Genomic DNA, 1,153,433 nt, shown 5'->3' with positions numbered 1-1,153,433 from the left:
TTATTTTGGGCTGGCTACTTTTAAGAAACTGCAGATAGAGGAGAAGCTCTGAAAAGTAGAAGTTACCCTTTGTAAGAGACATTCACATTTGTAAGGGAAATCTCCATTTGTGAAGATGTCTCCCTCTCTGTACCAGGAAGAGAGGGGGATAACCTTATCTCTAGAAACTCTTCTCAGTGCAGAAGGCAAGAACTTAAATCTGTATAGTAATCTTACTCTTGTTTACTGGGCTTTTCTGGTAATCTCCCATAACTGACTCTCCCCCAACCCCCAACATCCTCCTTTGTCTTTAGCTGAAGATGGTGTTTAAGGTAACAGCCTCTGCCATTTTTGTGAGTTACCCAGTTTTCCTGGGTTTCTCCCATGTATACGTGTTATTAACATTTGATTTTTCTCCTGTTATTCTGTCTCATGTCAATTTAATTGGCAGCCCAGAAAGAAGGACCTAGAAGGTAGAGGAGTTATCTTCCTCCCCTACACTTTCCTTGATTGAATTAGCCAGCACATATTTATTTTAGTGCAATGATATCTATAGATCTTAAATAAGTATCCATAGAAAGAGGAATAGTCCTATAGGTAGAATATATTTTCATTCTCATTACAGATACCTGAGGTTTTACTTATTCCCTTAAAAATTAAATATATTGTTATTGTATTTATCCAAAAACTAATTAATTCAGTTTCTTCCTCCAACATCATTGAATTAGGCTACCCTGCTGGCGAGGAGTGTGGAATACCAAAAGAAAATAATTCTGAGATGGTTTAAACTCATACTTGTGAAAATTAATGACTGTGTAAGGATAAAACATGCTTCCAGCAAAGAAGGGAACACAGAGATAATTAGAGTGCATTCAATAATATAAAACTAATATTTTATGACTCATATTCATGTTCTTCCATTTGATGATCATTTCAAAGCTTGGCAAAGGATATGTTACCAATTAGTTGCTTTCAAAAGTACATCCAACTGAAAAGAAACCATGAAACAAGTGAAAAAGATTATAGGTGATATAGAAAACGATGCAATAATGAGTATACTTTATGATATGAATAAGATTTCTTTTGATTTCAAAAATCAAATTACATGAAAATGCTATCAGTCCTAAGTTTATGTACTCTATGCATGAAAAAAAAATGCTTAGAAAAATAATTATTTCCAGCTTCTCTTTTGACTTTATGAATTACGTATATATCAATAAAAGGATATATTTAAATCAATCTACATGAAATGATATAAAAGAAAAGCTAAATACTACTTCACATATACATCCCTTCTTTCCATCCCCATAGAAAGTGAGACAACATTGTTAAATATTCTCATGTGCTAATATTCTCACACCTGTTTTTCTTACCTCAGTAGATATAGACCTCTTTCTTTTGTACCTCTATTATCTCTAATGCACGTATATACTTATACACACACACACACATAAAATTTTACATAAATGTGATCGTATATACAATTTTGGTGCTATTTTCTTTTATGTAGTTCCCTCCTATTCCCTATTACTTGTCACCATTCCACCCCCCATATCTCTCCATCACCGCAATCATAACCAGAAGCCCTAGGTAATATATTTAAACGATCTGAGTGAAAATCTCTGTTTTCCATGCTCTTGGAGCCATACACATATAGATGAACTTGCCTGGGGTATTTTACATTATTTGTAAAAGTATACTCAAAATAATTTGCACACCTGTTTGTGTTATTTTCACTCAGCAATAGCATGTGAAAATGGCAAATCGCTCTGTGTTATCTGAGTCATCTTCCTTCTTTTGAATGGCTACATAATATTCTATCTTGTAAATGTACCATTATTTATTCAACCAAACTTACATAGTTCTAATTTTGTAGAATAGTAATAGCATTCTAATTTTTAAAAGATCTGAGATACTGATTTAGTAAAGCATGTTCCCAGGTGCTCATGTTCGAACACTTCTGTGCTCCATCCTGATCTCCTGTGAAGGACCGTCTGTCACCACCAGGCCTGGCTCCAACCTGGGAGTGAAAGGAAAGGAACTGCGTGCAATTTTAAAAGTAAAGAAAACATTTGCACATAAACTAGAGGGGATGCCATCAAATTTTATCTCAATAATTTTATGACCCAATTCAAAATAAGATTGACATAAAATGAAAAAAAAATCAGCCTAGAATCCATTTCAAAAAATCCCAATAGCTATTTTGATTGTTGAAACCTTCCCATCAGCTGTTCAGAAGCTCCTTTTTGTAATTCCTCTTCCTGTTTTAGATTCTGTGATCATTTGTGCTTAACTTTTGAACCACTGTCACATTAACTGAGGAAATTGAGCATATAGTCACATCTAAGATCACTGAAATGAAGAGTTAATAAGATTCTAGGCATTTTCTTAATTGCTAAAGTGATAATTTTGATGTAGAATATATATTCAAGTTTTAATAAAATTTCAAAGGAATTTATTTTCCGTTTACAGAATTAACAGTATGTGTGTAGAGCAGGATAGAGAAGTTGTCTGGCTCTATACTTCAGTCCCTGCCGTTAACTACTTGAATAAATTTAAGCAAAATATTTTTCGTCCATCCATAGGTTTAATAAACACTTTATTCAGCTGTGAGAGTAAAATAGGTAATGTATGTCTATCTGCTTCATATATCTACAAATAGTGAATTAAGAACAGTGCTATCATAAAGTAATCATTTCAGAAAGGATATAAGAAGACTATTAATCTTTCATTCATTCATTTAACAAATATTTTCTGAATATTTCTAGATACCATAAAAGGGACTAGAACTCGAAAAGAGAATGGGCCAAACAATAATGAATGAAGAAAAGTACCTCCCTTCAAGAAGTGTCACACGCATATATAAAATGTCATAAGAAACTAAATATGTCGCCATGTCAACTTCTGAATTGAGTTTTAACTTACTCTGTGTACTAGTCAGTCACCATGTTTCTCTAGTTATAAGGATTATAAGGGGCTACACCCAATGTAGTGTGTTTTTATGCAATATATGGAAGAAGAGTTGCATTCAGTCAGATGGAATGAAATCAATGCTCTAAACACTGTAAGTATAACTTACGTAAATTCCTTGAGTCTTTCTTCAAAGATAAAAATGGGAAGAATACACCTTTAAAAGGCATGATATCTATCTATCTATCTATCTATCTATCTATCTATCTATCTCTGCCATATAGTGGAAAATGAACGCTGGGTCAGCCTTCCCTTTCCAATATCTCTTTACTTCTTAGTGTACGATAAAGGACACATGAAATAAAATGAACATATAAAGGATAGGCCTAGGCTGGATTACTCAATACACAAACTAACCAGATATTTTAATGACTAACAAAGCAAAGGCACAAAATATTTTTCAAAACATGGTTATTTCAAAAGAACATCTAAGTACTTTCTTGTGCATGGAAATGCAAGAGACCTTAGTTGACTTTCCCTACAGATATTTTCATGATTTGGTATTGTTGGGTGCTATAATCTTTTCAGGGGTTAGGGCTTCTAAGAGACTTAATCTGACCCTAGGAAGACTGTGTTTATTTTATGTTATAGAAAAAAACTGCATTTTATTCTAATCCCCAAATGCTAGGTCAATATATAAATAGAAATATTTTACAAGCTTAAATTTTTTTGAAAGCATTGGTTTAAATGTTTAACCACTGGCTCCCTGGTCAAAGGGAAAACCCTGATTGGAAAGTATTTGCTGATTTTTACTTCCTCCATGGCTGATTCCAAGATGCCAAAATGATACCATTGACGGAGTTGGGTCTGGAATAGATACTAACAGTCAGCTCTCATGAACCGATGCAAGCCAACTCCAGCGCACCAGTGGCTGGACAATACTACTTACGAAATTTCACATTTCTTAATATTGCAGGATTATCAAGTTTATCTGCTTTACTTTTTCAATCAAAGCTTAATCTCTTTTACAACATTCCCACCCACTGAAGTCGTTTATTTTCAAACACTTCCAGGGACTCAGAGCACTGACTTCCCAAGGCAGCCATCTATTTAATTTCTGGACATCATTTACTAGCAGAAATTTCTTTCTTATATAGAGCCAAAATCTGTTTTGTCAGGCCTGGTACCAATAAGTCTTAAGCTTAAATATTAATTCGTGATCTTCGAAGAGATTTAACATACATCAACTCATTTGTTACTCAGGAACTTTTTAATTATAATAAAGTAATTTAAAGTTTTTCCATAAACCACCAAATAACCATCCCCCCAAATTCAGAACATTCTACAAATGCTATATTACATTCTAATTCCACAGGATAATTCTCAACTTTTTATTCCTTTTTCCTCCTGAGTTTCCCTAGGTTTTACCATTTAAGATCTATAGACAAATTATGGAGATAGTTCTACAGGTTTTGACTTTGAATTATACTTTCCACCATGGTTGGCCAAACATTTTAGGCCTTAAAAATAATGGTAACTAAAATTTACTGTCACTTATCTTATACTTAGACTACACAGCATTATCATTTGATCTTTACATAGACTTTATGAAACATCTTGATTTTACTCTTTTTTGTTCCAAGATTTTATAAATTTCATTTTGTCAATCACAGTATATACTTTATGTACGGTAGATAATAATATTTTTAAATGTTTGTTGAAAATGTTTCCAAATTGGCTGATTGCCTTTGAAATTTTGTTTATAATTTTAAATAACAGTAAAACCTGATAAAAGAGAAAACTTGAGAAATGAAAAAAAGAAAAGAAAAAAACACCTAGAGTTGCATTATCCAAAGATGATAATTTAGTGAATTTTCTTTCAGTTATTTTGTGTGCATATTTTAATCATAATTGTGACTATTCATAACAAAGTGTAGATGTTTATTTTTATATGTCTATTTTCATATTTGTCTTAGCCAGCTCAGGATGCTATAACAAAATACCATAGGTTGTGTGGCTTAAACAACAGACATTTATTTCTCACAGTTCTGGAGGCAGGAAGATCATGGTTTCAGCAGATTTGGTTCCTGGTGAGGGTTACTAATGACTGCCTTCTCACTGTGTCCTCACATGGCAGAGAGAGGAAGCTCAGGTGTCTCTTCCTCTTCCTACAAGGGCACTAATTCCATCCTGGGGGCTCCATCCTCCTGACCTCATCTAAACCTAATTATCTCCCAAAGGCCCACCTCACAATATCATCACATTGGGGTGAGGGCTTCCACATAGGGATTTGGTGGTGGGGGGCTCAAAAACATTTAGTCCATAGTAATATTACAAAAGTAATATATGTTTATTGTCTAAATTTTGGAGAACATACCCCCCAAAATTTGAGAAATAAACAAAAATCATCCAAAATCCTACTACTCTTTGCTAAAGAGTGCTACCCTTAGTTAGATGGTAAAAGTAAGTCAGGGAAGATTTTCAAGTCCTATTTTACCTTATTCTTTGGTTCTTTAGGTCTTCATTCAGGTTCCTGAAATAAGTCTAAAAGAAGTCTTTACTGATAGCATGTTCATGGCATATATTTTACTTTCTTTCCACCTTCAAAAATGAACAATCATTTGGACAGGTAAAAGATTCTTAGATTGAACTCCCTGCCCCCAATCAAACACTCTCTCTCTCTCTCACACACACACACACACACACACACACATTCACACTCACCCCACTCTGAGCTCTTAAGTCTGATCTTTATTATTACAGAGAATAAATTTGAGAACCCAATTTATGTTCTTTTGGCAACATGACGTTTCTGAAATGTGGTTGACTGTGTTTGTCAATCCTTAAGTGGTAAAACATTTTATAAACTATTTCTTGGTGTGGGACTCTGGCACCTCCAGAAAGGAACGCAGCCTGCTGACACCTTGACTTTAGCCCAGTTAGATCCATTTTTGGCTTCTGACTTCCAGAAATGTAAGAAAATACATTCTGGTTGTTTTAAGCCACTAAATTTGTGGTAATATGTTATAAAAGAAATAGGAAACTAATATGTAGAGGGATCCCCAAAAGAACCTGGTGGTCTTGCTGAATTGAGGTTAGAGATATGAGTTAAAGGAAGACAAGGCCGTTAGAAATTTGCAAGGCCAAATACTGTGTGTAGGGGATGCTCCACCAAGAGAGAGCTCTGGACTTCTGCAAAGGGTTCCTTTCAAGTCTTGTGATGAGTCCTGACTGGCACATGCCTGGAAGGAAACTACCTCTGATCAGGGAAGAAGCAACTGAAAAGCAGTAAGTCAAAATTGTCCAGAACTCCTACAGGATTGGAAATAGTTTGCATTTCCACCAGCCAAAGTAGAAAGACATATGAGAAATTTGAGAGGCCAAATACCAGTGGGAGAGGAGGTGCTGTCCTCACACACAGGGCATCAGGTAGACTCAGAGAGTCAGCACCTCAGCAGCAGTTCCCTCACCACAAGGAAGTAAACTAGGAATCAAAACCTGAAAGATCTCTGTAAAATTCCCAAGTATCTGGAAAACAAACAAAAGACTTATAAATAAAACATGGATCAAAGAAAAATTCACAAGGTAAATCAGAAAACGTTTTGAACTGAGTGAATTGGAACACAAATATCAAAATTTATTTAGTTCAGCTAAAATAGCACTTAGAGAAAAACGTATCAATAAACACTTGTATAAGAAAAAATGAAAGGTCTGAGATTCATAATCTAACTTTCCACATTAACAATCTGGAAAAAGAAGAGCAAATCAAACAAAATAAGAAGCAATAAAACAGAAAACAACAAAAAAATAAATGAAACCAAAAGTTGTTTCTTTGAGAGAACAATGAAATTAATATACCTCTAGGCAGAAAAATAAAAAAAAAAGGAGCAAAGATATAAATGACAACACCAGAAATGAAAGGGAAGCTATCTCTACAAATCCTAGATATTTTAAAAAGATAATAGGAAAGTATCGTCATCACTTGTATGCCAATAAGTTTGACAATTTAGTTGAAAAGGGCAAAATCTTTGAAAGACACAGACTACCAACATTCAGTCAAGAAGAAATAGATAACATTTATGACCTTATATCACTTAAATGAATTAATCATAGTTAAAACCCTTCCCACCATGAAAAAACCCAGGCCTAGAGGCCTTCCCTGGTGATTTCTATTAAACATTGAAGGAAGAAATATTACCAATTCTACACAAACTCTTCCAGAAAACAGAAGAGGAGAGGATATCCTCCAACTCATTTTGTGAGATCAGCATTATCCTGATGCCAAAAATCTGACAAAGACATTATAAGAAAAGAAAACAAGAGACCAATATATCCTCCTGGACATGGATGCAAAACTCTTAAATTATTGGCAAATTGAATTCAGCAAAATATGAACAGGATAATACATTATGTACAAATAGGTGTATTATGGGTATGTTTGACATTCAAAAACCAAAATAATTTACTATATAAACAGTCTAAAACATAAAAACTTTATGACCTTTTAAAGAGGATCATATACTAAAAAATCATTTGATAAAATTCAACACCCGTTTATGATAAACTTCTCAGTAAACCAGGAATATTAAGAAACTTCTTCAATTTGACAAAGGATATCTATGAAAACCTAGAGCTAACATCATATTTAAATGTCAAGTACTGAATGCCTTTCCTCTATGATCAAGAACAAGGCAAGGAGTTTTATTTTCATCATTTCTATTCAACATTATTCTGGGGGTTCTCCTAGTGCAATAAAGTCGGAGAAAAAAATGAAAGTCATATAGATTTGCATGGAAGAGGTAAAATTGTCTTAATTTGCAAATAATACTATCAAATTGGAAGAAAATCCTAGGACGTCTGTAGTAGAGTTACTAGAAAGAATAAACAAATTAATAAGGACACAGGATACAAAGTCAATATAAAAAAATCAACTGTATTTCCATTTACTAGTATAAAAATGCCATTTACAATGTTTAATGAGCAATAAATTCCCATAAATATCAATTACCAGGCATGAATCAACAAAATGTGTGCAACAGTTGTACACATTTTCAAAATCTACAAAAGATTAGTCTGTGAAACTAAATAAATGGAGATACATATCAGGGTTTTGGTTGGAAGATTCATTATTGTTAAGATATTGATACTGACCCTGATATCAGTTTCCTCACATTAAACCCAGCATATATGGCGTTAAAACCAAAACACTCGTTCTCTGCTTACTCCCTGGCTTCCTGGCTCCAGAATCCACTATCCTCCATGGAGACAGACACCACCAAGGACAAGCACCTGGATTATCTCCTCCCCACAAAGACATACAGGCTGATGGGGAAGCTGCTGACCAGCAAGGTCACAGCTACCTCCTCTCTGAAAGTAGTCTCAAGGCCAAAGACAGGCTCGTGGGAAAGCTCTGAGCAGCAAGGCCATATGCTCCGCCTCCCCTACCTAAAACCCCAAATAAAAATCCTTCCTTTTAGCTTTTCAGGGAGTTTGGGATTTCAGCGTTAGCTGCCCTCTCTCCTTGCTCAGCACTGTGCACAAATAAAATTCCTACTTTCTTCCACCACATCCGGTGTCAGAGATTGGCTTGCTGTGCAACGGGTGAGCGAACTCACTTCAGGTTCAGTATCAATATCATTTCTCCTCAGATTTATGGCTTATATATATTTTTTTCAGCAATCTTGATAGAAATTCAATTTTTGTAAAAATTGACAAGATGATTCCAAATTTTATCTGGAAATGTAAATGACCTAAAGTGTCAAAACAATTTTAAAATGCAGAAAAAAATTGCAGGACTTTAACTGATTTCAACACTTAATAAAATACACAGTGATCAAGACCATGCATTATTGAGATAAAGAAAGGTCAAAGAGGAAAGGAGAATTCAGAAACTGACCTACACATATATTGCTTTATTTTATTTCTAGCTCAACAATCTTTTATGTTTCTGTTAGTTTTTCTGTTTTCTGTTTGTGTGTGGGAGTAGGAGTGGAAGTTAGACTGAGTGTTGAGTTTAGCTAATCATTTTGGGGGGACATTTATCTAGATTACCGTATGGTTTTTCTTTATTGTGAACTTTATACATAAATATGTATGTGTGAGTAGACTTCTGATCGTACTCCATTCTCACAGGTCTCATCTCCCAGGCAGACATCGCTAAGGAATTATTTTTGGGACTATGAAGTTCTCATGGAACTTTAGTCACTTGCAGTTTTGAAGGCCAAGTTTCTCAGAAGTTTGGTGTTGTATCACTCGGAAGCATCAGGACAGCAAAGTATTAGATGCCCTGGCGTTGGCATCAGTCAGCTCTGAGAGGGAGTCCTGGTTTTTGGGCTCACTAGAGGTCCGTCCTTGGATGAGGTACTTGATTTTCCTAAGCCTCATCTGAAATTTGAAGTCAAAGCACAGGTCTCACAAGTTTATTTTGAAACTAAATGAGATCATTCAGATAAAGCACAGAAGAAGGTATGTAGTAAATGCTGAATGAACGGTAGTTATGATTACCGTTTTATTGCTTTTACTGCTGCTGCTGAAAAGTACTCCTGCTCCACTGGGCTTTCTAACATTAATGCCCATACCCAGGTCTCTCTATTCTCGCTTCAAACTATATCTATGGAGACGTACCCTGCTTGAGACCGATGGCACACAGAGTCCCTGCTAGCTAGCCTATACAGTACCTTTGCACAAATTTCGAAAACGTACTCCCTCTTGGATGATTAACCCTTAAGACAGTGTTCATGCCTTGGCAAGAAAACTAGATTTGAGCTGGAATTGATTGCCTGGAATTGATGCTCACTTTTAGGGCCTAGTGTCTGTACCAGGTAAGAATTCCATAAACATACAGATGGGGAGGTGGTCACCCTCCTGGCATGAGGAGACAAAACGGGCCAAAAGCAAAGACCTTGTTGCATGCTTATGAAAAAACCAAAAGGATTACTCTCCTTTTTCATTTGAGCACAGGGCTTTTGGCAAAAGAAGGACAAGTTTCTTGTGGGGAACGGTGTTTTGGAAAGTGCGAACTGTCCCAGAAAGAGCCACATTCTCTAACTTCAGCAGGTGGGAAGAGGCCAGGGATTCTTGAGGAAGCACAAATTCCTGACTCCAGGAGCAGGGCTGGGGTGAGGGACAGGAGGAAGGAGGTGGGGAGGGTTCTGAGAGGGAGAGTATGGTAGGATTTCTGCTCTGATTACAGTTCACCAAATTTGAAAAGCAAATAAAAATTAAACATAGTATGTGAAGTTTATTGATGTTCATCTAGATTACAAGTTAATTTTGCATTAGATGTACATAGAACTTGCATCATAAAACAAATCCTAGATTTTCACATTTTATTGTTTCTTGAACAAGATATGTACAAGATATATGCAAAATGTACCTTTTTTACTCAAGAAGTTATTGCTTTGATGTATCTTTCATCCACTGGTATCCCAGAATTAAAAAAAAATAACCCTTCTGGAAAAGATTAAAAAGGCACACAAATACATATTTGATTACTGTTTCCATTAGATACAAAACATATATTAGACCATCTCTATCAAATCCAGACACACAGCAAACCTCAGACCCACGTGTTCAGCCCTTGTCTTTCTCCCCTATCCAGAGAGTGGCTCTGAAGTAGTCCATAACTAGTAGCTCAGGGTGGAATTCTCTCCCCAGACCCATCTCTCCCCAGGAGCCTGAAGTGATACACAGACTACTCTGGATTTTTCAGTTGGATTATGATCTGTCCCAGCCAACTTCACTCTTCACTTTTTTTCCTTCCAAATTAGAAGGAAAATAAAACTGTTGCCTGCCACTCTGATCCTGATACCACTACACAGTATTTTCTTTCCCATTAGTATCTACGTTTACTTCTTGCTACCATGACAACCAACCACTTTTAGCAAAATCCTTGATACCAGGTTTCTCATTTTCAACAGATAATCTGCATTGTGCACTCCCTCTCCCCCCATTTCAGGCCTGAAAACCTTGGTATAATCCAACTCATGCTTCTCTAACAGACAGAATCTACTTCTTTCTATTTTTTAACCTCTTTTGACCAATTTTAAATTTGATTATAATATAGCATCATGTTTTTAAACAAACATAGGGAAAGTGACTCCACTTTTTAATTCTAGAAAAGCCAGATCAGTAGCCTAGGGGTCCTTTCTATTTCTGGAAACAAATATTTCGTGGCTTCTAGAAATTATACAACTATTTTTATATTCCAATAACATGCTGATTTTTAAAACAAGCGCTACGGCTCATTTTTGGATTTTGGTCCACTAGCTAACTCTATTCTTATGCTATGCTGATGTAGAAACAAATCACTTAAAAACGGAATTTAGTTTTGTTCCATATAGGGCAACTTAAACAAGTTTTTCCAAAATTTTACTGAAATTCAACTGCTTTGTTATTTGTAGTTTTATTTCAAGATTCAGACGCTACATACCCTGTCTAATCAGGCACACAAAAACTATCATTAAGGTTGGGGAGTCACTGTCTCCTTCTATTTGACTTATAAGCTAGAATTTCAGTAGTTTTGGTTTCCAAGAAAGCCAACAGTTTATCTTTAACCACAGGGAGAGACAAGCAGAATTTTTCAAGAATGATGTGAGCTCTCAAAGGAAATAGCCTCTTCTGAGAAAATGGTTTATATGGACAAGTGAGATGATTGGATTTTTACAAAGAACTACAAGGCATTTATCATAAAAGAGAAAAAAGCAGAAGCATAAGGAAATTGTAATTTAAGCTTATATAATGAAATATAAAGGACAATGAAGTAACAAACTAAACACACAAAAATGCCAAAAGCATACTCTGTCTAACTAGAATATGTAAACTTCACAATTTTTAATGTTTTCTGAAATTTCATACAACCTTTAAAGGTGTAAAAATATTGTGAATTTTTAAATATCTATTTCATCAGAAAAACATTCTAAAATACTATTTCTGTATAGTTTAGATAGAGATTTAGACTAATTAATGCCTAGATATCTTGATTATTCTTCAAATCAATATTCTAGATGTTTTGCTGCACAGTGCCCAACTGAAGTTTCCAGTTATCATCCGGCGTGGGATATCTGTATGTGGAAATTTCCTGCCCTATGAGATTAGAGGTCCAAAACAGGAAGCAGTGATTTACCACACTTAGTGTTTACTTTGTCTGGTCTGAGGGTCTGCTAGTCTGAGAGATGACCTTCCATACCTGCCAAATCCTCAAACATTAATCACGAAGGACTCGCTGAGAGTAATAAATGTATTTTTGTACCTTCTTTCATTCTAATATATAATATAGTAACTCTCATCAAGCTTACAATTTAGAATGGGCAAAAAGAGTATACATATAAATAAATAAGCATATGATTATGAATTGTGTTAATGAAGCTAATACACACACAAAAAGAATAGAAACAGACAGGGAAGGCTGCTTTGATAAGGTGGTCAGGGAAAACCAGTATGTGGCTATGATGCTTACTCCAGGCCTGAAGAATGAGAGGAGAGAGCCATGGAGAGAACAGGGCAGGAGCTGCCCAGGCAGAAGCCTTAAGAAAAGTCTTGAAATAATCAAGAACGCAAAAGACCCATGCAGTTGGAGCAAAGCGACCAACAGAGAAGTATAGGAAGTGATTTGAGAGAGGAAGGCCATGTTAAGGAGTTTCAACTATTCTAAACACAGTAGGAAGCCCTTGAACATTTCTAAGAGAGCCTACATTTCTCTGACCACACTTTACTTCACCACTAAAAACATAGGTGAATAACTCCTGCAACATATCCCACCTTCCTTAGCAAGCCTGAGCTCCTTTAAGCTGTCTTATTCACCTTTAAATCCAAAGGTCTGATATGGTGCTTGATGTAGAGTGGGATCTCTATTAGATGTTTCTTGAAGGAATGAACGGTTGAATGAACTACCAGATAAATGTCAAGTGTTATCTCTACCACCTACCAGTCTGTCGTCAAGGAAAACCACTTCTGTAGGGAATTTAGCAGACTTTTCATTCTCTGCACCAATGTTACACTCCATCAGTGTGAAGAACAAAGACATCAAAATTTTTATGTATGATGTTTGATATATAAATGTTTAAATTATTGACAACATTTTTACTTCCCAGCTTTATGATCTCAAAACTTTTCTTTATATTGGTCTCACTAGCCAAACTCCTTGCTCAAGGCTCCTTAGTAATTTCCAGAATGCTAATCAGGGCCACAAATAATATTCTAAGCCTGATTACCATATTTTCCTGGGTATTGCAGCTTATAATAATAATTATTAAGTAACAGTTATCACAGTTCAATTCAATTTCTCCTAACAATAATTACAATGAATAAGGTATTTTAAACTTCTTAAACAAGTAATATTTTCTGTGAGACTTTTTGTTTATCCAAATTTTGAATCAAACCACAATGAATTAGCTTTCCCACAATTTTCCCCCAGATTGAAAAGTGGAAAAAAATCTAAATAGTTTACTTGAAATATCAGATGAAATCCTCCTACGAAAGGGCAGCTGAACATGTCTCAACAGGTTACAGGACCTACCTCATGGTGAAGATGTAATAGCAAGTGTTAAATATAATTAAAAACTAAAGTAAAACAAGTAAGAAAAAATGAGCTTGCAGTGAGGATCAGGAAAATCCCATTTTTTATTGCTACCATCTGATCACATTTCCCATGGAGTATGAAAACACGAAATACTTGAGCATCTCACTGTAACGTTAATAAATGATGTTCCAAACTTTGTCTCCTGAGAGGTCATTCAATCTTTAGCACTGAATAGTTTTGCTTTTGTCAAATGAAAGCGGATCGTTAGATGATTAAATGAATGTGTGCGCTTGCACCCGTGTGGGTGGTTTATATGTACTTTGTTTCCAACCTTCCCAGAATCTTTTTACATAACAGAGGCAGAATAAAACACATTGTTGTCCCACTGGACCATCCATAGCACTCAATACAGATACTTCCCTCTTCTAAGAAAGCAAGAGGCTGTGAGACTGATTTGAACTGGGTATTTGACCCTTTGCAGAACAACATATCCCCTCAGGCTCCTCTCTTGTAGTCTGTGCTTGGCTTGTATTTAGCATTTAGCTAGGGCAGGTCTAACCTGCTGAGAATTGGATAGAGAGTGTTGTTTTTTAGAGCCCTGTGGCCGAAGACTGCCTTCAAAATCTTGATTTGGCTTTGACATTGGGACCTTAGAAAAAGGAGCAAATTCCATATCTTTAGTCTTATCATGAATCATTCGATACACTTCCCTTCAGACCTGGTCTTAAAGAAGCCCCGAATTAAAGTCAAAAACAGATGCTTTCCTCACATCTCACTTGACTGCTTACAAAAAGAATTATTTCTCACAAAAGGTTGTTCAGTTGCAATAGATCGATAAATAGAAGCATAAAACATATCTTCGTATTCAACCAAATTTCTAAAATAATTAGCTTGGGGGACTTAAGAACCCTTTAGACACTTTCTATTTGGCTTTAAAGGTCAAGGGAGAAGTATAAGTATATGAAAGACTTTCACATTGTAAGTGGGGGAAGTCTTGTTTTGTGGTGAATTGACACAGAGTTCATCAAAGTTATTGCAAAAAGATGTCACCGTGAAGCTATGCGGAACAACTTCCTGCCTCCTAGATCAACAATATTTATGAGAAGGGAACAAGATTTGCTGCCTGATGAAGACAATAGTGAAGTAAGGCAGTTCACCCAAAAAAGTGCCTGGTTGGAAGGCCAGAGTTGGGAAATCCAGGGGGCAGAGGGGCCATTCGAACAAAAGGAAAATGCATCTTTATACTACGTATTTATTGGCTGTTTCCTCTGAGAGCTTTGGTTGGCTTTTCCAGCAAAACCAGGCACTCTATGTTGGTAAAATGTAAAGAACTGATAATAAAATTGGAAGTTGGATCTAAATATATTTTTCTCTTATTAGTATGTCTAGAGGTTTACTAAGTTGCCTCAAGTCTGATTTCTAACAAACAGAAATTGGTGAGGGCCTCAGTTAACAATACTGACTCCAAAAGAACTTGATTTGTTTCTGATGGTATTTGAAGTTATTATTTTTACCCCAAGGTAAGACAATCATCTAACTCTCTTTCCATTCTTCACCATGTAGAATATATTTTGTCTATAATCTCTTGAAAAACTGTTAGAAGATCTACTTATGAGGAGGGTAGGACAGTAAGATATTGATATATTTATATTTTTATTTAAAAATTGGCCATTAAATGCCTAATACATAGTAGACACAATGCTAAGCACTCCAGATTCAAAGATAAGTTCTTATATAAGAGCATACAGTCTAATGGAGAATTCTGATTGGCCTCATCTAGTAGCTAGGATCAGCGATTGAGGAAATTCACTCAAGCAAACTTAAGAAAAAGCAGGTTTATACTCTAATACTTTCTTATAGTATATACATATACTTTATGCTTTGATCTCTGCCCCCTCTCCTTCCTTTTCTTTCTCTAACCTCTAAGCATAGGCTCTTTCATTTCCCTTCTCCCTACTAAAGTCTTTATCTTCTATGCTTCTTTCCTACCCTCTCAAGGTTTTAGCTGTTATGAGGTTTGCATCCATTTATTCACTCAGCAAACATTTCTTAAATACATACTATGTACAGGTACAGTATATGGGATGTCAAAGAGAAATTACAGAAATGTTAAAGAGAAATTGCAATGGACACATTAAAAATGGCAAGACAGTTATTAATGGAGTTACTGCAGTAGGGAAGAGAACTTCAATACAGAAGTGAACTCAACTCCAATGAAACAAAAGGGAGGAGAGTTTTAAGCACTGGACTGTGCTGTGGAAAAGTACCAAGGGAAGTTAAGGGGGAGGCTGGTTAGTGTGATGAGGACATCTGTGTTTCTAATTGATGCTTCCTGAAGTTAGGCTCCTACCCTCCCACAGAGACTGGGAGACAGGAGTTCTATTTTTCTTGATGATTATATTTCAAAGGGATGGCTCCCATGTCTTTGAGAAAGAAGTCCCTGGGTTGTAAAACTGGCAAGAGGCTGGGAGAAAATTTACATCTCAAAGGGACAGAGAAAGAATTAACAATAGCAAGTTTTCTAAGGTGAATGCTCTGAGATAATGCAGGTCAGGAGCCTCTAGTAATGAATAAACTTTTCTAAAGTTTAGCCAAGCTGAGGGGAACACTAACTCTGTAATGGTCAGAGACATAGCAGGCCAAAAAGGAGACAAAAATCCTTTCCCTCTGGAAGCTTAGATTTAAGGAGCCTATATTAATGAAAGGATATACAAATACAGTTTAAATAAGAGTATATTTGATTGATTAAGTGCTATTGTGGAAAGCAAAGCTGGGAAGAAGGCAGGGACCACAGCGGATGAGGAGGTAGTTCAGTCTTAAATAGGGGGTCATGGACATCCTCGCTAATATAGTAATCTCTGAGCAAAGTTCTGAGGGGAATAAGAGTAAGGCAAGGATATATTTAAGGGAAGAGAATTCTGGGCAGAAGCAAGGACAAGTATAAAACCTCTGCATCAGGAACATGCTTGGTGGAGTCCTGAGACCAAGGAGGTGGGCAGTGGGAGACGAAGTTGGGGAGACAGCAGGGAGGAGGTGGACCAGATCATGTAGGGACCTTTAGGTCACACCAAAGACTTGACTTTTATTTTGTATGAGAGGGCTACAGAGGAAGGGTAATATCCTTTGACTAACTTTACAAAAGGGTTCCTCTTGTTACTGAATTAATAAAAGTATTGTTGGAAGGAGTAATGCAGAAGCTGGGGATATGCAGGTGGATATATCTAGGGGGCATTTCAAATCTGGAGTTGAAGGAAGTAGTGTGAACTGGGGATTAAAATATGTAAATTTCAATGTGTAGGTGTCATATAAAACCACCTGACTGGATGAAGATACCAACACAACCAGTATAGGCAGAAAAAAAAATTGCTTTAATGAATGAAAACAAGGAGAAAATAGCTAGAGAAGCTGCAAAGGAGGGTCAGTGAGGCAGAGAGAAACCCATGTGAGTGTGGTCTCCTGCAGGACAGGAGGAGAAGGGCTTTCAAGAGAGAGGGCTTCACTACCGGGATAAATCTCTGATTTGTCAAGGAAGATGACAGACACTTCACATCTGCTGAAGCTGGAGACAAATCTTGATTAGAGAGGGTGCAGGGAATTAGAGGATGCTATTACTGTATTTATTATAGAAGACTTTTCCCCAGAAATTTTATAGGACAGTAGCAAGGAGGGGAGATGTGGAGTCAAGAAAAAACTTTTTTTAGATAGAAGAAATGACAGCATATTTGTATGTTGATGGGAATGAGTTATTAGAGGAGAGAAATTAAATTTAGTATCAATTTAGTGATAAATAAAGGGTAAGATAAAGAGGGGAGACTTGCTAGACTAATGTTTTTGAATAAATGAGAGAGCTAGGATCAAGTGCACCGGTGGAGGGGTCAGCCTTAAGTAAGCTTGGTCATTGAGTACACCTGTGGCAAAAGTGGGGAGGCAGAGTATACGGGCTTAGACGTGGGTAGCTGAGTAGACATGGAAGTAGGATGCATGCAAGTACTCCTAGAAACTCCTTCAGCTTCAAGTTGCTACTTAGTTCCTTCCAACTCAGTTTGCCAAGAGAATCTGATCAGGCTAGCTCAAATATTCATACTTGGTATGCCATTGGTCAAAGTCATAGGTCACTTAGCATCCTTTGGATTAGCCACCTTCCTGTCAGTTGAATATCTTGATCAGAAGACCTTGCAAGGAGAACAGAATTATGTGGTCCAAGTTATGAGTCTTTATGCAGCAGGAATTGAGGGAAAATAGTTTCCCTTGGAAGAGTTTATGACGGACAGGTTCTATAAATATGTCTTAGTATGTAAAAGAAGACAGATACAAACACAAATAGAGATAACAAAGTCCTGTGGGCCATGACATAAATCACTATAGGATACAGAGCTTAAACAAACAGGAGAGGAGAAAGTCATAGCGGAATGACATCAAAGCAGAAAAGAGCTGATTCTGGAAAGCTTAGTGGTAATTTTCAGAAAGATATTGCAGGAATAGAAAAACTTGGAGCCATAAAATATAGATACATCACATTCTAAGAATGGCAAGTTGCTCAACACAGCAGATGCATGAGGGGTGGGGTGGGGCAGAGGGAATGAAATAAGTCAATTTAGTGATAAATAAAGAGGGGAGAGTATAAAGAGCTTTAATATCCACGCAAAAGAGTTTTGACTTCACCTTGTGTGTGACAGGTAGCTAATGAAGATCTCTCTGGAATCAGAATGGAGGTTAAATTGTAAGTGAGAGAGACTACAAACTATTTGGAATAGTCCAGGTGAGAAGGGATAAGGATCTATATACTGAAGCGGTAGCAGTGGGGATGAGAGTAGGAATGAAGAACGACATGAGAGACAGCAGGACATAGTTAATGGGTTTCTTGTCAGATAGAGGACAGAGTCTAGACTGACTCCATCTGCAAGAGCTTGAACCACATATATGTGCTTAAAACATGGAGCTTCATAGAATAAACACAGTGACAGGTATCTTAAGTGAAAATGTTCACTTACCAAAAAGAATTCAGGAAAGATCAAAAGTGACCTAAATAAATTATTGTCTAGAATTTAGGCCCTAGACTGAAAAATATAAGAAACCTTGTAAACTCAGACAGTGTTATAAAGCCAATTCTAACTAATTACTTTGATATTAAAACAGGAATTCTCTCATCAATGGGGTAATCCCTCAAAAGCATTTAGTAATAATGATTATACTTAATATTTTGAGCCAATATATGCTTTTTCTCATTCAATTCTTACAATATTTCTCTAGGGTAAGTAATAGTTCTCCATTTTAGAGATGAAAAATCGGAGACAGAGTGGTTAAGAAATTTGTTCAAGCTAATAACTGCTAGAGCTAGGATTTCCTTTCTGACATAGATATTAATAAGACAGAGTTCCAGTATTTGAGTGAGTAGCTGTCTAAAAGGAAGAGATAGGTATATAAATAAAAGAAATTATCTAAGGTCAATGATAAAAGTAAGAGCAAGGTATATACAATAAAGACTCTCAGAGCGAGTGGTTAATAATATCTTAATACGTGAAAAAATTTAGGAAAAGTTTCATGAATCTTGGCCAAAAACGCATCTCTAGCAGAGTATTTCAGGTAGAGGAGAAGTGTGAGAGGAGCCCAGGATATTCAGGAAATTGAGAGAGCACTGGTGTGTAGAGAGCAGGTATCGGCAGCCCAGAGCAGATCAGAGATACTGTAGGGAAGGAAGGTAGACTGCAACTTGTAGTGAGCCTTATTAAGGCCAAGACAGCAGTTCTTGAAGTGTGGTCTTATGAACCCTTAGGGTCCCCAAGAGTCTCTGAGGGCATTCCATGATGTCAAAACAAGTTTTATAATACTAAGGCATATTTGGCAGACATTTTCTTAAAAATGAATAAAGTGAACTTGTCATTGTAAGGTCAAGAACTGACTGTATTTATTTCCAATGATAAAATTCAAGTTTTAGAGAAATTTAGAATTTTGAAAAACTGATATGTGGCACCATGAGCTTGATAGTTTCCCAGTATTTAACATTTTTTATGTTTTGTCATGTACTTCACGTATGAATTTTGCCATGTACCTCAACCAAAACAAGATATCACAACAGATTGAGTGCACAAGCAGATATGAGAATTCAGTTGACCTTTAAGGTAAACATTAAACACTTATTTACAAAAATATTAAGCAATGCCACTCTGTTCACGATCTCTTTTTGTTTTGTAAAATATATTTTTTTCATAAAAATATGTTATTTGTGTTAATATATAATGGAGCTGTTGTTATTTTAAATGAACTAATAAACATTTGTGTCAGTTTTAGTTTCTAATACAGTAGATACACATAGATTTAAACTAAATAAATGAAAGCCTATGGAGGTCACCAATAAATTGAGAGGATGTAAAGGGTTCAGGAGACCAAAAAGTTTGCAATCCACTGTACTAAGTAAGTTGAGAAATTTTATTTTCGGCAACGAGTAGGAAAATAGATTTGTTTTAGAACATGACAGTAAGCAGGCTGGAAATGAGACGACCGCCTTGGTCAAAGTTTAGGGGGTTTTATCTTATAAGTAAACCTTGGAGGAGAGGTTATTTTCTGATTGCAATTACTAAACAGATTTAAATTAGGTACAAAATCTTCCATCCTATACTGTTTCCCACTCTAGCGTAAATGGTTTTTGAAGGCTCTAATATATTCATTATGCTTAAGAAAAAATAGTTAAGGAACAATAAAAGTTCACCGCAGATGCTCGACTGGGAAAAAATGAAGACGGGTGGAAACTGTTCCGACATCTTAAGGGTGTTCGTGTGGAAGCAAGAATTAAACTTCCTGCTCCAGTGAGCATAGTGAGTTCAGTGGCTGGAAGTCGCAGGAAGGCAGACTGCAGGACTTGGTGACAATTAGAGCTGTTGAAAAACAGAGTGAGCTGCCCTATTTGGCTATTAATTCCTTGAAAATAGCTACTATTTATAACACTGACTCTACACAAGCCAGTCTAGTAGGCACTTGACAATGGGATCAATTCATCTTATTCCCACAATAACCCCAAGTGACAGGGATTATTACATCCCTATTTTATAAATTACGAAACAAGCTTAAGAGTTTCATCCCTCACTGAAGGCAACTCAGCAAGTGGAGACAGAGCCAGATTCTAACTCAGCTCCTCTGATTCCCTAGCTGGGTGTTAGCCACCAGCCTTCCCATGAGATATGCACCAGCAGCTGTGAGGACTATAATGACAAATTGGATTAAAAACTCTCGGCAATTCCTTTTAAGCACTAAGACATTTTTAACTATTTGGGGAAGAGATTCATCTATTTATTTTTATATTCTCAAAACTTTTCACAATTCTTGGAGAATAGTTTATTTTCAATAAGTATGTGTTAAATTAATAAATGAAAATTTTATAATTGTAAAATAAAAAGGAATATAAAGCTCCGTTAGAAAAGTTGTTATTTTTAACCACCATAACGATTAAGAGTTATATTTACTACATGTCAATATTACTTGGTTTGACTAAGTTAAAAAAGACTGAAAATCAATAATATTGCTGAAAAACCTTCCACTCAACTATTCTACATAGATATGACCTTGGTTGGACCCAGGAAAAGTGAGTCTTTAAGAGTTTTATTAAATTGTTTTTGTAGTTGAACTGATAGGTCAGGTTTGCAGACTGGAAAAGACATAGCAAGGCTTCTCCTAATGTACTTTTTTCAGAAGTAGAGTCACATGAATAACAAGTTGTTGGCTATTTTCAGCTTCCATGAATATCTCTCAGACAGTTCTTGTGGGGTTAGAGAGGGAGAGAGCTACTAAGTACTTGTAAAATCATGTGGGTTGTCTTTGAATTCTTTACTTTATTGTAGCTATGGTTTATCGTAATAAGACAGTATGATGGAAGAAAAAAATCAAAATAGTAAGAGTCAGGAAAAGTCTGTCCAATTCTTTCTCTACCACAAGCTAGAGTTAAACTGTGGCTACCAAATTAAAGTATAAAATTAAATTTTTAACCTCACTTACACTGTAGAAAAAGGAGACGAACAGAATAGCAGAGACCATTTCTGTCCATTTGTTCCTATCTGCATCATCTGATGCTTGATTCACTGCTAGTCGCTAGGGACGTGCTCCCTCATAACCCGCTTTTCCCAAGCATCATGGCACAACAAGTTGTAAATTTCAGATGTCCAGACATGACCATTGAGATGAAACATAAAAGCATCAAGTTCAGGTCGTCACTTAGTCTTCCCTCTTGGAGTTAAGACCTCTTTAATTCTATATGCAAATTTATGCATACAGCATGCAGATTTTATGGTCTCTAGATTCTCTGACAATATCTGTAGGCTTATTGCATAATGACAACTGTTGGTCTGGGGTTTCACTGAGCAGATTTGGACAATAAAACCTGTGGCCAACATGTTGGCTGCCTGTCTGAAGTAAGGCCAGGTTACCTAGCCCTTTAGTGACAGGTTTCTAAAGTTAGATCTGTCACCTTAAAGCATAAAAAGAACTAATACAACGGTGTGTGTGTGTGTTTTGGTCAAAGATAATTTGGCAAATATATATTTATTTTTTTTAATTTCTGAGAGGGAAAAATTATTTGAAAGAGCACAGTGTCTAGCTGTGCAGAGAAAGATGTATCTGCAATTTAGCAAAATTGAAAACAAACAAGCAAAAAACCAGCAAAGATGTGCATTGTTCATCTTAAAATCCAATTTGGCAGATATTTTTAACTTCAGTGACAAGACTTTCCGAAAGGTCCCAGGAGACAGCTATGCATACAACATTGTAACTTGCAGATAGAAACTAAAGGGAAGTTCTTCCCCTCTGTTGAAAGTTTTGGTGGCAACTATTTTAATTTCTATTAATAAATACATTTGCTGAGGGGCTGGCCCCGTGGCCGAGTGGTTAACTTTGCGTGCTCTGCTGCAGGTGGCCCAGTGTTTCGTTGGTTCGAATCCTAGGCGCGGACATGGCACTGCTCATCAAGCCACGCTGAGGCGGCATCCCGCATGCCACAACTAGAAGGACCCACAATGAAGAATATACAACTATGTACCGAGGGGCTTTCCGGAGAAAAAGGAAAAAAATAAAATTAAAAAAAAAAAAACGCATTTGCTGAGTGGTCTCTCCCGACTTATTTAATAGTCTTATTAGATTGACGGCATGTCAGATCTGTGCCTTATCAACAGTCATTTGTAACAAATTCCGTTTTGCTCAGTGAAAAATGATGGAATAGTTGGGCAAGCATTCAGAGACTGGATCTCTCAAATTTCAGATCACTTGGATTAGAATAGATCCCTCAATGGCTCTTCCTAAATCACTCTGCTGGTCCCTGACCTCTTCCTCACAACACAGCAAATCTCAGTGGATAGCCATCCCTGCTGCCTGTAATGCCCTGCCTCTTCAAGGCCACTCCCTTTCCTACCCTGCTACAGCTCTCTCCCTTGGGTTCCCAGGTGGGGTGTGCTCTTCCCTGGTGCTTCTCAGCCGTAGGCCCACTACAAGTCAAATGAGCACTGACAACATCATGGGGACAACTGGATGCTTATAACATGGGGCACGCAGGTTTGGTGCGAATTGTCCTAACTTAAAACCTGAAGACGACCAGAAGTGCTGCTGAACTTCAGGATATTTCGCCACAGTAAGAAGGTCAATGGAGTTAAAAAAATACCATTTTCTTTTGACGGATTCTAGCTGGGAAGCCAGGCAAAACTGAGGGCAGGCGATTTGGATTCCAGCATCTCATTCTGGATCTTTCAGTCATTCCCCTCCTTTTATCTAGTCCCTTACTGTCTCTCTAAGCACAGGCTCTGGGGAATGTGTCTGGCTGGCATTGAAGACCATTACCACTGTCCTGGAGTCCGCTTTGCCATCCCTGCCACAGAGATCACCTCTCAGTCTTGTAGTTGATACCTTTGGGGCTATAAGCCTCCAAGTCCAGATACTGCCAACACGTTACAATACACACACGTGTAAACTTCAAAGCAGACTCCTGCAAGCTTCGCAGTCCTTTGGAACATAATGCATTCTCACTAGAACATCATCTAAATTTATATATCCTTCAAATTTGTGTATTTAATTTCCAGATGCTCAAATATTGTAAAAACCCCTTACCACCTCCCTTTCCATCTGAACTAAAATACTTAACATTTGTATGATATGTACAGATATACATTGTTCAAAGAACATTGCCTCAATTAGCTAAATAGCATTCGAAAAACTCTCAGAAAGTGTTTTCAGATGGAGAAAATGTGGTTTATCTAGAGCTGCTAAAGATTCATGAAATGATTTGGCATTCAACTTCCTCTCATTCTCAGACAGTACTTCTGCCTTCATAATAGCAATACTGACTTATTGTGTGTGAATGATGTCGCATATCAATAGGCTTCCTCAGAACTTCACAGGGAATGCAATGTGCTGTGCCTTCAGCCCCAAAGACTATTCGGAAATGATTCATATGCGCTTTTACAGTCATCTGGAATAATATGTGTTCGGAAGGCATCCAACTGCTGCCATTTATTTATTCATTTGTTCAGCATGTCCTTATTGAGCATCTACTACACGGCAGGCACGATGACCTGCCAGAAGAAGTTACTGACCATGTAAGAATAATCACTACTGTTTACTGAGAGTTTTAAACACATTATTTCATTTAATCCTAACTTTAATCAAGCAAGGATGGTTTATTAGTCAGACTTCTTCAGAAATAAAGCACCAATATGATACGATATGTATGTATAGAAGTACACACACGTGCAGAGAGAGGATGTGAGGTGTGTGTGTGAAAGGGAAAGAAAAAGGGGGGCAGGAGATTTTAAGGAATTGGCTCACGCGATTGTGGGGGACTGGTAAGTCCAAAATCTTTAGAACAGGCCAGCAGGCTGGAAAGCCAGGGAAGAGTTGATGTCACACTCTTGAGTCTGAAACCTGCCAGCTAGAAACTCAGACAAGGTTTCTGTGTTGCAGTCTTAAGACCAAATTGTTTCTCCTTCAGAAACCTCAGTTATTCCTCTTAAGACCTTCACCTGATTGGATGAGGCCCACCCACATTGTGACAGGTAGTCTGCTTTACTCAAAGTTTCTGAATTGAAATGTTAATTGCATCTAAAAAATATCTTCAAAGCAGCATCTAGACTGATGTTTGACCCAACAACTAAGCACCATACCCCAGCCAAATTGACACACAAAATTAATCATCACAACGGGTATTGCTATTTTTATTTTATACATAGAATCTTGAGGTTCAGAGAGATATTTACTGAGATTCATTCAGATAATAATTGAGAATTTGAGGATTTGGGCCAGTTTTGTCCTAAAGGCAACAAGTTTTCCTCTATATTACGATACATGGTGGTATGCTACAAAATTAAAGATATAATCCCTAAGTTTCAAGTATTTAGAATTGTTTTTGGTGGGGGATGTCAGGTTACAATTTATTCATTTATCCATCCAATGACATTGACTGAGATTCTATTGTAGAAAGGGCACTGTGCTAGGAACATGGGAGAGAACAGTGAACAGACAATGGCCCTGCCCTCTAGAGACGAAAAATACAATAAACAAATAAACATCAGAGCTACCTACATCAAATGCTACAAAGAAAACTGAAACCACTGAGGAGGAGGGGGTGATTCTCTGTGGTGGTGATATTTCAGCAGAGACTCGAATGAAGCGAGAGCATAAACCATGCGGACATCTGGAGAAAAACATGATCTTCAGTTAAAGGGAAAAGCAAGTACAATGGCCCTTAGAAGGACGAATGCTTGGCTTTCTTCAGGACCAATAAGAGAACCAATGTGGCTGGAGCAGAAAGATTCAAGCAGATTTATGGTAACAGATTCAACATAACATGTACAGCGTATGACTGTTCTGAAGGTGGAGGGAATAAGAGAGTGGTTAGTTTAGGAGCACTTAGTAAAGGAAAGACTCTTTAAAAGAGAGTTCTAGCAAGATGCTTGAAATTAGTAAAAAATAAAAAGTAGAAAAGTAGAATGACAGGTAAATTCACTGAATTTGGAGGTATATCAGATCAAAATGAAGAAGCACGGATAAGTGTAGTGGTTTGACTGAGACAGAGAATCTACAAGTTGGAGAAATCACGTTGGTGGTCGGAGGTCTAGGGATCACAGGGGAGAGGAAAGAGGCGAGTGTGTATGCAGGCTGATTGTGTGTACTTAGGCAGGTGTCAAAGAATTTAGCATGAATTGATTAAAGGAAAGTTAATGGGGACCTCAAATGCAGAAGTTGCAATTTTGTATAGAATGAATAGATGGATATTGTAGGTGTTCAAAATGGGAAGCCAATGCTGAAGGAAATATTTGAAGATAATTAATAATAAAAATGAACAATTATGAGTGCTTTCTATATGTTAGGCATATGCGTATGCCATTTCCTTTATTTCTTATGATCACCATTATGATACTATGACAATCATTATGATACTATTATTATATCTTTATTAGAGATGAGGAAGCTGAGATAAAGAGATAATAAATAACTTGTCCAAAGTTACATAGCTAATAAATTGTTGAGCTGGCATTTGAACCCAAGCAACTGGGCTCCAGAGCCCAAGCCTTAACTAATAATGCCTTCCTAAGGAGACTAGAAACACTCTTTACGACATGGCTGAGCAATCTTGATGGCATGTAGTTGGTTCAAAACCATGTGTGTGAAACTAAAGAAAATTTAGCTACATTAAATGGGATGGAGAAAGGTAAAGAAATTTGGATATAAAATATAGCAGTATGCCTGGTTTGCGATGATGGTCTGGACCAATAAAAATGTCTCCATGGACACAATAAAAGAGGATCAACATAATTAACAGAACATGGTGATGGATATGATTTAGAAGGTAAAGGAATGAAAAACTAAGGACAAATCCAATGTTGGAAGCTTACAACTATTAGAAAATTGACAGTGAGAAGAACACAACAGTTTATCATTTACTATATCAAATATAAATCAATTTCGTTTACTCCTCCAAACCCTGTGAGGCTTCTAAAGAATGATTATTTCCACTTTATAAATTATGTAGGTCAAGTATATGCCCTACAGCTTCACTGATAGCAAGTGGCACAACCAAGTTCAAATCTGGTCTGTCTGAGTCCAAGAGCCATGCTCTGTTGTCCTTCATGCTACTTCAATTTTTTGAGAGGTGGGGTCTCAGCGTTTAGAGGATTCTCCAAGTAGTGCCGTAAGATTGCCCAGATAGTTCAGCCAGAGAGGCACTGAGTTCAGGGCTGAAAATGCATATTCAGGACTTATCAGCAAACCACATTAAGTCAATGTGCTTGCCAAAAAAAAGAAAAAGTTCAGGAAGGGAAGAGTTGTGGTCCAGAAATGATGCTGGGGAGAGAAGGATCTAGAGGAAATGGGGAGGAAGGTGGACACAACCGCTGATGGAGAGTGAAGACCGAGAAGCTGTTACTCTGGCATATGAGTTCTTCAGAGCAACAAAATCCAAAACCTAAGCAGTGCAATGACACCTCCACCGCGCAGTTTCAGCTGTGTCCCCTTCATAAGCGAACACCATCTGCCACGGAGGCGGAACAGTGGTGAATTGGAATAGCAGTCCAGACTCATTTTTGAAAACTTGGCAATGACTTTACATGGCAATGTGACTAAAGTTTTCAGGGATGTAAGAGCTTCCTTGTACTAGCCAACTTATTGTACATTCTCAAACAGAAAACAAACAAACAAAAAACTTGCCCAATTCACAAGAGATTTCCTGTGGCTTTATCCTAACAAACAAACTTTCAAAATAATAACCCAGGCTCCAGATAACATTCTCGTAATACTGATTGGTATGATTCCATAATATAACATTAACTAGTGGGTTGTATGGGTGTAGGGATGATGGGGCATTTGGAGGGGAAGGCTTGACTCACAATGTTGGTAGCCACAATATGTTACATGGTACACCAATATCTTTTAAATGGACTAATTTACTTTTTAGCCTTTAATTCTGGCTTCGGAATATTCTATAACAGAATAACCCAAAATAAGTCATGCATTCAAAATGTGAGTGGAATTTCACGAAAACAGTTTGATCTTGTTTCTTAAAGATAAACTCAAAGGAGCTAAGTTATCCATTTATAGCAGCCAGACAGCTGTAAAACAGAGTAAATATTTATTTTCTTACTTTCTCTACTTTTTAGAGTGACAGCCACAAAGTATCTAGGGGACCAAAAGGTAGGGTTATGTGAGGCACACACCCCGGTCAGCGAACAGGCTCACTTAAACCCCTAAAGTACCATTTGAGCAGATGGAAAATTCTGCTTGCCTTAGAAGCTACTCATCCATCCCTGGGGCTTAAGCGTCCTAGGTGCTGCGGCCATCTGCCAGACTTATTTACTACAAATGCTTAAAAAAAAGTGATACTGAAATCTCACAGCTTCCTTAGGACATGGTCAAAGAGCATATGGAATTGGAAATTGAAGCTAAAATTTTACATCCACCACTCCTACCATGGCAGTTTCTGCAATGGAAGAGACAAGAGAAACTGATTAGGCAGGGTGAGTTGCTGACAGAAACTGAAAGTGAGAGAATGGCTCAAGGGTAGAGGGTGAAGGATTCAGGGATGCATTGGAAATGGAAAGCTTAGGAAACAATGACGTTCATTCAGTATTCATGGTGAGAACTTGAGAACTACCCATGAGCAAAGATTCCAGAGAGGTCCGCAAAAGGAAGAGGGAGGAAATGATCATTAATGAAAAAGAAACGCGCATTTCTTAATAGCTTAAGTCCCTATAATACAAGAGTATTAAGAGTGGGATATTCTTGAAGCTGCTCCTGTGAGCACCTCGTGCTATGGTGCCCTGCCGACAGAAGGAGTGTAAATGCCTGCAACATAATTAATTAACCAAGGCTGTCCTTTCAGCCAAGAATGAGATATCTGGTCCATCATGAATAAACAACTTCATAATCATTTTCAGTCTGCTCTTAACAGAGCTAAGAAAACTAATACAAGTCTAACTAGTTTATATTTTCTTTAAAAAGCAATAACGTTTAGTGGTTTTGAAAATAAAATAGAGATTGAAATGAAAATCAAGAAATATTAAAAATAAAAATAAATGCAATTAAAATTGAAAATAAACATTGAAACCCACTACATCTCTAATCTCGTTAAGGAGTTGGGTGGCAAACTATAAAGACGAAACTCTAGCACTTTATTTCCAAGCATTTCTAAAGGAGAGCTGTTGTGTTTTTGCTTCTTTCTTTACTCTAAATATTTTCCTCCAGCAGCTCCCTCTTCTCCTTTCCCCACCTGGAAACTGAAGAATTGGTCATATTACAATGTCAATGCTACTTTACCCTTCTAGTAAGTGTTTCTATTTCTTTCTCTGCATGAGCATTTAAATAATCTCTGCTTTCTGCTTGAAGGTCCTTAAAACATAAACAATTCAGGCTCCCATCTCCATCTGACCACAGCCTTACTGGTTTGAGAAACTCTAACCAGACGAAGGTGGGGAGTGGTACCACCCTTATGGTAGCTCTTTATTTTGTCCAACAATGCGTATATCAGAAGCTCCCTCTGGCACATACTTTCTCAGCTCATCAGCTCCTACTGATGATTGGTCCTCAATTTAACAACAATTCATTTTGGTTGTGTTCCCTTTACTACCAGTCTTACCCTCTACTACAGCAAACAGCCCTTGTAAGGTAGTTTTCCTCTACTACACTGCAATAATTTTAGAGCATCTTATAAGAGTTCCCTTCCTCGTTAAACTCACAGTAGCAACTACAAGTAGCATAGCTTTTTCTGGAAAACAATGGAACAATGGTTGCTGATTTGGGTTGCCTAGGAAAACAGCCTGTGTGGAACTATAAAGCGTGATCAAACCTTCTCACATTTCTCTTTCTTTCTGCGCTTTATCCATATATCCACATGAATTCTTATATGCCCTAAAGATTTTAATAATAAAAATGATCAAATAGAAACAGCTCCTGCATTACATGGAGGATATAAATTTCAATGAAACATAGCCCCTACCCTCAAAGGAGCTTAAAAGCTAGTTGTGAATACACATATGTACACAATTAATAGGAGCAAATAAGGTCATAAGGAAGAAATTATGGAATGTAGAACTAATTCATCTCAGTTGGCCCACTGGGGTATTATGATGGGGGAGTATATTTTTAATATAATACATAATACCTTGGTATCATTTTTGTTTGTTTCTTTGTTTACTGAGGAAGATTCACCCTGAGCTAACATCTGTGCCAATCTTCCTCTATTTTGTATGTTTGTCTGTGGGTTGCCACCACAACATGGCTGCTGATGAGTGGTGTAGGTCTGCACCCAGGAACTGACCCCCAGCTGCCAAAGTGGAGCACCTGTAACTTAACCACTAGGCCAAGGGCCCAGCTCAAAACCTTGGTGTCTTAAACATCAGAAGTCTCTACTATGCAGGAAACAGAGCAGACAAGATGCTGAGGATGCTCTTATATTTTATCCCAATAGCATAACAAATGTTAAAACTCCAATTTTGTTCTGGGGGTCATAATATGCCTGTCATTCCTTATAGCAAATTTCAAACTTGAACATGCAGAGAATTTAGAATCTAGTCAGTATAAACAGAAAAACATAAGCATTATGATCTTAAAAGATAAGGGTAGTATTATTTAAATAACACACTGGGAGTTATACACCCAGATGGGAGAATGAGCACTTCCAAGTAGCAAACAAAGTCAGAAGATTGATTCCAATTCCAATACTTTCATTCAGATTATACCCTTACACGTCTCTTTCAAAGTCATCTTTAGATACTATAGCACGTTATTTTGAAATGTTTTGAGGTGGCCAATTTCCATGCCCTGTGTCCTTCCCTATCTGCACCAGTCTCATCTACCCACTGGCAACAATCTTCATTTCTCTTCCTGGCTTGTGAATCTTGAGAACCCAAACTAGCAGCATATCAGAGCTCCCTTAAATTTCTCTCTAACAATTGGAATTATGTTCTTGCCAACACTTTCCCTGATTCCAGCTTCCCCGGCCTCACAGTAGGTAAAGCTCCAAAAGTTGTTGCTGCTATACTGCTGGACTTCCAGAAACCCTGCCATACAGATGTCTTGCTCCTGTGTCCTATTTCGTGTTAGACTACTCAAAAATTGACAGTGATCCAGAGCAGCGTACAGTTATGTTTGACTTACTTGACCCTTGAAATTTGAGTTTGGATCTTTTCTTTAACGGATGGCTGAGGTAGAGGTGGGGAGGTGGACTTTCTGTATTACGCAGTTAGGCCATACTGGATATGGTACGTTCGGAGTATAATAGACTTATTTAAATCAACAAAATATTTTGACAAATTCTATGAATAACATATGTGACAGATCTTGGTGATGCAGTTTATGGTCCCAAATCTATTTCTATAATATAAAATCTGAATTTCATGTGCTAGTCTGATTCTAAAGGCATTCCCAAAGAGAAATTCACCAAACTATTTATAGTCCCAAAATGATTAAAGATCATTTTAAATTTAGAAATACATTTCCTTTTCTTCCCAAAACATGACTTTATTGTTATCCCAAAGTAAATAAGCAAGCTAAACTCTAGTGACAACTAAATTAGATTTATATTCATTATCTTCATACAGTTTTTTAGAAATTTTTACGTTACAGGATGCTCCACTATACATTTAAAATAGATTTTCTTCCCAAGTTCATTTTGACTGTTGAGGATATCAGAGGTATGAAATCAGTATTTTTTTTCTTTTCTACTGCTCAGAAATTTGCAGAATTAATGAAAATATGAATTAATGTACATATTAATAATTTATTTCCCTAATTTTAGCCGCAGTAGCTCCTTGTTTTACTTTATGAAAATATCAACAAGAAGCAAAGTAGAAACTTTATTTTTCTTTCAAAAAGTACATCAAAGTTTCTAAGTTTCCTCCCAAAACTGTGTCGGCTCTAATTCTGTCCTACTTTTTATAGCAGGAGGACAGGTTGGTTTTCCCACCTACTAATTATTAGTCTTGTTTGTGGAGACCGTCAGGGAGAATGCAATCAGAGTTTCTTTGGGTAAAAGTGTGACGATGGCACATGATAGTTGCACAACTATGAGACTTAAAATGTGAGACAAATGTACCATAAAAACAATCTACAGTCTTCCTGCATTTTAATCAATACTCTGATTGGTATGTGCAACCTGCAAATAGTCAACAATTCTCTTTAGCTTGGAAAGATTCAACTGTTGTACAACTCTCTTTAAGAAGTTCATTCTGGCTCTACAGACTGAGGCAGGCTTCTCAGGAAATATGGCTCCATGAGAATAAATACAGCCACTATCAACTTTCAGTATGATGTATTCCACACTGGCAAATGATTTAGTTAGTTCTTTAGCAGGTGTTGAGAAAGAAAATTAAATTACAGCATTAGGAGCCAAATAATCTCTTCCTCAAGCCCCACGGTATGTCCATGATAATAGAAGTCCTACAAATAATTCAGTCTCTATCTGCTGCAATGGCAGCCAGGATTCAATTTAGCAATATTCCAGGGAACTAAGTGAAGTCAGAGCTCCCCTATAGCAGTAAGGGACCAGGCCCTGTGCTGACATCAGAAGATGACTTAATTTCTGCCCAACGTGCACACCTGCTAAGTATCCAGGCAAAGATGATTGCTCTTCAGAGATCTTTGCCAGCAAATCTTTGCCTTGACTGTTTTGCTATGCTTTGCTAGCTCTTTGTTATGGACTTCATTATTCCTGCATCACTTTCTCCAGCTGCATACACAGGACATTTGGTGATGAGTTTGTTTTGAATACGGTTGTATAGATGATAGATGTTTTAAAGGTCAAGATTGCTGAAGATGTGACTGACATGGTAGAGGATTATTATTTGCATCTGTTCCTCTGCCTCTAGCCTAAACAATTTGGGATTGATTGATATGGTCTACACCTATGGGAACATGAAAATTTAGATAGAAAAACACCGAGCTTCTAGAGTCAAGGCTATCTATGATAGTGCAACACAAAGTTTCATAACAGCCACACAAATCATTTGTAGGTCAGCTTGGACACTTCTCTCTTCCAACCAAAATTATTTGAAACTTAGAGAAAACCTGTCTTACCATTAGAGTGCCTCACGCAAGTCCAACAGAACTGACGGAGAGGGAATGTACAAAGCAGGAGAAAAACCAGACACAGATGGCATTTTAAAAGACCTCTCCTGGAGTAAAATATACCTCCTTAGGAGTAAAATTGTTGAAAGCTCTACTGGAAGTATAAACTCTCAGCAATTGTGGAGAGAGACAGACAAGTATTCTTAATTGGCCTAAAAAGAAGCAGCCATTCCAAAATAGACAGTGGCAGAAGCCAGATTACCTGTTACAAACTCGTTTTCATTGCTGAAACCCTATGGAATCTGCCCTTAGCAAGGAAATCAATGAGATCTTTGATAGGTATTAAACCCAAAGGTCACTTTTAATTCATCAGTTTACTTAATGTCTTTAAAGAGATGTTTAACTTTTTTAAAGAGAAGTGGGCTTCTCTCTCTCCTTACATCTTAGTGTTCTCAGGTTTTGACATGTCTGCTCTCACCCTAAAAATTCTGCATAGATTGCAAAGCCTCTAATAGTTTCAATTACTATCTAAATGTTGATGGCACCCTAATCTAAATGTCCAGCAGACAACATTCTCCTGAGTCCAGAATGCTGTCTCAGACTTGTTACGACACAGCTCCATCTAAATGTTTCATATATGCCCATAACTATCATTTTCTTCACCCAGCTCCAGCCTAATCCTTCTTCTGTGGTCTACATCTTGCTAAGTGATGTTTATTCACTCTATCAGCTGCTAAAGATACTGTGGTACATAAGAAAGATGTGGTACCTAACTTCTTTCAGGTTCAAGCCAATGGTGAAGAATAAAACTGAACAATAAATAACAAATATTAGGACTGTTACAAAAGGAAAAGTGTACAAAGCACATAAATGAAGTGCTCAAATTACTGAAGGTGGGAGTGGGTCATCAGTGATTGTCCCTCTTGCTTACTCTCTAATCTAGCCCAAATCATATAATTCACAGCTCCTTATGTATTTAAATCTCCTCATTTCCCTCTAATCTCACTGTCCCCACCTTAGTTCAGGTCATCATCAACTTTTATTTAGATCACGACAAGCAGCTCCTTAACGGGCCTCCTTTCTTACCCTCCTTGCCTTTTTCATGTTTTAGAATGTAATAGAAGCTTGGAAAATGATTTTTATCATTGATATTACTTAGATATATGGAAAAACTATTCTGGCTGTTATTGGAGAACCACCTAAGGCATTTCTGTCACCTGTTTGAAGAACAATTGAGTCTACACCAAATGACCAGCTGTTGACAGAAAGTATGAGAAAGCATCTGTCGTGCAGTGTTAACACAGCAAAGCACAACCTTCGCTGCCACACAAGCAAAAAGGAGAAAGACTCAGCTGGCAGGAAGGCAACTTCACACACCCACAATGTTGTCACCTCTCTGAGTCTAATTAGAAACTTAAATCCGGAATAGCATGAAACAAATTAGATTTTCCTGTCTAAAGATGTCACATTGCCTCATGTTATAATAGCAGCAGCACAGAAGTTAGTTGTGAGATGTATCCAGATAGAGGGAACACCTACAGCTTGCTATATAGAGGAATGCATGGAAGGAGCAGTTGCTCATGTCTGTGTTCTAAATGTCCCCATTAAAGCCAATGGCACTCTTGAATGTTGCTGGTGGAACTCTGTAACTCAGAAGACAGATGGGCAGTAGGCTGCCTGAAGGAGAATCTTTAGTTGCAAGGGGGACCTATCCTTAATTGACCAATGCACGTCATGAGAGAATTCACCACACTGAATCTGGTGTCAATGGATGGAGTGACTCCAGGAACCAGCCCTGATATTAAGAGTGTTAGATTTGATGACCTTAGAAGAAGAAGAGCTGGGCAAAGTCAAGAGTCATGGCAGCACAGATTCCTTTTCCTTCAGTTACTCCTTAAAATTTCCATTCCTCAGGGACACATTTTGTGTACACACTACACAGAGTGGCCCACTCTGAACCCATACCTAGAATCAATTAAACACATACATTCTCTTTCCCAACCCTCTTTGCTAAGCTCCAAACTCATAGATGATAATTGTATCTACTATTTACTCGGTGCCTGCTACACAAGAGTCTCAGTGTGTTAGGTGATTCAATTGATTCAGTATTTATTAGTCCCTGCTACGTTCCAGGCACAGTTCTAGGTACTGCAATACAGAATTAAACAAAAGAGACATAGTTCTTAGTCTCAAAGAGTAGACAATTCATTTGGGAAGATAAACCATAAATAATTATGTGTGATCGTATTTAATCTTCAAAAAAAATTTTATCCTAGTTATTTTAAAGCCATTTTTACTAGGTATGAGCATAAGATTGTAAAATATTAAACAAGTAATTTGCCTAAGGCCATGTAGCTGGTAGGTGGTGAGCAGGGCTTCAAAGGTAAGTTACCTTAGCTTCAAAGACTGCAATTCTAAATAGTGGGTTCTACAGCTTCCACCACAACAAATGATTTCTAGACATCTCCCCTTGAGTGCCCCAAGGATATATCACATCCAACACATGACAGCCTAAACGGATTGTATCTCTTCTGCAGACCTGCCAAACATTTCTCTCTTGATAAATAGCAGCATCATCCGTTCTGGTTTTCGAAGCCGTAAACCTGAGAATTATCATAGATCTCGCTTTCTTTCCCACCTCAATCATGAAATCACTTCTTAAGTTCCACGGATATTTACTGACCTAATCTTCTATGTCCCTTTCTTTCCATTTGTACCACCATTCTTGTGTGTTAAACTTGCTTTCCTTCTCCCCTGGGTGACCACAATGTGGCTTCCTTGTGTCTGTGCCTCCAAACAATCCTCGTTCTCCCCCTAAACAATTATCTACTGTGCTGCCTAAATGAACTTCTCAAAATACAAATTTGGTCATGTCATGCTTCTGTGGGGTCCCCACTCTCTAAAAAAAAAAATCATATTTATTTTCAGAGTCCATCAACCTGTTTAGGAGCTAACATCTGTCTGCCTCAATAGCTCAGCTCCTTCCACTCTTTCATTCACTATTTCAGTCTCTCTGCAGTACTTCTAATTTCCCAGATGCATCCTGTCTCTTCCTACCTCTGTACAGGTATACACTCCGCCCTCTCTGCATGAAGGCAATCTCTTCAATCTTTCTCAAACTAGTATTTATTTGTTCCTCAAAATTCAGCTTAAGAATCAACTCCTTCAGGAAATTTCCTTCTCATCTCACTTCTTAATATTACAGCTCATCCTTTTTGGGTCTTACTTTGCTTTGTGCACATGCGTAATGTGCCTATCTCCAATGTTAAACTGAGCTTCCTGAGGTGAGGCTTAATCAACTTGATTATGAGTCTTGCAGAAGAACAAAGTAGGATGTTGTTCAAAGGATGTGTGATTTGTAGTCAGAAAACCCATTTTGAAGTCCACGCTCTTCCACTTAATAGCTGTGACCTCAACTGTCATTTAATTTCTTATCCTTAGTTTCCTCATCTGTTAAAAAGTAAATGATAAGGCCAGCCCTGATTTCCTAGTAGTTAAAGTTCCACATGCACACTTTAGCAGCCTGGATTCATTTCCTGGTCACAGAACCACATCACCGTCTCCCAGTAGCCAAGCTGTAGCAGCGGCTCACACAGAAGAAATAGAAGGGCCTACAAGTACAATATACAATCATGTACTGGGGCTTTTGGGAGGGGGGAAAAAAAGGTAAATGATAATGATAAGAAATAAATTGTAGAAAGAAGGTGAAATGAGACTTAGCATATGGAAGTATTTTCTTACTTATAAAATGCCATAAATATATTACTATTCCATGACCCTGAGAGCTCTTTGGGAGCAGGCACCATGTTTTGACATCTTTGTGTGATTCTTTCCCCTTCACAGTCAGACCTAGCTAAGTACTGACCTGGTAGAAAGTTAAAATTTGATAAAATACGTGTTCTTGAACTAATAGTGAGAAAAAGTAAGCATTTTGCTTTAAAATTTATATAGAATTTTTTATGAAATTTCCCTGGAAAGGGAAAATGCACTGTGAGATGTGTGGAAACTTAAAAGCTGACCTTAGCACATTAATTAAACTCCTGGAGCATAAAGAGAGTAAGAGAAAGGAAAATAATAAAATTCAGTAAGGTCTACTACAATGTGCTTTTGATGGCCTTTCTGGAGGAGGTATAATTCAAAGGAACAACAATTTGAATTTGAAGACACTCTTCTCAGAGGCCTTCCTAGACAGAGTAGAGAAGTAGGCACTTTGTTTTTTAATTTTGTCTATGAGTCTGAAGGCACTTTCACCACATGGAAAGGCTTCCTCTCATCTGGAGATTACTGGAGTCTTGCTTCCAGGTTTCTTCCTAGAACTGGCATTCCTAAAGATTTCTCATTATGTCTGACTGCCCCTTCCTATTCCCTCAGCTATGGTTCTGTCTTTATAGTATTTTTAGCAAGTTATGATACAAAAGCTATTATATCCATCAACTCAAGCAAAAACATGTGTTAGAAACACAGTACATGCTAGATTTTAAGAAATCCAGTATGGGTAAAATACAGTCCTTTTTTTTTAGGTAGCTCACCACTGTTTTAGGTAACTCAAACCTTGCTTTAGGCAGTACAGACAAATTCTGATATATGGTCTGATAAGTGCATTATAAAACACAAGGCAAAGCATTGTGAGAACTCCAAGGAAAGGGTGGCTCACCACACTGCAGGATTTGAGGAAGGCTCCACAGAGGAAGTAATTTTCAGCTGGATTTTGGACAGTGAGTATAAGTTTGTCAGATAAAGTCTGCAGTGGGCAGGAAGGGAGAGAATATGTGCATTTCAGGCAGAGAGAATTTCATTTTCAAAGGCCTAGAAATATGAAAGGTCACAACATATTTAGAAGGTACTTGGAAAATTAATTATGTTTTAAAAGCTTCTGAACTCAACCAACGATGTCTCCAATGTTAGACTATCAGGCCACTTGAAAGAGTACAATGATGGGAGTTTGAATTATGTGTATAAGGAATGTTTTTCAGCTAGGGAAAACTGCAACATGAATTACTGATTAAACCTGTCCCTCCAGATCGTCTTCCTCATCCATCCCCCCACCTACAGCCCGGAACTTCTCCCCTGTCAATCCATTTTAGCATCACGGTCGATTTTATATTGTAACTGGTTAACATCACGTCTTTCTCTTCCATGTGTACTTTCATCCTCCCTGTCCTCTCGACTGTGCCTAGCACGGGTTTATAAACATACATCAAACTGAACATAAGTGTATCTCATTCAGCTAAACTCTAAGGAACAATAATAAACACATGTATTGGCATTTAATGAAGCACTGATGCTTTATATTTATTAATCAATCATTTCAATACTCAGTGGAGTGGGTATTATCATCATTCTCACTGAATAGTTGACTAAACTGAGACACAGGAAACTCATCTTGTTCCCTGTAAAATAATTAATCGTGTTAAAACACTTTATTATTTTCATTTTTAACTTATACTCTGATGCCAATTTATTCGAAAATAAGCATGCTCTTTTTTTCAAATGTGTGAAACCACTTTGCATTTGTGTATGTGTGTGTGTGTGTTTGCGTGTTTTACAATGAAAATCATTATACTAAATGATTCCTCCAAAGAAGGAAATAAATGCAAAAGTTTTGAAATGATGATCGTACATTACAAATTTCTCCATATTTGTTCTAGGAACTGTGAACCATCTGTACCATGTAAACAGTTCAAGTTGTCTCTGCAGACATACAGCAGAATAGGAGGTACTAAAATCTGCCATTTGTTGTGATCTGTGTACAAAGTTTCTTGGAGTCAGTGACGCAGAAATTTCAGGGCTGCACCTCTCCTGAGAGCCATCTTAAAAGCCATAGGTTCTTACTGCTTCTATTTCTAAAGCATTCTCTATCAGTGTATTACAATTTCATCAATAAGAAGCACCTACTTAAATTTTTTGATTATTTGGGTTCAAAGTAATGCTTACATTGTCACAAAAAAGAGATTAATAGGCATATTAATAGGTTGCAATTCCATCAATATTTTTCAAACTATGAGGGAAATCAAACTTTTTAATTCTAAATGCCTCTACTGAAAAGTAAGCCTATATTAATTATAATTTATGCTCATCTATCTGTTGAAGCAATTTATTTTACAGAATAAATGTAGTTTTTCTTCTAGCAGGATCATATTTTATTAAATTTTTCATTTACTGCCTTATAAATTTTTATTTAAAGTATCCTATAATTCAATATTAGATTTTTTCCTCAGTTATTTAAATAGATGAGATATAACTTTGCTTTCAATGAAATTTATGTACAGTTTTATGGATTCATCATCATTATTCTCCTTAAAGTTAGGTAATATCTACATACTCTTTCAGTAATCGCATGAAGCCCCTATTGGGTAAATCCAGCTAACAGTTTTTATTCAACTTCTACAACTACCTGGGGAACTTCTAAATAAACCTTGTGTTTCTCTTAGGTATGAACTTATTCCCTAGGACTTTGTTGTCTACTGATGGGAAAGAGTAGAGTTAGTGTAGACATCAAACTTGATGAGAATCTACACAAATTTGGTCATCCAAATAGAATTAAATGACACAATTGATTTGTCCCATAGTTTAGGAGCTACTCAAAAGTTAACCAAAATACTCCTAACCTCTAAGTCTTACAGTGTAAAAAAAGCTTATTCACAGGTAGATTAAAGAAACATGGAATCTTAAAGCTGAAATGGACCTTCGAGTCCCCTAGTGTAAAACTACAAGGACTCTATGAAAATTCTCCAGTTGGTAAAGAGCTCTTATTTAACTACTTTCTTTAAGCACAGTTGGTGAAGGAGAACTCATTGCTTCCTGAGATGGTGAATTCCATGTGAAAAGCTCTAACTGTGACAGAGTTCTTTATGTTCCAATCCAATTTACTGTAATTCTAGAGGTAAATTAAGTTATTTGATCCCTTTTTCATTTGGCAGCTATTAATGAATGAGGATACTGATCCTTCCGTACAAAGGTACATAATTGACAACCTCAAAATCCATTTATTGTGAATTCCTTATTTAATAGGAACTCCTTCCTTATCTCAAAATATAATATACCTTATTATAAATAAAGTTCAGGGATCATAGACATATTGGTTTACACTGAATAAAAAAATAAAAATCACATTTAAAATCCTAACACAGTTAGTAAATTAATAAATATAAAAGAGGCATCTCAGATCAATGGAGGGGCAGTTATTTAATGAATGGATTTGGAATATGTAGTTAGCAATCTAGAAAAGATACAGTTTGGTTCTTTACATAACATCATATACCAAATAAATTGAATTTTAACTAAGTACCTAAATATAAACACTAAATTTTAGCCAAACAAGAAAAAAATACTGTGTATTAAACATCTCCAGGGTAAGAAATTTCTTAATCTAGAAGCAAGAGAAGAAATCCCAAAGGAAAGTGTCTACAGATTCAAAGATATAAAAATATAGATTTCTACATGCAAAAAAAAAAAAAAAAGAATTAAAAACCAAACAAAGTAGGGAAAATAGTGGCAGGAAACATGACAGACCTAAGGTTAATCTCTTTATTACATAAAAAAGCTCATAAAATCATCAGGAAAAAATTTTGATCTCAAAAGACAAATGGGCAAATAAACAGATATTTTTCAAGAGAAGAAATACAAATAATAAACAAGCATATGGGAGAATGTTCATTTTTACCAGTAATCAGACACAAATCGAAATAACGACAAAAAACATATTTTCCCATTAGCAATAATGAAACATTATAAAACTTAAGCTGGGCAGAGCCTTTGTTGTACATCAGTGTAATCCTTTTCAATCTATATTTGGCATTATGTACCAAGACAATAAATATATGCATGTCGTGGAATAATAACTTTTTTTTTGAGATTTTCCTAAGGAAATAATCTAAATATGGAGAAAAGTGATATTCAATGAAGCCCATCATAGTATTATTTGTATTAGTTAAAGCAATTTGAAATAATCCTGAATAAACCTGCATTAAAAATAATTATAATTGAGTTAGTTGTATCATGATTCATACTAGGTAAAATGCAACCATTAAAATATAAGAAACGTACCCTCAGAAAATTAAGGATAGATCTACCATATGATCCAGCTATCCCACTGCTGGGTATTTATGCAAAGAATTTGAAAACACAAAGGCATAAAGATACTTGCACCCCTATGTTCACTGCAGCATTATCCACAATAGCCAAGATATGGAAGCAACCTAGGTGCCCATCAAGGGACAAATGGATAAAGAAGATGTGGTATTTATACACGATGGACTACTACTCAGCCATAAGAAATGATGAAATCCGGCCATTTGTGCCAACATGGATGGACCTTGAGGGTATTATGCTGAGTGAAAAAGTCAGAGGGAGAAAGTCCAATACCATATGATCTCAATCATAAGTAGAAGATAAAAACAGTGACAAAAAAACACATAGCAATGGAGATTGGATTAGTCGTTACCATAGAAGGGGGAAGAGGGGAGGGCAAAAGGGGTGATTAGGTTCACATGTGAGGGGATGGACTATAATTAGTTTTTGGGTGGTGAACATGATGTAATGTACACAGAATTCGAAATACAATGTACATCCGAAAATAAACAAATAAATTAATTTAAAAAATATAAGAAACGGTTATAAAAATAAATATTTACTAAGGCCCTATTTTGTGACAAATATTGTTCTAAGTTATTTATATGTATCACTCATTTCATTTAATTTCCTCACAGCAACTCTGAGAGGATAGCCAAATTTTAGAGATGAGAAAACTGAGAAACAGAGTTTAAATGGCTGACTCCAGGTCACACAGTAAAAGAGAAAAGCAGAAATAAGCAATCTGACTCCAAACTTTGAGTTCTTAATCAAAACCATAATATAAAAACTATTTATTAAGGCTGTAACAAGGTTTACTACTTCTGATAAGACATTAAATGATAAAACCAATGCAAAATCAGGCAAAAATCTTGACAATCATATTTTAAAACATAAATTAAAATTATATAGCACAAATTGAAATGCAGTAGGATTTGTATCAGTATGGTACATTGCTGGGTGATTTTACTCCTTGCCTTAAATTTCTAAATCATTCATAACATTTTTATGCTATTGTACAATAACTGAAAAGAAATGTTTGAGTCCTATTTTTATTAAGATGATAAGATAAAGCTAATTGGACTATCCCTTCTATTGAAAACAACTAAAATGCTTTAATCATTGTTTTAAAAATCTCTATTAAAGTTAATATGTGACAAGGTAGCAAATCAAAGGGAAGGCAGGCACCAAGTGAGGTAAGCTCATCAATGAAACCACATTTGCTTAGAAAGCATTCGCCAAACTAGCAAAATTGAGTTTTGCTTATGATGGCCTGTTGGAGAGTGGGGACCAGAATCAAACGTAATCACTGGCAAGCTTGGGAGTCCAATAGAAGAGAAAGTTGAACCTCCAAGCTTCTACATACACTTTAGTGAAAGGGCAAACCATGAGTAAACCTTCCCCCACCTCAGCCCAAGAGACTGCATGAAAATTCACCTTGGCTCCAAGCAGAGCAGGACGGAAACAAAGTTCCTCAGATGGTGCTCCACGGATCTCTAGGACAAAATCATATCTTCCATGTACTCCAAAAAACCCCTCACGTTATACACATTGAATTTAATGAAGTCTAGAGAATTAGTACTTTAGGTACTTGTCAGAAGAAAATGCAAATACCCCCTGGGGGAACTTACAGTCACAACTAAGTGCACAAGGAAATGACACTGTCTTCAAGAACAAGTAGAAATGAGGCAGCCAGGGGCCCACCGCTGGCGCAGTGGTTAAGTGTGCACGTTCCGCTTCAGAGACCTGGTTCACCGGTTTGGATCTCCACGGCGGACATGGCACTGCGTGGCAAGCCATGCTGTGGTAGGCATCCCACATATAAAGTAGAGGAAGATGGGCACGGATCTTAGCTCAGGGGCAGCCTTCCTCAGCAAAAAGAGGAGGATTGGCAGCAGTTAGCTCAGGGCTAATCTCCCTCAAAAAAAAAGAAAAAAAAAAAGAAATGAGGGAGCTGAAACAGTCTCAAAAAGATTGCAAGTGTGGGAATTATCAGACAAATTATAGCATATGTATGCTTACTAGATTTCAAGAAGTAAAATACAAATGTGAAAATGTGCAGGAAACATACAAAATGCTATTGCTTTTTTGTGTGTGTGAGAAAGACTGTCCCTGAGCTAACATGTATGACAATCTCCTTCTATTTTATGTGCGATGCTGCCACAGCATGGCTTGATGAGCAGAGCTAGCTCTGCACCCAGGAGCTGAACCCATGGAACCTTGGCTGCTAAAGCGGAGTGTGAGACCTTAACCACTATACCACTGGGCCGGCCCCTATTGCGTATTTTTTTAAAAGTACAATTTCAGAAATAAGGAATACAATAATTAACTAACTCATTCCACAATGGTGCATCCCACACACTGTTCTATTCTCTGAGCATGCAGTATCAAATAAAACAGACAAAAAGCTCTGTCCTTTGCTGCCTCCATTCTCATTCATGGAGAGGGGTCAAAAAGTATGTCAAATTTATGGTATGATGCGTGTTGATAAGAGCTAAGGAGAAAAGAGATGAATGGGCAGTATGTATAATTTTAGTTACAGTATTCAGAGAGGACATCTGTAAAAACGTGACTTTTGAGAAAGGACTTCAGAAATGAGAATGTCAGGCACACAGATAGATAAAAGATCACTCTCAGCAGGAGACCAATGAGTGCACAGTGCTGACCTAAGGACAAGCCTGGCACAACCATGGGACAGGAAGAAAGCCACTGTGCTGGAGTCTCGAGGGCGGGTGAAGAACAAAAGAGAATTCAGTGAGAGAGGGCACACCAGGAACAGGGCTGGGAGGGGGAGATCCTCAAGTGTCTTGATGGTCCTAGTCAGGACTCTGGCTTTATCGTGAGTGAGGAGGATAGCAATTAGAGGGTTTTGAGTTGAAAAGTCATGTGGTCTGATTAATTTATTTATTAACAGTTTTGCCCTGACTGCACTAGGATGGAGATAGAGAATGCAGTTAGGATGGAGGCTTTTTAACATAACCAGGTGATGGATGATGATGGCTTCAGCGAGGGTAGTAGCATTGGGGGTGTTGAGAAGTAGTCAGATTTTGGATATTTTGAAGGTAGAGACCCACAGATAGACTGGTTGTAGGACACTGAGAAAAACAGCAGGGAGGATGATACCAAGCTTTTTATGGAATTATTTACAGAAAAGTTGTTAAAAGTTTAAGCTCATGATTTTTAAAATAATACTCTAAGCAAACTTGAATAGAAAGAATCTCCCTTAACCTGCTAAGTGGTACCTCCACTATAATTAGAGCAAATATCATATTTAACAGTAAATGCTGAGAGCTTTCCTTTTATATGAGGACTAGAAATGAATTCTATTAGCAACATTTCCATTCAGCATTTACCTGGGAGGTCGTCACTAAAGAGTAGGGCAAAAAAGATAAATAAACAGACTAAAGATTGGAAGGAAAAAACAAAACTCTCATTGTTGAGTGATGATATCTGTATTTTGTGATTGCCATCTGTTTTATCAAAAAATGTATGAGTAAATTATCAGAACTTATAAGAGAGATTAGCAGGTTGATTAGTGGCAAGTAAAAATATAAATACCTATTGCTTTTCCTTAAACCATCAACAACTAGTTAGAATACGAAAAATTTTAAAGATACCACTTTAATCAGAAATGCAAAATGCTTATGGCTATATATACAAATATATACAATTCTTCTGTAAATAAAATTATAAAATTTAGTAAAGACATTAAAAAAGACCTAAATAAATAGACAGATATACCATATTCATGACAGGAATATCCAATATTGAAGAACTGTCACCTCTCCCCATATTATTTTATGGTTTCAATGCCATCCCAAATAAAATGCTTACTTTTTTTTTGGCCAAACTTGGCAGGCTTATTCTTTACTGTATAAATAGTGAAAGAGGTCTAAATAACCAAGGAATTCATAAAAAAGAACAACAAACTGGTATGACTTGTACTAACATACATCAAGGCTTATTATAAAAATATAATCATTGGAACAGTGTGCTGATAATCTTGGGGTAGACAGACAAAAGGAAATAACAGGAAGCCAAGAAACTGACCCACACATATAGAGACACAATGTGTGACAGAAATGGCATTGCAGATCAATGGGAAAAGACAGACTTTTCTGTAAATATTCTGGGAAATTATGCATACCTATGGAATAATGTAGTTAAATATTTACTTCTCACTTTAGATAAAAACCAGTTCCATGTGGATTAAAGACCTAAATGTGAATGGCCCATGAGAATTGCAACAGTTATTAAGAGTGGTGCCCATACAAAAATATACCTAAAGAAATCAGCACAGATTGTCTATCATCAATCAAGGGCCCAACAAATTTCTCCAATTTGGATAGGTCAAACTAAACAGTTTTCTAACTGATCTGTTAAAAAAACAATTGAGGAAGGTCCTTATAAGGTTTAGAAAATATGACACAAGGTAAAATGTACCCAAAGGATTCCTGCAAAAAACTTTCAGAACTTGTTTCCAGGACAGACTTACTGAGCATATGCCCATATTCACCCCAGGTATCTTTCTTGTAGATTTGCAATGTAAATCGAAAAAGGCAGACAAAACAAACAGAAGTCTTAGTAGTCAGTCACAAGGTAAGTTTCCACCAAGAATAAGCAATTTCAAATCTGATCAGAAAACCAAAAGACTCCCTTAAATGATCCTACTTTCTGGGATCAAAATAAAATTAGCATTTGGAGCTCAAAGAAAATAAATCAGTGCTGAGCCCCACGGCGAGACTAACTCCACAGAGCCCTGAGTGACAGGCTCCAAGAACCTCTATGGAGCACACTATTTCTGAGTCAAGTCTTTTGAATCGTGCCAGTGAGGAAGTCTTGAGTGGCTCTCAGTGGGACTCCCCAAAATTTCCCCAAGTTTGGTAAACTCTCCAAAGCATCAGCAGACAACCTGTTAATAGAGAAAAGCTAAATTAACCAGAGTCATCGCTGTAAGAGAAAACATCCCCTCAACAACGTCTTAGCAGTAAGTCAGAAGGTGGGAGTCAGAAGAGGGACATCTATAGGATCTTGGGGTCTTGGCACAAGTAGTTTAAGGTGAGGCTTTATAGTGAAGGAATAGATTGGATTGGGCAAAATCTGTGACTTCACAATTCCAGATTAGTAAAGAAAGCAAAGTGATGGTCTTGAATTGTCTTGAGCAGTTGTCTCATAAATTTTTTTGTATAAGTTTTCTGGAGCAAGCAATGCTGCTACTCGTTTGATTTATAGTTTTATCTTTCCCGAGCAAATATTTCCTGGAACAAACAATTAAGTCACATTGACAACACTTAGTCTTAGTTCTTAGTCCTAATAGCTATGTTTGATGCAGCTGGTTGCAGTTCTCATCCCAAATACTAAAAAGAGTATGACACTATTTATGTAATGTTCAAAAGTCAGCAAATAATTCTGCAGTTTAAAGACTCATACACAGGTGGCAGAATTACTTAGAACAATAAAGAACTAAGCAGAACAATAAAGAAACCAGGGTACTGGTTTCCTCTGGGATGAGCAGGAAGGTATTGACCTGAAAGAGATACTTGAAAAGTTTCTAGAGTCCTGACAATATTCAATTTTATGCCCCTGGTGGCAGTTACACTAATATTTGCTTTATAATCATTCTTTAAATTGTACTTATATTTAACCCACTCTGCTGGATGTATGCTATCCTAACAATTTTAAATTAATTAAAATGGATGTTCTAAATTCAAAGTTAAATCCTTCTACTCCACCTGATGGTCTAAATTCCAGGAATATCTCCCATCTCCTTTTCAGTTTTCTGCCTGAATGACCTCGATAATTTCACTTACCTGTCTCATCTTCATTTTATTTTATTTTTATTGCAGTAACATTGGTTTATGACATTATGTAAATTTCAGGTGTACATCATTATATTTTGATTCCTGTGTAGATTATATCATGTTCACCATCCAAAGACTAATTACGATCCATCACCACACAATTGTGCCTAACTACCCCTTTCGCCCTCCTCCCTCCTCCATTCTGCTCTGGTAATCACCAATCCAATCTTTGTTTCTATTTGATTGTTTGTTGGTATTTTTATCTTCTGCTTATGAGTGAGATCATATAGTATTTGACTTTCTCCTTCTTACTTATTTCACTTAGCATAATACCCTCAAGGTCATCCATGTTGTCACAAATGGCTGGATTTCATTGTTTCTTCTGGCTGAGCAGTATTCCATTGTGTACATATATAACATTTTCTTTATCCATTCGTCCCTTGATGGGCTTCCAGGTCTTTGCTATTGTGAATAATGCCGTGATGAACATAGGGGTGTGTATATCTTTACGTGTTCATGTTTTCATTTTCTTTGGATAAATACCCAGCAGTGGAATAGCTGGTAGTTCTATTAATTTTTTGAGGAATCTCCATACTGCTTTCCATAGTGGCTGCACTAATTTGCACTCCCACCAGTAGTGTATGAGAGTTCCCTTCTCTCCACATCCTTTCCAACATTTGTAACAACAAATTTGTTGCCAGTCTTGTTAATCACAGCTATTCTGACGGGAGTGAGGCCATATCTCAGTGTAGTTTTGATTTTCATTTCCCTGATAGTTAATGATGTTGAGCATCCTTTCATGTGCTTGTTGGCCATCTGTATATCTTCTCATCTTCATTTTAAATAAAAAACTGTAAATAATAATTTTACCACTTTTGTAAAGATTCAATGTGTATAGCTTAAATGATACTTGTTTCGTCATTTTCATTGATAATAATGATGGTGGTGATGATATCGCATCTCATTCCTAAGTATCCTTCTCTACATTCTGTACACTGATATACAGAGTTCTGAAAATACTTCTTTCCATCTTCTCACTTATTTTCACTTTTTAATTACCGGAGGTTTCTCCTGTGTCTGACTGGGAGTAATTTACCACTGAGAATTATTATAATTATCCTTTCTTCTACCTTCCTAGCTGCTCCCTTCCAGCTTCCTTTGCTCGTTCCTGCTCATTTCCCAACATCTTGATGTTGAAACATCACAGGACTCAGTATTTGAGCCTCTTCTCTTTTGTATCAAGATTATCTTATCCAGTCTCCTGGCTTTAAATACTGTCTATAAGCTGATAAATTCCAAATTTATGTGTCCATCCTGGACCTTCCATTTGCTAAGCCCCCAAATCTTGGAATTATATTAACTTCTCTCACTTTTTCACATCCCATGTTGGATCCATCAGTCAAGATTTCCATCTCTACCTTCAAACTCTGTCCAGAATCCAGCTGCTTCTCACTGTCTCCACTGCTAGCCCTCTAGTCTCCATCACAGTCTTCTCTCACCTGGATTTTTAAATGGTGACCTAATTGGTCTCTGCTTCCACACTCACTCCATTTCAATTTATTCCTAACACAATAGCCAGATTGATTCTGTGGTAACATGAGTTCACGTCTTTCCTCTGCTCAAAACTCTTCTGAAACTTCTCATTTCACTCAAATTTAAAGCCACAGGTTTTTAAGTCACATATAGTGACCACCTGATTTACAATTCCACCTGCCTACACACACACAGCACTCCCCACCCCCTTCTATGATTCATTTTTCTTCAAGATCTGTTCTTCACCCTCCAACCCCACCTCTCTGACCTCATCTCCTATTAGTTTTCCGTTAGCTCACTCTGCTACAGACACATTGCCCTTTTCTCAACCCCCCAAGCATGTGCACACCTCCTAAATCTCACACTTTCATCTACTTGGACCTCTGATCTTGGATTTGCATATGGCTCACTCCCTCACCTTCTTCAGTCTTTATTCAATTGTTACCTTTTCACCAGAGCTTCTTTGACTACCTGATTTGTAATTGGGACTCTCCCCAACCCACAGTCCCAGCACTTTTTAATCCCCTTTTTCTGATCAAATTTTCTCCATAGACTATACTCACTATACCACATTGTATAATACAATATAATTTACTAGTTTTATAAATGTCTATTTATACACAAACACACACATACATTAAGAGTGCAGGGGTTTTCACTTTTGTTCATTGCTATTTCCTAAGAATACAGGATTACTGCCTAACATGCAGTAGGGCATTCAATAAATGTTTGTTGAAAGAATGAATGGTGGAATGAATGAATATATCTTATCTAACATCTCTCACAGTGTGTGATTTCTCAGTTTTATATGGAAAAATTTTCACAACTATATGGTATGGTCAAGACAAAACTCCTCATATCAAGCATATGTAGTCATGTTATATGGCAGCACGTACATCATCTGCTGTTTGTTTCCCATGTCCTCTTTCTATCAGAGTACCCTAGTTGAACTGGAAGAGGATAGGAAAACATCTGCTGTGCATTCCTCTCATTCAAGTTGAGTTCACATCTTTACAACCCTTAAAATTTTAAATCTGCTGGGCTGGAGCCATGGCCAAGTGGTTAAGTTCACGCACTCTGCTTTGGTGGCCCAGGGTTTCTCTGGTTTGGATCCTGGGTGTGGACATGGCACCAATCATCAAGCCATGCTGAGGTGGTGTCCCACATAGCACAACCAGAGGCACTTGCAACTAGAATATAAAACTGTACTGGGAGGCTTTGGGGAGAAGAAGAAGAAAATAGAAAAAAAAAAGACTGGCAACAGATGTTAGCTCAGGTGCCAATCTTTAATAAAAAGTAATTAAATCTCCTGGATTTGTCCTAATGGCATCATTCATCTTGTGTCATGGGTAGAAGGGGACTATCTGACTGCTTTCAACTGAATTGATACGTTAAACACACTTTCCTTCTTAACAATTATACAACCTTGTGGAAATTGGCCAATTCAGCAACTGGTAAAGAATAAAACAAAGACCACCAGAGCTTTAAAAGCAGCTAGTGTCTTAGTCTGTTCAGGCTGCTATAACAGAATACCATACATCGTGTGGCATACATACAACAGAAATTTGTCCCTCACAGTTTTGGAGGCTAGGAAGTCCAAGATCAGAGCTCCAGCATGGTCAGGTTCTGGTGAAAGCCCTCTTCTGGTTACACACAGCTGACTTCTCTCTGTGTCCTCTTATCATGGAAAGAGTGAGCAAGCTCTCCAGTGGTCTCTTTTAAAAGGGCACTAATCCCATTCATGAGGGTGGAGCCTAATGACCTAATGATCTACCAAAGGCCCACCACCTCCTTATATCATCACATCAGGGATTAGGATTTCAACACATGAATTTAGGAGTAGCAAACATTTAGTCTGTAGCAATAGCTTATTAGCTTCCTGGACAAGGGGAAATTTCAGGAATTTTTTAAGTGTCACAAAGAGTGAGTTCATGCTGGTTATACCAATTGAGAATTGAAAATTTGCACTCCAGATATGACTCAAATGAGTTTATATGTTTGAACACAGTAAATTAAAACAGGTTCCATGATTCATTGTTCAGGAAAGTCTTTATTTAGTTCATTTAGAGTAAGGGTCTGGCATTCCAGACTTTTTCAAAGTTCTTTGTCCTTTATCGGCTTTAGCTGATTTGAACCTTTTAGGATTAAACACAACATAGAATTTTGATAGCCCTAAACAAATGCTATTGTGAGCAAAAAATTCCCCTTTTATACTACCTGTGGCTGAATATCTAATTTTTAGCACTGAGAAAACAAATATTACACTACATATATTATTCCTAGGGTTAAATTTTTTTGCTTTCCATATAGAAGAACAAATGAGTTTCTTCTCTAAAAACATGCATTCAAGTTTTTTGGAGAAGGATAATAACTGTTTATTCATTCACTCTTCAATGTATTCTGTGTGTAGCTGATGCCACGCAATGCCTTTTACCTACTTTTTAACTAGCTGGAATTTCTTCTTATGTCCTCCTTCTCTAGATTACCTTCTTCCATTTGCTAACTTCTTATTACTAATTGAGTTACCCTCTCTGCCTCTCATTTGCTGATTTCTTTCTTGTACCATTTCCTGAACACATCTTTTCTAACAAGTTTATACAGTGAGATTCTTTCAACAAACCCAGTCATATATTCCAGGGGTATAACACATCTTTTATTTAATATAATGATGTAGGGGGAAATATGACTAGCAGGAAGATTAATCTATTCAAATCTATATAGGCTATCGGTCATCACTATCTCTTAACAATTAGAGATTACTGCATTCTTTTATTCATTCAACATTTACTAAGAAATAAATAAGTGCCAAACACTGGGATAAATAAATACTAGGGATGTTCAGATCCACATTTCTTTGCGGACAACTCTGAAGCAAATTATTGCTCCAAATTTCTCATTTGCTGCTTTTGTTCTCCAGAAATGAAGAGCAAGGCTCCTCAGGCAAGATTCCTGGGACTTCTGGCTCTTCCTACTAGAATTTGTTCATTGCCAAGGGTTAATTTTCAGCAATTATGAGTAACTACTAGTGGACCCGAAGATATCTAACATTTATATTTTTAAACAATATATTTGACTTTATTCTACTAATCAGAAAATTAGAGACCTAAATTTATGGATATATCTTAGTCTTGTCGCTCACCTTTAGCCTTGCAGCCCACTGAAATATTATTCCCTGCCACACAAAGTTTTATCCACAGACCTATAACATCAGCATTATCTGAGATTTTGTTAGAAATGTAGAATTTACAGTAATCCCCAGACCTACTGAATCATAATGTGCATTTTCACAAAATCTCCAGGTGATTTGTATGCACATGAAAATTTGAGAAGCTGTTGTAAGTCACTTTGACTTTTTTGAGCCCTTCCTTGTAAGTGATTAAAGTTCTTTCCTCTACATAGCTATATTATTAATTTCAGTGGAAATAAAAACAGAGGAAAAAGAAAGAATTAATATTTAGAGTCTAGAAAGGCCAGTATCATGCCTTGTTAGACACTGTAGCTAAATCAAGGGTTCTAACGGAATGATGGCAAAGATAAGTGGCAAAATCATTTAAAAGTTTTGCCACCTGTTGACATTATTGAAAATGCCTTCAAAGCAATTTGAAATCCTTATACAAGAATAATGTAACCTGCCAGCCAGGAGCCTTTTGAACACTTGTGACTAATCGATGTTCACCCCTCCAGGCATCAAATGCAATTACCGTGCTACTTGGGGTACAATTTAACTTGAGGTTGACATATTGAATGCAGAGAGAATCACAAACAGTGAAGGCACGAAGAAGTTCACTTAGAGGGAGAGCATCTTTCAGTCTGGAGCACACAGGACATGAGGCCTGAATCATACTGCTGATCTGTTGCAGAGTTGAAATAAAGAAACCTGAAACCCTATAATACTATGTTTAAGTATGCGTGATGTGTGAGAAAGTAGCTTACAATAGAATTAGTTCTGGGACTATGCCACAAAAAAAAAGCTAAAGCCTTATTTGCCAATATTTAACCCTAAGAAAAATAATTCCGGGCCTATGTTTCATCAGCTGCAAACTTGGATGCTGGCTCTTCCTACTAGAGTTTGTTAATTGCCCAGGATTGAGGTTTAGTAATTATGAGGACAGTGTGAAGACAGTGTATATGCAAATGCCTTGTGGACAGACAGAAATGGGTTAATCTGACGTCATATTATTCATTAGACTTAGACAAAACTATATATTTTATTTTGAAATTTAACAATATTTTGCAAAATGTCTCATCGTTGTAATAATTATAGCCCACTGTGCAAACGTCAAGCAAATCTATGTTATTTACTCTTTAATTCTCCAGCACTGCATGTACCCACAACAAGGTTTCCTATATTCACCCAAAAGAATGTCTGTACTTCTTTGTTTATGCTTCTTTCAGTTGCCTCAAAACAGAAATAAGATTCTTTATATGACACATAAATCACTTCCACCCACGAATCTCTTTACTTTGGAATCCTTAGGCAAGTGTGATTTAAAGTTCTCAGAGCTCTTTTTTAGAAAAATGAGCAAAGACAATATATATGTAATATTATAGTCATTGCCTCCAAACTATAAAATGAAATTACTGAAGCATAGCCTATTGATGTCATATGGAGACATGTGAAAAGTATGTGATTAGTTATTATGCTTTTAAAGAATATTCTATCAGAATTTCTTTTGTTGCTTTATATGTACATACACACACATATATGTATGTATATATGCATATGAATATAATTATAATAGTTAAAACTTTCTCCTTGCTACCTCTTAGCATCACCTGTACTTAATGTGGGTACTTGTTCAATAACCCAATTCCCTTTTCTCCTGGGCATATAGCTAGAGTTCATTTCATAGACTGTGTTAGGGTTAGAATTGTCCTTTTGAATGAGTTCTCTGCTGAAGAAAGTAGAGTCTCCATCAGCTTGAATTCTTGAGTGACTGTCTGCAGCAGAAATCCCCTCTACTGCCCAAACCACACACATTTACCCTTTCACACATCCACCACACACTCATCGCACCCTCACCCCCGATATACAAACTGCCAATTGGAATTTATGTGGGCAAGAAGGAGACCTCCATCGTGTTCAGCCTCTGAGATTCTGGAGTTTACTTGGTAGTGTAGCTAGCACTACCTTCTCTAATGTAGAATAAGTGGGCATCTGAGGACAAGCATGTGTAAGTCTCAAGAAATTCTTTATTAGTTGTTGTCTCTTACTCCCTCCCCAACACGTACAACTTTTTTTTTTTTAATGTTGGAAGAAGAATGTGAACAAGAAAGAAAGAACAAGGAAGAAATAAGAGTAGAGCTACTACAGGGAAGGGAGATACGTGAGTATAAAGAGGCTTGATCTTGTCCAGTGATAACTAAGGACAGTCTCTATGTCCTGAATCTCAGGAAAGAACAGTTTGATTACTAGACTCTTAATTTAGAGGTTGTCCTCTGTTGCTAATACTCATCTGCTGCTCTCATTCCTACCCTTATCTGTCCAGTCTGGCTAGTTGTTCAGCAAACTCATTTCCCACCACCACATTGCGGTAGGACAACATCCCCATGTGCAGCCTGCACTCCAGAAGGGCTGCTGCTTCGCCCTCTGTACCCTGTTAATGACATTTGTCTTGATTTAGTAATATTTCTGTGTAAATAATTAAAGTTCCATAGCTTTTAATCCTCTTGGACCTGGCTCTCTATCCTCCCTTTGAGACACTTGGTTGCTCTATGCCTCTCAATATGATGAAAAAGTGATTCAAACAATTATTGGGAGCCTGCTAATTTCTGATACTATACTTGGCATTTGGGACATAGGGGAATAAGGCACATCCACCTGTGAGAGGCTCCCAGTATTTTAGAAGAAGCCAGATACAAACACAAATCCCTCCAGTACAATATGATGAGTGCTATAACACACAGGTCTATGAAAACTCAGATAAAGATAAAAAGTGATTCTGACAGAGGAATCAAGAAAAATTACAGGATGGGATAATTGCGCTATACCTTGATAAATGGCTAAGAACTTATAAACCATAGAAGGGAGTGAAAGTATGTCCTGAAACTATGGAAGATCATGAGAAAAGGAATAGAGACAAAAGGCCCAAGGTACACTCTCATCAATAAAGAGTACATATTGCTAGGGGGAGAGGATTTGAGTTTGCTCTGAAAAGGGGTGTATGGCAAGCATGCCTTGGCTGTAATGTTAAGAAAGCTCTGGAAGAACTGGATCCTTGCTACGGTTTTAGAGTCTTTGGCATAGCAAGGTATACAAGGAGGGACAACATAAGAGGGTCAATTAGAAGTTGGTTTCAACAATCCAGTGAGTCATGATAACAGCACAGCCTATAGTAGCGGCAATGGGGTCAGTGAGGAGTATACAGAGAGTATTTATGGTATCGATTGGGCAGGATATGGTTACAACTTAAATATAGAAGAACCAAAGATGGCTAGGTAATCTCTACCCAAGGTAGAAAATTAGGGAATCACTAGCAAAGAGTGGATGAAGCCATGGGAATTGGTCAACTTTCTTTGAGTGGTATGTAGAGTGAAAAGAGGAGGTCAACCAGATGTTCACCAAGCAGTTCACCGTGATAAGAGAAAAACCATCAGTATTCAGTGTCACTGAAGATAAGTGAAAAGAAAGTCCAAAAAAGGGAAAGGATGGACAGCACTGTTTCAAATGTCAAAAGAACAGCTATGATCTATGATAAAGTAGAATTATGCCCAAGGGAAAGTAGATTATTAGTAGATTTTGGAAGAGACTAGAAGATTTCCTTCATACAGTCATATTTTGACAGTTAATTTCAAGATAAAATTGCCAGTTTTTTTGTCTAATGCAGAAAAAAATTTATACCATAAAACTACAAATAGAGTAGGAAGAGCATGGTATACTGAAGACTTAAATCACTCTAACAGTTTACTATCTATGCCCAATGCCAAATCTAAATAAGAAGACAAACATTTCCAAAATGCCTCTTGAATTGTTTCTAAGTAACCTAACTCTCTGCCTTCAAACTTCTGAGACCACAAAAAGTTAAAAGAAATTTTCTGTGTTCTATCATTAATATATTCATTAAATTTCTGAACCATCAAGTTATTTCAACCAGACATCAAGGTAATGCTATGCTGAAGCACACTATAAATACAATGGAACAGAAAAGAATTTAATATCTTTTAAATGTCTAATGGAATAATGGGAAATTCCTGACAATGCATCTCAAGTAACTTGAATTCAAGAGTAAAATATAAATATGAAGGTGATTAATGCAAATTAAGTAATGAATAAGATTTGAGTAAAAGATACAATTTAACAATAGAAAGTGTCTCTAAAAATGAATGTAAATACTCAAGTTACAAGAAATAAGCTTTAGATTATAATGGTAATAATGGTCATTTCTTGACCATTCCAATTTTAAACATGAATTGAAATTGTCTCCCAAGAGCTATTTAAGAGAGTAGGTGTCCCTGACTTAGGAATAGAAAACATGCATTGTAAGCATCTCTAAAGTATTTTCCAATCAGATTTATCAGCTATCTAATATCATAATTTTAAAACAATTTTTTTCTTCCCCTTCCTAAACATTTCTATTTCCAGAATACATTGAACTGCAACTACATGCTTATCCAAAAATAAATAAACTCTAAAAAGAGAAAATGCTCTGTGTTCTTCCCTAAAGAAATTCATAGTCCAGACTATATTTCTAATTCCTCTTCAATTTCTCTGCTTGGATATTCTACCTAAGCCTCAGATTCAGTATATATCAACCTCAATTCCTTTTCCTTAATCTTGTCCATTATCCTGGCTTCCTTAATTCTATTACTGATACTAGGATTAAGTCTTTTTTGACTCCTTCCTCTCTTTCAAGTTCAGACTGGTGACTAAGTCCTACTGAGTCTCAATCTGACCCTCATTTCCTTTTCATATCCTGCATTTATTCAGGTTCTCTTTACCTTTCTTCCAAAATATTATCTTAGTTTCCTAACTTGTCTCATTTGGACTCTCCCTATTCCAATCTATTCTAGACCTTATTGTCAGATTAGTATTATTGAGGCTCAATTCTGACCATATAAATCCTTTATTCAAAATCTCCAAGGGCTCTTCATTGAATACTGAACATACCCAAATATTTTTGCCTGGTATTCAATATTACCCAAATTTATTTTTTCCAATTTTATCCCCATTTTATGCGTCTCAGTTCCCAGTAACAGCAAAATATTGCTTCCTATTTATGCCCTTTATTGCTTCTATTTATTTATTCTATTGATCTGCTCATGTCTTGTGCCAATAATACCCTTCCTGCATATCCATCATTAATCCAAATTCCAGGTAACCAGTTGAAATACTATCTTCTCAGAAAGGCTTTGCCTACTCTCCATCACATCCCACCCTTTTAGAAACCATAAATCTCTTCTCTGAATTCCAATAGCACTTATTTTTCATTTCTAAATTACACTCATCATTTTTACCTTATCTTATAGTTATATGTGCACCTATCTCACCTACAATATTGAAAGCTTCTTTAAGACAGGGCACTTGATTCATCCCTACAATAGTGGATACTTAGTAAGTGTTTCCTTATTAGATATGAATTGATGTGAAAGTAAAATGACTTTTCTTCTCCTTCCTATTTAAAGTGATATATCACTTCAAGCAGCAAAAGTATAATCATGAAGCAAGATGACACCAATATTAGCATATTTATGATTTAGTAGCATTAAGATCTTTGAAAAAATAAATTGGAAAACAATCACAGCATCCCAACTTTTAAAGAGAGAGATTCCTGAGAAGTGAAGTAATGCCTCAAAATCTCAGAGAATTAGACTTGGAAAGTCTTGGAGGTCAAGAGTAATCAAGAGTAATCTGCTGTCTTCAACTTCAAGTTGTTTGACTTCAAATTCTTCCCATTCTACCTATGGTAATCTAATTTCTTCCACAAGAAATTATAAATACCACTTTGCAGTGGTTAGAACAGGGGTAATCAAATAAAGGCCAGAAACTTTATGATACTCTGATAAAACTGAAATTTCTGAGTGGAACCACCCTGCCCAATACTTGAGCAGCATTAGTGGAGCAGGGACTTGAAGATGGTGTCTAGAACAGATAGGAAGGAAGGAGCAGAAACAGGAAAATGTAGCAATAGCATCCAAGGAGGATTTTAGGAATTAAGCGATAAGAATGGGAGGTGGGCAGAAAGATATGGATTGCAGGTAGAGAAAAACTCTGTAAACCAAGAGATGTGGATTCAAATCAAAGCTCTACCAATTACTGGTTGTGGCTGTATGACTCCAAGTTTCCTTAGCCGTAAAGATCCAATAAGGTAAGTATCTGGTACCCTTAAATGAGAGTAGTGATTCCTACTCCAAAGGTTGTTCTGAAGATCAAATGAGACAATTTTCTAGTACAGTAACCATTATATACTTGGTGCTTAATTCAGGGGAAGCTATTATTGTAGAAGACATTTTAGCAGTAATCGAGATCTAGACCTGGGCTGAGATCCTAGTTCTGTCCTCATTAGCTTGTGGTTTTAGAAAAATAGCTAAACTCACCTTAAGTTTAGGTGAAGATTAATCACTTAATCCTGTGAATAATCTCATAAAGATTAAATAAAATAATGCTTATTTCATATACTTATCAATTGTCCCCTGAAAGTTAGATGGAATTGGCTAGAATCCCACGCTATGTCCTGTGAAAAATCCAATACCTTCACCAATATACGTACTAAATTTTTGGTAAGAGGGGAGAGGAAAAAGGATAGGAGAGTAATATTTTAATGTCACTTAAGAAGACATTTATTGAAATTATACTTTTTGTTATCTAATATTCCTCTAAAAAAAAAAAAAGGAATCAGATGTCACCCTGAGCATGTAAATTTTTTTGTGGGTGAATTTCTTCCTTTAGAATAAGTAATATGCTCCATTATTTGGATCAAATGTTTTATGAATTAAAAAAAACTCTATTTATGATCAAACACAGTCCAACTGGGTAAAAATTTTACTTTAATAAACTGATTTCTTTATGTAAAAAATTAAAATGTTGAACCAATAGATGTCAGACACTATCTCCTCTGTTGGAACTGAGGAGGACATAAACCAGAGGGAGGCATTAGTCTTTTGCTTTAAAAGAAACAGCCTAAGAGAAATGCATTATCTTCTGGTGGAAAGAAAGAGAAGCGGTGTTTGTGCTGGCTGTGGGAAGACGGTGAATAAAAATTCTAAACAATCACACACAGGAGCCCTTTGGGTTGAACATATATTCATTCTATGCTTATGACCTATTGAGAGTTTGCTATCTTTATAGGAGAAAGATGGAAACTTCCAAGACTGAGCCATGGTCTAGAAGCTTCATCTATCCCTAGGGGAAGCACGCCAGACTCATGCAAATCTTCTATCCTTAGGCAAAAAAAATGTAAGAACGAAGGGTCGAGGTGTTTGATGCCATTGGTATCATTTTCTTTTTTGATTTCTCAGCCAATAAACAAACTTTTTCATAGTTTCTGGTAATGTTATGCTGGGATTTTAGTTGCTAATACTGGAATTGACTATGAATATATTATAGTTAGCCACAGATGACATTCTACAGCATTTTTCTCTGGGTCCTATGTCTGACTTTACCATTTATGTTCCTTTACCTCTCCTATGGCATTGTCCTCAACTCCATTCTTTGACTTCTAAAAAACAATTGCAACCATAAAATAAAAATCAAAGGCAAACAGAAAAACAAAGAAAAAAATGTTTACTAACATTTCTATGTGACTGAAAGTTTGGAGGAGATGAATATGGTTTTACAGCAGAGGGACAAAAGCATGTTTAAATTGATTAACATCATTTCTTGTCCTTAAGCCACTACAAGATTTAGCAATTCCATATAACTCAATCCTCTTGTCTCTTCTCTTTCATGAAAAAAGCAAAAACATACAGACATAAATCCAATAATGACACTAACAATAATCCTTCCTGTTTCCTAATGGAGAGCAATTTAGCTCTCCATTACCCTGCTGTCAACTCAGGTCTGGGTTTCCCTTCACATGTCCAAAAATTCAGCAGAAGCTTTGAAATGACTACTTTGAAGAACTTGCTTAGCTTCTGAGACCATACAAAGTGTTTCATCTTTTTTATCTATAAGTATCTGAGATAACGGGGAAATGAAGCTAAAGAAGAGATTTTACTTTGTACTGACACTGGTCTAAGAACCACATATATATTAACTAGTTGAATTCCACAATTCTCCTAAAAGATCAGCATTATTATTACTCCCATTTTGCAGACAAAGACACTGACGTATGGAAAGATTAACAAACTTGCCTGATTTTACCTAGCTAGAAGGTGGCAGAGCCTGGAAGAACATATATTTTCTAGTCAGAATAGGCTAGATATTGCTGCTATAAACTAATCAATCAATAAATAAATTCAGAATTTCAGCAAGTTGATACAATAGTTCTTGGTATCAATTTATTTCAAATGCGTATATATTAAATGGAAATAATTTGCAAACAGCATAATCACATTGACATGTAAGCCTGTGTCAGTGAACTTGATTTTAAGAAATCCCAGTTATGTGTAACCACAATTTCCATGTACCTTGTTTACTTACCCATTTGAAAATAACTCTCTTAATTATGTAAAAGTGAAATGATTCTTTGCCTCCTCAACCACAGAGTCACTAGAGTTTGGCGTAGGATCACTACATCAAAGCTAATCTAGCAGAAAAAAGACTGTGCACAGGACTGAAAAAGACCAGAGTTCAAATCCCAGCTGTACCCTTGACTGGGGTAGGGCTTTATGTTAGTTACTGCACTCTTCTGGGCTTCAATTTTCTCATTTACAAAATGAGGATAATGGTACTGTCTTAACAACATTATTGTCAGGAATAAATAAATTAAATAATGTGTGCTAAGTGGCTAGGAAACTTCCTGGTCTTTGGGGCGCAATTGTCCTGGGTTCAAATTCTAGCTCTGATATCGAATGTGTATGTGACATCGGGGAAGTTACTAATTTCCTCACCTTCAAAATGGTAATAATAATACCAACCTGAATCTCATAGGGTTATGGGAAGCTTAGAAATAAAATACAGAAAGCTTATAGTTGAACAGCTGACATACAGCAGGAGCTTAATATATAGTTGATCTTGAATACTTAATACTATAGATTTTTTGCATTTGTAGGAGACAGAGTTCATGATATTTCGAAATCATTTTTTGAGGCATTATCAATTACCCCTGACTTCAATCAGCTTAAACCTCAAATGAAATAATCACACGTTATTCATCTCTTCTTTCAACTCACTTCCCTGACTCGCCAGTGCCTTCTGCATAACATTTTAGTTTCTATTCCTAACGTTTCATGTATCTGCACAGCAGGCTTACTAAGCAGCTCTTAGTCCTTTCTAGATAGGTTCCCTGGACATAAGGAGGACTCAGTTCATTAAGGCATATAGCATGTTAGATGTTGTATAGAAAATTGAGGAAGCCAGTTCCTGCAATCTGACTTCTCAAATTGACTTCGTTATATAATATAGGATTGATTGTTCAGTTTCCTCATCATTTTTTTCTTGCTCAGAGACTCAGATGCCCTACTTCTATTTTTCTCTCCCTTCACATCTCTCTACAGCTGTCTTAATTGGAACAGCTCTGTAGCTTAATTCACACAATGAGTATCTAGTTTATAAAATTTGTCCAAGTGAATAATATAACCTTGCAGTGATTATTTATTGATGTGGGCATTAAACTTCTGCACTCTCAACTGTAGTGGGCTAAGCAACATTTTCCCTTTTATATCCCTTGATATTCTTGTTGAAGGATTTAATTGATACAAGGAGACAAGGACAACACAACAAACCTCTGGGTCTTAACTGTTACAGCCTAAAGAGAAGGAAGAGAGAAGGACTATACCATACATATAAATCTATGATGCATTTCAGAGTACTAGACTTTCTTTTTAAAACACGTAGTTATTGAATATTTTGTAAAGCTTTACAGGTTTAACTAAAATATGATATGCTTACATGTTATTTGTGTTGGTCATTATAGTTAGCTGCACAGTGATGGTTCATTCATTTGTGCAACAAATATTTTGAAGTAGGAATTAACTAGCCCTGGGTTAACAGAAGAGGCCCTGTGCTCTGAGAGAAGACTGAAAGATGAGAAGAAATTTTCATGGGAGACAGAAGAATTTTTCAACTAGAAGACACATATGGCCAACAATCCTAAGGCTGAGATGAGGCTGGAACGGCAAATGGTAGTTTGAGCCCCTAGGACTTTGTGTTCCATATTTAACAATATTGGGCCTTATATTAAATGAAATGACTTTCAAAATCACACAGTAGAAAGGGATCTAAAGGACCATAAATCTCATAATTTATAACAAAATATGGCTACTAAAGCAAGGTAAGCTCAGTATCCAAAAAGAACACATTAAAACTCACCTAATCTCAATCTGGTGTGTCAGGAAAGGGTCTTCTGAGAAAGTGATGTTAGTCCCAAGACGGGAAGCCTGAGGAAGCAAGGTGAAGAAGTTATGAAGGGTATTTCTGATAGAAAGAAAAACGTGCAATGGCCTGGCCAGAGAGAGAGCTGGATACCTGAGGTCTGCAGTCAGGCAGTGGGCAGTGGTGTGGGGTGGAGAGCAGAAGTCTGGTGACAGCAAGAAGTGAAGTGGGATAGATGAGCAGGGTTTGAACCAAGATGGGCTTTAACCACCATAGGTACTGTGTTAAGTTTATTCTAGCAACAATTAGAATAATGAAGGGGATATCTTCTCTCCTGCCCTCACATTTCTCTTCCTCTTATGGCCAACACAGAGAAGTAAAACCACTGTCATACATTGGATTTACTTCTTCAATATGTATTTCTTATTAAGTACCTGCTCTGTGCTAGGCAGAGTATTGGGCGCTAGAAGAGACAAGCAAGAAAACAGGCAATGTACCCATTCCTGTCTTCCATTTGTTCAATTATTTTTTATTAAGCATCTACTGTGCAATCTGTGCTAGGGATATAACCATGGGAGAAATAGTGATACGGTCTCTGTTCACGCTGAGCTCTAAGAAAAGTGTGTTACTATAGAGAGAGGCTTACTGTGCTTTGGAAGCACGAAAGAGGGACACCTAAAGTGATTTCTCTCACTGTGTACTATCTATGCAAGGGTAGGTAAGAGATAAAAAGTATTGTCAAGAGAGATTTTCAAGAGATGAATAGGAGAAAGAAGGGGAAGCTTTACAAGGACAAGAAGAGAGAAAGACCATGGGGTGTTCAGGAGCTACTATAAAGGATGTCAACTATACAATTGACTCTAGGACGAAACCTGGGAACAACAGAGAAAAAGGCCCCTGTTGAAAAAACTTTTCCTCTCTACTTCACACAAAGAACTAGATTTATTCTTTTGTTAAATATAAAACCAGTCACATTAATGGACATTAGGTTAAACTTGATGGGATCGAGGGACTGGAATAGGAGATATTACTATTTTAATCTTAAATGACTTTATTTCTATACCTCTAATAGAGAGTAAGTTAAAGCCTTATGATAGTTCTGCAGCTGGTAAAGGGAAGCATGATGCAGATAACTATTTTTATTTAAATCAATGTGTTGTATTCACAGAGAATAGAGCAGGATGCTGCAGCTGCAAGAGAGAATTTAAAATTAGAGCAGCTTCAATAGTGCTGTTCACAATTTCATCCAAATTCCCAAGCCTTGCAGGGTTTTTTTTTTTTTTTGCATTTGTGATGTGTGTGCAGATGCATGCACACACATTTAATATTTTCATGGTAAAAAGAGATTAAACTGCTCTAGAGTCTGAAAATAACATTATTTTTCTGTTGGATAATAATCTCTGTCTCTCTCTTTCTACATATGTTCATAGGTTCATAGTCATGTCAAAACTGCTGCCTCAGCTACTGCTTCTACAAACAGCAACACCATTCAATTTCCGGCACCTGAACAGGTACTGTTTGTTCCACATACAACAGAATCATAAAAACTTTCCTCCAGTGTTATCTGACCAAAAATAATTGCTACATTTCAAAGAGCTGCTTATGTAACCCAGATGTCCTAGATTTCTCCAGGTTTCAAGGGTCATCTTTTCCTTTAAAGCCCAAATAAGAATAGTCCAAATCCTCACCCTGCTTGTCCACACGGGTCTGGCTTTTTTTTTTTTTTACTGGATTTCCTTCTTTATACATTTCTGGGAATCTTTACAGACATCCTAGGTCAGATAGATAATAGTATATGACCCTGTTTACTAGGGTATTGTCCAAATCAATGATAATAGCATTGCTTTATATCTGCAGAGCCTTCACAAAGCACTTGCTCATTCATCATCTCATTTAACTTCACATTATCTTGCATACGATGCTACTCAGATGCTAATGACACACAGATTTAATTGTGGCTTGGATCCACATTTTAGGATTCCCAATCCTGTGCTCAGCCACATACCAGATTGTCTCAAGTCTCATGAGGTCGTTACATGAGCTAAAACATGTGAGAAAGCACTGAAAAGGATAAAGGTGTTCCAAATAGATTATTGTTATTTTATTTTGTTGTTATGTTTGACATAGTTAAAGGTATGCCAGGCCAGGCTCTCCCTTCTGTTCTATTCTTTGGATAATGATCAAATTAATCTCTCTGCATGTGCATCTAGTACACTGCCAAGCATACAGGATGCTTTATTCTGAAAATTCTTTTGCTTATAATCCTGGACATTGCATCTTGATAGTGTTTGAAGTTCCTCAGCTCCAGGGAGAACCCATGCAGCTTGACAATCCTGGCTGTGGTACATATTTCTGCAGACTGCCCAGTTCCCTCAGCCAGGCTTTCGGTATCTCTGGGGAGAGCAGACCTGCCATTGGTAAAGTCAGCAAAACAACAAGGCCACTGGTTGATTTTGGAAGTGACAAATGTGTCAGGATTCCCCTGTGGGAAGCTGTAGAAATCTGGCTTGTCCAAACATCCTTGGCAACTGTTACAAAGTCTTTTCAATTGTGGTAAGTGTAGCCTAGCTGAGTAATTCAAAAGGAACTCATGCGTGGCCCAATTTTCAACCAACCCTGCATAAAAACATCCAATAATAACCCCATGGAAGTAAGTAAAATTTGCTCTACAATCTCACAAAGGCCACAATTAGAATTCTTCCTCCCTGCATACTCAGGTGTATGGACTGAATAACCCGGAGAGTAAAGGCACAGCTGCAGGGAACATCAGCAGCTCCTAAAGGGTTCGGATCTGGAAATGAAACTGAAGCGCCCTCCTTCCTTCTGTGTATTCACCTTATGCCAAACAGTTTCTTCTTTAATGATCTTCCTCCCTCCAATTTACCTGCAGTTCTGTACCATAGCCACACATTCCACCCTGATTCTACTCAGGATTGTAGCTTCACTTCCTGCCTTTCTTCAATGATGACCTAAATAATGAAAATTCTGTTCTGAAATATCCTTATTCAGGAAAGATATTTCACTACAGTTTTTGGCTAAGTTCCATTTTACTTAAATGAGGTTAAAAAAAATTACGAAATAAGCCATTATTTATGTGCAGTAGGCTTCTTTATAAATATATGTACAGTATTTAAATGAATAATGTATATATTTATGAATTCTTGGTAAATATTTTATAAATGAGAACTATTACAATTATATTTAGGTTAAGGAAGGAAGGAAAAGAGTAAAACAGAAAAATATTATCCTCCATAAATGAAAATATATAGTTCATAAATCATAACTAAAATGCCTACATTGGTGCTTATAGTATATAATTCTACAACTGTAATTTTCATAATAGTTGCATATACTTTTTAAGATAAAATCTTACTCAATAATCATTTAATTGTACCAGTTGTAAAGGAGAGAGAAACATATATTTTTAATCTGTTTCTAGGAAGGAATAAATACATCAAAAGAGAGATTGCAAAACCACGGTACCTACTTCCCATAGCATATCAAAACCTAGAGTTTTGTGTTTAAAACTACAGCTGGTTTGTAATTCAAGAAAACTTCTCTCACCTTTTACTAGATAGTCAAATATAATCACCATGAAAACCATTATCATCATCAATATGAATTGATTTTCTGTCTTTGTTCTTATGAAAGAAAAATCCATTCTGCTTGAAACACTAAAATGTCCCAAAACCCTGCTATTGAAAGAACAGACCTACATTCTTATGAATTTGAGAAAAAAATCCATAATTAAGAGTAAGATAAAACATAAAAAATGAGCTTACAAGGCTCAGAAGCTAATCAATGAGTCCTAGTTGTACTGTGTATTTGTCAGGTTTGGTTTGCCCCAAATCATTTGAATGCCTTTTGGGTATTTGGAGAATTTCCAACACTGTGAGTCCTATCCTTCTAAAGTGGATCTCAGTACGCATCTTGCCAGGTTCCCTTGCTGCTAGAGCATAGCAGGTGACTTGCGTTCTGCCAATTAGACACACCTGTGTGAGGTGGCTAGAAGGAACAAGAGGAATCCTTATGAGAAAAGTAGGAAAACAAGGAGGAGACATGTGTAGAATCCATCTTTCAATGAGTAATGTGATGAAGGAGTAAGATTCTTTGAGAGCAGCAGTGGTGGAAGTTTGTGGTCTGGACATTATTATCATCATTGGTACAAACCATATTGACTCTGAGAACTATGCTATTTGTACAGGTTGGAGATGACAGTGATTTCTTTTCTCTAACAGTTCAGATGGCATCATTGGGGACTTTTCCTAGCTAGTCTTTGGCTCTTCTAATGAACTTTAATAAATCTCTACCTCATTTTCACATTGACTGATACACTAATCAAACATTTTCTCATCGTATTTGAATACAGTGTCCTCCTAGTTCTGGTCTTCTGGTCTCATTTCTGACCTCCAAGTCCATTGTGTAGAACAATATTAAAGTCTTCATCCATGGGTCAAATGCAACCCATCCTCTTTCATAGTAGTTTGGTGCCCTCTTATCTGCTTGTCTTTCTTTTTCAAAGCATTTATCACCTTTAAGTAAAGTATGTACTTTATTTATTTATTATATTTAATACTTATTGCTTACCTAACCAAATCTTCCACTACAATGTAAGCTCCAATGTAAGTACCAGGGATTGTAGTCTGTTTGGGACATTGATGTATCCTAAGTATCCCCAAAGTGTTAGGCACATACTTGGGGCTCAGTAAATATTTTTGAGGAAATGAATTAAGAAGGAATACATCAATTTTGTGCTTCTAGAGGATCTATGGAGAGATGGGTCCTAATAGCATTATAAATAGAAGTATGCTAGAGCTAGTTTCCTCATTTTTTCCCCCAGATTCCTTGGCCTTTACATGGGCCTAGGAACTTCAATCCCGTGAATCTTACATGTGAATGAAGGAGAGTCCTCTCCTTCCCACTAATATGCCTTGATTAGAGGAAAATACACATCATTAGCCTGCTTTTCTTCCACTAATATGCCTTGATTAGAGGAAAATCCACATCATTAGCCTGCTTTTCTTCTACTACAATACTTTGGTATTATACAGATGTTCTCTTTAATGTCCTCATGTCTACCTACCAATGGTCTATATAAAAATGTCTTATCATTAAAATAGTATTATCAAGTAAGTATTCCAAATAAACACATTACAGAGACAAGTCCACTGTTACAGCAAAATAAGTGGCAGGAAAAAATTTGAAGTGAGTTAGCATCAAAACAACCAGGAAGCATTTACTCAGTAAAATTAATTCAAAGTTGAAAATTATCAAATATTTAAAAATTATGCTCATAAATAAAACAAATGCATTTTGAGGAAGTTTATTAATTTCTCCTCACTCACATCAACAACTGGATCAGGTTTCCTTTCTCTTTCAATACGCAATGGAAAGTACCTTCCAAGGAGTTGGAGAAGACATCTATGAAGTTTTCAAGTACAAAATACTGACAATTAACATAATTTATTTTAGCAAGGATTTCATAAGTTTGAGAGAGGGAAAGAAGAGGAAATGGAAAAGGGGGGAGATATAAATACATTTCTTGAATATCACTATGGGTCAGAAATTGTTCTAGGTACTTTATATATGTTCTTTTACATATGTCATTATACATCATCTTCATTAGAGCTTTAAGAGATAGATGTTATTATTGCTGATTGAGTAAACAGTCTGAGAATTATCTGTGTCCAAGCAGCTCATAAATGGGACACTTACAAAAATCTCACTTTAAAGCTGCCGCTGTTTGAATTGCACTGCACTGACATGCTAAAGATAGGACTAATGGAAAATTGCCATTAGGACCTTTCTTGCCTCTTACTGATGATGAGAAAAATAATCTCTTACATAGACTTGAAAACTCTCAAAGGACTTGGAGAAAACTACTGGCCTGTTTTAGATATGTCACCTATCATGGCAAAAGAGAATTGTGATAAAAAAAGAAGGTTAGTTCTTCAAATCCTAAGAGAATAAAATAGATCAAAAGTTTAAATTTAATTTAAAAACGCATTTTTGTGTGTGTGCCTGGTAATCTAATTTGCATTGTTGCACTTGATTCTTTTATTAACATAAATAGTAAATCAGTTAACATGACAAAGAAGTAAAGAAGAGTGAAAGAATGAGAGAAAGAAGGCACATATCTTTGTTTACTTCATAAATATCATAAACTAGCCCCTAAAATTTCATTTCTTGCTAAACAACTCTTTCCTGGATTTTATGAAGCACTGCTTCTAAACAAAATCTTCATCTGAATTACAAGTTCTTCTTTATGATATTTCCTTTGTAAGTCAAACTAATTTTCACCCCAGAGAGAGTTCCTGTCCCAGCATGACCTAAGTCCCATAATATACTCCTTTGGTCTCAAAGAGACTAATCAAACTGCATCAATTTGTGACACTCAAAATTTGACTTTCAAGAGAAAAAATTATAAATTTGTGTTTGCAAATGTAATTAATATCAATAAAACCACATACTTTGGTACCTTGCCACTGAAACTTTAAGAAATTATTGAAGATGTTATTTAAAAAATATTCTTACATCATAGGATTTTTTTATAAAAATTGTATATTTTAAGAAATACATCATCAAAAGGAGAAATATACTCCATTATAAAAATCTATGGGGTTTAAGAATATTTTGTGCAACAGTTCAACACACTTTTGTCTAAAACAAACCAAATAGCTATTTAAAGAGTATTCAAGCATGGCAGAATTTTTCTGCAATTGACTGAATGAGAGATTGAAATATGCCACTTCTATTTCAGAACCAAAAGCATGACCCAGATATTGATTTTGTTACCAAAGCCTAATAAACTCTTTCTAAACTAACTTTTGACTAATAAAAAGAATTAGAGGTTATTATTTATATCACAAATTAGTGACATATTGACTTTGTTATTAAAAATCAGCCATGAAACAGAGGAACAACTATTGTTTGTTTAGGGGTTTCTTTGAAAAGTTAAAAGAGAGGAGTGATGTCAGCAACCTGGCAGAGTGAGTTGCTCCCTTAGTCTATCCCATTGAAGTTACAACTAAATGGACATTCATTAAACAGCAGAGGATTCCCTGCACAGCACAACAGGACTTCTGAAAGATCCATGCAGCTATACATCTGAAGGTGAGTGGACTCGATCCCTGGGAGGCAGTGGAACTAAGTAAGCACACACCTCTCCATCCCTAGTGGCAGCAAGCCAGCCAGTTCACGGATCCTCACACAGTAGTTGTTCATGACTGTAAGAGGAGGCAGGGACTGCCTTGCCTGCGTGAATGCCAACATGCCACAGTGGCCCCATCCATGGAAATGCTCTACACTGAGTTGTAGTGGCTCAGCCACCAAGTGGGCACCACTCCCTTCAGCACAGTGCAGGTGACAAGGTGCCCCACCTGCTCAGAAGGCACTCCTATCAACAGAACATAGCAGCCAGAGGGATCCACCAAGTGGCAGCACAGCTCACACATAGGCACCCCCACACCCTTAACACAGTCCAGGTGAGAAGGTGACCCACCCATTCAGAAGGTGTCCTGCAGAGCTTAACAGCCCATGTGACCCATCAGTTGGCAGCTCAGCCCTTGAAGGAGCACCCCACCCACTTAGCATGCAGCAGCTCAGCTGGCTCCCTGTCAAGCACAGAGGCTCTGCCTATGGTGCCCAACTAGCTCACCCAGTGCAGAGGCCCTGTGCACATTAGTACAACCTGCAGAGTGGCTGTGGCAGTGAATGCATAGGATCCCTACCCACACAACTTGCAGCACATGGGATGGGATCAGTAAACACAGTTCCTGCTCACCCCCCAGTGGTGGCAGGTGGAATCTGCAAACTGATACTACCACAAATGTGCTGGCAAAGGATCATTGCACCAATACCATGAAGAACTACATTAACACTTCAGAGCAGAAGGAAAATGACAAGTCTCCAGAAACCAATCCTGAACTCACACAAATTTACAATCTAAATGACAGAGAATTCAAAATAGCTGTCATAAAGAAACTCAATGAGTTATAAGAAAACTCAGAAACACAGTTTAATGAGCTCAGGAATAAAATTAATGAAGAAAGGGAATACTTCACCAAAAGAGATTAAACTCTAAAATAAACCAAACAGAAATTCTGGAGATGAAGAATGTGATTAATGAGATAAAAAATAGGGGCCAGCCCTGTGACCCAGCAGTTAAGTTTGCACATTCTGCTTCTTGGCAGCTCAGGGTTTGCCACTTCAGATCCCAGAAGCAGACATAGCACCGCTTGCCAAAAGCCATGGCTGTGGTAGGCATCCCACGTATAAAGTAGAGGAAGATGGGCATGGATGTTAGCTCAGGGACAGCCTTCCTCAGCAAAAAGAAGAGGATTGGCAGTAGTTAGCTCTAGGCTAATCATCCTCAAAAGAGATAACAAATAATCTAGAATCCATAAAAAATAGAGCTGTCATTATAGAGGACAGAATTAGTGATTTAGAGGATAGAAACGTATAAATACTTCAGGTGGAGGAGGAGAGACAATTAAGCTTTTAAAAAAATGAAGGAATTCTTCAAGAAATATCCAATTCAAATAGGAAAAGCAACATACGGATTATAAGTATTCTAGAGGAAGAAGAAAGGGATAAAGGAGCAAACAGCTTGTTCAAAGAGATAATAGCTGAGAACTTCCCAAACCTGGGGAAAAAAACTGGACTTACAACCACATGTAGCCAATAAAACTCCTAATTGCATCCATGCAAAAAGACATTCTCCAAGACATATACTACTAAAACTGGCAAAACTCAATGACAAAGAAAAATATTAAGGGCAGCAAGGCAGAAGAAAATAACCTACAAAGGAACCCCTATCAGGCTTTCAGTATATTTCTTAGCAGAAACCTTACAAGCTAGGAGAGAATGGAATAGTTATATTCAAAATACTGAAAGACAAAACCTCCAGCCAAGAATACTCTGTCCAGTGAAACTATCCTTCAGATATGATGGAGAAATAAAAGCTTTCCCAGATAAACAAAAGCTGAAGAAGTTCATTGCCACTAGGCCTGCCTTACAAGAAAAGTTGAAAGGAAGCCTCCCATCTTAAACTAAAAAGCAAAGGTTTACAAAACCTTGAGCAAGGAGGTAAACAGACAGAATCAGAAAATTACAGCTGTCTATCAGAATAGGTCAGTAAACCCTTAATTATAACACAAAAGACAAAGGGAAGGAAAGCATCAAATATAACTATAACCACTTCAATTTAGTCATAAACTCACAACATAGAAAAGAACAATTCATGACAACAATAACTTAGAAGGGTAAGAGGAGAGGGATGCAACCTACTTATACTAAAGAAATAAGAGGCTATCAGAAAATGGACTATCTCATCTAATAGATTGTTATGCAAACCTCACAGTAACCATTAAACAAACAATCGGAACAGAAACATAAGTGAGAAATAAAGAGAAAACTGAGAAAACAAACATAGAGAACTATCAAACTGAATAGTCTGAAATTCACAAGATGATAAACAAGGGAAATACAGAACAACTGGAAAGCAAGTGATAAAATGGCAGCATTAAACCTTCATATATCAATAAGCACTCTAAATGTAAATGGATTGAATTCTTCAATCAGAAGACACAGAGTGGCTGGATGGATTAAAAGCCAAAACCCAACACTATGCTGCCTCCAGGAAATACATCTCAGCTCTAAAGACAAACACAGGCATACAGTGAAGGGATGGAATACAATACTCCATGCTAATAGCAAACAAAAGAAAGCAGGCATTGCCATACTTATATCAGACAAAGTAGCCTTCAAGATAGAAAAGGCAATGGGACACAAAGAGGGGCAGTATACACGATAAAAGAAACACTCCACCAAAAAGACATAACACTTATAAATATATATGCACCCAACACAGGAGCACCAAAGTACATAAAGCAGCTATTAATAAACCTAAAAGGAGAAATTAACAACAACACAATAAGAGTGGGGTACCTTAACACACCACTTACATCAGTGGATAGATCACTTAGACAGAAAGTCAATAAGGAAATAGTGGAATTAAATGAAAAACTAGACAAGATGGACTTAATAGATATACATAGAACACTCCATCCAAAAACAGTAGAGTAAACATTCTTCTCAAATGGCTGTTCTCAAAGATAAACAATATGTTGGGAAACAAGGTGAGCCTCAATAAATTTAAGAAGATTGAAATCATCTCAAGTAGCTTGTCTGACCACAATGCTATGAAACTAGAAATCAACCACAAGAAAAAGACTAGGAAAGTCACAAATATGTGGAGACTAAACAACATGCCACTGAACAACCACTGGATCAATGAAGAAATCAAAAGAGAAATAAAAAAATACCTAGACACAAATGAAAATGAAAACACAACATACCGACTTTTATGGGATGTGGCAAAAGTGTTCCTAAGAGGGACCTTTATAGCAATACAGACCTACCTCAACAAAGAAGAAAAATCTAGAATAAGTAATCTTAAACTATGCCTTGAAAACAAATAACAAAGAAAGCCCAAAGTCAGCAGAAGGAGGGAAATAATAAAAATTAGAGCAGAAATAAATGACATAGAGACTAAAAAAAAACAATAGAAGGATCAATGAAACTAAGAGCTGGCCCTTTGAGAAGATAAACAAAATTGACAAAATCTTAGCCAGACTCACTAAGAAAAAGACAGAAAAGGATCAGCTAAATAAAATTATAAATGAAAGAGAGAAAATAACAATGGATAGCACAGAAATACAAAGGATCATAAGAGAACATTATGAAAACCTATATGCCAACAAATTTGATAGCCTGGAAGAAATGGATAAATTCTTAGACTCATCCAACCTCCCAAAACTGAATCAAGAAGAAATAGAGACTCTGAATAGACCAATAACGGTAAAGAGCTTGAAACAGTAATCAAAAACCTCCCAAAAAACAAAAATCCAGCACCAGATGGCGTCTCTGGAGAGTTCTACCAAACATTCAAAGAGATTTAATAGCTATCCTTCTCAAACTATTCCAAAAAAGTGAAGAAGACAGAATGTTTCCTAACTCATTCTTTGAGGCCAACATTACTCTGATACCAAAACCAGACAAGTACAACACAAAGAAGGAAAATTACAGGCCAATATCGCTGATGAACATAGATGCAAAAATCCTCCACAAAATATTGGCAAATTGAATACAGCAATACATGAAAAGGATCATAAACTATGATCAAGTGGGATTCTTACCAGGGATGCAGGGATGGTTCAACATCCACAAATCAATCGACATGATACACCACATTAATAAAATAAGCAATAAAAATCACATGATCATCTCAATAGATGCAGAGAAAGCATTTGACAAGATCCAACATCTATTTGTGTTAAAAACTGAGTAAAATGGTTATAGAAGGAAAGTACTTCAACATAGTAAAGGCCATATATGACAAAATCACAGTCAACATCATACTTAATAGTGAAAAACTGAAAGCCATCCCTCTGAGAACAGGAACAAGACAAGGGTGCCCGCTCTCCCCACTCTTATTCAACATAGTACTGGAGGTTATGGTCTGGGCAATAAGGCAACAAAAAGAAATAAAATCATTCAAATTGGAAAGGAAGAAGTAAACTCTCACTGTTTGTGGACAGCATGATTCCATAAGTAGAAAACCCTAAAGAATCCACCAGAAAGCTTTTAGAAATAATCAACAATGACAGCAAAGTTACAGGGTACAAAATCAAATTACAAAAATCAGTTGCATTTTATATACTAATGAGGAACTAGCAGAAAGATAATCCAAGAATACAATCCCGGGGCCAGCCCCGGGGCTGAGTGGTTAAGTTCACACATTCTGCTTTGGCGGCCCAGGGTTTCACTGGTTCGGATCCTGGGCATGTTCCTTGTGCTGCTCATCAAGCCATGCTGAGGTGGCATCCCACACGCCACAGAAGGACCCACAACTAAAATATACAACTATGTACTGGGGGGCTTTGGGGAAAAGAAGGAAAAATTAAATGAAAAATAAATAAAATCTGTAAAAAGAAAAGAGTAAAATCCAATTTACAATCACACAAAAAGAATAAAATTTCTTGGAATAAACTTAACCAAAGAGGTGAATGAGCTATACACTGAAAAATATTAGATATCATTGAAAGAAATCAAAGAAGACATAAAGAAATGGAAAGATATTCCATGACCATGGATTGGAAGAATAAATATAGTTAAAATGTCCATTAATACCTAAAGCAGTCTACAGATCCAAAATGTGGGGGATTGTAATTGGCCAACCTAAAAAACGTCTCTTTGGCATGAGGATTATTTTGGGCTGGTTACTTTTAAAAACTGTAGACATGGGAGAAGCTCTGAAAAGTAGAAGTTACCCTTTATAAAAGACATTTACGTTTGTAAGAGAAATTTCCATCTGTAAAAGTGTCTCACTCTCTGTATCCAGAAGAGGCGGGGATGACCTTATCTCTAAAAACTCTTATCAATGCAGAAGGCAAGAACTTAAATCTGCATAATAACCTTACTCTTGTTTACTGTACTTTTCTGGTAACCTCCCATAACTGACTTCCCCTACTCCCAACATCCTCCTTTGTAGTTGAAGATGGTATTTAAGATGAGAACCTCCACCGTTTTGGTGAGTTGCTCAGTTTTCCTGAGTCTCTCCCACATACACATGTGATACAGCTTTGTTTAATTTTCTCTTGTTATTCTGTCTCACACGAATTTAATTCATTGCCTGGCCAGAAGGACCTAGAGTGGGTAAAGGAAATGTCTTCCTCCCCTAAAAAGGCAATCCCAAACAGAATCCCAATGACATTCTTCATGGAAATAGAACAAAGCATCCGAAAATTTATATGGAACAACAAAAGACCCCAAATAGCCAGGGCAATCCTAATAAAAAAGAACAAAGCTGGACGCATCACAATCCCAGACTTCGAAATATACTACAAAGCTATGGTAATCGAAACAGCGTGGTACTGGCACAAAAACAGACATACAGATCAATGGAACACAATTGAATTCCCGGAAATAAAACCACACATCTATGGACAGCTAATCTTTGACATAGGTGCCAAGACCATACAATGGAGAAAGGAAAGTCTCTTCAACAAATGGTGTTGGGGAAACTGGACAGCCACACGCAAAAGAATGAAAGTAGACCATTATCTTACACCATACACAAAAATTAACTCCAAATTGATTAAAGACTTGAATGTAAGACCTGGAACCATAAAACTCCTAGAAGAAAACATAGGCAGTACACTCTTTGACATGGGACTTAGCAGCATCTTTTCGAATATCACGTCTACTCAGGCAAGGGAAACAAAAGGAAAACTAAACAAATGGGACTACATCAGACTTAAAAGATTCTGCAAGGCAAAGGAAATCATGAACAAAACAAAAAGACAGCCCATCATCTGGGAGAAAATATTTGCAAATCAGATATCCAACAAGGAGGTAATTTCCAAAATATATAAAGAACTCACACAACTCAATGACAAAAAAAACAAACAACCAAAAGGATATGGGCCAAGGATATGAACAAACATGTTTCCAAAGAGTGTATATAGGTGACCAACAGGCACATGAAAAGATGCTCAATATCACTGATTATTAGGGAAATGCAAATCAAAACTAGAATGAGATATCACCTCACACCCATCAGAAGGGCTATAATCAACAAGACAAGAAATAAAAGTGTTGGAGAGGATGTGGAGAAAAGGGAACCCTCCATACACTACTCGTGGGAATGCAAACTGGTGCAGCTACTATGGAAAACAGTATGGAGGTTTCTCAAAAAATTAAAAATAGAAACACCATACGATCCAGCTATCCACTACTGGGTATTTATCCAAAGAACTTGAAATCAAGAATACAAAGATCTGGGGCTGGCCCCGTGGCCGAGTGGTTAAGTTCGCACGCTCTGCTGCAGGCGGCCCAGTGTTTCGTTAGTTCGAATCCTGGGCGCGGACATGGCACTGCTCATCAGACCACGCTGAGGCAGCGTCCCACATGCCACAACTGGAAGAACTCACAACGAAGAATACACAACTATGTACTGGGGGGGCTTTGGGGAGAAAAAGGAAAAAATAAAATCTTTGAAAGAATACAAAGATCTACGCGCCCCTATGTTCACTGCTTCATTTTTCACAATAGCCAAGACATGAAAGCAACCCCAGTTGCTGTCCACTGACGAATGGATAAAGAAGATGTGATATATATATATATATATATATATATATATATATATATGCACATGCATAGACAATAGAATACTATTCAGCCATAAGAAAAGACAAAATCTTCCCATTTGCAGCAACATGGATGGACTTTGAGGGTATTATATTAAGTGAAATAAGCCAGATGGAGAAAGACAAACACCGCATGATTTCACCCATATGTGGAAGATAAACCAACACATAGACAAAGAGAGCAGATTAGTGGTTACCAGAGGGGAAGAGAGTGCGGAAATGGGCGAAAGGGGCAAAGGGACACATATGTATGTTGACGGATTAAAACCAGACTATTGGTGGTGAGTCTATACAGAAATTGATAAATAATAATGCATACTAAATTACACAATGTTATAAACCAATAGGACCTTAATAAAATGTTTTTTAAAAACGCATAAAAGAAAAATAAAATAAACTCATGAGACAAGATATCCCTTTCCCTGATGGTTAATTTCATATTTCATATGATCTTAAGTCCTAACCATCTTCATGAGCTATAAATAGGTCTTTTACCACCACCAGCTTCATTCTAGAGAAACTAAGTTTCTATGTATAATAAATAGGTGAGTTTCAAACATCTATTTGAATATTTGGGAGCTATTCATATATGAATATATTGGTATGGCTGGGTGCACTGACAGCCTAGAGAGGTTGAAGCACTTCCCCAATGTCACACAGCTGGTAAGTAGCCAAATTGGTATTCAAACTCCAGCAGGGTGGTTCCACAGTTTATGTGCTCATCTAGTATATTACATGCCAAGTTCTTGACATGTTATGCATATTAATACCTTGTTTTGTAAATCACAAATATTTTCTCCCAGCTTATTTTTCTTTGAATATCTGTTTTTAATTAACCATTTATTTTAATCATATATATCAACCCACTAATTATAAATGTCATTTAATTATATGTTGGTCTAAAATAGACATATATAATTATATAAATTGATATATATGACTAAATAAAAACATAATGGATGTTCAAAGACAAACATACATAATTTTGTTTCAGGAGTTCTGTACTAAAAGTCATAAAGATTTTCTCCAATATTCTTATCTAATTTTTTTAGCTTCGCTATTTATATTTAGGTCTTTAATCATGTTCTTTTGAATAGTGTGGCATATATTGATTTTTCTATATATACTTTGTAGCCAGCCAGTTTGGGGACTGGTTTATTACTTCTAACAGCTTTCCAGTTGACTAGTTTGGTTTTCTACAGACAATCATTTTATCTGCAATGATAATGGGTGGCCTCATTTCTATTTCATCTTTTATGGCATTATATAGAACTTCCAGCCAAATACTGAATGATTTTAGTGGTAACAGATATCCTTGCCTTGTTGCTGAATGTATTGAAAAATGTTTTTGGTGTTTCAACATTAAGTATGATGCTGTTTGATATTTTTTATCTATTTTAATATGGTGGTTCAATTAGTTGAGCTAAAATAAAATATAACTTTTTTATCCCTTGTAAATACAACCCTTGAATCCCTCTATTTATTCACTTCTATGGATAATTAATTGTGCTCAATAAAGGCAACTTAGTCATCTTGGTGTGAGCCACAGATGGGGAGAAATCTAATCCAAATGCTGGCACCTGTATTTCTTCGTTTCCATTAAAGCACAGACCATCTCTTCTGCTCAACATCATTAGGAGGTACCACCTATTATTGCTGTGCTGTTTTGGTATGGCTTGTAGTCACAATGTCCTCCTTGTCTTGATCCTTGGTCTACTTTTAAAGACTCCACACTAGGGTGAGATGGGGAGTATGCCGCTCTTCCATCAGCCTGGACACCACTATTTTTGAGGCCCCAAGTGGATCTTGTCTTGCTCTGCAATGTTTCTTGTCTCCTGGGTTACACCCTGGGAAGCCAGGCAGAGTAAATTTTGTTCTGTGAATTTCCTAACCTTCTCTGGTATTTCTATCACTGTGTCCCGGGGTTTCAAGAAGAAGAAGAGGCAGGATGCTGGACATTTTTCAAAAACCGCTATGTTGAAAATCTAGATTTATCTCTTCTAAATATTCTTTCCTTCCCAGCAATTGATCAAACTCAACGTCTCTTTCTTTTCCGCCTTTCCTTCCTTCCTTGCTTTCTTTTTTCTTTCTTCCTTTAATGTTAAAGGAGTTTGCTTAATAACCCAAAGAACTGAATCTCTGAAGACAAAATTCCAGCAGGGTTCTTTTAGTCAGAGGAACTTTTCTGACCATCCCACAAGCTTGTGTTGTGGACTATCTTATTTGTGCTGGCCCTGACCACAAGGATGTGTAGGCAAGCACTGAACAGTGGGTGGCATATTGTAAAATGGAGGTGGGGGGGTGGTTCTTATCTCAAAAGAAGACAGGAAGAGCAATAGGTAACACTATATTGCCTAGATTCACACCATAAGCTTCCACTGATTCTGTGGACTCAGTATCTCTTCTTCCTCACTTTATGCAGACTTTGACATGGACTGGCAATTTGTTCCTACTCCTTCCTCCATTCTTTTCTTGATATGTCCAGATCTTTCTAAATAAGATTTGTTCTTCTTATCTCTCTGAAGACAGCATCTTTCGTGTTCAGGTTAGGCCATCTAATCTGTGGCATTTTTCTCTAAGGGTCATCTAGGATTCTCATACTTCATTCTTTGAAAAGCCAAAATTGAACAGAAAAACCAGTCCTTGCACTAGAAGCTGCAGAAACAAAAGTCATGTTGCAGAGTTGTGGTATTCTCCTCTGTCCTCTGACTCTGTTTTTTGTGGTGTCTACTCCATAATGTGCTCTTAGAAAGTTTATTTTCTCTACATATCCAAAGACGCTGTCTCTGTTGGTAAACAAGGCATGCTAAGGATGCACAAATCTTATAGCCCTGATCAGTCTGAACATGGCCTTCAAAAAAAACGAAAATAAAAACACAAGATTTTTTCAGGGCATCAAGGATTTGTTAGCAGGCCCTTTTTGACAGGTTCTGGTGCCTTTAGGAAAATAGAGGGATTCACATTAAAAGATGTAATTAACTATAAATATGTGTTCATTAGCTGTGAAATGGAGTCTCTATGTGTGTTTCCTGAGTTTCAGTAAATCCTTTAAAATTCGCTTTTAAGAAACGTGAATATACATCATACTATTTTGTTCAAAGTACTACAATTGTTCAAATAACCTTTGTAAAATTATTGATTGATGTACATGTCAGAATATTTGCAAGGCAGGGAGAGAGGGCAGAGAGGTGAGCGAGTGAAGAGAGAGTCAGGAATGCTTGTAATAATTATCTTTTCAAAAGAGATGTCTGTGAGGTCCATTTAAAAATGGATGCTGACTATTATTTAATAATGTAAGGTAAATAATAATCAAGTTCAGTAATCATCTCTTGAATTTGTTGATATCCTTCATTCCTAGAAGTTCTCACGAACTTTATAAACAAGGCTGCCCTTCTCCTAATGTTCCTATTGTAATCCTGCTGGAGTCCACCTTTCACACTAATCTCCATGAATATGAATTGGACAAAGTTAAATCAAGAAGAATCATGATGGGGCCAGCCCGGTGGCGCAGCGGTTAAGTGTGCACGTTCTGCTTCAGCAGCCCGGGGTTCACCGGCAGGATCCCGGGTGCGGACATGGCACTGCTTGTCAAGCCATGCTGTAGTAGGCATCCCACATATAAAGTGGAGGAAGATGGGCATGGATGTTAGCTCAGGGCCAGTCTTCGCCAGTGAAAAGAGGAGGATTGGCAGTAGCTAGCTCAGGGCTAATCTTCCTCACTAAAAAAAAAAAAAAGAAAAGAAGAAGAAGAAGAAGAATCGTGAGATTTAGAAATAAAAACATAGGAACACACTCTATGCTGACTATAATGCTATGTTCTCTCTAATTCACCTTGTACAAAAGACTTTTCCTTATCATATTCCACAATGTCTCTTTCCCTAAATCTTGATTTACATGCTCTGATTACTGTAAATACCTTAATTTCCTCAAGCAATTTTGTTCTTTAATTTTATTTCTTAGAGTCTCACTTCCTTGCTTAGTGCAATCTCTGACCCAGACCCAGACTGTAAACAGGGATCTGGAGTAAGAAATGCCACATATCCCTGGAAAATGGGTAAATACTTCTAATTCTTTTCCAGCAAATACTTGTATTGTGCTGTACAGTTTATAGAACACGTTCTTACACTTCTATTTGTCTATTTGTGTGTTTTCTGTCTATTTCCAAGATTGATTGCAAGTGGCCTTATTCACATGTGGCAATATTTTATTTCTCAAAACAACCTTGAGGGTTTGGTATCGCTATATCCATTATTTAGATTAGGAAATTGTTAATTAGATAAATAGAAAAGAAAAATCACACAGGTGCTATGTGGTCAAGTTAGGATTTGAACCCATGAATGTTTCATCACAAAATCCATCCACTTAGTGGGCACCCAATAAATATTTGTTAAATGACTGTACAAATGAATAAGTGCCATTTCCACTATAGAACAATGGAGAGAACAAGTGATGGGATGGAAGAGGGGGATGAATTAAAGAGAAATTCCACACTTGAATGAGACTATGAATGCAGGGAAAAAAAAATAGAAAAGGAAAAAAAAAGTAAGCAGGTGCTTCTGAATTTACTTACTAGCTTCAATTTTTTGCCATAGGCTCCAGATCTTCTTCACCAATTTCACTCTAGACCTGCAAGTTGATAAGGCTGTCACTTCTTTAAACAACTATGAGTAACATATGTTATGGAAAGATAGTTATGATATTGCAATTATTTGGCATTTGTATTGTACTGACATAATACAAATAAATGCTAAGCTACCAGTACATCAGAGTTTTTAAAATATATTCCATCATCTGACAAGCCTTCCTTGAATTACATTACTCTCAGGAAACACATTACTGCTGTTTATGCCATAATTGGACAAAACAGATCTTTCTTTGCAACCGCTGTGAAATAAATATCTAGGCTTTATATCTGTGAGTTTCTGAAGGTTGCACTGTTAGGTAGACCTATTTTAGAAAATGTCACCAGGAACGTTTTTATATAGTCATTAATTTTTAGCATTTCTCAATTATTTTAGTGATCCAAATTTACCATTCTTCATCCCTCATTATAGAACATGTGGTATATCCCATCTTAAGAAATTTTAAGGAGCATCAAATTCTTCCATCCCACAAAGGTTTAGTGGTAATATAGAAAGTATAAAGTAATTTCAAAACTAGCTTTCAAAATACATGGCACTACTTAAGCAAGGGTACATTTCTAATTGGTTCAACAAATATTTGTGAACTAGCTGCTAAGTCCTAGACACTGTGATATGCACCTCAAGTACAAAAACAAATAAAAATAAATCCTGTCCTGTATCTATAAGAAAAGGAGACAGGCATGTCACAATGAAAATGAAGATAACGATAATAAGTAATATATAACTCACATTTTACTTATATTTAATATATAACTAAGCCTAATATATAACTAAATAAAATATATAATAATTAATAGCAACTACTACTTACTGAGAAAATGCTTTGTGTCCGGCACAATGACAATCATCTTAATAAATTATCTAATTTAATCCTGACATTTCTGAAAGTCAGGATATACTATCCACATATTACCAATAATGGAAATGGCACAGAATAGTTTAAGTTCCTTGTTGACGTTGGGTGGTACAATGTAAGGTCTAAGTGTTTGGCCTCTGTAGTTAGAGTGACTGAGTTCAAATCCTTGCTCCAGAATCAGCTTATATCTCAGCTTCTACATCTGTAAAACAGGGATGATAAGAGAACTGGCTTCATAGGGTTAAGTATGAGGAAGAAGTAAGCCATCGCTTGTAATGTGCTTCACGCAGAGTCTCACAGGTAGTAAGGGCTGAGCAAATGCTAGCTGATATTTTTTCTCTAACAAAAGGAATGGAAGTAATTGGGATAAGTGAATGAGGCAAGAATGATAATTACTGCACAGAAGAAAAAGCTGTGAAAAGCTTAGCTGCTTCTTTTCCTTAATAAACCATCAGGTAGTTGGAAGTACCTGATACAAAGACTGGGACAAACTGGATGAGGGAAGCATTTCTTGTTCAGGAAATTGATCAGGGTACTATGTTATAACATTAGCATGTGATTAGATTGTGATTTTTTTATGCCTTCCACATTCAGGCAAGAAGACAGAATTAGCAGTAAGAATGTGGATAGCTGAGAGTCATAAATGAAAAAAGGCCAATTCTATTTTGCCACCTTTTTTTTCTGCCAGATTCATTGGTTTCACTTTTTATTATCAGGAAAACTGCTTGTAGTTGATTTTCTTTTGTTGACTACAAACAGTAGTCATGAGATCAATGATTTCTGACTTATCTTAAGACTACTTATGAACAAATAAAGAGCTTAGTCAGTTGTTTTGTCATTTTTTTTCCATTAAAACAATTGACTAGCAACTGTTTCATGGTCAATAATTCAAAGGTAAAACAAAAACACACCCTTCACTGAATTATCTCAAACAGATGTGGTATTGAAAAGATCGGTTTAATTTTGATCTTCTAGACCGCTGACTCTATGGTGGCAGGAATTTGCTTGAGTAAAGAGTTGCACAGGGGAGTGAACAAGGGTTTTAGATCCATACAGAACTGGGATCAAATGCGGCATCTGATGTTTAGCTACTGTGCGCTCTTGGGCAACCTGGTTAACCTCTTTGACTTTCCATATTCTCATCTGTAATATGGAGATAATCCTTCCTTACTGTGGTTGCTTAGAAGAGTAAATGGATGTATGCATGGACGGGATCCACATCAGTGATTATCAAGTATCAAGCTTTTACTTAATATATGTTAGTTTCCTTCCAACACCTTTCCAATAATTAGGGTGGGATTGGTTATTGTTCTATTATTCAAAAACATTTCTAGGACTTAAGAGTAAGGGGGAAAATTACAGTATCATAGGAAAAATAAAAGAAACACTGTAAAAGTAATCAACTGATTTTCTTATATTCAGTCAAGTTTAATTGACTACCATATATGTGTGTATGTATACACGTGTGTGTGTGTGTGTGTAGCGAGAGAGAGAAGGAAACAGAGAGACAAAGAGAGATAGGAAAGGAGGAGGAGAAGGAGGAAGAGGAGGAAAATTTGTTTCTACGTGTTTTAAATGATTAGAAAAAAAGAGACTCAAAGTTTAGAACAGTTTCAAAGCACAGACATCATGAAATACACCAAGCTGTCATTTATGCAAACTTTTAAAGGAATATAAAGTCATCATAATCCTTTTATGTTTGACTCTATGCTTTACTGCAATAGGAGAGCGTAAATAATCCAAACAGTCCATCACATCTAGACTTTGTTTGGCTTCCCAAGCCTTCATAATCCTGGCTTCATTTTGCTGATGATCCCTCAAGTTCACTAATCAAAAATATATACATTTTACTTAAATGGTTCTACCTTCATCATAGTTCTACAAATATGCTAGATCTTTCCTGGATTCTGTTTCTTCAAACATTTCATTCCCCTGACCTGAAATATCTTCTGATTCTTTGAGAAACACAGTTCATTGTGACCATAAAGACATACTGGATTACCTCCAACACCAGTTTACCAAATCTTGATCCATGATAACATTTTCACTAACATAGGGACAAATGAGAAAAAATCTTTTATGTTGGTCCATGAACATAAAGGCCTGAGTAGTAGAGTTCCAGTTTTCAATATTCTTTGTTATATTTGAATTTCCAAAGTACATTTATATCTCAAGTTTGGGGGGACAAATCTAACATCAAATATCTGTTTGCTGTCCCCATAAACCATTAAAGTATCCTGAAAATTCCTTCATTACAGCACTTAAACTACATTTCCCAGGCAGTTTCCCACACCCAATAATGAAACAAAAATAATTTACTGGAACATGGGTCCTGATTTTGGTTTTGTAACATATGATCACATTTGTACAATATAACACAAAAATAGATGGATCTTGCATAATTTGCCTAGATTATCTTACACGTTTGCCAGTTTCTTCAGGATCTTCAGTATTGTCTTTCTTAAATGTTAAAATTCTGTTGTTTAGGAATCATACCTAGAGTTCATCTGAACATTTCCTGAAGATTTTGAGTTATTAATCAGCTCTATAAATGTTGAAAACAGTGCTTATTTGTGCAGACTGAGGAGAACTTCTTCCTCTCTACACCAAGAAGAAGTGCTCACTTCAGTTTCTTCAAACTTCACACCAAATTAATAATATGGTATGCTTGTGACGGAAAACAATTCTCCAGCTTTCAGAGATACATCAGAAATCTTTCTTTTCCATTTCAAAAATAGTTAAAACATAGCCTAGAGAATTGTTACAGAGGTGAAACAGCAAGACCTTTGTTTATGAGGAAAAAGACCAAGTGTGTAATCCTCTCGCCTTGCCCTGGACCAAATGTGATTATGTGTTGAAAAGGGAGGAATCTTCTCCTTCTTCTTATATAAAATGTAAACCTTTGTACATGTGTCCTCTTTAATTTCCCTTTGTGTTAGAGCTGCCTTTACACAGTCAGTTTGATTGTTTTCACTCAACTGCTTCCTATTATTTATATATTTTTAAAAAAGCCAAACGAATTTGTTCATAATGCTAAAGTCCAACACAGCATTCATTCTTCATATAATTATGTAGTGTTGCTTATAGCTCCCTCTACATCAACAATACATTTGTCTTTTCTAATTTTTTTTGTGAGGATGATAGGCTCTGAATTAACATCCGTTGCCAATCTTCTTCTTTTTGCTTGAGGAAGATTGTCCCTGAGCTAACATCTGTGCCCATCTTCCTCTATTTTGTATATAGGACTCTGCCACAGCATGGCTTGATGCACAGTGTGTAGGTCTGTGCCCAGGATCTGAACCTATGAACCCCAGGGCACCAAAGCGGAGTGTGCGGACTTAACCACTATGCCACCGGGCCAGCCCCTACAGTATATTTATCTTAATAACAATTCCCCAAATTCCCAAGAAATTATTGTCTTTATTTCAAAAGGTAACTATGTTGGTTTGACCTGAGAGTAGGATGTGAAAGAAACATCCTTCTGTAGGAAATGTTTTAGGAAAGTAGGTTGAAACATTTCATATCAGGGATGATTGCGTAATGACTTTTTAAGATCTATACACGTGCTTATCATTTATTTACGTTAAGAAATGATTACTTAAATGCAGAAAAGCTGAAATCTAGTTTATTAAGTTCTTGTTTCATATAAATATTAAAATTTATATTGTTCCCTTGTGGAGTTTAATAAGAGCTTTATGATTAATACAACAAGGATAGAAGTTAAGGTGTAAACAATATTAATCAATTAAATTGAACCAATTTATTATGAAAATTTTAATGACTTCTTTCCTTCCTTTTGGAGAAACAAAAACTTTGCAAATTTCTATGCTAAGAAAAAGAAGCTGCTCCACATCTTGTCTAAAGTGTACAGAAGTTTCACCTGAAATAATTATTGCCAGCAGATCCAAGTGAGGCATATAGTTTTTAAACTTGGAAGTAAATCTTGGAATATACGTTAATGGAGTTCAATGTTTAAATTTCACCAGATTTATTTTTTAAATGATGGGACTAGTGGATTGGAAAGAGAGCGTCTTCTTTTGAAATTTTTAAGGAATCATGAATAGTCAGATTATCCCCAAATCTAACTAGGTAGCAAGTAGTGATTAAATGGAAGATTTTTGCCTCAACAATAGATAAATGGTGAGGAAGTGAAAATGGTGAGTTAAAAGAGGTTCTCCTAAGGCTTACAGGAAGATGAGATGCTTCAGGAAGAAAAAGAAGAAAACCTCTAATTCTTTTCTCATAAAATGTTAAGAATAACTGGAGAATGTAGTAAATTAGCTCAGCTCTCAAAAAATTCAGTCAACATTTATTTACTTAATATCTACAATGTGCACATACTATCTAAAACAAAGCAAAGCAAAACAATTAGTTGGAAGATAGATAAACTTCCTAATAGTGTCCAGGGCCCTTTTATTATCACTGTAAAAGTTCAGAAAGTTGAGTCTGGACTGGCCTTTCCTCCAAAGAGATAATAATTAGAGCTAGGTAGTCAAAAGTGCTAGAGAAAGAAAAATGGAAGCCAGTAATTTTATGGGTTTTTTTTTCTTTCTTCTGTATTCTACAGCTTAATGGAGCTATAGGATTTGCCCAAAGGTTCTCATTGCCCTACCTGATTAACAACCAAGATTAACAGAAGAATAGACATTACCAATATTTTCCCCCAGAGTGAGAGATTGACAATCTTATTAATACAGATATTTTTCAGTTATTTAGATAAAATATTTATGCTACTCAATTGGATTTGAGAAACTCTACAATAAAAATGTTATAGAATACAAAAATGCATTTTAAAGTCACTTATATTGGAATTAATTTTCTTGTAAAGTGTTAATTGTAAGAAAATAGGCTTAGAAAGAAGTAACTCACAAGCACAATGAAAATCAACAAAAAGTTAAAATAAAAATGTATCTATGAAGGGAGACAAACTACATTTTATGACTAATTTATTATTGCCCCCTATAGTGTAAAAGGGGCAGTGCTTCATTTTATCACACAAAAACCAAAATATTCCTCTGTGTTCTTCTGGGATGCAAGGAATATCTCATGAAGACTTTATTTAAAACAACTTCAAGTAAAAACCTCTTCAAATACGTACTTTATGCCACTGGCCCACAAGATCACTGACCACTGTTCAGAATACTTTAGAAACAGGAGTTCAAAGAAAGCCTCCTGGATACCAAGAAAAGTCATGAGTCGTTCACATAGCTTGATTGCTAGAGTTGTTGCATTCCAAAAATTAAGTGAATTCAGTAATAACACAAAATTCCTAACCACTTGCCTTGTTTTATAATTTTATAGGGTCAAAGTAGCCAAGAATCATGAAACTTATCTTCTAATGTGTCTGATTCTTACAACCCAGATTGTATGTGCACATGAGGAAATTCCATGAAGGAACATGTGTGAGGTTAGAATCAAAATAGACCAATACATTTTTTCTTCCCACGTTTGAGTAGATAATCTCTTTATAGCATATATTCTTTTGTATGTATCAAATACCACATAATAAAAGTAATTTAAGAATAAATAAATGATTAACCACTTCCACTATTTTCGCAAGGGAAAATGTTGTAGATACTTCATACTTTCAGGAAGGGACTCCCAAGCCAAGTATTAGAGTAAAATGAAAGGAAACAGAATTTAGTGCATTTTAAATTATACAAACTTCAAGGCTGCCAGCCCATGGAGCCTGGCACTGGGCCCATCCACTCATGGACTCTGCCAGTCAGCCTGCCAGAATCTCTAGCTGGGCTGAGTAGCAGAGGACCTTCCTTGCCAAAGCCAGTCTGTAAAGGCTAGAACAGATGAGTGCTTCCCAAAATGTATAAACACCAGTGCAGAGCTGCAAGGATCATAGAAAATAAGGGAAACATGACACCAAAGGAACAAGATAAAATTCTTGGTAAAGGACCATAAAGAAATGGATATTGAACTGCCTGACAAAGAATTCAAAATAATCATCTTAAAGAAGCTCTGTGAACACAGAAAACAAATAGACGCTAAGTGAAATCAGGAAATCAATACATTAACAAAATGAGAAGTTCAAGAAAGAGATAACTATAAAAAAAGAAGAAAACAGAAATTCTGGAGCTGAAGAATATGACTGAACTGAAATATTCAACAGATAACTTTAACAGTAGACTCAATCACTTGGAAGAAAGAATCAGCAAACTCAAAAATAAGTCACTTGAAATTACCCAATCAGAGAGACAAAAGGCAAAAAGAATGAGAAATAATGAAGAAAGCCTACAAGACTTATGGGATACCATGAAGAGAACCACTATAAACAGCATGGAGGTTCCAGAAGGAGAGTAGAAAGACAAAGGGGCAGAAAGCTTATTTAAAGAAATAATGGCTGAAAACTTTCCAAATCTGGGGAGAGAAATGGACATTCAGATTTATAAGGCCCGAATGACTCTAAAAATGTTGAATCTAAAGAAGTCTACACCAAGACACAATATAATTAAATTGTCAAAATCAAAGACAAAGAGATAATTTTGAAAGCAGCAAGAGAAAAGTGACTCATCACATACAGGGCAACTGACATATAATTATAAGTGGATTTTTCAGCAGAAACTTTGCAGGCCAGGAAAGAGTGAGATGATATATTCAAAATGCTGACAGAAAAATAAAATCCTAACAAAGAACAATAGATACAGCAAAACTGTCCTTTGAAAATGAAGGAGCGATAGACTTTGCCAGATAAACAAAAACTGAGGGAGATTTTCACCACTAGACCTGATTTACAAGATATGCTACAGGTAGTTCTTCAAGTTGAAATGAAAGGACACTCAATAGCAACAAAAAGTATATGAGAGATAAATTTCACCAGTGAAGATAAATATGTAGAAAATAGAGAAAAATGTAATACTGTAATGGTATTGCATAAATCACTTTTAACTCTAGCATAAAAGTTAAAAGACAAAGCTATTAAGAATAACTATAACCACAGAAATTTGTTTATGGACATATAGTGTATAAAGAAGTAAATCCTGACATAAATAACATTAAGTGTGGGGGGACAGTAAAACTGTAGAGTTTTGTATGCAATTGAAGTTATCAGCTTAAAATAGACTGTTATAACTATAAGAAATTTTACACAAGTCTCATGGTAGCCACAAAGAAAACACCTACAGTATATGCAAAAAAGATAAAGAGAAAAGAAAGCATATCACTACAAAAAAATCATCAAATCACAAGGAAAGGCAGCAAGAGAGGAAAAGGAAAACAGAAGAAAAACAATAAAATGGCAATACTAAGTCCTTACCTATCAATAATCACTTTAAATGTAAATATATTAAACTCACCAATCAAAAGATTTAAAGTGGTTGATTGGATTCTAAAAAAAAAGATTGAATTATATACTGTCTGCAAGACTCATTTTAGATTTAAGGACACTCATAGGCTGAAAGTGAATGCATGGAAAAGATATTCCATGCAATAATAACCAAAGGAGAGTACACATGGCTATCTTTGTATCAGATAAAATGGATTTTTAAGTCAAAAACTGTCACAAGAGACAAAGTCAGTCATCATATAATGATAAATTCAACGAGATATTACAATTATAAATATATGTGAACCGAGCATCAGAGCACTTCAATATATGAAACAAACTTTGATAGATCTGAAGGGAAAACTAGATAGCAATACAATAACAATAAGAGACTCCAATACCCCACTTTTTTTTTTTAAAGATTGGCACCTGAGCTAACAACTGTTGCCAATCTTTTTTTTTTTTTCTGCTTTTTCTCTCCATATCCCCCCAGTACATAGTTGCATATTTTAGCTGTGGGCCCCTCTAGTTGTAGCATGTGGGACACCACCTCATTGTGGCCTGACGAGCAGTGCCATGTCTGTGCCCAGGATTCGAACCAGCAAAACCCTGGACCACTGAAGCGGAGCACACGAACTTAAGCACTCGTCCCTGGGGCCGGCCCCACTCCACTTTAAATAATGGGTAGATCATCCAGACAGAAAATCAATAAGGAAACTGAGACTTGAACAACACCACAGACCAACTGGACCTAAGAGACACATAGAGGACATACACCCAACATTCTTTTCAAATGCACACAGAACATTCTCCAGGATAGATCACATGCTAGGTCACAAAACAAGTCTTAACAAATTTAAGATAGAAATGATTCTAAGTATCTTTTCTGACCACAATAAAATGAAACTAGAAAGCATAATAAAAGATAAATGAAAAAACTTCACAAATACATGGAAATTAATACATTCTTGAACAACCATTGGGTCAAAAACAAAAATCCAAAGAGACATTAGAAAATATCGCAAAACAAATGAAAATGAAGGCACAACATACTAAATCTTATGGAATACAACAAAAGCAGTACTAAGAAAGAAGTTTATGGTGATATAAACTTTTATCACTATAAACTATTATCACTATATCACTATTATCACTATAAACTATTTTAAAGTTTATCTCACTATAAACTTCTTTATATAGTGATAAATGCCTATTAAAAAAAAAGAAGAAAGATTCTAATAAACAACATATCTTTAAGAACATGAAAAAGAACAAAATAAATCTAAAGTTAGCCAAGGAAGGAAATAATACAGATTAGAGCAGAAAAAAATCAAATAGAAAAGCAAAGAAAAAATTAACAAAATTAAGAGTTGATTCTTGGAAAAGATAAAATCAACAAACACTTGCTATAATAACTAAGAAAAAAGAGAGAAAACTCAAATAATATCAGAAATAGAAGAGGAGACATTACAATCAATGCCACAGAAATAAAGATATGGGACTATTATAAACAATTATATGCCAAACAACGTAGAAGAAATGGATAGATTCCTAGAAACATACAACTTATCAAAATTAAATCAAAAAGATATAGAGAGCCTGAACAGACCAATAATAAACAAGGAGATTGAATCAGTAATCAAAAATCTCCCAAAAAAGAAAACCCCAGGGCAAGGTGACATCACAGGGACTTCTACCAAGCATTTAAAGAAGAATTATTACCAATTCTTCTTAAATTCTTCCAAAAAAAATAGAAGAGGGAAAACGTACAAGCTCATCTTATGAAGCCAGTATAGCTGTGATACCAAAACAAGACAAAGTCAAGACAAGAAAAGAAAACCACAGACCAATATCCCTGATGAACATGGGTGTAAAAATCCTCAATAAAATATTAGAAAACTAAATTTAACAGTACATTAAAAGGATCATACACCATGATCAAGTGGGATTTATTCCTAGGATACAGGGATGGTTCAATGTATGCAAATCAATCAATATGATACACCACATTAGCAGAATGAAAGATAAAAATCACTTGCTCTCTCAACAGATGCAGAAAAAGCATTTGACAAAATCCACAACCTTTCGTGATTAAAAACTCTCAAATTAGGTATAGAAAGAACTTACTCCAACACAATAAAGTCCATATATAAAAAGTTCACAGTTGTCAGTAGTCAAAAACAAAGATTTTTCTCTAAAATCTGCAATGAGGCAAGGATGTTCGCTTTTGCCACTTCTATTGACCATAGTATTGGAAGTCCTCACTAGAGCAATTTGGCAAGAAATAGAAATAAAAGGAATCTAAATCAGAAAGGAAGAAGTTAACTTCTCTCTGTTTGCAGATGACATGATCTGACATCTGGAAAACCTTAAATACTCCACCAAAAATTTGTTAGAACTAATAAATGAATTCAGAAAAGTTTCAAGATACAATATTAGCATACAAAACCCAGATTTATTTGTATTTACTAACAATGAACTATCCAAAAAAGAGTTTAAGAAAACAATTCCATTTGCAATAGCATCAAAAAAAAAATACTTAGGAATACATTTAACTAAGGAGGTGAAACACTTGTACACTGAAAACTATAAAACATTGATGAAAGAAAATAAAGCAGACACAAATAAATGGAAAGACTGTCCATGTTCATGGATTGGAAGAATTAATACAGTCATGTGCCCCATAATGATGTTTCAGTCCACTATGGGCCGCATATGGGATGGTGGTCCTATAAGATCAGTACCATATAGCCCAGATATATAGGACGCTATACTATCCAGGTTTGTGTAAGTACACTCTATGATGTTTGCACAATGCAAAATCACCTAACAACATATTTTTCAGAATGTCATTAAGCAATGCATGACTGTATTGTTAAGTTATCCATATTACTCAAAGCTAGCTACAGATGACCTGTGATCGGTATCAAGATCCCAATGGCAGTTTTTACAGAAAAAGAAAAAAAATCCTGAAATTCATATGGAATCACAAAAGATCCTGAATAGACAAAGCACTTTTGAAGAAGAAGAAGAAAGATGAAGGCATTATACTTCCTGATTTCAAAATATATTACAAAGCTACAGTAATCAAAACAGTATAGTACTAGCACTTTAAAAAATGTATAGACCAATGGAACAGAGAGTCCAGAAATAAACCCATGCATATACAATCATCTGACCTTTGACAAGGGTACCAAGAATGCACATGGGGAAAGGAGAGTCTCTTCAACAAATGGTGTTGGGAAAACCAGAAATCTACATCCAAAAGAATGAAATTGGACACTCATTTTACACCATACACAAAAATTAACTCAAAATGGGTTAAAGACTTAAATGTAAGACCTAAAACCATAAAACTCCTATAAGAAAACATAGGGGAAAAGCATCCAGACATTGGTCTGGACAATGATTTCTTGGATATAACACTGGAAACACAAGCAACAAAAGCAAAAATATACAAGTGAGCCTACATCAAAGGAAAAATCTTCTGCACAGCAAAGGAAACAATCAACAAAATGAAAAGGCAATCTATGTAGTGGAAGAAAATATTTGCAAACCATATATCTGATAAAAAGTTAATATCCAAAGTACAGAAAAAGCTCAAGCAACTGAATAGCAAAATAACAATAATACTAACAACCCAATTTTAAAGTGGTCAAAGGAACTGAATAGGCATCTCTCCAGAAGACATATAAATGGCCAACAGGTATACGAAAAGGTGCTCCATATCACTAATCATCAGGTAAATGCAAATCTATAGCCCAATAAGATATCACCTTACACCTGTTAGGATGACTATTATCAGAAAAAAAAAAAAGATAATAAGCAAGGATGTGGAGAAAAAGGAGCTCTGGTACACTCTCGGCAGGAATATAAATTCGTGCAGACATTAAGGAAAACAGTAGAGGGTCCTCAAAAAATTAAAAATAGAACTATCATGTGATTCAGCAACTCCACTTGCAGGTATATATCCAAAGGAATCGAAATCAGGATCGCAAAGAGATATCTGCACTACCATGTTTATTGCAGCGTTATTCACAACAGTCAAGACATGGAAGCAACCTAAATGTCCATCAACACATGAATGGATAAAGAAAATGTGGCAATGACACACAACAGAATATTATTCAGACTTAAAAAAAGAAGGAAATCTTGTCATTTGTGACATTAAGGACATTATGCTAAGTGAAATAAGCCAAACCCAGAAGGACAAATACTACATGATACCACTTACATGAGGAATCTAAAATAGTCATATTCACAGAAGCAGAGTAGAATGGTGGTTGCCAGGGGCTGGGGAGTAGGTAGAAATGGGGAGATATTAATCAAAGAGTACAAAGTTTCAGTTATACAGTGTGAATAAGTCCTAGAGATCAACTGTACAGCATAGAGCCTATAGTTAACAATACTGTATTACGTACTTGAAAACTTGCCAAGAGGATAGATCTTATGCTGTGTTCTTATAATAATAGTGATCAATAATAATAATAAATAAAGAGGGTGAGAGGAAACTTGGAGTTGATGGATAGGTTTATAGCATAGGTTGTGGCAATGGTTTCACATGCATGTCCTTATCTCCAAACTCATTAAGTTGTATACACTAAATACATACAGCTTTTTGTATGTCAATCACACCTCAATAAAGTGGTTTAAAAAAATAAACTACAAAAGCCTCCATTTAAGGTCACAACAGTGTATGAACCTCTTCATATAATACTGTATTTTTATTTATTCTAATTGAGAAAGTACACAACAATACATAACTACTAGGAACGTATGCTTTATTAATCATGGTGACATGTACAAATATTTTAAAATAATATACTGTGTACATTGGAAGATATACGGATACAGTTGTCTTTAAAATTTAGTAAATTGACGGACATCTGCACCTCTAGAATAACTACCGTATTAAGTCTGAGGCTGCAGGTTGTTGACTATGAATTAGGAAGCTTGGTTTCTATTCCCACTGAGTGGGAATCCATGGTTGTTGAAAGAGATATTTCCTATGGTTCCTTAGCATTTTATGATTCTGAAACTCTAAGTGAACACTAATTTGGCCACTCACAATGTTACTATGGATTTCAGATGCATCCATACATGTACATATTTAGAAAAATCAGCATGGATACTTTCTTTATTCCCCTCTTACTTGACTCCTTTGCAGCATTCAACAGTCAACCATTGCCTCCTATTTGAAACTCCTTTCTCTGCAAGATACAATCTTACCTTGGTTTCCCTCCTATTCCTGTGAGTCTCTGGTCCATATTTCTCCTCCTCTACCTTACTTCTCAATTTTAGGGTTCCCAGGGCCTTCTTCTTGATCTCTCCACGCTATCATTCTGTAGGTCATATCACAAAATATATTACATTTTGTGGGGAAAAAATCAAACAGATCATCATTAACATAAACCTTTATTCAGAAGGCCAGGGACTGTCTTTGGGAAGAAAGGCAGAATTTGTAAGTCTTCAGCAAGGCACTCATCTGAAGTTCAGCTAGTTTCAGGAATAATTTGTCAAAATTGGCTCTCACAAGAAGGAGGAATTGTTCTTTGGGTTTAATAGCCTTGTGTTTGGCAATTTGGTTTATCAAGAAGGTGGGAGGACAGTTAGTGGCTAAGGTCAAGTTCAAGAGGGGGTGGGGAGAAACAGCTGCAGGTACCAAGGGCATGGAAGAGACATAGTGGGGAATTTTCAAACCTCCCAGATCTCTTTCAATTTAGGTATTATAACTCTGTTAAGTACCAGTAGTCATTGCTTTCATTACGTTTATTTTCATTTACTTTATTTGTAATTGTTTACTATAATAGCCCATTACAATGTAGGCAGAAATTTTTATTTCTAATTGGATTTTGTTTTACAGCGTATTGTAATTAAATTAATAAAATAATAATTTTATTCCAAGTACATTTTAAAATCACCTTGGTGGAAACCAGTTATTTTTTTTCCTAAAACAATATTCTTGTAAAATTGAGATGCATCTTATATATGCCCTAAGCTTTGGAAAATTATAATAGCAGTTAGTCACCTGGTAAGATCAAATGAAGAAGTGTAGGGTGTGGAAAAGCTGGATTGTAAGGGCTCTGTTAAAATATAGGTAGTGAGGAAGTGGGGACAGTAAGTGTAGATATTTATGCTGAGAGGTCTAGTTGAGAAGGGAGGGAAAAAGACAAGAGCAGTAAGTTAAGGGATCAAAGGGGAATGTCTTCTAGAATAGAAGGGTTAATCATGTTAATAAGCAAAAGGAAGGAAAGATTGAAGAATAGATTATCTGATGAAGTGATACCTCTGCAGACGTAGGAGGTGATAGGAGCAAGAACATAGACTAAGGATGATGCAATCCACGTCAGACGAGCTTCAGTTTCTCAGGAAAGCTGTAAGTAAAATCATTTGCAAGAGTGAGAGAGGTGGGGAAGGGGAGTGCATCTTCGGGAAGTTGAAGGAATAGAGATTAGCAGCAGATGGCCTTAAGAGTCCTCTGGGGAGTCTGACTAGCTCAAGCTGCGCTGACTGGGAGGTGACTGAAGCAGACAGGACGAAAATTTTGATAGTCCAGGGAAACAGTGTGCCAAGCGGATTAACAGAAGTCCGAGTATGAACACCTCAAATGCGTGAAACCTGCTGAAATAGACGATTTTGCTCATTTCAGTTCATTCTTATGTGTATTAAAATCTATGTAGGATCCTCAAGATCCTAAGAGATGTGGGTAGTTTCTATTTTGCCCTATTTCTGTCAGCAGCGTATATATTTGAAAAAAGAAACCACATTTCTTCCATGTTTGACAGCTCCCGCAGACCACTATGCCACATTAATCTCCCACCAAACATACACACACACATTGATTTTTATTGTATCTTGGCTTTTGTTTGATAAATTTAAAAGGTACCACTTGTAAATTATAGCTGAGTAGGTGCCTATCTATTCAAGACAACATATTGAGTAATATTCTAAAAGTTGGGCCTGGGATAGTATTTATGCATGTTCTAAGTATTAGAATGAATAATATCTTACTAAAATGATGAATAGTAGCATATTCAGGTATAAATATACTACCACCAGAATGAAGAAATATGATTCAAAGTAATCACAGTTAATTCTGGAAGGGGTCACAAAAAAATCAAGAGATTTTTCAGAAAAAACAATTATGACAAAAGATGAATGCACAAATACAGTGAAGAAAACTTGGGGGAGGGGGTCAAAGTGAATGTGAAATGAATATTGCATCTCCTATAATGTTCTGAGACACAGTGCTCTTCTTGAGACATTGGGACGTGAAGGGAGAGTAGAATACTTCCTTTATGGTATCAGCCTAGCTCATTAAGGCCCTTTAAGTTAACTCCTCAAAAACACCAAAAGGGGGACCAGCCCTGTGGCCGAGTGGTTAAGTTCACGCACTCTGGTGCGGCGGCCCAGGCATTCGCTGGTTCGGATCCTGGGCACAGACACGGCGCTGCTCATCAGGCCACGTTGAGGTGGCATCCCACATGCCACAACTAGAAGGACTTGCAACTAAGATATACAACTATGTACTGGGAGTATATGGGGAAGATAAAGCAGAAAAAAAAAAAAAAGATTGGCAACAGTTGTTAGCTCAGGTACCAATCTTCAAGAAAGAAAGAAAAAAAAAAGATTGGCAACAAGTTGCTGGCTCAGGTGCCAATCTTAAAAAAAAAAAAAAACACCAAAAGGAAGCAACTAGCGAATCATGTTTATATACATATCCTTACCTCTATGTCCAACTTTGCTGAACTCTTGTTGTATACTTGGCACAAGCTTCTCTCTCCTGAGTTCTCTCCCTGAGGGAATCTAGAATTGAAAAATAAAGAATTCTGGTTCAAAATAAGCTGATTTTTTTTAAAGCATGGCTTTCTTTTAAACATAGATTAGCAGATGTAAGCTAGCCATCTTCCACAAACCTGGGCCAAGAAATAGAAATAGCCAACCTTTAAGGGTAAAAATACAACAGGTATACAGAGATAGGCTACAAGGTTCCTAAAGGTTAGCGAACTCCTTTTTGCAATCCCTCTTTCTGAGACTTGAGTGCTTTCCCACCTTTGGGTTTATGAGTTGTCTCTGTCTCATACTTTCTTATAATAAATTTCCTCTATTCTTAATCCTGTTGAACTTGATTTCTCGTACTTGTAATCAAGAGTTCTGACCAATCTAGGGAGAACTGAAAACCTAGAAAGGTAGGACTTTTTATCTAATTAAAGATGTGTCTTTCAGATATATCTCTCCACATGCATATGTAATCAAATAAGGAAAAGAACTGGATTTGTTGGATGTGGTAGCACATAAAGGAAATGCATTATGTTGCTTGACTAAATAAGGTTAGTACAATTCTATAAACACATGGCTACTCCATGAAAATCTTCCACTTCAGACGACTGAAAGATTCAGACTTGGCATTCTGAATGTATATGCATACATATACACACACACATGCACACACAACCATTCTGAGTACAAATCCCTTCACACAGGAATATGAAAGGAATGGGTCTCTAGAATGTTTTGAGGGGTGGATCAGATTTCTTGATGATATGATCACCATTTATTGCTTCCACTGAATGTCAAATCGTAGAGACACAGGCTCAGCAGGCTTAAACAGCAAAATAGGCTTCAAATGAATTTCTTGACATCTCTCTCCTTGGAGGCCATTAGGAGGACTGACAAGTACTTACTTTTGGAAGAAATGTTCAAAGCTTATGAATAATCAGGGAAGTGAATAAAGCAGAGCACAGATAATATAAAAATGTTGAAAAATAATTTTTCCAGCTTTATTAAAGTTTGTGGTAACATTCATCTATGAAGTTACTAATAGTATTAACTTACTTTAAACATTTGCAAAAGTTTAAAATCAGAATTTGCCTTGTATGACAATCTTTTCGTCTTATAATAATAATATATGAAAATACTAAGTAGCATTTACTGAGAACTTAAGCATGTCAGGGGTTGTGCTGAGTTGTTAATTTTACTTAATTTTGATGATAATTTATTTACTTCTCACTCTTTATATAATAAACAATTACCCTGTGAGATAGACGGATGTGAGAGGTAAGACTTAGATTAAGTAACTTGCCTGCCCTCATCTAGTAAATGACAGAGTTGGGATTTGAAGCCAGTTTCAGCCTGACTACAAAGCTCACCCTTTTCTAACCATTCTGCTATATTGCCATTATTCACCTTCACATCTTTGAACATTAGAATTCCTTTTGATAAAAACACATACCATTCTGACCTCTATGTTCAGCAGAGTCCTACCAACTTCTCCAACTTCAACGTAACCTAATGAAGTGGAACAAATCAGTTCATCCGTGTCATGTTCCACTCAGGAATCGCGGCATTCACTTTTGGTATCTTAGCCTTGTTTACTCTCTGCTTTTTTTACTGAAACTGCTTCTCATCTTCAGACAGTTTTCAGTAGAGGTAAAATCAATCTTTCTGAGGCCATTCTATAAAGAAACAATTGCAAGTTAAGATACAGAAAGATGTATTTAAGTCCCACGATATTTTCCACCCCTTCTCTTCTGCCTTCAAAGACAGAGTCCAACTACATAGAGATTTTCAGTATTTGACAAAAAGATCCGTTCTGACACAGTGTATGCCAAAAGAAAAAATCTTCTAAAATATCCATTTTCCTCTTCTAAAATGTTACTTTGAAATGCCAGCCCAGAATTTCCAGACAGCATAAACTATTGTAAAACTCAAAGCGAATTTAGTGTTTTTCATGTGAGCAACACATTCACTGTGCAGTTTTAGCTCTTCAGTTTTGGAGGTAGAGAGATGGATATTCGCATATTTCTTCCCTGTAATTCGACATGGCATGTCTAACAGCATGAATATTCTCTTTTTTGGATGGAGAGACAAGATGCGGGGGTGGGTGACAATAGTTCCAGTGACAGAGACTATGTGCAGTTAAGAACACATTGTGCATAATTCATGGAATTCCATATTTACTTTGCAAATGTGCCACAAAATTCCAATTGGGTGCTCATCAGCCTGTGAGAGAAAAAAAAGAGAAATGTTTAAAGATGAATTTTTAATTCTCAAGGCATTCCATTTCACATCTCTTAAGTCTACTGCAAGATCTACTTTATTGACACAGGTCCTATAAATTGTCCCCAATTAGTCAATTGCTTTGGTTGACTTTGAAACTGATTTGACTTTAGGCCTAAATTCCATTCCTCCTTCTTGATGTCTGTGATAAAACTCTCATGTATTTGCCCTACTCAGAAAGCTGACAGGTCATTTTTCAATATCATTTCGTGCAGCTTAGTGTTGAAGAAGTCTTTCACTCAGAGAATGGTGCTGTTTATTTAAAACACTGAAAAACCTTAAAGATGCATGTGTTTCAGACAACAATACAACTGGTAAACATAAAAACGAAAAATTTGATTATAGAAATTACTGAATTATTCCTTATTCCCTCTCCCCAAACAATCCAAGAAACAAATAAACAAAGGCAAACTATTTTAAAAAATGAGCTGATAGAGACTGGAAAGGTGTGACTGGACAGGGTGAGGGGTGAGGAAGGGACCTGTGAATAAATGATAAAGTCTGACCCAGATAATGGGAAGAAAACCCTCAGTTTAGACAATCGCTCAAGTTAAAAAGATGCATCACACAGGGAACCCAAGAAATAGGTGAAGGCCCTCTTCAGAAATGTAAAGCTGGTGTCTTCTGTGCCCATGATGGGAGGAGAAAAGACATGTAAAAGACTGTGGTTGGTCAGGGTTGGGCGATGCTAAGAAAATGTCTTCTTAGGATGGCATGACTGCAGGCAGTAAGTTGGACCAGAACTAGCAATTTCATGAGGGCAGAGATACAGGAGGTGAATGGCAGCAGCAGGAAGCAGCCTGTTCCTGAGTGACAAAGTTAGTGAATTTGTTAAGGCTCACTCCAGGTATCTAGATCCCCTTCCAAGGAGGAGAGGCTTCTCAATGAGGTAGTGTTACCCTGGGCCTAAGTGTCATTGCAGTGGCAAAAATAGCACCTACATATTTCAGGCAATATATGAATTTCTTGGAAATCATATAGATTCCCTGTATGGCACATGAATTATTGAGAAAAGAAAGAAAATGAACTTATCAGTTTGAGAGCCAGAGGTCATAAAGGACAGACAGAAAACAATGTTATGTAAATTGGAAGGAAGTAATGGGAGTCATGGCACACTGAATTGTTCGGAAGGAGCATAGAGGTATCGATTAACTTTAGATTTTGTTAAATATGCATATTAAATGTTTAACAGTAACTATTAAAGAATAGACTCAAAGTATAATTTCCAAATCAGTATAGAAAAACATACAATGTAAAAAAATCTCAAAAAATCAAAAAGAAGGTATGCTGGTATTAAAAAGAAGGAAAAGCAAGATAAATTGAAAACTAGAAGTATCCATTAGAAATAAGTGCAAGTATATTCAAAAATACGATAAACATAAGCTAATTGAATTTATCAGTTAAAAATAGATATTTTCAGATTGTGTTAAAATATTCTAGCTATATTGTTTAAAGAGACATATCTAAAACATAAGGACCCAGAAACACATTATAACCGAAGTTTGTGAAAATTAGATACTGCTATATTACTATCAAATGAAATGGCCTTAAAGGTTAAAAAAAAAGAAACACATTGCTAAAGTGGGAAACAATATAATAAGTAAATAGTTTAATTCACCAAGAAGACATAATACAATAATTCTAAATTACTTTGCACCTAATAACACAAACCAAATAGAACATAAAGCAAAAGGTGAAACAGTTATAAGGAGAAATTGACAAAGTTAAGTTAAAGTGAGGAAATTGTATGTACTTGGATGAAGAAAATGTTAAAACGTTAGATTTGAGAGATCCGCAGACAAAATGAATGTGTGAGCTGACAGAAGACTGAACCAATGGGGTAAAACTTATGCCCTTGGATCACACATATAGAGACAGCAGCACTCAAAAATTGGAGAATAGACATATTTCAGCGACAAATGGGACCTTTATGATAATTAACTACATATTAGGCTATAAATTAAGCCATACAAAGACTCTCGCTTCAGGAAGTTGTGAGTTTGCCACTTATTCCAAGATGTTTTCATCCTGGTGGCCTTGAAAACGTTAACTTAGAATAACAAGCAAGCATACTATTGAGGGGCAACCAGGAGCACAGACAGACACATAGAGCATCGTGTCATTCATATCAAACATTCATGTTGTAAAAATACAAAAACCTGCATTTGCAGTTTTGAAATTCAGGAGAGGCCACCTCTTAGAGGTAGTGGATGAGGAGTAGCAGAGGACTAGGGAAACTGAGCTTTACTGTGATGCTTTATTGCTCAAAGCAGGTACATACATAGTATTCATCGTATCATTCTTTATCCCTTTTTCTATGCCTGGAAATTTTATAATCACAAACAAACTAACAAATAAATAAATGCTCTGTATATTTCTTATTGTGAGAGAATACAATTCATCACAATGTAGCTTTCTGTAAAAAAGATACATTTGTTCAATTTCTCAAAAATAGAAAGCAACAGAAGATAATTTTACATTTGAGGATATACATAAATTTTGAAAGGTAAGCAAAGACAATGTAGAAGTAAAATCAGAGAAAACTAACCATTGCAAAGCATTATGTCCTACTTGAATGTAGTCGCAGAAATCGTCCCTCATATTTTTCCTCAAACTGTATTATGCCATGTGTTAATGAGAATTCTTGCTGAAAGTTTAGGAAACATTACACATTGTTTCTCATCCTGGAGAATCACAAGGCACATTATTACATGAAATGGCTCTGAGAGGCTAGCAGTAAAATAAGCCTGCTTGATTCCATTTAACTTCAAGTTTCCCAAACTCATTTAATTAAAAAACTTTTGTTCTAACAAATGCCTATTAGCAAATTTTTCGGATATTAATGTTCCGTTGAACACAATTTAGGAAATGTTACCCTAAAACTTTATTTTCTAGAGTCATAACTAAATGAGAAACACTTTAGCCATTTATATTTAAATTATATAAACTGTAAAGGGTAGTCAATCATGCTTCAGGTGAAATATCCCAAATGATATTTTTTTCCTTCCTATACCTGTCTATTATCATTTCTGTAGTTAAAATTACAAGAGAGAGTGTTCTAAATACAGAACAGGACTTGTTAACCATCAGGCCTTTATTCTTAATTATTTACCAAACAGAAGATATTTTTGATTCAAAATATTTTTAATTCAGTTTTATGTATACTGATTGCACTACATAGAAAACTAATTAAATACAAAAACAAAAAGGAAGAAAATAAACCTAAGTGAAATGCAGATATAACCACTGTTATGGTCATAAAGGTATGATGGACCTAGTTTTATATATATATTATTTTTGCAGGGAAATATTCACCCTGAGATAACATCTGTTGCCAATCTTCCTCTTTTTTTTTCCTCCTCAAAGACCTAGTGCATGGTTGTATATCCTAGTTGTAAGCCATTTTAGTTCTTCTATATGAGCTGCCACCATAGCATGGCAACTGACAGACAGGTGATTTGGTTCCATGACCAGAAGCAAACCTGGGCCATGGGAGCAGTGAGCTCCAAATTTTAACCACTAAGCCAACAGGGCTGGCTCTATATATTCTTAATGTACCTTCCCAAAGACCTTTGCTCAACTGAAGCATCCTCAGTCTCTCTCTCAAATAACCTGATTTCTATTCTAATAATAATTTATTATCTTCTCTGAAAGCCAATGTTTTCATGTTTTAACACACACCATCTCTTAGATTCAATCAATTTAAATTCATCACGTGGACCAAGTGGGCTTGACATGCAACGCAGAGTCCAAGGGAGACATCTTCATCAGGCTTTCAGCACCAGGGTTAAATTTTTCCCTCGTCAAAAGATCACTTCAAGAGTTCCATTGATCAGTACTGTAGCCCTTTTATTGACTGTCATAAAACAGCATCCAGCAATATTTCCATCATTGTTGTGTAACCTTCATTTCATTCACGTAATTACCCTCTCATTTGTTCATCCACTTAACTAGAAATGTCATCCATTTAACTAGAAAATAAAGATATATGCTCCCTCTTCAAACTGAACTGGATGATACAGGCCTGGGTGTAGCATGGTAAATGTGTAGGGAAAAGAGAGGGAGAGGAAAGAGAGAATTCACTATCACGTTTTGGCATTGGATCTCAAGTAAAAAAGCAATTAGAGTCAAATACTATTTCATTAATGCTATGTTTTGTCCAGCAAAATGTTATTTTGTGGAAATAGAGAATATGGTTGAAAGTTATACTAAACAGTCACAGTCCATGAGCAGTCCTGCTAGCACAGAGACCCGATGGGAGACACTCCCTTCTTGGCCCCTAGAGATCCTGAAAGGGCCCTAAACTCTGCTCCAGCCCCTCCTAGCCCCACTTTACAAACAGTCCTGCTGGCCCAAGTTCTTGCCAGGAAGCATGCCTGTCTGTGACCGGGGGGCAGGCCAGCCAACCTCATTCAGTTCAACAGCATATCCTAAAATGGACCTGCGTCAGCTTCAACCTCTCCACAAGCAATTTAGCCCACCAAGAGAACCACAAGGAGACAGACCCACCTGTGCTCCTGGAGGTAAGCCTGCCAATCTTGATCTGGCTGCAAATCCTGAAACGGCCCTGTAACTCAGCTCCAGTCCTTCTCAGCCATGGTCAGTGAACAGCCCTGCCCCTCCAAGGACCTGGTGTGAGATAAGCCCATCTGTGCCTTCATAGCAAGGTCTTCAGACCTCAATGCTGGCTATGGACCCAAAGTAGTTCTGAGACTCAGTTCCAATTCCTCCAGATCCAGTCCTGCCCATCCAGGGACACATCCAGAGACCTGGCAGGAGCCCTCCATATCTGTGAGGATTCTGGAGGCCATGCTTTCCACCTAGGGACTAGACAGGATCCATGCATGCCCAAGCCCTTGGTAACAAGCCCAGCAACTGCTGACCCTCTGCAGATCCAACAACAGCTTTGTTTAAAGCAAATATTAACAAAACTGAAAGGAGAAATAAATAGCTATAATAATAGGGGAACTCACTACCCAACTTTTAACATTGGATAGATCATACAGACAGAAAATCAATACAGAAACGGTGGACTTGAATAAGACTATAGACCAAATGGACCTAATAGACATATACAAAACATTCAATTCCACAGCACAAGAATACACATTCTTCTCAAGTGCACATAGTACATTATCTAGGATAGATCATATGCTAGGCCAAAAAGAAAGTCTTAACAAATTTAAGAAGATGGACTTCATATTAAATACCTTTTCTGATCTCAAAGCTAAGAAATTAGAAATCAAGAAGAGAAAGAAAATTGGGAAATTCACAAATATGTGTAAATTAAACAACACACTCCTGAACAATCAATGGGTCAAAAAGAAATCAAAAAGTAAATCAGAAAGTATATTGAGAAATACAAAAATGGAAACACAACATTCCAAAACTTATAAGATGCAGCAAAGGCAGTTTTAATAAGAAAATTTATAGTAATGTGTGCCTACATCAAGAAAAAGAGATCTCACAAATAAATAACTTTACACCTCAAGGAACTGGAAACAAAAGAATAAACTAAGTCCAAAGATATCAGAAGGAAGGAAATAATAAAGATCAGAGTAAAGTAAATGAAATAGAGACTAGAGAGATAGGGAAAAAAACCAATGAAACTAAGAATTGATTTTTTTAAAAAAATAAACAAAATTGGGGCTGGCCCCGTGGCCGAGTGGTTAAGTTCACGCGCTCCGCTGCAGGCGGCCCAGTGTTTCGTTGGTTCGAATCCTGGGCGTGGACATGGCACTGCTCATCAGACCACGCTGAGGCGGCGTCCCACATGCCACAACTAGAAGGACCCACAACGAAGAATATACAACTATGTACCGGGGGGCTTTGGGGAGAAAAAGGAAAAAATAAAATCTTTAAAAAAAAAAAAAAGCAACAATTTAAAAAAATAAATAAATAAACAAAATTGACAAACGTTAGCTAGAGTAATGAAGAAACAAGAAGAATCAAATAAATAAAACTATAAATGAAAGAAGAGACATTACAATCAATACCACAAAAACATTTGCAAATCATTTATCTAGTAAGGGTTTAATATCCAAAATACATAAAGATAACTCAATAGCAAGCAAAAAACCCCAAATAATCCAATTAAAAAATGGGCAAAGGATCTGAATAAACATTTTTCCAAAGAATACATACAAATGGCCAAGTACATGAAAATGTGCTCAGTAATATTAATTATCATGGAAATGCAAATCAAAACCACAATGATCTATCACTTCACACCTGTTATAATGGCTATTATCAACGAGACAAGAGATTCGTGTTGGCAAGGGTGTGGAGAAAAGGGAACACCTGTGTACTATAGATGGTAATGTAAATTGGTACAGCCATTATGGAGTATGGAGATTCCCAAAAAAATTGACAACAGAACTACCAAATGATCCATAAATTCCAATTCTGGGTATGTATCCGAAGAAAATGAGGTCACTATATCAAAGAAATATCTGCATCCCCATGTTCACTGCAGCATTATTCATAATAGCCAAGACATGGAAATAACCTAAGTTTTGAATGCATAAATGGGTAAAGAAAATGTGGGAGAGATAGATAGATAGATAGATAGATAGATAGATAGATAGATAGATAGATAGATAGATGGATATATATATAATGGAATATCACTACTCAGTTATAAAAAGGAAGGACATCCTGCCATTTGCAACAACATGGATGGACCTTGAGGGCATTATACTAAGCGTAATAAGTGAGAAAGAGAAAGACAAAAACTATATTATCTTACTTATATGTGGAATCTAAAAAAGTCAAACTCTCAAGAAATAAAGAGTCGATTGGTGGTTGCCAGAGACTAAGGGGTGGGGAAAATAGGAAGATGTTGGTCAAAGAGTATAAACTTTCAGTTGTAAGAGGAATAAGTTCTGGGGATCTCATGTACAGCACAGTGACTATAGTTAACAATACCATATTGTATATTTGGAATTTACTAGGAGAGTAAATCTCAAATGTTCTCACCACAAACACACAAAAGTAACTATGAGAGGTGGTGGATGTAACTAACCTTACTGAGGTAATTATTTCACAACATGTATATATATCTCTCAAATTGTCATGTTGTGCACCTTAAGCTTACACAACATTATATGTCAGTTATATCTCAATAAAGTTGGAGGGGGAAAAAGAAAATTATACTGAACGACTATAATTTGGGGTAAGGGAATGCTGGTTCAAAACTGGCTTAATTTGCAATTTAGAGGTATTCTTACTACTTATATCATATATATCATATATATACTTATATCAGAAATCATTAATTCTAGCTTCAGAAAGTATTATGTCAGCAACCTTGTTAGATAAACACAGTTTTCAATTACTTTAACACTTTTATAACAAAATATTGATTTAAAATCATTTGAATGAGTAAAACTGTGAGCATGAATGGAAATAAGCTTGTATTTGGGAACTATTTCCCTGAATAGCCTACATTTCTTTCAGTATAAGTTTACTTAACAAGCCCCTTTATTCTCAACTGTGAACTTCATAAGTCATAGTGCACATATTCTACTGCCACTCATAATTAACAATACAAATTAATTGTTTAAAATTTTGTCTTTTAATTCCTCCAAACTCTTAGTCATGGAAAAATTTTATGAATTTGGAAAGAATAGTTATTTTCCCCCCCAAAGGTAATTAAGTCAACCATAAGCACCATTTTAATACTGCTTTCAAAGGTAGGGAACTACATGGGGCTGGCCCCGTGGCCGAGTGGTTAAGTTTGTGTGCTCCACTGCAGGCGGCCCAGTGTTTCATTAGTTCGAATCCTGGGCGCGGACATGGCACTGCTCATCAGACCACGCTGAGGCAGCGTCCCGCATGCCACAACTAGAAGAACCCACAGCGAAGAATACACAACTATGTACCGGGGGGGCTTTGGGGAGAAAAAGGAAAAAATAAAAAAAAAATCTTTAAAAAAAAAAAAAAAAGGTAGGGAACTACAGATGTGAGAGTTTACATTAGCTTTTGCCAATATTTCTATGTTATAGTTGTGTTCAGGCAATTTCAAAAATGTTTTAAAGCAGTAAAAATACCCCCAGATAAACATAAATGAAAATCGAAGGAAGAAAAGTTCTAAGTGCAGATGTGACAATCAAGCTGTTTGAAGCCTTCAGGAAAAGGAAATTGATCTATTTTTAGCAGCTGGGCATTATTTCTTAGCCATTTGCAGAACTAATGAGCTTAAAAGTTAATCCTCCAGTTTCTTTCAAATGTTAGCACATTTAACCTAACTCACAAAATGTTCTCAGGTCTGGAGCTATCAACAGATTCTATTAGAGACTCGGTGACTTTTCTTCTTGCTACTCTAATGGGATTTCTATAACATCCAGGGTCTTTTATCACACAGATATTCCAGTTTATAAATGCAGTACAAAACAAAAACAAAACAACAAAATGACTAAGTGTTGTGTCTATTGATCAAATATGTGATCAGCTCAGTTTATAATATACAAGTAACACTGGTAAGCAAGTTAGGTAAAATTATAAATCAGTTACTTGTCTAAACCCTACCACCAAATAATGATGTTATAATTTGAAAATATTTGAAAAAAAGGCTATTCTTGGCAAAATCAAAAATAATGTAAGGAGGGAAAATGAGAAGTAAGTGAAAGTTCACCTTTGATACCAATTCTATTTCCTCTCTCCCCTTGCTCCTCATTGCTCCTTCTTTTCCTCCAAGTGCCAATTGCTGGTTCTCTGCAACCCTCCCCGACCCCAAATCAACTGATGTCTCAAGATTTTCTTGATCCTCTCTACTCCATCATCTAAGCTTCCCAACATAAAGTGACATTTTCTAAATGTGATATTTCTAGTGTGGTACTTTCCTCAACATGTCTGAGAATCAGAATCATCTAGGCATCTTTTTAAGTATACACATCTCTGGACCTGACCCTAGATGTACTGAATCCAAATGGCTGAGAGCAAGGCCCAGCGTTTGAATTATATTCCCTAGTGATTCTGATAATCAAGTTTGGGAAGGACTCGGGCTCTAGTCAACCAGCTATGATAGCTGACAAATTTTAAAAATAAATCCAAAGCCCTTAGTGGCTAAATTTGTATTCTTCAGGATTTTGTTTACATTTTAACAAGGCATTCAATGGCAAAACTCCAAAAGTTAGATGACAATTTTTGATATTTTGGACATTTATTTACTTATTCGTTACATGCCTAAGGAGCACCACAGTGATCTCTCCAAGTTGCTGTATAGGCAGTAGAGATAGGAAAATGAGTCAGGTGCTGCCTTTGCAATAATAGAGCTGTAAGTAGGGGAGAATAACAAAAAAAGATGAATTTTAAGCACAATAATAGAAATATGAACAAAGATCTTTGGGAATCAAAAGAGGAGAGTAGATAACTCTTCTTTGGGGAGTTAGGGTAAATTTTATTGGAAAAGGTGATATTTGAGCTGGTCAAAGGATGAGCAGTTTACAAAGTGCACAAAGACAAATATTATTAAAAGATGAAAAAATGGTGAGAAGTGCAGCCTGCTGGGGTAGCGGATTGTACGTTATTGAACAAAGAGAGATGATACTGAAAAAGTGTGAATGAAGCCCGGCTGTGAAGGGATCGAGTGCCCTGCTAGGTAGTTTACACCTTAAGTCTAAAGATGGGTCAATTACAATCTACATGGTTGCAAGAGACAGAAATCTCAAATAAGATTGTCTCACAAGGCTTGCTTTAGTAGCTGGTTAAACCAAGAGTTCAACCTGCACCCCAGGACCCCCTCTGGTGTCTCTGCATTCCTCCATGCTGCTTTATCTCAGGCTCCAGCTGGTGGCAAAAAAGCTGCCAGATAGCTATAGATATGTTCTTTCCATGTCCTAATCCAATGGAAGACAGTGTCAATTTTCCATAGCTCTCCTCAGAATCTCAAGCTGCTTTCAAGTGGCCAGACAGCCACCAGCCACTCGAAGGCCACATCCTCCCCAGTTCTACTCTAAGTGGAATGAGAGTGTTTCTCCTCAGCAGTCATACTACACAGTCCAAGATTCAACCTGACTGACCAACTTAGCCTACAGTCTATCCATGAACAAATCACTGTGATGAGGGGGAGGGGGCTGGCAGGGGAAGGTTGATTGGTCAGGACTGGCCAAATGGCCATCTAAAACAATCCTGCTGTTAGGGGAATTTGGTGCCTTCATTGAAAAGGCCTAAAAATGGGGAATGGAATGCTGAGTGTCAGAAACAAACAAAATACATTTATACAACAAAAGGAATTCTGGTAGCCGACCGAAGAAATGGAGTCAGGAGAGACTGATAGCAGAGTCAAAATACAAAATGACAGCCTGAATTAAACTGATAGAGGTCAAGAAGAGAAATAAAATCTGAATCATTCATTCAGTGGAATCTACTGGGCCTATGAATGACTGTGTGTGGAAGCACAGACCAAGGAGTTGATGCTCACTCTGGAGTTTCTACCTTTCACCGGCCCTAAAATAAGCAGTTATATGCACAACGGGGCCTGATGTTAGAGATATTTTCAGGATATAACTCAGACTTTCTCCAGATAGTTTCTGTGCTCACAAGATCTAAATAAGTAAATGATAAATCTTCCTGAAATAATTAAAACTATGAGAAACTTGCACTAATATACCCTCACATAAACACATAGGCATACATTTTCTTGGATTTTAATCTATGTGCTGCTAATTAATGCAATGTTAATTAAAATTGTGAATTTGTGATACTGTTATTGCCATTACAGCTGATTTTTCAGCAGAAACTTCTCAAAAAGGTATTCCTATGAGCTCTTGAAAAGAAAAATGACTAAATCTAAAGTGTTTCTGTTATTTGATTTTAACTGTTAAAAAATATCCTTAATTACAACTTGAAAAAAGTTTCAGCAAAAAGTATTTTAAGAAAATAGGAACTGTTAGAAGAAAACTAATTCAAAAACTCTATCTGCTTAATTACTTTTAAGAATACTAACTACAAAATGTAAGTTTTAGATGCAATTTATCAAAAGATACATTGGAAACGGAATTTTTTTCAGTTTTGCTTAATCCATTAGTCTTTCAACTTGTTTATCATTATTAAAGAAGATAGAATGTTTTATCCACAGTATGCAAGCAATTTAAATTACCTAAATGAGTCCCTTTAAGTAGCTGTCATCTGTATCTGAACTCTCCCTGTAAGAGAAATTCATGTCCCACTTAACTACGCTATTCAGTATTTTACTGACACACCACTTTTATGATTGTCTACACACTTAAAACTTATTACTTCTAGCCTTCACTCAAAGAGCACAGAAAACAAAAGTTGGCTTTGTAGTTATTTGTTACATAAAATATAATTTTTTTAAAGGAAACTACGTGTTTAAAATGTGTTTTATGTTGGTTTGAGGGCAACTACAAGAAGGGAGAACAAGGCAGAGGAAAGAGGTGATTTTTAATCACATTCTTGAGATCCAATGGCTTAAAGGCTAAAGTAAGAAGGTGGACTCCACAGATCTGCACAGAAACGGGTAATACCCACCACATTTTCATGGGAAGTTCCAACCAGAACCAACCACTGGCCCATTAAGTGCACATTCATCCAGGAGGTGAGCATGACAGAGGTCACAGTCTACATAAACAAAGGGTTCTTGGCCATCAGTAAACAAGTTTCTTCTCTGCCACTGGGGATGGGAGAAACAGAGCTCGAAGCTCCGGGAGAGAAGCTGAGGGAAGCTTTTGGGTTTTGATGGCATAGATATCCGGCAGGTCTACATCTCAGGCTGAAAGAATTATAAACTCTGTGACCTTGAACTTTAACTCTTTGAGCCTCATTTTCCTTGTTTGCTAAATGTGGCCAATAATGCCTACCTTCAAGGGTGATACTCAAAATAGTTAGCAATTAGTAAGGCACAGGTTCCAATCAATTAGCACAGACATGACCAATTCGATATAGATGGTGAATGCCAGCTTAATATCTGCCCTCCTTCCCCCCACAGTGTTGATACGGCAATTAAATGAGATGGCTGTGAAAGCTTTAATAGCACAATATCAGTAGGAGCTCAAAATATTTATCCTGTTCTCCTGCTTCTTCCTATTCCTGGCTCTTCACTCAGGCACAAGACTGACTCCAAGCACCTGAGATTCTTTTGATCTCGGTGTCACCATTTCCAGAAAGTTCTACACTTGGATAAGGGCCTAAAAGGTGTCTTCCCATAAGGGCTAAAAGGTGTCTTCCCAACTTTAGGGCAGATAAATTACAGATACATAATTTATATACAGACAAATAATTTATTACAGATAAATAATTGTTGCCTATAAGAAAACATAGGTTAGTTCAAAAGTCTGTCACTTACTCTTATAAGTTCTCTCTACATGCATTCTTTTTAAATTCCTGTGAATTACCACCTGAGTACTCATGATTCCCAAATCTATGTCTCCAGTTCACGTCTCTCCAACTCTATCTTTACCAGTTCCATTTATGCCATTCATTTATTCATTCATTCATTCAGCAAATATTTATTTAGCAACTGCTAGTTCCAGATCACTGCCGAGCATTGGTTATTTAGTAGTGAACAAAACAGAAATTCCAATCAGAACATGTCCAGAAAAAGCCTCATCTTTCACCAGAATCAACTCATTTTCCTCTCTTTTCTAATTCAGTGAATGGCATCACCAATTAACCAGTTGCCCAAGTAAGAGTCTTGCCAAATTTACTTAATTCTTCCTCCTTACTCTCTACTACCCTACATAAAATCAAGTCCATCAATCATGAAAGTTGATTCTCCAAAACAGACTATTCCTTAAGGAATATTTGTTAGGACCATATCAGTACTTGATAAGAGAAATAATATTTGTATTTCTATACCCCTTTTAGTAAGCTTTATTTAAAAAACATTTTTGCAACTGTTAAGAGTATAGTGCTTTATATTTGAGGATAAAAATTTAAAAAATAATAATAAAAGCACATTTACCTGGCAGACAGAAAGCTTTTCCTCCCTCATCTCTTCTTTCAGCATCTTGAAGGATTATTGCTCTGGCCCTCTGTGCTCTCCATGGTATCTTTAATGATCATTTTGATATTGATTCCACCTTGAGATGTTGTTTCACGGCAACTGTGACCTCTGACTTCCCATTTTCCCATTGAAATGTATATGGTTCACTCCTGCTAAGAAGCAACCCACATGTTTTGTCTTTTGAAGCTGAAGTCTCAGCCTAAAATTTTCTTTGCTATTACACTTTATATTCTATCAGCAAGAGGCAAGGTTCAGGAAGAGAACACTTTTTTCGGTGGTGTTACATTCTATCAGAGTTTGCACATCTGAAATTGCAGGCTGAAACAGGGGGTCAATACATAGTAGCAACTGCTGGGCTTTCAAAAGCCTTTTTTCACTTTACTAAAAAATTCTGCAAGGCCCATGCTGTCCTATCATAGTTACATTCTTTCTTTGAATAACTTATATTCAAACTTTTGCTTTATTTTACGGCTAGGAGAATTACACACATCAAAGGAGAAGATACAGGCAGGTCAAAAAAATGTACCTGGAAATCTAAGTGCTCAGATTGTCATTACAAGGAAGAACAGAGAAACTAACATCTGCCCCATGGGAGCAGCTGCACTTTTTTCAAACCTGTATCACTTCGAAGCTTCTGTGCTTTTCAGAGTTTTAAATCAATACATAATCCAATCAAGATTTACTCATTCGTTTAACAAATGTTTACTAAGGACATCCTGAGAGGTTTAAACCAAGCCCTCTTTCAAGTATGGGAAATATGAAACGAAGGAGTCAAGCTCATGGTGCTGGTTAAACGTTTACTTAAATTAAAAAATATGCATAATGAGCTTATTGAATTCGATTCTAGAAAGACTATCATTCATAGCCCCTAAATTAAAATTTACTATCAGTTTTCTTCTAGTCACTGCCTTAAATCTAATAGTAGAATGTTGGAAAGGGAATCATTCCTGTAAGGAAGGACAGTAGCAGAGAAAAGCAGAGCCAGGCTGTCCGATGAAACCTCAGTGAATTTTGCCACAGTCTTTTGTTTACTCACAAATTCATTCAATGAAGGTCACGCACATGCTTAAAATATATCAGACACTGTATTACAGGTTGGGGTTGTAATTGTGGTTAAAGCAGAAAAAGACCCTATCCTCAGACAATTTATGTTCTGGTGGAAGAGGCAAGAATTAATCAACCAATATCACAAATATCCACTTATAAAATGGGAATACTTCTGTGAAGAGATAAAGGATCTATTTGAACCAACCACGTAATCCATGCTATGCCCTTCAGTTTTATGTCTACACTGATTATTGTTCTATTCTGGAAAGTAAAGAGCCACTAATAAGTTGGAAAGTGCTAACTTCAGTCAGGGGCAACATTTAGAGGGAAAACCCAGGAATGACCCATCTTTATTCAACATTCCCCTACACAGACTCACACTCTGAATACATTCCCATAAGAATGGGTGAGGTTTCCTAAAACTATAACCTGTTTGTTTTTTTGGTCGTCACCTTCCATTTTATTCCCAGCTACACCATAAGGCTGCTTTCCTTCCTTATTGAGAAGGTCATTAGTTGTCATGATAGAAACGCAGGTTTTAGACTGACAAACTCACCACTTGCTAGTTTTTAACCACACTGCATCTCAATTTTCCTGTCTGTAGCACAGGGCACTACTTCCCCTATAGGGTTATGATGAGACTTAAATAACCATAAGTACTGAGTCCATTCTGGCACCTAATAGACTTAAAATACATTACCTTTGTGTGTGTGTGTGTGTGTGTGTGTGTGTGTTCTCTTCCCATAACATTCTCTAATTGATTTCCTTTGTCCATAGCTTCATCTCCAGTTCAAATCATATACAACTGCCCAGTTGACATCTCTGCTGGGTTGTCTAAAATATGTTACAAACTTAACATGTAAAAAACTGAACTTTGAAATTACCCCACTGCCACCAAGTTGCCCCAATCCCACAGTTCCAGTGTTTCCCATCACAGCCCCATCTGACTGCTCAAAACCTTGAAGTTATACTCATCTTCTCTTTTTCTCTTAGATTTCACATTTAATTATCAATAAACACTGTCAGGTTTACTTTTAAAATATGTCTAGAACCTTACTACTCATCACCACTGTCTGCAATGAGAATCTTAAAACAAGCCACTGTTGTTTCTCATCATCTCACCAACCTCTCTGCTTCTACTTTTGAGTCTATGTAGAGCAGTCAAAGTGATCCTTCTCAAACAGAAACCAGACATGCCACTCATCCATTCAATGCACTCCAGTGTTTTCCCATTGCAATTAGGATAAAAATCAAAGTCCCAACCAAAATGTGTGAGTTCTGTTGTGATCTTGTCCCTCTGGACCACCTCCATGACTTTTATCTCCTGCAAATCTCCCCCTTAATCATACCATTTCAGCCACTTCACCCACCTTGCAATTTCTTACCTCTATTTACTGTTCCCGCTGCATGAAATGCTATTCCTAAAATATCCACTTGGCTCACTCCAAGTCATTCACCTCTAAAACTGTACTCCAACACTCTGTCCCTTTGCTAACATAATCACTTAATTCTACTATTTAAAAACCCTCTGCTAACTCCTTCCTTGACTTCAAAATACAGATGAATACACCACACAAGAGGCTTTATAGCCTGACATCAGCATAACTCTTTAGACTCACGTTCCATCATCCATCTCCCTCTACATTTCACTCTGCTTTGCTTTTTTCTTCCTATGATAGCTTTCTCATGAAGAATGCAAGAAATCCTTCCAGGTTATAATTACAGTGTCTGAATTCAAGGCAATTTGACACCTGTGGTTCTGCCTCTTTTGATCCATTCTTGGACACTTTGATCGAAAAAAAAAGAGAATAATTGTCCTTGTTCTGATCATGTTTATTGGCTTACTGTGTACACTGTTGTTCTCTCACAAAATTTCACAGCTACACCCTATTGCCTAAAGTTATGCTCCAGGACGTTCTAAGGACATTTTTTTAATTAAAAAGAATTCCCTTCTTATGTGTTAGTAACTCCTTGGATATCTTGCTGTCATGTGCCCTTTGCCCATATCCAGCTCAGTGGAGTTCAAGGCAGCAGGACTGGCTCCTCCACTGGTAGACATTGCCACGCAGCATTCTACCACGGCTGTTCCAGGTTTGCCATTTGATGACTCACAGTAACTGGTGTAACTCATCCAGAAGCCCATTTGAAGTCTCTGGCAGTGAACTAAAACATGTAAATGAAAGATACCAGATAAAATCATCGTGGCTAAATATATTTCTTTACTTTAGGCTTATTCTTTCCACTCAAGCCCAGGATGATGACTGAGTTTTATCAGCCACATTTATGGCTCCTGTTTATTTTGTCCATTTGATTGCTTATAAAATATTTATTTATTACCAATTTCTATTCATACACTGCTTGTGCCAGGGGATTAAAAAAATATATGAATGGAACACAGTGGCTGACATGTAGTAGGCAGTCAACCAAATTTTTTAAATGAATAAACAAATTGATAACTGAAAAGCACAGTATTTATCTACAAAGACATTACATTTAGCAGGAAATTTAGGAAGACAAACACAATAGAAAGACACAGCCATTAAGGAAGCTATAAAATGCATCCAGAGCAGTGCCTGGCATGTAATAAGCAACAAATATTTGTGGAATGAATGAATATGAATAAGTAAGGAGGTACTAATTATTGTGAGTTTACAGAAAATAAAACACCTAGTTTTGACAAAAGATAGGGAAGGAATCACTTAGAAGTTGTCATCTGAGATAGATCTGAAGTTCACTAAGCTACAGGCCAGGTGGGCCAGGGAAGCCTGGCTTGCTGGCTATGGGAACAGCGCATGCTAAGCAGAGCTACATAATTTGCAGGGCCCTGTGTGAAAGGAAAATATAGGGTCAGGTCCCTTATTCAAAATGTAGAGGGAAAATGTTGTTAAAGGTACTAAAATATAAAGCTTTTCCTTTCTGCCATGGTCTTCCTCCCACTTGTTATTTATTCCTCCCACTTTATTATTTTCTATTTAATGTCATTCTAAGTAAAGAAAAATTAAAATTTTAAATTCTGAGCTTGAATTGTGCTATTCATCTTTATTTTTTGCAATATCAGTTTTCAAGGAAAATATAAGAGCATTTAACGCGTGCAGAATCACTGAATTATATAATTTGTATTTCATAACTCATATGTGCATATATATTTTGTTCTTACCAGGACACTGAAAGTGCTGCAAAAACCTAACTCAACTGTTTTTATTTCACTTATTGATGCGTACACATTCTACCAACACAGTCTACCTTCAGGCTTGCGGAGAATGGAAGGACTAAAAGATAAAGGAACTATGGATTGTTCTGTCCTTCTCTTTCCTTTCTCTAGGAAGGGAATTAAGCCAACTAAGCAGTTGGCTAATGCAGGGAAGTAACACAAGTAACAAAGGATATGATAAGATTCCTTGGTATTCTGAGTTTCTTACAATGCCATTGTCTTCCTTTTGTATTTAAAACAAGTTCTAATTTGATAGGAAAGTGTGGCCTCTCAGGCTGTCTTTGCCCCTGCTGACTCAAGTGTAGATTTAATACATATATGTTGCTTGGAAGTGCACTGAACTTCAACACATTGTGGGCGCATTGGAATTCTGTACTCATGGGGTAGATTGAACTCTATGGGCAAATAGAACAATGAGCAAAGTCATACACACATATTGTATTAATTCTCTCTGCTCATGCTCATGCTCCCTTGTACCTTAGAACTTCACTAATAAAACACATGTTCAAAGACAAAATTATTAGGACTTTTCAACCCCTACAGCACAGCATTCAGTCAAGCACGGGGTCCTTCCATCTGTGGGATCCCGTGCAACCACACAGGTTGCATGCTCATGAAGCACAAAGCGTGTGCCTCTCAGGCACAAAAGCGTGAGCCAGAGGTGTGTCCAGGGAACTTGGCCTGATCCAGCTATGAGGGAGCCTGGAGTGTGAAGGGAGTGTAACTGAAGGTGGAGCCAGAGAGACGGACAAGGGCAGGTTTCCCTTTGCCTTAGTAATTCAAAGGAAAGGAAATATTCCCAACTCAGTTGTGTAGGGACAAAGGATATAGAACTCAGCTCAGTACAGGCTGTTGAGTCAGGTTACCAGGGTTCAATATCTGCTCCATCAGTTTACTAGTGGTGAAACCTTAGGAAAGTAATTTATATTTCCTGTGCTTCAGGTTTTTCATCTATAAGAAGTATAAAATCAGAGTTGCAAAAGCATTTAGGACAGTGCTGGTCTTTTAATGAGCACACGATACATGTTAGCTGTTAATACATAACATGTGGAATCATCCATTCAAACACTTACTGATCAACAATTATGCACTAGGCACTCAGCTGGTAGACATTGTAAGACCAGGACTTATGAAGAAATCTGAATTGTAGCAATAAAGAGTTGTCAAAATAACTTTGGGGCAAGAGAAGAGTCTTAAGATAGTGCACTAAAGTGACACTCATCACAGCAAAAGATGCTATTGGAAATGCACCATTAATTAGAGCAGGCCAGCCAAATGTTTAATTTATCAAGAAAGGATCTGGGGAAATTGCCAGTAATATGAACAAAAGCAGCATACACAGATGGGTTACACAAAGCTTGTGAAAATTTGATTCTTTAAGAGTAGACCATGTTCTCAAGGGTAGAGATTATGTCTCAAGCAGTTTCATATTCCTCCTGGCCCAAACAAAGTAATTTGCCCAAGGAAATCCAACAAATATTTTTAAATGGAGATTTTGAGTAGAATCTTGGTGATAGGCTTCAATAAACATTTCCGTGAGGTTGCCGTTGTGATAGATATAGGTCCATCTTCTTATAAATGTTAATAGCCCATATGTGCAAATCGGTCCATTGGCCAACATGCAAATTAACTTGCAAAGTGGCCAATTCTCTCTACCCTAAAAATCAAGAAAACATTTAGATTGATTTAGAAGCATAAAAATTATTACCATTCTTACTTCAGACAATTGGTACAAAGTATTTCTACCCATAACGGGAATTAATAGTCACCTGCAACAGAATTCTATCTTGGCTGAACTACCTTTCATTTTCTGCAAAACAGAGGAATTTATAAATTATAAATCAGGTGTCACTTCACTGCATGAAATCCTTCAATAACTTTCCAATGCAATCAGAATAAAATCAAAACTACTTAACATAATGTTAAAGATTAATAGTACCTTCCACCTTAATTCATAACCATTTCCTTCTCATTCAGCAAGCATATTCCACTAAGCAGGCCTTCTTCCTGATTCTGGAAGACACCATCAAGCTCCTTCAATTATATTTGGTATAACCTTGGCCCAGAATTCTCTGGCTCCAGGCTTTCCCATAGCTGACTTCTCATACCCACTGAAATCTCAGATGAAATGTCATTTGGCTGTCCTATCAAAAATGCTCCTCTCCTTCCAGCTCACTCTCTATCCCATTACCATAGTTTACTTTCTTTAAATTTTTCAGAGAAGTTTTTATTCTTTAAATTCTTATTTCATGTTAACATGTTATTATTTGTCATTTCCTAGAATGTAAGCTCTAGTAATCAGGGAATTTTTTATTCATCACTGTATCTCCATCATCCAGAGCTGTCACTGGCACCTATCAGGAACTTACCATGATAAGTATTTGGCTGAATAAATAATTGAACGGATGAAGAAACTGCCTCTGTGACTTTATTTTTAGCCTTCTTGTTCTTTCCATTATCATTTATGGTGCTTTTCAGAAGTATAAGCAATTATTCACTGGATGTTCTAATTGATTTCTCTCACAGAGAGTTAATATTTGACCTGGTTTTGAAAGCTTTTGGTATTTTATCTTATTTGGGCAGAAAAAATTAGCTTATTCTCTAAAATGCACACTCAGAAAACAATCCAATTCTCACAGAAGAACTGAAACAAATATTACAGCTCCAAGTGTTGCCTTAACTACAGAATATTAGAAACTACACCTATAAACAAATCAATCTAGTGGGCAGAAATCATTCATTCATGCTCCAGTCTTACAAGGTCTTGCTCAATCTCATTAACTTTGTGAAGCATCCCCAGAGCCCTCTATTCTTTTCAGTTAAATTAATCACTCTTGAACCTAAGTTTCTATATCTACTTTCTATACCTACCTTTGCTAGAGTGGAGAATTACATGTAACTGTTTAGGTATCTGTCTCTTCTGCTAGACTGATAAATCTTTTGGGACAGGAATCACAATCATTTATCTGTCTAGCCCTAGTGCCTTTACGTAGTAGAAGTCAAATCTTCTAATTAATACATAAAGTCAATAATTCTTCAAAAATGAAAAGCATCTTCAGACTTTCATAGTCTAAGGACATTCAGAATCCTTAGAGTCCTATAGATATGCTAACATTGTGCTAACGTCTGGAAGGAAAAAAATATAGTATAAATTTAAGTTTGGAAGTAAAAAGCCTGTTTCATAATCCAGATCCACCTCTTGTCAGTGGTGTGGCTTTGGGCGCTGGATGTAACCCATGTAAGACCCAGCTTCATCACCTCTAGAGTGAGAATTATAAAAACATTCCTAAAGGGTTATTGTGAGGATTAATTGAGACGACATTTCTGGAGTGCTTACCACAGTGCCCAGCACAAAGTAAGCACTAAATAAGGATGACGACTGTCATTATAGAGGTGGAAAAAGAGTTCTATTTGAAACGAGTGGCATGAATACAAGAGACTATGTGCAATTCTCTTTACTTCCTGTAAGAGGGATGTCAAACTAAAGTTCTAATATGTATGTATTGAGGAGGAGAGTTCCTCTGTATATTAAGTGCTGATTTCATGGCCATCAGGGCTTAAAGTAACCCACAACTGCAAGAATTTTTCTTACCATTATTTTTATTGGACCACTGAAAGTTTTAACTTTTGCCAGATTGACTAGCAATAACATAGACTGTCCATACTGATTTTGATTTTTTAAAAACTCAACTAACGTCCAATTGAGTTTAAAAATGTACTGAAATCCATCATCAGCCTTTGCACATATCAGTTGTTGCCCTAAAACAGGAGTCAGCAACCCATGGCTCGACTTGCGGTCTAACTCCTGGGTTTTATATAACCCATGAGGTAAGAATAAATTGTACATTTTTTAATAGCTACAAAAAATAAAAAGGGAGGATATTGCATGGCACATGAGAATTATATAAAATACAAATTTCAACGTCCATAGATGATGTTCTACTGGCACACAGCCTCCACAGTACAGATTTGATAGAGTTGAGTAATTGTGAGAGACCTTATGGCCAGCAATGCCTAGCATATTTACTATCTGGCCCTCTACAGAAAAGGTTTGCCAACCCTTACTCAATACCAGAGGACTGTCTCATTTTCATGCACTATGGAAAAGGACTGCTCTCTCCAGAACTTCTCCACCTGCCCCCCACCACATGCCCCCACCTCCCGAGCGTGATATCACTCTGTATTGCTCAGACGGACGCTCACACGGGAAGGGGACTTTGTTAGTTCAGCAGATTAATCTTACTCTCCGGTATGATGCCACGTTTTAGGGGCCAAATCTAACACTCTCCTAATTTACTGTACTTGTAAAAGTGCTTCAGAATCACTACAATTGACTTTAAAACTGAGAGTATTTTCCTTATTATTGTCTAACTACTTTATCCTGACTTTTTAAGAAAATGGGGTATGCAGTGAAATAGCTTGAAAGAGCACCTAATGCTTGACCTAGACAGTTCGCTGTTGCTCCACTTGATAAACATCTTGAAATAAAGTCGATTTTCTTTTTAGCTTTGCTTAAAAAAAGAGAGAGAGAGAGACATATTTGTTCCTAGGCTTCATGAACAACTGGAATGAGTAAGTTGCTGTTTCATTTATTTGATGATAAACTTCAGGGAGGACAAAAATGTAATACTCAAAGAGAAAATTAGCATGTCACTTACTGTACCAGAGAGTCCTCCTGAGCCAAGCCAAGCCTTTTGTATTCTTTTTTTTTAATCTTTGACTTCCTCACCTCCATTTTCAGTGCCCAACACACATCTAGAGAAGTGCGAGAGCTTATCCACAAACACACCTTTCCATTTCTCATTTTCCAAGTAAATCAACCAATTTGAACAGATGACAGAGCCAGTGAATTTCTACACAATACCACTGCCCTCAATTAACATCTCCTCCAGGCAAACCAGCGGAAATGAAGTTCCCTTTGTCTCCAGTCGACATTATAAGGAAAACGAAGTGTAAATTGATGAAAGAGAGAGGAAATCTTTTGGATTGGGCTTGTTAGGATATCATCTAAGTGGCCATCTATTTTATCCTCTTCAATTCTTAAAAGACAAAGCAGAGCCCTTAAAATATTTCCCCTTTGCTTTGAAGTAAACGCTATCCGGGTCAATTGGAAACACTGCTCTATGATGGTTAGCAGACCTGATTATTGCATCCTGTGTAGGAAGTGAAGCACTACCTCTCTGAACAGAGTTTGCACCCTTCCAGTATGACAACAAGTAAAACACTCCTTCAAGCACTGAAACAAATACTGAAGTCCTAATGACAAATTCACCAAATACACACACACACACACACACGCATGCGCAAAAGGCATTTACACATACATTTCTCATTGGAGAACGCTGGATATTTGCAAACTAGTCCCACGAATTAAGACAATCATGTAAGTTAGTGAGAAATGTAAAAATTTGAATGCTGCAAGTTTCTCCATAGCTTGCTTACTCTATCTTAAGAAAAATAGCATTTAGGTACTGTTTTCCTCAGACCCACAGCCAAGGAAAAAAGCATTCTACAATTTCAAAGCTGAAAAGAAGAGCTACAGTATAGAGATATATCAGCTGATAAAAGTAATGCTGACCAGGACGCTTTTAAATTATTTTCAAAATCTTTTATCAAGCTATATTCTATTATAGAATATGGCGGATTTTCAAATTGGATTTCCCTCAAGCTGCAAAAGTTAGCTTGCTGTTCTGCCACGATCTCCTTTGAGGGAGCCTCAGGGTTATTAACCCTTTCCCTTAGGAAATACAGACAATATCCCAAAGCCAAGTTCTAAGGGGAGTTGGCATCTGCAAACCTACAGAGAGCCTGGCAGAGTGTGTCTTCATTAATTTAACCAATATTTGTTGAGTGCTATTAGGTGCTTGGATTGTAGAGGAGGAGGAAACCTTCCTCTATCCTTCTAGGTTCTTTGGGCTGGTCTAAGAATTAAATTGACATGAGAGAATAACAGCAGAAAAACCAACAAAGTTTAATAATATGTATACATAGGAGACAGGAAAACCGAGTAGCTCACCAAAACGCCTGAAGCCCTCACCTTACATACCATCTTCAGCTAAAGACAAAAGAGTATGGGGCCAGGGGGTTGGGACTTCAAAGGGGAAGGAGGCAATTCACATGGAGATGGAAAAGCAAATGTTTGGTAAACATTTAAAAACATTTGCTGTGTCTTGCAGAGACAATGGGACATGGAGAGGACTTTGATCAAACAGGCCTTGCTAGGTTCCTCACTGTCTGCCACACCTAGTTCATATTATACTTAGTTATCTATGGTGATAGCTCCTTCCTGGAACAGGCCTTCTATCTTAAATTCCTTTAAGTCAGAGGTAAGTTTTCTAAATTTCTTCCTGAGTCTTTTCTCTTAAAAATAGTCAAGCCAAAGAGACACATTTTGCAAACTTTTCTCCCCTACAGGATACATCAGCAAATAAAACAAACAAAAATCCCTACCAATGAGGAGCTTACCTTCTAGCTGAGTGATACAGATAACAGGCAATAAACATGTCACATAAGTAAATAACATAGTAGATTAAAGATGATCAGTGCAATGGAAAAAAAAATAAAGCAAGGTAAGACAGATCGAAGTGGGGGGGGGGTTACAATTTTAAAAGAAGTGATCAACAATGTAGGCCTTATTAAGAAAGAAATGTTTGACTATCTGAGGGGTTGCTAACCTGGAGAAGAATGATTAAAGCAGAAAGAACAGCCAATACAATAGCCTTGAGGTTGGAATGTGCCTGGTATGTTTGAATATTATCAAGGAAGCCAGTAGGGGGTAGACGTAGGCTGAGTGAGGGTAAAAGTATTAAGCAACGTGCAAATTAAGGGAGAAGGGAGTAGATCATGTAAGGATTTAGAGTGATCACCTGAAAAAAATGGACCCATTGGTAGATTTTGAGGAGAGGCATATTGTGATGTTGGAGTTGTAGAGCATATTGCTTTGAGATGACACGAGTATTTTAGAAGCTGAAATTTATTCTTACACATGAAGCCTGACTTGTCTCATATGAGATGGGGCACTATAAAGATGGTACAGTTAAAACTCCTTGTGTAAAACACAAGAGAACTGACTGGTTTCAGGTATGCTGTGTGATGAGTCATTTAATGTCTCTATGCCTTCAAGAGGTTGTAAAGAATAATGTAACCTACCATGTGTAGCTCTCAGAATGGTCTGAGAAACTGGGGAGATAATGTAAGAAAGAGAAAGTGTCAGATCAATATAGGGTGTCTCATAGCTAAAGAGTTGATGATGATCTTGCATACATTCTGATTGTCACAACGATTACAGTCCTTTCTATCAGGAGCCAGAGTATCTATGCTGAGGCTGAAAAGTCAAATTTTCAGAAGATCATTATAGTTGTGAGAATTATAGGATATAAAGTATGTGTAAGAGTTTTACAGCAATAATGTAGTGGAGGTGCTGACAAGAGGCCACTCTGATAGATGTCAGATCAATCTATCATATGGAAAACTCAGAAGCAGTATGTAAAATGTGGGAGGAGAAGCTCAATCCTAAGTCAAGTGTGTCATCAATGTTAAGTGACAATGCTAGCTACAGGAAAGCTAAGAAAGAGAGTAAGAGCTGCCATTATGAAAATATCTGATTTTTCCTTTTTCTACCCCTGCTCAGGCAGGAAAACAGTTTTCAGTTAGCTGACAAATTAAATAGAATCAGAATTTTTAAATGTCAAAATGATAATGAAATGTTTTCTAGGACACTACATGGAAAAAATATATCAATATGCATAAATAAAAATGGTGGGCTAATGTAGATGCTCCACAAATAGACCCTCTTGTACAATGTGAGGGAAGTTAATGCCTATCCAATCAAAATCCTGCAGATCATTTTTCGTGGAATACCAATGACAGAAGACAAGCTGCTCCATTAATACATTTTCTCTGGGAAGCCTATGATTTAAAAAAATCAAATAAGATAGTACATGGAAACATTAGCCCCCCCCCCCCATATTAGAATAAAATGAATAGGTTTATCAAATATCTTCCCCTAAAAGGAGGTCTAGTGGGATAGATACATAAAATAGAAATGTTCTGATGTCAGAGGATAAAGACTGAGTAAAATGTTTTCCAAGGTGGCTTGCTAACAGATTTTGGTGAAAGGAGTGGAGAGGTCCATAGTTAAATAGACTTGGGAAATACTAGCCAAGAGTGTATCACACTTCCAAGAAAAGGTGAACTAGATAATAGGGTAAACTAGTAGGGCATTTAGAAGGAAGGATGTAGGAAGGGCAAGAAATCCAGTGAGAGTGCCAATTCAAAGTGGCACAATGCAAAGGGACATGGAATCCCAAGAGAAAGTTTCTTATTTCATAGTTTTTCTGAAGACACACCTGTCACAGCCTATGAAAAAGAAATATTTTGTGTTCATAGTATTTTTGAAGCATCTGGTTTCCTCTTTTGCAGCTGGATAAGCTGAGATGCCAAGAGGTTAAGTGATTTACCTCAGGCCATAGAGCCACAAGTGGGTCTTAAATTCAAGTCTTGAATCAAAGTAATATTCTTTGACTTCTAAAACTCTAAATATCATAGAAAGAATGAAAGATTCTTAAAATAGACTTATGAAACTCTCCTCTCCTTTTTGGCAAATTATTTCTAATGGCTTTTGCCATAGGAGCTGAATATTCCTACTTTGGAAGAGAATCTCCCAGTTCTAGAAAAAACCTCTTTTGTACCTACAACATGTTCTGTAAATAAAAGGTGAGCTGAATATTGGATCTATGTTTTACTTTTTTTACTTTCACCTATCATTTTATCATCAATAAATTTTTATCAGTGTTTACAGATATGAGATAATTATAGAGATGATGTGAAGAAGATACACTAATGTATGGCATAAGACACAGCTGCATGATAAACATAGATCTGATATGAGAAATGTACCATGAGACAATAAATTCAAAGTCAACAACCTCAATAATGCTGGAAAAGAATGTGATACACACATGGAGAGACACACTTACACACACAGATACACAAATGACTACATGTAAAAACCTAAGACAATTGAATAAGTTCTGTAGTCTAGTTAACATTATTGTACTCACGTCAGTTTCCTGGTTTTGATGTTATGCTACAGTTGTTTAAGTTGTCACCACTGAGGAAAACTACGTGAAACATTAACAGAATCTCTGTGTTATTTTTGCAAATTCCTGTGAGTCTATTATTATTTCAAAATAAAAAGTTAAAAACAAACAAAAACAAAAAATGGAATAATTCAGAGGAGGGATCCGTAGGTCTCCACAGGCTGCCAAATGGATATGGCACGAAAAACATTCATCCTGGGGCTGGCCCGGTGGCGCAGTGGTTAAGTTCACATGCTCTGCTTCTCAGCAGCCCAGGGTTCACTGGTTCGGATCCCGGGTGTGGACATGGCACAGCTTGGCAAAAGCCATGCTGTGGCAGGCATCTCGCATATAAAGTAGAGGAAGATGGGCACGGGTGTTAGCTCAGGGCCAGGCTTCCTCAGCAAAAAATGAGGCGGACTGGCAGTAGTTAGCTCAGGGCTAATCTTCCTCAAAAAAAAAAAATCCATCCTTCTCAGGACCCAAAAGAAAAGAACAGGCCCAAGGACGGGCCTGGGCATCTTCCACAGAGCTCCTCTGAGTTGACGAGACCCAAACAGATCCATTTCCAGGAATCTTCAAGAATCTTCGCTTCTTCATCCATACAATGCTTCACTCACAATTCCCCCTCTGATTGAGAAGAATAGCAAGAGAACTTTTGTAGTGTTTTCGCTGAATGTCTGCACACTCTCTTTTGGGCTTCTCCAACCCCTCCCCTCCCTAATTTAGTAAGGAGTTACAAACAAATGAGATCACCTCAGCAAGGGCTATCTATCCAGATTAAAAAAGAAAAACAAAACAAAAAATGTGATTTGTAAAAGAGTTGGTCCCTTTTACTTTTTCTACCTAACTGATTAGTTTTTTCTAAGATTAAAGACAGAATCAGGAACACATTATTATGGAAGATGTAAGATGTATTTTTTCTTTCATTTTGAGAGAAAATATTAGGATTATATTAAAAATATTAATAAGTCATATATTTTACTCATTAATATGTATCAAACATTTTAAAAATAAACATTAAGCCTCCCATAAATTACATTTAATAATTAAGTCTATAACTAAGATAATGTGATTCGAAGAATATATTTTTCAAAATGATTTTTACAAATAATATAGTGCCAAATAAGTAAAACAAATAAAATGTCTGGAATATCTGTGCATACCAAAAATGAAAATATGAACACGTGGATTATTTACTCGAGAAGGGTTTGAAAAGGAACTCAAATTTCTTCAAATAATTTTTTGCCTAAACTACAACAATGGGATATAATTTTGCACCTCAAATATGAAATACAACTTTTAGAATTGAAGCTTAGGCTACTTGGTTTGCGAAAGAAAGAGAACAAACTTCAATATCTCCACAATGAAGCTATCAACACAAATAACAAATAATCATTGTATAGATAAGAGAGAGAAAGTGACCTTTACTTGAGCTGAGGACTGTCATCTAGGAAGGCAGCCTCCACAAGGAAGAAAGCATTCTGGAGAAGCATGGTTTTCAGTACAGTTTTAGATCTTTTTAGAACAAAGAACATACGTTAAACACACCCAGGATACATATTCACCAAAGTTAAAAGAGATATCGAACCACAAATTAGCAGGTCAACATGGCCCTGTTGTCCAGAGAGGGAACTTATCTTCAGGAGTACTGATGTGGGCATTACCAGTACTACTGTAGGAGGGGGAGTATGCATCTTTATCGTCAAAGAGTGCCTTTTTCTACTTTTGAGATAAAGTTTAAGGCATTCTTTACTTTAATGGTTAAAGCAGATGTACAATGTATGTTTGACAGGTCATGAATCAGGCTTCTTTAGTCCAAGCTGAATCAGTTTCAAACCAGAACAGCCACCTCATATACCTCAATATGTGAAAATTTCTTGTCAGAGCCACTCAACTGAAACATTCATATCCTTTGGTATAAGTGTGGAATGTACTTTGAAAAGCATCTTGGAGCCATTTTTTTTCTCTAATTATCATTAACTTTGAATCCAGAGTATATTCAGTAAGCTCAGAAATAGTCCAGCCTGGTCGCTCTAACAATGCCTTAATGGCTACTGTATTAGTTTGCTAAGGCTGCCATAACAAATTACCACAATCTGTGTATTTTAAAACAGAGAGAACTTTATTCTGTCACAGTTCTTCATGTCAGAAGTTTGAAGTCAAGTGGATGTAGTTATTTCCTTCTAAGGCTCTCAGGAAAAATACATCCCATCTCTTCCAGTTTCTAGTGGTTGTCAGCAATCTTTGGTGTTTGTTGGTTTAGGGCTACATAGTTCCAAACTCTGTCTCCACATTTCACCTATTCCTTGTGTATCTCTGCATCTCCAACATCCCTCTATCATTCTCTTATAAGAACGTCTCCCATTGGATGTAGAGCCCAACCCAAATCCAGGATGATTTTCTCTCAAGATCCTTAACTTAATTATATCTAAGAAGACCCTTTTCCAAATAACATCACATTTACAAATTCCAGGGATTAGGATTGGGACATATATCTCTTATGGGGTTTTAGTTAATCTACTATAGCAATGATCTACTTTAAAAGTAAACAAGAAAAAAAATGGTAACTTCCATATGATCACAAATAACATAGGCTTAAGGTTTGTCCATTTGGTAATAGTAATATCACACTACATGTCTGTAGTTTTTTAAATAGTTTTAAAATGGGGTCACATTCACTTTCTCCTCAATATTTATAACAACTATCAAAGATAGTTTTATTTGTGGAGAGATGTCAGCATCATGGTGGAGTGAGCTTGCCCAGGACTCTCTCCCCTCCAACATATAACAAACAGGAGCAATCATATTCCAACAGAAAATATCCTAATAGCACTGGAATCCTTGGAGAGTCATAGCAGCCAAATGATGGAAGGTGGAGAGGCTGGAGCCCCCTTCAGAGGAGCTGGAACAGGGTAAGAGTAAACTTCGCTCCCTCCCCCAAAGACTGCGGTTGCTGTCGCAGGAGGCTCCATGAGGGAGGGAGTGGGGGAAAGGTCACACATCTTTAGGATCACCCAGGACTACCTAGCACCCTTTCAGCCTAGAGGGAATCCCTCCAACGGGGTGAAAGCTTTCACAAGGGTGACCTCATCAAGACAGGACCCCAGGAGACCAGATAGCAAGAACTGATCAGGAAACTGGGAATTGTGGGCAAGAGAAAGTACGCCCCCCATACCCCCTCCCCAGCACTGCGCTGCACCTTCTCAGCTGAAGAGATTGAAACTATAAAGAAGAATAAATCAGAAATACTGGAGATGAAAGACACAATGGAAGAGATAAAAAAAATACAGATTCCCTGAATGCTTGTGTGGACACCATAGAAGAGCAAATCAGTATAATTGAAGATAGACATGTTGAATTGCTCCAGGCAGAGGAGGAGAGAGAACTTAGACTAAAAAGAAATGAAGAAAGTCTCCAAGAAATATGTGCCTCAATGAGGAAATGCAGCATAAGAATTATAGGTATCCTAGAAGGTGAAGAGAAGGAGAATGGAGCAGAAAGCCTGCACAAAGAAATAATAGCAGAGAACTTCCCAAATCTAAGGAATGAGAGGGAAATGTGTGTGGAGAAAGCTTTCAGATCTCCTAGATAAAAGACCTACTGCAAGGCATACAGTAGTAAAACTGTCAAAAATGAATGACAAAGAAAGAATACTCTGGGCAGCAAGGAAGAAGAAAATAACCTACAAAGGAACCCCTATCAGACTTTCAGCAGATTTCTCTGCAGAAACCTTACAACCTAGGAGAGAATAGAATGACATATTCAAAACTTTAAAAGATAAAAATCTTCAGCCATGAATACTCTATCCAGCAAAAAATATCCTTCATATATGAGGGAGAAATTAAATCTTTCCCAGACAAACAAAAGCTAATGGACTTCATAGCCACAAGACTCCCCCCTACAAGAAATACTCAAGAAGGCGCTCATACATGAAAAAAGAAAAAATGGGAGAAAGGGGTCACAAAACACAGAGTAAGGAGACAAATAGGTAGAATCATAATAGCATAGCAAATATTCAACTATAGCATTAGGATAAAGGGAAGGAAAACATCAAAAACAAAGACAATCTTGTCACGTTAATCACAAACTAACAACACAAGTTGGAAAAAGATATGAGAATAATAACTTAGGAGGGGAGGAGGAAAGGGACCGAATAAGTTTAGACCAAGGAAATAAAAGGCCATGAGAAAATGGACTATGTTATGCACGAGATTCTGAATATAAACTTCAGGGTAGCCACTAAACTAAAAAGCAGAACAGAGACACAAAAAATAAATAAGGAAAAAACTAAGAAACACAGCATAAGAAACTGAAGAAGTCAATGGGTAGACCAAAACACACAGGACGAGAAACAAAGGAAATGCAGGAAAACTAGAAAATGAGCAACAGAATGACAGCATTAAGCCCTCATACATCAATAATCACCCTCCATGTAAATGGATTGAACTCTCCAATAAAAAGACACAGAGTGGCAAGATCAATTAAAGAACAAGATCCCACAATGTGTTGCCTCCAGGAAACACATCTCAGCTCCAAGGACAAACACAGCCTTAGACTGAAGGGGTGGAAGACAATACTCCAAGCTAATGGCAAACAAAAGAAAGCAGGTGTTGCAATACTTATATCAGACAAAGTAGATTTCAAAATAAGGCAGGTAAAGAGAGACAAAGAGGGGCAATATATAATGATCAAAGGGACACTACATCGAGAAGAAATAAGGCTTATAAATATCTCTGCATCCAACTCAGGAGCACCAAAGTTCATAAAGCAACTATTAACAAACCTAAGAAGATATGAAAAATAACACAACAATAGTAGGGGACCTCAACACCCCACTCACGTCATTGGACAGATCATCCAGACACAAAGTCAATAAGGAAACAGTGGAATTAAACCAAAAGCAAAAACAGTTGGACTTAATAGACATATATAGAACACTCCATCCAAAAAGAACAGACTACACATTCTTCTCAAGTATGCATGGAACATTCTCAAGGATAGACCATATTTTGGGAAACAAGGCAAGCCTCTATAAATTTAAAAAAATGAAATAATAACAAGCATCTTCTCTGATCACAATGCTATAAAGCTAGAAATTAATTACAAGAAAAAAGCTGAGAAAAGGACAAAGATGTGGAGACTAAACAATACGCTATTGAATAAGCAATGGATCATTGAAGAAATTAAAGAAGAAATCAAAAAATATCTGGAGACAAATGAAAATGATAACATGCCATACCAACTCATATGGGATACAGCAAAAGCTGTATTAAGAGGGAAATTCATCACAATACAGGCACACCTCAACAAACAAGAAAAATCCCAAATAACTAATCTCAAATTACACCTAACTGAATTAGAAAGAGAAGAACAAACAAAGCTCCAAGTCAGCAGGAGGAGAGAAAAAATAAAAATCAGAGCAGAAATAAATGTTATTGAAACAAAAAAAGGCAGTAGAGAGGATAAATGAAACAAAGAAGTGGTTCTTTGAGAAGATAAATAAAATTGGCAAACCCCTGGTCAGACTTACAAAGAAAAAAAGAGAGAAAGCTCAAATAAACAAAATCAGAAATGAAAGAGGAGAAATAACAACAGACTCCACAGAAAATCAATGGATTATAAGAGAATACTACAAAAAACTACATGCCAACAAAATGGATAATCTAGAGGAAATGGATAAATTCTTAGACTCCTACAACCTCCCAAAGCTAAGTCAAGAAGAAACAGACAATCTGAACAGACCAATCACAAGGAAAGAGATTGAAACAGCAATCAAAAGCATCCCAAAGAATAAAACCCTAGGAGCAGATGGCTTTCCTGGGGAATTCTACCAAACTTTCTGAGAGGATTTAATACCTATCCTTTTCAAGCTATTCCAAAAAATTAGGGAGGATGGAACACTTCCCAACACATTCTATGAGGCCAACATCACTCTGATATCAAAGCCTGACAAGGACAGCACAAAAAAGGAGAACTATAGGTCAATATCGTTGATGAACATAGATGCAAAAATTCTCAACAAAATTTTTGGCAACCCGAATTCAGCAACACATCAAAAGAATCATACATCACAATCAAGTGGGATTCATACCAGGGACACAGGGTTGGTTCAACATCCGCAAATCAATCAACTTGATACACCACATCAACAAATTGAGGAATAAAAATCACATGATCATCTCAATAGATGCAGAGAAGGCATCTGACAGGATCCAACAGCCATTTATGATGAAAACTCTTAACAAAATGGGGATAGAAGGAAATTACCTCAACATAATAAAGGCCATATATGACAAACCCACAGCCAACATCATACTCAATGGGCAAAAACTGAGCACCATCCCCCTGAGAATGGGAATGAGACAAGGATGCCCTCTATCACCACTCGTATTCAACATAGTACTGGAGGTTTTGGTCAAGGTAATTAGGCAAGTGAAAGGAATAAAAAGAATCCAAATAGGGAGGGAAGAAGTGAAACTCTCGCTATTTGCAAATGACATGATCTTATATATAGAAAACCCAAAAGAATCCATTGGAAAACTATCAGAAATAATCAACAACTACAGCAAAGTTGCAGGGTATTAAATCAACTTACATAAATCAGTAGTATTTCTATCCTCTAATAACAAACTAACAGAAAAATAACTCAAGAACACAATCCCATTCACAATCGCTACAAAAAGAGTAAAATACCTTAGGGTAAATTTAACTAAGGAAGTGAAAGACCTATACAACGAAAACTACAAGACTTTCCTGAATGAAACTGATGATGACATAAGATATGGAAAGACATTCCATGCACATGGATTGGAAGAATAAACATAGTTAAAATGCCCATACTACCTAAAGCAATCTACAGATTCAACACTATCCCAATCAATATCCCAATGACATTCTTACAGACATAGAACAAAGAATCCTAAAATTCATATGGGGCAACAAAAGACTCTGAATTGCTAAAGCAATCCTGAGAAAAAAGAACAAAGCTGGAGGCATCACAAACCCTGACTTCAAAGCATACTGCAAAGCTACAGTGATTAAAACGGCACGGTACTGGTACAAAAACAGGTGCAAAGATCAATGGAACAGAATTGAAAGCCCAGAAATGGAACCACACATCTATGGACAGCTAATCTTTGACAAAGAAGCTGAGGGCATACGATGGAGAAAAGAGTCTCTTCAACAAATGGTGCTGGGAAAACTGGACAGACACATGTAAACAAATGAAAATTGGCCATTCTTTCTCACCATTCACAAAAATAAACTCAAAATGGATCAAAGACCTAATGGTAAGACCTGAAACCATAAGGCTTCTAGAAGAAAATATAGGCAGTACACCCTTTGACATCAGTATTAAAAGGATCTTTTTGGAGACCATGTCCTCTCAGACAAGGGAAACAATAGAAAGAATAAACAAATGAGACTTCATCACACTGAAGAGTTTCTTCAAGGCAAGGGAAAACAGTTTTGAAACAAAAAAACAACCCACTAACTGGGAAAAAAATATTTGCAAGTCATATATCCAACAAAGGCTTAATATCCATAATATATAAAGAACTCACACAACTCAACAACAAAAAATCAAACAACCTGATCAAAAAATGGGCATGAGACATGAACAGACATTTCTCCAAAGATATATGGATGGCTAATAGGCACATGAAAAGATGTTCATCATCGCTGATCATCAGGGAAATGCAAATCAAAACTACTCTAAGATATCACCTTACACCCATTAGAATGACAAAAATATCTAAAACGAATTGTAACAAATGTTGGAGAGGTTGTGGAGAAAAAGGAACCCTCATACACTGCTGGTGGCAATGCAAACTGGTGCAGCCACTATGGAAAACAGTGTGGAGATTCCTCAAAAAATTAAAAATAGAACTACCATACGATCCAGCTATCCCACTACTGGGTATTTATCCAAAGAGCTTGAAGTCAGCAATCCCAAAAGTCCTATGCACCCTAATGTTCATTGCAGCATTATTTACAATAGCCAAGAAGTGGAAGAAACCTAAGTGACCATCAGCAGATGATTGGATAAAGAAGATGTGGTATATATATATACAATGGAATACTACTCAGCCATAAAAAAGAACAAAATCGTCCCATTTGCAACAACATGGATGGAACTTGAGGGAATTATGTTAAGCGAAAAAAGCCAGATAGAGAAGGACAATCTCTGTATCACTCCACTAATAGGAGGAATTTAAAAATGTAGGCAAAGAGAACAGATTAGTGGCTACCAGGGGAAAGGTGGGGTGGGGGGTGGGCACAAAGCGTGAATGGGTGCACCTACAACATGACTGACAAACAATAATGCACAACTGAAATTTCACAAGATTGTAACTTATCATTAACTCAATAAAAAATTTAAAAAAAATAGAAATACCATATGACCCAGCCATCCAACTACTGAGTATTTATGCAAAGAACTTGATATCAGGAATTCCAGAACTCCCATGCACCCCTATGTTCACTGCAGCAATATTTACAATAGCCAAGATGTGGAAGCAACCTAAGTGCCAATCATCTGATGATTGGATAAAGGAGATATGGTGTGTGTATATATATATATATATATACACACACACACACACAAACACAATGGAATACTACTCAGCCATAAAAAAGGATAAAACAGTCCCATTCACAACAACATGGATGAACCTCGAGGGTATTATGTTCAGCAAAATTAGCCAGATAGAGAAAGGCAATCTCTGTATGACTCCACTCATAGGTGGAAGTTAAACATGTAGACAAAGGGAACAGATTAGTGGCTACCAGGGGAAAGGGGGAGTGGGGGGTGGGCATAAAGGGTGAAGTGGTGCACCTACAACACGACTGACAAACAATAATGTACAACTGAAATTTCACAAGGGTGTAAAGTATCATAATCTCAATAAAAATTTTAAAAAAGATAGTTTTATTCTTCTCATTTTACAGATGGCAAAGCTGATGATAGGAAGAATTAATGATTTATCAAAATCAAATCAAGAGAGGGTGTTAGGACATGTCAGAATTTTCCTCAGCCTTGGAACTCAGGTGGCCTGATTCTGGGATAAATGCTCTAACATATGAGAATTTTTCTCCCTGCATCAGATACAAAGACATAAACAAAGCTGGTGTCTTAATAAGTCCAATATGCTCAGGTAAGTGTTGCCAGTAATAAGAGTTAGAGCAACACCGACAAAAATCATTCAGACCATTTTTGGCAATAACTGGATAATATCATGAAAATAAATTGTTGTTTCATGCCACCAAAATTGTTGATAAAGCCTCAGTAAAAGGTTCATTTTGCTATTTTCCTTTTTCTTTTTAATTTTAATGTACACATTACAGAGCAAATGATTAATGTCTGGATAATTTAGTTCATGAAGGCTGAATTACACTTTGTCATGGAAAAGTAGCTCTGTTGGCCTCAATATTTCTGTCTCTCTCTTATGCCTTTCTGCAGAATTCCTTCCTTACCTCCTGGACAAAGCTGATGCTATATTTATCATGTGAGATTTTGAAAAGAACCACAGATAACATGTTTTTAACGCCTTACAAGATTGTGTGAGATGTTGGCAAGATAAGATTTCAGTTCTTTGATGTTTTTGGAAATCCCACATTTTCCATTGCAATCAAAATAATGGCCATGGTGCCTTCTTTTATCTAAGGAGTTTTAATGGTCAGGGACCTAGGATACCTGATTTCGTGAAGCATGGCTTTTATCTCCCTAGAAATAGTGCCTTACCATCTGACTCTCCATAAAGTCATAGGAACCTGAACTGTTCAAGTCTTAAATTTGGACCTTTCTGGATCAGAACATTCCAAATGATATAATGAATCTAGCTAAACCTGTATTCACCTTGCACACAGCAGGCTGACTGGATGAAAACACAAAAAGTGCCTATTAAGTTCTGGTCTAGAAGCATTCTACAATGAAGTGAGTTCACTGGAATTGACTTCCACAGTCAGCGACATTAATCACTAGGTTCTTGGCTGTTATGTGCTGCGTGCTTGCTGCCTAATATGTAAAAGAGGCTAGGTAAATCTCACCAGTTCCTTGACAAGCAGCTATACTTTTTTATTCTTTATTACAGAATAAAAATCCCACTGAGAAATGTATTTTTTTTGATCACTCAATGTCAAGCAAGTCAGAAAGTATTATTTCATAACGTACCTTTCACTGCTTACACGTTAAAAATGGCAAAGTGAAAAGCAGTAAGGAACAAATCGTGTGCAGAGGATAAGGTGGGGGACTTAAAAGGATGTGGAGAGACAAGTAGCCTCAGCAGCAATAGGGAATTTTCCTTCCTTCCTGTCTCCCTCCTTTCCTCTATGAGGGAGAAAAAATAATTTTCCCTCTACACTTCTAGATTCTTGGCTGAGACCTCCTGTAATAAAGAGATAAATTAACAGGAGAAAAACAAACAGAAGTTTAATAACATGTATACTTCTTCTATACATGGGAGAGACCCAGGAAAACTGAGCAAGACCCAAAAATGGCCCAAGCCATCACCTTAAATACCATATTCAGCTAAAGACAAAAGAGAATGTTGGGGTGAGGAGAGTCAGTTATGAGAGGTCATCAGGCAAAGCACAGTAAAGGAGAGTGTGGTTGTTACATAGATATAAGTCATTGCCTTCTCCATTGATAAGAGTTTCTAGAGATTTAGAGTTATCCTTCTATTCCTGGTACACCCTTACACAAGGAGATTTCCCTTATAAATGTTAATGTCTCTTCCAAAAGGGTAACTTCTACTTAGTTTTCAGGGTTTCTTGTACGTCTACTGTTTTTTAAAAAACAATCAGCTCAAAATAATCCTTATGCCAAAAAGACATATTTTGAGGTGACGAATTCTACTGATTTCACAAAACTGATATAGTCTGATGCTCAAAGAATCATTTCATCAACTAGAAGATCTGATTATCCTGGCCTCATTATTCTCTTAAGCCAAATAGCATAAAATTCACTGTAAAATGGTATTTTCTATATGTTTGAGTATAGTATACATAGGAGCAGAAAAAATTTTTCCCGGTTTCCCCTTTAGGTTCTTTGTTTGGTCTAATAATTAAATTGACATAAGATGGATTAACAGAAAAAAATTTAATTTGTACATACAAAAATCCCATAAAAATATGAGACACCCCAGCAGTCAAGTAATTGAGGCTTAAATCCTATCCTGATTCAGGAGAAGGGGATAGGAACTGAGACATCAAAGGGGAGGAAGACAATTCACAGGAGGATGGGAAGAGCAGATATTTGATAAACAAATGCTTGCCAGGCAAAGCAGATAAGTTTTTCTGATGTAAAATGTTACCTCTGGTAATAGCTCTCTTCCTGGTGCAGGCCCCTTATCTAAATCCTTCTAGGCACTTAGGGGTAAGTGAAAATCTGTTGTGAGTCTGCTGGGCCCTGATTGTCTTCAGCTTGAAATAGTCCCTCTCTGTACCAGGAAGAGAAGCATAACTCTAAATCTCTAAAAACTCTTATAGATGCAGAAGGCAAAAACTTAAATCTGCATAATGATGTTATCCTTATTTTTTGTGCTTTTCCCAATCCTCCCATAACTGCCCCCTCAACATCTTCTTTTGTCTTTAGCTGGAAATTTATTTAAGGTGATGGCTTGGGTCACATTGGGGAGTTACTCAGTTTTCCTAGGTCTCTCCCATGTATACAGGAGGTAGACATGTTATTAAACTTCTCTTTGTTTTTCTCCTGTTAATTTGTCCTTTTATTATGGGGGGGGCATCTCAGCTAAGAACCTAGAATGGCAGAGGGAAAATTATTTTTCCTCCCCCACAATCATTTACATTGAGGAATATAAAACCATACTCTGACAAATGCAGGTTGAGTATCATTTATATGCAAAGTACTGGTTATTCACCCTGTGATACCAGGCTAAGCAGACCTAGACTTTTTTCATTTATGAATTTTTAATTTAGAAGAGGAGACTTATACACAAATAATCACATTACAAAAAATCAGCTTTGGTAAATGTCATATGAACAGTAAAAAAAGGGTACAGAAGATCAAAGAAACAATTCTTTTACAACGTGAGTCAGATTGTGTCACTCCTCTGCTCAGCTCTTCTAACAGCTTCCTGCCTCACCCCATATAAACGTCAAAGTCCTTGGAGTGAGCTTCAAGGCCCTACACAATTTGACTGCTATTACATCTATGACCTCATCTCCTACTACCATTCCCCCAGCTCACCCTGTCCAGCCATACCGTATTGCTTGCTGTTTCACAAATTACCAAACACCATCCCACACTAAAGCTTTGGAACTGACTCTTTTCTCTAGATATCCATGTGGCTGACTTTCTCACCTCCCTCAAGGCTCAAATCTTACCTTCTAAAGGAGGTCTAATGACTCCTTATTTATAACCGAGATACTGTCCCCAATCCATCTTTTTCAAATTCCTTTACTATATTGGTTTCTTTACCCTATTGTACTTATTATCTTCTAGTGTACTGTGAAAGTTACTCAGGTACCACGTGTGTTGGTTATTATCCATCTCTGCCAACTAGAATGTAAACCCCATGCAGATAAGGATTTTTATCTGTTTCATTCTTTCATGCATTCCAAGCATCAGTTCAGTATCTGAAATGTAGTAGGTGCTCAATATATATCTATTAAATAAATTAATGAGTGATCAGCTTTGACTGGAGGGTAAAGGCTGTGAAAGAAAATCAGTAATGATTTAATTTATGAGATTGTACTTTGATGACGAGGAACTTTGACAGGAAGGGATGGTCTTCCTGGTTCATCTATCCTACTTCAGATTATTACTCTTTTGGCATGTGGAGGATATTTCCAAAACACAGATAAGCTCATAAAATTTCTTTATGTAACTAGTACATCGGATAAGTATGATTCCTGAGATGTCATCACAAAACAAGTTTATTTTAGTCTACCATTATCTTTAAATATATTTAGTTATTTCCTTTCCAATGGATGAAAACTCAGACAATCATATGATTCTTTTGGTCATTCCAAGGAAAGGCTACCTTAAGTTAAAGTTACTACCTCAGTTTTGTAAGTAAAATATCAAGTCCAACTTGATTTAATACTAACATATATCCTTTCCTCCCACCCATCAGATCCACTGTGCGGGGCTGGGCAGAGAGGAGGAAGCTCACAGTAAGGAAAGGAGGATGGTGGAGCTTCTCTCTTCCCCTTCCCTGCTTGAAAATATTAGTTTCTGACCACTGCAGAGTTAAGCCCAGGAAGGACGGAGCAGAATGGAGGACAGGACAGAATTTACTGTCATGAGCTGCATTCAGTGGGTCTGGGAGCTGCCTAGGGCCGACTCCTTCCCTCATTAGTGCTTTCATGGGCTCTCAAGAGATTTCTCAATCACTGATGATCTCTCACCTGCAGTTCTCTAAACCAGAGCAAAAGGATGTCTATTCTGAGTGGTCAATTACTCCTTCTGCAGCCCACATAATTCCAGAAACTGAAGTCTGTTTACTTGTACAGGCAGCCCTTTACACAGGATCTAAGATAATACCCATAGACGTCTTTTAATTCTTGACCTACCTGTGGCCCACAGAAAAGACTCAAGCATTCAAACATTCTCTGCCACAACAAAAACAGCTTCTCCCTTGCTCTAGATGTTAAAATAGCTACTTAGTCATTTTTCTGCTTTTAGAATTTTGAAAGCAGGAGTCAACTATTTGCCCACTCTGTCTCTCCCCCCAGAATGATAGAAGATGCCTATTAAAATATTGCAGTGGTCTTAAAACCCCTCTTGTTTGACTTGAGGTGAAGGAGCCCCCAACTCTCCCTATGATAGGTGGAACCGAGGCTCACACAACAGCTTTCTTCTCCACTCTCTCAATCTCCACTTAATGAACCTTATGTACTCTTGATAATATTTTGACCAGTTTAAGAGCTGCAAACCTGGCTTGTGGCCAGTTCTTGTTTGTAAAAGTCCTACAGGGTGATCTGTCTCACTGCTTATTTCAATATCTAGTATGGTATCTATACTCAAAATTTTGGCTGAAACTCTCATATTAACATGCAATTCCATATACAAAAATCTTCTCTGCTTCCCAATTGCCCATAAGATAAAGTCTAAACCTCTGAGCTAGCATCTGCACATTTAAAATATAGCTTCACTCTTGCTTTGTAATCCTGTCCTTCATTATGCACTTCTAATACTTCCAAGTCTGATAGTCTTCCATTTATCCAACAAATATGATTAAGCACATACCACATTCCAGGTCACATTCTATATCTTGTCGGATGTACACCACAAACGAATATGCCAGAGTATTTATCTTTTCCCAAATATATCATAAGTTGTTATACTATTTTTAATCTTCTCATGTTGTCTCCACTTTATGGAGTCCCATTTCACTCTTTTCTGGATAGTAACCTCGAATTCATCTTTTCCATTACTGCTCTAAAATCCTCTTCTCTGTGGAGGCTACCCTGAATTCCCTGGATAGAATTCATCACTGTCTATTCATGCACTTTATTGATTTGAGCCAGCACATTATTACATTATATATGAGCTGTGTATGTCAGAGTCATCTGTTAGTTAAGAAGATGCATTATATTTACATTTTAATTTCTAATAACTAGGCATTCTTGCCTCAAAATAGAAGATCAATATATGTTTGTAGAATTAAAATGAACTTGGAAGGGAACACCTTCTAGGAGGACATAGGTGGGCAGCCACAGACATGCTTTCAGACCAGTGGGTCCATCTAGACTGCAGTATGCACTGAGTGGTGGAAGATAAGGGTTTAAATGTATATTGGGTCAAGACTGGGTGGTATTCTGACAAGTCTCGAATGGCATGGGTAGGAGTGTGTACTTAATTCAATCAGAAAAAGAGAGTTATTGAAAGCTTCTGAAGAAATCCATTATTGGAGTTGAGCTTTAAGAACAATCTGACAATATTACACAGGTTGCTTTGAAGCAGAGCAAGACTAAGTAGCTATTAAAGTAGGAAATGTGTTACATGAGAAGGAACAGCACAAATGTAAAGGACAGACTACATGAATCATTGTGGAACTGGGAACTCTGTCTTTAAGAGAGGGTCAAAAAGAAGACAAGTAAAAGACACTCCAATTAATACTGGATGATTGGTAGAATGATGTATAATTGTTGTGGGAGTTCAGAAGGGGAAGATGATTCTTGGTCTAGTTTGGGCATGTTAATTTTATGTGAAAAGTGAAGACACTCTATTAAGATTTTCAGAAGGCAGACTGACTGGCAACTTGGTGGGGACCTCTGTGAAGGATTCCGATAGAATATTGTTACAATTTGTGACAAAACCCGCTGCAATGTATAGTTGTAAAACTCTATTGAATGTACATTTAGTTTTTTTAAAGATAACGAAAAAAAAAAACCAATAAGAAGCACATGAGAAATAGTTTCAATACAAGAAAAATAGAATAAGATCTGATTCAATAGATTCATATTCTCCTTACAGAATAGAAGAAAGAAAAATGAATCACTGAAACATTGCCCCTATGAGTTAGAAAAAGATGAGGAAAACTGTTGATAAACAGCACACTTATTGAATTAAAAAACAAACACTTTAGTCTGAATCAATAATTAGTAGACTTGACATCGCAGAAAAGTTAATTAGTGATTTACAGGACAAGACTGAGAAGAAACTGAGGAATCGAGAAAAAAAGGGCAAAGAGAGTACACTGACAGAGAAAATGAGAAAAAATAGCAAGCCAAATGTATATACAGCTTATATTAAGAGAGATCTCCAAAAAGAAAGCAGAATAAGTAAACTACAAATAATAATCAAAGAGGAATTCTAGAAAATTATCCAGTTTTAAAAAATAATCTGTATTTTGAGATTGAAACGCTAGTTATATTACAAGCAAATAACAAAAGCCACACAACAAAAAATAGTTTGGTAACAATGACAAATTCTAAGCATGAAGAATGCTTCAAACACAGGAAATGCAAGATGACCCAACACTCCTTTCAAACACCAAATATCAGAGCGTGAAGGAACAATATTTTTAGAGGTTAAAGGGAAAGACTATGACCCATTTCAGCATTCTGCCTAGCTGCTGCTCAAATGTGAAGTCAACAGTTGGATAAGATCTCATAAAATAGACCATTATTTTGAAAAATTTTCTCTAAAAAGATCCACAAAGGTGATTGACAGATGAAACAAACAAGATCAAGGATGGTAAATTGTAGGAGGAAAGGTTAGTGATGGGCAGTGAAAAGAGTCACACATACAGAAAATACATAGAAATAATTAAAAGTGTGGCAAATATGTTTGCAAAATATTAGGCATATAGTTTTTATTGAAAGAGATTTTCAATATTTTTTAAGATGGATATATCACCTGTAACCAGAAGCTGATATAGAAAAAAATAGAAGTTTTAAATTCCTTATATTCCAATGCACTAAAGAGTCTTCATTCATTCAACATGAAAAATAAGATACCTGGATAGATGAGAGATACATGATAGAAAGATAGATGGATAGACAGATAGATAGAACGATAGATAGATAGAATGATAGAACGATAGACCGATAGAATGATAGATAGATAGATAGATAGATAGATAGATAGATATAACATAGAGGAGGAAGAAATATTCCCCTACCCTTTTAGGTTCTTTAGCCTGGTCTAAGAGTTAAATGGACATGAGATAGAATAATAGGAAAAAATCAAACAAAGTTTAATAGCATGTATACATGGGAGACACCCAGGAACTCACTGAAATAGCCAAAGCCACCAACTTAAATATCATCTTCAGCTAAAGATAAAAGAGAACGTTGAGCATAGTGGTTTGGGACTTCAAAGGGGAGGAAGGCAACTCACATGGAAATAGAAAAGCAAATATTTGCTAAACAAATGTTTGCCATGTCATGCAGAGACAATGGGACATGGAGAGGACTTTGACCAAAGGGGCCTCTCTAGGTTCCTCCCTGTCTGCCACACCTAGTCCATATTACACTATAGTTATCTATGGTAAGACCTCCTTCCTGGAACAGGCCTTCTATCTTAAATTATTTTAGGCAGTTAAGGGGGAGGTCAAAGTTTCTTCCTGAGACTTTTGTTCTTAAAAACAACCAAGCCAAAGAGATATATTTTGGGGTGGCAAATTCTGCTCCCCTACAATACAATTACGATTATTTTTAAAATTTGCATTAGAAATGGGATACTAATTTCAAAATATATGCATAATACAAAAAAGAAATGAGTCTTCATAAGGCAAACAAAAATATATAAAAGGAAGCAAAAATAAACAAAAAAAGTATCAAAATATAAAATAGAGAAAGGGTAAAAATTAAAAATAATGTCTATAACATAGAGAGTATTTTATTATGCACCCTGCCTTCTGTGTGTGTGGCTTATCTCATTTAATCCTCAAAATTACCATATGAAATATATACTATTTTTTTCATCATTATAGATAGAATGATAAAGTTTGAGGAAGTGAGGTAACTTGCCCAAGTTCACACAACCAATAAAATGGTGAGACCAGGACCAGAAACACATGGTCTCAGTCAGAGTCTTTACTCTTAACCTCCAAACTATACTGCCTGGAACTTACATACATTCATACATGCAAAAAAAAAAAAAATCTAAACAGCACACACATCTGCAGAAAACACACACACACACACTATCATACATACATTCATAAATGCCTATGTTCAGACACATTTATTCATACATATATAGACATATGCATATATTACATACACATGCATACACAAATAAAGAAAACATAACATTTGAAAACAATTAAAATTATTTCAATTTCTCTATAAAAAGGCAGAATATTGAAGATAAAATGGAAGAGCAAAATTTAATTCTTAACTTCTTGTCACTAAATGTAAAACTTACATATAACTTATTCTTTTTTCCCTTCAGTTACAGTGGGAGAAGTGTTACAACTTTCGTCAGAAGACGATGCTCATATGTGCTGAGACCCCTTTTCTTCTTTCGCAGTGACTTGTTTTATAGATTATACCTTATTTCCCTCTACCTAGTCCTTCTCCTCAGTAGTTATACATTCTCAAGTGTTTCCCACTTTAAGAACAAACTTCCCTGATTCAATCCTGCTTCCTCTGTCAGCTACCTCATTACCACTCCCCTCTTTTCACATCCAAACTCTGCCCTCAAATATTTCTTCCTTTCCCATTGACTATTCAATTACACACTCCCTACTCCAAACTTCTCTGGCAAAGGTCCCTCTATTGCTCAACTCTTAAAAACCCACCTACCTCCTCTGGTTAGCCTAAAACATTTCACCCATTATTTTTAAAAATAGTGTCATTTGAAATATCAAAAATAAATGGAATACGACTGAAAAGAAATGAAAGCAAAAGAATAATGTGCTGTTCATTTTAACTATACATTCCCCACTCCTTCCTTGAGTATTCTCTTATCCCTGGGGACCCCCAACCCACCTCACCACCTCCCCTCCTCTCTCTGCTTTGAGAATCACTGCCTTAAATCTTTAAATGATGTCACCCCCTGGGACTTTATCTTAGAGCCTCTATCCTACATAGTCTCCTTGGCAGCTTATCCATCTACCCTACGGCTCCAGGTGGTGCCTATCACACATGCTTAGGACTGTCAAATCTTGATCTCCTGCTTAGATCTCTTTCCTGAGCTCCAGACTCATACATTCAAGGGCTGTCAGAATCTCCATTTAGATGAAATTCTTTCTCCCAAATAGCTCTACAATGCTTCAATTCTCTCCATTCCCAGAGCCACCACCTAGCTTAGGGCATAATTACGTCCCTCCTAGATTACTTGAACAGCTTCCTGTAGTTTTCCCAGCATCGGATCTAACATTTCTCCAAGTGATTTTCCACCCTGCGGCCAGAATGACCGTTGCTAAAGTGCCATTTTCATCATTTCACTCCTTTGAATGAATCCTTTGATTCATGGTTTATTTCTCTTTGTCCTTAAGATAAAGCCCAACCTTCTTCACACAATTTAAAGGGTCATCATGAACTGTCTAATGTTTACTGTTCTATTCCACACTTGCTGCACTTTCTTCCCCTTGTCCCCATTCTAAAAACTTTTTCCTAGTCTTTCAATTCTAGTTCAGAGACACATTGTATGTTTTCACAGCACACAGTATTTCTCCATTACCATGTTTATCAATTGAATTATAATTATCTACTTATTTGTTTATATCACCCACTAGACTAAAAGCCCTGTGAAGGCAAGCACTGAGCCTGTTTTATATACCATAATATCCTGAGTGCAAGACATAAAATTGGCACAAGAATAAATATTACTTGAGGGCATTAATGAATAAGTGGATGAAAGGAAATAATAGAAAATGGCATACAAAAAGTTAGAATTAAAATAATGGGCAAATCTACACAAGCAAACAGGACTTTAAAATGTCAGGAGTAGCAGCATTAATAATAGACTCTATAATTTAAGATGCATCAAATATACAATGTGGCATTTTACAAATAAAAGGCATAATATAAAAGAAGGCACTAGGAAAGAATATTATGCCCTCATTAAATGGCAACAGAATGCATTACATAATACCTATAGTAATCAAGGGTAACTGACAGATATGCCATACCACTGGCAGATTTAATATACATTATTATTTTTCATATTAAATAAAAACTAATAAAGTGTTTTAATAATATACTTGGTAGGACTGAGTTCATATATTTTAGTAACTAAAGAAAGGAGAGGAAAGAAGCTTGAAAGTAAGCAAGGTTGAGGTAAGAATTTTATTTAGGATGAAGAGACATGAATTTGTTATTACAGGCAAAGAGAAAGGGTCAATTCAGAAGGACAGCTGTGGATAAAGAGAGGAAAAGTTGCTCAAAGTCTAAGAGAAAACAGTTATGATTACAGTGGTGGATTGTAGCGTGAACAAGCGATGGATGCTTCTACAAAACAAAAGGAAGAGTGAGATTATCCATATATGGAGATCATTTCGAAGTGAAGGAGAAGGAAATCATTGAGAGCAGTGAAATCTGATCAATCAGATCAAGCCAGTCTTCTTAGTGGCTAGGAGACAAGGTCATAGGGTAAAAATAAGGGTTGGGGAAAGGCAAAGGAAACAAAAGCGGAGTGAGAGAGTAAGGGAATTCCATGACTGAAAGGTGATATGGAAAAAGTAAGATGCATTATCTCTTGCTTTCTCTTCCCCTACATTCACAGCTCTCTGGAATTAATGATATCATTTTTGTCTATTTATCCCTCAAAGCAATCCAACTACTATACTCACCACACTCCTGAGCTTTCTACATGCATCTACAACCTTCCTAGGGTTGGCACATTTCATCTTATTTGACTTTTTAGGAGCATATGACATTAGTAATTACCTCTTCCCTCTTTCTTCAAACACATGCTTATTTGATCCTCCTTGACAACTCTATCTGTGGATAGTCCGTCTACCTTGACATCCAGATACATAGAGAGGCAAGTCGGTCTGGAATTATAATGCTGAGAAGAAAGTCAAATTATACAAAGATTAATATGCATACAAGATCATAGCCAGAGAGGAGTTTGATATTTGACTTCTTGGAGTAGAGAGATTATTAAGGTATGTAGGTGGATGGGATGGAAAAAGAAACGGCAGTCTTTGGATGGAGAGATTATTTTTAAAGTATCATGAAGATGCTTTGTTAGATTGGGTACAAGCTAAGCTGCTTTTACAACAGATCCCAAAATATACTCACTGACATAGTATAAGGCTCCCCACTGTTACAATCCAAATGTAGGCAGGTATTGGTGGCAGCTTAGCTCCACAAAGTAAGCCAGAAATTCAGCTTCTTTCTATTGTCTTCCTCTACCAGCCTGCCAGGGTGCTTTCCTCATCCACATAGTCCAAGCTCTCTTTCCATCACCACATTCATGAACAAGTCTGCAAGAGGCAGCAAAGGGGAAGCTTAAGGCAAGCTGATCTGAAAGTGGCGCAATTCTTATGCTCATGGCTCACTGGCCAGAGCTTAGTCACATGGCACATCTGAGGAAGATGAAAGAAAGGAATAGCTGCAAAAAAGGTTTAAATATACAGTCTCTGGCTGGTTGACTGTGTTCTAATAAATCTAATGGGGTTCCTTATTAAAGAGAAGAAATGAAGACTGCATATTGGGAGGCTGCATGATCGGGAGGTAATTAGCAGTCTCAGATACAAAGTCAAAATACAGAATAGAAAAAAGAACCGTGAAACAAATGTTGAAATCAGTGAGGAAAGAGGAATTACAACCTTCCCTGGGAGGGTAGATAGGGCGACTTCAAAACAGCAAAGGTAGTGTTATAAGTAGAGTGCATGAATTTTATTAAAGAAAAGATCCTAGGTTCTCCTTTGAGAATATTAAATCTTTTTTCTGATATTGTGAGTTTTAGTGACTTGGAGAAGAGGGAAACTCAGGAGAAACAGTATCTGTGGAGAGTAATGGCACATATTTACACATTCATGGAAAAATGTGGACCTAAGTTTTGAAAAGGAGTTAGCACAGAGGAAAATAGAAGTAAACAGAAATAACTAGGTACAAAGGAATTCCAGCTCTGGAGATAAAAATCAGGGAAAATGAGAAGGAAAAAAATGTCCAATGTTAATATCCCGGACAAGAGAAACAGAGAGGAGTCGGGGTACATTGTCAAAAAGGTAACTGAAATGATGTCTTCTCTCTTACATATAATTTCTTATCTTTCTCTTCATCTTCATTTTAACAGTTCTTTGTAAAAGATGCTATTATAAGCAAACTTCACTATTCTTGAATTTGAGTAGAAATTATAAATATATTCTAATTACTTGAGATATAAAAATAACAAATTGGGCAAAATTTTAATTATGGGATGAATTGGTAAAACTAACCTGTTTAATCTGGACTCTGATATAAAAAAACATGTCTTAGAAACTCTCCTTTCCAAACTGCTATCTCAGTTCGATGGTTACACCACAGCTCCTGTGTTGGGGGACCCATGTGGAGGCCAGCACAGCAGCTGACTACGTGCACTGTCCAAGCAATTTGCCTCGGTCGATTCATAGCTTCTGGTGTTGGATTTTATCCTCCTGGTAAGAGTGATGCCTGAAGGATTGGAAGCAGTAGGTGACATGATTTGGTGTGCATTTGAAAGAGTTCACTGTGGTTGCAGAGTGGGAAATTGATGGAAATAGGATCAAACTAAAAACAAGGAGGACCCTTTAGAAACAATGGTATCAAACCAAATGAGAGAAGATACAAAAGGAATTGCTCTGTCTTACGGGCTGGGAGGACATCATAATGAACACTGCTTACCAATGTACTATAAATGTACAGAAATACAACTTAACTAAATGATAGACAATAAAACATACGCTTTGTTTTATAATGGGCTTGGAATCATTTAATATTATGGCTGTCACTAAAATGTTTTCTAGATGGTAATATTTTTATAAGTTCACGGATGTTTTTGAAATGTCTGCAAGGTTGGTTAACTTTTACTACAACATGGAGAACCATAATCTCCTCCTGAGAATGTATTTTGTTAGTCTGATTTCTGTTGGAGCCAGCCTTGGTGGTCTGGTGGTTAAGATTCAGTCCTCTCACGGCCGCAGCCCAAGTTTGTTTCCCAGTCAGGGAACCAGACCACCATCTGTCGGTTGTCATACTGTGGTAGCTGGGCGTTGCTGTGAAGCTGAAAGCTATGCCACTAGTATTTCAAATACCAACAGGGTCACCCATGGTGGACAGGTTTCAACAGAGCTTCCAGACTAAAAACAGACTAGGAAGAAGGACTTGTCCACCCACTTCCAAAAAAACTGGCTGTAAAATCCCTATGAATAGTGCTGGAGCATTGTCTGATAGAGCACCTGAAGGTGAGAAGATGGTGCAAAAAGACCAGGCAGGGTTCCATCTGCTGTCCACAGGGGTCGGAATCCACCTGAGAGTACTAACAAATTTCTGTTAGAAGAGCTTCAGTGCTATGCTTTTAGAAATGTAGTACTTCGGTATGTTCCATCAAATTTTGCATCAGAACACTTGAAAAGTCTTATTTCTGCTATTCAGTGACCTCTTGGCTATATACTAATAGATTTCCAATCCACTGAGAAGAAAACCCTCACAGACACTTTTCAAATTTTCAAAGCTATGATTAAATGTGCCTTTACATCCAAAATCAATCTTTTTTAAGGCATGCAAGGGATTTGTTCTGCAGAGCAGAGACTAACATGCTAGACAGCTCTCTAAGACCTTTAAAATATCTGTCTTTTCCCCTGGCAGCAAGTCATTGTTCCACAGGCGGATTTTCAAAGGCCCCCAAGCCTCAGTTGAGATCATGTTGGTTTAAGCACATGCTCTCATTTATTACACAAAAGTTACATGCTAGAAACGTAACAATCAGCAATTAGTAAATGTGCCTTTTTGATACTTTGGTTGGTTAGCTAAACAGCACAGTCCTTACTTTTTAGAAACTTCCAAGTAAGATATAGGAGATTTTTTCAAGTAGTTCTACCATTACCATAAAGTAAATAACAGTTTTCTGTCTAGAATTATCATAACAATAAAACAAAATATTACAGGTGAATTTAGCTTAGCATTTATTTATTGAATTCCTCAGGTGTAAGATACATAAATAAATGAATTTATTCAGTTTTTTACAATTTTAATGGTTTCCTGCGCTTGTTAACCTTGCCTCTCATAAGAGATGTGTAAGCTCCCTGGGACACAGATTTCACCTTATATTTTCCTTAATTTCCCCACCACATCTAGCACAGTACTAGATTGTTAGTAGGTAATCCTCAATAAATATTATTAAAGAGGCTTTGATCCTAGACCAAGTCAAATTACAATTTATTTTTCCTTTAGAAGTTCAAATAATAGCCCCAGTCAGTTCAATAAACGGAACAGTAGATTGAGACTAACAGGTTCAATTATCATTGATCCGACATTATGAAATCATTCACAGATTTTTGTTATGCCCAAACTACAACATTGAAACCGTCAATAAAATCTTCTCATAATTGTCCGAAATGTCATATTGACCTCTTACAGGCCTTGTGATGTTGTTGTCCTTACATTTCCTTCAGCTGTATCATTTTGTTATTTCCTAAACTTTTCATTTGTACCACCACTTCTTTATTAAATATCAGATCTCTGAGTGTTTCCCACCATGTCTTCATGATGTTCCAATGTTTAATTATTTTGTTAATTTGCTAACAAACTACAAAAATGGACTTGAATTAATGAAAGAGGTCTGCACATGACCACAGGGTACTTGGCAGAGACTGGCACAGCACGTGCCAAAGGTAGACTCAGATCATATATGAGCTTGCAAAGAGCAGGTCCTGAAAACTGACAGATACATGACCTGGTCACAGAGTAAAATTCCAGGAGAAGTGGACAATGATTCACATTTTCAACAGAATGATCCAGAGTACCTCAAACTCAACCAAAACCAAACACCACAACTTCTCTCTCAAATCTGCTATATGCCCCAGATTGGTGAACATACATGCCTAGATCTTTTTGTCCACATCAGCATGACTTCTTATGCCTTCTCATAGTCCACATTTAGTCAATGGGTAATATTGATTCTGTCATCTTGATATCTTTCAAATCTCTCTACTTCTTTCCACCTCCAGGGCCACCAATATACACTGTCACTACTGTTATCCTTTTCCTAGTGTACTAAAAAGGCTCTTGACTCATTTCCCTGCCTCTAAGCTTGCTATATAATTTCATTCACTGCATTGCCTCAACTATTTACTTTCCAAATTCAACTACAATGAAGTTCCTCTTGGGTTAAATATTCCCCAGATTCCCTACAGCCTCCAAGATAAAATCCAAATTTCCTAGAAGAGCAATCACACCCCTTTACAATCTATGTCATGTTCCTCCCCAATCTCATCTTTCATTCCTGCCCCATTCACACTGTCTGTTACAGTGATCTTCCACTTTGAGCACTTTGTGTATTGGACCATGCTGTTGTGCCAGGCTGCCTTGACCACACTCCCACTCCCTCACCTTACCTAGACAACTTCTACCAAAAAAACTCCTGCTCAGTTTTTATATTTCACCTCCTCTAGGCTTCATACCATCTAAAGAAGACTTCATTGCCACATCTTCTATTTCCTTCAGCTAGAATAAAGTTTGGAAGCCTAAATCCAAAGAATGAGGTTAGTTTTTTAAAAATGACAAATAAACTGGGCATTGAAATTTGTTAGGATCAAAAGAACCCAAAAATACAAGTTCTGCTGCTTGGAAGTGTCAAGGAGAGGGAAAACTGCGAAACAGGGTTGGTGTCAATGTCATGTGTCAACTCACATTAGTCAACCATAATTTTCCAACTGGAAGCTGTGGAATAAGATATAATAAAAAGTTAAAACAGATGTATTAGTTTCCTATTGCTGCTGTCACAAATTACCACAAATTTAGTAGCTGAAAATAATAACATATATATTACCTATCAGTTCTATAGTTTAGAAGTCCAAAAACAGGTCTCATGGGGCTAAATCAAGGTGTCAGCAGGACTCTGCTCCTTTCTGGTGCTCTAGGGAAGATCCTATTTTCTTGCCTTTTCCAACCCTCTTGAGGTTGCCTGCATTCCTTGGCTCATGTCTTCCTCACATCTTCAAAGCCGTAAGGCCAGTCAAGTCTTGGTTAAATAGAATCACTCTGACATTGACTCTTCTCTCTCCCTCTTCCACATTTAAAATACCCTTATTATTACATTGGGCCCATTGAATAATCAAGGATAATCTCTTTACTTTAAGATCAGTTGATTAGCAATTCCATCCCTGTGTCATGTAATCTAACATATTACATTTCTCTTTATCATGTAATCTAACATATCCATAGGTTCCTGGAATTAGGACATAGATATGGGGAGGAGGGTAAGGGACATTATTCTACCTACCACAACAGATAACATCATAAACGTATACGTTTCTTCAAAGGAATCCAGGTTTGTATATAGCAAGGTCTTGTGATTACTTTGGGAGATTCTGTAGCCAGAAACACCTAGCTCTCCCACTTACCAGGAAAATTACCAAAACTCCCTATAGAAGAGCTCTCTACTGTTGAAACCTGGGGAAAATTAGTTTTTATCTGGTAATATTGTTGGGATATACAGTCATACAGTCTTTTAAAGCATATAGTCTCTTCTCACAATCACCATATTATGAAATGGAATAATGAATTATTTTGAAAATTAAATGACTCAAAATATGTAAAGTATAAAACACATAGAATGGTCCATAGCATGTTGGAAAAGCTCAATAAGTGATTATTATGAATATTTTATGTCTCAGTGAATAGTAGTGGTTATTATCATAAAGCTGGAAGAAAGTTGTTCCTTTAAACCTACCAAGAGTTTGAATTAGATGCCTTGGGAAGATATCAGAATCTTTTCAGGCAAAGAACTACTCTTATCTAGAAAAACATCTAGATAGATGCTTTTATTATGTAAGCTAAGGCCTTATGGATGTGCTCTGGGAGATAGCAGAGTGTTCTGCATAATAAAGAAACACATCTGGGAACAGGAGAGATTTTGTGGAGATGCACAAGGCCATGGTAGGAGAGGCCCTCCATCATGACAAAGAGAAGAGGCCACATAAGGACATTGGTCAATGATATATTCTCCAACACAGAGAAAGCTAAGAAACTCTTAAGAACCCTGATTATAACAATGAATATAAGTTGTTCCTTGTTCAGTACTGTGCCATAAACCCCTCTATTACCTCCTAAAGTTTTAGCACAAGGTGGTTCCCCTCAGCAGTGTTGTTTAGTGGTGCCATGGAGGATTACATGATGCAACAGGGACCAGAGATCAGCTCCGGGCCAAGCAGCCTGAGCATGCAGAGTTTATAGTTAGATCAGGCGACAGAGAGAAGCAAGGGCCATATGGGGAGTGACTCATCGGGGAGGAGGCACATCTCTCTTTCCTAATATACTAGAAAAAGGGAAACCTTTTCTTCTTTTTCTTTTTGAAGAAACAGAAAGCAGAAGGAGTTGTTCATTTCTGATCTTACATATTTTCTGTTACAGAGATTAGAGCTATCCAGATAGCAGGCATTATTTTTGTGAATTATTCATATTATGATGATGATGATGGTTTTTGTCATTATTATTTCCAGGTGATCTACATTACTTGAGCATTAAGAAATATTTGAAAATTATTTTCAGAGGCGCCATAAGGAATATGTAAGAAATCTTGGAGCACACAAGAGTTACAAGAAGAATAAAAATGTCATATTGTATTTTTCTAAAACAAGAGTATTTCAGTTTCTAGTATATAAAGTCAGGTTAACAATGGAAATCTTCACAAAAATCTAACAATTATTACTTAATTGATGAATCATTCTTTGAATATATTTACCAGGTCACTGAGAACTTGAGTGGATTCACTCTAGAAAATACGTCATGTGGAATATTTTTTCTATTTTAAAGAGATTTCTAAGCTTTTCTGAAGGCAACTGAGAAGTTTTCTGAAGATAATTTTTGCCTCAAAGGTAAGATGCAGTAGAAAAGCTTTCTTCCACAGGATAAACTTTTTCCAAATGATAATGTTGTTTTGGGGTATATTACATTAACCTCTTCAGATTACTAACTTGTAAACATAGCAATATAACAAGTTCTCTAGAAGTCTAAAAGATTTAACATATAGTCTAAATATCTAACATAAATAAGGTGTAATATTTCCCAGCCTCCTTGAATGCGTCTTATTTCCTATGATAAAAATGGTCTTGCCTCCTTCAGTTCTAAGATCTTCTATACATGGAGAACATAGCTGATAATACTTTCAATTATATTGTACAGCTGCCAAGTATTTAAGAAAGTAGTGAACACATTCTCAAACCAATGGATTTGAAAGGAATATGTATAAACACACGTGCAAGAAAGACTCTAAGATAGCCCCAACCATCCCTGTCTCCTGGTATTCATGACCTTGTGCAACCCTCTCCCCTTGAGTGTTATGGGACTGAGAACTTGCTTCTAACCAACAGAATACAGCAAAGGTGATGGGATGTCACTTCTATGATTAGCTTATGTGACATTATGATATTTATCTAGCTAAGAGTCTCTCTCCCTTACTGGTTTTGATGAAGCAAGCGGCCATATTGGGAAAGCCACAAGGCAAGGAACTGAAGATGACCTCTGACTGACAGCCAGCAAGAAGCTTAAGCCTTCAGTGTAACAATCCACAAAAAGTGAATGTTTTCAATGACTACCTCAGTTTGAAAGGAGATTTGTCCCAAATCGAGCTTTTAGATGAGAACCCAGTCCTGCGTGATGCTTTGATTACAGCCTTGTAGAGGATCCAGTTAAGCCATGCCTGGACCTCTAACCCACAGGAAATGGGAGATAATAAATGTAAATATGTTTTAATTAAACTTTCAGTTTTGAGATAATTATGGATTTCCACTCAGTTGTATGAAATACTACAGAGAGATAATCTCTACTTTTTGCCCAGTTTTCCCTAGTGGAAATATTTTTGCAAACCTATAGTGTAATATCTCAGAAAGGATACTGATGTTGACACAGTCAAGACACAAAAAATTTCCATCACTATAAGGATCCTTATGTTGCCCTTTTTACTATAGCTATATAATGGCTTAAAATCTGGTAGGCTGATTCCTCCTCTTTATTCATCTTTCACAAAATTGATTCACCTGTTTCACTTCCTTTGCCTTTAATATAAACTTTGGAATAATCTTGTCTATTACTACAAGATATCTTGATGGGATTTGGATAAGTATTGCATTAAATCTGTATATCAATTTGGAGAGAATTGACATCTTTACTATGTGAATCTTCCAATTAATGGAAATAATATGTTTCTCTATTTATTTAGAGTCTTAGAATTAGATTCTATGATTTTTTTATTAGCCTTCTGTCATTTTTGTCATACAAGTTCTGTACATGTTTTTCTAGATTTATACTTATCATTCTTTGTTTTTGTTTTAGTAATTCCGTCTATGTGTTAATTGCTAGTATTTATAAATAAATTTGATTTTTGTATTTTTATCTTCTATCCTGTGATGTTGGCTGAAATTCTTGTTTAAGAGTTCTTGGAACTATCTATGTAGACTATCATGTCATCTTTAAGTAGTACAGTTTTATTTCCTTTCTTTTTCTTCAATTTGTCTGATTTTTATTTCCATTTCTTATTGTACTGGCTAAAATTTCCAGTACTGTGCTAAATAAGCGTGGTGACAAAAGACGTCTTTGCTTTGTTCTTGAAATTAAGAAGGAAGTATTCAATCTTTCTTTATTAAGTACCATTTTACCTGTAGGATTTGTGTAGATATTTATCAAGTTGACGAAGTTCCCCTTTGTTACTAGTTTTCTGAAAGATTTTATCATAACTTACTGCTGAATTTTTTCCAATTATTTTTCTGAACTGATTTGCAAGATGACGTGGCTTTTGCTTTTAGCCTGTTAATTACCATATGACCCAGCAATTCCACTCCTATGTATATATCCAAAAGAATTGAAAACAGGTGTTCAAATAAAACTTCTACATGAATGTTCCTAGCAGCATTATCCACATTAGCCAAAGGCGGAAACAACCCAAATGTTAACCAACAAATGAATGGATAAACATGTGGTGTATCCATACAAGGGAGGGTAATTCAGCTATTAAAAAGAATGAAGTACTGATACACGCCACAACATGAGTGAACCTTGACAACATTGTGATAAGTGAAAGAAACTAGTCACAAATGACTACATATTACAGTAATTCATTTATAGGAAATATCCAGAATAGGCAAGTCCATATAGAGAAAGAAAGTAAAATAGTGGTTTCTTAGTGCCCAGAGGATAGGGAAGTAGGGGATAATAGCTAAATGACTTGGGGTTTCTCTTTGTGGCAATGAAAGTGTTCTAGAATTGGTTGTGGTGATGGTTGTACATATCTGTGAGTATACTAAAAACCATTGAATTGCGCATTTGAAATGGATGAATTGTATGGTAAGTGAATTAAAAATCAGTAAAGCTGTTCTTAAAAAGTGAATGTGATTAAATTATACAGTATCATATTGGTAAATAAACAATGCCGTCTTAAAAAACAAAGAAACAAAAGGGAACTGACGAAACTCACAACCACATCTTTCTCTAGGTCCTGAGCTCCTTGCCCTATCCACCTTCTTCTCTCCACCTTTCAGTCTTTTCTGTCGCTTTATGGATAATGGCCAAGGATTTTACTTTTATTTAGCAGAAGGGACAGGGAAAAATACATCTACTCCATCTTACTGGAGGTAGAATTCCCCATTGCGTGTTATTTTAAGCAAATAAATTTGTAGTAAGATTGTTATGCAACAACAAATAATACACGTAATTGTATGTGCGTCCATTAAGTACCAGGAGGTAAATATTTACCACAGAGCACTACTGTGAGCATTAAATACATAATATCAATAAATTTATAATAACATACAAAGCTCACCTATTTCCCAGCTTTACATAGTGGCAGAGCACAAATAGATGAGAGTTCTAATCCCTGCTCCTCCAACTATTTAAAGTATCCACTAACCATGTTTCTAAACCCCACTGCCATGTTAGAATCACCTGAGGAGGTGTAAAGAATTACAAATCCCTCAGGAAAGACTGATTAAATAAGAATATCTGGGCATGGATTCCTTGAGTCAATATTTTTAAAAACATGTCACGCAATTCTGATGGTCAGTAAGTTTTAAGAACCACTCCTCTAAATCTCTCTGAAATTTTCTTCTTCTGAAAAATGAGGAGAATAATGGGAGAATAATAAGACAATGGTGTCTGTGCCACAATTTGCTGTAAGACATGAATAACTTAGTCTAAATCAAGTTCCAAGTACAGTACCAGAATTTTCATGTAGCAGGAGTACATGTTTTGAAACCAGGTTGATGATTATCTGTACCACTTCTTAGGTCTGGCACTGATCAAATCAAACAAGCTTTGAGCCTCAGTTTCCTCATTTCTAAGCTGGAGGAAACCATAACTAATTCATGAAGTTAAGACAAGGATGAAATTAGATAACATATATAAAGGCACTTTACATATTGTAGGTCCATTAGTTCCCATACCTTCTTCCTTAAATGTTTCTGCAAAGTACAAATGAAATCATCCTTCCATATTACAAAGTTTCATATGGAATTTTAAATATTAGGAATAAAAAAAGACACCTTATATTGGTCCAGCCCTCTGGATGCTATTGATATTTCTTTGACCTCTTCTAGGCCTGGTCACTGGTGTAGTATGGTTTTCCGAGAAAGAAGTTGCACAATTTGCCTCGTTAAGGAAAAAGTTGGTTGATTTTTCAGTCATCAATTACTGGAATTTCCTTATTACTTCTTCCATACTATCTATTTTATCTCCTTTTCCCAAGATTTCTGCCTGACACTCTTGTCCCAGGAATCACTGAGTTCAAAGAGCCAAGATGTCATCCCCAAGATGTCTCTTCTGACCTTCTAGAATTGTTGTGCAATTAAAAGATGTTGTCTTGTATCTGTAAAATTGAGACTGTCTCCCCAAAGTTAGCAGCCTAGTATGATTTCTAGGGTGTGCAATAGAAGAATTCTCAGACACTCTCTGCATTATCTATCCTTTATTTTAACCTCATGAAATTTGTTCAGAATCCACGAAAGTGGGTTATACTGTAGTACATGTGAAACAGACTTCTGAGGATCTGAAAGAGGTAATGCAAATCCCACAATTGCCCTGTCCACTATCTATATAGTATATATAATACACATATGCATAGTATATATATATATATTTCAGAACTCACAGATTCAACGTTTTGACTCAGTAAACATAATGGTTACCCAAATTTCCACCAATCTGAAGGTTTGGTTGAGTGCAGAAATCAATCGTTCATTTTTGGAACTTTACAAAATTCCTCTCTTCCTGGTGTCGTTAAACTATAAAACATTACTTGATCTGTTGTTTTATCTTCAGACAATCAGACCAGTGAAAGCATGACTAGATTCTAGAGGCCAACATTTGGGATTACACACTACACCAAATCAGCAGTTGAAATAACCCACTAAACCCATTACGAGAGCTCCAAAGACAAAACCCCTCAGTCTGCAACAAATAGACTTAATATAAAATGACAAAAGAAAATCTAGTGCCCAAAGGAAAACAAGTAACATTTTCTTTTTAAGAGTACCATTAGAATAACTATGTCACATTGTGAAAGTAAGACAGTAAAATGGCTTGTTTTAATAAGCTATTGCCAAGATATTTTAGGAAAAGAATATTTTGTGACAACAGAACTGAGTCATACATAAGTACAGATTATATTTTCTAAACAGATTCTTTTGGTGAGGGTCTGAGTCTCATTTTTGGCCAATTTTTAAATACTTTCTTACAAAAGAACTATTTTTAACTGAGTCATGATATTTTTTTCATCCTCAAAAGTAGTTTTGTGGGATCAGGTTTGGAAAGGCTGAAAATAGATGGATCGGAAACTAACAAAAGCATGTAGCTAAAGGACAAAGATGGCTAGCATTTAAAGTAGTGATTTAGGGTTCCAGGATTTCTGTTGACTTCTTTACCTTGAAAAAGTCTAAGCCTTTTCATTTTCTTGAATCTAAACAGAAGCAAAATGGACTCTCAACTATTCCAATCTAAACTAAGGTCCTATTTTCCTACTAAAAAGTACTATTAACTCTCCTCTGAGAAAGATAGGTTACATAAGAGACAAATAAATACGACTCCATTTAGAGGACCCTAAGAGTGCATACAATGAACACAAAAATCAATGTGAGCCCCTTTGACAGCTGAAATTAGATGTCTCATAGGTTTTGCCGGCTTCATAGAGCATTGTATATTTTCAAGGTACTCTCTCTGCCTTTGTGCTCCCTTATCTTCTTTTGCCTCTCTTGTTAAAAATACAATTTTGCCCTTTTGCTAACATTTTATGGGCTCAGGGATTTTCTTTTAAGACCTGGCCACAAAACCTTGAATTGGTGGCACCAGCGTTGCTAACAGCAAATTAACCTGGAAGAATATGCACTTCGGGGTTATTCAATAACGCATTACCATCTAGACAAAAACGAACAAAGACTACAGAGAGTTGTCTGGAAGAAACAAATGTCTTGTGATTTTGCAGAATCAGTGGCATTCTCATGTCTAAAGATATAGTATTGAAATGTGAGGCACAGGTTTAAAGTTAGAAGGGGGGATGGGAAACTAGTTAGCTAGCTGGTTCAAATCAGGTTTCTTAGGGACAAGGGAAAACTACAGGAGTAAAGCAGTACCACTTATTAAACACATGGACAAAGAAACCTCTACTTAATAAAATATCTTAAATACTAGATGTGATTTGCTAAAGTTTTTATACCTTACTCTGAGAGTTGATTTTATTTTTAAGGAAGAATTAAGAAAATCCTTCATTTCGGGCAATAATTTTTCTTTTACACAAATGGCATGGCTTACAACAAACTTTGAGGCCCTCCTCTAATCTCTCATTTAAAATCCAACCCCTCATCCCCAACGCAGCATCCTGCTTTACCTTAACTTGCTCTACTTTTCCTTTTTGTACATTCTAACATAATTACATAATTTACATATTTTTTAGGTTTATTGTTTATTGAAGATCTCCTCATACTAAAATATAAAATCTACAAGAGTGAAGGTCTTTGTTTTGTCCATTGGTGTATCTCAAGAATGTAGAATAATGCCTAGCAGCACATTTTTAGTGAATGAACGAATGAATGAATGAATGAAAAGTACTATGATATGTATCAGTCAGGATCTTTGTTTCCTGCCACATGGAAATCAGTCCACTGGGAGCTGACTTAGCTTTTAGTGTTGGCTTACATTTTATCTCTGTATTAGCTATTTGCCATAATTTACTCTTCCTGCCTTCATTTTACAGACATAAAATCTATGGTTTGAAAAATACTCCATTTTCTCCCAGTCTCAAATGAATTATGCAATAAAACCAGAAACAGACTGTGGACCATATAGCAGCACTATTATATATATATGTTGCAATACAGTGTTAAATACTGGAAAGATTTATCCAACCAAAAGTCTCTATTCTTTAAATAAAGAACAAATAAAAAGAAGAAAAAGGAAAAAGAAGGAGTGGGTTTATATCATTTTCCATTGGCTTAGTGAACTGACAGGATAAAATATTTAAATGATTTTTAAAAATTTACATATAAAAATCAACCCCACAGATCTAGAGAGAGCTTGTGTCTCACTGCCAAAGTTCTGAACTTCAATATAGAGGAATGGCAGATTTCTGTTTAGAAAATGATTCTTCGTGACATTTCAGTGAGTTGTCAAATCTATAACCTCCATTTTTTGAACTGTTGCTGTAGGACAGATGCCTTTCCTGTGGGGGTTATACCTCTGTGAGGGTTTAAAAAAAGGAAGGGTGAGCTTTCTGCACACAGCACCACTATTCACTGAAGAAGGTTATTTTCATGCTAAATCATCTGCGCAAAACCATATGGTTAGAAGAAAATAGACTGCTAGCCAATATAGAGCATCTCCAGAGGGCACTAGACTGGCATTAGATGCCTGCTGATTTGTTTGCTATTTGAATAGATGCATTCCTTTCCTTGGCTCATTGAAGGAAACTGTGATTTGGAATAATAATTCCACTTTGAAAGATAGAATAGAACAGAACGTCTTCAAATAAGAAATACTTCCCAGTATACATATTCATATTTTATTCTGTTTTCAAGGTGTTATCTAATGCCATTTGTTCACCTTTGCCTCAGAAATGATATAAATCCCTTTCAATTCATCATAATATATGTGATAGGCTGAATTGTATCCCCTCCCTCAAAATTCATATGTTGAAGATCTAACCCCATTACCTCAGAATGTAACTGTATTTGGAGAGTTTGCTGTTGTTGTTAGTGCCATCGAGCAGATTCCAACTCTTAGCCATCTTGTGTACAGCAGAGTGGAACCCTGTCAGGTCTTTTTGGGCCATCCTTTCACCTTCCAGCGCTATATCAGACAATGCTCCTCTGCTATTCATAGGGTTTTCTTGGCCAATTTTTTTGAATGGGTGACAGGTCCTCCTTCCTAGTCTGTCTTAGTCTGTAAGACTCCACTGAAACCTGTCCGCCGTAGGTGACCCTGTTGTATTTGAAATCCTGGTGGCATAGCTTTCAGCATCACAGCAACATGCAGTTACTACAATATGACAACTGACAGATGTGTGATGTGGTTCCCTGACCAGGAAACAAACCCAGGGCCACAGTGGTGAGAGTGCTGAATAGACCACCAGGGTTTGCATATTTGGAGATAGGGTCTTTAAAATGGGAATTAAATTAACGTGAGGTCATTGCAATATGTCCTAATCCAATATGCCTTGTGTCCTTATAAGAAGAGGAAATTTGGACAGACAAGTACACATAAGAATCCAAAAACTGTCTCTTTTGGAATTGAGGATAACCAGCAAACTGATGGAGGACAGGAGATTTCTGCTCCCAAAAAGATGGAAATAATCAGAGCCCACTATCTTTGTGGGAAAATGCCTCTATTTAGGGATAAAGATAAACATAATATTAAACATACAAGAATTTTAGAGAAATAATAATGATAAATACAAAACAACTAATGTTTGTAATGTACTTTTGCTAACACTCTTGTTGAAGGTGACCCATCTCGTGAAGTGGGTTTGTAGGGTTCTGTGTGCAGGTTGGCTTATCCAATGCACACAGCTGGGACTTCAGTCCAAGTCCTTTAACTTTACTTCTTATTGTGTCACAATGTCACCTCTGTGTGCTAATTTCATTTGGGTTTAACTTCTTTTGTGTTAATTGCTTTTAATGAAGGAAGCCCAATTTTTCTTTTTTTTACCATGGTAAAGACCAAGTTTCTTTTAGGCAATGGAAATACTGACAATCAGGATGTGTATTAGGTGAGTTCTTTTTAATTGCCAATAATTTTAAATTATTAATTATTTTGTTCTTAGATGACAATTAATTCAGTTCCTGAAAACATTAAGATCACACAGCCTTGTGAGTTTGCACTCTGTGTTTTAAAATTGATGGCCAAATGTGTTACTCACTATTTTAGAGCATCTAAGATATAAGAGAGAAATACTTCAATTATCTAAGCAGAACCCAGTCACTTTCAGCATGATTATTGCCACATTTATTGTTATGGGGTCAGAACTGATTTATTTCAATTTTTGTTATTTTCTATGTTGTTGTGTAATGAGAATTAATGTTTAGGATGAGGGAACTGTAAATTTTCTAACATCAAATAGCGAATTATATCAAATAAGCCTATTTACCAGTCAAGAAATTGGAGATACATGTTTCCATTATATTTTTGACCAAAAACATTGAAATAAATAGCACTGTGTGTTTTTATATAGTATTTATCACTTTCTACTTTCGCTATAGTTTTGTATGTACATGTTTTACCCTCATGATTTGTAAATTCTTGAAATCAAGATTTGTATCTCATTCATTTTGCAACCTCATTGTGTCTTCTTTATAGTATATGTTCAATAAATAATAATTCACAAATGAATGAATTAAACTCAAAATAGTTTTCTTTGTATAACTCAGACATTAAAAATATGAATTAAATCAGATAATCCACTAAGCAATTACAGTCATGTGCCACATAATGACGTTTCAGTCAACAACAGACAGCATATATGACAGTAGTCCCATAAGATAAGTATCACATAGCTAGGTGTGTAGTGGGCTATATCATCTAGGTTTGTGTAAGTACATTCTATTATGTTCACTCAATGAGAAAATCACCTAACAACACACTCTCAGACCATATCCCCATTGTTAACCAACACTTGACCATATTTTATAGCAAAGAAAACTTGTGTATCAAAATTAGAGTATTTATACCTCAGTCAGTTTCTAAACCAATGAAGTACTAAGATATGTAGGGTCTTTTTCATTTGTATTAAATAGACTTTTTTAATATTAATTTATGAATGGTGTTTATCAAATTTTCATGGAATAAAAAAGTTTTCTCCCTTAAAATCTCTGCATTTGGTCTCTGGCTTAAGAAACTGAAGTCCATTAGTCTAGCTTATTTATGCCATCACCTTGGCCCATAGGACTCCCCTGGGATATCTGGAAAGTAACCATTCTCCCCCACTGTTTCAATTAGCACTCTAGAACACTCATTATCTTGAGTAGAAACCATCCTTGAAACCGCATCACCCTTTAGCTTGAAGTATATTTTTTGGCTGTTCAGAGATAAAAGGTTTAGGACTTTTACCGAGGGACTCATATCAGGATGAAAATTACAAGTGGAGGAAGACCTTAGCCAAGACATTGAGAGACAGTGTTCACTGGTCCCTCCTGATGCTTAGCAAAATAATAAAGTCCACATATTAGGGCACAGCTGAGGTTAAAATGTTGGGAACACACGTTGCCAGCTCTCCAAATAAGAGTCTGATTCCTAAGCTATCCCCTTCATCAGCTCAGGTTACAAGACCTACTTTCTCACTCTGCCTCCCCTTGAGTTGAGAAAAGTACAAACATTTCTTTAAGCTTTCCTCATTTGACTATGTGGCTCCAGCCACCAGTCAATAAGGTTTATGGAGCCTCTTTTGTGTGAAGAGCCTGTATTGCTGTGCTGTGTATCAGCACAAGAGAATGGAGGAAAATTACCTTTGCCTTCGAAGATCTCCACATACGAGGAACCTAGGGAAGACGTTAATTCCTGCATCACTTAATTATTTTATTGGACTGTACAGAGGAAGACACAGAAATTAATATGAATAAGTCCCACCAAAGCCACTTTCTTCTTATGATTTGAGTGTACTGTAATGACAAAGACACATGGGATAAAATAAGGATCCTTAGCTCACACAAATTGGCCTCATTTTTAGGCAAGTGCCCCACATGAATTTGAAAACACACACCATTTACTGAAAGGTGACCTTATTAGGAAAATTAGCAACTACGTGCTGTAAAGGCATGAAATGTATAATAAAATGATTCTGAAAATGTCGTAGTGTAGGCTTCAAATTTTCAGGCAGAGGCTGCTTGATTAAAGCAGGTGAAATCAAAGGTTTATCAAAATCTCATCTTTTAAGCAAACCATTGTTTTAACAGAAAGATTTGCAGGAATTCTTATCAAAATGTTTTATCTTCCATTAAAATTTTATTGGGGATTTTTGTGTTCATTTGTTTGTTTTTTCTTTTTCCTGAAATCTCATCTGCTGTTGGAAGTACAGTGTTTTGATAAAGACAATGTGCAGCAGCTCACTGGGAGAAGAAAGCCAATTTCTAGAACCATTTTGTGATAACTTTAATCTCTCTTAATATCCTTTCCCTTCCAATGTTTTTTATGATCGATAAATAAGTTTCTCAGTGTTCCTGAGATTGATTGGTTTTATCACAGGCAAGAAGTTTATTCTACCTACGTTCACTGAGTGCTATCCTCAACACAATTCTTCCAGTCATTTCCCCTTGCTCTTTCTACTCTTTTTTTCACGAAGCAATTTAGGGGAAAGGGAAAAAATCTAGACTAAAGGTGATTAAGAACTATGACAGGAAATTCTTTGCTAAATATTGACCTCTGGATAGTAGAGGGGTAGCTAAAGTTGAGTTTCCAGCTACACAAGAGTCAGAAACTTTCATATAAGTGAGAGGGAACACCTAATTTGTTACACCTATAGAGTACCAAATAATCAATGCATCCTATTAAAACTGATTTTTTTTAAAAAATTTTATTTTTTCCTTTTTCTCCCCAAAGCCCCCGGTACATAGCTGTATATTCTTCATTGTGGGTCCTTCTAGTTGTGGTATGTGGGATGCTGCCTCAGCATGGTTTGATAAGCAGTGCCATGTCTGCGCCCAGGATTCGAATCAACAAAACATGGGCCGCCTGCAGTGGAGCGCGCGAAATTAACCACTCAGCCATGGGGCCAGCCCCCTATTAAAACTGATTATTAACAGGTCATACTTTTACTGACCTCTATTTTAGTGAAATAAAACTATTAAGCTTTTGTCCTTTCTATGTGGAGTTATGAGAGGTTAAAATAGCAATGGCTTTCCACTAGAGAGATATTTCTTCTAAATAATCTACAATAGTGTTCCCTGGGACATTTTCTCTTGAAATATTCAGCTACTGCAAACAAAGAGAGCTGGGAATTGGAGCAGACCAGGGTGCTGTAGTGTGTGAAGAAGGAGTGGGTGGTAATTTGATTAGGAAGTCAGGACAGTCAGTTCTGAAACAAACGTTATTTCACAAAAGAACCACATTAATGGACCAAAAGGAAAAAGAGGAAAATAATGATAGGTTCTGTAGTTAATGTTAATGGCAGTTTTATTACTTTGAAGGCAAGATTAACTAACTTTATAAAACATACTCTGATGTCTTATTAAAAAGATTTTTAATTATTTTAGGACACTTTATGCATGTATAGACTCAGACACTGATTGAGGCTCTACATGAAGCTCACTGTATTTTCTTCTGAAGGAAGGGGAAATATTTTGTTTCTTGAATTTGAATTTCTGTGTCTTTCATGCCAGAGAGCTTATTCTAAGTTCTCACTTTAGGATAATATAGATGTACTCATGATTAAAAATCAGAGATTTATTTCTCTCTGTGGGTAGAGAGTTGACTGGAAACATTCACTAATTCAACAAATACATATTCAGCTTTTTCTGGGTTTTAGGCACACACAAAGTTGAGGGACGTTACAAAGTGCTATGGAACTGAGAGGATAAACAAAGAAAAAATAGTTCTTCATGGAGAAATTAGCAAAGGTTTCATTGAGATAGTAGCCCTTGAATTGGGCCTTAACATTTGGACAAAATTTAAATGAGACGAATTGGGAGGAAGAACTTTGGACAGAATGATAACATTAACAAGAACCCAGAGGAGTAAGAATGCAGGTGTGTTCCTTGAGACTGAATAATCTAGTCTGATTAGATAGCAGAGTGTGGGAAAAGGAAGACAGAAAAGGCAACTTGATAAAAAATCATGCATGTTCTTGAATACCAAGCTAAGGAATTTGGACTTTACTCCTCAAGCAATGATTGAGAATGAGAACTACTCTATATTGCATGCATTGTATAGTTTCCAAAACCAATTCTTTACCTATGCTCTATCATTTAATTTCCTCATCAGCCCCATAAGGTAAGCAATTTACATACAGGAGTCTGTAAATGGCATTCAAGCAGGTCTCATTCCTAAGCTCTTTCATCTATACGATCTCTTTGTGGTCATGAACAACTTTCAGAACCTCATCAAAGCTATGAACTTCTTCACAGAATAATGCATAGCACGTCTATACACAAAAATTTTCTTACAAAGTGATGTCAGCATCATGACAGAGTGAGCTCTCCCTGTAAACTCTCCCCTCTAAGATACAATGAAAGAACAGTCACATTCCAACAGAGGACATACACACAACACAAAAGACATCTGAAAGACCCATGCAGCCATAGATCTGAAGGTGGAGGTGCTAGAGCACCCCACCCTGAGGAAGTGGAACGAGGTAAGATTCTCTTCCTCCCAAAGGGCAGTGACCCAGGGACTGCACACAGCTCCAAGAGGAAAGGGTGGAGGGGTGGCCCTCTTCAGGAGCACCATCACTCTCCAAAGTTCCTCACAGCCTAGGGGAAAGCCTCATACAGAGGTGACTAGCTATTGTTGGGGTGTCTGCATCAAGCTACCACCTCAGGAGAGCAGATAGCGAGGACACAGCAAGAAGCCCCCAAGATCACGCAGGAGAAAGAAAGCACCCCTCCCCCACACCTGGCACTCCCAGTTAAAAGCAGTGGCTGGGAGCTGAACTGTGGATCACAGTGGGCTCAGAATACACAGCTCTTGATATCCACCCAGTGGCAGCAGGTGGAAGTGGCAATCAAATACTACCATTATGTGAAAGCACAAATCCATGCTCTCTAGCAGTATGAAAAAATACATTAAATCTCCAGTCCAGAAGAAAAATGACAAGTACCCAAAAATCAATACTTAGGGCACAGAAACCTATAATCTAAATGACAAGAATTCAAAACAGCTATCATAAAAGAAATCAATGAGTTATAAGAAAATGCAGATAGACAGTTCAATGAATTCAGGAACTTATTCACAAAGGAGACTGAAACTATAAAAAGAACCAATCAGAAATACTGGAGATGAAGGGGTCGGCCCGGTGGCACAGTGGTTAAGTGTGCCCGTTCTCCTTCAGCGGCCTGGGGTTCGCCGGTTCGGATGCCAGGTGTAGACATGGCACCACTTGGCACGCCATGCTGTGGTAGGCATCCCACATATAAAGTAGAGGAAGATGGGCATGGATATTAGCTAAGGGCCAGTCTTCCTCAGCAAAAAGTGGAGGATTGGCAGCAGTTAGCTCAGGACTAATCTTCCTCAGAAAAAAAAATAGAAATACTGGAGATGAAAAACACAATGGCTGAGATAAATAAGAATATGGATTCTCTGAATAAGGGATCTGATATTATGGAGGAATGAATCAGCAATATTGAGGATAGAAATATAGAAATGCTTCAGATGGAGGAGGAGAGAGAACTAAGACTAAAAGGAAATGAAGAAATTATCTGAGAAATATCTGACTCGATTAGGAAATGCAACATAAGGATTATAGTTATTTCAGAGTGAGAAGAGAAGGAGAATGGAGCAGAAAGCTAGTTAAAAGAAATACTAGCTGAGAACTTCCAAGTCCTGGGGAAGGAGCTGGAAATGCAAGTGAAAGAAACCAATAGATGTTCTAACTCTATCAGTGTGAAAAGACCTACTGCAAGGCATATAATAGTGAAGCTGGCAAAAGTCAATGACAAAGAAAAAACACTAAGGGCAGCAAGGCAGAAGAAAATAACCTACAAAGGAACCCCTATCAGGCTTTCAGTGGATTTCTCTGCAGAAACATTACAGGCTAGGAGAGACTGGAAAGACATATTCAAAACTCTAAAAGACAAAAACTTTCAGCCAAGAATGCTCTATTCACAGAAAATATTCTTCAGATATAACAGAAAAATAAAAACTTTCCCAGATAAACAAAACCTAAGGGAATTCATCACCACAAGACCCCCCTACAAGAAATCCTCAAGAAGGTCATCATACCTGAAAAAAAAAAAAAAAAGAAAGAAAGAAAGGGGTTACAAAGCCCTGGGAAAGAAGGTAAATAGGTAGACACAATCAGAAAATTGCAGATCTCCATCAGAACAGGTTAGCAGAAACTCAAATTTTAACATTAAAGATAAAGGTAAGGAAAACACCAAAAATAAACATAATCCTGTCACTTTAACCACAAACTCACAATACAAGATGGAGTAAGATGTGACGAAAACAACTTACAAGGGGAAGGGGCAACGGATGGAATCAGCTTAGTCAAGGAAATAAGAGCTTATCAGAAAATGGATTCTCCCATCTATGAGATTTTTTTTAAAAAAAACCCTATGGTAACCACTAAACAAATAAGTAGAAGAGAGACACAAATAATAAATAAGGAGAAAACTAAGAAAACTGGCATAGAAAACTACCTAACCAAACTGGTAGTCTGAAATACATAGGATGAGAAACACAAAATGCAGAAAAACCAGAAAACGAGTGATGAAATGGCATCCTTAAGCCCTCATATTTCAATAATCACTCTAAATGCAAATGGATTGAATTCTCCAATCAAAAGACACAGAGTGGAGGGATGGATTAAACAACATGATCCAACAATATGCTGCATCCAGGAAACACATCTCAGCTCCAATAATAAATACAGGCTCAGAGTGAAGGGATGAAGGGTGATACTCCAAGCTAATGGCAGACAAAACAAAGCAGGTATTGCCATACTTATACCAGACAAAGTAGACTTCGAGATAAAACAGGTAAAGAGAAACAAAGAGGGGAAGAATATAATGATAAAAGGGATACTCCACCAAGAGGGCATAAGACTTATAAATATATATGCACCCAACACTGGAGAACCAAAGTACATAAAGCAACTATTAACAAATCTAAAAAGGAGATACTAACAACAACACAAAAACAGTAGGGGACCTCAACACTCCACGTACAACAATGGATAGATAATCCAAACAGAAAGTCAACAAGGAAATTGTGGAATTAAATGAAAAACCAGACCAGATGGACTTAATAGATATATACTATCTATATCTATATCTGTATCTATAGCTATAGCTATATCTATCTATCTATATATATATATATAGATAATACTACAAAACTAGAAATCAACTACAAGAAAAAAGCTAGGAAAGTGACAAACGTGGAGACTAAATAACATGCTACCGAACAACCAATGAATCATTGAAGAAATTAAAGGAGAAAGCAAAAAATATCTGAAGACAAGTGAAAATGAAAACATACCATACCAACTCATGTGGGATGCAACAAAAGCAATCCTCAGAGGGCTATTCATCGCAACAGAAGCCCACCTTAACAAACAAGAAAAATCTCAAATAAGCAACCTCAAACCACACCTAACAGAACTAGAAAAAGAACAAACAAAGCCCAAAGTCAGCAGAAGGAGAGGAATATTAGAAATCAGAGCAGAATTAAATGAAATTGAAACAAAAACAAAACAGTAGAAAGGATTAATGAACCTAAGAGCTGGTTCTTTGATAAAATAAACAAAATTGACAAACCCTTAGCCATACTTACTAAGAAAATAGAAAGAAGACTCAAATAAATAATATTAGAAATAAAGAGGAGAAATTACAAAAGATACCACAGAAATACAAAAGATTATAAGAGAATACAATGAAAAACTATATGCCAACAAATTGGGCAATCTAGAAGAAATGGATAAATTCTTAGATGCTTACAACCTCCCAAAGATGAATCAAGAAGAAATAGAGAGTCTAAATAGACCAATCCCCAGTAAGAGCTTGAAACAGCAATCAAAAACCTCCCAAAATATAAAATTCCAGGACCAGACAGCTTCTCTGGAGAATTCTACCAAAAATTCAATGAAGATTTAATACTTAGCCTGTTCAAACTCTTCCAAAACATTGGGTTAGATGGAACACTTCCTAACACATTCTACAAGGCCAACATCACCCTGATACCAAAGCCAAGAAAAACACACAAAAAGGAAAATTACAGACCAATATCACCGACGAACATAGATGCAAAAATCTTCAACAAAATATTGGCAACCCAAATACAGCAACACGTCAAAAAGATCATACACCATGATCAAGTGGGATTTATACCAGGGATACAAGGATGGATTAACATCTACAAGTCAATCAATGTGATATACCACATTAACAAAATGAGGAACAAAAACCACATGATCATCTCAATAGATACAGAGAAAGCATTCTACAAGATCCAACATACATTTATGATAAAAACTCTTAATAAACTTGGGTTAGAAGGAATGTAGCCCAACATATTAAAGGCCATATATGACAAACCCACAGACAACATCATACTCAATGGGGAAAACCTGAAAGCTATCCTTCTGAGAACAGGAACAAGAGAAGGATGCCCACACTCACCACTCTTATTCAACACATTCTGATTCTGGCCAGAGCAATTAGGCAAGAAAAAGAAAGAAAAGGAATCCAAATAGGAAATGAAGAAGCGAATCTCTCACTGTTTGCAGACGACATGATTTTATGTATAGAAAACCCTAAAGAATCCATTGGAAAACTACAAGAAATAATCAACAACTACAGCAAAGTTTCAGGACACAAAATGAACTTGCAAATATCTGTTGCATTTTGGGGCTGGCCCAGTGGCACAGCAATTAAGTTTTCATGCTCCACTTTGGCAGCATGGGTTTCGCCAGTTTGGATCCCAGGTGCAACCTAGGCACTGCTCCTCAGGCCATGCTGTGGCAGGCATCACACATATCAATTAGAGTAAGGTGGGCATGGATGTTAGTTCAGGGCCAGTCTTCCCCAGCAAAAAGACAAGGATTAGCAGTGGATGTTAGCTCAGGGCTACTCTTACTCAAAAAAAAAAACAAAATCAGTTGCATTTCTATACTCTGTTATGAACTGGCTGAAAGAGAACTCAAGAATACACTTCCATTTACAATCACAACAAAAAGAATGAAATATCTAGGAACAAAGTTAACCAAGGAGGCGAAAGACTTAAACAATGAAAACTATAAGACATTACTGAAAGAAATATTTAAAAAAATTGTTTTTACACTTTTGGGGTATTCACTAATTCTTATTTTCACTCCCTGTTAGAAACTCTTGCATCATTCAAAGATATCGCTCAGTGAAAGAATGAATTTCTTTCTAACCCCATGATCCAGTAATATTTCAATATAATATATCAGAGAATGTTAAAGAAGTAAGTTATTGAACGAGGTCTTACTTTTTCTTTTTCTATAGATACGAAGGGAGTATGTAAATTAAATGACTAGCTAAAACAATGTAATAATTTCACCCTAAATTTGGAAATGTTTCTCTTATAAAATAAGAACAATAGATCAGAATCCACACTAACCCACAATCATTTAAGTCCTTTTGAATTTTAGTTTCACTAGCTTTTGGTCTATTTGTCTTAATAGTTTATTTAATACTATCTCACTTTCAGAAACTCAAATATCATGTTAACTTTACCAGTATCTTCCAATTCAAGTATCAACATTTTCATCAATTGAGAATAGAGGACAAGGCTTTAGGGAAAAAATATGTAAATCTCAATTCCAAATCCATACTTAGTATGTGAACCTGAGCACAATACACCTTCATTAAGCCCACAAAAATCTTTCAGATTCTTCCCTTTAAAACTGGGATGATAATAATTATTCTCTTCCTTAAAAGGTTATTATATCTACAAAATGTTTATAATAAATAAAATAGCATATAATTCAAACCAAAAGATTCAAGAAAGCAAAATGTTCACCCATTGTACTAAAGACAAATTAGCTACTGCAGATTAGATGCTCACGAGCTGGTTTGATGGTTTAAAATAAGTTTTATTTCATGCAAAACAAGATAAGGAATAACTGTTCTAATGAGAGTCATTCTCTAAATCTGAAATCGAGGATAACAAGATGAGACCCTGCTTTGATAACTTTGGACATTTTGGCAAAAGGAGATAGTTATCTGTCCTTTCCACAACTCTGCAGGGAAGATAAGCCAGAAAGAAAGTATGACAGTTGATATTTTGCACAGAGATGATTTAATAGACATTTGAAAAATTAAAAGTAAATAAACAGGGTACCATTTTCCTCATACTACATTGTATATGTACAGGTCTGTGGTTATTATTATTATCATTTATTTTGGTTTCTGAGCTCTTAAGAGTAGAGAGTCATGTCTCATATATGTTGTTATAAGTCACCAACAACCTAGCTATGTTCCATAAATATATGATAAGATAAACAGCGGTACAAACATTACAGCAATAAAATGAAGTCCACGGTGACTTAACTTCTCACGTGTGCTCTTCAATTTCTTTTGGCTCTGATTCAAATTTTCAGGACCTCTGAGCTTCTCCCCAATCAGCAACTCTTTCCATATACCTAAGGACTGCCCTGACCTTCAGGTCCAGCACTTACAAACACTCCCTAATTCTTATTAACTAATTGGCAGCTATTACTAGTGCTGAATTTACGAAGCACAACAAAGCTTCCTACTCCATCAAGTAGTGAAAAATATATAGAAATAAACTGATCAACTTTAACATTATGCCCCAATTCCATGAAGATCAGGAAATGAGTAAAGGCTTATGAATCCAGAACTGGAGAGGGAGTTTTCCCAGAGAGCGCTCATACAGATCACTTGGGACCAGAATATTAATGCTGAGCTACCTAAAGTGATTTCCATATGATAATTGGAGAAGTAGGAGAACATGTTCTTCCAAATGTGAATAAGTTTCTCCCAAATTTCCCAATGTTGGGCATGGCTGTGTAAAAATATATTGATGATTGATTAAGAAATGTTTATAAAAGTATGTAAATTCTTCACAGCTCCTCCTGCAATTGTTATACCAAATATTTATGGCAAAGGATCAGAAACTCCTGTGAAATTATCTCCCTATTTATTTCTCTTCAAAATAAATATTATCTCTATATAATCCATTTTCTAATCCAAAAATATAATGGTCTACAGTAAAATTCTGTTATAATAAATAATTGTGCCTAGCTTTTAGCTGATCTGGCACAGAAATGTGCCAGAAATTGGTTTTAAAACTATAAAGTCATCAGCTCCTTTTTAGTTCTTATCTCCTGACCTGAGGGAGATACATAATTTCTGAAGTAGATAATATTATTGTTCACACATATTTGGTGCCCCTTTTTAGAGCCCTCCTTGTAGAGGATGTTACACCTCCACCCTGTTTAACAAATTTGGCCATGTGACTTGCTTGGGCCAATGAAATGTGAGCAGGATGCCATGTATCACTTCTGAATCAAAGTTTAAAAGTGAGTGTGTGGTTTGCGTGTTCTTTATTTCCTTTGACAAATCAATCAAGGGGCAGTGTTTCAGAGAATGGCTGCTTGATCATGGATCCCAGAGTAAAGATAATGTGGAGTAAATCCACAAGTGCCCTACAATGGACATGTAGCATGAAAAAGAAATCCTTTTTTTTTTTCTTGGTAAGCCACTAGAATTTTGTAGTTGTTGTTACCACACAATTACCTAGCCTATTAGCCTGTCTGACATACCTTCATCAATATGCACTGAAAATCGTTAAGGACTTGCTATGAGGGAGTGACTGGCCATTATTCACACATCAGAACCTCTAAAAGAATTTATTCAATAGGATCATTTATCATAAGAAATTAATTTAAACAGATGAACAAGTCACTGTTATTGTGGTCATATCACAGGACATAGAGATAGTTTTGCTTTAAAAATTCTCTTTGTTAAGCAGATTTTATCCAAGTCTGTCAAATAAAATTATCACACCCAAGTTTAACCCATGAGTTTGTATCAATGTGAGCTTTCTCATTTTACAAAGTTTTTATATAGAGAAGAAAGAGTGAAGAACATAATTGGTGAAACTACATATAATTATTCCCCTTTCTGTAAGAAGCACATAGATTTAATTTTTTTTCCCCAACAACAACGGAAAAGCACTGCTCCCTGGTCCAATGAGAAAAATCAGATGCAGGGAAAATGTTCTTTCGTTCAAAGACTAAATTTTCCAACTTGCTTCGCATTTTATTCTTGAAGTGCTGGTGCTGAGGAGTAATTTTACACTGTAAACAGCTCAGTATTCCCTTCATTTCTGGTAGTTGCTAATGGCCTTTTATTGTGACTTATCAGAATTATTTTTTCTCTTTTCTGCTACATAATATGTCAGATAGATCATATTTAAACTAAAAGAAGGTGACTAGGTGCCACGGCATCGATGGTGTTAAATTCTTAAAAGCACAGTCCTGCAGTGTGGACAGGAAATGTTATTAGCATCGGTAATCCTGAAAGAGAGGGAAGGGCAGGGGAGAGGGAGACAGGGACAGAGGGAGAGGAGCGACCATAGCCATAGCAATAGGCTGCCTAGTAGCCTTGGAAGGGGACTGACAGGTTTTATTTTATCACCTTTCCTGTTAAAAATATGAAGAACTTCAGCACACACTTGCAGAGAATGATTTGCAATTAGAGAAGTCTTCTTTTACATTAAAATATAGGTAGATTTTCCAGCTCAATAGGTTTTATAAAATGCCCAGCAATAAAACAGCAAATTGGACCAGATTAAGAAAACAAAAATATCAAGATACTTTCTCTGAGCTACAGAGTGGAGGCCTTAACTGTGTGCTATGTTTAAAAAGATGGTCTGTGCCACCAATAATTGTTGCCTTCTATCTTTAGATGGCAGATGATCAGTCTTCAAGAACACCATGGTGTTTGTTGTAGGTGCCCTGCGACACTGGGCGCCTCGTGTCTGACTGCAGATACATTTTGTTTTCATATCTGTAAACACAATATCTTTATTTGCAAGGTCTGTCATTCTGACTTGCCTTGAAAAATGATTTCTTCTTCAAGAGATAGTCTGTGCTCATCTTGCTCAGACACAAGTCCTCAGCAGGGACAGCCAATGGAGGAGAGTGCTAACACCAAGAATACACAAATGTCTTCTTTTAGAAGAAGATATTTTTAGGGATCATCATTCTAAGAAAGGGGGGAGGGAAGTAGTTAGAAAACACTGTCAGTTCAATAACCCACTTCCTACCTTTTCTCTTTCCAGAAAAATAAAATATACATGAGTGAAAGATATAAAAGCAGTCAGGCACAGCGAAGCTGTTTGCCTGTTGAGCAATTAGCCTTCAGACGCTCTTCAAAAGCAGGACGAGTGAAGGAGATTTCTTGGTCTTCAAGGAAATTATTTGAAATTACAATGATTAGAAATAAGTTTATGCAGAAAAGAAGTTAAGCTTCTCTTACTCAAAAACCGGATAAAACACAAAACAGAGAACTTCAAACAATGCTGATTAGACACAACTCAGGGCAGGCACAGAAACCTAAAAGTCCCAGTATTTGTAAACATGCAGAAGATAATAAAGAAGACAAAATCAGAAAGTCATCGCAACACTCAAAACTCTAGTACACTATTCTGAACTAAAGGGGACAAAGCTTCCCGTTTGGATGATCAATTAGAACGTGTTTAGAATACAGATTTTTTCCTAAGGCAAACTACTATGTAGCCAGGAAAGTATTTTAACATGGTAAAGTATTATTTTCAACAATATCTGAATTGATAAGCATGCCTGATCTCAGCCTAAGTATCAATCTTAGTTGTTCAGGAAAGATACAGCCCATGAGGAGCCATCTGTCTCAATGTATTTTCTTCTGTGCTATCTTTAGGGTATTATGACATGCTGATCTTAATCCCTAGCTACGAACATGGCATCTAGGAGAAGCTAGCCGATGAAACCTTGAGTGGGCAGTTTTCACTTCTGAGACAGGCATGATTGCCCTGGCCTTTAAATGTCAGGGGCTGTGCAGGAAAGGTCGAGACACTGCTCTTAAAGATCTAGCAGCACCAGGATCCTCCCTGCTGCGGAGGAAAAAGCAAGTGTCTCATTTCTTTCAAAATCTAGGAAATGTATGCTCCTCAAATTATGCAGCACAGGCAAACATTTATCTCTTTTGTCCTTCAATCAAGATGGAACTGTTATACTTAGCAACTTTCTTAAAGGTAGTCTTTAATCTCCAAATGATGTGTCTGAAGCATGTTCTTAAAAGGAGAAAAGTTAAACCTAAGATAAGTGCCCTACCCCAAGTAGCATAAATGTAAAGAGCTTATAGCCCTAAGGAAAGTGATATTTGTACCCCTGTTCATCTAGAATATGGCTGTCTCTTAAGAAAACTGCCTTAATGTTTAAACTGGGAAAAAAAATACATATACTAACAGAAAGGAGGATAAATATAGCTTATTAATATTTCTATTGAACATTTATAGCCATTTTTATAAGTATCCATGGAATTAGGATAGTGAATGGAAATTATTTCTCTAGAATAGCACTGTCCAAAAGAAATCTAATGAACCACATAGGCAATTCTAAATTTTCTAGTAGCCATGTTGAAAAAAAGTAAAAAGAAAGCAAAGAAACAAATTTAAATATGATATTTAAACTAATTTCATTTCAACAAGTAATCAATATTAAAACAAATTTACGCTGTTTGTGTTGAGCTTTAAATGTAAATGAATTAAAATTAAATTAAATTAAAAAGTTACTCTCTCAGTTGCAACAGCTATATTTCAAGTGCTCAAGAGCCACATGTGGCTAATGGCCTGTATCAGATGATGCAGCCTTGGAACACATCAAGTTCAATGTACACTCAGGTAAAAGTTTAGGAAACCGAGGCTCAGAGTAGGTTAATGAACTTCTCAAGGCTGCTTAGCTGGCAACCTCAACTAGAACCTTTTTATCTAGGCTATGACATTTCTGCTCTGTAAAGTTTGGTTGAACTCAAATGAGCTAAGTTTAAATTTTACATACCAAAGTAGAAAACTCTAAGGAATATCCTTACTTGTTATTTAATAATGCAGATCTATGAAAAATAGTCCATTGATTACACTGTAAAACTCAGACGTTTCCAAATGGGGCTCTTTATGACACAGCTGCTCCACAGCTTAGTAGGAGAAATGTGCCCTCCTAGGGTTCACCTTGTACTCTTGTCCTGAAGTCAGTCAAATGTCTAAATTGTCACAAATTACCTTCCCTTGGTTTTGTTTCTCATTTTAGTTGGTCACTAGGGTAGTGGTTTTCACTGAAGTTCTTGTGGCAGGATCAGCCACATTCTGGAAATAAAGCACATGTCTTGCCATATTCCGATTCTTTTTTAAAGTGTGCTTTCAGACAACTGGCCACAGGCAGAGTCACTTCAATTAGCTCAACTGTAACAGATGATGGATCTCCTTCACTGTGAGATCTCTCATCCATCATAAAGCATACCCTGGCCTCTGCAGAAGTAATATTCATTACAGGGCTCAGGGCCATAAGAACGAAGAATCACAAAGAATAATATGCAAGAGAATGTGTTTTGTCAGTGCAGGAGAGGGCCACATCAAACACACAAAAACTTAGAATCCTCATCAGGTATGAGTACGTTTTCCTTATGAAAATCCTCTTGTTTGATACCCACTTTTGTCTGCTACAAACAAGCTTTGTTGCTGCCTCAAATTAGGAGTCCTCCTTTGCCATCTCAGACCTTGTATCTCTTTTATTGAATTATCCTCTAATGCCCTTCACTCAACTGGGAACTGTCCCAGCGCCTTGTCAATTCCTTTTATTTCTGTTATGAAGCAGGTCTTACCTGAAGGAGATGCCCATTTGTTGCCAAACTTAATTAAGGAAGGTTGGATCTTTTAAAGCAGGAAAGGTTATGAGTTGCTAAATAGCAAAGGACATGTTGTTTGTGTGTGTGTTTCTACAGCACTAAATTGACACCATGTTCTTTCCATCTGAGCCAACAGACAAAACAAAAGACTTCTAACCCCTTCTTAGGTTGTCCTCACTATTTGATCATCATTATCCCCATTTAACAGGCGGGGAAATTGAGATAGCGAATGACAATTGGAGCTACCTAGTGCTGGGAAATAGAAGCCAGAGCTAGAAGTTATTAACTTTGTCAATTTCCACAGCACAGCTGAGGCGCTGTGGTTTTGAAAAAGAACAGATGGTAAGTGAAGGCAAGAACTAAGAAGGAGGCCTTCCTTTAGTAACTTGGAAGGCTGTTGGGTGCTATTCTGCATGCTAAATAGGAAAGAAATTCCAGACATTGAAAGCAAGCCATACTGCCTTAAATGAGGCTGTAAAAATAGCTCTCTTCGGAAAAGGTGGCCTATATTTAAAATATCCTCAGTGTCCTATTTTCAGGGGGTTCAATTCAAACAAGCATTTTTTTAAGAGCAGGTGGTCTTCTCAGTGGTCTGTTTAAAATGTATTACCCTAAGTAATAGGCCACGGTTGCACATTTTAGGTGAAATTTCTCCGGCTCTCTCTCTCTCTCTCTCTTTTTTTTTTTTGCCATTCATTTCTACAGAGCATTCAGAAAAATCTAATCCACAAATTAAGTCCACCACTTTTTTCCCATGGAAAATAACCTCTAGTCTATCAAGGTTTTACTTCTCTCTCCAGAAAGCTTAGGGAAAAATTTCTTCTGAACTGCAAACTTGAGGACCAAGAAGTCCGGATACTTGGCTTTTAAGATGTTATTTTCGATATGCTTACGATGTCCTGCCTTCTTGACACATGAGAGAAGGGCTGCTCTAAGCTATGAGGCATAATCTCCTTCTGCTATATTCTTATCACTGATATTATTTAATTTTAATATTCTAATAACTTTTAATTTCATCCTATAATTAAGGTAAACTAAATTATCCAACTTTTAATTACACTCTAAAGCTGCATGGTCTAACGTGGTGGCCACTAGCCACGTGTGTCTACTCGAATTTGAAATGTGGCAAGTTCGAATTGAGCTGTGCTGTAAGTATAAAAATCACACTGGATTTTGAAGACTTAGTACAAAAAAAGAATGAAAAATATTTCGTTAATAAGTTTTAATATTTATTATATCAAAATGATAATAATTGGGATATATTAGGCTAAACATATATTTTTACAATTAATTTCACCGTGGGTTTTAAAAAAAATTTTTTTTAATGTGCCTATCAGAAAATTTAAAACTACACATGTGGCTCTTATTATATTTCTAGTGGACAATGGTACTGTAGAGCAGAAGTTGGCAAATTTCTCTTGTGAAGGCCCAGATAGTAAATATTTTAGGTTTTGCGGCCATATGGTCTCTGTTCAGATTCCTCTACTCTGCCATGAGAGCATGAAAGCAAGCATAGATAATACGCAAATAAATGAGTGTGGCTGTGTTCCAATGAAACTTTATTTATGGACACAAATTTGAATGTCATAAAATTTTCATGTATCATGAAATGTTATTCTTCTTTTGACTTTCTTCCCAACTGTTTTAAAATGTAAAACAGATTCTTTCCTCATAGGTCACAGAAAATGGGATGGAGGATGAGCAGTCAGCTTGGGCCTATGGAACGTAGTTTACCAACCCCTGCTGTAGCGTATAGGTTACAGAAAGAGCAATATAAGGACAGTCCTATTGTCCACCAAAGCCAACTGCTCATGCTAAAGAGACCAAGTTATGTTATAATGTTAGAATAGAAGAGGATATCTTAAATGAGGTTTGCAGGGATGAAAAGTAGGGGGAAGTTTACTGGACTGATTTTGCAAATACCACATTTTTTTTTCCCGTGGAAATTAACTATCAATTTTTGTTACAAATATTCTTATGCTAGTAAATATTTTTCACGCAAGTTTAAAAAAATGCATGAGATGATGATGCTGAAACAGAAGGTAGAAAATTCACAGGGGCCAGCTCAGTGGCGTAGTTAGGTTCATGTGCTCCACTTCAGTGGCTCAGGATTTGCAGTTTCAGATCCCTGGTGTGGACCTACACACTGCTCATCAAGCCATGCTGTGGTGGCATCCCACATACAAAACAGAGGAAGATTGGCACAGATGTTAGCTCAGGGACCACCTTCCTCAAGCAAAAAGAGGAAGACTGGCAACAGATGTTACCTCAGGGCCAATCTTCCTCATCAAAAAAAAAAAAGAAAAGAAAAGAAAAGAATTCACAGATGTTAGCTAATTCTCCTGTGCAGGTTTCAGTTGCTCTGCCCACTGGGAAGTATGTAAATCAACTGGGAGATTGAAAAGAGAAGTCTGTGAAAAGCAAAGTCTGCCCCTTGGCAGAGCTGAATAACAGATGAAGTTTGTCACTGACATTTTCCCATCTCTTCTATCTTTGCCTGTTAGTCCCTGGCCTCAAACAGCTTGTAGTCTAGTAGGACAAACAGGCTTTAAGCAAACAGACAGATATGTCATTTAAAAATGTGAAAATACTACAAAATAAAGGACAAGTACACTAGAAGAGTGTTTCTCAAACTTAAATATGCATGTGGGTAATCTGAGGATCTTGTTAGAAGGCAGAATGTGATTTAGGAGGTCTGGGTGACCCCTACATTCCTAGTTTCTTACAGGCTTCCAGGTGATGCTGGCATTCTTGGTCCTTGGACCACTTCACTGAAATGCAAGGCTTACAACAGCAGGTGCTTTTGTCTCTTTGGTTCACTGATGTATCCAAAGTACCTAAAACAGTGCTTAGCCCATCATAGGCATTCAATAAATATGTTTTGAATGAAAGAAAGTTGACATAGGAGAAAGTCACATGGAGGGACACAATTTAGATTGAGATATCTTAAACAAGTCTGTGTTGGAGAAATCTTTTAGCTGAGGCTGGACCCAGAGCCCTCTTACCTTCTGAATGCTGCCACTCTATCCCTATCCTGTCCCCTCTATCACTTACTCTCAACTCTAAGAATGGGTTCTCATAAAAGACCTCAAATAAAAATGGAAATTATGGATAATAGTCAAATATGTTGGCTCTCCTGTGACATTTGCATTCCTAACATTGGTGTCTGAAGAAGAACATTTTCAAAGGAATGACTCTCTAATGGTGGAGTTTAAGGACTACTCACAACAAAATAGCGAAATATTTGGTGTCAGTGTCCTTTTGATCACACCAACTGATAAAACAACTTACTACCAGTCTCTACATAAAACTCATGAAACAATCATTAACAAGAATGAGTCACTTTTTCTTTCAAGTTAAGACATTTATGATTAATACCATTTCCCCTTACAGAGGAACCGATAACAGAATCCTGTGGCTCTTAGAGTTGCAAAGGATCTGAGAGATCACCTACTTCAACCACTTTCTTAAGGTAGGAATTTTTTATTGCATGTCCTGCCTTTGAATGGTCATACAGTGTGAGCTTCCTCACAAAACAATCCATTCCATTCTTAGCACCTGGTAAATGACATTAAGTTGTTTCTTTAATTATTTCTTTCTCCCTAGAACTTGTATTTACCAGTTCTGGTTCATCTATTCAACAGATATTTTAGTGCCAGCCATGTGCTGGAATGTACTGGTATAGTCACTTGTGGGCCCTGCTTATATCATCCTGCCTGATGGAAACCATCAGAATAAGTCTTATCTATCTTTCCTGTGACAGCACCTCATAATTTTGGAAGACAGTTACTCTTAAAGATGTGGAAAACTGCCCATTCATCTTTATCGGAAGTTATTTCATTGGGTCATTCTTTCACAACTGCCATGTGCCAGCTGCTGTCCTAAGCACTGGGGATATTGCTCTCACAAGACAGACATGGTCCTTGTCCTCAAGGAAATGAAAGTTTATGTGGAAGCATATGCATTGAACAAGTTAGTACAATATTGAGTATTATGACAAGGCAAGAAATGAGGATGAAATCCAGGTGGTCAGAGGATAGGGTTCCTAACAAACTGACATTTAAACTGAAATCTAAAGAACTGAGGTTGACCAGTGTGGGGAAAAGACTATCCCAGGGTAGGGAACAGCAACTGCAAAGACCCCATTTGAGAAAGAGAATGTCACATTTGGAACAAAGATGGCTATAGCATAGTGTAGGAAGGAAAAATGTTATGAGATGAAGCTGGGGAGGAAATCAGGAACCTGGTCGTAAAGAGTGTGGTAATTTAACTTAAAGTTCTTGTACAAGGGACAAGGAGAAGAAATTGAAGGGTTTTAGCTAGAGAGTGATATGATCAGATTTGAATTTTATAATGATTGCTCTGGCTTCAGTGTTCAGAAAGGAATAGAGGTGAATAAAGCTGGAGGCAGGGAGCTATGTCAATGTTTCTCAAAATGTAGCATGCATATAAATCATCTTAGATCTTGTCAAAATGCAAGGATAAGTAGGTTCGGGTGGGGCCTAAGTTTTTATATTTCCAACAAACTCCTGAGTGATGCTGATGCTGATGAACTGAGATCCTCACTTTGAGTAGCAAGTAGAAGGTTATGAAGTAAGAAATGATGGAGGGTGGATGAGGTGACAACAGTGCAGGTGAAGAGAAATAGATGGATTCAGGTGAGTTATAGAAAGTAGACTCAGTAGGTCTTCATAACCGATTGAGTGGGAGATGAGGAAAGAATGCTTCCCAGATTTCTGGCTTAGCAAATGGGCATGTGGGGGTTGAGGTGTCTTTAAACATATTATTTATAATTCCCAAAACAATATAAAACTTTCAGCTTCTCATAAATATAGCAGTTGTGTCCGGTCCATGAAATATGATGTATTTATTCTAAAATGTGTTAAGTGGCTTACAAAATGCATAAGCTTAGGCATATTGCCTTGATATGGTATTTGGGTTCTTTAAAGAGAAACAATCTAGGGATTAGCTTTCTGTAGACATAGCAACGTGCATGTTCAGTCTTGCAAGCGTGCAGATCACTGTGCATTGTGGACTTCAATGGCTTGCATACCAATGGGTCTCTTTTGGCTTTAGCAGCAGACATGGGTAACTAGAGATGAAAAGGCTCATTTCCTAAATTTTCGCTACTGGTGTGGTAGTAATAGTGGAAATCACATTTCTGTGATGGGCCGACATGGTTTTGAGCAGCTAAGATTCCTTCTACACTCCCACAGCATATTCCCTGGCAGATTTCTGTTAAACAGAAGAGGGAATTTAAAGGTTTGATTGTTACAAATTTCTTGAAGTTTAATGCACATGCCAATTGCAGCCAGCCTTGGTAGAACAGTTGAGGAGGGTGGGGGGTGGAAATCTGATGTATTGAAACAAGGAAACCCCATTTTGAGCAACAGCTCTGTTCTCTCCTGTCTGAAATATCATATCCATGTCGTGTTTTATGAACAAAGTATTTATCTGTTGAAGTATTGGGGCATAGGATTGATGACCAGGTCCTAGACTTGGCAGCTGACTTGGAGAGCTAAAATATTCCTAGTTGCAAAGCTTAAAAAAGATTGCTGTTTATGGTATATTTCCATAGTTTTCTATCTGCTTAAATTGAAGCTGACAGAAATTCAAAGTCGATGCCTTCCTTATAAAGTGATCCTTTGTGATGTAATTACAGAATGAAATCTCACAGCTAAAATAGGATTTTCTCCCTTAGAGATGACATTAAAAAGAAATAGAGATTACCAATAAACAATCTGAGAACCTAGATAAGTACCAGTGAAAGGAAGTAAAGTCATCTCTTTAATTCTCTTGAATGCTGTCAGAAAATAACATCGTTCAGTTGAAACAAGCAACTCAAACTAGGCTGCAGCAACTGAGCAAGCCAACCGCGGCATTGCCGAAGCCCCAGGAAAAGCCAGGCAATTGTCTCATCATTGAAGACATCTTTGGGATATCTGCCCAGCATCCAACATTGTTCTGACAACTTCCCTGATGACCACCAAGGATGGGTCCCTGTGGCAAAGATAATTCCATTTCCTTTACTCCTGAGCTTATGGGTAGACTGAATTTCCCTGCCTCTCTTGCATATAGATGGGTACTGTGACTGAGCCTTGGCAACAGAAAATGGGTGGAAGTGATAAATGCCACTTCTAGGACTGGCACCTAAAAATCCTTCCAGAAGCTGCTCCACCTGCTCTCTGTCTTTTGGCTTCCCAGTTGCAGAAGATCCAATGGAGAACTCTGACATCGAAGGAGAAGCCAAAGTCGTGAAAGTCACTGCTTTTTTTTTTTTTTAATCACAGCAGCCACCACACTATGACTAATATAGTCCCTGTGAGCAATGTCTTGTGACTCCGGGGCTCAAGTTAATTGGACCAAGAATGAATAGTTTATTCTTGCTGGGCCAGGCTCTCATCTCCTGCTGCTGACCTCTAGAACTGCGGACACGTGAATTTAGACACTTCGATCATACGCAGGTGGAAGTAGATAAAATCAGCCTGCCTAAGTGAATAACCAGGCAGAGTGCCTAGGAAAGAGACCATGAGACCACAGAGAATAATGTGAGATGTGATGGAACAGCTTGGTTTCTTCAAAGTTTGTTAGTTCCTGGTTCTCTTTTCTCATTAAATAAACTTTTTCTTTCAACTTGCAGACTTCTGCTGATCAAAGGTAGGAGTTGGGAAAGTTCTTACAGAAGGCCTCAGATCAAGGCCATTTATTGCTCTTTTTCCAGAGACTCATAATTGAATTCATTCTAGGGAAGAATCAAGAGTTCAAATCATATTGTTTCTACTCAGTAATTCAGGCTATTCTTCCACAGTTGCAACAGGGAGCAAGAATCACTATCCCATCTGGACTGCCTGTTGCTTTATTTCAGATTGCACTGTGTGTTCAGAACAGCAAGGCCCATTAGCTAAATGAATACCCGCCGGCTTCAGTGGTGGGAAGAGAGAAGGAGGGGAAAGTGTTAAAATAGTTTGATTCAATTTAGAAAGAAGGAAGGGAAGAAGAAGGATAGAAGTTGATGGTGGAGGATAAGGAGCAGATCAGAGGCAGGACGAAAGGGAAAATAAGGCAGAAAAAAACGAACTGAAGAGAAGGGGTGGAAGCAAACACTGTACTCTCTCCATCTAACTGGTCTCTGGCTGCTGGTTAAGTTTACCACTCACAGGGGCAGCAAAAAAGAAGAAAATGGAGAAAAACATGGCTCTTGTAAGCCTCAACCAGCTCAGTTTTCCTCAAAACAAACTGCAGTGATGAGGAGAGGATGAGGTTCCTTCTGGGTTTGGAGCTGGAGTGTTCAGGAAGCAGGAGAGAAGGCCTGTTGATAAACGTAGCTATTCCTGCACAGAATTTGTAAACTCTGCATCTGAAATGCTATGTATATGGAAGAAGGAGTGGGAATCTGCACCCTGATAGGAAAGGCAAGTAAAAATTTACAGGCTACTGAAATGGCCTTAATGTGGATAATGCAATTTTTAAATTGATTGGAAAGCCAACCAATCATTATTTTTAAGCGATGATCATGGCTAATCCTGTTGTTCTGGAATCTGTTGTTTTCTCTTCTCCGCTTTCCCTCTCTTCAGGTCCTTCTACACTCAGTTTCTCTTTCTTAGTGCTACCAGAATGATATATTTACAGCATAAATCTGACTTTCCATCTCTTGTGTAAAATATCTTCGTGATATTGTATACTTTTTGATTAAGCAGCATCTCCTAATTAGCCAATGCAAACTCCTTAACCTAGAAGTTCGAGCCTACATCTTCCTTCTTCCTTGTCGATTTGCAGCCAAACTAAGCTACTGCCTCTTCCTCTAACACTTGGCATGTTGCTGTCTTAGGCTGACGTGTCCTTCCCATTCCTCTCCTTTAATAAATCCTTGACAACCCTTAAAGGGCATCTTTAAAGGCTAATCTCAAGTGTTAGTTCCTTTAGTGTTCTCTCCCTTCTCTTAAACCCAGGACATTGTTTTTTAACTGTTAATGAATTTGCTAGAGGCTAAGCACTTCACTCAATTAACTCATTTTCTTCAAAACAACCCTAAGAGGTAGGTACTATTATTATCATCTGCTTTATTTTAATTGAGATATAATTGACATATAACATTATGTTAGTTTCAGGTCTACAACATAATGATTCAATATTTGTATATATTGCGAAATGATCACACAGTAGGTCTAGTTAATATCCCATCACCACACATAGTTACAAAAATTGTTTTTCTTGTGATGAGGACCTTCAAGTTCTATTCTCATAGCAAGTTTCAAATATGCAGTACAGTATTATCAATTATAGTCACCATGCTGTACATTACATCCTCATGATTTATTTATTTTTTTACTGGAAGTTTGTATCTTTTGACTTCCTTCACCCTTTTTTGCCCACCTCTCAAGCTGCCTACTACCTCTGGCAACTACCAATCCATTCTCTATAACAACAAGTTCACTTTTTTAGATTCAACATATAAGTGAGATCATATGGTACTTATCTTTCTCTGTTTGACTTATTTCACTTAGCATACTGCCCTCAAGGTCCATCCATGTTGGCAAGATTCCCTTCTTTTTATGGCTGAATAGTATTCCATGGTGTATGTATATATACCACATCTTCTTTATCCATTCATCTGTCAGTGGACCCTTACGTTGTTTCCACATCTTGGCTATTGTGAATAATGCTGCAGTGGACATCGGAGTGCAGATATCTTTTCAACTTAGTGTTTTTTTCCTTTCAGATAAATATCCAATCATCTGCTTTATAAAGAAACCAGAAAAGTAATCTTTCCAAAGCTACGGAAATATTAGAATGCAGAGCCAAGATTTTAATTCTGGGATGCTGGCTCCAGACCCCACTATTCTTACCATGCTGCCACTTTTACAACTCCTGCTCTGTCCACAGTTATTTGCAATTTGCTTGTCACCCTACAAGAGTATAAGCTCATTAAAGGCAGATATATCTTATTTTCCTTTATATTCCAAGTAATAATTAGAATATTACAGTGCGTACATGGATTTTTCCTTAAATGAATTGACTAGAGAAGCATAGTACTGTTTGGAAGGCTATATATAGAAAGATATAGAATTTTATACTGTGATTAAGTATTCATCTGCGATACTTCTGGTAAAGACAGACAATCAATTTATAAGCAGCAGATCTAATAAAATAACCCACATTCTGTGGTTAAAAGAAAAGAACTTTTATTTTTTATTACCCACAAACTCTGTGGCATGAATTCTTTTCTTACTAGGAGATATAAAACTACAGAGAAGACTACATTGAACCTAAGGTAAAAGGATCTCCAGAACATAAAAATGTGACCACATTCCACAACCATCCAAATGAAATATCCCTTATTTTCAAGATGGTGCTTCATAGCCTTTTTAAATATTGTTTTTCTATCTTTACTTATACTACTTTCATAGCATTACCAATGAATATCGCTTTGGCATTATGAATCCATAAAATTTAATTTCTCCAATGTGTAGTGGAGACTTAAGGGATTCACTCTAATCTCTTTGACCATGATACAAATGACCAGATATCGTTTTGATCCAAATGGTTCCACTGGCTTTTTATCATAAAACTGAAATGCCACCCCTTTCCTGGCTTCTTTTCATGCTCACCATGTGAGGCTATTTTGTTTGTTTGTTTTTATATGTCTCATGAGCAAGTCTCAGCAACCATAAAGTGTAAGCTGCTTGCAGTCCTTTAAATGAAGGTTATGGTGGATGCTATCCATTCCATTTGTATCTTTTAAAAGTAATTTCTGAGCAGTTACTTAATCCTATTACATTCAGTAAATGTTTTCAAACTCTGACAACATGTAAAATAAAAACTAAAAATAAAAATGATTTCTTTGACCTAATCATTTTTTTAAACTCCCATTATTTCATTAGATTACTTGATTGTTTTCCTTGTTATTTAATGGAGATTGTGCTACACAAGCATGAGAGTGGATAGCTGCTATGTTCACTTCGAAATGAACTATTTGCCTCTGATTTACTCAACTCTTATTACATAGGAATTCTAGCATATTTCCTCCAAAAGCAAGAAACATGGCACATAAATGTGCCAGAGACAAGTTTGTATTGCCTTTTTCCAGAGCACTGGACCAGACCATTCTAAACTTGGAATGCTGCACTGCCATCTGGGGGATAAAATTTTAACAGTTCATTTGCTGTTGAGCTGAGATGGAGGGGTGAGATTCCACAAGTCTGAAGAAATTGGGAGCAATGAGAAGTTTTCTAAGATACAGTGTGAAGTCCCGCACTATACCTTGTGTTGTTTCCCAAAAGCAAAATATCTACATCTAAAGACATCCCTTTCTGTCCAAACAGGGTTCTGTCATTACGATGTGTCACTTTCTTTTTTCGATTAATTTTTATTTCCTTTAAGTCATAATCTGAACCTGAAGGAGTTCTAGGGCTCATCCAGCACAAGTCCTTCATTGTAGTGATGAGGAAATGGAGGTCCAAATATTGCTGCAATTTGCCCTGTCAAATAACTTATTAGTGGTACATCGAAGAGATACACGTCTCCCACCTCCCGATTGAATGTCCTCATTTCTGCAAGATCCTGTTCCCAATAATATCAGAGGATAGATGCTTTCCAACCTTGTAAATAGCCACTTAGCCGAATCTGCCAGGAGTAAAACACATATACAAGGGAGTCAACAATAGTGTTGATTTTAAGGTTCTATTACACACATTTCTTTGGCAGAAGGCAAATAAATAAGATATTAAGGTGGAAGAGTGAGTGGCACTGATTGATTTTTGTGCTTATTTTATAGACTAGTGTACTTATCCTTTGTTAGTCTTTGATGTTTATCTCCCATAAGGTCCAGAGCTGTTGCTGTTGTATTTTAAGAAGGAAATTTAAAAAAACAACAACATTGGTCCACGCTTAGTTAACATTATAATTTAAAAAAACCTAAAACATGTTAATTTGACCTCTGTTTAGTAAGATAACTAATCATTGGATTATATGAGAAGCAGAAATAAATCATAAGTCACCAAGAAACATGGCTTCATGTAGTCAAGTATTTTTCACTTTTTTCTGTTAATTTTAGCGTATTTCTTATATATGAGCAACAGTGACACTACTCATTTATTAATTTATTCATCAATGCTTATATTATTCCTGCTCAAAAAGGGCTGGGCAATTTATTGATACAAGCCAAAATTACGTCATCACTGCAAGCATTAAAATTCAAAAGTCCTGGGGTTGGCCCCATGGCAGAGTGGTTAAAGTTTGGCATGCTCCACTTCAGCGGCCTGGGGTTTGCAGGTTCGGATCCTGGGGGCCGACCCCCCCACTCATCAGCCATGCTGTGGAGGTATCCCACGTACAAAGTAGAGGAAGACCGTCATAGATGTTAGCTCAGGGCTAATCTTCCTCAAGCAAAAAAAAAAAAAAAAAAAAGGGAGGAGTGTTGGAAACAGATGTTAGCTCAGGACAAATTGCAAATATTCCTCCCCCCCCCCGCAAAAAAATCAAAAGTCCTAAATCTTACTTTCCAAGGAATGGGATTCCCAAGGGTCTTACCCTTATGTACAGGGAACAGCTGAGGCTTCCTGTGAACTCCTCCATGGCTTCCTACATCTCCCTATTCCTTTAGGCATAATAGGTTGGACACCTTACTTACTAGCCAAGCCTTTGGTAGTCTGCATGCTAGACAGCTCAAAGCACTTTGAATTTGGAGTAACTGATGAAAGGGAGCAGAATTTGCCACCCCAAAACATGCCTCTTTGGCTTAAGGATTATCTTGAGCTGGTTACTTTTAAGAAACTGCAGACACAAGAGAAGCTCTGAAAACCAAGTAGAAGCTACCTTTTTGTAAGAAAAATTTATAGTTATAAGGGAAATCTTCATTTGTCAGATGTCTTCATCTCTGTACCAGGGAGAAGAGGATGACCAAATCCCTGAAAGTCTTATCAATGGAGAAGGCACAGATTCAAATCTGCATAACAGCCATACCTTTGTTTACTATGCTTTTCCTGGTAATCTCCCATAACTGGCCTCCCCCGACACAAAACTTTTGTCTTTAGCTGCAAATGGTATTTAAGGTGGTGGCTTGGGACGTTTCGGAGAGTTACTCAGTTTTCCTGGTCTCTCCCATGTACCTAGGAGGTATACATGTTATTAAACTTCTGTTTGTTTTTCTCCTGTTAATCTGTCTTTTATTACAGGGCGTTCTCAGCCAAGAACCTAGAAAGGCAGAGGGAAAATTATCTTTCTTCTCCCACATTGAGTACAGAAGTCATTCCTAGGGAAGGGTGACAGCATAATTACTATGGAGGGGCATTGAGTTCATGAGCCCTTGATCTCTTGTGGTGGCAAGAAGAAGAGAATGCTTGGGAGAAATGAATGAACATCAGATTAAAAGAATATTAATAGAATTAATACAAAGGAAAAGTCTAAATTTATTTTAACTACAACCCACAGCAAAAATAAATTTTATTGTTAATTACACATACATATATACATAAAGTAAGCTGCCTCTCCATATGCTTTAAGAGCCAGACCTGTTATACAATGACAAATTAAATAAGAAAGAAGTCTATTTCTCTTATGTAAAGTTCTAAATAGGAGGCCCCGGCTTGAAATATTGACTCACATGCCTATCTTGTTATCCTGCCTTCCTGATCAGACCTTCAGGGAGGTTGTTTCGTGTCCATTATCTCCACAGCCACACATGAAGTAGATAAGAGAGTATTCCCAAGTTGGCAGCTTCAGAATGTCAGGCTGCTTCCTGCTGGTTGGACAGGTTTAGGGAGACAAAGTTTGCTTTAAGGGATGAACTGTGACAGAATTTTGCAAGCTTGGCCTGTGACTTCTTTGGTAACACAATGCAGCAAAAAACTTTAGAAAGTCCATAGACTCTTTTTTTCCATCAATTTTGGTTACTTTCAGGAAGGAAAAGTTTTTCCTCTACCCTTCTAAGTTATTCTGGCTGATCTAAGAATTATATTGATATGAGGCAGATTAACAGGAGAAAATCAAAAACAAAACTTTAATAGTGTGTATACCTCCTGTATACATGGGAGAGACCCAGGAAGATTGCGTAACTTGCCAAAATTGCCAAAGACACCACCTTAAATACCATCTTCAGCTAAAAACAAAAGAAAATGTTGGGAGTGGGGGACATCAGTTATGGCAGGTTACCAGTAAGAGCACAGTCAGCATGGGTAAAGCTGTAATGCAGACTTAAGTTGTTGCCTTCTGCATGGATAAGAGTTTCTACAGATAAGGCATCCCCTTCTACCTGGAAGAAGACACCCTTACAAATGGAGATTTCCCTTGCAAATGTAAATGTCTTTTAAAAAAGGTAATTTCGACTTGGTTTTCAGAGCTTCTCCCCTGTCCACTGTTTCTTAAAAATAACCAGCGTAAAATAATCGTTATGCCAAAAAGACACAGTTTCAGGTGACAAATTCTGCTCCTCTACACAAGTAAACAAAGAGGAAGTTCTCATCTGTATGTTACTTTTTAGCTTGAAAATTCTGGTCTTTTGTTTGCCTGCTTCTGTGTCCTGTCAATCATTCTCTTGTTCGATTTAATAGTGGCTACCTTAAGGCCAAATAAAACAATTGGCTTCAGTAGGAAGGCAATGTCCTTAATCTAATGTTTCCCACTGGGCTGGCTCCCATTGTCTGGCAGTCTTAATGGTTTTGTCCAGTCTTATCTCCTGCTAAGACAATTTCTTGATTTAGAGACTCATTTTATCACTGCCTCAATTTGGGCACAAATGCCTTTGTTTCCTGTCAGGACTGATTTATAAGGCCCTATATTATAAGACTTTCAGTCAATTTAGATTGCAGGCCAAAGAAACAGAAAGCCTACCTTGCTAGAGTTTCATTCGCCTCCTTTTCTCCTTGCAAGTGGCTAGTTCTTAACTAGAGTTCACCTCTCTGGTAGGGCTTGTCATATGGCAAAAAAATAAAAAATTTTAAAAAAGAAATAAACAGCCAATAGGCAATAAGAGTATGCATTAAATGCTTGGTTGACACATGGTCTTACATCCAAGATCTTTCCAAGCCAAATTTGGTAAACGTTTTGCCACAAAGTACTTATTGTCAACAGGTTCCTAATCCATCGTCTGTGTCCTCACTCCATGCTATGCCAATATAATATTTTTAGGTGTTGTTCCTATAGCCCCACCCCTGGATACCATGGTCTGCATTCGTTGGAACATCAATTCAACCATGGTCAGAGAGAATCCAAAATGATAAAAGTTTTCAAAAGAGAGTTGTTTGTTTATCTCTTAATTAGAAGTCAAATAGGAAGTCCAGGACTGATATGGAGGCTCCATAATTATTAGGAAGCCGGAATCATTCAATCTCCTTGTCTGGCCATTCACTCATTAAATAGAAATGTGACTTTTATTTAATGGTTTGGCTACTCCAGCTGTCACCAATATGTTTGCATTCCAGTGAGGGGGAGCAGAATATGTGACCCCAAAATATGCCACTTTGTCATATGGATTATTTTGAGCTGAAGGCAATTAAGGCCCAACAGACTCAGGAAGAGAGTCTCTTCCTTAACTGCCTAAAAGAATTTAGACAGGGAGCCTGCACCAGGAAGACAGCTATTACCAGAGGTAACTTTTTACATCACAAAGACTTATCTACATGGCATGGCAAACACTTTTTATCAAACATTTGCTCTTCCCATCTTTCTGTAAATTGTCTTCCTCCCCTTGGAAGTCCCAGACCCATAGCCCCTTCTCCTTGGCTCAGTATGGTATTTATGTCTCACTTGCCTGACTATCTTGGAGCCTCATATCTTTGAGGTTCCTGTATGTATGAAATTAAACTTGGTTTTTTTCTCCTGTTAATCTGTCTTATGTCAGTTTAATTATTAGACCAGCCAAAGAACTTAGAAGAGAAGAAGGAAAATTGTGCTTCCTCTATGCCAGCTAAAGTGGAAGCCAGAAGAAGGAAGAGGGCACATTTCCTTTCCTGAAAAGCACAACCCCAAAACACCATACTTCATTTCTGCTCACATCCCTTTAGCTAGAATTAGTCATGGGGAGGAAAATAATCTTTTCCTCTACCCATCTTAGCTCTTCCAACTGGGACCCTGTAAATTAGACTGGCCAAAGACAGAGAAAAACAAACAGCACGTTTTTTGCATTACACATATACACATGGTGGCACCCAGCAATGCACAATTCAAAGAAGTGGTTAGAACTTGGGCTAATATACCATCTTAGGCTAACCAAAGGAAAAGGGATTTGGGGCTTCTGGGCAGGGGAGGCAAGTTATGGGAAAGGTGATCAGATAAGTATGATAAGCAAGTGTTGTTTAGTAAGATTTTTTATGCAGATGTAAGTGCGTGCCTTCTCCATTGATAACACTTGTTTAGAGTCCTCCTCTTTCTGGTTCAGGAGAGGGAAACACCCTTTACAAATGGAAATTTTCTTTATAAATGTAAATTTCCTTTACAAAAGGAAAACTTGTGCCCTGTTCTTAGAGCATTTCCTGCCTCTGCTGTTTTTCAATGGGCTTTAGTTCAAAATAAGCCATACGCCAAAGAGGCATATTTTGGGGTGGCATATTCTGGTACCTTTCAAAGTCATATGGCCACACAGATAGAAGCTGGCTGGGAAATGCAGTTGAAAAAGAGGAGATAGGTATTTGGGGGAAAATCCAGCAGTCTTTTCCATTCGTTTGTATATAAAACTGAAAGAAAAATTTAACAACATAAAACCTACCCTAACCAACTGTAACATCCTCTGGTATATTCTGCTTGAGTCTATTCCAATAAAAGTACTGGTCAAACTCACAAAATTAATTTCTCCACTCACCAATGAATCAAAACCATCAGCTTTAAATCTATGGCTCCTGAAGGCAAGTTCAAGTTTTATATGCTTCAGTCAAATTCTGCATCCTTGATTATTAAAGGAAGCTTACATTTAGTGATAATTTCAGGCATAGGATGACTTCAGGAGCAAAAAAAAAACCTACTCCTAGACACAAGAGAAAACAGCAAGGACAAAAGGAGAAGAAAGTGAAAATAAATCTCTCCCATCAGCCTTTAACTGGAGACTAAGTCCTTCACAATTAGAGATAAAAAGCTTAGAGATGTCAGTACCTGGAGGCGACACCACGTGACTGAATGAGTTTCAGTGGGTTTCACACCCTGCAGGCTAACAACAGTCTACTGCTTTTGCTATTCAAAATAAATAATAATGTCCCTATTACCATACCTTAAATTCTTAGGATCCCTCTCAGCTACAGTCACATCCTTTCTAAGGTTGTATTTATCCTCAGTACATGACTAGGATAGGAAAAAGCAGCTGGCTTTTTCTCAGCACGGGTCTGAGGGTGTACTCCATATGGCATCACAATAGAAAAAACGTAAAATGTACATCGTTAAAGTACTAATTATTTTCCCTTTTTTGATTTTTAAAAAAATTTTCAGCTTTGGAATTACATGAAATCTGGAGGAAAATAAACACTGATTCTCAGTGGATAAAAATTTCCACAATGAACAAGGTTTTGCAAGTGCTCAAACAAAAATGAATCTTAGATGAAGCTTTATTTTGAAAATATGGTTTGAGGCAATATATTGACTCTTCAGAGAAGGTGGTGGTGCTGAACTTTGATGCTTCTGGGTCTTTTTATTATTATTATTTAAATAAAATTGCTAGTAAAATAGCATATGCCATTAAGATTTTTAGTCACAGAAATAACAAACTCAACATCCCATAAGTATTTCCAGAGCAGATACAAAATAGCAAATCCACTTCAGAATAATAAAGTGTTGTTTTGCCTGTCATGACAAGCTAACATAGAATCCTGCTCCTTCTCCAGCAGGCCCCTCTGTAACGAGGACTATATCTAACATATTCATCATTTTTCATTCTTCTTCAGTTTAACCACACTCTGTAATTGATTATCATGGTCTGATATCTCCTGTATTATGACATAAAATAATATAACATCCAGAAACAAATTTACCATTGAGCATTAGAAGATGCTAATTCATAAAGTACAGATTTGTCTACTAACGTATACTAAAAGACAAAGGGTAATTCCAAACAGATGGCATTCAACTTGTTATATTTCAGAGTTGTTTCTCTTTGATGTTCACCCCCTCCTTTACCCCACCCCATGCTTCCCTTTGGCCACATAAGGGGAAGTCAAGCTGACCTCGCAGTGTTATTAGGCTCACACAATCTGCACAGCGACCCTCATTAGTTCCATCTATGCATGCGAATGTTAGCTTCAAATCCCATCCCTCTTTATCTTGCACTTGAACCTTGAGCAATGCTCAATCAACCTAAACATTATGTGGCTCCAGCTCAAAGTTTTGTTCCTGGCATCTGCTTTATCTGGAATTCATCCTTGTTTTAGTAATCCCACTCCCTCCTGCATGCTCCCTTAAAATCTCACGCTTACTTGGAGTTTAAACTTAATACATGCACTGTAATTGATTGTATTCACAACTGCCCTTTCTTTTAGACCATGAGTGCCATAAGAATATTGCCTGTACCTCCTTCACCTTGTTTACGCCAGCATCTAGAACAGTGCCATACATAATAACACCTTAATGAAGCCTTCTTAAATGAACTCATCAACATAAGAATATGAAAGTGCTCAGAGCAGCCAGAACACACAGTGCCCTGGAGTGGGAGTGGAAGGAAGGGGAAGGTCAGGCGCAGCAAGGGGGAGAATCTTTAACAAACTGTGCCACGGGAAAGTCACCATTAAACATTCACATCTCGTATTTCTGACTCATGGGCACATTCTAAACTTAAAGTTGATTTGGATGCAATTACAACTGTATTTATAAAATATACAAGTGCCGAATTGGGTAAACATTTTCTTTCTCTCAGTTTGCAAAGATGGAGATTTTGCCCAAGCCAAGTAACAAGCATTCTTAACTATCAGGTTTTGATGCTAAACCAAGTTTTATAGCCTGAATTTTATGGTCTGGCAGCTAGAGCACCTGTGATAGCTCACACTGGAGACTTTCTGGTGACTGGCATCTATCTTCCAAGCCATCAAAAGCCTTCCAGAAGAGTCCAGAATTGATCATTATAAAGCAGTGTACAGAAATCATCAGAATGGTCCATTGTGTCCTGACAAAAATGTAACAATGCAATATTTGGTTGAGTATTGAGTTTACTAATAAAATATAAAATGTAATGGAGGAAAGCAATAGATAAATGAATTACTTTTTTTGGCAACTAAAACTCTTTCAACTGAAATTTTTTTTAAATTTATTTCTATAACTTCTTCAGTGACAGCTGTCATTTATACACAGTTTTCTCTTGCATAGACTTTAATCTATAAGAAGTAAGACTTCTAGCATTTGCACTGAAATGATACATAGTTAGACATTATATACCAAAAACAAAGGAACAACAATGGAAAGGCTATACTTTTGTCTCACTTTCGCTGGAGCAGGTTTGAAGGCAATTAAAAGTATTTTCTTCTCAAGAATATTTGCCCAAGGCCTTCTCCAAGCCAGACTGCTAAGAGGGGATATTCCCCTCTCCTGCTCTAAGAAGTCTGATTTTTTTTCTTAATATTAGAGAGAGATAATTTGGAATAAACAAACAAACCACAATCACCTGAGAAAGAACATAGATCTTAAATTTATTCCACAAAGAATGGCTGCAGGAATTGATCCTGCTACAAAGCCACCACCAGTTCTATACGGTATAAGAAACCCTAAGGAATTCAACCCTCATAACCAGGTCCTTTTTCCTACATCTTGAACCACCCTTCACTATCCTTCAAAGTGGACTCAAAGAGAAAAATAAGAGGTTGTAACGTGCTACCTTAGGATTAATCAGGCAGCAAGACAGAATGTGATTACTTCTTTATTCACTTGTCCAGAAAATACTTACTGAGAATTTGGTGTATAGCATATACTAGCCCCTGAGGCTACAGCCAATCAAGACAAGTTGCTTATAGTCCACTAGGGGGAGACAAACACGTAAGGCAATATATGCAGTCCATTTCTAAACCCTCAAATAGCAGTCTCTCAGCCTAGGGTCAGGGCACAAAGAATTCTACCAGCTTGTCCAGGAAAAGCTTCGTAAAACAAAGAACACATAGAGACCTGTAGCAGTGGTAGAGAAAAGAAAGAGATGGGGTTAGGAAGTAGAAAATGATGTTTGAGGAACTATAAATTTGTTGATGTGGCTGCAAGATGTAAGGGATGGCTGATAAGGAATTAAGTGGGAAAGATGGTAAATGTTGACATCACCGATGCCTTTGGAAATCACACTAGTTGTTTGAATCTCATCTTGAAGTCAATAAAGAGCCTGAAAATAAATTGCAAATAAGTACAACAGGGAGACCCATTAGAGAACTAATCCAATAGTCTAAGGGAAAGATAATAAAGGTCTGAATGAATCAATGGCAGTAAGAATAGACAGGAAGTGGTTAAACCAAGAGATGTTAATGAGAAAATATGTATAAGCACTAGCTTGGTGGCTGTCAAATAGAAATCACTAGACGTATATTGGTTATATTCCATGTTGTATTTACTATCGATAAGCAGATTCTTTTTAGTAGAGTAGTGGGCTAAGGAAAAGTTCCTGATTGTTTAAGAAATGGATAAGGAGCCTTCTATTTCCAGCAGTATAATAGCAATAATGGCCCTAGATCCAAGCATGAGGCCTATGCCTGAGTCCTGCACTTTAGAGAGCCTGGAATCATCTTCTTCTGGCCACATCCATCTTCAGCGGGTAAGGAATGTGGACTCAAGGAGACCTGCCCAGTCAGAGTCCCTTGCTCCCCTCTTCTACATCATGGGCCTGGTAAGAAACCCAAATTCCATGCCCATGTAACCTTAGCCTATTCTACATTTCACTTGTGTCTCTTATGTCTGTTGATTATCCTAAGAGGAGATTGAGCCACTGATATTCACATCCCTAGGCTGGTGGGATGACTAAGGGAGAGCTTTTAATGGGGGCAGGGATGGAGCTTAGAGGCATGAATGCCATGTCTACATGCAAGTGGGAGAATCCCCTATATCATCGGATGGATGCAATGGTGGGTAGAGAAGGGGTACAGGTAGCAGGCTACAGCTGGGGGCCTGGGGCTGGGAGATGGCTTTCTTTGTACCACGACATTCTAGCACAGATATATGAAGAGATCGAAAATTCTAAATTCAAACTTGACCTTTCACATCAGAATGAAGGTTTGTCAAGATTGGAAGATAGAACATATTTTATTTAATGGCTTAGTTTATAATGTTTAAATAGGTAGATTATGACATGTAGGCCTATATTTTTATACTTGTCCTGAGCCCTGAACATTAGGGATGGAACTTATAGAAAACTGAATTTTCATGGAAAACCTTACCAAACAAAATTTACATTGGATAAAATTTGACAAATACTTACAAATACAGAGGTGCTTTCACAAGAAGGTAAGGAATATTTCCAAATTCACAGAAAAACAATAGGAAGATGAAAAGACATGAGAAATGTCTTCCAGTTCAAAAAAGAGAATAAAAGCAAAAGGGAAGATGCAAAATTTTCAATGAAATAATGTCCAAAATCTTTTAGAATTTACAGAGATATGATTCTCCAAGTTCAGGGAGGTCAACAACTCCAAAGCTGGATACATAGAAACTAATCGAAACCTAAACTTCTAACAGTAAAAATTCATAAAACAAGGGGGATTTCATAGGGGAAAGATGCAATATGGACATAGGAGTAAAAATGGCACCAACAAGAGACTCCCATAGCAGCAAAAGAAGCAAAAGACAGTAGAGCAATATCTTCAAACTTCTGAAAGAAAATAACTTTCAGCCCAGAACCAAGTACACAGATAACTATCATTCAAGAGCTAGGGAAAAATAAAGACATTTCTAGATAAAGGTGGGTAGTTTATTACAAATAGAACCTCACTAAAAAACTTGTTTTGGGGAAGTAAGGAATCAAATCCAGGAACATTTTAGAATCTAACATTTTAGAGCAAAGAAAATGATAAACATGGATAAATGTAAACAAATATTGACAGTAAAAATTGATAACCATCATCAGCATAATGTCTAATTTGGGGAGTGTTATGGGTTGAATTGTGTCTCCCCAGCATTCAGATATTGAAGTCCTTAACCCCTAGTAGCTCAGAATGTGGCCGTATTTTGAGATAGGGTCTTTACAGAGGTAATCAACTTAAAATGAGGTCATTGGGGTGGACCCTAATCTAATATGACTGGAATCTTTATAAAAAGGGGACACAGAGACGTGCATAGAGGGAAGATGATGCAAAGACACATAGGGAAAAGATGGCCACCTACAAGCCAAGGAGAGCGACCTGACACAGATTCTTCTCTCCCAGCCCTCAGAAGGAGCCAACCATGCCAACACCTTGATTTTGGACACCTAGACCCTAAAACTGTGAAACAAAAAATTTTCTGTTATTTAAGTCACCCATATTGTGGTAAAAAATCAGTTAAATTATAATTTGTAGTTAATGACATGTAAGACTGGGGGAGTTGTAAACTTCCTAAGGACCCAGAATATTACAGAGATATTAACATCATATTTTAAGCATGCATGTGAAAATTATGATGAATAAATGAAAGGAATAGAGAGCGTACTTCCAAAGTCAATTGAAGGGGGAAAACTGAATTTAAAACTAATCCCTCAAACAACAAAAAAAGAAGACAATAAATATGAAGAAAAACCTAAAGGAAGGAAAAACACATAAAAAGGAAGTACACCGTGAGATGGCAGAAGTAATTGCAAATGTTAATATACTCTTTATTTAAAAAAATTAAATGAACAAAATCCAATGGTTGAAAGGAAAAGATAATTAGATTGCATAAAGAAACAAAATCTAGCAATATCATTTACAAAAGATACATCTAAAACATAAGGGCATACTCACATATACCAGGTGCCCAGAAGAATGTCTGAGAAGCAGTTTGGAAAAAGAATTACAAGAAAATTATGGAATGGCTATAAAACAGCCTTTGAGTATGTCTTTAAAATGCCATGGCATATTTTTACAAATTACTTTTAAAACATCTTAAGTAATAGCATTTCCCATCCCACTAAAAGATGGTATATATTATTTATATAAGAACAGATAATTAGGAAGAAAACACTACTTTTTCTTTTCCTTTTGCTTTAATATCTGAAAAACATATTGGGTTTTTAAATAAGAAATTTACCTTCCTAAATTAAAATACTGAAACTCCACAAAGTCAAGAAACTGCTTTCTTATTAGTATGTTTGTAATGGCGGGCCCTCCAGGGCCAGTTCAACTGACCCCATCTATCCACAGAGTAATTAAGACTTGTCTTTCAGGAACCGAGATCCCTTGTCCAGTTCATGGTGGTTGAGACTACCAACTCATCAACTGGGCCTTCACAAATGCTCGATAAATGACCTTGTTTTTCTTTTTTCTTTTGAGGAAGATTAGCCCTGAGCTTACATCCATGCCCATCTTCCTCTACTTTATGTGTGGGATGCCTGCCACAGCATGGCTCAATAAGCAGTAGGTCCGCACCTGGGATCTGAACTGGGGAATTTAACCACTGTGCCACTGGACTGGCCTCGCTCAGTGCCCCTTTTGAGGTCAAGGAGCTAAAAGCTCCACCCTCAGATCATGGTGATGATCCCATTTTGTAAAAATGCTTTCTATGAAGAGGCAGGAAGCTTGACTAGGCTTGCGCAGGTCATCAATTCCCTCATTTCTCCTTCCCTCCAATCACCTATCTCCACACTTCAGACCACCCTGCCTGTCATCCCATAAATTGTACCCCAAGTCCTGGACCAGGGAGCCAAATTTGAGGGCACATGTCCCCTGTCTCCTTATAGATTGATCTTGAAAAATAAAGCTACATTTCTTTCCCCAAAAGTCCATGACGTAATAACTGGCTTTTTTTATGTGCATCGGGCAAGAGAACCCCAATTTTGTGTGGTAACACATTTTCTGCACTAAGTATAAATTAATATTATACTATTATTACAGTAAGATAACTTTTCAAGTAACTTTGATATTCATTAAATTATTAGTATAGTAGTTGTCTAGAGATAGCAAAGTGAAATAAAATTTCAACTAGGAACATCTGGAATACGTATTTTCACTTTTTTTGATAAATCATGTTCTAGGTCAGCTGAAAATTAATATAGTAATTATGTAGAACCTTGACAGAAAAATTACAATTTATAACTCATCGAGCTAGCAAAGAATTAGTGACTCCAAATGTGTGAAAAGGTATAAGTTTAAAGATAAAAAATAACATTTTTGATTTTCTAGAAAAGCAGTCATTATTGATTGATTGATTCAGCATTACACTGTTTCCCAAATTTAATTAAGACCACAAATAATTTTTTTCTATATTTTCATGTATGTGTTCATAAAGTAAGTAGTACTAAATACATGAGGAATTGCTGAAATAAATGAAAAAATTCTAGGAGTATCTGACTGCCTCACACTTAAAGTAATGATTTCAGTACTAAGAACATTTTGAACTGGATGATTCTTGGTTTGTATGTGGGGAGGAGGGAGTCGGGCTGTCCTGTGCATTGTGGGACATTTAGCAGCATCGCTGGCCTTTACTCATTAGATGCCAGCAGCATCTGGTTCCTCCACCCCTCCCCAACGTTGTGATAACCAATACTGTCTACACGCATGTCTCCTGTAGGACAAAACCATCCCTGGATAAGAATCATTGGTTTAATCTGAGTATTTCTAGCTCATTTTCTTTTTCTTCTTAGTGATACTTCAATCAGTCTCAATTTTATTTAATTTTATTTCAGATTATGAGTATGCCTAATACACAGTCCAAGAAGCTTTTTCTAAGACAGTGATGACACTTGAATGGAAGGAGTGATATCTATATGGAACACATCTTTAACAGGGCATTTTTAAGTAGGCTAAAAGATTTTTAGTTCTCTAATATGACTACTAAGGAAGCTCATTAGCCTTCATTTTGGCTGGCGCTATGTATTAGTTAGGGATCTCGGTTGCAAATAGATTTATTTAAATCTATTTAAATAGATTTTAATTTAAAGAAGGAGGAGTTTGAGGATATCTTGTGAACCCAAAGGCAAGAAAGCAGCTGAGCTATCTTCTATAAGCTGGATACTGTGAGGCCCAAAACTATTCTCACTCTTCTTGTATCTCTTTATGTGCCTACTTTATGTCTTTATTTTAAACTTTTACCATAAAAATTTTCAATTATACACAAAATCAGAGGGAAGAGTATAGTTAACACCAATTCACCTATAACTTAGTTTCATCAATTACAATATTTTGTCTTTCTTGTCTCATCTCTTACCTTCTCCTTTCACTCTACATTATTGGAGCATATGGAAGCAAATTCTAGACATTATAACATTTCATTAGTAAATATTTCTGTAAATTCTGCTCAAAGATATGCTCCTTTTTTGTAATACAACCATAAGACCATTGTCACATATAAAGTCAAAATAAAATTAATTTATTAATATTATCAAATATGCAATCAGCATCCAACTCCCCTTGATTGTCTCATAAATGTCTTTTAATAGTTGATTTGTTTAAATTAGAGTCCAAACAAGCTCAACATTTAGCACTTGGTTGATCTGTCACTTAAATTTGTTTTAATCTATAACAATTCCCAGGTCCTCTTTTTTTTTTCCTAGTCCTTTAGATTGGTCAAAGAAACTGGATTACTTGTTCCACAGAATTTTCTAAAATACGGATTTTACTGACTGTATCACCTTACCATTTAATGTTCCCCTTTCCTGTGTATATCCTTTAATTTGGTAGTTAGCTCTAGATGTTGATCAGATTCAGGTTCAAATTTTTGGTAAGAATATTTCCTAGATTGAACTGTATAGTTAGTTCTTATTACATCATATCAGAAGGTAAAAATGTAAAATAGTCTCTTTTTTGTGAAGTTAAGTTCCCTATCTCTGCTTCAGTCTTTATTAAATGTCTGATTGTCCAAAATTATGTATTTAGCATTACGTAGCTTTAGCGTGTACAAGCATGCCATACTGACAACCAGTTTTCTTTAAAATCAGAGTAGGCCCATTAAGAGTGATTCTCTCTCTATTTTTGAATGGATTTTAAATCATGTTTGAGCAATAGCAGCATCATTGCAATAAGTAGATAACTTCCCCAATATTATTTGAAGAGGCTAAAACTCATTCAGATGTATAATTGCTGGTAAATTTATTTAAAACAAAAATCTCATGGCCTTATAATCACACTATAAAGCTGGTGACAAAACTAACAATAATAATCCACTAGATGTGACTAGTGCTTTAGACTTTACTAAGTATTTCACATTCATAATTTCATTTAGTTCTCAAGACAGATGAAGGCCATGCTGGCAGGGTGGCTTGCGCATTCAGGATGGATGTGGAGCACACCTACCTGAGAGTCCATCTGTTGTCCCCCACCAGAAGGGGTCTGGCAGTTGACAATGTGATTGTTTATTTAATGAATGCAATGTTTCTACCAGAGATTGCTTACTCAATTTTAATAATTAACTTTAAAATATGAAAATCAAAGTGGCAAAATTAGACTGGGTCTTGATGGGTGATACTATTAAAACAAGATGCACAGGTTGGAAAAGACCCCATGGGTCATCTGCATCACATTACAGAAGAGGAAACTGAGACCAAAAGTAAGAAATGAAAAAATGAGGCAATCATGTGTAGATATTTGTGTTTATATTTACTAATTGATCACTAATTGCTAAGATTCTTATCTGTACATAAAAATGTACTATTACCAATATTACACTAGGCAGAGAGATTAAAAATTCAAAATTAGATCTCTGTGAGAAAATGTTGACAGAAGGCCTGTCAGTGAGATGTATGCACTAATTCCTGGCCAGGCTGTTTCAAAGACAGGAAAAGAGTAAAAAATAAATCAAACATATGGATGCTCATGAACACAGGAAAGATTACTTAACTTCATTATCTTAAATGTAACTATACCAATTCTGGCTTGATAAATATTTGAGGGTCCTGTACATCCAAGGATCTCAGCCAGTGCTGTAGAAGGCATAGTTAGGGATTGGAAATAGTCTTCAACTTCAAGCATGTGGGTTAACATGAAATGTGATAAATAATTGAAATAAACAATTAAAATGAAGTGATGACTGTTGTAAGTGCTATAAAAATGTTATAGGTAAAAAAACTATAGACAGCCAATTCCAGCCAGACCTAGTTAGAAAGACTTCATGAAGGAGGTGGCAATTTTAAAGGAAGAATAGGGCTTCTAGGCAGAATTTTTGCTTGAGCAAAACAGAGAAGTTTAAAAAAAGCTCAGGTCATCTATAGGGAACAATGAATACCATGGTGTGAGGAAAGAGTAACACAGAGGAAGGATGGAGGGAAGAGATAAAGGCTCAGTGGGGTGAAGTTGGGAGGGCTTTGGCTAGGGGATGGGGCTTTATTTTATTGACAATGGGATACCTTCAAAGGATTTTTAGCAGAGCCACACTATTTAATACATTGATGCAGAAAGATTCTTCTAACAGCTGTATTAAAGATTAATTGAAAGGGGAAAAGAGTCAAGGTTGTCAGGGAGACTATCAACCAACCTCTAAATTAGGAAATGAAAGCAGGGAGAGAAAAATGAACAAGCCAGTGGAAGAAAGAAAAAGCTACTAGGCCATGACTATGTAACAGCTAAAACTACCTGTCACAATAATTTATGTTTCAATTAGGTTTTTGTGTTTAAACTTCTATTTGAATTTCTAAATAATGTAATTTTAAAACACCAAAAATCACATCAACTGGATAATAGCATAGATGTATACTGTTTCATTCTTCATGCCATACAATAGTATCTAACAATGCCCAGCACTGTTAGTGAATTTTTTTAAAGGTTGAGTGTGAAAAAATTGTTGGTTGTAAACACTGTATTGACTAATAAGATAACAGCATTCACTTGCCTTAGTTTTAGGTTTTAGTGACTCAAGTGAGAAACAATTGAAGACCACAATCATTAAAAGGCCTATCTAGACATTCATTTATAGAACTACTCAACGTTCATATGTAAAATTTATGGTTAGAAATAGTATGTGAAATGTATATCTTTTGGGCCAGCGTAAGTTTATCTCTTGCATGAGAAAAGGAGGGAGAATTAATCCAGAAATTAAATTTTGTATCCAGGGGTAAAATTGAAGAAATCTTATGAGCATCAGCTTGCTACCATCTAGAAAGAGTACAAAGTACAACATTATATACAACTCAGTGTACAAATATTTAAAAGAAAATATCAGAGTAGCTCATGTTCCTTGTGATAGAGAGGCTGACATTGTTGATGAGAAGAAAGCCCTCAATGACTATGTAGTGTCAGGACTTACATCAGAATTTTGTTTTCATCATAGGGAATATTTCTGAACACAATCCAGTTCAACATCCTGTTGCAAGATACTGGGACAGATAGAATGCCAGTTGACTTCTATGTCTTCATGTCGCCTTGGCCCCATGGACGCTACTCCCGCTCCATCAGGCAGTTGAGAGTAGCCCCGGGGGACTCTTTGTCTCCTTTTTTTTGTTATAGTTTGTTGCTTTTAGTTATTTCTTTAAAATGGGAATAAAATGTTTTTCTAAGTAAATGGACTTTTCTCTTTCACATTTAAATGTATTCAATCTCCTCCCAAATCAGACTGAAGCATGGCTCTCTCTATGGTGGACAGGGGACAGGGGCAAGGTGGGATCATTACAATAGGAATACGGAGAGACAAGTGTTAATATTTAGTTTCTGATCATCTTTTCCACAACCCATAGACTAACATGGGAGTGGCCATACTTGTTCATTTATTCATTCCTTCATTCATCTAACCAATAAATATTTCCCAAATGCCTATTTTATACAAAAAAAAATGCACTGCTCTAGGCCTTGGAGATACATTGTGAACAAACTTCTTTTTCTCATGGAGCTTATGTCCTAGTCATGTTTCTAGAAAAGCAAATAGGTAATATTTTAGGTGGTGATACATGTTGTGGGAAAACAAAGCAGATTAAGGAGAAAAGAGGTGGTGGGCAGAGGTGAGAGAAAAGTGGTATCTTTAAGGGGGCCTCAGTCAAGGCCTTGCTGAATAAGATAACATTTGAGCAAGTCCTGAAAGAAAGGAAGGATTGAACCATACCGATAACTGGGAGAGAATTTCAGGCTAATGAAAGAGAAAGACAAAGGCTCTGAGAAGGGAGCATGCTTGGTTCATTTGAGGAACAGCAAGGAGATGGACCAGTGAGACTGGAGGGGAGTAAATGAGGGAAAAAGGGTGATTTGTGCCTGGGTCTTAATTTATAAAGCTGATTGAGTGAGGAAAGAGAGTCTAATGTCATTGAAGAAAGACATTTCTTAACAGTTCCCGAGAGAAGACGGCATGCCACACCACCCAAAGCCACATATGGAGGCACTAGGTTTGATCCAGAGGCTGAAGCACGAGCAAGGAAAATCATGAGTAAGAACCATGAATAGTGTTTTGGAAGCTATGTGAAAAATCTGTTTTGAGGAGGAAGGAGTAATAAAACATTGAATTCTCCTCATGATTTTAATAAGATGAGGTCTGAAAATTGGTTAGATTGAGCAATTTAGAGGACTCTGGTGGCATTAATAAGATGTGTTTTAATGGAGTAGTATGGATGAAAGACTAACTGGGGAGAATTCAAGAGAAAATAGGAGGAGAGAAATTTTAGATAAAGTATAGCTGACCTTTTTGAAGAGTTTTGTTGTACAGGTGAACAGAGAACTGGAGGGACAGCTGGAGATAAATATAGGGTCAAGGAGGTTGTTACTTTGTTTTTAACATGATTGATATCACAGTGTGTTTTCATGTCTGTGGGGCTGAGTCAGCAAAGTGGGAAAAAATAAAGATACTGGATAGAGAGGGAGAAATTAATGGGGAAATGGTCTTAAGTAAGAGGGGATAAGCTCAAGTGAGCAAACAAGAGAGTTAGTCTTTGATAGGAGGAGGAGCATTTTAGCAGTGACTGCAGAATTCAGGTTATAGGTGCACATATGTAATGGTGGGTGTGGTAGAAGTTACTTCTTGATTGCTTTCTATGTTCTTCAGTGCAATAAGAAGCTGAGATTGCAGAATGAGGAGGAAGCATTGGATCTTTTTTCCTTCACATCCCTGAAGTATGTACCATTCCCCCATCATAAGAAACTAACTAACCTACTGTAGTGCTTGCATCCAGAGGGTCACATCTCTGGAGGAGGGTATGTCAGAATATGCAAGAGCTAAGGACAGCCTCCCTCCGCGGAACACAGATGTGCCTCTTTAGAGAAGTGTTGCCTTATCCCACCTCCATTGGGAATCTATTATTTAGAATGAGTTTTCTCTAAAGATATTCTCTTCCCCTTACAAATATATTTCTACTGGGTCTGTCCTTATTGCTTGCTAGACAAGTCCAGGCTTTTATGATTGTTAGGAATAGATTTAGGCCTGGTTCCAACTGAGAGAGATATTAATGTTACACAACTGTCTAATTACCAATGCTCATAAGTGCTGTGAAAGTAGGAGGTAAATTTTGAGCTGAAATCTGAAGGAGAAGGGGGATAGGCAAAAAGGAAGAGAAGAAAGAGTATGCACAAAGACTTTTAAGCAGGTGTTAGAGAAACCAAAAAGAGGACAGTAGGACAGGAGCCAGAAAGCTGATGGAGACAGGGAGTGATAAAATTGGGGAGATATGCCAGAGTTAGGCCGTGCAGAAACTTGTAAGTCATTTTCTGAATTTTGGTCCTTATCATAAGACCAATGGAAAGCCAATGAAGTCATTTATACAAAGATGTGACATGATCAGATCTGCACTGCAAAATAAGTTCATAACTAAGGCAGCCAGAGGTGAGAATTTGGTTTTCCTTTTCGAGCAGCGAGCTCCAAGTGTAGGTCTGGTGGTTAAAGGAGCCACTGAGGGAGAATCAGACATGCAAGAGCAAAGTACTGTAAGTATATAAAGACCAAAAGGATGAACACATAAAATGAAGCTGGGAAGGTAAGATTGATTTAGTCCATCTTTTAATTCTTCCGCCTTGCAATTCTGTATCCCGCAGACATTAACCATCTCCATTATTTGTCTCACCAGTAAGTTCCTTTCCTGAATCCCCCTTTCCTATCTTTCCCCAAATCCAGTACTGGTCTCTTCAACATTCTCACTGAATCTTAACAACTGTCTTCTCTTCAGCTTTCCCAAAGATTCCATATGCTCAGAATACATTCTTATAGGACATCTTTTCCTCCACTATACTATTTCTTACTTCTGAATTTCTGCCACTATGGCTACATTAAAGTAGTTGTACTTTCTCACTTCAGTAAGTCACTCACAGCCTATTAACTAGAGTTGTCTCTCCCTCTAACTCTCTCAATCTTGGGGCAGGATTCAGGGATCAACTAAATGTGTTGCCCCAAGACTAGGCAATCATGTGCTTGAAAGCAATCAGGTAGAATTAATTTGGTTGAAACTTTGATCCATGTGAGAATTTTATAAAACATAACGGTGTGCTGAAGAATTACTATTATACTAGATATTGGTTTTCAGCCATATCTCATTGGTAACCATTAGATTGATCCAAAATGTCCTCATATAGTTGGAAGCCCCAATTATAGAAGAGAGAGGGTCATATAGTTTTTCTTCTAACATGAGCAAAAGTTACCGAGTCTGATGAGCTTTAATAAAGTGGTTAGGGGGTGCTATAAACACCAATGAAGAAGGAAAAACAGGGTAAAAGATTTTTCAAATGGTAACTGAATAAATGGCTAGCTTAAAATGTACATGTCATTATCCTAAAGCATAACAGTTTTTGTGAGCTTCAAAGTATTTTCAGATTAAGTTGTTCAATAATGACAATAACACCACCTAGACTTTATTTTTCGTACAATGTGTGTACGCTCACGTATATTATATCAGCGTGATTTTTAAATTATAGACCTTTTCATAGTGATGGTGAATATTAATAGGAACAATATAATAGCACTATTCCAAAGATCCCTCTGAACTATCTTTGAGACTTGATTTTTATCTCTGCTTAGAGATTAATTTGGTTTAAGGATCTGCTGAGTTAACTCCATGGGTGAGTTCTCTGGCATAACCCTCAATTTTTCCAGTCAACGGCAATTTTAAATGAAATTTCATCAAAGTTCAGTACAGGAAATTAGCTCTGGGCTAGGAAGATTTGTGCAGAGTTATAGAAAAGACAACAGTCTTGCTCTTTATATTTTACATTGGAAATTAAATTTATAAGGTGTGGAGGAGGACACTTTTGGTTGCTTAAGCAATAGCCATTCCCTCCTCTGCTCTGTTCTTCTTTGCTAGTAGATCCTACTTTCCACACTATATAGGCCAGAAATGCCACAAAGTCATGGGCCTGTGATTCAATCTCCATCAGTAGGACACAAGGTTAAGTTTGCTGATAGGATCCTGGGAAACATTTTTGCTCTTCATAAAAAGAGGACGTGCTACATGGAACTGACGCAGCCTTCCAGTGATCAAGAGGAAAGAAACCTCCAGAGAAAATCCAACAAACTGAAACTGCAGAGCAGAAAGGAGAAAAGAGCATGGGTCCCTGATGTCATAATAACATCTCTGAACCAACCTTGGTGCCATCCTATGTTTACACTTAACGTTATATGGTCTAGTACATTTCCCTCTTGTGTAAGCTGTCTTTATTTGGGAAAAATTACCTGACTAAAAAATCTAAGTAAACATGTTAAGTAAACATCTTAGTAGTAGTTACAGGTAGAAAGGTAATGCAGAGTTCTTATCTCTGGATGCTTTTAACAGAATCTATCTTGATCATTCAGATTGTTAATGGTAAACAGAGCTGGAATTTATGGATTTATGAAGTATGGCCAGCTACAAAATACCATGTCAGCTACATAATTAACAGAGTATAAAATGAAGAGTTCTATGGCCAGCACACCTGCCTTTGTGTCAGTGATGCCCTACTGTATCACTTAGAGACTTCACATAGTAAATGTGGGCCAGGGTGGATGCTAATATTATAAGGAAAGACACAGAAAACTGTGTTGTTAGTCCCAGATTTTACCGCAGTTCACTTCTATTTCCTTTGACTTGTTAATAAAGTTTGATACAGGGTCAGATCTCTGGATTTTGCGAATTTGATTTGACAACTGAACCCCTACTGGCATCTCACTGTCACTCCTTATAGCTTTCATTTTCATATGAGAAATATAAAATGGTAACGCAAGCAGGACAAGAATCTTTTCAGAAGATGTCTAAACAGCAACACTTGATGTTTTCTCCCCACTAATTAACTCTGTATGGGTCCTTTCTAACAAAAGCCAGACTCTGAAAGTGGCCATGAATATAATTTTTATTTTAAACTGTAATTTGAGATCTGAAGAGGAAAACTGTACATCCTCCAGAAATCCTGGACTTTGAGCTGAGTTCAGTGAGTGGCTGTCTCATTTGAGGGGGAGGTGCAGGGGAGCATGCTTAAGGTAGAGGGAGGAGTGTGTGTCTGAAAATTTGAATGGCTTACTGTAGAGACTAATATTTTCCTCTCAAATCCGTTCTTCCTTTCTTACATAGTAATAGGATTTTTGGTTGAGCACAAAGCTGATCAACATAAGACAACATTCTCCAAACCTTACAACTGGGTATGGCTTTGTGACTAAGTTCTGGCCAATGAAATGTGAATGGGGTTACCATGTACAATTTCCAAATCATGATCATAAAAGAAAGAAATATGCCCTCTGTTTTCCAGTTTTTCTCTCCTTTCCTCTGACTAGCAAAAACCATATTGTACCATGAGATAGAAGATGTCTGTTAAAGAGGAAGGGAAAACAAAATAGAAGGAGCACGGATATTTGATATTTATGGAATTACCAGGCTAGCCCGGACCAACTTCCTAGATTTCCACATGAAAGAGAAAAAAATCCATTTTGATCAAACCATTATTATCTTTGCTTGCTATTGCTGAGCTGAGTCAATGTTCAAGCTAATTTATTCTCTCACCCCCAATACGATTTGGCATTTGCCTCATCTATATGTACATGTGTTATATTTGGTCTTTTAAATATATAAAGCTTTCATTTATTTTTTTCCATTCTCTCTTTAAAAAATCTTAATATGCTCCAGTAAAAGTGTAATTACTATGCAAAAAAGAAAGACTAGATATTGGGGAACATCTAGCAGTTTCTGTTATATTGGATTATTTTCATAAATGAACAAAACACAATTTCATGGGCTTAAATATTATTTAACAAACGTATTTCTCAATTATCACCATCCACAGATTTTCCTCATTTTAAGAAATGTTAGCATTTGCCTAAAGTTCTCAATATAAACTCTTTTTTGCACCACGAGACTTCCCAAAATAATCAGGTGGTTTAAAACTTGTTCCTAGAAAATTATTCTGGTTGGAAGGATGTCAATACAGAAGCTTCTACATTTATGAACTTTTAAATTAAGAAGTTTGGGGCATGTAAAAAAGCTGTACTCTAGGGCAAAAGTACCTTAACTCTCAACTTTACAAGCATTTGGAAGAAGGCTAATATAGGGTCATTTTATTTTCTTCCACCTAGGTTTTTTTTTTGGCAGTTTTTTCCTTTTAGAGTTGGTTTTATGTATTTTATTCAATTATATTCACCAACACTTGACAAATGCAAAAGCAGTGAGAATGTGAAAAGCTCCTGGAAAGAAGACTTGTTATTTAGAATGAAAATAGTAATAATAAAATTAAGTAGTTTGTGAGAAAATAAGATTACACGTACCCAAAGAAGTAATAGTAGGAAGTATTATCTTAAAAAAAAGAGTAAATCATGAAATGTGTGGAAAGAGCTGTGGGCCTTTGCAATTCATAATCACCAAGTTATAAGAAAAATGAGTTACAAATGGGAAAACCACGTCTGTGAACTATAGTTCACAAACTATGCCAGATGTTGGACTCACTGAGAGGGCATCGAAAATACTGATGTGTGCTTGCCCCTCCCCAGAGATCCTAATTTAATTGGTCTGTGATGTAGCATGTAGCCTGGATATCTAGATTTTTAAAATTTCCCCAAGCAGTTCTAATGTGCAGCCAAGGTTGGGGATCACTGAATTAAGGTAATAGTGTCACTGCCAGATGACAACTATATAACGTTAATGCAAGAGAAAGTTGGAAACTCATTCAAAACCAAAATTTAAGATTGGAGAACGATTATAAAAATATCTCAAGCCACAGAAGGTCAGAGCCTATCACGCCAGCTGTGAAGGAGTAGATCCTAAGATTCTGTAAGATAACACTGGCCTATACAACTTTCTTCACTGATGGAAATGTTTTGTGTCTGTGTAGTCTAATACAATAACCACTTACCACATGTGACTATTCAGGATTGGAAATGTGGCTAGTACAACTGAGGAAATCTCTAATTCTAATACATTTCTAAAATATTTAGTTAATAAATAATTTTTGAAATATTACAATTAAATTTTAATTAATTTGTATTAAATTTAAATAGCCATAAGTAGCAAGTATCTATCTTACTGGATAGCAGAGACCTAAGATAAACTCAAAGAACATCAACTTGGAGCATAAGCTGATTCCACAGGTTTTCAATGTTGATAAAGTGGGTGGTGTAGTTTACATAAAGTTGTCATACAGAACATGTATTTGCAAGAAAAAAAGACCATGCATTTTTTCAAAGCTTCAAAGAATATAGTCACAGTCTTATACTTGCCGAAAGAACTAAAGCTTAAATCATCCTTTGTAAATCTTGAACCCCTGAACAAATAGATTTATAAACAGACTTTCAGAACAAAAATCTAGTTGCAAATATGAATTTATATATGGTTTTTATTTTGATGATTTTTAACTTTTTAAATTTATTTTATTTTATTTTATTGCAGTAACATTGGATTATAACATTATATAACTTTCAGATGTACATCGTAATTTTGAATTCTGTGTAGATTACATGATGTTCACCACCCAAAAACTACTTATAGTCCATCCCCTCACATGTGAGCCTAATCAACACTTTTGCCCTCCTCCCTTCCCCCTTCCCCTATGGTAACCACCAATCCAATCTCCATTGCTATGTGTTTGTTTGTCATTGTTTTTATCTTCTACTTATAAGTGAGATCATAAGGTATTCGACTTTCTCAATCTGACTTATTTCACTTCGCATAATACCCTCTAGGTCCATCCATGTTGTCACAAATGGCCAGATTTCATCATTTCTTATGGCTGAGTAGTATTCCATTATGTATATATACCACATCTTCTTTATCCATGCGTCCCTTAATGGGCACTTAGGTTGCTTCCAAGTCTTGGCTATTGTGAATAATGCTGCAATGAACATAGGGGTGCATGTATCTTTATGCACTTGTGTTTTCAAGTTCTTTGGATAAATACCCAGCAGCTGGATAGCTGGATCATACGGTAGATCTATTCTTAATTTTCTCAGGATACTCCATACTGTTTTTTATAGTGGCTGCACCAGTTTGCACTCCCACCAGCAGTGTAGGAGGGTTCCCTTCTCTACACATCCTTGTCAACAATTGTTGTTTCCTGTCTTGTTAATTATAGCCATTCTGACCAGAGTGAGGTGATACCTCATTGTAGTTTTGATTTGCATTTCCCCATAGCTAATGATGCCGAGCATCTTTTCATATGGCTGTTGGCATATCCGTATATCTTCTTTGGAGAAATCTCTGTTCAGATATTTTGCCCATTTTTTAATTGGCTTGTTGGATTCTTTGTTGCTGAGATGTATGAGTTCCTTGTATATTTTGGATATTAACCCCTTTTCTGGTATATGGTTTGCAAACATCTTCTCCCATTTGTTAGGTTGTCTTTCGTTTTGTTAATGGTTTCCTTTACTGTGCAGAAGCTTTTTAGTTTGATGTAGTTCCATTTGTTCATTTTTTCTTTTGTTTCCCTTGACAGTCAGACATGGGACTTGAAAATATGCTGCTCAGACCAGTGTCATAGAGCATACTGCCTATGTTGTCTTCTAGTAGTTTCATGGTTTTGGGTCTTACATTCAAGTCTTTAATCCATTTTGAGTTGATTTTTGTGCATGGTGTAAGGGAATGGTCTACTTTCATTCTTTTGCATGTGGCTGTCCAGTTTTCCCAACACCATTTATTGAAGAGACTCTCCTTTCTCTTTCATATGCTCTTGGCTCCCTTGTCGAATATTAGCTGTCCATAAATGTGTGGGTTTATTTCTGGGCTCTCGATTCTGTTCCATTAATCTGTGTGTCTGTTTTTGTGCCAGTACCGTGCTGTTTTGGTTACTATGGTTTTGTAGTATATTTTGAAACCAAGAAGTGTGATACCTCCAGCTTTGTTCTTTTTTCTCAGGAATCCTTTGGCTATTCAGGGTCTTTTGTTGTTCCATATACATTTTAGGATTCTCTGTTGCATTTCTGTGAAAAACATTATTGGAACTTTGATAGGGATTGCATTGAATCTACAGATTGCTTTAGGAAGTATGGACATTTTAACTAGGTTAATTCTTCCAATCCAAGAGCACAGAATATCTTTCCATTTCTTTGTGTCTTCTTCAGTTTCTTTCAACAATGTTTTATAGTTTTTGGTGTACAGAGCTTTCACCTCTTTGGTTACGTTCATTCCCAGGTATTTTATTCTTTGTGTTGCAATTGTTAATGGGGCTGTATTGTTAATTTCTCTTTCTGCTAACTTGTTGTTAGTGTATAGAAACACAACCAATTTTCGTATGTTGATTTTGTATCCTGTGACTTGACTGTATTCATTTACTATTTCTAAAAGATTTTTAGTGGATTCTTTAGGGTTTTCTATATATAAAATCATGTTGTCTGCAAAGAGCGCCAGTTTCACATCTTCTTTTTCAATGTGGACCCCTTTTATTTCTTTTCCTTGCCTGATTGCTCTGGCTAGGACTTCCAATACTATGTTAAATTAAGAGTGGTGAAAGTGGGCATCCTTGTCTGGTTCCTGTTCTTAGACGGATGACTTTTAGTTTTTCTCCTTTGAGAATGATATTGGCAGTAGGTTTGGCATCTACAGTCTTTATTATGCTGAGGCATTTTCCTTCTATACGCATTTTATTTAGATTTTTATCATAAGTGGATGATGTATCTTGTCAAATGATTTCTCTGCATCTATTGAGATGATCATATGATTTTTATTCTTCATTTTGTTAATGTAGTGTATCATGTTGATAGATTTGTGGATGTTGAACCATTCCTGCATCCCTGGAATGAAACCCACTTGATCATGATGTACAATCTTTTTAATGCAGTGTTGTATTCGATTTGCTAGTATTTTGTTGAAGATTTTTGCATCGATGTTCATCAGTGATATTGGCCTGTAATTTTCTTTTTTTGTGTTGCCCTTGTCTGTTTTTGGTATCAGGATAATGTTGGCTTCGTAGAAGTTAGGAAGCCTCCCATTCCCTTCGATTTTTTGGAAGAGTTTGAGAAGAATAGGTATTAAGTCTTCTATGAATGTTTAGTAGAATTCACCAGGGAAGCCACCTGGTCCAGGACTTTTATTTTTGGGGAGATTTTTGATTGCTGTTTCAATCTCCTACTGTTGGTTGGTCTATTCAAATTCTCTACTTCTTGGTTCAATTTTGGAAGGTTGCATGTTTCTGAGAATTTATGCATTTCTTCTAGATTATCCAATTTGTTGGCGTATATCTTTTCACAGTATTCTCTTATTATCTTTTTTATTTCTCAGGTGTCCATTGTAATCTCTCCTCTTTCATTTCTCATTTTATTTATTTGACCCTTCTCTCTTTTTTTCTTGGTGAGTCTAGCTAAGGGTTTCTCAATTTTGTTTATCTTTTCAAAGAACCAGCTCTTGGTTTCATTAATTTTTTCTACTGTTTTTTAAGTCTCTATTTCCTTTGTTTCTGCTCTGATTTTATTATTTCCTTCCTTCTGCTGATTTTGGGCTTTGTTTGTTCTTCTTTTTCCACTACCTTTAGATGCGCTTTTAGATTGTTTATTTGGGATTTTTCTTGTTTGTTGTGGTAGGCCTTAATTGCTATAAACTTCCCTCTTAGAACAGCTTTTGCTGTGTCCCATAGATTTTGGCGTGTCGTATTTTCATTTTCATTTGTCTCCAGGAAATTTTTGATTTCTCCTTTGATTTCTCATTGACCCAATCCTTGTTCAGTAGCATTTTGTTTAATTTCCACATTTTTGTGTCTCTTCTGGTTTTCTTCCTGTAGTTGATTTCTAGGTTCATACCTTTGAGGTCAGAAAAGATGCGTGGTATTATTTTGATCTTCTTAAATTTATTGAGATTCGTTTTGTGGCCTAATATGTGATCAATCCTGGAGAATATTCCATGTGCATTTGAAAAGAACGTGTTTTATGTGGTTTTGGGATGGAATATTCTGTATATATCTACTAAGTCCATCTGGTCTAATGTGTCCTTTGAGGCCAGTGTTTGGATGGTGTATCCATTGGTGTAAGTGGAGTGTTAAAGTCCCCTACTATTATTGCATTACTGTCTATTTCTCCTTTTATGTCTGTTAATAATTGCTTTATATATTTAGGTGGTCCTATGTTGGGTGCATAGATATTTACAAGTGTTATATCTTCTTGTTAGACTGTTCCATTTATTATTATGTAGTGCCCTTCTTTGTCTCTTGTTACACTTTTTGTTTTAAAGTCTATTTTGTCTAAGTATTGCCACCCCCACTTTCTTTTCTTTGCCATTTGCATGGAATATCATTTTCCATCCTTTCACTTTCAGTTTGTGAGTGTCTTTAGGTCCGAAGTGTGTCTCCTGTATGCAGCATATACATGGGTCTTGTTTTTTTATCCAGTTGGTCACCCTATGTCTTTTGATTGGAGCATTTAGTCCATTGACATTTAAAGTAGCTATTGATAAACATGTATTTATTGCCTTGTGTTACTTTTTTTCTGTGTAGTTTAGTAGTTCTCCTCTGTTCCTTTCTTTTTCTCTTGCTCTCTTCCCTTGTGGTTTGATGGATTTCTTTACTAATATGTTTGATTTCTTTTGTCTTACTTATTTTCTTACTTATTACGGTTTCTGATTTGTGATTACCATGAGGAATCTATATAATATTCTATGTATGTAACAGTCTATGTTGAGTTTATAGACTCTTTAGCTTACCCTCTTTCTAAAAGCTTTACTTTTTCACTCCCTTCCTCACACATTTTATGTTTTTGAAATCATATATAGTCTCTTCTTTAGTGTGTGTCTATCCATAGCCCTCTTATCATCAAAATAGGTAATTTTAGTATATTTGTCTTTTAACCTTTAGCTTATCTTCACAGGTGGTTGATTTGTTACCTTTACTATATTTTTACCTTTACCAGTGATTTTATTGCCTGGTTTTTCCGGGGGGGTTATTTTTTTTAAATAATTTTTTTATCCCTATTTGTGGTCATTGCTTTCCCACTTAAATAAGTCCCTTCAACATTTCCTGTAGAATTGGTTTCTTGTTGATAAACTCCTTTAATTTTTGCTTGTCTGGGAAGCTCTTTAGCTCTCCTTCCATTTTGAATGACAACCTTGATGAATACAGTATTCTTGGCTGTAGGTTTTTTCCTTTTAGCACTTTAAATACATCATGCCAAACTCTTCTCGCCTGTAGGGTTTTGGCTGAGAAGTCCACTGATAGCCTTATGGGCTTTCCTTTGTATGTCACTTGTTGCCTTTCTCTTGCTGCTTTTATGATTCTCTCTTTGTCTTTAATTTTTGGATATTTTAATTATAATGTTTCTTGGTGTGGGCCTTTTGGGGCTTATCTTGTTTGGAGCTCTCAGTGCTTCCAGTACTTGAATGTGTTTCCTTCTTTAGATTAGGAGAATTTTCATCTATTATTTCTTCAAATAAATTTTCTGCCCCTTTGTCTCTCTGTTCTCCTTCTGGGACATCTATAATATGAATGCTAGTGTTCTTGATATTGTCCCAGGGTTCCCCTAGCCTTCTCATTCTGTCTAATTCTTTTTTCTTTTTTCTGTTCAGCTTGGGTGATTTCCTCTAGTCTTTCATCTATCCCGCCGATCCATTCTTCTGTATCTTGTATTCTGCTATTGAGTCCCTCTAGTGAATTTTTCATTTCCAGTACTGTATTCTTCACTTCGGATTGGTTCTTTTTTATATTTTCCAGCTCTTTGTTGACGAGCTCACTTTGTTTATCCTCTCTTCTCGTAAAATCTGTGAGCATCCTTATGAGATTTTGTTGGAAGTCTTTGTTGGGTAGGTCGCTTATTTCTGTTTCATTTAGTCCTTTTTCTAGGGTTTTGTCCTGTTCCCTTGCTTGGAATGCATTCCTTTGTCTCCTCATTATGCTTCTTTCTCTGTGCTTATTTCTATGTATTAGGTGAGTCAGCTATGTCCCATGATCTTGGAGAGGTAGCCTTAAGTAAGAGATGCCTTTTGAGGCCCAGCAGTGTGCTTCCTTCTTGTCACTAGTCCAAAAGATCCAGGAGTGACCCATTTGTGGGCCTTGTGTCCATCTGCTGTGTAGGGCTCCTCTTAATGCAGGTACCCAGGGAGTCTAGTCTTTCCTTCCCTGGTCAGCTGTTTGTAAATCCAGTTTGGGGAGCCTTAGCACCATTGACTACAAGCTCTAATAGCACACTCCTATTACAGTTTTCCTCTTAATTGGGTTGGTACCCAGTGTGGCTGGTTGCTAGGCTCAGGGGCTTACAGTTCTGATAGGCCTCAGACCTACAAGGCTGTTGTCAGTTCTCTTAGGAGTGCAGCTAAGTTGGTCTGGCCCTAGACATGGGAGCACTCAATTGTTTTAGGCTTTGGAAAGTGGGGCTAATCCTTTTTATGGCTTTTTTTGAAGCACAGGTCTTCTGCTGCTGATAAGCCTCACCCCCCACAGGACCACACACCCTCAAGATAGTCCTGGTCTATGCACACTTCCCAACCACCTGAAGCGTACCCTGACTCCCCATGGCAGAGGCCCCCACCTCTCCACCAATGCCCCCCACAGTTCACCTGGTCCTCACAGAGGCCCTGCCCCACAGAGGTGGATACACTTGCCTGCCTGTAGAGGATCAAGGCAACCAGTCACTGCAGGCTGACAAGTAGCCTGAGGGCTTTCTGTTGGGTGGGGCAGGTCCCTAGGGTGGGCTCCTTGTCCTGGCTGAATTGAATTAAATCTGCACTCTAGTGGGTGTGGCAGCGTCCTGGGCTAACAGGCCAGGGGAAGAACCTTAATGGTGTCTGCTGGGGTCTGTGTCAGCATGCCTGGACTATGTCACAACAATGTCCCCCACCAATGTCTCAGTCTCCAGAGAGGTCCCTTCTCTCACTGAGATGCCCCCAGAGCCCACCAGGTGAGTCTCTTTTCACCAAAGGACTGTCAGCCTTCTCTCTGGTGATTTTAGGTTGCTGAGACGGGTGAGTTTGTGTGTGGGCCCTTTAAGACCTGGGTCTTTTCAGTTTTCGTCTGATAGCTTTTCTGGGGGTATTCCCTGCTGCAGTTAATAGCCAGTGAAGCCAGATAGTAAGACCCTCATCTCAGTTGTGCTGAATCTGAAGGATGCTTATAGCAGTATTGGCCCTCACTGCTCCCGGGAGGACTGCATACCTTAGGGTGGTTCCTGCCTGGCTGGCTGAGAAACTCTGCTGCTCCCGAAGGTGACTTTTTTCTCTCCAGCAGGAATTTCTGCCTCTTCCGCCTTAGTCAGGACTTTCTCTTGTTGTGGGGGTTCTTTTTATCCAGCTCTCAGTTTTCTATACAGGGTAATTTTTCCAAAAATAGTTGTAATAGTTATAACCTGGTTGTATTCATAAGAGGAGATTAGTTTAGAGTCTGTTTATGCCACTATCTTGATGAGATCCCCTACTTTGATGATTTTTATTAAATCAACTACTTAATCTATAAATATAAAAGTATGGCTATAATCTTTTGTCTAAAATAAATTTATATGAAGGCACACATATAGAGGTATAAGTTAAGACTCTGTGCCAATAAAATAAGCATGCATTCTTTTTTGTTATTTTACTTTTTGAGGAAGTTTAGCCCTGAGCTAACATCTGTGCCCATCTTCCTCTATTTTATGTGTGGTACATCTGCCACAGCATGGCTTGACAGGCAGTGGATTGGTTCATACCTGGGATCTGAACTAGTGAACCCCAGGCTGCCAAAGCAGAGTGTGAGAACTTAACCACTGCGCCACCAGGCTGGCCCCTCTTTTTTTCTATCTTTACTTGAATAACTAGAATTATGTGCTTACTATAGACTAGACACTGTGCTTGCAGCTCTGGATGCATATTCCCATTTTACTCTCCTAATCATCTAATGAGGTAGCTACTGTCATCCACATTAAACACTTGAGGAATTGAGGCTCACAGCAGTTAATAATTTTTTCAAATTTTCCCAACTCAGGAATGTTAATGCTGACTGCTGTATTCTATCTTTATTAATAGTAATAATTGACAAACCTCCTTATAATTATATAGGAACATTTAATAATATTATTTTTCTTGCTATTCAACATTTCAATACCACTACTGAAATAAATGTTCTATCAACAGAAAATAATTGCTCACTGTCTGAACAAGGTGTAATCTGTATATTTGTGAATGCATTTCACTTTGTTCCTATACCAATTATATTTCTATAGCTCTAGCTCTCCCACAGTAGCTTGAACAAAGCCAAATTCTAGAAGCCACAGTAGCAAAATTCATTACCATTCATAAATTAGAACAAGTGACTGCTTCCAATTGTCGGCTGTAGTTTTGCCAAGGTTGCAAGAACAAAGGTAGGATAATGATTATTGCCCATGCCTTTTGTTTGGGAACTATCCATTAAGCAAAGATAATTTAGCCAAAATACACTTCAAAAAGACTTGCTGATTTGCACATTTCTTGCAAATGCATTCAGCAAGTGACAAAGGCATTTAAAATCTAAATTTACAGTAAAGAGATATCACAGGGTTTTGAAGTAGCAAAGTCATTTCTAGCTGCTGAAGTGCAAGACTGAAGAGACAAAATAATAAGACCTTGGGAACATATCTAAAAATGTGACAGCAACGCAGTGAACATCCATCTCATGCTGTCTCCAGAAAGTTTGACATGCACTTAAAATGCACGACACCACCATACCAGGGCCTTTCTCAAAATTTATCACCTGGTTTTGTATATTTGACTCTAGATTCCACTAGAAAGATGTTGAACTACCTGATTTACTGTCACCAGCCAGTGAGTTCTTTCAAGATTATTCTCCAAATACCTTGAGGATCAATATCTGGAAGGCCTCATATAATAGACCATACTGGCCATTTCAAATGAGTGAAATGAGACAATACATTTGAAGATTCACATTATCAGGGGTTGGCCCTGTGGCCTAATCATTAATTTGGCATGCTCCACTTTGGCAACCTGAGTTTGGTTCCCAGGTGTGGACCTAGACCACTTGTTAGCAGCCATGCTGTGGCAGCGACCCACATACAAAATAGAGGAAGATGGGCATAGATGTTAGCTCAGGGTGAGGAAGATTGACAACAGTTGTTAGCTCAGGGCGAACCTTCTTCAGAAAAAAAAATCCATGTTATCATATTTTTCAAGGCTGGCTTTATTTTCGGTTAACATAAATGTATATGTTCCTATTAATATTCAAATATTTTAAAAAATATGGAATCATCTAAAATAAAATCCAACTTCAATAATGAATCAAAGCTATTTATTGAATACATAATATATATGTGCCAGGTACTGCACTTGTTTTATCTCATTTAATCCCCTCTGTGTTGTAACGAAGACATTATCTTCTGTAGTGTGCCTATGAGGAAACTGAAGCTGAGAGGTACGTGACGTTCCTACAGTGACATGGCTAACAGGGAGGTGTGCCTGGTGTGCTGTGCTCTCAACTCTCTCCTCTGCACTGACATAAGGAACACACCTGGGGGAGCGGAAAGTGTTCTGGACTTCTCTTGTCTGAATCACACTACCACTTCTTTCATAGAAAACAGTTACCTTGTAAAAACCAGGGAATGTTGTCTTAAAATGTACTCCAAAGATATCTTTACTTTCCCCCAAGGTGTCCAAAAGTGGTCAATAAGAAATCATTTCTTTCATTTTTACAACGTGCTGGAGTCTTTCCTTATTTTATTAAACGAATTTAAAATCTTTAATTTATTAACTTAAATTCATTTTATTATGTTTTTATTCTATACTGTGAATTGGTTCCTTTCTTATTGAGAATCAAAACTGAGTCAGAAGTATACTGTCACATTGTTACAGAGCACTAGAACAGGTGGTAACGTAAGCAAAGAAGGGAAAACAAGATGGTGTCAACGCTAGAAGAAAATATGGATGCATACTTTCTTTATAGAGTTCCAGTAGAGAAAGGTTTCCAAATTATGATCTCAATTCCAGAAGTCATAAAAACGCTATAAATTCAACCTTTGCATGATTAAAAATATTCTAAGAAAATGCAAAGAACAAGCCTAAAAATCATGTATGCCACAGAAAGAAGGATAAGAAGCTCCTAGAAACTAAGTAAAAAACCAACACTCAATAGAAAAATGGGCAAAGATTATGAACCTAGTGTTTATAGATTAAAAGAAAAAAACAAATGTCTCAAACCTGTGAAAGCATAATCAACCTCTCTGAATTAAAAAAAAAAAGCAAACTAAAAACTATACCAAGATATAATTTTAGCCTATATAGATATGGCAAAAATCTAAAATTTACAACGAACTCTGTTAGCCAGTTTGTGAGGAAATAATTCCTCTAACATACTACTAAGAGTAAAATGATACAACCTCTCTTGAGGCAACTTAAGATGACTATTAAAATGAAAATGCATTTACAATTCGATACATGCATCTCTACTCCTAAGGATTTATTCTGCCAATTTACATGCATATATACAATATCACACATCTACAGAGTTACTCATTCCATCACTTTTCTGTAATAGCAAAAGACTGAGGAAGAATAACAACAACAATCTATCAAATAGGGGCATACGCCATAACTGACAACTACTTTCCCGTGATTGAAATTTTTTCCTGTTTTCACTTTTTTCCCCCTAATATTACATGTCCCAGCCTTGTACCGGAGGGGAAATGACATAAGCTGGGCTGTGATAAGATGGACTCCTGGGAGCCAAATTAAACGGTTGCTGAGAACAGAACTCGCATGACCTTTCCGCTCTGGAGAGACTCTGGCACAGCACAGTCACCAAGTCGGGGGAGGGGAGAAGACTAGAGCAATTACCTAGGTGGTAATTAGTGTTCAAAGGGAAATACCACTCTAAGAGAAGAGATTGAAGTAATGGCATTAGAAGAAGAAACAGATGGAAGACTCATTTGAACCATATCCAGGTCTTTTGGAGATGATGAGAAAGAAGAGAAAGAGACTATTGCCTCAGATAATTTTGCTGAAAAATTTGCCTCCGATAATTTGAGAATAATGTCAGAGACCTGAGGAGATAAGAAATACTCCAGGCAAAAGGCAGTGGAACAAAAAAAAAAAAAAAAGCAAACAAGTAAATACAGTCTTCCTTTCTCTCCCTAACCTCGCCAGGATAAATTTACTAAGACACTACCTGATAGCCAAGCTTCATGTTTCTCTTCGGACACCTTTGCAGTTGGTCTTAACACTGTACAGGAACATTTCAGAACTTGACTCATTAATGGTAGGAAAGCTCTAAACAGATTAGATGATCTGGATACCGTTTTACTTGCCAGGCAGCATAGCTCCAGATCTTGGCCTACCATCATGGCAGGTGAAAAAATGACTAACATGCAATAAATACAATTTATTAAAAAATCACAAGTTTATTTCTGCTGATTGATATTGTCAAGTTGAGTTCCAATGAGATGGATTTTTGCGGAAAAAAGGGAAAGACAAATATAAGCATTAATTATATTTGTTGTATGTGGCAGGCAAAATGTCAGCACATTACTTGCATTTTCTCACTTAGTATTCTCATAAATGTTAAAAATTAGGCATTATCTTCCCTCCTGGAGATGAGGAAATTGGGTCTTGGAGAGGTTTCAAGACTTACCTAGGATAACTTAGAGGCAGAGATCAAATCTGAATATGAAATAGTCTGATTCTAAAGTTCACGTTCCTTCTAAATACACTACGCTGTCTCTATGCCAAATGTCAAGAACTGAGATTTTAACCTATTTGCCAAATAAGAAGTAAATCTGTCATAGTTTCACGAATGCTGGCAGAGCACAGAAGACTCCAGGGTTGGAGACAAAAGACAGTTTAACAGAAATAGCCAGAAAATCATAATTTTTCTTGTTCCTCAAGCTCCAATTCCCACTGGGTGACATGAAGAAGGGCAGGTGACACCTGAATACGTAGTGGGCAGTGTTACAAGAGGGGAACCCTCAGTTTTTCTATAATCCAAATTTTTCATAATGGACAGTAAGCATAACTGCGTTGGCCTGGGGTGCGGGGAGGGGTGCATTTTTTTTATTATACTGGAAAGTAAAAAGACTCTGTCCCTATCTTCCAAGGCTGTTTGCTATAAAATATCCCTGAAAAGATTATCTACAACATAGGCCATTGGTGCTTTGGTGTTCACAAGATGTCCTGAAAAATGAGAGACCTATGAAGAATTGACTCCCAATACCAAATAAATGATATTATAATATTGCTAAATAAAAAATTTATAACAATTTGCAATTCCTTCTAAAGATTATATGTGTGTAACTTCCCAAGAAATTCATTTGTATCCAGGTACAATCATTTTTACAATATTGTTAATTTAACAGGTGTAGAATTATTCCCAAGGTTAAGTTAATTGACATTTATTTTATTACTAGAAAGTAATAATTTCCATGCAGTTACATTTAATATTTGTATTCCTTTCTGTGCAAATTGTTTTATTCTTTGTATGTTTATCTCTAAGAATTTCAAAATGAATCTTGTAGGTTTGGTTGAGCTCTTTATATAATATAGATATTAAGTGCTTTTAAGTAGTGCATATAGTTTTCCATTTTCATTTTATTATACCTAATTAAAAGAATTAATCTTTTTTGAATTGTGGAAGACTCTATCAACCCTTTCATTATTTTTTCTACCATCTCAAAAATATGAAAGTTATCTCACAGGATTGATAGATATTAAATTCTAATTTCAGCTTTTCTGTCATAAAATTTCAGTTCATATTAAATTGTTTCTATATCAACCTCCAATTTAAATTATTATTAAAGACCTAAAACAAACATCTTCCCCAAAAACGTTTTTCAAAGTACTTCCAGGTACATTATTTCAGTCAATGTCCAGAAAAATCTTGTAAAATACAGAGGAGAGTATGAAAGGCGATCACTTATCATTTCACCTTTCATCTATTTAATAATTGAACTCCTGAAACATTTGCCCAATAATGGTCCAGCCTGTATTGAAAACCCCCTAATGAGGAATTGATTATTCTCTTGAGTGACTCATTTTATCTTGGGACAGGGCAACTCCATTACAAAATTCTCCTTTAAATCAAGGCTGAATCTGCCCCTTTTTCATTTGCCTATATACCCTTGGCACCTTGTAGCCTAAGCTTCATCTCTCATTTCAATGACAATGAAGACAATACTACTTTTTTCTGCCTCCCCCTAAATCTTCTCTCTTGTAGCATAAACATGCCTAATGCCTTCAATCCTTCTTTTTATGTCTGTTTACCATGTGGTTTACTATAACCTCAAACATATAAAATAAAAATTCCATTCATAAACTCACCAATGAAAGTAGAGTCATCATGCCCACACTGGTTTGAGATAGTATACCTCTATTAATTTGGAAAATTTTCACCTAGACTTCAAAGTCTTTTTTTGTCAATTGTTGGTTCTAAGCCATATCTCAGTATCTCATTATCCCATTTCTTGTCAGGGAAAAGGAGTGATGTTGGGGAAAAGGTTGAAGTTCTAGACTTGATTTATTGCACTCATCCCAAAAGACTATAAGGGGCCAGCCTGGTGGTGCAGGGGTTAAGTTCGAATGGGTACGGACCTACGCATGGCTTGTCAGGCCATGCTGTGGCAGGCATTCCACATATAAAGTAGGGGGAGATGGGCATGGATGTTAGCTCAGGGCTGCTCTTCCTCAGCAAAAAAAGGAAAAAGGATTGGCAGCAGATGTTAGCTCAGGGCTAATCTTCCTAAAACAAACAAACAAACAAACAAAAGACTGTAAAGGCATTGGATATCTTGAAATAAAAATATATTGCATTTGTAAATACACATCTTGCATCATCACAAATTGAATGAATATGCCTATATAAATTCCCTATCTGTAGATACAGTACTGAATAGGGTAGACTCCTGCAGCCCATGACTAGACACTTCCTTTCTGATTAGCAATGGTTATAATTTCTTATCACTTAGTAAGTTACCTCTTATTTTTGCTTATATTCAAAGCTTAAAGATGAGATGTTCGTGATAAATCTTAAATATCCTACTGTAGTCCAGATGTCCTAGCTTTTCCATATGTCCATTACCTACACTATCACACATGCAAGAGAGTAGTTACTTATAATACTGGCAGCAGTGAAGCCCAACATTAAAATAATGAATCTTATTCCAGTCATATTGGCATTAACCTAGGCAATTGTCAAGATATTCAAAGTAAGGGGAAAACCTGAGCAACAATCAGATATTCTCAATATTGCACTGGTAGATCTGAGTCAGTTATTTAGGAATCTGTTATAGCTGGATAAAAATAACCGAACAAATTTGAAAAGAATCACTTCAATTGTACATAAAAAGACAGGTTGAATTTTTCAATGTGCATAGTTCCAGCTATATCCAGAATATTAAGTTTTCTTCTCTGTGCTTATTTAAAATAGTTTTGGAAACTCTAATGCTATAATTCTGAATATGTAAAGTCTCAGGAGGCCTTATTTTAGCCACAGAAATCTGACTGGCTAAACCACTTTGTAATATGCAATTGGAGCATCAATACTTTACGACTGTATAAATCTCAACTAATATTATCTGATTTTACTGGAAGTTTTTTTAGAAAAGTGATAATTTAAATTAAGTGGACATTTCATGCAAAAGAGTAGCTATTAGGAGAATAGTGTTTTTTTTTTTAAATCACTACGTTTTACAGATGGACAAATGAGATTTAATAATTCACTCTAGTAGCTCTAATAATGAGTATTTGTTAATTTATCTAATAACAAGGGTTTTGGATTTTTTTTCAAAGAGTTCCTATCTCCAATCATTAAGACGGAGCCACTTAGAGGACATATATGTCATTCTGCAAAAAATACAGCCCTTACAGGATGATGCAGGGTGTGATTTATTCTGTTTGAAATAATACCTCCTTCTGAATAAATTACAAACAATTTCATGAGAGGGGTTTTTGGAGTCTGGTTTTTGGAGTGATTATTTTAACAGTCTTGCTATGTATTATAAAATTACTTGTTACAATGCTTATGGAATTTGAGCCATAAGAATTGAACTAAATTAATCCTGAGCCTGACAATGTTATTAAATCATATGAGACCCTGGCAATGCACTGCCTATGATGTCAGGATCAGACAGGATTTTGTAGAAAATACCCATTTAAACTAAATACAAAAATATATATATGTAGATGAAGAGTATCCATTGTAGGGAAATTTCAATAAAATTCTATGTTTGAACTTTATTAGGTGTTAAGAGAACATGATGACCCAAGTGCTCTGTCTACAAAAACAGGTGAGCAGGATATAACTTGGTTCTAGTACCTACAATGGTTGGTAGAAGAGGTTTCCCTGGGTTGAGAAGCCTCACAGCAAGCAGAAGAAGAAAGAGACCCAAGACCAAATGCACTCTTTGACCCCATCTTTCACTTACAGAATTTAAGAAATTTTAGGTATTCTCTACATTTCTACAGTTAGAAATACAAAGAGGCCAAAAGATTTTAAAAACAAGTTGTCAGAAATGGCCAAAAATAACCCCAACACTTTTACTTTTACACAAAAAGTAGACAAGATCAACTCTCCCTTTGGACTTTAGGCAAAGTATATCTTAATTATCCAGCAGCATTGTTGCTCCTCTTCACATAATTTTTAAGAATAGAAATACTGATATGCTAATATTTGTGATATTATTTCTTATCTATGAAAAACTGCTGGTTATTTCGTAATATCTTTCTCTCCTTTGTCCACAATATGATTGCAGCTGAGCATATGGCTTCCCAGATAGAGAAAACATTTCTCAGCCCCCCTTGCAACTAGGTATGGTCATATGACTAAATTCACAACAATGGAATGTAAGCATAACGGCAACCCCCTCCTCACTTATTTAAGATGAAATTGATTCTCTCTATTTGGTGTTTTTATCCCCGTCCATGAGTGGGTGGTGACCCAGCCTCAACCACAGGGACAAGCATACTACCTTTGAGAGTGGAGTTTCTGTTAATGTGCTCCGACTCCTGGAACCCTATGAATGAATGACGTCCACAATGTCCTGTCTTCAACAGCCCTACTCAGCGTCTGTAGACTCATGTCTCTGGGTTCCTTTATGGAGTCAATCCATTTGATATTTTGTCTTCCTCTTTTCCTGTTGCCTGCTACTTTCCCCAGCATTATTATCGTTTCCAAAGAATCATGCCTTCTCACGACATGCCCATAGTAGATCAGCCTCAGTTTTATCATTTTTGCCTCCAGTGATAGTTCAGATCTAATTTGCTCTAGAACCTGCTTGTTCATGTTTCTGGCAGTCCAGGGTATCAGTAGAGCTCTGGTCCAACACCATATTCCAAATGAATCATCTTTTTTTCCTGTTGGCCTTCTTCACTGTCCAGCTTTTGTATGCACACAGCAATTAGGAATATGAGGGTGTGGATAACCTTGGCCTTAGTCTCTAATGACACTTCTTTACACTTGATTATCTTTCCTAATTTTTTCATTGCTGCCCTTCTGAGTCTTAGTCTTCTCTTGGTTTCTTGTTTGCAGTCTCCTTTTAAATTGATGATTGAAACCAAGGTAAACAAAATCTTTAACAATCTCAGTGTCTTCATTGTTTACATTAAAGTTATGTAGTTCTTCTGTAGTCATGAGTTCTGCTTCTTGATGTTCAAATGCAGTCCTGCTTTGCTGCTTTCTTCTTTCAGGTTTGTCAGAAGTTGTTTCAAGTCATTACTGCTTTCTGCTAGTAAGATGGTGTCATCTGCATATCATAGATTGTTGATATTTCTTCCACCAATTTTCACTTCTCCTTCATCTAAGTCTAGCCCAGTTTTTCATACGATATTGTCTGCATACAGATTAAACAGATAAGGAGACAAAATGCACCCTTGTCTGACACCTTTGCCTATAGAAAATTATTCTGTCTGTCCATATTCTGTCCCTCCATGTTCTGTCCTGACATTGGGTTATTGTCCCTAATACAGGATACACATCAGGGTAACCAAGTGCTGAGGCACGTCATTCCTTTCAGAGCAGCCCATAGCTTTTCATGATCCACACACTCAAAGGCTTTACTGTCATCTCTAAAACATAGACTAACCTTCTTCTGAAATTCTTTGGATCACTCCAGTAGCCAAAGAATAACCTCAATTAGATCTCATATGCCTCTCCCTTGTCGAAATCTAGTTCAGGCATCCGTATTTCTTGCTCCACATGAGATAAAAGCCTTTGTTGCAGCACCTTGAGCATCATTGTACTTGCACAGGAAATTAGAGCAGTGGTCCTGTAGTCACTACACACCCTGCATCTCTTGTTTTGGAGACTGGGATTACATATCGAACATTTCTAGTCTATAGGTCATTGTTTTGTTTTCCGTATTTGTTGGCATATTCTTGTTATGATTTTGACAGATTCAGTCTCTGTGGCTCGAAATAATTCTATTAATATCCCATCTACCCCTGGTGACTTATTTCTTCCCAGCTCCTTCAAGGCAGCTTTTACCTTACTTCCTAAAATTATAGGTTCTTCCTCATAGGAATCTTCTTTAAAGGCATCTGTCATTCTTTGTCTCTTCTGTGTAGATTTTCAGTATACTGTTTCCATCTTGCCTTTATCTTCTCCTGATCAGATCATGTGCTTCCAAGTTGGTCATTTAGCATCCCTAATCTAGGTTTACATGTCCCTTTGATTTCCTGAATCTTCTGAAAGAGATCTCCCATTTTTCCTTTTTCGTTGTTCTCTTCTGTCTCTTTGCATTGGCCATTATAGTAGTTCTGTTTATCTCTACATGATAGCCATTGGAAAATTGCATTCCAGGTGGAGGGACAGGGTGGAAACAACAGTTCCCTAACACCTCCTGGAGCAAGGCTGCCTCACTAGCTGTGACTGACCAGAGTATTAAGTGAAAAAAATTTGAATTGTATTTTATTGGAATAACTATATTTGAGAATCTCATTGATAAAGCAACTTAGTCTTTACCTTAAAGAATACAACTATCCTCATCCCATATCAATGTAGCGTCCTATACTGAGAAATTCTTAAAGGAAAGAACAATGACTTATTTACCTAGTCCAGGGCTGGCTCACAGTAGCATTAAAAAATATGTATTGAATAGACAATCAAGAATTCTCTCTAAAGAGTTACCAATTCTTTTTTCAGTCTACCACAGTGTTACACCAAAAAAACTTCATATCTTTGAAGATAATAATCATGTTACTCCTCTCCAGGCTAAATGCCAATTCTTTTAAACTTTCCTGGTATGACTTATTTTTCAGCCCTTTAGTCATTACGGCACTGTTACTTTTCTCTGAATTCTGTTCAGTTTCTCAGTATTTCTTTAAAACGTAATGATCAAATATGCACATAAACTGTACAGTGAAGGAGTTCAGAGCATGTCACTCTAAAAAACGCCACTTTGGTATATTGACTATTTTGAGTTGAAGGCGCTTGAAAAACAGCAAACACAAAAACAAAATAAAATTCTGAACTTTCTTCTTTTTCTTAAAAGCAGGAGATGAAATTCCAATAAAAACAATGTCCCCCGTATATCAGAAGGAAAGTAACTTTCTTATCATCAAGGATGAGAAGTTGAGATCAAGAGAATTCTATACAGACCTTGACCTTGATAAAGTAATTCTTATCTTCCTTTAGCCTCCCCACATGGCGCAGTCACTTTTCCACAGTTGCCTCTCTTGGTTCAACCTAATGTAAAAGCAAGTAGGTTTTGCCATTTCTTTGGATCTTCATTCCTTATGAGGGCTCCCATGTCACATAAATTTAACATAAATTTCTATGCTTTTCTTCTGTTAATCTGTCTTATGTCAGTTTAATTTTCAGGCCCAGCTGAAAAACCATAAGAGTGTCGAGATAAAAATTTGCCTCCCCTACAGCAGAAAGAGTCAGACTAATGCAAATTAAAATGGAAGGATTATTTTCCCCATTCCTACACATGATATTCAGGCATATTTTAGTAGACTGGTAAGAATGGTTAGTTGTTCACCATAGAACCACAATAATAACTTATATTTACCTCATGATCTTCCAAAATGCTCTACTCTTTCTCCAAGCTATTTGCTGCTGCAAATTACTGTCTTTACTATTAGTACCTACTTGTCGGTATGTCTTCTCCTTTTGAATTCCATTATGTTTTTGTATGACTACATCATTTTTATTCTCTGGAAATACAGAATCAGATTTTTATTCATTTGACCAGGTTATCAAAAAATAACATAGGAATGAGCTCTGTGAATTATCACCTGGAATGTTACTCAGGTTGATCCAGAGCCACTGATAATTATCTTTATTGTGACCTTGTTGGGTATCACCATATGAATCACTTTAGGAATTGCATTCAACTCCATACAATAAAACCTCTTTAATCAAATGAGGTTTATTTCTCTCACCTAATAATAAGCCTCTGAAGACAATAAGGGAATAAATTGTTTGGCATAGCCACTCAACATGCCAATCTATATTTTTTGTTTTGTTTTGCTTTGCTTTGCTTTGCCATCCTTAGAGTGGGTCTATCATCGTAATTATTGAAAGGTAGCTACTACACACATAGAACAGAACAAAAGGGACATAGCAGTGTGTCTACCCCTTTTAATCAGGTTAACAATGATTTTCCCATAAGCTCCACCCAGTAGATATCTACCAGAACTGCATCAGAACTGTACCTATAGCTAAAGAGGAATTCCAGGAGGCAAATATTTGAACTGGACATATGAGCTCCTGGAACAAACTTGGGATATATTAGTAAAGAAGAGGGGGAAAGTAGCCACGGAGGGACAATTTACTATATCCTCCATGACTTATCCTGGGAGAGTCCAGATTACAATTCCTAGATCATGAACAAGAATTTATCATTGGGCAAAATAAAAACTGAAATCAATAATTCTCTCTTCTTTACCATTAGTCAGCATAACTATATCCTCACTAACTATGCTACTATATAACACAACTACGACACAATTAATGTTGGATAATCTATTCGGGTATTTATGTAAAGCTGTAATTTCTGAAATTCCTCATTTTACTCCTTTTAAAAAGACGTCAATAGTTCCCTTTAACTTGCCCTCTGGGGATATGAGGCCCATGCTGCTGAGGGACATTGAGAAAAAAACAAAACCAATTTTTTAAAACTGTTTGGGACCCCACTTCTGAAGTAAAGACCCCACTTCTGAAGTTTCTCCTCCTTCCCCAAAGTAGGAAAGCCTTGAAAAGAGAGTGGACATGGGTTTATTGAGTCTCCAATTGGTTGTGTTTATTTAAATAAATTAGAACTTCCCCTTTTGATATGAGCATTTTCAGTACACAACTCTTCAGAGACAAATTCTTTATATTTGTTTTTTTGCATGTGGTTTACACAGACCACAGAGTCATCATTCAAGAGAGAACAATAAGCCTTTATAGTGGATATCTTCTATGTGTTGGTGTGCCTGTTTAATCTGTTCCCAAATCGAGTGGATTAAGGAAGAATCTCCACACCTGCTGAAGATTTTCCATGCAGGAGCCCTTTGACAATGTAACAAGCCCAACTAGCATCAGAACATTCTGGCCGTATAGCAGGTATAGTGGGAAAATGTCCTCACTCAGATTAGAAATGCCTGGGGTTAAATTCTCTATTTCCTTTTATTGGGTGACCTTCATCAAGTCGTTTAAACTCTCAGACTCTGTATCTTATCTGGGAGTTGGGTTTATGCTATTTTCTTACAAGATAGCAATTACAATGGTCCCTCTCCATTATTGTCAAACCACACGTTCTTTACCAGAATGACTTACCAGAACGAGGATTTCATAGAAATTACTTCCAACTTTAGCAAAACTGTACTTCAAGGAACTTGGTAAAAGACATCTTTAGCATTCTTTACTCCTGTGAGATTGACAACCTTTCGGAATGGTACACAAAAGCTATTATTTTCCATCCTGCCAGTCTCTAGAATTATAGATCTGTAGGTATACAATGGCTTTTGTCATTTTTGAAATTTGTATTGAGTGTTTTGCCAAAAATAATGCACTAAATGTTGAAATACTGACAGCTAAAAAGATGCAAGCCCAGCATCTCCTCATGTAACTCCATTCAGATCTCTCTGCCTCCACATTGTGTGTCGGTCTCCCACTTTGCCTCTTTGTTTACCAGGTATTTCAGATTCTTACTGCCTCTGCATTTATTATAAAAGCTTGCACTCTTTGGGCGTTTACCAAGTTTAACCACTAAGAGAAATCATTATTTTTAAATTCTGTAAAGCTTCTATTTTAAAGATGATATGCTTCATTCACATTATCTAATGGCTATTTTTCAAAGTTTTTAATTCATATTCTACTAAAGAAATTTTGATGCCGTTATTAAAAAAAATGACACTCGTACTCAGTTTGTGTGGATAATATGAAGTTTGAAACTTATCCTAGGATGCATATTAAATAGCTATTTTTTTATTGAAAAAATGCTTTAAATATTTAGCATCCAGTATTTTCCTTTTAACTCATCTGCAATAATGAAGCAGCAGAGAGGAAAATCTATGATCTTCTCTGTGAGAAACACAAGGGCTAGTTCACCCTCTATCTGCAGGCTAAAGAACGAGGCTGCATCCTGAGTATTTCCAGCCATATGGGGGAGCCGTTATGGCTCACAGATATTGTCCTCACACGGCCTTTTCTCTGTGTGTGTACATACCCGGTGTCTCTTTCTCTTCTTATAAGGACACCAGTCGGATCAGATTAGGGCCCCACTCTTATGACCTCATTTAACCTTAATTATCTCTTTAGAGGCCCTTTCTCCAAAACCAGTCACACTGAGGGTTAGGGCTTTAACATATGAATTTGGGGGGGACACAATTTAGTCTATAACAGCATCTGTGCTGGCTATGGTACAGGGAAATCTGTCTTCTTTGTAGCTCCCAGCCCCAATATAGCTTTATTAGTGAAGGAACAAGAAATGTATAGCCCTGATGTAACTACTGATGCATATTGCATAGGGGGCAGGTAATTTGGTCCCTTGTACATACTACAGGATAAAAACCCTTTTCCAATTAGGGTTTCAGCAGAGGCTTTCATTCTGGGGAATTACAAAAATCTGCTTTATTTTCCATTGTAAGGAAGATCAGTTATAGGACATATATATGCATATAACAAATATGGGTTGAGTGCCACTGCTCTGTGCTAGCTATGGTGGACATAGCTATGATTAAGTCAGGTTCAATCTGGGCATTCATGGCACTTCCATTCTAATAGCTCTTAAATAAATATTAATATTTTCAAGGAGAAATAGAGAGGGTAATATTTCCTTTTTTTAAAAAATGTGAAAAAACAGACTAAGAGGGTGGGAAGTAATAGGGAGTGACTGCTAACGGGTACAGGGTTTCTTTGGGAAGGGAGAAGAAAAGTTTTGAAATTAGAGAGTGGTGATGGTTGCACACTTCTGTGGAAAAATATTGAATTATACAATTTAAATTACACTGTATGTTAATTATATATCAATAAAGTTTTTTAAAAGGCACAAAGGGGATTCCCTATCTTGGCTTTCTCTTCATGGATGGTTTAAGCATTTCCAAACCACTACGAGAGGAACTTCTATTTCCTCTGAATTTTACCACAGTTAGATGCTGAAATTTATGAAAATGCCCTTGAAGCAGTGAAGGTACTCTGGCCGTTTATTTTGTAAATTTTAGGAAGCAGTGTTGTGTAATGGTTAAGAACTCAAATTAGGGAGTAAGAACATCCTATGTTCAAATGCTACTTCTACCTTTTTGCAAGCTATGTAACCTCTGACAAGTCATCTAACCTCGACACATATACAGAAAAAAATCATGACCTCAATATACTTATTATTCGCATTTCACAGATGAAGAATCAGGCTTATCAAGGTCACAGAGTGAATGCCGAGATGTTGACAGTGGGAAAAAATAAAATATAGTGGGTAAGAAGGAATGCTAGGGAATGAAATAATCTGCCTTAACATCTTAAATTCCAGGCTCTGTGACTTACTCTATTACTTCCCGCAAGTTACTTAACTTTTAGGCCTCAACTTCCTCGTGTATAAGATACGTTTCAGATATCTGTTGCTACATAGCAAACCATCTCAAAACTTGAGGGCTTACAGTGAGTTACTATTCTCTCTCTTGGTTCTGTAGGTTGACTGGGCACAGCTGGGCGGTTCTCACTTGGGGCCTCTCATGCAGCTGTAGACAGATCTTGGCCTGGGGCTGCAGTCATCTGAAGACTTCCCTAGGCTGATGACCAAGATGACTTAAATATACATGGCTGGTAGCTGATTCTGCCTGTGGGCAGGGAGCTCAGTGAGGGCTGTCCACTGTGGCCTTTTAGGTGGCTTGGGTTTTCACAGCCTGGACGCTGGGTTCCAAGAGGGAGCATCCCAAGCACAGTGTTCCCAGAGGCCCAGGTGGAAGTCACGAGGTTCTCGCTTCCAAAGTTAGTTAGAATCACATTCCTCCCCTGTGAAAAATATACTCCTCCTCCTCCTCAGAGGCCCAAAGACTTATCCCATTAAGGGACTGGCTTGAAATCCAGGGTCTCTCAGCCTCCGTGTGTAATTCCTGGAGAGCAGTTCCTCTCAATATGCAGACTGTTAACCAACAAGGCTTCTTAGCTTGTCGTCCCCCACACACCCACCACTGTATTGTGATGCAAGCATAGGATGACAGTCAAAGATACTCCCATTCAAAAAGGAAAGGGATGGAAGATGGAGAGTTGTCACTGATCCGCAGCAGTCATTAACATCCTCCAAAGTTGACTTAAATGCCCCACTTACACGCTCATATAGCACCACAGGCTTATCTTTATCATAAAAATTAAATTCCACATAATCACTTGTTTTCTTATCTAGCTTGTCCATTAGGTGACAAGAGTTTTGAGAGCACGGATTCTCTTACTCATCATTCTTTACCTACCGCCTAGCACTTCATAGATGTTTAATCGGTATTTGTTGAGTAAATTAAGACCAGAAACATGGAGTTGTCTTTGTTCTGCTAGTGTGTGACCTTGTATCAGCTACTTAATTTCTCCGCTGAGCAGTGTTTGGATTAGAAGACCTCAAGGACTCTGGCTAGTTTTATGATTGTATTCTATCACTTCTGCGTTGACATCCTGTGAGCCCCGGCGCCAACATGACACTCTTCTTCTCAGATGCCACAACTAGTTGGCATTTATTTCATAGTGCTGGGATGGGTGCTGATTGATTGAAACAAAGTGGCTTTGAACAACATTTCACAAATCAAAGAAAAATGAGGCTGAGGTACACAGCCACATTGGGCAGAGGAACAGCTGAAGACAATCAAACCCAAACAATGTTTACATTACATCCTCCAAATTCATCTTAAGACTAGAGGGAGGGCCTCCTGAATGCAGTCCAGAAACATCACAGGGCAGCCACTTGCAGTGCTGACTCAGAGGCCCCTCAACAGGGGCCAGAGATGGGAGCGATTATGCTCCTATGCACCAGCATCACAGTGCTCCGAAGTTCCCAAGATTTCCGTTCTTGGTTGTATTTAGGAAGCAGAACGTGGGCACAATACCTCTTTTGAATTTCTCTGTTTTCAAGTTTTGATGTTTGTCCTTTTGTAAGAGTCTTGCCTCTGGGCTCGTCTGCAATGAGGTACTGAGAAGACAAATGCCTACCTTTGGAGCTCTGATTGTGCATCTAAGTCATTTCCTAAAGACTTTTTTTAAGGTGATCTTTCTCTTTGTTTTTCTATCCCTGTTTCACTTCCTTAGAAAGAGACAGCCTTGCAACATCATTTGTAGCTCTCTCCCCTTCTTGCTCCCTTTATTTAATGTTCATTTGCAGCTCTAGGGCAGTGGTTCTCAGACTTTAACTTGCATCAGAAACACCTGGAAGGCTTTTAAGGCACAGATTGCTGGGTCCCACCCCAGAGTTTCTGATTCTAGAGATGTGTCTGAGACTTTGCATTTCTAACTAGTTACTAAGTGATGCTGATGCTGCTGGTATGGGGACCACGATTTAGGAACCCCAGTGCTTTAGCGTATATACCAAGAACCAAGTTTCAAATTATTTTTATCACTCTTAAGTATATTTTTAATGGCTATGTGTTTTATTGCCTCCCAAATATGATAACTTTTTTTAACAGCATAGATTTCAAAAGCATGGAATTTCTTGCTTCATGTGAAAAGCAGACCAGTTGGCCTACTTGCCTAAATTATCCAAAGTAACAGGATATCCAAAGTGACATTAGAGACTAGCCTTGATGAGGTAATGTTATCCACTTTGAGTTATTTCCCTAGGAATTTTAATCCAAGGGAGAGAAGACAATTCCTCCTCCTCTTCTTTCTCTCTCTGCGTAAGCATGTATTGTTCGTTTTCTGCCCCGTGACACCATTGGGATCATTTATACATACGAAAATATGTGAAGATAACTAAATTTGGGGCATGAAAGAAGAAGAAAGGCCTGTTCTATCAGGTGAAACTGCTCCCCAGATTTCCTACCCATTGATTACTATCAGCTCAGTCTTAGACTCTGATAAAGTGGACAGCACTTTTTTTTTTTTAACCACTTATAACCTGAGGATATTGGACAGGTTTTTTTAACCTCTCTAAGCCTCACTTCCTTCATTTATAAAGTGAGAGTAATGGTACTTGCCTTCTAATATTTTTATGAAGACTAAATCTCCAATGCTGCCATCGCTGAGCCTTGAAATACTGCTGATTGCTCTTTCTCTTTCCTCTCTTCCTCCTTCTATCTCTGACAATTTTAATATTTCATAAAAATATAGATAAAACAAAAATTATTGGGAAACATTGTCATGCTTTACTGGACTTTTATGTTTTCTCTTGGAGCACAGTATATCAAGACCTCTGTTGATTAAATATTCTTTCATCCTATTAGCTTTCTAAGTTGACTTTAATTCACTCCTTATTTTTATTTATTAGAGTTTAAATTAGTTGTCACTCCATGGAAAAGTCCGCTCTTCCTTTGCATCTTAATCAATCCCTTTTACAGAGTTTATTGCTTCCCTAAATTATTGTCAAGACCTTGAGAGCAGAGCAGGAAATGCTTAATTCATACCAATTTACATGTTCCTTTTCATTATCTATGAGTTTATACTAGGAAGTATAGTTGAGGATCTCCAGAGTTTGATATGGAGAAATAGCAATAATACACCTCTTTTTGAGCATGTATTACATGACAACCACTATTATGGACGCTTCCTTGAATTTTCACAACTCCTTGAGGTAGGAATTATAACCATCCCAATGACAAAGTGGAAAATGAGGCACAAATAATTAAGACCAAATGACATGCAAGGCTAAGAATATGTTTCAGAGCCAGAATGTCAATCCTATCTATCTGATTCCAGAGATCATAAGCTTAATTATTACACAGATTCCTGTTTAAACTTAGAATAGCTTTGAATTATTAATGTAATTTCTAACTATTGTGTAAGAAAGCAGTTCCACAATTATTGCATCATTGATAAATGGACTTTTTACTTGGTGCTACCAAAGAAAGTATAGCATTGAAATATTATTATCTGACATTTTAACCATCTTTATTCTTTCCTCAGATTTTTGTTCATCCTTAGCCATCCAGGCTCCATGCTGTATACACACAATCAAAAATACGTAGTTAGAAAAAGTTAATTTTACCAGATATCACACATTAAATTCTATGTCACTACATTTCTATATATCAGGTGATCGCAAAGGATAAGGCCATGAGAGTTTATAGCCTTGTCCATCCTTGTAAACCACTGCCATTACAGTGATATCCCTGTCCCCTGGATGTGAAAGCAAAAGTGAGTAAGCAATCCATCTCTTCTAAGTCAACTATTTCAGATAATGCTGGGGAAATTATATTTGTTGCTATTATGACAAGGCAAAAATCTCCTATTTTTCTATGCCCAGACTCTCTCAGCAGCTTTTGACCTAAAATTGCTAGAAAGAAACAAACTCACCAGTTACTATGCAGCTTGCTATGATTTTTAGGAGGATGGCAGGTGCTAGCCATAAAGGATATTGCTAATTACAAGGGGAAAAAAATATACAGATCACTAAAAACAGATGCAACAGAAGAGATTGCATTTGGCAGCCAGCCGTTTTCTATATAGTCCATTTGATGGCATTCCTCTATGATCAATTCTTAGTTCAACGTAGAGTTTTCTGTAGAAAAGGCCAGAAGTTGCAAAAGCTTTGATTAAAAAGAAAAAACTCAGAGGTTTTGAGATGCAAACAATATTTTATTGGGAAGAAACTACATTTTATCAACATAAAATCTGGAAATGATAGTGAGGTCAAAGATGGGACGGCAGAACGGAGGATGTAAATGAGAAGCAAAGCCACGGATGCTGAAGTTGGTGCATTTGGAGCAGCATGGTGCATAAGAACCAAGGGAGAGTGTTTGCAGAAGGAAACAGGAATAACTCAAAGCCAGCATGATGGCTTTCTCAATTTATGGCTAGTTGCTTCTGTCTTAGGACTCTGCACAGGCTAAGACAGGGAGGGCAGGGGTGGGGGGTGTAGGAGGAGGGACGCTGGTGAAGCAAGAATCATCACATTTTCGAGTTAGGTCCTATGATCCTCTGTGTATTAGTTTCCTGTGACTACCGTAAGAAAATATTACAAACCTTGGTGGCATCAAATAAGACAGAAATTCATTCTCTCATAGTGATGGAGGCTGGTAATCAAGGTATCAGCAGGACTGTGCTCCCTCCAGAGACTCTGGTGGGGAGATTCTGTTCCTTGACTCTTCTAGCTTCTAGTGGCAGCTGGCATTCACAGACTTGTGGCTGCATGACTCCAATCTCAGCCTACGTGGTGGTTGCATCACTTCCTTTTCTTCCATTTGTCTCAAATCTCCTTCTGTCTTTCCCTTATATGGACTCTAGTCATCAGATTTAGGGCTCACCCAGAGAATCCGAGACGTCCTCATCTCAAGATCCTTAACTGAATCACATCTGCAAAAATCCTTTTCCAAGTAAGATAACATTAATCGATTCCAAGGATTTGACATAGATGTATCTTTTTGGAGGAGAGGTGCACCATTCAACCAACTACGTCTTGCCTGAATATTCCTCACAAAGAGTCTCTGAAGAAGTGAAAGAGTCTCTTTTCCTGGTGATGATTCTCCTCCTTCAAATGAGTTTGAGCTTGGTCTTCCCTTAGTGTGACTGTGGTGGGGAGAGAGGAGGTATAGAGAGGGGCCAGCTGCACTTTACAAAGATTGGACCTTTTCTCCAGTCCATCTCAAATAAAATCCTGGCTCTTTGAAAAATGTTCTAAGGATGCAATGCATACTTAATATTATGATACTTAATACCAACAGAGATACACAAAACAAACTCTCCATCACCAAAAGCAATTTTCTTAGGATAAGGTGGAAGTTTACAACAACTGTTCACTCTTTCAGACCACCGGGGATCTAATGAGTGTCTAAAATAGTCGTAAATAGTCCCAGTCTTGAGTAATCTCAAAGAAAAATGTCTAATCTACACCCAGGACCTAGAGTAAATCATGCCCTTGCACATGTGGCTCAATGTGATATTAAAATGTTATTGTCTATATTTTTGCAATAGGGATATTATATCATCACCAGGAATGTTAGAAGATTAGTCAATTTCCCAACAATAGTAGAGAAGAACTAATTTTTGCTGACCAAAAAAAGGGTTGCTTCTCTGTTCTTATCTAACACAATACTCCTTATTTTCTTTCCTAAAGCAAATGGCTAAAGACTTCAAAAGGAGCTATGAACACCAATTACAATTAGACCCACAAATAGAGTTTTTAAAAATCAAATTATAAATAATGGAACTGACTTTATGAAAGTTATCATGTTTCTTGGCAAATTGATAATAGATAAACAGGCATAAGAACTCTAAGATTTTAACTCTTGTAATCTATATCCTGTCCAGGAAGAAATAGAAAAAAATCAAACAACAAAAATTGTAACAAGACAAAAACACCTAAGGTCCACTTCAAAAACCTACTGAATGTCTTGCTCCTTGTCTTTTTCATTATCCATATATGCATACACTGAGACAAATAATTGGCAATAAAAAATAGAATGCAGTGGAGTTTAGTTCCCAGTTTACTTATTTTTTTAAATGTGCAGATGCTTTTCCTCTTAATTCAGTATTAATACCATCACCGAGCACCTTCTCTGTTTCACTTTCACTCCAGAACCTTCATCTGCATGCCTCTTTAAAGACAAAGCTAACTTACAAAAACAATTTGCCTCACTGGAGGGAATGATACAGTGCACCTTGATGTGGGAAATTTCCATCTGAAACAATTGCAAAGAAAACAGCAAACAACAAAGAGCTAAGCTTGAGCTCCCTCTCCTCCCTCCATCCTTCCTCACTCTCTCCTTCTCACCCTTTGTGGCTCCCACTCCCCTGCTCTCTGTTCCCTGCTTCCAAATGAGAACCCAGCTGTCAGCATTGTGCTGCAATGTGAGGAGTGTCAAGGACATTCTGCTAGGCAATGAACAGGACCATTGATCACTGTTGTTCTTCACTGTTTACAGAGAATCTCTGGGCACCAGAAGTGTCTTTACCATGCAGAAAGAACTGAGAGTGCTGCAAATCTTTGGCTTTTTGGAACAATATACTAAGCTTATTAAGTTTGGAATATTCAGCAGGTTAAAATAGCTGTTTTCTTTTTATTATTACCACCTCAGTGAAAGAATATATGTATTTACATCCCAAAACCTAAATCCAGAGTCTCTGTATAGAAAATATAGAGAAGAAAATCTTCACCCCCACAGTTCTATATTGAAGCCACACGTTTAACAAAACAAAACACTCAGGCATAACCATTTTAGTCTGATAACTGCGCACTTTAGAGACAGAAGGAACAAAAGTAAAGAACGTTCAAATTACCATTTGCAAAATAACCATGAATTTTTAGCATACAGCATGAACCATGGAAGCAATACAAGTTGTTCTTTAAAAGCTTTGAATAAGCTTTTAAAGTTATGGACCTGCAACACAAACAAATCTAAACCTAAGAAGACATCCTGTTGCCATGACAATGGGACACACTAGCTCCCTGTCATGACGGATGGATCGTAGGCTTCAGGAATATGATAGCTCCATTGTCCTTTGGGATTTTCTGACAACAATGTGCTGCTTTAAATCTCATTAATTTATTACTCAGACATTTGTTTTTAGTATAAAAAATAGATATAATGTCATAGGCAAATAACCCAGCAGAGATCAAAAAAAGTACTACATATATTTCTTCCAAAATATGTTTTAATTTAATGTTTGTAATAATTGTGAACTTACCCATAAGATCTGTAAATTAGAGAGCTAAAGTCTATTGTTCAAAAATGAGAAGTATCATTTGTCAGAATCACTAGTTCTTAATGCTTCCATGTAAAGAAAGCCATTTACTAATCCAAAACCTTAGAAAAACTTACTGTGATATATTATTCACTACACAATGATGTCTATAAATATGCTTTAAAAACAAAATAGAGGAACAGAGGACAGGCCCTAACTTGTCACAAACAATGTGAGTCAGAAAGAATCTCTTTTGAAGCACAAAACAAACAGGGAAAGAGGTTTCTTTCTGTCAAGGCTGACGGCAGCTTATCACCAGACTCTCCCCTTCTTCCCATTTCCTGAGATTTTCCTTGTCTTCTCCTTGTCTTATTATTTTGGAGGTGATAAGAAATGAAAGACTAAAGTACATTACCATTCATTCATTCTCTCAGTAAACATTTAAGGAGCATCTTTATTTTTTAATAGAAAAAAGACCAGAGAAGAATAAGCTCAGCCCAGTGAGGAAGACAAATGTGAGAAAAATAATTGCAATAAAATCTTATTAAAGATTGTAGTCCCGGAAAGTAAAGGATTCTGTAAAATCATACAGGAGGGTAGGCCTCCAAGGGCTTCTTGTGACAGGTAGAACTCCAGAGAAGAAGTTATGTTGGAGGTGAGCCTTATCCTGGGCAATGAGGGGTGAAAAGAAGAAGGGCCACTTCAAGGAAGGACATGTAAAAAAGCACAGAATTTTAAAATACTCTATTTTGGGAAATCCCACCAGGTCTGTATACCAGGAGTGAGGTGCTTATGGGAAAACAGTACGAAAAGTGTTTGCAGTAATACAGAGTTTGTTCTTTGTCCTGTATAGTAGAGGAACCCAGCAAAAAATTACAAGCCATGGGAAAACAACATGCAAAACGTTTTTAGATCGCTTGGACAGATCGGTGGATGATTCATTTGGGTTGAGGTGAAAAGACAGTGTCTATAGAGAGATTTGTGAAATCTCTGAGTGGTAAATTTAACACATCTTGTAATCTGTTGAATGTAGAAGTTAAAGAAAAGGAAATATTTCTGGCATGAGTGATTGGGTGAGTGCTCTTACAATTTTCCGCAATGAGGAATATGATTCAGGAGACAGTCAAGGCCAGATGGATTAGTGAATTTCAGAAAAATCCTAACCAGTGGGACTACAAGGAGTGAAGAGAGATCAAACACCAAATGATGCTAACAGCTACGCTGAGGAGCTTTACAGAGGAACAGGATACAATCGAGGGAAACAAAGTGACAGTCAGACATTGGTAGGCTGTCTTTTAACAAACGCATTTCAAGAAGAAGAGAACCTGCCATATTGAAATGTATTTAAATGATGTTTCTAGTGTGATAAAGATATTCGTTAATATGAAAAAATGTATATATATAATATTTAACACTTTATAGTACACCCTTGCACAATGTGTAAGCATCATTTGATCTCCACCACAAATCTGTGTGACTACATTAGGTATTATTATTCCTCTTTTTATTTTATGGAAGAGAAAACTGAGGGTCAGATAGGTTAGTTAACTCCCCCAAGGATATACAGTTGGTAACCCAGGACTGCTAAATCTATTTTCTCCAGATATTTCATTAAATAATCTAATTATACCTGAACTGCATGTGAAGGTTTATTTCACTAAAATATATAGAAAATTATTTCATTAATTAAAACCATTCCACATCTTCTCAAGTATAGAAATGATTTAAATAACTAAGCAAATAATATTTGGCGATAACTGCCCTCAATACAATTATAAGCTCTTTTTTTTGTGGAACTGAGTTAGAGAAAAAAGGAAAGGTAGAAGAAAGTGTCATAAAATTTTTCTACAGAAGACAAAGAATCAATGTGATTTTCATTGTTAAGCAAATATCACCAGCCTCAAGGTGATAATTATTATCCATTACCTGTTTCAGACATACAAACAGGACACTCAGTTTTAGACTCATTAAGTAATGTGGTAACTTATTAACTGAGCCACAGAAAATAATCAATAGAAAGGAGAAAATTACTCCAAATATTTTCTTAAAAACCATTAAAAATAGCAGATAGAAGCATTCCGTATGGATGCATAAAGGGTAAAGGGTAAAATGCTTGGGAAATCTGTCTGGCCCCCAAAAGGTGATGTAAGTAATAATGAATACATCAGATTAAGAACTAAAACTAAAGCCACATTTGCACAAACATATTTCAGAACTGGGATAGATCCTGCAAGAGCCACAGTGAATTCAGTAAGTATCATAAGAATCACCATTATCTCAGTGGGTCATTAAGAATATCTCACTTTTACTCATCCTTTGCTATAATGAAAATTATTCCTTTGAAGCCTAACTAGCATTTTATGTCACTTTACAATTTTATTTATTTATTTTTTATTTTGGCCTAAAAAAATTTTTCCTGTGATAGGTGAGTAGATATAGTTTCTTAAAGATGAAGAATCGGTGGCTGAGGGAGGTTAATATTAGCCCAGTCTTACCAGAAGGAAAAGGAAGACAGCCATAATGTGACTTCCTGTGTTCTGACTCCAAATCTGTGTATCGGTCACTATACCACTCTAAGCTCCCTTTTATAAACTTCTACTTTAACACTCTTCTGATAAAGTAAAAAAAATAATCTTTTACTACATAGGAAGAAATCAAATCATATTGAGATGTTAATTGTCTCACAGCAATTATGTTTTATTATGAGCTTGCTCATCTGGTGCATAGACAGCTAATGCCTTTTTCCTCTTTAAACATAAAGTATGTTCACAAATAGCCAAGGGTGTGTCCTGGGTTGGATTAAGCCACTTGTGAGCTACTACAGGACTCAGAGACTCTGCATTTTAATTATACACAGTGATTTCATAACTCAGTCCCATGGCAAATCATTATAATAAATACTTCAAAGGAAACCTCATCTCTTTATGCATAATGCAAGTATCAAATACAATGACCTTTCCCATATTTGCACATTAGTAATTTTATTTTAGCAAGGGTAATGAATTCCTTTGCTTCTTGATTTGATCTTTGTTTTTGTAAAATATTAATCATCTGGCATTCAGAGTCCTTTGTAAGTCAAGTGTTAAAGTCTCTGCTATAACCAACAATATAAACACAGAATTCTCAGATAGTAATTATGGATTCTGTAAGCTTCTTAACAGTATTTCAAGTAGGCCAGCTAAAACATGTCTGCAAACAGAAAAGAACATCCACTAAGGCTTTATCCCTGGCACGTTCTCAGGGAGTGAAGAGGTTCTGAAAAGTGTCATTGGGCTTCTTTGGAGAGTCATTCGACTGTGTGCATAGTGTCATCAATATTAGGTTCCCAGGGGCCGGACCTGTGGTCCAATGGTTAAGTTTGCATGTTCCGCTCTGGCGGCCAGGGGTTCGCAGTTTCGGAGCCCGGGTGCAGACCTGTGCACTGCTAGTGAAGCCATGCTGTGGCAGACATCCCACATATAAAGTAAAGGGAGATGGGCACGAATGTTAGCTCAGGTCCAGTCTTCCTCAGCAAAAAGAGGGGGATTGGGTGCAGATGTTAGCTGAGGGCTAATCTTCCTCAAAAAAAAAAAAAAATTAGGCTCCCACTGTGAGGCATTTCAATTATTGATTAAATTAGGATTGGGGTGTATTTGTGAGGTGTGTATGAGTATGTGTTTCTGTCCATAAGTTGTCCAGAGTTGATGAGACCCGAGTTTGAATGCTGTCAACAGATATATTGCTCAAAAGAAGTACAGATTCATACACCATTATTATTATAATTATATTTATACAATTTTTATGTTATTGTTAATTATTCTTTCATTAATTCTTTTCTTCAACAATTTTTAAGCACCTACTATGTGCCGATCACTCTGATAGATGATGGAAATTCAAGGAGGAGGACCATAGCCTGCTCTCAAGGAAGAAACATAAAATGTGTCTACCAGCAAGTCATTGTCATTATCAAATGTATCTTTACATAAATGTAATTTTGAGAAAAGTGATTCCACATTGAAAAACAATATCCCTACAAAAAAACTGAAATGTTTCCTTCTTAATTTTCAGAATTTTAAGTGCAGGAGAGTATGTCCACCTATTTTCATCCTATCTCTACTAAAAATTATATTGTTCAATTAACATTTTGGTATTTTTACTCAAGTCAAAGAATCAATGTGATTTTCATTCTCAGGTGAATACTGCTAACATCAAGGTGATAATTATTATCCATTACTTGTTTCAGATACACAAACAGGATACTCAGTTTTAGGGGGAGCAGACCATCCCTAAGGCCCTCTATGAGAAACAATTCCTGAGCATGCTCCTAAATGCAACGTTACAGCCAATTCTGAGAACCTGGGAGAGAAACAATACAGAGAAAGAGAAACACAAAGGAAAATTTCTGGGCTATTTGAAGAAGTGTGGAAAGATGGAAGCAGAGGCCTCTCTGCGTTGCTGCACATGCTACTCATGTCCATGGGTTCTGAACAGTGTTACGCAGCATAACAGTTTTATGACTCCTGCCATAGTATACAGGGGCCAGTATATGGTTAACTCTCTAATGTCTATCATACATGTTATAAGGGGGCAGAATATTTTTGAAGTAGTAAATAATTTCTCCCTTATTAATACCGCCCTCCCGCCCCCGTTCATGTGATTGGGCTATTTAGTACTCATTGAGAGAATGAAAGCAAAGCAAAACAGGAGCCACTTAACTTTGATTTGTAAAAGTGTAGCAGTCACTTTAGGGGAAAAGAGAGAATTTTAAGCATAAAAAGGTATTTGTGAAAGGTAGGTTGAAGAGAACAACGATGTCCCCGAATTAGGGGTAACAACAAAACAGAGGACTGCCAGACCAGATCTGACAGCGCCAGGTAGATCGAAGTAAAGCACGTTTTAACAAAGACCTGTGTGGACCAGGCGGATGATGAAGTGAGTGCCGGCACGCTCAAGCAACACGTAAGACCACATGCCCTTCCTCTACTGAGGCTGTCTTAGTCCTCCTGGCTGCTATAACCCGAATACTGTAGACTGGGTGACCTATAACTGAAAGATATTTGTTTGTCACCTTTCTGGAGGCTGAGAAGTCCAAAATTAAGAGGCAGGCAGACTCAGTGTCTGGGGAGAGCTAGCTTCCCGGTTCATAGATGGCTGGCTTCTCACCGTGTCCTCAAACGGCAGAAAGTGCAAGGGAGCTCAGGGGTCTCTCTCTCTTTTTAAATTTATGGCCCCTAGCAGCCCGATGTGGCCCCCAGAAACCCTGTTCCTATGCTTCCCGGACCCAGGACGATCCCAGGGTTTCGGAACACGGAGGCAGGAGGCCTGCACGTGCACAGTTCACACCCATGCACCTGCCCTCAGTCGTCAGGCCCTCCTGGCCTGGTGGATAGTGCCCACCCTGGCCCACCAGGCCGTGTTCCTAGAGCCAGCGTTTTCCAGAACAGCACCGTTGTTGAGGAGACTTGCATGGTAGTTACCACCAGACTCCTTATGGCCCTGCTCTCATGGGTCTTAGGGCCTGGGTCCGGGAATCTTGACTCCTAGGTGTCTGCCCTGGGGTCTCTTTTATAAGGGCACTAATCCTATTCATGAGAGCTCTGTCCTCATGTCCTCATCACATCCCCAAAGCCCCACCTCCAAATAATATCACATTGGGATTTAGGTTTCAACATAGGAATTATGGGGAGACACATTGAGTCTAGCAAAGATAGTACATAAGCTTCCAGAATTTAGCCACAACCCTAGTGAAGAGGGGTTAGGGTCCAAACTTATTACATTTCTTTCGTATGAGCAGAGGGAAGGCTCAGACTGGAAATTGAATTTTTATATAAAATGCAATTTTTTTTGTGCATGTGAATTAATGGACTCAGGTTTATAGCTGCTCTGTGTATCCTAGCTCTATCTGTGTGACTCTATAGTATATGTATGTGTATTTAAATACACATACAGACCTATCAGGATGGCTATAAAATTATGTGTTTAATCTCTAGTAAATTCTACATAGTAAATACTACATAAATTTTTCCCTAGGATTCTGTAAATGTCTTAAAGGTAAGTATGCTGTTTTATTCATCTTTATATTAGCAGGGGCTAGCACAATTCCTAAACTTAGTAAGTACTTATAATATCTCTTAAACTATTAAGTAGTCATTGAATTAAATTAAATTAGTAGTCATTTAATGTTCATGTATAAGGAAGAAACAAGATTGGAAAATGTGCTTTGAATAACGTTCGTTGGGAAGCCCTGAGTAAGATAGCTTGGATAGTTCAGCTAGGAGGCTGCTGACACACCACGGAAAAGGGGTATAAGGATCTGAACAAGGTTGGAGGCACTGGGAACAGAAAGGAGGGCATGAAGGAAATCATCAAGTGGCAATTGATAAAAGTTGGCAACAGTTTCCTATTTTAGAACTAAAGCTTTTGTGAAGTTGAGCCTAGAATGGTTTCTATCCCTTGGCCATGGGCTTGACGAAGTAAATATTAGCTGTCAGAGATAAGGAGGAACTAGTAGAAACAGCTTCAGAAAGAATACAGTTTTAGAAAAAATAGTATTCAAACAGCTCATCCGTTTGAATTGTCTGCATTTAATTATTCTATCTAGTTAAAACACAAAACGCATTTATTATGACTTTGAAAATACCCTTATGTTCAATATGAAATCATTAATAGGGTTCCAAGTACTCAACTTTAAAAAATAACAATAACAGTAAGAACAATGATTGTCTATTTTCAATAAACAATCACATGAGTAAATTTATATGTGATACAGCTTGCTAGATTTTATATAAATGCATATATTCATTTAAAACTGGAATTGGACTTGCTGCAAATTCCACACTTAAAGAAATAGGTCAGTAAGTATTGCAACGCCTGGGATCTTCATTATCTTTGAGCTATAGTGAAATAGAATATATCTTAAGGGAGAAATAAAAAGAAGAGATTCATGTCTCCACAGTCAGATCAAGGTGAAAAGTAAAAAATTCATCATTATAGGGATAAAATTCACCAGTATAACTTTTATATAAAAAAGGATGCAAATATAACCTTAGCAGCCAGCCCTAGTGGTCTGGTGGTGAAGATTTGGAGAGCTCATTGCCACCGCCTGGGTTCGGCTCCCCATCAGGGAACCACACCACCCAGCTGTCCATTGTCATACTGTGGCAGCTGCGTGTTGCTGTGATGCTGAAAGCTCTGCCACGAGGATTTCAAAAACTAGCAGGCTCACCCATGGTGGAGAGGTTTCAGCGGAGCTTCCAGTCCAAGACAGACTAGGAAGAAAGACCTGGTCACTCCTTCTGAAAAAACTGGCCATGAAAACCCTATGAATAGCACCAGAGCATTATCTGATGGAAGGCGAGAGGGTGGCACAAAAGACCCAGCAAGGTTCCGCTCTGCTGTGCACAGGGTCGCTAGGTGTCAGAATGACTGGATGGCTATAACAACAAACATCCTTATCATTAGAATTTTAACTACCAAAAGTAAGAGGAAAAAGTAGTCCAAAACGCCTTGAGTATATGTAGAATCTGGTAACATCCTATTTGTCTTTATATTTTATGGATTATTTTACAGAGTATAATTTAGCTGGAACTAGTATAAAACTACAATTTTCTTTTGTGAGTTCCTTTCAAATTTCAGATTTGATTTTGGTGTTTTTTTGTTTTTCTCAGATTGGCACCTGAGCTAACATCCTTTGCCAGTTTTTTTTTCTTCTTCTTCTTCTTCCATCCCCCAAAGACCCCCAGAACTTAATTGTATATTCTAGTTGTGGTCCTGCTTGTTGTGCTATGTGGGACGTGACCTCAGCATAGCCTGACAAGTGGTGCCATGTCCACGCCCAGGACTCGAAACAGCAAAACCCTGGACCGCCGAAGCAGAGCGGGTGAACTTAACCACTTGGCCACAGGGCCGGCCCCTGATTTTGGTGTTCTTTGATATAAATTCCAAGGGAAACAAATGTCTGTTATAGGGAACTTGTTTGGAAGGCATATTTGTACAACAGAGTTTAATACAATCCTGATATTTACAATATGTAATAAGGGGGTGGAAATTATTTTTATATTTTTAATTAGAACATCAACAAAAATTCCCACAGCGCACACCAAACAGTAATAGTCACATGTGCAGAGGCAATCAAATGTGTACTGAAAGAAGGGCGTGAAATAAAAGAAAGAATTGCAATTACAGAAAAAGTAGTTCAATAATTATTGAAATTAAATGATAAAAGTAAACCACAGTGCTATTTTTAGAAGCCTTAACAATTTGCTAGAGAACTATCTCCGAGATAAGGGAGACTGGCAATGAACTGCCAGTGACAAAAAGAGAATGCTAATGAAAAGGATGTAACTACCAATAGGGAAAGACAATCCAATTAAGAAGAAAGGAGATGACCACACCTCTTCCTGGGCACCTCTCCCCAGCCTCACATGCACAGAGGCTGATAGACCACTCTGCCACATTCATTTTCCAAAAGACATGTGGTTTCCAAACTTCCTTGTACACCTACCACAACATCCCTTGTGAGCCTGGTTGGGTCCTCATTCTTAACAAACTTTATAAACATTTCATTATTGTATCATTGAATTATTTCTAGTCTGGGGAGGAACAGCTAAGCGTAGGAGAGAAAAAACATGACTCACATGCCTGCTATGCCCTCAGGCCATATGAGGAAAACGTCCAGGTCCACTGCTGTCATCTGCTGAGGAGAGTGGCCTAGGCAAGTGGCAACCAGGAGAATAGACTCCTGTGCCTCCCTTTTAACCAGAGTTGACTACATCTAAAAGGCTCATTCATTTTCTGACCCACAGTGTATCTCTAAGTATTCCCTGAAGAGCCAGGAATCAATCCGAAATGTCTTCCGCTGAATTACTTTGCATCGATAGCTCTCACTGTGCAGTTTTCCACAAGTGTGTTGGCTATGCCCAGTGACCTTGCCAAGCTGTAGGATGGCCACTGGTTTACTGCAGGAAAAATGTCCTGCCCAACAGGCATCTCTTGAGCTAGATGGTGAAGTTGCAAATCAACTAGATTCTTCTTTAACTGTGAGGCATGCAGAGAGGTTCTGATGATAGTTGCAAAAGCCTCAAGAAAGCAGATGCTATGAAAAACAAAAGCTAGAGTGGTGAATAGGGAAAAAGTAATTACAGATCCCAGAACTTTAGAGGCAGAGAGATAGAACAAAAAACATCACCAAAATCATAGAGCACTAGTGCACCATGCGAAAATGGCTGCTTCTGAGGAAGTAGTGAGTTCCCCTGAACCACTTTCTAGCTTCCGAATGTCATTCCAGTTTCCATCAGGCCTGCTTGGAAGGCGATTACTGGCTTTCACGAGTTCTAACTGCCTTTTTCTCTTGGATATCCTCATAACAAGCCTCCATTATATACTCATTTTCTTTGCAACCTAAAAGAATCGAACACAAAAGGAACACTTAGGTCTCTGAGTGAAAAAGAGAGGAAACTCAATTTGTTATATAAAACTTGAACATCTATATTTCTTTCCCACACTGTCACCTACAAGCCAAGTCCCGCTGCCAGCCTGCTGAGTGGGAGTGCTGACTCAGCCACACGCTGCGCTGGAGGCGCCTGCCCGCACCTCCGTGTCCTTGCATGTGCAGAACAGGCTTCAGGTAAGTGGTGGTTTCTTTATATTCAATTCACTTTTATTATCAGAGTGAGGAGTACCTGCTGCCATCTAAATAATCAAGGACCCACTTGAAATATTAATAAGGATAATAAAGTATTATTTTAGTGTTCTTAATTTTTTTCTTCTGAAAGAAAATGTAAATTGTCTGAGACCCTCTTCTTTTTTTTGACCCATAAAGTGTCCCTAAGTATCTTGGGAGGAACGGGAATCAAATTTGCAATGTCCTCAGTTGCATCATTTAGAGTAGAGGCACATCACAGTCCAGCAATGCCACTCAGCAGGCTGTGATGTCCAGTATGTGAATAGGCTTGGAGGGGCATGTTACCACTTCAAGGGCCACTACTAGCACCAGCCCTTCATGAACTGAACACACACAGGTCTCCGAGAAGGTTGTATGCATTTCTTTACTCCAGGACCTAGGCAATGTACCTATGCCATAGAGGTTTAGCAAGAGGAGGGGTGTTGCCTGTTATCCCAACACCCTGACTAGACCTCACTGCCTCACTCCCTCCTTCATCCTGTGGTGTTGTTGGGGTGTGCTCCTTATTTTGCCTCTGCCCTTTACTTCCAAAAGTTCTCTCTAACTCTCATTTTTTCCTTGGATCTCACTATACGTTCCTATAGGAAAAAAAAAAAAAAACTCAGCTCCCAATCACTATTGCCTTAAAATTTTGGGTTTCAGATACTTGGTAAATATCTGTACATAATTCCTGTTAGCTCTGAAGACAGAAACAAGTGTTCTCTCCCCAGTCTTTCCTTATTCCATAAGAGAAAGCAGTGAATTCTGGTCCAGTTTGCAGGGATGGCTCCTGACTCTTGGCTGTCACTTGTTTTCTTCTTACTTTTCTTTTCACCTTACTCCCAAGTAATAATTTATTGTAGGGAATCCTGTTATAACTACATGAGGAAGATGTATTCCTCCTATTAATATAATTTTTTAATAAATTTTTATTTTAGGATGGTTTTGGATTACAGAAAAATTGCAAAGATAGTACACAGAGTTCCCATGCTCAATTTCTCCTATTATTAACATTAGTATGGTACATTTCTTATAATTAATGAACTAATAATGAAACATTATTATGAACTAAAGTCCCTACTTTATTCTGATTTCCTTCATTTTCCCTAATGGACTTTTTCTGTTCCAGGATGCCACCCAAGACACCACAGTATACGTATTTAGCAGCTCTCCTTGGGTTCTTCTTGGCCATGACAGTTTCTCAGACTTTCCCTATTCTTAATGACCTTGATAAGTTCGAAGAGTACTGACAAGTATTTTGTAAAATGTCCCTCTATTGGGATTTGTCTAACTGTGCTTATGAGTTTGGGGGAAGAAGACCTGAGAAGTAAAGTTTTTGAAAAAGACCACTGTCATCACATTTTATCAGGAGTATGTACTATCAACGTGACTCATCACTTTTGATATTGACCTTGATCCCCTAGCTGAGGTGGTGTTTGTCAGGTTTCTCCAGTGTAAAGTTACTCTTTTCCCCTCCTTTTCATACTAACTATTTGGAAGGAAGTCACTATATACAGCCCACACTTGAAGAGTAGGAAGTTATACTCCAACTCTTTGAAGACAAAGTATCTACATAAATTATTCGGAATTTTTCTACAAAAGAGGTTTGTCTATTCTATCCCATTTACTTATTTATTTATATGAGTATGGATTCATAGATATTAATTAATATTTGGGTAAAATTCCAGGACTAACTAGTCAAACTGTTCCAGTTTTGGCTATTGAGAGCTCTTCCAATTGGTTCCTGTGTCATGACCCCTCACACTATGTGTATGGTAGGTAGTACTTCCTTACTTTTTGGAATTACAAGGTGCTCCAGGCTCATCTTGTATATTTACTAACTCAGTCCTAGAATTGGCCATTTATCCAAGGAGCTCTGGTAACCAAGATCTAGGTATTAGTTGTGCTCATTGCTACTGGGATGATATTAATGTAATTTTGACCATAATTGTCAAGGACTATCAAACCTGGCCTTATCATGGGAAAAAACCATCACTCTTGCTACTCCACTAAAACCTAGTTTATCTACTAAACTAGTTTATCCACTAGAACTTAGTTTATTTCTATAAGGACTAAATATAATTTACAGCAAAGTACTTGACTCAGAGCGAAAGGCTGAAAATGTCCTCATAACAATCTTCCGAGAAAAGAGAAGTGCCATTCTAATTTACCAATGGGAATTCTAACTTGTTCAAGTCACACAGATTAGACAGACCTGGGTTGGAATCCTCTTCTCTTAATCACCATAGAAAACTGCCTCTTTTTTTCGTCTAAAATAAGAATTTTCACTCATATTTTAATTCTTAAGGATTTCTCTAAAAACAAGCCAAAGAAGCCTGGTTTGTGTAACTTTCCAGCATGTAGAGTGCCAGTTGGCAACCTCAACAGAGGGCAAATGTGGGGTGTTTTTGCAGATGGCAGATATCACTGATGGATTTTAGCACTCTGCCAATGAGCTCGTACTGGCCCTCAAATCTTCATCACAGCTCCAGCAGCCACCATTAATGAGTCACCATCCCAGTGTAGAAAATATTGGCAATGTTATTCTAAAAAGGTAATTACATATATATTTAAGGTTAAATGGCTCTGACCAAGGCAAGTAATGCTTGCTGGTTCTCATTTAAAGCATACATAATGAGTGGAGAAGCCAGCCTCAAAACAGACATCCTTTGGACCAAGTCAAAACATGAAACAGGCATCACTTCCTGGATCAGGAGTTGGCAATTCAGACCACACATTTGTTTTCCCCTGACTGTTACTGTGACTCTTCTCAACACAGTTGTTAAAGATCTTTACTGACCAGAGCCCTGAGGTTGGGAGTTCAAAGTTATGACTTCTCCGACTTTATTTATGTCACCCTTTTCAAGTCCCTCGCATTCATACAGTACAAAATCTTTGGTAATGTATTGTACCATGTCAATAAGAAATCCTGTTCATTTATATCAAGAATGGCACAGCCTTCACCTTTCACAATCTAAGCACCCTACATGAGAATATACAGAATTTTCTACTGAATCGAAATTTAGAACTTCTTTCCCAAATTCAAAGATTCCCAAAGGGGGAATAAAAGCTTCAAGAAATCTAAATTATGTGAATCAAGGCATTAAATAAACCTAATATTTGGCTAATTTTTCAGAAAAATTTTCATGCATACACACTAATAGCATTATATAAATTTGATAAAGCAAGAGATAAAATCTCTAACTTGTTTACTAAAAGTAATAGGGGCCAGCCACATGTCATAGTGGTTAAGTTCAGTGCACACCGCTTCTGCAGACTGGGTTTGTGGGTTTGGATCCTGGGCATGGACCTATGCCACTCAGCCATGCTGTGGCGGCAACCCATATATAAAGTGGAGAAAGATTGGCACAGATGTTAGCTCAGGGCTAATCTTCCTCATGCAAAAAATGCTAATCTTCCTCAGCAGGAAAAAAAATAATAAAATAATAACAATAATAATAGTCTATTATGTGCAGCTTTTAATATCCATAACTGCCGGTCAATGTAATTCTTTATAATAGAGAAATAATATTCCCTTGTGTGATTGTATCATAATATATTTAACTATTCCTATTCTAATGAACACATATATATGTTATTTCCAGTTTTAATTACTATAAAATTCTGAGCACATGTAATGTATGCGTCTTTGTGTGTAGGTCTGATATCCTTTATGACAAATTCTTAAAAGTAGAATGGTTGGAGGGGCCAGCCCAGTGGTGCAGTGGTTAACTTCCCACGTTCTGCTTCGGTGGCCCGTGGTTCACCAGTTTGGATGCCAGGTGTAGACATGGCACCACTTGGCACGCCATGCTGTGGTAGGCGTCCCACATATAAAGCAGAGGAAGATGGGCACGGATGTTATCTCAGGGCCAGTCGTCCTCAGCAAAAAGAGGAGGATTGGCAGCAGATGTTAGCTCAGGGCTAATCTTCCTCAAAAAAAAATAAAGTAAAATAAAATAAAAAGTAGAATTGTAGTATCAAATGTATCCATTTTAAATTTGAATGTACAGTGCCAAACTATGTAATAGGGAAACTGGGTATAAACATTCAAAGATAATGCTTAACCGTAGTTTGTTAGATTGTAAATTTCTCAAACTCAGGAATTGCTGTAGTCTTGATTTTTGCCCTATGACCCCTGTCAGAACTAGGTGTAGCATGTAGTCAGCGTATAATAAATATTAGTTGAATAAATTAGTCATGATTGAATTGGATTTAGAGAATTTAATTTCCATTGAGTTCTGTTTTTGAAACTGAGTGCAACCTGTCTTAGCCCCTTCTCTTCAGTGTAACCATTGAGAAAATTTTAGCTGGGAAATAAAGACAAAATCTTTTTCCTCTCACTCCCCGTGAATTATGTACCCATTGTCCTCTGCCATTTACCGGTTTGTGTCACCTTAGGCTAATTGCTTAATATCTTCGAATCTCTAATTTTCCATCTGTGGGATGAGTATAATAAAACTCCACTTTGCCTGCCTGTCAAGATTGTTGTGAGATTTAAACAATAAAATGTGAAGTAAAAAGTGCTTTGTACACAGTAAAATGGTCTACAAATAAAAGAGATTAACAATTAAAGACAGGGTTGATGTTTTGGAACGCATGACGCTCAACTCATATTAACCTGAAAAGATTTCTGCAAACATCCTAAAGCTCCAGGCTCGGAGGCTGCCTTTTCCAGTGCCCACCTGCAGACGATGCATCATAGTGGCGATTTCTTTTGAGACTGGGAAATGGCATTTGTTTTCACTTTTATCTATCATACTTAGCCGAACAATGCCTCTTATTGATTTGAGGCATCAAAGTCACTTCCTTTTTCCAAGCATGATATTTGGCTATTATCTCTTCGCAAGCACAGAAATCTAAAAGCAACACCATAGAAAAATAAAAAATAAAACCCCTACAGCTTAAGTATTGATTAAAAACAAGCTTGGTTCATTAAAAACACTGCTGTGATTTGAAGCACTTAGAGATAATCTTTTCTTTTCCACAGCGTTAAAAAATATAGTGATTTATAGATCTTAGTGGCTCTGAGAAGGTGTTAGTTGATATTTAAATAAGCTTTGGATTAAAAAAAGATTTAAGTTAGACTCCAAATTTTCCTTCATCTATTTGGTACTTATATATGAGAAAGGTAAATTTCTTCTTAAAAATAATAATATGTTTTATCAGTATTTGTATAGCACTTTTTCTAGTATAAGGATCTTTCATGAAATGTATCCTGTCCTTTGTCTCATCCTGGAATTTCTTGGTCCTCCTCCAGCTGGGACAAGGTCAAGGATGTGCTAGAGGTGAGTCTGAGCAGTCACTAGCTGCTGTCTTTAGGGATCCTCCCAGAGAGGGAAAAATCTGTGCTTCTGTCAAAAAGGAATTATGTGTCCCCATCTCAACCAACTGCAGCGTGTTCCTCCTTCCAGCCAGGTGTCGTCCTGGTTGGAGGGAAGAGTTGTAAGGCCTGGGGTGACCCAGACCCCTTGCCCTCCTAGAAGGGCGTTCAGCTAACCCCCTGCTGTAAACAAAGGGAAATAAAAGACACTGTGAATTGAAAGGGATTCTTAAACTTGCTTAAAAGTCTTGAGACTAAATTCTGCCATGGACTTACGTGTTTACTGCTTTTTTTTAAAATCATTTTAACACTGATTGTCCTATACGTCAGTGGTCTTAATCTCCAGTATTAACATACATCCATCACAGTTTCGCCATATTCATATATGTACTATTATTGTTTTAATTACTTTTATTACTTTTAATTACTTTATTTAAAATTGACACATTTTTGCTTAAAATTTATTTTAAAGAGAGTTTCAAATCTATCATACTTTAAAACAATAAATATAAAATGTTTATAAATGAAAATGCAACAAAAACAAAACAATGGTAAAAATCCTACTTATTCTTATTGCCTGCCAAAAGGTATTTCTCTCTCTTTTTTCTTCTTCTTCTCCCCAAAGCACCTCCCCTCCCCCTACCCCCACCCCAGGACATAGTTGTATATTCCAGTGGTAGGCCCTTCTGGTTGTGCTATGTGGGACGCCGCCTCAACATGGCTGTGTCCACGCCCAGGACCGGAACCAGTGAAACCCTGGACCACCAAAGCAGAGCATGCGAACTCAACCATTCGGCCACGGGGCCGGCCCCTCTCTCTCTTTTTAAAAGGGACAGTGGTAGAAAAGTATTAAAAGAAATGGAGAGTCTCAAAAATGCTTGATCTTCATTGATCAGAGATTGAGAGAGAATTGGAAATGGAGCTGTGTTCTCAGTCACTGTTGTGTCACACCCGCATCCCCCCGAAAGATGTCTCACATCTCGTGATACTTTCCTCGTCCTTTGGGAAACCCACAGTGCTATGTTTTTCATGATGTATCTTTTGAGCTGGTTTAACCTTCAGTTCTCCTACTTAAAAGGATAATTTAGAAGCATGACAACCATTTTTACTGTGCAGGGAGAATATCCAAAATGGGTTTTCCAATTTTCATCCAGATGTATGTATATTATATAGGTATAATCTCTGGCTATCACTGAAAAACCCTCACAAAGTCCATAGGAACATAAGGCAGTCTAAGCCATTATCGCAGAATGACCTCCCCCAGAAAAAGCCTTGGGTGCAGACGTAGGGAGCAGTGCTTCTCAAACTTTATGGCTTGTGATTGTCCCTCTAATGCTACTTTGTAGCTCTCCATCTCAAATGTTCCACTCCTTTAGACCAAGCTGTCTCAGACTATACAGGCCATATTTTCTCATATCTTTGTGCCTTCAAGAGACTAGGAGCCCTGGGAGCCTAGGATATTTGCCCAGTGAATCTCACCTCCCACTGGAGGACCAGAGTGTCTTCTATGTAATTGTACCCTTACCATCTTGCTCTTTTTGCCATCGTACCCTTTAAAATATGATTTTTTTCATTGACGTATTTACTTCGTTGATTTTCCCGTTATTATGTGTTACATACCTGACAGCAAGAACCATGCATGAATGTACCATCAGGTCCACGTAGTACGGTGAGAACCATAATTGCAGTGATCATGGGTCTATGTGGCAAAGTGGCGCTAAAACCTGTTGAATTAATTAAATCAGAAACTAAAATGACATATGAGTGCTAATAATGTCCTTCCTCTCTCTCATTCAGACAAATTCTCGCTCATCAGGGAATATAATAATGTTTAACTAGCCACCATTCAATATATGTTAAAGAACCACTATTTTGAAGAAATTCTGGAAAAAATACAAAATTTACCCATTATTCGTAGTCAGTAATTTTCAAACCCTTCACAAAAGAACTTTTGATGTGTCAAGTTTAAAAATGTCTGTACCCTGTTACATAATATATGTTTGGGTGTTTATTTTAAAACTTAAGGGTTTAAATTAATTATCATAAAAGAATGGTTTAAAAATTTCTTATCTGTCAAAAGTTCAGAAATAACAGAAATAAAGCCAATGAATCAACGCAGTAGTAATTAGTAAAGGTTTATTGTGCACACACCAAAAAAGCATTTGCAAACTGGGAGTACTCAAACCAAAACATGGAATGAGGCTCAGGGGTATACTGTTATAAAGCAGCTTATAGAGTGAGAAAGCAGTGATTGTTTATTCTTCACTGTGATTAGTTATATTATTAGAATTTTCAGTGGTTACTCATATCAACCTTGGGAAACAGTTTAAGTTTTGCTTATGATTTCCAGAGGCATAAACAAGAATGACCCAGGTCAAGTTAGTCTTGCAAAATAAGCTAAATTAAGCCTTGCTTGTCTGATTAAACTGGTTTTGTCTGCTCAGGGAATTTTCAAGGCAGTTCTCCATTTGCTTTTGATTTTAACATATCTATTTCATTAATTAATTATGGTTTTTAGTATATCTATTAACTCCAGAAATGTGAATGAATAATGAAAAACCCACATTATATATCAAATTTTTATGATAGGCAATTTCTTCTTTATTTTTTCTCCAAAATTTTGAGATCCCGTTTAAATTTAAAATTTACGTTTCTTACTATATGAAGCTACTGTACTCTATATAGTTTCATATTTTGTATAGTTTTATACTATTAACGTATTGGTATTTTTTAAATCAATAAACATTTAAAAGTTTAATTGGCAGCATCTTTTTCTTTTTTTATTTGATATGTAGTGTTATTTCTTAAAATCAATGTTGTCATAAACACAACAAAATCTAGTATATAAAAAAGTGGCAAGAGGTTTTTACCAGTTGCTGAGCAGGTTAATGTGATCACAAAGGAGAAATGCCCGGAGTACTATCAAAAGCATGGTGTAATACAAGTCACCAACACTGGAAATTTTGATGTGCATCTTCTTGTTAAGAGATGAAGTTACATGAAATTGCCAAGAGTGTGTAGAATCCATTTATTTGTCCTGTTAACTGTCTCATGTAAATAATCCTAGAAGTTTTTTTCAAATAAAGAGGTTAGGGTGCCACTTTTAATTCAGGCTATAATGAACTAGCTTGTATCAGATCAATTCTCTCACTGATAACAACATGAAAAGATGGATAACATATTTATAACATCTGTTTGAAGGCATAGGGAAGCTACAAGGTACCCAAACTTACAGCCAAAATCCTGGAGACTCATGCAGAGGGAAGATCTGACATTTAGTACATCTTTTGTCCTGGAAGCATTAAACAGTTCATTAATGATAGGTAAGCCACTGAGTAGATTTTAGCAATTTCAAAGAGCTAAAAAAGATGAAGTCAGAACCTATCAATGAGGAAGAACCCTGGTGAAATTCTCAAATTTTCAATTGAGATGCTTGAAAGTCTCCAAGAAAAAATTAATGGAGAACCTAAAATAGTGTTCCAAATGACAGAAACTCAATTTAATCCATAATTGGCTTAAATGATCCTCACCCAGTCTATATTCTGCCAGAGGCAAGAGGAAATCCTCAATGAGGAAAAATGACATTTCAAAAGACTCAAATTATGTCTGTAATTTTTCATAGACACTATTCACCATGTAATCAAAAATTACCTGACACAGTAGTAGACCACGCTAGACCTGGCATGCCGAATTACCACGATCCAGAAAAAAGAAGAAAAAGACTACAGGAGATTGTAATATTAGAGATATCAAGCATGCACTTTGAAATAGCAATGATTAACATATTAAAGAAAATTGGGGATTATATGGTTAATAACAGCATATAACCAGGATCTGTGAAGAAGAATTACTATGGAAACAATGGAAAATCTAGAACTAAAGAATACAATAAATATCAAACCTAAATAACTAAATAGATAGATTTGACAGCAGGTTAGACAAAGTTCTAAAGCTGATCTTCAAATAAGCTTCAAGCAATTTTTTATGTGGCATTTTGATTATTATTTTATTGTGTCCTACTAACAATACTTTTCTCCTTTTATCTGTAAAATCTTCTGGTGATTTTCATTCAAATTGTTCACGATTATTATGTACATACCACAAAAAGACATGAATTTATATAATTTTTGCTCAGGAGGATGACATTTTCATCTTTGGTATTCATATTTTCAATAAGCATGTAAACAGATCCTACTCTTTCTTGACTTTTTACTGCCACTTACCATTAAATCACGTTATGAGTGAAATGATGACAGTATCTTCTTTGCTGTTGTTTTAATTTAATATTCCTTTGGACTTTTTGTATTATGTCATATATTTTAACAGATTAATTCTCATACTTCTAACATTCTTTACTTTTTTAAAAATTTCTGAATTACGGTTTCAAGTTAACATATGTTTTTTAAATAAAGTATTATAGAATGATAAATTATGGATGCAGCTAATTCACAAACCTTGGACTATTTGGTACTCTTACTGAGAAAGTGGAATGAAGCAATACAACATTTAGCCAAAAATCTGATCTACAAAATCACAGCAGGAAGATGAATGAATTTTTGAAAATCAATTTTTTTAAGTAATTAAAATAAAAACAAAAGTTAAACTGGTTCATGAGGTGGCAAATAAAATTTTCAAAAGAGCTTTTCGATGTCGTCCTCCATAACTTCAACGAGAAACCATTACAGCTCATCCATGCCATACATTGGTATACTTTGTTTACTCTAAAATAGTGCACCCTCTTCACAGTGACACGAGTATACCACGGAATTCCCTAGTACTGCAAAAAGACTCACTGTCGAAAAGTATCTCTGAGATTGGCTGACAGAGCTAAATGGAATTCTACTGATTTTGCATATGAGCATGCATTAGAATACTTTTTAAAGAGTAGACACATTCAAAACCATTTTTCTCCGAATTTTCAGGGCAAATTGGCATTGAACTGAAATGTGCCTTGATTATCCTACAACTGTAGAAACTCACTAGGATCCTTCCATGAGCTGTCATCTGTAAGGTACTCTAGTGAGAAACACGACTCCAGGAGTTCTGAAATCTGCCCCTGGATTAAGCCAGGCCACTGGAGAACTGGCCGCATAGAATACATTCTCTTGTCTTCTTTGGTCTTCTTCTTTCTAACTGTCCTTGGGCATGTTGCCTTCCCTGAATAGAAGAGGAGGGTGTGAACATATTTTCTGGATGTGTTCTAGCTGCTATTGCTATTTGATCGGAAACTCATACTACTTTAAGAAAGTTCATTATAAGATATACCCAGAACAGTCGGAGAGATGAAATGCCAGGGAAATCTAGGAATAGTAATCAGGAGATCTTTGATGATAAAGAGTAACTTCATTTCTGTACTCTTACTCCTTACTTCACCTTACTCCAACCTTAGTGCATATAATATGAAATGAATAAATCAGATGATTTAACATATAATGTTTAATTTTACATGTCAGTGGAATGACTTTAAAAGTTGTGACTGTAGTATATTAATGAAAATCTTCACAATTCAGTAAGATATTATTTTATTATCTGTAGGAATTATGATCCAGCAAATAAGGAAGAAAATATAAACAGAATTTAGAAGTGAATGAATTAGAAAATACATTAATTATATCCAACCGATGGTATAGTTGCCTCATTAAGAATTGCAATCAATAATATTGTAATAACTTTGTATGGTGACAGACGGTAACTGGACTTTAATCTGACTTGTAAATTAGGCAATGATAAGGCTGGAGCCCTTCGTTTTGTACTATCTGATCAATGTTCTCTTTAAATGTTGGAGTATATGGTAAATGGCTATACGAAGGGGTTACACTAGAGCATTTAGAAGAATGCAAAGTGAATCACCCTGGCTCCGAACATCTTCAGATTGCATTCCTGGATTAGAGCTCTGGTTGATAAGTAATATCAATGGGCTAAGATGGTAACCCTGAAAACTTCCCTTGTAGAGACACTCCTAAATTAGTTGGCATGAATTTGATAATTTATCATTTAGGTAACTGAAGTACATAAAGAAGAAATTTAATATTTTAAAATTTATAGTTACAGTTTAAAATATTTAAAGGCATTTTATTTTCCTAATTTATGTAGGAAACTCATATTAATCAAAAGTCCCCTTAAAAGTGATTGCTCACAGTGGCTAGACTTACAAAATAGAGTAACAATATTTGTAAGCTAGGCTTAAAATCTTCAGGAAGATCTAGCTTCCTCAATAAGTCAAATATGAATTTTAAAAACCAAAGTTAACCACTGAATAACTTTTTGTGTCTGCAAAAGCCACTTGGAAGCCATCAAAAACTCACTTTAACAACACAAAACTTGAAAGTTGATGAAATTATTATTTTTCGTAGTCACGTTTTGCACTATGTGTAACTTAGATATCAGTCATAGTATAGGTCTTATTGTGCCTCTCTAGGAAAACAAGTTTTCACATGTAATCGATCAGTGAGTAATCTTCACTGGATATGGCATGCCTATGAAAAGTATCATGATGCTAATGATAAAAGAATACACATATATCAGTATAAAATAAAGTTACTCAATCTACCTTGTAACTGGAGGTCAGATATTTTCAATGGTATTTTTACCATATTTAAATTTCAAATGTTACATAATATATATTCAAATTTTTTATTTTCCTCTTTTTTGAGATTTATATGAACAAACTGGTTAGGACGAAATGTCTATAAGCTGTACAACTCCAGGAAATATTTGTCATATTGCGGTTTATATAAATAGTGCCACCTAAGATTGGCGGGTTGGCCACTGATCTTCCATAGTCATAGTCACCTTTCCAAAAATGGTGCATTTTTCAAGAAAAATTTCCCAAAATTACTGAATTATGTGGCCGATCTGAAACATTAATTTTCCCATCTAACTCATTTTAACTTACATGCACATTTTATTTTTGATCTCCCAATAGCATGCTGTGTAACTTTTTTTTCACAGCAAAGTGAATTTAGGATTATCTAATATTGCTTGGTAATGTTATGAAAGGAATTACAGGCATTGAAGTAATGCACATTACTCCCACATCTTTCACCTCACTGTGCAGTCAGCCAAATTATATATTTATTAATTTTGTTAAGCTGGCCTCATGAGTCAATAGATTGAATAGAGTCCCTGTTAATTAAGTTTGCTGATGAAATGACTAGAAGCTTGGAGAATAGCTTTGGAATTAAAAATGAGTTTAACCAGCTGGAGGGGATTTATGCATTGGATAAGAATTGGACCAGATGACCTCTGTGGTCTTTTTCAACTCTGGGATTCCATAAAAGACTGAGAAATCAATATAACAGGAATTTATATGAAATAAATTCAGTAGAACAAAAAGTTAGATGGAATGAATGCATTAAAAAATAGATATATATAATCAAAATTAAAAATGAATGGTAAGCACAGACATAGGTTTGGATTCTAATAAACAGACAGTCCAAACATGTGTTCCCAGGTTAGCTTGATTTAATTATGACAATGAGAAGCCTTGCTTGCTAAAAACTTTTCTATAGGGTATTTTTTATTACCCTATAGTGCCAGGGACTGACTAGGTGTTCAAACAAACTTATAGTTTCTACATCCTGGCTAATTGATAAGATTACATTTTCTTGTAGCTAATGAAACTCCTGTAGCCAAATTAAATTTTGACCAATAGAGTGTGTGTAGAAGGTATGCACATCAGCTTCAGGCCCTCCCCATAAATGCATCCTCATGCAATCCTACATTTTCTTTCTCTGTTTTTTAGATTGACTATTTTCTTTTTAGACTGGCTGTTAACTCCAGGGCAAACTTGGATGCCCTGTGTCAGAGATAAATGCAGATCTAAAAAGATGCACACACACACACTCTTACACACACGTGCATACATACATATATAATTTTCTTATTGCACAATTAAAAATAGCAGAAGTCATGAATAGGTATTTAAAAAGAGAATAGCAAAATATCCAATAAGGGTATGAAAAGGTACTCAACTTCATTAGTCATTAAGAAAGTGCAAGTTAGAATCTCACTGAGATATGATGACACACTACTGGAATGGTTACAATTTAAAAATAACTTACAATGCCAAGTAGGGATAAGATTGTGAAAGAACAGAAATTCTTATGCACTGATACTGAAAGTGTACATTGAGAAGAGTTTGGAGATACTGCTGGAGCTGATCATACATGTACTCTAAAATCCAGCAGTCCCACTCCTAGGGGACTGCACTCCCCAACAGAAATGCATACATGATTTTACCAAATTACACACACAGGAATGCTCAAAGCAACTTTATTCATAAGAGACAAAATGGGGAAAAAAACAAATATTCATCAGCAGTAGAATGGATAAATAAATTATGCTATGTTCATACAATGGAATACCTTAGAACAACAACGGAAAAACTCCAAATCCTTTATTCAAGACTGAATTATATAATATTGAACAAAAGAGCCCAAAACAAAGATCGACATATATAATTACATTTATGTGAACTTCAAAAATAGGAAAACTAATTAATATGGATAGAGATAAGAACAGTAGTTATTTCAGTGTGTTTGGGGAGGGTGAGTATTGCCTTGTAGGGGATCCAGAGAGGCTTTTGGAATGCTGGGGACATTGCATATTTTGCTTTGGGCTGAAATCCCACTAGCATATTTACTTGCAAAAATTCATGGAGCTTGAAGCCTAAAATTTGTGCACTAGACTGCAATCTTTTAAAAAGTTTACCAAAGAAGTTACAGTCTGTTGAGTTTAGTTAAATATCCCAAATACACATCTGAAATCTTAAAACAGTAGAAATGCTGTACAATTTCCTTTCTTAAAGGAGACTCAGTGGTTTAAATGCAGTCATACCCAGAGGCAGCCTGGGAGATTAGATGACCTTTCTGGGGCTCTTTCAACCCTATGATCCTATGATATTTCCTACAATGTGTTGTTTTTCTTAAAATCCCCTTCAGTCTTTCTATTTCTCTAGTATTGAGTTGTCCAGAACTGAATTTAATACTCTAAGGAGTTTCTCACAAGGGCAACGTAAGTAGAAAGTCTGTCACCTCCCTAATAGGTAATATGATGGAGTTGTATCCAGTGGGAAATCTCAATGGCATTTTGCACAGGCCTGCCACAGTTGGATGGTTAATGCAAGGTTATACACAATTTTCTCTCTGCTCTCACCTCTGGATATTTTAACATTATTTCTTCACAAGTTTTCCTTCATGTTGCATGCTTTGTACTAAACTTTTATTTCCCCCTCCCCAGAGGTACTAAATTGACTTCCCTTTTGTCAACTTCAGAACAATCTTTTGAACATTCTAAGTCTGTAAACATATGGGATAGAGAATATTGGTGATTCCAAGAACTTTTGTGGAAAAAGTCAGTGGATTTGTTCTCACTACATAAACAGGGAAATTAATTGATCAAATAAGTTATTTAGGTTTTAAACACATATTAGTGTCATGTGGATGCAACCAAAGAGAGACAGTCTTGGAAAGAGATGAAAAAAATCTTATACAAAATGATCTTACTTCAGAGGTTTGAGACTTCACTTATTAAATTTTCTTTCTTGGGAATTATAAATGTTACTATTGGTGCTAGTAGTAAAACCTGTGATTGACTCAGCTTCAAATATTTTTTAAATGAACTAATTCACACCAAAGAATATGGCAATATGAATAAAATTATTCATGTCAAAATATTTCAACTTGAAAATAAAATTTAATACTAATTTTCTCTAAGCTTATGAAATGTGATACATATATTTTGCTTTGGCACTGTTCAACATCCAAAAAACAATGAAGAATTAGTTAGCTTCCTCTCAACATAAACATTTTAGGAACATTTTTAGTCGAAGAATTCACTGGGTACCAGAAGCCTTTTATTTCTGCAAGTTCCCCAAGAAAAACATTTACTCTGAAGAAATAAAGTCCCAGACTTGAAGACATCTATGTTAATTGACGCTACAACATTTGTTCCCAGGCTTTAAGTCTATCCAAAGGCTGTAATTTTAGGACATGCATTAGAACTTTATGCCACTGAATGGTTTGGGGCAACCACAGAAAAACAACATTCCATTGGTACTGTGCATCTGTGTGTACTGCAAGCTCTAAATGCAGCTAATGGAATCTCAGCATGAAACCAGAAAAGATTTTTCCAAACTCATTATAGTTGCAGGTTACTCTAGTTCAAAAATTGATTTTGCCCTGGAAAGTAAAAATCTAACTTCACAATTCCATCAGTCATTGGAAAAACATAACTGAGGCCTGGCTGCAAAACTTATCCATTCACAATTCATAGAAAATTTTCATGCCATTCGAATGAAACCAAAATGCTGATACAATTTGAAAGAGAACTTATAGGAATGAAAGTAGAAAATTAGTATTTGTTTTAGACAAAAAGACTTTTTTAAAATACGGAGTCAGTTACTAGATATTCCAAGCCGTGGAAAATTTATAAGAGAGTACGTAGTAACCAGAATTAGTTTTCATTCAAGAAAAACCTTCTTCTTCAGATGACTAATGTCAGACTCCTAAATGATACCTATCATGTCAGCATGCTTGATAGGCAAATAAGTAAGTTTCATTCATTCACTCATTCAGTGATTCATTTAACAAACATTTTTTTAGATTCAACTACTTAAAAGTCCTATAAAAGCATAAATTTTTATAAACCGTAATATCTAGCCTTATGTTTCTGAAAGCAGAGAACCCTTATAGTATATCTTAACATTTAACGATTTCACGGATCCTTGATTGGAAAACACTGGTCTAGTTGATTTAAGATAAATAATGATATCCTCATAAAGAGCTTTGTGAATGTGGATTCCACAACCGGGCCCAGAGTCCTTTTGCCACTTGCCAAACATACAGTTGTTGTATAAGTCAGAGAAGAATTTTCATTAATGCTCATTTCCTATATTCATAGAACTAGTGTCTTAGGCATCTTCCACTTTAAAGTTAGACCTAACCTGTGGGAGACAGACTCCAAGATGGCTGCTAACATCCTACTTCCTGGTATTCACACCCTTGTGTCCCTTGAGTGTGGGCTAGACTCATTGACTTACTTCTTACAAATAGAATACAGCACAAGTAATGAGAATGTCATTTTTGAGATTAGGCTACTGTAAAAAAGACAATGGCCTCCATCTTGGGAGCTTGTTCTCTTTTGCTCTTTTTACTCCTTTATCTTACTGGAAGCCATTTGCCACATTGTCAGCTGTCCTGTGGAGGGAACCACAGGAAATGAAGAAGGTTATTGGCCAACAAATGTTAAGGAACTAAATCTTGCCAAGTGAAATTAAGAAAGACTCCTGCCAACAAGCCATCAAGCAGCTGAATTCTGTGAGGGACTGAATCCTACCAACAACCATGTTACTGAGTTTAGAAGTAAATCTTCCTCCAGTTGGGGCTTCAGATGAGATCACAGCTGATGGCCCAACTGAAACATCGGGAGAGACCTTAATGCAGAGGCACCTAGATAAGTTGCACAGATTCTAAACCCAAAGAAGTTGTGAGATGATAAATGTTTGTTGTTTTATGCCACTAAGGTTTGCAGCCATTTGTTATACAGCAATAGATAACTAAATTACTTTCTTATGTCTCTAGGAAAATAAATTTAACTTATCACACTTATGATTAGCTTCTGAATTTAAAAATGCTTTGAAAATGTTGATAATTGTTAAAGTTGGATTATGGGTATATTTGAGTTTATGACACTCTTTACCTTTGCATGTTTAAAAAAGCAGATGTTTCTTAAAATGCTTTATATAATCAGAAAGAGAATCCACATTTCCCCTTCCCCTTTTTTAATGTTTCTTGAGGCTTCAACTCTGAGCTGGTACATTATCACTATACCTTCCTTCCACTGCCAAATGAAGTCACATAGCCAACCCCAAAATCAATGAGGAAGAGAAGCATCTTAGGCCCACAGTGAATCATGACAGGAAGGGGAAAGAAGAAGGAATTATAGGTAAATAATATAGTCTACCACAGCATTCATGGAAATCTTATAAAATAAACACTGACTAAATAGTTAGAATATTTTATGTTTAAATTCTATCTTCTCTGAAATTCTACAGTTTTAGCATAATTCAAAAATTGCTTCCTAGACTGTAAGTCATTCTCTGGTTAATATGTCTATTAACACAAGCTGTTTGTTTTTTTTTTTAAAGTCATCCTTTTGTAAATAAAGAAAACATGAATCTTCAGTCATTCTCAGGAAACTCATCTTCCACAATTCCTCAACTTAATGCCTAATGACTCTAAAGTAGCATCTATAATTACAGGATTACTTTGGAAATTATGTTCTTAGTCGCTGTAAACTTAAATGTATTATGTTTTCTAGGTACCTCTAGGTAAAAGCTTTTGCAATTATAGACTGATTTTTATGCGTAGAGCACAACTGATAATTTGTTTCAACCAGTTCTCCGTATCTGACCTCTTTTGTAATAGAGAACTTAAGGAACATCAAAGACTTAGTGTTTCAACAACACTTTGTTATTCATTATCCCCTCTTGACTATCAAGGGCACAGAATTGCCACTTTCACCTTTACCCAGGGATAACTCTCCTTGGTGTTTCCATTTTATTCATTGTTTGTTTGTTTGTTTTAGAATGAATCCTTTATGTGTCTGTACCCAACACTATATTGTAAACTGCTTTGAAGAAAGGATTGATTCTTATTTATCCTGGTATCATCTGTGCCTATTCCAGAGCCTAAAACCTAGCAGGGACCCAGTGCACGCATATTAAAGGAAGTCTGGCTGAATGAATAGATCACAAAATTTTTCCTTATCTAGCCTGCCTCTCAAAGTTTTAACGTTCTATTTTGAAAATAGTAGTTTTTGATTAACAAATATCCCAATTAATTCATTGTCTATAGAAAATGTAAAACAAATTATTACCAAGTAAGATGAAGAAAGGCCATTATTCATAAATCTATTAGGCAAGGCATATTGGGATAAAGATGATAAATTTATGGAAATCTGTACACAGTTAGCATAAGCCTCCCAGCACAAAAAGAAACAGCTCTAATCTCAGAGGACAAAGAATATCGCACTATATAGAATCTCAATCACCCCAACCATACTCTGGAGCTCACACCCTGAGTTTCTGGCTAGCTGGAAAAGGAAATCCTAAGAGTGTTACTGGGATGAAATTATTTTTGTAGAAAAAGAGCAGCCAGTATCAAAGGCGGTCAAAGTTCTGGTCTCAAGTTGACTGTTATGTGCAAGGCAGAAATAGGGGACAGGATAAAGTCCAGTGATGGAGATGTAGAATATATCTAAAATAAAATATTTTAAGTACAATTTGTTCTATGAGAACATAGAAGAAGACTCAACCTGGACATGAGTGACAGGGAAAAGCTTCCAGTAGAGGAAACAAATTCTAAGCTGAGAACTGGAGGATGAGTGAGAGTTAGCCAGAAGGAGGAGAACATTCCTAAAGAAAGAAAAATATGGGCAGCTCAATGTATTTCTTTTATAAGCCATGTTGTAGAGTTTGGACTGGAGAACTTGAGAACTGCTGTTAATTTTTGCTTGCATTTTTGACAATGGCGTAAATGAACATCCGTCCTTTTGGTAAAGAATTCCCAAAGGAAGGCTAACAGATATTCCTTTTCTGAAACCCTGGGAAGCTAGGGCCCTACAGGGGGTCAAAGTCATCAATGAGAGCAGACCCTGTCTGTGGCATAGTCTTGGCTGCACCTTGGCTGCACCTTACATTTCTTTTGTTCTCCTCATTTTCTGAGCATTGATTCTGTGAACTCTCCAATACTCTTCAAACAAATTCCTTTTCTGCTTAAGTTAGCCAGAGCTGGTTTTTCTTATTCGCAAATAATTCCCTGGTAATTTAGTCTTTAAAGGATTTTAAGCAGAAAAGTGACAAACAGAGATTTGCACTTCAGGACAATTTGTCTAGCTGCAGAGTCTGTAACATGAAGAAGTCGAGTCATGGAGTCTAGTTCTGGGAGTTTGCAATCAACCAAACTAGAGAGTCTAATGGCCATCTCAAGCGGTGGTGCTGGGCAAGAAGAACAGCCAGTGGTCTTGAAAGATATTGATTAAGAATTTACAGATAGGTAGAAGTTAGGGAGAAGGAGAAATGATGGCTTTCTTCATTCTCATGAAAAATATTTACTGACCAACTTATGATATAGGCAACTACATGGAAACTCTACCAAAGAAGCTGAAGAGAAAAAAGTAGAGTAAACCTAGAAGACATACCAGAAAGGAAATAATAGAGGTACAGCACTTAAGATTTAAGTAGACAAAAACCTATCTCAAAGAGGCTTAAATAGTAAGGAATTTTTTTGCTCATTTATCTGAGAGTTCAGAGGTAGATTGTAGATTTAATTAGTAGCAAAGGTTAATTCTCTCTGAAATATGCTTGACTCATTCTGTTGGTGTCTTTTCTTATTAGCATGATATTAATAGAATTAGAGCAGTTTGGGACAACAAATTTGTGCTCAAAAATGCTCAGAAGAAAGAGGCCGCTGCCCTTTGTATCTATCTCTTAAGGGAAAGGTAACATTGTCCAAAAGCTCTGGGAAACTTCTCCCCATTTATCACTGTCCCATATTAGGGCACATGCCCATTCTTGAAATAATTATTGTGGCTAGGAAAATTACATATATAACAGGCCTAGGATTGGGTTCTTCTAGCCAGATTGATAAGAAAAAAATTTATAATAATAATATAAAGAAGGAGGGTGCAAAAACAGTATTAACAATTTAAAGGAGCAAGATGGTGATAGTACATGAGAATTTTTTTTTTATCATAAGAGAATACTATAAACAACTTATGGCCAATATATTTGAAGAGACAGATGAGGTGGGCAATTTTGTACAAAAAATAAGTTACTACAATTTATTTAGTTAGTAGAAAAACTGAATAGACCAGTAGTCATTAAAAAACTGAATCAGTTACAAAAACAACTTTCTCTAAAATAAGCAACAGGTCTATATCATTACATAGGTAAGTTTTGCCAGTCCTTTAAGTTATAAGTAATCCCTATGTTACCAAATTATTTTAGTGACAAAAAATTTATGGAAAACTATCTTATTCGTTTTATGAGTCTAGTATAACATATATGGAAAATTAGGCAACAGTATAAAAATTAAATCTGACCTTTAAATATACATGAAGAAATAAAAAGAAAGCATAGAAATCAAATTCAACTCAATATAGTATTTAAAAAGAACTCAAAATATTTATTACAGGAATGCAAGTTTGGTACATAACATTTTTTAAAAATTAGCAATTCAGTATAAAACACTGATCTATTAAACTGAGAAATCATACGATGAAGAAAAAACTGATGCAGAAAAAACTCATTTTAAAATTCCACACACATTTATGTAAAAAGTTCTTAGCAATTTAGGAATCAAAGGGAAGATCTTACCTGATAAAGTGCTACCAAAGTCTATGGGAATATTATTCTTAAAAGTAAAATGTAAGAATCATTGCTACTAATGTCAGAAATGAAACAAGTGTGTTATTATTCAATTATTGAATGTTGTACTAGATGTCCTGGTTAACATTATAACTCAAGAAAAATAAATGTAAAGCTTACAAATTTAAAAAGAAATCACAAAATAGTTGTTATTTACATAGAAAATCCAAGACAATTTTAGACAGCATTCAATCTAGTGGTTTAGTAAGTTTTTTGGAAACCAAACCAACATACTAAAATCATTAGATTTCTTATAAATAAGCAATAACAAATTAGAAAATGCTATGTAAGACATAAAAATTCACAGCAGCTATAAAAATTATATTTACCTTTAGTACCTATTAGGAATAAACCTAATAAAATTTCTGAGATCATAAAAGAAAAAATTATAAAATACTGAAGTATGCAAAAGATGAATAAGTGAGGAGATATCTCAGATTCATATTTATACAGAAAGCAAAATTTTAACATGTCAAATTGGTCAATTTTGTGTGATGCCTGCTGGTATTTATTATATTACTTATACACCTTTATGCATCTTGATGTATTTCTTTTTAACTTTTCAAAACAGAAATCAGTAAAAGGAGTTTCATGTTTCTGCAGAGAAAAATATATTTTACTTCATGAGTCAATGACATAAATTTCCTACTAATGCTTCATAAGTAAAAGCTGGACAAATATTCTGTTTCTAGAACCAAGGCAGAAGTGTTTCATGTAGAATGTCTACCTAAAAATGCTGCTGTTTGAAACCAGGAAACATTAAAGTCTCTTTAAAAGTACATAAAGAAAATTATACAATAGGATTAAAATCTTAAATAAAAACTAACAAAATGATTTTTTGCCCTCTTTGTTATTAAAATGATTATGTAAATATGTAACATCAAGATAAGTATATGATAAAATTGTGGCAATTTTTTTCACTCACTCAGAAAGCAATCAAAGCAGCTAACCTGACTGAAAAATGTTTATGAAGGAAAGTGAGGTGAATTTTAATGAAAATAATTTTCAGCTTTTTTCAATGTATTTTCTTTAACAGTCTCTGTTTTATTCATAAATATTACAGTCATTTCTGCTAAGACACTGAATTATATATATATTTTCTGTCTGAAAGTTGTATTAACACCTTCCAGAGTATGCATAAAACAGGATTATTTTTTCCAAGAGAATTAGTGAAGGATTTTTTCTCATCCTATATCCAAATATTACTAGATGCTTGACACTTTTGGATGATTTAAATTACTTTCGATGAGCTTGAGATACAGTTTTATCACATTGCTTCCCTGAACCAGAAGGAGAGAAAATTGCGTATTGGTTTTATTTTCTCACCAAGACTAGACTAAACTAAAATGGGAATAATAAAGTTTTTTTAAATATCGACATGACTGGTGAACTTGAATCTAGTTGTTCTCATAAAAGCTGGGAGCTTGGGAAATAATTGGTGATTAAATACAGGATCCAGACAGCTTCATGGCAATGAACTACAAATCCTGAATATTTTCCTGCCTAAATATGTACTGATATTGTTTCAACTATCAAAATTTTACACATGATTAAAGTCCAATTTAAATTGTATTGTCTCTAAATGTTTTCCCAATTGATTAAAATTAGATATGATCTCTGCCTGAAAGCAGATTTGGGGGTTTATATGAACTGTGCTCACAATCATTCTCTGCTAGATTTGGAGAGAACATTCAGATCATCTAGGTCAAGCCTCTTTCCAATGAATAAATGATTTCCTTACGTAACAATGCTGGCAAGTAGTCAGGATAGCCTCTGCTAGAATACTGCTAGGTGCTTACAAACTTTAGCAGACACTCCACATGGCCTATCTAAAATCCAGTATCAACACTCTCACTTCTCCTTACTCCCCAAAACCAGAAATTGAAGTGTCATAAAAACAAATCCAGCCAGAGATAAGGGGAGACTTTATTTAGAAGAAAGACCCTGTTGCAATAGGGAGAACTCTCTGATCTCGGAAATCTACAAGCATCTCAAAATCAAACAGAAAAAGGCTTCTATTGTAGGGAGGGGTAAGCAATAAGTAAGGAAAAGTCACCAAAAGAGGGAGGAGTAAGCAAACTATTTTGTGAGGTTTGACAGCGAATGTGACTTGCTGTGGTCAGACGCTTCGCTTCTCAGCATAAGCTGATGGGGCATGTTCTGCATTTAAGCGATTGTTTAGGCTCGGGGGCAGGGTGATGTTCAGGGCCTTCTGGAAGAGAGAGAAGCCTGATTAAAGTATGGTCAAGACAAAGCAGAGGTTTAAAAATGGAAATCTGTGAGCACTTGATAAGAAGCAATGATGTGTATCTTGAGGATAGCTCTGTGATGTTGTCCTGGCTAATGAATTGCAAGCAGAAAATTACTTATGCTTTTGTTTTCCCAATAAAAAGGGACCCACTTGGCTGGCAAACATCTTTTGCAGACGTGCTGCCTGAAGTGGAGCAGCAGTCTGAGGAACAGAGGAAGAAAGCCACATTGAAGGATGAGAGTTGGAAGGAGCCAGATCACTGTCAGCATCATTGAGCAGCATAAATGCTAGCTACCTCAGACATCGTTTTTGCAAAAAACTAAAATGCTGTTCCATTAAGTAACAGTAGTCAGATTTCTGTTACTTGCAGCCAAACACAATCTTAACTGATATGGAAAACATGTTTAGTAATCTATTCTAAGATTTTTGCCATAAATGAACATTAATTTGTTATTTTTTAAGATACCTAAATCTCCTTTGTACTATCTTGAAAAGTTTTCACATCCACACATCTCCAGTCCTGTGGATTTTCAATGATTTTTTATAATTATTTTCAAAGATGAATGTCTTGATTCTTTTCATTTTTCTAATTCCTGTGCATAGGAATTTCATTCATAGACCTTCTATTTTGCCTTTCATTCTAATTATTGGCACTTAAATATCTTTTAATAAGATATAACTTTAATAAAGTTATCTTTAATAAAAACATATACATCTTTACAACAAGAATCCAAATGTTAGTTAAAGTTAATATATTGTGGGGTTTTTATTCTGTCAATGCCTTTTACTTAGTAGATACTCCATAAATATTTTTGAGTAATTCCATGAAATTTCTAATTCTGACAAATTACAAACATTGACAGGACTTGGAAAGCTCTCATTTAGTTGTAACAGTATTTCAAAACATCGCCACTGTGCTAATAGCTACATGACAAGAATTAACTAAAACTAAATATGGATATCTTTCTGAAAGTCTTTTTTTAAGTTAATTGAATTATTTCAATTGCTTTAGAAAAGTACAATATTTAAAGAAATCCTGTGGTGAACCTTTCAAAAATGTAATGTCTCCCTTTATTCACCCATAATCTATCTGCTGAGTTTTTGTATTGCTCTAGGCAGAATACGGAAGATACTAGCACTTGAGACATTCAGTTACATAAGCTTTAACCAGATGTCAGCAAACAATTTGAATAGTTGTCAGGGAGACAGAGGAGACGCAAAGGGTAGCTCTGAAAAAAGGCCAAAAATCTTCTAATCAAGAATTCTAGTGAACGAGATGACTTTGTCTGGAAGTCACTTGGTTTTACTGACCACCTTTGCCCATGGTCGGCCTGGGTGCCTCTTTATGCTCATCCCCTACGTAACTCCATATCTGTCCTGGCTTCTTAAGATCCTCATTGTATCTATGAAGTTTTGAATTTGAGTCCACAGATTCTCTTTTTATCAGCTCTTTCCTCCATGTGCATTTGGTGATGATCTGAGTTCCAGCCATTAGAAGATCTGATTCAAGGCTTGATACAGCCTGAGATAGAGTCCTCTAAGATCTTTATGGTGTTATATAAGGACAATTAGAAAACAAAGAACAGACAATATATCCTATCACTGTCATAGTTAAACAAATTCCCTAGAGAAGACAAATATATTGATGACATGTTGAAATGATCATATTTTGGATATATTGGGCTTATTTAAAATAAATTTTATATGTGATCCTAAATAGACATTTATTGCATGCTCGATGAGGAAAGAGATTAATCCAAAGAGAGAAAACATTAGAATTTTAGCATATATTAAAAAATTATATTTTTCAAGCATATTGAATGACTACAAAAGGTTAACATTGTCCATTATAAGTATTTAGAACACATAGAAAAACGGTTTATAATTAAGCATTCAATTATTCATAAGCAAATGGATGCTTCCACATTTCATGTATCTGAAAACAGCGTTCATTATATTTTAATTCTTTTAAAACATTTTCTTGGCAATTTACTTTGCATAATTCATTTTATTTAACAAAAGTTCTAATCATGGAATATAAAATTAAACTTCATTTTAGGTGCTATATGAATGACAATATATTCTAAATCAATAAAGTCTCAGCTTAACTATGTGTGGCACTGTTTTCTATCAATATACTGCTCTTTACATGAAGATACAAGACAATATTAACTTTTGGCAATAAAATTTTAAAATATAAAAACTATCACAAAAGCCTTTAAATAAAACAGTCATTTATTACAAAATGTCTGATATTATTTGAAAAGTATTCAATTCTGGGTGTTTTCCTGGTATTTATAAATAATTTCCATCTGAAAGAAGAAATGTGTTTCTTACAAGGCTTTTACAAAGAACGTGCTAGATTTCTTTAATCATTTTTCTAAACAGTACTCAACTATTATATTGATCAAATTACAATATAATTCTGTCCTACATTCGAGCCAAGATTTGTGACCATTTAGTGCTTTGCAAGTCAAGTTTATATAATGTTTGTTGCCAAGGTCTGCAGATTGGGTTCAGGCAGGAATAAGAGAAAGAGGAAAGAATCAGAAGGCAACTCAAAAAACATACCTGTGGTACAATAACTGTGAGTGTATGTTCAATAGTGAACAAGGGATAATTATTCTGCCAAATCTGCAATGTTTTTCAGATCAACTGGTAATTATATAAGAAGTGGGAACACTATTGTACATTTTGATTTAGTCATTATCTCTTCAATTTCTTAGCTTTTATAACTTCAAAAAATCTTGGAAAACATGCTATTTGCATTGAAAAATTGCATCAGGGGACTTGAGAGTTTCAGCATTGCTTTCTTTGAAAGCAGAGGGCATGTCAAGCCAAGCTGGCTGTGGTGACTAACCACAACAGTCCCTGTGTTGGACTGGCCACCCTCAGCTGAAGACCTCTGCCACACAGTCATCATCATGGGCTGTCTGCTGGCTGGCTTACCCCAGCTTCCTTCTGCTCCTCCACAGCCCTTTAACACTCTGTGATTAATGAACTGTAAAATAACAACCAGTCTTTGAGCAAGTCAGAATTCCGTCCCATGAATACTGAAAAGAAATGCAAAGTTTCTTCCCTGAAGTTGTCAAGATTTTATGGGCAAACCTTCCTTTCTCTTTTTTTACCCTCTAGCTCTAGTCACTGTTTTGTTACCAATCAATGTAAGAATCAGACATCAAATCAGATACTCAAAGACCACTTCTTGTTTTCTGTAGTAACTCTAAGGTGCTGCTCTATGTTTTCATCAATTTATTCCAAACTATTCCAACCGATCGCATTCATGATTAAATCTTTCAAAATTCCATCTTGGGGCGTCCTTTGGCATGAGAGGCCTAGTGAAAGAGAACACAGGGAAGGAGATACAATTTTAAAGCTGAGAGCAGGCTGGTATTCTAACGCGCGCATAACTGTATCAGGAATGCCCCATGTGCATAGCAGTGTTCATTTTAATCATAATATTGTTTCCTTAAGGAAGAGTAAGATGATAAGCTAGAACAAAAAACCACAAGTTCAAGAAAAGAGAAAATAAAACGGAATCTAAGGAAATAAAAATGAGACCTGATTTAATGCTAGCATATTGATTTCTAGACTTCTCATCCAAATTGCATTTCCCAGCAAACCCTTCTTGCCTAAGAATTACAATTCCAATTGATTTAAAAGATTATTATGGATACTAAGTATGAATAACTAAAAGCTGACTTTAGATCTCAGTAAACTTGGATTTAGCAAACATTTTGTAATTAAGTTCTTCTATGAACGAACTGAATTCCTTCTCTTTTGAAACCATGCTTTCTCATCTTCCTTTTTATTACAGAAAAGTAGTAAATTGTGAAACAACACATAATGCCCAATTATAAAACCTTATAATTCCATCACTGATTTATAAAATTGCATTGGCCAAAAACATAGTTTTCATTTTTTCTTTTGTTTTATCTTTTATGGCTTTTGAAACATTTAGATTTCCATGTTGTATTCCTGTTGCTTATATTTCAGGAATCAATATTTTAGTATTCTTTGAGAATCAAATTCAATATTCCTCAAGATCTTAACATTAAAATTATTTTCCCTTCCTTCCAACACATTTTTCCTACCAATATATATAACAGATTATATTATGATATATATAATTTTTTTTTCTGAGATGTGAATTCACATCTTGACTTATCAGGATAGCTCAACATTCTGATTGATAGAGCACAAACATTATTTGTGAGAATTTAGAACAAACGTTATTAGCTACCCAATAACCTTTAGTCAACAGTCTTGGATACAGTGGCCAAAAACGAAAAACAGTTCTAAAACATCAGGCATCAGAAAATGTTGTTTTAAAATTATTACTACTTATGTTTCCTAAAAATATACTTTGTTAAAACAGAAACATTCCCATTTTTGCATCTGCATGTGAAAAAGTCTTTCCTGATGAGTGTCTAACTTCAAATGCTTTTTACCTGTAGCTTCAGAATCAACAACTGTTGTCTTCACCTCTCAGTACAGTGGAAGCAGCAACATGCAACTGATAGTGATTGTGAACTGACCCATTTAGGGTCTTTTAAACAAACGCTTATTGTAAAATTCAAAATGACTAACAAAATAGCTGAGCATGCTACATTATTCAGTTTTTTAAAATCCCTGTACTTTCCTCACATGGATGTGGCCTTACTGTCGTAGGAGTAGGGGTACTCAAAGATGTATAATACAGGCTTAAAAGCTCCATTAAAAGGGATCAAGCTTTTAAAAATTGTTTCAACAGATGAAACACCAAAACATATTTTTTTTTAAAGATTTTATTTTTTCCCCTTTTTCTCCCCAAAGCCCCCCGGTACATAGTTGTATATTCTTTGTTGTGGGTCCTTTTAGTTGTGGCATGTGGGACGCTGCCTCAGCGTGGTCTGATGAGCAGAGCCATGTCCGCGCCCAGGATTCGAACCAACGAAACACTGGGCCGCCTGCAGCGGAGCACAAGAACTTAACCACTCGGCCACGGGGCCAGCCCCCAAAACATATTTTTAGAAAGGTCAGCACAAGGTCTTTGTTTGTTTGTTTGTTGTTATTGTTTTCCCTTTAATTTTATCTAGTCTCTAATTGCTTTCTCGGAGGATGATCCTCTACAACAAGGACGCAGGATAGCAGGCATACTCTGATGAACCACTACAGCAACTATTCTCCTCAATGGTTATGTGGCATCATGTGGAGAAAGAACCCATTGAATGGTTTTTCTCGCTCCAGCCAGGTACTCCTTGATATAGTCATCAACCCACCAATTCTATACGTTGGCTAGGAATTACCTCTGCCAAAGCAAAGCAAGGCTCTGATAGACAAATAGAGAAAATCACGAAAGAGTGAGAACAATAGGAATACATTCCTTTTTACCTTTTTGTTTACTTCAATATCCTTGTTTGAAAACAAAATGAACCAAATACACTATTTACTCTAAGGATTCATATTTTCCATAAGGATGTATCAAAGATTGATTAACTGCTACCAAAACTGGTTAAGGTTTAGCATTTATACCTCTCAGTTCTTCAACTTGATGGCCCACTCATATATTCATTCATTCATTCATTCATCCGAAAACGTTTATTGATAACATGTTGATTCAGAGGCATTATTCTGTGTGCTGAGAATAGAGCAGTATACAGGGACAGAAATAGCTCCTAATCCCAAAGAACTTCCACCTAGAGGAAGAAGACAGAAAATAGATAAACTGATGAAGAAAGATGTTCATTTCATAAGTGCTCTGAATGAAAATAAAACGTGATGCTGTAACACAGTGTCTAAGGTAGGGGGGAAACTACCTTAGGGTATATAAGGAAGGGCTTTGCAAGAAAGCATCATTTGAGTTCTGAGTAGGAGCTGTTCGTGCAAAAGTTAAAGTCAAAGCACCCCATGCAGAAGTCAAGGGTTTGAGATTGAAACAAAATTGTAGTCTTCAAGAAGTGAAGAAAGTTCAGTATGGTGTGGTCTTTCCTCTTTCTTACATACCACCATTTAAACTTTTGCAAAAGGAAAATGACTGTATGCTCAGAGCCTTTGAGGGAACAAGAGCCTAACTTTGCTGTTTGAGGGAGAGGAGACTACTTTAGATTTCAAAATGGATACATCCCAAGACTTTTGAGAATCACCACTTTACATCAAGCGTCATTTTGGAAGTGAATTCTGGGCTTGATCTTTAGCTAAGTGACCTGAACGCAAGCTCACAGGCCACACAGTCAATATTTATTTTACGTGGTGTTGCACGCACAAGCATATGTGAACCTCAGAAAAATCCTAGATTGTACACTCCTCTTAGTAGAGTAGACACCCTTGGCAACTGAGACAGCACAACAATGTGGCAAAATTATGTTTCGAATTTTCAAATTTTTTTTCCAAAAGAAAGATCCTCTCAACTTTAAAGAACAGAGGTCTGAGTGCTAAATATCTTCTCAGCCAGCATCAATGAGAAGTTATATCAGGTAGAATGCTTTCCATACATAAGGAGCGAGTTTCATGTGTTACTAATCAGCCAATTATCCTCATTTATTTTAATACAACTCCATGTGCCTAAAGACCAACATGTTAGAAACTATGAACTTTAAATTCTCCAGAAAGTGAAATAATCCTAAGTATTCTACAGTTAAATAATTGTTACATAATAGATTAGTATCTAAAATTCTTTCATATAAACCAGAAATGATGCATAAAAAATATTTCCCCAGACCCTCATGAGATTCCTGGGAGAGCCCCTTCGCTACTCATTAAGGAAAGCTCATTGGGTCTGGAGGGGAAAAAAATGTAAAAACAAGTATTTAACTTCATCAAAATGAGAGTTATTGAGGAAAACACACCTAATAATTCTCATATCAATGCAGTTGTTAGGAACAGCTCCTCCAAGAAAATTCCCTGAATCCCATCTATGTCTAAACAGTACTTTTCTAAAATAAGGACCATGAGTCACACAAAAGAACTAGGATCCTGAATTCATCAGCAAAGCAAAATGCAAGTGAAAGTCACTTTTTCTTTTTAAAAAGTGACTTTCAAAACTTTTCCTCTAATTCTCTTAAAGAGTTGATGTTTTCTAGAGTGGTCACGTTTTCCTCTGTAATAAGCACCAGACAATTTCTTGGAAGCAGATCGTACAAGTATCATTTTGTTAGAATACAGCAATTACCTAACAATTTAACTGTCACTGAAAAAAATTTAAAAAATAAAAAATTCACTACAAACAACACATCCTCTTATTTCTCGCAGGCTTTTAATTTAGGTTTTAATTCATGTATTCTACCCTTTAGAACTTTTCCATTTTCCTCTTCACGAATTTGACATTTCAATTTGAAACCACTGGAATGGAACCAAAGCTTAAGCCATTATGGTCAGGTGCAATTATAGCATTAACCATCAGTGCACATGTCCACCTATTAACAATTTCCAACAGTGTCTGAGATGGAAACTCCACACCACTGAGTTTATTCCATTGAAGCCAGGCTTCCTTCAGCTGTGATCTCACTATCTAATCACATTTTTCACAAGTTATAAAAAAGGCAGAGCTTGTTAGAAAGAAGCAGCACCAAGCTTTACTGAGTCTAAAAATATCACAATCAAAGAGATAATTTATAGTTATTAGCCACTTGCCATTACGTGAATACCATACTGTACTAAAACACTACCTCTCAGGCAAGACTCAATGATGCTCTGGTGAATTTCCACACCACATGCTTGAGTGCCCACTATTACTCATTCAAAGTTCTGTTAACACCCATCACCTGGTGAAGTTTTGGCCTGGGAGGAAAGGGCTATTTTGGCAGCTTTTGCTAAGAAAAAGTTGGTGCAATATTTATCTCTTTTAAATGAATTTTCCTAAGGAAGAAAATTCAGAACTCAGAGTGTCTCTCCAACTCAGCTGTCCATACTTTAGTTGGCATTTTCTAGGTTTATCTCTTTTCTGACACCCTCATGCAGAGCAGAGGAGAACCAGGGAGTGTGCTCTGACCTGGCTCACCCACGGGTTTGCACCCTCCTCCATAATGGACAGTCATAGGGCTGTTATGTTTTGGTGCTAGTTTTTCTATCTTTCCAAAGTCTACCTGGCAAAAGTAATTTTCCTATTCTGCCAGTAACACTACCATCCTTTTTTTTTTTTTTTTTTTTCCAAACAATGACCTTCTTTTCCACTGATTATCTACACAGGAATTATACATGTTTTTAAATATTAAAAAAATTTCTTAACACTTTGTGAGATAGTCTTTCAGACTTGTCTAAAAAATAATACTATGATATTTTCTGGGATTTACTCATGTCAATAATACAAGTTATACTGAGTATTTAGAAAAATATTATAAGACTAAAACAGAGTAAATTAAAAATTATAAGACTAAAACAGTTTTTAATTTGAGGGATGTTGGGAAGGGTACTTTTTCGTTCTTCTGGTGTTCCCTGGCATACGGAGCAGGTCCCAGTGGGATAACACTACTACCCTTTTGGCGGCCCCTCACTCCTCCCAAGGGATAAAAAATGACTTAAAATGACAGACGATTTTGCAGTGAAAATGGAGGAGTCCAGTCGCTTCCCCTTCTCTTTCTTTTTGGAACCAGAGTGTTTTCAGGAAAGACGCATTCTGCTTTGCTTCTCTATGCTCTGACCCTGCCACGAAGCCAGGCTTGACCGTGCCTGGCTCTATCTAATTCTCTGGTTCTGACATTTCACCTTCTCACAGATGTAAGCCACCATTTGCAATATCAGAATTATCAATACATTTGTTGCTCCCCTCTATCTGCTTTACTCTTTGTCTCATATCTCAGTTGTTCAAAATTTAGGTAGGGAATTGATAGATTTGTTTCTTAGACTCTCCAAACCCCCATTTATTATGTTTGAATAAATTATATTTAACTTGATTCATTTACCACTTAATAGAAGGGATAATCCACATGTCATTACTACATGTTTGGAACAATCAAGGGGCTTGAAAAAATACTCATTCTTTTCTCATGTTTTCTTTCCTGACTTGCCAGCCTATCGTAGAAGTGTTTTAGCATAACAAGGCAATTATCTGAATAACCTTCTCAAATATATAATAGGACATTAGTATTCGCAAAAGTTAATTTTATTTACTTCAGAGAGATAAGTTAATATGAGGTAATAATAGTTAACATACTAGTCAAAAGATCATTGATAGCTAAAGTTTTTGAGCACTACATGATAATAATTCTACTGAAAACATACTGTCTTATTTAATCTTCAATACAGCCCTATGAGGGGCACTATCATTATCTCCATTTTAACAATGTTAAAATTCAAGCTTAGAAAACCTGTTTGAGAGCAGAGACAGAACCCTTTGAGCATTGAAAGCCAGATCTGTTTGACCTCAAAGTTCATGGGCTCTAAGATCATACTATATATTGTCTCCAAATCATATTTTCCAGAATGTTCTTGGTAAACTAGAGAATCATTTGGAAAACAAATTCAGCTTAATTCAACTTGCATTTCCTGCTCAAATCTCAACAATGTTCAAAAATGTACACACATTTAGCAAGGATATAACACTGCAAAAGTCACAGATTTTTATCAGGAACTCATCGTCTTTAAACAAAAGATTTCCCTGAAAGATAACACGTAAAATGAGAATTCTTCAGGTTTAAAGGAACAGAGATACGAACAGATCATTTCAGTAATTGGAGGTCTATCATAAGGGGACATAAGGAAAGTAAGAACTAACAGAAGTAGTCCAACGGCTGCAGAGTCAAACCTCATGGAGAACTGAGATGCTGTTCAGTATATAAAAACAGTGCCAGCAGCACCTCAATTAACTCAAACATCATATGCCCTGCCTGGTGACTCAACAGCTCATTTCTGTTTCTCTCTCTATGTGCTTCTTTTTTTCCTATTCTGCCCCTGGCTCCTGTACTCCTCTTCATGACTTCTGCTTTCTCTAGACATCAATTGCCTCATGGCTCTCGTTACAGATGAGCTCAACTTACACAATCATTGGCTTTCTAACTTGTTCACGGTCAAGCTGTCATAGTTGATGGATTATTGTTTTCATGCTTTTGACTTCATCCTACTCTAATGGTATATACCAAGCAGTTTTCTTCCTGAAGCAAACTTTCTTTTGCTCGTCCTGAAACCTCTCCTTTGATGTCTCATCGTATTTGATCCTAATTATTTCAAAGAGAGACAATGCCTTTGATGATATCCTTACTTGGTTTAGAGCCATACAGATTTGCTATAATACCCAGTATGTAGCCATTTAATTTAAGTTCTTTTTCTGCATCAGTGTCAGCCCATCAGTTTTGCATTTTGTTTTGTTTTTAATCTTCATCGATGATGTTGCCAGTTAACTAGTGTAGCATGCATTCAGTGCTAACATCCAGCACAGTGATATAGTTGTAAATATATGTTTTAATCAGTACGGTGTCATAAAATTGGGAGGTGCAAGTTGAGTCATCTTAGTCAAAATTGTGGCTTCTTTTCTCCGTAGACACAACATTCCCCTCCATTACTTCATCTAGTGATGCATCCCACCTTCTTGTCCACAGAGATGAATCTTCACTGTAGTGTTCCTTCCCCCTGACTGTAGTGAGTGACCCAGGAAGGGATTCATGACCCAAACCAAGTCAATCAGAGCCCTTTCCGAGATTTTATGAAATGGAGGTTAGTGATTCCTTTTTAGAAGAATTCTCTAATAATGTGATTCCAAAGTTGTTCAGCAATCACTGTTTCACCACAGGGAAAAAGTTTGTCTATCATAGAAGGAAGTAGAACTAAGAGGAGACAAGTAAAAGGACAGGAAGAAAAAGTTCCTGTTGTGGCCAAGCCCCAGTTCTTAATCCTACAGCCCCTAGAACCGCCCAAATCCTGCAGTGGTTCTTTCAGGTGTGAGCTGCCCCAGTGTCCTTCCAATAACTCTTCTTTATTGCTTAATGAATTTGAGTTGGCTTTCTATCACTTGCAACTGAAAAAGCTGTAATATAGCATCCCTGTTAGACTGTCACACATTTGCGCTCCCTAATACAGAAGACCCTGATCGTGACTCTCAAACTCCATTGAGAATAAAACATCTTCATTTAACAGACTTCTCATCTGAGGCTACTTGAAAGTTTCTCTAATTCACAGTATATAACACAAATTCATCCCTTATCCCCCAATTACTTTTCCGGTGTAACTTCCTATGTGTATCACTGAAAGTATTTTTCTTAAAGTTGAAAAGCTAGAAAATCTTAGCAAATCTCTTCTTTTTTATCTGCTCACTTCAGTCTTGTCCATTTTCCTCATTATCCCTTAAATTTCTTACTTCTTGTCCATTTTCTCTAGAATAGTTGTCTAGATTTTTATGCACACCTGTATATCTGATTTCTATCTCTCATGTCTTCTACGTGCCATTTCCATAGTAATCTATTTAAAATGTCGTTTTGAGTAACACTGCTCAACTTCAGATAAAATTAAAGTCTACAGGATAAATCTAATCTTTTCAACTTGAAATTCAAGGCTACTTTTGTGCCTATACCTACCATTTCTACCTAGTCTCTGTTTTCTTTCAGAAATCTCACAGTTATCCATATAATGTTTCCTAGCCACATATTCATCTTTCTACCAATGCACCATTCATTTTACCTAGAATGCCTTCCCTATTTTCATCTTATTTTCTAAGCTTTGTCAAGCTCAAGCACTATTTTCTCCTTGGAGAATGTTTGCCTGGAGGCTAGATAAACTAATCAAAAGGAATTGAAACTAAATGTGATAAAGGAGAAAAACATCCAGATAAGCATATAAATCAATTTACTATGGAAAACACTAGCTATAACTTTCACAGAAGGAAAACATTGTGGGTGGTGCTAGTGAGTCATATGAGAAAACAATGGAACCGGGAACCAAGAAATAACACCTATACCCCAAATAAAAATAGAGATTACTGAGCAGGTCCCAAGTAATGTGAATTTTAAATGTTGAGGAAAAAAAATTAAAACCAATTTGTAGACTTGGTAGTCTTTGTAAGAAGGGACTACAGTGTTAGAAGGACATATAGCCCTACTAGGTGATGGAACAAGAGTGACATAGTTTTATATCCACCTGGAAAACCAAAAGGTAAAGATTACTGAAGAACATCTAGGAGATAATTTAAAAAAAAAAAAAAAAACAATGATTAAACCTTAGAGATTTTGCTACAGGGTTAGAGGTTGGCTCACAGTTAGGGTTGGTGTCAGAGCGAGGGTTATGCTGAGGGTTAAGATTCGGATTAGGGCCACCAAATAGGCAATAAGTCATTTGCTCAGAAGCAAGACTTAGTAGTATATTGAGAGAATCATTTGACTCAAAACGCAGTGTCTGACAAGTTCTATATTAGTTTTGCTGAAAATTGAAGCTCCCAGAGAGAGGAGGAATTAACCAAGGGAAATTATTTAGAACCTAATTATGACCAATAAGGAGAAACTGGATGGCAGAATGAATAAGATACAAAACTTGAAAAAAGATGTTAAAAATACCATGAAAATATTAACCTAAAGAGAGCTGGCACGGTTGTATTAATAGCAAGTACGATATACTTTAAGGTAAAAAGCACAATTGGGGGAAAAATGGTCTCTACATAATAAAAATAATACTTAGGAAAATATAACAATTGAAAATCAGCATATACCTAAGAACAAATCTCAGAAGACAATTGAGATGATTATCTAGAGAAATTAAAAATTCTACTACCATTGTGGGAAATTTAAACATATCTGTACCCCTCCTCCAGTAATTGGAATTTTAGCAGACAAATATAAAATAGTCAATAAGAATGTAAAAGATGCGAACACATCAATTAACAAATTTGGTATGCTGATACATATAGAAGCACACATGCCAAAATTAAAGACTACATAATTTTTTCAAGTTCACAAAATATGTTCACAAAAAATTTATCATGCACTGAGCAACAAAATGAGTTTCAAGCAAACAACAAAAACTAGATAACAGGTAAAGCACATTCTTAATGATAAAGAACTTCGCTTAGGTACAGATGATCTTTAAAATAGAAGAAACACATTTGAAAAGTTTAAGAAGCATTTCTAAACTACTCATAAATCGAAAAGTAATAAAAATTAGAATACATTTAAAATATTCAAATGTGAAAATGCTGCATGTTAAAGCTTGTGAAATAAGCGAAAGCTTACAAATGTACCTCACTACACACCTTTCTTGGTATGAATATTCAATATGATGAAGTGCAAATTTTTGCCCAAATTCGCTCTGTGAGTCAAAACTCCCCGTTAAAAATCTACGTTTGCGTACCAGGAAAAACGTTGTATTTGTACATTACCCAGGGCAATGCGGCTTCAGTCTATACTGGATTGTCTCCCATGGATAGTATTTTGATTTCCTATTATTTTAAAAGACTCTGCATAATCACTACAAATTCCCACATACTTCCTGGACACTGGTTTTCTTATGCTGGACAACTGGGCATCGTACCAACCTGGGTCCACTTGAAATTAGTATCGTTAACCTATTATTTCATTGATTATCTTAGAATATATTCTTTGAGGAACACGTTACAAATGTCGTTTGCATCTGATATTGTATCATTATTTATAGAAAATAAATGGTTTTAGATGTCTTCTATTACACAAAAAGCTATGCATTAAGGAAGTTTTACTGATATGTGGGGAAACTTGACTGAGGCCTTTGATGACCTGAGAATGCATTTTTGTACCATTTAAAAATTGAAATGTCATATGCAAAAATCTTCCGTCCAACATATTTCCAGATACATAAAAGACATTGATAACAAAGGATGCCTGCATTTACAATCACTGTATGAGGACAATAAAACCTTAATACAAGTCTAGAAATGAACAACTGAAGAAAGAAAAATAATTATATTCATGAGCATAGATATAATAATCCTAAATAAAACGTTGGAAAAGAGAATGTACCGATGTATGTAAAAATATTATAAAAATTTGGTTTATTTTAGACATGCAAAGATTATTTAATATCTGAAAATGGAACTAACCTTCCTTTTTTTTTGAGGAAGATTAGCCCTGAGCTAACATCTGCTGCCAATCCTCCTGCTTTTGCTGAGGGAGGCTGGCCCTTAGCTAACATCCAGGCCCATCTTCCTCTACTTTATATGTGGGACGCCTACCACAGCATGGCTTGCCAAGTGGTGCCATGTCTGTACCCAGGATCCGAACCAGCAAACCCCAGGCCACCAAAGTGGAATGTGCGAATTTAACTGCTATGCCACTGGGTTGGCCTTGGAAGTAACCATTTTAACAGATGAAAGAAAAAAAATCAATATCATTACAGTAGATATGGGAAAGGCATTTAGAAAAAAGAAATGAACTTTTTGAAAATAATGGTCAAATGGAAACTTTGTTAACCAGATAGAGGGTACCTGCCAAAAAACTACAGAAATCATGCTTAAAAGTAAAACATTAGAAGCATTTTCTTTAAAGTCAATAAAAGATAACAGTCTCACCACTACCACTGTAACAGTAACAATGTTTTACTAATTTTCAAGATTCTGTGAACTGATCGGGCAGAGCTCAGAAGGGATGACTTGTCAACTCCACTTAAGTCTCTCTAGGCTTGCTAATATGGCTTTAGTTTGGGCTGAAGAATTCAAGATGGTCTCACTCACACGTCCAGTTCCCAACCTGGATAGTTGGGGCCTCTCTACATAGACTTTCATCCTCCAGGGCCTCCTCTCCTTTTACAGGCTTTCATTCCCTGGAATCTCTCTTCATGTGGCCTCTTCAGTAGGATAGCTCAGGCTTCTTTACATTGTATCTCAGGAATCTCAAGAGGGCAAAAGTGGAAACTGCAAGGTTTCATAAAGTTTAGGCATTTGATCTCAGACACCATCATATCTACAGTATTTTATAGCCTAACCCAAGCAAAATGCTAGTCCAGATTCAGTGTGAGAGTACACAAGGATCTGAGTACTGCAGAGAAGTGTGGCTCATTGGGGGTCATTATGTAACAATCTATCACAGCCACTTCATTTCAAGCCTGTTTATGCATTATGAGGAGGAGGAAGAGAAGAATAACGATGGTGATGATGATGGTGCTATCAAGGATTGGAGGGAATCTCATTTAGGAACTTCATGATTTCATATATAGAAATCTAAGAGAAGCAACAAAAAATATAAGAACAAAACCATTACTGCCAATAATCTGAATATAAAACTAGTACATAACAATAAATTTTCCATATACTATAAAGAAACATAAAATTTATAATTATTTAAAAAGATATGTACATTAGCAAAAAGTCAACATAAAGTATACAGGATGCTCAGCCGAGATGGGTCAAGACCTTTTTGAGAAAAATGAAAATATTTTATTGACAGATATTAAAGAAGACCTAAATAAATGGAGAGATATGACAAATGGAGAATTCTCAGTATCATAAAGTAAATAATTTTTCTAATATCTGTCTATAAACTTATGAAATTTCAATCAAAATTACAAGATTTTCCATGAAAACTGATAAGCTAATTTTATGATTAACATTAAAGAGCAAAAAGCCAAGAATAGCCAAGATAAATTTTAGGAAGATGGACAAGATTTGGGGTCTTGCCCTACTACAAGTCAAGATCTAAATAGAGAAATTAATTAAGCCAATGTGCTATTGTTGCAGGGATAAGTGAAAACAAATAGAAAAAAATAGAGTCTAGAAACATGCGTGCATATTTTCAAAGTTTTTATATGACAGAAGTCTCATTAGTAAGTAGAGAGGAAAGGATGGAGTATGATCTTTGTACAATTTCTTCTCGATAAGGGAAAAATATATAATTATATCCTTACCACATACTGTATAGGAAACTAGCTTAAAAATGGGTTAAATACTTAATTGTATAAAGTAAAACGTTGGCATGTTTCAGGTAAAAGACAAGACAAATATTTTTAAGGCGCTTGAGTAAACAGGAAGCAAAAAACACAAGGAATAAAGGAAAAGTGTTAAATTGGACTGTATTAATTACAAGCTTCTGTATATTCAAAGACATCATAAAGAAATGGAAATGACAAGCGACAGTATGTGAGAAAGCACATGCAATGACTTATCTAATAATGCATTATTTTTCAAGAATACATTTTTTAAAGCCTTCAAATTAATAAGAAAATAAAAACAAAATAGAAAATGGGCTAACAGTGTGGACAATCAAGAATGAGAATCCAAAATATCCAATAAATAAATTAAGGGTTACTCAATTTTCTGAAAATGATAAATGAAATTAATAATGATTTGGTAACTTTTAAGCCATCTGAAGATGGTGGAGACTCTCACATAGTGGTCATAGAAGTGTAGATGGGTGCAATTTCTTTGGTGAGTGATTTAGCAATAATATAAATTTGAAAATGCTTAGTGAAACCTTCACCCATTTACCTTTGGAAAATACATACAAAAATGTTTATAATAGTAAAAAAATGGAATGCAACCTATCAAAGGAGAAGTATAAATACATTTGGTATATTCATATGATGGATTAGTATATAGCTATAAAAATTAGTTAAACCTATACTCATATACACAGATAAATCTCACAATACAATGTTGAGAGGGAAAAAAATAAAAGTAAGTTGCTTCAGGGTTGTATAATTTGATAGCAATTATATAAAATTATGAAATATCAAACCAAGCAAAATGATGCTTGCACATATAATGCTTTTGTTTGTTTGTATATTTAGTAAAGCTATGTTTAAAAAATGAATTAAATTTTAAAAAATGAATTAAATAAAAAACCTATTCAGTACACAGTAGTTAGTTCAGTTTCAATTATGTCTATAGTGTTTTATTTCATGATCTTGATGGTAGGCCTGTGGATATGCATCATATTATCTACACTTTAGTGTGCATGCCTTTGAAATATTATAAATGTTAAAAAATAGAATTATAGAGATTGGGAGTGATGCTGGAAGTTTGAAATTTGGCAAATAATCATCGCTTACTTTATAAAGAAAATGGATAGATTTTTTCAACAAATATTTGTTGTAATTCCACTATGTGCCAGACACTGTGCTAGGTGCTAGAGAAACAGCAGTAGAAGACATCCCGGTTCACTACTCACATGATACTTACAATCAGAGTATTACGTAATCTACAGACAGCTGGGATTTATGCCGTTCTGAATAAAAATTTTCTAATCAATGGTTCAAGTGGTGGCTTGTGACAAATAGAACAAGCCATATCAGGCTAACTTTATTTATTTAAGGCTAACTTCCTTCAGTTAAATTAAGGGATCCTTTTTTTATTTTTTAAGGTCAAGAGAAATATGGTTGATGTAGTATGTCTGGAAATCAGCAATTTTATGACAATATATGGATTAATTGATATCAATCTGAAGGGAGGTGGGTTTTTTTTGGCGGGGGGATATTGCAGAGCTCAGTTCTCTACTTTGATCTGTTAAAGTTGATTGTTTTGTTTATTTGTTTCTTAATGGCTTGGGCAAAGATATAAATGATAGATTTGCTTTTATTTTTCCAGATGAAACTTGAAGAAATAGAGAATGTTAATATGCAATATGCTAGTATATAAATTAACCAGTAATATGACAAAATTCTCCCAAATCACACTGCTTGTCATGAATTTACAAATACTCTCATGGCATGAATATATATAATCCCTCTCTAAAGTTGGTGATCATCAATTGCAGTAGTTTAACTGGTTTGTTCCAACTAGGCATGAGTTATGTTAAAAGTTATATGCCTATAGCAAATGATAGATCCTAAGTTTTCAAAGGATTTTCCTTTTCTAAAGGAGCAAAGAGAGCAGATAGAAGATGGATCTCAGCAGATAAAGTAACTAACTGCTACTTCAGAATGCATTATATATTGTTGTCACTTTTCATTTTGCTTGGCTTTTGATTGCAGCAACTTTTTAAGAAAAATTTTGCAAAAGAGAAAATTGACACTCTTGGTTATAAAATTCAATAAAAAGAAAAGATATATCTTAGCAGAACATTTCGGAAATCCATAAAACTTTAGTGCACATTGGAACACTTCAGGACCAGTAAAAAGTATACTGTGAAAAAGTTGGGTTTACCCTAGAAATGCAAGGTTAGTTCAATGTTGGGAAATCAGTAAATGTAATTCTCCGTATTTACAAAATAAAAGGGAAAAACTTTATCATCATCTTGATCAGTGTAGAAAAAACACTTAAGAAAATTCAATACTAATTTGTGCTGAAAACTCTTCACTAGAAGCAGAAGATAATTCCCTTAAATTGATGGAGTATCTAAAAAAATAATTAGACCTAGCATCATGCTTACCAGGGAAAAACAAAATATTTTGCACTAAGACAAGAACACCAGGAAACAATAATATCCATTTGCCATTTCATTTTTTTATTATTAGAAGTCCTAGCCAGTGCAGTAAACCAAGAAGAAATATGTACCGTAGAGGAAAAAAGTAAAAGTGTCTTTTCATAGAGGACATTTTTGTATTTACAGAAAATCCCAATGAATCTACCAAAAAAAAAAATACTGCTAGAACTAATAAATGAATTTAGCAAGGTACCAGGATAAAAATAAATTGTATTTGTATAAACTAGTGACAAACTTTTGGAAATGAAATTTCAAAATTACCATTTACAAATCATGTCAAATATTAAATACTTAGGGGAAAGTGTAACAAAATATGTGAAAGAGATGTCCATTGATAAATACAAACATTGCTGACAAAGTAAGAGAAGACCTAATTAGATAGATTTTCCATATTCATGGATTAGAAGAAAACATTTTGTTAAGATATCAATTCTCCCCAACTTGATCTATAGATCCAAAGTAAACTCATTAAATCCCAGCAGCTTTTTGGTAGAAATTGAGAAACTGATCCTGAAATTTATATGGAAATACAAAGTTCATAGAATTGCCAAAGCCATGTTAAAGCATGACCAAAATTAGAAGTTATACTGCTGATTTTCAAAACTTCTGGTAAAGCTAAAGTACTGAAGACTGGGCGATGCTCATGTAGAGTAGATGTATAGATGATCAGCACATAGGGTTCAGACACAGAGCTGCACATGTAGTCAACCGAGCGTGCAAAGGTGCAAAGGTAACTGAGTGGGGAAAAGATAGTCTTTCCAACAAACTGTGCTAGAAGAGCTACATAGTCATGAGGAAAAACGATGGACGTTATCCCTCACCTCAAACTGGATACAGAAATTAACTAAAATGGGTTATAGATCTAAAAAGAAAACTTAACTACAAAATTATTAGGAAAAACATAGGAGAAAACCTTTGCAACCTAGCAGATAAATATTTTAGGACACAAAAGGCACTTCCCATGAAAAAAAAGATGAATCAAGTCTCAAGCTAATACATTATAGAACTTGTGCTCAAACTGACTCTGACTCCCAAAACTGTCTGTAACATTATACATGTTTTCTCTTGTGTTTTATTTTGCCTTTTTTCCTGATCCATGTGAACTTCAGGAAGATCAGAAACAAGACAACTCTTGATCAGAATAAATAATGACAAACTATTTTTCCTACCTCAAAAAGACCTTTGATTTCTTTGAATTTCTAGTAAAGTTTTGCTTATACTTTGACTACCCTATAAATGTTTGTAAATACAAAAACATGATATTTACATACAATAAAATAAGTTTCTAATAATGAATACCACTTGTTAGTGCTTACCATATATCTAGTACAATTCCATGTGTTCTATGTGCATTCACTCATTTAATTCCAAGAATAAATGAGTTTAGGTGTTTTTAAACATTTCGTTTTTATAGACAAGAAAATGTAGAGCATAGATGGGTAATCTGCCCAAGTTCACACAGCTTAGTAAACTTCCCAAGCAGGATTGGAACTCAGGCAGCCTAAACTCCACTGTCTACACTCTTATCCATCCACAATATACAACTGATCTATTGTACAGCTCAGTGTTCCCCAAACTCAGCAGACGTGAGAATAACCTGAAAGACTTGTTAAAAAGCAAATTCCAGACAACATGAGATTCTGTAGGTCAGAGAATCTGCATTTCTAAAAAGCTTTCAGGTAGAGCTGATCCTGCAGACCATGCATGGTTGAAGGGCTAAAATCATCTTGCTAAAAATCTTTAAGATAGGAGAAACTTTATCAACTCAGTACAGTAAATTATAATCTCCTTCAGGACAGCAAGATGGAATAAACCCCTTTAAATCCTATGATTCCGTGAAGCCCTTTCCTAAATCAGTGTGATTTAACGCTTAGAGACAACCAAAACATGGCTTACATAATTTAAAAAGCATTCTTTGCCTGTCAAAATGCAGAGAAAAAGAGTGCAGAGTTTTCTTATGACCATTCTACAATGAAAAGGAGGGTAACAAGACGGTAATCACACAGACGTCTGAAATCTGTTGGGCTTAAGGGCTAACCTCTGTCCACCATTAGCTTTCAGGGACAAACTCAAGAACTAATGTTTCAGCCAAGACTGACTACAGCTCAGGAAACAAGATGGGCATTTTATATTAGAAGCTTCTCACACAGAATTTTGTTTCTAAAAGAGGAAGTTAATTTGTTAGAAACATGCAAATCTCAGCTCCCGAGATTGAGTGGAGGAGGCTGCTTGGGACGAAGCCGAGCGCTCCAGGAGCCAGGTTCTTGCAGCCCAGGCCCTCTGCAGAAAGACAGCTGCTTGACTTTAACGACCAGTTAAAGATTTTACAGGCCTTGGTCGTTTTCTTTCACAAGAACATTCTACTTGTGTGTTTAGAAAGTAAATAAACTGAATATTCTACTTAAAGAGGAAAAGAGCATACACTACAGAGCTTCTAATATAAGAAGCTAATATTGGGGAAAATAATTTTCAAATAGAATGGCAAGGTAGCGTGGGTATGAAACCTCTTTACCAAGCGTCAGCTGGGTTAGTCCTAAATGGCTACCTTGTCGGCCTTCCTGCAGTGAACTACACTTGAGGACTTAGAGGTCAGGCCTTAAAGATATAATTTTCTGGTATGTTTCATCTTCTTTTAACTGCCATGTCTTGGCACATAGAGATTTCTCAGAAGTTAAAAAGTTTGTTCATAATTATTGCTGCTTCAGTGTTGGGAAAGAACTTCATTTGAAACCAATATTTCCCACATTTGCAGGTATAGTGAAAAACAATATTTCTTGATCTGCTGATTAAAAAGAAAAGCTGTGGGGAAAGAGAGTGCAAGCATTCATTCATGCCAGGTCACACTATATTTCCAGTATGCGTTATTAAAATGTTTTTGTCAGCTCTTAATTTGAGGAATGGACTCTTGCTTTGAGAAACAAATGCAGGCATATGCACAATGCTTCTAAATTATATTAATGAATATTGATTAATATTAGTGCATTTCTTATAAGAAGCCTATGAAAAAGTTAACGCTAATAGTCAAAGGAACTTAATGCAGCTATGCACTGTCAACATGCAAAACCAGAAATCTGCTTAGGGGGCAAAGCGTTTATTTGGGAACAAAGAGGTGCAATTTGGGGAGATTCAGGTAGATTCACATTCAGGTGGAAACCCAAATGGTGTCCGGATTACAGAAGAGGGGCTCAGGACTTTTATGGGAAAAACAGAGAAAGAAGCGATAAGTTGTATTAGGGAAGAGTTCATTGCTGCTAGATGGGGTAAGGCTAGGTTTGTACTTCATAGATTCGCTTGAGATTCGGTCACCAGGCAAAAGGCTAGACTTGTACTTCATTGATTGGTTAGTGATTCGGTCATCAGTCAAGTCCAGTTCTATCAGTCCTTACAAATAGAGTATTGTGGTCCTTACCGACTTTTTGGAATTTTGGCAGTTTGGCCCAGTTTGGATGATAAAGAAAACAAGACGTGCAAGGCAATTCCTTTAAAGTGGCTGCTCTGGCTCTAGTTTAATATGTCATCTTTCACAGTATCTAGAGATTCTCAGCCAAGAGTCTTTTTCCACTCTATTCCTTAGACAATTCAGAACGTACTCAGATGATTCCTTTCATAATCCAGTACCAAGCCCACAAGATGCTGTAATTCTACTAAGTTAAATCTGTTTTCATTTTTCCCCTGTTACCGAGGAGGTAAGCACTATCTGGAGAGGAGAAAATGCCTATTTAGAAATATTTGTGCTACTACCATGTTCTAATTGTCTTCAAACTCCTATATTTGAAGATTAATTTTGAAATAAGTATAATCATCCAAGTTTACATCTGGGACTCCAGTAAATATTTGTTCTGAGGAGTTCTGCAATATTCAGGACAAACTCTTACGGGGAGTCCGTAAAAGAGCTTTATATCCAAAAGGGGAAAGGTTCTAAGGTGGATTTCGAGCATCTCTTTGCCCACATATAGCTATTTTAAATTATGGCTAAAATAGCCACACTCACATACCCGAAAGTTTTGAAAACTGCTTAAATGTATATTTCTTGGTAAGTGCTAGAGAAGAGCATCATGAGAATTATCCAATGGAGTTGAAGAAGGACCTGGTCAGGAGGGAAGGATTTTCTGAGGAACCTAGTTTTAATGTGAGTCTTTCTAAATTAATATGGATCAGCTAATGAAGGTGGCAGGTGGAAAGGAAAGGAAAGCAGTGATCCAGTCATGGAGAACGTCGGGTGTGAAGATTGTGAATAAAGATGCAGTAGAAAGAGCTTGAGAAATGGAATAAAAGCCACTGTGACTAAGGTGGAGAAAGCAGGGAGAAAGAAAAGCACGAATGACGCTGTAGGGGCTAGATCAAGCAGAGCTTTGTCAGCAATATTAAAGATTTCAGACCACACTCTAAGAGAGAGAGGGGTCCCTGAGGGTTTTAAGAAGGAGATGTCATTAAGGCATTTACCTCTTTAAGAAAATCTCCCTCCATGCTGTATGGAGAATTAATTGGAGGAGAGGCGTAAGAGTGGAAGCACAGAGACCATGGAGACTTTTCCTTAGTCCGGGAAGAAGATTATGCACAGTGCACCAATTTAGTGGGAGTGCAGATGAATAAAAATATTTATTTATAAAGGGAAAATACGTGGAATTGGAGAATAAGAAAGAAGAAGAGATCAAGGATGATTCCCACATTTCTAGCTTAAGAAATGATAAGATAAAGTGATAACCTGGACCAAGTTTGGAGTTTATGCACTTACTCAAAAATATCCATTGGATATTTGCTATATGCCAAGCACCATTCTAGATGATTGGTCATTGTATCCAGAATAGTAATAATAATATCTTATATTTGTTGAGTACTTAATATGTCTCAAACACTGTAATAAGTGATTTACATACATACATTTAACCCTTATCAGTGTTATATAATGGGAACTATTATTATCTCCATTTTGCAGATGAGAAAAATGAGATATAAAAAGTTTAAGAAACACATAGTTAGTAAATAGCAAATTCGAGACTGGAATTAGGCAAACCGGCTCCAGAGTTCAAGCTTCAGAGTTCACACTACATTATACAGAACAGAACGTATCACTGCACGACTATGTATTGAGCCATTAGATGTAGCAAACATCATTCTGTGCTCTCCAGGTCTAGGTCAAGTAGGAAAGTTTAATATATGTTAAAGCTGACACACACATGCAGACACACTTTCATAGTCTCCTAATTGTAGTGGAGTTTCACCGTATAGATATTTAACTTTTGCAAATTCAAATATATATGATTGACACTAACAGAGAGAGAGGTAAAGGAATAACAAATGATCCAGGAGTGACCCCTTTGTGGGCTACTTGTTTCCTTCTGCTGTGTTAGGGCTTCTCTTAATGCAGGTACCCAAGGAGTTTAGTCTTTCCTTTTCTGACTAGCGATTTGTAAATCTGGTTTGGGAAGCCTCAGCACCACTGGCTACAAGGTCTAATACCACACTCCTGTTGCAGTTTTCCTGTTAACTAGGTAGGTACCTAGTGCAGCTGGTTGCTAGGGTCAGGGGCTTACAGTTGGTATGGGCCTCAGGCTTACAAGACTGTTGTCAGTTCTCTTAGGAGTGCAGCTGTGTGGGGCTGGCCCTAAGCACAGGAGCACTCAATTGTTTCATGCTTTGGAAAGTGGGGCTGATCCTTTTTATGGCTATTTGTGAAGCACAGGTCTTCTGCTGCTGCTAAGCTTCACCCCTCACAGGACCACACACACTGTCACACAGTCCTGGTCCATGCACACTTCCCAACCACCTGGAGCTGCCGATGCCGCACTGCAGGCCCCTACCTCTCCACCAATGCCTCCCATAGTTCACCTGGTCCTCACAGAGGCCCTGCCCCACAGAGGTGGACACACTTACCTGCCTGTAGAGGATCAAGGAACTCAGTCAAAGCAGGCTGACAAGTAGCCTGAGGGCTTGCTGTTGGGTGGGTCTGATCCTTAGGACAGGCAGCCTGCCCAACCTGAACTAGATTAAATCTGCACTCTAGTGGGTGTGGCAGCCCCCTGGGCTAACAGGCCAGGGGAAGAATTTCAATAGTGTCTGCTAGGGTCTATGTCAGCATGCCTGGACTAGGTCACAACAATGGCCACCACCAATGTTGCAGTCTCCAGAGAGGTCTCTCCTCTCACTGAGATGCACCCAGAGCTTACCAGGTAAGTTCCTTTTAACCAAAGGACTGTCAGCCTTCTCTCTGGTGATTTTAAGTTGCTAGACAGGTGAGTTTGTGCATGGGCCGTTTAAGATCCAAGTCTTTTCAGCTTTCGTCCGATAGCTTTTCTGGGCATATTCCCCACTGCAGTTAATAGATAGCACAGCCAGATAGTAAATCTCTCGTCTCATCTCTGTTGTGCTGAGTCTGAAGGATGCTTATAGCAGTATTGGCCCCCACTCTGGACCTCACTCCTCCAGGAAGGGCTTCTTACCTTAGGGTGGCCTCTGCCTGGCTGGATGAGAAACTCCGCTGCACCTGAGGTGGCTTTTTTTTGTCTCCAGAAGGAATTTCTGCCTCTTCCACCTTAGTCAGTACTGTGCCTTGTTGTGGGGGTTCTTTTTATCCAGTTTTCAGTTTTCTATCCAGGGTAATTTTTCCAAAAATAGTTGCAACCTGGTTGTGTTTGTGGGAGGAGAAGAGTTCAGAGTCTGCCTATGCCACCAGCTTGACGAGATCCTGCTGAGTTTTAACCTTAACATCAACTAACTTCAGCCCTCATCAGTAACTCAATCTCTCTCACACACACGTGTGTGTGTGTGTGTAAGCAAGTCCACAGGCCATTTATCACTATTTCTCAATGTTCTCTTCTGTATTTCATATTTTTCAATCAACTCCAATGGGGCACAGATCTAGGCATGTGACAAAAGGTAGAAGTGGCACTAGTGCAACACATCTGAGACCTGGCCCACATCAACTCAGCATGAATAGCCTGAGATACCAGAAGAGGAGACCAGAGGGAGGAGATGATGAGATTTTTCTCCCAATGACTTAGTATAACTTAGTACAACAAGAGGGCTGGTAGAACAATAATAAGATACCCTGACGGAGCTTGAGCACCAATTGTTTCCTCAGCTCTTGATTTTTCTACCACATGTAAAATCACTAAAGAAACAGTTGTGTAGGTTTAGCCAAGGAAGGAGGGAATGTGTCCCTAGTAGTACCACTGATTTGAAACTAGGCAACTCCTAAGGAAGTAAGCCTAAATGAACTCATCCTTTTGACTTGAGCTCTGACAGACAGAGTTCTGTTCACTGCTTTTCTGGACGTTGAATGGAGAGAAAGTGACTCTTTCCCTTAGCATCCTTTTCATACTCTGTATGCCAATCTTGCTCATGAGCTATGTTTTCTCCTTAAAATTTAAACACCCTTTTCCACCCACCCATAGGATAGAATGCCAAGTGCTATTCTATGATCAGCTATTGATTTTGTGCCATCTGTTACCTATGAAGCATGATTTCAAGGAAAGCAATGGTGTGGCATTTCTTAGCTTAAATTGTTCTAGGCAGCTCCTTCTTCCAAAGTGCTAGACACAAGCCTATTTATTCTGTGTCGCACCATGGTTTGTTTATGACTTTATTATTGATAATTTACATCTAAATGAATTCACAAATTATAATGGAAATTTGCATTTGAGCTAATAGGTTGAACAGAAGGTTCTTAAACCATTATTTTCCTTCAATCAAAATGTTCTCACGGACATGGCAGTCACCCAGATGAGCTTTCTGAAAAAAAAACATAATTTCCTATAAATTTTCTCTACTTATTTCTGGCAATGCTAACATTTACACTTATCTCTGTTGGGGTAAAAAACGTCAAAGAAGAAAATTTATAACATTCTTCAATTTGAACTTCATTATTTATTAAAAATAAGCATGATGTCAAAGGATATTCTTACAACTCCTGGTCAAAATAGAAGCTTGCATGTTGTTATCATAAGAATCGTAATTACACCCATTTTAAACAGGTAGCAGTGAATGAACTGAAAATCTGTTATTATTTCACCAGATGCAATTTCTACTTTCCTAAATCTTTCCCTTTCCCTTCTCTGTTTACCTAACCATCTATTTTGTATACATTCTCTCTAACTATGGTTCTTTTGTTTTCAAGGAACAGAAATATATTAAGCAAAATCAAGAAAGAATAAGTGGGGTTATAATTATAATCATAAACATGGGAATTTATGGGACATTCAGAAACAGAAACCAAAGTACCATTGTATGTAACTGGGACCGTGACAAGAGTCAAGGTTTAAGATGACTATGTCTTTCTCTCAGGTCATAGTGTCCACCATGCATGTATACTGAATCACCTCTATGTACCAGGCACTGTCTAAGCAGCAGAAATGAGAAAGTGTCTCTGCCCTCGTCGCAGTTTAGTGGGGATCACAGATATTAACCAATTATTTAAAATATTTAAAAATCATAAAACTGTCCAAAGTAGCAATATTAGAGGCAAAATCCAACTGATTTTGAGAATAGTAAAGACTTCTTCGAAGTGAAGTTTAGGGCCAGTCCTGGGGGCCTAGTGGTTAAGTTCAGCACATTCTGCTTCAGTGGCCCAGGGTTCAGTTCCTGGGTGCAGACCTACACCACTGGTCTGTCAGTGGTCATGCTTGGTGGCAGCACACATACAAAAAGAGGAAGATTGGCAGTGGGTGGTAGCTCAGGGCAAATTCTCCTCAGCAACAAAAAAGAGAAATGAAGTTTAAGTTGAAATCTTAAGAATAACAGAAGGTAACCAGGCAAGTGGTACTTGATCTTTCGCTTTTGTAGTGAGGAAGATTGGCCCTGAACTAATATCTGTTGCCAATCTTCCTCTTTTTGCTTGAGGAAGATTGTTGCTAAGCTAACATCTGTGGCAATCTTCCTCTGTTTTATATGGGCTCCCACCTCAGCATGCCTTGATGAGCAGTGCTAGGTCCAAGCCAGGGATCCGAACTCATGAACCCTGGGCCACTGAAGTGGACTGTGGGAACTTAAACACTACACCACTGGGCCGGCCCCCTATGAACTTTCAATTAGTACAATTGTGTGTTGGTCTAAACCCCTTCTTTTGGTATGTCTGCTTCATTATTCTGCCTATGCAGTTTCTTTTGCCTATTTATAAATTTTGTACAGATTCAAAGTACAGACTACTTTAAATCTGGAAATTACACAACCATAAGGCTGTTACAAGCAGACTATAGACTCTGTTGTTAAAGCAGAGACTCTAAGTGACTTAGCCTGGTCGATGGAGAGTTTGTAAATATTAGGTGCTGCCACTGGTCCACTGAGCCTCTGGATGGGGAGGGAAGCAGGGAGGACATTGAAATAGATGGCTGTGGTTGTGGTCAGGAAGTAGATTGCAGCAGGTGAACTGTTTGGCACGTCTAGAATACAGAAGTTTCGTGCACACACACATGTATGCTGTGTCTCGTGGATGGTACTCCATTGTTTCTCATTGGTGGTGAGCACTTGTGCATACCCTGACTCAGCTCCTTCTGTGATTACTGGACTACATGTGGCAGAAGCTGAGGAATGACCAGAGGCACCAACAGATTGTGGCTATTGAAATAAATCCAGCTTCCTTGGGAAAAGTATTCGTGACCTTGGCTTGATTAGCTATGGTCTCTACCCCTGCATGGTTTACTATTGCTGCTTTGAAAAGAATTATGTTGAATGCTACATGGTTTGTATATTCACAATAAAGTTACTCTATTAGTATTAATCTAGCAGTAACTTGTTGGGTTCTAGAGTCACAGATCCTACTTTGAATCTAAATACTAGAAAAGTTACCTAACATGGTTAAGCTGCTAGATTCTTCATCCATAAAAACTGAGATAAGACCTGTGTACCAGTTAAGAATTCTGTGGGATAGCATATAATAGACTATCCAAAACAACAGTGCCTTAAACATGTATGGTTTAATCTTTCTCATAAAGAAGGACAGATATGAGCAATCCACAGCTGGTAGGGTGGCCCCATGAAGTCATCCAGAACCCAGCACCCTTCTACCTTTCTGCTCCCCCAGGCTCAGCATTGACTTCCATCCTCAAGCTACCATGGTCCATGCTGGCGGCTGAATCATTGGGCATCATCTCTGCAGTCCAGAGAGTGAAAAAGAGAAAGCGGGGGTAGTGGGTGGGTTCAAAACGAAGCATCTCCCAATAGTCTCAGTTCCACACAGCAGTTCTGCACACATCTCCTTGGCTGGCACTCAGTCACATGAAGCTACAAGGTAGGCTTGGAAATGGAGTCTTTTAGCTGCACTTTGTCACTTTAGATAAAATTAAGGTACATAGGAGAAAAGGAAAATTAGATCGGTAGGCAACCAGCAGGCTCTGCCACAATGTCCCTCACAGGATTCTTGTGTGATGTAAATGAGTTAATATACGTGAAACTCTTAGCACACTGCCTGATCCATTGTCAGCACTCAGAGCCTACTTTTATTACTGTTAGAGAATTGCCAGAGACCTAAGATTCTATTATTTAAAATTCATTAAAAAGAAAATTATGTGTAATTCTGTAATATGTGAATTCCTTTATTCTATTTGGTACTGATTAAATTTTAAAGGAAATGATTTTTAAAAGTCATAGGCAAAATATGTAGGAAAACCAGTTTAAGCTAGTAGTTAAAAATTATACTTTGGAGAGTTTATATAAAACAAAAATTTATTAAATGAAAGCTCTAAAGCTAGGAAACTGCAAAAGCTATGTATATAGGGGAGGGAAATGGTTTCCTTGAATTCTAGATTAATTCTCAATAAATAACTTAGAAAAGATGATAACAGAATGTGAGCTCTTCCTCCATACTTCACAGATTTTCACACAGTTCGGCACAAGCGCTGCTGTGGGTGGAGAACGCAGGGGAAGCAGCAGTGTTCTCGTTCCTCCTTAGATGTCTTCAGTCTCTCTTTTTCTATTTTATCCAGCCTCTCCTTTTCTCTCTAAGTCTCCATTTCCTTTTTCTATTTTATCCAGCCTCTCCTTTTCTCTCTGTCTCTCTAAGTCTCCATTTCCTTTCTCCTTCTCTTTGCTTTTTCATATGGGACTGTTCTGTCATGCTACTTCACAATGTTTTGAGGTTTCATACAAATCGTCATCCATGGTTTTTTATTCCTTTTTAGAGCGTACATCATCCTGAATCACTGTTTCCAGGCAAGAGATGGTACCAGGTTCTCTTAATGCTAATTCACTCTTTTAATGCTCTCCCAAAAGTAAAATAGAAATATACTGCTAGAAACATGGCAGGAGAATGGGTCTCAGCATCACACACACCTAGGTGTGTGCCACCTTAAGGGAAGTAAATTTAGTTGTTCTCAGCCTCAGTTTCCCTTTCTGTAAAACTGATGTGATAATAGCATATGTTACATAAGGAATTTAGTTAATGATTAAATGTGATAATGCATGTAACTTCATAGTATAGTAAAAAACATGGAGCAAATAAATTTTAGCTCTGTAATAATGAAACTAGATACAGAAATTTTGTAGTCAAGCCTCTGTCTACAAAATATTGTTGTTAAATAATAATTATTTTACTCTGCTATTAGATCAATAAGATCTTTCCACATGGAGCAAAACTGAAAGCAAAAACTCAAACACAAATATGCCAAGTTTGATTTATCTCTTAGGTAAATTCTGTTCCCTGATAGGATATTGCAAATTGTCCAGAGTCTGTCCTTGTAGCTATAGTCCAATGGCCAACACTGGTTTACTCTTCCTGTACAAAGAAGTGCGATGCCTTACTCTCATCCTTCCTGCATTGAGTCTAACTCAGAAATATATTATCTTTCTGTTTAATTTTTTTCTTATAACTTAAAATTATTTCCTCATTGTTCATCATCCTCCAGATAGAATAATCCAGACTTCATCAGGAAATCTGTGCAATATTAGTCCTCGCTGATACACCTTTGGTCTAATTAGTGTGGATATGTTTATTCTTCGCCTGACCATCTGAAATAAATGATCTGACTCACTCACTTCCTTCCAAAGCACATATGGTGTTTTTCTGTCTAATAGTCCTTTTCCCAAGGCACTGACATATCTTGACAGACTTCTCCTACCTCTATCAAAAACAAAGGCTCTTAAACTATTTTCGCTGATGAATGTTTTGGAAAATCTGATAAAAGTGATAGATACTTTCTCTGAAAAAAAATGCATACATGTTGCTGTGGACTGAATGTGTCTCCCCCAAAATTCCTATGTTCAAATCTTAACCCCCAAGGTGATGACATTAGGAGGTGAGGTCTTTGGGAGGTGATTAGGTTATGAAGGTGGAACCCTCATGAATGGGACTAGAGTCCTTATAAATGAGACCTGAGAAAGCTCCCTAGCCCCTTCCATCTGAGGATTAAAGAAGTCTGCCACCTGGAAGGGGGCCCTCGCCAGACCATGCTGGCAGTCTGATCTCAGACTTCCAGCCCCTAGAACAGTGAAAAAGAAATGTTTGTTGTTTATAAGCCACCTACTTTATGGTATGTTGTTATAGCAGACCGAACAAAGACATCACTCAATTGCCAAATGGTGCTTCTCCCTTTCCATTTGCCTTTTTTTCTGCTCAGAAGCTATGCCTTTCAAAGACTGCCCCTTTAAGTCCCACATGCTTTCCAGCTCCTTCCTGTGGTCCCTTCTTGGATCGGCCAGTCACATTTTTAGTACTTCAGATCTCCAGGGCAGCCTGGTCTTTCTGGCAGTAAATCTGGATCAACGCTAGGCCAATTCTACCTCCTATCTTCTCTCTCTAAAGGTTTCTAGCCTCCTCTGCTTACAGCAAGGACTTGCTGCAGGAGGTGCTGGATGATAATGTGAGAGACCCTAGCCTGGATCAGGTTTTCCTTTTAGAATTTGCAAGAAATTTAGCATTCCCTGTCTCAAAATTATGCTGAAGGTGTGCTTTTGGTGTAGTTTTATCTTTTCCTCTTTGTTGATCTGCATTGTTTTGGATGAAATATTGAGGAATAGGGACATAGGCAGCCACGATTGTCTTCAACTATCTGGAAGTCCTTGGAGATAATTCTGTTACTAGTGTGGGGGACGGATTGGAAGAAAAGTTAAAAAATTGAAAGGTTAAATAAGAGGCTATTTTAATAGTGTAAGTAAAATATAATGAGGGCCATAATTGACTTTGTAGATGAAAAGGATATGGTGGGTTCAGATGCTACTAAGAATTTTGGAAACGCCAAGCAGCAGAGGGAGTGAAGGGTGACCCCTAGGTTTCTGGCTTAGGCATTGAATATCATTGTGGTAGAACTACTTTTTTTGCTAGGAAGACTTGCCCTGAGCTAACATCTATTGCCAATCTTCCTCTCTTTTTTTTCCTCCCCAAAGCCGCAGTACATAGTTGTATATTCTAGTTATAAGTTGCTCTAGTTCTTATATGTGAGCCGTCACCTCAGCATAGCCCCTGACAGATGAGTGATGTCGTTCTGTGCCCTGGAACCTAACCTGGGCCACTGAAATGGAAAGGGTGAAACTTTAACCACTAGGCAATTAAGGCTGCCTCTAGAACGATTTTGACATAAAGAAAACAGGATGAAAATCGATTTGGGCAGTTGGGAATATATGTAGAAAGAATTTAATGAATTCAATTTCAGAACTGGGAGTTTTCAATGCCTGAGAAGTAGCCAGGAGGATTTGTTCACTGGGGATTTAGAAATAGCACAAAAACATATTGGAACTAAAGGTGGAAATCTGGGAGTCCACAGCATAAAGTTGATAGAAGAAGCTGTGTTCATGTGTGAGATTTTTCAAAGAAAAGGGGGTAGAAAACAGAATAGAAGAGAAAAGGATGCCAGGATAAAAACCTGGGGGACACTTCCATTGACAATGTAGGCAGAGGAAGAGGAGACCGCGGAAAGACCTGGAAAAGGGATATCAGCAAGACAGGGAGGAAACCAGGAGAAGTCTATCTTGAACGTTAAGGATGAAATTGGTTTCTTGATGGAAGTGTTGGTCCATCTTGTAAATACTGAACAGAAAATAAAGGAGGAAGTAAAGGTATGGTCATCGAGTTACTTGAAGATTGAAGGTCGTTGAATTTTTAGCATTAGGAGATCATTGGTGATACTTGCAAGGAACATTTCCTATAGATTGGTGAGGGTGAATGCCAGATTCAGTGGGTTAAGAAATGAGTAAAAGGTGGAGGCAGGAAGTAGTGCCTCATCCCTTGCAGTCTCTGAAGAATGAAATAAGGGCAGTAGTTAAAATAACACACCTAATAATATTCTCATAAATTTAACACTCTTGACCTGTGGCACTGTGGACTATATGTGTACATATCTTCTCTCCCATTCTAAACTGAGAGTTCCTCTGTGTAAGGATATGTATCTAAACTATGTTTGTATCATGCAGTAGTGTGCATTTATGATGAATTCAGTAAGCCCTGTTGGCCAAATGAATGAACGAATGAGATACACAAATAACCAAGACCCAACTCTGTTCCAAATCCCAGGCATGATGCTCAGTCCCTGTTTACAGGTGCCACTGCCTTTAAGAAGCTTTAGCCTTTGATTTGAAACAATGAGGAGATGCCAACTCTTAGCTCATTTTATGAGATGTGAATGACAAGTAAAGAAGTATTTTTTTGTATGTAACTACCCTCAGACACTTATTTAATTTTATTACTGCTCTTTGCAGTGCCACCAGGCAAATATCCTTTGAGCCTATTTTGATTAATAACACTGTTTGCGTTTATTGTTTTATTTCCAAGCTCATCTCAAAGTGAGACTCCAGCGTGGACCTCCAGGTCTTCTCCATGTCAGCTCTGTTTTGAAAGGAAGGCTCTGAGTGATATAGGTTTCAGGGAACACACCACTGAGCAGGAATATAAAAGCAACAGCATGTCCACAGAGCCACAGAGAGGAAGAGAAAATAACCCAGAACAAATGTGCCAGAGCTTAGCTTCTAAGAGGAAAGAACCAAGGGATGAATGTGGACCAAAATATCCAGTGCAAGATTTAATAATCCTTTTGACTTTCACCTCAAGTGTACCTTCCTATATAGGCCAACAACCTTTTTGAAAGCCAAATAGAAAAGTACAACAGGAATATTTCTTGTTATACTTGTAATCCAAATATCTAAACATGCTTAATTTCTCCAGCTGTCTGTAGTGGCCACATCCTTAATATATACATGAAATTACCTTGACTTCCTCAAACACCCCGTGATTATATGAGTAGAGATATGGTGGGCAAGCTTACATTTCTCCAGTCATTTCAGCTGAATTCTCAATCTCCGTTACAAGCTACACCTTCTCTGTGTGCAATCCTTTGTTCTATACACTAGTGCTCCAGTGAGTCACACAAAGATACCCTTATCCTCTCCAATTCCTCCAACCCAAGGTGATGTGTGTTTCAAATTTTACTTGAGAATTTAGAGACAACGAGGGGGAGAGGTGGGTTTACTTAGCTGCACAGGAGGACAAACAACATTGACTTTTAGATACCTTTGACTTTAAAAGTCCTTGAACTTATCTGGGGAATTTGTGCTGACCACTTCTCCTACTAGGATTTTAGCCTTGCTCCGTGTTGCTGCCCGGCTTTCTCCTCAAACCAAGCTTACTCACCCATAGCTCCCACCCAAGGTTTCAGATAATTTCTGCTGCAGAACAGTTTAGAGGCCCTCTGTTCTATAGAAAACCATCTGCTCATGCCCAAAGGGGCTTACTTTCATATTTATGACCAACTTTGACTGTTCTCTCGCTAGAAGGAGTTCTGTGCCAGCTCTTAAAGTAATGCAATTTTCCTTCTCTCTGCTTCTTTCAAATAAAGTTTGCAGACTTGGGCTCTCCATTATGGAAGTTATGTACTGATGTCATCAAATTCTCATAAAAGATTAAAAAGTGGAGATATAAGGATTTATTTCACTTCTTTTGCTTTTGCCTCCAAAGGATTTATACAAATCCTCCCCATTTTGAGCTAATCTCTCGTTCAGAAGTCCCAACAAAGTGGTTAAAGAAGGAAAAGTGGAAACCTTATTTTTGAGCACCTTCCTTCCGGTCCCCAACCTCCATCTGGGTTCACTATATCCAGTGCGTTTATTATATCCCTGTGATGGTTAACTTTATGTGTCAACTTGCCAAGGCCATGAGGTACCTAGACATTTGGTCAAACATAATCCTGAGTGTGTCTGTAAGGGTGTTTTTGAATGAAATTGACACGAGTCAGTAGGCTAAGTAAAGCAGATTGCAGTACATGGGATGGTAGTATCATGGTAGTCAGATTTATGGCTTTGTCGTCTTTATTGGGAGGTTAAGTATAGTTTAAGGAGATGCGTGTGGATACTAATTTGAAAAGAGATGAACATGTGATGGATCATTTTATGTCAACCTTTGTTTTAAGGTTTTTACTAGCCTTTAATTTTATCCATTTTAATGTAAGAAAAATTTTTATCAACCCAAACATCAAAAAAAGTAGGTATACTTTGCATCTGATTTAAAAGATAAATATTTCTATTAAAAAAAAGGTTTTATGAAACACATCTTTTAAATTTACCCTACCTTACACTCCGCATAAAAATCTGGATTAAGATCTTTAGAATTTCTTAGCACTGGAAAGATTGTGGTCTTAACGCTCCATTCCTACAATATTCAACATTATACGTAATGCATAATTTTAGGTTAAAACAAAATGGGGTGCCCAGACATTTAGTCAAACATTATTCTGCATGTGTCTGTGAGTGTGCTTTTTCATGAGATAAACATTTGCCAGTAGACAGAGTAAAGCAGATTGCACTCCTGGGTGGGTGGCCCTCATCCAGTCAATCAAAGAGCCAAATAGAACAAAAATGCTAAGTAAAAGACTGCTATTCTAGTCTGAGTGCTTGAGATGGGGCATTGGCTCTTCTGGTTCTCTGGCCTTCAGATTTGTACTGGATCCTACACTAGCCATGGGTACAACCTCATGACAATGTCATAATTCTTTTTCAACTCTTCCCTTTACTCCTACCCAAATCACACATACAGGCTCAAAAATTTATCTATTCTAGATTCTCATCAGTTGAAGAGCAGTCTAACACATAAGTCCTTGTAAAAAGTAAACAACAATGTATTAAAATGCTCAAAGGAGAATAGACTCAATGAAAATTTAATAAGGTTCATTCAAGAAAGACAAGAAAACAACCAAGTGAATGAAGGTGACATAAAGAAAGAAAGAAAAAGGATCAGACAAAAAGCATGGAGTGGAAGACAGGCAAAGAAGGAATAACATGCATATTATCAGAGTCACTGAAAAAGAAAAAACAAACAATGGAACAGAGTTAATATTTAAAACTATAATCCCAGAGAACTTTCCAGGAATATAAAAAGACTCAGATCCACACATAGAAAGAGCTCAAAAAGTTACCTGGAAAAATTAACCCACACTAATCAATTCTGAGATATATCCTAGCTAAAACTATTAGATTTCAAAGATGATGGCGAAGTCTTCAAGACATGTAGGTAAAATGCTCCAATACTTTATAAAAGTATCTCGTTTTTCAAAACGTAAAAAGCAAGGTGGCAGCGGGACTTCATTTTTTAAAAATTCAACAAAAGAAAGTGTGAACTAAGGATTTTGTATCAGGTCAAGTTGTCCTTCAAATAGCAAGGACGTAAAAACAAAACAAACACTCTGACAATCTATAAGAACTTAGGTAATTCTCTACCCATTAGCCCTCTTGAGAAACTGCCAGAGCTCTACTTGGCAAAGTATGGCCCAAGGTCCTGTACTGTAAGGCACCCAGTCACACTTATTCCTTTAGATAGTACTTGTGGCTACTTTCACACTAAAGTGGAGGAGAGTAGTTGTGACAGAAACAATATGTGGCCTCTTGGTCTACAAATCCCCAACCTGGACTTTCACAGAACAAATTTTGTGGCCTTTGCCAAATAGAAGATGAGCTTCACCCAACCAAATAATGATGCGGAAAACCTCAGAAAAAGGACTGAAGGCAAAAACTTTCAAATATAGGAATGTACATATAAGACTAAAATAATGTTGGAGGTAAGAGTAGAAGACTAATGTGCAACTGTTATATATTGTGATAAAGTAGAAGTATTGCAACCAAAAATGGGAAGAGAAGAGAGGGGAAGAAAGGGGAAATATGAAAAGCTCTTTTTCGTATAGGCAATAGGGTGGGTGCTTAAGGATACTGAAAACAAAAATTGATAAACTAGATAGTAAAGGATTAAACAAAGGACATTCTAAAGGGTTAAGTGCATAGTCACCTCTAGGCAAAAATACAAACCTTCTTATATATACCCCTCCAATGTTTTTTAAACATTGGCACCTGAGCTAACATCCGTTGCCAATCTTTTTTATTTTTCTTCTCCCCAAAGCCCCCCAGTACATAGTTGTTTATTCTAGTTATAGGTCGTTCTGGCTCTGCCATGTGGGTTGGGGCTTCTGCATGGCTTGATGAGTGGTGCTGGTTCCATGCCCAGGATCAGACTGGTGAAATCCTGGACCACTGAAGTACAGTGTGTGAACTCAAGCACTTGGCCATGGAGCGAGCCCCCCAAATTTTTAAATAGAAGAGCAAACTATATGAAACTCATATAAGAAGAATCTCATAGAGTAACACATGTAATGAGCAAACTATATAGATCTCAGAGACTTGAGACCAAACACATCAGTCACAAAAGCAATTGTGAATGGGCTTATTCACTGTATTAGTTTGCTAGGGCTGCTGTAACAAAACACAACTGACTGGGTGACTTAAACAACAGAAATTTACTTTCTCGTAGTCCCGCAGGCTAGAAACCCAAGATCAAGGTGTCAGCAAGTTTTGTTTCTGCTGAGGCCTCTCTCCATGCCTTGCAGATGGTAGCCTTCTCACTGTGTCCTCATAAGGCCATTCCTCTATACATGTGCATCCTTGCTCAATCTTTGTGTGCCTTAATCTTCTCTTCTTTTAAGGTCACCAGTCAGATTAGATTAGGATCCACCCTTGTAGGTTCATTTTAACTTAATCTTCTCCTTAAAGATCCTACTTCCAGATATAATCACATTCTAAATTCTGGAGTTAGGGCTTCAATATGAATTTTGCGGGGACACAATTGAGCCTGTAACATTCACCTACTAAAAGAAAAAGATTTTCAATTTGGCTCACAGAACAAACCCACTATTGATCCCATTCAAGTTCAAAAATTGAAAGACAAATTTTTAGAAGAAATAGAAAAAATTCTTTAAAAAAGCTAACTGACAAAAAAGCACCAGGCCTAGATCTTTCAAAGGGGAAATCTACCACAGCCCCAAAGGCAGATAGTCCTAATGCTCGGTAAGTTATTGCAGAACATTGAAAAGGAAGAAAAACATCCTAATTCCCTTTACAAGCAAGAAGAATTCACTTATTTAAACCTGATAGAGAGTACAAAGGAAGAAAGATCAATAGTACTCATAAATACTGATGAAAACTTTTAAACAAAATACTAGTAAGCAGAATCCACCACCACATTAAGAAACTAATACACCATGACCAAGTGGGATTTATTCTAGGAATGTAAGATTGGTTTAATACTAGGAAATCTATTAATATTGTATACCACATAATTAAATCTAAGGAAAAATTATGATTATCTTCACAGGTGTTGAAAACATCTTTGACAAAATCCAACACTCATTCATTATTTTAAAAAAACTCAAGAAAATAGGAATTGAGATATAGATGCTTTCTTAACATGTGTGTATATGTGTGTATGTGTATGCATGTGTGTATCTTACTCCTTAAGCCATCATCTTATTTAAAGAGGAAAGATGACATGTATTTCCACTATCACTCTTACTAGTTGATATTGTACTAGAAACAATAGCCAATACAATTAGACAAGAGAAATCAACAAAAGAATGAGTAAAGAAATAATACTGTCTCTTTTTGCAGATGGTATAACAGAATATCTGAAAAATTTCAGAGAATTAATGATAATAATTCAATGAAGTAACAAAATATAAAATTAACATACAAAAGTCAATGACCTTTGTATACACATGTAATGAATCACAGAAATACATAAAGATAGAGGAGAAACCCATTTAAAATAGCATCAAATAAGATGATAGAATATTTTGGAATAAATTTAACACAAATGTATAAACTTCCACAGGGAAAATTATAAAACACTCCCAAAGTCAAAAAAAAAGACTTGAAAAAGTGGGTAGATGTCTCCTGTTCTTGGATAGAATTTCTCCATATACAGATGTCAGTTCTCCCTCAGTTAATTTATAAAATGAGTGCAATCCCAATAAAAATGCAAACAAGGTATTTTTGGAGTTAGACAATTTGCTATTGAAAATTATATGGGAAAACAAACATGTAAGAATAACATAGAAAATATAGCTAAAAAAATTTATGAGGAGAGGATCAGCCCTAGTAGATATTAAAACATCCTGTTATGGAGTGTCTATAATTAAGTGTGCAGTACTGGTGCATTGATAAACAAATAGATCAGTGGACTAGAACAGAAAGTCCATAATTAAAGATAGCATTTAAAATCCCTGAGTAAAGAGGGATGTTTTAAAATAAATAGTGCTGGGTCAACTAAGGAGTCATTTGGAAAAAAGATAAAATTAGATCCATATCTCACACCATAAAAAAGAATAAACTTCAAGTGTATTAAGAGTCTTAATGAAAAAGTAAAACCGTACAAATAATAAGAGAAAACACAGATGAATTCCTCTTTACCCTCATCATGGGGAAAGGCTTTCTAAATGACTCAAAATTAAGAAGTAATAAGAAAAAGATAGGTGAATTTGGCAATATGTATTTTTTAATTTGCTTGAAAAAACCCACCATAAACAAAGTCCAAAGAAAACTAATTAACTAGGGGAAACTATTACAACATATACCAGAGACAAAGGACTAATATCCCTAACAAATAAAAAACAAAACCTTAAAATTAAGGGGAAAAAATTTAAAACTTAAAAAAGTGTCAAAAGGATATGAACAGAGTGATGTCAGCAACATGGTGGAGTGAGACGTTCCCTTTGTCTCTCCCTCTTTTGAACTACAACTAAATGGACATTCATTGACCAATGGAGGAACCTCATGTAGCACAATAGGATGCCTGAGAGACACATGGAGCTACACAGCTGAGGGTAGATTGACTCTCTGGGAAGTGGTGGAGATAGGTGAGCACTCCCTGCCTTCCCCTGGTAGTTCTTTGCTTGTGCATGAATGCTTTCCAGCCTGGTGCAAGTGCACAAAAGTACAAACACATGCTGGGGTGACTGTGGGAAGAGGTGGCAGCAACCCTTAGCTCACTTGTGATTACTATCCCAGTTGGGGGGAGTTCACCATACCCCTGTGACTCCAAGGAGTGGCCCTAGCTCAGACCTGTTAAGGGAGCCCTGCCCACAAAGCACCATCCATACAAATGCCTGAATGCTCCTAAGGCCAGTGCAAGTGCCATAGTACCCCCACAGCTTCCGGTAGATGGGGATGGACCAGAAATTTTACTCCTGCTTCTCCCGAGCAGTAACAGGTGGAATCTGCAACCTAATACTACCACAAATGCCCTGACAAAAGATTAGTTCATCAAAAACCATGAGAAACTGAAACAGGGGCTGGCCCAGCAGCATAGTGGCTAAGTTTGTGCACTCTGCTTTGGTGGCCCAGGGTTCGCAGGTTTGGATCCTGGGTAGGGACCTAGCACAGCTCATCAAGCCATGCTGTGATGGCATACCACATAAAATAGAGAGAGATTGACTCAGATGCTAGCTCAGGGCCAATCTTCCTCACATACACACACACAGACACACAGACACACAAAAGAAACAGCAGCAACAATTCAGACCAGAAAGAAAATGACAATTCTCCAGAAACCAACTGTGAACGCACAGAAATTTATAAGGTAAATGACAGAGAATTCAAAATAGCTGTCATGAAGAAATTCAATGATTTACAAGAGAACAAAGACAGACAGTTCAATGAACTCAGCTATAAAATTAATCTCTTTATCAAAGAAATTGAAACCATAAGAAAGATCAAGCAGAAATTCTATGTATGAAAAACACAATTAATGAAATAAAAAATAATCTAGAATCTTTCAGAAATAGAGCTGATGTTATGGAAGAAAGAATTAGTGATTAGAGGATAAAAATATAGAAATTCACAGGTAGAGGAGGAGACAGAACTAAGATTTTAACAAAAGAAGGAATTCTTCAAGAAATACCCAACTCAATTAGGAAAAGCAACATAAGGATTATAGGTATTCGAGAAGTAGAAGAGAGAGGAAAAGAGCAGGGAACTTGTTCAAAGAAATAATAGCTAAGAGCTTCTCAAACCTGGAGAAGCAACTAGACTTACAAAGATAATAAAATGCCTAATTAATCAATGCTAAAAGACCTTCTCCCCAGGCATATAATAATAAAATTGGTAAAAGTCAACAGCAAAGAAAAAGTATTAAGAACAGCAAAGCAGAAGAAAATAACCTACAAAGGAACCTCCATTAGGGTTTCAGCAGATTTCTCAGCAGAAATCCTACAGGCTAGGAGAGAATGGAATGATATATTCAAAATACTGAAAGGCAAAACCTTTCAGCCAAGAATAGTATATCCAATGAAACTTTCTATCAGATCCAATGGAGAAATAAAAGTTTTCTCAGATAAACAAAGGCTGAAGGAGTTCATCACCACTAGACCTCCCCTACAAGAAATAAGTAAAGATGCCCTCACACTGGAAGCAAAAAAGACAAAGGTCTACAAAGCTTTGAGCAAGGAGATAAAAAGACAGACAAAATCAGAAAACTGTAGCTCTCTATCAGTACAGGGAGAGAAATACCAAATTATAACTTAAAAGATAAAGGGAAAGAAACTATCAAAAGTAACTGTAAACACTTCAACTTAGTCACAAACTCATGATATTAAATCAGAATAATTTGTAACAGCAAGAACTCAGAGGGGAAGAGAAAAGGGATGGAACCTGTTTAGCTTAATTGAGATAAGAGGCTACGAGAAAATGGACTGTTTCCTCTATGAGATCTTTTGTAAAAAATCTCATGGTAACCATTAAACAAAAAATCAGAGTAGAGTCACAATTCATAAAAAGAGAGAAAATCTCATTAGAAAACCCCAAAAATGAAATGGCAGTCAGAAATACAAAGGAAGAGAAACAATGGAAACATGGAACAACCAGAAAACAAGAGATAAAATGGCCATATTAAGCCTTCATACATCAATAACCACTCTAAATGTAAATATATTGAATTCTCCAATCAAAAGACACAGAGTACCTGAATGGATTAAAAAGTAAAACCCAACAGTATGCTGCCTCCAAGAAACACACCTCAGCTCTAATGACAACCATAGGCTCAGAGTGAAGGGATGGAAGACAATTCTCCAAGCTAATGGCAAACAAATGAAAGAAGGTGTTGCCATATTTGTATGAGGCAAAGCAGACTCCAAGTTTAAAAAGACAATGAGAGACAAAGAGGGGCAGTATAGAATGATAAAAGGGACATTCCACCAAGAGGACATAACACTTATTAAAATACAGGTACCTAAGACAGGGGCACCAAAGTAGATAAAGCAACTATTAACAGAGCTAAAGTGAGAACTTAACAGCAACACAATAATAGTATAGGATCTCCAGACCCCACTTATATCATGGACAGAACATACAGACAAAAAGTTAACAAGGAGATAGTCTATTTAAAAGAAACACTTGATCAGATGGACTTAATAGATATAGAGAGAGCATTCCATCTCAAAACAGCAGAATACACATTCTTCTCAAGTGCACATCAATCATTCTCAAACATAGACCATATTTTTTGAAACAAAGCAAGCCTCAATAAATGTAAGAAGATTGAAATCATCTCAACCACCTTTTCTGACCATAATGCTATGAAACTAGAAATCAACTACAAGAAAAAAATGGGGAAAGTCATAAATACGTGGAGACTAAACAACATGCTACTGAACAACCATTGGATCAATGAAGAAATCAAAGGGGAAATTAAAAAATATCTGGAGACAAACGGAAATGAAAATACATCATACCAACTCATGGGATGCAACAAAAGCGGTCATTAGAGGGAAATTCATAGCAATACAGGCCCACCTCAACAAGCAAGAAAAATCTCAAATAAGTAGTTTTAAACTGCACCTGATGGAACTAGGAAAAGCAGAGCAAATGTAGCCCAAAGTGAGTAGAAGGAAGGAAATGATAATAATCAGAACAGAAATAAATGAAATAGAGACTAAAAATAAGTAGAAAAGATTTATGAAACTAAAAGCTGGTTCTTTGAGAAGATAGACAAACCCCTAGCCAGACTCACCAGTAAAAAAAGAGAGAAGGCTCAAATAAATAAAATTAGAAATAAAATAGGAGAAATTACAACAGATACTGGAGAAATGCTAAGGTTTATAAGAGAATACTATGAAAAACTATAAGCCCCCAAATTGGATAACCCAAAAGAAACGGATAAATTCTTATACTCATACAACCTCCCAAAACTGAATCAAGAAGAAATAGAGAATCTGGATAGACCAATCACAAGTAAAGAGATTGAAACAATAATTGAAAACCCCCCAAAAAACAAAATTCCAGGATGAGATGGATTCTCTGGAGAATTCTACCAAACATTCAAAAAAGATTTAATACCTATCCTTCTCAAACTATTCCAAAAAATTGAAGAAGACAGAACACTTCCTAACTTATTGTATGAGGCCAACATTACCCTGATACAAAAACCAGACAAGGACAACACAAAGAAGGAAAATTACAGGCCAATACTACTGATAAACATAGATGCAAAAATCCTCAACAAAATATTGGCAAAACAAATACAGCAATACATTAAAAGGATCAAACACCATGATCAAGAGGGATTTATTCCAGGGATGCAGGGATGGTTCAACATCCACAAGCCAACCAATGTGATACACCACATTAACAGAATGAGGAATAAAAATCACTTGATCATCTCAAGAGATGCAGAGAAGGCATTTGACAAGATCCAACATCCATTTATGATAAAAACTCTCAATAAAATGGGTATAGAAGGAAATAACTTCAACATAATAAAGGCCATATATGAGAAACCCACAGCCAAGATCATACTCAATGGGGAAAAACTGAAAGTCATCCCACTGAGAACAGGCACAAGGCAAGTGTGCCCACTCTCACCACTTCTATTCAACATAGTCCTGGAAGTTTTGGCCAGAGTAATCAGGCAAGAAAAAGAAATAAAAGATATCCAAATTACAAAGAAGGAGTAAAACTCTTATTGTTTGCAGATGACATGATTCTATATATAGAAAATCCTAAAGAATCCATCATAAAATTATTAGAAATAATCAATACCTACAGCAAACTTTCAGGGTGCAAAATCAATTTTAAAAAATCACTTGCATTTCTATATATTAACAACAAACTAGCAGAGAGAGAATTCAAAAATATAATCCCATTTGCATTTGCAACAATAAGAATAAAACATCTAGGAATAACCTTAACCAAAGAGGTGAAAGACCTCTCTACACTGAAAACTATCAGACGTGAATGAAAGAAATTGAAGACATAAAGAAATGGAAAGATATTGCATGCTCATGGGTTGGAAGAATATACTTAGTTAAAATGTCCATTCTACCTAAAGCATTCTACAGATTCAATGCAATCCCAATGACATTCTTCACAGAAATAGAACAAAGAATCCTAAAATTTATGTGGAACAACAAAAGACCCTGAATAGCCTAAGCAATTCTGAGAAAAAAGAATCACTGGAAGCATCCCAATCCCTTCTGAGAAAAAAGAATCACTGGAAGCATCCCAATCCCTGACTTCAGAATATACTACAAAGCTATGGTAATCAAAACAGCATGGTACTGGCACAAAAAAAGACGTAGAGACCAATGGAACAGAATTGAAAGCCCAGAAATAAAACCACATTTATGGACAGATAATATTCAACAAAGGAGCCAAGAACATACAATGGAGAAAAGAAAGTCTCTTCACTAAATGCTGTTGGGAAAACTGCACAGCCACATGCAAAGGAATGAAAGTAAACCATTATCTTGCACCACACACAAAAATTAACTCAAAATGGATTAAAGATGTGAATGTAAGACCTGAAACCATAAAACTCCTAGAAGAAAATATAAGCGGTATGCTCTTTAACATCAGTCTTAGCAGCATCTTTTCAAATACCATATCTACTTGGGCAAGGGAAACAAAAGAAAAAGTTAACAAATGCGACTACATCAGACTAAAGAGCCCCTGCAAAGCAAAGGAAACCATGAACAAAATGAAAAGAGAATCCACCAGCTGGGAGAAAATATTTGCAAATCATTTGTCCAACAATGGTTGATCTCCAAAATATATAAAGAACACATACAACTCAACAAAAACAAAAACAAACAAAATGATAAAAAATGGGCAGAGGATATGAAGAGACACTTTCCAAAGAAGATATACAGATGGCCAACAGACACAGGAAATGATGTTCAGCATCACTCTTTATTAGGGAAATGCAAATCAAAACTACACTGAGATATCACCTTATACCTGTCAGAATGTCTATAATTACCAAGACAAAAACAGGAAATGTTGGAGAGGATGTGGAGAAAAAGGAACCCTCACACACTGCTGGTGGGAATGCAAACTGGTGCAGCCACTAAGGAAAACAGTGTGGAGATTTCTCAAAAAATTAAAAATGGAAACACCATAGGATCCAACTATCCCACTATTGGATATTTATCCAAAAAACTTTAAATTGATGATCCAAAGAGATTTATGCACCCCTATGTTCATTGCAGCATTATTCATAATAGCCAAGACATGGAAGCAACCCAAGTGCCCATCAACTGACAAACAGATAAAGAAGATGTGGTATACATGTACAATGGAATGCTACTCAGCCGTAAAGAAAGACAAAATCGTCCAATTTGCAACAAATGGATGGACCTTGAGGGTATCATGGTAAGTGAAATAAGCCAGACAGAGACAGATAAATACTGCATGATTTCACTCATATGTGAAAGATAAATACATGGATAAGGAGGACAGATTAGTGGTTACCAGAGGGGAAGGGGGTTGGGGGGTGGGCAAAAGGGGTAAAGGGGCACACATATACAGTGATGGATAAAAATTAGATTATAGGTGGTGAGCACGATGAAGTCTCTTCAGAAATTGATAAATAATAATGTACACCCAAAATTACACAATGTTATAAACCATTATGATCTCAACAAAATCACTGGGGAAAAAAAGGTATCAACAGACAATTCTTAAAAAACTGGTACAAAAAGTTTTTCTCAAACATAGGGGAAAAAATTTTCTAACTCACTCATAATTAGAGAATTGCAAAATATGACAACATTAAGATTTTCTGTTTCATTTACCAGTCTGGAAAAAATTTAAAAGTACAACAAAACATTCTTTCAGTGAGACTGTGGAGAGAAAGACATTCTTGTATATTTGCTGGTAGGAATGGAAATGGGTAAAGCCCTTCTAGAAAGAAATTTAGCAATACTTAACAAAAATGCATAAGCATATATCTTTGAACACAACAATCATGCTTTTAGGAATCTACCCTGAAAATAAACATCCAACAATAAAGAAATATATGTCATAAACCAATGTTACCACAATAAAAAGTAAAATTAATAAATTTTTTAAAAAGACAAAAAAAAGAAAATGAAAATAAAAGAAATATACAAGCATAAGGTCACTCACTGCAGTACTGGTTGTAACTACTAAATACGGAAACAACCTAAATGTCCATACATGGGAACGTGGTTGAGTGAACTCTAGCACATCTGTGCAATGGAGTCCTATGCAGCTGTAATAAAAGAACTCGGAAGACATCCACAAACTGATATGGAATGATGTCAAGTTAGGCATTCAAAAACTACTTGTGTATATAATAGATTTAAATAAATAAGTAAACACATGGTAGATAGTAAGAGGTTTCTCACTGTTGGAATAAGAAGCTAAAAAAAAACAAAGGGAGAAAGCTAAAAATGAGCCTTTGTTAGTGGATTGGAATTCAATATCTCAGTCAAAACTCATGATTTTTAATATATATATACAAGTAGAGGGATACATAAATATAAATATTTGAGTGTACCTGAATTAGTATACATACATATGTTCCCTGCCTCTGTTTGAAACTGGGGAAAAAGCAATGACATCCCAGTAGCAATGAGCACACATAGTGCCCAGATCTTGGTTTCTAAACACTATCCTCTGGTAAAAGGAACCAGGGATCCTTGCAGAAATCATTCATTCCTGGACAAAGGCAGTGAAAATGTAAGATGAACTTGAAAATTACGTGGTATCAGATAGTAGGGAAGTATTCAAAAGAACACAGATGGAGCCTTGTCAAAACACAGGCACTAATCTGAAGGAGTTTCTACAGGCCAAAGCTAGAATAATTTGAGCCACCCCATCAAGAAAAAAAAAGAAAAAAACCACAAAAAATAAATATCCATAAGTCTGTACTGATACAAATAAATAATGAAATAAATACATAAGGAAGAAGAAATAGCACCTTAATCCAAAGTCCAATTAATAATATAGAGGGAAATATAAATTCACCATTGGCAAGCAGTACGGTAATAACTGTTGCAGACAGTAAAATGGTGAAATGTTTGAAGAAAAAGTGGATTTGCACAGTTTCAAAGTAGATGCCAAAGATATTTATTAAATACATTGGGAAAGATAGTAACTTTACAGTGTAAGAATCTGGGAGGAACTACCTTAAGCAAGCGATCAAGGTTAACATCCCCAGTAATCAAACATATCAACGTCATGAACCCCATGATACGATGCATTGAGAAGGACACAATATGATTTCTACAGTATTCTTGCCCAAAGTGCGTTCGCTCAACTCAATCATGAGAAAACTCCAGACATCCATAAATTAAAGACTATCTGACAAAATCACTGATCAATCACCTTCAAAAGTGTCAAAATCATGAAGGACAAGGAAAGACAATTGTAAAAGATAAGGAAAGACTGAGGAAATATTACATGCTGCAGGTGACTAAGGAGAAATAAAATTTAAAAGCAAAATGGAATCCACTGATAGGCATCAGTGGAAAAACTGGCAAAATTCAAATAAGGCCTTTAGTTCAGTTAATAATATTGCACCAACGTTCATTTCCTGATTTTAATAGTTGCAACATGGTGAAAGCCTATGAAAAAGAGATGTACGGAAATTCTTTGCTATTTTTGCAAATTTTCTGTAAGACTAAGATTGCTTCAAATAAAATGTTTAAAAAAAAATGGTTAGGGTCTGATTTATCCCAATAGCAATGTCTGAAATAACGTTTCTTCTTGCAGCCCCAAGTACTGGAACTATCCTATGATTTATCCTTTAAGAGTCCTAGTCGTTCTGCTTCTCCTTTGAGTGTATACACTGATGCCGCATAGCTATCCAATACCTTTTTTGTTGTTGCTGTTCAAGATAACCAAAGTCTTTGTAATCAAGGCAACATAATGGACACTGCTAGTTTATACGATAGACTTTTCATTTCTGTTTCCAAGGTATAGTGTTTCCATGTACAAGTGGAAAATTCATTGAAAGAAAAAATTTAAGGTGAGTTCTATGTGGGCTTTCTTTCTTTCTTCCATTTGATATAAAATGCTCACATCCTATCGTCTTAATTAAAACAAGCTTTGAAATTTAGGGAAATTCTTAATTACAAATACAAGGATGTAGATAGTAGAAGTGGTAATAGAAGACAAAGTTGACTTCTGATCATAACTTTCACTGCTCTCAGTTCTAATATGCCACGACCCAACTTCTTGTCTCACTATGCCTGGGAGACTTTTCTGCACTATGTTATATAAATCTAGGAGTAATGTCAAATGTAGTGGGAGGTGTTTACTCTCTAGCAAATATCTATTTTCTCATTGTGAATCTTCAACACCAACCTTCTGGCCTATTTCTCTCTTCACTCCTGTTTCTGCATCTCTTGCCGTCTATTGTGGCTCCTCAAACCTTTCTATCCCCACGAGGATTCAACAGCATTAATTTTAAAAAATAAAAGTTAAAACACCTTCTAACTCTATGAGTTTCCAGCAAAAATTCCCTGATTCTGATGTGGGTGTATATCAGAAATGCAAATATATTTAGTGATAGCTAGAACTAGTTTCAGAACTAGGCAAAATTGTGGCAAAACAAATTTATCCACACTTCTTACCCTCCTCCTCATTTTTTTCCACTCATTCATTTATTTATTCATTTGAAAGTTATACATGTGCATACATAATATATATGTATATATTTGTCTATATACACATATAGACAAATGAGAATACATCCACTAAGAACTCATACTTTTGTAGGAAGGCAGATAAATAGGCAAATACAGTATCACATAAGGGTTATAATATTTGTATCAATCTTCTTTGACTCAAAAAACAACAACCTGAATAAAGTGCAGGCTTTTAATTAAAAAGTATGCTTTGTAGTTTAAAAACAGTAACAGCAAAGAAAGAAATGATGGTATAGTTCCAGCAACAATTAATTGAAACTATTCATTAATTCAGTTGGAATTTAATTATTCTCTTCCAACAGCACTAATTTTTTACCTTTCTTGTGCTAATCATGGCAGTCTGCTTTGTCTAAAAGTTATCTCCAAATAACTGATTTCTCTAGTACTTTTTGGGGTATTTTGAGGGTGAGAGCTATGCTGTATATATCCCTCTGTCTCTAATACCTAGAGATGTGCCATCTACACTAAGAATTTTTGATTACCCACAAATATTTCAAAAGAAAAAACAAATCTTATTTGGTAAAATCATTTTGGTTTGGCGAGTCTAGTCAAGCAAAAATATTGGGTTGGTTCCTATGTTTAATTTCCTGTTTTCTCTGATAACACCTCATTCTGTGGTGAAGGACAGAGGAACAAGAATTGCTATTTATTTAATTTACTCAACGTAACTCACACGGCTCTCAACAGGCAGTCTAGAGCTGACTAGAAGTCTAGAGTAACTCCTGAAATTCTTTCCTTGGGTTGTTTAACAGTTCCTCGAAACCTATAATTTTCTAAGTGCTGGCTTTGCATTCCTGTGCACTTGACCACATTGGAGTGTTATCTATTAGATTGTGGTCATAGTGATTAACCTTTGGAGTAAAAAATTGGTGAGAGTCATCCCTAGATTATAATTCAAATAAAGAATTAATCCTCTTCTAATTTTTCTGTATATTACTAGACAACTAATCTACTTGTTTCCAGTCAGTATATATGCTAGACCTCATATGTTATAGTCCTTACTGCTGTTCACCAAATAAAAGGGAAATAAACTTTTGTGTGGTAAGCCTCTAAAATCTTGGGATATTTATTACTGAAGCAGAATCTAGCCTATCTTGACTGGTACACTACTGGACTAACACGGTTAAGTATGGTGAACACAATGGTTTCCCATCCAGGAGCTAAAGGTCTGGTGGCAGAAAAGAAGAGTAAAGAAACAATTACATCCTGGATGAAATAAGCATTCGACCACTATTCATTTAACTAATATTTGAGTGCCTACTATGTACCACTCAGAGTAATGGAGGGCAAAAAGGAGGTTGTAACCCTGTCTTTATCGAGCCAATATAAAGTACTATGAAAAAGCCTACAATGGTGATAAAGTATATAATGGTTATGGTGCTAAGAAAGTCACAAAATGGGGAAATTTGAACTGGCTGGGGAAATCAAGAAAGTCTAACTGAAGAAGTTAGACTGAAGCTGAGAGATGAAGAGTGAAAATGAATTAACAACTTAAGGAGATGTGAGAAGTGTTCTGAACACAGGGGTCAGCATTGTGAAGGTCCAGTGTCAAGAGGGAGTTGGTGAGCAGGAAGAACTTAAACAAGGCTGATGTGATTGGAGCTGAGTGAGGAAGGATGGGGTTGTTATGAGACGAAGCTGGATGTATAAGTAACGCATGTTAAACAATTTTGTCTTAATCTTAAAAGCATTGTAGAAGCTACTGAAGAGTTATTGAGGCGGTAATGGAGGTTAGACTTATATTTCAAAAAGATCATGTGGAGAACAAATTTGAGTGGCTACTGGTAGAGCAGAGGTTATTATAGTAGTCTAAGTGGAAATAGAGAGAAGTGGTGGATTCAAGGGAAATCTAAAAGATAAAATCAGAGGGACTCAATAATAGGAATTGGAGACAGAAAGAAGTAGGAATCAGGAATAATTCCTAGGTTACTGTCTTGAGCAACTACATTGTTTTTGGTTCCCTTCACAGAGATATGGGAATAGTAAAAAAGCACCTGTAGGAGAGGAAAATCTTTATCCCTCTACCTTCCTAGGTTCAATGGCTGGGGCCTGTGAATCAAACTGTTAAAAGATTAACAAAAAACAGTTTTAATTATGTAAATATGCACAAGAGTTCACAAACAAAACTGTGGCTCTAGGGGCTTATATCTACTCTAGGCTAGACAAAGGATTTGGGATTCTGGGCAGGGAAGGCAAGTTAGGGCAGAGAAGGGAGAAACTGTGCAGTAAGTAGGGGCTGTCTTGTGGGGCAGCTAAGTTTCCCAGGTGATAAGGGTTGTCTCCAGGAGAAGTTCTCTTCCTGGTAAGGAGACTTCTGTACAAATGGAAAATTCATATTCTATTTTTAGACAGGGGAAGGTGAAGAGTTTTTCCTGCCTCTGATCTCAGTTGGCTTTAGCTCAAAAAAATCCACATGCCAAAGAGGTATATTTTGAGGTGGCATATTCTGGGACTCTTTATGCCAAACTTAGGAGAGCTGAGAATGAATTTGAGTTACCATTGAGATATACAAGACAAAATGTCAATAGTATTGAATACCATTGATCAGGTTTTCCTTAAAATACTTTCTTCTCTTGGGATCTCTGGTATTCTATCTTTCTGAGCTCTCTCACCAAGTCTGTTTGCCTCTCCTGGACTCTAAATGTGGGAGCGCCCAGGGCTTTGTCCTTGGACGGTCTCTTTTCCAACTTACTCATGCTCTACATGGTCTCACCCAGTAGCACAGCTTCCCATACCATCCAGACTGTGACAGCTCCCCAGTTTGGATCTAAATCTCAAATGTTGTGTTATCTAGAAGCTGCTGTCTACTCCACACAAAAATTTTATAGGTTTTTTTTTTCAAGCACAAGATGTCTTATCACCCATCCACCTCCCACATTCAAACACACCAGGGATTACTTTGTGATCCACAGGAGGGAGAGGCCCTTCAACTCACAAATAAACAAACTTTAAAAGGCTATTTGAAAGGAAGCAATGGCTTGAAAAGCAGTCAAATATACATTTGAAAATAAGGGAGAAATCACCCTACTTTTTTCCAAAAGATCAAAAGGGAGTATGCAATTGAACATTATTTAAAAGTTCAAATGATCAAGTGAGTAAAACAGAGGATCTTTTTGTTATTTGAGTTTGGTTTAATGTTTTGAATTTGTTACATGAAGACCTGCTCATTAGAGGGCCAGGTTTCATAATATCCCGGTGAGATCACTCCCACAGCTACAGATTCATACAAGTACTCTCTCACTGACATCTCTGCTAGAATGTCAGAGAGACACCTCGAAGCTGACATGTCAAACCTGAGCTCCTGATACTACCCACCAACTGTCTCCAGCATCTTTGCCATTTCAGTTAACAGCAGAAGCATCACTTCAGCTTCATACGTACAAAACCTTTAGAGTTGTCTTAGGATTCTCTGGAGAAGCAGTGCACCACTAGGCTACACAGACAACATATGTAAGGGGACACAAGAGTTCATTTGACTGAAATGCAAAGTTCAAGGTGGGAGCAATTAGTGTAGGATGAATTTGGATCAGTTGGTAGGAGTTATAAAATGCCTTAGGGAACTTTATACTAGCTAATGGGGAGACATTGGAAGCTTTTAAGAAGAGGAGTGACAAGGTTTTATTTCCAATCTAAAAAAAACCCCATAAACTGCAATTTATAAAATGTGTTAGAGAGGGCCTAGCAAGAGGAGTGGTTGTTTCTAAAATGATCTTGTCTACAATAACTCTCAGTGTTTACCCTGTCTTCTTAAGGAGAGAGACACAAAAGGCCAAAAAACATTATTAAAGATGGGAATCCATCTCCTACATTAAATACAAACAAAAATTATTAGGAAAAACTGATGTGATTATGGGTTTATAAGTCTGTGTTGTACTGAAACAAAAAGTCATTGTGAAGTAATAAACAAATATAATTGCAACAATGATTTGGGTACGCATAGGAGCTGAGGAACTAATTATTTTCACCCTCTAAAGTGCCTACTGCTGTTCATCAAGTTTTTGCAAGATAAACGCTTTAATTCATAACATTTACATAAATCCCCTTGCAGCACCTTCTTTATCAGTACACTTACAAAATGAATTGATTTTCCGACACTTTCTAACTTTTTTCAATTAGCATACTTACATTTGTGCTTTTTTAAATTCAGTTTTTTTCGGGTAAAGCATCTTACCAACTTATCACCAAAAAGTGTGGATTCCAAAATCAATCCAAATTTGGAAATTTAATTTCCTCCCTTTTGAATACAGTCCACCTCTTTTCACCTTCTGCATGATACCCACTGCTTTTATTAAATCAAAACTGCTAACTTTGCCCTCGGTATGTTTAGCTGCCTTAAAAGAACTGAAAAATTAAATTGCAAGTTGGGGCAGAAGCTCAGTACATTGTGAGGAACACTGCTGAACAAATTTTTTTCAAAAAAGTTAAACTCTCCAAGCATGAATCTTCCTTAATATGAATTGTTCTCCTCTTCCTCAAAACACAAAACCTTCAAAACACAAAAAACTTATTAGTTAATTTGTAATACTACGTTACTATCAGCAAGGAAAATTCCATCCTTTATAATGTTCACTAAATATATCAGAATAACAAGTATCATATACAATACTGTTCTTCTTACTTTCTTTGAGTACTTCCTAGAAGAGGTAGCAGTAGCATTTGAGAGATGGGAGGAAGAAGCAGAGGATGTAATTATAACTGTAAGCACATTAAAGAATAGATTAGAATAGATCTAAGGTGATCTATTATATAAATGCGTCTTAGGCATCCCCAAATATTAGCCTGAACAAGAGAATGGCTGCCTCTTCCTCATTCTTTCTCCTTGTGTACAGTGACCCAGATTTGATTTATTGATCTACTATTTTTATACATTTTTGAGTCAGAAAGGGTGCAAATCGACACCACCTACCTGAGGTCTGACCCCTCAGTTTAACTAAACTTTAGACAGTTTTCTTCCTAACTATAGACTCCTGACATTCCTTTTCTTAGAGTATTTAACTTTATTCTGTCTCCGACCCTTTGAGACTAAATCTTCTACAAGCTGGGGATGTCCTTTTCAGGGAAAGCCATCCCTTTGAAATGTAATCGAGAAAGAGGCTCAATGTCGCAGTCTCGGTGGGAGGGTAGGAGACTAACTTCATGATCAGCACCAATTAGCAAACACAGATGGCCTAATCACGTTGACCAACCCCACCAACGTACTCCAGTACTTTTCCCCTAATTCACCCCAGCGCTTAAAAACTCTTCCACCTTTTGTTTCAGGTGGGATTTAGTTCATCCTCTCTCTTCTATTGCAAGAGCTGGACTCCTATTATAATTAGGTGTTGTTAGGCCACGGAGGTGATTCCAACTCCTAGCAACCCTGTGTACAGCAAAGCTCTTGGTGACCCATTGGACAGCAGAGAGGGAACCCTGCCTGGTCTTTTTGAGCCATCTTCTCACCTTCCGGCACTGCATCAGATAATGCTCTGCTGCTACTCACAGTGTTTTCATGGCCAATTTTTTGGAAGTTTGTAGCAAGGTCCTTCTTCCTAGTCTGTCTTAGTCTGGAAGCTCCACTGAAATCTGTCCACCATGAGTAAGCCTGCTGGTATTTGAAATCGCAGTGGCACAGGTTTCAGCAGCACAGCAACATGCAGCCACCACAGTACGATAACCGACCGGCAGCTAGTGTGGTTCCCTGACCAGGCAAGGAACCTGGACTGTGGTGGGCAGAGAACCAAATCTTAACCAGTAGACTGGCAGGGCTGGCTGTAATAGTCTTGAATGAAGTCTCCCTTGCCCCTATAACTCCATCAGGTACAGTTTTAATTGGTAGGTCGCAGGCTGATGTCCTCCACTGATGAAAACAGTCACAGTCCTGTTTATGCATAGATTTAATGGTTAAGCCAGAAGAGTAACAGGAATACAAAACTGGAGGTTTTGAGGGTGTGTGTTGGCTGGGTGAGTAAGGGAATGCCTTTCCCTTGGTTTCCTCTTCTCATCTACAGAAGCTCCAGCAGACAACTCCTCTATCCTGTCCCCTTCCCTCCAGGGGGAGAGGAGGAAATTGTTTACCTGATAACTTTGGGACTTATGTGGTCAACTTGGCAGGGCAGCCTGAGAGGGAGTGAGCACTATTTAAGTGTTTGTGAAATTAATCAAGTGAAAAGTAAATAGGTTTCAAACTCAGGCAAGGAGAAGGTCAATCATTTTCGGCATCTTCAAACGCTAAGAGTTTGTCAGGTCAGTGCTTAAAAAATTGAAGATATTAAACAAATGCTGTTTAAAATATTTAAGGGGATTTAGTTAACTAAATTGCTCAAATAATTGATTGTTTAAGAGAGTTGAAACCCTATTAGACTTGAGTTAATCAAATATTAATTAGAGAATAAGTAAAAGAGTAAAGATGACTGTTCTTTCTCAAGTAAAATTTATTAGATTTAAAAATGACATGATAAAATTTGTGAAAACTGGCTGAAAGACCTAAGGGAAACATGATTTTTGAATCTGTACCTCAAATTGATTATCAATTTAAGTGCAAAATGTAAAAGTATATTCATTGCCAAAAGGCATTCTAAAAACGCTTAGCTGTTAAAATACTCCAGTCTTTCAGAGATTATTATCACTTTTTTTTTTTTTTTTGAGGAAGATTAGCCCTGAGCTAACATTGCTGCCAATCCTCCTCTTTCTTTTGCTGAGGAAGACTGGCCCTGAGCTAACATCCATGCAGATCTTCCTCTACTTTATACATGGGACGCTTGCCACGGCATGGCTTGCCAAATGGTGCCATGTCCGCACCCAGGATCTCAACCGGCAAACCTGGGCCGCTGTAGCAGAATGTGCGAACTTAACCGCTGTGTCACCAGGTCAGCCCCTCAGAGATTATTTTGAGAAGCATGACCACAGATGTGAATGCCACTAAAATATCAATAAAAGGACTTTGAACATTGACTATGGGAAAATTGTCCATACGAAATTCTTTGGATAGTTTTTTAAAAAGAAACCAACAGTAATCAAAAATACGGCCCTTTAAAATCAACCTTCTGTATTTTAAAATATCAAAAACAATATTATTTGCTGTCTTTTTTTTGTAGGAAGATTAGCCCTGAGCTAACTGCTGCCAGTCTTCCTCTTTCAGCTGAGGAAGACTGGCCCTGAGCTAGCATCCATGCCCATCTTCCTCTACTTTATATGTGGGACGCCTACCACAGCATGGCTTGCCACACGGTGCCATGTCCACACCTGGGATCCAAACCGGTGAACCCTGGGCCACAGAAGCGGAACATGTGCACTTAACCACTGCACCACCAGGCCGGCCCCCTTATTTGCTACTTTTAATTGACATTTATTTTAGCAAGCACATTGTTAAAAACAAGACAACAAGCTCAAAATGGAGTTGCTTATGCTAAGCCCAATGTCACCAAACTAAGACAATTACAATTTCATCTTTCCCAGAAATGGAAACTTAAACGAGGGGATCAGTAATCATCTTATCAGTACTGGTTAGGTAATCTGTCTGCTGCACTCCTGGCAGCCCCTAAAGGAAAGTGACCTTGCAATAACCGACCTGCTTTTTGTCTAGTATGACTTCCTTATTCCCGCTCCCTTCTGCCTATAAAAGTCTTTCATTTTGCACAGCTCCTCAGAGCTCCTTTCTGTCTGCTAGATTGGATGCTGCTTGATTCATGAATCTTTGAATAAAGCCAAAAAGATCTTTAAAATGTACTCAGTTGAGTTTTGTTTTCTAACAATATCAAATTTCAACAGGTCCTTCATTACCTAATGACCCAATTCTACACATGGGTAGAATTTTATTTTTCAACATTGTAAAACCAAACTAAAATGGAGTTACTTATGTCATGGACAAAATGGAGCTGGCCAACACAGGTGCATTAAAGAAAATTACTTAACTTTACCTAATGTAAGTTGCAGGAATTTATAGCGGTTCTCAAAAATTAGAAGAGGATGCCAGCCAATCCCCAAACACCAAGTCTGTTCGTACCATCTTTGGGCTTCCTCGTCCCCCTGACGTGGCTACCGGATCCAAATCAGGAAGAAGACCACTGGGCAACCGATCAGCTGAAAAAGCCAGACAACTTCTACATTCACTCCACAAAAACTTAGTCTCTGAGCAGCTTGGAATCCATTGCTCCCATAGCCTTGAGTTTCCCAGCTTGCAGGTTGAAACACTTGGAATAAATTAATCTTTCTGCTTTGTTTTACTCTGTGTGCAAAGTTTGATTTTTGACAATGTTTCAAGTAATATGAGACACCTTTGTACTAAAAACGAGCGTGATACAACTGTGCCCATTTAGATCATTTCCACCTAACTTTACTATTTTAAATTATTATAGAGGTAGAACGCATTATGCTAAATACCTTAACCTAATCCATAGAGCATTTCTTTTCTAGTTAAGAGTGTTGAGACACACCTAAGCAATAATGTTATTAAAAAAAGAACTGAGGGTCCAGCCTGGTGGCTTAGTGGTTAAGTTTGGGTGCTCTGCTTCGGTAGCCTGGGGTTTGCTGGTTCAGATCCTGGGTGCGAATCTACACACTTGCTCATTAAGCCATGCTGTGACAGCATCCCACATACAAAAGAGAGGAAGATGGGCACGGATGTTAGCTCAGGACAATCTTCCTCACCAAAAAAAAAAAAAAAGGAAAGAAAGAACTGAAATGAGAGAGTCAATATTTAAAGCACAATAAAATTTCTTCTTACTGAGGTCCCCAAAATATCAGGTATATTTCCTTGAACTCTTCTCAAATAGGTAGGAACTTGGATGTGAGGCAAATGTATTATATATAAATAAATATCCATTGTCACATATATGACTTCCCCAGTCATAAAATTGTTCCTATGGATAATATGATACCTTTCAAAGAGATCCACTTTTTTCTGTGAACTTTGGGAAATAATTTAGTGAGAAAATGGGAACTTCTTCTTTTCAGACATATGAAGGCAGATCCTGTTTCCTCTTTGAATAAATGTATCACAAAGATAACGTTACCACTTAAATGGATGCCATTAATGGGAAGCCAGAAGAAGTTAATAAAAAAGCTAATTGCAACAGATTCAAGAGGAATAACCTGGAGAGAATTCTCAGAAGGCTAGGTGAAAAATAGTTGTGGGTTTAAGTGTAATTACAGAAAGAGAAATAAACTAAGCAAGCATGAAGAATGCAGGAACATGGAGAGGTGACAAGACAGAGTGGAAGGAGATGACACAAGACTTTTGCAAATGGCCCTGAGGGAGAAGAGGAGGAAAAGAGTAAGCAAGTGCAGTGAAATTCAGATTGACAGTTACTAAAGGTAGTTTGGTTGCTCTCATCAATAACAGGGAGAGGCATTGCTCAAGGCCACTCCATGGCAAAGAAAAAAAGGACATTGGAGAAAACAGCATGTCCCAAGGCCAACTTGTTTTACCCAGCAAGGGTTGACCTAGCTCTGTGAGCTGTCGTAAAGAATTGGATGTGCATAGCTGACAGAGAAAGTCAGAGCTTTCTATTTTTCATCCAGTTCAAATAAAAACCGGGACACAATCAACATAACAAAAGGTGTGCCGATTACTTAATATAATTCGACTGCATTTATCAAAAGCTTTTCTCTTTAGAAACTTGTTCTCTGCAAGCGGTTAGGTGTCTCACAGAGCTAATGAAATGCATCATCAAAGAAGCACTTGTATCCACATGCATCATCAAAAGCGTAGGCAGGGCCACCTACTGGATGTGCTGTGAAGTGCAAGGAGAGGCTCCCCATTTTGAAATACCTCCCTCATGGGCTTGCTAATGTGCAAAAAATTCCCCCCAGCAGGCTCGTTCAGATTTAGGTACTTTCCTTTAAAGGCTCAGGTTAAAATGTAAGTCTGTTAACTGAAAAGAAAGATTAGATTTCTTTTCTAGGTATGATCCTCATCTCTAATGGTTAATAACACCGCAGATGGCAACTTTGGGGTATCTCCCCAGCTTTTCTTCTTTGTAAAGCACTCCAATTCATATGAGTTGGCCCAAGAGAAATGTTTTACTAGTGTGAACCTGCCATCCTGATATAGCTCACTGGGCAAGTGGGGATACATGATTCAAGCTGGGCCAGTCAGGATCTTTTGCTCAAGAATTTAAACTGAGATACACAGAATTTAGGAATTGCAAACCGAGATAAATAGAATAGCGATGGGATTTTTTTTTCTTAAATATAAATCATGTAGGTGTAGCAGAGGAAGAAATTTTCCTCTACCCTTTTAGGTTCTTAAGGTTGGTCTAAGAATTAAACTGACATGAGACAGAATAACAGGAGAAAATCAAACAAGTTTAATAACATGTGTACATGTGAGAAACCCAGGAAAACTGAGTAGCTCACCAAAATGGCCAAAGCCACCACCTTGAATATCATCCTCAGCTAAAGACAAAAGAGGATGTTGGGGGTTGTGGTTTGAGACTTCAAAGGGGAGGAAGGCAACTCACATAGAGATGTAAAAGCAGAAGTTTGGTAAACAAATGTTTGCAGTGCCTTGCAAGAGACCGTGGGACATGGAGAGGACTTTGATCAAATGGGCCTTGCTAGGTTCCTCCCTGTCTGCCACACCTAGTCCGTATTACACTATACCTATCTAAGGGGGGAGCTCCTTCCTGGAACAGGCCTTCTAAAATTCTTTTAGGCAGTCAGGGAGAAGGTCAAATTTTCTTCCTGAGTCTTTTGTTCTTAAAAATAATCAAGCTAAGGAGACACATTTTGGGTCAACAAATTCTGCTCCCTGCATAGACACCACTTTCTAAGGAGGAAAATATCATGGAATCCCAGTATGATCATATAAGTTTTTACAATGTGACTTAATCATGGATAAACATGTTGCTATATTTGCATTTATAAAAACTTTTAATTATAAGATCAAAAAATTACAATATAAATAAAATTATATAATCAATAATAGTCAAATTAAGAGTGTAAATTTCATACAAAGAGAATGCTGTTTCACTGAAAGTAAATCACTGAATGTCAATGTGTTATGTGATGAACCAACTTTCCTACGATTGAACTCAGATAGCATGTTTGACACCGTGGGTTGATATCACAGACATTTTAAGCACCCATTCTTCATGCAATGAGTTTGATTCTGTTCTTATATTAGTAGCCCTCAAATTTTAGACTAGCACTGCCTGGTTGCAACTCCATTAGAAACATCCAAATTCAAGGTTTTAAATCACAGAAATCAATTAGCAATATTTGGTTTTAAGATGGTTGTCCAAATGATTCAGAAGGTGTTTATTTTTTTAAAAAATAACCATCACGCTAAACATCTCAAATGTTTAAATCCAAATGAAAATCACAAAATATGTCCATGTTTTCTTAAGTCTTTGCAGTTTCCAACTTAAGCTACATTGCTCTAGGGCAACACTCTCTCACGGAACTTTCTGCGATGACGAAAATGTTCTATATCTGCACTATACTATATAATAGCCATTAGTCACATGTGAATATAGAATTACTTGAAATGTATCTAATGTGACTGGTAAATTGAATATTAAATCTTATTTAATTTTGACTAATTTAAATTTAAATAACCACATTTAGCTAAGCAAGTACTGTAATGGCCAGCACAGCTGTACTTTTTCTGAACCCCCATCAAATGATGACTCTCCCAAATATTACTAAAACAACTTTTTGTTTAACAAATTACCCATACAATTTAGTAGCTTAAAACAATAAACATTTATTAGCTCCTGGGTCAGGAATGTTGGAGCAGCTTCCCTGGGTGGTTCTGGATTAGGGTGTCTTATATAGCTGCAGTCAAGATATTTGCTGCCGTTGTAGCCATTTGAAGGCTTGACTGGGGCTGAAGGATGAACTCTGAAATGGCTCACTCCCACAGTTGCTGATAGAAGACCTTGACTCCTTGTCATGTGGATCTCTCCACTGGGCAGTTTGATGTGTTCTTACAACATGGCAGCTGGCTTTCGCTAGAGCACATGATCCAAGAAGGAAGTTCAAGTGCTTTTTATAACTTACTCTCTAATTCGAATACTGTCACGTTTTTATTTATTAGAGGCAAGTCACTATGTCCAGCACACAATCAAGAGGAAGGGCATTAGACTGCATCTTTTGAAGGGAAAAATATCAAAGAATTTGTGTACATAATTTAATTCCATCTTAGACATGTTAACTTACCTAAAGCAATGGAGCTAATAAGTGGAAAAGCCTGCGTTTGAACTTGTTTCAGTTTTAGTCTAGAGCTGATGTTTTAATCACAGCTCTCTACTACACAGCAACTATACTTTCAAACACATGCTCTCTTGAGGGCATGTTTAGAAGCCAAATGCAATCTAAATCAAGTACCTAGCTTAATTTTCCTTGATTTCAAAAAGACATGCATCTAAAAAATCTATTTGCTAGTTCCAAAATGCTATTTTACATTATAATTTCATCTTTTAAAACATTTCCTGAATAATTGCATATATATTATGCTCAGAAAGAATATTAAGCATCAGCCAAGTATTTGGAATTCCATGATCCATTGCTGTACCAGAAAATTCAGTTAAAACTGCTGCCTTCTAGGAAGCCTCGCAATGACAGCCATGCCCAACCTCCTCTCTGATGGTCACTTATATAATCCTATTCAAGCTGTGTCTCACATGGTTAGGCTCAAGAAAGTTTCACAATCAAAGAGGCACAGTTCAAATGATGCTTCCAATCTTTGCCTGATCTCTCAAAGAACAAAAAAGAGGATCCAAGTACATAGTTGACAATAATTCTTACTAAAGTCCCCAGTCTTCTATTCTCTAGTGTCATGAAGGACTGTAGAACCTCTCATCATTCTAACAGAAGAACTCTTGCCATACACTATGCCATCCATGTCCCACTTTCTCCCCTTCTTCCATTCCACCTACGATATGTGCTTTCACAAGAGCCTTTCTTTGGGCCAATGACCCCTGACTATATTCGCTTTTCTTTCCTCACTGCTCCTGTTGAGAAGTTTGGCAATGAGGCTGTTCTCCCTTTTGCTATTTCACTCATAGACTCTTCACCATAACAGCCTGAAGTACGAATGACTTTAAGAGCAGAAGAGATAGCAAAAGAATGTATTGATCCACAACCTACCTTCGCAAGCAGGAATAAAGGGGAAACACACGTATACGAGTATTTTCACTGCCACCCTGGGCACAGCTGAAGTCCACACTTAATGGTGATGAGAAAACCACTCACATCCTTTCTTTTAGGAAATTTAAATGTGAAACACTTATCAAGGAAATAAGTTAGTAGAGAGAGCAGAGCAAAGAGATGAAGAGCTATAAGGCAATAAGCCTCGCATAAACATTAGACCTGAGGATGAAAAATGGAAAATAGGCTTAAAACAAAGTCTAATTAACTGAGACAACTAGGGTGTGCCTCTTCCTGATGACCTAGAGAAATCTAATATTTCTATTTACAAGGACAAAAATTGTGAGTGCCTGCCTGGTGGCGTGGGAGTTAAGTTCATGTGCTCCACTTCTGCACCCCGGGGTTTGTGGGTTCGGATCCTGGGCGTGGACTTACACACCACTCATCAAGCCATGCTGTGGTGGCAACCCACACACAAAACAGAGGAAGATTGGCATAGATGTTAGCTCAGGGACAATCTTCTTCACACACACAAATTTATCTTTCAACAACTTTTATTTAAGTTTATTATTTACTTTTTTTTAAGTCAATGTTAGCCCCAACATGGATTGTTAGAGTAATAATGATGGCTAACATTTCCTAGATTGTTACTATGTATCAGGCACAATTCCAAATGCTGTGAATAACTTAACCTGACTTTACTGTTATCCCCATTTTACAAGAAGATATTAAGACATAGAGTATCAAAATGATTTTCCCCGAGTCACATAGCTGGTAGGTGGCAGAGGTGGGATTTGAACCCACATAGTCTGGCATCAAAGCCTATGCTTCTGACTGTTGTATTCTTCTGCTGCTCTAAATGAAATTCTCTGTCCACTATAGGATAATTTCCAAACTTCTTGCCTGACAAGCAGGGCCTCTATAATCTAGCCCCCAACAACCTTTAGTGGAATTACTTCAACTCTTATACACACCAGCCTCCCTTTCCACAGCCTCCTTCTGCAAGCATGCAGCCTGTGGGCTGTGCACTGCCTCTCTCTGTGCCTTCGTGCCTTCTGAAACCAGAAAACCTGACTGAATGAGGGTGTGATCACAGAGATAGAGGCATGTGAGAAGCAGCAGACCTCCCAACTGCCACAGTTTCATACATCAGGATTCTGAGGCTGTAGAATTCAACTTTGATGAACAATGGGATCTTTCAGACTGTTTTACGAGTGTTTATTTAGACTCTCAGCTGAAGAACAAGGAAAATGAAATTTAGTGCTGAGCTGTGTGAACACGGTTTGACTCTTGGATAATTTATTTTTTGTGACAGATTCCATTTTCTGCCACTGGCATGATTTACATGGGAATACATTTGTCCATTGAGAGTACATTTGTGTCTTTTGCATGGGCTAACTCAGTGGTAGTATTTCATTTGTGCAATGTTGTTCACTTATCAGACCAAAAGGCAGTACATGCTCCGAATTACTAAGTTTATTGAAATGTTATTACAAGAATCAGTCTTGAGAGGCCAAAGGAACTTCAGTACGGAGCTGGAGATTGTCTCATTATCTTCAAAGTGCAGGTGTCACTGAGACGATCAGTTTCCTAGATAAATTTAGGTCTGAAGAGGTGTGATGATTTACTCTGTCAGAAATGTTGTGCTGCAGTATAGCTTACTGTGTGACATAGTTGTTGAAAACTGGAATACATATGGAGTAAAACTGGGCAGATGTACATTAATAGAGAATGGTGAACTCCATCAGAGAATGCTCCTCTGAGAGAGAGGTCATGTATCAGGTCTACCCAATTGTTGTAATGGCAGAATGTGGCCCAATGTTGCTGGAAGTTCTGATTTTAAGAAAAATCAGATTTCTGAGTATCTATATGAAACACCATGATGTTCAAATGTTGGGGTGTGGTAGGCAGAATTATAAGGACAACTCCCAGTGACTGTCTTCTGTGTAGAATCCTTTCTCTTTTAAATATGAATGGAATCTGTTAATACAATGGAATATTACTCCCATGACTGTTAGGTTACGTGGCAAACGGTTGATTGTCTAGGTCGAACAAATCTAATCACAAAATATCAGAAGGGAAAAGCATGAGAGGGATACTATAGCCCTTTGGTGACTTTGAAGCTGTAGAGGACCATACCCAAGGACTGAGCAGTCTGTAGGACGTGAGAGTAGTTCCAAGCTGATAGTCAGCAAGGAAATGGGAGCTTTGGTCCCACAGCCACAAGAAACTGCCTTCTCCCAACAGCCTGATGAGCTTGGAAGTGAATTTTCCCCCAGAGCCTTCAAGTAAGAGCTCATCCTAGCCAACACTTCTATTTTAGTCTCGTGAGATTCTGAGCAGAGAACCCCATTGAACCCAGTCTGACTTATAATTTACAGACTTTGAGATAATAAATGTGTGTGGTTTTAGGTCACTAATTGTGTGGTTGTTACTCCGCAATAGAAAACTAACACAGCAGGCAATTAAGATTATTTAAAAATCATTGTTAGGTCAATTAGTACACATCAGTCAATGAGGCATAAGTTTGTAATCTCTGGTACAACTAAGGTGAGTTGAGTGAGTTCAGATGGAATAGGGTCTGAGCATTTCTCCATCTTCTAATGTAACAAACTATACAATGTGCTTCTTATGGCTTCTTACAGGCATTCTTAAAAGAAATAATCTTTTAATTGAACTGCAATTAAAAATTATCCACAAAGTGAAAATGGATGAAATGAAACTCATAAGAGCATTAACATAGATAAGTTATTAGCTTTGTGGATATTTTCTGCATTTGGTAATTTGAGATCATTGATGTAAATCAAGAAGGAAATTTTCCTTTATATTTTTTCCTAAAAATGAATTGAGGATAATTGTTGCCTTAAAACTATTTCTCATATGCCTCCACCAATTTGCTTCATTTATTCTTTTTTTTGGTGAAGAAGATTCGCCTTAGCTAACATCTGTGCCAATCTTCCTCTATTATGTATGTGGGTCACTGCCACAGCATGGCTGATAAGAGGTGTAGGTCTATGCCTGGGATCCAAACCCGCAAGCCCACGTTGCTGAAGCAGAGTGCATGAACTTAACCACTATGCCATGGAGCCAGCCCCTACTTCATTTATTCTTGATTGAGGATGTATCTTTAAATAGGTGGCAAATATTTGCATTCCCAAAGCTTCCCAAGCTTGATTAGCATATAGTAAAGCAGGCAAGTTCAGAAATTCCATGAGAGGTAGTTTCCCTTTTGGTCCCAGGGATGCTGACTGCTTGAGAACTGGTAAACTGCCTCTGAACACAAGTCCACTTAAGAGACCATTCTGCCCTCCTTGGCAGATAAATGTGCTGAGCTGCATGTCTTACCATTCCCGTAAGTCAGTCCTGCTCTGGGCAGGTTCAAAAGCAGGCTAGAGCCCTGGAGAAAAGTGGGAGGGACACTGGCAAATAATCTTTACATGAATTTTTAAAAAATGCAACATGTTCCAGCTCTGGCTCAGACTCCTCACCTTCACCCCTCCTTCCCAGAATACAAGGCTGTTAGTTATTTGTACAAGCTCCTCTTCTAGGGGGTGGAGATGGGGAGAGCATCCTTTCCCGGCTCTTTCCTGGTGAAATTCCTAGTCACTATGGCCCAAGGCCAAGATGTGGGGAGAGGAGAAAATGTACCCCTTTCACTAGCACTTATTATGTCTTTAAAATCATCCTTTTGTTCACCCAATGAGGTCATAAAATAATGGATGTTGAATAAATAAAACACAGGAGCCACAGATGATTCTTAATATCTGTTTGGAAATGCTAAAGCTTACATGAACCATAGCTATCACACTATCACTGTTGTTTCTTTTGGAATTTTCCAATTAGAGTCCTATCCATATTAGATAAGGCATACATTTCCTCACTTGCTGCCACTTGATTGAGGAGTGGTGCTCACTCTGGTGTTCCACTTTTTCTTCACTTTAGGCTCCATGTTCTACATGAAGAGTAATATAAAGTTATTTAATAGATATTTCTCTATGCTTTCTAAATATTAGTTACACAACTTTATACATGTATCTCTGTGATTTTATCAACATATCATGGCATGCTAGAAGTCACAACTGTTTAGCCACAAAATCTTTTGTTTTTCTTCAAATTAACACTTGGGTTGATTTCATAATAAAAGGTTATGATGTAAAATTGCTTGTAGCATTTTCCATGGTATGTTCAAACTTCTATTCCACTTTTTGCCTTACTGATATTGTTGAGATCTGCAGCGTGACCTTTCTTTGAAATGAATGGTCACACAGTAACTGTAGGTCGGAGTCTAGCAGGATTAATATTTGCTTGGCTGGAGAAATGTTTTCATCTGTTTGCACACGGTCTGTCTTCTAGTTCTCTGGAGGTGTTGCATATCTTTTGCAATTGATTCTGTGAAAAGGAAATTTCCAGAGCGGCCTGCAAATCCATGGTGTCCTGCAGGAGTAGTGTGGGAATTGCTCTCATGTAGTTACCACACCAGCTGGTCACCTGAAGACTTTCCTTCAACATTGTTCTATGCTAATAGCATGTAGAAATTTTATTATTTTCCATTGACAATTAAGATAACATTAGTCCAATTATAGTTTTATTTGATGGGATAATTAATTCATTTTACTTAGACTGTAATATGTGTTTGGGTTATTAATAATTTCAAATTTCTGAGCGTGCCCCCAGTATGACAGACATCTTTTTTCTCAAGCTAGTTAATAAAACTCTTGGTTATGTTGAAAAAAGCAAACAGCTAAAGGGCACACAGTAGAGAAAGAGGCTAATTAGTGTTACACTGGCAGGGGGACTCCTTACAGCATGTTCTCTGTAGTCAGCCCTGGGGCTTCTACAGAGGAACTAAATTTTTGGTAGCAGATGTTAAAACAAACAAATTAGGTAGTCAAGCAAATATGGTGTTTCAGATCTTGGAAAGAAATAACCACTAAACTTTAATAGATAAGAAAAAGAAAGAAAAATAACATTTCGTTTGAAAAGTACCTTTACAGGGCTGGGGGGTTCTAGGAAGTCAGATTAGAATTAGAATGTTGTTGGTAACTGGGAATGTGGACAAAAGAAAGGGAGAGCCCTGAGGGGTATTTACCCAGATCAGCAAACGCATTGCTCTAATTTGTTTCTTCTCTCTCGTCTAGTCTGTATGTCCATTTTCAGTGTATTTGTAGATATTTCTGTCCTATTCTGCTACCTCCAAACTCTTGCAACGTTCTCTCTTTATATTTACATATGCTAATACTACTGATAGGTCTGCAGTGAAGTTCTGACCTTGCTCTGGGAATCATTCTGCTATTTAAAATATCTTTGGATAGCTGCTCCAGACAAGGAGTGAATACATTTATTAAGGAGGCCATGGTTTTTCACTCAGTGGTTGATGTTAAGGAAAAATGTTTGAAAAGATAGATCAGGGTGATCTTTACCAAAGCTTGAGAACAAAGAAGGGTAACAGAATCACTGAAATAGTTGAGTGAACTATTATAATTCAGCACTGTGTGTGAATGGAAAACCAGTCTGCATCTCTGAAACAAGTAAGGTGAAAAAGTGCCAAATCAAAGTTCCAGCTTGGCATTCCATCTGGGAGGAAGATCCACCTGCAGTCTGAGCCAGCTGGTTGCCAAGGGAGGCTAAAGCTGGCCTATGGATAGCAGCCACTGTCCGTCTGTGGCTACTTAACACTTGATAGCCAAAGCAATTTAGGAACTCACTTTTTAGCTTTCATGGTTAGTATCTAAAATTTAATAGGTTACTGGAAAATTTACAATTGCACATGCGGCTATCATTGTATTTCTACTGGAAGTGCTGCAGTAGTCTAAAGAATATGAAACCTCACAAGTGAGCAAAGTCTAGGTGAATTTTCCGCCCCTGAGAAACAAATGATATTGGAAAAGACTCTCCTCTAGTTCCTATGTAGTGGCCAAATTGGGGGATTTATCTCAAACCACCATGAGCTGGACTCTGGCTGTTCATTGTGTTCACTTTTGGTCTCAGAAGTTCAACCAACACCAGGTTTCTGGGCAGCATTGCCCCATCATTGCCTGGTCTCTAGTCCCACAAGCGACCAGGTGAAGAGCCTGCCCAGTCCCTACGCCCTGCAGCAGCCCAAGGAAGGGCTGGACTAGGGAATGTAAGTAGCTTACCAGAAAAGCCATTTGCATGGGAACTAGGCAATCCACCCTCAAAGAGATGTTGATGTCAGGCAAATGGTCATTCCACCACACTTAAGGGTCTACAAGGAATTTGGTCCAGCTCCTACACCTTGAACACCACCCTCTCAAACCAGCTTATACTCAGCTTCCTCTACTCAGGACACCGAGTTCGGATCAAACCAGACTGAACACAACTACTAAAGGAACTCATAAGTATTCAAGTGTTCTCAGATGAGTTATGACTAGACTTTTAGACTTTCTACTATTCCTTGGGAATATGATTCAGTGGGAACATTATTTGTATTACAAATGATATTTAGAACCACTCCAGTTATATTCAGTGGATTGTATTATCTGTCACCATCTTTAGGGTATAGAACCTAGATGAACACAGAAGACGGAATAGTTGATTCTTCCTGCAGAAATTACAAAACATGACTAGGATACAGATTTTCTGTCTCTGAAGTCAATGATTTTTCCCTTACATTATACCTCTGCTTTATAAATACTGCATTAAATGGGCATAAATATACCTATTATGCAAGTTGAAAAATAAAAGCCAAATGAATTATAAAGATGTCCACATCTCTCACGTTCTATTCTCAGTCTTCTCTACTTGATCAAGATCTTTCTTGTGGGCAAACATCCCAAAGTGAAATTCATATCTTCACTCCTCATTTCTATGCGAAGTATTCCTATTTTGATCTTTTTAGCCCCCACCTGTCTTCTAGGCTCTAGCACTACATTTCCAACTGCTTGGTGTATTTTATCTGTTCCCAAAAACCCCCACACATTTAAATTGCACTATATATAACTAAGGCATCTTCAAAGAACTTAAAAAGCAGAAGGAAAAAGAAAACTTGGTAGAAAGTCTGTAGTCCATTACCTCTAAAGGGAAAACAAAATCCCGTGTGAGGTAGTACTTTGCACCGGATGACACAAATCCTCAGGTTATCTGCCTTCCTCCCTGTCGCTACGCAGTATTCTAACAATGCATCTGGCTTCCCAGGCAGCGCCACACCTGTGCAAGCGGTTCTTCTGAATTCAATGCTTTTGTTTAATACAAGCTAAGGTTCAGTTTCTGTCTCCATGTTCAGAAATATTTTTACACAGTACATATTTATTCAGAATGCACTATATTCTAGGCCCTGAAATTGCAACATGATAAGTGAGACACATTGTGTATATATTTCTAGAAAAGCAAATAGATTTTTTACCTAGTCTAAGGGATCAGAAAGGCTTGTCTAAGGTAATGGCATTTGAGAATATGTAAGGGCCTTGGGGTAAAAGGAAGTAAATTACTGTAAAAGAAATGTTGTTCCTAATCTGGTCTGGGACAAAACATTATTGCATGATATAATTAGGAATCTTCTTCTTTGAATAAATTAGAACTCCGATAATAAAATGTTTTGCCATTTTAAATAATTAATTATTTATGGGATTAATATTTGTCTTGGGGAACCAGTCACTCACACATCCACCTGAAAGTCAAGAAGCTGGGGGAGTTTTAAATATTCTTTTTGCCTAATCTACATTTTCTATAAATCTCCCTCCCAGGAGAGAAACCTGTAAATTGGTGTACTAGAAGTTGTTTCCCATGTAGCAAGATTATGACAAAACTTTGACACGTGCTCATAGCTGAATTGTCTGGGATGTTGTTGCTGTTGTTATTGCTTCAAAAATTACATCTAGGTTCTACAATTAGGCTAATGTCATAGAATAGAACCAACATCGGGGCAGTGGACATGATGAAAAAGGAAGCCATGGATAAGCAAAATCCAGATTGGGCAAGAAATTCTGTCCTTTGACATTTGAATCCTATTCTTAAAAAAGAAATACAAAAGAGATGAGGGAGGTAACCACATTTACATTTTATAAAGATCAATCTTTCTATAGCAGTGCTATCCAATAGGAATGGAAATATCAAGCGAGTCACAAATATGAGCAAGATATTTTAATTGTAAATTTTCTAGTAGCCACATTAAAAAAAAGCACAAAGAATCAGGTGAATCAATTTTAATACTATAGCTAATATAACCCAAGATATTGAAACATTTTCATGTTAACATGTGATTAACATAGAAACTATTTACCTGGTTGTTCACCAACTTCAACTCTAGAATGCTATTCTAGAATATCTTAATATTTTAGAAGTGTTAAAGTGAGGTGTTAAAAATTCCAATGATAAAGGAAAGGTTTATTTATTTATTTGTTTACAATTTCATGGAAAACAAACAACTTGAGAACTTTTATTTTCCAATAATAAGATTCTAGTCCAGAATGTGCTGTCTATATTTAATTTCTATCAATATGTTTTCTTGCTGATGAGCTCCTGGGTAATTAAGAGGTAATGTACTATTCATGTGGAGAAGAGATCCTCTAATGATTACTTATCCAAATCATTTTCACTGAACTAAAAAATAATATTGAATTCAGTAATGCAATGTTTTACCTATTAGTTGGTGCCAAAAAACCTACAAAAAGCCCCCACAAATGAAGCTTCTTTTTAGACATCTTAATTGATCAAAGACATAGAACTAGACATTCTTTAAGGCGGTTTATTTCTTATAAAAATAATATGGTTTTGTTTAACGTGGAAGTCCAAAAGGCTGAAATAAAAGTATTTGAGTTCCTCCAAACTCAAACATAATTCACTGATATTGTTGATTCTATCCATATCTGAAAATATATCCTGTAGCTACTACTCAGTCAACTTCTCACTGGTCATTCTTATAGTAGAGAACTTAGGTACCCATCAAAATGAGAAATAAAAAGGACAGAGATCCAATTGTACTAACTGTAAGTCCCTTAGGTCCACAGCCTGAATGTCAAGGCCGCTGATGCCTAAGAAAGTTGCCTGGCACATAGTAGGTGTATAATAAACTTTGGCTGAATAATAACAGCTGTCACTTATATAGCACTTAAGAGGTAACAGACACTTTTCTGACAGCTTCACGTATTTTAAAACATTGTCTTCAAAGCCATCTTAAGAGGGGACACTGTAATTATCCCATTTTACAGATGAGAAAACTGAATGAAAGATACTCTTTTAATATGACTCTATTATTATCTTAAATATATTTACAAATTGAATCCTGAGAATATTTGTTATACAACTGGTGGTAGTGATTTATTATAATAGCAGTGTTAATACAGCAGCTAACATTTATCCAGTTTCCTGAGTGCCAGACGTCCTTTTCAGTGCTTTACAGATTTCAACTCAATCCTCCTAACAGCTCTCCGAGGTAGGTACTATGGCTGTCTCCATTCTATAAACGAGGAAACTGAGCTAAAAGATGCATTCTTTAAAAAAAACCTAATTTTAAATAAGTTGAATTGCTTTACACATTGTTCTCAAGAATGTTTGAAAATAGAATAATATGTATTTTATAATTACTATTTTATAATAATGACGGTTGTTAAGGCAGCTACAATCCATGGAAGGATTTGTAAGTGTTAGGCACCGTTCAAGGAAATTGCACGCAATAACCCATTTGACCAGCAGAGCAATCTGTGAGGGGTGGATACTGTTACTGTCATCGTTTTATAGTGAGGAAGAATGTGAGTGAATCCATCGAGGTTACACAGACAAGAATGACAGTGTTGGGATTCATACTTGGGCAGACTGATATTAGACATGTCAGAATTTTATTCAAGTTTTGTATTAATTCAATGTTTACCTGGATAGGATGAAGTGTGGAAATTTCTTGTATCTCCCAAACTGTGAATGAAGGAACAAATGCACCAGTTTTAATCCATTATGGATGACATATCCATTTTAACTAATACCTTTACTTTTGCTCTACAACTGTTCTAGTTAAAAGTCTTCCTGTTTTTAGAATTAAAACCTTACTTATATCATCCAAATATACATTCCAATCATTGGGTTGGAGCCCGAGGTGCTTTGAAAAGAATTCTAATTTTAAAAGACGTTCTCTTTCTTTTTATAATCTCTGTTTAAAAATAAGTTGCCACCAAAAGAATTATGCTGCCTTAAAATCACCTTCAGCGCCAAAATGTCAAAAGGGAATTTAATGGAATGAAAACAAAGAAACGTTTAATGAGTTGATTTGACTAAGTGGATATCAACATTTTATTTTATATTAATTCTCATTTTATAATTAGGCATTTAGGTAGACTCATCAGAATTTTCTAAAAATATTCAATGAATAAATAACTTTCATTTTAAAAGATATATCTAGTGCCTTCAATTTATTTATTTACTTAAAAGCTATGAAGTCGTTTCTATGAGGTATATAAAATAAAAATTCACACACATCCCTATTGATGGCGCGTTAACAGTGCAAGCAACATTTTAAAGCTTGACACTTCTTGGTGCATAATTATTCAATTTTTCTCCATATATAGACACCACACATTGTTGTCAATAAATAATTACACTTTAATGGCAAAGTAATAATTTAGACAGATACAGGGTGCACATTTGCAAAAAAATATATGCAAGCTGGTTTACAAGCTAGAAGAACAATAAACCAATAGAAAATACATCATCCAGTTAAGTCCATGACACGAAGTACTTATTGTTGGGGCTTTACAAAGACTACAAAACTTTGCAGATGATTTATTTCACTGTTTCTGTCTATTTACATGATATGTTACATCAAAAATGTACAAAATATAAAATGTATACAGACAAATGTTTCACAAACTAGTTTAAGTTGTAAACTAGGTGGACCTACTGAGATGTATTGCAGGAATTTCTGTTTATGACCATGTTTGGACTGTGTTTCTCAAAATGGCAGGGAAAGATTAGCAATTTTCTTAGATCACATATTATACAAGGGCAACTAGTCACTCATCCAGCTACACGAATCGATGTTTCACAACAGATTTGACCCATGTTTGAGGCTTCAAAGTTAGGGTGACAATTCTATGTGCATAAATTCGGTTCAGATTTCCCGGAGGGCTGTAGCACCGTGTAGGACCTATGGAGACTTAGTAACACTCTGAAAACTGCACAGATGTCTTGTGCTGTTAGTGTTCTATAGCAACTGACCCACGGGTGGTCACAGAGAGTAGCACCGATTACACGTCCTGAAAGGAACACATTTTCACACGCATAGAACAAGTCTACACCATGGCCTAGCCCTTGGGTTTTATAAACTTAAAACCTGTCCTCTGTGTGTGGTGGTAACTTCTCCAATGACCCCGATCAGTCTTCATGCAATCTCTTTAAAGCCTGCCACGACAGATGCACTTTGAGACAGTTTCACTTTTCCGGAAATGGACTGGCTTCAGGTACGGTTTTGAAGCATGCTCACTGTAGCACTGACAGCTCCTGCGTGGTCACGACAACTGTAAATAGAGGACGGACACACCAGAGAACAACAGCTTTGAGGGGTTTGCATTCTGTATTTGTTTGCAACGTACAGGAAATCTCAGCAAGTGAAACACCTCTTAACACCAACAGGATAAAATACAATTTTTTGTGTGTTTGTTTGCAAAATCAATTTGTGCAAGTTTTTAAAATTATTATTTACAATACCTACCCAGTAGACTGTGCAAATCTAACCTTCTTTTACAGTATAAATGCTTCCCCCTCCACAGTGACTTCACTGCTTCAGTGTTCTTTAATGCTGAATTTCTCATGTACAACAATAGCAATCAAAACAACATGCTCAAAACTAATAATAATAATTTAAAAAAAAGAACAGGGGAGGAAAGCCAAATAGTTGTGCTCATGCTGCATCTAGTGCCTCCAGCTCTGCTGGATAACAATTCAAAATCTCCCACCTTCTAAACTCTCTCACCTAGGACTGGATGGAATTTAGCCACATGTCTTAGCTTTTAAGTGACAGTCAAAGAGGGTTTCTGGGTTACTTGAATATTTTGGAGGATAGGCAAAGCAATCTATTCACAAGGTAAAAATACTGATCTTTCTCCTATCCATTTCTTAAAAAAAAAAAAAGATATATAGAGATGAGGCTACTGTGTTAACTCGTGTTGCTTGGTTGTAAATGAAAAGACGGTGGAAATTACCAGTGGTTTAGGACTTAAACCAGCTGTTAAACTCTTGTAGAAATCTGTTTTAAGGCAGCGAGACAGCACCATAGGAAATGTTCCTTCTTTCACTGAAAAGGCTCAAACAAATGAAGCCCTAAAAAAGCCTTTTGTCAGTGTTGACTAATAATTGGTATAAAACTCTTGTTAAAGGAGTGGGCAGGTGGTTTAAAAAGACCACTGTGGTAAAAATAACCTTATAAAACCTGGGACTCTTACACTAAAAAGTTGGTGGAGCACATCATGTGAACATGGCAGTTAAGAATTAAATTGGCACTTCTCCAGCTTGCCACAGTAGTGTTTTTCTGGTGGTTGCACAATTCCATTTGTGCTTACAGAGGACTGGCCTCTTGGCTTCGTTTTGGAATGGGGTTAGCGCACAACACAAACACTACTGGAGCCCTGTGACCAGCACCATGTGGCACAAAGGAGGTTGGGCGGATCAGAAGAATGGACCCTGCCTGAGGAGAACAGCCCCTCAGAGGAAAGAAAGGAAGGGACAAAAAAAGGTCTGCATTGTAAACTTTTAAAGAGGAAAAACATAAAGTCCAGTTTGGCTATCCCATGTGCAATCTATTCAGTTGCCCTGTCATTAGGGTCCTTTCCAGTTGATTAACGGAGCCTTATATCATTCCACGGATATAAAAATGCCTAGACATAAAATAAAGGTAAGCTTTCATTTCAATTTAGCATCTTGGCAGTTCAGACTTCCTTCTGCTGCCTCCTTGGAGACCATGACCCAGGGTCAGGGCCCTTGACAGGGTGCTTTCATACTGGCAGTGGTTTCGTGAAAATACCTTACTTTTTAAACATTTTTTAAAAGCATAGTCTTTTCCCCTAACTTTTTTCACCCTCTAGAGGGTAGATTCAAGAGATGACTCCAAAATGTCTTCATGGTGGCTGGTGCTATCGCTGTCACAGCTTTGTGTGCCCGAGTAGTTGGCTGCTTCTTGGAGTTTCATTAGCATATTCATCTGAGGAAAGAAAAAGAGACATCGATGTAGGCAATGATGCATTGAGTAAGCCAGCCTCATAAAATACAGGGCCAGCCCCATAAAATACACTGAGGAACTGTCTCATCCCATCCAAGTGAAACGAGAAAACAATTTTCTATTTTCACTAGTTGCCCCTGGCTCCTACACTATTTCTCTCAAACATGACTATGACACCAAACCATAAGGACAAAATAGGCCCTCTAGGTAACTCTTTTATTTGGGGTTGTGAATGAATATGGCTCCAGCAGGGAGATTGGGAAGGAAACTGTATCACAGCTGGACATCTGGGCTCATTGCTGGAGAGTATGCCAAGCTTCCCAGCTTTTTGGCTGGGAGAAGCAGAAAGCATTGAATGGCAACTGAAAGTCGTGAATGTTCACACACACACAGTCCCTTGGGAGAAGGAGGGGATGGAGTGGAATGAAGCCAGCTGCTGCACACAGCACACCATCTGCTGTTTAGGAGCTGACCTCGAGAGGAGGTGACTGAATGAAGCCGACCATGAGTGTTTGATGAGGGAGAAGGAAAGAACTGCTGTCAAGTTTCTGTTGTTGCTAAATTTCTGGCTAAAATATGATTGATATATCACTGAAAACAAAAACCACCTTCTGGAACAATAGCGGCTGTCTCATGTTTCCCAGCCTTACAGGATACTTGGTAATGTTTGTTCTAGTAAAAGGGACATACGCATGAGAGCACCTGGGGAGAAAGACAGCGAGCATTTCCATGTATTACAAAATAAAAGGCGGCCCCCTTGCTTGGATTTTGATAGACCTGCAGATGCACTGTTAGAGATGGATGTAAAGGGAATGACTGTGTGAAAGCAAACTGTGGATAAATGATTCAACGATTTTAGAAAGCACATAAAAATTGGCACATGTCTTCACGAGGGTATGGACTTGTTTTCTTATCAAGGATTTCTATAAATTTTAATAATCTTTATATTGTTTAATGCATGCTAACTTTATTATTTTATAATCAAAATTGTTCTTTTTTTTTTCCAACTTGGAGATATAGGGAATCTGATCCAATAGAAAGGAGAAATCTGAAAAAGGATTCTTTAGTCATATGTTAGGCTATGCATGCTTGTGTGTTCGGTGTAAAATGTCTGCTTAAAAAAATGCTTGTGAAATAAATGATAAACTGGTAATCACCAATTTCAGCAAGAATGCCTTTCTGGCAAAAGAGCTACAGTTATAGCATATTTTAAAGTCATTTAAATATTCTTCAGGACAATATTTCTCAACATAATTTTTAGTCTAACTCTCTGAATTTATTAAATCAGCTACATAAGCATACGAAATGAAAGTTTTTGGTGATAACCTCTCAAACCCAGTAAGCCAAAAGGCAAACATTTCCATCAACACACTGTTTCTCTCTCTCCCTCTTCTCTCTCTCTCATACAGAGACAGACACAGACACAGACACACACACGCCTACCTTCATGCACCTTCATATTCCCTCCCTCTTTTCTTAGGTCAATTCTTCCCTCAATAGTAGCTGGCTGTAAGTTCAGGCATTTGGGTGAAGATGATTTGTAAAACAGAACTGTGTTTTGAGCATCCTCCTGATTTACTAAGAGTAGAAATGGTGAAGGGGGTCTGTTTAAAGGGTTATGACTCTGTCTCAGTCACAAATGTTTGAAATCACTTGAATGCTGAATGACGTAAAAGGTTTATAGTGTAATACTAATGTTATTAAAGTCTTAATTTTTGAAAATGATGCCATATAGTAAATACGTTCCCGTAGAAGAAGTTTCAAATCTCAGATTCATAATAAATGTATACAAGGGATTTTCTTTGCTTTCTCATAGCATTGCTTTGTGCATTCAAATAAAATGAGATTACAAGAGGGAGGTAAGGTCACAAATGATTCAAGAGTCACTGGGATAGAACATTATTCTCTACAAAAATATTTCCCTCCTCTCTTCTCCTCTGCTTCTTCCCCATACCCATGGTCATAAATATAATGTCTATCATTTGTAACACCTTGGTCAGGTCCTTATCATCTCTGGTATTTACAAATCTGCTAGACTCCCAGCCTCCATCCTTTCTCCTTCAATCTGTCCTCTATTCTACAAAGTGATCTTTATAAACTGCAAATCTAACCAGGTAAGTCCCCTGCTCAAAAACATTTGGTGGCTCCCCATTGTCTATGAGATAAAGTTCTAACTTCCTACAATGATAAACAAGTCTTGGCATGATCTAGAAATTGTAGACTTCTATAGCTTTAATTTCTCCTGCCCCTTTTGTCCTAGTCCCACCAATTTGTATACAGCTCCCTAAATTCATCATCTTTATTATACTGTCCCATGTTTCACCTGCTACTTCCTTAATTTTGGATTTTCTTATCCAACTACGTGGTGAACTTCTATTCATCCTTCCAGACCTAGCGCAAGCATCTCCTCCTCTGTGAAGCTTCTCCTAATCACTTCCTCAATGGACTCATAACTTTACCTAGTATGTACCTCTATCATTATTTTACTATAATTATATTGGTAGATCTCTCTTTCTACTACTGGACTGTGAGCTTCTCGAGATCAAAAACAGTATCTTATTTATATCCTGAACACCAAGTCTTAGTCCTAACTATATACTTATTACCTATTAACATTTATTTAATGAACATGAATTTGTTGATGATGAATACACATTGTATTTTTAAAATACAGTGAGATGTGCCAAAAACTTGCATCCTTGTTCAGATTCAAAAACATATTTCTGACATTAAACCTAATATTTCTGATTTAGATTAACTGTAAACATATTTTTATCTTAGTCAGAAATTATAGAAATATAGAGAAATAGAAGCAGATATAGAGAAAACATTTACTTTCCTCTCAGAATGTGCCTGATCCAAAGATTTATTTTTAGATGATGTCTTTTGCCATTTAACGTGTCATGTATCATAACCTCCTGTTTCTTAAGCTGTTTAGTTGAGCAGCAGATTAGGAGTCAGAGATTTATTTAATTCCAATTCTCACTCAGAATGGGAAACTCTGGCTCTCTTTTCTGTACTAGAAGACAGGAGCATTCAGAGCCAGAGAAAAGAGTGCTGGATGGGTTTAGCTGTGGGAATTGGGAAAGTTAAGGGCATCCCCTAAGGGTTCCATAATTTACCGAGTAACTCTCCAAACAAACTCTATAAACACCTCTCCCTGCGTGGAACAGTCACAGCATATCAAAACTGCAGAGGGAGAACTAGAATTTATTTAAAAAGTCAGACAAAATAACCCATACTTACACCCTAAGGCTTATATTTACTCTATTAAATTTTAACCATCCTATCAACAATTATTTAGCGTATACTCATGATTATGCTGGATTCAAACCAATCTCACACCACTACTGTTAATTTCTAACTATGTATGAGCTAAAGGGCCAGGTACCTGTTACAAAAATATAAGTCCAGGCCCATAACGAGATTGTAGTTTAGAACCAAAGTCCTATATAGAAGGTCCCAGGACTCTAGGAAGTCTATGCACACACTTCAATGACTTTATGAACCCTTTGAAATAGCATGCAAAATGTTCTGTGTCTGCATTTTTCTGGGGAAAGGATCTTGAAAATTAATCAGATTGTTTACACGTAACCGGCAAAATGTTAAGAACGATCAGCCGAGATGAGGATGAGGTATACAAGCTGGGGTTGTGGAGGTAATGATATTTCCTAAAATATCAAGTCATTTTATGTTCTTGGGCATAGTCATAGGTTATGGTTTTTAATCATTTCCTGTTTCATTTGTTTAAGTAACAAAATGGGCTTTATATCACTATCTCTTCTTTCTGTATTGGTTGTATAAGTCCAATGATTTCTTTAGTCATAGAATGGTAAGCTACTAAACATGTTACATTTGATACCAATCTATAGAAAGTCATCCACAAAAATAAAAAAAATAAATACATTTAAAAAAGTATTTTTCCTAATACATCATGTACTTAATATTTTCAGGGTACTAATACTTTGGAGTTTTATCGACTTTTATTAAACCATACATGATTGTAAATTGAGCAAGTCAGGGAGAATAACTTCTCTTTGATTTCCAAGAGAGTCTATTCTTCATCACTGTAGGCGACAGGAGACTCATTCTAAATCTAGTCAAATTAGTTGATATATGTAAAATATTCTTTAGTTCTTTAAGTATACATTAGATTATATTCTTTTGGTTTTTCACTTAAGAACAAAATTCAGTTTTCTTTAAATACCTAGTAAAACTTATGCACTGTTTAAAATTTATTTAGTTACACAATTTTCTGCATGATAAGGGAAAAATTAAGGTCACAGAGTTAAGGCCTGGTTTCAGTGTTTCTTGATTATTTTTAAGGATGTAAATTTGATCTTTCATTTTAAGAATTTCACCCAGTGAAAGCAGGCCAAAAGAAGAAGAGTTAAAATTGAGTATCAATATCAGGAAAGTCCCAAATAGTATCTAGGATAACCAATATCTTTGATACAAATGACTAAATATTAACAACTACGCTCTGTAGTCATGATTATATAGGAAGAATCAAACATCAGCTTCTTACCAGGGGATCCCCCTCTGTGTCAGTTTGTGGAATGTGCTTTGAGGTTGTGGCTTCCTTAGTGGATATGCAGCCCTCATATCCAACATCTTCTGGTCGCAGCTGAAGTAAAGCTGGGCCCTCCTGAGGCAGAGACGCTGAGCTCCATGGGTATGTATCAAGTACCCACTTTGAAGGATCTTCCCAAGGGGCACGTTTCCCATACATCTAAGAGGTGATCACATATTTAGCACATATAAAATACATTTCTATTCAGTAAAACAGGCTACTACTAACTGAGTGATTCCTTTGCTCATTGAGTTCTTATGAGGCTTTTGAGGGAATTAAAGGGTAATATATAACATACAATTTTGCAAATTTTAAACATATGTCTGTCCATACAGTTCACTTTAAATTGAAGGCTGGACAAAGCGAAGCTGATATCTGGGATAGGTGATCAGCATCTGGGGGAAAGGGTTAGGGGGGCATATTTTAAATACATGTTGAAATGACTCCCCACATTTATCTTGATTAGTAATTTTACAAACCAAAAGAAAACTCAAAGTTGAGAAAGAAAAGTGCTAGTTTTGGAGAACTGAAAAAAGCCACACTTGACTCTAAGTAGAGTTCTCTATTAACGTGCACTTTGGAAAGATGATGAATAAAAGAAAAGAGACTTCGTTTTTCTCTGTCTAGTTCACTCTACTCAAACTTTCTTTGAGAACAAGAATACTTTCTCTGACAAGCAACTTCCTCAGATTAACACCCTCTAATGATCTCATTCCTTCCTGTAAAAGCTCTTTTTAGATGTTTATTTATAAGACTACTAGTAAAAGAGGAGGGAAAAATGGGAAATGGAAGCGTCAACATTGTAAGGACTCAAATGAAGGGAAAAAGTCAATATGGAAGTGATGATAAAGCTAGTTAAAGTACTGGTAGCAGAGTAGAGGGAGAGGATGAATCCAAGAGATGTTAAAAAGTTTTTCGGCTGGAAGCAAAGCCAAAACCAAACTAGGAAGAGCACACTGAAGAGAGCGAGGTGGATGGAACTTTGTCAATAAGGACAAGGCCACAGACAGACAGAAAGAAAAGTTAAAATTAACAGAAGAGGGCAGTAAGAGGGGAATATTAGTTCTTTAATGTACTTCCCCTTCCACTTGACCTGCTCCACTGAGGGCAATCCTGGTTACTAGGTGCATATGTGGTCCCAGATGGCATTCTGTGAGGTGTCCTATGTGGCTTGCTGTGGTTCAGTGAGACAAAAGCAAAATGGTGGACACTGACACCATGAAAGGTCCATGAGCTGCCTTGGGATTGCCTTTTGGGTTTCTCCTGGAGAAGTTGTATGAGGTTGTGGCAGCCTTGCCTTAAAAAAAAAGTTCAAGTCCTGCTATCTCTCTATTTACATAGGAGATGATGGCAGGAGTAGAAATCATTAGATTTTTTTTTCATAGTTCTGTTGTTTTGGAGAGGAAGTTTTCTCTTAATTAAAAACCTACTTTATAGAGAATTTAAACATTGCTTGCTATACTACTTAAACTAATTGAAGAAAAATGTGTAATTCTTGGAAAGCAAATGTTATAAAAAGAACATGAAAGTCTACAATCAACTGATGCCAGCCTTTTGAAGAATCATCAAGGACAGTAAAACTGAAGGTGACCAATAAAAAGCTGTGTAGGCCCAATTCTCTATTTCAGAGTAAAACAGATACTATAGAAAAAGAATTGAGAGAAGAGACATTTAAACAGTCAGAATGAGATGAGTTGATTGCTGACATTTTAAGAAAGATAGAATCACCAGAATCAAAACCAAAATCCATTGCATCACTAGTGTTTTTTCCAACTAGAACATCTGGCAGAGAGTAGTCTCCATATGGTTCCTCACCAAAGCATTGGCCTTCATTTGAAAAGAGATTTTTCTGTTTCTCTCAAAGCAGATTTTCATCTTTGCCATCAGGCTTTGTTTCTCCACCTCTTGCTCCAATGAAGGTTCTTTTTTGTCAGTAGATTCAAGAGAATGGTTCATGACATATGTGATTCCTTTCCTTCCTCCCTCTCTAGAAGGCATATTTGGACCACCCCGGGAAAAATCACTTGCTGATGGACTTATGGGTAAGCACATCCTTCAGCAGCAATGAGAATTGTCTATCTACCAAAAGGTCTTCCTTTCCATCTCTCCTATGTGCTAGATTTTCTCCCCACATTTCCTAGATCATGGTTGAGTCAGCCTTCACATTAAACACCCAGAACCATAGCAAGACACTTGAGACATTTTAATCCCTCTTCAAAAATAATTTTGAAGTATCTCTCAGCTTTAGTTGGGGAAACTGGTATTACTTTAGTGATTATACTTTTGCCCAAATGGAAGATTTATAGAATTATAATTCTCTGGATAGTGTTTTATAAATAATATTAATTTAAATATAAAATGAACTCATTCACCTTTTAAAAATGAGATGTAATGAAACTAAGCATGTTTAGGTATTATTGTTTTTGACTTTTTAAAAAGCTTCTTTTTCTGTCTATGTATTAGCAAACAAATGTGAAATAAGAAGAATTTCATATATACAGACTTGGATAACAGTTTATTAATACTGAAACTGTATCTAGAGAAGAAATAGTTCATTTAAACATTAATTTTAAAATTATGAATATTATTAACAAAATTTCATAATTTTTTTTTGTATAAATGATTGAAATTCAGAAACCCAACCCACATCTTAGGCAGCACACTAGTTTTAGAGGAATCCTGAAAAGTGATATATATGCTATACTTGAAAAACAAAAACCTTTGATATAGTGTTTTATTTTGTTGGAGGCATTTTCTGGGGCTAGATTTGTTCATACCCTTAAAAAGATGAAAATGGGTTATTTAAATCTGGTGTGGAACCAACTGATAGCATTCTTCATGATCACTGTTTTCTCTGAGTGTTCTGAGCATCCTCATAATATCCATGTTTACCAGCTCCATTGTGATAGCTCTAAACATTGTCATACCATTCTACTAGGTGAGAAGAATATGAAGGTGAAAAGAAGGTGAAAGGAGGTGAAAGGAAGGAAAATAGATAACCAATTTTTAAATTTTTTTTGGTGAGCAAGATTCGCCCTGAGCTAACATCCATTGCCAATCCTTCTCTTTTTTTTCCTCAAGGAAGATTAGCCCTGAGCTAACATCTGTGCCAGTCCTCCTCTATTTTTTGTATGTGGGATGCCTCCACAGCATGGGTGATGAGAGGAGCAGGTCCACACCTGGGATCTGAACCTGCGAACCCAGCTTGTGAAAGGAGAGCACGCAGAACTTTAACCACACAGCCACACAGCTGGCCCCAGATAACCAATATTTTAAACAGTAAAACAAAGACTTGACACAGTATTGCAGATGACAAAACGTGAAAAGCATAAACTATATCTTAATTCTAGTAGCAACTGTAATAACCAGAAATAGAGATGCCTAAGCAAAAACTGCCCAAACCTTGGCCGAGCTATTGAAAAGGAGATTGGATGCTTCTACAATAAGTTGGGTGATTATGTGACACAAATCTTATAGATTCATCCTTGAGTTTTGTAATTCTACAGTTCCATTAAATTTCAACTCCAATTTAAGGAAATAGCAAGACTGAAGGGAAAGTGATAATATATTTTGTTGAAGAAACAGAGTTTTCTTATTAAGTGATGTATTTTGACTTTTTAGTTAAGAGTAAATAGAAGGGCTTGTTGCAGGGCCTTACAATGTAAGGTAGATGAGAGGAACAGCAGAGATGCCGCTAAACCAACCTGTCTTGGATAAGAAAATCAACTGCCTTAGAATTTAGCACACTCCCTCCAAAATAGTAAGGGATCTTGCAAGTGATGTTAAAGGGCTTCAACCAACAAAACTGAAACAGGGAATGTATAAACAAATACTTCTTGTGGGAAATTATATGATGAGAGGATAAATGATCAAGGTCCATGTAAACATGTTTGTATTATAAGATGTAGAGTATAATGTTATAAGATTATAAGATGTACAATTCGCTAGATATCTAATAAGAGCAGTCTTGTAAACACCAGTGGCAATAACATTGGCCTTAAATGTGTAGTTATTGGAATAATTGTGCTTTCTCTTTCTCCTACATATTTCTTCTCAGAACAGGAAAAAGTATTGTATACTAGTCGCTCTTTAAACTTTACCACAATATTTACATAATTAACGCCTTTAGTTTTCTGCTTATACCCAGAGAAATGAATGGCTTTTCTTTCAAAAATGATGATTTTTTTTGCTGTTTTTTTAAACAGTAAAGAAAATTGAGTACTATACCTGAAGACCTTCTCTCACTGCCTCCAGAATATAAGGTACCAAAGAATAGTTCCAGAGATCCATGAACCACACTCTAGAACCTTCTACATCCATGGGGCAAGGGAGGAAAAGTCGGGGACCTGAGCAGAAACAAATAAAACATTTTTGAGAACCATTATATTTAGTAATCTAAACACATATTTAGATACTATTTGGGGGAAATTAATATATTTCTTGCAGGATTCTTAGAAAAGTATAATCTTAGCCAGCTCGATTATTATTAAAGTATATTTTACTGAAGATCCAATCTCCCAGACTCTCTTTTCTTTTTATACTAAAATCTTAATCCAAAACATAACATATTAAAATTAGAAGAAATCTTAAAGGTCATAATCCAGTGAACCTGTCTCATTGTACAAATGATAAACCTGTGCTGAAATGAACTGCCAAATAAAACTATGTCATTCTTTACAGAAGTGGTACTCAGTCTTGGTCTTCTGATCCCAAATGTAGAATTCTTATTTCTAATTCACACTGTGTCTTTAGTGAGTATGTCTTTATGATCCATAACAACAGGGAAAGGACTTTTATACATGCAACTTAAGAATGGTTACAAAAATACACATCTTAATGCCAACTAAAGAGAAATAATTCAAACAATTTTGTCTTTATGAAAAATATAAAACACCTAAATTATCCATAAAACACTTAAATTATCTCTAACACTTAAATATTCTCTCACAGCTATATTTGACATGAGCCATTAGTTAAAATTTGTTTTTTTTCCTTCTTCTTCCCAAAGCCCCACAGTACACAGTTGTATAAACAAGTTACTTGAAACATACAACTTACTTCAAATGGTTATCTGATATTTTAGATTTTTATTTGCATTAAATATTTGACATCAGTAGGATAAACCATAAATATTAGAAAAAATGGATCTAATTGGAGATACAAAGCTTAGAAGAAGGCAAACTTTCAGAAGGGAAAAAAAGAAAGCTTAAATCTTGGGAAGCTTGAAAAACATTAGCTCCACTTGTTATTTTCTACCATCCAATCTGGCCATCTTTACCATGGACTCTTCGTTCCTGGAAAATAGCATATTGCAATTTTGGAACTCACCAATGGTAACATCAGAAGAACTGTGTGTTTCCAAAAAACTGTTGAGATGATGCCATGTCTTAGGAATCCAATCTATAATTTTGACTAGGTCATTATTGCGTATATTCCTTTCAATTTCTATCTCTATCAGTTTCCTTCGAAGATATCTGCCTAAAAAGCCTTTCACTGGTTCTGTGTGGTTTGCACATAGTACCCACCTACAAAAGAAAAAAGAAAAATCAGCAATCTTTATATAAATTAAATTCTAAGTCCACAGTGATTCTCTTTTCACTATAAAGTAAAAATGTTCCTATTTCAATTGGTGGCCACATTTTAATGACTAAAGGGGTTAGGAGGTTTATTAGCATTGGAGCTATAATGTAACTAACTTTTCTTTTTGAGCTAAAGAGAAGCTCATGTGCGTCAGAAGTGAGTGGGAGTGTACACGCTGAGCACTCCTCCGTAGGAGAGTCACAAATCCTGAAATAGGAACTCTCTTCATATTCCTCACACTTAGAAGAAAAGTGCTCTACTTTAGCCGGTGACATAGTGAGCAGGAAAAACATTTCTTTCTTTTTTTTTTTTTAAAGAAACACTTCTGACTACAGGTTGAGGATCACAAAATGTCTTCTTGAAAAAGAGTGTCGGAAGAAGTGAGAATTATTTTCACACCACAGGTCACCACTGGCAGGATTTGTCAATGTACAAATGGAAAAACAACAACCAAAAGCAAACAGAAAGAGTCAGTACAAAAACAAATTTCAATTTATCTTACCTGAAATTGTGATGCAGCTCTAGATTTGGTGATGAAGATACTCCCTGATTCATTGTTCCAATAATATATGGACTGGAAATAAAAAAAGAATAGAAAATAGATATTATGAACATAAAAGAGATTAATACATTAAAATTGTCTTAGAAAACAATTTAGATAAATATGGATTATTACATGTTAATACTAGGCTTTAAAAGGGTATTTTTCTAATGTTAGGTTGGAAAATGACAAAGATCATTGAACTAGAAGATTTGGGGTTCCAATTTCATCTCTGGTATCCTAGGCGAATCATTTTCCCTCTTTGAGCCTGAGTTTACTCATCCATAAAATAAAAAGTTTAGACAGAATAAGCACAGTGGTCTCATCCTACTCTAACATCTTATGACTCTTAGTTTATAATCAAATTCATCAATAATTTCCACTTTATTGTTTCATGGTTATTTTAAAGGTTCTTAATAACATCAGAGAATTTGTATTCTTGTTACAATGTTTATTTTATGCTAATCTATTTTTAACATTTTTTAAATCTCTTGCAGAGATTAATTGGAATATTGCCACCATTAAAACTAATATAATTATTATATTAGTCCTTATATGTCCTTTCTTTAGAGGCCACGCTAGAATGCATGTTAAGTGGATTTTTAGATTTTTTTATACCCTAGTTTAACTTTCTGCTTCATTGTAAATAGTTAAAAATAGACTCATTAATGGAGAGAGTTATTTCTGAATGTATTAGATTTATTGCTATAAAAGGTTGAATTTAAACTTTGATATGGACTAAGAATAAAACTAGAGCTCTAAAGCCTCATTCTAGCTCTTAATTTCCCTGCTTCAAATATTCCATCACTGAGATTGGTCTCCCAGACCTTCAGTATATCTGTAGAAGCTAACACCATCAAGTAAATCATGTTTCCATAGAAATGACGGAGACATAGTTGTTGAAGGATAAACAGATGTTCTAAGGAATACATAGGGATCTTTGGAAATATGGTATTAAATTAATAAAGGCTTCTCAAATTAATGGCATCTGTTATAGATCTTGAATAAAGGAATAAGAAAGCAAATTTGATCACCATTTTTTCACATTTCATCACTCAAAATATTTCATAAGCATACCATTTGTTGTATTTACAGTTGAGAAAACCATTGAAGATATCACTCAATGAGCCCACATGATGAAGATTATCAAGAATTATGACAACTGGGAGCTCCACGCCATTATTATCAGCACTGCACTGTTCAGCCAGGTTGGCTAGATACTGTTGCAATTCCTTTAAAAAAATGAAGAAAATAAATACCTCAATGATAAATTTATACCAGTGGCAAGTGATTCACAGTTTAGGAACAGCATATTTTGTCTTCCATCCAATGACTCTGATTAAAACTCATAGATCAATCTATTGATATAAAACCTTATTCTACAAAGTAAAAAACATATAACGCTGAAAGGATACATTTTTTAAAGGAAAGAGAAAAGCCAGTACAGAATACCTGCAGCAAATACAAATCTGTAAGCACAAAGGCATATTTTACAGTTGTTTTCTCCCCAAAAGCAAAGCAAGAAAAGACCTCTGGATGTGAGCTCTTATGATAAACCACAAATATTGAGACGTCATTCTTGTATTTGGTATTTCAGTGATAAAAGTGTATTTTAGTAAACCTTTTAATTTCAAGTATAGACTAAATCCAAAATGGCACCCCTAAGTTTCCACTAATACTTTACATTTTAATTCCAATTAATTTCCATGAGGTGAATCTGAAAATTCAGCCCTGGGACTACGACAGAAATGAGGTTATTTATTTATTTGTTTGGTTATTTATTTATTTATAATCTGCATGCAACTGCTGTAAATTTAAACAAAGATAAAATTTGTTATATTTCACTGGGTCACTTGACATTAGTGTTTAGCATTTCTTGAGCTTCTTTGTTCTTTTATAGGTATTATTCATTTCTAATAGCTTTTAATCTAAATATGACAACCAGTTCACTGATTGACTGCTCTCACAGATGGGTAGGCCAGGAAGATAATTAGTTTCTTAGAATTATCCTAATCAGTAAGAGCATTTCCATAATATTTGCATATTTACAATGACATTTTCGATTTGTAAAACTTGCTCAGGGTTAAAAAACAATTCCATGATCCCAATTTCTGCCAGCCAGGTAAATAGATGAACCACTCACGCTAGATGAAGCCTCCCTATGTCTATAATACCACTTTTAGAACTAAAAGTAGAAAGGAGTAAACAACAACGGCCAAGATTTCGAGGTATTTAGTAATATATTCATTTAAGTTCAAATAAAAAATATATTAAAGAACTAATGCACTATTTATCTTATATTGAGCAAAGTCACATAGAATAAATATTGCCTAAATCAGAGAATACTGAAAAAATATGTTTAAACTGGAGAATAGTCTGGAGCATTTCAATTATCTTAGGAGAAAAAATGGAATTTATGTCAATAATGTAGCTATATTAAGTCACTCATTCATTTATAAAATATTCACTGTCTATCTACCATCTTCATGGCACTAGACCAAGTCTTAGGGCATACAAAAATAATGATGCATTATTCAAGTAAGTTTAACATTTATTGTGAACTGAATCAAATACTTTTCTGAGCATAGGGGTTAAAAAGGATAATCAGACTGTCTCCCCCTGCAGGCTTTGAGTTCTCACATTAGGGACTGAAATTTAAATATGATAAATCATTTGAATATAATGTCCTAGTGTATTAGGAGCTATGAGAGGTCATGGGAGAAGATTTCGCCTAGCTGGTGGGTGTCAAGGAAAGCTTTCTGGAGGAGGTAATGCCAGAGCTTGGGAGGGTAGTAGGTGCACACATAACTAATAAACTTATGAAATGCAATGTAAAACATTCCATGAGAGAGGTTAAAGGAAGGATGTGGCCTATCAGAGGGAAAATGATTAATTCCAACTGGGGAATCCTGATGGACTTCATAGGGAGATAAAATTTGAGATGGATTTTGAATAATGAGTAGAATTACAAATAGTAAGTATGTAGTTATTTATTCTTTCAACACACCTTTAGCAAGCATGTACTATGTGGCAGGTACTCTTGCATCAAGGATTCAGAGATTATTTCTATATTCCAGGAACTTAGAGTTGATAAATAGAAAGGCAGGTCAACAAGTAAAACTCCAATAGTGTTGTAAGTGAAATGCACAAAACACTATAGGGAAGCTCTTAAGTTTCCCTAACTAACACAGTCTTAAGGTTCAGAGAACAACAGGTTACAGGGCGGAGGTGGGGGGGAATTATTGAAGTTCAAGTAATAAAGAGTAAAAGCTGGAAGGTATGAGTATATGATGTATTTGAGGAAATAATAAGTGTTGTTGCAGGAGAAATGGTACATGGTAAGGTGGTCACAATGAAAGAGAAAATAGAAAAGACTTTAAATCTATGCAGAGGAATTTGGATTTTACTATAAAAACAACTGTGAACCATTGATATGTTTGTTTTTCAGTAGAGGAGAGCAATTTATTTATGAAATGTGAAGGATATGATGAAGAATTAGAAATGGAAAAAGCATTCAAGAAGCATACTGCTCAGAATCGAAGGTTAAGCACATATAACTATGACTATAATTCACAATAAAAAATAATACAGTACTTCAAAAACCTATACAGTAAAGATTTTGTTCAGAGCCTATAGAGACTACTTGTAGCTGCTCAGAAAGACATTCTGGTGGCAGTATTATTTTCTAATAACCCTTTATTTTTAAGATTAGGTAATGTTTTGATGCTTAAACATGGAAGAAGAGCTTTCCAAATAGAGGGAGAAGAACAAACAAAGGCAGAAACACAAAAATATGATATTCATGCAGGAAAGAACTAGTAATGTATGTTTTGTCAATATAAATAGTGGTAAATAAATTGGAAAGAAAAGTTTGCAACCTTAAATAATTGGTAAGGTTCCTGGACTTTTCCTATTGGTAAGGAAGAAACATGGAATGTACAGGGAATATGAATAACGCAGTCAGAATCATGACTTCAAAGAGTGATAAGTATATTGTAAAGAAGGAAGAAAAACCAGTCAAGAGGATACTGAAATTATTGAAGCCATGAGATACTATGGGACTCAATAGGGATAGAAGTGCGGGAAGATTTTTGATCTAGTGCAAGAAAGTAATGGGAAAACATTGCAAAATTTTAATGTGGTCAGATTTTAATTATGAAAAGATAGTCTATGTTCCATGAAGTGAAAGAAGAAAGACAGGACGAGAGGGAAGGGAAATTTAATGGAAGTTGTGAATCAAGCAGTTAGAAAACAATTGCTATAGTCCAATTGATAGAGTGTTAATCTGGGGGAAGTGGTGGTAGTAAAGATAGATGGAAGATGGATTTATGATATAATTCAGAGTTGAAATTACCATTCCTAGACATGTATATTTATGTTAATAGAAACATATTTGTAAGCTAATAGAAAGGTTGACTATATGGGAGATTAGGCATGGCTAACAGTATCCAGTTGGAGTCCACACAGGATGAAAGCAGGGGAGTCATCCAGATGAGACCAGAAGTGGGAGAGAACAGAATGTTGGGGAATATTTTCATCTACTGGTAGGTGAAGAAAGAGAGCAGTGAGTGAAAGAGACTGAGAAGGAGCTTACTAGAGAGTAGGGAAGAAGCAAGGAGAGAATGATAATCATGCAAATTAGAAGAATTTCTAGAAAGGGGAGATCAATTATAGGAATTTGCTATACATAAGCAAAAAAAGAGAGAGAGAGAGAGAATGAGAGAGAGAAAAGAAGCAAAGGGCATTGAATTTGGTAATTAAGAAATGACTGGGAGATCATTGGAAAAGTAGGGACGGTAGATTCTAGTATGGGTCTCTCATCTTGAGAAGGGTGGGAGATCCTTCTGGGAATGTAATGAAAGCTATGGAGCAGTCACAAGTAGAAATAGGCATACACAAACAGTTGTGTCAAATAACTCAAGAGTTTTTCTGAGACCCCTTTAAAATCATGATTTCCCTATCCCCATTCTAGCTTAATTGTGGTAAAACCTTAGATTGAAGTATTGATGCCTTAGCATTAAAAGTTTCATGGCCAAGATTAATCAGTAGAAGAAAAGAGGTATATCTACCAGATGGACATTGATAGTGAGACAAATCCCATAGTCTGAAAATATGCACGGAACACAGCAGTTATATAAAAACTGTTGATCATTGCTTTCTCTGGTTTTGACTCTAGACACACTATAAATGAATCTGCCAAGTCCAGTTTTCTGATCTTTTCAGCCTAACATTCCAAGTGGCTTCAGCTGGCCACATATTCTTTACCAAATCCATCTCTGGCTTCTGGGCCCGCTGCATCAAATGTCACAAATGTAATTGTTTATGTTTACTGCTCTCAATCAAAATATTTCAGCTGGCAGCTTGAGGGAGGGCTTGAAGAGTGGAAGAGGGACAGAATGGAAAATGCAGAGGTACCAAAAGCATGGAATGATATTTTTTTTCATTTGATGGTTTATTGTTCAATGATTTTGAATCATAAGTCCTTTTCTGGCTATCTCTTCAGTGCTATCTATGGCATTGCATAAAGCACGTCAACAATTACACAGCTCCGTTTCTCAGGGAAACGATTTGTTCTTTCATGCATCATTCACACTTTACTTTAGTAAGTGTACAGTGTTAGCAGCTATCCCTCACACAATCTCAACTTGTCATCCCTATTCCTTTATGCCATTCTCACTTACCACCCCCACCAAAAAAAGAAAAAAAACTAGTGTTGATTCTCTGACAATTTGGCAAGAATTGGCCAAATTCTCTGGCAACAACTCTGTATCCAACATTACTGACAGCTCATTCACATCCTACAAACATGAAGAATTAATAAACATTCGTTTGTTGTATTTTGTGTTTTCTTGATGCCGAATGCCATGTGATTTGTCCAAGGGTTTCTTCCTATTACTGTTTCCTAGCATCATTAGTTCTGTCCAAACACTCTAGTCAATGTTTTATTTTTCATTATTTTGTAATAACAAAAATTAAACTGACCTAATAATGGCACAAGTTATTTTATTCTGAAAAGGTAGAAAATTAGAGTGTTGGAAATATTGATCAAAAAAATTTAATGATACTCATATGATATTGATTAAAAACATCTCTGAGCACTAAACATTTTTTAACTGAAATGAAAAGAACTTAGAGAGGCAAATTTTATAATCAATGTAAATTAACCTACTTTATTTTAGCATGTTAAACTACATCCTAATGAAGCCCAAATCAATCTGTTTGATTCAAAACTTGATTTTAAGTGATTTCCAACTTTATCAAAATGCCTTGGTTTTCATTAATAAATCTACTCTTCTCCTATTTTCCAATCACTTGTTTTCTCATAAAGGAAGTAACTTCTAAAGAGTTCCGTTACATCAACATTGAGGAAAAACCAAGAATACTGAAGATGATTAAGAGACATCAACCCTTTCACCATTTTGGCTGAAAAGAAGAAGAATTGTGTTAAAAATATTTAAATAAAGATATGAGGAGACCCAGAATTAACAGGAGGTATTAAACATGTGGGCTGAAGCAAACCAACAATTGTGGTCTTCCCACTTCTGCTCAGAGAGGAGTCAAATACTCTACCTTAGGTTCCATGTCTCTCTAGTTGAAATGAAAATGAGTGGTTCAATTACAATTCGAATAGGGCTGAGTTCCAAGGAAATATTCAGAATTTGTGTGCTATATTTATTTGACTTTATAAGATGTCTCATCACGCTTTATACACATCTTTGTTCTCTTATAAAACTTCAAATAAGACCATTTTCAACAAAGGTCTTTGTGAGTGTGTGTGTGTGTGTGTGTGTGTAGAGGGAGTTGTCTGTATGGGTCTCGTGTATTTGTGTAGGAAACTTTCTTGGGAGTAAAGGGCTGTAATTAATAACTGCAGACAACACACTGTGTGTGCTACTTGTACTATTTTCTCTCCCTCTCTCCCTTCTCCCTACTTTCTCCTCTCTCTCTCTCTCGCACACACACACACACACACACTCATTTAGTCCTTGCCACAACCCTACTATTTTTTCATTTTACAGTGGGGAAAACTAAGGCACAAGGAAATGCAGCGATTGACCTCCGATGCCACAGTTGGTCAGTGAGAGGGAGTTAATGAACCGCTCTATTAAGAAGTTTTTGTTCACTAAGCTATCTATCTGGCTTATTTCAAGAATCCAATAAGCTTGGGCTGCTTTGGGGAGTCATGTTAATTTCTGAAAATTTACAAGCCAGAGGTTTCTGAGAGACTGCATCTGTTCAGATCATCTAACTAGGTTATCTTCAGAAAAATAAAATGACCCAGTATCATCTGGATTCCCTCAAGGTATTGTTTATAACAGATGCAGTTTCCTAAGAGAAACAGGTTGAATTGATTGAGAATGTAATAGATAATTGTGGGCAAAAATAGGCTAGTGTTAAGAATATGTTAGCCATCAACTATTTCCTTTTTAGGATTCTTTATTTTACTCAGAATATAGGAAAGTATTGTCTAGGTTTTATAGCCCCTCAAGCCTATTTAATAGCAGTAGAGTGTTCAGGCTGATTATTATGTTACACTAGAACTTAGCTGATGTTGAAATAGAACATTGTTCACTTTCCTATGGTTCCTAAGCAGAAATTCTTTAGAAATATGATGTAAGAAAATTGCTGCTCCCAGAATTTCTGCCTGGAATATTCTAATTATGCCCAAATCCCCATTGCTGCAACACCCTAGTTAATTCCTACTTATTTACTAAGATCCAGATCAAGAATTGCCTTTTTATAAAGCTCTGATTCCTCCAGGAAGGGTTATTCTTCCCTCTTGCTTTTAGAGCACTTTGCATGGATCCTTTCTGCTCTAACACTTCCTAAATGGAAGTCTAAGAGAAATCAGACATTAGAGACTCTATCATTTTCTTTTGTACATTCTCAATGCTTGTGGAGTACCTGATAACTAAATGCTATTGAACAGCAGTGTTGTTCAAATTCATGAAACAGAGTTTAGTCATCCACCAGATTCTAGTTTTAGTAAGAGAGATGGCTATGTCTCCACGTGCAACATGGAAGTTTCACACAATCTTAAATCTTAATTGCTTAAGACACTTATGCATAAATAGCAGCAGTTCTCTTAGGAGTTTGTGACTTACCTTACTTGACTTGTGGTCCACATTAAAAGTGGCAATTGCATCCTCTGTTTTTTTCCTCCCAGATTTGGTTATTACGTATTCAGCAAGTTTGTTCGCTAAATAGGTCTTTCCTGTACCACTTGGTCCCGAAAGTATAATTCTGTGATGCTCCATCAACAAATTAAAATACCTTTGGGTAATTGGTTTAGGAATCAGCGTATCAAAAACAAAGCTGTCCAAACTGTTTTCTTCTACCCCTGAAGGAAGAAACAGAGGGAATAGCATGCCTTATTGTTCTACATAAGGTAGATTTTAAAATATGGTGTCAATCGACAACAGAGCTTCATTAGTTACAGGAATGCAGTCCTTGCAAAATCCTTTACTTGATATTTCTACCCCACAAACATGTGCTGCCATTTTAAGATAGAAAATGTCAGTAATAAGGCAGAATGGACATCCAAATGAAAGCATTTTCTCTAGCTCTGGCTTCCCTCCACTGTCCACTTCATGCTCCGCACTTATGTTTCCAGAGAGAGAAATGGAAACATTACTATAAATTCTATCATAAAATCTTCCTTACCTTTGAAGGCAGTAGTTTTGTTAAGAATAAATGTAAAGATTATAATGTAAAATATATATGTGTGTCTATGTTCTTCCTGTTTTCTTACTCTTTTCTCCACTTTATTTTCTCCTCTCTCTCATTACACATCCCAGCTGTACAGCCACCTAAGCTTTTGAAGAATACTAATTGTGATATTTGACAAGGAATTAAGAAGATCAACAGTACCTCCTTTTACTAACCCAATTACCTTAATCATAAAGTCAAATTTTGACAAATTCATCTATTAGTCCATAGTTTACATAGATGTGTTCTGAGTCTTTAACGTATATGAGCAAGGAATTATGGAGACAAACATACTTTAGATATTCTATTTGCCTATAATTAATCACATCATCCAAAGCAAAGAAAACAGAATTTCTCATCCCTGATCTTAACTTCCATTCTTTATCCCTAGTGGGTATTTCTTGGGTATACATGTTTTAAAATCAAAGATATAGAGATGAATATATTACTTTGAAATATATAATAATTTTTTGAATCCCACCTAAATAAAAGGTGATAATGGAGAACCTAGAAATTTGAAATTCCCTAAATTGTATTCTGTTTTGCGAGTTTTGGAGAATCGTCAAAATTACATTCCATTTCACATTCTAAAACTCAAAGAATTTCATTTACTTGGATTTCAATGTTTTTTAGCAGGATTTTAGTGTTTTAAATATAAATATGACTCATTTAATACCATCATACCATTTCAAAACTATTAAAGTGGTTAACATAGTTTTCAAATATGAAAATTTGAAGGGAAACTGCAAAAGAAAAGAAAAGAAATGTTGGTAAAAAAAAATACAACTGTGCTTTTCATTTTCATCTTTACCTTTCAGGTTCACAGTGATGATGTTATTATCTCCAACAAGGTATCCACAAGGCAGCAGTTCAGGCACTTCTAAGCTATGAGATCTAATTAAATCTCCTATACAGTAGCTAGCAATGCAGTCAGAGCTCAGACCAAGACTAGAGGATGTATCAATTCGAAACACATATTCCTAAAATGGTACATGTGAAAAAGGAAAGTCAAAACAGAGGTTCAACTCATCTACAACAAATACAAAACTCCTGAGGATTTGAAGTTAGCTGTCAAGAATTTTAGAAATGAGTAATATAAGAACTATTAATATCAAACAGCACAAAGAGAGAAAGCTTTCCTTCATATTTGAAATGGAGGAGAAGAAAAGTAGATATGTCTATGCTAGTAAAGCTAAGGGAAGCATCTAAAATTAAACATTTTTGAAAATCAATATTAGGATTTCATACACAACTTACCTTAAAGAGACGTCTAATTACACCATCTAAGACATCCCACTTGGTTTTTCCACTAACACCAATGGATCCTATCAAATATGCCTGAGACTTCTGATCCTAAAAAAGAACAAAATAAAACAAGATAAAATCTAACTATGTGTCTTGTTTTATTACTGCATTTTCTACTAAAACTTATTAATGTAGTGGTGATTAAGATTAAAATGCTTATCAGGCCTATGAGTTCTACAGTAACAGACACACATTGGATTATATAAAATAAAACATACTTCCAAAATTTAACCAACCAACCAACCAAAGTAACAGCAATAGCAACAACAAGAAGAAAGAGAGAGATTAGGTGAAGTGATAATGTCAAGGTAAACTGACTCATAACCTGTTCAGTAGAAGGGAAAGGGCTGGGAGGGAAGAGTCATCTGTTTTCATGCAGGGGTGCATTTCTGAAGAGAAGTATCTTGGTAGGAGGGAAATGGTGATAGAGACTGAACAGAACCATACCATATAAATCCTGCAACTTCATCTTACTATTTTTGTGACCTTATCTTTCTTTTTTTTTTTTTAATTTTTATTTTTTTGGGATGTACATCATATTTCAAATTCTGGATACATTATATCATGTTCACCACCGGAACACTAATTATAGTGCATCCCCTCACATATGACCCTAATCACCCCTTTTGCCCTCCCCCCCGCTTCCCCAATGGTGACCACCAGTCCAATCTCCAATGCTATGTGGTTTGTTTTTTTTTTTTGTCATTTTTGTCTTCTACTTATGAGTGAGATCATATGGTATTTGACTTTCTCCCTCTGACTTATTTCTCTCAGCATAATACCCTCAAGGTCCATCCATGTTGTCACAAATGGCTGGATTTTGTCATTTCTTATGGCTGAGTAGTAGTCCATTGTGTATAAATACCACATTTTCTTTATCCATTCGTCCCTTGATGGGCACCTAGGTTGCTTCCAAGTCTTGGCTATTGTGTATAATGCCGCAATGAATATAGGGGTGCAAGTATCTTTATGCCTTTGTGTTTTCAAGTTCTTTGGATAAATACCCAGCAGTGGAATAGCTGGATCATATGGTAGATCTATCCTTAACTTTCTGAGGATACTCCAGACTGCTTTCCATAGTGGCTGCACCAGTTTGCACTGCTACCAACAGTGAACAAGGGTTCCCTTCTCTCCACACCCTCTCCAACATTTGTTGTTTCCTGTCTTGTTAATTATAGCCATTCTGACTTTATCTTTCTTAAGCCAAAAACTCAGTTTTTCATTTATTAACTTACATTATCTCTAAAATACAATCCAGTTTTAAAAAGTAAGTTATCTGTGGTTGTATGGCATTCACATATTCACAAAATAGGCTCCATTTTGAATTTATCAGAAAATTCACTATTTAAAAAAACTTGCCAGGACATTCCACAGGCATCATTTTATCAAGCAAAGAATCTCTTTACAATACAAATAATTGCCCCAAATTTATCTTTCTTTGTCAGATGGGATTTTGAGGAATTTCTACATATATTAGAAAAGTAAACAATTCAAGATTTATAGTCTAACTGGAACTTCTTTTATGACAATTGGAAATGGTTACGTGAAATAGTGCATGATGCCAGTGGATATAATTAGGTAGTTGATACATTACAATCCTGGTTCTAGTCACCAACTGCATGGTCCTTAAGAGGTGGTAGAATAATAACTGAGTCAGGTATTAGAAGACATGGATTCTACAACACGCAACATCTATCACCTAATTAAGAAATGTGACCCAAGGTAAGTCAGTTAGCTGTCTCAGAGCCTCGATTTCTTCATCAGTAACATTTAAGTCTATAAGGGTAAATGATTATCACCATTATTTAAATATAACCTGAATTAGAAGGCAATATTTTTTCAGAAAAAGTTGAGAAATTCACAGCAAAATCATTGTGATTTTGTTACTATTGTTATGAATTGAATGGTTGTGTCTCCTGAAAATCTATACATTAAAGTCATAACCCTCAAGATGATGGTATTTGGAAAAGAGGCCTGTAGAAGGTAATTAGATTAGCTCATTAGAGTAGGGGCTCTTACGATGGGATTAGTGGCCTCATAAGTAGGGGAAGAGAGAGAGAGCTCTGGTATACACAGTGACAAAAGGTCATGTGAGGACATAGCAAGAAGGTGGCCACCTGCAACCCAAGGAGAGAGCCCTCACCAGGGACTAAATCAGCTGGCACCTTGATCTTGAACTTCAGAACTGTGAGAAAATAAACTTCTGTTGGTTAAGCCACTTGATTTATCGTATTCTGTTATGGCAGGCCAAGAAGACTAAGACACCTACTTTCAATGTTCAAAGACATTGTCTTTTAGAATTATTTTGGAAAAGAAAACTTATTTTCCCCTGTTACTGTCATCCAGTCAAAATGGGACACTCACGCAATGTTTGGTAAGCAGCTGCTTTTAAATTAGAGATAGTTTAATCTTCACCGAGACTACCAGTCTTTCGCCTAAAGATGCACATGAAAAAAGCAGACATAAATCTGCAGCTCAAGCAGGAAGTTTATGGCGTTAGAATCCTTGGAATACTGCTCAGTGTAAAAATTCACAAGCACTATCTCACTTCTCAAATGTAAATGCTTCAATTATTTTAAAATTCTAAGGGATTTTTTGTTTTTCTGTGTGATAGAAAAAAATTGGGGTACTTACAAATTTGTATTCTTGCCACTCATCTACAAATTCAGCTTGAAATAACATTTTTAGTTTTAAGAAAGGGCTTGAGTCAGAATGACATTGCCAGTTTGAAGGCAATACTTGATTCCAGAAAAATTAAAATACTTGCCTTATACTTGCTTAAAAATGATACAGATAAGTAGCATCAGTGGAATTTGTCATATTGAATTCAGAATAACACGTGTCTTTCCAATGTCTAGAATATTCATATAGCTTATTAGTCTCTTCTTTGTATAGAGACCATATTGACACCTCTAGCAACATGTTACTACACATTATAAATATCACCTATATTTTGCAAGTGACACTGAAAGAATGTGTTAGACATGGTGTTTACCTCAAAGAAAGCAATGTATTTTTTAAGTTTTAGAAATGAGTGTGGCTAAGAACCAAAATTGTTTTCAGTGAACCAACATGACATCTAGAGATACATTTCCACTTATATCATGATGTCATTTCCTTGGGTTCCTAACTTTTATGCTTTTATAGCATATTAAGCTAATGCCAAGACAAATACTGCTGAGCAGTAACAAGTAGTGTACTTAATCAGAACAAAAATTCAAATATAAAACACATTAGATTCATGGTCATTCTCATCCTTTAGTCAGAACTTAAGATTAAGGAAATACCTTTGCTCGACCGTAGCCCTTGCTGATGGAGACTATAATTTTCACACTGCGGCCATCTTTATGTCCAGTTGCATCACCAGCATCATCTAGCAAGATATCTACCAAATTTTCAAAAATGCACACAAACACACACACAATAGAGACAAATTAGCTCAGATTTTTTACTGTCATTGTTTTCTTTCTCATAATTTTATATCTTTCAATGGAAATTTAGCCTTTCTACTTCCCATCCTAGCCTAACAGGTTTGAAAAAAATCAGCTTTCAAGAAGATGAATTACTGTGGTTGGGTTAAAGTTTCAATCTAGGAATTTATTTCTTCCTCCAAGCATCTTCACCCAAGTGTTGGTCCATTGCCTTTAAATGAGGAGAAACAGGTTTCTTTTTCTATTATGCACAGATATGAGTAATACCTGAATAATATTCAGTTACCATTAAAACCATGACAAACAAAAAAGCAATCTGATTTTTCTATCTAAACTAAAATATCCAGGCTCAATACCCATGTAATTTATGGATGCAAAGGTGCTGAGATTGACTGTCAACTGAAATTATTTTCAAGCATTTGCAGATATCCAGCTATATTACTTCTTACTTTATATATAAGTAATTATTAGGTACTTTTAGTGAATTTCAACTATGGCATTTATACTTCCCTACCGAAGTATATTAATTATCACTCTTTTGTACCCTTTATGCTTATGGTCTCAGAACCAAAGTAGTATTTCCAGTCATCAGCTAAGAGTTACAGAGATAGGATAAAGGTGGCTGACCTTTAAAGCACAAGCCTTTAAATGCAATTATAGATTAATTTTCAGAATATATTATATGAGATTCATGTCCAATTTGGAGAAGTATTGAGGCAAACTATCACAAATATAAGTTTTCCTTTGACAACGATGTTATTATTGAGCCATGTTTAATACGAACATGGTGTTCTGAGGACAAAGGAAACTCAGTTACATGCTGAAGAGCAGGTGTGCCTGGTGACAAGAGCACTCAACTGCTCTGCCTGTAAATATATAGAGACAAGAGCTGTGACTACCATCAGAGAAAAACAATTTAATCAAATGGCTTCTGAAAATGGAATGTTTCTATTATCTTAATTAAGAATACGCAATTTCACAAAGGAAGGATTAAAAAAGCGTCCTAAGACATAACAATCAAAACAACATTTAGAGTTTGAGGAATATGAAGATTTTCACTAGAATTTTTAAATCGTCAAAAACAATCTCCCTTACTGGAATTTAATTAGTTTCCCAGATTAACACCCTCATAATCTCTCACATTTTTGCCTATCCCACTGAAAATTTAAACTCTTCCTTAAGTGTCATTTTAATGTTAATTCTCTTCCTCTTTTTCTCAGGAGTTTACAGTAGCTTACTGCTGGTTGTTCACATCTAAATTTCTTGTAGTTCGTGACCAAATTACCTCTTTAGTACTCAACTATTCATAAATGTTCATAAATATTCCAAAAATATTTATTAAGCATAAAAGATATCAGGAACTGTGCTGGGCATTGGGAATGAATACCAAAGTGCAAGGAAAATGAATTCCGTGCTCTTTTGGGGTATACATTCTCAACAAGGTAATTACAGAATATCTTTTTTTTTTTGAGGAACATTAGCCCAGAGCTAACTACTGCCAATCCTCTTCTTTTTGCTGAGGAAGACTGGCCCTGAGCTAACATCCATGCCCATCTTTCTCTATATTATATGTGGGACACCTACCACAGCATGGCTTGCTAAGCAGTGCCATGTCTACACCAGGGATCTGAAACGGCGAACCCCAGGCCGCCCGAGTAGCATGCGCACTTAACAGTTGTACCATCGGGCTGGCCCCCAGAATGTCTTAAGTGTAAGAAATAAATGGCACAGGGCAGTGGGCAGTGAAATACAGTAACTGAAGGGAGCCTCCTCTAGACAGAGGTCCTCCTGGAAGGCTTCCTTGAGGAGATGGTGTTTGGAGATAAGACCAGGAGGCTAAGAAGTGCTATGTGCATGAAGACCTAGGAAAAAAGATCCAGTCAACAAGAATAAATGCAAAAGCCTTGATGAAAGAGCTAGGCCTGTCCAAGGAACAGATAAATATTCAGGGTGGCAGGAGTGTGGAGACCAAGAGAAGAGTGGAAAGTGGTATGAAGCATGTCGAAGTGGGTAAGGGCTAGATCATGTATGACCTGGTAGTCCACAACAAGGCGTTTAATCTGATTTCTGATCCACTTATCTGGTCAAGTTTGCCTTAGAACATGTTATGCATTTCATGTCATGCTTATTCTTAAACTATGCATAAAATAAGAATTTTCTCTGTACAGCAGTGGGGTGAATATTTATCAATAAATGAGTTAATGACTGTCTTTGGCTCTCACATATGTGGCTACTTAAAGCAAAATGAATACAGTAGTTAACAGGTCAGGCCCTGGATTCATCCAGACCTGGGTTCAAATATTAGCTCTGTCATTTACTAGTTACAGGATCTTGAAGAAATTATTATAGTCACTTCCCCAAGTCTTGGTTTCCTCATGTGTAATATGGGGGTCAAACAGCACCTGCTTCATAGAGATATTGAGGATATAAGAGAGAATGCTTTTACAGCACTTTCTCCTCAGTGTTCAGCACGTTTAGCTGTTCTAACCAATATTCCATTTCTCTGTGTGTTTATTTGAACTCCATTTTTTGACAGGGGAAGAAGCACATCATGGCCACTGAATCTCCCCCTGTTCACAGTACATTGATATGATTACCTGAAGAAACAATTCCAAGAAAAGAGGAAAAAGAGCAAGTTTGAGGTGAGGGTCCTCTGTGGTTTTTATGGAAAATAAGTTATGTTATTTAACATTTTGAAGGAAGAATAAGGAGATCTGCCATTCTGGTTACAATCGAGTGAAATTCTAACAAAAGTCTGAAGGCTTTTCAGACTTCTGTTTTTACTGGATGTATGGAACATACAGTTATCTCTCAGGGACTGGACATTCACCAATTATCCTCTCTTCTGTTTACTTCTTTCCTTTTTTTAATTAATCATGAACCATAGAAAATTTTTCTGTTAAAAAACCCAAGCATAAAGGTACTTTTGAACTCCAATTTGGAACCTACTAAAAAAGAGTGAAGACAAAGAAAACAGTAAACTCGTCCTGTGATTTTGTTGTTGTTGTTAGTTCCGATACAAGTATCATTATTGAAAAATAATTAAGGAAATAAAATGATATAAGACTAAAAATAAATGATGAACTAGGTAATTAAAAAGCACATTTAAAAAAAAAAATCTTAAAAATTGCTCTCCTCCCCTAAATTGCCCCAAATTCTCAATCATGGCCGTTAGTGTGTTCAGTCTGATGAACAAAGAAATTGTAAATTTGATTTCTTTGATTTTATGTTTATCTTTATGAGTTCTAATTTTTCCTAGACGTGAATTTTAGTTTTATTTTATATGGCAGTTCTTTCTAAACTACCTTCAGTACTAACCTTGCCTCCTTCAAACCTTATCATATTTATACTTCATAGGATAAGACAAAATCAAGGAACAGGCACGGAATCGTGTGAGTAAGCCATCTGTAGGGCCCCAGCCCCTGCCTTTGTTTAGGAGTTAAGCCCGGGGACACAGACACGCATTGCCAGCCATCAGGTGTGGTTCCTACTTCACTTTGCTGTCGGCTTCACCGCTGACCACAACAGACAGCATATTGCCCGGGCTTCTCAGATTCTACACATTCAAACTATTTGTTTTTTCTTTTTTAGAATCTTTTGAAGAGTGTGGATGCTAACACCTTGCACAAAATTCACACTTTCAAGTTATAACCACATTTCCATAATTTTATTTTACCTAATAATCTGTAAATTCATTTAATTCTGAAATCTCTCTTCTTTCTTGGCTACTAATATTAGCTTTACTTGGTGTTTACTCTCAGAATTTATTTCCCTCCCCTAATCCTGACCAAATTTTATAAACATTGTTTCCCTCGATTTCAGGGAGTTCCCACTTGCCATTTATAAGAAGAAGGCAAGTATATTTGGGTCATTCATTTTACATTATGAAGGGCAGACATAACAGGAGAATTTTAAGAACTCTGACTTTTTAGAAGCAAGAGATGTGATTCATTGAAGATGTCATCAATATTGACATGCCGTGCCATTTTTCTTCTTCATTTTTGTCTTCGAATTCTCCTATTTGCAGTGTAATTTAAGGCAAGGAGTGAAGTTTGTCACGTCTATAATGGAATCCAAAGTTACCCAGCAATATGTATATTATTGGTTTCCAAGCGTCATCTGGTGGCTGTGCTTTGAAATTACCACAGATCCTCACGTAAATCTTTCCCAAACTAAATTCTATACATAAAATGATTCAATGCCATAGGAGGAGTTATACTTTATAATTGACTAGTTCATCACATATTAAGACAACATCATGTCATGTGATTCTATTTGCAACTGAATCAAAACTGTACCCTTGTTCCATCACTAGGACCACTGAATACAACAATAGTGTGTTCTTTTTGTTTGTTTGTTGAAAATTTAATAGAGCTGCAGATTGGGTGATGGATAGCAGTATGTTCTCCCTGGGCAAGATCATCCAGTCAAATCTGGAATAGGTCCTGATACATTCTAAATACGCTCTATACACTTACAATACTATAAAACCACATGGGGTTATTAGTATTATATTCAGGAGTACTAATAATCATCACTGAGAATATTATTTCTTCATTCTATTTGTAATCATGGAGAAAGAACATTTCAAGAACAAGTAATTTTTTTTAAAAATGATATGAAAATCACATCTCTTAAGTCTTTCACAGAGAATATTCCTTTAAAATTATAACTAAGTAGGATAAATTTTTAAGAGGAAAGTAGGACTACTTCTGAGAACTAGAGTGTTAACATTTTTAAGAGGGTGTGCGTGAGAGGGGAGGGTGAGTTTCTCCCAATTTCAGGCCCCCCTCATTAAGTCACAGGCATGCTTTGACTCGGCAGGTATGTGCACAGAATCACCTGAGGTAACAGACTCCGTGATGTTCAAGTTGTTTAGAGAAAGCCCTAAGGACTGCCGTGAAGACGAGGAGGACGTGCTGCTTGAGGACTCTGACGGGGGCCGAGCAGGCTTGGCCGTGTTGCCAGTTTCCGCCTTCAACCGGTCATTTTCAGCCTTCAGGATTTCAATTTCATTCTGTTGCGAAGACGAACAACATGAAAAAAATTTGAGCTAGTTTGAGAAAATGGTACCAACTCTTCTATCAGAGTTCATTATTTTGCTTACTAAATAAAGCATGTGGTGATATGTTAAATGCAAATTATGTAAACAGAATTTCCTTCCAAAAAAGGAAAGTTAACCTTTTTGCCATCTCTCACAAACATACACTCATGTATTCACAAATATAGACACACTAACTATTAGAATTTCTTATAATTATTTTTTTAATATATCATATATTTGAGTTTTCCAGGACTTGGTCTCATTTGAATTAAGAATAATATAATTGAAGAGTTCATAACATTTCTCATTTTAAAAGTATTGTTAAAACCTCATAGGCCAATAATGTCATTTGCAATACTCTGAATCCATGGGGAGTGTAAAATAGAGCCAAATAAAAACAATATAAATAAGGTGGTTTCAAATTACTTCAGAGTCCCAGGTAACATCTGAAAGTTTTTGTTCCTTCAAAATGGGGCATTAAGCTCATAACAACAAGAGCCTTTTGATGAATACATACGGTGGCAGATGAATCTGCTCAGCAACAAGCTTTTCTTATTTCAGTCATCTGTGATTCCAAGTGATTACCGGTTTACAATAATAAAATGAAAACTTAGTCTGAGCACAGACTGGGGCTGAATTTAGCCTTCAGATGCTTCCCCAAAATACAAAAGCTTTACTTTTACAGATGGCATTCTACATCACTTTTACTTTCCTATGTGGAAAGCTTGTGTGACTTTTCTGTAGTTTTCTCATTACTTTTGTTGTTCAGTAGAAAACAAGTAAAGGTATTTGAGTCGGATTTCAAAAGAACAGAAAAAAAGTCAACAAAAAGGTAAATCGTGGAAAAGTGAAGAAGCAGGGATTGTTGTGGTTCTAAAAACTTAGCTCTCAAGGGCATCCAATCACTGGTACAAGTGCTCTGAATGTCCCTTGAGTGGAACTGGCTAGTCTGCCCTCCTTCCAACCCTGGATTTAACAAAATTCTCCATTTGGCATAAAGAAATGAGTTGCAAAGATTGAATAAACACAGTCCATTTCCATGGTAGGTTTAAAAGTGAGATTTGTTTTTATAATGACCAAAAGAAGAAAATAAATGGCATTTCTAATCTCTCCTGTTTGTTCCTTGAAAGTACTGCAGCGCGGACCTGCATCCGGTTCATGGCTTCCCGGATCTGGTCAAGATGATGAGCAGAGCTGAGGGCCTCCAGCCGAATATCCGTTAATTTCAATTCCTTTTCTCTGAGCTCGCTCTTCAGCTGCAGAATTATCTCTGCCTCAGCCTCTGTGCACTCACAGATCCTGAAGAAGGAAACAAACACACAATCAGCGGTCAGGGAAGCCAGGGGATTAGAAAAGCAACGCTTCTTTGAAAGGCTGAACGGCAATATTATCCAGCAGGTACAGAAATTATTTGCTGCTGGCAGAACCTAGAGAAATGGAGAAAGAGTTTTACAGACAGTAATACATTCACAGGTTCCAAACTGAAAATAGTCACTGTCTTTTTCATTTAATCCTTTCTTCCTATTTTCTGAAGTTTAAAACAATCTATTTTTACAGAATACAAAGTGATCCTCAAAATTTCATGGTTGCTGATATTTATGGGGCTGAAGGGTCAGAGTATTACTACATCTCATTCTGCCATTTTTTCACGGGACTTAAATCTCTATTTGCAACATGTGAAATATTTTTAAAGCAAAATTATGGCCTTAAGATGCTGATTTCTTCTTTTGTAAAATTGTTCAAAGAATAACCTTGCTTGCCAAAACAGTGTCTTCAAGTCACCATGAAAATCCAATATAAATATTGTAGAAAATAAATCAGAGAGATTCGTTTTGGACATTTAAATAATGGATGAGTGTTATATAATCGGCCTGGTAGGCTCGGCTGATTTAAGAGATCACAGCTAATAAGCCTAAATCACAGGTTTCAACTCATACAAGCAGGCCAGTTGGGGGCTGCTTGAAGCTCATATGCATTACATCCTTATGGTTTTATTGTTGTTCTGTGGACAGCTTTGTAGGAAATATGTCAAAAGACTTTGTCTCTTATAAACTAAAATATTTTCTATTTACAAGTGAGGATTATGTTGCTGGTCACAAAATGATAGTGCTATGTTCTTCCTATATGAGTCATGAAATTAGATAACAAGATGTACAAGCATCTTGAATGTTCCTGTTAGTGGTCCTGTTGTATACAATAGTTCTATGCTAGTCATTGTCATGCGCATATAGGAAACCTGATCTAAATGGTACATAAAACAAAGAGAATCATCTCATCAGAACACATGCTCCTACATTCTAAATGTTTTATTCTTTCTTGTAGCATCAAATAATGGACTATTATAAAAATGTTATGCTAGATTATCTAATAGAATTAAAGAAAAATGGATTGCAGTTTGATTTTAGGAAAGCAAATTTTACTCCGTAAACAGAAAGAGAAGGTTTTTATTGTTGAAATGCATGCGAGTGATTTTAGAAAAAGCAAAAGCAAACACTGCTCAGGTTAGAAGCCGGATCGGGCAGTTGGCATGCGTCACACTCCATTTTACCGGGATCTGTGCTTGTAGATCACAGGGCCATTTTGCCGTTTCTTTGGTGGCCAGACAAAGGGTGACCTGCATTTAATGCACAGTTAGACAGAGACATGGACAAATGCACGTGAAAAGAAGTGAGAATAATGATTTAGAAAAGTGGAGAACGAGATCAAGAAACACTCAAATTCTAATTTATGAAAAACAAAAACAAAAGAGAAACAGATGCTGTCTGCCGTTCTCAGGAAGAGCCGCAAATAACTGGCACAGAGACGGCGCTGCAGTTGTGCAAGTACAGCCCGATGACGTTGAGAACACAAAGACAGGCTTGGCCTGAAGTCGTCTTTAAAAATAAAAACTTCTTCAGCACTCTGCAGAGGGAGTGACTTACGCTGAGGCAGACTGCGACGGTTTCATGGACGCGGATCCACAGGCACCAGCGTTATGGGGCAACTTGGGGGACGCTGGAAGAGACGAGTCAGTCAGCTCCTCGATGTCTGAATGTGAGGAGGGAGGTTTGGTGGACTTTTTCTTCCCAAAGGCTTGTTTGAATGAGCTCCTCAGCTGGAAGAAGGACAGAAATTACCTTTCTTGTCTATTTGCACTTGGAGAGCTCGGCTTTGGGGCGTTAGTTTGCAGGTGCCATCCTAGCCACTGCCTGGGGTCAGTATGTATAAGCAGAGTATTAACAGTCGCAGCACAGTATCGCTAAAAATAATGATACCGTGTTTTGTGTTTTTGTTTTATTCTTGTATTAATCCAGCGCAGCACAAACATGGAAGGCTTTTAAATAGTGCAGGGTCAAGGGCACGGCTGTCAGAGCACTCATTTAAAACTAAGTACCTTGAAGGGATCTCCATTCCCAATGCTTCTCTCTTCAAGGCAATTTGTTTTAAATGGCCACTTTAGCGCTACAATCAAGTCATGTCCCACTGACAGTATAAACTTAAAAAGCAGAATGAAATCAAATTCACTTAGCACTTCATTAATTCTGATTTTCTATTCAAATTTTTAATTCCAGGACTATTCAGAACCAGAATTGGTATCCCCTACAGCTCTATTCAGAAAATGGTTTTACTTCCTCTCTTAAAATTTGAGATTAAAATGAAAAGACACAAAGAAAAGACATACAAGGTAATCTGTTTTTAAAAGGTATAAAAGCCTACTGCCAAAATGAATAGCATTCATGCCAAGGTAGGGTGTTTTTTAGAGACGCATGCCAAATTGCCCACGGTTTATATTCACCTCACTTCCTCTAGAGTTCACCTTGCAGAAACATGAAAGAGTGTGGAATTACAAATCAAGGGAATGAAGGCTGGTCAGTATTTTAAAATATTACCTGCATAAACATTTTTTTAAAACAACAAAGATATTTCTTTCGTTATTTATAGAAGGCACTCCAGTAAAGACCTCTGAGAGTCATGTTTTGGATTTCATCAAGCATGGTACTTATTTAATATAAACCTTTGTTTCATGGTATTAAAAGAAATCTTTTACGTCATTGTTTTTAAGCGTTTTGCGGTGACAGCACCTTCCCCTCAGTTTTTAGCAATTACTTAAATTATCATAAACGGTATCTCTAGCAACTTAAGGCATAGTTGTGTTAAAGTGCATTTCTATATTTCTGCTATTTTCCCTTGGTAAGAAATAAATAAAGCAGATACTAACGTAGTCGATTTCTTATGAGGTGAAACTTTATTCACACCATAAGCCCTGTTGATGCGAGGGGTGGGGGGGCATTCAAGCTCTCTTCTGTTCCGTTTACCAATTGCCTTTCTTCCCTTCTTCCTCTATCATCATCATCACCACCATCACCACCACCACCATTATCATCGTCATCTTTTTCTTCTTCTTCTTCATCTCCACAATAAACCCGTGCTCTAAGCCATTTGTTTACAGATGTTATCCTATTTTTCTTTACAATAACTCTATAAAGTCAGTAATAATTATCTTATTTTTACAGATGAGAAAATTTAGGCCCCCTAGAAGGTAAAGTAACCTGCTCAAGAGCCACATAGTAAGTAGCAGAGCTGAGAGTCAAACTCAAGTTTAGTTAGTCCCAACTCTAAAAATGTTTCCCTTTCAGCACCCTGCCACCCTAATCTTGGCGATGAGCACAGCATTTGAGGAGTCAGCCCCTTGAATGAGACTCTTTATAAACTGCTGTGGATCTCTAAAGCCCAAAAGGAAAAAGCCTGACTCATTGTGCAGTAATAAGCTTCTGAATTAGATGAATGATGATGGCTTACCCAGTTTTTCTTTTTCTTCTTCTTGGAGTCAGCATCATTACCACTGCCAATGCTGGAATGGCTTGTGGCACTGTTGATACTAGAAACACTTTCAGATGAATGCTGTCTTCTGATGCGAAGATCTAGCAACAGACAGAGAGTATCATATTTGCTCATAAAGACTTTCAGTCTGAACAAGTAAGACTCAGGCTTTCTGAGAGGAAGTCCTCTAATAAAAGTCAACACGGCTTTGTAGAGATAATTTCAATGCAGTTTTCATTTTACAAGCTTAATAAAGTACAACCATATTTGCTTTAATTAACTGGGTTATCTGCATTAAGATTCAATGGGAATCTCATATAAGTCTGTAGCACTGGTGGTTTAATAAGTTCTGAGTTTTGTCCAAAAATGAAATGCCATGCTAGTGATTTCTACTGAATACCTGGATCAAACAGTGCTTCCAAAATGATTTATTCCAAATGATTAGTTCCATGGAGTAAATGGAAACTCATGATAGAATAAGAATTCATTGTCTTTTTAATATTTGTGTTTTGAATAAAGTTACTGAAGCCAACTGTATTAACTTTCCATTTCACAGAATCATACCACATCAGAGCCAAAACAAACCTTGGAGGTCATCTAAGCACTTCATCTCATTCATAGATGAGGAAATTGAAGTGCAAAGAAGTTAAGTAACTAGACCAAGGTCAAAGAGCCAGTGAGGGGAAGATCCTCAAGAGAGAATCTGGGTACAGTGCATTGTGAATTAAACAGAAAATATATTTAATGCAGTGCAATTCTTCCATCATACTCCTACTCTCTGTCCATGGCTTAGAATAGTAATAACAATACCAGTAATAAAATGGGTAACAACAAAGCTACCTCTTATTAAGTGCTTACTCTACCCTGGGAGTATCCAATTTTATCATTAACACCAACCACTGACATGAGATTAATTACTGAATGTAATTTTCCCAGAGTCACAGAGCTGAAGAACAGTGGAGCCCACCTGAGACCTGGACTGATTCTAAAGTCATTGTGCTACCCGCCATGTAATGTGTACTCTCTGTACCTCTAAAAAGCATGTGGTACTTCTCTAGTTACACAAGATTTTTTGAAGAGGCTAGCATTTGATACTTAATCACTTTTTGAAGATATTCACTTAGTTCATACAAGCAAATTATTTATTTATAGTTAATAAAAATTGAAACTGACATTTTAGCTACTTACAGTGAACTGATATTAAGTGTTAATGGAGACACTGAGAATTTATAAAATTACTTTTAATGTCGAATCTACCTATAGGCCATTTCTATTACTATATTTAATTGGCATTAACTCAAATTAGCTAAGCAAAAAATCTCAGTGGAACTTATGTCAGAAATTACCATATAGCTTTCAAAAGGTTTCCATAAAAATAATAGCATAAAATCAAACTTTCCAGTTGATTGATCTATTTAACAGTAAAATGACTCATAGCAATGACACTTTAACTGGCTACTTTCAAAACAAAATAAATGGGTGTACATGTGGGTTTGTATTATACATATACATATCTCCGTCTTTACACTCATATACATATGTACATAACAATAATTATTTTTATTTTTCCATTAACCTAATAACCATGCTGACAAATTTTATGGGAGGGAAAAGTAGAGCTATTTTTCAGAATCCCTAGAGTTTGGTCTCTTAAAAGTATTTTTAAAAATAATGATGAGAACATTTACTGTTTTTGCATGCTAAAAGCATTACCATGCCAAAACCTAAATCAAGGTATTTATGCGTGCTCTTTTGATACAACAATAGAGGACACAGTATCCCTTAATCAATTAATATGGAAGTTATATGAATAAACAATAGAAGAATATGTGCAGGTATTTATTTTTGTTTTACATTTCTGCGGCAGTTGGCTATAAGCTTTTCGGAACAAGATGTAGTATTTGCTAGTTTTTTCCTAATACTGACTTTCACAAATAGAGCAGATGTTTTGTTAAACTATCCTAGAGCTTTTATCATATCTAAAATTAACAAATTCTATTTGACTTTGATTAATCCCCAATTTTAAAAAGATAGGTAAATTCTTGTAATCACAGGTCAAAATTAGTCCTTGGAGGTATTAGTTATATTCAACTATGACTGCATTTCCAATAAACATTAGCAAAGGCATAATTTCAATGATATCGTGGAATGAAGGCAATGCATTTTACTTTTCTCTAATAATTCTTTCCCAGTGCTTATAAGTATTTGATTCAGTGCATGGGACATCAAAGAGTTCAGTAAAGAATGGTTGACCAAATGAGTATTGACAATCTGAATGAATGGAGAAGCTTATTTTAAAAGTACATATTTCAATTACACATTGTTCATCCATTCATTTTCCATGTCCCACCCTTTGCCCCATGACTGCCTGGGGTCAAGCTACCACCATGACTTGCCTGCTCTACAGCAAGAAGAGCTGTCCAACTGACTCACCTTCCAACCAGTCTACAAACAGTAGCTAGAGAAATCTTTTTGAAAGAAAAACTTCATCATTTCTCCCTTTCTTAAGACTTTTCAATAGATTCCCATTTTAATAAAAATAGAAAATACTTCAACTCTTAAATATGGCCTAAAAGTCTCCCAGTAATCTGGTTAGTACTTTTCTCTCCAAACTGGTTCTGTTATTTTATCTTTGCTCATTGTCTTCCTTGTATCATTTCCATAAAGGTGCTAATCTCTTTCCTGTCTCTAGACCCTCTGGAAGCTCCTCTCTCAAAATTTCTGAATGACTTGAGAATTACTCCTTGTATCTCCCCTTAAATGTTGCTGTCTTGAAAAGGCCTTTCTGGACTATGCGAACTCTGTTAGGTTGCCTGGTACCTTTGCTTTCTATGGCACCTATTCTTGTTCATTTTAGAACTTATAACTATTTTGGTATGCATATTCAACTATACTAACAATCACAATTGTTTATTTTCTGCTCTACCAGTAGACTAAAAGTTTGATGGAGACAAAGGCTATGTCTATTTTGTTTGCCCTTATATATCCAGGGCCTTTTGCAGAGCATGGCATGTGGTAGGTGATCAATACCTGCTGAATAAATTTATTCTTATTATTCATTCTACACAACTGTGTTTGCCTAACATTCCTAAAAAATACTTACTGTTGACAGCAGTTTAATGCATGTTTTGTCAAATTGTACTTGATACGTCTTAAGGAAAAACTATCGCATGTTTATGCACAGAAGTAGTAACTTAAAAAACAATAGTACATTTTGAAAAATAAAAATAAAATTTTCCATTACCTTTACCTTTCAGCCTTATAATAATTAAGGTTTATAATGTCACAATTGTTATAAATATAATATACATCAATTACCTTTCATTGCAATGGATTGTGAGCTTTTGAGCAGAGAGGGCTTTTTTTAAAATTTTCGTATTTCAAGATCTAATAGAGTGCCTAGTACATAGCAGGTGCTCAAATAACATTTGTGAATGAATAAATACATTTATTCTATTGTAGACTGCTATTATTTATCAGGCTTTGTAAATAAATGTTATGTACAAATATAGAGAAAATAGAAAGTTACCTTAATAAATTGGTATGTGATTTTGCCATAGTTGACCTACCTATAAATGTGTTAAGTCACTCCAAATACATATCTTAAGATTATATGATAAAAATTTACCTGACATAAATATTTTAAAGGTCACAAAAACCAAATTTCAATACGATTTCAGAAAACAAATTTACAGCTTATATAATCATCTTAATAACCATGGAAAGATATGTAATTAGTCCATGACTGTTTATTTTCTCCATGTAATGTCAACAGTCAATTATAATAAGGATTCATCTGTTTCCACTGAACTTAATGTGTTTTAATATTACAGGAACACAATCTAAATATCCTATATACATTCAACCTTTATAACTATTTGTTTTTGTTAGTTTTTAATCTTGTAATATTATTTTTTAAATTTTATTGACCAATTTGACTATTAGCTGTTATCATTTTGTTCATGTTAGGCCCCCCTCCCACATTTCTGAGCAAAGGAACTCCTATTTTTCAAGTCCAGCAGATCTCTTAAGCCACCTGTTGCCTAAGATAAAAGGAATCTGTCCAGAAAGTTTTACTTCAGTGACTTGTACTGTGTTAAAGAAAAGATTAAGCCTTTTTAAATCCCTTCTGGACCTATTTACGACTTGAAGATTTAGAACATAAGCTGCTTTATTATAGCTCTAAGATAAGCTTTAAATATGCAGTTAATTTTCCATGCAGCATATAAATCAACTCCCCCGCATGGAAAGTTGCTAAATTCTCAACAGAAGTAGCCCCTAGAGAACTAGTTTGTCCTTCAATTTAAGTATATCTCACTTTATATAATTGTTTTCCTAAAATTTAAATTCAAGTGTTTTTTAAATTATATTATTCCTTTCTATAAAATTTAATTACGCCCTTTTTATGTGCAGGGCATCATCATAGCCACTAGGATTAAAAAAACAAACCACTCTACTATCAATCAGGAAAGGCAGACCTTAAATAAATGAAGGAACCAAAGTATAATGCAAATTTTGATAGTGGAAATACAGTTATTTCCAGAAACATATCACAAGGGGACTTCATCTAGTTTGAGGATCAAGGAGGCATATTTAGACTAACTCTTGCAAGGTCTTAAACATTATGGTGAACAAGTAGGGTAGAAAGTTATAAGTAGAATAAACAGAATATATAAGGAACTTTTGAAGAATTGGACGAAGTTCAGGGTAGCTGAAATATGAAATATAGAATGCAACAAAAGAGCAAGATATAAGGTCTAGATTAATGTCTAGCATATAACTGATAATCAATAAATATTTGTTGAATGAAGGAAGCTGGTGAAGAAAGATTATATCATGTTAAGGAGTCTGTATTTAATCCTAAAGTCAATAAGACACCTGTAGATATATGTTGTCAGACAATTGCTATGGTTTCACTGTGCGGAGGATGTAAAGTGGTGTTTGACAATGAGCTGAAAGGCTTTAGGAGTATGCGGTCATTGTTCAAGTGAGAGAGGAGGGATGGTGATAGTAGGATTAGAGAAAAGAGAACAGATCCAAGAGAATTTAAGGGGTGGAATCCACAGAACTTGGTGATTTTTTGAGTGAGGAGAGGAAGATGTATAAATAACAGATTTCTGGCTATGTGGAAGGATGTTGGTGCCATTTACTGAGGCAAGGAACACTGAAGGTAAAGCGAGTATGTGAGGGAAGATGACAAGTTCAAATTTGGAGATGTTGAGTTTAAGCTGACAAACAGACATCCAAAGATAACCAAATGTAGTTCTCTCTTTGGCAGCTGGATACACAGATCTGTAACTCAAGAGATGAGCCTGGCCTGGAGAGATATGATTGACAGTCATCAACACATAAATGATGATTACAGCTAGAGCACTAGATGAGTTTGTACAGGATTTTAGATAGGATGGAGAGAATCAAAATGTACAAAATCATAATGAAAGAGAGCTAAGGACTGGGTTCTAAGAAATATCAACAGTTAACAGATAGATACAACTGAGTGAACCTACAAAAGACACTTTGAAAGAGATTTCAAAGGAGCAGCAAAAAAACTAAGAATATGGATGTCATGAACATTAGAAGAAATGTATGTTTCAAGTAGGATGGAATGGACATCAGTATAGAATGCTTTTTCTATGTAAAATACAATAAGAATTTGAAATGTTGTACTGGATTTAGTGTCATATAAGTCACTCCTGATTCTGGAGAGCTGGTGAAGTGGTAGGAAAGGAAGCCACACTCCAGTGGTCTGAAGTGTGACTGGCTGCTGAGATATTGAAATATTCCATAAAACTTTTCCAGAATTCATATGGAAGTGGGACGAGAAATGACAGGACATTTTTAAGCTAGTAAAGAGTTGAGCATATCAAATGCTTTTGAAAAGAGTTAGGACATGAATAAGCAGAACCTGTGTAAAGAAAAGACAACGTGACACTAATACAAAGCATTTCTTCCATGGCAAATCATGGGAAAAAGGGGGTGGGGGTGGTGGCAGAGATTGTTTTGTCATGTTTAGAACTGTTGAAGCATAGTAATAACAAAAAGTAGTCCAAATTTTAGTCCGTTTTCTTACTGTTTTTAAATTCTCCACAAGAAATTAACCTTTTTATTACACCCCACCCAGGATGAGTTGCTCCCCACACTCACTACTTGGTATTTCACCATATTAATTATTTTATTTTTGTGTACAGATCTAGATTTTCGTACTCCTTACTAGGTTTGTTTTGCTTGAAATCAGATATAAATGCATTAATCAACCTCCCCATCCTCACCTTCACCAAATCAAGTGGAGAGAAATGTGTGTATGACTATACAAGAAAATTCTTAAGAAAGATCAATTTAAAAATTATTTAATAATGAAAGCTACTGTTCTTAAATTCTGGAATTCTGACTGCATTAATACCAACTTACTCATTATAAAAGGCAATGTCACTGAGTAAAAGCAGCTTTGCTTTAATTAATAAATAAAATAGATGACTATTACATTGAATGAAATAGGCAATATTTCTAAATATACCTTTGGGAGGATGGTCTGGACCATTCAGTGCTCCTTGAATGGCTGCCTGGGCAGCAGAGTTCTGGGCCTTCAACATTTCAATGGTTTCTCTTAGTTCTATAAGTTCAGACTCCTGTGAAACAAACACAATGTAGAAGCTTTAATACCTAGAGAGAAAAGTAAAACATCCTTCTTCATAATGCACTATCAAACAGGTTTGATTTTATGTAGTGCTAATGTCCTGGGAGATTTGGATGCTTGACTGACCTTGTCAAGTTGAATCTAATAACTTCTTATTTAGCTAAATGTACCGGAGAATTAAAAAAAAAATTTTTTGGTTATTCTCTTATAAATGTGATCTGAATAGTCTTTATTCCTCTCAAAAGGCAGCACCCAAAAATGACCAGTACACATAAAGCAAGATATCACATTGCTAATTTTATACCAAACTTATTAATACTACCTATGATTATATTACATAGTTAGATACCAGTATTGTACTAGTGCATCATATTGCATTTACTGTCAACTGGAAACCCTGAGTTTTTGTCAAATGAGCGATTTCAGATTTTGTCACATTTATTTTGCAATTGGAAAATAGGTTCTTTATATTCAAATATAAAACCTGGAACTCATCCCTAAATCACTCCTTTCAATGTAATCTTATCAAATTCTGCTGGCATATCAAGGTCATCTTAGATTCTGATACTTTTCACCCAATAAAACTCTTAGTATGGAGACCCATCTTCATCAAGCCAAAGCAACAGAGAAATTTTTAAAAACTGAATAAAAATATATGTAATATACTGTCCTTAAATAATAGTTAAATTACCAAAAAGCTTACAAATCAAATTTTTATAAAACATCTATTTTCTTATTGAATTTAAGATATATCCCAATGAAAATCCTTGTATAAATTTGCTCTTTCACAGATATTGAAGTGAATTATTTTATCAGACATGACTCAGTATGAGGAAGATAAGATAAAAAGAGAAGGAAGTGGAGTGCTCTTTCAGCATAGGCAATATTTCCATCAGGAGCTCCTTCTTGGCATTGATAGCAATCCTAAAAATTAGAATCCTTGTCAGTGTCTTAGAGGGAGAATTCATTGCTAATGTATTTGTCATTCATCATTTTCTCTAGCATCTTTGGAAGAAAGCCAAAGAATCAGGCTTGGGTTCTTTGCTCCGTGGTAGAGTTTATCCCCACTCAACGTCTCCCAGAATATGTAGAGAAGGCAGGATCACCGACAACTGCCTTTGCAGGAGACTGCCTCACACACGGGAATGTCCAGTGACTATTCTGAACTTAGATACCTTGTTAAAGAAGACAGACAATGCTAGTTGAAATGATATGCAAGTTTGGGATAGATAACTGGCACTACCTCAATCTATTTTGATTGGCTACCTGACATATTCCTGACTGAGAATAGTGAGATATTTTAAAAAACAAAACCTCTTATAGACTTTTAATAGCTCATATCAAAAAATCTCATAATGAAACATCAATAGCAACCTCCTGGATTTATAGATGGATCTTCAAATACTTGATTGTAATTTCATCTGCATTTATTTATCAAAAGAAAAAGAACGTGTTTGTGGAAAATTTCCAATGTCATAACACAAAACACACCACAATTTCTCAGTCTCTCTAAGTTCCATCTATATTCTGTTCCTTGCCCAACTAGTAATATATAAGTTTACCAAAATTTAACGTACTTTCCATTTAAAATGAGTCTCCCAAGAGATAAAATGTTTAAAAAATTCATCCTGCTTTAACCAGAAATTTATTCACAGAAGGATATCTATAGTGCATATTTAAGGAATTACATAAATAGAAATTTTACAACATATAGACTAGGACTTGTGTTACATTTTAATTATAAGCTGATTTTAATTTTTGAATTTAAAAGAAATAGTGCTTATAGTGTGGATTAAAAATCTGCTAAAACATTTGGATTTAGGTTTAAAGTGAAAAAATGAAAATGAGAAGATCTCATGCAAATGTCTAAAAAATTTAGCTTAAGTTTATGAGATAGCTGACTTATTTTGATGTCAAAACTAATCTTTTCTAGAGAAATCTCTTTTAAAAACTGTTTTTTAAAAAAATTAGAAGTGGACTTTCAGGGAATATTATTTTTTCACAAAATTGTGTTTAATACGAGATAGAAGAATGATCACTTTCTAAAATTAAGTACTTTTTAAAAACAACAGATATTAGCAGGTTAGTTGTTACTTATTGTGGCACAATAAACCCAAAGGAAGAGCAACTAGGTAAGAAATATATTCATTATATGACGGGAAAATCACATCCATGAAAAAAGTGATTTTATCAAATTCATAGTAGTTCTTTAGGAGAACTTTGTAAATGTAATCAAGCCCTTATGAAATATTCCATTGTCTTTAATTAAAAAGATAGTTAAATTCTACTTTGACATAATCTGTTCAAACCTCAAGTGCTTATCTCTCCAAATCTGCAAAACTTCCTTCCTTCTTCCTCACATCAGTTGATGAGATCCACCTACACCTGTCACTCAAGCTAGAATCATTTCTTTTCCTGAGTCTTTCTATATGATTTTTCCCTTTGCCTTAAATATCCTTCCTCACTCTGAAAGGCCATGGTGAAATGTCTCCATACATGTGAAACCTCTTAGTTTTCTTCTCAGAAAAAATGAAAAGGTCCCCTTTCTGTGCTTTCAAACCATTTATGACCTTCAGCTTATTTAGTTGTTGAAGAGTTTATCTTTTGACCTAACTTACGATCTCAGTAAATGTTAGTATGATTTTGTTCAAATGTTCTGGTCTATGTTAAACAGATGTTTCTCCCCTTCAAAGAATAATGTTAAACTTCAACTCTACTGCATGTTTTAACAACAGGGTGTTTGATCACCCAGGGTGCCACAAAGACGTCAATAACTTTATTATTCATTGTAAACAGAAAGTCTCAGTATGGCTAAATCAGTAGAATCATTTCCTTTGGATGGTAATAAAATCAGGTTTTCCTTTCTCTGTTTTCCAATAGTTCCTAGAGGTAAATGTAAGGCATTTTAAAATGAAAATTTGACTGAGACATAGAAATTGATTTTTAGTAGTTTATTTCTAGGTTTCCTTTTTTTCCCCTTCATAATTATAGTTGGTTTTTCACATTTATTTTTTAAGCTATATTTTCCTAAGTTTACTATAATGCATGGACATTGCACTGTTGCCTCCAAGTACAACTCTGAATTCCCTTTTTCGGCCATAGTGGGGATGTAGATCAGAAAGATGATTAGAAGTGAGTTCCAGAGATAGCTGACTATAAAATTGTTTGATTATCTGAAATAGTTTCATATAGTCTCTTTATTTTGAAGATGACCTAATAAAAGATACTTAAGTTTTGAGAATCTCTATTAACCCTTCAGAAAAAAACGCGGGAAAATGTTTATACTATCAGGATATGGATTTAAAGTCTACTCTTCGTATTCAGTAGTTTCCAGTTTCTTCTCTCCTTATTAGAAACCAAACAGAAGACTGGGGCTGAGATAATTCTGCAAAGGATCCTGGAGATAAAATGATCAGACCATATTTTGTTGGTATTTCCTCCTTTTCAAGAGTGGTATTTTAAAACCTGAGAACCAAACTAAAATTTCATTTATTTACAATGAGCCAATCAAGATAATGATGTCCCAAATACCTGCTGACCATGTAAGATGCCAGTTTTCCAGGAGAGTTTCCTGGGTAAAAGAAGGTGGATGGAGTCATTATCTCTTCTAACTATTTTGTACCTGTCTCTGAGGCTAAATAAGTTATCAAGATCAGACTTGAAATGCTTCAAAATAAAATTATCAAATACAGGTATCAAAATACTAGCTTGCTTGGGATTCTTTCTAACCTAATTTCTTAACTATATCTGACCTCTTTCCAAACTTCTCCTAGTCACAGGCCTTCTTGAGAATCCCACAAGCTTGGCAACAAATCTCATCAACCTACTTGACCTTCTAGGCAAGGCTCTTAAAAAATTCTAAACCCGTTTTTTGCTTCTCACATTGACACTCAGTTAATCTCACACTATCTAGATGTATTTTCTTTGAACACATTCCACTCCTAACCCCTTTGTACTGTGTCTTTAGTTTTTCTACTGAAAGAACCTGGCCAGCCCTGGTTCTAACTAAATGAACTAAACTCACCAAATCACAGTAGCATAAGCAACTGGAATCCATAAGTAACTTATGAATTCAAATTATCCTATGCCTAAAAGGCTAATGGACGTATTTTCTGACTCTAACATCAAATTTTTAAAAACACTTCCAGATGACAAATACTTTATCCAAACTGGGGAAAGTTAATGTAAAGACCCAATTCAACTAAATTTTTAGCTTCTACATTATCTATTTTCAGAGTCACAGCTTTGAATTTTCTCATTTTTAAGGTTTAAGTTTCTATTCATCTAGTCACCAAAAAAAGAAATTTCACAGAGGCAAGAATGAGCAAACCCAGACTTCATAGTTGGCACAAGGATCAATATCTGAGCTCCATCACTCATACAAAAGGTATTCCTCTGTCATGCTCTGACCTAAGAAGGCTAACCTAGTATCCTTTAATATGCTTTAATTGCCTCTGGCATGACAACTATAGGGAACTGATTTGAAAGTCTTCTAATTATCCATAAGTACTACCTTAGTAAATTTGCAAGGGTATAGTAGTAGTTCTGTAAAATTTTCAGTCGTAAAAATATAGACTTGCAGAATTCTTGCCATTCGATGACTTGCATTGTAGCCTTCGTCATCTGGCATTCTATGAGAAAATAAAGGCCTGAACAATAATTTGAGTGACAAGTTTTTCAGTTTTGACAAGGATGGTACATAGCTAATACACTCTAGATGCAGAGAACAGAAATTATTTTATCCTATATGATTGATGCCTCAGGGCATTAAGTCCTAATTCTCTCATAGAATCATAGAGAAGAAGTGCTGGTAGTGGGACAAGGACCTGAAATCTGGGTAAAATTCTTGATCAGACTATGTCACTATCACAATCTGTTGAGCCCTAGGTTAGCAGAGGGCAATGCCGACAGATAATTTCACCCTCCAGCAAGCATCATTGACAATTCTTTTTTTTTCCTATATAGATCTATTTTTATATAAAATGTGATCCTCTGCTGGCAATTGAGAATGCTGTTGAGCTTTTGGGAAATGCTGCTGGATTAACTAAATTTTCATTAACTTAATTTTGTCATGTTAGTCTGGTGTCAAAAAACCTTGAATGGCTCCTTGTTTTCAAAAATCAGATTCCTTAGACATCTTTCTAGCCTTAGTTCCCATTTCCCTCCACATTCCTTCTTTTTCCCTTAATATTTCCCATATTTTCCTCCTTGCTGCTCATGCTCATGGTGTTTCTTCCTCTATGATGTACAGTCCTCCATGTTCACTGAAATAATCTTCATTCTCCAAGAGCCTGAGGAGGTTCCTCTGTGCCATCTCCACACTGAAACCAGTGTGAAGATGCAGCGGTCCCCCATGAGAACGCTCCCGACATTGGACTGTTATATTGCTAATCGTGCCTCCTGAGTTATTCATACATCTCTTTTCTTTCTTACCAGGCTGTAAGTATATAAAAGCAGCATTTGGGCATATACATTTGGTAGGAGAATCAGTGTGATTTGGCATCTGTAAACAAAGAAAAATTTTAGGGCACTATTCAAGGGAGTGATTTTAGTCTATAAATCAAACTAAAGTTTTGATATAGTCTTCAGACTATTCATGCCATTGATTGTTGAAAATCACACTTTGAAGTCAGAAGAAGCCAGAAGATTTGGATTTGGATTCCTAGGTTAGTTTATCTATTTCTTAAGCATGTAACCAAGGACATGTAACTACCTTGGCCTTTGTTTCTTCATGTGTTAGCATCCCATCCTGCCTTTACATTTTTCAGCAGTGCTTATCGTCACCTGGAATACTATATGTTTTAATTATATTTTTATCATAATCTGTCACCTACTAGAATATAAACTATTTTATATTATAACCGGTTATAAACTAGGATATAAACTCTGTGTGTGTGTGTGAGTATATATATATATATATATATTTCATAGTTTTATTCTCAGTAGCCAGAACATATCTCATACACAGCAGAAATTCAATATAACTTTGGCGAATGACTAAATGGACAAATGAACCTTGGAGCTCCAGGAACAGAGTTTCAAAACCTCTGCTCTATATTCTCTAATCTTTTTCCCAGTATTGTTGGATCACTAGAGAGCAATATACCCTTTTATCTCAGCTCCCTGAAGAAATGACTTTACTGAAATAGGATTAAATGTTATGCCCTCAACTTTTAGAGAAATGTCTATTTGAACAGTGATTCTGTCTTTTGTTATTCCATGACCCCAATTTAAGAAACTTTACAATAAATTTGTCCTTGAATTCAGTGCCAAAAAGTTTGCCTCTTCAATCTAAATTATGCTCTTCTGGTCAGAAAATGAGAACTAAACATGCCAAGCCGTCTCCTTTTGTGTCTCAGCTTCCTTGACATTCAATTCAGTTCAGAGCTTTGCAGAAGTAATTACACAGGCTCAGGCATCTTGTTATATACATTCCTCTATTGGTTTTCACTAGATTCTGTCATTGAATTGTGCCATAGCATATTACAAATAATTTTATGAGATTATCAAAACCACTTTGGAAATAGGCAAGTAATATATCTCAGATTAGGCAGCCCTAGTGGTCTAGTCATTAAGATTTGTGTTCTAACCACTGCTTTCTGGATTTGTTTTCTGGTCAGGGAACCACACCACCATCTGTCTGTTGTCATACTGTGGTGGCTGTGTCTTGCTGTGATGCTGAAAGTTATGCCACTTGGATTTCAAACACCAGCAGGGTCACCCACACTGGACAGGTTTCAGCAGAGCTTCCAGACTAAAATAGACTAGGAAGGATGACATGGCCACCCACTTCCGAAGAAAATGGCCATGAAAACCCTTGAATAGCTGTAGAGCACTGTCTGATACAGTGCCGGATGGGGAGATGATGGCGCAAAAAGACTGGGCAGGGTTCTGCTCTGCTGTCCACAGGGTTGCCAGGAGTCAGAATCCACTCGACAGTACTAACAACAACAAATCTCAGAATGATAAAATAAACTAGTTACTAATGTTGTGTGTGTACAGCCTGCAATTAGAAGAGCAATCAGTTAAAAAAAGGGCAAGGGCAATTTCAGACATCATGCTATCTTCTGAGAAAATTTCGTATTTGTGGTAATGTTACTTTAAGAATAATGTGCACACAATTATAAAATACCTTGTATTACGGAGAAATATTTAAAATATTCAGGCATTATTCATAAGCATTATAAATTAACGTTTGTTTTTCCAGTTTCTATGAGAAACTGTACTTACAAATATGAAAGTTGAAGGAAATATGGGAGAGGCAAAAATATATTAATTATGACTTAAAGATATGGAGACAAATACTAAGGATGATTTCTAGCGCTATGCTTGGCATATGGCCAATAATGAATTAGGTTCATCTTACATTTTGTAAGGGGAAAAGGAGAGAAATGTAAAGGAAGGTAACATTTGCTGACTGTCCACTGCATGTGACATTATCATAATATCTCATTTATTCCTCATAATGACTCTACAAGGCAGTTATCATAATCCCCATTCTAAAAGTGACGAATGTGAGGGTCAGAAAAGGAAGATCCCACAGCTTCTAAGAGACGCCCCTGAGATTCACACTCAAGCCTACTGGGCTCCAATGTTTATATTCTTTCCCACTCCGCTGCCCTAAGAGACCTTGTAATCCTATTTGCTGAGTTCTTATGTTACATAGTGAAGTGGTAGACTGTACCCCCCCAAACAAGATTAAGATAAAATTTATGCTTGAGAGAGTTTGTTCACTTCCCTTCAAGAACAGGTTTCACAGGGTGGACAGTATTCTCTTTCACAGGCATGGGAAATCTATGAAATAGGAGAATGGAAGATAAGGGCAGATAGAATACCCTTTGCTAATTATACTAAGCAATTATAGTATTATTCAATTTTCTCTTTTGGTTTAATTAGGCTTTTCATTCATGTTTGTATTTAACTTAAAAAAATGGTAAACTGACAAAACTTGGTCATACATGCTAATTCTTTAAAGCTAATGACATACTTTATAGAACTAAAGACAAAATTGGAAGCCCTTCCTATGGATCGAGATATAGGTACTGATTCTGAAAATATCCAGAACTTTTTAGATTATGGATCTGTTTGAGAATCAGAAGAAAACTGTGTCCACTTTGCTCATATTACGCACATGTGCAGTTTTTACAAATACTTTCATACAATATTAGAGTCTTCATCTGTCTCTGACAACCGCCCAAGGACTCAGCTTAGGACTACCAAAGTAACAGCAGAGAGTCAGTTACTGGTTAACTTGTGGAAAGGGTCCACGTTCTTTCTAGGCAGCACAGACCTTTTTGATGCTTCTGCCTTTGTGAACTGAGTTAATTCTCTGTTTATTTCTTTTTAGTATTGCTTCTTCTACTCCATAAAATCATTCAGATTTTATATAATTTAACTTTACTTCAAAGACAGCATCCCCAGATGCCAACTAGTCCTTTTTACTCCAAAATTACGCAATATTGTCCTTTGTCCCATAGATGCTTTAACCTAAAGCCCTACCTTGTCGAGTCCTAACATCTCTTCCAGGCCTTATCCACGAGTATCTCAGCCTACTGGCCTTCGCATGGCTTACAGACCATGCATTTGTGAAAATCTTGTCAGAATGCAGCTCTTCTCAACTGCATAACAAATTGTTCCTAGAATATTCTAACTCTTCTTCCATACAACTGTTTCTCTTTCTTAACATTTGGTATTCTTTTAATAGTTCCAGTCAGAGGTAAAATAATACACTGCCTAGAAAGAACTCTGTGTGCGTGTGTGTGTGTGTGTGTGTGTGTGTTCCAATTATGGATTAATCTGGATCATAAGTCTTTAAATCAAAATCTGAAAAGGAAAGGCATTACCTTGTCACTGTTCCAATTTAGTATAGAATGGATCCTCTGTAGTATTATTTTTAAGAAGCTGCATCTCAGGCATTGTTTAAGTATCCTCTGCAACTCACCATCTTATTTCACGGCCCAGTACCAGTTCTTGAACATACCTTTTGTTCCGCTGTCATGGTTAGACTTTGCAGTCGGCCAGTCATATTCCCTAAACTCTTTTCAAAAGCTGCTACGAGGTGAGCCTGTGAACCAAATGGAAGGATCACATTTTAAATGTCAGAACCTCATTTGGATGGACGAAAACACTTCATTTTACAAAAAGCTTAATTTCAGGTATTCTAACTCTTTAAATACTGTGACCATCACGGTTAAATTTCAATGGTGACTCTCCTTTAACACAAATCTTCATTTATCTTTTCTAAACTTCAGCTTAAAATCAGTGTTTTAGTCTCTTGACATTTAATGTGAGTTCAAACAACTTCTGAAAGGGGATGGTATTTTGCAAATAATAACACCTTCTAACTTGCACATCATGGAAGATTTGACACCTAAAATACTGAATAAAGTTCTGAGTTGCAAAGTTTTTGACTGAAAGCCCAAGAGGAGGTCACTGTGATAGTCAATGGACAAATGTTCCTCCTTTTTATACCTGTATGATGAACTTTGAAGACATTGTTAGCTCCTCCATTATAAAGGCACTCTCCTCCAAGTGTCAGACATCTGCTGACAGCTAAAACATTATCTTTCTTCTCTTTCTACATACAAAGAACTGAATCGAAAAGAGTTGTCTTCACTTTCCAAACTCTTTTCAATAAAAGGGCTTTTATTTCTACTTTATTCTCTTCAACTAAGAAAGCATAGGTAGGCCAGCTAGAAAGAATATTCAATCATATTTTATTTAACATTAGGTTTTTGTGGCTTTGGGGTTTTATTTTAAATCTCAGAGAATTATACATATTGCAGTACATAACCATAAGTCTTACGATTAAGAAGTATTTGACAATCTTATTAGAGCTCTAAAACAGGCCAGTCCTACTGACGTGCCATTATGCAACAGCGTGACCCACAGAATACTGGGTGTGAAGAGGTGCTCCATCTTCGCTGTGGCTTTAGGTAAGTCTGTAGGTATGCTATCTCAAACAGATCTAATTCTATTATGCTCTTAAATGGATCCAAGGATAGAATATTTTACAGCCCACATCTGTAATAAACTATGTGTGGGGGGAAACTTGGCAATCCTTGGCAAAAGATTAATTTTTTGAGGGAAGGGAGTAAGAGAACTCAATTAAAATACATCGCCCTGTAACTCTAGCAGAGCTGAAACGCTGAAGTACCTGTAATCAAAGGGATCATGGGAGTCCTAAAAATTAGGGCATTCGAAGTTTATTCCATTATTGGTAACAGCTAGAATGTACAAGGCCCTTCCATTAGCATCATGATACAAAGGTGTCTTTGTTTCTATCTCTGAACTTATCCTGAGCTTCCTTTTTTTCCTGACACTGCAAAATGGAGAAAGATCATTCGTAGAAAATGCTTCTACTAATCTTCAGGCCATCAGAACAAGTCTTCATTCTTTTTCCACTCCCTCTTCTCTTCCTCCCATACATACACGCACACAAATGATGATGCGTATTCCCTGACTTGTGTTAAGTGAAGTCTGTCAAGGTAGCAAAATAGACAAGACTGAATATTAGTTAAGGGAAGTTCTTTTTAATGCATACTGTCTTTGGTTTTCAAATCACAACCTTGAGAATTATACTTCAAGGTTTGTTAGCAGATTTAATTGGATAAATATTACTCAAAAAGAAAAAGAAATAGTATCATATAGTTTAAAATATTTTCAATGAAGGAATACTATTACATCAGACTTAGTACCCTCAGAAATTAGCATAAGGTTATGTCCCACTTTCTCTGATACTTAACCTTTTTTAATTGTAAAAAAAATACACCCTACATAAAAGAACAAATTGAAAATGTACAGCTCACTGGCTTATCATATAGTGAACGTTCATGCACTTATGAGCCAAGTCCAGAAACAGTACATTTCAAGACCCCAGAAGTCCTCCCTTGCCCCTCCCTCAGTACTGTCTCCTCTCCCTTCCCCAAAGATAACCACTGTTATGACTTTGTGGTAGTTATTTTCTTGCTTCTCTTTATAGTTTTATCACCTAAGCTTGCATCCCTAAATGTTATGCTAGCTTCGTCTATTTTAAAAACTATTCCAGTGGAATCATATGGCATGATTTTTTTGTGACTGTCTTCTTTTACTTAACATTGTGCTTTTGAGATCTGTCCATGTGGCGTGTAGCAGGAGTTAGATTTGGCTCTAGAACTCTGCTCTGTGTGACTTATAACATATTTGCCCATGATGACCGCTTGTGCTGCTTCTAGTTTAGTCTATTAGAAATAATCCCGCTATGACTCTACAGTGGGTTACTAAATCCTAAAAGCAAAACTGCTTGTTTTCTTTTAAAATAGTGAAAATTCTGGTGGAAAATTGTTACATTTACTCAAAGAAATGCAAGATTCTACTCAGTATTGCAAAGTTTTAATTCTCCCAAAGAATTGTAATGCTTAATTGTTGGACTATGAGTCCTTGAAGGTATAATCTTGAACATAGTTACTTTCCTTTACCTTCTATGCATATTTTATCATAATAGGAGTTAAAAATCTGACAAAGAAAGAGGGGCTGTGAAGAATATGCTGTACAAATATATTGCTTATATTTTGTAGCTTTGAATAAATATAAAATATTTACCATTTGAATTTCAGTTTTCAATCTTTGGAAATTGCTTTTCATTAATTGCCCACAGGAAAAATGTATAACTAGTTACAAAAGAATATTTTAATTTGAGTCACATTGTTTTAAACAAAAAATATGTTAAAAGCATGTTAGTGAAATATTGCTTTGAATTTATATTGCCTTGGTTTAGTTTATCAGATTAACTTTGTTACTTTGAGTTGTAAAGGTTAAATTTTTCAGCAATTGGATTAATGGAGAGGAAGTTTAAAAAGGAAATAAGGAAAACCATTTCTACCAGTGGTGATCTTTGTCACCCTAATGGAGAGAAAGTGGAAAGTAAAACTGATTAAACTTTTGGACAATATGTCTTGTCTGAAAAACTGTATAAAATGATGACTTTCTAAAAAAACTGTGGATTTTTAGGGGGACTGTTAACCATAGTTTACTTGCTTCTCACTTTTCTTTTAGCAGTTGCACAATTTTCAAGCCAGAGTAAAATGGTATCAATATGATGATGCGTATTCCCTGACTTGTGTTAAGTGAAGTCTGTCAAGGTAGCAAAACAGACAAGACTGAATATTAGTTAAGGGAAGTTCGTTTTAATGCATACTGTCTTGGTTTTAAAATCACATAACATAATCTGAATATACATGTAAAGACAATTATTGTGCTGCTAAAGAATAAGATGAAATATCATTATGAAAAATGCCTGCATTGCATCTGTTCACTCAGAATCCAGTGACAGCCCATCAACCAAATAAAACATACTCCATACATAGATTTATATGGGAATATATATATATATATATGATGTTGCATTTGAAAATCAATAGTTAGATGAACTGAAAATGACTGAATCTATTATAAGGTTTCACATTTCCTTTACACTGTATAAAATTATCCCTTAAGTGTTTGTCATTGTCAATATGTGCAAAATTTCTCTTAAAGGAAATGCAAAAAGCAAGAGCAACTGCCAGATTATATAAAAATATTAAATAGAGCAAAGAAATAGGACACAGTCCCAAACAAAATAAACCCACGCGATTTTTGGCTAAAAGACTTACATGCTGAAAGGTAAAAAAAGTACTTTTTGTTCTGTTACATATTCATTCACTGATGTCTCTGAAAAATGGTAGTAATAACTAGCCTTAGTACCCATTTCTAAATTATCTAGGGGCTGAGATTTGTAAAGAAAATACAGTAAAACACAAACAAAGGCATCCCGCCTGACTTGGCTGCATGAAGGTGTGCACAAGAGGCCAGAGGGCACCTGGCTGACTGTATGATGTGACCAGTTGCCTTTGCTTGTGGGGCTCCTGTTGTCATCCTGTTCGTGGTTGCCGTACTGACTCAGGGAAAGCCAGGCAATAGCACTTGCCAATGTGCTGTCTCTCTGTTCTAAAAACACCCTAGGAGAGACAGCTTTACAAAGAGTCTTCTCAGGGCTTTATGCAACTCTGTTCAGAGAGCTTCACAAATGGGAAGGCTCAGTGCCATTCTGCTGCCTAGGGGTCATTCTCTGCCAGTCAAATGAGAGGGGAGCTGCCTGGATACTTCTCTGACTCACCACTGCCCCTTTGAACAAACGGGGGAAAGCATTTTAGTAGAGAGGTAGACAAGTTTCAAATTTAAAAATTAAAACATGGATTATTGTGTAGACTTCATCTAAATATAATCATGTCAGGTCGAAACACACGACACATCAATTACAAAACTAGCCTAAATTAAGGCAAATCATTTAAGTCTTGATAAAATTAATCATATATTGAGTAAAAATGAATAGCTGGATATGTAAAATGATTACTAAACAAAAAAACAGTTAATGATATTTTCTACAGAACCCAACTCATTGTAATTTGTCCTCATAAATCACAGTTATTACACTCCTATACAACAATGCTCATTGTAGTGACCCCATTGAACCAAAAGGTAAAAAGTTTACTTGTGGTCTGAATAAATTAATAAATGACAGGCTTATCTCTACCTCCAAATAAGAACTGCGCAAGATTTAAACAAATATTTTTTTTACGTATTTTTGAAGAAATTCTATACAGAACTAATTTTATTCAGTCTTATGATTAACTGAATTTCTGTATATATCTATGTTAAAATATATATAAATATTACATACATCAATGGATATTAACTCAGAAGCATTGAAGTGAAACGTACTCTGAATGAAATTAAATGAAGTATTTCTTAGAACTGAGGAAAAATGAAGTATTAACTAAATTCTTTGATGACTCATTCTGGTCTATGGAATCAAAAGTGACATTATAAAACAAATGTAAAGCGAGTGAATTCAAAATAACCTGTAATTAATAGGTGACTTATGAGTAATTCAAATTTCTGAATATGTAAAGGAGATTATACCCTTAAAAATACAAATGGACATAAATATACAAGTCTCTATCCCTTGCAATTATAATACTATTAAAAATGTTTAAAATAGGACTGATGTTAAAAATATTTTATAAACGTTATACATGCATCTATTTATACAAGTTCTCAGCTGTCCTTAGTCTTAAAGTGAATTTTAATAAACTGCTTTGTAGAAGAATTGAAAATAATGCGTATCTTCATTACCTGAATATTTGATTTTCATCTTTTGACATTTTCAGCAATAAATTTACCTGATGGTAAAAAGCTTTAACAATGCATATCACCACGAAATAAAGGAGCACTAAACAATGAAATAAGGTTGAAATTCCTAAAATATTAAAAACTAGACATCTCTTTTAGAAAATTGTAGTAGATCTTTAGGTGTTCTATTTTATTTTTTAATTTGAAATACTTATAGATTCACAAGAAGTTGCAAGAGAGTATAGAGAGGACCCTCGTAGTCCCTCACCCAGTTCCCTCAATGGTGACATCTTACATAATTACAGTGTGATATCAAAGCCAGGAATTCAATAGTGGCACACAGATGTAGATTCACCCATACCCAACAATTCCCTTACCCTAAAGCTCTCACTGTTGCCACCCCTTTATAGTTACGTCCACCTCTCAGGAAGAGAGCAGAACCCCATCCCTGACGCCTGGCAACCACTAACAGTTCTCTATTGATAAATGGAATTACACAGTGTGAGTCCTTTTGAAATTATCTTTTTTCACTTAGCATAATGCATTTTGGATTCATCCATGGGGTTGTGTGTATCAATAGCTCATTTCTTTTTACTGTTGATAGTAGTCCATGGTATTGATATATCAGATTTTTTTTATCCATTGACCTATCGAGGGACATTTGGTTGTTTCCAGTTTGTTTCATTATTAAAAAATAAAGCATCTAGTTACAGGTTTTTGCGTAGATCTGAGGTGATTTGAGATTTCTAAAATGCATTATGAAGTAAAAAAAAACAAAGGACGACGTAAATAGGATATATATTAGGCTCTCAGCTGTATGCAGAAAGTACTACTAATGATAACATAGAAATAGCTGGGGGAGGCTGCAGATATTTGGGCATTTCCGCTAAGACTAGCACTTTTTAAACAAAATCATCTATTTAGCACTGCTTCCTCTAATTCTGTATTTGTTACCATTTTTTTCATTATTGTCCCCTAAAGAGACAGTACAGACATTTTTTCATAATCACTCCCTTCCTCCATGACATTTTAATGCCACAGATATGCTGGACACCTGTTTAGGTACTCTGTGTATATCTGTACTTTATGCATAAAAAGAGTGAGTTTATTTTTCATCACAAGAACTATTTTTCACCCTCTGGTAGTCATATCAATGCCTAGCTAAGAATACACGCTCCAAAGTCATGAGAACCCATCAGTGAGAAGAGTGTGGCGTACGTGCTTGGGGCAGAAGTGCTAGATTGCCAACAGCTGGCATCTTTTTAAAATGTTTGCTCCCTTTCCAAACAATGGCACAGAGTCAACGCCCAGGATGGTCCCCCATGTTAGAACTTGATTCCTTTTCTGTGTGTGAGTGTGTGTGTACGTATAAGCCTTTGGAAGTATGTATTGTATGCCTGTATTCATGGGTAAGTAAAAGAACAATGTTGAAAGGAAACCCAAGAAACCAATAAACATGAGTGGGAATGGGAGTCTCAGAGGGAAAAACAAACATACACTTTTTATTAAACAATTTTTAGTTTCAGTTTTTCTTTTTAATGCAATATGCATTATTACTTTTTAAGTGGAAATAGTTTAAAAATTACTGTGTAAAATTCAAATTCCATTATGTACAGTAGCCATTTATTATTCTAATACCTGAATACAGAAGTCCACACAAGAGACATTTACAAAATAAAATAAAACCCTCAGTAACTGTTCAAGATACATGTAAGTATCTTGACTATCCAGTGCACAGGGTCTGTCACTGAGACTTCCTCATTGCAGATAAACACAGCCCAGTGTGTTTTGCTATTTAGATTGTAATATGTCCTCTGGGTACAGATTCAGTAAACTAGGCAGGAGTGTTTTATACTACCATACATCTAGCCTATAGCACAAAATTTACAGTTGCTTCTGAACTATTTCTTAAAGAGTTACTCATAGACATAAAATATTGGTTAAATAATACTGTCCTCTTCCTGTATTCCCTAAACAATTCTCTAAGATCTGCTATTATTTTTAAGAATTCCCTAACAAACATCTATAAAAAATAAAGATAGCCAAACCAAAATCAATTTGATTCTCCCAAAACTGAAAAGATGAAATCAATTTAAATAGAGTGCTAAAATAAATACATTGTGAGTGAAATAACTTACTTAGATACCGTGGAAGTTATAACACACAATAGTTTTTATTCTTAAAATCTCTCTTATTCAAGTGATACCCAGTGGGCTTGCATCTGCTCACTCTTGATACCTCAAGCTTTGTCCAGGAGATAGATACAAAAACTCAACATAGAGCAGAGAGTGGGAGGCAGGGAACAGGCCCAAAGCCATGGAGTAGAACTGAGCAGATGAATGCTGCATGAAGGTGGCAGGACATATGGCAAAGTAGCAGGAGCTTCCTCACCTCTCACTGTTGCTTCTAACACTATTGTTCCTGAGGACTAGGCACAATGCCACCTGTTCTCCTTTCTCCTACATCTATTCTGAGTCCGCCCTGGAACAGTGAAAGATCTTCAATAAGTGTTAATATGATTGATGGTCTTCATCATCATCATTTTTGCCAATCTCAGCTGCTTAAGCTGCTATGACAAGGCTGCCAAAGTTCTTGAGAGAACTGTATCTCATTTACAATAGAGCTAAGAGCCCCAAATTTAGGCCTAAGTTAATTTTTTCAGAATTAACTGGATGCTTAACTAATTGTCCAATAAATTGTGCTGAAGGAGGCAGGGCACATGAATTTTCTACCTTCCAAAGTTAATTGCCATCAACTCCTAATTGTACTGTGGCTTGAGAAAGTCTCACGCATGGGCAGTGATAAAAATAATAAATACGAGAAGAAATAACCCTTGTAGCTGTTACTAATGTTTCCAACCTTATAAGAAATACAAAATCATTTTAACCACATTGTGATTCCTCATCAGTTTGGGTTTACATTTTATTACCCAGTGTGCAGGAAAGTTTATATTTATATGAGTCACACTATTTGGTAACTTAAGTCTGTATAATTTTGGAAGTTTAAAGTTTGTTCATCTATTACGAAAATTTTCCCATTTATTCTATAAAAATCTGTTTTTATATATCAAAAAAAATCAAAAGTCACTTACATTTGCTGAAAGTTGTGATGTGAGGGTGGCAACTTTTTCTTGTGATGCAACCAGCTCTCTCCGCAGTTTATGGATTTGCTGAATGTAATTTAAAAAAAAACAATTTAATATGCTAGTAGATTTCTACTTAAAGCTGAGAATTCAATCCAACAAAGCAAATACTATGGTTAGCTCACTCTACCCCCGCTGTATCAGCGCCAATTCCTAAAAATTAAAGAAATGTGAACACCGGCCACACAGTAACAATCAAATACCACTTATGAGAAGAGAATGTAACTATTTTCAAGCTTGGGACCAAATCTGCAAATTAAAGGATACTAGTTCCACTTGGCATCCCTGCCTGACTCAAGAATCAGTTTATGTTCTCTACTGATTCTTCTACCTCCAGAATTTCTAGTAATAAGACTCAGGTAGTAAAATCTTTCCTTTTTAAAAATTAAATTTACTTATACATATTTTTTCTGGACCTTTTTTTAGCAAAGAGTACTCCATGCTATTTTTCTGTCAATTTTCATGTATTTTAATTTTCTATAATTTGGCAAGTTCTCAGAAGCTGCAGAATACCCTGCAGTCACTGAAAGTTAGCTCCAATTCAGCATTCAATGATTCCATATTTGAAAATAATTTTATTGGCTGAAGTTTCACTGACTAACACCCAGAGAAGCCTTACCAAATCTTTATTACATTACCCTTTATCCAGTGAGTTCCTATTAGCTCGACCGGAAATGCTTTATAGATTACCCATAGTTTAAAAGTAAGCATAAAATTAGTAATATTGTGCAAATAACTAGATAAACTAACAAAACAAATATGCTAAAAAGTTTTCCTTTTTAGTTAAGTTCCCACTCTACTAAAATTGAACCAGAAAAAGGTAAGAGTATATCAAATCATATTTGAATTTCAATGTAAACACTTTCCGAACTTTAATCTGCACGTCTCATGTTGCCACGAAATGTAAACAGTGATAAGTAAGTGAAAAGCATTTACAACATCTGAGAGGAAGTCTACAAGCACACTTCCAGTTGCAAGAGATTTTAGCTAAATAGATGCCAAACATTCTACTCTAATTCTCATTTCTTCAAAAACAAGCCTTCCATTGTTCTGGTTGGACTTTCGGAATACTGACTCAGTTTGAAAGAGCATTCCTGACACAGTTCAGTAACCATCTTTTTTTCTTCTTACACATTAGATTTTTGTAGAGGAGAAATATTGGTCAATATCAAGAGACTCTAAAAAAGAAGTGGATTGAAGCAGAGACAGTGAATATTTACATAATTTGGGCAAATGTGATTCCATTTCACTCTTTTTCCTTTTTATTTTAAAGATTTTATTGTTTCCTTTTTCTCCCCAAAGCCCCCGGTACATAGTTGTATATTCTTCGTTGTGGGTCCTTCTAGTTGTGGCATGTGGGACGCTGCCTCAGCGTGGTTTGATGAGCAGTGCCATGTCCGCACCCAGGATTCGAACCAACGAAACAATGGGCCGCCTGCAGCAGAGCGCGCGAACTTAACCACTCGGCCACAGGGCCAGCCCCTCACTCATGTTTTTTAAAGAGGTACATTCAGCCCCAAAGAGCATTTGAGTTACATTCAAATGATGACCCCAAATAGTTCAAGAAAGCGGAGCATGTATTTCATTTTTAAACCAAAACAAACTCAAAGAGCCTTTCTCAAATTAATAGTCTCTATTATATGATCCTATTTCCTTTAAAATATACCCTAGGAAAACTTAAAATAATGTAAGTTATTTTTTAAAAACCGTGATCCCTTATGTGGCATAAATGATAAAAGAGGAGTCTGATAACTACTAATACAGCAAAGAGATGTGGCATTTCTACACCTCAGTAGCTATATTACGATCAGTATTAGGAGCTTTACCACATCCATGCAATGTAAATCAAATAGATTAGATTTTTTTAAGACCATATTCAGTCTTCATTCTAGTAATTATAAAGATCAAATTGCTATAATCTATACTTTTTCAATATTTTTAAACTCAGCAAAAATATTACTTAAAAGTAAATAAATAAAGATAAAGTGAGACTTAAAAGGAAAGAGTTCCTTTGCAGAGGCTGTCACCAATGCATTTATCTTCTCTGTGGTCTGATTGTCTCAGTGTAAACCAATCAAATAGTCATTAGCACACTTTGAATAAAGGCCTAATTAAAGTCCTCCTGCTTTACTTGGCCAGGTCAGGCTCACACAAAGGGAGAGAAAGAATGTTAGCCCCAGGCTGCAATCGGATTTGTGTGTGATTGCAATGAAGTGTGTATTTGCGAAATGTGTGTGATTAGAACAATACAGCACATTAAACATAAAGTGGTGATTACAAGTAGCACAGTCCTGGCACCAAAGAGATGGACTGGATGCTGGTAGCCTGCATTGTGGAGGTCTAATGCCTAAGAGGCAATAGTCTCCTCTATCCAATACCGTTAGTCTCACAGGCAGTGGGGAAAAGGGACTAGAATCAAATAGAAAGACAACACATTCATTCATTCACCAAAGATTGAATGAGTGCTTACTACTAGAGACAGGTTATTAGCTGTTGAGCTAAGATTACATTCTGATATGTGAGAAGAGAGTTTGCTTCTCAAAACTTCCTTTCATTTTCTTTTAAGAGGAAATATCCAAGACTATCTGTCAACTAGCTGGGTCATTTCTATCAGCAGTGCTGGAGAGTTATGCTACTGTATCACACCGCCCCCTAGTGTTAGAAACACTCATTTCATCATAAACGTAAATGAAAAGAGTCAAATATAAAAATGCTGTGTTTTTAATTTTTTACCTCTGAATGAGCCTTTTCTTCAGCCTGTAAAAGAGAAAATGGAAAAGAATTTAACTATCATGTTAATTCATTCTACAAGTACAAATGAATAAAGTAATTATATTGTGTATTTAAAATGTTATTATGGCCTAACATAAGAATATAGAAAAATATATAACATTATTAACTTAAAATAGTAAAAACAGGGACTTTTAGGATTGCAAACAAATATTTCTTTATATACAAACCATATGGTATTTTTAAAATATAGGTTATTTGAATCAAGGATGTATAATATACCTTAAAAGCGAGGAATAGAATTAAAAGACAGTGTTACTCTAAGATCCAGACCGTAAGCAACAAAAACAAAATAGTTATAAAAGTATACTCTGAAAAATATGGGTGAAGGAAAAAAATGAAATATTGGATTTTTAAAATACACATTGTAGAAAAGGGACCCCATGAAATTAAAGAGATCTTCAGCCAAGACTTAGGAGTCAGAATTGGATTCTGTGATTTATAGATCATAAAGGATGCCAAATAAAGCTGGAGGGAAAATGTTGACCTGATAACTACTGAAAATCATCTTATTAATTTCTATTTTCTTTTACTTTTCCTAATGATTATTAAGTAAGTTTGGTGGGCTGCAAGTCAGCAAAACATGCAAATGGCCCACATTCAGGTGGTGATAAGAGGGGCTGATAAATATCTGGGCGTGCGGATTACAGAGGAAGTCAGGACCACTGTGAGGACCTGAGGGTGTTTTGGCCTTGGTTGCATAAAACTCCTAGCTCTGTTTTCCTCCTTCACGCTGGTCTGCAAAATGTCAGGAAATGCTTTATGTGCCTCATTACATTTGAGAAGCTCCCTCATTCTGGAAAAACCTGGAGAATGTACGATCTTACTGAACAGTACAGGTCTGCTCATTGCCTTGAGCAGATCCAAAGCTGAAAACAAATCTCTCATTTCCTCTCTCTCCTTTTGGGACATTTCCTGATTAATTGATGCAGAAGTACCTCAACCACTTTTTCTCTCTTCTTTTTCTCCATAAAACATAAAACAAAACAAAGTAAAATAAACAGTAAGATATTTTTTATGCATAAGCATCTCTTGCGTGTTTGTTTTTCCTGTATTTTTCTACTTTTGAAGATCATGTATAGTTAACAATATAGTGGTTAAATAATAGAGTGGTTAAGTAGCAGAATCCAAATAGTCTTTATAAGAAAACTTTATTTTCAAAATAAATGCTAATATAAAGCTTGAATATTTTACATCTCAATTTTAGTTTTTTAAGTGATGGTTTTATTTTTTAATTCTAATGATTTCAAGGTTTCATACTGTTCATTTAAATCAGAAGTAGGGACGGGCTTTAAGATAGAAATTTCATAAAATCAAAAGCAAGCTGGAGGTTGTTTGCCTTAAGACATATGGCACAATTAACTATGACTACTTGTTTTCTCTACAATTTTGCATATTTATTGCCAGTTTATTCTGCTGAAATCCTGCTTCTAGGCCTGCTAGGATTCTAGAAAACTGATACTCAATAAATAATTTGTGTATTTATAAAAAGCAATATATCCTAGTTTTTTAAAAAAAAGAGTCAAAAAAGACCTTCATCACATTTTTTCATTTAAAAAATCCCGAATAAGTTACATATACTAGACATAATCAAAACTATTACATATCAATTCTATATATACTGTATATAATGACTTTCCTCATTGCTAGCTTTTCAGAACTATTTTTTTCTTTAATCTTTCCCTTCTTTCATACCTTGTGGTTATTAATACTGGGTAGGTGGTACCATAAAGTTGAAGCAATGAGCCAGAATATTAATATTATATTTCTTTCAGTAGTTGGGTGTGGGACTAATGATATCATGATGGAATGTGATTACTTGCCATTTTTAAATGATGCTTTTGAACCAGGCCCAATGTCCTGAAGGATGGTGAACAATACAAAACACTTCGCCTAAATAAAATATATCAGATGATTTTTTTTATTCTGTAAGCCACTAATTGGCCATTCATTCATCCATTCAAACTTACTAATTAAAAAATATTTACTTTAGTACTAGCTACGTGTTAGGAAATATGCTAAAGGGATCTACAATGAACTAAGTGTGGCTCTTGCTCTAACTAAACCAACACAAATTAGACTCCAAGTACAAAATGTTTTTTTTAGGTTTTAATATACATCCAAGCAGAAAACACCTATTGCAAGGATCACAAATGTAAATGCTTCAGAGGACCAGGCATATAAAGAATAAAAAGGACCCTGAGTATTAAAAGAAGAAGTGACACAGCCTTCCTAAGCTATCTTTTATTTTCTCACTTTTCATAATTATATGGATAATGAGAAGTATTTCTTTCCTGTGAGAAATGCAACAGCACAATAATAACTAACGACCCAGACTCAGCCACCGTGTCAGGAAGAAAAGAGGATCCCTGGAGGCTGGGGCCGGGCCGGGCAATTGCCAGCACCTAAAGGGGGCCGTGAGGTGACTGTAAATCTGGAGGAATTTCATCTCGGTCTCGCTAGACATTCCAATTACTTTAAAAAGGAACTTAGAAATTTTAATTTTTAGGTAAAAGGTCCAGATTTCACAGTGTTGCCTTGAATTTAAAAACAAACACGCAAACTCTAAATTTGCCAAAGGTAACAACTTGGAAGATCAGATTGGGCCTGTGATTTCCAACCAATTTGCAGCCTCCCTGAAGCTTCCTGCTCAGAAATTCTATAAGGTGACTAACTTAACTTTATAACAAGATACTTTTGAAAAATTTACCAAATTGTAAGTGGCAGTGGCTTTAAAAGAACTATATGTGAAGAGAGAATCCTTCTACTGGAATTTGTCAGATTAGTGATTTTACTGGTAAATATTCTTTGCAGCAAATTGTCTTTGTTATTTTGTTTCAATATTTTTTTAAAAGATTTTATTTTTTTCCTTTTTCTCCCCAAAGCCCCCCAGTACATAGTTGTATATTCTTCGTTGTGGGCCCTTCTAGTTGTGGCATGTGGGACGCTGCCTCAGCGTGGTTTGATGAGCAGTGCCACGTCTGCGCCCAGGATTCGAACGAACGAAACACTGGACTGCCTGCAGCGGAGCGCGTGAACTTAACCACTCGGCCACGGGGCCAGCCCCTTTGTTTTAATATTTTTAAGCAAAATACATAATTCCATAAGTTGCATAAATGAGAATATTAGAGTAAACATGGTTTATACTCATGGTTAATAAGAGCAGTTTTTTGCCTAGTAGGAGCAAATAGTGCCTAATATTCTGCTAAAAAAAGAGTTTTTCCCAAACATTTTAAGAAGGAATACCATGCACAGCTGTGTTAGTTGTGCACTGCATAACTTCAGAAGGTACAGTTCACATGGATATGACACAAGTGGTGCTCCCTAGAACCATACAGTTTACAATTTCTGGTAATTTATGGTATACAATGTCCCTGAGCTTCCCTAGCTGCTGCAGAAAACCCCTGGGACAGATCAATAGATCTGGTTGTTGTTTTAAATTTTATTTTATAAGCATAGTCCAAGGAAATTTAACAATTTGCCTGATGTCACACAATAATTACTGATTGAATCAGACAAGAATACAAATCAATTGAATCTTTACGCGGTCCTTAAAAAGGCATGAAGAATAATGAAGAATTGCTTTTGCACTTCACGGTTTGAAAAGCACTTTCACAGATGTTTTTCATTGCCAGTCAGTGCATGACAATGGGGGAGTAGAGACAGAATGATTCCTTATCATCTTTGATTTTTCTCCTAATTACTCCTCCAAATACGCGTTTACTTGAATTGTTTTACTACAAGTTATTTGTCAATTCAAGTGTTATATAATTTCTGTCATTTCTAATACAACCATTTAAATTTCCTAGTAATATCACCTTCTCACATGGCTTAATCACCTAATCCATTCTTTTCACACTTAACAGCAGGGCTTATCTCATCTGTAAATGTTGGCCTACAAATATGTGTATATAGTCTCTTTATTTCAATCTGTATTCCCACTTCATATTGTACTCTTAATACGATACTTCTCATCTATGCTTTCTAAGTGTACTTATTATTTTGACATCTGCTCCTATATATCCACAGATTTGTAAATGTACTCCTATAGTCCCCATAAAATTCCAATATCCAATATAGTAGCCACTAGGTACATGTGCCTACTTAAATTTAAATTAATTAAAATTAAAAATTCACTTCCTCTGTCACACCATACACATTTCAAATACTCAAGGGCTACACGCAGCTGGAAAGTCGACCGGACCCTGGTACATACTAGTTACCACTTGTTTTCCTTCACTGCATGCTCTTTCTCTTCTTGAGCATTTCTCAGGCTTCGCGAAGGTCAATTTTTATCCAAATATTGTTTTTGTATATATTTAAAATATGATTATAATGATTTTGCATCTTTCAATGTCACATAGAGACTTCAGCTGCAAAGGCTTTTGTCCGAACACCGCTCCCGACAAGCAGCTGCACTGGCCCAAAAGGAGTCCACCGTGCCTTCATGTGTTTCTTTTATGTGTTTTTTCCAACACATTTTCACATTTCTCACTTCATCTATTTGCTTAAAACAGTAGATTTATCTAAACACTAATAGTTATTTCTTCATTTATAGAATCTATTAGCAATTTTAATCAAAAGCAGAAATAAGAAAAATATCACTTGTGCCAATGATAGTCTGATATTAAGTAACAATCTAAAGCAATAAATATAAAAAGAGGGCCACAACATTTGAACCTAATGAAAATGAGTGAAAAATTAGTCTTGCCCTTAATGCTTAATTGATCAGTGACAGCAGAGGCTGTGAACATTTCATGACCCTTCCAATATGAGATAAGGATTATCCACAGTACTCAAGTGTCAGTGAGATGCATAAAGTAAATACACCTCACCCTTACCTAGGCATGAAGGAACCCTCTTGTAAAACATAAATTCCTGTAGACTGTTTTTTCATAGAGATGAAATTAAGTGGACAGAAAATTCATCTTGGCAAACATAAAATATAATTTCACACATTGAGAAAATAAACTGACGTTTTAGCATTTCTCTCATAAGAAATGAAGTTTTTAAAATCACACTCTATTTCAGAAGATATATTTTAAGAAATATCTAGGCCTTTTAAGCCTTTACCTTTCTCAATATTCTCAAAAAATGAAATTAAAAAATAAAATGGGGGAAATGCTATAGAACAATTACCAGTCATGACTCAGAGAAGCAAACAAGGAAAAGTAGTCCATATTATAAGGTTATGGTAGAGCATAGTACCTGGTTTCAGGGATTCTGAGTCATAGTCCAACAGGTTTTATGAAATTCAGTTTTCCATCCATTCATTGATTATAATGAGTACACAAAAGTCAAATGGAAGCACACAGAAGTGGGCCACAGAGGGCTGGTAAGCACCTGCTGGCTTACTGGGCATGCAGTAGCTTAGAGTATGCCCTTATTTCACTGTGCAACTTCTGTGTAAATGTCAATCTATTTAACTACTTGTGTGCTTGGCAAAAGCAGACGCTTTTTCTTAATAGCCAATACTTACTGTAGAGTAAAGAGAAGAAGTGCTGGAGACCAGTGATAACGAAGAGCCGTGAACTGGAGAGAGCAAAAAAGGACAAGAGGTAAAATAACGAAGTCTGCTCAGAAACACCAGGCCTTTACTGAAAAGTGAAGAATAGGTGGTTAAGGAAATAAACAACAGCTAGATACAAGAATCTGAGGACAATTCTGTTGTCATTTTTTTGAGATCAAAATATCAGGATATAATTCACTGTCTGTCACAATGAATTCATACGGTTTGGCTGATATCCTGAAAGGAAAGGTCGTGGCGATTGTGGTCAGCTGACTTTGTGCCAACGTGATAAATGTCCAGTGGTGACCTGCAAACCATGAGCCAATTCTCATAGCTGTCTAAACTTGTAGTCAGAAGAGACTTCAAATAAGAAGGTGGTAAAGGGGAAAGCGAAAGGAACAGAACTATTCTTTACACTATTTTCACCCTCATGACAAATCTGTGAAATTACAGATGCAGAAATTAGCGCTAAAAAAGTGAGAAAATGTGCCCAAGTTCACACCACAAATGCCTGGCCACCAGAAGCTTAAACTCTGGTTTTACACGTAATTATGAAGGACTAGGACAGCAAGGATGATTTCATTCTAATCAGCCTGAGCTTCTACGTTTAGTTTTATGTTCTCCTGAGTTGATATGCTTCATAATATGTGTGCCACAATTTTCTTTTATGGATACTTAAAGAAATCATCCATTAAATCAAAGAGGAAAAGCTCTCAAATATTATGATCAAATGTGATATTTGAGGTTGTATATTTTAGGAAATTATATACATTTGAACATCAATCAAGCCTCCTGAGTTTTTCAAATAGATTTATTATAAAGTATTCACATAGAACTTTACTGCATTGGATAAGGAAACATAATTTACAAAGCAAAAGCAGATACAACATGAATTCTAAAATGACATGATGACAAAAACTAACATCAGAGGGAGTTTCTGAGAATAAAAGTTGGCAGCATGTGGTAGTTTCATAAGACAATTTTTCCAGTTTATGTATCTTTCTGGTTCTTTGAGGTGTGAAACAAAACATTCACTCTGATATTTGACACAGCTGGGCAAATAGTCTCTAAAATTATGGGGATTTCTGTATGAGAACATTGGATTTATTCTGACCTGTGCTCTAGCCAAGTATTAATCTAAACAATTTCTGGCATATCTCCAAATGCAAAAAGAAACAGAAGGTAATGCAGATCAAAATTTCCTCAAGCTTCGGGCTCCCCAGATGAGAGTTATACTTACTTATTTATTTGCTCTTCAGGAATCCTTGCGATGTGAGTGATGTGATAGTTTCATCTCTGAGTTAAATAACTTCATCTTTGTTTCCCCCCATGCCTACCTTCTTCCATGCTGTCTCTAAATGAGCCTGAATGACTGATGGCACGGGGCCTCTCCTCCAGAGACGTGGCACTCCCGCAAAGCTGGGAGTCATCGTAGAGATCAAAGGACGAGTCTTGGGCTGGGATGCTGTTGGAGCGCATCATGCTGGGCCCAGGAAGGTTAAATTGAGACAGATTGGTTGGGCTCACTGAAAAACAAGCACACAGAGCCTATTATTCTAGGGCCTGCTTGATGAAAATAGTAGGTTGATAGAGTGGGAACGTGATCCCAATTCTGATGGAAACATGAATTTATAGGCTGTCCCTATTTAAGGTAGGCCAAGAGTCTCCCTCTGAAATATTCAGTGCGAGTTACAGCAGAGGCTCTATTTTCTCCTAGTGCTGTCATGGCCAACAGCGTGTCAATTTCTAAAGGGACATTAGACAAAACCACACAGCGACCTCTACTGCTCATGCTGGAAATAGAATAACATGGCATTTTTTTGCTGGCCATTATGAAGAAAAGATTGTCTCCCTAGAGTTTTGAGCCTTCTTTTTGAGAAGAATACATTATTTTAATGGGAAAAGCAAAATAGAAACAAAAATAAAACACAGGAAATCTAAGTTTCCTGAGAAGAGACTTTCGAAGCTTCCAAAGCAAAGACTTTCAGTCATTTTGAGCTCCGAATTTTTGTTCATGGTCAGTACCATCATTATTATCAGAGTTAGGTTATAATCAAGGAAAATATAATTCTTCTTTAAATGAAATATAATGTAATGTACATGGTTTCCATAGCTTGTCATAAGGTTTGCCCCAGAAAACTCTTTTCCGCTGTATCTTAGATCAGATGCACAGTGAGACAGTCAAAGGGCACAAACTTGCTGTACTTCCAAAGCAGTACCTCAAGTCTGTAATTCGAAATAAGAACTTATTTATCTAGTGCCTTTTGCCAAATAGTTCTAATGACACCCACCTTTTTTAGGCCAACTGATAATCAGTAATTTAAAGAAGGATGTGATAGATTAAATGTACAATTACATTGCAAGACCATACTGTTTTAAAATTTGAAATGAAAGCAAAGCAGAAAGGTTGAGAAATATCGTTATCATAAATGCTCATATTAAAGAAAAACAAGCTGTTACAGGTATATGAAGAAGCAGACAGGGACCTCCTAAGATATGAAGGGAATGTTGAGTACTTTCAAAACCTTGGGGAATTTGTGTTATTGGCTTAGAAGAAGTCTGATATCATTTCAAAGCTCGCTATCTTCTTTTTCCTTTGACACAGGCACTACACTTCTTAATATAATTACTGGCTCTCAAAACAATGTAAAATAGGAGGGGTACATACCCTGAGTAACTAAAGGGGAATATCTCCTATTTGCCAGGCACTGTGCTAGATATTTTGTCGGTATTAACGGAATCAACACACAAAACAACCCTCTGATACAGCTAGTTATGGATTGGAGTAAAAGAAGAATGATAAAAAAGAAAGCAACACAAAACTAAGAATTACATCTATGTGTACACATGTGAAACATAATAAAAAAGAAAAACTACGGATTTGCAAAGTGCACAATCCATTGGAAGGAAGGAAAGAAAGAAAAAGAATAAGAAAAGGAGAGAGAGAATGAGAGAGAGAAATCTTCCAGGCCCATTTCAGAGCCAGTAGTGACCAGTTCAATCTGATTACTGATGCTGGCCAGTAGACACACTATAGGACATTCAAGACCTGAAAGTTTATGTTTAAGATCCTAGATTGGAGTAAATAGTCCTATTTTAGGTCCACAGTATAAGCTGACTCTTTGCTAAATAAATTAAGTATTCAATACTTTTGCAGATGTGTCATTTTAACATATATGTTTCCAGAGGTTAGAAGGACATTTCATTCACTGTTTAGTTTTGCATAATTCTCACCAAAATGATTGCAGAGATATCCACGTGAAGTGTCATTCTGGAATTTCAAAACATAACGCTTAGCTCATCCAAGGAGAAATATTAATGAGGATTAGGGTGGACTTTAAAGGGAATAGTTGCATTTACAAACATTTTGATAGCTTCTCCATTGGAAACATACCCATACTACTTAAGAATGTTCACTTAAGTTAATATCTATAACGGGTCTGTTCTTTGGTGTTGTGGTTGAATAGAAAGATAAATATGAGACGGTCCCTGACTTCAAGAGTGGCCCCTAGGGGAGATGAATGAAAGGTAGATATGTTAACCTGTAAAGTAGACCAAGAAAAGTTATATAATAGAGGACAAAAGTATGACTTACAAAGAGAATTTCTTTAATGGGACACAAATTGGTACAGGGCTTTCAATGGTGGCTTTGCTTTCTATTTGCTTCAGGCAAATATCTCAATCTCTATCCTTTAGTTTCTTCATGAATAAAAACAAAAAATTACAGAATAACTGGCCTCAAAGATCCATTTAAAGCCAGGAGACACATTAAAATTTCTAAATAGGAGAGAGAGAGATGTGGCAATCTTTTAGGGAAAAGAAGGGCACTGACTTTGTCTTAAATTATATTTAGAGCAAAGCCACTCTTTTTATTAAATTATATGCTTATTTGTGGTGATTTGAGGAGAACAGGAACTGAGAGAAATGTGAAGAGGGTTTTTAAATGCCTCCAATTCACTCCCTGACTCTGCTACTATATATAAACATATTAGCTAGTGAGTTTACAATATTGTTTTAAATAATAAAAGACTTTTCATGTGGAATCTAATTTTAACTTATTTTGTGGAATCTAGGTACATTACTAGGAATGACAGCTGGAGATTTAGGAAAATCTTTTTGATCTTCTAAAGGAACAACTTCAAAAGTGCGATGTATCTAGATTTAGGTAGTTTCTGCCATTGGTGGGTTTAGAGAAGAGGCTAGAGATGTCATAAGAATTTACATAATAGATGAACGATTCAAGTAGAGGTAGGTCTCCTCTGACTCTGAGATCTATGTGCCCATGAGTATAGAAGAAAGGGTTAATTCCGAATAGCTTGAAGGGTGAATATAGAGAGGGGAATAGAAAGACATTCAAAGTCAAAGGAGCCTTGGGAGCAAAAGCATAGAAGCTTCCCATGGAAAGGTGTTTAAACATCCCTCCATGAAAAAGGCTCATCAAATGTACGGAATCTGGACGTGACAGATTGATAGTAATGCAGAATCTGAACAATTGTCATCACTCATGGGAACATGACAATGAGTCTCACTAGGTTATGAGATCCTCACAAGCACTGTGACAAACAGTAAGTGAAGTTTCATCCTCAATTTTTTTTTTACATGAGTTATGTTCTGCTATGTTTTCTTGAGGAGGAATGGTTTCTGTTATAGCTATCTTGCCAAGAACTATACTATACACACACCGTAGTTTACATTGGTAGCAGCTCAGAGTAGTGTACTGATAATGACATAATTGTAGTGATCTTTAATTTCTTATGTTTGTTATACATGATTTTTTATAAAAATATTTCAAAAAAATTTACTTATTAGCATATTTCTAATAGGTAGAAAGCAAGGATAGATAAAGAAAACATGGATATTGCAACTCTTGAATGTTAGTAATAATAGCTTATCTTACTGATCATTCAGAAAAAATAACGATCAAATTGAAAACAAATGATGACCAAAGTAAAATGTAGGACAATATTATCTATATTCAAGTTAAATAGTTACATTTGATATATTTTTGTAGATTTTAATAATGACCTAACTTTTACTTCTGACTAAATTTTTTTAAAAAAATTTAATAGCACCCACTTTCTTGCCTAATAAATATAAGTTCAGGTGATCTGGAAATATGATCAAAACTCTTTAGAAAAAATTTTCACATTTTTAAAATTAGTCATTTCTTTCTTTTATAAAATAACATAGCAGAGAGATCTCAAAATGTGTGATATGAAGCCACACATGCTTATAAATTCTGGCTGGGCACATGAGAGCATGTCGGCATGTATGGAAAGGCTTCCTTCAAAGGTGCCAATGGGTTAAAGTGCTGAGTGATAAGGGAGAGAGGCAGTAAGACCAATTTCAAATCAACTGCAATTGTCTCTGATAGTGTAAGAAAGGTTTTCCAATAAAAATGGTGAAATAACAGAGTCTATCTAGTTTTATAAGCTCCTGAGTCTTTGCACATCTTAGATCAGTCGTTCCTCACGATCTGACCTAGGTTTTACGCATCCATTCAACAGAAGAGAAAATTGAGGTTAAGTGACTTTGCCAAGGTCAGACATAGTAAGTGGTGAGGTGCTTTGCTTTTTTTTTTTCCAAGGAATAATGGAATACATGGATTTAATCAGAATTATAACAACAGGAAAATTATGGAGTAAGGAGTCAACTAATCAAATTAATGTCAATTAATGAAAAGATTGACAGGAGGCATGAGATACTCAGCAAACTCATAGCATTTTAGGTGATTTGGGTTTGCTTCAGAAGTTGCCTACAATTATATTTTGTTTCATATTTGTTTTACTCTATAAACACATTTTCAATTCAATTCTTTGAAATTAATGTGTTAAGCTTGGCTATGTTTTGTAACTACAACTCAAAGTAAGTAAAAGCTATACCATCCTTTGACATTATGAGGCAAAGAATTCTCATCACCATGTAGGTTTAACAACAAAAACCTAGTGTTTCAAATGAATTAATAAGCTCATATGGAACCATGCCCAAAATAATTGGTTTTCATTGCTAAAAGCTCTATTGTATATAGCAGGAAGAGTTACAATAGAAAAGAAATAGCCTTGGGTGTCCCAACAGAGCTGAAAGTTTATCTTAACTGAATTCTCATATGCTTTTTAAGGAGAGTTTTAACTTTAAAAATGGCAAAAGAAGCTATCTTGGAGTCATGGAGCCACATATTTTTTCTTCTTCCTAATTATTCCTATTTTCTATTTTTCTACAAAAATATTATTAATTTTGTTATAAGGATCTTAAAAAACATCTGAAATAAAAAATAAGGTGATGTTTTGCTGTTTTTAAAGAGGACTCTGAGAAGGTCCCTAGGCTCAAAGTAAGGTGTTCAGGGATCAATTCCTGCCTCTGCCCCTATGAGTGGTGGGATTTTTTTTCAAGTCAAATGACCTCAGTGCACCTCAGGAGCCTAGAGTATAAAATAACAAAAGTATTATTCATGTCAAGTGGTTGTCATGAGCAATAAATTGCATAATTTTTGGAAATTATTTTGCCAACAGTATGCAATCATACAAATAGAAGGTACTGGTGAGGTATCTTTATCCCCTCTTTAAATGAACAATGTTTATAGAGAGAGACCATGGCTCCCATGAGGGTGGGTGGCGATAGGAACAAAATGGAATTGATGTTTTAGAATATTTTACCCAAGTTGGAAAAGTGGTATTTTCCTGTTGTCGAAGATGACATAGCAGAAGGGGAAACCAGAGGCGACTGGTTGCCGGTATCCTGCAGCCCTCCAGTAGAATGGGAACGCAACCACTCCTTGCCTTCTTCTTGGTTGGCCTGCCGAGATGATGGGGTATATCTGCAAAACAGCACAGCTAAGACACTTAAGCACATCTACAAGGGCAAGGCAATACCAGGACAAGAAAACAATTGAGAGGAGCTTACTGTTCAGACTGAACAATATTCTCAAGCAGATTGAATCTAATTATAATTGCTTAGTTCTTCCAGATGATTTGATACCATCTGTTTCAATCTCACAGGAAAAAAATTAAAGGATTTTCAGAAGAAAATTATGCTTCTGTGAGAATGTAGTTGAAAATCATAAGCTATAAGCAGACAGCCAAGTTAATTGAGAAGGACTCAAAAGCATAGTGCTTGGGAGGAGGTGAAGGGGGTGAAAACACAGACTAAAAATGGTAGACAGTGGTAGGCCAGAAGCCAAGGGAATTGGAGTGATGGTCACAGAAGGGCATAGGAAATGGAACACAAATTGACAGATTTTTTTTTTAAAAAAAGAAAACATTTATTTGGTTAAAATGCCACTTGAAATCATGTCTGGATTTAAAAGAAAGGGGGATGGATAAATGGGCTCATCTTATTGAAAAATAAATTTCTGGAACAAAATCTTGAAATGGAATAATTGTAAGCTGTTTGCTGCTGCTGAGGAACTGGAGACAAAAGGGACAACAGGGAAAAGACCTACTCGGCCAGTACTCACTTTCACCAGAGTTAAGTAAACTCTTAGCACCAAAGAGCAGTCAACTCATGTTCATAGAGCAAGATAGCTCTGGTAGCAGTCCACCCTGGATCCTCTCCTCAGATAAAAGCGTGCAGTAAAGGATGGCATGAACTAAATTTTAATTTAATTTTTATGATGAACTTAATAATTATTCTATCATGTAACACTAGACTAATTCATATTTAAATTGATCTGATAGATACCAGCACTCCTGACAAATAGATATTATAACTGTTTTGAGTTTTTACCAAAAAATTTATTAAAAATTCATACCTTAATTAGAGTGTTTGTCCTCTGATGATGAAAATATATTTTCTTTGATTCAAATTAGAGCATCCTTCAACCTTTCAACATTAACTGGCCACATCTGTAGACTATATGGATTTTGAGGTTTTGCAAGCATATGCATCCAATATGCAAAAGTTAGGGAATTTTCAGAAGTGAGTTCTGCATTCTACCAAAAGTTGCTGTCCCCAAAATAATGGCATTTACATTGGATTTCATTTCCTGAGCATTGGCCTCTGTGAGCATCTCTACCCGAGGGCTATCTCACCAACTCCTCAGGCCAGAAAAAACATCAAGATTAAAAATTATTTTATCCTCAGTGTCAGGTGCTTCATTGCAAACAAATAAAGAAAGAGGAAGAGAGACAGTACACAAAGTTTACATAACAACAGAGAAAGGCAGCAATTGTGCTGAGAGAAATATATACCTTAGTCCCTTTTTGGGTAGTGTATTTCTGTCAAGCTGCATGCTGTTAAAACAAAGAAAACCCCTAAGGACATAATGTAAACAAAACTTCCAAATTACACATCCAACAAAAATGGTTCTCTGTTTGAACTACACAAAATAAATTTTTGTAACACAAATTTTGCTTAACTCACTGGAAAAGGCCAAACAAAAGTGACCGGATGTCCACTGTTGTAACACAGGTGAACTCCTTTCTAACCCAGGGTCACTCGATGATAATTCAGTGACAGGATTATTAGAAGACAGATTAAATCATACGTTGGCATAAATCCTCTCTAGACTCTATTTACTGAATGTTATGGTAGTTTTTTCTTCCTCATGCAGCTGACTAGACTTCTGCTACAATTTCACATGCAGGAGAATCGGAGAGGTGAAAATGAGATAAACCTGCTCTGCCTATGTTAAAGTGACAAGTTCCAATGGACAGAGAAGATGTAAAACACCGTTTAATACTTATTTTGTCTTCAAGTTATTTTTAATAAAAATAAAGGCAGATTTATTCCCATTTACATATAAGGGAAGAAAAATAATAGATACTATATATCCGCTTGAAACACAATGCTTCTGACATCATTTCTTTAAACATTTTAATGAAATTAAACTATGCCATCTTTTTGAAATTATTAATTAGGTATTTTAAAGCCTATAAATTTTATTACTCTCTATTTTAAAGAATTCTTAATTGGTTGAAGAACGGGATGAAAGAATGTGTCTGGAGAAAATGAGAAATGGCCTCTCTAAAAATAGAGGAAGAGCATGCTAACAATTAAGCAGGAAAGGTTAGGGATTACTGTTCTAACCTCCGGCATGTGGGTAACCAAGGAATAAAATTAATTTGAATTTTCAGAATTCTAACTCTCTTCCAACAGAACCTCAAATGATCAAAATTAAATACACAGGATATGCACAATGGGGATGATATAAAATGGATGCAAACACGTTGACTTTAAATTGAATTACTCAAAATCAAAGCTAAAATGTTTTCTTCTGTGTGTACGCCATTAGTTAGCCCTGCAATAGAAGGCGTTATACCACTTTAACTTTATTTACTGGGATGTCCACACAAGGTAATTACTATATTATGTAGAGGTCAGTTCTAGTATATATCTTAACTACAGAAAATTTTTTTAGTAGTGTGGGTAAACAGACAAAAAGGAATCATACTGAACAAACATGTGAAACCTCTAAAGATGGAGTACATTGTGCTAGAGCATTAACATGGTCAGAAGACATTTTAAAGATGATCGCTCTCATGTGTGCAAGCTTGTTGAAATTTAACATCGCAGACGAAATTGAAAATAGGCATTGTTTTGCCAATGTGGTCAATTGTATAAAAAATTATATGTTTATAAGATGCAAAGAATTTAATGGAAGAAAAATCAGAAAAATACATTTAAATTTACCAATATAAGTTAAACTTTAAGTAGAAATGTCTGTTTGAATCTGGATATTAATGATTTTATAATGTAGACACTTCCCACAAACCCTGAAAGGTTGCAAATTCATACGCCTGCAAGGGCCAGGCAAACCGTGACCATGAGTGAAGTGGGGGTTTTAGCCAACAGGCTGAGGGGGACAGGCTGTTTGCCCAAAGCCAAGAGTTGCTGCGTAGGATTTCGAAGGCAGGGTTGCCGGATCTGCATTTAAAGACAAGCCAGAAATACGTAAAGTGGAGGACTACTTTAAATTATTTTTAAAGTTTGTTAGGTCACAAAAAATAAAACAAAACAAAAGAAATGCGGACTGGTTACAGCCCAAGGACCACCAATGATCCAGAGAAGCTACAGAGGGAAAATTGCGAAAGAACTTATTTAATTATTTATGTATTATTTTAGTCATTTTAATGAAAAGGAATTTAAACAAAAATTAAAATCTTTATGAGTAACTATCAATTTAATAGTACTAGAATATGAATATGAATAAAGTATTCTGAAATTTTAAACAGATCGTGAACTTATGTACATCTCTATTACATCTCTCTGATTAATTTGTCTTAAGCATTTACGCTTTATTACACTTTCTTTCAGATATGGCGCCTCCGTTTTCTCAGCACCCCTAACATTCTGCTGACTGCTTAATTATAATTGAGCGACGATCCCTGATAGGATCTAATTTTCTCTTCAATAGATCATGAACTTTCTTGAATGTACTTTAAAGGATTAGAATATACTGCTGTTGATGCAATGTTGTTACTAAGAAAGAAAAAGTGTAACTTTCTGCGTCAAAAATTATTTCAATCCAGTAACTTACTAGGAAGAACTAATTAATATTTATATCATAACTATACCTATGAAGCTATTTTACTTTTCACACTTTAACATTCATCAATACATTTTATTAAGAATCAAGGGCAGAACAGTCATTTATTCAAAATTAATTTATTTAAAGTTTACTAGAAGAATTATCTGGCTCTTTTTAATACTAGAATACTCCCATTTGTAAAACTGGTCTGAAATATTTCAAAGACTGAACAACAACAACAACAAAGATTTGCTTAAAGAGAATAAGTAACTGTATATTAGCAAGTGTATTTCTATGGTGAAAATGTATATTGACTTCTGCTAAAATATAGATTGAAGTAAAATACTAACATGGCATTTATGATATATCTAGAAAATCATCAATCTTATATCTGGTTTGATTTTGAGAGTTACTTGGTTACAAATAGTTATTTGAACAGCTTTCTGAGTTTTCAGTGTCTGAATACCAGAGAAATAGGTTGATGGCTAAATGGTCAACTTGTTGTAGTCATATAGATGATTAAGAAATAACCATTATTTTGGAGAATGATTCTGGTCAATAAACAAAACTCTATTTGCAGTGTGCTTGGTTATTTGCATTCCTCACATATCAGTTACCATTAAGGATACATTTATCACAACTATAGGTTGTTAATATACTTTCAACATAATTTGATTTACTTGTTAGAACTTTTGAAAATGACATATGAGGATGCCCACATAAAGTGCGGAAACTCAATTCTAAGATGCTGTAGGAAGCCTAACTTCTTAGATCAAGAATTGAATGCAACAGTACTTACACCAGTGTTTGTGTGTATGCATTGGTCTGTACACAGGCTGTCTATAATGACAAAACGAGCAGGGACATGGACGCCAGTGTTTACATTTTAGTGTCTATCACCCACATTTTAGCGTCTTGTTTCTCTTGGCCTCGTTTTTTGTTTATGAGGAAAAACGTATTTTGTAAGTAGCAACCCACCATAGAAGTATCAAGCATCAATGTTTCAGTTAGTTCTAAAATTCTTTTACCAAGGGGAAGTCTGATTTGCATTGCTGCCCAGGTACCATTGTTAGGGGAGAGGGAAGTAAAGTGGGTTGTAAGCAGTGTTTTGTTTTGGGTTTTGCATTTCACAGAGGCAAGAGAAACAGGGAAGAGTAGAGGGAAATCTTAGATAAAGGGACCACTGGTGCACTGTAGTGAGAGTCTAGGTAAGGGCTTCAGTTGATGTTTTAAAAAGTGATTCTGGGAGTAAGGCTGGAAGTGTAGAAAAGAGGTGATATGTGAGCACCCAGATTAGAGCAAACAAAAGTTCAGGGAGAGGTATAGGGCATCTTCAGTGACCAGTAGTGCTTTTACAAGTAACACAGGTAAGATATGTGGTCAAGACTGTTTCTGAAAGCTTTAGGTGTGCCAAGAAGCAAACAGCACTGTCCCCCAGAGGAAAAGTGGCAGTTTTAAGACATTTTCCTGGGGGAAAGAATCAGTACCAAAATATCTGAGAAAGGATTTTTGGGGGAGAGAATCTAGACCCATTTTGGTCAACAGTGATGCTCTCCGGTAAGTATATTAGGTAAGAAATCGCCTTATTATGTTCTCCATTTTAAGTTAAAACACCAATAACTCATTAAACCTTGTAATGTGATTTATTTCCAAGGGATCTATTTAAAATGTCACTGGTGTTATAATTTTCTCTAAGAATTCATATCTGAGAATTGATATTTTTTCCAATTCAACTAGGATTCCCCAGTGATCCATCTGCTATTTTTCCATCAAAGTGCTAATAAAGTAAATTTAACATACTGCTCAGAGCATAATTGTAGAATCCATTTAAATTTGTTCTTTAAAAATGCTTGTTATCACAAGGAGCTGTGTAGTCCTGAAGCTTAAGCCAAATCATTAAAACGTCTTGAGAAGACATCATTCAATATATAAATACAAGCTTTGAATTTTATTCAAATTGTCTACTGGGTATAAATATATATGCAGTCATATTACAAAACTTAATTATCCAATTACCCTATCCTTAATGGTTTTTTACTCTGCAAACTCGGTAATAACAGCAAATAAAAGGCCCAATGTCATCAATCTCATGGCCTTTCAATCTTACATCCCTTTGCAAAGTGGCGCTCCCACTGAAATCAAGCGAATTTAATGGAGGAGGGGACAGGCACGGTGCGGGGAGGAGGGGATGAGGACTTCATCAATGCCTCCAGAAAAGCTCACCTTTCTGAGAGAGTAGATCTCACACTACCCGTTCTCATGAGCAGGCTCTGAACCTCGTGAGTGCCTGTGGTCAGTCCAGACAGGGAGCCATGATGGCTGAGGGGGAGGTCAATAGACTCAGAGCTCGTATGGAGGCTAGTCATGGACTGGTAACTTGGAGTGTCCTTGCTGCCAGCAGAGGAACTGCTCAGATTGGCAGCCCACACGAGACCACCTGATGTGAAAGAGTGAACCGATGCTGGGCTGGAAGCCAACGAGTGACTTAAGCTTATAACATCTGTAGTTAAGTCTGAGGGTTTATTGAAGAGAGGGCTGCTGCTGCCACTTAGCCCACCAGCACTGCCCATGCTGCCCGTACCAGACGACGGTGACTCCAGACTGCCTTGCCGCGCTAATGTGGTACTAGGACTGGGCAGTACTGAGGAGGATTTCACACCCTCAGTATTAGGTGCAGAGGCAGATTTGCCACCTGCCTTGGCACCAAACAACCTAAAAGAAAAACAAATAACAACTTCAGTTGTTCCAAGAAACTAATATCCACATTTACCATTTAGGGCTACAGTACACAGAGCCAGTGTGCTTCGGTGCACTGAGCTACCAAGCACCTCCTGTCTCTATGCAAATGAACTCTACAAGCTTGAACTTCTTAATCTAGTGCCAAAAATCTCTCATATCCCCATGAGGGTAAGTTGGTACTGGGCTGCCACCCAGGGGGTGGTCGGAAGTGGGCAAAAGAAAAGTTAAACATTCATGAAAATCCCTGGCTTTCACAATTTAAGTGATCATGAGAATCTTTCATAAAAATTAAATAGTTTAACTATACTCGCTCTTACCTATTTACAGGACCATTATGATGAAACAACTTCTATGCATTCAAGATACAACATTTAAACAATTTTTTTTCCATTTTAACATTTTATTCAAAATCTAAAAGGAATGCTTAAGGCGAGCTTTAGGAGGTTACGTTGCATATCTGATGGCCTGAACGACTGTCAGAGAGTAGCAGATTAGAAACAATACTAGACATTGTTGGCAACATGTCAGTTTGTCTGTATTTTCCCCAAGAAAGACCAAAGGGTTTTATGTCAGTTGCCAGTATATTCAAATACATATTTATAATACTGATTTGAAACATAGTAGGTGCTAAGTTAGATGCTGGAGTTTGGTTCAGAAAACATTTTAGTTTTGTAAATGAAGCAGATGATATAATCAAATTTATGTAAATATGGAAATAAAGTGATATGAAGTAATGGCATAATGATTACTAATTAAGTTGCAATGAAATCCATATTTCCCATAGAGAAATATTTTACGATGAATATGAGAAATTGTTTCATAGGTAATGGGCCACTGGAGGGCACTATTAGCTTCTACTTAAGCAACAAATAAACTACAAGCCATCATACTTTCCAATGAGAATCTACATTTCAAAAAGCCAGTTTTGCAGGATTAATATTTCTTCTGAGGAATATAACCTCTAGGCTTTTCAAACAAGCACATATCTGAGATTGCTTGAAATGTAAAAGTAATTTCAAGACCCTTTATTTCCCAGATATCAAGGTTTTTGATTTAGTCAGTAAAATAAACACTAAAAATACTTAACATGTGACAGACTATAAATCATACACTATCATTTCATAGATGAGGAAACAGACCCAGAGAGATTTAACTATTTGTCCCAAGTCTTTAACTGTATGTACTTTCCTGACATAAAACACACTGGTATTTAAACACAGTGATATCTCAGAGCAGAACTCCACATACTCAACACCAGAGACAGTCCTGGTCCAGAAACCAAGTCACGCTGCTTACCAGAGAGATGTCACAGAAAGCTGGTGAAGAGTTAGAAAACCTAGCCCATACCTTACTTCTTATCCTGTACCAAACATCTGAATGTTTTCAAATTCTGTCAATCACATCATACCTTGATATTCATTAATATCTCAAGATATGGTACTGTATAAATCTGGCCAATGCAATCTGTTAGAAGGAAAACAACTTCATCTACATTCATGATCATTGACTTGTTAAGAGCCAGCAAGATAAGAAATACTGGAAGTGAATACCAATAGCCATAAAAACCTATTTTGTTTTTTAATTGTGGAAAGAAGGGATGGAAATCTACGGAAATTTCATAAGCTATTACTGTATTTTATCACTACCCCTAGGTATTGCCATCTGCTTTTATGTCTCTCATAAATGCTGTTTGTGTTGCTAATATTACAACGATAATAAAACTGCAAAGTTTGAGCAGTCCTCAAAGTGAGGCCCATTGTTTTGCTATTTATATGATCAGCTTCTTAGAACTCACTAGACTCAGAAACTGAATAAAAGATTCTAAGATATACGTATCTTAGAATACATATATTTAGGATATATGAATAATCTCTAAAGTATCTTCTATAGGTTAGGATATAAGACGTACATATATATATATATCCTAAGATACAGCTTTTATATTTTCCCAGCATCCTTATATGCATCCTTACCTTCGAAATGTAGGTGAGGCAATATCAGGATACTTGGATCCTGGCTGCCTGAGGCCTTGTGTCCCACAGGCACTGGCTGAGGTGGGGCTGGACTTGGGGGAACCTGATAAAGAAACACTCTCTGAATCTGAGACTGCTACTTTTTCCTTTTCCTTGTCTGTTTGGTTGACAGTGACGGGACTGGAGCGCCCTGACCCAATCTTAGTGGGTTCTCTCAGTTTCGAGGTGGTAGCACCAGCTGACTTGCTGCTGACATTGGAATCAATACTGCTGGTGCTGGATCTGTGGCCACCTCGGCCGGGAATGCCACTAGTGCTGGATTTGGAAGGGCGGGGCAAGCTGCGGTACTGTAGGGAAGTCTTCGAGCTAACATGCAGCCCAACATCATCCTGATTCTGTGAACCGTCCAAGCTGGTTTTTCTCCCTGCATTTGACTTCCCACCAATGGCAGCAGATTTGGGAATTTTCCCCAGCGTTGCTGAGCCACTTGCTATGGTCGCTCCACTGCTGGTGATCATGGTAGATGACCCCACTCCACTTGGTTTCTTAAATCCAAAGGAGCTGGTGGCAGTTGATCTTCCAATGCCCGAGGGGGGCTTCTTTCCTTCATCTCCACTGCTCTTTCCTGCATCTGATGGGGACCTTTGTAGAGACGATCCTTTCAGAGGAGTTTTCCCTTTCTCTGAAGCTTTGGCATCATCGGTTTTCCCTAATTAATGAGAAATACACAAATATATGTACCTGCACATTTTGATTTGAAAATATTTCTTTAAAAAATGTATAAAATGTGAATATGTCTTTATATTACTTCAGTTGCTAAATTTCACATCTAAGTTTTAGATCTAAGTTGGCATGTACTCTAATATACTGGAAGGATTACAAAGCTACAAAAATATGGCTGTCAGAGGAAACGTGATGAGAAATCAAGGAGATAAAACGATAATGTATTTTTACTACTTATTATTGTCTTACATCTTGCAACTCTTGTTTTAGAAGGATAGCACTTAATCTTATCAAGCTAAGTGTTAGATAAAGAATTCATCTGAATATCTGTGAGATGATTATCTTCAGAGCGCCCTGTTACATCAGTACTTCAGATGACACTATTTAAAATTAGGCACTACTTAAAAAATAGGGAGAGGGTCTTTAAAAAAACAAGGGATGGTATAATTGGCAGAATTATTTCACTCTCTTCTTTCATAAAGTCTAATTCACAAATGATGTTTTAAATCTCCAGCATTCCAACCATTAGATTAGCGTGATTGCTCTTGCCTCTCAGAGTTGTTGTGAAACCTTGTGGCCTATTAACATAAATATTCCAAACTTTTATAAGGAAGTCAGATCAAAAGCAATCTTATTTTTATCAAGCCGCCTTATTTTATCTCCACATGTCCAGAAATATATGGCAAAATAAAGACACCCAATAGCCCCAAATTATGACCATGCTCTCTAGAGATGCCTACATTATTATATTCATGTTGACTTATAAGATAAAGTACGTGAAATTTAGAGAGAAAAAAGTATTTATTCAGAGAAGAATCTGATTTAATTAAAAAAGAGAGAGAAAGCTGTTACTAAAGAGAACAAGGATCAAACAGAAAGAAGAAAGTAAAACCCTTCTGCATTAATAGTTGCCAGATGACAAGCCTACCAGGCGTCTTGAGTGCACCCGGCCCAGCTTTCCGCCCCGATGGCGCTCCTCCGTGGGCAGACGCGCCTCTTCTCCAGGACCCTGTCTGTGAAACAGAGAGGGCGGCTTTCTGCCCCCCCTGCTCAGGGTCATCAGGAAGTCCTGAGGAGACGCCCTTCCACTTGCCACCACCATCCCCCTGGCTGTCAAAGTCCTCTTCTGTTTTTTTCAGCTCCTCAGTACTATCCCACGTCTCATCCGTTGCAGAACGTTTCTCTGAATCTGTCTTCAGCTATGAAGAAAATATTACAGAAAAATTTTGTGCAGAAAATCTATGAAATGTGAATTAGGCACTGGCATGTACTTTCAGGTAACTGGTTAAGAAAAAGAAGTGCTGATTTATATTTCAAAAGAATTCCAAAGACTCTTCTATTTTTATCTATGTCTTCATTTAAGTTTCATTAATTTTGGCCACATAATTCTCACTTGCACAGATTAGAGAATGTCAGAATAGATGTGTGCAGAAAACCCCAATTGAACACTCCAGAGAGAAAGAAATTTTCTATGTCAAATCTAACAAGGAAAAGTGAGACAAGACAAATCTTAATTATCTAATATCCATTCTTGATTTCTCATTCTCAAGAGATACAGTCATGTATTTCAGAGATCAATATAAAATAATCAAGAACTATGCAAAATTAGACTATTTAAACAATTTTTGATCTCTAAACAAATGTATCAACATTATAAAAAGAGATATAGCAATATAAGTCTTCCTGGGTCAGATTGTAATCAATAGAAAATATCTATATATGCGAGCTGCTTCAGTTTTTGCAATTATTTCAGATTAAGAAGTGGTGCTACATTTTAATCTAATATAAAATAATTTGGGGAAAACACTGGCAGACACACTGGAAAAAGAGGGAAGGCAATTCTCACCTGAGTGCTCTTCCTGGAAGGGACGGTGATGTTGGAGTAAGAGCTGACTGATGACGTGGTGTTCAAGTCGTCGGTGCTGATGTTATCCAGGGTGTCACTGAGACCACTGCTTACCGAACTGCTGTCGTCCCAGCTAAAGGCAAGACAAGCAGCAGAAGTGAACTAAACACACGATGTACAATGCAAGTCTCCTATATTTCCATATAATATTTATCACGTACTAGGAAGACAACCCTTTTTTTTTAATCTTATGATGAAAAATTATTCACTTTTCATTTTTTGAAAATCATATTAATAAGACTTGAGTGCAGACCTGAGAATAACCTTATCTGATATATGCAAAGAATCCACGTCTAGAGCAGATCCTGTGGATCATTTATGGAATGAAGGAAAATACTGCTAGAAATATTGCATGGTATCAGGAAAGAATAACATTACCGATTAACTTTTTTTTCCTGAAAAAAGCAACCAGGAGTCACATAGCATGTAAGAATTCATCCTGTGCTCTAAAAATTAAAAACGAAAAAAAACAACAACTGTGCTTTATTCAGGAACCAGAAAGTCATTCTTCTTTCTTCTACTTCAGCAACAACTTTCAATCATTCACCAAATCTTGAATACTGAGTCCTTTCTATCGTATCATCCCTCCTCCACACCTCATGATTCCTGGACAAGACACCATCTCCTCTTCTCTGGCCTTCCTGCCTCGGGTCTTTCTCAATACAACTTCATCTACTAAGCTGGCAGGAGTGATCAAAAATTCACACCTGGCCATGTCACTCCTCTGCTTAACACTCTTCAAAGACTTCTCTTTACCGAAGTAGTAGATTCCAAAATGGATTTCACCTGCCCTGCAGGGTGCACAAGGCAATCTGCTTGGGCATAAGAAACATATCTGAAGTTCTGAATATATTTGTTTATAATCTAAATAAGAATAAACAAAATAGGCTATATCAATATTCACGAACAGACATAGGGACCCTCACTCAGTCAATCCGTGAGATGATGCAGAAGTAACGTAAGATGAGCAGGATAACCTGAATGAAGATGTGAGCTCCACAGTGTGCACGGGTGAATCACGGTTCTCTCACTTACGGGCTGGTTCTCAGTCTATTGTGATGTACTGTTGCTTACCTACACAGTACTAATCGAATTCATGCACATTGCATATGGATATTAGATATAGACAAAAGCTAAGTCTCATAAAATGGACAAGCAGCTTAAAAAATCTCTTGCAAATAATCCACACACTGAAAAGAATGTCCATAATGAAATCACAAGCAAACTACAAAGGAATGGTGAAACGACACTTTCCTCCTCTGGTATGTGTACTCTATGAGTCACATCATAAATTCAGAATAATCGTGATGTATTGAGATCATATATGAAACCAATTAGAAAAGCAATTATCAAAAAGAAAATCTGAAATTGAATTTATAGAAAATATTGTTAATGATGATCCCTTTCCAGGTGTTTATTTTTCTTGAGATATTAGCTACTGATAGCGTAAAGCATGATTATCAAATACATTTATAAATCATATTATCAATAATTGTATTTTTAATGAGAGCAAAAGGGTATTTTGTATGATGTTGCAAATATCTGTCATCTTCAGCTGCTCAAATCTTTTGAATACCCTCCCTACATCTTATTTTGATAATTTCTCACATTAGGAGTCTTACCTTCCCAAGGTAGACTGCAAAAAATTCACATTTCCAGACTCCCTTACAGACAGATACAGCATGTAACACAGGGCTTATGATATGCACCCAGAGTCACAAACGAGAAAAACAATCTTCCGGCAGACACAGTAGCAGAGTCACTTGATTCTCCTCTACCAGCACTGGCAGATACCTAGTCTCCAGTTCCGAGGGTCAGAGGAGCCCAGCAACGCCCTGGGACTGTGGTTGGCTAAGAGCCTGCTAAGAGCCTGTTCTGCAACCACCCCGATTATTCAGAGAGACTTCTAATATCCTTTAATCCCTTAAATTAGCCAAAGTAGCTTCTGTAGTTTGTGACTAAGAATTTTTATCAATACATTCATAATTTTCAAAATATTAATTTCCTCTTTAGTATACCTTTAAATTTGTTCTTCCATATGTTGTATTATGCATTAACTGTCTTCTCACAGAAACACATGCACATAAATTATAAAAATATACATATACACACTTTGGCAGCCACTAGTCTAAAGCAAAGTTGAGGCTCCTTAAAAAGACATACAGGGCTTTCCATCTTGTGCCCCTAGCCTACCTGTTTAGCTTAAACTCTTTACATCCCCTGCCACACATTCTGCACTGAGAGCTGCTCTCAGTCCCCATCCCATCAAGTTGTTTTCAACCTCTGCCTTTGATCAAGCTACCCCTCTGCCTATCTGACTTACCCATACTCACTATGAAGAGTTCCAGTGTCCCATCTTCTAGGAAGAATCCTTCCCTCTGTGCTGTCAGGTTGGGTCAGGCAGCTGTCCTCTGCACTGCCACAATACTACACACAGACTTTACAGGACTGGATTTAACACAGTGTTCTGCAAATCTATAAAAACCTGTCTAAATGAACCGTTATCCTGTGAGTTTTCTGAGCACAGAACTACATTTTCTATGAATTTCTATTGTCTAGATCAAAGATGAATACATAAATGTTGAGGTAAAGTCTCATGTTTTATTGAGGTTAAGAGAAAGGCAGTTACAGAGGTAATCTTCATACTCATACGAAATGAATTTTTAAGGAATACCTAGCACAATATATGCAGTATTCAAAGAGTAAAATTAAACCGAAGGTAAAATTTCTGAGTACTTTTAAAGTGATTATTTCTCTGGCAAGAAAGACAGAATCAATCTTTCTAACAATAGCTTCTACAAACATAAATCCCAGCATCAGTGACTATCAGTCAAATGCAACAACTCTTACTGGAAGCATAATAATCACTGATGTTTTAAAACCATTAAAAGTCTCAAATGAACACAATGACTTTGTGGTTAAAATGATACAAATGAAAGAACCGAATAAGATATAAAGTTTCAATCTCCCATTAGAAAAATAAAAAATATGTCAAACTAACAAATATAATATCATAGACATGAAGAATGAATTTCCAAATTTAGCTTGGTACAATGGATTCACAGAATTAAAGTCTTTCATTAGAGCCTTTTTAGTGGTGCACAGCGAGTGTATTCACTTAAACTGCTACTCTGACTTTCCTGGCTCCCAGGGCTGTGTGGGAAGCAAAGAATCACTTCTATACATCATTTTATAATATTTTCCATTTTTCCATCTCCTCAAACTGTTTCACCTTTAAGATCTCAAATTCTGCAATCTCACTTTTGGACCACAACCTTCCACATTTTCAGCACTCTAAAATCTACTGATTCCTAATTTTTATATCTAATTTATAGTTAGTTCTTGTTATCTATTTTTAATAGCTTTCTTGTGTCTTTTCCTCCACTGAGTTCTTTTCGAAATGATGAAGCATCCAAAGATGCTAGCACAAAAAGATCACTCAAGTGATAGTCTAACCAGTACACTATTCCAGTTATTGCCACCCTCGTGGTCGTCCATCTCTGTCCCAACTCTACACTAATTAAACATATGTTTTCTCCATATCTCCATTTTGGAAAATGACAACAAAATCAACTAATTAGAATGACTAATATAATAATATATATATATGTTTTATTATGTATAATACCTAATTTAATGACTGAATGCATATAGGTTCTAGTTATCTAACCTCAGGTGATTCCTAGGGCTACTTGGGAATTCTGTTTTAACCTGAAGTAATTTTCTTCAAATTCCAAAGACATAGTGTTATTTCTCTCTTCTTCCTCTGGATTCTAAGATCTCCCTCCTAATATTTTACACAAATTGCTTTCACAAGGGTCAATACATCCATGAATTGAGGACTTCCTCTGTGTCCTATTCTTCTAATTTCTTAATATATATTATCTAATCCTCAAACAAATCTATGAGACAGGCATTATAAAGATAAAGAGGTTCGGGTAGGTTAAATGATGCACTCAAGATCTCATGATGGAGCTGGGATTTGCACCCAGGATATGTCCCAAAGCTTGGTTAATACTATGCTCCCCTGCCTCCCATCTTCCACCCTATGTCTTTTGAAATATACCCATGACAAGCCTGTACAGGCTCTTTGCGAACCTCACTAGCATCCTCAGAATCTACTTTTCCCTCTTATTTGGGATTCCTTGAATTCCTCAATATTCAGAACTTAATTTTAATTCATCTTACACAGTCTTTCTTAGAAATTTCCTAATCTACAGCTTCAATATCCCTTTATGATTACGATACTCAAATTCACATCTCCAATCCAGACTTCTCTCCTGACTACAAGATCACTGTTTCCAGCCTCGCAGTGAACAGTTTCTCGAGGACATCCTGTCAGTATCTCAAATTCACTCTCCTAAATTACATCATTTCTCTTTAAAAATTCTTCTCCCGTTCAGTTATTGGCATTACCTGTTAATCCTTCTGCCATAAAATATTAGTATTACTGCCTATCTTGGTTCCATCTTAGTCAAGTTGTCTCTAATCCTTGAAAATCCTTCTCAGCTATAGATAACACATCTACACTTTTGTTCCACATCTCCACTACCCATGCTTGTCCTTCCTTGCATAAAAGCTATTAGTAAGTATCCGTTCTTATTCATTAAGTGCTGAATAAATTTCAGCTCCTCTCCTTGAAGAACTCAGTGTTTACTGTGGAGGACAAGAATTTAAACAAATGATTATAATATAAAACGTTAAGTGTTGTAGCAGAGGTGAGGCTGAATGTGTTGCAGGACAGAGCCACTATCACTTATTTAAAGAGCTGATGAATTTCTTCATGATAGGGATATTGCAGAATGATCAGATGAAGTCTGTCTTAATCACTACATTGTAGCATATGTCACCTGTTATAACCATTTTGGGGGCCTTTTCTATATTCTTGGTCATAATCTGAATTACCCGAAGTCAGGGACCGTGTTGTATTTGTCTTTATAACCATAGCAAATAACATGGTGTGTGCTATTGAATACATGACTAGTAGATGATTGTTAAAAAATGAAATCATTTTACTTTTGAAAATGCTACTTCTATCTGATGTTAAATTGGATTGAATCCAATAAAAAATGTAGACTTTGAGAAGAATTGTTCAACATATTTCTTTGCTAAGCAATCTTAACGAAGCAAATTTTGATTGATGACATTATTTTCCTAATCTTAAAGTTCTATGATTTTTACTTTCATCCTTGATTTTGTAGATACCAGAATTCTCCCTGGCTAGGATGCTACTAATCTTTATGGCCTGTTTAGTTAAATTGAAAAAGTTTCATAGAAAATAGGTTTTTATTACTAGAAAAAATAATTTACTCACATAATTAGCTCTAAGTAGTAGGTCTCAAATCTCATTAACATATTTTCTCCATCCTTTCATTTTTAATTTCATTTAGATGTGCTAGGAATTCTTGACTATATTCTTTATAAAAGGGCCACTCCTTTTCTCCTCTAAGTTATGGTTCTATCACTCTGCTAAATTTTTATCAATAATCTAGGACAGCACAATAAATTACAAATCTGCTTTACCTTATCAACATGGCTTGCATTTACATGTTGGGGTGTTTCCAGTTTTGAAATACTATGAATAAAGCTGTTAAGAACATTCACATAGATTCCACTTGTGTGGCATTTAGAAAAGGCAAATCTATGGACACGTAGGACAGATCAGTGATTGCAGTGGTTAGGAGTGGCGGAAGATTTGTGGTGGCTGTTACATGAGTTGATGCATATGTCAAAACTCAGAACAGTAGAAAAAAAATTACTGTATGTAAAGTAAAGAAAAGAATGTAGCCAATTAATCTGTTGACAAATTACAATTTGGATACACCATTAGATTACTAAATATTCTAATAGGAAAATAATTGTTTTGGCATGTCTTTCCCTTTTTATATGTTTAGTGCTCAACAATTCACTGGGCCGGGGATCTGTTTTACTTATCTGTAGTGCATTTGTAGCTCTGGCCCCTTGTTTACCTCTGGATTCACACTCAGAAGCAGGTCTGCTCAAAAACAAGTGTGTTACATTTTGAAGGTCTTTTTTTTTTTTCCTTTTCTGTCTTTTATTCCTTTTTATGATGAGGAATTCTGAAATTTTAACTAAATAACTGTTAAAATAATTTGTCAGGTTTAAAACTAATCTCAGAGGAAAATGCTAGTCCTGTTTGTAGGTAGCTTTTCACTACATTCCTATTTTCTAGTGTCATGGCATTCCATACAGCAGGAATTTAATCATGCTCTTTGATAGCTCATATTGCCAGATCAACTGTCCTACTTATACACACACATATAAAACACAGTGATTTTCTTTGAACAAATAACTAATTCCTATGCTTTATACATTCAACAGTAACCTCAGTCTCAATTTGCTAGCTGAATAAATATTCTATTAATGACACACATGAACATGCTTATTACTACTGATTCCTCTAAATTCACTCTGTTCCAACTCTAATTCAACTACAATCATAAGAACGCTGTCTACTAAGGTGATATTATTTCAGATTTCTATAAAAACATCTTTTTAGTCCTAAACTTTTAACAATATACTTCATTAGCTTGTTTTATTAAAATAAGAACTAGCCATATAAACAATGTTTATGTATCTCTTGAATGTCCTGACTATATACCATTCGGCTATTTACAAAATGTAACCATGGATATTATAATATTTGTCAGTATCTGAGTGTTCTCAGGTCAATGCTGTTGGAAGAGCACAGAACAAGGGCCTGAGGATGCCATAGTGTTCCAACAGCATAATGTGCTTCCTCCGGGTGCCAGCATGTGCCCCTCTCTCATGCGTTATATCCATATGATATACACACAATTCTTAATGCTGAGAGTAATCATACAGTTGGACTCTATATCACCAACCATAAATAGATTACTATATACTGCCTTAGATTCCAGGATGCCACTCCCACTTATGTCTCAGTCCTCTAGACATCACTTTGATTTATTAGACAGGTCTTCAACCAAGGCCTAAATTCGTCCCCCACCATACCCTCATTCACTCTGAATTCTAGACTAAAGCTCATATATCCTTGGTTCCATTTTCAAGAACTTCAGGGATACAAAAAGTTAAATGTCAAGCAAATTCAACATTTTTTATATATGATTTAGACACAAATTCTGAGGTCAAGTTTGCTATTGGTAAATAATGTAGATAATGTAAAGTATTCACTCCAGTGCTTGAGACCTACAGACATCCAACAAATATACAGTATCTTACACGAGATGTTTATAGGCACTGTCAGACACTTAGACAAATGTGGAGATTTTCATTTCATTTCATACACAAATGTCTATCATAAAGTGGGGAGTTTTTTAAGGTATGAGTGAGGCAGCAGGAATAGAAAAAATCTAGAAGCTGGAAGAAAAGGGTACAAACCCCTAAAATTTCATCGGCATGTCAGAGGTCCAATGTCAAAATTCTCATGAGATAAGACATACCAAATAAAAAATTTGTTCTCTTCCAACCTAGAAATTGGCAAACATTATAATAATATATTATAAAGTACAAGTTCTAAGGATTTTACTAAATATTTCTTAAGACAAACAATAATTATTTCATGAAAAGAAAAATGAAGTAATCTTAGCTATCCATGAGATCGTTATGTAAAAACTTCTGGATATGCTTCTTGTTTCTAAAGGGAAAAGTAAATAATATTTGTATAACAAAATGAAGGCACCACTTGAAAAAAGTCCTATCACATTTCAGGATAGCTTTGTTTTCCATTTCCATTGTTTATGGCAATTTAAATAATATACATAAGGAGACAGATATCTTTAAAAATATTATTGGGACATAATCACGTTTGCAATAATAATTAAAAAAATACAGAGAATCAACTGTCTCGGCTTTGCACTTTGGTACCAATATGTTAAGTCAATGATCTTCTCAAAACTAAAAGAGCACAAAACCACATAGACTGATGCCGTACCTTTTTTATTGGCAAACACAGAACACTACTTGTCACGTTTGAGAACTGCAGCCACTGCAGTGTAAATTCTGCATTACTTCAGGGTCATTGATAGAAAGCAATGTATGTATTTCAACAAAGATTTATTCGGTATTCCCCTGGAAAAATATTTTATTACCAAGAAAAAAAGAACAAGCCATTAAGAGACTATTGAATTAGAAAAATGTAAGTATATAAAAACATCCGTATACTAAAAATGATTTTATGTTAAAAACTTCCTTTCAACCTATAAAATGTATATGATATTTACTGTAGTTTTTAAAAATAGTTCCTTCCAGGGCTGGCCCAATGGCGTTGTGGGTAGGTTCACATGCTGCGCTTTGGTGGCCCAGGGTTCGTGGGTTCAGACAATCACTCATCAAACCATGCTGTGGTGGCATCCCACATACTAAAAATAGAGGAAGATTTGCACAGATGTTGGCTCAGGGCTAATCTTCCTTGAGGAAAAAAGAGGAGGATTGGCCCTCTGTACCTCTTCAATTGGCTGTTCATTTGGATCCTTTGTACTATCCTTTATAATAAACCAGTAAATACAAGGAAATGTTCCCCTAAATTTTGTGAGCCATTCTGTCAAATTGTTGAACCTGAGGAGGGGGTCATGGGAACCCCCAATTTATAGCCAGTCAGTCAGAAATACAGGAGGTCTGGACTTGCAAGTGGCATCTGACATAGGAACAGTCTAATGGGACTGAGCCCTTAACTTGTGAGATCTGATGCTAATTCCAGGTAGAAGTGCCAGAATTGAGTTGACTTGTAGGACATTCACCCAGTGTCAGAGAATTGATTGCTGTGGCAAAAACTCAAACATTTGGTGTCGGAAGTATTCAGTGAGTACAGTGTATAGAAAACAGAAGTTTTCCTTTTAGGTGGAATGTGGTGAAAGAGAAAAAAAGACTCTGGACCCCTTGTATACTTTCCAGTATCAATAGAAACATGAATGGATTTTTGGAAAAGTAAAGAAAAGAATCTACCAAGAGGATTCAAAACATAATTTTAATTCCATGCTCTGTTTGCACTTAGTACCACTATTTTCATATATCAAGGGAGGCCTATGTGAGTTTACCATATCATAGCTTAAGTGTGTAACTCCTGATAATCTGGCAATTCATGTAAACATAAGGTTAAAGTCTTTCCATTTTCATTATTTTTAGTGTGTACAAAATGCTGTATATTTATCCATGAAGTATTTATAGAGATGAACATTAATACCACGTGGATTTGGGTAAGGAGAGCAATCAACAGACTCTGTGCACTGACCTTTTCATTCCCTTTTCTTTTCTCTAGAAAGCAAATAATTAAGATTTATAGTTATTCTATTGTGGCATCAGATAGGGTAAGATAAATAAGAAATGAAAAGCTCCTGCTCTTTATTTAAAAAAAAAGCCCCAGGTAGATTTGGTTAAATGATGAATGATGTTAGCTTGAAATGAATGTATGCAATCAGGCAGATTTTTTGTTTTAATGATATCTGAGGAAGATAGAAAACATCTATTTTTGTTTTTTTATATGCACTAAAATCACAAGAGACAAAATAATCTTATCAAAAATTATTTTGCTGAAACACAATACTGGAACAATGCTTATTATGGTTTTGCTAGTTTATTCTAATGTTCATTTTTGTGATGCTGTTATATGGTTGAAATATGCTCAAGTTTATTTAAAGAATTCTGTTAGTGATAAGCTGTAAATATAACATGTGACATATGAAAGTTAAATCAAGGATTCATTAAGGTCCATTTGGTATCATTTTTATATCTTATATTAATTTAAAAACCAACACATGTTCATTGTTGAAAACTAGGCAGCCCAGAAATACACAAAAGAGACAAAGTAAATCATCTGTAACCCTAACCAGAAGTAGCCACGATTAACATTTTGATGATTTCTGTCCAGTCATTTTCTGAACGCATTACACACACACATATGCAAGTTTACCTGGTTGAGACCTTGCTGATCCTAATATTTGTACCTTATTCATTCACTTTATATTACATTATAATGACTTTTAAGATACTTAAAATTTCTTCTACGTAATTATATAACATGAACTATTACATATTCATCCATTTTGTTCTAGGATATATGAAGTATTTTACAATTTTCTTACTATTGTCAATAATACTGCAATGAACATGTTTGTATACAAATGTTTAGGTTACATTTATGATTATTTTCTTAGGATAAATTCTCAGAAAAGGAATCAGTGATTCATAGGATATAAACATCCGAAACACTGCAGATGCAGCATAAAAATTGCATAAAACATCATTTTATACTTCTGCCAGTGATCTGAGAGTGTCAATTTTACAAAACTCTGAATGTTTCCAGCTAATGTGGTTCCCCTCAGTAAATCAAAAATTTTGAAATTTAAAATAGTTGCTTATTGTAGTTTTAAGTTATATTTATCAAATTGTAAGTGAGATTGAGTTTTCTATAGGTTTATTAGCTATTTTTATATCCATTAATTGTCTATGTCCTCTGTGTATTTTTCCAATCGAGTTTAATAAATCTACTTATGTTAGATTTATACATATTAGAAATTGTTTCAAATATTTTCCCAATCTATTTCTTGGCTTTTACTTTTGTTAACAGTATTTTTAAGTACAGGGTTCAAAAATGTTTTAGCCAATTCTGTCAAGCATTGATCTTTTCTTCTATATCTTCTCCCAAGAAATTTTGCATATGTAATTTGATTTCTCTTTCTCCTCTCCTTTTTACATTCTATTTTTATGGTAAGGTGAGAAACTTTCTTTTAGAAAAATTGCTACAACAGCTAGTGAATTTCTTTGAGACCATTTATTAATAATGATTCCTTTCTATTTATTATTATGGTTCACTTATCAAGTCTCAATATATGATATATATTAGGATACTTTTTAATGACTGTGCACTGTGTTCCACTGACCTCTTTGTTGAATTTTGCAGTAATACCATGCCGTTCTAACTATCAGGATGTTCAGAGGGCTTTGTTTTGTTTTGTTTTCCTGAGGCTGATTTGCCCTGAGCTAATATCTGTGCCAGTCTTCCTTTATTTTGTATGTGGGTCACTGCCACAGCATGGCTGCTGATGAGTGGTGTAGGTCTGTGCACAGGAACCGAACCTGGCCACCAAAGTAGAGCACGCTAAACTTAACCACTAGGCCATGGGGCCAAGCCCTCAACTTTTTGTTTGTTTGTTTTTTAAGGGAAGACTACAACTTAAACATATATATTTAACTAAGAAGAAGGCTTTTAAAAACCTTCTCGAAATTACAGAAATTAGGTATTATTTTTAAAAATTACTATGCATAGTTGTATTTATTTATTAGTGCATGAAACATTTATTGAGTGGTATCATTATGGTAGATCCTGAGAATATAGAAATCAGTAAAGTATCATAGAGACACAACTTTTATTTTAATGTAGAAAATGTGTAATTCTTACTTTTGAAAATTCACAGATATTTTATATATCTGAACTTTTAGTTATAGGCATTTTATTTAATAAATAACAATCACAGCTATTAATCTTCAGCTAAATTTTCTCCCGTCTCAAAAACCTTCTTTGTCTCTTGAAATATTTTTGGCATTAGCTATCTCTTTCAGAAGAATGTAAGTACCCAAATTACTATAATTTCAAGGATAAGTGAAAAGAGAAAAGTGATGTAGAAATAAAAGGGCTTAGATAAAGCTCAACCACTTCACTACAGACCTAACTGTGAACAAGGTTGAAAACAGAAATCTGTTGTGTGTTATTTTGCCTGAAATAGCATACGTTAAACTAACAAGAACGTAATAAAATATTTTTATTTTTAAGAGGGAAATATTATAACAATGAAGAAATATTTTTTCTCTGAGATATATAAAATATGTTATAATAGAATATTCCAAATTCTTCCATTTTAAAAGATTCAAAACACTGCCATGTTAAAGAATGTTCCTTAAAAAAGCCACTCCAGTGAGCAGCCATCTCTAGAAGGGGGTGAAAGATAGTTCAGAATCAGAGAGATGTTTGCCAGGAAATTCACATCACAGCACTGAAGAATAACAGATGGCAGCAGTAACAATGCAAACTTTCAGCAGATCCTGTCTGGCACACTTTCAAAATGGCCATTTATATTTCCGATCACAAACAGCCAACTGCCATCTCCTTGCATTGTATGCATGGAAATAGAAGAGAAGAAAAAATACAACAATGACATCTAACTTGTCTTAATAGAGAAAGGATTAAATCTGAAAAACAAGGGTGAGGCGATGACACAACCCTGGCCAGGTGTCTGTTTCCTGAGATTTCCCAGGCAGTCTCATGGCTGATGTTTTGCCTAAACTATCTCCAGGTCTGAAACATGGCCAGCGGCTCCCAGCCTACTGTCTCACCTCCCAAACCCTGGTCTCTGTGTTTCCGAGCCTGCTTAGTAACTTCCACTGGATTTCTGTTTCCTTTCAGATAAAGATTTCAGTCCATAGATTTTTGTTGCTAAACGTGGACCATAATATCTGACCCAGATTTACCTTATGTCCCACCCAGCAGGAAGTGAGGATTCAGAAAAGGTGACACTTAAAAAGATGGAGCAGTGGTTGGTAAATGGAGCAGCTCTCACTTCAGCCAGGCAAAGTGGAGTCAGGGAAAATCCAAAAAGAAAGAGTCAGGGCAGAACAGAAGCAAGCAAGAGGGAGGCCACTGAGTCTTAGCATAGTCAGCAGTGGGGGATTTACAGGAGTTGAAAAGGCTCAAAACATAAACAGGAGAAAAGACGTGTTATCCAGTAACAAAGAGAGACTTTGACAAATGGGGCAGGCTTTCATCTCAAACAGAGAGCATTTATATCACTAGAGCAGAAATCAATTTCCCAGGACTTGGTAAGGGCAAAGAGAAGGGCCTGACAGAGAAAATGATGTAAAGACGTGGAGAAAATCCTTTCCAGGTGGTTTGAGAGGCAGGCAATGAAGTTGTTCTCTGCTACTCTCAAGAGAGGAGAATCAAGCTTTATTCTATAAGTTTGGGGGAAGTCAGATAATAGGTTGGGGCATATCCTATGTGGGGCAATCCCAAGAGATTGATCTTGAGAATTATATCTCTCTTTTCCAAATAGTGAATTTACTACCCTTTTTTGGTTCAGTAATAAGGTATATGGAATGCTTTTCTTGGGCCGGTATAAGTTAAAATATTAGCATCAGAAAATGAATTTTATCAGTAGGTTTTCTATCAAACCCACTCCATCTCATATATTCCATATGGTTTACTTCTAGGGCTGTCAATAGCCTGTGTAGCAAGTGCCTTTACATGGTTCCATGGAAGCACGACTTTGAAAATAGAGTGTGGTCTGCATTTCGGCTACACAGTCATTCAGCTGTGCATACTTGGATAGCATACAAACTGTAGGACCCTACATGACCATCCTGAGTGTTATCACTGAAGCACCTGCCCAAGACAAATACTTAGATTTCTCCATCTAGTATAACCTCAACCTATATCCAATTAGTCACCAAGCTCAATCTGATCTATATTCCTTCCATTTGCATCTCTCCATCCCCATTGCCACTGTCTTAACTAATGATCTCATCACTTCCTAGCAAACTATTGCTATCTCCTAACTGTTATCTCTGCCCCTGGTCTAGAATTCCAACGCATCTTCCAAAGAGCCAGGATAGATTACCAAAAACTTAGCATGGTACAAAGACTCTTCAGTGTCTGCTCCTTGTGATTTAGCCTAGTTTCCCACAGCTTCTCCACACAGAGTCAGGTTGAGCTGTTTTGTACTTCTTCAAGTATGCTCTCAGTTTCACAAATTGATACTTTCCTCAATGTATCCCTCCATACATCCATTCTGCCCAGACCACTACATGACATCAGGTAAATTGTCTCCCTTCTCAAAAACCTTCTTCAGACACCCGAGGCTCTTCAATAACCTTCCTCTGTATTCTGTGAGTATCCAATTCACATATATATTTAAATTTTTTATTTTTATTTTTGGCTGAGGAAGACTTGCCCTGAGCTAACATCTGCTACCAATCCTCCTCTATTTTTTCGTATGTGGGACACCTCCACAGGGTGGCTGGTGAGTAGCGTAGGTCCAGGCCCAGGATCCGAACCTGTGAACCTGGGTCACTTCAGAGGAATGCGTGGAACTTGAACCACCTGACCATGGGGCCAGGCCCCCAGTTCACATATTTATAATCCCCACTGCAGCACTTCTCTAACTAAATTGATATTGTTTATTTTACTTATCTATGTTTTTCATTAGGATGTGATATGCTGAAAGGTAGTTATGGACAGATTTCTGATTATGTGTATAATAAATTTTGCAAACATGTACAAATATCTATAGTTTGACATTATCAGCAGATTTATAGAAGATTGGGGGATTTCATTCTCAGCAAGATAAAAAAGCCCCCTAATCTCGCCTTGTGTTGTAGACAAAAGCTCTGAAAGAAAATGCAGCAATTTGGTAATTTTTTTCCTCTTCAAATATTAACACATAAAAGACTGGTTTCTGTCCAGTGAGAATACAAATGAGGCCAAGATGCAGATTTTGGCATTCCTAAGCCAAAGGGTTTCCACTGATCTTCCGTTATCAATACTTACTCCCTAGGTGATCTCACTCAGTCTCATTAGAACATAGTGCAGTTTCTTCTGTTCAGCCTTATATGAAGTAGCTAGGCTTCAGCGAGGGGCCAAAATACACGAAACAAACATAGCTCGAATACTAGAAGCATTGCTCGTCTCACTTGACAAAGGGCAAGTGGAAAATAAGACTAAAAAAACCTCAGATATAACTCTCCCATCTGTACTCACTTTGGGGCATAAGCTGTTTGAGTGGAATGGTGAAATCAACCCCAGGAATACTGCATATGAATATGTTTACAAATACATTCACTCATATTCTCTCTGTCTTACCATTATTCTTCCCTCCATTTGAGTTTGAACTGATTGAGGATGTTTATAGAAGTTAGGTCTAGCAAGTGGAGTATCTTCCTATGGTACCTACATGCCTCACAAGGCTCTCTGGAACTGAGGTTTCACACAGTGTGTTGAGGTACTGACAAGTAAATGGATAACGTGAAACACATCAATTGTGCTATCATGGCAAGAAATAATTTTTAATATCTTTGATGCAAAATGTTATATGCCTCTGATTTACTATCTGCTAATTAAAAACACCTCTACTTTTTTTTCAATCTTCATCATATTCTTGAAGTTTTTCTCTCTTTTTATAGAATAACTAAAATTCTGTACACATTTATAACTGTGTATTTACAAAACGTTATAATTCTGACCTCAAAAGATTAAATGTTTTAGGACGTTCATAAGGATATGACAGGGTTAACGTCATCCTCAAAGTTTAAATGTGCAATTTGCAATCATCTCAGTAATTGTTTGTACTTTACCAAGTATAATTTTTTTGGGAATTATTTTCTTCTCATTAAAATCTTATACCATTACATTCACTGAATCATTTCAATTAAAAATAAATAGCCCATTACTTAGCGATCTGGATATAATGTTAAATTAATATTTTCTAGATCTCTTTTGGGATAAAGGACAAAGAAACTTCATAGCTGCACGTTAGAAGGAAAGTTCTGCCTGGCTGAAGACTTCACAATTGTCTCTACAGTGTTTTTACATAAACTCTTAAATGAAGGGACACAATATGAATGCCGACTCCTCCGATTGTACTCAAAACTGGTACTTTGGAATTTCTCCATAAAAATAAAATAGGAATAAAAGAAAATTATTATTTTTAAGACTCATCTCAGTAAAAAACATTCTTTTGAATGTGCTCTGGAATTAACATGTCTCCTAAATGTAAAAGCAAAGATGACTTCAGGTAGGAAATAATGCCATACCGGAAAGAAGCAGCTTGTCTGCTTCTCTACTTGCTGCGCTGCTGTTTTTGGTTTTGTTTTTGTTAGTCCCTAGAGCCCCTTTGTTTGGTCAAACTGAGGCAGAGTTTATGGTCTCTGGTCCTTACAGCCTTTCCACTGCTCTGCAAATCTTTATACCATAGTGATGTGTGTTTTATTTCCAGAAATAATATTTGGAGTTGTTGCATTTCTTTCATCACAACTTCATATACTATGAGAGTTAAGGTACTTTAGATTTTCTATCTGAAGCTTGAAATTCCCCTTCTGTCCTGTCCTACACGATTTATTGAGCATGTCCTATATCCCAGGCTCTGTATTATTGTTGATTATAAAAGGGTAAACAAAAATTAGATTTTGCCGTCAATAAACATATAGAATGCAGAAAAAATAAAGGTGGGTAAACATCTGTAACTGAGAACATGACTTTTAGCCTATTTTCAGTCAAATACCAGAAAAACAAGAATGCATTATGTAAAACTTATATCTGAATTTGCTTGTTCCCACAAAAGGCAATCACAGGTTTAACCACCGAAATTGAAAATACTACTCAGTGATTCATATTCATTGATTATTGTGAAATAATTTCTTTTTTCATTTATTCATTCATCCTCCAGGAATTTGCTAGGTGCTTACTGGGCCTATGAAGATGAACAGAACAAAATCCATCCTTCTAGGATTTGACCAAATGAAAATCATCACAGGAAGCAGACATGACTTGGCAAGTTTCTCTGGGGGATTTGACCAACCAACTAGCTAATACTTAATCCATATACGATAGCCAGATACATACCTTACTCTGTGCTATGTAACAGGAGAAACAAAAAGTCTGCATCTCCGTAAAATGAAACAGCCTTAGAATTTGGTTTAAGGCCAAAGTGAATATGGATGAAAAAGCTTGGAAAATAATGAATATTTTCAAAGGGTGAAATGAGTTTCTTTCTGGCATTACAAAAATATTACCATACCAAGTATGAGCATGTTTAAAGAGGTCTTTATTTTATACACTGCAATCCTCCCCCAACACAAGCCAATTATTTCCTATGGGGCTAAGCTCTCCCTGCCTCCTCGCCTCCCAATTTACACAGGCATTGATTGGCAATGTTACTTAAAATAGCCCTGAACTTGAATATCAACTTTCCACAAATTCAAAAGATTGTGCAAAAATCTAGGCTATATGGAATCTGTGTCCTGGTTTATCTTGTGCATTGCTGTATTCAGGGTGCTTTGTATAGAGTAGGTGTGAATATTTACTGGAATAATAATGAGTGAATGCTGCAGGCTGAAAAATATTAGGAAAACTAAATAATCACTTTCCTTTTTACCATTATGACTATTCTTTAACTTAGAATGAGTGAGTGCTATTTTGAGAATGAAGTAAGCATGATAGTGATTCTTTATATTCTGTCTAGGTTTCAAAATGAAAACACAAAAAAAAAACAAGAAAAGGAGAAAGAATAAGAAATACAGCCCACTGACAGATGAATTTCTTGCTAGACTGATTAATACGCTGTTTTCACTTAACATTTATTCTAAGTTTTGGGTCATTTGAACCTGCTGAGTAATTATGAGCAGCTCCTGAATTACTAATTTTCAACAACTTAAAAATTGTCAACATTAATCCAAGAACAATGCATTGTAGCAGGAAAGGGCCAATAACGTACTTCCAAAGAACCCATCGTCATCTTCTGACGCCAACTTTAAGTTTACAAAACTAAGGTTATTATTGGCTGTTATATCTTCAAATGAGCTTTTAAATGTCAAAAGATCAGTAAGAATCAATAGGTATTATTTCTATGATCTTTAACACTTCAAGCACATATCTTAAGCAGTCTCCTTAATTAGCTCAGTTAGTGATCAGTTCTATGTCTAAAAGGTATTTTTAAATGTAAACCACACACTTTTTAACTATGTTATGCCATTTTCCAATATAATACTTACTTGAGTAAAAAGCTAAGTTTGAATCTCTTTGGATATGTTCTCACACACACACACACACACACACAGACATCCACACAAAGCACAGAAATAGCTCTGACACTTTGCAAGACACCATTCATCTTTCACTTTTATTGTTAGAGTTTGGGAGTGCAAGGAAGGATCCCATGAAGAGACTTATGGAACTTTCACATTTTTTTAACTTTTATCTCTGAAATCAATGAACCTTAGAAATATGAAAGCAACTATTATAGAACCTTCTTTATCAGTTTAAAGACAGCCCATAAAGATAGTTGTATGATGTGTCAACCATAGTAGTTTTTGTTCTAGAGAAAATTTAAAAACATATGTGGTGGCAATTTTAAGAAGAACTTACAAAAGAAGTGCCTAGGGTTACTCTGTAATAAATTTCACAATACACTGACAACAAAGCTCTATTTAATGTCAATAGTGCCATGATCATTGGGAAAATCTTCCAAAAAGCTCACTCATCAGATACTTTATATTAATTTTACAGTTTGAAATCATTTCAGGTAAAATTCCTATGGCAAGCTCTAACAGGCATCTTCAGGCAATGTGGTTAATGTTAGTAGCAAAAGCTTTAAATTCAGACAAGATTAAATTAGAATCTTGGACAAATTTCTTAACACCTTTGAATTTTCTATTGCTTATTTTTATTCCACCCACGTTCATTTGCAGTACTAGAACCAAAGAAGTATGGCTACAGGGACATTTGAAATTTAAATCAACTTTCAAATATTTCTTCGAGGGGCTTGCCAACAAAGTACAGTAGCCATAGCTTGATGCAGGGCATGGTGGAGACACAGGAGAAAGAAAGACCTAGATAATGATTCTAATTTTGCAAAAATGTAACTGAAGAAAATTGATAAAATAAGTAAGCCAAATGATATAAAAGTCCAGCAGTCTAGAGCAGAAGAGAGGCAGCTTAAACCAGAGTTTGACAGATGGGTAATTTTGAATAGATGTAGAAGGGAGAACAAAGACATAGAGGGATAGAAGATTCCAGCACAGCTGGAAAACAAGACCTAAGCTGAAGAAGAATGGAAGATGAGGTTGGATAGACACATTGGAGCATTTGGGACGTGATATCATGTTTTATTAGGTGAGTTATATGTAGTGGCTAAGGAAGTATTGTCAAGTATTGTCACATGTATTCTGGGATCACATGTAGACTGACACCAGTCTACATATGGTGAGAAGGGAGAAGGGAACCGACTTACCATAACTCTCATCGTAACTCCAGCATCCTAATTTCCACTCTTGACCCTGTCACTAACTCTCATCGTAACTCCAGCATCCTAATTTCCACTCTTGACCCTGTCACTAACTCTCATCGTAACTCCAGCATCCTAATTTCCACTCTTGACCCTGTCACTAACTGTGCATTCACATTGGATAAAAATGTCAAAAATCATTCATAATGTAAACCTAAAAGTCATCATCCGAGTTCATAAAATAGCTGAAATGAATTTTATTTCATCTTATAAATAAGGGAAGGAAACTAGAGAAAGGAAATCTTCAGAAAGCCAAAGACAGTATATCTTTGAAAAGGCTAAGTATTCAGGGGATTTTTGGACTACCGTTTAACAAATCACAAACACCAGCATGCCTGTTTAACCAAAGTGCCTTGATTCTGTTAATATCTTAAAATGGAGTTTGTTTAATATGTTAACATGTTAACATATTCATCTGAATGTTTTATTAATAATTATGGCCTCACCATATAGTTTTGCATTAATCTTTCTCTCATTTGTTTCACCTGCATTAGCTTTATCTCTACTTGAATTAAAACCTCAGAGGGAAGAAATCGGAGCTTATAAATGGGTTGAATTCTATAAAGTTTTTTTTGGAGGGGGAGTGGTAGTGGGGGGAGAATGATAAGCTGGTTGACTAAATCACAAATATAAATTACCTGACCTGCCACATTTGCCAACAGAGTGCAATGCACAAACATGCCTAATATGCAGATTTCAAAATGCATAGAGAATACATTTCATAATCCCAGATTCTGAGAGATCAATGAGTAGTTAGTAAGAATGAACTGCATATTTTCTGATGAAAGGTCAAAAGATGAAACTACTAATCCAAATGCCAAAAATGGAAGAGATTTGGGGGTTAAAATGTATCCATGTTTCCTTGGATCCCACGTTTGCTAGTACAGCATGTCTGTCTTTGGTCCCACTATGCAATGAGCTGGGACACATAACCATTCTCCAGCTCACGCTCTCAGATGCTGGGTGAGCTGCCCCACCTTCAAATTCTCTAGGGACCCCTGTGAAAGGAAGTACCTACTGCTAAGAGAAGCAAGACCTAGAGAGTTTGGTGGCCACAAGGGCAGTGGTATTTGCATACAATTCTGGATGAGGACTTATTTTAGTTGCTTTCTAATCTTCTCTGTTGAGAGGAGGACAAAGAGAAAGAATTGGGACAATAATCTTTTGATTTTCTCTTCTAGTGAGGACACTACTTACAACACATGTAAGTTTACATGATAGTGCATTTCAACAAACTACTAAAACTTAAAAGTAAACGACAAGTTGCAGAACTAATGTGATCATTGAGTCTTCTCCTGTCTGCCTAGTTGGGATAATACTGTTGGCAGTGATAATCCATTCACATATTCCAATAATAATAGTATTTTATTTTTTAGATGTTTGGAAAGAAAAGACAATGATTAAATAAATTTCATATTTTAACCTGTTATATTTTTCATAATATGCTATATACAGATTTATTTTTCTTCACATGTATTTCAGAACAATTAACTGATTTTAGTGTATTTTATATATTACATGAATTATATAGCTATAACAATAAAGATTACTGCTACCATCATAAAAAGCCTTTTTTATTAAGTAAATAAGCAGAATATAAAATTGCATGAACCCTATATATAACCATGTAGGTAAAAATGAATATGCATATGAAGAAAGACTGAAAAAGAAAAGAAAAATAACATCAATGGTGCTTGGATGTGAGGTGGGATATTTTTCTATTTAGCAAAAGCTTTCTATTACGTTATATTGTTTTTGTTATAAAAAATAACAGTTCATGTTAATCATGTTGATACACAAGAGAATACTCAAATTAATCTTCTATTAGGGGTTCAACTGCAAAACTAGGGCAAATAAATATATTCTTAATTGAATGCAAAGGATCTATAGGACTATAAAAAGAATTAGGTGGCCATTTTAATTCTAAAACCCTCTGCATAATGTAGGGAAACATTCACAAGAGGACAATCCACTTTAGTGGTTGCATTTTATTAACTATTATTTCTAGAAATAGAAAGAAAGGTGAGAACTTCCGCTTTATGATAAGCCTTCTTGACTATTGCTACATTACTTTGCAATCCACTAACATTGCTGTTATCAAATTGGAAAAAAAAGTCAAAAAACATAAAAACATGAATTAAATCTCACCTAAATCTAGGTCACCACCCCACCTCCTAAATACCCATTGCTTGGCTGTGCATTGCGATTTTGGGAGAGGTTAGCTTGTTAATGTATAGATGCTTTTGGGTTCCTTCTGAACGTGTCAAATAACATTCAAACCCCTCTGTGCAGTACAGAATGGAACACACATGTGGATACTAACATAATCTTTAATCCTCCCTGAGGCTGTTGATTTTTTAGCGAAAAGTTTGATTTCTAGAATTAGATCACACATGTCAAGGTCTGTTACAAAATCAGCTCTCATAGAAGATTTATGTATCTTGGCAGCTTAGCAAAGAAATCCTCAATTTTAGTGAGATCAACAGAACCATTTTTAGAACACCACTGCCAGACCTGAAGCTAATTTCCTTTAATTCTGCAACATCTGTAAGCCTCATATGGGAGTCTGAGTTTTAATCAGCCCTGCAGCCTAACAAATGGCTAGTGATGCTTAAAGAAAATAAACACCAAAAACTATTTCACAGGAAAACCACAAGATAGCATAAAAGAGCAATATGGGTATAGACTCTAGAATACATATTGTTCCATTAACAACTGTTATGAAAAAGTGTTAGTGTCATAAAGGGAATCTTCACTGAAGATTATTTAATTTTTTTAACAGTATTAAAGATAGCCAGTGAAACCACTATAATGCCAACACACAGATATATCTCAATGGAAATCATATCTCAGTGGAAAGAAGTGATAGTGGAGAATGAAATGCAATGTGAACCTGGGTCACAAGGGGGCTACAGAAATACTGACAATGAAATAGATACACGTTTCCAAGTTTTTACTTCTAGCCAACTTTCAAGGGTTTCCTTCATTTATTTCTTCAAGCTAAATGGAATAATTCCTCAGTGATGTTTAATGCCTAAAAATCTTTCATTACCATATGACTTCTCATTAAGCATAAAAGCTTAAGCAGTCGAAGGTAAATAGTATCAACATTGTCCAAATAGCCTTTCATAATTTCACTGTGATAGAAATATTGGCCGCAATAACCATGCATGCTGCACAGCCATACTCTTGTAAGAACAAGTAAGCATTTGGGTGTAATGAATCTAAAAATAAATGTTATTACTCGAAGTGCTACATACATTTTATGATTGAATTTCATCTTATTTGAGGTTTTGACATAACTGGCTAATAATACATATCTCAGGCATTTTTGTTAAGTTGTCAAGATAATTTTTAACACTAGTAAACAATGAACCTATGCTTCAAGAAAAGACTTCACAAAAAGCAAAGGTAAACAAAACCAGAGTTAACGTTTTCTTTTTGTAATTCTGTTGACAATACTACTAATACCAATTCAATACTTAAAACAAGCCAGGAGCAGTCTGAACATTTTACAGGCATAATCTCACTGAAGCCCTCAACAAACCTATAAAGTAAGTGTTATTGTTACTATCTTGCAGACAAGGAAACAGGCTTAGAAAGTGAATCAATTTGCTGAATCTCAGAGTTACAAAATGGCTGAGAGGGAAGGTAAACCCATATCTTGGACTGCTGAGCTTATGTTTTTAATTTCTATGTCTATTGTCTCTCGTGAATTCACAGAATGATTTAATACTGGATCACTAATCCACATTTCTATCAGGGTGCATTTTACTTTGAGCTTGGACTTTACAATTTGTGAACCAGCTACTCTGTTTCTATAGTTGTAGCCTTCATCCTCCTTTGCCAAAATGCAGTGTTGCCAAATGATCTGTTCTTGGCTTTATTCGAAATCTCTAGCCCTGACCTTTTTCCTCAGTACCAGTTTTCCATTTCAAACTGCCTGCCTGACATCTCCTCCTGGATGCTCAGCCCACACACAAGATGTTTCTTACTGAATTCATCTTCTTCCCTCCCAAATCCATCCTTTCTACTGGATTTTCTATTTCTGCCCATCATTTTCACAATCACTTAGGAGGACAGGAACTAGTTTGAAGCACCACTAGAGTAAATGGTATTATTGTTCACAAATATTCTACCCCACTTCCATTTGTAGCTTATACATGTCTATCTCGTTGAATTTCACCTCAGCCCTGGATGTGCGTTGGCCAAAGGAACGTAAGTAGATATGACATATGTTACATCTTTGAAGGGGCATTGCAAGTTTCTGTCAGCCCTCTCGTTCTTTCTCCCTGTCTCAAGAAAAGATATTCCACACTGGGCCTGCTCCTTGAGTCTGGGTCTAGGAATGAGAAAACAAGTACTGTCAGGCCACAGCAGCCAACCCACAGCTGTGGCATGTATTATAAACCAGGAATAAATGTCTGTTATTGGAAGCCGCTGTTATTAGGGGGTTACTTCTTATTTCTGCAAATAGAGATTTTCATTTTACTCTCACCTTGACATCAAATCCATCACAATTTGCACTACATTTGTAACGTGTCTTTTATTCTTTTCTTTATTTTTACATCACCACTACCCTAATTATGCTGATCATTACCCATTCCTTTGATAATTGCTATTCCTTATTCCTGTGTTTTTCTCTAGTTTCTGGTCTATCAAGACGGCTCTTCCTCAACTGAAATTCACTCATCTCACTCCCTTATGCAAACCTCATAAACGATTCTCCAGGGGGCAGGGGGCGGGAAGGTCTCACAGAGGACTAAGTAATCAATTTATCAAACAGTGTTGATAGGTCAAGTCAGAAGAGAAACGAGAACTGACCACTGGATTTAGCAACATGTATTTGACATCAATGAAATTCATTGCTAATCTTAACAAAAATGTCATTCATTACCTTAGTAAGAACAGTTTTGGAAGAGTAGAGTGGATTTAAGAGACAGAAGAGAGAAATTGGAGATAGTAAGAGAATTAAAAAACAAAACTGTTTTCAAGGGTTTTGGTATAAAGAAGAGCAGAGAAAGGGTAGTGGCTCAAGGGCAATATGTAATTTGGGGAGGGGGCTTTAGCTTTGTTTTATCTTATTTTGTTTATGGTAAGAGAGAAACTTCAATATGTCGACGTGCTGATGGGAATAATCTAGTGGAAACAAACAAACAAAAATGATGATGCAGGACTGCTTAGAAATAATGGAGCTATCACTTTGAACAGAAGAGAAGGAGTGGGATCCAGTGGACTGTTTTGCCTTGAATTGTATCTAAGACAGTTTTTACAGAGTCACAGGAGGCAAATACAAGTGAGCTGTAAGTAAAGAGGTAGCTAGGATAATGAGAATCATATCTGGATGCTCTGTTTCCTCAGAGAAATGGTAAGCATGCTGAGAATCAGAATGAGAATGAGAGATGAGAGGTTTAAGGAGAGAGGATAGGTGTGAATTACGTGTTAAGAGAATGGAAGATTGAGCAGAGTAGGGAAATGGAGGACTCCTGGGCACACTAGGAGTCCACTTGAGATTACTAGTCATGAATTTACTGTGAAATCAGTGTGCAGGATTTTCGAAATTTTCTTATCACATTCACTGGGCAGGTACAGGGTAGAGGAAAGGTTGAGTTTTACTAAAAGTTGAGGTTTTGCTAGTAAAACAAGCAAAGAGAGAAAGGAGCAGTGGAATAGAGAGACTATCTATATCAAATAAAGCGATTCTTTTTATGGATCATGGAATCTAACCTGGACAAAGAAGAATATGAGGATACAATGAAGGTATGGGATTCTGACAAGTTTGGAATCAATGGATTGAAACTCCTGATAGAATTATGTTATTCTTGAAGCTAGGATAATAAAAGTAGCGAACTGGAAAAGTGGGAGTGCTTGTTAGAGAGCATAACACTCAAAATGGTTTCAACAGAGAGAGTGATGTTTTTATTAATGACAAGTTCTAGGACATAATAAAGGGAACACATGACTAAGATGGAATGAAAGGCTTGATAATTGGAAGATAAAGTGTCAAGGTCCTGAGAAGGTAGGCTATTGAAAAATGTATGTAGATACTGATAATGAATTACAAGAGTAGTGCTAGAGAGACTGAAAAAACATGAGTTAAAATCTTGAATAACTGAGGGAGAGCAGCTTAAGGTTCTTGGAATGACACCACCAAGGAGGGATAGTAGGTGATCTAGATTGATGGCAGGGGCTTCAAAACTGGATGTTTTTAAGGGAGGAGTGGGGAGTGAAAATGGATTAGAGGATGGAAGACATTTAACCTACATGTCCAGTAGGTCGGAGGAGGCTCCGTAGGAGGAGGAGGGCTGTGGGGGAAGGACTGTGTGGGGATCAGAGGCCTCAGCGGAGAGGCAACTTTTAGTGAAAAGAAGAAGGTGAAGTGTGGGATTCAAGAAGAGATTACTGAGAGAGGAAATTTTAGCTGACAGTGGATTTGAATTCAAAGAAGCACAGTGAAAGGGTTTCAGGAATTGGGAAGGTATGGAAAATGGAGATTAAAAAAGGAGGATTTACACAATTCTATAGCTGTGGGGGTATAGGAATGAGGGAGAATGTTTTTATTATCACATTAAATGTATGTCTCAAACATTTGACATACATAACAACACAGTTTATAGATCAAATGTCTTCTGGTAAAAGGTTAATAGTAGGAGAACTATATTCCATACTGCTTTTGTTTAATAATAGATGAACAGGAATCACACACAGCATGTCTACAACAAAATACCAAACTATTCAATGCATAACTTGTTGCTTTCAAGTTAAAACTTACCAGAAAAAGAGCTAACTGATCTGAAGGAAGACGTTTTTCTTAAAAATTGTGCAGAGCCATCTTCAAAACAGGTCATTAACTTGACCAAACAATTAAGATAAAATAATTCATCAGCCCATACGTTTATTTTTGAAAATGGGCATATGTCGGGGAATGAGATAAATTAAATAGCAGTCAGGGAGATAGTTAATTAACGTTCGTGTCTTCAGGAAGTTTGGCATTTTAATGAAAAATTATCTTTGCGGTGTGGTCAGAGGCAGAAATAAACAGTGTGGGTGGCAGAGGGAAAGGGCCAAGCAATGTGGAGGGCTCAGCACTGAGGATGCCTGACCAGCGAGGATAATTGGTTGCCCTACACCCTTCTCCGGAGACAGCATAGCACCTCAGACAAGTCTCCCTCCCACTTCAAGATCTGCCCTTAACAGATTTCTCATGCGTGTGAATAGGTCTAGGCCAGGGTTTTAAAACAGAAAGCAGCTAGAGAGAAGGAGAGTAAATGATTGTTGACAGTGACTCTCGGCAAGATAGACAGCTGACACAGCTGAGAGAAACATCAGACAGAGAGCGCTCCCCTGTTCATCTCCTGCCATTCACACACCGTAAAGGGTTGCAATCACCACCTTGGGGCCCTCAGTCTGTGCTGAACACCGTGATCTGCGCCTGCACCAGGCCTGCCATGAGCCCTGCAGAGCTGAACTAATAGGCTCATTAGTTGCACCTATCCGTGGGGAGTGATAAGAGGCATAATAGTGTCTGTTGACTCTGACCAATAGAGATTCCTTAAAGAAAAGAACATTCCTAAGAGTCTGAAAAATCAAACCTCAACATTTTATAATGCTATAAACTTCATAACATATTAGAGATGTTATAACAATATAAATAACTGAATGCTTCATATACACGAACATTTACATAGCTTGATAGCTTTTTCCCCTAAGAAAAAGAGTCAAATTCTGACTCATCTATTTCCTGCCCTCCTCATACCTGCTATCTTGTCACGTGGATGCAATCTCTAAAATGCACCAGACTCCATTTACAATGACTAAATTGCCTGTGGTTCACAAGATTCTGAATTAGCCTATTTGTTATTATCGTGTGCATGTGCTCAGCCAAAGTCGTACGACAAACAAGTTTGAGATAATTAGATGGTGCTGATTGTACCTGTGGTGTGCACTTGACTTTCAGGATTAGTCATGGCTTGAAGACTACACATACTACTGTGTTCTGCAAAACAGAGCATCGCAGTAGGAGAAAAAAGTCCAGGGTCTCTAGTGACCACCAGTATCAACTGAACACTATTATCTTACCATCAGTCCAATGTCTTGGAAAAACTCCAATGGAGCAGCTAATCAAGAGTTATCTATTTCAGATAGAAATTAAACTAATGGGAAAAAGTAAAATCTAAAAGTCATAATCAATATCGACTCCACTGTGTTAATGAGTTGCTGTCATTACAATAACAATGGAATCAGAAGGTTAAGAAAAGTATCTCTTCAAAGTGTGGCGATTAAGTCTTTAATCCAACGAGAACATTTATGCCAGTGGAAATTTATTCTAAAAGCATGTTTCAAGATAGAAAACATTTAAAAATGAATTTAAGGCTCACTCTATATACCACACAGACACCTTAATTTTACAAAAGGGTTTCTATTGATGTGTAGAAAATGAGAGCCGGAGGCTGTGCGACTCCGGCTGCCTGCTTGCTAAGGGGACGGCACACTCTCCTTTTCCACTTTCTCCTGGTCTTTTGTACCTTTACACCTCAACCAGCACCATGGGAGAGCCTACTATGGAAGACAGACTTTGAAGTTAGAAAAATATTAACTATACTCTATCCCTAACCCATGCTAGTCTGAAATGTCAGTCAAGAAAGCCCATGTAGATACAATTTGAGATTCTATTGTCAACAGTTTGGGGCTGGGGCAGGGGGAGCAGGAACACGTTTATAAAGTATTAAAGTATAAACAAAACACATTTTACATGGCAAATGTGTTCACTCTCCATGTTTCAGTTGCCTTATGTACAGCAAGCAAAACACAATTGTCCCTCACTATCCATGCAGGATTTGTCCCAGGCCCCCCGCATATACCAAAATCCAAGAATGCTCAAGTCCCTCATATAAAATGGCGTAGTATTGTCATATAACCTGTACTCATCCTCCTGTATACTTTAAATCATTACTATATTACTTATAACACGTAATACTTCTTACATGCTATGTAAATAGTTGTTATACTGTATTGTTTAGGGAATAGTGCCAAGAAAAAAGGGTCTGTACGTAGTCAGTACAGACACAATCATTGTAGGCCTTTCAGTCTGAGGGTGGTTGAATCCACGGATGCAGAACTCATGGACATGGAGGGCTGACAGTGTGGTATCTTTGATTATAAATATAAAACACTTGGCAAAACATCCTTCATACAGTTAAACAAATAAAAGTTTCCTTCCCTTTCTCTACTGTCATATGTAGAGAAGGGAGTAACCATCACTTATCCTCCACAGAATTGATGAAAAGTCCATTTGGCAGACAGGCCTCATCACTTCTCCAGTGTTCTCTTTGAGGATGGTTCCACTCTAGAGGGATGAACACTGCGCCAGGGTATCTAGCCATTCCTCAACTGATTAAAGAAGTCTCATGTTTGTTTTCACATTTGTAAAGAAGTGAGACTTTTTAAAAAACTAACTCAACACTTTCTTCTCTGAAGAGAAAGGAAAAAAGATAACTGTGCTTGGCACTATAGGAGATATTTTTTATACGTTACCTTAAGTATTTTTTACAATAGCCCTATTGAAGCAGGTTTGCCATGATGAAGCAGATATCACATACCAGATATCAAACAACAAATTCCAAAATATACTGCCTCTTTTTGCTGATAAAAATGTCATCAGTCATGAAAATAATGCATGGATCACTGGAAGGCTAATGAGACTTCAAGGAGATGGGACGCCACGCTTTATTTTAAAGCACATTTCTTTCAAAATTGATGACGATGGACTAATTTTTCCAAAGACAGTTTCAAGTATGTAAGCTACAAATCTTAGTCTTTATATCTAAGAACCTCACACAGTCTATTCATCTAAAAATAAAAATGCCTCTTTAGAATTCCTGTGCTAACCCATCCTTGCCGTGGCTGTAAGATTTGTTGGCACCTCGGCTCTGCCTGCTGTGACAGCTCCAGCTACAAAAGGTATGACACTTCCTAATAACAAGGCACATTCACGGCTGGGATTTCAAATGACAGTTTTATTTTAGAGTCAATTTCGTCTGCTGCTTGGACACAGGAGGGTGTGATTTGTGTGAGTCTTACTCTTGATATATTTAGGGAATTACAGGGTTAAGACTTTTAACCTGAAGAATATTTGCTAGAAATATGATCAAAATTAATAATTTTTCCTATAATCTGATTTTTCTAAATATTGTTGTCCACTTGCTAAAATGGTTAAGTATTAAGACGATTGATACTATTCCACATTTTTTTCTGGGTGTTTTTTAGGGTTGAGGCAGCAAGTCTCATAGGGTCATCATTTCACTTTCTCGGTTCTGTTCTATTTATTATCTTGCTGCAGGGCTGTTAAGAGAGAAGATATGGCTTTAAATTTAGAAGGACAGAAAGAGTGAGTTACAACTATCATACTCTTTACTTTACCTCCTAATAGAAATTGAGTTTGAGGGGTCGACCCCATGGCTGAAGGGTTAAGGTCCTGTGCTCTGCTTTGGCAGCCCAGAGCTCTGTGGGTTGGCATCCTGGGCGCAGACCTAGGACCACTCGTCAGGCCATGCTGAGGCAGCATCCCACACAGCAGAGCCAGAAGGACCTACAACTAGAAATATACAATCATGTACTGGGGGGCTTTGGGGAGAAGAAGAAGAAAAAAAAAGAAGATTGGCAAGAGATGTTAGCTCAGGTGCCAATGTTTTAAAAAAAAAAAAAAAAGATTTTGATACAGTACAAAGAGAATGAGATTGCTATGGCCGAACTGTGTCCCTCCCACCAAAACTCATATGTCGGAGTCCTAACTCCCAGCACCTCAGAATGTGACCTTATTTGGAGATAGGGTGTTTTGTTTTTTGAGGAAGATTAGCCCTGAGCTAACATCTGCTGTCAATCCTCCTCTTTTTGCTGGGGAAGACTGGCCCTGAGCTAACATCTGTGCCCATCTTCCTCTACTTTATATGCGGGACGCCTACCACAGCATGGCTTGACAAGCGGTGCCACATCTGCACCTGGGATCCAAACCGGCGAACCCTGGGCCGCCAGAGCAGAACACACGAACTTAACCACTGCGCCACTGGGCCGGCCCCCGAGATAGGGTCTTTATAGAGGTAAATTAAGTTAAAATGAGGTCATTAGGGTGTGTGCTAATCCAATATGATTGATATCCTTATAGAAAGGAGAAATTTGGACACAGACACACACAGAGAAGACAATGTGAAGGCAGAGAGAAAAAAAGACATCTACAGATCAAAGAGAGAGGCCTAGAACAGGTTCTTCCCTCACAGTCCTCAGAAGGCATCAAAACTGCCAACAGGGGATATCCTACTTCTAGCCTCCAGATCTGGGAGACAATAATTTTCTATCATTTAAGCCACTCAACGTGTGGTACCTTGTTATGGCAGCACCACCAAACTAATAAGAGAAAAAACGTCAGGCTGAAGAATGGCCTGGAATCAGCAAACTGTGGCTGCAGACTAAGGCCAAATTGTAGACCCTGTGGGCTCTACATTTTTAAATAGTTGAAAACCTTTGCAGCAATTTTTTCCCTTTTGTTATCTAAGTGTGTACACAATTTCTTGATTTTGCCTATTACCCCACAAAGCCTAAAATACTTGCTATCTGACCCTATCCAGAAAAAGTTTGCTGACCACCGGTCTAGATAAGAATCCAGGTGAGCTCAGTTCCAACTTCATCATTTAATTATTGAAAGTTCAGTTTTCATATTTTTACACAGGGCTTTTATAGAATACAGCTTTTAACAACTTTTTCAACTTCAAAGAATTAGTACCAAGACGTAAAAAAATGAAGAATGTGATAAAACTTAAAAATATAGAAAAGTCTATACACATAAAATTGTAGCTTTTTCAGAAATATAAATTACATATACACCAAATTTTAGAAGTCTATAGTTTTACCCCATAAATTTCCTAAACTTGGAGAGGAGTTCTGTGCTATTTTAGATGCAATCAAAACATACTTAAAGCAGAATTTCTGAATAAAATTGCCATCAGATATCCTAGTATTATACTTTGCTATTTAAATTTCTGGTTTGAGTGACTTGGTCAAAATATTTTTAAAAGATCACTAGTTAGAAAGCCTTGAATTTCATAAGCAAACAGAAGCAAATAGTATATCAAATTAGCATACTGTATGTCAAACTTACACACTCTTATTTGTCAAGTATATCTCAGTAAAAAAAGGAAGCACGTAGCAATATTCTGGATGGTATGGTTTTGAAATAAGTGCACACACACATCATAAATTCTCTTCCATAATGCCTTTAAATGTTAACACCCTTATCGACATGCTTCTTTTTCTACCTATGGAAAGCACTACATTTACATGTTGATTCATTTAAACAGACATGAGTTGTACCAGGTCCAGTGTACCAGGTCCTGTGCTGGATGGTAAGAATATAAAGTCAGATAGACAAGACACGGAAAACACTTTCGATCCAGCGTGGAGAACATTATCTAATACAAGGATGCACAAGATGAAATGGGGTTTCAGGACAAGAGATGTATATTTTTGACAGGAAGTACATTTGAAACTGGGGGTACTGGGATGAATAGGACACAGTGCCTATCCTTGGATATTTCATAGGCTTCCTATGACAAGGCACATAGAGTTTTCAAAATAACACGGTAAATTATCAGACTGATGTACATCTAGTGCAGAGACAGGAGACACTGAGCCTACTAAGGTTTTAAGGCAAGTTCACAGAGGAGAGCACACCTGAAGACCACTCATTCTAAGAGAATGAGTAAGAATTATGAAGGAAGACAGAACAGGTATTCTAGGTTGAGTATTGGATTCCGGGTCTAAGCAAAGGCATGAAACATTAGCTGGGCGGGGAGGCAATAAATAGTTCAATATTTTCAAAGCATAATCTGTGAGGTCAGGCAAGGAAAAGATGAGGGAAAGCTGTGAGCCAGAAGCCCGGATGCCCAGATTTGGAACAGAAGAAGAGAGGGAGTAGAAAGAGGGTGCAATGGCAATTATAGATTAAGCGTGCTAAGATGTAAGTAAGGACTCAGGCAGTTAAGATGCTCTTTTGACCATGGTGATTGATTCCAGAATGTGCCTTCCCCTGTCCAATCTAGTGTCTCTTAGGAACTTTGCAGAAGCTTGCTTCTCCCACACTGAACTTGAACCTTGAATTACACAGGACTGGGTGAGCTGTAGTAATGAGAGGAGAATCAAGCCTACTCATGCAAAATACCACAGCTGAGCCGGGAGATAAAGGGAACCAGATACTGTTACACGCAGCCACATCCGAATCCAGAGCTACCTATGGACTTCTCAGGTATGGGAACGATACATACCTTTTTTACTTAAGCCAGTTTTAATATTGTTTTCTGTCATTTACAATCAAAAGAGGCCCAATATTGTAACTAGTTGTTACTAATAGTTTATTCATTTTTGCAAGTATAAAAAGGATGCTAAGAGAGTTATATAACTTTCCAGAGTCACACAAACAGCCATTGCTTAGCTGGGATCAGAAGTCAGGAATCTAAACTCCAAACCCCCTTTAAATAACCAATTCTGCTAAATTCTATCTCATAATACTATATTTTCTCCAAATGCATACTGCTTATGACTTAAAGTGATTTATAGACTTGTAATCAGTAAGCACACGGCAGATATACGGGGAAAGTACGTAGAGGATAAATGATGGTTCCAATTAGATGGACTCACCTGGTTGCCAGGATTAGAGGATCCAAATAGGGGGAAAAGCTGGGAATCTTCATGTTTAGCATTATGTAAACTTCATTTAATTATCCTGTGGTCAGCCCTCAACTGTACCTTATGCCCCATCCAGATTCCATTTCTTTTTCTCTCCACAAAGAATAATCTCCAGTCTTTACTAAGATAGAAAAGGTATGGTTGCCCAGTTATTCATAGATTGGGGTAGGGATCTCTGGAGGTCTGAGTGCTTTTTAAAACCTTTTGATCAATTCCTCCTGCTTTTACTTCACATTCATCCCTTCATCTCAAGGTAACCAATCTTAAAACTCCCAAGCTTTTGGGGTTCTTGTGGTGTGAACTGCTTTGCTTCTTGACTTCACCCGTGGGGTGCTCAGTGCTTTCGTGGGGCTGCTAAATTGTGGCCTTTCTCCCTCTGTCTTGCCACTTTCACAGCTTTCTTGCTATTGCTGCCTTATCTACTCTGGCCCTTGTGGTTTTATATATTTAAAAAATTCTTTTCACTAACATACTTGGAGAGTTTCATGTGCAGTGGAGCTGGTTTATAGTTATATATTAAAATGTCTCTGCTATAAAATCAACTGCATCAACATATTCTAAAAATTTAGTAATTTATTGGAATTTGAACAGCATTTCTATGGTTTTTTGTACTGTGATCAACTTGTTCTAGCCACTAGCCAATCAAACCGGCTTAGAGAAGGAGGTCAGGGAACAATCAAATTACTTAGTCAAAACGGAAGCTGGGAAAGACTTCAAAAATTTTTTTTAAATATATCATTAATGTCATTTTTTAAATCCACTTATTTGTTTTACTTCACCTGAGTTTAAACCCGGCTCCAACATTTACAAATGGTGTGACCTGGAGCAAGTTATTCAGTTCCTTTTTGTGGTAGATGCCTCATTTGCAAAAGGTGATAATTATAGCACCAAGTAAAGAAGAGGGTTATGATGATTAAATTAGCTAATACATGTAAAGTACTTAGAAACCATCCCATTGGTTTCTGCTTTTATGTATGTTTTCTTCATGTTTAATTGACTGCTGTTTTCTGAACTGGAAAATTCTTAAATTTTTGGAAGCTTCGCTCATTGATTTTCAGCCTTTCTTGTTTTGGGTCTTAAAATTTGTATTATGTTAAGCAAAATAAGCCAGTCAGAGAAAGACGAACTCTATATGACTCCACTCATAGGTGGAAGTTAGTATATTGATAAGGAGATCTGATCGGTGGTTACCAGGGAAAAGGGGGGGTGGGGGGAGGGCACAAAGGGGGAAGTGGTGTACCCACAACATGACTAACAAAAATGTACAACTGAAATCTCACAAGGTTGTAATCTATCATAACATTAATAAAAAAAAAAAAAGAACAGAATCAAGATAGAGATAAGGAAGAAATAAAAAAAAATTTTGTATTTAAGACTATAAATTTCCCTGTAAGTATGATTTTTAGCTGCATCTCACAAATTTTAATATGCAGTGCTATCCTTATCACTCAGTTCAAAATATTTTCTAACTTCCATTGTGATTTCTTCTTTTACCCAAAGTTATTTGGAACTGTATTTCCTAATTTCCTAACTTACAGTGAGTGTCTAATTATCTTTTTTGTTAATGATTTCTACCTCAATTGCACTGTAGTCCAAGAACATACTCCACAGGATTTTAGTTCTGTGAAATTTGTTGGGACTTATTTCATGGTCCAACAAATCATCTTTTTGTAAATATTCAATGTGTACTTGAAAAGAATGTGATTTCTGTCATCTGTGGCTTTGGTGTTCTATACATGTCAACTAGTTCATGTTTCCTATTGTGTGGTTAAAATCTTCTATGTCTTTATTTGGTTTTTTTTTTTGGTGGGTTTTCTTGTCTTCTAAGCACTCAATAAGGAAACTATTATTATAATTATTTTCAGTTTTACCTACTAAATATTTCAGATGTCAAGTGGACGTGGCTTCTATAAACTGTCTAGGATCAGAATAGAATGTATCAGTAGAGAAACAAATGATAGTGTCATCTTCTGTAAGAAACAAGGCACCTCTCGATAGGTAGTTGGCATGAAGAAGAAGCATAGTGTCAGTCAATAGTGTTTACATCTATCTTGTCAGCAGGAAAACCTGACTGACAAAATATTTTAAAATTACTACAAACTCACGAATCCTAACAGTCTACAAAACACTAAATACATACTTAAAAAATCTAAAATAAAAAATAAAACTTAATCTTAAGGAATGAGATTAGTATGAAAAAATAAAATTCCAAATGTACATATGTACATACATACACATGGGTATATAAACATGCACATGCATTTATGAGAGGTGTCCTCATCTAATAACTTGAAAATTCTATTTTTTAGAAAAACATACATGGTATAGATATACAACCAGATCAGGTAAGATTCTGCTAATGACTTTGCCAATAAAATCACAAATTTGATGGATGTCTTAATTTAATGGTTGATTACACAAACTCTTAAGATAGAATTTATTCCATATGATAGAATAACATGCAATCATTAAAAGTCATGTTTTAAAATAAGTAAACTGGTGCCATAGCTATGGAAAATAGTATGGCAATTGCTCAAAAAATTAGACTAGAATGCCATATGATCCAGCTTTTTCACTTCTGGGTATTTATCTGAAGAACATGAAAACACTAATTCAAAAAGATATATGCACCCCTATGTTCGCTGTGGCTTTATTCACAACAGCCAAGATTTGGAAACAACCTAAATGCCTACCAATGGATGAATGGATAAAGAAGATGTAGTACATATATAGAATGGAGTACTCCTCAACCATAAAATGATGAAATCTTGCCATTTGTGACATGGATGGACCTTGAGAGTCCTATGCTATGTGAAATAAGTCAGATGGAGAAAGTCAAAAACCGTATGATTTCACTCATATGTGGAAGATAACAACAACAACAACAAACAAACACATAGACGCACAGAATAGATTGGTGAGTACCACAAGGAAAGGGGCGTGGGAGAAGGATGAAAAGGGTAAAATGTCGCATGTGTACAGTGACAGATGGCAATTAGACTTTGGGTGGTGAACATGATGTAGTCTATACAGAAATTGAAATACAATGATGTACACCTGAAATTTATATTACATTATAAAGCAATGTTACCTCAATAAAAAATTAAATGAAAAAATAATATTTAATACTATGTAGTAGTGTTCACAATATAAGTTAAGTGAAGAAAGCAGGATAATATATTGTTTAGATGGCATAATCCAAATTGTGTAAATAGAGAGGGTGAGCAAGCCTGGGAGGAAATACATCAAAGCAATATTCGTGGTTTTCGGGGGATGGGAGAATTATGGATTACTGTTAGACTCTTCTTTATACTTTTATTTATTCTGTGAATTTTCCTCAATAATCAGAGAAAAGCTTTATAATAACAAAATAACTTTAATTCAGAAAATAACACTCGTTTGTAATGAAAACACTTTCATTTGCAACTTATCTGAAAAAACATATGGAAGCTCTGTTAATGCTTTAAAAAATCCAGCTCATTGCAAATAATGTTAACCATTTCAAATACAAATTAAGTCAAGCAAGAAAACAGAATATAAACGGAGCACAGACGACTCTGATAAATAAGTCCATACCACCCGCTCTATACAGCTGGAGTGAGGAAGATGTAGAATTGCTCAGCTGCCTGCCAGAAGCCCTCAACTTAATGATCCCAAGTTGAGTGTCTCACCTCATTAGTTAGCCTATTTAAAAAAAAAAATTCACCTCCAGTTCTTGCAGGGAAAAAAACAACTGTTTCATGTATAGATGCAACTTCTTAAATCAAATTAAACAGTTACATTAGATGACACAATCTCTTATGTTTTATTGTTCTTTGTGGAAAAAAAATCATGTAACATAAAAGGCCCGGACTGCTTTTCCCTTCGTTTGAGTACTCTTTCAGTATTTTCTGTATATGAATTGAACATATTTCTCCCTTTCCCATTTTTCTGTTATTTTCTTGAGTCTGTTGGAAATAGATATTACAACAGAGAATAGATTTCAAGACTATGATAAGTTTATATAAAAGAACAAAACACAGCTAAATTGCTTTACTGGTATTAACAAACTAGCCAGCTTTTAAAAGCTCTAACACGTGTAAAGTATTGTTCTGTTAATTGTGTTTTTAGATTTATCTACATTCTGCAGTAGAAGTAGAATATGATTACATACTGAAGGAACTTACCAACATTTATGAAGCCGAATAAAAAAGATTTGTTCATATTTTACGGATATGTTTAGACCAAAATGGAAAAATGAAATAATTTACAAAATCAGAAAATATCATGCAGGCATAATAAAAACCCTATCTAAAGCAATAATGTTATGAATAATATTAAGAGCATAGAAAGTGAATTCAAATCCTGCCATTACCATTTATCAACAAAGCGTCTGTAGGGACGCTACTTGACCCAAGAACTCTTTGTCTTACTTACAAAATGGCAGTAATAAACCCACCTCACAGGGCTGTTGTAAAGATAAAATAAAATAATGCACTTAAGTAATACAGCTTGTTGGCTATACACTCTAGATCCTCAATACTGATAGCTACTATAGCTATTTTTATTATAACAATCTTGACTTCTCTTCATCATCATCATCACCATCTTCATAAGATTCATTAGTAAATTGTTTTGGAGGGAGATAAAGCAAAAATATTGCATAATAAAAGCACCGGGGACATCTCTTGTATTGGGAGATTGATTCTATAATGGTAACATTTAGCTTTGGTCAAGTTTAATGTCAGGCACAGTCTTACAAAGAGGTGGTAAAGCTTAGAGCCACTTGTATGTACGTTTTGAAAGATGTTAAAAGTTATCCCAACCGAAAATATCTACAACTTGGGTTACCTGTATTGTCCAATTACCTTGAATCTCAATGGCTTTCTAGGCTTTAATCCTCTCTGTTTTAGCGCCCTTCCAATGCCAGACTTTTGAGGACAAGGTCCACAGGACTGAGCACAGCGCTTGGCAGAGAGTAGATTCTCAATATACATGTAGACTGTGGATTAATTCTATGAGGGGTATTACTTAAAAGCATTGGAGGCTTACGCAGTTCTTCACAACGAGGTCAGTGAATTCTGAGAATTGGGATAAAGGAGAAAAGTTCAGCACCAGTTCATAAGCCTGTGATGGTGAGCAGGTGCCAGGGGGAAGCTGAGAAAGCAAATAAAACGTTTTCTACTTCCCCACCGTTTTGCATTGGTAACTCTACTTAAAGTAAAGAAATGAGGGCAAAAAGACAGACCATTTGATTATGAAATAATTATATTTACTTATCTATTTGCATCTCAGTCTATTAATTTTTTTATGTTTGTTTTTAATTATTATTAAAATTAGCCAGTAAGCTAATGAAGGAAATACTTAATACTGATTCTGTGATTATGCTGGAACAAATCAACACAGAATAGAATGAATTATTAGAGCGTACACAGACTAGTGACAAGCATCATGAATCTGACCCCTGGTGATATTTGCTTGGTGGCTTAGGAGAAATCTCTGTTGCCTTCACTTCTCCTATTTGGAGAAGTCAGAGAAATATCAAAAGCCTCTTACCCTTAGAAATGACGTCTCACCTGATTTTATGAGACTCTGTCGTGACTCCCTTTGTAGAGGCAGTGTAATTTTCTGCACATTGATAACAACTGTAGATTTAGAGTGAAGGGATCCAAAATATACCACTGTGACAAGCTGCATTTTTTTTTCTGCACTTTCCTTATTTGCCTAAAAGCAGAGAATCCCAAAAGAATTCATCTGTCATAAATCCCCCCTTGGGGGCTCTGCAATCAGAGAAGATTGAGAAGTAGGGATAAGAAATCACCTAAACAGACATTGTCACAAAGCTATCAGATTTCCCATCTCTTCTTTTAAGGGCCCATTTATCTCTCCGAAAAGTCATTTGTTTTCCCATGAGTGCCCTGCTCCCACTCCTCTTCCCCTATTAAGATGGTGCCCCAAATTTTAACTGCCTCCTTGAGTCACATTTTCTGTGAATGCCTGCACACATATGTATGTGAATAAAAATTTGTCTTTTCTCTTGAAAGATCTGTCTTTTGTCAGTGTAATTTGCATGCTCCCAACCACCAAACCTAAGAGGGTGGAGGAAAAGTTACCCTGTACCAGACAAGGGATTCAGTATGACTACATGTTTGGACCTAGGCTTCTCTTAATATGTTAACAGTTCTAATGACCGAAAACCTTGGAGGTATGTAAAATCATGAGAATCCCTTAATGCCCTTTGCAAACTGTTTCCTCAACTGTGATTTCAGTACCTGGATTGCAGTATCACGAATCAAATCAATCTGTCAGTACAATAAAAAAATCGTAATTTCTATGATGTATTATGCTTTTATATTTTCAAAAAATCATGATCAAACATGCAAAATCAGTTTAAAAACATAAATGGTTAAAGTAATTACTTTATAACTGAAATCAACAATCACTATATTTAGGAATATAACTTAGATAACAATGTAATAGACAATCCAGAATGGACCTGGAAAAGGAATCCTTGTTACCAGAATTTGTGTAATTTTTGTCCATATTCAATAAAGAATTTGGTACCTGGATCTTTGTCTTCCTCTCCTTTGAGACTCATTGTGTCATCATATTGATTTAATGGCCACCTGGATAAATCATCTATATAAGTGAGTTTTGATGTCCATGACCACTCTACTTTAGTAACTCAGGCTATAACTTATAGATGTCTTGGTCATCCAGGAGACCGCTACCTCTAAATGGTAAACTTCATATTATTTTATTTTATTTTTTGACATAAACCTTCACCTAACTTCACTCGTCCATGGAATCTGACACTGTCATCTATTCTTTCTTTTCTCCATTTCAAAAATATCAGTTAACCCTATTTGTTCCTCAGCTTCATATTAGAGCTGATTTCTCTGTCTCTTCAAAGCCTACTCTTCCTTTGCTCACTATCTGATTGTCAAGGAATAATTCTCCAGGCTTGTTTTCTCACTCCACATCACAGATACAAATGTGCTCTTAGCCTGCGTGGTGCTGAATCACATCATGGTTTAAAGAACATTAACTGGTTACTGCCCTAATAGACCTCAGGCAGGCCTGAGGCCAGCTCCACTGAGGGATGCCATGGCATCCCTTAGATTTGTCCTGTTTTGCATTAAAAACATGGAAATGTGCTCATATAGTTTTGCCACAGTTATTTGCACCTGGTGGGCCAGCTCATGACTGATGGCATTCTCATCCTGTATGCAGGTGACAGCACCAGCATATCTCTGTGGGAAACTTTAAGGATCTAGGAAGTTCACATGACCGTAATGTGAGAATGTTCATCATCTCTTGCTGTGTATAAGCTTCTCTGTAATTTCCTAGATTATCTGCCATTGAAGAAGATTTATATCTTTAACTACCTATTGATCTCATAGATCTGTTAAGACAGTTACCAATAATTAAAAATTGGGACATTTCTTACAAAAGTCTAGACTCTTGACTTCATTTGAACAATCAATTCCTTGGCCCTCCTTCCATGTCTGTGCATTTCCACAGGCAGAAAACTCTAGAGCTAAGGATGGCTGCCCCCTCTGGAGTGGTCATGTTTACCATGTCCTTTCTGCTTCATTCATTTCACGTGATCTTCCTGATCCCTGTAGGATTTGAGCTTATGGTGTGCATACTACATAGACTCACTACTTTAATCCAGTACTTATATAATGTCTCAACCTCCAAGGACAAAACCACCTGAGACTTACACAGTGTTATGAACTGCATTGTGTCCCCCTGCAAATTCATATGTTGAATCTCTAACCTCCAAAGTGTCTGTATTGGAGATAGGGCACTTATGGAGGTAATCAAGGCTAAATTAGGTCATAAAAATGTGGCCCTATTCCAATACAACTTGTGTCCTTATACAAAGAGGAATAGACATGAGAGATCTCTCTCTTTCGCTATGAGGGAGCACAGAGGAAAGACCACGTGAGCACAGAGTGAGAAGGTGGCCATCTACAAGCCAGGAAGAGAGGCCTCACCAGAAAATGAATTTTCCAGCACTGTAATCATAGATGCGTAGCCTCCAGAACTATGAGAAAACAAATGTCTATTGCTTAAACCATCTAGTTTGTGGTATTCTGTTATGGCAGCCCGACCAGAGTAAGACACACAAACCAAGCCCAGCTTCCTCTAGAAATGGTGTCCCCACTCTGTTCTTCAGTCAGGTGCACATCTCCTTTCACCTGGACTCTTACAGTCACTTCCTAAGCAGTCTACCTGTCTTTGCATCATCCGTCTTAAATATTTGCTGTGAGAGAGTTCTTTCTAAAATGCTATGATTATAACATGTGTTCTTGCTTTGAAACTAAAAAAAGAAAGTAATTAAAATTAGTAAAATACCTCCCTATCACTGCAGGTCCAAACACTCTAGAATGGTCCTCCAGATCCTTTGTCTCTTGCCATCCCTGTCCACGTACCCAGTGCACCAGCAAAATCACATTATTAGTGGTTCTGACAAAGACTCTTTCCTTAACCAAACTTTAGCCAGGGTCCTCTCATGACTTTTCTCTTCTAAGCTTTGACCTTGGTCCCTGCTGGGCCTGCATAGCCCAGTTTTAGTAAAAGTCCTGCTAGGTCAGTTCAGAGAGAATCGCCCACCCTTGATATCTGATTACCTTTGATATCTGGTTAAATTTCTCATCCTCTACTCTTGTACCTGATCACCTGGCTTACCTTCAGCTAGAATCTTGTTGAGTCAGTTTAGCAAGAATCTGCCTACCTTGATATCTCCCCTCAGTACTGTTCCATCTACTGACCCCCACATTCTGCTTGTTGGCTGTAAATCCCCGCTTGTCCTTGCTGTATTCAGAATCAAGCCCAGTTCTACACTGCGGTCTCTTTTCCTCTATTGCAATAGTTCCTTATGAAACCTGTTTTTATGGCTTTAACTATTGTCCACCTCTTGTCTTTAACATCTCCTTAAACCAAACTCTTCTATGCCTCTACGTTCTCACTCCCGCGTTCCTTCTGATTTCTCCCAGGTCATATGTCAAAGAGTCTTGTGTTTTCTTTATGGCCCTGTTTAAATCACATTGCTTGTTGAAGTTTTACACTCCCAGGTAGAAATAATTACTTCCCTTTAGTGCTTCTAAGGTACTTTGCATACACATCTATTACGACTTGGTCAATTTTATTGTCACTTTATTTTTTTGTTTACATTATTCTCTCTCACCATTAAACTCAGAACCTTTCACCCTGAATATTTCATTCTATTTTTACCCAAGGTGCTTTATGATGTTAGGCATTTAGGAGTAATTATATATTTATTAATCAAATATTTGTTAATGCTAGCATAGACAGTGTAAGAATAGTAATAGGAGTTAATAAAGCCCAAAACAACAACCATTCTCCAACTTCCCCCAAAATTACCTTTTAAATATAGCACAACCCAAGTGTATAAGTGCATGTGAATTAGGATTGACAATCATTATAACCAGAGCAAAATGGATAAAGCCCACACATGTTAACTGTCTGTTATGAATTTATTTGTGAAGTTCCCAGAGAGTCTCCAACATGTCCACAAGGATTAGTCCCATTCTGTAATCTTCACTTAGCTTAAAAAGGAGATGGGGTTGGTGTTGGATTGATATGGAAAGTAAAGGAACTGCAATACCTTTGAATAATAAAACACTTCAAATACACTATTGGCTGTTGAAGGCCCTCCTCTTTCTTTGGGGCCATCTCAACCTGCTGGGAAGACGAGGTCCACTATTCTCTATTGCCCATCACATCTAAACCAGAGGTTGACCAAAGGGGAATCTATTACCTTCACTATATCAACACAAACAATTCAGGTCCACTCTTCTTCCAGCCAGCTGGCTACTTTGTCATTACGTAAATAGATTTTCACAGATAGAACTTTTAGAAAGAATATCTAAGAAATATGAAAAATTAATCAAACATTGTTTCTTTGGCTTTTAAGCTTTTCTTTTAAGCTTTCTTGTGAATTACCACAAGCTTTATCATTTACCAATTTACTAAAATGAACCCATCACTAACATGTTTTATATTATTTAAAAGACCTTGACTAACGTAGCTGGGAAACTGGATGTATAAGAGGTAAAAGATCCAAGTCCTTTTACTACTATATCCACCAAATGAGGGCATTAGGCTAAATCAGTATTTTAAAAAATATTATAGGAACAAATTAATTACCATTATAGAAAAAAAAGTGGGGCTATCAGTGATGAAAAAAGCTTAAGCAGCACTGAATTAAATAGAGTTAAGCAGGTTTTACTTTGAACTACAGGACTTCTCAGTACCTTTGTTGAGCAGAACTAAAGAAATAGGTATTACCTTATCGCCCTTCTTATCTATTCTATTTGGAACGGATATCAGAAGAAAATTTTATGCAACAACATCCTGTATAAGGAGGTATTTTAAAACAACAGGACTTACACAACTGTAATATTTAAGACTATGTATTTTAGGACAATAGATACACCTGGAATCACTTCCTGAATATAAAATTTTAAAGGAACTTCAGACCTATCTTTAATAAAATAGTAACTCCTGTCTCTGCTGATAGTAGGATTTTCACTATGACCTTACTGCTGCTTCATTTAGCCAAGTGAGCAAAGTGGTCTTTTGCATTCCTTAAATTATAATTCTTTCAAAAACTTTTTATATAACTTAAAGTATTAAGGACTTTAAAATGTCATGTTTTATGTTTAAGTGTCATGTTAAGTGTTTATGTTTTTATAGGCCTGGCAACTACTTGTTAATTTTTAGATAGTGGTTGGTGAACTTTGGTGTACATAAGAACCACTTGGAGGACTGGTTAAAGCTAAGATGGCTGGGCCCACACCCAGAGTTTCTGATTCAGTAAGTCTTGGATGCAGTTGAGAATTTGCATTCCTAACAAGTTCCCAAGTGATGCTGATGCTGCCGGTCCAGGTACCGCACTCTAAGACCCACTGCTTTCACAGGTCCCAAGTCATTAGACGCATATCTGGGTCTTTCTGTTGGTCTGAGGTTTCTTAGCCAGGCCCCAATCTGGAGCCTTAAAGGAACAAAAATAACTGGTTATCCCAATTGTCTCCAAACTAAAGTCACCCTTGTGTCAATTCTTAGGTTCTGCCATCATAACCTCATTTCCCAAAGACCAACACATTTTCCCTTCTTTACTGTTTTCCACTCTCAGCTAACAATGTGTAGGTCATTAGTTTCAAAATGTGGTCCACACTTTGGATTTCCTCCCTTATAATCACTACTTCCTATTTTCCCACATAACTCACTCCCTTACTTTCATAACACCCTTGCAATACCGTGGCTCTTTCCTGGCCTCACTTGCCTCTCCACCAAATTGGACCCTACTGCTAACTTACATGAATATGTAGCCTATATGAATATACAGTCTATATTCATTCCTTTGTTCATTCACTCCACAAGCATTTGCTCAAGGCTCAACATATAATGAATATGACAAAAAGTCTGCATTCATGGGCTTACATGATAATGGCAGAGATAGAAAATCAACATGTAAACAAATAATTATGATATATTCAAAGAGTGATGTGTACATTGAAGAAAATAATATAAGGTAACAAGCAAGAAAACGATTGGAAAATAAATGTATCTTAGCTGCTCTGGAAACACTTCTTTGAGAAGGTAACGTTAAGCTGAAATAAAAATGTTGTGATGGAGGCAATAATGCAATGAATATAGAAGAGGACATTCCAGGCAAAGGAAGTGTCAACTCAAAGGCAGAAGGAAGTTCAGGGTGGTTGAAGTTAGCGAAGGAGTCAGGGCCGGAAAATAGCTGAAAAGGAGTTTGGAGGGGGAAGCAAAATTTTTCATAAGCCTTTTGTAACATGCTTCACACACACACACTCACACACATTTGATATACAGATTAGGAGACCAGGATACATACAGGAGGAGAGCCAAATCTGTTCCTCTAGCCAATGTGAGTTAAGATATCAATAGCATTTGAGTGAAGAGAAACTGAAGAGTGACATCAGAATTCACTGTCTAGCCTTTGGAGTTGGCTGTACTAAAATGTACAATGATTGGTACACTGTCCTTATTTCAGAATGCGGAAGCATTAAGTCTTAACCTTTTGTCCTCTTCATAAATACTGAATTAAAGAACCACTCTACATATTGATACATAGTATTCTGAAAATGGGCAATCCCTTCCTACTCAAAATTTGGAGTGAAGAGGGGGCAAAATGAGGTCAGAAATATGTCTTACGACATTATTTTACAAAGACAATATTCTCAAACAGTGATGATTCTGATAAAACTGGCAAAGCAATTTCCAGCAAAATAACTAGTATATGGAAAACACACACGGACACACCCTCTTAAGCAATCTGAGACAAGGATGAAAAGAAATTAGCCTAAAGCAAGAGCTGTATGTTTTCAACAACACCCTCAAGAAAAACATCAAGGTTAATGTACCTGATAATTTGAAATATGTTTTAATCTTTACATCATTAGCCTTCAGGTAAATCTGAGGGTATCTGAATTAAAAGAAATTTATCAGCCAGGGTTTTTTTCAAGTCAAGAATATAAGATTATGCTTATAATTTTCCTTTTACAGATATTAAAAGTTGCTACCACGTAGCCTGAAAATTTTTAAATATTCTCACCAGCAACACAATATTTTTCAGTATACAAACCTAAAAAACGTCTTGTAAGTAAAACCGACAATTTTTTAAATGTTCCAAAATAATTATTATATTGAAATAGAAAGTCCTTTGATTTACACTGTAAAGCTCCTAGGATCTCATTTATGAAATTACTTTATGCACTCTTCACCATCATGCATGCTGATTGCATTACCTGTCTGCATCCACTGTCACATCATGAACCCCTCTCTGGATGGCATCCCTGGAAGACGCTGTGTCTGGTATTCGGTTCAGACTTCTCGTATACAGGTTGAGCCCTCCATCTGTCATGTACCTGAAAGTAAATGTCTGATTAATCAACAGAAAATTAAATAACCTCATCAGTATAATTTAACTTAATAAACAAACTGTTCAAAATTTTCAATAATTATGCAAATATGCTTTATTATAATTTTTCTGTAAAAACATTCTACTCACCAGGAAGTATTAGAATATCGTTTCAAGTTTACTAGGGAATCAATCTTCCTTGTTACAAGTAACTAGAGTATTATAAAAGTTTCCTTTCCCCCCACTTTTGTTATCAATATTATCAATACAGAACAGATGTGTCGATAATATAACGCACCAAAATAAGAGCAAGAAAATTTCATGAGCAAGATAATTTTATTTTATAAATACCACTTTTGAAGCATTGAAGGTCATTGGAGTAATGAAACATTACCAAAGTGAAAATTAGATCAATTTATTTGATGAGCAAAATTTATGCTACAATCGGCCACTATCATAAAATAATAACCAAGATGTATTAGATACTTAATATGTTGTCAGAAACTCTTCTAAGTAGTTTACACATAACATTATTATTTCCATGTTAGAGATGAAGAAAATAAGTATGAAAAGGTTAAGTATTTATACAAGATCTCTGAACCAGTAAAGGCAGAACTGAGAAATGAATCTAGAAAGTTTGTTCCAGAAACCATGATCCTCACCACCATGCATTGCTGTCTAAGCTGAAGGACAGCACTGTCCACCCCACTTCCTGTCTCTGAGATCCACCTCTGTGCCATCACAGGACCACCACCATTACACAGGGCTGGTAACCCTCATAGCCATGTTACTATTAGGTAATCTTGCTTCCGTGGCTATGAAGGATTAAACTAGGGTGCCTAATCTCCTACTCTATGCTGGGCTTATCCGTTTTCTTTCTTGAGAACTGGGATTAAGAGACAACTCATCAGTCTTTCTATGTGGATAGAGTTAATGGTAATTAAAATTCAGGAGGTGTGAATATCAGTCTTCATAAGACGTAAAGCACCACAGAAAAAGCTGGTCAGCAAAGTAAAAACAATGACGCAGAGGTACAAAAAAGAAGCAGAGACATTTGGCCACATGGTTTCAGCTTCACAACTTGCCCTTGGGTTCTAGGAGATACATCAACTTCTTTATAATCAGGTCTACAATATACTTAAGCAAATTCAAGTTAATTTCATTTTTTGGAATAAAAAAATTTAATCACAACCATATTTAATTGAAGATTGACCAAATAGTTAAAACTAAGATTATGAAGTTGGCTAATTACCTACATGATTAGTAAATTCTGTCCTTACTAGTTGAAGAACCTTGAACTAGTTTCTTGAAATGTGCCTCAATTTCTTCCTCTGAAAATAGGAATAAAACCTACTGCAGATGAATTCTAGGATAATTAAAGGAGAAACATAAAAAGCTCTTAATATCAGAACCTTAAAAATAGTACTACTTGTTATCTACAATGTCTCTCCCGCATACTTTGAAACGGAAATATATGAAGTTTTATATATAAAACAATAACACTAAGTCACACTATGTTATCCTTATAAAGTATCCTATATGGTTAATATTCTTGATAACCAAAGAATTTAATCCCATCAAAATTAAAAAGTAAAAAGAGGACTTTGGCTCTAAAATGTGTTGAACACTGACATACTCCTTTAAATAGGGAATATTCAATATAATTTAACTTTTTTGATAACTAATTCATGATTACGAGCATCAATTCTGTGTACAGTGATACCAAATGGGACAAGTAAAGAATGAAAGGATATTTATCCTTCATACTTTTTAATTTGTCAGCTGCCACATCTTGGTGTTGTCAGTGTTCCCGTGTTTATTCTTACTTCCAATTTCTTATCCTATTTTCAACCTAGTTTTCAGACAATTTCTAAATGTTTTTATTGCCTCTTTTCTTTGTGCATAGTATATGGAATTCCTGTAAAATAAAAGTGTTTAGTAGCAAACATTTTTCTCATTCATTCTCCCTTTGAAATTGTGTTTTAAAAGGTTCAGGGGGATAGAAATCTTCTCTCCAGATAAATAGGATACTCCTTTTTTAAAAAACTATCAACATGCTTAATCCTAAACTTAACCTCTGGAGGAAGTAATAACAATGTCTATATTTCACATTATACATCTCATTGGTCTGTCTTACTCATCTGTGAGTCTCCAAAAATGTTTAGCAAAGTGTTTTGTATATAGTTTGGTATCAACAAATATATTAAATGTTTGTTCAGTTGAATTTAAAAGGTTTCCACATCGTAGGAAGGAACCATCATAACAGACCTCAGCAACTTACCCATAATGTTGACACATGTAAACAAGAATTAAGACGGAGGATCACTTCTGTTAAAACATAACCTTTTAACTATTCAATACTTGCAGAAAAGTAAGTTCTATAGGTGAAGGTTAACTGCCTTGAAAACTAATTTTCAAAAGGAAAAAGAAAAAACCCACACGTTTAAAACTTCAATGAATTAAGAAAACTTTTTTCAGGAAGTTTTTCAAAGGGTATTCATTTTTCTTTGGCTCCTCAATCTTCCAGGTAATATCAAGTAGGTTTACAAGAGGTATTAATTGGACCACAAAAATTTCAAGTGTATAATTCCTCTGTTTACAGACACTCTCTCGTTTGGACATTGGTTGAGTATTTTCTTAATAGAACCATGAATTTGTTAACTGAAAAATAACATACAGGCATCACGTAAGTAAGATAAAATCTTGATTTAAATATTTTCTTGGTAATTATTCTTTCTTTTCATTCTTTCTGAAGGACTTAACAATCTTACAGAAGATGAATTTTATAATTCCTCTAGGAAAATTATGCTACGATCTGGGAGCTACAAACATTACGGGATGATTTCAAAAGAATAATGTAAAAAAACTTGCTAATAGTGTTATAAATAAACTTCAACACTATCAGTCAAGACGAGTTGAAGAAGAGGTATTAGTCTTAAGGAAGATTGTTAAAAACAAAAAGTTGCAAAGGACGCTTGTGAAGGTTGTTGACGAAAACTAAAATCTCTCAAACCATGAAGGTCTTAGAAGAATTTCTGCCCTATTAAAATTCTGTAAGCTATCAAATGATATACATAAAAAACAATAGTCTCACAAAGAATTCCCATTTCTTCCTCCCTTCTACTGCTACCCGTCTTCTTTCTATGTAAACAAACACTGCATACTTATGGTATATTTTCTTTAGATGTCTTTTTTCCAAATTATTTCCAGGCCACACTCTTCCACCTGCTCTAGAACATGGCATCAAACCCCTTTCTACACGTAGACACATGGATTTCCCACAAGAACCTCAAATACCGCAAAAACTGACCATATATCACTTTCCTGCAGAAGCTCCGGCTCCTTTTGTGTATGCTAAGATAGTCACGGAGAAACACACTGCGACCAGATCAACAATTTACACACATGACTTCTTCTTGTCACTCTCTATCCCCTACTATTATAAAATGGAGTCTGTTCAGATCTGTGAATTTGCATCACTATGCTCTGTCTACTCACTGAAATAGGAAAAAATTGTAAAAACTCTTATTTTTTATGTTGTTCAACCCTATTTCCTTAATCCACATAAAGATATACAACTCTACCATTATAGAAACTTGATGCTTTTTTAAAAAAGCTTTATGGTAAAATATATCATATTTATGTAGTGTATAAAGTGTAAAGTGCATATTAAATAATAATAAAAGAAATAGCAACTTTCATGTGCCCACTGCCTGGCTTCAGAAATAGAACATTTCCAGTTTCTTCAGTGTCACTAAAGGCTCCTCCCAATCACGTCCCCAAACCTTCCTTCCAGAGACATCCACCGTCCTGTATTATGTGTGAAGTATTCCCTTACTTTTCTCTATGGTTTTACAACATGGGCCTGTATCCCTAAAAGTATATTGTTTAGCACCTCATGGCTTTGGATTTTATATAAATTGAATCACACTATATGTATTCTTTTGTGACGTTTTTCCTCCGCTCAAAATTACATTTTTGTAAGTCATCTATCTTGATGTATATTGCTGTTATTCATTTTACAGTTGCATAGCTCCATTTTACAAATGCACTACAGTTCATTAATACACTTGACTGTTAAGGATATCTGAGCTTTTTTTAGTCTTTTTGCTTACAAACAACATTACCACGAATGCTTGCGCTCACAGGCAAGAGCTTATCTAAGGTCTATATCCAGGAAGGTCACAAGAGATACACACACACATCCAACCTTACTAGTCAATGCCAGATAGTTTTCAAAATAGTTTCAGAATAAACTCCTACTTGTCTACAGATGAGAATTCTCATTTTTGTTTTAATTTACAAGTTGCAGATTACCAAGCACGTTGGCAATATTTCTGCTTTGTTATAGGCCACTTAAGTTTTGTCTGCAAAATGTCTGTTTAATGGGTCCAGCCCTGGTGGCCTAGTGGTTAAGTTTGGCACACTCGGCTTTGGTGGCTTGTGTTCAGTTCCCAGGCACAGAACTACACTTGTCTGTCAGTGGCCATGCTGTTGCAGTGGTTCACACACACAAAAAAGAGGAAGATTGGCAGTGGGAGTTAGCTCAGGGCGAATCCTCCTCAGCCAAAAAAAAAGTCTGTTTAATGTCTTTTGCTCATTTTTCCATTGGATTCTCTGGCTTTGGGGGTGGTTTTTTAATTTATTTTTTCTTTCCTCATTGATTCTAATCCTTTATTAGTTATATGTATTACATATGTTTGTGGCTTATATGGGGTTTTATCCTGACACTTTTCTCTTGCTTATTTTTACGTGAAATTAATTTTTCTGAATACAAAGAAACTTGATTTAGATGCCTTTCTAACTTCACACAGTAACTGCTTCTGTCATTTTTGTTTCGTGTTTAAGAATGTGATAATTAGTTTCTTGAGATTGTGGACTATGACCCCATCTCCCACTTTTACCTGGAACTTCTCTACCTTCATCTTTATTGCCACATGCTGTTCAATTTGCCTCTACTCCATGAAGTTTCCCTCACTGTGGGGTCCTGTCCTGGAAGGGAGCTGTGCCTGGACAGTCTAATGAATGCATGGGGCCTGGATGGCTCCATTCCCTTCAGTCACCACCTCGGGTGCTTACTCTCCCTGGCTGGTCAAGTGTCAAAAGCCATCCCAGCTTCAGCTGCTGTCTTCAGACCAGTCCCAGTCAGTTTCGCTGGCCTATTCTGGGGCTCTTCTGTTCTCAGTGTTATCAGATGCACCACTGCTACCCTGTTTCTTCTTCTACAGATACTGATTCCAGGCTGGTCCTTCGACTCTTAGCTGATTGTCCCCAGTTGCTTATACTTGAGGTTTGAGATGATACCTTGTCACCATCTTTTTTGTGTAAATAATGATCATTTTTTTGGCTTTCCTATCTAGTTGCTTTGTCTGTTTTTGTGGAGATTTGGGAAGATTCAAAACCTCTGCTTCCACCATATCTTCCTAGAATTCTATGTCTTTACATTCAACATCTCCTATTGGCCACTGTGTGTGAAAATTAGCTATTTTTTAAAGACATGAAAACACAGGGCATCTAAAATGTGTTTTTTTTTTAACTTCAAAGGAACTCCAGTTTAGCATCTTCCTTTAAACGAGCCTAGATAATACTAAGAATTGGCCCCTAGATCAAAGGTGCTAGCTAAGAAAACCACTAACAGTGAATGGTCCCGGTGAAGCTCTGTTACGTGTGCTTGTAAAAAATCAACTTCTCGGAGAGAAATGTGCACAGAGAGACGTGTGGACAATCTCACAGGGTCAGTATGTCACGATGGTTAAAGGTGCAGCCTGGAGCCAAACTGCTTAGGTTCAAGACCAGCATTGCTACTTACGAGCTGTGTGGACTCAGGCAAGTCACTAAAATTATCTATGCCTCAGAGGCTTCATCTGCAAAATGGAGATAGTAACGATATACTTACTCTTTGTAGTTATGGTGAGATATAAGTGAGTTCATGTATGTAAGAGGCATAGAACATTGCCTAGCACATAGTGAGTGCTATATGTATTGGCTAGTATTATGAGTTATTTTTCCATTAGAATTTCTACTCACTAAAAATAACTCTCATAGCTTGAATATGAAATAAGTAGAAGCGTTAAGATTAGAAATCTGTGGTTTCTGTGCAGATCCTTTTAACCCAACTCAGACAACCCTGCCCTTTCCAATGTTGTGGATACTTCAGTCATCACAAAGTTTGTGAAAGGAGAATTAAGTCAGGAGTGAAGAGAAGCAGGATTAAAATATCCACCACCGCTTTTTAAAATTTCATTCCTCAGAACTGAATCACCTTGTGTTTGGGTCATGTCACTTAAAGTAGAGTTTTAGGCTATATTTTGGCCCAACTGTTTATCACTGTGACACCTGCAGCTAACTTTAATTTCCATCCAATTAAAATATGTAACTTCCCCCTAATTTTACAGTGTTTCTTTTCTGCTTCATAAATGGAGACTTTTTCAAAGAGACTTATTATAAGTAAGAGGCCCTCCTCGGACTAATTCCTAATTACTGGCAGATTCACAGCCCCAAGTGTTTAAACTAATTTTAAAGAGAGAAGAAAGAGATAAGCCTTTGCATGCTTCAAGAAATTTTGAATTCTCAGAATGTTGATTAATTTTCTGAGTTCTCCCTAAAGTACATGAAAAAATGAAACTCCGTTCCCATTTACTTCATGACATTCCTTGTGGTTACATGAGAAAAAATTCCTATATTAAACATCTTAATTCATTACTCTGTCTTTTGAGCCTTTGTCCCTTTAATCACTAAAACATACTTTTAAAAATTGGGAACAGAAAGCTAACTTTGTGACAGTTTTTTCATGAGCTGTAGCACAGACATCTCCATGCCTTTTTTTCTTACTTAAAGGAAATCGTATCAAATTAAAATTACCCGGGGATGTCGCCAGCCCTCTAGTCTTTCGACTTTTTAATTCTAGGCTGAGACATCAGGCAGCTCCACAGATGCCAACAACGACACACTATGTACACTGGTGACAACGAAGGCGTACACATCCTGCATGTCTTCCATCCTCCATCTTCCCAAACACACCTGAGCTGGGACCAGCCACATTGCCCGCTCACCATGTCTAGTCACCTTCCACTCAGGGAACAGAACTGTGAGTCATTCTTTAAATTTCAGTGTCTTGAACTCTACCAGGGGAAAAAGAAAATGTATAAGGCCAAGCAGGTAAATATCACCAGAGGAAGTTTTTATACAGGATTTGTGTTATTTTTACTTTGTGTTTTTTTCCTTCTTCTATTTTAGATACTGAATATGAATGACTTTGTTGGTCAACATAAAACATGTAGACCATTGGTGCATATTTAATGGACTTATTCGTGGAGCTATCCAAGACTTTATTTGAAAGACAGATAGGGAACAAAAATGGAGAACAGAAGTCTGAATTGAGTTTCCACTGAGGAATGAAACAAGCAAGAAGGAAAAAGGATATAACAGTACTTGTTTTTTCTCATTTGTGAGTTCAGCAGACTAGCTAGCTCTCATCAAACCAACTTCCTCTACCTCCTGGGCACACAGCTGAACCATAGTTCCTGGCCCCACTTATAGTTAGATGTGACCATGCAGCTGTTCTGGGTAAGGGAAGGTGGTAGAAGTCATATGCACCACTTCCAGGCCTGGTACTCATGAAATGTTCTTACACTAGGGTTCTTCCTCTCTTTTGCCATCTGCCTGTTGAATATCAATGCCCAGGGTGACATTGTAAACTTGGTTGGATAATAGCAGAATCACCTACCATTCGCCTTAGTCTCTAAAAGACTATATGGTGCACATTCCCCAACTGAAGGTCAGAAACACCAGTGAGGATTTTACATGAAGGAGGAATGACCTTCTTTGTGTTAAATTACTGGGACTTTGAAATTTCTCTGTTACAGAAGTTAGTGTTAACTAATACAGCTAGAGTCTTGGAAAATACAAAATGCTTCTGAGTATAGGTATGCTTATAATATATATTACCATATGCAGAACCCCGTTTAAAAAAAAAATGCCTTTAGAGGTTGGCCTGGCGGCATAGTAGTTGGGTTCGCGTGCTCCACTTCGGTGGCTTGGGATTCACGGGTTTGGATCCCAGGCGTGGACTACACATCACTCATCAGGCCATGCAATGGCAGCGTCCCACATATGAAATATGGGAAGATTGGCATGGATGTTAGCTCAGGGACAATCTTCTTCAAGCAAAAGGGGGAGGATTGGAAACAGATGTTGGTGCAGGGCCAATCTTCCTCCTCCCTCCCCCCCAAATGCCTTTTAAAAAACTACTTACCCAAGAAGGTTTACACACACACTTACACACATATATGTATATATTACTCTTCATTTATTGAATAAATAAGCACCTATAAAAACACGAAAACACTAGCATGTGAGTCGCATATGGGTAGGCCCTGTGTCGATATTCTTCACCACTGCACACACAGTGCCTAGAAGGTTGCTTGACGCATTGGATGAACTCGACAAATATCGTTTGGATAAATACATACGTACATAATTCAGCTCATGATCCCTCTTCTCTCTCTATTCTTTTCCCAGGAGTCCTCATGCCTCCCACAATTTCTAATATCTCCTATATGAGATCACACTCTATGATTATTAGGTTATTAATCATTAGGTTAAAGGCTATTAATGATAAACGTAATTGTGCTGCTGATGATGAATTTACTTAAGACTTATATTGCAACAGGCCTTATGCTAAATACAATTGTGTGGGTTATTTCCTTCATTCCTAACAATTTCGTGAAGATTCTGCAATGTTATCATTATTACAGATGACAAAAAAGAATTCGGGTGAGTTAAGCTCTCAAGGAGTCCACAGATAGCAAATGGTAGAAAAAGACTTAAATTAGGCCCTCTGAGTCTGGGCTAACTCGACTGCTTCCTACCCTAATCAACCATAATCTGTCTCCCTAATTCTAAATTGTTGGAAACTCAGGCAGGGTGGCAACCAGGAATGGACTGGTGGATGTCAGGATATCAGACAAAGCTATGGATCTGATCAAAATCTCTTTTGTACTTTTTAAGGTCTTGTCACCATTCAAACAGGCTTTTCATGAATGAAGTCAGGAAAGGTTATTCATATAGAAGAATGACATCTGACACTGGTCCTCTCAGATGCGTATGGACAAAGAACAGGTCAAAACCTAGACTCATGTGGAAAATATAAAGTTAATTGGGAAGCTTTTCTTCACATTACAGAGCCTGGATTTTGAAATCAGACATATCTGAGCTCGAATGCAAGGCTGGCCTTTCCTTAGCATTGAGCAATTGGGGCCAATGGGGATAAGTTTCCTTACCTATGAAACAGGTATGATAATACTCGCCTCATAAGGGTTGGTCATGGTGGGGGGCTTAAAGGAATTAATATCTTTAAAGCACTTAACAGGAGTGAAATAGGTAATAAGACATGTTCAAAAGAGCAATTACAATTACTGATAGGACTAGTTTTAATAGAATGTCCTATTGACTGCATTAGGGCTCATCCTCAGATAGTACTAAATATTCCAAATTGTCAAGATACTTTAAGAGTTTTATAATCACAACATTTTTTGGAATGTAATAGGAAACAGAAGGAAAACAGGAGCCACCATAAAAAAAAAAAATGTGATACCATCAAAAAAGAAGAAATAGATTGAAACTTCTAACTCTAAAATGATTTTTCCTCAAAATAGATTGGAGGTGCATAATTGAAGAATGCTAGAAAATATTTGTTCCTTAAAGCAGTTACAGGCAGCTTTGACAAGCCAAAAAAAAAAAAAAAAAACCCAGCAGCTCAGCAAAACTCCCTCTCTCCTTCCATGTCCTTCACTACAGAATCTGTTATTGAAGAAGCATGTGAAAGTCACTCTGAAAAACACAGGGCATATATGTTTCTCTAAACTTATAACAAGAGAAAAGTTTAATGGCTTATAATAAAAAGATTTTATAGAAACTTTGGATATTTTACTTTTTATGACGGAACAGAGGAGAGGGCCTGAAATATCTCCCAAATAACCTTAGATTTGTCACATTTTCTAATGACTTTGTGAACCAACTTCTATGCCTTTTTTGCGGCTAACGCATTTTAGTAGACCACCCCTCCTCTTCACACAGTTCTGTTAGAGATCTGGATCCAGGGCCACTTACCCACTGTTGATGTCATCCGTCCTGAGACTTTTCCCAAGAATATCACCATCACTCATATATCCGCCAACATCAACTTCAGCAGACATGTCCAGGTCACTGCTTGCTTTCTCACTCATGTCAATCTGTGACATGTTTCCCAGCCGAGAGACAGCAGCTCGACGGAGAGGTGTTGTGTACATGAACCTTGAAGGGTCTGTGTGGATGAATCGACTGGTACCGCTGCGAGGGTAGCCAGCACCCAGGGAGGGAGCATCTCCAGCCTGAAGTCGAGGACACGCCTGGCCCAACCTCCACGTCATGGGAGTGGGTCGACCCGTCAAGTTAGGTATGGTCCTTCCATTCACTTCCGTTGTCACAGTGCTGTCAAATGTTGTCTCCAGGGTGCTGTCAAATAAAATGCAGAAATAACTATACTCTGGTTCTCCTGGGGCCACAGACCAAGAATGCATGAAGAAAAAAGCCTAGAGTTGAGAGCCGTTTCTTAGAAGGATGTCATTTTCATGAAAGCCAAATTATACATTCATTTTGAGATTCTAAACACCTCTGCAGATATCAAAATGTAGGAGGGGGCATTCGTTTGCAGGTTTTTTGCATTTTTGCTTTCAAAAGAAAGGCCATTATAACATTTTAGATAAAGCAAAATACTGTTTCACATTCTCAATAAATGCTTAATTTAACACACTGTAGCCTTCCCAGAACTATTCTGGAAGTTAACTACAATTATGTTTGAAAGTCTCTCTACCACCCCTCCTCAGATGCTTTTCAACTGCAACTTCTGCCATTGTTCCTTCTTTAGGCAGGCATGAAAACGACTTAGCAGTGATGGTGGTGGTTTCAGTAGCTAATTCAGTTCAAATGGGAAACTATATCGAAGAAGAGATGGATAGGAGAAACAAGTCCCTGGTATATGCTGAGAAGTCACCAGTTGACTGTCATGTAAAATTGAAATGAGAAAACAGTAAGGGAAAACTAAAATTCCTTCTCTATCATTCTAAGAAGTTAAGTGCTTGATTGCAATTTTTTTCTTTACTGGCCCAGTGATATACAGAATTGAGAAAAACCTGTGGCTTATCTGGGTCCCACGAAGACTGGACATAGTTTCTTCTAAATTTTGCCTCAAATCTGCTATGTTTTTAACTGTTCTCATTCTTCTTGTTTCAGGGTCTTCACCTAGAAAAGTAATATAATTATAAGTTTGTTATTCATGTCATTTACTGTCCTGAGAATAACTATATGCATAATATGAGTAATATAAATTATTTTTCTGAAAACTAAAATTATAGGTAGGAAATTCCAAATGATTATTATCAGCTGAAAATTATAATTGTTCTTTCTACCAACAAAATGTGAATAGAAACAAATTTAATACTACAAGTAATAATTTGAAGTGGTGATAATACAGTAATACTTTGTTGGACTATGACCTTAATCATTAAAAATGAGAGAGTCATTTGGAAATATACTGTTCAGTACTCCATGTTTCTGAACTTAATTTAAAAATCTGAAATTATTTGGATCCTAATTATTTCTGTGATTATCTGTTTCAAAGTGTACTCAGAATAGTTGAGATAAACTTGACTTAAGTAGCAAGTATATATTTGGACTCTGGGGAATGAGAGAGGACTTTTCTTAGAGAAGAAATATCTTTTGAAGTTTTTTATTTTATTAGACTCATGGACCAAGATTCACAACAAGGGATAGCTTTATTTTTAATTATTCCTCCACTTTCTACAGGGAACCAAAACACCCACATGTGACACTAGATTTCCGGTAAAGTCCCAGGCATCTGAACTCAGAATGTGTCTAACGGGCATGAAACAAACAGCTCTGCCAGTGCGACAAATGCTGGCCTTACATAATCACTACCTATCATTTTGGGGCATGGGTGCCATTACACCATTTTGTTTAGGGCCATGTAATACTTCCAAGGCCAGTGGCCATTTGAAGCTGGTGCATCTGGATAACAAAAAGAATGTGGAAAGACAGAGGAGGAAGCATAGCCTTTATTCTGTTCAATTCAGGCTCAGGAGGATGTCCAGTGATGAGAAATTTTAATAAGAAAGAGAAAAGAAGAAAAGAAGGAAGGAGAGGAAGAAGGGGACTGGAAGGGGAGAGAAGCTATGGGAAAGAGAGGGAGGAAGAGGAAGGCAAAGGAAGAAGGTGTTAAGGAAGAGAAGGGAGTGGCAAAGGGATGAAAGGAAAAGAAAAGAGAAGGAAAAGTGAAGGTAGAAAAGTAGCTTACATTAAATTCCAGGATGAAAATTGTCACACAGACGTGTCAAGATGCATATCTACAATCTCTTTTAAGACTATGGGTAGATATTCAACCTGTTAATTTTCTTCCATGGCATTCATGCCAGACTTTTAAAAATATACAACAAATGCACCCAGTTAACATTTATAATATATTCACAGAGTTGGTGGGGATTTCAGAGATTGTCTTTCCTTACCTCTTACCCAGTGAGGAAACTCATCTCTGTCTCACTTGGGAGGTGGCCATGGGCCTCTGCCTGAAACCACTAAGACTGGGAAGACTTCTTCTCCTCTGCAGTATCAGGTCTAATTGTGAAAACATTTCTGAGGATGAGTAATAATTTGCCCCCCTTTAGTTTCCACCCAGTAGTCTCAGCGGCTCTGAAACCAACTGAACAACTTTACACTATCTTTACCATGGCAGCCGCTCAAATATTGGAAAACAACTGCCAATTTCTTTATTTTCTTCTTCAGCCAAACGTGACTTCATTGTTCGTGATTCCTCATCTTGGATGAGTACCAAAACAACCACCATTCTGCTGCCAGTCTGTAAATCTCTTCCTTTTAATTCAAAAATTATTTGAATGATTAAAATATGCTTAATAATAGGATTATTTCAAACTTAGAAAGTAATGAAAAACTTCCTTATATTTTTAAGAAATAGAAGAACACGTGTTGTGCCCTCACGCACGCAGCATAAACTTTTCCTACACTAACTCAAGTCTTGCAAACTCTAACCCTATAGATTAACATTCTTTTAAAATTCAGAACTGTTAATAACCCTTAAGACTTTGATCATATTCTCCCTGGAAATTCTTCCCATCCTTCTCCTCATTAATATGACACAGCATATTTAAGAAATGGCTAGAAAGATGTCTACCTTTCACTTCTAAATAATCTGGTAAGAACCCTGAAGAAAAAGGAGAGTTTTGCAGGGACAATCTTAAAGGGCAGAAAAACATGTATCATTACAGTCATAGGAAAGGCAGAATTGAAGAGAGATTTTACTCAAGTGGGCAAAAGAAAGAGTGAAGAAGGAGATAAAATTGGAGAAGCATTAGAGCCAATACTCAGTGTCTAAGATTTCATACAGTGTAGAAAGATTCTAAGTGATGGTAAGAGATGAGAAGACTTAAAGAAGGAAAGTGTTGAAACTGCCTTTTTTGGAGGGAGGAGGGCATGCAAGTCATTTACCTTACACAAGTTCTAGAATATACCATCACATGTCTCCTATCCTTGACCCCCTTCCCTCCGGAAGAGCTTTTATGTTGTAATTAAGCTGCATCTTAACCATTTGCCAACTGGCGTAATATTAATAATATTGATATTTGAATTACTTTCAATATGTGGGGGGTTTTACCCCCTTTTTCGTAAGGAACATTGGCCCTGAGTTAACATCTGTGCCAATATACCTCCATTTTGTATGTGGGATGCTGCCACAGCATGGCTTGATGAACGGTGTAGAGTTCCATGCCTGGGATCTGAACCCTCGGCTGCTGCAGCAGAGCACATGGACCGACACTATACCACCAAGCCAGCCCCAATATGTTGTTTCATATAAGCTTTAAGAACATCGTATTTTTGAGTCATTCCATTTTACTAACTAGTTTTTCACATCTTCAATCTTTAAATTTCCTTCTTTCAATCCAACAGGCATCTTACATCCTTCGTTTTTCTATTTGAATTCATCATTTGTTTACATAGCTTCCCTTAAGTTTCAAAACCATAACCTCCTTCCCTCCTTTGGTTTTTCCCATCATGATATCCACTCATGACAATCAGACAAATGGACTTTTTCTTTCCAGCACTTACTGAGCAAAACGTAATTGCTGCCTCATTCATGTCATGAAAGATAATAGCCAGATCAAAATTTATTGCAGTAAATGTTCTCAATGACCCACAAAAGGCAAGGTAAAATTAAATGCACTTACAAACCCCCTAAGGATTGCACAAGTCTGCAATATCCTGTAAATCTGTATCCAAATGATGTCTGGAGGATTAGGGGTGGGGACTGAATGGCAATTGAAAAGGCCAAATGTGAAAGCACAAATCAAATGAAAAATTTAGTAACAAATAAAAGTTAGCAGGAAAATGCACACAAGAAATTTATTTAGTCACAAAAACGCTATATCCTCTCTCACTTCCATAATCTCAAAGCCAACAATCATTCCTGAAAGAAGGCTCCTAAGAGTCAGACAGGATAGTAAGGGCTGACACACATTTTCCAGAACAACATAGTCTGCAATTTGCTTTGAGTTTTTAAAATTGGTGTAAACTGCTTTCTCACTGCTCATAAGGTCTCCTCTATGAGCAGGGCACAGAGTAACAGGCTCAATTTGGTGTTGCTGCATTTTTACTTAGTGGCAGACGGACCATTTAATCTTGAGGTCCTGCTCTTACTTTTTAGGCTTTAATTAAACACATTGTAATTAACACTGTCGGCACTGTCATCTTTTAATAGGAAATCAAATTACATATGAATGAACCTGATTCACAGAGAATTAGGTCCTCTACATCATCCACATTATAGATGTTATTAATGAGAGTACAGCTGCCTGATTTATTTTGAGAAATAACCCTAATTTTGTGAAGGACCCCAACAGTGATTTGGATGGAAAATTTTCAAGTCATCTGGTTAAACCAGACACTTTGGGGGAAAAATAGCAAAATATGGCTAACAGCTTTATAGTTATCTTTTAAATATTCTCCTATATAGTTATAGCACAGGCCCTAGTCTGTCTGATTTAAGATATCCAAGAGTAAAGAGTTGAACTCAAGAAACCCTGCCTAAAACTAACTTGGAAGAGGCCATTTTGAGCCAGAAGCAGAACCTAGTCAAGCACGTGGCAGAAATCCTGAAATTCCTGTGTGCTCTGGGCGTGGACATATTCACCAACCTAACACGCATCATTACTGAGGGAATTGCATTGGAATGCTTCATTATCCTGATATGATTATTCATAGCAGCTATTTGAATAAACTCTTCCTCTTACTTTCTCACTTGCATTTTTGAATACTGGCATAAGTGAAAATAAAAGCCTTAAAGAGAATAATTCCATAAATACAATAAGCAGATGCTCAGTTTAAAAACCATGGAACACACAGACTTCTATTGAGAGATTACCCTCTGACAGTAATGCTCCAAGTTATTTATGCACAAAAAGGCATGTGTCATACATACACCCGCCCACAGCATGCTATAATTTGACAGAGAAACCAGCAAATACTGTCAGGGGACTGCACTCTGTGCATATCTTTGAAAAGACTTACATAAGAGGTGCTTAGAACAAGATAAGTGCTACCATTCTACAGGCAAAAGATGAATACTGCTTGATTCTACAGTTCTGGAGGAGCGAAAAAAGAAAAACCTTCATAAGGATTAAGACTCCCTCTCTTGCCTTTGTACTGCATACAGGTCTTTTATGAGAAGCAGCTCATCACAAAAATCACACAATGGTGAAGAAGTAAATCTTCAGGGTCTGAGCACCTGGTGTATTCAAATTCAGAAATCACTATTCCCACAACTTGACTCTTTAAAGCCAAGCTGACATGAAAAATCGGGCAATATTTGCCCTTGCTGTCCCTCTAAGATTTCTTCTTCTAAAGCTGGTTCACTAAGATGCCAGAAAAACTCATAAAACATCTTGTAACAGGGGGGTCTACATGGAGAATAAAAACAAACCTATATTTAGCACCAGTTGTATGAATCAGAAACAAAGAGATCGCTGCTCAGGGTTAAATCTTTCATATTTAAGGAGTTCTGTATGAAATCCTTTGTGGAAATACAAACTGACATAAATATGATGTGGTCAATGGTTTAATACCAATGGATTTTTGAAGTAGAGACTGTATGTTGTAAATATGCTTCAACCGAACATTGAATTTAGATATAAACAATTAAAACATGTACAATTTAGCTATTTAGGCAGGCAGCAAAGTTGACAAAGTTTAATCACAAAACTGAAGAATTTCCTCTGACTTTTTCATATCTAGTTAATGAAAGATTATGTCAGAAGTTGCTACTGAGCGTCATGTCATGAAAAAGGCCTACTCTGTGAGGCATAAAAACAGTTCACAGTCATCTACATAGTAGGTTAAATAGTTATAATGCACACACCAAACACCAAAAAAATGTTTGTGAGTAAAGCTGTCAGAAGAGGCCTCTGCATTTCTGAAAGTGTTATAAGAATGCACAGTACTCGTCACTGAGGCAAAAACAAGGGCCAGCCATTTGGGTACCACTGAGGCAGCAGAAAAAACTTGACTAGACAGAAAATTTACCCACAAGGCCCCTCATTCTTCCTTCCATATCTGTGGTGAGGTCACCTTGAGGGAAGTTGAATAAATAGGCTCCATTAATGACTAAGTAAAATACACATTTGGAGTTTTAAAACGGTAACTCTTATTTATGGACATCTAGAATGTACTGGATACCAGGTCAACAGTGCCCAGGGTGGATTGCTGCTCTTTACTTTCTCCAAATAGACTTTACAATGGTTCTTTTAGCTCAGCTTTACAAAGAAAATAATTTCAAGAAACAAGAAATTTAAAAGTTTTTTGAGTAAATATAGTTTTAAAAAATAGTTGGAAGAACGGAAGATATTTGGCTAATGCACATGCGCAGCTTCTTAAAATCCCATCCTCATTTTAGGAGCACACTCAACTTACCTAACAAGTCTGTGTAAAGCGCCTGTTCCAGATCGCCTAGCATTGTAAGGATCACATCCTCGTCCAGATGCGCCGTGCCTTCCCGCAGGCAGCTTTCCCCCTCCTCTTCCGCCCAGCTCCTACTGATGCTGCTTGGCCGGGAGGACACATTTTCATCTTCAGACCTGCTATCTTCATCACTCTCAGCGTCGAAGCCTCTTCTGGAAGACCAGTCCTCTAAGCCCTCAGTGCCTGACCGGCTGGCAGGCAGCAGGTTCCAGGCCCCTGGGCCGCTGGTGTGGTACAGGGACTGCACAGAGCGCGAGAGGAATCGGGACAGCGAGTGCCTCTCTGCATAGGTGGATTCTCTCTGGCTGGCCTTTGCTGCATTCCCAAACCAGTTGGAAATGCGCACAGTGGGTCTCCTCTCCCCCTCACTGGCGAGGGAAAGATTGGTTAGAGACTTTTGTTTCTGCAGGCCAGCTGCCTTTCTCCTTACTTCTTTGCTCCGAAACACGGAGAGTTCAGCTGGCCGCTGCATGGCAATTCCAGCGCCTTCTTCTCATCAAGTGGACTTCATACTGTCTTTTTACACTGAGACAGCAACTGGCCCTTTTGGTTTTAATTAACACATGCACTTCAGTAAAAGCCCAGGTAGGCTCAAACATTCACCTACGATTCTGTAGCTATAGGACATTTAATTAGTTGCCCACCATTTAGCCTGCCACATCATTTCCCTGATCAGCAGTACTTACAAACATTTTGCTTGAATCTACGTGAAGCAGAAAAGAGTTCACCAAAGACACTGCTCCAGCTGAAAAGTAGCACAGGAAGCCAACTACGTTTCCCCGTCTTCATCCAATCACATGTCTCAGCAGGGCGATGGGTCCACATTTCTCTCTATTGCTTCTGTGTTGCCAAACGCGAGGTAGTGAAGCACCAGTGATGTCTCTCGCTTTTTTTTTCTTTGCCTCTCACCAGCCCTTCGCTGATCTAGGTCTGCAGCCCTGGACTCTAGATGAGCTGACACGGTGCAGCATGTGCAACCTCCGCATCAGAGCCCCGTAGGAGCAGAAATTAAGCGCGGAAGCCCAGCCCCGCGCGAGCCTCTGGCGTGTTAGTATTCCACCTGCATTCTCTGCTCTATGGCTCTTCCTTGCTGCTGCAGTGAATGCTGCTGGCTGCCATGGCAGCAAACATCCTGCTAAATTGAAACTGAGGCGCGGAAGCTGCTGTCCAGCCTGGAATGCCACAGGTTTCAAAGCCAAGCCTGAATAAGATGCTACACTATTAACCCTAAACACATTTACATCACTCTCAGCCACCGCACCTCAGATACGGACATACACGGACACACACACTCTCACACACACACACTCCTCGACACCGGAGAATGACGGACTAATTCTCTGTAGCTGCAGGCAGCTGAAGCAGGCAGATCTGTCTTCTGAATGTTGGGATTTGTGCTGTAAAAGCACAAATCAAATTCAAGAGTGTAAAGGACCTAAAAAACAGAGCATGACACTCCACCGGCTGACAGATATGCTTTAAAGGGAAAGACTTCATTTCATCTTCTAAGGAACAAATTCAAGGGCTTTTTATTCTGAAGCTATTTAGTGAAATGCTAATTGAACAATAAAAATCAAGATTTCTTCCTGTAAAAAATGCAAAAAAAAAAACACCTCGGTTTTTTTCCCTTTGAGAAGGAATATTTTCACTCAAAGCTTATAATTGAAAGTTGATGGCCAAGTATGTAGAACATAATGATGTGACCAAAAAAACGTAAAATGTACATTATGATTTTTGATATTGAGCATTTTCCTAGTCTATTCCATAAACCTATTCCCGCATAATAATCTCTTTATTTTTAATATTTTGATAAAAAACAGAAAACCTAAATGATAAATTTCTTGTATTTATCTTGTACTGGTTATGTACGCTACACCACCACCCTGAAATTCTGATTTTAGGAAAACTTTTAAAACACCTAGAAGATATAGGAGAGACCACGTGTACCACTGTGAGCTTATGAGAAGTGTATCAAGGAAAACTTCTGAGGTTTTCTGCCCATGACATTCCTTATTATAAGAGGGAAAGTGGACATACACATAGAAATATTTAATTGTGTCATTCAAATTGATATACAAATCCCTATCATTTTCTGAGCTAGTATCAAATTAATTCTGATTTTTCACCTCATATTGCTAACCTCAGCTAGAGGAAATGCTGGATCTCTCAACGATGTAAAATAGCATTATAATATACATTGCCTGTATCTTTACATATGGTGACAACCTACTGTGCATGGTTAATTATTCCTTATGCCTAGGATCAAAAGCGGAGCATAGCAGGATCCATTTTACACAGACACATAAAAGGGAATTAGATGGAAAGAACAGCAATTATTCCTGATAAGAAGGTTGCAATTAAACAAGCAAATAAACCTGTGAACTGTGAATACTGATTCTCAGTTCCTCATGCTTTAAAAATAGCGTTTATATGTGCTTAAATAAAATGAGGGTACAAATATGGAACCATAGAAACTGACTATTATTTTACTAAAATAATAATGTGTGTGTGTAAAGCACTTTTTAAAATACTTTGGATTCCTAAGCAGAACATTTTTTTCCTTCATTTTGAGTTATTGTGACCCAGTGAATGACCAGGGTACGAGACCAGAGTAAATTTGTTGAAGTTATAAAACTTCAACTTGTTTGACTTTTGTTATACTAGTATATTGTAGCATACTCTAAATCTCACAGATTCACAAAAAATGGAATTCTTATCCTTTAGATGATAAAGAGTTAAACTTATGAGTATTTTATGTGAAAACAGTTACTATGCCCTCTCCTTATACAAAGGTGCTTGTGTACCAGTCAGCTTAGATTGGTGGTTTTCAGACTTGCATGTTGAGAACTTCTCAGAGGGCTTATTAAAATATAGCTTGCTAGGCCCCAGCCCCACCCCTCCTCATTCCGTAGGTGTGAAGGGGGCTTGAGATTTTGCATTTCTAGCATATTCCCTGGTGATGCAGATACTGCTGGCTCTGGGACCCCACTGTGAGAGCTACTAGGCTGAGACTAGTGGTTTTCAATTGGGGGTGGTCTTTTTAACTGGGTCCCTCTTACGGGACATTCAGCAATATTGGTAGATACTTTTGCTTGTCATAATGGGGGATATGTGGTGCTTCTGACATCTAATGGCCAGAGGCTAATGATGCTGCTAAACATCCTAATGGCCAGAGGCTAATGATGCTGCTAAACATCCTACAATGACAGGACAGCCCCCCACAACAAGGATTTATGCAGACTATAATGTCGATAGTGCCAAGATTGAGGAATTTTGGCTTAGACTAAGTCATGTTAATTTACAAATGATTTAGAAATTTCAGTGGCTTACAAAAATAAAGAGGCACTTTTGCTCCCATTAATGTCCACTCTGTGTTGGCTGCAATTCTGATCCTTAAAGTATACCTTACTATACAAGTACACTTTCTACTAAGACCCATGCAGAACGAGCAATGCTAGTCAGGGACACGTCGATCTCATGACAGGGAGAAAAGAGATGAGAGATCCAAGCAATGGCTCTTAGAGCTTCTACTAAAGAAGGGCCCATGTCATTTTTCCACTCACATTTTCTTGGTCAAATCAAATCAAGTGACATGGTCCACCCTGATTTGATGGGGTAGGAAATAAAATCCTTCTACAGAGGTAAACCCAGGAAGGGGTGGGCTAAGTCCAATGGAGCCAGTAAGGAGGGGCTGGTTATTTTGAAGAAATAACCTTAACGGAGAAAACATCAAAAGGGTATTTTTGTTTGTTTCTCTGTTTAAAGATACCACTGCCAAATTGTAGTTGCAGTAGCTTCTTCCCTGAAACTGCATCAGTCCATAGGTTTACCCTGAACAAGAGCAGGGGACCTACTTAGAGCTTTTTGAGAGGCAGCTATCTCTGCTTGCTCTGGGTGCACGTTCACACATGAGTGTACTTATACTTATTCGTATTCACATATAAATGTACGCTATACAAGGTGAAGGAGGAAGCCTCAGAACATAGGAGAAAAATAAGCCCAATCAGTACTAAAAATATGAATCGCTAATTTTGCCAAGATTTCACATAAAGCACAACTCCTATAATGTTCTGAAAAGGAATGCTTTTCAGTTCTTAGTAAACATAATTATACAGTGGCCGTTTAAGTAAAAGATCTAAACTGATTTCAGTTAACCAAATTTGATCTTCTTAATCTTTATAAACATTCAAACAAAAGGCAACTTAAGTGATAATTTACAAAGATCTTAAATATCAGAAATTTCCCATTATTAAATACAAAGTCTAGTAAGTTAGCTTATCCTTCTGTTTAAACTAAATTCTCACTTCTAAAATGATTTTCTGAATTCATCCAATTATTTTGCTACTTTTTTACAAATGACACGCCAGCTTCGCTGATACTGAGTCAGCCTGGCGTCTACCAACATCTTTCAGTTGAACACAAATTCTAGACACAGGTTAAAAAGTGCATTAAACAAATGTTATACATGTTAGTAGAGAGTCTTATGTGAAAAGAGGGCAAGTGTGAACCTATGTAGAGAGAAAAATATAACAACTTCTTGAATGATTCCAGTGGAATGAAAATAAAGCTCACTTTCTATTTGGCAGGATCTCTTGGCACTTGATGAAAGAGATGGTCTCTGAGGCCAAATGCTTTCTGTCAATGAATGTGAGAATAAAACCCAAGCCAAAGCAGTAAAATTGGAACTGTCAATTTAATTGGACTTGTAATATTGAGGTCATGGCATGAATCTTAAAGGAGAGGCTAGAAGCAAGAAGCTCACTCACTCATAGTCACAAATTATAAAATGCATTTCACCTGTATGTAACAATTAACAGAACGATCATCATCAGATCAGGTAAATATCACTGGGTTCCTCCTTAAGAACATGACAAACTATAAGAAGCTTGAATGATATACATGAAGACTTCTGAGGGATATAAGGTCTCCAGATTGTAAAAGTCTTGAGTTTTCTCCAGTATGCCATTTTACTGAGTGTTTATGATACTTATCTTCATTTATGATACTTATCTTCACACTGCAATTAAACTACATTTTTAACTTCGACTACCATTTAATCATAAAGACAATTTTTTATCACTTCACGTGAGTTACTGCATAGATGAAAACATAAACAGCTAAGCATCCTAGCTAACTCAGAGAATCCCTCTAACAAATCTGCTTTGCAGTGTGAACCATTCAAGTTTGCTCGTTAACAGTATCACAGAACTTTACGTGTCATGCATCTCTTGGGTTATGCACTAGGCATGCTTTTCATATTTGCTTAAGCACAAAAAGGGATTTTCCCCGGGTAACATAACAGAAAAGTGCAGGGAAGGAGGGAGGAAGAGTTTCAGACATGGCTTGTTCAGGGGGTCAGACATTTCCTACAATGACCTTGAGCTCATTCTCTCCTGCTTTAGGTTCTGTTTTCTCCATGTTTGTTTCTCTTGAGGGTGAAAGGGACAGCCAGCATTCCAAGTTTCCTTTTGATTAGTTTCAGGTCTAGTGAAAAACAGGCTCCTTCCTAACCGTCTTAAGAACAGTTCTAAGACTGATTCTCATTAGTTCTTATTGAACTGAATGGGGTCACATGTCCTTTCCTGAAAGAGTCAGTGCGGTCAAGGGAATGAGTTGTTCTCATTGAATCTGCTTGGGTCAATTTCACTTGAATCACATGAACAGAGACTGATGGGGCTATAGTTCCCCCAAAGAAAATCAAATGCTGTTATCAGCAGATGGGGCGATGGATGGTCAGGCAGAACTACACCAGGACACCAAGGTATGCTGACCATGAAGCCAGTGGTACCTAAGATATAGAGCTCCTTACTCGATTGAGCCCCTTCCTAAACACTGTGTGTAATTTTGTATTTTTGTTTTTGTATTATTTTCAGCCTTCTCCAAATTGTATAGGCTTCAAAAATTTACAACACATGGATCTTATTCTGACAAAACCTAACTCCATAAAAGTTCTATATCATTAAGGTTACTTGACTTGGGGAGCAGGACAGGATTACACCCCCTGAGAGAGTTCTTAAAAAGACAAAAAACAGTGAATGAACCAGAGAAATATAGAATGATTGCTCGGCTGCATTAAATATTCACTTGAGGTTGGTGGTCAGGAATGTAAGGTGAATCACATCAACACGTGATGCATTTTTCTCCAGGTTCATTCATTGTTGGTATGGAACAGGTGGAGAGTTGAATGTAGACAGGTCTGTGATTTTATTAAAGAACAATGAAGTGAGAGAGAAGGAGTAAAGGGTATATACAAAAGTAAAATTACATTCAGTTACCACAGGAATTCAGCTGATTAAGGAGGGAAGAAAGAGTATGCAGAGTTTGCTGAGTGTCAGTAAAAGGTGGTGGGGATAATGAATTGGAAATCCTGGTAGAACCATTGGTGGAGTCAGGAAACAAAAGGAAGAGCATTGAAAATGTAAGAGGTCGTAATCAGCGAGAATTGGGTGCATGAAAGTAAGATTATAGAGAGCTTGCAGATTCTGATGATGCCCCGATCTAGGGTATGACCACGAGAATAAGTAGCTCAGGAGAGATTAGAAGACAGGATCATTGGAAGAAAGGCCAGGGTAAGCTAGTCTTCCTCTCATCACTGGTCTGCAGGTCTACTCTCATCCAGATTTCTCTGATTACGGTACTCATCCTCTCATCACTGGTCTGCAGGTATACTCTCATCCAGATTTCTCTGATTACGGTACTCAATTTAAAGCTTATTAATCATAAATGCATATCATCTTTCTTCACAAAATCTCAAGTTTTCATTGGGAGAAATGTTCACTACCCCACTGTAGGTTAATTTTAAACAAATCATAGTGGGACTAACACAATCAGAGAAGCCTTATTTCAGCATTTATTTGCTATTTTCTTTCTTTTATTAAATTCCTAACTAATTCATAGACTCAAATCTATGATTCTATATAAATAATTATTGTCACAAAATATTATACCTTCTAGTAAATCCATTTAATTAATATATTATGTTAAAGTCTAGTTTATATTTCACTTTCAAGTATTCTGCTAAAAACATCAGAACGTTAAATGAAAATATTAACTGGAACTATGAAAAAATGATCAAATGGTAGATAGAATATGAAACTGGAGAAAAAATCAAATATGGATTATTTATTCAATCAGAGATATTCACTGATATATTAATTTCAGAAAAACAAGGTTCTTTGGTGAAATTCACATAAAAATTAGAATTCAAACTGTACTAAATGCATTTTCTCCTACAGGTTTGAACTCTAGTATTTCATAGGCATATTGATACTAATTGAAGACACTTATGAATAAAGAAATATGTGAAGAGTATGCATTTCACGCCACACTAGGTTTAAAAAATATCTATTCTCAATAAGATATACATCTTCATTCTGACCATGAGACTATCTGGAGCTATGGGAAAGCCATCATTAGTCCCATTATTTTAAAAATCTACAAATATCATAGTCATACTTATGTCTTGGCATCACCATTTCTACCCCGACCCTGCACTGGTCCATTGTAATCTCCACAGGAAACCTCTTGATGATAGTACCTAATGATACCACTGATGGTAATTCTGAAATGAACCCTTGGGATGTTGTGCTGTCGTTGTCAATATTCTCTGATGGACACTGCAGTAATGGCTAATGCTTGCCAAAGTGTTTCAAGAAGTGGAGAAGCTTCTTAATGCCCAAACTCGATACGGTTACTTTCATGAGCTTCAGAGCAATATTTTGAGTCCTTGGAGTACTATAGTAATTTTTTAAATTACATAGTTCTTTCAGTTTTTTTCTTGGGAATATACAAGGGCTAAGCCAGAGATTTATTGGAATAACAGACATACCTCTACTCCCACGCATTCTTCTACTTAGAAACAGATAAAATGTTTTTAAACTCTCTTTCCCCTTAGGAGCAGTATATTTTGCTAAGAGCCTACTTAGTTCCTCACAAATACAGACCTATAGATAATAAAATTACCCCAAAGGCCTTCCATATATGTCTAGGCTTATCTTGATCCTAGGAAAAACACTAGACTAAAGCTGAGAATCCTGTTTTATACACTTAAAAATACGACAAACTGGGGCATGTATATGTCTTTTTTTTCTTACATTATTTATATATAATGAAATATTTCCCCAATTAGATTTTTTTTCCAGAATACACATTTGGAGCCACCATGTAGAAATGTTCTAAATAGTACAGGATTGGAGATAAAACAGAGTTTGATCAGCCATGGAAAATTTACATTGACATCTGATCCTTAATATTTTTTAAATCTCCAAATATATTCATTGTCTGCCTTATTAACAACAGAAGATTGTCCAAGTTTTCTCTGATTATATTCAACTTGACTGAGGGCAATGAAAACTTAAAATCGCAGCCTCTGAAAGCACTACCATGCTTTACAGAATTCTTTACAGAGCAACAAAGAGATCATCCCAAGTGGAATAGCCAAATATCTAAGAATCTCTGAAGCAGGAAATGTACACAGTCCATTTATGCTTAAGGAAAAATAGTATAGCACAAACATGATTTAATAAAAAGACTTACATAGAGATTACAAAAATTCTGAGGTTTGACCCACCCGTCAATCAGGTCACTTACCAGATATCTCCTCTAGGCACTGCTTAGCAGTCTTACTATATGATAAATCCATCTTAGTAGGACTGGTACAGGAGTCGGCAGATGGTAAAGAGGTACCTTCATTTTCTGAATGTGCTCTGAAATTAACCAAGAAGATAGAAACAAATAGCAATTGCTGTCACCAGTGACTCATCAAAGTTCTCTAGCACAAGAAGAAATCAACATATTAAAACCTTTCTGTCAAGATAAGTAAGGATTTCTTTATGACTGGGACATTCCAAAGATGTCTACCTACAGCAGAATTTCCTTTCTTTCATATACAACCCAAGTAGGAGTGAGATATTAAGTCAGATTTCTTAGACTTTTCTAAATTTGAAAGTTGAATTACCAATAGTTGGTTGCATTTCGGGGGGCAAAAGACTTGAAAAGATCCAACTTTTATTGCTGTTTTTAAAAAGTCTGGCTAAATTGTGTTCTTGTGAGAATAACTAATAAAAGCACTTGAAACCACCCCTAAAATTATTTTTCCATGAAAATTATATAAAATAGATCCTAAAATACAAAGTATAAGTAAAAATAAACATTGAATTTGTTTGGGGCAATAAATGTCATCATGATGTCCTGATTTCAGAAAAATTAAAGTCAATCAAAAATAAATTCTCATTCTTAAACCTCCCTTTAACATCACATTTTAGACGTGTGTGTATGTGCATGGGTATGTATTTGTGTTTGTGTTAATATGTAAACAGTAGGTCAAATCAAGTGAAAAGCACTCTACAGAGGGACTGTATATGTTTTGATATTCCAATCTTACTTGATGCATTGCTTCTTCTTTTTATGCACAGGCAAACATTTTAAAAGGCACCGCCTTTCATGATGCAGCTTCAAAGTCTACATATATTTGATCCAAACTGCCACATATTAAAAAATTCCACAGCATAACCTATTATGACATGGAAAGAGGCAAGGCAACATCTAGCAGTGTACACAGGACTGTGTTCTTTGTAGAAATCCCATTTGCCTTCAAGTCTCATTTCTAGTACTGGGTCTGAATTATGGCAAGTGATCACTAAATATTTCTTATTGTAAAAAGATCTATAAAGAATATTTATATGTGAAGGAAGAATTCAGTGTTTTTTTTCTGAATCAATTTTTAATTATTATTTTACTTTTATTCTAAATCCTAGTGGTTAAGATTCAGTGCTCTCACTGACACAGCCCAGGTTCACATCCCAGTCAGGGAACCCCACCACCTGTCAGTTGTCATACAGTGGTGGCTGCATGTTGCTGTGATGCTGAAAGCTACGTCACCAGTATTTCACATACCAGCAGGGTCACCCATGGTGGAAGGTTTCTATGCACCTTCCAGACTAAGACAGACTAGGAAGAAGAAGCTGGCCACCCACTTGTGAAAAAATTGGACACAAAAATCCTATGAATGGCAATGGAGCATTGTCTGATACAGTGCCAGAAGGTGAGAGTATGGCACAAAAAGACTGGGCAGGGTTTCACTGTGCTGTACACAGGGTCACTAGGAATCGACTCTGTGGCTCTAAATCCTGGTTTTGTTTCAGAGAAAATAAAGTTAATAATTGATACCAGAAATATTTTACATTTATCTGACAGATCTAGAGACTCTGAAAAGCTCATTAGGATTCTACAAAATCAAGGAAAACTATATGCTGTACGTATGGATGTAGGTGTATATATAGGGATTGATATATAACATAAAGATAGAGCTACATAAGAATTCATACAAAGCTGTGCCTTGGCCTCCAATGATTTCTGGTAAACTGTTCCTATTTTACTGACTCAAAACTGAATATTAGAACCATGACAAAATTTAAAAAGAGGACATACTAGTCAAGTGACAGGATGCACCACTGAAGTCAGTAAAGACCTCAACGTTGTTAAAATCAACAGACATTTTTAGTCTTCACCTTCCTTGATATCTTGGCAGCATTCACAACAGCAGACCGCTCCTTACTTCAGGAAACTCTCCTACTTTGGCTTCTCTGACAAAAATTCTCCAGTGTGTTCCCAATTCTCTCTCGATGCTACTTTTTTCCTCTTTCTTTTTCCTCCTTCACTCAATCATTAAATGTTGTGGTTCTGGGTAGTAAAAATAAGGGGATACAGAGGGCAAAAATTTTGGAGTTCCTCAAAGCAATATCCTAAGCTTCTTCCAGTTTTCATTGCAGTCTCTCTAGATGATCTCGAACATACTCAATGTGTTAATGAGGACCTATCCATACACGAATTTCAAATTCAAATTCTAACCCAGCATTTTCTTCTGAATTTCAGATGTGTATCATAACTGCCTAGTTGACATTTCCTGATGATTGTCACAAAGATATACAGAACTAAACTCATAATCTTTTCTCCACAAACTTGTTCCTTGTTTATGGAGCCCTTGGGTGAAACCCGTAGGGGGCCTGTGAGACTTTGCATGTCTGGTCTCTGTCTGCCCCTCCAGTATCATCTTGCATAGCATTCCCCTTCTCCATCTCTCCCATGTGGCCACAGGAGTCTTCTACCCACATCCCATAGCTCATTGCCTTAACAGGGCCTTTGTACTTGATTAATTTCCTCCCCATTTCATCCAGTTACGTCTCTCCCTTCAAGTCTCAGCTCAAAAGACTCTTCCTTAAAGAAATATCCCTAACTTTCAGGTGAAGTCCCAAATTATAAGCACTTACTGTTCCCTGTACCTATCTTGACAGCACTTCATACTCTAGCAATGTAAAATTTGTGTAATTATTTGATTAAAGTTTATCTCCCAAACTAGACTCTATTCTATATGTTTAAGCTCAGCCTTGTACCCCAATACCTAGCCCCATGTCTAGCATACAGGCTGTACCCAGCAAATATTTGATAAGTGAATGAATAAATCTTGGTGGTAGTGATCATAAAATAGTATCATTAGTGGGTCAAGCACATGGAAGCAAGCATCGTATAAGGTGCATGATTGGGTTTGGATGTAAAACTTGGCTCTCACACTGAATAGTTATTGACTCTCGTGACCTTGCTAAGTTATCTAGCCTCTCTGAACCTCACTTTGCTCATGTGTAAAGCAAAGAAAAATATGTGTCTTGCAAAATAATTGTGAACTCAAATGTTATTATTACTAAAGGTCTGGAAAGGCATTCTCTTGAGGCATGTGGGATTCTGGTTAACATTAAAACGTGGCGAAGATATCTGGCTCTCTGCACAGTCTATTTCTCTTCTTCTCTGGCCCCCAAGTTCTCCTACACCCCCATGTATAACTCCTTCCCACTCATTTCTAGAGTCCATTTCATTCTTTTCTTCCACTTGGGTTGATTTCTTATAGGCCACTGTATCGCCCTGACCGGTTCCTTAGTCTGCTGTCTCTGAATGAAGGGAAAAAAATCCTCTGAAGTTTTCTAAGGATTTTATTACCTGCTGAAGAAGTTTAAATGGAGAGAATGTACTGAGATTGGAGACCCTAGGGAAAGCTTTCTGGCTGTCTGCCAGGAAGCCTCAGAGAAACACCATGCCTTGGTGAACTGGCTGTGAGCCAGGCCTGGCCTATAGTCCTGCAGGCTCAGTATTCGCAGACTGATCTCTCAGAAGCTGAGTCACACTAAGCAGTTCCTGACATGGCTGTCTGAAGCCCAATGCCAACTGGTTCTTACTAGAAAAAGACCAGGAGCTGTCACAGGGGCCAGAATGCTTGTGGTCATGTCAGTTATAAAGATTTACAGTATCTCCCTCTATGAAAACCTGTATGGAGCAAAAGAATATTCAGAATGTATTTTAGGAGTATAGTTTTTGCTTTGCTCCAAACAAACAGATCTTAAAAAGTATTCCTCAGGAGCTGACTATGGCTATCTTCCTCAATATATGAGAACTAGTACTCAATTCCATTGGCTAGGTACCCACTTCTCCTGTCTGAGATGCTCTTTTATAAAAACTATTCATATTCTGACAGCTCAGTCTTGTCTTAGAAGCCTTTGTTTTGATTTATTTTTTAATGTGGCATTGCATATTTCTGGCTGACTCTCCCTTTAATGTCACAAGAGCCAACCTTATTTACCTTATTTCCAAGTTCTTTGGTGTATTTTCATTGGTATTCTCTGTATGAGTTACCTACATTAGCAGTGATAGGGAAACAGATTGATCAAGGAAAGGAACGTGGAGACGCTAAACTTCAAATAATTACGAAAAAGACTTAGAAGTCATCTTTGGTTTGTATGTACATGCAAATGGTCCAAATCTCTGCTTTACATATGTTACAAGCCATCCATTTCTCTAGGATTTCCACTTCATTATTTGTTAAAGTGGAATCAGATTTCAACTCTGGTCTCTAGAGGGACAATCAATGCTAACTGGTAAAGATTTAACTTTTATACAAATGATCAAAGAAGTTCAGTTAAATCTCTGAAGACTCCCAACATGTTCTCTGTTTTTGGGCATGCTTCATTCCAGTAAAATAAAAGGTTTAGGGCTTGATTCATAAAACAATTTATGAAAACCTCAGAATCAATAGTGTTCTCCAATCAAAAGGCACATTTTGACAGGTAAAGTGAACACTGCAGTGACATCATTCACTGTTCCCACAGAAACTGATATTGCATTTCCCTCATATTGACTAGAAAAAGAAAAAAATGAGTATCATGACATTCCTTTAAAATATTTAGCAGATACAGTCCTGTGCAGACTATCTTAGTGTGCATTTACAACATAGTCAACACGTTACAAGTACCTATTGATATTCTAAGATATAGCATTGCAAAAATGCCATTTAACTTAATTAGAGTTCTAACAAGCCAGGCCCTCAGTGCTAGTGTCTGTTACTAAGAGCTGTAGTGGTCAAAAGTCTAGACTTCACCAATGATGAACATAAAAGCTACTTCCTGTTTCTGTGCATGTAATTAATATGTGCCAATTTCTGTGCCTAGTGTTTCATCTGTGGCATATCACTCAAACTTTACAAGAATTCTGTTGCTATGGACTGAATGTTTGTTTCCCCCCAAAATTCATATGTTGAAACCTAATCCCCAATGTAATGGTATTTAGGATGTAGAGCCTTTGGGAGGTGCTTAGGTTACAAGGGTGGAGCCCTCTTGAATGGGATTAGTGCCCTTGTAAAAGAGACCTCAGAGAGCTCCCTTGCCCCTTCCACCACGTGAGGACAGAGTGAGAAGATAGCCATCTATGAACCAGGAAGAAGGCTCTCATTAGATACCTTGATCGTGAACTTCCCAGCCTCTAGAACTGTGAGAAACAGATGTTTGTTGTTTTAGCCACCCAGTCTATGGTATTTTTGTTATACCAGCCTAAACAGACTAGACACCTGTAATACAGGTGCTGTAGATAAATTAAGGCTTCTAGAGATTTAATAACTTGCCCTATATAACAAGTTGGTAGACACTTAACCCATACTTGAAGCTGGCTGCCTGTAGATACTGTTCTGTTAACCACTACCCTACAGTTTAACTCTATCTAATTGCCTCTGGACACAGTATTTTATTGCATTTGAGGTCCCCTTAGCTTACAGATAGCTCAGTCACTAAGTCAATAAAATATTTGAATGTGACAATATCCACTGGTCTCTTTACTACTTTAAATTTTTACTCTTGATTCTTGAGAAAAAGAATTATTCTTGAGTATATTCTTGAGTATAAGTGCCATTTATTGTTTTTGTTTGTTTGTTTGTTTTGAGGGAGATTAGCCCTGAGTAACTGCTACCAATCTTCCTCTTTTTGCTGAGGAAGACTGACCCTGAGCTAACATCCATGCCCGTCTTCCTCTACTTCATATGTGGGACGCCTACCACAGCATGGCTTGCCAAGCTGTGCCATGTCCGCACCCAGAATCCGAACCGGCAAACCCTGGGCTGCTGAAACGGAATGTGCAAACTTAAGCACTGTGCCACCGGACCGGCCCCTATATGTGCCATTTAAAGGAACTCAGCAATCAGTGCTAGATACTATCAATCTTCAAATTGCCAATTTCATAAGTATGGGTGTTTGCATATTGATTTATATTCAAAAAATATATCCCTCTCTGGAGTCATCTTGACATGGATATAGTCACAAATGTGGACACAAGCAGAACTTGAGTCAGCAACATTAAATAAAGGTGTCAAAGTTCCTGCTTTATAAACCAAACAAAAGGGAAAGAAACATGACTATCTTTCCAAAACCAGCAATGGGCTTTCTCTCTTCTTTCCTCCCTGATGGGAAGGCAGACAGGTGACAGCCAGGGCCCAGGCCAGGAACCTGTCAGAGTGAAGAGGAGGCCAATGTGGAGGGAGGTTTGTTATATTCAAGGGCCTGAGCAAATAGGAAAACATATTGAGGATAATTGGAGCCCAATTTCTCAGATGACAGAAGGAAAACATAAAGCAAGAATAAACACCATGCGTTGATTTGGAATTGAAGGTACTGTTGTGAATTCAGGTATAGTTTTATATATATCATGTCTATCAATCATAGCTATCTCATAGGTATTGAGATAAATGATATAAACACACGTGGGTATGTGTGTGTACCTACATATACTTTACCACTTCGGAAACTTAGGGGAAGCGAGATCTTAGCTTCTAAATATCATTCTCTATAAAAAGAGATCAGGGCTTCCTAAATAAAAGCTGAAGTCAAGTCAGGGAGAGTACAAGATGAGCCAGGAACACCGTGAGCCAAAGAGAAATGCAGTTCTCAAAGAAGAATGGGGCAGAAGTCAGCTTGAACAGCATCCCAGTAGCCAAATCTGGGAAAACTTAAGCAGCAAAATAAATAGTCATATTATAATCCAATAGGATTATATTGAATACAATAGGAATCCATTAGTCCACACAATTTAAAGAGAGAGAGAGAAGAGGAGGGGAAGGAGGGTTAGGGAAAGGGGAGGAGGAAAGGGGTCGGGGAGGAAGAGTAGGAGGAGAAAGAGAAGAGACATCTTTTCCTTAAAGTAGAATGCCAAGGCATAAATGTATAAAGAATGATGGAATTCAAAATCATTTGACACCCATCATAAAAAATTGTTAACTCAGGCAAGAAACCTCAATGTATGCTAAAACTTATGGGTGAAAGTAGATCAAGAAATGTGATTTTTACAAAGTCTCAAAATATCTTTCCACAGAAATGCTTAACTAAACGCAAATGGGGCAAAGTAACTCCAGAGTGGAAAACCGTGGCAGACATCTTAATCAAAGGAACAAATTTAACACCACCAAAATGGGAAATATCAACACAGTTGATATCTGATAGGATGCAATGGAAAGAACTCTGCATCATTTCTGTGACATTCTAGACAAAAATACCTGTATTATAGTCTAATCATGAGGAAATAGCAGACAAATCCAAATTAAGAAACATTCTACAAAATGCCTGCCTTCAACATATCAATGTCATGAAAGTCAAGGAAAGACTAAGTAACTGTTTCAGATTGAGGGATATTAGGAAGACAGGACAACATACATCCTAAAAGTGACATCTTTGGGACAATTAGTGAAACTTGAATAAAGTCTCTGGGTGCTCTGAGTGAAGTGTATCTGGGAGTTCCTTGTGGTATGCTTGTAAATTTTCCATAAGTCCAAAATTTTTTCCAAGAGAAAATAAAATATAGAAAGAAGAAACAGTGGTTTGGTTAGGCAATCTGGTAGTTGAATCTCGTAAGCCAAATACAGAAAGGGTAGCTTATAAAGCTTCTCTGCTGAGGGGATGCCAACTTGGGGCAGCAGCCTACACAACAGGCCCTCTTCTAGCAGTCTCTCTGCACTCCGTCTTAAAAATACTGCTGTGTGAGGGAGTTTAAATTGCTACCCGATGCACAGATATATATCGAATGTAGCAAAAGACAAGCTCACAAGGCAAGCAGTCAATAAGCTTTATTTTGTGCTGATGACCAATTATGCCCAGCTCACATAAAACCACAATTGCAGCACCATCTGTAACAGTAGCTGCAGGGCTTACAAAAGCTCTATCTGTACCATGATGATATGCTCTGCATTGCAATACCGTAAACTCACAGCTCCTTCTACTCAATCTACTGGTTCAACAAATAAGCCAAACCTAAAACCATTAGAGTCAGCATTTTCAAAACTAATGTTTTACATTCTTTTCCTTTCAGAATACAGTATACTATTCAAGTGTCAATTTTCCATGTCACTTTCTGGGCAAATTTGAAATCTCACAGAAACTCGTTATAGCAAACATCTCTCCTGAGAACCCACAATGTTGCTCTAAAGAAAAGAATGTAGACCTCAAAATAGCAAGTTATGAATCTGGTTAATAGCTATTCTGAAATTTATTGGGGGCTGCTAGAAAAGCTCAGGTTTAGGGACATTGTACAAATCTTTCTTTTCTCCTTAACTAATTACTCCACTGTTTTACTTCACATATCTTTGCAAGTATGAGAAATGTAGCTCTAAGTTAATAAATGTAAATGCAATAGAAGAAAAATGACACGTGGGAGGAGGGGAGGCATGTTTTGAAAGTCCAAAGGAGCTAAGGTAACACTTTTTGAACTCTAGGCAAGGAAAACAAGTTTGAAGAATACCGCATAAAGGTCGACGCCAAGAAAGAAGAGGATCAGCGAAAAGTAGGCTTTTTTTTTAAATTATGCTTTTCTCCTTTCCCTTTCTTTTCTTCCTATAATTAGGACCACTACTTAAAGTCTTAATAAAGCTACCTCTGAAATTCAGTAAATTTCTCCTTCATCTAGCTATTGAACATCGTTTATTCTGCCCTGATATCTCCCAGTGACAATCCATTTTACACACTGAAGACATAGTAATTTCCAGATCATGCCTCTCTCTCTCTCTCACACACACACACACACACACACACACACACACACACACACACATGCACGCACGTGCATATATACACAGAGTCCAAGTTACTGACACTCAAGAATTTCTTCTACAATCAGGATCCAATCAGTCTCCACTTTCTAGGACAACTGATGTACTTGCTGACCACCTGACATCTCTTGTGTTCACCTTGGTTACATGGTCCCTTCAGTGTTACATTTCCTTTCCTGTCCCCCTCACCTCAGCCCCAAATCTCACATATCTTTCAGAACTCAGCTCAAGTGCCACTTTCTCTGATTCCAACAGCTAGCAGTAATTTTCCCATTTTTGGACTCTAAATGCAGCAAATCTGGTTCACTGCTGGGGAGCTTTACCCTTCCTGCTTCATTTTGTATTTATCTTCTAGTCAGTCTTCTGCCTACTATCTTGTGGACAACGGAAGGAAAATGACATATGGGCCATGTGGTGTTTCACTCTATCCTTGATGCCTTATGCATAATAGGTACTTACAAGGTAGCTGTTGAAAGAAGAAGAAGAAATAAGTGAATGAATTTACTGAAGAGAAGATACGATTTCATTCTTTAAATATTTTAAAGCTGTTTATATTTCAGTTACACTCTTCCATTTCTAGGAAGTAGGAGACTTCAGAATTTTCCCTATTGCACTGTATATTTTGGGCAGTTTTTCTATTCTTCTATAGCAGGTAATCCTAACTCATGATGATAGTGTTTCATTCAACAATTTTTATTTGGTGCCAACTTGGGTAGGCTCTTTCCTGGGAAATTATGCTACTAAATAAAAAAGACAAGACTCTTGCTCTCAATGAGCTTATGTTACAGTCAGAGGAGGCTGAAATCACACTTGTTAATAAGTAAACCAAAAAATAGCAGATAGTGATAAATTCTATGAATAAAGTACAAGAGTGTGATGGGGTATAATTCTGGCCAGAGGCATGAGGGATGATCCTTTGGACCAGATGGTTGGAGATAGCGTCTGTGAAGAAGTAGCATGTAAGAAGAGATCTGATAAGAAGAAGGAGCCTGCTGTGATCTGGAAGAGAGTCAGTACAGGCAGACGGAACATTTACGACAAAGGTCCCAAGGCAGTACAGCCTAGTTTGCGGAGAAACAGAATGATGGCAGGTGTTCAGTACACTAGGGGGAGAATGGTATAAGTGTGGCTTGAGAGTTAGATGGCCAGATTGCATAGGGACTTTGTAGGTCTTGGCAAGGTGTGTGAGTTTATTTTTTAAGTGTAATAGAAATCCAACAGATGTTCTCATGAATTGGAATGACATACACAATTCATACTTTTCAAAGGTTAGAGTCTCTACTGTGTGAAGGGTGTTATTAGAAAGGGTCAAAAGTGGATGTTAGAAGACTCATTGGATACTAGGTGAGAATTGGTGATGATGTGGTTTGGACCAGGAGGGGTGGGGTGGAAATGGAAAGAAATGCCTGACTGACGGTATGTTTTGCAGGAAGAGCCAATAGGACTGGCTGAAAATAAGATGTGGGGAAGGAGTGACTGAAAAAGAACAAAATGTGTATTCTTGCCAAATTTTCTCCCTTAGTCTCCCATTCAAGTAATCAGGCATCCTAACCTCCAGTCTCTGTGACAGTTCTAGTTACCAGCATTTGCATAGCATGTCATAATTTGCCTATTAATTTTTCATCATGCTTGGATTGTAGAATTGTAGAATGTCAAATCTGGATGAAGTTGCAACATTCTCCCTCCCACCTGACAAATTCTGACTCATCCTTTAAGTCTCATCTCTTATCTTATGATGCATTCATTGACTCTACCCTCATGTAAGACTTAAGAAAACTCTTTCTTCTATGTTATTTGCTGCAAATACTTCCACAATATCAATCATTTTTTATTTTTTATTACATTCTTACCATTATCTCAAAAGACTGAGTTCTCAAAGGGCAGAGAGCTTTTTAATCTTTGTAACGCTCATTACATAGTATTTGCAAAATGAGTGATGAATACATAAATGAAAAAGTATCTGGTGATTTCCCCTTACCTAAACTATGGCAATTGGTAGTCACACTAACACTTACAAAGGCAGCCTGTTCCATTCAGATACGTCTAATTACTGGGATATTCTTACATTGAATTAAAATCTTCTCTTTTAAAAGTCACATCTTTGATTTTAATTATATATACTCATTAAATGGATAAGGATATATTAAATTCAAAACACTTTTTATCACATTTTAGTGATAAATGAGTTACAAAACTTAATATAGAATGTACTTGCATTATATAAGAAGTAGGACCAATATGAAATCCATTAACTTCCAGAACCAAACATTATATTTATAGGACTCTGAATATTCAACTTGCAAGAACCAGTATTATGAAACATCTATTAGAGTCGCAGAGGGTATAATTAATAACCTAGCATGACTTCGAAGTGGGCTGATAAATGGAGAAAACCATCACCATCAGCGGTCAATCTTCCAGTTTTATAGAAGTCATTTAATTATCTTTAAATATCAAACACATGTACATTTCTACATACACACACATATATATTTTAAATTTATAGCATTTATAAGCAATTAAGCACTTTCCATTATAAATGAGTTCTGATTGAGAATTGTGTGGATCTACAATTGACATTTTCCTAGCCAGAATGTCCCTGGTAACAATACCTCATTTCTATACATGCAGAAAGAACTGATGAGCAAAGGAGGGCATGCTCCAGACTCATATTTGGGTGCAAAGGCAAACTCCTAGGGGCCCTGTGACTTTAAGAGATGATCACTATTCTGACTTGAAATCTCTGCTTCTTCCTCTCTGTAAAGTGGAGACAACATTTCTTTCTCATGGGTTTATGATAAAGTTTAAGTGAGAAAATGAACCTAAATCTTGCAACACAGAGACTTTCACTGATAATACCATTATAAAATAGTAACTTATTACTATTATCTTTCAAATGATTAGCAACTCCAGAAAAGTCTGTCAGGGATTTTGCAGGAAGATTCTTAAATAGAGTTGGAACAGTCAGAGTTGAAAAGACACCAGGGGTCACATAATGCAGACAACATGATGCTATGATATAAATATCTCTCACTGAGAGTTAAAAAGCTTGAATATTGACTACTCTACCTTGAGAGGATTGACATGATCATTTATACCATTATTCTGACTTGATAAAAGATTTCAGGCCACTCTTGGCTCATGTATAGACTATAATGTGAAACCTTTTTATTAGATGATTTTATTTATTTTCAACTACTTTATATAATTACAATAATACAAATAATTACTGACATTTGTAAGTCATTTATTACAAATCTAGCTCTGTGCTAAAGTCTTTACATGGGACAGCCTTATTTAATCTTTAAAACAACCAAATAAGGTAGACATTCTTACCAACCACCATTCACAGGATTAGAAATTGAAGTTTGGGAAAGCCCGTTTACTATACGGTAGGTACTGTTCTAAGTTCCGTATAAATATTAACTCATTTAATCTTCAAAACAACCTTATGAGGAAGCTTCTATTATTATCATCCCCATTTTATAGATTAGGAAATTGAAGCTCAGAGTCTTTAAATACTTTACCTAAAGTCACATAAATAATAAATGGCATCTTTGAGATTCCAACCCAGGCAACCTGGCTCTCGGGGCCATCATGTCAACAAAACCAGATGCTGTTTCTGAACAAGGGAAGAGCCAACAGACTTTACAGCCAGTATTTTAGCTAAATTGGCCACACCACCTCATTTGTATAATCTTCATTTTAAAGAGGGCAATCAGAAACTCAAGAGGTTGGAGAGTTTGGCAAGGTCACACAGCTGATCCACACTTTAACCTCTAAGCTCTGCTGCTTCCTCTTTTCAAGAGTCAAAGTTATGTTTTCAAATGTACACCACTGAATTTATATCCACTGGATACTTTATTGCAAACAAACAAACAAAAATGCCTGTTGCGACTTCTAGAAAGGAGCAACTAGACTGGCAGATACATTCTTTCCGCTTAGATTTGCACTTTTCTATGAAATTCATTTGTGTTGATTCGAAATGACTGATGTTTTTACAGAATATATTTAAGAGCCACAAGTATGCTGAGTATGACGTTTAAAACTTTGTGATTTTTTCATATATTTTTGAAAGGTGGATTATGATTTGACATCTTAAATTCCCCGTTGTCAGATCGGGACTCTGGAGTTAGAAAGAGTTGCAGACTCCCATCTGATTCAAATACAAAGGTTTAAAATGAGTTATTGCTACTAAAGCCAGAATAGTAAACTTAAATGAGGTGTCCCGGGAGCTAAAATGCAATAAGTATAAATTCGTTTTGCTGGGTATATGAAGTCCCAGGAAAAAAAGCGCTTACGTGTTTCATTGAGGGAAAACAAATCATTATAGTTATGTTCTTTACTTCAAAAACCCATAAATTTAATAGATTTTCTAACTTTCTAATCTTGACTCTTCCTTAATTATAGCAGGTCCTACTTCCTATTCAGAACATTTCTTCCCTATTGTTGAACTGCCCACCTGCCTAGGGACGCCTGTTCCTCCCTTGGCGTCTGCTCACTGACAAGACAGTGAATGAAACTGGAGACACAGCGGTAAGTGACATATTTCTAATTGATTAAAACAAACCACAGGACAATAAGCAAAATGTGCTATTTTTATAACCGTAGAGTAAGGTAGATATTTTAAAATATAGCATATATTGTATATTCTAATACACAAAATAAAACAAATAAAATGCAAAAACAAATTAAAGTATAAATATAATAATTATATAGATTATTATTTTTGTCTAGAAACTTATGCCTAGCTGTGGAAAATTACTATAAATTTTATGTTGGGAAAGCGATGCCTTATAAAGAACATTTAACAAACATTTGCAATGTGCCAGAATATACAGTAAATACTTTATATGCATTATCCCTGTTACTCTTCCCAACTCTACAAAGTAGACACTGTTACTCCTATTTGACAGCTGGAGAAAATGAGACTAAGAGATGTTAAGCAACTTGTCCAAAGTCTTAGAGCTGGTAAATGGCAGAGCTGGGCATTAAATCCACATCCGTCTGATTCCAGAGCCTTCCCCCTTAACTATTATGGTATACTGTCTCCTAAGGGTAAAAATAAAAATATCTATGAACTCTATAGTCCTGAGAATTATTTTAAAAGACTAATAATAAAAACAGCAGTACTAGTAGTAACAGTAATAGACACAGGAGAATTCACGGCATCTGAGTTCTATTTTGCCTTCAGTAACAAGCAGGTTAACTCTGGAGGCCTTCAAGTTCCTGACGAGAGGGGAGGGGAGGGGAGGGCAAATAGGACTAAAGCTTATTGGAGGGTTTTTCTTGAAAAATTAAATTCTAGGCCTATATCATCAGATTGAAACATTGTTCCAAAATGACGATACACAACAGGACTCCAGCAGCCTTCATATCACACGCTGAGGAGGAGGACCTGTAAATATTCACTACTGGGGACGAACAGAGGTCGCCTTACCTATAAATGAATGGTGCCACCGTGGCAGTGTTCGGGTGGCTGTGTTGCTGCTGTTGAGGGAGCTGGACAGCACCATTTCCGGCACCCTGCCCAAGGCCTTGTGCCACCGGCACAGCACAGGAACCAGCGGGAGAAGCTTGGCTGGCATCCCTTCCCTCCAAAGGAGCAGGGCAGTGGGATGTGCTTGCTTTCTCAGCGGTCATGGGCTTGGGCAAAGACTGGGAAGTGCTTCCCTTGGTAGTCCTGAATTTTTCTGACTCTTTGCTTGCTGCATTACCAGGTGAAATGGTTTGCTTTGCCGTTGGCACCTTTGAGCCCGGTTTTGGAATCCCACTGGAAGATGGGATTAAGCTTTCCTTCTTGGCTGCTGTTGTCTTACTGCCCTTTGGGATCAAGCTTGCAATTTTAGAGGTCTTTTTTGGAGCCATCTCTGTCAACTGATCCTTCTCGTCCTTGACCGGTTTTTCAGTGCAAACTTTATTTTTGTCCCTGTTCTTTTCCTCTTTTTCCTTTGGCTGTAGCAAAGACTTTTTATTGCTGAGATTTTTGCTTCCAGCTTTTGGAGGGGCTAATTTAGGTGACACTTTGGGGCTGCTGTTTGTTGAGCCACCACTATTCAGACCACTGTTAAAACCTTCCATTTCACCAGATTCAGAAAAGGCATCGTCATCCTTCCCAGCGTCACCGAGTCCTGAACTGGGAGACTGTGGGGGGCGTAAAGCAGTCCGAGCATTGACCAGCTTGAATTTTTCAAGCATGGATTTCTGTCCCGAGGGAGCTGTTTTGACCCCTTCCGAGACAGGGGGCTTCAGTCTGTCTGCAGATGGTGTGGGAGAGGTGACAGGGCTCGACTGCTTTACCGTCAGCATGGTCGAGGTGGCGCTGTGCTTGACATTCATGGACTTGCTGCGCCAGGGCTTGCTGGCGCTTGGAGAAGGGATGGCGGAGGCAGGGGGCTGCGCAGCAGTGCCCGGGGGCTGCATGTTGCCATTCGCACCTGAAGATGGCTGAGGTCCTTTGGAGGAATCTGCACATTGTTAAGAAAAAAAGTAAAGGAAAGGCTTATTAGTTTTGATCATTTATATCACACCACTGAGTACTTCCAACTACAGACACGTGGAAGTCTCTCTCCTGTGAACTGAACACAGACATGCTGTGTGGCATCAATCACCTCTGTGATGTGGTTGTTTTTGTACCATATATCAAAAATTCAGTGTCTGAGAGGCATTGATTTTTTGGAAAAAACTTGCTTCTTTTTCCCTTCTAAAATTACTCTTACCCAAATGAACTTGGCTAGCCACAGATAACTAAAGATGAATAAAACACTATCCTTTCCCTAAGCAATTCTTTGTATTTTTTCCAATTACTGCTGTGGCTCATAGCAGTAAACTGATATTCCACATAGCCCTAAGAATATGTTCTATAATAAATATTGAGAAATTGCTTTAACCTACAGGAAGCCTAGCTTATTGTTATCTGATTAAATATGCTCATGAATCATGATTAAGCTTTTTGTTAGTATTGTTTATTTTTATTTGTATAAAAAGTATTGAAATTTATGCTTGTATGGGTCAGATGATTTACTAAGAAATAAATATATTATATGTATACATATATAACATATATATTTATAACAACTCTACAAGGTATGTATTAACATTATCTTCCCTTTTTTACAAATAAAAAAACTAAGGCAAAGCAGGACTACATAACTTATTCAAGGTCACTTAGCCTGGATTTGAACTGAATTCAGAGCATTTTTAACCAACACACCTATAGCCTCCTGTGGAGATCTGAACAAACTTTACATTCTAATAGAAAATAAAATTGCTTATGGGCAGCTATAGGAAAATAAGGCCTTTGTCATAGAAGCATTTTCCAATGCAGAAATCTCACGATGACATGAATTTTTACAGGAGTGCTATAGCACTGATTAATGCCTGATTACAAGTCTCTCATTTTTAAGCATGAAAACCTAAACCAAAAAGAGATTTTCTGATATTATATAGAATAAAAAAGAACTGAGCTTGAAGTTAAAAGACCTCAGTATAAATGTTAAAATTTGGGTATTTTATGATGGTGGTCATTTACCTTAAGTTTCCTCTGCCAGAAATGCCTCCCTCTTTTACCCTCTTGTTTTTTTTTTTTCTTTTTGTGAGAGAGATGGAATGATAAATGATTAAATTAGATGTTTATGTAAAAGAGGCATCATTTGGTTCTGTTAAAATGCTAGATATTGGGGCCGGCCTGGTAGCATAGTGGTTAAGTTCGCATGCTCTGCTTTAGTGGCCTGGGTTCGCAGGTTCAGATCCCAGGCATGGACCAACATAGTGCTCATCTAGCCATGCTGTAGTGGCATCCCATATACAAAATAGAGGAAGATTGGCAAAGATGTTAGCTGAGGGTGAATCTTCCTCAAGCAAAAATAAACAAAACAAAAACAAACTTGATAGTAACAAACAGATGCAAAGATATTTTTGATGAAATGCCCAATGGAAATATTTCATAAAGAATTTCCTTTTCAGAATATTTAGGAATTGGAGCCCATTAAATTTCATTAAACATTCATATTTATAAAACTACAAAGCTTTTACTTTTAAATGTTTTCTTAAAGCTGTCAAAATGCATGATAAACAGTATGTAATCAAGCCAATTAGTACAGAATACCAGTCTTCCTATTTTTCAGAAGAAGAAATTGACATACAAAAAAAAGGAAATAAAGAATTTAGAGGAAAAGAAGTTACATTGTTAGTTGAATATTTGTGTGAGCTGCACTTTTTTAAATAAATGTGTCTAAAATAACATATTTGTGAAATTTACATTAACAATAATCGTGTAGACAAATGCATTTTATATTAAACTTTCTTAAGCAAATTGGTATACTAACGTTGACTTCTAATTCCACACTACCTTTCTACAATTCTACATTTCAACTGGGAAAATAAATGTAAGACTGTATGTATATCCTCTAGATTAAAATGTATTAGTTCACTGAAAAGCCAAAATGCTTACATGGTATATTTAAGTTTTAAAGCATATGATGATAAATTGCTTTTTTCCCCAATATTCATGTAAAGTCTGTAATTATGTCCATTTCTAGAATATTTATACAGATCCATTAGGTTCATATACCAACACCAAAGCATTCTGAAAAACAGTGGGAGTATTGACTAATTCAAGATAAACATATCAAGCAAGCTTCAAAACATTCCATGTATCAAGTGTGCTCACTCTCCGTGAATGGATTTCAACCTTTGACTTCTGTTGTAAGTCTAGGTAATTCCAAATTTATTTCACTGACAGATCCCTTTCAAAGACTGATAACATTTCATCATGATTTAATAATCCTCAGTAGCAGATAAAGTACATTGTCTACCTACAGGTAGAAATGCCTGCTAAATATTTCTTCAGAATAATTCATACTATTGGTCGGGTCTCAACTTTGACCTCACTTCTTCTGAGGAAAAAAATGAAAACCCAAAGCGAAAACATTATCCCCACTCCCACCTCTGACCATCTTAGCATCAAGTCTGGAGTGAGTGGCTCCTCTACCTTCTTCCATAGCTTATTTCCTCTATTACAGCCATTATAACTCCCCTGTAATGTCCTGCTTCCTCCACCACATTGTGCATTCCATGAGAGCTGGTTTTGTATTACATACACAGCACGCATTATTGGACACGCACTGAACTATGTATTCGACATAGAGTAACCGAATCCTCCCAAGAATGGCATGAAGTTTTCAGTTATCCTCATTTTACATATGAAGAAACTAAAGCACAAAAAGGTTAAATAGCTTGGCCAAAGTTATGCAATTTGTTAGTGACAAAACTGAGAACTGAACTTAGCTTTGATTCTAAGTTAATTCTATCAACTACTATATCATACTATTTTTCAAATGTATAAGGATAAGCTCAATGGTTCACCAACTATAATATTTCTTGAATATAGAAACAGAAAATAATGACCATGAAATTAATGCTTTTAATAGAATTATATCAAGTGAACTTTATTTCTCAATTGCCTAGATTCAATTAGAAACTAAGAAACCTCCAAACAAAATGAATTTTCTCAAGTTCAGTGAATTGTAAACATGCCCATGCATTTCACACAGTGACCTCACTGTTTTGCTGATTTTTGTCCAACATATGGCTCTATTTTCCTACTATGTCCAGCAATATTCATCAATGCTATTCAGTTCCTACAATCTATAGGATTTGAATCTAGGCACACCATCTCTTCATATGTACTGAGTGTCTATTCTATGCAAGACACCTTGTAATCTAGTCAGACGAAAGAAAACAGACTCATAAAAGATGAATGATATATATTAAATGTTAAATGAGTAGGAGGTGGGAAAGAAAACAGTAGAGGAGATCAGAATTGCACAAAGCATTGCACAATATTAAGTAAGATAAGATCAAGACAAATGTGTTAAGAGAGATAATGTAAGCGTTCAGGGCAGGAGAAACATTTATAAAAATTTTTTAGGGAACTATGTGAAAATTTATTCTATTTATTTACATTTTAACAAAATGTGCATAGATATATTGGGACACAGATTTGGAGAGAAACATAGCACCCCCAAAATCAAAGTGTAGTCTGCTGTAAATATTGTTAAGAGGAACATGATGGCATCACATTGAATTCATCTTCAGGTTCTTACTATGATCTCAAAAGTCATTTGCAATCTTTCTTATTCTATAACGAAAATAATGTTAATAATTATTATGAATATAATAAGGCTAACTGGCACTTTATTGAAGATTCTTCAACTGCATTACCTCACATTTAGTGTTCACAACAACCCAAGGAGGTGGGAAGGGCTCCTATTTCTAATTCACGTTTTTGGAAAGCAAAGCTTTGTGAGACTCAGCACATTCAGCAGTGCACAGCTGTGAGGAGCAGAGCTGGAATTTGATCCCACACTGTGTGACTCTAGAGCCCAGGCTCTATCATTGTCTTAGAGTGCCTGGCATTCTGAGTGTTTCACATAGTGGTTCTCACACTTTAATGTGCACAGCAGTCACCTGGGGACCTACTGAACGCACTTCACCTTGTGGTCCAGCAGACCCGCAGTGGATCCTGAGATTCCGCTTTTCTAACACGCTTCCAGACGATGTCAGTGCAGCTGGTCACAGACCATGTTTTGAGTGGTAAACGTTGAACAGACTCAGACATCATGGAAATTGCTGACATAACAGCTTTAAAGAGTTGTTTTTTTATGACAGTCTCCATATTGGTTAAACTTATTAAATGTTCCATGGGTGTGCAACATCAATATTCTTCATTCTTTGAACTTTCGGACCCTTGGCAGTTCTGTATTCTTCTGGATACTTAACATTTTGTGGAGAGGGGTCACTACAAATATAATAAGCCCATCAGGTTTGCCTAACATGCTTAATGTCACCATTTTAGCCACATATTTAGTGTGTATCTTCTGTGTATCTACAACTAGCTTAAGAAGCCAGGGGACTCCTACCCCTGTTTGCCTGGGAGCTTGGATGGGAAGGAGAGGAAAGGGAGTAAAAGGACCAGTCAGGGGGCTGGCCCCGTGGCCGAATGGTTAAGTTCGCGTGCTCCGCTGCAGGCGGCCCAGTGCTTCATTGGTTCGAATCCTGGGCGCAGACATGGCACTGCTCATCAGACCACACTGAGGTAGCGTCCCACATGCCACAACTAGAAGGACCCACAATGAAAAATATACAACTATGTACCGGGGGGCTTTGGGGAGAAATAAAAAAAAAAAAAAGGACCAGTCAGGATGCTTTTTAAGTGTTCTGACATTAGCTAGATAGACTGCTACAGCAGTTCAGGTACAGAGGAGGAGTTCCAACATCACTACACCCAAAAATGAGACAGGAGGGACTCCAAATTATGACATCCACATCCACCCCACAGTCATGGTCACAGCAAAAGCTGTAAAATCCTTCTCAGATGAGTACACACATATAAGATACTTCTCTAAGCTCAGCTCCAAACCTGTCCCCAGCCTGTCCCTATAGAACAGCAACAAGCTGCTTCAGGTTTCAATAAGAGGACAAATCATAGGTCGTTGTGCATCAGGAAGGCATTGGAATAATACAAGTCTCTCTGGATTCCTCACAATAAAGGTTGCAACAACAACAGCAGCTGAAATGGCAACATCTGTAGCTCCTACAGAGTGGGTGCTGCCACAAATTCTCACCTCTGTGCCATTTATATATTCAATATTAATTAACCTGGTCTCACACATAGATTTCTGAATGTTGATAACTCAGCTTCTGACTGTGAATGAGCTGTCATCTGGGTATAGAGAAAGGAGCAGATACCTAATGCACATATTTAAAGGCACTCCTGCAATGGATTGGTATCTCACATTCACAGGGCCTTTCTCTGCCCACAGCCCTGCTCTTGCTCTGGCCTCCAAGGAGAAATCCACTCCCTCTCCTTTCCCTCCCCTTCCTCCACTTCCATGTCCACCATCACCAACTTCGTTACAACCAAACAATGTTATTTATCAGCTACTTACTTTTTCCAAGTACTTTGATACATGGTCTGACATTTAAAACTCTTCATACATGGTATCTCATCTAAACCCATAATAATCTGCAACATACTTATGATTTCTGTTGTTATAAATGAGAAAACTGAACTTAGAAAGAGAAAGTAACTTGTTCCAAATGACACATGCAGTGAAACTTAGAGAAGACAAAATCAACACTGGAACTCAGGTTGCTCTGACTCCAAACTTGGAAGGCTTTTGACTCTCTCTTCTCTCCATATATTTGCTGCATACTCAGAAATTCTGCTGGTATGTCTCTCCAGAAAGCCACATGTTTGTCACAAGAGTGAAGTTAATTGGGTAATTCCTTAAAACATGATTTCCTTCTTCTTCAATGAGCAGACTATAAATGAGGAGAACATGATACAAGATACTCTCTACTCAGTAAACTATATACTATCTCCTTGGGTATCCTACTTACACCATTATTCTCAGTTTATGTAAGAATAGATGTTAATTCATGCTTAGAAAACATTTAAATTCACAGAGTTAATTTTTAGTTATCTCATCTTGCAAAAAAAAAACCCAACATTGATGACGTAGGAGAAGTACCAATCTAATTCTAAAATAAATATATGCAGGAAAATGTGGCAGTCGCAACAGACATATGGGAAGTTTAGATAAGGATATTTCTCCGTGGAACTTGACCTAGCTTTAGAGTTTAGCACCCTTTGCCAACTGTGCTATTAACCTAAGAAAGGGCACAGGAAACATCCTCAATCTGCTTATTTTTCTTCCTCACTGAATAGTATGTGGTTTATATGGAAGCAAACTAGCTTTCGCTTACAAAGTAACAGCAAAGTAACAATATTCAAAGTAACACAAAGTAACCACAACAACGACCGTAACACTATTCTCTTAAAAGTATTCACTGTGTAGCAGGCGTTGTCCTCAGTGATATATTTGGTCCCTGGTAAATATAAGACAATATCAGCATCACAGACCATTGAAGAAGGAAGGAAATAATTAATCAATGTGGCCATCGCAACTAGTTTGGTAAATAATTAATTTAGACTCTCACTTGACAATAATATCAAAACACCCTTGAACATTTTAAAAAGTAAAAAAAAAAAAAAAAAAGTAGCATTCAAATCCAAATACGTCTTGTTAAGTTGGCCCCTTGTTCACCTCACCACACTGTCTTCCATAAATTATTGCTTGTGAAATGGCTCCATCATCAATTTTAAGATGACTCCACAGAAATATAGAATGGTTTTACAGGGATCTGCACATGCTCATCTGGTACCACCTGCAATGTTAGAGTGCCACTTTGTGGAGTATTGCAAAATCTAAGAAAGCTTCCATTCACCAGCCAGTTTATGAAAAGTATGTACTTTATGTGAAGATATGTATAATATGTGTACACTTCAATATATGAGCATTTTTACACAAGCAAACAACATAAACACACAAGTCTACTTAATTATATCACCTGAAATATGTACCTAATTATACTACCTCACCAAAAACCCCAAGATTAACCTGAAATTATCATGTTAGCAATATATTTTAGGATTATATAAGTATTAAGGAAATAAAGCAAAAAGTCATGGTGTAACACATAATTAAATTATCAGTAAAGGAATATAATAAGTAAAACACTTGCATTGCCTTGAAAAAATAAAACAGTTCAATTCTCTGATCATATAGTAATTTCAGAGTAATTTAACAAAAAAGAAACAGAAAGTACTTAAGAATAGATATCTATGTTTTTAGCAAAATTCTATGACTAACGCAATGCTCACAGTAAACCTTATAGTTTTAAAAAGTTCAGTTGCAATGTTGCTAAATTCTCAGTATCAAGCCTACCAATTCTACGTTGAGTGTAAATGAAACTAAACACCTCCACATCAGAAGATACCTAATTATGATCCAGGAGAACAGAAAGGAAATTTCCTCTTCAGTAGACGTACAGGTACAAAGTAAAACTCACCTGGGAGAAATAATGGAAAGATGGTAGCATGCCCTCTGGTACTATGGCATGTTTCTTAGCAACATGGAAAAATGACTCTCTGCTGTGTCATTTTTGTCAAGCAGTAAGTGTTTACATATCACAATTCAGAAACTGAATTCCAAATAAAGCTAGGAATATTTATATTCCTAATAATATGAAACTGTTTAGCCTTTTTCATATTTATTATCCAGATTTTATAAAACAAGAATGATTTCTTAAAATAATTTGCTCAGGCATGTAAAGTATATGTCCAAATGACCCAGGGCATCGTTTTCACAAGATCCCTGATGCCCAGAGAACAGGTATTGACTTTTCTTTAAAGCATATATCTGTCTAGAGTACCCTTGTAGGGTGCATGGGCAAATTGATAAATGCTCATGTCAGAACATATTATTCGTTGTCAGTTTCTGAATATCAGATCACCAAGAGAAGAAACTTGGACTCTCAAAAGAAATGCTTCTCTACAAGCAATGCTATCCTCATTTCACCGTTTGTTCTGAGAAATTTGTTCCTACATTCCATTTCAACAGAATGGCAGGATGGCATTGCTATCACTGTAACAACATTTCTATTTCAGCCTTCTCTGCAAGTGATAATCTATGGCCATCTTCACTGACCTTTCAATTCATTTGGTGAAATGGTGAAATGAGCACACTGTTCTTTTGAACTGAATCATTATTAAAATGGTATTACATGGATCTTTAGAAGTGCAGTTTGTTACTCTCTACCGATTTCCTTTCATTAACGTCACACAATTTGCAAATAAGCTATTTTTACAATCCCATACATGTGAAAAGCTACTGTGCTTTCGACAATATGTTTTACAGAAGAGAAGTGAACTTGTTTTGATTGTAAGTAAACCTTCATTATCACAAATTCTAGAGATGCTTCAGTTGATTCCTTTATAAGTCATCACCTAAGACTTGTTAAAGAAAGCAGGAAGTACATTTCCACTGAGAAGCATTCAGTGAGCACATTACAGATCATTTAGTTAGTCCTTCAAATAAAATATCTTACTTTATCGAATTTAAATGTTACAGTTTCTAATAACTAAAAAGGAATAGCAATCAGAATACTCAAGCCAGTACTTTGTGATTTCTGTCGTTATAACACTGTAACCTTTGAAAGTTCTTAATTTTCATCTTACTTGCTCATGCCAAAGATATGTATGCAAACTAGTTTGTGAGACAGATCAACCTGTCAGCAAACAGAATCTTAAATTTTTATATAAGTTATGCTACCACAACAAATCTCCATGTGATAAAGGTTATATAGAGCATTCTTATCAAAAAAGATGTATCACTGGAATAGTCTAAAGAAGAAATTATAAATTGTTTCACATGTGATGTTTATTATTGTTTCATTTGCTCTTATAATTTAAAATAATGTTCTGGAAATATAAAATAGCACGATGCAGGAGCCAGCCATGTGGTGTAGTGGTTAAGTTCGGTGTGCTCTGCTTTGGCAGCTAGGGTTCACATGTTTGGATCCTGGGTGCAGACCTACACCACTCATCAGCCATGCTGAGGTGGTGACCCACATACAAAATAGAGGAAGACTGGCAACAGATGTTAGCTCAGGGCAAATCTTCCTTAGCAAAATAAAAAAGTAAAAATAGCATGACACAATGATTTATTTAGAAACATTGATATAAGATGTATTGACATAAATTTGTAACTCCACATTAATAGAAAATGCCACATAGCATTTAAAACAAATTCCAGAGTGGCTGTAATATTTCATATGATGCAATTTATGTTAGTTATTATTGGCAGTTTACAGACATTTGATGCTTTCACTTGACGTATTATAAATATTTGTGAATATGAAATCATGCACTTTAAATGTTTTGGGATGTTTATTTTGTTGGAATTAATTAAATTTAGTTAATTGGAATGGCTAATTCACCATGAAAATTCTTATCTTTTGCTGTAGATATGAACTTAAGAAAATCTGCTTTTCAGGGTCAAAAACCTCATAATGTTATGTCATCTGTCTCCACCTTGTGGTTATCATGAATATCGCTACTTTTTAATTTTGCACGACTTCCTAGACACATATGAGAATGGTTGAATGCTATGGAAAAATAAGAATGCTTGTCTACCTTTGGATTTTTACTTTTAGACACTAGAAATAACAGTATTTCACATGACAGAAAATTCAGATCCATTATATCAAAGAGTTAGGTCATCTAAAGCATGTCTGGGTCTCTTGGCCAACGTTAAAGTAATATCTTGCAAAAATATTATATAACTTTCATATCACATAGCTAAACTGAACACTGGAGCAGTCCACTCAACACATCTCTTTGTCTAAACATGTTCCCTTAGAATTTCATAGGACGTACAGGCCTTGTATGACACTTTCCAGGAGAGTCACAAAACGAGGGAGAATGCTTTTCTGATGAGAAATTGTTGTCTCCCTTTTCCCAAGAAAAATGTAAGTCTTCAGTAACGTTTCTTAAGTTATTAAATCAAAGATTTTATTCTATCTTTTAAAGATAAACTCCTAACTTTCAAATACACACTATTTTCTTCTCTTTTCCTTTTGACTCAAGAACTGGGGATGTTCCAGGGGTTGCGGCTTTGCTTTCAGGAATTTACAGTCTGTCCAAGTTTGTTTCAAGAGGTGAGAAATTTTCACAAAAGTGTCTAAGTCATAGATTACCCCTGTCAAGCCATGTCTCAGTAAAAGAAAGTTGTCGAATCAGATCATCTATATCAAAAACTGGAAATGATCTAATCTGAGGAAAAGTTCCTACCCAGTTGAATTAGTAAACCAAATTTGCCAGCTCTCCTACTAACTTAGCGTGTTTGCCACTTTAGAATTTCATGTCTTGTTGCACGGAGAGTTAAACACTGAAGAGAATGTAAAGTTCTACTGATTGAAAACACTACCTCAAAACCCAGCAGGACACCCGCACCCCTCACAGTCACACTGCTTACAACAGTATAGACTCTTGACTTTCACCTGCTTTAGATGTAAACTGCAGCAGCCCCGGCTCCTCCACAGAGATATGTGTGAAGCCAGCCCCTCTTTAAATGCACACTTTGCACATTACAGAGAACTGGGTATCATATAGTCAGTACATAATCTGCCTTTAACACAGACCTCCACTACGTGTCTTTCTTCTTGATGATTTTGTGATTAGATATTTCTGTCATGCACTCTTTCAAGAAAACAAATATGAATAATTTGTCTCTTTAGGGAAAACTAAGGCCATAATATTTCTTTGTCCTGCTGCTTTCAAAGGTTAAATACACATCATAATTATGTCTCGATTTTTGATGCTCCAACCTTAACTGCCCAAAACACTGTGACACGTTAACTAAAACTAAGGATTCAATAAATTTAATACAGGCTCGTGATTTCAGGATAAATGTTCATAAAACATGAGAAGACAAAAGAAAATACTATTTGTATGCATCAGGGAGGAACTACTTTTGGGCATTTTATACTTGGGCATATAATTAACCACTTTAAAATAATTAATTTATTTCCTTAAAATGTTCTTCAGATAAGAAAAGCCCTGAAGAAAGCTGGAATTCAGGAGGCGGCAGTTAGAAAACATAGGAAACTCCACTCATAATGTTTCCATTCCCAAAGGGGTCACAGCGCTCAAACGGTAGATTTCACATGTAATTACAAGCCTCATACCCTAGACTCGGGCCGCAGTGATGTAATGGGTGAACACTTACCTTTCTCATTGCCATTTGCATAATTTGGAGGCTTGTTCTTGTCAATGCTGTTAAAGCTCTGACTTCGCCTATTTAAATTAGAGGCTCCCTGGACCTTGCTGCTGCTGCCTGCAGCTGGCACCCTCGAGGGACCTGGAAGCCTGGAATAGCGTAAGGAAAATCACATCATTATTGTACATTGCGGAAAGGTAGGGAGCAGGAGCTCCAAGCAGGGAATAGTTAATGGGAAAAATCACAACATAGGAGGTTCTAAAATCTATTTAGCAGAGACTGTTGGTTTAAGTGGCAAACAACCAGCTAAACACAAGGTTTGAGAATCTTCAGAAAAATCTTGTTTCACTTTTCAATAACTATGACTCCAAAGTATATTAATAATCTAGAAAAATTAGAAATAAAGTAATGTTTAACTAAAAATGTCATACTTACCACACCTCTGATAAAGCAACAAAAAACAAAAAACAAACCTTTGACCTAAAAGTATGTAACAATTACATGAAAAGCAAGGGAGATAATGACTTCTAACTTAACGATGTTCTCAGGGTCTTAACCAGCTACCTGCAGGTGTTGTAAAGTTGTTCTTTTCAATGTATGGCACATTTGCTTTATTTTAGGCAGCTGTATCCTAAATCAACCTGTACATTAATAATAAGAAGAAAAAAGTTACTGAACAAATTGCCAACAGCAAATGCTTATTGAATCTCTAAGCTAGTTAGCTACAAGACACGGGGTGGAGACAAAAGTCATGAGTTAATTCATACTTGACTAACCTGTCTCACATAAAAACTTTCATTCTCTTGCCAAAAGTAGGCACCTAGACTTTGGCTGGTGATCTCACAAGTGCCGCCAACTGATCACAGAAGTGATACAAGAAGAAAGGACGCAGGTCTCAGAGGAAGAAAATCTCTGCTAGCAGAATGGCATTTAACATATATCTACAGTGACAATAGCTTCAGCTACTCTTTGTGTACAAAGGACAGAACATGAGAGATATATGCAGACTATCTCAAAATTAGTGGAATTTGACAGGAGGTTATGATCTTCAGGTATTTTTATTTGGATTATAATTAAATATCAGTTTGGATTATTTATTTCACTGTTTAGACAGTTTCCATATTAAAATTTCAAGTACAAATTATTTCATGAATGTGCCTAAAATGTGCAATTACTATATTTTATTTTACGCTACTAACATATATAGTATATGTATAATAAATTCAATCAACATAAATTACAAACTAGAAATTAAGAACTAGTATTGGCATTCTAAGACATGTTTAAAAACATGATAGTAAATGTTGCCAGCATCTTTGCTAGTATTTGCTGCCACCATGTGAATGTCACTGGGTACTGCTCTGATAAATTCTATTTTAAAAGAAAAACAAACAAAAACAATCCAGAACTTATAAACATGCACTGAACTTTTGACTGTTCTCTTTCACAAACTTTTTTAAATAAAAGAAGTTTATATTTGGCATATTGGTGTCCAATATGTCACAATTCTACAATCAGTGGTTACAATATTCAAATTAAACTCTCCTTTATAATACTACTTAATATATTATTTCCAATAGATTATTAGGAAATAATGAACTATTAAATGCTATAAATACTTTTTTAATAGTAGCAGGTATTGTAAACTGGAATGAACACCAAGAAAAGACAAATACCAGCTTAAAAGCAGAATTGTTGATTTCTTGGCATAATTAATAGTTTCAAAATGTTGACTGTATTTTGGAGTCTAACTACATATGGCTAATAGTTTCTTCAGCTATTTTGCTAATTAGAGGTGTGTCATGCACAAGATTAGAATCTTTTCCAAATGATTCCAGCATTTAACTCATGCTTAAATAAATCCACAGGGTTTATAAGTATAGCACAATAACCAGACACCAGGAATTTTGAGTACCAGTGATTGCATTCTGCAGAAAGAATTCAACGAATAAATCTAGCCAAATGTCCCAATCATAATAAATCTGAGAACTATTCCTGTGGACTCAGCCGTAGACTAAGAAAGTTCATTCCAAACTCACACGTATAAACAGATTTTTTCACAAAATTTGCCCTGCTTGCAATGAAACTTAACCTGTTTCTAGAAAGCAATTAAGATGCATTTTAATCTTTCCTGTGACCCATGAAGCCAAGTGATCTTTAGTTCTAAGAACAAATTAAAACGAATTAAGAAAACCATTTGCTCTTCTCATTACCCTAATTTGACCGGCAGCCAGAGCTCCAGATCATTCATCAAAGTAATAAAAAGAGAAATGAGAATGAAGCCAAAAAATAGAGAGATGTTCTATTAAATCAAAGTATTTAAAATATATTTTACATGCCTAAGTCTTAGAAGTGGTAATAAAAAATGCTTACTGTACATGGCAGCTCACTGTTCTTTGCACAACCTAATTTATATCATTTCCTATAATTTTTAATTAAATACTCTTTTAATTTGTCTCTCTAGAATCATTTTAATTACTGTGGAAATGGACATAGCTTAGAACGCCAAGGCAGGGAGAAAAGCACGCACCTCAAGGCAAGGCACACTAAGCAGTCCTTGCAGTCGAACATTGCATCTAACATGATACATCATGAAAGTGGTGACTAGTCACCCCCCTGCGTGAGATGGCACACATAATCACACACGAATCAGGGGAGCCAAACACATTTGCTGTGGCTTCACTCAGCTGTACCATCATGCATTCAGCAACTTAATGATTAAAAAAAAAATCAAACACTTTCCACACATTTTTATATACTAGCATTTTCCAAACAGTACAAAATGCACTGTCATTTATTATAACAGACTCTCTTTAAAATGCGTACCTCATAAAGAATAACAAATTTAAACTATTATAGATAAAAGAACAATCCAGGCTGAACTGGTGCTAACTTTCCCACAAAAATCTGCCAGTGTTTCTCAATTCTGCTTCAAAATGTGCAATAGTTAATGCATGCCCATCTCAAAAAGCAATTACAATTTTCTTGTACAACGTTTTGTGACCTGAAAAGAATGGGGCCTTCAAAGTCATTTTTTCTTGACTTTCTCTAAGCCTAGAACTTAGACTTCAGCCCAATCATAGCACTACATATAACAAAACTGAAATAGAAAAACCCAAAACCCACTTAATGATCTAACACAAACACGCTCATTCCCGAGAATGTGAATGGAAATCCACTTGGAAGAACTCAGTACTCTAAACTTTTCACCCAGAAGTACGTAGTTTTTGAAAAAATTTAGAATAATAGGACAAAATATCACTGGGTATTTACTTTATTATCACTAACAAGCAATAAATTAGAGATATTAACTGACCTAGTAGGCTTTTTTTGACTGGTTGCAATTCCACTGTGATTAGATTGAGTTGCATATCTGGCTGCCAGACTGTATGAGGAGAAACAGAGAAATTGAATTAAAGAGATTCTTTGAACATGGAAAGAAAGCACAAACTTACAAGAAACTATGAGTTAATGAAATGCAATTGGAACATGTATAAACATGTATAAGGAATAAATTAATTAGAAAATTATGATAATGCAACATATATACCATGACCTTTGACTATGAACACACTATGAAATAATGCCGTGAGCCCCTTGTAATAAAGTGTGTCACCATTGACTTTAAAATAATGGCTGTGTGATATTATTATTATTATTTTAAGTAGCAATATTTCATCTTATAAAAAAATTCAATCTTTGCAAATGACTATGAAAACTTCAGAAAAGCTAAAGTTTGGTTTACACAATAGAAAGATCTCTTTCTATAAAAGGTTGAAATTTAAAAAAGAGTAGGAAATGAATCATTGTTTTCTTTAATAAACTGTTCTAATTTGCTGTTTTAGCCTAAATATTATTTTGAAAACCAAGTGATTAAAATATCTAGTGTCTGTCCAATAATTTATATTGTTGATCTCTAGTTCTAGACAGAATGTTTTAAGGAGGTAACAATACAAGATGTTTTTCTAAAGACAGATCTATGCAAAAGTTGAGATTAAAGTGGAGTTAAAGTCTTCAAACCAAACTGAACAACTACCGATGACAACTTCTGGGTATTCTTGAATTAAAATTCTTAGTGATTTTTAAAATCAAAATCTTTGATCAAAAACACACAAGAAAGCATTATTTCAACGAAGTGTTGAAGAGCAGTGAATACTTTGTGAACAAAATGACAATTTGTACTTTAAGTTGATTTCTGCATTACCTAAGGGTTCTGAAATTGGTGTTCTGAAGAATACAGTGAGACCCAATAGACCTGAAACATGTCCGCACGCCCTGGGATGGTCAAGGCATGATGCCTGAGTGGGATCACTTTTCAGGTGAGCTGTGGTGACTCAACATGAACTCAGTTGTTGTGCGTGCAGTTTCCAAGGCCTCCAAGGAAAGAGGAACAACGTGGGGGTGTTGGAATCAGGGTGCAGGGTCGTTTGGAGCCCTGCTGCACTTGATCCAGTTGCTTTGCTGCCAAGCAGAGGGTATTTTAGTCAAGGGAAGGATTTCTTAGGATGATGACATCTTTCCTAAGTTAACTGTTACTCCACTGAGCCTGTCTGTGGTGGGAGCGCGCAGGTCATTAAAGCTGCCTGGTTGATGGGAATAACTCCCAACATGCAGTGAGCTTTTCAGCTTCTTGGAACACTTGTTTTTCACGTTTGGTATGAAATATTATTATTTGCATATAGTGCATTCTGTATTCTAACTACACTGGGCACTGGGTCAGCTGGCCACAGCTGGCCAAACTACCTCAGTAACAATAATAACAGAGAATAATTTAAAAATAAAAACCAAAGTTTTTCAATGAAAAGAAATATTAATTTAAAATTTAAATTTAAATATAAAGCACTCAAAGTGGAAATAAGTCTTTTGTGAACTTAGTCTAATTTGTCAACCCAAGAGTAAGAGAACTTTCTAAAGGTTCACCACTAGGTCTTATCCTATACTCTCCAACTTGAACACAAATATTAGCAGGAAAGATGACAATAAAACAATGTACTACTTTCCTTCAGGGAACTGAAGCCACCTTATTGGTTTTTCCTCCATGATTTTAAAGAAGTACCATAATTTCTAGCATAGAATTGGAAAGCCAACAACAAAACCTAGAGAGGTTAAGTGACTTGGCCAAAATCAATTTGGTTTTATGGCCCATATGTGCTCTCCAATTTATTACAAGAGAATACTCTACTTGTTGGTTGTGTTTTAGCATCAAGCCCTCAGACGTCAGTCCCTTGAACCCTGGCTTCTGTTCTGCTTCCCTAGTACTTGTAAAACTGTTACTTGAAGAACACAGGAGTTTTATTCAATTCTCACTATACTTGAACATCTTTGCATTGGACCATATTAATCGCTCTTCCTTTTTGAATCTCTCTCTTTCATGTACTGTCATACCAATAAGCTCACTTGATTTACCCACTATCATTCTTGTCTATTTTCTTTCCATCACCAGTCTGCCTTCCGTTACCATCTCTTAAAGGCATGCTTTTTTGTATGTCCCTTTTCCTCAAACTCTTGAGTGCATTCTTTCACTTAGCAATTTGTTTCTTACCAAAGATTTCAAATAAAATCTACTAGAAACTAGAATTAATGTCTGCATCATACTCCCGGCCGTCAAAACAGAATAAAAGACTTTTCCATTTCCATGATCTTCAAAATCAATCAGCACATTAAACTCACCATTTTCCTTCTTTTATCCTGCCTGTCCTAATCAGATCCTTCCTTTAATTTCTTGATTTCTATTCACAGGGTCATCATCTTTAGTCCTATGGGCTTAAACCTTAATAGTTGACTGTTTCCTTTTTCCTTTTAATTATTGCAGTTGTGCAATCAATATCCTGTCATGCTGACTTGACTGCTACAAATCCATGTGCATCTATGTTCTCCTTCAATTTGCATGTTTATCACACTAACTCAAACCCCCAACACTTCCCATAATGCCTCCAGCTCCCTGTATTTGTCTTAAACTTTTATATGGCTCTGTCTCCCTATGCAGCAGAAAAGCATTTTTTTCCCCCACAGTGCTTGTAATACCATTTCCCAAGTTTCAGATTTACAAATAGACTAGCAACAAAGCAGGTGAGAGGTACAGCTAATGTAATAAATTAGTAAAACAGACACCAGGGACATGTAGACACAGCTCTGAGGCAAGCGGAGTAGATAAATAGAGCCAGAACACCAGTACACTAAGGACTTTCAGACATCTGGATTGAAGACTGCGCATTTTTCTCCTGAAGTGTTGTAAAATGAGATTCCTTCTAGCTAATGGGTGGCAAAACTATCAGAGACAAAATTCTGCTAAAGGAAGTATCTGCTCATCTATCTGACAAAGTGAAATATCAAGAGAATGCTTCTTTTTTCCCCCAACATGGAAGAGAAGAGAAGGAGACTAGAGACAGTCAATTAAAAAAACAAAAAAAAGATGAAACTCATCTGGTGTTCCATACACAGAAGGATCCAGAGTGCCGGAACTTTCTAATCCAGGTTTAGTGCAAATCTCCACGTGGAAGTGTAATATCCATGTATTACAAGGAAAGAATACTTCTTAAAGTAAACAGATCCTGAATTATGATTACCCATTTTTATGAACCACCAGAGCCTCACAACTCCGTGTTGACCATAGATCAACAAAACTGGCATCACCTGGGACTTGTTAGAAATATTGAATCTTGGATCTCACCCCAGACCTACTGAAAAGCATCTGCATTTTAACAGGATTCCTATGCATAATAAAACTGAAGAAGCTGTGCTCTACAGAATATCCACAAATGTCCGGTCTTGGAGGAAAAAAACATGTAGTTTCCAATGTAAATAGCATAATCTAAACATAGCAAGCCATGCCTCACTTTCTGTCCTACTGCTGCTTTAGATACTGTTAACACCGTCCTTCTGGAAATCCTCATCTCCCTTAGCTTTCTTAGCACAACAGCTCTCTCTCCACCTACTCCTCCTGCTTCCCAGATATACATCTGCTCACTATCCCCAGCCCCTGAATTTTGTACCATGACCATGAATTTTTCCCAAACCATAATCTTAAGCATCAACTAATCTATTCCTCCATTCTTTTTATATCAAATCTATGTTTATCCTCAATCCTAAACTCAGAGTCTCTTTTCTAAATATCTCCTTGATATTTCCTAAATATTCCACGTGGATCTATCACCTAGATTTCTCCCAGATATTCCACAAATGTTCAAAATTTAACTCACTGTCCTTCTTTCAAACCATCCTCTCTCTCTTTAACTTTGCCCTCTAAATATAGTGTCATTAACATTCTCCCCATTGAACACTATGGAGTTGTCTTGACCATTACCCCCTCCTTTTTCAACTAAGTGTCATTTCTCTCATGGACTCTAATACCTCTTCACCAGTCTCCTTGTTATCAATCCATTTCTATTTACAGGCAAATCAAATCATTCTTCTCACAGCCACCAGAATTAACTTTGCAAGAAAGAATGGAAGTCAATGTCTTTCTTTGCAATTGCTGCTGACTCCCCATTGTCTGCAGGATAAAATTCAAGCTCCGTGATTTGGTTTATAAAGTGCTTCAGTATGTCTCCTCAGACTCTTACAGCTTTGCCTCATCTGCACATCCTCCACCCCATGTTCTCCACTGTCACCACTCCTCTGCCCCTTGCCTGTGGCCTCTTCTCCCGTGGATCTATGGCCTTTCTCATGAGGTTTCCTACATCTGAAACACCATTCCTTCTTTTCCCTACATTATGAAATCTCTTACTTCAAAATCCTGCTCAAATGTCTCCTTCTTGTTGAAGCATTTTTCAAGTCTCCCAGAGTTAAATTTTTCCTCCACTGGTCCACAGGTCTTTATTCTTCCCTAATTATGAGGTTGATATGGGGATTTATCAGGGTTAATGTCTGTCTCCTGTTCACCAGGATAGGAATTATATTATGGTCATTTTGCATTCTCTGTTCCTGTCCTGGGGTTGGTATGTGTTCAAGAACTAAATGGTTGATATTTACTGGGTAGTATTATCAAACAAAGGTATAACACCATCTTTTAAGCAAGAGAAATTGTTTTAAGAATAGAATTATCAGAAGTATATTAAATGAGGGAACAGAAAGACACTCATCTTCCTTGTGTCCTTCTTAAGTGACCGGGAGTTTACATTTATTTTCTTATTTAATCCTCACAATAATCCTATGAATGTGATCTCTATTTCTGGCTAAAAATATGAAACTAAAGCTTTTAAACATTAACTCATTTGTAGAAGTTGTATATCTTATAAATAACAGTATTGAAATTTAAACTCTGGTCTATTAGATTCTAAAATCTTGGCTGTGTTCTATGATACCATATCATTTTCTTGCAAGCTAATTACAAATTATAATATTTTAATGCGTCTTTTGCTATTAATTCATTGCCCTGTGGATTTGTGAATATCTCCAAGACATGATAATAATTTTATACTGCCTACTGAATGTCATCTCTTCCAGTCTCAAATAAATCCACTTTCAAAAGATACTCTTCAGCATTCAGATAATTACTATTAAATAATTTCATTTGCCAGGTCATTTTACGTAGAAAACTGGAATAGGCAATAAAATAACTTTAAAGGGTAAGACATGTTTACTATCTAAGCAGCTCTCTTCAAAAGTCTTCCAAGTAAACACAATCCTTTACATTTTTAAGCTACATTTTAGTCAGGGCTAGCAAATATGGCACATTATTTATAACCTGCCACTCTATGCCCATTGCACACATCACTCAATCACACAACATTTTCTGCTGAGCCCTGTGGTAGCCTCAAAAGCCTTGGCAAGGATGCAAGCAACACTTATTAATCAAAAGAATTAAAATGGGAGTGGCCCTTATTTGCATCTCTTCTTTCTGTTTTCATCAAACTATTTTTAAGAAGATTTTAGGGGTTCAGTAAAGGATTTTTGTAGATGATTCTATTTCTGTTGTAGTTATTCTAGCAGTGGACTTCTATGAGGAAGTAAAAAATATTTAATCTTATTACTTAGTTATCATCCTTAAAAATCAAATTAGACCCAGACATATAGATACACACATCATTAAAGAACCATCAAAACATAATATCTGAGCCTCCCACAATCCATCATTCTTTATCTCCATTGGCTGCCATCAAGCTTCTTTCAAAAAAATATCAGTTAAGACAGCAGACATTTGAATGGTCTCAATTTGTGTTTAATCACTATTATAATTTAAAATATTTTTTATTCATTCATTCTATAGATACTCTTTTAACACCTACTGTGTGCCCAGGTAAGGACCCAGAGAGCCACAGCAACTAGCTAAGTAATGGGGTCTTTGTCCTCACTGCAGTGGGGAATATCAAAAGGTTTTAATTGCAGAATAAATGATAAATTCTCAAATTAGAGAGATCCATCTCTTAGATATGTAAAGAAGGAACTGGGGGAGGAAGGAGGTTGAGATATTTAGCAAGGTTGGAACCAGGAGACCAAATATGAAATCACTGCTGTATTTCAGGCAAGATTTGATGAGGGCCTGAATGAAGGCAAAGGCACAGAAAATAGAAGTAAATGATTAATGAGAGAAGTTATAATCACGGACACAGAAATTCAAGAAGAGAAAAGAATCTAAAATGGCTCCTGGAGTACAGTTACATAGAAATAGAGTGTAGGAAAAGGAGATTGAACATCCTTGATACAGTATATGAGGAGAAAAAAATCAAGATTCTACTTCTAAGTTACATCACTAGTCAAAGGGTGCTGAAGTAACAGGAAATACTAGGAAGGTGTATATTCACAGACGAGTAACCCAGCTTCACAGTAGAGATAAAGAAAGATCACTTATTGTAACGGTTCTCTTATAAAGTGCATGAGTACTTTTGGATGTTGAATAAATGAATAAAAAATTGACTTCACAGCCCTAAGGTTTTGAAAGTGACAGATAGACATAGCTATTGAGAAATTTTATTCAGTTTTGTATTCCACGTATTCTAATAAGCATATATTCATTGATTAATCAACCAATTAATGAATCATTTAAAACACTTGTATTGACTGCCCACATGTATGGGTACTTAAAAGGATTTAATTTGGGAAAATCAGGTTTAAGTGTGCAAGGATGACATTCACTCTGAGAAGTAGAACCCTCAAAACCATGTATACTAACTCAAAACCCTTCCTATAGAGTATAATTTGATATTTAATGGAAATTGAATTTACTTCAAGGTTGGAAGGAGAAACAAAAATATTAGGGAGCTGTGCAAAAAGTGGTACATTAAAATATTTATTTTCTGTGAATTATGAAATGGAAATGCCAGTTGTATAAGATCTGGTACATTGGTTAACAGCACAGAATCTAGGGTCAGATTGCTCTGCCTAAATCTTGGTTCTGCTGTTCTCTGTGCCTGTGTCCTCGTCAATTAAATGAAGACGATGACTTTAGCTACCTCAAGGTTTTTACGAGGATTAAATTGTTAATCACTTAGAATGGTGCCTAGTACAAATAAGTGCTGTAACAGTTAAAAGAAAATTCAGTTGGATTCAGAGGTACGTTTGAGAGTCCCTGGATGCACTAAGACCCCAAGGGAGGCTCTGCAAATATTCTGGTGAATTCGGTATATCATAACTTCCCATATTCTTCAACCCCTACAATTACCCTGCTCTCCTGTGCTTGGTAGTCTTCCCACCACCACATCCTTTGGTTCTCCCTATCTCTTTTGATGTTACTACATTCTTACTCTGAACCCACAGGCATGGACTTCTCTTTCAGGACAGTGACGGAGCTTTTAACTCTGGTTCTCGTTCTCCAGGTTTATAATTACTTTAGGACCATGATTTCTTGGAAGTAAATACAATTAAGTCTTATTCTCCCTCAAACCTCCCTGGATACTACTCACTCTTCTTGTTTCCTGAACTCAACAATATAAATCCCTATTGGTCCCAATCCTATGAAGAATTATCAGAAATTGTACCAATAGGACATCTAAGAACCACCATTCCCAAAGCAATGCACACAGGGTGGGCCTTCCAGAACCTATAATTCTCAACACTGGACATAATCCAAAAAGTCTCTCAAATACAGGATTTAACAAATATTTTGCTCTGTGTATAGTGATTAGATGAAAATACGCTTTTGATATACCTAAAAGATATAATTTATTTACTTTAATATTTCAACCAGAGCTTTGTGTTAGATTTTTCCTCTAGATTTCACAACTGATTTGAAAGACAAGGATAAAATGTCTCAGAAAATGAGGGATTCCTCAAATAAAAATAAAAAATGGCCTTTAAGAAAGTAGCCAAAAAGCTACCATAACTCTGAATATATTGCAAAATGAACAAAAGGAACATTGTCTTGTTCACTCACATTATCCATAAATGTTTGTGGTGTCCAGAGTTTTGTTCTGGGCCCTCTTTTGTTCCCCTAGCTTTATACTCCGTTTCTGAGTAATCTCTACCATTTCTATTGTTCCAATCAACAAAACATTGGTAAGCCAATGTTCCCAGGGCTATATCACTGGCGCTGACTGTTCTCCTGGGCTCCAGAGCCACACACTAGACACCACCATGCAGAAGTCCCACTGAAATATCAAATTCATGAAGGCTAAAGCCACATTTTCTTCTCTCCATCTCTTTCTCATCTGTTTCCACTACCGCAGTATTATTTCTTTCCTTACTGAAATATATCACTATCCAATGAGTCACAAAAACAGAAACGTGATGATTTTCTTTCAGCCTTACCTCCAAACAGTCCCTAGATGCATTTTCCCAGCCAGACTCTCAGCCTATTAACACTACACTGTTCCTGTCTTGCCCCTAGAGCTGCAGTGTCCCTCCCACTTCTCTCCCAAAGCACATCTTTTCTCTATCCTGTCACCAAAGTCCTGTTCCTAAATTATAAATAGCATCACCTTTTCTCTGCTAAAAAAATTTTCCTTTACAAGCAAGAAAGAAGTGCCAGCTTCTAAAAATAGTATCCTGAGCCTCCATAGACTGACCTCTGCCTACTTCTCTAGCTTTACCTCTCATGATACCCTGTGACAATTTAAACACAGAGCCTTAAAGAATTTGATGCTCCTTCATTAAGAGGTGAGATCTCTGTCCCACCCCTCCCCTTGAATCTGGGTGGGTTTGTCACTACTTCAGTGGGTCACCATGTAAGAAGTACAGTGTCCCTGAGACTGCCATGCTGGAAGGGCCTTTTGTAGTCACTATTCCAGATAAGCTGCCAGACATGTGAGTGAAGAAGTCACCTTGGAAGTGGATTCTCCAACCACAGATGTTTTGCCTCCCAGCAGTTTGTGACAGCCCAACCATTCCACCCCTCCCTGTAGAGTTCCAGACACTGTGGGGTATAGATAAGCCATCGCCGCTGTCCGGTCTAATTCCAAGGCTCACAAAATTCCTGAGAATAATAAAATTGTTATTGTTTTGTGCCACCATCTTTGGAGTTGGATAATACACTTCTAATTACGCTTTCTCCTTGGCCAAATAGTTCCTGAATGTGAAACGGCATATCCTTCATCAGTGCCTTCATGTCAGCTCTTTCCTCTAACTGTGCTCACTGAGCAACCTGTACTCTGTTAGATTAGTTAGCACACCATCCTGAACTATATGTTTGAATGTCTAGGTCCTCTCCTCTATTAGATGGTGGGCAATCTTAAAGGTAAAACCATCACCATATCTCAGCTTCACATCTAGCACAATTCTTGGCACACAGTGGGGGTTGAATCTTTATTTGCTAAAAAGCCACATTTGAACTTTTGAATCACCAATGAAAAATAACACTGGGCTCTAATGTAATATATGAAGGATCACTGGAACAATCCTATCTTTCACTAAGCCATATGGTATTCATTGACTATGCCCAACTGCACAGTGCTTGGTTCATCCAAAGATAAAAATGAGGCACAAAACAGTAATTTTTAAAATGGATGTACTTAATACAAATACAATTGAACAATCTATGTTTATCAAAGCAATTTTTCACATTATATAGGTTTTTAGAACTCCTTATCTATATTAAGAGATTTTATGAAAAAATATTTTAGGATCTCCTTTATTTCCTCCCTTTTCTACTTATCTTCAGTCTTGGAGCCACACAAACACATCATAAGAGTGGAAATGCCTACACAGAATCCCTGTACAGTCAAACATTTAGTACTCTTGATTCCCAAAGAAAGAGAAACATACGCTTAGTCATAGCATCACATCAATAGAATATATTGACAGCACTATTCCCAAGGAACAAAGGAAGAAAACAAAGAAATAAATTACAGAATATGAAGTAAGAAATTTCTTGGGTATAAGTTTTAGCAGAAATTTTTTACCTCTCAATTTTAGTTTTCTTTCATAAGATGGTATTATGTTAAGAAGGCAGGAATTATTTCCTTTCAAATTTACTGAAAATGGCTGGAGAGAAAATTAGGAATAAATTACCCAAGATATATTATAATTAAATACATTGGAAGAAAGTCTTAAACTAAGCATTTTTAGATAAAATAAACATTGAAGACAGTAAAACACATTCACCAAAATTTTTAAGACTGAGATAGGTTGAAATATATTTCCTTATATATCCTATGATGGCTAAGGGTAGAAATGAAGCCATCTATTTAGAATTAAGATTTAAGGAATCCTTCAAGTCAAATTCTTCCTTGATTATAAAGTTTCCCTTCTGTAGGATCCTGGTGCAACGTTATAAAATGATAACTGACAAACTAATGCTCTAAGAAAGAGGGAGGCATTTAGCCACTTCTGCAAAAATATCTTTTATACCTCAAAACCATATATGTTCCTTCAAAAATATTTAAGACATTTTATAACAACTATACTCACATCAGAGTATGTGATAAAAATACTTTGTCTCTAAACTTAAATTTTGGTGAGACTTCACTGAAAATAGTTATTGCCTAATCCATAAATGAGTCAGAAACTTAGCTTTCATCCACATGTGTTTCTTTTTAGTAGCTGGGTGGCTGAAATATCATCCTGATTGTATGTGAGACAGGTTACTGTGATAACTTATCCCATTAGTGAAATACGGTATGTAAATATATTATAACCTCTGTCTTATCTTAAATTTCAACCGACAGTTAATAAGACCACCTGCATGGTCTGCTTTTTTGGGATCTCAAAACAGTAACTAAAGAGGGAGATGCCTGTGCAAGATACCACTGCATCAAAGTCTCATGCACTTTTAGGAATGTAGGACTTCAAGATAAAGGAGAACTCAGGAAACCAGGCTCATATTTCTCTAACAGTGTTACCATAAATTAGATTTTCCACAATGCGCTTACTTGCATGTAGCTCAAAACATTACACTGCTCCATGGATCTTTTCTATTTACAATTTTCAGTATGGAGTAAAATTATATGGTAACGCTTTCAGTGCTCCCTTCTGAAAGTTTATTTTAATGCAAGCATCTTTAAAAAATTGGACCCAGAATACCAGCAGACAAAGCTATTTTATTAAGCTCAAGATTTAAACAAATTTTGGCAAAGACTATCCTGATTAGTGAACGATCTGGACTATTTTATACTTCTAAAGACTTAAAAAGTGTTGCAGTAAGCACAAAATATGTTAAACTATTTCTTAGTTCACATTTTCATGAAAATGACCTTCAGTTACTCTACTTATAAAATAATTATGTAAATGAATGTCTATAAACTATGTGAAGAGCTATGAGAAAGTCTATTTTATAGAGTCTTCATAACTGGGCTACTCCCAATCTACTGCAAAGCAAATGCAACCATCAGTACAATCGGTCTCACATTATTAAGGGGTGACTGGGGTCTCAAAACGTCTTTGATGATAAGCTTTGGCCTAGATTCTGCCCCACAGTCTTGCAGGGAGAGAAGGCTGATTTTGTTTATACATCTTATGAGACTAGAGAGCAATCAGAAAGGGGGAAACAGTAGAGGCGGTCAGAAGTGGAGGCAGATGAGATGGAACATGAAGAGGCAAATGTTGACAGTGCCTTTTACAATGAAGAAGGGACCTTGGCCAATGGTTGAAGTCTTATTAGCAAGACTATCTCAGGTGCAGAAATGCGTAAGTCGCTTAAATTCAATGCTATCCTCACCCTGTCATCCTCTCATTAGAATTTGGTTTTCCATGTAGATCTGACTACAGGAAAATAATTCAATGGTCATATTGACATGATTACTATAGTTTTTGTGGCAGCTGCATTTTCCATTGTAAGTCAATAAGTTGAAATTTAGAGATAAAATCTTGAGTGGAAAACATTAACGTAATAATTTCATATAGTATAAAATTGCAGGTATAATAATCAAATCTATATTATCAGTGCTCTGAGAAGAGAGAGCCCTATAACACTAAAAATCAAATAGAACCAAATAATTTCTAGTGCTTGGGAGACAGTGTTCATAAAACATATAAACAGAATATCAAAATGTCCTTTGGTAAAACGTTAAAAAAATAAATCACAAATTAGTTATCCTAAATCACAGCTCAATGATGATACACATATTAGATTTTTAAAAAAGATGTGTTATAAGACCAAATTATAAAAACTGCTTCACCATTGTTTTCATCTAGATATTTACGGCAAAAAGCACGTGTCTTAAATTCTCTATATTAGGAGTTAGTCTAATACTTTAAAATATATATCATATTCTCATAATTGCTTTGGAAACATAAAGTTTAATTGTGATGCTTTCATTTTCTACCTGGAGAAACTAAGTTCAGTTAATTGATTTTTATTTTGTTAAAGAAAAAAATAAAGTTATCAGAACAAAGAATGACTCTGTCCATCCCTTCTGAGACTCAAACTCATGTATTATTCCCATCTCCCTAATGTGATGCCACTAACACATTGATAAGGGAGTAACAAAGGTTTAGGTTCACAACGTCAAGGATAACAGGATAGAGGACAGGGGCCACCAATGGACTAGAGACTTCAAGAGATTTTGGAGAACTGAAAATAAATAGAGTAATGTTGATGGAGAACACAAAATAAGGGAAGCCTCATCCTAGTAATCAACTGGAGGGAGGATTCAGCCTAGAAGAGGAAGAAGAGAACATTAGCTAGCAAATTGCAGACAAGATGAAGGGGCTATGAAAAAAGGGAGATTAGTCAAATGTTCATGTCAATCACTGTCAATGGTCGCTCCATGGCAGGCATAAATAAACGAATTAATTAACCATCCAAACAAACAAGAAGCAGTTTTAACTCTAAACACTGAATAATCCCAGAAAAAAGAGGCTGGCATAGAGGAGTCCCTCGGTTTACCCAGACTGATCCCTCTAAAGCATCATTAAATGAGTCCTGGTGCATTCTTAAAGTTATCTTCCATTTATACTAAAATCAAACAAATATCAACTTTCAATAGACATTGTAAGGCCTTGAATAGGAAAGAATCAGAGTATCTGTCTCGATTCTGCAGAACATATTTATAATAACCATTATATAAACACTCCATTGGTTTCAAAACTTTTGGAGTCAACCTATACAAGAATTTGGAAGAATCATATGTGTATAAAATAGAATGTACATCTTATGAATCTTGATAAAAAATAAAAGTGTAGATTACAGAGGCTGGAAACTGTTAATGGATGGGAGTGAACTGAACAGAAGGGCTAATATCCATGTTTTACAAAATAGAATCCCAAAATCGACTGAGAAAGAGATAAAAATATTGTTTCATTACAGAAAGTTATGAAGTTAACCAATAAAAGAACTAAAAAGAATGAGTTTAACTATGTTAGGAGCATTCCTCAAAAGACCTGTCTACATTTACTATCTCCAATTCCTTTGTCCTCTTTTCCCTTGAACAGATTCCAGTGCAGTCTTCACAACAAGTATTCCACTGGAATAGCTCTAGTCAGTCTCCAGCGCGAAACCCGCCGTCAGTTCTCAGTGCTCATCCTACTCACTTGCACCATTTGACGCAGTTGAGGTCCTGCAGGCAGGTTACGGTTAGAATCACAAACTCTGTACCCAGATTGCCTGAATCCAACTTACAGATTAGTCACCGTGAAACTTTGTGCAATTTAATTGGCCTTTCCATTTTGTCCTTATCTGAAAACTAAGATCAATAATAGTACCTGTTTCACAGGGTTGTTGTGAGGATTTAAAGAATGAATATGTGTATAAAGTACTTAGAATGGTGACAGAAACACAATAGGGGCTACATATCAATTATTACTATTGATCCCCACCCCCTCTGGGAACACTTCCTTCACTTGCTTTCCAGAAAAACAAGTTCTCTGGGGTTTTTCCCCCTCCTTTGTAGGCTGCTTCTTTTCAGTCTCCTCTACGAGTTCTTGCTATCGCCCTGATCTCTAACCATTGGTGGGATCCTGACCTTAGTCCTCAGTCCTCTTTGCTTCGTTTAAACATAGATTTTAGTGACTTTATCATGTCTAGTCTCAGAGGTTTTTACAATTTCCATATGGTTATATCTCCAGAATTTTTATCTACAGCCTGCAGCTAGCCCTTAAACTCCAGTCCTGCAATTCCAGTTGCCTCCTTAATTTCTCCACTTACATACGCATAGTAGACATATCAAAACAGACATGTTGATAAACGAATATCTGACCTTCTCCCTCCCAAACATGCTCTTCCTACTTTATTTTCCATTTTGGTAAATGGAAACACCATCTTTCAAGCAGCAAATACGAACCATGTAGAGTCTCCTGTCTTTTTACCAATCCCACCACAAATCTGTCAGCTAGTTCTACTACACTACCTTCAAAATATATTTAGAATTTAACTTCCTCTCTCCCCCTTCACCATGGTAGTCCAAACTTTTTTCCATGACTCCTTGCTTTCACATTTTCCCTACTACAATCTGTTCTCAACACAGCAGCCAGAGAGACCCCTAGATTTTTATACCTGTTTATGTTCCTCCGTATGGCATATAGTAGCTTCCCATCTCTCCTGCAGTAAACTCCAAAGTCCATATAATGGCAACAGCGTCATACTAGTGTCTCGTCGTTCTCTCTCTGAATTATATCCCACTCTTCTTCTTCCTCCTTTCCTCTGATCCAGGCCAATTGGGATGTTTCCTCTTCTTGAAATAAAGTAGACAGGCTCTGAACTCAAGGTCTTAGCTTGTTCTCCTGTCAGCCTGAAACTCTCTACCACAAGGTAACCCCACAGCTATTTCTCTCACCTGCTCTGCTCAATATCATCTGAGTGAGGACATCCATCAGAACCCTATTTAAATTTGTGGAAAAATGATTCCTACACATCTTTTCCCCCCTTTTCTGATTTACGTTTCTCCACTATCGGCTGTCCAATTACTGGTACATATTTTAATTAAATTTTTATTGTTTGTCTCCCATCAGTAGAATGTAAGCTTCAGGAGGACAGGGGTTCTTTAATCTATTTTGTCCTCTGCTATATCTCCATCCAGCACCTAGAAGAGTGCCTGGAACATAAGAGGAGCTTAATAAACATTTGTTACATACATTAATGGGGGTGGGAGAGATGGGGAGTGTGAATCACAAAATAGCGATAATGGTATAGTGGTAGAAGTATTTTATTTAGCTATATGGGAGTAACCACTAAAGGAAATACTGAAAATAACTAAAGGGCTTACCTCTGTGTAGCTAGACCAGGCATGGGAAGGTCTGAGCTGCAGGCTGTTATTTTTAATCATGAGCATATTATTACTTTGAATTACTTCTACATATTTAAGTTAAAAAAGTGTAATGGACAGAATTGACCAGAGAAATTTAGAAAGAAAGGAACAGTGATGAGGCTGACTTGAGATTTCTAATGTGGGTCAATATATTCTATTATACATGTGATATGATCTTAAAGTGGTAGAGGGAAGTTGAAAGTATCTGGTTTGAGTGTCTATTATATGCTAAGTGTTGTGCTAAGGAGGCAGTTTATACATAAATTATTTCATGTGGTCTTCTCAACACCCTTATGAGGAAGTTATCACCATTCCAATATTAGGGCTAAGAATATTGTATTTGAGCAGTTCCCAATGCCACACCACTAGGAATTGGTAGGCAGATTTGACAGCCATGTCTACTTGACTCTAAAGTAACCAAAACTATATAGATGCTGCTTCATCTATAACAAGAGAAGGACAAGCGGTCGTCAAGCTTTTTAAATAGTGGAGTAAAAGCATAGAATGTAAGCAATGTGTATATGTGTGTGTGTATACTACACACTCTTTTAATATTAGACTCTGTTGGTTTCCTAAATCGGTCAATTAAAAATAATTTCTTTCTCTTCAATTATTTCTTGCTAGGACTGAATAAGCTGTTTTTTTTAAAGAAAAGATGCATAACTGTCCTTTTTGTTTTGCTTAAAGTTTAATTGATTCACTGACTTTTTTGAAGAATATACAATAGGCCACAACACAGAGCTGAGTTAAGCAACTAATTGAAGCCAGGTACATGAGGGCTTAAATTACCAGAGCCTTCCTGTCATCTTAAATTAAACTTCCTTATATGCTTTTCAAGATTTATAACCCCAGGCTGAGAAGCTGTAAACTGGCCCAGTTTCAGAGTGAATCTCCCAGAAGGAAAAGATGTTTCCTCGAAAAGAGGAAAGCAAATGTCCTCAACGGGAAGAGGGTTCCAAGAGCACCGTGTGTGGCAGGGGTCACGGGAACGTTGGGAAGGGGCTGCAAAGGGGACAGACAAGCCACTCCAAGAATATGTGCCCAAAGATTTTTCACTTTGACTTGTGAGTTCTATAGAAGCAACTTCATCTAAACAGCATGTGAACATATTCTTGACTTTCTCCTACAAAATGAAAAGCAGGGGCAAATGATCATCTGTGGAGATCATGATATCTCAAATTCCCAAACTAGTTCATTCTAGTTCAGACAGACTTAACCGTCATCACTGCCTTTAACACTTCTGTCACCTATCTACGTAACTTCTTACCTACCTCCACTTTCACATTCAATTTTTTTCTTTTTTTACATGTTTTAATTCTCTAAAATACAAAAATATTGTTCACGATTCAAAAATCACTATTTGTAAGTTGGTAAAATTCAACAACTATTTAATAACGGTATGGAAAGTCATTTAATAATCTGGACAAAAATTAAGCTTGAGGGGCTCACGTTTTAAGGAAAATTACCTCCCTTTTATTAACTCTATCGTAACAAAAAAATACACCATCTTTTACAAATACTTTCATCCTAATACCTCAGGTATAACCAGACCACTACATAAGAAAAATAAATTTCATTTTATAATTTCTTTCACTATAATGCTTTACCAGATATTCCCAATAAAATTATACATTCATGACATGCATTCTGCTCATTATTGGCTGGTCTCATGTGTATGGTTGTGGAAAGTCAAACTTTGTTACCTTTCCTGTCAACTACAACTCTAATTGTCAACACGATATATGGAAAAGTATGATTAGTAGAAATATCCTGAATTTCTAAGACATATTTACCCACGGAAATGAATTTTCTGAGTTTAAAAATTATAGGATTCATTTCTAGCTTGTTCTCTAGAATAAGAAATATTATTTATCTATCTCTTAGTTAAAACCTATAGAAAATAAATACGATTACAACTCTTCTCAAAGATTTTTATCACTTTATATTAAAGCACTTCTCATATTTCCCCAGTTGGTTGGAGACACAGTCTTTAATCTACTCCTTCCGGAGGAAAAAAAAAAAGAAAGATAGAGGGAACTGGTTTTATCTTTTATATTAAATAAACACAAATAGGATATTGAACATTACGTAAAAGAGTAAGATGTTTAATCTTGACCCATGTAAAGTCCTTCCAAAGACTTAGAGAAAATCTAATTTTTATATTAAATATCTTCACATTTTTGAGAATTGATAACTTGATTGATCAAATCTTTATCACGCCACATATAACCAAATATTTCTCTGTGAAGGATTTAAGAAATTTAGAATCTGAGTACAGCTTTACTTTAACACAGATGCTACAAGAAGATAATTCAGGTCAAACGATAAAGGAGATCAGTGATCAAGGAACAAGATTGCCCTCACATATCAGCAATTAAAACCACAAAAACAAGGCCATCTCGGGATTAATTCAGAAGTAGGTGGCTTTCGATCATATTTTCCCCCGTAACATTAAATTATATTGACAAAATAACAGCAATGTCTATGTTAATATCACTTGCTAACAAAATGAATCAGTAATCTGGACATCTTAAAGACAATATTTTTTGCATCAGATTAGTTGTGGTCTTAATATTTTTTACCAGTCTGTAATTAAAAAATGCACTGGTTGAATACTAGATCAGTTATCTTATTTGGCCTGTCTAAGCAAAACAAGAGAGAGAAGAAAGGAGTTATAAATATAAATGACTTGAAGCTATCAGTGACCTTCCATAGCCCAAGCACTTCACTCAAATTTACTTTTTATGATACCAAAATGCTAATGATCTTGGTGATCTGCTTTCTTACCCCACAGAACTGAAATCACATGCTAGTAAAGGAACACGGAGCACAGGCACTGCGCAGAGGTGGCAACACTGACAGCAGTGAATTAATGAATGACACCCAGCAAGCAAAGGGAACATAATATCTATAATAAATAAATAAAGGACCAAAGAAAGCTATATGAGGGGATCAATTAGGATAGAGGCAAACAGTTCCATGCAGCTGGATAATTTCTGATGGTTCCATTATATACCATTTTAAAACTACCGTAGTTCAATATCAAAACCAACCAAAAATCAAGGACATGTTATCTTTAGTATACTAATTTTATAAATATATGCAATTTTAATTTAAAATGACATAACTGTAACTGCAAATCTTATGAAGCATATTATTACACATAGCTCTGTATCCCTTGGAATACAACTGTGACTAAAATATAAAAATACTTCTGTCCTCATAGTGCTTACATTCTAGAAAGGAAGAAGCAGTAATAACAAACAATGAATATCATAAACAAGTAAATTGTAGGTTGGAGGATGATTAGAACTACGGGAAAAAAGGGAAAGTACAGCAAAGTACAATGGGGAGTGGTGGTGGGCAGCCTGTTGTGTTCAAAGGCAGTCAAGGCAGTCATCAGTGAGAGAGCAACATTTGACTAGTAGACTGGAAAGAGGTGAGAGATGAGCTAAGTGGCCATCAGAGGAAGAACACTCTGGGCAAAGGGATGAGCTAGAGTACATTTCCTAAGTTGGGAGCAAACCTGGGCTGTTTGAGACCATAGCAGGGCTTTGAGCAGGGGAGTGACATGTGCCAGGTATGTTCAAAGTGTTTTAGATGTACTGACCCAGTGAACCCCCAAAACAGCTTCATGAGATGAGTGCCATTTTTTATTCCCTTTTAATAAATGAGAACACTGAAGCACAGAGAGGTTAGGTAAGCTGCCCAAGGTCACACAATTAGGAAGTGGTGGGATTGGAAGCCAGTCTTGTTCTAGAAGCAAGCTCTTAATAACTAGAGTTTGCCATTTGAACAGGATACACACACGCATGCATACTTGCACATATGCATGCACACCCACAAACAAGAGTGGAGAAGGAGCTGAGAGACCAGAAGAGAGTTGGTTGCCCGTATTCTACATCTCCTGGGCCACATTTCATTTTGTCTCTTGTATGCACTACTTGTAACCTTTAGATCAAAATGTCTGTTTAAATGAAAGATGTTCAAATTGGTTGAAAACATTTGGAGTTATGTTCAAAACAGCAAAAACAAATTAGAAAATCTTAATGTATAAAACAAATTTATTTGTGGAAATATATATAGATATTTATTTTAAATAAACAAAACAAAACAAAAATGAGTCTCATTGAAATGGAACAATGTGCCCTAAATTTTTTTATTAGTCTACAGAGAAAAATATAGGAACATTTTCTGGCTAAATATCCAGAATAATAGAGGAACCGGTCACTTAAGCTATTTACTTGGGAAGAGCTTTGGAATCAACAGAAAGGCTTCATAAGTCATGATTTATGACTCACATCTCAAGCAAATGAAGAAAAATCTGTCACTGGAATTCTTTTCCTGCATTAACCATCTTGCTTCTACTACATAGACACTATATTCTTTTTCTCTGTATAATAACTATGGGCTTTTGAAAAGGGCTTAAATACACTATTATTACATAAGTCCACAGAAATTCTAATTCATAGACTATTTCACTATATCAAATATATAAAAATGAAAATAAATATTAATGTATGAAATGTATTCTCCAAAACATACAATAAATTTTATTAAAATTAAGACGTTGAGCTCCTCTATATCAGGGTCTTAATACTGCATTTAGTACAGCAAGTACTCAACATTTATTAAATTTATTATCAACCCAAAAAGTAATTAACTCCAATTTATCAGAAGAAGAATTATTTAAGAATCTATTTCAGTCCTAAAGGACATTGGTGAAAAGACTACTTTTCATAACATTTCAATGAGAAAAATAAGACCGTTCTCCCCAAAATGGTATAAAATTACGATGCTTATTACATATGGGTCTATATTTTAAAATATAATACACTTTCATAACAGCCATGCATATCCAGCAAGAACAGAAAAAAAAAATCTCCCCAGAAGAGTCAGAACCACTGAGAAATTCTGGGCAAGAAATTCCACATGGCAGATACAGAAATAGAGTAGGTAAAGGAAAGACAAATGAAATTCCACATCACTTCCAGAGTCAACATGCTTCATACAATACTACTTTACTTCCTATATTTTTTCTACTACTATTCTTGCTTCTTTTCCACTCAAATGGCTTAAACCAAACTGTAGGAAATATTATTCCTGGCAGTTTTCAAAATCTAGATCTCTTTCTACCAACCATCCCCCTAAAAATAATGATAAAAAATAAATATTTCTTCTTTTCTCCCTATTCTTAAGGAAATCCAAAGAACTTACACTGTTGAGAATTTTTTTTTCCACTTTGATTCCTGCACATTTCACTCGACATCACAAAAAGCCAAGACAAGTTTAAAAAACAGAAGTATATCTGTATCACTGAGTAATGAGAAATAGATCTTATTACTCCATTTTGTAGTAATACTTTGTAGTATATTCCATATTCTTTGGTAAAACTATGATTTTTCTTTATTGATTTAATAATCGACTAATGAAAAAAATCCACAAAAGAGAATAGAGCTTGCATGGTTATATAGAGAAAGAAATATTGCTTATTATGAAGTGAGGGCTGGTTGACAGGTGAAAGAGAAGGGGATATTTGAATCACTGAATATTTGACATTAAGTAGAGGGTAGTTTGTGAGCGTATTTCAGAATTTTAGCTTTTTAAGTCAATACTAATTCCCAAAAACAAACTCAAGGTAAAATGATTATTATTATGTTTCAGTCTCGGCTTCTGAGACGGAAAAAGTTAAATATTTATGTTTGATATGTGTATATATTTTTAAAGATGATGAAGAGTATTTCCATATCGGACATTCTCCTTCCTTAAAAAAACAATAGCTATTTATGCCATAGAGCTGACTACCTGATAGCCTGCTCATTGATCAGGAACAAATGAGCAGTTTGCATGAAACCTGTTAACTTCATTTCATTCTGTGGTCATTTTGTTTTTCTTTTTCTCTCCGAATCCTCCTAGTACATAGTTGTATATTTTAGTTGTGGGTCCTTCTAGTTGTGGCATGTGGGACACCGCCTCAACGTGGCCTGATGAACAGTGCCATGTCCGCGCCTAGGATCCGGAGCAGCGAAACCCCCAGAGCGACCAAAGCAGAGCGCGTGAACTTAACCACTAGCCCATGGGGCCGGCCCCTGTGGTCATTTTTGATGTGGCAACTTGCCCAGGCTTGTTCAGTCCCACTTATTCAAACACTAATCTAGGTGTTGCTGTGAAAATATACTGTGGATGCGCTGAAAATCCACGGCAGCTGACTTTAAATAAGGAAGATCATCCTAGATAATCTGGTGGACCTGATTCAGCACTAGAAACGCCTGCAGAGCAGGATTGAAGCTTCCTTGAGAGAAGGAAATTCTACCTATATATAGCAGGTTTGGCTCACGCTGAGAGTTTCAGCCTGTCCTTTGTGCTGGGCCGTCGTTGGGATTTCAGACCTGATAAACAGTCCCCACGATCACATAAACCAATTCTTCACAATAAATCTCCTAATATGTATCTCTTACTGGTTCTGCTTCTCTGGTTGAACCCAGACTGCTATAACTTCAAATTGGAAAAAAGCGGTAATGGAAAAGATAAGAAAGCTGCCCTGATCTGTCAGCACTCACCCCAGGCTGTGTCTACATGCACCATAGACTCAAGTCAGACAAATATATACATGTGTGTATATAAACACACACACACACACAGAGTCTCACTTCGAAAAACGTATGTTCCCAAACACTCAAACTCCTATGTTTAACAGGCTTGACATTTTTGAAAGATTTAACAATTTAATCAATCAAAAGCATCGACAACAGATAACTGCACAACTGGAGACTAGGCTTAGTAGCGCATTCTAAATAATAAAGTAATTTGCAGAAGGAAGTACCCGTGCCACGTGACTAACAAGAAAGACATTGCACACACTTTGATGCAAACCACAAGCATTTTTAGAAAACAAACACAGATATTTCCCGTAAAAAGTGATAAATGTTGCTCATCCAGCCAAAAGAAAAGTGGTTTTAACTTCTATCACATTAGTCAAACAACCCCATCACATTGACACAACTACATAAATATGTTTTTCAAACTCACAAAAAACAATTTGCTAAAAACAAGTGGTACCTAAACAAATGAACTTCAAGTACATGCCCTGACTCCCCTCCTTACCTGGACTGCATATCTTGCTGGGTTTTGGCCTGACTGGCGTCTGCCTGAGGGGAGGCGTGAGTCACCCGCTGTTGCAGTTCCACCAAGGACTGGTAATACTGCTGTTGATGGTGTTGCTGCTGCTTGTAGCGAGACAGACTGAAAAACAGCCCTAGAATGGCTTTTAAGTTTCCATTTCTTATTTCTGTATCAAATGGAAAATATAAAAACAGTATCATATAAAATGATTTTTTTTTTACAAATGAAATTCTAGATGCAATTCTCTTAGACTAAATCTATGAAGATAGAAACACAACTTGATTCTCTCAGTCACAGATTCAAACAAACTTGATTTTCTGGAACATGCTAACATTTACACATAGCTTGGAAAATTCAGGGAGAAAGTGAAGGGATGGAGGGTCAGCAGAACAAAACTTACTCATGTGATGCTCTTTGCTGACCCTGAACTACAGTTTTTTTAGAGTTAGCTTCTTCTTAGAAATGGATGTGCAATCTGTCTCGTGCTAATTATTTGATAACACTCTGCTTCCCTCACAAATACACACAGCTGTTACCAAGACAGTGATGGTTATGAAGCGGAGAAAGAAAGCCACTTAAATGTTGGTCGTCCTGCATAATAAGTATCGATGCCGTGAGTGTACCTCATAATAGTCACTGGATTTGTAGCAGTCAACATTCCTTCTATATCACCCACCAACCAATTTATTTGAAAATAAAATGTGGGCCGGCCAGGTGGCGCAGCGGTTAAGTTTGCACGTTCTGCCTCTCGGCCACCCGGGGTTCGTCAGTTTGGATCCCGGGTGGGGACATGGCACTGCTTGGCACACCATGCTGTGGTAGGCATCCTACATATAAAGTAGAGGAAGATGGGCACGAACTTTAGCTCAGGGCCAGTCTTCCTCAGCAAAAAGAGGAGGACTGGCAGCAGTTAGCCCTGGGCTAATCTTCCTCAAAAGAAAAAATGTATATATATATATATCCTCCAAAAAGCCCACTACATCATGTGTATCCATTTTTAATGCTCCAATTATTTTATTTTTAATTCACATTACATATTAATAAATAATAAAGACCAGCTTACTCATGACTTCAGGTAACATAATTGAATAAATATGAGTAGAAATCTGAGTTTTAACACGTGGGGCTCCTGTGTAAGTTTTTCTAATATTGAATAAAAAATTAAATGCACAAAGTAGTCTACAACAGGAGCCTAGATTTTTCTCCTGTAGTTATAATTTAAAAATTAAGGGGCCGGCTCCATGACCGAGTGGTTAAGCTTGCGCGCTCCGCTGTGGCAGCCCAGGGTTCGTATCCTGGGCGCGGACATGGCACCACGCGTCAGGCCACGTTGAGGCGGCGTCCCACATCCTACAACTAGAAGGACCTGCAACTAAGATATACAACTGGGGGGGGGGGGGCAGGGATGGGGAGATAAAGCAGAAAAAAAAAAAAAAGGAAGATTGGCAACAATTGTTAGCCCAGGTGCCAATCTTTAATATAAAAAAAAAAAAAATTTTTTAAAGAGATGGAAGTAAAGCTTGAAATAAGGCTATGCGACCTGTAGTCATATTTTAAACAAAACTTGCTATTAGCAATCAAATACATCCTCTTGTGAGGTCAAGGTTTTATGTGTCCTTTGTGGAGTTTAGGAACATTAGTAAACTATTTCAATTTCCTGCCCTCTGATGGTCTATAATGTCACACAAACCATGCGATGGAATTATTCATATACAACGGGGCTCTGAGATGTTCTTTTTTTCCTCCCAAACCTTCCTCACAGTAGCCATAATATAGAAGAGTTGGCTTGATCGACATGAAACTACAGTGAGAAAGTACTAATTTCCCCTTTTAAACCTGACTGATCTTATTCGAAGAGTTTTTAACAATTTCTTGTTTTACAGCTATGCATGTTTAATTAATTTAGAAAATCAATTTTGAGCATCACATATTTTTAGAAATAAATAAAAATCAATGGTTTATGTTGATAAGGGATGTCATGTGAGAAGGAAGAGACATAAAATGAACAAATAGTAGCATTTCTAGCCTGCTTTTAACCACAAAGAAAGTAAAATATTATCTGGGAGAATTTCACCAAATTTTATTCTAAGTAACATAACCATCAGCTAGGTTTAAACCTGAGATTTTTGTCTATTAAATGTTTAATTTAATGTTACACATCATAGCAAATAAAGGATAACAGAAATTTAAGATAAAATTCAAATCTAGAAGAAAAATTGGAAAAACTAAATAATTCTACTAAATGTTCATAATATTTCAGAAGCCACAGAATTCCTCTTTTTCCAATGACAGCAAAATTTTTAAAACTTAGAATTGTCTAGTATTTCTAGTACCTATGAGGAAAAAGGCTTTTCAGAGCAAACTAACTGTGGTAGAAACATTAACCAACCTCAATCGTCAAAATGTTTAATAGCATCTAACAGAATTTTTATATACACAATTAATATTCTAATTTAATTACATTTGATTCAGGTCTCCAAGGACTTGCTATTTCATAACTTAAGCAATTGTTTTTTGTTAACAGTACTTGAAAACTTTGGAAAGGTTTTCTAAGAATATATGTGGAAGAAAAAGATCCAGAAAAAAGAAAATGACAGAACTAGTTCAGTCGTTGTCCACTTTTCTATACTTCAATTTGAGTAATAACCGTTTGAACCTTTAATTATTTTAAGGCTTTTATATATAACAGTTACTAATATTGTTATGTTAGTCATTTAAAGCTCATGATGACTTATTTAAACTTACCAAATATTTAGACTAAGACTACCAACTTGATCATATCATAGAAACGTTATTGGTAAAATAATATTTGAGCATTAATTATACCATTTTTACCTTTTGTGTATGTCTATGTATTATCCTTCTATCCAGCCATGTACTTAAGACTCTAAAAATGCTCTACTCTGCTAATAACATAAAGATGCTTTGTTAATCTATCCCCCTCACATACACTCAGCCATGACAAGAACAGCTTTTGCAAAATATGGAACATATCTAAATAACTAACGCATACATTAATAAGTACTGCATTTATGTTTCTATTACTTTGTAAACTTTACTGATCTCCTTTGTTGTATTAAGGAACTATGTAATCCCACTTTACATTTCTTCCATTATGAATAATCTTTTACAAACATGGATGCCATTTGTGACAAGTGTGCTTTTTCTTACCTTCAGCAGATAAACCTTGAACATTTACTCCTCTGGCTGCTAGAAAACTAAGGCAGACATCAACATTTTCAATCTGTAACATGAAAAGCAGTGAAAAAGCAACTTAGAGGGTTATTTTTAAATAAATAAATGAGCTAGAATGAAACCAGAGAGAGAGAGATAAAGAAAGAATGAATACTTTACATTCATTTCATACTAGAGATCTTTACCAGAGTTTAACTAGAATTATTTTGACTAATTGCAAAATGAATATAAAGCTTTCATTGTCTACTTTGGTTCTTACTAACAATTCATAAAGGCCTGATCAAGAATGGCATTCTTACAAAGTAGCAACCCACCTACGTAACGTAAAACTGGATTTTGTGCTTCATAAATAAGTCTCAAGGAAAGTGTCCACACATCAGGAGACTGTTGCCTGTGGGAGTCTCAGGATGTTAGGATGTGGGGAATTAAGATTCATGCAGTAACATTTGGTAAGTTGCCAAAAGATAAAAAAGATAGAGAAAGAGTTGATACAATATGAAAGAAATGAAGCATATTTTCATCATAAACCATAACCAGTCTTTATTTTAAAAGTTGCATTTGTATTTCTAAAATTGCATAATCCTCTGATTTAGTATAGGTATTGCCTTTGTAATTTAAAAGAATTATGCCACGGCTGTTAAATAGTTTCAACATGATAACCAGCTTGTAACCATTTAGGGTGAGAAGCAAAAAACCAAATGACTGATTTATGTTATTTCACAGGTTGATCTCAATATTGGTCATGGCGTTACATAGCAAAGTTAAACAGCTAAGACTTTTTTAAAGAGTGTAGGAAACTAGGAAGTTCCAGTTCTTTGTGAATCATCTCCCTGGGTTTTTTTGGTATTCCATAGATCTTGAAATTCTAAAGTAAATAAAAGATTTAAACTTAATACTTGGCAAGGGATTGGCTTCTGTCTTCTTAAATTCTCATCAAAAGCTATGCATGAGGACATACAAAGTTCTGCCAATGTCCTCTCTAGCTTAGCTTCATAGTAAGGTCAAATGTCTCTTAAAGAAAAGAAAAAGAAAAAATAGATTCCAGAATCTGTCCTTATAAAATAGACAACTACTTACATTTCATTTTAAATGTAATTTTGTGCAAAATTTAGTTTAAGTAATAATATCCAATGGGATGTTCTTTGCTTAAAAATGATGGCAGCCAAGGTATACATATTTGCTTTGAGAAAAAAAATGATTTTTATATTGATTCATTACAAAGTCAGTTTTGCTGAAATTATTCTACTGAAAAAATAACAAGAGTTGAAGATGCTGCACATAAGACCAAATGAATATTCTTGTTCTGCCCATCAATATCTGAATATCCAATAAGGCTATGGTGCTGAAATAGACTTCAAATACTTTCCTTTCTTCACATTTCACTTTGCTACTAGGAAATAAAATTATATAAGGAAGGAAAGAAGGAGGAAAGAGAAGAAAAAATTGAGCAAATTGTATCTTCTACTCTGTCCACCCAAAGTGATATTTTAAAATTATTTTTTTCAGGTTCATTAAAAAAATTAAAAAGGAAATGCCAAACAATTACTGTCACCTAATATTAAGACAGAGAATTGAATATTTTAAAATGTTTGCTGTCATAGTCCTGATATTATCACTTTTATAATCATATGCCTTTTACAAAAAGCAAGAAGATTTTGGGCCCAAACATATAATTTACTGCAAAGTGCTAATAGGCTATTATTGCTTTTAGCTACTTTTATTATACATAAAAATATCAGTTTATTGGAAGACTAAGAAAAAGTTAATAAATAGGATCTGTAATTAAGTTTGTAAGATAGATTTTTTGGCTACCATATAAAAAATAAACTGACATCCAGATTGGGTATTACAGACAAACAACTCTCTCTCAACATGCACCATAAACTTGAAAATATACTCTGCATTCCTTTTATATCTATTTATCAGGAGCATCCAAAGCTTTGTATTATTCCTTTACAGTAATTCACTATGAGCACCAACAATCTGAGATAGTTAATTCAGTTTCCCGTTATACTACAGTAGTTAAAGCAATAGCAACAGAAGTACTTGAATATAAAATTTCCAATATGACTCTTAAAGGCTAGTTTATTAAAATATATTTATTTGTTCAACAATATTTGTTTATTGGTCAAAATTAATTTTCCAACAGTGTAACAGCATAATAAACATAACTTAAGAAAATAATATCCTTTCTGTACTTAATTCCAAAGTCCAATTATAAATTGAATCTTGGTTGTTGGTACTATGTTACATTGTTTACACAGCAAAAGAGTTATAATGAAAGAAAATTGCTTTGAGAAATTTTAAATGTCATTTATATGATTAGCTTCCTCATCAGAGGAATACTTTAAAATAATTTGAGAGGACTTTTAAATTATATAACAATATGTTTTTGATAATGATTATTTTTATTTCAATAAATTCTAGAGATTAGTTTCTCAGAATTCCTGCTTTTTGAAAAAAAAATAGGTTGCCCTTAAACATTTTCCAGTTAAATAGCTCTGTAAAAACTGTTTTAGGTGTATTTTTTTGCCATATTAAAACACAATTGTTTTTTGAACTAAAACTCTATAAACTTTTTTGATAATTATAAACAGATAAAAGTGATTTGCCATCAAATTGATTCAACTGATTAAAGCCAGTTTTATTTTTTCTCAATATTACTTAAACCATACACCAAATAAACTATCAAAATTCAAATTGTATTTCAATACCTAATAATTTGGGTCAAATTTTAATTAGAAAAACTTCATGTACCCTAACAAACTATTTTCTAAAATTTTGACTGTGCCTCATAGCCATAGCAAGAAATACATTCAATAGCACAGCCCAATGTATACTTGCATAAATATAATGGAAAAAACAGTTTCGTGGAACAATATTTACTCTTACTAAATTGAAGTCATTGTGATGCTTTGTACTACATTATATTGTCTTCTGTTTAATCTATTTAAATGTTGGTTAAAATCCACTAGATGGATCTCGGGATCCATTAAGGGATATAGAAATCCACAATTTGACAAACACTGCCATAAAGAAGAGTAGTGTGTTGCCCTGTCTACAGTGTCTCTTTTTGGAGGGGTAACTATATTTAATAGCTAAGGAAAAAGTGAAAAATTATCCTCAGAAGCAAGTTCTCTGGAAGGATGTAAGTAAATCAGTTAACTAACACAGACAAAAATGCTCAAAATACTATTTTATATATATAAATATATAAGATGACACAGTTATTCCTTTGGATATGTTTACAAATTGTGTCCCTATGTCTAATATCTGGAGAAGAATTATTTTACCTCTTCTTTTCAGTGCCCTTTAATTTGTCTGGACACAAATTCATTTTGAAAAGTAAAGCAACTGATTTGAAATTTGAGTCAACCCTTCATAAGCAATAATTTGACCAAATTTAAAAAACGTTTCAGAATTACTAAGTTATTTGGTAAAGTTAATCTTTTCTCGATCTCTCTCTCCTCACTCCCTCTATTTGGTTTATGGGCATATAAAGATGTTTGTCGAGCTGTCATAGTTATATTTATTTACTTATTTATTCAGGTATACTTTTGATTTTATGAAGCTATGGGTTTATTGAGATTTTAAGCCCCTGGAAGATAGGAACTGTGTTTTGTTGACTCATGCAGTCTCAACAACCTGGCACAGTGTTTGGTATCTGACAGATGCTCAGTGCATACTTGGTGAAGAATGGAGGAAAGAAGGAGCGGTAGCCAATTGGTCCCTGTACTCAAGGACAAAATGAGTATGGGGGGGGGGGAGGAGGAAGACCCTTTGATCCAAAGGCTACGTGTTAGATTCTCTTTGGGATCTTTTAGAATATACTACTTCCCTCTGTCTGACCCCAGACAATAAGAACTGCAAACTCTGTGGATTCAGGTTGGACATCAGTATGTTTTCAAATTTTAGCTCCTAATCTCAGTCCACCCTCCTCTTTACAGATTAAGCGACTAATCTCCTGAGAAAGTCTCACATATAGATGAGCTCAAGAAGCCAACGGAAGAGTATATATTATGTGATGCCCAATTTATACGAAATTCAAGATCATCAAAACTAAACAACGAAAACAGCAAGTAGAATAGTGATGAACTTTGGAGGGGTATAGTCTAGAAAGGGGCGCGAGGGGGAACACATACGTGGCAGGTGTGCTTTGTTTTGAGCTGAGTAGTGATTACACAGGTGTATACATATTAAAAAATCAATCAGCTATATACTTAAAACTGGAGTACTTTATACACTTTCTGTTGGTTTTACCTCAATTTCTACTAGATTACTTTACACTCTTCTATATATGTTTTACTGCAACTAAAAATAAAAATAAAATATCAGTCTCTTGTTTTGTTGAGCACAGAGTCCAGGCATACAAGGCTAGAAAGCTGTTAGGTGGCTGTTGCAAGAGATTAAGGTGACGGTGTTTCAGACAATGGTGGCAGTGAAGGTGATGAGAAATGATCAGATTCTGCATATATTTTGAAGAAATCTAATGGGAAGTTACGCATATAAGAGAAAGAGATGAATCAAGGAGGACTCCAAGTTTTTTGGTCTCAGTAACTAAATGGATGAAATCTCTATCCGTTATGATGGAAAGAAGCCATGGATAGAAAGAAGGAGTTAACTTTTGGACATGTTGTCTAGTCTGTTAGACATCCAAATGGACAAATAGGCATTTGGGCACACAAGCTGGGGTTCAACTGAGAGGCTAGGAGCAGAGATCTAAATTTGAGGGTCATCCTCATACAGATGGTAATTAAAACCATGAGGCTAGACTAAATCACCAAGGGTGTGCGGCTATCAAAGAGAAGGGGAAAGAACATTGAGCCCTAGGAGACTATTATTGGAAAGAAGGGGACGAACCCGCAGAGGATACTGAGCAAAAGCATGCAGTGAAGTGTGAGGAAAATCAGGAGAGTGTAGGGTACAGAAAACAACGTGAAGAAAGTATATTAATGCCAAGGGAGAGAGGAGTTCCAACAGAAGCTGCTGGTAAGAAGGATGAGAACTAAGACTCGACTATTAGATTTTTAGGATTAAATGGATCAGTTCATTAAAGGTATTCTCTCTCTCTGCCTCTCTCTCTCTATAAATATACAGAAATATATATAGGGCCAAACCCAGTGGCCTAAAGGTTAAGTTCAGTGCACTCCACTTCAGCAGCTTGGGTTCAGTTCCCAGGTGTGGACCCATACTGCTCTGATAGCAACCATGCTGTGCTGGTGGCCCAGAAACTAAAAAAATAGAGGAAGATTAGCATGGAGAATCTTCCTCGGCAGAAAAAGAGAAAAGAAAAAGATAAAGAAATCTATATATACATACACAAGCATATATTAAAATGTATATATACACGGACACACACACATACATATATATTTCTTATATTTGACCAGCAGAATGTAAGCTCCATGAGGATTCTTTTCTACTTTGCCCATTGTTCTCTCCCCACGTCTAGAAGGGTACCTTAGGCAATCTATAAACAAATGCTGAGGAAATGAATGAACTAGTGCAAGGATAAAATAATGTTTTTATGCCTAAAGCATTCAAATGAAAAAAGAAAAAATCAAGTGATAATTTAAAATACCATTAATAATCAAATTCAGTGTATCTACTGAATATCTACCTGCCATGCCAACTTCTCATCTGTGCCATCGTCAGCTTCTCCTCTCTGATGCTCACCACGCTCACCTCCAAGGGAGGGAACAGGCACCTCATATCTCACATCCTCCCTTCTACCCCCAGCACTTCATATCATGCCCGGCACAAAGCAGAAGCTTAATGCATTTTTCTTGACTAAATGGATGAATTTATAAAATAACACAGAGCATCAGGTATAAGCTCTGTTAGCATTCACCCAAAAATTCAGTTTCTGGTCTTTTGCTTTTGTGAGGTTAAGGAAACAACTATTGTTATTCTAGGAGAGAGAAGATGGCAATGGCATTAAGAAACTAAAACTTGTCGATAATAGGCAAACTAGTGAGAAATAGAAATGTACAACAGTCAGTCAAATTCTGAGCTGATCAGTAAACATGTAGATATAAATATTGAAATTGTGTTTAGGGAATTTGTTGCCATTATATGTTAGGATTGATAGAAATAAATAACTTAAAATAATTTCCATGACTGTGGAGCCCATAGAGATTATCTTGTCTGACTCTTTAAATCTAAATAATGAGATGAGAACCAGATATTCTATGTCATTATGTAGAGGACCCAGTGAAACTGCACATGGAAGCACTTAGTACAATGCTCTGCACATAGTACCAACTCAATAAACTCAAGAAACAAAAAAGTGGCTATGGTAATAAACAGTCTTTAATATTAATAGAGGGTGGTAATGATTTAAAATGGCATCATAGCCTCTTTTGCTTTTGGTATTATAGCAACTTTTCTGAGAATTATCTATTTTGCATTAAACCTGCTTCCCAAACTGTTTTTTCTATTGAGGTTATGATATGATAGATTAAAAAATTGTGAAATTGCAGTTGTATATTATTATTTGTCAATCACCTTATAGGTTTTCCCCTTCACCCTTTGTACCCACCCCACATCCCCTCTACCCCTGGGTAACCACTAAATATTTCTCTTTGTCTGTGTGTTTATCTTCCACATATGAGTGAAATCATACAGTGTTTGTCTTTCTCTATCTGGCTTATTCCACTTAACATAATACCCTCAAGGTCCATCCATGTTGCTGTGAATGGGATGATTTTGTCATTTTTTATGGCTGAGTTGTATTCCTTTGCATATATATACACCATATCTTTCTTATCCAGTCATCAGTTCCTGGGCACTTAGGTTGCTTCTTCGTCTCAGCTATAGTGAATAACACTGCAATAACATAGGGGTGCATAAGTCTCTTTGAATTGCTGATTTCAAGTTCTTTGGAGAGATACCCAGTAGTGGGATAGCTGGGTCATATTGCATTTCTATTTTTAGTTTTTTGAGAAATCTCCATACTGTTTTCCATTGTGGCTGAACCAGTCTGCTTTCCCACCAGCAGTGTATGAGGGTTCCCTTTTCTCCACAATCTCTTCAATATTTGTTATTTTTGCTTTGGTTATTATAGCCATTCTAATGGGTATAAAGTGATATCTTAGCATAGTTTTTATTTGCATTTCCTTTATGATCAGCGATGCTGAGCATCTTTTCATGTGCCTGTTGGCCATCTGTATATCTTTTTTGGAGGAATGTTTGTTCATATCCTCTGCCCAGTTTTTGATCAGGTTGTTTGACTTTTTGTTGTTTAGTTATGTGAGTTCTTTACATATTATGGATATTAACCCTTTGTTGGATATATGATTTGCAAACATTTTTCCCCAGTTGGTGGGTTGTCTTCTCGTTTCAATCCTGGTTTCCTTTGACTTGCAGAAGCTCTTTAGTCGATGGAGTCAAACTTGTTTACTTTTTCTTTTGGTTCCCTTGTCTGAGAAGACACGATGTCCCAAAAGATCCTTGTAAGACTGAGGTCAAAGAGCCTATATTTCCCTCTAGAAGTTTTATGGTTTCAGGTCTTACGTTCAAGTCTTTGATCCATTTTGAGTTTATTTTTGTGAATGGCATAAGGGAATGGTCTACTTTCAATCTTTTGTATGTGGCTGTCCACTTTTCCCAATACCATTTATTGAAAAGACTTTCCTTTCTCCATTGTATGTTCTTAGCTCCTTTGCCAAAGATTAGCTGTCCGTAGATGTGTGTTTCATTTCTGGGATTTCAATTCTGTTCCATTGATCTGTGTGTGTGTTTTTTGTTATCAATACCATGTTGTTTTGATTACTATAGATTTGTAGTATATTTAGAATTCAGGGACTGTGATGCCTCCAGTTTTGTTCTTTTTTCTCAGGATTGCTTTAGCAGTTTGGGATCTTTTGTTGCCCCATATGAATTTTAGGATTCTTTGTTCTATGTCCATGAAGAATGTCACTGGGATTCTGATTGGGGATTCCATTGAATCTGTAGATTGCTTTAGGTAGTATGGACATTGTAACTACGTTTATTCTTCCAATCCATGTGCATGGAATGTCTTTCCATTTCTTTACGTTGTCATCAATTTCTTTCAGGAAAGTCTTGCAGTTTTCATTGTATAGGTCTTTCACTTCCTTGGCTAAACTTATTCCAAGATATTTTATTCTTTTTATTGCAATTGTGAAAGGGATTGTGTTCTTGAGTTCTCTTTCTGTTTGTTATTAGAGTATAGAAATGCACCTGAATCTTGTAAGTTGACTTTGTACCCTGCAATCTTGCTGTAGTTGTTGATTATTTCTAATAGGTTTCCAATGGATTTTTTAGGGTTTTATATATATAAGATCATGTCATCTGCAAACACAAGAATTTCACTTCTTCAGTGCTTATTTGGATTCTTTTTATTTCTTTTTCTTGCTTAATTGCTCTGGCAAAAACCTCCAGTACTCTGTTGAATAAGAGTGATGAGAGTGGGCATCCTTGTCTTGTTCCTGTTCTGAGAGAAATGGCTTTCAGTTTTTCCCCATTGAGTATGATGTTAGCTATGGGTTTGTCATATATGGCCTTTATTATGTTGAGGTACTTTCCTTCTGTACCGATTTTATTGAGAGTTTTTATCATAAATGTCTGTTGGATCTTGTCGAATGCTTTCTCTGCATCTATTGAGATGATTTTGTCGTTTTTCTTCCTCATTTTGTTAATGTGGTGCATCAAATTGATTGATTTGTGGATGTTGAAACATGCTTGTGTCCATGGTATAAATGCCACTTGATCATGTTGTATGATCTTTTTAATGTATTGTTGTATTCATTTTGACAATGTTTTGTTGAGGATTTTTGCATCCATGTTCATCAGCGATATTGGCCTGTAATTTTCCTTCTTTGTGTTGTCCTTGTCTGGCTTTAGTATCAGGGTGATGTTGGCCTCACGGAATGAGTTAGGAAGCATTCCATCTTCCTCAACTTTCTGGAATAGTGTGAGAAGGAAAGGTATTAAATCTTTGAATCTTTGGTAGAAATCTCCAGAGAAGCCATCTGGCCCTCGACTTTTATTTTTGGGGAAGTTTTTAATTACTGTTTTAATCTCTTTACTTGTGATAAATTTATTCAGATTCTCTATTTCTTCTTGATTCAGTTTGGGGAGGTTCTAAGAGTCTAAGAATTTATCCATTTCTTCTAGATTGCCCAATTTGTTGGCATATAGTTTTTCATAGTATTCTTTTATAATCTTTTGTATTTCTGTGGTATCCATTGTAATTTCTCCTCTTTCATTTCTAATCGTATTTATTTGAGTCTTCTCTCTTTTTTTCTTAGTGATCCTGGCTAAGGGTTTGTCAATTTTGTTTATCTTCTTGAAGAACCAGTTCTTTGTTTCATTGATCCTTTCTACTAACTCTTTTGTTTCAATCTGATTTATTTCTGGCTCTAATTTTTATTAATTCTCTTCTACTGACTTTGTTTCTTCTTCTCTTTCTGGTTCTGTTAGGTGTTGTTTGAGATTGTTTATTTGAGATTTTTCTTGTTTGTTGAGGTGAGGCTGTATTATAATGAATTTCCATCTTAGGACCATTTTGCTGCATCCCAAATGAGTTGGTATGGTGTGTTTTCATTTTCATTTGTCTCCAGATAATATTTGATTTCTCCTTTGATTTCTTCAATGATCCATTGGTTGTTCAGTAGCATGTTGTTTAATCTCCACATCTTTGCCCCTTTCCCAGCTTTTTTCTTGTAATTGATTTCTAGTTTCATAGTTTTATGGTCAGAAGAGATGCTTGATATTATCCCAATCCTCTTGAATTTATTGAATCTTGCTTTGTTTCCCAACATATGGTCTATCCTTGAGAATGTTGCATGTACACTGAGAAGAATGTGTAACCTGCTGTTTTTGGATGGAGTGTTCTATATCCAAACTTTTTTTTTTTTTTGCAGAAGATTAGACCTGAGCTAACTACTGCCAATCTTCCTCTTTTTGCTGAGGAAGACTGGCCCTGAGCTAACATCATGCCCCTCTTCCTCTACTTTAAACGTGGGACGCCTACCAAAGCATGGCTTTTGACAAGCAGTGCAATGTCCATACCCGGGATCCAAACCAGCAAACCCTGTGCCACCGAGAAGCGGAATGTGCGAACTTAACTGCTGCGCCATGGGCCAGCCCCCTATATCCAAACTTTTAATCCAATGATTTGTAAACTTTGCTACACATTAGAATCACCTGAGAAACTTTAAATCTATACATGCCCAATTTACACCACCATCAGTTAAATCAGAATATCTGAAGACAGCAGCCAAATGTCAGAACGTTTTAAAAATCCTCAGCTGATTCCAATTTGCAGCAAAGCTTGGGAACCAAAGCTTCAATCTATAGTCTTCAAAGAAAGTAACTCCATATAATTTCAACTTACCCCATGTGGACGCACTGTTCAGACGAGAGCAGTACATTGTTTTTTGTTAATTTGGACCATGATACTATATAATTCATGTGTTTTACATTTTATTCCTGAGGTATTAAAATATATATCTCCCTTTATAGTAGTAATGCTAGGAAACTCATTCTCAGTTCTGTGGGCACCCCATTTCTCATTTGGCTCAGGTGATAGTCATAGCTGTAGCTCATGGACAGTCACTCCCAGGACATTTACTTATCTATCGTTATGCCATGCACAATTTCTTAGGTCCTTCTTTCTGTGGTTTACATTTTTTTGGCATGGAAGTCCTATGTTGCCTCTATTTTTCCTGTTAAATTTAAGTATGGCTAGATAACTATAAAAATATTGACTGTATAATGAAAATAAAACAAAAAGTTTCTAAGTTCTAGACACAGTCAATATTTTCAGAAGTTTCAAAACGTAGGGGCACATGGAGCCTTGAGGCTTTTGGATTCTATGAAAATACTTAATGTTATCACAGTGGCCTAAACAAAAACACAGTTTTGCTAGAGTAAATATGAAAATGGACCACTGCGTGCATTTTCTTTACTGAAGACACTAAACCAATTCAATAGAAGTTGGTTCATATTTTTAGACCTGAATAGTTTCTGTTTGTATAATTAATATTAGTATCTTGGAGCACTACTGTTTAATTTTGTTTGTGTTCTATAAAAACAAACCATTCATTTATTCATTCATCAAGCATTTATTAAACTTACTTTATGCCTGGAATTGTGCTCAGTGCTACAGATATAAATTTCAAGATATAGCCACTGTCCTCATACTTTCTAAACAGCATTGACTCATTTCCAACATCTTATACTACTCCTATGAAAAATAGGAGCCACTTTTCAAAACGGAAATTTCTTTATTGTCTAATTTCAAAATTGTACATTTATCTTCACCCTGATGAACTTACTGAATATGAGCATCGCTAATTGCTAAATCACAAATTGGGTTTAAAATGAGGAAAAGAAGAGCTCTCATTTATCTTCTTTTATTAAAACTCAAGACAGGCATCAGTGTATTTGTGCCTTTACAGTTTTTTTAACCTGAGGATCAATATGTGTTCTTGACATACTAATCATAGTTAGAGGCTATACTGGAAATATTTGTGTTTATTCACTTCACTGTTGAACAAACTATTACAAAAGAAATGTGGGGTTTTTAATTAGCCCAGCTCCTTATTGAACTCACACACTTTAAGTGGCATGTTTTATGACACCTAGCCTTTCAGCATTCTTACTACAAAACTGGTACAACCTGTTTTTGGAATGTAACTGGGGGAATCTTCCATAATATTAACAAAATCACACCTTGTCTATTCACAGGTTTCTTTCATTTTTACTAACGGATATTTAATAGAAATTAAATTAGGTACTAAATATCTGAGCATGATTAATATCAACCTTATAGTTTGTGATTAACTTTAAACCACGGCACCAACACTCAACAATGAGTGATAAATTCATTCAGCATCTACTGACTGTTTATTATAGGCGAAGAGCTCTGCTAGATGGTGAAGGAACATAAAAATGAATTATAAGGTCTTTGCCTTTATCAGCCTGTAAAATAGTTGAAGAGACAAAAAGATTCATAAATCACCATAACACAAGGCATAATATGATAAATTTCAAACAAGAATTAGAAACAACACTGTATGACAGTGAAGAGAATGACATCAATTTTCACTACAGATCTGGGGAAAGCTTCACAGAAGAAGCATCATTTGGACTCGAAGGCTAAGACCAATTTTGGTAAGGTTAGACAAGTGTCAGAAGGGGGAGTAGGCATGCCTAACAGAGCAACCAAGAGCAAAACTGCTCACAAGGATGCTTGAAAATAGATCATGCCAGTCTTTACTTTCTGCAATTATGTTTACAGAGCTAAATTTGGCCTGGAGCTAAATTGAAGAGCTAAATTGAAGAGGTTCTGTTGCCCCTTGGATTCTAAAATCACTACAATATAAAAAGCTAAATAACCGTAAACTGGATAGCAGGCAATACTTCAAAGACTGTTTTCTCTATAGAGGCAGCGCATCCTCGTCAGGGCACGTCTGGAGTACTAGCTACTGCTGTTGTGAATCACACAGAGAAAAAAATCCAGTAGAATATAAATCAAACCTAACTTTTGTTTCTCTGGGTGGTGGATTCTTTTGTGACTTGTGCTATTTTTAATTAACTATACTTCCTATTTTTCATGATAAATGTGCACTGCAGTGTCAATAAACAAGTTGAATACATGTGATTTCAACCAAAAAGAAAAATAGATAAGATGGCTCAGTTTGAGCAAACTTCCATCCCATCATAGAATTCAAATAATTATATGGATTTCAGCCAAAGACTTTAATATAAATTTTTTTAATATAAATTTGGCTGGAGAATTAAAGTAAAATGTAGGAGTGTTGTTTCACTGGTTAAAATTTTTAAGATATTTGTCTGCATTCATTCACTTAACACTTACTTGTTCATTGAGACATGTCGAAGCCCTTAAAAATATATAGTTTTATAGGAGAGAAAGAGAGGTAATTCCAATGTAATGTGATGAAGGTTATGATCAGAGAAACACAGACTCGTAGAGAAGGATGCAGAAGAGTCTATTCCTGATCAGAAGTCAAAGAACTAGGAAAGGAAAAGATTATTAGTAAGTAAACTTATCTAACATGGTTACAAAGATATCTTCTTCTGAAGTTGCTATTACTATACCATTTTACAATGATAAAGTGTTGATTAGAGAATTAAACTGACATGCTCAAGGTTACAGAGAGAGAATATGTCAAAATAAAAGCCTATGTCATTAATCCCCACAGTTTTCTGCTTAAGAGGAAGCCTGGGCCAATCCCTGAAAAGTTAGGAAGGGTTAACCAAATAAGAGGATGCGGTGTGAGGTGAGCCCAGGAAAGGAGCGATACGTGAACTGGTCAAGGTTGAGAAGCATCTTAGGTTAAGAGACCTGCAAAGAATTCAGAACAGATGGGAAGATTGAGAGTTGAACCTCACTTAAACCTTTCTCCACAACTTCTTTGTTTACCAATTTGAAAATAGGCAACTCCAAAGGTTGGTAGCCTTCAATAGCTTTCAAGAACCAATGTAGGAGGAGAGATCAGGCAGAAGGGACTCCAGGAACAAGACTCTGGAGATCTGGAGAATCTTGTAGCAGGAGACAAGGCCATAGAGATAAATGGGGGCTAGATCAGGAACAGTCTTCATGTTCTGCTAAGGGTCTAGGACTGATCTGAAAGCTCAGGGAGACAAAGCTGTGTTTTAAGCAAAAGAAAGAAATGATCAGTGTTGCATTGAAGACATATATCTTATATAACCACATGGTATAAACATCAATTTATTGATAGCAATAAAAGTTTCACAAATCAATTTCTACTCATACTATGAGCAAAGCATTCTGAATTTTAAAAATTGGATTTTAGTGTATTTCATTAAAAAAATGTCACTTGTATTGTGGGCCAGCGTGGTTGCATAATGCTTAGGTTTGTGGGCCCCTCTTCAGTAGCCCAGGACTCGCAGGTTCAGAGCCTGGGCGTGGTCCTATACACCACTCATCAAAGCAAGCTATGGCGGTGTCCCACACACAAAATAGAGGAGGATTGCACAGATGTTAGCTCAGGGACAGTCTTCCTCAAGCCAAAAGAGGAAGATTGGCATCAGATGTTAGCTCAGGACCAATCCCTCACATACATACAGACAAAAAGTCATTTGTAACATTTACTTCACAACACACTAGTTGAACAAGCTGCAGTAAAAATCCAATACTATATGTCAAAAATGGAAGCAGGGAAATGGTTTGAAAGCTACTTCTCAATTTTCTCCTCCACCACTCAACAACCTAGCACAGGAAGGGAGTCTATACAGAATTTTAAGCATGTATATGTTATTTACTCCAAATGCAAAACCCCTTTCATCTTCACCATAAACTCTGGTAAAGTTCATGTTATTTTTCCCATTCAATAGAGGCTTAGAGAGATAGCATACTTTGTATAAGTTTACACAATTAATAAATACACATTTAATAAATGCCACACTGTTTCCTACTTCTATAATTCAGATATTCTAACTGAGCCATTTCCAGCCTCTGACTCAAGCGCTCTCTACATGATTGACAGGTGGCCAGGACACAAGGCCTGGCACAAAATGGGTGCTCAGTATATATTTGGTTGAATATAAGGATGAAATTGTGTAGAGTGAAGGTAAAGACAGAAATAGTATGCAAAATCCACTTGTCCCATACATATTCTAAGTTTACAAGGCTTAAAAGTTTCCAAATTATTTTGCAAATATCCAATGCATTTTTATATCCTGGTAGATTAACACATAGAATGATTGATGTGGCCACAAGCCAAGGAATGCTGCCAGTCACTAGAAGCTGAACAGGTAAGGACCGGATTACCCCTGCAGCCTCTGGAGGGAGCACAGGACTGCTGACACCTTTTTTGGTCCCACGATGTTGATTTCAGTCCTGGCCTCCAGAACTGTGAGAGATTAAATTTCTATTGTTTTAAGCCACCAATTTTGTGATAATTTGCTACAGCAGCCACAGGAAACTCATACAATTAGCTACTCAGTAAAGCAACAGATACCAAAACTTTAGCAGGCCTAAGGATGAGCTGGGATCTGTCAGTATGCAGAAGTCCACGCATTGCCCTCTGAGTTTCAATTTGTTAAGTCTGGAGGGAGGGGAGGTGAACAGCGCAGTAATTAGGGGCCTCATGTCACTGCACTGCTAAGATACATGTTTGCCTGTCCCCTCTCAAGTTAGTTTGTGTTGTGGGATAGGGGGAGGGGTAGGAGAGAGTAATTTTGCTTCAGACTTCCATTTGTTTTTTTGTTTAGTTGATCTGTGGTTAGATACAAGGAATCAGTTTATTAATTAAACACTACAGTATAATAATTAAAAGTTTTGCAGTGAAATAAAACTGGGTTTGCATCCAACTATTGCAATTTACACGTTGTAAGAAATTGAGAAAATTTTTACTCTCCCAAAACCTCAGCTTCCTTATCTGTGAAATGGAAAGGAAAACAGTACATATATATATCTATTCATACTAGGAATGATTTATATAAACACAGACATGCTATGACAGAATCATGTGTTTGTCGTGTATGTTTGAATAGATAGATGTATATATAGGTATAAATATAGATAGGGAAAACTCATGAGGATTTTATCAGAGAAAATTTTTTTTTCAAAATTTTTCTATTTTATTTTAACCAACTTGATAATTAATGATAAAGAATAATGAACATTTAATATTTGCTACCAATTATACATAATATTTAATCTTTGTTATAAGGTATAATTGCTAATGTAAAGTGTTATAAATATAAAACTATAAAAACTTCTTCAGTATTCCTTGACCTGAAGATAAGCTCTGTGGTTTGTAATAAATTCCTGCTTTTCAGTTTGTTCTGAAGAACCAAACAAGACAAGGGATCTTACTCTTTTATTATGAAGGGTAAAACTGTTCTAAACTCAGACAATATTTATTTATATTCAGGGCTAAAGTTACATCTAACAATTAATTATTTGCCAAATGCATAATTTCACCACAAAATCAATAAATCCCTGTTATTTCACATGCCCATGCCCTCTCCCAACCTAACCAAAGGTTATATTCCTGCCATAGATGGAAGAAAAACACTTATTTATAGTGCAAGGTTGGGGGTTGGGGAGGAAAAGGGAGAGGAACCGAAACATTAGAAATGAAGGAAATGAGCCAGCTCTGATGGCCTAGTGTTTGAATTCGGGTGCTCTTGTTGTTTTGGCGGCCTGGGTTTGATTCCAGGCACAGGACCACACCACTCGTCTGTCAGTAGCCATGCTGTGGCAGTGGCTCACACAGAAGAACCAGAAGGGCTTACAAGTAGAATATACAATTATGTACTGGGGCTTTGGGGAGGAAAAAAAGAGAGAGAGAGGAAGATTAGCAACAGATATTAGCTCAAGGTAAATGTTTCTTAGCAAAAGAAAAAGAGAGCGAGAAGAAGGAGAAGGAGGAGGGATGAGGAGATGGAGGAGGAGGAGAAGAAAAAGAAGAAGAAAAGGAGATAAAAATACAAAGATTTGTATTCCAGGCCTTAATTTGTTTCACATATTTGCTAATAAGTTTAAAAGCAATTTGGCCTAGACTCAAATAGACATGAGACCACACACAATTCTTCTGCTTACTAAACAGGGACATAGGCAGCTTCAATGAGATCTAGTTCCTTTGTAGGTTTGCTGTGATGACTAAGTGAAAAACAGAAGCAAAGCGTCTCACACAGCAACAAAAAAATATGGTTGACATTCAATCAATAGATGAATCAAAAAGTGATGCTGATAGTGCTGAATTCTCAGGTCCATCCCTAAAATTTGACATTTCTATGAAATGATTTCACCACACTTTTTGTTATGTTTGAAACATCACTAATACAAATGAAGTGGGCAATATGATTTTTCAAAGTGTAACCAGGAATTTCATGAACTTTTGTCTGTGTCTATCCACACAAGTCAGTTTAACTGAATTCATATTAAAATCAGTAAAATATAAGGGCATAGAAAAAATAGCTTGGGCACATCTACTGATTTTCAAATAATTCATCTCATCCCAGATGAACTTTTCAAATGATTATACTGAGATCAAGGGAACAAGATTCCTCCTATTTCATTTTCTTTTTCTCTCCTTATAAAAGCAATTTTTTATAAAATTAGTTAATCATCACAGGTTTTTAAGTTAAGAATATCACAGTACATATTTAAAATGGCCTCGTATCTTAGTATACTGTTTTCAAACTAGGATTTTAAAAACTGGTCTGTTAAATATTTCACCAATGATTATCATAAGTGGTAATTTTCTAATACATTTCAAGAGAGGGATTGAAAAAGTTGCAGCAATAACTGCTTTTTTTAAAAAAAAAACTAGGTAATTGAAGGTAATAAATACCAAAGTTATGAAAAGATTGTTACAAAATATGTTTTCTAATACCAGGTATGATTGTATTTTGTGTTTACTGGGATACTAGCCTATCACTGGGAAACAATTTATAGCATTTTAAGTTAAAAAATCAGGATAGAGAGCATGCTAGATGTTTAAGAAAGTGGTCGATTCTCAAATATATAGTAGAAAGATTAACTACATTTTGCAGTGGTTATTATATGTACACATAAAGGCCACAAATTTCCCTCAAAAAAAGGGAAAAATTTTATATCTTCTCTCTAAAAAGAAAGAAAACATTTACATGAAGTCTGGATCCAATCCAAAATTCGTTATTTTATTTCAATTTCTATTTGTTCTACTAATGCTGCAAACCAATTTAAATATTGATACTCATGAAAAGAACATTTAACTATTTATTATATAATATAAAGTCAATGCAGAAAAGCATTCTTGTATTTTCAACATTTTCTAAATTTCTGAATGGCAGACCAGATAACTCTCATAATTCCAAAAAATATAATTTCCACGTTGCTGCCGTTTTTCTTTATAAATTAAACAATATATTTTAGGAAATATCTTTCTGACCTTACTATGAATGTAGTTTTTAAAAGCTATAAAGATTGAAACCCAAATATATCTCTAAGATAAAATACTAAACAGAAACCATGGTCTTTGGTATTTTGTTAAATCAATCCAGCGAGTCAGTTCCAACGTACTTTAGAGTTCATCAGTCTCATTTCCGTATTGCAGAAACGAATGTAGACTCTGAGTGTTCACTGAATGCTTTTCCCTGGACCACGTAGTGAGAATTAGAATTCCAGTGACCACTGTCCTTTCAACATGACATACTTCCTCTTGAAGCCTCCATGCTATATCAATCACTTCATTTGAACTTTAAATTACCAGTACACAGAGAAACTTCGAGAGACAAACTCAGTTTTAAAAATCATCAAGATATTCTAATAATTCAATATAAATTTCCTAATACTAGTAGTTTATGCTTATTCTTGCAAAGTTTGAACCCATGCGAAAATAATGAAATCATTAAAGAAACTACAAAGTAGAGATTTTCATCTGGTATTTCTTTAGAGATCAGAGCTATATTTGTAGTAAAGCATTTGTCTTCATTAAGCTATCTTTTTCTAGACATTCCAGAAGAGGAACAGTTTCAAAATGGCAGGGGATCATGTGAATGGACTAACTTAGCAATATTCCACTCCTCTGACTCATAGTGCTAGAATCCTGCAGTATGCCATTTATAAGATTTTATTAAACCTTTAAGAGCATTCCAATATTTTATCTCTTCCCTATTTGGTTAAGAACCTCATCTTCTTATCTTATCTAAATAGATCCTTTAAAAGAGCAGCAATTACAAGCAGTGGCTGAAAGAACTAAAACTTTAAAGGACAGAGTACTGATAAAAGCACAGGATACTTTTACTATCATGAATAGTCTCACTGTCCAGATAACTGTAAACCATAGAAATAGAATAAAGATGCCCGTGAAATCCATAACGGTAATTATTCTGGAAGCCACAACCCGTGGGGCATGGAATCAGAGAATTAAGGGAAGACTGAAACCTAAATTTCCATCCTCCAGAAATAAAAAAGGATAACAGGCACAAAGGTTCCAAAAATCCTCATATTAGCAAATTTTAAACAACTTGATGTGATAGAAAATGAGGTTGAAGGTTGTGGCTGAAAAACAATTAAGCTACTAGGCTGAGGCAAAGGCAGAGGCTAACAAAGAGAAGGACAGACTGTGAGCCACATTGCCAGATCCTTAGCTGTGCCATATAATCTAATTCTTGGTTTGCAGCTATTTCACATAATCAAATTTCCTAATCCCTCTATGCATTTGTAAAGATTCATTTTTTTTTTTAAAGATTGGCACCTGAGCTAACAACTGTTGCCAATCTTTTTTTTTTCCTGATTTTTCTACCCAAATCCCCCCAGTACATAGTTTTATATTATTAGTTGAGGGCCCTTCTAGTTGTGGCAAGTGGAACGCTGCCTCAAGGTGGCCTGAGGCGTGGTGCCATGTCCGCACCCAGGATCCGAACCTGCGAAACCCTGGGCCACCGAAGCAGACCAAGAGAACTTAACCACTCGGCCACAGGGCCAGCCTCTGTAAAGATTCTTAAATATAACAGTCTATTTTATTAGCACCACGCTCTAACCAACTGAGCTAACTGGCCTGGTGCCATATGTTCTATTTTAAAATTTTTTAAAAAATTTGTTTTCAAAACAATTTTTGCCCTACATGTTTTACATTTTTGTGTAAGAACCTTGCACTTGTGCCTCTGCATTTCAAATAAATGTTGGGCATTTTTTCTGCTATTTTTAATCTGCTGGGCATTCTGGACATTCTTGGTATTTATAGTTTACTAATTTATTTCCTCATGTAATCTCACCGAAGTTGTGGCATGCAGCATATATTTTGAATCCTGATACCACCCACCTAGAAATTATTCAACAGGTGCCATCCACATTAGTAACTGCATCTTCAGATGAAGTTAAATATAGTGTTGACTAAGCTCCTGCAAACAAAGTTCTGTTTTTCAGGATGAGTTTAGTGTCAAACTTATTAAGGAAATATAACTATGACTTTGAAATTTAGAGTAAATATAAATCAAAATTTATCAATAATCAAGCTAATAAACTGCTGAAAGGACAAATTCATATTTTTCTCAAATATGTGCTCATTGGTCCATGTTATTTAAAAGAATTATTTTTGAATCTTCTTTATCTATTATGAGATACCAGAGTTGAATTTTTCTTCATATTATAAGGTAACCATCACAGAATCACATGGAAAAGAAGGCATTAGGATTCTCTAATATTCTGAAGTTAACATATTCATTTGAATTCCTTCCATTTCTATTTAATCCACTTTCAAATACTCATATCTTCACACAACCATATCTGCTTGTGACATGACACAAAGGAAAAGCTATACCCATTCTTATCCAACATTAAATCCTCCACACAGAATTCCCATTTCCTCCTTTGCTACTCCCTTTAGGAGGATCATCACCGGTCTCCCTATTCCCTGGGACCCTCCTGTCTCCCTACTGCTTCCTCCTTCTCTGCCTTCTTCCCCTCTTGCAAAACTTCTCCTGACTTTGCCTTCCTCTCAAACTTGTATTTTTCATTCTTTCTTCAACAGGATACTCCTAGAAAGATTTTTCAAGACTCACTGGATATCTGCACCTCTTTGTTACTCCTTAACACACGATCACTCTATAGAAGATGTTTACATAAAGGTCACTAGCGACTATCTAATTTCTAACTACCAGAACTAACTTCCTTGTTCCAGTATACCAGAGAGTTGGCTATGTAGCATTTGACTGCATTTGCCAGATTCTGCTCATCTTACTTTGCCCTATCTCACTGGGTTAGCCTAAGTACTAGTCCAAGCTTGAGCTGCCCCTACAGATTAAGAATCCACATCTGTTGATTGGCACTCTCAATGACGGCCTTACTCTCTCACCCTTTTCTGACTCTACACCTCTGTTCATCACACACATATTGATACTCCCCAGTGTGAGAACCTCAGCTTTCCTCCCTTCTGACTTTACACAGACCTCCTGTGAGATGTCATCCTTATCCATGGCTTCAGCCATTACCTCTGCACTAGGCATACTCTGACCAATTCATTACTTCTAATCTTCAGAAACACGTCTAATTGCCTGAAGTCACCTCCTACTTGATGTTCCAATGCATACTTGTCAAAATGTAAATCTGTCATCCTCCCCTCTCCATCTTTAGCTTGTTTTCTCCGTCTACAATAAGCTACTTATCTAATGGTAACCACTAACTCATTCAGGCCAAAAAATTGGGGGCTGTTTCATACTTCCTATACTCTTCATCTCCCACTTTCAATTGGAGACCAACACGTAGGTATTCTATAATTCCCAGAAAGCATCTATGGTAATCCTTTAACATTTACATGAGATCATGCCACAGTCCAGCTTTAAAAGTCTTCCAAAGGCTCCTCAACCACCATACAAACTCCTTACTTCAGCCCTTCATTATCAGGCTTCCATTGTCCCCTCCAAACACCTCTTACCATGCTCAAACCACAGTGGCCTTCTATCTGTTTCTGGAGCACACTGAGCTCACTCCCTTCGCACTACTTTTGCCCTTGCCTATGCAACACTGTTGCTATTATGTATTTAAATATTTTCTCCTCTGACCCTCAAGTGTCCCTATAACCTGGTATCTTTTGTGCTCAGTTAATATTGGCTGAATATGAACTACTGGCTGTTATGGGAATTCATCAATGTATTGTAGATTCATAGCACAAGAGAACGTCTATTCTTAGAGGCTTTAAACAATCCAACAAAGGTTATCAAGTTTGAAATTTAAATAAAGACAATCTGTGACTAGGAATAGTAGCAGACCTAGTTTTACCTTCCCTTTTATTTCTTTCTTTTCTTTTCTTTTTTTTTTTTTTTTGCTGAGGAAGATTAGCCCTGAGCTAATATCTGTTGCCAATCTTCCTCTGTTTTTTTGCTTGAGAAAGATTAGCCCTGAGCTAACATCTATGCCAAACTTTCTCCACTTTATGTATGTGTTGCTGCCTCAGCATGGCTGATGAGTGGTGTAGGTCCATTCCCAGGATCCAACCCAGCAAACCCAGGCTGCCGAAATGAAGCACACTGAATTTAACCTCTACACCATGGGGCAGCCCCAGTTTTAGCTTATCTTCTGTTGTTAAACACAAATAGCAACCAATGTTCATAAAAGATCAGATACACAAAAAAAATCAAAGTAGTTCTATGAGTAAGGACAACACGCACTGTTACTAACGCAGCCCCCCTTAGTTGTTTATGCAATAAAGAAACAGGCCTCATCCTGTTTGGAATACATACAGGAATTCATAAGCCTAGTCATCCTATAATAATGCTCTCTCCTCTACTCTCTTGTCTCAGATAAAATCTGGAACTTTTATTCATTAATAGCATAGCATCAATGCCAATTCTTAAGAACAGAGGCAAAAATAATTCAACCCAAAAAGGTACATTTATGTCTTATGTATTCTTCTGAATCAACATATTGGGAACATGCCAATTTCAGATTCAAAAGTCAACCATATGAGAAAAAATTAGGCTCCAAGTCATCCTTACTCAACATTCAGTGTGATTCCGACTAATACTTTTTGGCTGGAGAAACTACCCTTCTCACAGCACTTGAATTTCTCAGGCTTTGATTTTTCTGATTTTTTTTTATCAGAACCAGACACATCAACATCACATGCATACTAGATGTCACATGACAATTTGTAGCTAACAAAGAGTAAGGAGTAACAAAAATTAACAGTTGGATACTCCTGAGAATATTTTTACAGATTTGTAGAATCTTTGCTACAGATGTTTCAGATAAATATCTAAGGACTGCTTCTCTATCCATACTTATGAGCTTTGGAGTTTTGGGGTTTTCTTTTCTGTCATGAACTATTACCTTGGCTGTTTATCAGATTCTCTGTCATCAGAATCAACTTGGAATGACAGCAGAGAAGGTAAGAGTTTTAGTATCCAACACTTCCTTCTGGTTGAAATAATAAAAGCAAAACCAACAGTTCTGGGTTTAGGAAACATAGTATGTGATACTAAGGACTAGAGAGCTTTTTAATACAAAACCCTAAAAATCTTTTAATAGATGTTCATTCATGAATACGCTCTTTTAAAAGTCTGTAGCAATACCATTCTGCATTTACATTTCCAGTTTAGGTAGTAAAGTATGTTCATAATTATATGTCATTATCATATCCTAATTAGGGTTCATTTTACAAATGAGAAAGCTGAGGCTCAGAGAGGTTACACGTCTTTCCAAACATCACACAGCTTTAATTGTAGCAGGATCTGAAGGTATTGTAATTCCTTTCAGTAGAACTTCAGAGAACAACTGTAATTAATTTCCATAGAGCCTGTTTGTGCCCAGAGTAATTGGATCAAGAAGTTTCTTTAAAACTGAAGTATGTTACAGAGAACCTTTCTTCACAGTGATTTTTTTCCCAGCAGCTACACAAAGTTCATGACATTGTAATAGGTCCTCAGAGTGCTCATTAAACACACACGCACACACACGCACACACACACACACACACACACACACACTCCCAGATGTGCTAGTTAATCACTCTTTAAAAATAAATTTCTTTTTATTATTTTGGATTTCAGTTTTCTGACATAAAGTAAAGCAGGTCAGCAGGTCAAAAAAGTTCACAAGTTTTTTCCTTCTTCCAGTCTCTGACAATGAAGAACTCATTAAGTTTATTTAAAATGTCTATTCTATGCTAAAAAGAGTTTTGGAGGAGCCCCATTTTGTGGATTTTGGCTGTCCTTCCTGCTGCTATCTGCTGATGTAACTTCAGTTAAGGCATTTTATGCTTCAGGTTGTCCTATAAAATTAAGTAGTGGCTATTTAATTAAGAAAGGGTGAGTTTTTATTTCAGCAGTTTATCAATCTATTATTATTTTATAAAACTTTAAGCTTTCCCAGTTAGTAAAGACAAGAGAGGGCTGGGGAGAGACAGACCTGTAAATAGACGGCTTTCTGGAAAAGGCTATGAATCATAGCTCACAGTCAGTCACTGCTCAGCAAACTTCCAGCAGCATGCCTTCAGAGCTATTTCCAAAAGTGTTGAAGAGTCCATGTGTTTACATTGGACTTTGTCATGAACAAAGAAAATACTATTTATATATTTTTAAAATGCACATGGCAAGCTCTCTTCTCAAACCAGTTGTTCAGACAAAAAGGCTCCACTTAAAATTGGAAATGGGATTTATTGCTACCAAGGCCAGTCTTAAGCTAAATTATCAGACACCAGAACAAAAAAATGTCAAGGACATGATAAAACACATGGAGATACGTTATTTGAGAGTCATACATGTTCAGCTGTGTTCATGCTATCACTTGTTCATAAATTGCACCCAAAGAAATGCATAGGATGTGATCAAATGGTTTCTTAAACAAGCAAGAAGACATGCAAAGGAAACTTCCAGTCCATTTACAAATGCAGTTATATCTGGAAGTGAAGATAAGCATTGTATTTAGAATAAATATAATTCTTACCATCTGAGATTGACTCCTAGGACATCCATTGATATCTTCAACTTTTTCATTTGCTAAAGCCAAGAAATAAAATAAAAGAGAGAAAAAAAGAACGACATGCTTAAGCAATGAAGTGAAACACAAAAAAAGGAGACTAAGAAAACAAAAACACCAAGCAAAATGCTGCTGCTACATCCACTCTGTCTCCCAGGCCGTGTACAAGAGGACACCCTTGCTAGCAGCCGCCAATTCCATATGCACGAATCAAGCAAAAAAAAAAAAAGAGTGAGTGAGAAGGAAGTTGCTGCTAATTCTTTAGCCTGTGCCAAATGACTGCTGACATGAAACCTTTCACAATTGTCCCTCTGGATCAGGATACAGTTTCAAGGAATCTCAGAGTGTATGAGTTGCTCCAGCTAAGGAAATGCACACATGGGAGACATATGGTTTAATGAAGCATTCATTTCTGACAATTCAGTGTATGTAAAGATACAGTTCTAGCCATTTAAAAGTATGGCCAAACCGCCTTTTTCAAACATTCTCGCACAAACATTTTTAATTAAATCACAGGAGAGCTACATTAATCTCAGAGACACATGGACCAAGTTCATATGCATTCAACATAAATTGTATTTTACCAAACGGGGTGGGGGCAGAGAGTCTCATGGTTTCTCTCAGAGGGCAGCTCTTACCAATGATCTGGATGATTTCAGCTAGCAGTACTCCATCTGCAATGTCTTGTTGCAAATCCTTGATCAGACGCTTGTGGCCCGATTTTGCTAGGTAGTGGTTGGCCCAGTCAGTGTAAATCTGTTGAACAGAGGCAGGGAAGAAGTGAGATGGGATGAGGGAAAAGAGAGACAATAAAAATGCTTCAGACAAATGTTGGATTCAAAGGGAAGCTATTCTGGATCACATTCCAGTTTAAGCAGTCATAGCTGAAAGGGAAATAGTTGTAAAATAATTTTTACACAGCTCTTTCTCCCACTTATCTCTTGTTTCAAAGGGGTATGAGTCACTCTCTCTGAAACCAGGGACTAGTCACTTGTGACACAGCAAAACTCCCCTCCCAGATGCCTACTGAGGAAACTCCCGTTTGCAAATCAGTTTGGGTTCTCACTCGTTTTCCCCTGGTTCCATCATGTTGAAAATAATCCTGCCTGTCTTTGTAAAAGGAAACCACCTGGACTGATTTATAGAGGAAGCCTACTATAAAAATTTGTGTTTCTCTGAGAAGACTTTATTAAATTTGTCATGTGAGATACTGTATGTGACAATATTTTGGCATCATTTTATGAAATAACTGCGAATGCCTTAGATTTTTTATTTGGACTGTCATCTCCTATTTAAGCTCCTTGAAGTGTGTTTATATAGGATAATAGAGGAAGCAAATGCAGTTATTATATATAAATTACAATATAGAATTGGGAAGTTGATTACAAGTCACAAGGTTGGCAATTTGACATAGAGTGGAGGGGACTCTTCAGTAACAGATTATGATATAAAGAAAAGCTGAAACTGTTCAAAAATTTCACAAAAATAAAATGTTGCTAATTTTTCAATGTTATGGGGCACCTGCTAATGTAATGTAGCCCAATTGTAAGGAAATAAATAAGGGTTAAGACTTTTCAATTTCCTGGGTGGCTCATATGGACACATTTGTAAGTTTATTACAAGGCAGACTATGATACGTAATGTAATAGAAGAACGCAAAACTTGAAATGAGAATAGAGGAGGGGAATTGGCTAAGATATATACACATGGAAATGTGTTATGGAAGACTGGAATTAGAACTGGGGACATAAGGGAACCTGAACATAAGGAGTGAGGGAAGGGCCTCCCCCAGAGAAGGTATGAGATACAGAAAGGCAAAGAGGCAGAGGAATCAAGGGCACATGTTAAAGCTGTAATTAAGACAGGATGCCTGGAATTAGACTGGAAAGGCAAGTTGCATCTTACAGTCATGAGCACTGAAGCCCAAGCAAATGGTAAAAAACATTCTTTTTCATTTCTAACAAAACCAATACACATATTTTTGTAAAAATAAAATAAAATAAATCAGAAGTGTAGAAATTAAATTTCAGAAGTGAAAGTCTCCTCACAACTTGCATCTCCCATTTACTTTTGAATAATTTGGTATGAATAGTTCTAGAGTTCTTTTGTTTGCCCACAAACTTCACCACATTACACATACACACACAATAGGATTTTTAACCAAATCTGGTTCACATTTTACATCTCATTCTGCATTTTTCAACTTTTAATGTAACATTTTAATAACATTTGTAAAACCATTTCACATATATTTATCTCACTATTTTTGATGTTATTTTGTACGTAATATTAATCCCGCTATTAAAGGACATTCATTTAAATATGTTTCCACTACATCTGAAGTTATAAGAAGCATCTTTATATATGTATCTTTGCACATTCATATGCTAGTATGTTTACAGGACCAAAACTTAAAAGTGGGCCTGCTAAGTTTTTTAATGGATCCTAGGTACAAACATTCCAAAGTACAATATAGAATAAAAAGAGAATGTTTCTTTATTTTAGAAAATATGAAATGGCATCTTAATGCATATGTAGTGGTGATGAAGCTTCCTGAAAGACACAAATAATTGGCAGCATCCAGTTGCATAAGAAAAACATATATGACAACAATATTACATCTCCTTTCTCCATGTCCATGATCTTCTTTATATTCAAGATATTAAAGTGTGAGAAAAATCACTTGCACAACTGTTTTCTGAACTAGAAAAGAAAATACAGGATTTTTAGATAGACTCCTATTTGGTGATCATTTTCTTCAATTAAGATTTTATTCTATTTGTACTATTATGAACTTTTATTTTTATAAGGATTTACATTGTTTAGAATCTAAAACATTGAGCACATCCCCCTCATGTAAGCATCAATCAAAATGTTTGGCCTTCTGGTAGAAATTTCAGGTTGAGCCAGACTTGATCTGAGTTTATCCTCACAGGCAGCAAGTTAGAAGGACCAGTTGATTGACTTTAAAGGCTCCCAAAAAGATGATAAATGTGAGTTCTGGAGTCAGGTAGACCTGGCTTTGAGGCCAGCAGACCACTTACCACCATTGGGACCTTGAACAAGTTACTTATACTTTCTAAACCTCAGATTCCTCATCTGCAAAATAATGATAATAATACTTACGTTATAAGATTGTGTCAGGACTAAAGAAGATAGCACTTGTGAAGTCCCTGTCACAGAGTCAGCCCTGAAGAAATGTCCGCTATTATTATCATCATTGCAGCATCTAGTTTTATTTGCTATGATGGCTTTCCAACAAATATTTCTTAAAGTTAACGTTTTGCAGAGGTTAAAAAATTTGAGAGGATTGGCAGTAGAAGACTGAAGAAATTGTATTCCTCACTTCTGACACTACTCACATCTCTGACTCTCCTGCCTTCTAATTCACTGGGCCACAGATCTGTCCATTATCCAAACTCACAGGGATGTATCTAATTTTAAGGCCACAATGTTCTCATCCAGGCCTGTAACGTCTCCATCGTGACACCATCTCCTTCAAACTCCATATTGCATGGATTTTGCTTTAAGAAGGCATTATAGAAAAAATACTTATTTAAATACACATAGAATGGAACGTATTAAAAATGAAGATAAGAATACTTTCATTCTCCAAACGCACGTCAACAGTGCCTTAGACTCTATCCAAATCCCTTCTGGGACCTAGGTGAGAAAACAGATGGGAAGTCAGCTGGTTGGCTTCAAGACCTTGTTGGGAAAGCCTCTGATTTAGCTCATGAAACATTTTTCACTTGGTCCAGGATTTCTTCCAGAGGAATCCTAGGCCTAAGTGCTTTGATTTGTCCGGCATGTCTAACATTGGAAACTTTGCTCAGAGAATAGCTCTGACTTTAATTGCAACCAGTAAAATCAATTCAGACTACAAAAATGAATTTAAAATAAATCTCTATTGAACAAATAAGTCCTATATACTTTATTTTACTTATTCTTTATAATAAACATATGTAAAAGATACTCGAGACCCTTTAAGTAAATCAGTACCTTTTAAAATGATGCTTTCAAAAACAACTTGTAACTATATTTTTTGCATGTTATATATAGATATGCATACTTTTCTGTCTTTTAAAAAATAAAAATAAAAATTTTTAAAACGTGGAAATATGAGGTGTATCTTTAATGAGACAGTCTTCAAGCAAAGGACACACGGTATATAAATGTACTTACAACTCACCAATAAACTTATATAATATTCTGATGAGAGAGGAAACAAACAACCTTGCCAACTGTCATTAGAAACTGTTGTCCAAATAAATACAACAGGACGGTGAAATCATGTCCAGATTTTGGGTCTGAACTCACAGTTGACCTTGATTCATTTCCACAAAAAATAATCACAGTATTTATCCTGTTAGCCTCAGTTGAATGAGCTACAAAATGTGTGGTAATGTATTTTGTAGGATTATGGAATGAATTAAATACAGGCTTTTGAGTGAAGAAGTTGACATAATTAGGAAAAATATCAAATTAAATCATAAATCAATGTTTGGTATTTTCTGCCCCAGAATCATTGAGTATTTTAGTCATCAAGGTTCTGGCCAAAGCTTTAAATATGATTTACTCTAAACATTTGAAGCAGTTTTCCTCAACTGTTTTAACTGCAATATTATGAATATAAATGTCATCTCATGTAATAATTATATTTTATATAATTCAGAAGAAGTAATGAGATTGCATTGACCAAAGGGCTACTTAGAAATTCTAGCACAACAGTATGCACAATAATTCATTTATAGTAATTAAAAAATAATAGAAATCAAAGGTACCATGGCATATTCTATATGTCATATTTATCAGCATGAATTTTAGGGCCTATTAGACAATAACATGTATTCTTTGAGGAAAATTCTATATCATTTTGGAATTTCTGCTCTGGCACTTAATATCCATGTGGACATTCATTGAACATTTATTTTCTCTCAGTGCCAGAATTTTCCCATCTGTAAAACGGCAATAATCATATTAATTTACTAATGGGATTATTATGAGTATTGAATGAATTTATACTTCTGGAATATGGCTTTTCACTTAATAAATATTTGCTAAATGTTAAATATTATTACTAGTTCTGTTTTAATATGAAATATGTTTATATTAATTAGCATTTTGAAACATTATTCATTATCAAATCCTTAAATCTTAGTTATCCACCCAAATGTAGTAAACCTAATTAATTAAGGAAAACTATTGCAAGCTGTAATGATCTCTTAGCACAGTCTTTTGCTATCATAATATTTCTTTTACAGTGTTCACTTTTCATCATAAAATAATAGAGTAAAATAGAATGCAATATATAAAACACTATATAGCTTTTGTACAGTGGATCTGTCACAGTAAAAAAAATCAGAAGATCCACTTAGATTCTCATGGAGTCCAAAATTTTTGTTTATGATGATTTTTTTTTTACTACTGACAACATAACACACTGCCTTTGTGTATCACAGCAAGCTGCCCCTGAACTTTTTAACCACTATTTATTTTAGTATTTGATGCGTGTATTATATTATAAGTAACCTAACAGCTATATGAAAATGATTATGACTTTTTGTTATTGCATACATTACACTGAGCTGTTTCAATGAGATACAATACTTTATTTTTATTTATTTATTTTAAAGATTGGCCCTGAGCTAACATCTGCTGCCAAACTTTTTCTTCTTCTTCTTCTCCCCAAAGCCCCCCGAGTACATAGTTGTATATTCCAGTTGTGAGTGCCTCTGGTTGTGTTATGTGGGACACCGCCTCAGCGTGGCCTGATAAGCGGCGCTAGGTCCGCGCCCAGGATCTGAACCCGCAAAGCCCTGGACCGTCAAAGCAGAGCACGTGTACTTGACCACTCAGACATGGGGCCGGCCCCTACAATACTTTATTTTTAATAAGTTCTACATGATCAAAGAAATGTAGAGAATTAACAGGAGAAAGACAGACTCTTCATTCAAGATAAGAGTCTTATCTTTGATAGAAAGACACTAATTTATAACCTGGTTAGAAGATATTATGAATGTAGTCAGATGATTTTTAAATATTAGCTGATCTGGTTTTAACCCTGCACTTATTTATACACATTAGTTTTTCCCTAATATATAAGCAGTAGCAATACATTCTGATAAACACTGGTCTCTGGTATATTCAAACTACTGTCTTTGAGAAGTCAAATAGGTTCTTCCCACCCATAGCAGACAGAAATTGTGTTGAAAACCAAGGATTTCAATGGCAATAACTGAGCTTCTACATTTTAGAAAGCACCAAAGGACTAAGCACGTACAAGGTAAACATAAATGGTAGATTAGGGAAGAGTGATCAACGATGAAAGTATTTTTCCCACAAAGAGAAAAACTAGTACTGGGAAGAGAATTGGAAGGAAGGGAAGGTCCTGAGCAGAGACCTAACAGCCCACCTCTCTGGGCTGAGTTTTATAGTAGCATTTAGACCTGAGAAGGGATTCACAAAGCACAAGACCTACCACAACAATATAGGAAAGCATCCATGTTTTTCCAATTCCCTGAGAACCATATGGAATTATCTAAGAGAAAGTCAGTGATTCTAAAGAGCACTTGAAATCAGGACAGCAAGGCTGCACGGACCTGACACAGAAAAAAGTACAAAAAGCAAAATAGATATGAGGACAGGTTATAATATATCCTATCTGACAGGCATCATAAATTTCAGCACTCACCAGAGAGGAGTGCTGGTGGGCACCAATGGCCATAAACAGGAAGTGCCATGATAGCAAGTAACCATGCTCGCTAACCCTCCCCAGCCTATCACTTTAGGGAGACAAGATGCACAAGCGAAGGGGAAGAATCTGGAACTGAGCGGGCCTTTTACTCACAGACAGAACTATAAACCAGAAGTGACTGAATATCTTGAATTTAGAGAAACAAATTTTCTCTTACTGTAGAGAAATAGAGATTTGAGAGGTAAACTTACATATATTTTCTTTTTTAAAAGCTGTAATTTTGTATACATTGGTTTTATGACTCAAAATTCCATGAATGGTAGGCAATGTTGGATAAAGAAGGTTGAAAAAATACAGTATAGAATTAAGACATGAAACATGCTATTTTTAGTCAGTTTGAAATTCGATCACAAACTGGATCTTCAGTTACTGTCACAAAACTGACATGACCAAGAGATCCATGGAGTCCAATCTCATGACTGTGGCAGACCTGCTAGAAATCTCAATGCTGAGGTCCAGGTGGTACTTTAGTTATGCATCCTCATAACAACATTTCAGTCAACTGTGGACTGTACACACTATGATGCTCCCGTAAGATTAGAACCAACTAGCCTAGGTGTGTATTAGGCTATAATATCTAGGTTTTTGTAAGTACTGTGAGGAAGGAAGAAATTTTCCTCTACCCTTCTAGGTTCTTCTGGTGGGTCTAAGAATTAAATTGACATGAGACAAACTAACAAGAGAAACACAAACAAAAGTTTAATCACATGTATACATGGGAGAAACCCAGGAAAACAAAGTAACTTGCCAAAATGCCCGGAAGCCTTCACCTTAAATACCAACCTCATCTAAAGGCAAAAGAAGATGTTGGCAGTGGGGAGAGTCAGAGAATTCAAAGGGAAGGAAGGCAATTCAAAGGTAGGTGAAAAGGCGCAAACATTTGGAAAACAAGTGTTTTTTTGGCCACAGAAACAGAACAACACAACAGAGGGAGCCCATCAAACAGGTATTTCTAGGTTCCTCCCTGTCTGCCACCTAGTGCATGTGATGCTAAGGTGATAGCTCGTTTCCTGAGACAGATTTTTTTTATCTGAATTCTTTTAGGCAACTAAGGGGGAGGTAACAAGAAAAACTGAGTCTTTTACTTCTTAAAAATAATCAGCCTAAAATAACCCTCACGTTAAAGAGACACATTTTGGAGTGGCAAATTTTGTTCCCCTTCAGTACACTTTATGATGTTTTCATGAGGACATTGCCTAACAACACATTTCTCAGAATGCATCCCTGTCGTTAAGCACATGACTATATCATGAATTAAACCCATTGAAAACTTCTGGTAACATTGATATTATTCCAATATATGTAATAGATTTACCAAGTAAATGTTTCAACCCAGCTAGTTTCTTTCTCAGTTTTTACATCAAGGAAATTGCTGTTTATGAAGTTTTTAAAAAATTTCAAGTTTTAAGGTTAATTTAAAAGTGAATATTAATGAGTCAACAACCCCAGAAAACCAGTAGGCAGTCTAGGAAGGGAGGCAAATTCTGAAGTAAATGTAAAAGGAACTCTGATAATTTCCTTTTACTTTTTTCTTTATTTCTCACATCCAATCTCTGACCCAGTTCTGTTAATTTTATCTCTTTAATACCTCTTGACCCTTCCACTACATGACTGCTATAATTACCCTGGTTCAGCTTCCTCATCTCTCACCCAAATTGCTTTCACAGTCCTAGAAACAGACTCTGAGTGTAGGTAGGCTAAACTTAAAACTCTTTTACACACTATAGCTAGTGATTGCTTTAAAACGCAAATCTGATTGAGTAATTTACCTTCTTACCTAAAAACCATATAACTCCCACTTAACTTCAGAAAAATGTCTCCTGGAGATCTCGTCAAGATGGCGGTGTAAGGAGAATATGAACTCACCTCCTCCCACGAACACAACCAGGTTACAACTATTTTTGGAAAAATTACCCTGATTAAAAACTGAAAACTAGATAAAAAGAACCCCCACAACAAGGGACAGTCCTGACAAAGGCAGGAGAGGCAGAAATTGCTTCTGGAGAGGAAAAAGGCCACCTTCGGGAGCAGTGGAGCTTCTCAGCTGGCCAGGCGGGAGCCACCCTGAGGTACACAGCCCTCCCTGTAGGAGAGAGGTCCAGAGCGGGGGCGATACTGCTATAAGCATACTTCAGACTAAGCCCAACTGAGTCGGGGGCCTTACTGTCTGGCTTTGCTGGCTATTAACTGCAGCGAGGATACCCCCAGAAAAGCTATCGGCTGAAAGCCGAAAACACTCAGGTCTTAAAGGGCCCATGCACAAACTCACTCATTGCAGCAACCTAAAATCACCAGAGAGAAGGTTGACAGTCCTTTGGTAAAACAAGACTCACCTAGTGGGCTCTGGGGGCATCTTGGTGAGAGGAGGGACCTCTCCAGAGACTGAGACATTGTTGGGGACCATTGTTCTGAGCTGGTCCAGGCGTGCTGACACGACCCTGGTGGGGGCCATTGAGGTTCATCCCCTGGCCTGTTAGCCCAGGGGTCTTCCACGCCCACTGGAGCACAGATTAAATCCAGTTCAGCCAGGGCAGGCAACCCACCCTAGGGACTGGCCCCACCTAACAGCAAGCCCTCAGGCTAATTTTCAGCCTGCATTGACTGGATGCCTTCATCCTCTACAGGCAGGCAAGGGTGTCTGCCTTTGCAGAGCAGGGCCTGTGTGATGACCAGGTGAACTGTTGGGGGCATTGGTGGAGAGGTGGGGGCCTCTGCAGTGTGGCATTGGGGTACGCTCCATGGGGTTGAGAAGTGTGCACGGACCAGGACTGTGTTGATGGTGTATGTGGTCCTGTGAGGGGTGAGGCTTATCAGCAGCAGATGACCTGTACTTCAGGAATAGTCATAATAAGGATCAGCCCCACTTTCCAAAGCCTGAAACAATTGAGTGCTCCCATGCCTAGGGCCAGCCCCACTCAGCTGCACTCCTCAGAAAACTGACAACAGCCTTGTAGGCCTGAGGCTTATCACAACTGTAAACCCCTGAGCCTAGCAACCAGCTACTCTGGGTACCAACCTAATTAAGAGGAAAATTGCAATAGGAGTGTGCTGATAGACTTTGTAGCCAACAGTGCTGAGGCTCCCCAAACCGGATTTACAAACACCTGGCCAGGGAAGGAAAGATTAGACTCCCTGGGTACCTGCAGTGGGAGCAACCCTGCCACAGCAGAAAGACACAAGTAGCCCACAAAGGGGTCACTCCTGGTTCTTATGGACTGGTGACGACAGGGAGGCAAACTGCTGGGCCTCATAAGGCATCTCATACATAAGGCCACTTCTCCAGGATCAAGAGACATAGCCAACTCACCTATAAGCACAGAGAAGGAGGCATAATGAGGAGACAAAGGAATGCTTTCCAAGCAAGGGAACAGGACAAAACCCCAGAAAAAGGACTAAATAATACAGAAACTAGCGACTTACAAAGAGTTCAAACAAAATATCATGAGGATGCTCACAGACATGGGGAGAAGAATGGATGAACACAGTGAGCACATCAGCAAAGAACTGGAAGATATAAAACATAACCCAGAAACGCAGAATAAAAGACTGGAAATGAGCAATTCACTAGAGGGACTCAGTAGCAGAGTAGAGGAGGCAGAAGAACAGATCAGCAAGCTAGACGAAAGACTAGAGGAAATCACCCAAGCAGAAACAGAAAAGAGAAAAAAGAATTAGACAGAATGACAACAGTCTAAGGGAACTCTGGGACAATATCAAGCGTGCTAACATTTGGATTATAGGTGTCCCAGAAGGAGAAGAGAGAGATAAAGGGGCAGAAAATTTATTTATAGAAATAACAGATGAAAATTTTCCTAACCTGAGGAAGGAAACAGACATCCAAGTTCAGGAAGTACAGAGAGCTCCAAACAAGATAAGCTCAAAGAGGCCCACACCAAGACATATTATAATTAAAATGTTCAAAATTAAAGACAAAGAGAGAATCCTAAAAGCAGCAAGAGAAAGACCACAAGTGAGATATAAAGGGAAGCCCATCAGGCTATCAGGAGACTTCTCAGCTGAGACCCTACAGGCGAGAAGAGAATGGCAGGAGGTATTTAAAGTGCTTAAAGGAAAAAACCTACAACCAAGAATACTCTGTCCATCAAGGTTGTCATTCAGAATGGAAGGGAGAGATAAAGAGCTTCGCAGACAAGCAAAAATTAAAGGAGTTTATCACCAAGAAACCAGTTCTGCAAGAAATGCTGAAGGGACTTATTTAAGTGGGCAAGTGAAGACCACAAATAGAGATAAAAAAATTATCAAGAAAACAAAACAACAACAAAAAACCAGGCAATAAAATCACTTGTAAGGTAAAAATGTAGTAAAGGTAGCAGATCAACTACCTGTGAAGATAATATGAAGGTTAAAAGACAAATGTACTAAAATCACCTATTTCAGTGATAAGAGGGTAATGGATAGACACACACTAAACGAGAGACCACATATGATTTGAAAAATATACAATGTGGGAGGAGGGGAGTGAAAAAGTACAGCTTTTAGAAAGAGGTCAAGCTAAAGAGTCTATCAACTCAATATAGACTGTTATATACATAGTATATTAAATAGGATCCTCACGGTAATCACAAATCAGAAACCTATAACAAGCAAGAAAAAAAGTAAGACAAAAGAAATCAAACATATTCCTAAAGATAGCCATCAAACCACAAGGGAAGAGAGCAAGAGAAAAAGAAAGGAACAGAGAAGAACTACTAAAACACCCAGGAAAAAAAGTGACAAAATGGCAATAAATACATATGTATCAATAGTTACTTTAAATGTCAATGGACTAAATGCTCCAATCAAATGCAATAGGGTGGACAACTGGATAAAAAAGCAAGACCCAGGATTTGGGGGCCCCTCCCTTGAGTGGCAGCTGAAAGACTTGATTTTGGAATAGTCCATTGGTTAGAAGAATTGCTATCAGCATGAAGTCATTCAAGGGCCCATTTTTTAGTCCAATTTTGTCTAATATTCTGCATATAAAATTGTCTATTGAAGTAAGCTTTAAAATTCTTCATTCAAGGCCAGGGGGTGGAGCAAAATGGCAGGGTGAGCTGACCCAGGACTCTCTCCCCTTCAAACTACAACAAAGGATTGGAAAAACTGAATTTCAGCCAATAAACCTAATGCCAGACCATCAGAGACCTACAGCACCAAGACAAAAGAGGATGGAGAGGCTGTTGCCAGCCTCAGAGGAGCTGAAACGGGGTAGGAGAGAACTTTGCTCCCTCCCCTAGAGACTGGGATCTCTGCCGCAGGTGAGAGAAGGAGCAGGGGAGGGGCTCTGTGACCGTGGGATCGTCCAGGACTCCCACCGCCCATGCAGTGGAAACCCGCTGATGGGGGAAAGCTTCTGTGTGCGGGTACCCCATCAATCGAGGGCCCAGGGAGACCAGAAAATGAGAGCTGATCAGAATGCAGATCAGCACGTGAGAGAAACCACCCCTACTCCCCCAACCCGCGCTGGGTGCTGCCATCTTGCCTGAAGGTGGAGAGCTCAGAACGTGCAGCTCTCAACCCCCATCTAGTGGCAACAGGAGGTAACTGCAACCAAATTCTACCATCATGCGCAAAAACCGCTCCTCTACCATCCAGCAATTTATAAAATCTCCACAACAGATGGAAAACAATAAAAACACAGAATTAAGTCCTGACGAGTTGGAAATAGGTAAACTAAGTGAAAATGAGTTCAGAGTAGCTATCATCAAAAAACTTAATGAGGTAGAGAGAAAGATAGAGAAACAAGTCAACGAGTTCTGAAGTTACTTCATAAAAGAGATTGAAACTATAAAGAAGAATCAAACAGAAATACTAGAGATGAAAAATATGATGGATCAGATAAAACACAATACGGATTCCCTGAATGCCCATGTAGACACCATAGAGGAGAAATTAGCATAATCGAAGATAGACAGGCTGAATGGCACCAGACAGAGGAAGAAAGAGAACTAAGGATTAAAAAAAATGAGGAAAATATCAGAGAGATAGTGGATTCAATGAGGAGAAAGAATTTAAGGATCATAGGAATTCCTGAGAATGTGGAAAAGGAAAATGAAGCAGAAAGTGTGCTTAATGAAATTATAGAAAATAACTTCCAAAATGTAGGGATTGAGGGAGAAATGTGTGTGGAGGAAGTTTTCAGATCTCCTAGATTTGTCAATGTAAAAAGACCTACTGCAAGACATATAGTAGTAAAAATGGCAAAAATGAAAGACAAAGAAAGAATACTCAGGGCAGCAAGGCAGAAGAAAATAATCTACAAAGGAACTCCTATCAGACTTTCAGCCGATTTCCCTACAGAAACCTTACGAGCTAGGAGAGAATGGAGTGACATATTCAAAACTTTAAAAGATAAAAATCTTCAGTCAAGAATACTCTATCCAGCAATAATATCCTTCAGATATGAGGGAGAAATTAAATCTTTTCCAGACAAACAAAAGTTAAGGGAATTTGTAACCCAAAATCCTCCACTACAAGAAATCCTCAAGAAGGCTCTCATACCTGAAAAAAGAAAAAAAAGGGAGAAAGGGGTCACAAACCACAGAGTAGGGAGACAGATAGATAGAACCAGAATAGGATGGCAAATATTCAACCATAGCCTTAGGATAAAGGTAAGGAAACCACCAAAGCAAAGACGATCTTATCACCATAACTATAAACTCATAACACGAGTTGGAATAAGAAATGAAAATAATAATTTAGGAGGGGAGGAGGAAAGGGACTAAATTAGTCTAGGCCAAGTAAGTAAGAGACCACCAGAGAATAGACTATATTATACACAAGATTCTAAATACAAACTTCAGGGTAGCCACTAAACTAAAAAACAGAACACAGTGACAAAACATGAATAAGGAAAAAGCTAAGAAACCCAGCATAAGAAATTGCAGTAGTCAATGGATAGGCTAAAACACACAGGACAAGAAACAAAGGTAATACAGGAAAACCAGATAACAAGCGACAGATTGACAGCATTAAGTCCACATGCATCAGTAATCACCCTCAATGTAAATGGATTGAACTCTGCAATAAAAAGACACAGAGTGGCAAAATGGATTAAAGAACAAGATCCAACAATTTGTTGCCTCCAGGAAACACACCTCAGCCCCAAGGACAAACACAGGCTCAGAGTGAAGGGGTGGAAGACAATACTTCAAGCTAATAGCAAGTAAAATAAAGCAGGTGTTGCAATAATTATATCAGACAAAACGGATTTCAAAATAAGGCAGGTAAAGAGAGACACAGAGGGACAATATATAATGATCAAAGGGACACTTCATCAAGAAGAAATAACACTTATAAATATCTATGCACCCAACACAGGAGCATCAAAGTTCATAAAGCAACTATTAACAGACCTAGAGGAAGATGTTAAAAACAACACAATAATAGTAGGAGACCTCAACACCCCACTCACATCAATGGACAGATCATCCAGACAGAAAATCAACAAGGAAATAGTAGAGCTAAACGAAAAACTAAAACAGTTGGACTTAATAGACATTTATAGAACACTTCACCCTAAAACAGCAGAATACACATTCTTCTCAAGTGCACATGGAACATTCTCAGGGATAGACCATATGTTGGGAAACAAGGCAAACCTCTACAAATTTTAAAAAATTGAAATAATAACAAGCATCTTCTCCGATCATAATGCTATAAGGCTAGAAATTAATTACAAGAAAAAAGCTGAGAAAGGCACAAGGACGTGGAGACTAAACAATACACTACTGAACAAGCAATGGATCATTGAAGAAATTAAAGAAGAAATCAAAAAATACCTGGAGACAAATGAAAATGATAACATGCCATACCAACTCATATGGGATACAGCAAAAGCTGTATTAAGAGGAAAATTCATCGCAATACAGGCACATCTTAACAAACAAGAAAAATCCCAAATAAGCAATCTTAAACTGCACCTACCTGAATTAGAGAAAGAAGAACAAACAAAGCCCAAAGTCAGCAGAAGGAGAGAAATAATAAAAATCAGAGCAGAAATAAATGCTATTGAAACAAAAAAGGCAGTAGAAAGCATAAATGAAACAAAGAGCTGGTTCTTTGAGAAGATAAATAAAATTGACAAACCGCTAGCCAGACTTGTAAGGAAAAAAAGGAAGAAAGCTCAAATAAACAAAATCAGAAATGAAAGAGGAGAAATAACAACAGACTCTGCAGAAATACAACGGATTATAAGAGAATACTATGAAAAATTATATGCCAACAAAATGGATAACCTAGAGGAAACGGATAAATTCTTGGACTCCTACAATCTCCCAAAGCTCACTCAAGAAGAAGCTGACAATTTGAACAGACCAATCACAAGGAAAGAGATTGGAACAGCATCAAAAACATCCCAAAGAATAAAACCCCAGGACCAGATGGCTTTCCTGGGGAATTCTACCAAACTTTCAGAGAGGATTTAATACCTATCCTGTTCAAGCTATTCCAAGAAATTAGGGAGGATGGAACACTTCCTAACACATTCTATGAGGCCAACATCACGCTGATACCAAAGCCTGACAAGGACACCACGAAAAAAGAGAAGTACAGGCCAATATCGCTGATGAACATAGATGCAAAAATTCTAAACAAAATTTTGGCAACCAGAATTCAGCAATTCATCAAAAGGATCATACATCATGATCAAGTGGGATTCATACCAGGGACACAGGGATGGTTCAACATCTGCAAATCAATCAACGTGATACACCACATCAACAAACTGAGGAATAAAAACCACATGATCATCTCAATAGATGCAAAGAAAGCACTTGACCAGATCCAACAGCCATTTATGATAAAAACTCTGAACAAAATGGGCATAGAAGGGGACTACCTCAACATAATAAAGGCCATATATGACAAACCCACAGCCAACATCATACTCAATGGGCAAAAACTGAGCACCATCCCCCTGAAACCAGGAAGGAGACAAGGATGCCCTCTATCACCACTCTTATTTAACATAGTACTAGAAGTCCTGGCCAGAGCAATCAGGCAAGAAAAAGGAATAAAAAGAATCCAAATAGGGAGGGAAGAAGTGAAACTCTAACTGTTTGCAGATGACATGATCTTATATATAGAAAACCCCAAAGAATCCATTGGAAGACTCTTAGAAGTAATCAACAACTACAGTAAGGTTGCAGGGTATAAAATCAATTTGCATAAATCAGTAGCATTTCTATATTCTAATAACGAGCTAACAGAAAAAGAACTCAAGAACAAAATACCATTCACAATTGCAACAAAAAGAATAAAATACCTCAGGATAAATTTAACTAAGGAAGTGAAGGACCTATACAATCAAATTACAAGGCCTTTCTGAGAGAATTGGATGACAACATAAGGAGATGGAGAGACATTCCATGTACATAGATTGGAAGAATAAACATAGTTAAAATGTCCGTTCTACCTAAAGCAATCTACAGATTCAACGCTATCCCAATCAGAATCCCAATGACATTCTTTACAGAATTAGAACAAAGAATCCTAAAATTCATATGGGGCAACAAAAGACCCCGAATTGCTAAAGCAATCCTGAGAAAAAAGAACAAAACGGGAGGCATCACAATCCCTGACTTCATACCATACTACAAAGCTACAGTAATCAAAACAGCATGGTATTGCTACAAAAACAGGTGCACAGATCAATGGAACAGAATTGAAAGCCCAGAAATAAAAACACACATCTATGGACAGCTTATCTTCGACAAAGGAGCTGAGGGCATACAGTGGAGCAAGGAAACTCTTTTCAACAAATGGTACTGGGAAAACTGGAAAGCCACATGTAAAATAATGAAAATTGACCATTCTTTCTCACCATTCACCAAAATAAACTCAAAATGGATCAAAGACCTAAAGATGAGACCTGATACCATAAGGCTTCTAGAAGAAAACGTAGGCAGTACACTCTTTGACATCAGTATTAAAAGGATCTTTTCAGACACCATGTCTTCTCAGAGAAGGGAAACAATAGAAAGAATTAACAAATGGGACTTCATCAGACTAAAGACCTTCTTCAAGGCAAATAAAAATAGGATTGAAACAAAAAAACAACCCACTAACTGGGAAAAATATTTGCAAGTCATATATCTGACAAAGGCTTAATATCCATAATATATAAAGAACTCACACAACTCAACAACAAAAAATCAAACAACCCAATCAAAAACTGGGCTGGAGACATGAACAGACATTTCTCCAAAGAAGATATATGGATGGACAATAGGCACATGAAAAGATGCTCATCATCGCTGATCATCAGTGAAACGCAAATCAAAACTACATTAAGATATCACCTTACACCCATTAGAATGATAAAAATATGTAAAACTAATAGTAACAAATGTTAGAGAGGTTGTGGAGAAAAAGGAACTCTCATACACTGCTGGTGGGAATGCAAACTGGTGCAGCCATTATGGAAAACAGTATGGAGATTCCTCAAAAAATTAAAAATAGGACTACCATATGACTCAGCTATTCTACTACTGGGTATCTATCCAAAGAGCTTGAAGTCAGCAATTCCTAAAGTCCTATGCACCCCAATGTTTATTGCAGCATTATTTATAATAGCCAAGACATGGAAGCAACCTAAGTGCCCATGAACAGATGAATGGATAAAGAAATGTGGTATATATACACAGTGGAATACTACTCAGCCGTACAAAAGAGCAAAATCATTCCATTTGCAATAACATGGATGGACCTCAAGGGAATTATGTTAAGTGAAATAAGCCAGTTAGAGAAGGACAATCTCTGTATGACTCCACTCACATGAGGAATTTAAAAATGTAGACAGAGAGAACAGATTGGTGGCTACTAGGGGAGAGGTTGGATGGGGGGTGGGCACAGGGGGTGGAGTGGTGCACCTGCAACACAACTGACAATCAACAATGTACAACTGAAATTTTACAAGTTTGTAACCTATCATTAACTCTATAAAAAAAATTCTTCAAAAAAAAAAAAAGAAAGACCCATGTATATGTTGCATACAAGAGACACACTTCAGACCTAAAGACACTCACAAACTGAAAGTGAAAGGATGGAAAAAGATATTCCATGCAAATGGCAAAGGAAAGAAAGCAGGGGTAGCAATACTTATATCAGACAAAATAGACTTTAAAACAAAAACTGTAACAAGATACAAAGACGAGCACTACATAATGATAAAGGGAACAATCCAACAAGAAAATATAACACTTGTAAATATCCATGCACCAAACATAGGAGCACCTAAATATATAAAGCAATTATTAACAGACATCAAAGGAGAAATAGACAGTAGCACAATAATAGTAGGGGACTTTAACAGTCCACTTACACCAATGGATAGATCATCCAAACAGAAGATCAATAAGGAAACACTGGCCTTAAAGGACACATTAGACCAGATGGACTTAGTAGATATATATAGAACATTCCATCCAAAACCCACAGAATACACATTCTTTTCAAATGCCCATGGAACATTCCCCAGGATTGATCACATAGTGGTCACAAAACAAGTCTCAATAAATTTAAGAAGATCGAAATAATACGATGCATCTTTTCTGACCACAAAGGTATGAAACTAGAAATCAACTACAGGAAGAAAACCAGAAAAGCCACAAAAAATGTGGAGATTAAACAAAATGCTACTGAACAATGATTGGGTCAATGAAGAAATCAAAGAAGAAATAAAAAAATTCCTGGAGACAAATGAAAATGAAAACACGACATGCCAAAATCTGTGGGATACAGCAAAAGCGATTCTAAGAGGGAAGTTTATAGCAATTAAGGCCTACCTCAACAAAGGAGAAAAATCCCAAATAGACAATCTAAAAGCACATCTAAAGGTACTGGAAAACGAACAACAAACAAAGCCCAAAATCAGCAGAAGGAAGGAAAAAATAAAAATCAGAGCAGAAATAAATGAAATACAGACTAAAAAAAAAAAATAGAAAAAATTAATGAAACCAAGAGCTGGTTCTTTGAAAAGATAAACAAAATTGACCAACCCTTAGCTAGACTCACCAAGAAAAGAAGAGAGAAGGCTCAAATAAATAAAATCAGAAATGAAAGAGGAGAGATTACAATAGACACCTCAGAAATACAAAAGATAATAAGAGAATACTATAAAAAGCTATACGCCAACAAATTGGATAATCTAGAAGAAATGGATAAATTCTTAGAAACGTACAACCTTCCAAAACTGGACCAAGAAGAAGTAGAAAATTTGAATAGACTGATCACAAGTAAGGAGATCGAAATAGCAATCAAAAACCTCCCAAAAAGAAAAGCCCAGGACCAGATGGCTTCCCTGGTGAATTCTATCAAACATTCAAAGAAGACTTAATACCTATCCTTCTCAAACTCTTCCAAAAAATTGAAGAGGAGGGAAGGCTTCCTAACTCATTCTACGAAGCCAACATTATCCTGATACCAAAACCAGACAAGGACAACACAAAAAAAGAAAATTACAGGCCAATATCACTGATGAATATCGATGCAAAACTCCTCAACAAAATACTAGCAAATCTAATACAACAATACATTAAAAAGATCATACATCATGATCAAGGGGGTTTCATTCCAGGGATGCAGGGGTGGTTCAACATCCGCAAATCAATCAACGTGATACACCACATCAACAAACTGAGGAATAAAAACCACATGATCATCTCAATAGATGCAGAGAAGGCATTTGACAAGATACAGCATCCATTTATGATAAAAACTCTAAATAAAATGGGTATAGAAGGAAAATACCTCAACATAATAAAGGGCATATATGACAAACTTGCAGCAAATATCTTTCTCAATGGAGAAAAACTGAAAGCTATCCCTCTAAGAACAGGAACCAGACAAGGATGCCCACTGTTACCACTCTTATTTAACATAGTATTGGAAGTCCTAGCCAGAGCAAGCAGGCAAGAAAAAGAAATAAAAGGGATGCACATTGGAAAAGAAGAAGTGAAACTGTCACTCTTTGCAGACGACAAGATTTTATATCTAGAAAACCCTAAAGATTCCACTAAAAAACTTTTAGAAACAATAAAGGAATACAGTCAAGTCGTGGGATACAAAATCAACGCACAAAAATTGGTTGCATTTCTATACACTAACCACAAAGTAGCAGAAAGAGAAGTTAAGAATACAATCCTATTTACCATTGCAACAAAAAGAATAAAATACCTAGGAATAAACTTAACCAAAGAGGTGAAAGATCTGTACCCCAAAAACTATAAAACACTGTTGAAAGAAATTAAAGAAGACACAAAGAAATGGAAAGATATTCCGTGCTCTTGGGTTGGAAGAATTAACATCGTTAAAATGCCCATACTTCCTAAAGCAATCCATAGATTCAATGCAATTCCTATCAAAGTTCCAACAACATTTTTCACAGAAATAGAACAAAGGATCCTAAAACTTATATGGAACAACAAAAGACCCTGAATAGCCAAAGGATTCCTGAGAAAAAAGAACAAAGCTGGAGGTATCACACTCCCTGATTTCAAAATATACTACAAAGCCATAGTAACCAAAACAGCATGGTACTGGCACAAAAACAGACACACAGATCAATGGAAGAGAATTGAGAGTCCAGAAATAAACCGACACATTTATGGACAGCTAATATTCGACTAGGGAGCCAAGAGCATACGACACAGAAAGGAGAGTCTCTTCAATAAATGTTGTTGGGAAAACTGGACAGCCACATGCAAAAGAATGAAAGTAGACCATTCCCTTAGACCATGCACAAAAAGCAACTCAAAATGGATTAAAGACTTGAATGTAAGACCCGAAACCATGAAACTTCTAGAAGAAAACATAGGCAGTACGCTCTTTGACATTGGTCTGAGCAGCATATTTTCAAGTCCCATGTCTGACCGGGCAAATGAAACAAAAGAAAAAATGAACAAATGGGACTACATCAAACTAAAAAGCTTCTACACAGCAAAGGAAACCATTGACAAAATGAAAAGACAAGCTAACAATTGGGAGAAGATATTTGCAAACCATATATCAAATAAGGGGTTAATATCCAAAATATACAAAGAACTCATACAGCTCAACAACAAAAAAACCAACAATCCAATTAGAAAATGGGCAAAAGATCTGAACAGAGATTTCTCCAAAGAAGATATACAGATGGCCAACAGGCATATGAAATGATCAACATCATTAGCTATCAGGGAAATGCAAACCCAAACTACAATGAGGTATCACCTCACTCCGGTCAGAATGGCTATAATTAACAAGACAGGAAACAACAAATGTTGGAGAGGATGCAGAGAGAAGAGAACTTTTGTTCACTGCTGGTGGGAGTGCAAACTGGTGCAGCCACTATGGAAAGCAGTATGGAGTATCTTCAGAAAATTAAGGATAGTTCTACCATATGATCCAGGTATCCCACTGCTGGGTATTTATCCAAAGAACTTGAAAACACAAAGGCGTAAAGGTACTTGCACCCCTATGTTTATTGCAGCATTATACACAATAGCCAAGACTTGGAAGCAACCTAGGTGCCCATCAAGGGACAAATGGATAAAGAAGATGTAGTATTTATACACAATGGACTACTACTCAGCCATTAGAAATGTTGAAATCCAGCCATTTGTGACAACATGGATGGACCTTGAGGGCATTATGCTGAGTGAAATAAGTCAGAGGGAGAAAGTCAAATACCATATGATCTCACTAGAAGATAAAAACAACGGCAAACAAACACACAGCATTGGAGATTGGATTGGTGGTTACCATAGTGGAAGGGGGCAGGGGTGAGGGCAAAGGGGTGATTAGGCTCACATGTGAAGGGATGGACTATAATTAGTTTTTTAGTGGTGAACAGGATGTAATCTACACAGAATTTGAAATATATTATGATGTACATCCAAAAATAAATAAATAAAAAAGAAAAATGTCCCTTTATGAAGCCAGTTTATTCCAGTTTTTAAAAGTGAACTGGTTCAAAGGAAAATGGAAAAAAAAAAAAGAAAGCCACAACTATGTGGGTTGTAGAAGAATGACTGAAGACAGAGAAATGCTACCCAAAAGGATGAACATTGACAAGCAGAAAGAAGGGAAAAGCATATTCCATGCATAAGATGGAGGGATAAGGAAACCTACAAAGGGACAGAGGTATGATATAGCGTGCTGCATTCACTGAACTTTGAAAATTCCATTTTGTCAGAGGATGGGGAAGAGGCACATGGAAAAACCAGAGAGAAGAGGATAGGAATCAAGTAAGGGTCATACATAAAGTTAAGAGGGTTCTATCAATATTTTTAGGTGAAACTTTGCTTATTTTTATGTAGGAGACATAAAAATGGCAGCTATGGCTGTGTTTCTTGACTCTAGCTCTGGTTCAGCTATGAAGGATAGTTTAGAACAGAAAAACTGAATAAAGGGCGACTACTTCAGAGGCTAAGACTTAAGACATAAGGCTTTCAATTCCTGGATGGCGAAATAAATACTTTTCTGCCCTGCATTTTCTAGAAAATTTCCCTCAAAACAGCAAGAACAAAAAATCCACACTCAACCTCTGTCTCCCATGACCACAATATATGAACATGGAAAGCAGATGAAAGAATGATAAATGATTTAGCAAAGAGGAGTAAAGGAAGATCAAGCCCACAGGAGCCTGCAGAGGGAGATCTCAGAGCAATGTAAACAGATTTTCTCACAGAACCCCAGAACGGCTCAGGAAGCGTGGGCAGCAGACCAAATGGAAGGTGCAGTGAGCCAGATTCAAGAGCTATATGGCTACTTGCCTCCCCCTCATCCCCAAAAGAGCCAGGAAATAGAGACCAGAGACAGTCTAGATTTAGACTTACCAATCAGACAGGAAAGCAGAGGCATGGGAATAAAATGGGAGATGAAGTGTAATTATGCACCCTGACGTTGAGGCCCTAGCAACTGTCTCCCCTTCTAGACCTTTTCTCCTTCAAAAGTGCAGGATTATATACCGCCCATCCTCACTCCAGCCAGAATTGGAAAATCCTTCTCTGACAAAATGATCATCCCTAAAAACAACACACATTGATGTTCAAGGTACTCAGTGAATCAACCAGCTGGCAAGTGAATGGCCTGTAATGAATCCCAAAAGACACTAAGAATTGTGTCTGAGCACGCGTGCATGTGCGTGAATAGAGCTTTTTAGTGTCTCACACGATACATACAGAAGTGAAGGGTACCATACATCTGATGAAATCCTCTAAAAGAAAATACAGATGCCAGATGGACATATGAAAAAGAAGTCAATAAAATAGAGTCAAAGTCAGGAGCGAAGAAAACTTTAAGGAACTTATAATATTGATGTCTTCCTCTTAGTTGACACTCAAAAAAGCCTGGCTTACATTCCATAGGGTGATCTATAGGCAATCCATATACATGATACACCCAGAGTTGTGCAGTGTGGTGGCTTTGAGAGGTTAGCACAAGAGCACTCTAAAAATGCCTTCACTTTTAGGTTTTAAGAAAATATAAGTATTTTTTTAAAGGTTTGATTTTAGTTGCAAAGAAGAAAATCCTTAAATTACAATCAATATAGTAAAATTTTGGTCCATGTCACATATATTACTAATAGTATATTTCATGTGAAGGGATTACCAGTCTTAGGTAAACATAAATCAACTTCATATACATGCAAAAATATCACTTTCCACTATTACTGCATTTAACTTTTCAAGTTCTTTGAGAGGTACTTCCCACACCTAGGCTGGCAACTGTACTGATTTTGACGACAAGCCACATGGAAAAAACGATCAACATCAACATTTTCAACTCCCATGCACACAACCCTACCCATCCCAGTGACACTTCCTTGGTATATAGCTATCAAACACATCCCTTAACCCACGTTTCAGATTTCACTGGAAATTATATTGATATTTTCATTTACAACTGCAGTTCTATGATTAAATTTATAGCCACAAATTATTACCTTGGAAAGTGAAGATACCACTCTGTTTTCACATTGCGGATAGGAAATTTTCAGCTGAACAGAAACAGACCTAGATGTAAGCTGACAAGAAAAGAAGGGATAGGGTTTCCTGTGCTAACTACAGTGTGTACTGATTTTTTCACCTGCAGTTACTATATAGAGAAAATAACTGAGGTCGTAATACAAACTGTGGTGTACACAATCAAATCAAACCAGCCAAGACTGAGCCATGCTGTCCTTGGTACTGTGGTTAACATGAAGAATGATAAGGCACATAGTTTGTCCTTGAGGAGGAAAGGGAGGGTTAGGGAGGGAACAAGTGAGCCAACTCGGAGAACATACGTGTGTTCTCTGCAGTGATGACTGCCTGGTCTCTCTCCATCTTGCCTATCCGGTGGCATTCCTGCTACCTAATTCTTTGTCCAAATCATTACTTCCCACTTCTTGTGAAGACTCCTCAGCATTCATTTGAGGCCACATGTGTCACTCTCTAAGCCTTCTGGTCACTCCAAATGTATTGCATACTCTGGCTCCTCAGTCAGTATTTTCTCTTTTAATCTTAAGTGCTACAATCATCCTGGGCAATTTCACCATCAGTGTGGACAGTCCATCAAGCACTCTGCCAGAAATTAAATATATAATGAAGGACCTTCTACCCCATCTTAAATGCACTGCATCTATTAATGATCTTTTCTTCTACAGAGAATATGACATTTTGTAAATTTTTGACAAAGGATTTGGATATTACAATTATACAGCACAGATCTAGTACTAATTTAAATTTTATTTCACTTAACTTCAACTGCATTTCCACTTCACCCAGCAGCATGACCAAAAAAGGGCTATAGAACATTCTTTCTCCAAGATGCAGTGTCTGCTAATAATAGTGTTAAGGGTAAGGCACTGTTTCAAACACGTTAAATGATTTAGTTCATTCAGTCCTCAAAGCTCTCTAAGAGGAAAGTACTATTACTCCATTTTAGGATCTTGAAACAGAGAGGTGAAGTATTTTCCCGAGGTCGCAACATTAAGTGCTACATAGAACCCAAATTTTCTGGCTCTGAATCTGTACTCTTAGCCCACACAAAAGGAAATATTTCATTTATGAGCCTTCCCTAATTCCAGCCTCCTACAGTATTTCCATTGCATCTGACGTCCATCTCAAAGTATGGGGAAAAAGCTCCTTTATTTGGCTGTACAACATCTGGCATTTATACAGCAGTCTATGGGGAATCCATCCTAACAGCCTTCAAAATTGTAATAATACAGGCGACAACATGAGCTAAAGTCTGCATATTAAACTGTACCAAAGAGCAATTTAGAAAAACAACTAAGAGAACTTTTAGTTCTCATACTTTTCTGGGGGGAAAATAAAGGCATGGTACCTAAGACTCTTTGACATTCTTTTTAACTCAGTCTAATAATTGATGTAAACAGATCATGTAAATAAATTCAAGGTAAATATTAGCAACCATCCTTCAAAGACTAAGTAATGTAGAAGAAAATATGTGTAAGAAAAGAATGTTAATGAAGCACAAAGTTACGAGAGAATAAACCTTTATAAGTCTTAGCAGATCTGAGTTTCTAGGCTCCTGACCTGGGCATTTCTATTCCCACATGAAAATTAGCAGTAAGGAATTCACTGATAGAAATGTTTACTGTAGATCAGTGGTTCTCAAAGTATGGTCCCCGGACCAACACCGTCAACATCATCTAGAAACTTGTTATAAATGTAAATTTTCAGTCCTCACTCCAGATCTACTGACTCAGAATCTCTGGAGGTGGGGCCAGTAACTGGAGTTTTAACAAGTCCTCCAGCTGATTCTGATGTATGCTGATGTTTGAGAACAACTGGGGTAGACGAATGCTACTAACAAATAAAAGTCGTTTTATTTCTAGCACTTTGAACCATATTTCATTGTAAAGAGAATGTTATTTCAATGTAAGGGAAAGATAACAAAAGACTCATGGCTTACATAATATTTTCCCTTACCTCCTGAACTCCTCTTGCTACCAAGAAAAACACAATGAACCCACAGATATTGATTGTAAATGCTCTTTGCCAATCATTCATTCCCGTGTTTTAAATTCTTTAAATTATTAGCGATAAAGTTAGGCATCTAGTTCAAAGTTTTTTCAAAGTAGAAAATCATTTATCTGTTTATTTAGGTAGAGGCAAACAAGAGGTGGCTTACATTTACTTAGACTAAAACATAGGACCTGGAAGCTGACAGAGAACACGTTCCCTGCTGTGCTCAAAAGCCACGGTGAAAAGTAATGGAAATAAAAATGCAGCAACCTGGGGTACTAATCCAGCCAGCCAGCCCTTGATGGGAAGCAGGAGAGAAATTTCTGGGTAAAAAAAAGAGACTTTTCAAAATATTTGTTTTCTTGCCATTTTTCTTTCCTTTTTGTTGCCATGAACTCTGTGGGAAAACACAACACTATGGAAATTTTGTTGATCCCCACTAGAGCACATCCTATTGTCATAAATATTTGAAATTTTTGAAACATAAATTATAATAAAGCACACCCACATATATGTACGTACATGACACATGGTGAGATCTGTCATCTAGTTTGCTGTTTGCTAAGGACACTTTGATGGATCCAATTACATTCCAATCAGACAATTATTTATTGGCTGCCTGCAGGTGCTTTCCCTCCAGTGACGTGCTATAGCTCCAAATCACCACGGGTAGGGGCTAGAGCCACATGACTCCACGAACATCAGGCAGTCGTGGTTGCTACTGTGCAGGTTTGTCACATTGCAGACGAAAACTGCTCACAGAAAGAGACAGCCACATTAGTGGTCTCCTGACCACTAAGAAAGCATCAAGCCTTCAGAAGTCATCACATTAACAATCATCTTAAAAATCCCCAAATTTCACCCTGAAATCCTTTCATTTTAAATGTACCCCAATTGCTAGATTGCTGAGGATTCATTTGAATGCCTTATAAATTATCACACTATATTAAATAAGATGAAAAATAAAAATAAAAATGGAAAAAAGACAAAATGGAAGACTGCTCACAATATCATTTCATTCTGTGTTTATATACAAATACAAGGAAGCAAATAAAAATCAAAGATTCTAAATTGCCTAATATTTCAAATTCAAGGCTAAACCAAATACTACAGACTGTTTCCTGACAAACCTATTCCTGTGATCGATTGAAGCTGTTCCACAAGACGTATGTGAAACATGGTCTGAAACCTTCATCCAACATGGAAACTCAGAAAGTAAAAGTTCCGTCTAGGCAGGGAGGCTGAATTAAGTTCCTATCATTGTCCTCCAACCCCAATCCCTCTAAGAAAAAAAAACAATAAAGTTAACTTTTTGAAGGGTTTTCCGAAGTGGAGCCTGAAGTCAGAAATTCTGGGCTCCTTTCCCAGTCCCACCACTTACTACTGGATCTTGAGTTTCCTGCTCCTTAATGCAGGGATCATATCCTTATCCACCCTGCTTATCGCACAGGATTATCGTGAGGATTGATTGTAACAGAAAACATTTGCAAAAGCAAAACATGTTATACAAAATAAGGCATCATTATTATGATCAATGCACTGTGCTACCCATGAAACATTTAAAAACATATTCCCCCAAAACACACTATAATTTCAAATAACTCTTGCATATGCATATTGAAATCAACTAGCTTTTGTTTTTTAATTGCATTAATGAGACACAGAAACTAATTTATTTCCATAAAATACCCTTATCTTGAATTTCTTCTGTCCATATCTTATGTATCACCTAGTTTATTCCAAGGAAGGTTATACATCAGCTACGTACTTTGACAATAGATGATTGTGCAACTACTCCTTACTTTTTATGAAACTTTGCCCCAACCAGGGATGCACTTCCATCTGCTTCATGACTGGAAGTCTCCCCACTCTCACCCTTTGTCAGAGAACCCATTACATTTTAGCGGCTGTTTGCCAAAATTGGTGCTCCACCTTCCATAGCATGGAACATCCCCCAGCAAGCAGCTTCTCACACAGGGACTTCATTTCTTGCTCTCCTCTCCTTGCGTTTAGATGGGAAAATATGGACTACTTCTCACCACCGGAATGTGAACAGAAGTGATATGCATCACTTCCAAGCCTGGCTCATAAAAAATATATTACACACTATTCTCCATCCTTTGGGCCCTCAGGGCAGCTGCAAGTACATATGTATCTAGGTGGAACATGGAAGCCACATATTGAAAATGGCAGAGCTTTCATCAGTGTGAGTTCTTGAATGACTGTCCAAAACACAGTATCGCAATTCCACATCCAACAACCAGGAAACACATTGGACTACATGAGTGAGAAATAAAAGCTACTGTGCTGAGCCACTGAAATCTAGTAATTTGTTACAGTAGCTGGTGTTAATTTAAATTACAGAGATACTCTCCTTCCAGTCAAAGACTCTTTGAAGAACAACTCCCCTATGTCCAAGAATTCAATTATGACTCCAACAGAGTGCTAACATCCATTCCCAGTATTTCTATTTCCCTTCCAGAGACTATTGCCCTGTACCCACAATTCTTACTGAAGACTTTCTCTTCCTGATGATCCTGATAATTCCTATCTTTTTATTAATTCTTTTAATATGCATCTTTTGAGCACTCATTATGGGCTCTTTATCCCTGGTATCTCCTCTCTCTTCCTTCTGAAGCCCTGCCCTTAGAACCCCAGAAGTTCCATTCAGTTTGTTACTACTGGTCCTAGGGTGGAGGTGCAGGCAGAGGTTGGTCGAATTTCCACAGCTGGGATCCTTGGAACTTGGTATACAGTTTATTTTATTTTATTATTTACTTTTTGGTGAGTAAGATTCACGCTGAACTAACATCTGTTGCCAATCTCCCTCTATTGTGTATGTGGAATGCCTCCACAGCATGGCTGATCAATTGAGTAGGTCACACCCAGGATCTGAACCTGTGAACCTGGGCCAACGTAGCAGAATTCAAAGAACTTTAAACACTTGGCCATGGGGTTGGCCCAGTTTTTGATTTTTTTTTTTCAAAAAACAACGGTGAAAACTAAGCGTTAGTTCAAATAAGTACTAAGTGTTAAATATATCTAATATCCTAATTTTGCTTTACAATTTAGAAACGGGTCGTCTCATTTGTTCCTCACAATAGTCTTTTTAGTTGAACAGAGTAGGTATCATAACCATAGTCCTACATTACAGACCTATAGAAGAGGTAATACGGGTTTAGGAGTACTGTTCAAGAAAACTATCATTTATGGAATTCTTTCTACCGCAATGGTGGTTCCAAATTTCAATAAATATATTTCTAAAAATTTGGAAGATGATCAATTTCTAAATCCATCAAGTGCCTCTCTTCTGCTTTAGCTATGACATTTGTGTATGTGTGAAATTAAATTCTATGGGTTATAGCTTGGGGAAGATTGTCCTTGAGCTAACATCTTTGTCAATCTTCCTCTATTTTCTATGTGGACACTGCTGCAGCATGGCTTCATGAGTGGTATGTAGGTCTGTGCCCAGGATCCAAACCCGTGAATCCTGGGCCACTGAAGTGGAGTGCACAAACTTTGCCACTATACCACTGGGCCAGCTCCTTTGTTCCCTTTTTTAATGTGCATTTATGTACCAAGAAAATGTCCTTTATAATATTAATTATATCATTTAAAAATAAGAACTAAATAAATTTTTAAAAAATGAAAATAAATGTCCAATAGGGAAACTATTAAATATGGTTTATTCACCCTATGAAATATTAAGTAGCCATGAAAAATAGAAATTATGATATTTGTATAGCAAAATGAAAAAGTATGATGCAAAAAAATGTAGAATATAAACCAATCTTGAGATGTGCATATAAAAAATGCTAGAAGAAAATGCAGAGCATGGTAGGGGAGGAAGACATTTCCTCTACCCTCTCTGGGTTCTTCTGGCCAGAGAACGAATTAAATTCACATGAGACAGAATAACAGGAGAAAATTAAACAAAGCTTTATAACATGTATACAGGGGAGAGGCCCAGGCAAGCTGAGCAACTCGCCAAAATGGCTGAAGCCCCCACATTAAATATCATCTTCAGCTAACGACAAAGGAGGATGTTGGGGGTGTAGGGGGAGTCAGTCATGGGAGATTAGCACACAAGTACAGTAAACAAATGAAGATTTAAGTCCTTGCCTTTGGCATTGATTAAGAGTTTCTAGAGATAAGGTCACTCCCCCCCCCCCCCCCCCCCCCCCCCCGCGCTTCTTCCTGGTACAGAGAGGCAGAAACCTTTACAGATAGAGATTTCCTTTACAATGTAAATGTCTCCTAACAAAGGGCAAGCAAGTTCCACTCCTCAGAGCCTCCTTCCCATCTGCAGTTTATTAAAAGTAATCAGCCCCAAATAATCCTCATGCCAAAGAGACATATCTTGGGGTGGCCAATGCCAGTCCCCCACAGCATAATACTATTTGTAATGAGGTTGATTAGATTTGTAGATTTTTTCCTCCACATTTAAAAGAATTCTGGTAATACTATATTTCTTACATAATTAAAATTGATTTCAAAGCATTACCTCACAGGTATTCTAAGAAAATTAGTGAAGATACTTTAAGAGCATTTTTTTGTCTTCTAGAAAAAAAAGGGCAAGCCCCAGTGGCCTACGGTTAAGTTTGGTGTGCTCCACTTCAGCAGCCCAGATTCTGTTCCTAGGCATGGACTTACACAATTTGTCTGTCAGTGGTCATGCTGTGGTGGCATCTCACATACAAAAAAAGGAAGATGGCAGCAGGTGTTAGCTCAGGGTGAATCTTCCTCAGCAGAAAGAAAGAAAGAAAGAGAGAGAGAGAGAGAAAGAAAGGAAGGAAGGAAGGAAGGAAGGAAGGAAGGAAGGAAGGAAGGAAGAAAGAAAGAAAGAAAGAAAGAAAGAAAGAAAGAAAAGAATGCAGTGAGACTGAACTCAAACTAGTAATATGAGCATTCATTATTATTTATCGTTCCCACAGACAGAGCCACAGGTAACAAGAGTTTTGGACCATACACTGATTGAGGGACACATCGAGGAGATAAGAGTGAAGCCAAAGTCTGCAGGTGGTCTGAAAGAGGAAGGCACCCTGGAGGGCCCGTTCAGGTCCAGAAAGTCAGAGTGACACTTTTCTAAGATAACAACAGAGTCTGCACACACAGAAACTGCAAAGGTCTGAACAAACACCACTGAGGAATTTTCCCAGAAGTGGAGGAGTGAATAACTACAAGAAGTAGGTGTATAAATAAAAGATCAAGAAATCAGAGAAGAAACAAGATGTTCACAGGAGCCATGTGACCAGAAAAGCAATTAGCAGATTGAATGAAAAGCCCTGGCCTCCAAAAGGGCAGAAGTCTTTAAAGACAAAAACAAAAACCCCTCTCTGACTCACAGCTCAGAGATCTTAAAGCACAGAACAGGGAACCGTCCCAGGGCGGCTGTTCTGGCATCTTCAAGGAGACCAGTAATTGGAATCGATGGCTGAATTAAGGACTTTCTTCAGGGCTGATAGAGGCAGTAGCTTCCTTTAAAAGGCAAATGACCAGAAGCTCTTACACTCCAAGTTCACAGACAAAAGGATTCAGAGATAAAACTTTGCTCTCATTGCCACAGTTCCCACTCAGTCATGAGAGATGCCCCACCCCAGTACAGCAGTTACTGTCATGTGCTGGGCACTTTACAGGTACTAATTCATTTATCTTCCAAAGGACCCTATGAGATGGGCCCTGTTATATTTATTTCACACAGGAGACAACTGAAGATCAGATCAGTTTTCACACTTGCCCAGTCAGTTCACAGCAAGTCACAGAGCCGGGTTTGAAACTGCTCCTCTCTCTCCAATACCCAGAAGTTTCCAATGACACCATACTATCTTCTCAGTTGGCATAAACGATAAAAAGGGTAACATTAAGATTTTGCAAGGTCCTTATCCTTGTACTGTCTTTATACATCCATAAAATAACTGCTTTCTTTAAGAAAAGGAAACTTTGAACCTATGTTTTCCAGTAAATTTTTCACTTTAACCTTACATTTTCCAGTAAATTTTTCATCTTTTCACATCAGAAAGCTCATGTTAACTCTAAGGTAAGGAGATTTAGCTGTGAGAAAAAACCTTATCGTCAGACAATCTTTCCTAAGGCAGTTCAACCTACAGTTCTTAAGGTCATTGTTTTGTGCCTCTAATATATTTGGGTTAATAATAGTGATAATTAGTTGGTTATTCCAGGTTGCCAGTATCCACTGCTGGGTAAGTATGGCTAATTCTGGGGTGCAGGATTATAAAGTGCATTGTTGCCACATGGCTACAATTCTCCAACAGTTCTATAGACAGTAAAAATGAAATTTTGGTCTCTATCTCCATGAATCCATCAACTATTTGCAGCTGGTATTGACTTAGCAGAAGAACATTTATTAGTCTCAAAAATTCCAAATTAAAACTTGAATAAAAATTAACATTTATAGAATTCCATATCTTTAAAATACATATCCTGTTACTAGATTTATGATGACAAAAAAAATTTCACATCTCTTCTCAAACTAGCCTAAATGTAAGGTTCGAAGCCCTTGTCAAAAATTCTGTTGAATATTTCACATGCCTCTGGCCTTAAATTTCAGCTTTGTCGCTGGCAGCTAAGCCCTTGGAATGGACCCCTTCCCATATTCTTATAATGAGATAATTAAGAACCTACTTTTCTAACCAAAATTCTATACTCAGAAATACCTACAGCCCTTCCATTCCTGTTTTTGACAAGGATGTGGGCAGATAACCCAAAAGAACCCGAATAGTGACCTTTGAAGAGCTAACACTCTCTATATTCACAAGGCAAAACAATCATTAATGTCACCTATTCTCTCAGAATCTTCTCTTCCCCAACACAGGAAGTAGCTCAAGTGCAATTTTTTTATATAACTTTCTTTTTGTGACAAACATTGCTGCTTAATATTTCAATTTTATCCTTGCAAACCAAGTAGAAAGAGATGGCAAATATTTGGCTACATCAGCTGGAAGATGTTTGAGTCCTGATACATGAAAGCAAGTTCAAATATTTGTACTTGTCTTTTGGATAGTCGTAATTTTCACAATATATATTTCTCTAAAACTTTATTTTAATTTTCCACAATAACAATTTAATTATGTTTCCAGAAAAACACTATGAAGTATTTCTCTATTCTATGAAATTTATAAGTAAGTGTCATCCAGGACTTAATTCACCTTATAGTTTTTGGGCTTTTTATTAAGTTTTTTAAATTTATCTTTTCCATTTTCTTCATCTCCAATATTAGGCCATTCTTAAAACAAAATCCAATTTTTTTCAAACAAAAGAAAACAACTTGAGTTGGATAATGTAAGAAAATTAGGTACAATACATAGCATGATATTCTTTATTCAAACATTAATTCTGAGTTTTATAGTGCTAATTGTATATACTTGAATAATAGTAATAATAACAATAAAATGTATTGAGCTCTTAGCATATGCTAGGCACTGTGCTATGCTCTACACAGGTACAATTAATGCAATTCTCAAAACAGTACATTAAAGAATGTTATTATTACTGTTATTTTACAGATGAAGAATATAAGGTTTAGAGATATTAAACAATTTGCCAAAGGTCACACAGGTAGTAAGTGGCTGAGCCTGTTCTCTTAACTACGCCTAATGAACCCTGGAGCTCTGCCACTATGCTATATTTTAAATGCATGTGATAAATAGTGCTTAAAATGGCAGTAAGTTCTAAAGCTGCCATATTTACAGTGCCATTTCCAAAATTGAAATATAAATGATTGTTCAGTCCTTTACAGAAATCATGGGTCATTCCCGTCAAATTCCACTCACAACAATCCAACAATGACAAAAGACCACCAGACAATCAAAGCTCAATTAGGTTTTCATAAAGTTGAATAAACAGCGGCCCTCTGAGAACCACGTCCTGTTGATCTGATTGCATATGAAGCAAAAGGAGTATAACTGCCACTGAGAACAGTACACATGCAGATTGTCTTGATGGAAACACATCTAATCTCATAAGAAAACAGATGTTTGCTAAATTAATATGAATTTTGCCAAGGATGATATAAAGATGTCCTCTAGTCGTTGTTAGGTAACATAGTTTAGGAAATAAGCTAAATTACAGACTCTGGAATTTTTAAAAAATTATGTATTTAGTAAAACAGGGGGTTAAAAGGCATGAGGCAATGGCTTAATTTGAAGTGCTATTCCTTGCTATCCCCATTTCCATTGACGTAAAGTTGCAATAGAGCTGCGTGAATTTTCACGCAGAAGTTTCAGAAGTTAAGTTGCACCCCAGTAGCTAAAGTCTACACCCCGATAGTTGAAGTCTCCTCCTCCACCTACACCTCGAGAGTTGACGTCTAAATGAATAACATGCATGTGGCTCTTCTGATAAGGAGGTTCCAAATACACCAATCCACATATATTTATTTCCTTTGGTGGGACCAATGTTTCAATTCATATGAACAAAAGAAATCTTTGATCACACTCTGACCCTCACCTCATTCTAATCCAGGATTAAGAGCCTGTTCTCCATGCATCCATTTCTTTTTGCCCATAGACACTAAATATTTGGTCTGTTTATTCCCTTTCTGATATATTCAAATGCATTCCAAACCTAAGTTCCTCTCTTTAGTTACACCACTAAAGATTTCAATTCTTCCTCTATCTTCTTGTCTTTGAAAATATTCTTTCTCCTATGTTCCCTTCAAACCAGTTCTCTGGTTCATTTTTCTCCCTCCTTGAATGAATCACCTAGCCAATTGTATATGTTTTTTGTGGAATAGCGTAATAATGGCCACAGTTGTTTACTCTTCCCTTAATGATAGGGATTCTATTCCTCTAACCTTGAATCAGTGCTGGCCATTTGACTAGCTTTGCCTAACATTACATTAGCAAGCATAACACAAGTAGATCCTACAAAAGCACTTGTACAATTGGTCTTGCCTGCTTGGTGCTCTTGGAACTCTGAGCTGCCTTGTGAACAAGCCTGGACTATTCTGTTGGATGAGCAAAGACCATGTGGAGAGAAGTCTCAGTCATCCCAGTTGTATCTGAAAAGCCCATCATAGGCCAGCTTACCAAGAGCCATACAACCCTCAGAAACAGTCACCTAGCTGACCAGCAACTTACCACAAATGAGTGAGCCCAAGAAGTGGAGACGAACTGCCCTGATGAGCCCAAGCCAAATTGTCAACTCACAAAGTTGTGAACTAAATAAATGGTGGTTGTCTTAAGACATAGGGTTTTGACTTGGTTTTGTCACAAAGGCTACCTGATACATTTTCCAATAACTCAAAATAGCTATGGATGTGCTAAGAGAATCAGTAGCTAACAGCTCTGGACTAGCTGGCATAAAAGGTCCCCATAATATAGGCTGTAACCATATTAGTCAAATGGTTTCTTTTTATGGATCACTGGCCAGCAGAATGTGGATGTCATATGCAAGCTAATACAGTTATTAAAAGAAAATAGCCTTCACCATGAAAACTTGTCCAAAGGAAGGGTCACAAAGTGGTGTTTAAGGTATTTCTTTTGGGAAGAGCTCTAATAATGAAAGCAAGGGGACTCCCTAAGGTCCGGACAGAAGAGAGAAATATCACAATTGACCCTTCTATACGAAAGGCCAGCATATTGTTCTCTAGGTATAAGTTCAAATGTTAATGCTTGATTTTGATTGGTTCAATCTGGACTTTATATAGTTTGTTGACCCTCCTGCTAGGCAACAATGCTGCTGACTATCTGCAGGTGAGTGAAAGTTTTTCAAAATGCCAATCCATGCTTTCCACCTTTAAAACTAGAGACTATCAATTAAAAGGATCCATTTGGTCACTGTCTTTGGATGCAAAAAGTCACCGTACAAGTCAGAGGCCACAGGAAAATAGAAAGTATTCTAGGTATTTTACATAGAAGGAATTTAATTTGTGGGCACTGACTAAAATGATGGAACAGCCATGAAGACAAATAGGGAATGTTTAACCCTGATTTTGGCAAGATCAGGAAGTGCTATCACCTCTACCGCAAGAGAGAAAAGAGGTGTGGTACTGCTGAATCCTAGAAGCTGGACTTAAGTGTTGGGAGGTAGAACTGGGAGGTTATAGGACCACAGAAGAGGAGACACACCCACTGCATAAAATGCAAACCTGCCACCCAAAAGCATTCATAGATTAAAATACAACAGAAAAAAGATACTAGGTAGAACATTTTACTTTAGACTTTCATTGAAATGTACACTAAAATCTATTGAAAACCTGCCTTCTCTGTATTTCAACTAATGTCTAATAGCATTTACTCTGTTTCTGAGATAATCTTTACACCATCTGTCCCTCTCTTGGTTGAATTAATCAATTCTTCCTCTTTGCTTCTGCCTTTTTGTTGAAGGAGCTGGGCTCCCACAAGGTGCAACCAGAAAGGGGCCTTAGTCTTTCCCTTCAAAACAGTCCCCTGGACTTATTCTTTCCTCTTCCCTGGATGAAATATTGGACCAGCTGCACATATTTTTCCAATGATTTTCAATAAGAAATAGTTCTTTAGCTTCAGCATTAAAAAAAAAAAATCGGGGCAATCTACATATCATATAACTCCAGTCCAGCTTCAGGGCATTGTATTCACTGTTCCGTTTGCTCATATGACTTTTCCATCAATAAATCACGCACTTAACCGTTCATTCATTCACTTAACATTTCATTCGTGTCTCTGCACAAATATCACCATCTCAGAGAGGCCTTCCTTACATTCCTAGATAAAATACTCTCTCCCATTGCAATTCTATCCCTGTCTAACTCCCTATGTTACTTTATTCTTCAAGTGCTTATCATCACTTGATACACTATAGATTGTCTCCCAGTTACCTCCATCCCCTCATTAGAATGTAAGCTTCATGTCATTCAGCACTCTTCTTGTTCAGTGCTGTATCTCCAGTGGCTCGGACAAGGTCTGGCCCATAGGAAGTGCTCAATAAATACTGATGGGATAAAATGAATGAGTGAGGAATGCGTGAGGCCACAGGGTACACAAAGCAAAGCTCTTACCAATTTTACAACTTCTTTGTCTTTATGGCTCTACTGGAGAAGATAATATTGTAGGCAATTTAATTATTTCTCAGAAATAAGGGTAATCATCTTCAAAGATCACAGAAAATTTACCCTCCTGATCTTGACAAAATTTTACAGATACAAAATAGCAACAATTACCTAAAAAGATTCAAAGAATACATTATTTAGTTCAATTACTTGATTCTGGCTGGAAGACCTTTTCTTTCTTTTAACATGAAGAGATCCAGCGGGAAATCCCTGGCTTGCATATCTGTTTTTGTCAAACATTCAACAGTAACCGATAATCTCTACATCTGCTATTTATTTGACAAATCTCCAGAGGGCCATACAAGTGGAAATTTCATAGAAGCCCTAAACAAACTCTGCAGCTCTATGCAATGCCAGAAGGAATTTTTAACCATTATATAAACGATAGGGTTAATTTAATCATTCACACAAATGGTTACTTACTGATGCATTCTTCTGCATAAAGTATGTAAGTTAAATTGTGCGATGTGTCCACTATTGTATTTAAAAATAAAAATTAATGACACATTGAAATTAAGCCACTTGACTCTGGGAGGAGGTAAAAGTCAAAAGAAATTTGCAGCTGGTTGGGAAGTAAATCCAGGGTGGAGAAAGTTTTGTAGACCTCAGGAAGAGAGGAGGATTGTAAGGCATGAAGGAAGACATTCAGATTTTGTTATGGTGTTTTCGAAATTCTGACAGCTGGAATCAGAAAGATGCAACACGTCTCTTAAACATACATTACACAACTAAAGTGAATGATCTTCAGAAATCAATGAGCTGCATTTGGCTTTGATTTTTAAAAGCCATTTAAACGACTTATTTTGTAAATAATATTCATGCTACAAATAGGCATTAGGCATAAAACAGAAAACACCATCATAAAACAAAGACAAAGCACCTATACATTCTTAACCCAGTAACAAGTTTAAGTTTATTGTTTTGGGTTTAAAATGTCTGTTTTCTGAAGGTGAATAGATACCTGAAAATTGCTTTTTATAAGCCACTCAACATATACCAGTCCCCAACAGACTATGCAAGACCCATATTCATGGAAGAAAAATAAAAGCAAGACATATGGATTATCCCATAAGGCACTAGCTAACACTTTGAGGAATTTAACCCATGCCTGTGACCATAATTTATTTTAATGGGATCCCAAAACAAGAAGTTACCCTTCAAGCATGACTTTTAGATAAAAGCAAAATCATTTATCTTGCAATTTCATGACACAGAAGCATCTGCAGCAAAACACTAGAGAGCACCCCTCACCAGGATATCAAAGTCACTGCTAAAGGCAGAGGCCAGCGAAGTACAAGCAGTATAAATCATCTGTGAACCTCCAAAAACATATTACACCTTTTCAAATGATTGACTGACTGCTTGATGAGTGAATAAATGATTGAAACTACTGATAGTGAATCAAAGGCATGATCTCTTTATGTGCCAATGAGACCAATAAGTATGAGTCTTCAGAAGAGGTTATTAGATGATTCTCTCTTTAAGCAGTTTAAAAAGTTGGCATAGACACAAAATGTAAAAATTATGGGAAGCATTAACAGTTAAACATCTGCTGAAATTTTCATTCAATTAAAAGCAGAACATCATAAAACCTTAACTTGGCTTCTTTAAAATGTCATGGCTCAGAGGTGAACAGGGACTTCTGCTCTGGATATGATTAAGACCCACAAAGAATAAAGAAAAAAAAAGACAACATTCAATGAACCTATGTTATACACTAGGCACAGTGCTTAAAAAAGCTGCCTGAGAAACCAAGAGTCACATCAGACTGAAAAAGGGTATGTACAATAGACAGAAGAAAAGGCACATAACTAAGGAAACATATTTGAAAAATCCTCTATACAAACGTCTGGAGCCAGCATAAGAATTGTGTAAACATTTTAATTAGTTATACTCTAAAGATACAACTCAACTGAGAGAGAGTAAAAACACCCAAGTGCTATTTTGCTTCCAGCCTCTTAGCCGAGAATAGCATAGTAACCATCGATACACATATTCCCAGAATTCAGAGTCCATCTTCCAATAAACTACAACCTCTCAAAGGCAAATTATCCTAACTGAAAAAAATCAATCAAAGAGAGTTAATACAGTATGTATAAAACTCTTAGAATAACACCTAGTATGTGGTTAAGTACTAGATAAGTGTTAGCTATGATCATCATCATGATCTGCATTCTTCTTCTTGGAATATATTAATCTTACAGCGGTTTATTGAATGGAGTAAATGCAGGAACTGTGTAGACTTTCTGCTCATGCCCCAGACACCACTAGTGACTGGAGAACCATTGGACATATGCACTTTGACTCTGCCTGTGTTCCCTCCTTCGGTCTAGCTAAGTGGCTCTTCTGCGAGTAAAAGAATTGCTGTGCACGTGATATATGAAGTAAAAGTATATGTGACATATGACATATAACCATGTACATCATGTTTGGGAGCCAATTATGCTATTTTAAGGTATTTTTTTGCCACTAGGCACATTTTTCCATATCATAAATGGACTTTGAAATTACGTTAAACAAAAAAGTAACTCAAATATAATGGTAACCTGAAAATGGAAAACATTATTAAAGGTCACTAAAATAAATGAAGAGAAAATACATTTAAAAAGATTATCTAGAGACTTTAAACATACTAAAATCTTCAAGTACACATTATTTTCCAAAGTTCTTGAAAAAAATGCATGTTTTAAGGGCTACAGAGATAATAATAATAGACTTTTATGAAATAAAGATTGACCCAATTTTCAAAATTGGGGAAAATGTATATTTGCAGATCACTAGCTTGATGCTGACTTATGGAAAAATTCTAGTGTGAATTACTGAGCAATTGATTTGTGAGCATTTACAAATTAAAAGATGTTTCTAGCAATCATACTGCTTACTAGGTAGAAATTAGCTCAAATTAAGACCATAGCATTGTAATAGGGTTATTAGGCATTCTTTGGCTTGTAAACATATCACTCTACTCTCTCCTTCTGTGAATTCACATGGTGTTTTCCCTGTGTGTCTGTGTCCAAATTTCCCTCTTCTCATAGGGACACCAGTCATTGGATTAGGGCCTACCCTAACCCAGTATGATCTCTTAAATTGATTACATCAGCAAAGACTCTATTTCCAAATAAGGTCGCATTCACAGGTACAATAGGTTAGGACTTCAACATATCTTTGGGGGAACACAGTTCAATCCCCAATGGTACTATATTCCAGGTAATTTACATTACATTGCCTCAATTAATGGTTGCCATAAACTCAGTGGAGTAGACATCATTCCCTTTACACTGATGAAAAACACAGCTTGCTAAGGTTGAGTCTCTTTTTCAGAATGACACAGCAAGTAAGAGGCAGAGTCTCGACTTAAACACAGGACTGCCTGATTACAAAGCCTGTGCTTCTGAAACCAGGGAACAGACATTCCGGCAATACGAAATGTGTGATCAGCGGTATAAGGATCTCTCTGATTAACATGGTCCATCTTCTATGGAAATCAACTTTATCTGGTGACAAGTGACTTAAGATGCTAATTTTATATTAAAGTCAACACATTTTATAATGGAATGCAAAATTCACATAGGGTATTATAAATAATTTTAGCTTCAAATACATTTCTCAAGTCTGGAGGACTGATTTTTGGCAAACTCTTAAGAGTAAATATTCACTCTGTCAGTCTGTAGATATTTTTAAGTTAAAAAAAATTAGAGAAGCATTGCCAAAATTATGGTGTTTTTGTATATAGGATGGATCATCATTTGCCAGGATGTTGCAGAATAAAGTCAAGGATAGGATGCAATTCTTCAAATCTTAATTGACAGTAAACAAAGATATCCTATAATCTGTCCTTATTAGTTGGTCTTTTAACATAAATACAGAAAGAAGATTGAGAGAGAAAAATCTTAAACAATTCTGGCACAATGGATCAACAGTTTTATAAATTTTTTTGGTGGCAAAGTTTCATTCTCTCACTAGTCAAAAAATTGGACAAATTTTATGAAAATGCCAGATTCTAATCCCACTTCCTCAAGGAAATTCTAGAACTTCCAAAAGTTAGGACAGATCACTTCTGACCTTCTTTTACCATGACGTCTTGAGGCACTTGATCACTTTTCTCATTAAGATGGTTCTTTGCTCTCTCCACAGACACATTGCTACTTCTTCTACAGCTAATGTTTGGTTGCAATGGCACAGTACTTCTCCACCTCTGTTGAATCATATTAGATAATGAGTGATGCATTCAAAAGGTGGTATTCACTCATTCATTCTTTCATTCATTCAGAATCTCTTTATTATGCCCATACTATTTTCTAAGCACTGTACTACAGGCTGATAGAAGTATAAAAAGATGGCCATTCACTTCTATCCCACATACAGATGTTTTGGGGTTTTCCCTCTGCTCTTCTGTTATTGTCTCTACTGACTAGCATCTATACTACCTCAGTATCTAGCTCTCTCGCTCACTCCCCATGTTTTACCTATTGTTTCCCATGTTTTCATGCCTCAGCTTTCAAGCCAAATGGCTTTGGAGGCACATCACCAGCCTATTGGGGTGCTCATTTTCTCTTGAGCTCTAGGGGAACCTCCTAAACATAGAAAACGGCACAGGCTGTATGCTTTTAGCCCTATTCTTCCACAGGGTTCACCTGTTTGGGACACCCAGGGCTTTCTATGTCACCAATTTCAGGTGCAGAGTGAGTCATTGGAACTGCACTTTCTCAGATGTGAGGATTTAATGCTTCTTGTGTCTGGATCCCAGCAAGTTGCTGAGGTTCAGGGCAAACATAAACTTAGACACAGGCAAGAGGGAGTTCTCACGTTATGATACTTTTTTAGAAGTCTATTAAACACAAGAATATCCCAAATTTCCTGTCTAATTGAACTCCCTCGGGGGCATAGTTTTAAGAATTCCTTAATAATAAAATATTGCTATTCTGAAAAGAACTTTAAGAGAAATTTAGTAGGAACACTGTAAAGAGCATTCTCAAGAATGACCAAGCAAAGACATTTCAATGATTGCTTAAATAGAATGATGTATCCTAGTCACTAGCAGAAACGTATACGAAACACATTTTTAGACATTCAATTTTGTGTTTGAATTGTGATACCATTAAAAACATACATTTTAACTGTAGGCTTTGATGCTAGTCCAATCATTTCAATAGAATCTGTGATAGTCATAAAGATTGAAGAAATTATTCCACAATATATAAGGCATTCATGAAAAGTTATTTGTATAACAAAACTGTAAAATAAATTCTCCATTTCTGTTGAATCATATTAGATAATGGGTGATGCATTCAAAAGGTGGTTGAACTTCATGCCAGTAGCTGATTTTAAAAGACAAAGTATTGGGGCTGGCCCAGTGGCGCAGCAATTAAGTGCGCACGTTCCACGTCTCGGCGGCCTGGGGTTCGCCTGCCCAGATCCCGGGTGCGGACATGGCACTGCTTGGCAAGCCATGCTGTGGTAGGCGTCCCACATATAAAGTAGAGGAAGATGGGCACAGATGTTAGCTCAGGGTCAGGCTTCCTCAGCAAAAAGAGGAGGAGTGGCAGTAGATATCTCAGGGCTAATCTTCCTCAAAAAAAAAGACAAAGTATTTTATATTTGCCTATGTTCTAGTAAAGAACTAGATCTACTTTCTGGTCTGCCTTTCCTTCCATGACTACAAGCACCAGCATGTAGTGCCACAATCTCCCCACAACATTATTTCGTTTTTTACAGATTTCGAGTTGGTATCTCAGGTGCTCCTTCCTCCTGTCAGTATTCATGGTGATCAACCTTGACCAGGGTGGAATGGAGTCGTCGCCTGGATAGAAACAGGCCTCTCATAGTTGAAGTGATGTTTCAGCAAGATCAAGGAAGAAAAACGTCGCTGAAAAATTCTCAACTATACAAATTCACACACACTTACTGATTTTTATTTCCTGTTTTAAAATGTATGTCATCCTTACTGATCAAATTATTGTAAAATCCTTTACCTACAGATGTAACTCTCATAGTAACAGTAGCCACATTTTCAGTACTGGCTACATGCTAGGACCCGTATTAGGGGCTTTATAGCTAGTACTAATTTAGTCCTTGCAACAAAACTATAAGGCAAATATTATTATCCACATTTTAGAGATAAGGAAACTGAGGCTGAGAGAAATCAAGGAGCTTGAGCAGGGTCAGAGAACAAATGGAGGGTCCTGACTTGAATCCAGTCGGCCTATTTCTATGTCTGTGTTCTTTTCACTGAACTATGGGATTTATGGTCTGTTTTGACTTTCAAATTCTTTAAATACAAACTATGCAATCAATTTTCATAGGCAAGGATAAAGCGCTGTTATTATACAGAAGGAGCAATCTGATCTATAAATTATGCAAAGGAGAAAAATCTCTTAGAATGGTATGCTGAATATTTCTCTAAAATATTGTGAATAGTAAAGCAGTGGAAAAATCCATCCATTAATCAAAGTCTTTTAACTATATCTAAGCCGTTATCACAGAAAAGCATGCATTTTTATGATGAACATTATTTTCAGAAAAAATAGTGGCAAATTCAAACATTATTATAAAATGAAATTGATATGATCACCAAAAACTGTTTAGACACCAAAATCTAGAGAGTAACAAGGATATAGTATTCTTAAATTGCATTTTCTCCCTCTTAAAAATATTTGCATCATCGTTTCTTTTTCTTCTAACAAACACATTCATGATCATTTTGGTAAGTGACACCCATTTGGAAACTATTTTGTATTTCTAAATAAATAAATAAGTAAATAATGTCCAAGATTTTCAGTGAAGCACAATATATTTAGCCCATAGAAGTCATAAACAATATGTCAGCTTCAATACATTCACTAGGCATATGTTGTTGGTTTTATATTATATTTACAATATGGTGACTTTAATATTTATGTATATTTTCCAATATGTAATTACTTGTCTATGTGGAAACAAGCAATTCTGAATATAAGTTGTTTTGGAACATCCTGCTAACAAACATATAATTTGTGATTGCTACTTACATACAAGACCTCTTTATATTTTAAAATAAGAATAAAATATAAGAAAATTTGCTAAAAACCACTGTTAACCACAATGCTATAGTTTCTACACGGGAGTAATTTATTTCTGGCTTTCCAGAATAGCATGGAAGGAAATTATGTGGCAATGACTATGTTTTATACATAGGCCACTAACTTAATTCAGCCACTCACAGTGAAAAAGAAAAGTTCATATACATCCACACCTACTTACAAGTATGTGACACAAAACCACAGTCAGTTAATGTTTACTGAGCTTGTTCACGTAATCAGTATCACACATGTGTCCACCATACTGGATATATTAGCTGTCTCTTAAGTGCTTACAGTCTTAAGAGAGGGTGCTGGATCCTTAGCTTTCTCAACTGAAAATCAAGTGTAATGATCCTATTATAGAGAGTTGTTGTGAGGACTCATATACATAAAACAGATAAATAAAAATAATTGAATACCATAGAAAAGCGTATGATAGAGAGAACTAGTGACTTCTGCTACTAGTTATCACAAAAGAAGAACCAGGGAGTGTGGAGTGTGTGGGAAAACTTTCGTGGAGGAGATGGGATTGAGATAGATTTTGAGAGATGAGAAAGCTATCAACACTGCCCACCTGGCAGCTGCTAGAAACTACTCCAACCAGAGCTCAGCCTGTAGAGAGACAAGGGGGAAAGGTTTTCCACACAGATGAATACAATTCTCAAAGACTCAGACTGGGACTAAATACATTACGTGAATGAACTCTCATCTCTCCTGACTCCAGGCCTTTGCACATGCTGTTCCTTCTGACTTGAGTGCCTTTTTCGCTTTTGTTCAGCTGGTAAGTTTCAATCCATTAAGTCATAGGGAAGATTTTCATATCTTCTGAGCCCAGCTTCTCCACCTCCCACTCCCATTAGGCATCCTGTTTCTAGGATCATTTTTATGGCCAGTCTATACAAATGCCAATAAGCTGTAGCATCCATGCTGCCTTCATCTCTAGAGCTCCACAAGGTAAGAGACTGTCTTTACCTTTGTTTACCTAGTAGCTAGCACAAGCCTGTCACACGGAAAACTCAAAACAAGTTTACTGAAGTCAGAGGTGGAAGACGTGCCCAGGACAGGAAGGGGGGTTGCTTCAAGGGGACAGAGAAGAGGGTGGCAGAAAAATCAGATTGCAAAAGATCCAGAAAGCTGGAGAGAGAACTTCAGATTTGACTTTCGATTGCAGATTTTTTGGTGGATAAGTGACAATCAAGATAACTTCCTAGAGAGTGCGGAAAATGGAGCTTGGGAAGCCTGCTTGAAGGTGGTTGAAGCCATATAGATGGGCTAGGATGGTGGTGAAGGAGTGAAGAAAAGTGCAACTACTAAGTGATGATAGAAGTGAAATATTTATTGTCTTTAAATTCATACAGTGTTAGCTATTTTACTCCCAGTTAATAAAATGTTATAAAATAATAACACTTTAATAGATAACACTCAAATAGAGTTCCTTTGTGCCAAGCATTCATCTGAATCCTTATATGAATTAAATCATTAAGTCCTCATAAGAACCCTGTGAGGAAGATACTATTTTTATCTCTATTTTACTCAGAAATAGAGGTCAAGAAATTTGTCCACATCATGCAGCTAGTGGGTGGTGGAGCTGGGACTTGAACCCAGGCTGTCTGGCTGAGTCAGAGTTTTAACACCACTACACTGCCTGAAGATTATTTTTTTAATTCCTTAAACCTAGTCCATTCTCTCCAGTAATCTTTCCTTCCTTCCTGGCTGTATTAATTATTGTCTCAATGTGTCATTCAAATTTAAAAAAAAAAACAACAGCCTTTTATGTAGATTTCCATAAAGGTACACTCATGCAAAGAAGATTTAGCTGAAAAGGTAGTTTACTATGAAGATGCAGAGGTTTGTCCTAAGGGGAGTGTGCTGGGTCTAGAGAACCTGTAAGCAGGTAGTTGAAATTAATTGGAAAGCCCTTGGGAATAAAGGCTTGCTTTGGCTTGCTCTATGCCTCTCTTCTCTTCTTTCTCTCTGTCTCTGTTTAACGTCTTTCATGCCTACTTTACTCAGCTCCATTCTTCTCTTAAGAGGGTAAATTGGCTTCCTCTGCTCTGCAGGTTCACAGCACATACAGGTCTGATATTTCTGAATATAGTCAGTGCTTACAGCACACTGCTTACCTGCATAGTCCACAATTTCCAAGAAGACGAAACAGAATTGGCATAGCCTGGATCAAAAATCTACCCTTTATCTAATCAGAAGTGACCAGAAGGGTCAGGGCCTCATGGCATGCTGCCAGCTCAGTAGACTAAGAAACGTGAAGGGAACCAGCAGACACTCCTGACATATTTACTCCATATTTTACAGCGATCCAAAATGCTCTAGTTGGTTCAAAGTTTCCATTATGATCAACACACAAAAGTAAATTACTGTGCTAATATTTGTGCTAACACTTTTACGGGTCTGATCAGCCACAGTTAATATAGTTTTTATTAAATAATAAAATACTATTATTGTAAAAGATAAATATATTATGTCTAGATTCTGAGTTACATCAGGGTTAATTCAAAAAACTTCCAAGAGTGAGAAATGCATTAAATGTGGAGATAAAAACCAGTGGATGTAAATATATAATTGAATATGTAAGCTGAAAATATAAACTGAATATATTTGAAAGTAAATGTGAAAAAGGAAAAAAAAAATACAAGCAGTTATGGCACCAAATTTCCATAACTTGGACAAATCACTCAAATTTTCTAGGTTCTTGCCAGCCTATAAATTTGACTTATGCATTTTGAAGGTCTCTTTGCTTTAAAAACTATATGGCACTTTTTCCCACTACAAGTATAGTGTTTGAGGTAATGATTTAAACTCTAAAGAGAATTCCTTTCAAATAAAATGATTCACTGATTATATGAAGAAAGGCATGGAAAAGAGAAACCATTTTTCCCACTGTATACTACCAGTAACAAATATAGAGATGATATATTTTGATATTTTTTCCACAGTAATTTCTATAACTTATAATACATCTATCAATTTTGAATCTGAATTTTGAGATTCCCGTTGACATTTAAAAAGCACCAAGACCCTGAAGACATAGATAATATTTTGCTATGCCAAAAGGTGAGTTTTTTATGAAATAATTTCTAAAATATAGTCAAAGGCATTTAAGGGCCAGGGGGAGAACAAATTGATTTTACTATTGCTGAGCAGTAAGCAGGAGAATAACTTTTCATTCCTTGATTTGTGCATTGAATACATACTTATTTCAGATCTCATTCTTAGTTTTTTTAAAAAATAAGATACTTGCTCAAATTAATGCAACCATATGGCATGACCAGCATGGCAGAAAACAAACACCAACTCTTGTGCAGACAAAGTGTAGAAGAAAAATTAGAGTAGACAGAAGTATAATGAAATAGTCATGAAAACAACTTTTGGTCGTAAGCCCAAAATAAGTTAGGATACAATTAAAAGAATCTGGCAGTAATTCTCGAGCACATTTAAGAAGTCCTGCTGTGCCTTTCTAGTCCCTGTTGGCTTGGTTTTCATGACCACCTACCTTTTGGGATAATCTTTATTGCATTTTCCATAGCCCCAGTTTCATAGGGGCTATCTATTCAACATAAAAACAACAGAATGGTTCATTCAATCACAAGGCTGATCGGCCTGTTAAACTACTGGTTTGGTGGAACTGACCAATTCATAGAGTGAGCACAGTCAGGCTAGAAGGCTTTTTCAGGTATAGCAGCATCCTCATTAGAGAGGATTAAGTAAGAGATAATACAGAGGAATTCCAGCATCAATAAAATATCTAGTCAAAATTTCAGGAGATAATTTTTGCAAACAATGTACAACAGTTAAAATATAATACCAGAAATAAAAATTAACCATATAAATCACTTGTTTCAGAGATAAGAATAAAAGTAAATTATGATGAAATTACTTACGACAGGTCATCTCTTCTTCCCAAGCTCTCTCTCTCTATTCACATGGTGGATGACTATTGCTGAATCCAGAGGGCACCTCTATGTGCCATCAGAAAGACATTACTGGAGAATTTCAGAGCCACATATTCAAGCAAACCCAGGGACTCCAAATAGAAACCACAAAAGAAGAGAAGCTTCCTCTTCAGGGAGTCAGGGTGGCTCAGCTGAGACTGTAGAAAGGGCAACAACAGCTCAATCTGAATCTGAAGTACAGGAGAGGAATATAGCTTTAAAAAATGTATGGTTGATTCAGAGAACCAGAAGGAAGGATCCATGGCAAGGATAGTCCAGGTGTGGGGAGTCATACAAAGTGAACAATCTCCAGGTAAACTTAATTTTCCATGTTAGATGCAGGTGGACTTTTAAACACCTGACTTTACCCATGTTAAATTTCCTTCATGTTCAGAATGTGTGCCTTCTCTCACCCTCAAGATGACTAGGCAGTGAGAGCAGAGTTAAGGATGGCATACTGAAGAAGATCAAACAAATCAAGCAATAAAACTGCCAGGTTCTCCTTCCATAAAGAAGCAAAGAGGCAGGTACCAGGTCCAACCTGCATGGAAGCTTTACTGCAAGTCTAACTCAGAAGAAATTTCATGAGAACAAAATAGGCTATTCTACTGAGAAGTCTATCTATCAGATTTGGAGGGGAAAGGAGCAAAAAGATGGTCAAGATTTCAAGAAAGTGGCCAAAGAAAAAAGAAGGACAATTAGTACATGGCAGAGGAAACATTAGAATAGACAGAAGAAAAACAGACATTAGGAACAGAAATTAAGTTGACTAAATTATGGGTAGCTATTGAAAGAACAGTTTATTTTGAAAAAGGTACACAAACTTTTAAATTTTGAACATATGAAATATACCTCACTTTATGGCTCAGATATTATTACAATTTTAGACTTCATACTCTTCCCTGCTCCAAAACTCACATTAAATCTTCAGGAATAATCAGTTCAAACTGTCTCCTCAAGAAACCTTGGACAAGTTATCCTGCATCCCCAGAATCTAATCTTCATAAAACTCTTTCCAATGCATTTTATGACTCCGTCTTCCATCCCTCCCTATACGCTGCCTTTGTAAAGGTCAATAATGATTTCCAAGTGTTAAATTCACTGGCCAATTTTTAGTTCTCATCCACTTGTCAGCAGCTTTTGATATAGCTGATCACTCTCTCCTCCTTGAACTCCTTCTTCCCTTGGCTTCCAGGAAACACATTCTCTGGATTTTCCACCTGCCTCCCTGGCTGTTCCCTCTTAGACTCCAGTGATGTCTCCTCATCACCCTGACCTCTATACATTCATGTTTCTCCAGTATCAGTCATTAAACCTCTTGTCTTCTCAATTTACACTCTGTCCCTTGGAGATTTTATCAAGTTTCATCGCTTTAGATAACCCCCATATGTTATTACTCCAAAATTTTTAGCTATAGTTATCTCCCTCCTGAATTCCAGAGGCATATTTCCAACTGGTAACCCAATATCTCTACTTGGGTATACAAAAAGCATCTTGCAATAGTTAATTTTATGTGTCAAGTTGATGGGGACATAAGATGCCCAGATATCTGGTAAAAAATTATTTATGGGTATGTCTGTGAGGGTTTTTCCAATGAGAATTTTGAATTGATGGCCCTCCCCAATGGAGATGGGCATCATCCAATCCTTTGACAGCCTGAATAGAACAAAAAGATAGAAGCAGGTTGAATTTGCTCTAGGCCTGACTGATTAAGCTGAGTTATTGAATTTCTCCTGCTCTCAGCACTCCTGTTTCTCAGGCCTTCACGCTCAAACTGGAATCCATACCATCCTCTGTTTCTCAGGACTTCAAACGACACCACTGGCTTTCCTGGGTCTCCAGCTTGCAGATGGCAGACTGTGGGACTTATCAGTTTCCATAATATCATGAGGCAAACCTTATAATAAATCTCTTTATATGCATATCCTTTTGGCTCTATTTCTCTTTAGAACTCTGACTAATACACATCTCAAATTTAATATTTCCAAAATTGAGCTGCTGATCACTACCTCACCCAAACTGGCTCCTCTTGCATTCTTCCCTATCTATTTCACGGCAGTTAGTCAATCTAAAATCTTGATGTCATCCCTGACTCCCCTCTTATTTTTATATTCTATGTACCATCTGTCAGAAAATTCTGATAACTTTATGCTTTAACTTACATTAAACTTACATTTTTAACAAGATGAAAACATATTCATTCGATTTGACTAGTTTGATGAGAGCTGAAATGAAATGCAAATGTATTATATGAGCTTTCTTTATCATGCTTGGAAGAGAAATAGTGATATAACATGCTTCCAAAATAATACCAAAGTTCGGAAATCCAGTGTTAGTGTAATTAAGTGTGTGTGGTCTTAGACTACTTTACTAATTTCCATAATCATCATATTCTCTTTTATGAAATGGAAGTACAGATACCTAATCTGTAATGGTTGTTATAAGAAACAAATTGAATATAAATTTCAAAAGCAATGAAATGCCAAATAAAAATAATTACTTATAATACAAATTATCCATGAGCTAAAGCACTCCAGTATTAGATCAGCTGAGATGTGGACCACCTGGAAACAGAGATATAAAGAAACAAAGGGGTGTGAGATTGGAACTTGAGCTCAGCAAGAGTAAGATCCATAGCAGATAGATAGATTTCTTCTCTTGAGACCTCATTAGAATTGTACAATTCCCAAAATGCTTTGCATAACATGAATACCAATGAACACAGACATATTATACATATATACACTCTCCCCCACCTCCCCACACACAATCTCTTAATTAAAAAGATGAAAAGGACAAATAGGAGCCCAGGACTGGCTTATGGTGACTAAGGTATAGTTCATGGAGAAAGAAAGCAGAAGAAAAGGCCACAGCAGCCAGATGAGTATAAACCCAGGACAGCCTACAGGCTTGCAATTCAAATTGCTGTGACAAAGTAACTTGAAACTGAAGTCAACAGAAGTATAAAAAAGGTCTAGCTAGGAAAAGACCACTTTGCTCATGAGTAAAAAAAACATGAGAGAGTACTGTTGAGGCAAAATTGCAAGAAAGAGCAGTAGAGAATGAGGTCAGAGCTCTAGGATTACAAGGAGAATCCAGTAAACAAGTTAAAGCAGTGATGTGATAGTATGCACTAGTGATTTACTGAAACACCCTGTAATACTTTCAGAAGAGTTACTTCCATGAGAGTAAAGATGTGCTTCTCTAGAACAGACCAAGAATCAGTGAGAGTGGACAGTGGGCAAGGGTAAAGCACAAGAAGAAGAAAAAGGGGAGAGTAAAGAATCCAAACTCGCAGCTTTTAGGGGAAAATCAATTTGTTCTTTTTGCTGCCTTCCTAGACTAGAGCTTATCAAATATTTATAAGTCTAGAAGTCAGCTGGGGGCTTATTGAAATACAGATTCTGTTTCAGTAGGTCTGGGGCAGAGCCTGAAATTCTGCATTTTTAACAAGCCACCAGGTGATGCTCCTGCCTCTGGTCCACACTTTGATCCATGAGGTACTAGTGTGAAAGCAACTGGAAAGCCTGAAGTGGCTGTCCATCGGCCTCCTGCAGGCCATGACCCACAGCTTTACTCTTTTTGGCCCACACAATTTAAAGTCTACATAGCAAAAGCAGGACATTTCACATAACGATTGGGTTTCTTGGTTCTCTTAACATACCAGGACAACTGGCATCACTAGGCCTGAGTTTTACAAATCAACCATCAGCCGGAGCTGAGTGAAAGTTCCCCCTGCAGAGGAGGCATCTTCCCTCCATCCCCTACAGCCCCCTTAACCACCAAGGACATGGCTGAGAGAGGCAGAGGCCATTTGCTATTCATTCTGCAACTGTTAAGCTGATTTTGTTTAGGAGAGAAATGTTTTTCCCCATGTATCTGTCAAAACTGAGAAAACAAACTGAGACCAAGTTGGATCATGTTGTCTACTTTTTCCATATCAGTCATTTATATTATATACCAATTTCCTTTAATTTTGACTTTGTAACACCTGGTCTTATTCACATACCTACTGCCAGTACCTAAGACAGAGCCTGGCAAACAGCACTGTGAAATGAATTTCTAATGGAAAACAGAGACTCAGAAATCAAGGGCCTTCTTTTGGAATCCGTTAGCAGTACCCTGTTTTGTTACATTAATATTTCCACTATGAAACTGGTTTTAACATGCAAGCAGACCCATGAACTATATTTATATTTCCCTATAGTGAACCCATAGGTTCACAGTCAACCTTTCAATGAATTTTGTGACCTGACAAACTAGAGGATGGTGCTGTTGTGATCTGTCTCTTGAAAAAGATCTTGGTTACTGGTATCAGAAATGATAACAAAATTAAAATTAAAAGAGCAAACTTACCATATATTGCTTAATTCATTAATTTTCTAACATTAGCACTTTCTCAGTTTTGCCACAGATTTCCACTGACCTAAAAACAGCATAAAAGAGTCTTTTTTTCCCTTTTTTTTCCCTACTGGAAATTGAGATCAAAAGGCAAAGTAAATGGCCACAGAAGCTCAGAATAAAATTAAATCCCATTTTCAGTGGTTATAAATCATAATTTATACTTTATATGAGCTCTTTGCAAAGGAGTGGGACACATGACTCCTCTTATCAGATCTGTGTATTTTGTTTCTAAAGGAACATTTGGGTAAATGTTTCCAGACGGATTTTTTTTTAAGTGCGTATATATGTATGTGGTAGTATAGGGTGGAGCAGCATGAAAGGAAGGCAGTTTTGAAACAGAATCATGATACTTACCGAAAGCAGACACTTTTAAATATTTAAGAAAGTATAAACCTGTTAATATGCTTTGTACTAAACTCAAGAGTAAAATTTTGCATTGAGACTAGAATTGCTGAGAACATTAACAACACAACATCAAAGCCAAAATAATAGAAAAGCAGATTCTAATCAAAATACTTATCTTGTATTTGGAGAATATGTTCTAAGTTTTATATCCTACAGCATGTCAAAACTCAAAAATGTTCCCTTTATTGTTTACTCTGAAATGATTGGCAAGTTTTGAAAATTATCTATTATTCTCTTTCTCCCTCCTTCTCACAAATACACACATACCACACTTCCCTTCTGTTTAAAATCTATTTTAACATTGGGGCAGCCCCAGACAAACCAGGGAGTCTGTGTTGACTTTTCACCTATTTTGTTCCTATTACTGTGTGTGTTTGGATTTGATATCCCCATTCCCTTCATCATACCGTCACTAGGGTTCTAGCCATACAAGGCCCCAAGGCATGAATCTGTGAAAATACATATTTTTCCAGAAATATTCTCCTTCTTCTGTCAGAACTCATCATCTCACCTCTCTTTCAAATGGGCCCTAATTTGCTAATATTTTAATGATTTGCTCCTCTATAGGTGGGTCATTTGGTGTTAATAGGAACATGCGAGAAATATCTGCTAAAGCAGAGGTAGTAAGCCCGATGGAGCCCTCCAAAGATGCTTTATTTGGCAGGCACAGTGTCTTAAAAAGATTTTAGCTAGTTTTTAAAAGTCAGAATATTTCACATCAAATTCCAGATTTCTGGCTTCTTTCGAGAACTGGGAAGATCTGGCAACACCGGGCCACATTCTTACAAGTCAACAGTGCTCTGGCGCTGTTGCATTAACGCGGAGCCCTACTTCTCAGCTAACCGGTTCTCTCCGCTAACCTTATTGCTTCTTATACTCAGCCCCTTTCACACGCTCACTGCTCTTGTCTGGTCCCTGGAGACATTTCTTTGAGTTGACAATTCCTGTGCTAGATATTGGTTAGTTCTTTTTAATTCTGCTAGCTGCAGTTGGTAGGGTTGGTTAAAATAATGAAATCTCAAGAAGTTTTTTTCTAATAATCAAGCCTGTTTTACTAGCAGTAGGTCAGTAGATTATTGTTTTCTAAACTCAAATTATTGCAATTTTTATATTAACATGATATATCAGAGCAGGATTTAAAGGTATATGATAGACATATACATCTCTAACTTTTATCTTGGATTACAAACTTTATTTTGAATCTTATTTTAGGGAGAGAAACCTTTCTAGGTTATGTTCATAATTATCATGATGGGAGGGTGGTGACAACAAGATCTTATTATTCAGTTGGAAAAATATCTGGGAAAGTGCTGTGCAAAGTTTCAAAGTCAACAGACCAATGTAAAGATGCTGTAGTTTCTGGAAGTCAGGAGGTAAGGAGGAAGCAGAAGTTCTGAGATCCAGGAGATCAACGCAGGTGTTTGAGAGGGGAAACAAGGTAAGCATCAAGGAGTGAGTTACAGGAAGGCAGCTATGTCATCCTGGGTGTTTTCTGTAGAAAATGGGTTGATCGTGGTCTATAGTTTCTTTTAAGAATACACTAGTGTCCCTAGACAGAGGAGAGAAATATTATGATTAGAGCTGGAGTTTTCATTTTAATAACAATTAAAAGGAAGTTCTTAGAGCACCTTGAAGGTGCGTCTCCACTTCTGGCAAATTCAGTGTGCTTTAAACACCACTGTAAAAATTTGATTGAAGCTGCTGAAGTCATTCTTCCAAAGCCTTACTGCAGCAAGGTATCACTCTTGTCATCTAACTCTATGATCCCGAACACTTCATTTTGTCTTTGGCAAACCCCCTCCTTTCAAAGTCACATTAAGCTCGCCTACACAATTTCCATTCCCTAACCTTTTTTAATGTTGGTTATCTGATTTTTTTTTACATGAACAGACTTTATCAATTCACTTTTTTTGTTCTGGTGAGGAAGAGTGGCCCTGAGCTAACATCTGTTGCCAATCTTCCTCTTTTTGCTTAAGGAAGAGTTTCGCTGAGCCAACATCTGTGCCAATCTTCTACTATTTTGTATGTGGGATGCCACCACAGCATCACCCAATGAACGGTGCACAGCTCCATGCCCGAGATCTGAACCCGCAAACCCCAGGCCACTGAAGCAGAGCACACAGACTCATCCACTATGCCACCAGGCCAGCCCCTCAATTCACTTTTAATAAGTTGCTTTGTTTATTAATATATGCATGTGTACTCTATGCAGTTCGACTGTAATATAAATGTAATAGTATTACAGACTGAGTCTTTTCTTTTTCTTCTTTCTTTAAACCATGAGTTTAAACAAAGTTATTGTCCTGAGTATTTGCTTGAGGAAAAACCTCATACTGAGCAGCAGAAAAAGTCTGGCTTAACAGTAAACTCCTAAGAAAATGTTTAATTTGGTAGAGTAAGACCTCCATAAATTTTGAGATTAGAAGATTATCGGCATGTTTTAAATTGTAATTAGTTATATAAGCTCATTCCTGAGGTTCTTAACGACTCCAATTATCTTTCCTTAGTCCCTTTATGTTCCTTTAAATCCTATTTTATATTTATAAAAACCCTTCCCATACCATGCAAGGAAACATCTTATAGTTAGATATACAAGAAATTCTTATAACTATGTCAGCATTTCCAAGCACTGTTCTTCAGAAAAGTAACATCCAGTGAGGTAGTAATAGGGGTCAGTCAGTGGCACTGAATGATGGTCATGAAACTCATGACTTATGGACAGTGCTACTTACTTAACAAGCATCAAAGTTCATTACCTACCCAATAATCAGTACCTCTTTCTCCTTTTCCTTTCTAATAGCTAAGACATATTTATTACTTTTTACCGGGTACTGTACTTAGCACTTCATATCTATTTTATTATTATGCCCATTTTGAGATTAAAAAAATGAGGCTTAATAGGTTTAAATAATTTTCCAAAAATTGTACAACGAATAAATGACAGGCTGAAATAAAATCCAGAGTCTGATTTCAGAGCTTGCCTCATCCATGAACTAAGATCTCATCTGGTGACAATCTGATGCACAAAGAGATAATTTTCCATCAGCAAGAACATATAGGCAGCATTTATCAACCCATCTTTGTGTTGAACACTTCTCCTCAGGGATCACAGGCTCTGACATGGGCTTACAACTTCCATATCTTTATTATATATTAAATATGTCACATTTTGATAATTTATTAAGCAATTAATTTATGAGATCATTTTTGCCTTCTATTTTAATGTCAGTTTGGATTATTTCTCCCTATTACCTGTAGAATTTTGTTATTATACTAATCTGACCAAAAATTATAATTATAAAAGTGTTCCATGGACAAGTAAGTTTGATAAACTTTTGTGGAGGTCAAGTCCTCTAATCCCATGACACTGACAGAGTGGATGACTTGCCTTCTCAGAGGTTCCTGCTAGACTAGTAGGTGAGGACTCCCACCTGCTATGGGTCACAGAGCAGTGAAGGGAAGAGGATGAAGGGATCAATGCCACCCTTAATGTGGAGGAAAATCAGTGGCCAAGGGAACAGCAGCACTTAGGATGAATGGTCCATCTCTGGAAGGCGGCAGCAAGTGCATCAGACGGAAGAGCAAGACTCCAATCCTGCCTCTCCAGCTGTCGGCTTTGGGGTTGTGCACAGGTCCTTCAACTCAACTTGTCTCACTGAACAAATGTTTGTTACATTGCTAGTTCTGTTTCTGATTTACATGCTATAGTGCATCATATTAACTCACTTTAACTTAGGTTATTACTGGTAAAAAAAATTACTGGTTCAAAATAATAGAACTGGAAATTTTTTAAAGAGTCCTGGAAAAAAAATCTATATTTGAGAGTAAGAGAAATGAGATGGCCACTACCCCAACCAGATGACATATATTTACCTGCCAAGAATATAAAAAAAGAGATGTGAAACAAGGCACTTTATGGAGTATTTTGAGTTCAACTATTATATAATGTGAAAATAATGCTCAACACAGAAATTTTTCTGAGTTAGTATCAAAATAAGCTTTGTAGTAAATTTATACTGAATCACAACATAAATACAGAAAACCTTATCTAATCACTGGGAAAACGTATTTGATTTAAGTTTCTTTGTTATTTCAGTTTGTTACATTTCCCAATTTTTAAGGCAGTAATTCCAAGGAAAAGTTCTAATATTTCATCACAAACACTAAACTAGAGGGAGTCCTACTCATGAAATGGGATAATCTTGCTTAAAGAAGAAAGGGTGGAAAATATTTGACTAACCACAGGCTACTTTGGAGAACTTTCTTGCATCTAAATTATTAAATCATTTATCATATTAGAATATCGGGCACGGTTCCCTCCCTTTGAACTAGTTTCTGAAACCTTATAGTCATTTCAGATGTTGATGTGACTTGACACTACTTTCAGAACTTGCAGCTTTCCTACAGAGTTTATGGCCAGCTGTTTAAGACACTCGGGCTATAGTCAATGAACACTCATGGTTGAGAACCGATTTTGTGAAAGAAGCCACCTACACACTTTAAATTCTAACCTTATAGTTATATTGACACTTAGGGATATTTTCCTAAGTCAAAATAGAGCAGGCTACTTATCCTATGAGGAATTATATAAATATCAAAGCATACAGATGTTCTTTAAATTAAAGTGGAAAGGTAAGATATAGACATGTTTGTCTAATTCCAACCATGGATTACTGATACTGACCCTGATATCAGTTTCCCTACATTAAACCCAGCAGATATGGGGTTAAAACCAAAACACTCATTCCCTGCTTACTCCCTGGCTTCCTGGCTCCAGAATCCACTATCCTCCATGGAGACAGACACCGCCAAGGACAAGCACCTGGATTCATTATCTCCTCCCCACAAAGAGATACAGGCTGGTGGGAAAGCTGCTGACCAGCAAGGTCACTGGCTCCCTCCTCTCTGCAAGTGTCACAAGGCCAAAGACAGGCTGGTGGGAAAGATCCGAACAGCAAGGCCATCTGCTCCCCTCCCCTACCTAAAACCCCAAATAAAAAATCTTCCTTTTATGTTTTCGAGGAGTTTGGGATTTTAGCATTAGCTGCCTTTTCTCCTTGCTCAGCACTGTGCAATACTAAAGTCCTACTTTCCTCCACTACATCCGGTGTCAGAGATTGGCTTGCTGTGCAACAGGTGAACGAACTCACTTCAGGTTCGATATCATAACCAGATATGAAGTAGATACAAACTAGGGCATAGAAATTATATTTATTATATTTCTTCATTTCATCATTTCTTTAAAATTAAAGAAATTAAAATAGGCTGCCTATTCTCAGGCAGCTCATTCATCAAAAAATTTTAACCAAGAGCAGGGGCTGGGCCCATGGCCTGGTAGTTAAAGTTCCACACCCTTCACTTCAGCACCCAGGTTCACAGGTTCAGATCCCAGATGCAGATCTACTCCACTCATCAGCCACACTGTGGACACATCCCACATACAAAGTAGAGGGAAGATTGGCACAGATATTTACTCAGGGCTAATCTTCCTCAAGTGAAAAAAGAAAAAAGAGGAAGATTGGCAATGGATGTTAGCTCAGGGTGAATCTTTCTCACACACACACACAAATTACCCAAGAGCTGAAATTTGCTTGATTTTGAATTATAATTTGTTTAGAACAATAATTTATAAAACAAAGACTTATGAGACGAACGTAAGATATAATTCAAACATTCACTTCTAATTCTTAGGTTTTTCTCTTATTCTCCACCCACTGGGTTTGGTTTAAGTTTGGAAGAGCTACCCAAGCCAGACTTCAGACAGCCATAGGACAAGAGTGGCAACTACTGCATGTACCTGTATAAAGTTCAAATTTATAATTTTGTAATTTCTTTGTATATCCTGGAGATGATAGTAGATGCATATGAATGGTATAACTATTAGACATATTTTCTTATGCTCATGTGAGGACTAGAATTTTCTTCCACCATAAAGATCTGAATTATACTTTGAGATATTTCTAAATTCATATAAGTTAGATTCACTGAAAAAGTATGAACCACCCATGGTCTCTGTCTTTGAGGGACTTGCAGTCTAATGTGTTAGACTAAGAGACAGATAACATGTATCCAATATAATGTGTTAAGCCTAAGAAAGAGACACACATTGTGGTGATAGTTGGGGAAGATTTGGAAGTTCAAAAGAGCTGGGGGGAAAAATTGAGCCACTAAATAGCAGGTTGTGTGAGGAGAAGCCATTCGGGGATACTAGAGCAGAGAAACGAGGCTGTAAATGAATGCAGGGACCAGTTCACAGCATTTTTGTACGCCATGCTGTGCAGATGGAGCTTCACCCTGTGGCAATAGGGAGCATTCGCACAGATGTGGTGTGGTCATATTTACATTTCTCAGGCAGCTGTTGAAAGATTGGTTGGGAGGTAATAACGCTGGATTGGGACCATCAACAAGGTGCCTTTCGAGAGTACAGATGAGAGATGACAATGATTGGAACTAGGGCAGTGATAACAGATGGGGGAAGGAGGGATTGAAGAAATATCTAAGACATAAAATAAGCAGGACTTGGTGACTGATTTGATGCCAGGAATGAGGAATAGATATTTATCTTAGACAAATAGACAAATGATGTTGCTTTTAACTGGGAGAAGGGATTGCCAAAAAAAAATTGTTTCATCTGTTTAAATAAAAACATTCTTGAATGGAAAGATTTAGTTGCTCCCATTGTCAAGAAAGGTGAGAAAGATCACGGAACTAGAGCAACGTCTCACTTTGCATTAAAATTAGTCTTCAACAACAGGACAGTTAGGGAATGACTCAAATTGCAAGTAGGTTATTTTGCTTCAGCAATGTTTTTTTAGGAATGTGGCCACTCCAATGTATTTAAGTGCACATTAACAGATCATAATCTGCTCAACAGAGAAGCTAAAGGGAGGAGATGGGCACAGGTAGAGAAATTTAGAACGAATACCAGAAGTCACTTCCAAGTGAAGATCAGAGCGTATTCTTAAAATTTTTGCTTCACAAAAATACTCCTCTGGGGCAGATACAACCTGTAAGAAGCAAGGAACCTCCTTATATGACCAACATAACTTTTATTACTATGTAGATGTTTTTTGTACAAGAAACTAGCATGAATTTATTGAGCACTTATTCAGCACAAGCTACTGCTGTGAGCAGCTTTTTTTTTTTCCCTGAAAATAAGAGGCATATATACATACATAGCTACAAAAAACAGGTAGCAGTGGAATCTTAGGCAAAGTACTTAGTTTCCTTAGACTTCACATTGATCATTTCTGTAATTAGATCATTGAATTCTAAGGGCCTTTCCAACTCTGTGACTCTGTGACATCAATGGGAGAACCCAATCACACTTCACTATAATAAAACACATTAACTCCTAGAAAGCTTAATATTTTAAATTTTTTCCCAACCTACATAGTGATGCCCTCACAGTTTTTAGGAACAATGATGAGATAATTAAATCGTTGGACTCCTTTACCTTAAAGCAAATGACACAAAATTTGACATGATATACTATCCATGGTAGATGTTATGTTCTAAGAATATAGACTTTTCCAACAAAAAAGGTGGGATTCCAGAAATGCTCCATCCATCATCATCATCATACTTTTTACCATACTGATGATAAGACATATTTTTTTGGAAATTAACATTTCTGAAAATGAGGTGCATCTCATAATAATTTGGTATTGTCAACAATTCTTTTCCTCCTTCTAAAGTTTTACTAAGTTGATGGTGAATATGAGAACTGCAGAAATAAAGAGGTAATCAGAACTACCACTTATCGAGACTCAGAGCTGCTTCTAGGCACCATGCTAAATGGCACCAAGTTATTAAATGGACCAACTGGCCTTGGAAGCCAGTTCTGCCTCCTTTACTTGAATGAGCCATAAACAGGTATCAAAGCGACAATGGGTGCTGGGCGTCCCACAGAGTTTACTTTGGGTTTTATTTTAAATTACTACAAGATCACATGAAAAAATATTTCAGGTGGCCAAATGTAATTTGTTTTGTGCCTCTTATATAAAATAATGGCAGGAAAGTATAATCAATCTTTTCTAGGAAAGATTTCCAGCTAGACCTGTGATTCTCGATTTCCCTGTGGTAAACTGACAGTTAAGAGAAACAGAAAAACCAACTGAGTAATTGCAGGTCATAGTAAAAACCCAATGCAGCAAAGACCATCTCTGAGAAAAAGAAAAGAAAAATGAACTCTCTTTAATGTGAAATATGCTAATCGATGCACATGCTCTCTCTCCTATTCCTTCTTTTACTAAATATGTTAGAAGAAAATAGCTTTTTAACCAAATATAATTTCAAATGATTTTCCTGACCAGTGGGAAAGCTGTAAAAGCCTGACTGCCATTTTTGATGAATGCTGATGGATGATTAAATCTGATCTTCATACACACTTCATGGAAGAGTCCAGCTGAGCTACTAAGCATTTGCAAACCCCGTAGTGACTGGAGGTTTCACCTGGGAATTTGGTGGAGTCAAGCGTTCGAGTAGGGCAGGGAGAAAGGCCAATCTTAAAGCCAGCTCCTAAGGTCAAAATCACTATAATAAAAATTCCATTAAAAATGCTATATCCATAATAAACTCATATTTATGCACACTCACATTTGAGATCTGCTGTCAACTTGTAGGAAAGATCAAAGCACAGATATCTAGGTATTCTGCCTTAAAGTTAAAGTATCTGGTGATTAATTGCTAGGGTAGGTGGAGACAACATCAATGCATTGCCCAACGCCAGAGGGCACCATTCACACGCTATCCATGTAGATATTATCTCCTGAGACTGTCTGATGATGAGTCTGTGCAACGCTACACTGAGGCTCTGGATGGAGAAGTTTAAAGGAGTACTGCTTGCCTGCAGGATTAATCCCCCTTCTACTTAATATGGAACCTCTATAAAGTAACTGCACGCTAACAGAATTGTCCATTTTCCTAACAATTAGGGGGAATCATACTTTACACGATGTGACTCTACTATGAGACATAAGCTATTTGCCAAAGCAAGCTTTCCTCTCTCAGGCTCCCTGCTGATGTCTTCCCGGAATGAGAAATACAATAAGAGGAGCAGAATTATGCCACTTGTTACATCTTTATTACTTGGAAACAGAGGTTCAGACACATTTTTATGAAGTGTCACTTGGAAGTTGGGAACGCCTGGGGCTCCTATTCACACTTACCTATTGTAGGATCAAAAAAGGAAAACTCATATTAATAATACCTACTGCTATTTATTAGGCACTTAAGCTAGGCACATTTTTATAAATATGATCGCATTTACAACATCCCTGTAAGGCAGAGACTATCACCATTCTGTATCAAGGAGGAAAATGAGAGTAGAAAATTTGAGTCATTTATCCAAGGTCCTGGCTAGTTAAGTAGGAGGACTAGTATTTGAACCCACATCTGTGGGACTTCATTATCACCTTCTTTGTACTACAAAATGGTGGAAAAGATGACTTTGGCTTAACGTGAGAAAGCATTTTTTAAAAATATAGCTAACCAACAGTGAAACTGGCTTATGAGGCCGTGAACTCTGATAATTACATATAATAATTATGTACATCCATGTGCAGAGCACTTTACAGTTGTAAAATAACTTTCACATAATGATCTCATTCAGCCTATATAGCCCTGTGGGTCAGACACTATTTTAATTCCCATTTAATATGAATTCTGTAAACGCAAATCTTGGATTAATATAGAGACTTGATTTAGATATTTACAAAAACAAGTTTCTGTTTTAAAATCCTATGGTTTCCTGAAGCTGTGAAGGAAAAATGTTTGAGCGTGGGGACTTTCCAGGTTACTTGCTGAATCTAGACTGTGTTGTAACTCTCCCTTACTACACCATAAATAGCTCGTCCAGCATCAGCTGTATTTGGTGGCACAGGGCCACGGACCTCCAAGTACTGCCAGCATCCTCGTATGGAGAGCTGCGTTCCCCTGCAAGAGTCAGTAAAACCCGAGAAACAGCTATCTGGGACGAAGTGTGTGCAGGCATAGACACAAATATCCAACTGGGAACTGAAAATCTACAAATTCAGGTCTCTCTCCTATAAACACCTTATTGAACTCCAAAAGGCTGATACAAAGGTTAATTTATCTTAGCCATTCTCAGAAAGCAATTCAGATGGCCAAAAGCTGTTTCTAGAGCAAAGAGTAGATACAATGGGAACCCTAAAGACTATTACCCAATTAAAATAAAGCGAACGTAATCAGCATGTCTAAGCTCCCCTCACCAGAGATTTCACAATCAAATCACATTAACTTTTTTAAAAAATATATTTTGACAACAGTTTTAGATTTACAGAAAATTGAGAAGATAGTACAGAGAGTTCCCATATACCTAGCACTCAATTTCCTCTATTATTAACATTTTACATTGCTAAGGTATATTTGTTAAAATTCATGAATCCACCTTGATATATTATTATTAACTAAAATCCATATTTCATCCCTATTTCCTTAGTTTTTAACCAATGTTTTTTTTCTGTCCTAGGACCTCATTCAGGATATCACAATACATTTAGTTGGCATGTCTCCTCAGGCTCCTCTTGGCTATGCTAGTTTCTCACATTCTCCTTGATTTTGATGACCTTGACAGTTTTGAGGAGCACTGGGAAAGCATTTTTTAGGATGTTCATCTATTGGGATTTCTGATGATTGTACTGGTGTTATGGGCATTTGGAGGAAGACTACAGAGGCAAAGTGCCATGTTCCTCACATCATATCAAAGGTACATACTGTCAACATGATTTATCACTGCTGATGTTGATCTTGATCACCTGGCTGAAGTAGTGTTTGTCAGGTTTCTCTACTGTAAAATTTCTCTTTCCCCATCCCTTCCTCTCCCTCTACTTTCCATACTGTACTCTTTGGAAGGTAGTCACTACATGTAGCCCACACGTAAGGAATGGGGAGTAAGGCTCCCAACTTTAGGATAGAGTGTCTACATAATTTATTTGGAATCCTTATGCATGTGAGAGTAGTCTATTCTCCCAATTTATTTAATTATTCAAGCCTTGTTTTATGTCAGTATGGGCTCATGGATATTTATTTTATACTTTGGACTATAATACAATACCACTTTATTTTCTTGTTCAAATTGTTCCAGCTTTGGCTACTGGGAGCTCTTTCAGTTGACTTCTTTATGTCACTTTGATATACTCCCACAAAAGTGTTTTATTTTGCTTTTTTGAGAACTTCCTTATTTTATGGCACTACAGGATGCTCCAGGATCATCTTGTGCATTTCTTGTTCTAGAATCAGCAATTTCTCCAAGGGTTTGATTGGAGAATGGTATTAGAAACCAAGATCTGGGTGCTCAGTATGCTCCTTGCTACCAGGATATCCTTGCTTTTATTCCCCCTCAACTGACAGAACAAAGAAATATATGTGTGTGCATACTACTCCATATATCTATGGGTATCTATAAATATTTCTATATTTAACCATCTATATTTATATTAAGCTAAACATGAATTCAAGGAGATGCCTTCAATTCTAATCCATCACCACACGGATCATTCTAGCATCCTCTCCTTCCTTATCTATAAATTCATTCCAACAAGATCACATGAACTTTTAATTTCCAAGTTTTAGTGATACTCTGACCACCACCACCATCACCAGCACCACCACCACCACTACCACCCTAACGTGATCTTAGACCCTTTAAAAGTACATTTAAGTTAATTCTGGGAGTCCCCAAAAAGTGTCTACAAATGGGTGGGTCAGACACAGCCACAATGTGAATGGAATCTGCTCTATTTCTTTTCTCTCCCAGGTTTCAGTTGCTGGTAGGGCACTTCCATAGCCAGAAAAATCATTCAGTTACCTTGTTAGAAGTTTCATAGCTGACAAGTTTTGGCAGGAAATTTAGTCTTGCTTTACAGAATTTAGGGTCATAAAAATAGTGTCAGGTGTCACAGAGAGGGCTCTGGGAACTATTTATAATAAATGGAGTATTAGATGGACTTTACTTATGTTCAATGGATAGCCACAGCACTTGTAGCAGTACAATAAGGGGATTTATTTAAAGTAGCAAAAGGAACAGCAACAGTGGGGCCATATCTTGGGCTTACAAAATGTACAAGGGAAAACACACAGCTTTGTTGGAGTACTTCTAATGTTACCCAAATTAAAATAAAATAGCATATTAAACACTGCATGGAAAAATGAAAAGAAACATCAATATTATATAAAATATCTTAAACACTTTTGGAGAAAGAAAGTGGACTATCTAAATAGAAGCAAGAAATTGGTTGGTACAGGTTTATTATCAGCAAATTAGATATAAGAAAACATTAAGTGATGTCATCAAAGCTCTGAGGAAAATGTCTATAAATCCACACTTTCATATCCAGCTAAGCTATTAATTGTGTATAAACACAACATAAAATTGTTTTCAGACATGTGAATCCTCCAAATACACTGCCACAAAATCATATTAGAAATAATCAGTAGAGGATTTATTCTCAGATTTTAAAATGAATCTATTAAAGTAGTTAAAGGAAATACAGCAAGCTAAGACAGCTGAAATGATTCTTAATACATTTATTAATTTAAAAATAATTGACAATTAGTGGAATTAAAATCCCAAATGATATCAACATAGCGATGAAATCAGCAGGGGAGGGAAGAAATAAAAGAGGAATGTTCTCATTTCCTTTATAGGTATTTCTTGAACTTTTTACAGCTTAATGTATTCTGATATTTCTTGTGAAACTTAAAATATAAAAAATCAAGATTTTATAATAAGTAAATGTAAAATAGTACCTGAAAATTCTCACTGAATTTCCTGCCTACTTTTGAGGAAGGGATGTAGATGTTCATGGAGCATATTAAATATTATGTGGGATGCTCCTTAAATTTCAATTTAAGACAATTGTTAAATGCTGTCATTAAGAACACAAAAGTGCCCATTCTCTTTCAAAATACATGCTGATAATTCAAGATCATTTTCATGAAGAATTAAGGGAGGAAAAAATGACTTTTCAACAGAAGCACATAAAAAAGAAAAAAATTTAAGTAGGCAGCCAAGTCTTAATGTTCTGAAAGCCTTGAAAACCGATTAGCCAGAATAACTTTTACACTCAACTGAATGAGCCAAAAAATGGCTTATAAGTCATCAATATTTCTTATAGTATATCATTGGACATACATTTAAAATACATATTTTTTTAACTATGAGTTTTTCTATTGTCTTTTATAGTTTCTTTCTTTCTTTCTTTCTTTCTTTTTTTTTTTTTGAGGAAGATTAGCCCTGAGCTAACATCTACTGCCAATCCTCCTATTTTTGCTGAGGAAGACTGGCCCTGAGCTAACATTCATGTCCATCTTCCTCCACTTTATATACGGGATGCCTACCACAGCATGGCTTGCCAAGTGGTGCCATGTCCGCATCCAGGATCCAAACCAGCGAACCCTGGGCTGGCAAGGCAGAACATGTCAACTTAACTGCTACACCACGGGGCCGACCCCTTTTATAGTTTCCTTTAATTGAAAAAACCACCTTCCTTTTTATGTTTAAACAGTGTTACAAATACATTCATCATACTTAGTGACAAAGGTTATTTAGTCTTGCTTTACAGAATTTATGGTCATAATTACATTCATCATACTTAGAATATAATTACATACAAAATTAAATACACAAGGGTGTATGCATTATTGAAAATCAGGAAAAACATTTACTTCAAGTCAGTGTAAGAAACACTAACACTATAGAGAACTCATTCATTAAGAAACAGGCTGTTTACTTCATCTCTTTCATGAATGACCTCAAGTTATTATGACGATGATTCCACTTGCCCATCTAGTGTTCCAGCGCCCTGAGTGCTTTGAGCTCTCTTAAAAGTTAGAGTTATATAGTTTATTTATTCTACATTAGCTTTCTTTCATGCCATCAGTGTTGAAGAAATGGAAGGGCAATGACAAAATACGGTAGAAAGGTCCAACTTCAATTTCGGTGATCTAGTAAAACTTTCCTGTCCAAAACTGTCCAAAACCACTGACTGTGAAACCATTCATGATAGGACATAATGATACAACACACAAAATCATGGCTATAAAATAGTGATAGAAAAGTCAATTACATTTCCATATTTATTTTCATATTTACATTATTTATTTTAGAATTTTGATGGAAATTGGACAGCAACAGATCACTGTGCCACTCTCTTTCTATCTTATGCCTTGGAAAAAGGCTAAGACCCTGAAGTGCTAAGAGCTTCTCCATAGGCCATGTTTTCTCAGAAGATTAGAATGGCAAGGAGGAAATAATTATAGGTCTCTATAAGTATTGCCTATTGATAAAGGAACACACAAATGGAGACATACAAAGAATATTATAGACTATGTGTTAATCATGTATTTGGACAGGAACATGAATGGAGATGTGAAAGCACATTCCAGACTACTCATTATAATGTATCTGAGATCTATTATCTAGCGTGTCATTTACATACAGCCTAAATACTTCCAGTCAATAAAAAGTAGAAGTCATATGAGCAGGAATATAATCAAAACATTGTCTATTTAGATAATCAAATGATAGCTGTTTTCTTCATTATTACTAGATTCAATTTGTTCATTCATTTAATAAGTATTTACTGTGCATGTTCTATAGGCCCAGCAATGTTTTAAGAACTGAGAATACAAGAGTGAATGAAACAAAGTCCTTGTTCTCATAGATCTAACATTCTAATTGGAAGATTAACTAATTAACTAATAATTATAATGTACTGATAAGTACTATGAACAATAAAGCAAGATAATGAGATAACGAGTGAGAAGGTGTTCTTTTGAGAAGGGTAGGCAGAGAAGACCTTTTTGAAGAGGTGCCATTTGAGCAGAAAGCTGCATAAAATACAGGAGTAAGCCTCATGTATAGCTGGGGGTAGGACATTTTAGGTGGAGAAAAATAAATGCAAAGGTCCTGAGGCAACCACACATGGAGTTTTCAAAAACAATAATTTAAGTGTTTAAAGTCTGTTGGCAGTTTGAAGGTAAAGGGGCTTTACAAAAAATATTTTTGCAGAAAATATATTTTAAAAATATTTTCCTTTATTTAAAAATAAACAAATGACTCCCTTTCACCTCTATCGGTGGCAGCTAAAGTCTTGTCACAGAAAACTTTACTCTTGTCAAACGGCTAGTATTTATAATGTAAAAATAAATGCATTTTTCCTATAAAGAAATATAAAATTTTTATGCCACACTGGTAATTTCTTCTAATGTATATTGTACAAAAAGTTTTCATGGAAGATATTAACTTCAGAGTAACAAAATTTATAGAGTCTAAGGGGAATGGAATAATCATTTATTGGACCAGGTTCTCCTGCATGCATAATTCATTTACTCATTATTATAACATAGTAAGGTAGGTGTTATTGACCTCATTTTGGAGATCAAAAATCTAAAGCAACACAGGCTTGTTTAACTTGCACCAGAGTGCATGCAAGTGGTGACTGTAGTTTATACACTGATTCTGAGAGATTCCAAAGCTTATACCTGACACACTTGCAAGCATTCACCAGTAATTAAAACAATGCAAGTAAATTTAGGTTTTTTTAAAATCTACCCAACCCATTTGCAAAGATTAAAAAATAATGTTAACACCTACTGTTGACTAGGTTATAGAGAAACGCTGTTACAGGTTGCTATTAAAAGAACAAACTGATGCTATATTTAGAGGGACAAATTTCACATAATACAATATAACATGCATGTTATATATGACACAATAGAATATACATGTTTTAAATTGCTAACATTCACTCTTCTAGATATTTACCCTACAGGAAAAAATCAGCCATAGTTCTTTGCTAAGACATTAAAAGTTGAAAATAAAAATTACATATAACATAGAGTGACATGAGCATCATGGGGGAGTGAGTCTTTCCAGGTAATCTCTCCCCTCCACCATACAATGAAAAGACACCCATACTCCAAGAGAGGACATCCAAACACAACACAAACAATGTCAGAGAGACCCACACAGCCATACAACAGAGGACAGAGAGGTTGGAGCCCCCCTCGGAGGAGGTAGAATGAGGTAAGAGAAAACTTTGCAGCTTCCCCTCAAGATTGCAATTTGGGACTGTGGGAGGCCTCCAAGGGGGAAGGAATGGGGGAGGGGACATTTGTTCACTAGAACATCAAGGATCCCCAAGGGCCCTTGCAGCCTAGGGGGAAGCCCTATAATGGGGCAAAAGCTTTCACAGGGGTGACCTTATCAAGCCAAAACCTCAGGAGAGCAGATAGTGAGAGCAGAGGGAGAAAACTCCTAGAGCAAGCAGGAGAAATAGCCCCACCCTCCACGCGCCCAGCACTGGCACCAGTGCCTGGGATCTTGGCTGAAGACAGAGGGCTCAGAATACACAGCTCTTGACCCCCACCCAGTGGCAACAGGTGGTAACTGCAACCAAATAACACCAGGACAGGGAAAAAACAGAGCCATGCCCTGTAGAAACATCAAGCATTATGTTAGATCTCCAGAACAGAGAGGAAATGACAAGTACCCAGTAATCAGTCCTGAGGACACAGAAATATGTAGTCTAAATGGCAAAGAATTCAAAATAGCTATCATCAAAAAACTCAGTGAGTGAAAAGAGAATGTAGAGAAACAATTCAATGAGTTCAGGAGCTACTTCACAAAAGAGATTGAAACTATAAAGAAGAATCAATCAGAAATATTAGAGATGGAAGAAATAAAATATGTATTCCCTGAATGCTCAGGCAGACATCATAGAGAAGTGTATCAGCATAACCAAAGATAGACATGTTGAAATGCTCCAGGTAGAGGAGGAGAGAGAACTAAGACTAGAAAGAAATGATGAAAGTCTCTGAGAAATATCCGACTCAATTAGGAAATGCAATATAAGAATTATAGGTATTACAGAAGGAGAAGAGAAGGAGAATTGAGCAGAACGCTTATTCAAAGAAATAATAGCAGACATCTTCCCAAACCTAGGGAAGAAGATGGAAATCCATGTGGAAGAAGCCATCAGATATCCTAAATATGTCAATGTAAAAAGACCTACTCTGAGGCATATAGTAGTGAAACTGGCAAAACTGAATGTCAAAGAAAGAATACTAAGAGCAGCAAGGCAGAAGAAAATAACCTACAAAGGAACCCCTATCAGACTTTCTGTAGATTTCTCTGAAGAAACCTTACAGGCTAGGAGACACCAGAATGACATATTCAAATCATTGAAGGACAGAAACTTTCAGCCAAGAATACTCTATCCAGCAAAATATCCTTCAGGTATGATGGAGAAGTAAAAACTTTCCCAGACAAACATAAGCTAAGGGACTTTGTGAGACCCATCCCAATATGAAATCCTCAAGAAGCCCGCATACCTAAAAAAAAAAGTCGGGGGAAGGGATAACAAAGAATGGAGTAAGGAGGTGAAGAAGTAGACAGAATCAGAGCAGCATAGCAAATACTCAAGTATAGCATTAAAGACAAAGGGAAGGAAAACACCAAAAACAAAGATAATCTTATTTTAACCACAAACTGACAGCACAAGATGGAATAAGTTGTGAGAAAAACAACTTAGGAGGGGAAGAGGAAAAGGACTGAATTGGTTTAGTCCAAGGAAATAAGAGGCCATTACAAAATGGACTGTCTTATCCATGAGATTTTGAATACAAACCACAGGGTAACCACAAAACAAAAAAGCATAACAGAGACACAAATAATAAATAAGGAGGAAAAAAAGAAAGACAACATAAAAAACTACATAATTTGATTGGTAGGCCAAAATACACAGGACGAGAAACAAAGGAAATGCAGGAGAACTGGAAAATGAGTGATAAAATGGCAGCATTAAGCCCTCATATATCAATAATCACTCAAAATGTAAATGGATTGAGTTCTCCAATAAAAAGACAAAGAGTGGTGAGATGGGTTAAAGAAGAAGACCCAACACTATGCTGCTTCCAGGAAACACATCTCAGCTCCAATGACCAACACAGGCTCAGAGTGAAGGGATGGAAGGTGATACTCAAAGTTAATGGCAAACAAAAGAAAGCAGGTGTTGCAATACTTATATCAGACAAAGTAAACTTCAAGATAAGACAGGTAAAGAGAGACAAAGGGGGGAAGTATATAATGATCAAAGGGACACTCCATAAAGAAGAAAGAAGAACTTATACAGATCTATGCACCCAACACAGGAGTACCAAAGTACATAAAGCAACTAGCAACAAACATAAAAGAAGATATTAATAATAATACGATAATAGTAGGCGACCTCAACACTCCACTCACATCAATGGACAGATCATCCAGACAGAAAATCAACAAGGAAACAGTGGAATTAAATGAAAAGCTAGATCAGTTGGACTTAATACACATATATAGAACACTCCATCCAAAAACAGCAGAATACACATTCTTCTCAAGTGTTCACAGAATATTCTCAAGGATAGACCATATGTTGGGAAACATGTATTGGGAAATAAGTCAAGTCTCAATAAATTTAAGAAGTTTGAAATAATAACAAGTATCTTTTCCAATCACAATGCTACAAAGCTAGAAATTAATTACAAGACAAAAGCTGAGAAAGGGACCAAAATGTGGAGACTAAACAACAGGCTATTGAACAACCAATGGATCATTGTAGAAGTTAAAGGAGAAATCAAAAAGTATCTGGAGACAAGTGAAAATGATAACATACCATACCCACTCATATGAGATGCAGCAAAAGCCATATTAAGAGGGAAATTCATCGCAATACCGGCACACCTTAACAAACAAGAAAAATCCCAAATAAGCAATCTTAAACTACACCTAACTGAATTAGAAAAAGAACAAACAAAGCCCAAAGTCAGCAGAAGGAGAGAAATAATAAAAATTAGAGTAGAAATAAATGCTATTGAAACAAAAAAGGCAGAAGAAAGGATCAATGAAAAAAACAGCTGGTTCTTTGAGAAGAGAAATAAAATGGACAAACCCCTAGCCAGAATTACAAAGAAAAAAAGAGAGAAAGCTCAGATAAATAAAACAAGAAATAAAACAGGAGAAATAACAATGGCTACCACAGAAATACAATGGATTATAAGAAAATACTATGAAAAACCATATGCCAACAAAATGGACAATCTACAGGAAATGGATAAATTCTTACACTCTTACAACCTCCCAAAGTTGAATCAAGAAGAAACAGATAATCTGAATAGACCAATCACAAATAAAGAGATTGAAACAGTAATCAAAAGCTTCCCAGGAGCCAGCCCTGTGGCCAAGTGGTTAAGTTCACATGCTCCACTTTGGCAACCCAGAGCTTCACTGCTTCAGATCCTGGGCGCATATCTAGCACTGCTTCTCAAGCCATGTTGAGGTGGCGTCCCACATAGCACAACTAGAAGAACCTACAACTAGAATATACAACTATGTGCTGGGGGGCTTTGGGGAGAAGAAGGAAATAAAATATTTAAAAAGAAAAAAAGAAAGCATCCCAAAGAATAAATGCCCAGGAGCAGACAGCTTCCCTGGGGAAGTCTACCAAACTTTCAAAGAGGATTTAATACCTATCCTTCTCAAGCTATTCCAAGAAATTAGGAAAGATGGAACGCTTCCTAACATTCTACAAGGTCAACATCACTCTGATACCAAAGCCTGACAAGGACAATACAAAAAAGGAAAACTACAGGGCAATGTTGCTGATGTGCATAGATGCAAAAATCCTCAACAAAATATTGGCAACCCAAATACAGCAATACATCAAAAAGATCATATATCATGATCAAGTGGGATTTATACCAGAGACACAGGGATGGCTCAACATCTGCAAATCAATGTGATACACCACATTAACAAAATGAGGAGTAAAAACCACATGATCATCTCAATAGATGCAGAGAAAGCATTTGACAAGATCCAACAGCCATTTATGATAAAAACTCAACAAAATGGGGATAGATCTTGATAGATTACCTCAAGATAATAAAGGCCATATATGACAAACCCACAGCCAACATCATACTCAATGGAGAAAAACCAAACACCATCTTTCTGAGAATAGGAACAAGACAAGGACGCCCACTATCACCACTCTTATTCAACATAGCCCTGGAGGTTTTGGCCAGAGCAATTAGGCAAGAAAAAGGAATAAAAGGAATCTAAATAAGGAGTGAAGAATTGAAACTCTTACTGTTTGTAGACAACATGATCTTATATATAGAAAACTCTCAAAGAATCCATCAGAAAACTATTATAAATATTCAACAATTAGAGTAAAGTTTCAGGGTACAACATCAACTTACAGAAATCAGTTGCATTTCTATATTCTAATAAGAAACTTACAGAAAGAAATTCCATGTACAATCGCAACAAAAAGAATAAAGCATCTAGGAATATATTTAACCAAGGAGGTGAAGGACTTATACAATTAAAACTATAAGACACTATTGAAAGAAATAGATAATGACATAAAGAGATGGAAAGAGATTCCATGCACATGGATTGGAAGAATAAACATAGTTAAAATGTCCATACTACCCAAAGCAATCTACAGATTCAGTGTAATCCCTATCAGAATCAAAATGACATTCCTCAAAGAAATAGAACAAAGAATCCTAAAATTCATATGGGGCGACCAAAGACCCCAAATTGCTAAAGCAATCCTGAGAAAAAAGAACAAAGCTGAAGGTATCACAATCCCTGACCTCAAATGTACTACAAAGCCATAGTGATCAAAACAGCATGGTACTGGTACAAAAACAGACACATAAATCAATGGATCAGAACTGGAAGCCCAGAAATAAACCCACACATATATGGACAGCTAATCTTTGACAAAGATGCCAAGAACATACAATGGAGAAAAGATAGTCTGTTCAATAAATGGTGTTGGGAAAACTGGACAGTCACATGCAAAAGAATGAAAGCAGACCATTGTCTCATGCCATACACAAAAATAAACTCAAAATGGATCATACTTGAAAATAAGTCCTGAAACCATAAAACTCCTGGAAGATAATATAGGTAGTACACTCTTTGACATCGAAGTTAAAAGGATCTTTTCGAATACCATGTCTTCTCAAACAAGGGAAACAAAAGAAAAACTAAACAAGTGGGAATTCATCAGACTAAAGATCTTCTGAAGCAAAAGAAATTAGGATCAAAACAAAACGACAACCCACCAAGTGGGAGAAAATATTTGCAAATCGTATATCTGATAAGGAGCTAATCTCCATAATATATAAGGAACTCATACAACTGAACAACAAAAAAAACAAAAAGGCCAATCAAAAAACAGGCAGAGGACATGAACAGACATTTTTCCAAAGAAGATATACAGATGGCCAATAAACACATGAAAAGGTGTTCAACATGACTAATCATCAGGGAAATGCAAATCAAAACTACAAGATACCACCTATGCCTGTTAAAATGGCTATAATCACTAAGACCAAAATAACAAATGTTGGAGAGGGTGTGGAGAGAAAGGAACCCTCATACGCTGCTGTTGGCAATTCAAACTGGTTCAGCCACTATGGAAAACAGTACAGAGATTCCTCAAAAAACTAAAAATAGAACTGCCATATGACCCAGCTATCCCACTACTGGGTATCTACCCAAACAACTTGAAATCAACAATCCAAAGTAACATGTGTTCCCCTATGTTCATTTCTGCACTATCCACAATAGCCAAGACATGGAAACAATCCAAGAGCCCATCAACTGACGATTAGATAAAGAAGATACGGTATATGTATACAGTGGAATACTACTCAGCCATAAAAAAGACAAATTCATCCCATTTGCAACAACTAGGAAGGACCTGGAGGGAATTATGCTAAGCAAAATAAGCCAGACCAAGAAAGACAAATACCAGATGATTTCACTCATATGTGAAATATAAACAAGTACTGGGACAAAGAAAACAGTTCAGTGGTTACCAGGGGAAGCAGGGAGGGGGGTGGGCACAGGGGGTGAAGGGGAGCACTTATGTGGTGACAGACAAGAAATAACATACAATTGAAATTTCACAATGATGCAAACTATTATGAACTCAAACAAAATTACATATAACAAAAATGTTACACACTTGGTACGTATTGAAATAAATTTTAGCAGATGTATGGAAGGGATACTTTCAATCACTAAAAATCAAGTTCCTCCAAATATTTCTGGATATGGAGCAACACTTAAGAAATATTAAACTAAAAGGATAAGATATGCACAAAATGTTTATCTTCATGTATATTAAAATTGGAAGTAAATACACTAATATATTAAAAAGAGTAACATCTTAGAAATGAGGTTAGAGGGTTTTAAAAGTTTCTTCTATATTTTTAAAATTCTCTTATATGCATACATTATATTTATTCAATACACTAGAAAAAGAAAAACGATATAAGAAACAGCTCACATTGGTTAAAACTAGGGCCGTAATCAATTTAGAGGGTTCCAAAATTTAAGTCTACAAAGGAGAGAGAGGAAAATCTTGGCAAACAGGATTGAAGATGCAGTGGCCAAGGCCTCCACTGGAAGCAATGAAAAGTTTCACTTGACTTTTCTCAGTACTTGTGCCTCTATCATCCACTTTCTTGGGTCCCCAGGATTGTCATGAACTAGTGGTTCTGTCCTAAGCCTTGGCCTTGGGTCCTAGAATCAGAGCTTTCTAGAGCCTGAGGTCTCTTTCCCAAGACCATGGTCTTTCCCCAAACACCACCAATTCAAGTTTCACCCTCAGCTCTAACAATTGCATTTCCACTAACTGCTACACCCATTGGTCTCTTCTTTCTCTGAATGCTTTTGCTTTTCAGAAGTTTAGCACTTACAATGAAGTTACAGTATACGTAAAGTTAACGCAAATACCACTCTACTTAGGCAGCATCATGTATGTCATTTTTTTTTTTTTCAGATTAGCTGGTCTCAAACATAGGCTTACCTTATTTCATGTCCAATTAAAGAAATAGCAATGTGTTTCCATGCTCAAGAAAAAGACTGATCAATAAATTGCAAGCTAATATAGTATACAAAAATATCATGTGTGCTATTCTTCAAATGTAAGAAAATTTCAAAGGCAATTTTTAATAAGGTTTATTTTCTACCTACATGCTGGTTTATAGAAATTATTTACCATATAATAGTCTATGCACTTAGATCTGTATTGAAATGTATTTGATGTATTTAAACTGACTACAAGCTACTAAGGAGTAAAGTTGGGCATATACATTTTCAACACCCTTGTAAATGCTTAGATTCAAGAGCTAAAACTAACATAAAAAAATGGACTTCCTATCATACGCCAGTTACTTCATGTGCTGGATTATTTCAATCTTCCCACATGGTTGGGGCTGTGTGTGTGTGTGTGTGTGTGTGCATGCATACATGGACATGTGTGTATTCGTTACCCTTGTTTTCTCCAGGAAACCCTAAGGATAGAACAGAATCCTCTGTGAAGCAACAGTGAAAATGAATCAAAGTTTACATAGACTGTCCCCTTGCTTCCAAGTTAAGGATGATGAATATCCTTGAATTTCATGAAAAATGACTGGTGCTTTTCAGAATCCAGCTGAAACCCTCTCCATCTCTCAGTTTATAGGATCCTCATGGATTAGCTTCTTCTTGCCAGGTCTCCCACTGTCTTTCTTCCTCTTCCCAATTCTCCTTAGACATTGGTCATTTTTTTCCACTCTCCTCAATTCCTTTCCTTTCCTTTCCCCACTGTGTGGTAGATTTCCCACACATTCTCCAGCATCTGGAACAGAAGCACCATGACCAACTGACTCACCGACTTGTTAAAATCTCATTTTCAGCCCCAATATTTCTCCCTGATTCTGATTCCTAAATGTCTCACTAATAAAACTTTTCTAGGCTTTATTCTGATTTATTTGATCAACTGAAATATTTCTATTTGATTCTTATATATTCTTTCCTGAAATTATAGAGATGTGATGATTAGTAGAAATTTATTTTAAAAATATATATACGTATATATTTCTTTTTTTTGTGAGGAAGATTGTCCCCGAGCTAACATCTGTGTCAATCTTCCTCTATTTTGTATGTGGGATGATGCCACAACATGTCTTGATGAGCGGTGTGTAGGTCCACACCCAGGATCCGAGCCTGGGAACTTGGGGGCACTGAAGTGGAGCATATGAACTTAACCGCTACAACACCAGGCAGGCCCCAGTAGAAGTTTTAATACATGCTATTCCTATATATTATTTTGTAGGAACATATTCAGATATTTTCTTGGTAAATTACCACAGACATAAAATTTGAGTTGGCTAATAACAAAAGATTATATATGTATTTACTTATTTCCTATCTAATATAAAAGTGACGCACAAAACAGAAATGAACACACACGTCATACATCAATTTATTCCTTCATCACATTGTATGCCTTATAGTTGCCTCTTGCCATCAAGTCTGACCCAACTCCTGGAGATCCTATAAATGAGTGACATCCACAATGTCCTGTCCTCAACAGCCCTACTCAGCTTCTGCAGGTTCATGACTATGGCTTTCTTTATGGAATCAATCCATCTCATACTTGGTCTTCCTCTTTTGCTGATGCCTTCTACTTTTCTCAACATTATTATCGTCTCCAAAGAATCCTGCCTTCTCATAATGGGCTCAAAGCAGGACAGCCTCAATTTTACCATTTTTGCCTCTGGCAACAATTCAGATCTAATTTGCTCTAGGATCCACTTGTTCATCTTTCTGACAATCCAGGGTATCCATAGGGCTGTCCTCCAATACTCTATTTCAATTGAATCAAGTTTTTTCCTGCTAGCCTTCTTCACTGTCCAGTTTCACACCCATACATAATAATTGGGAATACAATGGTGTCATCTGTGAACCTCAGATTGTTGCTACTTCTTCCGCCAGTTTTGACGACTCCTTCATACTAGTATGCCTAGTAGGTGTTAAACACTAGAAATATTGGGCAAAAATCACAGGTTTTGCCCCCATAAAATTTGTGGCCTAGTGGGAAAAAAAGACATTCAACAAATGATTATAATAATAAACATGTTATTAAAAATTGAGATATGGTTCTTAATGAAAGGAACACGATATCAAAAGATAGCATAAAGCAGAGGAAACTGTCTAGATGCGGGGATTGGAAGTGGTCATGGAAGTTGGTCCTGAGGAAGTAAACACTGAGCTAAAATCTGAAAATGAGTAAGAATTAACCAGGTTAAGAGCAAGGGAAGAAAGCGCCAAATAGAAATGGCACTTTCGAAAATCCTGAGGAGGGAGGAGCACGCCATGTTCAAAATGGCTGACATGACCAAGATCGCACTATTAAGACTAATTTTCTTGTACTCAATAAATGATCATGGACATAATGGCATTGCATTGGGTGATTAATTTCACAAAAACCATCACTATCAGGAGATACTTTTCAATACAAAATTGTTTTTATTTGAGGTTTATTGCCTCAAATAGGGTATTTACTTACTATATGTCAAGAACTTTATAGTATTATTTAATGGAATCCTATAACAACAGGGGAATTAATGTAATGTCCTTATGGTCACAGGGCTCATAAGGGACGAATGTAAGAAATGAATCAGCCCTGCCCAAAGCCCAGCTTCCTTCCACGACCTCACTCTCACATAAGAATTAGGACCTGCATCCCCACTCTTCTTAAGTGATCATTGCAAATGGCTTCCATTGATCTGCAAGGGCAGCCTTCACAAAGTGATGTTGAAGGCGCTCATACAATTATCTAAATTAACCAGGGCTCATGCAAGAGTTGAGATTTTTTTAGGAGGACCTATTTTTAGCCCATAGGAACATTTCCCCTGGCTCTGTTTCTCTACGTTATAATCCAGTGATCTCAGCAGCTGTTTATTTTTCTCAAGTTCTTCTTAATTTTAATAGCTCTCTGAATTAAAGCCGCCTGCAAAGTCTGAAGACTGGAAGAAAATGACAAACTTTGTTTTACAACAGAACCAGCAACTCCTTAATGTAGAGCCTATGCCAGAGATGAAGGACAGTATCTGGCATGTGCTGACACCACTCTCTAGTCTTCCCCAGTGCCTGACCTAGACACCTCCATACTTGAATGGCCTTGGCACCCTGAAACCCACTAGGTCAGCACAGTCCACAGCTGCAGGCACCCTACTTTTACACTGTTTGGGACCTGAGGGGTGGAGTCATGGCAGCACCCCAGGTGTATATACTGTATTATCACAAAAGGAGTTTTTTGCTATATTACAGTTTCTCAAATTAATTACTTTAGTGTTTGGTTTTTATTACACCTCTGGGTCTACTCAAGGGTTTTGTGTCAAAGTTCTAGGGATGGCCTGTCTACCAGGCTCAGACACGTTCACATTTTATTCTCATGCTCTAGAATATTCTACATGTCTGGTTCTGTTTATAAGCACATCATCTGTTCCACTCCTTTCCTCACACCCATCTATTCATTATTCTTCAGGGGCCACTCATCACTCATCTCCTTGTAACCTTTAGGCTAATTCACTTACTTTATATGCTAATTTCACTTACTTTAAAGTACAACCCTTAAGATTTTATATACTAAGCTATATATATATATATATATTTTTCTCACTGAGGAAGATTGGCCCTGAGCTAACATCTGTGCCAATCTTCCTCTGTTTTGTATGTGGGATGCCTCCACAGCATGGCTAACAAGTGGTGTAGGTCCCTGCCTGGGATCTGAACCTGTGAGCCTGGGCCGCTGAAGCAAAGTGTCCCAAACTTAACCACTATGCCACAGGGCTGGCCCCATACTAACCTATATTTTAATAACAACTTCTGCATATTTCTAAATTCAATTAAGCCCTGTATATGCATTTCAGCTTAGAAATGACAGGCACTCTTTTAGAGAAAATATTAGTGGAAATCAACATATAATAAATACTATTGTCAAGAGGAACAAAGAATAATTATGTGTCTTGGACTTCAGCTACTTCCACCTTGAATAGCTGCATTTTTCATTTCTAAATTCTGGCTACCTTTTAAACTGTTAAATTTATTTCTTGTTTGACTGTCATGTTACTAAGTTTAATTCTCATCAAGTTATTTGCATGTTCTACAGAACAAATTTATCTGTTCGCAGTTTTATCTGGTTACATTGAAGAGGAGGCTAAGTATAGGTGAGAGGTTTTCAAGAATTTATCTTCATTGGGGATGGGTGTTTCTTGTTATTTGATGGGAGAATTTAGCTATAGAGCAAAGCTTTCATTGGCTATTAAGAGGATTTCTTTCCATTTGAAACTATTAAATGAGTTATTCAAGAGTTAGTTATTCACTGAGTTATTTGAGAAGAATATAGAGCAGCGGCATACCTTCCATGCCTCAGACTTATGAGGTTTTTAAATCCTAATCGAACAGCAATCTTCTTTTAACCAACCAACAGAGTAAATTTGTCTCAAGTCCCTTCTCAAAATTTTTATGATTATAATTAAACTGATTATAATTCAAATCTTAGCTATCGGTCTTGATGTGGGAAAGAAGAAAATGTTTGGTTCAGCATCGTGTGGTTGCTAGATCATCTGGCTTCTCTGATTCAAATCCCAGCACCTCTATGGCTGCAAAGACCAGGAGGCCTGTGGAATGTGCATGAGCTAGTAGCCACTTAAGTTAACTCCCTCCTATTGTACCAAAGTCTTTTTAAAAAACACCTTTCTTGTATCCAGTATCATTGTATGAGCCCTCAAAACTCTTCTAGTTAAACCTTAAGCCTTATGTATTCAATCTTAATTCTTCAATAGAATGTAGAAAGATGATATTCTAACATCCACGCAATTCCTCTACTACTTAATATTCATATTTTATCTAAGTTGACAAATAACTTAACATTAATATAACTGTGTCCAGGAATTGTTTTTTTCTTGTGGATTTAGAGTTTTGTTATTTGTAAAGTTAAAATATTTTCTGTTTTCAAATCACATGCTTAGAATTTTATTAATTATTATTCATAAAATGTATTTGCAAACAAATAATGGAAAATGTTATCACACATGTTTTGGTGGCAGGCTGACAAACTCCCACAATGTGAGGTCAATGGGCAACAGTCCAGAGCAGCAGGCTATCTTCTCGTGCATTTAAAAAGATGTACAGTGATTACCTACTAGGCATAAAGTAAGGAATCTCAAAGCTTAGGGAAAAGGGGAAAATGGGAAATTTCATTTCACAGTTGTCACTGAGAAAACAGCTTAGAATGACCACCAATATGTATAGAGAAGAAGAGAAGAAATCAGTTATTTTATGTTGTAGAAAGTTCTACAGAAGTTTTGTTCATTCATTTGTGGCTAAATTCATTATCTTACAACTTATAAGCATCCCTAAATATTACTCTTAACAACATTGCCTTAAATTATAATATACAAAAAATTTAAACAGAATTTTTAATACTACTGCCAACAGCAGTAACCAAATAGATTTCAAGGGATCAAACATTAACTAACGAGCACATTTCCTGTATTTCAGAGATACTGTAGTTCCAAAGAACCTCAAGTTCTCCCTTGAAAAATATATTTGTAGTAATAGATGACTGGCAAAAACAAGTTCTACTATACTTGGTGGAAAAGGGCTTGAAATATATGGTGGCCTTACAGACATTATGAGGGTAAAGGGAAGCATCTATTCTCTCTTTTTCAACAGAAATGTTTCACATATCAGTTTTTCTTCTCACTTAAAAGTAAAATGAAATAAAATAGGACAACATATAGCCTTGCCTACATGAACTACAAAGGAGATTTGAACTGTAGAGTGAATAAATTTTAATCATCTATTTTTAAAGAAGCTAATATAATAAATACATCTTAGATTCCCTCACCCACTAATCTCATTTCATCCAAACTCACCATTTATTGACAATACAAATGCCTTTCTCACATACCTTATGATATGCATTTTGTCCATAGTGAATTGAAATAAATCATAAAATGTACCCGATGCCAGCAGGCTCATCCTCGAGAACAGTAAATGCTCTGAACTTTTGTAAGCTACTCCTGGGTTAGCTCATTCATTCCTTCATTCATTATTTGAATAGATATTTATTGAGCACCAACTTTGTTCAAGACACTACGCAAAACATAGAGGGAGTCAGAGGTGAAAAAGAATAAGGCAGATAAGGTCTCTCCCCTCCTGGTACATACATTCTAAAACAAAACAAAACAAAAACCAAACCAATGAATAAGAAAATTACAGATTGAGACACGTACTATGAAGGAAATAAAAATGGGTAATATGATACCTAGTGGATGGGCAGAGGGGATTTTAGATAGGAAAGGGGGTGCTTAAGAGGTGAGCAGAGACTTCATTGGAATACAGTTCTGAGGGACGTCTACATCTATTCACATTAGCCTCAAGAATTTGCATAATCTTTGCTCTCTCAGCCATCTCATAAATTATAACTCACTGCATCAAAGCTCTACAAATCCTTACTAGGCAGAATCACATTTGTATAGGAATGTACCCCATTCTGTTGCACCAGGGAAATTCTTACAGGGACATGTGCTAGTGTTCATGCGATACTTTCAAAGGTAGTTAAAATAAGAATTATTTGATATGAAAAGCAGCCAAAGCCTCCCATCAAGGTATGTTTAAACAAATTTCAAAATTTAAACGAAATGTGGAAGGCAATTACAAAATGGAGTCACACATGTAAAGGGCACCTAAAATGGAGCCAGGAGGCCATTAGGGAAGAAGGGCTTACACATGTCTCTACACAGGTGGAATGTAAACTTTTGAACTGCGCTTCACCGTTGTCATCTTGACCTTCTTCCAAGAAATATGCTTACTCCCATAGCTAAGGCCTTAGAGATGGCCTTGGCAACCCATCATGTACAGCCAAGAAGTGACAGTTACTGCCAGCACCAATCACAAATCTTGCCTAACAACCTGTGTAACTTTGCTGGAATTTGTGTCTTTTTGCCTTTATAAACCCTTACCTCTTTTATTCTCCTCAAAGCACATTTGAGTTTCTACTCAAGTCTGTGTCTCCTGAATTGCAGTTCCTAAGACACCAAATAAACATTTTTGAAACTCTTACAGTTTATGCCTCTTATTCATTGACGACACTTAGATGGATTTGCAAATGATCAGGTCCTACTTCTCAGAAGATGAGGGACTGGTAAAGTTAAGGGAAATATAACTTGTTAGAACCCAGTAAAGGAATGAAAATAGAAAGAAAAAGAAGATATAAATAAGGGTACATGAAGAAGCTACAGCATGTTGAAAGTACAAACTAAATTAGAGACATCTTAATCACAGGATTTAAATGAATCTTCATCTTTAGATATTTTCTACGATGTACCAAAGATGCGCATCACTCCTGCCCCATTTATACTATAACCTCTGCCCTAAGAGGCATATTTTTACAGTTATAGATGAAATAAAATATGTATTCTTGAGAATTTGGAGATCTGTTACTATTAACTTCATTGCCTTGCATGATTCCCTTAAATTATTTTTGTTCCCTGTTCTTCAGATTAAATAGCTTTGTTAATTAAAAACCCCCCAAAAATGTAAAACCAAATTGTGAGAAAATTGTCTTAAAGTAACCGTTTTAGTCTTAGCTCCAAATGACTCTATTTCAAAGGTCTGATATATACTCAGCGTAGCCTTAAAACATGACTGTTTGCAGTTATAGGAATTTTTTTCCCTGTGTAGTCAATTCAAACTTTTTCATCTGAAAATAATTTAAGACTATAGGAGTATTGCTAACTGGATGAATCTCATACACATTTATGTCAATGGGGGATGCAAGTATGAAAAATAATAAAGGAAAATCTCATTTAAATGGAGCTGGGAGGCCCAGAGAAATAACACTCATGCACAAGCATGTGCCACTCAACGTACACTACTGACCCCAACAGGAAGAGACAGATACCTTGCACTTCCGACAGGAAGTGATAGTAGTACTTACTACCCTAGCAGAAAGAAGGAAGAACTTCCTGCTCGTCTGGCAAAAGCTCAGCCAATGAGAGACTGCCATTACTCAGACAATGAAAAGCCACTACACTTTGAACTCCCAGTCTCCTCCAATGGACTCTTGGTTTAAATCAGCAGGCTCTCAACTTCACAAAGGAATGTTTCTCTCCTTTGTGTCTCTCAAGACCTGCATGTGGCTCACCAAAGACAGTGTGTCCGGAATTGCAATTCTTTGCTGTTCCCAATATACCCATTTGGCTGATAAAATAACTGGCTGTTTATTCCTTTTAGGTGAACACAAAGGATCGTAGTAAAAAGAAAATTGAAAAGTTAGACATATCATGACCAAAATCAATAGATTTTTAAAATATCTTGCTAAAACGTTAAGGAAAATAACTATGCTATTATTTGTTGTAGAAAAAAAATAGTTGAAATAATTACAAAGACTTCAAAAAGCTATCCACCAAATCGTGAGTATAAAGAGGGAAATAAAAAGTGATAAAAAATATCTGGGTGGTTTATAAAAGTTTAACCAGTAGTCAGAGTGTCTTCCCAACATATCTCCTGACATCTCCTGAAGAGAATTGAGCTTCTATGACTTTAAATATAGATGATTCCTTTTAACAATCCTTAGATAAATAAGTTAAAAGTTAACCTTGCCAAACAAGTATGTATTCTGATCGACCTATCTATAGCAGAACTGTTATTTGTTGACCCATTGCATCTCGTTTCTCTAGTATTTGGACAGTTGGCACTCCCAGCCCTTCCATTTCAAATATAAACCTGTTGTATTTGGTATGAGCAGCTGCGAATAATTTAACAAAGATTTTCAAGATGTCAATTCCTTAAGTATATGCATACATTTCATCAAGTCACTGGCAAAAAGTTTTCATTAACAAAGAAGAAAGGGAATTCTGAATGGTAACACGCAGTGTTTAATATTATAAGAATAAAGAAAAGGAATACTCTAGTCCTTTTTTTTTTTTTCTTAAGATGACAGAAAAAGAAAGGCAAAGGTTTCACGGACCATTAAAATCAAGTGTGGCAGTACCCTCCTTCATCCTGTCCCCATTCAAGTTTTAAAATAAATAGTTGCTGCATCCAAGAAACTTCTGCCTGATTAATATGGAAACATTAGATAAGCTATTGTTTAACCAAAATAATGTTTTTTAAAAAGTCACATATCACCAGCAAGAAAACAATACTTTCCCTTTGGGCTTTCATCTATTTGATGAATTCCAACAAAAAGAGAATAATCATGCTGTATTTTTTTTTTTTTTTTTTTACAATTTTTGGTTATCCTTTGTTTGGTAAACTCAATGGACCTTGTGAGGAAGGATTGCAGGAAGGATTATTAATTTAACTAATGTCTTCTCTTCAGGTTTCATCTCAAAACAGAACTTCAAGCCAAAGTAAACACTCTCAAATTATTCACCAGATTCTACAGGCTGGTCATAGTGGGTTCAGCATCGGTTTTAGATGCTCTTCCAGCTTTCTCTTCACCTCTCCCCAAATCCTTTGGCAATACAAAACTCGAAACAAATTCGTCTTCTTGACAAGCAGAACTGATTCAAGGAAGGCAAGATACCTCATTATCTTTCTCATTAAACTTTAGATAATTAAAATGTCACACCAAATTTTCCTCTGGACAAAAGACTTCAGGGACAACTGACACATTGCTCTTTTCCATACACTTAACTTAGAAGCATTGAAAGAAAACATTGTTTTAATGATTGAAAAAAGAAAACTAATAGACTGTTACTTTATTCAGCATTCCTCCAAAGATCCATGAACAGAAACATAATTCATTTTAATGTGTGTCCCACATCTGGAGGAACCTCAGAAGAGCTGCATTCGCCTGTTATTTAAAATAACAATCATCACAGTATTATCTACGGGAAAAATTAGAAAACATGTCACAAATGAGACAACAGAAAATTACTTTTTGAGTGTGGAATTCCTTCTTTACCTATTATATTTTTAGGTGCATTTTAAAGGTACAATTTAGGCAAGCACAATTTATATCAATCAATAAAAATGTTTGAAATCCTACCTAATGTTTATTCCCATTGATAGTAGCCTGGGAAGGGAAGGACTATTTTTCTAATGACTCAAAAGAATGAACTTCATTTTTGCAATAACAAAGTTTAAACATAGTATATGACAGAATATAGAATAGTAAACCAGCTTCAGGAAGTTTCTTTACAGCCTCCTCCAAGATTTTTTTTTCCATAATCTACCCACCCCCCAACCCCAACCATTTAAAACCAAATTAGCTTCCAGGATGTCAGGCCAGAGGGTTATAGCAACTCTGAGTTATGCATCCTATTGCCTATGTAGCAGGTTGCAAATGTCCAGGGGATTCTGTGGGGCATATTTCATTTGTTATTTAACCGTCTGCTTTATTTTTTCATGATACAACATGAAATTCTACTTGCAATATTGAAGCATTTCTTAATGTGCTCTTAAGAGAGACATACAAGCAGGTTTCACTAGAACATTAATTATTCCGGATTTCTAAGCATTTGAGCAGAATGTAAACAGCATTAATTGAACCCATTAAATATTGTCCTCTCTAATCATGAGCGACACCATATGATAATAGAAAGACTGGGCAAAAAGTCACAAAACCTCTGGTTGGGCTTGATTAATTAAAAGACTTTCATGCAGACAGATGCATATCATCCTCTGCACAAAAGAGAAGAAAAAAATGAAAAATTAAGCTGGGAAACATTTTAGTCAATTGTGACCCTGTAAATACCACAGGGCTATATCGTTTTGCAATCACTTGCTAATTTTCTCTACATAGGACATGACCATGGTTATCCTGTGAAGCTGAACTCTCAGCTGAAGCACATGAATGCCCAGGACAAATGTCTCCATGATAAAGAAAGGAATTAATGGGATTTTCCAATGCTATGCTTTTAAATGACTTTGTCATTTCTTCAGAATCATCCACCAAATGAATATTGTAGAGTAGAGCCAAATAATTCAGACTAAAATGTTAAAGTTTACCCACTTTGTGAGGGATAGTTTTGATCCTCAAGTCCTTTATTTCCTTTTTATAAGCCAGTTAAAGCAGGTTGACTAAGAATTACTGAAATGCTAAGTTGATTGCCACTCAAACGTGTATGAGACACTGCCAGCAACCATTCTCATTCTGTTTTAAACCCATATGGAGCTCCATTTAAAATCTTAAACCTAACTTTAGGCATTCACATCTACACCTAATAGTTTGACAGTAAAAACTAACCTCATTCTATTTGAATGAATGAAACACAGACTAGGGAGTACCGTATTTTATTCAAATAAAATAATACCAATTTATTCCAACCCCAAAGTAATAATGCTTTATTGAATAATCGTGATTTGTGCCCTATACCTAGAAAACATTTTGGGAAAGAGAAATATTGTCTAGCAACTAGCAAAAGAAACATAAGTATTTTTTTGTTTGAATTCTCATGATTGTCTGCTTTGGTGTAACACTACTTCAGAAATGACTATTTCTAATTCAGATATGAAAAAGGATATAACAGTTATTATTTAAACAGCAACATTTTGATGTTCTTCATTTTTTAAGTAATGTACATAAAAAGTTTAAACAACACAAAGTGTTATATTTGTGTGTGTATATGTATGTACGCTTATGTTTATATGCATCTTACTTTTATATACGTAGTGTGTATTTTTATATATACATTTGTATATATATGTGCTATATACATATATGTGTATACTTTACTTACATATATATGCATATATATGTACATATATATAAAAGTAAAGCAGGCCACCTCTACCCTTGATCACTAAGCTTGTCAGTGTCCCTTTCCTCCCTGGAGGCAATCACTGTCACCGTTTTCTTATGTATCCTCCCAGAGTTGGTTTATACATAAATATATACATATGTACACATATATGCAAATATATTTTGTGTGTGTTTGATTGCAAAAATGGAAGCATATTACTCATGTTCTACACTCTGCTTTTCCACTTAACATATCTTGAGTTTAATTCATTATCAGTATGTGAAGATCAACCATGGTCTTTTTAACGAACAAGGAAAGATTTTAAATGTGCTTTACTTATTAGCAGAAGTTGATTCAACTTATGGTGAAATAGAATCAAGCATCAAAAATAATGAAAATGGCCACAGTGTGAGCAAGAGAAGGAAAAGAGAAATATAAGAATTATGCAGTGAGTCAGAGTTCAAATTCAGGGCAAAGTTAGCATTTTGAATATTTTCTTGAAAAGCAGAAGATACAGCAAAAAAGGTTAGTAATTTAGTCTTTACTATCACCAAAAAACTGTTCTTCCAAGAGAGCCCCATCTGATTTTTCTTAAGCCTGAAAAATTACTCACTCTGTCATAAAACCTTTGTCCTGGGGGCCAAAAGTCATATCTCAAGGGAGTATATATTTCTCTTAGACAAAAGTAAATAATTTTAAGACTGGAGTTATCTGTTAGATTGTTTCTGAGACATTTGCAAAAATAGTTTCCAGGGCCTCACAGTACAGTTCAATATAGTTTCTAAGGTGTCAACTTGGGATCACAACTGAATCTCTAGGAAACTTTATGAGCACAATAAAATATACTAAGAGTTTAATGAATTAAAGAAAATCACAGTTAAACTGAAATTTTATTCTCTAAAAGATTGAAGAGAGAGCTCAACCAGTTATAAAACTGACTTCTCATTCTTTGATGGGGTGACTGAAACGATTTTATTGTGAATGACTCACCTTCAGTCCTTTAAAAATAGAGTAAGGGTCTTCTCTTTCTATAATCGTAATGAAAATAAACTAGAAGAAACACCTGCCAACTTGTAATTCCAGTCAATCAACACAAAATGTCTGTGATCTCAGATTGGGGTGAAGAAACTTGCATCTCTCTCAGTAGGAAACATAAGAGATTGTCCAGGGCAACTTCTCCTCTGCTAAGCATTGCACATGCAGCTGTATAGTTAGTGAGAGTTTGTAGGACTTTATTTGGATTGGTTTGGGTTTTGGTAGAGCAGCTATTGTTATATGGATAAGCATGCTTACGCAGCAGGATTTTCCTTTTAAATATTTTCCTGGGATTTAACATAGGCAAACTTTTGATTTGTGAGCTTTTGCTTTCCCTGAAGAAAAGTGGTCAGACTAAAATGAAAGTGGAGAGGCTGCCCTAGTTCTGGAAGTCGAATTCCCACAGTGTGAAAAACCACAATGAGATAGTGTAATAAAATATGGCTGTGAGTCCCCGATCTGTCTTCAACGGAGCTGCTTTCTCACCAATTCTTCTGGTAAATCTCTAGTAAAATTATGTATGTAAACAGCTGGAGTCTTAGATATTAACTTTAACGTGGTGGCTAGATGCATTATACTTCCTGAGAACCTGAGGTATTGCTGAATCTTTGGAAATCTTAATTAACAACACAGTCCTCACAAAACATTTCCTGGAACATATGTATTTTGAGTCAAATTCTTCATCCACATGGAACCCAATCCCCCCAACCCTCCTGTCTCCCATTTTCATTTTCTTTTCATGTTTTCCACCTCCCATGAATAGCGAATTTTTCAAGCCATACTCCAGAGCTTAAAATACTGTAATGTACTTTACAATGTGGATGATGGATAACTTTTTGAAATATTATAAGCTATTGTGTTTTATTTCAGAAGCCACTGCCAAAAGTAAAAATCACAGGCCAGATTCCTAACTCCCTTGGAACTCTCCTATAGAAGTGACCCCTTGAAATTCCTAAGCCCATGAAATATATATGGACTGTATTTTGCCTTAAATGCAAAATGTGTTTTTATTCTTGAAAAATTACATGGATAGGATTTGGTTCTTAATGTGAATTTCTTTCCACTCATGTAATCTCTGTCCTTACAATGATACTAAAAACAAATAAGTAAACAACAACAGCAAAACTCAACTTAGTATCATAAAAACATAACAAATTCCCCGGCATTGTAATATAAGAGTGTGTGTGGGGAGGTCATTTGTCATCTACATATTTCATCTATATAATACAGATTACTATTATCTCCAGTTTTAAAACATGGTTTTATATCTGAATATTTAATTAAACTTTTTGCAAGAGCATTCGACTATGATTCATTCCTTTGAGGAAAAGATTACCCAATGCAGACTTTTCCCGAAACTTTGTTTTTTCTTTTCCTTGAAAAAAATCCAAGAAATGCCATAAATAACTAAAGATAATGGCGTAAAATTCAGACAGAGGGGACTGTTAGGAACCAAAATGATGATATTTAACATTCATCGTTACCCATATTGCTGAATACTTTAAAGAAATAGAATTGATTATATTTTCATTTTAGTTGCTGAATTAATGAGACTTTTAATATTTTTGAAACTTTTAGTTTCAACCTTCCTATTCCAGGTAATCATTACCACTAAACATTAAACAAAAAGCCTCTCCACAATTATATCATTTCAAAGAAAATTGAAACCAAAATCTTGGAGTATATGACAATAGTTATTTATTAAAGGCCCACTTTATTCCAGGAACTGTAGAAAGATACGTAATCCGTTACAAAAACTCTATGAAGGTCATATTATAACCTCAATTTTAGAGATAAAGGACATGGCACTCAGAGCGGTTAAATAATATGGTCAAGATTCCTCCCTCAGTAAGCTGCGCTGGAATTTGTATGTAATACTGTCAGGTTCCAACTTGTATGCTTGAATTCCTCCCCAAATTTATCAGAGATGTGTAGGTTTAAATTTCCCCTTATTGGTATCTCATTTTTCAGTTTATCAAAATGAATGCATTTGTTTTTAGAAAGTTAAAGACTTTTTCATTGCAAAGCCAGAGAAATAGTCTTAAATATTTGACAATACCAATTGAAGTCTAAACAATTAGAATTTAATCATTCTTATCTTTTCATTGTCCAAAGTAAGTTTAAAATTTAGAACCACTCAAGATCTGTAAAGCTTATTTTCAGAAACTATCACTTCTTGTTATCAGTTTAAACCATTTGAATTTTAAAGTGCATAATTCCACAATATCTGGCAGAAATTCTTTAAAAAGCCATTCCCTACAATTTAAATATTTAATGTTATTTAGAAAGGGGATGTGGATAAATAACTGTATTTTTCTTCTTTAACTTAACATTTTAATGTTACGTATTGCCAAACATTATAAAATAATTTAATTGAGAGGATTTTATCTTTATTTTACATTTTATTACATCATTTCAAAACTCTATGACATTGTTTCCACTAGAAAATGTTCCAAGAGAATATTTCTTAGTTATTTTTAGATATTTTCAACTTTAATTGAAATTCTGAGTTAAGCTAAATATAGTCTTAATTCAAATAAATCTACATTTCCAAGGTGCGTCTTTACATTTTAGAACAAAGGCAACAAATCTTGGATGGACCCTCTGTATGAGAAAATAGCCCTCGAGGCTCAGAGGATGCCAACAGATAGCATTCAGAATTTATGGACAATTTATTGATATATCCTCTTAATTTTCACCCTGTCATTGTCACTTCATAATGTGGTATTTATACTTAGAGTTAAACAGCTATATGTTACAAGAACAAATAATAAGAATCCAGCAAATAGAAGACCAAGAGCTGCCAGCCCTACTTTTTCCTGTGCACAGAGAACAAACAACATGGACTGTAAAGTTCTTAACAGATATCCATTGGTAAAAATAATTATATAGTGCTCCTTGTCACTCCATAGCATCTGTGCCAGGATAAAATGGATTTCTGAAAAATTATATTGATGTGAAGATAAGATTTCAAAATTTATTGAAAAAATAAATTTTAATAATAAAACTTGCATATAAACTTTATAGCATTATTATGAAAATCCAGTACATATCTGTATCAGTTAGTATTTACTATGTAATACACTATCAAAAATTTAGTGAATTAAAACAACTATTTTTTAACTCATGATACTGTGGGCTGACAATTTGGGCTAAGCTCAGCTGAGGGGTTCTTCCCCTGATTTTGGCCAGGTTCACTCAGGTATCTGCAGTGTGCTGGTAACCAATGACTAACTCACATGTCTGGCATTAGCTAGCTGTTGTTTGGGGCCCTGGGTCATGTGCTATTCATTATCCAGTGGGTTAGCCCAGGCTTATTCACATAGGGTTCCCAACAGCAGAAGTGGGAAAGCTACAGGCCCCTTGAAGCCTAGGCTCAGAATTCCTACAGTGTCTCTTCAACTACATTCTATTGCTTGAAGTAAATTCCAAGGCCTGGCCATCTCAGATTCAAGATAGCGGTAAACATACTCCTGTACCTGACCTTGATGGGAGGAGCTGCAAAGTATTACAGAACTTTTACAGTATATCACAATGTCATTAAACAAAGACCTTATGAGAAATGAGAAAAAACAATGTAATGCCCTTTAGGGATATCATAGATCCACTAAGAATAGATTCTATCAAACACACCTTCTTTCATTTTGTGACAGTGTTACCATGTTGCTAGCCAAAGGAATAACAGACATAGATATTTTGATTATAGCAGATTTTTTTGATGATTATTTCACTAACTTTTTTGAAAAAAACATACTGACATTGAAGCTATAAAATAAGAGTTGTATAATTTCACAAATATTTAGACAATTACAATTAAAGGATGATGAGTAGAATGAATGAGCATTGTCTACTGAATATTTTTAGGGAACATACAAAAGGATGCAATTCTAAGCATTTCTAAGTAATAGATGCTTAAGCTTAAAAGATTTAGATGGCATCCCATTCAGTTTAAACATTAGGAAAAACAGTAGGAATAGCTAGCATGATAGATAAGAAAAGGAACTGGAAATTAGCATAGTTGGATTTAAAATCATATGTTATTATCCAAAGATAAATACTATGAATATTCTAGTGAATTTACTTCCAATTATTTCAACACATACAAAACACACACACAATTGCATTATAGTGAACATACAACTTTATATACTGCCTTTTTCATTTACCTTTTTTTTTAAGATTGGCACCTGAGCTAACAACTGTTGCCAATCTTCTTTTTTTTAATCCTTCTCCCCAAAGCCCCCCAGTGCACAGTTGTAGATTCTAGTTGTGAGTGCCTCTGGTTGTGCTATGTGGGACACTGCCTTAGAGTGGCCTGATGAGGGGTGCCATGTCCGCACCCAGGATCCGAACTGGCAAAACCCTGGGCACTGAAGCAGAGTGCACAAACTTAACCACTTGGCCACGGGGCCGGCCCCCTCATTTACCTTTACATCAAAAATAATCCTACATTGTTAAATATTCTTGGAAAACAAGGCTTCTTATGACAAGCAATTTTGTGTATGCATAAATTAAGTGAAAATGTTGGAGGATACTTGTGAGACAGGAACCAGCCTAATGAGACAGGGTTGTCCACAAGGCCCCTGGCCTAACAAGATAAGGCCCCTAACCAATCTGCACGCTAGGAGAATGAGAGAGAGACCACCAAGATCCAGACTCCACAACCTCTGTACCTTCCCCAGCTTACTCATGGTCCTAGCACCCAGAAGTCCACTGAAGGTGACCTTACCCCCATTACAAAAGTAATGGTACCAGGGGTGGGGAGCTAGCATGCTAATGATACATGCAATGCACATGGTGGCATATCAAACAACAGTGTAAGCGCAAGGAAAACCCTGCCTCTACATGCCATGACAAGGCCCTCCCCCCCAGCCTTTGCCTAATGAAAGTCCCATAACCCTGCTCCCTAATGAGCTGGCCACCTGCCCCTTTCCTTTCTGCATTCACTCCCTTGTGCCTCCCTTGTGCACAAGCTAAAAACTTCCACTCTTCTACTCCCATTTTTGGTCTCTCTTGATTTCTATTCTGGGGGACCACAAGAACCCAATTTGCTGGCAACACTTGGGTTGACAATAATCATAAGAATAAGATCTAGGAGATTATTCAAATTCAAGTTTGTATGTGCAAATAGTATGAAGCACTGCCAAAAATATGATAAAATTGCTTCAGGCTGAATCAACAGAACTAGGCTGCCTTCCAGTTGCAAGAACCAATGGAACCATGGTCTCTTTGTTGGTAAAATATAATGGGACTATTACTTTCTATTAGCTTTTATTTTAAATTTTAAAATGTAACTAATTAGGCTACGTCTAAAGAAGAATACACAAGATGATAAAGAGTCTAGCATCCATAGCATGTGTGGAATATTTGAAGCCTTCTGCTCAGAAAGGAAGATGATAAAGTGAGACATTTTCACTGATCTCTAAAAAAATTATACCCTTTAACATGCCTGCTTCCCAAAGTCAACTCTGAGCTCTGCCAGGCTTTTATCCATCTTTGTATCCCTGAAACCTATAAATTCTGTGATAGGACTCATACAATGTCTGTTGAATAAATAAATGAATGAAAAAATACATTAGTGAACTAGAACCAGTAAATGGAAGTAATAGGGAGGCAATTTTTACCCGAGTATAAGAAAAATGTCTGCCTTTTGAGACACTAACCCCTGGTCTTTAGAAGGATTCTGTCAAACTAATGATACCGGCCCTGATATCAGTTTCCCTACATTAAACCCAGCATATATGGAGTTAAAACCAAAGCACTCATTCCCTGCTTATTCCCTGGCTTCCTGGCTCCAGCATCCACTATCCCCCATGGAGACAAATGGCCAAGGACAACTACCTAAGTTCATTACCTCCCCCTCCTCCTCTCTGCAAAGAGCTACAGGCTGGTGGGAAAGCTGCTGACCAGCAAGGTCACAGGCTCCCTCCTCTCTGCAGGTAGTTTCAAGACCAAAAACAGGCTGGTGGAAAAGCTTCAACCAGCAGGCCATGTGGTCCCCTCCCCTACATAAAGCCCCAAATAAAAACCCTTCCTTTTAGCTTTTCAGGATTTCAGTTTGGGATTTCAGCGTTAGCTGCCCTTTCTCTTTGCTCAGTGCTGTGCAACAATAAAATTTCTACTTTCTTCCACTACATGTGATGTCAGAGATTGGGTTGCTGCTCAATGGGTGAGCAAACTCACTTCAGGTTCGATATCACTAACTGTAGAAGGATCCCTACATTAAAATTATAAGTTTCACTGGACTACTTCATGAATTCAGAAATAATCTGACACAAAATAAAATTGACATTAATTTTTAAAAATACAGGTAAGATTGGGGCCGGCTCAGTGGTGTAGCAGTTAAGTTTGCATGCTCCACTTCGGCCTGGGGTTTGCTGGTTTGGATCCAGGCACAGACCTAGCACCACTTATCAACCCCTGCTGTGGCAGGCATCCCACATATAAAATAGAGAGAGATGGGCACAGATGTTAGCTCAGGGACAGTCTTCCTCAGCAAAAAGAGGAGGATTGGTAGCAGATGTTAGCTGAGAGCTAATCTTCCTCAAAACAAACAAATATAGATAAGATTATCTCTATTCTACACAATGAGCAATTCTGCATGTGTTAGTAAATATATAAAGTAGCTATCAAATATATTACACATATTCAACTTTATACCTCAAATAATGATTTTTACATAAAATAGCTTTGTGAACTTTGAATAGGCAGAGTCTTAAACAAGACACAAAATAATGATATATTGGGAGCCAGCCCAGTGGCACAGCAGTTAAGTTTGCATGTTCTGCTTTGGTGGCCCTGGGTTCACCAGTTCGGATCCCAGGTGCGGACATGGCACTGCTTGTCAAGCCATGCTGTGGCAGGCGTCCCAAATATAAAGTAGAGGAAGATGGGCACTGATGTTAGCTGAGGGCCAGTCTTCCCCAGCAAAAAAGAGCAGGATTGGTGGCAGATCTTAGCTCAGGGTTAATCTTACTGAAAAAAAAAAATTGATATATTGCATTATACTAAATTAAGAATTTATGGTCTTCAAAAGAGACCATTTGTAGAGAGTGAAAAGGCAACCTACAGAGTGGTAAAAGTGTGTATTCAAAAGAGGAGTCATGTCCAGAAAATATAAAGAATTTCTGCAGACCACTAAGGACTGAGACTCACCCTTCATAGAAAAGTGGGCAGCAAACATGAACAGACTCTTCACAAAATAGGATATAAAAATGGTCAGCTAAATCTATACAAAGATGATCACCTCCATTCATCCCCAGGGAAATGTAGATCAAAACTACAGTGAAATCCCACTACCCAGAAAATACTAAGAATTGTGGCCTCATAGCAATAGGGAAACCTAATGTGAGCAGAGATATGGACCAACCAGAGATACATGCAAGGCCGTAGGAAAGCAATTTGGTGCAACCACATTGGAAAAGTGTGGCAGTGTCCTTGCAAGTCGAGGATATGCATTGTCTGTGGCCTACAATTTCACTTGGAGGTATCTACTCAAAAGACATTGTTTCATGTTCACAAAAAGACACATACAAGAATGTTCACAGAAGCATTATTCATAAAGCCTCAAAGTGTAAACCATCTACGGGGCCACATTAATGATAAAATGAAAAAATAAATTGTAGGAAAACTCAAACTCCAGAATAATATGTATCCATGAGAATAAACAATCCAAATTCACACACAAAAATATGGGTGAATCTTACAAACATAATGATGGATAAAAGAAGCTAAATAAAAAGAGTACCTTCCCCCAAATTCCATTTATATAGAAAGTACAGAACAGGCAAAATTAATTTATGCTGTTAGAAATCAGGATAGTGGTTTCTATCAGTAGAACTCAGGGGGGCTTCTGGGATGCTGGCAATGCCTGTTTCCTGATCTGTGCTAGTTGGACAGGCGCGTTCTATTTCTGGAAATTCACGAACTATGCATTTATGATATGTGTACTTTTTTAGTGTGTGTTTATTATGCTTCAATACAAATTTAAAAATAAAAGTTTAAAAAATGTTTTCTAATAAGCTACATATTTTACTAAGCACTTTTAATAAACTTATAGTGAATGATATGCTATTATGATTCTTAAGTATAATAGAAATTTTTAGGATTTATGCTGCTATTTTGAAGATCACTTAGTCTGTTGCAACACCTGAACTTTGTGATGAGCAGGCCCCATCTATCCATACTTTCAAAAATCACTTTATATCTCCTAAGAGTAATCATTTCTTTTATACTCTTGCTCTGATTTCCCGGATGAAGCCGTTGCTCAATTCCCGTTACTGTAGTAATAGTTCCTACTCCTCAATGCCAAATCCACAGGAATTCCACAAGAGGCAGTAGCTGGGTCACCTCACTCATGCCCCTTGCTCCTTTATGCCTTGGTTTGCTTATCTGTAAAGTGGAGTTAGGAGTAACATACATGAAGACTAAATGAAAATGCAGTTAAAATACCGCCAACGGTGTCTGGCAAGTATTACTTAATAAGTGATAGCCATTTTTATCAGTAGCCTCTTATGAGTTATAGGCTAGACATTGAGGCTAGTATTAGAAAGAGCTTTCAATATTCCAGGGAAAAATTTACAATAAGCAGTGAATTTGACCAAATCATGAGAGAGAGATATATATTATATATATATATATATTCACTGTATTTATCTAGGAGGGAGCGTATTTTGAGACATTAAAACAGCATAGTTTTGTCCTTATTTACGTTTATTTCTTAGTTGACCTATGCTTACTCCATCCTTTGAAACAATGACACGTTATTTCAAGAGAGAATCCAGTCTGTAACAAAAAATTCATCACTCCACTTTATATTAAGTATTTTTTAAGCTCCTAGTGACAACATAGTCTTGAAACTTGGATTCATTGAATGTGCAAGTGTTTTTTAGATTGCAAAAGCTTCCCTTTACCTCTCAATTGAAAACTCTTAAGAATCAGAGCATAGAGTTGCACTATAAAACACAATACAGAGGATGAAGGAGATATTTTCAGAGAAGCTAACTGTGATGTGATAATAAAAAAAAAAAATAGTTCAAATAGCAGAAAGGAAGACAGGAGATTCTTAAGAGTATGTCTAAGATAAGACATTATTATTAGAATCCAAGGAGGACTCTGGTACCTCCATACCCCTGGGAGTAGACTCAGGATTGACTGTTGGATAAGAAAAATTCCCAGACAGTTTGAAGATCCAGGTGAAAGCTAAGAGGACATGTGTCCTACTTCCCACTTGGTAGCTGGGAGGGCCACAAAGTAGGGCGCCCCTTGCCAGTACTGAATAGCCACAGTAGATGGAAAATGGCAACCGGAGAAGGTTAGGCAGATAGGACTTGAGGAAGCATTCCTGATATACATGAATCCAGAAGTTTCTATGTATCCCAGTGGGGGTATGCAAAAATGTGAAGAGGACTCGTGTGCCCAAAGAGAGCTGGCATCAGGACAAAGCAGATGCAGCATTTGGGCAATGGTTACCAGTGGTGGGTGTCCACACAGTACTCAAAGCCCAAGTCTCAGCAAAGAGCAGCACAGCATTTCCAGTGACCAAGCTGTATGGGGCTATCTCAGCACAGAAAGCAAGGATCCAGAAGGAAGCAAGCAAACCAGAGACTCTCTCTCACTCCATCCCCTATTACCATGAGGACACACAAACACACTGCATCCATCCCTTCAGAGATGCTATTTTATAAATGAAAAAAGAGAAGAGAAACCTCACGGAGATAGGAAAACAGCACTGACAAGAAGTTTGACCTTCAGATTACTAAATATTTGCTCTAATGAAACCAAGAGTCTAATTTACGTGTCCCCCATCCTCACCAATCTCCTTTTCTACCATCAGCAGGAATGGAGGTTTGAGAGCAAGAAGAGATATGTTATAGAAAATACTGAGCTATATTTTCTTGTACATCTAAGAAGTAGCAAGTCTTAAAGCCTTTTAAGTAAAGCATATAAATTACAATGTACTTGTCTGAATTCACTACACTACAATGGACTTGCGATTACTAAAAGGAAGATCCAGATCATACATCACCCTAGACAAGGAAAATTCTATTAACATCCATAAAACTACCCTAGCAATAGGGCATGGACACTGTTACTGAATAGAGTGATCTCACCTGTTATGTTCTAAGTGACAAGGAAATTAAAGAATGCCAAGATGCTTTTAGGTGTCAGAGCGTGACTTGAACATATTCCATCTCCTTACTGATTCTCCAGCACAAAGCTATGGCTGGCTTCCTATGAAACTATGAGTCTTGGATTTGACATTAGAGTCATATTCATTTTCCCAGGCAGGTTTGGTAGAGTAACCTCAGTAATAGTTATCAACAAATGGGACACTGAGCTCATGACTTTTATACTCACTTTTTAAGATGATATGGCTTTAAGTAGTTCATTTCAATTTGCTGGATTTTCATGTTACTAGTGTACAAAAAAGAGATACTTACATTAGAAGATCTTCCACTACCCCTTCCACTATTACTAGTCTACATTTGACAAGGTACTTTTAGAGACACATGAGACCACCACTGAATTAGAGCAGATTTGCTCAAGATGGACCAGTATACTATACTAAGACTAAATTATGAAGATCTTTGACCTTGAATCACTGAAATAGCAGACATATACCAAAATAGCACAGCCGATATTTATATCCAAGCAAAACCGAAGAGGGTTTAAGATAACTCTCTATGAAACACAGTCATGAGGCAAATCATGAGTCAAAGGAGTAAAATCACAAAAGCCATTAATAATTTTTAATTCAACAGATATGTTTAAATTCCTACTGTATGCAAGACATTGTGTTAGGGATCTCAGGAAATATAAACATGAATCATTCAGGGCTCTCCTTAAAGTAAGAGTTTTGAAATGAGCAAATTCATTGCAATCAGATCAGGGAGAACCTTGAATGACTGCCAGGATTTGCAGCTCTGCTAGGGGAGATTAATTTGTCAACAGTGTCTAGGAAGGACTAGTGTCACTTTTATAGCCACCGAAATTAAAGAAAACAGTACTATTATACAATCATCCCTAAGAGATTCAAAACCTATGATCTATAGACCTCAGCTAACTGGCAAACACAGCACAATCTCTCTTTTGGGGTATATATCATATTGAATGGAATCATGCTGAGAAGCCTGATGTTTTTGGTCTTTATCGAGGAGATTTCTCTCTGTTTACCTGGGCTCTGCCCTCTAAAATAAAGAGCAGCCATGAAATTGAAATTGTCTAGTATTCCAGAACATATGGCAAACGAGCACACGTTTTGTTCAACAGATAATAAGGTAGGTACCTCTTTATCCTTTATGCTACTGCCAGGATAAACTGTTCCAAGTGTTTGGTAAATCATGTGCTGTATTAAAAATGGTATGAGCTCATTATTCATTATTTGTAGTAGAGGACAAAGTTCCTGTGTGTCTCCAACTTGACTATTTCCAGCAGGGAAAAGGTTTTGATGTATTTGAACTAAAATACTTGGAGTTCAATGGAAAGAGGGTAAGAGCTTCTCACTGATTTTTCCCATTAAGCATTCTTGGGCAAACCTGAGAAATCACTCCACAGGACGGATTTGTATTCATTCAGTGGCCTAACTTTGCAGCTAGTAGCAAAATTCATTGGCCTAACTCAGAGCAATCTTGTTATTTTAACATGGCTGTTTCTATTTATAAAGTTACACAATCCAGTTGGTTCCTTCTTCCTCCCTGTCTGAGACACAGTTTACAAAAAGAAACCACAGTCATTACATAATTGCATTACCAGGAAATCCAAGTGTTGTTTTCTGGTGGAGAGTAAAGGCCTGCCCCTTGACTTATGTCTTACTCATCCTAAATCCCATCTGCTCTTTGGGGCACTTTCTCCTGGGTCAGGAATGTGTTCTGAAGTTTTACTACACTCATTAGAAGGCCGTTTTTGTTCTTCTGACTACTCCTGTTGTGGTTTTACAGATGTCCTCTAAATGAAAGCCTGCTGCACAACAGGAAGTGCCCACTGCCAAGTCCTTTGGAGAGCAGCAACACATCCACAAGAGGATCCAGGTGGTAAGACATTGGAACAAAAGTCTTACACAACCGCATTTGAAAAGAAGAAAGCAAAAGACAAAGCAGACATGGGAACTCACTCGAACTGTCCTTTCAACTTAACGGCAGCTGCACCACTGGATACGTTCATATAAGTGAGCACTGTGATTGGGTAGTAAGTGCAGGAACTTTCCTCTGGAAGGTCAAATAAGCTCCAAATGCAGTGGAATGAGCACAGAGATAAGATGTCAAAGATTTTCTTGCAAATCCTTAAAATATTATATTTAATTAAAATTTAATTACTATTTGATAAGGCTGGAGAAGAGAAAGGGATATGTCAGTGCTTGGGGTAGGCATACCCTGTATAGCATCTCTGCTCATATTTCACGCAGAATGAATTGTAGATAAGTCAGCACCTGGGCCACTCTCTGCCTAGAAGGACTTCTTTTCTGCTGAATCCTCGCAGGCTGATCTTTCAGTTAGATTTTATTTTCTCTCTCTTTTTATTCTCTCAGCTTGATTCACATAGACCGTACATAAGGGCTAAATAAAACGTGTTTAGTACCTAAGGGAATTAATCTTCTGCCTAGGATAAGTAGACAAAATGTGATGCAATTCCTCCCCTGAATTTAAAATGTTTTGTTATCTTGAAGGCAACTTTCCTCATCCAATAAAAACAGAGAAGGAAAACGGGTGACCTTAAAAAACATATTTCTGAAACCTAAGATTTTCACACACACAAATGCCTCTGATAATTTCGAGTGTAGACAGATGCTCTCTTCCTCTTTGTACTTCCCAAACATTCTGTCAATAGTCTATTGTTGAAGTGTGGACTTTCTCCCAGACCACATCCTGTCTCTTTTACGGAGGAGAAGCAAGCTGCTGAAGGAAAACGGAAGTCTTATTCCTCATGTGGAGTCTCTGAAGGTGCAGAGAAGACTAACTGCAGTACCTCAGGATTTCACCACACTCAGCTCAGGGCCCACAGGACTCAGGACAGACACGACCTGTTGAACTCAGGGAACTAAGCTACGCATGTTTTATTGACAACTCTAAGCCTTTCACACAGAAGGAAAGAGCAGGACATTCATTATTGCCAACGCTAGTTAAAATGATATGGATAAGGAAGAAGTAGATGTAAATATTTAAATCTTCTAAAAAAATCATTCTTCTTTGAGTGACTAAAAGCTCCATCAAAATTACTTCGAATTTGAATAATTGCTATTAAAGAAAGGACATTGTTCTGTTAAATTTGAATAGAGAACTGACGGTGTCTGACAATGAATCCCTAACTAAATAAGACAATATTTTAAAATTGATCACTATAAAATATATTTTCAACTACTACAAAATTAGAATTAATAATTAGAGAACTAAAAAGAAAAATGAATAAAATTGAAGAGAAAAACAAGGAAATTGGATTCAGAATTAGGATGACCAACCATCCCAGTTTGCCCTGTATTGAGAGAGTTCCAAAATAAGAGACTTTCAGTGCAAAAATCAGGATAGTCCTGGGAAAACAAGTAAAGTTGGTGATCCTAGATAGACAATTAAAATTTTTATTTTAATGGTTTTCTACAGAAATTAGGGATAAGGGGAAAAAATAACTAAAGTCTAAATAAAAATGTTATTGAGAAAGTTGTTATTTAAAATCATAGTCCTGTCTCTATAAATGCCCCTAGGGAATGGTTCTTGCACACCCAGAAACAGACAAAGATGTGAATGTCCTGAGCAATATTAGCACGTGCTTTGGGCACTGATTCGAACACCACTTGCTCAACCTTTTTGCATCGGCAGCTCAAAAGCTCAGATCTATATGTCTAGCTGACCTCTAACAACTACACAAAACATCACAGCACAAATTTATATACCAGCCTTTCCTCTAGCTTAATCTTTTTCTATTGTTCTTTTGTTCTTGCAACCCCATTTTATTTGATATATTTTGAAATCTTAGATGTTGTATATGTTTTTTAACTCTACTAAATCCTTTTTTCAAACAAGGCATGATCTAAAGCAGGGCTTCTAAACTGGGGGCAATTTTTCTCCCCAGGTTACAGGCAATGTCCGGAGACATTTTTGATTGTTCCAACTGGAGGGGATAAACCTGTTCTAAATGGAACAAACATACTCCAAATGATTAACAAAAGTTACGATTACTGAAAATCTGAATTATAATTGTTTCTGATATTTCCAGGTAATATTAAATAGGAATATAATGTTGCCCCAAAATAATGAACATAAATTCCTAAAAAGAATCCCAGTTGTTGCAAGCATACTTCCCATAAAGCCTATCATGTTAAAATAAGCAATTTTATATATATAAATATATACACTCTTTGCCTTGCACATGGTACGTATGCAAAAAATAGTTGATGACAGGCGGACTGAGGCGATGAATGATTAACAACGACAAGAAAAGTCACCTAGGATCCATGATGTAGACCTAGATGTGGCAACTGGAGGGATTTACATTTGTGAAATAGCAGCCTTGTTTTAGAATACAATAGGTCTAGCCTGAATCAGAGGAAAAGAACAGAGAGAACATATTGTTGGAGATGATAAACCCTGTGTTCAGTGGAGGAGGGCTACACACAAGTGTGGATATCAAAAAGCCTGCCAAAGGAAGGAAGAAACAGCTATAAAAAGCAGATGGTTCGAAGAGAAAGGAAATGTAAAACAGAATCCAAAAAATATATGGGTCAAAATAATAACATAAAAGGTTCTGGCAAAAATATCACTGTAGAAATTCAATAAATTGTCAAAAAAAGGCACAGCAAGTATAGTAAAATATAGTCATTCAGGGGCCATAAAGAGAAATACATAACCTGTACATTTTTTAGAGTCTAAAAAGTGAGCAATTTAAATTGATCCAGGCTAAAGCTAAACAGTAAACACTGTCAAAGGAGGAACATGAGTAGAGATAGTTCCAGATGCACAACTGAATCTAAAGACCATTAAGTCATTTAGAAGTTTACCTTGCATTTGAAAAGAGGTTGTTTTATGCACTGCTCCTTACATTTGCTCACCATGGTCCAAAAGGATTGTAATATGAGTTGCCTCTTTCAGTACTGGTGGTGGGTTTGTCAATGACCCATTCATACAATCCCACTAGGTCCCCTTTGGAACCAATTTTCAATGTGCTGACAGAACTACATGGTGTCTCCAGGCCAAGAGAGCAGTTACTCCCTCACACAAATACTCAGCCACCCATTTAACAACATCTAGATGCCAGCAAATGCGTCCTTCCTGCTGTGACGTCTGACTCTGCCCTGATTCTTTAAACTTCACCCCTAGAATTCAGATCTTACACTGCCTTGGCCTTCCTGATTCCCAGCTTGATGGAGAGTTTCCAAGTCCAGCAAGAGAAGAATGCTAAAAGCTGAGTAGAAAAGCAAGTAGAAACAAGGGCACAGAACTAAGAGAGAGTTGCTTTCAGGATGTAAGTTTGGATCAGCAGGCTGGAACAGGAGAAACTGAAGGTGGTTAGCAAAATCATAAGGTGGGGAGCAGTTGGAGGAGTCACGAGACCACAGTGAGCTTTTTATATGATACTATTGTGTAGACGGGCCTGGGGTATTTTTTAAAAGCCGGGTTAACTACAAGATATTTTCTTTCTGTACACTTAGTAACTTGAGTGTAATTATGGTCCCCCACTTATTCAATATTTTGCCTTTAAGGACACATCTTTATAACTTAGGACACCTTACCGACAACCTAGAAGACACTTCTAGGCACATTAGACTATTTTTTAATATGGCAGATTTTGCTTAATCTTAAATATCTGACTAATTAGATGGTCTCTGGCTAACTAAATGCTGACTAATAGTTTACCAAACCATTTCCCTTACTTTCTGGGCACACAGCTAGACTATATTTCCTAGCCTATCTTCCAATTAGGTATCATCATATGACTGAATTCTGGCCAGTAGAACCGAGTGGAAGTAATATGTGGAATTTCTAAGCTTCTTCTGCAATCCCCTATTTTCTCTTTCACTGATAGCTGGCTAGATGTGGGATGAATCTGGTTTCCTGAGTTACCATATGCATGTGTCAGCAAACGTTTTCTATAAAGGGCCAGAGAGTGAATATTTTAGTCTTTGCAGGCCATACAGTCTCTATTGTAACTACTCGGCTCTGCCGTTACAGCACAAAAGCAGCCATAGACGATACACAAGCCAATGTCACTTTTTCAATAAAACATTTTGACCTACAGACCATAGATTGTCAACCTTTGACCATATGGAATAACTTAAGGAATGAAAAATAAAATCCTACTGTGTTAAGTCACTGAGACCTTGAATTCATCTGTTACAAAAGTTAGCACTACCTTAACTAACACTGTGCCATTTTGATTGCACATAAAACTTCCTCAACACATTTCATGATGGGAAACTGTGAACTGGCTCACCTCAGGTTTTCAGTTTTACGAAAGAGTCCTTTACAACAGCAAAATAGAGCAGTAAGAGATGGCCTGTTGTTTGTGTTTGTTTGTTTTTTCTTTTATGGAGACTACCTCATGTTATTTCATTGGGAAACTGGTAAATTTTTGCCACTGCCTTCTCATCTGGTGACTTTATCTCCAGGCAGAATTGCAACACTTTTTCATAAATCATCCCATTACTGGGAACAGTGGGGAAATCCTGCCATGTATCCAATTAATGAACTCTCCCACAGATATTGAATTCCTCTATTGGCCCTGGTGACTAGGAATCCAAAGAGAAGCACTTTTTAAAGCAAAACTGGAGCAACAGCGGGGGTTGGGGGAAGAGACACAAATCAAAGTGAAATTTGTCAAAGATGAATTCAGTACTCCTGGAAAGAATCCATGGTTTTCTTTATCTTCCCATTATGTGACTCAGTATCCACAAAGAGAAAAAAGAATAATGTTGATTTTGACTGCGGTTTATAAATTGTTGTGAGAGAGACAGAGGGCCAGATGGAGAGAGTAAGCACATAGGGGTCAAACACACCTCAGTTCAAATTCCTGCTCTAGCCTAGCACCAGTCTGAGCTCAGTTTCTACATCTGTTTAATTAGAATAATAATAAATTGGGTATAGCATCCAGCATGTGGTAGGTTCTCAGAAAGTGTTAGTATTTATCATTAGTTTTAATTGCTAGTTGCTGCCAAGTTCACAAATTTCATTTCCAACTAAACTGTAAGTTTTCATTTGAAGAAAAATGTACTTCTCCTTCAAGACTTAGAATTTTGTGGATTGTTGATAATCAATAAGTGAATCTAAACATCTATATTTTCTTTTACCAAACTTGTTCCTCTACCATTGCTCTGGAGCTTGGTATTTTAGTCAACATTTTGCTCCATCGCACTCTCCTTCACGTCTGTATTTTTAACTTCTCTCCCCTTATTAGATCTTTCCATGTTTCATTTCATCATCATCTTTCTAAAATACAAACTTAATCATATCACTTTGACATCCTCCCCCCATTCTCTACAGAATAAGTCCAAACTCCTTACTGGACATTTAATGCCCATCTTCCCACTCAACTCAACTTCATCTCTCTTGCTTGCATCCTACATCCTAGGATTGGTGAATAATCTAATTTTCTAAACAAAGCACAGTATTTCATACCTAGGTAAATGCTGTCCTATCTAAGAGGCTCTTTTTTCCATAGTTATTTGACTAAATCAAATTCATTCTTCAAAACATGACGAAATGTTACTTTCCTCATATATGGAGAATTAATCACTGCCTCTTCTGTTCTACTACCAATTCTTAATATTACTAATTTTTGTATTAAACTATTAGATACTTTTACGTTATTGTAATATGATAGGTAATAAATGTTGAGTACCAACTATGGTCTAGGCACAAGCTATGTTTATATGCAATATCTCATTTAATCTTCATAACAATTTTATGAGGTAGTTTATATTATTGTCCTTATTTTATAGATAAAGAAACTGAGATTTAAGTATTAATTGACTTGCCAAGGTCACTTTGTGAGTAAATGTTGGAGCATTCCAAAAAGAGAAGTGTGGTCAGCAAATGTCAAATGGTGCAAACAAGATGAAAACAAGAGGTAAAATTTTAACCAAGAAGAGATTTCTTTTCAAAAGCCATTGTTAACTTCTAAGAAAACAGAATAGAAGTCAGATATCAAGAAAAGTAAAGCAAATGGAAAGCTTGGAATAGTGGCAATGAACACAACTACTCTTTCAAGAAATGTATATGCAAAGTTGGAAAGATGGAGTAATCGTCTGAACATGGTGAAGCAAATTATTATTATCAAAAAATAGTAGAGACCTGAGCATTATTGGAATCTGATTGTCAAACAGTGTTTCTCAACTGGTTTTGATTTTTCTCCCCCGCCTCAGATAGATTTCACAATGTCTGGAGACATTTTTTTACTGTCACAATTGGAGGAGGCTACTGGCATGTAGTAGGCAATGGAGACATGATGCTAAATACCCCGTAATACTAAGACTGCCCCCCACAACACAGAATTATCAGTTCCAAAATGTCGCAAGTGCCAAGGTTGAAATATCCTGTTCCAAAAGATCACTCGAGAGGAAGAGATTGAAAAATAAGAGAAAGTAATAACTGATAGGACAAAATAGGAAAGAAAGAGAAAGGGAGTAGATAATAAAAATGCTACCCTTAGAAAAGCTTTATCAAGAACTATTATCCTGGGGCCAGCCCGGTGGTGCAGCGGTTAAGTGCGCACGTTCCGCTTCGGCCGCCTGGGGTTCACAGGTTCGGATCCCGCGTCCGAACGTGGCGCCACTTGGCAAGCCATGCTGTGGCAGGCATCCCACATATAAAGCAGAGGATTGGCAGCAGTTAGTTTAGGACTAATCTACCTCAAGAAAAAAAAGAAGTATTATCCTCATTTTATTTAAATTTTTACAGATACAAAGGTTGGAGTTCAGAGAGCTTAAATGACTTATCCTTTCAGGATCTACCAGAAGTTTAATTCAAATCTTTCTGTTAATCTGATGTTCTTTTAACTATGCTACCTAATATTTTAAGCTCAAGATTGACCGGGGGTAATTGTTGAAGATGTGATAGCATAAATACCAAATATGGACCAATTATTGTGCTTAAAATTTAATGGCATACCTATTGATTTCATGTTTCCATGAACAATATATTTAATGCCTTCCTTTTTATGAAAGGAAAGAAAAATGTCTATGATACTGGGAAGGAAGAAACTAAGAAGAATGTGTTAGGCAACCTGACATCAAATATACACACAAAATTGACACCTACAGAAGAACAACAAATAAAGTTTTATGAGATCTTCAATAACATTTAGTCACATATAATTTACACCAGAATTTTTGTAATTTCATAGTTTAAAGCGTGAGCATTCTTTAAAGACTTTGTAAAGCACAAACTAAAATAATAGACAATAGCGTTAGATTGCCAGTTTTCTACAAATTGTTACTCAAGGGAAATAAATGCATGACACTGAAAAGCTGAGCCTTCTGCCAGTAGAGGAAATGTTAAAATTCAAGAATCATTACAACATTCTTAACACCATTGCTACCACAAGAGCAAAAACAATTAAAATGACCATTAACAGTTTAACCATGAAACTTGGAGCATGGGCTATAAGTAGAAAAGGAAATAATCATGTTTATTTAAATACAAATAACTAAATGTGCAAGCACAGCAGAAACAGGCAAAGAATGCCAACCGTCTAGGGACCCGAGGGCTGACCTATGCAGCCCATGCAGCTGTAGTCCTGGCCAGCTCTGGAAGCACTACCATGTGAGCAAGCCAACAGGAGTGTAGACAGTCCTTAGCAATCAGGCATCTTCTCCAAGAAGGAAACAGCTGGAGGCCAGAGCCAGTCATCTACTCTATTAACATCTGCTGCTATATTTCTATCGCGGGGTTTCTTTCATTTATTTCTGTTATTCAAACAATTCGGTAGAGACCATCTGTCAACTTAATTGTCTTCTCCTGATAATTTCAGACACTTGGGCACACCAATAATTCATTTGCAATTCACTAGCAATGCTAATTAAATACTTAAAGCAAACCTTACCAGTATATATAGAAATCAAGTCAACCAATAGCCCTTCTCCTCTCCCTCTGACACCAGCAGAGTCTTCATTGTTGCAGTGTTGTTTATTGGTTAAGAGTAACGTCTTCTCGAACCACACAGCCTTAGTTTGAATCCATGTTCCACCACACTCTAGCATTGAGATATTGGCAAGTAATTTATACTCCCTCAGCCTCAGTTTCTTTATCTGTAAAAAGGGGATGATAATAGTGCCTATATCACAAGGCTATTGTGAGGACTGAATGGGCTACTCCGTGAAATGCTTAACCCAGTACCTGGCACATAGCAAACCTCTATAAACATTAGTTAGTATTAGTCCCTCTGGTATGATTTCTCCTAAATATCACTGACAGTGTAATTTTGTCTCATTCTTACATAAGAGCCTTCCCCTTTGTCTTCCTAATGAAGTCTGCCTCCATCTATCATCTGACCCAAAACTGTTCATTTCCATAAATAGTCTCTCGAATTATAATGGTTTCTTCATTGGCTATTCTTCCACACAATTCTCTCCTCAAAAGAATGCTTTTTTCTCTCTATATCTGAATCCTCTCTGCCCATTAAATTCCAACTACTGGATGAAGGCTTTTCTGAATGCTCCATCCAAATAGGATTTCTCTCAGACCTAAAACTCTGAAAAGTAATTGCTCTCATTAGCAATATTATTCATAAAATATATTTGTCTATATCACTATTTATGTTTTTAAAAAATGTTCAATTTAAAGCTTTTGAGTATCTTCTGTTTTCCAAGCATTAGTGCTAGCACTATGTGAACAAAATAGTACGAAATAATCTCTACCTGATTGTCCTGAAAACTAGTAGAGTAAGCAGATTAAACAAACATCCATACTACCATGTATATAAATGCCCCTACTCTTCAAGAATTTTCTGTACATCTCCCCAACCGGGTGTAAACTTTTCTTCCTTTTAACCTCTACAACAATGTGTTTACTCTTTTCTTTGATTTTTGAACTGAGTCTAAAAGAGTGGGTGAAATTTGAAGGATAGGGTATACCTAGAAAAAATATTGCAAGTGTATATCTTGAAGAGAGTGTAAAGTAATAAATACAAAAGACTTTGTAGGGACAAACAAATTCTAATTCTGGATTGTGGTACTAGTTAACTGTCTGATCTTATGAGTGTCTCCCACCTTATCGAAGCCTCAGTTTATTCTCTGTAGATGTGGATAATAATGCCTTCTTTGAAATATCAGGAGAATAAAATCAGGAATTGCCTACAAAGTACAAGGTAGGTGATCAAAAAGTTGTTTTCTATAATAACGTGAAAAGAATTTTGAGTGTGTACAAGTAATCCAAGAAGGAAGGAATGAGTGAGCCCAAGACTGGAAAGAAATTACAAATGAGAGTAGAGGTAAAGTGAGGTGACAGACCAAGTTGGAAGGAGGCTGGAGGTTGAAAAGTGAAGGCCAGGGAAGGGGTCTTCAGTGGTAGGTATGGCTGAGGAACTGTCATGAACAGGGACGTCCAACGCTTAATTCTATGTTATTTGCTGAGCCGTGATAAGAAACACTCTTTCTTATCTTTAATTTCCAGATTCTTAAGTTTCCAAAGCAAAGTCACTCTCTTTCTCATTTGGGTGAACACCCAGCAAGAATGGAAAAACAAATTCATGTGAGGAGAGACATTAGAAAATTCAAAGAAAGTAATAAATCAGAACAAGAGGTCGTTAAAGAAAACATAAGTCCTTGATATCATGGTGGAGACTGCAAACGTATGTGACATGGAATCTGGTGGAACTAAAGTATTTATTCGCTAAGGACAATGAAACTAAGCAGTTTGAAGAACTTGGGACACCCAGGAAGGAGACATCTGGAATATAACAGATGGAACTAAGAAAGAAGAGGAGATAACAATTGGGAGACTGGAATCGCTGAATGAAAAAATTTTAAGACGTGAGAAGTAACTAAAGATTTTCATTAAGCAGGATGGTGAATGTGTTGGATACATGTGGTGAAGAGCGGCAGGAGGAAAGGAGACCAATTTGGAATTATTGCAATAATTGATAGAAAACAAGGGCCAAAGCATGAGGATGTGCATTAGGGGATAAATCCAAGCTATAATAGAGAAGCAAAATCTCCAATTTCTAGCAAATGATGAGATGTGAGATACTAATGTATATCACTAGATATTAGAGAAGGAATTCAAGATTAGAGGTCTAGAATGATGGTATATACACTAACCAAAAACACGGACAGATCGAAGACACATTTCTGACATTGTCATATATAGCTCTGTTCTTTTTAACTAGACTGTGAGGCTGTTTGATACAAGGATCAGCAGAGTACTCCAAATAAACGTTTCTTAATGACAGTCATCTATTGTGGGTACTATCCATGGTCTCTTTGTCCTTAGAAATAGAACCCATAAGTTTTAGCTGGGCACATGGCTTCCTAGAATAAACTCTACATTTTCCAGTCCCCATTGCAGCTAGATAAGGCCTTGGAACTATAAACAGGCTAATGCAATGTGGAAGAATCCTTAATGAAACAGGATGTGTCTTTTTAATGGAGTGGAACTCAATTATCCACTCAAGACTGTGAAAGGGATGCCACACACTTATGATGGTGGGCAAAACAGAAAGAGCCTGCCTAGTTCCCTGACAACTCCATGAAGTCACCCTGTGAGCCACGGACTGCTTGCTTCCAGATATCCTTTATGTGAAAAAGAAAGAAATTCCTTTCTTGTTTATGCTATTGTTATGTTGAATTTTCTACTATTTGCAGCCAAATCTAATGATCTCTAACACAACTATTTTGATCATTTTTGCTCTTTTCTTCAGTTCTAGTTTTCAAAAGTTTATGAAAATCTTTAAATACACTTTTTTAACATTTAAAAATATTCTGAAATGCTGACCAGGCATTCCTTACATTTGTTTGAAAAAGTTTTCAATCTGATAAGTGGCATGGTAAAAACATCCCTATAAATACAACATTGCTTACTGTAGAGTCCTTTTTTTTTTTTTTTAAAGATTGGCACCAGGGCTAACAACTGTTGCCAATCTTTTTTTTTTTTTTCTGCTTTATCTCCCCAACCCCGCCCTGTACACAGTTGTGCATCTTAGTTGCAAGTCCTTCTAGTTGTGGGATGTGGGACGCTGCCTCAACACAGCCTGACGAGCAGTGCCATGTCCGCTCCCAGGATCCGAACCCTGGGCCGCCGCAGCCGACCGCGGGAACTTAACCACTCGGCCACTGAGCCAGCCCCGACTGCAGAGTCTTATTGGAACATCAGATGTGTGATTGATATGCTTGCTAACCAAAGAGATTAACCAAAATTCTACTGAAAACAGCACTTAACAGCAGTCAAGTCTTAGGCCAAGGCCGTTTATCAAAGTAGAGGTTTGACTAACCTGCAGAGATGATATCCATGGTCAGCAGAGGAAAAGGGTTTATCTATTCTTTCCATCTAATCCAGACAAGTCATTGTGGGTACACAAGAAATTAGAACAGAATTGTATGGTGTCCACTTTTAATTATTTGCATAAAGTTAAATATTTTCAGTCTTTTGCTGATAATTTACACTTCCCTACTTTAATCCTGAATTGCTTACATTGGACTGAGAACTTTAAGCCTATAATTAACTATTTTCTTTTAACTGATTTTTCTTGCATAGACAATGCTTTCCTAAAACGGAAAGGGAATAATATAATTTTAGATCTAGAGGCACTTTCAAAATCATTCATTCCAAACCCAATGTTTTATAGATTACATGATCCAAAGAGACTACAAAACTTAACTAAGTCTTTCTCAGGATTACCGTTTGTTCATTCATCGATTCATTCATTCACGTATTAGTCATTCAACTACTATGTAATTCTTATGCATAAAGCATGGGGGGAGAGGGAGCTGAAGCACAGAATTAGGCCCTGTCTTCTATATATTTTCAATTTAGTGGGGACAGAAATAAATTTTCCATATAATTAAAATGCAATATGAATAAATGTCCTATAACTATTGTTACAGGCAAAGAATCACAGGAGAGGAAGGAGAGAAAAAGGTAGCTGGCGAAGACTTTATGAAGAAAGTTGCATTTGGGCTGCACCTGAGAGGACTGGAACAGGTAAAGACAAATGGAATGAACACTTCAGACAAAACGAGTGGCTTTCTGAAGTTTTTTCTTAAATCATTTTTAAATTACATTTGCGTGAGAAAGTAAAATCAAATTTATTCCCTAAGAAGCCAGAGGATGGTGAGTTTGGAAAGCTTAACACTATAGTTAATGCTGCATTAAACAGTGATGTTTATCAAGGTACAAATGAATCCCCAGGAAGTTCATCAACTGAAAGGCTATGATCTCCCTCAGCGACTGGAGAAAATGATGGTATGTGGCTTAAAAACCAAGAGCTATGAGCGACTGCTCACAAAATATCATAAATTGAATGATTGAAAAAGATGTCAGTAATAAGTGAAACAGCAGAGGTTCAATTTGCAAGTGAAAACCCAGACAAATGTGCAGTATCAAGGAAAATATTTCATTTTCCTTCATACTGCAATGAATTAAGCAGTCTAGGATACACATATTCAAATAGAAAGTATTTAAAATGCAAATGACATTTAGAGAAAAGTGATGGTGTCTGTATGGAGTTTTACAAATAAATCTCCTTCTTTGATTGTAATATGTATGGAAAATAGGTCCCCGTTTTCTCATATTTGTGATTGGTTATGCTTACCGGTAATAGAGCAATAGCAAGGCCTAACGAGGCACTTCATCAATAAGTAGTAGTAAATGATACCAACATATGCATAGTCAGAGAATTTTGTTCACTTTACAACAATTATAAAATGTAAATACAGTTTTAAAAAAAGGCTAAACAATCAGCTTTTCAACTATACAAACTACTTACTTTCTTACACCGGTGTTCCTCTGCTACTCCCCACTTCAAAACATGCTTTATATTCCACCTTAAAGAAAATTTGCATTTTATCTGCATAAGGCTGCAGGTAACCTTCAGCCACTAACCTTGCTCTCTTCTGTCTCCTTAGCTTTTCCTTGGAGGGGTCTCTTCTCTCCAAATTCACAGGTTGATTTTAATGTAAGCTGACAAGAAAGCATTGAGCTCTCGGTTTCAGTAAGTTCCAAAGGTCTTGAAGAATAGTGCTGTGACCCAGGAGTGCCAAGATTTGGTATCGGAAGAGCAGTATGAACAGGCTTTGACCCAACAGCTGGCTGCCTCAGTTTTGAGGCAACCCCAAGTACAGGCATGGCTTCTATAAAAGTATCTTCTTGCTGCCAAAGAAAATGCCTCTAACCTCAGTCTGGTAGACTCCAACTTTAGTATTTCCAGAACAAATACTTTAAACAAAACTAGCAGTCATCATGATTAAAGAAAAAAACAACTAATAACATAACTTTCAGGAAGAGGCAAAACTTTCCTTCATCTTTAGTTAAGTATCTTTCTTTCTTGCTGGCTTGACTTCTTAGACTCTCATTCTGTCATATCCTCTCTCCCCCTCTCTTTCTCTGTTCAGTGAGTCAGTGTCTATGTAATATTAAATACTCCTTTAGGGAGTAAACTTTCTTGAAGGTAACTGCTACAAAGCTCCTTCTCTAGGATTAAAGAGCTCCTAGTTTTACCTTACTTCTCCCTACAGCAGTCTGACTCTGAGCATTGAGAGTAAAAAAGAGGAGGAAAACAAAAGGAAAAGTCCTTCAGTCCAACTGTCAAGGCAGCCAAAAGACCACAATAGTGGAAGGACAGGCGCTCTTCCTGACTTCAGAAATAACCAGCCTAAATGCTCTTTTTAAAGAAAATTGTATTTCCCCCAGCTTAAAAAAAAAAAAAAGAATGGACACGATTAATGGCCAAAACAAACAGCTGTTGGAAGAACTTTTAGCCCGGAAACAATCTCAGCAATGAAGCTGTTTGTCTGATTTCCAGCTATTTTTCACTACTGACAGCCATGAACCGTGGTGTTCATTCGGTTTCATCCCATGAAATCAGGTTAAATTCATGCAATAGTGCAACTAGCTAAAGCTGCTAAATCATTCAGCAGACCACGCCTGCATAGGTTATGAAAATATAGTAAACACAGGGGGCAGGGCACTAGATATATAGTAATCATTGTTTCTAAATTTAATAACTATGATGATAAAAATATTCCCAGCCAATACATATGTGGAAAGTACTACAGAGAAGTTACTACATGATCGCACTTAACCAGTGGAATGATTCAAGAATAGGCACACTTATTTCTCCACTTTAGAGAAAGGATAACTAAGACTCAGATTCTTTTGAGTAATTTGACCAAAATAATGCAATTAGAAAGTGGCAGAGCCTGTACTATTTCAAGTAACTTTAAAAACCATCTTAGAAACAATCTAAAATAACATTATTATTCAAGTTCATTAAGTCCAACTTAAAATCCACAAAAAGTGTCCAAATGTATACTCACTGACAATAAACAATGCTGTTCTATCCATAAAATTATTTTATTACAATCAGAGCATGTTCCATTTGTGGTTAAAATATGTCAGGATCTTTAACAAAAGCAAGGGATAAGCTTATAAGAAAATATGTAATGTACGTGCATTATTGTCTTGAAAGTAGTTGTATTTAGACAATGTGTACACAAAGAAATTTCCCCATCATTTAGTAAATACCTACTTATGGGACAGTGTTGAGATTTCAATAGCTATTTCCTATCTAATAACAGGAAATTACTTGATTTCATATCCCTCATGTTTCTGTTGAAGAATTCTATAAGAACCAGACAGATTTACTCCTGTTTTTTTATTTAGAAAATCTATGTTATATTTATCAAAGATTTTAAGAATTAGTAATATTCAAGTGATGATCCTAGAAAAATGAGTGGACATTTAGTGGACATTCAATAAATGGAGGCAATTATGAGAATCCTAACCATTATTGTAGAAAGTCTCTCTCTATAGGAAAGAAATGATTTTCCTTGTCTACTATTTCCAGCTCTATAAATTGTTATGTTCTTTTAGGTGAGAAGGAGTAATTTACAGATAAAAGAGCCAATAAGTAAAGTTAAATTTATATGTTTCTGATATAAGCATAGAAAAAATTCAAATACGAGTTAGAAATCTTGCCAACTTTTAAAAGAAGTAACCCAAGTGGGCTTTACACAATGGGATAATAGGAAACAAATACAACACTAGTGGTGATAAAGAAATGAAATGATCACTCTGAGGAAGTTACTTTATAATTTACAAACCACTTACACTTTCCCTTCCAGAAACTATCAGTATTGCAGAGCTGGAGGTGTTCATGTTCCCAAAACGGGGTTTCAACTATATGAGAAGATATATACATCCTGTAATGCTCACATTGCAAACAAAATGGCATACCTAAAATAATAGGACATGTGGGGAGAACAGGTTCTGGGAAGACCACTCAAAATATATGCCACTTTGGGAGCAGATCACTAGCAAAAATAATATTGGTATCTCAGAAGATAATTTGGACCACCCAAGTAAGGAGCTTAGCCCAGAGCTAAAATGAAAACAAAAACAAAAAACAATTGAGTAGAAGTCCTGGCAATACTTTAATTAGAATTGGTGGAACAAATCCAGTTGGAAGGCAAACTCTGAGCCAATAGGCTCGCCATTGAAACGTGCACAGGAGGCAGTGAAATCTACAAATATTGAAGACCCACACAAGACAAGGGTATGCCCCAGTTACAGACATTTGTTTTTTTAAATTTTCTTCAAACTGAGCCAAAAGGGCTCCTGTTGACTATACAGCATCAAAGCTGAGAGCTTCTCTTCCCAATCAAGGCTATAATCATACTGTGACGATTCTGCCACCCCTGGCTCAGGATAAATCACATATAAAGCTGCACAACTTCTACATTATACCAACATAACTATATTTACCAATTACAAGTGAGCTAATTAGTATTTTAGGAACAGATGTTGGAGCAGAACACACTGTGATTCCTGATACAATCAAACTGAAAAAAGTGTTCACATTCAGTAAGATGTCTTTCCACTTTGAAATGACTTTTGTTCATTAGACAATATAATTTCACTACAACTGAAGGATAGGGTTCAAAGTAATTGCCACAGTTGACTGATTCCATGAAATAACATCTACCACCAAGAGCAACAAAAACAAGTTTACTTACTATAGAGGATTTACCATGTGCCAGGAGCTGTCATCTCATTTCATCCTAAAAGGATATCACCTTTGAATAGGAGACAAAGGCCCTGACAAATTAAGTAACTAGCTTAAAGTCACAGAAAATGGGGTTTCTCAAACTGAGTTCAACAAACCCCCACCTTGAGGGCTTGCTAAAAATATAGGTTACTGGATTCATCCCAAACCCACCAAATAAGAATCATATGGGAGTGGGAGAGGTCTGAGAACTGAATTTAAATAAATTGATTCTTCTATACACTAAAATTTAAGATCTGTATTTTAGAGGATTTGCAGTTTGACGGTTGAGGAAATGGACTCTAAAGGTAGACTGCCTGTAGTCAAATCTCTGCTTCCTCATTTACTAGTGGCGTGAATTTGGAAGTTGCTGTGTCTCAGTTTCACTATCGGTAAGATGGAAAAAAAAATAACTGTACTTCCTTCAGAAAGTAGCTGTGAGAATTAAAGGAAATAAATGTAGGAAGTCATTAGAACAGAATCTGCCACATAGTAAATGCTCAATGAATGTTAGCTACTAGTGTTATAAGAACCATAACAGCCTTGAGAATTATTCGGTAAGGTCAAGAAGCACAATTGAAGAGTTTGGTCCAGATCACAAGGGTTAACAGAATTGAACTCTGGGGAAAAATCCTGAAAATTAAAATGCGACAAATTACTTATTTTTTCCCATCAAATGGAACAGGAAAAGTGGCAATGACTCCTGAAACACACTGTCTTCCAAAGGCAAGGTAGAGTTTCAGGCAATAAGAAAATTCCAACCTGGCTAAATTTCATCTTGATCTTTTATTCTCTCTTACAATCTGTGCCTTTTAATTGGAGTATTTAGATCATTTCAGATTAATGTAATTATTGATATGATTGGTTTAAGACTGCCAGCTTCATCTTACCGTTAGTTTCCTATTTGTTCTTTATTCTTTTTCCCCTTTCCTACCTCCATTGGATCAATTAAATTTGTTTGATTCCCTTTTATCTGTACTATTTGTTTAATTATAGATAGTGTTGTATCAACATTTTTTAATGGTTGTTCTATAATTTAGCATTTAAATCATTAACTTATTACAGTATATCTTCAAATAATATTAAACTACTTTATACACAGTCATGTGCCGCATATGACGTTTCAGTCAATGATAGACCACATATATGACAGTAGTTCCAGAAGATTAGTACCATATAGCATCGGTGTGTAGTAGGCTACACCATCCAGGTTTGTGTAAGTGCACTGTAGGACGTTCGCATGATGAAATCTCCTAACAACCCATTTCTTACAATGTATCCCTGTGGTTAAGTGACACATGATTGTATAATGTACAAACCTCATAATATTTTATTTTCATGTTCCCCTCACGTTTTTGTGCTATTAGTGTCATATATTTTCTTCAATATACATTAAAATAGCACATTATTATTTTGTTCTAAACTGTCAATTACTTTTTAAAGAAAAATAAAAATGAATAAAACACATTTTATATTTATCCACATAATTTCTATTTCTGGTAACTATTTCTCAAATTTACTATTTCGTATCTCCCTTCCTTTGTATAGATGGAAATTCCCATCTGGTGTCATTTTCCTTCTCCCTGAACAACCTCCCATAACATTTACTTTACTCCAGACTTACTGGTGATTAACCAGCTCAGCTTTTGTTTGACTGAAAGAGAATTTATTAACCTCAATTTTTGAAATGAATTTTTTCTGAGTACAGAATTCTAAGTTAACAATTTTCCGTCTTCAGTACTTTAAAGAGTCCACTCTATTATTTTTAACTTGCACAGTTTCTATGGAGAAGTCTGTTGTAAATCTGATCTTTTTTCCTATGTTTTGTATCTATTTTGTCGAGCTTTTGTTACAATTTTTCTCTTTTGACTCATTTTTTAGCAATTTGACTTTCGTTATGTTTCTCCTGTTCAGTGTTCATTGGTCTTTATCATTTTGTTAAATTTGGGACAATTTTTATTTCTAAAAATATTTGCCTGCCTCCCCTTTTCTTTCTGGGACTCCAATTACACACAAGCTGGATCATTTTCTCTTTTACCACAGATTACTAATGTTCTGTTTATTCTTTAAGTGTTTTCTTTTTTTAAAGATTTTATTTTTTTCCTTTTTCTCCCCAAAGCCCCCCAGTACATAGTTGTATATTCTTTGTTGTGGGTCCTTCTAGTTGTGGCATGTGGGACGCTGCCTCAGCGTGGTTTGATGAGCAGTGCCATATCCGCACCCAGGATTCGAACCCACGAAACACTGGGCCGCCTGCAGCGGAGTGCGTGAACTTAACCACTCGGCTACGGGGCCAGCCCCTCTTTAAGTCTTTTTAACTCTTGGCTCTTCATTTTGCATTTAATTAACTGCTACTGCTATGCTTTCAAGTTCACCAATGTTTACTTCTATGGTGTTTAATCTATTGTTAATCCTATGTAGTATATTTTATTTCAGATAATGCATTTTTCATCTCTAGAAGTTCCATTTGGTATCTTTTATATCTACCATTTCTCTTCTCATCATATTTAGATTTTCTTCTACCTCCTTAAATTTATGGGGCATATTTATAACAGTTTAATATTCTTGTCCACTAATTTTATCATCTCTGTTATTTTGGGGTATGTTTCTATTAATCGATTTTTTTTCTTCCTGGATATGAGTCATATTATGCTGCTTTTTACATGCCTGGTAATTTTTTTCTGGATGGTAGACATTTTGAATTACACATTGTTGTTTGCTGGATTTCAAATAGTGTATGACTTCGTAATGGCAGACAATCAAGTTACTTTCGAGACTTTCTTATAAGCTATGTTAAAGAAGGTAGGGAACAGCTTGTTGTCTAGGGCTAATTTTAATATGAGTCCTGTAGAAATACACTTTTCTGAACTCTAACAAATGCCTCCTGTATTAAGCGATCTCTTCACTCTAGCTGGGGAGAATACAAAGTCTTCTCAAACTTGTGTGAATTCTAGGGTTATTTGTCATACTCCTGTCTGGTGCTTCTTTCCTAGGTCTTTGCTTGTTTCCTCTCATACACGTACAGTTAGGTCCTCTACCAAACCCTGGGGGAGACGCCACTGTGAGGTCCAGTGTTCATTCGCATTCTCTCATTCTTTCTCTCTCTCATTCATTTTCTCTCTCTCTCTCTCTGTACTTCATTCCCTTCTGGTACTCTGAAAAATTTTAGACCTCTAATCTTTCCTGAACTTTGATTTCACTCTCTATAACTCAGCACAACTGCTGGACTCTATTTGGGTTCCCCTCCCTGCTCTGTGATCTGGATACCACCTTCGGGAAGTAAGCTGGCACAACAACAGGACTCCTCTTTTATTATCCTTCCCTCAGCTATCATAGTCCTGTGCTGCCTTTGTCCAAAGCCTGGATAATATTGTTTTATATACTTTTGTCCAGTTTCTAGTTGCTTAAGATAGGAGAGTTTATGAGGTCCCTGTTAACGTATAATGGTCAGAAGCATAAGTAGTCAGATCTTAATTCTTTTTTCTCCATTCCATTCTGAAAACATATTGGCTGTTACTAGTTTTTCACATTAGACCTTAAGAACTTTGTTGGTTTGTTAGTCTCCTTCATCTAGCTGAAAATTTCCCTTAAACCTTAGAGAAGAAATAATTTGTACTGACAGCTTGAAAAAGGTTTGATTGATTGGGTTAGATTGTTTTCTAGATCTAATGAGGAAATTCAAATAATAAAAAATAATTTAAGATCTAGTGAACATGGAGTTAAAACTATTTTCCAGATTTGGCTTTAAACACTTAAAACACTGAAAGTCTGTTTTAGAATGTTTCTTGCCAGAATCCTCATTGGCATTTCTTTTCAGATATCTGGGAAAAATTTGATCATAGAGAAGTATTAGCCATACAGTGTATTTCAGGGGGCAATAAGCCAAGATATGCCTTTTTTGCGGTATTGAACAGGGGAAAAGAAGGTAAATCAGCTGGCCAAAACATAAAGGCAAGTGATGAATACAAAGGAGCCAATGACAAAACAGTTAAGGGATATTTGGTAAAGCACGCAATGCCCACTAAAATGAGGAACAACTCAGGAAAGGTGGGAACTGGGTATATTTGCTCTATAGCATACATTTACAATCTATCAGGCTTCCTTACAATATGCTACTGAGACAGTTTATTGAGCAAATAAAATTCATCAATTCAGAAGGCCTCTTAACCATAACGTAAAATGAAGAGCAAATGTAGTTAGCTTTGAAATGGCATTACATCTTGATACTCTCTCTTTTAGGATTTCAGCCCCCAGGGTCAAAAATATACACATCTGGAGAAAGGACAGCTATGTTATTAACACAAAATCACTTCGATCGTCTTCCCAGATAAGTTTCAGTTCTCTAACAAGACCATACAACTTACCAATCTAAGAGATACTAGAAAAGGACACTAACAACGTTAAAAATAGTTACACTTGAAATAATTTTTCCTTTTGGCATACATGTACACAAATACACTGTGTTCTAAAGGTAAAGAAAGGCACCTTAACCCAAGTCATGACAGTTTGTTCCTGGGAAATGTAGCCAAATAATTTTAGGCAATAACAACATACAAAAACCCTATTTTATAAAAGTATCCTTTTACTACTATTCCCTTGTGACTTTTATTACTTTCAGCTATTTTTCAATATTATGTATAAATAAGAATTGGTTAAAATAAAAAGGGGCAACACATGAAAACATTATTGTTTAAAATATATCAATAAAAATGATGCTTGCAAAAGTTGTACCTTGAAGTCATAAAGAATTGGCAGGAATACCACTTGCAGGAATATTAACAGCTCACATTCCTAGAATCCTAGGGCATGAAACACAGCCATTGCTCTTACACATTCAGAGTAAAAATGTCAACTACCCCCTGCTTTATTTCAGATATTGAGGGTGAATCAGGTTTCCTTCAGCAGTTCAGGAGAAATCTTTTCTAAAGTTCTCTTTCTAACTTTATTTTTATATTTTAACATTGGGTAGCAATATAATCACCTGTGATTTTAACCCAAAAAAGTGAATTAAATTAATTGCTGCCTGAGATCAGGAGATATTTCCCTTAGTTACAGCAAAGGGAATTTCAGATATAACTTACTTCCATATTCATTCTAGGAGACCACCCAGAAAACCCACCCAAATCAATAGCTTCACAAAGGTGGTCTTTATCAGATCATACAACATTTTACTAGGAACTTGGGGATATTTCAAAACAGCTGTGAGTGTGTGTCTGTGTGTGTGTGAGTGAGAAAGAGAGTGAAGGGGGAAAGGAAGATGGGGGGGAGAGGGAGAAAGAGAATGAGAAAGAGAGAGACGGAGGGGAAATATTAAGAGATCAGCAAGATCACCTATTATTCAACCTACCAGAAGACATGAAATAAGAATGGGGAATTAGGAAGTGTGAGAATGAAAATACAGGGTCTAAGGATTGTTCTCCCACTATTCTTTTTATTCAGCCGCTTGGTCAGCAACATAAAATTATACATACATTATGAGCGTCTGCTTATTCCACTGAACAAAAGTAGCAATTATAGGGGAGCAAAATTTGCCACCTCAAAATGTTGCTCTTTGGCATGAGGATTATTTTAGGCTGATTACTTTTAAGAAACAGAAGACTTAATAAGTTTTTCTTTTTATCTCCCCCTTAGCTACCCAAAAGAATTTAGATAGGGAGCCTGCACCAAGAAGGGAGTTATCACCAAATATAACTTTGTTTTACATAAGAAAGGCTTCTCTGCAGGAACAGCATACATTTGTTTACCAACCATTTGCTCTTTTTAACTTTCTTTGAATTGTCTTCCTCCACTTTGAAGTCCCAGACCCATACCCCATTCTCTTTAGCTCAAAAATGTCACATAAGCCTCAATTGCCTGATTATTGGCTGGCCTTATGTTCTCATGGAGCCCCCACACATACAAAATTAAATTTGATTTTCTCCTGTTAATCTGTCTCATGTCAATTTAATTCTTACACCAGCCAGAAGAACCTAGAAGAGTAGAGGAAACATTTTTCCTCCCCAACATGATCCAGGGCCATCATTTGCAGTTGTCGTGCCTCCCGCATCTGGAGTGGTGCAGTGCACAACCTTCCCAGCTGTACACAATGGCTCTTTTCTCAATAGCCCAGAAATAAAATGAGACCAATAACTGGAAAACCATGTTTCTCTGTCAGGGACACTAATCCATTAGATTCAGAAATACATAGAAAATATACCACAAAAGATGCAATCTTCAAATACAATCTTTAAAAAAAGAGTCTGAGAGAATACATCAAAGTTTTCTTTTTCCTTTTTATCTGCTTTCACCAGAATAGTTATCTTTATATATTTCCTTTTACTGATATTATATTCATCCTGACCTTGTCATCCATTTTCCTTTCCAATCAGTTTTCTTACTAAAATGTTGATATCTAAATATAAATCAAATATACATCATTATTGGTTTTATGAACACATATGTTTCCCTAAATTATCTTCCTCTTCCCTGTTTTAAATACCTGAACTGTGAAAATAGCTAAATGTAAAAGCATAATGTTGGCAGAGTATGACAGATTTCTGTAAAGATGACTTAACTCAGGAAATTTTTTATCATTAGTATAAGATGTATATGAAGAACTAATTTTTAACAAAGTTGAAAATTTAGGTTAAGACTAAGATGTTTTGTTTTCTTCATTTTTTCCCCATGTACACTTATTCTCTTGCTAAATATTTTTACAAAAAAATTCTGTTTTTTATCCTTCTAAGATGCATCCACAAACTATTTATAAGCTTTCAGGGGTGTACAAGGATGAGTATAGAAAAAAAATGGTTATCCAGATTTGCTTTCTGAAACTTCAGTCTATATTTTTTTTTATTCAATAGCTACATTCTTAAAGAATTGAAAAGATTCCACAAACTTAGAAAAAAAATGAGAATAAAGAAAAATTTGCCGATAACTTATTATTAAGTACCTAGTGATAAACTAGTTGTCATCTAATAGAAGAGGAAGTTTGACTCTTTGCAACCTCAGCTTAAAAATCCTCATTATTAGTCAAGTCTTGTACTTTCAGGATAGGTAGCAATTTATACCATAGCTATGTTAGTATTCAGTTCAGACAAAAAAGAAAAAGGGGGTGATGTGAGAGGGAACCACCAAAAATACTGATAAGGTTCCCACTGGTCTCATAGAAGGTTCCCAGAAACATCTATTGCTGCCATGAGTCCTCTCTTTGCCAAATTCTATAATAGCAACAAGAAGCTTTGAAATCAATCAATTCCACTATCACTGACAGATATCTCCTTAGTCACTGGAAATGCCTGCAATGGATTTTAAGAATATGAGGGAAAATTTGCAGACCCAAAATAAAATGGAATCAAGTACCACTAGATTTGCTGAAAATGGGATGGGCTGAAATCTATCAACAACTGGCATAATACATATCACATATGAACTTGGAATATAAAATCAGGGAAATGAGCAATTTGTCAACTTTTACACTAATTTGACTTTTCACTAATTTAACTTGGCTTACTAATAAATACACTTATTTTTGCATTCTTTATCAGACGTAAAAGAAAATCTATCACATATCTTTCTGGAATTAATAGAACAAAAGTTTTTTTCTCTCCAATGCAAGTAGGACGAAAGACGAAAGGTAATGTGTTATTTGTCTCCTCTACACACTTTCTGACGGAGATCATCAGATACTAACCTGAAATCTCACAAATGTACTGATTTACTCCAGACTTTCCTAACACAAGTGTTAACTTTTACATGAGGTCATTTAAAACAAAGGGTATTAGCCTTCACATACTCTTAGTCCTGGGGACAACACCGCCAACTTTCCACACTTTCTAACTTTCCACACTTTCTGACAAAAAACAGGCAAACAAAACCAAACAAAACACTTTGAACAAACATAACTGGAAAGTTTCATAATTCTAATTGGATGAGATAGACCTTCTCCCATAAAGCCAATTTCCCTGTTTCCTATTAAAGTTGCTCATTAGAAATATACCATTTTCATAAGACAGTTTTAAAAACCAGACCCAAAAGTATGCACATTCTAGAAGTTTTATTTCTACAATTCTTTCTGCAATAATGGCATATTTGCATTTTCCACTGTACATATCCCAGATTCTCAAGAAACAGGATATTTGGGATTTCTCTAAGAAAAACATTAGGAAAAATAAATTCAGTTCAATTGGATGGCTTACTAAAAGTTATTTAAATGATTAAATTCTCATTTTCCTTGAAATTGTTTTTGTTTATATTCATCAGGAAGAAATCCTTACATTCTCCCCCACGCCACACAAAAAGCCTAGTTTCTACCTATATTTATTGCACCACACCTCAGCTTCTAATTCATCTGCTTATTGGCTGTACCTTATCTAAAAACTACTATCTCAATAGCCCAAAGCTATTAAGGTTCTACAGATACAGAACCTTATACCTGTAAGGTTCACGCTGTTGAGGAACTATACAGAAATATTGCCTGATCACTGAAAGATGCTTAGAAACACATTTGCCCAACTGAATTTACCTTTGATGGCTAAAATGAGATAAATGGGAGGCCACTGGTGATTTTCTTCCCCACCAGCTTGCATCTCTCACCTGGGTTTTAAGAGCAATCTTACATAACGAGCATATGGAGACCGTAACTGCTCAAACAAGAAAAACAATGAAAATAACATGCCTCAAAAATTAGAAGAAGGTGAAGTGACCATTTAATTGCACCTCTGGCAATGCTAAGAGCTGAAAAGGAGAAAATGCTTTGCTAGAGAAACCTCTGGAGAGGGTAACATTTGCCTCTGCAGTAAAAAGGCAGAGTGTGGTCTTGATAGAATCACTAGAACTTTGACAGCATTTTAATCAACAAGCAATGCTAGCAAGGAAACACTAAAGAAAAAAAAGAGCAACTTTTTTTATATTAAGTAAACTCAGCGGCTTTTCCTCTTGAGTTTTTCTCCAGAGGATTTATTTAAATAAAGCATCTCTGGCAAAGGACAGGACTTACTACTTCTTCAAAGAATATTCAATAAAGGTGTAAAATTACTAGTGAATCTTAAACAGGGGACAGCAATTCCAGGCAATCTTAAAACAGTGAGCTCCATTTAGATAAGTTCTAAAGTTTGCTTGCTTACTTGCTTTCTCTCTCATTTACATTTTATTGGTATCATTTCTCCTTCAGCGTCTGGGACCCTATAAGGATCCTTCCAAAAATTGATCACCAAAGTAAATGTAGTAAGTTAGGATTAAGGGTCAATAAATAGTCACCTAGGAGACAGAAAGAGTATAATAGATTGGAAAGGAGGATGAAAAAATTGAAATTAAAAGGGACAACCCAAGTTGGATTGTAGCAGGTAAAATAACAGCTCTGCAGACACATCTTTGCCCGGTCTCAGTCAGCAAGAATTCAGAGAGTTTTTAACACATACATAGCACTTTACTACTCTCTCTGAACTTTGAGCTTAAAATGTTCGCTATGAAACAGTCAACATTCTCTCCATAGTTTAGAGATCATAAAGCATTTAGAACTGAGCTGAAACATAAAACCTTAAACCCATATTATTTATTTCAAATAACCTTTTACATATTTGCCTATTGATATAAAATATTTCTTCATTGTTGCTTTGGGAAGGGGGAGGAAGGGTGGCAACAACCAAATGAAGTAAACGTAAAGCTAAGTGGACAAGATATTGTGTCTGTGAGTGATGTTCAAGCCTATCAGGTGCAGAGGCGTGCAGGGAACAAGACAGAACCACTCGAGAGTGATGCAGACAACAGTGCTTGTCAGAGGCACCTACACAGGAGCTTCACCTTCCATTTCTCTAGTCCTTTGTCCTGGCCTTGGATAAAAAACTTATGGATAGTCCTGAATGATAAAACTCACAGGAAAGAGAGCAAAGGGAAATAAATGCCATCATCCTAGAGCCTATCTGAAAATACTGATCTGGTACCAATTCCATCCAGAAAATAAGAACAGTGGTTTTCCAGGATATTCACTTTTCAGAAGGCTGACAAATTCCTTCTCTCTGTAAAAATGCACTTTCTCTGACTGAGGTAAAACACTTATTTACATATTGATCATAGCAGAGGGTAGTCAACTAGTCTGAAAATATAGATGAATACATTAGATGATATATTGATATAGCAGTACATCAAAAAGAAACAGTCTGTGTCCACACTTTCTGTTTCTAGTATTTTTACTGTCTTAATTCTTAATCCTTTCCAATGAATACCACATTCATCTGTCCCTTAACATGCCTTGTAATTATTCACAAATCTCCACCAATTCACTCTTAATTATTCTCCCATCAGTTTTCTTCTCGCTTTTGCAATTGTATCTTATATTTCCTCAATACTCCTGTTCTTACTCCCTGTCTTCTAAAATCATTTGATTTATGAGACTAGCTTTGTGACCACAGGCCCTCTAGGACCAGTTCAAAGTGACCCCACCTTATCAACAGAAGATTTCTCAGGAGCGTCAAAAATTCGCAAGTCATGTAGCCAGAGCATGCACAGAGGAGGACATCTTGACTTGAAATGGCACCAGAACAAAAGATTCTCCATCCAATGGAACCAAAGGACAGGAACATGAATACAACTTGAAAGTCAGACTCTTATCAGCAGCGAGGGTTCTCTTGTCTAGGAAGCCCCGGTGTGAAAGCCCCTTCCACATCATACCATAACTGTTTAAAGCCCTCCAATTGAAACCTGCCCCACCAGGATTTGTGTGTACCCGACCACTTCCTCTAACGTTTAAAATTTCACCCCAAACCCTGAACGGGGGAGACAGATTTGAGAGTGTTGCCTCCTGTTTCCTTGCTGGTCAACCTCACAATAAAGCCTCTTCTTTCTCAAAAGCTGATGCCATAATAATTGTTTTTTTTTTTTTTTTAATGCACATTAGGCAGAGAACTCCCACTTTGTGCGGTAATAGCTTGACAAAATATAATGCATTTCAATTTCTCTCCTCCCCTGGTATATACTCATATATTAAGAGGTTCCAAAATACCATAAAATATCAATAGAAAATTATCCAGTTTTCCATAGACATCAGATTACTATTTTATTGGAATATCTAAAAGTTTCTAAGCACCACACCCAAGTTCTAGTTTTGATAGATCATACTTGGCAATCTAAAAATTACAGTGTACAGTTCAGAAAGGATGTGGAGATGAGATATAGGGGAAAACAGATTTGATGAATTATGACATCTCAGGAAGCTGTGACCACATTTTACATATATTAGAATGAAGATGTTCTAATATAAAGTGATAATTATACAAGACTAGAATGGAATTTTAAAAGCTGAAACTTACTGGAGATGATATACACGATAACTTGGAAAGCCATTCAATTTTTTAATGCATTATATTTGACCTATGTAATCATAGTAGAGACCCTTAGCCTACTCAAATATTTAAAAGGAAAGGCCAATATTTACTATGTGCTTCTGAAAATATATATGCTGTAATTCTAGTAATGAGAAAATAGTAGCATAATAACATAGTAATATCTGCACAGGACAAGACAGTCAAGTTTCAACACTTGTATTTTTAAAGTAATTGCATCCTGCCCACTCTAGTACTCTCCCGATCCAAGGAGATCCTCATTTGCTTCAATATAAACAAGATAAGTAACTGTAATGCCATAAATAAAATATTGCACTGAGCTAAACAGTGAGTTATGATTAAATTTACTGTCTGCAATTTGCTTTTTACATTATTTATTCAGCCTAAAATTTTACTTTGAAATAATTAAGAATGCCTGACTTGTAGTGAATAGAGCCAGGACTAAAATGCAAGAAGTGTGTAACCCTTCCATCATTAGTGCTCACCACCTTGTCTACGACACTGCTGTACTCCGATGTTCATGACAGCTCCCTCCCCTGACAGCTTTCAAGGACCCCACTCTTAACAGTGCCAACTTAAATGATAGCAAAGTCAGTGTATCTTGCCACATACATCTCAACTCCGTGAGAAAATGAAAAACATCTCCTCCACTCCCAAAATTGGGGATTCACATTCAAGAAGATCTGGAAGTTTCCAACCTCACTGATTAACATCAGCAGCAGCAGCAGCATTCTAATCAACATTTTGAAACCATGAACAAGCTTAGAAACAGTCTGAACTTGTTTTAAAGCTGGCACATCCAGTATTTTACTGTTTTGCTGTTGCTGGTTTTTAATCACAGGTGAGTCCCACTAATGGGCAATTCCAGTCTAATGAAGGAGAAAAGTAGGCCTGTGCCACTGAGGACTCACTTTCTCAGTTTACAAACTGCTTCTCCCCAGTCCTTTAATCCCTTCCACGGGATCCGGTTTCTCCTTCCTTCTATAACTGCCTCTGCTTACTACACATCAGTTGTTTTTATTGGCTTTAACCCAATCATTCCCTTTGATGTCAACCCCCTCTCCTTGTTGTTGTTTTCTTGGTATAACATTTCAAATAAAGATTTCCATTGCTTTGGTGTTGTTTTATTTATTTCTCTTTTGCTTTGCATGGTGTAGAGTTTGTTGGAAGTAGAGTTCAATGGCAGACCATGGCAGAGAAAGTAGAATGTCTGATCTAGAGACCACATCTTCCTGAAGGACTTTTAAGAAATTCATCATAGTGCAGGAAACATTAGGAGATGTTGGGATGTTCCCCCCAAATCAGAGTTTTCTCTCAGCATATGAAGGCCCATGAGTCTTCTTGGGCACTGACACAGGATATTAGACTTGCAAGTGTCCATCAACCTCTGGCATGATATTCAGTCAGTGTTTCTTTAATGTTAGCGGGCATCTGATTCACCTGGAGGGCTTGCTAAAACCCAGATGGCTGGGCCCTACCCACAGAGTCTCTGAAATAGAGAAGTGGGGATTTGATTTTCTAACAAGTTCCTAAAGGTTGCTGATCCTGAGTCCTTACTCTGTGAACCACTGTTTTGTAGTGTGCAATAAAGAGAAGAACAAGAAAGAGGGTTCACTTTTGAGAATAACTTAGATGTATTTACATTAGATGCCAGAAAAAAGAAATAGCTGAAAGAAATGACAGCATAGAATTTGCCACTCTTCACTGAAATATTTTGGATTAGTGTCAGACTCTAATCTTTTGAGTGCTTGCTATTAGATATACGAACCAATCTAGTACTGGCCATGTGGTTGCTGAGTAGTCCTATCCTTCATACTTCCTTATGAACTATTTCTTAAATACACATTTATCCTGTTTTCCCTAGGACTTTTTATTTTGATGAGTTCTTCTTCCTCCCCGGCTATGTTCTATGGGATAGCTGTAGGATTTGGGATAGCTCCTCCACGTGTGAATACAACTATTGGAAGGATGATGCAGAGTTAGTTGCTAACAAAACTAAAAGAAAAGCTCAATCAGTCAGGTCTGGTGATCTGAGTGGCAGGATCTAACGGAGACTTTCTTCAGGGCCTCCTAAAATCAATTCCAGATTTGTTTGTTGTTCTGCTCAAGGATTACATTTCTGGGAAAGAAATTTGATTCACAAAATTTGGGTCACATCCCTACCTCTCAGCCATGAAATGTAGAGTACTTTGATATATTGTCCCCCCAAGACACTATCCCATTTCAGTGGCTGGTTCCCCAGAGTAAAATGAGTGTGCTATCAGCAAAAGAATGAGTAATGAACGTTGGGCAGATGAAAACAAAAGGTGTCCGCTGCACAGAGCCTCCTTGCTTTATGTAAACTCTGCCCAGGCACCAAAGGCTGAGAGAATCCCGTTGTCTACAAGAGTTTGGTGAGTTTTTATTTACAAAGAATGTCTGTGTTAATCCGAGTTTTGCTCAACATTAAACGTGATTTTTTTATTACATTAGAAGTAAAATTTCTCAGTACTTTTCATTGGCACTAAATCTCTGATCTCTGAAATGATCATGGAAGTCAGGATGGGAAGAAATAAATCATTTATTAAATAGAGTTTCATTATTTGTTATCTCCATGTTTCACTAATTAGTAGGGTTTCCATCAGAAAAGGATTTCCAGATATTTCCAATCCAAGGAAGGTTTAACGTAGATTGAAGCATAAAACTGTAAGTTGAAGTTTGTTGCAATTGAAGAATTTGAATGGCATGGGTTTTTGCAACAGTATATGGGGCTGTTATTTCAGGCTACCGGCAGTAAAAGAACACAATGGAAAATACACATCTCACTGAATGAAGGAATCCAAGAAGAATGGAATAAAATTTTCTATGCCTGTGATTACCACCTTGCTGAATATTATGAAGAAATGTCAGGGTTGAGGGTAAATAAAAATATGGTAACGATGGAATCAGGGCTCAAAAAGGAACTAACCAGCAACTCCAAAGTCAAGAATCACCTTAATAGATGATTAATTTGGGGTATTAAGAAGATAAAAACCTAAGGGCTAAAACAAAGCAAGAAGTAAACTTCTATTTTAAACTCATATACTGAAAAAAAATTAAAATGGGATACATTTATGAATGAAACAATTATAAACTTGAAAATGTTTCCCATGAATGCAAAAATTTAACAAACCGAATATAGTTTTAATGTTCATAAAATGATTTCTTCTTGGGATATCAAGTAAATATTGGGTCATAATTTGTCCTAAAAGCACTATAATGTCATAAAAATATGATCCAGCAATTTCACTCCTGGATATATACCCTAAAGAATTAAAAACATACTAAAAAAATACACATATATGAATTTTCATAGCAGCATTATTCATAACAGCCAAAAGGTCCATCAATGGATGAATGGATAAACAAATTGTGGTATATACACATAATGAAATATGCAGCCTTAAAAAGGAATGAAGTACTGATATATGCCACAATATGAGAGAACCTTGAAAACATTATGCTAAGTGAAAGAAGCCTGGCATAAAGGTTATATATCATATGATTGCAATTTCTATGAAATATCCAGAATAGGCAAATACATGGAGACAGAATTCAGACCGGTGGCTGCCAGGGGCTGGGGGGAGGGGAGGAAATGTGGAGTGAGGGCTCCACAAGGGTTTAGTGAGTACAGGATTTCCTTTTGAGGTGATGAAAAATTTTGGGAACTAGATTGAGTTGGTGGTTGCACAACATTGTGACTGTACTAAGTGTCCCTGAACTGTTCACTTTAAAATGGCTAATTTTATATTGTGTTATCTTATCTTGTTTTACACCACTCTCAGTGAATGCCTCTCTTCCTTCTTTCCACCTATCCATGACCTTCTCTTCTAAAGCCAAGGAGTACGACCTTCCTTGACAATTCCAACCCCAAGTTCACTTCCAGTTCTCTGAGTGTCTATGTTGTATTTCAGATTTCAGTCATACACTAATAAATATTTATTAAGTACCCACTATGAGTTGGGCACTGTGTTAGATGCAGGAAAAATGTTGGTTAGCCCCTTCTGACAACTGGGAAGAATTATACAATTACATAATCAAACTAAAGAAGGCCTAGCATCGAATCACTAAAAGTGCTTTGATAAAAAGAAATATTCCTTGAGAAGATACAACTAAATAATCTGAGACTTGGGGATAGTGGTGGTCAGGAAAGTGTTCTCTTAATATATGTCTTATCATATACTCTCTTAGTTATTAATAACTATAATTAGTTTTCCTAACTAAATTAAAAGGTCCTGGAGGGCAGGGGCTTTTATATACTAGAAAACATGGCCAGACATTGTGCAAATTATGCTCCTTTTCAGTGATCCTGAAAAAATGGAAGAATGCATGAATGATGAGTAGATATTCATGGACAATAGGAGTAGATGGTAAAGAATTGGATATAGAGAAATGTGTACTAGTACCTAATAACTACAACACTACTTAACACTTTTATTCTTAAAGTTTTAAAAATTCATCTACTGTGCATGTATGCGTGTATTTTTTGAGAGAAATATCTTGAATTGAAAGGGTTAAAAAGTTTGCATTTAAGAAATCTAATTGTCTTGAATATTTGTTACCAGTAGTCAAATATGGGAATCTGACTATAAAGCTGTTTCATTTTTATCACTCATTGTATGTTTTAAACTGAGCAAGTATGTTTGGATTAAAATAAGAAAACAATAAAACTGACTTAATATAAAGAAAACTTTTAAGTGGTAATTTAAAAAAACGATTTAATTTGAATATTGACCTAGTTTTATTAGTAGTGGCCAGGCAGAAATATTTGTTAAGGCGTAAAAAGAATTAAAACATTTTTAAGAAACACATTTGCTGACATTGTACCTGAAATTTCTTAGTTCTATTTTAATTGACATTTCCAAAAAGTATTTAATCTTGGAAAGGAAAATCTGTTCAACCCATGTTGGTTTGCAAGATTGCCCTAAATTTTAAAATACGTTTTGATTCTAAAACAGTTATAAGTTTACTCATGGAATTATGTAATATCACTTCATTTTATTTTATTTTTAAATTTTATTTATTTATTTATTTTTTAATTTTTTTTTTTTGCAGTAACACTGGTATATAACATTATATAACTTTCAGGTGTACATCATAATATATTTTGAATTCTGTGTAGATTACATCATGTTCACCACCCAAAGACTAACTACAATCTAGTAATATCACTTTAAACCAATCAATTATTCACTAAGTATAAAACGTCAGATTACTGATTGATATAAAAACATATAATGGATCTTGTCGAAAAAAATGTGTAAAATGACTAAGAAGTAGAAAACTGACCAAGAGAATTTGAAATTAAACTGAAAAAGAAAGCAAAACCTGGATCAATCCTGAGCAGAACAGTTTGGACAGTCAAGCATTTGAGAATCTGGTTTTAATAGATCCTTGACTTAATATTTTTACAACAGCAAAGGTGACAAGCCAATAAAAATATTTGGCAATTCAATTTTGCTGCACCGGAGCAACCAGGAACCCAACCAAAGGCAGATCTGATACACAGATCAAGTACATATCTGCCAAACATTAAAGCCAAAATGATTTGTAATTCACCATGGAAAAAGCCACACAACAGTGGTTTTACTATGAAATGGAAATCAGCAATTTAATCCCATTTAAAGGACAGAGTTCAAATACAAAGAATAAACAACTCCCATCAACAAAGTATTTTTTTATTCAGGAGTTTTTTCATAAGTAAAAAAACAAGAAAGATAGTAACTCATTCCTCAGGTTCGCTGGCTAAAATGTAAACACAGCAGGAAAGAAAGCTAGAGAATGTGACATTGTCCTTAAAATGTCATTGAATATAGGGAGTTCTATAATAAATGTACCTTTTCAAATTACCTTAAGGAGTTTTCAAAGTGCTAGGTGCACAAGAAGAACATAGCTTTTAAAGTCGTTTTGGACTTCATTAATGGAGTTTACTTGAAACACATTTACATTATCTAGCATCCATTTCTAGAAAATAATTATTTGAATCAGAGAAAAGTTCTGTTTTCCTGTTAAATACCTGGCAATAACGCCAAACACATTTCTTCTTTCTCCATCTTTCCTTCCTAAAAATCACAGATAATCTTGATTGAGCTATAAATGCAAACCACACAATTAATCTAATATGAAATTCATAATACACCTAACTTCTCACATCTCTTATGTTTGGTTTTCCTGGAGTCAGTTATTGGTGGGAGGATTAATTGCATTTGCTATAGAAAGTTATGGATGTCTTTTTAGCTGATTCCTGCCCAGTGATCCCTGAACATCTAGGCTAAGTTGGGAAAGGTGAAAATAGACAGAAACAGTGATGTAGGTAGCATCAAAATATATACCAAGACCTCTAGGCCAGAATCATTTCTCACAGTCTTATACCTATGCAAGCGCTTTAAGGCCAAAGAATTGTTTTAAAAGATGGATTATTTTAAATAGTGGTTTAACCCACTTTTGTATCTATACGTACAATTGAAGGATGTTCAAAATGGGTCCCGTGAGAGACTAAATGACCACTCATTCAATCATTTATCAAATATTTAGTTAGCAGCAACATGAGCAAAAGTGCTATAAAGAGTAGAGAAACATAAGACATGGAGTCTCTCATTCAGATACTTACTACCTGAAAAGGAAGACAGGACAAGGACTCTTTCATTTAGAAATCTTTAAAGAGGGAAGAAGAACATGTCTGGCGTGTTAAGGGAGTTACATGCAAAGCTCTGGGAGTGGCGAAGCTAGGATGTCGGGGGCAGCTATTAGTTTTTCCAGGCAGTAAACTGAAATCTTAGGAAGCAAGTTACATCAAGCATTCCAGATTGTTGTATTAGAAAGAACAAAACCCAAGAAAGAAGAACCTAAATTTTTTCCTTTATTTATTTATTTATTTTGAGAAGATTAGCCCTGAGCTGACATCCGCTGCCAATCCTCCTCTTTTTGCTGAGGAAGAATGGCCCTGAGCTAACATCCATGCCCATCTTCCTCTATTCTCTATGTGGGATGCCTGCCACAGCATGGTACATGGCTCTATAAACTGTGCCCAGGATCTGTACCGCGGACCCTGGGTTGCCGAAGCAGAGAGCGAGAACTTAAACTTCTGTGCCACCGGGCCGGAACCAGGAAAATCTAAATTTTATACACTCAACTTTCCAATTCGGATGAAGCACACTACGCTTTTAGAGTTTTAGTGTAACAAAACATCCCAAGTTCCATTTTTATTCATCAAAGAAAGACAAAATGAAAGAAAACATATTAGTGCTCTCCACATCTCTAAAAATCAGGACTCTAAGTACACACTGTCAAAACAAATTCCGAAATCATGGGGAAAACAAATCTCCTCCTCTTCCTCTGGATGTATGTTTGTGTGCGAGAGATACCAATAAATGGTAAGGACGTGAATTTTAAAAATTGAAGAGAAAATTAAAATTCATGGAATGATTACTTTTTATAATCCATCAATATTTAAAACTACTTTTAGTTAAGGTTTAGTTTTATTCACAAAGACAGGATATTTAATGTGTGTTATGCAATGAGAAATTACATATACAGGGGCTGGCTCCATGGCCGAGTGGTTAAGTTCACGCACTCTCGGCTGCGGCGGCCCAGGGTTCGGATTCTGGGCGCGGACATGGCACCGCTCGTCCGGCCACGTTGAGGCGGCATCCCACTTCCCACAACTAGAAGGACCTGCAACTAAGATATACAACTGTGTACAGGGGGGGCTTGGGGAGATAAAGCAGAAAAAAAAATTACATATACAGTATCACATATATACAGTATGCTGTGTAATCATATAAATGGGATGAAGCAACTAACACTTACTGAGTAATGTTTATGTGAGAGCCACTCTGCCAAGTTGCTGTCATATATCTAGCTCATTGTATCCTCACCACCACACTTTGAGGTAGGTTATCATATCAGTTTTCTTTTGTGGGAATGACTGTAAGATTAAGTCTTGTACCCAAGGTCAATATGGATTAGAATCTATATTAAAAAATCATTTCTTTCAGACTCTAATGCTTAGGTAGGCAAAGCAAAGGAACAAATATAAGTTTTGGTGAGAAAAGATGGTTGTCATGTTTTCCCCTAATTGCCTCTGTAATAAAATCATAGAATCCAGTCTGAAAAATTGTATGTTTTAGACAGTGGTGAGGAATATCCTAGATGTGTAAAAGGACTTGAAAGTAAAGAAAAATCTAATAAGTGCTGGCTCCTACCTTCCATCAAAAGCACTGACATAAATAAGGACTTTTCTATTTATGCGTTTTATCTCACAAATCTGTATCTACTAAAAAGTAGATCTTAAAAATATTCCCCCAATTAATTCTTCACAACTCATTCTGGTATAAAACTCAGATACATAACCCAATTCCACAGAAACCAAAATGTGTTGTTAATTCAAATTTTAAACATATAGCTACATAATCATTTCTAAGTAAAATTATGAATTGTTTATGGACCATAGCAGCTCCTATTGTGCTTAAAAATCCTGAGTAAAATGCCTGTTTTCTTTGTTAGTAAGTATTCGAAAACTAAGGCCAATCAAGCCATGACTTTTGTGGAGCAAATGCTCTGGTTATTTTCTAAACACTTAGTAAGCAGCAAAAGTTTCCCATTCCCTCAAGAATAATATGAGCCCCAAGAACACCAGACCACTGTACACTCACCAGGACCCATTTAATTCACAGGAGAAAACACTTTCCTACAACAACAGCCAAACTGAAGTTCATGTGGTTTGCAGATTTCAATACCTCAGTTCATTAGCTCTGGGAGTTGAGTTCCATGTTCCATTTCTGCTTCGGGAACAGTTTCATTTCTAAAGCCCACCCATAAATACAACCAGCCCCTTCCTGCTCTACTGTTCTCCCTTTTGGCCTTTACCTATGCTTAGTGAGCCAAATTGAATCTTCACAGTGGCTGCCAAGTTCAAGGCCTCAAAAGCCATTTCAAGACATTACTGTTGATGTTCCACAAGAGTACAGGTCTGTTACTACTAAACTATTACTCACCCATAGTTCAATGTGTTTTAACTAAGTTGTACCTCTCAGAAAGCAAGTAGATGTGATGGTGATAATGATGCCCTTTAGCACATTGATCTAATTGTGTCATTAATTTTTTGTGACATTGATTCCCACTATTCACTGAGATTACTGTCGAGATTCTGGGAAAATCAAATAATACAATAGCACTATAACTAAGATAATATAAAACATTATGATTACACATATTCATTCAATATTTAAGATACATACATACACACATAAAATTTGTGACACTGTACAGTACAGTAACCAAAAGCCTGCGTCCTGACATCAGACCAACAGATGTCAATTATCACCTCCACCCCTTGCTAGTATATGACCCTGGGGAAGTTTATTAGCCTCTTACTACTTTACTTTCCTGTTTGATTTAAAACAAATAAAAAGGATAGACTATGACTAGGATAAAATAAGAGAGTGTATATAAAGAACTTAACACAGTGAGTGATGCAAATTAAGAGTTCATTTAGTGGTAAGTGCTGTCACCATCATTAGCATCATTAGCATTCATCAGGGGAGAAATAAACCTTCTTAATATTTATCACCAGTCATAGCTACTAAAGTTTGGCTCAGTCACATTCTGACATAAAAGTTAGAATTAGAAAATAATTCTCAATAAGAGATCATGTTGATTAACATCTTTAAAATCAGATTCAAGAGTATCCCCACTTTACTTCATAAACAGGAAAATTAATCAAAGCATTTAACATAAGTCAAAAATCCAAGAAAGCAAGGGAGGCTCAAAATTTATATTTGTAGTATATTGTTAGAATAAAGAGCCTCAGTGAACCAAATTTCCTGGTATACAAACTCTTGCGTTATCTCTTCTCACACTGACCTCTCCCACGCTTGCTTTGGCCAACGGAAAATTAGCAAACACTATACAAACAGGTAGTTTACGGTATGTGCACATTGAGGTGTGCCTTGTCTCTTGCAGCTCAGGCCTGAGCTAGACTGCTATAGATAAACGGCCCTCCTGAGAGCTAGTACCAACTGCCGGCTATGTGAGCAAGGCCATGAGGGAGCAGCCAGCTGACTGCAAATGCAAGAATGCAGCCAAAACACGTGGAGCAGAGAAAAGCCATTCCAGCTGAGCCACAGAACAATCTGCTAATAAATGGTGATTTGGGGGTGTTTGGTTATGCAGCAAAAGCTAACTGATACAGTATTTCTCCTCCAATAAAGTAATTTCTAAAATGTTCATTGAGATAAAAGAGTAGTTCCATTTTACTAATTCATTAATTCACCCATTGATACATGTTTATGGCACATCAACAGTGACTAACCTCATGGTAATATGAGGTCAGAGGAAAGGAAGTCCGCTCCAACAATAACTGTAGAAATTATTATATTTCATTCTCATTAAAAATAACGATAAAACAAAACTAAAATTTACATATTTAGCCACTAACATTACCTCATTTGATTCTCTCAAAGCCTATATAAAAGATTTTATTCTTATTCAATTGGCAGATGAGGAAATTGAGAGTCAAGAGATTAAGTAATCTTTCTAATGTCACACAGCTATTAAATGGAATATTTTTCCATAATTTCTTCACACAGTTTTACAACTATACACTTATATAGAGGTATGTATTTCATAGTATTTATAAAGATTAAGATTAAATTTATTTATATATCACAGAAATGATGAGTTTCAAAAGGGAAAGATCAATGGAAATGCTTAATTTCACCTTGCCTTTACTACAGTAAATTTATTAAACATGCAGTTTATGTTAACTACTCCAAACCTAGCTTCTTCCTCACTCATCACATTAAGATATTTGAATAAGTGATCTTTAAATTACATTCAACTTTTTGAAAATTCTGTTTAAGCCTCAGGTTCAGAAAATTAAATCAGTAAATATGTTAGTTACTGTTTTACTTACCCCAAATAATGCAATATAGTCAAATAATAATTTCTGAATCAGTTTAACATATACATATATGTATACATTGAGAACCCACAAATGTTGCTTTTACAGAAGACCACATGTAAAACATAGATTATAGAAAAAACAAATCAGAGTGCCAAGACCTTGATGAGTGCTCTTATTAGCTCTGCCACTTGCTACCTGGGCAAGTTGAGCTCTCTGTGATTCAGTTTTCTAATTTGTAAAATAAGGACAATAATGCATACTCCATGAAGATTTTATAAATGAAATAATAAAAAGACAACAATAAGGGACATTCTTTATCTCACATCTAGTTCATTTGTGCTAGGCGTTGCATGTATATAATCTTCGTTTTCACAGACAGTATGAAAAAGGGCTATTATTTTCATTTTATAGTAAAAAGAAGTTGAAAACTTATACCTAGTTCACACATTTTAGTTGAAAGCAAACCACACTCAAATCCAATATCTCTGACCTTGCTGCATTGAGCTCTGAAAAAGACCCAGGTTGATGTAAAAACAACATGGTTTCAGACGATAGAGGCAAGATCAATCTTCTAGATTAACAGCTACGTGGTAGATTGATCTTGATATAAGGACTGTTAGAAGTGAATGGATCTTAAAAATCTCCTAGTTTAAGTAACAATAAGAAAATGGAGTCCCTAAGAAGTTTACTTAGTTGCCCAAAATTTTACTGTTAGAAAAGAGGACTTGGCTATAAACACATTTCTGACCTCAGTTTCAGTGTTTTTCTTCTGTATTAAAATAAGTTGGAAACTACAACTTAATTACACCTTAAGCAAGATAATAAGAAATAATTATCACTTCTCTTTCTAATCTTAGACAAAATATTACCTTCTCACTGAAACCTTCCTGATTTCAATGTAACATTACCCAATTGATTGATTGATTGATTACTAGCTATAATTATTTTACTCATTCACTCATTTCATTATCATCCGTGTTTTCCCATAGTCTATAAGCTCACAGAGGGCAGTCTCATGTGGTGTATGGGTGGGTAACTTGGCATTAGCAAGGAAGACAGGTTTTAGCTTTTCAGGGTAACTAGGCACATAGGACCATAGGTGTCCTCTCAGAAGATTCTTGAACTGGAATCATGGCATGAACCAGCTAAGAGCCAGCAGATGTGAAGGGCCACAGTAACAGGTGTGCTGTGAGACACGCCTCTTAGTAGTAACTGAGGGGAAGAGATGACTTGATGATCAAGTCCCCCATATATTAGTATGGGTTTCTTCAGAAACAGACACCAAGACAGGATTAAAGGTGCAAAGATCTTTCCAAGGGAAACACCTATGAGAGAAAATAGGGAGGGAGCCTTAAAAGGTTGTGAATGCCTTCAGATTGTAGTAGTTGTCTGATCCCAATGGATGAGGAAGGAAGGTTGGGAGTGGAAGTGCCTCAGGCTGCTGTGCAATCAAAGGGCAGTTCAGCAAAGTTGTTGGGGAGTCCTGGAACCCAAGTTATCCATCAAAGGAATCTCATCCCTTCCAGGAACAGGCCTGCCTTAATATCCCTGTCATGCTTAGTAAACAGCTAGGAGCAGCCCCTGGGAAGCTTGCGTAAATGTGGGGATAGATTTCGGAGCAGAGCATCAGGGGCCTTGGAGGTCCTTGGTGTTCCCTGTAGCTTATGGTCTGAGAGGCATATTCTCACGGCCACCACAATCCACATCCAAAGCCTTAGCTCTACATGATATTTGGGTATCATGATGGATGAGTGTTTTAATTTTTTTCCAGTCTGACAGGAGGTTGGTTAAAATAGAAATTAAATTGAATGATAAGACAAAGATTGTCTGACTGCTTGCCATCTGAGTGGGTGAAGTGAGCTTTATACTTGCTGCATGTAGGAGGATAAAGAATTCCAAAGAGAGGGAAAAGCAGATGGTCCAGAGATTTTTTTTTTTTAAAAAAAAGACAATTTGGAAGAATTGGAAGAAAATAAGTCTGGCTGCAGCATACAGAGTAAGAGTGAGAATAATGTTAGATGATGTTAATCGAAAGACTGTAAGATGCTTCATACTTTGGAGGCTTTTAGATTATTACATATAGATGTTAGGTTCTGCCATGTGCCTGTGGTAAGACATGGGATATTACTCTTTGACGGCCTCAGTTCCTCTTCTGTAAAATCAGAATAAGAATAGCACCTATGTCACAGGGGAGTTATGAGGACTGAAAGAGACTATCTTTAAAGCACCCATAGTAAGTTTCTAAGAACTAAGTTTGTTTGATCTTATAATAGAAACTCTTCCAAAAGACAAGGAAAATACCCTATTCTACCATTAGGGCCTATCCCAAGAAGGAAGGAATGAGAAATCGAGAAGAAAACCTTCTTACTTTCCTATAGGAATAAAGAATATACCAACTTGAAATCAAGGTTCTTGTCTTTTTCTTTCCCTTTCTTTTCCTCCTCCTTTGAGGGAAAACACGAAAAAGGTACATGTGGAGAAGGGGTGGTGGAGAGGAATGCCTTTAAAAACATCAGATAAGTGGAGGAAAGCATAAAGATAAGATGGACCTCAGTTGGACAATTTGCCCTGAGTCGAGTGGTCAGGCGGAGAGATGCTCCAGTTTGCACTCCTGGATGTTCTTCCCTTGCCTAGATCAGAAGAGTCATGGCCTGCAGAGGGGTCCCCTTGGTGGTGAATCTCATAGGCTAGAATAAATCCCTCTGGAATAGATCCAGGATCTCAGATGCAGAGAGAGGATGTTGCAGAGCCTTCAAGGCCTCTAAAAGAAACAAGACCTGGTCAACTGGGGCACCAAGGTGGTCCCTGCCCAAGCCACAAAGCCAGACTGCAAATTACACTAGTAGCTGTCCTCATCTGCAAAGACCAGCAACCAGGTGCACAAAGGTAATCATGGCAGGGATCAGAGGAGCCACAAGCTTCAAAACCCGAGAACTCCAACTTTTTACCCACAAGATATATTATACCCAGACCAATCTAGGAAAGAAGCCTAAAATGGGGTCAGATGACTGAGAAATCCAAGATTGAATGTTTTCCCCTAGAGATGCTGACTCACCTAAAGAGTCAGTTTTATATATCTCATCTATTTTTTACTGATGAGTCAGAAGATGTGGACCTTTGTGAAGGATTCCAGCTCAATCTAAGAAAGCCTAGGTCCACTGTGCATCTTGGTCGTAGTGTGAGTAAATTTGCTATCAGTTCTTTTACGGAATTTCTATTACAAACGACAGTAGGGGCACCAAAGAGAGGCTTGTTATTGATAGTGTGAGCTGGTGTGGTAGTAAGAGAAGTTTCATGGAGGTAAAATCTGAAAAATGGAGATTTGCTGAATCTTGAAGGGTTCCTGGGTACTCCCATGGCAGACACAGAACAGATGAGGAAAAGAAAGGTATTTCAGACAGTGGGAAAAGGAGGATAAAGCTACGCAGTAGGTAACAGAGAGAAGTACTGAGAAAAAGAGAGTAGTTCAGTAATAGCTGGAAGGCAGACAGGGAAAGGAGGAGCTATTGACTAATAAATCAAGAGACAACGTAGGCAAGAGGCAGTTGATGAAGACATGGTAAGAAATTGGAAAAATTTATTAGAGGAGAAATATGATAATCAGACAGACATTCCAGGAAATCCTACTGTGGCAGAGAAATGGAGAATTTATTGGAGGGATTTGAGATCAGAATAAGAAAAATAGGTTAGTTGGAATAATCCAAGCAAGAAATGATTAGAGCCTGAACTAAGGCAGTGGCAATGGAAATGGAAAGCAGAGGATAAACTATTCAATACGTTAGGTAAGTAGAATAATCATGACTTGGTTACTGAATTACCACGGATGAGACAGGAGGTGTGGAAATTAATTAACAGAAACCTCATTAAATTAGAGTCAGGAGGCCAAAATAGGGAGCTCTCACACCCCACATCTATAGCAGAGCCCAAGAAGAAGAAAGACTTCCTCTTCTTTACTGGCAAGAAGCTCAGACAATGAGAGACTATCACAACTCAGCCAATGAAAACCACTACACCTCTAACTCTTTGTTTACAACGGCCCTCTCAACTTCCCCTTCCTCTCTACGAAAGAGTTTCTCCTCCCTCTGCTGTAAAGGACTTGCAGGAGGCTCACTATGGGTGCATCCCCTGAATCACAATTCTTTGCTGATCCCAAATAAACCCATTTTTGCTGGAGAAATAAATAGCTGTCTATTTGTTTAGGATCAACAGAGGGTAAAAGGGACAGTTATGATGGCTTCCAGAACTCTGGCTAGTGAAGATGAAGAGAGGGATACCATTCACGAGGTTAGGGAAAGCAGGTGAAGGATTGAGTTTGGGGAGATAGGGAATGCAGAAGATAATGAGTTCAGTTAGGAGGTGAAATTAACTTTTGTTTATTGTTTTTGTTTTGTTCTTATTTTAACCTACTATAAGAATTTATTCTCATGGAATCTCAAGTAATGTGTCTCAGAAATGGAAATTCTATTATTTAACCATCTTGAAAGTAGTAGTCACATCTGGAATCTCTACAAATTCTACATAATAGAAGGAAGGAGAAGGAAAATGGGGGTGGGGAGGAGGAGGAGAAGGAGGAGGAAACACCTGAAAAAGTCTTTGTTTTTTTTAAAATAAAAAAGCTAAATGCTTTCAAGAGTATTCCATGTGTAAAACTCATGAAGTCAAAGTATATTGAAAGAGTCATAGACTTTTAGAGCTGAAAGACACCTTAGAGATCGTGTAATCCAAGTTAGCACTTTTATAGATGAGGCAACAGGGTTAGAGAGGGGTTAAGAAACTTGGCGGAGTTCATGCAAGGGCACCCATCACAGATGGTCTTCCCAGCATGCTGTGCTGCTGCCTCTACTGACCATGCTCAGTACTGACTTAAGGCAAAGACGAGCACAGACCAAGAACTGAATGCAGCACATTTTTATTTGTGGCATTTCTTTCTAAAAACCAAGATTTCTAATTTTACTAGAAACATCATTCTGAATAATCTCTAATAACAGCATGAAAGATGCATATATACATGTAATTCATTTTCATGTATTTCATGTACAAAATCCACAGTAAAGACGTTATTTAGGTGTATTGGTATTCACTACAAGTTCATGAGGATTATCCATACTTTATAGATGAGGACGCCAAGGCATAGAGATGGTAGATGCCTTATCCGGGGTCACAGAGCTAATAACTTGTGGAGTCAGGACTTGAACACTGGTAATGTAGCTCCAGAGTCTATATTCTTGAATTTTAATAATACACTGTTTTTTTTCTCTCTAAATAACAGGGCTAATAAACCCTAATAATCATTATAATGATATGGAAAATATTTTCAGACATGTTGCCATTTAAGTCGAGACCCAAGTATTATCAAGATAAATCCATGAATAAAAATTTTAAATGTGTATATTTATAGAACTATTAAACTGTACACTCCATATTAACTTTATGATGATCTAGCTTGATAAATCACACTTACACAAAGTTTCCAAAACTTTGCTAAATAACAAAAAAGATTGCTTTAAAAACTACTTAATTTAGCCCAAGGAATCACTAGCAAGTGGAGGCTTTTGAATTCGAATCCATTAGACAATGAAAACATCATAAAGGAAGCAATGCCAATAAAATATGTTGATCTCTTCAATTTCATGCCTAAATTAACCTCTGGGCATCTAAGCAAGTACTGCTGGTCTTAAAGGACAGGCAGGACAGGTGAGCCATACGAACAAGAACTTCTCTGCTTCTCCTCAGTTGTCAATGGCGTTCATCAGCTCTTCAATCTCAAGACGTCATTGTCAAAGCCATGGGAGGGCAGAGGGAGTACTTTTTAACTAACTTAACGTAATGAATAGTTTTTAAACATCAAAGCTCTCCTTCTTGGATAGTTTTAAGTAATGAGGAACAATAGGTAAAGCTTGAGCAGAGGAATGGCATGACAGAATTGGGGATAATGAGTGTTGACAGACTGAAGGCCAAGACATCTTTTAGAAGAACAATGTGATACTCTAAGACCTTACTTCCATTGTTGGTGGGATTGGGAAAGAGAGACCCCCAAGCAGTCAGAAGTGAGAAAAACTGTTGATATGGGGATGAGAAAGAGGACAGAGTTAAAGATTCAGGGATTTCTTCCATATGATTCTTTCATCTGTAACCCCAATTCTCAACAACCTTCTAATGCGAACTTTTTCAAGGGTCCACCTCCTATTTTGCCTCCATCTGAACTACTTCAAAATATTAAAAGAAATTATACTTGTTTGAACTACATAGCTGTTGACATGCTGCCCAAATGAACAAAAATATTTTATTTGGCCCACTTTACAACAAAATAGAATGACGTTTCAAAAACATTCTCTTTAAATTATCCTAGTGTTACAAAGACAAAAAAAGTCACTTCAGTTTTAACATATGAACAACATTAAAATGACATATGAAGAATATTAAAATACATGTATAATAGTCACCATTTGGAAATGATAGCAGGCAAAAGGGTGTATGATGAATATCCAAAAACGTAAAGCTTTAACTCAGAAAAAAAGAAACCCAAACAAAATAATATTAGTGTTCTCTTCTTTCACTATAATCAGAATTATCTTACTCTCTACTATCCTTCTTGAAAGGAAATAAGTAATACCACATAGCAGTTGGGAGCATAACAAAATAGATATTTTCAGTTATTTTTGAGAAATGACTTAAATCGGGCTTTTTTTTAAAAGGCACTGTTTGGCAAAAATTTCTACTGCAATGATTTTTACTGGAAAGATTTCATGTGCTCCCACAGTTTAGGTGAGAGAATTTGATCCTAAACAACAAGCCAAAATTCTTATAAATCTACACTCGTTAAATAAGATCACCCAGCTCCTGCTAAGTCTTAACTTATTTATGGTTTAATTTGACAAACATCTCCTCATCTCAGTATACATCCACTCTGTTACTAAGGGGTTTGTACCAACAGTAAAATGGGAAGAGAGATGACCACAGGTTTCTTGGGTTTCCAAAGTATGTCCTTTGCAAAATGCCCCTCATAAAAGTCATCTTGCAGCTACTCTAGCAGCCCATCTTTATTCCTTTCATCAGAAAGGCCATGGAGTAAGCAGCCCACACATACCCAGCACTCCAGGAACATGAACATCCTTACAAACCAGGTAGGAATTCTCATGAGACTTTGCGCTTCTACTCACACTCACATTTGTCCTGCTACCTGAAATGTCCTCTTGCTTGTTTCTCCATTGACCCTTCAAGGACTGGTTTAGTTTCTACCTTCTCCTTGAACCCATCCCCGATACAGCAGTGTGTTATCAGTGCTGGGATTTGTCTCCCGGAAGCTTACTGTTTTTCTAGTCCCATTACCCTCCCCTTTCTTTACCTCAGTGCCTTCTAGGAAGTCATCTAACATCCAAACCCTTTTCCAATTAGCATCCCAATCTCTGTTTAGGAGATCTCTCCCCATTGCACCTCATCTTAGGAAATAGTGCCTACCTCTCACTAAGGAAGCCAAGGGCTAATATCTTCATTACCCTGTTCAGGGCAGACAGAGGCCAGATGGAGAGAGTTCAGGTTAAGCTGAAGCTCTCTGAAGTTTTTACATGTTGAGCGAGTGATACCATGGTTAATATGGGGACAACTGGAGGTCAGAATGGAGGCATGAAGACCATGTGACCTTCACTGTGGCTCCTGCTGATCAGCCCTCTGCTGTGCCTATGGTTCCTATCCATTTTCCAAGTCTGAACCTCCAGCTTCCCACTAATTCACTGAACCTGCATTATCCTCATTAATTGCCACTTCACTTTCGTAAGTCAGCTTCTGTGGCTTGATACTAAAATCTTTGACTGATACATCCTCCATTGTCAACCACACTCAAATTGATCATTCCAATATATTGCTCCTCTAGCCATACAAGAGTCACAGAACACATAAGATACTAATTCAAGGAACTGCTTCAATGACCAAACTGATGGATTCCTGAGTTCTACTGATGACTCTTGCCTATACTTCTAACCTTGCCCTGCCCTTGGCAAATAACTTCTTGCTTTGGAGGATACGATATTAGTTATATTGTCCTTCTGAAGCCAGGTACCTGAGGGTTACTATAGATACTCAGTAAGAACATGATTGCCTTTTGACCTTGTTCCCAACAGACATAGATGAATCTTGTCAATTTGCTGTTTTCTTGCTTAACCTGAGAGGTGACTCAGGGGTCGCAAGGATTCGTGAGCTCATTTTGCAGAAGAAAGAAGGAGGTTCAGGGAGGTTGCAATCACCAGATGACCAGCCCCCAGCTGCTGTGGACATCCAGAAGTCAGAATGCCCAAGGGCTTCTCTGGAGTGAAAGATTAGCCCTTTGTTTCTCTGAAACTCCTCCTGACAAGCCCCTTAGCTCTACAAAACTCCCCCTGCTTTCTTCTCTTGCTAAGGCAGATTTGAGAGAACCCATCCTCCTGCCTTCTCCTTTTGGCCAATTCAAATAAAACCTTTCTCCATCTCCAAGCACTGATGGCTCAGTGATCAGTTTCACTGTTCATCGGGCACACGCACTTGAGATTAAGAGGTTCAGTATCACTTCTTTAGGTCTATTGTCCTGGTTCTGCATGACCTAAATTTTGATAAGTATATCTGCCCCATTACAAAAACTTTCAGTTCCTGACTTTAATCAGTATGTAGTCTGAACATCCAATCATGATGTGTATCTTAGTAAGTCTATCAGCGCCTCAATGTTCAGTTCCTGCTGTTATTCAGAAAGACAATCATTGTTTAATACAAGAGATGAAGAATCATCATTCCCTTCTTTCTAGACTAGTGAAGTGCCATAACACATTTCTTCTTGACCAGCTTTGAGCTGCAGGCTCCTAAAAAATTTCTACCAGCTTTATCACCTCAGGGAATTCATTCTAGGCCCAGTTCCACAGGGTTTCAATCTCCTTTAGTTTCCCCTTTACTTTCTGCTGCTTCTTTCAGGTTTCTCCCTTTCTTCATTGATAATTCCGTTGCACATTCTATATGACTTTGGTTTACATTTTTCTCTATGAGATCACTAGACTCCTTGCTCAGTTCAGTGTTCTAATCCATTTGGCAATAAGTAGGTCAAGCAGTCAATGTCTTATGTGGGAGAGAGGGAATGTTATATCCACATCCACAATTGAAGACAGTAGTTGTGTTGAGGTTAGTGGCATCACCATCCTCCTTTTTAGAATGATCACAGCTACAGCTCATAGACTGTTGTTATTGAGTGGCAGGTGGTAGCCTAAGCACATTAGGTAAATAATCTTGTTTGATCCTCAGAATTTCCCTCTTAAATTGGCATTATTGCTCCTCATTTATTGATGAGGAAACTGATGCTCAGAGGCATTACGAACTATACAAATTCACACAGCTAGCTGATGGCAGAGTCAGGATGGAAATCCAAGTTACTGTGATCCTGAAGTCTGTTCTTTTAAGACACTACACTGCACTCACTATATTGTAACTCCAATCTGCCCCCTACAAACACACCCATGAAGAAGTCAACAACTCTTAACCTGGAAATTGAGCCCTCCATCACTGGCCTCTATTTGCCTTTCCAGAGTCATCTCTCTCTTTGTCCCTACCTCTCTCAGCCATGTGGAATCTGAACTCCAGGTAAATTAAAATGCATGTATTTACAAATAAGCCATATACTTAGATGGCCCAACTTTTATTAATGAGATTTCCTCTCACATAAAATATTCTCACTCTAGTAAACTCCACTTTCAGTACTATTCATTCCATATGACCTAGATCAAATGCACCCTTTTCCATGAAGATTGCCCCATTCTTTCAATTGGTAATAATTGTCCCCTGATTTTAATTGCCTTTTCACTCTATTTACTCTCTACACAATCTGCACCACTCCAACCCAACTAGATGCTGAGTTCGTTGGATGCTCATATGATGATCTTCTCTCCTCCATAAGACTTCTGTGCACTGCACTCTTCTGTGGTAGGTTCAATTGTTGGATTCACTTACTTCTGAACTTCTGCCTGCTCATATTCCCAGCACATCTCAAGGGAAGGGCATGTGGTTGTCACATGCTGGCAATCAGAGGCCACCAAATCTGCACTTGCTCTTCTTCCTCCACAATTGCGAGCTCCATGCGCTCCCTCCGGGGAGGTTCTCCTACCAGCCTAGAAAGGTCATGTGCTTACATTGTACAAGCACAAAGAAGGGAATTGGCTCCAACAGTCCTAGTAAGTAAAACATTGAACAGCAGCTGGGATCTATAGGCAAAATTGGAGTTAATAGGCACCTTTTACAATGGTATCCTTAATACTACAAACTGAAAAACAAATAATCATATATATATAGATAGAGTTGATGGCACAAATACATATAAAAAAGACTTTTAAAAAACTTGTGATGGGCTACCTAATGACATAATGAGAAAAACAACCGCTAAGGAACCACTTCTTCTCGTGCTCTCTCCCAACAGGACGTCAACTCCAGGGAGTCTGTAAGCATAGCCTGGGACACTGGGTCAGTATATGTTCCATTTTCAAACTAAGATGGAAAACATAACTTTTCAAATAAAAAGAGGGAAAAAAATTAAGGCACGTTCTTAAATGTGGAAAGCTCAACTAAGTAATAAATATTCTAGAATGATAGCAACATGTGGCTTGGTCCTTTTTCATCTGGATCCTACTTTAAGCTCCACTAGGATTTTCTTAGACCTTCCTATTGCAAGTGAGATGATCCCTTTGGACAAGGTACAGCTATGAAAGAAACAAGGATACGTAGAGGACAAAAACTATGTGGAAAAGTTTGATTGAATTGTTGTCTCTGTGCCTCTATGCTAAGTGAGCTACCAGCCTCAAGATAGGGAGTCTTTCAATTCTTTCTAGAACAAGTCACATCATAACTATGACTGGTCAAATTTATGAAGCTAAGCTTTAATTCATAAAGCAAGTTTTCATTTTAAATTTTATTTGAATCATAGCTTTTCCAGCTAATGTGATCATAATTATTATCTGGCCTAATGCATTTTTTATTATATTTTTAAGTAAACAAAGGCTAAAGAAAAAACCACAGTCCTCAAATGGCATCACTTGTGTAAAGTCCATGATACCAAACCTAGATTAATACCTGGCCTAATTGCAGTTTTGACCTCCCCCAACATGTATCAACCAGTCTGGAATTTTCTAGTCAGTACCAATGAGGCAATCTGTCACAGGGGCCCTCTCCAGCCCCTAGAAGAAGAGGCAATCTGCACGATAATCTGCCATTCCCTTCCTCCCGAAGAGATGTCCTGGCCCTAAATACTCATTTCTTTTCTTTTGCTAATAACTTCCTTGTCGCACTGTCCTTCCTTAGAGCATCTCTCTACTTACTAGATGGGATACTGCTCAATTCATGAATCATTGAATAAAGCCAATTAGATCTTCAACTTTACTTGGTTGAAATTTGTTTTTAACACAGAAGAGCTTCATCAAAAAGAAAAAAAAAACAAAAGAAGAAAGGAAAAGACAAATTTCACAGAGAATCACAACATGCTGCTCAGGTTAAAGTTGGCATAGGGAACCAGAGTTCTAGAACACGAAGATGCCACCTGCATTGCCAAACTGCTCCAGAAACAACTTGAAGGACCCCTAGGGATTTAAGGAAATTATTATTGGTGAAATTGCTTTAATTTTGCAAATGAAGGATATGGCACATAATTTATTAGGGTGGCCTTCTGGTGTCCACATGTTTATGTAAAGGCTCCCCTTGAGTGTGCATGGAACATGTGCCTTGCTTCTAACCAATAAACTATAGCAAAGATGATAAGATGTCACTCCTGTGATTATATTGTATTATACAAAACTTTCCTTGCCAGCCAACTTGCTCTTGTATCTCTCTCTCCTCTTTTTCATTTTGAAGAAGTAAAATGCCATGAATCCTACAGCAACAGAGAATTGAATATTGCCAAGAACCACGTAAGCTGAGGAAGCAGATGCTTCCCTAGTTGAACTTCTAGAAGAAAGCACAGACCTGGTCAACACATTGATTGCAGCGGATCCTAAGCAGACCTCTGACCCCCAGAAACTGTGAGACAGATAACTGCTCATTGTTTGAAGCCATTAAATATGTGGTAATTGTTACATAGTACAGAAAACTAACAAAGAAGAGAATAACCAACACCCAAAAATCATACCTAAGCCAGAGCCAAGGATTAAATCTACTTCTTATGATGAGTATTCTCTTCCTCTGTGCTGCCTCCGAGGAAAATGAATTGTGGCCTTAAGGATCCTGTCAGCTTGACTAAACTTTAGACAGGTTTCTTCCTGACTATTGGCCTCTGCTCTGTCTTCTCTTAGAGAATTTACTTAATCTGCAACTGTAAATTCTTTCTCTGCCCCATTTGAGATGTAAATATTTTTCCAGCCTGTGGCCCATTCCACTATTTAGGTTTGTCTTTCTGTAAATGTAACCATCAGGAAATATTGAGCCTCAATCACCCAGACTCTATGGGAGGGTAGGAGCCTAATTTAGATAAACTGCCCCTTAGCAAAAGCATTGACAACTTCCCCACTAATGTCCTCCAGGACATTTTCACTAGCTCATCCCAGTGCTTAAAAATTCTACTGCCTTTTGCTTCAGCAGAATTAAAACAATCTCTCTCCTCTATTGTATGGCCTTGACCTGTATTGCAATAGTCTTAAATAAAGTCTTCCTTGTCTCTAACCCCTTTCAGTGTTTGCCCAAATCCAGGAGGTACCATTGCTACTTTATTCACATTGAGCTCCATGGAGTTGTGCAACTTGGTAGCCTAGGTGTATATATTAGTTCTTAGCAACGAGCAGTTTAGAGTAGCTGAAATTTAAATTCTTCAGTAGTCCTAGGTGATCTGAGTATACACAAGCTATATAGAATTCAATTTCCAAATACATCCATTTTATTGGGATGGTTTGTTTTATACCTCTTGAGATATTATTTTAGTGTGGGTTTTACCCAACACCTGGGTAAAAGCCAAAATTTAATTCATACCCTCTGGGTGAGATTTTTCAGGCTCGTGACAAAATTTCAACCCAAAACCACAAATTTTAGTGGTTTCATGACATTTATCCAAAACCGACACTTGTAGCAGCGGAAACAAGTAATGTGACCAATTGCCACAAAAGCATCATTACAAAATAAAATTGAAGTATGGACTCCAATAATTTAGTCTCACATATACAGAGTGGCATAGGGTAGTACCTAAGAGACTTCTTTTTTTTAATTTACTTTCTCAAAGTCTATTAATGAAATGTGTGTTTTTATTAATAATGGAGAAAATTACAAATTCCAACACACACATTATATATCACAACTTAATTTAGTCATTTGAGACATTCAATCTCAATAATCACCAAACAAATTGATTCTGTCTTTCTTTGTCCCAAAGAGAATGAACAGTTGATGTTATATAATTTCATATACATTTGTTGGTAAGGATTGAAAACTCTTTTGCTAAAAGACAATTTTCTACTTTACTAATACATACAATTTTCTTTCTCCAGGAAACTTCTTCCTATAATTTTAAGGTAACTTTTTTCCAATTTTTAATGTAAAATAATACGTATTCATTATAACAATCTGGAAAATAAAGCAGTGTAACAAAAAAAATGATCTACAATTTTACCAAAGAAAATCACTAATATTTTTGGTGTAGTATCTTCTAGTCTTTTTCTTCTATGCATAGTTATTTTCCTTAAAGAAAAATGTAAGTTACAACCATACTGATCAAACTCTTACGTAGTCTGCTTTATTATCTTAACAGTATAACCAAACGTGTTTTTCCTAGATGTTTACTAATTCTTTTCAAAGATCTTCTTAAATGACTATGCAATATTTCACTGAATAAACGTATAAGGATTTACTTAATCATTGCTTTCATATTAAACATATGCTTAAGCATCAGAATATGGTAAGCGGGATTTGAACTACTGGGCTGGATGGATAAGGAAAAGAATCTTCACATTCATTCATATTAATCCCTGTCTGAATACTTTAAAGCTCTCTGCTCTTGTTTAGACTTGTTCAGAAGCCATATTTATTAGTGGTAAAAGCACAGAGCATGGCTTTAGTGGGCTTAGTGATTGATGATTTTGAGGCATAGGGTCAGAGAAGTGCAGTACCTTCATAAGGAGGTCACCATCAACCTTCTACTGAACAAGTGGTTGAGTGGATAAATGAGCTCTCCAAAATCAATAATTAGAGTTTACCCCCATAACTCACAGAAATTCAATAAAAAATTTATATGCTAATGCCTTTGTGTGTTTTCCCATAGAGGGATCATAGTTTTCAACAGATTCTCAACAGGTATGTGACCTACTAAAATGTATTTAGCTATTAAATACAGAAAGAGTTCAATACATATCCAAAGAACTTAATACAGATCTTCCTCAACTTATGATGAGGTAACATCCAATTAACCCAACATAAGTTGAAAATATCCTACGTTGAAAATGCATTTAATACACCTAACCAACTGAACATCATAGCTTAGCCTAGCCTACCTTAAATGTGCTTGGAACACTTACATCAGCCTACAGTTGGGCAAAATCATTTAACACAAAGCCTACTTCATAATAAGGTGTTGAATATCTCATGTAATTTATTAATATTGTACTGAAAATGAAAAGCAGAATGGTTATCTGGGCACAGAATCAGTTGTTTACTTTCCTGATCATGTGGCTGACCGGGTGCTGCGGCTTGCTGCCACTGCCTAGCATCACAACAGGGTATCCTACTGGATATGGCTAGCCCAGGAAAAGATCAAAATTCAAAGTACAGTTTCTACTGAATGGGTATTGCTTTTGCACCATCATAAAGTTGAAAACTTGTAAGTCAAACCATTGTAAGTTGGGGACAGTCTATAATTTGTTACATGATACATATCCATCCTATTATCTTATCTTCCTTTTCTGTGAGATTAGAGCTGCTTATTTTTGTTTACATGTTTATAAAAGGTCAAAAAGCCAGAATTTACCCCATCGGCTCTCAATCTTGTTTTCCTTGGTCAGACACATGTGGCAGATGAAATTCACATGTAGGGCTTCTGTAAATTGTCCAGCAGGTGGTGCATTCCCCAATAATTCCTGACCTGAGAGATAGATGGGGACTACCAACCTTGCCATACTCTAAGGACAAAAGTAGGAGTCCTGACTTGGGCTGTATCTTCCGGGAGGAAATGATGTCTGTTTTTAATTCATGCAAAGATACCACATGGGCTGGGGCAGTCATGTATACATATAAAGGACAAACTTTTTTCTTTTTTTAAAGATTGGCATCGGAACTAACAATTGTTGAAATCTTTTAAAAAAATTTTTCTGCTTTTTCTCCTCAAATCCCCCCAGTACATAGTCGTATATTTTAGTTGTGGGTCCTTCTAGCTGTGGCATGTGGGATGCCGCCTCAGCGTGGCCTGACGAGTGGTGCCAGGTCCATGCCCAGGATCCGAACCAGTAAAACCCTGAGCTGCCAAGCTGATCGCAGGAACTTAACCACTTGGCCAAGGGGCTGGCTCCGGGACAAACTTTTTATATGCTAATCCCAGCATTAGTTGTAACTTTCTATCTTTTTTTCACACTTAAGAAAGTCAATAAGTGTTTTGTTTAAGATCTCATTATAAGGACCATATAGTCCTTGTCAATTCTTGTCAAAATGTAAACACTTTGTTATTATTATTTAATTATGTCTGGTAACAGAAATATTGGCTCTTGTGACCTATCTCGTAATGCACTCGTGTGCAATACTATTGTGAAAAGAAAATTCCCAACCAATATAAATTTTAGAAGTTGTTTATTCATTATTTTTAATCTCACCTGTTCCCAAAAGTTCCAAGGTGGTCTATATGGTTATATACAATAAAACAAGATATAAATTTTAAAATAAATGAATGAGGAAATGGATCAGAGGGAAAATGAGAATAAGAAAGATAAGACAAAGTCAGAGTGAAGCTGATAGACAAGTATATATTGCAAGATGAGACCCATTGGCTAGAGCTTGGTCATGAAGTTAGCTTAACTTTTGCAAGAGACAGCTCAAAGAGACAAATAGAGAGACGCTTTTAAATGGAATATCCATGTCTAAAGCCACCACCTCCAGGTATAGAACAGAGGTAGTTTTCAAATCTACTTATTTTATTCATAAGACAAAATCAGCCATTTGTTCACAGTAGAAGCACAACTAATCCTGGTAAGACCAGACAAATTTTTTCCAGGAGTCCTCACAGGAAAACACTGTGATATATGAACATAGTAAATAGAACCACGTGCTTCATAAATCTTTACCTTTTAACTTCTTCAACATAGACTGCTGGATTCACAACACATTACAATTCAGAAAGTTATATTTTAAAAGAGATTAGAATAATGTGGTTTGGGTATATAGGCTTTTGCTAGCCTATCTCAATCAGAGGAAGATTATGGTCTACATAAATGCAGGGTTTCAAAGTGGTCATTTCTTGAAGGAATCAACCTGCAGGAGTGTTTTGTAGATCTAAGGAACAATGTTCCTTAGATGGGCATATGACCTCCATTGTGCCACAAGTCACATGGCTGCCTTCATTCAGTTTTGTTACTTTCTTGGTCTGTCTAGTCCTTCAAGTTTGTAGTTCCCATTGTAGAGGGGTGGATGACCTGGAGCTCCTTCAAGGAATCCTCCGTAAATACTCTTTCTCTCATTCCAGCTTTTGATAAGCGTTTTGAAGCAGTGATATCAAAATAATATCCTCTGAGAAATGCCTTGAATGCAGTTATTTCATGTTGCTGATTAAGCAGTGACTATACAGAAAAGTAAGCAAGGATATGACCAGCATCAACTTGTGAAGGCTACTAACATTCATCCTACCTCTTCATGGAAGTGGATCAAAAGAGGTCAATGGTCAGATAATAGAAAGCACTTCCCATTAGGCCTTTCCCAGTTTGTGAGAGTATAACCATCTGAGTATCTGGGTAGAAGATGACGAGTTTACCCTTTCTAGTCTCTTTAGCTGGACAGGCAACTATGCACGCTGTTTACCTGAGCGTGAAAATCACAACTAGAAATAGCTATTGAATCCTCAAGAAAACCATTTCATTCACATTGATTCAGTAATATTAATTAAAAATATTGTGTGAACTGAAGCATTTTTAACACACAAACAATGTCTGATCACGAGTTTAACAGGCAAAGTAAGAACAGTAAAAACTTAGATTTTCTTTGGCAACAATAATAAAAAGCACAATAAGATTAATAGTAGAATAATCATATCTAACGCCCACTCACTCCTGATATAGAAGAGTAGCTTGTGAATCTAACAATCTTGCTGCTATTTTATTCATTAAAATGACAGCGGGAGTTGGTTGACATAAATTTAAAATAGGACATAGTGTAAATACATAATTAAGTAGTCATGTGCTCAATAATGACGTTCAGTCAAGGACAGACCACATATACGATGGTGGTCCCATAAAATTAGTACCATTTAGCCTAGGTGTGTGGTAGGCTATGCCATCTAGGTTTGTGTAAGTACCCTCTGTGATGTTCACACAATGACAAAATCACCTAATGATGCATTTCTCAGAATGTAACCCCATCATTAAGCGATGCATGACTGTAGATGAATATATCAAAGCTATATATCATGTACACTGGGCAAAATTGCATATAAAGTTGTCAAAACACATTTGAGAGTTAATCTATGAGAAGTGTTCTATTAAAATTGCACTTCCCCATACCCCATAACAGCATTTCTACTTGCCTTTCCTGTTTTATATTTCTCCACAGCCCTTATCACCATCTAAGATACCACCTATTTCACTTATCTATCATAATTATTTTCTGACTCCCCCACTAGATTTTAAAGTCATTAGGACAAGAATTATTTTTCCATTTCACCAAGCCAGGGATTGCATATCTCCAGTATGCATAAATGTTCCTAGTACTTAGTAAGTACTCAATAAATATCTATGAATAAGTAAATAGAATGATTTGTAGTCAATTTTCTTTAAAATGTATAAAAGATCCTGCAAAAAACAAAGTCAAATAATGTATAGACATCAAACAAAATTATTCCAATGGAAGATGTTATCTCTATATTGCTTCTCTTTTCAAATCTTGCTGGTAACAATCATAGACTTTTTGCTTTTATCCTCAATAATTTCAATATATTCTTATCTCTGAGGATTATCACTAGAGAAAACAACAAAAAACTGAAGGCTTTGGCAATGGGGGTTTTAAAAAGATGATACAGTAAATAATCAAATACTTTAGGGGAATAAAGAAATCTCTGATTGTTTATTACCGAAGCACATGCCAACTATATATATATATATATCACACAATGAGGTCATATCTGTGTCACTGGATTCCTTTGTAGCCAATAGGAGCACTCATCTGTTTCTGTCATTTAGGATGATCAAAATTTTAGGGTGATGGAGCCTCAGAAACTAGCTTATTTTTCACTATTACAATTTCTTTATATAATATACGTGCTACTGAAATGTCCAGATTTATCTATTGTTCATGAAGAGTCATGGTACAAAGAACAAAAGGAGAAAGGAACAGCTGGTAGGAAAGACTAGCGATCTGTTTAATGCATTAAGTCAGTCTGGGTGCTATCATGTAACATGTGTCCCCCACAAGCACATTTCAGCCATCAATAGTCATCCTAAACCTCAGCAAGAATTCAATACAGATTCCAACTGTTTGAGCCATCAGGGATTTTCCTTTTAAAACAGCTTCTCATGTGACTGTGAGTTTATTCATTGAAATAGAACCTCTCAAACCAAGAAGAATTGAAATTTAAGATAAAAGGATAACCAAATGAAAAAATTCAGTTCAGCTTTCAAGGAATATGAAAATCCTTACCTGCTAGCATCTCCTTACTACTTTTGCTGAGTGAAGTCAATGTGAATGTTACCACTATTTATCACTAGTCTTACCAAGGATTTGGTTCTGAGATTTTCTTATAGAAAGACATATTCATAAAAGGCATGAAAAGTAAAATTGAAGTCAAAGGTTTACGAATAAAAATATTTAGTTTGATTATGTCATTGCTTTTTCTTAATTAACCAAAACATGTCAAAATTAATCTTCCCTTATTTTTCCTTTGAAATCATCTTTATGTTTTCTCATCTGTTGCTCAAGAGTACAGAGCATATAAAGCTTTTGAAAAGCCTTCACGGAACCAGTATAACTTAGAGATCAGACAGATGTAAGTCTGAATACTGCCTTTTCCCCCTCATTAGTGCTGTCACCTGGAGCAAGTTACACAACCTCTCTAAGCCCCAGGATTCTCATCTGTAAATGGAGCTAATGATGCTATCAAATTCAGGGTTAATATCAGGTCTAAATAAGATCATCATGCAAAACCCGTAGCACAGTGCCCAATACATCATAAAAGGATGATGAATATTAGCTATTATTCATAGATACCAATGTTGAATATACAGTATTAATTTTTCATACCCGGTCATATTCAAGGTCAACTAAATCCAAATGGTGAAGTCTTAAACTTCAGATAAAAGCAAGGAATGAGTGGGTAGTCTTCAGAAGCTGTGGTGTGGGTGTGATTGCTAGGCTGCCATTTACTACTCACAAGTGAAGTTCTGGGCAACTGTTAAGGAAGTTGCCTCCAAGTCAGCTTTCTGTGTCCATTTCTCAACAGTTCTAGAGTAGTTCGGGCAAAAGTCCCTATCAAATTACACTCTCCTGGATATCTGGGAAGCCAACTTATTGATTGGCCTGGTTCCTTGACATGCTCAACCCAGTGACATCCCTCGCCAAGGCTACTTCAGCAGCAGACCTTTGGAAGGTCTCTAACTCGGATTTCTCTTCATTTAGAAGTGCTCCACCTCCAAGACTGCAAACTGACAATTTACTGTCCTCCCACAGGCATTTGAGCTTCCTCATTTCTGATTCTTCACACCTATGAATGTTCTCTTCAGTGCACTATTCTTTCTCATACACTAGACAATGCCCCCACCCTCCTGGCTTTTAATACCTTCAATGATGAAAAAATAGATAGATAGATATATAGAGAGAGAACCCTAGCCCCAATAAGTCTCTTGTGCCTTACATTTTTATATGCCTACTGGCATCTCAAATACAACCTACCCAAATTCAAAGACAGTATTTTGCCTTAAAAGACAATATGTCCTTCTATCTCCTTCTTATTTATTTCCTTAACTCTGCTTTAAAAAAAGTAACCCAAATATCCTAGTTACTGGTCCGACATTCATTTCATCAGACATCCTTACTAATAACATACTATTTCAAAATAGGAACTGACAGTTTTTTTAAATTAATAATATTCACTGCCAGGCTAACTGAAAAAAAATTAATATCAGGTATGCTCAATTAATGTCTAATAATGATTAACTGTGTTGAGATGACTTCCTTGTTGAGACAGCTGACTTTCTATAATGGCAGTCTATTTCAAACATTTATATCAAGGACATTAATTTAATTACAAAAGTAAAAACATTTTAGTTGAGATTATTACTAACTTATTATAATGATTCAATTTTTACCTTACTAACTTGTGAGAATGAAATAACCTGTGTTTATTAACCCATGATCAGAATTTCTCTTCAAATATTCCTGTGAGTTTTCTTTGACGTAGATTTACTATTTACTCTTTTAGGGCAAGGAAATGTACAGAAAAAGTTTCAGATGTCAAAGTAGTTATCTGACTAACTGTACAAAACAGATCATTCCTCTTTTCAAATACAGGAACTACTGCACTATGAGAAAGTGCTTCTGACAGATGGCGTGACCACCCTGGGAGCTGGGCTCTTCTGTTAGCTATTACTGACAAACTGGGCATTGTACGTGTGTCTAAAATTATACTAGGAGTTTATTTGAAAGCTTGGAAGCCATATTTGGGTGAGCTTATATCAAATGTAATTTATATCAAATACAGATTTGACTAAAAATTATTTCATAAATATATGGCAACTATACATACTAGTTAAATACACAGGCCCTGGAACTGACCTGCCCGGATTTAAATCTGGGATTAGTTCTTTACTATATGAGTTACTTTGAGCAAATTACTTAACCTCTCTATGCCTGTTTCCTCAACTGAAATAGGGCAATGAAAACAATACCTACTTCAAAGGGGTTTTATAAATATATTAATTCATGTAAAAGACTTAAAACAATCCCTAGTTCATAGTAAATTTTCATTCAATGTTTGCTATCAGTATTTTCTCACAGAAAAGCAATATCAATGAGCAAAATGAATTTAAGGAAGAAGAGAGTCACAAATATTCATTAGGCACCCATAATGTGCCACGTTTGCACGGGTTATTTTGCACAGATCATCTCACGTGGTTCTCACTGCCATCCTGTAGGAAATTATAAAGCTACCCATTAGGGAGAGATCAAAATTGTGTCTCAGTGAGTTCAAGTAACTTAGGTAAAGGTACAAAACTACAATACAAGAAGCCAAGTTTAGAACCTACTCCTCTGACTCCCTGACTTTCCACCACACATCCTAATAGTCATTCTTTCCCTCTTAATACTTCTTAACTGCATATTTTAGAATCCTTGGATTTTTAAGCGGGAATACATTTTAGACATAATCTAGTCAAATCATCATTTTTAAAAACAGGAGGAGACACAGACCTTATACCCCGTGCAAAAAGTAGGTCAAAATGGATCATAGACATAAATGTAAAACACAAAACTATAAAACTCCTACAAGATAACACCAGAGAAAACCTACATGACCTTGGGTATGGTGACAGCTTTTAGATATCACACCAAAGGCATGCTCCATGAAGAAAATCATTGACAAACTGGACTTTAATAAAATTAAAAACTTCTGCTCTGCAAAAGACAATATCAAGAGAATTAGAAGTCAAGTCACAAACTTGGAGAAAATATTTGCAAAAGATATATCTGATAAAGGACTGTTATCCAAAATATACAAAGAACTCTTAAAACTCAACAATAAGAAAACAATCTGCCCAATCAAAAAATGGGCCAAAAACTTTAACAGACACCTCATCAAAAAAGATATACAGATGGCAAATAAGCATGTGAAAAGGTGTTCTACATCCTATGCCATCAGGGAAATACAAATTAAAACAACAATGAGATACCACTACACACTTATTAAAATGGCAAACTTTGAAACAGCAACAACACCAAATACTGGTGAGGATGTGGATCAGCAGGATCTCTCGTACAGTGCTGGAGGGAATACAAACGGTACAGCCACTTTGGAAGACAGTTCAGTGGCTTCTTACAAAACTAAACACACTATTACCATACCATCAGTAATCACTCTTCTCCATATTTACCCAAAAAGTTGAAAACTTATGTCCACAAAAAACCCTGCATGTGGATGTTTATAGCAGTTTTATTCAAAATTGTCAAAAGTTGGAAGAAATCAAGATGTTGTTCAGTAGGTGAACAGATAAATAAACTGTGGTACATTCAGACAATGGAATATTATTTGGCATTAGAAAGAAATGAGCTATCAAGCCATGCAAAGACATAAAGGAAACTTAAATACATATTACTAAGTGAAAGAAGTCAATCTGAGAAGGCTACATATTGTATGATTCGAACTATAAGACATTCTGGAAAAGGAAAAATTATAGAGACAATAAAAAGTTCAGTGGTTGCTGGGGGTTTGTGGGGAGGATAGGAAGGGCAGAGCACAGAGGAATTTTAGGGCAATGAAAATACTCTGCACAATATCATAGTGATGGATATAAGTCATTATACGTTTTTCCAAACCCATAGAATATACAACACCAAGAGTGAATCCAAAGGTAAACTTTGGATTGTGGGTGATTATAATGTGTCAATGTAGGTTCATCCTTGGCAAAAAAAAAAAAATGTACCATTCTGGTGAGTGATGTTAATAATGAAAGAAGTTATGAATGTGTAGGGGCCAGGGATACATGGGTGATCTCTGTCTCTCCCTCAATTTTATTGTAAACCTGAAACTGCTCGGAAAAAAAGTCTTAAAAAAAGTAATAGGAGACTTAAGTGCCTTGTCATGAGACTATAAGGCTATCCTATTTTTTATTTCTTCAGCTATCAATACTTTTTTTTACACTAAAACCATCCTTTTTGACTATTAAAAACATTCTCTTGGCCATTATCCCTATGAGGCAGCAATTTGATGAGTATGTATTAGGCAATGATAAGCAGGGAATGAAATGGGCCAGCCACTAAAGAAAATGCGAGCCAGTTTCTGAGATAGAGATAAAAGGATAGCTTTGTTGGTGAATTACAGTTGTGCCAAACAGGGAGTTAAGTTTCACTCAGAGAGGAAATGAAGAGAGAGAAAAAGGTGGCGTTGATGTGTGAAAGGAACTGACAGATTTTCCACCCCTCCTTTGAAAGTAATTATTATCTCTTTTATTTCCTGTATCTGCACCATCTTCCCTTCCTCTAGCTCCTTCTTTTCCCTTGTGTGATAAATGTGATCTAAGTTTTTCATCTGGGAAGGGAAAAAAAGCCTGCCTGGATAAATCCTCAGTTGCCACTTCTTTCTCTTTTCTCCTACAAATTTGACCACTCAAAATCTCCTATTTTTCACAAGCCTTAAATTTCTCAACCTATGCCATTTTCTCTCTCCCAACCAGTCAGCTGAAATAGATCTTGCTTTGAAATTCAACAATCATTTCACATTTCTCATTTGGTTTCACATCCTTCAAAGTTCACCATTACATTTTTCCTTCATTACATTTTTCTTTTCTTGTTTTTGTGTTATGATCTTCTCTTGGTCTTCCCTCTTTTCTCATTCTTTGATCTCAGTATCCTCTTCCTAACTAGTCACTTTCCTCAAGGTTTCATTGTCTGCCTTCTTTCTACTCTCAGTCTGCCTGGTTAACTTGAGTTTCTTCTCTTCAACTGCACCTTCTCTACCTTTGCAGCCTCAGCTCTTACCATCTCTCACATGAACTCCAGGCTCCCGTCATACTGTTCCTCTAATACCCTGCGTTCTTTCAGAACTGCATGCCTCTGTTCATGCTATTCCTTTTCTTTGGATGGGCCTTTTCTTCTTTGACTTCCTGGTAACTTAGCCTAAAAATCATCTTAACTGAATGCATGAAACACAGTCAGCAGCTGCTACTTCTGTGTTCTCATGAAGCTCTATATCACCTATGATATTCTTCTGTAATTGGACTTCTCCTCCAGTAGAATGTACTCTTCAAAGGCACCTCCTTGAAATAGATCATTTATCTTCATAGCTGAAGTAACTGGCATGACACCTAGAATTCAGTAGACTCTGCCACAATTAGTTTTTGATAGGTTGATCAGTGAAAAAATTTGGAGTATGGGGAAGGCACCTGACATTGATATTTAAAGAGACAACAGAACACAGAGCTGAGGCTGAAGTGGCTGGAAAAAGGATTTGTGACTGAGGATCTCAGAAAGGTCAGAGAACTTTGGGGCCTAAAGAATTCAGGTCTGGCAGCGAGATGATTTCAGAAGTCTTCCTTTAGCCCAGGGTATGAAAATACTGTCCTCTTCCAACAAGATTTAAATAAAAAAGAAAGTTTAAAAGATTAGGATTTCTGGGAATTTCCACATTCCAAACACCATTTTTTAACTTAATAGCTTTCATAATGTTTTATGTTCATGAAAACTTTTAAGCAGGTTTCTTAACCTAGCATAACTGACAACACATCATTAAGAGATTTTACAAGAGGGTATGGGGAAGACTGGCTTGCTGACCCATACCCAGATACTTCCTGGATGAGTGTACGTTACAAGAACTGGGAGAGCTTCCAAGACAACGACCCAGACTTGCTTTCACAAATGTCGCCTAGACACTGACATGAATATATAGAAATTTATGTACCTAGTCATTCCATTTATAAATGAGAGGTCCTTTAGCTAATCAGAAGCACAGATCTCCTGTAAGACAGCAAAACAGTTAAAAAAGAATAAAATGCAATAAAGTTAATAACAATGAAATAGTTTATTGAGTTTAAAAACAGTGTAAAACCAATTTAACAAAGAATTTCTATTTTTTTAATCCCATGAAGTAATAAAGAAAATTAATTTCATGTTCAAATCAATGAAATATCAACCTAAAGGAGGTTAAATTCTATTTTGGAACTTGAGTAAAGTGATCTTGAAACGTTTGAAGATTAAATTTGTCTTTAAATCCCTAAATAGATAAAAAAATTGTTTATTTTTATCTTCCTTTCAAAATCATCAGTGACTGCTCCCAACTACAAAATGGCCAGGGTCCTATGTGTGGGCCATAAAACATGCACCAAAATGATGATGTCTGCCTGTGTGGTAATATTTGCATTTGACAAGTGACAACTGGGGAGATTTTACTGATTTTGAACAGATTCTATTACTCAGTATATGAATGCCAAACAAACAGATAAACAACACCGATGTTTCTGTGTATAACTTAACTAGAAAAGACAGTGCTTGCACACAGATGGTCAAACTCCTAAAAGAACAGCACCTGAAATATTGCTACGCTTCAGAAGGCATTCATCCACTTATGGGGATAAAGAAATCAAGGAGGACAAGGAAAAACAATTTAGGGCAGAGAAGAAAACTGTTTTCACATAATTAAACACCCACAGTGGGCAGTGTCACCTTCCACAACTAGGCAAGTGAGGGCCTGTCCTGGGCCCCAGACCTCCTGTGCTCGAAGTGCCTTCCTTGAAATTTTCTTTTCTTTTTAAAATAGCTTTACTGAGGTATAACTGATATATAAAAAAACTACACATATATAATGTATACAATTTGATGAGTTTGGACATACGCATAAACCCTTGAAACCATCACCATAAAGTAAGAGACATAGCCATCACTTCCAAAACTTTCCTTCCTCTTTGTTCTGTGTGCATATGGTAAGAACACTTAAGATTAGATCTATCTGCTGGACAAATTTTTAAGTGTGCAATACAGTATTATTAACTATAGGTGCTATGTTCTACAGCAGATCTCTAGAACTTATTCCTCTTGCATAACTGAAACTTTATACCACTTCACTGAAATTTTGTAAGTCCCTCTCTGGTGCCTGGAACCTACCAGGGTCTGTAGTGCTATCTGCGTGTGGTACTACAAACTCAGACCAGAACTGCATGGGACACATTCTCTTTTCTCCTGTTTGAGGTCTTCTCTAATGCTTTATCCCAAGTATGGGGTCAACCAGATGCCGCGATGAGCTTAGGGACTTACACCTATCTCAGGGCTTAGTGACCTTGTCCTATTTCCAGGAGAGCAGCCTTGAAAGGGCATCCTTCCCCCTAGAGAGTGCAGTACAGTCGGCCCTCAGTACCTAAAGGTTCTGCATCCGTGGGTTCAACCAATGGTGGATTGAAAGGCCTACAATGGTTGCATCTGTACTAAGCGTGTACAAACTTTTTTTCTTGTCATTATTCCCCAAACAATACAGTATAACAACTACTTACCTAGCATTTACATTGTATTAGGTATTATAAGCAATCTAGAGATGATTTAAAGTATGCAGGAGGATATGTGTAGCTTATATGCAAATACTACACCATTTTATAGAAGGGACTTGAGCAGCCATGTATTTTGGGATCCACGGCGTCCTGGAACCAATCCTCTGCAGGTACCAAAAGACAACTGCACTTCTTTGACAGGATTGTTCAAGATTAGGTCACAAAAATTTTGCATATGTCACTGATTTTGAGTGGTGTTTATTCATGTTGGACAGAAGGTGAGTTCAGGGTTCTGGAGAACCAATGGTCCACCATAAGCCTTAGGGCTTGAGTTTCATGGCCCCATGCATCAGTCTGCCCATGTTCCAACTATGGTGATGCTGCTGATCTACAGCACTTAGGAGGAGCAGGGATAGCAGCAGGCATTCTTTATCCTGTGGGCTCCTTGTCCACTGCATACAGGGCTGTCATCCTTCCCCATATCCAAGTTCCATGCTAACTGACAAAGAGTCCTCTGGTGGTGGGCATGTCTATCTCCTCTTTAGAGGCCTATCTAGACCATTTCTCCCTAATGTTCCTGGGTCCTTCTGATCAATGTGATGATGTCAGGCTTCCCCAGGCTGGTCCTAAGCTGTATGGTCAAGGGACAGATATTCCTTGCATGAAGAGCCTACTCTCTCTCTACCCAAGGGCCCCTCACCGCTTCCCTACTGGTGGCAGTATGTAGAAGGCAGGGGCACAGTCTACATTCAAAAAGATCACATTCTAGGAATGCACTGATTATGGCCTAAAAAATTCATGAAAGATGGGTGTGTTATTCTATGTTCACACTCTAAAATTCTGCACAGCAAATTATGGTTCATGTTTCCCTCCATACTCTGAATAAGATATCCATTCATGGTTACTATTGTACACAGGAACAACCTCTGAGGGAGCCGCCAAAAGCCGATACACATGACAAGAACAATGGATGATGCAGTGTCATAAATAATGCTTGAACCAGCATTAAATAAATGGCACCATGGAAATGCAGAGGCAAGATGTTCGCTATTTTGATATAAATAGATCCTGAAGGTTTGTGGCACTGAAAGTAATAACAGTACTGCTACATTTTTCTCACAGTGGGAAAGAATCAATTAGCCCAAAATTGTGCATTTAACAATAAAGAGTATGAAGAGATGGGTAGAATTTTAAGGAGGAAGAGTTCTGTTGACTAAAAAGAACTCTGTAACGATCAACCCTTTTCATACGTGGCATGGACATCTTTTGAACATTTTCCATGATAAGAGAGTTCAAGCAACACTGATCGAATGTCAGGAATGTTGGGAGATGATAGCTACATGTGGAGAAGACTGAAGCAGACAATCTTTAAGGTACTGCTGAATTCTAACAGTCTTAGTTCTCTCCTCCAGTGAAAGTCAGTTGAATTCCCAAAGTGGTTTCAAAGTAGTTTTCCACATAACTCTGGTTTCTACAAGGCATTGCTTAGGGTTTCTCAAAATAAAAGTATGAAGCTGATAGAAACTTATGAATTAAAATGATAATATGCTTATCTGCTGTCAAGCCTGATAAAAAATCCCATTGAAATAGAATTTTAAAAATCACATAAGATTGTTCTTCCGTTACTCGGTTATGCTGCCTAAATCACATGGCTGTGTGCAATGACTGTGAGTGCTCCTACTACAGTAATACAGGCAACCACGCAGAGGTTTCTGGAATCTGTGGTTTCCCTTCACTCTTCTCTCCTCTGAATCACCCAGTTCCATCACTAACTTATGTAATTCTACCATTTTACAGGTAAAAGTATGTATTCTGGACAAAACAACAACAAAATAATAATAATAACAGGCCTAAGATATTCTTAAATACTCCATTTCTTCTTTTTTTTTAATTTATATTTGGAGTTTCAAAATGAATTTGAATTCAAATGGGATTATTAAGAGTGCCGCTATATATTGTTCTCTTAACATGCAACAATCTAGCAGAGACCAGTACAATAAAAGAAGGGAAGTTTGAACGACTGAACGTGTCAGGCACTGCATTAAATAATCTCTGATGAGCTTTTGTTTTTAATGGTAAATTGCTTTTCTTCTTCATATTGTCTTCAGGAGCTAGCCACCTTAAGGGGTGATCCATAGATAGGTTCGCTCTCTCCCTACTAGGTCTGGTATAGAACCAAAATCTTCTTTATGTCCACAGTAACTGATCACAGCAAAGTTCCCTGTGACCACTGACTTGTAGGTTCTGTGACTGGATCAATCTTGCTTCAGATTAGTAGGACTTAGCAGTACTCTCCTACAGTGCCATGGTCCACTTCCAAGATATGGTTGTTCCCCATATTATGTGGGGTCCTGGATGGCCCATTATTTTCTTCTATCACCCACTATACATGCATTGAAAGAGATTCTTCCTAGTCTTCCCTATTGTAGTCTGTAAAAAGAACTGGGCTACTGATCCATTTCCCCTAAAGTTTCTCTGATTCACTACCATGCCTAAGATTTTGGACCCTTCTTGGATAAGGTCACTACTTTAAAATGCATCCGGTGATAGGGACCCAGAAACTGCTCCACTTTATGTGAAGCACTCTCTGTGGAATAGAACTTTGCTTCTAATATGCCCCCATCTCCACCCTACACTGGTGAAACACCTGCCACCTGCTGGACATCTGTACTTCCTGCTGATGTGTTCAATCCAAAAAAAAAAAAAAAAAAACTGGACCCCTTGCAGAGATGTGACTAACAATTCTGGCTTCCTGAGGAAGCCTACAGATTCAGTTCGGAGGATGTGGCCTCTTCTTGGCTTGAAGTCTCTAGTTTCTTCCATCTCTGCTGGTGTCAAGAAGCCTGACCCAAATCCTGCAGTGAGCTTAAGACCTCTCTCAGAGAGACAGGAATAGTAGGGTGGGTTTTCTTTTGCCTTTAAAGGGGTCAGGGCTTAACACAACTTAACTTCGTCTCCCAAAAATCCAGTTCCCTGGGAAAACCTGTCATGCAGAACCCATGATGGTCCTACCTCCTAGTACTCACAGTTGTCTGAATCACACTTGAGCCTCGTAAAAGTTTTGGCACTTAGTGATGCAGCATGCTATGAACGTCTACCTTTCCCCGTCTCTCTGCGTGCTCCGTGCTGTCCTGGGCTCACACTGAAGCCTACCCTATAAGTCAACACCGACAAAAGTCACATAACAACCTTACATGATTGATAATATTTCTTTTACTTTTACCAAGAACTTCATCTAAAATGGAATCTATTTTCAATGCAACTTCTTCATAGTGATGGCTTTGAAGTTCTACTTACTGACAGCTAGAGTAATATTAAAAACAAGGCTACAGGCACCTTTTCAAGCTCTCCAATTGCTGCCAATACAAGTGACACTAGACAATAGCCAAAATCAACAGTGAAGGCTTAGAGATGCTAATGCAGGTTAACACTTTACTTTGAAATTCACATATATGGCAAGAAACCCTGTCTCCAAAGCAAACTCAGCTCTGTGGTTCCCCAGAAATCCCTCCACCCACTTCTGCTCCATTCAGGACAGCAGGTCCAAGGCCAAGATATTTCCTCAGCAAAAAAGTGATCTCCACCTGAATGTGCAAATAAAATCCTGAGGAAAGGAAATCATTTTGAAGTAAGATATGAAAGTTTTTCACATGGCTACTCAATGACTCAAAAGACACTACTTTCGTCACTCACATGGATATTTCCTGCCATATCTGGATTTCATATTGGTTCTAATCAAAATTCAAAACATTAAACTTTTTCTACACCAGAGACCTTCTGATGTTCACAATGTTCAAAAGTCTAGGATGTTCAACTCACCATTAAAAAAGTCCCAGCATCTCAGATTTATAACCGATCCTAGGAAGAAGCACCTATCCGTTAATATACACAAAGAGAACACTCTCAATTCACTCTTTGGTTATCTGATGCAAGCAGGAACCCACTGCATGCTGAAGCAGAATGTCAAGAAGAAGTTATGTGACAGAGCTTCAAATCCAGACAAACAGCAGTATAGGGCAGACCAACTACTTAGCTAGGAAAAAGTTGTCCGTTCCTATGGAATCAAACTGGGATATAATCCAGACATATTTTAAAAATAAGACTGTCTTCATCAATAAGCAACCTTATTTTAACACTTGCACATTTATTAGTAGAGTGCTGAATACCCATAACGTGGTTAATCAGTATCTGTTCATTTGAACAAACATAGGAGGTAACCAAAATTTACCATTTAGAAATTTAATCCATTTAGAGCACATTTCTCAGGTTAACCTCGGCTACATTGGGCACAAGGAACGGTCTTATTTAACAGTTTTCTAAGAGTCAGAGGACCATATTTAGAGCTTCGCATTTATTTCAATTAATATAGTGTCATTATCTATCAAATAAAGTTCAATTTATAGCTCCCTGGAATCTCAAGACCACTGGCACTACACAAATTCCTAAGTCAGTCAAAAACTAAGAAAGATCTGAGATTGAATCCCAGCTCCACCATTTTAAGCTCTGTGAATTTAGGCAAATTTTGTAACCCTTTTCAGCCCCCTGTTCTTTTTAACACCTTTTCATTTTTTTTTTGAAAGGCTAGATAACATTTGTAAAGCAACTATAGTAATCCCCTCTCATGGGGGCAGAGGAGGATAAGTTCCAAGACCCCCAGTGGATGCCTGAATCCGCGGATAGTACTGAACCCTACATATACTGTGTTTTTTTCCTATATATCAACATCTATGATAAAGTTTAATTTATAAATTAGGTACAGTAAGAGGTTAACAACAATAACTAATAATAAAATACAACAATGATATCAATATACTGTGATAAAATTTACCATAGATCTTAGGAACCTCAGCATATGATTTTTTTTCTTTCCTTATAAAATTGAGAACTTGTACCTTTTCACTTAGAGGAAGCATGTTACAGCTTCTCTTTGGCATCTCCGAATTGTAGGCATCACTACTCTTGTGCTTTGGGGACATTATTAGGTAAAATAAGGGTGACTTGAACACAAGCACTGTGATACCACAACAGTCGATCTGATAACTGAGGTGGCTACTAAATGACTAACAGGTGGGTAGGCAGCATATACAGTGTGGATACGCTGGACAAAGGGATGATTCACATCCTGGGCAAGATGGAGCAGATCTGGGTGAGATTTCATCTCGCTGCTCAGAATGGTGCACAATTTAAAACTTGTGAATTGTTTATTTCTGTAATTTTCCATTTAATATTTTTGGACTAGGGTTGACTACAGGTGACTGAAACCATGGAAAGCAAAACCAAGGATAAGTAGGGACTACGATTCTACAACCCTAGAACATAGGTGCCTCTTAATATCTATTAGTTATGATAAATCTTCCTACTAATCAAAAATGTAAATTAAAACTGATGAAACATTGTTTTGTCTTTTAAACTTGAAAAAATAACAAGATAGCAGTAGATTAAAGGTGCCATGAGACAGCATCCTCATATATTAATATGGCAGGTTAGACTGGCACTGCGATATCCAACATGGTAGCTACTAGACACAAGTGGCAACTGACAACTTGGAATGTCATAAGCACTGGGATATGCTTACCACTGTTGAGATATGTGGTAAGCATAAAGAATTAATATTAAAAAATGTAAATGATCTCATAATTTTTATATAAACGATAAGTTGAAATGATACCTTGGCTTAAACAAAAAATCATAGCTTCTTAAATTAAAAACCTTAGATTTTTAAATTTTTCAAATATTGTAAAGTTAACTTTATTATTGAATGCATTATTCTGAATTCAAAGCATAGATTTTTTTTTCTCTTATCAAGGACAGAAGCAATTTTACTCCTATCCTTAGCCCATCTACTTAAGTGTAATTTACATTTCAAATAAACCAGTTTCTACCTATAAGAAAGAACATGTAAAAGATATTTCTTTTAGAAAAAGCATTATAGTCATGTACGTTTTACAGTTCTTTATATTGTCAGCAATTTTTAGCTACTTAAATTGCACATCAGTTGGTTAGTGATTTGGAAGATAAATGTATACATTCAATAATTATGTCTCAGTCACCTTTTCTAAACCAGTTTTTGTGTATACAGTGAAAAAAAGGAAGATATGGGGCCATTGTCTTGTATTCTCTGGTCAATCATTATTTATTCACTTGAGTGATATTTTGAAGTTATATTTATCTACTCATCATTTGTTAAGCACCTATTATGCACCAGGAACTGTTGTAGATACTAGAGTGTACAGTGAATAAAATAGTCTCTGTTCTTATGTAGTTTAAATTCTAGAGGGAGGAAAAACATAAACCAGTAAACAAATGCATATTTATGTCCAAGTGATGAAAAGCAAAATAGAAAAAATTATGTCAAGGCAAGAGGATAGAGTGATGGGACAGTTGCTGTCTTAAATAGAGTGGTCAGTGGCCTCTCTGATGAGATGACATTTCGGCAGAAGGAAATGATGAGGCAAACCTCATAGATATTTAAGGAAAGAACACTCCAGTGGGAACAGCAGTGGCAAAGGCACCAAGTCTGGAGTGTGCTTTGTGTTTTGGATTATCTAGAAACCCAAGGTAGTTGGGGAAAAGTAAGCAAGGGTGAGAACAATGGGGACAAATCATTTTGGAGTTTGTAGGACACAAAAAGTACTTCTGTTTTAATTCTGACTGAAATCAGAAGTCCTAGAGGGTTAGGATGGAAGTGAGACAAGATATAACTTGCATGACGATTTATAATGCATCAAGCACGGCACCAGGTGATTCACATATTTTATGCAATTTAATCCCAGAGGTTCTAATACTTCCACTTTACTGTTGAGGAAACTGACAATCAAAGAGAATAAATAACTTGACCAAGATCATATAGCTAATGAATCACAGAGGTAGAATTCCTATCCTATATCTCTTACTTAAAAAGTCCAAGTCATCTAAAACTTGGCATCATAAAAGGTGAGTGAGAAGAAAGTTTCAAGGAGAACATTATGAAAATTATTCAATATGTATAGAAATTCCAAGAGGATAAGAGCTAAAAATGTCAATGTATCTTTCTTTTAGTTTATGCTCCTTAATAATAAAGTTTGCACAATTACTATGGGGAATATATAATAGTTGATACTCAATATATGTTTAAGAAATGGACACGTGATACTTTAGAATTAGAGAGAGGAAGGCACATTTCCACATGTAAAGACAGCAATATCACGATGGTGTGGTAGACTGTAATTTTGTCTACACATTTTCTAGCTTCTCGCCTCCCCTCCCACCAGGCCTGTTGCTGCAGGAAGGTTACACTTTCCATCACATCATCTTCAAGCTTGGCCATGTGACTTACTTTGGCTCCCGAAATGTGAGTGGTAGGGATACGAGACAAGCACCTCCTGTGAGCAGAAGCTGTAAGAGCCAGAATGTAGATTCACTAGGCTCTCTTTTTCTATCTGCCCTGATGCTGGGATGGCCCAATAGGGATTGCTCCTCAGCTTGAGTATCAGGATGAAGAGAACGTGAAGGGGACCCTCAGACAATATTTAACATGAGCAAGGATAAAACTTTGACTTATTGGAGTTCTGTTACCGCAGTATAAACTAGCAAAAACAATAAAGGTAAAGGGTGAAAGCCAAATAAGTTGAAAACTAGAAGGTTTCCACCTTATGGAAGTAGTAACTAAATCTTATGCTGAGAGTGAAGTTAGGAGTTTCCAGCAAGTTGAATGACTAAGAACAATCCCTTCAGGAATGAAATAAATCTACTCAATATAATCTTTTCTTAATTGCAGAGAACAAGTAAATAAACAGCCTAGCTAAAATGTACCAACTACATATAGATGGGTAGAATCTGTGCATATTGTGTTTCTCAAAGACTTCCAAAGTACATCCATATTTTAGCTATTAAGAGCTCTTTACCTTCAAATAAGAAAATAAGAATAATGTAATAATATAATACAAACAATTCAGATTACCAATTTTATACCATTACTGAAATACTCAATCTCAAAAGAAAGTCAACCAAGAATGTTTATATAATCCTCAGCCATAAAATATAGAGTTATGGATATTTCTTTTTTATGTGACATCCAGACTCATAAACTACACAGCTCCTGAAGCAGCTTGTCTTACTGACATCACTGAATGTAACAAGAGGATGGCCAAGATAATCTAGACACTTCCAAGCACTCCTTTATTCCTATGTCCAGAATAATGAGTAGGACAGCATACTGAGAGAAAAAATAAAAATACATGCCTCCTGCAGATAGGAGAGGGAATTGAGATTTTAGAAATAAATTTGACAGTTAAATAAGCATGATATGCATAAACTTCAAAAGCCATCTGAGCCAACATTCTGAAATATTATTCTGCTCTATGATTTTAAAACTTCTATAACTCTAATTTCCATGAGCTCACATTTTTAATAACATTAATAATAATAATAAAAGGCACAATGCATTAAGAACCTCCTTGGTGGCAGTTGTAGTGCATATGATTTCGGAGTCCTCAGAACTTCCACGAAGATGATACTTTCATTAACTCTGTTTTTCAGAGAGGACACAATGAGAACACAAAAAAGGAAGTGTAATTTGTGCCTGTTGAGCAACAGTGCTAGGATTCAAAAATCAATATTTCTCTTCTGAAGCCCATTCTACCCTCGTGTTTTGGACTTTTTCCTGTGCTTTCCTATAGCATATTAAATCTTTAAAATTATTTTTTACCCTTAAATATCTCTTAAAATGATTTATAATTTGACTTATTATGTTAATCTGATGTAAGCAGAGGGCTCAGTGCCCCTCTCATACCTGACATGTGTCTGGTACATGTCAGTTATGAGTGAGCAAAGAGGTCAAAATATCTATAGCCTCTATTAAATTAAACTTATGTATTTCATTTTTATATTAGAAGAGCCTTATTAGGAAACTATAAACTAGAAATTATTAATTGTGATATAAGAAGACTGTGTCAATTTCAGAAATAATCTATTAGGGAAAAAAGACTCTACAAGTATAGTAGATTTCAGGAAAAAAAGGAAGAGACTTAGAAATATCTAGATGGTGAGTTTCGTATCTGTGTGAAAAGGTCTACTTGTAGGCTTAGCTTCACAACTTACCACAAAACAGGGAAAATTAAATGATTAGGTTTTCATTTTTTAATTCAGGAAAGAAAGTTTCCCTGACATTGATAAAAATGATTTAGGATACCATATTTAAATGTTTTGATAAAAGATTCTCTATTGATGCCAATAATTATGTTTACTTTCTTTTTTCACCAATCACTAGCTGACTATCTCTTCAGGTTTAGTGCAAAATCAGGAGCAAAATAACAGTATTGTAAGGAGCACGACAATTCTCTCCAAGGCAGGGGGAAAAACCTCATAGAATCATTGGTCGCATGAGCAATTCAGGCAAAGTTTCACATAAACAGCTAATTCATTGGAAGCACAGCCAAAAGGAACATTAACATTTTCCTAGGATTTTCACAAAGTCTCACTAATACTAGTCAACAGGACTGCCTTCCTGCCTGTCTTAGTAGCAGGAAGAGACATGAAATTGTGATTAAGAAACTTGGTTTCCTTAGCTGTCCAAGTTTTAGTGGGCAAGAATGAGATATTCAATTAACCTCAAAGTCTGAGCCATACAGAAATAGAGAGCTACAATTATGTGCTATGAATTGAGACCATGATGAGAAAGACTAGGTAAAGTAGTTCTTTAAGAGCAATAAAGGTCACCATAATAATCCAATGTGGGGAAATGGTACCAGCCATACCTTGATTGGAGCATAGCTTTAAAAGAACTTTCACATATATTGTTATCCTTTCCCGTGTGAGCATCAATAAGGAATTAAGCCAAAGGATAATTCAGCTAACCTCTTTGATATTAGTTCCATGTGACTGGGGGCTTTGGTGTTCTTAATCCTATGTCAACATCTTGAGGAAAGTGAAGGACCTGACTGTAAATGGCCAAAATAGAAGCTCTAAATGGATGTAGCTGACAGAAAGGTATGATGATATCAAATGAAGAGATGCCTATGAGATAGATGCTTGTGGAAAAGCTCATTCAGAAATATTTATAAAATAATTTCAACGATAACCCTAAAATTATTGTTTCTGAAACAAACTCAAGTGTACATAGCCTGATTTTTTCCCATATGTCAAGACTCAAAATTATAGTCAATTATGTGAAATTTAATGGCACTAAAAGTGGCAGTTTGACTAAAGTGAAGAGATTTGGATCTTTGTTAGTGAACCACAAGTGAAATGACAAAACATCTCTTATTCAATTCTTCTTTGAATATAATTCAATGTTTTATTACCTATTAAGCACTAATCATCCTTATCTGTAAAACAATTTTGCTTTAGACAAGAACTTTCTACATAACGTGTACAACTTTCACACCATTTCTTAAAAAGCAATGAGTTCAGTGTAGTAGAACAATACTGATGGATCTCCCCCTCCCCTCTCTCCCTTTCCCACTAAACTGTGGCAAAGGATAAAAAAGAATATAACACTTCATTTTTAATGCTATCGTCATTCTCAATATGACCTAACCAGTAAAAACTGCAAGATCAGCAGTGGATCCAGACCTAGGGATTGTCTTTACAAAGAGAGCAAGAAGAGCACACAGGAGCTGCGTCCAAGAAGCTGTCATTAGACTTAGGGATGAAGTTTGCTTTTGGCTACTGCTAAGCTCAGCAATTGCTACTGCTCCACTTCTGACTGGTTATCTACTTTAAAAAGAAGAGATTTAGGGAATATTTTTAAAGGAACCTTTACTGTGAAAAGCTTGTCATAAACTTCAATTGAAAAAAATTTTATTAGGTGCCTACAATGTGCAAGGCAGGGAGCTCATGAGAATGAGAAGTAGTTTTCTCTACTGCGTAGGTTCTAGGCACTCAATAAATATGAAAAAATGGATTTATTTGACAGGTAAAGGCTGGTAGGCATTCTTTTTTTTTACTATTTCTATGTGTTTTCAATTTCTAGCCTGACCAAGCTCTTGCAGAAGATAGTTTGAAAAATTTCCAAAATACGGATGAAACAAGCTTACAAGACCTAAGTTATTCATAAAACATGATTTAAAGTTTCACATCTTAGAAGTGTATTAGCACCTTCAGGTCACAGGGTTACCATCCCAACTTGTTATATAAGAAGTATGAGACTATGTCACTAACTTGGTGAGTCAGAGCAGGGTGGTAAAGGGATCAGAATGCCCAAAGCTGACTCTTCCAAGACCTTAATCCCACAGTCATGCCTAAAAGGAATTGTAACTCATGGGTTCAATTTTGAGAGATGAGGAAGAGGAGGATGATCCTGTGCCAATCACTGCACTAAGTCACTTACCTTATTTAATCCTTACAAGAGCTCTATAAGGTCGAAACTTTTAATATCTCATTTTACAGTTGAGAAAATGAAGACTCAAGGAGGTTAAACAACTCGCCTAGGCACACAAGTGGGAGAGGCATGATTCAAACTCAGGGAGTCTGGATCTAAATCCTAGGCAGTACTGAGTCAGTCCTGTAGGATTGCAGCAGTGAAAAGCCACTGGGCTTGAGGGTAGCGTCTGTCCTGGATTGCTCTGCATTCCATTAAACTGAGACATTTTGGTGTGTCTTTATCTGCTTTTACCTATAAACTAAGAAAAATGGACACTTAGCTGGACTTCGTTTTGTTTTATCTTGAATAGCATGCCAACCCTGAACCCGCAGTCCTGGCATATTCAGGTAGCAGTTCTGTCCATATAAGAGCAACACAAACATCCTGCATATATATTCCTTTAGAGAAGGTCGAGCAAATAGTTTCCTTCCCAGATTCTATGTCAAAATGGAGTGTGTTTCATGTTTTACACCAAAGAGAGGATCTGTGCCAAGTTTAAATTAAGAACAAAAGTTGAAGTAATGGTGCATCAGTTGTGGGTTTGGCAATGGCAGGAAAAGATAGCCTCAAAAAAAACTCATACCTTTTATGGAAACCAACTATTGACCACAGTTGGCACACAGAAAAGTGCACAGACAAACAAAACTGCTGGATAAACAAATCAAAATTACATAGCAAGCTGACACCCATTCTTTACAGTGGGAAACCAAAGATAAAAATGAGTCACAAATTTTATATTCTTGGAAAGGATAAATGCTCACCCATCTGGTAACATGTTTTTAAAAAATTTCCCTGAAGATGTCTAATATTTCCAATATTTTCTTTAATAACAAACCAAGAATAACTGCAGTGTGTTAATGTTACAGAACAACTTGTCATAAACACAGTAGTGAAAGAAAAAAAAACTTCAGTTGAACAATGTGTTATTTGGACTGTGTTATTTAATAATACAAAGCGTATTCTCAGAGTCATATAATATTTCTCAATTATAAAAGAAGAGTATTTGTATATTTGTGTGTCTGGGCAAGAGTGGATATTGGATTTGAGAGGAAAAAAAAGAGTGCTTTCAAAGATAGGGCTATATAAGACTGGTCTTTTGGGAAAAGAGAGGCTTATAAGAGTATAACACAATAGCTATCCTTTTTGTCTCTTTGGTTATCCAGAGTCCTTCAGTTTACTTTGCCCTGAGCCACACCAAACTAAGCTTCCATAGGCTTAACAGATTCTAAAGAGATAATAGGGTCAAGTTGTCCACACTATAATCTACTACATCTTTGTAAAACTACAAAGAACAGAACTCTTTACCTATCTCCCCTAAAATAAACAAAAAGGGGAAAAAGAAAATTCTCACAATTAGTCGTGAGATTGCAGAAATCACTAAGTAAATTAGAAGGGCAGTCATGTAGCCAGAGGCACCTCCATTTGCAATTGTAAGTGAACTATAGTGTAAAAATCTGTAATCCTGTTAGTTCATGAAAACCTTCAAAGTGGACAAATTATCGTTTCTTGTGAGTTTTGTATTCTGCCATTTTTATGTTTACTTTTCTGCCTGATTTGAGATAAAAATCAATGTGAAACTATTTCTGACTTTTCTTTCTTAATGCTAATAGTATACCTTGTGATATGCTATTTTACCACTTGTCACTGTATATCACAATTATTTATGTCCACTTCAGTCTTTACATGGAGACCTGAGGTCCACAAAACATACTTTAGTTTCCCAGAATGCTAACCAAGAACGAGAGCCCCAGTCGTTCCCCATCTCAGCACTTACCCAGAGTTGTCTTTCTTTTTGCCTTCTCAAAATTTTCATTTATATTAAAATAATCATGGCATCTTTGACTTTTAAAAGGAAAAGAGAAGTTATTCCAATTAATCTTTACTACATTGAAGAATCCCCTTCTCTATATCTCTCCAGCAGCAGCTGCCCACGACTTCCCAGGAGAATCAAGTCTGCTTATTGAAGTTTTTACTTAAAAGAAAATAATTCTAGCATCTGTTCCATTGGCAATTCGAATATCTGGAGAAAACTGGTCAGCCTCATTTGGACCAACTCTGATGTGTCAAGTACTCTCTTAAAACATAACCTATAGACAGCAGCACAACCCTCTAGATGCAGCCTAAACCTCACAGAATGCAACACATCCATGACTTCTTTTGATCTTTACTGCATTTATATCATGCCTAAGGTTTTTATTTTTAGCAGCTGTTTCATACTCCTGGCTCATATTAACCTTATGGTCATATAAAAAGCCCCAACTTAATCTTAAAAAGTATCACTTGCTATCAAGCTGTGTCTCTACTATGTTAAAATTGTCCAAATTAATTTTTAAAATAAATATTTAAATTTAAATTCAATCCTATAATTTTTGGTTGTTTGTCTTTAGGTATGCTTTTTGGTGAGGAAGATTGGTCCTGAGCTAACATCTATTGCCAATCTTCTTTTTCTTCCCCTCCCTAAGGCCCCAGTACATAGCTGTATATCCTAGTTGCTAAGTCCTTCTAGTTCTTCCGTGTGGCATGCCGCCACAGCATGGCTTGATGTGCAGTGTGTAGATCCTCAGCCAGGATCTGAACCAGTGAACCCTGGGCCACTGAAGCAGAGGCCACCAACTTAACCACTATGCCACCAGGCCAGCCCCTCAATCCCATAATTTAACAAAATTCACCAACTCAAGCTATTCACTTTGTACACTGATTTTCTCACCCATCATATTAATGTTCCTTCTCATATTCCTATCATATGCAAGAGTTGATTACATATCTTTTATGACTTCATTTAAGTTTTAATATTTAAAAGTTTCTTTAAATGTTAAACTCAGTCTCAGGGATGAACCCTTCAGAGTCAGATCCTCAGATAGCCCTCAACATAACATTGTTAGAAATGGAACATCCCTTTTCTGTTTACAATTATATTCCCTTTTCTATTCATGTGATGTCCATCAGCACAGTCTGCTTAGAATCACTCTCTTTAGAAATGTAGTTCATATCAAGTTTTCCTTCATTATGCCCGTCATCGTTAAAGAATAACATCTCTTTTCAACAGTTAGGTAAGATCATGGTGGGAGAATCTTTCCCACCTCACCTCGTGGCATAGCGAGTTCCTTGTCAACAAGGTAGGATGGTTTCTAGCACAGGCTTAATATCATTTAAAAGGTGATTTATCTTAACTTAAAAGGTCAACTTGAATCTTACCCACGATCTTGAAAGCTTGACACCCAAATATTTTTACCTATAACATAGATAGCTTGAATTTGACAATGAGTAAAGCAAACACATATGGAACATGCACACTGATGGCAGCAACTAAATCGCTCAGGCAGCTTTATAGAGACACCACCATGACACACAATGACTGAAGCTGTAAGTTTTCATCGAGAATCACAGATTGGGTTTTATTGTAAAGTCACCAGTAGGAAGTGACAGCATTGGGCTCTTCCAACATACTGTTCTACGATATTGAAATGAAGCAAGGTTATACTACTGTTGTTTTTTTACATGCTACTTTCTGATTACTTTTAAAATATGGCTTAACAATTTAAAATTTTTATTTTCACCCACAAACACTAAATAGAATTTATCCACCGGTCTTTATTTTTCTTAGATAAAACGTCAGAAAGTATAATCAACAGACTTGAGAGTTTCTTGCCGCATACATGTATTTATAATTCAATAAAATGTTTACTGAAAAAGAAGAAAAAAGAGTCTATCTCAAATATAGCAAGACATTACTTTTTAAAGCTTCTAATATTTTTTGGGAGACCATTATCATACCTGTCAAACTGTGATTGAATGTGAAAAGTGTTCATTTAATTTTTAGATTTTTCTGACTTTTAATAACTACTCAGACTATACGATATTTAGCAGAAGCAAGCAGTAGAAATAACGACCCTGGAAAAATGAGTCATTATTTCATCTCTCCAAAGCATGGGAGTAGCTGAAACGCTGTATGTGAAAAAATTGCCCAGTTGGCTACTGTCTCAAGTCTGAAGTCCAAAGGCAAAGAAATCTTCCTGCTTGGTGTACAGGCATTTTGCACACAAACTTATCATCACTTTTTTAGTAGCAATTCACTGCCAAAACAGTTCATATTTTATAATTCTTTCTTTCTCCATCTCCTTCTCCAAATAGACAGGTATTTCTTGGAGGATTATTTCTTTAATTTCTATATATTTCTCTTAGAACCTAAAATAGTCCTAGGCATGTAACATAATGTAACTCCACTGAGACCTCACTATTGTTCATTAAACCTTTGATTCAGTCCTAATTGACTCCTCATTGCATCGTCCTCTACAGTTGACCTCAGACTTTCCCACCATCACCCAGTCTTCTCAGTCTTCCTCCTTTCCCTTGGTACCCTCAAGTCATTCAAGGAGTATTTACTGAGCAGATGACCCTGCTTCTTAATTTACAGGAAGATTATGGCCCCTGGAGCTAACATCTTGCAATCTCCTTCCTCTCCACCTGAAGACGTGGAGGGTTTCATCTGCATGCCTCCCTTCGTTCAGCTCCACTTCCCACGGCAATATATTTTATCATGCTCTTGAGCTTATCCCGTCTTCTCCCAGGCAGTTTGTTCCATCAATTGTTCTTTGCTCCCTTATCATTGTCTCTCTTTCTCTCATCCATCTCGCTGACTCAAAGATTTCAGATTTTCACAAGAACCACTGAATGCCACCTGGCTAAGGGGTCCAAACTCCTACTGGGATAAGAAGAGGACAAGAGAGAGCCTCAGTTGCATGCAAAATGAATGATTCAGTACTTACCACTAACAAGAGTGTTGATTTTTAAGACTAACTCATCTGACAAAGTCTAATGATATTAAAATCTGCAAAAATGACTGCAACACTAGGTTTTAACCAAAGACAATACCTCAGTCCTAGATTGTTAATTTTTCTTAATAAAATAATATTAGAGAGTTGCTCATCACAATTATTTAACACTTCACCACCCAAAACAAGACGCAGAGATATGGTTATTGTTCACCCCTTGAAATGCAAATCTTACATAGAAAGATGCAGTTATCTAGTGTCAAAGGGCATTCTTATGACTTGTTTTAGAACCACTGCACTCTTTTAAATTCATATCTTCAAAAAAAATCCATTATGATCTCTGATTTTAAATAAAATTTTTCAAATATTATTAGTTTCCTGACACACCTTCCCCCAACTTTTTTATTAAGATACCATTAAAAACACTAAAAATAAAAAATGGCACACCACAATCCAAAACAAGAATGGCAAAGAGCCTATAATCTTAGAACGTTCCATACTCCACAAGCTCCCTGAAATTAGACTGAGGAAAAAGTGTCCTATGTACACTTCCATTAATGAATTAATGAATTAAACAGAGGTGTCCTTTCTTTGAAGGAAGTTCACAACGCATGAAGCCTCTCACTTATTCCTACAACCCCTTGTTCAAAAACCCAAGACCCTGAAAACCAGAACTAGATAGCCATTTTTGTATTATGTGGACACTTACTTGTACCATCTTCTTTTACCATCTATCCTTTACTCCAGTCTTTCATATTCCATTCGGGTCTAAAGTCCAAGCAGGAAAAGGGAAGGGAAAGAGGGAAAGAAAAGGGTTTGCAGCCTGGGAGCAGTAGTCTCTCTTAAAGAACAAACAAACAAACAAAAAACAACTGTCCTATTGTTGGAGGACCATCTGTTGAAAAGTCTTTCCCTAGCCCTTTGAATTGCCTTGGCATGTCTGTCAAAATTCAATTCACCATATGTGTGTGGGTCTATTCGTGTATTCTCTATTCTCCTCCATTGATTTTTACATCTATCTTTTCATCATATCCCACTGTTTTAATAACAGAATTTTACACTGTCTTAAAATCAGAAAGTGTATGTAAATAGTTTTATTCCTCTTTTTTGAAATGTTTTAGCTATTCTAAGTAGTTTGCATTTCCATGTAATTGTTCTCTATTTCTACAAAAAAAATAAAACACTGGCATCTTTATTAGGATTGACTTGGACCTACAGGGCAGTTTAGGTAAAATTGACATCTTAATAATATTAAGTCTGAATCTACGAACATGCGTGATTAAATAATTCTATCCTTTTGTCTCTGCTGATCTCTCCTTAAATTTTCCACTGCCTCATCTCATGTGATACTAATGATTCCAAGTAGTGTTTTAAAATTACACTTTTAGTTTCCATAGCAAATGATTTATAAAGACATGTTCATTATCTTAATTTTCAGCATGATGTTACTTTTCCTGTGTTCTATAATTTTTATTGCACTTCAGGTTTATTTTTTCTTATTTATGAGATTTGAAAGCTTATTAACAACTTTCATATAAATAAAGTCATATAGTTTGTACTCTTTTGTGCCTGGCTCCTTTCATTCAGCATAATATTTCTCAGATCCATTTATGCTGCTGTGCATATCATAACAGTTAGTTTCTCTTCATTGCTGAGTAGTAATCCATTTTGTGGATATATCACATTTTGTTCATCTATTCACTACCTGATACACATTTAGGCTGTTTCTAGTTTCTGGAAAATCTAAGTATCTATGAATATTTGAGTATAAGTCTTTGTGTAGACATATGTTTTCATTTCTTCTTGGGTAAATACCTAGGAGTGAATTGCTGTGTCATAGGGGAAGTACATGCTTAATTTTATAACAATGTTGTACCATTTACGTTGCCAACAGCAAAGACAATAAGCTGAGATAAATTAGTTCAATGAGGAAGGGCTGTAAGGACACTAAAATTGTACCAGCTGAATTAAGAACACAACTGATACAATGATTAAATCACAACATAAAGTTGAAACTTGGAAAACTTCCCCCAAGTACGGAGAAAAAGAGCAGAAAAGTTACGCCAGAAGACAATTTTTATAGAGGATGCAGAATATATTACTAATTAAAGATTTTTAGGTATCCTGAGTGAGGAAACCAGAAAAATAAGCAATAAGATTCTCAATATTTATTGAAGAATGAATGGTAATAATAAAACTTTGCAAAGCTAGATATAAAGATCAAAAGAGATCACTGTGTTCTTAACAGAGGATTTCAAATTAACTAATTAAAAGCACATAAGCCAGGTACTCCTCAGATTTTCCTTTGTATAAAGATTTATTACTGTCAAAAGGCATGGGGAGCCGGTCCAGTGGCGCAGCGGTTAAGTGCGCACATTCCACTTCGATGGCCTGGGGTTCGCCAGTTCGGATCCCAGGCGTGGACATGGCACCGCTTGGCAAGCCATGCTGTGGTAGGTGTAACACATAAAACAGAGGAAGATGGGCACAGACGTTAGCTCAGGGCCAGTCTTCCTCAGCAAAAAGAGGAGGACCGCAGGCAGATGTTAGCTCAGGGCTAATCTTCCTCAAAAAGAAAATGCATGAAGTCAGCAAAAACTTGGTTATTGATGATAAAAGAAAGACATTAATTTGTATCACACTTATCTGCAAAACTAAATTCCTAAAAAAATATTGAGCAATGCCAACAATTTTAAGGGGGAAATAATTGAACAACAAATAATTTTATATTTAGCCACATTTTCATTCATATATAAAGGTAAGACAAAGGTATTTTCAGTAATTCAATCTATGTATTTATCAAACAAATTGGCTGAACGAGCACTCCAGGTGACTGAGTAATGCATCCAGTTTAAGAGGACTTGAATAAGGAAGTGGTGGCATAGAGCACTGCAGTGAGAATAAAAACCAGTTATATGAAAGTTGTCTAATTGTAGTAAATATGCTAACAAGGAAAAAAAAGCACTGAAAGCAATATAAAAATTTTAAACTACATAGAATGTACATACATAATGTAAAAATTAATTGCTTATAACAACCTAAGTCCCAAACTTAAGATCATTATATATATAACAATGGAATTTAATGGGTAAGTTTATATAAAAAGTAAAACAAAAAAGCTAAGTGTATCATACTTTATAAGGATTCTCTTTTTTTTCTCTCTGCTTCTTTCTTATCTCATTTTTTTCTTTCTCTTACCATCTTTGCCAACTGGAATTTTGTTACTGTTACTTCTAAAATTTACAAATATTAGTTCCAATTCTTTACACCCAGTGAAAATTGACATTTCAAGAAATATTTTCCCATAAACTATCTTTTTTGATATTGGATTCTCTTAATCTGATAACATGCGATCTACCTGGCAAACTTCTGTGCACTTCTTTTTATCTGAAAGGCTAAGGGCCAGAAAGTTGCTCAGGGCACCTCCAGTCCTTTTCTCTGACGCAGGACTCCTTGGTCATCACAACCCTGACACGAGGTCACCCCATTTCTGCCGAAGTATTCACAGTATTGAGGAGTTCACTTTGCAGACCAGCTTACATCATGGATGGATAGTGATAATGCTTCTCTTCAGGGAGCCACAATTCACCTCCCAGCATTATTAACCCATTTGTTTTACTTCTGCCTTCCTACAGCCTACTGGTAAGCCTTCTCTTTCCAGGGTAATCATAGCAGCTTATCCTTATTGGAAACCATTTCCATTTATCCTCTTAGAAAATGGCACCCCAAAAATGATTCAGTACTCCAGAGACGGTCTTACCCAAAGAATGAGATTTATCAGTACTTCCTTTAGCTGGAAATATATCTTTATTAATGTATGATGAGTTCTAATTCCATTGTTATTCTCTTTTTTCAAACTGAACTGTTTAACATAGTTTCAAAAGTAATTTGTAACAGAGTAACTCTCCCCTTATACACATTTTCCTATGATCCTTTTTTTTTTTTTTTTTTGCAAAATCAGGTTTCCCCCAACCAACAATGTACGTTTTTTTGACTTTTGTAATTGTCCTTATTCTGTTACATATCATCTTACCACTTTCTAGATGGCTATTTTCCTGGTCTGTTAAGCATTCTGTACCAGTTTTCTACATATTGGAAATGTCACATTAAAGAGGGAAATTCCACACATTCAAAGAAGTAAATTTAAGCTTTAAATTGAGTGTGATATTGTTAGCTTTCTCATGTCTGCGTAGGGATAATAGTTACATTGCTAAAGTTTTAGTGAAAGAAGATGTGTAAAAATGTACCAAGTATAGGAACTGAAAAATAACTCATATGCCATAAATGGCAATTATCAGTTCCCAATCCAAGAACTTCGAATAGAATAGACAATGTAATTGATGGAAAATATAGTACTCAACTTAACTGAGAAAAAAATTAATGCTTGTAAATTTTCTTTTAAGGCACTGATAACATTCTTCTAATTCACATAAATGATTATTAATCAGATTTTACACTTTGTATTAAAATTTGATTTAAACAATTTAAATTTATAATGAAAAAGTCGCTGTGTGAATCATTATAAAACACTGGGGCATTTATCTTTTAGATTTAAATGTTTAAAGCTCCAGAACCTTAGCCACTCTCTATTTATAAGAGACAATTATCCATGCGGATTTGAATTTTCCATCATCTGACATTATTCCAATTTATTATTACTGTAATTATCTGGGATCTGAAAGGTTGAGTAGAATAGTTGAGGTTAAAATAGAATCTGTTTACTTCTCACAAACTTATTTTCATGTCATTTTTAAGTTTGCTGCTAAAGAAATAGTTATCCTTTGGACAGATTTAGCTTAAATCAGTAAGATACTCAGTTAGGATTACCCAATTTAATCAGTTTTTCCAATAAAAAGTGTCTCTTTTGATCTGATATGACCTTAATGGTCAATGTCCAGTCAGCCAATGAATGCTGATTTTGCTCTTATTAAATGTGACATTATGCTAAGTGACAGACATATACAAAAGTAACAAAAAAAGTATAAAACCTTATTCTCTGCATGAAGAAAGATACTACTTACATAAAGATATGGAATATATACCAAAAAAGGATACATATCCTAGAAATATGTAATGCCTTTAAGAAAATATATACAACAAAAATAGCTAACATATATATGTTACTTAAAATGTGCCAAGCACTATTTTAAATTACTACCTTCAGTCCTCACAACTCTGTAAGATAGGCACTTTTATCTAAATCTAACTAATGAGAAAACTGAGATACAGAGGCCAATTACGTGCCTCAAATCACACAGCTAGTTAGTGCTGGAGCCAGGATTTCAACCTTAATAGAGTTCCAGAACCCACAATCTTAACCACTCTGCTATTCTGCTTCTAATTACACTTTTTTCCCAAGTAATTTATTGAGGTATGATTTACATCTAGAAAATGCGTAAATCTCAAGTATAGAGCTCCATAAACCTTGGCAAATGTATACGCCTCTGTAAATACCATCCAAATCAAGATATGTGTACATGTGTGTGCGCCCCTGTCCTTATGAACTTTGGGGTCTAGCTTCTGTTAGCTATACTTTGGTTAATTCATCTAGAAAAGCTAATAAACTTTGGAAAAAGGGGGGGATGCTATTGGGAAGTAATGATAATTGATATTTATTGAGCACTCACTAAATGGTCATATAACCACGGGAACAGTTTAAACAGACCCTGTCTTATCAACAGAATGTGAAAGTCACCTTGAAGGGGCAGCAAGCACACACTGCAAGGCATGTAGCTGGAGTGTGTGCAGAGGAGAAAATTTTGTCCTGAAATAACACTCAGAACTAAATTTTCCCCCTTGCGGAACCAAAGGACCGGGACATGACCGGAACTCGAAAGCTGGAATCTTCAGAAGCAAAGGGTCCGCTGTCTGGGAAGATCCGGCGTTAAAGCACCCTCCACGCCTCACGGTAAGTGTTTAAAGCCTTCTAATTGAAACCCACCCCGCCAGTGCTTCTGCGTCCCAGTCCATTCCCCCTAGCCTCTTAAATTTCACCCCAAACCCTGGATCGGGGAGACAGATTTCAGAGCCTTGCCTCCTGTCTCCTTGCCAGTCGATCTCACAATAAAGCCTTTCTTTTTCTCAAAACACAGTGCCATAAATATTGGCTTTTTATGGGCATCAGGCAGCAGACCCCCTTTTGCTTGGTAACAGTTACCACCGTTCTAAGGCCTTCTACAACCCTCCGAACTACCTGTGAGGAAGATGCTGCAATTGTCTCCATTTTACAGATTAGGAACTGAAGTACAGAGAGGCTATGGAGGAAGCGGCAAGACTTGGCATTTCCACTCTACTAACTGATCAATTAAAAAGGCAAAGAGATAAAAAGAGATGACAAGACGGATGTTAGGAGAGATTTAAAAGTGCAAGAAAGAATTGCATAATTACCAGTTTAAATCTGATTTGCCATCCAGATCCAATTAGACCTGAAGTAGACTGCATATCATGAGAGATTCACTATAGAATAAAGCAAAAAAGAGCTAAAGTTAAACATCTAGAGATCTTAGGAGGAAGAATAAGTTGAACAAGGATGTGGTGGGATGTCCAGGGGAGAACAGAGAAGAGCTGGCAAAGAAAAAACTGCAAAATTGAAGAGAGGTAGTGGAATTGACTGTCACCAACAGGGAACTAGATAAACACAGGAAAGCATGTTTGAACCTTTCTAGAATATGTTCAGATTCAGTCACCAAATCAATGTGAAATACTGAGAACACTTACATCTTTAGAAAAACAATGGCTGTTAAATTCCTACATGACAGAGGCTGTACTAACTGTTGAACAGCCCAATGAATGGCTATGAGTCCTTCCCAGAAATATATATAAAGGTTATCCTTTAATTTGTGACAGTTGCTAATATTCTACAGCTGTACCTGCCTCCTGCAGATTTCACAGTCGGGTCTGGCCTTGTTCCTTTGACTGTTGTTTCCCTACATGGAATGCTCACCCTTCTTCCTTTCTTCTGTGCCTTTAGTGGTTCTTAATCTTGGGTGTACAATCTCCTAGAGAGCTTTTAAAACAGTTTCAATGCCCACATCTTCTGTGAGAAGAAAACATATAAAAGAAGCACCTGGGAGCTTTTTCAGACTATACATGTTTCTTTCTCCATCTCTGTGATGTTGGGGGCAGGGCAGAGTATTAGAATGTAGAGTTTGCAAATGAACCATAGTGGCTTCTGGTATACTTCCCTCCTCTTTAAGAAACACTGTTCTATGCATTCATTGAGTCAGCTCAACCACTCTGAAGGCCTCAAATACCATTCGTATACTAATGACTCCTAAGTCTCCATCTCCAATCTAGATCCCTCTCTTGTTCCAAACCTACACAACCATGTGACTAGTACATATTCCTACCTGTAGTTCCCAAGAAACATCCAAGTCAAAAGATCTTTTTAAAAAAAGGTTCCCTCTGCCTTCCTCATCTGAGAGAATGGTACCACCACACACAGATTCATACTACATTTCTCTTTTCCCCCGTATCTTTATTTTTCCACCCTCTCCTAGAGTCAAAAGACAGCTAAAGAAAATTATAGGAGAAAAAAATAAAGTAGCCTAATTTTAGATTCAAATCACTTCTCACCTTAATATTACTGCGCTACTTTTGAATTGGCCTCATTAACACCAGTCTTATTCTCCTGAAATCCATCCTTCACAGTGCTGCCCAAGAGAACTATGTGATTATTTCACTCTTTTACCTAAATCTATGTGATGGGTCCGCTCACCCTCTTAGGCAAAACCCAAGATTCTTATAGTGACTTACAATGCCCTCTAAGAGCCATGAGAATACACATTACATCTTGAATTTAGTTTCTTTAGACCAGTAGGATGTAGGTGGCCCCCAGTGGACCACAGGTTCCAATGGTCATGTCCGGGATAGTCCTCTCCCCATGAATCTGTGTTATCTATATATATTTATCTATAACCAGCTCCAAGCCTAAGTCTTTGCACTCTTGGAATCCCTGAATTGACATATAGGCAGTATATCTATCCCCCTCTGGAGGGACCAAATGGAGAGAAGATGTCTTGAGATTACACAGAAGACAGAAAAGCCATTCTATCTCAGGGGCCCAATGGATCCCAGCTCCCAGTCAATCTACCAGTTGAATGCATCCACATGAGTTACCACCAGCAAGACCAGCAGAAGAACCTACTCAGCTGAACCCAACCCAGATTTCAGAATCATGAACAAATAAAACGATTGTTTTTTGAAGATGCTAACTTTTGAGGTATTTATTAGGTAGCAATAGAAAACTGAAACAGGGGTCCAGCGCCGTGACCAAGTGGTTAAGTTTGCATGCTCCGCGTTGGTGGCCCAGGGTTTCGCCAGTTTGGATCCTGGGCGCAGATGTGGCCACACTCATGAGGCCATGCTGAGGTGTTATCCCATATGCCACAACTAGAAGGACCTACAACTAAAAAAAAATATATACAACTATGTACAGGGGGCTTTGGGGAGAAGAAAAAGGAAAAAAAAAGAAGATTGGCACCAGTTGTTAGCCCAGGTGCCAATCTTTCAAAAAAAAAGAATACTGAAACAGTTAGCTTCTGGCTCTGGGCAGGACTTTTGTATCTATTGCTCATATATATGTGTATATGTGTTGACCTTCACTAGGATACAATTGGTTTAATAGAACTTGGCTGAATATTTGGTAAGACTGAACAAACAAGGTAATTATTTTTAATGAAATAGCTGCTAATCCCTACGACCTGAAAGATGTTTACTTAGATATATCACACAGAGAATGTAATAGGGATCAACAACTACAGATTTTTCTGAGTGTCTTTGCAAAATGTAAGAAGATACACTGAAGAAGACATAAATTAACTGAACTTTTAACAAGCTCGGTAAGTGCCTTTTAGAATCTGTCTTCGGGTAGCAGATGCAAAGGATGGGGGCATCCTAATTAAATCTATGAATGGTGGTATTAAAAAGGTTCTATTGTGATTTTGATAACTCTTTTTAAAGATTTTGTTTTATTTTTAAGCTTAAGTAGTAGAATGCACTCACTTATTGTAAATGGCACTTCATTCATTTTATGAAAGGTTGTGTTTGGAGTTGTAACAGCAGATTCAAATGATAAATATTTTATGCATCATGAAAAATCAAACTTTAAAGTAAAACCCCGTGTAAGGAAGTGGATTTTTATAATTTCTCTTTCTAAAACCAAAAGATGTAGTTTTTTCTGATTAATGATACAATAATATCTAATAATACAAAAAACTGAAAGAATATTGAAAAATTTAAAGAAGAAAAATAATCACCCTAAATACTAAGAAACTCTTTAAATCAATCTAAGAAAAAGCATGGACTCCTGCCGGGGCATCTTCTGCTTATAGGAGGGTTTAACATGTTTTCCCTCTTAGCTTTATTTCATTCAACGTCAGCTAACCATTGTTGAGCTCCTACTGTGGACAGTGCCCTGCGTTCCCCTTTATGTTATTTCATTTATTAATAATATTCTCTACACACACTCACTTGTGTTTAAATTCAAATCTTATTTAAGAATAATTAAACTAAGTGTTTATCTTCAAAGGTAAATATTTTCTAGCACTCATCATTAAAATATTATAAACAAATGTTCAGTGTACTCATTTTCAATGTGTATCTTATAAGACTTTAAAAGACCTTTCAAAATTATACAAAAGTCAAATTTTGCATAATTTCCCATTTTTTCCTTTAAAATATCTTCATCCCGTCATATATAAATATTTGCAATTAGGTGAATATTATGTTCTTGATATCTGTGCAGATAAGGCTTATAATACCATCAGGCACACATTCACAGTGTACTCACTGATGTTTGTATATCAACTTGCATATTATTAGCTTTTTCAGAGAGAAAATTGACTCAACTTCATCTTGTCCTTGGTAAAATGAGTTATATCTGACTCTTCTTGTAAAACATCAAGGCTATTAGGGGAAAAAAAAAACAATACACCAGATTTTCAAAGGCAGATGATGGAAGTAACCTTGCTACTGCCCTTCAGTAGCAATTCTGTTGTTTTTGCTTTTTAACATTTCCTTTATTTAAAGGAACTAGTCAAGGTTGACATATTAGGTGGCCCTGCCGAGCAGAGATTTTTAACAGTAATCTGCTGGAGGCAATGGCTTTGGGTTGTGCAGTGTCCCTGGAACTGGCAGTTTAAAAATCCCAGATAGGCTGACTCATCCCTTCCACACTTGGAGGGTGAAAAAAAATAAAAATAAGGCACATCTTACAATTTGCTGCATGCAGATCTTTGAGGCCAGGTTGTAGATCATCTGCTCAGGCTGCAAAATTATATCCAAATACGCAAATCTAAAACCTCAAACTTAGTTGCTATGACTCTGACTCCTATAAGGGTCATAAACCAAGGCATCAAAACTCACTTTCAGTCTATGCCATGTATTACGCATGTCTAGATGGAGCTATCAGCAAGATTTTCCTTAAAGGTTGTCATGTGGCCAGGATATATACAGTATGTAGGGAATTAGAAGGACAAACAGACATGGCCTGTGATTTCAAGTTCACAGTCCTCATGAAGATAAAAAAAAAAGTATGTAAATGAAAAAGACCACAGATACAACAAGACTTTACAGACAAGAAAAATGACTGGTTAATGGAAGACAGGATGTAAAAACGGAGTCTATCAAGTTGACAGATGGTTGGGTTTTCTGCACCAAGTTGTTACTTTCATCCTTACCACATTAGTGAACAGAGATATCTCAACTGTGATCCAAGTCAAGCGGCCCCTTTCAAACTCTGGATGCTATCTCCTTCCATTGAAAAGTCCCTCCAAAATTCTGTTTTTTCCTCAGAATCTGCAAATTCATCTCTCTTTTCTGATTCTTTCCCTTGCATCTCTCCCATCTGAAAAAAATAAAATCTCTTGACCCGATTCTTTTCTCATTTAATCTCCTAGCTTCAAAACTGTCTAGTCTACATGAATTAAATTTATATCCTCACCTCTCATTTGTTTATAAACTGAAAACAAGCTCTTAACCCAACTTCTTCAAAGAATCTAATCTCAACCAAATCAATGACTTGCTAATTGCCAAATGGTTTAGTGGCCTTTTAGTGAAATTTGATCACTTTCTCCTTGAAACTCTACTCACTAATCTTAGCTTTTATGAAACCATTATTTGTTGGTTTCCCTCAGAACTCGGCCCCTCTTCAATCTCCTCTGTGGTCTTTGTTTCTAGTTACCATTTAAATGTGACTTCTCCCCAAAAATTATAACCACATTCCTCTTCACCATTCAATTTACATTTGTCAAGTGATCACAGACAATGTTTTGCAACCTTCCTATATGTCTCTGAAATGGCTACAACCAAGTCCAATTTATACAGGTGAAACCTAGATCAAAATAAGTTTCCCAGATCACACAGAGTTGACATTTCTCAAACTGAACTCACATTTTCATTATCTCACAAACGTTCTTATGGCTGGTATTCTTATATAGGTGAATGGTGCTTCATCTACATAGTTACACAGCAGAAAATGAAGGAATCACACCCTTCTTTCCCTCTTCCAGTCTTTTAGCAAGTCTGACTATATGTATTTCCTATGGGTCTCCTATTTTTCCCCTCTTCTCTGTGCCTTCTGACACCTTTTGCCTCAATGTCAGTCTCATAAACATTCTCATCGCTACATCCCCTCCTCAGACATTTCCAACAGTCTGCTATAATGTCAGAAGGCCCTTTCTGAAAGAAACCCAATACATTATGCTCTCCCTTAAAATCCTTCAACGGCTCCTTCCAGCTCTCAGGCTAACACCCAAAGATCTTTGCTACGACAACAGGCTCTTCATGAACTAGTTTCTCGGATGTCTCCAGTCTGAGTTTCTCCATCAGTACCCCACATGCACCCTTTGTATGTGCATCACACATCCTATCCTCCAGCCCTCCTTATTTACTTTCAATTCTCCAAATACACTCTGCTCTGTCAACCTTGATGCCCTGTGCACTTGTGATTCCTCTGTCTACAATGTAGTTACAGCTCACATAGGATAATGACTAACCACACGGCTCAGGAGTCAGTCTACTTGGGTTCAAATATCAGCTCCTCCATTCACTAGCTTGGTGAACTTTTGCCAATTAAACTCTGCATGCCTCATTTTCCATATTTGTAAAATGGGTATCAAAACAACTTTTACCTCGTAGAGTTCGAGAGGATTAGATGAGACAATCCATGTGAAGCAATGAAAATAGGGCCAGCAATAACCTCTCAGGAAATGTTAGCAATAATTACCAAACTTATATGTAACAAATGTCTACAGGAAGTACCAAATTCTATCTAGTTTGGAGTGTATTTCACAAAAATAATTAAGTAGCTTCGATGCAATGTTGAGGTCCTGTAGCTTGGTACCACTCTGCCATGGAGGCATCTTCAGAAGCAGTGAGAAGAGCCTCTCTTCAAATCTCCCTCCGCATAGGAATGTTCTTCCTATGAGTCAAATTCTTCTCCAGTTCAGTTAATGTCCAACTCCCTTCCTAATTCCACCCTCCTCTGTTCTTTATTCCATTTCAGCAACACAATGCTGTGGCCTTTCTCTGGAAATTCTCATCAACTGATACAGCCCCACTTCATCACTCCTGCACATGGGTTACAGAGTAGGCTATCGAACTGGGGAAAGTGGGAGGAACTAGGAATCCTGATGAGGGAGGAGAACAAAAATGTGCAATGAACCCAGTCCTTTTCAGTGGTCCCAATGCACACTTTACTGTCCTTCTCCTTGATGCCAAAGGTGGCAGTAGTTGCTCACTTCTCTTTCTTCTGCCCCTCATAGCTTAATTCTAGCTACAATTGTGCTACATTTGCAGTCTCCACTTCCTCAAGCATCCATCCTCTAATTTCTAATTATTATAATATAAATATAAATTTATATTCAAAATATTGCATGAAACATCTTTTTTAAAGTTAAACAATACTGGACAGATTTTAATAAGAACAGCAGTCCTCTATCTCAACACTGAATTCAATTCCTGAAAAACAACTATTTTAGCTCTTTTAACTCATTCTTCTAGAATTTATCTCTAACGTACAAACAATATCCATGCTATTTTCTATTATTTCAAAGTTGCACAATTTCTTGAATTTCTATTTGGAAGACGAGGATTCTCCTCTCGCCTAGTCCTAATTTTACTTCCTGATGAGCTTTCTTCAATCAGAATTCGGATAAACATAAATATTCAGTGTTTATATTATAGTAACTAAGTAAATTTGTTTACTGCTGGGTCATGTACATCATAAAAGCATTTTCTTTCTTATTCGACTTTTTGTTTTTCTTAGGATTAATTGCCTCTTTTAAGAAATTTGCATAGTTTTCTATGTTCTTGCCACTAATTCTTCTGTAAATCTCTATGGTAGAGCACACAGGATAATTTCGACTTTTTCTTTCCTCTAAAAGACCTTCCACTGGAGCCCTCCCTCCTTCTCCAACAATTAGGACTGGTTGCTTTGTAGGCCTGGCATACAAACATCATCCTGTTCTTCAACTTCATTTTCCTGGGGATTACCTTCGCCTTTCTTCTGTGTTAGATCTCCTCATTTCTGAATCGCATGCTATCTTCATTCTTAATTTATTCTCTTAATTTGATAGACCACAAGTCATGTGAGTGGTAAAATTCTGATGCCATGTATTTTCTGAAACACCTTTAATTTTTCTTTTGTTTTTAACCCTTACATTATTCAGAGATGAGATGAATATCAAATTCTAGGTTGGCAATCATTTTCCTTGTGGGTACTGCAGGCATTGTCCCATTTTCTTCTAGCATCTAGTACTCCTTTTGAGAATGTTCGTCTTCTTTGAATGCTACCTTCTGTTCTGAAAGCTTTAAGATTTTTCTCTTATTCTGAGTGTTCAAAAGCTCTTGATGTGCCTTTTTTCCTTTTTTAAAAAATTCCATTATACCATCCAATTCAGTGGGCACTTTAATTGGAAGCTCAATAATGCAGACTTTTTTCCTTTTTTGTATTATTTCACTAATTTTTCACTTGTATTTTCTCAGTTCTGTTTTATTGGAACTCCTGATCACAGGATTTCATTTTGTTCACTGCAATATCCCCAGTACCTAGACAATACGTGGCATATAATAGAGCTCAACAGAAATTGATTGAATATATTAATTATGATACTAGACTTCTAGGTTCACTTTCCCTGTCTTTTCTTTCTTACTGTGATTCTCCCATGTCTTTTCAAGTGGTTTCTAAGTCTCTTCCTCACTTTTAATTACCAAACCTTACATTAATATTTATTAAATCTGGAATGATATATTTTCATTTCTAAAAATCTCGTCTGTTTCACTAAATGTTCTTTTTTTAATCTTATCCTATTCTTCTTTCATGTATCCTCCATTTTTTCTCTGTACTTACCAATTATTGCTTTTTAATTTGTCTTTTGCTATGTGTACTGCAATGTTTTAATTTCTTCTGAGCTATTTTTCCTGATTTTTCCCCATGATTTTTATCTCACATTAAAATAATTTCTCAAATGCCCTGGGATCCTTGGCAGTCTACATGTTGAAGTGAGGAATATAAAGAAGATTGGAAGGTCTGTGTGAGTGGGTAGAGTTGGTTGGTTCATGGGTCCTATAGTAAAGTGACTGGGTAGAGTGTGCATGTTTTCAACAGAGAAGCTTCAAATGTCAATATCTAGAAATTTCTTCTATTCCCTACCCTTCTTTCTTGAGAAAGGAATCATTTTCTTACCTAGGAACCAAAAGGCTTGGATGCAGCATCCTGATAAAAGGATTTTATGGTTTTTCTATGTAGTATCTACATCTTCAGTAAATTATCTTGTTTTGAGGCCCTCCATGGTGTCTGATATCCTGAAGTCTTTAATATTTCTGGTTCAATTTCACCAGTGAGTAAACCTCCTATCTTATTTCAGGATTGAAGAGAAGTTGTTACACGGCTGTGGAGGGAATCCGAGACTAATGTTCATTCAGAACTTCAGCTATCTTTTGCCCCTTGTTCAGTGGTTCTTGTCACTTCCAACTCCTGAGCCATTCCAGAGTCCTAAGGTAAAAGTATGTGTCTGGTTGGCTCTTGCTTCCTCGCGTAGTTATAGTTCAGCTTTCTGTACTCTGTGGATCACGGTTCCTTTGATTTCACTTTCCAACAAGCCATAGACCTTACCCATATCTTTCCCCAACATTTTCCTTGTAGGTTTTTATTTTTTGCTAACATTTCAGTGGAGTTTGAGAGGAAGTAAAAATAAACAGGTGAACTCAACTCTCCATGTTTAAGTAGAAGACTCTCTTTACTCTTCAATTATGAAATCAGGCTTCTATCCCTTTCTTGCCACTAAAAGTCCTTTAGCAAGGATCAAGACTGGCATTCTACATTCTAAGACTGACATTCTGATGATTGCCAAACTATATATATATATATATATATATATATATATATATATATATCAAGTCTAGGCCTCTCTTCATGTGAATGTATGTGAGTGTGTTCCGGACATCATTTACAAAATTGGACTTACTGTTTCTTCTACCACCCTCAAGCTATTGCTGCCTTAAATGATACCACCATCCAACTTATTACTCAAGCTAGAGAACTGGGTATTTCTTCCCTCTCCCTCATCCTTCTCATCTAGTAAAAAAACATCATTAGGTATGAGTGAATTAATGTGTTTTATATAACTGTCCCCTATCTAGCCTCAGTGCTAAGGCTTTGGTCCACTTTTCATCAATATTTACTTGGGTTGTAGAAATAGTTCAACGACATTCTTTCTGTCTCCTGTCTTGTACTTTCCACACCGTTGCAAGTGTGAGCTTTTTTTTTTTTTTTTTTAACACAAATCTACCCACGACCTTGCCTGTGAATACTAACGAAACACTATTGATCACAAGCCATAGTAACCAACTCAACCTTGGGCATTTTGGGGTTCACATGACCAAATTGCTGAAGAAGGATGCTTGCCCCCATAGGACTAGAATGAGTCAGAGATTTGAATACCTTTGAAAGACTCATTTGATCTCTTTTCTTCTCTCCATGTGTTGGGTTTATGAACTACACTATGTCCATAAGACTGGAGTCACAGCAACTTGCAATCTGGAGCACACGTTCTACCAGCTTTGCTACCAGAGGATCAGGGATTTGTACTCTTTTATTTCCAATTATTAAAATCCTAAAGACAGATATTGATAAAGCCAGCCTGAGTTCCTTGCCCACTCTGACTGCGAGCGGGAATGGAGATGACCGACAACCTTCATTAGAATAAAGTGGGGAGCAGTTTCCCAAAAAAAAGAGTAGTTAGAAGAGTGCTAGGTGCGAGCAATTGTCCACTATGTCATAGAGACTGCCTGGACTTGAGTTCCAGTACAACTCCCTAGCTGTCCAACCAGGGCGAGTTACTTACCTTCTCAGTGCCTTAGTTGTCTAAGATGAGAATATGACAGTAATTATTTCATAGACTTGTTGATTTAACAAGTGTGAAATCCTTACAACAGTTTCAGCTCCATAGTAAGTACTACACAAATATTAGTCATGTATAAACAAATCACGTTGCCATGATGAACAAAGCCCAGTGCAGTCTGGCCCCTGCTTAATAGGCCAGCATATTCCTTACCTCACTTTACATGTTGGTACTTCCAAATTATGCCGAACAATGCACATCCCATGCATCTTGGCCCTTGTTCATGCTGTTGCCTCTTCCTGGGATGCCCTTACCTAATTTTGTCTGCCTATCATGCTTACATTATCATGTAAGCCTCACTCAAATATTAAAATAATTATACTCTCAACTAGGTAATGTTACTTCTAAGATATACAAAAAATTAGTCAAACACTGATGCAAAAAATATTTCAATTGCTCCTTCTAAGAGCTGAAATAGGAAAGGAGATCTTTTCTTCTGCCTCTTTACTTCAGTCTCATGTTTATTGTTCCTTCTGTAGACTGAAGACTCCCATAGATATATCGCCAGTCCAGATTGAACTCTCAGACCTTGAATAAATTATTAAACTCCTCACTTGAACCACAATGTTTATGTCTCAAAGATCTCTCAAACTCAATATATCCAAGGCTGAACTCAATCTTCCTACTAACACTGGTTTTTCTCTACCTATACTTGTTCTAATAAATGGAATCAACCTTCAGTGGCTCCTGCCATCCTCACTATCCAGTCTATCAACAAACCTGTGGAAATTTCTCAGCACAGTTCCTCTCCCATATGTCCACTTCTGTTCCCTTCATTCATGATCAGCGTTGTACCCAGAGCGGTCATTTTGAATGCAATCTTATTGTGTTTCTTTTTGATTAAAAATCTTCAATAGCTTTCCTTTGTCTATAACATGAAGACTAATATTCTTATCCTGGCATAGGAAGTCTGGCATGATCTGGACTCAGCCCACCTCTCCATCTGTACCTCCGGCCATTCTCCTCACCAAACATCTACCAGTTTGTCTGACTTCTTTGGATTCCTCCAATGTACCAAACAGCTTCCTAACTTGTGATCTTTACTCATTCTCTTCTTTTTGCCTCAAATGCTTCTCCCCACTTCCTAAAGTGTATAAATCCATCCGTGCTTCCAGTCTCAGCTTAAATGTTACTTTATCAGGGAAATCACGTCTGACTCCACACACTAGGAAAGTTCTCCCCATTTTTATGGCAACTTGTTCTTCATTGTTATGCCCAAGTCACAATCTTAATTAATTAATTCTTTGATTAATCCCTTACTTTCCTTTCTTCTCTATTTTCCCATAAGTCCTCCAAAGGCAGAGGCTTTGTTTTGTTTATGACCAAAGCCTCATTTCTTTGAAGAATACCTCTCTCATAATTGGCACACGTTAAATTTTATTTTTTACTTTTTTTTAAATTAAGATTATGATAGTTAACAACCTTGTGAAATTACAGTTGTACCACGATAAATATTTTTAAATAAGTGAAGTGGCCATACTTAGGTGAGTAGGTAAGTATATTATAGTAAATTCTTTCAATGTAGTATTCCCTGGCTACAAAAAGATACACACTAAAAAGTGCACACATGAGAAAACGCAAATCACAACTACCAGTGAAAAATGCTAAGTACAAATTGCATACATAGTATTTCAGTTCTGTAAAAATGCACAGAAGATGGATATGCAGGTAGAAAAATGACACTCTCCCCAAAGGTGTCCATATTCTAATCCCTGGAACATGTGAATATGTTATATTACGTGGGAAGGAGGAATTAAGGTAGCTAATTAGTTGACCTTAAAATAAGGAGATTATTCTGGATTATTTGGTGGGGCCCAATGTTATTACAAGCGTCTTTTAAATACAGAAGATGAAGTAAAACAGTCAGAGTCAGAGTGAAGCAGGATGGGACAGACTCAATCAACCATTGTCTGCTTTGAAGATAGAAGGGAACCACAAACCAAGGAATGTGGGTGGCCTATAGAAGCCAAAAGGGGCAAGGAAGTGAATTCTCCCCAGGGCCTCCAGAAAGAATGCAGCCTTGCATTCTTAATTTATCCCAGTGAGACCTACTTTGGACTTCTGACCTCCAGAACTATAAGATAAAATATTTTGGGGTCTTAAGCTATCAGTTTGTGGTAATTTGTTACAGCACCAATAGGAAGCTAATACAATAGGATACATGAATATAGGAGAGTTTACATGTTTCATTTTTTTTCCTTTTCAAATTTTTATGGTTTTGCAGACAAGCTCTCTGCAACTTCTAATTTCCCTGCCTTTAGTCCTATTTTACAAGTACAGTTTGCAGCACTGTGCTTACGACCGCCATATTTCTACTGAAGACATGAAATTTTTTAAAAAATCTGGAGAAACTATCTGGATCACAAACACAAGCATCTTTTCCCCCAAAGACGTGTTAAATGACAATGCAGATGGCAAATATCCAGAGAAATTTCATAATTTTTCTTGCTAAAATGATGAAGGAATAAATTTTCATCAGTTATGTTCAAATTATAAAAGGACTTTAGAAAATGTCTATATATCTTGATGATTTTTAGCACTGAAAGACAGAAATAGTTCCCAGGGTAATATTATTATCCTGTCACTATTTTATCCTCTTCTTATGCTTTTATAGCAGTAATAAAAATAAGCACTGGAGTTTGGAATTTGGGAAGCATGTTGTAGTCCCTGAATGGGAAAGAAAAGGGAAATCCTCAATCAAAGATTTTTTAATGCCAGCATCTCCTAGAGGCTTAAACTATCTTGAAATAAACTATCTGAATAAAATACACAAGGACATCTGATAATATTTTATATTTAGGAAAGTTGGAGGACATCAAAGTCTTTAAGGTTAGTGAATTTACTTACAAGATTAGAAAATGTACTCTAGAATTATGCATTCAACAATATCACTCTTAGTGCTATATTTTGAAAGGAGAGCAAATTGACCTTTGAAGGATCTGAAATTTAAATTAGCATAGAACATAAGCTTTCTTTATAAGATTGACTTAAAAGAATTTTCAAGCAGAAGCATAAAATATTTATCTTCAATTACATGAATATTATTTTCTCAAATAATTCATATAATTTTTTTCTAAGGCATTTTCTAGTTATTTCCTGGTAAATAAACAGATTAAAATTCTGCTTTGTTTTCTCACATGGCCAAGTCCCTGAAACTTCATAGATATGACATTGAAACCATATGGAAGCCTGTCACTGAGTGGAGGAAATTATCTAGAGGGAGAAAGAGAAGACAACACCAGGAGCAAATGGAAAAAACTAGTGTGAAGCATTAATAGGAGGTGGTTTTACTTCCCTCTAGCACCTTCTGGTGGCAAACACAATGTATTGCTAAATCCTATGGCATTGACAAGAAGAATTTACTGCAAACATTATTTGACACTTGAGGTATTACTCAACATCTTGATTCCTCTCAAAGCAGCCTAAATACATTTTTAATTTTTTCTGTAGTTCCAGTTATGCATTCATAATGTGAGCATATCAGAAAAGATAATTTTTAAGTTTCTTCCAGAATTGAACATCTTTGAGTTAATTTTTTTGCAGGCACTGTGAGTTTTTTCAATTTCTGCTCTCAAAAGAAAAAGTAGAACAGATAGGATCAACTGACAGGACTGTAGACAAATACACAAATGCCCACATATGTGGTCTCAGCCTGGATTATATACCAAAGAAGCAATTTTAAAAGAAATGTGCCATAATTTTCCTCATTAGGTTGCTAACGATGTATTATTTAGTATCAGTAATATCTAACATTTCTTGAGACCTTACATGTATACCTGGAATAATGTTAAAATATATACATGATCTTAAGCTAATGAGAAGGTGCTAGTGTCCCTATTTAATAGACACAGGAAAGTAATAATTTATTTGGCACATTGTAAAAATAATACATATTATTTATAAAGTATAAAGTAAAAACTTTAGACATAAAGACTCAAATGTACTTTCATACACAAAGAAGAAATAAATGGATGGACGGATTCATTACTTAAAGTCACAAATATATCGAGGACCAAATACTGGGAATTTAACATGAAAAAGGCTCATCGTTATATTGAAGATATTCACTGTATGAGTTGAAGGAGGTAGAAATAAAACAGAATATCATGAGAACTGCTAAAACAGAGAGAGAGGTACAAAATGTCAATGCTGCCAAGAAGAAAAGTCCGTAAATCTGTGTGATGACACAGAAAGGGCACAAGCTGGCTAGTGATCAGGATACGCCTATTAATCTCCTATTTCTATGATGCTGAAGCAACCAATGAATTACAATTTGGGTTTGCACCTGGATTTCCTGCAGGGAGAAGAGGGGTGAGCCAGAGGATTCAAGTACTTCATAGCATCTGTCATAATTTGAAATTTTAAATGTATTTACATTAAGTGCACAGAGGTCATCTCTATTTTGTTTATCATTGACTTCCCAACAGCCAACAGAATGTTGGGCACATAGCGTGACTTGCTAAATATCTGCTTAACAACTCCACATGGCCTAACTGGTCTAACAACCCCCTTAAGGAACATCCCCTCATCAAAATCCCTCAGCACAACACTATCCTATACATCCAAACATTTTCAATACTTTTTAACAGCATTAAGTAAAAATTAACTGGCACGATTCTGCAAAAGTGAACAGTTGAGGCATACAGCCATATAGCCCTCAGTTGACTTTATTGATAGACACTTCAATAAGAGGCAGGGCTAGGTCAAGGAAAAAGACTGAGAGGACATGTTTTGGTCTATCACACAATCTTGCAAGAGGGCAGAGATCATGTCATTGTCACTTCTACATCCTAGTACCCTGCTCAGTGTTTGGCAGATAGTAGACAATCAAATACTTGTTGAAAAATGGAGAACAATACATATACAAAACTGCGAGTGTATTTTACAGAGAGTTAATCACAAAATGGAAAAATATTGAGTAAGAATCTGAAGGGCAGAAGAAACATTGAAAATCACTATAACTGATCACACAAAAGCTACACCCATGCCTCTATATAAGTCACATGCAGAAAGAAACTGTATACATTCATCGGACCCTAGCCTCATTGACGCTGATGCCAAGAATGCATAGCAAAGAAGGAGAAAACAGAAATCGTTTCTAAAGTCAGAGAGCTCAACTTCATGAGTAAGGTTTTGGCTAGAAAATTGCTATCCCTGTAAACACTGCATAATTTCCAAGGAACATGACAAAATTTCTATCAATAATGCCATAAGATAAATATTTGGCTTAATTCAAGAATAGTTCAGATCATTCTTTTATTTAAACCATTTCCCCGTATAAACAAAGCTTGGAAACAGCCTGGACACTCTTCAAAAGACTCTAAAGAACTCAACAACCCATATAATAACATTATTTAACAAAATTTATCCCAGACTATAGCAGAATATTTTTCAATTTTTTCCTTTACTGCAACTTGTGTGTAATATGAATACTGCCCATTTGAAAAAACAAGTTCTCATAGCCTTTTAGTAATCAAAAGTTATTGCTAAGCAGCATTACCAGCATAGTGCTTTGTGTTCGCCAAGGTTTAAAATTCAAAAAGTTGAAAGCTATCAAATACCATTTCAACAACATTTTTATACTACCTGGTACTTTAACATGTAAATAAACAGCATGAACTTTTCTTGAAAGGATGCAAGTGATTAATTACAGGAAGTCTTGAATCTCCTTTTTTCTGAACAAAGGGTGTTTATAATTCCTATCAAATGAAATATGTCAGTCACAGCCCAGTACACAGTGTAGAAAAATACTACCAAACACAACTAAATAATTTTCATGTTTTTCCTTGTCTATAGAAATCCCACTCTTACAAGAAAACAAGAGGATAAACAAAAATGTGCATCCTATTGAAAGGGTGGTTTTGGGGCTTCATCACTGTTTTTTTCAAAACAAACATTTGTTCTGCAGAAAATTGAGTTGGGTTTCAGTTCCATTTACCACACAGAGCACGTGGGTTATGGCATTTGTTGGCACAGTGTAAAATCACAATTCTTCCAGGTGTGCTACTCTTGAATTTCTTGCCCACAGAAAACCTGAGCAATGCAGCAGTTTCCAGGCCTAGTTAGGGCTGACTCTCCTGAATCAGAAAAGCCTGTGAAGAGATTTTCCTTTAATTAGTAGACTTTGAAATTTTAAACAAAGGAAAATGTTTTTTACCTCCCACAAATCAGATAACGGTCATGAACTGCTTTGCATTTCTTGAGAAACTGTGCTGTGCAAATTGCTACATTCCTACAGAACACTCTCCAAAAACGGCTCAGGCCTGATATGGCTTTCAGCATTTCACATCTTGAATGTAATGTCTTAATTATTTTAATATAAGAGATACATGATGAAAATTATTAGTTTATAAAAGATAAACAAATAACTAAAAGCTACTCTCCTTACTTTTGAGTCAATGCTTCATGTTTTTATATCTGTGTTTCTTATAACTAGCACTCACTTAAGTGTAAAATATCTACCTAAGTTATTGAATTTTAGGATTTAACATATCTGAAATGGATATGGATGCATTCACATATATGAGGGAATTAAGCTAAATAGAAACAGGAGATACAATAAAATTTTAATTACTTAGAATTTGCAATAGACTCAAATTTCTTTGCTATGCTAACACTCAGGAAAAAGTAGTAACTGTCAAAATGAGCCAATCATATGAATTAGGTTGGGAAAAAAATCCACATCTTCAGGCTATATCCTGTAGTCATTACACACAATAAATAAGATTACTTTAGTATTTTATATCCTTACAATGCACTTACAAAGGAACTGATCAATATTTGACTAGTATCCAAATTTTACAAATGAGAGAATAGAGTTTCAGAGATGTTAAATGACGGGCCCTAGTTCCCCAGCTTACAGCGACTCCACTGAGCCTGGATGTGGACCATTATCCTTTTGTTCTACGATGAAAAAAAAGGAACAAAAAACCAAACTGTCTCTAAATCAGACTCAAACCACACTGCTGAGCTTACACAAATACAGAATACTGTAATACTATAACAGTGGTGCATAAATCATTCTAAACTCTGGTATAGAAGTTAAAAGACAAAAGTATAAAAAATAACTACAACAACAAAATTATGTTAATGGATAGACAATATATAAAGATGTAATTTGTGACATCAATAACATAAAAGGTAGATGGGGGAGATAAGTAAGACAACAGAGTTTTGTATGTGACTGAAGTTGTTAAAAGCTTTGAAAGATTGTTATAACTATAAGATGTTTTATGTAAGGCCCACAATTACCGCAGAGAAGATACCTATAGAAGACAGAGAAAAGAAAGAAAGAATAGAATCGGGCCGGCCTGGTGGCGCAGTAGTTAAGTTCGTACATTCCGCTTCAGTGGCCTGGGGTTCGCCAGTTTGGATCCTGGTTGCGGACGTGGCACCGCTTGGCAAGCCATGCTGTAGCAGGCGTCCCACATATAAAATAGAGGAAGACGGGCACAGAGTTTAGCTCAGGGCCAGTCTTCCTCAGAAGAAAGAGGAGGATGGCAGCAGATGTTAGCTCAGGGCTAATCTTCCTCAGAAAAAAAAAAAAGAACCAAGCATTATCACTTCAAAAAAATTAACAAATCGGGGCTGGTCCCGTGGCTGAGTGGTTAAGTCTGTGCGCTCCGCTGCAGGCGGCCCAGTGTTTCGTTGGTTCGAATCCTGGGCACGGACATGGTACTGCTCATCAAACCACGCTGAGGCAGCGTCCCACATGCTACAACTAGAAGGACCCACAACGAAGAATATACAACTATGTACTGGGGGGCTTTGGGGAGAAAAAGGAAAAAAATAAATAAATAAAATCTTTAAAAAAATTAACAAATCACAAAGGCAGAAAGAAAGAAAGAAAAATACTTTCTAAAAGGAACTACAAGACAGACAGAAAACAATTAACAAAATGGCAACAGCAAGTCCATACTTATCAATAATTACTTTAAACATAATGGATTAAACTTTCCAATCAAAAGGCATAGAATGGCTGAATGGATTAAAACTAAAAAAAACAAGATCCAATTATTTGCTGTCTACAAGAGACTGCTTTAGATTTAAAGACACACATAGGCTAAAAGTGAAAGGATGTAAAAAGATAGTCCACGCAAATGGTAACCAAAATAGAGTAGGGGTAGACAACTCACATTAGGCAAAATATTCTTTAAGTAAAAAAATTTCACAGTCAAAGAAGGACGTTATAAAATGATAAAAGAGTCAATTCAGAAGGAAGATATAGCAATTATAAATACATCAGAACCCAACATCAGAGCCCCTCAGTTTACAGAACTGAGGGGATAAATAGACAGTAATACAATAATAGTAGGAGATTGTAATACTCCGCTTTCAGTAAGAAATAAAACATTCAGACAGAAGATCAATAAGGAAACAGAGGACTTGAACAGCACTTATAGACCAAATGGATCTCACAAACATACAGAACATTCCACTAAACAGCAGCAGAAATCACATTCTTCTCAAGTGCACATAAAACACATTCTCCAGTATAGATCACATGTTAGGTCATGAAACAAGTCTTAACAAATTTAAGAAGACTGAAATCATGCCAACGTCTTTTCTGATGATGATGGAATGAAACTAGAAATCAATCACAAAAAGAAAACTCAAAAATTCACAAATTGGTGGAAATTAAACAACATACTCTTGAGCAACCAATGGGTTAAAAAAGAAATCAAAAGAGAAATTAGAAAATATCTTGAGACAAATGAATACCAAACTTATGAGATGCAGCAAAAAAAAAAAAAAAAATCACAAAGAGGATAGGTTAGCATGGTAAATGCCTACATTAAAAAAGCAGAGAGATCTCAAACAAACAACGTAATTTTATAATGAACTAGAAAAAGGAGTGTACTCTAAACCCAGAATTAGCAGAAGAAAGGAAGTAATAATATTACAGCAGAAATAAGCAAAATAGAGAACAGAAAAAAACAACATCTAAGAGTTGGTTTTTTGCAAAGATCGAGAAAATTTGACAAATTTTTATCTAGACTAGCTCGACAAAAGGGAGAAGACTCAAATAAATAAAATTATAAATGCATAAGCACATATTATAACTGATAAATAAAATTATAAATAAAATAAATAAAATTATAAATGCATAAGCACATATTAAAACTATTAGAAGAGACTACGATGAACAATTATATGCCAAAAAAATTGGATAACCTAGAAGAAATGAATAAGTTTCTAGAACCATACTTATGTTTCTAGAACCCATGAAGACTAAATCATGAAGAAATGACCAATCTGAACAGACCTATTACTGGTAAGGAGATTGTATCAGTAATCAAAAATCTCTCATTGAAGAAAAATCCAGCACCAAATGGCTTTGCTGATGAATTCTACGGAAAATTTAATGAAGAATTAATGTCAATTCTTCTCAAACTCTTCCAAAGAATTGGAAGGAGGGAACATGTCCAAACTCATTTTATGAGGACAGAATTACCCTGATACCAAATCCCAAACAAAGACTCTACAGTAAAAGAAAACTAGAAAACTGCAGGCCAATATTCCTGGTGCATATTCATGCAGTAATCCTCAAAAAAATACTAGCAAACCAAATTAAACAGCACATTACAAGGATCATACACTATGACCAAGTGAAATTTATCCCTGGGAGGCAAGGATGGTTCAACATATGGAAACAATCAATATAATATACTACATTAACAGAATAAAGGATAAAAATCGTATGATCATCTCAATAGATACAGAAAAAGCGTTTGACAAAATTCAACACCCTATCATAATAAAAACACTCAAGAAACCAAGACTAGAAAAAAATTACCACAACATAATAGAGACCATATATGAAAAAGCCCATAGCTAATATACTTAATGGTGAAAAACTGAGAGCTTTTCTGTTAAGATCAGGAACAAGGCAAGTATGCTCACTCTCACCACTTCTATTCAACATAGTATTGGAAGTCCTAGCCCAAGCAACCTGGCAAGAAAAATAAATAAATGTCACCCAAACTGGAAAGAAGAAGTCAGATTATCCGTTTGCAAGTGACATGATCTCATACGTAGAAACTATAAAGATTCCATACACACAATATTAACTTATAACTAAAAATAAAATTCAGTAAAGTTACAAGATGCATAATAAACATACAAAAATCAGTTGCACATTTATACCTTAACAACAAACAATCCAGAAATTAAATTAAGAAAACTATCTCATTTACAGTAGCATCAAGAAGAATAAAATACTCAGAAATAAACTTCACCAAGGAGGCGAAAGACTTATACACTGAAAACTACAAAACATTGATGAAAGAAATTAAAGAAGACACAAATAAAAAAAAGACACTCCCTGTTCATGGACTGGAAGGCTTTAATATTGTTAAAATGCTCATACTACTCAAAGTGATCTCCAGAGTCAATGCAATCCCTATCAAAATCCTAATGGCGTTTTTTGCAGAAAGAAAAAAATTTCTAAAATTAATATGGAACCACAAAGGACCCTGAATATCCAAAACAATCTTGAGAAAGAAGAACAAAGCTGGAGGCCTCATACTTCCTGACTTCAAAACATATTACAAAGCTACAGTAATCAAAAGAGTAAGGCACTGGCATACAGACAGACATATAGACCAATGCAACAGAGTAGAGAACCCAGAAATATGCCCATGCAAATTTGGTCAAATGGTCTTCGACAAGGGGGCCAAGAGTACACAATGGGGAAAGGATAGTCTCTTCAACAAATGGTGATGGGAAAACTGGATATTCACATGCAAGAGAATCTTATGCCTTATACCTTATCTTATAACATACACAAAAATCATCTCAAAATGAATTAATGACTCAAGTGAAAGACCTGAAACTAAGAAACTCGCAGAAGAAAACATTGAAGTGTGGCTACATAACATTGGTCTGAACATAATACTGCAATGATTTCTGGGATATGGCATGAAGAGAACAAGCAACTAAAGCAAAAATAGACAAGTGGGACCACATTAAACTAAAAACTTTCTGCACAGCAAAGTAAACAACCAACAGAGTGTAAAAGTAACCTGTGGAATGGGAGAAAAGATTTGCAAACCATGTATCTGCTAATTGGCTTAATATCCAAGATATATAAGGAATACCTACAACTCAATAGCAAATAAACAAATAACCCTATGAAAAAATGGGCAAAGGACTTGAAGAAATTTCTCCAAAGAAGATATACAAATGGCCAACATGTATTTGAAAAGATGGTCAACATCACTAATCATCAGGGAAATACAAATCAAAATCACAATGAGATATCACTTCATACCTATCAGGATAGATATTGAAAAAAGAAAACCAGAAAATAACGAATGTTGATGAGGATATGGAGAAATTGGAACCCTTGTCCACTGTTTGTGGTAACTGAAAATTGTGCAACCGGTATGAAAATAAGTATGGAGATTCCTCAAAAAATTAAAAATAGAACTATCATATGACCCAGAAAACCCACTTGGGCATATTTATCCAAAAAATTTGAAAACAGTATCTCAAAGAGATATTTGCATTCCCATGCTTATTACAGAATTATTCACAGTAGCCAAGAGGCAGAAACAATCTAAATGTCCATCAATGGATGAATAAAGAGAATGTGATATATATATACAACGGAATATTATTCAGTTTTCAAAAAGAAGGAAATCTTGTCATATGCTATAACATGTATGAACTTTGAGGACATAATGCTAAATGAAATAAGGCAGTCACAGAAGGATGAATACTGTATGATTCCACTTATATGAGGTATCTAAGGTAGTCAAACTCATAGAAACAGAAAGTAGAACAGTGTTTGACAGGGGCTAGGGAGAGAAGGAAAAGGGAGTTGCTGTTCAAAGGGTATAGAGCTTCAGTCATTCAAGATCAGCAAGTTCTAGAGATGTGCTGTACAACAATGTGCATATAGTTAATACTGTAATGCACACAAATATTTGAGAGGTAGATTTCATGGTATGTGTTTTTACTACAATAAAAAAGAAGCATAACAAGTCAGAGACGTTCAATAATTCCCTACATACACACATATATGCACACACTCATGCACAGACATATGTTTAATTTTCAGCAAGCTGCAAAGCACAGTTACTTTACTCTGCACTACAGTGCCCTCTGATAATGAACATAACAGGCAGCTTCCTACAGGCCTTGTTCTATAGCATTTCTGCTGTCAATATAAGATGTCTAATTTGCTTCCCAGATGGAGTTTGTTTCATGCATATCTTGTTTAACATTCATCAAAACCTGGTGTGGTGGGAATTGTATCCTCCTTTTTACAGGTAAGAAAATTGAGGCATAGAAGTGCTAAGTAAAGAGAGAAGAAATGGTATAGTATAGATTGAAATTAGATATATCAAACCCTAAAGTCTAAGATTCTGCACATGTTTTTAGTCTAAGAGAAGAATTGGGAATTTAGATTCATTCATTGGTAACTTGATTTGTTACTATGTGACCCTGGGCAAAAAAATAATTTCATCTTCACGCTATATTTCCAGTCCATAAAATATAAGTAATACACAAACTTAAGTAGCTATATGATAAAAATATAAAGAAATAAAATATCTTTATTAAAACCAATTCACCCTTTGGAAAAATTCTAGAAACACAGGAATCAGTGATTTTTATTTCTGCACAATATACATTGCACAACCCTAATTATTAATAATTTCTCCCTCATTACACCATGAGTTTTTTGAGAACAAAGAACATTTCTTACCCATTCTTTTTCTCTCTAGCACATGTATAGTGTTACACATAATTTTCTTTAATATATTTCTAAATAAACATTTTATACAATGTACATATTTCTACAAGGCACATTTTACTGACTAAATTAAAATCCCCTGTCATATGATAGAGAAAGTGATGCATCATTTTCCCAATGACACCCAGTACACAGGAATCTATCATTCTTTGTCTCTGGGAACTTATATACAAGAAATTATTTCAGTTGCTTAGATAAGGTGCTTATAAATTTCTATGTCATCACTGAAAAATGTGCAGGAAAACTAAAGGTCATGATAATTTCTGCTATTCCTCTATATCCATGAGTGCATCTCAATGGGACAAATGCAATTGCCCAGATGTGTAAAGAAGAGAAAATCTCATTATTCCTTTTTGAGAAATTCAATTAGATTTCTTGAAGTTCAAACTTAATCAAAAACACACACACTTAGCTATTAAAATATTTAATTTAAACTCTTATTTAGAAAGAAATACTGATGACCTGAAGATTTACATAGTTTGTAAGGGAACTTGAAAAATGAGACTGTTTGAATGTCATTTTGAGAGTTTGACAAATTCTAAGAGGTTCAAAGTTACAGTTATATGTTTTGCACGTTGTGAACATAACTTGTAAATATACTGTACTTCTGAAGTACAATGATTTTCCCTTTGCCGCTAAATCTTGATAATGGCCTAAGCTCAACAGAGCTCTGAAAATTTGCACTGTAGGTATGAAGCAGTAACTACAATGTACCTAAAGGACAATTTTATAAACACCTCATGCTCTCGTGATATAAATAAATAACATTCTACAACAATGATTGAAGCCCACCATAACTTTTTCTTTACTATGCAGAGAAAATACATAACAGGAAGTAAAACATGACTGAGTCAGCAAAGCTTTGATACTCAGCCCCTATGTACCTATTTAGTTAATGAGACATTCTCAGGTATAGAAACAAAAGACACTGAAATAGGACTTTACTTCGAAAATCAATAGTTTAATGTATCTAAAACTAGTGTCCTCAGCAATGGTAGATTTCATTTCACTGATAACATCCCTATCATAGTAATTTAATAACCTTATTTTTTGGGGGGGAGGTAAAAAATATATTTTATCAGCTACAAACTAGGAAAATAAAATTTTAGTAATTGTATGTGCAACTATAGGTATATATACATAAATATTTGTTGTTTTGGACATTTAAAAACATTGGACATTCATATTCAAAAATCAATACAAAATAGAAGGTAGATACAATACAAAAGGGACAGAGAAATCAAAGCTTCAAAGTTAATTTTAATATTTGAAATGTGTACATTTTCACAAGTTAATTCCACTGTATAACAACTATATATTAATGACTATCAACTGATTGAATATGTCATTTCCAATAGTATGATAAGAATAGGGTGCATTTTATTCAAATTTCGTTATCAAATCATACTTCCTATAAAATACCCACTTTTGTCCTATGGATTTAATATCACAATTGCTGGATTACCAAAACCATTCTATTGACAAGTACGATTATAACTGTTTTATACTTCTTGCTGTTACAATTTCAATGGGCGAGCCAAATCAAATCAAGTGTGACTTGCCATTTATCTACACTTATTTGGCACTTAATACCCTAGAATTAATCTAAAGTAAATTCTTGTTAGTTAAATAACCATGAAAAATAAATGCCATATTTTTAAGTAGAGATAGTTTGTGAATCTGAAAAATCCATATGTTATAGATATATAAATATACATTTAACTCTTAATGCCAAGTGGAACTTTTAATAACTTTATAAACTTACTTTCTGCAGTCTATTTAAAATGGCAAAGATTCCCAAATTGTAAAGGATATTTTGTACAAGGAGAGAATTAAATGCCTTTGCAAATTTCCTTCCAGATAGCACATAAAATTTGAAAGCAAAATATTTTAATCCCAAAATAAATGATATTGAGTCTAATACATGTTAAGAATTTTTCAGTATCAATGGATAGATGCCTTTTACTAAGTCCTATTACAAAAGTCCCTAAAGAAACTCATGTTCTGAAGTGGCTATCGACCTTATTCAAATCCATACTGAAGGAACAAGATAAGAATGAAATCTAACCCAAATGGGGGTGCTGTGTCTTCAATTCTAAAAAGATTTGATAGGCTGTAGGACACAAAGCATCTCAAGAGCTAGACCTGTCAATCAGTGATTCCGAACCAGTGCTCAGCACAGTTAAGCATGTACCTAGCAAGCTAAAACAACAATGAAACAGCCTCAAAAAATGAATTTCCTAGGGTAAATCTGAGTATAGAGTAGAATTGCATTGGACTTTCTTCTCTACCCATGCATGTGGTATTATTTTGGATATTTCTTCATAGCTTCATTTCTCAAATTTCTAAGTTATAGAGACTTGACATCTCTATGCCTTATATCCTCAATCTCTGAGCAAGATTTTGAGAAATGGAGTCTGTAACATCAATTTCTCTGAAATTTCTCCAAATGCCAGTCACAAGCCACACATTATATACATAGTAAACTATACTCCCAGAAGAAAACCGAGAAAATATATCTTTTTTTATCTCCAAGATATACTATGATATTTTCTATCATGCAGAAAAAATAAAGTATTTCCTCAATGTAATAATATTATAATCATATAATCATATATAACAATAATAGCAACTAATGCTTATTGGGCACTTAATTTTGCTCAGAAATATTATCCTCCCCATTTTAGAAATGATGAAAATAAATCTACATGATTAATGTCCTAGCCCACAATATCCACTGAACTTGTAAATTTTAGAGCTAGGCTGTAGATGCCCTTAACCACCATAGGATATCATATAAATTTGTTTCATTTCCATTCCTGGCTTGCATACTTCCATACTTAACCTTAGATTGGAGAGGGATAAGAAGAAAGGATGCAACATAGGAAATAAAGACATAAAAAGGTTATATAGAAAAGATCTAAGGAAGCTCACAGAAGGAAACTTTAAAACATAATAAAGAGTAAAATGAAATCAGCAGGAGTGATTCCACTGAGCACTTCTTCATATACTATACATTTCACCAAACACCATTTCTACTTCTGGGTTTACTGACTTTCACTTAAACGTAATTAAGAATGGACGTATTATTACAATCAAGTTTTGAAATAATATTTCATGATGGGAAAATTGTTTACCATGTAAGTTAAAAACAGCATATAGAACTGAATATATATTATAAACCAAATTTTAAAACTCTGTCACTAAAGGAATATATAGCTACAGATATATAGCATAGTTAGCTAATTTCTGAACACATTTTTGTCAGTAAAGACATATTACTGTTATAATTGGATAGAAAAACAAAACCTTAACAAATCAGAAACCAATGCACACAACATCAATCTCCCTCTTTAGATGATCAATTGCTTGCTGTATTTTTACACCTAAATGAAATGCAAACACACAGAGCAGGCAGCATAAGTGTGCCACTTAAGTCAAGCATAACCAGTTAAATAGGCCATTTCTTGGTCCTAGTTTTGCCTCAGTCAGAAGAAGCTGAGCTGGCTAGCTGTGGCACACTGGGTCTGAGCTAGCTTCCGGGGTGATCTTGACTCCAGAGGGCAGTCAACGTCTGAACCAAAGGCAGCTGGGGCCACAGCCACAGGTCACTGTGATCTCTGCAACCGTCATAGAAACAGATGCTCACACATGATTGAGTCACTTGCTTACTTTGTTGAGAAAACCAGCTATTAGCCACAGAGCGTGATTTATGAAATTTAACCATATATAATTGTATTAGGTAATTTCCATCAACTTTGTACCTGTTTGTCAATAGAAGTAATTTGCATGCATGAGGTTTTTTTGCTTCTATGCAAACTCTAGTTCACAGACCTTTGAGCCAATGGTTTCTATCTCAGAGAGATGTGAATTGTTTGGCATTTTATATAAGTTAAAGTGAGCCCTATTTGAAAAGAAATATTAATAGTTGGGGACTTACTACAACCATCAGTTAATAAGAATCCAACAGGCAAAACTAATTGCAAGCACCTTTGGGTCCCTAGAAACATATTCTGGCTAGGACATCAGATTAATATTTATCTTATTGGAGTCTCAGTTCTAGTTAGAAGTGGCCTTTCATTGGAAACACTTTTGGATCCCAAAATATGTTGGCCCTGAACTCATTAGAGACTGCCATCTTCCTGTGTCCCAAGCTTTGATATAAGGACATAGTTTTCAATATATTTCCTTATGGAGGGAGCCTGTGCGCATCTATACTGGTGCTTTCTAGAAACAATGAGTATTCTTACAAGTGGAACAAAATCGTGAGGGGAAAATAATATACAATAAATGTAGAATGATATTCTCTTTCTACTTAAACTGCAATATCTTTCGCTGGTCCAGTGATTTTTTTTTCCTCTCTCTTGCCTTCTCCTTAGTCTCTGCTGCTTATTTTCAGAAAAGATATGTCTCTTTCTCTCTGAAAAAGAGATTGTGGTTTAAGGGGTGGACCAAAGTTAGACAGGATAAAATGCAATAATAAAAAGTAATACAAGGACAGCTAAAACCAGTGTTTGCTTTTAACAGGCTCAAGTTACAGGTTGGTTAAATGACCAGGCATTGAAGGATAGATGTAGACAGACTTAATTCAAAAGAACTAAAAGCTTTTTAATGGAGTTGTGGGTTTTGAAAAAAAAAGTATACAGATGGCAGAATGAGTTCATTGGAAGCAGAGTGTTATAGAAACAGCCCACCAGAGAAATGATAAAACCAAATATAGGAGGAAATGAATTGGAAGCAGGAAGTTCAAGCCAAAGGGGAAAGGACTTCAGTTCTATTGGCTGGCATAGAGGCTAAGTACAGAAGACTAATCAGAAAATTCCCTGAGAGCAGATTTAGTGGCTGCTTAATGGCTAGCGGGACAGCAGCTTTTATCTCAAACTAAACGGGGATATCTAAGTTTGAAGGTGAAGACCTCTATCCCTAAAACCTAGAGCTGGAAAAGAGCTTAGTCTAAGAGCAGTTCAAGTCAAGCGTTCAAGATGAAGGCCTAGAACTGATAAAAAGGGGATGACAGCAGCATCCTCAAAAAGATTGTTAGACATTTCACACCTGCATCTAACTAACGTAACCAAAGAAATACATATGATTTACTACAAGCAAATACGGCTTTCATTCTGAAATGTCCTCCCTCTGTGAGAAGAAAGTTCCAGGGATGTGAAGGATGATACTGGACCCCTGGAAGGAAAAGAGAAAGAAGCAACAGACAGGCATCAAGAGCTTCAAAGGAAAGCTGCCTTCCTGGGGGCCAGCCTGGTGGCGCAGTGGTTAAGTTCGCACGTTTGCTTCAGCGGCCCGGGGTTTGCGGGCCTGGATCCCGGGTGCAGTCATGGCACCACTTGGCATGCCATGCTGTGGTAGGCATCCCACATATAAAGTAGAGGAAGGTGGGCATGGATGTCAGCTCAGGGCCAGTCTTCCTCAGCAAAAAGAGGAGGATTGGGAGTAGTTAGCTCAGGGCTAATCTTCCTCAAAAAAAAAATTAAAAAACCGCCTTCTTTTGGCTCCCTGGTGATGGTGATAAAAAACTATCATCAGATTCATGGCAATCAGGATTCCAGCCTTATTGTGTCCAGTCTGTGGGCGCCCTCCTCCCCAAGATTCCCTGTCCTACTGGCATCCTGGCTGCCTCCTTCAGGCAGCTGAAGAAACAAGACTCACAGGCCATGAGTGCCTGCCCTTAGCTGCCCCTGACACCACACTCCATGCCACAGTGAGAAAAAGATCAGATCCTATTTGTAATTTCCTCAGTTTTTAAGCTATAATTTCAAGATCAGTTCAAAGCTCTTGACCCCTCTCCCAAATTTCAAAAGTGAAGAGATGATGAAAGAAAATTAGCACAAGCTTTGCCCGATTCCCCTGAAATAAGGGAAGGAAAACCATAATAAAAATAAAAAAGAAAGACTGGGAATTTCCCACGAGACTGGCGGCGCACAACAGTCAAAGGCAGGGCAGAGGCCACAAGCAAGAACAACCTCCCCTTCAATCCAGAAGCCTGGGGTGAGGCTGCATTAACAAGAGCGAAGCCCACATGAGTCTCTGAGCCTCACACTGGTCATTCTAACGAAGATCACAAAGGGAGTGCAGATGACTGGGAGATTCTAAGCGGGTTTGATGTTTCACAAAATGCAAAGCACTCAAATAATTTTGTTGTGCACCGAGTCGGTTCAATCTGCAATTATTTCCGAAGCACAGAATTTCCAGTTACTTCATTTCTTTGAGAAGCGTAAAGTGACATAGTATTTAAAGAGTGTTTTAATTCAGTTCTTATTTTATAAGGTCATTGGTTTGGGACAAAAATCAAGAAATATCATGGTACAAAAGCTCTGACCAACAAAAATTGAATAACAAAAAATTCTTAGAAACAATTTTTAAAAACTGTGTTTAAAGGTAGCTGCCAAAATAAGAAAACCCAACTCAAAGAAATTCTGCCAAGCATATTAGATTAGTTCATTTAATCCACTGCCAAGAGCTAGAACAAGGAAAACGCTCAAATTCTTTCTAGAAATGCAAGTAACGTGAAGTGGTGTTCTTCTAATATGTCAGTGGAATTCTATAAAGATTCAAGAAAGCAGAAACAAAACTCAAGTCCTTGTCTATGTACATATCAGAGGTTCTCTTCTAGGACTTTGTTCTCTAAAAGTTGCAGAATAATATTTCTATTAGTTTGTTCATTAAATTACAATTGTGTAGTATATTATATCTCTAAGTACTTTTACATAATTTCTACTGGCACCCACGGGGGGAAAGGGACATAAATCACATTAACATCAATTTTCCAGATGAAAAAACTGGTACAAAGAGGACAAGTGAGTTTCAACATCACACAGAACGCTGGCTGATTCGAACTTGAACTCAGTTTTCCACTTCTGCTTTTAATCCCCTAAGTTGGAAAGCTGCAGGACATCCAAAATGTTAATTATTTGACAAGAGCACCAAACAGGTAACAGTTGCCCAGAATCAAGTCCAGGAAAACTCAACAGTTTTAGATTCACAAGCTAAGCCTAGTTCAGATTTGTAATTTTGTTTCATAATTGAGAGAGTCCGCACAAAGCTATTTCCTTTCTGAAATGATTTTAATTGTTCTGGAGAGAGTTGAGTCTTTTAATGATTTAAAGTATGTTATGTTTGGAATTCATTAGGTAATTTAAAAGAAAAAAATGCACACCCTAATAAGAATAATCATTGGCTGATTATTTTTGTTAGGATCTAATAAATAACTATTGGTTTCAAAATGCAGTTTTCTAAGACATATACTACCATAAAAGTAATTACTTTAAAAAGTAATGCAAGCTGATGTTTGTCTCTGCTGATGCTCATATTAGGTCCACATTAGAAGACCTCAAGATTCCATATAGTTCATCTGGGTTGGTGTTGTACAACTGAGTCTACAAGATTTGGCTCAGTAGTCAATATTGGCAAACTGAACATAGACAGCTTAAAAGATATATGGAAGGTTTTCCTTTCCTTAAAATGAAAACCTTTTGATTAAACAAACATTTATTGAGTATTTTCTCCATGTCAGGCATAATGCTAATTGTTGGAAATACAAAAAGAGTATTGAGAGACTTGCAATTTACTAAGAGTTGGACAAAAGCATTAGAAAGAGTGCCCTTTGCCAGACTATGATGACAGGCGTCTTATCTAATTTCTCAATATCTCAGTTTTTAAACAAATAAGCATATATCTAACTCACCATTTTTTAAAATTATGCAGAGATGTCATATTTAAAGGACTTTTTTATACTTTAAAACAGTTTGATATGATTCCTTACTGTACCTAGCAAATATCTTTCTGGCACCTAAACTACTTCATTGAATTTATATACACTTACTGTTCCCCCTTCACTCTACTGCATGTCCCTTAAAGGCACTGGCTATTTATAAACTGAGTGCCTTACAGAATAGAAGCATAGGAGACACCCAGTGATTGCAAATGAAAATGTTTTGAAACATAGAGGGAAAGAAAATTAAAACTACTTGGTAGTAAGAGAAAACTGTAGAATTCAACCTGGACCCTGACAGAGGGAGCAGGAATTTAGTAGGTGAACCAAAGGAAGGAAGGATAGCAACCCACGCAGCAGACATAGACCTGCTCACCAGCAGCATGCAAACACAGCATACTCCTTTTGCTTGCTATTTATTTACTTATTAAAATATTCAGATATGTTAATTCTGGATCTGTTTTATCTTTTGATTTCCAGTGCGGGAAGACTGATCAGGACCAATCACGATAGTCACCATCATTTACCGCTTGGCAGGCATTAGAGGGTGCCCATCAAAAGCAGAATCTGAGAGCAGGTCTTAAGAGTGGACTGAGGGTACAGAACAACATATTGAATTGGCCCCTAATTTGCAAAACATCTTATGTGGAAATGAGAAAACTATCTCAAAGTCTTTGGACAACTTCTGGGGAATATAATATGCACTCCTAGAAGTTTAATTTAGTCATTAAAGTTAGAGTATTATTTTTTTCAGCATTCATAATGGGGTTTTGTTAATGTTCACTTAGTTCTCCAAAATGATTAACTGGGTTCTCTAGAGGAGTTTGCACAGCGATAAGTCTACCTGAAATGTCATTAACTTTTTATTAATTCATATCTCTTAGCTACACAACAGGGTAATATTCTTTGAAGTAAGAATCATAAAAGCTAAGGACTGTCTAATAATAACTTCCCTGTCTTTATAAAAGAATTGTGTTTCCCCAATTACAGATATCATGGACTGTAAGAACACCCTCTATTATAATGGCTTTAGAGGGGAATACGGTCACAGTGGATAAACGCATCAAAGACTCGTTCCAACTGAAGAAAGAAATACATGTGAAAAAATACACACCTTACAATCAGAAATAAGACGGTTATTGTGAAATATCTGAAAACTCACATAAGACAGAATGACATCAACTGTAATCCAGCCATAATAAATTTCCATTACTAGTAACAGAGAGCTTTACACCCGCAATCTGCGGCCAGGACATAAACTCCACGATGGGATAAACTGGGACTGTTTCTTATCAGCATTTAGAACAGTAAATCCCTGAATCTAGGGGCAGCAAATGACCCAGGTGAAACCATCTAATATGTCCCATCTGGCCAGAGCGGCTGACAGCCACATGTATCTCCTTCTTTTCAAGAAAGTGTGCCTGAGTGTGGAGCCACACAAAGGAAAGTAATGCCAAGAAATGGGGAGCTAATATCCTAAAAATACAATGTTGGGCACTGAGTCTAAAGCCATTTCATAATTTTAAATTTTCAAGAGTTTTTAGCCAATAAATTCCTTTTAATTTCAAGCTGGTTTGAGCTAGCTTCTGTCATTTCTCTCACCATCATGGGAGAAAGAGTTCTGATTGATACAATACGCAAGTATGACAAAGACACATTCCCCTTTAGGCTAACCTAGAAATGAGATCTGTGTAATATCAGGCCAGCAATAAGACTCCTATACTCTGTTTATCACTCTCAGTTGCACCTTAAAAATGACTTACTATTTGCTATTAAGTTTCTAAAATAGTATTATAGAATCTTTTAGTTCACAAATATAAACTAGATTTAAAATTCAAACACCCTAGAGAGAAGTAATGCTATCTCAGAAAGGCACTTGGAAGTGAGAAATTACTAGATATGCTAAAGGTCTTTGATCTGACAGAGCAAGAGGTAGAGAACAGGTAGATGAGTGAATCTTTGAAGTGAATTTCTTATACATCTTCTTTAGTTCATTTAGATTATTTTTTGTAATACAGCTTGAACCAGTCTAGTTTACTAACGTCGTTTGTTAAAGTGAAGTACAGTTCACTCCACTCTAGTAAATATTGAGGGTTGACTTTTTTTATTATTACTATCCTTAGCAATTAATGATGATGGGAAAATCTGCAGACTCATTAACAGGAAGATTTTCCCCTGAAAAACAGACGATATGTTTTGCTTTCTATGAGACAATTTTTATGGAATGGCTTAAAATTTTTAAAGGGTTTAAGAGTAACAATTGTTGGATTATCATGGGATTTCCAGAGCATATGTACTCAATACTATTTTGGAAATCAAGCAAACAGGAACCAAGCCTGCTTGACTGAATAGCATTTGAAATACAGGAGCTTTCATTAGTGCTTCAAAATGTAAGCTCTGTTAAGAATATCTTATAAATTCCAGATTGGCACTACTGCCACTAATGCAAGGTATGTGAATCCCTTGTCAATTATTTTGTAAGTCCTACACACACACGGAAGCACGTCTCTAACCTAAAAGCTTTTTAATAGCTTTAAGTATTATTAACACTAACAGAGAAGAAAGTTCTTTACCCAATTCAAAAGTGACAACAAGAGGCATGAAAATAGAATAGAAAAGACCTTCAGCTGCACACTCTTTTAAATTCGTTTATTCAATGCATGTTTAATTGATCTTCTCTGGCTCGGATTAATCATATAACCTCAAAATGGCAGTGATCTCATCAAGATGATCCATTTCATTCCTCTAGCATTACAAGCGAGAGAAATGCTACACAGAGAAGTCAGATGTGGTGTGGAAGGTCATGCAAATGATTGCTGGCAAGGCTAGGAGCAGTAGTAATGTCAAATCCAGTGGTCCAACAGTCTTTCTACTGCTGTGGCATTTTTAAGTGACTTACATTGCAGAAAATATCACTGTTTTCATCTGCTCAGAAATCATTCTTCTATTGACAGGATCTTACTTTCATTTGGAAAATGACTGCCTTTGCATTGATTTTAACCCCTGTGGAATCGCCAAAAAGGAAATCTACTCTCTCCTGACCAAAGTGTGCACATATAGCTGAAACCAGACCAACTGGACGTGTTCTCTTAGAAATCTGAACCCTCATAATTTGCTTGTGGAAACAGAAAATGTTACAGATATTTGGTAAAATTTTGGCAGTTTCTTATAAAGTTAAACAGACCTTGTCATATGACCCAGTAAGCTCACTCCTAGTCTTTACCAAGATAAATGTAAATATGTCTACAAAACAACCGGTATGCAAATGTTTACAGCAGCTTTACTCAAAAGAGCCAAAAACCATAAACGACTCAAATATACTACCACTGATGAATGGGTAAATTAATTGTGGTAAATCCATATAATGGAATACTATTCAATAATAAAAGTAAATAAACTACTGATATATGCAATACAGAGATGAATCTCAAAAATATGCTAAGTGAAAGGAGACAGACGCACAGTCTTTTATACTCTATGATTCTATTTACATTATATTGTGGAATAAGAAAAACTTTAGGGACAACAAACAGATCAGCTATTACCAGGGGCTACAGAGGGAGAAGAGGATTGACTTCCAAGACGCATGAGGAAACTCTTTGGGATTAAGGAATGGTCTATATCTAGATTGCTGTGATAGATACAGGACTGTATATTTGATCAAAACTTAAACTATGACTTTCATGTATGTATCAATAAAGTTGTCATTAAAAAAACTGAAAAAAATGAAGGAAAAATAAAGATATTTTTCAGGTGAACACAATTGGAGGCAATTGGTCACCAGCAGACTATCCCATTACAAGAAATGTTAAAGAACATTCTTCAGATGAAGGGAAATCATTCCACATAAAAATAAGATTTATAGGAAGGAATAAAGAGAAATGGAAATTTCTTATATGTAGGTAAGTATAAAATACTATCTATTTTCCTTCTATTAATTTCTTTGAAAGGTACTTGCTCATTTAAAGCAGAAGTAATAATATTACTATTATGGTGGAATTTCTAATGTTTATAGAACTGAAAAATATGACAGCAATAGCACAAAGAACTGAAGTAAGTAAAAATATATGTTTATATGGTTCTTCCATTTTCTGTGATGTGATATAATATTAACCATAAGTAAACTGTGACAGTTAAGGATGAATATTGCAATCCCTAGAGCAACAACCAGAAAGAAAAATCAGAAAACTATAATCGAAACAGAGAACAGCTGAGGGTTACCAGAGAGGAAGAGGGCAGGGGGAGAGCAAAAGGGGTAAAAGGCACATTTGTACAGTGACAGATGGCAACTAGACTTTTAGTGATGACCAGAATGTAGTTTTCACAAAAGTCAAAATATAATGATGTACACCTGAAATTTATATAATGTCATAAACCAATGTCATCTCAATAAAAAAGGGAGACAAAGTAATATGACCAAAAAGCCAGTAAATGAATTACAATAGTAAAAACTTTTTAAATTTTTTTACTAATCTGAATGAAAACAGGGAAAGAACGGGGAGGGGAGGGGATATGTGTGACAAATAGAAAACAAATAGAAAGATAGTAAATTTATTCCCAGGCACAAGAGTAAATACAGTAACTATAAATATACTAAATACTCTAATGAAAGGCAGAATTGTCAGACGGGATAAAAAGGCAAGACTCATTTCTATCCTCAGCAAGAGAAACACTTGAAATAGAAAAACACAGAGGTAGGGAGTAAACAAAGAAAGATAAATGAAAAAATTATACTGTACAAACAGTAAGCATAAGAAAGCAGATACGACTATATTGACGTCAGACAGAGTAATCTTTAAGACAGGAAGTAGTACCAGAGTTAAAGAACTTATTTTGTACTAATGAATGGGTCAACTCATCAAAAAGACAGAAAAATACAAAATATGAATGTACCTAATGACAGAATTTCAAAATGCATAAAGCAATAACTGAAAAACAAAGGGAGAAATTAATAAATTCAAATCACAGCTAGAAATATCAATACCCCTCTGTTGGTAATTGATAGGACAACTAGAAAAATCAATAAGGATATAAGAAGAATTAATGACATTATCAACCAAGTTGACTTAACAGATATATATAGAACATTATGCCCAGTAACTGAAGCATACATATTATGCTCCATGTACACATGGAGCACTCACCAAGGTAAACCATATGCTGGGCCATAGAATGTCTTAATAAATTTTTAAAAAATTTAAGTCTTACAAAATATGTTCTCTGACCACTAAAATAATTGAATCTTAGGAATCAATAACAATAAGATATATAGCAAAGCCATTCAAATTTGGAAATTAAACAACACTCTACTGAAAACTATGAGACAAAGAAGAAATCATATGGAAACAAGAAAATATTTTGAACTCAAGGATAATGAAAACACAACACAGAAAAATTTGGGAGATGCAGCTTGAATAGGGATAGAGGGAAATTTATACATTTGAAGGCCATATTAGAAAAAACGAATGGTTTATAACTTAAGAAGCAGGAAAAATTAGCAACTTAAAGCAAATAGCATGAAAAATAACAAACATAAAAACAGAATTAAGAAAGCCAAATGTTGTTTCTTGGAAAGATGAATACAACTGGTAAACCTCTAGGAAGACTGATCAAGAAAAAGAGAGGAAACATAAGCCACAGGTATCAGGAATTAAAGAAGCAATATTACCAAAGATCCTAGAGATCTTTGTAGGATCCTAGAGAGAACAATATGACTAGTATTCAACCAATAAATTTGACAACTTAGATTAAATTATCAAATTCCTTGATCACGCAACTAACAAAATTGACACAAAATGAATAGAAAATATAACAAGGTTGCATCATTAAAGAAATTGAATTTATTCTCAAACTTCCCTCAAAGAAAACCCCAGCCCCAGATGGTTTCACTGGTGAATTCCCTCAAGACTATGGGAAAAAATAATATCAATCTTGCACAAACTTTCAGGAACAGAAAAGGAGAGAATACTACCAACTCATTTCAAGAGGCCAGTATAACCCTGATACCAAATCTTACACGCAAAAAACATTACAAAAAAAGAAAATTTCAGACAATAAATCTCATCTTGATACAAAAGTGTTTAACAAACTATTAGAAAATTAAGTACAGAAATATGAAAAATATATGTTCTTATAACTAAATTGAGTTTATTGCAGGAATGAAAGGTTGCATCTGGAAACCAATCAATGCAATTGACTATATTAACTATAGTTATATTATTTATATACTGATAGAATAAAGAAGGAAAAACACATTCAAACATATGATCAAATAAATATTCTATTTATATAGGATAAAGAAGGAAAAACATATGATCATCTCCACAGATGTATGAAGGCATGTGACAAAATTCAACACCCATTCATAACAAAAACTCTCAATGAACAAGGAAGAGAACTTCCTCAATCTGATAAAGAGCTTTTATAAAAAACCTACAGGGAACATCACACTTAATGGTAGAAAACTGAATGCTTTCCCTTAATATCACAAATATAACAAGAATGTCTGCTCTCACTATTTCTATTCAACATTATAATGTATGTCTTTGCCAGTGCGGTAATGTAAGAAAAAGAAATTTAATAATCATAAAGCCTGAAAGGTAGAATTAAAACTATCTTTATTCACAAATGACATGAATGTTTTTGTTGAAAATCCTAAGGTAACACACACACACAGCTTTAGAACTAATTTTCTTTTCTCCTTATCAAACTACTGATCTGTTTCTCCCAGCTACCCACAAACTCTCATTCATGCTCCCATTTCCACTTAGCATTGACATCCTGTCTTGTTAATATAGCTCATGATGCCTGACCTCCTCCAACTCCAAGTTCATTTCAAGGATTAGATTTTTATATGCTACTTCCACACTTTCTGAAAGTCATACTTTGCCCTCCTCTTACTCTTTCTTCAAAGTTTACTAAAATTGATAATCAATTGTTTCAATACGACTTAGCAATAACACTGGAGTTAAGGTCTTGACCTCATTAGGTTAACATCAAAGCACAGAGGTCAAGTCCCAGATTTCAGAGGGAAAGGAACATGGTATCCAAATGATGCAGTAATTTATATCCACAAACTGGACTGGAGGCATGTGCCAAAACAGAACTGGCTAGGTCAGAACTTCATGAGTTCTCATACCAGCTGAAGCAATTTTAAAACATGGCTACAAATTCTTTGACATTTGTTCTACCTAGATGTAGGCTCTATATCCTTTCCCCCAGAATTTTGGCAGATTCCTCTAACCAAGAGACTATTATAAAAACGGCACTATGTGATTTCAGAGGTTTTGTCATAAAACCCTATGCAGCTTCAATATCGTTCACTGGGACACTCACTTTTGGTACTCTGAGCCATCACATGTGATGTCCAACCACCCTGAAGTCACCAAGCTGTGATGAAGCCCAAACTCCATGTAAAAGCCATACATAGGTGCTCTGGTTGAGAGCCAGTTGAGGTCAGTCTTAAAGTCATCCAGGACATGTGTCAGACTTGTGAACAAAGAAGTTCCAGATGATTTCAGCCCCCAGCCACCTAAGTAAACTCCTGCCCTTTGAGTCTTCTCTCCTTAGGGCCTGGACATCATTGAGTAGAGACAAGACATGCTTGATATGCTCTGTCCAAATTCCTGATCACAGAATCCGAGAGCATCATAAATTGATTATAGTTTGACTTTGTTACATTTTGATGGTGGTTTGATATGAAGCAATTGATAGTAGAACACTGGATAACTATTAAATTTTATTGTGGCATCCCATTAGAAGACCACAGCATCCATAGGCAGTTGTGAGAGCCAGGGCATGGAGAATAGTGCACACATAACATTTGCCTCTCATTCAAGCATCTTCTCATTCCAGGATATGAATATGAGTTAAAGGACAGATAATCCTGCCTGCCTGCCAGTCATCTCCCTTGACAGCCAGCGTGCCTCCTTTTGCTTCATGTGCTACAAGATTCATGTGCTGAGAACAAATAATTCTCTTTGTGTTCCATGTCAGTTGAGTCTATCAAATAAAGGAGGATAAAACACTAAATAAAATTATATTAATTGTGTAGCCTCTAAGAACTAACAAGGTCTGAAAACATAGAGATGCAACCTTCTGATACAGAGCACTTAGAAGAAACTGTACAGAACCATGCTAGGACAAACACTACAACATAAGAAACCAAAACTGCCATTCCAGCCTTGTTAGATAGGGCTGATGGAGAGATGAATCACTTTATAATTATTTACCAGCATACTTAAATTCCAGCTATTAGAACTGGAACATCACTAGTCGTGCCATTCAGAGACAGTTTTCCGCCAGATCTCAATTGTATTCTCATCCTTTAAATATGAAACGATCTTGAGGGTCTTGTCTTTAATTTTATTGTCTCACTTCCTACACATTTTGGTGACCACACCAATTTTCACAATTTCAACTAATAACATTTGTAGAATATACAAATCTATACTCTATCTCAGACATCTCTCATCAACTCTTGGTTTTTTATCTCCAGTTGCTTAGTTGACATACTCAGTTAGATATCAACAGACTCCTTACCCCCAGATGCAACATAATCAAATCTTATTCTCTATCTATACCCTTCTCAGCCCCAATTTGTTCCATCTGCATGCTCTATTTGCATTGATACTGTCATTCTTCTTCCAATGATAGATGACGTAATTAGAAGAATACTTGGGTCAAAAAGAATAAATGGAAAGATGATTTGGAGGCAAGCAGCCGACAGAAAGATATACACAATTAGTCCCCCAAAGCCAAAAGAGTTACCTGAGATACTAACTGCAGTGGCTCCTGTAGGAGAATGAAACAGGGTCAGAGGTAGTATCATGTAGCTAAATGATTGACAGGTAAATCAAGAAACCACCTGCCAGTTGTTTAAGCTAAAAATCTTAATCATCCTCTACTTCTCCATCAACTGTAGTCACCACATCCTGTATCATTCCTAATCTGATATAATTTTATATATTTAGTGTTACCTCCATTCTCTTCCTGCATAAAAAAATTCTCTTACCAATTCTTTATGTAACATTCTAATAACTTGCCATGTTCTTGTGGAATGCTGTGCCTTTTGCAAATTCTGTCTTCTCTAACTAGACTATCATCTCCCCTGCTTGTTTTTTAACTTGTAAATTCCTGCTCATCTTTCAAGTTCCAGTTCAACTGTTACTTCTTTTAGGAAGGCCTGAATTCCTTGCCAATTATTCCCACCTCTTTCTTCTCAAGCTCTTGGCACATATTTTATTTCTTAATTTATTGCATTGTATATAATTTTATTCCCTCAATCCTAGACTGTAAGCACTTTGAGAGCAGAATAACATCTTATTGCTCTTTTTATCCATGGCGTTTGTCATAGGATCTGCCATATGTAGGCACTTACTAAAAATTTATTTAATGCCTGAGTGATTAAGGGAATGAGTCAGAGTGAAATGCAAACTCATTAGTGCACACAATTCTGAAACAATGAAAATGTGAAATTAAAAGGAGATTTCTGCCAGTTTAATGTGAGAAATGGGAACATTGGGCCAAAAAACCAAAATAAGACATTATCACCTTCATTTTAGAGATGAATAAATAGAGAAAGAGAGATTGAGCAACTTGTGCATAGTTATAACTCACAAGGAATCAGGATTTATATCTAGGACTGTCTGACTCCAATATCCCTGATTTTAGCCACCATGTTTAGTCAGTTTGTTGAAGCAATTTCTACCCGCTCATCACTGTTGAGAGATGCCCCAAGACAAGCCTGAGGACAGTTGTAGGGAGAAGCAAGAGGAAGTAGATGATGACACAGTGACAGTACATCTAGAGGCACAGAGAAGCCTGGGAGAGTAATAGGCTCAAGGAAGCCTGAGGAGAGAGGTGAGTGGAAGGGGAGAGGGATGCAGGAGTTAACCACACATCCTAGGCACCTCCTGGCCAGGAGAGTTACCCACGATACCAAGATGTGCTGATACTCTGGGAGAAGGAAACTGGGTTAGAAGCAGAGAAGTACATCTCTGTAATAAGGTGAAGAGCTCAACTGCCGTAGGGAGAATACCAGCAAGGGATTTCAACTGTATCACCAAAGACCAACCTAATGAGCTAAATATACCCTGCTATGTAAGCTTAAGAGTTTGAACTGTACTGGATAGAAATAATTAGGGAACGTAAATGACCCAAAACCTATAACCAAGCAGGAGTTAGTGATAAAGCACAATCACTCCTATTATGTTTGTATTCAAACAGCATTAGATTATAAACAAGGGAAAGGAGGAGTGTAGGAGGCTTATGCATACATCACTCCATGTCATTATTTACTGATGTAGCAAATGCATTTGCTCCTATCATTTCTCAGGCACAAGGACAGTCACCAGGGATAATGGGAAGAAAAAGGCATCGTCCCTGCCCTCAAGTAGCTCAGAGTTTTGGCTCATGTCAGAAAGAGCATCATAGCATGCACATCCTAGAAAACCAGATGATTCTTACTCGGCAACAGCACAGAAAAGCTACTTGAGGTATATTTAGGAATTTTAATAAATCTTCAGGACAAGGGCTGTGACTTGCTTTGGCAAGAGCAGGCATGTACTTCAGACAGAGCCAGTGCCTCTCATTGGGAAGCAGAGAAAGTTTCTAAGATCAGAAAGCAACTAGCCAAGGGGCTTTCTGTGTTGACCCCAGTTCGTGCAGAAAATGCAGAGATCATGGATGGCCCTCAAGTCCTCATTTACTCCATTAGATATTGAGCTCTTTGATGGAAGATGTCATGTCTTACACCCATGAGTAGACAGGGAATCATCTGAAAATTCTCCTTGGTGTTCTCATTCTGTGAAAAGTACAACAGCTCTAGGAGCACTACCTATTCTCCATCACAAACCTACAGTTCCAACCCAGGACATGGCTACGAGGAGCTAGCTGCCTAGAATAGAATTCACTCCACGGGTGAGGAGGCTCTCCCAGCACATGTCACTGAGAGAGCGCACACCAGCCACGGAGAACGGGGCCTGAGGTAGAGGTGGCAGAAGGGAAAGATGTGAGAGAGCATATTAGTATAGACAACTTTTTTCTACTTATTTAATCTCCCAATTTTGGTGAGTATTAATTTTTATTATTTAATCTCTCAATTTGCTGAAGTATTAATTATCTTTTGCTGCTCAATAAATTATCACAAGCTTAGTGGCTTAATATATCATATATTTATTATTTCACAATTCCTTTGGGGCAGGAGACCAGGCACAAATTAACTGGGTGCACTGCTTCGGGGTCTCCCACAAGCTGCACTGAAGGTGCTGGCCAGGACTGGAGTCTCATCCAAATGCTTAAGTAGGGAGAGATTTGCTTCTAAACTCATGTGGTTCTTGGCAAAATTCAGTTCCTTGCAGGCTGTTAGACTGAGGGCCTCCTTTCTTGCTGGCTGTTGGCCATAGGCCTCCCTTAGTTCCTCACGACACAAATCTCCCCAACATAGCAGCTTGTTCATCAAAATCAACAAGGGAGAGACGTTGCTAGCAAGACAGAAGTGACAGTCTTTGTAACCTGTTCACAGAAATGGTATTCCATCACCTTAGCCATGTTCTATTTCTTAGAAGCAAGTCACTAGGCCAACCCACAGTCAAGGTGGGAGATTAACAAGGGTATAGGTACTAAGAGGTGAAATCATTGGGACCACCTTAGACTCTATCTGCTACATGTGGCTTGATGCCTCTCAGTGTGATAGAACTAGGCAAGATTTAAGTGGTGATTTTTCTACTGTCCTTTTTATTCCCTATTCTTGCATTGATTTAATGTCATCCCTACCTCAAAAGGTCAACATGGATATAAAGGAATTTGCCCATAACCTAGAACCAAGATTAATGGACATGAAAAATTATAGCTTCTAAGTGAGGTGAGACTCCTTTTACGATCTTCTCTGGCATAGAAAATATAGGCCATGATGACATCTGATCACAAAATTCTGACTTTTCCTCATTTGAGGCACCAAGGGAAAGGATTTTTTAAAAATTCTCTCTTTAAAGTATGAAAAAAGAATGTGTATAATTTCTAGTCAGAGAGAAAGTCTCAAAAATTTTACAGAGCTTTACATTCCCCTTTCACTTCATGTGCACATATCGAGAGAGAGAGAGAAAGTATCCATTGGTGAGGAACATTGAGAGCCTTGATGGTAACAATTTAGGAACATACTCAAAAATTATTAATCATATTTTAGTCCATTCAAGAGAACAAAGAATAGTCACTTGGCCAAATTTTAAACACGTCCTACTCTATAAAAGTGATTTTTTAAGAATGTTGTGGAATGGCTTATAAAGTCCTTAGAACAGTTGGTTTCTGGAACTTATGAAGTACTCAGTGAATATCAGCTACTATTATCAGTATAAGTATCAACCTCTACCCAATGGGATGGTATCTTAGTCTCTCTCCACGTGCAGGCTGTTGTTTCACAATTCAACACTCAAAATACCTCCAAAATATTTTGGCACCATTATGGACAAGACCAAGAAAGGTAGATGCTTGCCTGCCATCCACCTATAGCTATCCTTTCTGATTCCACTTTCAAGTCTAAGAGACACTCTTACATCCCCAGTAATAACACCTTGAAGGACTTCGGCCTTCAGGTGAGACAATTAAGTTTAACAACAGACTTTACCCACTAAGTCCATTAGCATAAGATTATCTTATTCAAAACAATGCAAGTAATGGTGGTATATGGGAAAAGGATGCCTTTTTAGGCTATAGGCCCAGATTATCGGGAGTAGTAACAAATATTTTCAGGAAGCAGTGACTATAGTTTTTTTCCTTTTTATTTCCATATTGATGAAATGTGAGCTTGTGAGTTTCACATTCATTCATTTAACAAATATTTATTGTTTTAAGTTTAGGAAATACACTGGCATCAAAATAGGCAAAGCCCTGCCTTTAAAGAGCTTACATTCAAGTACCACAGGAGTTTCCATGATGATATGGAAGTTTGATAAAAGGTTATATTTATTGTGTGCTTACTGTGTGCCAGTCAATGGGCTAAGTGCTTTACATGCATTTTATCTTTAAATATCTTTTCTGCTGAATACGTTATATAATTTAAAACCCTTATATATCAGATAGTATTTTATATCCAGTTTACAGTAACTTGTGTATGGTGGCATAAGTAGTGGGTATGTGTTTTGAACCCTGGCCTTTTTTTATTCCAAAGTCCCTAACTTTAACAATACACCACGCTTAGTCCAGAGAGCCATCAATTTGAAAAAGACAGAAATAGGACTAGGAAAAAGATGAAAGTATCAGACATTGACAAAGACTCTTTGATCAGACTTTAGAGAGGTTCCTCTGAGCCCTCTTTTTGACTAGGACTCCTGCTTGGACCCTGTCTTCGGTCTAGTCCAGTTGTAGCAAGAACCCTACTAAGTCGGTTTAGCAAGAATCCCCCCACCCTCAATGTCTCCTCTCAGGCTTTTCTATCCACTGACCCCTCATCCTGCTGCTTGCTTATAAATCCCCACTTCTCCTTGCTGTATTCAAAGTTGAGCCCTATCTCTCTCTCCTGTTTCGAGTCTTGACACCTGTTGCAATAGTCCTGAATAAAGTCTTCCTTACCATTTTAACAAGCATCAGAGTAATTTTTTCTTTAACAATATTAAGTATCTAGGAGAGATAGGTAAACTGAAGGTACCACAAGGACAGACCATTCATGTGAAAAATATTCTGGTAGTTGGCTTTCATCTGTCAAAACATGGTCTGGACACTGAAATCAGTTGTGAAGGTTTGTGTGTGTGATAGATTATAGCTTCAAAGGAAAAAGAGACTCCTTTTATAATCATCCCTGGGGTAGAAAATATTGGCCATGATGACATTGAATCACAAAATTCTACTGTAGATACTAGGATTATAGAAGAGAAAACAGAAATATATAGGAATAGAGATCATAGGTACTATATAAAGCTTGATATTAAGGCTGGAGTAGGAGATTGCATTGCTGTAGCAAAACCCCAGGAACCTACAAGGTGTCCCAGTTATTCTACCGATAAGAGACATGGCATCCTAAGTATTTCTTGCCTATCCTGTAAGAAGATGGTGTCAGCTGGGATTAAGGACTGTAAGAAGAGGCAGGTGCCCTCTTATTTGCAGGACATTAAAACGGCACACAGAAAAAGAAACTGAACTGACTTCTGTGGTCCAGAAAGTCATAGGGCATAATGGCTTTTTGAGAGAAGAGTGAAAGTCCAGAGCAAGAGAGAAAGTGGGTAATTTTTGTGGGCATAATTACCAGGACAAGAAGGTTATGAACCTGGTGTCCTCAAGGCCAATCAAGTATGGCAGATGGCAACAGGTGTTGCTCCATGTCAGAAGAACTAGTGAAATAACTTGTTCAGCCCCAAGATTACACCAATACAGCTTGAAGGGCTAATTCTAACAGGAGTTCCCAGAGTCCCCAGCAAATAACTAGAAGCCATAATAAGTAACAGGTTGTCAATAAAGGAATCTCCACCTAGGAATGATTCCATGGCTAGCATGAATGGCAGCTTCACAAAGCAGTCATTCAACTGATGCTAGATAATGATGTTAGTCCAAGTGATTTCTAGGTTACAGACTAGATTATGAGGTACACAGGTTTGTAGATGGAAAGGATGACAAGATTTTATCATGACCTGGTATTTGAGCTCCTGGGTTGAGACACTGGCATAGTGGTACTTGCTCATGGGATATAGGGATCTAGAAGTCACACCACAGGACTCTACATGGCTTGGCCTGACAGCCTCTCCTTACTCTCTCTCTTCTTCTCTGTGCTCTGGACACTGGCTTTCTTTCTATTGTTTGGAGGGGCTTTGTACATGCTGCTCCTCTAACAAAAACGTCTCCAATTTTCTGCCCTCATTTGTGCCTAGTCAATTCCTATTCTTCAGATTTTAACTCACACTCAGACACAACTTGCTAAGAGAAGCCTTTGCTGACATCTCAGATTAGGTCAGATCTCCCTGTTATGTTCTTAAAATTCTGTGCCTCTCCATTACAACCTTATCAGAGTTATAATTTCTGTGATTCCTTGATTAACATCTGTCTCTCCCAATAGACTATTAAGCTCTATAAGGCCATATATATATTCTTGTCTTTTTAAAAAATTCTATATTTTTGCACATTATATCTCTTGTACCATGATATCGCTCAAAAACAAACAAACAAAAACAAACGGCTGAATGAGCTAGTGAAATATAATTACCATAGCTTTATATAAATAGCTAAACATGCATCTTTGTTCTAAGTACTGACTGTAGCTCAGAACTATCACTAAGTAATCATGCTGGACAGTGATGGGAAGGGTCTGTTGGACCCACCAGGAGTTGTACGCAGTGCCAGATCCAAAGTGTACAGTACATCATGCTCAATAAAGTGCTTCGACAAATTCATTTGATCCTTACTGCAATCCTGTAAGGATTGGTAATGTTGTTTCCCTATTAAAAATTTGGCACACTAAGAGTTACACAGACGATGATTTACTTTACGCCATGGAGCTATTAAATGATGGACTAGGCCTTTGACCCAAGTTGTTTGAGTTCTGGTCTATTTCCCATTCAAAATAGCTATATTCAAAATAAGTCCTTATAGAGGACAACCATAACTGTAAAATAGTTCATTATGTATTCCTCATGTAATATTAAAATATAATCATTGCCTCCCAACATAAAATAATATACTCACTGTATAAACAGATATATTTCATAATACTCTCAGTACTCCTATTCTTATTTCTTTCATTTATATATTCCAATGTTTATTGAGACACAATCTTAGGCATAGGAATTTCACAACTAGTTTGTATACTAGAATCACCCAAGGGAGCTTTATACAAATACAGAGTAACATTTCGCATCCATGGATAAGCATTTGACATCATTGCTAAAGTTGACACCACAATGTAAAAGTATAGCCCTTATCTTTAAATGAACTTAGAGTTTTATATATATGTGTGTGTGCGTGTGTGTGTGTATTCCTACTTATTAAATTTTGACACAGAAAAGTGATATAGGTAAGGACTTAAGTGCTTTGGATTCTGACATAGCTGAGTTCAAATCCCAGATCCTCCATTTACCAGCTGTATGACGTGGGGCAAATTACTTTCTGAGCCCCAAAGATCTCATATACAAATGAAGATACAATGATACCAACCTCACAGCATTGCCTAGTATAGAGAAATCACTCAAAAACGAAAATAGCAAGGGGCCAGCCCCATGGCCTAGTGGTTAAATTTCCATGCACTCCACTTTGGCGGCCAGGGTTCAGATCCCAGGTGCAGCCCTACTCCACTCATCAGCCATGCTGTGGAGACATCTCACATATAAAATAGAGGAAAAGTGGAACAGATGTTAGCTCAGGACTAATCTTCCTCAAGCGAAAAAAGTGGAAGATTGGCAGTGGATGTTAGTTCAGGGTGAATGTTCCTCACACACACACACAAAATGAAAACAGTAGTAGTAAGATACACCTTAATAATAGTCCAACATTAAATTAAATTCAAAGAGGGAAAATGACATTTGTTATAAAGGATCATTATCATTAATGTCTGGTCATTCATATAAAGTCATATTAACAAATTAAAAATAAATTAAAACATAGATATCACAAGATTTTTAATTAAAATTGCGAGATGGAATTTTTTATTGTTTTGAAGAATCACTTTCAGTTTCACGATGGTGCCCTAAATATTGCATCTTACCGGTTTTGTAGGCACTTCCTCTCAGGAAAGAGCACTATTCAACCTTCTATAGAGGTGAGTTGCTGCTGTGATACCTAAACTATTAAAGATTCAGGTTCAAATGAACCAAGCAGAAATAAAGGATGCCATTTACAAGGGCGTGTTGTACCCTAACTGAATTCTAAAGCCATGACTCATGACAAGAATTGAGTTGTTAATGGCTCTAAAAGAACTTTCTCTAGAATAGTCAAATCTCGTCTGACCAGCTTTGACACCTGCTGCCCTATCTTTTGATTTTTAATTATTTGGTTTCCTCTGCTATTGTTTTAAATTTACTTCAAAATTGTAATTTTGTATTTGTAAGTGCTATTTTAAACGTTCTTGACTCTCAAAAAAGACGTGATAGGAAAGATATGCACTCACACAATCCTTATCAGGATAGTATTATTTGCTTCCTTTTAGCACATGCATGACAGTAGCCAACTTTCTACTTTGTTAAATTGAGGTTTCCATTTAATTTGATTTCATTTGTCATTTACCAAGACTTGATTGACTATTCACTCCAATGTGTACCAAGCAATGTTGCAGGTGCTAGGTAATCAAAGAGTACTGGATTGATCCTGTCCTAGCTCCCTGAAATTTTGTTTACTTCTTGTCTGTCTATGAGACAACTGTGATTCAATAATATTTTTCTGCTATCATTTCATCCGGAATCTTTATTTCTTTTAATAATTCTATTATCAATATAAAAATAATGTTATTTAGTTTGGCTTAGAACTGGAAGACTAACGTAAGGAAAATAATGGATATAATAAAAACTATATGAAAGAAAACAAATGTAGAACGCAATGTATTGCTAATATTTAGGGGTGGTTTAAGACTTTGGCTTTAATTTTAACATTCCAAACTACTGAACTATAAACTCAGAAAACTGTTCACACTGAATAAGTACTCCTTTTTATTTGGGGAAGGGAGGAAAAAGAGGCAATTTTCGAGTGAATATGATTCTAGACACCACATATATATTTATTATTTATTATTCACAACCATCCAGGGTTGTAGTTAGCATAATCATCACTTTAACAGAGGAGAAAACTGAAGCTCTAGAAAGTTAAATAACTTTCCTCATACCCTTGTATTATATGGCAGAGTTAAGAATGGAATGCATAGCTATCTGACTGCCTAACCCAAGCTCTTCCCAGTGCCCCATATTACCCCACATACAGCAGAGATGAGATAAGAATGCCTTTGACAACAGACAGAAATAGAAATGTAAGTTTTAGGAATTCAAAATATATTTATATTAGAATGATGTTTACAAAGTACAAAACATTTTAAACGATTTATTTCATTTTAATTACCTTGTTGGTAATGACAACTAAACATTTTCCTTTCTAAACAATGGATTTTCAAGAAATTTTAGTTGTGCTTTTATGTTCCAAGTCTCACACGATCAACACTAAATTTATCTGCCTCCTTTGGAGTCTCTCATTTGTCAAAGTGACCCAAGTCCTCCCTGGGGCATCAAGCTGAGACAGCTTGTTTCTCAAGTGTTGTGGGGGAACCATCTGCATCAGAATAACTTGTGAAACTGAGACTATTCAGCTCCACTGAATCAGAAGGCTGGAGGAAGGCACCTGAAAATCTGCATTTTATCAAGCACCATATATTATTCAGATACAAATGGTCCCTGAAGAAACTGATAAAACTGAATGTTAATATACACTAGAGCATAAGGACCGCTTACCCATGAGAGGGGAAAAAAACAGGTCAATGTTAGTGATTATTCAATTTTATTTCAGAATGGCAAACGGGAAAAAACTACTTATGATCATATTCATTTTTGATATGACTATCAGTCTTGGAGCTTGGGTTTGCAAGTAATATTTAACACTCCAAAATCCGATTGCTGACTTGGCAATATTGTCCTACCATGATGTCTGAAAATATTAAAATACTCAATTTATCATAAAATTCTAGTAGTGGAAAATAGATGCATTAGTTACAATGTTGACTCTCTATTTTAATTATTATCTTAAATAAAAATAGCTAAAAATGAAATTCTACTTTGGCAGTGGGCATTTGGAATTGTTACCTTTATGACAAACCCTTACCTCAGTTTAGGTTCCTATTCATTTTTCCTTTTTACTGTATCTGGAAACCAGGATAGTGTTTCTACAATCGGCTCTCATAGAAAAACATCTAAGTATAGTGCACTGCTACAGTTGCTAAGACAACCACCATCTGCTAGTCCCTTAAAAGTTTCGAGTTCACAGACATCTTAACCCACCTTCCTGAAACATCCAACATAAAAGCCACTCCCTGGAGAAATGTGGGCTCTCTTGTATTGGTTATACACCTCAGACTAGATAGGGTATGGCTTTGAAAGAGGTTGATAATTTTGGTTTACAATTTTCATTGCATTTCAACCATTGGTAGAAGATTAGATAATGTTCTGAAACAGAACCTCAGATGAGCTCATCTTGATTCACTCTGTGATTTCAGGGCTGCTTTGACTTGAGCACTGGTACATAACGTTGAGCTTTCTGAGATTTTTTTTCCTAGCAGCAGATGTTCGAGACATGAGAATAACATATTTTGCTTGGAAAAAAAGCAGCAGTTTCAGCAGGAAATGTTATTTTTTTTAGACTTGTTAATACTTGGAAATAGTCTGCTGAGTGTGTTGAGATCTTCCATATTGAATCCTGTTGATAAGGTCCTTAATAATGCTCTCAATCACCTCCTTAACCCTTCTGCTACTCCAGTTTCAAATCCTGGATTACTCCCATTATCCACATCTTATTAGCCTGATTTCAGCTGAGCTCTTTCGGAGAAAGTTATGGAACATGTAAATTTGGCCCACTGATAATTCAGATTTTCCAATTTCAGTTGGCTTCTCACGACTTAGAAATCCTTTCATTCACTCCTTATTGATTATGTAGCACACTGCTCAGAGCAGTTAGCCGCAACCTTCCTTTCCCCCATGCCCACACAGCCCGATTTCATTGACTTTCTCTTTCTTAGGGTTCCAGAGAGATCTTTCAGGGGCAGGATGATTGTGGTGGGGTGTTGACAAGGAGAAAGGCAAAAATTGGAGGAGGGTATGTGGGGAAATACCCAGCTCCTCCTTCTATCAAAATGGACTCTGCTTACTTGTTCTGTACATTAGGATTCTGAGAGAAGTGTTTATTAAAAAAGAATTTTTGATAACCACTCAAAACACAAAAAGAAAGAAAGAAGCACCGGCTACAGTCAGCCCATACAGAAAGCAAGTCCAGCCTAATCTAGGGGTCAAGGGCGGTCTTCACGAGGAAGCGCCTGAGTACTCCTTAATCAAACACCATTTGCACCATCTCTTCATCTCATTAAGAAATGTGTTTCAGCGGCCACCAGGTGGCGCAGCGGTTAAGTTCCCACACTCCACTTCGGTGGTCCGGGGTTCGCAGGTTCGGATCCCGGGTGCGGACATGGCACAGCTTGGCAAGCCATGCTGTGGTAGGCGTCCCACATATAAAGTGGAGAAAGATGGGCATGGATGTTAGCTCAAGGCTAGCATTCTTCAGTAAAAAGAGGAGGATTGGCAGCAGTTAGCTCAGGGCTAATCTTCCTCAAAAAAAAAAACAAAAAAAGAAATGTGTTTCATATACATTTTTAGCAATGCTAAAAATTTTAAATATATTTATGTTGTTCTGAAATTTTGTGGACTGATAATAATTGTGTGGGGGAAGTAGCCTGGAAGGAAAATTTCAAGAAGAAAACATGACAACTTAAAATTTCCATCTGTTAAAACTGAGCTTGTACATATACTATTTAAGCAGGTATCAGTGGGTTTCAATTTGCTATGATATTTATATTCCACTGGATACAATTAAAAGTGAGACATAACTGTTTTGTGTAAAATCAATATTTATAATATGCTGAAAATTTTATCCTTATGAAGATACAATGAAAAACTAAGATGTAGACTAGAGAACATTGTTAACAAAAATATTTTGAGGGACTACTGGTCAAAAAGGTTGGAAACCCTAGGTGATATATTGACGTTTTAAAAAGTTGTTATTACACAATAAGGCGATGTGTAAGATTCTGCCCTATTCCTCAAAATAGCTTATAATCACGAACTTATCTAAATTCATACCGCCGTTCAGTGGTAGAGGCTAAGAATCCAGTTTTTCTCATGGTTTTCTCCTTTTTACTATGCTAGAATGCTTCCATATGCTGTTCTTTTTTGCTCATACTTGGCCTGCCATTGGGCAACTAAATAGTCCATTTGAAACTCTGGCAAAATGATCAATTAAGTTTCTTTTATTATGTCTAGGCATTTCCTGGGTCCATTTCCAAACTCTAAATTGTCCACAGATTCAGGCATTTGAAGTGTTTTTAGATCCTGGATTCTCAGAAATGAGTTTGGGGTGGACCCAGAGGCGGAAGGATAAAGGGTACACTTAAGGGCTCACTGATAATATGGGCTCTGACACAGCTTTCTTCCATCTGTACACACACACTCATCCATTCTCACATGTGAATACATAGAGCATCCAAAAAAGGAAGAACATTCCTAATAAAAATCAACTATCAGACCTAAGATAATAAAATGCAGCAGGCCACTTCTTTCGGTTTTTAACTGATTATCTGTCATAGAAAAAAAGAGAACAGTGCACATTAGCTGCTCATGTTCATCCAGCCTGGTGCTGGGGAAGGAGAGAACTGGGCTGACCAGAAATAAGCCATCAGAAAACATTAGTAAGAAAAATCAAATTTTGTTCATATATCAAATCATTATATTGTATATGTTAAACCTATACAATGTTATATGTCAATTGTATCTCAATAAAACTGGAAAAAATAAAAAGAAAATTTTGTAACTCGACCCAAATGTGCATGTGCTAATACTTTCAGGAAATTATGAGTTTAGTTAATATAAGATGCAGAATGGCTAATGGAATAGTGAAGATGCAAAGACTGTTATGGAAAAAAGACCCCACTAAGAGGCAGCATTGCATTTTGGACATGTACACACAATTAGTTTGTTCTTTTAAAAATTTTCTACAATTCTACATTTGTATATTACAACATAAATCTTAATTAGAAAAGAACTGAGATTTGAAAACTTCATCAGAGCTTTTATATGGAAAGCTGTGTTAAGAGAGTAAATGTTTATAATACAGAAATAGGCAGTAATGTGTATTAAGAGCTTGTTATGAAGTCAGATGGAGCTGGTTAAAATACTGGCTTCACTGCACCATGTACTTATGATCTGGGATAAGTTACTTCAGCCACCTAAGCAGTGTTACTGTCTATAAATGGGGATACTAATAAAATGAAGTAATACATGGAAATACTCAGCACTCAGGGATGCTATATATGAACTCATCATTGATTTGGGGGCTTAAAATAACCTTAAAAATCAAAGTCTGATTATTCAAATATTACATATAAGTAAAAGATATAAAACAAATTTGTTAAAAAGAGCCAAGCTACAAAACCAACTTTAGAATAAAGTCTCTGATTTTAACACAAAAAACAGTCCTTAATATTCACAATAGCTAAGCTTAATCATTATGGTAGCTCTGGTATTCACACATCAGGACCCTTAAGATCAGGCCTGATGGAGGAAGAAGGATTTCACATCTAGACAGCTAGATCAATCAATCTCTCTCCAATTAAATATCAACTTTCAAAAAGCCCACATTTATGTTTAGCTGGCAATGCTAAAAAGACACTACTATGCTGGCTAATAATAGCTCCATACCCATAGTAAACATTTCCAAAGTTTCCCCAAGTTTCTTAAGCACCCTAATTGGCAAGAGCATAGGGAAGCAAAATATATTCAATGTGTTTAAATTTTTCTATTTACAAGTTATTATGTATAAAAACAATTTTGAAAGTTGTTAATGGATCTTATTCCCCATTAGGCTTAGAAACTACATAGTTAAAAAACACAGAAACTAATTATCTTTAATGAAGTTTGAAACAGATTAGCAATGCCCTGACAAAAAGCCATTCTTAGAGTTCTCTGAGGCTTACTCAGTGGAGATCTGAATCTTTAGGGCCATTCTAAAAGGCTCTTGGGGAGGGAAAAAATGTTAAACTTGGTAATTGGGTAGGAAGGATAAAAGTAGATAGCGAGCAAAGATAGAAATGAGATTTAGAAACAATAGCATGTATATTTGTGTGTATGTGTGTTAGGAATATGTTAAAGATTGGGCTGGAGAATCCATTATTGAAGACGCTGAATGAACAAAGAGAGGAAAGGAAGCAGAGCTCATCATCATATGATGCAGTTGGCAACATCGATCAGCAGATGGCACACGTGTCAGGAAACCTGTTTCACTGCACAAAAGAATTTCTCTGAGACATTTGACAAATTTCATGACATGCCACACATTGCTTCCAGGAAGCATGGTGAAAAGATGCATGCATATTTCCATATTGTATTTCTTTAATAATCCATTCAGAAAACAGTCATTTTTCAATGAGGGCATAGAAAGAATAGGAGGCTCTAAATAAGTAAAAAATAATTCTAATTAAAAATTCTAGCTTCAGAATCTTGAAAAGGAATAATGAAATTAGAGAATTAACATGGTCTGATTTTAAGATTTACTATAAGACTAAGATAATTATGGCAGTCTGGTACTGACTAAGGACAGACAAATTGATCAATGGAAGAGAGTAAAGAATCTGTAAGTGACAAATTGTTTTTTGACTAAGGCGTCAATGGAACTCAATGAGCAAAGGAAAGTCTTTCCTAACATATTTTGCCAGATTAAATGTATAGCTTATGGAATAAATTGAATCTCAATTCATACCTCAGGCCATATGCAAAAATTAACTTAGTCAATTAGGTCTGGATTACAAACCTAAAGGAAAAAGCCAAACTATAAAGCTCATTGAAGAAAACATAAAATACCTTTGTGACCAGTTAGGAAAAGATTTTTTTAGACACACAGGAAAAAATAAATCATAAAAAATTTATATATAATAAATCTGACTTCATCAAACTTAAAACTTTCGCTTATCAAAGGCACCATTAAAAAGGGGCTGGCCTGGTGGCACAGCAGTTAAGTTCGAACGTTCTGCTTTGGTGGCCCGGGGTTCACCAGTTCCGATCCCAGGTGCAGACATGGCACTGCTTGTCAAGCCATGCTGTGACAGGCATCCTACATATAAAGTAGAGGATGATGGGCATGGATGTTAGCTCAGGGCCAGTCTTCCTCAGCAAAAAGAGGATTGGCAGCAGATGTTAGCTCAGAGCTAATCTTCCTCAAAAAAAATTTAAGAAAACAAAGACACCATTAAGAAAATGAAAGGCAAACCACAAAATGAGAAAATATTTGCAATACATAAATCATATACTTGTATCCAGATTATCTAAATAATAGTCACAAATAATGATAATAATAACGATGATAGCAATAATGATGATCAAATAAGCAAGTTAAAAAAGGGCAAAAGACTTGACAGACACCTCAGAAAAGAGTATATTGGAATGCTAATAAACACATGAAAACACACTCATCATAGTCATCAGGGAGATGTACATTAAAACCACAACAAGATATCACTTCACTCCATTAGAATGGCTAAAATTAAAAAGAGTAACAGCATTTATTGTGGTAGAGAATGCAGGGCAATGAGACTACTCAGATATTACTAGTGGAAGCAAAGAACTGTTCAATATCTGTGGAAAATCATGAAGCAGTTTCTTTTAAAATGATACATACACCCACCTTATCGGTCATTAATTCCACTCCTATGTATTTACTCAAAATAAATAAAAATATGTTTCCCAAAATATTATTCACCACTGTCCATGGTAATCTTATTCATAATAACCTAAAAGCAGAAACAACCCAGACATCCATCAACAGGAGACGGGATCGAGGACTGTAACATATTCATATAACAGAACACCGTTCAGCAATAAAAAGGAACAAGCTTCTGAGCACAGTAAATGGATGAATCTCAAAAACATTACGCGTAGGAGAATCCAGATGTAAAAGCACAACTACTGCATAAGTCACCGTTGAAATGTTCAGGGACAAACAAAACCATTCTATGAAGAAAGAAATTAGAGGAGTCGTTGCATCTGAGGGAGAGCGGGGTAAATTGGAAAGATGGCAACACTCTGTATCCTGACTGGGTGTTGGTTGCATGGATGTATACATTTCTCAAACTCATCAAACTACACTTAAGATCTGTGAATCTTATTGTTTTAAATTATACCACCAAAAAAGGGATAAATGTACAATGGCACAGAACATCTTATGTCAGAGATCTATTTAGGAAAAAGAAAAGTTGATTATTTAATATGTTAACACTGTTCTTGCCTCTTCTCAACTGCAAATGCTGCTCACACACAGGTGTCTCAACCCAGGGGAGATTCTCTTTGGAATTAAAGTTTTAAAAGACATTTCTCTAATAAAATAAGCCTTTGCTATACACTGGCTACTGTCCTTAGGCTTTGGGACTCTTTTTCCCATGTACTCACAGGACACAAAAGGAAGGCCAAAGACTTCCTGGGTCAGCACCACCATTCAGAAAAGATCTGATATATCTGACACCACCAATGTAAATAACTGTTACCAGACTGCCTTTCACCAAACAGGCATCCAAAGTAGCTTTACTGAATTGAATGTTATTCTTAACTAAGTTTAAATTTCATTTGCTCCGAAGGGAGACGAGCTAAGTTGGGGAACTGTTGTTTTGGACTGAAATCTTTTCAAAATTAAAAGATGTTCTGGGTAAAGAGCTTGTCAGAGAAGTGATCGAGCCACCCTGGAGCTAATAACAGTAAAGACAGAAATACTAGAATATTTAGATATGTAACAACTTCGGAAAAAGTTTTAAAAAAGATAGATGGTTAAAATCCAGGGCCAAAAATCTAACAAAGAATGTGACTGAAAAAGAATTCTTATCTCACAACCTTAGTCAATCTTGATGAAGAATAAAAGAGAAAACTATTTTAATAAATTCTCATCTCAAGTGGATGAAAAATACCAATCAGCGCACTTTCCAGGTGCCCACATTCAATTCTCTCTTCAGATTCTACTCCATTCCTGACCCCTTCTAGCATTTGTCTTTGTCTCCTACAGGAAGTCAAAAGGTCTAGACTCTTAACTTCGCTTTGCATACTTATGGAAGATATTTTTATCTCCAATTGTCAACCACTTTCCACATATTTTAGAAGAAAAGTTTGCTGAAAATCAATAAGGGGCACGAAGAAGAAGAGATGATTTTTTTCTGTCTGAATTCTGAGCTAACTGAAAAATAAGAGAGAAGTCAATGAAGTCCCAAAATGTCATCTTTCTTATTGTAGAAGCTAACATTGGAGACTAGGGCTAACGTGTGAGAGTGGAACAAAGGTCTTCATATTGAAAACCAAAACTAAGCAGTCTTACCAGCCCAGTCACAACAGTAATGGAGAAAAAGAGAACTAACAATAAGAAGGAAAGATAAAGAGTAAGCTGCGAACACCCAGTTTTTCCAAATTCACAAATTTACTCAATGCCTCCCTCTTCCCGTAGGGGAGTAGCCAGTGAAAAGGTGGAAAGCAGCAATGTTCCTCTCATAAGTATTCCCTCCTCACGGAAGGAAATATCACCAGTGGGTTGGAAAAAAAGTACATCTCTATCTCCCATCACCCATCCATGCTGCACCCCTCCCCACTGACATAAAAGTATCTGTCTTAAACTTTTACCAGAAGTCAATCCAGACACTGGACCTCTAGAACTTGTTATTTTTCTCTCTCTCTCTCTCCATCAGTTAGTCCCCCTTTTCATACCTCTTAGCTTTCCTTCTCCTTCAGTATCAGAGCATGCAATCTCTATTGCTAAAAAGCTTTCCCTTCACCCATTCATCCTCTTGTATCTATAAATCCTCTCCTTCAATTCTCAGTTCAGTTTCTGAAGGGGTAATATATGATGTGTGCCTCCATACTGTCCATTCTTCTCAATCTACTGTAATCTGGCCTTCCTCCCACCAATCCACTGATAGTACTGTACCTAAAGTCAGCAATTGCCTCTGAGTAATCAAAACTTGTGGGCATATATCACTCCTCATACTGCTTGACTTTCCACTGTCAGTTGACACCGTTGACCATTCCTTCCTTCTCAGAGCGATCTCTTCATTGTCTTTTCTGACACTCCCTTTTCCTGCTTCCCTTCGTGCCTCTCAGGCTGCTGCTTCTCCATTATCTCAGCAGTTCAACCTCTACTTCCGCTGGTTTGTGTTCCTCAGTATTCCATCTCCAAGGTTCTCTTCTCACACTAGACACTTTTGTTGAGTAGTCTCTTTCACCACCATTGAGTGAACTATCACTTAAAAACGGGTAACTCTTGGATTGGATTTTTTAACTATCCTTTGCGTCTTCTCCTGAGCTCCAGGCTTATATACCTCCCTTTTACAAGTGAAGCAAGCTCAACATGAACATTTTAACATGTTCCTTTCAACAGAAAGGAACACATCATCCTGTTCACCACCTTGTGTACGTTCTATCCTAGTGAACGACCCCAAACTCTACTCTTTCATTTGTAAGTCCTCCCAAGGACTCAACGTCTCATTCATCTCATCATATTCAGTCAACACCAAGTCCTATCAAGCCTCCTCCTAGCATCATCCTATGCTTCATACTTTCCCCAGCATCCCTGTTAGCGCCCTAACACTAACAAAGGCCTGCCTCATCTCTTACCTAGACAATTATGATCTTCAAATGTATTACCTCAGTAATAATGCAATTCAACACAGCTAAATATAAAGTCCTCAATTTGGGTTAAAAATAAAGAAAAAGATCTAGTGTTAGTGAAAGGCAAATTCCAATGAGTTACTATTGAATAGTAACTGCTCCCAAGTCTAATATAGACACAATCATATTTAAGATGCCTTTCTTCACAAGTAAAAGAATGTAAATTCACGCTACCTTTGTCTACAGTTTTGGGATTACTTAAAAGATAATGAGATACTTAAAGAATCTCAAAGGAAGCAGGACCTCACAACGTTCTAGAAACAGAAGCCAGAAAGCCTTCAGGAATCTGGGCACACTCTCTTCGTCTCTTCTCTCTTTCCTCTCTGTCCTTCTGCCTACTTCTGATCTCTCTGGGACTAGATTTCTGTACTGCTTAGGGTACCATATGGTATGAGAAGTCTGAGGTACTGCTGCTCAGTCTTTACAGATTTCTTAATTCTTACCACATAAAGAGACTGGCTAGAATCAAATATGTTTTTAAAAATCCTGAGAAAGGGGGAAGCAGTAGAAACAGATCTACCCACATCAATTAAAGGGTCATTGGAAAACAGAGGTGGAGCCAACAAATGCAACAAATAAGCACCAGCCAGCATTCGGCAGGGGCTTGGGGACATTCCTTGAAAGAAGTAAGGAATTCCTGTGCCCTTTTAAAGTTCCAAAGAGAAAGCACTGATGGCATGATAGTCAGTGATGACTTGGAGTTATTCATAAAAGGTATACAACACTTAGTACATTCTATTTTCTGAATTAGATGCCTGTAACGCTTAAGATTTCCACAGAAACAGTAATTTCCATTAAAATATGTTAAAGCAACCATTATAAGTTTAAGTGCTTAAGCATCAGTTATGAGAAAAGTCCATTTATCCATTCCCCTAGTGTGTCAAATCATTGAGGTATTCGGTTTCCAATCCTTTCTCAAACATGGTTGGTTATACATGTTTGCATATGACATTACTGTATTACTTCTATTGCTTCCTCCTAATCCACCACTCTCATTTGTCCACCAGCTCCATCCTTTTTATTCACTAGAGTTTATGTTACTTAATTTATTTATAAATCTATACCAAATATTAATTCCTTAAAATACAAGCTAAATTGTCAAGTTCCGAACAACAAACCAGTGCCAATGGGGCATAACATCAGAGCCTGCTACCTCTCCTTTAGAAAATCAGACTATTTAGTAATCTTAAAGATGTAAGAAAAAATACTTCAAATTTAATTTAAATTTATGGGAAAAGAAATCCTGTCTACTTGCTGTAAGAAAATTAATCTGTGACTAGTAAAACAAAGGGGTTGGCAGTGTTTGGGTAATACCTTGGAATTTTCTCTAATGACTTTAGATTGTTTTATTTTAGAATAGTGAAATTTATTTTCTACTTTAGTAGGATGTTCAGGCTTAAAAAATAGTTTGGCTCCAAAACACATTCATTTATGTATTAGTAACACAGCAGTCACAGCTGCCGACATTTACTACATGCTTGCTAATTGCTGAGCAATGCTCTAACTACTCCACTCACACACCTCATTTATCTTCTCAGCAATCCTATGTAGGCTATGGTATATCCCCATTTTACAGATGAGGCCATGAGGTCTAGATTTGTTAAGTAACTTGCCTAAGTTCCAGTAAGTGAAGGCAGGATTGAAGGCAAATCCCTCTGCTCATGACTGTCTACACAATCTGCTGGGCCCAGCACAAAATGAAACTACACATTTGTTCAAAAATCATTAAAAGGGGCTGGCTTGGTAGCATAGTGGTTAAGTTTGTGGGCTCTGCTTTGGTGGCACGAGGTTCCCCAGTTCAGATCTTGGGCACAGACCTGCACACCACTCATCAAGCCATGCTGTGGCAGCGTCCCACATAGAAGTACTAAGAAGGCCTTACAACTAGGATATATAACTATGTACTGGGGCCTTGGGGAGAAAAAAAATAAAGAATTTTAAGATGGCAACAGCAGAGAATTAAACCAAGTGTGGACCCTTCTAAGCACACCCATGGAGTTGGCCCTGCCTCTGTTCCAAAAGATCACAAAATACGTGAAATTCTATTTTTTCATCTATCTATATTCTTCAAAGAATAAATCTTTGTAATGGCTAATGAGCCAATTATAAACTAAGAGTGAGATTTCATATTACAGGCTGTGCCTAGATTCATTCAATAAATATTTGTTGAATAAATGAACTTACTTCTTGGCCTCAAACTGAACCCCTCTCTTCAATAACTCGTGCTGAATATGCCTCTGGTTAAACGTGGGGATGGGTTAAGAAAAGATAAATGGATCCTTAGGAATCCAACCACACCACTGGCAGAAACACTTCATTTGTGCTGGTGTAGGAGTTTTTATGACCGTAAGAAGCCATTTTAAAATCTAATTATTTCTATCTAGAGTTGACATTTAAATTCTGGGGCTCTAAGCAAAGCTTAAAGAAGGCATCTCCCTCCCTCCCATGCCCCAAATACATACCACCCCCACCCCCTTAACTTTCGCTAATAAACAGTTCGCTGGCAGAAGAAAAGAAGTCCCTTCTCCTCAATCTATGCCAGGTGAGGACAACATGATTGATATGTAAACTGACTTTCAAAAAACAGTAAAGCATTAGGCTTGCAGGCCACACAGGTAGAGTTCTGCAAAAAGAAAAGAAAGCCCACCCCTTTCTAACCCCGGGGAATTCTGGGAAGAAAAAAAATAAAAAGAAAAACCAAAGACATGCTCAGTGGCTCTGCTAGGGTAGCACTGACCATAGCGTATCATCTGCCTGAAAGAGGTCACGGAGGATGCCACCTGCTGGATCTGCTTTGTGAGTGAGGGAGCAGAGAGATCAAGGTGGTGGTGCAGTCCTGTCAGGCAGCGGATAGCCTTGACACTGCATTTGAAGCTGCTTCCCATGTGAAGTGGATGAGAACTAGTGGGTTTACCATTGAGCCCTTCTAGTGAGTGAGGGACTGTGGAAACTCCCAGGCCAGGGGAAAAATCAAGGGTAAAACAAGGTTGAGTGGTCTACATTACTAGCCACTGAGGGGGCTCCAGAAACACTGGCCAGAACCAACGTACAGGACAGAAGAGCATGCATCATCCAGGTAGAACAGGGACAGGAAGTGGGAGGCCACAAACACCAGCTGGTATACACACACACACAAGGACCAGCATGAGAAGGAGCCTTCCACCTCTCCTGTGACCCCAGACCGCATATAGCACAACCTTCCTACAACACTCACCCCAGACACCTGGATGCCATCATAGAGACAGACATAGGTTGAGAGGGAGGTAGTTTGAGGAGCACAATTTTATCTAAGTGAGAGCCTGAGGTTTACCTAAAAGGACTATTTCATGTTCAAATTGGACAAATGTAAATTGTATTGGTGTGATGGTCAGTTTTACGCATCAACTCAGCTAAGTTAGAGTCTCAATTATTCAATCAAACACTAACCTAGGTGTTGCTCTGAAGGTATTTTGTGGATATGATTAAAACCCACAGTCAGCAGGCTATAAGTAAGGGAGATTATCCTAGATATTTTGGGTGGGTCTTTCAGCTGATAGGTCCCAAAGCAGAGGTGAGGGAAATTCTGCCTTTGGACAGCAGCTTTAGCTCCTGCAGAGGGTTCGAGCCTGCCCTATGGATTCATCTATGGACTTGCCCCACAATTGTATTAGCCAATTACTTGCAATAAATCTCTTAATTCATATCGCCTACTATTTCTGTTTCTCTGGCTGAACTCGGACTGACACAATCAGATCTTCACAAAGAAGACAAAAATAATGATGAAATATATAAAATATTACATTTTTCTTCACATCTGGTTTGTAGCATGAATAGTGTGCGTAAAATACACACTGCATACCTCGAAGATTTCATGCATACTCCCTCTCTCTGCCTGAAATGTATTTATCTTTCTGGTCCCAATCTAAAGACCTACTTCATCAGGAATGCTTTCTGTAAGCACTCATCAAATTCAGGTCTTGCTGTCAGATATACTCATGAAAACTGTTCTTCTCCAGTAGCACTTACTGCACTTGAAATTAATGTTTAATTATTTGACATTCATTTGTCTTCCTCTGCAGAGTTTAAGCTCTATGAAGACACAGGTTAGATCTAGCTTGGTCACCAAAGTATCCTCACTATCAAGCATACTTCCTAGGACATACAATAGGTGCTCAGTAAATATTAATTGAATGAATGCATGTATATAAATGGAGGTAGAATTTGAAAAAAAAAGCAAGCCTGTGTTCCAAATTTGAATATAATTTGAAAATATCCACATTTGGTAGTTGACCTTAAGATCTATCTTCCAAAGAACACTTCTGCAGAATTCAGAATGTAGAATTTAGAGTTAAGAAGGTGTCATTAGCTTTGCCTGTGTGGCCAGCCCACTCAATATCACTGTATTAGTTGGTTTGGGCTGCTAGAACAAAATACCACAGACTGGGTAGTTTATAAACAACAGAAATTTATTTCTCACAGTTCTAGAGGCTGGAAATCCAAGATCGGTATGCCAACATGGTCAAGTGATGACCCTCTTATGGATTGAAGACTTCTCCTTGCATACTCATATGGTGGAAGTGGTGAGGGATCTTTCTAGGGCCTTTTTTATAGGGTTACTAATCTTGTTCTTGAGGACTCCACCCCCATGACCTAATCACCTCCCAAAGGCCCCACCCGGAATACCATCACCTTGAGGGTTAGGTTTCAACATATGAATTTTGGGGTGATACATTCAGACCATAGCAATCATGAACTCCTTTTAGGTGATATGACCCAAATCACATGAGCTAAGGATGGCCCAAAGCCAGTGCTGCATGAAGACCTCATAAATCTGTTTGCCAATTTCACATTTATGCAGAAACATAGATTTTATGGTTCTCTGAGACAGCAAAATGGCAAAACATTTTATGACATTCTTAATAGTATTTTAAGATCCCTTTGGAAATAATGATTCATCTCATGACTTGGGATATTAATTTGAAAGTTAAAATTAGGTAATGAGAATATAGGGAGTTATAAATGTTTTTAATGAAAACCTATATTCACACTCTAAAGGCTAACCAAATTCTTGTTCTTTTGGCCCAATAAGGTTGAAACTACACATCAATTACCACTTTAAAAAGCATAATTACACTGGGCTTTGATCATATTAGTCAGAAAAATAGATATGAAATAGGACACGCCTATAATCATTCTATGCATTTCACAGTTTAAGAAATAGAATCTTCCCTGTTGAAAAATCCTTCCCATGAGAAAGGATCTTCAACTACCTCCTCACTTATTTCCTTTTTTAAGTAGGTAAATCTTAGGAAAGGTAGAAACAAACACACCATAGAAAAATTCAGGAATAAATATTTACTTTCAGTTCATTTCAGAATGAATTTGATGCCACTTATGAATCAAATTACTTGGATGAGTGTTCAAAAAATTATTGCACCTTTCATATGCATTAGGATAGATACCTTCATTGGCTCAAGAAAGATTTCACGCTCAAAAGTAAACATAAGAGGGGCTGGCCCCGTGGCCGAGTGGTTAAGTTCACCCACTCCGCTTTGGCGGCCCAGGGTTTCGTTGGTTCGAATCCTGGGCGCGGACATGGCACTGCTCATCGGGCCACGCTGAGGCAGCGTCCCACATGCCACAACTAGAAGGACCCACAACGAAGAATATACAACTATGTACCAGGGGGCTTTAGGGAGACAAAGGAAAAAATAAAATCTTTAAAAAAAAAAAAGTAAACATAAGAATCTGAAAACATGTTATACTTTGGGTACAATGTTAAAAGAAAATTTTCTTGTTCAACATCACTAATTATTAGGGAAATATAAATCAAAACCACAGTGAAATATCATCTCACACCCATCAGAATGGCTATTATTTAAAAGTTGAGAAATAAGTTTTGGAGAGGATGTGGAGAAAAGGGAACCCTCAAACACTGCTGGTGGGAATGTAAACTGGTGCAGCCACTATGGAAAACAGCACAGAGATTCCTCAAAAAATTAAAAATGGAATTATCATATGATCCAGCTATTCCACTTCTGGGTATTTAGCCAAGGAACATGAAAACATTAATTGGAAAAGATATACGCACCCTATGTTCATTGCAGCATTATTCACAATAACCAAGACTTGGAAACAATCTAAGTGCCCATCGACAGATGAATGAACAAAGAAGATGTGGTATAAATATATAATAGAATACTACTCAGCCATAAAAATAGATGAAATCTTGCAATTTGTGACAACATGGATTACCATTGAGGGTATTATATTAAGAGAAATGAGTCAGACAAAGAAAGATAAATACCAGATATGTGGAAGATAACCACATAGATACAGAGGACAGATGGTGGTTACCAGAGAGGAAAGGGGTCAAGGGGATAAAGGGGACATTTGCATGGTGATGGACTTGTACAGACTTGTATGGAAAGTAGACTTTTGGTGGCAAACACGATGTAGTACATACAGAAGTCAAAATATAATGATGTACACCTGAAATCTATATAATATTATAAATAACGTTACTCAATAAAAAAAAGAAAATCTTAACAGTTATCCCTAATGTTTACTAATGCTACCCCTTCCCATGAATCATAAGAAATTATTACTATAGCTATTAAGCTCTGCTGAATCATTCATACAGCACACTAAGTATGGGGCTCTTGCAATGCAATCTGATTATAAAAGAGCAAATTTTAAATTCAATGCATACATGAACAGTAAAACCAAAATGGAGTTTTTAGTCAAAATGAGAGAAACATTGTTTAACAAAAAAGATGAGTAAAAAAAATGATATTCCCATAAGTTAATATCTCTAATTTAATGATTAGGTGTGAAAATTTTTTAAAAAATAGAACTTATATAGAATATACTTGATTACCTTTCTGCAAAAATTGGGGTTCTCTTGCCTAATGTCCATAAAAATAGCCAATTATTATGGCATTAGCTTTTGGCAAAAGAAATCAGCTTTATTTTGTGAGATTGATCTGCAAGGAGACAAGGGCATGTACCCTTAGATCTGTCTCCCCAATCCAGGGCTTGGGGCACAATTTATAGGTTTAAGGGCAGAGTGGTTTGAAGTGTGGAGACAGATTATTGGAGGTAAGGAGAAATGAGGTAGTTGATGATCTGTGCGAGTGTAGCCAAGCTTCATGACTCATCATAGGGTTATGTTCAGAAAATGGCAGCATTGCCATGGTCTGAGGGTAGAGTTTTTAGCTCCTTGACATCAAAAAGGTCACTTATTAAACTAGCTCTGACATCCTAGTGGTTAAACTTTGGTGCTCTCATTGCTTTGGCTGCCCAAGTTCAGTTCCTGGTTGCAGAACCACACCACTCATCCGTCAGTAGCCATGCTGTGGCTGCATCCCACATAGAAGAATTAGAACGACTTATAACTAGAATATACAACTACGCACTGGGGCTTTGGGGAGAACCAAAAAATGAGGAAGATTGGCAACAGATGTTAGCTCAGGGCAAAGCTTTCCCTTCAAAAAGAAAGGTCATTTATTGAGCATTTGCGCAGGCCCACTTGATGGGTTGGTGGTCTCAACTGGCTTGTACTGGACAAGGGGTCTCAGCTCCTGAAAAAAAGACACTCTTAATTACTCTGTTGATAAGATGGGGTCAGGTGAACTGGTCTTGGAGAGCCCATGGTTACAATTAGTACTAAATATGAGCAAACACTTACAAGCCATAACTAGTAATTTCTACAAAGCTAGGAGTCATTGATGTGCATACACATATCAATTTTTTTAAAAGTAACAAAAGGGAAACATCTTATGTGGAAGTCTTTGGTTATTTTTTTTCTTCTTCTATTAATACCCTTCAAGATAGCCATAAAATTTTTAAATCCCTTTCACACTAACTAAAACTAGGAGCTCCTTTTCCACAAAATTCCTTGCACTCCTACTTCACATTCTCCATGATTAGAAAAGCAATTTTAGGATTTAGACATGGGACTGATGAATCTAAAAAAGCAGGAACAACAACAATACAGCTTCTCTGTGTTCTGAAAATTAATTTTTTTTTTTTTAAAGATTGGCACCTGAGCTAACAACTGTTGCCAATCTTCTTTTTTTTTTTTCCTTTCTGCTTTATCTCCCAAATCCCCCCGGTACATAGTTGTATATCTTAGTTGTGGGTCCTTCTAGTTATGGCATGTGGGATGCCTCCTCAACATGGCCTGACGAGCGGTGCCATGTCCACGCCCAGGATCTGAACCCGCGAAACCCTGGACCGCCGAAGCGGAGCGCGTGAACTTAACCACTCGGCCAGAGGGCTGGCCCCTGAAAATTAATCTTTAAATTATTATTTCTAAGTAATTCGGTATTCAATACTCACAAACTCCATTTTAGTTTACATAACTTGTACTTTACAAACTTCATTTATAGCATACCCTCATTTTAATGACCATTAAATTTTTTGGCTTCTTTAAGAAATTAAATATGCAACACCTAGAAAACAAATCTACTTCCAAAAGAAACCCATTGTTATTCACCATGAGAAAATGTTTGGTAGAAGTATAATGAATCAAATCAAGCATATAAGAATTTCTTTTGAACAAACTCTATCCTTCTATTTGACGTGAATATAAGAGAAGAATTCTAAATCAAATAAAAATACTTAATCCAGACAGAAAAAACTTCAAAGAAGCACAATACATACTTTTAAATAACAGGATTTAATTCATAATTCAATTTAATACCTTTAGGAGAATATTTAGACTTACTTAGCAGAAGCCAATTGCTTTACGATCATTGAATTCATTCTCAGAATGCATTAAATTGAAATTACCATTGTCTTGTGGAGCAGTTTTTTTTCCCTAATAGACAACATTCAAGACGTCTGGCTTCTTATTTAACACGCATCAGATTAAACTACTATGTCTCTTCATTTAAGTAATCCAACATTTTTTTGTAGTCTAGGCATTGTAAATTCATTCACTCACTCTTTCTACAAGTATTTGTTCCTTGTCTGCTATTTGCAAAGCATTTGGTTTAACAGGAGAAGTCCCTGAAATCACAAACCAAGGAGCACTGTTCTGCCAGTGACTTGAAAAGAAATTGTTAGTGGGTGGCTTGAAAGACTCAGAGAAGTCTCTGACTAGACAACAAAGGAAACATGCAGTTGATTGGAACCACCTGGGCCTGAGTGTCTCTCCATGAATACACCTGAAAGAGTTTCATATGGAATTTTGTAAAAAATAGAGGAAGATTAGGAAAAACATGCATATATAAGTTATGATTAATGGCCAATAAACTAATTACAATCATAATTACATAGGCTCCTCAGTTTTCTTGTCTGTCGAATAAGGATAGTTAATCTTAAAGACTAGATATTTGTTGAATAAAAGAATTAAAATGGAATGTGCAAAAATTTTGAGATATTGTAGGATGTGGATTTCTTTTCTAAGTTGAGAAATTATCAAAGTAACATTTCTTTGGTAATTCTAGGCAAACCATTTTAACTTGCAGTGGAATGGTTACAATCAGAGGCTGAAAAGTCAGACAAACAGGCAGGGATCCCCATCCGTCCTCTGAGTAATCGAGTAATTAGAGATTGAGTAATCCTGGGAAAGTTATTTCAACACTCAGCCTCAGCTACTTCAACTCTAGAATAGGAATAATCGTTCTACCTGCTATAAGCTGAATGTCTGTGTCCACCTCAAATTCAAATGTTGAAACCTGCTCCTCAATGTGACAGACTTAAGAGCTGGGACCTTTGAGAGGCGATTAGGTCATGAGGGTGGAACTCTCATAAATGGGATTAGAACCCTTATAGAAGAGATCCCAGAGAGCTCTCTCGTCCCTCTGCCATGGGAGGAGAGAGCAAGAAGATGGCCATCTGTGAAGCAGGAATCTTGTCTGCACCAGACAGCAAATCGGCCAGTGCCTTGACCTTGGACTCCCAGCCGCCATAACTGAGAGAAATACACATTTGTTGTCAAGCCACCCAGACAATGACATCATGCTATAGCAGCCCAGTCGGACTAAGACAATACTTCCAGGGTTTTTATGGGGATGAATGAAATGATGTCAATAATGTGCCAAATACAAATAAGCGGGCATGCAATAGCGGCAAGGACATTTAATAGTTACTATTTATTTTTATAACAATTTCAGAATACAAAATATTTCAAAGATATGTGAGCTCTAGGAAGTGTTTATCTTCCCAAGATACTGGGATGTTTGACCAACAACAGACACTTCCTCACGACTTCCTGACAGAAGAGAAAAAACATTATGATCTGCAGCTAAGGAGAATATAATCCAGAGAAAGTGCTCATCTTACTCAGAGTAACACGTAACTTTAAAAAAAAATTTAATCCTGCACAAAAACTCCAATACGAAACAATGCCACAAGGCCTCTAATGATTTGGTCCGTAGTACTAAAAATATAAAACAGAAAAGGCTACAAGATTTCTGTGATACTGACCAAGTACAAGATGTGATGCATTACCGATATTTGTCTCTGACTTACACAGACATATTAGAGTTAGTTTCTTAGAGTAGTAAAAATTACACTATGGCGTATGTCCTTGAGTGAGCTTTAGCGAATTCAGTGACCTACAAGAGCTATATACAACATTTTATTTGCATATATGGCTGTATGCTTTTTTCAAAGGAAAAGGTCCAGGGCTTCCATAGATTCTCAAAAGAGTCCATAAGCCAAGCACAAAACATTGAGAATTCCCACTCCAGAAGTGGTGACAAATTACACCTCTTAAGTATGGGACAGTACAGCACTGCAAGCTTGTTCACAGGAATTGTCACTCAATGTTTATTTTTAGTGCACAAAAATTATGTTATCAGAGAAGAATCTACACAGATTAACAAGATTTTAGGGTTCTTTTGATTATTGTTTTTTAACCTAAATAAATAGAGAGGAAGTTAAGATATCACATTTTAGATAAAGAAGTTGGAACAAAGATTCATAGAGTAATTCAGTACTTTAGAAGTTCAACAAAATTTATGACTTTGGAATTGTAATAGTACTGTAACTGAGAACATTATCATCTATGACTTTAGCAGAGCACTATTAAAATAATATATTTTCACTAGATTATATTTGCCATTATTAATGATGCTGTCAATTACCTATTATTTTAATATAATTATAAGTGCACATTAACAGTGTCAAAAAGAAAAAGCAGTTTAAAATATCCCCAAGCATTGTGAGGAAGCCCTGGATACCCATCTACTGAATATTTAGCCAATTCTTCCAGAAAATAAAGCCAAGAATAAGTCAAATAGAACTTCATCCTTCACCGAATATCACAATTGTTTGGTGCAGGACTAAAAAATTATTCTGATACATGTTAAGTAGGATGATTTTCATGGGTATTTAAAAGAATTTGCAGTTCTTATACTGCTAAAATAATTTGGATCCAAAATCTCCATTAAATAGTAAACATATTATTAGCTATTTCATATATGTACTTTACTATTGGCAAATGCCAAAACTTGAATAATTTCATAGTTTGTCAATTCGGTTGATTTTGTTTCCCATCATGTTTATCTTCATCAAACGTGGTACCAAGCTAAAGGATTAATACTAAAAAATGGTTTACATGCCATCAGCTCTGAGAAATATTACACCAGGGCATTTCAACCAGGTTTACAATAATAGCTAAAATATGTTGATTGCCTATTATATACCAGGTACTGTTATTCAAAACAACATATATTTACTTACATATAAGTATACATAGACACACAGGCACATATATTTGTGTCTGTGCATATGTATGTGTGTATTCATAGATTGACACACACACATATACACACATGTATGCACAGGGCTAAAGTGATCAATACACATCCATATTCACAACAACCCAAGGAGGTAGGTATTACTATTTTGCAGACTGGAAACACAGCATCAGATAGAATAAAGAGATTGCCTGTGATTATACAGGTCATAAGCGCCTGAGCCAAAATGTGAACCTAGGGATGTAAGACAGTCCAAAATCCTGGTTTTACCCTTTGCTTACAGCTGACTCTGGGTGCAGTTGTAACATATAGCTAAGGCAGATGGTGAGGAAAGATGGGTTGTTCAGGAGGTGGTAGTGACACGAAGCGATATCTCTCTGGAGAAGTTCTAGAAGTAGTGCTCATTATACTTTGGGTATGATATTAAAACATACACACGATTGAGTGCAATTACAGGTACACATGTGCACTCATGGTGTAGGCTCACCCCACACAGCTGAAACGCTTCACATGTAGTGTAATCCTTACTTGTAGTTGAAAAAGGTAGCTTTGTATGTTGCACCTTTTTGTTTGTGTTTGTTTACTTTTCCTGTGTCCTTAATTTCCAAATTGATGCAGTTTCAGAAATGACAAATTGAAAACTCCATAAAGCTGTCTTCAGCTTCAAAAGTGAGGTATGTTTTGACACACCTCATGTAGTACTCTAATTATGATGTATGGTTAGCATTATACCAATTGCTACTGTGGGGAGAACACTTGTTTGTGTTTTATGTAGTTAAAAATCTTCATTCAAAAATTATTTAAGAAAAAAAAAATCCACCTTGTGTCAGATGTTTAAAATGACTCAGATTGTTAGTGAAAAAAAAAACTTGAGTGAATAAAAAAGATTTGTACTCAGTGTATTCTTAAAGAGTGTAATTTATAATATTTAAGTGAAAATTAAATAGATGCATTGTTGCTGTAAATTGCAAATTATGCAATACACATGATAAGGCATAAGCATTTTCCTATCATGGAATCTAAGCCTGACTGTAAGGCATGCATTCTTAATGCATTAGTATTGATCACATATTCACTTAAAATGCTCATCCTTTTGAAAAAAAGAAAAAGGTGAATTTTATCACCAAAATGCTCTTGGGTAAAACAAATCTATTTTACTGCCAACTTGTGGGGTTTATTTTCTCTTTTTTCCCCACATTGTCTATACAGCCTAGGAATGGAGTCTAAAGATGAAACATTTGCAATGTAATTGTAGTGAAATGTAAATATATAATCATGAAAACTATGTGTAAAGTCTCATTTTTATAAAGTTAAAATACCAATTAATAATAGAAAAAACATAATACTTTGGTGAACTATATGCAAAAATCCATTCCACATTTCAGCAAACACATATTAAATATTCACTATGTCCTAAGGCATGGGTATCTGCTCCAGAGTAGCATATAGACTATTTTTGTGAGATATTCAGAATGAGATACCTTCTTCTTTTTTTTTGGTGAGCAAGATTGGCCCTGAGCTAATATCTGTTACCAATATTCCTCTTTTTGCTTGAGGAAGATTGTCCTTGAGCTCACATCTGTGCCAATCTTCCTCTATTTTGCATGTGGGACACTGCCACAGCATGGCTTGACAAGCAATTTATAGTTTTGTGCCCAGGATCCAAACTTGCAAACCCTGTGCCACCGAAGCAGAGTGCGTGAACTAAACCATTATGTCACTGGGACAGCCCAAAGATATCTTTTTAAAAGTCATAAAGGTTCTATAAAAAAGTCTACTAGAATAAATAAATATAGCAATAGGATACAAAATCAATATAAAAAATCTACTGTATACAACATGACCAATCTGAAAGTGTAATTAAGAAAAAATTTTTCAATAAGATTAAAAGAATAAAATGTTTAAAAATAAATTTAACAGAAGTCTAAGAGCTCTAACCTGAAAATTATAAAACATTTATGATAAAAATTTTAAAAGACCTAAAAACATGTGAGATATGCCATGTTCACGGATTGGAAGACTCAATATTGTTAAGATGGCAATCCTCCAAATTGATCTAGAAATTCAACAGGATCTCCATCAAAATCTCAGCAATCATTACCATAGAAATTGACAAACTAACCCAAACTTTTATGCAGAAAGGCAAAGGACCTAGAACAGTTAAAATAATTTTGAAAAAGAAGGTCAAAGTTGAAGGATTTACACTACTTGATTGTAAAAGTTAATATAAAGCTACAGTAATCAAGAAAGTAGGCTATTTTTATAAAGATGGACATAAATAGAAATGGATAATATTTATCCAGAAATATTATCCAGAAATACACCCTCCAATTGTGTCTGCTGATTTTTGATAAAGGTGCTAAGGCAACTCAAGGGGGAAAGGAAAGCCTTGCCAGTAAATAATATAGGGATGACTGGATGCTTACAGGAGAAAATAAATTTAGAATCTAATCTCACGCCATGTACAAAAAGAAACTCAAATTAGATCACATATCTGAATGTCCAAACTAAAACTATAAAAAATCTAGAAGAAATAGGAAAAATAGGAGAAAACCTCTGACTTTGGGGTAAAGAGTTCTTATTTGCTATAGCAGAGGCATGATCCATCCACGAAACAAAGTGTTAAACTGAACTTCAGCAAAATTAACCTTTCTCTTCAAAAAAACATCAAGTGAAAATACAAGCCATAGACTGTGAGAAAACATTTGCAACTCATATATCTAATAAAGGTGTTCTATCTACAAAATATAAATAACTCCAACAAATGAATAAGTAACAATTAAAAGTGACAAAAGATCTGAATAGACATTTCATCAAAGACCATATACAAATGGCTAGTAAGCACATAAAAGCATTCTCAACACCATTAGTCACTATGAAATGCAAATTAAAACCACAATGAGATGCTACTACTCACACTAGAATGGCTGAAATCAAGAAGACTGACAAATCTAAGTTTGTCAAGGATATGGAAAACTGGAACTCTCACACGTCGCCGGCAGAATGTAAAATGGTGCATCCACTCTGGTAAATACTTTGCCGGGGACAGAGAGGAGAACTGACTGCAAGTGGGCACAGAAGAACTTTTGGTGAAGACAGACATGCTCAAAAACTGGACTGAGGCAATGGTTGCAAAACTGTGTATTTTTCCCTCAAAAGTATCAAACTGTAAACTTATAACGGTGAACTTTATGGCGTGTAAATTATACTTCAATAAAACTAAAAATAAAATAAAAATAAAAAATAAAAGAGATACTTTTAGACAATTCATGTAGAAATTTTGTAGTTTAAAAATAAGGAAATGTCTAATCCAGTTGAAGACACAGAATTGGTTCATCGAAGTAAATCTGTCTGATTGTCTTCCAAAATTCCCAGCTCCAATAATTTAATTTATGACATCACAATATATGACTTAATTTTGAGATGAAACAAATTCCATCAAAACAAAAAAAAATGGAAATAACATTCACTTGCTAAAATTTTTCTATTCTATTCCACAAACTGTATCTTTAAACTGATGGCAGTGGTTGAAGTAAAGAACTTCAATTAGACTTTGCTCCACCCACTAAAGTAATTTCTGATGCATTAAGTTTTTACATATGATTACCATAAAATAAGACACCTATCTGTTATTCCTCGCTTCAGGGGATATTTGTATGCTTTTTCTTGATTCAGAAAACCAGAATTTTTTCCAATACCCTTCCCATATAGATGCATACATGTGTTTGCAAACATAAAAAAAAGTATGCATGCATGTGTATAGCACCGTAATGCATTTATGTATATCATATATCTGTATCTCCATATAGGTATAAACATAGATATTTTGTATTTACACAAAATTACTACAGTATTCTTTAGCAATACTGCCTTCTGGAGGTTCCTCCCAGTAACACCCCATGTCAAGAAGAAACTCTAGAAAAATGAAGTTATACTTTTGTTTTGCACATATCACTAAGGATATATGGTTACAAAAATGTTCTGAATATATTTCTAACATGAGAATATCAAAGAATTTATTAATATTCAGTTAATTTACATTTTATTATCAAATCCAGTTAGAAAATAGGGACTCCCTTTCTCAAATCAAAAAGAACAGTGAGGGGCTGGCCAGGTGGTGCAGCGGTTAAGTGCACACGTTCTGCCTCTGCGGCCTGGGGTTTGCTGGTTCAGATCCTGGGTGCGGACCTATGCACTCTTGTCAAGCCATGCTGTGGCAGGCATCCCACATATAAAGTACAGGAAGATGGGCATGGATGTTAGCTCAGGGCCAGTCTTCCTCAGCAAAAAGAAGAGGATTGGCGGCAGATGTTAGCTCAGAGCTAATCTTCCTCAAAAAAAAAAAAAAAAACTCAAAAAGTACAGTTAAAAGGCAAGAGTAATTTTAAGTCAGTTTTGAGTCAGCCTCCTCTTTTCAAACACATGTTAGATCATCTCATCAAGATATGAAGTAGTCTATCACTTTCTTTAGAATTCTACTTGATACCTAGTCATTTACTCATTCAGTCAACAAATACCCAATGAGAACCTTGTGTGTATCAGGCACTATGCTTGATACTGGTGATAGAAAGGGGAACAGGGACAGCTTCTGCCTTCAAGCAGCTTAAGAGTCCAAGGAACGCACTGAGATTATTCCACCTAAGCATTTTGCAAATTCGGAACATAGGAACTTCAAGCGTCATGGTAGGGTTAGTTTTAGCAATGCTGCATTCTATAACTCTTGCTGAAAGTTAGAAAAATTGAAGACTCTGAGCAGTCCTGTAGTAAAGAAACCTGTTTCACCTTTTGTATTCCAGAGTTCCTCTAATTTATTTGACTATGTAAGTTTTTCAGACATGAATACTATTAACGTCCATTGAACACATTTTGAAAAATATTAATACTTTGGAAACTCCCTATGTAAGATCTATAACTCTTTTATAAAAGAAAAACAGACATACTTACCACTGCTTTCACTTCTCAGACTCATGCTGATTACAGTATTTGTGGACTGACAAACACTGATTGCTTGATAATGGGCTCCACTGTTTTGCCAGCTGGTATGGAAGCATGGAGGTTACATTGAACAGTCTATTATTTCACAAAGCACTCTTTTATCAAAGACACAACATTTACTTTTTCCCAGCCCTTAGGTTTATCCCTCATCCTTTTCTAAAATCAAAGATAATTTTTGTCTCAGTATTTGGTTTTTTATTGCAAGACATTAGAACTACGGATTTGGCTGTATTTTGATGGGAATGTGTTTTTTCCTTGGTATTCCAGATCTCCACCTTTTGGGTTCTAGGTTGGCTTTCAGATTGCCCCTGTAATTGATTACATATTTACTGCTCCTGAAAAGAGAGAAGAAAAAAAGTACAGAACTTTGAAATTTGTGGCCTGAAGACACCCATTCAACACTTATTTACTGAGCGCCCTCATAAAGCAGTAAACAAATTACGTAATTAAATTTATCCTCACAGAGCCTATCGGTTTGGCTCTACTACCTATAGATTATGTAATATCTGGGGAAATATCAAACTTAATTGTAAGTGCTCCTAGCTGTAAAATAAGATAATTTTAATATGTATCTCATAGAGTTGTGAGAAGGATCTAGAATATTATCTGGAACTTTCGAAACATATACAAATATCAGTTTGTTTTAGAAACCTCGGTCCTTTTACTTAATGGTGGTTACATATTCTACTTTTTACATTATTGAAACATTTACTAATAAATAACTATAATAAATCTATTTATGCTTACATAAATAATATATATTTCATGAAAACTATACTGTCCAAAACAAAATCTCTTTAATGCCTGAATTAATATAACAGCTGGGGGGCCGGCCCCGTGGCCGAGTGGTTAAGTTCGCCCACTCCGCTTCAGCGGCCCAGGGTTTCGCCAGTTTGAATCCTGGGCGCGGACATGGCACTGCTCATCAGGCCATGTTGAGGCGGCATCCCACATGCCACAACTAGAAGGACCCACAACTAAAAGTATACAACTATCTACTGGGGGGGGGGGGGTTGGGGAGAAAAAGCAAAAGGAAAAATATATTGGCAAGTTGTTAGCTCAGGTGCCAATCTTAAAAAAATAACAGCTGGATTTTCATATAAGATTTTGCATTCAATATGTTGCATATATTGTTTTGGATGAAGTATATGAAGAAAATTCAGCCTCACACAGATATGTAGTTGGAAAGGGCGGGAATATTTAATAACTTTTTCAGATAATTGTGGATATTCTTCTTTAATACTATACAAAATCTAGACAAATGCAGTTTCTTAAAGGTTAGTTGCAATGTAGAATCTGAAGTATTAATAAACTTTTCGTACTTTGTTACGTTAAAAGCCATTGGTCTATCTTGAACCTTGAACGGATGTTCTGCCCATGAATGATTCTGTAACATCATGCATCGGTCATTTGGTTCACTGATGTATGCAGGGCTTCCAAAGGTTGATATATTTCATTGTACAACTTCAAGCAATCACATTTGTTAATATCACAACTAATTTAACCAGAAATATGTTAAAGTGCTTTGGGAAGCTGTCAAGCCTCAGTTGCAGATACGTTTTACAAAACTCTAATTTCCAGTCTAAATATTGAATTTTAGCATTGGGAACAAATTCTTCCAGCTATTTTCCTTGAAGTAACAGGCTCATCTTGTTCATTTTTGATAAAGTCTCTGCCAAATACCCAAGTCTTTTTTGTATTATTCAATTTAAACTAAAAAAATGAAAAAAGGAAACAAAAAACACAGTTCATGCATTTCTCTCACCCTCACCCCTGGCAACCAGCAATCTATTCTGTATCTATGAGCTTGTTTTTTTCTTAATATAGTCTTGTTTCAGGTATATCCTAGGCAATTTCATCATTGTGAGAACATCATAGAGTATAATGAAGGGGAACAAAATTTGCCACCCTAAAATGTGGCTCTTTAACATAAGGATGTTTTTAGGCTGATTATTTTTAAGGAAAAAAAAGACTCAAAAGTTTTCTTGTTACCTCCCCCTTAAATGTCTAAAAGAATTCAAATAAAAAGAAACCTGTCTCAGGCAGCGAGCTCTCACCTTAGCATCACATGAACTAGGTGGCAGGCAGGAAAGGACCTAGAAAAGCCTGTTTGATGGGCTCTCCTCTGTGTTCTTCTGTTTCTGTGTGGCCAAACACTTGTTTTCCAAACATTTACTCCTTTATGTCCACCTGTGAATTGCCTTCCTTCCCTTTGAAACACTCCCTGACCCTCTCCACGCCCAACATCCTCCTTTGTCTTCAGCTGAGGATGATATTTAGGGTGAGGGCCTCAGCCATTTTGGTGAGCTACTCACTTTTTCTGGGTTTCTCCCACGCATACATGTTATTAAACTTCTCACTGAGTGCTTACCATTTGTTAAACACTGTTCTAAGTGCTTCCAGTTTCACTGCTGTTAGCGACCTAAGAGATAGGTAGTGGTATTATCTCCTGTTATAGACAAGGACACTCAAGAGAGGTTAAGTCCCAGAAAGCAGAGCAGAAAGCTACTGTTTTTTCCTTCCCTGTATCATTCCACTTACTTCTGGTTGTCACAACCCCACTACTGCTTTGAAAGCTACTCTTTCTAGTATCTGCCTTTCCCTAGCCATAGTTGGAGAACTGACCAAATACAAGCTAACCAGATTCTCCCTGAAATTAGATTCCCGAGCACAAGACACAAGTTGCTGCCACACACGGCCCAGAGCACCAGATCCTTGCTTTCTCAAAGTCTGGCTCTTCAGCTCTTCCTTCTACTACATGAGCTACTAGACTAGACATTCTTTTAGTTAATTCAATTCTTATCTAAATAGCCACATTTTACTCTGTTGTAAAAATAATAAACAGTAGCTCAGCTGCAATTCTGATTCTAGCCCCTAGAACCTTACAATATGGAAGGACCACTGGCCAGCCAATGCTGTAGTCACCCGGTCATATATCCATATGCTCTACCTATGCATACGGGTTCAGGAAGGCAAGGGCAAGGGCAAAGACTGCACTATGATGGACGAGGTTCAGAGATTTTTTTTTTTGTTTTATTAAAGGTATTTTAAAATTCATGGCAGTTAAATGATTTTCTCCAATCATCATAAAAGCAGCAAGAACTACTGAAGAAAAGGCATGGGAAAATATTTGGGAAGTAACAACCCGAATGACTAACAAAGTGTAGAAAACAAGAATGAGCCAGCATAGGTATGAAAGGATTAAAGGCTCACGGGGAAAAAGCAGCTGAAATTGTACTTCAACATATTTTAAAGTTAATATAAATATGGTGGGAAATTCCCTTGGGTTTTACTAACTAAATTTTTCTAAGGTATTGATAAAGGTATATTTGCCAATATGTAATTATGTAAGCAGCTTGGCTGAAAATTGGAAAAATTTTACAATTAATTTGACTCAAAGGGATTGTGTCGTCTCAGGCATTCTTCATTAAAATGTATCAGCAATGTGCAATTTATTTGTACTTTGATGAGTCTAAAATGCTGACCAGCTAGTTTTAACAACAATCTGAGTTATGTGGATGAATTTCTTCTAGATTTAAAATAATTGCTAAAAATTTATGAGAAATAGGGTTTTCTATCCTCAGTGCTCATGAAATTGGATGAAATCATTTGAAAACAAGGCGGAAAGTTTTGAAGCTGTTCCTATCATTATCAGTATCGTTATTTTGATTCTTAATCCTATGGCTGACCTAATAATAGGTATTATAAAAACCATTTCTATGATCTTTATTCGCCTGTTATTAAACAATACCATAAATGGGAAATCTAAGTCATTAACTTTAACTATGTTTACCTACAACTGATATCAGGCTCCAAGAACATTTTCAAGTTTATTGCCCCCATGAAGTCAAACAACCTTTTACAAAAGTGAATTACAATTTATACAATTTTTAATTGAAGCAATAAACCACACTAGATAAGTCAAGGACATAGAGAAATATTATAATTGTTCATAATATATGATAAATGCTCTTCTCTCCATCAGATTTTTGCACTTAAAACAAATCTTTTCTCTTCAAATCATGCATTAGATTAATTTAGCATACCTAATAACAAGGCTTCCAGCTGTACCTCCTTGAAACTCAGCATCAAGTGGAACTGTCTCCCGACAGCAGAAAAGTGGCAGCTAGAGATGCTTCTCATCAGGTTCTTTGTTGTTCCCTCCAACTAAGAAATACTCAAGGTTCAGCTTAAATGTTGATCTTTGGGGAAGACTTTCTTGATCCAACCCCTCCTTCACAGCCTAGAGTTAGCTTAGTTCCCCAGTTACACCTCTCAATATGCCTCATACTTCTCCTTTCAAGATAGTAAAAACAAGAAGTTAAATTACTGTGTGTGATCGTCTGTTTTTTTAATTATCAGATCTAAGAGGGATGTGACTCCCTGCTTCATCGCCACATCCCTAGAAGTTAGCACAGAGCCCGGCACTTTAGATATAAGGAAAACTCTATAAAGGGGCAGAAAGACAGAAGGCTTGACATGCGCCAAACCTGGAGGAAATAAGCCTGTGAGACAAACAGAAGATCGGGTGAAAGGACACCAGGGCGCACCACTGAAATTAAACAGCATCTCTCATTATCTCTGAACAGAATCATCTTCGTTTCAGCATATTCTGGCTAAGCAATTCATGGAGTCCAAACTGAAATCAAAGAGGAACTCAAGGTCATCTTGGTAAAGAAAATAAAACTATTACAAGAGGAAACAAAAGTGTAGACTGTCAGTTTAAAAGAAAAAAAAGAGCTTTAAACCATTCATTTTCAAAGGCATACATAAAAATCTTCAGTCATACAAAATATAGCAGAGAGCAAGTGACATAGACAAAATGACCTTGTGTTTGTCACATTACAAAAGATTGACTGCTTAAATTTATACTACTGTAACAAAGTCATTTGTTTTTCAGCTTTTCCTCCCCAAACCCCCCCGCACATAGTTGTATATTTTAGTTGTGGATCCTTCTAGTTGTGGCATGTGGGACGCCACCTCAACGTGGCCTGACGAGTGGTGCCATGTCCGTGCCCAGGATCTGAATTAGCGAAACCCCAGGCTGCCAAAGCAGAGCACACAAACTTAACCACTCAGCCACGGGGCCGGCGCCTAACAAAGTCATTTTTAAATAAGGTTACAATATAAAGGTCACAATAGTGTTACAATGCATATGAATTTTACTCTTCCATTTTAAAATTCAAATTGAAAGTTTATATGTCTCATTTACCCTTCCTGTTAGTATGTTGAATTGCAGTAAATCAAAGATAATCCAAGAACTCAGCTGCATGAATTGATAAAAACAACATGATGTGCTAATTTATGCCTTTTAATTAAACAAGACAAATTAAAACTTGAAAAAAGTACCAAGGACGAAAAAATAATATAGCATATGGTGTATTACTATATAGGGGTTACATTTAACCAATTATCTCTGTTTCTTATCACTAATAATGTAGAAATTGAAATATACAAATACCATCAGACTTTAAACAATCAAAGGTCAATAACAACCTACATCTTATTCACTAAATGATCCTCGGTGCCTAGTAGAATGCCTCCCAAATAGTAGGTGCTCAATAAATATTTGATTGACTGAATCTCTCATTTCCAGGCTGGGTCCATCTGTGTGGCAGTGGTCTCTCTGCAGAGCCATTGGCTTGAGTGAAGTCTAATCCAAACTATATTAGCAAATTATTTAGGAAATCGAGGGTGGAATACAATTGAGAAAGCCCAGATATTAGAGATAATCGATGATTACAGCAGATCAGCTGAGCCTAATTCTATCTGGAGAACCTCTCTGGTACTTTCCTGGTTCCCAAATAGCTTACTCTACAACTTGCTGGAAGAACGAATGACATCATAAACAATATGTGGGGCAAGTGGAGGATTTCTAATCAACTGAAAGAAAAATCATATTTCCTCAGTAGACGCTCTAACCAATGAAATTTGCTAGCAAAAGTAGAAAGTTCAGTATGTTAACATCTTAGATAGTAGACCTGAAAGAAACTTTGGCAGACCTCATCATGTCTACCCTTCATGCAAGAGGCAAAGTTGAGATAATTGTCGAAAGCAAATAAAATAAACTGTCACCAACATTTTTACATTGATGGATATTAGGGGCCTTGCTGGTTGTAGATTTCTTCACAGTTTCCACATAACTAGATGAATAATAGCGAGTTCAGAATATTTCTTCCACTGAGTGCCAAGCTCATAATCAAGAAACAGACATACTTGAATAATCAGGTTGGCCCTGATTCAACTATTACCATTTAATAACCAGTCAGTAATATATTCTAAGACTCTGTAATTTGTGAGATATAAATACTGCTATTAAATTGCTTGTCTGTGATGTTCACCACTTTTGATGTTTTTGACTTAAAACACCATACACGGCTAAAAGTCTCCATCCAAGGGCCCAATTAATTAAGTAAAATTAGGAGTGTCTGTGTGTGTGCATGTGTACACATGTGCACGTGTACATGTTTCTGAAAAGATAATAAAGATCAGGTCTCTAACTACAGCCGAATTATAGTGTAACTCAGGATTAGACCTTGTTTGATAATAAATTCCAGCAGTTTCTTGGCTTTTATACTCCTTCAAAGAAATGCCTTTGAAATCAGGACTTACTTTTACTGGACAAAGATGCAACACTCAATTTTACTTTGTATGCCTTTCCAAATAGGCATGATTTTTTCAAATAGGCCAGAATCTCTGTTTGGCCAATGATAGAGGGTCCAACATCAGGGAGAAATCAGGACCTATTTTCTTCTCTTTGTTATGTCATTATTTTTGAACAGCTGCCAGGTTTTTCATTGGTCTTGCGGGCCCAAAATATAGTGTTATTGCATTTCCCCATCTGTTTTAGGAGAAGTTGAGATGTACGCTGTAAATTAATGTATAGAAAACCACATTTTTCTTTTATATGGTATAGGAATGGTAGAGCTGTGCTTTTAAATCAAGCAATTTCCTGACTGGCAGGCTTTATTTTTCTGCAGTAGTAAAACACAATACAGTAGTAATATCAGCTGGAAGAGGGTGCATCTGTATTACTTCCCCCCATCCCTTAGAGAGAGCTGGCAGAGAATAACAACAGTATTGGCCAGAAAACATTAATAAATCACTTCATTTTATGCCCAATAGAATAGGATCGGAAACAGCACTGTACATGCAGGGACTTAATTCTGATCATGTGCCTTTTCAAGTGTTTCTAGAAGGGTAAAATGGAGATAATATCTCAAGTCCCAAACTTTCTCAAATTTTTCAGATTAAAAAAATGTCTGCTCAGTTTCAGCAAAGAAAAACGTGATACAGCTGGTTGCGCACAGAACTGTTTCATAAGACTAATGAATTTAGCTTATTGTGATTTTAGCTGATGCAGAAACAGAATAAAATATAATTTGGTGTACCAGCTAAGGCATTCAAAGCTTTCTACTGCATAAGGGAGCTGCTTGCTCTCCGTTTACCAAGAAATATCACTCTCATAATTCATTTTTTTTACTGTAAAGACGTTAAATGCTTACCTTCTTAACTCTTTTCATTGTATGACTATGCCATCATTTATCCATTCTCTTCTTGATGACACTTAGATTATTTCTAATGTTTTTCTAATACAACTGTATTTCATGAACACATGCACAAATTTCTCTAAGATATATCTCTATATATAGGTATAGATATTAAACTATATGAAACTGCCCATTTTTGGAGGTCAAAAATAGCCACATATCAGCAATTTCAGATGGTTCAGCTTAATAGAGTGGAATTGCTGGGTCACTTCCAGATTACTGAGTCTTCCCAAACTGCTCCCCAAAATGGGTTTGCAATTTGTATTTTATCAGGAGTATATTTTTTCAAGTTTTGCTTTACTCCAGTCTTCTCTGCAAAATGATTACGTAGCCCCCACAGAGGAACTGCTTCCTCCTGTGTTTTGCAAGACAAATCTCTTTCTGCTTTGCATCTCTGTGATTAGCTTTGTAAATTCATCATTTCTTTTGTACAGTACACTTGTCAATTACAATCTTCTACTTCTCTGGAACATTTTAATGCCATAAAACTTAGTTAAAGGAAACAAAGAGAGGCATATCTGTACAATGGGGAAGCTGCCTGATACAAAAATGATCAACAAGCCTTAATCTCTAAGATCTAAATCTAAGAATTCAGATGATGGTCAGGAAGATTCTATACAAGTACCTTTGCCTGGGACATTGCTTCAGCCATGGAGATTATTCTCACCTCTTCTCCATAACCAGTGTCCCCCTTTTGAAAGCTCAGACCAAATATTTCTCTTTGTCAAGTCTTTTTTAGCCTCCAGCCAGACTTTAATCTCTGCCTCCTCTATGCCCTCTGAGCAATTGTGCAGGTGCTACATTTCTGTGTGTGCAACTCTTTACGTATACTGAGCATGTGGAGATAAGGAGTGGGTGAATACTAAGATCCTAGAGTCTTGGGCTTTACGGCTTATTGCTTTGGGCAGTCAGTCATCGTTTCCTTTAGGAAGCTATTCCTCACCTCTGAAGTCTGAGCGTGTTATTCCTCCTTTGTGCTTCTCCATGCACCCAATTTCTGTGTCTGCCCTCGCACGTAAGCACCTCTCAGTAGACGGCCCATTCACACATTGGCTTTCCTACTCCCTGTGGTTCCTGTTCATCTTTCCACAGCTGGTACTGAGCACTCTCAAACTTAATAGATGAATAGGAAATGTGTGTACCTTAATTTTTCTCCTTCAACGTTGACTTCATACCATGAGCCAGCCAGTTTTTAGCAGTGGACTTTCTGCAATGAACAAAGTAGACAAATCCTTGCTCTCACGGAATTTACATTCTGGTTGGAGGAGATAACCAACAACCAAATAAACTACTAAACCTATAATATCTCAGATCATAAAGAGTGCTATAGAGAAAAAAAGTGTGTTGAATAAATGGATGAATGAATCACTCAGTTTCTGCTTCAATATTCCTCTATAGATTATAAATTGCATAAGAACAGAGAGTAGGTCTACCTTGGTCATTTCTCAGTCACTTTTACCTAGACAAGTGCCTGGCACCCAGGCTAAATTGCTGACTGACTAAATCAATGAAGGAAAGAATCTCCATAGTACTTTATACACACGAGGGCAAGAAAACTTATTTACAGATCCTAGATTGGTTGGAAATCCAAATTCAAACGGAGATTGTCTAGCTATCCCAAACTTTATCCCAATGGGTATTTTCCCTGCACCTACCTCAGTGGTTCTAAACTAGTGTGCGGTGTGCCCCTCATCAACTATTTTTCAATGTGAAAAAAATTTTTGCTGACTAAACATCCCGTTACTCCAATGTTCTTTAAATAGAAATTAGAACATGCTATGTGGAATACAGGGGAGGGAAAAGAAAACACAGCATGGGTCCAAATAAATTGCATCCTTCCTATAGTATGTTTAAACATTGTCTCATAATTACATTAGAAAACAGGTTCAAGACAATTAATAGTTCTATTTCAATAGAGACATAAGGTAAAGAACAAACAAGTTCATATGATATCTATGATCTGGCCATTGCAGACACTACTATAGTGATGGCACTACAAATATTACTGATTACTGATTTTTTTGTTGTTGTTGGGAGAGTTTTAATGTTTTCAAGTATGATGGCAAAACAATTGGTATATAAAAATGTCACAAGTTCAAAAAATAGTGTAAGAATCCTGTCAAGTTGCTCTATTCTTCAATCAATATTTTCAGAATATCGAGAAGGTGCTCAGTAAACAGGAGAATTGTAGCTTGTGCAGTATGGTCTCTAGGATTCCTTTGAAAGGCTATGCACATCCAGTACACACAAGAGACCATGACATCTCTTTGAAAGCGAATGCCCACACTGGATGTGGCAGCAGAGAGGAGAAGATATGAAGAATAGAAGAGGTGTGAGGTGGTAGTAAGCTGACAATATCGGTGCACTACATGGGTTCCTGGTCGTAAAGAGAATAATGATGCAGTAGAGCAAAAATGTACCCTTTCTCGGGGCTGGTAAGATGCATAAAGAGACATTCCAAGCTTTTATCCTTTGCTTTCAAACAAAGCAGGGGAAACAATTCTCCATCACTCTTGGAATGAGACCGCAGTATAAAGTGAAGTTTGGCAATTCATGAAATCATTCAAAGATCCTATTTTTTTAATTAATGCATTTAATTGGGACAAGACATTAAATTCTCTCATAAGACTTATCTATGCTATGTTTTTCAATTAATGATCAATTGCTAAAGAAATCCCTATAGACAAAAACATTATGTTCTATGCTCTAGTGCACAAATAAGATGACAAATGGCATCAAAGCACACCACAAAGGTTGCTTTACGATGCATCAAATAGTGTCTGCTGAGAACCTTTGACTTGTTAATTAAAATGTCAATTAATTCAAAAACTTTCTATGACAGTAGTCAAATAAGGAAATAGTATTTAAAAGCATGACTCCACCACATCATAGCACAATTTTAAAAATAATTACACTCTTTGGAATTACAGCTGGCATATATCAGTTTCTTAATAGAACACAGAACACTGTGAAATATATGTAATACATTTAAAATAAAACACTGACTGAACTACTGAATTAGGTATTTGGAAGATATTTGTGAGAGGCAGCCTAGAGCATAGATTCTGGAATTAGACAATCTAGACCCAAATCCAACAGCCATGCTTAGCAGCCATGTAAACATGAGCAAGTTTTTATGCCTCATTTCCTTTTCTCTAAAATGGGGATAATAACAGTGCCTACCTCAGGGGGGTGAATATGAGGATTAAATAAGTTAATACCTATAAAATGCTTGGGACAGTCTCTAGAACATGGCACTTGCTATATATCTATCTGTATGATAAAAATAACTCAAAATATATACATCTTTGAAAAAATGTATATTTTTTCAATATTGGAAATTGCTTCGATTCTACTCTTAAACACCAAAAACTGTAAAAATGCTGAAATTTTTCTGATCATGAGGATGTTTTCCCCCTAAAATTCTAATGAATACTTAATCTTTACTATTCCAAGTATCATAAATAATTTTTACATCTCAGTGATGGTTTAAATAGTATATAAATTCTATGGCCAATTCTTGATTCCAAGCATTAATAATCTCCCAAAGTCAAACATTTATAAAGTTTATTTATTTTACATATTATATCTGTTATGCATTCCTAGGTGTTTATAAACTAGTTGAATATTTTTAAAGAAAGCTATATCACTATTTCTGTTGTAATAAAGTAATGGAATAAAGAAGGCGAGAGGATGCCTTTGGAATTAAACTGAGATTTGAGGATTGTACCAGCCTTATATTAATTCTGTAACTTTGGAAAGTTGATTTAATTTTTGGAGCTCCAATTTCCTCATCTTCAAAATAGGAATAATAATTGTTCCTATATCATAGTACTTTTGTTGAGAAGATTAAATGAGGTAATTCAAGGATAGTATTTAATCTCAGAGTCTGGAACAGAGTAAGTGCTCAATAAATGTCAGCTGATATTGTTGGTTTTTACAGTAAAATTCTCTTTAGTCAGTTTTTAAGGTACCTCTTCAGTAACTTAGAGAAATTAATCACTCCCAGCTTATCAGGAAGTCCCAAGTAAGTCACTGATAGGAAGGCTTTTGGCACCTGAAAACATCTTCTGTATTTTATTTTTTAATCAACTATTGCTGTTAACACAAAACTGTTATATAAACATTTCAGGAGAAAATTTTATCTACATATATTTTCCCAACTTAAATTACATTTCTTGTCTTACATAACCATTCCTCTTATTTAGAAGGCAAAATTGTCCTTACAATAATATTTGCTAGGGATATAATATGAAGATCACCATTTATCAATCTTCAGATAGGAATGATTTATGTTCTCATTTTGTTCTTCCAGACTTCTATTGTCTTCGTAAATTTTATCAGTCAAATAGATAATTTTTTTAATTACTGCTAAAATCTTAGAATGCATAAGAATAGAATATGGAATTCTCATCACTAACATAAACAGAATATTTTAAGGCAATTCCAAAATATAAAAATGGTGGCACCTACTCAAAAGTTTCATGCTATGAACTTCATCTTTTACATGTTGAAACATATATACTTTTGTGCTTGAGGATACAAAAATTGTCATCTATTAAAAGTGAAGATGTTGCAAGGAAAAGAGCATCTCTTTTTCAACATTTTTCATAACCATCTTACTTACACTAGTTGTGGTCCCAAGTCATGATTAACTTGCAGTCAGGTCCCTTGTAACACTTATGGTAGGACAGTATTTAGAACTAAGAAATTAATGCTTATGCTCCTTCACAAAATGATCAAAAATCATCTTCTATGGAAAAGCAGCCAGCATACAATCACAGATAATAAATGCTATCTAAAGTTAAAGTGAATTGAACAAACCATCAAAATTGCAATGCATGCAATGAACACTGAGGATATTGTGTAGATGAGGACCACGCAGTCTGAAAGGAGGACCTCAGGTCATGAACATAGCCACATTTACTGAGGACTTGCTTCTGTGCCAGGCACTATTCAAATGCCTTGAAAGTATATCTCATTTTAATCCTCTCAAAAACCCAAGTGATTCTTGTTAAACAACCTGAATTAATAAGAGGATTTGCCGAGGTGACTGGAAACAAGATTAAAATACACAAAAAGAAGTGAGGAACGGAAACAGGAAGAACCTTTCCATTTACATTAACAACAGATATATTAAATACCTAAAAATAAATTTAACAAAACAGACCAGGATTATACGAAAGAAAATCAAAATATTTTTGAAGGATATAAAATAAGATCTGAACAATTAGAAACTCATTTTATACTGGAATACGAAGATTTATCATGAAAATGTGACATTTTCCAAAATAAATATATAAATTTGATGCAATTTCAACTAGCATTCCAATAATACTATTATTTTTCAAATAGAATAAAATGAACATATTTTGACATCTCTATCCAAAATAAATAAGTGACAATGGAAACAATTATCTTGCAAACTCCTCCATTAATAAAATAATGGTGTACAATTGAAATATTTTTTTACCTTGAGCTTCAAATTTACGAGAAGAACTATCTAGCACTTTAAAAATAACTGTTCAATGCTAACAATTATTTACTATTACTAATTTCAATACTAGCATACAATGTAATTTTTGGACGCATATTGGCTCACTTTCTCCTTTAAATTTTATCTCTGGCATAAGTGTCAAGAACAATACATAGTTTTCATTGAGGAACATCTTTATGAGCCTCATCAGAATTGTCAACTTTTAAAGGAAAAATGACTATTTTAATTTCTTTGTTGAGAATAACACTTGATATGTAACAACTGTAGATTAGCTTTAGGAAAAGTTATGCTAATTTATATTTAGTATACATTGACTTTAACAAGAAATATTAAGAAAATAAGTTTTTAAGAGTCTAATGACTATAACAGTGACTAATCTTTAGAACCCTTTATTCTGCTTAAGTAAAAATACAGTGAAATAGTTACAGATTCAAACTTAAGACACTAAATGGAGATAACAAGGGAACACAACTCCTAGAGAAACAATGAGAATATAATGCGATAATATGTGTAAAGCCTTCACTATGCTGCCTAGCATATTGTAAAAAAGTCAATAAAAATCACCTAATAACTGAGTTTATTCTGATAGAAACATTTTTTCATTTCTCTCTGAATATGAACCTCTAAATCAAAATTAGAAATATGTAGAAAAATAGTTTTGTTCAAATTAGTGTCACATGAATGATAAGAGAAGACCATTTGCAATGATAGTTAACATTTCTGAGTGCTTACTAGGCACAATGCTAAACAACAGTAAAGATTTAAAATTATGGGATATGTATGCATGTATTTCCTAAGACAAATTGAACATATAATTATACAAAAGCATGTATACATACCTTATTCAAAAATCAACATAAATATGTAGGTATGTGTGTGTGTGTATCTTTATAGAATAGGAAAAAGAAAATCCAAAACCTGACATATTGCTTTTAAAAGGCTCTTCATTACTGGTGCTATAATGGATGAACTTTAGATTCTTTTCTTTGAAGTAGCCATTGAAGATAATAGCGATAATAATAAACATTTGACAGTGATATATGTAAATGTACGGATAGTATAAACAATAACTTTTTTATAAGGAACATCAAATAAAACCACAACCTCTTTCAAAAAGAATGCATAAACATCACCATTCTTATTTTATTTAGATAAATCGAGGAGCAATATGATTAAGCTCTCAAGGTGTGTCTCTTAGAGGAATGGGTAGGATATAAAACAACTTTCTTGATTTCTCACCCAATCTCAGTCCTTCCACAAAGCTCCAAATCTTGTAGGCAAAACCAGGCAGATCACAACTTTGCTCCTCTCTACATTCCAACCACTACCCAGCTGATGATTAGAAAGGGAGAAGGTACTAATGATTTCCAGGTGCCTGCAATGGGCCAGGCTACAATGGTTATTCAGCCAAATGTTATGTTTTAGTGGTTTAGGAGAACGAAATAGACCATGGTATACCATGACTGGCCATGTGACATTATACACCTTTTACTATGTATTGTTTATTATTTATTATTATGACCTCTCTGTACCTCAGTGTCTCTCTCCCATCTATTAAGCTGAACTATATGAAATTACTTTCTTTAAGGTCAAAAATGGCCAAGGCTGACAATTTAGTAAGGTTCCATCAAACAAAAGAGGGAAACTAACTTCTCTTAACTCATAATTTTGTGCCTCGACATAATTATGTAGGGGAGTGGTACAGAGTAAGAGCCTACTCAATGTCCATATTATTATTATCATCCTCACAATGCAGGAAGCTGGTGTTTCCAGTCTCAGCCTTAGTATGTGGTGGCTCCAGAATTCAAACTTGGATCTCTGACTTCAAAGTCATTGCTGGCTCTTCCACAGCACGCTGTGGGCCACAGTGTCTGAGACAGTGCTGAAAATATCTAAGCTTTTCTCTCCAGAAAATTAACATAATGCCAATCCCGCTTTCCAGGGACATTCCATAAATTAAAGCAACACTGATTTAATTGCTGTGAAATGGCCTTTGTTTCTTTCTTCCCCGCCCCCGCCCCCCGCCCCCCCATAATAGATTAGTTCCCTGGAGTAGCTCCTTGCCAAATAGTACCCTAGTGTCCTCAAAGAGGTATGGCAGCTTGTACATTTGCATAATTTACAACCAGGGAGTAGCTGGGGACCAGGAGAATCTGGTTCAGTAGGCCATTTAAGAAATTCATTAAAATTCATCCACTCGTTATGTTTTTTCTGGTTATGACCAGAACCTGATAACATCAAAAATATGTTTCCAAAAGTAAAGTAGAAAATAAGGTAAAACCAACATGCTTACATCTGTAACTGTAAACTCTTAAACCACCCCACTGTTTGGGGCTTATTCCTTAAGCACAGAAACTCACTCATATATTCACATTAGGCAGTTAATTGAACAGAATAGCAGTTGCTATGGAAACAGTATGGCATGCCCTGGTACTCAGTGAGGAAATGAACACTACTAATTATCACCAAATGTATGATATTTCTGCTTTTGTACTGTATAGTTTTTAACGTACAATCTGTTTAATGAGCAGCAAGTTGTTGACCCAGTGTGCAGAGGCTGAATGAGGTCTAAAAATAGATGATTAAATCCTCAGGTGTGAATCCGCAAATTTTATTGAAATAAAGCAATAAAAGACTTGTCTTTCTCCCATATATCTTAGCCAGAATGGGAAGCTTATTGGAGCCTAAAACCTTAAATATAAGCAGTTAAGACAATAAAAAAATGCTTCCAAGAGAGAAAAATCCTTTTCTTCCCTCACTTATAGTTCATATACCCAACACACTCAAAAGGCTTGTATCAAATGGTTACTGTGGGCCAGGTACTGGGGAGGAATGGAGGCCTGGTCTGAAGGAGTATGATTTCACTCTGTTACAAAGCAACTTTATTAGGTTCCATAAGAGTTACAAAAAAGCATGCTGGAAACATAGAAGATAAACAGATTAAATCTATCCCAGGAGACTGAAGAAAATAGATTTCAGCCAATACCTGAAGGATGGTGAAAATCCTGGCTGACCAAGATGATCATAGCTGCCAGGGTAATAGCTTGCCAATCTGCAGGCATAGCGCCCCGTGCACTCCACCAGTAGGATGGTAGGACCCTGATTTAGGAGGCTCCTCCACTATCAGTGAGAGGAACCTGCCACTGTGGAGCCTGCTGTTCACACTCCTACTGCCCAGAGTATTTGAAAGAGAATCTGGCTCAGCTTCCCTGTCTAACTCTGACCCTGGTCAGTTGAGTCCTAGAGTCCAGTGTCTGGTTCCTGATTGTCGTCTGTCTGTCACCTTGCTTCTATAACCTCTTGGGCTAAATCTATGGGACCTCCACCAACAACTACTTCTATAACCATTGTTGCCATAAGTTGGCCCCAACAGAGACTCCCTTACAACGATCTGGGTTATGCCATAATGGAAATTTTGAGACTCTTGGACTTAATATAGTGTTATTTGCGACAACTTGTCAGGGACTTATCCTTTGTACAGGTTAGTTCCTCCTGTCTTCTCTCAAGCCTGCTTTGTCACTATTTTCAACATACTAGGCCCTTCCAGCATACTCAAAAGGCAAAGCAGCAAGCAGACTGGCATTTTAAGCAGAGGGGTGAGTTTTTAATTAATGTACAAAATTTAATATGACATATATTTAAGAAACATAGTATATCATGGCAGTAATATAGGCTATGACTACATTAATAACATCATGCTGGTGAAGGTAGTTGGTACCATATTGGAGAGAACAGTTAATGTTTTAGATGTCATTCTAGGGGAAAAAATAAAACAAAAGTTATTGTAATAGTCCAAGCAAGAGATAAAGAGAACCAGAGAAGAACCATATTTAACCCACAACTTTACAAGTGAAATTTCCAAGCTCCAATCCCAACGCATATTAACCAATGTGTACTAGATAAACATTGGTAGATGATCCTAAAGTTGTTAGGTCAGCTTCAAAATGTCAAACTAAAGGCCACTTATCAAAATTACACCTTTAAAATTAGCCACATTGTTTTCTGCTGTTTGTGTGATTTACATTCTCAGAATTTCTATTTCATTTAATTTAGCACATGAAATTTATAATTAAACATTAATCAAGATGCAAATATTTATTGAATACTTATTCCAAGCCAGTTGGAACCCTGTTACTAGACTCTAAAGAAAGACAGTATTCATGAGCCTAAAAATGTCAGCCCTCATTTTTCACAAATTTTTTATTTCCATGCCAAGATAAAATTGTTAAGTATTATAGATATTAATCAACATCTTATAAACTGTGTTTTAGGCATTCTTAAGAACGTTTTTGAATATGATATATTTTCAAGTATATGAGCAATTAAGGTTTACTTACTATGTACCTTCAATTTAGTAACCTCAATGTATTTGAGAATGTTATTAAGAAATTTAAAATGCTAGAAGATGCAGAAAATATATTTAGGCTTTGGATTCCTAAAAAGCAATTTGCAAGTAGGAAAAAAAAAGCAGCGAATGTATAACATAAAAATTTAATGATACAAATAATAATTTTAAAAGTTGTGTCTCTCCTCATATTGTGTTTCTTCCCTCAGGTACAAATCTAAAACATGCTGTTGGGCAAGAAACTCTGATATAATTTTAAACTTTTTACATATGAATTTTTCTATTTAATTTCGTTTCTTTCGCTAATTTTATGTAGAGCTCATTTTCGATTACTCGTTTCGGCTTGTTCAGTTTATGGATTATTCGGGCCTTTTGTTTCTGAAACTGTCTCTTTTTAAAATTCAAATCATTACATATCTGTTTTTATTAGCAATAGTATTAATAGATAATAAAAATCATTAACACTTAGTAAGAACTCACTATGTGCCAAGCATTGCTCATAGCATTTTACATGTAGCAAACCATTAAATCCTCACAAAAATCCTCTAAAGTAGGCAATATTGTTATTTCTAATTTACAGATGAAGAAAAAGAGGGTAACTCATTTCCTTAAAATTACAAAGCTCGTAAATGTTGATTCAGCATTTAAACCCTCAGTTTGCTTCTAGATTTCACACTCAAAAACTGCACTATTTTGTGTTCCCCATTCCTCCACAAAGTATTTCTCATATGCATTTTTAAACCTCATCCTTTGTATTCACTATTTTAATACAAAACTATGGAAAATCAAAGTCAAATGCTAGAAAAATCTACAGTCTAGAATGAGCCATTAAAACATCCCTGAGAATTCGGGAAGGACTGCCTTGACTTATACGGCAATATTTGAAAGGGCTTGAAGAAAAATCTGATGGTAAGATAATTTCAATTTTAATTTTGCAATAAAATGTTGGCTGGTCAAATGAACCTCCCATAAGTTGAGAGCAATTCATAAACCTTGGAGTCATCTGTGATTCTCTCCCAGCCTGCATTCCACCTATTCTACCTTTAACAGCCACTTCACAACTTCTGCACTCCCACCTGGTCCAAGTCAACCTTCAGCATCCACAGGCCATGGTTTCCACAGACTCTGCTTCCACTCTTGGGGGACCACAGGCTTTTCTACACAGAGGGAGGAGTGGAAACACTTGTCAGACAGTATCTTTTTTACTCAGGATCTTCTAGTGGCTTTTGAGGTAACTGAATAAAAGCTGTTCTATGGGCTACTATGGAGTTCCCACGTGTTTTGAACTTGGCTGCCTCTCCAACTTTATTTCTCCAACTTTCCCCTTGCTCTCTGGTCTCCTTACTTGCCCTCACCATAACCAGTTATACTCAGAGCTTCTACTGATCTCTCTGCTTTCCCCTCATATATTCACATGCTGGCATCTTTGCTACTGAAAATGTCACCTGTTCAGACAGTCCTTTCTTGGCCAGTCCACTTAAAATAACACTTTCTGTAATTTTCTATCCACTTATTCTGCTTTCCTGGTGCTCACCGCACTAGCCGACATTATTTATTTTCCGTCTTCCTCTTATTACGTAAGTTCCCTTAAGGCATTGCTGCACGCTTTATTCCTAGGGCAGGGCCTGACACACAATGGACGCTGAAGAAACATTTGTTGAAAAAACAGATGAATTTATATACAGAATTTCTTTTTCTATTCCTTTTACTCGTGCAGGGGGGAATGAATCTAGTTCTTTGTCAACCTATTTTCTTTAAGGAGATCGATTCTTAAGCTAATGCTCTGAGTTTTTTACAAATACTTTTATCTGTAATTCTCCACTGGGAAATGCTGTCAATAATTTAAAGATTGAACTGTTTGTCTTTCTGTTATTGATAAGAATTATCTTCCTGATTCTCTTTCAACAGAAAACTCAAGGAATATCCTAGCATTTGAGTATTCTTTAGGACAAAAACAAGTACATAATGACAGCTCTGTTTCAGATAACATGCTAGATCTTAAAAACGGTGTGAAGTAAAACAGACTCCCCTGAAGCATCTTACACTCCCACCCACTCAATGCCAGAGGCATCCCCAAGGCACTGGAAAAACTAAAAATGCCTCCAAAATTTCCACACCACCGGTTAAGAATCTGTGATAGACCATAAACCCTTGAGGTTTACTCTGACTTAATTCTCTGTTTCCTTATAATCCATGGAATATATTATCAGATTAACCTCCTAAAGCATATCTCCAATCCAGATGGCTCTCTGGTGTATAAGAGACACCAGGTAAAAGCAGGCCTTTATTATTTTTTAATTTATTTTTATTTTATTTTTCATCATACAGAACTTTAAAACAAAAACCAATCTGTTTTCACTAACAGAAAAATACTATATTTGAATTTGAAAAGAATGTATTCATGCTAATACAATGGGCTCTGGCCTCAAAACCCATCGGGTACCAAAATGTCTAAAGCAGGCCCACTGAACAATCATTCCTCTCCCTGCCCTGATGTTTGCCAAGTTACTCTTAGTTCGACATGGGTTCTAATGTGACATTCTCTAACATAAAATTGTATGACAAATATTCTCAACTGAAAATCACAGTGTGTATATCACATTCTCCAGGCACATACAGATATGCACTTTTGTACCTATCTACATGATAACAGAATTGCCACGTCTGCATCTAAATCTCAGTATTATTTATGACAACAATGTGATGAAAAATAATTTTAACTATATAAATTACCGATATACATGTGTATGTATATATATACACACACACACAAACAACTTTATGTTTCATAAATTCTCCACATCAAAATTAAGGTGATTAATATAACACAATGTGCCAAAGCCTGGAACTAAAATATGAGGACTTTATTGCTTTTCTAAATATTTTGAAACAAGTACAACTAGCTTATGCATCATGTTTCCTTGGTGCTTGCAAAATCATTTCTCCTCCAACGTCCAATGAAAAATTAATATGGATGAGCATCATGCAGAGCACAGTGGACCTAATCAATGCGGTGTGGTGGAGAAACAATGAAGGCTTGGAATTGGATGCTCAGGTCTCCTGCCTCCTCAACTAATTTTCTGATCTGTATAGTGAAATGATAATAGTGACCGGTGAAAGGGGCACGCTGGAAAGACGAGGGAGTCAAAACATTCCTGTCAGGAGACCACGAATCTTATATTTGAATGCGTCTGCCTTTCCCCACCCCTATCATAGAAGCCTATATACTGTATTCACCCAAATCCTATCATTTCTCTGGTTCCAAGAGATAAAATGATATATTGATGGGCAGCGAAATGTGAATTATGTGATTATCATTTGGGGGGCCATCTTCTTTTGATGAGGCTTCTTGAGCTCAAAGGAGGTATGCAATGGAGCTTTGTGGTTTGAGAGGGAAAGGTCAATGACAGTTGTATTAGCTTCTGGCATATTCTTTAGGATTTAAAGAAATTGATGATTTTACCCCGAGGCTACAGTCATTCATTTCTCACATCAGAGGGGTTGTTGGGTGCTTTGTTGGATAGGAGGGCATTGCTTATAAGTGTGTCAGCGTCTATAATTACAGCAACAAAACAGGGCCAAACAGTTGTAGGAAGGCTTCTTAAGTAACTATCCCCTGGGATTCTGTAGTGCTTGATCCAGAAAATATGGGGGAAATAACTTTATACATGATAAATTTGTAAATGACAAACATAATTGTTTGCTTATCACTTCTAATACATCTCACAGAAAGACTGAGTTTCAGAATGAAACCAAACATTTAAAAAATCCTATCCTTCTTCAAAAATACCTTATCTAGGGGCCAGCCCTGTGGTCTAGTGGTCAAGTTTGGCATGCTCCGCTTTGGCAGACTGGTTTCAGTTCCCAGGTATGGACCTACACCACTCATCAGTGGCCATCCTGTGGTAACAATCCACATACAAAATGGAGGATATTGGCACAAATGTTAGCTCAGGGCTAACGTTCCTCAGCAAAAAGAAGAATATTGGCAACAGATGTTAGCTCAGGGCAAATCTTCCTCAGGAAAACAAACAAACAAGAATAGCTTATCTAAAGCATTAAAAATTTAAGTCACCTGTTTTGCCCTTCCTCAGTTTCTCCAAGTTCTCTACCACTCATGCTGCCACATACGCCTGTTTCACATTTTTACCATGATGTCACCTATGTTTCTCAACTCTTTTAATTGATTCCAACATTTTATGACTTTTGGTTTTCACAAATTGCTAAACTTTTAACTGTTCAGTCTTTTCATATAAATGCCAAAATATTTTCTTTTTTCTTTTTGTACTCTTTCAGAAGACAGCTGTCTTGGTCCCTTTTTCACAAAATGGATGTTCAAAATCGGAAGTGTCATTCTGATGACTGGGCAAAAGTAAATCTTTGTGTGAATGGATTCCATTGGAGCATCTGCATTTTTGACTCAGCCACATCTGCCAATAACATCCTGATTAACAAAAGTGACTACATATATTTAGCTACCACTATATATGAAGTAGCATGTGGTAAGCGGTTTCATTATCTACAATCTCCACAAAATCCCATTAGAAAGATGAGAAAGATGAGGCTCAGGAAGATAAGTAAGGTGCTCAAGGTTTCATAGACAGTGGGTGGCAAATCTCTACCTTTCACATCCTTTTAATAAAGACTTTACCCAAATGTGTTTAAACATTTGAAAACTTCCAAACCAGATGTCTGTGTGTGTGTGTTTGAGAGAGAGAGAGAGAGAAAGAAAGAGAGACAGAACAGACATTAGGACTTCGTTATCCAAACTTGCAATTCCTCTCCTCCCTTAAAAACCAGTTCTACTCCAAAGACATTTTCAGAATGGAATGCCTCATCTTCTTTTTTTTTTTTAAAAAAAGAGAAATACACATGAAGAAAACTGGTGATTTAAAGAAACTAATTCACATCATGACAACTCTATTTATTCATTTTTTATCCACATGTTCCCTGTGATAGCAAAAGCATTTATTCCTTCAATAGTCCAAAAACAACGAATGCCATACATCATGTGTGAAGCCAACTGACAGGACACACCCTCTGCAGTGCTGCAAAATGCCAGCTTAGAAGGCCAAGCACACTTGCAATCGAAGCTCAAGGCAAGAAAGAATACTAAGATTCACAGCTATATTTTCAATGCATACATTTTATTTACTTTACCAACTGAGGAAATTGTCAAAGTAAGAGGAAATAATGAAATGCAACTGCTCTGGTCAGAACAAAGGCCCAGTAGAAAAAGCTTAAAGTCTGATTTCTGGATCTGTCTGATGTGGTTTATGGCCTTAATCAACAGAAGCTTACAGAGTCTAAAAAATATTATTGATGGCTATGCATTATTTTTAAATATTTTAGGAAGCTTTATGGCTTTTGACAGTATTCATGAACCTAAGGAGCGATAAGGAAACAGCTTTATTTTCTGAGGAAGTATGAAGAATCATGGTTGAAAGTGATTATTATGTTATGCCAACATAAACCACTTTTTCAAAAGATGGCAAAGTATAATAAAATTGTTTTATGAAGGAAGTGTATTATGCTAAACGTTTTCAATATAATACTAACTTGGTTTATAAAAATATATTTTCAATGATTATGACAAGATTCTTATTTTGTGAGCAAATCTCCTGAGTCAACCTGTACATCCCTCAGATTTCAAAGCTCCAGTTCCTGGTTGTACAACACAAAGATCATCCTGACGATGCAACTACAAGAACCATAAGCTCCTTGGATACTGGAAGGAAACTCTACTAGGCTGAAAACCAGTTTAGACTTTGTGCTTTCACTTAGTGATTTGTAGATGAAGGCTAATAATATTTACAGTCTTATTTTTCTTCTTCCTCTCTTTGTCTGAGGCATTACAAAAGTCAATGAATAAATTTCATAAGATACTAATGTAAAAATAATACTCAAGGATTACAACCATTTTTTTTAAATGGAATCTCTTCAAGCTATTTTGTTAATATTATAAGAAATCATATAAATCTGTTAAAAATACATTGCAATAGTTTACAAGTGAATTTAATTCAATAGTTTATAATTGTCTACCACTTCTATTTTACAAATGTTTTCCATATATCTCCTTTATTTTAAAGTACTAAAAGACTAACAATAAAATCAATTAATAGAATCATTGTTTAATTATAATATTGAGCGTAGGTGAGCAAATAAAAGGTGTCTGCCACTTTAATCGACTAATCAATATGCAGAGCACTTAATGCTTCACTTGTGTTTTAACAGTACCTGACTATGAAGAAGTTTACAACGAGTCTGAAGAAGTACTATATTAGTTAACTACTGCTCAGCCTAACAAATTCTCCCCAAATCTAGTGGCTTAAAACAGTAAACATTTATTATTTTGTAGTTCCCTGGGTCATGACTTTGGTAGCAGTTTAGGTGGGTGGTTCTAGCTCAGAATATCTCATAAAGCTGCAGTCAAGATGTTGGCCAGGGTTTTCAGTCATCTGAAGGCTTGACTGTTACTGGAGGAATCACTTCCTAGATGGCCCACTCACATGGTCTAGAAAGGGGGCCTCAGTTCCTTACCATGTGCTCTTCTCCATAGAGCTGCCTCACAGGGTGGCTGTGTCTTCACAGGATGGCTGCTAGCTTCCCTCCAGGAAACTGATCCAAAAGAGCAAGATGGAAGCTGCAGTGAGTTTTACGACATAGTCCCAGATGTCAGTTTCCATCTTTTCAGCAATATCCTATTGGTTACACAAGTCAGCCCTATTCCAGACAGGAGAAAACTGCTCAAGGGCATAGATCCAAGGGAGAGGGGATCATTGGGGAATATCTGGAAGCCGGCTACTATAATAACCTATCTTATAAGATGGTCAAAACTTAAGAACTGTCTGATCTACCTTAGCAAGTTCAGTGGTCAATTATTCCAAAGAGCTTCCACTAGGCATGGAACTCAGTGAGAGAAAGTGTGAAATGTGTCAAAGATAAAGTCATAGGAGATGTCCTCAGGAAGCTCACAAGAATGGACAAGATAAATGATTATTCAGAGTCATGTAAATGCTATAATAGATTCTACTATGTTCTTGAATTATAAAAGAAAAATTGAAACTACAGTTACATGTCACTTAATGACTAGATACATCCTGAGAAATGTGTCACTAGGTGATTTTGTCATCGTATGAACATCATACAGTATACTTACACAAACCTAGACAGTATACCCCACTACACACCTAAGCTATATGGTATTAATCTTATGGGACAACCATCTTATATGCAGTCTATCCTTGACCAAAATGTTACACAACGCATGACTGTAGCGACAAGTTAAAATCATCAGTAATTTAAGCCCATTAGCTTAGTTTAGGATAACAAAATATAAAAGAATGAAGAAGAGATATTGACCTTTCCTGCTGAAGATCATTTTACCTTCACAGCTATTAAGAGGTCTTTGAAAAGGAAATATATGATCGCATAGGGTACATTTTAATACATAATTGTGTATGTACTAGAAATAGCAAGCTTTGAAGTCAGGAAGACCTGGTTTCCCTGCCCAGCTCTGATATTTACTGAGTTAACTTAGCCAAGTAACAATATAGCTAGGCCCAGTTTTCTCCTATAAACCTGTCTTTCGTACCCCATTGATTGTTCTGTGGGTCACAGAAGCCTATGTATATACTGGAGAGAGCACCATGTCATATTTATGTTAGGAAGGAGTATGGTTTGTTTTTGAATATTACATGTGAATCCCCAGGGCAGCAGAGCAGACATCAGGAACTGCCCAACTAGAGCCTTGATCTCATACAAACAAGGTAGCCAACATGGAAACGAAAGACAGAAAAACCTCCATTAGATAAAACTTATGCTTTAATATTATTTGTAAAGAAGTAAAAGGAGGTAGGAAATAGCCAGGCTTTCCTTGGTCTATGACCAGACAAATCTTAAAATTGGACAAGGCTATCATGTAGTTCTCAAGGAAAAATAAAATTTTCATTTAAAATCAATACTTCATTAAAATGTATAAAAAACACTTCATGAAACTTTTCTAACAGCAAAATAAGCTTTCACAAAGTACAAAGAGTTGTGGCCTGTGAAATTCAGGTTGAAAAATAATTATTGCTTTTTTAAATATTTCAAAGAAACAAATAATACTTATTTGTTTCTATATCACAGGTTACACATAAAAGAAACGATAATACTTCTGCTGAAGTGCCCTTCCTCCTGCTTCTACACCTCACTATCTTTTGGCTGACCTAGTCCTACAGGGCTCAGCACACAGCTCAGCTTTTCCAGAAAGCCTTCTGATGTTGTTACTACCCTCTACTCAAGACTAGGTGCTGCTCCCTTGAGTGAGCACAGCACCCTGATGATAATGCTGTAGATGTAGGCACTAACACCTACCACAACTAGCACTCTTTAAGCTCTTACTATGCACCAAGCACTGTGTTCAGTGTGTTACATCTATGATTTTGCTTATTCTTAACAAATGCGTGAAAGCAGTTAGTACTAGTCCTACCATTTTATGTATGATGAAATTGAGATACTCTTTGCTGAAGATTACATAGCTAGAAATGCTGAAACCAGTCTTTGAACTCAGGCAGCCTGACTCTAGAACTCACACTCTCAACTGCTAAGTGAATACTGCCTCATCTGACTTATTTTTAAATACTTATTATAGAGGACAGTGCGTGGCCCATATAGGTGCTCAATTTAATTTTTCAAAAAATAAGTAACTTAAAATTTATAATAATGACAAATATTTTAAATACTAATGAAAAGTTTCTTTTTACTAGTATAGTCAAACTGAGAACAAAAGTTTTCTCGAAGATACAGGGCTCCTAATCCCACAATAAAGGATGCCCCTTGCATTATGAAAGACTATGTGTTTAAGAGGTATCCATGCCCAGATTTCCTTTCCCTGTAGGTCAGGGGTTCTCAGCCAGGGGTGATTTTGCCCCTCAAGGGACAGTTGGCAATAGCTGGAGCAATTTTTGGTTATCACAACTTAGGAGGGTGGGGCTACTGACGTCTATTGGGTAGAAGCCAGGGACGCTGTTCCAAGAAGTGGAGAACACCTGCTCACAACAAAGAATTGTCCAGTCCAAAATGTCGGTAATGCTATAGACTAAGCTATTGAATACATATTTCCCCTAAACTTTAATATATTTATTAACATTTAGGCAATCTCCACTATCATCCAAATTCCATGTTTTATATCCTAAGTAGCAGGAAAAAAACATAGTTTTGAAGGGCAAGAAAGAGATACTAATGCTTTGGAAAATGTTGACTTGTGGGAAGGTGAACACTGACCTCAGAGAACACTAGAACATCCATAGCAAAGGTTGGTGGGAAGGAGTGTTATTTCCTGAATACACTGACCTGGTTCAGGCCACAGGATAGGCATCCAGAAACGTCCTAATAGCCTACAACATTTTGCTCAGGAAGGAACCGAGTTTTAGGAAGGCAAAGTGGCTTTGCTGGGTCACAGGTTCAATGAAGTAGCAAGGCCCAGACCCATGGTCCAAAGCCAGTGTTCCCCCTTTACATGATCACACACTTGATGTTAAATGGGGGAGGCCTAGCAGCAGAAAGAGAAAACCAGGCCCTCTGGTTCATCTTCACATGTGTCAGATCAACAAACAGCTGTTGGGTCAACTTGGGCTGTAGTTGAAGAAATGGTTTCTTGGAGAAAAACTCTGAAGTTCCTGACAAACAAAAAGGCAACCCCACAGAGAAATGACAAAACTTCACTAAATTGCCATATGAAACATAAAAACAAATGACAGAGTATGTGGGATTACACCGTGAAAGGGCCATTTGTTCTCCACATACTACTTCCAGCCTCACTCACAAACACTGAGAACAATACCCTTTTCTAACCCACAGGCACAAGTGCTGGACAAGTACTGACTGCCTTGAATACCAAGAATTTTCTTCCGCTAGTCTCTACAAAGTGAACATCAAATATGTAATGGCAAAACAATAATGGGAGAGGAGATGACACATTGCAAGGACAGAGGACACCTAAGTCTTTGAAGCAAAATTTTCATTTTATAAAAAGGCTGTTTACCTCTCCCCGAGGCTAAAGGTTGCTAACTTCATTCCCCAGACTTCTCTCTTTACTACAGTGTTTCAAATGCTCCCAGACTATGCAACAATGTAATCAACTTGCTGAGACACTGAAAACACTGGCAAAGAGAAATGAAAGTTGTTGGGTTCTTTTTTAAACAAAGAAAAAATTAAAATAGTAAAGGACTCATACGTTCATAAAATCAACTCATTGCACTATTTAGAATTCTAAGCAAAGTATGCAAGTAACCTGCCAGTAAGCAAATAAATACTGGTTTATTCTTCTTCCAAAGCAAAGTCTAGAGTTCCATGAAAGACTGATAACTGCCACTAAAGAAGACTCTTTTCAGATTGCAGGGGGCGGCATTTTAAAAATGAGAAGAAAGAAAAGAGGTCATCAAAAATATTTCTGGAAAACTGCAATTCTATAGAATAATAAAGCAACATTAGAGAAAAATATCTCCTTGCTCCAAAATCTGTTGGGGTACCTTACAAATCGACAAGAAGTAGTAACAAGTTTACATAAATGCATACCCTCAATAGGCTAAATTACACTGGAAAAGCAACCCTCATAGTGTCAAGGGGACACCCAGTCTCTTCTCTTGCCTCTCACCTCCCGGATGAGTAAGGAAATGCAAATTCTGAGGACAAGAGACTGCAGAAAACAACGGCAAGTTGTCTAGGCACTACCTACGAGAACACACCATTTGCCTTGACATAACCATCCCTTCCAGGAAGAAAAGTATAATTACGGAAATTACAGATTTATCCAACAGTGGCTCAAGATATTCAAGCTTCACTCTATAAAAACTCAAAATTGCTTATTTTCTCCAAGTGCAAATCACCATAGGAGGCAACTTCCACATGAGCGATTGAGGAGGGATCCTTCCACAACCAAGGTCAAATAATGGCTGTATTTTTACACAATTCACATGGTACAGTGTATTTAAAATAATATTATAATATAAAATAATTTCCCCAGCAATTATACTTCTAAAAGCCTGTTCACACTTTTTACTATGGGATTATGAACTCATAAATTCTAGTCTTTTCCAGCAAATAATCTAAAAATTGTTGTATTCTAATGGTTCATTAAGAATCAAAACTAGAAATACACAATGAAATCATAACAATAAACACCATTCAAATGTCTGATATGATATTTCTGGGATCATTGTCTCCTTAGCTATTAATAGTATTTACAGGATTAAAAAAAGTAATGAGTGAGAGCAGATATCTTTGAGTAAACGAACAGCAGCTTCTTAAACCAACATTTTAAAACACAAAGATAAGCTCATTCCTTTTTCTCCAAATGGATAGAGTACTGTTAATCTGTTAGGCAAAAAAAAAAAGTATACTTGATAAGCTATACCCAATTATTTATTTCTCCTCTGTTTTTATTATAGCAGTTTTGCTCATCATTTTAAAATATGCACTTTTAAAATACTTCAGGAAAAATCAAAGCTTTATACAATATGTACAGCATGATTCAATTTCTCTTGTGTGTGTATGTGTGCATTATATAAATTGAAAGGATACACAAAACCCTGTTAAGGCTGGTTGCCTCTGGAGAGTAGAACTGGCGATTGACAGAAGATTTCTAAAGACTTTTCATTTTATATATTTTTACCCATTTGAATTTCCTACTATGTACACTTCTTTCTTTCTTTTTTTTTTTTTAAGATTTTATTTTTTTCCTTTTTCTCCCCAAACCCCCCGGGTACATAGTTGTATATTCTTCATTGTGGGTCCTTCTAGTTGTGGCATGTGGGACGCCGCCCCAGCATGGCCGGACGAGCAGTGCCATGTCCACTTATTTCTTTTAAATAAAATTTAAAAGAAATTTTAGCCACGGGGCCAGCCCACTTATTTCTTTTAAAATAAAATTTAGTTTAAACTTTTTCAAAGTAAGAAAATAATATTTTATAGGGGAATAAATAGCTAATATTTATATTTAGCAATTCATTCTTTTGCCCAGTCTTATCAAACTCAATTGAAATTATAATTCCTTTTTCCCAAAAAGTAAAGGCATAAAAATCTAGGCATTGCAACTAATTTTCTCCAACTCAAGGAAGAAGCTTTCTGACGGGAGGAAAAGATAAACAAAATGGAACATTAAAATAAATGGAAAATTAGAAAGCAGAACTGCTTGTCAGGACTGACTTCCCTGGGAAGTGTCGCCTTGCAGAATGCTCTGGTTAAATTACTTTTATTTTCAACCTCTGATGTGGGTCATTAGGTACAAGAATAAACTCTTACTACACTGGCATTTAAAATAAAAAAAATATTATTAAACTACTCAAAATTAACAAACATGAATTACTATTGAGCTGTGCTAAAGAATTTTTTAAAATAGGGCTTTTAAAAATTATCTGAAAATTGGACATCCTCCATTCTTAAGGGTTTAGTTTTTACTTCTCTCTTTCTACTTTCCTGTCTATTTTATTTCTAAAAGTGTACAGATCACACACATCTTTGATCAAATATACTTAGTGTCTTAAAATATCTCACTTTCCAAATAAAAGGCAAAAAAGTGGTACTTGCTTCTCTCTGAGTCCACGGAGACTGGGCCCCAATCTCAGGCCTTTCAATAGAACCCATTTAATGCTGTCTGGAGCTAGGAAAGCTGTAGTTCTAAGTACGTATGACATGTCCTTTGAAATTCTCTTCTGAGTCTCAATAAATGGAGCCCAGCTGATTCCAGACAGAGTTCTAGGACAAGATCTCAACTACAGAGCTACAGCTCTGTCACCAGTTCCATCTATGACCAGCACAACTCTTTCATCGTTCGTGGCTTCAGTCTATTTATATATAAGTGTGAAATGGAATGGATTCCATAAACTGACAGATCTCTTCCAACATTAAAATTCTGGCTCTGAGTGGAATATGTCAGTGGTGGCTACTTTCTATTTATTTGTCCATTAGCAAGCAAATCGAACAAAACACCATCCAATCTCAAAGCCACTTATTTACTCAGATACCAGACAAGGAAGATGTGGAGATCAAATGAAAGGTAAAGTTTAAAAAAAAAAAAAAAAAAGAATACCAGAACCATAGCAGAAAGATAATTTCAGATAAAATGTATTCTAAGTGATGGTACTTGGGGTTAATTAAGAGTGACTAAAGAAAGGACTGTTTTTTTTAAATGTAGGCAAGAATTAACATATATTAGAAAACAATAATTCAGTGGCATAGTTTATCTTCCTGGAAATAGTATTGAGCAGAGCCTTCTTAAATTTTAAACAGAAATATTACTTTAAGAATGAAAGCCTTGTGAGATGGAAAAAAATACATTAGAAGGGCAAATGTAAAGCTATGAGTAAAAAGTAAAACAAAGGGGCTGGCCCCGTGGCCTAGTAGTTAAGTTCTCGTGCTCTGCTTCAGCAGCCCAGGGTTTCACAGGTTCAGATCCTGGGTGTGGACACAGCAACGCTCATCAGGCCATGCTGAGGCGGCATCCCACATGCCACAACTAGATGACTGATAACTAAAAAATATACAACTACGTACTGGGGGGATTGGGGAAGAAAAAGCAAAAAAAAAAAAAAAAAAAAAGATTGGCAACAGTTGTTAGCTCAGGTGCCAATTAAAAAAAATTATAGAAGAAATTTTCAAGTGGTTGACACTTATTCAAAAATGTATATCGAATATGTCTCTCTTGTACAAATCACTGAACCAGAGATATGTAGATAGGATGTTGCAGAGAAATGAGGTCAAGTTTCAAGGCGTTTACAATCTAATTTGATTGGAGTATGTAATAGTGATAACAGAGGCAGAAATAAAGTATTGGGCAAAAATACGGAGCAAAGAGATTCACTCTATCTGGGACCTTGAAGATTGTTCTACGAAGGCAGTATGAGAATGACGGTTAATACATTGATAGGCGAAGAAGGTGTAAGAAAGTGACATCATTCTAGGTCAAGGTACCAGCACAAACCAGTGGCTCCCAAAGTGTGGTCTCTGAACCAGCAGCATCAACATCATGTGGGAATTAGTGAGAAATGCCAATTCTCAGGCCCCATTCCTAACTTCTCGAATCAGAAACCCTAGTGTTGGGCACCATAATCTAAAGTTTAATAATCACTCCACATGATTCTGATGTAGACAAAATTTGAGAATCACTGTCATAAGTGAAGGAGGCATAGTGAGGCAAACATAAGGTTTTTCAAATGTTTAACAGTGCATTAGCAGCATGAGAATGATCTAGAATGAAAAAAAAAGTAACCTTTCAGTTCCACATTGAAGTTTCTCAATCCAGAGAGAAAATTCTGCAGGCAAGAACACTATGTAGCAAGGTTTTGGCACTACTGGAGTAGCGGAACTTAACTCAAGGCTAGGTTGTTGAGGAGCCTTCAATGCAAGTTTGATGAGGCAGAACTCAGGACAAAGTCACAGAAAGTCATTTAAGTGTTATGATTTTTCTAACCTTTTTATTGAAATATAATACCCATGTGTAGAAATGTGCACACGTCATACATGTACAACTCAATGAATTATCACAAAATAAACAGACTTGCAGGTTTGGTGAGCAGATAAAGCAATGTTTCAGAAAGATTTATACGCCCGTGGTCAGGAGCCATGACTCAGGAGGCAGAGGCACCAGACAGAAGGTTATTACCACCGTCAAGTGTGATATGACAAAAGGACAGGTAGAACGTTTGCAGAGGGATCACAAAATTTGAGCTGGGAGGACCTTAAGAGTGGGGAAAATGAGGCCAAGAAATGTTAAGTGACTTGACTGAGGTCATACAAATGGCTGGAGAAAGGGCAAAACTAAAGCAAGACTTTCTGTCTCCCAGTCCAGGGCTTTCTCTATATGACATTGCACACCAGAAAAAGACAGAGCCAGGATTTTCAAAGGGAGGATTGATGGGACTTGACAAATGATTAGATGAGGAGAAAGAAGCAGAAAATTCCCAGTTCACTCTAGAATCCTTGGGTCTATGTGACTGGGGAAATGCTACCACCAGCCTGGACAAATTAGGGCAGAGACCTAGAAAATATCTTTACTACATACAAGAGGGTGTGACCTCAGCTGCTTAGCATTTTGAGCCTCAGCAAGGCCAAAAGATTCTCTTTCTCTTATTATCATCTTGTTATAGCCCAACTCCACATCTAAAATAAAGCAAATATTTTGCACATAGGATATACCAGTCTGTTTAAATTACTTGGAAAGGATAATACGGTCTTAGCTGACACTTGTGATTAATTCTAATATGGACTTGCTTTAGAAGGTTTTTGGCAGAACGCTAAAAGCTGACTGTTCACAAAAGACAAAGACTTCACTGTTTACAACAACAAATATGGGAACAATAATGATATTGCACCATCTCTCCTCATTTCCCCACGTCTATTTAGGAAGAATGTTTGAATAACATTATACTATGTCCATATCTTGACATTTTTATGGATTTTATGGAAGTAATATAAATGCAGTGACATACCCATAAAATTTCTTCCTTTACTATCTATTTGTTTGAAAGTCATTAGAAATCTGGCATCAGAAAAGCAATGAAAATAAATTCAAATGATTCCATTCCTTTTGAAAGGCTTTCAACAGTCTCCTTTCTTACTGGATCTTTTCCTTTGCATGTCAATATTTAAGTTTTAATCTGAGCTTCTCCGTGAAAAAAAATGTTAAGCAAACCCTTTCACATCATTACGGTCCAACTACCTTTGCCCAAATAACTGTGAAATAGATCCTTGATCCAATTCCCATAATCATTTATTCAACAGGATTTGTTTACTGAGCAACTCTACAAAATGCTGGGGTTAATTCCAGAAAAGGACAAGACAAAGTTCTTGTTCTCAGAATGTTTACGTTGTGTTTAGGGAGACAAGACATGCAAATGATAACAGTTAAATAATATTGCAAGGCAGCGGTGGAGTAAGAGAAGGATGGGCCAGACAATAGGATTTGTATGGGATTGAAATAGAAGAAAGTGAGACTGCCACAGAGGTGAGTAGTTGATAGACACACATTCTACAAGAAGATGACAAGTTAGTTAGCCAACCTCACCATATTGATTTTAGCTTCCTAGCTAAAATTCCCCCTCACTCCTTCATCTGTTTCCTTTCAAAATGTAAATGCTCATACAAAACCAAATTTTTAAGAATTCAGAAATGTCTGGGAGAGCTCTAGACAAAATTGTGAATCTACAAATTCTGGTTCCCTCCCTTTTCCTTTTCCCGTGTTTGTTTTCCCTTATCGAGTTATTCAGTCATTTTTCTATTAGCAAAAGAAAATGCATCCCTTGTTGAAAGAGAAAATTCCTCATAGATTTAAGGGGATAGACTGTTGGGATTTGTGGGCAGTAAAATATTTTTCCTACATTGTAGTATGGAATTGCTTACAATAACTTTTGCTAAGCAAAGTCTTGGATTTTAGTTAATTGTATGAAGCCAGAATTATTGCTAACAGATTTAAATGTACTTCTGTAAATGTATTGCAACTATTTTGAACTATTAAAGGACGATATTTTTTAAATTTAAAACAACATTTAAAAAATGTTGTCTTATTTCCCTACACTTTATTAAAATGCACTTGGAATTTCCTTCATTAATTACAGTGAATATTTTTTATAATATCTTTGCATTCATTTGTCTCTTGGCTCCAATTAGTTTCCAGGGGCAGAACACACAATCCTGGCAAAGCCAAGCAGTATATTCTATGCCTGACCACAGTTCGAAGCCGGCAAATGACCTAAAAGAGTACAACTGGAGTGAGTTTCAGGACGGTCCCTGGCAGTATGTGACACAGACCCCATCTCTTGCCCTAAATATGCAAGGGCACATGTTGTACCATTTTGCTCCTGGATGGAAGCTGGCATAAGGGTGAAATTTTGACATGGAGACGTCAAGGGTTAAACAACGGCAAGGAGAGGTGGTAGGAATCTTGATCAAACTGGGTCTAAATTATTAAGTCAAATTCATTTATTATTCAAGCCACTTTTACTGAGTTTTCCCTATCTGCAACTGGATACATACAACTCATGAATTCAGTAAATATTTATTGAGCACATGCTATGTGCCGCTTCCAGGACTACAGCAAAGAGTGAGATATAATTCCTGCCCTGAAGTTGCTCATATTCTAGCAGAGAGTAAAACAAACAGACTAAATCAATATAGTGTGATAATGAATTCAGAAGGGTAAACAGAGGATAAGAAATGGAACGTTATGAAAGAATGGTCCCTAATCCAGCACTAGTGTAATAAACACAAGTTTAAAAAGTTAACATTAAAGAGTGAGACTAAACCACATCATTACGTTGTATAGAACCACCCACCACATAACAGTGTGTCTAGTTACTTTGCACTCCATGTGAAATGCCTGTGGCTTAAATGCCCAATACTAAAACTTTCATCCACCATTGAGTCCCTTGAAATCACCAATTCATTCCTGAAACAAATGGTCATTTATTGTGTGGCATGATAAAGACATTCCAGTAGACAAAGTGCAAAGTATTAACTCTTTGGCCGCTACCAGATAACTCACTTTACCTGCAGGGTTTCTCAGAAGGAATCTCTGGGGACCTGAAAGTCAACAAATTCAGTGGAGCACAAATTAACTGCTATTTTAAAAAGCCAAGGTGGTAAAATAGTAGTTGGATGTTACAATATATTCCTGTATGAGCAAAATGTTCCCTGTGGAATCACATGCAATAAAGGATACGAAAGCAAGTTAAAGATTATAAGGCACTCGAGATAAATGCCGGCTGTTGCCATCCTTCTAGAATGTACACATTTAATATCAACAGAGATGCAGGAAGGATGATTATTTCATACACTTACCTCAAGAAAAAGATTGTATCTTTAGTCCTGGGGGAGAAAATGAATGTGTGAAAGAAGTCCCAATAGAAATTAATGTGCTGAAAGAAAGAACTGTTAGCCCACTCTTCTCACTTGGGTTTGTACAAATACAACCAAATGGTTTGGAGCTTTGTTGCCTCGACTTTTTGTCATTGAGAAGGAAATATAATGAGAATCAATTAATTGACGAACTGAGTCTTCTAGTGTAACAGGGAAGTGGGCAAGAAAACTAATGTTTACAGGTAATTTCCATGGGGTGAGTCCTATTGATCTTATTCTCATAACTACCTTGTTTGGATGGTCATTCCCACTTTACAGATGAGGAAACAGACTATGAAAGTTTAAATGACTTCACCAAATGAATGATTGTAAGGCATTTTGCTAGGTGTGATTCTAATTTATTTCATAATCATATTATTTAGAATTGCTGTAGCTAAGGGACATTTCTACAGATTAGAAAATTGAACTGCTTTTGAAATGACTCATCATTAGTGATGATAAAGCCCCTTCTCTCTTGTCCCCTAGCCATTGAGTCCTCAGTCCATCTTTCGTAATTTAAGCTATAGCTTAACTCAAATGCTAGGTTCTCAATAAATGCTGAATGGAGAATGGCAACATGAGTTTAACTCCTAAAGCAAACAACCATTTTACAGTATTCCATTTGATTTTTTTAAGTGCACCACCTGAAATAGTTAAGTAAGTTTTTATTTGAATTTAGAATTTAAAAGAACAAAGTTTAATTCTGCACATAGTGTTAATACAAGAGTCCAGTTCTGTGAGACAGAGTCAATAAATCCTCTTAATAAGCTACCTAAACATCCCCAAGCTAGTTGGAATTTTATCAATAGGCATCATTTATATACAAAGTTTAAACCGGTCTGTCAAATAAGGGCAAAAGAACTGAGGACTATAGCAGCACAAACTAAGCAGCCTAGTAAACATTCACAGGAAGGACATGTCATCCGAGAAAAAGCAACACACAAACCAATGCCCAATTAGCATCTCAAATGCATCCTAGAGAGCTATTTTTCCCAGAGTGCCCTCCAAAAACCTAGGGTAAGAATAAATTTATGGCTCCTAGAGGGGAAAAAAAAGTCACTTATTTAAAGAATATTTATTTGTGACTACTCTGTGCCAGGCACTGTCCTAGGTTCTGTATCAGCACCTCTGTTCACAGTTTTATTGAGGTGGCAGCATGTATGGTTTTAAGAGTTCTTCGTCTTTCTGAGAACGCTAATCCTTTTCCCATTACTTTTACACTTTCAATCCAAACTGCACTTACTTTCCTAGGCATCATGGAACCTCAAATTTCTCAGCATCCTTGACTCACTTTCTCGCTTGTCCTTCTGCTATGCCCTCTCACCCATTTGCCCTGGAAAAGGAAGTATCCATTCTGTCCTGAATGCTTTCAGTTGAAAGTGTTGCTGAAGAAAATCAGCTACGCAGATTGGTTGTGCGATTGATTGCTTGTGAGTCCATCTGGGCCACTGGCACGGCTCTGTCCTCATCACATTTGGTCGTAGAGGTCCTTTTCATAGTTCCCATCACAGCCTTTCACTATACTTATGTCCTCCACTCCAACCATCAGCTGATAAACCAAGTTTCTAATTCACAGAGAAAAAATAAAATATCAAACAGAAACTGTCCCAACTTGTCTCCTCAAACTCCATCTCTAAACTTATCCAACACAGACTAGTTTCTATACCCTCTGCTCCTGTCTTTCGCATGAAGGACTTCCTCCATACAGTAAATGTCTCCTGCCCTTACTTTAAGCATCTCTCTTTGCACTGGCTTCTTCCTCTTAGGCTATACACAAATTTAAAACTCCCACATGGAAGGAAAGAAGGGAAGGAAGGAGAAGGAAATGAAGGAGTAAGGATGGAGGAAGGAAGAATATAATTCATTACAGATTTGCCCTCAGTTCAAGGTTTTATCTTGCCTCTCATTATCTTCATTATGACCATCCATCCAGCTTTTGCTCATCAGTAAAGTTTTTGAAAGCATAATCTAAATTTTCTGTCTTCATTAGCTCAATTTTCATTGATCCACAGTTTAGCATGCATTACTCCACAAGTTATGATCCTCCAGCTTCTACTATTACCATTGTACTAAAATGCCTTTTGCTGAAATCACAAAATAGTTCACTAACGTCATACCACATGCTGTAGTTTCAGTTCTCACCTTGTTTGATCTCTCTTCAGCACTCACTCCTTCCTTGGTTCCCACATACCAATGAGCAGGAATTGTTGTGCTTACAGGTGAATCTAAGGGCCAGAACCTATGAGTCAATTCTAAAGTCTACCAGCTTTGAAAGCCAACATGCACAGTGTCAGAAATTTCTAGATACCCACAGCATTACTTCTACCATTTCCTTAATGGCAGTAATTAGAAAGATGTATAACAAAAGGTAATATCAAGATAGCATGTGTACACTCCCTGTTGGGGTTGACTCTGTTTGAAGAAGCTAAATGGTGAATTATTGCAAGCAACTGAGAGCTTATATCATTCAACTCCCTGAATTGAGGGATAAGAGTTTCAAAATTTCTTAGACACCCCTGTTCACTGGTGTTTGCTTCCATGAATAAAATGAGCAGTAGATTGAGGCCATGTTTGAAGGCCATTGTGACTGGACTTTCAGGGAATTTGAAAGCTGTTTTCTAATAGGTAGGAGGCTACAGGGTAGCCACACTGTTATGGGCATTGTAATCTATGCAGGGATGCTGTAGACTGCTGCTCCGGGAGCAGTGAAATAGGGTCCACAACTTTGAAGGAGAATCCTAATACCATTCTTCCCTATCTCTCTACCCATCTCCCCCTCTACTCTCCTAACTGGTCTCTGCTCCCATCTCCAATCCATTACTCCCAATGTTGTTATCCTTTATAGTCTGCTGTTAGTCTTCAACCTTTGCTATTAACGCCCTCCCCAGTTCATTAGACACAGCTTCAAACTGATGATGACTGTCAAATTTATTTCTCTGTCATCAGCAAAATCCTTATTTCAAACTACCTATTGGACATAGCTATTAGATGGTCTCATAGACACCTAAAATTTAATATATCCAAAATGGAACTCATTATCTCTCATATCTCCCTAAAGTTGGTCTACATCCTCCATCTCAGATCTCTATTAGTGTGGTTCTCAGACACTCTGTAGTTAAACTTCTAATTGTAACTCAACATCATTCTCCTCCTCTTCCATTAAAAATAGAACCCACAACTTTTAGCTGGGTACACAGCCATCCAGAATAAAACCCACGATTCTCAGTCTTCCTTACTTCTAGAAATGGCTGTGTGACTAAGTTGTGGCCCATAGAATGTGAGCAGACTTCCTGATCATGCTTCTTCTCTCTTTTGCCCCTTCCTATTTGACGGACTGTGGAACCAGCAACCTTCGTGGAAAGACCTCTTCAACCATATGGATGAAGTTATCACTCTAAGGGAAGGTAGAGCAACAAGGAAAAATATATCTGGATCTGCAATATCACAGAACCCCTATTATTTCCAACTGCTAAACCTGGACTGTTTGGCTGAAAGAGAAATAAACTTCTGCCTTTTTTGTTTTCAAATATTTGACAATTAAAAATTATTTACATTTAAGGTGTCCAACTTGATGATTTGATGTATGTATATATCGTGAAATAATCACCACAATCAAGCTAATTGATATATCCATCACCTCATACAGTTACCATTTTCTTTTCTTTCTTTCTCTTTTTTTGTGATGAAAACACTTAATATCTACCCTCAGTAAATTTTGAGTAGACAACACAATACAAGCTTTGTTAACTACAGTCACACGTTGTACATAAGTTCATCTTGCATAACTGAAACTTTAAACCCCCTGACTTCTCTTCATTTTCCTTCCCCTCCCAGACCCTGGCAATTACCATTCTATTCTCTGCTTCTATGAATTTTACTATTTTAGATTCCATATGTATCTGAAATAATTCAGTATTTGTCTTTCTGAATCTGGCTTATTTCATTTATTTAACTTATAATATCTTCTAGGTTCATCCATGTTGTCACAAATGGCAAGATTTCCTTCCTTCTTAAGGCTGCATAATATTCCATTATGTACATATACATATCACATTTTCTTGATCCATTCATCCATCACCTTCTGCCCTGTTTAAGCTACTCTTGTTAAATTAGATCTTTGCTACAGTAGCTAACCAGTATTCTAAATAATATAAAACCCACCTACAAGCTAGAAATTTCAAAGGCACTGCTCCTCAATATACCTCATCCACTACCTTCAATCATTTATCAAATCTTGTTGATTCTACTTGAGAAAAATATCTCAAATTCAATTCCTGTTTTCCAAATGCACCTGCTCTGCTTGAGCTCCAGCTGTCAAAGGCCCTGGCTTAGAGTTTTCTAAGTCTCATATCTGATACATACACTGTGGTCTATTCTCCAATAGCCTATGGCATAATCTTCCTAGCACACACATCTTTTGATTTCACTCTTCTGTATCAAACTTCTGAATGTTTCCCAATATCTACCAAATATTACCCAAATCCCTTAGCTTGGCATACACAGATCTTTGAAATCCTTCTCACTTCCCTCCCTTTCTCACTATGTACCACATGCTCCTGCCACACAGAATTTCCCACTATTTCCAAAATAATCTCAGCCTTCTTATGACGCATTGCCTTTGCTCACGGAACTCTTCAGCTGAAATATCCCTTTCTCTTTCTTGGTCATGAAAACACCTACTTAACCCTTAAATCCGAGTATAAAAGTCATATCTTCAATGAAGACCCTTAGAAATCTCCCCATAGAGATTATTGCTCTATTATCCGTGTTCTATTGTATGAGTTTGCTCATACTTTTGTATCAGTCATAATAAATCATATTTTAATTTACCTGTTTGCATGTTTGACTCACTCTGGATTTTTGCAAGATAGAATCAGCTTCTTACTCATCTTTGGATCTCTATCACCCTGGCATGTACTGAACAGTGGTAAATATTTCTTGAATAAATGAATAAGTTCTTCAAAAGTTCAAGTATGTCTATAAAGTTTGATTTAATGAATGTAAGGAAGCATCCTACCTGTATGAAAATAGACAGTGGTGATAGCCCTCCCTTATATTCATCCTGGACTCCTTCCAACATAATCTCTCTATTTGGTTATAAAAAGGAAAAGCTTTAGCTGAGACAGTAGCCTAGCAGTTGTAAACTGCATGAGCTTTAAAGCCACAGTGCCAGGTTTCAAATCCTAACTCTGCGACTCACCAGCTGTGTGACCCTGGGCCTGTCACTTACCCTCTCTGTGCTTCAGTTTCCTCATCTGAAATAATGATAATAATTGTTCTTACTTCACATGGTAGTTGTGAAGATAAAATGAATTTGGATATGTAATGAGTTGTAAATATGTAACTATGTCATGAAATGTTAAATGAATTGGATATGTAATGAATTTACATATAAAGCACTTAAAGCAGGAACTGCCACACTAAGCATTGCATAAGAGCTAGCTGTTACTACAGTTTGAAAACGAAGGCTAAGGAGGGTCCTGGGAGGTCTGAGGGAACAGTAGGGATGGCTAATTTGTATCTTTTCTCATTATTATCTGGTAGGGATATGTTTCTAAAACTGGCTAATTGTTACATAAATAATCTATTGAGTTTCAAGGGTTATAGGATTCCTTGCAGAAGCCTGTCACTTCAAGGCCCAGCATACGTAAATACACCTCTAGAGATACCTGTAAAGGCACTGGACCCAGAGCCCAGTGTTTGCCAGATTGGTCCTGAACTATACCTTCATCCCTATGTAAAGATTATCCATCATCACTTGTCCTGGGATGAACTCAACTTATCTTTCTGATGAAATTTCTGCATTCTTCTCTCCAGCTCTGTCATCCAATGGGTGCTCTTCCTTTAACTCCCGATTCACATATTCATGCCCTGACTTATGGTGTGTTTTTTTCCCCTTCTGAAGTAATGCACTTGCCAGTTGTGTTCTACTAATTTGTCTTGTCTCTGGTCTGATCTCAAGACCTTATCTACGTTGTGGCTTTTCCCCATAGTCTGAACAGCCCACACCTCATTGTCCTACCCAATTCCTACATCAGAAGCTGGACATGCTTGCAAAACAAAAGGGAAAGAGGGAGGCAGAAGCAGAGGCCAGAGTGATGTGATGTGATGTGAGATTCACTCCACCCGCTGTTGCTGGCTTTGATGACAGAGGAAGGGGCCGTGAGCCAACGAATGTGGGCAGCCTCTAGAAGATAGAAAAAGCAAGGGAACAGATTCTCTCCTAGAACCTCTAGATAGGAAAACAGCCCTGCTGTAAGTGAGCATAAGCGAGGCCATCTTGTTATGTTATATGGCCCCAGTCCCTCCGCTATGTAACTACTCACTGCTCTGTACAGACTCTAAAAGAATTCACATGCTCTCCTGATTTATGGGCTCTGCTTCTGTATGTACTCCCTGATAGCTTGATAAATTACAACTTTGCTCTATAAGTTTCTCTCTGGGAACAGGCTGACCACAGGCAGGAAACATACCCACAAGGTATCCATCACAGCTGACAGAAGAATGGAACAATGTGATGCCTGGAGCCCGTCATGCCTGGAGATCAAGATCCCTGGACCCCTTCCTTACAGCCCATTTTCCCTATATAACTGCCCCAAGATTCTGTAATCCTTGAAGGTGGGGTTTTTAATTTTTATTTTTTATTTTTACTTCTTCTCTGCAAAGCCCCCCAGTACATGGTTGTGTATTTTAGTTGTGGGTCCTTCTGGCTGTGGCATGCGGGATGCCACCTCAGCATGGCCCAATGAGCAGTGCCATGCCCATGCCCAGGATCCAAACCCACGAAACCCTGGGCTGCCAAAGCAGAGCGCCAGAACCCAAGCACTAGGCCATGGGGCCAGCCCCAAAGATGGGTTTTTGAGACATTCGTCACCTGTCTTCCAATTTGCTGGCTAATCTAATTAAACTTCCTTTCTCAAAAAAAAAAAAAAAAAAAGAAGAAGTTGGATATGAAGCTTGGGGAAGACTTGAAGGTCGAGGGATGGGTTGGAAAGAAGAGACCGTCAAGCAGGCAGAAGGATCTGTGTTGGAAACCTCAGTAAAGGATAGAGTTCAGATGTCCTGGGGCAGTGGTCAGTACTAGATCGTAGACCTAGGCCCAGTACATCAGAAATCCTATATAGGAAGGAGCTGAAAAAACATGAGGACACCAAAGATATGCCTTACCAGTTCTGCCTAGAGCTGGTCTAGGCACTAAATATTTAAGCACAAACATCAAAACTCTAGTTTTACATTCCCTGGAGTAAATGTACACTTATGCTGCATTACTTTGACCACATGTATTACACACTTGCTTAAGCATCAATGTTTCTAAATATATTCTGACAGCAAGCACAGCTACAAAGAAGAAGAAAATTTGTGATGTATAGTTTTTCAGAGATCTGACAGGCTTCTTTAATAATTAAAAAGCTGCTATACCGGCCTAATGGTAAAATATTTCTGCAAATTGCCTTTCTACTCACAGTGTGAGAACTGGACTAAAACTGGATAATCATTAACGTGCCTTCCTGCTCTGTATTCTTGGGTTTTGTGTGTGTTCAGCTTCTTATAAACTGGAAATTAACCACATTAAAAATTTATGATCTCTCAAATGTAAATCACAACATTTTATTAGAGAAGGAAACCTGATTTGAGTCTCCTTTTATTAATACTAATATGTTTAAAGAAATAAGAAAACCTGAGGCAAATATTGGGGCTTCGTAAGTTATAATTGGTAAGAGGACTATGATAACTGATGACAAAAACAAGTGTTTGAAAATCCTTAAACAAATGTATATCACTACTACCCAAAAACTTAAATACCCTATCTTGAAATGGTTCTCAGTGTGGGGGCCCAGAATTGGCCACCCCAAGATATGTCTCTTTGGCTTGAGGATTATTTGGGGCTGGTTACTGCAGACAGGAAAGCAACTGAAAAGTAGAATTTACTTACCCTTTGTTAAGAGACATTTACATTGTAAAGGAAATCTCCATCTGTAAAGTTGTCTCCCCTCTGTACCAGGAAGAAGGGGAGATGACCTTATCTCTAGAAACTCTTAATCAATGGGGAAGGCAAGGACTTAAATCTGCATTTGTTTATTGTGCTTGTCTGGTAACCTCCTGTAACTGACTTCCCTCCCCCAACATCCTCCTTTGTCTTTAGCTGAATACGATATTTAAAGTGGGGGCTTCAGCCATTTTGGCAAGTTGCTCAGCTTGCCTGAGCCTCTCCCATGTATACATGTTATAAAGCTTTGTTTAATTTTCTCCTGCTATTCTGTCTCATGTGAATTTAATTCGTTCTCTGGCCAGATGAACCCAGAGAGGATAGAGGAAATGTCTTCCTCCACTACATCAGCCTATAGAATTTTGTTTTTGACTAGTGAGAAATTTATGGTATGAAACCTATATCTTAATAAATGGAATCAGCAACACCCTCATAATTCGCATTACTGGTAAGTACATCAGATAAATGGTCCCAGAATGCAACACTCAAAAGTCATACTTAAATCTCATATCTGGGTATATATCCAAAAGAATTGAAATCAGGATCTTGAAGAGATATCTGCATTCCATGTTCATTGCAGCATTATTCACAGTAGCCAAGATATGGAAACAACCTAAGTGTCCACTGACAGATAAACGGATAAAGAAAATGTGGTATACACATACAATGGAATATACAGTTCTGCATTAAGAAAAAAAAATCTTGCCATATGCAAGAACACGGGTGAAACCTAATGACATAACACTAAGTGAAATAAGCCAGTCACAGAAGGACAAATACTGTATGATTTCATTCTGAGAAGTATCTAAAATAATTAAACTCAAAAAAGCAGAGAGTAGAATGATAATTGCCAGGGGCTTGGGGCAGGGAGTTGTTCAGTGGGTATAAAGGTTCAGTTATGCAAGATGAATTAAGTTCTAGAGATCTGAAGTACAATACTGTGCCTATAGGTAACAATACTGTATTGTGCAATTAAAAATTTTGTTAAGAGGGTAGATCTCATGTTAAGTGTTCATAACACAAAAACAAAAAAACAAAAGGGCATGAGGAAAGATTTGGAGATGTATTTATTACCCTGCTTGTGGTGATGGTTTCACAGGTGTGTGCATATATCCAACCTCATCAAATTGTATATATTAAATATGTGTAGTTTTCTGTATATCAATGTTACCTCAATAAAGCTGTTTATAAATAAATTAATTAATGAAATGTCATGCTTAAAGTTGTTACCAGATTTTTGGAGGACAATCAGGCACTATGATAAAAAGCTTCAAATATATGCAGGTACTATCATCTAACAATTCCACTTCTACAAATTTATACTAAAAAATGGATATGTTGAAATATTTGGCAAATGTTTAGTTATTAAGAGTGTCAATGGTATGATGTATAACCATCACAAATAAAAGTGGAAACAATTAAATTCCCCAAAATAATGAAAAGGTTCATAGGTCGGGACACATCCATAAAAAGAAGACTATTCAACTCTTCAAAATGATGTTGTAGACTAATATATATACATTTTAAAATTGTCACTTTATCATGAAATGAGAATTTCCAGTGACAAAGTAGTGAGTATAATATAATCACAGATTTGCTGAAAATGTACATAAAAATATATTCAGAGATAAGGTTCTGGAAAGAATAGTCTAACTTTCTACAATGGATATATATGGCCATATATATTTTTTAATTTTAAACTATCTATAGGAAGACGGCATGAATGTTTGTACATTGGAAATACAATGGTTAGCAGGCATGCATTTCTTCAGCGCTGAGAGCCTTCCTCATAAATTTATCCCATCTGCGCCTGTCTGGTTCCCACCTTTTCTCTTTTTCCTGCTTCTACTTGGTCAGAGATGTAAGGAGGCTTTCTTCTCCTTTCTGAGACTAACTCCACCATAAAACACCCAATCCACTCCTGCATTCTCACTTGAAAACAAATATCTTACTACCAGGTCAAATGTTACATCCTCTGTCAAAGATTTCTGATCATCTCAAGACAATCTGGGTGCAGCTTCACTTTATTGCATTTTGTACACATCTTTGTTTTCTTATTGTATTTCAACTGTTGGCATGTATCAAAGGGCAGACACTGGAAGCTATCTGAGACCAGAAAGCATGTATTTTCATCTTTATATCCCAAAAGCTCAGGACAGTGCCCAACACCCAATATTAGCTCAATGACTTTTGAATAAAAGTTTACTAAAATTCCTCCTTGGAAATACAATTGAGTAACTCAAGATACTCTAAAATTTAATCACATACATAATCACTATGCTAGCCAAAATCTTATTGTATTGATAAAATGTATATTTTTCTTCACGTCACTGAAAATTATTAAGCTTATAAGAAAAAGAGTGAATATTTGACTACCTGCTCTGTGCACTGAGGATATCAAGACTTCATGGATTAGTGGAGGAGACAGGCATAGAAACAAGTCGTTCCATGTCATATGACTAGTACTGTATGGAGGCCAGCACAATTTGATATGGGAATACAGAGAAGTGAACAACAACGTATCTCATTGGTATTGTCAAACTGATCCAAACAAGGAGAGAACAGGCAGAATAAAGGAGTTGTTACTTTAGACCTTATGTGTCATTTCGCTCTTACTAATTGTCACCTTGGAAGAGTTCATCAGGGTTTCCATATTACATTTTAAATATCACCATTCATCCTGAGCCTGGCAACGTTGACCAAACTTAGAGTAATGGTGGACAGAGATCTCTGTCGGCATATTGCTCTTTGAGCTGAAGAAAGTGACCATGATTCCATGATCCAAGGGATGCACAGAGAAGTAGCCAAGCCTTGACTATAAGACCCTTCATGATCTCACTTTTGCTAACAACTTCATCTTACCTCTCTCCATCTCACCTACTAACTTGACTTTCAGGCAAAGTCAAACTGCATATGGACGCCCAAACACACTAACCTAGTTCAGGTCTCTGCACCTTCAAACACAACCATGACTTTGTTTCCTCTCCCCAAAAAAGCCACCTAAGTCCACCCCTTCAATAGTTAATCACTCCTTCCGCCATGTTACCTCTGTCCGTTATACAAGCTTCTCGTTTCAATGATTACTCGATTAAAATGTTTCTCTCTCTTAGTCTCTGAGCCTTGAAAGCTGAGAAAGTGTCATGTACATCCTCTACTCTCAGCACTAGTGCAGCATCTGGAAATGATTGTTTCATGAATAGATTAATCTGTAATTTGAAAGAACAAAGATAAGATAAAATATTCTGATTTACTCTATAATCTGTGAAACTGGCTTAACATGTGATTCTCAGAAATAAATCTGAGAATATAATGGTATGCAATTTTACTTGATATCAAAGAAATCAAAACTGTGAATTATACACCCTGGTAACATTATGGTTAAATTTTATTTTGCTCTTATTTAAAAAGTAAAACATTTATGCTCCAATCGATCCATCAATAAATATTAAGATGGATTTGAAAGAAGGCTAAACTTTGATCAAATCCAGAGTCTGTACAAAATAAAACCAGTTAATTTGATCTGTTCACATAATCAAAACTACCATTTTTTGAATTCTTGTCATGCATCACACACTTGCTAACGGCTTTCTAAAACACTGCCTCATTTATCTTCCCAGCAACTGTCCTGTGGACTCTCTTCTTATTCCCACTGAACGCAAGATATTCAGAGAGATCCAGCCTCTTGTCCAATGTCAAACAGCCAGGACAGTGGTAGAGCTAGGATTTGGACCCAGATTTGCCTGGCCCCAGAGCCCAAACTTTTAGTCACTAGTTACCTGACTGAAACGACATGTCGCTCAGAGATTGCCAGAATGGACCAGGCAGTTGAGTAAAAACTAGGAATCTAGTGAATCTCCGGTATTCTTAAGGTAAGTTTCATTTTTAAAATTCAGGACACCAACTTTTCTCTTTCTTATTGTTTATCTGCCAAACAAATGTACCTGTCGTAGAAAGAACTATTTACAACTAGGTGAACATGACAAATATTCAAGTTAAACATATACATAGCAAAGAAAATACATTTCACATTTGTATACAAAAGTTTATTTCTTCCATAAACTTTTGTTTGGCATGATAAAATATGTGCTTAAAATAAATATAAATTATAGAGGGATTTGTTCAATAAGTATTCACTTAATATATGTCAGTAACTGAGCTACTATATAAAAATTGGTAGGATATATTCTTACCCACAAGGCAATTTCGGTCTATTGGGAAGTCCATCTTAGTAGGTACAATGAATTAACAGCTGCAATTTGAGGAATACAAATAAGGAGGTCATGCCAAAATATCCTACCATTCATGTTTAGTACAACTGACCATTTCCTTAGAAAACATTTTTTTTAATGTCTTGTAAGAAAATACATGCTGCCACAAGATTCTCAGAAAAAACAACAAAAACATCCACAGCAATGTTTTATGGTCCCAAGCGCAATCTATAACTTATAGCCCACTTAGAGAAATCAGTTAGGGTGAGAGAGAACATACGAACATTTCGTAATTGCACATTCATGGGAAAAATAAGTAAACCACCCAACATACAGATATGCATGCCAGACATGTTATATAAGCAACGAGCCCAATGACCGTATTCCTCATATTCAGTACTACATTCCAGTCAGTAGGATCTCATACCATAGACACATTTTTACAAGTATTATATTTTGATAATGAATTCTTTGTTTCTCATAATTGGATTTTCCTTACAGGCATTTATTAAAACAAAACACCATTTTTAAAAAAAGAATAGCTAATTACAAATCATGAATGAAACAATTATCTTACTGTATACTGCCTTGTTTCCATTTTGAACTTCTATAAGGAGGTCCTGGGAGAAGTGTCCTCTAACCTTCAATCCATGAGTGAAAGTGTCTCATCTCTTCCTCATTTTCTTTTATTGACTCACTTGCCTGTTGCCATCTACGTGTTTTATGCCCAGAGCAGCCTGATCTGGCACTTTAGTGCCCTAAAACCCAACAGTGAACTTCTCCGGTTGGGGAACATTCCTTCCAAGTAAATATCCAGGCTGTTCTGCCAGATGTTCAACTAACAAAATCAATTACTGTACAGTATTTCTGTCCAGTCTTGCCGCCGGCAGACCATTATTATACACAAGGATTTTTGACTAGTCAGTGAAAACTGGTTAATATAATTGGGCACATTTATTTAAACACTGGAAGAAGGGCTAAGCTGTTTTTCTTTGTTCTTAGCACAGATAGATGATTACAGAAAACAATTATAGAATTCTGAGTGGATGTTCTCTTCTCCATGACAATATTTTCAATACAGTAGACCAGTTACTGCCTCCTCTCCCCATCCCACCATGGGTAATAAGAATTATTAAATAAAGTGTCTGCAATTGTAAATGTGTGAGATAATACCCTTAATTCCTCTGCTAAAAGACAAAATTTATTAGTGTCTTTTTCACTGTTATTCCAACAGCATGGGGACTTAGTAAGACTCTATGATTTTGTTAGTCATTGGCATTAAGTAGATCTGCTGAAAATGAGAAGAGATATAAATTATGTAAAACTTGTTCAAAAATTAGTAACTAAACATGACAGAAGCTGCGCTAGTATGTATGTATTTTCATATACTCAATATTGCAAAGGTAGAAGAATCATGTGACATCAGAGGCGGCGAAATATTGAGGAAAGAGCATTAAGACATTAGACAATTTAACAAGCTGTAAACCCCTAATTCCTCTTTCTTCTACTCAAAATACCCTCCTCCCCTAAAATATTGCAATCAACATTTGTTTGGTTGCTTGGGAGAGAGAGAGGGAGAAGAAGAAAGAGAGAGAGAGGGAGAGAAAAAAAGAAGTTAAATGTGTTAGAATAAGATGTAATCAGCTTTATATTGTCTAAAACCTAAGGGATAAAAATGCACGCACGTGCACACGCGAACACATGCTCCATAGACTTAATGAGTATTAATAGTGTTGATGTAACAGGGGCATTCCTTTTCAACAGATCCATTATTTTTTAAACTATAATCATTTGTAGACACCCAAGGGCGATTTGGGTTTCTCTTTCTCTGAGAGGCCCAGTCTTCTCTGAAAGCTGGCTTCCATCCTGGCTGCAGGCTAGAAAAAAACAGGGCTGTTTGCCTGGCTCGGCACCAAGCCCTTTAACTCAGCGACTCATGCCATTTAGAAGCTCCGTTTTTACCACCTCCATCTGCTGCCCAAGAAGAATTAGATCCCAATTGTCTAGGCCACTGAGAAAGGATATTTGTAGAATTCCTCTGGCATTTCCTAAGCCCTCTGGCCTTTCCATTCAAATGTCAGCATTTTTTTTTCATTCAATAGGCTTTGTTAAACAAAAATATGACACTGTATGAAATGATTCGATAAAAGTAGGAAAAATTCAGAATACCCAGTATATGAGCAACCTGAGTAATCAACTGCCAGAGGAAATCATTCAGCCAAAATATTTAGAGGAATTTAGGAGAGTTTAGCAATTTAGCGTATGTGAACAAGCACAACATATGTAGCAGCACCAACCAAGATATCAGACCAGCGACTAGGAACAACTGTTAGGCTACAGGGCAAATGGGATTATCTTCATTAAGGAAGGTCAGAAAAGAAATCACCCCTTGAGGCTCTACTATATTACAAAAAGGGTGGGGGGGGCATGATTAGACCCTTGTTATCAAGGAAAGGCTAGGGAGCTATTTCAATTAAAGCTTCAGAATAACACAAAGGGAATCTCTTGATTCAGCCATAATAAGGTTTACATGAAACCAAAGAATGACCCTTCTCTCATTCCAAAACTTGTTCAAAAACTCCCCAGATATGACATTTATCTATAACAATAGAACATTCTGAAACCGATCCATTACCTCTCTGGGGCTGCTTTAGAGCAGGACCATGATGCAGTAAGTCCTAAGCAGCACTAGTAAAGCCCCTGTCTAGGTGACCCTTTAGTCAGAGTGTGGACAGTCCCCATCAGCCCCCAACCAGCTTCCAGCCTCATGTTGACTCTCACTAAGCTTCCTAATGACAGGCAGCAGCTGGCCTTCAATTTTCTGATCAGGAAACCTGGGAGGAAAGCCCAAAGAGCTAGGCAGGATCCAAAGCTGGTGTTGGAGCCAGACATTGTGCAAAGCACGTGCAGTGCCTGCTCATCAAGAGGCGCAGAAGCTCTAGTTTCCAACAACAGAGCAGCAACCTACCATTGAATCCTATTTCAGAAGCCTTGCTTCAACAGAATGAAAAGTATACTTTACAATTCACACACCATCTCAGAAATCCATAGCATTCTTTATATTTTACTAAAAATTGGGTAGATTTTCTTATGAGTAAGTAAATCTGAAATTATGTTTATTCACACATGTATCCATTTGAATATATATACACATATACATACGTATATATAAACATATATAATACACATAAAGCTGAGCTTATATATATGCATATATTTTTATACTTATATAGGATTGCCTCCTCGTTCACTCATCGCTGGATCCACAAATCTAGAATAATTTACTGTATGTTTAAATAGTTTTGAAATCAACTGACACACTGGAATATGGCTGATCAAAATGGTATGTATAAGGTTTCCTGATCACTCAATTTATCTCTACCGGCTAGTTCAAGAAGTTAGTTACTCTCCAAGCACCAGCTTCTTCCACCTGTGTGCAGTTGACACTATTGACTGTTTATTTTATATACCTTCCAGAAACATCTTCAACTTCAAGGTTTGTACAAAATAATTAAATAAGGAACATCAAGTGCATTTCCCATACTGTAAAGGTTCCCATAGGAAATAATCCTAAAAAGCTACAAAAAAAAAATCTGGCTAAGATTTATCCCACTGTCCACAACAATAAATAAAATAGACAAATACTTTTCAATGTATTTGAGATGGATGGAAGTAAGCTATTTTTAAATGGATCACTACTTTCCTTTTAAGAAATAAGAGTTCAAACTGAAAATGATTCATCGAGGGATTTTATTAAGCAGACTGATGTTAACGAGCAGTTAATTTCGGTAAAACAACTACACATGAGAACAACAGTATTTATCTCATATGCTTTCTGCTTTCTCCCCTCATTTTCCAGCTGAATGACAATTAGCAGCACTCAGAGGGACCAATTCAATGTCACCACTGCCTATCTGATAGTATTGTTTCTTCCTCTTTTCCTTGAGTCATTCTTAGGACACTTTAAGCACCGTACAAGGGAATTTCTGCTGTCACGGCTTATCATCCTATTACCACAACCATCTAAAGAGGTGGGTATCAGTGTGAACTCCATCTTTCAGATGAATAAACTGAAGCTAAAAGGACTATGGAGTAATCTTGGCCCTCATACCCTCATCTGTACGGCTTTGCAACCTTCTCTGTTAATCACTATAAAATTCTATGTCTATCCACAAACTCTATAGAAGCTTCTATGTATAAACTCGTAATGATTATCTCCATGAATGAGCACATTGATATAAATAATTAAAACCACAAGTGTGGGGTTGAACTTCATTCCTCCTGCTGTGGAATCTCCTGTTGAGTCCTCTCATCCTAATCATGGAGGGCCTGGGCAAAAGGCAGTCTAGGAGCTGAACCCATCACAGAGGAAGCATCCACACTCCTGTCCTCCAGCCGTCCATGTTCCACCATCACCTGACTTAAAGTGCCAAATGCAGATTCAGGAACACAACTCCTTCCAGGAATTCTTTATTTGTCCTTGGAATATGACGACTCCACTCTACACCTTGACAGCTTGTTCTCCCCGGTAGAGCTTCATGGTCGTTTCAGCGTTTACCACTCAGGGATTTATAGTAGCAAGAAATCTAAGCCTTACTAGATGCTTACTCTGTTCCAACCTTACATGAACATCTCCCTTAATGTTCTCAACAACCATCTGAGGAAAGACTATTCTGGTCCCCATTTTACAGATGAGGAGACTGAAGCACAAGAGATTAAGCAACTCGATCCAGGTGATGCAGCTAGAAAAGAGCAGAACTGGTATTCAAATCCAGCCTGCCTGACTCCAGAGCCCGTGCTCTTAGCCTCTACTCCGTGTCCCAACATATTTGGTAGACAACTAAATTCATGGGCCATCTAAGATGTCCCACACCATGGTTCTTCATATTTTTTCTATGTAAAACAAAATTGTTTTAAACTAAGGCTTCAATAAGGGACTCTATATTTTGATGGTACAATTCAAACTGGTCAACTATGAGTTAAAATTCTGTTCTCTAGAGTCCACTGACATCTTTGTCAGGGACAAAGGTTTTGTGGTCCTTCTCAGTGGCCTGTGGACAGTTACCCTCTTGCATAATTACAGCACTTTAGCAACAGCAATCCCTCACTACCCTACACACCACTCAATTAAAGGTCAGAAGAATTCAGAATCAGGAAGAAGTAAGTTCTCTCTATAAGAACGTTGGAAAATGATTTCCAAGAAGAGTATAGTTTTAAATTTTTTGGAACTATGACCCAAATATAAGTTAATACTTTTATATAATAAATCAGGAGACTGATTTTTATTACATATTATATCTCTGATTATAAATTTAGCTGCATTTTCGGATATCCACATTTTGGTACCTACAGAGTGTGTTTGTGTCTATGTATATCTATACACTGTGTGTGTATATCTATATCTATATATACATAGACATATATAGAAACACACTCTATTGATCCAAGCATGGACAAATATTATTTGTAAGTTTTCTTTTAAGAAAATGTACTTTTGCAGATTCCTTTTACTAAGATGATGTCCAGTATATTTGTTGGAACCTTAGTATTACTAGTGTCATCTACAAAATATTTTGTAGTAATTTTAAAGTAATTTTAAAAGCGCATCCATATTTTCCTTATGTCAGAGAATTCTTGCTGACTAGTAGTCTCTGGGCAGGTCATGTTCTGGAAAGGGGAACTAATGTTACAAACCCATTTAACAGATGAGGAAAGCTGAGACTAAGTGTGGTTAAGTCACTAAGCCAAGTTCATAGAGCTATTAAGTGAGGGAAGCAGGATTTGAACTATTGTCTGCCTCTTTCCAAGGCCTGTGTTTTCCTACTACTTCATGCTACCAAGTTCTTCCTACAGGGGAAAAATTATAGAGTGTTTCTTTCCCACAGCAATCTTTATCTCAGTATTTAGATCCTTTATGTCCAGCCTCAGTTAACCCAGGCTGCTTTGGCTTTGACAGGGCTTGATGCCCCTGTACCACCTGTAGAGGCTCCGGTTCCTGGATGCCTGGCTGTCTTTACATAAAGCTCTGGCGTACCCCCTACCTGGATGATCTCGTCAGCTTGCTCCTACCTGTCATTCTCAGGTCTTATTTTGCTGTGCCCAGTCTTAATTTACAGCCCACCACGCTCATCTCCTACTGCTCAGGATCCAGAGAACCAGCTAAAACTCTATTCCAAAAAAGGATTTAAAATTTGAAAAAGAGAATCTCAAATTAGCTACTTTTTTTCCTCATCAAAGCGAAAGCAATATTGTATTAAAATTATAATTTCTCTTTTAGGAAAAGAGATAAAAGGTATTTTTACAACTCAGATCTATACTTTTCAGGTGGATTACTTTTTTATAAGTACCTATCAAAATAAGATCTTTATTGGATAGGAGATTATGATCATTCATTCATTCATTCAACAAACATGGTAGGTAGTCTGCACTAGGCCTGGTGTTGGGCACTGAGGATACAGAGATGCTTAAGGCCTGGGTTTTGAGTGTCTGAACCCTGGTGGGTTCAAGCAAAAGTATCCACGAAGAGCTACAGTACAAGGTGGGTGTGAACATCAGTGTCTGCAAGTGCCAAGGAGATGGCAAATAAAGCTCAATCCAAGCACTCCATTGGGTTGTTCCTATCCCGTCGCTGGTCACAGGTAACAGTAACATGTATTGGCTCATCACACTAAGACAAGCTGCTCTGAGAGTGTCAAATTTGTGAATGATTAGTGTATACAAACATATGTTTAAAAAACATTGAAAATTATAGGCTGTTAAACATTATAATGGACAGCCTGATTTTTTTTTAAAAAGTACTTGATGGAATTGAAACTATTATATTTGTCTTTGATCAAAATTCTGACACTATCCAGCAGTGTGACCTCAAGAAAGTTACACAGCCACTCTGATTTCTCACTTTCAGAGTGAACTATGTGATCTCTAATGTTCTTTTTGGCTTTAAAATTCTATTCTATTACATGGAACATATACTTCAGCCTACTAAGACTTAACATTCCTAATAGATTGTCTTCATGTACCTTATTTGTATTATTATTTAAACGCCATGCTTTGCTGTTAGTGTCTTGGATTCCACCTCCTAGCGCCCTGTGCACAGCAGAGCAGAACTCTGCCAGGTCTTCTTGAGCCATCCTCTCACCTGCTCTATCAGACACTGCTCTGCTGCTATTCACATGGCCGTTTTCTTCAGAAGTGGGTGGCCAGGTCCTTCTTCCTAGTCTGTCTTAGTCTGGAAGCTCCAGGGAAACCTGTCCACCATGGGTGACCCTGCTGGCATCTGAAATCCCAGTGGCAGAGCTTTCAGCATCCCAGCCACATGCAGCCGCCACAGTATGACAAGCAACAGATGGTGGTGTGGTTCCTTGACCTGAAACGAACCCGGGCTGCAGTGATGAGAACACTGAATTTTAACCACTAGATTAATCTCCATGCTACTCTTTCATTTTTAGTGAATGGTTTCACCAAGCTTTTCTGAGGCCCCTTTGGTTTTACATTTTGTACCTAAAGTGTTTGCTATTCCCTCACTGAAAATGGGCTTCCATTCTACATATTTTGGACCGACACTGCCTAGAACACAAATTTAACTAATGATGTTTTTGCCGACTGGGTAACATTTTACTTGTTCTGGCTTTAGGAAAATTTCTGTCCAAGAGGAGCTTAGGGAACATATGGCTCTGTTGGTCTTATTTAGCAAGAAGACAATAAACATACATGACAGATGAGTTGAACTACAATATAAATGGATACAATCATGATTTTAAATAATTTGCTAAAATGATGGAAAGTATTGTTCATGGATTTTTGTAAGTGTTTTAAGACTCTTTCTGACCTCTGTACTTTTGCCCTGATACTAATTTGTTGGCTGACTTAATCGTGTTCTAAGATTTGAAACAGCATTTAGTTCCCGATAGGATCACGGAAAGCATTTTTGGAAAGTCTTCATGTTGGTTCAATAGTGAACATTTCTTATAAAATAATTTATTATGGATAATGATTTATGATAATGCAATCTTTTCTTTATATATAATGCAAAACTTACTATCTCATTTATTGCTCGATATATATTGCTTCTTAAGCAGGCAGCTTCAGGTTATTCCATGTAAGCAAAACTAAGCAATATAAACAGTTCAAATAGCAATTTAGCAATTGGTCTAACTGACCTTTCAAACACTTTATTCTACTAAATTTAAAGCAGGAGAAAAGGTTATTGTCCTCTTTATCAGAGAAGAATGATGGCCCCCCCATTCCAATTTTGTGCACTGAAAAAAAACCAAACTGCTCTTGTTTCTCTCACTTTCATTGGTCTAATTGACTCTGCTTCCCCTACCTTCCCATTCTTCATTGCATTCTAACCAGTACAACATTTCAGCAGCTGTGTCCATCAGAACTTTCTGCAATGACAGAAATATTGCATATGTGTGCTGCCCAATATGGTAGCCACGAGGCACATGGGACGACTGAGCACTTGAAATATGGCAAGTGCAACTGAATTCATTTAATTTTAATTAATTTAAATTATAATAGCTACTGTGGCTAGTGAATACTGTATCAGAAAGCACAGACACAGCATTCAAATCTTTTCTACGCTCTGGTTTCTACTTTGCAATAGTTTCTCTAGCTTTACTTTCTCTTGGAAATCATCCTAAATTTCTATCAGGTGCTCTGTAAGACTTTTAGAAAAAACTAAATAACACTTTAGTTAATCAGCATTCAATTAGAATTAAGTTCCTTTTTACAAAAGCCTATTTTTAATTATGTTTGTAAACAAGAGTATGAAAAGCCCATTAACGTTGAGAAAAAAGTAAAGTAACAGTGTGTGATAATGGACCCCTTGTCTGCCTGAATATTGGAAAGAATCTGGCCATATAAACAAGCATATAAAAGGCTGATTACATTTTCTTACCTGGGAAAGTGCTCTCCTAAGCACTAAAAATAAAGTCTCCCAGGAAAGAATCTTAATAATTTTGACCAATCAATATTATAAGACTTTACAGAACAGAATTTGTGTATAAGGAATTGGTGGTCAGTATAAATTATAACATTACAACAAGTTTTTAAGAATGGACATGCATATTTCAGAGGTAAGGAAACCAACAAACCTATTGACATCATGTACTTTATATAGTAGCATGGCTCACCAGAGAATAATTTAATTGTGTTTTCATTTTTGTGTTTTCTCTTCCCTAGTAAGAGAGTTGCTGGAAATTATCTTGGAGTCATTGAAATTACTTCTGTCTGGGGTACAAGGGAGTTTTACTAGAAGCTCACTATCCAGATAAAGAGAGTATAATCAAGCACATTGTGTTTGATAGAGAAAAGAAAAATGGTGGCTCATGTCTAGGGGTAAATGCCTGGAGAAGAGAGACCCTGGAAATAGCTCTAATGCAGTGGCTCTGATGCTAGCTGATACCTGGGAGGTAGGTATGTATGTGATCTGAAAAAGAGGAACATTGAAGACTGCAGTGACAGTAGCAAAAGTACAGTCCAGCTTAGCCCTAGGAAGCAGGGTCATATTCTCTCAGAGAACATCCTGGACCAGCAATTGTTGGGCAGCACCAGTCAGGCTATGAAGAAACACCTGTCAGCACCATCCAGGCGAGTGGGGAAGCAGGGGGAGGAACAATGGCATGGACTGATGAGATTGGGGTTTCTCTCCACTTGGATGTGTAAGTAGGACTGAACCTGCCCCTCTCCATTTCAACTGTATCATCAGACCTCTTGAATACCACTCAAGAAGTTGATACAAGTGTCTATGCTAATAGGGTTAGCGGGGGCATGCATAATACTTCAAAATGTAAATAAAATTTAACCATCCTTTTACCAACATTTGTGGGGGAAAACAATCAAATCTTAAATATCACATAACTTTAGCCTTAATTTTCGGTGCATCTCATCTAGAGAGAGTCTAAATATTACATAAATATCTGTATCAGTCAGTACCCAACAATTTTAAATCCTAGAGATGCCATGACTTCTGACTATAAAATATCATGGATGAATTCATAAATAAATAGCTAGATAATTTGTAATGGAAACCGTAAGACTTTTAAACCTGTCCTTTTTCTCACCTTCAAGAGTTGGAAGGCCTCAGAGATCCAGTGGAAAATGCAGGAGGCTGCATAGATAGTCGTGCTTTAAAAGTCCCATTCTTCCCTTATAGGGAGAAATAAAGACCCAAGGGTATGTATAGGCAGAGAATACTCACGAGTATTCACTCTGACCGAAAAGCCCTTTTCTTGAGTTAAAGTTTTCCTATTTTCTTATTTAATGGTATGCTAGCCTGAGAGCTGCTTTGGAGTAAGACGAGTGTTTACATTTTTTCTCTAGCTTTTGATCAGAAATTACATGCCGGTTTGGTAAGTCCTCATTAAACCTTTGCTGAATAAGTGGTCATTCACTGACTCACATAGATTTTTCTTCTTTGTTCCACAGGAACGGTTTTTGAGTTCATGGTATCCAAGGTTTCCAACACAATGATGACTGAGTCAGCATCCCTGCCCGATTTACAGGCAGGCTGTAAACAAGCAAGCAAACACACAGGTAACAGGACAAATTGAAATGACTGCTAAGAAGAAAATCAGCAAGTGCTATCACAGAACACAGTGATGGAGTGCACGGGGCAGCACTTTCTAGAGGAAATCACATTAGTACCTGATACCTGAATGATGAGAAGCCATCCATGCAAAAAGGAGAGCAATGAGGACTCTAGGCAGAAAGAGCAGTCAGTGCAAAGGCCTTGAAATGAGAAAGTCCTTGGTTTGTTCAACAGAATGACAGAAAGAGTGACAGGAGACAAGGTTGGATGGGGAGTGGGAATAAAATTATGCAGAGCCTCATGGGCCATGTTAAGGGGTTCAGATTGTACCCCAAACACCCTGAAAAGTCACAGAAAGGTCTTAGGAAGGCAAGTGATAAATCTGCATGCACTGTGCATTTTAAAAAATCATTGCTATACCCCTGAATACTTTGTCATATATTTATGTGGACCACTAACTTAGTACCTGATGATGGATATGAAAGACATCTGTAAAATGGCAAGTGCTACACAAATGTGAAGGCGCATTTTTATGTAACATTATCTTGTACTTTTCTCCCAAAGTAATGTGGAAATCACTGCATCATTTCATAATTATATAAAAATATTTTACAGAGCTAAGCAGACTAAGATATTAATTATGAAGTTCATGTTGTTTTTAAGATTTAACCCTAAATCCTTTCCCAATGTTAATTAGAAAACAAGGTGTTGTTTATCTGTTATTTGCAAACATTATGATTTGCCAACACCAGCAACTGTTAAAAGATAGAGGCCCTTCTAACTGAGATAGCACGAAACAAAACTACTACACTGTACCTAACAATGTTGTTTAATCAGGCAGCCAGCAAGACTTTCAAAGGAGAACACCTAATTTTAATGAAAAATATAAAGTATTAAATTAACTGTCAGAAGCAAAATGTAAAAAGTGAGGAGAATTCATGTGGGTTGAGTCACATTCTCAAGTAGCAACATCCCCTCAGAACTGAACATGCACAATCTGATCAGTACCCTGCAGCCAGTGGCAAGTGTGAAAACACAAACATTAGGAAAACGTGATGCATGTAAACCATAGTACCATATAAAAATACTTATCAAAGTAGAAAATCAAAAGGGTCATTTATATAGAACACTATTCTCATCTTCATTTTACATCAGACAAATCAAACATACTATAAATCAGGTCCAAATATGGGCACATATCTATTTTATGTTATTTTTTCATATGCCCTCGAAAACGATAGGGCTATGCCTTGAAATGGCTAGCAATCTCACCTTTGAGACAGGGCCCACTCCCTGTTCATTTCCACCACGGTGAGCAAACTCTGAACATGAATGTGGTCCAACAGAACATCCTGCCTCACCGCAGGAGAGCACAGGGGCTCACATCCATGCGTGTACTCACATGTGTCACTGGCACAGCCGGGAGACCAGGTAGCCAAGCTTTGTGGGTTATCTGGTGGCTGATAAGCTGGCAAAACTGAGAAGTTGAGATGGGAGTGTGGCCCTACCTGTGAGGACTGACAATTTTTCTTTGTGCAGCCTATCAAATTTAAATATAACCTGTGTTCCTTACATCACATTTTCCTAACAATTAAATGAAGCTTCATAATGTAGTTTTATTAAATCAGTCACCCTTAATAAGATGAATGGAGAACCATGAATCAAATTTCCCAAATGTGACAAGACTAACATGACCATACCAGTTTAATGCCAACAAAGAATGGCAATTTCCCAAATCTGGACTCTCATTTTTCACATCTTTTCAAAGCCATTTTGGGAGCAGTTCTTGAAAAACATTTGCTCAAATAAAGTATATCATACTCAGACTCATGTAGCATAAAGTTTAATAGAAAAACTAAAAAGGCTTCTGTAGATGTATATCTTTCAAACAGATTTTTAACAACACATTAATAAATTAGATGTTTTTAAGAAAGAAGAGAAATGACGTGATAGGTAATTTCCATGTATATACAAAATGTGCTAAACACAGGTGGATAAAATTTTAAAATAAAATCATAGACTACTAAACAAAATAAAAAGATGCAGTCTGGTGAGTTCTCTGACCTTGGGCAAGTCTGTCCCTAGAATGAACATAAAGAACGCCTGAACAACAGCTTCACAAAATTGTGAAGGTGGAGGACACGCAAGGAAAAGTGCTTTGTAAGCTACAGGTTTTTATCCAAATATTAATTAGGAGCCTAATCTACTTTTTCATGCAAGGGTGAGGTGATGGATATAAATTAATAAGCTCATTAGTAATGCAGTTAACATCGTAAGATATATTACTGCTCCCTACCACAGAGCACTACTGGGCACTCCACAAATACACAAACGTACACTAAATTCAACCAAAATATTGTATCATTTAAATTTGTGTTTGATTCTTAAATTTATGATTTACTTCTTCAAATATTTTGCTAAAATACAATAAATAAAACAACTGAGAGGAGCATTACTAACCTGAGCAGGCCAGAACTCCATCTCTGTTTCTGAAACAATGACTTAGCGAAACCTGGTTCGTTAACTGGAAGACAGCAAGTGATATGTAGAGCCTTCTGAATATACTGTGGAACATTCTTAGCCAAGAGACTCATTCACTGGGCACTAAGGAACTACTTTACCATTATGCAAAAATGCACACAAGAAATTGCTTCTGAACAGGCAATATGACACTGCACATTTTTAATGAATTTTTAACCAACTACATTGTCCAGTTAAGATGTGTCAATAAGTATTTATAAAGGATAGTTTATTCTATAAAATACGAAAAACTGGTCATGGAGAAAGATTCCAAAAATCACATAAAGGTATTTACTTTTATTGTATTGATGCTAGGAACTGACATGTCCAGATTCTAATTGGAGCACAACAATCGTGCTCATCTATGCAACGTACAAATGATTGAATATACAAAATTTATTTTTAAGTCAAGGAAAAATCAATACATATGGGATAGAGTCCTAAAATTGATTTTTAAGTCAGTTGTTAAAAATTGTGAGTGTATCTCCCATACACATCACGCAATAAACACTGCTTAGGATCCCAGGCCAATTGAAAAAACTACCCAGCGCAGCTAAAAGACTACTTATTGCAGTCCTGCATCAGTCTCCCTTAAGTCCTCTAAAACCTCTAATTCTCTTGATCCCCAAGTCACATTGAGGAGGAGGATCAAGCATGAGGAAGTAGGGCAGAAAACCTACAGACTGTAAATACCTTGAAAGCAAGCAATGCATCTCATTTACATATTCCCCCATGTCATGTCGTTTCATACATATTTGCAAACAAACAGAGAAGCTGAAAGGATTTTACAGTGAACACCTATACACTTACCACTGGACTCTACAATTAACATTTTACTCTGTTTGCTTTATCATAGATCCTTGTTATATGCCATTTTTATGTTCTCAGTTGCACTTTGGAAATGATAGAGATAAAGCAGGCATCAGTTGATATATGGAGAATTTTCCCCACCTTCAATGTTCTTTTCTCCTCTTGAAAACAGAAACAAAATTCATACTAATGTTTAGGATTTAGAAAGTAAATTTTTCTTTAAAATGTATCATGAATTAAAAGTAACTTTCTACTTGTCAACGTGTCATGGCCAGAAAGTATTTTGGTTTATCACACTTATCATCCTAAGGGAAATCGTCTTTGAACTCACAGACCTCTCCTCTGAACAGCTCCAGAGTTGGTGAGATATCCTGAGCACCAACTATCCTCTGACTCTCTCCAGGAAACAGGTAAGCTGAGCCTTGGCCTCAGATGAACAGCCAACACTGAGTCCAATATATATCAGGAAAGAACGCTCAGACCCACAGGGAAATTCTGCCCTAGGGCTAGGGGGCAAAATCAAGGACTGGTTGATTAGTTCCACTTCCATCTCTGTATGTGTGTGTGCGTGTGTGTGTGTGTGTGCTGTTCCCAAATAAAGAAGACCTTCACTTTTTGGGGAGTGCTTGTTTGTTAAATGCAGATGGAAGTGAGAAGTCCACAATGGGCTGCTGTGATTGGAGCTAACCAGACTTCATTCAGCACCAGCACTCCAAGGCCCTCGCAGGAAGTCAAGTGATGAGAAGGGAGTTACACTTGTGCCCTTTAGCTCACATTCTAGCCTCTGCCCACTGAGGAGAGACCACGTCCAATGCCATAGTTCATCCCAACACTACCAGCTATTGAGTGTTTTCTAGGCACAAGGCATTGTTCCAAATGCTATACATATAACTGTTTTCAATACTCTCATTTTATGAAATAACACAAATGAGAAATCTAGAAGACAGAAGGTGAGTAATTTGACAAAGGGCCAGAGTCAGAATCAAACTCAAGCAGTCTTATTCTAGATCCTTTGCTCTCAAGTATTTACTACATGACTTTTTACTAGATCCTCCAAAAGACACTGACAGTCTGATTGGTCAGGTCATCAGTGAAATAGTGGGCTGTGTTTTGTTATTGGGCAGTCTTTCCTCCTGGTAAAGGTAGGGTCACAGGCATCACCATTTTTTTTCCAGTGTATTGCTCATTTGTGATAAGCTCACCTAACAGGGTCCTCCTCTTTGGGCAGGCTCTTTCTGTCCATCTTGATCTACACAACTAACTTGGTTAGTATTTTCAGGTCTGCTCAGCTGAGCTGGGATTCTAGCTTTGAGAGGCTAGAGAACCCAGATTTGGCTTTTGGACCTAAGGCACCACAGCTTCTCAGAGAGGATTTACCTTCAGGAGAATCTGGAAACATTTATACACACACATTTTTTATAATGCTAGTCCTTTGTTCCAATTTAGCCACTGTTTTGTGTGTGTGTGTGTGTGCGTGTGTATACATATATATATATATATATATATATATATATATATGTATGTATGTATATATACATATAGCTTCCTCAGCAAGGAATCCTAGAGGAAAAGGAGAATGAGTAGGATTTCACTTAAAAATTCACCAAATCCCAAACACCAGATTCAATAAATGAGTCAGAATTGTATTTTGATTTCTTTTAGTGAATGGAGTGAAGGCAGGATAGGGAAAAAGGTGCTAGCTAGCTACATCAACTGCTTAGGACAATTCCAGCTGCAGAGGCCATCAATAATGGGGCAGCAGTGAGTGGTGGCAGCAGCTGGCCTACGTGTGGGTCAACTGCCAATTCAGTGTTCATAAGTCAGGACCAGCCATATTGTCTGTGTTGATATTATCATCTGTCTGGGTATGCACTTAGGATATCCAAGAATAAAATAGGAAGGAATAAAAAGGACAGGAGAATTCTTGAAAACTTTAAATTCCAAACAGCTGTGTTAACATAGAGCCCAACACTAGCTGATTGAAATGAATACATTGCATGGATTCCAGTACTCTAGACATAGAATGTCTTAGTTTAGGTTTCCCCAAGCAGACTCTGAAACAATGATTCAAGTGCAAGTAGTTTCTCTGGCTGATGATTGCAGGAAATACTGGGAGGGGAGTCAGGAAGGGGGACAGGAACCAGAGGATAGAAAATAAAATGCAGCTTATCACAACAGTGGGTAAGTAAAGCTTCATCCCACTGAGGAGCTCTCAGACGTGGTGTCCAGGGCAGTGCTTCTCAAACGCTGCTGTGCATTAGAATCACTCACAGATCTTGGTAAATGCACATTCTGATTCACTAGGTTTAGTGTGGGGCCTGAGACTGTGCTTCTTAATTAGCTCCCGTATGAGAATGATGCCACTGCTCCTCAGGACACACTTTGAGGATCAAAGATTTTGATGGTTTTCTGCTTATTTCTCATTCAAATTTTCCAAATTTGCTTATAAAATTGACAGAATTTTTTATGTCTACTGCTTTCATAACATTATCATTACATCTGCTTTGTTTCATATAACTCTTATCCCAGGCTTTGTGTAGCCACTGAATACCATCAGTCTTGGAGACACTTGGTCAGTGGCAATGTAAGGAAAACACAAAAAAAGTCTGTCCACCCTGCCCTGGTGCTGTTAAGTCAAACCAGACGGCTCTGCTCACCCGCAGGCGGCCTGCTGCTGTCCATTGAAACCAATCGGCACGTCAGCACACTCTCAACTCGTCTCTGCCTCTTTCTCTCTGCTTACCCCTCTTGTTGTTGCTCCCCACTCCATTCTAGAGCCAAGTCATATTCTGACTCTGTGATTTGTCTCAAATCTTCGGTCCTTGGAAACGAGCAGAAGTCCTTCCTGATTTTGACACTCAGAATTCTTTACTGGCATATCCTCATGCATTCACGGGTTCTTACCCACTTGGCTCCCCCAAGGTAAGCTTTCTAGAATTTCAGTCCACCTGTTTATATTCACCTGGAACCTCAAGAGAGGCAACTGGACATGGTTGAACTGCGGCTTTAAAATGCCTGTGTTATTTTCAAATGTATATATTTATGTGGTCAAATGGAGACAAGTCTCGGTCCCCTTAGAAACATAATCTTAAAGAGAACATGACGATGATATGATTGGCCATTCAAAGCAGACCACAAAATATTATAATACTTGCTTTAAAAAGTTATGTGTATATCTATACTAGATATAAATATATAAAAATCTAATGATGTATGTATAGAAAGGTGAGAACAAATTGGTGCATTAGTGTATTTGGTTTTCTGCATTGCATATACACATTTTTTAAAAAAAACTTTAGAAGAAGAAAAATTAGTCTCAGTCTGGTCATTCCCTCAGGAAGTGACAAAAGCCAGAAGAACTCACATGTTAATATCAAGACAGAAAAAGGGATTTACGAAGAAACAGGAATTAAAACTGACTAAAGGGGCTGGCCCAGTGGTGCGGCGGTTAAGTTCGCACGTTCCGCTTCTCCGCCACCCGGGGTTCGCCGGTTGGGATCCTGGGTGTGGACATGGCAGCACCACTTGGCAGCCATGCTGTGGCAGGCGTCCCACGTATAAAGTGGAGGAAGATGGGCACGGATGTTAGCTCAGGGCCAGGCTTCCTCAGCAAAAAAGAGGAGGACTGGCAGTAGTTAGCTCAGCGCTAATCTTCCTCAAAAAAAACCCACAAAAAACTGACTAAACTTTGTATGTTAGCAATCGTTATTATCATCTTTGAGATAATTAATGACACCTAATAACCATAATAACAACTTACATATAATTCTGCCTTCAAAGTTTTCAGAACATAACTCAAGTATCATATATCTTGGGTCTATTTGTCTGTTTATCTATATGAAGATTATGTGGTCATTATATTTGTTGACATCTTAAATCCACCAGTCAGGAAAAAGAACACAGTCTAGTTTAGAACAAAGGGATGGAACCATGAATCATGGTATACAGTATTCACTTTTATCTATTTCCAGTTCTTTCTGTTATCCCAAGTCTGTTTACGTTGAAAATATGTGATGCTAGGAACAAAAAGGCAAGTGGCCATACAAATTTTCAGAAGTCTATTTGAGGACTCTCTATGATATGCTGGAGAAAGTTTTAAAGAAGGTTCTATTCAAGTTTGGATCTGAGAGAGCAGTTTCTAGATTTACTTCTGAGCAGAAAAAGAGCTCACCTTATCTAATTCATCCTTAGAGAATCCCAGGTAAGGTGGCTGGGAGACAGCTGTTTGTAGCATCATTTTATAAAGACAGCTGGGCAGAAGAGGAAATTAGGGGCAGTCTCAACTGGTATCACAGTATGCCACAATTCCAGTACTAGTTTCTTTGTGAACTTGACATTCATATTTGTGTCTGTACCTTTATTCCAGATCTGTATAATAACATTGCAGAATGGTTGCTCAATGTATTTCAGAAATTCAAAGTTTGAATAATCAGTAACTGGACAGCTAACCAATTTTCTTGAAACCCACAGTACAATTATTCATATTAGCAATCATGCTTCAGGATTGGATGATTAATAAAGGATGTAATAAATGACGTAAATAAATAAATCAGAAACCTCATCCTCTGTCGTGGTCCTTTTAACATATTTGGTACACACTAACAAAAAAGTCAGACAGATTTGTAAAAATAAAGCATCATTTAATGAGTTTATCCTTCAAGAAGATCAAAGAGTAAAAGGGCTGACTCTATCCTAAGCCCTCCCTTGGTGACTTGTCTTCATACTTTCTCTTAAGACAGATCTTTAATCAGTTTCCAACATAAACAATTTCAAGCAGTCCTCAACACCTGTGAGAATAATCCCAACACACTTCCTTACTCTAATATGACGCTATTTTACCATCACTGGAAGAAAATGCAACAAATACAGTCTAAATTTTAAAAAATCAGCACATGACCAAAAAGAAAAAAAGAATTAGACTAGATTTAAATTGATAAAGTATTGTTATTCTGTAAAGCACTGGCAATCACAAATGGGTGAGGTTTTCAGTAAAATTAGCTGGACACAGGCATATGCAGATATACCCTGGACCACAATTCTGTTTAATGTCAATTGAAAAAAAAAAAGGATCAAAACTAGCCTACGTGGAGAGACACCGATGAGCGCTCACTGTCACCTGCAGATCATGCTTTCTCTAACTCCGCACTTAAACTTGGTTTTAAGTCCACAGTATCACAGGGGCTGTCTTAAAATAATAGGCTTTCTCCATATCAGCATCTCCTTTTCTATTCTTTAATACTACAATCATTTCTCTCAGTTTACATGACTTTCCACATCTCAAACACTCCCATTCATCACACCCAGAGTGTGTCACTTCCGAAATAACTGCCATCTCTTAGAAAGAAAGATACGATGTGTTGAAATTTATCCTTGAGCTTTTTGTGTGGCAGTGTGAAAATAATGCTGACTAACTAACAGGCAAAAGACATGACTTTAGGAAGTGAAAAACTGAAATGGCATCAATCTTAGGCATTTCCACAAAAGTAAAAATCTCTGCGTATATGCAGTAACACTTCTCCCTTTCTGCTTTAGGGAATGGAGAACCAGAACAATTTCAACAGGTCACTAAATATTTATTGTATTTCATTGCCATAATTTCAAAATGTGTATCCTGTTACCCTTTGTAGCAGTACCTAGTAAATTTCTGACTACAACAAATGCTTTGGTTCAATACACAAAATATTCGTGGAACAATAAATCAGTGTCCCAGGGCTGTCTGATCTGCAAACTGCTGCAATTAGACTGACAGTAAAATCTGAGCTCTGCTTTTCAGTTCAAGGTCAAAATTAATTATATAGAAGTGACATTTGTACCTACTGGGCTTTCACTGTTCCAGGGGCTTTTGCAGAAATAATCCCACAAAGCAATAAAATTAGTGGAAAGCAATATACCAACCTAACTGGCATCAATGAGCGAGCAAGGGTCAAGAGGTCAAGTTTTCAAAAATAAAACACCTCATTATGGCATTCAGGAGCTTTGAGATGCCATGATAATTTCCCCATCTGGGACATTCCAGAAGCTGAATGCCAAGAACAGGACTACCGGCCAATAGTAACTGAAAGTTCCGCTGATAAAAATCACGGAATCAAAAAGGCAATTGAGGGGCCGGCCCAGTGGCGCAGTGGCTAAGTTCGCACATTGCGCTTCGGCGGCCCGGGGTTCGCTGGTTCAGATCCCAGGTGTGGACATGGCACTGCTTGTCAAGCCATGCTGTGGTAGGCATCCCACATATAAAGTAGAGGAAGATGGGCACGATGTTAGCTCAGGGCCAGTCTTCCTCAGCAAAAAGAGGAGGATTGGCAGCAGATGCTAGTTCTGGGCTAATCTTTCTCAATAAATAAATAAATAAATAAAATAAAATAATAAAATAAAGGCAATTGAATTCCACCTAGCCCAACATTAATCTCAGCTGATCTGAGATTCTTAGAAGTATTCTCAACTCCGGTAAGATCCACATCTCTGCTTTATCTGCAGTGAAGAACACTTCAGACAGGACTTGGGGACATGACACATTTTAACTTTCAAGTATGGTATGTTTTCCTCTGTTCACATTTAGTGCGGTGCTGAGGCATTATTTAAAAGAAGCCCAAGAAATCACACACACTTTTGAATTCTTTAATTTTGAATAATAGTGCGAATGTGTGTATATATACACATGTATTGGTTTTTTAACATATATATCCTTGAGGAACTGATCATTATTTTTACAAGACTAAATCTGTTAAGGAGGTAAAAGCAGCTTTTATCTTTGTAGGAAGATACCTTCTTAATAAATTGGAAAGGATCAAGCACGTGCCTGGTATATAAGAAGCCCTCCATAAATGTCCTCTTCCAGGACCTTCACCTACTCACTGCCTCAGAACACATACAAACTCACATCCTCCGTGTTCTAACAGTTTCTACTTAGAAGCAGTGCATGATAAGTACAAATCCACATATTTTAAACTAAGAGCAAAAGCCAGTGAGCCATTTGTAGACTAAATAAGAAATCAGTTGTGCAGTGTTTGAAATAGGAGCATATATTCAAGCCAGTTCAATGCATCTTGCTGTGAATGTCACCCACACGCCAAACATTGTCAAAGGAACACATTTTTCAGTAATACCAAAAAGATGCTTCACCTCCAGGTTAAGACATGAGCTAGAATAAATGCATTTTATATCACTGATGTGAAACACTCTGCCTGTTAAATTAATTCATCATGAAGGACTACAAACACTTGAAGTAATTACATGAATGTCTTATAATCTCCACTGGCAATTGTGTGGTGGCAAGGCTGTGCCCAGAGCTTAGTCTACAAAGATTTATGATGCTACATTTCATTTTTCTCCTTAATATAAACTCATGAAACTGTCAGTGAGACTAAATGTTCTGGTTAACACTTAACAAATTTGAACCTTAAGTATTGATCAAATGACTGATCAATATCTGAGTTTCTAGCTTATTCAAGGCAAATGCCCACACCAATTGGGTGGCCAGGAAATCATTAGAACCCCATTTTCCATCTTGATACTGCTCATTGAAAATGTTCCTTCCTCCCCCATCTCCCTACCGGCTAGAAGGTGAAGCACAGCAAAATGGATATCCAGTTGGCCCACAACAACAAGCTGGTCTTTTTAATTTTCTGACAGAATCATGGCTGACCGCGATTTCTCTAAACTCTGTTACTATTCTTTATGAGCTGAACAGTCCTTTGTGAACTGACCTGGGGAACGAAGCCTCATTACAGACCATTGTTTAAAGTTCCATACAAGGAATGTTAGAACAACTTTAGAATTTGTTCCATTCTTCAGCTTGCGATCCTTCTGTGTTTGCACAAAATATCTCTTATTCAATAAATTAAAGGAGAGCACCTGCAGAGGCACTTTTCTTCCCTGCCAGAAAAGCAGGACTTCTATCAAAAGTTAGAACTCTATAATATTAATTGCTTACCTATTACCCACTTCCCTCTTCACTTACCTGCTACAGTAGGCAAATTACCATCAAAGTTAAGGACATCTTAAAAATGTGGATAGAGAAAAATTATTAAATGTCTCCTTAATAGTTAAGAAATTGCAAAGCATGCTTTAGATGGAAACTTATATTGCCATCTCTTTTGGATTAACACACTCAGTGCTAGCAAAAGAAAAAAAAATGCTGACCATTTGAAACACCAACAGCATTCTTGTTAACACACTTATTTGTGCAGAAATTTATATGCACATTGAAGGGAAAATTGATTCCAGGCATTTTGGATTTTACAGTACTTAGTATTTTCTGAGATTTACTTATACTGCAAGTAAACTCAATGCATGAACCAAACTGGGCATAAATAACCCATCCATTTCTGCCTGGATTGATGCAAAAGGATCACTATAGCCCCCGTTCAAGTGGTGGTGGTCATAATGGCAGAACAAATTAATAAGCTATTGCCTGTGTACAACCTCTTCTAAACTTCTTACCTCCAAAACTGTGAAAGAGCTAGTTGTCTTCTGGGAGTGCAAAGTGACTAGTAAACAAATTGCTAAGACAGATGTAAAAACAAACCTTAATCATGCCCTTCAGATCCAAGTCTCACTAAAAATCTCCTTTCTTTTAGCCCATTATTCCTTGCTTCTGTGCCTTAGACACTGGGTCCCCACACACCTCTCCTGTACTAACGGAGTCAATGGAAGCACCACAAAAAATAATATATTTCATTATGAGTGGGCTTTCTCTCCTGGGCACCATCTCCAACCCTTCTGATAAGCACTCTAGATGATTCTCTCTTCAGTGCAGTTTAGCAGGTAAGAGTTTCTAAAAAAGTAGAAAAACAAGGTTTAAGTGCCACCTTCAGTATTCAGTTCCAAGCTTCTTACTCAGAAACTCTCTAAAGCTGTTTTGAAAAATATATTGGCACAGTCCTTTCTTGATGTTTTCTATTAGTCCCTTTGACATCACACATGAAGAGTCAAACCAAAGCTCATAGCTGCCTCATGACTCTTTTTGCAGGCCAGCTGTTAAAACGCTTAAGTTGATGAACCCCAAGGACATGAAAGTTGAAAATTTCAAATGCCAATTACGCCTTCTGATGGCAGCAAGACAGGTGTTCTCTTTCAGGAAACTCTAACTTGCTCCATTACTCCGGAGATGCCCTAGGACTCACACCTCACCCTGTATCTCAGAAAACTGTTCACCTGAGGTCAGGCCAGCAGGTCACTAGAATAAAGTCAAGAGTGAACAAATACAGTGGACTCCTTTGCCAACCCACTGGATGGATGAATTCGGAAGACTTTAGAAATAAAACCACCAACTGGTAATGAAATCCAGGCCCATAGCAACACTTGGCTATAGGGAAGAATTTATTTCCATGAAATAATATGCTATTTTATCTCCTAAAGCACATTCATTTTCAATTTACAAAATTCTCCTTAAGCATAAACAAAAAGGACCGAGCAAAAGGAAATGTATTTGTATTACCTTCTTCTGATCTTCTAGCTTGTGACTCACTGGATTCTTCCCATGTCTGTTCATCTCTGAAGATAAATCCATCACATAGGTTCTTACCCTTCGAAATGGAATCTCTTCAAAAAAGCAGCAAACTAATCCAAGATGCAATCACTAGGAAAACACTGGCATGCCACATTTCCCATCACACACCGTCTCTGAACTTCATCAGCTCCGAGGAATGATTAAAAAATCCATTGAGCGAATGGAAGAAATGAATTTTGCAATTGACTCCCAGAACTTTCCAAATCAGCATATCGTTTTTAAATGCTGATGTCTCAAAAGCAAACTATTCATCCAGGAATTTCACCTCCCACTGCTATCTTTTTCTTTCTTCACAGTTTTCCATTTTAATAAATAATTACACAGTTCCTGTAAACCTGTGATAAAAAAGAAATAAGCACACAGTTAATCTCCCCCACCATATTTATAGTAAAATTAATGAAAAACTTCTTATCTAAAATGTCCAATTTAGAAAAAAAATTAGGTACGGATTATATTTCACTTAAAAGTAATAACAAATGAAAGGCATTATTCTTTACCCTTATGGTCATTAAAATACCAATTATAATACCTGAACCAAAACAGAGTATTAAAACCAGCGATTCACAGCACAGTGAAGCTAAAAACCGACAGGGAATACACATACACTCATCAAATATGTATACATGCTCCATGGTTCCACTGTTAATTTCAGCATTCATAGAACTAGAGAATTTAGAAGTGAGCCCAATATAACTAGACACTATGCTAGACTGACATTTTTCATAAATAATTTTATTTAAACTTCAAAATGAATCTATAAAATGGTTATTATTACTCCGTTTTAAGATGAGGAGATTAAGATTGAGAGGGTAAGTAAATTTTTGTAAATCTAGTAAACAGGTAGTAAGCCACAGGGCTAGAATTAGAATTCAGATACCTTTGAATTCTTTGTCCTAGACATACATGTCTCAATTCACATTACATATCTTGTCCACAAGGATACCATAAATGAGCTCATCAGGTGGCTTGCTGGATTATGAATGGACAAGGCATTCTCCTTAAAAAGGTCACACAAACACATATCATAGGGGAAGGGGGGAGGCAGGGAGGGCAAAAGGGGTGATTAGGCTCACATGTGAGGTGATAGACTATAATTAGTTTTTGGATGGTGAACATGATGTAATCTACACAGAATTCGAAATATATTATGATGTACATCCTAAAGCTATATAATGTTATAATCAATGCTACTGCGATAAAAAAAAAAAAAAAAGTCACATAATCCAGTGGTTTCCAAACCCAGGTAGAAAACGGAATTACCTGGGAAGAATCTTAATCATATAGGTTCCTGGGGTCCACTCAACCCTGCTAATTTAGAAGCTACAGGGTAGTGCTGGGAAATCTGTATTATTTTCATCTCTTCCAGACACTTTTGATGCAGGAAAACCACTAAGGAGTTGAAATCTCCCTCTATGACAGGGATTCCTAAGCTTGTCTGCATTTGGGAATCACCTAGGAAGCTTCAAAAACTACTGATTCTTGTGTCCCATCCCCAGAGACCGATATAATTAGTCTGGAATGTGGCCTGAGTCTAGGAACCAATGCCCTAATACATAATTCCCTTTATTCCCTTTACATAATTGACCGACCACTGCTTGGATACATTAAAAGAAAGGAAACTTAGTGTCTCAGGAGGCAGCTCTTTGCATATTGAGGCAGATCTAGTGCTTAGAGAGTTCTTCCCAATTTGGAAATGAAGTGTGCATTCCTGAATGTTTCTGGACATTTGTAATTATTTATATCCTTGTAGTCATCAATGTACACAAAATGCTTCCCTTTTTATCTGTCAGTTCTTCAAGTATCACCTTTGCCAGGTTAACCATCCCTAGCACTTCAACAATTCCTGTGGTTATTTACTTAGGAGGTTTCACTTTTTACATGGCCCATAAACTGAGCTATCCACAAATGAACTCAAGGGTTGAGTACAGCAAGCTCCCTTTAAGAACTCACTTCCAGGTCCCACAAAGCATGCCAGGTCAAGCACAAAATAAATGATAAAGTAGACAGATAGTGTTTGAAAAATCTGCTCCTGAACTGCCTTTTGTACCTCTCCATTTAGTGTTTCCTGTCTAGCCATTCTTTCACCAACCGTTGCTCCTTCTTCAATGCGCCTGCTCTGCCACACAGGTATTTTTAGTTGTGTACTAATGCGAATGTTACCAGCAAGGGAAACAGCATGGGCAAAGGCTAGGACATGAGAGAAAACATGGCCAATTTGAGGAGCTCAAAAAAATTCAATGAGGAGGAGTAGAAAAATCTTAAGAAGGAGCATAATAGAATTTGTGATTTTAAAAGACTATCCTAACTGTAACATGGAAAATAGGAGGGAGCAAAATTTGTGGCAGAGAAACCTTATAGGGATTGTAGAACAATTGAAGAAAAAGACAACGGCATTCTGATCTACTGTAGGAGCTGATGAGATGGAAAGAATGACGAAACTGAGTGACGTAGTATTTAAAAGGTGGAGTTGATGGAATTGGTAATTGATCGGACATGCACATGGGTGTGTAGTTTAAGCGTGCATAAGCACATAGATGATGATGATATTATCTAAGACAGCAAATCCCACAAGAGAGGCACTTTGGACAAGAGAAGATAAAAAATTTGTAAAGCAAACAAAAGGTGCTTGCAAAAAATCCAGAAAATTACAATTCAATCTCACTGATAGGCATAGAAGCAAAAATCCTAAAAGAATATTAGCAAACTGACTCCAGCAATGCATGAAATGAATCATACATCAATTCCAAGTTGGTATTATGCCAAGAATAAAAGATTGGTTTAAGATTTGAAAATCAATCAGTGTAATTCACCACATTAACAAAATAAGAAAAATGATATGCTTATCTCTATTGGTGCATAAATGTAATTTGACAAATTAAACATTGATTCATGACCAAAAAAAAAAAAATTCTCTTGGCAAATGAGGAATTGAAAGGGACTTCCATAATCTTTTTTTATTTGATAAAGTGTATTCACAAAATATCTACAGCAAACATCATACTTATTGGTGAAAAGTTAGATTTTCCATTTGCTCAGGAACAGCACATGAATACAAGCTAACATAACTTCTATTCAATATTCTAGTTCTTAAAGTCCTAGACATGCAGTAAGACAAGGAAATAGGAGGGACGCAGGCAAGCAGTATAAGCATCAGAAGGAAAGAAATAAAACTTTTATTATTTGCAAATAATATGATGATATAGAGAGAAAATATTAAAGAATCAAGAGAGAAATTATTAGTACTAATAAGTGAGTTTAGCAAGTTTCCTGGACACAAAGTCAATATATAACATTCTTTTCTATTTCTTTATAACATCAAGAAATATTCAGAAAATGAAATTTTAAAAACATACTATTTACAGTACCACTAAAAATATCAAATATCTTAGAATAAATCTCATAAAACATGGTAAAAGCTTTAAGGTAAAACAATAAAACATCATCAAAAATAAAGATCTAAATAAATAGAGGGCTATGTTATATTCATAGACCGTAATAATCAATACTGTAGAAATGTCAATTCATGCCTAAAAGATTTATAGATTCAGTGCATTACTAAACAAAATCCCCAGTTTTCTCTTTATAACTTGAGAAGATCCTTCTAAAATATACATGCAAATTCAAAAGACATGAAAATCCAACACACTCATGAAGAACGAGGTGCAACTACTTGCTCTACCAGATGTTGAGAAATGTCATAAACAGCAAATAAAATGGTATACTTAACTGGTGCAAGGATAGACAAGTTACCCAATGGAACACAGAAAGCCCAGAGGAGGACTCTTAACACGTGGCCACTTGATTTATTACAAATGTGGAATTGCAAAGCTGTGGGGAAAAAGTATTTTCAATGAAGAGTTCTGGGTCAATTGGATATCCATGTGAAAAAAATGAAACTTGAACTCTACTTCACACCAATAATCAATTCCAGGTGGATTGTAGATCTACATGTGACAAAACAATAAAGCTTCTGGGAAAATATGTTCATGATCTGACAAGAGGGAAAGGTTTGTTAAGCAAGAGCCCAACAGCATGAAACAAAGAAAAAAATGATAACTATCATTATAGTAAAATCTAAAACTTTTATTCACAAGATTATACCAAGAAGTAGTGCAATCCATAGAGTAGGACAAGGTATTTGTTATACATGTAACTACCTGTAAAAACATCCACAAATCAAGACAAGACAGACAATAGACAAAAATATTTCAATAGGTGCTCCGAAAAAAAAAATAATAGACATGGAGAACAAATTAGTGGCTGCTAAGGGTGAGGGATGGGGATAAAGGGATAGAACAAGGAAGGGATAGCACCAGGAAGCCGAGTAGTAAGAGAACACTGTTGTATTTTGATCATGGAGGTGTTATGTGTTCTATACATGTGATAAAATTGCACAGAACAACACACACACACAAATGAGTGTATATAAAACTGGTGAAATATGAATAAACTTTGTGGATTGTACTGTCAACTTCCTGGCTTTGATACTGTACTACAGTTACACAAGATGTTACCACAGGGGAAACCAGGAGAATGGTCTACAGGACCTCCCCCTACTTTTTGGTTTTCTGCCACTTCCTGTGAATCTGAAATTATTTAAAAATAAAAAGTGAGGGAAAAAAAGAAGATGTAAAGATAGTCAACAACACATGAAAAAGTTACCACCCTATTACTAATCAGGGACATGCTAATGTGAACCATGATGAGATATAACTTCTCATCTACCTAAACAGATCCAAAGAATCACAATACCAACTGTTGGCAAAGACACGGAACCACAAGAACACTGCTGGTGAAGTGTAAACTGGTCAAACTATTTTGCAAAAAAATTTGGTCTTACCAACAAACTTTGAAGACACATACATTGTATGACTCCTAGGCATGTACTCTTAAAAATATACGCATATGCGCATCAAGAAAAGTGTACAAGAAAGTTCCTTTAGAATGGCCAAAAACACCAGAAACACCCCAGTATCAGAATGGATAGATAACTTGTGGTATATTTATAGAAGAGGTAACTGTACATTAAATAAAATAAATAGACTATAGACACACATATCAATATGGATGACTCTCAAAAATATTAAGAATTTAAAGAAGACCAAACCAAAAGACTATATACTATATGATTCTATTTATATAAAGTTCAAAAAACTAGTAAAACTCAATTATGGTATTAGAAGTCAGGATAGGGGTTACCTTTGGCGCGGGGGAGAGAAGGGGTTTTGACTGGAGTGCCAACAATATTCTATTTTTTGACTTGGGTGGGCATAACATGGATGTTAGATTTGTAACAACTCATTAAGCTGTAAATTTACATTCTGTCTTTTTCTATTATGTTTTGTGGTTAAAAAAAAACTAGCTAATAAAAAATTCAGATCCATCTCTGTCTTTAGTACTCCCATGAATAGTCTCTCCAATACGTAACAGATAAGTCTCTAAGTTACACAGATGGAACTTGTTATTAGTGGCCGTTATTTTTTTAAGGTTATGGATCAGCTGTTGGATTATGGCAAAGAATTTTGCCTGAGAAAAATGTCAAGTCTACCAACACATGGTCAATCAAATGTCAGAAAATGTATTCATCTCCTGACTTCCAGTATATCTCCCACTTTCTTTAGAGTAATGAGTTACTAGATTCTATCAATCATACTTTTTGTGCACATTTTCTTAGTATGAAATAATATTTCCCAAAGCATCATGAGTGCTTTACTCAAATTTATCCACCTTACCAATACCTCCCCTTACTGTGCTAAAAGACATAGAAAAGACACATAGCACTGAGTGCCTAATATGTACTTGACACAGTACAGATTTCAAATCCAGCTCGTATCTTTATGGAGCTTGCAGTCTAGGGGAAATCAGATGAAAATAAAACTAAGGCGCATCAACATATCTCCAACTTTGTTCAACATCAAAACCTTAGAATAATGATGAATTTACACCAATGATAAAAGGTAATTTCACGTGGACAGAATTAATTAATGGAACATAATGCAGATAAAAATTAATTTGCATATGATTTCAGTTCAAAATGCATAAAGAATACAATATGACTTATGCCCACCTTTGTGGAATGAAAATCATTTATAAGAAAACACTAAAGTAGCTGACAGAAAAAGAGTGGATTTATGCATATTAAAATGATCCTAAAAAGTATTCTCTCATATGAAGGTAATTGTCAATATGTCATATTAATTCTCTGCCACTTCATTGGTTGGGTTTGGTAGTGAAATCCAAATTATATACATAAATATAAATAGCTTCATTTTTTTATAGCTTAAGAGAAGGTTTTCATATTGTTCAGACTTACCTAGAAGTCCCTCACTCATGTTAAGGATTTAAAAAGATCAAGAAAGTGAGATTTTGAAAGAATTTTGAGTGACTGGGATGTGAACTACTTCCCAACCCAGCCTTCTGACAGGGATTTAAGGGGACCATTCAGAGAGCTTGATGCACGCTCCCTGCAGTCTAGGGGACATGGAAGCCCAGAACCCGGGCAAGGTAAAGTGCCTGTGGCATCAGCGTAGAGAGATCACCGGAGAAGTAAATTGTAATCTTTTCTGATTGTAGATCAAAGATGTATAAATCTTAAGGACAAGATATGGAATCTGTGGCCGGAATGTTTGCCTGAATTCCTTTACAAAAGGGAGTCTGCTCAAAAGAGTAATTTGCCAGGTCAGAGGACTCCTGCAGGAGGAAGCTGTAGGTGCTGCTGGAAAGAGAAGCTGAGGAGAGATCTGAAATGTCCAGCTCAAGGAGAGGTCATTACCCAGGTCAAGGGAGGTGAGATCCCAGTGATCAACAGTGAATCTTCAAACAACTCAGGCAGATAACCATGAGTCAGTTTTAAACAACCCCCAGGCCTAGGGAATGAAGCCATTCTACAACAGTACCAGCCAGGAAGAAATTTTCTACCTTTCTACCTCTCTTCTCTTCCCCGTCTCCGCTACAAACATCCTAGTGATGGGGGAGGTGGGTAGGGAGAAGGTTCTTTCCAAATGGCAGAAGTATGGTAGGGAGGGGCACTGTTACCCAGTCTTGGTTTAGGTGAAGAGGAAGGAGCTTTTGAATAAAGACGAATTTATAAACATATTGGAATAAATATTCTAAAGTGTGAATTAAAATTTTTTTGTCACCTAAAATGATCATAAATCTTATCTTACCCAAAAGTGAGCAAAAACATGAATAACCCAAATCTGCATCCAAGGACAGAGGAACAATTAATTCTACCAAGAAGTCTGAAGAAAGAGCAGAGAGTTTGGAATAGAGACTTAGATTTAGGAGTCATCAGTCTAAAGAGGCGATCGCTCACAGGAGTTACATAGGGTGAGAAAAACACAGCACAGAACTCCAGTGGAGTCAAATGGTCTCGGGTATGATGGCCAAAATTAACTGAAAAAATGCAAATCTGACCATACCATTTGATTAAAATTCTTCAATGGTTCCCTAACACCTAAAGCCAAAAAGAAAAATCAAAATTTCTTAGCACGTCATTCAACACTCTACCTCTCATGGCCCCTTTTAAACTTTCCAGATTCATATATTACCACTTCCCAGCTTCTATATTTTGTTGTAATTATACCAACAAACTTAGAGTTCCTGAGGACAACACATCATTTCACACCATGAGCACTAACATGAGTGCCACACAATCCACTTAGCAAACTCATACTTATCCTTACAATGTCTCCTCAAATCCATTTTCTCTCTGAAGGCTAACACTTTCTTTATGCCTCCAACCTCACGCCGGACAAGTTAGGCCCTTCTTCCTCAGTGTCCTACGAGCATTTATATGCTTCCCCCGTCCTATCACACTTACTTAGTTACCTGTCCACCACTAGATTGTCAGCCGCTGTTAACCTTCTTAGAACCCCCAAGGTATGGCACAACACCTGGAGGCCGGGAACTATTCATTAAGTGATTCATATGATGCCGAAGAAAACATATGACATGTGTGTACACACATACCACATTTATGCTCTAATCAATAATTTCCTAAAAACCTATAAAGGTTTACAAAAGTGTCTCATTCTATCAGAACATATGCATAGTTTAGAAAGGACAATAAGCCCTTTCTGAACTTATTATTTTAGCCATAATCTTCTTAATTGAGGAGTCACACGCACACAATAAAGTACAAAAATCTTAAGTGTACAGCCTACGATACACTCAGTGAACCCCCACCCATATGAAGATGCAGAGCATTTGACAAACTCCGGAGGACTCCCTCGTTCCCCCTCTCCCTTAATAGTCCTAGAGGTAACCACTACTCTGTTCTCACCGTAGGCTTGTTTTCTCTGTTCTTCAAACTCCACATTCAGTGGAACCATACAGCATGTGCTCATTTGTTTCTTCTTTTTTTCAACATTAATTCTGGAGGACTCATCTAGGTAGTTGTACGTAGCAGCAGTTCATTCCTTTCTTTTGCTCTAAGGAGGGGATGGTTGTGCTTATGTGTCCCAGTTCATGTAAATGACCAATATAAAGCCAAGTTTAACACGGATTTTTAATCATCTTGAACTCCATACCCTAATTCAGGCTTTCTGGACTCTTAATGTTTAAAAATGAAGAAAATAAAGACATTCACTTTACTTCACATATCTTTCCCAAGCTCTGTGACCTCTACACAAGTCAAAGAGAATACAAAAGAATCAACAGTTCCTGTGGCCAGATTGTTGACAGAGTAACAAATTACAGATCCAGAAATCACTAAAAAACGATTAAAAATTTCTTTTGGAATTTTAAGTATTAATCAGAAGTGAATAATGGTTTACTCTTTGAATTATTACATGATCTCTATGTGGCTAAATCACTATTTCTAAAGTGCAAAGAAAAGGATCCAGGCCCAAGTGGAAAGGGTTAAGAAGTTGCTCCAGTAGAAGAGGGCCTGGGGGCCAGAATTCTGACTTCTCCTCCCACTAATGTGTCCCAGACCCAAGACTCCAGGTTACATCTAATAAAGGACTCTACTATGGTAAAAATATCAGAAAACTATCAGGATAATATGACTGTCACAAAAAGCAGTAAAAATTCTTTTTATAAACATCAATACTTTTCATGATTTAAATAGAAAAAGAAAACTCAAATTAATAGAAATAAGATTAGAAGGGAGCCAAGTAGCTACAGCAGAGGATATCATACTTAACGGCGAACTGTCAGAAGAAGATATGGCATATGATACCATTTACATGAAGTTTAAAAACATGTAAATCATTAATAAGTACTATTTATAAATGCAAATATAGTAAAAGTATAATCTCATGTACGAAATAAAACACTTAAAAATCAGGAATAAGATAAAGATGCCTGCTATCATCACTTCAATAAACCATTATACTATAGGCACTTATCACCATGGTAAGACAAAAAAGTCAGTAAGAAATATAAGGATAGGAAAGGTAGAAAAATTATTTGCATATAATATTATTAACTATATAGAGAGTTCAAGAAAATTTATAAACAAATTATTTAGAATAAGGCTATCATTTACAATAACACTGGCAAAATATATACCTTTATATCAGCAACAACAATAAAAAGAGTGAAAGAAAATATAATTCTAAAACAAATTCTGTTAATAAGAGAAAAACAGAATATGATGTCCTTAGAGAAAAACTAGAAAAATATATAAAGATCTTTACATTAAAAAAAGACCTTTCTAATTGAAAGACACGAAAAGTATCTATATAAATGAAGAGATGTAACATGTTCTGGGTAGGAGGACTCAGTATCACAAAGATGTGAGTTGTCTTCCAATTATTCCATAAATTCAATTCGGTTCCAATCAAAATTTCAATATATAACTTTATTATGTAACTTAAAAGCTGATTATTAAGTTCATATGTAGGAACAAAGGGATAAGACTAGCCAAGAAAATTTTGAAAAATACATGCTTTCAAAGATTTATATAAAATAATGATATTTAAGACAGAGAGCAAATGAACAAAGGGAAAGACAAATTGATTATTGGAACAGAACATATAGCTCAGAAACAGAAACAGACACACCCACATGGAGACAACTGATATGCAATCCAATGAGGAAAGAATTGACAGTTTTAAAAAACGATTCTGCAACAATTGGTTATCCACACCGGAAAAAATAAGGCTAGTAGAAAAAGATTTCTTACACAATACATAAAAAATACAAACTCTAATAAAGAGATTGATAAAAGCGACTACAGCCATCTGTACAACAAGAAGCGAGCATATAACATAGAAAAGCCAGAAAGGAGGAGAACATACCTACAGTGTGTGTGCATAAGTGTGTGTACATACTAAAAACAGAGTTCTTACCAAAAAACTACAAACAAAGAAGACAAAGGATGCAGTAGGAAAAGCAGCAAATTATATGGACATGCAATTCCCACAAGAGGAAACATGGACGGCCAATTAACATATGAAAAGTAGTAATTGGGGAAATGCAAATTTTTTAAAAAGATACAATGCCCCACCTAACAGATGGTTAAATGTTTTTAAATGTTACCAACAGCAACTTTTGGAAAAGATGTGATGATACTAGAACTTTCACGAACTGCTGGTGGGTGTGCGACTGCTGTGCTGGTTTAGTGCAAGCACTGTGGTGAGCAATTTGGCAGCAGACCCTTGGACACATCAATTGAATTCCTAGGGAGAAATCCATACACTAAAAGACACATATGAGAATGTTCGTTATAGCATCCTTGACATTGGTGAAAAATTAAAAATATTCTAAATATCCAGTATCAGAAATTTAGATAAGTAAATTGTGGCATATATTTGTATGATATGGTTTATAATATTTAAAATGAATGATCTAAAGCTCCACATATCCACATAGACAAATCTTGATAACATAATTATGCCTCAAGTAAGGAAGTCACACATGAATAGAGTATGATATCATTTATAAGGGGTTTAAAAATATGTAAAGAAATACTAAATACCATTTAGAAACTCATACAAATATGGTAAAAGCATAAAAAAATGTGCAAGAAAAGATAAATCCAAAATCAGGATAGCAGGTGTTTTCTAGAATGAGGACATGGAAATGAGGTCGGGCAGGATTATAAAGGGAGCTTTAATAATGATGCAGTACACCATGTCCTTAGAAAATTTCTAAAGTAAAATGTTAAAAGTAGTTAATTCTGTGTCTCTGCTTATTCACTCTGCTTTTCTTAACAATCAAAATAGTTCACAATAAAATTTAAAACGGTTAAAAAACAACAAAAGTGAGAAGTTATAAATGTAAAAGTATTTATAATAGAGAAATCAACCAGTTGGTTGGTTTCAATCAACTATGGGACTACAGCAAATGGTTTCTGCAAGGCTAGGACCTCCCAATAGGTGGCATTTGACAACGTGTTTGCCGGGCAGGGCTCTTTTTGGTTGTCTCATTAACTGGAGAGAACTGCTGGCATTTATTGGGAGGGAGGGGAAGGATGATAAATGTCTTGCAATGCATTGGCACAATCCAGCACAGGGAAACAATGTCCCTAGATCTCCCATTGACAGAGACAGTCACCATACCAAGCAGCCTTGGAATATGCCTGACTTAACCACAGTGTGAGCTCAAGACCCTCACCATGCGAAGACAGTCTCTCCTTTGGGATCCTAAGATTTTTTTCCCCAGAGCCTCCTATGTCTCAGAGATTGTTCTAGGACCAGGAAAACAAAAGATACATAAGGCTCCCTGCCCCCTATCCCCTAAGCTGAGTTCCCAGCCAATCCCCTCAGCCAAGGAGTTGCACTCCATCCAGAGAACCCCAGGACATCATTATGCTCCATGGAGTTTGGCTGCACACAATTAAATAGAGTCTTGCTGCTATTGGTTGCCCCATAAATGCCCCACACATAAATTTACCCTTTTTGTTTTGTGGCATCATAGAGAACCCAGCAACCAGAAAATCAACACTAATACAACACAAACTTTTTGAATTAGTTTTTAGAAAACTGCAACCCAATTATGTAAGGTAAGTTTATGTCTTGTATACCAAGTATACAGGAAAAGAATTTCTTTTAAAAAAGTGCCTTGCATCGTGCTTCACAAACTAAGTTCTGGTAAAATTCCATCTTTCCCGCTTGTGATACGCAGGAGAAACAAAAGCAGCGGGGAAAACATGATGTTCCGTGCAACATGGCTGCCTGCTTCATTTCTGTGGCCTGGAAATGGTAGGCTATTTGCCTTTATCAGATAAATTGGCTCTGCAGCCCACATTACAAGAACACGCACGGATTTTCAGCAGGAAGTTTGGACTTGATTAGTTCAAGATAAAAGGACGTAAGGAGGGTTGAATAGCATTCCGAGCCAATAACTGTATGTGTAATGGAGATGGAACAAAATAAAACATTCATATTCTTAGGTACTAATGATAAGTAGAAAAAAAATAGCTTGTATCTTTTAGCTAAATTTGTTTACTGTCTGAAAACTCAATGTAGTAATTCAAGGCCAAGTGACAGGAAATTACAGTTTCCTGGCTGACATCAATTCAATCTTCAGTAATAGTTCTGAAATAGTTTCTAAGCTCTGAAGAGAGGAAAAACACACACAATATTTCCAATAACACAGGTCACAACCCAGATGATATGGCACACATTATGTGGATAAAATTATGATGTATGCTTACAAACATGCAGCGCCTTATTATGTAATTTTAATCAAACTTTTGATTTGATCAGGTTCTTACATTTGGTCTGTACATAGACTCGGTTATTTAAAGATTATAGGCACATAAAGGAGATTGGAAACACACGGCTGTTTCTTGTTGTAACAGCAAATAGAAAATTGTTTCATCTAGGTAATCACAAAAGTAAATATACTGAGAATTGGTGAGCTAAGAAAAGTTTTTAAAAATTTTCTAGTTTTCTTCCTACGGAAGGATTATTATCTACAGAGTTCCTCCTAGGGGAAGGGAGCATTTCTCATCTTTTCTACCCACGCTCATTCCCCCATAATACGTATAATTCTTTCAAAGTGTCCTGAAAGCAGACTTCTAATTGTCTCCCAATATGTTCTCCATTTATCCTTGATCAATTTTTAGGTGTTTTAGGTGTCTACAGGAGCTCAAAATGAGAGAGTGCATTACATTAACTCGTTTACCTGTTAGCAAGGTCTTGCCACTTCACGATGCTGTGGCCTAGGGAACGCAAGCAGAAATGATACATGCTACTTTCAAACAACAACTTCAAAAGGAAATGCCTGTGTGGCAATTTTCTCCCTTTCTCCCTTCCTGTGGGCTGGAATGTAATGTGCTGATCAGATAGCTTCAACCATGCAACAGGGATACCACCCTATGGAATGACAGAGCAATGAGATGGAAGGAACCTGGGCCCCTGCAGCAGAACCTCTCACCTGCTATGGAACATCAACCTCCCCCTAAATTGTTACGAAAGTGAAAAATAAACTTAAATCTTCTTCTGAACCACAGTAGTCTTTTTGTTACAGCAGATTAGCCTTCACTCTAAACAATACAGAAGTCTTGGCCTGATGGAAAACATGACAGACTGAACTGTTTTCAGTAAATTAGATATTCTCTCATCTGTCCAGCCCCAATGACTTGGGACTTGCTTTGCCCAATAAAATGAGAGTGCATTAAAGCAAGCAGAGGTTTTAAATGGGCTTGCCCTCTTACCCTCCAAATGTCCTCCAAGAGAAGACCATGCCTCCGGTAGACAATGGTCCATAGAGACAGGGGAAACATAAAGAGAAGACCTAACTCTAATCCACAGCACGATGCCAAGCCCAGGGAAGCCCAGCTGAGGCATAGCTGACTCGTGACCAAGAAAGTAAATGCTTGTTGTGAGAAACTATTGAATCTGGGGGAGGGGACAAGGGGACGTAACATTATTGAAGCAACACATAACAAATACTGAAAAGAAAGAAGATCTGATGACATATTAAAGGAAACAATTTGGACTTTAGAAATTTAGAACTGGAAGTTTTAAAAATTTTTATGTGTAACTCATCCTGGCCTCAATTCAATTTCCTGATCTTTAAAATAAAAAAGTGAAATACGCAATTTCTAAGGATCCCCGCAACTTTAATATTCTAGGATTTTATACATTACCTCCTAATTTCTGCCACTTTTCTTAGCCAACTCCCTTCATTATGTTGATCAGGGCATTGCAACCTACAGATACTTTGAGTAGAAGCACATTCTCTTTAATAAGAGATATGTTCAGCCCTTCTTGGTTTCTGATCATCATGAGTCATGATTTGTTACCATTTTATCGTCCAATGGCCTAAACTTTACTTTCTATTATATTGAACCTTGGATACTAGTGAAACATAAATAAAGGAACAAATGTTATCTATTAAACATCATAAACTCTATGGTAAGTAGAGAATCAGAAGTCCGGCCAGAACATAAAACTGTGGAAACTTTCTACTAGAGGGACCAATGGTATATTGCGAAGAGATAACAAAGGAAGACGAGCAGTCAACAGGGGTCATTCCTTTATGCAGTAAGAGTTGTAAAAGGATGCAGGGAGGAGAAGCCCTTTGGGAAACATCAGTAGTATTTTGTGTCCAGTACAAATCCTGCTTTGTGCATATTTTTTTTCTTGAGCAGGGTATTTTTTATTTTACTTTTCACAGTTGTGGAAGAGGCCATGCTCTATGTTCGCTGCAGCATTTTCTCCTCCTGTGCATAGAGGAAGACCACATTTTTGCAGCCACAGAGTTGGGACCTCATTGCTTAGTTCTCTCCAATTGCAAAAGTGAGGTGTCACCTCTGGAACTAGAGAGTTAAATACTTAAGTGTGAGCTCCAACACTCTTCCTGACCCATGCAGCTGAAAAGGAAAGAGTTTGAATACCTGAGTTACTATTGAAGGAGAGCAGCCTGACCTGCAACACAGAGCAAAAGAAGTGAGAAATTAATCTGTGTTGTGTTAAGCCACTGACATTTGGAATCTTCTTACCACAGTTATTCTGACTAACACAACAGGGAACCTTGGTTCTATCCCCGCCTAGCATTGCAGGACTCTTCTCTTCTGGAATGTGGCCAGCACACATTGAAAAGCTTTTGGTTTTGTTCCACATACATCAATAAAATTTGGTTGAACTGATAAAGTCTAAATAAAGAAAATAGCACAAAAAAGTTCCCACTTTTGCTGGCATATAGAGCATGCCACTGCACAAGGATACTCAGGAAGATGGAAGGTATGTTTTATGCAGTTGATCAATTTCTAAATGCACTAAATGTTACGCTGAGCCCTAATGTCATTATGGAAAAGTTTTCAATAATTACTAATAATTTTTCTTAATATGCTCATAAATATTAGGTCTCAAGTCATAAAAATCAAACACAAAGATATACTCTTTATACATAAACGGTCACAAGTTGAGTATAGATATTTTGAGAAATACAGTCAAATGAATAGATTCACATGCACTCTAGCACTCCTCTAGACCGTGAGTTACTTCAGGGACAGTGAAGATCATCTTATTCTTATTCCTCAGGAGTAATTATCTTACCACATGGTTTGACACACGAGTGTAAAACTAAGAAAGGCAACAGAAAGGAAGAAAGAAAGGAATAATATATTAGCCAACCAGAGAAATGTAATAGTCAATTCTTTTGCAAAGGATTATCCTACATTTGTCTTTCTGAAAATCGGGTTCTTTACATAATATAAAGATAATGCACAAAAAAGAGTGCTTAATAAGGGGGAAATATAGTATTTAAAATTCTTTGAATCACCATTAATCCATCCACACTAATACAGCATTTGTATTTCAGAAATTAGAATCATATTGAACTTAATTTTTCTTTAATATTAGTTTTGAAAAGGATTTCAGAGCAAATCAATAGTGTAAATAGTATTTCAACAATAGCTCCTTCAAAGCACTTCAGCTACATGTAATTTGTTTACAAGTGATGAATGTGTTAATTACAAATGGCTCATTCATAAAAGCAAGTCAGGTATTTCTTCATCAATGAATATGCATTGAGTATCTACTAAATGGCAGGCATCAACTCTACTTGGCAGTATAATGGCATAATAAAATGACATTTTCTTAAATATATTCTAGAACAGAGACTTTGAAAATGGCAAGCTAATCCCAATCCCAATTATCTACATTATCAAAATTTTGGTAAAATTGTTATATTTAAATCTTGGTAGCATAGTTTCAAATGAGAAAGGACCATGGGAGAATGTTTATGAAGGATGATAGATTTTCAGCTTAGTCTTGAAGAAAGTAAAGGACATATACCAGGGCTTACAAAATAACAGCCTACCTGACCAGAAATTCCAGCATCCGCCTAAGCCTCTTCTTTCAAAAGGACTGCAGATTATAACAACAGATTATGCATGTAGCATTTTCTATAAGCCACACTCTGTGCTAAGTACCATCTCATTATCTCCTCATAAAAATCTGTGAGTTTGGGACTCTTACTCTCTCCATTTTACAGATGGGGAAACTGAGGCATATGAAGATGAAATAATCTACCAAAGGTCATACAGCGGTGGAAGCAGACAGCTTGATTCTGAGTTCAGAATGTGCCTTTAACCACTTTACTCTCCCTCCTGGAAGTGGGCCTTCAGGGAATATTTGTTGAATCAGAGAAAGGAAGATAGTAACAATACCTACGTCACAGATGTAGTGGAAGAATTGGTTTCTGAAACTTATTTGCCACCTTTGCATATTATGTTATAATTTTCAAGGTACTTTCCCATCCCTTATCTCATTAGAAAACCCTTTTTAAACAACAAATCACTGCACAATGATTAGCAATCTCATTACAGCAAATAGTTAGGATTTAAGTCTGTTGTTTCCATACGGTCTTCAGGTCCTTCCTCTGTAAAATAAGAAACCTAAACAACATCTAAATTTCTTTGATTTTCTAACTCAAAACGGTTTGTTCATGGCTATCCCTTCTCTCCAGGGAAAGAGTATATTTTTAATTGCAAACTCAAATTTTTCCTACGTAAATCTGTTAGCCACACATCTTCCCTCCAGACTCTTGCTTCCTGTAAAGTTCTGAATTATTCCACTCCAGCTAACGCTCTTTTGTTCTTTATCCTCTTTCTATTTCCATCTTATGTACCAAGGGACTCGTCTCTTCCTCTTAAATGCTTAATTTCCCATGCCAACACTTCCTTGATATTTCCTTTCTTCCGTGGTAGACTAATCAGACAAACCTTGAAGACGTGAGTCCCATGGAACAAGTTGCCCCTCTTTCATACAAATATTTTAACTATGTTACTCAAAATACCCAGGCTTCACTAAAAATGGGTTTAGAGCCTAAGGGCTCCATATGGAAAAACTGTCTCTTGTCCGTCATTTATGTATTCAGTTATTTATTTTTATCAGTATGGATATTTGCTTTGTTCTATGAGTTATAATCCAATACTCTCATTATTTTCTCATTCAAATTGTTCCAAGTTTGACCACTAGAAGCTCCTTCAGGTTGGCACTTGCATCCTTTCAATAACCCCCATCGCTTTTATTTTTTTGACAAAATAGACATAACGTAAAATTTACCATCTTAACCATTTTTAAGCATACAGTTCAGTGGTATTAAATATATTCACATTGCTGTGCCACCATGAGAAGCATCTATCCCCATAACCCTTTTTATCTTTTGAAACTGAAATTCTATACTTATTAAACAATAACTCTCCATTCTCCCCTACCCCTAGCCCCTGGCAACCACCATTACACTTTCCGTCTCTATAATTTTGATTACTCTAAGTACCTCATGTAAGTGGAATCATATAGTATTTGACTTTTTGTGACTGGTTTATTTCACTTAGCATAATGTCCTCAAAGTTCATTCATGTTGTAGTGTATTGCATATTTTCCTTCCTTTTTAAGGATGAAGAATATTCCATTGTATGTATATGCTACATTTTGCATATCTATTCACCTGTCAATGGACACTGGGGTTGCTTTCATGTTTTAGCTATTATGAATAAAGCTGCCATGAACATGAGTGAATAGTATCTCTTTGAGATCCTGTTTTCAGTTATTTGGGGTATATACCCAGAAGTAAAATTGCTGGATCATATGGTAATTCTATTTTTAATTTTTTGAGGAATTGCCATTGTATTTTCCACAGCAGCTTACCATTTTACATTCCCACTAAGAGTGCACAAGAATTCCAATTTTTCCACATTCTCACCATTTGCTGTTTTCTGTTGTTTTTTTTAATAGTAGCCAATCCTAAGAGGTATAAAATGGTATCTCATTGTGGTTTTGATTTCTATTTCCTTAATGATTAGTGATTTTAAGTATCTTTTCATGTGCTTATTGGCTGTTCATATATCTTCTCCGGAGAAATCTCTATTCAAATCTTCTGCTCATTTTTTTAATCCACTTGTTTTGTTGTCGAGTTTTAGGAATTCCCTGTATATTCCAGTATTAATCTCTTATCAGATATATGATTTGCAAATATTTTTCTCCCATTTTGTGGGTTGCCATTTTACTCTCTTGATAGTGTATTTTGATAGATGGTTTTAAAAAAATGCTCATTAAGTCCAGTTTGCCTACTTTTTTCTTCAGTGACCTGTGCTTTGGTGTCATATCCAAAAAATCATCGCAAATCCAATGTCATGAAGATTTTGTCCTACGTTTTTTTCTAAGATTTTTATTTTTTTAGGTCTTAACATTTAGGTCCTTGATCCATTTTGAATCGTTTTTTGTATATGCTATTAAGTAAGGGTCCAATTTCATTCTTTTGCCTGTGGACATCCAGTTTTCCCCTCAACATTTGTTAAAAAGACTGTCCTTTCCCAACTGAATGGTCTCGGCAGCTTTTCAAAAAGCTTTTGACCATATATGTGAGGATTTATTTCTGGGCTCTCTATTCTATCCCATTGGTCTATATATCTATCTTTACGCCACCACCACACTGTTTTGAATACTATAGCTTTGTAGTAAGTTTTGAAATCAGGAAGTGAGAAGCCTCCAGTTTTGTTCTTCTTTTTAAAGATTGTTTTGGCTATTTGGGGTCCCTTAGAAGTCCATATGAATTTTAGGATGGCTTTTTCTACTTCTGCAAAAAAGTCATTGGGATTTTGACAGGGATTGCATTGAATCTGTAGATCAGTTTGGGTAGTGTTGACACTTTAACAATATAAGTCTTCCAATCCATGAACACAGGATGAGTTTCCATTTATTTACGTCTTCTTTAATTTCTTTCAGCAATGCTTTGTAGTTTTTACTGTACAAGTCTTTCATCAACTTGGTTAAGTTAATTCTCAAATATTTTGCTCTTTTTGATACTGTTGTAAATGGAATTGTTTTGTGATTTCCATTTCAGATTCTTTGTTGTTCATGAATAAGTACAACTGATTTTTGTGTATTGACTTTGTATCCTGCTACCTTGCTGAATTCATTTATTAGTTCTAACAGTGTTTTTGTGGAATCTTTAGGGTTTTCTACATACAAGATCATATAATTAGCAAACAGATGATTTTATTTCTTCCTTTCCAATTTGGATGCCTTTTCTTTCTTTTTCTTGTCTAATTGCCCTGGCTAGAGCTTCCAGTACTATCTTGAATAGAAGTGGTGAATGCAGGCATCTTTACTTTGCTCCTGATTTTAGAGGAAAAGCTTTGAGTCTTTCACCACTGGGTATGATGTTTACTATGAGTTTTTCATATATATGCCTTTTATTATGTTAAGGTAATTTTCTTCTATTCCTAGTTTGTTGAGTGTTTTTTTATCATGAAAGGGTGGTGAGTTTTCACAAATTCTTTTTCTGCATAAATTGAGATGATTATGTTGGTTTTGTCCTTCATTCTGTTGATGTTTCTGTTTGCTAATGGGGTCTTTTTAGAAGATTTTTGCATCAATGTTTATAAGGGTTATAGGTCTGTAGTTTTCTTTTCTTCCAATATCTTTGTCTGGCTTTGGTATCAGGGCAATGCTGACCTCAGAGAATGAGTTAAGAAGTCTTCCCTCCTCTTCAATTTTTTGGAAAAGTTTGAGAAGGATCAGTATTAGTTCCCGAAATGTTTGGTAGAATTCTCCAGTGACGCCATCAGGGCCATAGCTTTTCTTTGTTGGGAGATTTTTGACTACTTATTCAATCTCCTTACTATTCAGATTTTCTATTCCTTTGTGATTTAGTCTTGGTCTATTCAGATTTTCTATTCCTTTGTGATTTAATATGGTAGGTTTTGTGTTTCTCGGTATTTGTCCATTTCATCTAGGTCATCCAATTTTTTGGCATAAAATCGCTCATAGTACTTTATTATAAGCCTTTTTATGCCTGTAGAATTGGTAGTAATGTCCTCCTTTTCATTTCTGACTTTAGTAATTTGAGTTTTCTTTGTTCTTAATCCATCTAGCTAAAAGTTTGTCAATTTGTTGATCTTTTCAAAGAACAAACTTCTTGTTTCATTGATTTTTCTCTATTGTTTTTATATTTTCTATTTGATTTATTTCTGCTCTAATCCTTACTATTTCTTTCCTTCTGCTAGCTTTGGGCTTAGTTTGTTCTTCTTTTTCTAGTTCCTTAAGTTGCAAACTTGGATAGTTGATTTGAGATATTTATTTATAATGTAAACATTTATAGTTGTAAACTTCACCCTTAGCACCACTTTTGCTTCATCTCATGAGTTTTGGTATGTTGTGTTTTCATTTTCATTCATCTCTAAGTATTTTCTAATTTCCCTCTTAATTTCTTCTTTGAGCCATTGGTTGTTTAAGTGTGTTGTTTAATTTCCACAATTTTGTGAATTTTCCAGTTTTCCTTTTGTTAGTCATTTCTAACCTCATGTTGTGGTCAGAGAAGATGCTTTGTCTGAAATCTATCTTTTTAAATCTATTGAGATTTAAAAGATTCAATAGATTTTAAATCTATTGAGATTTGTGGCCAACATACAGTCTATTCTAGAAAATATCCCATGTGCACTTGAGAAGGAAGAATATTGTGAATGGGTATTGAAATCTCCTACTATTATTGTGTTGCTGTCTATTCCTCCCTTCTGCCCTGCCAATGTTTGCTTCATATATAATTGGGTGCTCTGATATGGGGTGCATATATATTTATAATTGCTATATCTTCCTGATGATTTGACTATTTTATCAAACATCACTGTTTAAGTACTTAGTTTCTGCCAAAATAAGATGTTCCAGGCTCATCTTGTATTTTCCCTTTCCTAGCCCTGAAAATAATCATTTCTCTCAGGAGCCATGGTACCGTCTATTGGAGAATGACATTTAGAAACCAAGATCTGGGTGTTAGGGGTAATCATTGCTACCAGGATGTCACTTTCAAGCAGACAAAACTGAAAATTTATGTATATATACCAACTCATTCATACACACACACACACACATCTACATTTATGTTGCATCTGTTTAATTACTTATACATTGAAAACCGTGAGATCATATTGATAGCTCTGATTCTAACCAAAACCACAAGTTCATTCTAACCTTCTCTTCTGCCTTTTCTGTTTGTAACTCCTTTCTCTGACAGTGAGAAACCTGGGTCTCATTATCTACACTATATTTACTTACTTGTTCAGTTCTAATATACACATGAAGTACTTTGGAATTGCTAACCCAGACCCCTCTGAGAAATGTAACTATAGTATTTGTATAATGTTATTTTTTCTCTCTAACCTTACAGTATGCAGCCAAATATTGTTTTTCAAATTTACTTAGTTAAATCACTTCTTTCCCCATCTCCTTCAGTGTGGTTATGTCATTCATCTGTAATAAAATTATGTTCATTTGTTACCCTTTAAATTCCATTTTGGGTTCTCCCCACATCCTGGTTGATTTTAATTGTGGGGAGAAATGTGCAAGATTATTAAGTTTATAAGACACAGAGCTATACAAAATCTATATTTTGAAAAGTATCACTCTCATTTCAACTCTCTTCTCACTCACCCCAAGTAGGTAACAATTTCAGTAGTTTCTGAGGTTTATTCTCATATTTTTATTGGACAAATGAGCAGAAGCACTACATTTCCTTATTCTCCTTATTTCTGACATAAAGAGTGGCATATACAGACAGTCTTTTGCACTTTGCTTTTTTTACATTGTACAGGTGCACGTACTCCATTGTGTAGATATCCTACAGCTTACTCAATCATTCTTGTATGTATGGGCATTCAGGTTGTTCCTAGGATTCTGCAGTCTAACTGAATTTGCAGTGAACAACCCTGTATGGGTATTTCCCTCGCGTTGTAGGCGTAGTTACAAGGCAGATTCTTTGAAGTGCAGTTGCTGTCAAGAGGTGGTAGCATATGCACTTCTGCCAAGCACTGTCAAATTCCCATTCAGGACTGTAACAGCTTGCATCCCCACTAGCAATGCTTGAGAGGGCTTATTTCCTCGCAGCCTCACCAACGGGTTGTGTCATCATACTTTTTAATATTTGCTAACTTGGTTGTTGAGAAATGGCATTTCAGTATTATTTTTATTGGCATTTATCTAATCACAAGTGAATTTCAATCTTTTTCCTTATGCTCAAGGTCCGTTTGTATATCTTTTCTTGGAAGTTCACATTGTCAGTCTGCATCTTTTTCCTATTTTTCTTTTGGAGTTTTGGTCTTTGTCTCTCCGTCTTTTAGAATTCTTTACATGTTAAGGACTTACCAAGCCCTCTGTTTGTGGCATATGTTACTAACAAGTATTGCCAGTTCATCAGGTGTATTTTGTTTTGCTTATGGTGTTTTATCACATGACCTCTGTTTGAGTGTGTGTGTGTATGTGTGTGTGTAGTCAAAATTATCCATTTTTTTCTTTTATTGCCTTTTGATTTTGGGTCATCAAGGCTAAAGGGCAAACCACCTATGTTTTCTTTTAGTATATGCATGGTAACATCTTTTTTGTATAGAAAACATATTTCTACTAATCAAACTAGTTAAACGATATGAAATTAAAAACAACATTAGAGGAAATGCTTAGTTTCTTTAAATAGAAAGAGTCTGTTTATGTTAAAAGGAAATCAAAAAGCATCCATTTTAACTAGTGCTTAATCATTTATAGTTTCATCCTGTATTTTCTGTTTTCTTTGGAAGTCATCACTCAACTGTTCAAGACTTGCAGTCAGACTTCAGATGAAAGTACAGCAGCTATTTCAGGGATGTTTCCCCAGACTCTCCACGTACTGGGGAACCTAAGCCCCAAATCCAAGAGGAGAATAAAATAGTCTTCATAGATTTTCCAAGTCAAAATGAGCATCTTTTACTGTTCTGGGTATAAAAAGACTACTTGCTTTAACATCTGGCATGTGAGAAATGAAACATTTTTTATAATTCAGTTCTTGTCAACAAGGAGCTCGCAGTTCAGTAAACAATTTAAAATATACACAAATATAAGGCAATAATGGGTTAGTGCCAGAATAAAAGGATGGGAAGAGTCAACAGCAATAAGCAGGAAGCTAGGTTTGTATCCCACCCTCTCCTGACCTTAGATTCAGGGTCCTCATGAGTAAAATGGGGGAAATAGCGTCACCCTCCCTATCAAGAGAATTAACAGTATAATGTACATGAAAGCACCACCCTCACATATTGTCAGGGATACACCAGAAGCTCAAAATATATTATTTAAATCAGTTAGCTATAGACAACAACTGTTATTCAGATCAGAGGGAGAGATTATAAACAGTGTACCATAAATAGCATAACCACAACAATGCACTCTATTTGTACCAAACCCAGTATGGAATATTTCCCTGCTCTGACCATAATTAAGGCAAACTGAAGGTATTTAAACTTTTTCTATAAATTATCTTATCTGTTTATGTGTTTTTTAGTGGATCAGTCTAGTTTATTGGTGTACCAGAACAAAACAAACTAACTAAACCCTTTACATTTAAAGGTTTAAAAGATATATTTCCCAGTGAGTCAATTTCCCTTATCCTTCCCTGACTGGAGACATTTCCCTCTATTTTAACCTCGCAGCATATACAGGTATGTAAATACACATGTGCACTCATACACATATGGCATTCAAAGTACACATATACATATTTATACATGTTTTACCATATGTTGGAGGACAGAAAAACACTTCAATATTACAAAGGGCACTTAGTTACATAGACCACATAATATTTAAATGTAATACTGTTTACAGAGGTGCTACTAAAAGATATGATCGAAAACAGAAATGAATTCCCACAACATAATTTAAGAATGATATCGCTGCATTATGAAAGCTTGACAAATCCTGAAATCTACTTTCAAGGTACAATAGTCAACTTGTTATTACACACGGTATTGAAATAAAAAGGGAAAGTGCCTCTCTTTATTTGAGGAATAGTTTGAAAGTTATCAGTGTGAGTTGAAAACATTTTGACCATGTTCAGATGTATAATTTAGGTTACATTTATATTTGGATAGAAAATGGTGTACTTTCCATAACTCATACATTTTAGTCTTATACAAGGTTCAGAGAGAAAATATGTGTCTTGGGCCACCAATTTCAAACATTAAGGGAAAGTTCAAAGTAAAAATCAGAATATAAAAACATGAAACAATTTTTAAAAACCACTAGGATTTAAGTAATTTAAGCCCTTGGGGTTGGCCCCGTGGCCGAGTGGTTAAGTTTGCGGGCAACACTTTGGTGTCCCAGGATCCTGGGCACGGACGTGGCACTGCTCATCAGGCCCTGCTGAGGCAGTGTCCCACATAGCACAGCTAGAAGGACTTATAGCTAGAGTACACAACTATGTACTGGGGGGCTTTGGGAAGAAGAAGAAGAAGAAGAAAAAGAAGAAAAATGATTGGAAATGGATGTTAGCCCAGGTGCCAGTCTTTTAAAAAATAATAATAGTAATTTAAGCCCTTGTCATATTTTCCTTATATGGCATCTCTTCTTTCCTATCCTCTTAATGGATACATTTTCATTTGTTCATTTAGTAATTATCTATTAGTCACAGAATATAGGCTAGGAACCGTGTCAAACTTTGGGAATATGAAAATGAATAATATACAGCATCTATCCTCAAGAAACTCACAATCTAGTGTTATAAATGTCCTTAAATATCCTTGCTATTATCCTAGCCCCATGTCTACTTTTTTTTTTTTTTTTTTTTGATTCCCCCTGAGCTAATATTTACCTATTTTGTATGTGGGTCACCACCACATCATGGCTACCAACAAGTGGTGTAGGTTATGCTCGGGAACCAAACCCAGGCCACTGAAGTGGAGTGTGCCAAACTTAACCACTAGGCCACAGGTCCAGCCCCACATGTCAACTTTGTAAGATGATACCCAGTCACTTTTAGGAATGCAGTCCTTCTCCATCTGCTAATTATAGCACGTGATAGAATTATATTCCTCAGGCCCCATGGGCATCAGAACCAGTAGCTTGAACTCATCCAAAGCATCGTTTGATAAGTGTAATGATACCTCTGGCAGAGACCACTGGTTTATTCATGAATATACATTATCCCCTTTTTCCTTTAATAGTAGAAATCCCAAATTAAAAGCTACAAATTAAATAGGTAAACAACTGCCTAGCTAGAGATACCTCTCAGCCTCTCTTACATAGTATATCCATATGACATATTTCTGGCTAACAGAACCTAGACAAAAGTGATGTGTGCCACTGCTCTACAGGAAATGGATGTATGCTCACCTGACCTTTCCTCTTCCCAGTAGCTGGAGTATAGATACAATGGCAAGAGCAAGGAAGCCATTTTGGACCATGACATGAAAGTTGCATGTTGAGAAGGACACAGTAATAAGACTGAATGAGCCTGAATCCCTGGGTGGCTGTGTGAGCAGTAACACAGAAGCCCAGGAGTACTTGGGCTACCCTAGGGCTGCCACCTAAGAAGGAAACCCACTCATGTGAACACATGCACACACACACATACCCCAAACACTTCTCTCTTATTTAAGCTGTAATGGGTGGGTAGGATAGCAAGTTGGACTGTACCTTAATTGAACCCCACTGTTACTGCATGTGACATCACTCTGAGAGTATCTCAGGGCCTGTCCTGTTCAGGATTTAGGTCTGCTCTACTCCCACCAGCCCCCACTTCCAATAAGTTAACTATATTCCTCTTCCCAGTTTTTCTTAGATAAATTTGTTGGCACATCTCAGCTTAGAATCCTGATTTCATCTTACGTTCTGTCTCACTATCCTGGACCACACTGGCTGGCTGTGCCCTGGAACCACTCAGCAATGTCCCAGTCTAAATACGGCTGTGAAGCTCTTACATCATTCAGCAAGGGGAGCAGTTGTCTCATTTTCTAGGTTCTTGTGATCCCACCTATTTGCCCTAGTCCCCTTTCCACTGAAGCTCTTTCCTTAGAACCCACGTAAATAAAAAAATTACAACCAGAGAGGAGAATTGCTACATTAAGACAACCAAGGTAGTTTCAACAGAGAGATTTCAACTTTTTGCAGTGACTTAAGGAGCTGTGGCGTTTAATGATCTATAATTTTTGTGTTGACTTCATCGCTATTTTAGAATTGCACCTTCTAGGACAGAGGGGACAGAAATAGGTAGAAGGAAGTAGAGAGGGTTGAAGAAGAGAGAGGAAAAACACAAGGGATAGAGGAAAGAGAAAGAGGAGAGGAAGAAAAAGAAAAGGGAGAAGAAAAAGAAAACAAGGAGCTGGAGAGAGGAGGGGAGGGGGTGACGAGATAGAGGAGAGGGCAGAAGAGACCCGGGGGATGAGAGCACTCAGGAAAGGCTCTTTGGAGCTTTGAGGTCCAGAAAATAAATCTAACAAGAAGTAGAAGGGGTATTACGAGAGCAGGTTACCAATTCAATGAAGCTGCACTTCTGCTGCCGTGGCCAGAAGGGTTCGTACCTCCAACCCTCCACAAGTCCCCACCTTTCCAAGAAAACTCACAGCAACCTGAGCAAACAGATGGCGTACCTTCCCCATCTCAGAAAAGACATCTTCCCAGTACCTGGTCTGCGCAATTACAAAGAAGTGACTCCAAGCCAATTCCAGAAAAGTGAGAGTGCTCAATTTCTCTAAAGCAACAAAATGCTATGTTGATACAAATATTGGAAAATAAAGGAGTTCTCTTGACCAAGTTGGAGGAATTGAAGACTTTATTCCTTTATTATTCTGTTTTGAAGACTAACCTTTAATCTGAAAAGAAATGTTTTCCCCTGTCTAAAGGAAAATCAAATTCAGAGAAGAAGAATATAAAAAGAAACAAGGGTGGCCAGCCTGGTGGCACAGTGGTTAAGTTCACATGCTCCGCTTTGGCTGCCTGGGGTTCTCAGGTTCGGATCCCGGGCACTGACCCATGAACTGCTCAACAAGTCACACTCTGGCAGGCACACTCAAGCTAAAAGAGGAAGATTGGCAACATTTGTTAGCTCAGGGCCAATCTTCCTCACTAAAAAAAAAGAAAGAAAGAAATGAGGGCTGAAAAACAAAACTCATGGAATTCAAACACAGATTCCTGAAAAGATGTTTTAAAACTTCACTTTGATTAAAAATCAATCCCTTTGAAATAATGAGAATTCCTTATTTCCAAAGAGTAATTCAAACACTTACTTTTAGCAAGCTACTCACTTAATATTGTGAGTATTCTAGGTCTGTGGACCTCACAGAAGCTAGCTAAAAGAGCGCCTCACTTTGGTTGGGCAATATTTGTCAACAAATCATTGCCACTTTTTACGTGGGTCGAGGAATCAATGAAAATTTCAACAGAAATTGACCTATTGTATAACAACTGAAAATTCAAAGCACATGACAATTTTACTAATTTCTTATAGGGTTTGAGTTGGAGAATTAAAATACAAGTAGACAAAACACATATAACATTAAATGATATTCAGAGGAAATATTAAGGTTTTCACTAAATGTTCAGATATCTTCTGATATTGGAAAAACACTTATGGAATTATAGCAAAAGTCAACATAAAATGTGATAGAATACAAAAATACTAAAATTAAAAGCCTCTTAATTCTTAGTTGTAGTCAACCAAGCACAGGTTTTTAAGTAGTCATTAACGAAGAAATCATTCATCAGAAATTAATGTTTTGTACAGTGATATCATTTAATGGCCCCATCCACAAAACCAAGTCAGCAACTAATCTGAGAGTATGATTCATAATAAATCTAAATTTTAACATATAGGCCTTTAAAAACCCCAGATTAGGCTTTAAAATATTCTGCTTTTAAAATATTCTAAGTTCCTACCCTATACCATGAACAGACATGAGCCACTGACTTGGTCAAAAATATACACAAATCCATTTGCTCCAAAGTTCTCCAACACAACTCGCCGATGCCTTGCAGGGTAGACCACGTTTGCTCCACATTATTTCCCTTCTCTTGTGTCACACCGCCAGAGCTCAGCGCCCAGAGCTGGTTCACAAGCATACATCAAATTTGATTATTATGACAGTGTAGGAAGGACAAAAGAGCACTTGAATGTTAATAGAGAATAAATGTTTAAAATAATGCATGGTACCTGGATGGTACACTTTGGTACTGAGAACTTTGTATTTGCCTCATGTACTGAAAAAATTATTCAAGAATGATGATTCATGCAAAGGAAGGCTAGCCCTAGGGATATGGGGTATACTGAGAAAAGACTTAAAATTATGCAGCCAATTGCTTCATGAATCTAAATGAATTTCCCACAATCAATGTGATTTTTCTCCACACCTGGGCCTGTGCTTTCCTCTAGAGTTCTGTAAATTAGTATAGAAGTGATGAAGGCCAACTCTACCAGGAACACTTCTCACATACTTCTAGGGGATAAAGTCATTTATACAAAGTTAAAATCATGTAAATTTCTGCCAAGGACCTACGTTAAAAGATGCTTTAGATACTTTTAAGGCAAATAAGAGGTTTCTAATTACATGTTTGTGTAGGAATTATCACTCTACAAGACTTAGTAACACCTGGAGGATCCTTTGAGTCATGTACCGAAGGATCTGCCCTGGAAATTTTATTTTTAAGAAAAATACTTTTTTATTGCCTGGAGTATGGACAAAGAACTTGTACTTAAGGAACAGACACGTGCTCGGGGTAGAGGACGTGGAGGGGCTGGGGGAGAGGGGAGCAGCAGGCCGACAGTTCCTTCATCCCTCACTCTCTAAGTTAAACCACTCCTGAGCTTCTGCTCAGCTTTCCCTCCATTTCTTTTCTTGGAGAGAGAGGAGTAAACAGTCCAAAGGAAGAGAGGATGAGAATGAGGTAGCTTCCTCTACTTTTTCCCACACCTCATCCTACAGAAGATTCTCAAGCTGTGTCTAAACACAGCACACCAAACACAAGTGAATCCTAAGTTTTAGCTACAGTTTAATGTCAATGTATAAGGCAGTTAATTGTGTTTTGGGGCTGAACCCTCAAAAATGAGAACACAAGTGGCTTCACTTACTCACCAAACCTGACCACCCAACGATGAGTCAACAAACTTCAAATGGACGCTCTGCAGGTGAGTCCACAAAGGGCATTTTAGATGCGTAACCAAGTCTCTATTTAACAACTGTGGGGTGGTCCAATTTTGTTTAAGGAAAAAACTGTGAGTTTTTGTGAATATGTATATGTGCAGAAGAAGAAATAATTATCTCTGAGAAATGGGCCTGGAGGTGTTTTTCTTTCTTGTACTTTTACTTATAGAAATTTTCAAAAGATAAGCAAAGTGAACAGCATAATGAACCTCTGTGCACCCCAAATTTATCACGGCCAATACAGTTTCATCTAGACCCCACCTCTTCTCCTACCCAGAATTATTGTGAAGCAAATCTAATATCATTTCATTACAAATGCTTTCCATTAATTTTTATTGTATATATTTCCCAAAGTTTTTAACATGACTATTTCTTTTATATTAGGACAAAAACAATAAATGCTATCAAATAAAAGTATGGAATTCAAGGCAGGACCAAGAGACTATTAAGGGCTAAATAGAAGTTATAAACCTTTATTAATAAAGACTACAGCTCATGATTACTATACTTACTGACTTGCCATCGGAGACCTCTTACTAAACTTCCTATTTCAATTATCTTTTATCTCAATGTTGTCAGAGTTTGGGAGGCTGTGCAGGCCTTTCCTTTACCTTACTACTGGTAAACAACACATGAAATACAGATGAATATTCAAGCAAAGATACTGAATTCTTCCTCAATACATGGATGTATATTTTCCTTCTCTTCTCTCTGCTTTGCATTATGATGCCTGTTTTAGCATCTATTTGCCCATCCTTGGTGCAATCCAGAAAGGATTCAAATGTGGAATTTATGTATTTAAAACCTAATGATAATTATCTACAATTTACTACATAGCTTATAAATATATGTTTTGTTCAAAAGTGCTATTTTGGAATTGAAGTATACAGTGTTTTTTAAAAGGTATAATACCATGGTCCCTTTAAGAATCATATTAAATTTGAAATTGTATTAAAATGAGCTTTTATCTAAAGCCACTACCTAAATCCAACATTGGCTACCTGTTGGGAAATGAAGGGTGATAGATAATAAGTAGGCTCCCAGAGAGGCCTTCATTACAAATCCATGTTTAAAGAGATGTGCGTTCACTGTACTCAATCCTATTTTTCTGCCTTGGGCCAAGGTGTTTTAGGTGTCAAGTACAGAGTATAGTAAACTGAGTTCTTACAAGAGTGAGGGAAGGACCAAGTGAGATGCTAAGAATAAAAATGAACATATTTTCTCCAAAAAGTTGTTAGCTGACGACAAAAATCTAACTTCTTGTTTTAGTAAACAATCTAAAAGTGATGTTGTAAGTATTTCTAATTAAAACCAAAAGGAACTATTGATGAAATATATAAATAACCTTCTCTGGAAAGACGCTGCTTCTCATTGGTTTCCTGATTATGAAGATGTAGCTTGTGTCACAACCACGCTCCCTGCTCAATCAGACCATGAAATGAGCGTCTTACTTGCAATGTTGCTTTCACATCTGGTTGTTGTCAGCCTCACAGGCCCAGCCACAGATCATCACTCTGAGATGGATTCGATCGATCAGTTACCAGGCACACACAACAGGCAGGGGTCGGCCGCCATCATCCCACATCAACCAGGAACGATATGGGAAGCACACGTCCATAACATGGCAATCAGGTAAGGGGCATTCAGCTGGTGACCCCAGACCACCTCTGATATCACAACCCGAATTCACATCCCATAAAACAATTAAGAAGAGCGATCTTTACAGCTGTTACGCAAAACGACAGAGAAGCCAGAACAGTGGGCTGTGGAAACACCAGGCTTATTTTGAGCCAAACAAATTCTTACGTGGCACCATTGTAGAAGAGAGAATGTATTATTTATTGAACACTCATACTACAAGAGAGCAAGAGGGCAAAATGATGTCTTAAATGAAATAACAAATCAATAAAAATTCACTCCATTCTACTTCAAATAAGAATCTCAGAGGATTGTTCCCTTATTCTGTAATAAAAAAGGGATATTGCTCTGTGCTAGCGCTGCAATAACAGTTTCTCTCCTACAATTCTTGCTATTTCGGGGGAAGGCAAGGGATTCTTAGCATTTTAAAATGAGATGCTTCATTTGATGTTTCAGTTGGCAATGTAAATAGTATACTCATATTTCAGTTCATACATTTCCATATTTTAACATTAATTTACAATGGACATTAGTCACAGCTTGCTATTCCTTTGCAGATCTCATTATTCCTTAAATATAAAGTCTGATTTTTAAAAAAACCTACATTCAAATAGCATTACAATCACATCTGATTTCTAGCATACCCTAACAGACATAAAAGTAAAACATTCAGAATAAGATGTATGACTCCCTGCATACACTAATTGATTTTTAATAAACTGCTCTCTTTGGCTAAAAAAAATTCACAAGCTACAAGTTTATTTTTGCTAACGATGAGTACTAATGCACTTTTAAAAGCAAGCTTCACCATGAGAACAGCACTTGGAGGGCGGGGTTAGGCAGCCTTCCCCCAAGCAGGCACTGGTGCCCTGACAGGAATTTTCATGTTTCTCCCGGAATATCAACTGTTCTAATCTTAGATGACCTCACACATCACATCAGGCACACTCACAGCTCCTCCGCTCTGAAAGCCAACACCACAGGGAATGACGCTGCCTACGTTCTCACACGATGTCTTTCTCCTCCTTCATAAACGAGTACATTTCTCTTTATATAGTTTCCTCAAAAACCTCACAAGCTTCTATTATATTCCAGCATTATGTTTCTAATCTACTTCATTTATATTTAAAGAAAACACTAATACAAAATTTAATACGTACTAGGCATTGTACTAAGAGCTTTACAAATACTGATTCATCTCATCTTCTAAGCTAGATGATATTATCCCCATTTCACAGAAGAAGAAATTGAGGCACAGAGCCTGGTATTTCCCCAAAGCATAGTATTAAAGTGGTATTTTCCCATTTTAAGTGGCAAAAATAGATAGAACCCAGGAATCTGACTCCACACACACACACACACAAAACTTCTAAGGCTTTCTACTAAACATGCATAATATTGATGAGGTGAAGCCTCTTTATGTATCATCTCTAGAAATCTTGAACTGATAAAATGATTTTAAAATTCACTTGAAGGTTAAATATATAAGAATAGTAAAGACATTTCAGAAAAAAAGATAATGCTTTTCCCTACCAGTTGTTTAAAAGACATGAGAATTTAGTAGACAAAAATAATCGTTCAAATGAGAGATGAGAAGAAATACTGAGTAAGTGGTATAGGGGCAAGTGACTAGTATTCAATCTGGGAAAATATTTTAAAATATCTGTAAATGCTTTATATAAATCTTATTTTAGTATATAAAAATATATTAACTACAATTAAAACATGATATTCTGATACTCTGAATTCTAGATTCTGCCAAACCAAAGGAAGAGAACAGTCATTACCATCAAAGACACAGGTAAAATTTAGATAGTATCTCTTTTATACACTCAAAACAATTTCAAAAAGTAACCACCGAATTCATAAATATTATGGTAGAGATTTCTAGTGCTCACTCATATCTAGTCTCTTCTCCTTCCAGCATATATGGTTTGATGGGCTAAGTAATTGCTTCTGACCAATAAGCCAGGAAAATCAAATTGCAGTGTGACTGAAAATGTGATATATCCCAGACAGTGCAGGTAAATGACAGTGAGGCTCCATCAGCTTGGATCACTGAGTGGCTTTGTGGAGCAGAGCACTCCATGACCTTAAGCTGAAAATACAACATGAGAAGAAACACATGTTTATTTCATTGAGCTGCAGAGATTTCAGGGTTGGTTATTTATTCCTGCAGTATAGGCCATTACATCCTGATTAGCACAAATGCTAATATGGCAGAAAAAAAATATACTAATGGGGCTGCATAAAAGAATGATAGGTCATTTATGAAGCCATAGTGGAGGTGAAGAGAACATGAGAGATGATAAGGAATGAACAATGTTAAATTCAAGTCAGGAACTGTTGGTCAAATTTGACAGGCTTTCCGAAAATGGAAAGAAAAGCACAAAAGTTGACTACAACAAAGAGAGTTGATGATAAAATGAAAGATCATTGATTTGCAATATACAGATGGCAGGTATTTTCTTGATGAGGAGACTAAGAGAAACAGAAAAAATATAATAAGCTAACATACAAAAAAATTAGAGCTAAATAATAACCTGCGTGATCCGCTGAAAAGACTAAGGACATACAAGTCAAAATTAATAAAAGACAGAATGCGACTGACTTGAGTTAAAGAATCATTCCAACAAGGATACATGCAAAGAAGAAAGAAAGAAAGAGACATCAGGCCATAGACATTTGCTCTGAAATAATACATTACAAAAGACCAGAAACAAAAAGGATACGAAGTATGATACTGTAGCTCAAAATTTTAAACACTGAGCCAAACTGTACTCATAATGCAAGTTTACCTAACAATGAAAATATTTGTAGGACTTATATAAAAGCAAGAGTTTCATTTCTTTCCTTTTATTTATTTATTTTCTCAAAAACTTCAAAGATCATAAACTACAGTGGCATCCCAAGCACCTTATTTCATATTCATAATATAAATAAAAAGGAGATCCTTTAAGGAAAAATAATTGCAAAAGAGAGCATAAAATACTTTGAGTGTTGATACTAAATCAGACATGCTCACATGTAAGAGCTTGTGTATGCTAAGACTGTCAGCTCTGTCAACGTTCATGCTCAACTAAGAAAACTGAAGACATTATCATACAGTTCATTTTCTTCATATAGTTTTCTTGATGCTACAGTAAAATATTTTTGCTGCTGGCAAGGGATTTCAAGATCTCCATCAGCAATCAGAAACACTTGATGAGACGAATCTGATTGGTTTCAATTTATTGATAGAGATGATTATATTTTATTTCAGAAAGCTCTGTTACAGTAATGAAAAAAGAATTACTGTGCAAAAAGGCTTATCAACAAATACTTCATTCATTTATTGGTGCTCTGTATATAGTTGATACATAGCAAAAATTACAAATGTAGTAATTTTCTGATAGCTTCCCTCCACATTAAAGATGAGACTAGGAATAATTTCCAGCACACCCAACCTTCCAGCCTGGAGTATGTGTTTGTTGTTGTAACTTTACATAATGTTTATCCACATCTCTGTTTTATGTTACAGACATTTTCATCAGTCAAAACCAGAAATCTCAATAAAGTACAGAGGGAATAGAAGGCAAGGCACTCCCGAGTGCTTAATAAGAAAGGTAATGAGGATAAGCCCCAAACAAAGACAAATGAAAATGTAAGCAAAACCCCTGCATAATTCAAAACTCAAGCAGCTGTGTGGTAATACAGGTTTAAATGAGAAGGCGAAAGATAATTTTTAAATGACAGAAATCAGGAGGGCTTCAAGGAAGAGTTGAAAAGATACACATGAACACATTTTTTATGTTTAAGTATATTAGCAGTACTGACATAAAACTTAAGAACAAGAGCTGATAATGTAAAATGTATCACTTTGCCAGGCTCAAGCATGTTTATCTCCATGTCCTAGAGATAACGTTCAGTTGAAAAGGGTGCAAAAGCATCACTCAATTTATGGCCATTACAGTGGCTGGCAGGACCAACTGGACAGTTGTTCAGGTCAGACAGTATGCATTAATCCTGAATGGCTCCCTCTTCCTAAACTACTACATTCTCTTAAACACAAGCCCCACCGACCCAACCTCTTGCATTCCTCTTCAAGCTGACTCCTATACAGCCCTGCTACCTCAGCCGGACCGTAAGCGTCCTTCATTCCTCACTTGCATCACTAAGAACTTTTCAAATTCCTTACCTTACCCTTCTGAAATCCACTATTCACACAGAGAAAGAGTCACCCCTTGAAAGTACAGATTCCATAATGGCAATTCCTTCTTTAAATGGCATTCACTGGCTCCCCATCTGCCCCAGGATGAAGTCCCAACTCCGTAGGGTAACTTTCAAAGGCCTTTAATTAAGAATGTGGCTCTGGGCGTCTCTCCATTCACATCACTGGCTACTCCGCGCCCCACCTTGCCATCTCTGCTGCAAACACACTGAAATGCTGAACGCCAGGTTCCCTCAACCAAACCGTAGTCTTCCTTGCCTTTGTTTTCCTGGAAACTCTCTTTTCTACCCCTTTTTATCTAATTTCTGCTCAAAGTTCAAGCCTTGGCTTAAACGTTGCTTCCTCCAGCTCCCTGAGCCTGCCCTCTCACTCTTGGTTAGGTGTTCCTCTAACGCAGCCTCCACAGCACCTGGCGCTTCTATCACAGCTCTAACCCCTCTACTCTCAGTATGGACTGAATGCGGCCCCACGCCCCAAATTCAGATACGGAAGCCCTAACCCCCAATATGATGGTATTTAGAGGTGGGGCCTTTGGGAGGTGCCTAGGTTTAGATAAAGTCATGAGAGTAGAGCCCCCCATGATGGGATCAATACCCTTATAAAAAAATTTTAAAACTCGACGTTTCTCCATCTGTACATGAATCAAGGAAAGGCTAGGTGAGGACATAACTGGGAAGGGTGCTTTCACCAAGAATCTGACCATGCTGGCAACCTGATCACCGACTTCCAGCCCCTAGAACAGAAACATTTGTTATTTAAGCCACCCAATCTGTGGTATTTCTTATAATACCCTGCACTAAGATGATACTGTAACCACCGGCAGACGTGTCTGAATCCATAGCTGGAAAGCACTCTCCATAGGCACGGGGACTTGTCTATGTGGGCTCGACACCATATTCTTAGCACTGAAATGGTCTCTGACAAAGCAGTATATAGTCAATAATGAGACTCACTGAAAACAGCAAGCTGATGTGACAAGAATGTGACACATTAAATTCCCTAATAGAACCTTCATTAAATAATGATATAAAAACTTGCTCTTTGGTGCTTCCTTACATACCGAAAACACTTTAAAGTTTGGAGTTCACAGTGCTATCTTAGAATAAGGTTACCAAGCATAACATTTGGAAAAAGAAACAGGAAGGTGATAGGATAACAGGAAGGGTTTATAGAAGAGAGATAACTGCTATTTGCATAATTTCAATAAAAAATTGAATTTGAGGTAATTCTTCCTTTTCTCAAACAAGGCATTGTAGCTTTCAAATTCCACCACATTTATTCCACCTTTGCCCACTGAGAAGTCGGCAGGGCAGATCATGGATCTGACTTCAGCCCCAAGGATAAGAAAATTAGTCTACATCAATCATGGTGATGTAGACTATCAATCATGGTGATTCTATTTCCCTTGTCAGTAACTATTTTAACAATGGACTTGAGACCCAGTTCTGGCCAATGAGATGGGAAGCTTCACGGAGGGTTGAGAGTCACAGGAAGTGAGTGCTGAATATGAATGAGGAGCGTGCAATTCTAATGGTCACAGTGACCATCTTGCTACCACCACAGGAGAAGTGAGCATAGTGACATGTCACACAAGGAGAAAAAAATCTCAGTGACCAAAAAGAATCAGATGTGGGGACCTAATTAAACTGCACCTGATGTCTCCCAGGAAGACAACAAAATCTGAGACTTGACACACTGAGATGTGGAAGTGCTTTTAACAGTTCTAGGAGCTTTAGACCTACCTAGAAAAATCATGTGTCTTAAAATGATTGTTAAGGATGTATGAATATACATGTAAAATAACTGACATTTTAAATAAATTATAAATTGAAAAATTCTGATGAAGCAACAGTCAAGCTTACAAAAGGGCCTTGGGAAGTTACTATTATGAGGTTAGCAACATAAAATGTGAAACTGGCACTCTCATCTTGCCTACAGCTATGACAGAGGTCATTTCATCCCCGTCACTGTTCTAACCTGACAAACGGTAGCCCAGGGTTACTCCGCAGACACACTCCATCTGACTCATATTTTAGTTTTCTGTTTTGTGCTTTTCACACCTCCTTGAATAAACAAATACAACGCTAATAGGAAAGATGTGCTAAGTACTTAATATGTACCAGAACTTTGCTGTGCATGCATGTGTGTGTCTGAAATATAAGGTAATACAGAAAAGCAAATCAATGGTGGCAGAACAGTTAAATTTTTATTTTAAAACAAGTTTTTATTGCTGTCATCATTCAAAAAACTAAATAAAAAATAACAGGTAAGACCCACACATTGAAGACTGGGCTTCAACCTTGATTTTTGGTATTGATATCCTCCTTCTCTCTAGCATGTGAGAGAATCAAGGCTAATAGCAACTCTGGAAATGAGAGGAGGGAGAAACGAAAAGCAAACCAAACAAGCCCCTCACAGTTTCATTTTGTCTGTAACACGTTGGAAAAGTTCCTTGCTATCAAACAGCAGCATTTGAAGATCCTGGGAAGTTCCATCCTTATTTCCTGCTCTTCCTCATATCTATCCCTTGACCAAAACCCACATAAAAAAAATCAGAAGAAAAAAGTTGGAAATGAAAGATCATGTATTACACCAGAAACTGATAACCACTTTTTCTAAGCTCTCCAAATGTCAGACTCAGCTTGGCTCCATGTGCACTTGATTTAACGCTGTTATTGAATTTCTTCTTTTGGGTACCTGCCTAGACAATCCCTAGGAAACACATGAAAAGATTCTTCCTCACATATTTTTTTTTTTAGGAAAACAGATCTGAGTACCACTGTATGTTCTAGAGAAAAGCTTATGATATATACTATCAGCTAAACAAAGAAAACTAATGTTTTTAAATTTCACACCCTATGCAATTTTTTCTTACATGGAATTTACTCTTGAGATATGTTGCTGTGCTCCTGAAACTGTGATAATTGTCTAGGTTTCTGAATGAAAGCAGGGTTCCTTGGTCCTTCTGCTGACCACTAATTAGTATTTCTTCAGAAGCTTTCAAAACACAAAAGAAACAGGATTCTTTTCAAACAATTTATTGGCAGTCAAAGTAAGAAAAAACGTACCAAGACCATCACTTGAATGATCCAGGGGATTTAAGAAGCACCTTTCAAACTAGATTTTATAGGTAATTTGGCCTCAACACCTGTCCCCTTCAATTTGTGTGGTAAACATTCTAAGCTTGCGGCTGACTGATTCCAGCATCTTAGAAAAGGTATAATAATTCTATCCACTTTCAATAGGTTGTTCAGACCACTGTTGGGAAACTATGTTCTATGAATATTTTCACACTTCTGCACAGTCAGGACTTTCTGAGTAAAAATTACCGGCAACCTGGGTTAAAGGATGATTGATAACCATACCTTGGAAGTTAGAGATAGTACGTTTTTCCAGAGAGATTTAAGGGCTTATCTCCCTCCGAGCTATTTGCTTACATCTTAAGGGTGATAAAAATCTAGGGGCCTTTCCTTCCCCTCCCCAGACAGCATGTCTCTTTCCACGGGAGCAGAGGGATAGATCTGCCTACTGCCCTGTACAAGCTCCAAGCTTCATAACGCTAGGGTTCCTCTCCTTTGGTGCAGCCCCTGCATGCACAGACATATCTAGTCTGAACCGCACTGCCACATGGGAGATTGGAGCCTGGGCAATAGTGTTGCCCAGACGCTCTGTGAGTCCATGGTCTGTTCCCTGGTCCAGAGGTGTCCTGTTTCTATTAGTGTATATACACACACACTACCAGGGCAGGTGAGCCTCTCAGCTTACGAGTAACATCTCCAATCTATACAGTTTCAGATTCAACACCTTCCTCCTCACTTCAGACTCATGATTTCCACCTACACTACTGCTGTAGCCTACCTTTCCTCCAGGGCCTGCCTCCACACTACTGCTGTAATATTGTCTGCAAACACGACTCACATCCATCTCTATTTCCCCTCTTTAAAAACTGGCACGGAAGGCAGGAAAGCACTACATTCACAGCAGAAGCTTTGGAGTCTGAGACTGTGTGGCTCCAAACCCAGCTCTGCTAGTCACTTGCTATGTGACTTCAGTTCGATTGCTTAACCTCTGCGAACCTTAGTTTCCTTGTCTACTAAATGGGAATAAGATAATATATGCAAATAACTTAAACAATTCTTTGCTCATGGCTAACCCTCAATAAATGGTAGCTATTGTATATAATCACTGTCAACACAGCTCCTCTACAGCTTGAGAATAAAGTAGAAACTACACAGGATTTCCCACTGCAGGGCACTATAATCTGGCTCCATCTGTTCTCACGTATGCTCCTCAAACTCCAGACACGGGGTACCTCTCAGGATGCTCCAGGCAAGCTCTTCTTTCACAGCTCCAGGGCTTCATTGCAGCTCTTTCTTTTCCCTAGAGCCATTTACTCTTCTCCACCCTGGAAGCGACTGCTCATCCTTTAAATCCCAGCTCCTCTGGAAAGACTCCTTCGTCTGCCTTTGGCAGTCCGTCACTCCACCCTCCGGGCCCCAGCACCACATCTCTATCTGAGCTCTCCCTGCATAGGCTGTAATTATGATTATTTACTTAGGCATTTGTCTCCCACACGAGACAGTGTGTTATCCAAGACTGAATCAGTGTGGAATTCCTGTCTGTCCATATCCGGTATTTTCAAGATAAAGATATTATTTATTGATTCGATTTTGATAATAGAACATTTTCATGGAGAAATAAACTGCGTGGCTGCTTTTACTTTTTGGCCATTATTCCATAAATTTTTTCAAGCTCAAAATTTGCTGTTCTAAATTTTCAAAATGGAGATCTGATTCATGTATCACTTTTATTGTTTACCTGAAAGTACTTAATTTTATGCCAGTTTACGGAGAAAATTTCCCTAGCATCCACCTCAGGGAAAAAGATAAGAGTCTAAATACCACGTCACACCACTTCTGCATGCCCCCATGTATAGTTTTTTTAGGATTTTTTTTATTGTAGTCAAAAACGTACAACATAAAATTTACCATCTTAACTTTTTTAAGTGTATCGTATAGTAGTGTTAACTGTATTCATACTGTTGTGCAAACAGATCTCTAGAACTTTCTCATCTTACAAAACTGAAACTCTGTACCCATTGAACAACTCCTCATTTCCCCCTCCCCTGACTCTCCAGAAACCACATTCTACTTTCTATTTCTATGAGTTTTACTTCTTTAGATATCTCATATATGTAGAATCAAGTGGTATTTGTCCTTCTGTGACTGGCTTATTTCACTTAGCCCTCCAGGTTCATTCATGTTTTAGCATACAAAAGGATCTCCTTCCTTTTTAAGGCTGAATAATATTCATATCAACATATTTTACACCTTAAACTTACATGATGTTACATGTCAATTATATCTCAACAAAGCTGGAAAAAAACTCCCAAGAAATAAAAAAAACAGAAACAATGAGAAATTTGGGCCTGTCCAGTCTGTGACTGGGATAATCCTGCTCTCTAATGGGGACTCAGTTGCTTCCCATGGGAGTGCTTAGCATCTGCGTTTGCTTAAGCCTTTCATGAATCCAGGTGAGCTGTCCACAGCCTCTACCCATCAGTGTTAATTTTTCCTGAATACTCCCAATTACAGCATTACCTCCTTCTGCCAGGAGGAAACCATGGCCCTGGAGTGATTTGGGGATCCTCTGTCCCTAGTAGAAATCACAGATTTGCATTGATCGTGTGACTGGCTTATTTCACTTAGCCCTCCAGGTTCATTCACGTTTTAGCATACAAAAGGATCTCCTTCCTTTTTAAGGCTGAATAATATTCCACTGTATGTCTATACCACATTTTCTTTATCCATTCATCCATTGATGGACATTTAGGTTGCTTTCACCTCTTGGTTATTGCAAATAGTGCTGCAATAAATATGGGAGTGTAAATATCTCTTTGAAATCCTGTTTTCAGTTCTTTAGGATATCTCATCTTGAATCTATTAAGGGAGAGTAAACCCTTTCTGAAATAACACTTTTAATTTTTTCCAAGCTACACAAAGAAGAAGAAACATGATTCAATGGAGTTGGGAAATGGCACCAGGGTAAAAGAATTTATATTGTTGCATTACTCTAAATAGCAAATAAGCCACTAACTATTAGAGTTTTAAAAACTGTTGATTAAATCATCAAAGTAAGTGAATAAAGTTATTCTTAATATGAAAATTAATGGCTGTTTTTATGCACTTCAGTATCTCTGTTGAAACGCCGTGGAGCTTCAGTTCAGAAGAGCACAGCTCCCTCCTCTCTCCTGACCTCCAGCCATTTTGTCAGCAGAGGTAGGAACTGAGGCTCTAAGCCAGTGAGGTTCTGGAATAATGAAAATGCAGCACAGACATCTCTGAGTCTTTTGTCTAACACATGGGCTGTCATACACTAGGTGCTCAATAAATGCTTGTAGATTTCTACATAATGATATGTACTTCCTGTTTTTGCTCACAGCTCCAGAATGAGAAGGCAAGCCCAGATCTTCCAGGCACTGCACCCAGAGCCAGTACAAGGTCAAATCACTCCTCTTAAAAATCAAGGCCGAAGGTGCCCTCCTCATAATCAAGTAGGTACACAAGCCCAGACCCTGATTGCACTCTTGTCTTCTTTGTTCTTTTCCAATAACAGCTTTATTGATGTATAATTCACATACCATAAAAGTCACCCTTTTAGAGCATACATGTCAGTGTTTTTAGAATATTCACAACCATCACCACTACATAATTTCAGAACATTTTCATCACCTCAAAAAGAAATCTTGTAGCCGGTAACAGTCATCCCCCGTTCCCTCATCCCTCTAGTCTCTGGAAACCACTAATCTACTCTCTGTTTCTGGGGATTTGCCTAGTCTGAACATTTCATATAAGTAATCACACAATATGTGTCGTATGTGACTGGCTTCTTTCTCTCAGCATGTTTTCAAGGTTCATCTGTATTGTACTATAGATCACTACTTCATTCCTTTTTATGCCAAATAACCTTCCATTGTATAGATATATCACATTTTGTTTATCCATTCATCAATTGATGGATATTTGGGTTGTTCCCACTTCTTAGCTACTATGAATAATGCTGCTATGAACACTCGTGTACGGGTTTTTGTGTGACATAGGTTTTTATTTCTGTTGGGTATATACCTACGAGTCCAATTGCTGGGTCACATAGTACCATACTTAACACTTTAAGGAACTGCTAACCTGTTTTCCAAAGCGACTGCACCACTTTACAATCCTACCAGTAAGGTATAAGTGTTGTACTCTCTATCCCTCCTCACAACACTTGTTAACGTCCATCTTTCTGATTTTATCCATCCTAGGGGGTATGAAGTGGTATCTCGTTGTTTGATTTGAATTTCCCTGATGACTCATGATGTTTTCAGGTGCTTACTGGATATCTGTATATCTTCTTTAGAGAAACATATTTTCAAATATTTTGTCTATTTTTAATTTGGTTGTCTTATTGAATCATAAGAGTTTTTTATCTAGTATGGATACTAGTCTCTTATCAGATGTATGAATTGCAAGTATTTCCTCCCATTCCTTGGATTGTTGGTTCAATTTCTTGGTGGTGTCCTATGAAGCGCCACAATTTTTAATTTCGATAAAGTCGAATATATCTATTTTCCCTTTTGTTGCTTGCACTTTTGGTGTTATATCTAAGAAAACATTGCCTAATCGAGGATCATGAAAATTTACTCCTAGGTTTTTTTTAAGAGTTTTATAGTTACGGCTCTTACATTTAGGTCTATGATCCATTTTAATTTTTGTACATGGCATGAAGTAGGGTCTGAATTCACTCTTTTGCATTTGGATATCTAGCTGTCTCAGCACTATTTGTTGGAAAGACTCTTCTTTACCCCAATGAATTATCTTGGCACCATCGTTGAACATTCTATGGCTTCTTAAAGGCAAATGTATATCTGTTGAGATTGTAAATGAATTCTCTACTTGGACTACTATTAGATTTAAGATTGTAGTTCATTTTTATAAGATTTTCTTGTGATTCTATCTCCAAATCCTCTGTTCAAACTAGCAACAACCCTAAAATAACTTTCCGTTCAAAGGCAATGCTTGTTTTAAAATCTAATCTTTATTTGCTAGGTATTGTGCTAAGTATAATATCATATTGACTCTTTGCAACACTATGAAGGAAATTCGAAAGCACATGTATTTAGTTATAAGATCTACTACAGTTGTTCACTCTTTTAAAGAGGATCTATGAGCAAAAACAGGACTAATTATGTAAAGTCAGACTGCTTTTAAGCTCTTAAATTTATGAAAATAACGAGTCTAGTGGAGAGCTCTTGCTCTGGAGCTGCCTGATAGGCCTTTGCCTTGATGACAGCATCCAGTTCCATTTCAGTACACACCTTTCCCTCCTTACGCCATATCTTGGTAGTGTAGTAAATCAGGGCGCTATGCCCTCCCACCACAGACCCCCAAGTGTGCCTGAAGTTCTCATCATAGGTTCTCTCCTCTTACAATCCATACACAAGAAAAGTGTAGGGCCAATCTGAAGTACTGGCTCTTAGAAATTCAAGCAAAGTCATGCAAGGGCAGAGTAAGCAAATTTGAGTTCATATACCCCATGAATCTGCCAGAGAAAAGTGATTAAAATTTTCCTACTCCCAAGAGCCATATTGATATGCCTGGTGCCTGGCTATCTGAAACCTGGTTTGTAGTATTCCTTTCAATACTAGGAACCACACCATAAACTTCAAATAAATTCATTTATTTGCTTAAGTTAACCATAGTAATTCATTCCTTGAAAAAAAAAAAAATGAGCCCTAACTTATAAGTCAATTCCAAAGATATAACTAGAGGTTTGATCTTGTTTTCTACTATGATTTCTCCATGAACAAAAACTGATAAGCATTCTCAGAAAGTCTGTTTAATAGCTGGGTCAACACAAATTACACAATTGCTTGATTTAATGGGCTTGTTTTAGCATGGCTTCTAACATCATTAACATAATCATAACTTATCTCCTTCTCTGGGGAACACCATGCCAATAACTTGCATAGAGCTCTGTACTTGTATATAGTCCTTAGATGCTTTTGACTGAAGTTAGCCAAGCTGCTTTCCAAGCACTTTTCAAGCAAATATTAATTAGTGGCAGATACCAAAACCAAGAAAAGAACTGAATTTTGGCATGTGTTTTCAACTTACAGATAAGAAAAGGTGACAAGTTACAAGACTTATTTTTCTGCCCCAAAACTGTGGGAACTACCACATTAACCTGATGGAGCAAATCCCCATGATCTTAGATTAGGCAATAGTTTCTTAAATAAGACATCAAAAGTATAGCAACAATAGGAAAAATAGATAAATTGGACTTTATCTAAAGGAAAGAAGTTAAGAAGACTTCAGATGATTCCATCCTCTGGCCACTGAAGAAGCCCGTACCCTTCTCTTCTTTTTAGTCAATGCCTCAGACACCATGGAGCAGAGACAAACCATCACCACATTTGGGCTTTTTCCTGTCCAAATTTTGACTCACATAACCCTTAGGCATACAAAATGATGCTGTGTTATATCACTAAATTTTGAGGTGTTTTAAAAAATAGTAACTGAGACAGATTTTGACTCCTGGAAGTGGGGTGCTGCCATAACAAACCTATAACATGTGGCACTAGATGACCAGACAACAGACATGGTCTAGTCCCTTATGGTCTATTGGGAGGTACAGAGGAGTAAAGAAGCAACAGCAATAAAAAACAAAAAATGCCACAATGTGGATGAAATGGCTGCATTGGGTATGTGTAGCATGAACACCTATCCTCGTCTGTGGTGCTCAGAGAAGATTTCCTCCGTGTAGTGGCATCTAAATTGAGGACTGGAAGGTAGGAAGAGAGTATTCTAACCCAAAGGAAGATCATGTGTGAAGTATGGGGGCCCATAGGGCCATGTAGCACTTGAGAGCATAAATTAAGTTTCCATATGCCTGGAGCTTGCTTAGAATGTGAAGGAGTAGGTGAGTGTGAAGCTGAAGAAACAGGAGGTCAGACCTTGAAACAACATACTTTACACAACATACTAAGTCATTTGTTTCTTATCCTAAGGGCAAGACCACCGGTGTTTTGAGCAGGGAGATGGCACCGGTGTTTTGAGCAGGGAGATTATACACCACGTTGACTACAGTAGGGCGAATGGATTGAAAAGTAGTGGCAGGGAGAACGCAGAAAGCATTGCAACAATCTAGGGCAGAGAGCAGGCTGAATTAAGTAGTGGCTATGGAGATGGAGAAGACTGGGCAGATTCTAGAGTGAGTTAAACAATAAGAAAGAGAAAAGTAGGAGTCAGGGATGAAGCCTGAAGTTTCGGGCTTTGGCAAGGGCTTGACTGATGGCACCAGATCCTGAGAAAGGGAATCAAAATGAAGACCAGCTGGTGAGAGAATGTGGCAAATCATAAGGAAATGCTTGGCTCCTCCTAAATATGAAATGAAAAAAGTTATATTATAAATATGAGAAATTGACACATTTCTCATATATAACAATATTTCTTCAGGGACATTTTAAAATATAGATGCTTAAAGAAAAATTTAATAAGCATCAAATATTTGTACATTAAAGATTAAAACATGTAAGAAACTCACTACGTTGGAAAGGGATAAAGGTCCCTCCCCCAACATCAATGATTGCTATTTTCAGTTTTAATACTGAATATATAAATATTCTCATCAGAAGGAAGAAACCATCCTTTAAGAAACTGCCTCTTCAAAAAGAAAAGATACCCAGATTCAGCTCTCTAGCCTCCTAGGAAATAGGAAATCAATGAGAATCTTCAGTCTGGTGTGCTTGAAATTACTTAACAAGCCATCACGTGGCCAGTGAGCCAAACTCTCTCTCATATCACAGTACAACACCCCTACACTGAGAGGCCAGATTAGCTATACTCATTGACTAAAAATAAACACTTCCTTCCTTACCACAATTTGGCTCTTAACTCAGCTGGATAAAACAACACAATATTCACTTTGATTGACAGAATACTTTCAGATCTAATTATAATCTCCACCAGTTTCCGAACACGTTGTGTTTTCAATTTGAATTCCAACACAATTGGATGATTCACACATCAATATGAATCTAGGGCACTGGTGATAACAAACGTCTGTATTGTTGCACATGCAGATGATCAATTGGTAGGATCAGCGTTTGTTTGTTTTGTTACACAATAATGTTAATAAGGCCAAGGTCAAGAGCTTATTCCCTTTTTAGGGAATTCAAAATTGCTTTCTTTAGCCTACCACCCCTAACACAGGCTAATATGTTCATAATGCATACCACTGATTACAAGGGTGTCCTCACATTAAGGGTGCATTATGAAAAGTTCATTGACACTTCCAGAAAATCAAATTAATATTTATACCTGAATGACTATGTATCATGTGTTGGCCTGCACGCCATTCAGTCAGTGCCACATAAAAATGGTGTTCTAATACCCTGGCATTTTTTACAGTCTTACTGTTGAAGCATTTACCTAAATCTGTTTCTTGCCATAGCTCATTATCTCCTAATTCTGTAGATGTGTGATTTTATGATTAGGTTTTACATTTACAGCTCCACTTTGACCCTTTACTGACAATCAGCACCATTTCTGCAGCTACATCCCTCTGTCTCCTTACTCAAGCATGATTCAGACCTTCCACCTTTCTCACCAGATCACCTCCAGCCACCCAGACTGCATGTTCTGTAGAATTTAGCCTGGCACGTGGGCCACTCTCTCTTGGTTCAAGCCCTCATCACACTTCCCCTCCAGCACCTCAAGCAAAGCCAGCAGAGACCTCTCTAAATTTAGAGCTGAATTGTCAATGGCCTATTTAATATTGCCACTTGAACATCTTCCAGGCCTGTTAAACTGAAAACTACGCTTGGACCTCATCTCTTCCCACCTATCTTCATAATTCCTTCTTCTAAAATGATAGCTTACACCAGAAATATGGGAGACATGCTTGAGACTCTCCTTTCCCTCACCCCATATCAAGGCCTGTCCTGTCATTTCTACTTCCAAAACCCAGTAAAAGCAGGTTTAACTATTCTCCAGTTACCTGGCTATTAGATCAACTGATATTCTCTACTTCTTCTATAAAAAGACACTGACTTGTGACCATGGCAGACTGAATGTTTGCATCCAACAAGTACAAATTTCTAGTACCACCCTACATTTTCACTCCCTCCAGTTAAATGGTAGCTGTGCCAGAAGTCCATTGTATTTTTTTCCCAAACCTACTTGTACCGCTATATACTCATTCCTGAAGTTATATACTTCAATTAAATATTATATAGACTGGTGAAATTTGAATTTCAAAAAGTTTGGCTCTATAAAAACAACTAGGTAGAATGTTTTGGAAAACCTCCAAGAAAAATTGCTATGTGAATTGTTTTTAAATCACATAACGGGCAAAATTGGGGGAAAAAATAGGAAAAATAAAGTTCTCTGCTTTCATTCTCATCCTCGCTTCATAAAGACATTTACAGATATCTTTAAATTCTTGCTGCACTCTAAGGGAACCAAAACTGGAAATCATGGAGGATGTAACTACGGATATGGTTCATACAAAACCAAACCAAACAAATCAATTCAGATTCATAGTCAACATATGGTCCTAACAATGCATCAAAAGATTGGCAATGAGTGTTTATATGCTATAAGTTAAAATATAGAACATGTGCATATATTATTTAGTAGCTCCTTTATTTAACCAGCTTTTTCAATTAACTAATCAACTAGTACAAATTCTATTAAATAAAAATAATAATAGCTACTATTTACTGATATGAAACTTGTACCAAACACAACTATCCCCATTTTACAGATAATGAAAGTGAGGGCTCCGTCTGTGTATCTTGGGTCTGTCCACTTCTGTCCATCATCACTTTCCCCACCCTTATATTACTCCCACAGCCTCTTCGTCAGTCTCTATACTTCTACCCTCACTCCTTCTCTAACTTCCATTAATCGATGAATAGCAGAGAAGAAAATATTTTTTAAAACTCAACAGGGATTATGCCATTCCCCTACTTAAAACTCTTCACAACGGCCTCCAAGGTCCTTCACGACTTGGCACTTACATATTTCTCCATCTTTATTCCATATCACACTCTTCTTTGCTCACTGCATTCCAGTTACCTTGGCCTTCTGTTCACTCCCACAATGTGACACGATCTTTCCCATCTCTGAGAATTTCCCCATGCTGCTTATTCGGTTAGGGTTCTTTTTACCAGCTTGTCGTCACCCTTCAGATTTCACCTTGAGCATTAATTCATCTCTGAATTCCCAATCTAAATTACCTCCTCTTGCTAATATTTAAACTCACAGCACCCAGTACTTTTCTTTCATAAAACTTATTACAATTAATAAATATGTACTTGTTTGTGATAATTTTATTCCTGTCTTTTCAGGGAGGCAAGGGCCATAACTGTTTCTTGTACCTCCACAGCACCTCCCATCATACCTTTAATATAGAAGATAAACTCACAAATAATTTTTGAATGAATCAAGCCATCAATGTCTACATCTGAAGCAGAGAATAGCGGCAAAGCCAAAGAGTTTCCAAATGGTCCATAAAACCTCCACTACCAAAGGGTTGCCTAGAAACAGCTGACAGTCATTCTTCAGTTAGGCTGTGAGATGTCTCCAGGGACAGAGACTCCTCCATTATCTGCTTCGTATTCTGTTCCTATTTTAATCACCATTACATTTAAGAGGTCTAATTTCTGAACTCAGAATTCTATTCCTCCTTTTTACAGATTTAGCACATCTACCCAATAATATCTGTGTAATGTTAGCATTTACACTAAGGTTCTGCACATAGACCCTTTGCTGTATATTAGACTAGTGTACCAGACATCAAAAAGAGTTCTCACAGCAGAGCTCTCTCGGGGAGCCAGTAGCCCATCTACATCCACTGACGCATCCCTCCTCCCAGGATCTGTACCTGAGGAGAAAACATCAAGTCCTCACTCAAGCTCTTTTCTAGTGTTATTTTAGACACAATTCCAGAAAGCATGACTTGCAGTCAGAATCAGCAAATAAAGAGGACTGGCTTTCTAGACGTAGGCACATTGCCAGTGATGACAAATAAGAGGAGACATGAGAATTCACAAAAAGACAGCTGTCTGCATCCATTTAGAGCAAGGTCAGGCAGGGCTACGTATTTTAATACATCCTGGAGACAGTCTTGTGTCGCTGGGCAGTATAAAAATAAAAATTCCTAATGATGACTCTGTATTATGAAGAAAAATTTATATTACATTCACTATTCACTGCTTCAGGAGACAAGGAAGAGAGCAATACATTGTAAGGTGAAAGCACCTGAAAAAAAAATGTATTTATCTGGAATATATCATTTCCTGACAACATGTCAGAAAATCAAAGTATTAACATATCTCAGAGCTTTGCATTCCATGCCTTATTAAAATAAAATGAAATAGAAATAGGCTCTGTAAAGTTTTAAACATAAAACTTGCTTTCCTAATATTCCTCTAAAGGGTCACAAATATGAAAACATAAATTACCAAAATGAAAGATCAATCATTCTACTTCAGTGATTTATAATTGTGAAGTGCACATCTATTGAGACCATGGCTTAGATTAATGAGGAACATAAGAAAACAGCACGACATACAGTTTTTATAAGAGTTTTCTAAATAGTAAACAACTTTAACCTGACAATCTTCCACATAGATGAAATAGGTTGAACCAGTCTAGCATTTCTAATAATGCTAACCGATTATATATAATATATACATATATATTTAATTTGATTCCCATGTACAATATCTTTGGGTTCTCTCAAAGTATATTCTCTACAAATTGCTAAAATAAGAGCCCAAAGTTAAATACAGGAAATGGAAACCCGACCATCAAGAATCAGGTAGATTAATTCAAACACTCTGGTTACTAGAAATATAATTACCAATCAAAACTATATAAATTACAAAACTTCAAAGACAAAATTAATAGAAATAATCTTTACTTTGTGCCAGAAGTTGTTCTAAGTTTGCACATTATCAGAAGGATGTCATTTAATCCTCAGAACAAAGCTAGTGGGTAGGTACCATTATTATCTCCCATTAAAGTTGAAAAACCTAAAGCACAGAAAGGTTTTTAAGATGCTTAAAAATCAAACAGCTAGTAAATAATGAAAGTAGGATAAGATTCCTGGAAGTCCATCTCCAGAACATACTTCTAACCATACCAAAACACTATTAATGAGGTCTTTAACTAGACCCATAAAAAATAGCTTTATTTCATTTTTATAAAGTTCTTAATTTGAATAAACATAAAAGTGATATGAAACAAAATTTTGAAGAACACTTTTTTCCTCAAGAATTTCTTTTCTATGTGAAGAAAGATACAAAGTGCCAATGATTTAACACAAAATAAGGTACATTTGATGATCTTCAAAACATTCTACTTTATCAATCTCAAAATATTTTGCTGTTTTAAGAAAGAGGCTATAGGAAGAATAGTAGTGTGCTCTTCTTCCAATTGCCTCAAACCCCAGAGGCTGATGGTCTATAAACAGTGTGCTGCTGTATAAACTGGCAACAGAACACAGTCATAACCAACGCTTTAGAATCAGCACAGTCAAAAGGCATGTTAGAGTTTAAACGAGGATCAGCTGAATTTCAGTTCTTCAGCATCTCAGATACATTTACATACAAGCATTATTTTGCCTAGCAACTAAAATGCTGTATTTCCAGCTAAACAACTGCAACTCTCTTATAAACAGGTAGTAATATTAGATACACCTTGTTAGCGCTAGAACTCTGGCTGAAAATCTGCAAAAGATTCTGAAAGGCCCAAAAGCTTGTCTTTTGCTGAGTAAATCATCCAAAAGCACTCTGAGACTGTTGTTGGCTACTTTAGTCTTATGTTTATATTTTATTCCATCTAAATATCTAATAACTTAATTAAGCAAATATCAGACACAAATATGAATTATCAAACTTGTAGATGATTTGCAGGCTCTTCTCTGCTTTTCTCTACTTTCTTGCCAATTTCCTTATCAATTTCTAGTGAAAAGGAAGAAAGAGGAAATAAAAGGATCAAAATTCGAAGTTATCCAAGGGTGATAATGAACACATTAGTCTCTGCCTGAAATGCCCTTCCCCGGTCCTTGCCCATCTCTTTTGCTCTCACCTGTCCTGTTATAGACCCCCCCTGGTTCCAGCACCTTCCTGGAATTGAATTTAAATAGGCCACTCTTCTTGGAAATTGATTGTTTTGATTTGTGAGCTCCCCAGGTTTGTTTTTTGGTTTTTTTTGTTTTTTGTTTTGAGGAACATTAGCCCTGAGCTAAGTGCTGCCAGTCCTCCTCTTTTTGCTGAGGAAGCCTGGACCTGAGCTAACATAATGCCCATCTTCCTCTACTTTATACATGAGATGCCTACCACAGCATGGTGTGCCAAGAGGTGCCATGTCCGCACCTGGGATCCGAACTGGTGAACCCCGGGCCACTGAAGCAGAATGTGCACACTTAACAACTGTGCCACGGGGCAGGCCCCAGTTTGGACAGTTAACCAGATTCTGGGCCAGACAAAGCACAGAGCAGAATTATGTAAGTATAAAGTATTTGGAATCTGAACTCACAACACCCAAAGAATGATGTGGGTACCTGACAGAAGAATCATTCATTCAAACACACCTGTTCTTGGTGACAAAATACTCCTGAGCACGTTTGGTGACAAGTTCTCACACCTTACAGAGAGGGAAGCCTTGGAGACTTGTAGCTACCCAAGCCAGCTGGCCTCCACAGTGTGAGCACATCTGGAAACCTGCCACTGGCTTTTCCTGACCTCCACAGATGCTTTGGTTCTTTAGAATAGGGAAGCACTATTCAAAGCCACCTTCTCCCCAGTGGCAAGTGTAATTCTATTATTTTAACCAAAGGAACAATATCTCACAGGCAAGGTAGCCTAGGGATGACTGAGTAATAAATACAGGTAAATAAGGCTAGAGCAATTCATTCATTCACTCGCTCTTTTATTATTTTATCCATCTACCTACTAACCACATGGTAAGGCAGAAACATTTTTGGCCTTGAAGCTATATATACTTGAGCTCAAATTTGACACTACCAATTGCTAGTTAAGTGATTTTGTACATGTTACTTATTTGTAAGCTTCAGTTTCTCCATCTGTAGAAGAGAAATAATAATAGATCTGTTCAGGATTGTTCTGAAGATAAGAACAATTCTTCCTTGTAATAAGCGCTTACTGTCTTCTACGTCCCAGTGACTCTGCCCAGGGTGGGGACACATCAGTAAATAAAAGAGACATGGTCCCTGACTTCAGAACATTTGCAAAATGCCTGGATGACTTTTGCAAGTACATGGTAGGTGCTCAATAAGTGCCTGCTGATACTGTCATTGTTATTAGTATTTATTAGTATCATTCTGTGCCCAGCCAAATGCTGACAATACTGAGCTGAGAGCTGGGCACCTCTCTCCAACAGGAACATCTATTCCATTGTTCTCTGCGATGTATCTTGAAATAAAAGAACTTTAAATGAAAGAATGGAAGAAGAAAGAGAGAGAACCACTGGGACCCCACAAGTATAGACATAACTCCATTGTGAAAAGCAGCTTGGCTTTATATACAGAGGCAGAAGTCTCCTCTTGTGGGTCTTTATTCGAGCCTGGGAAAAGATTTCTCAAGTTAAGAGTTGACCAGCCAAAGACTGTCCAATATTGCTTAAAGAACCGTCTCCACTACGGCTAGTTACTCTTTCTGCTGCTGTGAACTATCTTTCTTGACTCCATTACATGACCAGAGAATAGAACTACTCCCCCATTTTTAAGTATTTATGTTTTTAGTTCAGATGACCAGCTGATCTTTCCCAGGAAAGAGGACAAGTAGCCCACTCTGGAAGAGGTATACTCTTCTTGGTCTAACTTTCTATTGTCCAGAACAACTACAAATTTGCCTTTGGGGATCCAAGGGGTAGAGTGGTTGGAGAAAGGGAGGTCATGGACCAACCAAACAGCCCCAGGCCAGTTACTAAAATTATCAATGGAGAACTAACTAAGAATACACACTAATCATATAAACATTGCAAAAGCTATTACACTGTCTGACTATACGAGACACTCCTGCTCCCTTCAGTGGCATGAATAGGTACCACATGGAAGTGGAAGGGGAAAAGTCAGCAGCTATTATAAATGAAACACAGTGAGAAAGCACAATCATGTGAAAGGTATTTTATGTATGCCAATATTTCACTGAATATTCAAAGTTCCTTCAACATTCAATCAACTGATATTTATTAAATAAACACAAACTGTCAGTGACCGTCGAACTCTAGCAGGAGAAAGCCCATTCGATTTGAAAATTAGACCTGATTGGTGACACAGACAAGACAATTTCAATAGAGAGATGACAGTAGAACTCAGAATCAAACTGGGTTAAAGATGGCAAAAGGAGACAAAAGAGGTAAATGTAACCTCCTCTTTTAAGAGATTTAGGAGGAAAATGAAAGACTCAGAGACAGAGACAGACAAACCATGAGCCCTTAGGCCTCGAAATACTTGTGTTTGCCTGAGAGTGCAAGAATGTGTGTGTGTGTGCACAAACAGAGGTGCCTGGCACACACGTGTTTGTTTTAAATCTGAGCCAGACAGCTTGCTTCCAGCCTTGGTGAAGAAGCCCATAACGAAGGAGAGGTTGAAAATTAAATAAAAGAGGAACTAATGGAAGGAATTTAGTTCTTGGAGAGGAAAGGAGGGGACTGGACCAAGGGGAATTAGCCCTGGATAGGAGAAGTCTTGGAGGTAATTAAAGCAAAGTCTCTGGGGGAAAAATACAACTTGTGATGTAGAACTTATATTATTAAGATATATGGAGTGAATAAAACTAAAATACTCATATTCCCCAAAATAAATAGAATTCCATAAATGGAAAAGCACATAAAAAATAGAGCCATATATCTTTCCAGATGCAACACAAAATGCTATTTATGGTATAGTATTTTTCCTTTATTGTTTATATAAAACAACACTCATGAAAGAACTTTTTTATTGGATTTCTCTAAAAATATGTCCCCTGTGGCATGAGAATTTTCATCTTATATTAACATCTTCACTGTCACCACTAAAAAGCTACCTAATTTATAGTGGAATATTTGGTATGTTATGAAAATCAAAATTCACTTAAGAAGCATAATAATTTGTCATGTGAAAGATATGATGTTTCTACTAAAGATAAAAACTCTCCCTACTGCACAGATTCAAAAGGTGTATTGGGGTCTAAAGAAAAGCAAAACCAAAATGTAGCACTCTATCATATAAAATTATGCTCCTTGCTTTCAAAGAACAGGATATAGATCGGGAAAATAGTAACCTTCCAGTAAAGAAACCCAGCAAACACAACCTTAGCCAAGTAAGTGATCAAGGTTACTATCACCAGGAACAGGTCATGTTGACACCATGTACCTCCTGACACAAGGAGAGCACGAGGAACCTTCGCCTCTGTGGTATTCTTCCTATATATATATATATATATATATATATACACATACTTATATATTAAAAAGACTAAAATAATGTCACAGATCAGAGGAGACGAAGTCATGATGATTAAATACAATGTGCTAACCTGGAATTGGATCATTGAACAGAAAAAAGAACATCAGTGGAAAAATTTGTGAAATCCAAATAAATTCTGGAGTTTGAAAATATTAGTGTGCTAATACTGGTTTCCCAGTTTTGACAAATATACCATGGCTAGCCTTAGGGAAAACAAATAAGGGGTACAAGAAAACTCTCAAGCATCTTCACAATTTTTCCATGAATATTAAATTACTTCAAAATCGAGTTTAAAAACAAACATTTTCAAAAAAAGAAATTAAATGAAAACCTTGGTGTCTATTTCTGAACTATCTCAAATTGCAATTAAATTACTGCTGAAACAGAAGCAATCACATTCCCAAAGTATGAGAACAAATAAAAGGTTAATTTTGAAGTGCAGTTGTAAGGATCTGGAGTCAAAATTAGCAATATGAAATCTACGGCCTACACTGCAAAAACTATTTTGTTTATCTTTTCTTTCCTTCTGTTCTTGAGCTATTTTTGCCATTATATTGGATTTAGGTTTAGATATCTTTCTGAAAATACCGTTTTTTATTAATTGTCTATATTCTTATGGATGTGGATTTTATACAGACTTGAGCCAAACAGCTATGCTGGTTGTGCTCTTCAAAGTGTGAAGGCATCTTGGGCTCAGACCCTATTATTAGAAGTAAACATGTACACTATATTCAAAACGCAATGACTATCACTTGGTTCATCAAATGATAATATTTAATACTTCCACTCAGTCCTGAAATATGTATTCCCTTTAACAGCCTTATTGAGATATAATTCAGATACCATAAAATTCACTCATTTAAAATGTACAACTCAGTGGCTTTTGGTTTATTACCAGAGTTGTACAACCATCACCATGATCTAATTTTAGAACATTTTCAACATCCAAAACAAAAACTCCATAATCATTAGCAGCCACTCCTCATCCCTATCCTACCCCCAGCCCAGGTAACCATTAATCTATAAATTTGCCTGTTCTGGACATTTCACATTAATGAAATCTCACAGCATCTAGTCCTTTGTCACTGGCTTCTTTCAGTTGCCATAATGCTTTCAAGATTCATCCACAGTGTAGCATGCATCAGCACTTCCGTTCTTTTTATTGCCAAGTAAAATTCCATTGAGTGACCATACTACATTTTGTTTATCTATTTATCAGTTGGTGGACATTTGGGTCATTTCCAACGTGGGGCTATGACAAATAAAGCTGCTATGCACATTCATTTATGTACAAGTTTTTGTGTGGACACGTATTTTCACTGCTCTAACATGAATACCCGGAAGTGGAATTGCTACAGCAAATGGTAACTCTGTGTAACACTTTGAAGAACTGCCCAAGTGTTTTTCAAGGTGCTGCACTATTTTGCTTTCCCTTCACCCATACGTGAGGTTTCCAATTTCTCCACGTTCTCACCAACATTTGTCATTGTCTGCCTTAAAACATGTATTTCTAATACTTACAATTTCTCTTGGTCACTTTAGTCCCTATTAAAATTGTTTGTTGTGCTCTGCTTTCCTTTCTATGGAAACTTCTATGTTGCCAAACCCTACAAAACAAATTTTAAATGGTACAAAATATACTAAATCCATAATCCATCTTAATCCTATTATTTTCAAAGTGCTTTATTTCATTCACCTCAGACCTAATCATCATCTTTCTTTCTTTCATTAATAATTACTTTAATATGACTTTTCAAAATATAAATTCCCACTAAAGTAACTCTTAACAAAGCAATTAATGTGACATGCATTTGTATGGGTGATAGGAGGAAAATTATTAATTTAGACATGTTCATAGACTTTGCTGTTTCTCCAATCAAAGATAATTATGTAATTCAGTTTCTTATTGCTTCCCATGACCCATTAATGGATCACAATATCAACTGGATTGGTCATAATCGAAATTTTTAAATAGAGGAGGGGAGAGGAATAAAGAAGAGGGGAATGGAATAAAATAGAAATGTTAGAGTCTACTGTATTATTTTCAGATACTTTTCACTTATTGTATGTGGTCAAGAAAGTTCGAAAGCCACTGCTGAAATCACAAATTTTATTTTTCCTTACCTCTTTCCTAAACAGGAAGCTTTCCTAAATTGAAAAAGATGAAAAAACGAGAAAGGGGGATTTTTTAAAAGGTAGATTATGAAAAGGAATTTAGAGAATTAATTTAAAGACAGAAGAGCTGTGAGTTAGAAAACTTTAATAAATGCTGATTGTGAGCTATGTATTTATGTTATTTTAATGTCTGTTAAGGGTCAGAGTAAATAAAGAATAGTATATATTTTTCATTATTTTGGGCAATAAACTTTGCCTCTTACATGCCATTCAGCTCTGATACTAAGTAATGAGTTTCTAGGTGATTAAGAGCCACATGATATGTACACACTTATAAATATATACTCATTTATATAAACAGGCATTTATCATGGTTGGAAAAGAGGTCTTAATAGCTCTCTATGCAAAGGAAATTTGTCTTTTTTAGAGATGACAGTAATTCATAGTTAAGAGCATAAACTTTGGAGTAAGGCAGACTTCAGCTAATCCCAACTTTATTTCCAATTATACATGGTACACTAGGAAAATTCTTCAATCTATATAAGATTCAATTTTCTTTACATTATGTTGCTTTAAAAATCAAATAACGTATACTTCTAAAAACTTAGTACAGTATCCTAAGACCCAGCACATAGTAAGTAATCAATAAATTGAAGCTATTTTTATTAAAATTATTTTTTGCCTTAAAAATATTTTAAAGCAGATAATCCAAAGTTATAATCAATTTTAATCAAGAGAAAATGAGTGGACACATAAAAAAATATTACTGGTGTAAGCGATCAGACAAGGACCATCATCATTTAGTGATTCTATCATTACTGCGAGTTCATGTAACTACTATATTCATAATAATTTTTAAAATTTGACGTGTGACAAGCAAAAAAGCTAGATTGTTCTTTGTGTTCCAAGTTCCAGTAATGAAAGGTAATTTAAGCTGTAATGAACTTTATAATAGTCCACTGACAGCACAGGAAAACTCCAAGTGTGTATCGGCCAGGTAAAATCACATGGCAGCAAGACATACACAGGAATAGGATATTGAAAACTCAATTATAATTTATGCATTTTGTATAAGACTGGTTAAACTACACCACACCTCTAAAAGATAAGCAAACTGGTATGAACACCTTGTGTTAAATGTGAAGCAATTGCGGGAAATGGAGATTGAAAGAGATGATCAAGAAAGTCTAGGAAATTGATTGCAAAACAAAAAATTGGAATAACTACTTTAAACTCATGGTCCTGTTTTAACTTGGCTAAGTCCTTTCTAATCAATTAATCCATCGAGAAAACATCATGGTCCAAGAACCTCTACCGCTTGCTCATACAAGGGAATTATACTCATGTTGGAAAGATTCCACTCTGCCCATGGTCCTCCCTAGGCCTCCTGCAGTGGATTTCTGAGATATCTCTAAATTACCCAGCAAGTTGCACATTCCCATGGTATCTAACGCTAAAGAATGCACAGATGTTATGACCAAAAGTAAATCTGTGACAAAAATAGTGCCCAGCCTGGTGTCTGACACATAGTAGGGGTCACCTATATATATAGTAGGCATTCAACAAGTGGCTATAGAGGGAGGCAAGAAATCAGGCACAATAAGATCTATCATCTAAGGTATAACACCTGTTTTATTTGATTCTCTAGAATTTTCCCCAAATTCTATAACACAGATGTCTTCAATTATCAGAAAAAACTAAAAACATTCATTGCTCATGGACAAAGGTTTGTATTAAATATTGGAGACTCATGCATTTAAAAGAGGTAACAGACATGAAAGGGCCATTCATTCATAATAACAAAGAGGGAAATGAAGAGGAAGGACATAGAGAAAAACAAAATAAAGCCAATTAGATACCACCAGAGCATGTTAAGACACCAACTCAATTCTCTAAAAATTACTGAATAAAATGAAAACATTAAAATTCATGCTATAGTTCCTCTTTAAATTGTATTTCACAGTAACTACGAGGCAAGTTTATATAGGTGACTTCTACCTAATAAATGCAAACAGAATGAAAGAATTAGACTGCCACCACTTTCCAATATGTAATTAACTGATCTGTGCAATAGTCATCAACGGATGGTAAAACCATTAGGCATAAAGTTGATGGGAAAGTCTACAATGAAGAGATCAGGTTGTCACTTGTCACCATCCGAACCCAATCTAAGTATCACTAAAAGTCAAACAACTAGACGTTACATACCACCAATATGATGCAATGTGAAATACAGAGCACTGATGTGTATTTCACACTGCAAGAATATGAATCATTCTTGCAAAATATATATATAAATCTAAAAACGTCTTTTATCCAACTTCCAGTCTACAAGGAACACATAGAACACGAGAATGAGTTAAATACCTGGACAAAGGAGCAATCAGAAAAATCTAAACTCCAAAATGTGGAACTTTCCACAGGACAACCGACTGAGTGCTTCTACAAAACAATAGAATGGGAAAGAGGGAAGAAGGCTGAGGAGAGGGAGAGAAGAATGGGGGAAATGAAGAAGAGATGGAGGAAGGAAGGATGGAAGGAAGTAGAGAAAAGGAGGGAGGGGAGGTAGGATGAAAGAAGTTGATTCTTTGATGAAAAGAACTCAAAAGACTTAAGAGACTTAAAGGACATAACCAAGTACAATGAATGGATCTTGTCTGGAACCTGATTTGAAGAAACCAACTGTTTAAAACATACGCACATTTCTTAGACAAACAAGGAAATGTGAATTTGATATGAACTGAGAACGACCTTAAGGGAGTATTGTTCATTTGATTTTAAGTGATAATTGAATTGTATCCAGTGGTCTAATGTCGATGAAGTGATCACTCTAAGTGCTGTACAGCTCTAAGCTAACTACAGTAGCTGAAGATGGGAAGCTCCAAGGAGGGAGGGTCCAGGTTTATTTTGTTCACAGCTCTATCCTCAATGCCTAACACAGTGCCCACACTGTAAGACAAGGGGCTCACTCAATAGTTATTGAATGACTGTGTCTAGCATAGTTTAAGATAACATTTCAGAAGCTTGCCTGAGAATTTTAACAAGTGAACAATAGGAAATAACAGAAAGCCTTTGATAACATGCAAATCACTTAAAGTGCCTGGAATTTCATGCACCTTGGAAGAAGAATGGGACATGTAGCTGAAGTAGTAAGAAGGAGGCAAATCACTATCATACTCCATATGCTATGCTATCAACTTTGTATTTTACGCTATTGGTAGAAGGCAGTCATTGAAACGATTAGACTACACATAAATTAGAATGAGGTTTTAGAAAACTTTCTCTAGAACAGTTTTTTCAATATCTGCACCATTGACATATTGGCTGGGTGATTCTTTGTTGTCAGGGGTTGTCTAATGCATTGTAGGATGTTTAGCAACATCCCTAGCCTCTCCCATCTGGAAGCCAGTAGCAATCTCCAGTTGTGACTACCAGAAATGTCTCTAGACACTGCCTAATTTCACCTGGGGGGTAAAATTTCCTCCAGTTGAGAATCACTGCAAGTTTTGTGAGTGAGAGGGTGAAACTCAAGGCCGCGAGATAGACCAGAATGCTACTTCAGAAAAAGAAGTAATAAGTGCCTGAACTAATACAGTAGCATGAGGAATGGAGGGGAAAAAACCAGATTTGAATGACATTTGAGAGGTAAACATATCCCAACCAATTATGAGTGGTGAGAGATGTTGAACAATGGATCAAAGATAACTCCTAGCTGTGTTGATTGAGCAAATGTAAGGTGGGGCTAATCATTTCAACAAAGACTAAAGATGAGAGTGGGTTCATTTATTCATTCATCCAACAAGGGCTTACCATGAACCTAACCACTCTCTAGGTGCTATGTGGGGAACAAAAAACCAATACCCTCTTCTCACAGAACTGATTTTCTAATAGAGGAAGGCAAGTGAACAAATGCAGGAATAACATAACTGCTCTGAAGGGATGATGCTTGTGGAAATGTTTAAGGAATCTGAAGCTGGAGACATAGAAAGAGATATTAGTATCATATCCTTGTTTTATCATGCAGGTTTGAAATTGGAAGACATGACCTTCGATGCCAATTCTACTATTAATTGGTGTGTTACTTTGGAAATGTTGCTTGGCCTATTTAAGTCTCACTTTCTCTAATTATGACATGAAGATACTAATAGTGATTTCCTAATAGGGTTGGTATGATTTTTAAGCAAGAAAAACTATATTTGTGTTTGTGTGTGTGTGCGCCCATGTGTGTGAGTGTGTGTGTAATCTTAGTGCAATGTCTGGCACATGCGAGTACTCGATAATAACTGCTATTATAATCATTCAGTTGTGTGGGAGGAGGGGCAGGGATAGCGTTTAAGAATGTTTCCCAAAGCCATTGAGCGCTTATGTTTTTTCATGCTTTACGCCTTCATTCAACAACTTTTCTTCGGTGCCCAGTCTGTGGTTGATACTGTTCTAGGAGCCAGGGGCCCAGCAGTGAACAAGACAGACAAGGTTCCAGGATTCTGCACCAAAGCTGTTACTGGCAGCTTAATCCTTCTCAACAGCTGGGTCTTTTCACTTCACAGCCTGTCTGGGTGGCTCCTGGATGTAAAATCAGCAAAATTCCCAACATGACCTCGTATTGGTCCATTTCAAGGGCAATATATAATAGCTAAAAGCTTCACCGGGGTCTGAGAGTACTGAGAAAATTAGACAGCTGTTTCACCCTTGCCAATCTATGATGATACTAAGTTTAAAGTTGTTTGAGAGAAAAATGGCTTGGCTCTATAGAAAGCAATTCCAGTCAACAATGGCAGCCAAGCTGGAATCTTGCTAAAACTGCATTCTGGGGCCAGTTGTGCTCTAAATAACGATAGTAACATTTCCTAAGTGGGAACAACGGGAGGAACAGCTGAGAACAGAGAACAGAACGCTGCTGCAGTTTGGAATCAATGGGTTCCAATAGATGGAGTTTGCTAAGGGCCATCCCGTGTCCACTTCGTTGTGTCAGGATCTGAGTCAATGGTTCTCAACCTTGGTCATACATTAGAGTCACTTGGACAAGTCTTAAAAATAGCCAGACCTGGGCCCTACCTCCCAGAGATTCTTATTTAATTGGACCATATGGATCCTGGATGTTGGAACCTCTATAAAGTTTCCCAGGTGATTCTAAAGGTTGTAATCTGCTTTATGAACTACTGATTAGGGTAAATAGTGATGAAGGTGTGATCTAAACCCAACTGTTTGCAACAAGGGGAAGGTCTGAGAAAATCAAATTAATCAGAAGAAAAACTAAAAGATGCATTTTATCCCCCCCTCCCTTGGTCTTCCTCAAATTATCATTACTTCTTTTAATATGAAATCTCAACAGAAGACTACTGATTATTATTAAACTAATAATCCAAATTCATTAACAATGATTCATATTAAACTAATAACTATTTTTAAGATGTTGTCTTTTTTTGGTATATGGTATAAATAACCCAACACAAATAAAAGATAGAAATTCATTTTTAAAAATTCCTGACAATAAATTTAGCCCTCAAAATTTAATTTCTTTTCTTGATCTCTATCATCTTTCTACCACACTTTCTGTTAAACTCGATGCCAGGTTCTAATTTAATATACAATAGGTGTTCTGTGTTGTAAGACAATGGTACCAAAAGCAGCCAATTAAAAGGGGAATGTAATGTTATAATAAATGATTACGAAAATTGGATCGATAGCATTCCTTAAAAACAAAACTAAAAATAAGGAAAATAAGTTATATTTTTAAATGAATCAAAAATAAATCAAATATAAATTTCAGAGGCATTATTTTTCTCACAAAATTACATAAAAACGTTACAAGACATTGTTCATTTCTGATTCACTCAAAAAAAAGGATTTTGTTTTCCAATGATTCACATTGCATCTGCATTATGTTTCAGCAAGCAACTGCCCATTATGAAATCTGATACCAGGTGTAGGGAAAGATGGCATCACTAGGCATAAGAGATGTTGGAACGGAGACTGCTTTTTGAGGTAAATATCAGTAAAGAGCTTCACGTTATGCCATGAACTATAGTCGCAACCCAACTTTATAAATGGAGAAAAAGGACCCTGTGCAGTACTCTAAAATTACCACAGAGCAGAAAAAGCTGATTAGTCACTAAAACTCAGGATGACCAAATTAGTAAATTACTCAAAGGACTACATAAGGTGACCTCACATACAAAATAGTCACCAGACCTAATAACAACTTACATCAAGGTCCAATATTATTTTGAAATCAATTATTATCTCAGACTATATATGAGATAAAAGGCGTTTGTCTAAGCTAGAAATATATTCCACAGTCCCAGTTGCTGCCAAGTAGTATTAAGTGATAATTACAAGGTGATCCGGTAAGACTGTATAATGTTTTTCAGTTTACATAAGAAGAAGATGTTATTACCCCACTTTACAGATGTGGGAATTGAGGCTGAAAAGTAGCAAGTGACTCACCTAAGGATGTTTGGTGAGTAAAAGGTAGAGATGAAATTCAAAGCCAGACCCATCTGACTCCAAATACAAAGATTTGCACCACTGCGCCATTTAAAGAATATGTATAAGTACTCCCAGCAAAATGACCTTACTATTTCTATGGGATGGGACCATTCCTCTTGAACTTATGGAACTAGAAAGACAACTTTATTTTCACTTTATTTTATTTTCTAAGAGGAAGAAGTGGGCAGATTTATCATAAAAAGGACAGAATTTGAAAAAAGAACACTATTTTCCATTGCTCTTCAGTCATGTCTGTCCATTCAAATTAACACCACAAGGAGAAAACTCTTTGAAAGCACTTAAAGCAGCTTCATCGTCTAATCTGTATTTCAGCTTCTTTCTAAAGTTTACTTAGCCAAAAGCTTACAAGTACTCAAGTCACTCCCAAAACACTCACATAAATAATGACCTTTACACATCCTCGACAGTAGGAACTCTCATCTACTGATGTAAATTATCCCAGCCCTGGCACAAAGTAGGCACTTGTCTATCTTTGTTAAGCTAAGTTGTTATTCTCATTACATGCTTTTGTGTCTGAGGTGTAAATTCACATTTGTGTAAACATTTAACTAGTCTAACCCCTCCTTTATACTAGAGACTCATGAGGGCACCACTGAACCTTTTTCTATTAGTATTTTCATCCCCAGAACAAAGCATGGGCCCTCAGCCCTGTGATTAAAGACTATTTAACATATAGTCCTTAGAACAGTGGAACAGTGCCAAGCCTGTAGGAAGCACCCTAGGTTTTTGCTGTCATTGTTTTTCTTTATTGAATAAATAAATGAATCATTGACAACCTTACCACAACCTAATGCAGCAGATAAGGAAGCTTTTACAGTCTAGATTTTTATTAGATTTTTTTTAACTTAAAGAAATAACATAAGTTGACCAAAAATACTTGGCAAGGATCTATTCTGTAATGCCATCTCATAGAAATTAAACGAATCAGAGTAAGGTCTGATTAAAAGAAGAGAGACATATTTACACTTGGCAGTTCCTAAAACACGAATCAAATGAAAATCTTCAGACCATAAAAAGCAGACAAGCCAGCCCTCCTGAGGGTATCTCAGTCCTGACTAGCATCCAATTCCCTTATTTGGCATGGCAGATTGTGTTTTTCAAAGATGGTGGCATCAGTATCTTCCCTCCCACACGCTCTTCTGCCATGTGACCTATCCACTCCTAAACCAACAGGTGAGGTCTCATTCCCCTGCCCCTGAATCTGAGCTGGTCTTAGCGATTTTTTAACCAATAGAATATGGCAGAAGTGAAGTTCTTGGATTTACAAGACTAGAGAAGCCCTACAGCTTCTATCTGGGATTTTTGGAACCACCCAGTTGAGCCCAGTCAACTTACAGAACCATGAGAGAGAATAAATTGTTAATGACTTGTCGCTAAGGTTGGGAATGGCTTATTGCACAGCAAAATAGATAACTTGAAAATTCAGGAAAAATGCATGTGATCCCTAGTATATACAGGTAATGTGCTGGCTTGTACTATATGTTGCAAAACTATTTAGGGTAAGGATGGGATTTCAGAGTTACTGTAAGTATTAACTGAAAGTGTCTGATGAAATCCTCTTACTCTGTCCTCTTGCAACCTAAAAGATGGGTTGCTTATTTCCACGTGATTATTGTATAACCTATCTGGACCCTTTGCCTGGAATGCTCAGTCCAGCCCATCCCCTTCAGTTAGCTGACCACTACTTAGTCTCATACTTATTAGCTCTCCTTTCTCACACATTCATAACACCCTGTACTTCTCCATTGCAGTATCTATCACAATTCTAATTAATGAATTATTTGTGTGATTATTAGTTTACTATCTGTTTGTCCCAATAAATAATGAACTCTGTAAGAAATGAGACCATGTACGTCTTGTTTATTACAGTATCCAGCTTATTAGTTTATTACAGTTTATATACAGTTTATGGCACAGTACTCTGCACATAGTTAAGAATTTTTTTTGTCAAATTAATATATAGATGAGATGTCACAGCCATAGGCTATCAGATGGGAGAAAAAGGCCTTCTCTCAAATCTGAGGCTTCCCAACTTTGTTTACATCAGAGATGACAATTGTAGTTTCCAAGGAGCTCTTAAAGTTCCAGCAAGATGACTGGGCTGGCTCTGGCAGATTAAGTCTTTGTGCAGTAAAGCATGGCTTGGTGATAACAGATCAGTAACACAACAGCAACATCATCAACTCCCAAGTGCCCTCCTCACAAGCTTCCTGAAGACCTCAAATATCCAACTCAGTTACAGCACCATTACTCAAGGGGATGAGTACACAATCTCTGGAATCAGATGAAATTGGCCAGATGTACAGTCACATACTAGTTCTGCAAATTACTAACTGTGTCATATCGGGCAATTTACTTCTCTGAGCTTAATTTTCCTAATACACAAAAGATGGAGATAATGCATTTCCATGAGGTTATTATGAAAATTAAATAAAATAATGTATGGATAACTCTTGACATGAAGTCTGGTACGTTACTCAGTAAAGTTAGTTCCCCCTCTTTTGGAAAGTGTAACCACCATTCCGTAATGCTTCCTAAAAGATATCACACTGCAACCCACCATGAAAACAAAAGTAAAAATGTGCATTGGCTTCTCTTAAGACGAAAGGCACTGCTTAGTGAATTTTGATCTATTTAACTATTAATCATTCATTACAAAATGAAAGGGAACTTTGTAATGTCATATGTGTAAGACGTAGGTTGAAGAGGTAACACCAGGCTAGCTGGTGGCTCCCTTCTGCAGTATTCTCAAGACACATCAATTTTTGCCTAAGCATTTTCAAGCTGAACTCAGGATTACTGTTCATGTTTGAATCCGAAATTTGAAGAAGCAGCTTAAGTTCCAGAAAAGGAAGAATAATATTTCATACTTCACGCTGACTACAGATTGGAGGAAAAAAGAATGACAGCCTCATTGTCAGCGTCACAGAACCTGGAATTGACACATACGCCAAGAAGCTAAGTCATCCTCATCTTCCGTCTACTACTACCAATTGGCACAATCATATGAGAAAAATGCAAATGAGGCAGATACAGAAGCTGTCAGGGGAAAAAACATGTATAACTCTGATTTGAGTATTATCCCTTCCAGACGATGAGCTCCACAAGCTCATCAAAATGTTTCTCCATACTCACGACTCTTGTCACTCAATAGCTGGTGTTTTTTACTATTTACTATATGTAGTCAACCTAATCCTTAAGAAAAGAATAAATTTGAAAAGTTTTACAATAAGAACATTTAAAATACAGCAAGAGTGGTTAAAATACGAACTTCTCAAAGAGATCAGAAAGCATTTAGAGGAAGGGAAGAAAGATCCTAGGAAAATGGTATAAAGCAGTTCTGCAATTAAAGATCAAATTTGGCACTCAGCTAAAATTTGTGATGGATTTTGCAGTTCTCTTTGTCTGCAAGCAAATTAATTTGAGAGGCAGATTTTGCTGGCATCAAATCCTAGGAAGAATGTATTTTGTGGATCCTTATATGTAAGGGAGATGTTGGAAATGTGATGGAAAACATCTTTGGAATATGGGATGGCAAAACTATCTTCTTATGGCCATTTCTTATAACAGTGTTTGATAAAGACTAAGGGTAAAAGAGTAAATAATTACATGAAGTTTAAATAATACGTTGCTTTCTTGAAGATATCACCTGATGAAGAATTTAGGGAAAACAATGAAATATTCTCATCAGGTACTTTAGACCTGTGGTTCCAAAACACCAGGAATTTCTAGAGTCAAACTGTGGGTAGGAGAAGAAAAGAACACAAGCAGAAGGGGTGACCAAGTGTTACCTTTGTCAGATAAGGATATTTTTACATCTATCATCATGAACACTTGAAAGAGAAAGGCTATTTTGAATAGCAAATATATAGAGAGAGATTATATTAAGTTAAAGGGTTAGCCCTTTAGTAAATTTTATGAAATGTATGATACGATCTATGAACTATGTCCACTACATATTTCTAACAATTGTTTTTCTACTTGCCACAACCAGTGAAAGCTTTGCCACGGAACAGGAGCAGTGCTCAGATATTTGGGGTTCACTGCCTTAGACAATTCTTCTAAAATCAGGGTCAGCTTCACGGGTGAGTGATCTGTGCAGTCTCGCAGGGCCCTGCACTCAGAAGGGCCTCCCACTTGGACTTTAACACCCTGTGGCCTTCATCCTGAATTCTTAATAAAAACAGAATGCCCAGAGGTTTCATTTTGCACTGGGCCCCAGGAATTATGTTGCCAGTCCTGCCTAAAATACAGTGGGCATCATGTATGTTTCAAAGTAACCTACCTGGCAGTAAATTCAGATTTCGTTTCCAGTGAACACTCAAAGTTCAAACCTAACACTGTCATTGAAAAGAGAGTAAAAGCCTTCAGAACAAGAGAGGGAAGGAGCAAGCAGACATTTTACAGGGAAAAATGTGGTGTCTGATTCCACCCAGATGAAAGGTTATTTCAGCTCTCAACAGGTTGCCAAGATGCCTAGGAGAAAAGGCCAAAATTTTTGTAAAAAAATAAAAGTTTGAATCGCTCAAGGATGGGACCAGTACTCAGCTGAGACTACATAGTTCTATATCAGAGAACACACAAAAAAACGTTGAGTTGGGCCAGGAAAATGTTAATATCCTTTATTATCACTCCTCCAGCACACAATAGCACCTCTTGAAAGGCCTGCCAGAATGAATTAGCCCCAAAAGCGACACTCAAGTTGTCTTCCCAGCTGCGCCGCTGAAAAGAATTATTTAATCTTGTCTATGTGAATTTGGACAATTTATGCCAAAAACAATAACCTACACTTGGCATAGTTGAAGCAAAAAATGTTTTTCCTGACAATAATTAACCAATGTGTGATATGGCTTTGGAACAAAATCAATATGGAATTAAGCCCAGAAGGCTCTGACACTTAAGAGCTGTATGACCCCAAAGGGGTCTTACTTAATCTCCCTAAACCTCAGTTTCTTCTGCCTAAAATGGGTATAGGATGATTGTGATGAATGGACTGTTTGACATAATGGCTTAGAGCAGACACTCTAGAGTAATGCTGGCCCTGCTGCTTACTGGTTGTGTAACCTCTGTCAAACCCCCTGATCTCTGCGTCTCAGGAGGGCCTAGGCATTAGTTTTGAATCCAAAAAGACCTGGTAGGTAAATGCCCCATTATACCTCTTACCAACTCCCACTGTACTGGGAATTGTCCCAGCACTGCCATTGTCCCCAGGTTATAGGGAGCCCCCAGCTGACCCAGACCCTGCACTGCCAGCCCTTGTGCAGATGTACAATAACGTGCCTGTATCTGTTCCCCCCAGTTTCTCATTCTCCAGCACCCAAATAGGAGAAGACCCCTTGAGACACTGACCTTGAATGCCCCACACACATCCATTCTCATGAAACAAGGTGTCTCTGACCGGGCCTGGGCTGAGTCAGGTGTCTCTAGCATGTGACCTCCTACGCTTCATATATCTATACGTACGGATTAATACTCTTGTGGAGTTTAGATGTTATATTAGAATTAGCCATGCCTGCCCCTACTAGAGTGTAAACTCCTTAGGACAATGGCAGTAGCTTGTTCCTCAGTCCTGTTCCACCAGTGCTCATCATACAGCACACCTACCTCCCATGGACTATAGATTAAATGAAACAATGTCGAAAAAGTAACTAGTGAAGAGCTCAGCCCAGGAAAACTCTCAATAACTATTAGCGCCCCTCAAATTATACCTTCCTTTTCTTTTCCAAGAAGTAAGGCTGGCCTAAGCTTTTAGCTGTTTATTTTTGTGTTAAGTATTTTACTTGAGTCTTAACTCTTTGAACATCAAGTCACGTATAATACACGTGGGGGTAACTCAGTTCTGCAATTTGTTTTTGAATTCTAGCCTAAGGGTCGCCACTAGAACTATGCTTTCCAAATACTGCTTGCTTGATAAATAGTCGATAGATGAATGAATGAATGATTGGGGAGCTTTCGGTCTGCTCTGCTATCTCCACGCCCATTCACCGCAGATGTGGGGAAGATTTAGAGCAAACAAGCGGTTCCAAATTCACAAAAACCAAAGCACGCACACACATCAGTAGGAGAGGCATGCTTAACTCCAACTCACTCACATTCTCACCCTTGGAGGCAAGTGCCCTTTGTTTTCCAAGGACACCTCAGAGCAACCAGCTAAGAGAATTCCTTCAGGGCTTAGGCAAAATTAAAAGATAGAGCTCCTAAGGTGCAGTCATAGAGGGAACTGCTGGTCTTCAATACAGAGAGTTAAAAGTCTCTGGCACTCCATCATCTTCATGTAATAGCTCAGCTCAACAAATCTGTCCATTTTATATATTTCAACTATGGTAACTCACTATGGTAACGAAAATATCACATACACATCAGTAAGAATCACAAGGGAGCTACGTAAAAATGTGCTAATGGTTGTCCATGGTTTTTAACTGTTGGTTTTCCGTTGTTTTTTTCCTCAGTTTCCAAAAAGTGGAAAGTCTCTCAAGCAGCAGCTTTGGTAAAATAGTGGAGTATTGCACAGGGCAGCAGTTCTCAAACTTCAGTGGCTTCAGGATCACCTCGAGGGCTGTTTCAACACAGATTGCTGGGGGCCCCCCTCAAGAGTCTCTTAGGCAGTGGATCTGGGGTACTGCCCAAGCATTTCCACTTCCGCAAGTTTTCAAGTGATGCCGCTCCTGCCGGTCCAGGAGCTACACTTTGTGAAGCACTGGCATAAGGCGGAGGTAGCATTGAGGACACGTAGCATCATGGTTAAGAGCACAAGCTTTAGAGCAGACACATAGGTTAGCATTAGAGCTCCTCAACTGTATTAAATTTGGCATTTTAGTGGTGGACTATCTTCCTCTGGGTAACTTTTCCATATTTGGGGGTACTCCTGTGTAATTAGTACCATGTCCCCAGTGTTGAAGTCAAACTCAAACTGCAGCCGGATCTCAGATAGGTGACCTGTGCTTCACTAATCAGATGCACCCACTGAGCCATCAGTGCAGAAGTGAGCAATGTGTGGAAACAGGCTCTGTGGGCAGCTTCCATTTTGCTGACATTGGGAATGGCAGGCATTTGGCTTCCCGGGTCCTCACTGGCTGCAAGGTCAAGTTCCTGAAGTTCAGGAGGCATTGGTGAAACAAGGGCAAGTTTCCGGCATTTACTATTTGGTGCAGCAGGTTCCTAAATAGGCCAGTTAAGCAGCTTGACTTCAGTCACTGTCCCGGGAAGTTTAGCCTTGAGCTCTGTCACTAGCTGCTCAAATGCTCTACGGGCCACCTAAGACCCTATAATAAATTCCTTTCTGCCAGAATGGATTCTGAGATTTGCACCTAAGAACCCTGGCCAATACCACCCACCGTGTAGTATTATGAACCAATAAATATCAATAGAGCCTCAATTTCTTTCTTTGTAAAATGAAAATACTACAAAATGGAGAGTAGTTTACTTAACAATCTTATAAAATATAGTCATGGGCAATTTTTCACAAACGAAAGATTCCTTTTATTTGTCATCAGCTACCCAGAAAAATTAATTTATGTTGAAGTATTTTTTCCTCTCATCTCTCTTCTTAGAACTTTGGATATTTTCAAATGAAATAATTCAATATTTCAAAATGAAAGAGTGATTAGTAAATTTCCTGGAAGAAACAGAACACAGTATTCAAGCTGACGCTTCTACATGTAGGCTTTCCCCAGGCCATACCTAAAAGAGAGGGCAGGGAACCAAAATGTGTTTTTCTGCCTCTTCTTTTTCCACAGCCCCCAGAAGACCTGCTGGCAAAGCTGTCACAGCGCATCTTATCTTCCGCTCCTGAAGGCCATGTCCTAACCCCTTACTTCTTCTTTAGCTGACAAGCTGAAGAGCTCAACCACAGTTTCTAGTTTTAATCACAATTTTCTTTTAACCTCCAGTCCTCAGCACAGACTCTGTTGTCAGATCATCTCCCCACTTGAACCCCTTGGACTGATGCGGAGTGCAAAGGAACAAGCTGGACCACACATTCACCAGCCACCTCCAATCTCTCTCCCTCCTGTTCATACAAAGGCAAGTTCCTCGAGGTCATGGCCATTCCAATCAAGGCCCAGGGATGCGGGTAGAATTGCCACAGGCCTGTGTTTAAGAACACTGAAGCTGGGAGAGATTTTGTACATTTGCCCCCAATCGCACGCCTAGCAAGCACCAGAAAGAGGATTTGATCTCAGGTCTGTCTAATTCCAATAGTCCTCACTCTTAACCCCCGTTTTTGCAATATTTCCTCTATCTTTAAATACATGTGAAATATGAATTACATGTATTCTGCAAACCTCTGGAGAGTCTGTAGTCTCAATAATTAAAATGGCTTTTTGGAATACAGTAAATATTTACTCAAGTAGAAGTCACTTGGCCATCTATTAGAATTCCTGCCTTGATAAAAGACTAGCATGTTAATCCAGATTCTTTAAAAATCCAAGTCTGGGGCAAATATTACAGGCTGAGGCTTGAATGGAAGGTGCAATTATAAGGAAGCAAAAGAGAGGCAGAAAAGGAAAAAGCAGGGAAGGAGAGAAAGAAAATACAAGGTGAGGCATTATGAAGCTTCAAAAGAAAATACAGTCCATGACTCAGGCATACGGGGGATGTGCACAGATAGGCCATGTGGAACCGCAGCCTCTTGGGACCACCAAGAGGGAAATTTATATACACACTCCTTCCAGTCATGTCTCCCTTATTAGTCAGAGTCAGTCCCATGTCACGGTAACTCTCTAATATTTCCTGTTTTCTTTACGCTTCCCTCTACCCGCCTGACTGCTGGGACAGAAGTCAGACCCCATGTACTGTGTGGACAGCACTTCTTCGAAGCCCAGAAGTTGTAGGAGGACCGTCTGTCTCCTACAACTTCTTGTAGTCTTGTCATTCTGGACCTAGAGGTTGGACCTGCGTGTCAGAGCTGCTGTGGCCAGGTCTAACCCCAGCAGAGGATGTGTTATGAGATGAATAGTGGCAATGGGGGCAAGGTCTTCCCTTAGGCAGTGAGCAAGGCCTGGGGAAGCACAGAGCTGGGTCCAGTACAGTTGGTTAGACAGAGATTCTTATGCTTCTTCCAATTCTAATGGCCTATGACTCAAGACACCCTAGTGTGGTCCATGACCTGCTAAAGATCAAACAGCAACTTAGCAGCAGAAGATTCAAACTTGAAACTCCAGAGAGCTTGTCTGGGGTTCTTTCCACTACAACACAGCTTCCTTAAAACTCACCAGAATCCTTTTGTGTCCTCAGAGTTCTTTAGACCACAGACAGCAAATACCTAGAGGGCCTTTATAGGTACCACAAACTAGTAAATTGTGCCAGCTATTTGCATATTAGACCATAACAAAACATCCTTCCATTTTTTTTAAACATGTAGTCTTTTGGCTTTCATGTTTCCAATTTTGATAGAGCAAAGAATGGAAAAATATTTCTTTACCATAAAAAAACATGTGTGATAATAAATGAAAACTGCCTGTGGGGTGCTAGAACCAGCTCATACCAGAGTGTAAGATTGTCTTCCCTACTCTTTGTTCAATGACATCACATTGGTAACTTGAAACTCGCCATGACGGAAAGACTGTCAAATGCTACACATCAGGGTTTTTATTTTCTGGAGAGCCAAGCAGTGAACATTGAGCAGCACACCACTGCACATGGCCTCAGTTTTCGAGAGACAACAGAGAGTTAGGAGGGCTGTAGAGGGAACATGCTCCCTTTAAAGGTGACAGTGAGACTGAGCCTTAGAAAAATGTTGCCATGTAAGAATGCAGGCTCAGCATGGTTGATCTTACAAGTCTCCCAGACAGTCAGAAACCCTACTATTTAAATTAAAATTTCTAATTTTTAAGTGTCAGCTTACTTTTTTCCCCCAAACATCTCCCTAAGACAAACTAGGACTCTTGGTCTCAAGCTTGCAAATTCCAGTTTAAACCAACTACAATCCCAAAGGTAGACGCCTACACATCTTCAACTAAACATCAATATGAGAGATTCGGTCTCAATTTTTTTTTCTGGAAAAGGTAGCAAGACATTCCTTGGACTTATCCTATATGAGACATCCCTTTATTTAACACAGCAGCAGCAACACTTGATATTCATCTGGCTGCCAGAAATGCACTGACCTAACTAGGAGGGCTGTGGGACTAAAGTCCTACATTCTACCTTCCAAATTCCTTTGTTGGGCAAACTCTATTGATATTATTTTGTAAAAAGTTCCTACTGCCTTCCATCCTGCTGATTTTAACATTAGCCTTTATTTGAGTAGGCTCCCAGCAGGATAATTGGCAACACATGAAAATATTTTTTATCCTACTTGAGGAAATATCTTTATTATTTAAAAATGACAATAGATGGAAAAGACAAGAAAAAAAGTCTTGTTTCCAAATTCTAAGTTACATTCTACCGGAAATGATGCCATTAGTTGCAAAAATGTAGTGAAGTCCAAGAATCTATTGGATGATCCACAGATCCATCTACAAGCTAGGCACAGGAGGGTAGACCCTCACCTTGTGGCTGGAGCTGCAATTTGCATAGTTTGCCACTGTTTGCAACTTAGCTTCACAGGCTCCTGGTGAACTTGAAGCTTTCCTTTTTTTTTTAACTTGATAAGACTGAAGAATTGTACTTTATTCTTTTTAATAAAAATTATATGCATTAAGGTGTACAACACAATATACATAGTGAAGAGATCACTACAGACAAGCTAATTAATATATTCATCTCCTATAGTTACCTTTTGTGTGTGTGTAGTGAGAGCACCTGAACTCTACTCTCTCAGCAAATTTCCAGTAATCACTACACTATTATTAACTATAGTCATCATACAGTACATTGTGTCTCTACATTTATTCATCCTACATTAATGCTTTCAACTGTTTCAGATTCCACATATAAGTGAAAACATGCAGTACTTTTCTATGTCTGGCTTTTTATTCAGCATAATGTCCTCCAGGTTCACCCATGTTGTCATCAGAAATGGCAGGATCTCCTTTTTTAAGGCTGAATAATATTCCATTAGAGAGAGATAGAGATATCTGGCACAATTTCTTTACCTCTTCATCCATCAACGGACACTTAATTCATTTCTACATCTTGGCTATTGTAAATAACACTGCAATGAACATGGGAGCACAGGTATCTCTTTGAGGTATCGAATTTATTTCCTCTTGGAGAGCCAGCAGAGGCCCAAAAAAGTGACCCCAACCCTAGAATTTATATTCCTGCCCAATGAGCAGACTGTTCCTTTAATTTCTGATTATATTCTATTTCTGAATTCTCTCTAGGTCTACAAAAGCCGCCTGGCTGGATATCTTGCTGTCAGATGTTCTAGGCACATACCTAGATCAGTGGAATTTCGTTACTAAGCACAGATGGGGGAGTTTTGGAGCATCTCACTGTAGGGAATTGCATGGTGCTGAGTAGAACACGCAGGAAATATGGAGGCAACTGTGCAAGCAGCTGGATGCAGAAGAAACATCCCTCTAGATTCTATCCCAACCTTATAAAACTTACTTTACTCTAAATCTGAATTCTCTTCAACACATTCTGTCTGCCAGTCCACAATGTCTTTGGAGCTAATTTTTAAATTTATACTTACCATTCACATGCAACCTAAATAGTAGAATTTGTTAGTATCTTTAAACTTTGCAGTGTCAAGCAATATAGTTGTATATACGTACACAGTGTCTGAAAAAGTCAGGAACCATAGGAAAAACATTTTTACACAGTTTGTTAGTTACATTTTTAGATATAATACGTTCAGTGTGTTTTACCTCAACTCCTAGAAAAAATTTTGGGTAAAGTGGCTCTAAATTTAAAGCAGTGGGTACAACAGTTAATACACTACAGAGGGTCCAAAAAAACCTGCAAACACAGAGGGAAATATGATTTGACTTTTTTCTGATGAACAGTTGTTCAGATCTTGATTACAATCAACATGTTCTTCCCTTATTCAGTGAAAGGAAGATTGTACAAGTGATCACACACTTTTTTGTCTCAGAAGGAAAACGATGATATCCAAATTTAAAATTCTTTTTAGTCTTTTCTCTACAATTGGACATGCAAACACAGTCCAAAATGCACAGCAAAATGGACACAAATCCAGTTGGCTGGAGTATATCACACTCAAAACCTTAGTTAGCACCACTCCTATTGTTTTCTGAGCTTGTGTGTAATCAGACACGGTGAGAAAGCAACAGGAGACAATAAATAAAACAAATAGGCTATTTCACAAACGCAAATCTTTTGGCTCAAGTTGAAAGATTACATTGTTTACAGACACATGTTTTAAAATAGCAAAATCAATATTCCCTTAAAATATACCACATGCTGAGTAGAAAATATGTAATCTATTGAAGAGCAGAAAATCCTTTCCCACAGCGCACAACCATGTGTATGAAGATTAATACATATTACTGTGATAAGGTTACTGGAAAGAAAGTTTTCTATTGGTAAACTTTATTATCCAGAGTAGGATACACTGATTATGAACTTTCATTAATCTTATTAAGACTACTTATGTTCTACTCAGATTCTAGTTACCAAGTGAGAAGGAAGGAAACAAATTCCCTTGCATTGACTAACTCAGTATCTGAGACATTAAAGATTGCGTGGACAAGCTTTGCATTTTATGGCTTAGATCAACATTTAAAGATTATGCACATTACCTGGTGACATCAGGCTTTGTGACCAGGAAAAAAAATAGCTTCTCTGCAGCTACATGTCAGTTATTTCTATATACCAGAAAATCTGAACTGGTTTACCTTTGCAATTATTAAGAGAAAATTGCTTTGTTATAATTTTCTTAAGTTTATAGACTTCATTGGCACACATTTTCCTTTTTGAAATACCAGACAGTAGCTAAAAATAAAACACAGCTTTACCATCCATCCTGGAGTATGTTCAGTCAAATATATAAATAGTGGTAGGATGATTGACATATCCATCTTATATTAGGCAATTCAACAAGCCTCCATCTTCCAGAATATGCTGAGTCTACATTCCAAAAAAGATTTGCAGTTAGAAGAAATATGTAAACAAATGAACAAATCACCAAAGAAATAACACAAACTAAATCATCTCGTTGTACACCTTAAACTTATACAATGCTATATGTCAATTATATCTCAATAAAGCTGGAAAGGAAAAAAAGAAAGAACCCAAAATTTAATGACATACTACTATAAGATTTAGTGGATATAACTGTCTCTAGGAACTTCTGGATTTAAGAAGCTGGGTCAATTAATGCTAAAGAGGGTTGTAATAGGTTATCTACATATCTAGTCTCTCAGCACCTTATTGTTGGGGTCTTAGAGGTGCTGTAAACTAGAATCTTGTGCTCATAGTAGGAAAGGAGTAGTTAACCAAGGTTGTGCTGAGAACTTTCAGGACCGAGTTTCAGAAGAATCTACACAGATCCCTGATGGAGCCTTTTATCAAAATGAAGCAAACCAGTGTTTGAGGAGTAGGGAAAAGGCAGCACAATACTACCAGAGCTTCTGACAGCAGCATTCCCTTCTGCCTGCCCTGGAGCAGAAAGCACCAATTTCTGACTGCTCCTGCAGGAACCGTCTGGATTCAGACTTTTCTGGCTGCAATTCTAATACATCAATATTTACTACAAAAATATGAGTATCCGACCTGTTACCTTCTCCTAATAAATCAACACTCAGGCAGACTGTCCATCTGTCTGTCTAAGTGTTGGCTTATTTCATATATAGCTACTGAATCCCCTTTCCAAACCATTATTTACTCTACACATACACACACACACACACACACACACACAGAGGAAGGGTCAGCAAGGAACAGACTGTTGATGGTGTCAACGATATTAAAACTATCAACCAGCCCCGTCTTGTTTATAATTCTAACCATTTACAGCTAAATTCCTATCCACAGCCCACATTCCCCAAACCAGTCCACATGGGTTACAGGCCACATCAGCACCTGGCCTCCATTGAAATCTGTCAGATTCAGGCATGGCAGCACTGCCAAGGTGACATACACTTCAAATTCATTCAACCCCAGAAGATCTCAGTGCTTGTGCATGTGTGTGTGTATCCATGTGTTCAATGTTATTTTCAAAGTTAATCCTTTGAGAAGAATAATAGGGGAGAAAAACAGAAAATTGCTTTAATCTGAATGTTTGCGTCTCCCCAAAATTCATATGTTGAAACCTGATCCCCAATGTCATGATATTAGGAGGTGGAGCCTTTGGGAGGTGATTAGGTCAGGAGGGTGGAGTCCTCACACATGGGATTAATACTCTCATAAAAGAGAGCTCCCTCATCCCTTCTGCCATGTGGGGACACAGCAAGAAGAAAGCTGCATATGAACCAGGAAGTGGGCCCTCACCAGACACGGAATCTGCTGGCACCTTGATCATGGACTTTCTAGCCTCCCGGAACTATGAGAGAGAAATTTCTGATTTTTATAAGGTCCCCCATCTATGGTATTCTGTTATAGCAGCCCAGAGGAGTGCTAAGATACAAATACTACTCCAAATCCATTTCTTGTCATCTGAACCACGCCTTCAGCCTCTTCCCTCGGAAGACTTGAAGACGGAGCTCTGCTTCAGGAGAGCCAGCTCCGCCAGGCTGTGGTCCTTAGCTCCTATTCCTTGAATTTTCTCTTTTTTATTCAGTGTAATTTCCTTCTTTCTTCTCTATTACAATTCTAATTTACTACATTCTAATCCTTGCCAAATGGCTTTGTATTAGACTTCTTGACTCCTCACCTTTTGATCCATTAACTGGCTTTTCACTATCCTCTGGCTCCTCTGCAGTCTGTTCATACAACCCAGACCTTTCTCTCCCCACTCCACTCATTCCTCACACTCGTGTTACCAATCCTTTGTGCTCTGCTCTTCGTATTTCCTTGTATTTAAGATTATTTACTTCTATTCTCCCTAAAACCTTTGTTCTCATTTTGTATTTTCTAGAGGCAATGTCGCCTCTAATCTTATTCTCTGCTCTTCACACATCTCCTATTTTCTTTCATGATTAATTTATGTTAATGCTGGGATTTATTACAGTTGTCTCTAGCCCAATCACTAGGGAGTTTGTAAAATATAAGGGTAATCAATTAATAATTACAAACTGCTAAAAATACGTTTTCCAGCCTCTGCAATTCAAATGCACTTATAGAGAATTATTTAAAAAGGAAAAGGAGAATAAAGCTTCATCACCTGAGACCTTCTATACAAATAATGGAATATAGAGTTCTCAGTACCCCAAAATACAACAAGGTGGGACTATATTGTAATTCTGATCTCTCTTTAAGCCAAATATCTCATTGAAAACAAAATAGCAGATTTTTAGAGCATAGATCATAGAACTAGAAAATTTCTTTATTTTTTCTCCCATAGAAAAGTCAGATTGAAAACCATATAGCAGAAATGAAGCATCCTGAGATGAATTGAAGTTATTTTTATCACACGCTTGAATAGGTAGCCTTGCCAGAAATATGTCATGAAAGAAGAAAACTGTGGAGCCCCCAGACAAGTTATGTTAATTAATGTGTCATTTGCAAATTATGTAAATATTTCATTGAAAACTCTAAAGGATTAAACAATTACTTGTCATATTTTAATAATGAATACGATATTGTAGAATCTCATAATTTAATTCATTCTGTGCATCAGACACACAGATTCCTAAATATGTATTTGCTATAAAGTATATTTGAGTCATTGTGACAGACTTTCTAGATAATTTTAACTACAGTACTAATTTTCGTTTCACTAACTATTTTAATTTAATTTGGGGGCTCTTTACATAAAGGAAATAAACAGTGGCAAAAGTCTTTAATCTCTCTTTTGGGGATTGGCAGTGCCATGATGCCTTTGAAAATTGAATAAAAGGCACAGACTCTCCTCCTAGAGAACCTGTGAGTGCAGATATCACACATCCACACAAGGAATCTTACCTACGATTTCAGGGATTTCCCGGAGCTCCTAATTATTCACGGCCAAGGTAAGGTCCCAAGGATACAGTGTGACCTTACTAACACTGGAGCTATTTTGTTAAAATTGCTGCACAGCCTTTCACCCTATACGTGAAGGAATCCTTCTAAGCTTATAAATAGCCACATACAAATGTGAGAAGTGCTCAGAAACTGTGTGCACTTCCATTTATAGAAGACAGGAAAGAATACTTTTTGTTTGAAACGTTCCATACCTTCACTATCCAATTCAGTCACTACTAGGTACGTGGAGATCCTGAGTACTGGGAATGTGACTAGTTTCAATTGAGATGTACATTAAGTGTTAATTAACCAGATTTCTAAAACTTAGTACCAAAAAAAATAAAGTAGCTTATTAATAATTTTCATTTGATTACATGATGAAGTGATATTTTGGAAATACCTGGTAAAGAATATTATATGACTAAAATTGATTTCCTTTGTTTCTTTTTACTTTTGAGATGTAGCTACTAGAAATTTTTAAATTGCATATGTGGCTTGTGTTATTTCTATGGGACAGTCCTGGTCTAGACAATGTAAATCAACAGGGATTCATTATATACCTAATCCCGCACTAGGATCAGATTTTCATAATCTTCCACCTAGAGGCAATAATTACATACCTGGTTTATAGTGCATTTCTGATCTATGGACGTGAAAAATCGTTAGGGCTCATTGCCTTGTCTCCATCATCCTCCATGACTACCACTAACGCTGCCCCTTCTGCTGCTTTTACCTCTGCCATCTTTTCTTCTTCCATCACTATCTGCTCCGGGCTATGTTTCCCATCAGTCCTTGCCACTGCTGTCCAGCACTAGAAGACCAGAATATCCCTGCCCTCCAGGCCCCACACCCCTTGGCCATGCGGCCTTTAAACATTGTTGGACTTCGTATTCTTTCATTTTCTTTCTCATTTTTTCTTAGCATGATACAATTTGTATTATGGAGCACTGGCCTCAGAAAAGCTGATAATCCTGAGGATTCTCTACGATCCCTGCCCTGAGGAAGTTTACCACTGTGTGTGACAGAAGACATTCAAAATACAAAACGACAAGACGGAACTGAAAGGAAGAATGGATCAAGTATTGAAATGTATGGGATGGACTATGACCACAGCTCATAAGGATTTCTTTAAAAAAAGAAAAAGTATAAACTATTGCCTAACAAGTTTTCCATCTTAAATCTCACTGACAGGATCACAAAGTCAACAAGGTTATTTCTATATTGTTCTAAAGCAGTCGACTGAAATGTGAAAAATGTGGAAATATTGATTTACAAGAAAACAAAAGAAAAATATTTGAGTTCAACATTTTGATGAGTAGAAGCAATGACTTGATATTATCTCAGATGTCACATACTCAGACACAAACTCGAGGTTATTTTTTAATTGCTTGCAAGCAAATGGAACGTTGACAAAAGAAGAATTCAGGTCCTTGAGAACTGAAAGAAAAGAATTCTGAGGAACCTCCAACGCACGACTCTGGAAATTTTTAACTTGAAATTTAGAAGCAAATAAGCCAGAGTTCCAACTGCTATTGACCTAAGTGGATGAAATATTTTCTCAATGTTTTGTTTGGTATATCCTAAAATTGGTCAACTTATGTCAGTTTACAAACTTTTGTCAGTGATGTGTATTAATCACCAACCACATGATTTTTTTTTAGGTAATAAGTTTTCAACCACCTGCGTACAACACAAAGAACAGCATTTAACAAGGAGGTATGTCTGCCGCTTACATCTGATTTTTAATCTGGGTCAAGCAAATGTGTTCTGCAAAACAGGGCAAAGTTCACAATCTCTCCAAGTCTTCAATCTCCATCCTTTCTGAAAAATCTATATGTCACATAAGATTCCAAATGCAATTCACCTTTGAGCTTAACCTTGGCCCTGGCCCAGAATTATTAAAAGGCCAGATAATAGCAGTAATTTGGTTTGTTCCTGTGTGTGAGGCAGGGCAATCGATGCTGCCGCAGCATTTCGCACAGCGCCTCCTATTTTCATTCTGCAGTCCCGTAAGTCTGCATAGGTCCACACGCACGTGCCCAGGAATGGGACAGCAGTTGTCAAGAGACAGACACTCGCACAAAAGGAAGTGCAATAAAAGGAACAGCAAATAAAAACCTAGAGACACTACTAGACAAATAAAAATATGACAGAGGAAAAGAAAAGTACAGGATCAATTATTTTGAGTTTTTGAAATCTATAAATGTGAAATTTTCACAGCAATCACAATATCCTATATGTACATATTAGAAAATTGTGGAACAAGAAAATGTATAAGGGCCATATTACTTGTTATTATACACATAAATTCTGTATTTTACTATATTTTATATTTCTATATTCTAATTCCTGTATTTTTTCTGTATCAGAATATACCCGAAAGCATGTTTACTGTGTTGCATGCAAATTAACCCTAGAATGAAAGAAATTTCTACTGAAACATTTATTTCTACTGTAGATTTATTTCTACTGAAATAAATTTCGAGCAGCTGTGCTCCATAAACATGATTTCACCTATATATCTATATGACACACAGGTAATCAGTAATTTTTTGCTGTATGAATGAATGAATAATGAGTAAATACGAAAGTACAGAATCCTAAATTTTTCTTTAAACAACGTTTATTGAAAACTACTAATTAAAAATGCTGTACAGGCACAATGTAGACTCTCCCTGGTTCCTTTCCCCCTAGACAATGAGGCACAGAAATTTCCAAGAACATACTTCTAATTGAAGATCAAGGAGTGTGAAGAGGGGTGGAGGCTGAGAGGACAAGAACTTCATCAAGTCAATATTATACCATCTGGTTCCTGTAGCAATAATTAGCACACCAGCAAATCAGCTTTGGGCCTATTGTTTCATATTTTTAACTTATTTCGTTTTATTATTATTTAATTAATTTTAAATTAATTTGGAAGGAAAACAAATTTAGCATATGACGCTTTCCAGATATACTGCAAACACCAGTTAGGTCACAAAAATAGAAAGAACATAGTCAAATATCAATAGGAAACAGAGGTTCTCCCTCAACTGAATTGTGCTTGAGGACAAAGGGATTGAGCTAGCACAAATCCACACACATACTCATGAAAGGAAGAGCGAAATTAGAAATCAGTATGTGGATAGTCATGTAACAACTCTTTTTTCTATTAGCAAGTATGGCTTACTGAGATAGTCTCCACAATTTCATTTAATCCACTGTGATATTACAAAATTAAGGATATGTCTACAAATATCTTATTCATAAAAGAGGAACAATATTTCTCAAGAGTATATATATCCATAGTTGACCAACTTGAATTTCTTTCCCAAATATAGCTAAGGAAATACACGACAATCCTTTGCAAGCTTTTTTTAAAAATTCAGATATCCCTAACAAAATCAGTTATTTCCCAAAGCTTCTTGGACGCTCTGCACTAGTAAAAAAATGGACCAGTACTGTTTATTCTGACATGGTGGCCTCAAATGATTTCCCCAGTGCTTACTCATTCAAGGAAAATTTGTCCTTGTGACCCTGCTTTAGAAAATTAAAATGAGTAACTGGAGGAATTGTAATAGAATTGAAAGCCACAGCATGTGTATTGCAGCTTAACAACAGACAATTTTACCTTTCATCTACACCTCACAAAATCTCTAATGAACATTACCACCAAATGAATTAAATAACAATGATACAGAGATGCATAAGATCCTCAATAATGGCACTAAGCACTTTCCAGGGTGGAAGACAGAACTCACAAGGGAATAATTTGATTACAACAAATTAATGGCTGAATTTCTGGTTTTGTCCTTGCCATAGAGAAAATTTGATACAGGAAAATAGGCCTCAGTTTCTTCATTTGTACTCAGTCAGTGGCAGGTAAAATAGTCATCAGCAGGTCAAACAAGAAATGTTTCACAGGATGGCTTTAGCCTTTAACTGGACGTTAATCGAGAGCATGGATCTGTGAGAGTCTCCTTTTCTCCTCTTTCTTTTTGTTATGAAACAAATAAGATTACTGGCAATCACGTACCATGCCTGCGCTTACCACTTCATTTATGATAACTCTTGTCATTTTTCTCGTTCCAGTTATTTCATATTAAAATATTATTTCCTTTTCTGAAGAAAGCAGAGATTGAGCATCGGCTCACCAAGACAAATGTTTATTTAGGCAATACAGTTGGACAGATTAACAAATTAATCTTCATAACCAAGTGCGAAGAAAGCAGAAGGAATAAGGACCATTCCTAGCCATGGGGAGGTGGCAGGCTAGCAGGAGGTGTGGCCCACGGAATGGGCATTGCACCCACTTCGTTCCGGGGCTGGTCTAAGTGCATTTCTCACCTGTGGCCCTAAGATCACTTCACCAAGTGCTACAGTCAGAAGTAGAACTGGAGCCTGAAGGACTTGTCAGGATCTTGCCAAGAATCTAACTATAAAGGATATTTCTGGGTTAATAACAACAGCGACAACTTCTTAGGATCACATAATATACTAGACACATCATATTCATTAAATCAGTAAATCCTACCTACACTCCTATAAAGAGGCTATTATTTTTATCTTTATTTCATAGATTAGCACACAGCCTCAGAGAGGTAAGGAACTTGATCAAAAATCATACAATTTGTAAGTGACATGAGTAACCAAAGAGATCTATTCTTCAGATACATGAAAGACCATTAAAAGCTAAAATTATACCAGTAAAATAATAGCTGAGAAGATTTAGAAGGCAGCCTCAGAAGTGAGAGTCCTGTATGTGCCCAAATTATTCTTTTTACATACTTCCGGAATTGCCATTGTAAGAATCAGTTGTTGAGGTGGATTGGGTCCTTGCTCAGTCAAAAGCAGTCTTCCCAACCAATGAAGTGAACAAAAGGCATGCTCTGGCATTACCCATACTCACTACTAAGGATTTGGTAGGGAGGCGGGAGAAATGGGTGAAGGTGGTAAAAAGGTACAAACTGCGAATTTAAGATAAATAAGTTCTGGGAACGGAAGGTACAGCACGGTGACTATAGTCAGCAATACAGGATTGTATATTTGAATGCTGCTAAGACAGCAGATCTTAAAAGTTCTCATCACAATAAAAAAAATTTAACTATGTGAGGTAATGAATATTAACTAAAGTTAATTGTAGAGATCATTTTACAATACACACATATATCAAATCATCACAATGTACACCTTAAACTTACATGATGTTATATGTCAATTATATCTCAACAAAGCCACAGAAAAATAATTTTAAAAAAAGAATTTCAAGGATAAGGTCAGAAAGCCAAATTCAAATTTCTCAAGAATGGAAAGAAACTAGATGCAGTAAGGCATTTCAGCAGGAGTGCAAAAGAAGGAAAGCAATTCAGCTAGAATGAATGACAATAGGAACTGTGTCACTATGGATCAACACTTGCCACAAGGCCCCTCCTTGGAAAGTAGCTACAGAGAATTCACAATAATAATAATAACAGCAGCGACAACTACTATACATGTTAACATTGCATGTGCCAGTCTCTGCTCCAAGAGATTTAAGTGAACTAACCCATTTAATCTTCTTGACAAATAGGCAGGTATCGCTATTAGCCCCATTTCTTAAATGAGAAAACCGAGACACAAAGTCCTTAGTAGCAAGGGGTTGAAGCAAGAATTACAACTCAGGCAGCCTGGATTCCAAGCATGTGCTCCAAATTCCCAAGACATGCCCCCAGAGCAGCCCCTGAGCCATGAGTGATGTTTCAGGCCCAGAACACTGAGGGCTAGTCCTGAGTAATCTCTGCCTCCATCACCCATTGTAACCTGTGTGAAGAAACCAAATGAACCTCTTAGTTTCTAGTGAGTGAATCAATTTCTAAATGCTATTGAAGGTTTCTGATGATAACCATTTGAATTATCACCTGCATAGGACCATCAAGAAGTACAGTTTCTAAAAGTATGCATATCAAGCAGAAGGGGCATACTTCAAAAAGAAGAGAATCCAGGATTGAGGAATACAAAAGAGAAATTAGGAATACTACTGTTTTTGCCTTGCATTTTAAGAGGTCCTTTCTCCAACTAACTCCTAAAATCACTTTTTATGTACAATGTCATCTCGGCTTTCAAATTTTTAAGGTCAAACATAAAGGAGTAAATATAAAAGAGTAAACACTCCACTACAGAATTACTCTTAATGACACAGCAGTTTCACAAGTGTTGAAATTAAATCCAAGTTAATTTTAAAGAAAAGTGCATGGGTGGTATGATGTTTGAATATTTTGAGCAGTGTTCTTAACCTCATCTTTGAAGTTTTTAGAAAACTGAATGAGAGTGAATCTCTGTGCAGCTAACACATGGAAAATAGAAGAAAACCAATAAAATCTCTAAAACAGAGTGTAGAACTCTTATCACTCAAAGCCACCAACTGAAAAGCATAATGAAGCATTCAGATTTCTCCCAGAAGGTTAATCGCTCCCACTTCATTATGTTTAACATTTTTCTAACTCAGATCACAGCTATGAATCTTGCCGCTGATCCTGGCTCAATACGCTCACAGCATTTCATTGCTAGTCAGGTTTGCACCTGCGTTCTCATTGCCTGCGCCCATTTCCAAGTTGAAATCAATGAAACCTATTAGCATGTTCTCTCCTCGGCACTTTAATTTTGGATAGTGATGTATTATTAATGCAATCATCCCAGCAAGCTGGGCTCAGCACACAAGTTAAATTGAAGGGATTCACGATAGAGAACATTAATAAGAATACTTATTAAATTGTATTGAAATCTAAATAATTGATGCATGTTTGATACAAATTTTAAATTGAGATGGATCACACCAAAGTAGAGAGCCAGCAACAGAGGACGGAGTCCTTTATATCTTTGAAAGATAAAACATGATTCCCACTATGTCGCATTGCATTCATGAAGCACAACCAAGATCACTGATTTCTACATCTGAAAATGACTGCTCCTTTTTTTACATTTTTGCTATGCTGGGCATTTCCTATTAATAAAACAACACTCCTTCTCCAAGTCAGGTAAGGGTGGTGTAGTACTACTAGTGTTTTTACCTCAAAGAAATTTGAACCACTAGATGCCAGGTACCAATTTTAAATGCTAAATGTAAAGACCCTCAAGAGAAAACTTAGAGAAGGTGTTGATGAACTCACGCCTTGCCAAAGAAGAGGGGAATTTTAAAGTAACAGAATTAACAATTAAAAGAAGATATTTGGGGGCCGGCCCCGTGGCTGTGTGGTTAATTTCACATGCTCCAATTCCGGGGGCCCAGGGTTTCACCAGTTCGGATCCTGGGCACGGACATGGCACCTCACATCAAGCCACACTGGGATGGCGTCCCACATAGCACAGCCAGAAGCACTCACAACTAGAGTATACAACTGTGTACTAGGGGGCTTTGGGGAGAAGAAGAAGGGGGAAAAAGAAAAGAAGATTGGCAACAGATATTAGCTCAGGTGCCAGTCTTTTAAAAAGAAAGATATATGGTTAATTTTTTATTTACTTTTTCTCACTAAGAACATTCTATTTGAAGATTAATGTTCACTTTCCTTAGCACTTATCTTGATACACATTAATATAAGAACATGATCATCATAATTAAAATAAATTTATTAATTTCCAACACGCACCAGGTTGTTTACACAAATTCACTTTCTATACTCCAGGCACTTACAATCTAAAATAGTCGCCAAAACAGACAACATAGAAGAGTAGCAAGAGAGGGCTATTAAAGCTATGGTTGTCGTATCCATAAGCAGCCACCTCCTTACTCTCAGAGTGTCCAAGTGAATAGCACAGTTGGGGGAAGAGCTTATCTAAATTCTGCTGTAACGGAAAAAATGCTATAAAGTCATATAGCTTCATTCGGATTTTCAGAGAGAATTGAGAGTCACTTTGCTGGGTCCTGGGATTTGAGAAACCTGCAGATCTTCTGATGGGGTTGTTGGTTTGGGGCTGGGGATTAATGACTTGACACAGCAATCCATTCCGACAGATGACGCACTTGCTTTCCTAAGTGAACTTCTCCACTCACAAAGTTATGACAACGTCTCCTGATAAGCCTCGTGTTTTTGTTTTTTCCAACAGTCTGCCTATATTCCCTCTCCTATACAAACCATCAGTCACCAGAGAACACACGTGAGGGGTACCAAATGGGAAAAATACTTGGAAGGTTGTAACAGCAGTTCAGGTAAAACATTACGAGAGCTCAAACCAGGCTATATGCGTTGAAGATGAAAAGGATATGCTTGAAATATAATTATGAGATCAAACCGACAGGATTTCCAATTGATTAGATATATGCATGAACAAGAGGATGGAATCAAGTATAATACTAGGCTTCTAGTTTGGGTGAATATTTAGTGGATTCCTCCAACTGAGAGGAAGAAAACAGGACATGGAATTGACTAAGGAAGTGATGGGTTCAGTCTGAGTCTTCAAGAGGTGCCCAGGTGGATGTCCAGCAGGATCTTCGTGCTTGAAATTCCACTGAGGGGTCTGGACTGGAGGCAGAGATTTGCCAGCCTTCAGCATCTTTTAACACTCTTGAACAGAAATACAGTGCAATTCACACATGGAATTTAACATTTTCTAGTAGCTACATTTTAAAAAGCAAAAAGAAACAAATGAAGCTATATTTTATTTTACCAATGAATCCAAAATAATGTTCAGCACATAGCACTGGCCACATTTCAAGGGCTAAGTAGCCATATGTGGTTAAGGGTACTGTACATTGCCGACCTGGGGGTAGGGAAAGCTTGAGAATGGGTGTATTCCTTATAAACTTTAAGCCAAAGAAGAAGGGAGGACTAAAAATGGAATCCTGGATAACACCAGTAGAGATGATGGAAAAACAGCCTGCAACTGAGATGAGGAGGAACCTTCAAAAAAGCCACAGAAACAGAAAAAAATGGGAATCAAAGAAAAGAGAATTGCATGGAAAAGAGATTAATAAATAGTGTTACATACAAGGAAGTCCAGTGAGGTAAAACTTAAAATCCTATAGTTCCTGATAATTTAGACCTTAGCAACACTTCAGCGGTGTATGGCAATAGAAGTTGGGGCAGATACAGATTTTGTGGGATCTAAAAATTAACCAATTTTAGAGTCCCCTTTAAAAGAACAAAATTATGAATACAACCTACCTCGTGTAGATCCAAATGGAGGTCTAGGAAAGAGTTCACGCAAATGAGGGGCCTTGAGCTTTAAGCTTTAGCAGCGCCACAGGAAATCTGCATTCAAATGGTTGCCTAATTTCAATGGAAGGTAAGAATTATGGAAATTGTTTCAGACACATCAGAAAAAGATGGAAGAAAAGAAACCACGTAGTAACTGTAGGCATATTCGGATTGAGATGAAAGTTCAGATACAGCAGGAAGCCAAGTGCAATTTAGCATGAGTTAAAAGGCTTGGGAGTAGGGATGCCATAGAGGCAAGACTGGAGCTAAAGATGTAGCTTAATGTCACTTAAAGGCAGCCCGTGACGGAACATCTGCAGACTGTCCTGCCTATTGGATATTCAAAACAGAAAAGAACCCGAAGAAGTGCTAAACTCCTCTTTCTGAGGAATTCAGATTATGCAAAAGTGTCTTCGAGTTTCTTTAATGTCTCAATCTGTAATGTCTCATTTAATGACTCATTAAAGAAACCACAGATATCTAAAATTCTGTCAGCCTTTACTCCACGCTCCTCCTCACCACTTTCAGCCCACATAACTTTTCTACCATCCTTTTGCTTTTAATTTTCAGAGTTCATAAAAAGAAAATGAGATAAAAGAAAAACTTCATTGCTCCTGAAACAGTAAATACAGGCTTACATCATGTAACTCCTTTGCTATATTTATCCTCAAAATAAAGCTACACATCATAATTCTGTATAACTTAGAAACATAGCCAAGCATAGACATCCATAAATTTCTGAGTAAAGCTTTTGGGGACTCGTGATAAAATGAATGAAAGATTAAAAATGAAGATAAAATAAAGCTTTCATTTAGAGTGGTCCTCTGCCATATGGGACCACCTGGCTGCTTCGAGCAAAATTCTATCACCATGACTACCAAACTCAAACTTTCCAGAACGTCTTTGGGATTCTTAGGATATATTCTTTCCAATCTATTTTTTTCTCCTCAAAAATAAGTTGTTAAAGCTACCCTTCACAATAAACTATTTCTATGCTAAAACAGGAAAAGCCATGATCAGATTGTCCTTCGATGAACTCTAAGAGTAACCAACACACAGAACACACACACTCTACCAAGCACCCTCGGTTGAATCAGAATGGCTGTGGACTGCTGGGAAATGGCAGCAGCACCCAAAAAACCCAAACGGAAAGGTTAAAAAAAACAATATTGCAAAGCAATTTAGAACGCATATGGCAATTACACGTAAATCCACCTATTCAAACCTCAAACAACCACTGGGAAGTACGAATCATTTTCCTTAGTTTATGAATGAGGAAAGAAACAGTGGTTCAGAGAAGTAGACAACTTGGTCTAGCTTTGGAAAGAGGAGGAGAATTTAAGATTTCTGACGTCACAGCTCACGATCTTCCTTAGAATCACAGATTTCAATTAGTCAAAGAATGGGTCAGAGCAACGTAATAAAAAAGAATTCTGGCTCATTCATTCATCTGCCAGGTACCATGCACTGAATTCCAAGGAAGAGACTAGATCTGTTTGTGCAGGAAGGCTATATCAATGCGCATGACCTCTTTGCCACAGACACACAAACTGATAGTGATTCATAGCAAGAGCCCTTCATCCTCAAAAGTGGGCAACTGCAGCATTAAAAAAAAAAAAGTTAAAGAATTGCATCACATTTATTTATATTATCTTGTGCTCCTTCCTGTACATTTTAACGTTTGCAGGTTTTCTCACTATCCCTTTTAAAACATTCTTTCAGTTCATTAACAGAATTTCAGAAATCCCAAGAGAATAATTAATGGGATAGGATCTTTAACTATCTCATATACATTTTTAATTTGACATTCAGTGAACAGTGAAATTATGATAGCCCCACCAATTGAGACATGCAATACCTATGTAAGCTTAACCAAGAAAAACATATCAAAGTCAGGGCACTGGGTAAATTATAGTATTCAGTCATCAGAGAAGGCCCCAGATCAAAGCAAAATTAATTCCATTATCCATGTGCTTTTCAAAGTGAAATTAGAAATAGGCTTAAATAACAGTCAAAGCAAGGAAGAGAATTGCCACAAGTAAACAATGTGAATGATACTTATTCTTAGCCGAACGCCAAGCACACGTGAGAACATTTAGGATGATAGTAATAAAAAAGGGAGGAAAGAAAGACGTTTCTTTAATGAATTGCGCTTGAACACCAACAGAAAGCCCTCTTTCTAAGTCTCTTTCAAATTTGTCTCTAAATAAATGGTTAAATATTTGTAAGCCTTACATTTTTCATCCCCAAATGGAAGACATGGCTCCTCCAAGGAACGCTACTCCTTAGGAAACCAGCAGGGTGCTGTGGGGCTCTGTTCCTCTCACCACCCAGCTGCTCTATGATGCGTGCCAGCGAGCTCCATGAGTCAGTATTAGTGAGGAATGTCAACCACTTAGAATTCCTTAGTTGTTCATTCGCGGAAAGGAGGATTGGCCAATACAGTGTGGGAGTCATGAAGGCCTCCTAGTAAAAGACTCGTGCTTTTCTTGGTTTGTGTATTTGCTTTTTAGTGCTACCCAATATAATAACTGTTCTCACAGTGAAAACATGGCACTGATGACAACACCATTTTTCAAGAGAGTATCTTGAACTCTGCTGTCAACAACTTTGGGTAAACATTTAATATGATCTCCATCCTAGACACTACTTAGACCTAGACCTTATCTTCAAAATAGCTATTTTGTTACACAAAGTAAACGAAGAAAAGTCATGCTGCTTCCTAGGATTCATTTTCTAAAAGGTGTTCAATTCACTGTGATACAACAATCTATTGAAATATTAAATTGTCTTCCTTTGTAATTTCTTATTTTGGATATTTGGACTGGCCCATTGAGAGTAATTTTGAGAAGAACTGAGGTTGGAAAGGAAGATTTCCTGAGAGTAGGAAGGGGACAGAGGTCTGAGGACTGGCACCTCCATCCACATGAAGGAGGTGGCAGAGCTGAGTAGAGGAACTTGTGTGTGGGACACAGAGGGAGAGGAGCTCCTAGCTGCCATGGCTCTCGGATTCGCAACTTTGCTTATGATTCCTCAGCTCAAATTATAGCACAGAATTAATGGAGCAAAGACCCCATGGAAACTTGTGGTCTGTAAATGAAGGTATCCCTCACAGTCACCACCACTGCACTCATGACTCATGACAGGAGGGCCTGCACCATCGTCTTACTGGGTTGCATAACCCTGGGACCTCTGCACAACTGTAAAGGAAGGAGGGTACATAAAATTTTTAAATGAGCTTCAATTTCCCACTCTGCCACTAGGTTCTGCAAATTGGAATTCTGTTAGTTACAGCATATGAAGAAATGCCATATTTTCAGTACACTTAAGTTTATGGAGGGTGATTCAGACTAGCGACCCACTTTGATATTTTTCCGAGAGTCTGTCAAAATCAAATACTTGCCATGTTAAGCCCTCTCACCATCCTAGCTTCACGGAAGATTAGGGCATTTGATGATTTAGTGGGTCAACTGAAGGTACATTTTTCATTTCACATTATTACTCGAATGAAATCACCACTCTAGGGCACGGCTGCTTATATATGGCACAAAAGGCAAACATCTCAACACAGATTTAAGAGATTTTTAACAGAATATATTACCTTTGGTTTGGTTATACGTGAAGATCACAGGTAAACCCTTCCTAAAGCCCTGGACTGAACCACATTTGACAGTTGTAACAACCAAAAAAAGTTTCTAGCCAATGAGACTACACTACTACAAGCCTCAAAAAGTAAGGAGCATCTTGTATAAGTAACTGATATACATAAGCAGAAAAATTCTGCCAATAGACAACAGAATATAGGAAACATTTGCTTCATAATATGCCTCAAACAATAACAATGGCCATTGGCACAGTCTACAAAAGGTTAAGACCACGGAATGTAGAGTGTATGGGAAAAAAGAGCCACCTTCAGAGACCGGCATTCAACAGAACTCCAACTAGAATTCTGAAACTATCATAGCACGTTGGACCGCCAAGCATCAAGTATTCTTAATTATTCATGTAAAAGCAAAGCTCAGAAACTGTGTCATGTTCCAGAAAACAGTGCCTCTGGGCTTTCATACACAGTTAGCTGCAAAGGCTTCAGAATCAGACTGCATGTGTTTTATCCCAGCTTTGCCACTTTCCTGCTATGTGAGCTGCGCCAAGTGGTAGGAACCTTCCTGTACCTCAGTTTCTGCATGTATAAAATGGGGATATGATACTGTCTAAATTTTAAGGTTACTTTGAGGTCGACATGAGAAAAGTAGGTAAAGCATTGTGCTAAGGCATAGTGCCTGGGACACAGCCCTCAAATCATGTTAGGAAGTGTGGTTATTGCTATTATTATTACACATAAATAGCTATACATGAAAGTCATGAGGTGGCTCTGTTTTCTGAACGTCAACAATTCATTCAACAAATATTTTTAAAGCATCTACTATATATATATGGAATGCAGCACCAAATAGAAAGGCAAGTTCCCTCTTTCTCTTGGATCTTTCCATTCTAGAGGTGGGATGGAGAAAAACACACAATAGATACACAGAGTGATAGCGTTATGCAAAACAGCTGAAGTGACAAAGTGACAGGAAGTACTGCTTTAGTTTGGAGCCAGGAAAGGAGTCTCAGAAAAGCACATATTTGAACTGATTTCCAAACAATGGAAAGACACCTGCCTAGGGAAGATCTGGGTCAGGAGCTTCTGTGGGAGAATATTCAGTTCAGAGGCCCAAGGCGGAAAAGAACCCCTGCGGCCTTTGAAACAGCTTCTCTCCCAGAAGCGTCATAATAGGAGAGTAGGTACCAATAGAAACTGTTTTGCTAATATGCAGCATGAATCTTCAGGGAGAGGTTTCTGCTGCTTGTTGCTGTCTGTAGAGCCAGAAGTCTCAGTCAAGAAGCTACATCAATCAGCACAAACATTCTTAATTGCAGCGGAGTGCACAGAATGAGCCAAGGTGTTTGTTTACTCCATCTCAAACCTCTGCAACAATCTCACCTCGCCAATAGCTGATAGTCTGTTTCTTCTCATTATGGGCATCTACCTATCACATTTAAGTTTAGGAAATTGGTGGACTGAGACTTTGTCCAAACAAATAATGGAGGGGAGACTATTAAGGTTTCGCCAAAGTTGATTGCTAGAGATGGCTGTCAAGAAGACTTTTGAGGTCAACAGCAGAAGTCAACTTTGTTAAATTATTTGTAGGGTCATTCCCTATCCAGACATTATTTTTAAAAAATAAAAATTAAAAAAAGCAGGGCCAACAAAAATAGATTCTACTCTATCTACCCTTTGCTCATTTTTAACCACATGTATTAGTCCTTACTCCACTCTATGGACCTGAACATCAGAGGGTCCCCATCATTAAGGGGCAACCATGAGCCACTGATAAACTCTAAAGACATTCCTTCCAGGGTGACTGCCAAAAGGAAGAGGCAGCAGACGCATCACCTCAAGAGACAACAGGCACTAAGTCTGTAAATCTGCATCTCACCAGAGTCTCAAAGGAAGAAAGCAATCTTCTTTTTGGCCAACTACAAATGTAACCCACTGGGAATCCTTACACACAAATTACGTAACATGAGAACGTCACGGCAGGGCTCTGTATTGCTTATCGGAGAGAGAAGTTGGACATTTTATATGCTAGAGGAAAATTTTCTTTTCTTTTTGCCCTTTTCCCTTTCTATCATTGTTCATAATGAAGATTTTTAAGGAGGAGTAGGCAGATTCATTCTGCCTAAGACAGCAAGTGACAGAATTGCAGGATTACTAGCCCTCTGTTTAAGATTTTTAACAATCTTGGGGTTTTGTTTTGTTCTGTTCTGTTCCTGTTTCCCTTCATATTCTTTTTTTTTCTCCCCAAATCCCCCCAGTACATAGTTGTATATTTTTCAGTTGCAGGTCCTTCTAGCTGTGTCCTGTGGGACACCACCTCAGCATGGCCTGATGAGGGGTGCCCCGCCTGCATGCAGGATCCAAAGTGGCGCAACCCTGGGCCGCCAAAGCAGGGAGCAAGAACTTAACCACTTGGCCCCAGGGGCCGGCCCCTTCATATTCTTTCTACTCTGGCTTCCCCAAGGTAGCATAGTGACCTCCCCTCTCACCTCATCCCATTGTTATTTTCAATACAGAAGTTCAACCAGCTGTACAGAGTCAAATTTCTGTATTTCCTCCCTTCTTCTGACTTTCCTCTTACAATCAGCAATCTCAGTGTTAGCATGGTTCTGAAGGTCCAAAGATAGCATGGGGGAAAAAAAGAACAGTCACTCCATAAGAGGTTAAGCTAAAGAGCAGCTTTAGTGCTGAAAATTTACTACTGAATAACGAGCCTAATAGAGTTAAAGCAAATGTTTGTGAGCCTTAGTTTTTGCAAACAAGTCCAGCGGAAAAAAAAATGTACATACAGGAAATGATTAATTGTCAGATATCTTCTGATAAAAGGGTATTTTGTTTCAAATTACTCCAATTGCACACAAAGACACATGTGACTGTGTGACGCTAGGGAACCAAGCACAACATCGACTTCACTATGGTTGCTGCATGTTTGTACACAAAGCCAGTCAGAACACATCTTCCAGGGGCCACTTCAAGGCCTTGAAATAACTAGAAAGGTGCTGTTGCAGTGACAAGAGAATCACAAAACACAAAGAGTTTACAAACAGAAAGTATAATTTCCTCTCCTTTTTTTTAGCAATTAAAATAGAGGAATCGAACTGCAGCAGAGTATTCAAAGCACGGATTTTGACTGAGTTCTTCCAAATATTAAGGTGAACTTACAAAATGACCTCCTGGTCAAATATAATTTTGATACAAGAGTGCTCTATTGGGTCTCAGCATTAGAACAAATCCTCAGGAAAATGGCATTTAGGCACACTCCCCACCTGACAACAGTTACGTCTGGAGCAAAATGGAGTCACTGTTCAACATCCCTCGCAGATGCCCAAATTCCCAGGAATCCAGGAGTTAAGAAGGATGCTCCTTCCCCCAAAATAAGCAAAAAAAGCAATGTCCTTGTCCACATGGATGAAATGGATGATTTTAGATTCAAAACAAAACACACACATACACACACACACACATATATACACAAACATCCATACACAGACTTTTATAATATTATCTCAGGTGAAAATAAAGCCCTAAAGTATCAAAACTAAATTAGACATGGTCACTCTCCTAACAAGATTATATTTAGCAGGAAAATATATTTATCATATTAATTATTATATCAGATATACTACTGTAATGGTTAAGTGTCAACTTGACTGGGCCAACATTATTCTGGGTGCTCGAGAATGTTCTTGGGCGAGATTAACATTTAAATTAGAAGACTTTCGCATTGGATTAGGTTAATATTTTAATGAGTAGAGTAAAGCAGATTGCACTCCATGATGTGGGTGGGCCTCATCCAATCAGCTGAAGGCCTGAATAGACTGTCCCTGGAATAAGAGAGAATTCTACAGCTAACTGCCTTTGAACTTCATCTGCAACATTGACTCCTACTGCCTGATGGCCTTTGAACTGGAACACTGGCTCTCCCTGGGTCTCCCATAGCACCAGCCTATCCTGAAGATTTTGGACTTAGCAGCCTCCATAATATATATATACATATATCTCCTAATTTTATTAATTAAATAGTAATTAATCCCAATTATATTATATATATATATATATATATATATATATATATATATATACACATATCCTATTGGTTCTATTTCTCTGGAGAACCCTAATACAACTGTGATGATATTAGTAGCTAACATTTATTGAGCACATGTTTAATGAAAGACACTATTATATACCAAATCTGCTTTAATCCTTACCACATTCCTATTATGTTAGTACTGTTTCTTTCATTTTCCAGTTGAGGAATGTGAGAATCAGAGTTTCAGTATTTTCCTTACCTACAGAATGGAAAAAGAAAAATACTTGCATGATGGAATCGGGGATGACAATTGAAAGAACATTTTTTAAAACTTAGTACCTGACACACAGTAGTGCTCTGTATTTGCCCTTAGAATTAACAGTAGCATTGGTTGTAGTACGTTGACCAACATCTCACAGCTATTATGTAGTAAAACTGAAGTTTGAACTCAGTCTCAAAAAAGTCCAGCCCCTAACCACTCCTCTACACTGCCTCTCCTTATAAACAGGGGATATATTGTAGGAAGAGTTCATCAAGTGAAACATTTGCAGAACCTTCCCATATATGATATGAAAACGATGGGCCATGATTAATTGTGGTGATGGTATTTCCTTTTTTGAGCTAATTTCTGAGGTGAACAGGGCCTAGATCATTCAGGGCTTGTTAGAGCATAACTGGCTTCCTGAACTGCACTTGCAAGCAATCAGCATAGAGTGAGCACAGAACCTCAATATAATGTGCTCCCTGTGGCTCACTGACTTAGCACTTTATACCACAGAGTTTGTTCTATATGCTTAGTTTAGAAGTCAATAAAACTGTGCACAGAGCTGCTAAGCACACATAAAACACAAAAATACAACAGTCAAGAAAATAATAAATCAAAGAAAAACAGCATTGACAATCTTTCTGAATCCTCAGGTTTCAGTCAAGGTCCAGAAAGGTCTTACTGACAAAAAAATGCCTTTGACATCTTACTGGATGGTGAAGTTTCATGCTGATAAACAAATCTCGTTAAGACCATCTCAGTACACACAGTTGGTGGAAACAGCTCCTAGATGTGGTCACTAAACACAGTTGAATAAAGAACTACATGGAAACCATGGATAGAAAGATACAATATTTAAACTTCAACTTTAGTCCTTTTTCAGGAGTTCTAGGGGACAGACAAAATGAAAGAATACAGCTTAGAGGGAAATGTGCAGTCATGTGTCCCTTAATGATGAGACCAGGTTTTGAGAAATGTGTCAGGCGATTTTGTCATTGTGCTAATATTACAGATTGTACTGAACAGGAACAAAACTGGCCACCCCAAAATATGTCTCTTTATCATGAGGATTATTTCAGGTTGATTATTTTTAAGAAAGAAAAGACTGAGTTTTTCTTATTACCTCTCCCTTAACTGCCTAAAAGAATTCGGATTAAAAAATCTGTATCAGGAAGTAAGCTATCACCTTAGCATAACACCAACGAGGTGGTAGACACGGAGGAACCTAGAAAAGCCTGTTTTGGGGACTCCCATCTGTGTTCTTCTGCTTCGGTGTGGCCAAACACTTATTTTCCAAACATTTGCTGCTTTTAACCTACTTGTGAACTGTCTTCCTTCTCTTTGAAATTCCTGACTCTCCTCATCCCCAACATCTTCTTTTGTCTTTAGATGAGGATGGTATTTAAGGTGAAGGCTTCAACCATTTTAGCAGGTTCCTCAGTTTTCCTGGGTTCCTCCTATGTACATATGTCATTAAACTTTTGTTTGTTTTCCTCCTGTTAATCTATCTCATGTCAGTTAAATTCCCAGACCAGAAGAACCTAGCAGGGTAGAGGAAAAATTTTTTCCCCTACAGTACTTACACAAACCTGGATGGTACAGCCTACTCTACACCTGGGCTAAATGGTACTCATCTTATGGGGCCACTGACATATACGCACTCTGCTGTTGACTGAAGGGTCATTACATGGTGCATGATAGTAGTCAATCATATGAGCCTTTAATCCTAATATCATGAATCCTAACATAAAAATACATACCAGGCATATTGCAGTTTTATGATCTAGATTTAGAGCTCTCCAAAACCAAGGAGGAGAAACCTTAAGGCTTGCACTCTACTCTTATGCCTCTTGCTCTAGGAGCAGAAATCCCAACTAGGGTAGTATTAACAAAACCATATGTCTCCAAGAGGTGGGAGCATTAATGTAACCTCATGACCCAGATCTAAGTTTGCCCACATATAACTCTAACCATCAACAAATCACGTATACATTTGATGATATACAGAAAAACATTTGATAAGACTCAAAGATAAACCAGCCAATCATTACAAACAGTTTCAGAGTCTTTAGTGATTGCAAAGGTCAAGATGTAGGAGCAGAGTGTTAGTTCCATGATGACTCATCTAACGCTGCTACTTCTCAGTGTTTAGAAAGGAAATGTCCTACTTAAACTGTTGCTGTCCTAGTTGTTTTATATGTTCTTATGATTTGGAATGTTCAAATTATTAAATTGCCTTGAGCTTAACAAAGCTGTAATGCATCTAATAATCCCTCAGGTTTAAAACAATAAGGAGGACACTCAGCCACTTTTGTTTCTTAGCTAGGGGAATCCAAAACTCTCTTCATCAAATGAATTAAGAACATGTATAGAGAATAAAGAATGACTAAAAATATTGCTGAAGAACAGTGGATGTCAAACTGACATGATCAGTTGCCTTAGTGAATGAATTAAGTACCTCTACTTGGTGCAATAGAGATAATATCTGACCTATGGAGCAGGAGTCTCTTGAGAAATAACTTCGAAAAGCTTATCAGATCAGACATATCATATATATATATATATGTGCCTACTAGAGAAAGCTTTAGGTTAACTAGAACCTCAAGATCAAATGTAAAGCCTAAAATGAGATCTATTTAAACCTGCAATTAAATCAAAGGAGAGTTTAATGAGAAATCAATAGATATCATAAAGAAAAATCTCTGCAGTTCTTATGGTTTCCAAGACATAAAACAGCTCCAACAGTTTCATGGTGCCTGTTTGGAGGCAAGTCCCTTGTTTTTGCCATCTTTCCTACTGTTCTTCCAGCTGTCAAATTGAATCTACCCATAGGCAGGACATGGCCATACCAGGCAATCTGTGAAAACAAATGTAATGAAAATAACAACAACAACATTAATAAAACTAGATTAAATGCAGTGAAAATGATATTATTTCAAGTTTATCATGGATATTTGGTAATTATTAATGAAATCTGTTGCAACAGAAACACAATGATGCCTCATGCCATTTCCTGAGCACCCAGGAAGACTACATTTTCCAGTCTTCCTGCATCTATATGGGGCTATTGGACTGAACTCTGGCCAACAGAAGGTGGGTAGAAGGCAATTACAGCACCACTAGACTTGGGCCCTAAATCCACCTGCCTGATCCTACATACTCTCTCTCTTCACCTATTAGCCAGCTGGACAGGAGAATGCAGTTGAGAATACCAAGGAGGCACAGGCAGAACGGAAAAATAGAAGGATTCTGGATCCCTGAGTCACTACCTGAAGGAGAACAGCCAAGATGAGCCTTTCAACTTGCAATTACCACTAATTACCTGTACTAACATAGGCATTAATGTCCAACTGATTTTAAGATTCCCAAACTCCATTGAAACATAGGGAGGATGTGATGTTACATTCCTAAAAATGAAAGGTAATATTCTTTGAGCACTGACTGTGTGCCAGGCACTTCCTAAGTGCTTCCTATCCATTACGTCACACAGTTCTTGCAAGAATCCTCTGAGCCTTAATATCCCAGGAGGAAGCTGAAACTGAGCCATCTCTCTCCAGAGCCCATAGAACAAAACCTCACAGTTACTACTCAGTACACCCCAGGCACTGTGCTAGGTGATGGGGACACAGAAAATAACCGAGTACCCGACTCTGAGCAGCTTACAGCCAAGTGGGAAAATGGTTGAAAGTAATTATTTTGAGTGTTTCCACTACCATAACAATGAACTACCTTCATAAAAAACTAAAACAAAGTGCAAGTGGAATAAAAAGAATTTCAAGGTAAATTTGGAATGGCAACTTCGTGTGAACACTGCCCCTATTCTTCATTTGACTGAACAGACCCAAGTCCCAGGGATCATCCTGAGGTCCCCATCCTGAATCCCTTGAGGATCCAACTGAGGAATCAATCATCTGAAATCCATTTCCTGTGCCCTGTCTCTTTGAAGGATTTTTCTATGAAGCCTTCTAAGCAGCATGGGGTTTACGTACAAACTAAGTCACCTCTAAGTTGTTGCCTGCCCATTTGGTGGACTGCCACAGATTTCAATGAAGCAATGCTACACTCTTTAGCCTCAAGGTGTGTTTTCCCACTTGAGTGCTTCAAAAGTCTCTTTGGTCCATCTTACTTGCTGCTTCCTTTGCTAATCACACCATCCTGTATTTTACTTGGTGTCTTATTACTGGATCTCCTTTCCTGGTCAATTAAGCTATAGCCAACTATGATGAGCCACGTCTGACACACGAGGGATGACTGCCCAAGGACTTGACACACACATACAGTTTAGCAATGAATAGCTGATGAATTTAACAGATGTAAATTAAAATTGTGACAAGTACTATGAAGCAGTACATAATACCTCAAAAGTACAAGATACAGGATAATAGGATAATGAGGATAGGAGAGGATAGAGACAACAAAGGGTAAATGGAAATTAATTAGGCCAAGATTGGTGGGAAAGCATTTTACATTGAGGGCCCAGCTTGTGCAAGGGCTATGTGGCAAAAGAGAGCATAGTAAACGTAAGGGGATTAAAGAACGCAAAGAATGAGGGGAAGCCTAGGACAAGATAAAGCTAGCAAGGTGGGGAAAGGCCAGATCATACAGGGACTCACAGGTTCTGTTAAATACAGGAAGGCGCTGTTTTAAGCAACCTTACAACAGCTTCTAGAAATACTACCACCAGATCACACAGCTTTCAGAAAACTGCAGAAATCTATGAAAAATGACATTACCCTTATTAGTTGGATGAGCTTCCCAGAGGCATAACTGACTTGTTACTTATGCACACCCTGTGGGCAGTTTTCCCTACAACAGGAGCCAGCTAATTAGAAAAGGTGGTGTGAGATCTATCCCTGACTTTGGCTGAAGTGATCAGTGATACCACCTAGGCCCTGGAAAGCATTCAGGTCAGCCTGAGCTCACTGGCCAAGGCTATCGTGGATGATAGAAGTGCCCTAGACTTACTCACTTTGGGCTAAGGCAATGACTATGCAGTCAGTAATCTATCCTGCTATGCCTGGATTAACGCCTTAAGCTAACTGGAAAGGTCAATTCAGAAAGCCACCAGGTTTTCTAAGATCCACCCTGATGTTATAGGATTTGTTCAGTTGGCTAGGTTTAGGACTCTGGAGGGCATAGTTGGACCCCTGGAGGATGAGTTTGGCTCATCATGTGGCTTGGAATCCTGTTGATAGTAGTCTTAATTAAACACTGTATGAGACAAATTAAACAGATTTGATGCAGCTTCTGTGAGCCAGATTAATCAGAATGGTCAGTGGAGTGGTATACTCATGAGAAAATTTTCCAGAAGCCAAGATGGAGCAGAAATGAGAGATGGTTATTATTGGGAGACAATTTTCCATAGGATCCTCACATTTATGCGTGTCTTGCAAGCAGAGGCACAAACGGCCTTTGTTCTGGACCCTTTTCAAGGATGTTTGTGTACAAAATAGCATTAGAAGATAGAAACAGTACCTCTCTCTGGAGCAAAGGGAAGGTTTGTTTACTGTCCAGTATAATCAAGATAATGACTCTGTCCAGGGCAAGATCAGGCAGGTTTCCCTAATCTTGCTTGGTACGCTCCTTTTCTACAATGCAACCCACAGCACGCACAGGCATCATCAGGCCCTCTTTGCAGGGCCCTGTGGAAAGAGGAGATGAGGGAACCAGTGCAAACTCTAATCCTCCTCTACTGCTATTGCTGTGAGGAATAAAACACTTTGTATCCGAATCAGGACTCTTGTGTCTCTTGCCAGCCAACATCAACTGTGGCAGGCTAACTTACTAGCTGGCAAGCAGAGGAAAATCTGACTCTTCCCTTTTCTTGACGCTCATAACCCTCTGAGGTAAATATTTTTCATATAAGATTCTGCCAGTAAAGTGCGGTGTCTTAAACTATTCATTTAACTTTTTTGATCAGTCAAGCTATATCTAAGTGGTTGAGTCCAGGTATGATGTATGGGGAATCTACGCCCCTGGGATTGATCTCAAATATTCTTGTCCTCCAGACACTCATTTTTAGATACGCTAAATTTATTTATTTATTCAAAGACAATTGTTATATTGATGAGCACCAACCCCATTAGAAGCCAACATGGGATTTCCTTAGCCACAGGGGTCGGCAGGTAGTCTATGTTGTTCCAAATAAAGTAATTCTGAAGGCTGCTGATCTAGGGATGAGAAAGAGCAATCTCTATACTTTTGGATGGTGTCATATAGGGTCTAAGACCTGGAAGTAGGGCAGCTATTTTTCTACGAGAAAAAGTATTCTAAAGAAAAGATAACTCAAAAAAGAATGACACAGCCAAGATAATCACAGATAAATAGGACAGGAGCTGAGATCAAACCATAACTGAAGAAAATATATTGCTGGACTTTTGGTTACATGAGTCAAAAACTGCGCTTACTTAAAGCAATCTGAAATGTATTTTCTGAAACTTGTAACTGTCAGGTTGCTGACTGATACAGTCCGTCTGGCTTTAGAACCCACCTTCATAAGCACTAAGCTATTCTGGTTCTCACTCTTCCCACTGTCAGACACCCCAAAAAGCTATGACTTGTGGAACACTACAAGAAATCAAGAAATAGGATATTTTTAAAAAAGACAACGAACAGCAAATAATTATCCCAAAGTTTTCATGTGGTTTGGAGGAAATAGAGTCTGCCCTTGTCCAGGGCTGCTGGCGTGAAACCTATTCAAAGCCGATACACTGACATAACAACTAAGAGCAAAGAGGGAGAAAACAAAATCTCTGAACGTCATCTACAGCATTCGGCAAAGGCACGGGCAGTCTTCTACCTATTGATATGGTTATCAGACATCCAGAAACAGATATCAGGATCCTATAGACAGAATCTCCAAGTTCGCTTCAACTGGTAAGAGCATAGAATGCTTGAAGAATTTCAAGCAGCGGAAAGTTTATGCAGGATATAGTAGTGGGAAGTTAATCTGGAGAGGCAGGTAGTTAGGGTCAGATCATAAATAACATCATGATTTGATGTGTGGGCTAATCAGTTTGATCTTTATCCCGCAAGTCAGATGTTTTAATTTGGGAGACAAATACCATAGAGATGGTCAATGAACACTCTGGGACGATGATTACAGAGTGTGTGTGTGCGTGCGTGTGTGTGTGTGTGTGTGTGTATGTATACATACACACTGGAAAAAGATCTATACCTGTCTTTAAATTCTAAATGGGATCCATGAAAGAAGAAAGGTTATGAAATCTGTTAGGAGCATCTGTGGAGAAATTTTCCCCAAGTTATGCTTTATGCTTTGGAGAGATGAGTCTGGCTCCAAAACTATATATATAGATTGGACCAACAGTACACGGTACTGAGGGAAGGGGAATTGGGTAAGAGACTATAGAAAGTGCCCAGGCTAGAAAGGATAGGATAGCATTTAAATCAAACCGGACAGTTCAGAAAAGGAGTTCCTGCTGAGTATAACCAATAGACAACGATGTCCTAGCTCTAATCATGAATAGTCATCATGGATCTAGGAATGCGTACATTTTAAACCACCAAGGATACGCTTAAAAGAATAGCATTGTACACAAAAGTAGTTTTCTGGTAAATCTCTGGATTAATTTCAATCGTCATCAAGTCTAAGATTGGTTTTATTTTACATCTTGATAAATGTCTTTCAGTTTGTAGATAGTGCTAAGTATTTCTGGCTAGTAAAATGTTAGTTACAGAAATAAACTGCAAGAAGATTGCACAGGCTACATGAGTGGGAAGAAACATGAGCAAATATTCTTAACCAAAATAATCCAAACTATATACTGGTATGATAGTGATTTACAATATAAGAAGAGAATGATTATGCAAAAGGACAATATACAAATGAAAAGGTGATCAACATTACTAATAAGGAAAATACAATCTTCTATACCTAAAAGTAGTAAAAACATTAAAGCCTGATAATACCAGGTGTGGACAAAGAAGTTGATCGATTCTTGCACTGCTAGCGGAAGAAAAACTTGGTAAAACAACTTTGGAGAGTAATTTGTTAACATCTAGTAAATTTAAAGATATGTATACCCATTGTAGGCAGAACAATGGCCTCCTCCAAGATGTCCACCTCCTAATCTCTGAAACCGGTGAGTATGTTACATTACATGGCAAAAGGGATTTTGCAGATTTAAGGATTTGCGATGAGGAGATTATCCAAGTGGGCCCAACGTAATGACAGGGCTCTCAGAAAGAGGAGAAAGGAGGAGATAGGAAGGTCAGAGTCAAAAAGAGCAAATATAGAAAAATGCTGAGATTCCGTGAAGCTGAGCGGTGAGTGTGTGGCTGTTTGTCAATCTCTTTACTCACTGATGACTTCAAGAGCTTCAGAGGCAACATGCTGCTGCAGCCTCCTCGCCCCAGGCCACCACTCTGTAAACCAGTCAAATCCACTGGGGACATATCAGAAATCAGAGCACTGCTTTCAGATCTTTTTAGGTCAGAAAACTAAATAGAAGTATCAGAAACTAAACAGAAAATACTTATAAAGCCTCCTGCACCCAGGTGCTAGAACTCAAAGAAAAGAGTTCAAAGGAATGCAAGTTTAGGAATTATGAGGTGTATAAGGCGGGTCTTCTCAAATTCTTGGTCTCAGAACCCCTGTAAACCACTAAAAGTTACTGAGGAGCACAGTGATTTTTATTTATATGAGTTGTGTCTATCAACACTTCCTATTAAGAATTAAAACAGACAAGTGTTTAAATAATTGTTAATGCATTTAAAATAACAATATTATACCCAGTGCACATTAATACATATCTTCTGTGAAAAATAACTATTTTCTAAAATAAAAATAATGAGAAGAATGGCATTGTTCTACATTTTTGTAAATCTCTTTACTATCTGGCTTCATAAAAGCCACGTGAATTCTATTGAGATATATTGTCATGGTTAAAGTATATAAAAATAATGTGACCTCACAGAGATATGTAGTTGGAAAAGGGAGGACCTCACAAATCCCTGAAAAATTTGGGGGACCTCCACGCATCCTCAGACCACACTTTGAGAACCACTGGTAAAGAGAGAGACCATGGGGCTGGCCCCGTGGCCAAGTGGTTAAGTTCGCGCGCTCTGATGCAGGCAGCCCAGTGTTTCGTTGGTTCGAATCCTGGGCGCGGACATGGCACTGCTCGTCAGACCACGCTGAGGCAGCGTCCCACATGCCACAACTAGAAGAACCCACAACGAAGAATATACAACTATGTATCGGGGGGCTTTGGGGAGAAAAAGGAAATAATAAAATCTTTAAAAAAAAAAAAAAAAAGAGAGAGACCATATTCTCAAAGGCTGACAGAGAATATGATCAAAAGTGCAACAATGTTACATAAAAACAGGTTAAAAATTATCTGGTAATCTGGAGACTAATCAAATTATAAAACACCAGAACTATAATTTCCACGCACCCCACACACTCATCTGGAAACGTATAAGATAAAGGTTTTTGGACAAAAACAAGGAAGTGCTACTTTTATCATTAGGTGATAAACTGAAGCTAGAACAAACAGTAGAAGGTGGGGCAAAAAACATTTAAAGGAATTAGATCACTTTGATTCAAAGGACTATGAAATACTAGCAGGTAATAAACTCACGATGGCTAAGAGACGAGAGTAAAATTTCCATTCCCATAAGTGTTTCTCACCCAAAAGAAGTGAAGATGGGCTGGACAAGAAGAAAGAAATATTTATTTCTTCATTTTACCTACCATTTACTTCCTGTCGAAGAGAAAAATTAGCCAAGAAAAGGAAAGCCAGAATTCCAAATTATTTGCAATGCTGTTATAGAACTTTATGATAAAATTGGATGTCATATTTTAAACAATAATCATTTGCCATGGTAGATATATTTTAGTTTAAATGAGTCTTTGGGTATCTAAATAAGGTTATTTCAGTCCAGAAATCAGTCAGTGAGCGTAGAGGAGAGACAGTAACAGCAGCGGCAACAACAGCAACCGCACCACCACCACGCCCTTGGTACTTTGGGAGGATCCGGAGAAGCACAGACAAAGAACAGCAATCACAGAGAACCGTAAATAAAGAACCGCTACAAGCTCATAGCCCATTTCCATCCGTGTAGCATACACCTCAGGGTAGCCAAGCAACATTCTCTGGGCCGATCCTAACAATTCCTGACAGAAATATCAGAGCCTGAGGCTCATTGCTAACATAACTAACCTGGAGCTGACCTGATAAAACTCCAGAAGGGATAGGGGTGGAACAGAGAATTTTCATCACCTTATTCTGAGAGATATTTAACTCTGTGTCAACATACTCATAGCTCAAACTTGAGAGTCTCGGTTTAAATATTAATTGTATAACACTGCCAGAAAATAAACGCAATTATGCTTCTGTAAATTAATAATTTAAAAATCAGCCATCAGTTTATTCTTGGAATAACTTTCTTTAGCCTTTTAAAAGTCAAGTGAAGAAATTAATTAGATGAAGTGGTGAAGTGATAGCAGCGGCTAAATTCAAGATGAAGGAATAAGCTAAAGAAAAATATTATTTTTAGCATCATGAATTAAATGAATTAGTAAATTAACAAGATTGCTACATATACACAGTAAATTTTCCCATCACAATTTGTATCCAGCCTAGGAGAGGTCCAGTGTATCCCATGGGAATCCACTACGATTAGCATAATCTTGCAACTTTCAAATTCATGTCCTGCTATCAACACTGTAAATTTAAATTCTGGAATAATGCCCAGAAATTTTTGTTAACTGAAAACCAAGCATATCCCTGAAAGTAACAGGCCTCCTCCCTCCGTGGTTAATGCACGTTTTGCTTTTCAATAGTTTTGGCAACACATGCTTGGAGTCTGTATTTCTCTGGCCTGGCCCTGTGACATCAGTTCTCAAAAGTGACGTGTGTTATTAGCACAATGGGTGGGCAATTTTCAAAAGTACTTTAAACAAAGTCAAATATGATTCATTTTAATTTTAAACACATATTTGACACCTAGTACCATAAAGAGGGAAAGACGGTCATAATACCATATGGCATATCACAGGAATGCAGGACTACAGTACCCAGGAAGCAGTCATTATCCAACAACAACTGAGGTCAGATTGTTGCAGAACTCAAAATTTTTCAGATTTTAGAAAGTTAATATGGTAATATTCCATATATTACACAATTCTGTCCTACAGGCTTAGAGCATCATGCTATAATCACATGCATTAATTTTCCTGAAGTGAAACATTTAACATATGTTAACTGGAATAAAGGCTAAAATAGCCTCACGTCTGTTTGGGTTAGGTATCACAATTAAATGAGATATGAAAAAAATTCTGTTACTGGTCAAAAGTCATTTGAGTTGCATGCAAACACTGCAGAAAAAAAGAGCAAAGAAAAGTGAGAAAAACAGACATAAAAGAGCAAATGAAAAGAGTTGAGTGAAAACGATATGAGGGAGAAAAGAAGAATAAAGAGAGAAAGAAGGAAAGTAGAGAGAGAGGTTCAAGCTTTCATGGTGAAAACAGCCAGAATGGACTTGTAAGATTTCCTGGTCCGACAGATCCAATGAGTACATCACAGTCAAGGTCACACATGGCTAGTGGGGGAAACTAGCGAGGACCTGGGCTAGTTCTTTAGTTTGTTTTTATCACCATTCTAGAAGGCAGAATGACACTCAAAAGATGTCCTGAGCCTAATTTGTGGAACCTGTGAAGATGGTACATGGCAAAGGGGATTCTGCAGATGTGGTTATGGTTGCAAACATCAAAATAAGGACTTCAGGGGGGTGGCCCTGTGGCCGAGTGGTTGAGTTCCCACGCTCCGCTGCAGGCAGCCCAGTGTTTCGTTGGTTCGAATCCTGGGCACGGACATGGCACTGCTCATCAAACCATACTGAGGAAGCGTCCCACATGCCATAACTAGAAGGACCCACAACGAACAATATACAACTATGTACTGGGGGGCTTTGGGGAGAAAAAGGAAAAAAAATAAAATCTTAAAAAAAAAACATAGGGACTTCAGCCTGGATTATCCAGGTGAGCCAAATCTAATCATATAAGCCCTTAAAAGCAGAGAACTTTCTCTGGCTGAAGTCAGAGAAATTTGAAGAGGGATTAGACCCACTGTTGCTGAGGATGAAGAGGGCCAGACACATGGAAAGCAGAAAGCATGGGAAAGGATGCAGATAGACTCCAGCAGCAGACTGGTCCCTGGCTGACAAGTCAGCAGGGAAAAGGTGACCTCTGTCCTACAGTTGCAAGGAACTGAGCTTAGCTAGGTGCAAGAATGACCTTGGAAGTGGATCCATCGCCAGAAAAAAACAGAGCCCACCTATCACTTTGACATCAGCCTGTGAGAGGCTAAGCAAAGAACCCAGCTGAGCCATACTATACCTTGATTTCTGACGCACAGAACAGTGGGTCTTTTTTTCCCCACCTTCTCCCCAAAGCCCCCCAGTACATAGTTGGTATATTCTAGTTGTAGTTCCTTCTGGCTGTGCTATGCGGGACACCACCTAAGCATAGCCTGACAAGCAGTGCCAGGTCCATGCCCAGGACCTGAACATGGGAAACCCTGGGCTGCTGAAGCAGAGCAGGCAAACTTAACCACTCTGCCACGGGGCTGGCCCCAAATGGATGTTTTAAGCCACTAAATCTGTGATACTTTGTTATGGCAAAGATGGAAAACCAATATAGTCATCCCTGAGAAAAACGATGTTGGCCAACTCCAGTTGGTGGTTAGCTGTAGAAAGAGAAGCATTACAAATACAGACTCAGCGCGGAGTTAAACAGAAAAAGACAACAGGGATGATTATACCTGGCTATAGTAAAGTACAATTAAAATACGCCAAAATATTTTTATTGAGTATTTACTACATGCTGGCAGAAAGTGAGTTGAAATTCATATAAATGACTTTTTATTACTCATGGTCAAACCTCTACTTTTCTAATATCTATGGTATTGCCATTAACAGGAATTATAACATCATAATTCTTTTACACAACCATGATTATAACATTGACTACATGAGGAGAAATAATCTCTCATTGAACAACACTGAGGATGTATCAAAGATAAACCAAGCTAGTCTGCAGACAAAGGCTGTCATTCAAACTGACTTACATTTTAGTAAACATTCAAATACATTTAGCAAGTTATTAGATATGGAAGTCTATTATTTATGGAAGACAGAATGTTATTTAAATGAGACATTGACAATAATTTGGACTTTAATGTGTAAATGACTGTTATCGCGTCTCAACAGGCATGAATTGCCTAAAATTTTGATTTTGTTTAATGAATCTTACAAAATACATAGAGGATCGTGTAGATAATTATCTATTACCTAAGGGGCTTAGATCATCTTACTCAAATAGTTTAAAGCATACAAGCCAACATAGTGTAAGTATTATTAATCTCTCCTATGATTCTCGATCTTAGAACGCAAAACCAAAGTCAAAAGGAAAAGTCCACTGCATACATCCTTTGGTTAACTGTTTTTCTAAACAAGGGTCTGTAAGCACAAATTAAGCAAGATGAATATTATTTTATAACTGGAGACTGCACTCAAGCTCAAGTTTCGAATGCCTAACTTTTCATAGAAATGACCATAAATACTATATTTAACCATTTTCAGTACTACATAGCATTAAAATTTCCAAAGTTCACAGAAGTCTATGAATTCAGTAACCTGTCACATTACATATTATGTAATATGACCTGAATGTATATAACCTGAGTTCTATTGTTTTCTCATCAATCCTAGTGCCATAAAATCCTAAAGGACTCTTCAGTAATATCTTCACAAGTATCATCAAAGTGACTCCAGGCCTATTGAGAATTTTTAAGACATTCTCTAGGCATGTTTAACTTTCTTTTAGTTATAAATTCCCTTATAGCAAATCTGCTCTTTCCAAATGAAAGTTGCAAACATTAGTTTAGTTGCTGTCTTTTTCAAGCATATCAAAGTAGTAAGTGTCTCCTCAAAACCGACAACACAACGTACATAACTCCATTCTTAAATTTGCCAAATAGTACATGCCTATAAATTTCTAACTAGTTACATTTGCTTTTTACCTAACCCGTTAACTCAATTGAATTAGAAAATAAAAATAGCCAACAAAATAAAATTTAAACTTAACTATAAAATGCTGGATGTGTGCATTAAAATGTATTAGTATATTGGGGCTGGCCTGGTGGCGTAGCAGTTAAATTCACGCACTCGACTTTGGCGGCCCAGGGTTCGCCAGTTCAGATCCTGGGCACAGACCTGTGCACTGCTCAACAAGCCATGCTATGGCAAGCATCTCACATATAAAGCAGAGGAAGACGGGCACAGATGTTAGCTCAGGGCCAAGCTTCCTCAAAAAAAGAAAAACTGTATTAGTATATATTCAGAATATCAGGGAAACGTCATGCCTAAACTATTAAGAAAAATACCAGCCATATATATTGACATTAAAGGGTATTTAGTAACTACAGCTATGATTTCAATAAGAAAGGGGAGAAACTGATAAAATTCAGGAAGCAGCCTCATTCTAATAGCTAAATTTAGGTTTAACCCCATATTATCTCAGAGTTAACGTTTGGTATTTACAATATATTTCTTCTGAGTTAATGCAGCAAACCAATAAAATGGGTCACCCACCACACTCCATGCTTTCCTAAGTCATTTTCCAACTGCATTTGTGGTTTTCTTCAGTAAAGCTCCAACCTAAGAGGTTTAAAATATCTTCCTGAGTAATGGTCACATTCTTTTCCCTTAAAGACTGGGTAAACGCAACTGACTAAAAATAGGTTTACATTCCCCTGCAAATGAACGTTGGTCCAGAGGATGAATCTGGCCAGACTTGAAAGAGAGCCACAAAAACCAAGAATATTAATAAAAGATGAAGTACCGCCTAGTCCTGGAGGGAACGCATACGCCTCAGGACACAGACGTTCTCTGCGACAAGATTCTGAAAATAAAAAATAAAATTTTTACAGACTGAACTTTTTTCAGGATTGAATTAATTAGAAGCAACCTATAAGGTTTGATATTTTCTTGGCCCTCAAGGTAGTTTACAGCTGTACCAAATGTGCACTTTTGCTTAAAGCAAACGGTAGTCTATCCCAGATAACTGAAAACCTATTCTTCCCAGATGGCAGCCCGGAACAGGGGTTGCTCAGGTATGCAACGCATTCATCTATCCTGGTATTGAGCACACTATGAAATGATAACCTGGCGTCTATCTTTCACTTCTTTCTACCCATTAAAGCAACAGACTTATATTGTTAGTGTATAATTTTTCTCCCAAAGAAATAAATGTAACAGCAAAGAAGAGAGGAACCAGGTTTTTATCACATGAAGCTCAATGACAGAATGAAAAGCAACATTATGTAAGCGAAAAGTAAAAGCTGGAAAATCCATTGAAAAATGATTACAAATGTGGCAGAGGCTCGCCTCTAAATTTCATCATGTGTAGATCTCAGACTTGAAATCTCACGCAGCCGAAGGTTAAAAATGGGGGCAGGGGCAGGGGCTGTGGAAACTCTCACCTGGCGAGCCATTTGGAATTGAGGATGGTGGGATAAATCCAAGATTCTCATGACCTCTGGCAGCATTCACGTCTCATCACCGTGAGGAATGTCCCACTGATGCCTTGGAGAGCATCCATCACATCAGCACCATCTACCTTTGCTATAAGCCATCTCTGTGATTTATAGGCATCGGCAGCCTCCTTGGGCCCTTTTAGGAGCCTCCCAAGTCGTTTAGGTGAAAGAAACTTGCATAGGCTGCTCAATTCCATCTTTCTGCAAGCTAAATTCTTATTACCTCATACACCTAGCTAGGATTACCTGTAAGGTTTTAGTACCTTTCAAGACCCATCTCTGCCCTGCAAGGAGCTCCTGAAAAACTTACCACAATGTGATTTTGTAGTTTCCTGTATGCATAAGCTTAGCAGTCTAGAGTCTATTTCTGCCAAAGAACTTGGAAAATCAAAATGATTTTATAAATTACCATTTCTGACCTACTTCCACTGGGTATAGCTGCTGCCTCCTTAAAACAAAAAACTCACTGGCTCCCTAATTACAGGGTTAAGTTCTATCTCCTTGAGTCAACATTTTTGGCCCTCTACAATCTAGTCCAGGATTCCTCAACCTCAGTACTATTGACATTTGGGGCCAGAAAATTCTTTGTTTTGTGGAACTGTCCTGTGGATTGTATAATGTTTAGGAGCATCCTGGCCCCTACCAGATAGATGCCACCTCAACCCTCCAGTTGTGACAACCAAAAATGCCCCCGAGACATTGTCAAATGTCACCCCTAGTGGAAAATCAAATCTAGCCACAAATCTCCTTTACAGGAATTTTCTACCAGCATGCCCCTTCATGAAGCTTCTGATTTAGCAAAGCTCAATTCTCAATTGTAATCTAGACGATTGCTTGGACTTTCTCATTTTCATATTTTTCCAGAATGTCCTACCTGTATCTTCCTCAAGATCCATTCTAATGCCTAAAAATTTTCCTGTTCATGTCAGTTTGAATCCTAGAGTTTGCTTTTTAAAGATCTTGATTTTACCCCTGGTATTATATTTAGCAATTATGATCTCACATAAATCTCCTAATCTCTACCCTGTTTATCATTATTTAATGAGGATAATAATATCTAGTCTCTATACATGCTTACTGTGAGAAGCAAATAAGATGATGTACATGGAAGTATTTTGACAACTGTAAAATACAAAACAAACGTAAGCTACTATCAATAGATAACGAAATGCCTTCTGCTAGTTCTCCTGTCACAGCTATTGTCATTTAGCTCTCATACTGTGATTTACATGTTCACATCTCCATCAAATCCTCATTCAATGAAGACAAAGAGGACTCCCAGATTATGAGAGTCTTCAACAATAACTATGACAATTTGGCATTTAGTAAATATTTTTTAATTATTTAATTAGTTGTTTAATCTGTTTAACTCTTTAATCACACCACACAGCCACTGCAGGAAAAAGTAATTTAACTTTAGATTCCATATCTTCCTATAGTTATCTATTCCTCACACCTGAAGAAGCTGCATATGGTACAAAAGACTGTTTTGACGACTCCATCACCCCCCACAACTCCATATAAAAATCTAATGTTTCATTGGGAGAACCAAGACCAGTTCCCAGAATTGAGGAAATGACACTGATATTTGAAGGAAGGAAAGTGAAAATAATCAGTACCAGAGTGAGGCAGTAAGTGCCAAGTCAACCTCCTCTTCTGCTACCCATCCACCAAACAGCAAACTCCTACCCTTCTTTTTACATTTTTGCCTCCTTTGGCAGTGACAAAGCTGTTTATATTTATGAAAGTCCCCAAAGTCATCTATAAGGATGGCTCCAAAGCTGAACTGTCTGCATCATCGTCACAGGTATATCTTCATTATTTGAAGATGGGTTTAATTTTTGGTCACAGCCAAGTGATGCAGGCAAAAGTTCATGAATGAGGTTGGTAATCAATTTGGGTAGCAATGTACTTAGCAAAAACTTAATTCTACAAAGTTAACCTATATGTCTCGAACTCCATGTGCAATTTTAAAACAAAAGTGACAGAAATGTTTGGGATAGTAGCAACATTTACTAAGCGTGTAACTACCCATATGATGATTATTTGAAAGCAATATTCACTTGTATATTTTATTTTTGATAGTTAGATAGATAAAAATATTTGTGTTACATAAAGCCAGAGCTCACATGGGAAAAAAGCAACTAGTTATAAGCACCACCTGTGAAATAGAAATGAAATGATATGGAGTCAATCCAATTGTGTTCTGTAGTTTATGTATGTTTGTTCATGAATAAATTGCATTTTAACTTAAATACTTATAAATCTGATTGGATTAATACTTTTGAAGGAGTTTTTAGTGAATACTAAATACACAGAACACAGGAATTTTTTTCTAATTTGGACTATGAGTAATCTAAAATTCCCATTGAGTTAATTTACTCAAAATAGACAATAACCAATACAGATTATTTTAAGTGAGCAAAGTGGACTTATTTAAAAATATTTTTATCATCTCTAATTTTCAAATGCATCTTTCAAAAACAAAACACACTCTAAATATGGTGCCTCCATTCCCTGCTTCATTAAGCAATGAATACTCTTGGGTAGCCCATTTATAAAACAGACCACAGTTCACTGCAAATTGTACTCCAGCATCAAATTGGCAAAGATCAGGGGAGCATCTTGAGTTACTGATCAAGTCTGTACGTAAATATACAGAGACTCTTGTGGTTTATAAGTTCTATCTAGGATAAGAGCCTTTTTTAAAAAAAAAATCAATACATTTCCTAATTGATGCACTAGAAGTTTCATTTTGACAGGGAGGAGTAGAGTCAGAAACAGTACCTGTTTGACCTAATTCAGCACTTTACAGCAGTGGACAATGATTCCGATGTGCTTAGAAAGAAATCTATTGAGATTTAGAGCTGGATTTTAGAGGCTATTTGATTTCTAAACAGCAAATTTGACAGCTCATTGATAACATGGAACGTAGATGAGTTGTAAAGTTAGGCCAATTTCCCTGGAGTCTAAGAAAGAGGGTTTATAAACCCTAAGTTCTCATAATGGATCTGAATAAATACATTTCAAAAATGACAGGATATGAAAACCAAGTCATTTAAATCCGTGTAGGTCTAATGGGGTGGGGGGAGTTACTTTTTCAATCTATGAGATCAATTTTTAAAATATTCAACTAATGGTCTATAGACTCTGAGAAGGTAATGTTTAATGGCCTGCTATAGTGCTTGATTCACTGTTACCACATTTGCTAAAGCCAGAAGAATGCTTTTATAATACTTTAATATAAAAATTAAGAAAGATCTAATAGTCTAAAAGTGCTTAACAAGGAAAAGAGCAAGTTACAGCGCTCTTCTTCTAAAATACTTTTACCTAAAAAGAAAAATACCAAACTCTCTTTTCATCAAAAAAAATATATAATCTGAAAGCCTAAATTGACTACACATTACTATTATCAAGGTCATATCAACCCATTAGAGACTGCTTATATTCAATATAGTGCTGAGAAAACCTGGTGAAAATAAGCAATTTTTCGTCTGTAATTTAGCCTGTCTGCTCTAGACATAAAGATTATTGTCTTTTCTGGGAGAAAAATCTTTAAGAAAACAGCTTATGATGAAGAATGGAGCCCAAGGTCAAGGGAAGTAAACCCAATGCAGAAAACTCTAACCAGTCTAAAAAAAATAGTTGTATTTTATTGTATTTCCAGCCAGCTTGTCAAATTCCAAATATTTCCATAGTTCGCGAAACTAAAGGACTGTCACAAACTCACTTTTTATAAAAGTGGGCTACTAATAAAAGCTAACACTAATACAGCTGCTACCATGTACTCGGCTCTTTTCACATCTATTTAACTCTCCCAATAACAGGTAGGCACTATTACAACCTCCAAAGTCACACAGCTAGAAAGCGACAGAAGCAGGATTAGCCCATGCTCTTAGCCACTTCTGTATACTGTTTCTGCTGAGACAAGCATAACCATAAGGAAAGAAAAGAACGACTCCTTCCTAAATGAGCAAAGACTAGTAATTGCAGCAAAGGTTTACACCCAAACAAAAGAAGGAGATGGGAACCGCATTTACCATGGGGAGCTTAGGAAATGATCGGTTCTCTGGACATTAAATCTAAATTATCAGTTATCCCTATTCCCCGAGGGGAAAGTCAGAAAGTGCAATTGATTAATCAAGTATTTACTGAATACCTACTAAGTGCCCAGTACTGCTAGTGTTGTGGGCAATGAAAAATAAATCAAAGGCATGTCATGTGCCCCACAGGACATTAACAAAGTTTATTCCAAATATCTTGGTACATGCAGGAAGACACAAGGCCAGAAACAATTAAGAAATAAGCTCATAGGTAATGAAGTACAAATAATTGCAGCACAAACAGTAACTAATGTAGAAAATCTAGTTTCTACATTGGGAGAGCATTGCAAAGTTGTCAGTTTACATTGACCCATCTGCAATTCACATGCTCCCACACAAGCCACACTAAGATGTCAAAAAAATCTACTGGAAACAAACGTTCGTAGTCCATCATAGAGAATTCCCACCACAGGAATAAATAGGAAAAGACAGTCTACGTTTATTTTAAATGTGCATTATTGCGAGATTTGAGCTAATTTAATAGCGGTTATTTTTATGGCTTTCCTGGTTTTTCTCACCTCCTCCACCCGAAGGCTGAAGGTGGGGAGTGAAAATGATGGTTAAGTGTAGTTCTAATGAGCTCCTTGTTTCTATAAGGGGTCCACAAGGAGCTGGAGGCTGGAGGAGGTTGTGAAAATAGAGTTCCTTCTTTTTTTTTGTATCATGCAGACTGCTTAGATTTTTGCTACAGAAGAACCAGAGAAAAACGAACTTCTGTCTGAAATGTTTTACTCCCCCCATTGAATACACAAGCCAGAAAACTCCCATTTATTCTCTATTTCTATCTTATTTAACAGCACCCCATCTCTTGTCTCCTGGGCCTGGAGAAAAACAGACATGTATTCCTCCCACCCAAAGTAAATATAAAGTTTGGGGTTCCTAACCAGAGCAGGCTATCATGCATTGCAGTGGTCTAAGAGCAATTATAGTGATACAGGAGGCCAGGGAGTTTGCATAAATGAGTAATGACCATTGTCAATCCTCAGGGGGTAGAGCTATTTATATACCTTTATCAGTGTGTTACTATTCAAAATCCAAAATTTTCTAAGAAAATGCAATCACCAACGCCAGAGGTACTGAGTGAAGTAACAGACCCTTTGGGTGGAGGAGGTGAGAAAAGCCATAAAAATAACCACTATTAACCGCTATTAGTTGTAAACTTTATGCAACAATTACCATTAAAAAGTGAGTACCTGCTAAATTTTATCACAGTTTGAGTCTTTTTGGACCTACTCTCAGCTCTGAGCAATGACGCCAACTCTTTGTGCCGGTGTGGAACAGCTAACATGCAGTGCTGCAGAACGTGTGTGATGTGAAAACTTTTACATTCATTCCTCATTCATTCATCAAAACAACTATAGACTTATTTTGCCACCAAATGTTACTTCTGAAAAGATAATTATGGTAGCAAAGAAAAAGAAGACTCAATCCATTTGTATAACATTCAGAGTACTTGTACAGGTGAGCACTCCTTGAATGTGATGGATGTGAACACTTCCACGGTCAAAAACCTTGACCTCAATGCAGAGATGCTCAAACTTCATCATAAATAACTGGGGCTTTTTAAATGCAGACTCCTTCTCAAGAACTGCCGAGATTATTTCCCTAAAGACTCTTCAGTATGAGGAGTTGAATATAAGTTATTTTCTATTGTATGGATACCTCTGTTGTTTACATTTTTTTCTGGTATTGAAGAATCAGGAATGTTCTTGATGAGAATAGTTTTAATGACAAAGGTTAACATTCATACCTTTTTAATATATGAGGAGCTGGCGTTATTCTAAGCAGGTTCCATACAACTTCACCATGTATGAAGAGAGCTGCTGTTATTATCCTCACTGTATAGTTGAAGAAACTGAGGCACAGCAAGGAAGTGACCACCCAGGATTCAATCTCAGGCACTGTGGGCCCAGAGTCTGTGCCCTTAATCCCATGCTGCCCCTCAATGGCACCCTAAATGCCATCCCTGTGCCACCTAATGTTACTCAACTGAAGAGTCATATGAGAACATTCTCTAGAACTGACTTTCTAAAATTTCTCTATAACTACAGTTGCTATTTACTTCTCAACATCTTTCCTGAAAATACATCTTCCATAATGCTGTTTAGTAACATTTCTACAATAAAGTCAAAGCTTAAACAAAGTACTACAAGAAACTAATTCTTATTACCTTATAGCACAATCAAAATTATGAATTTTTCAGCTACTTCTTTATGTTCTGGACTTGTGGCAGTGAAACACACAATTCAGGACAACATCTATCGCCTTACATCCTCCCAGTGTGTGATAACACATTCAATGGGCAACAATGTTCAAAATGCTTGGTGATGAAAGCAATAAGTGCTGTCCAAGTCTCTTGACTTTTACATAAAAATCAAAGCACATGTCAAGAGCAAAGCAATGGCAGACATCTCGTTTGTGTTTATGAATTTTAATGCTGTATTTACATTCTATTAAACTACTGTGGTGATGAACAAGGTCCAGCAGGAGCACTTCCTCGACAGAATGTAAGAATTAATTATCCAACTTCAACCATTAGAATTCTAGCACCCTTTTATAGGGTATCTTTTTTATAAAACCCAAGACCAATCATTATCGAATGGATTAACTAGTCATGATAATAATTGGCTCATCACATTATACGCAAAAGAGGTACAGTGAACACAACTTCCTAACCTCAAGGACAAAATACTACATATAGTATTTAAAGCTATACAGTCTCAAGGAGGTTTAATAAATGAAAAGTAGGACAAAAGAGATGTTGTACTTTGAGTGAAATACTAACAGCAACAAAGATTTTGGGAAACTAATTTGGAGCCTCTCTTTAGAGCAGAAACACAAACACACAGTCCATGAGGAGGAAATACAGAAGGACAGGAACTGAGGTGGGCTGGGAAGCACTCATGCTGGAACAACTGGACATACATGTGAAAAAAATAAAAATGAATCTAGACATAGACTTTACACCCATCACAAAAATTAACTCAAAATGGATCACAGGCCTAAATACAAAATGCAAAACCATAAAACTCCTAGAAGAAAACATAAGAGAAAATCTAGACAATCTAGGGTTTGGCAAATAACTTTTTATATACAACACTACAGGCACGATCCATGAAAGAAAGAATTGATAAGCTGGACTTCATTAAAATTAAAAATTTCTCTTTTGTGAAAGACACTGTCAAGAGAATGAAAAGACAAGCCACAGACAGGGAGAAAACCTTTGCAAAAAACATATATGATAACGAACTATAACTCTTCAAACTCAACAATAATAAAACAACCCAATTAAAAATGGACCAAAGACGTTAACAGACACCTCACCAAAGAAGATATACAGATGGCAAGTAAACCTATGGAAAGATGCTCCACATTACATGTCATCAGGGAAATGCAAACTAAAACAAGATACCACTATTCACCTATTAGAATGCCCAAAATCCAGAACACTGACAACACGAAGTGCTGGCAAGGATGTGGAGCAATAGGAATTTTCACTCATTGCTGGTGGGAATGCAAAAATGGTACAGCCATAGTGGAAAACAGTTTGGTAATTTCTCACAAAACTAAACACACCCTAACTATTTGATCCAGCAATCACGCTCCTTGGTACTCACCCAAAGGAGCTGAAAACTCATGTCCACACAAAAACGTGCGCACAGATGTTTATAGCAGCTTTATTCACAATTGCCAAAACTTGTACACAACTAAGATGTTCTTCAGTAGCTGAATGGATAAATAAACTGTGGCACATCCAGACAATGAAATTATTATTCAGTGCTAAAAAGAAATGAGCTATCAAGGCATGAAAAGACATGGAGGAAAGAAAATCATATTACTAAGTGAAAGAATCAGTCTGAAAAGGCTGCATATTGTATGATTCCAACAACATGATATTCTGAAAAAGGCAAAACTGTGGAGAGAGTAAGAAGATCAGTGATTGCAGGGCATTAGGGGGAGGGATGGACAAATAAGTGGATGACAGAGGATTTTTAGGGGAGTGAAACTACTCTTTATGTACCATAACAATGGATACATATCATTATAAATTTGTCCAAACCCATATAATGTACAACACCAAGAGTGAATCCTAAGGTAAACTACGGACATTAGGCAATAATGACATATCAGCATAGGGTCATCAGTTTTAATACAGTCATGTGTCACTTTAACAATGGGGATGTGATGAGAATGCATATGTATCTGAGAAATGTGATGCTAGGCAATTTTGTTGTTGTGCAAATGTCATAGAGTGCACTTACACAAACCTAAATAGTACAGCCCACTACACACCTAGGTTATATGGTACTAATCTTATGGAACCTCCACCACATGTGTAGTCCATCAATGACCAAAATATCATGATTATAATGATTGTAACTGTAAATGTACCACTCTGGTGAGGGATGTAGATAATGAGGAAGGCTAAGCATGAGTGGGAGCAGGAGATATATGGGACGTCTCTGTACCTTCCCTTAAATTTTGCTGTGAACTTAAAACTTCTCTGAAAAATAAAGTCTACTTAAAAAACAAGAGGTGCATTTTTTTTCTTTTAGAATGTAAACTCCTCAAGAACAGAGATAACATTCTCTGTATGTTCTATTGTGCCTAGTACACTGTAAATGCTCAATAAATATTGATGATGAGAGGCAGTAAGAATTGATGATAAGGGTGAAAAATTGAAATCTCAAAACAAAAAAGGTAGCTGTTAAACATATATATACACATACGTACATATACTTGTATACATGCATATGTATGTGAATATACGTACATACATGTATGCACATGTATACATACATTTGTGTATATTCATACATATTCTTTTTGACCAACATAACAAAGCAGATGAATAAAGGTTCCCTTGCCTCTGATGACTCTGGGAAACAACTGAAGATGTTAGGAGGCGGCTGTGGTGACTGGATTTCTGTTCACTCATATGTTCACTCCATGGGACCCTGTGTGACGCCCCCTCCCCCCATCAGGAATATTATACATCCCACCCAGTTTAACTCAGCCGTTGCTACATGACTTGATTCAGTCAATGAAATGTAGGCAGAAGTGACACATGCCATCTCTGGTTAAGAACCAGTGCATTGTGCATTAACTCTTTTCTGCCACAAGACCAGAGAGATTCTACTGCCGTTCAGCCTGGGAATCAGTTGAAGAAAATGTGGAGTAGCGTTGTAGCTGAATCACAATGGAAATATTCTGTGAGTGAGAAATAAACTTTTAGTTTTGTAAGTTGCTATGATTTGAGGGTTGTTATTGCAGCATATCCTAGTCTATGCTGACTGATACAGGGGTGCTTCCATCAGTGCTTAAAGTTTGAAGGTCAATAAATATACAATTATCCCATAGTTCTGTTATCCTCTTCCCAATTTACACACAAGCTCTACAATCATTGTAGCAAAGTTGGACTCCCTTATTCTTTTTCTCAGCCCCTAGGAATTTTTTTTAATTTAATATTCCACTTAATGTTAGTTATGGCGAGAGGGAAAGTCAAAGAAAAAAGAAACCATATTGAAACTTTCACACCTAAAATCTTAAAACCTTTCAAATCTTTAGGTCCCCATTTTGTTTAAAAGGATGACCAAAACTTAAAATTCTAGGATCCATGAAATGATTGCAAGTACTTAAAATGAATAAGTAATCACTTTAACTTTTACCACATGTACAGGAGAAGGAGGCTTTGACTTGGAATCAGAAGACCTGGGTATGGATTTTGGACCTGCTCTTCAGCAGCTATATTTTAAGATGCCAAGCCTATCCACTCTCCTTTACTGGGAAGTAACCTCAACTTCCCACCCCTGGGAAAGTGCAGCCATGTTTGTGATAAGTGAATGGTTTATCTTTATACCAAATGTCTTCAGACAATCAGCTCCTAGTCTGCAAAGCCAGGCACAATATGATCTAAATGGACTTCATTTCCAAGCCTTCAGTGTATATGAGATTGAATTATAAAAAATACCTCTTATGCTAAATTGAGAGGGCTTTCTTAAAAAAAACTTGCAATCAAAAATATCTTGATTTAGGGCCTGCCCCATGGCCGAGTAATTAAGTTCGTGTGCTTCGCTTCAGGGGCCCAGGGTTTCACTGGTTTGGATCCTGGGCACCGACATGGCATCACTCATCAGGTCATGTTGAGGCCTCATCCCATATAGCACAACCAGAGACACTCACAACTAGAATATACAACTACGTACAGGGGGCTTTGGGGAGAAGAAAGAAAAAAAAGATTGGCAACAGATGTTAGCTCAGGTGCCAATCCTTAAAAAGAAAATAAAAAATCTTAATTAAAACATGCGTGTTTTAAGTGAATTATTCCCTGACCCTAGGTTTTCTGAGCTGTAGAAAGGATTAAAATATCCTCATTTGGTGGTTGTGAGATTCAAATAACATGACTACGTGCAACTCCATGGCAATGATCAATTTTAAAAGAAATTTCAGAGGAACAATTCAAATCGTTCCTAAAGTGAACATTCTTCTCAATCGTCAAGCAAGGATGTTACTGGTAATCAAATGTTTGCTATAACTATACCTGCCATATTAAAGTACGTCAAATTTTATAAGATTGTATTAAAACTCCCGATATAATTAATAGAGAGTATTCTTAAATTCACTATATAGGCTTAAAAGCATGATTTTATAATTTTAGATGACAACAGTGAACTTTAGCTGAAACTCTTAACATTAAACCTTTTTGTTTAACTATCTAGTCCTGGTTTAGAAATGCAACAGCCTTTGAAAGTATTGTTCCTTTGGAAAAGATAATGTGCTTTAAGTTTCCTGAAACTGCTTGTAGCAAAAATCTAGAACTGATAGGAACCCATATTTAGGGAAAGAAGAAGGAGTGCATTGGGTTTAAGCACATCTCTTAGGCGCCCTGGGGATTTTTGTTTATTTTCTCTTCCTGTACACAGCCTAGAGAATAATGTTTACTGGAAGAACCATCATTCTGGTTACCCACTTAACCTTGCAAACATGATGTTTAATAAGTACCATCCCTATGCAGGTGGTGTTTTCTTTGCAGAAAAACTTTGACGTTTTCCCCCAAAATGACTTGAAGAAATTTAGGGAATATTTATGGAAAACATGTTTTAATATAGTAGAAAAATTCTATGTAATTTATGGCTCTGTTTCCAATGAAAGACAGGAATAGTAACTGCTCACTAGATCATGAACCTCATTTTAGATGCAACTGTCATAGTTCCCTAATACTCTTTTCTTCCAAGACACCAAAGGTTGTACTTACCTGTCTACCATGTTCTGAATTGCCTTGCTGGAGACACTTTTCAATATAGGACATTATTTTACTCTCCCATATTATCTTTTTCTGCATCCAAATTTGTAGTTATGATTTGCTGCATGAAGGCCATTTTTAATAAAAATACTTTAATCTTACAAGTATTTTCAAGTTACCTCTTTCTTCTATGTGTCTGAAAATTGCTTGGTAGTGTAAAAATTGCTTGGATGTCTCCTCCTGAAAGGACACTTAATATAGTGGCATCAGCATGTTCAAGTTTAATGATTAAAGTAGTGGTCATTCCAGCTTGAGCTTGATCTACTTCAATCTCAGCTACATAAGAACAAATAGATAGAAAGCACCTACAGCCATTTGGTGGCATTTTGTTATGTCTTAAATGTTATTTGCTGCATAGTTTTCTCAGTGTCCTTTCACATTAAAATGTTCAGTTCATTGGAATTTTCTCAGGAGTCAACTTAAGAGAATTGGACACCGGGCTGATCAAATGGAGGAAACCAAGTATATGGGATCATTAAGAAGAGACTAAAAAAATCTTGGGCTCAGAGTCTAAAACTAAATATATCATAAAGGCAAAATTCAGCACTAAACATGCCATATGAATGGCTTCCTATTCTGTTAATCCCCCAGAAAGCAACTCTGTTGCAAATACAGCAGACAGTTATGTAACTCATTAGAATATTTTTAAATTACAGTAAAATTATTTGTGTCATTTCTGAGGCATTTGAAGTTTTAAAGCAATGATTATCAAAATATGGCCAATGGATCATTGGTGGTCTATTGACATCCACCAGGTGGTGTTTAAACAGACTTGTTATAGCATTCATGTTTTGAGTATATTAATGAGTACATTAAGTAATTTATTATAATTGCAGCTGATGAGGCATTAAGAAAGAGCATTGTCCATCACTCCCCTTATAATAGCAAACATCTTCTGTCTTTGTCTCATCTCATTTACAGGCAGGAATATATGACATGATGCCAGATTCTTTTGTCTGGAGTACTGAACATTGAAAACATTAAAAAAAAAGAAAGAAAAAGAAAATCAACATGACACTCTGGTCCTTTTGTCTAGAATACTGAAAATTGAAAAGATTAACTAAAAAAAAAGGAAAATCAAACATCAAAAGTGTCTTTCAATGGAAGGATAGTCTGACTTGGGTCATAGGGAATAAGCAAAGATTTGATCCTTCTGGCCAATGGGCGAGGACGTGCTCTGCTGAAGGAGACACAGCAAGCTGTATGGCAGCACTTATATTGCACAGAGAGAAATGAAGAAACAACTTGTAGCATTCCACAGTGCAGTGCAGTAGTAAAATATAAACAGCAGCAGGTAAGACAACAGTTAATGAAGACCAGTGTGTGAACTTTGATCAATTTCAGGAAGAGAAACTAAAAATATTCTGCAATTACTCTATTTGTTCTAACAAGGACACAGTTCGCTTAAAGCAGTGCTGTCCGATAGAACTTTCTGTGACAATGAAAAGGTTCCACTCGGCCCTGCTCAAAATGTCGCCACTAGCACATGTGGCTACAGAGAAGTTGAAATATGGCTAGTGCAACTGAGGACCTAAATTTTAAATTTTTTTAATTTAATTTAATTTTATTCAAATAGCCACATGGGGTTAGTGGCTACCATATCAGACAGCGCAGGTCCAGGAGACCTGATCATGGACCGTAGGATAACATGGTACAGAGAAGGTGTGAGAAACAGAAAGCCGGTGAATAAAGGGAAGGCAGCATCAAGACCAGATGAACCCAAAGGATGCTGGGAGTTGGAAGAGGAAAGAGGTGAATCTACATCAAAATCACACTACATTTTCATTTTAGTTTTCTAAGTATGTTTCCACATTTGAGCTGTTTAACATACTTCCTTACCATTCCATACCACATGTGGGTTTAACTATTTTAGCCATATTTGTGAATGAAATAAGAAAAAATACATTGAGCACATATACTGTATATTCTATGTAGTTAATAAATCTTGGGCTCTTCCTTTTCAATGTTAAAGTAACTCTTTTAGATATTGTTAAGGAAAGCTACCTGAGCCAGACGGAACCAAGTGAAAATTACAATTAAGATTCTGTCCCTCAAGGTCACAGACCAGGTAAGTTAACACTCTCACCCCATTTCCAGAGGGGGCCCCGGTCAACATCTGTTCCTGCTTATGTGGATCACAGGTCTCAATAACTCGTTTTAATACTTAGGACTCGCACATAGATTAAATTCATACAAATTGGGAATTTTTTAACACATATTATGACTTAGTTGTCAAGATATCTTAGTATTTTTAATGGTAGATATGAGAATTAATTCCATGTCCTATAATATTTAATAAGAGGCAATAATTCAGAAGAAGGAGAGATTCTTATTTCTATTAGCATGGACAAAACTGTACTTGGACTCAGAACTTTAGATGTGTAATTATGAGGAGGGAAATGTATGTTGGAGAAAAATTAAGAATTTTAAGTATGAGAACACACAGAACAGAGTCATTTTATCTTAGTTTTCTACACTTTTAGTAAAAATTAATCTAAAAGACACAGAAACACCAATCTTTTCGGCAGCTGTTAATAATTAAATTACTTTAATAATGAATGACACATATATATTAAGAGAGAAATTATTCACTTCATGTCTAAGGTACCTAATGATGTCTGAACTTTGACTACTACAATATGATAGAATTTTAACTTGATTTTATGTTAAAGCTGCAAGATCTTAGCACCTTTTAATAATGAATTGGGAGAGAATTTCATGTTTAGGCTTAAAAATGCTGCATACTTAATGTCAGAAAGGAAGTGATATTTCAAAGAAAGCAAAAATTGGACCTTGGACCTTGAAAATTGGATCTCTTCTGACCCTGAAAGTTTTGAAGGTCCCTAGGTAGAAAAAAAATGACTCAAATCACAGCTTTTACAGAAGGCTCAGATCTCTCAAAGGTACAGGCTACAGTCATGCTAGGGCCTTTTGTCTCTTCCACTCAACTTTTTAGAGATTCTATTTTTGAGGATATAAAAAGAAGAAAAATATGTATCTTAAGAAGAGAAAGGCATCAATTCATACCTAGCACATTATGGAAAAATTAATACCATACCTATTTTTTCAAATTGAAGTTTCATTCTAGAGCTCAGTCTATTTTTCTACCTTCAGGATGATCATTTTTCCCTCTGTATATTTCTCTTTGTACGAGTTCTGTGGATCATAAAGAATCTAGAGAATAAAACACTAACAGTAATAATAACAGTCTCCAATCAAGCACCTACAACATGCTATGCACGACATTAGATGATTTACGTACATTTTCCTCTGTGAAACTACCCAGTACAGGTAGATGTCAACATCCCATTTCACAGGCAAGGAAATCACAAGCTCAAGAGCCTGTCCAAGGTCATTCAGCCGGTAACCAGAAGAGCTAGAAATCAAATCCAGTCAGCTCAAAGCCCTCACCAAAAGACCAAGGGGTTGCACAAGCTGTGATGGGCAAACGGAAGGAGTAAGACGCAACACGAAGAGCGGTGCTCTGTTCCCTGCACCGCGGCTCTCCAGATGCCAGTTTCTCGTCAGCAGTAGCACTCTCCACAGCTCTGTAACAGCACCCCTCTCCACCCCGACCGCTACACGCATGGCCAGTCCTGGTATTAATACCAGCTGCTTGCTAACAGCTAGAGCAAAAAACTATAGTCTAGGGTCATTTTGTGTAAGAAAGGCAAGAAGTGAAGTTAAATCAAATTGTATGAGACCTTGCTTTTGAAAAAGAGCTTCAAAATCATTAACATTGCTTACCTTTTCTTTTTTAATAACTAAGTAAACAATACAAGCCTAAAGATTGAAAACACAGACTTCTTGGAAATACATTTTTACCAAAATAATTTATGCAAGGCCTTAAACTCAATATTTTGCTCTTTATGAACGTAAGCTTATATGTGTTAGAGCTAGAACATAAGAATGTTATTGTTATGAGTGACTGCCTATAGAAGCTCTTTCTCCCACAAAGGTTTCATCATTTTTCTCACGCAAACCAACGTTAATACAAGGACTCACTTGTTACGAGAAGTCAAGATGGTCCCTGGGCATCATCACTGTTGACAGCACCCACTTGTCCCAGGTACCAACACAGAGTTCACAATCATGCACTTTAACCATCAGCTCGGGTGTCCTTCCCTCAATATTTTCGATAAAGAAAATTGCTCCCAGGACATTATTCATACTCTATTGTTTCATTTTTCAATTGTCTAAACAGAAGTTACTAATGATGCTGAACTCAAAAACTATAGTAATAATGCCACTCAATAATACCTTGACACCAAAATCACAAACCATAACATTTTAAAATTTAAAAACTGGACTTAAAGATAAAAACTTTTCTACTTCAAAAGACACCAGTAAGAAAATAAAAAGACAAATCAGAGACAATGAGAAATTATTTGAAAATCATATATCTGACAAAGGACTTGTATCTGGAATATATAAAGAATTCTTACAATTCAGTAATAAGTAGACAAACAAACCAATTTAAAAATTGGCAGGGCCAGCCCAGTGGCGCATTGGTTAAGTTCACAATGTTCCGCTTTGGTGGCCCAGTGTTTGCAGGTCCAGACCCTGGATGCGGACCTATGCACTGCTTGTCAAGCCATGCTGTGGCAGACATCCCACATATAAAGTGGAGGGAGATGGGCACGGATGTTAGCTGAGGGCCAGTCTTCCTCAGCAAAAAGAGGAGGATTGGTAGTAGATGTTAGCTCAGGGCTAATCTTCCTCAAAAAATAAAACAAACGGTGGAGAGACTAAACAATTCAACAGATGTTTTACCAAAGAAGAATGGCTGATAAGCATATGAAAAGCTAATCAACATCATTTTTCATTAGGGACTGCAAAGTAAATCCACAACAAGATACCACTTTACATCAACTAGAGTGGCTAAAATCAAAGATAGACAATATCAAAAGTTGGTAAGGATGTGGAGAAACTGGATTCACTTACACATTTCTAGTGGGAATTGGTCTAGACACTTTGGAAAACAGATTGGCAGTTTCCTAACAATTAAACATAAACATACCACATGACCCAGCAATTCCTCTCCTAAGAATTTAACTAAGAGAAATGAAAATATATGTTCACACAAAGACTCGCACACAAATGTCCATAGCAGCATTATTCACAAAAGCCAAAAAATGAAAACAATACAAATGTCCATACATAAGTGAATGGGACATACCCAGACAATAGAACACTATTTAGCACTAAGAAATAAATGAACTACTGACACGTGCTACAAGAATAAACCTCAAAAATACTGCGGTAAGTGAAAGAAGCCAGACACAAGACTACATATTCTATGATAAGATTTTTATGAAATAACCAGAAAATGCAAATTTATAGAGAGAGAAAGCATAGCAGTGGTTGTCTGGACTAAGATAGACTGCAAAAACACCCATAGGAACTTGGAGATTGATGGAAATTTTCTAAAACTGAATTGTGGTGATAGTGGCACGACTCTGTAAATTTATTCAAAATCATTGAATTGTACACTGCAATGGGTAAATTTTATTGTATGTACACTATACCTAAGTAATATTTTTTAAATAATAATAATGCCTTTCATAGCTATACATACTTCTTTTTTTATTTTCCAATTGGAAAAACAAAAGTTTAAATCCAGAGAAGTATAAAAGCTAACATAAGAGACATCCCAGAAATAAGACTTGTGGACATGCTTTATATTTTTCCAACTGTTTTCATACACATTATATCTCATCTACTTCAATTTTGTAAAGGAAATAAGACTGTTATCATCCAAATAATTCATAAGAAGAAGCAGGCAGATATATCCAGAGAATTAACTAAACTCATATATAATTAAGTCAATTTATCAAAATTGAAACATGTTTCATAAAATTCTAATTTGGTGTCTTTCCACATTTTAGTGCATTTAAAATTGACAAGTGAAACAGAATTCATTTCTTCTCACAATTCACAGGTAATTGCAAAGAATTAGAGGCTGTTGAAAACTTTATTCTTTTCGAAAAAATGTATGATGTCAGTCAGAATCTTGGATTCCTCGTTTTTGTAGGTAAACCCTAGTTGCAGCTTTAAGACTATTCTGTACTCTCTCTATTCCTGTTTCTTTCCTCTTATGAAAAACAGAGATGAAAATATATCTTTCCTCCTTCACAGGGCTGCGACAGGCATCACAACCAAATTATATTCATATCCTATAAATCTGTAACTGCTAAGGTTCTAAAATTATAAAAAGTCAGATGTAAAACTTCACTTCACTGTTTATTGAGAAAGCCCCTCAAAATGACTGAGAATGTTGTTCAAGCTGAACTCCGGGAGCCAGGTGACGGCCACAGTCAGAGACCCCAGCTGATATAGGAGGCATCCCCATCCTCATGGAACTCATGGCCTGGAGGTGAAGACAAATCATTTCAACGTCTTATGGTCCGCTCCTTTTTTCTATCCACTTAGAACACTTATAGGTGATATTAGAATATTTTTTTCTGGTAAAAGTTTCTATATGAATAAATGGTTTCAGTCCTGCCGGACAAAAGTGCTACATCACAATTTGCTATGACTTACATTGCTATCCTCTTGACGAAAGCAATTTTGGAATGCTTCAAGACATCCTGGACTGGACGGAAGACAAATCAAGTTGACCACAATAAACATCCTAATTGGTTACCCAAAGAAACAACATGCAGTTGCCTAAAGACAACTTCCTTGGGTAATAATGAGTTATATCTACAAAATGGAAGACCTGAAGCTTTGAAAATCACAGTTTAAATATTAGGATTGGAAATCAGAAGTCTTGATTCAAGGGAAAAGGAGCAATTCTAGGCCTCAGCAGGATTTCTAATGAAGTCTGTTCTAAGCTTAGATGAGTAAACCAAATACATTTCCACAGTTGCTCCAATTAAACGAGGATAACTTAAATAAACAAAAACTTTTGCATATGATTTCAGTAAAAACAACAGCGTCTTGTGGATTCATGCTGGGGACTGAATCAACTGCATGGCCATTCCTCCCAGAAGCTGAATGCACACCACGATGGATTCTTTAATACACCCTCAAATCTGCCTTCTTTTCCACTTCCAAAATGTCAGGAAATGCCTATAATCTGCAAAAATGTTCCACCTAGACACTATTGCTTGAACACTAATCAACGATGTGTATTTATGAGATGACGAGCTGTATTTCCATTTATCAGCCAGATATTAAGAACATCTGCTGGTTGAGCTCTGTGCAGGGAAAACACTTGTTGGCTACCGCAGGGGGAAGTTTGCATCCACCCCAGAGATTCTCCTGCTGTCCAGCACTCTGCTCTTTCCTAATAAGCTTAAATGAATAGAAAGTTCTTGGCGTGCACTTTTTACTAGGAGTAGTCTCGAGTAAGATGATAATAGTAATAACGTGGTGTTTTAAATTTCTATGCTGCTGTTAATCTGAAGAGATTGAAAAATTTTTAAGAAACACAGGAGTCCACATCCATTTTTGAAGCTGAGCCACAATTGAGGCAGAGCAGAGGAACTCATCAAGCACTCTAGATTTACTCTGCAACCAAAGAATACCACAGGCTGAATGACTCAACAGAGGCCCCAAGAAGGCCACTGAGAACCATTGTCTAGTGATGTGGCTTTCAATTTCTGAAGAACACTATAACATTTCAAACCCCTGTCTCGCTCCACAGAGTACCCACTTAGCTTTCTTATGAAGCTATAGATCAGGAATATTTTCATCCAATTCAGCAAACACTGTGCCAGGCACAAACAATGTTTTGGGCATTATGCTACTAACTACAAAACAAACATCAATGAGAGCTGATCCTCTTTTTTAAATTTAACAGCAACAACATTCCCAAAACTCAAAACAGACACATTTAGTGAGAGATTTGAGTCTCGAAGTTGGGAAAATCATTCTTCTGGGACTTAGCAAATCAAAGGAAGTCATGTTTAGTCCTGCAGGGTTATCTGACTCACGCCTAGACAGAAGGCTTGTTTAGTTCTGCACGGTTATCTGACCCGTGCCCAGAGAGAAGGCACACCATCCTCTGCTGTGGGACCACAGAGGGAAGCGGCATCACTAAGTGTTATCCATAGGTATGGAATACTGAAGGTAAAGAAATAGGAGGAGGGCCACAGAATTAAGATTAAAAAACCACACACAGGGCAATTTAGGGATTCTTGGGGGATTCTGTCACTGGCAAGCTACAGGAAAATTTGACTTCCAGTTCCATATTTTGGGAGAGTAAATAGGTCTGAGGCTCCACAATTCCTCAGATTGGCCACTCCAAATGGGTTTCTAAAAGGTAGGGAAATAATCCTAACAAAACTATTCCTCTCTGCAACAGCTAGAACCTTCCCAACCACACATCTCATCCGCATTAGGTGGGGCCGGGCTACCCATGTAAGCATCTCTCAGCTCATCTGTGGTTCTTAATGCTATTAAGATCACCACTCGCCCACCTCATTTCCCAGGATTCTCACAGTGAAGATGGGTTTGGATAATGTTACAGCTCTAAATTGCTAATACAAGTATATTCACTGTAAGATTTTCCTAATAGAATTTGGTACACGGCTTCACATTTCTTCAAGTTGATATGTAATCAGTAACATGGTATTGTCGCAAAAGTATTCAGGATGTACATGTTTTCAAGGCCCAGAATAATATCTGCATATCACATTTTTCTAACCACAGCCATATGGGGTATAAAAATTCCCCAGGAGATATCAGGCAGCCTTTAACACTGGCTGCTTTGAATGTTTACTGTGTCTCAAACATGGCAATAAATAGTGTGTCAATAAAAATGAAGCAAATACACTACTCTGCTTTGTTTCAAGAGTATGTCACTTGATTTCAACTCAATTTCAAAGTAAATAAAATTTGCTAGATAAAACATAGAATTCAGTCCATTAATCAGTATTTTCTTGCCTCTGTCATGAAAGAAATTTGTCCTCTCTTGAGAAGGATTAACTATACGAGAAAGTTTTATAAATTTCTGAAAACCTTTGGCTCAGTCCCAAAGGCCATGAATTATCTTCACAACCATTAGATTATTGTAACTCTGTAGTGACATTTTAAATAAGATCATATGGTTTGACAGTATGGAGATTTCTCAAAAACTTAAAAATAGAAATACCATATGATCCAGCTATTCCAATTCTGGGTATTTATCCAAAGAATATGAAAATACTAATTCGAAAAGATATATGAACCCCTATATTCACGGCAGCATTATTCACAACAGCCAAGACTTGGAAGTAACCTATGTGTCCATCAATGAATGAATGGATAAAGAAGATGTGATGCACATATGCAATGAAATACTACTCAGCCATAAAAAAGACAAAACTGTGCCATTTGCAAAAACACTGATACACCTTAGGGTTTCATACTGAGTGAAATAAGTCAGACAGAGAAAGACAATTATGACTTCATTCATATGTGGAAGACAAACAAAAAGAACACAGATACAGAGAACAGATTGGTGGTTGCCAGAGGGGAAGGGGGAGGAGGAAGGGCAAAAAGGTTAAAGGGGCATATGTGTACAGTGACAGATGGCACCCAGACTTTTGGTGGTGAACATGATGCAATCTATACAGGAGTTGAAATATAATGATGTACACCTGAAATTTAGATAATGTTATAAACCAACATGATCTTATTAAAATAAATACCATATGGCTTGATGCCAAATCAGTTTCCAGTGTTTTCCTAGGAACATAATTCCTTGAGAGGATCTATAAAGAAGAGTTGTGTGGTCAAGTAAGTTTGGGAAACACTGTGACCTCCTGCTGGATATTGTCAAAGCACAATAGCATATTCAAGGCTCTGAGAAGTCTTGCAGTAAAGAATCCTTTTTAATTATTTAACCCAGTGTTTATTAGCCACAGAAACATTTTCTCATTTGATAGCTTTTCTCATATGATTATAGTCTCTGGCTCCAGTGTCCCTAACACACACTCCCGCTAACTCTGCTGCTGCTTTAATCCATGTAATTTCTCTATATTATTTAAACAACTGAATAAATAATGAATAATGATAGAGATTATTCAGAGGTTTGTTTGCCATGATCTGGCTTATTTGCCTATGTCTCATAACTTGACTTCAGTAAACGTTTCTAAATGAATAAACATCCTCCACGTTTCCAGCATCAGACAGTGTTATGGGTTGAAGTGTGTCGTCCAAAAAAGACACACTGAGGTCTTAACCCCTAGCACCTCGGAATGCAACCTTGTTTGGAAATAGGATCAAGATGAGGTCACTAGGATAATGCAATATGACTGGTGTGCTTACAAAAAAAGGAAGTTTGGACAAAGAGAAAGATGCACAGAGAAAGAAGATGATGTACAGACACACACAGAAAAGATCGCCACATGACTGGAATGATGCATTGAGAAGGCAAGGAACGCCAAGGACCGTGGCCAACACCCCAAGCTGGAAGAGTGGAGGAGGTTTCCCCCCTACAGCACCTTCATTTCAGACTTGCAGCCTCCAGAACTGGGAGACAAGAAATTAGGGTGTTTTAATCCATCCAGTTTGTGGTACTTTGTTAGGGCAGTCCTAGGAAATTAACACATATGGCATGTCTACACATACTTTTATCTGTTTTTATATATTTTGTTGATATAATGAACTAGGTCAATGACAGATTATTTTCTTTAACAGCATATTTCAAAATTCGTTCATTCATATATTGTTTTTACAAGTTGAATTTTAGATTTCATTCAGCAAATCCATATCCTTTGGAGAAAATCTAAATATAAAGGAAAATGAAGGGGGGGAAGGAAATAATAATCAAAAAAAATAAACCAATGCCTAATGAGCAATACTCTGAAATGAAAGAACTCTACAGAGAGGATCTCATACCACAACAGTCTCATGGAAAATACTACACTTGACACCCTCCACATCTGGAAAGTTTATAGACAAATTATGTCTTTCTAGATACTGCAGTGGATGTTTCAGAAAACAGAGTTATGCAGAATGCTGGTAGAGTTGCCCTTTTTCGAAATTCTAAGTCATGATCAGCTTGTTTTGAACTGAACAGATGTGGTCACAAGAGTAATACAACTGGTGCCTTATCTCAGAAGTGGACCCTCCGATCTTAGGGAAGACATCGGTAGGTGGGGCCCTGAGAGTTATGGCTACTTAGGGCCCATAACCATGGTAGCCAGAAAGGAGGCAGAGGCCACTGGTAAAGCACACATCTGGATGAGGAACACAGAGGGTAATCTTGTCTTACACTCTCAAGGATATATTGTACAAATATCTAAGTTCTCTATTCACTGTCAAAAGTGAGAAAGAGGATGAATGTTTTTTCTTTTGGTAGCTCAATAAAACAAATTTTCAACTAATATCTCTACTCTAACATCTTTAAACAATAATTACTAACAATTTAATATTACGTATTATTCTGTGAAGGTGTTGTAGATATACACACATACATATAAACAGCTCATTGTGATATATTATCTCATAAACATCTAACAACAAATTATGTAATACTTGTTGAATGTCCAAATTTCTTAAGGTGACAGTAAAAAAACAATTATTTTAAGTAGACATAACCAACCAAAGAATATTAAAAAATGCAGAGATCTAAGAAATAATTATTTCTAATTGAGTGGTTCAAACCGATAAATGAAGAATTTATCAGTAAGAAACAACAGTAAAGAATTATACGTTAAATGGCTGATTGGTTAAGACTGTCTTAATATTTACTCCATATCTTCGTACTGAACCACTAGAAGTGACTTTATTGGTTCAGCAGTGCCTCTATCCCAAGAAGAATATATATTTTAGGGTCCAGGTTTAGATTCATGCCCATATATCAAAGGTTCTCATCTTTTCAAGTGGGGCTGATCAGTCTAAACCCACAGAAGCTGTCAGTGGCTTCCCCATACTAAGATAGGAACTTCTTACTTTGTAAGTATTTGCAAGTCATCTGCTGTATATACAGCTATTTCTTGACACACTATGGCTGGGCACAACCTGTACTGAAAAATATTACACAGCAAAGAATAAAATTCCAATACTCTAGATCAAACATCTCATTATGTATTAATGAGGGATGCATATCTAATATCTCAGCATCATACTGCAAACGTGCTAATGCTGTGAAACAAACACCATGGCTAATAAGTGGTGGAGATTTAAAACCTAGCTCTGGAGAGCAATTCAGTTCAATCACCAGCATTGTAATGACTTTACAACCTTGGGCTCAAAAACTAGATTTTGTAACAGTTCACTTTGTTTAAAAGCCAAGAAATCCCAATCTTCTTCTCTAATATCACTACATTTGAAAACAATACAAGAACTAGGAAGTGCCAAATACTTCAAATTTCATGCTGCTATTGGCTCTTCAGGATATTACCACTTCAGACAAAACCAGGAATGTCTGAGCACAGAGAAATCCAAGCCATCTTTGATGTTCCAGATCAGACAGGGAAATGCTGCAGACCGTCTCCTCTGCAAACGTCAAGCTGCATGCTCTGGGACAACGCCAAAAACCCACGCATTAATGAGTTATTTTCTACTGTTACTCATTCTATGGTGGTGCCTTATAATTATGCAAACTACTGAAGGGACAATTTAAAATCTAATCAGGATTAGGAAAAATCCTTACATTATCACATTTTTTTATAAGCCACATTTGTTTTAGTACCTACTTAGCTAAACTCATTCAGAATACGCCCCTCCTGTAATAAGTCAATTTGAATTTATTTTGTCTTTCATGTTTCTTTATGCAGTGCAAATAAACTGAGTTAGGAACTGACCTCCCCGAGAAAGATTAAGTCAGACCTAATTAGTTTATATTAAATTTACGGGAGAGGAGAAACTGAATCAATGTGACTTTTTTAAGGCGACATTTTTCATATCCACTTTAATCATTTGAATCCTTGCAAAATATCAAATTAAGTTCTTATGAAAATGCTTAAACCCCAACGTAGAACACTAGATTGTTTAATAGAAAAGCACCAGAACAATCACTTCTAGACCAAACTTGACACATTGAATCATATTCAACAGAGTATGCAGGCTTTTGAATCGATTTTGTAGTACGTGTCTGGCAAAAGTTCAAAATCACTACACTAAGATTTGAGCCCCCCTCTCAAATTGGTTTCTTCATCCAAAAATTAGAATAGTTAGCTGGAAGGCAATACATTCCCTATTACAAATATTGATATAAATACTTTGGAAAAGTAACGTGTGTTCATAACAAAATTTCAGACAGCACAGAAGGGAGAAAAATGAAAGTACTCCTCTGTTCCAGACCTCATTTCTACTCCCAGGGGTGAGCCACTTAATAATGTATTAAATATTCTTTCATACATTTTCTGTACAAAGAAGAGCATCCTGCATTTTTTTTTCACTTAATATGTCTTAGACTTCTTCCCAAGGCTATCTATGTCATTCTTTGTAACGTCTGTACATCTCAGTATACGGATTTGCTATAGTTTAATCAGTTCCTAATTTATTAGCATTTCAGTTAACTCCAGTTCTGGATTGTCTATCTAAAACAATCCTATCATGAGCATCCTTGTTCATATATCCTAAGAATTTATCCTTTGGGTACATGAATGGCAATACTGCCAACTTAAAAGACTGCCCAAGTGTCTTCCAGGAAGCCTAACCTGATTAATACTTTACCAATCATTAGTATGTGAAAATTCCCATTTCCCCACACCCTCACTCAGGGAAAAGGATGGATAACTAATTTCTGTTGGCCCAGCTTTATGTAAGCATCTTAAAACATGTTGTTTCATTTACTCCTCTCAACACAATCCTATAAGTTTCATCTTATCCTCAATTTTAACAGATGAGGGAACCCAGATTTAGAAAAGTTGGGTTAATGCAAAACCAAAATTAAAAGCTGAGGTGCCCAGTTTCTAGCTTTAAGCTTTCTCCAGTATGCTAAGTTCCCATGTGAGTTAACATACTGTGGGTTCTTAATTAAAATTCAGGAACTTGTCCCACCAGCTGTCTTGGGAGGTTTCACTGAATGAGGCAAGCAGGAGATGAATGAGATATACAGTTGCTTCAGAATTTGTATTTGGAAAGAGCCCAGAGTCAATATTCTCATTTTATTAGTCTCAAAAATGGGAGAAGAAGTTAGGAGATGGTACAAGAAATATTTTTATTTTCTGTCTTGATTCTTTCAAAAACCTAATCACCACATTAGGAGAAAATAACTTCTAGGTACTTGCCCTTTGCCCTCCTGCGCTAGGAGACCTCAATTACCACCCTCTGCCAACCCACAATAATGAAATCTGTGGGCGAAGCATTACCTCTGCATCCTGTGGTTGTTTTGTTTTGTTTTATTGTCCAAGGACAACAATGTTCCACATCTCCTGGATACCAGGAATCAACAGAATTTTTAATCAAATTGGTCCCAAATTACATAGAAAAGTGCTACGATTTGTAATTTGTTTATTTGACCAATTGCTTTCAATTTCCTAATCCTTCTCTCATCAAATCTGGAAAAAGAATTTCTAGAATGGAAGACATAGCTGACCAATTTCCTGAAAGTGGATTTAAGTTATAAACTGCAACAAGCAAAAAAGAGAAATGGTCAGGGAAATACCAGAGGGGTAAAAAAACAATAGAAACTCAACCATGACTATCTATTTACAGTTGAACTTCTTCCACAAAGAATTTAAAAGAGACATATGAATATTTGGGAAAGCAGGTTTTTAAAGAATTAATTTTCTAAAATATTCTATTTAAAGTTCTTACAGAGAATCACAAAAAAATTTAAAAAGCAGTCAAAAGGTAAAAAGAACATGGTGAGCCAAAGAGTCAGAGATCCAGTTTTAAGTGCTATTCCGCCAAAACTAAATACCCTATGAATTACAAGGAGGCCATGTTGCTGGTACATAGCTGGCCTTCAGTAAATGTTTTCCCCAACATTTTCATTCTATAAATATTTGCTAAGCACCTACTTTGTGCCAGATATCATGCTAGGTTCTGAGCTGTGCAATATGATAGCCATCGGCCACACATAGCCATTAAACACTTAAAACGTGGCCAGTATGAATCCAGATAGGCTGTAGGTGTAAATTCACACCAAATTTCAAAGACACATTAAAAAGAAATACAGAATATCTTATAATCATTTTATATAGACATGTTGAAATGATAATTATTTGAGATATACTGTTAACTAATATATATTAAAGTTAATTTCACTTGTTTCTTTTTACTTCTTCAAAGGGTCTACTAGAAAGACCTGAAAGGAGCTCTTTGGTCCTTTGAGACCACAGCATATAGCCTTTCCCAACTGTTTTGGTATCAAAACCTCTCACCCTACACCACCACCATTAACCCGCATCTCAAGAAATAGTGCTTTGTGGAATACCACTCTCCTAAAGGATTTAATTGAGGTATCTTGTTTTTCCAGCCATTCAAAAAATACTGATTAAGTACTAACTAAAATTACCCTGTGGTACATTCGTTCCTATGATCTTGAACAGCTCAAGCAATTTTAATTTGCAAAAAGTCATGTTTCTCTAAGATGATTAACAGCAGAATGGTTGTTTTGGCATTTAAATACATCACTATGAAACATAATTTAAACTAAAAAACACATCAACATGATACCACAGTATTTTAGAGTCTTACAGCATTACCATTTTCAATTTTATTATAAAGCTAATTTGAAATTTAATTTAGATAACAGATTTGCGATTGTAGAGTCTCTCCTTCTCACCACTAATGAAATCCATAACGAAATATTCCATTCCACTTGGTATATAAATTTACTAAGTTCTCTTTTTACAAAATGATACTTCCTTATCTGTAAGCAATTAGAGACTTTTAAGCATAAACTGTGCCTCTAAGTTCGAGGTTATGCTATATATGCGCGATTTCTTGACAAATTTCACCTCCACATGCAAAGAGGAATTTCAGAACAAATGAAATTAGGCCAAAGTCTACAAATAAAACATTAAAAACGAAAGATGGTCCTCAATATCTTTTCTCTTAACCACCACTGGCAGCAGGAATACTTGTGGCCATAAAAACCACAAGTCTGTAAAATACTCATGTTCATTTTGCTAAGACGGTAAAAGTAATAGCCATTTTGTTTGTTCATTGGGGAATGACTGCTCATAGATGCAGCAAGTTCATGATAGTTCTACTGTGTCTACAGGAATATGGGCTGTTATTTCACAAACACACCTCTGGCACCAAGAACAGTGTTTGAGAGTGTTGACACTAGGCAGTCAACAAATATATTTTAATAAATATGCAGGGCTCTTATAAGAAAAACAACATTTTCATACCAATCGAGTATGCATTTATTATAGAAAGATTAGAAAAGATATAGAATCCAAAGACAAAAGCACAAATTCTCATAATCCTTAAAATTTACCTTTAACGCCCATTTGCACCTTAGTGGATATACTTCAAGACACTTACTTTTTTCAATAAACATGGACTCATACTCCATGCTGCCCATATTTTCCCTAATGATGTAGGTACTAAATAATACACAGCTTCATTACGAATGGCTACATAGGCAGTTATTTTATGAATATATGAAATTTAAGAAATGGCTCTAGTATCGAAGATTTAAATTTTTCTTCCTTCCCTCTCATTTTCCCCTCCGTCTAGAAAGAGTTACTCTTCTGGTCAAATCTTTGTGCATATCCCTAACAGTTTCTTCAGGAAATATTCCTGCAAGGACACGTACATTTTAAAGTCTTTGTTATGCATTTCCAAGCTAGCGTTCATAAAACCTGTAACAACCTCTATACCCCAACAGTGGGTTCAGAGCACTCATCTTCAGTTTTAACTAAAAGTCAGAAGCTATGACTCAGGAACTCCACTTTTATCAGCTTCTACCTCAACATCAACAAATGGCATCCATAAAGTAACAACTTGGCTGTGATGCTCACTATAAGTGATTTCAAAACCTAACCTTGGGCCCGGCCCGGTGGCGCAGCAGTTAAGTGCGCACATTCCACTTTGGCAGCCCCGGGGTTCAGCGGTTCGGAGCCCAGGTGTGGACCTGGCACCACTTGGCAAGCCATGCTGTGGCAGGCATCCCACATAGAAAGCAGAGGAAGATGGGCACGGATGTTAGCTCAGGGCCAGTCTTCCTCAGGAAAAAGAGGAGGACTGGCAGTGGATGTTAACTCAGGGCTAATCTTCCTCAAAAAAACAAAAAGAACACCCCTAACCTTTCCTTCAGGAAACCAACCATATAAAAAATTCTATAAAACAAGGACTTGTCCCTAATTACACAGGAGGGAAAAAATATCAGAGCTCAATACAGAAGAAATAACACAGCGTGAAAAACTAAGAGAATAGAAGAATGAGTTTTATCAGGTAAAATTTGAGTTTTATAATTCTGTGCAATGAGAACATTAAGATAATACAGTGAAAAATTAATCATTTATCTCATTCAGAAGAAGTCAGTTTTGATGTAATGTTTGAAGGAGTAGAGGTGAGGTGTTAGGGGAAAAAGGCAGTATGTTCCATATTTTCTGAGGTGGAGGGAACCCACATGGGTAACGCTCTTAGCAAAGAATACTAGAGGATATTCCCAAGAAAAATTATTATAAATTAGAACCTGGGAAAACCCAAAAACAGTCATATATTAATTTAACAGGCAACATCAATCCTAGCACAATAAACAAAAGGATCCAAGCATCTAGAAAGTTCAGTAAGAAGATCATCAAAATTTTAAGGCATAGGGGCCGGCCCCGTGGCCGAGTGGTTAAATTCTCCTGCTCCGCTGCTGTGGCCCAGGGTTTCGCCGGTTCGGATCCTGGGCGCCGACATGGCACTGCTCGTCAGGCCACGTTGAGGCAGTGTCCCACATGCCACAACTAGACGGATCTGCAACTAAGATATATAACTATGTACTGGGGTGATTTGGGGAGATAAAGCAGAAAAACAAAGAGAAGATTGGCAACAGTTGTTAGCTCAGCAGGCAATCTTCGAAATAAAAAAACCCACCAGTAAAAAAAAAAATTTTTAAGGCGTAAATTTATCCAATAGATATTAAGCTGATTCATGTTGATGGAGATGATGGGCATCTCCACAAATTTCCACCTATTCACAAGTCTGTTTATTGGTCTCCATTGCACCTAATGTCGGTCACCTTCTAGCAGAGTTAACATCAGCTTCCCTCCAACCAAAAAACCCACCGGCCCACTCACAAACCCCAGCTAAGTTACCGGCAAGCAACTGCATTCTGATTTATAAGATCTTCCTAACAGACTCAAGACCAGGTCACACTGTTGTTAAAAATACAACCATTAGCTGATTTGGAGGCCGCTAAGATCTTGAGGAAGGTCTAGGAGGGATGAGATGAGGAGTTTAGGAACCGGGATTCAATGAGGCCCTGTTCATATTAGTCGGCCTGAGCCTAAATGAAAGGCAGGGAAAGGAGACAGATAGATAAGTTTGTTTTCATTGTTTTTTTAAGCCTAATTATGTTTTCTGCAAGAGCCATGACTTCTGCCAGTGAAAGAATACACCCACCTCCTTCAGAATACTGTGTATGGCTCCCAGAGTCTCAGTCTCTGACACACCCATTTATGGGAGGGCCCTTGTATAATCTGACATCTGCAGAAGGTACAAAGCAGCTGATTTCAAAAATTTGGGGGGGAAAAGTGTGGAGGAGAATGAATATCAGGAAAATAATATGCTGATGTCTTCTTTAACATAAATATTCAAAATACCACAGATTAAATACTGAGTTTTCATTTAAACAGTGCATAAAACTTCCTTGATGATAAATTCTTCAAGCATTTTTCAGGACATAGAACTTATGTTTATTTTCCTTCCACTATAATTGGGCTTTTATAAAAAACCATTGGATCGCTTCTCTATCTTGGTGAAAATTTCCAGTCATATGGTTATAATCAAGGGTCAAATTGCTAATGACACCAAAATCAAGGAGAGCCCTGAAATTAGAGGGTGGGGTCCACTTGACTCCCACACCCACCTTAACTCCTTTTTAGGATAAAATGAGGCTTTGGGCACTCTTGTTTCTTGCTTGATTTATTCAGAACTACATGACATGTCCCCTTTCATGTTCAAATTTTCCTTCACCCACCCCCTATCACACAGCTAGACAGGGAAAACTCAAAAACTCAAGTATCTTCTGACCTCATGATCTGAAAATAAGATATAAATTGGTAGGTTTGATCTAAAAGCATGCCAGTTTCATATAGCTCAAACTAATTGCATAACCTTAAAGAGCTTTTTCTGACCTTCATTTTCTAAAAATAAAAAATCAAGATATACGTTGTGTTGCTTTTAATGGAAATTAAATGAGTGAATTTTGATTTTGCATCATTATGACATTTTCTTAAAATATCTTATCTGTCAACATTTAGTGAAATAAAAGAAATTATACAAAAAATGTAGAGTTTAAAACAAACAATTTTGACATCTGATTACAAGGATAGAAATAATTACAAAGTCTGCTGGTTGAGGAAAGTTTAAAGGCTTTCTTTGGAGATTGACTTTCATCCTGGATACACAGTTTTCTTGACCACTAAAGGATATTTTCTTTGGTTATTCTGCTGCAGCCTCGTCTTTGCTTTCCACCATCCTAAATACCCTGGAGAAGCTGGATTGAAAACTGATTTTAACAGTAATCTCTTCCTCTCTGTTATAACATGAATTAATTAATGAATTCAATAAATATTTATTGAGCATTTCCTCTGTGCCAGGCACCACTCTGGGCACAAAAGGTACTGCAGAAACAAATATTTCTGCCCACACAGAATTTTCATTCTTCGACTAAATTGAAAACTTGCTGTGTTCAGACGGTGAACTAAGCAGCAGATATATAACAATGAATAAAACGCAACCTCAGCCTCAAGAAGTTGCAATTTGCTTGTTTTTTTCTGCTAACTTTATTTTTGTTGGGTTTTTTTTCTTGTTTTTTACTTTTATAGAAAGTGAATCCTAGGAGACTTAGACGCAAGTTAGCCTGCCCAACAAAATAGTTTAATGGAAAATAATTTAAGTACTGAACATCAAGAATTGCCATTCATTTGGTTTTTTAAAAAGTGTTCCCACCTCATAGTTATCTAAAAGCAAGTGATAATGTTGATAAATTTGACTCATTTTGCGCTGTTAATTTCTAGGGACTCACCTGAATTTTTAAACTCTTTTTGTCAATACCTCCTCCCATTTACCTTCCCACACGCCTCCTCTCATCTGCTGTCTGTAAGCTGGACCATCCTCACATTTCTGCACTGCAATCAGGTGACGCCTTAGGTTGAACTGCCTTCCCTACTAAGGCTCAAAGTATTTATTTTCTTTCATTCCTACTTAGAAAGCACATTAAAAGATAAGCCCCAATTAGATTACAGATTCAAAATTATTCAAAAAGGGATTTCACTTAATTACATTTTCTGGGTGTAAAAAAGGGTGTATTTAGCGTGATGAGATGAAAGAAGGGCTCTACGCAGCGTCACACGGAATAATGTTTTTCCATGTAAGTGATAATCAAGTGGTCTCTGCTTGCACTATCCCAGAATTTGAACATGGAAAAGGATCATTTATGCAAAGCACAAAAATGAAAACAATTACAAATTTGAATGTGTTGTATAAGAAAAAGCAAAGAAGATAGAAGCATACTGGTATTAATCTGCTATTATTTTGATGTTAACAGCATACACTTAACAAAAATATCAAAAAAACAGAAATTTCTCTCTGAAATTTTACTAACCAAATTATACCTAACTAAGGTATAATAATAAAGAAACCTATTATTATATGCATATTTTATTTTTAACACTCACTTGTGGATTTATGTTATATTGGGATTTCACAACATATAATTAGTTTTATTATAAAAGCAAAATATATTTATACACACATATGTGTGTTTTTAATCATAAAGCTCTATCTTCACATCATGGAACTGTGAGAGTTTGAGATGCTGGATCTGAATCCACAAAAAAAAAGACTCTGACTGCAAATAAACTATCCAAGAAACCCAAACAATGCGCAATCACGACACAGTGATCTTAGTTTGCAGATGTGAACACATCTTTATTAAAAGGGTTGCTCCTCAAGACGGGTGCAACAACACCAATTACTCTCCATTCCTGAACCCCCACATGCACAATGAGGGGATCAGGACTTGAAACAGTGCCATGATGTAAAAGGGAAATGACGGAGGAGAAGCAATGGGCTTTGGATTAATGAGCTGGCATACACACCAAGGCCTTAATGGGCAGCGCTGACAGGGTTCAATTATAGTGGAGCGTGCAGCCTCATTACTGCCAGTGGCTGTCACTTAGGGCACTGGTGCAGAGGAGAATCCAACTGACTGCAGACAAAGGGAAAGAGAAATACATGAAAACAAAAGACATTTACAAAGCATCTGCAGGAGCAAAGACCCTCCCCTCCCCCCAACACACATACACACACACACACACACACACACACACACACACAGGCACACACACGCTCCTCAGCTCTACTTACAGGCCAGCACACAGACAGGCACAAGCTCTTTGACTTAGACACAGTCAAGTTTCCTCCAGCTTGGCTTGCTAATTGGTTCTTACACAGAGGGCTTTTAGGAAGAAATATAATTGAATTAAGAGCTAGTATCAAGGCAAATTTTTAAAATGGAACCTTAAATATTATCCCTCCAAAAAATAAATCCACATTAAAATTATTACTCTTTTTCTTGGGCAAAAGTGCCTTATAGTTCCATTACTACACATTGTCTTACTAAAAATTATCATCCTTCACCACACAATTTTCATTACGAAGTCAAAATAAAAAATCTAAAAGGAGGTATTTTGATTCCATGAACACCTATGTGTAAATTTTCTAGGTTATTTAAATTCTCTCCATGTCCTGGTGTCTAAATGGAGGGGGAGATGTGCTGAATGGAAATTTGATAAGGCCTGACTAATAAAAGTTTCAACAATGTGTGGGATAGAGTCTTGCCACAGAAAATCCATTTCTAAAATGCATTCCATGGGTTTACTTACAGCAGACAAAAGACTGTCTCTCTTTCCCAGGAAAAGTTGTCTGCCTCTAAAAGAACAATATACATTTAACTAACTGATTCAAAAAGCAGTGGCTTCCCATGAACACAAAAGTAGTCAGAGGTATTAATAGAAAACAATTTTACATCTACTATGCATTTGTACAAATTTAGCCTATAAACTTTTAACACACACACATATACTTAGTATTTGATGTGCAGTGTAATCTTAACGATAGTTACATGAACAGCAAATTGTAATGCTGACATTTTTTTTTCTCCTAGGAAAACATCTCCAGGTGAATCTTAACAACCCATCTTTAAATAATAATCAGATTACTTTTCTATTATCTATGACCACGCATAGAAACAAAATCATTCTGGTGGAGATAATTCAGAAAATGCTTTAGTGTCTTTTAAAAAGAAAGACAATAGGGATGGCCCCGGTGGCACAGCGGTTAAGTTCCAGGTTCCGCTTCTCGGCGGCCCAGGGTTTACCAGTTCGGATCCCAGGTGCGGACATGGCACCGCTTGGCATGCCACCGCTTGGCATGCCAGGCTGTGGTAGGCGTCCCACATATAAAGTGGAGGAAGATGGGCACGATGTTAGCTCAGGGCCAGGCTTCCTCAGCAAAAAGAGGAGGACTGGCAGTAGTTAGCTCAGGGCTAATCTTCCTCAAAAAAAAAAAGAAAAAAGAAAGACAGACAATAGAAAACTCTCAGGATTACTCAGGGGATAGTTTCCAGTTCCCCTTCCTGAAGCCACAATAAATGTGTACGACTGAGATTGGGATGTACCTAGGAGTACATCGCCAAAATCAGAAGGAATAAAACCTAAATGCACAGAGCACAAATTACTGGGTCAAATAAAGCTAAAATGACAAGGAAACAGGCTAGGGGAAAATATCTCAAAGGAATGGGCATTTCTTTACCAACCAAATTATCCCTTGAAAAAAACCAATATGCTTTCACATTAAAAAAAAACGGTTAAAAGTAGCCACTTTTCTAAGCAATTCATATTAAGACCTTTTCTAATATAGTTGGACACCAGAAACAGGGCGTAATTATGATTCTGAAGGGAAAACACAATAGAAGCAACCAAAAGAGGAACATTTCCATTTGTTTTTATATTATCACATATATTCTCATTCTAACACTTATAGGTAATTAGAACACAAACAAGATTAACTTATTCCCACAAAGCATCCTTTGACCAGGGATGGTTACACTCTGGTGGTAAGTTCCAATCTGAAATATTATCTTAGACCAAAGGCCTCCTAGTCCTCCTAGTTAGTCACAGTCCAGGAGCTCTGCTGCCATGTTCTACTGTGTCATCACAGGTAGTGAGGACCAGAGAGGTCAGGCCATCAGCTGCCTGGTCACAAATGGCATGAGTGTCATCCTCCTATGTCCAGCTAGAGTCTACCCACACTGTCTCCTCACTTCTCCATATTAACCTCTCAACCGAGACACACCACTCCAGTCAATTGTGTGACCTCAGTGGTTCCTCGCTAGCTACAGTGTCAAGAAGTTCCACCAAACACCACGAAAACACCAATGAACCAAAAAGCTGATCGTGTAACACTCACTCCATACCAAGAAGAGCCAGAGATCACCGCTTTGGAGGGCTCCATATAATACTGAGTAGCCCCCTGAACATGAGCAAAGGCAAGTCACTTAGTCCCCCAAATTAATAGGTAGAGAAATTAAGTCAGCCTTTACAGAATTTTAATAGGATATAAATACAGAAAGAGTGAAATGTATCTGAAGCATCTATGTGCAGAGCTCGGCTATTGAAAAATGTGACTTTCCCTCTCTCTACCCTTTACTGTAATGCATGACTTCATTATGTCTTAACACCCATAGCACTTTGTGGCTTATGTCCCATCTCAGCTCTGCCAGACTAAACCACAAGAGTGCAGAATGGGGACTGCCGCAGCTTAAGGGCTGTGCAACCACTAAAAATATATTTTATATATAACCTCTGATCTCATTCACATAATTGGCACAGACCAAAATATACTGCAACCCATCTCATCATTTCCTGCCTGGAGTGCTAGCAGTTCAAAGAAAGATCTTGTCTTTTGGTCCTTATTATAATCTTAAAAAGCCCTGTATCATTTTTCTTCAGATTTGTTGTTACTAAAATACGCTTTGTTCTCTTCTGAAAGTTTCAAATGCTATCACGAGTAAGATTCTTTTTTCCTCCTAAGATATGGAAAACTACACACCAAGCCATAAACATGGTTACCAATGAGGAGAAAAATAAAATGAAATTAGGAGGGAATGTGTGTAAAGAGAGACAACATACTACACATTTTACACTATACTACTGCTAGATTTAAATTTTTACTTTATACTCTAATTTTTTATATTACCATGTGTGCATTTATTAAAAGTAAAATTAACAAAAAATCAACATTAAAAATTTCTAATTTTAATGAAAATTAAATTAAGAATTTAAAAATTAAAAACTATTGATATTTCTCCAACTGTGAGATGAGTGGTTTCCTATTTTTTCCAGCAGAGAATATGTCTTACTGCTTCTCGTATCTCAACTTAGCAAAACCTCATGCTTTTTCATTAGTGTTTCCATCTTCAGGTCTGACCTCAAAGTCCCAGGTCACTGGCATCTGGAGAGAAAACGTGCACCCAATAATTACTCATCATATGTGGGAGCTGGATACAGCTAAGCCAGACTCAGCAAAGATCCCACCAATAAAAATGCCTTTTTTCTTGGGAGCAAGATTTGATTTTCTACTCCCAGAAGGCTGACTCACCTTCAGCCAACAACATTCATTTCCCCAGACTCGACTCAACTGGAATCTCCTACTCTCACCAGACTTCCAAGTCTCTGATCTATTCCGACATTTAATAGCTGCCAGATTCCACCGTCATCCAGGGCGTGTTTTACCTCTAACTGTAAATAAAGTCATCCCATGCACACTCCACAAAACCAAACGCCAAGCAACAATGGTGGTTTTAATTGTGGCAACCACTCAAGATACCAACTGTCTTTTCTCTTACCCCACCCTGCCATCCTGTTTGTTTTAAAACAAACCCAAACTCATACACCCTCCTTAAATCTTACTCCCTTGATGTACCTGAGCTTCCCAGGCTCGCGAACCCTCAGTCTGTGTATCCTAATCTCAGTTTCAACTTCTGGCCCATGTGAGGGATACCATCTATGGATCAGTTTTCCTCAATCTTGAATGTGCGTACTATCTTAGTTCAGGCTGCTGGAACAAAACACCATAGACTGGATGGCTTATAAACAGTTCGGGAGGCTTGGAAAGTCCAGGATCAAGGAAGCAACAGAATCAGTATCTGGTGAGGACTTGCTTCCTGACTCATAGACAGCCCTCTTCCTACGGTGTCCCCAACACAGCAGAAGTGGCAAGGAGCTCTCTGGGGTCTCTTTCATAAGGGCATTAACCCCAGTCATGAGGCTCTACCCTTATGCCCTAATCACCTCACGAAAGCTCTACCTCCAAATACCATCATATTGGGGTTTAGGTTTCAACAAAGGAATTCTGGTGGGGGGGGATATACTATTCAGTGTATAGCACACACCAACCACCTCAGGAGCTTGTTAAAAATGTAGATTTTAAACCAGCAGGGCTGGGGTGGTGCCTCAGATTCTGCATCTCTGACAAGCTCCCAGGTGATGCCTAGGCTGCAGGTCTTGCTAATTTGAATAGCATATTTTTATATATTCCCCTAAGGTTCCTGGACCTTAACATTCCTAATTGTTAGGGCTCACTTGCTCTTCTAGTATGGATATTCCTCTTGCTAAATGTGAGGTACCCTGGTCCCTTCCCGCACAGTTATCAACAACATCCCAATATAAACGTAGGGCTATGATTACACAACACCAAGTCAACTAATCTCCATAGAAAAAGCAGTTCAGATACTTTACGTCACGAAGCCCCATTAAAAAATCGTCGTCCTAATCATCATCTATAGTTGGGCTATTAGAAAATATTCAATTGCCCAGCCATTTAAATTAAAATAATTTCTGTTAGATATACAAACTAAGAGACATAGTCCAGGTCTCATTCTCATACTATGATCTCATTTACCATAATACTGGTCACATATTTAAATCACTGAAATCTACCAGCATGATCAAGGTTTCCTGTCAATTTCCTAAGCTACAGAGCACCTGGACTTCACTCTATAGCAAACAGCTCGGTGTTACTTTACCCCACGGCTGCTTCTTCCTCCAACAATTGCACAGTTTATATAGTAATAAGATAATACCATGTATGAGCGAACCACATGTCTCCTTCACTATCCTCTAAGGGCTCTTTTGCATGAACATAAAAAATCAGCTCTTTTCAAAGGATTTAAGGGAGGGGAGTGTCAAACAATGTTTAACACCACAGTTAGCAGCTCAGACTGTTCCAAACCCTCTAAGCACACATAAATAAAGCTAGATTTCATTATGGGCCTGACAGCATTGTATAGCTCTAGGTTTTTTATTTTATTTCAATCCCAGACAAAAGCATAGAGGAAGAAAAGAGGTGCTTACGAGTGAAAGAATGCATCATAAAATATCATTCTAAAAAATAAAGAAAAAAAGAAAAAGAATGCCACTAACTCAAGAAATGCCTTCAATATATTTAATAATTTCTCAAAAATATGTGAAAATTGTGTCTAACACATTGCTCTTGCTATATTTTAATTTGAGACCCTAACTTGGGCCATATTTTCAGCACTGAAAGTCTGATTACAAAAAACAATGCACTTTTCCAATGATATTTTTTAAAGCAATGAATTCTCTTTGCCCACAACCCCTCTACGTCAAATTATGACTCCCTACTCACATTGTCTCATGTCTCATGACATTAGTGACTCCTTCAAGTTATAAACAGCTTATTCTGGTTTGGTTCTTGCCAGAATACCTATAACACATTCAATATAGAACCCAGCAGAGTCTCTGACTCCTGGAATTTGTATTCTAAAACAATCAATTCTATGTACCTCAAATTCGCTTCCAAGAAAACCCGACCCTCATCACACCTTTACAGAATAATCAACACAAACATTAAGACCATGGGTGCATATTTACCACTTCATTGATAAGTGAAAAAAACTTGCAATAGACCTTGGAAATAATTTTGTCCAGGGCCCAAAATCCTGGTACTTCATAGATAATTAACTATTTGTCCTTTTTCTAATGCACTACAGAATTTGCAATCTCTGTGGGCCATTCCTACAAGTCTTCATCTGTATTCCTAACACAAATTTCTCAGGCTGTTATGTATGATCTTCTTTAGTATGTAAAAGAATGGATGACATTTACCATCTTCCAACTGTTGCTCATGAAATTACAATTTGTATTTAAATCACCATTTATTTATCTACATATGAAATAATTTTCAAGTCCTATTAACTCTTACTCATAGGTCCTATTTCCCAAACCATTAATCATGTTCCAGATGTTTCCAGCAAAGAATATTGGAGAAGGATTACTTGTGATTACTGTATGCTACATTCCTGTTAAAACATCCCCACTTCTAACGTAGTCGTCTGAAGAAGGTGGAAGTAAAACCGAGTTTAATCAGGGGATAAGAGATGTGTCTCTCAGGAATGGTTTCAACTACACTAAGTTGGGGAGAACTACCATTTCTAAATACCAACAAATGTTTGGAATTCTGATGGCAAGTGAAAAAAAAAGGAAGAATCAAAAATCACAATACATAAAGTTTATATTGCCATAAAGAGAGGAGAATAAATGCAAATGACCTAATTTTAATTGATTCCTGTGAGTTGTACAATTGTAACTTTTTAAAAAGTACTTAGCCCAAAAGGAAATAACCACATTTCTAATCTAAAATTTTAAAGGCTTTCCAATCACTGTTCCTGAAACTCTCTCATGCTTAATGTAACTAAATCATTCATGATCTTCTCTAAATACAATAAACTCTGGGATTTTCTTTTTAAAAATGATATCATTCCATTTATTTTTCTAAATAAGAGGGAAGGGGAAAAATCTTTACTGAAAGAAGTTATAACATTGGACGTAATTCAACAAAATGACAGATTAGGTGGGGCAACATCGACACTCCCTTCATGATTTTATTCTTGCTTTATAAACCAAAATCTGGGATGTTAGTGCCAGGCAGACACATTCCACCTGGGTTCTTAAAACACTGGTATCCTCTCTTGTTTGTAATACTGCCACAATAATAGGAGCTTTGCAATCACAATTTACATCTCTGACAGCTTTGGAGATAGTGCAAGAAAAACATTCCAGCTCTTTCCTTAGATTTGGATTGCTTCCTTGAAGCAATGTACACTTGTCTTTTATTGTTCCCATAAAATAGGTAGGCATAAATCAAATACTGTGGCTGATGACAAATTCAGTCAGAATGTGCCATTTATACATAATCGTTTATCTGGACATCATGATGTCTTGTATTTTCTGAAGTTGGATACCATCCCCCACTTTTACCTTTTTATTTCCATACAGAAATAATATCAGTTGAAAGTTACCTATTGGATCTCTAACTCGGGAGTGTACCTCTTAACTTGGTTGCATTTTCTCTATTGTTGTGGCAAGAATGACAGGATATCAAAAGTAGCAGCCAGGAACTCTGAGGCCCTACTCCTGGGTCTGCCTAAGCAGCAATAACCATTAATCAATTCATTCTCTCCCATCTCATGGCCGCTGTTCTCCTATGATGCTATAGGTAAACTCAAGAATCTGTCTTGGTCTTTGCAGTAGGACTAATCAGGGTACTTTATTAGGAAGAGGGAGTATGGGTGCTCACTCATCTTCAAAAGGCTACTGTCCTTAACTCAAAGAAATAAGAACTTTACAAGCAAAATTCAGTCAACTAGGGTCCTTTGAGATCACTTCAGAACCAATTCTATTCTTTTAAAAAAGAAACAATGGAAACAGCAATAAGGCACACAATTAGAGACAATTCCTGCTTTGATCAACTTTAGAAATTATCTAGTCCAGTTCCCTCATTTTATAGAAGTGAAAACAGAGTGCCAGAGAAGAAACAAGAGTTGTCCAAAGTCACAAAGAGAGCTGCAAGCCAGAGGTAGAACTCAATCTCTTCACTCATTAGACGTTGTACAACCAGGATAAGGATTGATCGCATTAAACCATCATTAACAACCTACCTCTAACTCTCCTGTCCTGAGCCATTCTCTCAATCTTGGGTCATTTAGGATACAGAGAACTTCCCTGAAGAAGATCGAGGAGGGTGGAGGACAACCTGAAGAACCCCCAAAAGCATTCAAGTAAACCACTTGTAGGTAGGAGGACCCTCCATGAAAGCAGAGCCTGCCCAAGAATTGTAATATTTTTGTCAAATCCCAAACTACAGAAAATACCCAAGAACTGCACCACCTCTAGATGGAACTTGAACCCAGAATCAATCTTTCAGAAAAGCTTAAATAGGGCAAGGTGTTCCAAGAATCTATAAAGAACAACATAAAATGAACCCAGAGGTATTCTGGACCACTCCCCCACATGGAGGTACCATTTTCTGCTTCTCCTCCTGCCTTAGTAACTTCCTCTGCAGCTGAACCCATGTGGAGAGATGTCTGGAGCAAAGGGCCCTGGTGCACCATTTGTATTCCAAGCCTGCGGGTCTCTAGCATTGTGTACTGGCTCCATTCTAATCACCATGCTTTTGCAAACTGAGAAAGGCAAACTATAATTTGGAAATGGTTGCTGTTGTGTGTTTGATTGTTTGTTTCCTCTTTTACAGCCCCGGCACATAGCAAAAGGCCTCGCATATTGTGGGCACTTAATAAAGGCTTGTTGAAGAATTATTTTTTTAAATGTGATGTTCTATTTGTGACTGTAGGCCCTCTTTTAACTGCATCTGTGTTGGCTCTGTTGCCACGTTACTAAAGATTTTCCCTTACAAATTTTGAAAATAATGAAAAGCAATATTGATCCCTACATGTAGCTATATTATTTTATAACATCCAGAAAGAAAGCAAGACCTAAGAAGCCTAATTAATTCTGTAAAAATATTTTAAATGACAAACTCACTTTTGAATCTAACTCAGATACCCATGAGTCATAAGTCAATGAACACAGAGTATATTCAAGCATGAAAGGAGAGGAGGGAACATGCCCAAGTCTTTGTCTAAAGCCACCCTCATACTCTGCAGTTGTTTCTCTCTGCTACAGGATGTTCACTGTAATGAGGTAGAGAGGAGAGCCCTCCCATTGCGTTTTTGGTACTAAACAGCAAACATTGCCACTTTCCCAGTTTCTCAAGAATGTCATTTAGTAATAGCAGAGTCTTAGAGAGGAGCAAGCCAATCCTCTCATTTTACAGATAATAAATCAATCCTCATAGCTCTCTTCCTACATGCAAGGTTTCAATGTTTTTCTACAGTCCCTCTAATCTTCTCCTAGTCTTCCTCTTTATGTCCTCATCTCTGCCACATAGAAGCTTTTTTCCAGCTGTCTTTTCTCCTCTAAAGTTATTTAAATGTTCAGAATAAATTAACTCTTTCCCACAACCTGAAATACACCACCCCCCTCCACAAGCCTCCCGTATAATTTACCCACAATTTTTAAACTTAGTTTCTGTTTTCCAGCAGCTTGCAAAAAGGCACAACTCAAAAGCTTTGATCAATGACCTTATCGACTCACAAATCACGAATATGGAAAAGCCACATCAACACCAAGAACAACAAAATTAGTATAATTAGAAGAAATGATTATACCCAATAGGGAAAGACTCCAAAAAGTTACAAGGATGGCAAGAAGGTGGGGCAACCTCTATTTAAAAACTCTTGAAATGGATGTTGGTTGTCACTATATAGGAAAAGTCGTTGTCTGAGACATGACTTATGAGGTGCAAGGAAGACTCTAATGGCTAAAACTATCTCACCCGTCTGCCAAAAATTCTTCATTTCACTATATCACAATCCACAAGACTTATTTCTTTAAGTTAGAAAGTTTTAACAAAACACAAATGTTAAGAGGAGCACCACAGTGACTCTTATGAATTATATCCAATTTCAAATAAATTTGATTAATCATTTGGCTCTCTTAATAATTAGCTGAGATCCAATACATATGGAACTCCTTAGGAAGTGGGTGCTGAAGGAAGATGTTTTGCATTATAGAGGTTAGCTAAGGAGTAAGTTTGAAGTTTTGGAAAGGAAGTATTAGGAGACAAGAGGAAGTAAAGAAAGAAAGATGAATGTCACTTGCCTCACAATGTTGACAAAACCCTGTCCTTCCTTCAAAAGGAAGGATTTTCCTTTGCTAAAGAGGAGCAACAGCACTTACTTCTGTTACTTTCTGGGGACAATTGTGGCCCTGGGGACTTTTACAGGATTAAGCACTTTTGAAATAGCTTTGATTCTAAACCTTTGCTCTCACAGAGGGCACTTCAGTAGTTCCTTCAACCTAAGCAAATGGGTGTTCTTGGGGGAAAAGAATGAGCTGAGAGAATGAACAGCAGCAAGAAAGGAAGAGGGGTCGGCTCTGTGGCTGAGTGGTTAAGTTCGTGTGCTCCGCTGCGGCGGCCCGGGGTTCAGATCCTGGGCGTGGACATGGCACTGCTTGTCAGGCCACATTGAGGCGGCGTCCAACATCCCACAACTAGAAGGACCTGCAGCTAAGATATACAACTACGTACAGGGGAGTTTGGGGAGATAAAGCAGAAAAAAAAAAAAAAGAAAGGAAGAAATGAATGAGAACTGTCAGTCATTATTTGAAAGGAGGCAGCATCCAGCAGGAAACAAACCTAGTAAGGTTTACACCAGTGGCTCTCATCCAGGGGTGATCTTGCTCCCCAGGAGACATTTGGGAATCTGGAGACGTTCTTGGTTGTCACAACTGGAAAGGGAGGAATGCTTCTGGCATCTAGTGGATGGGGTCAGGGATGCTGCTAAACATCCTACAGTGCATAGGACAGCATCCACAATAAGGAATTATCCAGCCTAGAATGCCATTAGTGCCGAGGTTGAGGAACTCTGGTCTAGACCTCATAAAATATGAAAAATGATTGCAGGAACAATCAAACAAGGCTCTTTTACCAGGTACAAAAAGGTGCCCCAGAGAAGATTTCACTTTGCTTGTGTTAACTTGCACGGCCCAGAAGGAGGCCTATGTTTCCTCCAAAAATTTGTTAAGACAAATGTAGATACTAGTGTGAAAGGGTCTAGTTCAAGGCTTCATCCCCAACTGACCAAAGAATCTGAGCAGAAGTCAGTGTACTGGCGCCCAAACATGCAAAACAATTTGATAAGATGAAGAATTATGAGTTAGGCTTCAAAATCTTAAGAACTGCATCCATATCTAGAGATGAAACAAAAGCAGACATTATAACCTAGGGATTTTCAGTCCATCCTATGAAAAATGTGCAAGTCCAAATGAATTCTGATGATGACAATGACGATGATGACAACAGCACTTAGCATTGATTCAAAACTTGCTATAGGCCAAATACAAGCTAGATTCTGTACATGCACAATATCATGTGGTCATTGTAAACCATCCATTTTACAGTGAAGGAAACTGAGGCTCAGAGAGATAAGGTAATAATTAGAAAAGCCAAATTTAGGAATGAAATCTCATATGTCTGATTCCAGAGTCTGGCTTTAACCACTGTGCCATACTAACTTCCTAATGAATCGAAGTATTGATCCAAGACAAAGAAAAAAAACCAACCTTCCTCCAGTTACCCTTCAATTATCTGAGTGCCTCCCAAGAGCGGAGAACACAGCAATGAAGCAGACAGACAGGTGCTTTTATCTCAGACAACTAACAGACTAGTGGGGATGGAGAATCTCCAGAATGAGACTATCGTCAGACTCCACCCAACCCCTGAAGTCACAAGGCCAAAGCAAAAACAAGAGCTTTTTCTTTGTGCAAGAGATTTTGACTCCCTCTAAGCAGGCCCAGTGTAAAGCATAGTTTAATCATATGCTGAGTCCTCTGCTCTGTTAAAATCCAAAATGAAATCTCTCTCTCCCTTTCACACAGAAGGAGCTTTCTCTCTCCCCTAAAGACCATTAGATGGCAAATTCCAAACATTCTATATAAGGACTTGCCACTTTCTATCTATGCACTCTAGGGAAAATAGGTTTAGGGGCTTCTGGACAGGAATTTGAATCCTCAAATCCCAGATCACCAGTCACACTGAGAATGATGAGAGGCATCAAGATACTAGAAAATAATAAAGAACAGAGGCTGCAGAGGCAGTTGTCTGATGAGACAGCTGCTGCCTGCACATGAAACAGTCTCATGTATTATGAAGAACATAGCAGAGCAGCAAAATTCCCTGGAATAGGACACAAAGGACTGTATTTCAAGTCACAGCTTTATCACTTACTGGATGTGACCCTGAGCAAATCAATTAACCCTCTTAGAATATGCATTTCCTCACCTATTAAATGGGACTAATGCTTCCCTGCATACCTTACAGAAAGGTAATAAATAAAATAATACACATGAAGGGCACTGTAAACAATCAAGGTTACCCATTATGCTTGGTATCCAATTTCATCCATATCTAATCGTTAGAGGCCAAACATTTGGTTAGAAACATAGGTGTTACTGGCAAGCACATTACAACCCCCGCCTCGTGTTATAATGCCCATCACCAAGTGCCACCCGCAGAAGCATGGGCACTGAAGGGGCGGAACCTGACTGCGGCGATCTCTCCAGGAGATGGCGCTAGAGCTCCCTCATTTTCAGTTTTCATTTTTATTATTTTGCTTACAAATACAGAACCAAATATTGACTTGTTTATAATCATGAACTCTCATGTTTCATATTTCAGCATATCTCTCACAGTTACACTGCAGACACCCCTGCCCCTGCATGTATATTGGTACTTTACGCTCTGAGACGTGAAAGGACTCCATCATCTCTGACGGGGAAGGGGTCACACTTCTCCCCTTCCCATCTATGCTGTGGTACAAGCCACAGGTTAGGTAACAACAACAACAAAAAGACTAGCAAAAATGTCGGTGGAAAATTTAGCTGACATCTATTCAAGTATTACTGAAGATTCTGAAGATTCTGAATGAATGCCCAGCATATAATGGGATGAATAATATATTTGTATAGCTAAGGGCAGAGACTTAATTGCTAGTAGATCCGATTTGGAAACTATCCAAATGTCACAGTCCTATAAAAGCATCTTAAACAAATTATGCAGCAATGGCTAAAGGTGTGGGCTTGGATCAAACTACCCAGGTTCTTATGGACACTCCATCACATGACCTTGAACAGGTTCTGTGACCTTGGACAAGTCACTTTACTTTCTGAGTCCCAGTTGCAATATGTGTTAAATGAAGATAATAACAGTATCTACTCTCCAGGGCCATTGGGAGGATGAAATGAGATAATCCAGGCAAAGTATGTGACACTGTGCCTGACATAACACTACACACTCAGGAAATGCTAGCAGCTACTTATTATGATTAAATGATCATCAACTGAGAGATATGTAAGGTCTCATTTTTTCTAAATAGGTAAGTGATCTAAAAGAACTCCTAATTCCCCTCAGGTCCACTTTATTTTTTATTATTTTTGTGTGTGTGTGAGAAAGATTGGCCCTGAGCTAACATCTGTGCCAATCTTCCTGTATTTGGTATGTGGGACGCCACCACAGCATGGCTTGATGAGTGGCACAGAGGTTCAAGCCCGGGATCCAAACCCATGAACCTCAGGCTGCCAAAGTGAAGCAGGAAAACTTCACCACCACACCACCAGGCCAGCCCCAGTCCACTTAAATTTTAACTGCTAAGTACCAATATGAACAGTAAGTACCTGAGGGCAAATTTTCAAAAAGCATGACATCTAAACATACCAGCAGCAACACATGAGGTATAAGAGTGACCAGTTTACATAGAAACCAAACCCCAGCAAGGCAGGTGCTCCAGGTGGAGCAGGGTCTGGGTAGCAGGTGCAGCCCAGGACTGACTTCTTAGCAACACCACATTAACCCTGAGGGGAACAGAATTGACAGGAAAATCAGTAGTCATGAAAGATCAAATAGACTTGCTAGAGGCTTAAGGAAATCATAATGACCTTATTAACTGGCAAAATATTAAAAGGATGCTGGAGACGGAAATGGAAGTCTAATGCTGGAACCCACTCGACATTTCCTGCCACTCCAGACACCCCTGGTTCCCCTCCTACAGCACAAGGCAGGCAATTCTGCTATCGCACTTGTTTGGCAACACGGCTCTGTTCCAACATGATTGATTATATTAGGAAACAACTTAAGCATAATCAAATTTTGCATTTGCTTATGCACAATTTCATCCTTGGCAAAGACAAGGTGAACAAGGAGAACGCCACCCAGCTGAACCAAGCCAGGTTCAGAATACAAAAACACACACACAAGTACGTACTCCCACATCCACCAGCTCCCTTGGAGACTATATTATGAGCTACATCCATCCACATCTGGTGTGACAATCTTCCCTCCCATTTCAGACAACCCTCCTGCCACCACTTCACAATAATGGACAAGCTCCAGCCCTTCTGAAGACAACTCCCACAGGCAAAACTTCAGATCTTTTTCAAAGCAAGGTGCCATATTTGTTGTCAGATTTATATATTTATTAACCGTTTAGCATGTGTAAAACTGCTATCATGTTTATTAGGTTCCTATCCTTTTTCTTATGAGTCACTTAGGAAGTTTTTGAATGCTTGGCCCCTGAGCCTCGTTGTCCCATCCCATAAGCCTTGTGGTTATTCATTGTGCAATTTTGCAACAGTGACTTTTAGGAAGGCATATGTCACATTATAGCAGAAGTGACAGTATCTTGCAGCAACCACAGACACCAATGTTTTTACAACCAGGTAAAACTTGTTCCATTGGCTCAAGCTCCACCCTGCGTCCCAGGCTCATGCTCACTCCCTCTGGCCAAATTCCATCCTACGTTCCCTTGAGACGCAGCTCATCCGCCCAGCCTCCCCTGGACACCCAGCCTGCTACCTCCGTGCCCTTTCTCTGAGCTCCGGATGCATGCTTCTAGCTCCACACTCGCCATGAAGCACAGACGTTAAACCCTTACAGATCTCTCCACCACAGTTTTGAACCTTAAAAGCAAGGGCCCATCTCATGTATTTGGGTATCTTCAACATGGCACAGCACAGGCACTTAATAAATGTTTGCTGAGGTAAATGGAACAGCAAAACAAAGTATTTTCAAGTTTAACAATCCATTTGAAATCCACTCAACAACAATATCTATATAGAATCTCAGGAAGGAAGGAAAGAAAAATCTAGAAGAACCAAAGACCGTTCAAAATAAGCTGTGTGTTCAAAGCTGCCAGGTCAATAAAACAGGTATAAAATTAAGGAAACTCAACAGAAAAAGTGCATACCAAAGGAGACAAAGACGAGGATTACATGAGGGGAAGTATCCAAAAACACCGGGAAAACGTGTTTATGAACAAATTGTGAGTTTCATATATGGAGAAAGAATGAGACTGTACTGCACCTACTCATGCCCTTGACAAAAATTTCAGAATAGCAGCTACCTAATGGTTTCCCCTCACTAAGCATCCTTTTACCTTTTAAGTAAGATTTTCTGCATATGTTGTGGGAAGGGTATCGCTAACTTTGACATTAGGTATGTTTAAGCCAACCAAAGGGCCTATTTCCTGGTCTTCTCTAAATGGAGACTAAAATGAGACATAATAAAAAGTTGCTTTTAGTTTGAGCAACGTATGTAACGAGACAGACTGAGGTTAAAAGCTTTATCACAGATGGAGAATCCACATATATAACAAAGCACTCAGAAAAGAACCCAACCCGCAACTTTAAAGAACTTTTGTCCGGATGAGAACTGCAGTCAAATTTCACCAAATGATAACTACCGTCTACACTGCTTTTAAAGCTGCACAATACATGCGCTGCAGCAATTGTCCTTGAACCTAAGATTCACTCACTGCTTGCATGTGAACACAAGAATGAGACAACATAGAAACTGAATTAAATTCACTTCAAGCCTTTCATTTTATTACTGAGAGAAAAATTTTCCTCCAAGCAGTAAGAAATGAAACAGGAAAAAATAGGACAAAAGCCATCATAAAGCAATGCTGTAAACAGGGGAGCACCTCAATTCACAAAACAAAGTTCAAGCAGAAAAAAAAAGGCACTTCAAAGAAATAACAGTGTAACTAGACAAATAACATGAAGGAAAGTGCAAACCAACCAAGACTCTATTAAGCAGCTTTATTTTCAAACCTGTTTAAGACCAGCCCTTGCAGAAAGGCTGCCCAGGGTACGCCGGGCTCGGAAACCTCAATGGGCACTGAAAGTAACTTATCATTACGAACTGTGATAAGGGAATGAGATATTTTAGAGGGGACGAAAATGCTCCCTCGGATACAGAGCAGGGAGGGTATACATGAGAAACTGAATGAACGACAGCAGTGGATAAAGAAACTGCTAACAGAATCAGGTTTTTTTCCAATTTATATGTACAACACCCCCACAAAGCCATCCTCAACGGCTATATATATCTTTATCAAAAAATCCTAATCATTCCTACTTCTATTATTCTCTGTGATGCCATATAATGCAGTGTTAATTTTTAATGATTTCTTACAGCACTTGAGTACTTTTCCAGGCCAGGTACTGTTTTAAGTACTTTACGCACATGAACTTACTGAATTCTTACAGAAAGTGATTATTCCTGTTCCTACTTTACACATGAGGAAATCAAGGCACAGAGAGACTAAATGACTTAGCAAGGATACCTAGAGCCGGAATCTGAACCCAAACAATCTAGATCTAAAGTCTATACTACCACTAACTGTACCAAAAAAACAGATTATAATTGTTTAAATGTATCCTCCAAAAAAATTATACTTAAGAATCTATTTTAGAAGTGATGCACAAGATCAACAGACTGTCTCATTTGTTCTTTGATGCGAATTCGTATTGCACACGTATGGTTCGAGGGGAGAATGTGTAGCCAACATGGCACTTGCAGTTATTCAGCTATAACCATGGGACTGAATCCAAGAGACTCACCCCAATTTGCTGGAGTGCTGAAGAGTGTCATTCACCCAGCTAGGCAGAAAAATATACACAGCTACTAGGACCAGCTCCAAAATGGAAAACAGCACGCTTTAAATGATCATTTCTCCGGTGACAACACTTCCTCCTCTATTCAAAACTGGTGACAAAAGTTCCTTCTTTTGCCCCTGAGTAACTTAAACTACAATTTTTCAACGGCCAAAGAGTTAGCCAGGCTGCACATAACCTCACCTTAACGACCTGCCTCCTACGACGCTCCTCCTGGCAACTGCTCTTGGCAAACATTGATGGCAACGCTGTTCCCACTTGGCCTAAGGATACAGAGAGGGAGGGGATAAAGCTAGGTGCCCTGCATAAATATGCCTTATGGATTTCATCACAGATTCCAAGAAGAGTTCTTTGGATGCTCCATGGTGTTAAAGATGCAATGCCAGAAAGAAAAAGGACAGATTGTTAGAGTAGTAAGGTACAGAATGATAAGGACTTACTTGGAAACCCACTGCTAAGAGCTAAACACCCATATCCAAAAAGCACAGAAGGATTTTTTTATATCCCAAATTATAACTCAGTAACTTGAGTTCTCACTGCCTCCAAGAAATTATTCCTGATCCACCAAGGGTACTCTAGATGCCCTCAAAGAACCTTTCATTCACTCTTACCCTGGTACCTTCTGCATTACCGTGTGCTCTGCACTTGCCTGTTGACTTGGTCACTTTATCACTGGGCTGCTTCCCAAGTGAGCTCTGTAAGACAGACACTGGGGCCTCTCACCATGCAGCCTCCACGCCTGGCACATAGCAGGTATTCAATAATCCTTCTGAATGAAGGAATGATACAGGCCAAACCAGCTGGCAGATCCGAAACCCAAACTCATCTTGAGGTCCAAAGATAGCATGAGCTGGAGGCAGCCCCTAGAGAATTCAGGATCACCTAAAGGCAATTCTAAGCCAGGACAAATATTTCAGGAAATGGGAGAAGAAAAAAGTAGATGTTTGCCCCATCATGGCCCTTCTGGATGTGGAAGGATAATTATTAATAGGAAAAAGATAGAAAACAATGCAAGAAAACAAGGTGAATAACGATGATGACAATTCTGACATAACTTCTAGTCCACATTAATGGGTTAAGATCCAAAGAGAAATGATGTAGCTGGATAACCAAGTAAGATTTTTGTCTTACTTTATTCTGCTTTATATTCTGCTTTATCTTTTTGCCTACATTTTATTTCATGGTCTGTTTACCTTAAACTGAATGCCTATTTGGAAATCATTAAAATCTGTATTTAACCGAGTTCGGGTGTGTCACAGTGAATTAGGGAGAGAGCAAAAAGCAGAAAGTCCAAGAGAAAGATTTACTACCTCAAATGCCCTTCCCCAAAGAACCACTTATGTATTTTACCATTTTTAATCTGTTTTTACTTTCTAAGAGTGAAGCCAAATGGTTCTCAGAGTTCTTTGACCAATTGTAAAATAATTTCAATCATACATGTTAAAGTTTTCCTAGGCATAAAATGGTAGAATTTGAAAGGGTAGAAAACTAAAAAAAGTTTAGAAAAAAGAGAAAGCCCATCCATGGCACACAATCTCAGTTAACACAAAATATATAAAGATTTGTGTCCTACTGTCATCTTTCAGATTCAGAAATAACTTCAAGCCACATGAATTTGCATCCATTTTAACTCCGTGAATCAGGAACTACTGTTCATAATGCGGCACTGCTCAGAGAGCTGCCCAAGCACTGCTGACTGCCATCACCAGGAACAGATAATCACACTTGGGAAAAACAACAAAAAACAGGATGTTCCTCTAAGGCACTGGCACGTTCAAAACGGGAAGAAGCATGGACATTTCAGAAGTTTTCATTCATGCATGCATATATGCATTCATTCAACTAGCCAATGTTTCTTACATTCTGAGCATGCAACAGGCACTGTGTTGGGTTTCGCGGATATAAAATAAAACATTTCTAGTTTTCAGGGTTCGTAATCTATTGAACAGGGGAAAAAAGTCTGTAGGCAGATAATCTGAATACAGCTGAAACAACTACCTACCCCACACTTGGCGAGTGGAGTGACACAGAGGTTTGTTCAGGAAAGAACCCCTGAAGGAAGAAGTGACACCTTAACTAAGTCACAAAAGACTTAGGAACTTGCAAGTGTGTATGGGGTGGGAATTATGTGGCAGAGGAAGGAAGGAGAAGGGAGGACGCGGACAGGAAGGGCATGAATAAAGATATGAAGGTGAGAAAAGTATGACTAAAGTAGAAATTCTGAGGCAAGAGGGGTAAGAGATGAATCACCACAAATAGACAAGGCTGATTGTGAAGGGCCTTTTATGCTGTGTTAAGAAACTTGGGGGGCCGGCCCCGTCGCGCAGCAGTTAAGTGCGCATGTTCCGCTTCTTGGCAGCCCGGGGTTCACCAGTTCGGATCCCGGGTGCGGACATGGCACCACTTAGCAAGCCAGGCTGTGGTAGGCGTCCCACATATAAAGTAGAGGAAGATGGGCATGGATGTTAGCTCAGGGCCAGCCTTCCTCAGCAAAAAGAGGAAGATTGGCGGCAGTTAGCTCAGGACTAATCTTCCTAAAAAAAAAAAAAAAAAGAAAAGAAACTTTGCCTTTTCCCCACAAGCAATGGATGGCTAGTGAGAAGTTTTAAACAGAGGAATGAGGTGGTCACAGTTGTGCTTCTCACATGATGGGATCCGATAGGACAGGTCTTGTACAGGTCACTTCAGCACCAAGTCAACAAGTGATCAAGCTTGTAGCATGCATCGAACACTATTCACAATGTGAATGTTGTGGGTAGCGAGCAGAGCTCTGATTAGGTCCATGGGGTTCAGGGGAATGGACAGAGCCCTGCTCAGGATACAAGCTCCTGAAAGATGTGCTGAGCAACCTCAATCGCCAGGAATTAGGCCCTCTTACACATTGCCATTGGGACAGTATGCTGGTAAAATGATGATGATATACAATTTAGAATTATGCAACAAATCCCTTAAAAACGTTCATACCCTTTGGCTTAGTAACTATGCATCTGGAAAAATAGCCTAAAGAATATCTAAATTTAGAGAAATGTTTATACACAAAGATGTTAATCACGGCAATTTTATGGTAGCAAATATTTGAAAAAATATCCAACAATAGAGGCATGATTAAATAAACTCTAATGGATTTATTCAATGAACTATTACATACTCATTATAAGCTCAAGTATTATTTTAATAACAACAAAAAAAGCTTCCTCTGTAATAAGTGACAAAAACAAGATGCAAAATTGTATCTGATATGGTCACCTCTATAAAACAGCTACCTGTGCAGTAAAAAGTGAGCAAACTGGGCACACAGGAAAAGGCTAGTACTTCATTTTAAGTTGTGAGAATATGGGTGGTTTTTTCTTAATTATAAGTTTGTATTTCCCAGGTTTTCTATAATGTGTATTCTGTTATTGGCAAATAAAATAATACGTAATTTTAAAAACTTTATTTTGGGCTTCTGATGCTGGCCCAGATGGAGTAAGCCCACTACTTCCTCTCTCTCCCCACCACTGATTATAACTAAAAAAACTCTGGACAAAACACAAAATTCAACTATTGGAAACTCTGAAAAAATAAACAAAAGCAGGTGATTTAGGAAGGAAGTCAAGACTTAAGGAACAACCTGTACAATGGTGGTTTCTTGTTTTATTTGTTCTTTTTCCCCTCCTTTATGTCTCTGCTTTGACCCAAGGCTGGGCCAGAGTCCCAGGACGACACAGTAGGTACCAATGGCAGAAACTCCAAGAATAAACCTCTCTTTTTCTCTCCAGAGGACTTGGAAGGAACCCTTGCACACAGGAGACTGCAGAGGGATTCCTTCATTTGCTTGTTCAAGTTCTGCCCAGAGGCCACCTGCTATTACACAGCTGTGCTACTGCCACAGCTGTGACACAGGCATTTAAAATCTGGAGAAAAAACCCATCTCTTGATTCAAAGTAACTGGGCAAATGAACCCAAGGGGTCTGAAGAATGTGAGGGTATCCGCATTTCCCTCCCTGTCTCTGTCTCTATCTCTGCCCCAAACCACCCCTGTCCAGTTGCTCCATCCCAAGGGCAGACCCGGGTGGGCAGAACTGTGCAACAGTGGAGGGGACCAAATTGAGAGAAATATTAGCCTTTTTAGCCAGAGAAACAGCAAAACAGACCCCTCTGAGTCAGAAAGTCAGAAAATCTGATGAGGAAAGAGCTGGGGAAGGAGAGCCTCCGATGCTGTGTATAAACCAACACAAGCCCAGGTCCACCCCAACCTGCACTTGCATGACACAGACACAAAGACACCCAGCGAAGCCATGATCAAAACTACTACTGAAGGCCCAAATGAACCCCAGAGTGGACCCACGGCAGCACAGCAAAGCCGTGGAATACAGAACTGACATTGGCAAACCATCCACTGAAGTGGTACAACCCTAAATGGATAGACTGCCTGCCAAAACAAAGACACAAAAGAAAGCAACATTCTCAAGAGGATTTTAACAAGACTCAGAGTCACATAAAATAATATTCAAAAAGTCCAGGACATAATCCAAACTCATTCAACATACAAAAAACCAGGAAATTCTGACCAATACACAAGGAAAATAACAAACAATAGTGGCCCAACCCAACACCACTCTCATTTTAATATTAATAAAGATTTTAAAGAAGCAACTATAACTGTGGTAAATATGAATATACTTTTGAAATTAATTTAAAGAGAAAGTTCTCCAGAGAGAAAAACCACAAAAAAGAAAGAGCAAGTTTAGTAGTTTTGTTTTTCTTTCTTTATCCCTTTGTTTCAACTCAAGAGCAAAAAATAAGTAAAAATTTTAAAAAGACATATACAGAAAAGCCCTGAAATTTAAAATTCTTAAGTTAAAAAATTCAAGGGATTGTCTCAATAGCAGAATCGGGATGAAATAGGAAATTGTCAGTGAACCTAAAGATGTATCAAGAGAAATCATCCAATCTGAAGAAAAGGGAGAACACTGATTTTTTTTAAAAAAATGAACAGAATCTCAAGAACACATGGGACAATATCAAAAGGGAAAACATTTGTGTTATTGGATTCCCAGAGAGAATGATAATAGTACAGAAAAAAATATTTGAAGAAATAATGGCTGATAACTAACAGCACACCAAATTTGGTGAAACACATTAATTTACAGATTTGATAAGCCCAGTGAACCTCATAAGATAAACTCAAATAAAGCCATACCCAGACACATTGTAATCAAGTGGCTGAAAGCAGCCCAAAAAAAGGAGCATTACCTAGAAGGGAGTATCCAAATGACTAAGATTTCTCACCAGAAACCATGGAGGCCAGAACACAGTGGAACAACATTTTTTTTTTCTGGTTTTGAGATATAATTGACACATAGCACTGTATAAGCTTAAGTTGTACAGCATAATGATTTGACTTAAATATATGTTTAAAGTATTGAAGGAAAAGAATTATCAACCCAGGATTATAGATTCAGCAAAAATATATTTTAGGAATGAAATAAAAATAAAGACATTTCAGATTAAAAAAAGCAAATACAATTTGTTGTCAGCAGACTGACAATAAAAGAAATGCTTAAGGAAGTTCTTCATACTGAAGGGAAATATCAGCAATGAAGGAAACGCAAGAGAAATAATAAATAGTAGGGTAAATAGATTATTTTTCTCCTCAAAAGGTTTTTAAAATATGTATGATACCTGAAAGCACAAATTCTAGCACCAGCTGGTGAAGAAAGAGAGCTATATGGTTGTAAGAGCTGTTAGCAGACTGCAAAAGTCAGCTGTGCACACTGCAACCCCCCAAAATGGAAAAAAACTACTAATAAAATAATATAAAGAGATATAGTCAAAAAGGCACTTGATAAAACACTTAAATTTCAAATAATACAAAAGAAGGCAATGAGTACCAGAAAAGAAAAAACAGAAGATAAAAACAGAAAATAATACAAATAGTAGACCTAAATCCAACTACAGGTAACTACATTAAACACAAATGGTCTAAATACTCAAATTAAAAGATAAGGTATAAAATTAAACAACAACCAACAAAAAGACCCAACTGTGTGCTGTCTACAAAAACCCACATTAAATATGATATATGTGACTTAAAAGTAAAAAAGGAAGGAAAAATGTATATCACACAAACTCTAATCTAAAGAAAGCTGGAGAAGCTATGTTAATATTAGACAAAGACAGTGTCAGAACCAAGGAAGATAAAAAGGAATATTTCATGATGACAAAAGTATCAATTCCACAAGGTGACATAAAAAGCCTAATTGTTTTTTATACATCTAAGAACAGAACACCAAAATACATAAAGCAAAAACAGACAGAACAGAAAGGAGAAATAGATGTATCCATAATTATACTTGGAGATTTCAACACTCCTTTCTCAGAAACTGTTAGAAAAATTAGACAGAAAATCAGTAAAAACGTAGAAGAAATAAACAACACTACCAAGCAACTTTTTCTGACATTTATATTACACTACACCAACAACAGCGGAATGCCTATTCTTTTCCAGTGAAGATGGAACATTCACCAAGATATACCATATCATGGTGCACAAAACAAACAAAAACAAATTTAAAAGAAAATTAAACCCTACAAAGTATGTTTTCTGACCACAACAGAACTAAACTAAAAAACAAAACAGAAAGTTAGCTGGAAAATGCTCAAATATTTGGAAATTAAACAACATATTTCTAAATAATCCACAGGTCAAAAAGGAAGTTTCAAAGTAAATCAGAATATATTTTGAACTAAATGAAATTACAAGATATCAAAATGTGTGGGATTCAGCTCAAGAAGTGCATACAGGGAAAATATCATCACTAAACGCTTATGAGAAAAGAAACTGCACAAATCATTAATACAAGCTTATACCTTAAGAAACTAGAAGAAGAGCCCATTACACCTAAGACAAGCAAAAGAAAAAAATAATAATAAGGGCACAAATTAATGAAATTGAAAACAAAAAAATAGAGAAAAAAAAGTAAATCAATGAAACTAAAAGCCAGTTTTCAGAAGAGACCAATAGAATTGACAAAACTATTCAGATTTACAAAGAAAAAAAGAGAGAAGACAGAAATTACCAATAACAGGAATGACGAGGGGCTATCGCTACAGACCCTGCACACGTTAATGGAGATGATAAGGAAGCACTGGGAACAACATATCTGACAACTTAGCGGAAGTGGACGCTTCCTGGAAAGACACAAACTACCAAACTGAAACAGATAACCTGAAGAGTCTACAACTATTTAAAAAGTACAATTCATAATTAAAATCCAACAAAAAAAACTAAAAGCGTAGGCAGTTTTCTAGGGAAATTCTACCAAATATTCAAGGAAGAAATTGTGTCAATTCTACAAAATCTCTGTCAGAAAATGGAAGAGGAAGGAACATTCCCAAATGATTTTGAGTCTGGCATTACACTAAGACTAAAAACAGACAAAGACGTTACAAGAAAACTACAAACAGATATTTTTCATGAACGTAGATGCAAAAATTCCCAAGAAAATATTAGTACATCAAATACACACACCACATATATACCATATATATATACACATATCTACCATATATATATACACATATCGTATATTGTTTCATAACTGAGGTTTATTCCAACAATACCAGTCACTTTGACATTCTAACAACTAACATATTAACAGACTAGTAAAGAAAAACCAGATGATTACATCAAGAGATGCAGAAAGAAAAATTTGACAAAATTTAACACCTATTCACGATTAAGAAAAAGCCAGCAGCATAATATGAATAACAGAGAATTTTCTTAACTTAATAAAGGGCATCTACAACAAAACCTAACATCAATCTTAATAAAAAGACTACACGCTTTCACTAAAATTGAGAACAATCTCAAGATGCCTGCTCTCACCACTCCTATTCAACAACCCACTCCAAGTCCTAACCAGTGCAACAAGAAAAAGGCACACGGACTAGAAAGGAAGAAATACAATTATTCCTAATTGTCAACATATGATTGCCTATATAGAAAATCCCAAGAAATCCTCATAAGAAGCTTCTATAACTTAAAAGTGAGTTTTAGCAAGGTCACAAGAAACAAAGGAGACAGGCAAAAGTCAATAATATTTCTATAAGTAACAATGAGCAATTGAAAATCAAAATTTTTAAATGTATCTTTGAGAATAGAACCTCCCAAAATAAAATATTTAGATAAATAAAAATTTAACAAAATATGCAGCATCTGCATGCTGAAAATTACAAAACCCTGATGCAAGAGAAATAAAGATCTACATCAAGGGAGAGATACACCATGGTCATGAATTGAAAGAGTCAGTATTATTAAGATGTCAATTACCCCCAAATTGATCTATCAAGTCAATGTAATACGTATAAAAACGCCAGGAGGAAATTTTTGTAGCTAACAAGCCAATTCCAAAATTTACATGAAAAAGCAAAGGAACCAGATTAGCCAAAACAATTTGGAAGAAACAGAAAGTCAGAGGGCTCACACCACCTGATTCTAAGGCTTTTCTATAAAGCTATAGTAATCAAGAGAGTATGATATTCCCAAAGGATAGACACATATATCAATGAAACAAAAAGGAGAGACCAGAAGTAAAAACACACAAATATAACAATTAATTTTGACAATGATGCAAAGGCAAGTCAATGAAGAAGGAAGAGTCTTTTCAACAATTGGTACTGGAACAATTGAATCTTCATAAGCACCCAAAACAACCCCAAACCTTGCCATATACCCCACACCTCATACAAAAATCAACCGATAATGGGGCCGGCCCATTGGGGTAGTGGTTGGGTTCACGTGCTCCACTTGGGCAGCCTGGGGTTCACAAGTTCGGATCCCAGGCATGGACCTAGACACCACTGGTCAAGCAACCCTGTGGTGGCATCCCACATGCAAAATGGAGGAGGATTGGCACAGATGTTAGCTGAATGACAATCTTCCTCAAGCAAAAAAAGCAGGAAGATTGGCAACAGATGTTAGCTCAGGAATAATCTTCCTCACCAAAAAAAAGAAAAGTTAACTGATGTGGATCATAGATCTAAAAGCAATTCATAAAATTATAAAAATTTTATCAGAAAATGTGAGAAGAATTTTTATTTGACCCTGGGTTAGGCAAATAGTCCTTAGATACAGCACAACAGTATAATCCAAATAGGAAAATATGGATAAACTGGACTCCAAATTTAAACTTATTTGCTCGGCAAAGACTCTATTAAGAAAATGAGAAGACAAGCCACAGACTGGGAAAAAAATATATTCAAATCACAAAATTGACAAAGGACTTGTAACCAGAATATCTGAGGAATATTTAACAATAAGAAAACAACCTTATTTTTTTACGTTTGAACAAACGTTTGCAAAAGATTTGAACAAGCAATTCACTGAAGAAGATATATAGATAACAAATACATACATGAACAGATAGTCAAATTTATTAGTCATTAGCAAAATGCAAATTAAAACTATAATGAGATACCACTATACACCTATTAGAAGGCCCATACTTTAAAAAAAAAACAAAAAACACCAAGTGCTGACAAGGAGGCAGAGCATTTGAGAAGCTAATACTTTGCTGGTGGGACGAGTTCAAAACGTCACAGCCAACCTGAAAAAACAACAGTCCCACTCCTAGGTATTTGTCCAAGAGAGAGAAACACTTACGTTCACATACAAACTTAGACACAAACGTTTATAGCAGCCTTGTTCACAGTTATCCAAAACTGGAAACATCGCAAATGTCTCATCTGGTAAATGGGTGAGCAAACAATGCACAAGCTTACAATGGAATATTACTCACCAACGAAGAAGAGCTACTGATGCACACAACAGCTTAGATACTTCTCAGATGCATTACCTGAGTGATAACAGCCCAAACTTAAAAGACTACATACTTTTGTATGATTCCATTTAGATAGCATTCTGGAAAAGGTAAAATTGTGGGGAAGAGGAATGAATCAATGGTTGCAGGGTTAGCAGAGGGGGCAGGGTGTGCTACAAAGGGGCAGCACAAGGGACTGCTGGGAAGGGAAGGAACTGTTCTGAACCCTGACTGTGCAATGGCTACACTACTTGAAATCTGTCATAATTCATAGAACCATACATCAAAAAAGTGACTTAAGGGGCCAGCCCAGTGGCTCAGCGGTTAAGGGCGCACATTCTGCATCAGCAGCCTGGGGTTCACCGGTTTGGATCCTGGGTGCAGACATGGCACCACTTGGCAAGCCATGCTGTGGTAGGCATCCCACATATAAAGTAGAGGAAGATGGGCATAGATGTTAGCTCAGGGCCAGTCTTCCTCAGCAAAACGAGGAGGATTGGCAACAGATGTTAGCTCAGGGCTAATCTTCCTCAAATAAGGGGGGAAAAAGTGACTTATATGTAAATTTCAATAATAAAATAATTTTGTATCCTCGATAAGTCTCCTGTTGCCTTTCATTTTTTGTAGGTCTCCCAAATCTTATAAGAAAATGCAGCAATCACTTTTGGAACAAGAAAACCAATAAGCAAGCATAAACTCACGTACACATCAAGCACTTAATCATATAATTCTCTGGTTCGTCAATTATACATATTTCCATTTCAACTTCTTAGAAAGCACTGAAGCAAAATATATGTGCTAGTATGACTAGGATCAAGACGCCTCAATAGAAAGGCCTGCTTTAATCTTAGTCTGGCTCTGCAAACAGTAACGCTTATTTGTTTACCATTGGAAAGGCAAAGCCAAGATAAATATGTATAACATTTCAGTAAAAGGGTGAGTATTCCTCCAACAGAAACAAGAATTTCAAGCTACTGCCTCTTGTTCAGAATTGAATAAAGATGACAGAGGAAAAGTCAATGTCATCAGAATTTCTACCCAAACATGCCTTACCATGGCAATTCTGCTTTAAGCACTACCTGAGATAAAACCTACAGTTTATCTGCTTTCTACACACATCTATATGCCTTTGAAATAAAAAGCACACACACAAAAAAACTCCAAAACACGGGCGATCAATCAATTGACAGCACTGAACAAATAAGTTATTACAAAATTGAAGCCTTTTTAATTTTTTTTAAAAAGCACTAACTCTTCATTATGAGAAGGATCTTTCAGTTAATCAAACAATTGCCATTATTGCAAAAGAATGTTAATCAGTCTGGCAAGGGGGTGAAGTTGTAACTGCCACCTCGCTCAGCGGCCCTCAATGGCATGCCGGCTGCCTCCCTCCACTCCAGGGGAGGGCTGAGCCTTTACTTACATGCTACCTGGATTCGCCCAGGTGTTGGGGCTGCATTATCAGGAGCCTACCGTTTAAAAGGCCACCATAACAATAACAAACCAGGTGAAATGAAACAATTGCCCGCCCTTGGGTAGCAAGGTTCATACCGCACTGTAGGAGGAGGTGGGAAGTATAAATCTTAAGATGTTACTCTCAAGACTGAGAGTGACAGGAAAACAAAAGCAGGAAACCAAAAGAATCGGACAGGAAGGTGTGACCTGGAGAAATGCTAGGGAGTAGCGCATCGGCATTTGCCTTCCAGATTCTAATCTCCAGGATTCTCTTCTGCACAGACTCCACGGTTGACAGCGGAAGACCCTCAGGGCTCAGTTGCAGATTTAGATTTGAGCATAGTGTTTCCCATTTTCTCCTCCATATTTGCCTCCAGTGGTCAAGATAACAACTCAATTTCAAATGTATAAAGAGAGAAATTAATCTCTAATAAGAAATAAGAAGATATAAATACAATTAGTATGAATGTCGCATACACTATCAATGAATATATTAAATACAGTGCAGTTGCACGAAAATGAATACTGATTGTGACCCAAATTTTTTTGGCTCACTCTAACCTAACCCTTTAGCTGTTCTATAATGAGAAGTGTCAGCAAGTAAGAATGAGGATGCCCCACTCGACATCAGGTCCTTGGCATCCATTATGTCATTCAATACTCACCACAACATGGTGAAGTAGGCATTCTCAGCACTCCCCTATAAATGAGGGAACTAGTCCAGGTAGCGTTGTTTGCCCAAAATTAAAGTGTTAGTACAGGATAAGGCCTAAAATCAAACTCCAAATATGATTGCTAGAGTGTGATTTTCTTACCCCAATCTGCACTCCTATGTCTGTCACCCAAGGAAGTCCCTAAAACACTTTCTACGTCTAAGGCTTTGTTTTAAGTTGTACTTGCTTACAGGAACCAAGGTAGAACACTGCCAGGTGGCCAAACTGTAGGACTGGTCCAAACCAGAAAGGCTCAAGATGGCGATGGGGTGCCGTGCACAAAAGGAAACGTGCAAAAAAGGTACCTAGCACAAGAAGGGAAGGTATGCAAGTGCCCTAAATGCCCCCACCCCCAGTGACGATGTGGAGACTCCTCCCCTTTCACATCCCGTTAGAACCCTGCTCACCTTCCCCTCTAGAAGAAGGTGTTTGAGAGCACCAGCTCTGCCTCCTCCATTCACTGATCAACGAATTATGTTTCTGCTCTGCTATTCTCAACCTGATCTCCTTCTATTAGTGCGAGCAGTTCTGGGCCAAAGGACGCACTTGCAGGTCACTGGTCCCTTAGGGCTCAGTAACATGTTCACTGCAGCATCATTCACAATAGCCAAGACACGGAAGCAATGTAAGTGTCCACTGATGGATGAATGGATAAAGAAAAAGTGTGGAATATTTTTCAGCCTTAAAAAAAGAGGGAAATTCTGCAATACAGGACAACATGGATGAACCCAGAAGGCATTACGCTGAGTGAAATAAGCCAGTCACAGAAGGACGAATACGGCATGACTCGACTTAATACGAGTTACCTAAAGTAGTCAAACTCTTAGAAGCAGAGAGTAGAACGGTACTTGCCAGGGGTTGGGAGGAGAGAGAAATGGAGCTATTCAATGGGTATAAAGTTTCAGTTATACAAGATGAGTAAGTTCTAGAGAGCTGCTGTACAACTCTGTGCCTGTGATACTGCACTTTACACTTAAAAATTCGTTAAGAGGGTAGATCTCATGTTAAGTGTTGTTACCACAACGACAAAAAGAAAAAAAGAAAAAGTACAAGAAGTCATGCCTTCTCGAACATTCATGCAAACAGGACAGAAAAAAATAGAAGGAGCATAGACTTTGGCATCAAAGAGAATTGGGTTGAAAATCCAGCTCAGCCACTTTCTAGACGTTTAAATCTTTCTTGGGCTCAGCCCCTTTATCAGTAAAATGGGAATTATAACACACCCTCCTCAGGATTGCTCTCAGGGTTAAAGTACGCTTGCAAATACCTACGAGAGTACCGAACACACAGCAGGTGAGAAGTATTAGTATCTTTCACAGTGTACAATTTTCCTGAACTACTTCTGAATTTACAAAAATGCTAGAGCAAGTGTCTCTGAATAAGAATCCAATGTAATAAGAACAATGGAAACCGGGACTCGGAAAGTGAACTGAGTGAAGATAAGTAACACGTAACTGCTGCCTTCTCAAACACTCTTTCAGACAGAGCCTCAGGAGCTGGCTGAGGGGCCAAGTCCTTGCTCTCCAGCCCGCTGCTTCCACTCCAGCCCAGAAATGGTGCAAAGCCGTTCCATATCTGACAGTGGCTCAGCATCCACATGAAACGGCAACACTCACAGTCCCCTTCCGACTCCACTGTGCGGGCCATATCACAGAGCCCCGCTACAGCTCCGCAGCAACAGGCCCCGGCTGCAGGCTGCTGTTCAAATAAAAAGAAGGATGGCAGGGAAAACCTTTTTTGAAAACTGCTACATATTTGCTGTGCTTCTTCCTCTGCCAGTCACTAAACATATTAATTCAAAACTCATGCAGCGTGCACGAAAGGAGATAGGAAACGCTCGAGGCTTCCCCCCTTCCTTCCTTCTCTCCCTCTTTCCTTGATTCCTTCCAGCCTTCCAGCACTTAGAGAGCAAAGTACTACGTAAGTGTGACCTTACAATGTGTTATTCCGCCTAGAGTTAGACGGGATGTCTTTAAGATGTAATGATGCATATGTGCCTACTAATTTAATGTTAGATCATTCTCTTAAAAGAAGGGGAGGGAAAGAAAGAAAATCCACTTCCTTACAACGAACGTGTAGAAGTAACTACCCTGTTACGCTCTTAATGAGTTTCTCTCTTTCCCACAGGGGACTACCATAGCTACTGCCACTAACAACTAGGCATGTCCTTTCTGTCAGCTGGAAGAAAGATGTTCAAATGCAATAACTATGAAAATACTAACAATTTTATTATAATAATAAACGTGGGGTTTTCCTCCCCTGTTGATTAGTTCTATATATATGTGCTTTAATAAAATGCTAAATAACTATATATTAAAAGGGGAACCACTTTCTATTAGGAGCAAACGTAATTGAAAATACTTATTACATTCACATAAAATACATTGGATATCTGAATGTCAGTCTTAGGGACCAGATGTTGTTACTTACCTAAAGTCGTGATTCTAAAGACTAACTGTGCATTCTCAGAATTATAATCAAAAATATTACCTTCTATAATCTTGGCTTTATATTCTACTTGCTTCACAACAAATTCATCAACAATTTTACCAAAATGCTACCTATCTTTAAATCTAAATGTCATGTTATAAAATTTTAAAAACACAATTATGTGCATTTATTTAAAAATAAAGGAGGAAGAAAGTATTCTCAAGGTCCACTTTTTCTGAAAATCATGATAAACTGTGTCAAATAGAAGCGTTGAATATTAAGTGTTCAAATGTTAGAATTAAGTGATTTGAATCCATATAGATACATAATTACATATGTCTACACATTCACCTCAACATGAAATGTCTCATTAGAAAAAAAGGTTTAGTTTCACAGTGTTGAAAACGTAGGTTTTACCTTTAAAAAGAAAAACTATACACTATTGTATTATGCCCATTGCCACTGACAACAAGTTCAAGTCTACAATCATAAAATGTCCCCTTAAATACAATATTGTTTTCCCCCCAAATGGGGTCTGAGAGCAGTTCCTTTCAATGCAGAAAGACAGTAATATGGTCATATCAAATCTATAGTGTCAACAGGTTTACGATCACAAACACTTGATGAGCTGAACACTGTTCCCACCCTTCAATAATGCGTGCAGGGTGACAGTGCCTGACGGTTACCATAGTGATCACGTGGCAGCTTCTGATTTATTACCTTGTTCCCCGGGACTGTGATGGCTCCTGGGCTACACCTTCAGCAGCTATTTCAGATTGGAGAGCTACCCTATGATAAATGCCCACTATATGAAAGATACACTCAACAGAACGTAACCTTGGCGAGCAGTGCTTTAAATGCAAATTGCCAGCTTTGCCTTCCTCTTAGAATGTGAAAGAGTGATTCCAAAGCTGTGAAAAAGGGAGACCTCTGCCCTCCGATACACGGATTCTGCTCCTTAGGGACTGCCATTTTCAGGGATACCACCCAGTGAATAGTTAAGCAATCTGAAACAGAAAATGAGGCAATCAATTCTGCTGAGGCTGGCCCAAGCAGCACATTGATTACAAAAGCAGGCACGTGTCAGAGCCATGAGTGAGGCATTCAGTTATGTGGTGCCAAATGTTCACCATATTTAGGAAGTTATCACCACTGGTCAATAAATTATGTCATTTCATCTCAACTAATTGACCCAGCTAACGCTTTCACACGGAACCCTGAAAAGAGCATTTCAGGGAATAAATCTCACAGTCGGGTCTCTATTTGCCAATGCTTCCTAGTTATACACGCCAAAGGATGATGAGCCCCTATAAAATACTATCAGGTTTTATCTGATTTTTGCTGTAGGAAAACACACACACACACAGACACACAATACCAGTGATTTGTCACAGGAGTTTGTCACGCAACTAGGTAGTAATAGCTGTCAGCTATTGCTACTGCATGTGTGCGAATTAACATCCTGGAAAGATTATGATATATATCGCTTCATTCCCTTACATTGTTTCTGTCTCTTCTTTCATTTGACTGCATGGCAATAAAATACAGAGAGAATATAGCCTTTGAATCTTATCAAGGTCATAAGCACCCTACACTAATTTGTGTATTAGCAAGTCCCTCACAGCTACCAACTTATTGATCCTGCCATCTAAATCCCTTGCTTTGACAGCAAGGATATTGCTTTTAGGATAAATAAAACAATCTCCACAATCATTTACGGTCAGTTCTTAGAGCTCTGTTTGCAGAAATCTTTTCTAAGGATGAAAACACACACAGTATTTCCACAGTATAATAGATCAGCACAAATGAAAACCAGTTTACTTTCTCTTTTGCAGGACTGATATCAAAGCCTAACAATGGCCAGGGATGTGTTCTTCCTGACTCACAAATCCCAGAGGTGGGAGTGTATTTTCCATTTTCTGCTTTGTTGATTCACCAAATCTGTACAATTCCTCTCCGTGCAGTACGGTAATGGGCTCCCCATAAATCACTGTTGACTCAAGTAAAGACTTCCTTGATACCAAGCATTACTTTGTTTTATTGGCAAATGGGGTAGAGGGGAAGATCGAAGAAGTCAAAAGATCCCTCATTTTCAAATAATTGGAATACACGTATGTTTGCAGAATAGTTTCAGGAACTATTGTCAAATTTCACCTCATATATCCCAGGCAAGTCAAGTATTTGAGGGGAGAGGGAAGAGGAGTAGAAATTGATTGCTTTAGATTAGCTATTTGATTTTCTACTGGGTTAAAAAAAAACCCCAATAGATTACAGAAAACTCTCCACCAGCCCACTACACCTCCAGCTCTTTATAGCAAATGGTTATACACCAGCGAGCAAAGCAAGCTACTTAATTGAATCTGATCTGTCTGTTCCTACATCTAGGAATTCATAGGTACCTCATATGAGACCAGTTTGGGATTAATATCTTTTTATTTCAAATCAGATACACAAGAGGGAGAATTCATGTGATAAGGTATTAAGGAGTCACAAGATATCAGCATTTAGAATGAAATATTTCATTACTATAAAAAACTGCATCCATATATTTGGTATTAAGAAGTCCCCCAAGGTAGTGAGGAACTTTAAATCCCTCATAGCAGTTCTACTGTGAACAGGAACAAATTAGGCAAATACATAATTTACAAAGCTGGCATGGCCTTAACTGCGCAAACAGTGAATTAGAATTTTCTTATAGGTCTCCATGCTGCTAATGTCCTTGAAGCTATGGCACCTGCCCCAACAGTCCCAGAACCTGGTCATCCAAACACACTTTCCAGGTCCCAATCCACATCACTAATGCAGCAGCTCCACCTCCACATCCGCAACCAGAACCCTTTCTGTAAGGACATTACAGGGAAAACACAACTGGTTTTTACAGCACTTCTTTGTCCTGTTCTCTTCCCCCTCTATCCCACTAAGGCCTTGAGTATAGTGAAGACATGTGATTAAAAGCGAGATGGAATGCAAATCTACAAATCCCTTCCTGCCATTTAATTCTGAACCAATTAGATCACCACCAACCCAGACCCAGTGCTAAAAGGAAAAGAAAAAAAAGTGTTGACAGAAGTCTCCAGTCTTCAACACCTTCTGTTTCAGCAGCTCCTATGAATTTGCTGGCTTCCCTTTTCTTACCTACATAGCCCTCTAGGAGTTAACAACTGTCAGCCATGCAAGAGTCATTCTGGCCCAGAGGTCAGCCATCTTATTAAATTCCTGTGTCACCATTGGGACAAAGTAATGCCCACACTGCTCAGTGCAAGGCAAGGGGGAAAAAATGATTGAAGAGAGAAAGAGTTAGAAAAGCCAGAGGGAAAATGGAAAAGGAATAGGAACTGGCTGAGAGAAAGCGGTAAAGAGAAAACCACCAAATACTTCCTCACCTAGACTGTCCCTACCTTTCCTCTAAGAACGCACGCATCAAGAAGGCATTTGGTATGATTAAATAACCATTACAACTGGTAAATTCCTCTAAGAGCGGAATCTTACATTTTTGTAATCGATGTCATTCTACTGTGAATACACTGCCCACACCCAGAAGGACTAATGTAGTCATCCTTTGGCATTTTGTAGACAAGTGCTAAAATTCTTCAAGTACAAAACATATTGACATTTCATTTTATAATGGCAATGCTCCAAAATAGAACGAAGCATCTTTCATTTTAATGAATAAGAATTGGGCTGGAGCAAATGCACATGATACAGCTTCCCATTTTTAATCTCATTTATGTATGCTAAAGACATTATTAAATAATCTTTCTAGTGTTCAGTTTCAGCTATGCAATTACAAGTTTATGCTCCTTCTGTTTGTAAATGTTTATGTTTGAGGAAGAACCCATGATCGCCGAGTTTGTTGCCAAGATCTTATTAGTAGATACAGAGGCATAGTGACCACTTTCAAACACACTACAAATTGAAGAAAAGTGATGTTTTCTTCATTTGTTAAAATAGAACTTTTACTTCACAATGACCAAGGCCATTTATTTCAAGAGAAAGCTTCTGTGAATAACCTACTCTCTGCTCCTGTTGTCCAGAACTTTTTTTAAACAGCATGTAACAAAAGAGAGACATATAAAGATATGAGGATCATAAGGGGATCCGCAATGGCACACGAGAAGCAGTTCAAGGTCTGTGGCTACACAACCTGGGGAAACTGACTCAACTCAAGAAAGGATACAGAGGGGCTGGCCCCGGGGCCAAGTGGTTAAGTTTGTGAGCTCTGCTGCAGCAACCCAGTGTTTCGCTGGTTCGGATCCTGGGTGTGGACATGGCACTGCTCATCAGGCCAAGTTGAGGCGGCGTCCGATATGCCGCAAATAGAAGGACCTGCAACTAAGATATACAACTACATACCAGGGGGGATTTGGGGAGATAAAGCAGGAAAAAAAAAAAAAAAGATTGGCCACAGTTGTTAGCTCAGGTGCCAATCTTTAAAAAAAAAAAACAAAACAAACAAAGGATACACATACAAGGGAGGTTCAACGTGCTCTTGATGGCACCAGATATTAAACTAGTAACAATGGGGAGGGGGTTTAGGCAAACAGATGACAACTTAAAATGAAGGGAAATTTTTATTTTGAAAAATTAGCATTATTTAAAGACAGAAAGAGCTTTATAAGTTAGTGTATAAGTATTATCTAGAAAGAACATCTGGGAAGAAGGTTATAGAGAAAATTTATACTTAAGAAAAATCACTCCATAACATTTCCGATTCTTTTGGACCAGACAGACTACAATATTTGATCACTGGAAATGTTTTCAATCAAGAATAGAAAAATGTTATACTCTACTCTGAAACACTCTAAGGACTAATTAGCTACCCAGTTACTTGCTGCCAACGCCAACTGGTCAACTACAAAATTTAAGTTATTAATATTTATTTCCTTTTTCTAAAAATATGATTTAAATCAAAATAGGGCTAAGCAAACGAATCAAGAAAACGCTTTAAACCTTCAATACAGCAGCAAAAACAGCTTAAATATTTCATTTCTCTTTCCTTCTCCTAATCCCAAGGCCATTTTCCACTGGCAGAGAAGATGGAACAGAAACAGACCAAATAAACACAACAGAAGAATTGGTTCTGATCTCTCAAACCAACAACAAGCCATTTTTCTTCCCCTTTAGCTGACATCACAAATCACTTTAATATAATGTAATTTTCTGCAGTTCCCATATAAACACTCCTTTAAGTGGTGGGTGGGCTAAGAGAGGGAAGTGCTCGAGGAATCAGTCTTTTCTCACCAGTGTTTCATAGCCACATGCTTCCTGTGACAATTCTGAACTAATGTTCTACTTATGGACGTGTATGATACTTACTGGTCAGCAGTTCTATGGGAAAGATGCAGGAATATAGAGCTTTAAGCTCCATTTCAGACATGAGTGTATAAGCTCATGCAACTTGGGAATTAAAGCTGAACCAAACTGGGAGCAATATACCAAATATGAAGAATTTTGAAATACTAATCTTTTTTCCTCTTCCCAGGAAAGCATGGAGTGTTATAATTATTCATTTATTCAACATTTGCTGAGGACCTACTATGTGCTAGACATTGTTCTTGGAAGTGGACATAGAGCAATAAACTAAAAAAAGCCACTGTTCTCATGAGATTATATTCTAGTGACACATTTAAACAGTTCTAATATACTGAAACTATGAAAAACTTAAACCATTATAAATATTCATTTATATAGAAAAGCTATACAATGTATACATGTATTTTTTGTATAAGTCATACGTAAATTATGATCCTAGGAGCTGAAAAAAACAACAAAATTCTACTGAAAGTTAATAGTTTACACACCGGATGGATCAGAAAAATATGTAATCAAACACCCAAAAGCTAAAAGAGCATTGTTCCAAAGTCTAGACACATGGACCCATCAGGCACAGATTAGGTGATCAGAGACCACTTCCTGTGAATGCTTTTCTGTTTATCACAAATCTTAATCATCAGGGAAATATTGGGTAGGTATTAGCTCTACTACTCATCCTACTTACTACATGCAAGTTACTGTGGGGGTATATAAAGATAAAGACATCGTCCCATGTTCAAAGGGCTTCAAGTACACTAACCAAGATTAGACAAGTACACACATACAGAAATCATAATATAGTAAAAACACTAACATAAGACAGAAAGTTTGATAGTAGTAGGTAGTGCAAAATTGCTGGAGAGAAAAGTTAGAGGCAGATTTTGGCGAGTTTGAATGCTAGTCTAAGGCTGAGTCAAGCAACGTTCAAAGCACGGTCTCTCATGTCTGAATCAGAGCGCAGTGCAGGGAGCAAAGAGAAGTGAAATCACAGAAGGGTCCCAGACCCCATTTGCAACAGGCAAGTCCAGGTAATGTGAGCAGGGCTCACTACAGAATTCCCCAAAGAAAGTCAGAACGCGGGTCCAAGTGTCTAGCATCAGAGAGCAGGTCTACATACGAGAGATACAGGCCTAGTCAGGGAGGACTGAGAGAGGCAAGACCTGGGACCTGGAAGACAAGTGACCGTGATAATGGCTCCAGCATGCTGAGATAATACAGACGCTCAGCAGCCGACACTAACTTTAAAGTCTGTTCACAAAAGAACCCAGTGAAAACATTATAAAAAGCAGGACCAAAATCACAGCTAATTTTATGCTAGCCAATCAAGATAATTGCCTGAGTTTCTGAAATTCCCTCGGAGTTTGTGAGACTCCTCTCAGAGACTGGGATGAGAATAAGCCTGCAAACAAGAGCTCAGGAGTCCCAGCTATGGAACTGGGAAGGCTGGAATTGGAGCAAGCCAGGACTCCAGGTGTGTCGTTTCAGCTGTCCTGAAAGAACTCTTCATCTTCTAATAGATTGAAGAACAAAACTACTATATTCCATGTAAAACATCAGCAAATACAAGAAGACAGAAATTTTCCTCAACAACTATGTGATTTCAATTCATATGAAATTCAGAGCAAAACTCATCAATATTTTCCTCTAAAGTATGCAGTGTTAGAGAACGACTGAAAGATTTGTGTTCTGGTCTACTAAGAAAAAAAAATAGGTATTTAGTTATTTCATGGAGAAATTAAACTAATTTAAACTAGTGAAGAAATAAATGACCTTGAGCAAGTAACTTAGTGCCACCAAACCTTCTATAAATTGACATGAAATGAATAAGGTCATTGAGAGCATTAAATGAGATAGTAAAGAAAGAGCTCACTCAGGTACATATTACCATAACTATTACTACTGTATTTCATTGACTATTCTCTGCCACCAATTGTAAATATAGTATTATGTTATAATAAAAATATAAAAGAAAGAATATAGTATAATAGGGAAGAAAAGAAAATAGACTGCCAATTAATCAACATGCATCATGACTGTGAGATACCTCTTGATTTTGGAGACCTTAAAATGTGGGAAAATGTGTGTTTTAGCATTAAGGAAAAATGATAACTAAAAGTAATTAAGTTAACAGCTTCCTTTAAACACAGGACCATACCTGAAGGGAAATTATCCATCCTTGTAGTGCAGATTAACTCAATCATTAACTTAATCACAGAACAGAACTACAGCATGATGCAACGTCAATTTCAGAAGCACATAAAGTACCATATTGGCCTTGAAAGGGAACTTGGAGAGCATCCTTCTTGCCAAGACCCTGATTTTGTACCTTCCCTGATTCCCGTTCCCTAAGAGACAATTACTCCCATAACCGTCTGCATATGTGTTTGGTTTTTTCCCTCCCGGTTAAGAAACTACAGCTATGCTTTTTAAGTTTTCAAGGGCAAAATTATCTATTGACTTCTGAATCCTAGCTCTGTGACTGTTTAATGAATCAGTTAATGAATGACTCTTCAAGATATCTGAACCAGCCTAAGACAATCATCAAGACTGGCCTGTAAACGGTAGCATGTAAGTCAGGGCATAGAAGCAGCAAATCCCCTAATTCACACTTCTCAACCCCAGTTGCTATGAACTGAACTGTTCACCCCAACCCCAAATGTGATGGTATTTGAGAGGGCTCCTTTGAGAGGTAATTAGGGTTAGATGAGGTCATGAGGGTGGGTCCTCATGATGGGATTAGTGACTTATAAGAGGAAGAGAGAGAGATCTCTCTCTTCCAGGCGAGGACCCAGTGGAAAGGCTAGGAAGAGGGCTGTCACCAGGAACAGACTCAATGGGTACCTCCATCTTGGACTTTCCAGCTCCAGAACGGTGAGAAGTAAATTTGTGTTGTTTAAGCCAACCAGTCTACGGTATTTTGTTATGGCATCCCAAGCAGACTAATACACTAGTTTTACACTAAATATATCTTATCAAAGAACTGTTTGCTGGCATCACCAAAAGAGCTCTCAATAGCCTGATCTCCTAACTTTCTAAATAGGAACAAACATTGTATCTGAAGCAAAGATTAAAATATAGCTCTAAAGATACAGAGGGAAAGGAAATACTTGGGGAAATGAATTCTAGACAAATAATCAAATGTGAGTTGGCAATTGGGCCTTTCTCCCTTAATGACAGCATAAAGGTAAACATGTGTGGTCCACATCTGAGCTGTATTTAAACACGTGTCAGGTCATTGGCTGAGGGCATGTAAAAGTTAAGATACTGTTAACACTAGAAAATACTTCAATATTACTGTCAGGCCACGTAAAGTGAACACGAGATGGCCACGGTCTCCACAACAATCAAAATCTAAGAGTATGCAATCCGCTAGGGAGTGTATTCGGAGATGAGGCTATCCAGAGGGAAAGTCTTGAGTTATTGCTACCAACGGGAATCTCCAAGACGTTTCTTCTTGTCAATGTGGGTAACAACAGAACTACAAGTTCGTATTTCTTGTGTGCTTACTATGTGCCAGGTACTGTGTACTGTGTTAAACACCCAAAATATATTGTCTCACTTAATTCTCACTACAATCTTTCACTCCCCATTTTAATATGTTAAGTCTTGAAGGTCATAGCACCTAAATTTCTCATTAGCCATTCCCTCCTCTCCATCCTCACTGCCACTGCATTAACTTAGGCCCTCGTCCCCTTTAACATAAACTGCTGAATGTATTTCCTTACTAAATTCCTACTCTCAACTCTCAGCCCTCTTCTGATTCATCCCCCACACTGCTGGAGCACTTATCTTTAGAAATCACAAGCCTATCAGTGTCTCTCCAGCGTCATAGGTCCTAAACCCTTAGCACAGCATGTGAGGCCCTGCATGATATGGTCCCTCTCTGCCCTTGGAGACTTAACTATGGCCCCTCCCAACCCTGCACTCTCGGCTCCAGCCATGCAGCACTCTCTGCATATTTGACAACATGCCATTCACCTCTCGTGCCTCCTGCAAACTCTTACAAGTCCTAAAAGACTCCACTGAAACATCTCCTTCTCTGAAGACTTCTATGACAAAAACCCTCACCGCCACCCGCCTCCAGCTACCACCACCCATAGAAAAACGACAACCAAAAAGTAAGGTGTCCTTGTCATGCCCCCATCATGCACACCCATTCTACGGAGTCAGTTGTTGGGGGGGAGGGGGTGGGGCATTGAACAGGAGAGCCTGGATGCCCACCCAAAGGGCATGCTTTAAACTCAGTGACTTTCACCACAGTCCAGGGGACAGTTCTTCTATAGCTCAGTTCCACCAGCGACAAAGAGCTCATCACACTGGAGAAGCTAAATCATAATAACCAACCAAAGACTAAATGACATAAAGAGAAAGTCTAGCCCAGCAGCTAATCAGAACAGACAAAATAAAAATTAAGTTAAAAAAATAAAGCATGTGAAATGACAGTGTCAACAAATTCCTTCTTGTCTTTATTATATCTAACTGACTCTCATTAGGTTCTGATCCTATTTGTGCCCACAGCATGTCTTATTTTTATAGCTTCATTGAAGCAACATAGATAATTTCTTTCTTTGTCTGCCCTGCTGTGGGAGATAATTTTCAAAAAGCCCAATCCTTCTAGCTCCTTTCCCTTTCACTTTAATCATCATAAAGACATACTTTCACCACATCATGCCAAGAAAAGAGTAACCATGCTAACAGCACCTAAGAAAATATGCAAACTACTAACATTTCTGAAACAAAGAAGGATTTTTAACACATTGTCTTCATCTGATTTCCCTCCTAAAAATAAAAATTGAGTAACTGTATACCAGGAAGTATATTTTTAGTGGGTAAATATACGTCTTACGTATGTTCCACTTTACGCCAGCTCTTCCTAATTTCTTCCAAGAAATTATGTACTCATATGAAACTAGTTATTATGTTTACTGAAATCGAACAAAGTCAGCATTTCAGCTGTCATACACATGAGCATCTATTTCTTTTCCCTGAGCTATGCATAATACCTAAATATTTCAAAAAATCTTGGGTTAACACTTTGGGTTGTTATCTGTTGATTGCCACTACTTCTAATTTTGTATCACCAAAGGAGAAATTGCTTGGAAATTTTAAATGAAAGTATACATTTGGGTGCTCCATTATCAAGTTGCCCTAGCACACAATTCTCTTGGCTAACGATACAGACAGTGCTGGATGAATCCAACCCCCTCACTTAGAACCACGGCCATTTTTTCTAACCAGAATGTAAATGCAAAAATCAATTACCTCAAAATTGCAGACGATGCTGTTGTAGAAAAAATTAAAAGAAAAAAGGAAAGAAAGAGGCACATTAAATTCTCACAAATGGGACATGGGGAAGCTTCATGAGACAGAGATTAACAATTGCCTCAAAATCATGGTGTGGCATTGTTATTTGGATAATGTTAACCATGGTTAGACAACACAGTACACAAAGGCTGTTCTGAATTAGAAAAGCTACTGACTCTGCTAAATCACATACAATACACTGACCACTAGCACTCAAGGCATTGTGGTCAAATATCCAGCAAGCCAGCTGGGCCAGTAATGGATCTCAGAATGCCCATGAAGTAAATAGTAGTCAATGGCTTTGTTCCTGCATACCCAATTACTCAAATATGCTTTCTTCCAACTCTTTTGGATTGGAAGAAAGTAATTCAACACTCAATAATATCTTAGATAGACATGTATGCAGGGAAACATCCTAACAATTTCATTCCTCAATAAGAGGTATGTATCCAACAGTCAACACATTTGAGAGCCAACAGCAATGAGGACACAGATCTTTCCACCCTGACTCTGAAAGAAGGGATGCCATCAAAAGGGGTTTAATATCCCTTTACGAAGTATTTTTGCTTACTTCAATTTCTTAAGTTGACCAATATCAAAACATGGAAACGCATTCTCAGAGTCAGGAGATGCAGGTTCTACAGCCGTTTTCTCACTTGGTAACATTGGGTAACATTTCTTTAGACATGAGTTTTTCCATCATTAGAAGAGAGGTATAACTACTTTATTCTAAGATTTTCTCCAATGGACACGAAGAGCTTACAATTCATTATGAAGCATTAGACTGCTATATTTTTAAATGAAATAATTAGTATAAAAAATACTGAACTCTAGCCATCCTATGAAAACAATGGTCACTACTTTTCCCGGGAATTCTCCAAAGGAGACTTCATAATCTTCCTTGGCAATAAACACATATATTTAGAGAAGGAGTAGCTAAGTAGAATGTTGTGCAAATTCCCTAAAATCAACGCCTGGATGGCATCCTGGGTGGCATAAAGCACAAGAAACGCCATTTTAACATTTGGGGAGAGAAGCAGAGAAAACGCATCAGCTCACAAGGAAGAAGAAAAGTACTGAGTCTGTCCCATAGCTGAGACGTTCCTACTAGAGAGACAGTTAGGAACAGAAGGTGAAACCCTGATTTTGGTATCCTCTTCATGATTATTGCTCTAAACAATATTTCCCAAACAGTGTTATGACATGTTTGCAGATGCTCTGCAGGAAAGGGGCCCCTGTGGCCTCCATGGACCCCATGGCAGAGAGAAATAGTTAATTAAATAGGTTTCTCTGCTGCTGGACTTTTCAGAGCCTTGGAATGTGAATATAGATTCTGTATCTCCCAGAGAGGAATAAAGAATGCATCATTATACTGCCTTTCCTTCCGCCCCGCCAAGGAATACCTATTAACCCTTCCTGAAACAGAACACTCTCCTACCTACCAGAATACAAAACCAAACCCTGATGTCCACTTTCCCTCCAATTCCCACCAGCCCATCTCACCATTTCTCCATACACAAAATTTAGATTCTACTGCAGGTTACTTATCATCAAGGAAATAATAGACATTAATGTTTTAGAGCATATAAAATGCTTGAATGAAAGAAAGGAAATCCCTCTTGGAATGTATTGCCCACAGCTTTTCCAGGGTATGTCAAATTTACTGCATAAAGAATGAGATTAAATTATTTCAAGCTTTTCTTCTTTGGCAGATGACATAAATATACCAGTATGATACTATGATATTCTGCTCTAAGAATATGGATTCAACCATCTACTTATTTCTCTCCTCACCACCCTTTCTCCCACATACACAGACATGCAGTTTCATGATAAAATAGCTCAGGAACAGAAAGGCAGCACAATCACAGTGTCACTCCGGCAGCTTCTCTTTATACAACCCACAGCTTAAAGGAAGGTCAGTAGCATAAAAAAAGTGATGACTTTGAAATGTGTGTCATGAAACAGAGCTATTGATCAATATGCCTGACAAGAATAAGGTGAGAGCCCATTTCGGCTGGCCAGAATGACTGCTGTACATCAAACTGGGGGCAGTAAGCCAAGAAAGAATGAGTATTACCAAGTTGTTATGGTAACTGAATTGTAGCTGGTTCCATAAAACATTAGCTTCCATCGCAGGGGCTGTGTTTAAAATGCAACCTGAGTCAGGGTCTCTGCTCCAGATGGGGTAGAGGTGGTCACCTCAACCCACAAGAAGCCACACTGAGAACAAACTCCACTTGGGCAAAGCAGAGGAGCAGCCACAAACCAGGCAAGCTCAGCGGCTCCAGCCAAAGGCCTTTACCCATTAACTGTCAGCCCCGCAACGGCACGACTTAAGTGAGAACCTTTCCCACCTGACCTCACAGGTAAATAAGCACCATCCAGAAAGGAAAACCCAATAGACAAACAAAACTAAGGTCACGGAGACCACAGCTGAAAGCAAATATCTCTGGGAGAACAGGAGTCTGATATCATCAGCACATGCAGAACAGTCTCAGACTGAAGCTTTGGAGTCAAAGAGATTCACTCTGAATACTGACCCGGTCACTGACTACAGATGTGACCAGAGAAAGCGCCCTCTTTTCATGCAAGCCTGTCTGTACAAAAGAGGTAATAAGTCTAACCGTGCAGTGGTTCTGAGTAAGAACATTGGCATCAGACAGCAAGGACTATAATCCTTTGTCTGTGGCCGTCCCGCCGCATGACTTCAGACAAGTCACGTAACCTCTCTAACCTCAGTGCCTTCACCTGTAATAAGGATATTACTACCTACTCCTTACAGTGGTTGTGATGATTAAATGAGACCATTCTCCTCCCTGGAACACAGTACAAACTTCATACGTGTTTTCTATGCTATCGTTCTGGTGGTGGGAGCTAAGACTACCCATGGGAGGCAGCATAATGGTGCCCCCAAAATGACCACATCCTAGTCCCTGGAACCTGTGCATATGTTACCTTACATGTCAAAAAGGACTTTGCAGACGTGATTAAGGATCTTGAGATGGGGAGATTATCTTGGATTATCCAAGTGGACTCAAGGGTCCCTATAAGGGAAAGAACAGGCAGGAGATTCCGAGTAGAAGATGTGAGGACAAATGTAGACGTCAGAGAGAGAGATGTGAAGATGACATGCTGCTGGGTTTGAAGATGGAGGAAGGCGCTGTGAGCCACAGAATGTGGGCAGCCTCTAGAAGCTGGAAAAGGCAAGAAAACGGATCCTTCCCTAGAGACTCCAGAAGGAACACAGCCCCGCTGACACCTTGATTTTAGGACTTTTGACCTCCAGAACCATAAGAAATTTCTTTTTAATTTATAATCATAACAAATTCATTATGCCGTTTTAAGCTACTGCATTGGTGGTAATTGTTACAGTAGCAAGAGGATATTAATATACTACCTTATCAAAGTATTAAATGGGAAAGTATGTGAAAAACGCATGGCACACAGTGGGCACTGGATAAATGATGGCTGTTGAATTACATTTGAGAGATATCAATGACTAGGGAGACAGCACGCCTCCCAGAGGAACCACAGACATTTAGGATTCCACTGCAGCTCAGGTCTGTTACCTGTAGCAACCTGTCTGCCTCCTACCACATATCAAACAGTTATAGACATCATCCTCCAACCATCCATTTTCAGTTAATTGCACCTGAAATAGTCCAGATAACTAAATGAACCAAAAAGGGAAGTACCATCAACCAAGAAGCAGTTGAATTCCAAAGATGAGCAAACGTAGACAGGAATATCATCAGCCCAAGGCAGTCTTGTAACTCAAAGCAGAAAAAACCATAGTGCTTTGAAAAGAAATAACAGAAAGCAAGTCTACTTGCCTCAGGTCAGGTTTCAGACCACTGAGCCTACATATCTGATGGCATCCAGGATGAGGACCTCCAGATGCTCACTGAGAAGGGCTGAGACAAAAATTCAAGAGGCTTCTCCAGTCAATAATGAGGGCAAACATAAAATCGAAAGGATCACAAAAATGGTCTCTCCTCCCTCCTGTTCCAGCTGACATCCAGTGTGGACGGAGTACCACAATCGCTCTTGGCAGTGTGTCTGCCAACACGTCAGGGACGTGGGAAGGGGTGTTGACTTGATTCCACTCCCTCTGCAAGGAGCTTGGATTCCTGCTGCCTGAATGTTACAGACCTAGAGGAGAGGGAGCTGTAATTGAGAGAACTATAGAGACACAGTTACGGGGTGATCTTAAGAACACCACTGCCAAATCAAGTGCAGGAAGATGGATGGGACATCTGTAACAAAGAGACTGGCAAGGGGAAAGAAGACAGCAGAGAAACAAGGGGACAGAGAACAGATGACAGAATTAACGGATTATTCACACCAGGGAAACTTGTAGGCAAGTCAGCCTGTTACTTTCTCGTGTACCTCCCTGAAAATAGCCTTATTTTCACACTGTGTGTGAGCTAGGGTCTTGGTACTGGGATGTTCTTCTGGAGAATTACGGAGGGTCAGGCAACAGTATGATGACTTTTCTGGGCACACAGAAGAATTTCTGATGTGTTTTTAAAGGCTATATCTACATTTCAATCCCTAAATGTATATTCTGTAGGTTCAGGTCTTTCAAACAAGAAACAGTAAAAAGGGTAGAAGAAATAAAATTTTCCTAAGCTCCTACTCCAGATGAAAAGAAAAAATATGAGTTAAAAAAGGAAAGGCATAAACAAGACGACGAAGCCCCAAAGGAATACCCCTTAGGGTCCCTCAGGTGAGCTTACATCCTTTCTCTTCTGCTAGGATCTGCATTTGCCTAATATCTCCTGGACATGAAGACGTGGCAGGGGATTCCAGCAGAGGGCAAATGATGGGTGGAATATACTCACGGAATGTCAGAGTTTTCAAACTGTGCTCCAGGGATCCCTCAGGATCTTTGGGTGGGGCGTGCATGGAAGGGAGGGTGGGGAACTGGAACTCAGCCCCCGTCCATGCCTCAAACTGAATTTGCCTTTTATTTGTTTCACATTTTGGGCTTCTTGAAGAAAAAAACATGCTTAAAAACATCTAATCTAATCCAACCATCTCATTTCACCAATAAACATGGAAAACTGAGGAGAAGGTACCCGAATTGCCCGGCACAGCCCAGATTCACGTCTGAATGCCCCTCTGTAACTTTGAATAGCGCCTCCACAAATCGACAATAAATTACGTAGTCACCCAACCTAGAGAGGTCACAGACCTGCCTCAGGTTCCCCATCCACACATGGTCCAGCCAGTGCCAGAACGTTCCTCGTAAGAGCCCTCCTGCTACATGGTACTACCCCCTGTCAGATAGAAAGTGTTTTGCTTGTTTGCTTATTTGTTTCACCAACAAGGGAAAGAATTCCATTATAACCTAATAACAGGCATGGAAAAAATTTAAATAGTCACTGGACATTTTCCCTTATTTATACCACACTGATTCAATGCCTTGGATATTAATCAAACACCATAGAGCCTGTTTGTACGATCCTTTTAAAAAGTTATGTTAGACTGTTGGATTTTTTTGTCAGTAGATTTACAACTTAAATTGAGGTGTAAAAACTGTCTGGAAAGACCCAGAGATGGTACCAAGGGATACAAGAATTCCCAGTATAAACAGGGTCTTTATTTGTAGATTTTCAAGTTATTTCTGAGTAAATAATAATAGAAAAATTAAGAAGTTGAATGCAAAAATCTGCATTCATTTTTAGCATGAACTGTGAGATTTCAGAGCAATTTCCTACTTGTTTCCATAAACCAGCCCTATGAACTTTAGCGCATGGATTTACAGTCTTCTTCCATCTTTGGGCATGCTTGGAGTTGATAAATGTTACTGTGTTTCACGACAACTCTTTATGGCTACCGCCCTGACCCACCACAGTAGTCACTATCATTGCCTTTCAGAATGCGACCTGTTTATAGAGGATTCCTTATTTTTTGCCTCCCTGAAAAGCACTCTGCCTTTTCCCCCAACCCTTAGGGCCAAGTTCCATTTGGTCCATTAACATCCAAACAGGACTTTGCTGGCCAGGAAAAAGAGACTGCTGAGACTCACTCAAGACGAGACTGCGCATTGCCCTACAAATGATGACCCAGCCATGTCACCTCAGCACAGTCAGGCTGCCTCCAGATCCAGAAGTCTGCCCAGAAAGTGCAAATGCAGAGAGAAAGGAACAAGGAGCATGGCAAGCCCCTTATCAGTATACTCCCAATATTGTGCACTCCCAGGTTCCCAGCAGTATACAAGTCTACGGCTTTAAAGAAGGACCATCGGAAGGTTGAAGCTCTTTTCTAAGAGGGCCAGGAAACTCCCCATGACAAACTGAAGACGTCACTGAGGAAACAGGTTGTGCTCTTGGCCTTCTGAGCCTCAGGACACCTGGAGGACTTAGAGAGAAAAGGTTAATGCAGAAAGGGAAACGCGGAGATGAGTGAATTTAATGGCAGGGGTGTGGGGGGAAGGTAATGTTGAACTAATTTTCTTTCCTAAACACAATCAAATGTTCCCATATTCCTCCTAAAGTAATGAGCAACTATTTCAAAATTTCAAGTATATACAACTTTAACCTTGTTAGCATGGTTTCCTCAAAGGACTATTTTGTTGAGAAAAAAAAAATTCAGAGCTGTACACTTATAGAATTATTCCTCCCCAGTTATTTGTTTGGCAGGAAAACTTGATCTGCTTTCTGTAGCTAGCTGATTAAAAGTGGTATTTGATTGAGCCCTAGCTATACAAAGTGATCTTGAACTGACTGAAGGACACAGACAAACCCTTCGACTGACAATGTTTGTGTTGAGCATAATACATCTTTACTCAGGGAGGGGATGCACATTCCTATTTAAACCATTTCAACATCTATAGTAATATATTTATTCATTCCAGAGATAGGTTTTATCAGTCCCTTTTGAGAATGAAAAAACATGATGATACTTTAAATCGTATACTTCCGAGAACAATGAGCAAATTCTCTACAATGATATTTACGGTGAGAATGGAAACAACAATTATCATCCTTGATCCATTTATGATGTATATAAGGAAGACACTGCATCATGTAAGGGAAACTCACCATCACTACTGACTTTGCAGAAGCCAGTGTCAAAGAAGAGACACCCTGACCCCAAACACAAGCAGAAAAGAAGTGCTTTGCAAGACAGTTCCTTCTGTCCATGCCTCCCTAAGAAAACAAGTAGACCATTCTTTCTTTTTCCTTCACCTCTCATTACTGATTTTAAAATAGGTATGGTTTCCCTCGGCGTGGCAGAGGCGTAGCTAAAGCCCTATCACGGTTGAGAATGCCCCAGAAGCAATGAGTAATAGAAGCCCTGCCCCACTGCCTTAGCAACTGCACGCCTTCTTAACCACAGACGTCAGCTCAAAAGTCTAGGCATTGGTGAGACTGGGTTCCAACTCCACTCTAGCACTAATCACTTCCGTGAATTCAAAGACACCGCTGAACTTACTCCAAGCTTCAGCTGAATTACCTGCAAAATGGAGGCAAATACACGTACTCTGGACCTTCAGACTTGAAACTACCATATGCTAAAGCACTCCAGAAAGAAGCAAAAGAACTATATAAATGCAACAACGCACCAAACGCCCAACAGGTATTTCCTACTAACATCAAATTGCCATAGGAACAGTAAAATAGCCTTTTGTAGTCTTCCTAGAAATTTTCTCTAAACCAATTTGTAGAAAGAGGAAGTGATTTATTGTATCTCATGTACTTTAAATGCTACTATTTTTTAAATTGTTTTTAACTAGAGTAGAAAATAGAATTTGAGCACTTTCAGCCATCAGGCCTTAGGGACCCGGCTATTACCTCTCAGAGATGGTCTGACCCTGGCCAGAGGCTATTTTAATTTACCCCCCCGTTGTTGCAGCTAGCTGTTGGGAGAGCGGCCTTGGTCAAATCCATCAGGCCCTCATGCAGAACAAAACCACTTTGAACAGGCAGCATATGACTCTGGTCTAAAAGTCAGATAAACTTACCAAAAAAAAGACAGTTGGCTAGAATAGCATGTAATTACACCTCCTCATACATAAAGCTAATCAATTAGCAGTGAATTGCTGGAACTTTAGCATTTGGGTTGATCATTTTGAAACTCCCTAAGCTTACCCCTTTAGCATACAGCTGTGAACTGCTCCCACTAGAAACAGACACTGGCAGTTCAATTCTTTCATCCCAGCAAAGCTTTAATGCTGTGCAAATGCAGACTTTAAACTATTACTTGGCTACACACACAAGAAACAAAAAAAACCTCCATATAACTAGGATTCTGACCATAAAACCATTTGCCCACGTGGTATAAGGACACGGGTGTGTTTGGAGGCTGATGGGACTATTTGTTTGCTGAGCATGACAGGAGGAAAAATAAAATGTAGTGCTGCCATCCTCACAATCAGAACTCAGCCAATTTAGTGTCTGCTGCCCAGGTGCTGAATTGCAATCTATTCTTTCCATGTAACTCACACAAAAATTAAAAAAAAAAAGTCTGAACATGAGGCATGCAACACAAATTCTATTACACTGAAAGCAAGGAAGACATATAATGAAATCTTTTTCTGTCTACAAGGTCATCCTTCTAAATTCATGGAATTCATTTAATCCTGAGGTCCAACTCGATGTGTCCTCCTCTACAAAGAAATCTATGCAGGTTCCTCCCAAGACTCTAAGAGGGGTTCAGAATGCAAATGAGAAAACCAACCCAACCACTACTGACGGTAACTTGCTCCCTTTAGGTAAGCAATGCAAAAGAAGCATTTTTCTAGTTTAAATATCTTTTAGAAGGCCATAAACTGCTTTATCAAAAAGTTAAGCTGTAACTCTAAGCAAAAAATGAAACTAATAACATGTGATAGAGGTTAATTTTCAAGGGCTTGGATCTATAATTTACCACCCACTTCTTTTTCATTAACAACACCAACTCATCATTGAAAACTTCTCTAGGCCGTACCTTCCTTCGGTACTCGCCATTCACATGCCCGGGACAGTAACAATTATTCATCATTCAATCGTTAGCACCTGCTCAGCAAAAAGGGACCAAGGTCTGACTTCACCTTTGTGCTACATCTGACACATTATATGAGAAATTACAAACATCTGAAAGTCCTGCTGCTTAGATTAATCTGATGAAAGAGAATGTTTCAATATTAATTGGAAAGTCAGTGAAATAAACCACTCCCCCAGCAAAAAAATTATCATGGTTATTACCTGAAAATCTTGCCAGAGAAACAATTCAAAACACTTTTTTTAATAGCAAAGAAGACATAATAATCAATCAATAAAACCATAGATATGCTATGAAGTACCAGTCTATCTTTCCATCTTATAAAAGTATTATTTTATTTTTTATAAACAGAAAGACCAATGATATATATATATATATATATATGTATATAAAATACATCTTGTATACCAGGATTGTCACACTGTTAGAATGTTTGTGTTTGTGAAACACTTTGTATCCATTTGCCAATACATACATTTTTACCATTTGAAGCACTAAATCTGTCTCATTGTTTTCTGAATTTTTAAATTACATCTATGCAGTTACTATCAGCTGAGCCATAATGTCTAAGTATGGTATGTGATGGATTTTCAAGGGAATATTCCAACACAGAATTTTGTGGTTATTCATATTTCATGGATAAGTATTCGGTCTTAAAAGGCCAGCAGAAGCCGTGGCAAACCATTACACCACTTTGATGCCCTAGGCTTCAGCTCACATCGTCCCAGACCGGTGCGGTCCTGGCAGGTGAAGCCCTCTCTATCTCAAACCGTCCTTGTTTTGTCGATTGCCTCAGGTGAGGATTCTACCTTGGCTGATACCGGGACACAACAACGCTCCCTGAGGGTCGGAGTTTCAGTAACCTCCCCCAAATCTAGCTAAGCCCTGTCAACGTCCTACACACTGTTTGCCACTCTAGCGATTCCTTTTTAATTTCTACCACATCTCATTTTCTAACGATCTTTCCTCAGGCAGATAAACAAGACAATCTCCTCTTTCAAGAAATATTTAAAATTCAGCTTATGCTTTTGACCTTTATTATGAAGTTAAAATAATACACACTGCAATCGACTTTAAAGGATCCTCTCAGCTCCTACACAGCCAACTTCTTGTCGGACCCTAGCTGCTAATCTCAATAAAATCAAAATGCAGAGTCATTTTACACTTAATCACTGACTATAATAGTTGGCTTCTTCAGCAACCATAGCCCACCTAATTCTCACATCAGCTGAGGCAGGTGTTATTATCATCCTCACTTTGCAGATGAAGAAACCAAGATTTAGAGAAGTTAAATAATTTGTCCATGTCCACACAGCCTATAAGAAGTGTTATCATTATTTCGAAGACTCAGCTCCTAGCTGATATATGGTATAGCTTCTACACTGAACAATTTTATATTAAGATGTTATAATCCTGGTATCTGCTCTCAAATGGAATTATATATATGGCATCCCTGTTTAACATTCTTCAATGATCACTGCTATCTCCCAAATAAAGCACAAACTCTTTGATCTAGAATGTATACACTTTCTGGGCTGCCCACCCTTCCAGCTTCACCATTTGCACCTGTCCCATGCACACTTTTTTTTTCTTTTGAGGAAGATTAGCTCTGAGCTAACATCTGCCGCCAATCCTTCTCTTTTTGCTGAGGAAGACTGGTCCTGAGATAACATCTATGCCCATCTTCCTCTACTTTATATGTGGGATGCCTGCCACAGCATGGCTTGATAAGTGGTGCATAAGTCTGCACCCAGGATCCGAACCAGTGAACCCCAGGCAGCCAAAGCAGAGTGCCCAAACTTAACTGCTATGCCACCAGGCCAGCCCCGCATACTCCTGGGACTGATTGTTCCCAAACTTTTCATGTTCCCTTATGTCTTGCTACAATTGCAGAGTCACATCCTGAAACATCCTACTCTGTTTTGTCCATCTGGCAGGTTCCCACTCATCTTTCATGACTCAGTTCAATCATCCCCTCTATGGGCATTCTTCCCCGGCATCCAGCCAGCAAGCAGAAAGATCACTCCCACTTGTTTTCCATGCACCTTCTTCATACATCTAGTTCGACTATGAAAGTTTCATATTAAAACTATTTGCAGTGAGCTCCTTAGGAACAACCACACACACAGGTGCCAGGCAGAGTAAGACTCACTCTTCCAGCACTTGGGGATATGAAAAGAATCAACAGAACAATTGATGTTCCTGAAGATTCAGACACAGATCAAGGACAGTACAAGGTGCATGCTCAAAGTTAGCATTTTAATTTGAATCAGAGCTGGTATCATCATTCTGAAATGTTTCATTGAAAGCATAACCTTCTAACATGAATCAGGCAATTACAACCATTCTATAATAATGGAATATCCTACAATGGCACAGCATCACCAGAAAAACAAATACTGCATTTTTAGTGTGAACTGCTGCCCTGTATTCTAAAATATGCTTTATACACTTTGTCAGATATTCTCTGGGAAAATTTCTGTATGTAGACTTTGCCCTGGATTCTGCCAAGAGAAGGAGTAAAGCACGGATATTTCTTCTACACTTAAAATTTTAATGTAATTAAATGGTTGACAACGAGTTACTGGGATGAGCCCAAGGGTGTCCAGCCTTTATGTGGTGAGACATTCATTCCAGATGCCACCTCCCTTGGAGCTGCACACAGTGGAGAGACTTGGGATATAGGGGGTGGATTTCTGGAAACCAGAAGGAAGAGACAGTACTGCTGCCACATTCACAAAATCATCCTGCAAAATTTCTTCACCTCCAACCTCGCGAGAAGTTAGGAGGGACAGGAGGAGCTGCTCAACAATAAATACAACCAACAAGGACCGATGTACATTTGCAGAGTGCTTTCGAGTCCGAGTTCCTTCACATACATCACCTTAATCTAACTCACAGTGAACCACGGTCCATGGTCATCGACCAGTGTAAGATCCATAAAGGCAACGGACGTGAACACAAAGAAATCAGCAAAGACTCAAGTGTTAGGATAGGTTAGGACTCAACTAAAAGGCTTTCTTCTAAGGAGCTCTCTCTCCCTCTGCTAAAAATTCAAACACCATAAGGTCGTCCAGTCAAAACATCCAGATTCCTGATTCCCTCCACAGGTTCACAATCCCTGAATGCAATTCATAATCCAAAAAGATCTGAAAATTGAAAGGTTTTTCATAACACAACCTAAAGCAAAATAAGGTTATAGTCTTTAGCTCACTGTATTAGTTTTCTATCGCTGCTGCAATAAATTGACACAAATTTAGTGGCTTAAAACAACAGAAATTCACTGTCTTACAGTTGTGGAGTTCAGAAGGCTGATGGGGGTCTCATGGAACTAAAATCAAAGTGTCACCAGGACTGCATTCCTTTCTGGAGGCTCTGGGTGGGTATGTTTTCTTGCCTTTTCCAGCTGCTGCTAGAAGCCACCTGCATTTCATCTCCCAAGACCCCCCTCCTCCATTTTCAAAGGTAGCAACTCTGACCCTGTTTCCATCAGCACATCTCCTCCTCTGACCACAGCTGGGAAAGGTCCTCTGCTTTCAAGGACCCTTGTGATTAGAGAGGGTCCACCCAGATAATCCAGAATCATGTCCCTGTCTCAAAGGCCTTAAACCTTGATCACAAACTCAAAGTCCCTTTTGCCCTGAAAAGTGACATATTCACAGGTTCTGGGGATTGGGATGTGGACATTTTTAGGAGGGGGATATTATTCTGTCTACTGGTCCCACTTATTCTGAAGATTCATGGATTTTCTTACAGAAATAGTCAAGTGCTTGATCAAGAGAAACTGCCCCAGGCCACACGGGATTGTTATATGATGTACGGTATACATATATATACTCTATTGTCTTTCTAAAATATGAAAAAGTCCAAATTCTGAAATATTTCTTATCCCTAGGGTTTCAGATAAGAGCTTGTGACCTGTACCATGATTTACCCATATGTCGCATCTCTCCCTCTTCACCAGAGCCACCTCTGTCCACCCCTTTCAAAGGAGGAATTGCTCTTCTAACAGGTCAGACCCAAAAGCAATACCTGCACTTTAAGGATTAGTGGGCAGGATTGCTGTCTTTAAAGAGCACAAAAAACAAGCTCTACTCCTCCTCTCTCTTTCAACTTCATAGTTTTACATGGCTGTTGAGTTGAAATTAGGACTCCTCTTGGGGCATGACCATTTCTTTCTCTTTCGATTTCCTTCCACTATGGCTAGACCAGAGTGTGTGAAGACTAAAAATATAGAAATTTGGACCTTCCAAACCACCTTCTTCCAAAGAGCCCTCCACCAAGGGCAACCGGCACCATCTCAAGCTATGAACAAAGTGGTATTCTGATTGCCATTTGGCTACTATTGCCTGCGTATATCTTCTCTGGCGTCCCTGCACAGGGATGGAGGTAACTGGCAGGACACATTCAGGAATTTCGGAGAGTCTAACATACTACTATGAAAACCCCACCTCAGTGCTTAAATTATACAATTAGCGAGCATAAACATCAGGAAGTTTACTTAAAAGTTCATGAGATACTTTTCCACTCCGGCAGGGAAAAAAAATGTGTTTCCAAAGTATGCTACCAACATTTGCCCTATAGAGAATACACTGAACAGACATTATTAGTTGGCAAAAAAGGAAAAAGCTATAGGTACTGGCATAATTTCTAATGTAACTTCCTGTGACATTACTGAGAGTTTATCTGCTGTAGGCAGAAAAGCCTTTGTGGTTATTGAGGCCATATATAGGAAGCCTTCAAAAGACTCAGCTTTCCATAACAGGCTAGAATTCAGGCTAATTCTCAATTATGGTAACATAATTCAACACGATCTCATGTTGAGCACAGCCTAGCCAAAATAAATTGTAAAGTCTAGCTATATATAAGCAGCTAAATACTCTGAAAAATAAAAAATTTAAAAAATTAAACACTCTCCAACTTCCTCCAGGGCAAGGACTTTGTCTTCTTCATTTCTGTACCCAGTTATCCTCATCACGGTACAGAAGGCTATTAATACACATCTATAAACTTTATTCTTGTTTAAACATCACGTTTACTTCATGGGGTAAATTCATGCAGTGCCAAATGTGCAAAGCACATAAAACAAGCACACAAGATGTGACACGTTCCCCAACAAAGAAACAGAAGCACGCTTATCGCAAGACATCTAAGAAAGCACTCCAGCCGCCACGCGCACCATTTATCCTTCTCACCGACAACTAGGAATAGTTTAATTTCTACATATTTCACGAGGAACAGAAAAATCAGATCTGTGTTGTTTATCCTCAATTCCAAAGGTGATTCTTATTGCACGCTGTGCTCAAACATAAAAATATCAAGAAGAACTAGTGACTTCATTAACTTTCTCCTCAGGCTTGTGATGCAACTCATTTGTGATGTCCTAAAAACTAACTTCTGAATGACTGCTTATTGGTTTTCCCAAGTCCTCCCAGGTGATGATTGTTCAAATAGCAAATACATATGCCAAGGTCCAAAAAAGAAAATCAATTTCAATTCCCGGAGAGCATGATATTGGTGTAGGTCAGTGAACACCGTCACTGTTTTATGACAAGATAACCTTGAATCTGAAAAAATTCTCAGGGTCAAGAATCAATTAGTTACCCTACCTAACAAATTAAATAGCAAAAGTACTAAAACCTTACACTCCAAACCATAAGAGTGGTTGCTCATTTATGGAAAGGCCCTAATATTCACACCAACCTAAAGGCTCAAAAACCTTACTTCTTAGTATTCTGCAAAGTTTGGAGATTCAGACACAGATCTTACTTATGTACCTACTTATATGCATTAAAGATTCTGTCACCTTTTACATTTTTATGAGATTTAGCTTATGTAGATAAAGTTAAATAGATTCATGAATTAAAAAGTGAGGTTACTGTCTGTTTTTTAGTTCTCTGATCCACACCATTTTGGATGTACCAAAACTTTGTACTTCTACCGAATTTATTCTACCTATGATAATATCCAATTTTCAGATTCATTAAACTTGTAATATAACAATGAGAAAAACAGATTGATACATACAATGCAGGACCATGCTTAGAGGGAAACCAAGCCACACATACAAGAGGCCAAAGGGCAAATTCATGAAGACTGGGCTACACTCTGCCGTGTGATCAGGGCCTCTCTGAGGGCATATTATATTCTGGGCACTTTAGTCTTAGCTAGTTCAGCAGGTAACAGAAGGAAAGCTTCTATAACAATGAAAGCCTAAATCATAAAGGCCTTTCTGTGTGTGTGTTTGGGGAGTGGGGGGGCTAGATATGAGGACCCCAGTTCTATGTATAAATGGACTGCATACAAATATGTACAAGCAAGATGAAAGAAATACAAAAGTTTGTTTCACACCTTCCTGACTTTATCTGAACTGCTACAAATCACTTCTTGTCAAGACACTGACTTTCTCTTTTATTCTCAAAAATACTTTGCCTCTATGTCACCGGCAGTGTTTCCAGACCTCGACATCTCTAGGTCCCCGTTATCTCAAGAATGTACTCAAACAAGCACAATTAGCAATTGTTCCAACTGCTATTGCTCTTATGAAAATGTGGCATAGATTAACAAAAAATCTCATTATACAAACAGGGTATAATCTAATGACATGAACAAGCAGCTTTCAAATTCTTACAGGGACCAGGCTTATTTTCTCTGAACATTGTAAAATCATTTTAAAATGAGAAAATAATAAACACATATAATTTTAAAGGCTGGAGCTTTTCTTTTTTCTTTTACAAGACCATTGAGTTACATAACCAGCTTGAACGGTGCATTCGATTCAGAATCTCTGGCACTGCAGTGCTTGCCCGAGACTTCATCTGGGACAGAGAAAGATGATGACCTATGCAAACATCACCACCAGAGGCTCATATCAGATATTTTTGTTGACAGTCAGACTTAGGAGGAAAAATGAAGTCTGAGCAGAAAGATGGCTCTGGGGATTTTTCCTACCCTGAGGTCTACTTAACCTTACAGAAAATTACTTTTCCTTACACAATGGGGGACGGGAAGGAGGACATCTTAAATGGTTAAAAAAAAAAGTGGGGGAAATTTATTCCTCACTCACATTCGTGTAAGTCAGAGGGTGCTATCTGCTGGGGTGATTCGGCTCTGCATATTATGCTATGTGACTCGTCACCGAGCATCTACCAGCCATATCCACAGAATACAGAGAGTAGTGAATTCGGCCTTCTCCTGGATGGAAGGAAATATTTGGCATCATTACTCACCTGTCAATGGTACAGGGAAAGACTTCCTTTCTCTATTCAGAAGCCTCGTCTGTTGCCCCTGAATGTGTGTGTGTTTTTAGTATCCACCACTGCTACATATGCACACCTGTGTGTATATGATTATGTCACATATACACACACATATATTTGAGAATTCAAAACCTGCAGAAAGATTACTATGCTTATTTTTCTTCTGGAGAAAACAAAGCTAAGTGACATCTGTGAATATGGAGGCCACCACAAGAATAAGCCTGTGATGCAGTGAAAAGTAGAAACACAGCCTCGGTCTCTCGACTCCTACTTCCACACACATCTCCCCGACTCCCAACATTTCTGAGGTTGACACAGCCTCTCACGTGTGATTTGGTGATATTCTCACACTAAGTATCCCAGCCACACAAAGTTAGATGCACACACACACTTCTATAAATTATTTCCTATTACAAAAAAAAAGTAACATGAAACTTATATGTTTTCTGAGAATTTTATAACACTCCAAGTAAATGAGGAGCTAAGGGGAATTGCAAAACTAGACTGGGAATTGTTGTTCTGGCTAAAGCCAAAATGTTAACATCAGTCTATGTGTTAGACTGGAGCCTAGCACACTTTTCCTATCAAGTCCCTGAATGATCACGAAGTATGGATCTGCATCCACACCTCAGCTTGCACACAGGACAACCATTTCCTGTTGCCATGGGTTACGAGGTTGAGTCACTTGGAGCCCTCCAGACAACTTGAGGGATGTCTTATCTGACATCAATGTCATAATTAACAAAATACATTCTTGGTAATTAGTGGTGCTCAGCAACACAGTCTATTAAAATATCAGATCAAAAACATTTGTTAATCCCTCCGCATGAAAATGGGGACTTGAGGTAAGTAAACTTGAGGGATCTTTTTCCTATTATAAAACAGATAACTCATCATTACCAACCTTTCATTAAATGATCCATATATAGATGCAGTCACAAGGGGGGAAAAACAGTTTCAGGGTCAATGTACTAGAAATAAGAGAGTAATTTATGACTTGTCACTAATATACCTTTTAACCTCAAGTCACACAAAGCTTAATCAGAACAGACCTTATGTTAAATCCTTCATGTGCATATACAAAAAGGAGCAGTCACACCAAAATATTGTGTCCAGGAGGGCACAACATCTCTTAAACCAAGAACAAGAAAAATGAACATTTTATCACATCTACAACTAACTGTGCATTCAAGTTTCATGTAGCCTGCCAGGAGCATCTTGTAAATGTGTCAGGAGAAACCTACCCAACCAGGGAAAGCCAAAATGGGAAGTCAGGTGAAAACAATAATGTGGGACCATTACTACTATCCCTGTTCACTAGACAGAAGAACAAAATGTTGGAAGAAAAACATGCTTTTTGTATTTCACTGGCAAGGGAATTTTAAGTCTTTTGTAAACATTCATCTGAACTGGATAAATATGGCCTCCAGTATGGAAAGTATTAGGTGTAGAATTAAGAAGACGAAAATACATTGAAAACCTACAGCTTCTTAATTGGCTAAAAACAAAGACAACAGTGTGGAGTGGCATGGCAATAATTATCTCTTCTTGGTTTGGGTATATTTTCCATTATATCAGTAGTTTCTCTTCTTCCTGATCCATCTCTGCTCCAAGATTCTTTATTTTATATTGATAGTTGAATTTAAAAACAAATGCGCAGACAAAGGAAAGGAGGCAAGGGGGGAGCTCTCTAAAACTGAGACCTTTTTCTATAGAAACTGTGCACAACACTGATAGTGGAGCAAAATCATTGATTAGTATTGTTCTGGCCCATGACATATTTGGCCTCAGGAAAACTTGCAAGTATAACAACAGATCTTTTCAGAAACAAAAAACCCAAATAAGTCCTATTTCTGGTTAAATAGAAGTCATCTTGTTTTTTCCTTTGTTTTCACATAATACAGACATTTTATGTTTCAAGGAAAAATAAAACCATAGCGAGGAAGTGCCTCAACATAAACAAGGCAGAACGGGTTCTATACTAGAGTGGCTCAGTTTTTAAATAAGTATGAACTTATACCTACCTGGTATAGTTATATGCATGCTAAGAACCAAAAACAAAAAGTCTAGTTTTATTGTGTTTTCCTGCATTCAGCACTAAAGTCTGACTCTAGTTATGCATATCACACACGAGTTACTAAGCCTTTTCCCTTCCTTGGCCAGGCCTGTCCGGCCCCTGGGGCTCAGCACCCTTCGCCAGAGGGTGCCACTGCAGTCAGCCTGGACTTTGGGAAGCAAGCCTCTGAACCTTAATTAAGACTTACTCATTCCAGCGACTAGGAAGTGCAAAACTGAATGAGGTTCAAGCGGAGATAATTAAGGTAACAGAAGTTGCACATTCCTAATAAACTGGAAAACAAAAAAAGTCTCCCGATTCCCCTAAAATTAGATATCAATTGAGGGGAAAGAGCATATTGATAATTTAAGAGGCAAGTTTCTCTAGAATAAGACTAGATGTTTAAAAAGATAGATTTATTTATACCCATGGCTTATGTGGATTTAAAACATATGCAGTCCTTACAATACATGGCATACTTGGAGCCCGGAAGCGAGCTGCACAACTCTCCTTCTGACATACAGACGCCCTGCTGAATGCATTTCTGCAGAATAACGGGAGATCAATAGACTCGGGAAACAAATATGTTGATGGATGAGGACCAGTCTGAAAACGATCAGGTTGAGGTGGCCACGCTGCAGGTTTCACAGCTCTTCCCATGTTGGCAGAAAGAAAGGGTTACACACGATTCCCCTTTCTTTTATTTTAAGAGGGAAAGGAGGGGAGGGAAAAGAGGGAAGGGAGGGAACAGAATGGAGCTGGTGATGAGAAAAGGAAGAGAGAAAGGAGAAAGGGGGAAGAGAAAGACAGAAACCCGAAGAGGGGCGGGGGAGTAGAAGGAAAGCTATGATGTATGGACGCTCGCCAGCCTCCCAGCCGAGCGCTCCATCACCCCCAAGCCTGTGTCCCTCGCTCGCTCGTCTGGAGACGTGGGGCTCCCCGGTTCCGCCGTCCTGGTGCTGACAGCCCTCGCCACGACCCCAGCCCGGCGCGGGCAACGCCGAGATGCCCAAAGTAGCCCCCCGCAGCCAGCCCACCGAGCCCGCCACTCCCTGGACCGCGCTCGCCACCCCCGCCCCCGACTTCTCCCCGCGCCCCCATCACAGTCCCCGGGAAAAAGCCGAGAAAAGCGCAGAGATGGGAAAACCAAAGGGTGGGGGGGCGACCCCACAAATTTTTTAATAATGTGATAATGGGTCCTGGGGAAGCAGCAGGGGAGGGGACCCGCGGCAGGCACCCGGGAAGGCACACACTGTTGCCATACCCCGGGCTGCGTAGGGCTGGGCGATTTTCCACAAAAGGAAGTTTGGAAGGAGCGCAGCGTCTTGCCATGCAAGAGAAGGCGATCCCAGCGTTACCTGACAGGTCAAGGCGGCGGGCCGCGGAAATCCTCAGGTTTGCGATCCTGAGCCACTTGATCAGGTTACTATGGAAATCGTCTTAAGGAGGAGGAAACACACGCACACGCAGCCCAGGCACATCCTCGTCTCCCCGAAGCAAACTGCGGGCCGCCGAGCGCGGGCGCGGGACCGGCGCGGCGCCGCTGCCGGCCCGGCTCCTCTTTCTTCGCCGCTCGGCCGGGCCGCGCCTCCCCGCCCGCCGCCGCCGCCGCCGCCGAGCAGCCCGCGGGCCGAGCAGCCTCCGCGGCGCGCAGCCGGCAGGGAGCGCGGGCGAGCTCGGCGCCGCCAGCCGGCCTGGGCGGCGAGGGCGCGGGCTCCGGGCCGCGCAGCTGGGATTTAAAGAGACAGGCGCGTCTCGGGCGCGGGGCCCTCGCCCGCGGGAGCAGCAGCTCGGGATGCCCACCGTCCCCGCCGGAGCGAGGGGACAGAGCTCCCCGCTGAGAAAAGTTTCCTCCGGGGACGACGGGCGGAGCGCGTGAAGACCAGCCTCAGCCTGCTCTCCGAATGCGGCACAGGCTGCAAGGAGCGAGTCAGAGGGATTTTTTTTCCGCCCTTGGAGACTGGGGGAAATGATTTGTATGCTCAACAAGTCTCCCACCTATTTTCAGCCGCGCTCGTTTCCGTCCCTGGGCACCGACTTTTTTCCTTGAAAGCACATAGAGACAAATGGGGGTTCACTCCTCGTTTTGTCAGACTCCACGCAGAGACACATGGGCTTGGAGGGAAGGTGGTGGCGGGAAGATATAGCTGTCAAATGTCTTGGAAAATCTTTTATTTCTCTTCCTCTCTCAGCCAATGAAGCATCGCCTTTTCTCTTCCCTCTCAGCCCTGGAGAACAGGCTTGAAGGTATATTCCAGCCTCGAGTCCAGCATCATCCGGCAGATCCCCTTCCCGCCGGCACCTTTTCTCTGCAGCTGTGAGTGCAAGCCTGCTTCTGCTACTGACAATAAGCAAGAATCCAGCAGAAAGAAGCATCCAGTCTGGCCCTGTTCTATCCCTAGCTGAAAACCAGCTTTCAAAGGGCAGTCCTCTTGCAAGTAAGGCTCAGATTCGTGCTGTTCCCAACATACAACCCAAACAGAAAGTGTTTATAAATTTACATGGTTTAATGCCAAGTATTCATTTGGAGTACCAGAGAAACTATCCAATCAATTTATTTTTGCTATTCTAACCATCACCTTTCACTGGTTTATATACTACTAAACAGCTTCTTTGTGGTACCAATTCAACCCAAATTTTCCCCGGGGTCGGGGGGCGGGGGGAACTCTCCCGGTGGTCTTGTCTAGATCAAACTGCCTCCAGAGTCAGGCTTGCACTGAGTGGTAGATGCTCCACAGATGAGGATGCTCCCTACTGGGCTGATAGGATGTATTCTCAGAAGGAACGAACCTACGTCTGGATTATCAACACCTTGTGGGCAGGAGCCATGTATTATTCCTCTGTCTTAGACCTTCTCCATTTTTATGATCCCTGCACAAAGCAAAGAGGCTACAGTCCAACTCACGCGTCTTAAATTTCTTTCTCATCTCTACCTGTGAACTTAACGTCCAGTACTCACACCTCCATGCACACATCTTGCTTTCTACTTTGCTTTCAGAGAAAGCCTTCAAAATATAATCTTATCTAAAATCCTTCCATACTTCCTAAGTCCTTCAGGAAAATGGCCAGATTTCTTATTATGGTATAGAACAGTGCTGCATCAAATTCACCTGGAGTTCTTATTAAAATAAAGATTTCTAGGCCCCATACTCTCGCTTAACTTTTCCCGTTCAGTGGGTCTAGGGTGGGGCAGAAGAATGAGTGTCCCTAACAGGATCCCAGGTGATGCTGATGCTGTCGGTCTGGGCCCACACTTTGAGAACCACTGACATAGTGGTTCATCTGGGGCCTGCCTACTTCTGCTTCGTCCTCCTGCGTCATCCCTCACTCTTGCCCCGTAGTTCCCAAGCAGGTCGAATTTACTAACTTATGACATGCTTTCTCAAACGGCACCCACTCATCCTCATCTGCAAAGGCTGTTCTCTGCCAAGAAGTCTCTCTCCTCCACTCACCGCCCTGTCCCCCACCACCCCGTCTGGGTAACTCTTAACCCCTAAAACTAAGCTCCTTCGGCATGCCTCCCCGCACACTCTCTGAGTTTAGCTGCCACTCTTTGTGCTGCCTCTGTACCCACTTTTCACACCTTAGGTACAATAATTGCATGTTTATTTGTCTGCTTGCTCACCAGCCTGGGTGTGCTGAGGGCAGGAACTGAAGCTCATTTATCCCTGTATCCCCAAGTGCCTAGGATACTGGCCTAGACATTGCAGCGCAATAAATGTGGAGAGGGGTGGGGAGTGAGAGGGAAAGAATGAGAGAGGGAGAGGAAGAAAGATGACATTTTTGGTTGCTGATAATTGCGATGCTGATCAAAGACGCAGGAGAAAGTGACATGAAGTAGTAATAATATTAGAAAGAATAGGAAGAAAGGGAATTAATATCTCTGAACTCCTAGCATGTGTCAGATACTGGGTTAAATGCTTTGCGTGTTTGCTATAGACTGAATGTCTGTGTCCCCTCCCAAATTCATATGTTGAAACCTCATCCCCAATGTGATGGTATTTGGAGGCGGGGCCTTTGGGAGGTGATTAGGTCATGGGGGTGGAGCCCTCATGAATGGGATTTAGTGCCCTTGTAAAAGAAACTCCAGAGAGCTCTCTAGCCCCTTCCTCCATGTGAGAGCACAGCAAGAAGACCGCTATCCATGAGCCAGGAAGCTTGTCCTCACCAGACATCGAATCTGCTGGCTCCTTGACCTTGGATTTCCCAGCCTCCAGAACTATGAGAAATAAATGTTTATTGTTGAAGCCACGCTGTCTCTGGTATTCTGTTGTAATAGCCCCAAAGAACTAAGATAATGTTACCTCATCTATTCCTCAAAGCAGCCCTGCATATAATCGTTACATGGCATAGGAGAAATTTAAGACATGGAAAAGCTAAGCAGTTTGCTCAATATCACACAGCTGTTTGGTGGCTGTTGTGGAGCTAAGAGAGGGAGGATATGCTTTACTATAAGCACCACAAAGGCAATTTCCCACACAAGTTTTTGTTACATTGATAAACATCCCTTGACCTCTCACGCCCCTCCCTCCAGAAGGGGGTCTGCCTCACAGGCTGTGGGGGGCCCTTGAAAGCTTTACTGTCGCTTCCCTGCCTCAGCAGTCCACTGATGTGCGGGCTTCTTGGCTGCTGACTATCATTTCTGTGTGGTCTCCCTCTGCCTATGTATCATATTCTTAACTCTATATAAATTTGTAACTGAACAACCAAACCAGACAGGTAAACATCTGTTAGAGTGACAGTCCATATTTCCACTATACTGCATTTTACTATAATAGTGGTGAGCATTAACTGGCAAGAAACTATGTGAATAAATTAAAATGTGATAAATAAATTATTCATACTCCCTTTGGATATTTGTCCAAACAATATTGCACAAAAGTGACTTTATTTGGGTGCTGGCCCAGTGGCATAGTGGTTAAGTCTGTGCACTCCACTTCAGCAACGCAGGGTTTACAGGTTCGGATTCGGACGTGGACCTACACACCGCCCATCAACCCACACTGTGGCAGCAGCCCACATACAAATAGAGGACGTTTGACACAGACGTTAGTTCAGCGACAATCTTCCTCAAGCTAAAGAGGAAGATCGACAATAGATGTTAGCTCAAGGCTGATTTTCCTCACCAAAAAAAAAGTGAATTTGTTTGAAAGTAACAGAATTTTATGGACATTTGGGATAAGAATTCAATTAAAAATTTAGCTAATTTACTATAAATATACCAATTCTCATAGCTAATGAAATCAGTTCAGTATAAACCTGGGAACCATACAAAGAATGTAGACTACGTCAGTACTTCTCTATGGGAATGTTTGTTTTCCTTGAATATTGTGTCCTTTACGTAGGATTATGCTAAAATTATGAAATTCTTCAAGCTGGAGGGTATGTTTAGAGCAATGGTTCTCAACTTTAGCTGCATGTTAGAATCACTCGGGGAGCTCTCAAAAATCACAGTGCCCGGGTTGCACCTCAAACCAATTATATCAGCACCTCGAGGACTGGCATCTGGGCCTCAGGGTTTCTAAAGCCTGCCAGGGGATTCTAACGGGCAACCAGGAGTGATGACCACGTCTTTTGAGATGACCTGCAGTGGAATTCACACCTGGCTGTGCATTAGAATCACCTGGGAAATATTAATGGCTACCTTGCCCATATGTGGGGGAGGCCCAGTCCTTTCTATATTTAAAAGTGACCCCAGGGGTTTGGTTCCTGGGCATGGACCTCCACACTTGGCAACTGTGCTGTGGCAGCAACCTACATGCAAAATAGAGGAAGACTGGCACAGATGTTAGCTCAGGGCAAATCTTCCTCAGGAAACAAAAGCAAGCCCAGGTGATTCTAATGTTGAGCCAGGGTTGAGAATCACCATCTCAAACCAAAGGTTCTCAAAGCAGAGGCCCCAGAACAGCAGCACAGGAAGCACCCAGGAACCTGGTAGATATGCAAATCCTCACTCCCGCCTCAGGCCTACTGAATCAGAAACGCTGGTGGTGAGATCCAGCAGGGTGTGCCAGCAAGTCCTCCTGATTATTCTGATGCACACTGAAGTTTGGGACCACTGTCTTGCAACATGGTATTACTAGCATCATTCTCCTGTAGAATAAAGAATCCAGCATTATCTTCAGCAAACATCTATTGAGCGTCTACTGTGGTGGTTCTAACAAGTTTCCAGGTGATGCTGATGCTGAGGTCCAGGGATCACAGTTTGAGAACCACTGCCCTATAATGTGTTAGGCCCTGTGATTAAGTATAAAGAATCTTGAGATTTGTTTTCAAAAGGAAGCTTTCCCAAAATGAAACCAATGTGTTGTGGCTCCATCAAGCTCATAACAAGAAATTTCTTGTACCTAATCCCCTAAAGTAAAAAGCTGTGGAAGGACGGTGTGTGTAAAATATTTTTTTACCTACTCTTATGTCCTAGGTCAGAAACACCATCGGCCTTCAGAACTAAAAGCTATGAGCACCATAGTCATGGATGTGGTTGTCAAGAGTTCCTTTACTGTACCAGATTGCAGAAAAACCTCAGGAAAAAAAGACGATCCCTTCTCTCCTCAAACCAAACCCCCAGATCCAGGGGTAAGAAAAGAGCTGGTGAGAAGTTTGCCCTCTCTGGCTACACAAATGAGCTAATTTGCCTTCACAAGGAGACCGCTCTTCTTCCTGTAGCAGCTTTAGGAAGAAAGAAAACCCGGTCATTCTCAAAAGGGAAAAACTGTCCCTGGTGCCTCAGTGTGTATAGAGCTGTGTAAACCCTGCCTATCCTAACCTGCACACATTAAAAGAAGCCCCGGTTCCCACAGCCTGGGCTTCCTTCCAGAGCAAAGCAAAGAAGGGCTCGCAGATCACTGGGCGTGAGCGCTGTGTCACTAATCTTCGCCGCTAGTCAGGCAGCCAGAGAAACCCCCAACCACAGCACTCAAAGGAAGACACCCCCGACCGTGAAATCTCCTTTCATCCTTTTAGCTGCTTGAATTGATTTCAGGCTACTAACCTGGACCCTTGAGGGAGGGTCTTTGGGGGATAAGCTCTTTTTTATGGTACAAGACCCTGCCTCTCCTTGACAATTGCTTTTGAAAGTTCTGCAGTGGACTGCTAAACTGCATTTTCTTTCTGAGACTTCTTAAGGATCAATGGCATTTTTCTGCTTTAACAGATGAGAGCCCCAAGGAGAAGATCCTAAAAGAGCTCTGAGTTGCCAGCCAACACGTCAGGTGCTGAGTTGCTGACAAGAGGAAAGGTTCTTAGGAGGGGTCTGCCAGCCGGTGTTGTCTGCGCTCTGTCAGATAGCCACAATGTCAATCACCACAGCAGCTACTGAAAGACTTACTCTAGAAAGGTCTTCCAGTTAGAATTAAGACTCCTCCTACCAAGGCTGAAGGAAATAATAGTCACCAGCAAACTGCAAAATGTCACCTAGATTTCTTTTCTTAGGCGTATACACTTACATAGCAGTGCAGCTCCAAGAAGTGTAATTAAGTTGCTTGTGTGAACAGAGAAGAGCAGGAAGTGGCCTTTAAAAATATCGATTGTGAGGGGAATGTCAAGGGAACAAAAAGTGGATAAGGATGATGCAATGGAAGGGCCTGTGAGAATCAGTGGGAAGGGAGTTGCTGTGAGTGGCGAGGTGGCCTTCACTTGGAGAGTGTTAGTCACAGAGATCTGTGGTTGTTTCACTGTGGAGTTGATCTCCTTGGAAAAAATAGTAAAAAGCTGGATTTTCAAATCAGAGGACTTCAAAATAGATTACTGCCTGAGTTTGGAAGTAGCAGTGAGGTTACATAAGAGAATGCCCCTGTTCTTAGGAAATATCAGCCAATCTTACTCTGAAATGGCTGAAAAAAGTAAGTGCTGATATAAGAATAAGAATGTGTCTCCATATACATACACAGGGAGAAAGAGGAAGCAAATGTGATGAACAGTAATGAAAGGTGTATGTAGGTGGATCTGAGTGAATTGTAACAGACTTGTAACTTTTCTGCAGGTTTAAAATTTTTTCAAAATAAAGGATTTAATTCAAAAGAATAGGTTAGTAAAATTACTGCAAAGTAAGTTACCCAAAGGCACAATACAAAAAGAGCTTAAAATGAGCATCCTGAAAATAGGTTTCAGTCTGTTCTAAAAACCATTAACAGGAGATTGGCGATGTGTCCCCCTCTTGTATCACAATTATTGTCATTAGAGATGTGGCACACATGTTTTAGCACATCATATATTCCAAATAATGTAGCATACTACTCCGCACCATGGTGACCTTTTTAACATTCTGCAAATTGATTTCCAGGCCATTCGTGCCCTTTCTTGTTGATAGCCTTGGTTACCTAGAAGAAAATGAGCAAGACTGGCCAGCTGTGCATTTCTGTGCTCATCAGCGCTCAGCATCACATTTCTCTCTCTCCCAGAGGCCTCATGACAACATTTACTGTCGGTCTGGAGAGCAGCAGCACCAAGAACCTTCTCTAAGGACAGGTTTAAGAGCTATAAGCAGTTGTGCGAGCTCCTCAGAGGTACTCAGTGGAATGCCAGTAGCAGCAGATTCATATTTTTCTGTAATACGAACTGTGACAGCAAAATTATAAACCTCTAGGAAATGGAGAGTGCACACAACCCTTGCAACCATGGTACATCCAGGTTATTAATACATTTTTCTATCATTAAATCACCTCTACCTGTTGTTTTCATGAATTTTTTAATCCATAAAAATGTCCTTTCTTATGCTAAATTTACATGGACGCTGATCCCACGGACCCACGCCAACTTTCCTCTAAAAGTCCCTACAAAAAACGATCCCTGCCTCTGAGACATGCCCAGATCATGAAGGAAGAGGAAGTGTGCACCTGCCGAGCATGAAAATAAAATGGAACAGAGTGATTTTCTTTCGCATGCCGGAGGACGTGGAGAAAAGATACAGATAGAAAAAGTTAATCACTTCTCACCACGCACTGACAGCGCAAATCAGAATGCAAGATGTGCTTGCTGCGTAGAGACACCGAGAGAACGTTCTCCTTTCCTTTCAGAGATGAAGAATCATGTAAGGGAACTTCTATTTGAGTAGAAGTTCTTCCCTCTTAATATAAAGGGAAAGGAATTATGTATTCAATTGTCCTTATCAATGAATATAAAGCCACACTCTCAAGGAACACTCAGTAAGTATAAAGTAAGTCATAAATGCAAAGCTAGTGTCACCCCTCAGTTATCTAGCCCTGTAGAGAGTCTAATTGAATATGTAAACAATTCAGAAACATGAGAATTTTGCTCCTCAAATCAACAGGTTTTTGGAAAATTTATCACCCCTCAAGGGAATCCTATTTGTTTGTATGTATTCAAAGTTCTAAGTCCCAAGCTTGAAACTGTAGGGAACGGGAGAGTAGGGAACAGCCCTGGACTCTTGTAGTAACCGGGGGTGGGTAGATATCAACGGAATTTTACCCATTTTTATTTCATCAGGCATGGTGACAGGAGTGTACCTTTTTCTCATACCAAGGAATTGACTAGGGCCAGTTTGGGAAGAAATTTTATCAGCTTCCATCTATGGGTTATTGGTTTCTTCTAATATTTTTGGTAAGGTGCCTTTAGAAACTAAAACCCCAACACAAACCAGCTGATTGATTTGCTCCTTCCATTCACAGAAGGCCCCCTTAACCATAGCTGTTGGGAATTTAAACATAGAAAAGTCGACTCGTTACAAATTGTGTGGATAATGGAAAAATAGTAGATACAGCCCTCAGGCAAAATAACTAGTGAAAAAATAGCGTGAAGACAGTTTTTTTTCCATAACTTCATCTAATCCAAAACTACTTATCACTGCATGCAATCCCAAAATATATTACCTTTTATGTAATATAGATAGATAGAGATATAACAGATATAAAGGTATTTTGGTCAATACTGTAAGTCTGATTACTGCATAAAAATCTTCAAAACCTCAGAGTTCCGAATATATTACACGTGAGGATTCAGTGTATCTGTTTGATGAGAATAAAGTATCATATTTCTGATTTATATGTTTCATTAAAACCTACCATTTAAATCCTTCCTTATTGGCACCTAAACGGTATCAAAAGCACGTGTATGAGAGAGTGTGTGAGTACACGTGGGCTTGAATTGGATTTCCTACTCTCAAAAACTTCTCAAACACTTTGTCTCTTAAAAGGAATATATTATTTCGCTTAATCAGGACCCCAACTCTGTTTACGACAAGATAGTTCATTTTGAAAGCCCTGACATTTTACTCACTGTATAATTCTTCTGCATAAACACTTGATTCAAGTCACAATCTGCAATCCAAGATCCTGAAAGGATGGACGGAGACTGAATCACATGACACGGACTGCAGAGTCATATCTCAGCTCCTGTAATAAGTGTCACAGGCGAACAGATGTGAAATGCTAATGTCTGTCTCCTTGATGTTTTGCAGACTAGTGAGGTTTCCTAGTAATTTATGAACTTGTTGCAGTCATCAGCACCTATGCAGCCAGGTTCATTCCCAGCTTAATCAGGAGTCTTACCTAAAAGGGCGACACTTGCTGCATCTGTCAAAGAACTATATCCTGTGTTAATACCAGTTATCATTAATCTACCCCAAAATAAAAGTTTATTTAAGTCTCCCATCCTAAATTGTACACAGTTTCCAGGTAGAACGATGGATTTTGGAGGTGATGAAGATAAATCATTATATCCTTTACAAGAAAATTGTACTAATATGTGTAGAAACATCTAGATAAGAACCATTTCTTTCTCGCCAATGCTACAAAATAGGGTATGAGTAGAGAAATATAAATTGAAAGCTGGTCATAGGAACACATGCCCAAAAAAGTATTTCATTAATTTAAAAGTGAAGCAAAATTGAACAGAAACCTCATGGAGAACAATGTGCAGATGAGAGGAAAATATACAGCCCTTCAATTTATTTCCTGAACTCTGAGATCCTTAAGAGGTGATGAGATTTTCATGAGCAAAAGTTTAAAGTGATTGCAGACATATATTTGTTCCATTGAAGGCAAGTGCAAACCCTTGGCAAAGCACACATCTTGAAACATATATATCCATAAAATTTACTCAGGAGCATCTGACTTGCTCTGAGAGTTTGAAGAGATGACTCAATCAATGTATTCGTTTGAAAGCTGAGAGCCAAAGTCTGTTGTCAAGATTTATGACCATTTTATTACTTTTTTTTCTAAAATTTTCACCAGCCTTTCTACAGGCTGTTACATCCTGATGTCTGTAGGAGGTTTCCAACTCTGTTTCAAAGTTTTGAAAAGAAGAAAGTTTACAGCATGTTATTTCGGTAGACCGTCTGACTGTTGAAATCCTTCAAGACTCTTCAATAGGAACTCTCTATGAGGATGGATCTGACCTGTACAAGTTGATTGTCTTGTGTCCAAGAAATCAATTTTTAAAAAATAAGTTTGGAAATAATTGTCAGGATTATAACCTGTAATTTTGCAATTGTGAGTTTTACAGAACACATGTTTAGTAATCAAAGCAACGATATCATAACACATATTTGTCCCTAACCTGATCCATCAAGCCTATTCAGATTTATACTACCTTTGACATAGCAAAGACCTTTACTTCTTGCTTAATTATTGTAATTTAATAATTCAAATATAGCATTTTCTTCAGATTGCTCAGATTTCCTCAATTCAATATATTCTATAATTTTGTTTAAAACATTTGTTTGTTGCCAAACTGTAAATTTGAATGTATCTCCAGATTTCTCATGTGATAGAACAGTAAGAATGAATCTCTTCAGAGTAATTAATCAATCAGCACATTTAGTGTTGGATTTACTCTGTGCAAGGCAGAGGAACCCCACTCCAAGAGATTACAAAGCTTACAGAGAACCATTCCTGCACGAAAGAAGCTTTCTGTCTACCTGGGACGACAGCAGATGAGAAGGAAACATTTAAATAGTAATACTAGAGAATATACACTTCAAATGAGCAGTCTGTCATTAAGAACAACCAAAGACAATTTTGCAATCCTTAGTTTGCATGTTCTGAGGAAATGGGTTAAACTGAGCTAGAGACTTTTAATGCGGCCTTATAGAGCCTTGATACTCAAAACGTGGTCCAAACGAGCAGCAGCAGATGCGTCACCTGGAAGCTGGTTACAAAGGCAGAATCTCAGGCCTCAACCAGACCTATGAATCAGAATCTTCATTTTCACAAGATCCCAAGATCAATCATATGCCCGTGAAATTTGACACTGTGCTGTTCTGGAGGAAGTAATCCCTGACCTGGGTCTGAAAGAACAAAATAGATAAGACTATAGTCGTAGCAGCATCCAAACAGTGAGAGGCCCTAAAAGCTCAGCTGAATTCATTCTTGCGTCTGCAGTGATCGAGTGCAGGATGTAGTAGAAAAGGGGTATATGGAACAAGGACATGTTTTGAGGATTGTCCGTGAAACTTCCTTTCTTGTATAAGGAAAAAGAGCTAAAGGCAACCTTCTTACATGCACCCAAAGAAGAGAGAAGCGAATTTAATTGGTCAGAGTCATTGAGCTGTATCTTGCTGGTGGACCTGAATTCTGTTCCTCAAAAGCATGAATTAGCCTGGCTGCCCCTTCACTAGAGAACTATCTTGTACTTCTTGTTTTGGGGAATGAACACACTAGAGGAGAGTTTGCACAGCCCACCCATTGAGGGGGTGGCAGAGGGGATGTGGAGGAAGCTGGAAACCTGTGTCCTCCTTCTCTGCTTTGCATAGAAATGGACACGTGAGGCAGCCTCCTGGTCCCTGTTGGGAAGCTTCCTGGTTAATCAGATTCTTGTTGGTCAAGTTTATTCAAAATATGCGGGGTTTTGGTCTAAGGACCAAACTCCCAAGATCCAGATTCTTTATGGGAAGTAAAAGGGCCCTCCTCAAGCCAAGACCCCAGAATTGGGAGTTTACATGGAGGGTTAACAATATAATCTATCTTTCAAACTAGGACACCTTTGAGGGTGAAAGAGAAAATTATTCAAAACTATGCCAGGATAATGGGTATAAACTAAGACTATCCTCAGCAAACCTGCATCACCCTAGAAATTATAGTGTGCTTGCACAAGAAACTGATATAAAATGCCCTAAACATTCATAAGGTAAATACGATGAAATCGCTTTCATTTCTCCAGATAATATCTTGAGCCCCTTCTTCTTTAGAACCCTCCTCCATCAACCAAAACCACTGGTGTTCACACAGCCCAATGTGCACATCCAATGGGGAAGAATGCTGGTGTCTTGTGCATCGCTTCTTGCTGTTGTGTGGTTGGCCCTGTTGAAGCTAGGTTCTACAAAACTCCAGAGTCAGCGCCGATCCACCACTGAAATAATGCCTTCATTATCCAGATCCAAGACCAGGCCACTGTGGTTCTGCAAGGAAGCAGGAACTCACTCCCTCAGTGCCAAACAGGGGCAGGAGCACCCCTCGCCTGAGCTCCCAACACTTGTAGCTCTTAGCTCTCAGCATTTTGGGGTCTAGATTGGTTCAGTGTCAGCCATCCAGGGACCACTTTAGTTTCCCTCCCAATGGCGTGGGGCAGATCTCATCTTATCTTCTCCAAACACAAAGTTGTTCCTCTTCCGAGGAAGGTAACACTGTGAATCACAGATAGTTTTACCCCACTATTGAAGAATACTTATATCTCTGGAGGAAAATGATGGTTGATGATATTTATTATGATTCCAAAGCAAAATTTTGGCACCTCTCGAGAGAAATTAAACCAAAAAAAGGTAAACTTGGATGGGATATTTGCTATGCACAGATTAGTATAATTGAAATGTCTCCTATTTGCCAACTGAGTGTCATTGTGATTTAACAAAGACCCAGAAAAAGGGATTAACATTGGTGTTGGGGATAGAAATGATGGAATGTCAACTAGAGCCATTTCCCAAGGAAAACTTCACTGAACCTAGAGACTGATTAGGCTTCTTAATAGAGCAGAGAATAAAATAGGGAGAAAAAATAAATAAAGCCAAGTGTGAAACAAAGTTTTAAGTCTGAGTGATGAGAATAATACTGCTGCTGCAAACAAATGGGAGTTAAGTAAATGTAGTTTGAGAAATATTGGTTTTGAGCTAACAGTAGAAAATCCAAGCAGAAATATCTAATGGACAATTTGAAATTTTAAAAAATAGGGCATGATAAAGGATTAGAAATTACTATCCAAAGTTGAGAGTCTTTCACCTCTTAAAGGATTGTAGCCTTGTGCTTGAGCTCATGAATGGTAAAGAGTGGGATGAAAAAAGATGAGTCATCAAAGAAGTCAAAGAAAGTATGGTCAAAAAGATAACAGTGTTGACTTGGAAATGGAAATGAATGCCAGTGTAACAGAAACCTGAAAAGAGAGATAACGTGGAAAACCTAAAGAGAAATTCAACCAGATGGAAGTCAACAGTATTAAATGTCATGGAGAGCTCAGAAGAGACAGAGTCTGAATATATCCCTTGGATTTTATACAAAGGAAAAGGTACAAATATTTGAGTGCCAACAAGTACCTAGGTGCTTCTACTTCCATGAATGCTTTAGGAAGAAAAAGTTCAGCAGTGTCCTTGGATGTGAGACCAGACAGAGGATCTTGGCAGGAAAAGAGCTGAGCAACACAAATTGGTGCCTCAGGGGGACAACAGGGTCAAGCTAGAAGGTTTTTTGATTTATTCTCTTGTATCAAGAGGGAGCAAAGTCTACTTGCTTGAAAGCAGGGAGGAAGAAACCTATAGGGAGAGAGGTTGGAGAGGGTGTGATAGAAGCTAAGTGACTGCAATAGGAAATGGTGAAAAGTTGAAGTTTTAGCATTAATTAGCAATTTCGCATTCTCTATCAAAGAGTTCATTTTAATTATGCATGGCATGAGTCTATGTTTCTATCTTAGCTCTCCTCGTCTCCCTGCCCTTTGCTTTTATAGCTTTGCATTCTTAAAAAGTGTCTTTTCATTCCATTATCCACTTGTGAACAGTTAACTAGTTTTACAAAGAAACATAAATTTTGCATAATCAGCCTAATTGTTGACCCAATCCTACATTTATAAATTATGGGGGAAAAGAATCCACCAGGGAATTTCAAATGTTCCCTAAAAATCAACCAGATGTTGCTCATATAATTTATGAATAATAAATTCGTTAAAAGCGTTCATCTCGTAGCAGTGCTATTCTTACTCCCCCAAAATCATCTTGCCTCATAAGACATTCATGTAGTCGAAAAACTATATAAATGTATCTGTGAAGCAGAATAACCACCAAAAGTAATTTCCTCATTCCTTGCATTACTACGCTCTTATGAGTACCGAGTGCTATCATGCGATATTCTAAACTGGAAGTTTATTTCCTGTATTCAGAGTAAAATATTGTCTTATCTAAACCAAAAGACAAGTACTTTCTAGTCCTTGCTATTCCCCTAAGCACTAGCAGCACAGTTCTCTAGGACTGAGAACCAGTCTCAGCTGCATCGGCTGCTCCCTTGACGTCTCTTGCCTAACCTCCTGTGCCTAAATGCCCCTTCGGCAAGAGAAAATTTCAGTGTGATACGATATCATCTTCTTTTACCATTAAATCCCATCCTAGATGTGTAGATACAATAGCAACTTCGTCCCTGCCCAACAGCTAGCCACTTTGGGGGGATCATGGCTAAGCAGAGCCGCTTCCCCAGAAACAAGAAGCAGATACCGTCCAATGACCCAGACGTGAGTGTTTCCCTGTTGTGCACAGAAGGGAGGCAAGTGGGCTGGAACGAAAAGCCACAGCTCTTGATTTCATTGCCACACCAAACACAAAGAAGAGCAAAATGCAGCCAATAACAACAAACCAGTCTAGTCTTGGTTGGGCAATCGAAGTAAAAATAATCAAAAATAATAAATTTATTCAAACAATGTCAATAAGTCTTTATTAAATTAAATTCAAACTGACTTTCCTGACTTGAAAAAGGTGAAAATACAAGTGAAGTAATAATTGTAAAAGTACTTCAGAAGAAATGCCCTATAGCTATTTCATAAGCTTGTTGAAAAAATCTCCTGAGCTATTGACGTACGTGAAGCCACTCTGAAAGTTATAAAGTGCTATGTAAGAGTTATTCTTGGCATTAGAAAATCCAAGATATTATTATTAAAATGTAGTTACTATTAGCCACAGCTTATCTTAGGCCAGTTATGAAATCCACTCTAAATAAATGTTAAAATGTTTGGAGGTGCCTACGTTGATATCCATAAGGTTTATTTAGAAAATAAATTTCAGAAATCTTCTTGTTAATGCTTAAGGATAAGCAGATGTCAATTGTGATATATTACTATTTATAAACTGGTAAATCTAGAAATTTTCTAGGAATACAAATTTCAAAGGTAAATTTTTTTCTTCTAGTCATTGCAAAATTATTCACCAAATGTTATGTGAAATTCTAAAAAAGAACCTTTTGTTGCAATCTCTCTATTATGTCTTTCCTGAAGTATTAATGTCAAATAATTATAAGATTCTTTTGTACTCTTCTTCAGTAACACAAATTATAGGCAAAGACTTCAAAATACTCTAAAGAAGTGCTTCTCACATTTAATGTGCCTAAGAATCACCTAAGGGTTTCTCAAAATGCAGGCTCTGATTCAGCAGGTCTAGTCTGGGGCCCAAGGGCCTGAGAGTCTGCATTTCTAATAAGCTCCCAAGTCATGTCAATGCTGCTGGTCCAGGGCCGCACTTTGAGCAGCAAGTCTAAAGAGGACTATCAAGGTTGGGTGCTGTATCAGTGAGGGTTCTGCAGAGGAAGAGGACCAGTAAGGGAGATATATATATATATCTCCTGCACATAGCTGAGAGAGAGAGATTGATTTAAGGAATTGGCTCACACAGTTATGCAGGCTGAGAAGTTCCAAGATCTGCCGTTGGCAAGCTGGAGACCCAGAAGAGCCAGTGGTGTAGTTCCAGTCCAAAAGCCGGCAGGCTCAAGACCCAAGAAAAGCCAATGTATCGGTTTGAGTCCAAAATCAGGAAAAGACTGATGTGCCCGCTCAAACAGGCAAGCAGGAGGATTTTCCTCTTACTTGCAGGGTAGTCAGCCTTTTCAGTGTATTCAGATCTTCAACTGATTGGATGAGGCCCACCCACATGAGGGAGGGCATTCTGCTTTAATCACTCTACCCATCCAAATGTTAATCTCCTTCAAAAACACCCTCATAGACACACCCAAAACAATGTCTGACCCAATATCTGGGTGCCCCGTGGCCATCAAGTTGACACATAAAAATCAACCATCACAAGTGCTATTGCTACCCTAAGATAAATTTTCTTTGTTTCAGCCAAATATTAATAATCTAATTAAAATAATTCCAAAGAATTTATTTCCAACCCCTTATTTATTATGAGCTGACCTATAATAAGTCAGCTCATAATAAAGACAAGTAGTGTTGATCAATTGTAGTACCCACCTTTAGAGGCAATAAAAAGAATCCTTCTTATTTAGAGAAGGCAGTATTTATCTCAAAAATCCAGTTTTAAAAGTTAAGATACACCCATTTTGCATGTCTTTATCAAAGTGGTACTATAAACTAGTATGGAAAATATAAAATTAAGTCATCTAAGACATAATAAGTTTTTTGGAAAAGGAGGGTTATCATAAAACGTATATGAAAATTAAACCACTTTCTCTACCATAAAACTTCTTAGAGTCTTTAACATGATAATTATTAGCATCTCTATATGTAATAAGTAGAAGAATATATCCTATATAGGTAGATTAATCATATATCACTCATATGCATATATAAAAATGAAAATATAAGTAAAGGGCATTGATTATAGTATTGTATAGATCGCATACTATAGCATATAGTATTGGTTTAGTATTGTATAGATCACATACTATAGCATACAGTATTGATTATAGTATTGTATAGATCACATACTATAGCACACAGTATTGATTATAGTATTGTATAGATCACATACTATAGCATACAGTATTGATTATAGTATTATATAGATTATACACTATAGCATACAGTATTGATTATAGTATTAACAAAATTTCATTTAGTCTGACTCTTCTGAATCACTTTTCAACTGTTTCACTATATTTTTCCATACAATGTTTTCCTCTGTGCCATCCAGAGCACTGTTGATGCAATATTTAAGAGTGTTTCACTACTGTTTCTAGAATACTTTTCCAAGCCACTTACACCTATTCCAGAAGTTTTGATGCTGTAACTTTTTCGATCAGAAGAAATTCTCAGAGACCAGTCAAGGACTCAAATGGTCTATAAATTGACTCAAATGTCCAGAGGTTGCCATTTTCCTGTCTTGGTACCAGGAATAATAACTAAGTTAGCCCGCGTGTAGGCAAGAACAGCTACGTCACACCCGCTACTTGGCCAATAGCATCTGTAAGATATATCTTGAATTCAGAGACATTAAAATTCAAAATACACAGAGGGCCAGCCTGGTGGTGCAGCAGTTAAGTTCGCATGTTCCATTTTGGCAGGCCGGGGTTCACTGGTTTGGATCCCGGGTGCCGACATGGCACCGCTTGGCACGCCATACCGTGGTAGGCGTCCCACACATAAAGTGGAGGAAGATGGGCACGGATGTGAGCTCAGGGCCAGCCTTCCTCAGCAAAAAGAGGAGGATTGGCAGCAGATGTTAGCTCGGGGCTAATCTTCCTCAAAAAAAAAAAATTGAAAATATACAAACACACACACTTCATCTTAGAATCAGTGGAAATATAGTTATTCCCAAACTTGTTTAACCGAAGAAGAATCCCTCAGTTTTTAAAGAACTATCTCAAGGTACTAGTGCTTCATGAGTCTTAGTTTTGAGAAATACTCCCTTAAAGGTATTCCTTCTCTCCACCACATTACCCTTAGGCGTAAGTTGACCTAAATATTTTTTTCTTAGTATATAACCCCTCTGAATAAGAGATTATGCCTATTTCTTCTCCCCCCTGCCCTCCCCACAGTATCTAGGACACCTTTCATTACCCTTTAGGTGGTCAATAAAAGTTCTTAGATAAAGGTCCGGGACTGAGCATCATAGAAATTTTCCCAGCCTGCTTCCAAAACAAGTTTAATTCTTATGTTCTGTCTTATGACTAAAACCTTCTTCCTAGAAATATCTATCAATGAATTTCTTGCCTTTTAATCTCATATAAATATCCACTTTTCCGGTGTACCCCGGGGATCGTTATCACAACCCTGTTCTAATGGGCGGGTGTTTGCAGACGCTCCGTGGCGGACTAGAGGTGGGCAAATCTGAGCTCTAGTCAGAGCCCGCCGCCGTTTGCCGACTAAGCCCTTTGCTCCTCGCTTCTCTCGTAAGTCAAATGAAGATAACACCGTCCAGCCAACTCCACAGGGCTGCTGTAATAATCATTGGGAAAATCAGACCGAAAAGCACTCTAAGGCTACACAGTTCTCTCTCTGCTTTTATTACATGACAGTAAAATTCTGTTCAACCCTCTGTTTGGCATTGGTTTTGTTATTCATCTGACACAAACTATAAGCTCCCCAGAGAAAGTTTACGAGTACTTCCAGAGTATCCTTGCCACTGAAAAACATCATTAAACAGTAATAGTCATGAAATTTCTGAGAACTATCCTGTTTGAGATAATAACCATAAACATGTGAAAGTGAGTTCCCCGTGGCTCAGCGAATCCATTCATTGTGGACTTCCTAACTATATTAATTAACAATCAAAGCTCTGCTTTGTGTGCACTAAAGAAATGTAGGGACAATAGTAATGAAAGCCTCTTCGTTACTAGTAAAGAAGTCTTAAAGGATAACATTCTCTGGCCGATGTTATCTCACTGGAACTTCATACATAAAGCTCTGGCAGGTATTAGTGTCATCGCGTTTTTCAGATGAGAAAACTAAAGCTCCGAGAGCCTGACTGCTGGGGTAAATCGTCTTGCTCACGCATTCATCGCACAACTAAGGTTTTAATCCCACAATGCTAGGCTTTCTCGCACATTAGGATTTCCCAGTCTCAGCGCTCTTGACACTGTAAGCTGAGTAATTCTCTGTTCGGGGGTGGGGGCTGTCCAGGCAACCCAGGCTCTACTCACCAGGTACCAGGAGGACCCCTCCCCCCGTGGTGACAACAGAAATGTCTCTAGATGTTGCCAAATGTCTCTTGGGGGGGCACCATCACCCCTACTTGGGAACTTGTCATACATCATGCCACCTTTATAGTAGTACTTTTATAATTTCTCAAATAATTCTCACATGCTTAATCATATTATTGTAGGTCAGATAACAATGATAACTTAGAATCAGAGGGGATTCATTTCCTCTGTCTGCCATAACAAATTACCACAAACTTGAAGGCTTAAAATAAGAGATTTATGCTCTCACAGTTCTGGAGGCCAGAAGCCCAAAATCAAGGTGTAGCAGCGCACTCCTTCTGGAGGCTCTAATGGAGAACCCTTCCCTGCCTCCCCCAGCTTCCGGTGGCTTGGTGTTCCTTGGCTGTGGCTGCATGACTCCAGCCTCTGCCTCCAACTTCACACGATCTTCTCTGTGTCCTTTCCTCTTCTGTCTTTTGTAAGAACATTTGTCATTGGATTTCGGGCCCACAGGAGAATCCAAGATGATCTCATCTCAAGATCCTTAAGTAAATTACATCTGCGAAGATACTATTTGCAAACAAGGTCTCATTCACAGGTTCTGGGTAGATGTTATCTTTGGGGGGGCTACTATTCTACTCACTTTACAAATCATACTTTTTTCCTAAGAATTTGAAATACTGTCTGGATAATCTATCATCTCATTAATTTCACAAATGCTCTCGAAAATAGAGAAGGACAGTTAAGAAAATGAGGCAGAAAGAGATTGGGGGCAAATTTGCTAAGGTCGATGAGTTACAGACTTACTGAAATAATCTTCTAGTCCATATTCAGGGCCTTCCCCACTGGGTCTGTCCCAGGATGGTCGAGAGAAACAGTAGAATCACATCCTGCTACATGAACCATACTATTTACAACTGAGTTCTGGAGAGAAACTGAAAAGCAAAAGAGAACACAGCTGGATTTTCAGAACTTTGTGTTGATTTTTTTTAAAACCTGCTCTAGATTTCTAAAATGAACAAGATTTTCTGGAACCGGGTGAAAGATAACAAACATGGAACCCAATTTAATAAAGTTGCTTCTCAATGTGTGAGCATCCTTTAATATTCATCCTAGAGTGCATTGCATGTTAATTTTTTAAAAGTCTGTGGTTATAGAGTCATGAACAGAAACACAAAGCATTAAGCTTTCAAATGCACGGTATTAATCACACTCTCATACATTAACACTGATTCCGAAAAAAAACTATGAGATCACCTTCAGATCACTCAACCGAGCTGGTCACAGAGTAATGGTCTGCTGATTTCTCCGGAATATTGTGTTTCTTTTTTTGATACCTCTGCATTTTCATTCTAAGCAATGTTGACGTTTTAACCAGAGTATCCAGTAAGTTATGAATCACTCGCAGACACCAAATGACTCAGTTAGAGAGTTCCAACCATGATTTGTACAAAAAGCTTTTTAAATATAACATAACTGAACAATCTCCTTCTTGATTTCTCTTGCAATAGTCATACTCTTTCTTCTAAAGGTTAGCATGAAGATGTCCAGTCACTGACTCATTTTTCTGATTGCCATTTATAACTGTAAGTTGAACTCACCAAAATTATATCCTTTGTTGCATGTCCTAGATTTTACTTGGGCATTTTTTATTTATTAAAAAGTAAGATATTCACATGGTTTAAAATGTTTTTTAAAACGACAAACAGGGGTATAGGATGCAACGTGCAGATTTCCTCCTGAGCCCAGGTTTCTGTCCTGCCCTTGGAAGCGATCAGTATTAATAGCTCTGAGTGTACCTTCAGGAATGTTTTATATATATTCAAGTCTCCTTTGAAAGAAAGCCCTTTCTACTAAGGCAAAATCATTCTTCCTTAATGATAGAGTCCTCACATTTTGTTTTAGACCATGTCTCTGACAGGATTAACCCTAACCTGCCCCAGATCTTCTCAGTGGATTTTATCAAGCAGGCATCATCTCACGGCTTGGAAAGAGAAATGTATTTTTCAAAATATCTTGTTAATGAATAATCCTCAGGAAGCTGTACCCTTATGTTCTATGTATCATAATCAGCTCACTCAAACTTTATCCTCTAAGGGCCTTTTAAATTTTATTCTCAGAGAGGAAAAATGAATCTTCTTTTTCTAAGATTTTATTTTTCCTTTTTCTCCCCAAAGCCCCCAGGTACATAATTGTGTATTTTTAGTTGTAGATCCTTCTAGTTGAGGCATGTGGGACGCCACCTCAGCGTGGCCTGACGAGCGGTGCCATGTCCACACCCAGGATCCGAAACAGTGATACCCTGGGCTGCCAAAGCGGAGCGCATGAACATAACCACTCAGCCACGGGGCCGGCCCCCAACAATGCATCTTCTTAAAATCAGATTTTAAGTGACAAATCTCTCACTTCAAAAATAAAATACCCCCAGGTTTCTCTATTCGATATTCCAGGGATCAATAGACCCTTCTCTTTACTTTCATTTTTCTCTTAAACGTTGAGGTTGTTAATAAGCTTGTCTATTAAGAAAAAAATTCTAGATGTACAAATAAACCAGATTTAGATTTACGCTAGATCATAATAGAAGCACACAGTACCACTACAGAAGCTAACACAGGGCCTAAAAGAAGCCAGGCAAGATTTAAAGCAGGTGAAAGTTTACTTTTAATTAAATATCATGAATAGCATAAGAACTGTTCTTTAGCTGTAGCTTCTCCTTGCCTTCTGCTACAAATTTATTGTAAAAAGGAGCATGAGAGGGGCTAGTGGATGTCTTATAATATCGTAGAGGTGTCTGAAGACCGAGGATTCTGCTAACCCGTGGGTATCCAGCAGGGATGGGCCAGGAGGTTGGGTATGGTTAGAAGACGCTGCATGATTCTGATTCCCTCCCTCCACACACACATGCACATAACACGTTTTCATTCAGATCCTTCAAGCAGCAGATGCCAAGGAAGAATGACCATTTAAGAAGTTTGTTAGGGACCCACCTATAAGAGAAAATGGGGAGAGGCTGAGAGGATAGTGATGCAGGTCTGCCTTCAGTGGGGAGAGAGAGGAGAGAGATGGAAGGGAGGAAGTTTGGATGGACATGTCTTACTCTGCAGTACATTCTAAGGAAAGTTTGGCAAGGCCATGGGAGGTGGGGGCGTGGGGGGGGTGGAGGTGCTCAAACCAAAGTTGCCTGTCAGAGAGTCCCGCATCTCCCAGGGGTAGGCCTGCCTTGGTCTCCCAGGTGTGCTCAGTCATTGGCTGACAGCAGCCTGTGGGAGGCGTGGCCTCAGCACAAACTTGGTGACGAATTTCAGAGCTTGACACCTGGGGCCCTCAGTCAATTATGCTTCCTGTAATTGGCAGTAGAGAAGCTCATTCTCCTGGCCAAATGCACCACCTCAGATGACACCTGTCACTCCAGACATATCTTAGGCTGATCTTTAGAGCCATATACATATAAAATCGAAAATATTTGTTTTCAGAGTTTCAGCATGACTCCCCAACTCCAAGATTATCATCAACAGAAATTTCCATAATACTACATTTTTCTGTTGGTCAGCAAGCGATTAGCAGTGATTAATCCACACTAAGAAAAGAATGACCACTATGCTTCCTGCTTAACTCTCTCTAACTTGCCACATTGAATGGATCTGTAATCGGTGGAGATATTTGTATTGAGATGAACTTTACATACAGTAAAATACACGGGTCTTAAGTGTAAAATTTGAAAGAGTTTTGATATTATATACACTCATGTAACCACCACCCCACCCAAGATTTAGACCACTCCAGAAAGCTTCCTCATGCCACCTTCCAATCGATTCTAACCTTCCCGTGAACAACCACTGTTCTAATTTCTCTCACCAGAGATTAGTTTGGGCTCTTCTTGAAGCTCATATAAATGGAATCATACAGTATACACATCTTTGTGTCTGGCTTTTTCCGTTTTGCAGAGTATTTTTGAGATTCATCCATATTGCAGATGCATTAAGCAGTTCAACTTTTTATTGCTGAGTAGCACATCATTGCATGGATGGACCACAGTTTGTTTATCCACTCACTTATTGAGACACTGGGATTGGCTCCAGTCTGAGGCTATTATGAGTCAAACTGCTCTGAACACTCACGTAGAAAGGTTTGTGTGGACATATGTTTTCTTTTTGGGGGTCAATCTAGGCCATAAGGTAGGCATATATTTACTTTATAAGAAAAGAGTTTTCCAAAGTTTGTGTCATTTTATACTCCATAACTGGTGGAATTTTGAGAAATATCAGATGATACCTTAGGACTTCTCTTAAATCACACCACAAAACTAACTTCAGCAAAATAAAAGGTTAACTCTGGCACGTGTAAGAGAAAGAAATTATTTATCTCTTTCTTCTAGCCAAAGCATACAGATGCGCTCGCACCCCATGGTGCTGATGGAAAACAGAGTTCAAGAAATATTAAACCTTGCTCACAGTTGAACAGCTGATAAGTGCAATCAGGATTCAAACTCAGCTCCTCTCCCTTTACAGCAAAACCAATGGTCTTTCCCCTAGACAAACTCCCAAAGCATCACACTGGAGAAAGCCCAGCTTCAGCTAGAGGCCAGAGTCTAAGAGGAGAGACGTGAAAGGCAGTGCCAGACTTTTCACCACTTACTGCAAAAAGGAGGGTGAGAGACCACCAGGTCTACCTTACCGACGTTGCCAATGTCTATTCTTCAGTTCTACCCCCTGTTTTAGAACATAGGGGATTTGAAAAGGACCTCTGTCTGCCTGGGTTTTTTTCCCTCCTCCCCAATCTGACCCCAAGAGATTGTTATTATTATTATTATTGCCAATTAAAACATAAGGAAACAGAGTCTCTGTTCTCATAATTTGTCTAGGATCGCACAGATAGTGTGTCTTTCTCATTCCTTAGGTTTTGGCTTCTTGAAAACAGAGATTGTTGCTGTCTTTCCTTAGTATCCTCACTGTCAAGCATTGTATAGGCTAAAGGCCAGGCAAACAATGGATGCTGAATCAGTGAATGGATGGATCACAACAAGTTTTCTGGCTTCAGGTTCAGAAGTCTTTTCACTAGGCAGTACATAGTAAACCCTTATTTTCCTCAAATTTTTAAAACTGGGACACTGGATGAGATGAACACTAAGATTTTGTTCAACTGAAAAAGGCTAGGATTCCAAGTACCTGCACTTAATATAAGCCTTATAGGAAAGGAATCAGCATTTTTCTCCGACAGCACCTTAAAATTACCAGAGAGAGACCTGAGTCCTTGAAAGCAGGAGGGGAACCTACTGTGACTAATGAGTAGAAAGTCCCGTGGATGAAGTGTGTCAAGAAGTGAAGAGCCCATCCAAAGTTGACACTGAACGCATTCCCCTCCTCACACAGCACAACCATCAGATTTCCATTTTTGGTAGGGTGACAGAAGTTCTGGAAAAGTCATTTTCATGAAAAATATAAGCACCTTATTTGCATATATGACAATGGCATTCTAGAAAAAAATAGAGTCCAGAAATATAAATTAGTTTAGAGAACAGCCAGAAGAAAAAAAAGCTATGCACCACATATATAAATCAATGCACAAAAAATAAGTCAAGGAAGACTGATCATCTCTTGGTCGTGCATACAACTGCAGACTTTCCCCAAGCACCATGCTCTTCGCTTTGGCTCTTCACCAATCCCATTGCTGTGGTGTTCACGAGCATTGGAGCATCATTACCCGCCTTGTATCAGGTTAGGCATTAGATTGAAGAAATAAATTTTGCCAGGTTGCTGTCCCTGGTATCAGCCAAGGGTCCTTTTCTAAGGCAGAAGCTCTCAAAGAAATGAAACCCTCCACTTTCTCTTCCAAGTAGAAATCATGACAATCTTGCCCCTTCCAATCCAAGTTTACTTTTCAGTCTAGACACTTATGCAACTTATAAAAGTCCCTTTATTTTTATGTAAAATATCAAGAAACAAGTCACTATTCAATCTCTTTACTTTATTGCAAATATATCAACAAAATTTAATATATGGGTGTAGATCACCTGAGTGGTAAGCTTCTCTGAAATGTTTCATGTAATTTAATGGAAACTAAGCTTTCAATCCACTTGGAATATAGTATTACCATTTTCAAAGTGTTTTCTTAGACACAACACTCAATCTCCCAACAAGCTGAATGATCTTAACCAAGATGATAATTAAAAGACCCCAAAGGTCATTCCAGTTAGCAGCTAACACTTTTATAATAGACGGATTTATCTCTGTATTTGGGAAGATTTCAGCATGTACAAATTGTGCCTTCATTCTTCAGTTCGGAATCCTGTTGTTTCTGAAAAGAGACTACTCTTATTCCTATGGTGAGTAAGATTGACCCTATTTTTATGTCTAGGGTAGTTCCTATGTGGGCACTTCAGTGTGTCTCACTGTATATGATGAGAGGAAATACTATAGTTAATTTTCTAACAAGTAGTAGCTTGAGCTGAGAAAATAAACCGAAGACAAATTACTATATCATTTTAAATAGACGATCCACCCCCAATTCCTTTCTTAATTATGTCAATGGCTGTTCATCAATATTGGGGGAAAAACAAGCCCATGCCCCACCATCCGGTTCTGCATGTCTCATAAGTCCCACCCTCTCCAGGCCTCCCACATTTCCATCTCAATCTCTCTGGATCAACCATGCACCCCTTCCTCCGATTTCTCCAACAGTCCATGCTTCCTTCCACCCAGGGGACTTCAAACATGCTGACCATCTATCTCCACTCCTTACCCCTAGATGTACCCTACCCTGTAACTGGTTAAAATCCTCTGCTCCTTCCTTCAGATTTCAGCTCTGTGATCAGGTCCTTCAGGAAAGCTCTAACTCAGCCTACTCACCAGGGGCCATTTTTTGATGTGTTTCTCTTTCATTGTACTATTTTTATACTTTTATAAATATCAATATTTATATTTATAAGTATATGTAATTTATAAATAATGTAATGTGAATATTATATTATTATTATATTATCAAAGCTATTTTAATTTTTTTGTGCGATTGATAAATATCATGGTCCCCATTCCATGAGGCAAAACCCATAACTTTTTGTGTCACATCTCCTGGCACATAGTGTTCAATAAATATATTTATTCAAGAAACTGAATGTTTTATGAGTTCCCAGGTTGGCAAACACATGGAGGTGCTAGGAAAGTGGCATGCTTGGAGAGCATGGAAGCTTCTTGTCCTTTCCCATACCTTGCTCTATGCATCCCTTCCATCTGGCTGTTCCTGAACTATATCCTTTCATATTAAACTGATACTCTAGATTTTTGCATCGATATTCATAAGTGAGATTGAGCTAAAGCTTTCTTTGAAATTTAAAGAAGATAATTTGGATTCTTCTCTGTCCTATGAAACAGTTCATATAGAGCATCATGGTGGAATGAGCTTTCCCAGGAATCTCTCCCCTCCACCAGACAATGAAAAAGACATTTGTACTCCAACAGAGGGCATCCAAACACAACACGAAAAGAAGTCTGAGAGACCCACACAGCCATACGACAGAGGGCAGAGAGGCTGGAACCCGCCTCGGAGGAGGTGGAATGGGGTAAGAAAACTTTGCCACCTCCCCCAAAAGACTGGGATCCAGGACAGCAGGGGGCCTCCAAGAGGGAAGGAATGGGGGAGGGCACATTTGTTCACAGGAACAACAAAGATCCCCAAGAGCCCTCACAGCCAAGGGGAAAGCCCCTACAGAGGTGAAAGCTAACTCGGGGATGACCTTATCAGGCCAACACCCCAGGAGAGCAGATAGCAAGGGCAGAGTGAGAAAACCCTAAGAGTCTGCAGAAGAAAATGCCGTTCCCCACCCCCACCCCCCCCCCAATCCCCCAGCACCAGCTCCAGTGCCCAGGATCTGGGTGGAACACAGAGGGCTCAGAATACACAGCTCTTGACCCCCACCCAGTGGAAATTGGTGGTAAATGCGACCAAATAATACCACGATGCACAACACAGAGCCACGCCCTCTAGCAATATCAAAAATTATATTAAATATCCAGACCAGAGAGAAAATGACAAGTACCCAGAAATCAGTCCCGAGGACACAGAAATATGTAATCTAAATGATGGAAAATTCAAAATAGCTATCATAAAAAAACTCAGTGAGTTAAAAGAGAATGTAGAGAAACAATTCAATGCATTCAGGAGCTACTTCAAAAGAGATTGAAACTATAAAGAAGAACCAATCAGAAATGTTGGAGATGAAAGACACAAAGGAAGAGATAAAACAAACTATGGATTCCCTAAATGCTTGAGCAGACATCATAGAGAAGCGAATTAGCTTAATCAAGGATAGGTTATTGAAATGCTCCAGATAAAGGAGGAGAGAGAACTAAGACTAAAAAGAAATCAAGAAAGTCTCCGAGAAATATCGAAGTCAATTAGGAAATGCAACATAAGAATTATAGGTATTCAAGAGGGAGCAAAGAAGGGGAATGGAGCAGAAAGCTTGTTCAAAGAAATAATAACAGAGAACTTCCCTAACCTGAGGAAGGAGATGGAAATCCATGTGGAAGAGGCTATCAGATGTCCAAAATGTGTCAATGTAAAAAGACCTACTGCAAGGCATATAGTTGTGAAACTGGCAAAAGTGAATGACAAAGAAAAAATACTAAGGGCAGCAAGGCAGAAGAAAATAACCTACAAAGGAACCCCTATCAGGCTTTTAGTGGATTTCTCTGCAGAAACCTTACAGGCTAGGAGAGACTGGAATGACATATTCAAATCTTTGAAGGACAAAAACTTTCAGGCAAGAATATTCTATGCAGCAAAAATATCCTTCAGATATGATGGAGAAATAAAAACTTTCCCAGATAAACAAAAGCTAAGGGAGTTTGCAGCCATGAGACCCGCCCCCCCCCCCCCCCCCCACACACACACACAAGAAGTCCTCAAGAAGGTCCTCATAGCTGGAAAAAAAAAGGGAAGAGAAAGGGGTTAAAAAGCACAGAGTAACGAGATAAATAGGTAGACAAAATTGTAAAATTCTAGCTATACATCAGAACAAGTTAGCAAATACTCAAGAATAGCATTAAAGATAAAGGGAAGGAAAACACCAAAAACAAAGAAAATCTTGTCATTTTAACCACAAGCTGACAACACAAGATGGAATAAGATGTGAGAAAAACAACTTAGGAGTGGAAGGGGAAAGGGACCGAATCGGTTTAGTCTAAGGAAATAAGAGACGATCAGAAAATGGACTATCTTATGTATGAGATTTTGAATACAAACCTCAGGGTAACCACTAAACAGAAAAGCAGAACAGAGACACAAATAATGAATAAGGCAAAAACAAAGAAACACAACATAAAAAACTACATAACTGAATTGGCAGACCAAAATACACAGGATGAGAAACAAAAAGCAAGAGAACTGGAAAACAAGTGATAAAATGCCAGCATTAAGTCCTCATATATCGATAATCACCCTAAATGTAAATAGATTGAATTCTCCCAAAAAAAAGAGTGGTGAGATGGAGTAGAGAATAAGACCCAACAATATGCTGCCTCTGGGAAACACATCTCAGCTCTAACAACAAACACAGGCTAAGAGTGAAGGGATGGAAGACGATACTCCAAACTAATGGCAAACAAAAGAAAGCAGGTGTCGCAACACTTATGTCAGACAAAGTAGGCTTTGAGATAATACAGGTAAAGAGAGAAAAAGAGGGGCAGTATATAATGATCAAAGGGACACTCCACCAACAAGACATAACACTCATAAATATCTACACACCCAACACAGCAGCACCAAAGTACATAAAGCAACTATTAACAAACCTAAAAGAAGACACTAACAATAACACAATAATAGTAGGGGACCTCAACACACCACTCACATCAATGGATAGCTCATCCAGACAGAAAATCAACAAGGAAACAGTGGAATTAAATGAAATCTAGACCAGTTGGACTTAGTAAACATATATAGAACACTCCATCCAAAAACAGCAGAATACACATTCTTCTCAAGTGCACAGGGAACATTCTCAAGGATTGACCATATTTTGGGAAACAAGGCAAGCCTCAATAAATTTAAGCAGATTGAAATAATAACAAGCATCTTTTCCAATCACAATGCTATGAAACTAGAAATTAATTACAAGACAAAACTGAGAAAGGGACAAAGATGTGGAGACTAAACAACAGGCTTGTGAACAACAAATGGATCATTGGAGAAATTAAAGGAGAGATCAAAAAATATCTAGAGCCAAATGAAAATGAAAACATACCATACCAACTCATGTGGGATGCAGCAAAAGCCATGTTAAGAGGGAAATTCACGGCCATACAAGCTCACTTTAACAAACAAGAAAAATCCCAAATAAGCAATCTCAAACTACACCTAACTGAATTAGAAAAAGAAGAACAAACAAAGCCCAAAGTCTGCAGAAAGAAAGAATAAAAACCAGAGCATAAATAAATGCTATTGAAACAAAAAAGGCAGTAGAAAGGATCAATATAACAAAGAGCTGGTTTTTTGAGAAGATAAACAAAATTGACAAACCCCTAGCCAGATTTACAAAGAAAAAAAGCTCTGATAAATAAAATTAGGAATGAAAGAGGAGAGATAACAATGGATACCACAGAAATACCATGGATTATAAGAGAATACTACAAAAAGCTATATGCTAACAAAATGGACAATCTAGAGGAAATGGATAAATTCTTAGACTCTTACAACCTCCCAAAGCTGAACCAAGAAGAAATAGATAATCTGAAGAGACCAATCACAAGTAAAGAGACAGAAACAGTAATCAAAAGCATCCCAAAAAATAAAAGCCCAGAACCAGACAACTTCCCTGGAGAATTCTACCAAACTTTCAGAGAGGATTTAATACCTATCCTTCTCAAGCTATTCCAAAAGCTTAGTGAAGATGGAATGCTTCCTAATACATTCTATGAGGCCAACATCACTCTGATACCAAAGCCTGACAAGGACAACACAAAAAAGGAAAACTACAGGGCAATATTGCTGATGAACATAGATGCAAAAATCCTCAAAAAATATTGGCAACCAAAATACAGCAATTTGTCAAAAAGATCATACATCGTGATCAAGTGGGATTTATACCAGGGACACAGGGATGGTTCAACATCCACAAATCAATCAAAGTGATACACCACATTAACAAAATGAGGAATAAAAACCACATGATCATCTCAATAGATGCAGAGAAAGCATTTGACAAGATCCAAAAGCCGCTTATGATAAAAACTCTTAACAAAATGGGGATAGAAGGAAATTACCTCAACATAATAAAGACCATATGTGACAAACCCCACAGCCAATACCATACTTAATGGGGAAAAACTGAACATCATCCCTCTGAGAATAGGAAAAAGACAAGGATGCCCACTATCACCACTCTTATTCAACACAGTCCTGGAGGGTTTGGCCGGAGCAATTGGGCAAGAGAAAGGAATAAAAGGAATCCAAATAGGCAGTGAAGAAGTGAAACTCTCGCTGTTCTCAGACCACATGATCTTACATAGAGAAAACCCTGAAGAATCCATCAGAAAACTATTAGAAATAATTAACAGCTACAGTAAAGTTGCAGGGTACAAAATCAACTTACAAAATTCAGTTGCATTTCTATACTCTAATAACGAACTTACAGAAAGAGAACTCAAGAATACAATTCCACTTACAATCACAACAAAAAGAATAAAGTATCTAGGAACAAATTTAACTACGGAGGTAAAGGACTTATACACTGAAAACTATAAGACATTATTGAAAAAAGTTGAAGAAGACTTAAAGAGATGGAAAGACATTCCATACACATGGATTAGAAGAATAAACATAGTTAAAATGTTCATACTACCCAAAGCAATCTAAAGATTCAATGCAATCCCAATTAGAATTCCAATGACATTCTTCGTGGAAATAGAACAAAGAATCCTAATATTTATGTGGGGCAACCAAAGACACTGAATTGCAAAAGCAGTACTGAGAAAAAAGAACAAAGCTGGAAGCATCACACTCCCTGACTTCAAAATGTGCTACAAAGCCATAGCGATCAAAACAGCATGGTACTGGTACAAAAACAGACACACAGATGAACGGAACAGAACTGAAAGCCCAGAAATAAAACCGCACAACTATGGACAGCTGATCTTCAACAAAGATGCCAAGAACATACAAAGAAGACAAGATAGTCTCTTCAATAAATGATGTTGGTAAAACTGGATAGCTACTTGCAAAAGAATGAAAGTAGACCAGTATCTCACACCATACACAACAATAAACTCAAAATGAATCAACGACTTGAACATAAGTCCTGAAATCATAAAACTCCTGGAAGATAATATAGGTAGTACACTCCTTGACTTCAAACTTAAAGGGTCTTTTCGAGTGCCATGTCTTCTCAGACAGGGGAAACAAAAGAAAAAATAAACAAGTGGGACTTCATCAGACTAAAGAGCTTCTGCAAAGCAAAAGAAACTAGGATCAAAACAAAAAGACAACCCACCAACTAGGAGAAAATATTTGCAAATCATATATCTGATAAAGGGTTAATCTCTGTAATATACAAGGAACTCACACAACTGAGCAACAAATAAACAAACAGCCCAATCAAAACATGAGCAGAGGAGATGAACAGACATTTTTCCAAAGAAGATAGACAGATGGCCAATAAACACATGAAAAGATGTTCAACATCACTAATCACCAGGGAAATGCAAATAAAAACTACACTAAGATACCACCTTACACCTATTAAAATGGCTCTAACCACTAAGA

The 1,153,433-nt window shown here is 37.0% G+C and overlaps 1 protein-coding gene and 1 long non-coding RNA gene across 21 annotated transcripts; both read right to left on the bottom strand.

Annotated features, from left to right (window-relative positions):
- Positions 1 to 345,389: 345,389 nt before the first annotated feature.
- Positions 345,390 to 1,122,266, bottom strand: NAV3 (neuron navigator 3). Of its 20 annotated transcripts, XM_023631454.2 has the most exons (40): positions 1,122,021 to 1,122,256; positions 915,970 to 916,376; positions 583,761 to 583,878; positions 583,090 to 583,142; positions 558,675 to 558,747; positions 555,486 to 555,669; positions 533,144 to 533,212; positions 529,837 to 529,976; positions 517,641 to 518,667; positions 503,389 to 503,504; positions 488,892 to 489,000; positions 487,831 to 488,214; positions 477,608 to 477,727; positions 431,974 to 432,106; positions 431,056 to 431,326; positions 429,405 to 430,113; positions 426,916 to 427,404; positions 422,414 to 422,455; positions 420,881 to 421,041; positions 415,565 to 415,753; positions 414,198 to 414,250; positions 408,662 to 408,685; positions 405,878 to 405,955; positions 397,619 to 397,702; positions 388,519 to 388,630; positions 381,984 to 382,105; positions 380,980 to 381,000; positions 380,126 to 380,298; positions 378,350 to 378,503; positions 377,003 to 377,177; positions 372,017 to 372,114; positions 368,682 to 368,777; positions 368,236 to 368,404; positions 366,821 to 367,056; positions 359,793 to 359,947; positions 358,677 to 358,748; positions 357,923 to 358,119; positions 356,822 to 356,940; positions 352,550 to 352,753; positions 345,390 to 348,003 (listed from the first exon to the last, which is right to left on the bottom strand). In XM_023631454.2, exons 2-40 carry the CDS (start codon positions 916,039 to 916,041, stop codon positions 347,884 to 347,886), a joined length of 6,921 nt encoding a protein of 2,306 aa, XP_023487222.2. In that variant the 5' UTR covers positions 916,042 to 916,376; positions 1,122,021 to 1,122,256; the 3' UTR covers positions 345,390 to 347,883. The 20 variants fall into 20 exon arrangements, with proteins under 20 accessions (XP_023487222.2, XP_070110298.1, XP_070110300.1 ...); XM_070254197.1 differs by lacking the exon at positions 380,980 to 381,000 and having other exon boundaries at positions 1,122,021 to 1,122,266; XM_070254199.1 differs by lacking the exon at positions 533,144 to 533,212 and having other exon boundaries at positions 1,122,021 to 1,122,263.
- LOC138921234 (uncharacterized) lies at positions 881,905 to 891,599 on the bottom strand. The gene is made up of 3 exons (XR_011433652.1): positions 891,508 to 891,599; positions 882,617 to 882,699; positions 881,905 to 882,039 (listed from the first exon to the last, which is right to left on the bottom strand). It is a non-coding gene; the product is annotated as an uncharacterized lncRNA (long non-coding RNA).
- Positions 1,122,267 to 1,153,433: the final 31,167 nt, after the last annotated feature.

The sequence above is a fragment of the Equus caballus genome, chromosome 28 (assembly GCF_041296265.1).
Source record: "Equus caballus isolate H_3958 breed thoroughbred chromosome 28, TB-T2T, whole genome shotgun sequence".
Taxonomy (NCBI): domain Eukaryota; kingdom Metazoa; phylum Chordata; class Mammalia; order Perissodactyla; family Equidae; genus Equus; species Equus caballus.
Note: the sequence above shows the minus strand (reverse complement) of the source record. Positions and strands in the feature narration are given on the sequence as shown.

Bases quoted from the DNA above. Each gene is read 5' to 3' on its own strand.
- NAV3 (XM_023631450.2), bottom strand. From the start codon at position 696,616: ATGCCTGTACTTGGGGTTGCCTCAAAACTGAGGCAGCCAGCTGTTGGG. The intron at 427,405-429,404 runs GTAAGGATGCAT...TTTTTCTTTTAG, and splicing joins GCCTCACCTACATTTCGAAG to GTTGTTTGGTGCCAAGGCAG. The intron at 397,703-405,877 runs GTAAGTGACTTT...TTTGGTTCACAG, and splicing joins CATCACAACTTTCAGCAAAT to GCTCACCTCGTAGCAGCTTT.